At 44.8% G+C, this 1,153,433-nt stretch overlaps 2 protein-coding genes across 4 annotated transcripts; one reads left to right on the top strand and one right to left on the bottom strand.

The window, feature by feature from the left end:
- Window positions 1-220,123: 220,123 nt before the first annotated feature.
- Window positions 220,124-284,419, bottom strand: LOC147728534 (DNA excision repair protein ERCC-8-like). The gene is made up of 2 exons (XM_086962301.1): window positions 284,313-284,419; window positions 220,124-223,083 (listed from the first exon to the last, which is right to left on the bottom strand). The coding sequence occupies exon 2, from the start codon at window positions 222,712-222,714 to the stop codon at window positions 221,515-221,517; it is 1,200 nt and encodes a 399-aa protein (XP_086818427.1). The 5' UTR covers window positions 222,715-223,083; window positions 284,313-284,419; the 3' UTR covers window positions 220,124-221,514.
- On the top strand, window positions 284,407-1,071,259 carry FBXW7 (F-box and WD repeat domain containing 7). 3 transcript variants are annotated; one of them, XM_086962297.1, is made up of 13 exons: window positions 284,407-284,642; window positions 458,351-458,482; window positions 692,200-692,730; window positions 957,782-957,864; window positions 968,333-968,474; window positions 1,012,507-1,012,641; window positions 1,037,375-1,037,498; window positions 1,038,161-1,038,297; window positions 1,039,735-1,039,848; window positions 1,045,770-1,045,951; window positions 1,046,710-1,046,935; window positions 1,057,924-1,058,134; window positions 1,069,380-1,071,259. In XM_086962297.1, the coding sequence occupies exons 3-13, from the start codon at window positions 692,269-692,271 to the stop codon at window positions 1,069,646-1,069,648; spliced, it is 2,085 nt and encodes a 694-aa protein (XP_086818423.1). In that variant the 5' UTR covers window positions 284,407-284,642; window positions 458,351-458,482; window positions 692,200-692,268; the 3' UTR covers window positions 1,069,649-1,071,259. The 3 variants fall into 3 exon arrangements, with proteins under 3 accessions (XP_086818423.1, XP_086818424.1, XP_086818425.1); XM_086962298.1 differs by lacking the exons at window positions 284,407-284,642; window positions 458,351-458,482; window positions 692,200-692,730 and adding an exon at window positions 822,841-823,132; XM_086962299.1 differs by lacking the exons at window positions 284,407-284,642; window positions 458,351-458,482; window positions 692,200-692,730 and adding an exon at window positions 954,187-954,952.
- Window positions 1,071,260-1,153,433: the final 82,174 nt, after the last annotated feature.

The raw sequence follows: 1,153,433 nt of genomic DNA, 5'->3' as shown, positions 1-1,153,433 counted from the left end.
TTTTTTTATTCAAAATAAAACAATAGTTTACAATAAAAATACATACAATTAAAATTTCGAAGGAACTTTCCCTGAAAGATAAAAGTTAATCAGCAAAATATCAGTGAACAATATAAAACTATAAAGCATATAAGTACATTCACATTACATTGCACAACATAAAACACCAAGATTTTGTTACTAAAGACAACACATGTAATAAAGAAAAAAGACCCCTTTAAAACGGTGGCACTCTGATGTTATTACCACTATTGATTTCTAGATCCACTAGCTAAAAAAAAAAAATAAAAAAAAAAAAAAATAACAAAGAAAACGCCCCCCTTGTAGCGCATTGGAAAGAAAAGGGCCACAATGAAAAAGATCTCAGGTGGATCATTATAGAACGGATAAAGGAGCTAACTAGGCTAGGTGATAGTACCACTAGACGCAAACAGCAAGAACAGTGGTACATGATCAAGTTCAATACCATTAAAAAAGGCCTCAATTCGAGGGAAGAATGGGAAGCCCTTATCTGAAGTGAAAAAATAGATCCCTTTTGCAAATGACAAATAAGACTAATATAATAGCAAAGACAGGGCATAGATAAAGACAAACATCGTGTAGACAGCTCGGTCAGCTACCATCATGTACCAAGCAATTGCAGCAACCTTGGTTGTGATCAAAACAACTCACAACGCAGTGTTCCATAATAGTTAAAATATATATGGAGATAAACCCTGTATAGACAGCTAGGTTAGCTCTTAATTTGCACCTGGTAACTGTAGCAACCGGGTTGTGATTAGAACAAACCATAACGCGGCTTGTCATAATAATAATTTCTCGGCATGGTAAAACAATATTATCCATTAAGTACCCGCCACACCACTAGTCCAAGGGCCATGGAGCATATATAATCATATGCACTAAACTCTTGTTAGCGCGAGTCAAGTAAATAATGGGACGACGGTCATTTAATCTCACCACATAAGAAATATCTTTGCCGACCTCAAACCCCAATGTAGCATAGACGACATCTGTCACTATCACAACGTTACATCAGGGGTAACAACAGTTGCCAATTGTAGGAAGAGAACGCCCTGCGCTAATAAATAGTCAAAGTATTCAACACAAAACTCAGAACCGTCTCATTTATAACATCTAGCGCGGCAGTATTAAATTAGTGCAGCGCAAGCGAACACAATATAAACAAGGGTCGCTAACAAACAGCCAAAGTATTCAACACAAAACTTAGAACCGTCTCATTTGTAACATCTAACGTGGCAGTATTAAATTAGGACAGCGCTAGCGAACACAATAAAAACAAGGGTCGGGAAAGAGTAAATAAAATAAAAAAAAAAATTTCAAAACAAAGAGGGCCCTAAATTGGATATATTAAAATAGGATGTAGATTAAAATGCAGTAATTTAGTCTATCAATCAAAAGTATGCAGGGTTACCATACACATAATACACTTGGTATGGGGCAAAAAGAGTCACCACTCCAAGATGGCGACACCGCTCACATAGATCACGCCCCCTTCATGAGCAAATTAACCAGCTGCTAGTTATTTACCGACATCAGTCAAACATAAATAGCCGTGCGCGTAACACACACGCCAGAGTGCAGAATCAAACGAGGCAGAAACGCGGCGCCACGAGCTTAGAGGTAAGGACCCTGAAGAATTGGTATTATTAAGGGGGGAGAAGGGATCCCTGCAGCGCGGGTGAAGGGCACGTCCTAAACACCGTATGGGGAGATATAGCATCCATTGAGTTTTAGCAACTAAAAATAGCACGTCTAGATGCAGCATACTAAGGGTACAAAATATGACTCATAATACTATGGTAAAATGCAAGCAGGCGGTCTTTCCTTCCTTTCGGGTCTTTAAGAGGAGGGTGCACTGAGGCTAGTTTTAGAGGCCCATGGTCAAGACGCGCCTTAAAACAATTTTTGAGCCAGAATCCATACAAGCAATAGGGGGGACTTAACTAAGAGACTTATGCACTAAACCTCGCAAGTATATAACACTACTGCCCAGAATCTTTAACGTTTTAAGAAATAAATAACAAATCCAATGGTAGAGATTTCTTCATTCCACCAATTATATGCTCTTTTGACCCCACCAGAACATATCCAGTTCCGGCGAGGCCCCTAATATATGCCCGTTTGAAGCGAGTTTTAAAACCATTACAGGTAAGAACGAATGCAAACCGACTATACAAAATGGTTAAAATACATGTAACAGAGAGTAATAGAAACACATTACCTCTTTTCAATTAGATACCGTGTTTTAAAATAAAAAGAAAAAAGAAAAAGATCAGACTAATCTGAAGACTAAGGAACATCATCAATAGGAGCCTTAAAGGAAACATAGAGGCAATGAGTGACCATAAGCTTATATCCTATAGTGTAGAACAATCTTTGAGCCCTTCTTTAAGTACCTGTCATACATATATCTACCTTCAGGCCAAAACAGCCAGTGATCTCATGGTGACCGTCCTGGAACGACGCAATTGGCGCCCAGTACCCACTGATAAAGGAACTGAGTGAAAACCTTTCGCCTATGCTTAGGTGAGGTAGTGGGCATTGTCCATTATACATATATTCTTTACTCCCCACCCCTTATATCAGAGTCCTTTTCAATAATGATTTCCACATATGAACAATGTTTGAAGGACACGAAACGTTACATATAATGTCCAATGGGAAAAGAAGATCAACTGAAATATTAACTGTACATCACTGTTACATTAATTAATTGAAGAGTCCCCAACTTCAAGGGCAATTGCAGATAGCACCCATATCAAGGGTAAAATTGGAGATGTTCATATAACCGGCTACTGCTGATTGTCAATATGAATATGTCCTGAGTACCAGCAAGACATAGAAGATAAAGACTATAGAGAACATGAATATGTACTCAGAGAAAACAGATTCTGATATGATATTATTTTGCCCCTTATACAGGGAAAGTGAAGTCTTTCTTGTACGGAAAACCCCTACTAAGAAGTCCTGAGGAAGGTGCCACATTATCAAGTGCAAAGCACCGAAACGCGTCGACGCATTTCTATACGGGAGAATCCACTTTTAGCTCAAACACACTGGATGTACATGTATTATTGTCGCTTGTGTGTTGTAGTGTACATGTCATTTCTAGCTAGTGGATCTAGAAATCAATAGTGGTAATAACATCAGAGTGCCACCGTTTTAAAGGGGTCTTTTTTCTTTATTACATGTGTTGTCTTTAGTAACAAAATCTTGGTGTTTTATGTTGTGCAATGTAATGTGAATGTACTTATATGCTTTATAGTTTTATATTGTTCACTGATATTTTGCTGATTAACTTTTATCTTTCAGGGAAAGTTCCTTCGAAATTTTAATTGTATGTATTTTTATTGTAAACTATTGTTTTATTTTGAATAAAAAAAACTAGATTGTTAACAAATATTTTTCTTTGTGGGAATCATTATATAAATCTCTTCCCTTCTGACGGTGATCTATAGCAACTTGTAATCCAGGTGCTATGGTGTAACTGTACGGGTATAGGTACCACGGGCTAACAAACACACCCCAGGGATTTCTCTTTGACTTTTTGTCCTCCGTGCCCTGTTCCCTGGCGACAGTGGGGTAACCTCTCTTTTGAAATCAAATCAGTAGGCGACTATATGGGCGAAAGCTTCCTCAAACTTAATTCCAATGAAAATGAAATTTTCCTTTTCGGCACAAGCCTGATCCCTGAACATCTTAGCTGGTGGCAACCAGAGCTGGGAGCTTACCCCTCCCCATCTTCCTGTGTCTGAAATCTGGGCGCCAAATTTGACTCAGCCCTGCCGTTCGAACCACAGGTCAAATCTGTCCTGGCTAGCTGCTTTGCTACACTGAAGTCTCCGAGAAGGATGCTCCATTTGGTACCTGTGGCTTCCCAGAAGTCTATTGTCCATGCCATAGTCCCCTCTAAATTGACTACGCCAACGGTCTTTACCTACATTTGCATTCTATACGCCAATGTGTGTCTGCTCATAGACCCCTGATTGAATTTGAGCGGTGTTTCTGAGAGCAGTAGACGAGGCTGCCCTGTTTAATTTGAATGAATGTCATTAACTGTGAAAACATAATTACTGAATTTAGAATTAAAGCTCAAAGAAAAAAACGTTTTTTAAAGGAGTTAAATAAAGGTGCATTTCTGTGAACATTCCACTGAAATCGTTGCCACGCCACGTGTACGAGGCTGAAACCGCAGACATTATACTTGATGAAAATTACCCCTTGGCATGTATCAAGCTTTCCAGGCTGAGGACTCAAAATAGAACACTCATAACGCACTGAGAATGCAAATGTGCCTATGAATTGTAGCGCTTTTCTGTTTTTGCATCACAACTGGCATGATCATTCTCCTGCTTTCTGCACGCTCCCCGACTCCCCCCCCCCCCCCCCCCCCCCTTATATTGTGTATTCTGCTCGCCTCCGAGGGCCCAATCAAGGCAGCCTGGCTCCTTCTTGCCTAGGTCTAGGCTCTTTGAACATCAACACCCTTTGTGCCACATAAGAATATCTGTAGACGAGCAGACTACACTGGAGCTGGGCTACGCAGTGGATTTTACGACAGAAATAAAGAGCTGGCTTTTCCTTTCTTATAGAAACACAAATATGTGCACAGACGCCCAACTGAAATGTGTAGCCTGGCATAGATTTCTATATATCTGCAGACATTTTTGCAGTTCTAACACTATTGACGCATATTTTCTGACAGCGTGAGCTGCGTCGTGACGTTGCTGCGCTTTTTTGGAAGAATGAGAGCAACTCCTCTGGGCCCTTCTTCTCCTGATAATACGCCATTGTACTTGCACAAAGGGCAGGGCTGAGGGAGCGTCTGAGTTTGCTGACGAGAAGGCCAACCTGTGTAAACACTGCAATACCAGAGGCGCTCGGCGCTCCTTTTACACATTCCTTTTCATCTTATGTCTGTACGCATAAAAGGAAGAGAAGACTGTATTCAGCAACATGATGCAGCCCGACCAAGTTTCCCAGGTCCATGGGTGATGTACTGCAGTTTGGGTTTCTCCTTTGAATTTTGGGATTTGTAGTCCTGTTTGCTGTGTTATAAAACAGGACTTCAGGTCCCACAATTAAAAAAAAAACTCAAACATCACATCTCACATGAAACAGAGAGAACTTGGCAGCTATGAGGAGGAGTTATTTTTAAATTATTGCTTTCCTGCTACTGTTTTTGAACGATGGACAACCAGCGCTGGATTTGGGGCAATGTAGGTCCCGAACCACAAACAATACACTCCCAGTTCATACAGTAGATCCCAAGCCCCCCTCAAATTTTTTGTCTGAGGAACGTCTTTTTGTGCACACTAACCACTGAACTAACCCCATGCGCATGGCAGAGTTTGGTGTGTATGTGACATCAAAGAAAGGCGAGTAAGCTCTTGAATTGAAAGCGATCACAGCAGTGCAGACTTCTCACACTGTCAGTGGAAAATTTGTGAAGTCTAGCCACAGGCAAATCTTTTTTTCATCTGGGCTGGGGTTTGCTTTAATCCAAAAAAGACATATTCATTCCTGAACATAATATAGGTCCTCATGGGGTAGGCGTTCCCTTTGGTGTTATGTTACACTTTTTTGTATTGTGGGAGCCGAGCCTAAATAATTTACCTGAATGTGGGAGCGCAGGTCTAATATACAGGCGAGGAGGCTGAATGAATTTTCGAACAGGTAGAGGTTTATTTTGAATAAGTGTAGGATCAGGTAAAACAGATGTTCGGGCGTCACGGTAGTCTTCTTCTTGGGAGTCCTCTTCGGAATCTGGCAATGGTCCTGGCTCGTCGTCTTCGGAATCGAAGGGTGTTCCCTGGAGGCTCATAAAAAGAGGAAAGATAGGGAGTCGTCAGAACACTAGTTTTACCCTTTAACAGGGATTCTAACCCGTCACCGCACCACAGTTGTGCTCAGTATAAGGGGTTGTGACTTTAAACTAGAACAGGGTTGGGCATAGGGAAACATGAGAAAATAAAGCAAAAAGAATAGTGAGAATCCCTCACTAAAAGAAATAGTTTACCCTTATTGATAAGAGATTGTAGTTTGAGACAGTTTCTACGTCAATGCAGTCAGACGTCAATGTATCTAATCTAACCCTGGGCGAAGAACTACGCTTCGTTCGCGGAGTTTGCGGAGTTTCGGCAACTCCGCGCTCCGCGGAGAATGTGAAGTTGTTGAATACTCCGCAAACTGCTGTGTAGCGTAGTTCTCGCGCACTCAATAGCATTTTCGCGTGTGCGAGGATGCTTGTCGGTAAGATCGAGTTGCCGAACACGCAGAAACCGCAATCTGGCACAGAATAACTCGCGAACACGTTAGTAGTGACCGGAAATAAGGGGACACGAGCGGGCGGGACAAACCTCATGGGTAACTTCGCGCGCTACACATCCCGAGCATGCAGGCAATCAGTCAATCAATCATTCAGGATATTTGTATAGCGCGCTACTCAACCAGAGGGTCTCAAGGCACTTGGGGGAGGGGGGTCCGCTACTGCTCGAACAGCCATGTCTTGAGTTGCTTCCTGAAGCAGAGGTGGTCTTGGGTCAGGCGGAGGTGGATGGGGAGGGAGTTCCAAGTCTTGGCTGCCAGGTAGGAGAAGGATCTTTCTCCCATGGTGGATCTTCGGATGCGTGGCACGGCGGCGAGGGCGTGGCTGGTCGATCGTAGCTGGCGGGTGGGAGTGTAGAAGGTCAGGCGGTTGTTGAGGTACCTGGGGCCCAGGTCGTGGAGGGCCTTGTGTGCGTGGGTGAGGAGTTGGAACGTGATTCTCTTGCTGACAAGGAGCCAGTGAAGGTCTCTCAGGTGTCTGGAGATGTGGCTGTGTCGGGGGATGTCCAAGATGAGTCGTGCGGAGGCGTTCTGGATGTGTTAAAGTCTTTTCTGGAGTTTGGCTGTGGTTCCGGTATAGAGGGTGTTTCCGTAGTCCATTCGGCTGATGAAGAGTGCCGGTGTGACCGTCTTCCTGGTTTCGGTGGCGAGCCATGGGAAGATCTTTCGGAGCATGCGTAGGATGTTGAAGCATGATGATGAGACGGCGTTGACTTGTCTGGTCATCGAGAGGGAGGAGTCCAGGATGAAGCCCAGGTTGCGTGCGTGGTCCGCTGGTTTGGGTGCTCTGCCCAGGGCAGGGAGCCACCAGGAGTCGTCCCAGGCGGAGGGTGATGATCCAAGGATGAGGACTTCCGTCTTGTCTGAGTTCAGTTTCAGGCGGCTGTTCCTCATCCACTCGACTACGTCTTTCATCCCTTCGTGTAGGTGGGTTCTGGCAGTTCCTGGGTCGTTGGTGAGGGAGAGGATCACCTGGGTGTCGTCGGCGTAGGAGATGATGTTGAGGTTGTGTTGGCGTACGATGGCTGCGAGGGGGCTCATGTAGACGTTGAAGAGGGTGGGGCTGAGTGATGATCCTTGTGGTACGCCGCATATGACTTCGTTGGCCTTGGATCTGTACGGGGGGAGGCGGACTCTCTGGGTTCTTCCGGTGAAGAACGAGATGATCCACTCCAGTGCCTTCTCTTGGATTCCGATGTTGCTGAGGTGCTGCACTAGGGTGCGGTGGCAGACCGTATCGAATGCTGCGGAGAAGTCCAGGAGGATGAGGGCCGCTGTTTCCCAGTTGTCGAGCAGGGCTCGGATGTCGTCAGTGGCTGCGATGAGGGCGGTCTCGGTGCTGTGGTTGGTGCGGAAGCCGGACTGCGAGTGGTCAAGGCTGGTTGGGCGAGCGCAATTGGTGATCCACTGTGTGAGGTTGTTGGCTGCTTGGTTGGGGTCCGTTGAGCTGGCGGGTGGGTTCTGGCTCAGTGAAGTGGTGAGCTGGTCGGTGGTGATCTTGTTCCAGTTCCTGCGGGGAACCTGTTGCGGGTGGTGGTGAGTCGTGGTCTTTTTGAAGCGGAAGTGGACGCAGCTGTGGTCTGTCCAGTGGAGCCCGGTGGAGTGGCTGAAGGAGATGTACTTGCTGGAGGAGAAGACTGCGTCAAGCGTGTGTCCGGCGTAGTGGGTGGGGGTGTTCACCAGTTGCATGAGTCCGAGGTTGGCGAGGTTGTCCAGCAGGGTGGTGGTGGTGTTGGTTGTTGTTCTCCAGGTGGAAGTTGAGGTCCCCTAGGAGGACGTAGTCAGCGGAGGCGAGGGCGTGCGGGCTGATGAAGTCTGCAATGTCTTCGCTGAATTGTGTGCGAGGTCCTGGGGGTCTGTAGATGAGGGTGCCTCTGAGTGTGGTCTTGGGGTCGGTGTGTATCTGGAAGTGAAGATGTTAAGCGGCTGTGAGGGTGTCGTCTGAGTTGGTCGTGATGCGGATGGTGTTCTTGTGGACGATGGCGATGCCTCCTCCTGTCTCGTTGACGCGGTCTCTCCGGGTGATCTTGTATCCGTCCGGGATGGTGACGGCGATGTCGGGCGCTGAGGAGGCATTCATCCATGTTTCCGTGAGGAAGGCGACGTCTGGAGATGTGGTGTTGAGCAGGTTCCAGAGTTCCACGGCGCTCCCGAAGACGAAAAATGGCTTGCGAACTGGTCAAGCAAGCTACTACGCATGCTCGCGGAGCTATGCGTAGTTCGCGGAGTGCAAGTGCATCTTCACGTAGCTCGCGGAGTGCAGCTACGCGAACTACGCCCAGGCTTAATTTCTAATCTCACATATGCAGGATTTTTCCTATGAGACGAATTCCAGTTTACTCAGGTGCACGAAACCGTTTCTAATCATTGGCAGCAAAAAGGGTCACTGTGACACAATCTTTAACAGGTATAATGAGCGATTCAAGGATGAAAGCGGTTCACTGCGCAGAATAGTAAAATGTATATACACTATCTGCCACCTGCCACCCTACAGAGACTACCCGCTACCCTCACGTGTAGTAAAGTGAAAACCCTTAACTCACCGACTCCTGCCGCAAACTCTCCTGAGTCCGCGGCCGCTCTTCAGCGTCCTCCGGTGGAATCCACCACTCCTCAGTCCAGGGCTCGTCTGCTTCCTCGTCCTGGGTTTCTCTCCCCTTGGACTTCTCCTTGCAGTCCTCTCGGCTCCGGTATGGTGTTTCTCCTCGCGTTCCCTCGGCCGGCGTCCTCTTCCGGTCTACTCCTTCTCTCTCCAACCCTCCTCCGTGCTCAGTTTTCATTGGGTTTCGTGGTCCTTTTCCGGGGTTATCGTCGTTCACTTCGGGCTAAGTTTTCCAGCTCTCTGTAAGGAGAGGAAAAGACGGCATGGATCCGGATTGGTTGTTGTCGTTTGTGAAGTCCGTTGGACGTTATCGGCCCACGGTATTACATCGGTGAGCGTTTCCTCACATCCCCTTTCCCTTGCTGTCCTTCTACTCGGGGTTGTATCTTGAGGAAATCTAGATAAATAGTCCACATTTCCTTGTTCGCTTCCTTTCCTATGTTTGGTTCGAAATCGATAAGGTTGTAATGACAGGAACCATCGAAGCACTCGTTCATTATGGCCCTTGTTCTTGGCTAACCATTCTAGAGGGGCGTGATCAGTGTACAAAGTGAACTCCCTACCTTCAAGGTAGTACCTTAAGGTTTCTATTGCCCATTTTATGGCTAATGCTTCTTTTTCTGTAGTGGCATAGTTCTTTTCACGAGGAAACAGTTTTCGACTAATGTACAATATGGGCTTCTCTCCCTGGGATGTTTCTTGGGATAGAACAGCCCCAAGTCCTTGATCTGAAGCATCCGTTTGTAATACAAAGGGAAGGTTAGTCTGGACTGGTTAACACCGAGTCGGATGTTAAAGACCGTTTCAGGGTTTCAAATGCTTGTACTATCCCTAAGGAAGGATGTAGCAACTGCTCTTCTGTTTTGCAATGTTTTTGCAGTAAGTCGGTTAAGGGTGCAGCCGTCTGGGAAAACTGGGGAATAAATCTTCTGTAGTATCCCAATAATCCCAGAAAGGCTCGTAAATCTTTTTTCGTGCGGGGTAAAGGGATTTGTGATATGGCTGTCAGTTTGGAGGCTTGTGGTCTAATTACACCATCCCCTAACAAATATCCCAAATATTTAACATTTTGGGCGGCCAGATAACTTTTTGCAGGATTAATTTTTAAACCATACTGTCCCAGTACTTGAACTACATTCGAAAGGTGACAGAGATGTTGTTCCCAAGTGTCACTATATATGATTATATCGTCAATGTAAGCACCAGCATATGTTTCATAGGGTCTGAGGATGATATTCATAGCCCTCTGAAAAGTTGCTGGAGCTCCATGTAACCCAAAGGCTAAGACTTTGAACTGATATAATCCATCAGGAGTGGAAAATGCAGTTTTTTCTCGATCTTCTGCTCTTAAGGGTATTTGCCAGTAGCCTTTACACAAATCGAGTGTACATATTTGGCTTGGCCTATTCTTTCTATCATTTCATCAACCCGTGGAAGTGGATATGTATCGAACTCTGAAATCTTATTTACTTCCCTGAAGTCAATGCCAAACCGCACCGACCCATCCGGTTTCGGAACCAAAACTATTGGGGAATTCCACTCACTTACGGAGGGTTCTATAATGTCCATCTCTAACATTTTTTGGACTTCTTCCCGTATTGTTTGCCTCGGAGCTTCGGGAATGCGATAGGGTCGAAGTCTGACCTTCTTCCCTGGAGTAGTTTTTATCGCATGTTCAAGAAATGTGGTTCTGCCTGGTGTGGTGGAAAAGGTATCTTCGATTGGTTTTAACATCTGGGTTAGACTTTCTTTTAAATTGTCTGGCAACCCAGGGTCTATGCATTGTTCAAATGGAGCAGACACATTTTGGACCATACTCACAGTGGTTGGGACGGGTCTTTCCCATTTTTTAAGTAAATTGATGTGATATATCTCAGAAGTATGTTTTACCGGATCTAACTCAATCCTGTATGTGACAGGGGTAACCTGATCAATTACGGTATAAGGGCCTTGCCACTGACCCAACAACTTATGATCAGAGGAAGACATCATGAGTAATACCGAGTCTCCTACCTTAAAAGTCCTGTCTTTTGTTCCCTTATCGTACTGTTTCTTTTGTGACTCTTGAGCTTCTTCTAGATTATTTTTAACAATGGCCCTAATCTGTCCTAGGTGTGTACGTAGATTCAACACATATTCAGTGATGGGTTTAGAGTCATGGGGTTCATTTTCCCATCTTTCCTGTGCCATCTCCAATAAAGTACGTGGTTTATGACCGTACAATAACTCAAAAGGGGAGTATCCCGTACTTTTCTGTTCCTTGCACCTGATGGCAAACAAAGCCAATGGCAACATGTCTTCCCACTTTCTAGATTCCAAAGCAAGAAGTTTTTTTAGGGTGATTTTTATGGTGGCATTATACCTTTCGACTAACCCATCCGTTTGGGGGTGGTAAGCCGAGGTACGGATTTGTTTGACTCCTAACTGGGTACACACTTGTTTCATCAGTCGTGACACAAAGGGGGTTCCTTGGTCAGACAAGATTTCCTTCGGAAATCCGACTCTAGAAAATACTGTGATCATCGCTTTAGCAATGTTAGCCTTCGTAAAGGTATGGCCTCGGGAAATCTCGTGGCATAATCTACAATCACAAGTATATATCGACAGCCACTCCGGGAGGGTAGCAAAGGCCCTATTATATCCATCCCTACTCTCTGGAAAGGTTCATCAATTATTGGAAGTGGTCTAAGGGGAACTCCTGGTGGATGATATCTACTATTCCTCTGACAAACTGGACACTCTCTACAATACCTTTTCACCTGTTGGTAGATTCCGGGCCAATAGAACAGTTCTAGAATCTGTTTTTCAGTTTTATCTGCCCCAAAATGACCTCCAAGAAGATGGCTATGAGCTAAATATAATACCTTGTCTCTAAAGGGCCCTGGAACCAGGAGTTGAGCTTTCTGATTTGGGTTTCCTTTCCGGTATAAGAGACCGTTCTTCGTGAAAAAATAAGGACCTACGTGTTGAGGATCTTCGTCCTGTAAGGCCTGATTCCAAGCCTCTTGTAAGACCGGATCTTCATGTTGGGCTGCATGAAAACTTCTATCAGTTTCCCATGGGTTTTCGTCTTGAAAGATTGGAAACACATTTTGTGATCTGTTCTTCTCTGCTCTCCTTTGCCTTTTGCTTTTCCGTTCTTTTGATGGTGGCCATTCTTTCTCCTCATCTTGAGCAAACGGGGCATTGGCCAACCACTCATTGGTAATGTCAGGTTTGTCCTTTAACAACTGTGACAACTTGGGATAATCATTCCCTAGAATTGCTTGTTCGGGTAACTTAGGAATCAGTCCCACAGTAAGGGTGGTGCCAGAGAGGGCGTAGATGCAGGCCAAACTATGGCCCTGATCCTGCTTGACCTCAGCGCGGCGTTCGACACTGTAGCACACAACGTCTTGCTACAGTGTCTGAACAGAGGCGGCATTGCCGGCACCGCGCTGAGATGGATCCAGGATTTCCTCACGGGGAGAAGCTTTCGAGTAAGGCAAGGAGACTGCTATTCCAAGGGGGTTCCTCTGGGCCAAGGCGTGCCTCAGGGCTCGTCCTTGAGCCCGACCCTTTTTAATATGTATGTCGCGCCTGTTGCCTCGATTGTGGAGAGCCATGGTCTCCAACTGGTTTCGTATGCCGATGATACGCAGCTGGTGATCTCCCTATCACACGCGCCCTATCCTGCTGCCGATGGCTTCCGGTCGTGCATGAAAGAACTTGCCGAGTGGATGGCTATCAATTGTTTGAAGCTTAATGGCGGCAAGACAGAGGTGCTGGTGGTAGGGAGAGCCCAGTCTGCTTGGTCGTCGGCATGGTGGCCACCCTGTCTAGGACCAACTCCAACCCCCTGCCAAGAGGCAAGAAATCTGGGGGTTTGGTTTGATGCGGGTCTTACTTTTGGCCCCCAGATTAACCGGGTGGTCGGAGTATGTTTTGGGATTTTGAAGAGACTGAGAAAAGTCCTGGACTTACTCCGATCGATGCCCGTCAAACCCTGGTTCATGCTCTGGTGACAGCTAGGTCGGATTACGGGAACCTGCTGTACCTGAGGGCACCAGAAAAAAGCATGGCATGCCTGCAAGTGCTGCAAAATGCGGCAGCACGTTTGATCCTCAGGCTGCCCAAAAGGGCGCCTTCAAAGGCGGCCCTCCAGAAGCTACACTGGCTCCCTGTGAGGAGAAGAGTGGAATATAAAGCCCTCTGCACCTGTCACCGAATCTTGAATGGCAGGGCACCTGACCCTTTGAATAAACTGATTGAAGTTTATGAACCTGCTCGAGCGCTCAGATCCGCAGGGGGCGGTCTACTGAGGATCCCCAGAGTTAAGAAAGCCCGCATGGGAGGAAGGTCCTTTAGATGCTTAGCGGCAAACAATTGGAATAAACTCCCAGCGGACCTGCGCCTGGAACCTGAGGAAGCTAGGTTCCGAGCGAAATTAAAAACCTACCTTTATACCAAATAATTGTCTGCTCAGTATCTGTGCTCCCTGTACGCTGCCTCTCCCACTTTTAGCGCGTGGACACGCCGGTGCGCGTAACTCAGCGCTTTATAAATGTCCCTATTATTATTATTATTATTAGTATCGCCAGCGTGCTGAATCTGTACCTGTGCAGTAGGATAAGGTTTAGTATCCCCATGAACACATCTTATCGCAACTGCTCCATCAATTGGACCGATATTAGGTCCTAAGTCCTGGGGACGTACCACGCTGTGCAGACACCCTGTATCAGCCAAAGCAGTCACTGGTCGTCCATTTACTGACACTGTACAATGATAAGGAGGTTGTCTCTTATCTGACGGGGAACAATAATAATTCCGAACTACTCCAATTTCCATGGGCTCCTCCTTTTCTCTTTGTGGACAAAATCTTGCTATATGTCCCATACCCCCACACTGGAAACATTGGGGCCCCATTGGAGCTCGAAAAACAGGGGTTCCGGGAACAATGGATATTGGTTCTGGTTTTTTAACCATCGGTGGTCGAGGGGTCCTATGAGGTGTCTGACCACCTACTCGTCCATGGCAGTCCTCCTTACCTTTCTGTAAATCTTGTGCCCTACTATAAGCGCTGGCTATCTCTACTGCTGTCTCTAGAGTAAGATTAGCTTGTTGGCATACCCATTTTTGAATAGGTGGGTGTAAGGACGTTAAATATTGTTCTAAATAGATTTTGGCCATGATACCATCTTTATCGGTAGTGGCAGGTTTTAGCCATCTGTCGGCCATATCCTTAACTCGAAAGTACAATGCTCTAGGTGTTTCTTGTGGTCCTTCTTTCATTTGTCTGAGTTTAAGTCTATATGACTCATCATCAACTCCTAGTCGTTCCATAATACATTTCTTAATGTCAGGATAAGTTACTCCCGCTTGTACCGTCGCAGCTTGATATGCTGCCTGTAAGTCTCCTGATAATAAAGGTCCTAAATATTGTGCCCATTTGTCGGGTGGCCATGATGCTGCTGTAGCCATCCGTTCAAAATTGTTGAAAAAGAAATCAGGATCTTCTCCACTCACATATCTCTGTAATACTACTGAGGGAAGGGTCGTGGGACCTCTCTGTTGTCCAAGTGCCTCCATTAGTTTGGTCAGGGCGGCATCATGAGTTTGGCCTTGTCCGGAAAGTACTTGCTGTATCTTGCCTCGATCTTCTTCCACGACAGTCAAGAAACGCTCCATCGCTTTCCCCAGGTGTTCTTGATTTTCCGCCATTTTAGCGAGTGCGGCCTCCATGGCGCCTTCAGATCCCACTTCTGACACCACTTGTGGGAGCGCAGGTCTAATATACAGGCGAGAAGGCTGAATGAATTTTCGAACAGGTAGAGGTTTATTTTGAATAAGTGTAGGATCAGGTAAAACAGATGTTCGGGCGTCACGGTAGTCTTCTTCTTGGGAGTCCTCTTCGGAATCTGGCAATGGTCCTGGCTCGTCGTCTTCGGAATCGAAGGGTGTTCCCCGGAGGCTCATAAAAAGTGGAAAGATAGGGAGTCGTCAGAACACTAGTTTTACCCTTTAACAGGGATTCTAACCCGTCACCGCACCACAGTTGTGCTCAGTATAAGGGGTTGTGACTTTAAACTAGAACAGGGTTGGGCATAGGGAAACATGAGAAAATAAAGCAAAAAGAATAGTGAGAATCCCTCACTAAAAGAAATAGTTTTCCCTTATTGATAAGAGATTGTAGTTTGAGACAGTTTCTACGTCAATGCAGTCAGACGTCAATGTATCTAATCTCACATATGCAGGATTTTTCCTATGAGACTAATTCCAGTTTACTCAGGTGCACGAAACCGTTTCTAATCATTGGCAGCAAAAAGGGTCACTGTGACACAATCTTTAACAGGTATAACGCGAGTGATTCAAGGATGAAAGCGGTTCACTGCGCAGAATAGTAAAATGTATATACACTATCTGCCACCCGCCACCCTACAGAGACTACCCGCTACCCTCACGTGTAGTAAAGTGAAAACCCTTAACTCACCGACTCCTGCCGCAAACTCTCCTGAGTCCGCGGCCGCTCTTCAGCGTCCTCCAGTGGAATACACCACTCCTCAGTCCAGGGCTCGTCTGCTTCCTCGTCCTGGGTTTCTCTCTCCTTGGACTTCTGCTTGCAGTCCTCTCGGCTCCGGTATGGCGTTTCTTCTCGCGTTCCCTCGGCCGGCGTCCTCTTCCGGTCTACTCCTTCTCTCTCCAACCCTCCTCCGTGCTCAGTTTTCATTGGGTTTCGTGGTCCTTTTCAGGGGTTATCGTCGTTCACTTCCGGGCTAAGTTTTCCAGCTCTCTGTAAGGAGAGGAAAAGACGGCATGGATCCAGATTGGCTGTTGTCGTTTGTGAAGTCCGTTGGACGTTATCGGCCCACGGGATTACATCGGTGAGCGTTTCCTCACACTGAACCTCAATATTTGATTACCCCGATTTTTACCAAAATAATTTGGCTCCAGCATCTCCAGATGATGTAGCGATTAGAGACTACATTCCTCATCAGAATAAAACAGTTTAGCAGAGTTAAAAAGAACAAAATATTGTAAGTGTAAAAGGCAGTTCTAAGGCAAAAAGTTGATATTAATACAAAATAGTTAAAATGCGGTACAGAGAAATATACATGTAATACCATAAAGGCTCAATTATAGAATTACAGAAAATGCTAAATCATAAAACTCATTAATGCACTGCAAGGCAGAATCAAAGCAAACATTCTGAGTTAGGGTGACCAGACGTCCCGGTTTTCCCCGGACGGTCCCCGTTTTTGGCGAAGTGTCCCCGTGTCCCGACACTTTCCGCCAAGTTAGTCAAATGTCCCTGTTTTAGAACAGTGTCCGGGGTAAACAGAGAAATGTCCCCGTTTTTAACTGTTCCGGTTGCGCGCATGCTCTGTTTGCACTACGTGTGACTGTGACGTCACTGAGGTGAGTGCGGTAGCAGGAAGGGAAATCCTTTGAAGAGAGACATTTTCTCTCGGGATTTCCCTTCTCTTTGTCCACGTCGCAGCGCCACCTACATCATCGTGGCAGCCATCGCAAAGCAGCTGGTTAGAATCACCTGTGAGCTGCATGACCCTGATTTTACCTCCAGTCAGTGTGGCCCTGCTCTGCCTTAAAGCGAGCGAGGGTCGGACAGTCTCCAGCTGAAGCTTCGTGACACTTCCCCAGCCCAGCCGTACCAGCACCGTCGACGGGACCCTGCCTCTGCATCAGAGATGCCTCAGCCTGGAGCCAGGATCATCTGTAGCCATACAACAAGACTTTCCCTGCCAGCCCGCAACATGAGTATTTTCATCCCTTTCCACGCAGCAAACCACCTTGTCCGAGGCCTGACACACGAGCATAACAGCCATCACAGTCAGTGCCCAATTGTGGCTTGACCAGTAAATTTAAAAGCGATAAACCCCAGCAGAGTAAGTGTTCTCTTATAGTAATTTTTTTAAATTAGGATCTGATTTACGATTATATGCCCTTGTAGCACATCGGATTGGTTTACCTTTGTTTCGGTGTAAGATGGGCTGAAACCTGATCAATGAGTTGCTAGGTTTCACTATGCGGGCTTAAATATTATTACCTATTTCCTTGCTCTTTGTGTCTTGCCTGCCCCACTATAAGCAATGTAAAGCCTGCATTTTAAAACTTTGTCACATTAATAAAACTGGTGTAGGTACTTCTAAGAAGCACTGTTAGGTTTGCTGTCCTCTAAATTGACGTGTTGCAATATGTGCCAAGGCATTCGTTGCTGTTTGGTGACAAGAGTTTAGATGTTTAGATTTCTCAATTTCGTATGGGCTTCAAACTAGCACAAAGCCAGCCGGAGTGGACATTTTGCTGTCACTTTTTACCAAAATCTAATGAAAGTAGACCTATTAATCCGGATGATGGCATATGCAGTGGTACTACCCACTAACGTACACTTTTGCCACGGGTGGAGCAGAAAAAGAACAGCAATCATAGTTGGTAGGGCCTTTGCAACCCAGCAAAGCTATTACTAGAAGCAGGGCATAGCAGACATTTATCCAACAATATCTGCAAGAAACAGGCATGCAACCACTTGATGAAATAAGAGATGGGACTGAAAGGATTGATTTGCTGGAACGATCACATTGGGAGTCTTTTCAGGCTGCTGCTCATACATATATAGACTGCAATCAGATGGCTTGCCTAAGAAGACTTTTTACCAGCAGTCCGCTTTCCCACTCAGAGCCTCACTTGACTGAAGTTTTAGATTCTCTTACAGAAACCCTTGTCGGGCTTCAGTAAGTTTGATTCACACAGGTCAAAAGCTCTCCTTCATTGTGATGTCAAACTTTTTACTTCGATCTTAGAGTCCTGATTGGCCGCAGTATAGCTCTGTCTTATTTCACCTTATCAATCCGGATACATTAAGGTCAGAACCAACCAACAGCAATAATACTAGGTTAGTGCAGTCCCCAATAAGGGTATGAGAACAGTCCAACTTCTCTGATAGTTCTCTGTTTAGAGGCTGAGCAGTTGTTTGATAGTACAGAATACAGTTACCTGTTTAAGTTAACTGATAAAAGTACCCTAGCATTGAGCTTAAAAACAAATATCATGGCTCGTTGTGTGTACCCAGAGGCCACTCTAAAAATGAATGAGCACTTGTCATCTACAATATATCTGTCTCATCGTACTTGACAGGAATGTCCAGAGCTCCACTCCTTTAACCCCTTTGCTACTGGCAGGATTTCCCCACTGTGCTGGGGGCGGGGGGGGGCACGCACAGCACCTCGGTACTCATGACGAGCTCAGCTCGTCATGAGCCACGGCGCTCCGGTGCTCATGACGAGCTGAGCTCGTCATGACCACGCCCGTTCCAATGGAACGCTCAGCACAGCAGGGGAATCAGCCCAGCATGCAAGCGTTCCATTTAACGTGCACGGTCATGACGAGCTGAGCTCGTCATGAGCACCGGAGCAGCGTGGCTCATGACGAGCTGAGCTCGTCATGAGCACAGGAGGGGTTAACTATTTTCTTTAAAACATTTTTGTTTTAAAATCAATTCAATACTATTAGAAAACATGCTTGGAATTTCAAGGCAAGGGTGGTCACCAACTATAGCAAATGTTGAGGCAAAGTGTGTTTAAATTAATGGTTACTGCTGATAAAAGACCTCTGATTTGTCGTCTGTAATGCTTCATCTCTGTGGAGAGAGCTGTCATTGTAGTCCCTTTTCTATGTCTATGACAGCTGTCAAATAGTCCTACTTTTATGTCGATGGTTACTGCAAACTTTAGTCCTACTTCTATGTCTATGACCTGTCCCCGTTTTTAGGTCTCGCCTGTCGATGCGCATGCGCATCGAGCAAGCGAGACTATAGGGGCTCATCGACTCTTTATCTAACTTGCAAGGAATCGTGGCGATTCCTTGCAGTGCCCGTGACTTTTACGGTCAATGCGCATGCGCATTAAGCTTATGCGCATGCGCATTGACCTTAAAAGTCACGGGCGCGTGCACGTCCGCGTTTGTTTACCCGCTCCGCCCCCTCCCGCCGTGTCGCATTTCTCCTCCCCGCACCTCTCCCCTCTCCGCCCCCTCCCCGCTCCGCCCCCTCCCCTTCCCTCCGTGTCGCATTTCTCCTCCCCCCTCCCCTCTCTTCCGTCCGTCCGTCTTGTTATTCAACCCCCAGTATAACCCCCTGTTAGAACATTTGACGACAGATTAGGGACAGATTCAGAACGGCATGGCACAGTGGTAAACAGAATACCCAGTAACACGTATTCATGCTCGGGCGGCACTTCCTCCATGTTCACCACCCAAACACATCCTGATGGGGCCCTTAACCAGAAGGCATCAACAATCTTTCCTTTCTGCTTCCAACGCCAATTGCACCTACAACGAATCCGGATCTTGCATAAGGTCCCCCCGCCCCTCCCCCTCTGCTCTCAATACCTCAATCCAGAGCGCCATTTAAGTCCGCCATAATAAGCCGTGCTGCGCTTACTGGGTCAAGGGAAAAAGCACAAAGATGCCTTGTTTGTTTCGCTCCGAGGGACAGGGAGCCGCCACAGAGACCAGAACCAGCGTCAGAGAAGGAAAGCCTTCCAGATCTTCAACCATGGTAGTCGATTCACCGATGCTGTACACACGTCCCTAACAACGTCATTTCAGGCGGACCCCATCATACATGACAGCACCAAAACAAAAGAGAAGGCAGCATTCGTTGTCCCGCTAAGCACCACCTTTTGTCCGTCCAGGCAGCCGCTCAATGCAAACACCTCCCAGTGCCATGTAAAGCCACCCCCAACAACACAAAGGAAAACCCGGATATACAAGCAGAATCCACTGTGAGACACTGGCCTGCCCGCCCATGTGACACATCAGCAGCCCAACATCAAACAAACGCCAGAACACGTCAGACAGCCCACAGATGATTAAACACAACTGATTTATCTGCACGTCATGCAAGGCCATCGCAACATAACGCCCTTCGGCCCACACACACATCTATCTAACCCCAGTGCTTAATTCGATTATAAAAATTGAAAGTGTAACTCCAAAAGTTTTTCTTAAGAGATCGCTGCTTAATACCAAGGCTGCTTACTCTGGATTCTACCTCACGCCTCTTCCTTCCACTCCTGTGACGATCTCAATCGTGCAGGGTTTGCCATTTTTGCTTTCTTTGTTTTCTGCATTTCTGACTCCTGCTCTGGGTCAAAGTCTGATGACAGAACCTCAACCCCTCACCCTCAATCCCTCACCCACACTCACCCACACTCACCCTCACCCACCCTCACCCACCCTCACTCACCCTCACTCACCCTCACTCACCCTCACCCTCACTCACCCTCACTCACCCTCACCCTCACTCACCCTCACCCTCAACCCCTCACTCACCCTCACTCACCCTCAACCCCTCACCCTCAACCCCTCACCCTCACCCACCCTCAACCCCTCACCCACCCTCAACCCCTCACCCTCACTCACCCTCAACCCCTCACTCACCCTCACTCACCCACAACCCCTCACTCACCCTCACTCACCCTCAACCCCTCACTCACCCTCACTCACCCTCAACCCCTCACTCACCCTCACTCACCCTCACTCACCCTCACCCTCAACCCCTCACTCACCCTCACTCACCCTCACCCTCACTCACCCTCAACCCCTCACCCTCACCCACCCTCAACCCCTCACCCACCCTCAACCCCTCACCCTCACTCACCCTCAACCCCTCACTCACCCTCAACCCCTCACCCTCACTCACCCTCAACCCCTCACTCACCCTCACTCACCCTCAACCCCTCACTCACCCTCACTCACCCTCAACCCCTCACCCACCCTCAACCCCTCACCCTCACTCACCCTCAACCCCTCACTCACCCTCACTCACCCTCAACCCCTCACTCACCCTCACTCACCCTCAACCCCTCACTCACCCTCAACCCCTCACTCACCCTCACTCACACTCACTCACCCTCAACCCCTCACCCTCACCCACCCTCAACCCCTCACCCACCCTCAACCCCTCACCCTCACTCACCCTCAACCCCTCACTCACCCTCACTCACCCTCAACCCCTCACTCACCCTCACTCACCCTCAACCCCTCACTCACCCTCACTCACCCTCAACCCCTCACTCACCCTCACTCACCCTCACTCACCCTCACCCTCACTCACCCTCACCCTCAACCCCTCACTCACCCTCACTCACCCTCACCCTCACTCACCCTCAACCCCTCACCCTCACCCACCCTCAACCCCTCACCCACCCTCAACCCCTCACCCTCACTCACCCTCAACCCCTCACTCACCCTCACTCACCCTCAACCCCTCACTCACCCTCACTCACCCTCAACTCCTCACCCACCCTCAACCCCTCACCCTCACTCACCCTCAACCCCTCACTCACCCTCACTCACCCTCAACCCCTCACTCACCCTCACTCACCCTCAACCCCTCACTCACCCTCACCCTCACTCACCCTCACCCTCAACCCCTCACTCACCCTCACTCACCCTCACTCACCCTCACCCTCACTCACCCTCAACCCCTCACCCACCCTCAACCCCTCACCCACCCTCAACCCCTCACCCTCACTCACCCTCAACCCCTCACCCTCACTCACCCTCAACCCCTCACTCACCCTCACTCACCCTCAACCCCTCACCCACCCTCAACCCCTCACCCTCACTCACCCTCAACCCCTCACTCACCCTCACTCACCCTCAACCCCTCACTCACCCTCACTCACCCTCAACCCCTCACTCACCCTCAACCCCTCACTCACCCTCACTCACCCTCACTCACACTCACTCACCCTCAACCCCTCACCCTCACCCACCCTCAACCCCTCACCCACCCTCAACCCCTCACCCTCACTCACCCTCAACCCCTCACTCACCCTCACTCACCCTCAACCCCTCACTCACCCTCACTCACCCTCAACCCCTCACTCACCCTCAACCCCTCACTCACCCTCACTCACCCTCACTCACCCTCACTCACCCTCACTCACCCTCACCCTCACTCACCCTCAACCCCTCACTCACCCTCACTCACCCTCACCCTCACTCACCCTCAACCCCTCACCCTCACCCACCCTCAACCCCTCACCCACCCTCAACCCCTCACCCTCACTCACCCTCAACCCCTCACTCACCCTCACTCACCCTCAACCCCTCACTCACCCTCACTCACCCTCAACCCCTCACTCACCCTCACTCACCCTCAACCCCTCACTCACCCTCACCCTCACTCACCCTCACCCCCTCACTCACCCTCACTCACCCTCACCCTCACTCACCCTCAACCCCTCACCCACCCTCAACCCCTCACCCACCCTCAACCCCTCACCCTCACTCACCCTCAACCCCTCACCCTCACTCACCCTCAACCCCTCACTCACCCTCACTCACCCTCAACCCCTCACCCACCCTCAACCCCTCACCCTCACTCACCCTCAACCCCTCACTCACCCTCACTCACCCTCAACCCCTCACCCACCCTCAACCCCTCACCCTCACTCACCCTCAACCCCTCACTCACCCTCACTCACCCTCAACCCCTCACTCACCCTCACTCACCCTCAACCCCTCACTCACCCTCACTCACCCTCAACCCCTCACTCACCCTCACTCACCCTCACTCACCCTCACTCACTCACCCTCAACCCCTCACCCTCACCCACCCTCAACCCCTCACTCACCCTCACTCACCCTCAACCCCTCACTCACCCTCACTCACCCTCAACCCCTCACTCACCCTCACTCACCCTCACCCTCACTCACCCTCACCCTCAACCCCTCACTCACCCTCACTCACCCTCACCCTCACTCACCCTCAACCCCTCACCCACCCTCAACCCCTCACCCACCCTCAACCCCTCACCCTCACTCACCCTCAACCCCTCACTCACCCTCACTCACCCTCAACCCCTCACTCACCCTCAACTCCTCACCCACCCTCAACCCCTCACCCTCACTCACCCTCAACCCCTCACTCACCCTCACTCACCCTCAACCCCTCACTCACCCTCACTCACCCTCAACCCCTCACTCACCCTCACTCACCCTCAACCCCTCACTCACCCTCACCCTCACTCACCCTCACCCTCAACCCCTCACTCACCCTCACTCACCCTCAACCCCTCACCCACCCTCAACCCCTCACCCACCCTCAACCCCTCACCCTCACTCACCCTCAACCCCTCACTCACCCTCACTCACCCTCAACCCCTCACTCACCCTCACTCACCCTCAACCCCTCACTCACCCTCACCCTCACCCTCAACCCCTCACTCACCCTCACTCACCCTCAACCCCTCACCCACCCTCAACCCCTCACCCTCACTCACCCTCAACCCCTCACCCTCACTCACCCTCAACCCCTCACTCACCCTCACTCACCCTCAACCCCTCACTCACCCTCACTCACCCTCACCCTCAACCCCTCACTCACCCTCACTCACCCTCAACCCCTCACCCTCACTCACCCTCACTCACCCTCAACCTCATGCTAAAGATTTACAAAAAAAACCATAAACAATTCTAAAAGCACTAACTCTAATGCTGCGAGACCTATTGCATTTCTAATGCTTGTTTGTTTTGAGAATCTGGTCACCCTATTCTGAGTGTAAATCTCATAAAGGATATAGATACATCCCATAAAGTAAGTCACAGCCGTACAAACAACAGCTCTAAAATCCAAAAGTTCAAAAGGAGGAAGAAACAACCCAAAGCCCAAGAGTTTTTACACACAACTCACACATTCTGTTAGCAGTTTCTGCAAATTCAGCATAGTACGGTCATGGTTAAAGTTGCATTGGCAAATCAGAAACAACCACATCATTTTCTAAAGTTTTAATACTAACCAATTACTTCAGGTCAGAACAATCTTCCATTTCAGCAACTGCCCTCTGGAGAAGATCAATACAAAATGAAACATCCCTCTAAGAACGGCTTATAGAATTTGCACATCTACACTAACACTTTCAGCAGAAGTTCTTGAAAATGATTGTTTGGGTACTCAACGGAAGCTTCGCTCTCAATACACACTTTCTAACAACGTTGTACATCACTAATTCATTTACGTCATTCACTGATGCTCTGTGGAAGCAAGGGGAGAGATGTCTTGCAGTGGGAAACTGATTGAGGGCGGGATAAGCAGGAGCAAGTTGAACAGAACACCAGAAACGACATCCATATTAGAAAGAATGGCGTCTTCCACAAAAACTATAGCATAACTATTTATCTCATCTTTTTCTCTTCTAAGTGACCAAGATGACTTGTTTGAAATGCAACATCATTAATTCATCTGTTATAACTCTATGCATTATTGAAAACACTAACATTACAAAATTACATAATATATATAAAAACTGCTACTATATGAACACATTTTCACACCAGATTTGCACATTTAGCATAGTTTTGAAAACGTTACAACAGTATTGCACAGCAATCATCAATCAGTTATCCAGTTCTCAGTGAGGGTGATGCGTATCGTGCCCTTTTTTAAAAAGCTGGGACTGAGTCAGTGTCTTGCTAGTGAAGTGTGTGTGTGTGAATCTTCTGTTTCGCATTTGGGTGTAGTTTTCCTAAAATTAGTTCTAATGGAATCATAATGTCCTGGGTTTTGTTCTACCTACATCCTTGTAACTGAAACAGATTCCTCCCAATCTTGCACTGTTTTGTTGATTATGAAGGCATGCTCACTTTGTTGTCAAATCTGGCTTTTCCCAATGGCAGTCAGTGTATCTCTGTCAGTCATCCCTGAACTTACCTTCCCTCAACGCCCTCTCTTACCTGTCTACCTGTCCCTCAAGAGTCTCTGTGCTCAAGGCTTTATGTCACAGCTTCACAGGATAGATGAATGTAGACCAACAGACAAGTGGAGCCAAACGGACATGGTAGACTGACAGATACACAATTAGGAATACCTTTACCGTTTGTAAAAGCTAAGTTTCCTTCTGCTCTCTGAGACAAGTGAGGGATAGCTTTTCTTTCAGCACTGAGCAGGATATCAATCAGTTGCGGGATTGATCTGCCAAAGAAAAGGGATACCTCTACTGTCTTTTGCAGTTGAGGGAAAGATGTGATTTCTGCTTTAAGTGTGGGGTAATTCTGCTTTCTACCCCCATCAGCCTTTACAGCGCGACTCGTGTCGGCAACAGTGTAACCCGTGTCGGCTCTTCACGCAACTGCAATCTCACACAAGTGTGAGCAGTATTTGGCAATAAAGCCACTCCCCCGCTGCCGGCTCGCTGTATGGCAAAACAAGGTAGTGGGATACCAGGTAGGTACACAGCGATTTTGGGACCCTTGAGGATGTAAGTAGCGGAGTTTGGTCCCGCTTCTGGACATTATGCAATGTTTTCTCCTACAGCAGTGCTCTAGATAAGCAGCTCAGAGCGTCGTTTTTAACTTGGATTCCTGTGTCTGTGTGTCTTGGTCTGTTTTAATTGATCAAGACATCCTACAATCTTTTTTTCTACTGCAGCACTCCTCCATATAAGCAGCTCAGAGTGGCAGTTTTAATTGAACGCATGGATCTTGTTCTATTTGTCCTTGACCTCACCCATGCTGCGTAAATTAATCCTTTGGACTATAGTGTTTTAATATGGCCAAACCACCCTCCACACCGGGAGGAGCTTGATAATTACATGCATATGGAAAAGTCTTTTACCATGTACCGAACATATCTGCATCACCACTTTGTTGATGATGCCAGCCGCGATATCAGGGCACACCTTGACAAATGCTTTCTAATTCACGCATTGTTTGCTGTGACCACTGCCATCACAGTTTGTAAAAGTGATTGTTTACATACATGACTACATGGGACCAGATCAGCGCTTGTTCATAGCAAACATAGCTAAATATTGATAAGGCCGGATCCCACTACCAAATTTTAACAAGGAATCCTTGGTCGATGTATCTTATTTACCTGCTGAGAAGTGTAAAGGGGAGAAACAACTCATTTTTTAGTCAACTCAACAGTCAATGATAACTATGGCTCAAAAGATCACAGACTCCATACTCCAGTTTAGGGGGTTTATTACAAAGCCAAAAACAACTGAATATACAAGCACCTCAAGACGAGGTTGTAAAAATACATGGGAACTAATACAAAGCCATATCTACGGATGAGCCTAATCCAATGAATCATAAACAGAATAAAAAGCTCAAAAAATAAGACGCAAGCAAGGACTACTTCAATATTTAAGTCAGACTTCATCTGTGGCTGAAAAGTAGAAAGCATTAGGCTATCAATACTCTATCTCTAAGGTGACATCCCTACTTAGCATTTCCCAGGAAAAGTCAGTTAAAGGTGCCCGCTCGTGAAGACTTCCTTAGAAGTACATTCCCAATGTAAATCAGGTATCCAAAGCTACAGAGGTCGTTCTTATTCCACCTGCAACTGAAACGTGAGAACAGAACATCCTTGCATACACATGAAATTCGCTGACTCCCTCCAAGTGCGGAAGTCTACCAGGGAAATTACATTTTTCAGGTCTACATAAACCAGCTAACATAAGAATAAACAAATAGGCCTTTCATAAGCACAATGTGAACATTTCGATTAGGCCTTTACACATTAAATTTTACAGACATGTTAATAAAGCTTTGCAAACATCTACAATTATTACACAATTAAGCACAACTTGTCATTTCTACTTGCAATCTTCATCATGGTGTACATTTAAATCAAAATGCATTACATTACACGTAAGCTTTTTGTTAGGCAAATGCAATATACTAAAGGTTACAGTTCTCATATATGAATTCCATTTCATTTCTCTTGCACGGCACAAAATACTTTTCTACTCATTCACGTGCACATTTTTATTATTACGACACAGTTCTAATGATCAAAGTTAATACAACACAAGAATATATGGAGGTGCGGACTATTCATGATTATGATGCACCCCTACAATTTTAGAGCACCATCGCACTCCATCAGTATGAACAGTATGAAAGGAATGCGACACTTAGCATGCCTCGTACATGTGCACCCATTTATTTACCATACTATAACAGTATATAAACCTGTTTGTCTCTTTCTACAGGAACGATTCATTTAGTATTGTAGTAGCAGATTCTGGACATACAATAGCCACACCTGTCACATGCCACGATACATGCATGCAATAAGTAATCACACGCTCATAGACTGACACAGGGGCAGTGACAGTTTCTAACGAATGCCCTGTGCCAATTTTGGCTGCGAGAATATAAAAACAGAGTAGTTCTCTGTAGTTTGAGTCACCCGAGATGGTAGTTTTACTGTGTGTACCTTTCTGTGTAGGAGGACGGATACTTTGCTTATTTTTAAGTTCACGTTACGGGAGAATGTATCTTAGTTTCCCTTAGCTTCTAGAACGTCACCCCTCCCTTCTGGGTGAGATGTTCCCTCCTCCAGGGCCCACCAACCTTTGTTGTTTATAGACGTAGCTCATGGATCTGATTACGCCAGATTCTTATCACGTTTTATCAGATCTTACCATGTATAGGAATCTTCGGTCGACTGGACCTTTTTATCTGCTGAGAAGTGTAAAGGGAAGAAAACCAATACATTCACCACCTTCAGTAGAGACTAATCAATTCAGACTTGGAAAATATCACTTGACTACGACTTACACTTTAAGGGTTTTATTACAAAGCCAAAAATAACTGAACATACAAGCACCTCATAACGGGGAAACATCCTTTACAACGCAACTTTTACCACGCAGTGCCTTTAGGACGCAACTTTTACAACGCAAACCATTACAACGCATTGCGCTGGGGGGCGCTCTAGGATAGGGAATAGGTTTAATTTACTATCCAACACCTTCCGTACTATCCACGGGGACTGGTGTTGGAATAGTAAATTCAACTATTCACTATCCAGCGCCCCAAATCACTATGCGTAAAGGCATGCGTTGTAAAAACCGCGTTGTAAAGGCATGCGTGGTAAAAGCATGCGTTGTAACGTCTTACATCCCTCATAACAAGGTTGAAAAAATACATGGGCACTAAAACAAAATTCATTCTACGGACTAACCTAATTCGGTGCAACGTGAAAAGAATAAGCAATTCTAAGAAAATTAAACAAGAAATAATTGCATCAATATCCAAATTAGTCTTCATCAGTTTTAGAGAAAGGAAAAACAATCGGTCAATTCTGTCCCTACTCTAACACTAAGGTGACATTCCTACCTAGCATCTCTCAGGCAAGATCGAGAAAAGGTATCAGCTTGTGAAGACTTCCTAAGAAGTACTCTCACGTTGGAAAGGGTCAGAAGCCAAAATCTAAGTCTTCATTCTGAGAATCGATCCCTTCTCTTACCCTCCTAACGGCTCTCTGCTCTCGTTTGCCCTCATCAGCTCTGCCCTCCCTGGGACACTGTCCCTAATACAAAATGATTAACTCAAAGAACACGCCCCGAAACACCTCCTTTGGCTGGACATTTTCTGCAGGTGATTTTCCACAAACTTGCGCATCGTCCAAGAACGGTTGTGTTGTCCTTGGGCCTCAGGCTTATCCAGCAAGCTCCCAATTTTCAGAATTCCAATGTAACATTGTAACAGGTCTCCTCCATACCTAACTCAAAGAGCAAGAGTCTAACTAGCAAGGAAAATGTCCTTGCACCTGCAACGGAAAGCATGTGAACAAATTAACCTTCCACGTACAAATCTGCTGACTGCCTTCAACTGAGAGCCTTCCCAAGGAAAATACATTTCAGGCCTATTCAATTTAGCTAACATAAGAAATCACAAACAGGCCTTTTATGACAAAATGTGTATATTCATTTCAGGCCTTTTCACATCCAAACTTACACAAAATTATTTCAAAGTTGCATTTATGAGCATTAGATTTATTCACCTTAAGGCACGTTTAGTCATCTTTTATAGTGCACGTTTAAATCTAATGCACTACATTACACACAAAATGATTCGTTAAGCACTTGCAATAGGCAGTTACATTTAAATGTCGTTTCATTCCTTCTGGTAACACAAGCTAAATTCCTAACATTACACATATATTGTTCATTATTACATCCACATTTTCTAATGATTAAAATGTAATTCAACCCAGGATATATGTGGGCGCGGACTATCAGTGATTATAATGCACCCCAACAAATTCCAGAATATCATGACGCTCTATCAGATCTACATAGTGCCTGCAGGGTGGTAGAAATGTGGAGCTACTGAAGGGCACGATTCATGTGATCAAGGATTGGGAAACGCACATCACTCAAATGTACTCTCAGGAATTCTTGTGCTCTTTATGGTGCCCCTGAACTTCCAGGAGCATTACCGCTCCTTAATAGTACCTGTGATGACCTTGACTTCCTGGAAGAAAGGCAGAAAAGTCAATACAAGGAATGAATGTCAGCAAGACTTTAGCCAACTGAAAAGGGCTCTCTATGAGACACGTCTTTAAAGATTGGCCCTTCATCAGCAGTTAGTTCTCTAGATCCAATCTCCAATGATGGACTGGGGCCAGAGTGACGCATTTCAATGGGAAGATTCTAGAGAATCCAGTGTTTTTCATTGGCTGCAGATTGCTGCTGAGTGAATACAACTGTGTGGCTATCAAAAAGCATTAATTCAAGATTGCTTTATTATTGCAGACAGTCCATCCCTACTATTCTGAGACATCATTTACCACCCAGACAAGCCATAAATTCTTGAAATGGCAGATCTTCAGGAAATGTTAATGTTAATAGACTTGTAAAGCGCGACAGCTGCCCCAGCAAAGAGGCGTCCCGGCGCTGACAGCAGTGAGGTGGACAAGATCAGGGAGGGGCCCTAGGGAAGGCCTACGGAGTGGGAAATGGACTTTGAGGTAGATTTCAAAGGTGTTGTAAGTCCACATGGAAAGTTGCTTGGACTGCAGATGCTCCCAAGAGACTATTCAAATGCCACTTCTGCCACCTATGTGAAGTCTGTCATTTGGGTCATGGGTAAACATTGATAATCGGGAAATGTCCTTAATGTGCATCAATGTTTACCACTGGTATCGTAGGACAAGTACTGCTGGACTAATTCTAAAACAAAGTTGCTCTCTAGAGACACTTGACTCTACAGGGGAACTGATTTTCAGAAGTTAAGAACTAATCTAGGAAGTGGTATTGTGTTAGGAACTCAGATAAAGCATGAAACACACAATACGCTCAATAGCCACAGGAATCTATTCTTCCTATAGTGTATTCATGTTAAATTACATGTAGGTTAAACTTGGTATTCAATTCAAATTAGTATAAAGAGAAAAAGACAGCAGGTGCAAGAATCTGTTTGGGGCAGAAACACTTTCACAGCACTTAAACACTAGGTGCTGGACGAAAAGGAACACCTAGGGCCAAAAAGAGGCATTTTTGGAGTTCTTAGCAGTCTTCTTAAGTCCTCAGGTTTACTGCTGTTTAACCCCTTGCATGCTGCCGCGATTCTGCGCCTGTGCGGCAAAATCGTGCTCGTGCTCGTGCTCGTGTGCTGATGACGGCTGGGGGCCGTCATCAGCACACGAGCACCGTAGTGCATGACGGATGGGGGCCGTCATCAGCATGCAAGGGGTTAATTACTACAAGAAATGTCAATGTAGCAGAGGTGTCTGAGGTGGAAATACAAAGTAATTTACTGTATACGGTATGTTTATGTATGCCTGCTCTAGATTCTTCATTGCCCTGGGTGGAAAACGAGACAAATGTGTGGATTTTAGCATACATGGATGAAGTTGCCAAGATATACTCCAAAAAGTAGAAAATAGAAAAACCCACTGCCCCAAATCTAAAGACTAAAGTAAAAAGTTAGTTGAGAAAGTGACAAAGCAAGGTCCCATGAAAACATCTATATCTTAATGTCCTGCTAAGAGGGCTGCAAGGAATCTGCCTGTGGTCGTTCTGGTGCACAGAACACAGCCATTGAGGAATCACGAAGGCTGCCCAGAACACATGACATTCCTCTGATTAAATAACATTGGTCATAGTTCACATGTTACAGAAAGTCTAGCACCTACTCTGTAATCACTATAGAACTGATTGAGGGGAGGCAGGTCTAGCTGGGCTATGTGGAGGACATGATTCCTTGGAGCTCCGGAGCACCACTATCTTCTTGGGCCTCCTGCAGTGACAGGTGGATTGTTATGTATTTGGGTTAACCCATTGGGTGATACATAGAAGGTAACCCTACACACTGTGCGGCAATGGTCACTCTCAAAGTACATAAGCGCAAGACATAAATAAATGGTCTGGGTGCAGATACGAGCGGAGGAATGTACAGAAGAACTAGAGTCAAGAGTTCTAGCCCGACGTCATCTCAAGACTATCCAAAAAGGAACCCGGCTGAGCTGCCACGTGTGGACTTTGCATGAATGCAACAATCAGGCCATGACTGATACAGCACAGTGAATGTTGAGATGTAAGTGCAGGCCTTTTTACACTGCAGTGCCCTCCTTACTGTTTTTGGGAAGTTGATGATAATGCCAGCTATGGGCAGTAAGTGACAATACAGCGTGACCCCTTCAAAGAATCATATCTGATCTTGATATAAGTCACCCATCAATGAACAACTTTCACTCTCAGACACTGGCCCCAGCACAGAGACAGGGACATCTTAAGGATGTGTGAGGCCCTGTACAAAATATAATTTGGGGCCCATTGTTTGGAGCAACTTTTATTATATTCCCCTGTTTCAGCTCACTCAAGTCCTTGTGATGCCAAGCAATATTGAATTACATGTTAAAACTTCAGAAACTGGGGTTTTGAAAACCAGCCAAAAGTTCAAGCTGCCTGGTGCCTGGCATCCCAATAGAAGCAAATAAGCTTAGATCATTTTACTTGCGACAACATTATTTTAAATAGAAATCACTGTCTAACCTGCGTGTTACTCCCATTGTAGGAAAAACATGCCAAGGATTATTTGTTAGAAGTTTAGTGGACTAGTGTTTACTAGTAAAGTAAGACATGAGGAGAGAAGTAAAGTAACTAAAGAAAGGTGAGGTAGCCAGAAGGAATGATAAGGAGAGCTAGAAAGAGGAAGATCTAGGTAGAGAAAGCAAAACAGGTAAGGTTCTATGGTGAGGTAGAAAGATAGGGTGAAAGAAATGTAGAGAGAGGCAGAGAAGTACAGCCTTTCAAGAGGTGAGGTAGAGACAAGTAATGTAGAATAAGGGTGAATTAGAGAGCGGTAAAGGCAGCGAGAGGTAGTCCGACATGAAAGACTTGAAGATAAACAGTTATGAAATATAGAGAGCAGAACAAGAGGTTTAGAACAATGGCTCAGGAAAAGAGAGAAATGGAGAAAAGAGAAAGGAAGAAAGAGGGCTGAAGGATAGAATGAGAAATCTGGTAAAGAGTGAAAAGAGGAATTTGATAGATATGTGAAAAAGAATGAAAGAAGGAGGGGAGCCTTCTAAAGGGGTACAGAGTTGTGAGATACAAAAAAGGAAGTTATGGTGAGGTAGAGAGAAAGGTTGAGAGAGTTGGTTATGGTGGAGCGAGTGAGTTGAAATGGAGGAGGCGGCCCAGGGAGAGATAATTGTGTGTGAGAGAATGACAGAAAGAAGGAGTGGCAAAGAAGCTCACCGCTGGATGTCTTTGTATGAGGTCTGTAGGTTCTGCGCACAGTCACTCCAGTACAGTCCTCAGGCTAAAAACCTCTGGATTGTCATTCTCAGGAGACTATCCTTGGGTAGCATTGGTACTTCCATTATGCGAATGTTAACAACACTGCTAGCAGTGCAGCTGCGTGGTTGCAAAGACATAGCGGGGACATGCTGAAACCTTCCAGAGGAATGCATTCCGCCCATTGCTCACCATTGTCTTTTTGTTTTGTAACTCACATTTGCTTTCTATCTTTTTTCTGACTTTATTTGTTTTAGTCTGTCCAATGTATTTGTCCTTCCAGTGGAGCACAGCCTGTGTACCGCCTCATTTACTGGCTCCTTGCATTCTTCCACAAGTACTCACTCTTTGTGAACATTTTTTTTCTAGCATTTTCACAAGGACAGTCCCCTCAGAATGATAATCAAGAGGTTTTTATTTGATTAGATACTTACACCCGAGGGCTGTATTGAAGTGACTGTGCATAGGAGCTACAGATTTCATACAAAGAAATCCAGTGGTGATGGACTCAGGGCAGGTATGGTGATTGCATTACTGAGTAGCACAGGGAGCAAAGAACTGATTATATGGGCCTTTCAGAGGAAGAAAAAAGTGCTTTTAGGGGGTAAGAGAATCTTAATTTTCCCAGACTACAGTAGGTCCAGCATGAAGCATCAACATCTGCAGCACATAAAGACAGACCTACTGACTTTAAGGTGTGATACATAATTATGGCACATGGCAACAATGAGATGGTGACAAGAGGGTAGAAATCATATTTCTGAAGCATCTCTTAGTAGTTTCTAAGACAAAATGGAACAAAATGAGGAGATGATGACCAATATGCACATTGTTTAAAATGCTCCCTTCTTGCTTGTAATTGAGACAATGGTGATCAAGCATGATGGCGGTCGCTCTATTTGATCTGTGCTGCAGTGGTCAATGTGACTTTCGTGGTCCTGTCAATGTCTCTCCTTTCTTTCCCTCTCAAATTGCCAAGGTTGCACAGATTGTTTTGGGGCTGAGGTTATTGATCTCATCAGGCGTGACACCGTGCGATGGGCCATTAGTAATATGAGATGTTTTGGTGTACACTGTAGTTTGGAAGGACTGTTTTAAGTCTTCATCTATGTTATCTTTGACAGACATGTTGGGCAGTGGCACTGCTTCCAAGATGTATTTTACTGTCAATGATTTTAATTAAAGGTAATTGAATCATAAATATGCTGATGTTCTGTCTCCATCGCTATGAATTCTAGTACATTCTGAAATGCCCAGTTTTATCCACCTGTACATAAATACCTACTTTTTTTGAAGAAACGTAAGTGAGTGACTGGCCCTTGCATTAATCATGTGATGTGTCAGCATATATCTCAAATTCTAATCCAATTCCACAACCTAGGGTGAGCCATGACTGTGCAACTTTGCCATCCCTGGAAATTTGAGTGCCTACAGAAAGTGCCTTAGTTATCCACTTTGATGGCATCTGTACTTGTGGCCTGGGAACACATGTTGCATTTGAGTGTACATATACTGCCCAATAATCACAGAACACTAGAGGATCTAAAGTACAAACATCACATGGTTAGGGTGAAGAAGTCTCTCTGTGTAAAGTAGCCACTGCGTAAAGCTGCAACTCTTCACCATTCTGAGATTGATGCAAAGTACTTCTGAGTTGAATAAAAGCATCACCTTCTATTGCAAAACTTAGTAACAATGCTGATTCTGTTTATAGGGATTATTTCCCACCTGGTCTTTTCATAAGGCGACCTAATGCGTTTTGGGTGCTCGATGATGTGCAATATTCTTCCACTGAAGTATTTCTACTAACACAACCGTGATCAAAGATTTGTAGGATAAAAACCCAGGACTGGAAGCAGGCCTGTGATGACACTGGGGGCCACATGTATGAAGGCAATTTTGCAATCGCAAATGCTGAAATTCGCCGAAATTCGGTATTTGCGATCGCAAAATAGCTAAGTGGTATGTATGTAAGCAAAACAGCCTTGCAAAATAAGAAATCTCAAATTTGTGATTCCCTATTTTGCAAATGCATTTAAGGAATCACAAATTGCGATTCCTTAAATGCAATGTATGAGGCCCAGAAAAAGTGCAATTTGGCCATAAGGAATCGCAAATTACCACCAACTTCAAGTTGGTGGTAATTTGTGATTTCTTTGAAAAATTCACTTTTTTGCATTTTTCAAAGTGCCATGTGGCACACATACATGCCCTTAGGGTTTCCTTTTGACACCCTGGCACCCTTGAAATTGCATTCTGAATTTGCGATTCTCTAATTGAGAATCGCAAATTGAGAATGTCTTCCCATTCATTCCTATGGGCCTCTAGGCCCATAGGAATGAATGGGGAGGTATTACTTAATTGTGAATTGCAATTTGCGATTTGCAATTAAGGAATATGTAGGATTTGCAAATTTGGTTGCAAATCCTACATAAATAGCATTTTGCGATTCTCAAATAGCGATTCTATAAAAAACGCTATTTGAGAATCGCAAAATGTAACTTTCATACATATGGCCATTAATGAGGTAGACAGTCCACCGGAAATACCCTGGTGTGCCATTGCCGGTCTATTGTTCTTGCACAGGGCCGAACTGAAAACCTCAGCAAAAAGCTGTTCAAGCCAGCTCCACACTGCAGAATATGGCATGGAGCTGTTCAATCCTTTAATCTGTAGGCTGCCTGGCAAATGCCCACTTGGCAGAACGACCAGCACGGCCATGCTCTCGTCAACCCTTCGTTAATGACTGAGCCTCAAACACCTGCTTTCAGCCGTGGTAAGCTGCCGCGTGAACACAGGCTGGTCCTTCACACAAAATGCCTCTGCTCAATGCATTTCCCCTCTTTTTTTGAAAGATTTTATTCCAGCCCAAGATGTGCTCAGGAGTACGCAGCTGAAGCTCGTTGCATGGTAGCACGAGACCCATAGCAACCAATGCGTTGGTGTCGTCGGTGATTGGCAGGGTAGGGCAGCGATTCAAACCCCAGGTGTTAGGAACTCATGGAGGGCCTCTCTCCTGCCTGGACATCCGTTCGTTACCATGGCGATCCGAAGGAAGTGAGTGGTGCAGGCGAGCCCATTAAAGTAAGTGTGGTGGGGTTGAAAGACTCGCACACTTACTGGCGTCTACACCTCTTTACGTGGTTTAAAACATGTGCAGATCGCATTATTTGCATTTCCTTCTGAATTAGAGCACAGGAATGGGTATTCTATACAGTTACTTTTGCTGTAAAGAGACTTCGTGTGTGTGTCTGTTCTACAAGATTCATTTGTTTTTGATGGCCTCTAATATGAAATATTTAAAATATGTTTTTGCCTTTCTATGGTGACCTTTTTTTTTGCCCCTGATGTCACACACATAGATTAAGTAGTGTGCATTAACCAATGGGCAGAGAACCTGATTAAACCAGTAGAGCCTGGGTAAATTAAAAGAAAAGGGTTTGAGGTAGCCTGGTTACTAACTGCAAAGAGTGGATGGGGCATCAGAGGGAATAAATATTAAGACTGAATGGACAAAGAAGAACACTTACACTCCAGGACGAGGGGTCCTAGTATGTCCCCGCACTGGAACTCACTGTATTTAACACCGACACCCACAAAGGTCTCCTGCTTTGGCACGCGGGTCAGTGACTGCAATGCCATCCTGTGATCTTCCCACACTGTTTGTACACCATGCTCATACCACAGGAAACTACACAACTGATTCACAGGCAGAGACTGTGACCCTCGTGCAGAGACTGGTGATAATGTAGAACACAGACGATATGGAAATACTGCATGTGTTTACTGCGCTTTTGTAGCAATACTACGGTGCAGTGTTACACCATGCAGTTTTATGAAATGCAGTATATATGCAGTGTGGCGTCACACCATGATGTTCTATGATATGCAGTACATATGCAGTGTGGCGTACACCATGCTTGCTATGATATGTCGTCCATATGGAGTGCGGTGTACACCATGTAGTGCTATGATATGCAGTACATATGCAGTGCAGAGTCATACCATGCAGTGTTATGAAATGCAGTACATATGCAGTGTGGCGTCCCACAATGCAGTTCTATGATATGCAGTACATAAGACGTAAGGCTTACACCATGCAGTGCAATGATATATAGTACATATGCAATGCAGTGTCACACCTTGCAGTTATGAAATGCAGTACATATGCAGTGTAGCGTCACACCATGCAGTTCTATGATATACAGTACACATGCAGTGTAGCATACACCATGCAGTGCTATGATATGTAGTACGTATGCAGTGCGGCATACACCATGCAGTTCTATGATATGCAGTACATATGCAGTGCAGCGTACACCATGCAGTGCTGTGATATGTAGTACATATGTAGTGCAGCATACACCATGCAGTGCTATGATATGCAGTACATATGCAGTGTGGCCTCACACCGTGCAGTGCTATGATATGCTGTACATATGCAGTGCAGCATACACCATGCAGTGCTATGATATGCAGTACATATGCAGTGTGGCCTCACACCGTGCAGTGCTATGATATGCAGTACATATGCAGTGCAGCGTACACCATGCAGTGCTGTGATATGTATTACATATGCAGTGCAGCATTACACCATGCACTGCTATGATATGAGGTACATATGCAGGGGGCATTACACCATGCAGTGTTATATTAATCAGTACATATGCAGTACAGCATTACACCATGCATTGCTATGATATGTAATACATCAGGCACGTTCAGTGTCCCTCCATAACCAGATGCATAGCAGGTGCACTGGGGCCTTTTGCACCAACTTATGATTGTATTGTTCAGCCAGTGAAGGGAGGCAATTTACCTTAGTTACACCTGGGTCCATTGCACTATGGCTAGGCCACTGTCAGAAACATTCACAACAACGAGTAATACTCTATAACAAGCATTGGCATAGCCAATAGGTCTCACCTTTGGGACCTTATAAGTATTTAGCCATGCAGCACATTATCCTGATTGCTACAACATCTACTGTTTTGTAACGTGGAAACATTGACACTAATAGGCACATTATAGAACTTCATTGAGAAATACTTATTTAGAGTGTTATTTTTGTACAACTGGTAGTCTGAACTCACATATCAAGAAGGCCTTACAAATTAAATGTGCACACATTTCTTTTTAACTCAGTAAGATCATACACCCTGGGGCGTATTAACAGAAGGGGCCCTGGGGGCGCAATGGGTGTTTGCACCCACTTTGCACGCCCCAGGGCACTTTGGTATTATAGCAAAGGGTGTGCAGGCGCATGTGCGTCCCCTTCTATAATACCAATAGAGCTGGTGCACTTAAAGCGCTAGCGCTACCTTCAGAGGGTGGTCCCTCATTTGCATAGGGGCACACCAATGAGGGAATTCCTTTGACTCTGCACCCGCGCCATATTACAGACAGACAGAGTCAAAGAAGCCCTCATTTTGGTGCACTGACAGTGCGCCCCCTGTGAGCAGCCCTCTGCAGAGGGTATAGGGGGTCCCATGGACCCCCCAGACATCCCCTCATCGGCGGGTGCAGTCACTGGCTGCACCCGCATGCAAAGGGATCTCTAATCCCCTTTGAAAATGCAGGCGGGTGCCGCCTGCACTGTGAAAACACGGAGCAGCTGCTCCGTGTTTTCACATGATTGAGGCTGCCCTGGAGGCAGTGCATACACTATAATGGGGTGCATTATCATTGTTTGCACCCGGCGCACGTATGAAAGGTGCGCCGGGCGCAAAAAATGATAATGTATAATACGGCCCCTTGTATGTGTCTGCCCAACCCATGATGATCATTACAAAGTTTTACAGCAGCATATTAGAGACTTCAGCAGATATTGATCTAGGAGCGCTGTGCGACTCGTAATGCACATCAATGCCTCATCAAGAATAGTAAGCACTATATAAATACTATTACATATGAGTCCATTGAATCATAATCGGTTCTCCTCCCCCAAGTCTGAAAACGTGGCACAAAAGACTGAATTATGGAAGTCTGCAACATATCATTAGTCATAAATGGAAAATGGCACAAATAAAACCTTTACTGAAAAAATCCCTGGCCGATCCTTAAGATCTACCAAATTATAGACCTATCTCTCTACTCCCATTTTTTTCTAAAGTCATGGAGGCTTTGATCGATAAACAACTTACTGGCTACCTTGAACAGAACAACCTACTTGATCCTTCTCAGTCAGGCTTTCGTGCGCTTTATAGCATGGAATCCGCACTGACTGAAGTAACAGACATGACCAGGCTGGCTTTGGAAAAGGGGGCATCCACGATGCGAGTTCTCCTCGACTTGTCGGCAGCTTTTGACACCATCTCTCATAGAATCCTTCTGGATAAGCTACGAGAGATTGGTGTCAGAGGAATGGCTCTAAAATAGCTCGAAAGTTTCCTGGCTGATAGAACACAACGTGTCCAACTGGACATGCTCACATAACAGATCATGGCTGTTGACAAGGGGGTCCCCCAGGGCTCCATCTTAAGCCCCACCTTATTCAACATCTATGTGTCTTCTCTGGCCACAATTATTAGATCTTGTGGGTTCGATGTCATCTCGTACACGGACGTTACCCAAGTGATAGTTACTATTGGGACGGATCCCACATCGACCAGAGAAAAGTCTAAAAACTGCATGCTAAAAATAGTCACATGGAGGACTGTGAATTTTCTACAGACCAACTCCAATAAAACTGAGATTCTGCTGTCGGAAAAGCAGAGGAGCTTTGGGCCTCAGACTGGTGGCCATCAGAGCTCGGTGAACCTCCTACACCAAAAAAGTGTGCGAAGAATCTGGGTGTTATAATTGATGATAGACTTTCCATGGAGGAGCATGTGAAAACCATCTCGTGCACTTGCTTCGGCTTGATGCGAATGCTGAGAAAAAATCTTTCCTTGGATCCTCCTCTTGACCAGAAAAGCCCTTATACAGGCACTTCTAGTGAGCAGACTAGATTATGGAAATTCTCTACTGGTAGGGATATGGAAAGACCTACTTTCCAGGCTGCAGGTTGTTCAGAACACAGCCGCGAATCTAGCCCTCAATCAGCTTGTTCAAACCCTATTGGAACCCCTCCTACGACAGCTGCACAGGCTGCCTGTTAGGAAAAGAGCAGAATTCAAGCCTTTGTGCCTGGTGCTTAACTCACTCCAGGGGAAGGGTCCAGCTTACCTAATGAAGAAGCTAAAACAATATATCCCCGCCCACCAACGGAGATTGATCGACCGACAGCTGCTCTGCTCCCTGAGAATCAGGAGAGCCAGAATGGGCCGCCGCTCCTTCTCATATCTTGCCCCGTCCATTGGAACAGATGACATACAAGCCTATTCCAATCTTAATTCAGAAAAGGGGGTGGTGATGGACAGAGTATCTAAATTAAACGGAACACTCATACCCAGTCAACAGATCAGGGCTTGATCCATCACCGTTTTTTAGCTCACTGCACCATCCCAGCTCAGAACCTGGCTACATGCAAATTAGTCTGTCCCTGGCCCAGTGCATCATGGGAACAGGGCAGACCAAACTACCAAGCCAATTCTTATACTGGGAGTGAGTCCCTTTCTCACTGCTCCATCAGGATTCAAGCAAGCCGGGCCGAAGACGGCTGAAATGCCAGAAACCGGTCCCCGGTAGCTTGTCTCCTTTCTGGTGAAGAATTGGCTTGGTAGTTTAGTCTGCCCTGTTCCCATGATGCACTGGGCCAGGGACAGACTGATTTGCATATAGCCAGGTTCTGAGCTGGGATGGGGCAGTGAGATAAATAACGGTGATGGATCAAGCCCTGATCTTTTGACTGGGTAAGAGTGGTCTGCTCAATTCAGACACTCTGTTCATCACCACCCCCTTTTCTGAATCGTTTTTGGCCACTATAGGTGTGGCAGGGTATACTCAGACATGAGTCCCTTTCTCACTGCTCCATCAGGATTCAAGCAAGCCGGGCCGAAGACGGCTGAAATGCCAGAAACCGGTCCCCGGTAGCTTGTCTCCTTTCTGGTGAAGAATTGGCTTGGTACTTTAGTCTGCCCTGTTCCCATGATGCACTGGGCCAGGGACAGACTGATTTGCATATAGCCAGGTTCTGAGCTGGGATGGGGCAGTGAGATAAATAACGGTGATGGATCAAGCCCTGATCTTTTGACTGGGTAAGAGTGGTCTGCTCAATTCAGACACTCTGTTCATCACCACCCCCTTTTCTGAATCGTTTTTGGCCACTATAGGTGTGGCAGGGTATACTCAGACATGAGTCCCTTTCTCACTGCTCCATCAGGATTCAAGCAAGCCGGGCCGAAGATGGCTGAAATGCCAGAAACCGGTCCCCGGTAGCTTGTCTCCTTTCTGGTGAAGAATTGGCTTGGTAGTTTAGTCTGCCCTGTTCCCATGATGCACTGGGCCAGGGACAGACTGATTTGCATATAGCCAGGTTCTGAGCTGGGATGGGGCAGTGAGATAAATAACGGTGATGGATCAAGCCCTGATCTTTTGACTGGGTAAGAGTGGTCTGCTCAATTCAGACACTCTGTTCATCACCACCCCCTTTTCTGAATCGTTTTAGGCCACTATAGGTGTGGCAGGGTATACTCAGACATGAGTCCCTTTCTCACTGCTCCATCAGGATTCAAGCAAGCCGGGCCGAAGACGGCTGAAATGCCAGAAACCGGTCCCCGGTAGCTTGTCTCCTTTCTGGTGAAGAATTGGCTTGGTAGTTTAGTCTGCCCTGTTCCCATGATGCACTGGGCCAGGGACAGACTGATTTGCATATAGCCAGGTTCTGAGCTGGGATGGGGCAGTGAGATAAATAACGGTGATGGATCAAGCCCTGATCTTTTGACTGGGTAAGAGTGGTCTGCTCAATTCAGACACTCTGTTCATCACCACCCCCTTTTCTGAATCGTTTTTGGCCACTATAGGTGTGGCAGGGTATACTCAGACATGAGTCCCTTTCTCACTGCTCCATCAGGATTCAAGCAAGCCGGGCCGAAGACGGCTGAAATGCCAGAAACCGGTCCCCGGTAGCTTGTCTCCTTTCTGGTGAAGAATTGGCTTGGTAGTTTAGTCTGCCCTGTTCCCATGATGCACTGGGCCAGGGACAGACTGATTTGCATATAGCCAGGTTCTGAGCTGGGATGGGGCAGTGAGATAAATAACGGTGATGGATCAAGCCCCGATCTTTTGACTGGGTAGGAGTGGTCTGCTCAATTCAGACACTCTGTTCATCACCACCCCCTTTTCTGAATCGTTTTTGGCCACTATAGGTGTGGCAGGGTATACTCAGACATGAGTCCCTTTCTCACTGCTCCATCAGGATTCAAGCAAGCCGGGCCGAAGACGGCTGAAATGCCAGAAACCGGTCCCCGGTAGCTTGTCTCCTTTCTGGTGAAGAATTGGCTTGGTAGTTTAGTCTGCCCTGTTCCCATGATGCACTGGGCCAGGGACAGACTGATTTGCATATAGCCAGGTTCTGAGCTGGGATGGGGCAGTGAGATAAATAACGGTGATGGATCAAGCCCTGATCTTTTGACTGGGTAAGAGTGGTCTGCTCAATTCAGACACTCTGTTCATCACCACCCCCTTTTCTGAATCGTTTTTGGCCACTATAGGTGTGGCAGGGTATACTCAGACATGAGTCCCTTTCTCACTGCTCCATCAGGATTCAAGCAAGCCGGGCCGAAGACGGCTGAAATGCCAGAAACCGGTCCCCGGTAGCTTGTCTCCTTTCTGGTGAAGAATTGGCTTGGTAGTTTAGTCTGCCCTGTTCCCATGATGCACTGGGCCAGGGACAGACTGATTTGCATATAGCCAGGTTCTGAGCTGGGATGGGGCAGTGAGATAAATAACGGTGATGGATCAAGCCCTGATCTTTTGACTGGGTAAGAGTGGTCTGCTCAATTCAGACACTCTGTTCATCACCACCCCCTTTTCTGAATCGTTTTTGGCCACTATAGGTGTGGCAGGGTATACTCAGACATGAGTCCCTTTCTCACTGCTCCATCAGGATTCAAGCAAGCCGGGCCGAAGACGGCTGAAATGCCAGAAACCGGTCCCCGGTAGCTTGTCTCCTTTCTGGTGAAGAATTGGCTTGGTAGTTTAGTCTGCCCTGTTCCCATGATGCACTGGGCCAGGGACAGACTGATTTGCATATAGCCAGGTTCTGAGCTGGGATGGGGCAGTGAGATAAATAACGGTGATGGATCAAGCCCTGATCTTTTGACTGGGTAAGAGTGGTCTGCTCAATTCAGACACTCTGTTCATCACCACCCCCTTTTCTGAATCGTTTTTGGCCACTATAGGTGTGGCAGGGTATACTCAGACATGAGTCCCTTTCTCACTGCTCCATCAGGATTCAAGCAAGCCGGGCCGAAGACGGCTGAAATGCCAGAAACCGGTCCCCGGTAGCTTGTCTCCTTTCTGGTGAAGAATTGGCTTGGTAGTTTAGTCTGCCCTGTTCCCATGATGCACTGGGCCAGGGACAGACTGATTTGCATATAGCCAGGTTCTGAGCTGGGATGGGGCAGTGAGATAAATAACGGTGATGGATCAAGCCCTGATCTTTTGACTGGGTAAGAGTGGTCTGCTCAATTCAGACACTCTGTTCATCACCACCCCCTTTTCTGAATCGTTTTTGGCCACTATAGGTGTGGCAGGGTATACTCAGACATGAGTCCCTTTCTCACTGCTCCATCAGGATTCAAGCAAGCCGGGCCGAAGACGGCTGAAATGCCAGAAACCGGTCCCCGGTAGCTTGTCTCCTTTCTGGTGAAGAATTGGCTTGGTAGTTTAGTCTGCCCTGTTCCCATGATGCACTGGGCCAGGGACAGACTGATTTGCATATAGCCAGGTTCTGAGCTGGGATGGGGCAGTGAGATAAATAACGGTGATGGATCAAGCCCTGATCTTTTGACTGGGTAAGAGTAGTCTGCTCAATTCAGACACTCTGTTCATCACCACCCCCTTTTCTGAATCGTTTTTGGCCACTATAGGTGTGGCAGGGTATACTCAGACATGAGTCCCTTTCTCACTGCTCCATCAGGATTCAAGCAAGCCGGGCCGAAGACGGCTGAAATGCAAGAAACCGGTCCCCGGTAGCTTGTCTCCTTTCTGGTGAAGAATTGGCTTGGTAGTTTAGTCTGCCCTGTTCCCATGATGCACTGGGCCAGGGACAGACTGATTTGCATATAGCCAGGTTCTGAGCTGGGATGGGGCAGTGAGATAAATAACGGTGATGGATCAAGCCCTGATCTTTTGACTGGGTAAGAGTGGTCTGCTCAATTCAGACACTCTGTTCATCACCACCCCCTTTTCTGAATCGTTTTTGGCCACTATAGGTGTGGCAGGGTATACTCAGACATGAGTCCCTTTCTCACTGCTCCATCAGGATTCAAGCAAGCCGGGCCGAAGACGGCTGAAATGCCAGAAACCGGTCCCCGGTAGTTTGTCTCCTTTCTGGTGAAGAATTGGCTTGGTAGTTTAGTCTGCCCTGTTCCCATGATGCACTGGGCCAGGGACAGACTGATTTGCATATAGCCAGGTTCTGAGCTGGGATGGGGCAGTGAGATAAATAACGGTGATGGATCAAGCCCTGATCTTTTGACTGGGTAAGAGTGGTCTGCTCAATTCAGACACTCTGTTCATCACCACCCCCTTTTCTGAATCGTTTTTGGCCACTATAGGTGTGGCAGGGTATACTCAGACATGAGTCCCTTTCTCACTGCTCCATCAGGATTCAAGCAAGCCGGGCCGAAGACGGCTGAAATGCCAGAAACCGGTCCCCGGTAGCTTGTCTCCTTTCTGGTGAAGAATTGGCTTGGTAGTTTAGTCTGCCCTGTTCCCATGATGCACTGGGCCAGGGACAGACTGATTTGCATATAGCCAGGTTCTGAGCTGGGATGGGGCAGTGAGATAAATAACGGTGATGGATCAAGCCCTGATCTTTTGACTGGGTAAGAGTGGTCTGCTCAATTCAGACACTCTGTTCATCACCACCCCCTTTTCTGAATCGTTTTTGGCCACTATAGGTGTGGCAGGGTATACTCAGACATGAGTCCCTTTCTCACTGCTCCATCAGGATTCAAGCAAGCCGGGCCGAAGACGGCTGAAATGCCAGAAACCGGTCCCCGGTAGCTTGTCTCCTTTCTGGTGAAGAATTGGCTTGGTAGTTTAGTCTGCCCTGTTCCCATGATGCACTGGGCCAGGGACAGACTGATTTGCATATAGCCAGGTTCTGAGCTGGGATGGGGCAGTGAGATAAATAACGGTGATGGATCAAGCCCTGATCTTTTGACTGGGTAAGAGTGGTCTGCTCAATTCAGACACTCTGTTCATCACCACCCCCTTTTCTGAATCGTTTTTGGCCACTATAGGTGTGGCAGGGTATACTCAGACATGAGTCCCTTTCTCACTGCTCCATCAGGATTCAAGCAAGCCGGGCCGAAGACGGCTGAAATGCCAGAAACCGGTCCCCGGTAGCTTGTCTCCTTTCTGGTGAAGAATTGGCTTGGTAGTTTAGTCTGCCCTGTTCCCATGATGCACTGGGCCAGGGACAGACTGATTTGCATATAGCCAGGTTCTGAGCTGGGATGGGGCAGTGAGATAAATAACGGTGATGGATCAAGCCCTGATCTTTTGACTGGGTAAGAGTGGTCTGCTCAATTCAGACACTCTGTTCATCACCACCCCCTTTTCTGAATCGTTTTTGGCCACTATAGGTGTGGTAGGGTATACTCAGACATGAGTCCCTTTCTCACTGCTCCATCAAGATTCAAGCAAGCCGGGCCGAAGACGGCTGAAATGCCAGAAACCGGTCCCCGGTAGCTTGTCTCCTTTCTGGTGAAGAATTGGCTTGGTAGTTTAGTCTGCCCTGTTCCCATGATGCACTGGGCCAGGGACAGACTGATTTGCATATAGCCAGGTTCTGAGCTGGGATGGGGCAGTGAGATAAATAACGGTGATGGATCAAGCCCTGATCTTTTGACTGGGTAAGAGTGGTCTGCTCAATTCAGACACTCTGTTCATCACCACCCCCTTTTCTGAATCGTTTTTGGCCACTATAGGTGTGGCAGGGTATACTCAGACATGAGCCCCTTTCTCACTGCTCCATCAGGATTCAAGCAAGCCGGGCCGAAGACGGCTGAAATGCCAGAAACCGGTCCCCGGTAGCTTGTCTCCTTTCTGGTGAAGAATTGGCTTGGTAGTTTAGTCTGCCCTGTTCCCATGATGCACTGGGCCTGGGACAGACTGATTTGCATATAGCCAGGTTCTGAGCTGGGATGGGGCAGTGAGATAAATAACGGTGATGGATCAAGCCCTGATCTTTTGACTGGGTAAGAGTGGTCTGCTCAATTCAGACACTCTGTTCATCACCACCCCCTTTTCTGAATCGTTTTTGGCCACTATAGGTGTGGCAGGGTATACTTAGACATGAGTCCCTTTCTCACTGCTCCATCAGGATTCAAGCAAGCCGGGCCGAAGACGGCTGAAATGCCAGAAACCGGTCCCCGGTAGCTTGTCTCCTTTCTGGTGAAGAATTGGCTTGGTAGTTTAGTCTGCCCTGTTCCCATGATGCACTGGGCCAGGGACAGACTGATTTGCATATAGCCAGGTTCTGAGCTGGGATGGGGCAGTGAGATAAATAACGGTGATGGATCAAGCCCTGATCTTTTGACTGGGTAAGAGTGGTCTGCTCAATTCAGACACTCTGTTCATCACCACCCCCTTTTCTGAATCGTTTTTGGCCACTATAGGTGTGGCAGGGTATACTCAGACATGAGTCCCTTTCTCACTGCTCCATCAGGATTCAAGCAAGCCGGGCCGAAGACGGCTGAAATGCCAGAAACCGGTCCCCGGTAGCTTGTCTCCTTTCTGGTGAAGAATTGGCTTGGTAGTTTAGTCTGCCCTGTTCCCATGATGCACTGGGCCAGGGACAGACTGATTTGCATATAGCCAGGTTCTGAGCTGGGATGGGGCAGTGAGATAAATAACGGTGATGGATCAAGCCCTGATATTTTGACTGGGTAAGAGTGGTCTGCTCAATTCAGACACTCTGTTCATCACCACCCCCTTTTCTGAATCGTTTTTGGCCACTATAGGTGTGGCAGGGTATACTCAGACATGAGCCCCTTTCTCACTGCTCCATCAGGATTCAAGCAAGCCGGGCCGAAGACGGCTGAAATGCCAGAAACCGGTCCCCGGTAGCTTGTCTCCTTTCTGGTGAAGAATTGGCTTGGTAGTTTATTCTGCCCTGTTCCCATGATGCACTGGGCCTGGGACAGACTGATTTGCATATAGCCAGGTTCTGAGCTGGGATGGGGCAGTGAGATAAATAACGGTGATGGATCAAGCCCTGATCTTTTGACTGGGTAAGAGTGGTCTGCTCAATTCAGACACTCTGTTCATCACCACCCCCTTTTCTGAATCGTTTTTGGCCACTATAGGTGTGGCAGGGTATACTCAGACATGAGTCCCTTTCTCACTGCTCCATCAGGATTCAAGCAAGCCGGGCCGAAGACGGCTGAAATGCCAGAAACCGGTCCCCGGTAGCTTGTCTCCTTTCTGGTGAAGAATTGGCTTGGTAGTTTAGTCTGCCCTGTTCCCATGATGCACTGGGCCAGGGACAGACTGATTTGCATATAGCCAGGTTCTGAGCTGGGATGGGGCAGTGAGATAAATAACGGTGATGGATCAAGCCCTGATCTTTTGACTGGGTAAGAGTGGTCTGCTCAATTCAGACACTCTGTTCATCACCACCCCCTTTTCTGAATCGTTTTTGGCCACTATAGGTGTGGCAGGGTATACTCAGACATGAGTCCCTTTCTCACTGCTCCATCAGGATTCAAGCAAGCCGGGCCGAAGACGGCTGAAATGCCAGAAACCGGTCCCCGGTAGCTTGTCTCCTTTCTGGTGAAGAATTGGCTTGGTAGTTTAGTCTGCCCTGTTCCCATGATGCACTGGGCCAGGGACAGACTGATTTGCATATAGCCAGGTTCTGAGCTGGGATGGGGCAGTGAGATAAATAACGGTGATGGATCAAGCCCTGATATTTTGACTGGGTAAGAGTGGTCTGCTCAATTCAGACACTCTGTTCATCACCACCCCCTTTTCTGAATCGTATTCCAATCTTAGGCGGTTCAAGAAACTTCTTAAAACCTGGTTGTTCTATCATTAACCAGTATTCTTTGATATGCTTTGTCTGCTAGTCTGGCGCCGAGAGATCCCCCAGGGGATGATTCGATTGCACACTACAAATCCAAATAGTAATAATAATAGGCACCTAAGTTCTCCTGTATTGTAGTTCCCACTAATCAGTAGGACCTGCACATTTGATGAACAACATAAACTTTGGGTGAGGTGCCTAGACTTCTTCAGAGCACCCGTGCAGGATATGTTGGCCTAGAGACCAGCTAGATCACAGTGCCACCATAAGCCCCCATAACCTTACCAGGGAGCAAATAGTATCTGGCAAACACTGAACATGACAACCCAGACCCCTCAGGGATCGTGGAAACAGATCAGAACCTTTTGCTCAGTAACTTGTGCTTACTTGTGCTCAGAGAAATATACAGAGACTACACAGTGAGACGTTTTCAATATATTTATTGAGCCAACGTTATTCTTGTATAGAATACATGTGCTGCAATAATCAATAGACAAAAGCAGTTGAAAGTGATTACAAGCACCAAAGGAGAAAATAGTAGATACAGTTCTTCCATGGTGCTGAAACAGTTTATGTATGCAGGCATATAAAAAAGGCAGTAATCAGGTGTACTCCTACTGGACGAACCCTACTCGGAGTGTACCCATAGTGTGTGTAGGTGTGAAGCCAAGAACCCTGCAAGGGTCGATCCAATCTCATTACCTGGTGGTAGAAAATATAGGCCCCCTTCTTGGTCACGAACAGGACACCCCCCAAAAGATGTCAGACCTCTGTGTGGTGAAGTCTCAGCATGCAGAGACCCTCGGTGTCAGCTAAATCTTCTAATCTTTTGGGATGCTTATTATTTATAATAGAAAGCATCCTTGTGATGTACGTAAATATTAGCAATGTTTTGGATATGTAGATAGCCTTGTGGATAAAGATCAAATGACATTTGTATATAGTGCGTAAAAAGGACTTGTACATGTTATTTGAGGCATCATGATAATGTTATGCGAAGCTAGATGTGTAAACAAAGTAGTTTTAGAGAAACAACTCCAACAATGTCGCACACACAAATATGTCCAAAAGGTCACAGCATTAATGTTATTGTGCAAAATTAGGACAAGTAAGGAAACATGCAGCTTAGCTACTTGGGCCTAATCCAAGCACATAACACCCACTCCTCATAATAAGCGTAGTTATATAAAAGCTATCTAAAACCCAGCAGGCCATAATTAAAGTAAAAAGGTTTACAACCACTTTCAAAATCATCTAAAAGCATACTTCCCTTTAAAATATTCATAAAAGCCATTAAAAATCATTACACTATTGGAAATCCCAAAGACTCAGAAAGCCATGGTGCCTAGAAAAATAAAGCAAAGCAAGAAAAGACTTAGGGGTCGATTAGGATGGCGGACGGATACGTGCTCCGTCCGCCGTGGAAGGTGGCAAGATACTCCGGACCTGGCCGCGGAAAAACCGCATTAGCGATTAGGATCAAATGTGACCGAAACGCCGACCGCGGCGGACGGAGCACAACAATCCCCGTCCGCGGCGGTCGAAGTACACCTGATTCCGCGGCATGCGGACGGAACCTACAAAACACCGACCGCCACGTACGCACATGACCATGAGAACAACAACCTCCCCCGCGATACCTGCGAACTTTCCGGGTCCGCAATTAGGATAACTCCGCAAGTACCCCGGTAGCCACCGCGATCCACGTCCGCGGCAGTAGCAATGCAATGAGAAACGGGGCACCACAGCGGAAGTCCAACATCCCTACAGTCAATCCAATGGCATACATACCGACAGAATCCATCACCAAACACAGCAAAATGGACGACCACCCACCTGACACATCTAAACCAAACACAAGACACTATTACCCACCCCCAAGAACTGCATAGACCACACCTGACAACACACCCACCTATCACCTGACTGCCAATCAACATTCACACAGGGCCAACACACAGACTATAAATTGACTCCCACCCACTCCCGAAATCCTCTGCATCACAGCATAGCTGCCAGCAGGAGACAACACTTGACTTGACTTGACCAACAGCAAACTATTTAATTCATACACATAACCCACACCCAAACACACCCTGCACACAAACACCCACCACACCATACCCAAACAGCACACACCAGCACCTCCGAACTCCACACAAACACACACCCCGAGCACCATGGCACCCAAGAAGAATCCAAAATTCTCCGACACCGAGCTCAGGGTAATGGTGGATGAGATCATCCGTGTGGAACCCCACATCTTCGGATCCCTCGTGCAGCAGACGAGCATAGCTCGGAAGAACAGCCTGTGGGACCGTATCGTCACCAGGGTCAATGCCTCCGGGAGCGTCCCGAGAACCAAGGCTGACATCCAGAGGCGGTGGCACGACCTTAAGACCCGGGTGAAGTCCATTAGAGCCAGGAACTTCCTCCGGGCCAACCACACAGGCGGTGGAACCCCCCCGGAGCCCCTACCATACACCGAGTGGGAGGAGAAGGTGCTGGCCATCCTGCACCCTGACACCCTCGATGGACTTCCTGATGGAGAAGAGGCTAGTAAGTACCAACCAACCACCACAAACACAACAACACGGTGTGCCTCACACAACTCTGAAGACACATCCCACATACCCCAGCCTTGCATGCAGTCCACATACTCACCAACCTCTAAAGCACTCCTACAGGCCCCCATGTCCATAGAGAGGGTGGTGGTGGTGGGTGGGGTGTGTGAGGGGTCGGAACTACAACTCCCAACAGGCCCCCATGTCCATAGAGAGGGTGGTGGTGGTGGGTGGGGTGTGTGAGGGGTCACTAGTCCTACTTCCAACAGGCCCCCATGTCCATAGAGAGGGTGGTGGTGGTGGGTGGGGTGTGTGAGGGGTCGGAACTACAACTCCCAACAGGCCCCCATGTCCATAGAGAGGGTGGTGGTGGTGGGTGGGGTGTGTGAGGGGTCACTAGTCCTACTTCCAACAGGCCCCCATGTCCATAGAGAGGGTGGTGGTGGTGGGTGGGGTGTGTGAGGGGTCACTAGTCCTACTTCCAACAGGCCCCCATGTCCATAGAGAGGGTGGTGGTGGTGGGTGGGGTGTGTGAGGGGTCACTAGTCCTACTTCCAACAGGCCCCCATGTCCATAGAGAGGGTGGTGGTGGTGGGTGGGGTGTGTGAGGGGTCGGAACTACAACTCCCAACAGGCCCCCATGTCCATAGAGAGGGTGGTGGTGGTGGGTGGGGTGTGTGAGGGGTCACTAGTCCTACTTCCAACAGGCCCCCATGTCCATAGAGAGGGTGGTGGTGGTGGGTGGGGTGTGTGAGGGGTCACTAGTCCTACTTCCAACAGGCCCCCATGTCCATAGAGAGGGTGGTGGTGGTGGGTGGGGTGTGTGAGGGGTCGGAACTACAACTCCCAACAGGCCCCCATGTCCATAGAGAGGGTGGTGGTGGTGGGTGGGGTGTGTGCCAATGCCGACTGAATGTCAACCATAAATACATGTACACGTATAGGCAACATGACTCATCCTCACATTATTCATTTGCAGGGGATCCTAATCTGACTGCTGCTATTGACACCAGGCCTCCAGCATCCCCAAACTCTGAGCATTCATGGGACGATTGTCCAGCCACCTCCGGGGCAGAGGATGGTGCCGGATCAAGCAGCCAGCCAGGGACCTCTGCCACGCAGGTCACACCTGCACCTACAACGACAACGGGCTCTGGCATCACAACAACACCGGCTACTCGGACCTGCACAGCTGCCTCCAGCACCACCTCCACCACCACTACTACCACCACTTCTGCCCCTGCCACCCTGCCCAACCCACCCGCCAACACTGAGGCAGCGCCATCCCAGCCACGCAGGGAGACAGTGAGGCAACCCACCAATGCAAGGGCAGATCCTGCAGGCAGGAGCAGGGCGGAAAGAAGGCCTGATGACACAACACTGAATGCTGTGCAACAGTGCCATGAAGCACTAGTCCGGGTGGAGGCGGGCTATGCACGTAGCCAGGCACATGCAGACCGGGCCCACCAGGACTTTGTGGACAACACCTCCATGTTGGGGGCCATCGAGAGGCGGCTTGGCCAACTTGTCGACATTTTCAGCACCAGGGCATCCGCCAACACCACAACCCCTCCCCTCAAACAACAGCACCGGCCACAACACCGCCACCGCCGACTGCGCCCCTGGCGGCGGATGTGGTACCGGATCAGCCTGCGCCCCTAGCTGACTCCGTCCCGACACAAAGACGGAGGGGCCGTCCGAGGCAGGAAGTGGGCGAGAGCAGTGTCGGAGCTCATGGCACACGCTCCAAGAGGAGCCGACAGTGACTCATTGGAGTACCTGAGCCTCCGATCCAACCTGGAAACTATCCGGTCCCACCTGCCACAGGCCTGCTGCAGTAGGCACACACCACCCTATGTGGTGTCTGCACGGCCATCTCATCTTCCATTACCTTGGACTGTCACTCCCCCACCCCTTCACTCCTTTGTAAATATGCACCTACACCTATGCACAATCTGTAAATAAATACCACTTACTCACTCAATGATGTGTTGCCTCCATGTTTATTCACATGATTGCATCAGAAACAGACGTAACCAGGTTCAGGGATCCAACAGCTACAGAATCATGCCGCAAGGGAGTGACCTAGGGAAACATAGAAATCGCAAACAGACGTTAGGAAACAGCATCACACTCATCCCAACTCACTGCAGTGCAACTTACAACAAACCACACACATCACTACACGAATGGATGACACTACACACATCATGGAGAAGTGCATGTACTCATAAATGAAGACACACACACACATGCATACATCACATAACAAAACACATAGATGATGCCCAACACAATGACACTAGAGCAGCAAACCTACACAGGGCATACACAAGCAGCACAAGAGGGGCACACTCACAATCAAGGGAAGTAGCATTCAATGAGCTGGCGCCTCTGGTCCACACCTTCCTCCTCACCACTATCCTCATCAGTCGACATGGGTGGGTCGGGAGGGCGAGGAACTTGCTGTTCATCTGGGTCCAAGATCAGTTCTATGTTATTTCGCACAGCCAGGTTGTGGAGCATGCAGCAGGCTATCACAATCTTGCATACTTTGCCTGGTGCGTAAGGCAGGGCCCCTCCAGTCTTATCTAGGCACCGAAACCTAGACTTAAGCAGGCCAAATGTTCGTTCCACCACTCGACGTGTCCTACCATGGGCATCGTTGTATCGCATTTCTCCTGCTGTGGTGGGATTGCGAATTGGACTTAGAAGCCAAGGCCTGTTTGGGTAAGCCGAGTCGCCTGTGTATGTGGGAATTAGAGAGAGAGAGAGAGACATCACTACCTGAACATGTGGCCACACCAAGCCACCCAGATATCACTCCAGTCACCACAGCATACTCACCAACAAGCCAGGCTTGTGCCGGACGCAGATTTGCCATCAGTCGTGGGACTATGCTGCTCCGCATGATGTGGGCGTCATGTGCAGAGCCAGGAAATCTTGCACACACATGTGAGATAATGTTGTCGGCCTGGCACACCACCTGCACGTTAAGGGAGTGGAAGTGCTTCCGATTCCGAAACACCTGCTCACGTGCCCTTGGCGTAATGATCGCAATATGCGTGCCATCAATTGAACCCACAACGTGTGGTATGCGACCCAGTGCATAAAAGTCTGCCTTGACCGCTGCCAACTCTGCCGCCTGTGGAAAATGTATGTACTCATGCTTGTACAGCATCATGGCTGTCAGTACATCCTTAAGTACCGTGCTGAACATGGCCTGTGACATTCCCCCGGCATGTCCTATAGTGTACTGGAATGTGCCTGTTGCAAAAAAATGGAGTGCCGCCATCACCTTTTGGGTGGGTGAAATTGAGCCTGGATAAGTTCTCCGCGGCTGCAGGTAAGGAGACAACTTGTTCACAAGCTCCAGCAATCGACGTCGATCAAGCCTGAATTTCCGGATCACCTCCTCGTCCACCATATCCTCCAGCACAGTGTATGGGCGATGGACATTTTGAGCCCTCCTGTGTGGGAGTAAATGGAATGGAAGTCAATTTACATACAACGCATGTCTGTGCAACTCACTCACATGTCACCGCACTCTATCCAACATGTAATAGGCAGTGTACGATTTGTATATGTGTGACACCTCTGATTGTCACAACAACATGGATTGACGTAGCAATGTGCACCCACCAGCTACATGATGTGTTGCAACATGTCCAATGCACTCTGTCTCACCTCAACATCACTGCCAACAAGGCATGTGACATGACCCAAAAGTGACGGTCATTAGTGGCACACCGATGGGCATGGTATGGAAAAACATGGGATAGAGCATGAAGTGTGGAGTCACGCAATCACGCACACAACCCTCATCATGCAGCTGCAGACAATTAAACAAGGTGCATCGTCAGCTGACATGCACTCATTGACGCCGCCATGGCGGTGCACTGCTTCCGCTGTTGACGTCTGGCCATACGCGGCCCGCGTTCAACATTCCAATTGTCTGCACGTGCTAGACACCGGGACGGATGCATCATTTGCAACAAAGTTGTAACAGTGGCGCCACCATGGCGGGGCACGTATTCGGCGGGGGAGGTGGAGGCCAAAACATCCATAAGCTGATGTCCATGCACATGGCAGTTCATGACCCCCCTTACAGTGACATTGCATCAGCCAGCTCTACCCACTACCGCCGTGCCAGGCCCAGCCCATGACCGCCGTTGCGGCCGTGCCAACTACCGCCGCTTCAGGCCCCCTCCACTACCGCCGTGCCAGGCCCAGCCCATGACCGCCGTTGTGGCCGTGCCAACTACCGCCGCTTCAGGCCCCCTCCACTACCGCCGTGCCCTGGCGGCCCTGGCACGGCGGTCATGGGCTGGTCCTGGCACGGCGGTAGTGGAGGGGGCCTGAAGCGGCGGTAGTTGGCACGGCCGCAACGGCGGTCATGGGCTGGGCCTGGCACGGCGGTAGTGGAGGGGGCCTGAAGCGGCGGTAGTTGGCACGGCCGCAACGGCGGTCATGGGCTGGGCCTGGCACGGCGGTAGTGGGTAGAGCTGGGCCGGCCGGTGTAGGCTGGCTGATGCAATGTCACTGTAAGGGGGTCATGAACTGCCATGTGCATGGACATCAGCTTATGGATGTTTTGGCCTCCACCTCCCCCGCCGAATACGTGCCCCGCCCCCGCCATGGTGGCGCCACTGTGACAACTTTGTTGCAAATGATGCATCCGTCCCGGTGTCTAGCACATGCAGTTGCCGGTGTGTGAGCGTGACGGTCTGTGCACGTGCAGCCAATGGGAGGTGTGGACATGGGCCACAGTTGGCCAATTGCAAGTACCGTATGGTGTTCACCGCAACACCAGGGCCAATCATTGGCCCAATTCCAAACACGCTCTCACGGCGGACCAATGGCTGGCGCCGTATGCCACTGACATGGCCACAGGGCCCTATATATGTGTGATGTGCAAAAGCATACTTTCTACGATGACCACCGACTGCTGCCTGTGACCATCACCTCCACCTGCTGCTGCGGAGCTGACCACTGACTGCCGCTCTAGTGCCATACTCCGTGACCTTGCCATGTCGGGAGTCAAAGAGGTCCGGTCTCGTCCCTTCACCGCCGCGGAGCTGGATGTCCTCGTGGACGCTGTGCTACGCAACTACGGACGCCTGTACGGCGCACCCGGACAGGCGGTAAGTGTCGTGGGGGATGAGTTGTGGTGCATGAGGTGTCATATGGCACCTGGGCTCTGGGAAACTTGGCGGTGTGATGTGTGAACAACTAAAGAATCGATATGTGCATGGCTGCTGAGAGTAATGTGTTGCTCCTATCTGTGTGACTGGCCAACTGTCCCCTGACTTCCACCCTTTTGTCTCCCATCATGGTAGGTAAAGCTGCACCTTCGCAAGGACGTGTGGAGGAGCATTGCACGTGAAGTACGAGCAGCGGGGGTGTCCAATAGACGACATACACACTGCCACAAACGCTGGGACGACATTTCCAGACTGAGCAAGAATGTAGCGGAAGTGACACTAGGGCTGATTCCAAGGACGGCACGTCTGGCCCGACGCTCAATGACCCCTCTCATGCACCGTATCATAGCTGTGACGCATCCTGACCTGTCCGAGCGGTTGCGTGTGGATGAACAGCAACGTGGCGGTAAGCATACTGTCAGTGTATGTTGCTTGTGAGTGCAATGCATGTATGGTTGCCCACACACATTAGGGTCTTCCGTCGATCGTGAGTCTATTTCCAATGGCATGTTGGTGACATTGCCACAGTTAACTTTTCACTTGCAGATGCGGCATGTTGAGACGCCACCTGCTAAGCTGTTCAGTTGTCATGCACATGCTGTAGTGCTCCGTCACCCCTTGGCAACACTTGTGTGCTGATGTAGTTCCTCGTGCCCAGTGTGCATGCTGTACATGTATTACGGCCAACGCCACAGAATTCCTGTGAGGATGACTGCTTGGGGTGGGCTGTGTGCAGGTTGGGGGATCGATGGACAGTGTCATCAGTGGCTTTAGGGATTCCGCAGCAGTACTGTACGTGTGTGTGCCCATTACTTACACCCATTTCCTACGCATTTCAGCTTTGGCAGAGGGCACTCAGCCACAGACGGCGGAGATTACAGAAGGCAATGCATCCGGATCAGACGTCGCGCACACGCAGACTGACACCGAAGGGGCCAGCGCCAGAGAGGGGGACAGGACCGTCCCGGAGGACTCGCATGTGGAGACAACATCGTCATCATCTTCCGACAGTGTTGGTGAGTCAGCACTGTTGTCACAGACTGGGAGTGGGCAACCAACACCTTCGGTCGGGACACAGCACACAGGGCCCACCCTGCCGGCAACTGCACCATGTACTGCTCGTGCACGCAGGAGTAGGGGGAGCAGAGTGGCGTTCGGTGTCGGCACCGCTGCCCCAGCCTCGGTGACCCAAAATGCACTTTGTGCAGAGGCTGTTGATCTGCTGCGACAGCTGTGTGTGGGCCAGACCAATATGATTAATGCATTCCAAGACCACGATAGGAAGTTGGGGCAGGTGGTGGCATTCATGGAAGGTATGCATGGTGATCTGGCTGGTGTACACAGGACACTGCAGTCATTGTCTAACAGTGTGTCGTCTGCCATTGCACAGTCGCATGGACTGGGTGGTACTTCTGTTCCACCATCTACAACTCTGGATGTGTCAGGGGGGAATGAATTTTCTGAACAGGACTCTAATACAGGTTATTGCACTAGAAGCAGCGTCAGCCAGCACGTCAAGGCACGGAGGCCTCAGACCCCATCCCCTAGGTCAGGTAACTCTGTTCACAAGGACAACGTCAGATATAGTGGAGTACACACACGTGAGGCAAAAGAGGGGTTGGGTGTAATGGCTACACATGCTGCACAGCCATCCCACACACAAGGTACTACCAGGCCAAGACTCACTCCCGCTTCCATTGACACTACCCTGTACGAGGACAGTGAGAAGACGAATACATCTCTTGAGGGCTCGCATACTCCCAGTGCCAGGGACACTAGGAAAGAAGGTGCCACTCCCAAGGCCAGGGAAAGCAGGAAGGATGTAGGCACTCCCAAGGGCAGGGACACTAGGAAGGAAGGTGCCACTCCCAATGCCAGGGAAAGCAGGAAGGATGTAGGCACTCCCAAGGGCAGGGAGGCTACGAAGGAAGGTGCCACTCCCAAGGGCAGGGAAAGCAGGAAGGATGTAGGCACTCCCAAGGGCAGGGAGGCTACGAAGGAAGGTGTCACTCCCAAGGGCAGGGAAAGCAGGAAGGATGTAGGCACTCCCAAGGGCAGGGAGACTACGAAGGAAGGTGCCACTCCCAAGGGCAGGGAAAGCAGGAAGGATGTAGGCACTCCCAAGGGCAGGGAGACTACGAAGGAAGGTGCCACTCCCAAGGGCAGGGAAAGCAGGAAGGATGTAGGCACTCCCAAGGGCAGGGAGACTACGAAGGAAGGAGCCACTCCCAAGGGCAGGGACAAGAATAGTCACAAGGCAAACGCACCTAAGAGGAGCACGGACAGTCCCAGGGGCAGGGACACACACGGGCAGAAGGGGTGTCCTGGTGATATGTACACCACAGACGACAAGTTTGCTGCCTGGAAGAGGGCACCATCCAGGGAACAGGGCAAGTCCGCAGACTACAGTACTCCTACGGAAATGGAACATCCAAGGCCCAAGGACTCGCCCATGAACAGTGGCGCTGTCAGGGACAGGCATACATCACCCATAGTTGCTCTGAGACAGCTGTTTTATGGGAAACGGAATACAGAAGACTCCGCAGTGGAGTCACCCCTTACCTCCACTCCCATCATAGCCCGTCAGGGACGGATGCAGGTGGACCCTGTCGTGGCATCCCCCATGACACATGTTGCAGAGGCCACAAGGCAGCCACACAGCAAACGACAAGCAGGCTCCAGCACGTCCCCAGAGACCATTCACCCCCCAGCACATGCACCTCCCATGGTGGGTGAAATTGCTTCTCAGTCCGGTCGACTTGTGAGTCCTGTCCTGTCCAGGGTGCAGGCACATGTCCAAAAGAAGCGTAGACACACAGCATTGACACATGCCCAATCCGATGTCAGCCAATTGCAACTATCCCCCGCTCCCAGAGCCACTCTGCCTCCTGGACCATACAGCCCTGTGGCTCATCATTTCAGTGGTCACAGTGGCGCTGGTGCAGTTGACTCGCATGTGTCTGTTAGTGGCAGGGTATCAGTCGAGACATATCCTGTATCAGGTGCTGGCAGTGTATCTGGGTCTATGGGCCATGTGTCAGTCACTCGGGCTGTGGCTGTGTCTCACACTCCTGTATCAGGTGCTGGCAGTGTATCTGGGTCTATGGGCCATGTGTCAGTCACTCGGGCTGTGTCTGTGTGTCACACTCCTGTATCAGGTGCTGGCAGTGTATCTGGGTCTGTGGCTCACGTGTCAGTCACTACATCTGTGGCTGTGTGTCACACTCCGGTTTCTGGTGCTGTCAGTGTGTCCGATGCGGGTACTTCACGCAATCCACCTGATAGTGTGCTGTAAGTTGCTGTACTGTGCCCTCTGATGTTCCTGCTCTGGTGTCCACACTGCCCTGTTGCTGTTCTGATACTGATGTACTGCCTCTGATGTACCTGCTCTGGTGTCCACACTGCCCTGTTGCTGCCCTGTTGCTGTTCTGATACTGATGTACTGCCTCTGATGTACCTGCTCTGATGTCCACACTGCCCTGTCGCTGCCCTGTTGCTGTTCTGATACTGATGTACTGCCTCTGATGTACCTGCTCTGGTGTCCACACTGCCCTGTTGCTGTTCTGATACTGATGTACTGCCTCTGATGTACCTGCTCTGGTGTCCACACTGCCCTGTTGCTGCCCTGTTGCTGTTCTCATACTGATGTACTGCCTCTGATGTACCTGCTCTGGTGTCCACACTGCCCTGTTGCTATCCTCATACTGATGTACTGCATCTGATGTACCTGCTCTGGTGTCCACACTGCCCTGTTGCTATCCTCATACTGATGTACTGCATCTGATGTACCTGCTCTGGTGTCCACACTGCCCTGTTGCTGTTCTGAAACTGCATTGTGCCCTCTCATGTGCTGCCTGTGATGGACGTTTTCAGTGCAATGGACTGTTGGTGCCCTTAGCCCCTCTCATGTGCTGCCTCTGATGGACGTTTTCAGTGCAATGGACTGTTGGAGCACTTGGCCCCTCTCATGTACTGGCTCTGATGTACCTGCTCTGGTGTCCACACTGCCCTGTTGCTGCCCTGTTGCTGTTCTGATACTGATGTACTGCCTCTGATGTACCTGCTCTGGTGTCCACACTGCCCTGTTGCTATCCTCATACTGATGTACTGCATCTGATGTACCTGCTCTGGTGTCCACACTGCCCTGTTGCTGTTCTGAAACTGCATTGTGCCCTCTCATGTGCTGCCTGTGATGGACGTTTTCGGTGCAATGGACTGTTGGTGCCCTTAGCCCGTCTCAAGTGCTGCCTCTGATGGAGGTTTTCAGTGCAATGGACTGTTGGAGCACTTGGCCCCTCTCATGTACTGGCTCTGATGTACCTGCTCTGGTGTCCACACTGCCCTGTTGCTGCCCTGTTGCTGTTCTGATACTGATGTACTGCCTCTGATGTACCTGCTCTGGTGTCCACACTGCCCTGTTGCTATCCTCATACTGATGTACTGCATCTGATGTACCTGCTCTGGTGTCCACACTGCCCTGTTGCTGTTCTGAAACTGCATTGTGCCCTCTCATGTGCTGCCTGTGATGGACGTTTTCAGTGCAATGGACTGTTGGTGCCCTTAGCCCCTCTCATGTGCTGCCTCTGATGGACGTTTTCAGTGCAATGGACTGTTGGAGCACTTGGCCCCTCTCATGTACTGGCTCTGATGTACCTGCTCTGGTGTCCACACTGCCCTGTTGCTGTTCTGATACTGATGTACTGCCTCTGATGTACCTGCTCTGGTGTCCACACTGCCCTGTTGCTATTCTGATACTGATGTACTGCCTCTGATGTACCTGCTCTGGTGTCCACACTGCCCTGTTGCTGTTCTGATACTGATGTACTGCCTCTGATGTACCTGCTCTGGTGTCCACACTGCCCTGTTGCTATCCTCATACTGATGTACTGCATCTGATGTTCCTGCTCTGGTGTCCACTATGGCCATGCTCCATCGTAGACTGTGACTTTGCTCCGAATCTGCGTAAATAAAATTGGGATTAATGTGTCGTGCTTTGTCAGAGTCATTCTTGCGTGTGTGATGCTGGTGTGGATTGGTATTTTCTTGGGGGCGGTGGGTTCTGCTCAGGACCCAAGTCCTGAAAAAAGAAGTGGGGGGACGCTGAAATCACGACAGGAAGTGACGCCACAAAAGGTGGCTTGCACTCAGTTGCAGTTTATAGTTATCAAGCTCCCTGTAAAATGAGTGGGGGGACGCCGTCCACCCGCGTGGTACCCCGACTTGAGCCCTGGTTCTGCTACGTGTCACTCTCCCCTACCTGGGTCACGGCCCTTGGAGGCGTTGCCGTACACAGGCATTTGTGCATTTTGGGACATGTCACTCCCCCCTCCCTACGTCACCGCCCTTGCCGGTACTCCTCTCCAGACAGCGAATGCTTAGTTGCCTACCTGCGTCGTCGTCGATGGTGGGCCAAGACGAGGACGTACTGGATCGCGTAGAGTATCGGGTAAGCCTGTAGTGCAGGGTCCATGTCGGCGTGCGGCTCGTGGTGGGTATGGTCGCTGTGGAGCATCCGCCGTGTTCAGGCAGGTTGTTTTTCCGCCGCGCTTTTATGTGTGTTTTCCGCCATCTTGATTTGGAGGACGGTCCTAGTCGTCAGTCCGTACGGCGGAGTCTCTGGAAAGGTTACGTCCGCCGCGTGGTTGGGTGTGGTGGTGCGGCGGACCGTGTTCTACCGCCGCGGACGGATTTTGGCACGTATTTCGTATCCTGATTTGGCGGACGGAGTGTCCGCGACGGGCGCACGGAAAATAGGCTTGTTCCGCATACTCTGGGTCTGCGGAGGCACTTCCGTCCGCCATCCTAATGACCCCCAAAATGTTTTGAGTCAATTTTGTTTAAAAAACAGGTCAAATCGTTCCCACCACACTGAAAGCGCCAGAGTGATGTTGCCAATTCTAAAAAATGTGAGAATACCTGCGGGAATACCTGGTATTTTCAAATCCTTCATTTTGGCTATTCCTGGACAGGAAGTTTGTAGCACTGTTTTTGTTCAGGAAAATCATTTGATATGGCATTCCATGACCAAGACCTCTGTTCCCTGAACCTGCCAATCTTTTGTCCCCCAGACAGATTTTGTGACTATGCTGTCTTTCCAAAAGTTGAAACCCTGTACAGACAGTTGGGAAATAAAGAAAGTAGAGTTATCAGCTTGGTGTTTGTTAGCATTTTATTTGAGGGTGTAGGTGCAAGCCCATAGTAGTAAGAGGCTGGGTCTGATGTGTCAAAACCAGGAAAATTAGCAAACATTTGTGCAAATATTTTTGAACTACCTGTTAGTGCTGTTGGGCAATGTTTCTATTGAGTATAATTATAAACAGTCCATGGGACACTTGCTTTGTGTGAGAAGTGGTGACCATAATTTTGATAGCAAAACCTGTCGCCAAAATTTGTTTTACAATTCATCATTAGAAAATGCAGCCGATTGCTCTAGCTCTGCAAGCAAATTGTATACAGTTTCAATGTCCCAATCATCAGAGAAAGTAATAGAGGTGATGATATAATTTAAGGAAATTTTAAACAAATATGGTATTTGTAAGAGTTCAGTAGGACCATACATATAATATGATACCCTGTACCAAATTATTCCTTCCAGAACTGGAACTGCTGTAATGTTTATCAGGGACCGGTCCCGTAGTTCACAGTGTGATGATTCATGTGGTTTCAGTACAAAGTTTACAAGATTTACTGGAGAGCGTTCTGAGAGATAGTGCCCTTTCAGAAGTAGGAAAAAGACAGTCATCAAACCAACCTAGAGGACTAATAGTAATAATTCAATTGTATTCCGGAGCTGTAACCAAGGAGTAATAAAGTATGTCTTTTTCAGCCAAAGATAGAGTGCATACACTCGTAGCTTGAAAGGGAGAGGCAATGGTATCTCAGGTTCATTTGAATCCGATGAGAAGTCGTCATAATGCACAAAGTAGTCAGACGCCATCCAGTCAATTGTTGGCAGCTCAGCAGGTTATGTAGAGCTGGGAGATGACTCGATCTGTGACATAGTCACGTAGACATCGTCAATTTTCCGAATTGAGATTTGTGTTTCTGTACTCATTGACTGGTCAGTTGTAGTTGTTTAAACAGGAAGAAACAATACTTCATTGTTGTTTACAGTTTCTCTCTGGAGAGGCAAATCTTCTGTTTTTATTAAAGCTTCAATTTGAACTTCCTGAATGGTAGCAAGATGAGTGTGGCGGCTGGCTACCCAGGAGCCCATGCAGCCTACTATTTAGTATGGGTCACAAAGTGTGGTTTGATCAGATCAATAGAGACAAACCTTTTATCTTTGTGACCGGCAAGGGGCGGAAGAAGTACAGTTCTGGTACCTTCGATAGCCAGGACAGGTACAGGCACTCTGTAAGATGGCCAAAATTCTTTCTGGTCCATTATTTTTTCCCTGACCAACTTCCCAATCTTCGGGACCCAGCCGGTTCTTGACGGGACAACCCTCACTTCTCCAGCGGCGGTGCATTTTACTTGCACGTTGGTTTGTGCGCCCCGAAATTCATTGAGTGCCTGTAAAACAGCTAAACGTTTATTGATGTCAAATGGTGTTTCCGCCGCCATTGTGCTGACATTATCGAGGTCTGGCACCCACATTCTCATACCAAACAGAATTCCATATGGCGTACGACCACACAGGGATTTTTCGCCATGTTATTGAGTGCCCTCTGGACCCCATATAGGTGATTGACCCAACTGCGACCCAAGCCTAATACACTTGCTGTTAAGGACTGCTTTAAATCACGTTTTTTCCTCTCAACTATCGAATTTCCCTCTGGATGATGGCAGGAGGAGTACCGAAAGGCCCCACACAAACTTTCCATGGCTTCTTTGTAAGCCCGAGAGCTAAGTGTCGGACACTGGTCGAAATGTAGTGTGTCAACTGCGTATGTCACAATGAAGACTCACAAATTCTTTATAACAGTTCAATCATCAGCCAAGCGCTGAAGCCAAACCCACAGAAATCGGGAGCATGAGTCCACTGCCAACAAGATGTACTTGTAAGCCTCGTCTGTATGTAAGGGGCCACAGTGATCCAAATAAACAACAGTTAGAGGCTTGTCTGACATTAATAGAGGGTTCTGAGGAGGAGGGCTGCAATGGTTGAGCCTTTTATCTGCTGGCAAATGTCACATTTAAGGACGAAGCCTTGGTCTGTTTTGTTAGACCTGGCCACCAATAGCGCTGCTTCAATATTAAACTTGTAGCAGTAACTCCTGTGGGTGCTGAACTCAGACCCAATGGCGGATCCTCCATGGGGGCGTTTGGGGGCTGCCCCACTGCTTTCTCGCCGTGCGAGAAGGCAGAAACAAATAGTAGATTAACTACCATTTGTTTCTGCCCTCTTGCACGGCAAGAAAGCAGAGGTTCCTGTTTGGGAGAGTGGGTGGCATTACTCGAGGGCAGGGGGGAGTGGCTTTCCCACTGTTGTTAATACTGTCTGTTTGGGCTGCCTGAGAGGCTGTCCTAACAGACAGTATTAACTGTATTAAGAACAGTGGGCAAGCCGCTCCCCCCTGCCCTCGAGTAACCCCTCCCACTCTCCCTGCTCTCTGTATGCTGCAGGCAGAGAGAAATGACGTGGTTGGGGCAGCCGGCCGAACCAATCACAGCGCTGTGCTGTGGTGGAGGGGAGGGGAGGGAGGCTGCCTGCAGCCTTTCTGCGTGACGACGAGTCGAGCTGCACCATAGGAATTCAAAAGAAGAACAGGACGGCGCCACAGGAGTCAGGAGTCTGGAGTCGGAACTTGAAGGCGGGAAGCCAGGAAGGTAAGTTAAGTTTGACTTTTATAGTTTTATATTTATTGTATTCATCCCGCTTCCCCCCCATCCCTCCCCTCCGCAGCGCGGCAACACCATTTCCACCCCCCCACCCGTAATGCCGGCCGCGACTGGCCAGAAGCCCTAAGGTGCCAACTGAACCCTGGCTATTTCTGTATTTTACTACATCAATAGCTGTCAAGGGGGACATTTTCCTTCCCTGTACCAGGTCCCCTGGCATCCCCTAGTGCTACGCTTTTTGCTAGGATGTTTATATGCCACGTTTCAACAGATTCTCTATGTCGGTAAATGATGTGAAAGGCATCTGTTGTTGTTTGTAAACGTTTAACAGGAAGCAGTGTGTGTGAACAGGAATTCTACAAGTGTTGTCGTATTGTAATGGCACGTTGCCTGCTGGATGCACTGGCATGTGTAAGTGAGAGAAGCCAAATACTTTAATTGCTGACTATTACTTCTGTTCTGTTACTGTAAAGGTGGATAAAGAGCCCAGTAATATAAACCATTAAAGATCTCTGGTTTATTACAAAGAAAGAGTGAATTGTGGTTGTGTGGCTGAATGGTTTATTAATTGTATTTCCCTGCTATAAAAGGCATAGCATATATATTACCAACTAGTGCAATAGGCTCTGAGTAGGTCTTCAAAAGTTCAAAGTAATCATATGAGTTGATATATACAGGGCATTGAGAGTTTGTGATAAAAAATGTGGCACGCTGTGAGTTAGCAAAGTAATGGGATGAGTTTTAGCAATCTTTGGCCATAGATTTTATTCAAGGCATGAATGAAAAAATAGGTCTTTGTGTGTGGATATTGCTGGTAATATTTGCGAAGAATTTTACGCCCCATCACTTTCAAATGTCACCAGCCGCCACTGCCCAGACCCTCATGTGCAGTTAGTATTAAACCCAATTTGCGATAAGTGTTTAGCATAGATCTATCCCCGATCCAATCTGCGCATACAGTAGATTATGTGCATCTAACTTGTAGGAGTACTTGAGTGGAAAGCCTTACAGCAGGTGGTTGTTGTTCTGAGCCGCATTGATAGCCACCATGATGTCTCAGTCTAATTTCGTACTAGAACAAGTGAGTGCAGCAACGGTAGTAATGCGGACCGTTGCCTTGGCGGCTCCATTAGTCCTGGAATTCCCTTCAACGCGAACATCAACACGTTGATGAGTCAATGTGTGGCTCACATGAGCCCGTGGCAAGCATTCTTTCAGCTTTGCCACCTTTTCCCAAATCAGCTTGTGCTTGATTGTGCAACCCTAGGAATCTCAAAAGCCATTCTGGTCCCAAAAGAGAAGATATTAATTATAGGACTAGACACAATAATATGAATCACGGGGGCGCTAGGTGGCGCACATCCAAGATGGCCGCACACCTGTGAGGCTCTGGAAGCTTGGCACCAACATCTGGCATTTATCCTAATTTCTACTCCAGCTAGATACGCCTTGTTGCACCCCAGTTCATTGTTGTGCCACCAGCGGTGAAAGAATCGACGCTATAGCCCTGCTGTGGACCCAACTTTGGTGAACTCTCTGCTGTAGGGGCTAGCCTGCTCGCTCCCGCTGGAGGCCTGTCCGGTGGCTGGGGCAACTTCAGTCCGTGGCGTTACACGTGATACCAGGCCCTGCCGAGAGGTGGCTGGAACAACAGTGGGGCTTTGCTGATCGTTGGCCTCCGTCACTTTATGCTCCTGCCCGGCGACCAGAGGCTGCAATTTTTAACATGGTCAGACTGTATGCGGGGATGTAGATCTGCGATGTGGATCCAGGCCTAGGATGGCGCGGCATCCGGAGGTCAGCCTGCGGATGCCGTGGCCACTGAGGACGACGTTAAAGTCCTCCTTGCAGTACAGCACAATAAGGAGATGCCCAACGCTGTTAGATGAAGAAGGCAGGCAAGGGTTGATTGTAGATCTTTATTGTAGGATCTTTACAAGAGATCTCATCCTTCAGTTAGCAGATGCAACTGCTCTACAATTCAACATTAAACATTCTACACTACCCATATTCTATTACAGAACACTATGAGGTAAATATGTAAGGGACTGGAAGGAAGGACTATGAAGTTACTAGAAAACTACATCACTTCCCTCTTATTACAATAAACAAATAAATGTAAAAATAAGAATTACAAGAATGTGGTACAATAAAGCACTCTATATACAATCTTGGAGACAAAGAGAAACTCTTCTCTGCCTATATGGCCTTCCCACCACAGATTGTGATGGACTAGGAGAGACATCTGAAGAATTCTCCTCGGAACATGTAGTTGAACATTTGGCTATTCTATTGAGGTTCCATACTTTATGGTCTTGTGTTCTGACCGCATTAACTAACAGTTTGATTACTTTGATAGGTTGGCTGAATTTTGAGTTCCCAAATCTTCTTTCTGGAAGTTTTATTCTGACCCAGTCACCAACATTAACTACAGTCTTCTTCACTGCTTTTCTAGCATCAAAGACCATCTTCCTCTCATTCATTTTCTCAAACTCACGATCTTTCCAATCAACAATACTATAACCCTCACCACCTACTTCTTTTATTCTTGAAGTAACCTAAGCAGGTTTCAAATGAGTGCTACCCAACCTTCCTTTGAATAATGTAAAAGGAGAAACACCAGTCGATGAATAAGTTGTGAATCTGTATTCACAAACTTTACTTTTAACTGCTTCTTCCCAATTACTGCTAGACACAAAAGCTAGTTGCATGGATTCTTTGAGAACCCTGACAAATCTCTCAACAACCCCATTGCATTCTGGGTGGTAGAGTGCGGCACGCTTATGTGTAACTCCTCTGTCAAGCAAAAACTGTTCCACCACACGAGAGGTAAATTGTACCTTTTTTAAAAAAAAATTATTTATTGCAAGAAGAGCATCATCATTTTGCATACATATAGAAAAACATCCAGAAATACATTTTCACCTTGAAGTTAAAGCAGAGGAATACAGTACATAGTTGCTGAATATTTAAATCATACCACAAATACCAATACAGATACAAATTAAGCTGGTCGCCTCAAGTAGTTTCAAACGCATCAAACAAATGTTCCCCATATTTTTTCTCTCCCTCTCAGTGCCTTGGGACATCTTAATTTTGCTAGTGCTAACTCCATTGTATGGATTTCATTAATGAGACTTTACCACTCCATAATATGGGGTGATTACTTAGATATCCAAGACTTAGCTATGACTAGTCTAGCACAAGCAAATACAATAGTTATCAAATCTTTATAACTGCTAGTCATGTCCTGGATATCGAGCAATACTAAATGAGATGAAAGTGGTGGAGATATTATTTGTTTACTATTTAAAGCATCCATTATTCCCTTCCAGAACAGGGTAAGTTCCGGGCACTGATAGAGCATATGCTCGATGCCTGCAGCTTCCAAATTACATTTCGGACATTTAGTTCGCTCGCTAGAGATATTTCCTAATAGCCATCGAGCAATTCTTTGAGGTGTGTAATATATTTGACTGACAGTTAACCTTGGGTTAGAGGATTGAACTACCTGATTGATTTGTCGAAGTGATGCTGAAATCTGATTTGGGCTGATATTGAATTCTAATCGGTTAGACCATTTATCCGCCATTTTCCCACAGTCACCTATCCTACCTAAGCTTAAACACCCATAACTATAACTTATGAGTGATTTAGTTCGTCCCGAATAGAGGCATTTTAAAGTGTCTGAATGATCAACTCTCTCAATTTCCATTTTATTAACTAAAAAGTTGTTATGATAACGTCCTCGGGATCGGTTTGTTGATTAGTATGCCCACCTCTAGATCGAACCAACGCCTGAATTGCCGTAATGACACAGAGCATTGAGAAGATCAAGCGAGGGGAAAAATGAACTGATCAAGGAAGGAAAGGAAGGGGACAGCAGGGAGGGAGATCTGAAAGACATAAACAGAGCACACCCATAAGACTATGTTTGCGCTAATCTGAACTAACATTACATATGTAACAACCGTATATGAGTTGTACCTGTAAAGGAAAATATAAACCTTGTAGATGTGCAGAGGTATCTGGCAGCATAGGAGTTGTTGCGGTGTAACTATAGCAATACAAAAGGCATGTAACAGTAATATGATAATTGTCAACACCCTTCAGAATCTCTTATATAACATGTATCACATAGCTAAAAACCTACCTAAGTATGCCTCTACAATGCATCACAGGGGAAGAGTGTAAACCATACACCTCCAGAATACCCCTGTTAATTAGAAGAGGTATAAACAATAGTTAGCACCTATTCACAATGCAATGCACGCTGCCACCTTTTGATGAGAAATCCAGTTCAACGAAAACAAACACATGAAGACCCCTGGAACTCCAGTTCTTCCAATAACCCAAATATTGCCTCTTATATGGGTATAGGGTAGAATCCAAAGTATTTGTAAAGAACAACCACAGAAGCTAATGTGCATCCTAACTACCACTAAACAATCACAGTGCTTCCTCCGTTGGCCGAAAATGCCAACCGAGCCAAATCCAACTGTCCCAAGGTCAAGAAACCTGTACCACGGTAACAGCTGTTACTGAGTATCCCAAAACACACAGACTCCAAGAAATCAGCGATCCCGCTGAAAAGCTCTGTGGTGCAAAGCACCCTTACCGCACCGAAGCTATCCGAATACCCAAACACCAAAATCCAGTACTCCGGAGGAATTCCCGACAACGATCCCCTGCCACCGACTTCCTTAAGTGTTCTCTCGTGAGATCGCGGTCCGTCGCGAAGGATCACGGGAACTGTAGTTTTGGCCCAGGGCATGCCGGGAATTGTAGTCTCGTCACGTCGCGGTCTTCACAGTACATCCCCCCCTCAACTGAGGAGATCACGGACCAGGCTTAGAGGGGCATCTCCGATGGAACGCAGACACCAACACCGGGGCATGAATCCCCAGAGCAGGCGCCCACGAGTTTTCCTCGGGCCCATACCCCTTCCATGACACCAGATACCACAACTTACTCCTCCGATACTTGGAATCCAATATCCGTCCGACCTCATACTCCAGTTCTCCCTGTACCATCAAGGGAGGTGGACGATGCTTGCCCTTTGATAATGAAGGTTTCAACAATGAGACATGAAACACCAGATGGATGCGTAGATGGGAAGGGAGCTTCAGCTTCACCGCCACCGGGTTCACGCGTTTCAACACAGTATACGGCCCAATGTACCTAGGGTTGAAAACATTGTGTTTCCAGAAACGCAGGTTCCTCGTGGATAACCACACCTCATCACCCTTGCAGTACAACGGACCTTGTCTCCGGTGCTTATCAGCAGCAGCCTTGTACTTGAGTTTCACGGCCTGCAGCTGGTCCTGTGCTTTGGACAACGTCTCTTTGATATGCGCCACTCTTTGAGCCACCGCCGGAAGGAGCGAGTCTGCTTTCGGGTGACCAAAGGGAAGAAATCGGGGGTGTCTGCCATACAAACAATACAAAGGTGTGTTCTTGGTGGAACTGTGCGTGGCGTTATTATAAACCACTTCAGCCAACCACAAGTAGTCCACCCAGTTTTCCTTGCTATTATCCACGTAGCATCTCAAATACTGCTTAAGAGTCTGATTTAACCGCTCAGTCTGTCCATCTGTTTGTGGGTGGAAACTTGTGGAAAGGGCCGTGTCAATATGTAGCAAAGAACACCATTTCTTCCAGAACTGGGCAGTAAACTGTGAGCCTCGGTCGGAGACTATACCACTCGGCAATCCATGTAACCGAACCACATTGGCCATGAGCAGGACAGCCAACTGACCCGCCGAAGGCACTTGGTTGCAGGCCACAAAATGCCCCATCTTAGACAGGTAATCGACCACCACCATTATTGCCGTACATCCCCGGTCAGCAGGAAGACCCACAATGAAATCCACCGATATCCGATCCCAAGGGATCGAGGGAGTAGGGAGAGGCTGTAGCAAGCCCTGCAGACGAGAGTGGTCGGTTTTCATTCTTGCACATTGAGCACAGGCGGACACCCATCGCCCAACATCAGGTCTCACAGAAGGTCACCAGAACTGCTGCAGAACACGCTCCAGGGTCTTGGCAAATCCAAGGTGACCCGCACATGGCGACTCATGGCACCATACGTAGACCCGTTTCCTCAAGGCCAACGTAGGCACCAGCAACCTGTTGCGAAACATCGGTAGGCCCCCATGCAACCTCCATTCCGGGTGGCTACCAAGCCATGTCTTCCAAATGAAGGAGTCCACCCCCTTCTTGACATCCCTCAGGAAGGTATCAGGCTGCATAGCACACACCACTCTGTCCGGATCCACGATACTAGCCTTGGCCCTCTCCCCACACGGAGCAATCGTCGACTGGCGAGTGAGTGCATCCGCCTTCCGATTGTCCATACCTGGGCGGAACGTGATGACAAAATTGAAGCCAGAGAAAAACATCATCCACCTAAGCTGCCTAGGCGTGAGATGACGGGCGGCAGACATAAACTGTAAATTTCTATGGTCGGAGTAGATAGTGACCACATGACGGGCTCCCATTAGGAAATGCCGCCATTCCTGAAAAGAGTCCCGAATGGGCAGAAGCTCTTTTTCTGCAATGTGGTAATTTCTCTCGGCCGGATTCAGTTTACGTGACATATATGCCACCGGGTGTAGCTGACCCGTATCGCCATGGCGTTGAGACAGGATAGCCCCGATTGCCACATCCGAAGCACCCGCCTCCACAACATACGTTTGCCTGGATCCGGGTGGGCCAACACCGGAGCTGACACAAAAGCGTCTTTGAGAGCCTTGAAAGCAGCTTGAGCTTCCTCGGACCATACAAACACGCTCGCTTTCCTCAGCAGCTGAGTAATAGGCGCCACTAACCAGGAAAACTGATTGATGAAACGCCTATAAAAATTGGCAAATGCGATGAAACATTGTACATCACGGACATTACATGGAACAGGCCAATTTCTGACAGCCGCCACCTTCCGTTCCGCCATCTCTTGGCCTTCAGGACTCAGCATTACCCCCAGAAATTCTACAGTATGAACATGAAAGTCACATTTACTGAGTTTGCAGTAAAGATTGTTTGCCTGCAAAATGGTAAGCACGTTTGCCACATGCTGACTGTGCAGATCCTCCGAGTCTGAGTAAACCAGAATATCGTCTATGTAGACGATCACATACCAGTCCAAGATATCACGAAACACGTCATTTAGAAAGAATTGAAAGGCCGCAGGGGCATTACAGAGTCCGAAGGGCATCACTCTGTACTCGAATAGTATGCGGACCAAATGGTATGCCCCTTTCAAATCGAGTTTTGTGAACACAGTTGCCTTTTTCACCTGCTCCAACAAAACACTGATCAAGGGCAGAGGATACCAGTTCTTCACAGTAATGGCATTTAGCGCCCTAAAGTCCACACATGCGCGTAGCTCGCCATTTGCTTTTGGTATGAAGAAAAGTGGCGAGGCGGCTGGAGATTTAGATGGACGTATAAAACCCAGGCCCAACAGTTTGTCCAAATATTCACGAAGGTGTAAGTTCTCAGGCTCCGTTAGGGCATAAATCCGCCCACATGGTATCGCAGCTCCCGGGACCAGATCGATCTGGCAGTCATACTGCCTAAGAGGAGGGAGCTCCTCAGCCTGTACCTCGTTGAACACCTTGCCAAAGGACTGATACACGGCAGGAAGTTGAACACATTTTTCTGCGGCCGTGGCAATACATGGCCCACCAGATAAGTCTTGAGCAGGTTTTATAACCCCCTTATGACATTGTTTCCTGCAAAACTCGGATCCCATTTGAACGGTTCTGGTGTCCCAATTTATACTAGGGTTGTGTTTCTCCAACCAAGGTAAACCAAAGATTATACCATATTGAGGAGCCCTGATAACGCTGAATGTAAGAAACTCGGAGTGTGTGTCCCCTAGTAACACCTCAATTTCTTCCGTGTCATAGCCTATAGGACCCATACTGAGCTTCCTCCCATCCACAGCATACACTTCTTCAGGCCTCTCCTTCTGCACTAGAGTAATTCCCATACGTTGGGCTTCCTGCATATCAATAAACATACCCGTTGCCCCTGAATCAACCATAGCTGACGTGACCACAGATTCTCCGGCAAGCATTAACACAATGGATACGAAAAGATGATTTGTTACCCTATTCATTCCACCACATAAAGAAGGGACATACATAGGACTCCAAGAAACCCCTTCCTGTTTCCCAGAGTCAATCAGTTTTCCGCCACCTTTTCTGTATTTGCGGAAGCCACTCGGTTACCTCGAAAACGGTTTGTTTTTGGCTTTACTGGGCATTCTCTCACATAGTGGCCCTTTTTTCCACAATATAAACAAAGCCCTTCTTTACGCCTGGATTCTCTCTCGGCAGGTGTCAAGGCTGTTCTCACGGCCCCTATCTCCATAGGTTCGGAAGAGGCGGCCTGATTCCCTTCCTTGGTAACATGTGTGTCAACCACTGGTTTCCTACGATTCTCACCTTTCCTTTCACCCAGTCTATGATCTAACCGAAGGGCCAAATTAATCAACTCCTCACATGTAGCGGGTTGAGGATCGATCTGTGCTATGACATCCTTAAGTTCATCATTCAACCCTTGATGGAACAAAGAAGCCTGTTTGTTTTCCGGCCAGGTGGTTTCTGCCACTAAACACCTGAAGGCATTCAAATATATAACCAAGTCTTTCTTACCCTGCCGTAATTCCAGCAGTTCTCTATCGGCTGTATATGAATCTGCCCTTCTATCAAACACTCTAAGGAATTCCGTTCTGAAGGCTTCCCAATCATGCAATAAAGGATCATTGCGATTAACCAACGGGACCGCCCATTGCGCAGCGTTGCCAGCTAAGTAGGAAATCAGAAAGGCCACCTTGGCCTGATTTATAGGGAATGATTTAGGTTTACAGGAATAATGTAAAGCTAGCTGAGTGAGGAACACCTGAACCTTGTCTGAATCCCCATGAAAACGCTCAGGTGACGCTAATGGAATAGACACAGGCATCTCCACTACCACCGGCGGCGGCGGAGGAGCGGCCCCCATATCAAAAGGATTGCGCTGTACGCCATCCAAATGGGCCCTCAGGTCAGCTGTCTCTAATCTGGATGCGGCTACCTCCAACTGTAGGTTAGCCGGTACCTCTATCACATCTTCCAATGTGGCCATACTAGCACAACCCGACCGGGAGGACCATAATATGTAGGTCGGGAATTCTGTTATGATAACGTCCTCGGGATCGGTTTGTTGATTAGTGTGCCCACCTCTAGATCGAACCAACGCCTGAATTGCCGTAATGGCACAGAGCATTGAGAAGATCAAGTGAGGGGAAAAATGAACTGATCAGGGAAGGAAGGGAAGGGGACAGCAGGGAGGGAGATCTGAAAGACATAAACAGAGCACACGCATAAGACTATGTTTGCGCTAATCTGAACTAACAAAAGTGCCTAATCTGGATGTATTTAAAGTACATGCCGTCATTCAGTTTATATAAAAGCTTTAATGTGGTGAAGCTTAGGAAACCGTCTGAACCGTATAAGTCCCCTAAGGTATTTATGCCATATCCTGTCCACAAAGGCCCCGCTCCGTCAGAGAATATACCTGGCATTCCTGGGTTTACCCAAAGTTGAAGCTCAGCATTAAAAAAAGAAATCTTATCTAAAATCATAATTTGGTCCTAAATTTTTTTGATGTGTCTAGCGGTCTTAAATTTGACTCTTTTGAAATAATTTGGATCATGCACACGAAACAAAAATTGGTTGCTATCTGATCATAACATAAATTGATGGAAAAATAGGGAGTTTTCATTTTTCAGGAGACTATCAGGTAGATTCATCATTGAAAAATCGGCTCGCAAAGGGCCAGATTCTGAGAATCTGTCCCTTTGCGAGCTCAATTTTTGCATTTGGGATTCATCATCCCAAATGCAAAAATCGGTAATAGCGAATTTGCTAAATTGCGAGGAATTACATTTAAGGAATCTCTATTTGAGATTCCTTAAATGCAATTCATTAACCATTTTTAAATTGCAAAATCGCAATTTCGGGCCGCTATTTACCGCGAGGTTAAACCTCGTGGTAAATAGCGAAAACTTAGAAAAATGCTTTTAAATGCATTTTTCTAAGTTGCATGTTGCACACACACATGTCCTTTGGACATGTGTGTGTGCAACACCAATGTAGATTACATTTCAGGGGTGCTACAGGGTGTCCTTTGGACACCCCTAGCACCCTTGAAATCGCATCCTTATTTGCGATTAGCAAATTGCTAATGTTGCTAATCGCAAATAAGGAATGTGTAGGAATCGCAATTTATTTAGCGATTCCTACATGAATCCCGTTTTGCAAGTCCTTAATAGCGATTCCTTAATAATCGCTATTAAGGACTCGCAAAACGGGACTTTGATGAATCTAGGGGTTAGTACACGACGGAAAAAAGTTGCAAAAAAGTATAATTTAAAATCCGGGAAGTTTAAACCTCCTTTTTCAATTGGTAGCTTCAAGAGCGCAATGGATCTACGGGCAATTACAATTTACCTCGAATGAATCTACGAGGTAAATTGTACCACATTATCCGTCAATATAGAGTTAGGTAATCCCTCATTTACAAAAAGATCATCAAGGAAAGTCATAACCGCAGAAGAGTTAACTATTAACAATTTTTATGATTGGCCACCTAGAGAACATGTCAATACAACCCAACACATACCGATCTTGAGTTTTGACCTTAACATGTCCTAAGATGTCTAGAGCAATGTCCACCCAAGGCCTAGTGGCTTGTTTTCTTAAAACCATGGGCCGTGTTCTACATTTGAGAATCTTGTCACTCATAGAGCATTGTGAACAACACCGCACAGATCTCTCAATTTGAGAGTCCATAATGGGCCACCAATAAGCTTCCCTTATCCTTTCTTTTGTTTTAGCTATACCCATATGACTAGTGTGTGCATTGTCAATAAGCTTTTGATGCAAACTTAAGGGAGGAACCAGTCTACTTCCCCTGAACAGCAGGTCATTGTGTAAAGACATTTCTTCCTTGATGCTCCGAAACCCCTTAATATTTTTATCACATACGCGTTTCTCACACCATCCTTCACGCATGAGAGAAATTACACGCTGCAATACTGGATCACCTCTTAGACTAGCAGTCCATTCCTCTTCCGTGACCACACCCTCAGTCACAACACAAATTTTCAGATCTTCAGAAGAGTCTTCGCCCATAAAGGAATCATATCAGAAGCTGCATCGCCACTAAGCCTTGATAAGCAATCTGCAAGAATATTATTAGTCCCTAGCAAGTATGAAACCTGAAATTCAAAGTCCTGCAATGCTACTACCCATTTCCTTATCCTGTGGGAGACACAATCAATACCCTTTTTCTCAAACACTTCTTTGAGAGGTTTATGATCCGTAACCACTGTAAAATGCTTACCCCACAAACATTTTTTTAGTTTTCGAGCAGCCCAATAGACAGCCAAAGCTTGTTTTTCTATTACTGAGTAGTTACACTCAGCCCCTCTAAGCGGTCTTGAAATAAACAAAATGGTATTATCCACTTTATCCCCACTTTGAAAAAAGAACTGCGCCCAGTCCTTTACAACTAGCATCTGTCATTATGTAAGACTCTTTAGTGGGGTCAAAACTTGAAAGGTTTTGTGCATTAATCAAACAATCTTTGATTAAATCAAATGCAACACAGCATGATTTATCCCAAATGAACTCACACCCTTTTATTAGTAATGCCCTTAAGTTTTCTGTTTTTTGAGAAAAACCAGGAACAAATTTATTGTAGAACTCTGCCATGCCTAAGAAATTAACTAGTTCTTCTTTGTTCTCAGGATCCTTGAGGTGGGTGATAGTTTCTACTAAAGAAGGTTTGGGTTTAATGCCTAAGCCTGAAATCAAATGCCCAAGATATTCAATTTCTTTCACATCAAGCTTACACTTGTCTAGCCTGAGAGTGAGACCCGACTCCTCTAGTTTAGATAAGACTTGATTCACTCTCTCGTCATGTTCTTGTTGGGTGAGACCATGAACAAGAACATTGTCTTGGTAGACCTTAAAGCCATTAATGCCAATCAGTATGTTTTCCATTACCCTTTGAAACACCGAGGCAGCAAAAATTAAGCCAAAAGGCATTCTAAGAAATTTGTAGGTGCCAAACGGTGTTATAAAAGTTTGTCAGGTCTTGGCAAGAGGGATGTAATCTGACCTGATGATAGGCGGATGATAAATCTAGTGTTGAAAAGTGAGTGGAGCCATTCAAAGGGACAAAATCTCTGTATTGTTGGGCAGAGGGTAGTGATCTACTACAACTGCTTTATTGAGTTCTCTCATATCAATACATAATCTGGCCTCTCCATTGGCCTTTCGGGCCATAACAACCGGAGATACCCATTCTGTACCTTCAACTTCCTGTATGACCCCATTCTCCAAGTGTTTATTCAACTCACTTTTCATTTTGTCCCTAACTAAGAGTGGGACATTCCTGACTTTGGCTACTTTGGGTAGAGAATCTTTCTTTAATTTGATGAGGTGCAAATATTTTTTTAGACATCCGAGTTTCTTATTAAAGACCCTGGGGAATTTCTTCAACCAGTCATTGTGCTCTGACACTGAAGCAACATTGGGAAGATCTCTTAGACGCACTTGTGGAACTTCATTTGGATCTAAATAGACACCTAGATCTCGTTGATGAGACCAACTGATTAGTGAGTATCCTTTCATTGACACATACGTTTTACCTGCAGCAATTCTACCTTTGAAATCTATGCTGCCCAAGAAATAACCTAGCAAATTTATAATTTGGCAACCATAACCTCTACGGACAATATCAGGTTTGAGCAGTTTGACCTTTTGTAGCAAGTTTTTTCATAAAAGGTTTTGGGCACAAGTGTAATCTTCGCCCCAGAATCAAACAACATGTCCACACTACTATTGTTGATTAAAACCTTTTCTGTGGGACCCTCTAAGCTGTCATATTGCCAACCTGCTGTACAACAAAATATTCATCATCTTGTTGGAAGATGTCAACCTCTCTTATTTTTTTTTATTTCTATTAGATCTGCAACACCTCAAGAAGTGACCTTTCCTTTTACAAATTGAACAAGTCGCTTTCCATCCTGGACAGTCTTTAAAATTAGCTACATGTCCAGTGTTGCCACAATGAAAGCATTTGACAATAGAAGGTTTCACATTGGCACTAGAGGATGTCCCAGGTTTTGAAGAAATAGTAGTGATAGGTTGAACTTTACTTGTATCTGAATTGGAGGTATTTATTTATTTCACTTCTGTTGTAGAATTTTTCCCATTGTCACTGTTCTTGCGAATAGTCTCAGCGCATGCATTAGAATGCTCATGCATTTTTAAAGTAGGGATCACTTCTTGAAGCGAGGGATTATCCTTCTGCCACAAACTGTCCTTAGCTTTATCTACAGAAGAACCTAACATTAGTTGATCCCTAAGTCTCTCATCCAAACTTCCTTCAAACGTGCAAGTTGAAGCAAGTTTGCGTAGAACTGTAACACACTGTTCGATGGTTTTACCTTCTCTTTGTGTTCTCTTCCCAAAATGAAAACGTTGTAAAATCCTACTCCTTTTTGGAAGGTAGTGTAAATCCATCTTTTTAATACAAATGTCATACTCGTTGAGTGAGTCACCTTCGCCATCTAACAATTCAGGAAGGTGCTCATAGACTTCTTGCCCTTCCGAGCCCAAACAATTCATAAATAGTGAACTCTTCCTTTCTGTGCTCAAGGAGGTACCACACACTCTTGCATATTGAGCGAAAACTTTTTTTCCATTTTAACCAGGGTATGGTTGGTTCCCCAGGTTCAGAAAGGAAGAAAGGAGGAGCAGTGACGTTTTGCATGATGATGAAGGAAGAACAAAGTGGTGATTGTTACAATATTAAATGGGAGACAAGGTTCCAAGAATTTCTTGAGTTAGGTAAGTAACTAGTAAAAGGTATGTAATTTATAGTGAAGGTAGTGACAGTAAAACTTTAAAGTACCTAAAGAGTAAGTAGAAATGTGGACAGCTGAAGTGTAGATCAGCGTTGATAACAAGCTACATTCTAATTTGTAAACTAAAGCTTACAGAGTGTTGTGCAAGCACGAGTTGATAAGTACTTTAGTGATGTTAAAGACGTAGCGTATATAGGATAGAGCGCTGTGCAGATCAGCGTGATAGGTAGCCTGCACTTTTTACGATGTTAAATGAAAATTCAATAGAGGGACCGGTATGTTTGCTGTTAATACAGTACAGTACACCACATCAGATGAAACGCTGTGCAGATCAGCGTGATAGGCAGCCTGCACTTCTTACGATGTTGAATGACAATTCAATAGAACGGCTGTAACGTTTGCTGTTAGTACAGTATACAACAATGTTAGACCTGCTAAATGCTGTGCAGGTCAGCGTTGAGCAAAAGAAATACCTTGATGTTGTCGTTTTGGCCGGAGACACTGTGCAGATCAGCGTGATGGACAGCCTGCACTTCAGATGACTTCTGAAGAAGCTGAGTAAAAGAAACAAAATGACAGCTGTGACGTTATTGACGTGGCGTAATGACAGCGTGAAAGAATCTTCATACACGTTGTGTTGCATGGAGAGGAACAAGGAGCGTCACAGAGTCCTTGGCAACAAAGCCAGCATCACAGAGTCCTTGGCAACAAAGATGGGCCATGGTTACTAAGTTTGCCTGGAGCGTTGCTAGTGACGTTGCAGGATACGTAGCTTGTGACGTTACAAACAGACGGGAGGAACAAGATTTTTGGGTTGCTAGGCAACCATCACTGATGTGGAAAAGTCAACAAAACCGTTTTTTTTGTGTCAAAGACAGACCTGGAAAGGGTGAGTGACCCCGAAGAAAGCTTCGCCTCGAAGTGGAAACGCTCCGTTCATCGTGGACTTGGGAACGGTGAACGATCTCGAAGAAGCTTTTGTTTTGAAGTCGAAACACCCCGTTCGTCGTCTCTGTTCACTCCGTTTACTGTTGTAAAGAAGATATGTCCTTTAACTTCCGATGAACTCCGCTTGTTGAGTAAGTTGCTTCAAATATAATATTTCTTGAAAAAATGTACTAAAATAATTTAGTTGAGGTCTCTTGTGGGTGGGTAAGTATCGTCGCCAAAATGAGGAGATGCCCAACGCTGTTAGATGAAGAAGACAGGCAAGGGTTGATTGTAGATCTTTATTGTAGGATCTTTACAAGAGACCTCATCCTTCAGTTAGCAGATGCAACTGCTCTACTATTCAACATTAAACATTCTACACTACCCATATTCTATTACAGAACACTATGAGGTAAATATATAAGGGACAGGAAGGAAGGACTAAGAAGTTACTAGAACACTACACACAGTCTATCGGATTTATCAAGCAAAATGGACACTATGAAAAATCGCTTAGATTTCCTAGTGCAAAAAGTTGATAGACATGATGGCCAGTGAAGAGGCAGAATGTTGCATCTCTGAAAATGAGGAAGCAACTACCCAAATGCAAGTACAAGTGGCGCAAATGGACAAATTGTTGAGGGTGATCGCAGCAAAAAATGAGGACGTTGAAGCCAGGAGTCGACGCAATAATGTCCGCAATTTAGGCATACCAGAGACCACAAACACTGGACGTATGGAGGACTATGTCAAAGGTCTCCTAAAAAGCACCTTTGGCGCAGACTTGTTTTCGCCACACTTGGTAGTGGAACGAGCGTATCGCTCTCTGGGCCCGTGACCACCCGCTGGAGAAACCCCGGGGCCCATAATTGCCCGCCTTCTTAATTACCGATATCGAGACTTTGCCCTCCAGAAAGCCCACGAGCTGAAGCCACTACAATTCGAGGGGAATGCCTTCACAATCTACCCTGACTTTACACTTGCGGTGCAGGAGGCACGAAAGAAATTCCTTGCAGTAAAACAGAAACTCTGCAAAGCCCACCTGGAATATGCCCTACTGTATCGTGAAGCTTTGCATTACCACAATGGTAGACACGTCTTCTGCACTAATCCGCAAGTGGAAGGCTTCCTGAAAACCATTACACGACGCTCTTCCCGCCTAGACCGCGACTCCAGCCCGTCTTCATCGGCCAATGACTAGTCAAGCCCTCAACACGGCCACATGCTACTCACTAATCAAGGATGGCCACCTTCGACACAACATACCCTCTACAGACTTAATTCTGCTATGGAACAATTGCCAATCTAACTTGCAGCCTTGTTCTCACCACCGCGTCTGGACTGAACTCGGAGTCAGATAAGTGACGGATAGGCTAAGCCTTTTGTACACTGGCATGTTTTTTCAATTTTACTGTTCATGACCTTTGATGTTTTTTAAGGAGTATAACCTTGATACTGTGCCTTCCTCCGTCTCATGGGTTATAACCCGGGGTCTTCATTGCCATTTTTGGAAACCGGTTTTGGGAAGGGATGCCTGCCATCTGGTGCCCCCTCTATGTGAAATCCCCTTTGCAACTTTTCCCTTTTTATTGTATTTACTAGAACATTCCTTGCTACCTAAGTCTAGTCCTGTTAGAATGGTCTGGCCTGTTTTTCTCTTTGGGGAATTGAGTGGGACAAAGTATCCCGGCACGATTGGGGTGCCGATGTGGGTGGGGAAGGGTTGGGGACTGTTACTTGCTATTGAAGACAATGCACCTATGTCTTTCTTATTTGCATGGACTAATTGAGACAGATTCAGGTTACGCCACTTCCAGTTACATTGGACTTACACTGCTCACCGTCAAAGATATTACAATTTGGGGTATTATGTTGTACTGCATCAGCAATTTTTATTGTAAAACATTGCATTCCCTGCTCCTACAATACATATAGACCCCCCTGGCATTAACTTACTCAGCTGGAACATCAGGGGCCTCCGCTAACCTTGTAAATGCTGGCAAATATTGTCGTACTTAGACAGACACTACATACAAATTGCTATGCTACAGGTGACCCACCTTGACCCTACGTGACCTTCATGTTTCGGCTCCCGCTGGGCCTCTGTGAGAGCCTTCTCTTCCTACTCCTCATATTCACGAGGAACGCTTATTTTAATAAACAAAAACACACCATTCAAGCGGGGAGGCACATACAGTGATTCCCTGGGCTGATGCTGTTTCGTCTGGGGTACCCTAGCCACACAATCTGTCAATCTTGTCTGTAGCTATGGTCCTAATTTGAATGACCCCGACTACTTCACGACACTTTGGGGCATGTACTGAGGATAGGCTCCACACATGTTATATGGGGTGAGGATCTCAACATAGCCCTTTGTCCTTCTATGGACCTCTCTAATCCTCTTCCCCACCACTACACAAAAGCGCGCGAGGTCCTCTCAGGGTTGATATTGGAGCATGGTCTTGTCGACGCTTGAGGACACGTACACCCTACCACCAAAAATGGTACTTTTTATACAGCTGGGTATGCTACATGGTCTAGATTATATTATTGGTTATGCTCCCGGGGTGTTGTCCCATGGATCAAAATGATCACTCACATAGCACGTACACACTCAGACCACGCACCAGTGCGACTTGAATTAACACCTCCCAACTCTGTGGCCATTACCCTGCCTTGGCGGCTTGTACCAGAGGCACTTCTGGACACTGTGTTCCAGGCTGAACTAGACGACGAGATGGAAGACTTATTTCTCAGGAATAAGGGCACTGTAGACAGTGTTGGACTTCTCTGGGAAGCCTCCAAAGTTACAATTAGGGGTGTCTGTATGTCCAAAAGCTTTGGGGTGCTCCGCGACATTAGGAGAGATTTGCACCGTCTTGAACGCGAAATGAAACTGTTAGAAATAGCCATGTGGGCGACTAGCTCGGGTGACGGGCATGCAGCTCTTCGCGAGCTGTTACACCGCGGCCCGTGAGGTGAAATTCAGGGCCCGAGCTGTGGACCCCATTTGCGCCCGGACCTATGGCATTTGCTTACCACACCTGCGCGGGCGGACTACCCCCGGTCTCCTTTCTCCGGCTCCATGGGTTTGTTCTACTTTCATTTGCACCTCTTCGGATGGGCTGTATGGTAAACCTACTCACCTCCCTCCCCCATGACTGAAGTCGTATGCTGGTCCTGGAATATCCGGGGCTTGAATGATCATCGTAAAGCCTGTTTAATTCTTTCCCTTCTGCAGCGGAAACAAGGTGGATATTTGTCTCTTGCAGGAGATGCACCTGCTGCCCGGGACTGTCTCTAGGCTGCGCTCCCGGTATTGAGGGGAAACCCACTCTGCCACCTACTCTTCCTATTCCGGGGGGTTTCGATTCTGATAAGGTGGGGCCTACCTTGGCAGACCATCCGAGCGATCCAGGACCCGGAAGGCAGATATGTGATTCTAAATGGTGGGCTTTTTGCACAGCCAGTTACAATTGCCACGATCTACAGCCCAAACTGTAACAACGCAGACTTTTTTACACAAGAATGGCACCTTATCTCTTCTTCCGGACCTGCTGCTATCCTCTGGGGGGGGGATTTCAATATTGCTATTTTCGCCTCCTTGGATAGATAGGGGTCTCTCTCGTCTCACCCACGTGCTACTGCAGCCCTCTTATCCATCCTCTCTGACAATGCTCTTTATGATGCCTGGCGCCATTCCCATCCCACTGTGATGGAGGGCACCTGCTTCACTGGAGCCCGGGGTTGTTGGTCGCGCATCGATCTTTGGTTGGCCACACCTGATGCCCTGTCCTGGCTCACAGACGCCATGCACATGGCTCACACCTTCTCTGACCATGCGCCAGTCCAGATTCGCATTCGCCCTCAACTCTCCCCACGCAGGGCTTTTACCTGGCGCCTCCCACATAATGCCCTTCGCGACACTGCTTTTTGTGCCGACATCCAGACAGCCATCACCAATTATTTTGAACTCAACGCGGGCACTGTAGACTCTGCTTCCACCCTCTGGGAGGGGTTCAAGGTCGTCATTCGTGGCAAATGTATCTTTAAGCAGGCTGGTGTGCTTCGCTCTATACGTGCCACTCTGGCAAAGCTTGAGGAGGAGTTTTGAGATCTGGATGCTGCCCAGGCGGCCGGCCCAAGTTCTGAGACACTAGCCCTACTACGTGAAAAACACACTGAATTCTCGGAGGAGGCCGGAAGTGAATTGTCCTTTCTGGGCAGGGAGGGTCAAGCTCGTTGCTTTGGGGAGGGGGATCGCCCGGGGCGTACACTCACCAACCTTCCATGTCCTCCGCGTGCCGAATCCTATGTTACGACCCTGTGTGATGGTGGCACCGGTAGGATCACTTCCCCGGTGGAAATACAATCTTGTTTCTTTGACTATTGCTCCCGGCTCTACTTTGCTGCCGCTCCTCTGCACGTGCCGAGTACGATCAATATTTCGATTCTATTACACTGGTTTGGTTGGAGGACTACCACCGCAAATTCCTTGATGAACCATTTTCCAGGGAGGAGATACTGGCTGCCATTGGCGGTCTCCCTGGGGATAAGGCCCCTGGACTTGACGGCCTCCTGGCCACGTTTTATAAAACTTACGCTGACATACTGGTGCCACACCTTGCTGCAATGTACAACGATTCACTGGACAATGGCTCTTTCCCGCCTTTGCTTCGTGAGGCGTTGATAACTTTACTTCTGAAACCCGATAAACCTGCGGATAGCTGCGATTCGTACCGCCCCCTCTCCTTAATCAATATTGACAACAAAATCTTTGCCAAATTGATAGCTTCCTTCCTACTCTTGCTCATGCCTACTGTTGCCATCCCCGACCAGTCAGGTTTTTTCCCATGTCGAGCTACCTGGCATAACCTCCGCACCATTTTTTCGGTCCTGCACCATATTAATCCCAAGTTACCGGCCGTCGCCGCCTTACTGGACCCTACAAAGGCATTCGATACGTTGGAATGGCCCTTCTTGTTTTACGTCTTGCCGCGCATGGGCTTCAGTGATATATTCCTTCATAAGGTTAAACTCCTCTACACCAGCTCTACGGCGAGCCTCTGTGTAAACGGCCAGATCTCCGACCCGGTTCCCATCGCGAGGGGCACACGCCAGGGGTGCCCGCTGTCGCCTATGCTTTTTGCAGTGGCAATGGAGACCCTGGCCGCCAGATTGCGACAGCACCACACTCACAGAGGCATTGGGTTCTCATCCCGTTCACTGCTAGTATCTATGTACGCGGATGACATCACACTGTACGTTTGCCATCCTCAGGAGAACCTTAGCCCGTTGGTCCGAGAGATTATTGGCTTTGGTGGGCTGTCAGGGATACAGGTGAACTGGAGTAAGTCAGTCCTTTTCCCCTTGACAGATGCCACTCTACCCTTCATATCTGATTTCCCCTTTGTATGGGCCTCTGGCCCCACGCGCTATTTAGGTATCTGGATTAGCAGGGATCTTAACAAACTCTGGAGATCGAACTTTGGGCGTGCTGTGGACTGGTTGGAGTCCAGGATTCCATCATGGAGCCAACTCCCGCTATCTCTAGCGGGCCACATTGCAATTGCTAAAATGATGGTCCTCCCTAAATTCCTTTACCTGTTTCTAAATATTCCCATTCCCCTCACTTCCCATTTCTTTCAAAAATTACGTTCCTTAATAATCTCACTGGTCTGGGCAGGCAAACAGCCAAGAGTTGCTTATGACATCCTTACTCTGCCCATGGCCGCTGGCGGGATGGGCGCACCTGACTTCCGGCTTAACGCCTTGTGTGCTCAGGCTAGCTTTTTGCACTTTTTGATCCATCCCTCTCCTTATCAGCCGCACGTTGCGGTGGAGACAGATGTAGCGTCTCCCTGACCCCAATCCACGGCCCTGTTCACACCTGCAGTGCGCCCCTGGACTCAGGTTGACACGGTCGCGACGCTACGTTGGGCCTGCTCTGGCTTGCGCCGGTTTTCTGGCACCCCCTGCTCTCCGCCAACTCTATGCCGTTTGTGGATCACCTGGATTTCCCCTCTCTTTAGGCGTCCAGCTTATCCACTGGTGCAAGGCGTCTGGGCCTAGTGACGATCGCGGACCTTTATCCGGGGAACACCTTTTACACTCTCCCTGATGCCTCGGGGCTACTGGATGCGCTTCTCTATTATCAATTGCGTGCCACATGTCGGAAGTTGCACCCTACCTTTCCTCAGCCTCCACCCACCATGCCTGCTCTGGACTACATTTACACTTCCTCATCCCCGCAAAACCTTGTCACCCACTTATATGTGCTCACTCTGGTTTCTGCCCCCATCTCTTCTGATCGTGCTCGGCAGGGGCGTAGCTAGAGCTTGTGGTGCCCGGGGCTACCCCTCAGATTGCTGCCCCCTGTGATGGGATATCGGGTGCTGGTGAAAAAGGTCGGTGAGCACTTGAAAGATGTCCGAGTCTCCGAGGAGAGACACGTAGTATTGCTGCAAACGGTTGTCTCGATCTTGCAAGTTACATGCACATACATGACACGGTCAAAGGCTAGACAGTTGAATACAACGGTGACTGGCAGTACAAAAGAGAACACACAGACTGCATGATCTATCTGGGGACTCAGAAAACCCACATGTGACATCCATCAGAAAGCTGTGTGATGAACAATTACCCCTCAGCACAAAGCAAACATGCACATACATGACACTGTTCAGGGATCCATCATCTACAGCTGACATTACATGACCATACATCATAGTCCCCCCATTAAAGCAGCGGGGACCTGCACTAACGTGATGTGCTCTAGGGACCCAAAACTAACTTAACAGTGTCGAAGCCTGTGTTTCTTTACCTTTCAAAAACAGCAAATTAATTATTATCACAGGGACTGACTCACTGTGTGCCCTTAGAACTAAACACAGCACAAAGGGGTCAGTCAGCTCCACCTTGCCAACACAGACTGGATACACAGCCCACTCTGGTGGCCCAAAGGCAACAACCAGGGGTCGCACCCTGTCATTACTTATAAGCAGCAGCAACCTACTCCCTGGGAATGAAAAGACGTGTGCTCTTGGGACACAAAACCAGCTTGTAATAGTGCATCTCTCCTTCAGAGCAGCCTCAGCACAAAGAACACATAAGGTTAATATGACTTTATTCTTAGGTCTTGTAATAATATAAAAAATATTGTTTCAGTTTGCAGCCCCTCCTAATACACATCAAAATTACAACAAAAACTCAAAATTATGTATAGGAAAGTAAATGAAAACACTATGTTGAATTTTCAAGTGAAACTTAAATCCAACATTCTAAACGGTTATTTTTCTTGCTTTTCTATTAGCAAAATCATCAATGACATCATCAAAGTCTAGTTCATCACTCAGTTGCTGTTCTATAGACAGTATGGCAAGATTTCTTAAACGTAAGGCACTCATTGTAGCTCCTAGGTAATTCTTAATCAATTTCAATTTAGAAAAATTCCTTTCACAACTAGCAACACTTACAGCAATTGTAAGGAAAATTCGCAGTAGTATTACAATATTTGGAACAGAGTTCTCAAGACTGTATGTTAGAATAAACTGCAAAAGTTCAAGGGGACTGTCCTTCCATGTCTCTGTTTCATGTTGCGTAGCAGCAACCGAAATAAAACACTGTTTCTCTCAACCAGGAACTCTTCCTCATTAATGTCATCATGATAATGATTTAGTTGACATTCGTATTTATCATCCAAAAGATTTGATGGAGTAAGGAAAGCATATTTTTCAGCAAGAACATGAAGTTGTTGAAATTGTGTGGTGATTTCTTGGATCACTCTGTCCAGTGAATAAAACATTTATCTCCTCAACTCAGTTTCGTATGACAATTCAGCACCTCGTGATTCTTCACCTGCCATTAGTTTCTTCTTTCTACTCCGACGATCCATGACTATCCCAAGATCATCACAAATTTCTTTGGCGTAAGCTACTGATTTGTTAACTAATTCACACCTATTTTCAGTTAGAAATGATTTTAAAGCATTGAGCTTTATGTCACATTGTTGAATATTCAATCCTTTGGTTTGGAGGTAGATCTGAGTGTCGTTAATTTCTACAAGGACAGATTCCCAAAGTCCAAGAAAGCACAGGAAGGAAAAAGATTGTAAAGCAACAAGCAGCACACCAGTATCTGACCTGGTAACTCTATTTTCTTCTTCACCTGTTAAACGTTCTACAGCACTTAAGATTTTTGAGTAATTCTTTTTTACAACACTCACAGCATCTCCACGTGCACTCCACCGAGTTTCTATTATACGCTTGACACTCTGACCAGTGACTGAAGTCAGAATATCCCAGCGATGGGTCAAGGAAGAAAAAAACGTGAACAAACGCTCCACAGTTCCAAAAAAGGCAACAAAATTCACAGCAACAGAAGCCGCATGTAAACCAAGCAAATTCAGCGAGTGATTTGTACATGCGACAAATTCTGCTTTTCCATTAATTTCTCTGATGCGTCTTTGAACGCCAGTATGTTGACCAGCCATCACAGCAGCATTATCATATGCCTGTCCTCTACAATTCTGAATATCAATTCCGTTGCTTTCCAAATTCTGCAAAATCATAGTTAAAATATTCTCAGCAGTTTCACCTTTAGTTTCAATGAAATTGACAAATGATTCCACAACCATCTCTTTATTTCCATTGATCATAACGTAGCGTAAAACTTGGCTCGTCTGATCCTTATGAGAAATATCAGGGGTGCTGTCGAATATCATAGAAAAATACTTTGCTTCTTTCACTTGCTCAATAACTTTGCTTCTTACTTTTTCTCCCAAAATTTCTATAAACTCATTCTGAATAGTAGGCGACATATATGATTTAGCATACTTTTTCCCCAGCTTAATTCTTACAGTATGCTCACGTAGCACTGGATCGTATTTTGCCAACAAATGAACTAATTCTAGAAAATCTCCTCTATTTCCTGTTGAATCAGGTTCATCATCAATCTTGCAATGAATTCCTTCTCGGTGACCCCTAAAAGACAAATTTGACTTAGCTAGGAATCTAATGATATCCAACAATCTTGAAAGTATCTCCCTCCACTTCTTTACTTCATTTTCAACTTGTTCTTGTGCCTTTTTATCAATTGTTGCTCCACATTGGATTCTAATTTCCAACTCCTTCCATTGTGTGAAACATCGAACATGGGCAACACTAGATTCATGATCGAAAAATTTGGGATTCAGTTTCCACCACGTGTTGAATCCATCTGCAGAATCAAAATTTGAATGACTTCTGTCAGCAAATAGTCTACACTAAAAGCAGTAAAGAGCTTTCTTGGAAGGAGAGTACACCAACCATGACCTCAACATTTTTTCATTATTTGGCAGAGTTTGAAAAAACCACTCGCGTGTAAGTTTTCTGGTTCGTCCTTTGATCAAAGGACCCTCACAAATGGCTTCACCAAAATCAGAATCTAGATGTTGAACCACAGACGCCCCTTGTTGTACCAGCAAGATACGTGTGTCATCTTTAATCTTACTTAGCCAAAGACCAACATCTTTTAAGTCAACAGCTGGAATTTGTTGTCCATCAGACCCTTTATCACTTGTTGAAGTTGAAGGATCACTTGACTTTGATGAAGGATTGACTTCAAAATCAGAAACTGCTTCAGTAACAGTAGTAGTACTAGTAGTTTCTGCTTCAGTAACAGTAGTAGTAGTACTTTCTGTTTCACCAAAATCAGAATCTAGATGTTCAACCACAGACGACCCTTGTTGTACCAGCAAGATACGTGTGTCATCTTTAACCTTCTTACTTGACCGAAGACCAACATCTTTTAAGTCAACAGCTGGAATTTGTTGTCCATCAGACCCCTTATCACTTGTTGAAGTTGAAGGATCACTTGGCTTTGATGATGGATTGACGTCAAAATCAGAAACTGCTTCAGTAACAGTAGTAGTACTAGTAGTTTCTGCTTCAGTAACAGTAGTAGTAGTAGTACTTTCTGTTTCGTGACTGAGGTATTTCAGTAGTGAACCTTCATACTTTTTTAATTCTTCCTTTCTAGCCTTTTTCTTTTTTCTAAAGGCTGCACCGCTTTCTTTTATTCGCTTCATATTTAAGCTTGAAAGAATAAGAAAAAGATATTCATATTAAAAAAAATAACGGTTAAATACATCCAATTTCAACATGTTAGCTTGTAATCTGCTCCATTTCAATTGCAATAAAATAAAGTGAGACAAGAAGGGCATGCGACTCCAACAACTTGTAACCCTCACTGTCTTGTTATCTGACACAGCCTGTACGTTGATTACCATACGGAGGGGGACGTCACATCACGTCCCAGCTGCGACAGCGCGGCTCAGTTAAGGGGCCATTAGGCCTCCTTTTGATCGAGTGGCCTGGAACATCACACTTAAATGTAAATACAACAGAGACAAAAGCATACAGCTCTTCACAGAGGTAAGAGAGTCATGCTTTTGACTTTGTTAGTCCCCTTTATGTAAGTACATGTACTGAAAGAATCTCAGATGTGTTGGTCTGTCCCAGTATTGACACACAATGTAAATAGTACTATTTTACTTTCTTTTATAACGCTACACATCCCAAATGCAGTGTCAGAGCGATTTTAATAACATACGGATTGAAAATAAATCATGCAAGCGTGTAAATCAGTGAGTGAACAAGATGTGTTATTGCATGAGTCAGTGAGGGTTAAAAGTAGTAGCAGTCACATATCCTACATAGCTCACTGTGCTATATTAAAAGGCTTACTATTTATAAACTGCAAGTAACAAAAGGATCTGACTGTGTTCAAAACAGTAACCTTACCTAGGTACATTAAAACAAAATATGTCACCTGCATATTACATGATGTGCTTTGCAGGCACATTAACCTTCTATACTACTTCGAGTCAGATCTGAGGGTGCACAGACATAATATCGAGTCCAAAATATTGATTGGACATAATATCGAGTTTTTAATAGAGACTGGACAAAATATCGACAGGACAGAATATAGACAGCAAAAATATTGTTTTTAAGGTAAGTGAAGTAATATCGACTGTTAGATAATTAAAATATCAAAGTATATAATATAGATAGTTAAAAATATCGATTTTTTAATAATATATAATTTTTTATAGTGTATTTTTATGTTATAATATGTGTGAAAAGTGTATTTGTGTTATAAATAATTATATTTAATGAATTTTGTTTTTATAATTATTGCGTAATTTAATTCTGTAGCGGGTTGTGAGTTTATAGGGGAATAGGGTGGGAAGTAATTTAATTATAATTAATTAAATATGTAAATTTATTTATTGATAGTAATTTGTAATTAATTGTTAATTAATTTATATGTGTTAATTAATTTAATTGTAATTGGAAAATAATTATTATTAATTGATTAATTGGTAATTATGTAAATTTTACTAATTTAATTCTGTAGGGGGTTGTGGATTTATAGGGGAAAAGGGTGGGAAGTAATTTAATTATAATTAATTAAATATATACATTTATTTATTGATAGTAATTAGTAATTATTTGTTAATTAATTTATATTTGTTAATTAATTTAGTTATAATTGTTAATTAATTTATATTAATTGATTAATTGGTAATTATGTAAATTTTAGTAATTTAATTTATGTAGCGGGTTGTGGGTTTATTGGGGCATAGGGTGGAAAGTAATTTATTAATAATTAATTAAATAAAATTAATTAAAAATTATTTATTTAGAAATAATTGTCAAACAATTTTTAATTATAAAATAATTAATTGTTAATGTTTAATTAATTTGTATTAATAGGTGATTAATTGAAATAATTATTGTTAATTAGTAATTTAAAAATATTAATTATTATATTAGATAACATTTATATTTATTTTGTAATTAATTATTAATAGATATTCATTTTTAGATTTTTGAATAATATATGAAATATTTACTTTCCCTAATGTTGTATTCTCTGGAGTGGGAATAGTAATTTTAACCCCTACGCTATCCAACGCTTTCCCTACTGTTGCATCCACTAGAGTGGGAATAGTAATTTTTACCCCTACGCTATCCAACGCTTTCCCTACTGATGCACTCTTTGGAGTGGGAATAGTAATTTTAACCCCTACGCTATCCAACACTTTCCCTACTGTTGCACCCACTGGAGTGGGAATAGTAATTTTAACCCCTACGCTTTCCAACGCTTTCCCTACTGTTGCACTCTTTGGAGTGGTAATAGTATATTTAACACCTACGCTATCCAACGCTTTCCCTACTGTTGCACTCTTTGGAGTGGGAATAGTAATTTTTACCCCTACGCTATCCAACGCTTTCCCTACTGTTGCACCCAATGGAGTTGGAATAGTAATTTTAACCCCTACGCTATCCAACGCTTTCCCTACTATTGCACCCACTGGAGGGGGAATAGTAATTTTAACCCCTACGCTATCCAACGCTTTCCCTACTGTTGCACTCTTTGGATTGGGAATCGTATTTTTTGACCCCTACGCTATCCAACGCTTTCCCTACTGTTGCACCCACTGGAGTGGGAATAGTAATTTTAACCCCTACGCTATCCAACGCTTTCCCTACTGTTGCACTCTTTGGAGGGAGAATAGTAATTTTAACCCCTACGCTATCCAACACTTTCCCTACTGTTGCACTCTTTGGAGTGGGAATAGTAATTTTTACCCCTACGCTATCCAACGCTTTCCCTACTGTTGCACCCACTGGAGTGGGTATAGTAATTTTAACCCCTACGCTTTCCAACGCTTTCCCTACTGTTGCACCCACTGGAGTGGGAATAGTAATTTTAGCCCCTACGCTATGCGACGCTTTCCCTACTGTTGCACTCTTTGGAATGGGAATAGTAATTTTAACCCCTACGCTATCCAACGCTTTCCCTACTGTTGCACTCTTTGGAGTGGGAATAGTAATTTTTACCCCTACGCTATCCAACGCTTTCCCTACTGTTGCACCCACTGGAGTTGGAATAGTAATTTTAACCCCTACGCTATCCAACGCTTTCCCTACTGTTGCACCCACTGGAGTGGGAATAGTAATTTTAACCCCTACGCTATCCAACACTTTCCCTACTGTTGCTCTCTTTGGAGTGGGAATAGTAATTTTAACCCCTACGCTATCCAACGCTTTCCCTACTGTTGCACTCTTTGGAGTGGGAATAGTAATTTTTACCCGTACGCTATCCAACGCTTTGCCTACTGTTGCACCCACTGGAGTTGGAATAGTAATTTTAACCCCTACGCTATCCAACGCTTACCCTATGCTTGCACTCTTTAGAGTGGGAATAGTAATTTTTACACTTTTGTTATTGTACTTTAATAATATTGGCTATTATTTAATTATATTTTGTTACTATATATATATGTTTTAAGAAATATGAATTAAAACATTTTATTTATTTACTTTCATTAATTATTTAATTATTATATGTTAATTTAAGTCTTTTTAAGTATATTTTAGTACTTAATTTTTAATATTAATTTAATTTAACATTGTTTTTAGTAAAGTCGATATTTTTTAAAACTAAGGGGCAGATGTATCAAGATACCATTTTGCACTTCTCAAATAGCGATTGTTAAGGAATCGCTATTTGAGAAGTGCAAAATGGTATGTATGTAGAATTTCGCTATTTATTAGCGATTCCTTAGAGTTCCTTAATTGCGATTAGCAAATTGCTAATCGCAATTAAGGAATAATTTCCCATTCATTTCTATGGGCCAGGAGGCCCATAGGAATGAATGTAAAATTATACTCAATTTGCGATTAGCAATTAGCTAATCGCAAATTGAGAATAATTTCAAGGGTGCAAGGGTGTCTTAAGGACACCCTGCTGCACCCCTGAATTTGATATGTGTACGCATATGGCGCACATACATGCCCTAAGGGCATGTATGAGCGTCATATGGCACCTTAAGAATTGAAAAAAAGTGCTTTTTGAAAAGAATTCGAAGTTACCACCAACTACAAGTTGATGGTAATTTGCGAATTCTTAGTCAAAAATCGGAACACTGAAATGCTTGATACATTTTAAATATTAAATCGCAATTTGCCATTTCTTAAAAGCCTCGCAATGTTAAGGAATCGCTAAATTAGCGATTCCTTAATATTGCGAGGCTTTTTGAATGATACATTCCAAATCCCGTTTTTTTTGTCGCAAACGCTGCGATTCGGAAAATAGCAGCGTTTGCGACAAAAAAAACGGATGATACATCTGCCCCTATATTATTGTAAACAATATTTTTAACTCGATATTTTTGTACTTACCTGTTTGTAGATAGAAACTCGATATTTTGTCAGTCGATATTTTGTCAACGATATTCTTGAAGGTCGATATTTTGTCTCTCCATATTATTTCAGTGATCCAGATCTGAGACTACACAAAACAGAAATTTCTCCAAGAAATACTTTATCCTCCAGGGTTATCTCACCGATTGTTATACCCTGATAGTTACTGGGCACCTCTGAAGCAGATGCCTTAACCCTCTAAAAATAATAGGAAATGCAGACTTGGTAAACAATTAAGCATAAAAAATCTACTAACATGCTTCTATTTGTTTCCAATTTCTCACCCGTCCCAGCGCAGACTTCCAAAAAAGACAGCATCCAACAACATCAGAGTCACTAAAGAGCCAGAGAAAGAGGTGCGCAAAATATGTCTCTCTCCATCATTTTGTAAACAAGTCACTCTTAAAGTTACGTATGCAGCCCATTAAATGCAAGTCTGCTCTTTTTCTTGCTTTCCTCTCTGCTCTGAAAACATGTCATAGTCCATCCCGCCGGCCAATAAACAGCCCTGGGATGCTCTTCCAGTCGGGTGATCTTCGTACTATGTTTACATTTGCCTATTTTATAAAATATCCATTCCAATTACGACAGTCTATGTAAATGCACAGAAAAAATGGCGTATATATCAACTTCTAATACGCCCAATAACATTCACACTGAGGGCAAGTGCCAACATCCTGACTGTGAATGCTTACATTGTTAGATTAGATTCGTTTTGATTAGTTTAGATTAGATTATTTGTTATTTCAGTGCTTGATCTCCATCCACACAAGTTAGAGTGGAATAACATTTTAAAAAATCATTAAAAACAAACAATGTGGGATTCTATTTCGGTGCAAATGATATACAGCACAGAGATAGTCTGTTAACTTCAGCGTCGGCTGAAAATGCCCACCCACCCCCTTATTTGTCCTTCCCTCCGTGAGCCTGTCACCCTGGAACAGAGCTGCGGTGCTGCCCATCACTAGGTACCCAAGAAAACAAACACATCTAAGGCAACTTTTATTTCAACCAGACATTTTAACTTCATGCACCTGCCTCCAGCAACACCTGCATGACTTACTTACAGCACCATTGTTCCGTGCATTTCTTTCTAAGACTTCTCTACAAAAGAGCTGAACATTTTGGACAATATTCAAGGTGGGGGGTGAGGGGGTGGGGGCTGTGAGGTCATGTTGTGTGCTGCATATGAGCACAACCACTGACAAAGCGAGTAGGTCACGCCTTAGAGTCTTATTGCCTTTGGTGATTCTTTTTGGCACTGCTGTACAGCTTTGGTCACTAATACTGTGCAGTATTTTCCGAGCCACGTCAATCTGCATGCGGGCACAAGCTTGATGACGCACATGCTTGCATGCCAAACTGACGCTTTTTTTAAATGAAGGTAACCAAGTGGGAGAAAAGGACACTTGTAACAATACTAAACCATTGGTTAGAAAAACTATGGTATCCTCAAAAGACCCAATGTGTGCTGGTGTTGCGGTATATTTCTTTCATCCGCCCCTACATTGTGGTTTTCGGCAGTTATCATCGGATACCATAGAGAGTGTGGGTGCCTGCCTCATCCAGAGGCTCCTCTGGTCTAGGTTGCAGTGTCTAGAGATGAAAAAGTGGGGTTAGTGCAAAAAAGTAAAAATAAGATCAGCACCTGCAAAGTTTTTAATAAAGTGGTGATGAACTTATATTAAAATAAGTGGGTACTTGTCCTAGATCGAGTTACTGGATCTAGAAGTATGTATTTCCAAGGGGTGTCGACATGTTTCAGCCCCCTTTGGCTCAACGGAGTCTATGGGGCTTTCGTCAGGACAGGGTGGACAAACAAACATAGAGAATCTACTCACACTATTTGTGTGGTGTTCAAGGGTTGATATTGTGGAGGGTCAACATTAGCCACTCTAGTCTATAACCTGAAAGAGAAAATAGACACAGATACATTGTACAGGGGAAATATCCTATACACTCACAATATTAAGGGAGCAGAGCTTTTTTTAAATGTACTGATCCAAGATGGATCAGTACATGTTACAAAACATATAAATAGTAGGGTAAAAGTGCTTTGTGTTGTTGGGGGGCGGGGGGCAGGAGGAGAGGATGACATGACTGGAGCACCCAAGGGTGAACAACGCATGGGCTGGAGGGTTGAAGAAGACACCGAGAAAGCAACGCAATTGGTTACGGGGGGAGTGTTGGAGGTGTGAATTTGGGAAGATGGGTTAGGAACAAGGAGGGGCTGGTGCCCGGAAAAGCACCCGCCACCTCCTGAGAGCCAGGCCGACTGCCACTGGTGAGTAGTGAAACAATAGACAGAGAGAGATGGACACGGAGGCAGAGCTGGAAAATGCATGCACTCTGATCAAGTGCTGCTAATCTAGAAAGAAAAAAGTATCCCCATAAAAGTGAGAAGCAGAAGGACACATGTAATTTGGTTATTTGCCCCATAGGAAGGACAGACGTGATATGGAGCGGTGGAAAGAAATCAAGCAAATGAGAGTGACTGTGAAAGCAACAAATGGTAAGCAATGGGAGGAGTATGGGAGGAGCAGGTAGACAATATCCCTTTTGCAACCAGACATTTCCGCTGGCTGTTAGGCTTCGACCTAAAAACAGTATTCTACAACCAGTTTTGCATTTGGAAACCAACTGTTTAACTTGTGTATCACCACTAATTCATTAGGCTTCCTCCAAATGCCTAGAGCGGATATGGTGACCACGTCCTTAAATAGGAGCGCTGTGCAGCAGTCATGCTACCATTCTCTAATAGTTTACTCCTATTACCTGAAATTTACCTCAGCTCCAGCCAAGGCCATAAATGAAGGGAACTATAGTCATCACTGAGTGGTATATCAGTGCAGCTCCTTTGCCACTACTATTAACCCTTGTAATAAACCTTAATATCAACATGCCTAAACACAGTCATGCAGAACAGAGGGAAATCAATATCAGTTGTTACAACTTTAAAAAAAATATATATATCCACATTAAGATGACCCATTAAAAAGGTATCTTAAAACTTTGAAGGTATCCAACTTATAGGAGAAGATGGATGTCTAGCTATGTGTTTGGACTTGTGTAGTTACGGTGTATTAAATAATAGTTCTTACCAATGGTGTTTTTTCTTGGTTTCAATGCTGTTCTGATTGATTACATGTCTTATGTTTTATGGAAGCAGCTATTTATTTTAATAAATATTTTTTTACACATGACTTAAGAGCGTGCAGGTGGTTGACATGCAAAGGAGCGAGAAACTCAGTATGTATCAATATTATTGAGGGGGTGTCAGTTACACTTCTAGCACGGCTGAGAGTCAGACTGAGAGTACGAAGTGGATTCAGTGCAATTGATAATTCGTTATAACTTTGGACTGGCTCTTGACCCCCCCTATCACTACTGTTCAGTCCCTTTAAATTCGCCAGTGTGATGTCGGATCTGAAAGGTAGGTTGCCCGTAGCGTTTTAGTTTCAGTTGCACATAGTTGATGCTTATGGGCAATCAATGATCATTTCCTTGTTGTAAATACACATTTAAATAAACTTAAAATTAAAAAAAGGTACAATGGTGGGTCACATGCCATGACTGAATGCACTGTAATGCTAGGGATGGCCAAAAAGTGTGCAATGCAACTTCAGCTGCTTCTTTATTTTTGGGAAAAATGAACCCATCGTAACAAAGAAACTTTGCCAAACTAATTGGTCTGCATTGCACTCTGGGTCAGTCTGAGACTATGAACTCCGGCAGTCGCAGAGCATTGAATGTGCAGACAGATTCATCATGGAGGAATTTGGTGCTGCTGCGGTGCAATCATTGTCTGTCCACCTGAATGATTACAATCATTGTAATCATTCATGTGGTGGACGGACCGGACGCTGGGACGGGCGGTTCATTTCATTATTCTTCTCTCACCTGCTGAATTTATTAGTTGCGTGCCACTGCCGCCCGGCGCCCGCAGCCACAGACAGTAAAAAAGCAACAGGCTGGTTGTGGGCTGCAGCAGGGCCAGGCACGACGGATGGACGCACAACTTGAATGATGGTGGTCGGTCACGGTGGCCCCAGTCTCTCTCCACGCACTTCTTCTCCGACAGCATGACGACGGGAGGGGCGATGAGCGCGCACTTGTGCAGCGCGTAACGCGTCGGCCTGTCACACACACTGGCTGGCTACGGTGCGGCGAGGGCTGGGCCAACGGTCCATACAGGGCCGTCATTGGTTGCGCACGCTGATTGATGGCCCTGAGAGTAGTGTGTGTGCACTGGGAGGTGGCGGGCCCACCAACAATTGTCCGTGACGTCGTCGGTCGAACCGATAATGATTATTTATTCCAGGCTGCTGCATCATGTATTTGTAATTTGTATTCAATTTTATTTCAAGCGCCGCCAGGCGCCACAGTCACAGGGGCTTGGATCACTGCGCTGATCCCTACACCGACCGGAGCTTCAAAGGCAGGGCCACGCGGCCGCAACGGGCCTCGGCTCGGCCTCCTCTCCAGTCAGTAGTGAAAGGTGCCGCCTGGAGCGGACTGCCCCTCCCCCCCTAGCTACGCTAGTGGTGCTCGGGTGGCTTGGGGTGCTGATCTCGGAGCCGAAATCTCGCCAGCAGACTGGCTGTATTGTTGTAACCAGACAAAGAAACTGTCGCCTAACTACCGACTCTGATTGATTCACTTTAAATTTTTGCACAGGCTGTATCGCACCTCGGTGTAGCTCCACAGGCTCTGGCTTATACCTGGTGATAATAACTGTATGCGTTGTGCTGCACCGGCGGCAGATTTTGCCCACCTTGCTTGGCTCTGTCCAAGGGTATCGGACTTCTGGCAGTCGGTGTGTTCCGCAATTTCCGATATCACTGGCCCGGCGGTGGGCCCGGATCCCTCCTTGTGCCTCCTCGGCTTTGTCAAGTTTTGTCCTGATGCCCCCCGCCGTCTCGTTGCGATGCTGCTGGTCCTCGCCAGGCGTAGGGTGGCCATGTGCTCGGGTCGCCGCCCCGCCCCCAAGGTTGAGAGTTGGTTGGAGGATGCTTCTCAGTGTCAGACCCTCCTATCGGAGTTTTGGGATTTAATGCCTGCTAGGTCCCGGCCTGTCGACATTTGGGGCCCTTTGGTTGCGTACTTGCTCTCCCGTCCCCGTTCCAGCGGTGCTGCCTCTCCCGCGCTCCCTTCCGACCTTGGGTCTGTGGCGGCCGCCTGTGTTGGTTAGTAACCTGCTCTCCCCCCGCCCTCCCAGGTATACTTTCTTCCCCATATTCCCTTGTCCCCTTCTGCTGTCCCGACCTATGCTGCGTCCGCGAGAGTGGGAGGGCCCATGGGGGGTTGGAGCTGTGTCAATGTTCCTAAAGATGTTTTCAGGTTTCTACGGCTGACATTCCTGAGTAATGCACTGCTTTACCTGTCTATTGCTGCATATATAACTATTTTGATACTGCACGATGTACGGTGTCTGCTTTGAATTTTTCTAATAAAGGTTTTCAAAAATTAAAAAAAAAAACTTCTCAGACTACAGAATTAAGGAAAAAATTCTAAATACAGCAATAGCCAAGAGATCATTTTGAACCTCAGAGATCCAAAATGTTACAATTTTATCTGACATGTCCGCAGCTTCAGCACATAGACGGAAGGATTTTATTAAAATGATTGACTCCTTTAGGGGTAAAGGAGCGCACGCATCAATTGTTCAACAATCTAAACTAAAAGTCCTGGCTAAAGGAACATTTTTTATCTTCACGGACGCATCAGAGGCTCAGATCTTTTTGCTGTAGTGATAAATTGGCATCGGATTATAATATGATGTGTTATGAGATGTCTAAGTTGAGCGCAATTTAGGGCCGGTATGAGGGGAATCAGGAGACGCAAAAGGATGCAACAAGATGGCATCCAGCAAAAAGAGGGACAAGGAGGAAACTGTGAGAATAGCTGGGTTTTTCTTCCTTCATAGGGGGTTGTGGGGGAGGTGGTGGGGGTGAAGCATTCAGTAAAAAGAGAGTTCTTACGCAAAGTCTCATTGTTTCAGAATTTAAGTAGACTTGGCAGAGAAACTGTCAATATACGGGTGAATTTCACTGAATCACATTATGCACTTTAGGTGGAGAATGAACACCAGGCACTTTATGTTTTCTTTAGGTATATATGTATTCCCTTGCACTTAACATGTCAGCTGCTATTATGATCTGCTGCGTAAAGACAAATGTGTCAAACCTCGTGGTAAATAGCGAAAACTTAGAAAAATGCATTTAAAAGCATTTTTCTAAGTTGCATGTTACACACACACATGTCCAATGGACATGTGTGTGCGCAACACCAATGTAGATTGCATTTCAGGGGTGCTACAGGGCGTCTTTTGGACACCCCTGTCACCCTTGAAATCGCTTCCTTATTTGCTAATATGTAGGCCCATAGGAATGAATGGGGAGTTATTCCTTATTTGCGATTAGCAATTAGCTAATCGCAAATAAGGAATCAGTAGGAATCGCAAATTCAATTGCGATTCCTACATGAATCCCGTTTTGCGAGTCCTTAATAGCGATTCCTTAATAATCGCTATTAAGGACTCGCAAATCGGGACCATGATGAATCTGGCAGTTAGATCTTATATTGGCCACAATTTATGCACCAGTGATAGATGACCCACGCCCTATTTTACAATTAAAGCAAGCTCTATTGGGTATTCCTGGTCAGATCATATGAGGAGGTTATTTACATTTTTTACAAGATCCTTTAATTGACTCGACGAAGATAGAACGGAAACAAAATAAACCCCAAGTCTCTATTGCCCTATCTAGTTGTAAACTCGATCTAGATATTGTAGACAATTGGCGCCTTAATAACCCAGCTAAACGTGGGTATTCGTGTTACTCAGCAAAATACGATTCAGTATCAATATTAGATTTTATTCTGACCTCACATAATCTTGTAGTTAGTAAATATGAACATATTTTAAATGCCTTTTCAGACCATGCCTTAATCAAAACAGAAGTTCTTGTATGGAATACGGACGAAAGTGCATCAAGAAGATGGCATTTTAATATATCTAATTTAGCAAATGATCTGTGGTGCACAGAGAGAGATAATGAGATTAGTGCCTTCTTTTATATAAATAAAGATTCCGCCCCAATCAATATAATCTGGGATGCATTTAAGGCCACACTAAAAGGCATACTTACCTCAAAGGAGATCCAGCAACAAAGGGCTAAAAAAGAGTAAAGGTTGAAGATTGAAACAAGACTTGCCCACGCAAATCAGGAATACATCAGAAACAGGGATTCGTAAAGCAAACAGGAACTAGTAGAAGCAAACACACAAATGAGAGAATTCTACTATGGCTTAGGCGATATAGCAAGCAGAACCTACCTTCAGACAGTCTTTGAAGATAGCGAATACACAGGGAAACTTTTAGCCTGGCAGGCAAAAGAGAAACAGGCACGTAACAGGATTGAAAGTATCTGGAATGAATCGACTAAAACACGATCAATTAGCACTTTGGACATAGGAGATGTCTTCCTTAAGCACTATAAGGGAATTTATCAATCAGACTACCATGCACCCCTGGAAACCATTCGCATTTTTTTGCACAATTTACCAATTCCTATTTTAAATAGGAGCTTTCGAGAGGAATTCCTAGCTGATTTTACTAAGGAAGAACTTAGTCATGAGCTCTCTGTCCAACTGTAAAGCTGCGGGAGAAGATGGCTTTCCCGCAGCATTTTTTAAGAGATTCGCCTCAACTCTTAATATTGAATTTTTTAATCTTGCAAACCATCTACTACAAGGGGATGACCCTCCATTATCTTTTCGCACAGCAATAGTGGTCAGCATTTTAAAGAAGGATAAAGATAGTGAGAACGTGAATTCCTACAGGCCTATAAGCCTTCTAAATGTTGACTACAACATTTTTGCAAAACTCCTCACTAATAGACTAAACAGAATGAGAGGCCCCCTGCGTCTAGTGGTGGGGAGCCTTTAGTGGCATTTCGGGCGAGAGGTGGCGAGAGAGAAACTGGGCTAGTGCACATATGTATGGGCAAGGGGAGTAGGAGGGTCAGCAGGAAATACGAGGAGGTAGGCAAGCTCTTAGGCGTCACCTAGGTGCGCAGGCAACCCCCCCAGGAAAAGGGAGAAAAGCACTGAACACGAGGGAAAAGCCCTCTTTGTCCTCTTGCCTCGGGCGCCGCAGGTCGCAGCTAGAAGCAAGTTGAAAGTTGCGGCGATCACCGGGGTGAAGGGGCATCACAGCGTAGCAAAACTGATAAGGTTGGTGTTTAGGGCCGTTTGTCTGCGCTTTAGTAATTTACTGTGATAATGAGTCGGGGTTTTTTCTTTTTAAACCGCGAAGTGCGCACGGGTTTCGAAAGCCATCCCCCGGCGTAGCTCGCCGGGTAGGAGCAAGCGGTATTTCTTTATTGATCGTGAGGTTCGAGGCCAGGATCAGAACGGCTACAATTAATCGTGGGGTTTAGTTAGAAAATGAGGAGGGTCCATTGCAGGTTCCCTAGTAGAGCGTGGCGATTTCCATATGATAATGGCAGCAAATTGAATCCTGCTTTGAAGTGGACAAAAGGGCCAATATGCCCGATAAGCTGCTATGTGGAGCCCACCTCCAATTGCAAGCCTAGAAACCTGATACATCGCCATGCTCCTGCACCGAGTGTAATACATCTTTCGGAAAGCCAAATCATGTAATCTTCCCGTGCCCAAAAAAAAAAGTGAATGGGACCTTGCGTAATGTAATGGGTGCCTATGTATTCGGGTCGAGTTTGGGCTATATAAAAAAAAGTGCAATTTGGTTTTTTTAACGTTCCATAGTCTTTGTTTTCTTTTCTTGAACATACCATTCACGGACCTCGCATCATCAGCGATGAGCTTCCAACCGTTTTATATCTGTTTTTTTTCCTGCCACGTTATATAGGTTTCGAAATCCCAATGAAGATATTTCAAGTTCCCCGGATCCATTTGTGCGCAGCTCACTCAGTGCACGTTTATTTTATTGCATTCTGGTACTCAGAGGAGTCCTTTGTTAGTATAATTCAGGACTACAAACAGGGCTTTAAGTGGGATGGAAAACCTGATGGGATCTCTCAAAGGACGTGGCAGATGTAATTAAGGGCGTGGCTTAAAACAAGTAAGCGAAAAATCTGTGCTTAGCGTAGGGTGCCTCCCTAAAGGTATTTTGCTGCTTCTGTCATTGTATCCAGTTATATAATACAACAAGTAATATTACACCTACTCGCTGGGGGCAGACGGGTTTTGTGAGTATTCCCGGCCCAGTCCATGTCCGTTGGTAAAAGTGGTGAAGTTCGGGGTAAAAAGCCACCTGGTAATAGGTATGAAAAGCGTGGGGCGGTATATAAGTCCTGGTAATGTCTACCCAGGTGTTAGAGCGCTGCGAAATATGTCAGGTTGAGAGCAGCACCGGCATTGGGGCCACGCATTAACCTCCGTGGCCAGGTACACCTATATTGTGGCAGCTAGCACTGATGACAGTGACTCAGCATGTCTGCCAACTACCACCCAGGGGTACTCTCTATTTATGTGTTATATGTACAACAATTGTCTTTTGTAATGTGATCCCAACCACCTTTTTGCTCGAATCTTTCTTTGCAGGTTTTTCTTCCAGACTGTGGAGAAGACAACATTTTGTAAAGGAACACAATTATGTGTTTCCATCCTTTTATTGATCGAGGGTAGGGCGTACCTTAGCGTGTGAGTACCACCCAGGTCATTTCACTGGTCCTGACAAAAACCCACAATCGCAAGATGGTTGAAACATGTAGACCTGTATTTTAAATCACATAGCACACGTCGCTATTTTACAACACTGCACGTCTTGAACACCGGAGTCTAGCTAACTAGACATAGGTGTCACATTTCTTTTATTAGAGTGTCCAGTCACTCAGGAATAAAGTCTTGCAGTGAGTAGTATTGGCCCCTTTTTAAATCACGTATCACTTTTTAATATCTCTGCACATATAAAAAGCAAAAATACCCGCTCCACCGTAATCAGGTGTTGAAGCACACCCTGTTGGCACTCGGCCTTCGGGGTGGGACCCCAATGATGAAGCATGTCACCAACTAGGTTGGTGAGTGAGGGGTCTTCTAAAAGGACATGCTTTATCCTGCGTAAAGGTTGGGCACATAGTGCTAGACTAAGCCTTAAGCTTTAGGCGCAGAGACTCTCTCCCTTTACGCCTCTAGGGGGTACTCCTCCATTTGTTGTGTTATATTCTCAAGAAGGGGACCAGGAGTTCCCGCCTTACATTCCTGTAAAACACCCTCACTCTCTTTAGTTGTTTTGCAATATATTAGAAATCTGCCTAACGATTGGGTTTTCCGGACGCCCATACAGCTTCATAAAACTGGTAGGTGGAGAATGATGGAATGGTTCCTGAATTTGTAACTGCTGGCGAAAAAGAAAGAAGAGCCAGCATAGTGAGAATAGGGAGCAGGGCATCAGGGATGTCAAAGAAGGAACAGTATGGGGAAGCTGAAAGAAGGACGAGTGTCCCGCCCTTGGACCAGTGTTACTCAGGCTTAAATACAGCCCATGGCTTGGTATGCATGCCCGGATCAGTTGGCACACAGCGAGGTGCCTGTCTACAGGCTGATTTATATATATATATATATATATATATATATATATATATATATATATATATATATAACACTCCATCCAGCTCCCACAGAGTACACCATAGAAGCAGGCACAGACACAAGGCTGTCAGGGTATGGCATCAATTTATTCTTTATGGACACCCTCAACCCATGAGGTAAAAGAAGAGACGCGTTTCGGCAAAAGCCTTTATCAATCTAGTTGGCGCCATTTCATGCACTCTATATACAGTCACTCCCATTGTAAGTAAACGATAAACATAGAAGACATACTCTCCAATGCGTCTCCACACTGTATGGCTAACGGAGCCTATAAATATGTGCTGCAAAGTTATGTCCACAATATTGGTGAGGCGATATGTTGCTATATAAAAATGCACAATACATGATTTAGACAGTTTACAACAATTGCCTCATACTGACTGACATAGATCAAATAGCATTTGCAGGCATTGTATACTGAAACGTTGTACTGGGAATGTAATTAAAACAGCTGAATGTGCCGCCAAACTAAAACCTCTTGTAACGCCTGAACACGTAAAAATCATGTTCACAATTAAAAACCTTCATACTGCTAAAAGTCATTCAATTGTTCCAAGGAGACAGTATTAGCCCCGAAGTAGACACAGCCTCTAATCACAGCAATGCTGAGACGCACCCTCTGACCTCCATTTAGCAATCCGAGTTGCCTCTCGTAATTTATGAAGATGCTGCATTCCAAGACAGTTATGAAAGGGCATGGCAGCGGAAAGAATTGTAGCCGCACTCCGGTTTTTAAATGCATGACAAGTGTGCAATGTCAAATATCGGCATAAATGCCCACAATTCACCGGAATACAAGTCACTCGACTACCAATCCCAGAATGCCCCATGACGATTGAAAATATTGCCCTCAGGAGATACCAGCAAATGTAGAATACCGGAGGTATTGAATAGAGGATACAGTTTTGAGCAGGGCCGAGGCGAGAGTCTCAAAGTCTAAATGATTAGCAGTGAAATAATAACCAGGCATATACTCCGGGTTGAAGGGGGCCAGTGGAAAAATAGGTGAATAAGCCAAACAAGCCTCACCGCTTCGGCATAGACGTCAGCAGTGCCCAGTCACCAGTAGGCGCCAGTCTCCTGGGCAAGGCATTTCTTGCTGGGAGTCGTGAACCCCGCGCTGGCAGTGCGAAAACCGCCCCGCTGCAGGACTCAGTTCCTTCCCAGCTGCCATCCTTGTTCCTATTCCTGGACGTCAAACTGGGGGCTCCACCCATAGCACTCACGTACTCCTCCAAAGATTTGGCGGTCATGGGGGAAGAGCCACAAACGACTGGTGTTCTGCAAAAAGCGTGACGACCGCTCACGCTACATAAATGAACATTCCATCCAGCTCCCACAGAGTACACCATAGAAGCAGGCACAGACACAAGGCTGTCAGGGTATGGCATCAATTTATTCTTTATGGACACCCTCAACCCATGAGGTAAAAGAAGAGACGCGTTTCGGCAAAAGCCTTTATCAATCTAGTTGGCGCCATTTCATGCACTCTATATATAGTCACTCCCATTGTAAGTAAACGATAAACATAGAAGACATACTCTCCAATGCGTCTCCAATATATATATTTTTATTTTTTATTTTTTGGGGGCAGAAGCTGACAACAAGCTAGTGGTTCTTGCAATTGGGTCGGCCTGGGCTACAGTAAAGAGCTCCTGTTTTATAAAGAAAACATTATAATGCAAATAATATGGTTGTCAATGTTGGAAAAGCTTTTACTGGGCTGTTTTTATAAATGGTGCTGTCTATACATTGTTCAGTTAAGATTATGGGCCCGATGTAGGAGCCTTAATACCGGTAGGAAACGGCCGATTTCGGCCGTTTCCGACCGGTAAATGGCCATTTGGTATGTAGGTGCCCGTTTCCAAGTGCATATGTAGGTAACTGCACATTTACCGAATCGGTAAAATTACCTAATCGGTAAAATACCGATTCGGTAATTCTACCGATTCGGTAAATTCCTAATGTAGGTGGGACTCTTCTGAGTCCCACAGGTGTTACTGAATCGGTATTTTACCATGAAATAGAACTTCATGGTAAAATACCGATTCCTATGCCATGTGGCAGGCAGACCTGCCCCTAGGGCATGTATGCCTGCCACATGGCACCCAAGCCTGTATTGGGGGTGCTAGGGGGTGTCAAAGTGACACCCCCTGCACCCTTGCAGAAATCGGTAATTACCGAATCGGTAAATACCGTTTCGGTAATGCCCTTTGATTCCTATGGGCTTCAAGGCCCATAGGAATCAATGGGGGATACCGATTCGGTATTTACAGAATCGGTAAATACCGAATCTTACAGATTCGGTATTTACCGATTCTGAAATACCCACATCTCCCCCCCTCCAATTTACCACTTCTCAAATACCGAATCGGTATGATTCGGTATTTAAGAAGTGGTAAATTGGAGTTTACCGACATCGGGCCCTATGTGTCTAGTGAACACGATGTTGGGCTGCTCCCTTAGACTAGCCGTGGTTGTCAATGTTGGAAAGCAAATCTTTTACTGGGCTGCTTTATAAATGGTGCCGTCATGTGTTTTTCTATACATTGTTTGTTTATTTATTTTATTTATAAGATTTATAGAGCGCATGGCTGCCAGTGAACATCCCAGTGCTAGTGAGTGAGCTAGTGCAGAAAAGGGAAGGAGATTAAGGGAAAAGCCAAGTTTTCAGAAGTTTACGAAAAGAAAGAAGGTTGGGCTGGGCGCGGATGTCAATTGGAAGTCAATTCTAGGACAGCCAGGACAGAGCAAGTCCAGTGACCCCCAAACCCTTAAGCCGAACGACCAGGGTAAGATGATCCACGGTGTCAAAGGCTGCACTCAGATCCAGGAGGATCACTGCCATTGATCCTCCTGAATCTAGGATCTTTCTAGCCTCTTCTACCACCGTAATCATAGCAGTTTCTGTACCCTGGCCCGGGCTAAAGCCTGTCTGGGAAGGCTGGGGTAAATCCCTTGATTCAAGGTAGTTGGATAGCTGGCGGTTGATGAATTTTTCTGCCACCTTGCTAATACCTGGCAGAAGGGAAATGGGCCGATAGTTGCTCAGCTCCAAGGGATCAAGTTTGGATTTTTTGAGCAGGGCTTTTACTATGGCCCTCTTCCAGCTCGGAGGGACAGTGCCCTGTGGGAGGGAGATTTTGATCAAATTCGCCATAGGAGCAAGGATGGCAGGTGCGACTAACTTTAAGATGTTGAATGGGGCTGGATCTCACGGGGAGCCGCTTTTAATTGATTGGAGAATGGGAGAGAGTATGTCTTCTGTGATGGGCGAAAATGTTCTAACCCAAAATCAGTTTGCTGTAATACTGCTGGGAGCAGATCTAATAGGTCGTCAGGTTTATGCAGAGGGAGATGCTTCAAAATGTTTTGAATCTTGTGGTAAAAAAACTCAGCTAGCTCGTTGCAGCGGTGATTGGAAGGGTCCAAGGGAGAGGGGGGGTCAGGGGTTTTGAGGAGCTTTTTCACTATTCGAAAGGTTTCTCTTGACGAGTTTGAAGAGGATCTAATTTTTCCTTCAAAAAATGCAGCCTGCGCAGATTTAAGGGCCTTTTTATAATTTAGAATCGTAAGTTTGTAATCCTGCTTTCTTTGGGGATCAACATTTTTCCTCCATTCCCTTTCTGTTTTTTTGCAGAGTTGTTTTTAGGAGACGAACCTCCTTAGTAAACCAGGGGGAGGTTATCTTTCCCCGTGGTGGGCAGGTTTTTTCGGGAGAACTATGTCCAGTGAGTTCTCAATACACATGGAAAACTTGGTGTCTGCTGATGCAGGGTCAGAGTCACAAGTAGGAGGGGAGAGCTCCAAGATGTGTCTCCATTTTTCCGATTCCAGTTTTGACCAAGGGCGTGCAAGCGTGCTGGGGACAGATCTAGGGCGAGGAATAGCAGGAATCCACCAGCTAAACGGTATCAGGAAATGGTCTGACCAGGGTACAGGGAGTGGTGCCAGCACTTTAAGATCAGCAAGATTGGAAAAAATAGGATCTAAAAGATGCCCTAATGTATGGGTGGGTTGGCAATTTCCCAGGTGGAGCTGATAAGCCGCTAAATCCAATGCCAGTTTGGCTGCTAAATTGTCTCCAGCATTATCAAAATGGATGTTTAGGTCTCCTAAGATCATAAAGTTAGGGAGAGTACTAGACAAAGCAAGCGACGTTTCCAGAAGGGAACTACAGAATTGTCTAATAGAACCTGGGGGGCGGTAGATAAGGATCCCCGAGAGAGAATTACAAGGTGAGACTTGGATGGCAAAATGGGCATTTTCGCAGGCTGATATGGGGCTGCCTCGAAGGCGGCAGGAAAGATGATCTTTATATATTATTGCTATCCCCCCTCCCTTTTCCCTTAGATCGATCAAGATGTTGGATGAGGAAGCCTGGAGGAAAAGCCTGGGCGATATCAGGGTCAGAGTCTGGGGATAACCACGTTTCTGTTAAAAACAGAACCTCAAGCTGATGGTCTTCTAGAAGTATGGAGATTTCCAGAGCATGTTTAGGCAGAGACCTGCAGTTTAACAGAGCCATGTTAATAACAATATCAGAAGTGTGACAGGGCTTATCAATAGATAGCGTGTATGAGCAGTGGAGGCAGTAGCTGCGAGGGCCCCCAATTGTAATTGAGTGGGTGCAGGGAGGCAGAGGAAGCTGTCTCATTTGAAGCAAGGAGTCCCTAGAATACACTTAAGGGATCTGAGGGTTAGAGGATATAGTGCTGAGCACTGGGCCCGGTCTGGCGCGGACGGGCACAGATGGGCTTACCTCTGGCGCACCTCCGGCGCGCCAGCGGCGCGCCCGCTGTGTGGTCGATTCATGGCATCGGGCGTGCCAGGGGGAGTGTCAGGCCGTGTGTGTCCGCCCTCCCATCAAGCAGCGTCAGCTGTGGTAGACCGGGGTCGGAGCACACGAGCCTGAAGCCTGTGCCTAATGCCAAAATCAATGCAATATAGGCAGGGTGATTTTTAAAAACATGCAACAGTTCCAGACAGGTAAATTTTAAAAGAAGCAACGTTCGCGCTAGCAGCACTCACATTAGGCTGCCCGCTCTCAGTTTGCTGTCTAAATACTGCTCCCCCTGCCGCCTAGCTCCAGCGTTGGGCGTGCCAGGGGGAGTGTCAGGCCGTGTGTGTCCGCCCTCCACTCAAGCAGCGTCAGATGTGATGGACCGGGGTCGGGGCACACGATGTAATATAGGCAGCGTGATTTTTTAAAACATGCAACAGTTCCAGACAGGTAAATTTTAAAATAAGCAACGTTCAGGTATGATTATGTGACTGGGTAAGCACGACGTTGGGCTGCTCATTTAGACTAGCCGCTTTGCAAAAGAACAGGGCTTCTGGGCGTGGTCAAGTAGGCTCTCGGGCAGTATGACACGTGATGGGGGTGGGGGAGAGATTACGCATATTTCCCCTGCTTCTGAAAGGGATTGGACATTACTATGTGGGGAGCATGTGGTTTAATAGCCAGAGCTGCAGATTTTGTAACAGGTGCCCCCGGTGGTAAACGAGATTAAAGGTGGGCGGTTTATTTTGCATCCCAAATTTGGGAGCAGACGATTTCACATGTAATAAACAGTCTGTGCAAATGGGTCACTGCGGCCTCGTGGTTAAGGTCTCTGACTCTAACTCCAAAGGTTATGCGTTCAAATCCTATTGTTTTGAGTTCAAATTTTCGGTATTACTTCAAAAGGGGTTACTGGTGGCAATTTTGCATGGACAACATGTAAAATTCCGGAAAAATTGCGTCCAGGGCTAAGGTTTTGGGGATGCATAGTCATGCACATATCTGCATGTTCAGTTGTGCAATAATGGTAAGTGGCTTCAGATTGAAGATCTGCTGCCCTTCTCAGTTGTCTCACTGAATTGGTTGGGAGGTCATTCTGTGGTAGCAAGATCCTTTATCAATACCACCGGTGGTAAATGAGTTGAAAGGTTGCCTGTTTTTTGTGGCAGTCGTAATGGGGTGGCGGACGATGGCACAATTAATCAACAGTCAGTTCAAATGATTCACGGTGGCCTCATGGTTAAGGTCTCTGACTATTACTCCAAAGTTATGTATTCAATCCTGTCGTTTTGGGGTCACATTGTCAATATGACGGCAAAAGGGGTTGCTGGTTACAGGTATATGAACAAAAGAAAAAAATCAAAAAGGATGGTGTAGCAGGTTGAGGTTTGGGGATACATAGTTAGGCACACATCTGCAGGCTCGGTAGTGCAATAATGGTAAGTGGGTCAGATGGTGGATGCTCTATAGAATCTGCTGCACTCCTCAGTTGTCTCAATGAAGTTGTTTTGAGGTCATTCTGTGATAGCATGATAGTTTATCACTGCCCTTTGAAAACAGAGTTGGGGGTGCGGTTAATATCTGACAAGAATGTGCTTGCATGTTAAGCGGACATCTTTAGTGGAGTTGTTCTCACATAACATGTGTTTCGTAAAATGTATGTTCACCAGTGGGCATCTTGGCGCGCAATTAGCTGTTTGTTAGGCTCAACTCAAGGGTACTCATTTTGTCATCCTCGGATGGAGGACAGGCTTAGTGGACCCGCCGGGATTGTATTGGTTCTTTGAGCCGCCAGACCCAGCTTAATGAATTATTTTTTTTCCTCATTTGCCGCATTCTCGTTCCAAGAAATATCCAACCACCATATTGTCCATTAGGAAAGAGACCTGAAAAAGATCCCATCCTGCACCCGGACAGAGGTACCGAATTGGGGGGAGGTACTTTCAGGAAGATCTTACTCCATCAAGGCCTATTTCAGCCTGTTGGCCCTGAATTTTTTGTTTTCGTGGGCCGGCAGACCCCCATCTGGACCATGGAGTGTAAGGGCATAATCATCGGACCTGGGGAAAAGGGAAAAAAAAAAAACCCCGGAAGCCCGAGTAGCTTTTCATCTCCATTTGACTAAGAGATTCCAAAAGGCAAGGCTCCGAGAGCTGCCGGATCTAGCTGTATCCACCCTTGATGTTTCGTAGAGGGATGACAGTCAACCTGCGTGGGTTGGTGGGTTGGAGTCTACCCAGTGTTTGCATATTTGCCGTCTTGCCAGGAGGATTGCGTAGAACATAAAGGTCCTTGCCAACCCCGTAATGTTGTCTTCCAGACCAAATATAACTAGTGACAAGCTGAAGGAAATCGGTGTTTTTATTATTATTATTATTAGGGGCATTTGTAGAGCGCCTGGTGTACGCCTGCAGGCGTGTCCCCGCGCTATAATAGTGGGGTAAGCAGTAGGACAGCTAGCGCAGCCAACTACCGTCTGAAAAGGTAGGTCTTAAGTTTAGATCTAAACAGAGGTTCTGATGCCTCCTGGCGTATCTCAGACGGAAGGTCATTCCATTGCTTCGGTGCCAAAAATCTGAACGACCTTCCCCCCATACGCGCTTTTCTGATTTTAGGAATTTTCAAGAGGCCTGTACAGGAGGAGCGCAGGGTTCTAGTGGGCTCATACCTGGTCACCAGGCTCTGTAGCGGGGCAGGGGCTTTGCCACCCAGAATTCGGTGACACGTAGCGAGGGCTTTGAATTCCACCCTGCTCCTCTCAGGCAGCCAGTGCAGAGCCTGAAGTGCTGCCCTGGAGGAAGATCTTCTAGGAAGCCTTAAAATAAGGCGAGCGGCGGCATTCCCAACTCTAGCTTTTATTTGAACCCATTCTCTCACCAACGATTGTAAAATCTTTAGTCTCACCTTTTTAAAGAACCTCTGGTGTCCAAACTTTAACAAAAAACCGTCAAGTGGAAGATTAGCTCCAGTTAACATGGCCTTAAACATTTTCCCATTTGAGTTGTCTTCAGGGGTCTTCAGCAACATCCTGGAGTGGGACAGCTGGAATGCCCAGGCATAATACTCTAGTTCTGGCAATGCAAGCCCTCCCTTCTCCCTCCTCCTCCTTAATTTTTTCCATGCCAGCCTTACAGTTTTACAACTCCAAATAAAAGAATTGATTTGCTTCTGACATTTACGGACCTGCTTGGGGTCAAACGCTAGTGGAATGGAATTGAAAATAAACGTGAATTTAGGGAGGATAGACATTTTCACTAGGTTTGTTTTGCCATATACAGTCAGAGGGAGAAAGGACCAGGCTCTCAATAGTGTCTTAGACTCACGAAAGACCCGATCTAAATTGGTCTGAGCCAGCATACCAATGTCGTGGGTTATTTTAACTCCCAGGTAACGAATTGAGGGGGTCACTGGAAGGTGTAGATTGTCAATATTCCAGGTCATAAGCTCAGTTTTCCCCGCATTGATTTCATACCCGGAGACCCGCTCAAATTCCTCCGCCCTACTTACAACCAATGGGAAAGCCTGAATAGGGTCTGTGGTGTAGATGAGGATGTCGTCGGCATAGAGTCCGACCTTCTTTTCCCAACCACAAAATTTAAAAGATCGGATGCTGCATTCATCTCTCAGGGTCTGGACGAAGGGTTCAAAATAATGTTAAATAAAAGAGGGGAGAGCGGACAGCCCTGTCTAGTTCCCCTCATGATTTGAAAGGGCTCGGTGCGGGTACCATTGACCAGAAGGCTGGCCCTGGGATCTCTATATAGGAGGTTGATAGCTCGACAGAACTTGACCCCGAGTTGAAACTTCCTCATTACTGCAGCCAGATAGGGCCAATTGACCCTATCGAATGCTTTAGTAGCATCAAGGGTCATAATGGCTAGAGGAAGGGCGAAGGTTGAGGCAATATCAATCGCACCTACCAGGTCGTGGGTTAGATCTACTAACTGACGCCCCCGTATAAAGCCCTTTTTTTTTTGAAAACCTTTATTGCACAATTTAGTCAAACAAATACGGGCCTACAACCATCCGGCCGGCCTCGGCATCATTTGAATCACGGTAGCAAGCTATTAGGCGACCCGGCAGCATATCAACGCAAAGCAAGATTAAACTGAGTTACACTGGAAATATTTGCGCCACCGGGAAGTAGGAGAAGTGAAGGTTTAATTTTAAAGTTTTTTAGTATGTCCAAAATAGTAGAATCAAAGAAGGATCAGAGGCAAAATAAACCGTCTAGGACATAAGTGGGCAACTTTCAGCATCGACAATCAGCAATCAGTATCAGATAAGCAATAGGCCGCAGATGAATAGAACAGGAGAGATAATGAGCATACATTATAGCATACGGCAACCATACCCACAGCACAGCGATCTACCCAATGACCCAAGGAAAAAGAAGAAGAAAAGAATAGAAGAAGAAGAAGAAAAAATAAGGCCCATAGGAACTAAAACGGACAAAAGAAAACCCACCCCCACCTCCCCCCACCCAACACGCATGCAGAGGCTACGGCCTACCCCACCCCAGCAGTGTGTCTGTCGCCCAAAAAGAGTACCCGAAATACAGAAGAAGAAGAAAGAAGGAAAAGAAATCACAGAAGACCGGAGGAGGGCCAGATAAAATGAACAAATAATCAATGTATTCACCCTCGGCCACCCCTCCCCGGACCCCAACCCGACACCGTAACAACGCTCACCTCCCCAGCTGTCCATTTTAATCATCAGCAATGTCCGCAGCAGAACGCAATAGAGAAAATGAAATCAGCCTCAGCCTTGTCCCTGTCGATCCAGCCAGTCAATAAGGTCCAGTTGAGCAGCAGCCATCTTAGACGGGAATCGCAGATGTAAGGACCATAGCCGAGTCAAACACCATTCACAGAGGTTTGCCCAACGTAAAGCCAAACAGTCAGAAGCTATCCAGTGAAGGTGGAAACACAGCAACAGTACCTGAGAGTCGACCGACCAGGACCATAGCAGCAGTCCCATGATGTAACAAAGGGACCCACCGGGGGCCAGGAGGTAGAAAAACTCACATAAGACCGGAGAAGGGCCTATCTTAACTGAACAAATCAATCAACATGTATTATAACGGCCGCCTCTCCCCGGACCCCAACCCTATGTAGAGCCAGCGTATACCTCCCAAAAAACCATCCTCAACCTTGTCCCCTCCGATCTAACATAGCAACAAGGTCCCGTCGCACAGCAGCCATCTTGGACGGGAGAAGCAAAGTTAGTTGCCACAGCAGAACAGGGCACCGTCCGCAATGATCTGTCCAACTCACCGCCAGGTGGTCAGCGGCTACTCCAAAAAGGGCATAACACGGCGATAATCCACGAGAGACAGCCGGCAAGAGCCTTAGTAGCCACTCCAGGACAGTACAAATAGAACCACCATTAGACCACCAAGTAGTTGCAGAGCGTGGCATCCAAAAACGAGGTTCCAAACGATGCACAGATCCAGATATCCCATACCACTGTACCACCTTGACGGGCACTGCTGCGGCAATAGCATCTCTCATCACCGGCACCCCAACGCACTCCTGGACAGACGATTCATGGCATTCAGGCACAGGATGTGGCGAAGCGCACAGCACATGACAGGCAGCTCGGTTAGATGAGGGCGCTGCGGGCAAAGTGGCATCCAGTTGGCTCCCCAGGCTCAGGGCGCCGTCACGCATCGCTACTCGAAGCTCACTCAGGGCGCCCAGGATATCACTGATCGTAGGGAGCGCCTCGTGAAAGGAGGGCGCCGCAATCTCCTGCTCAGAGGGCGCACAGCCATAGTGCAACCCCCGAGACCGTCCGCCGCGATCCATCACAAAGGCGAGTCACCAGACAACAGTTCGCGGGGCACGGCCACGTCGGGGGGCACAGGAGCAGTACGGTCCCGACCAACTTTGCCCTCTGGGTCAATGCAGCGGCAGCCGTGATAGTCCCACCTTGCGGGCGCCCTGTCGTCAGGTAAGAGCCAGACGCTCGGTGCAATATGGCGCTCACCGCAAACTGGAGGACAAGAGATTCCCAAAGCCGTCCACAAACTGGGGACGGGATACAATGTATCTCCGGCAGCGATGAAATCGCGCTAGCGAAGAAGGATGTCGGACTGGGCGGCTCGCAGTAGCAGAGAGTTGAGCGCGGCAGCCGCTCACCGCCAGGCAGCCCCGTCCCGCCTCAAACGTTCGTTGTTGTTGTCATCGGGGATGGCTGACTCCACAGAACAAAGACCCGGTCACCGCCATTTCGCTCCGGAATGGGAGCGGGGACGCCGCGTTGATTCTGCCGCAGGGAACCCAGCAAGAAGCGCATCGTTAGATGCAGGAGAGCCTACAGGTCCCAAAACACCGAAGCAAACGCAGGATAGCTTACAGGATCAGCAGCATTGTGGAAGGAGAACGAAGGGGTCGGCGGAGCCGAGGGATCAGGCGGCCATCATGGTTGCAGGCTAGGCTCCTCCCCCGTATAAAGCCCTTTTAATCTTGGTGGATAATCGTGCCAATCTCGCTCCCAAGCCGCGCCGACAAAATAGCGGCAAAGATCTTATAATCATTGTTTAGGAGTGAGATCGGCCGATAGGACCCACAGTCAACCGGGTCCTTATCTGGTTTTAGGATCAGAGCAATACTTGCCTCACCCCACGACTCGGGTGGCAGCACTCCATTCAATAGAATGTCATTGAAAAGGCCAGTCAAGGCTGGGACAATGGCTGAACCCAGAGCACGGTAGAGCTCGCCCGGGAAACCATCTGGCCCTATGGCCTTCCCCTGCTTTAGTTGCTTCATGGCATCACTGACTTCTGCCTCTGTTATAGCTTTGTCCAGGCGATCGCTCTGTTCCAAGGAAAGCACAGGGAGACCTACCTTTTCTAACCATGCGTCCCTGGCCATTGGGAAAATATAGTGTCTTCTTTATAAATATTCTGGAAGAACTTCTGGAAGGCTTTCCCTATATCAGTATTTGAGGTCCTAGGCGTTACTTACCCCTCTCCTTTCACTTCCCTGATATCGTTTTTGGCCTGATCTGATTTAATTTTCCAGGCTAAAACTTTACCTGCGGCCTCTCCATATTCAAAGTGTGAGAGCTTACTGGCCTCCCACCTCTTTGCCACCCTTCCCTGTAGTATGTTGTCCAGTTCAGCTTTAAGCTCCTTCCGTCTCTCTTGGTCTACTAAGGGTATGGTACCAGAGCCTAGTTTCAGGTCTAGGAGTGTCAGCTCCCGCTCTATACTTAATATCCCTTCTCTGTATTGCTTCCTTCTGTATGAGGCTCGATTTGTAATACATCCTCTTACGTAGGACTTGAACGCCTCCCACACAATAGCCAAGGAGGCTGAGTTTAGATTACATTCTAGGAACGAGGTAGACTCTTGTATAAGGAAATCCGTCTCCTCTTCCTCTAGCAGGATGGTCCGGTCAAAGGACCAGGAAGTGTGTTTGGTCTGCTGACCCTGTGTAAATGAGAAGAGAATAGCCGAGTGGTAGTACAAATGGGAGGGGAGGTAGACCAAATCCTTCAGGGCATCTTTAAGGATATAGCTAAAAAGAGCGTAATCGATTCGGGATTTGTGCTTGTATTTGAGGTAGTGGAAAGACACCCCCAAAGTATTGCCTGCTCGCTCCCTCCAAAAGTCCGCTAACCCCAAGTTTGCCATACATGCTATAAGGATTGACCTGGATTTAACATGAGTCTGTGCTCTGGAATTGGGCGATTTGTCCAATTTAGGGTTTAGGACTAAATTAAAGTCTCCCATCCATATCCAGGGGGCTTGAGAGGTGGTCAGATAGCTCTGAATTATGTTAAGGTAGGAAGGGTCATCGTGGTTAGGGCCGTAATATCCTACCAGAGTGAAAGCCCTCTCGTCTAACAGAACATTGGCTAGTAGCCATCTACCACTAGAATCCTCCTTATAGTCTATGACCCGAGCCTTGGCCTGTTTCTTGAAAACAATAAGGATCCCTCGGATGTTGGTATTATGATCCGTGCATAGATATTTGTTCACCCATTTCAGGTTTTTCAACATTTCCTTGACCTCTTGTTTTAATAGATGTGTCTCCTGGATGACAATGACCTGCACGGGGGAGTCTTTTAGATATTGCAAGATTTTATGTCTCCTACCCCTCACACGCAGGCCATTGACATTCCAGGATGAAACCTGTAACCCGTTTTTCAAACCCCATGCCCCTCGCCTGCCCATTAAGCTTGTATGGAACCAAGAATGACCGCTCCTAACCTGGATAGTATTACAGTTGCGGCATTATAGGTGGAAGCTGATATATAAACAGGTAAAGAAAAAGAGATCCGGCTGATGAGGACTTTTTGGTGCTTTACCCCCCTCCCGCCCCCCACCCTGGATAACCCCCCCATACTTAACCTGGCCAGATGGATTGCCAGAATGCGTCTCTGACGTGACCCTGGCCTAGCCCTGTCTACTTTAAGTGAGAGGTTTTGACCGGCCAAAGCATTACGTATAGGAATTTCACCGCAGAAGACATGTGAGTAAATAGAAACACCCTCTTATTGTGTCAAAAAGGAGATTCAAAAGGTGTATAATTTAAGTGAAGTGTTCTTACTCTCGTACTTAGCATACACAGTTTAAGGCGGGAATGGTGGACGGGGAAGATAGTGGGGTAGCCGAGTAGGAATTATGCCATCGCTTAATGATTGCTGGTGTGTCTTGCGGCGCAATTGACATCCAGGTTGGAGAGGTTTATGTTCTGCGGGGCGAACCACCTCTGGCTGAGTAATTATGAGTAATACACGTGTCTGTCTTTGCTAGTGAAATAGCTTGGTAATCCGTGTTACTCCATGGTTAATTGGATTCAGTGTATAGGAAGATGTAGGGCATTTGTGAAAGGGGCACTGTTCTGGTACTTGATACACCAAGAAATAGGTTCGACTGTTTCGCTCTTTAGGTGTGGAGCATGGATGGGTGTTCATTCACTGGCTTCTTCGCAAAGTAAAAAAAAAAAAAAAGACGTGCATTCAGAGTTTGGTACCACTTCATTCTCAAATGAGCGTTGGAAGCTAAACAGCAAGTAACATGTCTGATGTTTGCCAGGAGGGAGCTAAAAGGTTCAGTCAGATTTTATTTTGCTCGGCAATAACTGTTTGGATATGTATACATACATTGGTAATGGTTTAAAAACGTTGTTTTCTTTCCCAATGCCAAATGGGGCACCTACATGAAATGGTAGGCTAGTCAGCAGGTTACTCCCAAAAACCAGTGGGGTATATACATTAAATAGCTGACAGGCCGGCAGATTACTCCCAATATCATTTGGGGCAATTACATTAGATGGCTGACAAGCCAACAGGTCAGATTTAGGGCCACTGGCAGTGCTGGAAACAAATAACTTAATAGCTGATATGCAGGAGGCGCAATAATTGCAGGGGTTAAGGCATTCCAAGCATGCAGGGTAATATCTTCAAATGTGTGATTGAAGCACAGGTGTGGGCGATGCAGAGGGTGCTTACATAGCTCATGCTTGGGGATGAGCAGCTTCAGAGTGTACGGGAATTACAGCTTTCTTGCTGGGGGAGCTGCTCTTGGGGTTATACAAATGTACTTTCTACTATAAATCTATAAGTGCACCTTCAAAGGGGTAGATCACCAAACACTGACTGCTTGTTTTCTTTTTTCTCCATATGCTGGTGGGAGGCGCACTGTGCGGACATGTGGTAACATGATCTCCGGATGGCAACTGGCAGAACCTTCAGGATAGCCAACATTCAGTACCAGCACACAAGGGTGAAGGAGTTTGTGTTCGGTGTGGAAGTACTTTAACAGTTGCTATGTGTCCTGTCATGGGATAGGCCATAGTGTGGCTCACCATACTAAGGGAAAAAAAGTACAGAGGGTAGCGCTTACCATTGAGGGCGTAAGGAATGTTGCAAGGTAATCACTTGGGGCATAGCCGCATGTAGGTAGAATTTAATGGATACTTGACAAAAGCGGAAGCTTCCCCCGGGCGCTAACACATTAACGGTTCTGTGCTGACTTTACGGTATGGGGAATCCGCCTGGAGAGTGGAGCATGCTCAGTTAGCCTGGCGTTTGGTGTGGGGAGTTACCATGGATATAGCAGGTACCAGCACAGCTTGCACTTCATTGGCAATTGCTAACTGGTTTAAGCAGTGCAGCCTATACTGCAGGGTAATGGTTCAGCCTTGCTGATTTCATGGCGCATGTGGGCGCAGGATGTGGCAAAGGCTAGGTACTCTGTCCTGCAGGCCTGATTAAATTTATTCGGCACCAATTTCAAGCAAAGGTCAGGTATTGGTACAGTGGGAAAAATCGCCATACAGGGGGCCGATATGGTCTGGATCAATTTCACACGTTACCTGGTTGCATAATTTTCTAGGGGGGTAGTGATGCCGCTGCTTAGTTTAATGGGCGAAAAGATCACCTATTAGGAAACGGGGCCAGTTTGGGAGCTGGTGCCTCAAGCGTTGCAGCAGGATTACACTCCATAAATGTCAGGGACCTCACAAGTCTTACCTGTGACCTGTGAAGTATTCTTGCAGAGACGACATGAGCCACCATCACCGGACCCACCTACCCCCAAACTGACTCTACACAGGTTAGGATGATGATGGGTATGGGGAAGGAAGCAAATGGACGCTGAGAAGGTCTTGATGGCGTGATAAGGAACCTCCCTCTGTTTGGCGACCCACTGGGTGTACTGGTGACTGTATAAGGAAAAGAACAGCTTTATTAGCAGAAGGTCATGAGCATACAAACACTCCTCCCTTATCGCTACCTCCTGCATGCATATGCAAAGAATGAAATTGTACCAGTAGAGGAAGTCATCAGGAGAAACAGAGTATCAGTGCTCCTGCGTGAGGTAGGGGCAAATTAGAGTTGGCGCATCCAGGGCGTAAGGCAAAATCAGCAATTGCGCTTCAGTGCGATGAAAACAACGTACCCAAACCAAGTGCTCCAGAGTACAGTGGCTGGAACCAACAATGCCCTCCCAGCGCAAATTAAATCAAATCAGCAATGAAATGCGCTACGGCGCGGTGTGAGGCAAAGGAAAAATCAGCAAGGGAAAACAACACGGTAACGCGCTCCAGCGCGGTGTGAGGCAAAGGAAAAATCAGCAAGGGAAAACAACAAGGTAACGCGCTCCAGCGCGGGGTGAGACAAAGGAAATACCTGCAAGGTAATGCGCTCCGGCGCGGTGTGAGGCAAAGGAATGAAGGAGCTACCAGTGCATTGCGAGGCAAACAGGCAATAAACACAGCGTGAAGGGAGAGCCGGTGCAACGTAGCGTTCTCTGTGCAGGAAAGGTCAGAAGCACAGAAACGTGAAACCGGGTTTACCCAAGGCAGAGTAACACGCGGGGATGGCCAAGATACCTGCTCCTTGACTGTCGCTGGTTCTTAGGTTCCGGAATTCGAAGTGCCGACCGGGCGGAAACCATGGTTCTTGAAGGTTTCCCCCTTAAGCGCTCGGAGACACGTCTGCATCCGGTACGCAGCTAGACTGCTAACTCTCAGCCCGGAAGTCGGCCGATTCACCTAGGAATGGAGCCGCCGCCCTCCCTTCTGCATACAGGGGATCGTGCCCAGACAGAACATGACAATAAATAAGCCAACATTAACAGAGTGGTGAGAGTGCCAACATGGTTATTTGCAGGAGTCTCCTGTGATCAGGAATGCAGGGTGGGAATCATTCATCCACATTATATTGGGGGGCTTAGCACCAGATCTGGAAGATGAAGCAGCTATTGGGGGGAGGGCGAGAGCGCCAGTTGGTTCCTCGCACTGTGGCGGGGTCTCGGGCAAGAAAAATGGCGGGAACTCCTTTATGGCGGGGACTGGCTCATCCTGGAACAGGGAAGGCAGTCAGTGGGGCTCTGGGCTGGCGGGAGAGGGGGCCGTCCTGCTGGTGGTCCTGGACTCTCCGGCCCTACCCGAGATGCCGGTGCTTGGAAGAAGCAATTTTAGTGAAAGCTGATGCGCAAGGAAAGGCGCAAACCAGTACCAGGTGGCCACGTCTAGGGGGTAGACGACGGGTAGTTACCTGGAATGGAAGGGAAGCAATGGAGATGGGTTGAGGCCTGCTGGTACAACCCGCTGGTACAACCCGCATCCAAGGTGGATATGGAGATCCTGAATTGGAAATACAATTGTAACTGGTGGGGCAAACGAATACTGCACAACCCAATGTTTATTGATGTGTGCTGGATAGGTTTATTAAAGTTGGTCTAATGTTGACAATGCATCAACAAATAAAGAGGGCGTTATCTGAGAATAAATAACAACTACGCAGTGAAGACCAGCCACTTTGTATGGTGCCTTTTTGTGATGGGCAAAAGGGGGTTAAGTATGGTGGGACGAATTGCACGTTATATGCCTACTATGGTAGGTTTGTTGCGTTCTAATCTAGGACCCCGATCAATACTGTGACCTTATGCCCCTATACGGCTATAATCCATTTGTACCACTATAATGGCATAAACGTTCAAGTGTGATATTTCAGAAACTCGTCTCTGGCCTCACACGATCAGAGCCACATTTCAGAATCGCTTCCTCTGCAGCTCATTAGAGCAAATGACACAGCAGAAGCCACTATCTAAGATTCCTAGATTACACTCCGAGTTCTTCAACAAGATAAAACTCAGCAACCTGGGAAATCCCCGCTTGCTATGTTTTGATTAGTAATAGAACTCTAATGAGCACTGAGAGACGATCACTTCCTAGTGACATCTTTATTGACGTCTAATGTCCAAAAACTTACGTCAAACAAGGCACCTTTCAGGTATAAATATTACCAACGTTGCCTTAAGCAAACGCTGATGCTGATGCCACCGCTGCCTCAACGACATCGATGATAGCGATGGTGTGGTGAACACAGGAGCAGAACAGCTGTCCCTTACAGAGCCCAGCAGATACAAGCTGCCCACGGACGCTGCCCCTCCTCCTCCTTGACGCGCTGAGAGAGACGCTGTCTTTTCTCCTGCCGAGAAAATCCAACTCCGGCGTTTCCAGCCTACTCTTGCGAGTGACTGGGATATCGAGTCCTGGAAGGAGATACAAGACCTCCAACATTCTATTCCAGAGGTATGGTGTTGACTAAACCCTTAGAGAGAATTCTTGAAGCAAACCTTGGCAAAACCAACCTAACTAAAACTGCTACTTCCTTACTCCCTCCCAAGTATTAGGCTTAGGTCAGGTACACTGGGGTAGGCGTAGTTAGAAGCACCAGTTGAGTACGTTAGCCTAATGTATATATGAATGTATATATGTTTTATTCATTTTAAACCATTGTATGGCTAAGAAACCATATCAATGCTTTTACAGTATTATTTCGCAATCCTCTTTTTACTGTACGCACTTTTTATAATAACTAGTCTTGCAATTGTGGCAATTCATTTCTCTTGTATGAGAAGAAAGACTGTTCAATAAATAATACCTTTTTATTGAAAACGCCCGTCTCTCTATTCTCTGCATATTGGTGAAAGTAATCTGCACAAAACTGACTGAGTAAAATAACTGTCTATTGTTTCACACGACTCTAAAGATTGACTCTTATTCTAAGGAGCAAAGTTGTCATGTTTATGCGGTTGTTGAAAAACTGAATCCCTTCTTGTCTGTACCAGGGAAGCTGATCACTTCCTATTCAGTCAAGAAAGTTTCCAGTGACCTCTGAGCTAGTTGGTAACACGCCCAATTAAGTTTAGCATAGTCAGTGGAGACCTGGAAGATCCGCACTTCTATGTCTATACTACTGTTTATGTTATTCCAATGCGCAGGGCCTATTGGGAAAATAGGAACTACACTACATGGCGCCCACGTTTGGTAAGGCGATAAAACTAACGCAAGACGTTAGAGTAACTCAGTCGTGCATTTTTCACACAGACCCCTTTCTCCCGTAAATACTCCAATAGACGTCTGGAGTGGGTGAAAGGTTAAAATCCGCCCGACCTTAGTAGGAAGAGATTCCTATGTAAAGCTCTGGTTTATTCAACGTTGAAGGATACAGTGTTCCAAAATATTGTGCACCTAATCTTTGTCTCCTTGGAGACCTGCTCTGCAAAAACCTTTCAGACACTGAAAACGGAACTGATGCCGCAGTAAATGCGACTCAGCAGGGTCCCGATGGTACAGGGACTACTGAACCGGGTGCAATAATCATCCCGGCACATTTAAGAAAATCTATAACGTCAAAACTTATAGACAATGGACTGTGGAAAACCTACTAGTGCTCAACGAAATCTCCGAGTGCCAACCTGCTGGGTTAAGGAGCCGACACGAGTGTGCCAGGGAGGAGGAGGAGGCGGAAAACCACTTGTAGCAGAGCAGCCATTGCCCGGTCCTTCTCCGCCGCCGTTGCATTTCTACTGCTGCACGGCCGCTGTGTGGGGAGGACCGAGGGGAGCAGGGAAACCACAACTCCCAAGCTCCCTTGCGGTGCTGCCACTTCCAACGCGCGCCAGGAGGCGCATAAATTAAACGTCATCCCCGGGGGAGCGTGGAAACCTACTAGCGCTCAACGAAATCTCCGAGTGCCGACCTGCTGGGTTAAGGAGCCGACACAAGTGTACCAGGGAGGAGGAGGAGGCGGAAAACCACCTGTAGCAGCGCAGCCATTGCCCGGTCCTTCTCCGCCGCCGTTGCGTTTCTACTGCTGCACGGCCGCTGTGTGGGGAGGACCGAGGGGAGCAGGGAAACCACAACTCCCAAGCTCCCTTGCGGCGCTGCCACTTCCAACGCGCGCCAGGAGGCGCATAAATTAAACGTCAGCCCCGGGGTAGCGGGGAAACCTACTAGCGCTCAACGAAATCTCCGAGTGTCGACCTGCTGGGTTAAGGAGCCGACACGAGTGTACCAGGGAGGAGGAGGAGGCGGAAAACCACCTGCAGCAGCGCAGCCATTGCCCGGTCCTTCTCCGCCGCCGTTGCGTTTCTACTGCTGCACGGCCGCTGTGTGGGGAGGACCGAGGGGAGCAGGGAAACCACAACTCCCAAGCTCCCTTGCGGCACTGCCGCTTCCAACGCGCGCCAGGAGGCGCATAAATTAAACGTCAGCCCCGGGGGAGCGGGGAAACCTACTAGCGCTCAACGAAATCTCAGAGTGCCGACCTGCTGGGTTAAGGAGCCGACACGAGTGTACCAGGGAGGAGGAGGAGGCGGAAAACCACCTGCAGCAGCGCAGCCATTGCCCGGTCCTTCTCTGCCGCCGTTGCGTTTCTACTGCTGCACGGCCGCTGTGTGGGGAGGACCGAGGGGAGCAGGGAAACCACAACTCCCAAGCTCCCTTGCGGCGCTGCCACTTCCAACGCGCGCCAGGAGGCGCATAAATTAAACGTCAGCCCCGGGGGAGCGGGGAAACCTACTAGCACTCAACGACATCTCCGAGTGCCGACCTGCTGGGTTAAGGAGCCGACACGAGTGTACCAGGGAGGAGGAGGAGGCGGAAAACCACCTGTAGCAGCGCAGCCATTGCCCGGTCCTTCTCCGCCGCCGTTGCGTTTCTACTGCTGCACGGCCGCTGTGTGGGGAGGACCGAGGGGAGCAGGGAAACCACAACTCCCAAGCTCCCTTGCGGCACTGCCGCTTCCAACGCGCGCCAGGAGGCGCATAAATTAAACGTCAGCCCCGGGGGAGCGGGGAAACCTACTAGCGCTCAACGAAATCTCAGAGTGCCGACCTGCTGGGTTAAGGAGCCGACACGAGTGTACCAGGGAGGAGGAGGAGGCGGAAAACCACCTGCAGCAGCGCAGCCATTGCCCGGTCCTTCTCTGCCGCCGTTGCGTTTCTACTGCTGCACGGCCGCTGTGTGGGGAGGACCGAGGGGAGCAGGGAAACCACAACTCCCAAGCTCCCTTGCGGCGCTGCCACTTCCAACGCGCGCCAGGAGGCGCATAAATTAAACGTCAGCCCCGGGGGAGCGGGGAAACCTACTAGCACTCAACGACATCTCCGAGTGCCGACCTGCTGGGTTAAGGAGCCGACACGAGTGTACCAGGGAGGAGGAGGAGGCGGAAAACCACCTGTAGCAGCGCAGCCATTGCCCGGTCCTTCTCCGCCGCCGTTGCGTTTCTACTGCTGCACGGCCGCTGTGTGGGGAGGACCGAGGGGAGCAGGGAAACCACAACTCCCAAGCTCCCTTGCGGCGCTGCCACTTCCAACGCGCGCCAGGAGGCGCATAAATTAAACATCAGCCCCCGCGTCGCGGGAGCGCGCGGGAGCGCCCGGGGCGAAGCCCGGGCAAAGGGCGGGCCCTCTTAGGCCCTCAGAGGCCTGAGGAGACTGGACTGGGCCAGCCCCCCTGCTCGTGGGACTGTATCAAAGTAAGTCTGTAATTTCTAGCTTCTTGGTTCCATTGCTACTGCTGACAATGCCTATTATTGCGCTTAGCTCACCCTCTGCCACTGTCCCTGATAAAGTAGGGAGCTCATTAAATGGCACCTTAGATAACTATTTCACTAAAGCTGCTTTCGAAGGATCTAAAGATTTCGCTTTAGCAGAACGCCGGGCTGATCGCCGCCGATCCATTGAACGAATCGAGAACAGGACGCTTTCTGAGCCCATTCCGGTTGTCACAACAAACAATGATTTTTGCTCTGATACCATGGACGATACACTAATAGGGGACAGCGTGCCCTTATTGTTAAGGGACTGCTTAGCACCTTCTGTCGTCCCAACTCAAACTGATTCAGCTATTATTTCTCTTGAGTCTTCCAGTACTCCTACTGTATCAAAAGTCATGATCTCACCAACACCCAGGCCAGGGAAGGTAGTAAGAGGAAAAACGACGGGGCCTTTGCTACATAAAATCCTTGGACCTCCACCAACCAAAAAGAGACGCACAAGGAAGGACCCAACTAAGACTAAGTTGAGCCACTCTGAGTTTGGGAAAAAGTCTAATCCTACCAGCATTGAACCCACAGGATCTACAGTTGCTAAGGAGGCTGTGGCAATAGTGTCAGACAACCAGGCACTCCTATCATCAACACCATACTTGGTCGCCGAGAGCATTACTGAATATGCTCTAAATGCCGAAGGATCTCACCTCTACTAGTAAATTACTAGATAGTATACAAATCATCGTGAGGAGTTACACGTTAGCTATAGTTGAAAGACTAAAAGGAGTGGAACTAAGACTAGGGAAAATAGAGGCAGATCTGGCCATTCATGGGAACTCTACCAAGACCTTAGAAAATAAGGGTCCAATAACAGCATCAATCCCTAGCCAAGTATCCACACCGGCACATATTCTTCCATCAGACGTCGCTGTGGCAACATCTTCTACTACCACTCCTTGTAACAATTCAAAAATAGCCACATTAGTTGCGACCAAAAACCAGCCTGCAAACATATTATCTGCACTTAAACATCCCCCTAATCCCAAAACAAATCAGACAAAAGCACTAACTTCAAGATTAGCCACTACCTCGAATCGCACTCCTGAAATTCCTGTAAATAATAATTCGGCACAGGAAGTGGGTAATTCATCAAACGGCCTGCCAAGAGTGGAGGTGGTAGTAGCTAGATACACAAGAGGGATCCAAGATAGGAGACCACTAACTGAACTCCCCCCAGAAGCTGTACCGTATGTGGTGGTACTCACCGGGGTACCAGAACTGTCAGGAAATAAGCGGGAAGGTTTCTTCCAACTAAAAAACAAAATAATGCATTGGCTATCCTAATATAGACCAAAAACCATCAATATTAATGGGGAAATAGTTCATGTCCGACGTTTGCCTTGGTTAGGTGGAAGACCAAAGGACATAGGGGGAGATGTGGTTGTGGTGAATTTTAGAGACAAAAATGCAGTTCAATATATATTGTCCTGGCCACATGGCAATGTGAATAACTGTAATATACCGCGCCCACTGACTTACTTTTACCCCAGATCCATAGTATTTCCACACCAACCGGCATCTAGCAATGCCTTCTTCGACAATTATTTTTCTAACATAGAGCTTACAAGAAACCCTGTTCATATGCACCAACCAGTACTAGTACTAGCTCCTGTTCTTTCCGGGTGGACCACCATACCCCCTAGACACGATACAAATGAACATAGAAGAATGGCTCATCTAATACCATTCACGCCACTGGAAATATCAAACAGGTTTGATGTATTCAGTGGTCTGGAGGATTGTGATTGAAGTTTAACGAACAGGGAGGTAGATAGTTGTGGTGTAAACAATTATAATACTGATGGAGCCATGGAGGAAGAAGGAAGTAGACCTTTGAGGGCAGAAAACATCGTTACTGTAGTTGGCAAAGGGGCCAATGGCAGCCCGTCTTCACCCACATTAGCTGGGTATTGTGGGTTAAATGTTGGCCCCTCTTTGATTACATTAGTCTCATGGAATGTGGCGGGGGTGCGCGCAAAAATATGTGACCCAGATTGGAATAGCTATATGAACACCTTTGATATCTGTATACTACAAGAGACATGGGCTACGGACCAGATCCATAGAGTGGGTTATAAAACATTTCAAACAGAGGCTGTGCCCTGACCAAGAGGACGAGTCGCAGGAGGCCTACTAATATGGATCAGTGTATCTATCAACATTGGTATAAAAATCCTAAACACCGGTTCATCAGATGTACTAGGTCTGGAAATAACTACAGAGGATAAAAGGGTGATCAACCTCATAAATGTGTATAACTGTCCTTATCCATCTCACAAGTTGTCGCCATGTATTGAAAAACTGGAGAATTTTATGGACACCCTAGAGCCTGATGCAAGTGTAATCTTATGCGGTGACTTGAATTGTAATTATGAACCGATCACGGGTATGCTTAATCTGTACGAAGATGAGGATGTGGCCAATAGGATACCTTTACTGCTTGATAATGGAACTGTTGCTGGGACTATATTAGCCTTTCAGATTACTAGGTTGCTTACAAGCCATGGTCTGAGGGCTTGTAATGGGCGTATGCCATCTGATAGCCCGAAAGCACCCACCTTTAAAAGGCGAGATTACGAAAGTAACCTAGATTATGTTATCATTTCCTTTGATTTGTGGCCATATACAATTGATTTAAAAGTCAAGGAGAGATTTGACAGTGACCATTATCCCCTTGAAACCAGTTTCCTCAATAACTTACTAAAGGGGCCGGGAAACACAGAGGGAGGCGACAGACAAGTACAGTTACCAACATTACATAACATCATTGTTAGTAACAATCGAAGGGCTGTTAAATGGGCATATATATTGGAAAGAGAGGACCTTCTATCTAATATTTACTGTATTCTAGTAAATACATTTGATTTGTTTTGTCCACTCAGATGTGAACCTGGGGAATTCATTAAACTACATAAAAAACATTTTAATCAACTGTTAGACCTTTTAACAAAAATACCAAAAAAAGGGTCTGGGTTAGTTAATGCAAAACCAGTTGGGAAACCGTGGTACAATAAGGAATGTTGTGGCGCCAAAACCGCTTTGATCGAGGCTATAAAAAGGAAAAATTCTGTTGAAATAAAAGACAAAAGAAAATCATATAACTCACTATTGGTAAAAGTAAAATCCTCTTGGGACGACGATTTATGGTCCAGCATGCTACAAGCAGCTAAAACCAAGGATCAGAGGCACTTCTGGGAATTAGTGGCCAAGGGGAACAAACATGAGAAAGGCTCTAGAGAGGTTTTTTTAGACGAGGCAACGTGGGTAAAACATTTTACATCACTGTACGCAGCTAAAATTAGTGAGGTTACCTCTTTGGAAGAACCAACTTCCACTCCGACCGCGAACTTTTACCCACTGGTAGTCTTTGATTTACAAGAAACAGAGATGGCAATTGCTTCAATCAAACAAGGGAAGGCACCTGGTCTCGATAAAATTCCAGGCGACCTTTTTTTGCATAACAGTGATGTTTGGGCACCATATTTAAACCTTTTATTCAATGCTATTGCGGCTGGTGATCAAATCCCAGACACTTGGAATGGTGCAGAAATTATCACCATTTTTAAAAAGGGGGATAGAGGCGATCCAGCCAATTATCGCCCCATTAGCCTTTTAGATATAACCCAAAAGATATATGCCAGGCATATATTAAATCGTATAAATACGTGGTTAGATGAAAAATTAGTTTTATCAAAATATCAGGCGGGGTTCAGGGAAAAAACTGGGACCATAGATTAGGTATTAAGGTTGTGCTGCTTGTATTGGAAATATGTCATCATCGGCAAGGGCCACTTGTATGTGACCTTTGTAGATTTACGAGCAGCATTTGACCTAATACCTCGTGACTTGCTTTGGAAATCCTTGGAAAGGCAGGGACTTCCTAGGGAGTTATTAAAATTGGTGATGGGCCTGCACCAGGAGAATTACGCTAAGGTCAGGTGGGGCCCAAATGGAGAATTTACTGACCCAATCCCAATAAAAAGGGGAGTACGCCAGGGATGCGTACTGGCTCCCACACTTTTTTCCCTTTTTGTTAATGATATTGCGGCTTATATGGAGAATTGTGATAACGATTCGGCTCGACTAGGAGGGGACCGTGTACCGTCCCTCCTTTTCGCTGACGACACGATTCTCATCTCACAAACTCCTAGGGGCCTTCAGATCTTATTAGACAGGTTCCAGCAATATTGTACTTTAAAAGGGTTAGAAATCAATATAAAAAAAACTAAATATATGGCACTAAACCCGCATAAAAGTTTAAAAAAAAATCTAATGTTAAATGGTCAGAAGCTTGACTATGAACAGAGTTTTACATATTTAGGGGTATTATTAGACTCATCAATGGGTTGGAGACCACAGTTAGAAAAATCGATAATAGTGTACAAACAGAACTGCCTCCCAATACTCAAAAGACACAATAAATGCATGAACAAGGCAGTAACCCCTGCAATAGAGATTTTTAGGTACAAGGTTCAATCAGCCGTTCTGTACGGGGCTGAACTATGGGGACCAGTATGTAGGAAGACCTTTGAAACACTGGAGAATAAATTTATCAGGGGATTATTAAAAGTTCCCATTAATACCCCATTGGTACCATTATTTCTAGATTTAAACATCAAGCATACTGACCATCACGCAATACTAAGACCATTATTATTATGGGTTAGACTTTGGACAACCCCTGAATTGTCAGACTACAAAAATGGGCAAAAAGAAGTGCTGGATTTAGATAGCGGTAACAACATTTATTGGTTTAAGCACGTAAGAGTGTGGTTAACCAAATTAGGCCTAACTCACTTTTGGAGTGAGCCGGAGTCCTTAATCACGGCCTCCAAGAAAATTGTTAAGTTGTCCTTTTGGTCTTATGTAAGCTATGACTCTGCGTATGTTAGAACACATGGCCCCTTAACTGAATCATTTCTAATGGTCAAAAATGTTGCTAGTTTTGAACCATTTCTTGACGAGGTTCAGCCGCCATTGGCCAAAACCCTGTACCTAAAATTTAGATACGGAATACTGAGAACTATGACGACAGAGAAAAGCTGGGGGAAGATAAACAATGACTATTGCACTTTATGTCCTAACAACGTAAGGGAAGACGTTTTACACATATTGTTTTTTTGTCCTAGCTACGGTAAAGCAAGGAAAAAATGGATAGTGCCATTATGTCACATTATTGGCTCTAGATCCCATAAGGAAGCTGGCAGAATCTTAAAAACGGATACCAGCCAAGTAATTGTGTTTGGAATCAGTAGATTTCTACTGGCTGTAAATTTCATTAGATTAAAAATGTCCCTTTCCTTTTAAGCTGGATCTGTTCAAACCACGGATTATGTTTTTTTTGGTTTTAATAGTCTAGATAATTTTTAATATCTTATGCCTTGGCAGTTATAAATTTGATTTAATGATTTCTTAAAGTTTGTATAATGTATTTTAAACTATTTATTCAATTATGTGATAATTCTAAACCATAACAGATTCCCAAGTGAGGATTTGTAGAATTGAATACTGGTTCTCTGGTATTGTATATATGTATCTTTATTACTGTATTATTGCATATCTTTTATGTTGCCATGCAACGAAATAAAGATTATTGACTTGACTTGACTGACCACACAAGGTGGCACAGTCGTCTTCGTGATAGAGGCACACTAATATCGGCAGACAGAGGTATTCTATTCATGGATAAAATTTCCAGCGGCAAACACACGAGTTCCACTATTACAAAATAGGGGATCCACCGGAAGAGTACGCTCCTTTTGAGGAGATTGAAATCCCATTAAAATTCCAAGAGCATCTGCTCTGGTTTAAAGGCGCCCTAAAACATAATGATCTTATTACCAGGCTCGGTCCACTAGGTAGACCAGGAGCAACGTGGCCGGTTCTAGCCAGCTACACACCACATCCAGACATTGATAAAATGTCAAGTGAAGAACTCTTAGTTAAAATAAGAGAATTAACAAAGGCATATAGAGAGTTAGTAAAATTATTTAATAAAAATAATTCAAACACTCCTAAAAAGAGCTGGGATGGAAATAAACAATCCACTCCCAAGGAAAAAGTTTTCCAGTCCAGAGGAAGGTCTCCTCGACGGAGGGAAAGAACTCCGACTCGAGAACACCAGTCTCCCCAGAGGGAGCCCTCTGAGAGAAGATATAACCTTAGAAATAGGGATAATTTGAAGAAGCCTGATAGATCTCAAAGTATTTATACATGTCCCTCTCGATCTTTTTCGCAGAAATCGGAAAGAAGACCCAGGAGAGCACACCAAGTCCAAAGACAAGGAACCTGCTCAAAGTAAAAAGTTACAATTTCCAAGAAAGAAGGTAGCCAGTATTAGAGTAGTCGAACATGCCGAGAATACTGAGGACACAGTTGAAAAACGGGGAGTGGGCACAGACAATGTTAGACAGTGCAGCAGAAATCAGTATAGCTCGCAAGATCCTGATGAGTCATCTGGAGACAGTGGACACGAATGAATGCATTCAAGTAGAAACTGCCGACACCAGAGTTAGCGAGCCCCATAAGATATACGAAATAACATTGCGTATAGAGGGTGATAAGACTAGGAAAATAAGGGGTCTATTTTGGGATAAACTCTCAAAAGGCTATGATATTCTGTTAGCTGAAAAAGATTGGCCCCCAGAGTTTGTCAGGGAGTGCCCTCGTGGCGAAGAAATGATTATTGCAGAGGCGGGCCCCGTAGGGGCTCAGGAGTCGGCGCCATAACCGGCAGCGAGCCCCCACCAAAGCAGACAAAATGGGGGCCGGAAGCGGCGATCGGGGAGAAGGCGGCGGGAATACGGGGTCTCCCCAGATACGTGAGGAAGCCCCCATTTGGTGCCCAGCCCGCCCCCCCTTTCCCCCCTCATCTGGCTTCCGGCCGCACCGCGGCAAATGGGGGGGGGCAGGCGTTGTTTGAAACCCCCAATGAGGGGGGTGTCTCGTGGCCAAGCTAGGCCTTGGGGGGGCATATAAGCGCTGCTCCCCCAGGGATACTCCTATGTCCAGGAGCGGGGAAGCAGCACAGCGAAAGAATCTTGAAGCAGGAAGGAGCGAACGGAAGAATCGAGGAAGCAGCGAAAGACATCACCGTGCTGCCCGCGAGGGATCGACCCGGGACGAGCGGGCTCAAAGGCAGGAAGCAAGCGGTGCTCCCTGGACGGGGAAAGCCGCCACCGGAGGCCACCAAGCGCGGAAACCACACAGGGCGGTCCCCGACGAGAGAGAGCCGCCACAAGAGCCCGCCCGGCGAGGGAACAAGGAGAGCGACTGCCTCTCATTGCCCGGCGAGCGGAAGGGAGCCACAGACGCGACCGGAGCCTACCCGGTGTGCCCGCCCCCCGGCTTGAACGCTGCGGCCGGAGTCCACCCGGTACACAAGGTAAAGGACTACAGCCGGAGCCTACCCGGTGTGCCCCCCGGCTCGAACGCCTTGGCCCGAGGCTACCCGGTACACAGGGAGAAAAGACCGCAGCCGGAGCCTACCCGGGGCGGTCTGGGGAAAGATCAGGACGACCGAAGCCCACCCGGCAGCCACAGGGTAGGCGCTTGCCTCTGGGGGCCTCGGCGGCGGCTGCGCGTCGTCTTAGCGACTGACCGGCAGGACCTGATGACGGGGAAGCGTGGAAGCGGCCCGGCAGTGCCAGAAGCGAGGTGAACAGTGTCCACACGGGCACGGTGAGAAAGCAGCAGGCGCCCTCTGGGGGCGAGAAGGGGGCAGTGCAGGCAAATCACGAGGCCTCTGAAATAAGCATCAGACAGCGTAAGGGGGCAGTTTTTGGTGCATAACTGAACGGCGGCTGCACCCCGCTACCACGGAACTGACAACAGGGGGGCTTGGCGTACAACGACTGGCGGCAGCACCCCGCCCAACCCACAAGAGGCCCGCAACAGGAACAGGGGCAACCCAACCAGGAGGAATGCCCAAGAAAGGCGGCGCACGCAAAGGCCAGGATGACCTGAGTGACCTGCTCAGGAGGGTGCGCGCGGCGTCAGAGAAACACGGCGAGGGATGGTTGCAGGAACACCTGGGCCGTGACTCAGGGGAAGGCACAAGTACCCGGCGGGGCGCAGCAACCGAGCCACCCGCGGCCAAAAGGAGCAAGAGGGCGCCGGCGAAGTTGGCAGATGCAGCGCCCCCCTCAAAGACACCAAGGCGGAACCGACCAACTGCAGCCAGCACGGCGGTGGCGGGACCGGACAAGGAGACCAGCGACACGCCGACCAGTGGTGAGCATATTAGCACAATCATTCAGGAATGTTGCAAAGCGATGGCGCCACTGTTATTGCAAGGGTTAAGCGTGCAGACTGCGAGGGCACAGGCCGGCGGGGTAGAGGGGCCAGGGCAGGCCGAGGGAGCGCCAATTGCACAGAGCACGGAGGCCGAGGGGGCCCCATGGTTCCTACTCTCCCCAGGGACAGAGCGTCAGCAACAGATAGGGGAACAGTCCACAGCCGCCCCGGGGAGAGAGGGGGGATCACCCACAGTAGCATGGGGTAGCACCCAACTCCCGACCAGGCCACCCCCAGCAACATACACACCAAGAACCTACGCAAGGCCATCACCAGGCCCCGCAGCGCTGACCACCAGGGCAACAGGATTGGCTAGCCTCATTCCCCTAGCAGTTAAAGAGCGAATATGGCGCAAAGAGTTCATAGATATCTTCTCCCTCCTGGAGATACAGTTGGAGGGGCTAGACCTTACCACATGCGACAAAAAGGAGGAAGACAGGAGGGAGAGGAGAAGGGAACGGAAGGAGCGCACATTCGACAATTGGCTAGACGCTTTTCGCATTATGGCATGCATAATAGTGGAGAAGTTCCCACACTGCGCGGCCGACTTATGGCTGTAAGAGGCAAACATTCACAATGCACAAAGGCAGTTCCAGGGGGACTCTTGGCTGGAATACGACAAGGGTTTCAGACTAAAAATGCAAACACATCCCGAAATGGAGTGGAACGAGGAGGATGTCTCAGGGTACATACACAAGATGATGGTACCGAAGGACGCTAGGTCCTGGGGAGGGAGGGCCGAGCACCCCTATCAGGGGTCCTTTCAAAGAGGGAAAGGGAGGCCGTTCCAAAAACACAAACACTTCAACTCAGGGAAAGGAACACATGGACACGGCCCTCCGGCCATATGCTGGAAATTCGAGACCAACGAGTGCACATTTGGGGCAGCATGTAGATTCTCACACACGTGTTCGACATGCGGGGCGGACACTCAGCAGCAAGCTGCAGGCGCAGAGAGACCACCAAACGTGACAAAAAAGATAGTAAGAAGCAATGAGGTACACGGGGTAGACCACGAGGACCGAGCGCGACAAGGTACCCCCCCCCTCGCCTGGTCTCCCATCAACACCCAACGATTGCGCGCGCTAGCCAACAGATATCACAACAAGACAGACGCGGACACGCTAGTACAGGGATTTGAGACAGGCTTCATCATACCTTTGAAAGGCCCCCCCGCCCCCAGCTGCGACAGGAATTTAAAGTCAGCAATGCAGCACCCTGAAGTGGTGACAAAAAAGATAGAAAAGGAGAGGCTGCTAGGCAGAATCGAGGGCCCCCTCCCAGCTACGGCTAGGGTGGGACTAGTCACATCACCATTAGGGGTAGTGCCCAAAAAAGAGAAGGGGCAATTTAGACTGATCCACCACCTGTCATTTCCTGAGGGGCGGTCGGTAAACGATGGAATCGAGTCTGAGGTGTGCTCAGTGACGTACTCCACGATAGACGATGCAATAGACTTAATAAGGGCCACGGGTAGGGGCACGCTCATGGCAAAGGCTGACATCGAGTCGGCGTTTCGCCTCCTCCCAGTACACCCCGACAGCTTTCACCTGTTAGGTTTCCAGTGGGAGGGATAGTACTATCAGGACAAAGCAATGCCAATGGGCTGTTCAATATCCTGTGCCTACTTCGAGCTCTTTAGCACATTCGTGGAGTGGGCGTTGCACGACCGCCACCCAGAGAGTGGCAAGCTGCATTACTTAGATGACTTCCTGTTCACCGGTCCGGCAGAGTCCCACGTGTGCCGGGACACCTTAGGGGCATTCACCAGGCTCGCAGCAGAATTAGGGATCCCCCTGTCCAAAGAGAAAACCGAGGGGCCCACAACGAAGATCACTTTCCTGGGGATAGAATTAGACTCCGTCTCAGGCACGTCCAGACTCCCCCCAGATAAGGTAGAGGATTTCAGGAGAGATATAAAGGGATTGCTAGGGCGGAACAAAGCCACACTGAGGGAGTTGCAGCAACTGATCGGGAAACTGAATTTCGCCACCAGGGTGATACCGACGGGCAAAGTGTTCGCGAGAAGACTGACAAAACTCACACGCGGGCTCACACACAAGCATCACCGGGTGCGCCTGGGGGCCGAGATGAAGAGGGATCTGGTAGTATGGAACACCTTCCTAGCTGATTTTAACGGGGTCCTCATCTGGAGGGAAGGCTGGTTGACATGCAGACAGATCGAATTGTACACAGATGCGTCAGGGAGCACAGGCTTTGGCGTGCTCTTGCGCGACAAGTGGTGCGCGGGACAGTGGCCCGACAGCTGGCACAATCAAGGCGTAACAGGCAATATAACATTCCTGGAGCTGTTCCCAATTGTAGTGGCCCTAGTGATTTGGAGGGAGGACCTGAAAAACATGGAACTGACCCTATGGTCAGACAACAAGGGAGTAGTGCAAGCGATCAACAGGGGGTCGGCCAGGTGCCCAGACACACTGAGACTAATGCGCCGCCTGGCTACATTACAGTTGGAAGGCAACATAGACCTGCGAGCAAGGCATGTGCCAGGGGTGGAGAACGAGATAGCTGACGCCCTATCCCGCGCCAAGATGAGCAGATTCAGGGAACTGGCTCCCAGGGCAGACGCAAACATGACCCCCTTCCCCCACCAGCTATGGAATCTGGCAAGACAGACCTCTCAGAGCTGATCACCCATGCCCTGGCCCCCGGCGCAGCAAGGCGATACACGAAATACCTAGCAACGGTGCTGAAAATAGGAGGCATTCAATCACTGGCCTGCCCGAGCGAGACGCACAGGCTGGGCACAAGCTGGTCATACAAAAACGGCAAGTCAAGGTCATGGACACAAGCCCACTTGGCTGCGGTGGTATACTATGCAAAATTAGAGACAGGTCACAACCCGTTGGCATCACACTACATTAAGACGGCCATGAAGGGCTGGAGGAGGAAGGAAGGGAAGAAGGCGGACACAAGGCCACCAATAGACTTCAACAGACTAGGGGCGCTGCTACAGGCATTAGAATACGTGGCGGCAGGCGAATACGAACAGGTGCTCTTCAGGGCAGCATTCACCACAGCCTTCTTCGGGGCGTTCCGCATCAGCGAACTGGTGGCCCCAGCCAGGGGGGGCCTAGCCGAGCGATGCCTGCAGGCCAGCGACGTATCCCCTAGAGCGGGCGGGGTAGAGCTGGTGCTGCGCAGATCCAAGACAGACCAGGCAGGCAGAGGGGCCACAGTGAGTCTGCACTGCATCCAGAACCTGGACCTCTGCGCAGTTTGCCGCCTCCTAGCCTTCATGGCAATACGCCCAGCAGGCGACGGCCCCCTATTCATACACGGGGACGGGTCACACTTGAGTAAATTTCAATTCATAGCAGTAATGCGGATGGCCCTCAGCAAAGCGGGCTTGCCCCCAGGGGCCTTTGGGTCACACTCATTCCGGATAGGGGCGGCCACGACCGCAGCACAACACGGGATGCTAGCAGCAGGCATACAAGCAGTAGGGAGGTGGCGCTCGCGCGCATACAAGACATATGTGAGGCCCCAGCTATTGTGACCTAAGACAGCGCGGGGCATGCTGGAAGGTGACCTGTCCTTTTTCACTTCCATCAACAGGGAACAGACCCCACCTGGTATGGGTGGTGGGCCACTCCTTCGTCAAGCGGATGGGGGCATGGTGGAAGAGCAGGGGACGCGGACTCAAGGCCAGGCCAAAACACATGTGCATCCGCTGGTTTGGCCAGTCGGGCATGCGCTGGGGGCAGCTGGCAACAGCCCTCAAGGGGCTGAGGGAGGAGGCGGGGTGCCACCCGGACGTCCTGATCATCCTCCTCGGGGGGAACGACCTGGCCAGCTTGGGGCGGAGGGCCCTGCTAATTGGAATACAAAATGATCTGGTGGAGACAGCCAGGACATGCGGGCGGGCGACGATAATATGGTCCGAAGTCGTCAGCAGGCGAGAATGGAGAGGCGCGGAGTCTTACAAGGGGGTAGAGAACTCAAGGAAGAAGCTGAACCTCACAGTAAGCAAGTTCTGCAGGGCGAACGGCCTGGGCTCAATCAGACATGGACTGATACACACAGGGTGCCCGGAATATTACGGAGCCAATGGGGTGCACCTATCCGAGGAAGGGATGGAGATCTTTTGGAGCAACCTGTGGGGCGCCATGGTGCTAGCCGGTTGTCAATGATAGAAGGGGCGTTGGGGTGAGCCGCAGGAAGACGGCAGCCTCCCTGTCGGCGTGGCGAAGGGCTACGCTGAGAACGGTTGGTACGGAGGCACACCGGAGGGCGGTGCTCCAGAATAGGTCCACTCACCTTCTGATGCCGCACGGCTGGGTGAGATGGCCTAAGGACAGCGGCTCTGGGATGCCTCACGGCTGGGCGACATGGTGACGAAGGGAAGGGTGAATATGCAGAGACGGCTCTCGCAGCCCAGCCCCCGCCGGATGGCAGGGCACAACAGGTCGGAAAAGTAGCGAGGCAGCCTAACTCTGGGACAATGGATATCCCCTTCCTGCGCAGAGGAAGCGCAAAGAAACCCAACCAACAGAAAAACCGCCCCAGAAGGGGCAAGAGACAATGGCAAGGAATGTATAATGACATAACATGCAAATGCAAGTGATACCTGATGCAAGTGATACCTGTCTTTCCTTGTAACCCTAATAAACTGCGGCCAATAAATGACCACCACAGGGAAAAGGTGTAGTGGCATTCTTGGCGGGAGGGGGAGACAAGAAAAAGGTACTTAGGGATCACTGCGGGAGTGAGGCAGAGTGGGCAGGTTATTGCAGAGGCGGGCCCCGTAGGGGCTCGGGAGCCGGCGCCATAACCGGCAGCGAGCCCCCACCAAAGCAGACAAAATGGGGGCCGGAAGCGGCGATCGGGGAGAAGGCGGCGGGAATACGGGGTCTCCCCAGATACGCGAGGGAGCCCCCATTTGGCACCCAGCCCGCCCCCCCTCACCTGGCTTCCGGCCGCACCGCGGCCAATCGGGGGGGCAGGCGTTGTTTGAAACCCCCAATGAGGCGGGTGTCTCGTGGCCAAGCTTGGCCTTGGGGGGCATATAAGCGCTGCTCCCCCAGGGATACTCCTATGTCCAGGAGCGGGGGAGCAGCACGGCGAAAGAATTTGTCAGGGAGTGCCCTTGTGGCGAAGAAATGATTATGCCTGCCTTCTCGAATCACATTCCGATTCACAAAAAAATATACTTATGCAAGAAAATGGGCAGTGGACCAGGCACCTGCATTATATAAAAATCATGTAGGATGGGATGAGGACTCTCCTCCTCACAAAATCCAGTTAAAAAGTCAACGGACTGCACAAAGGCAGTATCCCATTAAGCAAGAAGCTAAAAAACAAGTCAGGGAGATTTTAGATCAACTTGAGTACCAGGGGGTGATTGAAACATGCACCTCTCAAATGAACAATCCTTTGTTTCCTGTCTCCTACCCAGACAATTCATATTGTCTAGTTTTCAACTACAGACACCTTAACGCATGTTGCAAAACATTTGCAGTACAAAATTTGCATAGTACTGCACTAATGAATAACATAATTAGGAAAAAATATAAAACGACATTAGACATATCTAATGGTTTCTTTTGTCAAAACATTGCACCAGAAAGCAGATACTTGACCGCTTTCTCAGTAATGGGGTCTCAGAAAAATTTCTGTAGGCTCCCACAGGGATTCAAGAACAGCCCAGGACCATTCTCAGCTAGGGTAACAGAGTTACTACAAATGTATGATGATGAGGCATTATCTTACGTAGATGATATCTATCTCACAGACGACGACTTGGAGACTCACTTGAGAAGAGTGAACACCATTATACTTGGGTTCGCAGCAGAGGGTTACAAATTCAACTTTAAAAAGTCTCGAATTGCCCATCTGACAGTATTATTTTTAGGATACGAATTATCAAGTGAAGGAAAGAGCCTAGCGGACAACTTCTTAGAGAAGTGCGCTGTACTCCAAGCACCAAAAACGCTGAAGAACTTACAATCGATTCTAGGCTTCCTGAATTTCGGTAGAACTTACATTCTAAATTACGCAGAGAGGGTTAAACCTCTATACGAACTAATTAAACCTGATTTTAAACCAATCAACTGGACTCAAAAACACAGAAATTTTGAGATCACTGCAAACAGACATGTTAGCAAAAACAAAATTAGATACAAGTGACAACACATGCAATCTTGTAATCCGAGTCATCCCAGGAAGATGCGGATTCACGTACCTGACCTCTAATGAGGGAGAAAAGGTACCAATTTCTAATAAATCTCACTTGTACAAACAAGCAGAAAAAACATTCAGTCTCACAGAAAATACTGTCAAAGCAGTAGAAACTGCATTAGCGAATGAACGAGAACTAGCACATGGCAAAAGGATCAATATCCTCACAGCGGAATCCGCCTTCGAGGCGCTATTCAGCCCAGTAAACCTGCCTACAGTGTCACTGGATCCGAAATGGATACAGTGTGTAAATTCTCTTGGAGCGGAAGATGTGAAATACTATTTCGCCCCGCAACTCGAAAAACTGAATGATTTGACTTATGAAGAAGAATATCCTCTGCCAATCGAACTTCTGCCTCTCCCACAGTACGCCTGTATAATCTATACAGATAGATTTGTACAGCATTTCAACGTAGAGAACAAATCCTACGATGCAGCCTGTGCGATTGTTAAAGGTCGTTGGCTGGGCGGTAAATTCAGACAGAAAATAACAAAAACTGAATCAGTAAGAAACTGTTCGGCTCAGAGAGCTAAAATCAGATCTTTAAAGATGGCGCTTGAAAATGCAGAACGTGAATTCCCGACACTAATCGTGTGCGATTCGCATTTTTGCGTCAACTCTTACAATAACAAGTTACAGAGCTGGATTGAAAATGATTACAAAGATGACACAGGTGCCACAATCAAGCATAAAATGCTTTGGAAACAGGTAGCTCTTTTACAGACAGAACTACAAAAGACTCACGTGATACACACTCTGAGTCATCGATGTGATGGCGTTCACGTTGCAGGGAATTCATTGGCTAATACAGCCATAGCAGAAGCAACTAAACCGGCTTCCGTAGCCACAAAAAAGCGTTCAGAAAAATACATAGACGGGGAAACCATGCTGGCAGTGAAAACGTCCGTAAAAGGCGACTGTGCAGCACTACCCGTGAACTATCCACTCAATTATGCATACGTAATTGATGCAAACTCCGTTCCTTTTGCTCGAATCCCTGGAGTGGGGGATAGGGTAATTCCAAACATGAACAGGAGAGGTTTCCTATTACAGGAAGCACATATGGGGTTGGGTCTGAGACACCAAACAGTCAGGGACTCTCTGAGAGAATTGCAATCAGAGTACTGGTGGCCGGAAATGAGTGAAGGAATTCATGATTTTGCAAAAGATTTTGAAGACTGCAACAGAGATCGCAGTGGAGAACCGGCCAGTGTAGTGTCAGGAACCCTAATAGAAAGCATAAGGCGATCTATCCGCACAATCAAACAAGAGAAACGCGTCCCATTGTATATCATTAAGACAAAATCCACTTAAAGAATGTGGCCCCAGCGCTCGGCTGACGCCAGAACGGTTATAAAAGATCTGCGAGTCTTTATCGGCACATACGAAATTACCATGTTCCATTCTGACCAGGGTCCTGCTTTCAGCTCTCGAGCTTATAAGGAGGCCATGGCCAGTATGGGCGTTGGGTTGCGGTATTCTTGTCCGTCACACCCCGAAGGGTACAGTGTGGTAGAAAGAAAAAACCGGGACATAAAGCAATCTATAACAGCGAAGGTATTAGGTTCGGGTGCTGGGTGGGTCAAACATTTAATAAGTGTCCAGTTAAGTCTTAACAACTTGCCAAGAAATTCTCTAAAAGGTTTCAGCCCATACGAACTATTGTTCGGAACTAGAATGCGAATTCAGGACTTAGATAGTCAGGTATCAGTGGTAGAAGATAAGAAAACAGACTTTGACATCAAAGATCGTTTGGCTGTTTTACAGGACTTGAATGAAACAAGAAAATCCTTAAGCAACATACAGTTAAAGCAACAGCCAGCTACCACTGACGAGGCACCACCCGCCCCAGCATGGCCTGTCTGGATTCCAAAGATTGGGGATCTAGTCAGAGAAAAAATAGCGGTGAAGAAGGAATTTGGGCCTTCTTACAGAAAAGCAGTACCTGTCTTAGCAATCAACGGAACAAGATCAGTAGTACTACCGCCCCTTGCTGGTAAAAAGGAGAACAGAGTTGTATCAATCGACCTGGTAAAACCACAAGCATGAGGCCTATAATCAACAGTAGGCCCAGTGGACTCCAGAGAAACAACAGAATACCCAAATTTGCAACAATCCAAGAGGTTCAAACTGAAAGACTAATCACATTTGATAAACCTACAGTGCACACAGAGGGACTATGCAATAATGCCATGGAACTCCTGCCTCTTGAGACACAGATTGAAACAGTTCGTCATTAAACACCAGTCTACAATGATGTGGCATCAGAATGTGCTACCGAAAGACAAATTGAAAGAACAATTCCAACAATTGACAGAACTGCCTCAGGCTACTTCATCAACTTCGATAACTTTTCTGAAGATCAAAGCGACCCTGAAGTAACGCCAGAAACAAAAAAGACTTTTAAAGTAAAAGCAACATAACTCTTTCATCAACTAAAGGAAATTTACCTCGTTTCTCCATGGTTAGAGTTCTGGTTTGGTCTAGGTGTATTTTTCCTCCTGCTTTGGCTCATCATGGTACTTTGTTTGGGAAAATTCATTGAGGGAAAATACAGTACAATGGACACAGCAAGTCAGAACATCAACTTAGTCCTCAAACCACACAGATCATCCCACGTGAAGAAAAGAGAACTGTCAACTGTAAATGTCACAGCCATTCCAATACCCGGCGGGGTAGTATGGGACAAAACTGACTATGAAGTATATGGTCCGGTTGAGATCCTGAAGTATCCTCATCAATTCAAAGTTTCATTAAGTGACTTTGTAAAACCTAGTACATTTTCTGATGATTGGGATTTTGAAAGTATTAATAATATGATGTCTGATTTAGTAATGTCAGCTAGATTTATAGATCATGATTATTTACAAGGTTCGTCTAGTTATGAACAGATGTTCTGCTACACACATTATGGTGATAATTACTTGCATAAATCTGCACAACCTAGAAATGTTTTTAAGTATAACCAATGGGAACATTGTGCTACACCACCGAAAAGCAGTTCTAAAACATTCTATGAGAAATTCAAGTACTTCTCAGGGTTTAACACCAGTGATGCAGAAACGTTTTATTATAAACTGTTAGATAAAACAGGATTTAAAACAATGCTGACAAATACTAAATTGATATATTCAGAAGCATTTTATGAAAAAATGATGACATTTGGTTTTGATTATTGGAAAAATAACATTGAAACAAAAACCATCTGGGGTACAAAAGATTGGCAGGTACAAGGCCTAGAAGCATTATTTCGAGCCTGCATGATCCCAGAGCAAATTATGTTTTTAAATGAAACAATTCTTCAAACAACTTGTCTTGGTCTAGCTAAGATCAAAGACCTTAACAAACCGTCCATTCCAAAGCCAATACCTGACAATGCAACAACAGATATTGAAATAGACGTCTCCAAAATTTTACATCTAAACAGAACACATCCTGATTGGAAAAAGTGGTTAATCTGGCCTACTGACACAAACAACTGTCAAGATAGATTCCTGAATAAAACACAGGGGTTAACAATGACCAGACAAGACCCTAGATACTCCCAGAGACAACATCCAGCGATAGTAACAACATACAGTGTAGGGAAGCTGTGCCTTGAATGGCTAGAATCATCCACACTGGCTGAAATTAAGCAACACTTATCTTTACTTAAAGATGGTGCTGATTTGCGCGATTTCATTCTTGGACCACGCAAACAGCATCAAAAGCGTTTCATAGCGACCAGCATCTATGCGGCATACAACGAGGCTTGGAAAGTCACACAAATTGAAACAGCTGAAAAAATACGAGAAATTGATCGTATTAGTTTGGAAAAATCACTTTCTGTAGTGGACAATGGGTTAATGACTGTCCTCCAGAATATATTCACTGGACAGTATTGTATCATCTGCCATAGATATAATAGACAAAGACTTGCTAATGTTACAGCATGGCCAGTCGCAATTGCGTTCTATTGTACAGTTAGGCTGGACGCTGCAAAATCTTCGTTCAGGCTATGTGCCTTGGCGTTTAATCAACACAACGTCATTGTTTGCCATCTTTAACCTTACTGATAAACAAATCAGCTTGGCACAGAAAGGAGCAGACTATACAATCCTGAGCATCGAAAAACTTGAGAGATTACCATTGACAATGTCAGAAAGTCCCGTCATTGAATGGATAATACACGGGATTATCACAATTCCGATAACAACTTTCCGATTTAAAAATTGCCTTGAATACATACCTACTGGTCAGTATGAACGATTGGGTAAAGGATACATTAAGTCAGCATGGAAATTACCATACACACACACATGCTACAGTGACAGCAACAAAAATGTATTTCTTAGTGGTGAAAACTGCAAACGTTCACTAAGCGGTATACTTTTGTGCCAGGGTATTAATTTACACGGAGCCTGTGAAGGAAATTCTAACAACCTTTCATGCTACCAACATGTCACACCTGCAACACATATAGAGCCTTTCTTTATGCAGCTCTCGAATGGGAGTTACATTCTAATAACGGATCACAGTTGTGGTGGCCTTTTGCCAGGGAAAGCCTATCTCGTAAGCGGAACTTCCATGGTCAAATGCTGTATGCAAGCATTGTTTCCAAACGGCCCTGGAGACACAGAGACTCCCATATGGCCTCGTTTGAATTTTTCTTCTATACAAATTGATACTTTAAGCAGAATGAAGTCTTTGCTTTTGCAGACAACCGTGCCCATCACGTCATCAAAAGAGACGTATGATCTCCTAGTTGCAAGGACGGCTACGGAGATACATGACCTTTTATCAACAAATTGCCCTGTGCATTTCACAGAAATGCTTTGCCACATCCTTAACATGTCTAGTGCCATAGGCATCCCAGGCGTATTTAAGACCATTTTTACGGGACTATTATCACCATTCAGAGCAATTCTGGGAATCATTCCCAATTTTGTCCATTCGGTCTTTGGCGGCATTCCCCTACTTTTGGGACTTGTAGCAGGCATTTTATTTTTGACCCTCCTGCTCCGATATGGCAAGCCAAGACACAGACATGACTCCGGCAGGAATGGAAGAAACAATCATAGCAATTCGCTACCGGGACAGAATAACTAGAGTCCTTGGATTGGCCAGGCTGAGAGATCTAAACATGACCTGGTTCCTTTCATTCAGACCTATATGGCAATCTTGCATCTTACCTGTGCTTCGATGTATGCTATGCGGAGATGAGTGCGTGTTGGACATCTGTCTTGCACGTCCATCAGCAGTACCAATGGATATCGATACTTTGCTAAGTCCGATAACGGCTCACGCATTGTGTTGTCCCCAGCGGCTACCAATCCTGATGACAGCATTCGTTGAGACTCCTGTGCTACGACTAGGTGGTAACAGTGGAGCGAGAAATAAAAGCAACATCACCCAGGTACGACCTTCTGTGAGCATTGCTGATCCAGACTTTGATGATAGCAATCATTCTCACACCTGCCAAGTTACAGCACTATCGAACTTGGTCGAACTGTCACCTGATTTTGTAGACCAATTTTTTGAGAGCCTGTCTGATATGATGTTCTCCCCTGAACAGAAACAATAACTTTTGAGAAGCATTCCGACACACAGCGTTCCCATGAACTCTGAATTCGGCCTTCAGTTTTGATCAACAAAAACTGCTGAAAAGCGCTGGAACTCTATTCCCCCGTTCAACAAGAATTTTTTTGAATTGAACACTTTTTAAAAATATTTACCTTTTTCTGGCACGAAAATTCTTTGCTTAAAGTAGACCTATTCATAAAGAACAGAAACTTCTATTTTTAGGTACTTCTAGAGACATAATAACTCTACATCAGCCTCTAACACATGTTACAGCAAATGCCTTTATATGTGATGAAATTATCTCGCCTTTCTTTTCTGTATTAAGAGATATTTCATGTGTAATTTTTCGCAAAATCATTCACTGATTGCATATGCTATAATTTTTGAATGATTTCTATGCTGAAAGACGTACAGTAACAATATTGCCATGTATTTCAAATACGCCATTTCAAATGCGAACATGTATTTTGGGGTGGGTAATGTTACACATGCATCTTATTGCTATAGTTTTGAGTAATTTGATGGACATAAATTCGTGGAGTGGGTGTCGCGTTCTAATCTAGGACCCCGATCAATACTGTGACCTTATGCCCCTATACGGCTGTAATCCATTTGTACCCCTATAATGGCATAAACGTTCAAGTGTGATATTTCAGAAACTCGTCTCTGGCCTCACACAATCAGAGCCACATTTCAGAATCGCTTCCTCTGCAGCTCATTAGAGCAAATGACACAGCAGAAGCCACTATCTAAGATTCCTAGATTACACTCCAAGTTCTTCAACAAGATAAAAGTCAGCAACCAGGGAAATCCCCACTTGCTATGTTTTGATTAGTAATAGAACTCTAATGAGCAATGAGAGACGATCACTTCTTTATTGACGTCTTATGTCCAAAAACTTACGTCAAACAAGGCACCTTTCAGGTATAAATATTACCAACGTTGCCTTAAGCAAACGCTGATGCTGATGCCACCGCTGCCTCAACGACATCGATGATAGCGATGGTGTGGTGAACACAGGAGCAGAACAGCTGTCCCTTACAGACCCCAGCAGATACAAGCTGCCCACGGACGCTGCCCCTCCTCGACGCGCTGAGAGAGACGCTGTCTTTTCTCCTGCCGAGAAAATCCAGCTCCGGCGTTTCCAGCCTACTCTTGCGAGTGACTGGGATATCGAGTCCTGGAAGGAGATACAAGACCTCCAACATTCTATTCCAGAGGTATGGTGTTGACCAAACCCTTAGGGAGAATTCTTGAAGCAAACCTTAGCAAAACCAACTTAACTAAAACTGCTACTTCCTTACTCCCTCCCAAGTATTAGGCTTAGGTCAGGTACACTGGGGTAGGCGTAGTTAAAAGCACCAGTTGAGTACGTTAGCCTAATGTATATATGAATGAATATATGTTTTATTCATTTTAAACCATTGTATGGCTAAGAAACCATATCAATGCTTTTACAGTATTATTTCGCAATCCTCTTTTTACTGTACGCACTTTTTATAATAACTAGTCTTGCAATTGTGGCAATTCATTTCTCTTGTATGAGAAGAAAGACTGTTCAATAAATAATACCTTTTTATTGAAAACGCCCGTGTCTCTATTCTCTGCATATTGGTGAAAATAATCTGCACAAAACTGACTGAGTAAAATAACTGTCTATTGTTTCACACGACTCTAGAGATTGACTCTTATTCTAAGGAGCAAAGTTGTCATGTTTATGCGGTTGTTGGAAAACTGAATCCCTTCTTGTCTGTACCAGGGAAGCTGATCACTTCCTATTCAGTCAAGAACGTTTTCAGTGACCTCTGAGCTAGTTGGTAACACAGCCAATTAAGTTTAGCATAGTCAGTGGAGACCTGGAAGATCCGCACTTCTACGTCTATACTACTGTTTATGTTATTCCAATGCGCAGGGCCTATCGGGAAAATAGGAACTACACTACAGGTTCACTTATTGGGATGGATCAATGCGCCTTTGTAGCGGGGAGACAGCATCATACCAATACAAGTTTTTTATTAGAGGCACTATATTTTTTTACGTAAATACGACTGAGGCCCAGGTCTGTTTTTTAGATGCCGAAAAAGCGTTTGACCTAGTCTCATGGGATTGTCTGCTTTTAACCTTGGGAAAATTTGGCTTCCCAGAGGAGTTTATACATCCAATAAGACGTCTCTATACGAATGCACAGGCGCAAATTTTAATCAATTCTGTAAATATAGGCACATGTCAAATAAACAGAAGCACTAGACAAGCGTGTCCTCTTTCTCCGATTTTATTTGCTTTATTTATAGAGCCACTAGCATTAGCAATTAGACAGAAAAAGGCGTACACGGTCTCTGTCCAAGGGATGTGGAGAAGTGTGGCTCAGGGGTTAGAGGCGGCAGACCCGGAAGCTGAGATCGGCCCTGGACCAGGGTTCAATTCCCCGCCTCGGCGGGTCTTGGGCTCAAAAATTCCACGGACTCGATAATTCTCGCTCCGGTGCCTTCTCGACTCACGGGTTCACACTCTGCGACTCTGGGCAATAGCTTGCTTAATCTCCACAACGGCCCCTCGCGGCGGGATGCCTGGCTTTCACCTTGTGGATACCCTGCCGGGGTTATCTCACAGGGGAATACCAGGACGGGTTCCCTAAGCAAGCGCCGGGAAACCCTTTGTGGGTAGCTGTGCACTATATAAGCTCAAATACATACAATACATACATGACAAATATAAATAAATAATACCTTTTTATTGAAAACGCCCGTGTCTCTATTCTCTGCATATTGGTGAAAATAATCTGCACAAAACTGACTGAGTAAAATAACTGTCTATTGTTTCACACGACTCTAGAGATTGACTCTTATTCTAAGGAGCAAAGTTGTCATGTTTATGCGGTTGTTGGAAAACTGAATCCCTTCTTGTCTGTACCAGGGAAGCTGATCACTTCCTATTCAGTCAAGAAAGTTTTCAGTGACCTCTGAGCTAGTTGGTAACACAGCCAATTAAGTTTAGCATAGTCAGTGGAGACCTGGAAGATCCGCACTTCTACGTCTATACTACTGTTTATGTTATTCCAATGCGCAGGGCCTATCGGGAAAATAGGAACTACACTACAGGTTCACTTATTGGGATGGATCAATGCGCCTTTGTAGCGGGGAGACAGCATCATACCAATACAAGTTTTTTATTAGAGGCACTATATTTTTTTACGTAAATACGACTGAGGCCCAGGTCTGTTTTTTAGATGCCGAAAAAGCGTTTGACCTAGTCTCATGGGATTGTCTGCTTTTAACCTTGGGAAAATTTGGATTCCCAGAGGAGTTTATACATCCAATAAGACGTCTCTATACGAATGCACAGGCGCAAATTTTAATCAATTCTGTAAATATAGGCACATGTCAAATAAACAGAGGCACTAGACAAGTGTGTCCTCTTTCTCCGATTTTATTTGCGTTATTTATAGAGCCACTAGCATTAGCAATTAGACAGAAAAAGGCGTACACGGTCTCTGTCCAAGGGATGTGGAGAAGTGTGGCTCAGGGGTTAGAGGCGGCAGACCCGGAAGCTGAGATCGGCCCTGGACCAGGGTTCAATTCCCCACCTCGGCGGGTCTTGGGCTCAAAAATTCCACGGACTCGATAATTCTCGCTCTGGTGCCTTCTCGACTCACGGGTTCACACTCTGCGACTCTGGGCAATAGCTTGCTTAATCTCCACAACGGCCCCTCGCGGCGGGATGCCTGGCTTTCACCTTGTGGATACCCTGCCGGGGTTATCTCACAGGGGAATACCAGGACGGGTTCCCTAAGCAAGCGCCGGGAAACCCTTTGTGGGTAGCTGTGCGCTATATAAGCTCAAATACATACAATACATACAATACATACATGACAAATATAAAACTCTATGCAGACGACATTGTCCTTTTTTTAAACTCAAAAACAGACACCCAGGAGGAAATCATGAGAATTTTCTCAGATTGCCAAGCAATAGGTAGTTAGAAAATAAACAAGCCCAAAACAGAGATCATATTGTGCAACTCTTTGATAGATTCTCTTTTGCCAGAATTCAGGCCGATATGCAACACTCGCCCAAAGAGATGCTTAGGGATCTTTGTGACAGAGAATGTATAAGATCTATTTCTGTGAAACGCCTACTAGCACAATGGAATCAGCTCCAACTTAGTTTATCAGGTTGTGTGGCACTAATTTGTATGTCTATCCTCCCACTATTTAATTTTCTTTTTAGCGCTGCTCCATGTGCACTACAAGCAGCTTTTTTTTAAAAGAGATAGACAGCAGGTTTTCCTCCTTTTTATGGTCGAATAAGATACCAAGAATGGCACTTAGCACTTTAGGTCACCCTGTTGCAGAAGGAGGGTTGTCCCTTCCAAATATTAGGAATTACTACCACGCGACTTTTGCACATCATAGTTTTATATTTTTCTTTTTGGATCCTCAGAAGGCAGCCAATTTCTTTATGAAAAAGATCTTAAAGGAATATAACATTGTTCACCCTATAAGAATAACTAAGTACGATATAAGACTCTCCAATGGGTACTCAAGCACAAATCTCAGTTTTTAGCATTTTTTAGTATTCTAGGATTTAATAGCTCAACTAGGCTGTCCCATTTTTTTTTACGGGGGAAAGATGTTTTTTAGAGACTAGTATTCTAAAAAAATGGGAAGAGAACGGGTATGTTCAAATTCTGGATTTTATTATAGGGAACTCGAGGAAGCAATGGCCAGAGATCGAAATGGGGCTCTTACACTCTAAAACAATATTAAATTGGTCATTTATTAGTATAAAACCCTTGTTGGAAAAATTTGATATAAAAAATACTTCCGCAAGAGCAAATATCAGTGAAGCCTTTGATTTCCCGACCCAACGAAGGATTAGCGCCTGGGTGAAAATCTTTGATGAAAACAAACCTCTCTTCCCATATGATAAAATCCGTGAAAGATGGTGGAAAAAGGAAGGGATGCAGGTCTCAATATCAACCTGGAACAGAATTAACACCCTTAATGCATCAACACTTAGAGGGGCAAACTTTAAGTGTATTCAATTCTACTCAAAATGACTGATCTATAGGACTCCTTCTTTTCTTCATAAGATATACCCACAAATAGAGGACAGGTGTTTCCGCTGCACAAAAGAGGGTGGTGGAACCTGGTCACATATTATCTGGGAGTGTCCAAAAATTAGTGGTCTCTGGGAATTAATTGAACTTTATCTTAGAGCCACCCTAGACGCTTCCATTTCTATTGATGCATCAATTGCAGTTCTGGGTTGTTCTCCTGGTATTACTTTACAAGATGAATGCCTATACATCGCAGCATTGGTAGCAAGATCTTTAATTCTACAATGCTGGTGTTCGATATGGTATCCTCTTTTCAGGCATAGAGAGCGAAACTAAGTAAAATCAAAGAACTGGAAAAAAAATATGTACTAAGATGAGGCTCAGTAAAAAAGTATGAGAAATGCTGGAGTTATCTATGGTTATAGTTAGGGATAGGGAAATCTGTTTTTATTTTTGAATTTATATTATCAATAAAGAGAAGACAAAGCGGCAATTCAAATAGCTAAGTCCCGTCTGCAAGGTCTTCTCCCTAACCTACTCTTACCTTACCATACGATTATAGGCATTTTATATATCCTTTAATTTTATACTATTGAAAGAACGTCGAACTATGTCCATGCCTAATGTTCTGTATCTAGCACTTTGCACTCTGCACTTTAATTTCATTTGGGTTTGTAGGTGTATTTTATGACTGCTATGTCTCTTCTTTGCAACAGGGCGATGGGAAAAAAATTGTTAGGTTATGGTTATACCTAAATGTTTAGTACTTTGCACTTTATATGGTATCTACTTTCTGTAACCGGGAGATGTGAAAGATTGATGAGATATTTACCTCTAAATGTTTAGCACTCTGCACTTTATATAGTATTTCTTCTTGATATGTAATGCTGTAGTCCATTGATTATTTACAGAGCAACTTGAATATTCTGAGATGTTTGCACTATGCACTTTACTTGACAATTCTGCAGCTTTGTAAACGACTGATGAGATTTGTTTACCTCTAAATGTTTAGCACTTTGCATTTCATATGGTATTTACTTCTGATGTGTAATACTGTAGGTTTTCTTTTTACATCGCCTGTTGGCAAAATTACTTGAATATCTGAGTGGTTCGCAATATGCATTTTACTTGACAATTTTGTTGCTTTGTAATTTGTATGAACTCAATAAAAAAACATTTTTAAAACTTGATGTCTGACTTTCCCATTAACAAATAAAGCATGGGCTAAAAAGTCCCAGAATGAAAGTATTAGTTAAACTGGGCACAGGCTTGGGGCACCACACATGGGACACGAACCCACTTGGTAGATATGATGTGCAAAATATAAATACCGGCCTTTCTGTGGGGTTATGAAGTTTCTCAGCTGACTTTGAATAACCAAGGCATCCCTGCTGTGAATTTGACTGGATGTCCTGTGTTTCTGCCTCTGAAGGAAACCAGGCAGTGTTGCCATTTTTATAATGTCAGTTCTATATCTTTGCGCTGCACAAAAGGGATCATTTTAAAACCTATCTCGTTACATTAATATGATTTCTTAACTCAGCTCAAAAGAAAGTGACACTCAAAGTGTCACACATAAGGCAATGTAATGTCACACATAAGCAAACTGAAAAAATGAAAGTGTCACACTTCGGCAATCTGAGAACTTGGCAGCTATGCCAACAGTGAACACTGGGTGCCTTCGGTGGGCTCCAGGGCACCCAGCATCAAGTGGCAAGGCCCTAGGGAATGGGGTCCCCAATGTCAAAATCGGACTAAGGAGGGGAGCTCATTGGTGGAGATGAATACATCATTGATATATTGAGCTCAATCTGTAGTGACTGTGACAAGTGGGTTCTTTCTTGTCCTCTCCTGGTGAGAGCAGAGTCCATGGCTCTCCTTTTAAATTATTATAAGTATGCAAATTTGCAAAGTCACCTGAAAGCCACGCACGTTTGTCCCCGCCCTGTCCACCTTAGCAGGATGCAAAGGTCTTCCAACCTTTTGCCAGTATGATGGGCAGCTTAGCAAATGGTCCCCAGCACGTTTCCGGCAGATTTTGGTGACGCCTTCTTGATGCAAGAATATGAGGACATCTCCACCACACAAAGCAGCTCTTACTTTATATAGTTAAGAGGAAGGCCCCTTGTTTGGTGGAGATTCGCCTCTTCGTAGTCTCATCATCTTCTCTACAGGAAAAATCATGTAACAACAGATTTCTGGAAAAAGATACATAAGGAACAATCACACTATCTAAATTAAATACGCAGAAGGTCACTGGAGCCATGTTTGTCCGGTCCATTACGCTGCTGTAGTGTAGAATATGCACTAGATATTTACCCAACGAGTCAGCACTTACTAATTAACCAGTATAAAGTACTAAAGTTGAGTAGATATTTGTGCAAAACTTTGGACTCTTCTTGGATAAAGGGGCAGTTGAGGTTCCTTTCTGGCCCAGTCACACAACTATGTATGTACCCACTCACTCACCCATTCTCCCACTCTCACATCCACTGCCATACCCACAGACACTCACCCATACAACACACCCACTCACACTCCTACACGACCACTCACACACCGATGCAGCCACTCACATACCCTCTCACAGACCCATACAGCTACTCACACACCCTATTCACTGTTTAACAAATCCACTCATATATCCTCAAAACTACTTGCACACCTATTCATATAGACACTCACACACCCACCCACAGAACTACACAGCCACTCAAACACTCAGTCACTGATCCATAAAGCTACTCACACACCCACTCACAGACCCATACGGCTACTCACACACTTCCTCACAGACCATAACAGCCACTCACACCCACTCACTGATGCATACAGCCACGCATACCCACTCACTGACCCATACAGCCACAAAACGACTCACACATCCACTCACAGACCCTTACAGCTGCTCACAAATCCAGTCACACAGCCACTCACAAACCCATTCCCACACCCACACAGCTACTCACACACCCACACACAGACCCATACACGTGGATAAAGGGGCAGTTGAGGTTCCTTTCTGGCCCATTCACACAACTATGTATGTACCCACACAGACACTCAGATACCCACTCACTCACCCATTCTGCCACTCACACATCCACTGCCATACCCACAGACACCCACCCATGCAGACACACCCACTCACACTCCTACAAGACCACTCACTCACCCACTTACAGACTCATACAGCCACTCACACACCCACTCACTGACCAATACAGCTACTCACACACCCTATTCACTGATTAAAAAATCCACTCATACATCCTCAAAACTACTTGCACACCTATTCATATAGACACTCACACACCCACCCACAGAACTACACAGCCACTCACACACCACCTCACAGACCCTTACAGCCACTCACACCCACTCACTGATGCATACAGCCACGAATACCCACTCACTGACCCATACAGCCACAAAACGACCCACACAACCACTCACAAACCCATACAGTCACTCACTCACTCACTTACCTATACAGCCACTCACACAACCACTCTCAAAGGTTACAGTTAGAAAATAAAACCAAAAAAACCTTTCAAATTCACTAAAAAAACAAAGGTTACTGGGATGTTATAGTTAAAAAAACTTAAGAACCTTAGAAATTCACACAAAAATTCCCAAAGGTTACCAGGATGTTATAGTTAGGCACAGATTCTACATGTACAAAACCACAGGAATTCAGCAGTTATAGCTGCCTGAGCTAACTATAACTTATGCCCCCACAATGCACTTCCAAGCCAATTTGAGGGTAAGGATGCTACATGTTAAAATGTTGGTTCAAAGGTAATGGGAACAATTCTTAAAAGAGAGCATTGTCTCTGTACTCTTACATATTCTACAAAGTGACATGTGCTCCAGTGCTATATGTTAGAGCATCCCCTTGATGATTACTATAATACACATCAATCTCAATAAAGTGGCATGTGCCAAAATTATGCAACGCTCATATTATATTCTTATCCTGGCAGACCTTCTCTCTCCATCATCTAGATTCTTTATTGGGGCAAATTTCCTTATTAATATCTGTCCATTTTCTAGCAATGCTTTTCAAGGTGACCTGTGCTAAAATACAATCTCAGCATTCCACATAACCTGACATGGCAATGTCTCATTCCACATAATTATATATATATATATATATATATATATATATATATCATAAACAGAATTCTCCCACTCAGAAGAACGGCACAGGCTGCCTTTGGATGCTTCAAGATGTATTTATTTAAGGCACAAACTCGGCAGCTCCCTACCTGTTGGTAGGGAGCTGCCGATTTTGTGCCTTAAATAAATACATCTTGAAGCATCCAAAGGCAGCCTGTGCCGTTCTTCTGAGTGGGAGAATTCTGTTTATGAAATTAAGGGTGTCCGGCACCCACACAGGCTCGCCGTGCTAAGAGGCGAGGAATAGTGGTTGTTGGAATATATATATATATATATATATATATATATATATATATATATATATATATATAGTTTTGCTCCACAAGCACAGCGGGTGCTTCGACACGTGAGGGTGGACTCACACTACATCAGTTTCTTCAGCACAAAGTTGCATGCTCTCGGAGAAATGCTAATACCAAACTTTTATTGGCCACAAACAAAAAACATTTGTCAGACACATTTTGGCTCTTCGCCTTTGTCAATGTCATAGAGGCCGGCGTTATTTTCCCATTTAAATGCATCAACCACAGTGATTAGACGGCAGCATTTGCTAGTCAACATAAAAGACGTAATTCGCAGCTACCGTGTGGACATTTGATTAGTTTGTAGGTGGTCATCTCACAATATCATCGGGTGCATATTACATTGTACTTCACACTCAAAACTACACTCGATATGAACAAAAGATACAGCGTATGCCTAGAAATACTTGGTTAATTCCATGTACACAGCAATACCAATGATATTTTGCAAGGCCCACATATAAATGTACACATGCATCCCATCCACAGTGAATTTAGTGGCTATCTTGTACTGCCTAAAATGACTACTTGCTCATACGATGTACTGCAAATACCGACACACTTAAGAGGCACAGGGTGATCGCAGCCAAAATAAAGACAAACTCAATATGTCAGTTGTGCATGCCACAAATACTCGGCTGCCAAAAATATATCAGTGGAAAATAGACTACTGCAACATAAAAGAATCATGTTGCCATGATTAGCTATTGGAGCAGTCATTCTCTGCAGTAATTCTGTGATCCAATCCACTTAAGTGAATGGTACATAGGGGCACCGAATGACACACCTGGATGCAAGTGTCAATACACATACTGTAATAGTTTTTTTGTAGCACAATAATGTACAAAGCCCGTCATTCTTCTACCACCATCATAAGTCTTTTACTCCAACTGGGGTGTAATGCCTGCACATGTGATGCCCTGCATGGGCCTTCCTTACCATACTTAGTTAAGGTAAGCAAAATGAGTACACCCAGGCAAAATATTTACTGCTAAGAGCTTTCAAGCCCTGAATGGGCCTATCCTATGTGTCATGGTACACCTGTATTCCAACATTGTGGTCGTCTGACAAATTCTGAATATACCCAATGTGTGTCCATAACACTTAGTCGCAGTTTGTGTGCATCTCAATAATATATTGTGACTCCAATTGTCTCAACTTTTGAATCTTATCCCCTCCGATTTCATCTCTCAGAACTTGGTCTGAACAGAAAAATTACAGAAGATTCCAATTACTGCTATGATCAATTTGAAAGTGCCTAGCACTGGTTTGATATGGCACGCATGTGCGCCAGCACTCTTTTCTTCACTGGGTGCACTGTGCTCCCCACATATTTCTTGTCACACAGGCCGACTAGGCAATAGATCACATAGCTGGAATTTCAATTTAACAATTTAGCGATCTGCTTTTTCATCCTTTTCCCTGGGACCTCATATTCTTTTACTTTGCAGCTTTGCTTACAAGCCTTGCAACGGGTGCAAGGAAAAACATCCTGTCATCTTAGGTTTATCCACATTGGTTTCTGTGTAGTGACGAGTAGGTCCCTAAGAGAGGTACTTTTTTCTGTGGGCAACCCCTGGGGTTGATGGTATACCAGGGCCAATAATGTGGTCGCTTTGTAGAATCCTCCAATTTCTCTTTAAGATTTTGTAGAAATGTTTGAATCAGCCCCTCAAGCATTCTGTTCTGATTGTTGATCAAGAATTGTTGTCTATCAATAGACTGCACGTTCGTGGATGCTTGATTAAGAACTTTTCTAGGAAAACTTCTTAACTGAAACCTCTTTAGAGTGTCCCTCTCTGCCTGTAAGTATTCACTAGGCGAGGGAAAGTTGCGCTTGATGCACAGCAGTTCTCCATAGGGTATTCTGTTGATAAGACTACGCGGATGTTGGCTACTGCATGCAGTAGCGAGTTGCTGGCGGTTGGCTTACTTTAAAGTGTTGATTGTCCTGCACATAGACAGTTAGATCCAGGAAGGTTACTGATGTGTCACTAATCTGGCAGGTGAAATGTAGTTTGAGGGAATTGATGTTAAGCTTCTCTATGTATTCCTCGTCTGCCTGCTAGGAGCCCCTACATACAATAAATTAATACATTATCTATATAGCATGCCCAAAGGGGCCATGCTCTTCACCCAGCGATCGTTCTCCTCCACCTGCGTTTGTGACTAGTAACATTTTGGTATCAGCATTTCTCCGAGAGTGTGCGATTTTGTGCTAAAGAAACATATATATATATATATATATATATATATATATATATATATATATATTACCTACTGGCGGTCGCCAGTAGGTAGTTATAGTTAGGATTTTTTTCAATGTTAAATCTCAAAATTCTATTTGGAATACCTTTGGCGCCGGTTGACGAATCTGCCTGAAAATTTCCTCAAAATGGCCTCGCGGCGTTCCATTCCTTCCTTAAAAGTTTGGGGGGGATTCGTCAAGCGGGGGCCGAGATAAAAGGGGGGTCCCAAAACGCGTTTTCCCCATGTTAATTTCCATAGGGCGGTCGATTTCACTTTTAGCCCGAATGGCTGAATGGATTTCCACCAAACTTGGCAAAATTGTAGGGACTGGTAGCCCGATGTGCCTTTGCTATGTCTCAAGATATGTGCTCCAGTGGATTTTGAGTAATTTAGGTTCAACAAATTATATATATCTATGGCAGCGCCCCGGTACGCGCTCCGGGGAGCGCTCCGGGCGCGCTACGCGACTTGCGCACGGAAAGTTGATTGGCTCTCGGGTGTCTGTAAACATTCCAAATGGTCCGGAGCGGCCGCCATCTTATGTCTCGGTATGATCGAGATACAAGAGATGGCCAAAACAAAGGGGGAAAAGACCATTAGGGGGCAGAGTAGACCCCCCTGACCCCCTAGGTTTCATGTGAGAGCTATAAAAGGGCCCAGCGGGGCAAAAAAAAAATTTTTTTTTTTTTAGATTTGCGCGGGGGGAGCGCCCGGTACGCGCACCGGGGAGCGCACCGGGGAGAAAAGAGAATGGCAGAGTTTAAAAATGTAAGTCATTTTATATAAATGGGAGGTAGTTCTGAAAAGAACTGGGTTTTTTTCTTTTTGTTGTTTTATTTTTTTTTTGTTTTTTGAACATTTTTTACTTTTTATGGCTTTTCTGAACAGTTTTATATTTTTTTGTATTTTCTTGGGGGAGCAACAAAAAACAGGGAATTGTAAATGGCTCAACTGTAGCAAAAAAATTTGAGAAAAAAATTTGGGTTTTTCGGGCACTTATGGTTCTCCCCAGCACAGATAAGTTTAACACTTTGCTCACCATAGCAAATTAACTTTCCACAATATTTGCACATGATTTTAAAATCGTTAAATTTGGGTTGTATGATAGGCATTGTCTCTGTTGCCTCTGAACCCGATGGAGTTGGTTCTTTCGATGTTGAGGGTCTTGATGTTGATGGGGGTAGCTTACTGCAGAGGTCCCTTACCTCTGCAGCAGAATAGTTGATTGGGTGCCAACGGATCATGTGCCGAATCATGGTATGATTCCCGAAGGAATATTTTTTGTTAGGGTTCCCCCTGGACAGCTCTGCATCACAAATCAAACAAGTCACCTTGCAGCGTTGACTTTTTTGAAACCCCTTGGGATTTTGTAGAACTGCCATATGAAGTGCTCTTTTGGTTTGTAGGGCTGAGGAACTTCTTGCAGGAACTGCCTTGGGCGTACCTCCTCTTCCTCCTCCTCCTCCTCCTCCTCCTCTTCTTCTTGACCACCACTGTGATCTTCTGGTGGTCTTTTTGATGATGGTGGTGGTGGTGGTGGTGGTGGTGGGGCAGATGCTCCAGCTGCTGCTGCTACTGTAGCCATAATTAAGTAGAATATATTAGAGACAGATCTCCAAACAGGTCTTCCTCAGTCAAAGGACAAAGGCAGAATAAAGAAAAAAGGAGGGGGCTTTCATCATTTGGAGAAAAAAAACTGTTCTGGACCAATGAGAAGTGTTATTTGCAAGTCACATGACCAGGGCTTTCATCATTTGGAAACCAAAAGTGTTGTGAACCAATGAAAAGTGTTATTTTCAAGTCACATGAGCAGGGCTTTCATCATATTGAAACCAAAAGTGTTGTGAACCAGTGAAAAGTGTTATTTTCAAGTCACATGAGCAGGGCTTTCATCATATTGAAACCAAAAGTGTTGTGAACCAATGAAAAGTGTTATTTTCAGGTCACATGACCCGACGCGCTTACGCTACGCGACCCGGGGCGCGTAGCGTAAGCGCGTCAGAACGTTTTGCGATCGTATGCGCATGCGTGCTTCCGGGTGCGCTTACGCTGTGCGAAACATGACGCATCACGCGGCTACGCGATACGTCACGATCATGTTTTCGTTCGCGATATTGGCGCTTACGGGACGCTCCCCGGGGCGCGCCCCGGGGTGCTTCAAGCGAGTACGCTCTCCGGGGCGCTCACCGGGGCACGCTCCTAGTAAAAAATAAATTTAAAAAAACATTTTTTTTTTTAAAATGGGACAAATTGAAGGGACAGGTAACCCGATGTGCCTTTGCTATACTTTGCTATACTCAAGTGGTTTTTACGAAAAAAACTTTTTAAAAAATATATATTGTGCTACATTGGGCTATATATATGTTACAGCCCAAATGTAGCCCAAGTGTAGCCCAAATGTAGCCCAAATGTAGCCCAAAGATGGCCACCAGAGACAAAAATATACTAATGTAGCCCAAATATCAGCCATATGTAGCCCAACTATAGCCCAAAGATAGAATGTACCAGAGTGTTCTCAAGAACAACTAGAGCATTAACAGTCTTACTTATAAAGTGAGACTTATAGTTAGGAATTAGCATTTAAAAAACCTATGAAATTCACTGAAAAAACCATAGGTTTCACACCAGTTATAGTTAGGAATTAGCATTTAAAAAACCTATTAAATTCACAGAAAAAACCATAGGTTTCATACCAGTTATAGTTACCTGGAAATTTTACTGACATAAAACCATTGAAATTCCACGTTATAGTAAGTTGGACTCACTATAACTTGCGCGTTTAATGCACTGCTGATTACGTCATATATTACATCACTCATGACATGGTCAGTGACATCACTCATGACATCACTAATGACTCCATTCTTGTGACAGAGTGACAGACCTCATTTCAGTGTAATGTAGCCCTTGAAACACATATTCAAAAATAGAAACTAACATTTACAAAAAGTGGATACCTATACTAGTTACAACAACCAATTCATTAATTCCACCATTTATATGAACATCCACTTATTCACCAACAGTTCTATATAGTCACTCATACATACACTCACTCATCATATGTAGTGATTCACCTATACATCCTGTTACACACCGACAGTCATCCACTTACACGTACTTACTCTCTTAAACAATCACTTATAGAAACACATACTTATTTAAACAGGAACTCTTTCAATCTCTCACTCTCTTAGATACTCACTTATATACATCAATACTCACATATACTAGATTAAAACATATGTAGTTACTCATAAAGACACTAGTGAGACAATCATTCACTCACTAACACACACATATACACACTCTTCCACTCATACAGTCCTGCACATATGCTGTCTTAAAAACACATACATACAGTGAGTTAGTCATTGATGCATCTATGTGCTAAGTAACACTCCCACCAAACCATACAGACACTTATACGGATACTAAAAAAAAAAATAATAACACATATACACACACATGTAGCTACTCACCAACTCATGCAGCCACTTATACACAAAGAGAAACACTGATACAAACATTTAAATATTTAAACAATACTCGCTAATATATGTATTCACTAAGATACACTTAATAAGCCAGTTAACCAAACATTTTTTTTTTTAAAACATCCATTAAAACACTTATTTAAACATTTATTCTTCCATCGACCTTTACATATACTTATATAAAACATATTTATTTTTAGAAAGACACAGATTCACTGGATGGTGTCATCAGTGATGTCATGAGATGTCACTGACCATGTCATGAGTGATGTAATATATGACGTCATCAGCAGTGCATTACACGCACAAGTTATAGTGAGTCCAACTAACTATAACGTGGAATTTCAATGGTTTTATGTCAGTAAAATTTCCAGGTAACTATAACTGGTATGAAACCTATAGTTTTTTCAGTGAATTTAATAGGTTTTTTAAATGCTAATTCCTAACTATAACTGGTGTGAAACCTATGGTTTTTTCAGCGAATATATATATATATATATATATTGTTTGTGCCAATATTTTCAAAAAAGCAAGCTCGAGCCCAAATCCATTGTGCATGGTAAGTTTTATTTAAACAAAACTGTCAAAACCACCCGACGAATTTCGGTGCAGCCACACCTTGGTCACAGGTAAAACAGGTTTGTAAATTCATCCATTTCAAGTGTTTCGACATAAACATAAAAGCAGGAGTTTATCATCCCAACACTGCTGAATGAAAAGGTACAATGGCAGACATCTTTAAATTTCATCCTACTATGAGAATGTGTATATCTCAATAAAGTTGTAATGCATGGTAATAAATACACGTTGTAAATCTAATGGTTATTTCACAATTAGATAATGAAAATGCATCTTTGATATTTCAAATCTGTAAATGTGCTATACAATACCGCTTAACATTCAAAGCAAGCTACAATATCCGGATCACCTAGTTTCTCAAACTGGCTCCCTTTTGTACCTCTTTGGCCCCAGTGGGCTAGTACAGTTAGTACATCACTACAATTCTGCCCCAGTGGGAACAAGTGTACCTTATGTCAAAGTACAGCATTTCCTTGTTCCGATTCAAGCGAAATCATTTGCAATTCTGCCCATGTGGGCTACCATGCTTCATTAATGCAACAAATTAGTCACCAAATCTCATCTCAATACACCATTCCAATCGGTACATCTTATTGAGTTGCTGTTGATTTTTCATCCAAGTTGTGTGCGGACTAAATGTCTCCTACAAAAAATAATAAAATGTGAAATCACTATAGTGTAAGTGCATGTTAAAACCAATGCTTCCAATCATGTACAGAATCACAATATTTTTCTCTCTTAGACAGATTAGGTACACCGTGAAGACCACATCGCCCTAGATGTATCCACATTTCCTCATCTTTATTGTGGCCCAGCGGTTGTACTGTATTGTATTTAATTATAAATCTAGAATCCAGTTGTCTCAACTGCCTAATTCTGTCTCCACCTCTTTCAGAAATCGGAACCCTGTCGAGGGCACAGAATTGTAATAGGCTGACATCCTTGTGATGACAATCTTTGAAGTGTTTAGCAGAAGGGTAATTTTTGTCCTCATTTATAATTGCCCTTGTATGCTCCAGGACTCGTTTTTTTACCTGGTGTATTGTACTTCCGATGTACACGAGTTTTCAGGGGCAGCACAGCACAAAGACACAGAAATCTGACTTGCATGTCAAATGTTTCTGTATTGTAAATGGTTTCTGGGTGTTGGATAGAAGTAATTCTTTCCTGTTCCCACTGTTTTTACAGGCTTTACACACCCTGCATGTGAAGAAACCTTTTATTGCTTTTGGATCAGTTTTTTCTCGAAGAGTATTACTGCAAAGCAAATCTTTCAGCGCTGTGTATTTTCTAAGTGTAATCTGTGGATGATTCCCAACTAAACTTTTCAATGTTGGATCTAGATTGAGCACTTCCCAATATTTCTTCAAACTTCGTCTCACTTGCCAAGACTGATCTGAGTAAGCCGTAATGAATCTTAGAGGTTCTTTCTCACTAATCTGTGGTTGGGGATTTAGAAGGTTACTCCTATCAATGGTCTTTGCTTTGGCACAAGCCTGTTCTACCACTTTTTTTGAGTATCCCCTTTCCTCAAAAGGTTCCCTCATAGTCATCATCTCTCTCTCAAAATCTGTGTTAGTACCGCAGTTTCGTTTGGCCCGCAGCAGTACACCAAACGGAATGCTAGAAATCAGTTTTTGTGGGTGGCAACTGGCTGCATGTAGCAGGCTATTGCCTGCCGTGGGATTGCGAAATAACCTGATCCTAAGCCTGTCTCTTTCGACATATACCACCACGTCTAGAAACTCAACCGACTGTTTATCTATATTGCACGTGAACCTTAAATTACAATCATTCACATTCAAGTCGGTGACAAATTGCATAGCATATTCTCTACTACCCTTCCAAACACAGAACACGTCGTCTATGTACAGGGCCCAGAGGACCACGTTCTGGGTAAAGGCCAAGATGTTACTGGCCACCTGCTCCTCCCACCAGCCCAGGAATACCCCGCATAACTGGGGGCGAAGCAGGTTCCCATCGCGGTCCCCTGGGCCTGGCAATAGACGACATGATTGAACAAGAAGTAATTGTTCGTGAGGCAGGTCTGCATCATCGTTATCAGCATTTTTGTGTGTGACAAGTATTTGACATCACGTTGTTGCAAGAAATGTTGGTTCGCCATTAATCCTAGGTTGTGCGATATGCACGTATACAAGCTGTTGACATCAAGTGTCATCAGCCATATATTGTCATCCCACTGGGTTAGTTCAATCAGTCGTAAAAAGTCTCGTGTATCCTGAAGATACGACGGCAATTTTTGAACATAGGGGCGCAAGAAGTGGTCAATGTATTTTGAGGTATTCTCATATGTACTCCCCATGGATGACACAATAGATCGTCCTGGGGGATCGGCCATGTTCTTATGTAACTTGGGTAGTAAATATAGTACCGCCAGTTTGGGGTGATCACATTTTAAGAATTTATATTCATCATCTGACAATAGTCCTTCTTGTTTCCATTCTGACAGTTGTCTTGGGTAGTCTTTGTTACGTTTGTCATAACTACTTCTGTTACTTAAAACATAACTTCCACCATCTCCCAACTGTCTAAGGCCTTCCTTGATATACATATCCACCAGCCACACCACCACATTCCCGCCCTTGTCAGACATTTTTTTTTTTTTTTTGGTAAACCTTTATTGTTACGTAAACAGTTACATTCACAAGCCTATCGACCATCACGGTCGGCCATCAGGACAAAAGTGGGCAAATCGAGCAATGCAAGCCAGAAACAGTACAAAATTACGCCTCTCAGGATCTATGATGTAACTCAGGAAAGCACATTACCAAAGTGGCACCAGGATGAGAAAAAAGGTTTCTTTTTTAGATTAAAGAAAAGCAGGAGCTGATGCCGCACAGTTAAACCATAACAGATCAAGGGTTTCACGTAATACAGGATATTCACAGTCAGGGCCACCGTAGGCAAGGTATCGGCACCAATGCACATAATCAGGATATAAGATAAACATAACCATTCCCCCACCCAAACAGTGGCTTCCCGCTGTACCGCAAAGCATTGAGAAAACATCCACCCTTATTATTGGAACTCGTAAAATGCACGGAGAGTTACCTCTAATCAGTACCCGAAAAAAGAGAAGCAGAAGAAAAAGATGCAGAAAAGCCAAGTATGACATAAAAAAAAGGGCCATAGAAACAGAAAAGAAAAAACAAAAATCCCATCCCCCATCCCCCCACCCTGCACGCCTGCATACGGCTACGGCCTACCCCCCTAGCAGCGTGCCTGTCGCCCAGTGTCTAAACCCGAAATATAGAAGAGAGAAGAATAGAAAGGGGAAAGTGACAATAATCCACACGAGAATAGATAGAAAAAGGGATAAGGAAAGAAACTAACTAGAACCCCACGATAGGAGAAAGAAAAACATGGAGGGTCCCCAGAACAGGCCCCAACCGCCTAATGGCATTTCAATGATACCAGAATAGTAACGAAGCATCAAAAACACCATCTTAGTCAGAATAGCAGTCACCGCTCAGCTCCTCACTTTACCCGGCCAAACTGGAAGTCACCCCACGGTACCACAAAAGAGACCAAATTACTAATGAGTCACGTAAACCCACTCAGCCCATTTAAAAACGCGTTCCAGTCACTGTGTTGCAGAATCAGGCAATCAAAGTACCATGGTGGAAAGTAAGCCAGTCCGAGGAGAAGCCGGAAGTCCTGCAGTGCCTCAGGATAATGTACACTCAAAAGCCATCCGCCGCCATTTGGTCGATCACTGTCAGGAGAACAAGATATGGCACCAGAAGAATAGTTAGCACACAGTGTCTGGGTCCCATAGCGAGACAAAGGAGAGGAGTAGAGTCACCGCAGGTGGATTTCCCAAGGAAACCATGGATCCATGGGGCTGGGTGACAATGCGGCAATCCATTAGAGACAAACCGGGAATTCCCCACATGAAAACATTCCCCTAACAGCCATCGATAAAGGTACCTCGGCTCTCCACAGAGGTGTCTGCACGGCAGGGCATATCAGGGGCCACACAAACAAAGTCTCGCAAAGGCGGTAGTGGCTTTGGGTATCATTCCATTGCACAAGCACCAAAACCAGCCCCATAACGAACAGCATACAGGGGGTATTCAATCTCCCCCCCTCGACCTCCAGTGTGCACAGCCGCCGCCATGTTCGGGTCAGCCATAGTGAAGCTCCATTTCCAAAAGACGAGCGCCGCTCAATCAAGCACTAGAGCCGCCAGCCCGAAATGTAGTAAGAAGGCACAGCGCAATCAATTCTTCCACGCTGCACAGGCGTGTGAGTGCCATCCCCACCTCTCCGCTGACAATCCCATACGAGCCCCCTTAATCCAAGAGAGCGCAGCAATCACCTTGTGCCGCAACCGGCTCCAATCAGCGGGGGTGCGGATAGAAACGTCGTCACCCCAACCAAACAAAGGTCCAGTGGGGAGACAAATAGCAACATTCAGGTCCCCATTTCCATCCAAAAGCGATCGGGGGGGGAGGAAACATGATGGTGTGTTCCTCGTCTTCTAAGCATCACGAAATGAGCGCTGGAGGCACAGTTTCGGAGGTGGGCTGACCTTCCATGGCGGTCGACCCGTACCTTCTGGGTCCGTGTGGCCATTGTTGTTGCACTTCCGAACGGCCGCGGCAGCACGCGGGGTCCCGGCTTTGGGTCACGTGCAGGCCACAACTTACGAGGGTCCATTTCTCTGGCTGCGGGGCACGAAAATCCCTCGGAGTCAAACACAGCTGCACTCCACCCCTTCCGACGATCGAAAGCACCAGAGCCGTGCAGGAAAGCAAAGTGGAACAGGCGGCGGGGGAAGAAGGCCGACGGAGCCGGGAGCCCGGGCGACCATCTTGGTCGCCGGTCTGGCTCCGCCCCCCCTTGTCAGACATTTTGATAACAATATCACTGTTATTTTTCAACTCCTGTAGGGCCTGACATTGTTTGACAGTTAAATTATCATGTGTGGGTTTGCTGGAATTATTCAATTTCTTAAACTTCTTAATCACACCCCTTTCAAAAACATCAATGACTTCGTTGTGGATTTGAGGTAAAAACCTCGATTTAGGTTTAAATCCACTGACACTCACATTGTCTGAACTCACTTCCTCCTCCGTTAAACATTCAGTTAGATCGATTGTTCTCTCACCACCCACCCTTGATTGTGTAATTCTATGTAGAAAGTTGGCATTGCTAATTATCAATACAAACACAAGAAACCCCTGTACCCGGGACTTTAGTTAGCAATCATCTAACAACCACGAGAACCTCATATGCTAGAATCCTCAATCATAAGATTCAAAACATACCCCGCCCCTATTTTTATACTAAAATTGCAGTTGTATCTACAGGATACACAAGACTTTTTACGAACGATTGAACTAACCCAGTGGGATGACAATATGTGGCTGATGACACTTGATGTCAACAGCTTGTATACGTGCATACCGCACAACCTAGGATTAATGGCGAACCAATATTTCTTGCAACAACGTGATGTCAAATACTTGTCACACACAAAAATGCTGATAACGATGATGCAGACCTGCCTCACGAACAATTACTTCTTGTTCAATCATGTCGTCTATTGCCAGGCCCAGGGGACCGCGATGGGAACCTGCTTCACCCCCAGTTATGCAGGGTTATTCCTGGGCTGGTGGGAGGAGCAGGTGGCCAGTAACATCTTGGCCTTTACCCAGAACGTGGTCCTCTGGTCCCGGTACATAGACGACGTGTTCTGTGTTTGGAAGGGCAGTAGAGAAGATGCTATGCAATTTGTCACCGACTTGAATGTGAATGATTGTAATTTAAGATTCCCGTGCAATATAGATAAACAGTTGGTTGAGTTTCTAGACGTGGTGGTATATGTCGAAAGAGACAGGCTAAGGAGTAGGTTATTTCGCAAGCCCACGGCAGTCAATAGCCTGCTACATGCAGCCAGTTGCCACCCACAAAAACTGATTTCTAGCATTCCGTTTGGTGAACTGCTGCGGGCCAAATGAAACTGCAGTACTAACACAGATTTTGAGAGAGAGATTATGACCATGAGGGAACGTTTTGAGGAAAGGGGATACTCCAAAAAAGTGGTAGAACAGGCTTGTGCCAAAGTAAAGACCATTGATAGGAGTAACCTTCTAAATCCCCAACCATAGATTAGTGAGAAAGAATCTCTAAGATTCATTACGGCTTACTCAGATCAGTCTTGGCAAGTGAGACGAAGTTTGAAGAAATATTCGGAAGTGCTCAATCTAGATCCAACATTGAAAAGTTTAGTTGGGAATCATCCACAGATTACATTTAGAAAATACACAGTGCTGAAAGATTTACTTTGCAGTAATACTCTTCGAGAAAAAACTGATCCAAAAGCAATAAAAGATTTCTTCACATGCAGGGCATGTAAAGCCTGTAAAAACAGTGGGAACAGGAAAGAATTACTTCTAACCAACACCCAGAAACCATTTACAATACAGAAACATTTGACATGCAAGTCTGATTTCTGTGTCTACGCGCTGTGCTGCCCCTGCAAACTCGTGTACATCGGGAGTACAATACACCAGGTAAACAAACGAGTCCTGGAGCATACAAGGGCAATTATAAATGAGGACTAAAATTACCCTATTGCTGAACACTTCAAAGATTCTCATCACAAGCATGCCAGCCCATTACAATTCTGTGCCCTCGACAGGGTTCCAATTTCTGAAAGAGGTGGAGACAGAATTAGGCAGTTGAGACAACTGGAATCTAGATTTATAATTAAATACAATACAGTACAACCGCTGGGCCACAATAAAGATGAGGAAATGTTGATACATCTAGGGCGATGTGGTCTTCACGGTGTACCTAATCTGTCTAATAGAGAAATATATTGTGATTCTGTACATGATTGGAAGCATTGGTTTTAACATGCACTTACACTATAGTGATTTCACATTTTATTATTTTTGGTAGGAGACATATAGTCCGCACACAACTTGGATGAAAAATCAACAGCAACTCAATAAGATGTACCGATTGGAAAGGTGTATTGCGATGAGATTTGGTGACTAATTTGTTGCATTAATGAAACATGGTAGCCCACATGGGCAGAATTGCAAATGATTTCGCTTGAATTGGAACAAGGAAATGCTGTACTTTGACATAAGGTGCACTTGTGCCCACTGGGGCAGAATTGTAGTGATGTACCAACTGTACTAGCCCACTGGGGCCAAAGAGGTACAAAAGGGAGCCAGTTTGAGAAACTAGGTGATCCGGATATTGTACCATGCTTTGAATGTTAAGCGGTATTGTATAGCGCATTTACAGATTTGAAATATCAAAGATGCATTTTCATGATCTAATTGTGAAATAACCATTAGATTTGCAACGTGTATTTATTACCATGCATTGCAAATTTATTGAGATATACACATTCTTATAGTCGGATGAAATTTAAAGATGTCTGCCATTGTACCTTTTCATTCAGCAGTGTTGGGACGGGTAGTCCTACTTTTATGTTTATGTTTATGTCGAAACACTTGAAATGGATGAATTTACAAACCTGTTTTCCCCGTGACCAAGGTGTGGCTGCACCGAAACCCGTTGGGTGGTTTTGACGATTTTGTTTAAATAAAACTTACCACGCACTATGGATTTGGGCTCGAGCTTGCTTTTTTGAAAAAATTGGCACAAACAGTATTTTGAGGATCGCCTCCTCGCTTGAGCCCGCCGTCGCTGTGAGACCGGCGAACTTTGTTAAAAAAATATATATATATAAATCACCAACATGCTCTTGCGCATTTTTAGAAGGGCTCACCACGGCATTCCTGGACCATCCGGTCTCTTTCTGGCTCCCAACAACTTCACAACACCCCTCCACAATTGTATGCAGGTCCGACACGTTTCGGGGCCAAAGATGCCCCTTCCTCATGGACTGACACAGAGGCAAAGCAGGCTCACCTTGTTTCATCCAAATCTCTTTATTTAAAGATGATCCGCCCTAAGTGGGCGTGGCTTGTTCAATTATATCGCCGAGGCTGCTTGTTATAGTAGTCCAGCACGATGAGTAACAACAATAACCTTCAGTAGGTTGCCTGCCCCTGTGCGCATATAGTCAATGTTTATATAATCCTTTAGTAGGAGGGAGGGAGGGTTCGGAGGTTGTAACATCAAGGGAATGTCGTGCTGTCATGCTCGAATTGGTTGTGTCCTCAAATTACTTTTAAGTAAGTGGTTGTTGTGGTGATATTGTTCGCGTCTGCCAGGAGCGCGATACGAGGACCCGTCCATCAAGTGTCCTGGGACTTGCTGGCAATTGTGACTGTGCATCAAGGGATTGATACATCCCAGGACCGCCTCAAGGACGAATCAGGCAAGTGGCCGCCACCAGAGTGGACTGTGACTTCACAGGGAAGTTAGCTCATTGTACTTGCTTCACAGCCCGGTTTGTGTCGATAATTGGGGCTGGACGTATGGGGACCTGAGAGAGCCCTCGGCACGCAAATATGGAATTCACCAGCTTCCACAAAGCCCCCCCTTTGCAAGGCACACACAGCGCTCATCCGAGCAATTCCTGACCCCACTTTGGTACTTACTCGATCTGGTGCATGTTGGGAGCTGAAGTGAAACACAGGACTACAGCTGTCCTGATTGAAGAAGGGTCTTCTGTTCTCCCACCAATGGGAGTGCCGCAGCAAGTTCAAAGGAGGGAGGAGGAGAAAAACGGCTGCAAACGGCATCTGAAGAAGGCAATTAAGCCGAAATGCATCATGCCATGTTATCAGCAGTGAATAAAAGGACTCTCACAGACTCCCCGCTGTGTCCTCGAATTACTTTTAAGTAAGTGGTTGTTGTGGTGATTATATATATATATATATATATATATATATATATATATATATATATATATATATATATATATATACTTAAGAGCAATTATTATCGTTAGGACTGTCTTTTTGCCCTGAAAGTTCTTTTAATTATGCTTTGACTCGCATGGACATCTACAGAAGTATACAAAAACTGAAACTTAAAAAATAATTCATGCAAAAGAAACCTGCTGAGTCATATGTGAACCGACAACAAAAATCATTGTCTTTGAAGTCTCCGCCCTTCGGGCTGACAAGCACTGATATGCCAACGCTTGATACACTACATATAACCTCCACTACATTTGCACAATACAAGCAAACACCATACAACTCTAAAGATCGCAACATGGCAGTAACACATTTGAGACCAACCTCCACCTTCAATCCAATAATGCCTCGGGATGGAATTGAGATATTCCATGAGCATGTGGAATGTGAAATTAAAAAACTCAATCATAGAGTCCAGAGAATAATGAGAACAAAGAAAAACAAAACAGAGATTCAATATCACTCTTTAATGACGAAACTCAAAGAAAACTCTGATTTGGTTATCCGCAACTCTGACTAATGTGGTAATCTAGTCCAGTGGAACAAATCGGACTACAACAAGGAGGCTATGAATCAATTGCAAGATAGAAAATGCTATTGTAAATGTGATCAGATAACCTCAGAAATACTTATAACATCTATAGGATGAAACTAATCGCATGGAAAAATGCAGGGCTACTGACACAAGAAGAATATCTATACTTGCAAAATGATCACCCTGCAACACCAAATATGTATTTCATTCTGAAAATACATAAAGATCCCAAAAATCCACCTGGAAGGCTAATTATCTCGGCAAGAAACAGTCTCCTAGAGTGAACATCAATATATGTGGACTATTTCCTTCAGGACTATGTGCAACATCTACTATCTTAAATTCGTGATACAGGAGACTTTTTATCCAAAATTAAGAACTGTAATTGGAACAAAGACTATCTTTTAATCAAATTTGATGTCTCCTCGCTATACACTTCAATCAACCACCAGGATGCCATAAGGGCACTAAAATATTATCTTGATCAGAGACCATTAGAGTTTATACACCACAGCAAAATGCTTAGAGATATGACAGAGTTTTGTTTGAATAATAATATCTTTATGTATCGGTAAAGGATGTACTCGGTGGGGGGGGGTGGCAACCCGTAGAGTGAAAGGACGGTCAACAGAGAGAGTTCAGGTGGGGCAAACGTTTTTCTTTATTGGATTGTACTTCAAGAATTAAGAAAACAATAAGAGTCTCGTGTACGGATATAGCAAACAAAGTCTTGTTAGGTCTGGAGGCTATTTATATCCGGACAGCTTTAGGTCCTCCACTATAGGCTCCCAGGGTGTACTCCAACAGAAAGGCTTCAGGCTCAGAAGGCACTCGAAAGAAGGAAAAGAAAGAATACCCTAGGTTACTGGCTTGTACCGATACTCCGGTATGACAGAAGGGGGGCGGGGAGTGAAGGGGATCACCAGGGACCGCAACCGACTTGTGCAATGCAGCGTTTGTACACACTCGTGGACGTGATTAGGCTCACACACGCATGTCCCGTGACCGCCCTCAACCACCCTTACCCGTTCCCTCCCGGTGCAAAGAACACTCCCCTTAGTCTCGCCCGTACCTTGTGGAGCCACACTTCTCCTCCTGAAGTGTGGCGGGCGGAGCGTGGTCCCATTGGCCTCCCGGCTTTTTCTTCTCCTGCGTCGACGCGGCTTCTGTGTCCTCTCTCCTCTCCCGGGGCGGCGACGTAACTTCCGTGTTCTCCCGCTGTACGCCAAAGTCCTCCCGAGGCTCGCTGGACGCTTCCTCCTCTCCTGGTCGCGGCGTTCTCTTCGAGACGTTGCGTTATCAGCGCCTCCGTTGCTCCCGATTGGAGGAACAAGGATGACGTCAGCGGCGGAGCTCCCTCCTCCGGGTAAGCCCAGGCTGCCTTAAAGGGAGCGTATCCGTCCTGCATACGCCGGGGTGGAAAGGAATAGGGGTTAATGTTGGTACCCGACTCGTGGCAGGCAGGGACCCCCTGACAGTATCGGAATATGTTGTATCAGCAAATACGAGGCGTAGAGATGGGCGTCAGCTTCTCCTCTAGCTACGCATGTCTCCACATGGGTTGGTGGGAGGAGCTGGTCCTCCTCAAGGAATACGCAAAACAGTCAATACAAACATCAAGGTCTGGCTAAGATGCATTGATGATCGTTTTATCATCTGGCAGGGGACCTGACCAGAGGCAGAGAGATTCATCAAAGACCTTCACACCAATATCCTCAATTTAGAGTTCACTGCCAATATAAGTGATCAGGTAGTAGAATTCTTAGATGTACAGGTTTACATCAGAGAAGGACAAATTGCCACAAGATTACATCGTAAGAAAACTGCCGGAAATGCTGTCCTACATGCTACGAGCGCCCACCCTCAACATCTTATACGAAGTATACCATATGGTGAGATGCTCAGGCTAAAATGTATAAGTAGTAATGTTGAAGATCTACAGCTGGCACAGATAGCCAGTCAAAAACTGTTTCTTGAGAGAGGTTATTCCAAAAAAACAATTGCAAATGCTATAAGAAGAAGCAATGCAATCAGTAGAGATAGCCTCCTAACCACACAGATGAGGGCCAATATAACCAATACTATGAATAACCGACAAGAACCTACACAAAATTCAGAAACGTTTATGTTCATAATTGGTTATAGCAAACAAGCAAAAATTATCAACACCATCAAAGAAAAATTGAGCCCTTGTACTGAGTGATCCTATCATAGGCCATTCATTATCAAGCAGACCAGCAATCACATACAGCAAAGGGCCTTCAATGAGGGACGAACTAGTGCATAATGATCCATGCGAGTGTAAAAAATCTACCTGGTTACACCAAAGAGAGGGCTTTTACAAATGTACATCTTGTAAAGTGTGTCAATATGGGATAAATAAATCCTTCTATAAAATACCCTTCAGTGATAAAGAAAAACCCATACACAGAAACCTGACATGCAAAACAGAATATGTAATTTATGTGCTGGAGTGTCCGTGTGGCCTACGATATGTTGGGAGCACGGTTCTCCAAGGTCACAAGAGGATACTCCAGCACATAAGAGCCATAAAAAACAAAGATCAGGCCTTTTGAGGAGTCACATAACGGAGACTCAAAAGATCTTACATATTTTTAAATTGATTGCATGCCGCACAACAGAAGAGGAGGCAACAGAGAAAAAGCACTTAGAAAATTAAAAACCAGGTATATCTTGGAACTAGATACTAAATAGCCACCGGGTCTTAACGGGACAGGGGATCTATATACATGCCTATAACAGCTGTAGCAACAACCAAAAGTCTTGAACAAAAATGAATAAGCAGTATATATCATTCTAAAGTAGTCTACAATGGCTAGACTTAAGAAACGACCTCAGTTTCCCTTTATCACAGTTGATTTTTATGGGTTTTAGTCTTTTTCAATTGTTTATTTGCACATTGAAACACAGTCACAATTAAAAAGTCACATGTATTTTCATAAAATATCGCAAACATCAGAATCAGGAGTTTAAGACTTGGGTGTTATCATCATTACCACCATTAGGTAATACTAGCCCAACAATAAGATCAACTGGTAAAGACTATATGTGTACACACTCCATCCTACAACCAAGGATGAAGGATTGCCCAAATACCAACTGAGGTGAAAATCGACATTTTGACTTTAATCATGTCATTAACACAATGTTTTTATTATGATACTGCATTGTATGCATTTAGTAATTTATTTATCATATTTAAATCAATTGTGGTTTTATGAACATATATTTATAACTATAAATGATTTTATCACAACTATGATTGTAGTTTTAAGTATTTGTCCAGTTGAAAATATTCCTATTATATCTACTCCTATGCATTTTGCGTTCACTTAGACTTGTTTTGCACCTGTCATTTAAAAAATGAAAAAAATATGAGTTTGAAAAAAATGGTTTAAAAGCCTAGCACCAACTGTGTATCGCGTCATGTGATCAAGGGCCTTTGGGCTCGAAACGCGTCATGGCTGTGGTTTGTTTGAGCAGACAATAAAAACACTTACAGCACCAAATTGCGGTCCGAGCGCCTGTCTTCCATGACAAATTGAGAGGAGTTGCTGTCATACATGGATATATATAAAGGCTTTAGACTTACCTGCTAAATACTTACTTTTTCATTGTAAAGGCATGTGTGGTAAAGGCATATGCATAATAAAGACGTTTGTTGTATGTGGTAAAGATGTGGCCGTTATTAAGACATGCATTGTAATGGCATGTATGGTTCCATCATACAAATTATATATATATGCACTCCAAAGTGGCTGATGTAAAAAAAAAAGAATATTTCTAAAAGAACAAATTTTATTGACATTTTCCAAAACATACTTGGCTCTCAACAAATCTACACTGTGATTACATGATCTTCCCTGTTGACCCTCCATCACGCCCTGACCCAAAGTTTCAATGTCAAGCCTGGCCCTTACAACTTTACTCTTCTGTACTCTCAAACCCATAGTAGGCCCACCACTTGCCCTAACCTCATTCATATTTGCTACGTGCACACAGATTGTCTCCTCCAACTATGCCCACCAGTCCATGCCCTTCCTCCAGACTTTAGTGGGGCTCTGGCTTTCCAATGTTTAGCAATGTCTCTCTTGGCAAATAATGTCCCCAGCTCCACCAATGTCCTGTCCCTTCAGGGACATCCATATCATCAAGGATACCCTGTAAGGCAATCCTAGAAACAGGGCTGGACAGGCCGTAGCGGGCATTGGGCATTCCTTTTGGAAGCTGGAAGGGTGGGGGCCGATTTTGCAGTAATGGGGGCCGTTTTTGTTACTGGGAACTGGTTGTGCAGCAGTGCTCCTATATCGGCCCCCAGTAACAAAAGCAGCAGGCAGCAGGGTGCTGGTCTGTCAACATTGCCTGGACTGCTCTGGGTTCCCATCCCAGCCTTGTCTAGGAGTAGAGTCAAGCCACTGCCCCACCACTCTAGACAGTGTGAAAAAGATACATGATCAGAAGTGCTAGATGATCAGACAGGACCAAACCACATGGTAGAAGTCCTCCTTAGGTTCTGAGCAGCATAGGCATGTCGACAACGGGAACAACTGGGCCTTCCAAAGGCGATAAGGCATGAGATATGCCAGATGTAGGTATTTAAATTGGATGAGGTGGAGCCAATGCCGGAATTGCCAGGGTACGAGGAGCCATACATGCATTTCGCCCATCCTCTGCCAGAGGGCCAATCTACTTCTCCCATCGCATCAAGTTATCCAGTTGGGTGGGTGAGTGCGTGATTAGGATCCTATAAATCTGGGAGATCCCTCCTTTACTCAAGTGACCCATCAACACCCGGGCCTTAAGAGGACTATACTCCGGGACTTCCCCAAGAGCCTCCTGATAAGTAGCCAGGGCGTACCAGAGCTGCAAATAACTTAAGAAGTGGGATTTATGTATGTGAAACTCAGTCTGCAGTTCCTGGAAGGAGCGGATACTGGTCTTGGCCCGGATATCGACCACGTGTTATATACCATCTCAGTGCCAGCCTCCAAGTCCGAAAGACCACCCTGGTCCTTTAGGCAGGTGTGTGGTGATTGGTGTGATGTTGTCCAGCTCTATTAGCGCTATGACCTCCTGAAACGCAGATTCCTCTCACCCCCGTGTAGCCAGTCATTCACTGTCAGTAACTATGTAGATAAGTAATACAGCCAAATGTCCGCTGTGGCTAGCCCCCATCATATGTAGCCAGACACATTTGTTAAATGCCACTCTAGGTGTCCTGCCAGCCAGAGAAACTGGGACAGTAAGGAGGTCAGTGCACTAAACCAAGTTGTGTAATCTAAAGGGGGAAATTCTGTAGCGCATAGAGCATACAAGGGAGTTTGATCATTTTAAGTAGGGCAATCCTGCCCATCAGGTTGAGTGCTCCACCACGTCCAGTCCTCCATGGTCCTATGCAGCAATGGGTGGAGGTTGATGTTCCGTGTGAGTTCAGGCACCCAAGATATGTGTACCCCTAGGTACAAGTCCCTAAGACAGCATACAGGAATTCTCTATTGCCAGTTCTCGTCCAGCCAATCTCCGACGGGCACCAGGAGGGATTTGTCCCAGTTTACCCTCAGTCCTGAGGCCAAGCCAAAAAACAAAGAGAATGTGAATCAACCAGAGCCCCGTTTCAGCGAGCCGCAAGAGGAACTGAAGGACGGTGTCCACATATAGGATGATCCTGTCTTATGTTGCCATCCCCTAGTCAAAGCCCCAGATCTGTGCATCACTTCGGATCCATGTGACTAGGGGCTGAATAGCCAGTGGAAAGAGAAGGGGTGATATGGGGCAACACTGCCTGGTGCTCCTTCATGATAGGGAATGTGTGGGAAAGTACTCTATTTATTCTCAACTGTGCTTGTGGGGTTGTATGGTGTAATTGATTTATTACGTCCTATCCTGCAGCGGCAATAGGGAAACCTGACACGTTTCGGCGGAAAACCGCCTTGTTCACAGATAAAAAGTGCAACTCTCACCACAAATCATAAATGTGCTTAAAAGTGTCATGACCAATACAAAAAGGGCTCAATAAAAAATATTAAGAGAGTAAAAAAAAGTAAATGTGGCGGCCATTTTGTGATGTATACTAAATACATTGAAGTTACAGCAATATGCCGGGTAACAAAGTCAACTGCAACCTAAAACAATATAAATGAATGCAATAAATGGTTATTGAGTAAATCTTAATTTCTTTCAAAGAGCAATATACGCTTGGCAGCGTAAAAAACATTTTTCATAAATACGTCCAAATGCTTCAGATAACTAAACAGTGTGGTCTAGTAATAACGGTTGCATCAGACATTACACGAATGGTAATGAGAAAACAGATACAAATAAATAGACAGGACACTTCTCATGTCAATATCACATCACAACAGGGAGTAATACCTTCAATGTTCACATCAAAGCATTGTGTATCCAGATGGGTAGAATTGCCCCAACATATAAAACTTCAAAATACTCTCCAAGTGGGCAAATGAACAACCGTAAGTATAGGTAATCTACACATTGTGCCCCAGTGGGCAAAGACTACTGGCATCCTGTACAAGAAGGTAACATATGACCACATATACATATGTGAACTACATCCGAATACAATAGGGAAAACAAACAAAAATAGAAATAAAATAGAAATAAAATCTTTGTCTTATCTCACAAAGAAACTTTACCCTTATTTTTGCTAAATCCACTAGCCCTGTGTAGAAAAAGTAAAAAAATTATAAAAAATATCCTAATAGCATAATTGCACTAGAGATATAAGCAGATCATCAGTAAAAACAGTACATTACGTATATACAAGCTAATATCAGCCAAAACTTCAATTTCAGTGAACATTCAATTCCTCATTGTTGGACCCGGCCCGTTGGGCAGGTTCACCCCTAGACTTTTTTTTGCTTTTTCCTAGCCTGTTTATGGAACCTGGTGTTGGTGATTTTAGGCCTCTGCGCACTTTTTCACTGTGGTACAGTGTAAAGTGCTTGAGCTCTCTGTATGTGTGGTGAGTGACCTGCCCTCCCATAGGAATGAATGGGGAATATGTATGCCCATGGTAGTTCCTGATGTGTGGGGAGTGCAGGGGCAAGTTTGGTATGTATGAACTCGTGAGAGTGAATGCTGAAAATGATGTATGCGGCATGACTGTGTCTAGTCTAGAAGTACTACTTTTGGAAGTTGGCATATTTGTGTAAGTTGGTGCTAGCGTGTGATTGGCTGGTGAGCCTGGCCCAGAGTGCCTGGGCCTGCTTGTGGATTGACTGTCTGGTTTGAGGATGACAGGGGCTGGAGAGCCCAGGAGGTTGTCTGAGTCAGCCCATGGATGAAAGGCAGCATCTGCTGCCAGGGAAGTGGGAGGAGATGGCACCTGATAGTGAAGGGCTGTGCCTGCCTGACTACAAAGCTGGCTCCACCTCCCGCTGGGCGACTGTCACCTCTGTCCCTGATACTGAAGGGGACTTCCCTCTAAACCAGTCCAGCTGGTTCTCACACTGCCTGCTTCAAAGGACTTCAAAGGACTTCAAAGGATTTTCTGTGTATAAGAAGGGGCTGTGCCCCCTTCCAAAATGTTCTTGTTTCTGACTTGAATCTGCCAGGGGCATGCTGCTGCTGGGGCTCAGGAAAATCCCTGGGCCCTGCCCATCCCCTGGACCTCTGATGGATGCCTGGAGGACTTCTGGGGGGACCCCTCTGCCTTGCCTGGGCTGAGGGGTGGACTTTGCTGGACTTTCTGCTCCCCTAAGCACCTTGAAGTGCTTCTTCTTTGCTATAGCGCTGGGAGCGCTGGATTTGTCCTTCATAGCGCTGAGAGCGCTTTATTTCCTGCCCATGGCGCTTTGGTTGCACTTCTAGTGCTGAAGTGCTTTGAGTGCCTCTACAGCGCTTGGAAGCGCGTTGCTAATGGAGGCCGGCGGTGGATCGGCGCGGGAGCCCACTCCGCTTATTTAGCCGACTTGGATTAGCCCAGTTCTTTATTTAATTAGAGAGTGCCCACCTCGCGATTTCTGGCCGCCTGCCTGCCTAGAGAGGGCCGCCGCGCTGCCCGCGACGACCCGGAAGTGCTCGGCCGGCCAATTGCAGCGCGGCCGGCCGGAAGTCCCGCCCCGCAGCCTGGGAGGCGGGAGGAAGGAGAGAAGGATGGCGGACGTTACGGGGCTCCTCTGACCTGAGGGAGCCCCGGAGAAGGAGGAGGAGGCGCGCCGAGAGGAGCGGAGGGGGCGCGAGGCACATTGTCGGTGCCTGCCCCCACCGCGAGTGAGGGAGAGCCGCCCGCTGCAGCCGAGAGAGAGCCGGAGCCCCGCCTGCAAGACAGCCCGGTGAGTTAAGAGGGCTGTGGGGGCTCCGTAAGGGTGCTGGCGGTGCCGGTTGTGTGCTGCAGAATCAGGGCGGCCCCGGATGGCAGTGGGCCGCCCCACCGTAATGGGCATTTTGTATTTAGAGCCACAAGATGTTGGTGGGAGATAGGGCGGCCCCGGATGGCAGTGGGCCGCCCCAGCGTTGTGTAGAGCCGGTGGAGGCTCAGTGGGCATTGCGTTCTCGAGCCCATGAGTGGCTCAGGCAGCATTTTTAGTTTAAAGCCCAGAGAGTGATGTTGAGCCCCAGAGGGGGGGCTCCAACGACCCCGCCGTCATTTTCAAGAGCCTGCTAGGCTCAGGGGGCATTTTCTGTGGCCAGAGCCTGAGAGCTCCAACGCTGGGGGCATGTGTTGCGACAGAGTCTTGTTTTGCTTCAACCCTGGCGCAGTTTGTCTGGGGGCTAGTGAGAGCCCCCAGCCGCAGTGTTGATGATTTTCCCAGCTGCCCAGCAATTAGTGGGCGGCTGCACTGTTTAGGCGCAATTTCAAGAGAGTCCCTGTGGGGGACAGAGAGGGCACAGTGGTGCCAGGCCTTCACAGCTGCGCAGCACTTAGTGCCAGCTGCTACGTTTAGGCTTTTTGTACTCTTGGACTGGCGCTGCATGGCAGCGCGCCCTGACATTGGACACAGGGCATCCTTGCCCCATCAAGGCCAGTTGGCCTAGGGACTGCCACAGGTGGTGGCTTATGTAAGTTAGGCGCAATGTGATTTCTATGCTTTTCATAGTAATTGCCTACTGTGTGTTTTTGCGCTATTGACTTATGTTATGGCACCTCTGAATGTTTATGCATTATGTGTCTTCCTTTCCATGCGCTGCACCTCTGAATGGTTAGTCATCATGTGTCTTCTTGCGCTGCACCCCTGAATGTATTTTTATTGCATCATGTGCTTTATTCTTAACACTTCTGAATGTATTTTATGGCATCATGTGTTTCTCTTTATTACTCCTCTGAATGTGTTCATGCATCATGGGTAAGGTGTTCTGGTTGATACCCCTAAATGTGTTTATTCTTAGGTGGTTGTCTTTTCTACTCCTCTGAATGTAGGTTTATTGCATCATGAGTACTGTATTCTTTCTTAGACCCCTAAATGCTGTGTGATACTTAGGTGGTTCTTCTTTCTTAGTACAGGTGGTCCTAGTAAGGTCCTGGATCCTGTTACCAGTGGTTACTGGTTGTTATCTTTGATTATTATTTTATATTCTACATTTTATCTAGAAGTACTATATCTGATTCAGACAGGCGCCCATGTGGCCCTGTCTGGTGTACATAATCCCTGTGAATATTGCCCGTGCCAGTTGGCACAATGTATATGTGTGATTTTATCTGATGTGTTTTTACAATACAAAAGTTATTTTTATAATAACCTTGTGTGGAGTCTCTTTTGTGGTGTGCCTAGTATGTTGTTGCTGTTGTGCGCTGGCGCAAATGCTTTACACATTGCCTCCGAGTTTAGCCTTACTGCTTGAGCCAAGCACAAGGGGGTGAGCAGAGGTTATCTTGGCGTGTGACTTCCTTGCCCTGACTAGAATGGTGGTTTCTGCCTGGCTTTGGCGTCAGCCTTAGCCTACCAGAAATAGCCAGTTCTAACACTCATCAATATTAAGCTCATTAGGGACCATAGTGAGTAGTTCCAGGATATACCTGGATTCCAGACATCTTAAAGACCATGTTCTGTTACCTCTTTTTTTATGTACAATATTCTGTCAATAGAAAAAAATATAGGAAGCTTGCTGTTGCCCCCACGAAGCTGTATGACGTGTCTAGCCACAAGATAAAGTTTGTCATAATGATTAATGGCTGCAAGATGTTCCAAAATATTTGTTTTATTTGCTGGGTGGTGCATGTAAGTTGTTTATCATTGGTTCTCTCTGTATCCAAGGTAGGTGAATAATATTTGTAGATGTTTCTACAAGCTTTGCAGTGTATACAAGTAAAGAAACCTACTCTGGAATTATCTGAAGGGTAGATGTTACTGTCATTCTCACTCAATCTGTTCTTTAAGGTCCTACCTCTTCTGAATGTCACTGTAAGATGTCCTTCAACTGCATTTACCACGCTCTCTTCACTCATCAGAATTTGCCTATGCTTCCCTTGAATACGTCTGTCCTCCCTCGCCTTCTGGATGTAAGCAGTGATGAATCTCAAGGTCCTTGAATTGGAAGCAGAAGTAACTGCCCTGGGGATAAGATGTTTCTCTCTCTTGATCTGCTGTGCACGTTGGAGGGCAGAATTTAATGTGAATTTAGAGAAACCACTCTCTTTAAATCTTGCCATCATACTGTTGCATTCCTGTTTGTAGGCTTCCGCCATAATGCAATTATTGTGAGCCTGTAGGAGTTCACCGTAAGGAAGGCTGTGTCTCAATACTCTAGGGTGACTACTCTGGGAATGTAAAAAAGTGCCATGGCCTTTCTGAACAATTGAGTAGTGAGCCTGTTATTCACTACCTCTAATTTGATATATCAGAAATCAATGTCAGTTCTGCTCATGCGGTTAGTACATTTTAGATTAATGTTGTTGTCATTGAGTTTCTGACCACCTGATCTTCCCTCCAACCAAGTAAAGGGTAGGCAAAACTAGTAGCCATCGCAGTGCCCGTGGCAGGTTTGAAATACTACAACACAAAGAAATTGTTGTGCAGGTAAAAAAAAAAAATCATTAAAAAAATCATTTCAGTGTGGAATAAAAATGACAAGGATTTCGTTTTCAAGAAATACCTGCATGCCTGGATCCCATTCTCATGACTGATACTGCCTATGTCTAGCATTAGTGATAGGTAATCCTCCTCCCACTATATTCCCTCAATATGAGCAAGAAAATCCAGACTGTCCTGAATGTAGGAGGGTAGAGCAGTGATAAATGGAAGAAGGAAGCAATAAATGAATTTCAAAGTCTTCTCCAACAAAGACCCCCCTAGAGGAGACAATTAGCCTACTTGGGAAATTAACAGCATCATTATGTATCTTGGTGAGCAGATAGAGAATGGGAATTTTAGTATGTTCACAATACAAACAAGCATTGGAAATGCAATAGGTCTCGCACCATTAGAGTTAGTGCTTTTAGAATTGTTTATGGGTTTTTTTTGTAAATGTTTAGCATTTTTGTTTCCTGTAGCCAATGGTAAAGTATTACAAATAAAAAAAGCCATAAACATTTCTAAAAGCTCTAACTGAAATGGTCTGAGAACTATTGCACTGTGTGAGGGAGGGTGAGGGTGAGTGAGGGAGGGTGAGGGTGAGGGTGAGTGAGGGTGAGTGAGGGTGAGTGAGGGTGAGTGAGGGTGAGTGAGGGTGAGTGAGGGTGAGTGAGGGTGAGGGTGATGGAGTGAGGGTGATGGAGTGAGGGTGATGGAGTGAGGGTGATGGAGTGAGGGTGAGTGAGGGTGATGGAGTGAGGGTGAGTGGGGGTGAGTGAGGGTGAGTGAGGGTGAGTGAGGGTGAGTGAGGGTGAGTGAGGGTGAGTGAGGGTGAGTGAGGGTGAGTGAGGGTGAGTGAGGGTGAGTGAGGGTGAGGGGTTGAGGGTGAGTGAGGGTGAGTGAGGGTGAGGGTGAGTGAGGTGTTGAGGGTGAGTGAGGGTGAGTGTGAGTGAGGGTGAGGGTGAGTGAGGGTGAGGGGTTTTGGGTGAGTGAGGGTGAGGGGGAGTAGTTGAGGCTGAGTGAGGGTGAGTGAGGGTGAGTGAGGGGTTGAGGGTGAGGGGTTGAGGGTGAGTGAGTGAGGGTGAGGGGTTGAGGGTGAGTGAGGGTGAGGGGTTGAGGGTGAGTGAGGGGTTGAGGGTGAGGGGTTGAGGGTGAGTGAGGGGTTGAGGGTGAGGGAGGGTGAGTGAGGGTTAGGGTGAGGGGTTGAGGGGGAGGGGTCGAGGGGGAGGGGTTGAGGGTGAGTGAGGGTGAGGGGTTGAGGGTGGGTGAGTGAGGGTGAGGGGTTGAGGGTGAGTGAGTGAGGGTGAGGGGTTGAGGGTGAGTGAGGGTGAGGGTGAGTGAGGTTGAGGGTGGTTGAGTGAGGATGAGTGAGAGTGAGGGTGAGTGAGGGGTTGAGGGTGAGTGAGGGGTTGAGGGTGAGTGAGTGAGGGTGAGGGGTTGAGGGTGAGTGAGGGTGAGTGAGGGTGAGTGAGGGTGAGGGGTTGAGGGTGAGTGAGGATGAGTGAGAGTGAGGGGTTGAGGGTGAGTGATGGTCAGGGTGAGGGTGAGTGAGGGGTTGAGGGTGAGTGAGGGGTTGAGGGTGAGTGATGGTCAGGGTGAGTGTGGGTGAGGGGTTGAGGGTGAGTGAGGGTGAGTTTGAGGGGTTGAGGGTGAGGGTGGGTGAGGGTGAGGGGTTGAGGGTGAGTGAGTGAGGGTGAGGGGTTGAGGGTGAGTGAGGGTGAGGGGTTGAGGGTGAGTGAGGTTGAGGGTGGTTGAGTGAGGATGAGTGAGAGTGAGGGTGAGTGAGGGGTTGAGGGTGAGTGAGGGGTTGAGGGTGAGTGAGTGAGGGTGAGGGGTTGAGAGTGAGGGTGAGTGAGGGTGAGTGAGGGTGAGGGGTTGAGGGTGAGTGAGGATGAGTGAGAGTGAGGGTGAGTGAGGGGTTGAGGGTGAGGGGTTGAGGGTGAGTGAGGGTGAGGGGTTGAGGGTGAGTAAGGGTGAGGGTGAGTGAGGGTGAGTGAGGGTGAGGGTGAGTGAGGGTGAGGGTGAGTGAGGGGTTGAGGGTGAGGGGTTGAGGGTGAGGGGTTGAGGGTGAGTGAGGGTGAGTGAGGGTGAGGGGTTGAGGGTGAGTGAGGGTGAGTGAGGGTGAGTGAGGGTGAGTGAGGGTGAGGGGTTGAGGGTGAGTGAGGATGAGTGAGAGTGAGGGGTTGAGGGTGAGTGATGGTCAGGGTGAGGGTGAGTGAGGGGTTGAGGGTGAGTGAGGGGTTGAGGGTGAGTGATGGTCAGGGTGAGTGTGGGTGAGGGGTTGAGGGTGAGTGAGGGTGAGTGAGGGTGAGTTTGAGGGGTTGAGGGTGAGGGTGGGTGAGGGTGAGGGGTTGAGGGTGAGTGAGTGAGGGTGAGGGGTTGAGGGTGAGTGAGGGTGAGGGGTTGAGGGTGAGTGAGGTTGAGGGTGGTTGAGTGAGGGTGAGTGAGGGGTTGAGGGTGAGGGGTTGAGGGTTAGGGGTTGAGGGTGAGTGAGTGAGGGTGAGGGGTTGAGGGTGAGTGAGGGTGAGGGTGAGTGAGGGTGAGGGGTTGAGGGTGAGTGAGGATGAGTGAGAGTGAGGGTGAGTGAGGGGTTGAGGGTGAGGGGTTGAGGGTGAGTGAGGGTGAGGGGTTGAGGGTGAGTGAGGGTGAGTGAGGGTGAGTGAGGGTGAGGGTGAGTGAGGGTGAGGGTGAGTGAGGGTGAGTGAGGGTGAGGGTGAGTGAGGGTGAGTGAGGGGTTGAGGGTGAGGGGTTGAGGGTGAGGGGTTGAGGGTGAGTGAGGGTGAGTGAGGGTGAGGGGTTGAGGGTGAGTGAGGGTGAGGGGTTGAGGGTGAGTGAGGATGAGTGAGAGTGAGGGTGAGTGAGGGGTTGAGGGTGAGTGAGGGGTTGAGGGTGAGTGATGGTCAGGGTGAGTGAGGGTGAGTGAGGGTGAGTGAGGGTGAGTTTGAGGGGTTGAGGGTGAGGGTGGGTGAGGGTGAGGGGTTCCTCTCGGAAAAGCTAGCAAATGCCCCCTGGCCGCATGAGAACGACTCAACGCTGTGGCCTCCACAGAGGGTGTTCCATACACACAACCACTTGCTGTAGTGCTTTGTCCACTTGTAACGGAATCTGGAGAAGGCCGGGGGCGAAATGTCAACAGAGGAAAGAAAGCAAACTCAACCTGGGGGCCGGAGCTGGAAGCCATTTTATTATCATAACACCCCTCTTAGCGCTGTATAGACAGATAAGACAGAAACGGGGCTCCAGTTACGAGACGCATGTCTTCAAAATTGCACCCATGACATTTTGTTCTAGTGTTCCTGGTGTTCGGTTCGTCTTACTCGGTGCTGTGATTGGACCATGGAGGCGGATATCCGGTGGCTGCAGGCGGAAGTGTGTTTCTTGCGGAGCCGGTGCAGAGAGGGATAGTATTTGCCGCACAATAGAGTGATCGACTGCCTGCAGGAACCGCAGCAGCATGTCCTTCCCAGCACCGGTCAGCAAGCCTTCATGTCCAGACAACCCTCGGCTATTTTTCGACGTAGAGGTCGGCGGGGAGCCTGGTGAGGCAATGTTTAGCCACGGAGAGTGGGAGGTGGATGAAAGGAGTTTACAGCGCCCGCCAGTTGCACGCGGTCTATGTCTCGCTGACCCTTTACAAGGAGTCATGCAATCCATTAAAGCATTAACTCCATCTAGACCTTACATGTGAGCTGCATTGAGTTAGTTGTTTTTCCTTTAAGGGAATTTAGTATGGCATTTCTTGTGAATCCCTTCCTGACCGACCCATTAAATATCTTAAGGTTTTGTAAGGGGTTCGCCGCCCCATCCGTTCACCCGCGTGGCTGGCTGCATGGTAACGCCTGTGGCCTAAAGCTTGTAATAGGTAACACGCTTTTACACATTTTACTTAGGAAAGCTGGGGTAATAATCGCAATGTGGCAACTATTTGTTTTTTATTTAGTAGCGTATATCGCGCCATGTACGGCACATTTCCTCCGTACGGGGGCTTTTGTATCGCATACTGCCCTGCTCCGTCTGTTACGGCCCTGCGGCGAATCGGGCTACACCCGACCGTTGAGTAACTATGGCGATGGGTGAAGCGCTGTAAAAGGAGGTAATTCGAGAAAAAAAAGAGAACGCTCATTGTTAGAAAACAAACCCTGATTAAAATAGGATAAACAACAAATAAGGGCCACCAGGCACAGCGATTTATTTAGGGCAGGTGGGCATAAATCCGCGCCATTCTCATTACACTGCCTGCTCACCTTCACCGTCAGGGAATGCAGGCTGGGAAATTGCTGCCAGAAGAGTGATGTGTTTTGGGTTACACGCAACCATGACTTTGTGGACACCGCTGCCCTTCCAATCTGAGTGACGCACGTGGCCGGAAACAGGATCGATAATTGAACCTCCGAGAGCAGGTCTGTGCAGGGGAAGCTGCCTCGGGCTGGGGGTGCTAGGGGGAGGGGGCGCAGGGCAGATGGCTTTCATCTGTAGTCTGCACACGTGTTCCTTCAGAACCGAAAGCAGCGTCAGGAGGAAGAGCCCGCGTGGTTTCACTTTCAAGCTCCGCCGACCGGAGGGTGCAACGCCCGGGAGATGCCCCGGGTTCGGTGAGGCGCAACCAGGAAGCCGGGAAAAGGGAGCCAGGAAGTAGGAAACCGAGGATCCGACGAGGGCAGAGACAAGAGGAAATCAGGGGACGATCGGGGGTGCAAGGGAAATCGGAACCCCGGCAGGAGAAGATCAGGAGCTAGGAAAAGATCGGGAGGCGGAGAGTTGAGGCAGGCAGGCAGGCATGGGAGGAGAGGAGGAGGGGGGAGGAGAGTAGGGGAGGCACGGCCTAGCGGCCGTGCAATCAAGTAGTGAGGGGGCGGAGTTGTGGGAAGGCTGAGAGAGAGAGTAGGCGGCTGGGTGCATGTGCACGCGCATTTAAGCTCAATGCGCATGCGCATTGAGCTTACATTTATCGTGCACTGCAAGGAATCGCCACGATTCCTTGCAGTGTGGATAAAGAGCGGATAAGTGCCAATACTCTCGCCTTGCTCGATGCGCATGCGCATCGACAGGCGAGACCTAAAACTGCATTCCTCTCATTCAATCAGTTCACATTCCCTCCATTCGATAAGTTTGTCATGATATATGATTAGATTTAGCCATCACATTCTTTTGTACCACTTCGTAACACAGTCTGTTATTCAATTGACTAACCCTCCTTTAGATACACATCTTTGGATAAAATAAACACATTCACACCTTATCCTATTGCCTGATGACAATAAAAAGATCTGTCTGTAATGTTCCTGAAAGACTGTCTCTCACTGTAGGTCAGATTGCCATCTTGCCATTTTTTTCTTCAATACTTTTTTGAAGTCTTGTATCACAATGGCTTCAAACGTAACAATTGTATCATGGGAAAAGGTAGAAACAAAGGTGGATTTGGCCCTAAATTCACTGGGACAACTCCTGTCTAATTTAATGTCCATATGTTCTAAGTTAAGAAATGTAAATGTGTCAGCCATATTCCTACTCTCTGGATTCAATTGTGGCAACATGAACAATACATCAACATCACCAATACTAAGATACTCGTTCTGTCTCCTCCAGTCTTTGAGGTAGGATGATCACCCATTTAGGGTGTACCACTTGTATAATTAACGTTTTCTGGTAAAGTTATAAAGATCCAAGCGGCTCTGAACATAATTAAATGCATTAATAGGATAAAAGGATAAACCTGATTTTAAATACATTTAATTCAATACTGGTTGATGTTCGATCAGACAGATTTACCACATTTGTGTGTTCTCCATTCCTGTCCTGATGTTTGTCCCCTTGTTATTCCCATGGGTGGCTAGTTTTTGGTTGTGCCTTCCTCTTTTTGTTTTCTGTTTCCTCAGCCTTTGCTCTTCCACTTTTTCCCTTCCCTTTCCCCCTGTCCTTTTGCCATTGTTTATTTTTCTCTCAGTTTCTTAATCTGAATACCTCCCCAAAATTTCTATTCTTGATAGTGCTGTGTTCTAAGTGCCCTGTGGCTCCTTCTTCCGATACATCATTTCCACTGCTTTCACTGTTAGATTCACTGCTAGTATCCACTAATGTACTATATGGTATAGCCTGATTCTGTAGGATTTTTTCATCATTTTCCAGATATTCATAAATCCCATTAAAAGTTAGTACTTTTCCCTTTGACAGTTTTTATGATCTCTCAAAAACTTCCATTGTTCATTTTAACCTCATAGATGCTATTAAACATTCCTCCCCAGTGCTGCGCTGTCCATTGGAACTAGTGCTGAATGGACGTCCAATGGTCGTGTGCAGCACTGGGGAGGTAGTGCTGCCGTCGGCCAATGCACCGAGGCAGCACTTAAGGGGTTAATCTCTTCTTCCAATGTATTTACTTTTTCATTAATTTCCTTCATGAATTTGTTGAAAGATTCCTTGCTATCCAATTGTTGTAATTCCTCTATCAGACTGTCAGTTTCTTTTTGAAGGTCATTACGTTCCTGCTATGGATATTTGATCAACATTTTCATCATTACATTAGAACAATTTTCAGTAAGAAACTGGTGCGGGAGCACACTGCTTCACCTCCCAGCAGAGTCGCCCCATGGCATCATGGTAGATGCAGTTCAGATCGACAAGCGAGTACACTTGGAAAGTCTTGAGTGTTTCACCAGGTGGGTGCAGATTAGTGCTGGCCATCTCTGGACACGTGTTTCTGGATTATTATCCGTCATCAGCAGAGATTAGGCAAAATTATTTGGGGTTGCTGAGCAGGCTGCCGTATTCTTGGAACGCAGTATCTCTCCAGGCGCGCAGGTGCCTCTCCACGAGCTCGTCAGCTCAAAGCGGCTCGAGGGAGCCTTTAAGTAAGAAACTGGTGCGGGAGCACACTGCTTCACCTCCCAGCAGAGTCGCCCCTGGGCATCATGGTAGATGCAGTTCAGATCGACAAGCGAGTACACTTGGAAAGTCTTGAGTGTTTCACCAGGTGGGTGCAGATTAGTGCTGGCCATCTCTGGACACGCGTTTCTGGATTATTATCCGTCATCAGCAGTGATTAGACAAAATTATTTGGGGTTGCTGAGCAGGCTGCCGTATTCTTGGAACGCAGTATCTCTCCAGGCGCGCAGGTGCCTCTCCACGAGCTCGTCAGCTCAAAGCGGCTCGAGGGAGCCTTTAAGTAAGAAACTGGTGCGGGAGCACACTGCTTCACCTCCCAGCAGAGTCGCCCCTGGGCATCATGGTAGATGCAGTTCAGATCGACAAGCGAGTACACTTGGAAAGTCTTGAGTGTTTCACCAGGTGGGTGCAGATTAGTGCTGGCCATCTCTGGACACGTGTTTCTGGATTATTATCCGTCATCAGCAGAGATTAGGCAAAATTATTTGGGGTTGCTGAGCAGGCTGCCGTATTCTTGGAACGCAGTATCTCTCCAGGCGCGCAGGTGCATCTCCACGAGCTCGTCAGCTCAAAGCGGCTCGAGGGAGCCTTTAAGTAAGAAACTGGTGCGGGAGCACACTGCTTCACCTCCCAGCAGAGTCGCCCCTGGGCATCATGGTAGATGCAGTTCAGATCCACAAGCGAGTACACTTGGAAAGTCTTGAGTGTTTCACCAGGTGGGTGCAGATTAGTGCTGGCCATCTCTGGACACGTGTTTCTGGATTATTATCCGTCATCAGCAGAGATTAGGCAAAATTATTTGGGGTTGCTGAGCAGGCTGCCGTATTCTTGGAACGCAGTATCTCTCCAGGCGCGCAGGTGCCTCTCCACGAGCTCGTCAGCTCAAAGCGGCTCGAGGGAGCCTTTAAGTAAGAAACTGGTGCGGGAGCACACTGCTTCACCTCCCAGCAGAGTCGCCCCTGGGCATCATGGTAGATGCAGTTCAGATCCACAAGCGAGTACACTTGGAAAGTCTTGAGTGTTTCACCAGGTGGGTGCAGATTAGTGCTGGCCATCTCTGGACACGTGTTTCTGGATTATTATCCGTCATCAGCAGAGATTAGGCAAAATTATTTGGGGTTGCTGAGCAGGATGCCGTATTCTTGGAACGCAGTATCTCTCCAGGCGCGCAGGTGCCTCTCCACGAGCTCGTCAGCTCAAAGCGGCTCGAGGGAGCCTTTAAGTAAGAAACTGGTGCGGGAGAACACTGCTTCACCTCCCAGCAGAGTCGCCCCTGGGCATCATGGTAGATGCAGTTCAGATCCACAAGCGAGTACACTTGGAAAGTCTTGAGTGTTTCACCAGGTGGGTGCAGATTAGTGCTGGCCATCTCTGGACACGTGTTTCTGGATTATTATCCGTCATCAGCAGATGCATGAGTGGCGTGCGACCCCACCCCCTTTTGAAATGTTTAAAGCTCCCTCGAGCTGTCGGGCTGACGAGCCTGGGACCCCGCACCTGCGCGCCTGATTGGTACTAGACCTGGCAATATTTGGCAGCCACCGGCAACCCCAGAAGATAAGAAGATGGCCTATTCCCTGCTGATGAGGGGTAAATACCCCGAAACACGTGTCCAGGGATGGCGAAGAAGGATACATCGCAGAATATTAAACTACACTGACCACAGTCCTTAGGGGCGATCCCGCTGGTGCGTGAGTGGTGTGCGACCCCACCCCCTTTTGAAATGTTTAAAGCTCCCTTGAGCTGTCGAGCTGACGAGCCTGGGACCCCGCACCTGCGCGCCTGATTGGTACTAGACCTGGCAATATTTGGCAGCCACCGGCAACCCCAGAAGATAAGAAGATGGCCTATTCCTTGCTGATGAGGGGCAAATACCCCGAAACACGTGTCCAGGGATGGCGAAGAAGGATACATCGCGTAATACTAAACTACACTGACCACAGTCCTTAGGGGCGATCCCGCTGGTGCGTGAGTGGTGTGCGACCCCACCCCCTTTTGAAATGTTTAAAGCTCCCTCGAGCTGTCGGGCTGACGAGCCTGGGACCGCGCACCTGCGCGCCTGATTGGTACTAGACCTGGCAATATTTGGCAGCCACCGGCAACCCCAGAAGATAAGAAGATGGCCTATTCCCTGCTGATGAGGGGTAAATACCCCGAAACACGTGTCCAGGGATGGCGAAGAAGGATACATCGCGGAATACTAAACTACACTGACCACAGTCCTTAGGGGCGATCCCGCTGGTGCGTGAGTGGTGTGCGACCCCACCCCCTTTTGAAATGTTTAAAGCTCCCTCGAGCTGTCGGGCTGACGAGCCTGGGACCCCGCACCTGCGCGCCTGATTGGTACTAGACCTGGCAATATTTGGCAGCCACCGGCAACCCCAGAAGATAAGAAGATGGCCTATTCCCTGCTGATGCGGGGTAAATACCCCGAAACACGTGTCCAGGGATGGCGAAGAGGATACATCGCGGAATACTAAACTACACTGACCACAGTCCTTAGGGGCGATCCCGCTGGTGCGTGAGTGGTGTGCGACCCCACTCCCTTTTGAAATGTTTAAAGCTCCTTCGAGCTGTCGGGCTGACGAGCCTGGGACCCCGCACCTGCGCGCCTGATTGGTACTAGACCTGGCAATATTTGGCAGCCACCGGCAACCCCAGAAGATAAGAAGATGGCCTATTCCCTGCTGATGAGGGTTAAATACCCCGAAACACGTGTCCAGGGATGGCGAAGAAGGATACATCGCGGAATACTAAACTACACTGACCACAGTCCTTATGGGCGATCCCGCTGGTGCGTTAGTGGTGTGCGACCCACCCCCTTTTGAAATGTTTAAAGCTCCCTCAAGCTGTCGGGCTGACGAGTCTGGGACCCCGCACCTGCGCGCCTGATTGGTACTAGACCTGGCAATATTTGGCAGCCACCGGCAACCCCAGAAGATAAGAAGATGGCCTATTCCCTGCTGATGAGGGGTAAATACCCCGAAACACGTGTCCAGGGATGGCGAAGAAGGATACATCGCGGAATACTAAACTACACTGACCACAGTCCTTAGGGGCGATCCCGCTGGTGCGTGAGTGGTGTGCGACCCCACCCCCTTTTAGAACAATTTTCAGTATTCATTGACCACTCTTACAGCATGCAATTCAGGATTTTGGCGATTATAAGAAGAAACATTTAATGTTGTCAGCCCTCTGAGCATGTGCCCACATTCCACATACTTTTCGAGAGTTGTGGCTTCCCACCATTTTGTCACCTTCTGTCTAATAAGTTTCTCCAATGTATTGTATTTCTGTTTTAGTGTCAAATGTTCATTGATATCCACATATTGTAGTGACAGTGCTATGAGCTAACAATTCATCAGCTACCTGCTTGATTCTCATATCCCGTTCCAAAATCCCTGTACGTATGCCATTATTATGTAAGAAAGTAATTCAATCAATTTTACTCAGATGACCCTAACAACTACAATAGTCACCATAATCTGAGACTGCCTGCCCTCATCTATAATAATAACTACGAATATTGTCTGCGGGATGAGTACCTACTCAGGTCTCCTAGTTGTGCTTCCCGGGCCCTCCGACTTCGCTCGCAGCTCTTGATCCTTTTTGTTTTTGTCCTAATGCAAGCCCAATGCCCCTTCTGGAATATCAAATGGAAACCCTTCTACAGACAATAACATTTACATGGGCAATACCATGTCCTCAAGTATTCAAAAGTGAAACTTCAGTCCTCATAATTATCAATCATATTAAATTTACAACACAAAATAAACAATAAAATGAAATTGATTCTAATTTTAATTACTTCCCATCCCACCCCACCACAAACCCCACAACCTACTAGTACTTGATAAATTATTAACTTAATTAAAAACATTAAACATTATAAATTACAATGGTACAAAAAAGGATAACAATTATACTAACAATAATAACACCTAAAGTTGATATTTTAACAAACATATATAAAATATTAAACAAAATACCGATATTTCGCTCAACTATATTTATGTAAACAATTATTAGAAATTGGGTTACTGGATGACTGGGGAGTGAGCCCTGATCAAGCAGCAACCACAATCCTAGTCAGGGTAAGGCACAAGCAAACTACAAATTAACCTGTGCACAGCACCCAGGTAGCTTGGCACAGAGCAGTCAGGCATAACCTAGAGGCAAAGTGTTAAGTATTTGTGCAACACTTCAAACAGTAAAAAAGTGAAAGCACCACACAAAAAGATCTCACACCAGGTTAGGAAATTAGAGCAAAATTCAATTAATAAAACCAGACAAAAATCCAATCAGTAGAACCGGAGTCATGGATTTTTAAAGAATAAACTGCAGTATAGTGCCTAAACGCATAAAGCATAAAGATTCAGCTATCTGGTTGCAATTGGACCAGGTAACATTCAAAATCTCAGGCCAACCGCGATGGAGTGCGGGTTTGATATAGTCCCAGATTAGTCCTGCTGAAGGTTTACCTTCTCAAAATTGGTGCCAGGAATCCCGTTCGAGTGGAAGGAGTTTGCCCGGTGCTGGCGGTGGTCGGTATAGCACGAGGAGCAGGCCAGACATCGCGGATTGACGGGCTGAAGCCTCGATTTGGCGGTCCACAAGGGTAATCAATGCTGTGCGAAGAGATGGACTTGCGGTGGCTTGCGCTGATTTTCCATGTGAGCACTGCGGTTCCGGTGTGAACAGGCCCGTTCGTGATTGCTAAGAGCCCAAAACTACAATTTAAGAGCTTGAAAGCCATTCCAAGGGCCCAGAACCTGAGAGGCGGCTCTTGGTTTATTTTGCCAGGTTGACATGGAAGGTGAAAACTGCACACAAAGGCTCTGCAATCGCAGACCTGAGACATGTTTAAAGGGCTACTTGAGTGGGTGGAACAATCAGTGCTGCAGGCCCTTACGTAGCATTTCATTTACAGGCCCTGGGCACATATAGTGCCATTTTACTAGGGACTTACAAGTAATTTAAATGTGCCAATTGGGCATAAGCCAATGTTACCATGTAGTGGTAAAGTGTACGGATTCCCATGGCCAACAATAACAAATTCAGCAAAAAAGAGAGGAGGAAAGCAAAAGGTTTGGAGATGACCCTACATAAAGGACTATTTCCAACAACAATCACAAATAAAACAATGCTATTTAAAGCAAATAAATGAACAAGTTACTTACCTTCGGTAACGATATATCTGTAAGAAACATTAGTTAGTATTAGATTCCTTACCTTAGAATATCCCCAGGCGTCAGTCTGGATCCGGAAACTTTTGCGTAGCAGTACCCCTGCGCGTCGGTAGGCGTCGTCTGCAGGCGTCCCCTGCGGCTCCGCGTCCGTCGTTGGCGTCGTGCGCCGTGATGACGTCGCTGGAGTATATAGACGCCGCCTCCGCGCGCTGACGTCAGTTCTTTGCACCAGCTTTTCCGCGCCAGAACACGCAGAACCGTGTGAGAATCAACACTGGTGCCATTTTGAAACTAGGGCCCAGAAAGCGATGTCCTTAACCCTAGGTATCAGTTCGCAGAACGGGGAGGATGGGTGGGTTCGGTAAGGAATCTAATACTAACTAATGTTTCTTACAGATATATCGTAACCGAAGGTAAGTAACTTGTTCATCTGAAAGAAACACGTTAGTATTAGATTCCTTACCTTAGAATAGATACCCCAGCAATACCAACCCCGGTGGTGGGTCTGCGAACCAATACATTCCTACACCAGAAAGTCCCGTAGGACAGAACGGCCAAAGAAGCCATCCCTCCGGACTTGACTGTCCAGGCAGTAGTGCCTCGCAAAGGTGTGCAGCGAGGCCCACGTAGCCGCCTGGCAAATGTCCTGCAAGGGGACTCCCCGGCCCAGGGCAGTAGTAGCCGCCGTGGCCCGAGTGGAATGGGCCCTCAGCCCAACAGGAGGCTCCTTCCGAGCCAAAGAGTAGCACGCTTTGATGCACAGAACGACCCACCGAGAGATGGTCCTTTTATGTACCGCCCATCCCATCTTCGCACCCACATAGCCAACAAACAGTTGGTCATCCACCCGGAACTGGCGTGTGCGATCCATATAAAATGAAAGCGCACGTTTTGGGTCCAGACGATGGAGCCGCTCTTCATCCTTTGAAGGATGCGGAGGGGGGAAGAAGGAGGGGAGGGTGACGGACTGCCCGATGTGAAAAGCAGAAACTACTTTGGGCAGGAAAGAAGGTCTAGTCCTTAGAACCACCTTGTTAGGATGAATAGACAGGAAAGGAGGTTGGACAGAAAGAGCCTGGAGCTCACTCACTCTCCTGGCAGAGGTGATGGCAACCAGGAAAGCCGTCTTTAACGTCAGGAGACGGAGAGGACAAGAATGAAGGGGCTCTAAGGGAGCACACATCAAAAAGGTCAGAACCAGGTTCAAGACCCACTGAGGCATCACAAACGGAACAGGTGGATACATGTGTGTGATGCCCTTCAAGAATCTCGTTACAATTGGGGACTTGAACAAAGAAGGCTGATCAGGAAGCCTTAGAAAGGCTGAAAGGGCCGAAAGGTAGCCCTTGATAGTGCCCAGAGCAGAGCCCTGCTGGGCAAGAGAGAGAAGAAAAAGAACAACCTCGGAAAGAGGGGCAGAAAGAGGATCCACAGCCTTTGCTGTGCACCATGCCACAAATCTGTTCCACCGACAGGCGTACACCGACTTTGTGGAGGGGCGCCTGGCTGCCAGAATTACATCACAGACTTCAGGAGGCAAGTCAAATGGCCTCAACTGCCGCCGCTCAATCTCCAAGCATGGAGGTGGAGACTGGACAGGTTCGGGTGGAGGACCGTCTCCTGCTGCTGCGACAGAAGGTCCTCCTGAAGGGGCAGGCGGATCGGGGGACCGACTGACATGCTGAGTAGCTCGGGATACCAGTACCTTCGAGCCCAGTCCGGAGCCACAAGGATAACTTGGGCCCGGTCGCGCCTGATCTTCTTCAACACTCTGGGCAGAAGTGGTATAGGCGGAAAGGCGTATAACAGACCGCAACTCCACTCGCGCCGAAAGGCGTCGCCGTGCGAGTGCCGTCTTGGAAACTCCAACGCACAGAACTGATGACATTGCGCGTTCTCTTCTGTGGCGAATAGATCTAACCAAGGCTCTCCCCATTGCAGAAAGAGGCCTTGCGCCACGTCCGAGTTCAGACGCCATTCGTGATCCATCGAGCACCGACGGCTGAGTTCGTCCGCCCTGGCGTTCAGAGAACCTGCCAGGTGTTGAACCGTCAAAGTCACGCCCTGACGTTCCAGCCACTGCCAGAGGCGCAGAGCCTCCTGGCAAAGGGTCCACGACCCCACCCCGCTCTGTTTGTTGCAGTACCACATGGCGGTGGTGTTTAAGCATGGGCGAATTTTGCGAATCTCGCGTTCGTGAATTTTGCGGATTTGCGAACTCGCAATTCGCAAAATCCGCGAATTCTCGCGAATTTGCGGATTTTTTTTTTTGTGTGTTCGCGCGGGTTTCTGCCAGTTCGCGAGGGTTTTGTACAATTTCGCAAACGCGAACTTACCTGTCGGGTCGCAAGTTTCGCGAACTTGTTGTTTCTACGTGTCCAGCCTGTTTGGGACACTCTTCTTCATCACTGCCACTCTCTGTCACCACTGCCACTCTCTGACTACTCATGCCACCCTCTGGCCCACCCATGCCACCCTCTGTTTCATCACAGCACCCTCTGGTTGTCCAGTCAGTGTACATTATTGTGGCAAAGCAAGCACACCTTCCCTGCCTCAAGTGACCTGAATTAATTTGGGGCTGATTAATGTGTCACAGAATATTTTTTTAGCTGGCACCTGCGTCCTTAGTGCTTCCTGATTAGTGATCTTTTGCACTTGCTAAGTGCTTTCATTGTTGCAAAATTAGTTACAACACCTGCCCTGCCCCAACTGACAATAATGAATTAGGGGCTGATTAAAGGATTTGAACTTCCAGCCTGGCTCCTGCTTGTCTCCCTTAGCTGTAATTCAGGACCTTTGTGGCATATGTGTAACTATTCTGAGGTTCAGAGCAGGGTCACATAATAGTTGCAACTGGCAACTGAACTCTGGAGGGGCCCCTCAGGAAGCACTACAGGAAATGGCTACTAATGATGAGCCTGAACTTTTGAACCTGGTAAGTAGTTTCAGTTTTGCTAAGATCGTATTTCTGCAATTTTGCGCTTATTCGCGGGGCGCGAGGTTGAACTGGGAAGCCGCGAACTCACGCGAACAGTGCGAGCAAATCCGCTGCTCGCGGATTTGCGGATTTTGCGGGAAATTCGCGAATCTCGCGGATTGCGAATTTACCGAAAATCTGCAAAATCCGCGAGCGAAACGGATTTTCCGCCCATGCTTAGTGGTGTTGTCTGTGAACACCTGCACTACACTCCCGTTGACAAAGGGGAGGAATGCCTTCAGTGCTAGACGAATCGCCCGTAGCTCCAACAGGTTGATATGGAGCCGGGACTCCGCCGGAGACCAGATGCCTCTGATCTCCGCCTCTCCCAAGTGGCCTCCCCAGCCCTGGAGGGAAGCGTCCGTCACGACAACGTGCTCCGGTTGGGGAAGGGAGAGGGATCTGCCTCTGACCCAATCGCGGTCCGTAAGCCACCACTGCAGTTGTCTCGCAGTGCCCTCCGAGATCAAGACATGGTCGGACAAGTTGCCCTGATGCTGGGCCCACTGAAACTTCAGGTCCCACTGCAGAGCCCGCATCCGCCACCGGGCGTGATGCACCAGAAGGATGCAGGAAGCCATCAGCCCCAGCAGCCGCAGCGTCAACCTGACCGAAACCCGGGATAGCGGCTGAAAGATGGGAATCAAAGCCTGTATATCCCGGACCCGCCGTTCCGGAGGATAAACCCGAAACTGCGCCGAGTCCAGAATCGCTCCGATGAAAAGGAGCTTTTGAGAGGGACACAGGTGTGATTTCGGCACATTGATGGAGAACCCCAGGTCGTGCAAGAGGTCTGCCGTCATCTGAAGGTGGTGGACGACTGTCTGGGGCGAGCCCGCCTTCAACAACCAGTCGTCTAGGTAGGGGAAGACTGAAACCCCTAACCTGCGCAGATGGGCTGCGACCACCGCCATCACCTTTGTGAACACCCGTGGGGCGCTGGTAAGGCCGAAGGGGAGCACGATAAACTGAAAGTGCTCCTGGCCTACCGTGAACCGCAGGTAACGCCGGTGGGCCGGCAGGACGGGGATGTGAAAATACGCATCCTGCAAGTCCAACGCTACCATCCAGTCTTGCAGGTCGAGAGCAGCCAAGACCTGAGCCAATGTCAACATCTTGAACTTCTCCTTCCGGAGGAAGCCGTTGACGTTCCGAAGATCCAAGATAGGACGTAGGCCCCCTTTGTCCTTCTTGGGCACCAGAAAGTAGTGGGAATAGCAACCACGCCCTACTTCTGGCCCAGGAACGCGCTCGATGGCCCCCTTGGCCAAGAGGGCCGTAACTTCCTCCTGCAGAAGTGTCAAGTGGTCCCCCGACACACGGTGGTTTTGCGGTGGCATGGCTGGAGGAGTGGTCTCGAAGGGGAGGGAATAGCCCCTTCGGACGAGTTGCAGCACCCACCTGTCCGATGTGAGTGTGCGCCAGCGGGCGTGGTGATGGCGAACCCTGCCACCCACTGGCGTCACATGGGCCTGAAAGCACGGACTAGGAGGATTTGGAGGCAGATGCTGCGGGGGGAGGTGTGGTCTGACCCCGCCGTTGACCCCGACCGCCTCCAGGGCGGTTTCCACGGCCGCCACCGCGTTGGAAGGATTGTTGCGGCGCGTGGCTGGCAGCACGTGTGGGGACGCCCCTTCCTTGGCCATGAAAGGAGCGAAACGAACCCGTTTGCTGGCGCTGGGTCGAGAGACCCAAGGACTTTGCCGTGACCCTGGAGTCCTTGAAGCGTTCCAGCGCGTGGTCCGCCTTGTCACCAAAGAGGCGACAGCCATCAAACGGCATGTCCATCAAGGCATTTTGGACATCTGCCGAAAAGTTGGCGGATCTCAGCCAGGCGTGGCGACGAATCGCCACCGTCGTTGACATAGCTCTGCCTAGCGAGTCAGTCGTATCAAGACCACACCGTATGGAATATTTAGCTGCGTCTCTGCCCTCAGCCACAGCCTTGCCGAGCTTCGCCCGCACCTCCATGGGGCATTCTGGCAGCAGTTCCGCGACCGTGTCCCACACAGAGTGGGTGTAGCGGCCCAAGAGGCAAGCGGTGTTGCAAGACCGCAGTCCCAAACTCAGGGACGAAAAGACCTTCTTGCCACACTGGTCATACCTCTTAGATTCCCGGTCGGGCGGGGCCGACGGGAATGCGATCTGGGAAGTCGAGGCCTGGATCACCAGACTCTCAGGGGTGGGATGGGTGGACAGGAACTTGGGGTCGTCCGGACACGGACGGTGGCGTCTGGCCAAGTTCCGATCAACAGGCGAACCTGAAGAGGGCCTGGACCACGTGCCCAACAGAACGTCTGACAAGGCTTCGTTAAACGGCAGCAGTGGCTCCTGTGGGCATGACTGCGGTTTGAAGACCTCAGTGAGGATGTTAGGCCTCACGGCCGCGACGGGGAGCTCAAGGTGTAAGGCCTTGGCAGCCCTCATCAACACCACTGAATAAGCAGCTCCCTCCTCCGATGCCACGGAAGGAGGAGAGACAAAGCCAGGGTTAGGAGAGTCGTCCAGACCACTGGCATCCCCCAAATCACCTGTCCAGTCCACGTCATACTGACACTCACGTGACAGAGGGTCCTCAGACCCCTCCCAACCTTCCCCGTACTCTTCATCATCTCCATATTCGGAGTCAACGATGTAGACCGGCTCCTCGGGGTTCACAGGCCCCATCGGCGTCGAGCGACGTCGGTTCGACTCCGCATCCGGATTCGGGGAGGGTATGGGGACGACGTCGGGGGCAACCCCGATGGAATCGGCGCCGGAGCGGCCGGCAGACCACCCAGCGTCGACCCCGAAGGCCCTTGCGCGCCGGAGTCGGAGCCGTCGGCGGCACCGGGGCCGGAGCACCCGATGGCGTCGAGTCAGGGACACCCGAGCCGCCAGGGCCCCCAGACGGGTTCACTGGGCCCGAAGGCGCCGGAAGCCCCGTCGGAGAAGTGAGCGCCCTCATGGCCATGAGGAACGCCTCAATCTCCTCAGGCGTCGCACCTTGCCCAGGGACCGGAGGGTATGGAGCAGGCCGCGCCGGCGACTCACGCGGAGCCGCGGGGTTGGGGTCACCCGAACCCCCTGCCGCGTCGTGCGAGCGTCGGGGGTACGATGACGACGCCCCGACTTCTTGTGTTTCTTACCTGAAGAGCCCAACGAATGGTGGCGACTTCCGGAGCGTCCGGCGCGGCTCCGCGACCGCTCCCTCGAACGCTCCCTGGACCTCCGGCCGGACCGGGACCGCTCCTGACGCGGGGCCGACACCCGGAGCTCGAGTAGCTTGCGGAACCGCTCCCGTCTAGCCTTATTAGTCAGAGCCCGGCAATCGACGCAGGCGTCCACGTCGTGGTCGGGGCCCAGGCACCGGAGGCAGAGTCGGTGATGGTCCGTGACCGACATCGTGCAGTCACAACCGTCACAATTCTTGAAACCGGGCATCCTACCAGGCACCAAAAAGAGATACAGAAAGTTAACAAACTTGGTCAAAAGACCGGAGTACTGCTCTTCGGATCTGCGCTAACTGGCGCGGAAAAAAGAAGAACTGACGTCAGCGCGCGGAGGCGGCGTCTATATACTCCAGCGACGTCATCACGGCGCACGACGCCAACGACGGACGCGGAGCCGCAGGGGACGCCTGCAGACGACGCCTACCGACGCGCAGGGGTACTGCTACGCAAAAGTTTCCGGATCCAGACTGACGCCTTGGGATATTCTAAGGTAAGGAATCTAATACTAACGTGTTTCTTTCAGATATATACATATATATACATAAACGCGTCAGACCGTTTGTGCTGATAACTGTCAATAAATAACAACCTTGCCTGATCAGATTCTTGGGATTCGTTGTGGTCTCTGTTCGCCAGGCAAACTGCTGGAGGTGCGGGGACCGTTTAACTTGGATGCATATATATATACATATATACAACCAAATACTCCGCCAGTCAAGAAAAGAGATCCGGGCCACTTGGAGATGCAAAGCGTGCTTTATTTTCAATGGCTTTCTCGACGCGTTTCGCAGGTGAAACCTGCTTTTTCACGAGACAGAACCAACCAGGAAGTGCACAATATATACAGTCACATGGTATTCTAGTCATACCAATGGAAAACAGACTAGTTGGTATACCTGCGGGCTGAGTTCGAGTAAATAACATGCTCACCAGGCAACATAGTTTGATGATGCTGTAAATACAACAATTATAATGCAAAACGTTGAATAACACGAAAATTGCAACTATAATTCACCCAAAAATAAAGTTAACTTCCAAACATAAAAAAGGAAGCTCGCCAACTTAATAAAACGCTGGCATGGTACATCGGATACTGTGTGCAGAATAAATGCATAATTCCTCATGTGGAAGGCATACAAAAAAGTAAAAATGTAACACATGATCAAATAACTGTTAAGCCCGAGTGGGCACAATTTCGTTCACTACCAAGGTTCAACCGGAAGCGGTTAAACCGGAAAAACGGAATTTCAATAATAGTTAGGTAAATTTAAACATTCAGTGTTGCACAGTACCAGGACATACTGAAGGGTGTCCATATTCATGGTTAACTTCACCAATCAATTTGTGTAAAGCCCCAGTGGGCATCAATGAAATCACCAAAGATTCCCAAAATGTGGGTAGTCCAATCATACAGTTCTTATGTACACTGGTGCTCATAAAGTCGAACAGATTCCCATATGTGGTCACCAACAAACTCTGTAAGCCAGAAAAATAAAAAATATGCAATCAGTGACTGTAATACATGTGATGAAATTCAGTGATTAAAACATTATTCTTTAAAAAACGGCAGGTATGTACACACAGTCAATCGAGATTACTAACCCAAATGCACATTCAGTTCCTCGTGTAAATTGTGGCCATTGGGTTGGGTTGTCCTGTACTTGATGATGAGTCTTGATTCAAGTCTCCTCATCTCCTTAATGCGATCTCCCCCTCTTTCCCTAACGGGAACTGTCTCAAGCACACAGAAGGACAGCATATTGGCATTTGCCTTATGGTGTGCTGCAAAATGCCTCGCAATGGGATATTGCTTGTCCCCATTTGTTATAGCCCGCATGTGTTCGAGCACTCTTTTTTTGGCAGGATGTTTGGTACTGCCAATATAGTATAGCTGGCAGGGGCATTTCAACGCATATATAACATGATCAGTCAGACATGTTACATGCTTGGTAATCTTGAACTTGTTGGTATCTTTGGACAGTTGGACTTCTTTTGTGTTTTTACTGTTGCGACAGGCTTTACACCTGCCACAAATGTAAAAACCTTGCACCGGGTTTCTCTGTTTCACATTTTTGGATAAAAGAGTCGAACAGAGAAGATCTTTGAGGGATTTAGGTCTTCTGAAAGTAAGCTGGGGATGTTCTGAGATTTCAGGAGCTAAGTCTTTGTCTAACTTTGGTATATTCCAGTATTTGTTCAATGCTTTCCTCACTTCCCTAGAGTCACAATGGTAATCAGTTATGAATCTACTGATAGTACCAGGTGTGGGTTGGCGTTCCTTCTCTTTGGGTTTGAGTAAACTTGATCTTTCTCTTTCTTTTACCTTGGCAAGGGCATTGGATATGCATTTACGACTGTAGCCTCGTTCTTTAAAACGTTCGCTCATTAACATTGTTTCTCTGTTGTAATCAATTTCATTGGAGCAATTGCGTTTAGCTCTCAGAAATTCTCCCACTGGAATAGAATTAATGAGATTGGTTGGGTGACAACTTGAGGCGTGCAGCGAGCTGTTGCCCGCTGTACTTTTTCTAAATAGAGTCGTGGACCATGTCATGAGTGATGTAATATGTGACGTCATCAGCATTGCATTGCACGCGCAAGTTATAGTGAGTCCAACTAACTATAACGTGGGAATTTCAATGGTTTTATGTCAGTAAAATTTCCAGCTAACTATAACTGGTGTGAAACCTATGTTTTTTTCAGTGAATTTAATAGGTTTTTTAAATGCTAATTCCTAACTGTAAGTCTCAGTTTATAAGTAAGACTGTTAGCGCTCTAGTTGTTCTTTAGAACACCCTGGGACATTCTGTCATTGGGCTATATTTGGGCTACATCTGGCTGATATTTGGGCTACATTTGTTTTTTTTTTGTCTCTGGTGGCCATCTTTGGGCTACATTGGGCTACATTTGGGCTCTAACATATATATAGCCCAATATATATTTTTTCAAAGTTAATTTTCGTAAAAACCACTTGAGCATATATCTTGAGACAAAGCAAAGGCACATCGGGCTATCAGTCCCTACAATTTTGCCAAATTTTGTTTTTGTATATTGTTTTAAAAAAAAAAAAAAATTGCCTTGGAGCGCTCCTGGTGCGCACCCCGGTGAGCGCCCCGGAAAGGGTAGTATTATGAAGTGCCCCGGGGCGCGCACCGGGGAGCGTCCCGTAAGCGCCAATATCACGAACGAAAACATGATCGTGACGTATCACGTAGCCGCGTCCACGTGATACGTACAGCGTAAGCGCACCCGGAAGCACTCAAGCGAATACGATCGCGCAACGTAGGCATCCGACACGCTTACGCGAGGCGCCCCTGGGTGCACCCCGGGCGCGTAGCGTAAGCGCGTTGGGTCATGTGACCTGAAAATAACACTTTTCATTGGTTCATAACAGTTTTAGTTTCATAATGATGACGCCCCTGGTCATGTGACCTGAAAATAACACTTTTCATTGGTTCAATACATTTTTTTTTCAAAAGGATGAAAGACCCCACCTTTTTTCCTTATTCTGACTTTGTCCTTTGACTTAGGAAGACCTGTTTGTACCTCTCTGTACCTTTTTGATCTTTATAATGGCTTCAGTAGCAGCAGCAGCTGGTGCATCTGCACCACCACCACCACCACAACCACCAAGAGGACCACCACAAGATTTCATTAGTGGTCAACAAGAGGAGGAAGAGGAGGAGGAGGAGGAAGAGGGGAGGAGAAGATGGCTTGAAGAACAAAATACCTCATACCAGCCAAGACCACAGATTATATGGGAGTTTTTTTCGATCCCACAGGGGAAGAAAAAAGTAAATGCAGCAAAGGTGACTTGCCTAATCTGTGGCATGGAACTTTCTAGGGGGAACCCTAATAAAAAATATTCATTTGGAAACAACACGGTGATTCGCCACATGCAGCGCAAGCATCCAATAAACTATTCTGCTGCAGAGATGAGGGACCTGGCCAGTAACCCTCCCCAATCCACAAGTACCACCTCAAAAAGAAAGCAACCCACTCCGTCGGCACCAGAGGAAAATGAGACGATGCCTTGCATTCAGCTACGATTTGCAGATTTCCGAATTATCTGTAAATATTGTGGGAAGACCATCTCCTACGGAGAACAGAGCATAAAGCTCATCGTCCTTGCTGGGGCCAACCACAAATGCCGCAATAAACCCTAATTATTTATTTTCTTTTTTTTTTGCTCCAGTTGAGCCATTTTCAATTCCCTGTTTTTTCGTTTCTCCCCATGAAAAATACAAAAAAAATATAAAACTGTTCAGAAAACCCCAAAAAAGTTTAAAATGTTCAAAAAAACATTTAAAAAATATAAAACAACAAAAAGAAAAAAAACTGTTCTTTTTAGAACTACCTCCAATTTGTAAAAAAAGGCTTTATTTTTGGAAAAGTCTGTCATTCTTTTTTCCCCATGGTCCGCTCCCCGGTGCGCGTACCGAGCGCTCCCCCCGCGCAAATCAAAAAATAAAAAATTTTTTTGCCCCGCTGGGCCCTTTTATGGCCCCCACATCAAACCTAGGGGGTCAGGGGGGTCTATCCCTGCCCCCTTATGGTCATTTCCCCCTTTGATTTTACAACCTCTTATGTCTCGATTTTACCGAGACACAAGATGGCGGCCGCTCCGGACTGTTTCGAATGTTTACAGACACCCGAGAGCCAATCAGCTTTCTGTGCGCAAGTCGCGTGGCGCGCCCGGAGCGCGTACCGGGGCGCTGCCATAGATATATATATTTTTTTGAACCTAAATTACTCAAAACCCACTGGAGCACATATCTTGAGACATAGAAAAGGCACATCAGGCTACCAGTCCCTACAATTTTGCCAAGTTTGGTGCAAATCCATTCAGCCGTTCGGGCTAAAAGTGAGTTCGACCGCCCTATGGAAATTAACATGGGGAAAACACGTTTTGGGACCCCCTTTTATCTCGGCCCCCGCTTGACGAATCCCCCCCAAACTTTCAAGGAAGGAGCGGAGTGGAGCGGGCCGTTTTCTTGGAGAAATTTGCGAAGATTCGTCCACGGGCGCCAAAGTTATTCCCAATAGAATGTTGCGGATTTCCTTGGGAAAGTAGATCCTAACTATAACTACCTACAGGCGACCGCCAGTAGGTAATATATATATATATATATATATATATATATATATACATATATACATATATACACACACACACACAAACACAAAAAAGAAGCGAAATCGGGGTAGTTTCCAAGTTTAGGTAGAAGGCAGCTTCTGTATAGGGGTTGCTTTTATTCATTTCAGGTTGGCTTGGTAGGTATTTTACCAATCCAAAGCTGTAATACTGTGCCTGGAGTGGTAAATGGCTTTTGTCATTTAACAGCTTGGCATGCAGAGCACTGTGCTATTCCTATGCTTACAGACTTTGCTGTAGAAATGGCGAAAGACTGTGTCCCTTTCTATCTCGGCGTGGATAGCACTGTGCTAATCCTATTCTTTAAAACTTTGATAGAAAAACAGACATTTGAGGTGAGCAAATCTAGGGTGTTGCTGGTGATGAGGGTGCTCTATATAGAAGCTGCCTTCCACCTAAACTTGGGAACTAAACAGAGTTCTCTTCTTTTTTGCGGAATTTATGTGTCACTCTATGCCTGCAAGGGTATTCTTTTGATATATATATATATATATATATATATTAAAAATAGGAATATTCTTGACAACAGAATTCTATGACAGTATTTCAGCACTAACAACATTTTTGATGCAATATTTATGAATCGTGATATTTTTCTAAAGACCCACTTAACCCTATATTTTATTGGCTGAAATGCTTTAATCTCTCTTTTTCAAGGAGCTTCCTCGGACTGAATTAACTCTCCTAAAGAAACCTTTCGCTGACCCAATTCGATCTGAATCTCTCCACCCGATAAGAGGCCTATCAATTTCTAGCAAAATTTCTGAAAAGTTGGGTAAACAACTCATTGACAGAATTTATAAAAGGCAACAAACTCCTTCATGACTTTCACTCTGGTTTAATGGCTAGCTAACACTGCGCCTGACATACAAAATGTCAATAAAGCTCTGAGCATTCTGAACAAAGGAGACTTGTGTTTGCCAATTTTTGTACATCTATCAGAGGCTTCTGACACCATCAACCATGACATATTCATTCAAACATTAAAGTAATGCATAGGTGTGCAAGGCTATATTCTTATTTAGTTTGAATCTTATTTCACTAACCATTTACAATCAATCAAAACTGGCAGTTTGTTTTGCCCATGCACCTGTAACACAAGTAGTTCCACAGTGGTCTTACCCCAGCACTCTCTAATCTCTGTCTTGAACCCTTGGGCAGTATCACTAAGATTCCAGTATCAGTGTTCTCATGTTGCCCAGTTATATTTGCCAGTCTCCTCATCTGCTGGTATCAATTCGCCTGCTTCGACTCTCAATATGAATGACAGCTCATCATCTCAAACTCAATCCAAACAAAAGAGAATTCCTACTCATTTCACCTCAGTCCTGTGATACTGGAATTCATAAAAGACTAGACTCTCCAGAGAGGTACTAGATTGTACCACTCTGGTAACTTAAAATTACAAATCACTCAGCTTTACACCTAGACTCTAATCTTAATCTTCCAAAGCATATTAACCACATGGACAGGTGCGCTAATCATCAGTTGATATTTACCTGGTTTAAACTGTTTCTCCCAGAAAGGGGCCTTCAGTATGTGATCCAAGCATTGGTATTTTCCAGACCTGATTACCGGAATGTCATTCTCATTCTTATTCCTAAAATACATGTTGGCCCACTAAAAGGGTCACCACATGCCACAGCACAGCTGGCTTCGGGGATTGGCCGCTTTGATCACGTCTCCCTTGTACAACACTTTCTTATTTTGCTCCTAAATGAAGTCAGAGAGATGTACAAACTGGAATGATTAGTGCACAAACACTTTCACTTCCTGACAAAAAAGTTATCTATCTGGGGGCTCTTGTGAGCTTCCTATCCCAACTGTTGCATTTTTAGCTGCTTTCAAACGAGAATTAAAACACAATCTCATAGACCAATTTCTCCTTCCATCCTATACCTAAACTTTTGATATTGAAATACTTGCTATACTCAGAGAAGTGGTTCAGGGTGTTAGTAATGATTAGTGGCTCTGGTGTGATGGAAGTGATATTTCTTTAGCTAAATATTTCAAATGGCCTCAACATTTACTGTAAATATCCAATTTTGTATGTAAAATATTGAGTGTAAACGGCCTAAACATTTATTGTAAATATTCAATTTTGTTTGTAAAACACTGAGTGTGTTGGGCCTGTGTCCTTTCCACGTTATACATTATCAACATGTTGCCCTTTCTATACATGCCACATTGCCTTGTCTATGATTTGCTACTCTCTTGTCCCATATGTATGTATAGTTATCTCTGGAGAGTGTTGTGATGATCTCCTGCTAAGTAGGCGCTGGGCTGCTTCTATTGGCTCTATATTGATGTACTACCAGTAGGATTTGCAGAAGATGGGCTACTAGCTAAGTATGAATGACTCTTTGGGCAACAGCAGGCAAAAAAGATCAGTATGAAAACATTATGAATACAAACCGGTTTTTGCCAGTATCACCTGCATTGTATCAGAGATTTGTGAGGTGCTACAGTAGCAACTGCAGCAGTCAGTGGAGGCAGAAGAGACTCGGTACATAAAAATAGGTAGAATCGTCACTTCAGCACTGCCTGGAAATGAAAGCTCAAGGACTTTCAAGTGGGATAGAAAGGCAATTAGCTGAAAGGGCTCGGAAGCCCAGCTACCAGGATATAGGGCCAGGAGAACCAAATATGTTGCATAAGGAGGCAGAGAGCAGAAGATGCCAATTACTTCAAGGATTGATGGAGGGTAATAGTGATGGGAAAGAGTTGATATATGGCGAGATATAGTGAATGAGACAATAAAACATAGAACACCATGTGGAGCAGAATTTGTCAGAAGAGACAATGCAAGCGAATGAGAAGTCCTTAGAGATGAGGTACCTCAAATTATATGGATGGGGCTGAAAAGGTTCAAATACCTGTAACTGCTTAATGGATGGCAAGAAAAAACATTAAATATAACAGTACTAGGTGGAGTTAATGACGGCGCATGAAACATATAAAGCCATTTTCTGTCACCAAACCCTGCCACTAATCCTTTGTCACTCATTTCACCTATCCAAACCTAACAAAAAGGTCCAAAGCTTCAGAATAAGATTTCACTAAATAGTACACCCCTCCCATGTGCCTTTCTACTCTTTCATCACTTCCCATTCAGGCTCCCGAGGACTGGTCAGTAGTAATAACAACTACAACAAACTCCAGACTTGGCCACGCCAAATAACCTTAGCGTGGATTACCAAACCCCAAATATTTTGCCTAGAACTGTTTCAGAATTTGGCAGCAAGACAAGCAGACAGAAAGATGGCCTCAAACTCGAAGCCCCCCACCCTTAAATCATTACAGTGGCTTCCTGCCAACACCTGAGTCAACTTAAAAATCCCCTTTGCAAAATCGCACATGCTACCAAAAAAAAACCAAACAGCCGCAACATACATTAAACGGTCAACCTATTGAATGCATTAAAACACTTTAAGGCAATGAGTGAATAACAAAGACGGAATTTTGTTTTACCTTACAATAGCTTTGATGATTGACCTATTTTCTCAGGCAGAGTTCAAATAATTCATATGAAAGAGAAGAGGTGCCCTATTTAAGTGTTAAGGCACCTTGGATGACTTCCTAGAAATGAATGTTAAATGACCTCTTATGTATACATTATGCTCACTTTTATTTTTTTATGTTGCTATATCTGTTTTTTTGGGTTTTCCTCATTTATTATAGTCTCAAGCCATTTCCTCTTGCTCGATTCTAACTTATGCATATGATATTGCAAATTGATAGATTTGTTTGCCTCGCTCAAATGTTATTTGATTATTACATGCAACGAACGACGACCCTTTTCTTCTGAATTTTGCTGGTTTGTAAGAGCATTCGTTTTTTCTGAAACAGTGGTTTTGTTATAAATTTTCAAATGCTCTGCTGAAAAATCCAACAACGTTCCCCTCGCGAAACAACCACACCCACCAGTACTGAGGTGTTGCATACAGTTTGCAAATCACCCCAACCAAAAATTGCGTCTACAGCAAAGCCTGACTACATACTAAAACAATGTTAGCCCCTCTGATCTTTCGTTGGGTGTAGATATTTTATTTTTAACTCGAACGGGGAGGTATTTTTGTAACTACAATATTCATGTCAGATGACATTCTAAATACAATATTCCGGCAGTACACCCTGCAGCAGAGAAGTTAAATCTACTTGGTATCTGCTAAGAGGATAAGGGTCTTTGTGAAAATGGCGTGTTGGGATAACTGCACATCCTAAATGTGTCCCTCGAAAATAAACAAGCATGTTTCAGGAAATTAACATAGCTTAAAAAAGCATTAAAAAACCTTTTTACACAACATTTGTTTACCATTTTAGCAACATACATTAGACCTCACATTATGCCATTATACCATAATAATATACATCTCCTAAATTGACAGGTGGATGCATCATAACCAGGGCCACTGGAATTATGTGGCAGGGGAGGGCCACATAATGCGGCAGGGCGGAGTAAATTATGCGACAAGAAAATGCAAATTATGCAGCATAATGCAGTACATTTGGTGATTGTATTACTTCATTCCTTTGTCATTTTTGTACTTGTCAACATTGTCTGGGCATTGGTTGTGCCTCATTAGTACCAGTTTAACACCAAAATATAGAACTAAGCAACAGAAAGGTGAACAGCCAACCTTCGCAAAAGGCCTTCCACTGCGCAGCAACACTTGTCACTGAATTTTTAGAAACTTTTGGACCGTTTGAGCTAGAAATAATATTTTTTCATTAAAATGTGCATATTATGCAGCAGATGACGAATTAGGTGGCAAATGCGACAAATCTACCATTAAGCGAAAAATGTAGGAGAAAAAAAATCCCATAATTCCAGCGGCCCTGATCATAAATGACGCGCATTCTCAACTGACCAACTGTGCAGCAATGTTCGGTCTCTGCCAGGGACATCCAGTTGAATAAGCATCAGGACTACTCAATCGTCCATCCACTACACCGGCCAACCTGTCTTCAAGTCCCTAATCCAACCACTCTGCGGGGTGGAGACACAATTATTGGCTGAATGTTTGCCACCAATGTTTCATCAAAAAGCTATTTCTAACATTTTGAAAGTCCTAGGTGATTCTCGTCCAATACTGATATTCCAATCACCCTCAATGCCTTCCCACCCAAAGGAAGCGGCTCTGCACTAACAATAGCCTGGCAGCACAATGTGTTCCTTCCTCTCAACGTGGGTCTGCAGATATCCATGCTCATATGGAAGCAGGAGGATGGCGGAGGCACAACACCACCTGTGTTCTCCTGCCTCCCTTGTATTTGTGGACTCAAGTGGAAGAAGAAGGCTGTTGTGACCACCAACCCCCATTCCCCCGCCACACTCCGTCTTCGGAGACTCAGGCAAATCGACAGAACAAAAAGATAGCGATCATGTCACCTGGTGATGGAACAACATAGGGCAACTTCTTTTATTATCCACTGTTGTTAAGTCGTTGATTTCAATGTGGATGTTCATGATAAAAGCTTCAAGTGGAAGCCATTAATAAAAAAGAAACATATAATCTAATGATCCTTTGGTGTATCTCCTCGAGGAAGCTGAGACTCAAACATTAATACTGATGGAAAAAGGCGTGAGGGAGTGTGGAAGAAGTTGTTTTTCTAATATGGTGTTCATATCCCTGGTCACAACATTTATAAACGGAGGTTTAGGCCATATTAAAATATCATTATCAATTTATTAATATATTTATCAATTTATTAATATATTTATCAATATCCAAATGAGTCAATCTAGAGCTTGAGCAACAAAACACTGGAGGGAATGTCTACATCAGATAGATTACAGCTATTCTATGAGCTCCTAGTTAGCAAATTAAAGATCAGCGGCTACTGGATAAAAAAAGACTATCAGTAATAGTGAATTATGCATGGATGGTCTGGGGCATACTAGTAACTGTTCACACATTTCTTAAAAGATGCGACTTGGCAATCTCACTCAGCATTTTTGAAGAGAAACTCTAAAGTAATGTTATGCCCTAGGTCTCCAAACCCACTGAGACTGTATTGCAAGTCCAGAGACTTGGATGTTGCAGATACAGTCCATAAACACTAACCACCAACCAACATGAATGCTGGGATATTTTGAAACACACAGGATATGTGGCATTTCTAATGGTAAGCTCTGTCCATTTAGAAAAACTGCAACAGTGGCATGTACGGTTTATCTGTTCCTCTGCTTTTTTATCTACTTTTGCAAAATTTAAGATGATGGAGGAAAAAAAGTTTAGATGAAGATGCAAAGGGAAAGAGAGCTTTTCGATAAGAGGACAAAAAGGAAGGCAGACATGAAAGTGGGACTGCTATGGGTATTCATCATCATATACAGAGAAACAAGCCAAAACGTAATAGTAGCACTAAGTAAACTCCACACAAAAACACATATGTTGACATTTTCCAATCCTATCTTCAGACATAAATAACCCTGTATTATTCCATCAAAAGCCTCTATATCCCCCATCGCCCCTAAAACAGTAGAGTTCGGAAGATGATTTGCAGTCCGAGGAATTAGGATGAGGGCCATGGGCATGATTCACAAATGGGCTTCTGCACTTGTGGCAAATGCCCTGCAGTCGTGGGGGGGGGGTCGTCTCCGGGCTTGGGGCGAAATCTCCGCAATCAGATTTCTCATTGCAGAGATTATACCAGAGTCCGGAGACTCCACTACCACTGCGGGCCTCCACCATGAGTGTGGAGGCCCTTTGTGAATCAGGTCCCATGTTCCCATTAGGAAACAAATCCATTCACCGCTTTTTTAATCCTCTGTACCCAGTAGTAAAGTACATTGATGTAATTGTGTTGGCAGAGCTGCGCTATTTAACTCATATTTCATTCATTCACCTAACAATGTGATGGATGAGGCAGGAGAAAGCTGGTACACCACAAGGTGAGTGGGAGCAGTAGATACCGGTGTTACAGGATGGGAGATGAAAAGATAGCAAAAATGCTTAACAGATGAAGAGAGGTGTGTGCAAGATGGTTCCATATAACGTATTGTTCGTGGCCAGCTTGCCAGTTTCCCTGACACATTTCCATAATATAGATACGAGATTTAAATTCTTTAGCAGCCTTAAAGCACCATATTTATAGGGAGCTGAGCAAAATAATGTGGCATCGATCACACAAAAGGTGATGGAAGAATGTCTGCAACAAGTCTAACCAGTGACTCAATTATACCGAAACAAGTCTTGGGTTACTTAAATTCCGGTTCAAAGAGGGGCTGGCTTGGCAGTTTGGGCTGGAAGGATGTCCTTTTTGGAGCAGGATCAAGGTTGATTAGCCTATGGCTGCGTCCATTCTGAGGTGGCATGGTGGGCAAAATAGTGATAGGGGGAAAGCTACCCTTAGCGATTGCCAGTGGTTATATTATTTCCAAGCATTTCTCTCATCACTTTTTGTGAGTTTATGTGGCAACCAATCAGACCTTTTTGTTCAGCAGAGAACCCTGGACTCAAATTAGGTGGTTGAGATGGAGTGCCTGACCTTAATAACTGGGAGAAGTGATAACTGGTTTTGCGTGAGGAAGTCAGATATGAGTGGAGGAGCTCTGTAACTTGTGGGATATGTTATTGTTAGCTGGGGATTGTTAGCATGAGAAGTAATATGTGACATAACTGATGAAAGAATAAGTTTCTATCTTTATTCTAATAAAACACATTTTAATATTTTAGAAAGAAATATTATGATGAGGGAAACAAGTACAGAAGTTTAGGATTCTGCTCCATAAAGTGCTCAAACGTTCCGGGAAAGAGTCAACACACATAAAGAGGAGAGACAAGGTGGGAGCTCAGTCTTAATGAATTTAACACAAGAAATCCCTTCTTCACTACTCTGTATGGTCATTCGAGTAATGACGAAATTCCTACACTTATCTATACAATGCCAACTTCAAACTGAAGGGGGCCTAAGATTTTCAAAATTCCCCACACTGTGCATGGCACACTGGTACAATGTTGTTGTATAGGTCAGATAGGCACCAGGAAGGTATTTATAATCAGGAAGGTAGGTTTGGCCTGAGAACATGAAGGTGTGAGGGTGGTCTTTTTGAGGCAAGAGATGCTATTTTGTCACCATGGGAGCTACCATATTCTTATCGTCTTTAATATTGAAGCATCTAATTATGTTGCCTGCTTGCAAGGCGCATAGCATGAGGTGGGGAGGTTACTGGGTGGAGAAATTACCAGAGGGAAACATGTGGCAGAGGCACGTGGCGCTGGCCGATATATGAGCTGTTTCACGCAAAGCGTTGGCCTATATTTCTTGTGCTAATACCAAATTTGTCAGGTTCTTGAAGGTGTGTACATTTTGTAGTGGGGGTTAGCTTAGAGCTGGCCTGCCCAACATCTCAATTGCCTTCTGTACTGGGGAGTGTTTTCTTTCAGTCTTCACAGGTTTCTCGTGGTGCAGTGGATGTGCAGGCACACTCTTTTTGATGACTTCCTCACTCTTTTGGACATGTCACTTTTACCTGATATGTCATAAGGGAACTTCTGTACTTCCAAGGGTTTTGGTGGGTCTCCTCTAACAACTTGCAAGTCGAGCAGTTAAGTACTTACCCTCGAATAGGAGCAGCTGTGATTGGCTGTCTGGGCAACAGGGTAGCACTGGCTTTCCACGGTATTCACTCCTGTAGAAAGGCTTCTGAAGACTGCTGAAAAGCATTGACTCTGTGGTGTTCCTCCCATGTCAACAGTCCCCAGTAAATAAATATAACAGGCATAATGAGGCTACCCTCAGAACTGTATAATGGCTGATGTTCAATAAGTGCATCACAGGAATATTTGATGCCGGTAGCCAAGAGGAGTAGTTACCACCAACAGGGGCAGCCCTAAGACCTGAACGTGGGGCTAAATAAAGACTAGAATCCTAACAAAGGTTTAAGTTCAATCTCATATGTAGTGTAAAATACAAAGTAAAAGTGCAAAAGAATTAAACAGAAAAATGATGAAATCAAGAGAAAAAGAACAGAAAAAAAGAGAAAGAAAAAGAGTAGAGGAATATTTTAAACAAGCAAAACCCCCACAGATTTTAATGTTATATATATGTAGAACATTTATTGATAAGCCCATGATAAATAGCAACAGTAAAACACTAATGGCGCTCAACAAGTTACACAAACAATCATAAAGACAATATACTGTGTATACATAAAAAGTGGCTGAGGAAAAAGTACAAATATGTGGTTTAGACAAAACAGAAACAACACATAATAAAAAAAGGTGCCTTCTTTAATCAGGTAAGCAAAAACAATTCCCAACAGGTATTATTCGAAGACAGTTTTAGTAGTGTATGCAATATTCATTACTGGAAAGGAAAGAACCAAGGAGTCAATTGATTTTCAACAGAAGTGGTATTATTTACCAAGAAGCAAAAGGGAAATCTCACATGACAATACAGTTAAGACAGCACTGTACAGAGTGGATCATGTGACAACCCAGCGACACTTGGTGCAAGGTGCTATGTACAATTGGTGATGGTGAATGTGCAAGTGCTAAAACAGCAGCGTGGACGACGCATGAAACAAAATATTTACATCAAATGATGGCTTCTCAAAACAAGTTGTAATTACTCAAAATACAATTATTTAAATAGAAGCACAAAACGTGATATGCGTCGTATCATTCAAGCTGTACAGTCGACGGCGTTTCGATCCCCTTTAACTCGGGATCGTCATCAGGACAGGGTTGTCGATGGGAGCAGTGCTGTGGGCAAAAAGGGGCAGATTGAGCGGGTGAAATCTGGTTCGGGAAGGGCAGGGGGCGTGGAGGAAGGAGGGAGGGGAGAGAGAAAAGGGGGCGGGGGGGAAGAGGAAGTGAGGCAAGTGGATTAGTGATTGGGTTACCTGCAGGATAGTGAAAGTCAAGGTGTGTATGAGGTGCGATGGCAGTGGTGGCCGGACCGGGAGTAGTCAGGTGTAGATAGGGGGTGACTAAAGTATGATACAAGCATTAAAAAGGGGCGGATTAAGTTCCAAGGGCTAATTTACATGTGACCAAGTACTATAGTGTGTCAATTGGGTAACTGCGGTGAGACATGTGGGTGAAAACGAAAGTGCCGGGCGTGAAAAATAAGGGGAAACACTTACAATAATACCCAGGTTATTGAGTATGGGTATATGAAGTCCAGGTGGTCGCTCATAAGTCGAGGACTATGGGGAGGCAAGGATACGCAATAGTCAATTACAAGTTTGGGAGAGTGGGTACAGACCTAGCGTCGACTGTACAGCTTGAATGATACGACGCATATCACGTTTTGTGCTTCTATTTAAATAATTGTATTTTAAGTAATTACAACTTGTTTTGAGAAGCCATCATTTGATGTAAATATTTTGTTTCATGCGTCGTCCACGCTGCTGTTTTAGCACTTGCACATTCACCATCACCAATTGTACATAGCACCTTGCACCAAGTGTCACTGGGTTGTCACATGATCCACTCTGTACAGTGCTGTCTTAACTGTATTGTCATGTGAGATTTCCCTTTTGCTTCTTGGTAAATAATACCACTTTTGTTGAAAATCAATTGACTCCTTGGTTCTTTCCTTTCCAGTAATGCATATTGCATACACTACTAAAACTGTCTTCGAATAATACCTGTTGGGAATTGTTTTTGCGTACACGATATCTCCCATCCCAACGAGGTCTATGGGTTTTCTCCTGTGGTTCTTACACATTCTTTAATCAGGGCCACACGTAGCCGTCAACGGCGCTTCAACCATATTAGAATTAGATGGGCATTATCAGGACAAAAAATAATGAATACCAGAGAGTCCGATAGGAAATATGATAAAAGTCTCGGAGTGAAGACGCCATTTGTGATTTATCATGCACCAACGGCTGAGCTTGTCCTCCCTGGCATTCAGAGAACCTGCCAGGTGTTGAACCACCAGGGACATGCCCTGATGTTCCAGCCATGTCCAAAGGCGAAGACATAGGGTCCACAACCCCACCCTACCCTGTTTGTTGCAGTACCATATGGTGGTGGTGTTGTCTGTGAACACCTGCACTACTCTTTCTTTGATAGAGGGAAGAAATGCCTTCAGTGCCAGACAAATCGCCTGGAGCTCCAAAAAGGTTGATGTGGAGGCCTGACTCCGCCGGAGACCTGAGTCCTCTGATCTCCGCCTCTCCCAGGTGGCGGCCCCATCCCAGCACCGACACATCGGTCACCACTGTCAGCTCTGGTTGGGGAAGTGAGAGGGATCTGGCGCTGACCCAATTCCCCTCCGAGATCTGGATGACGTCGGAAAGATTTCCCCAATGCTGCCCCCACTTGGACTTCAGGTCCCATTGCAGAGCCCGCATATGCCACCTGGCATGATCCACCAGCAGGAGGCTATGAGGCCCAGCAGCCTCAGGGTCATTCTCACCGAGATCCGGGATAGAGGCTGAAACATCGGTATCATAGACCGAATATCCCGGACTTGCTGTCTAGGAGGAAAGGCCCGAAACTGCACTGCGTCCAGAATAGCTCCGATGAAAGTGAGCATCTGACACATTTATAGTGAACCCCAGCGAGTGCAGGTCTGCCGTAGTCTGGAGGTGGGAGATGACAGCCTGGGGCGAGCTCGCCTTCAACAGCCAGTCGTTGAGATAGAGGAAGACTGGAGCCCCTGATCTGCGCAGATGAGCTGCAACCACCACCATCACATTTGTGAACACCCAAGGGGTGCTGGTAAGGCCAAAGGAGAGCACGGTTAACTGAAAATGTTCATGCGCTTTGTGAACTGTAGGTAACGCCTGTGGGCCGGCAGGACGGGGGTATGGAAATATGTGTCCTACAAGTCCAAAGCTCCCATCCAGTCTCCGGAATCGAGGGCATACAGGACCTGAGCCAACGTGAGCATCTTGAACTTCTCCTTCCAGAGGAAGCAGTTGAGGACCCTGAGGTCTAAGATAGGACGCAGGCCTTTGTCATTCTTGGGTACCAGAAAGTAGTTGGAGTAGCAACCATGACCTACTTCTGGCACAGGGACGCTTTCAATAGCTTGCTTGGCCAAGGGAGCTGCAACTTCCTGGCAGAGAAGGGAAAAATGATCCTCCGACATGCAATGGAAGGATGGTGGCATGGAGGGAGGGTTAGTCTTGAAGGGGAGGAAGTAGCCCCTTCGGACTATCTGCAAAACCCACCTGTCCGCCGTGATGGTGTGCCAGTCAGGTGATGGTGAATCCTGCTGCCCACTGGACTCTTGAGGCCCTGAAAGGTCGGACTACGAGGGTTTGGAGGCTGCTGCAGGGGGGTATGGGTGGACTGGCCACTGGTGTCACCCAGGTCCTCTCGCCAGTCCAGCTCATCAAGTTCATCAACTAAAGGACCCACAGACCCCTCCCAGTCCTCCTCACCTTACTCTGGTTGCCAATCAGGCCTAAAAGAAAGACCAGGGATGAACAGTCGCACAAAAGAGCCCTCCGGCGCTGGTTCCTTCATCGGCCGGCGTTGATCTAGCACCGGGTCACAGTCAGGAGTGAGGCTGGGGTCCACGTCGGTCAGGGGCATGACAGGCGCTGACGCGTCATCGGTTTCGGCGCAGTGGAAGGTACTGTGAGGTGAGCCGGCATCGATCCGGATCCCGGCCTGGATCCTTGAGGGGTCGCCGAAGCCGCTGGCATTGAAATCCCAGGGCCCCCAACTGAGTCCGGCTGGCCTGAAGGCGCACAGGTGGAGTCACACTGCCCAAAAATACTGTGAAGCTCTTCATAGAAAGCTCGAAGCTGGGCAGGGGACGCTCCGGCCACCGGGAAAAGGAGGTAAGCACGGAGCGGTCCCTGGAGCAGGCTCCAAAGACCGAGCTGGAGAGCGATGACGCTCCGGGCCCCGCGTTGCATCAGATGACGGACAGGGAGAATAGCGAAGCTGCTTCTTCACCTTATTCTTGTGCTTGGACTTACCCAAAGACGTCAAAGACTTGGATGATGAATGATGGTGGTGGCTTTACGACCGGTCCCAAGACCTTCCTCTAGGCCTGGACCTCGAACGACATGGAGCCGAATGCTGGGCCACCAGCAGCTTTCGGGACCACTCCTGAAAAGACTTCAAATTCATGGCCCCGCAGTTGGAGCATGGCTTCAGGTCGTGGTCGCGCTACAGGCACCAGAGGCACAAGAGGTGGGGATCCATAACCGACATCAGGCGGTTACAGGCCTCGCACGGCTTGAGCACATTTTGTCGATGGGACATCCCTCGTACACCAGGAGTCAAAAGGCTCAAAAAAAGAATTTGACAAAAGTCGCAAAAAACTAACGTAAAAAAATGACTAAAAGGGTAGCTCTATCTGGATATGCGCAAGGCTGGCGCGGAAGAAGAAAGAACTGATGACAGCACGCAGGGGCGCCGTCTAAGTTGACCCCGCAATGTCATTCCGGCAACCATGATGCCACCTACCGACACGCAGGGGTACTGCTAAAGAAAAATCACCAGATACAGTCTGACGCCTTGGGGTAATTCTAAGATAAGGTATCTATAACTAACAGTCTCTTTCAGATCTGTGCTTCCATGCGCATGTCTGCCGAGTACTCACTGATGTAAGACCCCCTAAGGCAAATGCTTAACAAATGCTGTGTTGAAAAGAAATAGTATATTGCATTTATTTGGTAGTCTAAATTCTGTGGACAAAGGGAGAATTGGCTGCTTTAGCAGAATGGCACAAACCCTGAAATTAGGAAATTTAACTTACTGCCAGAATTAACCAGGTGCATCTTTTCATCTTAGAGATCGAGAGAGTTCATTTAGAAATGTCTGAACATGGCGGATGCTACATCATAAATGTAAGGCAGGTGCAAGGAGAGAAAATGAGGAGGTACACATTGTTTCTGTGCTGCTGTCAATGTGTAAAAACTGCTGGCTTGGTACTCAAAGTCAAGTGTGCACTCAAATACCTTGTAATCTTACACAAGATGGCTGCTTCACAGAGCGGGACTTGGGCTGGAAGTTGATGGACACATGCGATTAGAATGATCTTTGGTGAGTTACTGTCATACCACAAGTGTATTACTATCCAAGCTTAATTTTCAGTTATTGCTCAAGGGCACTTAAGCACATTCAATAAACATAGGCATTAGGTCTGGCAAATCAATATAATTGTGTTGGTTTTTTATTTTTCAAAAGAGTGAACACATCATTGCTTAAAATGAAAACTCTGGATGCAGTTCAAGTATCAGGAATATTGCCACAGAATAACTTCTGAAAGTTTTGGCTAGGCAGTGCAAACTGACATCCAGATTTAAAACTAATGTTACAACAGAAGGTAATGTCAACTACTGGAGTAGACATATTTCTCCGACTCACTAAAACCAGCTGTAGGAAGGCATGAGGATGACCTCACATTGTACAGAATCAGTACTTATTTTTTAGTACCTTTGGGAACCCTTCCTGAATAGACATGATAGATGTGCTCTGTAGTTATATAGGGTTATTTTCCTAATTTGCCTCAATAGCACCATTCCACTTGCACTTTGACCGAGGTGTCCTGCCCTTTTTTTGCTGGAACAAACGAAGAAAAGGGAGGGTTCACACGGTACCACCCTCGGATTGTGACGACCCCTTCTTCACACGCACATTTTCTATGTGTAACCCTGTTCCTTAAGAAAAGTGCCAACCGCAGTTGAGTAGGCTTAATCATTGGACCCCTGAACCGAATCGTTATCATATTTCTCACTCTATAGTTCTATAGGTTGTTCTGTTCACGATTGGGGGGACCCCAACTCCTCATGTAATTTAGATGCTGAAGGATAGAACTTGTTTTCATACCTCCACTGTCCTGGTTCGTACTTCTAGTTCTGCGTACTTGTAGTTTCTCCTTTTAGCAGTTATATAGGTGCCCTAGGTCATGGTGATTTCCTCACTATGTATAATAACCCACTGCACAGAAACTTAAGCACCTCTCCCTCCAGAACGACTTGTTAGGACTCAAACAGTTGACTTTCTTTAGCACCACCACCACCTGACACTGTCAGTATGTCCTTTTGTGCTTCCTTCACACCCCTTAGCTCCATCCTTTAAAGGACGCTCTTGCCACCCATTTTCTATCACCCTTAATTTTGATACTTGATTAGATATTTAGGTTTGGACTGCATTGCAGTTTTCTATGGCTGTCAATCGCTTACACACGAGGTCTATAATGCAAACGAGATGCTAATGATTCGTTCTTGTAATCTGAACATGTTTTTAATAAAAGAAAGTGTTTTCGTATATTACTCTATAATGTGAGATGGGATAAGTAGTGGGGTAAACGTTGAGATGAGAACTGGAGTAATGTGCTTTTATCCCAAATACATAACTAAGCGGGTTGGGGTAGAGAGGGTGACAGCAAGGTGGCAGTGTGATTATTTATAAGAGAAAAAATACCTCTCAATCTTCCAATCAACAGCCTAAGTGAGAGCTTACCTCCTCCTCTTTGCCAGGCTTGACTTAGTGATGCTTGCAGCTGCCAGGGAACTGGCTAGCCAGCAGCTATATAGCCAACAGGTGTGATGTCACCAGGATCTATATGGTCTCCTAAGGTACTGTATGTTTGGTGACCGCTTTCGGTGGAGCGGATTTAGGAGCTCCCCATCGGGAGCCCCATGGGCTCCACACTAACAGAAAAGGTGTAGGGAGAGATATAGAGCAAGTAATTTGAACCAGTCTTGTAAGGTAAAATCATGGCTTCTTTGGAGGCGCCTACATAATATCTCAATCTAACAGCTTTCCGGCCCTTGTGGCACAACCACATTTCCAAAATAGCTGTGTAACTGACAAATCAATGCAACAGTTAAGATGTAAATATGCATCATTACGCTTTTAGAACACTTGAGGGGGAAAGAACCCACCAACCATCCTGTAAGGTTGCCTCCACCTAATGTATCAAGCTTTCTCCAACAGATATACACTCTTTTTGAGCAATATATTTCTATTAACCTACTTTCTCATGTGCTTCTTTTTGCTATCACTGTGATTAGCCTACAGTTCTGTAATTTCATCCGTCCCTAAAGCCCACAGCTGAGATAGGAGGCTGAGCCATGTCATGTTTTGGTTTATTTTCGATTCCAAGATGAAATCACATCTTGTGTTTATCAGAGAAGCGCTTTCTTCTCATTTCACCTTTCCCGGTAGCATTAATCTCCTGATGATCCCAATTCACAGAGCAAAGGAGGAGCAGAGTTGGCTGGAAAGCAAAACATTAGGTACAGTTTCTTCTTTTTCTAAAACGGATGACTGCCAATCTTTTGTCATTGCCATAAATACACTTACCTTAATACCAGTCTATATTAATTTTTAAAACAAGTGTCGGCTGGTATTTACGCACGTTAAATGCAAACTTTAATTCAGGAGGCGTTTATTGAAAAGTAACTAAGTTTGAAGCTTCAAAATATTTTAAAGAGACTATATAAAACACTCAAAGTGAATCATTTTTCTGAGTTGTATTAAAAAAAAAAAGTCTCAAATAAAAAACCCTGCTCTTCAGGCACATCCACAGGATGGGGTTCTTTTCCCCTCAAAATATATTTTTGGTGTTCGCCCACACATTAGTTTTTAGCTTGGGTTTGTATGCTTTGGGATGACCAAGAAGGCGCTCTTTTGCCTTAGTGATACCAGCAAATTTCGCAGTAATTGATCGTGTTGCAACGCCCCAGGTCACTCCTGGTTCACAAAGGCAGTTGGTTCAATGATTGTCAATGATTGCCAAGTTACAATTCACCCTTCTTCATCACTACTGCTCCAAGCATCTTCAAAAGCAGGGTGCATGCGCGCATGTGGCCCAGACTTCTCTGAATCCTCATCAGGTACAGGCTCTCGCAGTGCTGGCACCCAAGCGAGAACATTGCAGTCTTTGCTCCCACTGTAAAGCTCCTGGAAATTAGACTGGAAGGCACAGCAGTCCACATTGCTGTAATGTCCCCTCAGCATAGTGACGAGCTCCCCTGAGTAGAGGGTGTACACCGCAATGGTGCTGCTGTATGGCACAAACACAAACTCTGGGTTGCAGCCCGAGGAGACAGTGAATTTAAGCCCTTTCATACTTTCATTGCAGACTTTACCATAATTGACAAGAGTGTTCTCCCCAGAAGCGCTGTTCCAGAGCCTCATCCGGTCATCTGTGCCTGTGGTCAGCAGGTGAAGCCCATCTCTCGTAAAGCACAACCCATTCACCCTTCCATTGTGGGCCGTATTCGCTGCCTCTGATGAAGCTTTTGACTTTTCGCCATTGTGTTGATCAAGGGTAATCAGGCACCCAGATGCTTTGCGTACGTCCCACAGTTTGACTTTGCTGTCCGCACTTGCTGTTGCCAAGACGTATTCATAGCGTGGGGACCAAGACACAGAAAGCACTTCGCTTCTGTGACCCTGCAAAATGTGAGAACATGAGCCAGACTTCAAATCACACAGCTGCACTTTGGGGTTCTTGCTGCCAACAGCTATCAAGCAGTGCTTTGTCGCTATTGGAGACATGTGATGGCAATACACTGTTCCATCAAAATGAAACACGTCTGCAGGCTGCAATGTGTTTGTGTCCCATATTTTCAGTGTTTTATCGAAGGAGCTTGATGTGAAGATACCAGTGTCATGGGGATACCACTGAACTGTTTCTACACTGAATTTGTGTACATCAGGGTGACTCCTGCCCACGCTGCACACTGACTTGCAAGTGTAGTAGGGCTTTCTACTAAAATTTGCCAGGTCGTAGAGTACGATGACCCCATCTGATCCCCCGGACAACATGTACCTTTGCTCAACAGGTTCAATATCTAGTGTGTTCACACCACTTCCATGGATCCGCTCCACATCGCGATCTTTGTTTAGCTCCAAGCTCAGCACTCGTCTTGTTGTCTCAGCGCGCCTAAGACGTAGAGGGTCATCAATGCCGTAACGGCGAGCAGAGATGGAGCTCAACATCCTTAAAAACTGATATTGAAGCACTCAGTAGGGCAAAGACATTTCAGTCAAATGTTCTCAGCGACTTCCCTGGATTAAATAACTCAAATCCCAAACTACCGATGGTGATAAAACTAATCAGTCCTTTCTTTCCCTTCCCACATTTTGGTAACAAAAACTTTCCCGTGCATTAAGCAATGACTTGCACGAACATAACACATGCAATGTTCAATACCAGCATAGCAGCTCTAGAGGAAGCTTTTTGGGTCTAAGAACCAAATCCATTAAGTGAGGATATTCTCGGGTTCCATCGAAGGAATAACGTACAAAACCACTTTTGAGGCCGAATCTTGTGTTGTGATTCTTTCCTTACGGCTGCTCTTCTACATCCTGAGGGGAAAAAGAGAAAGTGTTAAAGAAAAGGCAATTTTTCAAATTCATTACTTAAGCATACCATTGGCATACATGCATTTGCGACCTTTATACTGAGGATAAATAAAAAAATTTGCATTACAATGTGAAAATGGGTTGCTGTGGGCCTAACAAATAAAGAGCATAATTGGGAACCTATATAATAACCAAATGTATCTTTATTCCTTTTAGCAGATTTTCACATTTCAATTCTGTTGTATAGCGATGTCATATGCTGCCATGATGCCCATACTTTAGCACCTTCCAGTTCCCAAAGGTAGCAATGAAGAGGTGAAATTCGTTCTTTAATCTTCCCGGTTAACATGTTAAACAGAAAATTACATAACAAAAAAAAAATGGATCAGTGTTCGATACAGGTGGAGCATTTTAGTACTGTTTTCGGCAGTTTGCTACCAATAGGCACTGCCTATTGCTGCTAGCCCATCATCATCATAGTGCTGAGCTCTTTTTAGGGCTCGCGCCCTGCGTTGCACTGCGCAGCAGTGCGCGAGCAGGCGAGAGCCCTTTTGTGGCGGGTTCCAAAACGGACCCTGGAATCACACATTCTCGTGCATGTGCAATTCCTTTCTGTCCACGGTATTGGCGTTTGCGGTCGTCTTTTTTAGAAAGACAGCACGCAATAGGCCATGGGTGGTCGCGTTGCTCCGCCCATGACCTATTGGTGTCTGTTACCCGCACGCCGACATCAGTTTTCAATTATCGTGCCCAAACACGGGCGTGATAATTAAAAACAGATTGCTCGCTGTGGCGGGCGCACCACTCGTGGGCTTGCCATGCCATGTGTTTCCTTTGCGGTGTTCGCCTCTGCTGTATAGTCTATGTACCTTCTATTACTGCTGCTTCTAATTTGGTTTGTATGAAATGAGTGTGTGTGTATACTCATTGCCATTCTCTTGTTTTCCCTCTGTGAAACGAAGGAAATAAGCTGTTTGCAAATGGTAAACAGCATTTACCTCAGTAATGGGAGACCACTTTAGCAGGCGCATGTGACCTGTGACTATGTAAAGATTTTAATCTATTTAGCCTTTGTTCTGTTGCCCCTGCTCCCTGGCCAGGCTGGACCTTCACACACCACAGCAGATTAGTGTTGGCGGCAGCAGCAGCGTCAGCTGCTTTCAGCGGTATTACCGCCAGATGCACCGTGTAGGGTCTGTGTAGTGTCCGGCTTTCCTACTGTCAGGGGCACAAGGCTCATACTGTGGCGAAGCAAATGCGTCTATGTGCTGTGTCTTTCTGCTTTTTGGTTATAGTACCGGCACTTGCATTGCGCTTATCTTCCATTTGCATGACCTCGTAGCGCTTTTTGCACAAATACCTTTTTCACACTCAGTGCCGTAGCACTGGTTCCATGTGAAATTATGCAGGGAAGTTAAATGCCTCCTTCCCTGGGCAGTGGAGGCACCTCGGGCACCACCAGTAGCCACACCCCTGTCCGCATAACTCTTTCATTACTCATTGACTGAAGTCACTGGGTTCTAGAGTCACTGTTATGACAGGGGAAGGAAGATCGTCACCGAAGTCATCACAATTGGGATCATCACGGAGATCACTGATGACGCCATGCGCCATATGTACAATACACTATCTTCATGTGGTACTCTCCTGGGACGGAGGGTGGGCACATACCCCGTATATTCAGCTGCACTCAGTATACATTTCCCCCCAGTTATGTCGCACTTTTTTGATTCTCTGAAAGATATCCCGGCAGAGGTAGTTAATGACAGACCCTCATGGTGTCTGTTTCTCTGCAGATGCACAACAAGCCTCCCCCCCCCCCACATACATATTAAACTGAGGCACATTACTAAGTGGGTCCTGCTGCAGTCGGCACCAGTGATTGTTATCGGCTGTCTCCAAGAGCGGGTTGTGTGGGGATGACTTCCACAGATGGGCGGTCCTACCGGCCCTAGATGCGATAAGCATCTGTGACACAATTACCATAATTCAGCCTTCTCCGGCAGTACAGCAGCTGAACATCATTTGCACAAGCGTCGTTGACACCCCAGACTTGTTAGTTTAGTTGTGAGTTAAGTTAACTTGAAGTATAAACAAAGTTTGGACACACTGCTGTCTCAGACACACAACGCAAGGCAATGGGCTGCATGTGCTTTCAAAGAAAAAATGCCATGTGTCTTAAGAGCTCTGCCCATATCTTTATTTGCCACTAGACTGCAAATAGTTGTTTGTGTTGACAGGTGGCTTCCCTCAGCCTGATTTGGATGGTAGAGAATATAAAAATGTTTTCAAATATATAAACATTTTGTGACTTGCCTGGGCAGAACAGTGCGCATATCAAAATATTCTGAACGTCAAATGATGGCAAAATTTTCAGGCTGAAATCTGTTTTTTAAATAAACACTGGTTGTGTGTACTTTAGCTGTGATCTTTGCATCTGTATGCTTCCTCCAAGTTCAAAGTCAGCTGCACTTCCTATTGCGGCAAATAGCATGACGTGCTTAAAATGAACGATTTAGAAAAGGGGGGTGGTGATGAACAGAGTGTCTGAGTTAAACAGACCACTCTTACCCAGTCCAAAGATCAGGGCTTGATCCATCACCGTTATTTATCTCACTGCCCCATCCCAGCTCAGAACCTGGCTATATGCAAATCAGTCTGTCCCAGGATTCAAGCAAACCGGGCCGAAGACGGCTGTAATGCCAGAAACCGGTCCCCGGGAGCTTGTTTCCTTCCCAGTGTAAGAATTGGCTTTTGTAGTTTGGTTTGCCCTGTTCCCATCATGCACTGGGACAGGAACAGACTAATTTGCATACAGCCAGGTTCTGAAACTGGGATGGTGCAGTGAGCTAAAAAACGGTGTTGGATCTAGCCCTGATCTCTTGACTGGGTGAGAGCTTTCTGCTTAATTCAGAGACTCTGTCCCTCACCACCCCTTGTTGTAAATATTTTTGTCCACCCTAAGCGTGGAAGGGTATTCTCAGATGTGAGACCCTTGCTCATTGCACCATCAGGATTCAAGCAAACCGGGCCGAAGACGGCTGTAATGCCAGAAACCGGTCCCCGGGAGCTTGTTTCCTTCCCAGTGTAAGAATTGGCTTTTGTAGTTTGGTTTGCCCTGTTCCCATCATGCACTGGGACAGGAACAGACTAATTTGCATACAGCCAGGTTCTGAAACTGGGATGGTGCAGTGAGCTAAAAAACGGTGTTGGATCTAGCCCTGATCTCTTGACTGGGTGAGAGCTTTCTGCTTAATTCAGAGACTCTGTCCCTCACCACCCCTTGTTGTAAATATTTTTGTCCACCCTAAGCGTGGAAGGGTATTCTCAGATGTGAGACCCTTGCTCATTGCACCATCAGGATTCAAGCAAACCGGGCCGAAGACGGCTGTAATGCCAGAAACCGGTCCCCGGGAGCTTGTTTCCTTCCCAGTGTAAGAATTGGCTTTTGTAGTTTGGTTTGCCCTGTTCCCATCATGCACTGGGACAGGAACAGACTAATTTGCATACAGCCAGGTTCTGAAACTGGGATGGTGCAGTGAGCTAAAAAACGGTGTTGGATCTAGCCCTGATCTCTTGACTGGGTGAGAGCTTTCTGCTTAATTCAGAGACTCTGTCCCTCACCACCCCTTGTTGTAAATATTTTTGTCCACCCTAAGCGTGGAAGGGTATTCTCAGATGTGAGACCCTTGCTCATTGCACCATCAGGATTCAAGCAAACCGGGCCGAAGACGGCTGTAATGCCAGAAACCGGTCCCCGGGAGCTTGTTTCCTTCCCAGTGTAAGAATTGGCTTTTGTAGTTTGGTTTGCCCTGTTCCCATCATGCACTGGGACAGGAACAGACTAATTTGCATACAGCCAGGTTCTGAAACTGGGATGGTGCAGTGAGCTAAAAAACGGTGTTGGATCTAGCCCTGATCTCTTGACTGGGTGAGAGCTTTCTGCTTAATTCAGAGACTCTGTCCCTCACCACCCCTTGTTGTAAATATTTTTGTCCACCCTAAGCGTGGAAGGGTATTCTCAGATGTGAGACCCTTGCTCATTGCACCATCAGGATTCAAGCAAACCGGGCCGAAGACGGCTGTAATGCCAGAAACCGGTCCCCGGGAGCTTGTTTCCTTCCCAGTGTAAGAATTGGCTTTTGTAGTTTGGTTTGCCCTGTTCCCATCATGCACTGGGACAGGAACAGACTAATTTGCATACAGCCAGGTTCTGAAACTGGGATGGTGCAGTGAGCTAAAAAACGGTGTTGGATCTAGCCCTGATCTCTTGACTGGGTGAGAGCTTTCTGCTTAATTCAGAGACTCTGTCCCTCACCACCCCTTGTTGTAAATATTTTTGTCCACCCTAAGCGTGGAAGGGTATTCTCAGATGTGAGACCCTTGCTCATTGCACCATCAGGATTCAAGCAAACCGGGCCGAAGACGGCTGTAATGCCAGAAACCGGTCCCCGGGAGCTTGTTTCCTTCCCAGTGTAAGAATTGGCTTTTGTAGTTTGGTTTGCCCTGTTCCCATCATGCACTGGGACAGGAACAGACTAATTTGCATACAGCCAGGTTCTGAAACTGGGATGGTGCAGTGAGCTAAAAAACGGTGTTGGATCTAGCCCTGATCTCTTGACTGGGTGAGAGCTTTCTGCTTAATTCAGAGACTCTGTCCCTCACCACCCCTTGTTGTGCTTAAAATGAAGGTATGTGATGTGATGTTCAGCAAGGGCCTTATTACAACTGACTTATTAAATTGCAACCCCTACACAAACAAACTCCTGCGCAGGGGCAGCAGTGGAAGTGGTGTGAAGTTTATTGCACCTGCAATTATCAGTTTGGTACCAATTCTCTTTGTTATACTTTGACCGGTTAAACCTTTCGAAATATAATTAGAAGAAAAGACTCCTGTTGCCTGGACACGAGAGGGGTGCATAACGAACCTAAATATACGTTACTCCCTAAATAGTTACAATAGGCTTTAATTATCACATCCATAGTTGCTTAAGTTCCCTTTTGTGCTCTAATTTGAACTGTTTAGAAACAGGCGGTTCACTGACTGATATGATGTACTACATAAACAATCTGACCTTTACTTTTGTTCACTTTTCTGCCTTTCAGGGGCACACAAAGGGTGCCCTCCTCTGTTTAACTGTTGCTGTCTCTCCTGAAGGTCTCTGCAGTTAAGTCAGCAAACATGTTTGCAATGAGGCAGGTGACAGGTTCTTTTGACAGTTTTACATAGTACGAACTTGGCTCAAGGGCACTGAAGCGCTTCACACGAGCATGAGTTACATTACACAAGGCTAGATTATTTTTTAGGCACACGGGAGTAAGTGATTTGCCCAAAAATCACAGGATGTGGAGGCAACGCCAGGACTCGGACTCTAGTTCCAAAGTCGGCAGTTCTGGCCCTAATAGCACACGCTCTAAAGTAACAAGCATTTGTAATGCAATAGGTATTGCATTATTAAAGTTTGAGCTATTGGTGTTGCATTATTATTAGCAATACCAATAGCTCAAACTTTAGTAATGTGAGACCTATTGCACTGCAAATGCTTGTTTGGCTATTTGGGGTGGTTCACTCTTAGGCCTCCATAACATTGGGTAACATGCCAAATTTTTGTCCTTTTTTCCAACATCCTGACGATTTCAAAGGTACCCAAGATTTGTAGATTCCCCTGGAGGGGACAATGAAAATAGTCAAAATATAGCTAAATGGTGTGTTTTGTGGGACAATTAGGAAACACGCGCTTTGCATAAAAGTGTCTGGGTTTTTCCTCTCATAAAAATGGGGTCAACAAACGGTTTGATGTACTAAAGTCACCATCTACCCTGCTTTCAGGAACATGCAGAGCTGAACCAAAAAAACGATTTTTGTTTTACCACAATTCTGGCATTTTTCAAAGAGGTAGCCCATTGTTTTAATTTGTTTGTGCTTTTAACCTACTTCCAGTTTGCGTGAGAGTTTCCACTCTGCACGTGAGTCCCGTGGGCCTCCTGCTCCTTACTTACCTAGTCCCAGCGATCCTCCAGCCTCTGGATCTTCTTACAGTACTTTCTTTACTCGCATTCCATTGTTCTTAGTATATGATTTGTCGTGCCCCTAGGGCACCATTGTAAATCGTGCAACTTGAGTGTATTTTTCCGAAGAGTTTGTCATGTGCTTAGCCCTCTGACCTCATAAAGAGTTCAGAGGTGTTGTTAGTTAATAAATACTTGTTTATTTTCATAACTACCTGTGTGGTGTCCTTTCATGTGGTATTCAAGGGGTTATATGTGGTAAAACAGCTGGCTTCACATGCCAATAGAGTTTAGCCTAAGACTGCTTTGTCCATGCTACCATTAGGATAGCTGGTCTATAAGGTTGACTTACAACCAATCACCATAAGGGTTGTTTGGACTGATACAAGGTGATCACTAGAACTAGTGAGCATCATATATCAGGCCAACTTCTCACATTGGGAGTGATCCAGGAAAGCTATATATTTCTGAAAAGTAGACACCGTTCTCAATTTATCAAGGGGTCATATTTGTAGATCCCTCAAGGTTTTCCCAAAGAAACTAACTGTTGAAATGAGAAATATTGAAAACGAATAGGAGAAAAACAGCCATTTGTGACAATGTTTTCATCTGAAACCTATGGTCATGATAGCCGATATACAAAAACAATGTACCATTACGTTCGCTGGACCCTTTTGGCTGTGGGGATATATAGGGTTTGTAGGTTCTCCAAGGACCTGAGGTACCCAGAGCCAACAACCAAGCTGAACCGTACCATGTTTTTTTCATTCTGTACGGAGTATAGACCAATTTATCTGGTGAAACTTGTACAGGGAAAAATAGCTATCAAACTAACCTATGTATTTCTGAAATGGGCACGAGATGTGGCGTTTAAAAGCAGCAGTTATTTGTACTTCTCTGAAATTTGTGGGTACCCATACGAGCATATGATTTAGAGGGTATTTCTCAAAATGCCTTTTTTCTTACACACTGGCTTACCTTTGGAAGGCTCAAATGCAGCGAAATCCAATAATAAAAATCCTACTATTTTATGCTCCCACATGTTTTCTGATAAAAATGGTACCTCACTTGAGCAAGTAGGCGCCTAGTGCCTGCAGCAGGTGACGGCCCAAAACTAAACATAGATACTTCATGTTTCCACTGAAAAGTGGGCAGCGGTGGATTTTGGGCTCTAAGTCAGCCAGCACCAAGGGAAAACTACAAAATATGTACATTTTTTAACTAGACACCCAAGGGAAATCCAGGATGGTGTGACTTGCATGGCTCTTGCCAAGTTGTTTTGCCCAGCATTCCTTGCAAACCTCAAACTTTGACTATAAAAACACATTTTGCTCACATTTCTGTGATGTAAAGTTCTGGAATCTGCGGGGAGCCACAAACTTCCTTCCACCCAGCATTCCCCTTAGTATTCTGATACAAATTGAACCTCACTTGTGTGGGTAGGTCTAGCTACCAACCGTTACTTCACAAACTTCACTGGTTACCAATACGTCAACGAGTGAAGTTCAAGACCTGCTGCATCATTCATAAGGGCCTCAATCAATTGGGACCAAAGTATTTGGCCAGCAAATTTGTTCTTTATGTCCCTACCCGTGCCCTTAGATCCAGTGACCAGTAGTTACTGAGTGTTCCTAAGATAACTAAATCTAGGCTAGGTGGCAGGGCTCTGTCCGTAGTAGGTCCCAACCTCTGGAATTCACTCCCGCTCTCATTGAGGCAATGCCATAACCACCTTCAATTCAGGAAATACCTGAAAACCTTTCTGTTTAGTTCATTCTAACTAGCACCTTTGTTGGTTTATAGGAGCTTCACAGCACTTTTTAACTTCATTGCTTCCTTTATCAGTTTCCTTACCGGTTGTCATCAGCGCGAAGATACTCCTACGGGAGTTTATTCACAGCGCTATATAAACACGCAAATAAATAAATAAATAGCTTCTGCGATAGGAAAAAGGGCAAAAATGCAACATGGACACATCACATTGTTCCACTCAAAAGTGGCCTGTTTTTTTGCAAAGTGGGCTGTAGCTCAGTTGGCACCTAGAGAAACGTAGCAAACATGTACAATTTTTAAAACTAAACACCTAGGGGAATCCAGGATGGGGTGACTTGCGTGGATCTCACCAGGTTGTTTTAGCAGAATTCTTCGCAAGCCTCAAATTTTGACTAAACACATTCTCCATTCTACCCAGCATTCCCCTAAGTCTACTGATATAAATGATACCCCATTTGTGTTGGTAGGTCTAGTGTTCGCCACAGGAAAGGCCCCAAAATACAATGTGGAGACATCAACATTTCCGGTCACAAAAATAATCTGATTTGGCAATCGGGGTAGCTGTGTTTTTTTGGCTGGGGATCGAGGGACACCCAGGGAAACCTACCAAACCCAGACATTTCTGAAAACTAGACACCCAGGGCATTCCAGGGTGGTATGCCTCGTGTGGATCCCACAAAGTTTTCTTATGCACAATGCCCTGAAAATCTCAATCTTTGCCTAAAATTGCACATTTTCTTTGCATTTCTGTGACGTAAACTTCTGGAATCAGCAGGAATCCACAAAATTCCTACTACCCAGCATTCTCCCACTTGTTTGATAAAAATGGTACTTAACTTCAGTGGAGAAGTGTGGCTCAATGGTTAGAGCGGCAGACCCTGATGCAGAGGTCTTGCCTGGGAACAGGGTTCAATTCCCTGCCTCGGCGGGTCTTGGACTCAAAAATTCCACGGACCTGATAATTCTCGCCTCGGTGCCTATTCCAATCATAGAGTCCCACTCTGCAACTCTGGGCAATAGCTTGCTTAATCTCCACAACGACCCCCAGAACGCTAAGGATGCCTGGCCTCCACCTTGGGGGTGCCCAGGAGTGGACGCCTCACAGGGAAAGCCAGGATGGGTTCCACAGTGGTATTCGTACAAGCGCCTTGAGACCCATGTGGGTGAGTAGTGCGCTATACAAGTATCAATTTACATTTTTACTTGTGTGGCTGGGCCTACGGCATGCAATAGGCAAGCAAAAACCAGGATTACTGGGAGTCTTGCGGCGATCCCCAAGCAGGGATCCACTTAAGAAAGGTACCATTGGATAGGGGAGATTCTCCCACTTTGCAATTATACATATCCTGTCTGAATCTGTGCTGGGGGGTTTGAAATAGCCACCCAAGCACTGATGCAGCGAAAGTGAAACGAGATGATCGGTTCATTTCACTTTCCTTTTCTTTGAAATGACATCAGCATGCCATGCACGCTAATAGTCATTAAAAAAAACTAAAACAACAGCCTTGGGTGCTGAGGAAGCTCTTCCCGAGGCTGAATCCAGCAAAAGAAAATCCCTCTTGTGCTCGATATCACTGATCTACGTTAAGGCATAATTTTTTTGTAAAGCTTACATAAAGGATAAAAGCATTTGCATTCAGAAGATTTTTATGAGAAATCTTCCACTAATAGGGTACTCTTGAATTTCAGGCTCTGAGCTTAATCAACAAGTAGGAAAGATTAAATCATGACTAGCAGTCAGTCAGGACTATTGCAGAACACTCTAACTTAGGTCACTCAAAAATTATTTTATATATGGCAAAGTATGCAGAATCCGTTATGAAGAAGTTACCTAGTTGTAGATCAACAGGCTAAAACAAACTCGATTGAGATGATGTCAACAGCATCAAATGTTATGTCTTACAGCAACTGACTGATAGGAAGTCATCTGAGTCCCAAGAAAAAAGGTGAAAAAAAACGAAGAGGGCAGGGTAGGAATACCTTGACTCACTAGGCCTGGTGGCGCGGTCCCACAGGATTCCCCAAATCGGCAGCAAAATCGAGAGAATAAAAAACTATCTCACACGCTTGCTTTTCTTTGTTCCCTGGCAGCCTTGCCAGGTGTCACACATCTGGGGTTTAAGTAAGTATTTTGAGGTAATTTACCACATTTCCGCAAATGCAGAAGATTATCATGCACATTTAAACTGAGCTGCATCATTTCTGTTAGAGCCTAACTGTTGGGCTGCTAATTTTCCACAAGAGGAAGGATACACACCCAATGACCAGGGTAGATGGGCAGAGAGCTCCTGCTGCCAGCAGGGGTGAAGCAGGCAGCTGAAGGGCTCCTGACTGGGTAATGCACACATGGTGCAAAATGGAGCGTGTCTTGCCCACCACCGTGTCTGCGCCCTCAAGGGTGTCCAGCGGAGAGGCGACTGAAGGAAATCACCATCAGCTGTGCTTAAATGACCCAGACCTGCACTCTCAACCTTAGTAAGGTGATACTGTTGAGCATGTCACTGTGGATGAAACCTGCCACTTTTGTGATTCACTGCCTCTGGCCCCGTGATGCTAGTTTATGACTGGCAGGAGGCAATCCTGTCCCAGTGGATGGAGTACCACAACGGCTTATGCTAGTGTTGACACGGACAGCCTCTGGGTCGAGCTGGAGGGCACCCGAGGGCCACAGGCTGAGATACGCTGGCAGGATCTCTAAGTCTTCTGGTCCGAGGCGGGGTGATGCTGCTGCTGTCACCGGCAGCATAAAAGGCCACGAGCACAAATAGCACCAGACATAGATATAGTTAGAGACAGGTTAAGAGAAAGAGAGCTAGGAAAGAGATGTGAAGAGAATGATAGATGTGGAGAGAGTGGAGAAACCATCAGATTGAGTTACAGGGAAAGAGGGAGGTGATATATAGAAAAAGGAGCCTGAGACAGCGATAAAGACAAAGTGAGGGAGAGCTAGATGTAAAAATGGAGACTGAGGAAGAGATACAGATAAAAACAGGGAGGAGGACAAGGTGACAGAGGAGGAAAAGTAACAAAAATTAGGAGGGAAGTAGACTGATGCTAAATATAGAGGGAGAAGGTATGAGGCATGTAAAGGAGAGTGAGCGAGAGAGAAAACTCTGGGAAACTGTCTGCTGCAATCAATAAATTAGCTATCAGCTTGACAGGACGACTAGGATAGAGCCACTGACAAGACTAGCAGCTACCGGGTGCACACAAGGTCTGACAGTCACTGAGTCAAATATTTTACTTCAGCTTGTGCCATGTGGTGACCCATCCATAGACACCATGAGGCCTAAGGATAAAAAGAAAATGGCCGTCTCCAGTATGCAAAGCACCCTAAATCCCTGATCGGTGCAGGTGGCCTCCCACCGGTTAGTATTGAAACACAGCCCACACAAGAGCCTGTCACCCGTATGGCAACAGCGGAGGAACCGCACTCCATATACTGTAACCCCAAACCTGCACTACTGCAGCATCCTTAGGTGGTGCATGTGTGATGTGTGTACAATCTGTTGCATTGAGAACATGCTCACTAATGTACCAATTTGTGCATTATATGAGACATTAACTCTGTAACACACGCGACGCAGTGGCCTATGTACTGTATACACGATAAGGATACATTATTGACTTGAGAGGACACGGACTAAAGTCAACGCTCGTGCACTTCGTATGCGATGTTTGTACAATCAACTGTACACCTGAAAAGAGGTCACACACAAAGACAGGCACACAGACATACCCATATCAAATGCACACAATGTCAGCTATCTTATAAGTGAGTACATGCACACACTTGGCGTATGAAATATGTACCCAGTAGTAATACTGCACAATGGATGTAATAGCTGATAGCAAGCACACCTAAGCTTATGAGAAATTACAAGAATAAGATTTGCTTCAAAAAGGATGTTAAAGCAATAGAACAAAGGAGGTACCTATTAACGTGAGGAAAGACTTCAATGCATGCTGGCAGGGACTGTTTACGGCATAACCAGAGTCGAGGAACATAAACCTTCTGATTGGGTCCACCCCTTTGTGTTAACCAAAAAGTAGGATGGAACGTTGCACATCTGAGAAAAATTAAGAGTACTAAGTGAGAACATTCACCGTCTTCCAAAATATTAGCAAAATTGTTCCATTATTGAAAGGTGCAACCGGTTTTTTGATGTGAGACCAACACATCATCAGACAGAAATGGTACTGGAGTCATGCTTGTTAACATCTTTCATTATGCGTCTCAGTTTGCTTTGCTTTAAGAAGATGCCTATGGTGCCTGTTTTCCAAAGAGTCATGTTCCGTTTCTTTTAACAGTCAAGTAGTATTGTCTTCACCAGAAATATTGGAAATCATGTTACTATTCTCGGGGAAGTTCGTTCTCATCTCAAGGTACGTGCTCTACCTTGGACATTGGAACGTTTGGTGGAGGGCATCAAAGAAGCACTCGACAAATGATTGTCTTTTGCTGATCTATTTGAATATCATTGAACATATGAGGAAATTGCTTTGGAAAGGGTTGGCTTTTGTGGAGAGTATGGTGAAACAAACTGAGCAACAACAGGCACAATAACATGTAAAATCAGCCATTATTTCAGCTCCTGCTTTATAGACATTTTGTGAGGGGACATTATGTTCCATCACAGCTGGTATACGTGCTTTTGACTTTGGAGCCACCGAGTCTCAAATGTGAGTGTAGAATGAGTGTAAGACTTTTGTCTGAGACAGAATATAGGTTTGCAGAGATCGAGAAAGTGCATTTAGATTGTGATTGGGTGCTATGGCTATAGCAAGGCATATCAGGACCCAGGCCTTAAAACCAAAACTAATAACTTTTCACACAATCTACTGCTTGCTTGCAGGCTAGAGTCCATGAGTGGTAAAAATGTATTACGTGGTGGCACATGCAATATGTGCTAATACTGCCCTCACTCACACAGATGTGTGACATGCTTCATCATAGGGCTGCTTACAAAAACACCCCAGCGTAGCCACGCATGGGGTGGAGCAATAGGGTAGGCGAAGACAATACAACACAAAGAGACACAAAATAATTATGCAGTGACTGGGAACGACTTTAAGGACCATCTGTCAGTAAAGGAGAGGTGCTAGGAGTACTTAATATCTCCCAATCACCACCATCCTTCACACTTTTTAATCCTGGCCGGAAGGTCCAGGAATAAAGTTTTAGGGCACAGCAACACTTCCGAGCTAGGTTTAAACTACATTACACTGTACTTTCACTCAGGATTTCACCGCCGTCATTCCCAGTCACTGCATAATTATTTTGTGTCTCTTTGTGTTGTATTGTCTTCCTCTACCCTATTACTTCACCCCTGCGTGGCTACGCTGGGGTGTTTTTGTAAGCAGCCCTATGATGAAGCATGTCACACATCTGTGTGAGTGAGGGCAGTATTAGCACATATTGCACGTACCAACATGAAATACATTTTTACCACTCCCTACCCCTTCTGGTGTATTAAGTGTTGATAGGGGGCTCGGGGTAGGTTTGTCCGTACTCTCACCACTTCACTTCCTTTGTGTGTTCTAGAGTCCATGAGTGCAATGCTCTTTTCAACATGTTCAATTCTCCTTATCCATTGGATCTGACCTTCCTAAACAGTTGCAAGTCCTTGTGTTAAATTTTAAGTCTATAACATGCTAGTTTTCCACAGGTTGCCTAGTTAGGCATAAGAGGCTCAGCAGCTCTTGTAGTGAAAAACAGCCTATATGAGGAAGTGTGAATCTACGGATGTTTCACACACTTAATGATGGCTCAGCTGATGTGAAAAAATACAATGGTGAAAGACCAGGCTTGATCCACAGAGCCATGATACACAACTAGGGTGTTAAATTGTGAATACAGAAAGTGGCAGCCCTATTGCTTTGCTGCTGGACAAACCAGTGTCAGAATCAGTGCCGACTTTAGCGCTGGTTGCCCGGATACAACTTACTTTTTTGGTGTACTCCCAATTGCCACCTTCTCCATAAATCACCTAATTTCCAGGCTCCATCAGTGCCACTCATCTCTCCATAGCCTTTCTCTCACATGCATTTCCTTTGTTTTGTAGTGCTACTCATACCAGCATAGGGCGTCCAAGCACTTTACATCACACACATTATACAGGGATAATTAATCATAAGGGTGTTAATCAGTCTATAGGAAATGCTACATAAGACAATGAGGATTACAAGGTGGGGGAATCATATGTCATCCATACTAGTAGGCAGTATATTTTAAGAGTGCTTGGTCTGGAGAAGCACAAACTCGGGATTTAAAACATACCACAGTGCTTGGGGTTGGCTTTACTAATAAGAATACATTTCTAGCCAAAGAAACCCTTTTTAGCAACATTAGGATGAAGAAAGACTGGGGAGAAAAAAAAGCATAACCTATAACATTCTGTTTGCATTCAGCTATTTTTGACAGTTCATAGATCACTGTGCTATATTACGATTATTACTCATGAACTGCAAGTAACAAAAGGATCTTTGTAACAAAAGCAGTACTCTACTGAGCTATCCACATAAAATACAGTACTGTGATCTACATGGTACATTTTCTTTGCATAAGACATATTACCCTATGTGCTACTTTATGATAAGTTAAAACTGCTGCTACACAAACCTCAAACACTGTCCAGCAGGAACATTAATCACTAGAGTTATCTTAACATTTGTATTGTTGCCTAAAACTGCTGAAAACACAATCTCTGCAGCAGGTGCTTTTAAACCCATACATTATTTATAAACAGTGTGCCCCTCCTATCCCAGTTTGGCCCCAGGTGCAGCTGCACCAGTCACGCCGCCCCAAAGCCGGCCCTGGTTAGAATCAATTACCTTCCTACACAGCAGACTATGATTGCAGCATAAACGTGTTCTTATCTGTGCTCCTGCCAACCACACAAGTTGGAAAGGACACAAAAAACATTCTTTATGCTGCTATATTCATTTAGATTAGAAAATAATTTTAAATTAACTAACTCATTATGCAGTCCGCACTAGTGTCGAAGAAACGTCAGTACTCTGCTTGGAGTATGCAAAATGTATTTATTAAAACCAGCCGTGATCACAGAAGAATTGGAGAAAAATCTCCCTGGCATTTAGCAAGGAGAACCCCGTGTAGGGAGCATGGTGGTACACACTCAACTTGAGAAGGTATCAGCGTAAAATCACGTTAGTTGAAGCTTCAATCTTCTCTACGAAACAGAGAAACTCACAGATAAAAGCCTTCAAATGTATCTACAGAGATAAGATACAGGCCTTCTAGAAAAACATGTATTTTTGGTGAAGTGATAACGGAGTATTAGGCTCTAGATGTTATGCTCCAGATACTTCCTAGCTGGGATAAGACTCCAACCAAAGGGTGATGCCTATCTGTTGGGCCCAGCTGGAAGGGAAAATAGCAACCCCCCCTCACTCCCCGCAGGATGCTGCTCTGAACGGAAAGCAGGCAACATGCGGGCACAGCTGAATGTGTTTCGGTGTTAGTTACACTGGGGAAAAATCTATCAGCATATTCCACTTGGGTTGGCTTGGATCCCAGATCCAGAACCAGCTCCATCACAGCTACCAGATCCTGGATCCGACTGGGTTCCCCTCTATTTTCCGCACTGGTAGAGTTCTAGCCAGAAAGATATGTATTGCTGAAACAGATAGTTGCAGAATATTTAAGTATATACAGAAGAATATAAAAATAACTGGAAGCCATTAAAAACATTAATCAGCCTGGAAGTCAGAAATTGCAGACGCACAAAATCCTTTCAGTGCACGTTCATGCATGGAGCTATATAATTTAGAAACATAAAAGAGGTCTTTCAAGATGAACTAAATAGAATCAAAATACTTCCGTCAGAGCTAAAATAAAAAAAGTGCAATACTTAAAATGACATCTCTCAGCAAACAGCTCCCTTCCCTTTTAAAATTAATTTAAAAAAAAATGAAATCCCATGAATGAAATTCTTCCTCTTTCAAAATGCCTCTAAATGCATATTACAAAACCTAGGAAACACAGTGACAGAGAAAATGGATATTTATGACAATGCACATCTAGAAAGGAGATGTTGGCTATACCTGTTGAACACACTCCAATATTTGTAGATTTTTATAGTTGTACAATGCCCTATTAGACGTAAACACATGCGTTTCTTCTCATTCTTAACTAGTCAAGTTTCATTAAACAAAAAGCGCTCATAAATGATTACTTTGTTAGGTTCTTGTAGATTGCTCCATAGAAAATGCTGTGTATGCCACTGCGTCTATTCCGGGAAAAACAAGCATTAGCAAAGTCAATAGGTCTGACATTGGCCTTTTGCTCTGCCAATGTGTGTTCTGTCATGATATACTGCAAAACCTTATTGTTGGGGACGGTGCCAGGCTCTCAGCAATCTGAGAAAATAACAGCAAAAAAACAAAACATTTTTTGGTCTCAAAAGCACACATTACGATATCAATTAAAGGAACTGCTTTGTATGTGGATGAGCTCCTTCGGAAAGGGAAGAGTGCCATCAACTACAGTGAAGCCATCAACTACAGTGAACTTAGCACAGGTGAAATGGGATGATCCACTTCCTGTGTTGTATACTGTAGAGGGCAGAAGAAAAATGTAGGTGACACAATAACAGACCAATGGACGAAGAGGACTGGGTGAAAGCCTGCATAGTTAACTATATTTTACATAAAATCCTAGTAAAGTCAAATGGTCTTGCCTAATGCCAGACCTAACAAAAAGATGACGGGTAAAATGCGTGAATACATTTCAGTCAATGGTAATTACTCTGGGTACCATTCCAATCGGTTGTGTTTGCTTACTGTACTGCTCCAGACAAAGAGAAATTAGCAAATCAGCCTTGTTCCAGAAGCATGGAGCCCATAGCTGCATCTCTTTGGTCTTGTAATCTGAGTAGAAAGGGAATACTTTAATGTTTTAGAAGATCTCTCAAGACCTGAAGACTAGCCTGATGAGCTTCAGTTTAGTATTGGACTGGAAAAGTTTAGGGAGCAAGTACTGTAAACAGTTGTTACATTATTGAGACAGATCTTGCTTTGCCACAATACTGACAAGGTTGCCGCGTTTCCGTTAAGGCTGCTGCTCTCACTGGGCCTCAGCACCCTTTATCTTCTCTTTATGGATAGAACATTTAGAGTTTTCTCTTACTGTGGTGTTGCTGCACCCACCCTGTGCTGGGAGTGAAATGAGCTCCATGTATCAAACGATATGTGTGTTTTTTTTCAGCCGGATGCACACAGTGTGGACTATAGTTGTTTGATTCCTTTCCCTCAGCCCACTGTAGCCTTCCACAACAAAGAACAGAAAGTGGTGCTGTCCCTGGCATTCTATACAAAGGAAGGACTAATCCATCCAGTGGGGATAAACTACTGCAGCCATTTTGCATTGTTTCAGTGAGGGCTACTTCACCAAAGGAGGACTGTCAAAAGAAGGAGACATGATGTTAGAAACAATCTACATTCGTGTCCCAGCTCTACTGACGTCTCTTCCAGTGAAGCATAAAGGTCTATTCGTAGGCCTTGCTAGCCTCAACTGTGACGTTTCCTGTAACTTTTTATGCTACAGCCTATTTATGCTTACTACTAGTTTAGTGCAGTCTAGTTTAGTGTCTCCCTAATTATGCTTTAGTATTACTGGACCACTAAGAATGGCATTCTTTGTGGGGCAAATAGAATGCCCATAGAGGCAGTCTATGTTTCTCGCCCTACAGTCAGATAGGCGGAACCCGCAGGGAAGGGAACAATATAGAGGTAAATGGTGAAGAATTGTAATGGGTCACTGATGGTTTCAATTGTAAACTGTAAGGTAAATGTTATCCGGATTACTTATCATAACTGTGGTTATATTTAACATCTGCTGTAGGCCAGCCAATGTTTAATAAACAGAGTTGGAAAAAAAAGAATGGCATTGTTGCCTTACATTTACATCTATAGAAATTATGTAATCTGAAGTTGTGTTATATTGGGATGCTTGCCCGAATTAATATAATGCTGCACTTATGTTTCACATAAGTAAGGACAAGAAAGCAAAAACGAACACTATAATAAGCGGGTTAAATGGAACACAATTTTGTGCATATTTCAAAACCCAGCAACACCATATAATTCAGAAATGTGAACATCATGATGAATGTAGAATTAGAGGGGAGTCACTGAGTATGATCACATAACGGTTATAGTCAAAATGCTCTTGCATAAGTAGTAGAATATTGGCAATACACACTTTTCCTCACAATTACATCTAAAAATGTAACTAGAACAAGCCCTAGTTGTAAAAATAATTATTTCATAAATTCCTATGCCCCTTAAAAGGAACACCATTCATTGATAAGACCACTTAAGGGCGGTACACCTTTTCAGGTCCTTGCATAGTTCAGTTTAGGAGTTTGAGATAGGGTCTCTTTTGAAAGCCCAATCAACCCAACACAACATATTAAATTCATCTATGACTGGAGGTACATCTGGGTCTCCTTAGGAGCTGGTGGATGCCACAGAGTAACATCGGTCAAGAAGGAAACATTAACCTGGAGTTTGAGGACAGTGTGCATGCCTTAGCCACACAATATGTCCTTAGTGATGTAATGGGAGTGATTGAATGTGAGATGCTAATGGTAAGGGGCCAAGATCCTAACCTGACCTCTGCTATCATTATTCCATCTCTACCTCCATCTTCTGCCACTCACATTCCAACTTTTTAAGTTCTTGGTAGGTCACTCATGATGAAGAATTCAGGCAGCTTGAGAAGAAACTTACAAAGAAGAAAACTCAAATTGGAAGGGATCAATCCTGCAATGGAAGACATCTAAATAATTAATACAGCATAACTCTGGTAGTGATGGTTTGTTTCCCAAATTTTCTGCAACTGGTTATTCATTTTTATTACAACTGCCACCACTGCTTTTCCTTACATTATGAAGACCCTTGACCTTTACTTTTAATCTATTGTTTGTCTTATAGACTGTTATGAGACATTGTATTTGTAAGTGCATGCAAGAGTTTCTTGGCATTATTTGAAGACATAACAGGTAAGAAATTAAAAAAGCAGCTTCAAAATTAAAGGTCAGTTTCCTCGAAAATTCCAGTAGAGGAGAGGGAGCTTGAAGATAAAGAGGATGATTTTTTTCATATCTTTGAGGCGGGGAACAAAAAAGCCCTATCTCTGAATGTGACAGATTTTGTTTTTGGAAATGTTCAACAGAAATATATCTGCTGAGCTTAATGTACAATTTGGAGTGTGTAGTTCAAATGTAGGTTTCCAGTTTAATGTATAACGTAGTGTATAATTTCATGTCTTTTGAAAATATTACTTTCCTAATCAGGAGCCAGTGAATGTCCCTCAGTATCGAAATGATATGATCGTGGTGTTGGGAACCCATTAGAGGTCTACCGGCTGCATTTTGGACAAGCTGTAGATGGTGAAGTATCTTGCTGGGCAGAATCAGATAGAGTTTCCAAAATCCAGATACAATTATATGAGTGGACCTGTCTGATGTTTGAATTTATGTTTGTTGGCCTTAGTTACCATTGCTAAAGACCACTTCTCAGCAAAACATGTTGCTATTATAGGACCCATGTTCTGCTATCTTCTTAACCAGTCCTTAAGCAGCAGCAACGTATCTGCCTGTTTTAACACAGCAGTGGATGCTCTGCTACTGAGAAGGTTTTCTTTCAGCCTAGCAGATCATGACAACTTCTGCCCTAAGTCGCTACTTCCTTTCCTGTTAAGATTTGTTAGACCTGATATCCTTGGCCTGGTGTTCTCCCAAACCTTTTTCCTTCACTCCCTTACCTTGCTGAAGTTATTGTTGTTGGCATTAGGACTCTGTGCACTTCATCCCTGCTAACCAGTGCTAAAGTGTTTGTGCTCTGTCCTGAAAATATGGTAAAAGTGGACTACACCATATTGGTTCATTTAATTTACCTAACAATCTCTGGTAAATGGTACTAACTCTACCAAGGTAGTGTAAATTAGATACGATTAGTGGGCTGTGTGCCACCCACTAAAGTAGCACTGTACAACATGTCTCAGGCCTGCCACTGCAACCTGTGCTGCAACTTTAAATTGCTATTTTGACCTGGCAAAAAGAATAAACAGATTTTAAGTTATAATTTTTTAATGTCACTTTAAGAAAGTTAGCATTTGTCTGCTTTAACCAAATATCCCTTTCTTCCGTTGTCCTAGGTCATATGACTGTCAACTGCCCTGCTGTTGCGGTTGTGTATTGCTTTCAGACAGTGAGACAAAGGAAGCCTAGGTTTGAGGGGAGAGGGTCTTTCTGACAAAATGTCTGGGGAGGAGCTGCACCCTGCCCTCATTACATTTCAAAGGGACCTGCCTGTAGCACACACAAAGTAACCAGACACCAGACCCGCCCTTGCCTTTGTCACTCTAAATGGGTTGGACCCAGGGGACGGTAAGAATTTACTAGAACCAGTTTTGAGAACAGGTCACACAAAGGCTGACACCAGGTATAAAAGAAGAAGATTCAGAAGTAGGACTGTCCTTCTGTCTGAGGAAGAGACTGACTGAAGAAGGAAGGTTGGACTTCTTGCTGTGAACTCAGGCAGCTCAAAGTGACTCTAAGGGTCAGTTGGTTGTGTGAGCTACAGGGACACAACAAGCTTCCAGAGGCCTCCCTGTAACCTCCCAGTTGACCAGAACCAACTGGACCTGACTGAGCCTTGCTCCTGGCCTCTGCTAGAATGAGTCTTTTTTCTTCCCATCTTATTGTACCAGAAACAGCTTCCCAATCCAATGTTCACAATGAGGCCTCTATTTAGTTCTTGCGACTAGATTCCAGGATTGCCAGGGTGTAAGCAAATGATCATCACCATAGTTGTGGACTGATGCTTCTGTTTTTTGACTCAGATTGCACTGAGGCCTACTAGCCAAACCTCAGTGCCAGTGCTCTGACCCTTGGTTTGGAGTGAGTAAGGGGCTCACTCACAATTGGCATAAGTTAACTAAGTCCCTAGTATATGGCCCAAGGGGTATTCAGGGCCTGTAAGTTAAAGTGTCACTTGTGGACTGCAGCACTTTTTGTGCTACCACGGATGTGACAAGACAAACCAAGACTTTCAGCCTGTCATTGTTGGTTGGCAGAGCAGTTTTCAAACTGCTAACTCGACTTCACCATTTAAACTAATGACAAATTCCAGAACTTTCCTTTCAATAAATATGTCTTCCTAAGGTAGGCCTATAGAGCCCCCCCCGGTGGAGTCATCTATTTAAATAAAAAAGCAAGACATGTGTTGGTTTGAGTCCTAAAAGTAAAAACCCCAAATTGTTGTTTTTGCTTTAGAAATTATAGTAGCCTCATTGGCAAGTACGGTGATATATCTGACAATTCAGCTGTGTTAACTTCTGAATGGGACTAATAAATGTGGTGCTTCTAGGTATCAAAAGAATTGTTACATTAAACCTAACCAGATGCCCAAGTTGAATTCAATGTAACTTTTCAACTTCAGAAAGTTTGCACTCTGTTGCCAAGGTTTTCCAGTGATCATTTACAGTTGCAAGCCACGAGACAGTCTTCTGACCTCCTGGGGGGAAGGTGTGAACGACAGTATGAAAAAAAAGGCCTACAGTTGGAAGAGGTATTACCTCCCCTGGGCAGGATGGCCAAACAGGGTGTGAGCTCATAAGGGGAGCTTCAAAGAGGAAGCTGCCTTTGAAGTGCAAATGGATTAGACACAAAAGGAGGGCTGCTTTTGTTCTCCTTTGGAAAGGTTAGTGTCAGGGGAAGACAGGGGGAAACCGTGAACAAACAGTTTTCCCATTGGCATGTAGCCCTGACTTAGTCACACGCCTAGGGTGGACTACCAAGCTCCACACAGATAAAGGGGTTCTGCCATCTTGGGAGTAGGCAGAATATTTCCTTCTAGGATAGATAGATGCAACACATTGCAGGAGGTCGTCATACGGCAGGAGGGGACTAGTAGTCACCGGATCTCCGGAGGGCAAGTTGTGGACATAAAAGTGACAATCAGACCGCATATCACCTTTGCACTAGTGAGAGGACCAAAGAAAGACTGCCCTGCTGTTCCCTGGAACCACCCATAGTGTCTGGAACTGAATTGGGGATTGCTTGGACTGCAAGGTGACTGTCCTGCCAAGCCTCACTGGCCCGTGTAACTTGCTCCTTAGAGGAGTCGTCGCCCAAGATGAGTCAGGGAAACCGAACACAACTTTACAAAGTTTTTCAAAGTAACTGCGAACTGAGGTAGTTGCCAATATTAGTTTTCAATTTTAATGAAAAGCAGTGATTTCATAATTGCTTAATAATTTATATCTCAGGAACCCTCAGGTGGATTTAGTTCTTTCTGGTTTCTACACATTCATAAAAATAAGAGCTATTTTATTAAATGTATTGGATTTCCTTTGTGCCGTGTTTCTTTCTTGTTTAGCTGTTTTGGAACTTCTAAACGCTTTACACTTGCTCCTTTGATGAAGCCTGACTGCTCAAAGCCGCAGCTACCCAAGGTCTTGCTAATGAACCTGACTTGACTCAAGACGAGTTGGTGAGTTTATTACACAGTGAGGTAGCACAACCACACCATATAACAAACCGCTTTCTTCGCACAGGGTCTAACACATTCACCGATCTTTCACTGTAGATCATTTAAGTGATCTGGTGCTAGAGCTAATGCTCGACATATCGAAGAGCACTGTGAGCTGTCCAAGTAGATATAGCTGATGAGCACCATGGAAATGGTCTGCCTGCATATTGTGGCATCTGGGTAAACTCCCAGCAGCTCTCAGCCCGTGAGCGGGGTAACAGTACAACAGCGTTCAACTCGCTCCTGCCAGGCATAGTTGCTAAATAGGGAAACCTCAATGAAGTTTTCAGCCTGGGTAAAGGTCAGGAGATATGGTTACAACCCGTCCTGAAATAGCTCCATCTTAACACCACCTTGAGGATCTCACCTCTGATTTAACCTGGAGAAACAAAAAGGTAGGGGTGGTTGAGGTGCTGGAGAAATAGCTCCCTGGCAGCTGGTCTCTAAACTTGTGGCATTGTTTGACGGCCATTAATCCGTCTAATATCCCATTCATGAATATGCTAAATAAAGGTAAACTGATAAACTCTTACTAAATTCAAGTCCCGGAATTAGAAATTACTTGCGTGCTCCGAGGTTTGTATTGTGCAATTAGCAGCGCGTCACAAAAGCCATAAAATAAGTAGTGTTAGAAATAAAGTTTCTGTTACTTGCCTTAATTGCATTAAAATGCCATGAAGATACAGCTTATCTTGGAGTCAAGATATGACCAACTAAACTGCAAACAGGAATTGGAAGATGTAAATTCTAGTGAAATGCTGAAGTCTTTTGAGATGTCTAATGGCCGAGGAAGTCTTGAAAGAACATGCGAGAACAATGCATTAGATGTGGTATTTGCTACTTTCTAAAATGAGACATCTCTTCAAGGGCCTGCGGAGAGAATCTCTTTGGATTTAAGTGGGTATTCCTGGATCATGAAACTTTCGGAGAACGTTTCTTTTATTTTGAGTGATGATGAAATTGGTTAAAACCCTCTCAATTTTGTTTTCTTTGATTCCAAAACGGATTCAATAGTGGTTGACCGGGAACAGCCCACTATGGATATTGATGTTAAAGGACAGACTTTTAGAGGCCACCAATGAGTTGAACTTCTTCAGGGAACACGATTGTGTTATTTGGTAAATGTAAAGCAAACTACTGTTTTCTTAGGTGGGTACTATTATCAGATTTCAGTAATCAATTCAGACAAATGTTAATGTGCAATTATAAATAAACCCTATGAACGTTGCAGATAATGTAGCGGAAAGTAACATCCTACACCAGGGAATTTGGGTCAGAAACTGAAGCTAATAGCATAAGGAATTTGAATCCTACATGAATACTATAATTTACGAGTCACATACAAGTTATAATCAAGAACGTACACTGTTCCGTTTATTTCCAGGTAGAACCCTTTGGACAACAGTTACTTATGAACAATGAACTAGAAGTCTTACGAGATAACGGATTACAGCCTCGTAGCTGCTGTTTCTTCTCTTTCCAAATCCCCTTTTCACTGTGCGATTATCTGGAAATCGTTAAAGGTTTAGGTGCATGAGATGTATTTTGTTTTAGGCTCTTGCCATCAAGGCAGGAACAGATCTTAATACTGTCACTTTAAAAGGAGAATGGATGATAATCGTTCCAGCAAGGTAAACACTTGGAGACTTTCCAGGAAATGTATGTGAGGACATAGTTCCAGCTTATGCCATCAGATGTACCCTAAACATTCACAAATGAAGGAGGGGGGGGGGGGGGGGGAGAAGAGAGAGAGAGAGAGAGAGAGAGAGAGAGAGAGAGAGACGGGTGGCTGTAATGCCTCCTCCCATTAATAAGACCTAGCCATTTGTCAGATGTATCATTTGATCCTATTTTTGCATGACTCTGGATTCCCATGTGTTTTTGTCCACAGTTGTCTTTTGTGAGTGAGACCACTCGTCTTCACTTAAGTGTTGCTTTCCCAGCAGAGTACCAGATTATGTGATTAGGAATGCACCCAAACTGTACACCTTACTCTGATAAGGGAGGGTGCTCCATTACTGGGGTCCTTCCAGCTCTCCACATACATGTGTATTTACTATATGCAGTTTGTTATATATACGTTGCTTGGATGGGAGACAATGCGTGTTGTGAATATTGTCCTATGGAAAAAAACAAGGTTGCAAAAAATGTGTTTTTTTTCTGCAGATTTTATTCGTCCTTTGTGCAGGCATGATAACCTACAGGCTGCATAAACCGTTGATGAGTGACCTGGGGAACATACATCTATTCTCTACCAGCACGTCAAGACTTCTTTTACCCAACAAAAGTAATCAAGCTACTCATTTCCACCAAGCTGTGCTGGATGCAGCCTTGAATCACTTCTATTAAGTGCCTAGCTAGCTTTGTCCTGAATCTACAACCTGGCCATTTGGTGCCTACCCCTTCCCTGTCCTGCAAAAGCCCGAGCAAAAAGTCTGTGAACATGCCCTCTACTCTGATTTGCTGATAGTTCAAATATCAAAAGAAAACTTGAAATCTGCGTACCACTGCTTCCTGCTAGAGCCCCAGGATAGGATAAATGCTGCCCTCCTGAGACAGTATATAGTACTTTGTATTGCTAGAAGAAGCTCTACTTAACTAAGACAGTGAAATGATGGCCAGAAACAAGCCTATCCATGTTGCTGTTTCCCTCATGACTGGGACGAAATCTATGCCCTGCTGCTGTGATTATACATGAAAGAGAAAGCTGATCAAGAGCACTAAGAGCAACGCTGAGCAGAAACAGGTATGGAGATTGTCTTGAGGAAGCAAGTCACCCAGCAGCTATCAGGACCAGGCAGTTCAGTTGGCCAGAACTGAATCGAGGACTTCAGGAACATTGAGCAGCTATTGGACCTAAAGAGGCATGGCAGAACTGTGAGTGTGGCTTGTTTGCCTCTTCCAAGTACTACATCATGTCGTCTTTACCTTTGTGGGTCCTTGTATCGCATTGTTCCCAACCCAAGAGGAGCACAGAGGTTTTCTTCTTTATGCCACGACTTAGGAGAGAGCCTTATAAGCTGTAGCAGGTTGCTCCGAATCCTAAAGTCTGAACAACCTCTGTCACTCTTGCAGTTCCGAAGATGCCAGGAGTTGAACTTGCTGCTGGACTCAAAACTAAATATCTATCCCTGGTGCGTCCAGAGTGCCCTGGATTTCGTGGGTGCTGCCAACAGAAAACTTTGACCACTATCAGCCACCTGAGATGTTTGAAAACTGCTACTCCAAGATGTGCCATTTGGGCTAGCCCAACTCTATCACAAATAATCTGCCTTCCTAATTACAGATAAGGAAACTTGCCGCCTCCTTGTCCAGTGACCTACACACAAACTTACTGAGCCCTGGAGTTCTTGTTAAATGAACACTGAATATGTATATGACAAATGTTTATGATGTGATATAATGCAATGGTACCAATAAAAACAAGTTTGAAAAAAAAAATTAACACTGAGACCTAACAATCCATTGGCATCCTACATTCATCCGATTGACATGGGTGGGATCTCCAATATATTTTGGGAGCTAGTTTTTGGGTTAACATAGGGATGTTTGATTTTTATAAGAGTCTCCCCCACCTAGGCCCAAACCCCTAGAGTTGTCTGATTTTGCTTCAAGGACAAATCACCCCACCTGTTTGTCTTGGCATTTAACCCCCACTGATTAAAACCTCTAAGCACGGGTAAAGTAAAAGACTTGTCTCACAAAAGTTTCTAAAGATAACTGGGCACAGAGAAACCCTTCTGAATAGGATAATACTGCACGGAAGGCTCCATGTTAATTGCATAATAGGCCCAGTGTGTCCCCCTGGGCACTGTAACATTTAGCCCATGACCAGTAGAAACCTAGATATAGGAACCCTTGACCACTGAAAGCTAACCATGAGGTGCCCCTTTGGATTCCAGCCACTCTCTTGGTACCTTGTACTGAAATTTGACCACACCGCTCTTTCGAAATTAAGTCCGATCCGGAGTTTTGTTTACCGAGTTTTGGCAAGCACTCCATTTAGACTTCTTTTGAGCTCAAAGGCTGAATAACTTGCTCCAAGTCCTGAAAAATCCATCCACAGCCACATTTTGTCTTCAGAGACTGCTAGGATCCTCACATTTTGTTCATCTCATTTCTAATTATCCTGCGTTTAGCTGAATGTAAATAAAGTGTGTCACTGAACTCAAACTTAAACCACGCCCTAGAGTGATGCTGACTGCTCGCCTTTGTTTCTACAAGAGCCAAGTATGCAAAGGGGTTATTGGATAACATTTTATAGCACAACATAATTTATGGTCCTGAGGAATTAGCAATAAACCACATATGTGTGTGGCCTATACAACTCTTCACGTACCTCATGTAAATTTATGCACATAACATGTAAAGCGCTCTGATAGCTTCGGGTCTAGCTAGCGCTATATAAAACTCATAAATAAATAAATATATAAATAAACTAACAGTCCCAGGAACTGGAAAACTGACTGTTTAACAAACAAAGAAAACCACAATCCTTAAGAAGTATGGATTTGGACACAATTTAGTAAAATCATCACAAACTGAACTATTCAGGAAAGAATTAACCACTTTAAATATTCTTTTCCGAGGTCCAAGTCTTAATCTTTTGCTTATTCAACATTATTTAAGGCTTTGTAGAGTATCAACGTGCTGCACACTGCTCCCAACTACAGCATCAAGCTCCCTCCACACTAGGAACTTATTTTGAAAATAAGGTTAATCGACTCACAATAACAAATCAAAATAGCATTAGTCACGAATTCACAAACATTACTTGCTATCATTTGCGTAATTTCGACCACCGGCAGGTTCTAGACTGCACCTTGTTAGGATGATGAAATGTTCTGTACCGATACTTAATTTGATACAACAAATCACTTCCTGAATTTGTGTGCAGGATCAAACGTCCACATTAAAGAGGCGACAAGCTAATTCAAAGGTAGGCGCCGTTTGCGCAGGCTCTTATTAGCGGGCTGCATTTTGTAACAAAGAATATACAGCTCTTTACTGCCCTGTAAAAGGAATGCGAGTTAAAAGAAAATACACAGTCATGTCACAAAAACGTCCCATGAACACACTGTGTTTATTTTGGCAGAGGATTGGCGCTTGGGACACAGCCAGACATTCCACAACAAGATAACTTCAGAGGAATGAATGGGAAAACATCCATTTACGAACAGGCCCCCAGGACTGAGTATATAATGAATTGTGGAAACAACTCCTTAAAAGGGCGGATTTATTACTGACACATGATTCTATTTGTGGAGTACTACTCTAAACGTTGTCACTGCAATAGTGGCGTTGCTGGGGGAAAGGGGTTCTCTGTGGGCCGGTGCCCCATCTGAAATTGTCCTGAAAACCCTCCACCCTCCCGTGCCCCACCACCAGAACGCAGCTGGAGACCGCAAAATCAGACACTATCCTCGCAGCCTGGGAAAAGCGATGTTATTCCCATTTACATTTCATGGTTTCACTTACTATTGAATTCCTAAACAGTATTCGATTTGTTCAGGATGTTGAGTTTCTGTATTTTTTCATGCATTTTTTCGTGCTCTGAAAAGAGCGGTCTCTATTTATATGGGTGAGTTCAGGTTGTGGATCGGTTTTATAATGGGTCACGACTGGAGTTTAGGTCCAAGGGAGGGCAAAAGTTTCACAGGGCCCATCAGTGGGTCATAGAGGGGTTTAGAATGCACGTTCTTCCAGTCCTTGGCCTCTTTGCAGATCGCATAGAGCAATGGTCAGGTGTGCCAATTGTAAATGTGATTCCAGACGAATCAGACAAGGCAAACGATATAGAAAAGGCAGTGCTTATAGGTGAGTGGCTGCATTTTGTGTGTGAGGAGAGGGAAAGGGAAGGAGATATGTACAGGAGTGAGTGAGAAGAAGGCGCTGGAGAGGAAAGAGATGAGGTATGAGATATACAGAGGGACGGTTTCAGAAACGCTTCAGGCAAAAAAGGGCATAAGAGTTTATCAGAGAGACTGTAGAATAAACTTAAACTCAGATTATCTAACGCTTTGCAACACGTTTGCGACACGAGTCATGCAAACCCAACGCAAAGAGTTGGGGTGGGATTCACTATCCAATGCAAAGCTTGGACTGCATTGGAAGGTTCCTCAAAGTAAAACAAAGTTGCAGTATGCTCTACTTTGAGTCCTGGGCGCGTTGTGTGGGAGGTACATGGGCGTTCCTATGCACCCACCCATGTGTTTTGACACAAATCTCTATCTACTAACATTCGTGGAGAGGGATTTGCACCAAAACCTTACTCCCTCTACAAGCAGGCATAACGAGGAGAAAAGCCTTCATTTTCCTTATTTTTCCAACTTTGCATGCGTGCTGCATTGTATAGCACTCATACAAAGTGGGAAACATTTTCAAGGATAGTTTTTTATAGGAAGAGTCCTTTCCAGAAAAAGAACAAAAGCATTAAAAAAACCTGTGCTTTAGAAAACACACACACCCTTGCCTTATGGAACAATGTGTGTGCATTGGCGCATGGCAGCCAGAAATCCGCCAGTGTATGTGCCATATCTTAGTAGCTATGGTACATTTTTCTCACTCCCTTTAACACAAGCATGTGCAGCAGCTTTCGTTTCTGTGTTGCTACTGTTCAAATATTAGTAAATATGTTAAGGAGAACTGGATGGATTAGGCACTCTGCAGACCACTACCCTTTCACAGACCTCAGTAATGTTTAAGTTATAGTCTGCCAAATATATTTAAATTACTTTGCATGTGTTCGAGTGTGTGTATATATATATATATATATATATATATATATATATATATATATACACACACACAAAATTCCTGTTTCTCTCCAAGTTATATAGCAAAAACGGATACGGACCACAAAGTTAAGTGCTGATTTATTCTTTAATGGTGCAAGTCGCCAAATATATATATATATATATACCCACAACAAAAAAAAAAAGGTTACAGGACCGCTCTAGTTAGTTTCAGATTTCAACAAACAAAACAATAGTAATTCAGCCTTTATAGTTACAGTTATCTCCAGTAACTATAACTCGTGCCCTAAGGTAACTATAATTCATGCCCCAGCCATGCACAGTATTCTCATCAACAATTTTACAACAAACGTTGAAGTGATTTTATCAATGATGTTGTAGAAGATGCAATGAGTGATGTCATATGTGGGTTAATTAGCAGTGCATGGCAATATTTACCATTTTGGCCGCAAAAAAAAAAAGGCAGCCCAAAAAAATGGTGACAATTTGTTGGTTGTACACGCACACGTCACTACGTGACGCCAAACAGACATTATAGCCGCCAGCTTGCATCACTGTGTGCGGGTCAGAGGTGTAAGTATTACAGGATATTGGTGGGGTCAATCTTTGGGCTGATGGTAATGGCAGGTATTTTGAGTATAGGATGTTAGGGCTAACCCAAATATCCACCTGTGATGGACAGCAGACATCCCTCATGAGAGGGTAGCTAAAACTCCCCGTGTGAGGGTCAATAGCACATGTCAGCCTCCAACCCTCCAGTGAGTGTCAGCAGGCTGTCCTTGTCCCTATGGTGGGCAGCTGGCCCTCTCTGTCCCTGTGATGGGCAGCACATGCCCGCAGCACTGGGTCTCCTTCCGCACCAGGACAGCAGATACTGGTTCCCCTGGTGCTTCACTCCTGCCTGCTCTCTCTCCCGACTGTGCGGCTCGTCGTGTCCACAGATGAGGGCCTGTTGGAAGGGCTGGGCAACGCCGCCTGTGCTCTGCAGCAGCACCTCTTACGGTGTGACCAGCGGTGCCCCCTCTTGAGATCAGCAAGAATAAAGGCCCACCTCCCTGTGCGCACAATCACCCATCTCTCTCCGGAACATTCACCACAACAAATGCGCCATGCCATATCCCACTGCAGATCCGACCCCGGGAGGTGTTATCAGCTATCCCGGCCGGGGCATCGCAGAGCGGCCTCAAATTCAGGGGCTGGAATGGCAGGCCGAACAGATTTCACTCTCGGGGTGCCCCAAGGCCAGGGCATGAGTCGGGGGCCACATGGGTGGATGGCGTCCCCCAACTTCTTTCACAGAGTGGATGCCATCCACCCTGCCAAGAAATTGGGCCCCACTAAAAAAGATGCTCAATTCGTCCTGGTGTAATTTCCAAACACTGGGACACATTCAGCAGCGCCTGCACGTTGTTGTCTGCGTTCGATCACAAGAACGTGCAGGCGGGGATGGGACTCCCTTATTTCTGACTCCAGCTTTGATACTCGGCCATAACAAAGGCCGAGTCTCACGGCTCATCAAGCCTACACACCGACCCCAAGACCACCCTCAGAGGTACCCTCATCTACAGACCCCCGGGACCACGCACCCTCTTCAGCGAAGCCATCGCAGACTTCATCAGCCCGCTCGCTCTCGCCTCCTCCGACTACATTCTCCTAGGGGACCTCAACTTCCACCTGGAGAACAACAAGGACAATAACACCACCTCCCTGCTAGACAACCTCGCCAACCTCGGACTCAAGCAACAGGTCAACACCCCCACCCACCGAGCCGGCCACACGCTCGACCCAGTCTTCTCCTCCAGCAACCACGTCTCCTTCAACCACGCTACTGAACTCCACTGGACCGATCACAGCTGTGTCCATTTCAACTTCAGGAAAACAACTACCCACCACCGACTGCAACAAGCCCCCCGACGATGCTGGAGCAAGATCACCACCGACCAGCTCACCACCTCCCTGAGCCAAAACCCACCCACCAACTCGACGGACCCCAACGAAGCAGCCCGCAACCTCACACAGTGGATCACTGACTGCGCCGATGCCCTCGCACCACTGAAGAACCCCCCAAGCAACCCCGACAGCAAAAAAGCCTCTTGGTTCACCAGCGATCTTAAAGACTCCAAGAAGTCCTGCCGTGCCCTCGAGAAAGCCCGGCGCCACGACCAATCAGAGGAAAACATGACATCCCTCAAGAACGCCATCCGCGAACACCACCAGCTGATCCGCTCCACCAAACGGTCATCCTTCAAAGAACGGCTGGACAACAACGCCCACAACAGCAAGGAACTCTTCACCATCGTGAAAGAGCTCTCCAACCCCAACGCCAGAAACAACGACATCCCAAGACCTCTGCAACTCCCTCGCCACGTTCTTCTACCGCAAGATCGCCGATATACACAACAGCTTTGGCCCTCTGACCACAGACCCTACCACCGAACCAGCGCCCCCCACCACCACCCTCCGCACCTGGACCCCCGTCAGCACCGAAGACACCACCCACACGATAAACATCATCCACTCCGGCTCCCCAACCGACCCCTGTCCGCACCACATCTTCAACAAAGCGGACTCCATCATCGCACCTCAACTCCGAGACATCATCAACAACTCCCTCGCATCCGCCACCTTTCCGAAGAGCTGGAAGCACGCAGAAATCAATGCCCTCCTGAAGAAACCCACCGCAGACCCCACCGGCCTCAAGTACTTTCGCCCCATCTCGCTCCTCCCCTTCCCCGCAAAAGTCATCGAGAAAACAGTCAACAAGCAGCTCACCGCCTTCCTCGAGACCAACGGCTCCCTCGACCCATCACAGTCTGGATTCAGAGCGAACCACAGCACCGAGACCGCCCTCATCGCAGCCACCGACGACATCAGGACCCTGCTGGACAACGGGGAAACCGCCGCCCTCATCCTCCTCGACCTATCGGCTGCTTTCGACACGGTCTGCCACTGCACCCTGACAACTCGTCTCCACCACGCCGAAATCCAAGGAAAGGCCCTGGAATGGATCACCTCCTTCCTCTCCAACAGAACCCAAAGAGTCCGTCTCCCGCCCTTCCGTGCAGCAGCCACCAAGATCATCTGCGGCGTACCCCAAGGCTCCTCGCTCAGCCCCACCCTCTTCAATGTCTACATGAGCCTCCTCGCAGCCATCGCACGCAAGCACACCCTCACAGGTGAGTAGTGCGCTCTATAAATTTTGTGATTGATTGAAGCCTCCTTTTGTTGGAGTTTCCTGGCTGGCAGCAGTCAGGAGCCTCACACCTGATGCAAATGCGGCAGAGGGGGAAACAAAGTCTCGCACCTTGTTAGCACTTCATACATACTTAGGAGAGGCAGCTTTTCACTTTGTTCATGCTCTGTTTAGGAGATTTGCATGCACTATTAGAACGCCAGATGTGTTGATCTTTCCCAGTATTTGCACAAAATAAATTGCATTTGTATACGCATATTACCCTTGAGGAGGCATTGTAATCATTTAAATATCACTATTTCTTTTAAAGCATTATGGCTATAGAAAGCTTAACGCTGACAAAAGGTAACATTGTTTTATATGTAGCGTACAAAAGTGTGAATCTTCTGCCTAAATGAGGAGGGTTTGCAATGTGCTCAAATGTACTCATGATACACCTGCTAAACATATATGTGAGGGCTTAATATCTGATATCACTTCTTGTGATACCTGTTCCTGTGATGTCACACGCGGTGATGTCACTCGCTGCAATGCCACATGCTGCGATGCCACTTGCATACAGATAAACTAGGTTTGTTCCCCCACTTCTTTTTTTAGGACTTGTGCCCTGCCCAAGATTCACACTATGCTTGTGCCCGGGAACCACTGCACTGTGGTGAATCAAGGTTTGCTTGTGTGGGGGTTTAATGGGATGGACAAAGGAGGTGGAGGGGCATACAGGGTGCCCAGAGATTGACCACAGATGTAACAATATTCAAGGAAGCAAGCACCCGTCCGAGAGAGGACACAGGCTGCGATCTTGTGCAAGTGATGACGTGGGGGCAGCAGATAAGGAGAAGTACAGATCCGAGTTATAAGTTAGCTTACGCTCAAAGTCCAATCAAAAAATATATATATCCTTAAGGTCTATTTTTTGCAGAAAAACTGAGGATCCTCATGCTACTGTAATTCAGGAGAATATTCCAGCCTAAATTTTGACGTTAGCAGTTGGCAAAAGTTAATTAGCACGACTTTCAAGTAAGCAGAAACGTTTACAAAAAGAATGACCAACACTGAAGAAACTCCCTAATACTTGATATTGTAAGGCAGCAAAGATTGACGCCAAAAGAATGTGGGATGAAGACCGCTGGAGGGAACTGCTACAGACATGTGGGGGTCGTAATATGACCAACTTCTGGCACTTACTTAAGTGGGGGAAGTGCCCTCAACTACTAACACCTACCAACCATGTTGAGCCTCAGCAGTGGGTAACCTACTTTGAAAACCAATTTAAGATCCTGGATGGCAAAGCCAAGATTGTTACGCCCCCCAGTTGTGATGCCCTGCTGGTATTTGCTCACAGCGAGGTGGAGTCTGTGCTTAAAACGATTCTGTGTGGAAAAGCCCCGGGCCTGACTGCATTCCTGCAGATTTATTTAAGTACGAGCATGTAATCTGGGTCTCTTATATAACCGTACTAGCAAACGCCCTAGCTAGTGGAGCATCTGTCCCGGATTCTTGGTTCGAGCAGAGATTTTGCCGATCTTTAAGAAAGGTGATCGCTCTGCTCCGGCCAATTATCGCCCAATAAGCTTAATCGATGCGGTACAGAAAATAATAGCACGCCTAGTTCTGGGGCGAATACAGTGCTGGATGACGGAAGCCGATATTTTAACTCCTCTTCAGGCAGGATTTCGGTCTCATATAGAGACCCTAGAACAGGTATTTAGATTTGTGCTTTTGTACTGGAAGGAGGTGCTTCTTGGAGGGGGCATGCTTTTTGCGGCCTTTGTAGATCTCAGATCTGCTTTTGATCTTGTGCCAAGGGCCAAACTATGGGGAGTTCTTTTGGAACCGGGAATGCCCAAGGAATTGGTTGCAATCTTGGTCAAACTTCACGAACGCACCTATGCCCAGGTCCGCTGGGGCAAACCAGGGGAGGTAACAGATGGGTCTGAGGTGTGCAAAGGAGTCAGACAGGGGTGTGTGCTGGCTTCCACGCTGTTTTCTTTATATATCAAAAGGGTGACTCAGTACTTTGTCAACTATCCGACTGATGCACCATCACTTGCTGATATGAAAGTCCCACTGCTCCTGTTCGCGGATGACACCCTGCTTATATCCAAGACGAGGCAGGGATTACAACTAGCACTGTCTTGTTTGGAGGTGTTTTGTTGTCGCAAACATGAGCTGGAGGTCAACGTGGGGAAAACCAAGTTTATGGTGCTCCACGGGTTAAGGCCGGTTAGACCAAGTGTCCACATGGGAGGTGACCCTTTGGAGCAGACACCTGTTTTTACGTATTTGGTGTCACTTATAGTGACAAAATGAGCTGGAAGCCACAAATTGATATATTAGCATTAAAACACACCCAACTAGGTGGCGCTTTGATCAAAGAACATAGGCAGTCCCAAACCAAGCCAATTGCCCCACTGGTTAAAATCTATGGCTCAAACCTTTTGCCCGCAATCCTGTATGGTGCCGAATTGTGGGGATACAGTAATTTGTCCTCACTCGCTGCGGCACAGAATAGATTTTTGAGGTCAGCTGTGGCCCTGCCCCAATCTTCCCCGCGCATCCCCCTTTTGTTAGATCTTGGCTGTCAGGCAGTCGAGGATGTGGCACGCTATAGACCTTTGGCGTTTTGGCGAAGCCTTTGGACCACACCGGAACTCTCCTTATATGCCAAAGCCTTGATGGAAGTTAAGGGGCTGGGTGGTTCCTATAAGATCTCTTGGCTTGCCGAAATTAAGTCCTTACTGACAACTATGGGGATGGGGGAGCTTTGGGCTAAGCTGGATACAGCTGTGTTTCCATCTAAAAAGATCTATAGTGCTGTGTATTGGGACATGATCAAAACGAAAAGGTACTCCTCTCGGGTAGGTAGCTCCTGGACGTCAATATTTCTTGGCGTTAAGGACGAACCCGCCTAGAGGTGTACTGGGATATCATCATGAAGCCTCTAGATCGAAACTGGACCACCAGTTTAGAGTAGGTACCCTACCATTACGCTGGTTATCCAGTAGATGGTATCCTACTGGCAGTGACAAATGTGTATTTTGTTTGGATTGTATTGAAACAATTGATCACTTTTTATTTGTTTGCCCCGTGAACCAACAACCCAGGCGTGTATGGTTAAAACCTGTTTGTATGCTATTGGGAACAAGATCAGCACAGGTTGCAAGTAGAATACTGAAAACCGATACCACCAACCCAGTGGTAATTGGTGTAGCAACATTTTTGAGCTGGGCATGGGCCCTCCGGATCAAAATGGGTGAGGCTCATTTGCAGAATTAATTGATTTTCTCTTCCTATCTGAGATAGGTACCATACTTGGGCATCTTTACAGTCCCTACAGTTCTTGCATCCCACACTGAGTTCTTAAGTTTAAATATTTTAGCTTTGTCTTAGTCTATTGCCTATTTGCACATTTAATTCAATGTTAGCACATTTTTTAATATTTATCTACCGGTGTGTTACTGGATTTTAAGCAAAAATCAAATTTCTAGTTTGTATATGATGAATTTTATCTTGTACGGATTTTGTATTACTGTTTTAGATTGTCTTTTATGATGAATAATCGCAATAAAGACTTACTGACTGACTGACTGATATTGTAAGCTATAAAATTACGTTTTTCCACAATGTCTATTGTATTGTTGTTTGGATCAACGAAGAGGTGTGAGGAGGACAAGTGCAGTGCCGCGGAAGCAATGGCAGCAGGCAGCCAGGACTAAGTAGGAGAAAAAGGGAGATCAAGGTCATTTGAGGAAGTGGGGGCATGCTAGAGGCTGTAAAAAATGGTGGTACCATCAGAACATTCAGATTTGCAGTGACAAGAAAGATACTTGGAAGTAAGATGTACTGCCCTGCACGAACACTTGTAAGTGTGATCTTCACCAACCATCCCACCGCTTGGGTTTTAATTAAGGACACAGCACCATTTGAATACTCTTCCTGACAGTTAAGAAAACACTATCGCGGTGGGGCAGTCATACCGTGTCCAGCGTTGCCTGCATTGAAAAATAAATGTCACATTAAAGCTCTCCAACTATTATTCTACTTTTCTGTAATAATTACTCTCTCAACTGTAAAGTAAGATGCAGACACTAAATAAATAAAGCACTTAGAAAAACGACATTGCACAGTTAATTCCTGTGATTTGGTCCTCACATACTAGTCAGAGTTGGATTTTTTTGTTTTTGAAAAGGGAGCAGTATAAGGGATTAGGGTCTAAGATTGGCTCCAGTTTAGAAATAAATGATTTAAAATGTAGAAGACTCTACCCTGCCCATGTCTCAACATTAACCCATATTCTTACTTACTGTCTTCAGTGACGTTCTAGAGGTGAGCACTTTTTGTTGCTCCAAGTTACCTGATGTTTAGGTGGTACTACAGTCTTTCTTTATGTGTAGACAAGAGAGACAGTGGGTTGGGAGACAGCAAATGAATGCAAAACTGATTAATTCCCCCACAGAAACACAGCAAACTGTGTGCTCAGAGGAAACATCTCTAAGGCGATCCAGGAGCTATCAGGTACACTGAAGTGCTGATGTTTTTGAATAGGGCCACTGTTAAAGATGCCTGTTAAGTTTTGTCATTGGTATGTGGGCGTTTACTTCCTAATGATATGTGTGATGTTTCTTGCATTTGGTATTCTATTTGTTTTGCCTGCAATTCGATGTGAACTTCAGGAGCGTGATGTGTCCGGGGAAATTATTTTTTTTAACTTACTACCACTGAGGTTCAAGCCAGGTGCAGTGTACAGGGTGTATTAAGTTTCCTTAAAGTGTAACATCAACACTAATAATATATTTTTTTTAAAAATCAACAACAATATGAACAATATTTTATAGCACATCATACTACGGTTTATTGCATCTCTGCATGTGGTAAATCAGAGGTGTTTCTATAACCCAATTTAAGGGTATTCAGTTTATAGTTTAATGAGAAACTTGTGATCTGTATGCCATTGCAGATTTCAATAATGAATGCTTAACACACTAAGTTGTTTTAGGTCAGGCTTGATTCTGCAGTTGCCGGTTAACTATTGTTACCACTACTTCCAAATATACATAGAATGAACTATGTTCTACCCAAGGAGTATATCTCTCTCAGATCATACAATTAGCTCTCTGGCATATCATTCTGCCTCCCATGGAGTGCTTGCATTGTAGTGCACGAGACACTACTTTATATCTCAGAAGTACATAACATTCTTTATCTCATAGATGCGTTATACACTGTAATTTTTTTGTTTTGTTAGTTTACTGTCAGGACTCAAAATGTAAGTCAGACCTTTTGGATTCGGGTAAAATACATCTTAACTGCAGAATTCCAGTAACTTTGAGATATTATGTTTTTTAACACGTGATGCAGTGTTGAGAGACTATGTCTTGCATTAGAAGTACACTGAAGGGCATAATAAATCCTGAACTGAACTCAGCAGCAAGATAGAAACTGATATGAGGCCTGGCACTGACACACTGCACACATAAAGAAGACGTGCACTCACACTTTGCCCCTAGTTTTGTGGAACCCTGAAGCTTAACCCCATTAATTGTATGCAGTATGTGTTTTCCTTTGCTAGTAAAGTACTTAGGTTTTTAGGTCTCGCAGAGAGACCTATTGCAACCAAACCACAAAACTGACTTTTTACGATGAGGATTTCAACAGTTCACGTGAACCACGTGACCACAAGCTCCTCGTGCACGAGCTTGCATTCGATCATCAAAGGCAACCCAGTCTCCCTCACACAAGCTTCTCCCAGCAGGCATGCCCACCCACCTCCCTCTCCATATGGTCGCTCAAGTTGCAGGCAGCCCACCCCTCCCTCTAATCTGACATCTGCCCCAAGCCTTCTGCCTATCAGCCTCCCTCCCACCTCCCCCCTAATTGGTTTAATTTTTACGGCCTCAAGGCCGTGAGCTACTTCAAAGAGATCCGCTCCGCAGCTAATCAGCCTGCCCACCCCCTCCCTACATCTGACAGAACAATGCAAACGTGTCCTGCAGAACTTGTTTTTAAATCCGTGCTTTTCGGGCCCCCCCCCCCACCCCCAACCCCCCTGTTACAACAATGCCGAGAGCTTGTTCACTTAATAGTATTTATTCTTATTCTAGACGAGTTTGGTGTTTTATCACTCAACTGAATGGTGCAAAGTGTACCGACCTCACAAGGATGAGAGGCTGGGAGGCGCACTTGGGCTCGAACTTACGACCTTCACACTGCATGTGTATACCTGCAATACATTTGGTGCGTTAGTGTAAAGATCTATCATTTGCACCTTGTCCGGTCTCTTTTATCACCTCTCTCTCGCTGTTGCCCTTCTTTGCTGCTCTTTTCTCTCCTTCTCTCCCGCTGTCCTCCTCTCTAGCTGTCTCTCTTGCATTGTGTTCTCACTGCTAAGACCCATCTGTCAACCCTTTTTGCCTCTCTCTTGATGTGTCAGTTTTTGCCCTCTTCCTCCCCCGGCCTCATTTAAAATCCGCGCAGTCCATTGTTATCTCTGCACTGTCCCTCCCTACTTTGCTCTGTCCGCGTCTGTCTGTCACTCTCTGCTCAAGTCACAAGTTGCTTTTCCTCTGCAGAGGCCCGTCTCTCTCCCCCTCTCACTGCCCCAGTTTCTCTTCCATCCTCACTTTATCTCGCTGTTGTTTCTCTAGCTTTCCGCTAGGAGTGCGTTCCCCGGCCCCAGCAATGCAGAGAGCTTGTTTAAACTGGGCAGAAATGTGTTTATAGTTTATACAGTGACGGCATTTGAAATTAACAATTTGCACTTGCTTGTGAAAAGCCCTCTTCAAAGAACCCGGTGGTGAATTTCTATTTCCTGAAAACCCGGGGAGAGGATAAGTGGGCTGTGCTGTCTCAATTAACCATCAGGCAGCAGTGTCAGCAAATTCAAAGGAAGGCAAACAGACCCCTAGCAAACTCTGCAGAGCTCCAGAGTGGTTTAATATTGCAATGCAAATGTGTACCCGGCGGGCGATCACATTAGTGCTAATGATGCCCGGGACATCAGGGCTCCCCGGCATGATATCCCATGTGCTGGCAGCTGCTGGCCCCATTCATTACAGCCAGGCAGGCCCGGCATGCCTTGGACTATGGCCACACGAGAGTGGCAGGTCGCGTTATTAGGCGGGAGTCAATAAAAGGACTTCTGGCATCCTAAAATGATAAGCCGCCTGGAAAAGTGCCACAAAAAAATCGAGGCAGGGACAACTAAAGCATTTCAAAATACCTCAAAGTTCCAAATCATGTTCGTTACTCTTTACATTGCTCATTTTTATAAAGCGCTGAACGTATAATAATGTTCACATTTTGCAACGCTGGGAAGTGGCTTTGGTTACTGGCTAGCGCTTTACCAAACACTTTAAAAAGAAAGAAGGCAGCTCAGTGGCCCAAACACCTCCCAGCTGATGCACTCATTAGACTTATAAAGGTATCATCTTTACAAAACTGTTGTTTTTTCCACAAAGCAAATTTTACTTAACATATTCTCAGAGTCCTTGTTTGCTAATTGCTAATGCCGAGAGCTTGTTAAGCAGTGCGGCACGCCGCACTTACTCTAAAGTTTTTTTTTTTAATCCGTGCTTTTCGGCCGCCCCCCCGCCACAACAATGCCGAGAGCTTGTTCACTTAGTAGTATTTATTGTTATTCTAGACGAGTTTGGTGTTTTATCACTCAACTGAATGGTGCAAAGTGTACGGACCTCACAAGGATGAGAGGCTGGGAGGCGCACTTGGGCTCGAACCTACGACCTTCACACTGCAAGTGTATACCTGCAATACATTTGGTGCGTTAGTGTAAAGATCTATCATTTGCACCTTGTCGTGTCTCTTTTATCGCCTCTTTCTCGCTGTTGCCCTTCTTTGCCACTCTTTTCTCTCCTTCTCTCCCGCTGTCCCCCTCTCTAGCTGTCATTCTTGTTCTGATAGCTCTTAATTTAGGGCAGAACCTTATACCTCTCTAATCTCCTTCAATACAATACTAAACCACCAGGAAATTGTTCCGCCTTTTGGTTAGATGTGCAGATAGCTTCTCCACCACCCTTGTTTGCCAAATACTCCTGAATCATGCATGCCATGTGAGACTGGCCGCCTGCCAATTTTTGCCATTTGTATATCAGCTTCCTGTTCCCATGGAGGATCTCCTCCCTGTCTGTTAGGCAAACACCCAATATTGTGGTGGAGTGGTGTGAAAACAGGGAAAATCCCACTACATCTTTGATGACAACACCGCCTTCCAATATACCACAGCATCACTCCGGGGCAGCACAGCATCACTCCGGGGCAGCACAGCATCACTCCGGGGCAGCACAGCATCACTCCGGGGCAGCACAGCATCACTCCGGGGCAGCACAGCATCACTCCGGGGCAGCACAGCATCACTCCGGGGCACCACAGTATCACTCAGGGGCACCAGAGCATCACTGAACGCCACAGCATCACCCAGGGGCACAACAGCATCACTGAACGCCACAGCATCACCTAGGGGTACAAAAGGGGGTGGTGATGGACGGAGCATCTGAATCAATCAAACACTCACACCCAGTCAAAAGATCTGGGTTTAATCCATCACCGTTCTTTAGCCCACTCTGCCACCCCAGTTCAGACATGGCTATATGCAAATCAGTCTGACCCTGTGCCTCATGGGAACAGTCCAGCCCGAACTGCCAAGCCATGTCTTCCCTGGACCAGAAACAAGCTTCCAAGGACCGGTTTCTGGCATACCAGCCGTCTTCAGCCCGGCTTGCTTGAATCCAGTGGCAAAGTGAGCAAGGGACTCACATCTGAGCATACCCTGCCACACTTATGGCGGCCAAAAGCGGTACAAAAGGGGGTGGTGATGGACGGAGCATCTGAATCAATCAAACACTCACACCCAGTCAAAAGATCTGGGTTTAATCCATCACCGTTCTTTAGCCCACTCTGCCACCCCAGTTCAGACATGGCTATATGCAATTCAGTCTGACCCTGTGCCTCATGGGAACAGTCCAGCCCGAACTGCCAAGCCATGTCTTCCCTGGACCAGAAACAAGCTTCCGAGGACCGGTTTCTGGCATTCCAGCCGTCTTCAGCCCGGCTTGCTTGAATCCAGTGGCAAAGTGAGCAAGGGACTCACGTCTGAGCATACCCTGCCACACTTATGGCGGCCAAAAGCGGTACAAAAGGGGGTGGTGATGGACGGAGCATCTGAATCAATCAAACACTCACACCCAGTCAAAAGATCTGGGTTTAATCCATCACCGTTCTTTAGCCCACTCTGCCACCCCAGTTCAGACATGGCTATATGCAATTCAGTCTGACCCTGTGCCTCATGGGAACAGTCCAGCCCGAACTGCCAAGCCATGTCTTCCCTGGACCAGAAACAAGCTTCCGAGGACCGGTTTCTGGCATTCCAGCCGTATTCAGCCCGGCTTGCTTGAATCCAGTGGCAAAGTGAGCAAGAGACTCACGTCTGAGCATACCCTGCCACACTTATGGCGGCCAAAAGCGGTACAAAAGGGGGTGGTGATGGACGGAGCATCTGAATCAATCAAACACTCACACCCAGTCAAAAGATCTGGGTTTAATCCATCACCGTTCTTTAGCCCACTCTGCCACCCCAGTTCAGACATGGCTATATGCAAATCAGTCTGACCCTGTGCCTCATGGGAACAGTCAAGCCTAAACTGCCAAGCCATGTCTTCCCTGGACCAGAAACAAGCTTCCGAGGACCGGTTTCTGGCATTCCAGCCGTCTTCAGCCCGGCTTGCTTGAATCCAGTGGCAAAGTGAGCAAGGGACTCACGTCTGAGCATACCCTGCCACACTTATGGCGGCTAAAAGCGGTACAAAAGGGGGTGGTGATGGACGGAGCATCTGAATCAATCAAACACTCACACCCAGTCAAAAGATCTGGGTTTAATCCATCACCGTTCTTTAGCCCACTCTGCCACCCCAGTTCAGACATGGCTATATGCAAATCAGTCTGACCCTGTGCCTCATGGGAACAGTCCAGCCCGGATTCAAGCAAGCCGGGTGTGAGTGTTTGATTGATTCAGATGCTCCGTCCATCACCACCCCCTTTTGTACCACAGCATCACCTAGGGGCACAACAGCATCACTGAATGCCACAGCATCACTCAGGGGCACCACAGCATCACTGAACGCCACAGCATCACTCGTCGCCACCACATCACTCAGCGCCACCACAGCATCAATCTTCCACGCTGCCTCCTTCTTTAACTCCCGGTTCTCTAATCCTGTGCTAATCTGTTGTTCTCTTCCACCCACCTCTTTCTCTAACTCCCTGTTCTCTTCTCATGTGCTGATCTGATGCTCTCTTCCACCCGCCTCCTTCTTTAACTACCTGTTCTCTTCTGCTGTGCTGATCTGCTGCTCTCTTCCACATACATCCTTCTCTAACCGTACACACACATACATACAACCACGCGCACACACACACATACAACGACACACACAACCACACCACACACACAATCTCACACACAACCACAACACACAACCACACACACACAACCACACATAACCACACACACAACCACACATAACCACACACAGCCACACATACCCACACACAGCCACACATACCCACAGACACAACCAAACACACAACCACACACACAACCATACACACACAACTACACACCCAACTACACACCGAGCTACACACAACAACTACACTTACAACAAGACACAACCACACCCAGCCACACACAAACACCACACACACAACCACACACACAACCACACACAGCCACACACACAACCACACACACAACCACACAAACAACCACACACACTACACACACACACAACCACACACACACAACCACACACACACAACCACATCTATCGCCCTCACTCTATCTATCCCGCTCACTCTATCGATCTGCCTATCTATCGCCCTCACTCTATCTATCGCCATCACTCTATCTATCTATCTATCGCACTCACTCTATTTTTCTAACTATCGCCCTCCCTCTATCTATCCATCGCCCTCACTCTATCGCACCACCACAGCATCACTCAGGGGTACCACAGCATCACTATGCACTACCACACCATCACTGAACGCCACAGCATCACTCGTCGCCACCACAACACCACTCAGCGCCACCACAGCATCAATCTGTGCAACCAATCAACAACAACTGGTTCAAATATGTTCTCTCGATGTTTCAAGCATTATTACAAATGTCCCAAAAAGATGTTAATATTTCACTTCTGTCCTTGGATTTTAATCACAATAAAATAGACTGAACATAATCTTCACAAACGTTATTTCCAAAAGTTTAAGCTATTGCCATTATAAATTACAATAACTTTTATTTAAGTATTAATTATTTTAAAAAATGTAAAGCCATTGTTATTTGTAATATCAATACATCTAAGTCACATAAATACAAAACATCTTACATTACAAATGCTATAGGTGTCACATTTGCAAAAGTTAAAAGTATTGGCATTGTAAATGACAAAGCTATTAATTTCGCTATTTTCAAAATACACACATAAATAAAAAATGTGTCATTTACAATACCAATAGCTCAAACTTTCCTAATGCGAGACCTATTGCATTGCAAACGCTGTTTCTAATACAAGCAAGCACTTGGCTGACATGCCATGTGTAATTGTGTCTGCTGGTTAACTGTTGAGTTGCGAGTCTCTGCTCCTCAAAATACCTCTCAGAGGAGCTTTTGACTGCTCATTCCCGCTACCCTGAAAATCAAATGTGTAAAGGGTGTACTTGGCTCAGTTTGCACAGCCTTTGTAGGAAGGACCTAGACAACAGAGGCACACGACCTCAACCATCTTGGTTTTGGCCCAGCCTGCCTGCCTTGTGCTAAAAACGGGTACTAGTTGCCAGCAAATTAAGCTCACTGGATACCTGGTAAATATATTTTATTGAGGACTCTGGGCCTTCACCCACACTTGGTGGCAAGCTAGGTGGCTCACTCCTTACCATGCAGAGCAACCATTCAGTGTCGAGCGATTGTGGGGGGAGCCTGTAGGACCTAGCACGATCCTATTTCCGAATTCAAAGCATTACTGAATTAGCAGTAGAGCTTCCTAATTCTGCTGTGGAAAGTAGAGACTTTAAATTGGCTACAGTCGATCTAATTACAGTTTGTCCTTCGTCATCCTATGACAATGCTTGCTTCCCAATGACATTGGGATTATGAATCCATGTCTCAGCTGTCCAAAGCGTTGAAATGCTGAGATCAGCTTGAGGAATATTTGTGTCATGTTCTATCTACTTTACTAGATCATTTGACAATGATCTATCGGAACTTCACTATTTTTCACTTTTTATACGAAACGTTATACCTTCTTGTTGATATAAGTTATGAAAGCTTAGACTCTGTTACAAATAAGGTAGCCACTAACTTGTGCAGACATTACCATTGCCCTGAATGAGAGAGCCTAACTGGCTGAAAGTTATACAGTGGCTAAACTGGACCAAATCCTGTTGGTATTGAGTGGTAATGATATACATTCAGGATGAGCATTCTCCTAACTATATTTACTTTTCTGCTAAATGATACAAGGATAACCACATTAATCATTCTCTCTTTGCTATCATTCCTCTTTCTATGAGCTGATTACCACATTCATTCATGGTAACAGAAGGCCGTTGATTAGTGTTCTAAAACACATTTTAAACAATCTCCCAAGTAACAATAGCCATATTGCTAACATCTTTTGCTCAGTTTCTCTGTCTGGTTTCAACTGGTATAAACCCATTTGGATTGTGCCTCGTCATAAGAGTAATTCACTGATGCCCCTACTAACCCTTAGATACCATGATGTTGCCTGAACTACCCAGGGGATTTTCAGATCTTACTCTTAATGGGGGCAATAGACCAGCATTAACCCGTTCCCAGCGTCGAACGTTCAGCGCCCAGTGCTGAACGTTCGGAGAACGAATGCTGACCCGACGGCCAACGGTCGTGCGCAGCAATGGGGAGGTAGCGCTCGTGACGACCGTTGGCCGTCGGCAGCAATTAAAGGGTTAAGGGCCTGACTTAGAGATTAGCAGATAAATTACTCCTTCCGCCTTATTACAGGTGTTTTCTATTATGCGCCAACCGCATTAAGGAGGATGGGACATCTATAATTTTTAGGTCGAGCCTAGAGCAGCGCATGCACTACTTGTTCGACTTTTAGTAAGGGGGTTTTCAAAGTGCTACCCACAAACTTTTCCTGGCCTCAAGCTTGCGTGCACGCGCGCAACCACTATCTGCCTTTCTCATCTCTTCCTCCGCATCGCTGGCCATTACTTTCACTTTTGCGGCCATAGCTTGTCTTGTTCACATTATTTTAAACACTCCATGAGAGTGCAAGTGTTTCCCCGCTATCTCCTTAGTGTGGGGTCGCCCCCTTTCTTGCTAGTGTGTTCCTCCTACACCTCCTACCATTGCGGTCTCAATGTTTTCTTTTCCTCCCCGAGCTCCACATTGCTTTTCCTCCCAGTTTGTTTGCTTCTTTTCCAGCACCCTCTGTGTTTCACCCCCACCCTCCTGTTGCTTTCCTCCACCCTCCGTGATGTTGCCTCATATTGCTTTTGACACACTCGCCCCACCATCTTCCCCCTTGCAGCCCTGTCCTTGCTTCCCTCGCTTCACGTTTTAGCCTAGGCACCCTCGCCCAGCTACTCCCCTCTTCCCCCTAAGGACTTCACAAAGAGGTTCTGGTTGTGTTTTCCTGTCTAGGAACATTTTGAGGCATTTGTTTAGCTTTGGACTGAACAGCGCCACTTTACACCGTTCACATGTATATGCAGAGAGAACAAAATGTCCCTCTAAGCATAAATACTTGCAGAGTTGTGAGCATAGTGTTTACTTGTGTATTAGAAACTGATCGGCTCTTTTTAACAAGGTGCATAAACATTTTTTGCATCATGCACCTAAATATTTCCATAGGCATTTATGAACATGCTTGTCTGGCTGCGAAAGAGTACGACGTTTAAGTAGTGCTGTTACCATGTCCCAAATATTTGGAGGGGTTTAAGGTAATCTTTACTTTGTCTGCGTGATCGTATTTCCACAGGGCGCATCAATTGGATTTTTCACATAATGCTTCCTTTGTGCATGTGATCACTGACCGCTTTGAAATTAACCTGGTAGTAGACAGTAAAAGCCTACCATGAAGCTATGTTTACATTAACTATGAGCACAACATCCTTAGAGTTACATTAGATTTTTTTATGCACTCGTATGTGTTCAGTTGTGACATAATGTTTACATCCAGCTCCTAAACATGTGCTTGCATTAGGTGTAAGAACAATGCTGTGTACCGCACACTACATCAAGAGCACTTGCTCCCAGTAACAACAACATAATGAGTACATAATCCTGCACCTTATGTAAACATTATGTGAAAGCTGAGCGTATGTGAGTATGCCACAAAATTATGTCTGATATAAAACTATTCAATTTCGAGTAAACCTTTCAAATATTTAAACATCTTGTGAAAATACTATCTATCCCAAAGCCCACGGATGGTGTAAAGATTACCTAAAACCACCACAAGTATTTAGGGATGTCGGAACATCGCTCTAAAATATAACAAGCATTGGCATAGCCAATAGGTCACGCATTTGGGACCTTATACGTTTTTAGCCATGCAACAGTTAATGTTGTTGCAGTAAGGATATTGTGCTGCATAACTAAATACTTATAAGGTCCCAAAGGCGAGACCTATTGGCTATGCCAATGCTTGTTGCAATAGAGTCCCTGTCTGCCAAGCCCTAGGGCATTTATTAGGAGGTGAGACAAATAGCTCTGCCAAACTTTATTGTAATCATTCTTAACTTTTTCCCTACCACTTCACATTACCCTTTGGTTGAGTTTACATTTCTATCCAATCATCGAGCTAAAAGGCTCAGGCAACTTTCTTTGGGACCATATCATAAAAAACCAGAAACTCAATTTATATGACCAGTTGCTAAACAGACCATTTTCTGTGGTCACCTCAAATACGTCTTTCCTTCACTAATCCACCATGGATAGATACTCTCTACGTAGAGTAGCATAGCTGTTCTGTGTTCTAAAACAAAAATGATGAATATTTAATAATGTTTCCTTTAGTCACAATATTTTTAGGAATCTACCGAGTGCTAATGGCAAACCATATGTTACGTTTTGCAGTAAGCAGAACTAATAGACAGCCTCTGAATACACTTTGATACTGCTTAGTGCAGACACCCAGAGTTAATTTTACAATAACACTTTCAACAGCTGCAAGGCTCTAAAAACATTGTCATGTGCATAGTATTCTGGAACCTTTGAGGCAAATCAGTTGGCTGACACTGTATTTCTAGCAGAAGTTAATTTTGTAGGTCTACATTTTGACAGTGCAGCTGTCAAAATATGTCAAAGACACCCACTGATAGCAATAAACATAGCGTGGGCTTTGGGTTGCCTCTTTCTACCACCCACTGTCATCCACTGGCTCGAGACATTGTCAATCACTTCTTACTTCGGCCCAGTGACGTATTTGTCTCACAGCTACTGACTGTTGTGTAACCGTACACCTCCACTTGAGTGCTTGTTTTGAACTAAATGATGGACTCCATTATAAAGGTAGCCCTTTCTGCTGATTCCTGTTTGTTCCCTTCAGTGGGTTTCGTACTTATGTACCAAAGCTGCATGTGTTAGCACATTAAATCTATACCTACTGACCTTGCCAATGAATGTCTTTAATTTAGGATGCTTATAACACCCACACAGAATTTGCCTGTAATATGCATTCTTCATTTGACTGCATTAAAGAAAAAAGTTGCTATATTTTCTTTATATTATAGCAATACTTTACCTTTCCTATGGATAAGTTCTACTTAGTGAAGGAACACGGTCTCTATTAACAAGAGAGCATACTGCAACTTTTGCTCATCTGCTCTGTCGAATTAATGTTTTTGCACAAGGCAGAATCTGAATAAATAAAAGGATGATTCGAATGCTTATATAAGAATGTGAAAATAATAACTTTTCAAATAACAGAACTATAAATGAAGACTTTACTTCAGTTAAAGAATACACTGGATGATGGGCGGATTGTGAGATCAAACGCACTTTCATAAATCCTGTTAAAAAAATCCAGCACTAACATTTTAGGTATAATTGTATATAGTGCTCTATACAAATAACCAAGTAAACACATGCAGTAGATGGACGGATTGAAGAAGAGAGGAGAGTAATAACTAAGTAGAGGAAGGGGAGTGGGTATGACAGAACGAGGAGAGTCAATAATCAGTTAATGAACATACAAATGAAACTGATAAGCTGTCTGCAAATTTTTGAAGAAGAAAAAAACCCCAGATGTGACCTTGGCGGTGGAGGTAAGGCATTCCAATACTGGTAGCAGCCACAGAATAGGAGTTAACAGGGTTTGGAAGAAAAAGCAAGTATTTACTTCAAAGTCCCCACTTCGGAAATCATAAGTAGAAATGCCAAACAGAAGGGATAGCCCAGATGTAGAGCTCTAATCGGTAGTCAGGAAGCACTGGTGAGATGTGGCCAAATTTTCATTTTGAATAGATTTATTAATTTATTTTTGAGTTTTATATAGAAGGCAGAGGTGTAAAAAAGCCCCCTAGATAAGGTAGCAGGAAGATCGTGGTCCCCTGCCCCCTCCCAACAAGTACAGCATTACCGTAGTCTAGACCAAACATAAGAAATGTATACACCACTATTTTCAGTGCTTCGAGTAATGAATGTTTTATTTTCTTCAGCGAATGAATGAAAAGGTTGGCCGATTTGGCCAGTTTATTGATGTGCGTTATCAGAGCACACAAAGGAGTTTCACTAAGGGAGAGAGGAGGTAGAAAGTCGCTGGGAGTTCGTCCAGTAGAGAGGAATTAACTTTGTTTAAATGCTTTGGCTTTGCCAGTATGAAGTCTGCTTTGGGAGAGGGGGTAAGAAGGAAGCCATTGTTTTGTATCCCTTGCTTAATTTCCTGAGAAAATATTTTTAATGTGGAATTGTAGGTTATCGACAACGTCATAGGTACAGCGTACTGGCGTATTGGGAATCCAAACTCTTTTACAGTTTCCTATAGGTGCCCAAGTAGAGGGTAAACAGTAACAGTGTCAGTTTGCATCCTTGTGGATCTTCCCAACCCATGTTGAATAGTGAAGTGTTGTGATATTTCCTATCAATTAGCTATGGTTGGAGAGGAAGGAAGAGAACCATTTCAGTAGCTTATTCCAAAAGCCCATCCAACAACTGCTCTTTCTTGGGACTTATTTACACTGCCAGACAGTACAGAAGAAGGTTCCTTGCAAAGAACGATGTCACTTCAAAAAGTACTGCAGCTCCCTAAAGTAAGCATTCCTCTGTGCAGTTGAGTCCCACCGTTAGTCATAAAAGGACTTCATCCTGATTCCTATACCTATCAGACCGGATATGGGGCTTCAATTGTACAGTGCTTATCCTCAGTGTTAGGTAAGGTCATTATTTTGCTATTTGGCCTCCCTCCACTGGGCTTGTTTTCGGCTTCTGAAATCTAACTTGCTAAAAACAAAAAATAAAAAGAGCTTTGTCTCCTCTTTTCATGAATGTCTAGCTCGATAAGATTAAATCAGCTCTCAGCGGCTGACCCTATCAAAGCCTGCATTCTGTGTCTGGGAAACTTCATCTGGTGAGTTCATGTTCAGGTTGTGCTGGATTACAATTGATGTGCAGGCAGGAAACAGTACTGAAGGAGACCCCATACTTTGTAACGAGATGGTGCACAGTGAGACTGAAATTTTTTTTATTGATTGGCTGCAGAGACTTTTTCCATGCTTTACGAGAAACTTATACGACCACGATTGGAACTATCAGTATAATTTATGCCTTGAAAAAGCTCTTTCGAGCCAACCATATGGGTGAAACACATGTCAGCTGTTCATTTGCTTTTGTCAGTTGACTCGAAATAAATATAGAACAATACATTTGACCTTTGGATAGTGGGACACTTATTCCAAGAATCAAATCATATTTGGCAAAGCCTGTCTTTTCCGCAATTACCTCTTGAAGCCTGGTGGATCATTGGGCCCTAACCAACTGACAGGTTGCTTTACCTTTGAATTGCTAATTAGGGTTCTGTCCGGTTGTGCATGACCCCCATTAGCTATACACCCATCCCCATATATAACTGCAATGCTTTTTGGTTACAGTCAGAATTGCCTGCGCCGTTCTTGAGGCTTATTCTACCATTTACTAGGAGAATTCACTGAGCACACACTCTTGCAAGTATTTCTTGGAAGGTTAAGTAAGCACTGTGTCAAAAATGTGTGGGTACTGAGGATCTTTTTCAAACAAGATCTGCTACAAAAGGTACCACGAAAGGGTGCTGCTGACTTAAAGGTCTATCGATTAGGGTCAGCACATCCTGGGGTACATTAGAAACACTGATAATACTTTGTCTGAATCCCTCACTTCAGGTGTTCAACCAGACTCCCTTCTATGTCCCCATACCAGTTGATAGGCTCCATAATTCACTGGGACCGTTGAAACTGCCTCAATATTCAAATAAAAGACCCACATCACACCTAGTTAGCTGATGGTCCACCTAAAACGGATAGGTAGAGAGCAAGACAATTGAAACTAGCAGGAGTTCTGGTATCTTATGGAGATTCTTTTCTTTTCATTGAAATTGTATTATTCGTTAACAGTACAATATACAGTAGTTATTGCCACAGAAATATATTTTTTACATACAAAACTAAAACAATATTGGTTAAAAAAACAGTTAAGCAAAATGTGCTTATTGGTGGTGGTGCACGTATAATTATGGAAGTCAAACTGAATTTGCCTGCAAAAACCATATCTCCTCTGAACATTGCAAATAGTATATCAGAGGACAGTACTGTCATGCAGTTATCTCATTTCGCCATCACAAAAACACACTGATTAACTATTTGCCTCCAGTGATTTTAAACTTGGGCCCTAAACTACAACTATCATTTATTTTGTCAGTGTCAATGCTGTCACTGGAGTTTTTCCTCAACCTTCTGCATAATTGGTAGCAGAGTCTATAAATTATTCAGGTCCAGTAATAGACTAAGGACTTCTGATTTCAACAACTATTTGTCATGTGTTTGATGAATGATTGTCTACCCCTCAAGTTTAACTAGATACTGTGGGGTCTTCTCCTCATGTGGTTCGGAAGCCTCCTTTCTTTGTTCATATACGTGGTCCTCCTGATTTATTTATAGGAGATCATCTGCTTTCTCATAAGCATTCAGATTAAAAGACCTGTAATCATTCAAATGTGTTACAACACTCTTAGCACTACTTGTTCTTTGTGAATATTCCCTTTAAACATGTCTGAAAGTCTTTGTGAGAATAGAAAATGCAGCCTGAATAGTCCACCAATAATTCTAAATACCTAATGAATGCTGTTATAGCTTCATCTAAATAGCTACTAAATTACCTAGTGACCCATAGGATAAGACACCTTTACTTACTGTGGGTCCTTTTTTACTTACATTACGGCAAAGCATTACATAGCTCCTGGGTTTATGTGGCACTTCAGCAAACTTCTAAATAAATTAATAAGTGAAAGAGTATGTCAGGACCCCGTCCATATTCTATTACTTATGGGGATGACATTTTGCCAGGTCTTGAACCACAGAGTACTGTGAACAAGCCTTCCTGTCCAGTGCTTTAAAAAAAAAAGAGAGAGGAAATGCAAACAGAATTCCAAATTTTAATGTTGAAGAGTATCTCTCTAACCACCTAATGTAATTTCATGCTGTGAAGCTGAGAGGGCAGATGCATTGCACGAGTTTCCTCAAACGATTGGCTCTCAAAGGGAATTCCAAATGCAGCACCAGTCTTCAAGCTTTAGGGGAAAGGAATTTATTTTTAAGAACCAGAATGAAATGCTTTGAGGTTAAACCTAAAATAGGGTACCTACTTGCACAAAACAATGGCCAAGACCTTTCCCCACTAACAACTGAATCAGCTCTGTTACAATCATTCTTCATTCCTCTAGAAGAAGGACTGGTAGTAATTAAAAATATGATGAACTCTTATCACTGCTTGGTCCACTGCCCCTGCTACAACATCAAATATATCATGTTCAAATGCTTTGAAATTGAGCATTAACTCTGGTGACTAAAGGCTAGCCTTGCCTCATCGACAAAAGCATCTGTTTGTGCAAGCCACATAAATCTCAACACAAATTAAAGCACTGGGAGCCTGATGTACAAACCTATTTTTCGGTAACAAATGCTGCACTGTAAAATAGGTGCATTTGAGGACGCAAAATGAGAGTTTTAACCATGTACAAATGGAAACAGATTTGGAATGAGGAAGGAGCGTGCTGTAGGCGCCCCTTCTAAACTGCAAAATCAGTATGAGCTGTAACAATGTTTTGTAACAGCAATCTGGTCGAAAAACAATAAAGATTAGTGACTCCTGAGTTTGAGTGGTAACACTTTCGAAAAAGGGGTGGGGAGTCCCCTGGGGGCCACTTCCCTTTGTGAAGTAAAAAAAAAGGGAGGTATGAGGTGTTTCAGGATGTTTTGCACTTTCAATGGAAAACACAATCGAGATTTAGGACAATAGCTGAAGAGGATATTAGGATATAGACAAAAAGTTGATGGATGGAATGCTTGAATTAATCTCAGCCACAGGTAATTACTAGGACTGCATCTCAGTCCATCGTTATTTTAAACACCCAGTTTGGACACAGCGATATGCAAATCAGTCTTAAGGTTGCTCCAATCACTACAGTCTAGTCTGAACTGCCCAGTCAGGTCCTCCCTGAACCAGGATGCAAGCAACCCAAGACCAGTTTTGCCCTAACATGGGCTGTTCAGTTAGGTGTCATTTGGTTCCAGTGAGCACGGGAGCCACGCAAAAGAAATGTAATGGTATGATGGGGACATGCAACCATTTTTTTTTTTTTGTTATATATAGCGCTAGCTAGACCCGAAGGTATCAGAGTGCTTTACATTTTATGTGCATAAATTTACATGAGCTACATGTGAAGAGTTGTACAGGTCACAAACATATGTTGATGGCATATTGGAACTCTATTATTGAAAGAAGCAAACAAAAAATAGGCAAACCAATACACCTAACAGAAGAAATGGTTTAATGGTGTATAAAATACATTATCAGAGAGTTCGCTAACAAAGTGGCAGATCCAGAAAGTCCTAATGCCAGCTTGTGCACAGCTCCTGGTCTTCTTCAGCATTGCCTGGTCCTCACAGGTGCAGGGACAAGGTAACTGTCTTCACTCCTAAACCTCCAGGCATAGGTGGGTGTTGTGCTTCCATGCCTCCTGGCCACTTCCAAGTGGCATTGACTTTGTCCCCTCTGCTTGCAGGTTCTCCTCTTGAAGAGTCTACTCTTGGATTCCACAAAACCATTTCACAGGCTTCTCCAGAGTCATTTTCAAAGTCTTCTATTGTCGTCTACGGCAGGTTCCGATGTCACTTCACCCTATGCACCTGGCTTTCCTAGTGCAAGTAACCTGATTCCAGGTGGGGTGGGTCTGCAACTTCCAAAGGGTTTCCTCTGAGTTCTCTGGGATGGGTTCTTCTTCTTTAAAACGGCAACTGTGACTTCTCCATTGACTTCCATTGGGCACGTGGCTGTGTTTCCACTCTGCACACAGCATCCGGGGGGTCCTGGGTACTTACCTTGGGTGGTTCCTTGTGTCCCCAGCTCCTCTGAGTCTTCTGGTCCAAGTCCCATTCTCCTTTGCAGTTTATATTCCACTTTCTTAGTATATGGGTTGGTCTTCCCCTGGAGACCAGTGTATATTTGTGCTACTGACTTCATTATTTTGAAGTATTCTTGTGTGTATTATTGATATCTCTTGGTAGGAGATATGCCAATTTGTTAGTGATTGTGTTGCATAATAAACAGATCTATTTTTATAAACACTGTGTGGTTCTTTTTCATCTAATCTTTACACTCCTTCAAGATAAGCCTGAAGGTTGCTCTACACAGCTACCACTTTGAGAGCTTTCTATGGTTATCAAAGACCACTAAAATCACCATAAGGGTTGTCTGGATAAGTGCAAGGTGCATCACTCCTGAGCGTACACTATATACTAAACCAGCCTCCTACAACCACCAACACTAATTCTCCATTGTACTTTTCCCACCAGGATACAAATCCTAAAAAAAGAAGTGGGGCACTAACCAAGTTAGGAAGTATGTAAGTGACTATCACAAAAAATGACATCAGATTTTAAGACCACATATATGTTAAGGAGGTCTACCATGAGTACATTTGAGCAAATTACAATATTTAACAAGTTAGATCTTACGTCTGTGTTGTACCAAAACGTGTTGCAACCCCAGCGCAAGATCTAGGCCTCAGATCACACATTTATTTATTAAAACTCTTCCAGAAAGAAATTGGCAACAAGGAGAAACGTGGCAGTGTATCTGTTCTGCTTAATTGCTTGCAAAGTCTGTATTCTAAAATATCTTATGGCGTTAAGGTGCCTGCTGCATAGATCTTTAAGTACCCAGTAAATCTGAGGGAATAATAATGGTAAAATAACTCTGGAGGTTAATGCACTTGCTGGAGAGACAGGTGTTTTTGTCTAGTTCCAGTTTTGTCAAAGTAGCATGTAGGGTTAATGTGCCTCCCACAAAGAACATCATGTGACACACAGATGATAGATCTTTATTTTATATGGATGGGTAAGTAGGTTATTCCTTATAACACAAAGATCCTTTCGTTACTTACAGTTCATAAATTGTAATCCTTCTATTATAGCACAGTGAACTATGAAGCAAAGGATAAGTGAATCCTCAAATTGTAACCCGGTCTTATGTAACATCCACTAAATTGATTTTGAAACATATGCGTTATTGCCAATGTGCATGTGTGATGTAAGGCGCTCTGACACTCTGGATTGGGTTGAGTGGTGCAATAAGAGAAATCAGACAAACTAGTGGTATCTAATTGTTATTTACGTAAATATTAGGACAGACCAAAACATCTGACACCCAACAGAAGTGGGCTCAGACGGTGTCTGATACTAATTGTTTTTTCAAGGTCCCTGGCGAGGTTAAACTGCTCAAAATATACATTTCGCCAAACATTAGCCTTTGAGCGGCTACATTACGGAGTCAAAATAACTAAGTAGGGTAGGGTCGGGTCGGGGATGAGGAGGTGCAGCATGCAGACAGCAATTAACAAACTGCCTCTCCTCCTTTGTCCTAGAAGTGCAGAGTGCAGGCAGCCATGGCGGGGAGGACGAGGTGTGAAAAGGGAGAACATTACGGGACGAATTAAGCCAGAATTATGTTACCAAACTAGGCAAGAAGGACAACAAAGCCCTTGGGGGATTTAAATGCTGTAGGAAGTGTAAATCATGCAAATACAGTGAAGACTGTAAAGTCCTAACCATTCCTGGAACTACCAGAGAATTTGTCATTCGGAAAAAACTTACCTGTAACACCCCCTACAGTGTTTATGTCCTGATGTGTCCATGCAACAAATGGTACGTGGGAAGCACCAAACATGAGGCCAAAAAAAGAGTGCTAGAACATCTGCCAGTTATCCGCTCCCACAATAAACAATACCCCGTAGCTAGGAATTTCTTTGACATACACATGCAGGATGAAACCTTGATGCGCATGGTGGTAATAGACTGTGTTGATCTGGGTGTGAGAGGTGGTAATTATGAGTTATCACTAAGAAAACTTGAATCTAAGTACATCATCGATTTTCAATGCCTGCCCCCGATTGGGTTAAATATGAGTGAAGAACTATCTGTACACCTACATGAATGAGAAATGTTTAAAATATTGTAGCATGTAAGGTGTAGTGTCAGCCATCTGTTTTGATTTTAAATATTTTAATCTTTTTAGATGGCACTGGAGGACTATGAGGCAGTTCGCATGAAAATACCATGATGGCACAGACTCGTTTGAGGTTCTTATTTTGGAACAAAATGCCCACTGGGGCAAGGACTATTTGTGGAACTATAATATATGATTGAATTATGGCCTTTCACATTGGAAATATGAATTGTGGCATACCCATTGTATATTCGGGCCAGAAGAACTTTATTTGTATAAATTATGCTACCTGTATTTTATGGCCCACTGGGGCGTGACAGCAAGATCAGGGATACGAATAATGTAGTCGATTGGCCCACTAGGGCAAGATATGGGCATGTAGGGCTACAACCAATTGTATCACAGTTTCCATAATGATGGAGATGAAAGGCCAATGACAAAAGAGCTTGCATTATTACGATGCACATGATTGATAATATCCCGTAACGAGTGCTGTTGCGTAAATAACTTTAATTTCTGTATGAATTTGACATCGACTATCACTGTATTTGAATTATGTGTAATGATTTTAAAAAAAAATTGGGATATTAAATCCCTCTTTCTTGTGAAATGTATAATCATACAATTTACAATTGTAATATGTGGAAAAGAATGTAGGTATGGGCGCAAATTAAGCACATCAACAAGTAGCGCATTCTACACACATTATGCATTACACATTTTCAGTGAAGTAACTGCCTAGACAAAGATGTCCGCCGTGCCTATAGTTTGTTTGTCACATGACTTTTCACTGAGGGTGTGTTTTGGGATTTTAAAAATGGCCACATGTGTTGGTCTGGCGTGCGTGAACAAGCCGTAATGGTGAAACGCATCGTGACTTTTCACTTGCTGAAATAAAGGGATTACAAGCAAGCTCTGAGTGTCTGGGTGAACTTCTTAGAACGAGAGGTGATTTGGAGCGAATACAGAGGTCTGCTGGTGACCTGACCTGGACCGTTGCTCATACTGGCATTGGTGAAATATATATATATATATATATATATATGTTTCATTTTTCACATCATCTCAGAGAAAGTTGTCTGTCTGAGAAATTGTGAAGAAAGCACGGCAAGACAGACACTGTCACAAATAACGGGGTCTCCCCTCTACTTGTAATAATGCATTGGGCTGTTTGGCCAGACATTCAACACAGAAATAGTCAACTCAGGCTAAAAGTCACAGCCTAGCCTAATATGAAGGGTCACAAACCTGCCAAAAAGGCCTCCAGGCATATGAGAGTGAGAGAAAATGGAATCTAGACAAGAGAAGAAAATAGGTAACACCCAACCTGGGCAAACTAACTAAAGGGAAACAAGATAAGTGTCAAACGTCTTGTTCTGCCTAGGTGCAGACTACTTGTAACTTGCCTACAGTTAGCTAAGGGACCTTTTCGGGTATTACGCAACCTAATGGGGAGCTCACTGAATTTTCAGCAAAGAGCTGAGCTTGTGCTGCAAAAATTCCACTAGGAAGGATGAGAGGAATGGTTCTGTTTCAAGTTTTTTTTCCCAATGTGAATTTCCCTCAGATCCTATCTTCCAATTCCACAATTTATTTCTGCACATTGCATAGATCCTGATCATAATCAAGAACTGGATTCACACTGTCTAGCTAATCTTCCAATGACTCTAAATGCCTATCAACGGCATCCAGTATGGACTGGAACATAGCGAGGTCAGCTTGAATGGATTTCACATATGTTGCAGTCTCCTTAGCACAAGCTTTGACCGTGTCAGTAGATAACTTAATGATAGTAGAATCCCTCCTCAGATTTTACAATGTAAATGTTGCCTTCTCTGAGGCTGCAAGTTGCGACTGGATAGACTTATTGTTCCCAGACACTTCTTAATTAAACAACAATAAGAGGGTTCTTCATTCTAGACAGTGCTACTAACAGGAGCAGAGCCGCTTGCCTTCAGTTCAGGATTGTATGCTACCTGCTGTTCAAAGAGGTGTAGGTACTAATGTGTTATCATGTTGCATAAACACGCAAACCACCCACTACAGACCTCTATATCATCTGTTGTATGGGATTCGGTAGAGTGTGAGTTGATGTAGTGACGGACCAATAAGAGTCTTACCACAAATCAGGCCCATGCAAAATGCTATGATGTGGACAACTCTAACATGGTCACCATTGGAACGCAACACTGCTAACCTCTCAGGTCTTTCTTTTGAGCCAACAATGTTGGGGCACAATGAGAATAAGTCCCAGGGGCCCTCAGCACTCACAATTGGTCAATGTCAGCTGGTCTGTGTGAACCAGTGACACAGGCGGCGCAGTACTTCAAACTTAAACATCCTTGTCACCCGGCATGCAAAATAGTTTTGTTATAGATTTACAGCTTCTCTTCGGCACAGGGCTCAATGCGCACCACTTGTCCATGCTACTCTCAAATGTCATCAGCTAACAAGCTGGGCCTCTCCGCCCCTAGTCAGGTTTCTAATACTTGTGAGTATTCTGTGCTAGAAGGAGGAAGGGGTTAGAGACACAGTTACCAATTTAAGTAGTGCTCAGCATCTGTTACTTCATTTCGGGGTGACTGCACTCGTAATGACCCCCCCTTCATCAGGCTGATCACCGCGGGTTAGCCAGGTCTGTGCAGTCAAACCCAGCCTTGCTAAGTTTAAATTGCTTCGCCTTTCTCTGTGTTTCAAGTGTAGAAACCTACACTTTTTTGCAAGCCATTTCTTTGCTTTCCCAAGGGCATCCCAAATCCTGAGCATCCTTTGGCGAAGGGCATAAGGAGTAAAAGGGTGCCTCTCCAATTTGGCCCGATAACAAACCACACCTCTCCCAGCAAGAAATCAAAGAATAACTAAGCATTATTATACATATTGCCACTACATCATGAGAGATTGTCTAAAACATGGTAACTTACTCATTGTTCTCAGTTGAAACACTAAAAAAGAATTAACTCTAAATACTCCAGATAAACCACTCCTGGGTGGGACCCAAAAATACTTTCCAAAGTACAAGTAGTGACTTACCTCTCCTCTTGGGTATGATGTCCTAGGGCGTGGACCCAAACCCGGTTATCACCGTATCTATTATACCCTCTTTTCTGCTAACCTCATTTGTCTTCAGAATTAGTAACCATTGTCCTTTCACCTCAGACCTCGCCACTCCTGTGAGTAACACCAACTAGGTGGACCTAAAGATAAGGTCTATATTGTTCAATCACTCTCCCTCCTAAAGCTCCTCCTCCTTAGTCTCATTCAATCCCAAACTATTCCCTTCCGCAACATTGTTCATCCAATTGACATGTACACTGACAGGAACTTCAGTTCCTCATTAGAAAATGCATCCATGTCGCCCTCAGAAGACTTATCTGTAAAAAACAATTATTGAGACAGTGTTGAATCTACACCTTTGTATTGGATGCTCCTCTCTTGCAGGTTAATGCCACAAACTATAGACCACTGTTGGTTTGAAGCCCATATCATGGCTGCTTGCACTACTCATTCCAACAGGGTTGCACCCTTGCTTCCTGGACAGGCCCCTCATCCCACATACCTAGGCTAGTTACACAATGCCCATTCTGTGGGGTGCTCAATACTACTCTGTGTGGACTTCTTAGAGCATGTACTAAGTTGCATATTCCCATTCCCATTGCTGCTCCCATATGGATTCTTCAGAGCAGGGGTTCCCAACCTTTTTTATGCCCTGCACCCCTAGGAAATGTTTGATTAATGTTCACACCCCTACAAAAGTCTTGCTGGATTCCTATTATGCATACAGTACATACTTTCCCTTTTTTTCACACACCCTCCCTGAAATACCACCTCACATCCTGTGGGGGGCAGGCAACCTAGGTTGGGATCCCCTGCTTTAGAGCACATACCATGGCTAGTTGCATAAGGCTAGTCCCTGGCGCTCCTACATAGACTTTTCAAACAATATTCTACAGCTGGCTGTATACAGCCAAACATATGTTTTGTTGCTCTGACACTCCTAGGTAGACCCAGACGTTGGGTTTTTCCCTTGACTGTTCCAAAGTGGTTTCCCAGGAGCATATATAATCTGCCCATAGCTTTCCTGAACTGTCTATACCCTCTGTTGTATTTACTGTACTAACCTTAGTATGTCCGCTGTGCTGGTGGCACTAGGAAATAAAAGATATTGAACTACATTGATTAAATGGGACACTGAAAAATGTAAAAACTTACCATCGTTAATCTACTAAGCAAAACTAGACATGAAACGTAATTAGACATCCCAAGTCTTAGTTGAACTTCCCTTTGTTCTCTGTTGGAACAGATATACCACTATTCTTAGTCTTTGTTAGCATATGGTAGGGGACCATCTCTTATGCATATGGGTTCTGCTTCTCACTCCTTTTTCGCTTCAACTTAATGAATTGGCAGAGTAGCATACACAAGAGACTGGCACAAGTCTTGTTCTCACACACAATATCTACACAATTACACAGGACAAGAGATAGCCATGGTCTTCCATCCATGGAATATCGTTCTATCCGTCCGCAGAAACGCTTAAGCGCCTCGTGAGAAGTGCTATATGAATGCATTTAGAATAAGACATAATACCTAAAGGGACTAAGGGTATCTCTCCTTTTCTACAATATTGTTACAATATTTGTTGTAGAACTCAGAGATCGTCAGGGGACGTGACAACGACTCACGAGTCCACTTTGCACATAACCAATGTGTATTATTCTACATTCTTTTTTACGCGTAAAAGTAGTCTTTGCGAGGTTGCATGCGATGTGTTTGCACAAAATCAAACATCTACGAAAGCCAAACATTAAACAGTCAGACCCGTCAGACCCAAACTGCCAACTCTGCTCTGTGCGAACATTCCCACCGAAAGCAAATGCCGTTAAAAGAAACCAGTCTCCAAAACACAAACAGTGCCACATGTGCAAACAGTTAAGGAAACTAAGAGGGAAGTACATGAGCAGAAAGAAGGCGACACCCGTATTCGGCCACTAAACCACTGCATTTTAGCGAGAGATATTTACAAACAAGACGGTCACAAACGTTGAGTCGTGTCAGCATGTTTGAAGAGATATAACGAGGGGTTTCCTTTCTAAACCGTATAGGCATGAACAATCATGGGTGGGAGCCCAGCTTCGGCGGCTCGCTCACACCCGCACTGTGCCAGCCCCAGTCCCCCACAAACCCGTACCTGTCTCCAGTCCCTGGCTGCTCTCTGTTCCTCCCGCACACGTCACTGGGTCGCGCCGGCATGCGGCGGTTGCCGGGCGACTGACGTGCTTTGCGCGCGCCGTGCCCTGGTTGTATGCGAGTGAGTGTGTGCATCTGCTGCTCCCGCCGCTTGCACCGTGTCTAGCACCGCACCCCCGGGCACCACCGGGGAGCCCCGCAGGGGGCAGCGGAGGTGGCTCCCCGGGCCCGCGGGAGCTCCATGTAGCGCCACCACCTGCAGCCACCTTCTTGGGCAGAGAGGCGCCCCTTTCAGCAATATATCACTGGGGAGAAGAGGCGGCGCTGAGAGGTGAGTGCGGGGACGATTAGTGTTATAGCATAACTTGGATTAAACTCCCTGGGGAGCACCTTCCACACCCCTTGACAATGCAGTTGCCAGCAACCTCAGCTGGGAATCCCTCCTGGTGGGCATCTCCTCTACCATGTGCCCGCCAGCTCCCCCGGCGTGCCCTCTACCCACATCCCATGCCTCTCTTAGTGCTCAGTGAAGGATGCGGACCCGCCCCTCGTGTGTGTGGCGCTTCAGACCACGGCAGCCTCAGGGAGTTGTGCTATAGACCCTGGGATCACTTCTAGGCTCTCAATCTGCACGCATTGGATGCCCTGCAACGGCTCTTTGTACGGTATGCGGCGCTACACGCAGCTCTTGTCCTGCTTTAACCTTGTCTGTCACACGGATGCTGAAGCTGTCGCCCTGTCTCGTTATCGCGCCCCACAGCTCAATGCTATTGCGCACCTATCAGAAACATGTCACTTTGGTGCTCGCTCGAATCCCAGCGTCTGAGCATTGTGAGCCCTTGCAGCCTGGGACTGGACGCTGGCTGCCTGGAGCGACAGCACGAGAATACCCGCTGCTTGCCTAGCATCCTCCAGCGCGCCCTACTGCTTATTGCCTTTTCCAGGACATGTGAATGTACGTAAACACAGTGAAAGCTTTAACCCCCCCTGATCTGTCACAAAATTTATTTTTATTTTATTTATTGTTTTATTTTAAAACTTTTATACAGCGCTAGCTTGGCCCGTAGGTAGCCGAGCGCTTTACATACATACTGTAAATAAACAGACGGAAACAATACTGTACTGCGTTTATCTATTTGTTTTAGAGTACACGGTGTATGCACCCATCCTTCGAATTGTCAGGTTTTTATGGAAGAATTCCTGGCACTTCTCAAATAGACTGTAGCATCGTCATCGACGCAATACCGGCGCTCCTAAAATAGGAGCGTGTCTGTTTTGTTCGGGTGGTGCCAGGATTTCTCAGCAGGAAGTTTAAGTGGAAGCGCTGATGCAATTCAACTGCAGTCCAATACAAATGGTGAGACTACCATATCTTGTTGATGGGGCTACAATACTTTTAATGGCAGAGTACCTATTCTTCACGGTAAGGCAGTGCTAGAACTGAAACAACCGCAGTACCTCCAAGCGAGACTTGTATTGCTAATGGCAAAGCTAATACTTTTAAACGTGTAGTACCAGTATAACTATATTAATCGGGCGAGTGGCAATATTTCTCTCAATTGCTGTGCATCTCCTTTATTGGAATACCGTGAACGCTAACCAGACCTGTATTACTGTTAATAGGAACGCACTGGCTATTTGCCGCTAGACTTTAATACTTTTAGTGGGACCGTTTCAGTAATCCTCAGTAGAACTATAATTCTTTTTATGGGAGAGAGACAGCTTTTCTCGGAGGGACTGTAATACCTGTCAAAAGCTACTTTTTGCTCTTCTCAATTCTACTGCAATGCTTGTAATGAGTGTCAACGTTTTTCCACAAGAATACAACTTTAAATTGCGTAGTGCAAACATTGGCCAGCGTTTCTGAAGTAAATTTAAAGGAGCACTACCAGCACTCACTGACAAGACTGGAAACGTTTAAGGCGGTCACTACCCAAACATCCCAGTCCAATTGCGATACTTTTAATTGATAGTATGAACGCTTATCAATAGGACTGTACCACTCTGCCGGTTGGACGGTGGACAATATAAGCACTAATCTAAGGAGAGGTATTACTTTCAACATGATGGTATAAACATTTCTCTCCCTCACTGGGGCGTATTCAGTTGAACCACGCTGGCATTACTTACAAGGGCAGCAGTACTTTTAGTTGATGGTGCCAGCACTTACCAGCTGTAACACTGGATGTAATCTTTTCAGTGGGAGTACCAACACTTGCCATTAGGACTATAATACTTTTAATGGAACACTGACATCACCTTTTGCTAGGACTGTTACATTATCAGTTAGTCAGTACCATCATTTCTCAATAGTTCTGTTGTAATCTTAATGAGGTTTCACCAGTGCTTCTCAGCACGACTGGTATACTTTTTACCGGGCAGTAATAGCAAAACCGCAAAACACTTCTATTTGGGAAGTAGTAACAATTCCTCAGTAGGATTCTAATAATTCTATGAGACCGTACCAGCACTTCGCTGTCAGAAGCGCTCTGATACCTCCGGGTCTAGCCAGCGCTATATGAAACTTTTCAAATAAAAAAAATAATACCTTTAATGGGACAGCATCTTCTCTTCTCAGGAATGTAATACATTTAATGGGACTGTACCAACACTTTTCAAGAGGACATCAATACTGTTAATGTGCCAGTACTAGCACTTTCCAGCGGAGTTTGATACTGTTAAAGAGGTCAGCACTTCTCAGCAAGACTCCCATTCATCTCATCAAACCGTGCCAACATTTCTCAGCAGGACTGTAATACTTCTTATGGGACTGTACCAGCACTTTTCGGCAGGACACTAATACGTTTTAGGGGTTAGTACTACCACTGCCTAGTTAATTATTTACTAAGCACAAACAATGTTTGAACTCAGAGCTTCAAGGTGAAAAACCCAGTAACAAATAAGACATGCACATACTTTACAGATAAAATACAGAAGACAAAAACAGATCCCATAAAGCAATATAAAAATTACAACAGAAAAAGGAAAATAGTAAAAACATATTATAAGAACAAGCATTAGAAATGCAATAGGTCTCGCAGCATTAGAGTTAGTGCTTTTAGAATTGTTTATGGGTTTTTTTGTAAATCTTTAGCATTTTTGTTTCCTGTAGCCAATGCTAAAGAATTAAAAAAAAAAGCCATAAACATTTCTAAAAGCTCTAACTCAAATTCTCCGAGACCTATTGCATTGGAAATGCAATAGGTCTCGCAGTAGGAAAGTTTGAGCTATAGGTGTTATTTTTTTTTATTTTTTTATTTATGTGTTGTTTTTTCTAAATAGCTAAATTAATAGCTTTCTTCTTTACAAAGCCAATAGTTATAATTTTTGTAAATGTGACACCTCTAGCATTTGTAAAGCAACATGTTTTGTATTAACGGGACTTATATGTGACTTATATGTATTGATATTAAAAAAATCAATGGCTTTAAAAAACAATTAATAATTAATACGTAAATAAAATGGATTTTATTTTATATTGCCAATAGCTTAAAGTTTATTAAATATATTTAGTGAAGATGCTGTGGTTGCGCTGAGTGAGGGTGAGGGTGAGTGAGGGTGAGGGTGAGTGAGGGTGAGGGTGAGTGAGGGTGAGTGAGTGAGGGTGAGTGAGTGAGGGTGAGTGAGTGAGGGTGAGTGAGTGAGGGTGAGTGAGTGAGTGAGGGTGAGTGAGTGAGGGTGAGTGAGTGAGGGTGAGTGAGTGAGGGTGAGTGAGGGTGAGTGAGTGAGGGTGAGTGAGGGTGAGGGGTTGAGGGTGAGTGAGGGTGAGGGTGAGGGGTTGAGGGTGAGTGAGGGTGAGGTGTTGAGGGTGAGTGAGGGTGAGGGTGAGTGAGGGTGAGGTGTTGAGGGTGAGTGAGGGTGAGGCGTTGAGGGTGAGGTGTTGAGGGTGAGGCGTTGTGAGTGAGGGTGAGTGAGGGTGAGGGGTTGAGGGTGAGGGGTTGAGGGTGAGTGAGGGTGAGGCTGAGGGGTTGAGGGTGAGTGAGAGTGAGGGTGAGTGAGGGGTTGAGGGTGAGTGAGGGGTTGAGGGTGAGTGAGGGGTTGAGGGTGAGTGTGGGTGAGGGGTTGAGGGTGAGTGAGGGTGAGGGTGAGTGAGGGTGAGTGAGGGTGAGGGTGAGTGAGGGTGGGTGAGGGTGAAGGTGGGTGAGGGTGGGTGAGTGTGAGGGTGAGTGAGGGTGAGTGTGGGTGAGTGAGGGTGAGTGTGGGTGAGTGTGGGTGAGTGTGGGTGAGTGTGGGTGAGTGTGGGTGAGGGTGAGTGAGGGTGAGGGATTGAGGGTGAGGGGTTGAGGGTGAGTGAGGGTGAGGGGTTGAGGGTGAGTGAGGGTGAGGGGTTGAGGGTGAGTGAGGGTGAGTGAGGGTGAGGGGTTGAGGGTGAGGGGTTGAGGGTGAGTGGGGGTGATTGAGGGTGAGGGGTTGAGGGTGAGGGTGAGTGAGGGTGAGGGGTTGAGGGTGAGTGAGGGTGAGGGGTTGAGGGTGAGTGAGGGTGAGGGTGAGTGAGGGTGAGTGAGGGTGGGTGAAGGTGAGTGAAGGTGAGTGTGGGTGAGTGTGGGTGAGTGTGAGTGTGGGTGAGGGTGAGGGATTGAGGGTGAGTGAGGGTGAGGGGTTGAGGGTGAGTGAGGGTGAGGGTGAGTGAGGGTGAGGGGTTGAGGGTGAGTGAGGGTGAGTGAGGGTGAGGGTGAGTGAGGGTGAGAGGGTGAGGGTGAGTGAGCTACATCTAATGACTTCAGAGGACTGCTTATAGACTGTTTAAATTACAACCACTGTCGATAGTAAGTACTATTGACCCTGATAACACCCTAATATATGTCCAAAGTCACAGTTTGGTAGGACTGGGCCAGACCAATGTATATGTTTCTATAAGTGTAGTCAGGACCATACAAGGGTTAGTTGAATAGCCTTGGCGGAAAACCCTGCTTCATTGTCTGGGAAGATTTTATTTAAATAGCCCGTGCCACATTTAGCTGTAACAACTTAGGAGAGAGCCTTCCCCACCCACATCAAGGAAGATAAAACCTGTAAAAGGTGCTACCTGACGGTAGAGCCCCTTTGCAAAACAGACATCAGGCAAAGAGTTATGCTGTTACTCTTAAATAGAGTGTTATGAAAAGGAGTCCGAATTAAATGTTCATCCTAAGCATTGAATTTAAAAAGCATGTACAGGAAAATATTGCATAATCCAATATTGTCCTTGCACCTTTGAGGCTTCCTAAACAAAAATGTTATAAATCTGCAATTAAAATGTCATAACTTCAGCAAAGTAAGTACATCAAAATACACAAGCTGTCTGATAATTACAACCTACATACCACGTCGAATGCACAGTGTAACAGAATGACTGCTTGATCCCTCATCACAAAACCCAATTGAAACACAAATTGGAACAATGTAGCCATCCACGAAATGCCTTAGCCCAAATAAACAGAACACACAAGTAATGGCAAATCAAGAAAAACACATGGAAGTTAAAAGCTGAAGCCAACACAAAGGCTTTTCTTATTGTACCTTTTTGAAGAATTGGTGGCATGAGATCATCCAGACTGCTTCAGATTTCTCTGGCCAAACCCAGAGCGATAACTCGAGTGCATCCTGAATGGGACGATGATTACTCCTTAGTACTAAAGAACTGCATGAACATTAACAGATGACTGCCAACCATTGGGAAAATATGAAAATGCCAGGACAATGCCAGGAAAATGCCAGTTTCAGAGTGCTACCATTCTTGACTTGTATGGCTGCTATTGTGCTATCAATCGCTGCATCAGCTGTTAAAACAGCAAGCTCCACTAAATAATGATAATGGTAGCTGAATCACTTTAAAAGGCTCCTATGATAATATGCATAAGCAAGACAAGGTTGTTATCAGTGTATTCCACTCACCAGGAAACATCGTGTAATGGTGTGAGATTGCTGTCTAAATGTTTGCTTTTTGCGGGGTGAGAGAGGGGAGGTGCTGGTGGCTGGGGTGGGGGAACAGATGGCGATGGCAGGAGATTACACAGACGGCGGCCTATAGTTTAGCCCTGGCCTTTGGGGGTGTGGGAGGAGTGCGGGAACAGACGGCGAGGGGAGGAGAGTAGGAACGGAGGGCATTGCTGTGGGGAGGGGGGAGGAGAAATGCGACGCGACATGGCAGGCAGGGGAGGGGGCGGAGCGGGGGTGTGGGAGGAGTGCAGTGGAGTTACAAGCTACTTAAATGTGAGTTAAAAGACAAATTCCATGTACTTCAGCACAATTGTCAGACAGTTCTCTTCCCAAAATCCTCTAACTTTGCAGGCAGAGAAAGAAACAAACACCAGTCTCCAGGATAAAATGAGCAGTAATTTGTAGGAAGAAATAAGCTAACGTTTGACCTCTGTATTTGAACGCACAGCACATATGAAATTATAACAAAAAAAAAAAGATTTAAAAGCAACTGTTCTTTGCCAACTCAAGCTCTCACCAGATAATAGCTTGCCCAGATAAAATCTGATTCACCAAAACAAGGGGGTGATTAGATTGTCATGCAACAGAACAGTGACACGGTAAGCGAGCTAAGACCCTTTGTGGGAGCGCTGAAATATTCTTCAGTGAAAGATGCAAATGTATGCATAGGCCGCGACTTACATCTCCTGCCACCTCAAGGCGCACGGGGGCGAATTCCGGCATTGACAGCCGCTCCTGCGAGTAATTTACATTTTTCTTTAGTGTTACACTTTACGATTGCTAAATTTCGAGAACAGATTCAACCAAAGCGCAGCTATTTAAATGAGACGTTTTCTTCAAATAGGAAATGCCGCATCAATGGTTCGAGCCAATTAGGAAGTGAAAATCCAGTCCTCTTTAAAAATGGAGAGGGAAAGGTTTGTGAGCGCTCGTTTAGCCGAGGTTATGGAAACTATAAAAAAAAATGTGACGATGAAAGAATGCTTTTAAGTAGGACCTTAAAGCATAATTCTGTCAACGGTATTCCTCTACCTTAGGCTTCTCTTCCGTTTATTAAAAATGATTTACCTACATGCCATTAATAAGTTAAAAAATGTTTTCCAAATGCAAATAAAAGCCACAGTATGGCTTTTGCAACCACAAGGCGCTGCGGCTAACTGGAGATCTGACCTGCATCCCTCGGAAGCAATTAAAAAGCAGCTCTGTGGGGGCTTACCGAGCTTTAAATCAGCAGCCCGGGAGAAGTTTGACAATGTGCATGCACCCAAAAAAAATAATAATAATAACATTCCATTCTTTGGCCGTACGTGGAAAAAATGCCATGTGGAAGTGGTTTCGAGTCCTCTCCTGGGTCGCGATTCAGCTCACAATCTCGGCAATAGACTGGAATGTGAATAAAACTGCCATAAATGTGAGGTGATTTGCCTGGATGTTTGAAACCTTCTTGCTCTGTTGAAAATGTCTCTCTCTCTCTTATATAACATGCATTTACAGAGCGCCACTTTACCCCACAAGATCTCGCGTGCTGCTGTTGACAGATAACAGATGTTTACTGTTATCCGACTCGGTGGTACTTGACGTGTGGCGGGACTGGACTGCTAGCAAGCAGAATTTCAGTATTTGGGAATTATGCATGAAGGTGAGAGAAAAAATGAAAACGTACTTGAAAGAGCAAATTCAATGTAAGGGCACAAAGACAGGAGTTCGTAGAAGTAAGGAATGTAGAAATAATTGAGAATAGGAGTGCATAAAGGGAAGGAAGAAAATGAAAGCAACTATTTTTAGAAGCTCCGCATTCCGTGATTATGCATGGAGTAAAAGTTTTGAACGCGACATGGCAGGCAGGGGAGGGGGCGGAGCGGGGGTGTGGGAGGAGTGCGGGAACAGACGGGGAGGAGAGTAGGAGGAGGAGAGTAGAGGAGGCACGGCCTAGCGGCCGTGCAATCAAGAAGTGAGGGGGTGGAGCTGGGGGAGGCTGTGTGAGAGAGTAGGCAAGGCAGGCGGCTGGGGGCATGTGCACGCGCATTTAAGCTCAATGCGCATGCGCATTAAGCTTAAATTTCTCGTGCACTGCAAGGAATCTCCACGATTCCTTGCAAGTTGGGGATAAAGAGTGGATAAGCCACCATAGACTCGCAAGCTCGATGCGCATGCGCATCGACAGGCGAGACCTAAAAAACAAAAAATCGACTGCAGTAAAATTAGAAACAAACACCCCTCTACAAGAATACAGAAGCAATAAATACTCTTCACAAAATAGTAACAACACCTAACAGCAGAAATGCAATACGTTTGTCGGAGCAATTGCAGAATTTCAAAGTATGAGTGTAATGAGTAGGTCGTGAGCTATGTTTAGCTCTCCAGCTACCTGTCAGTAGCTCTCCTGTGTGCATCCCAGCCTTCTAAATTGTAATTTTTGCTTGGTTAAATCAACATATGTATGACGAAATGTGGGGAGAAAAATGGCAGAATTTCCAAAATGTTTTTAAAGGTGATCTTTGAGTGATAAATCATGTGGGGAAACTTGTTACTAATATTATTACTTCTGTGCCAGGTGCGCTGCAGCTGTGGCTGACGTATTGCCTATGTATAGGCATTCCAAACTGACAAAGCCTTTTTTTTACATTACTGTTGCCAGCCGTCCTGTTGCACTGAGGTGATTACTACTGGTATTCTTGGGCATGGTGATCACTAATGTAATCTTGTCTGATGTGGTCACTATTGCAACACTTAATATTAGTAGCTTGCTATTATTACACAGAAGGTAGAAGGCCCCTTTTATAATACGTTTAACATGGCAGTGCCTGTACTTCGCATCAGCAGTTTAATACTTAATGATATAGAATATATGACTTCTCAGCAGGGCTAATGCTTTAATAAATATCACCTGCACTTCTAAGTTGTCATACTTTCAGTGGGGCAGACCCAGCCCTTCTCGTTAGGCTATACATTTAATGCCCCATTACTATCGCATTTTCTTAGTTCTTTAGAACTGTTAGTGAGGCATGTCATTACTTCTCAGCAGAACTGCAATACTTCCAATTCAACACTAAGTACAGATTTTTATTTCCAGTTCAAAAACCTTCTCTGACCCCATCTATGGAAAGTCACACTACTCATTTACACACGCCCCTGCCTTCAACTGTAATTCTGTGGTGCATGTCAGTTACTGTTTAGATATTTCTTGTGTTTGATAGAGAATGTCCATATAGCCAGTATCCAAAAAAAACACCCCAGGAACGCACTTCAGTAATGTAAATAAATAGATAATCAGTAAAGAGGTAATCTCTATGTTGTAATCTTGTACTGTGATTGGAAGTAACACATTTATTATATGCATTGTTAACATGTAAGGCACTAGAACAAATGTGTTTCACGGTGACAGGCGGCAGGCCCAAGGAGAAGGGTAGTCATATTTTTCATTGCTCACCTAGAAACGTCACTTTGAATTATGATCTGCTTCATGTCTTGTAAAATTTATTCAGAAATTTTGCTTTCTTGTAGTACAGATTACATAGAATTTCTTATTTCCTTTTTAAGACTTTAATGTTTTAAGTAAATACTTTTTATATTTTTATATTATTCCAAAAACAACATCCACGCCACCCTTTTGTCCTTCCGAGGTAATATCTGGTTTCCAAGTGCTACCCTATCTTCTATCGCACTTTGGCACATAATCATCTTTTGAACGACTGCTGGAGCAATATGTGGCTGGCAAAAATGAAAGGGCATTCATTATCAGAACTATTTATAATAACTTGCTTCTTTCGGCTTGTCGTGGCTTGCAGTGTGCTATTTGTATCATTTTGAGAAAGAGCTCTGCCTCTGTAACCTACTTGTTTCAATTAATTATCTTTACTACTTATTGTGTCCTTGAAAGGGAACCTCGCTTTTTGTCATTTGTGGTGTCCCTGAAGTGACTTACAGTGTTACTGGAGGAAAAATAATGTGCAAGATCTCTTGGCTTTGTCAATGTATTTTTTTGACATGTTGGATAGCAGTGTGGGCTGCTGTGCAACATGGCGTAAACGAAAGAAAATAAAGCGCTATGACGCTGGCAGCGTTGACTGCATCACAACATTTTTATTTTTTAATAAACCAGCTGCGAGGGAGTGGTGGCAAGCCGCAGGATGGAGGTGAGTGCGGAGAAGGAAGGGAGCAACAACAGACAGTGGAATGGGGGTGAAGCAACATGACGAAGGCAATAGGCAGGAGGGTTAGGGCAGCAACAACAGGAGGGGAGGGGGAAAGCTCACTTAATCTCCCCGTATCTAAAAGAATGAAAATGTCCTTGAATAATGAACCTGGTGTTCATGTAAAGCGCTCCAATACCTTCTGGTCGAGTTTGTGCTATATAAAACAGCAAAAAAACTAATTACAAAAAAAGCTACCCGAGGGAGGGGTGGGGAAGGAGGGAGGGAACAGCAACACAAGGGATAGAGGGAGGAGGGCGGGGGAACAACTACTACAAGGGAGAGGCGGGAGACAGACTGCAGAGAATGCATGTCCAAAAGTGGGAAAAAAGTACCCGAAGGAGTGTGCAGCCAGTGGAAGGACATGTGGATGGATGTACTATGTCCATGCTCCACAGCAGGGATGAAAACTGGAAGTGCTTGGAGGAAGGAGCAGGAGGCACTGATAAATCAGAAGCTAGGAAGGACGTGACATGGAAGACAACCAGTGATAAGTAACTGATGGGCTCTTAGTGCATTTTTAAGCTTTTTTTGTTTGTTAACAATCTATTTAGCTGTCAAAGCAGGCATGCTGTTAAGGCGGAACCTAAAGAAAACAGGGGTTTCCGCAGTTTTACCCAATGCTCATGGTACTAAAAATGAAGACTTATGATTTCTTTTGCTGAACTTTTTTTAAAATTCCTTGTAACATGCTGGACAATCACAGGGATGAAGTTTCTTTACATGGCGTGTCATTGTCTGCTGTAATGGTTCATATGTTTTAGGAGTAGTTGAAAAGCCCATTTTTCAGTTGGAAGTAATAGTCCAATGATTGCCTTCCTTTTCTCTTGTTGTTATTTTAATAACACTCTGTTGGCGTTTCTTTTACTCTATTATCTCTCTTCTCAATTTGCTTTAAGGGGTGGCGGTGGAAGGGCTTAGAGGAACGGTCAGCGGGCATGGAGGGATGCAGAGGGCTGCTTTGTCACCTGTGAAATTGTCCACCCCCTTCTTTGTCCCACCTTCAAATGACAACGGTTTTGTTCTAACGTACACTTCATGTTTTACTTACTCTTGAATTCCCTAACTACTTGATTTTTTCAGGATGTTGTGGTTATTTTTTTTCATGCAACATGTTACTCATGTATAGTGCATACTGGGAAAAGAGCTGCCTCTATATATCTATGTGAGATTAGGTTGTAGGTGGATGTTTACAACAGACCATGATTGAGAGCTGTAGAGTTTAGGCTACCATCAGAGTGAATTTGTCACAGTTCCCATGAGTGAGTCGCAAAGAGGTTTAGAATATGTGTTCCTTCAATCTTGGCCTCTCTGCAGAGCACATGTGAAAGTTGTAAATGTGATTCTGTGTGAAATTTGTAATGGAGGGTACACAAGTGTCGAATATCGACAGGGTAAAAAATAAAAGGTAGTCCTTCCCTATGAGTGGGTGCATTTGTGTGTCCGTAGAGAGGTGATTGTAAGTAAATATGTGCAGGAAAGAATGAGATAAGGGTACTGAAGAGGAAAAATGTGAGGTACTAGACATGCAGAGAGAGGTTTTCAGAAATGCTTCAGACGGAAAAGGGCATAAGAGTTTGTCTGGGAGACTACAGAAAAAACTAAGCCCAGATATTCTAATGCTTTGCACCAGGTTTGCATCACAAGTCATGCAAACCCGGCGCAAAGAGTTTGGGTGGGATTTACTATCCAACGCAAAGCTTGATTTGTGTTTGAAGGTTCCTCAAACTAAAACACAATTGCACTATGCTCCACTTTGAGTACTGTGGCTCACTGTAACATGCACTGTGTTCTGGCAGAAAATATAATTTCTGATATCATATTCATGTTTTAATTACTGCAATGATTTCACATGCTATAACTTGGGTAATATCCAAGGGTGTAGCTGGTGCATGGAGAAGGGGCGAAATATAGTTGTGTATGGAGTTGCATGAGTAAAATTAATTTTAAAGGTGAAGTGGAAGTATAAATGTGAGTTCTATTATGACTTTTAGTAATATGAAAGTGGTGCGTAAATGATAATTTCAAAAGTAAAGTTTACGTTTTTAATTTGTCCTGTAATTTAAGGTGTTTTTGGCACAACCAAGATAGAAGTAAGTGGTGCAGAAACCATTACATTAAGACAGGGTATTTAAACCTGGACGCAAAATCAAATTTTATTTTATCATTGAATTCTTTTATCATTGAATTTGAACAGTTGCAATTCTTCAAAATATGAGTATTTAAACTATTATTGTATAAAAAAGAAGAAGAAAAAATTGCTCTGTAACATGTGGTACATATTAAGACCAATTGCGGCAGTATTTTGTCTATGTTAATGCTGAATTTATGCACCTGTCACTTTAAGAGCAAATAACACAGAAAAGGTAAAAACATCAAAAAAAGAAAAAAACTTGAAAAGGGGGAAAAAAAAATGTAAGTATAAAAATAGGTGGTAATTGACAATGCACATCATGTGATCAAGGCACTTGTAGTGCCGAAACGCGTTATGCTGCTAGCACTGAAGATGAACTCAATGAAATAAAGAAAATCTGCACCTACATGTGGTCCGTGCTCTGTGTGTTCCAAGGAGTGGCAAGGAGTACTGTTGGAGATATATATATATATATATATATATATATATATATATATATATATATATATATATATATATATATAAATATAATCATACACATGTACAATGTTCATGATTGGCTGTTGTAGGTAACCTACCATTACAATCTGTGGCCCCTTGTGCACTCTCCCCCCTAAAATAATTTCTAGGGGCGACAGTGCAGCTCACAATTTTCACAATGAGCGGCCCTACTCTTTAGTCTGTCTGGAAACTACGGGGCTACATAATCAGCCTGACTGTTCATGATATGTGACCACTGACGCCACTTCTAGGGTGTTGTTAATTAAGCGAATGGTTATATTTTTATTACTGGAAATTTAAACTGGCAATAGAAACATGATGAAAATAATGAGTTTGTTTTTGACATCGATCTATTTCTGTATTTCAACACCAAAGGTTTTGTTTTGCGAGCTAACTTTATTATTGAAATGGGGTAGCTATGTATATCTTTGAGGTTAGACTGTCTGTATTTTGCACTACAAGATAACCCTGTGGGCCATATCCATTTTGAATGTTGGCAGAACTGTACTGCCCGTCATCAGCCTTTTGCTGAGAGCCAACTTATTCCCGCGTCTTATTCTCTTTAGTCTTGAGCCGCTGCATTTGTTTTTATTATTGAAGTAACATCTGTGTATGTGCTGAGCATGCATGATCAAGAGAAACAGTGTGCCACACTGATCTTTTTAGGCCTCCGCTAGACCACGCATGCGCGGTTTCGAAGAGATGTGTTATATTCTTTCTGTGGGCTTGCAGGCCACGCATCTCCTACCATTGGTAAACTTCAGCGTCGCTCTCAATTTCTTTGATGCCATTTATCATGGCATGCAGACATCGTGCACTCTTCTTGTGTTTGGCCCTCCGAAAAGCACATGGACCACTTACATCGCCTTACACTGCTCCCCGTTTGCAGAGCTATTTTTTTCTTTGTTTTCGAGCACTCCATCAGAGTACTGGTGTTTTCAGGCCATCTCCCTTGCACATCCACACATACCACTAAAATGCATGCATGTGTACATAAACAAATGCATTTCTTAAAAAGTAGTTAAAGCACGGACGTCACTTTAAAACATTTTTTGCACGATCTGATGGTGTTAGAGCGTTCGCTCTGTTGTCCCTCTTGCCATAGCGCAAATACAAGCCGATTGGATTGCTTAAGTTGCTCACTAGTTACATTACACAATGACACATTCATTTTTGTCGCACATCCTGCTTCAATTAATTTTTTTTTCCCCTTTGTTCCTTGGCCATTTCCCCATCCCCTCCTGCTTCCCTTATTGACTTGTCCCCCCACTACCTCCCTTGTTGCTGCTGTTTTTTTTTTTTTTTGGCGTGGTGCGAACAAACGTATTTGAGCGCTTATTCCGTCCTCCATCTATCCATAGTGCTAACACCGGCCAGTGGTATTGGAGAGCTTTCAGTGTTCACCAGTTACATTAAACAAAGACACATTCCTTGACGTACGCATGGGGGAGCATAAGTGATTTTCCCAGAATCAGAAATTGTTCAGCCGACCCCGAAATTCGAACCTGGTTCCCAGTTACCCTTTCGGCAGCTCTGGCTGTTAGTCCACATTCTCGCTACACTTCAAAGCTCCTCAGCTGTTTTTTAGTATCACTTCTACATTTGTTCAGAAAGACCTTGTCAACAGCGAAAAAGCATTTGCAAAGCCAATAGAGCGTGTCAATGCCCAGGCTATTGGCCTTGTCAACGTGAATGCCTTTTAGCCATGTTGTCTAGCTGTACATCTGCATGTTCAGCATGGCTGAAAGGCACTGAAATAAGCGCGACGATGTGGCCAGCGAAGGCCATGTCATAGTGCTTTTTAGGTTTTGCCTGCACAACGCTTAAGCTGTGCTTGTGATATTTATTGTTTTTAAATGTAAGCCTAAAAGTGGTTTACATCTCGCCTCCTCTCATTCCTGGCTTTTCATTGGTTCCTTGGCTTACTTTACCTTCATTTTGCTATTGGCTGTGGTATATTTGTCTGCATTTACCATTGCTTGTGCCTCGCCGGCTTCTCTCATCAGTTCCCTGTAGCCGAAATACTGATAACATATACTTTGGTGGAACTATTTTTTCATAAAGTTTTGCCTCTTTCTGCTTTTTTTGTTTTGCAGCAGATTTATTTAGTGCAATTTATCACCTGGATAGATTAAGTGATTTGCCCAAAATCACGAGAGGTTTCACCACCAAGACTAGAACCTGTACATGCAGCGAGAACATCAGCAGGCTAGAAAAACAAGCAATCATGTTAGAGGGTGGTGGCCAAGCAATCATGCGGGCGGGCAAGAAAAGCACTGGGAAAGGGGTGAAAGTATGGGCGAGCAGTGATGACTGGGCAGGGGAATGGGGAGGGGGGGGCAGCAACATGGAGAAGAGGCAGAGAGAAGTAAAACAGGACGAGACTTACCCCAGTCTGTGGTGCGAGGAGTACCGCGCACGAGGCAGGCACATAGTGCACGAGCTGCGCACGAGAGAGACCCAGAGAGCACAAACTGCAGCGTGGAGCGCGCCGAGCAAGAGTGGACAGGGCACCATCATGGCAGCGTCGGATTCCAACACGCGCCTTGGGATTGGGTCGCGCGCGTGAGCTGTCTACGTTACAAGCTCACGCGCGCGACCCAATCCGAAGGCCCGCGTCGGAATCCGACGCTGCCATAGACAATGCTGCGCGCGTGGCCAGCTCTTGTCTCCCATCGTTGTCGGCTGAGCCGACAGCTATAGCTCTCGCAGCGAGAGCGCGCTTTTCACCAGGGTGAGACCTAAAAATTGTTATCTTAAGCCATACTTCGTCTCTTTCACTCCTATATGGTTAAAATATACTGCTACCCTATTATCGGCTATCACACATTAGTGGTGCTACTACGCCTTTCTTTTCTCTTTCAACTCTACACATGTACCACTTAGGCCCTTTAGTTGTATTCTGGGAGCTAGATGCCCACTAAAGGGGCTGGGAAGACCCCTGTGTCAAGACCTATCCCAATTAATGAAAGTTATAGCATGGGGTTGAGGTGGCCTTAGGTTCTTTGAAACCTAATGAGGTCAGGAGTTCGTCGTCCAGGGGTGGTCTATGACTGACTGGGGCAAGCCTGCCTTTCACATCCAGTAATCAAGGTATGGTTTTATGGGCATTCTTGACCTCTGAAGATGGGTAGTGACCACCACCATCAATTTTGTGAACATCCAAGGAGGAAGGTCGTAGGGGAGCACTGTAAATTGAAAATACTCCTGTCTAACTTGAAAAGTAGGTAATGCATGTGGGACTGCAGCACAGGAATATGAAAATGTGTCTCCGGCAGGTTGAAGGATGCCATTGAGTCTCCTTGGTCTAGAGTTGATAGGTTCTGAACCTGTCTTCCCTCAAAAGGTGTTTAACAGGCAAAGGTCTAAAATAGGACTCAGACCTTCTGTGAATTGAAGAAGTAACACTGGTGGCACCCTCCTCCACTTTGAGACGGCTATCCATTCGATGGCACCTTTGAGAAACTAAAAGGTTGACTTACTGCATTAGAATTACAGAGTTCTCCCCCAGACAGTCACACTGGTAAGGGGGAGAAAGCTAGGGAGGAAATGAAGGGGGGGGGGGGAGGAAATGAAGGGGGGGGGGGAAATGAAGGGCGGGGCATAGCCACTTTGAACATTCTGTATGACCAATCTATCTGACATGATGGATCTCCAGACAGAGAGGAAAGGACATATACTGCCACCAACTGGCTGAGTATGAGAGTGACAGTGCACACTAAAGCAGTTTGATAGCCGCTGCAGCAGGGGAGGAAGAATTGGAAGGCTGCTATTCTGTAGATTCTTGGCCTCAAAAGGACTATGTTGGTTGCTGCAATACAGACTGGAAAGGCTTGCATTGTCTGTTATCTAGCCTCCTGGAGTAGCCCCCAAATGTTCTGTATTGGTGGGAAAATTTCTTTTCTGGAATACACAGTCCCAAGGATCGCACTATGACGTACTCAGTCTTGAAATGTGCAAGCACTGAATCAGCCTTTTATCCAAATAGCCTAAGCCCAAGTGCATATTGATTGAGGACACTTGCACATCTCCAGAAAACCAGGTTGACCACATCTACGTGTGCTACCTGAGCACAACACTGGTGCCAACAGTTCTGCCCATGCATTCTATAATCTCCAGACCAGCTCAAAGTACAAACTTGGCTTCGTCATGACCACCCTTTATAGTTTGCGTTAGTGACGCTAAAGTTCACCGGGACAGCCAGAATGATCTTACACTCATGCACTCTAGTACTTGGCCAGAAAATCTAAAAAGGCCGACTGCATTAATAGATCTGGGTGCCAGACTTGTCGTAAAAAACATTCTCTTACCGTCTTTCTAAAAACATCAATCCTTTTTGATTACCTATCCAGCGGATTGGCCAGAAAGGAATTTGGCTTAACTTTATTAATTGAGGCTTGGCCAATCAGGCTGCCCGATGTAGGTCACCAATGGCTGGTCTGTCGCGTAGGAACAGGTCGGTTGACTGGCAGCCATGAGCAGAGTATAAAGCATGTAGCCATGAAGGTATCACTAAAGGCTTCATTAAAAGGCAATAACTGCTTTGATGAAGCTGGACCTGGTTGAGGAATCTCGGTAAATGCATTTGTTTTTGTCTCTACACCGAGCAACTGCGATTCTAGTTCTTCATATGCCATCCCAACCATTACTGCAAACAAGGTGCTTTCTACATGGACATCAATTCGCCAAAATGCCAGGGGTAGTGGAAGTGACTTCACATGCCCCTTGACCTTCACTTTCACTCAAACATACATATGCTTATACACACGCATTCACACATACACACACTCCTACATAAACACACTTAAAACAAACAAAAGAGGTGAGTGATGCCCCCACCAATATCCATAAGGATGAACTGTATCTTCCACAGATTTTACCAATGCTGACGTTTGGTGTCACAAAGGCAGTGCCAGGGATCAGAAGGGGTATGCCTGGGTCACAGCAGAGACCCCTGGCAATCCCTAAATGAAGGCCATGACTTTATTCCTTTGATGCGGTACAAAAGGGGGTGGTGATGGACGGAGCATCTGAATCAATCAAACACTCACACCCAGTCAAAAGATCTGGGTTTAATCCATCACCGTTCTTTAGCCCACTCTGCGACCCCAGTTCAGACATGGCTATATGCAAATCAGTCTGACCCTGTGCCTCATGGGAACAGTCCAGCCCGAACTGCCAAGCCATGTCTTCCCTGGACCGGATTCAAGCAAGACGGCTGGAATGCCAGAAACTGGTCCTCGGAAGCTTGTTTCCGGTCCAGGGAAGACATGGCTTGGCAGTTTGGGCTGGACTGTTCCCATGAGGCACAGGGTCAGACTGATTTGCATATAGACATGTCTGAACTGGGGTGGCAGAGTGGGCTAAAGAACGGTGATGGATTAAACCCAGATCTTTTGACTGGGTGGGAGTGTTTGATTGATTCAGATGCTCCGTCCATCACCACCCCCTTTTGTACCGCTTTTGGCTGCCATAAGTGTGGCATGGTATGCTCAGACGTGAGTCCCTTGCTCACTTTGCCACTGGATTCAAGCAAGCCGGGCTGAAGACGGCTGGCATGCCAGAAACCGGTCCTCGGAAGCTTGTTTCCGGTCCAGGGAAGACATGGCTTGGCAGTTCAGGCTGGACTGTTCCCATGAGGCACAGGGTCAGACTGATTTGCATATAGCCATGTCTGAACTGGGGTGGCAGAGTGGACTGAAGAACGGTGATGGATTAAACCCAGATCTTTCGACTCGGTGTGAGTGTTTGATTGATTCAGATGCTCCGTCCATCACCACCCCCTTTTGTACCGTTTATTCCTTTGATGGCACAGGTATTGAGTCTAGGCCCATTACTGGAAATGCATCTAGCCCACTGTCATATTGTAACATAACATACAATAAATCCTTTGTTTAAGGAGGGGGAAGAAACTAGATCCCCTTCCTCATCGTCATCCCTGTCTTGAGGGTCACTGGGTGTCTTAAGGAATTAGTCAGAATCAGAACCAAAAATGAAATAAATCCTGTGCTGGTACCAGTATCGGAGCAGAGGTGTTGGATTTCACTCTGTTTGCACTTTCATAATTTCACAGCATGGCATAATCCCTGAATCAGACAGACATTGAGTTTGGCGTTAGAGGTTAGTATCGGATCATTGACCGGCGCTAGACAATGCAAGTCAGCACTAATACAGAAGGAACTGGGGGTGGACCTCTGCACCTTAATTCAAGTCATTGCTAAAGTCAGCAGCAGCTCAGTAGGGTGCCTCGTGGTGGCAGACTATGTTAGGGGGAGGGAGCAGACCTGCTAGTGGAAACCCAGTCGAACTCCTATGTTGTTCCATGGGGATTGCAGGTGCGAAAGAGGGAGCCGAGGAGGGTGGATGAGTGGACGAAGTGGGGGAGAAGTAGGATCTTTACAAAGAGTCCCTAACACCTTCTCGTCAGACTTCGAGATGGGGGTTGAGCCTCTCTTGGCCTTCTTGGGCTTGTGTCTACACTTCAATTTGAACTTCGTGAAGGACTCTGATCTAGAAGTGGATTACCTGCGGGAACAGCCTCAAGACCAGTACTGCAAATTGGAGAGGGTACTGGACCTATGCCTCAACCTCTGCTTGTGCATAGTGATGTAGAGTATTGCCTCTTAGTCCACAACTAACTTGAGGTGCATGAGGCATGTGCCCGTATCCAGAGCATCAAGGGCGCAGGTCTTGCGAGTACGTTATCTAAATCAGCTTCCTGCAGTCTCCGCACTGTTTGAATCCGGACTTTTTTTGGTGAAAGCATCATTACCTAGCATACTGCTAAATGTTTAAGAGCGGTAAACCAGCAAATTTGGGGGCAGACCTCTGGATCCCCGTTGAAGGGCACGGATAGAAAGGAACCGACGTCAGCATGTAGGGCAGGCACATAAACGACTCGGCCCTTTACTTTCAGGGAGGTATGGAGCCACCACAAAGACACATTGCTCCACCTACTGGCAGCACTGCTGAAAAATACTTCAGTCTGGCACCTGGGGATATTCAGAACTGTGAATCTGCTATTTGAGATAGCCATCAGAAAGCTAAGCTTTCACAAATTGGAAAATTAAAAATCCGACTCCCTCCCTCCACCGTAAGGACAAGTCAGATCCAGTTATGGAGTTATATGAAAAGAATCTGCTGCAGGGGAAGAGCACCTGCTTCAGTGCCAATGAATGATACCAAAAGCAGAGGATGCAGTGTTGGTGTCTGTTCAAGAATGGCATCTGTGGATTTAGTAATTTTACACAAAGTTTCCACAAAATCATCCAATGTGCCATCTTCAGCACCTAATTTCTAATCAGGTCATGAGATTGTTACTGCAACGGCAAGTGTTATAAAAAGGTCTTCAAATTTTGGGGACCTTCGACACGGTCGACCACACTACCTTGGTCGACCGTGTCGAGAGTATAGGTATTCAAGGCAACGCTAAAAATCTCCTTGCCTCCTTCCTGGCTAACAGGACCCAGGTTGTCACTGTAGGACCATTTGAATCACCTCCCTTGTCACTGCCATGTGGTGTTCCTCAAGGCTCATCCCTTAGTCCGACACTGTTTAACATTTATGTGTCGGACCTTGCCAATGTCATCAGAGCACACGGGATGATCCTACGCAGATGACACCCAATTGGTCCTCTCCGTCAAGAATGACGGGCCTCAAAAAGCTGATACATTCAATCAGGGTATGCAGGCAATTGGGAGCTGGATGGCCCATAATTGCCTGAAATTAAACTCTGATAAATCAGAGGTTGTCATTTTTGGCAACCTCTCCCCGGAGTGGTCCCCTTTGTGGTGGCCCTCATCCATGGGTCAGCCCCCAGAACCGGTCAACAAGGTGAGGAACCTGGGCGTTCTGTTCGACGACCGGCTGAACTTTCTCCCCCACGCAAACCAGATCTCTTCCTCAGCCTTTTACAAGCTACGGCTTATTAAGAAAATTCTGCCCTTACTGCCCGAAAATGCCGCCAAAACATTGGTTAGTGCCCTGGTTCTCTCCACCCTGGATTATTGCAATGCTCTGTTCCTAGGTGCCCAGGAGGGAGGGTTAATGAAAATGCAGGCCATCCAGAACGCGGCAGCCAGGCTGCTAGGGCGAACCACAAAATACCAATCAGTGTCCCCCATCATACGGCAACTCCATTGGCTCCCAGTGAAGAAAAGGATCAAGTTCAAGTCATTGTGTTTGATCTACAAGGCCTTACATAACGCGGGACCAGTGTTCTTCACTCAGAATTTGACCTCCTATTGTCCTTCCAGAACACTGCGTTCCTCCGGCTCCTTTGACCTGGTGGTCCCCCGAACTAAAACGGTCCATTGGGGTGACAGACGATTTCTCGTAGCGGCACCGAAGCTGTGGAACACTCTTCCTCTTTCTATCAAGGCCAGTACTTCCCTCTGGTCTTTTCGAAAAAATCTGAAAACCTGGCTTTTTAACCAATGATCCTGACTATCACCTAGGCACCCCTTGTGGGTTTAACATTTCAGTTATCAGCGCCGAGATGCCCTAGGGCCTTCGTTCGCGCTCTATAAATGTTATAATACATAAATAAATAAATAAAAGTGCTATGTGATGACTTTGCTGAAAGCACCACTATACTGAGGAAGGTGGTCAGATTGTTATCACTATACAGGACTTGTAAGATACAACTGGAATGAATCCCTCAACAAATGTTGTGGAAAATGTAGTTGGGCCTCCCAAACGCCAGATGCAATTCATAAACTACCCTTTTGAGATAAGCTTCCTCCACATTGACACAATCATACATCTATAAAACTGAAAGATTACAGAACTGTCCCATGTAATTTGGCAGACACTGTTTCGGTCATGTTTTGCATAGCTACTCACTTAATGAGTGGTATACAGACATAATTTTTTTTTTTACAGTTTAATAGTTCTTTATGTGTAGTTTACCTGTAAAGCTTCACTAAAACTTTTAAGTATCATATTGAAAACCTGTGGATATAATATCAGCATCGGTGCCTGCTATTTTGAGAAAAAAGGCTTCAACAATATGGGTCAATGCTGTGTGACTTATTTTCATCTAAATAAACCAGTGAAACACTATGATGGTGCATGTAGCTAGTGTCTGGGAGGTTCTAACAATTTTACACAGTGCACATGTGAAAGAATCCAAGGCAATGAATGAATGTTGTGCTAAAGAAAGTTTTTGGCGCTATTGTTTATGATTACCAACAGTAATTTAGCCACTGAGCAAAGCCAATGGACCATTTGCCTGCTGATGAAGCACAGGCTTTTAGGCAAGTAACAGTAGATTGCAACACATCATGAAATCAGTTTATGGCTCTTTTGATTCAACTGCAAGAGGAATGACCAGTTCTTTGATCAGATCTGCTTTTTCACTGGAGGTCAATCTGAAGATTTTGGTTATGCCTCTTGACCAAGCAAATGTGTTTAGGGACATGGTGGATAATATTTTGAAAATGTTCAAGGAATTTTAGGAGTCGCTGGAGCACACACAACAGAAAGGCAGGACAAGGGTTACGGCTACAGTTAACTCTGCGGTTACAGGGAAGAAGCAAGTGTTGCAGATGTTCCGCAGGCTGGGATGGAAAAATATTGCTGCCGATCTCGAAGTCCAGCAGATAGTTAATCTCTACATTTCTTAGTAGAAGGAATGAGCAACTACATTCATATTCTACTCTGGCTCCTGCTAAACCAAGTAGAAGAGCAGATGAGAAGAATGTGAAATGGAATTAAATCATCATAAGTGTTTGAGAAGAGTTAACTTGTTTAGTAAACACCTCAGCCACTGTCCTCGATCCTCCTCTCCTCTTCCCACATATCCTTTCTAGAACCTTTGTGTTGAATGGTTCTCAGCATTTGAATTCTACGATCAGAAGCACCCAATCCTGGCTGGCCGCTAATCATCTCAAACTCAATGCTATTAAAACAGAGTTCCTCTTGATCTCACCTCCCGCGAAGATCACTACCGCTCAAATTTGGCTTAAACACCTAACAGCACTCAATGTTCAGCCCACCATCGTGGACTCAGCAAAATCTTTAGGCATAACACTTGACACCAACCTCAACATGCAGGAACACATCAACAAAGCAACTAAGGGAGCGAACTTTCAGATCAATACCCTAAGGAAACTCAAACCCTTCCTTCCAGCCAAAGATTTCCAAACTGCGGTACAAGCACTAGTCATCCCTCGAATAGATTACGGCAGCATCGCCCTCTGCGGTTTCCCCCTAACTACTAATGCACCCATAAGAGCGTCTCTAAACTCAGCAGCGAGACTCATCACTGGATCAAAAAAACACTCACACATTTCCCCTGACCTGAAATCGCTGAACTGGCTGCCTTTTGAAGCCAGAATAAACTTGAAAATCGCCTGCATGACGCACAAGGCTGTCCACCTGAGCTCACCCGGATACCTCGCTCAGAAGCTGACGATCTCTGGAGGCTCCAGAAACACTAGAGGCTCAAACAATCTTTTGCTAAAGCCCCAAAAATTCCTCAAGGAAAAAACCTATAAACGCTCCTTCTCAGGAATGGCACCCAGGATCTGGAACTCACTCCCCCCTGAAACCAGGCTCATCTCCTCCACCATACTTTTTAAGAAAGAAGTAAAGGCTATCCTCATGGCTAAATACACTTGAATTATCACTAGGGAAGATTTTTACAAACGCTGAACCATTCTGTTCTACTGATCATTTTGCATTTTGTTTGACTCGTGTTATTGACTTACCTGATTGTTTACGCTGCCACCTATTTTTATTTGTATCACCATTGATGTATCTGACTACGCTCCTACATTTACCCTCCCCACCCCAATTGTTATTTGCTTACATGTTGTACCCATCGTCTGTAAAGCGCTCTGATATCTGCAAAGATCTTGTTCGCGCTATATAAAACTTTCACTAGCGTTTTTATAACTTTGTATAGATTTTAACTAGCCCGATTTTACCAGCACAGCCCTCACCTCGGTGCGAGATCAGCGTCGCCCCGAGGCTGCAGACAGGCTTCATAGGTCTACAGCGCTTGCTCCCACGCGCTGACACATCACCCCACCCACCTCAGCAGCCATCTTGAGTGAGGGAAGGGTGGCGGTGCATTGCTTGGAAACCTCCCGCCCTCCTAGATTACTTAAGGGTCGGAGATCACCCTCGCAGGTAAAATCATTTGTCTCACACTCTCCCCTGAGGCGGAAAGCCGGGGGCGCCTTGCTTTACTCTTTGGTGCAATTCTACGCGCTACTGAATAATATTAGCGTTTTTATAACTTTGTATATATTTTAACTAGCCCGATTTTACCAGCACAGCCCTCACCTCGGTGCGAGATCAGCGTCGTCCCGAGGCTGCAGACAGGCTTCATAGGTCTACAGCGCTTGCTCCCACGCGCTGACACATCACCCCACCCACGCTCATCTCCAACTAGGATATTCACGCTCGACTTTATTGCAATTTAGACCTGCACCAAACCCGAGCTGCCCCTTACTAGATCCATCTTTGGTTAAACACGCCCACAGTGCCTCATGCACCCATTGTCACCTCTCTATTCCGTTATGTTACGCCCAGGCTCATAAAAATCAGCCGACTACCCCCAAGAATGACTCCATTCTATTTGCACTCATTAACGCCCGCTCAAGATGCAAGCATAGCCAGGAAGTAGCTGACCTAATCACCGATAATAAACTCGATATTCTTTTTGTCACTGAAACCTGGGCAGATGAGTCGTCAGAACCAGATATGGCCACGGCAGTACCCATGGGTTACAAGGTTTACCGACATGATAGAACCAGGAATAAAAAAGGAGGGGGCCTAGCCATCATAGCCAAAGATTGCTTTATGGTTAGAGCAACCCCTATCACTTCCACACCCTGTGAAGCGATGGAATTCGGAATAAAGCTCTGCTCCGTCTTCAACTTCAAGGGAATATTGATCTATTGCCCCCCCCGGGACGAAAACTGGCTTCCTTGCAAATATCAATACAATGCTGGAAACCTTAGCCTCAGAAACAACATTCACAGTTCTAGGTGATCTGAACTTTCACCTCGATCAAGTCGACCAAATGGATACATCCTCCCTAGTAACAGACATGGAAATATTAGGGTTAAAACAATTGGTCGCTTGTCCCACACATTTAGCTGGCCACATGCTGGTGGCCAACAGCTTTTGGTTCACCCCCCATTCCAACAACTAAAGTTAGGAATCTGGGAGTCTTCGATGATGGACTCACCTTTCTGGACCATGCAAACAAAGTTGCCACTACCGCCCATTATAAATTGAAAATGATCAGGAAGATACGCCCCTTTCTACCTGAGTCAGCAATTAAAACACTGGTCAGTGCATTAGTCTCGTCATCACTCGACTATTGTAACGGGCTATTTCTTAACGCCCAGGCCAGGCCAGGGTCACACAAAAGTTACAGTCCATTCAGAATGCGGCGGCACGACTGATTTCAGGAACTGCCAAGTTCAGTCCCATCTCAGATACGATCAGGCAGTACCATTGGCTACCGATCCATAATAGAATAAAGTTCAAGTCCTTGTGTATTGTTTACAAAACACTTAACAACCAAGGACCGCATGCTCTTGAAACCCTATTAACACCCTACATACCCTGCAGACAGTTACGCTCTTCCACCTCACACCAATTAGCAATTCCTCGAACAAAAACAGTGTCTTGGGGTGACCGCCGCTTTTCAGTGGCCGCACCCAAACTCTGGAACACCCTTCCTCAGTACATCAGGACGAGCCCGACACTCCACCAATTTCGAAAACTCTTAAAGACTTGGCTTTTTAATCAGTGAGGCGTAGACCATATATAGGAGACAGATGATTTTTAGCGCCGAGACGCCTACAGGTATTTGCTGCGCTCTATAAATGTCAAAAATAAATAAATTCAAAATAAATAAATATCACATGCAGGCGTGGTGGATGGGCGATATCACTTTTGATAAAAGAATACTATAAATCTTTCTTTTTTAAATGAACAAACAAGAACTAAGACTACATTAATATACATTTCATTAAGAATAAGGGTACAATAACAATTGTATGTTGAAGTGTTATGCATCATTTAAAGATTTATACTATAACAATTCAAGATGTACATATGACAAGGAGGAATACTAATGAAGTGCAGGGATATAAAACTGTTGCAAGGATGGGCAAGAACATGTTAGATAATCTAGAAGAATAATTTACTGGGAGACCACTAACACAATATGCACAGAACAGAACTAGAATAGTTCTGGGTTATACATTTCCACAACTGTATTTTTACAGTCCAGTTGAATGTAGTCCTTCAAATATGTCAGAGGGTTAAGCGGGACAGATGCTCGCCCTACTAAATGTTTGATCCAATATTGCTTTATTTGTTATTTCGTCTGATTGTCTTATGTTATCTATATTTTGATGATTGTCTGGTTCAAAATCATCCTTCATATTGTCTTGAGTTTTGTGACTTTTTATGCAATCAGGGTGCTGGACTACCCTACTCAAATTCCAAAATCTCCCATCCCGGGTCTTTACTGCATTCCTGAATAGCTTTATTACTTTCATTGGTTTTGGAAATTTGGATCATTTTTCACAACTTGTCGGTGCTTTGACCTTCACCAAATCACCTATTTTCACTGTTCTCTGTGTAGTGTGATGATAAATGTAATTATTTTATTTTTTGCATGCTTCTTGTTCTTTTATTTATTTCTGTCACCGGGATTATCTGTTTTTTACGTTGATCCACCCTTTCTGTATTTCATCCAACCTGGAACTAATTTGGTGCTGATTTGTTCCCCCTAAGCAACTCAAAGGGAGTGCATTCAGTTATTTGGTGTGGTGTGAGTTGAAACACTATCAATCTGATTAGCTCCTCTTTCCACTGAACACCATTACATTTGGCTAGTTGTATGCCGTCCTTTAGTGTTTGGTTAAATACTACTACTACCCCATCTGTCTCTGGGTGATATTAGAGCAAAAGTGGTGTTTCGTGTCATTTTTCTCTTAGCATTCTTTGCTTTTTTTAAAAACAAAATTGTACTCCGTTGTCTATTAGAATAGAGATTGGTAAAACTTCTCTTACAAATACCTCTTCCAAACATTTTATAATGGTCTTTAAGCTGACATTCAAGACAAATGTTATTTCTGGCCATCTGAAGTACAAATCAATTATGACTCTTACGAAAGGCGACAGTAATTCACGTCTCAAAGGTCCAATTATGTCAATGGTCCTTCAGGAAATTTGCGAGAGTACGTTGGAGGCTTTCTAGTGACTAGGATTTTGTCACTGTTGCAGCATGAGAAACATTCTATTTCAATTCTTTGAATTGTAAATCCATTCCTGGCCATCAAAAGTCCAATCTTAGTCTTTCTTTCATTTCACAGACACCTAAATGCCCTTCTTGTGCAATCTCAATTATTTATTTAGCTAAGTAACAGGTGGAATCAATTTTCTTCCACAAGATAAACAATCATCCATTAAAGTTGGTTCATGCTTAATCTTCCAATAGGGTTTAATGCTTTCCCAATCGTCTCCTCCCCGTTTTCATTTTATTTCTAGCAATCTTTTACTTTATTTAGTACTTCATCATCCTTCATTTCTCTAACCTAATCAACTTCTGACTTTATGCCACCAGTTATAACACAGATTCTCACTGGGTAAATAATTTTCTTTGTCTTAACCTTTCATTTTGTATTAGGTATTGAATATCTATTAATCTAGACAGACAATCTGCTGCTCTATTTTTAATACAGGGTACATCGAATGTAGACTCCTGGAGGTTGATAGCCCACCTTCCGATTTGGCCAATCCTTTTTTTTTTAATAAAAACTTTTTTAAGTGGTGTGTGATCAGTGCATACTTTGAATGTATGTCCCTATAGAAAGTTTTTGAACTTTTGTAATGTACAAAAGACTTCCAGTGCCTCTTTCTATATGACTGAATAGTGAGATTCTGCTCCCACTTAGTGGTCTTGAAGCAAAAGCAATAGTTGTTTCTCTACTATGAGTTTCATGAGTTAACATAGCTCCTACTCCCCCTTGAGCTAGCATCTGTGGTGACAGTACATTCTTTCGAGATATATATGGTCCTAACTTGTGAGTATTCATTAAACTTTTTTTATGTCATTAACCTCATCTTCACATGCCTTTCTCCACTCAAAAGCCATTTTATTTTTCATACACATCCTTATATTAATTGTTCTGCTGGCCAGAAGAAACAGCAGTTGCTCTTACCACCTTCGGATTGACCTGGCTCTCTGGGCCGTATTAAGGCTCACAGAAGCTGGGGCTACATAATGGAGGTCAATGAACATAGGGTATGCTGAATCTTTGAAATAACTCTGCTTTCTAGTACAAGCTTACGAAAGCTAGAACAAGCTATTCTGTACACAGCACATCACAATAACACCAACCTCAGCTTGGGTGCTCACCAAAGAACTGCATGCTGTATCTTATTTGGGTCTTAGTTCAGGACTTAAAATCGCCTGAGAACACTGATCAAGGATTAACCAATAGTATGTTCCTGAGGCAATGGCTGCGTCTTCAGTATGAACTAAACATAGCATGTTTTAACTCACACTAGGTCGTTATAACAAAGACATTCAAAATTATTATGAAACAGTAGGTTTTAGTATTTACTATACCTAGAACGAGAAGATGTAAAAAAGGAGTCCTCCGTGTCTTCGCTGTACTTTTTCTTTGGCTTCGCAGCTGTAGGCGTTTCCTGTTCAATTGTTTGCATCTCCGACAACACTGAATGTGAAATGCCGCTGTGTAATAAAAATATATATAGATCAGATATATATGCATATAAATATGTGCTTGTGTGTATATATATATATATATATATATATATATATATATATATATATATATATATAAAAAATTCATTTTAGATAGAAAAACAACCATAAAAACCTAAAGTTTTAACATTTTCATTAATTTATAACAAACTACCAAAAACAGAAATACATTTGTAATCCTTTGGAGGAAGGGTCACAATTTGAGTGCATTGTAGTTCAAAAACACCTTACATATAATCCAGTTGATTGGTTTGTATATTATCTCTCCAGACACTAGAGAGGGTTGATAAAAATAAAGATCTTGCATTATAGAAATATTATTACTGCATCCAATTATAACAATTAAGATCACACAATTTTTGTGTAGCTGGTAAAATTACAGAATATTTCAGCAAGTTTCCATACCCTAGATATACTTTCAAAATAATTACATTTTGTGTTACCTTTACAATCATTAGCATCTCGGAAGTGAACAATGGATTAAGTGAACTTTATAGGAACATCTCGGTACTCGGTCCATAGGCTCTATCCCATCATGAACACATCTTGAAAAATAAGACAATGCGTGTGTGTTTTGGTAATGGCAAAACCGATGGCAAGTGGGCATTGATAATAGTAAAGAGCTGATGGACTAAGAATAAAAAAGCTACTCCAAAGATATCTTTATCCTACTCTTCTGTTTTTTCTCTTTACCGAACTCAGCGTTGAGTACTTAAAGGTGACGTTAAATCACTGCAAAAGGCCTGAAAACAGCTTTTTCAGTAAATTGATTGCCCTGAAATATGCAAAATTTTACTTTGGACTGTTCAAAATTCTTAGACTAGCCCAGCCTAATCTATCTAGTAAGGGTGGTTTCCACAACTGCTCAACAGGCATCATTGCCTCCTAAAGTCAAAATAACTTAAGCCTGGATTAGAAGTGGCATTCCACGCTGAGATTTAAGGCTGCCATAGTTAGATACAAATCAGACCAGACCTCTGCACTGAATTCGTGCAATTACAAGTTAAACTGTGCAGAACATTTTTTTCAAGCCAGTATTCCATATGGAATATCAGTTGTTGTCAGATTTAACACATGCATTACCACCTGCTTCCTGATATCCTGGGCAAAAGAATACAACATGCAGTTCTGTTTCCTCTTGGCTATTACATGCAGGGCACCCATGTTCAGATTGACCAACCCATTTTGCAGTAAAAGCACGTAGGGGTAAAGTACTGTGTCTGAACTGCACATAAAGTTTCTTTGCTGCTTGTGGTAAAATGTCATCCAGGAAGGTTTCGGATTTATAGTTATCCTTTACAGTAAGAAACTGGATTGTAGGACCTAGTTTTGGATTTGACTGAATGGCTTCAAGCTTTTGGGTTCGATAAAACCTCGGTAATATAGCTCGGGGAACCAAGGGGCTGATCTTCCCTTGTCTGCTCCACAAAGTTGGTTTGCCTAGCTTTTCACATTCGTGCTTTACATGTGCAAACCAAGGAACGTTTTTCATTAGCCTTGGGTAGGATAGTAGCTCATTAGTTTCTGCCTGAAAGGCTGCTAATTCAGGGGTCGCACACAATCTTCGCCAAAAGGTTAAGGGTCTTAAAGCAACCTCATCTTGATTCGGGAAGATGCCAAGATCTAGCCTCAAGGGGATTAGCGGGGTGCTAGCTGGGAGACCCCCAATTTGTCTGAGGAAACTGTTTTCTACCGCTATCAACGGAGCTTGAGAGCAGTGTCCCCAGAGTTCTGCCCCATACAATGTAGCTACCCTCGCCTGAGCCCTGTACATCTCAATCGCGGGGGCATTGGGTTTAGTTGAGGATTCCCTTGCCATTTTGGCTATGCCCCCAGCGATCTGGGCTAGCTTGAGCTTGGCTTTAGCTATCTGGGCCACCCACTCCATATCTCTGTAAGCGTGACACCCAGATACTCAAACACCGACACTCTTTCCAATGCTATCCCATTTAATTGTGGATTGGGCCTTGTTTTCTTGGGCAGGTTAACAATCATGAACTTAGTTTTGGTGGTATTAATCACCAAACCCCTATTGTTACAGAATGCTGCAAACCTGTCCAGTAGCCTCTGGATGCCCATCGGCGTTTTGGACAACAAAAGTTGGACATTAATGTTTGCTAGCTTGGGGGCATCAATGTCTACTACCTGTACAAGTAGTGGGATGAGTGTGTTGACAAAGATGCAGAACAGGGTCGGTGTGAGCCCACAGCCCTGCCTCACACCTCTGTCAACTGGGGAGCCTGTTCGTTAGTTCTCCCCCCCTTCCACATCTAACTTGTACATAGGTGGCATAGGTGGCATCATGCAGCTTAATAAGCAGGTCAAGTAGGTACGTTGGAATCCCCACATCTCTTAGGACCCCCCAAAGTATGGATCTGGGCACCAAATCAAAAGCAGTTTTCAGGTCCACGAATATCAAATAGAGGCTGCCACTGATGATGTCAAAAGTATGAAAAATGTATTAGAGAAAAGGGCTTCAGGTCATATAAAACCAATGGACATATCCATCATCCTAGACTGGCCCAGGCTGAGCTGTCAACAGATTGGTGGATGTTGAAGGCGAATGGAGAAGGACTGCCCAAGCCAGTTCTGACAAACAGCTAATCAAGCCCTGTGTATGTGTCCACTGTTACCAGTTTCAACTTGATGAAGGGAAAAGAAACTGCCCAGTGAGTAGACGGATGTCCTTCAACAGTGCCCAAAGGCATATTCAAAGCTACTACTTCTTATGCAGACTGATGGAATTCCCAACAGACCACCTGAATGTCAAAAGTAGGTCCCTCAGGAATGATAAAGTCAAGTTGAAAGACTATAGCAAACAATGTAGCCAAGAGAATGAGGTCTCTGCTTCAGTGGTGGATGCGATCCTTCTGAAGCGGATGCAGCAAATCTAAGAAGAAAATTTGGCTAAGGCAAGAACAAGCCACCAACTAATCTTCTGTAGTGCCCTCACTTTAGATAGGGCTATGAAAATACATGTATGCATGACCCAATCCAAACAAATCCAGCCATCCCCAGGGATCAGTGTCCACTACCCATCCACAAGGTTAACTGGATGGTGGACTTCATTAAAGATTTCCAACTCATGAGGAGATTAGAAATGCCTACTCAGGCTATCCGCTCTGGCACGGTTAATCCTTGCAATGTGAAACACCATCAGTACTATGCCACTGTTATTGTATTGTACTTGCATTTCTATAGCGCTTACTACCCCAGGCAAGGCGTCAGTGCTTTTTTGGCGACTAGTTACAAATAATGCAAATAAATTTGATTAGCAAATGAAGAAAAAAGTGAATACATAGACAAAAAGAAAGGGAGAGAACCATTAATCAAATATATCAAACATTCTGTAGAAAAATATTACAAATTTATTATAAATACACACGCTCTAAAAAATAATAGCTGGTTTACAAAATACATCACATAAAAGAGACCAGACAAGTGGCAAGCAACAATTATGTTACAAAAACAGGGGTACGACATATTCAGGGATTATGTGTCCTCTGAAACTTATTGGCCACATATGCGTCGACGGCGTTTCAACCGCTAATCAATTGCGCGGTCATCATCAGGACAAAGTGATTCACCGAGCGTCAGATAGTTTCTTTCTAAAAATTCTTGTTCGAGCAATCCAATAAGCTGGTGCGTTCGTCATAAGTTGCAAGTTCAAATTGTGTTAAAAGCGGTATCCATTCCACTCAACAAGCAGACAGCTGAAACACTTCTTGTGAGGCAAAAGGGAAGGATGATGCAGGGGCGTAACACAGGCCCCCGCGGGTGGGGGGCCCGAGCTGCAGGGGGCGCCCTCAGCACAGTACTGAGGCCCGAGAGCTCTGGATGAAATCCGGAGCGGGAGCCTCACTGTAGTTGATGTAACCAAACCAAAGAGAAAACTACAGCAAGCACAATATACATGTGTCCAAGTTTAAGAAAATACTTCCATTTATTGAGAAAGAAAAACGCAAATGCCACCATGCCCATGCATCTAGCATTTCCTATCTGCCGTTCTGCCTAGCAAACCCCAGTCACCGAAACTATGGTGAATGAGTGTTAAAATATTCACACTTGGAAGCTAGCTCTCAGGATCAAACTACATCAATAGAATGGTATTTGCCACAGCAAAACAACACATCTGTGTTCAGCAAAATATTTAAGCATTGGTATTAGCATAAGTCTGTCTATAGGCTTCACTGGCATTGCCTCTTTATTGCAGAGTTTGTGCTGTGTTTTAGTGGCTTCAATGGTGTATCTGAGAATGTACAAAACGTTGAATGGGTGTGTACATGAATGGATAAATGAGTGTTTCAATGAATGAATAATTGATAGATAAGTGAATGAATGCATGTATGGGTATTTGAATGGGTAATTGCTTGTACGAATAGTAAAAATAAAATGTATAATGGATGAATGTGTGATGGCAAGGATAGGTGCAGAGAGGTTAAAGCAATCAATGGCATTAATAATGTTATTAAAATGCTAGGGATTGCCAATATTATGCCAGTGCAAGCATTACACCATGCATAGGCACTAGTATACCAACAATGTCCACAATATATAAAGAATAACCTCAAATATGCCATTTCAGTCATCTCATAGGAGTGAACAGTATCATGCCGTGGGGGTCAAAGCTGATCCAAAGAATTGCAGCTCTAAGGCTATAGCCAGCATTGGGCAAAGGTAAAGTTGGGCTTTTGGTCTAAATTTTGAACAAAAGGCTAACTTTACTACTTTTTGGTATTCACAAATATAAGTTACGAGTAGTCCCTTTATGATTGAGGAGTTTCCGCACTCAGGTGGACCTCTGCCCCAAGTGCAGAGATTCCACTCCAAGTGCAGCGACCCTGCTATGAGTGCAGAAACTCTTCAGTCGTAAAGATTTTGCTCGCAACTTATGTTGTGCCCACTGAAAAGTAGCAAAGTTGGACTTTTGGTCTAAACTTAGACCAAAAATCTAACTTTGCCTTTGTGAATTGGGCCCATTGTGTTTGAGGTGAGTATGAACATATCAGTAGACAGAGCAGGCAGGGTCTGTCAGGAGCAGGCAGGGTCAGACAGGGGCAGGTAGGAGCAGACAGAGGCAGGTAGGAGCAGACAGAGGCAGGTAGGAGCAGACAGAGGCAGGTAGGAGCAGACAGAGGCAGGTAGGAGCAGACAGAGGCAGGTAGGAGCAGACAGAGGCAGGTAGGAGCAGACAGAGGCAGGTAGGAGCAGACAGAGGCAGGTAGGAGCAGACAGAGGCAGGCAGGGTCAGACCGGAGCAGGCAGGGTCAGACCGGAGCAGGCAGGGTCAGACCGGAGCAGGCAGGGTCAGACCGGAGCAGGCAGGGTCAGAACGGAGCAGGCATGGACTGACAGGAGCAGGCAGGGACTGACAGGATCAGGCAGGGACTGACAGGAGCAGGCATGGTCTGACAAGGTCAGACATGACCGGGCAGACAGAGGCAGGAACAGACGGGAGTAGGCAGGACCTGACGGGAGTAGGCAGGACCTGACGGGAGTAGGCGGGAGTAGGCAGGGGCAGACAGGAGCAGACCGGAGCAGACAGGAGCAGGCAGGGGCAGACAGGAGCAGGCAGGGTCTGATAGGAGCAGGCAGGGGCAGACAGGAGCAGGCAGGGGCAGACAGGAGCAGACCGGAGCAGACAGGAGCAGGCAGAGGCAGACAGGAGCAGGCAGGGGCAAGTAGGGTCTGACAGGGGCAGGCAGGGGCAGGCAGGGGCAGACAGGAGCAGACCGGAGCAGACCGGAGCAGGCAGGAGCAGACAGGAGCAGGCAGGTGCAAGCAGGGGCAAGCAGGGGCAGACAGGGGCAGACAGGAGCAGGCAGGGGCAGACAGGGGCAGACAGGAGCAGGCAGGAGCAGACAGGAGCAGGCAGGAGCAGGCAGGAGCAGGCAGGGGCAGACAGGAGCAGGCGAGAACAAAGGAGCAGGCGGGTAGGCAGGCAGGGTCTGACAGGAGCAGGCAGGAGCAAACAGGAGCAGTCAGGATTTGACAGGAGGAGGCAGGGGCAGACAGGAGGAGGCAGGGGCAGGCAGGTGCAATCAGGATCTGATAGGAGCAGGCGGGGCAGACAGTTATCCAGCCAAGGGCTTCACACTGTCCGCAGGGCTGAGATTTAGGTGCCGCCGTCTGCCTCCAGTGATAGATCTAACTTCTGGGCCATGCTTTGCAGGGGGCTGTGGAGCTTTCCAGGAACTCTCAAGTATTTCCAGCAAAACCGCAAATCCAGTCAAGAAAGGTATACATATTGCTTTCTCCCACGAATGTTGAAGGTCGTGGAAAAGTAGTGTTTCAATTAACTGACCCAGAATGGTGAGGGAGAGATTGGAGTGAAGTTAATAATATCCAGAGGGTGTAGCAAACCTTTTTCAGGAGGGGTTTCACAGCGGCATTTTTCCAGGCAGTGAGGAAGGTGTCTTGTCCTAAAGGAGGACTCAACAATTCCAAAAAGGGGATCTTGAGAAGCAGAAACAGAGCTCCTTTAGCTTCTCCGGGCAGAATCTGAAGGGGGTCTTGTGGGTGCAGACTGCAAGGGTGGCAGCAAGGTTGGTTACATCAACAAGTGCACAGGAGGTGCAGTATCAAGGTTGGTTGCATCAACACGTGCAAAGGAGGTACACGTGGTACGACCTTAAAGAAAGATTGTTGGGTGTAGGCATTATTTCAGTCAGAATGTTTTCACATATTTGTTTAATCTATAAAAGAAAGTGCCAGACCGTTGCAAAGTTGTTGAGACTTTTAGAGAGTACCTGAACAAAGATTGGGAGAATGCAATCTCTAATAAATGAATTGACTCTTTCGAGAGGTTTTGAGCTGGAGAGATGCAATCTAAAAAGCACTTGGGAGAGTGTCTCTGCCACAAATAAGTGACGAGAAACAAAGATGATGGCCTAGTAAGGGAGCAGAATGAATGGTGTGTTCAATAAATGCAAAGTCCACATCATGTGAACATGTGAGAGCTGCACCATCAGGAGACTCCAGCCATAAACTGAGGTCTCCCAGGACCACCAGGAGACTCCAGCCATAACCTGAGGTCTCCCAGGACCATCAGGAGACTCCAGAAAGAACCTGAGGTCTCCCAGGACCACCAGGAGACCCCAGCCATAAGCTGAGATTCCCCAGTACCATCAGGAGACTCCAGCCATACGCTGAGGTCTCCCAGGACCATCAGAAGACTCCAAATATATACCAGGACACCATTAGGAGACTCAAGCCATAAGATGGGGTCTGAGGTCTCCCAGGATCAGGAGATGTCCTTTCTGGTGGCCAGAATAGAACGTTCCTCCACCAAGGAGGCAAAGGTGGAGGTTAAGAGGAACATTCAGACCCAGACATTGCCATATCAGATCTGGTTTGGAAAGACCGGGGGCATATTTGTGAGAGCCTTGTGGCAGTGGCATAAGAATGCCCCCGCTGCCTCTGCAATGCAGAGAGCCCCAGAGCTCCAAGGGTCCCTTTCAGGTCAGTGACCCGGCCTGAAAGCTCCTGAGTGAGTCCGTAGGGGGGGGGGGCCTCCATGTACTTTGCAGGGGGTCCCCCTCATGTTTCGTTACGCCACTGGGATGATGGTGGAGCGGTGAGAAATAGAAATGATGCAGATTGCAGAAGGTGGGGGCAAAAAAATAGGAGAAGGTGGAATCTGTATTGAGACTGGTGGAGCTAGAGGGGGAGGGAGTGGGAGAGACGAAGGTAAGAGAAAGGTGGGAGATGATGGAGACCCTGTAGGACGTGGACATGAGCGGGTGACCGAAGGAGAACAAGGAGGAAGAGAGGACAATGGAACTGGGAGACAGAGAAACAGTTAAGAAATATGTAGAAGTAGAAGGCAGAGACCCAGGTGCGAGAATGAGGGAGTGTGGAAATGTGGAAAATATGCAGGCGATGGTAGAAGAGTGGAGGTGGGAGAGAACCAGGGAATAAAAGTGGAGCAGAGGAAAACTGGGAAATAGGGGCAATGGCCAGAGTGAAAGTGAGAGCATGCAGTGGAGGTTAACTGGTTATATTTGTTTATGGGGGGTTTGTTGTCCCCGTTGTCCGTGCGCGGAGTAAGTCACTGAGGAATGTGCATGAGCATGGACGATAGGGGAGAGCGAGGTAAGGAAGAGAGGGGCAAAGTTAGTGGTGAGAAAGTGAACTGGTGAAGTTGGAGAGGGTGGAAGAATAACTGGTGCAGGTGGAGAACCAGAGAAATGAGGGTGAGCAAATGAGTGGCGGAAGTCAGAGCAAAACTGAAGGTGGGGGGAAGTTCGAGAGAAGATTGGAAAAGGAACTGGGACGGAAGCAGCGCTTAAATGTAGGGTGGCGCCGTGTGCATGTGCATCTCTAAATATATGTTCTCCGTGGTAAGTACAGAGCTGGGCAACCTTGTGCATCCACGGCATGAAGTGGAGACCTAGTGTAGGCTGCCTGCCCAGCACAGAGTTCAGAGTTCGCACCAAATTGTTACCTAACCCACAGTATCTGCAGGGCAGCAAGCAGAAAGTAGCACATTATTTATGTGCAACACTGGGCACATGTATAAGCCTGGAATGGCATATGGGCTCAATATGCCCAGATGGAAAGCATGCAGGGCAGAGTATATGCACAACCTGCAGGGTGACGTTCTCGGGGTAACCGAAGCGCTATCACATCAGGGGCTGGCAGTGTGTAGAGAGGAGCAGGCGACTCAACCACAACAAGAAATTTCTCCCACGCACCCTCGTTAATCTTTCTTTTTTTTTTTTTAAATATCTTTATTCAGATTTTAACATACCATAATTTTTCCCCCCAGCCTCCGCCCCCCGGTCAGATAGAACGTGAAATATATACAATACGATAACATTTATATAGAATGTCTCAGATCACATATGATTGATTACTCTTTGAAATACAGTTCACACAATATTTTTTATTACTATCTTCAGTTTTGATTCAGAGTTTAATCATTCAATTCCCGTTTTGCAGCTGGCACCATTCTAACAGGGGAGACCACATTTTTAAACCTCTTTTGCGTCGTCTCCTACCCTTTCGCCTATATATAGAAATATCCATATTTGAAATGGCCAGGAATCTAGATAACCATTGATGAAAAGAGGGGGCATCAGCATCTAGCCAAGCAGAGGCAATACATAATCTAAATACCGCCATAGGTATAAATATAAGTTCATGTCCCACTAACTCCTTATTAGGATCTGCTGCCCCAAGTAAGATAACATCGCTAGATAAAACTACCGGGTTTTTTTGTACTGTCGTTAGAAACTTCTCAATTCTTGCTTAATAGATCTTAACCCAATACAAGTTGAAAAGATGTGCACTGCATCAGCGCTGTACAACCTGCACCTAGGAGAGCGTGTGCTTTTTCGACTCCCCCATTTAGCTATTTTATCCTGAGTTTAATATAGAAAAAAACAAGTTTTAAAAAATTGTGCCTGTTGGTTGATCGGAGAATTGTTTGGGACATAGAAAAAGCATAATTAAAATTCAACTTCTGTTATCCCCACTCTCTTGCCATTTCTGAGCAGTTTTTACCATATCATCCGGAAAATATGCATTGATAAGTGTGTAGATCCCCCCAATCGCATTTTTTTTATCATGAATTAAGACCTCCACTAGTTTGTTACTTTTAAGCCCCCCCCCCCAATCCCCCAACCTTATGTAACAGAAAGTCCCTTATTTGCAGGTATTTGAAAAAAAATCTCACCAAACCAGAACAAATTTGTTTTTCAGCTCTTCAAAGGACTGTATCCCTTCTGGAGAGACTAAGCAGCCAATTTGTACAACCCCCACTTCCAACCATTTATTCATGTAGCTGTCCTTAAAGATTCCTAGGAGACTTGAATTATTTCCTAAGGGAGTGTAAAACGACCATCTCCCTAAGCCCATCATTTTCTTTACGGTCTTCCATACCTTAAAACTACGGAGTAGTGTTTTAAATTTTTCTTTCTTATGATAGCCATCATGTAAATGTCACCAAAAATACCCTCTGTTCTCTCGTCCTAAAAGTAATTGAAATATAGAAGGTGTCTGCACCTCCCTCCCCTCGGGTCCTCGGGTGTTCAGTAGCAACTCACTGCTATACAATAGCACAGTCGCCCAATAGCATGCTTTTAAATTAGGGAGGGCTAGTCCTCCTCTATCTTTGTGTAGTGTGAGAAGTTTAAATGCCCTTCGAGGCTGTGAGTATGCCCAGACAAAATTTGAAAGCATGTGTTCTAGTGATTTAAAAGAGGGTGAGAATTCGAGGCAAATTGCCCTAAAATGATATGGACTCTTAGGAAAGAAGATCATTTTGATCACATTCACTCTTCCGATGATAGAAAGGTGCAAGTTGTCTAGGCGTTGAAGATCTTTTTGCATGGCTGGCAACATGGGTTTCAAGTTATCAATCAGCATATCCAGATCAGATGTAATACTGACTCCCAGATAGGTAGCTTGTTCCACAACTCGAGAATCCCCCATATCGCTATTTTTGTTCAACACAATTTGAGTTTTACCCTGATTAAGTGCGTATCTGGATACCAAGCCAAACTGGTTTGCCTCACCTACAATGGCACTCATGGCGGCATTGGGTTTAGCTGTCACGATTGCAATGTCATCCACATATGCAAGTGTTTTGGTGACATAGTTTTGTGAAATTATGGGTTTGATTGCGCCATTCCCTTCTAACTTACGGATGAAAGGGTCTATGGATATGGCGAAAAGCAGTGGTGAGCAAGGGCAGCCCTGCCGTGTTCCCCGTGAAATCATCAGTTCGTTCGTTAGGCTGCCATTCACCATAACTACCGCCCTTGGGTTCACATATAATTTTTGGATTGCCTGTATGTATCCTTCCCTTATGCCCAATCTAGCCATGGTAGCCCAAAGGAAGGGCCAGGAGACCCTATCGAATGCTTTCTATGCGTCAAGCAGTACCAGTACTATAGGGTCTCCTATAACATCCATGGAGTCAAACAAGGCAATCACCCGTTGAATGTGATTGATAGATAATCTGCCAGGAATAAAGCCATGTTGGCTCTGAGCTACCACTTTGTGCAGAATAGGCGCTAGTTTGTTTGCCAACATTTTAGAATATATTTTAGAGTCCGAATTAATAAGAGTGATGGGGCGATATGAGCCAAGTTGGTCTGGGGGTTTCCCTTTTTTAGGGAAGATAATTTTTGCCCGGGACCATGATTTTGGTGGCGATCCCCCTTCAAAAATGTGAAGAATAAGGTTTAATAAGGTGTCTTTAATTTGATAATATTAAACGTCATAAAACTCTGATGGGATACAATCCAAACCCGGTGCTTTTCCCTTTAGATGATCTCTCAATCAAAATTAGAGAATTACCAGTGTTGGGGCTTCCTCTAGGGAGTCTACATCATCATCATCCAATTTTTCAAAGGTAACACTCTCTAAATATTCCTCACAATTTGCCTGGTCCCCCCTCCCTCCTCCCCCTGACCCCCCCGGTTTCTGTGTATAAGGCCTGATAAAACTGCCAGAAAGCCTGTCTTATCTGTTCTGGGTCAGATACGCGATATTTCCCTGGGGGTCAAGAATTTCCCGAATCAGATTAGAGTTTGTCTGTTGCCTTGTACGGACAGCCAGTTGGTGTCCAATCTGCTCATTCACCTCGTATATTGTTTCTTTTTGTGAATGTATTTTTTTAACACCCTTATGGTTAAAGACACTCGTAATTTTAGCTTTGTCAATTGCCACTTGACTCTGCAACTTCTCTATCATCTCCTTTCCTCCCGGTGTATCTCCCATTGTCACTCTCACCAACCCCTCCTCCGCCTTCCTTAGATTTTCCTGCATCTGCTGCATAACTAGCTTAGCCTGTTTATTAGCCTTTAAAGAGTATGGCAGGGTCTCCACGTGTATCCCTGCTTTCAGTGCATCCCACAAAATTTCGTCTGATGTACTCCCCATATTGACTGTTGAAAAATTCGTAATCCATTCCCTCATGTGACTACAGTAATTATTTACTAAAAGTAGAGTTTTCTCAAAAGACCATTAAGTTGGAGTGTTTTTATCATTTTCTATTTCTATAGAGCAAATTAATGGATTATGATCCGAAAGAATTCGCAGAAGTTTTTCCATCTTACATTTAGTTTTAATTGCTTTTGACATAAATACGTAATCCAGTCTAGCGTGGGTAAGATGCGGATTCGAAAAAAATGTAAAACCAGGGTCGCTAGGATTTCTTGTCTGCCAACCATCTACTAATCTGTGCGCGCTACAAAAATCTGAGCTCTAAATACTTTGGGCTTGCGACCCGTATAATGCCAGTTATCGTTTAAGGACCAATTAACCGGAAGATTAATATTAAAATCCTCACAGACCATAAGGGGTAAAGGCCAATGCATAAGTTCATTTGAGACTACCTCCAGTACCGACAGGTCATTACTGTTACAACCATAAATAGTGCAGAGCGTCAATTTTTGTCCTTTCCCATACTGGCATTCTGTGATCGCCCACCGACCATATTTGTCTGCCTTAGAGCGATTGAAAACAAGCCCCAGGAATTTGGCATCCAATGTACAGAGCCCCGCGAGCCCGCTGAGCTCCCCACCTCCCCAAGAAAAAAATCAAATCTGTTATAAACCACAGTTTTTTTTGTCTCTGGTAGCCGGCCGTAAGCGCATCTCCCACATAACCCTCAATCAATTGATCCCTCCTACTGACAGATTTTAGTTGAACCACCCTCCTATTGACAGACTTAATTCAAGTTTCCCCTGGTCGCTTGAACCCCATCCCTCAATCTCCAGAGAAGCAATGTTGACAATCTCACTTATGACTGACTTATTCCTCCAGGTATTTTTGTGCTTGAATTTCAGAAATAAAACTACGCATAACCCCTTTGAAAACCACTTTGAGCCTAGCTGGATTCTGTAAATAAACCTCAGCTCCAAGTTTTTGTAATGGCTCAAACAGTTGCCTGAGTCGCCATCTACGCTGCACAGTGGCGTGTGCGAAATCAGGCCTGGTGAAAAAAAGATACCCCCTCAAAGGTCTTGCCAGGTCAAAAAGATTTTGGCGGAGTAAGTAGCTCCCAAAGAATAACAGCATAGCCCGGGGGTGCTGTGATGTTGTCGTGCGTTTCCCTGGAAACAGAGGAAATCTGTGGGCTCGCTGGATTTCCCAGTCTAGGTCCCAAGTCTGCAATTGTGGTAGAGCCCCCTTGAGTGAGGTTATCATAAATTTTCTGGGATCGTCTTCTCCACCCCTTCTGGAATCCCAAGAAAGCGGAGGTTATTGCATCTCTGCCAATTTTCTTGCTCCTCCATCTTTCACATTAAGTCTTTTACCACTCCCTCGTGTTGTTCGTGCTGTGCCTGGAGTGTAACAACATATTTTCCTAGTTGCTCTGTCCTCCCCTCCACCCTAGCTTTTTTGCTGCTAGTCGAGATCTACGGCTATCCGCCTTTACTTCCTCTTGAAACCCTTTAATAGTTTGTAGGATATCCACCAGCGCTGGTCCATTTGCTGAGGTGTCACCCCCTTTTACCTGGCCAGCGGCTGAGGAGGTAATCTCGAGTAAGGTAAGGGGGGTGTTATCATAATCCCGCTTCAGTTCCGCTGTGCACTCTCAGACATGTCACTTTCTTTTTGGAGTCGGCCTCTGCTGGTTTTCTTTTTGAGGCGTCTTTTGGTACTTGGCTTATTCCTATGTGCTTCAGAGTCTGGGCTGCTATACCACTTCAGCCCTTCCTCTGCGCTTGACAGTGATATACTGATGTCTGACATATCTGAGTCTTCAGTTAAAGAGAAGAACTAATCTTGATTGTCCGCCGTCTTGGGATTATCAGCAGGTTGTGCACCATCCCCTTCTGTGGGGGGTTGGGAAAAACAGGTAGCAATGACTGGCAAAGGATTCGTACCACTCACTGTGGTGGCGGTGGAGCTTTTTTGGACATAGTATGCCTTTCAAGTGCGCCATCCGTCACGGTCAATACTTGAGGAGCCGAGTCTAGCATATTGCTGTTGGTCACGGAGGGCAAGGGTGGATTGGTGAGGTCTGCCAGGTTTATTGCCCCTTGATTAAGGGTTCCCAAAGTAGAGTCATTTCTCCCCCCCTTTTGCAGCCATGAAACTGTTCGTTATTAGAGGTTGTGAGGAGTCTGATTCCCTTGCGCCTCGAGTGATGACTTTTTTTTCCCATATTTGTTAAATGTGTGGAGTTTGATAAGTCGCTCTCCTGCGTGTTTTTGTCTAGGGAATTTGCCTTATCCACTTCATTCCCACTACTGCTTCTGCCCTTAGAGCTCAGGACCTACGTCTTCTTTTGGCGAGTGACAGAGAACGCGCTTTGTTGCAGAGAGCCAGAAGGTGCAGTTTTCCCGTTAAGAGCCCTCGCTCCCCTGCCGGTCATCCTTACTTGTTTGATGCTACCGGCGCTGCCAGAGATGCTGCAATAGTGTGTCCGTCCTGTTGCTCCGGCCTCCACTCCTCCACCAAGGCGCCGTTGATGCAAATGCTTTTCTTCTGTGAAGTTGCAGAGAAGTTGATGCAGGCACTCGAGAATTCCTGTGCCGGTCTGTAGTGACGGAAGAAGGTAGCGAAGGACAGATCCCATCAACGAACGCAGAGCGGTCTGTGCGTCCTCGCGGGTGAAGCAGAGCCGGAGTGCCCTCTAACAAGATACAGCCTGTCCGTTTTGACTCATGCACTCCACCCGCATTGCTTATGTCCTTTTGCGGCTTCCCATGGCTCCTTTCAGGGGTGAGGGGGGTTTACACCGCGATCAGGAATTCCGCATTTTTCTGCTACAGACGTGGTTACTGTTATGAGAGATCGATGAATGTGGGGTGACCCAGCATCCTCGCGACGTTGTTAATTGGTCGCCATCTTGCCTCTCTGTAGCTCCTCGTTCATCTTTCTATAAAACTTTCAAAAAATAAAATCGTCTGCAAATCTACTGTTCTTCCGCAGGGACCCACGTGCAGCTCTGAGAAACCACATCAGTCCTGGTCTGCAGCACACTGCTGTTCCAGCACTGGAGTCCGAACAGGGCTCTTCCAATGCACCTCATTCTTCACCAACACAATGCTGTAACTCCAGCAGTTTGAGCCGCGCGCAGGGCTCAGCTGGGTCACCGCAATCTGGTCGTGGACTGCCCCCGGCTGCATGCTAGGAGCCACAAGAAACATCCCTTGCGCACCCCCCCACCAAAAAAAAAACCTCAACCAGTGGGGAAGCATGTCTTACAGGGGGTTGGTGGAGGCATTACTCACAAACCAGATGTCACACAGCAGGCTGCAGAATATGACGCCACTGTGCCTCACTCCAGTTCACAAGCAGGTTAGCACTTCACGTCAGAGCTCTGGCGTCATGTGAAGGTGACAGAGCCCTTCACCATCCTGGGTACAATTAGTTGGTAAAATACAACACAGATGTCTGGAGATACGTCTTTTGTTTTCAAAGGGTTGTGAATCTAGGTTACCATCGTTTTATTCATTTCAGGAGGATGCAAGGCAGAGCCACCACTACTGCGATTTGAACCTGCCTGGGATTGATGTATCTGCATGTACACAGAAGGCTTTGTCCGTTGCTCAGTTATCACATCAGATATATATGGCTTTTCCCCTTGACTTAACTAACGAACAGCACTCGCAACATTGGTACACCTATCCAATTTGCTCTCTTCTCCCTGACCCCTACTAACAAACCCCCCCCCACACAGACACACATACAACTGTACTGACACACTCGCGAAATAAAATACCAGTCTCGTTTCGTATTACACTACACTCCCCTTATAGCTCGAATACACCACAGAACAGTGCTGCAGACCACTTCAAATTGAGTAGCGCTACATAACTTAGTACTGCACTTATTTACTGAATACTGGATTCACCCACAGAACTGCACCACCCGGTACTCTCTGGAGGAAAATCCTGTCATGACGCATCACTAGACCGCGCGTGCATACAGGCACGCACTGCACAGCCAGGGCCTACCACAAGTCTCTCCAGCAGCGGAAGGGTGGGAACCCTTCAGGGGAGGGGCAGGGAGCTTTCAGCCCAAGATCAAGGATTATCTGTCAGTTCTGGGAGACTTGGTGGCCCCTCGCCACCAGGGGGTGAGGGCCTCATTTCACCCTACACAGCTGTGCAGAGCACTGCGCCGTTGACCGTAGGAACCACCACGTGCCACAGAAACCTCAACTATTTGAATCGTCACACTCGAAGGCGCTGCCACACAAATGGCCGGCAGCCCCTCGCTATTTGTGCCAAATAACAATAAGAATTAAGCCTTCTGCACTCATCTGACTGCGCTAAAAGGCCTCCGTGGAACAACTCCATATACAAGCCGCGTGGCCGCTAATGTTAAAGCGCGACGTGTGCCTTTCTTAAAGTAAAAGAGGACACGCAAGAGGAAGAGACAGCAAGCCTCTCAGAGAAGGGTGGCTTGCGCGTGAGGCAAGAACACAACGTGAAGAGACGCAGCGCGCATGCGCTACAATGGTAGGCGAGTGGGCGGAGCCTAAGGAAGGCAGGGCGTTCACCAACCACACTTCCAAAGAAACCGAACAGAAAACCAACGACAATAGATCTCGCCAAGGCGAGCAGCGCATGCGTGGCAACGCAGGCAAGAACTAAAAAGGGTGCTAAAGCCGTTGGGGCCCGGAGCCTTCAGGGGCTTGAGTCGGTGATAGCAGAGATTACCTCCTCTATGCGTATGGGGGCCTAAAGCTCCTCTGCCTCGCTGGGCGGAAAAGGAGTGACAGCCGCGCCCTGGAGGTACTCACCGAGGTCAGCCAAATTGGAGAAATCAGCGGAGTTTAGGGACTGGTAAAAAGATCGAAAGGCCGCCACTATCCCGCTCTTACCCTGTATCGCCTTAATAGCCTGAGCTGCACACTGACTGCGGAGACAGTGAGCCAACATGCGACCACCTTTACCAGAGCCCACATAGTATTTGTGCTTCAGCCAGACCACAGCGTGCTCAGCCCGATCGAGATATAAATGCTTTAGCTGAAGTTGCTCCTTCTCCAACTGGTGCCAAATTTTGGGGGCACCGGTACGCTTATGAATAGCTTCTAGCTCCTGTACTTTAGCTTCTATTTCCGCACGCTTGGTCTGCCGAGTCTTGTTCTCATAAGCAGCTTTGGCGATGGCTCCTTTTGCGACCAGTGTAAGTGCCTCCCACACTGAGGACAGTGGCGTAGTGCCAACATCGTGAAGCGCAAGGTAGTCAATCAGACAATGCCTGACCTCGTCCACCACCGCTGGGGACCGAAACAGTGAATCTCGCAGGCGCCACTGTGATGCGGGTTACTGTGCTGATGGGAAGTGCAGGGTCAAGGTAATGTACGCATGGTCTGAAAGGGAGCGGGCCTCAATGGTGGAATCTGTGGTACAAGCCCATGCAGCCCGAGTGACAAGGAAGTGATCCATTCGGGTATAGGTTTAATGAGCCGCTGAGTAGTAAGAGTAATCTCGTACATCTGGGTGTAAGCCACACCAAGAGTCTTTGATCCCCCCCCATCGCTCAACCATTCCCCACCACTCACTGACAAGGCTCCTGCATCCCCGGATCTCGAGCCTGAGCAGTCCTGCCCAGCATCCATAACTAGGCTGCGATCACCGCCGACTACTACCATGGAATCGGGTGTGTGAAGGACTTCAGCAAGTGCCTCTAGCAGGAATTTATCTTGGTGCTCATTTGGGGAGTAGTTGGAAGCAATAATTATGTGAGAGGACCCTAAACTGAACCGCAGAGCTAAGAGGCGCTCCTTGATCTCGGAGACAGGACCCACCAACGAACCCCTAAAGCACTTCAAGAGTGGGATAGCCACCCAGCCATGCGTACTTTTCCTGGAGGACTAAAACTGCAGGGAAATTTTCTATGATGCATACAGTGAGTATCTCTATGAAGAAGGTGGGTTTCCTGAAGGAGGCACACATCACCACCCGAATGTTCAAGCAGCGATAGGACTGCCCTCTTAATAGGATTGTTAAGCCCTCGGGCGTTAAAGCTAACTACCTTGACCTCCATCTGTAAATGATGGCCCATCTAAAGCGGTTGCTAAGGCTGCTGGGAGCGAGCAGAGTGGCAAAGCTTGTGAGAATCCCTAGGGCAAAAGCACTTGAACATAGCTTGATAAAAAAGTATTAAAGCAAAAGCTCAACGGAGAGAGTATCCCCCACCCCACCCAGAAGTAGAAAAACAAACACTGAAACAGCAGAACATTAACCGGAGCAAGTTCATAAAGTCCATCCTGAGGTTGGTCAGTAAAGGTTGGGGTCCACCAAGGGGGCCAGCAAGAGAGGAAAGGATTCTCCCACTCCCACCAGGCCAGGGGTGAGTAAGACCATCCCTGAGACTTTTCACTGTCAGTCATTAGAGTCTAGGCTGTCCCCTTCCATGCCGGCCAGGGCCCGCAGGACAGCAGGCCACTCTTTGATAATTGTGGTGGATTAGGTGGAGGCGACACACACCCCAGCCCCCCTGGTGCCCACGTCCCCGAGATCTCTGTGAGCCGGGCCCCAGGGTATCCGGCTGAGAGGGCAGTCATCTATGTTGAGGCTCAGCACTTTGCAAGCGTCAGTCAGGGAGGAGACCTGGTGCAGGCTCCCGCCGGTGCGGAAGATGAGGCAAAATGAGTGGCCCCATGCATGAGATATGTTTTTAGAGTACAGGCGATTAATGATGGGGCAGAATTACCTTCTCTTTTGCAAGGTACTGGCAGCCAGATCATGATACAATTGGGGAGAGTGGTCTCGGAAGAGTAGAGGCTGGCTCGAAGGGGCCGCCCTGAGAATCTCCTCCTTCACCGTGAAGTTGTGTACACACACTAAAATGTCTGTGGGAAGGCAGTTCAACCGCCGCAGCGGGCCCACGCGGTGGCAAGTCAATCTTGACGGCGGAGTCAGGTGACGCATTTCAGACCTTGCGAAAGAGGTCTTGGACATATCCCACAAGGTCTTCCCCCTCTGCCCGGTTGGGACTGCTCAGATGCGGACGTTGTTCCTCCTGGACCTATTCTCCAGGTCTTCAGTATGCGCCTGGAGGTCCAGATGTTGGCCACGCAGCTGAAAGCCTCATGCTGGAGTGCTGCAATCTCTTTGTCTCTGGAAGTTGCTGAGTCCTCCAGGGAGCCCACCCGCTCTCCCACAGCATCGACGTCCCTCTGCACCTCCCGCAAGTCAGCCTGCAGATCCGTTTTGATGGCCAGGATATCCTCCCTCTGAGAGGCAAGCAACACCTCCAAGAACTCCCTAGTGACTGCAGCATCCGGCCAGTCACCGCCTGATATCGTGTAGAGGAGCTGCTCGCATCGGGGGGTGGCCGAAGATGAAGGAGGCACGTAAGCCTCTAGGAGAAGCGTCGCCTACCCTCAGGAACTCCGCTGAAGGTATCCGTATTCCGCTGATGCCTGGCAAGACTCTGGTGCAAGTTCAGTCTCAAAGGCGGGCCAGGATGCTGGCTATGCGTTGGGAGACACCGGAAACAAACGGGCTTCCAGATTTTGTGTGGGACCAAGACCCAAACGGGGTTCAGAGTCACTGGGGAAGCCCCGCACCCAGAATCTGCTGGGCGTGTAGAAGAGGCAAAGCAGTCGCCTATAGTCCCCAAGGGTGGCACCGTCTCCCCCCAAGGCCCTCACAGCTCGGCCCCAGGTAGCTGGATAGCAGGTCCCCCAGACACAATGCGGAGACCACTGCAAAAAGGACTCCCTGGGTGAACCCTGTACCTGTGCTCTGTTTCCGCCGTCTTCTGTGCACCACTGTCCCCACAAGGGACCCCTTGGGGGGCAGGAGGACATCAAGCCTGCACCAGTCCACTCCGGGCATACCCCGATGGGTGCCATGTGTTGGACCAAGCCCTCAAGCAGCGGGAAGTGAATGACAGGAGTGGCCAAGAGGATGTTGCGGGGAGGTTCCAGTACTCTCCCCTTGTGGCAGGCCTCTCTCGCAGGAGGATCCATCGTGATCACCTGGCCCCAAAGCATGCAAACAGCCTCCTCTGCTGCTCCGACTCACCGCCGGGAATCCACCAGCTCAACCTCCGCTGCCCAGTGTGGCGCCATCTCCACAGCGCAGGACAACTTCGCCGCTGAAGCCGCGCTCAGGGCCAACTCCACAGGCCCAACGCAGGCTAACGCAGGCTGCCGCAGGCAATCAAGCACTTCAGGAGCCTAGTCCAGCTCCAGGTCAGGCACCACGTATTGTTGCTGCGTTGCCGGGGGAACCCCGGCACACCTCTGTGGGCCCAGTCAGGCACCGCCAATGGGTTCGCGTGATGGTCCCGGCCGGGAGATGATGCGCAGCTAGCAACCAGGGAGGACTCGGACCGTGCGATGATCGGGAATCAATCCAGGCTCACAGGGGCATTAAATGGAGACCCCCTCCAAGGTTTCGTCGGGGCCTGCCGCAGCCAGAGGCCCACCGACTGCTCATGCACCAGGCCAAGTGAAACCTCGACCACCATGCCATAACCCCGGGGCCTCCGACATCTGCTTAATCCAGCCTCTCGGGGGACGAAGTGTCCCTTTGCTCACGACCCACAGGCGCAGTCCCGCTGGGAAGTCATCGACTTGGGGAGTCAGGTGCTGGGGGATGCAGTAGATGGTAATTGTAGGCCCAGCGGGAGCGTGGCTCAGGAACAACGCATCGGCTCGCTTAGCCATCTTGGCCACGCCTCCCGATGTTTGTTTTTAGAGAGTGATCAAGCATTTATTAGCAGATAGTTTAGAGAATGTACTTTGGCGATAGTGTGATTTTGTTTTGTAGAAGAGTGAGCAATATTTTGTGGGCTTGCAGCGGGTGTGTCCTTAGTTCTGGTATTAGCTGTATGACGATAGCAATCGTGTAGCTGTTCTGTGTCGTGTTCCTCGTCTTGCAGGCTAAGTACGCATTTTGATGGGTCTGCGTGTGTAAGCAGTTAAGACGGTGGTTGAGAGTGAGGAGCGCTGTGTTGCTTATGTAGTGTAACCTTGTTTTCCAGTAGATATGGAGAAGCGAAATTGTGGCATGTTGCTTATTTTGTTTGAGTGTTTACCACAGAAGGTGTGTAAGTTAGGGGTAGTGGGGAAGCTTTTGGGTCATGTTGTAAGGTTCTAAATTGTCCAATGGATGAGGCGGTTAAAAGGGAGTTGCTGTATATGTGTTAGGTGGGGTGGAAGAGAGAAAGCTTGGAATGGGAGTTTGTTCATTTGTGTAGTCTGAAAAGTGGGTGTATGTATGTAGTTTGAGATGGAAAATATTATGAGGTGTTACGCTTAAGAGATTTTGTTGTACTGGTGTTTGTTTCTGAGGACTAGTGAAGAGAGGTGCTTAAGTATTTGTTTTATGAAATGGATTTATTAGCATAGTATTGTTTGTGAGTGGAAATTGTAAGGTAAAGGGGGTGGTGATGTGTTTGTGCGTAGAGTGTATGTTGTGTGTAAGAGGGGATGAACTAGATTTAAGAGTAATTGTCTTAGACTTGACTGCTGTAAGAGGTAATACATAGGTCTACATGGCACCCTTCGCCCACGTCGCCTGACAGCACGACCTCAACATCATCTCCTACGCCGATGACACCCAGCTCCCTCACTAAAGACCCTCACACCGCAAAAACCAACTTCCACGAAGGAATGAAGGACGTCGGAGAATGGATTAAGAACAGCGGACTGAAGCTGAACTCAGACAAGACGGAGGTCCTCATCCTCGGCCCCACCCCCTCAGCCTGGAAGACTCCTGGCGGCCGACAACACTGGGAACAGCACCGACACCCACCGACCACGCACGCAACCTAGGGGTCATCCTCGACACCACCCTCTCCATGACTAAACAGTTCAATGCCATCTCCTCATCCTGCTTCAACACCATCTGAATTGCTCCACAGGATCTTCAAGTGGGTCCCCACCGAAACGAGAAAAACAGTCACCCAAGCCCTTGTCACCAGCAGGCTGGACTACGGAAACGCCCTCTATGCAGGAACTTTTGCCAAACTCCCGAGACGGATGCAACGCATCCAGAACGCCTCGGCACGCCTGATCCTCCACATCCCCCGCCGCAACCACATCACACCCCACCTGAGAGAACTGCACTGGCTCCCCGTCAACAAGAGGATAACCTTCAAGCTCCTTCTCCACGCGCACAAAGCTCCCTACAACACCGGCCCAACATACCTCAGACTCCTCAGCTTCTACACCCCACTCGTCTGCTCCTTTCCGCCGGCCTCGCCCTTGCCACAGTCCCCTGTATCCGAAGAACGACCACCGGTGGCAGATCCTTCTCCCACCTCGCCGCCAAGACCTGGAACACCCTCCCCACCAACCTACGGCAGACCCTATAAGTGTCTTGATTGATTGATTAGTTGATGCAGTGGAGTGAGTGTTGTGTGGCTGTGTTACTGTGGTAGAAAGAAGAGAAGGGTTTTGGTTGGAGAAATTATGGAAGGCCGAGTATGGGTTTGTTAGTGACAAAAAGGGGTCTGTTAGGTGTAATTAGAGTGAGAAGTGTGTGTCCGGATGAGAGGTACCGTATTATCCGGCGTATAATACGACTGGGCGTATCAGACGACCCCCTACTTTTCTTGTTAAAATATAGGGTTTGGGCTATACTCACTGTAAAAGACTACCCCTCTTCCAACGCACACCAAATAAAAATGGCCCATTTGAAGTTTAATATAATTATAGCGTTCGAAGTACTAATCACTATGCTAATTTACACTCTTTAAACGCTGTTAACTGTACATATAATGGACTCATTCATAGCATTATTGGACTGTAACATTTCACTAAACATGGGCCAGTTTGGGTGTCCTCTTTGTCTTAGGATCTGCAGGTACAAAGATTACAGGGAGCCCCCATGGTCCGAGCACAAGTACGAAATCACAAAAGCAAACGTTAAGTTACATGAGACGACACCCGGCGTATAAGACGACCCCCGACTTTCAAGAAGATTTTCATAGGTTAAAAAGTAGTCTTATACGCCGGACAATACGGTAGTTAAGCATGGTGTGGATATGGGTTGTGTTAGTGATGAGTGGATTGGTTAGTGGTATAGGACAGAGTTGTATACTGTTAGTAGGTGATAATGGAAATGTGTGGTAGCTTGCATAGAAGGGTATATAGGTTTGATTTCTGGAGTTTTCTAGTGGGTGCTGAGACACTGAACTTTGTCTTGGGTTAGTTTGTAGTGCATGAGTAGTGTACATGTTCTGCGAGTGTGTTAATCTGGTTGTGGCTGGGTTAGGGCGAGTGCTGATGAATAAGAAAATTGGGCAGCATTTCTGGCCCTAGTCAAGACCAGGGTCAAACAGGAAATTGTCCTTGTCCTCTCCACCCTTAGCCTCGATGCCTGGGCTGAGGCGCCCTGTACCCAGGCCTTAAATAGCCCTAGTAATCCGGTGATCCCTCAGGTCAATGGAAACCCCAGCCTTAACCTTAACCAATCACAACACTAAGCCCTAGGACCAATAGGAGACACGCCTCTTACAGCCAATCCCAGTCCTAGTGCCAGCATCCAATCAGGTACAAAACCCTAAGCCCTACGTCCAATAGAAAGCAGAACCCCCCAGTTCTAGTCCCAACCTTATTCCCAACAGCCAATCATACAGGCAACCCTAAACCCTACATTCAATAGAAAGCCCAACCCCAGATCTAGTCCAAGCCCTAGTCCCAGCAGCCAATCACACAGGAAACCCTAAACCCTACGTCCAATAGAAAGCCCAGCCCTAGGAACCAATCCAAAACCATAAACCTGTCCACTAATCAGATCACTAGCCCTAAGCCCTACATCAATAGAATCACTGACCCGGGAACCATTCAGTCCCCTCAAATACCCAACCAATGAGAACACTAACCCTAATCCTAAACACCAGATGCAACCACCAATCAGTGCACACATGAAGCATCCAATAGCAGCCTATATAAGTTCCCTGCGACCACAAGCAATATTTGCTGGTCAGGGAGTTGTAAGCTCCTCCTCAATTCAGAGTCTCCTAGGAGACAAACCGGCTCATTCCATACTTTGGAGTTCTGCAGTTAAGGGCCTAACAAACTTTGCGCTCTAAAAATACTGTTGGTACCAAACTTAACTCACTCTCCAATCCTAAATAAACGAGTGTACAATCCCTAAAAAACACAGTTTAAACTATTAACAGCAGATTACTACTGTCTCAGAGCACCCTCTGTTATGTCTCTGATGTATAATATCTCTGTTGCTAAAGGGGAATCTGGTTTCAATCACTTGCTAACACAAAATGAAAGCTGGGGGTGGATTGATTAACACAGGTCTGAACACAGTGCAAAGGAGAAATTAGGAGGGAAAATCAAATAGTCACAGGAAAAAAAACAGATTATGGACTCCAAACCCCACAATCATTTCAACTGGTAAAATGAAACAGTCACAGGCAAGTAAAAACCACAATTTCTAAAAAGAACAAGTGAAAAATGACGCAATCACTGGCAGGTTAAAACCTTACATTTTTTAAACTGTAACCACCACAAGCAAAACAGGTGAAAATGATACAATCATGCACCGAGGAAAATCACTTTCTAAATTCCAGGAAAAATACAGCAATAGTCTGCCTTCTTATCACCTCCTGCTCCTTGGTTCACTGCAATCTTGGGCACAGGGAAACTGCAGCTCGAAAAATGGAGGTGAATGTTTTGGGATTCACCCAACAAACCCTAAAGGGGCCTGGGTAGATTTAATGCTAATCCTGACAGTGGACAACGTTGTGGAGAGTAGGTGCTCCCTTCCATCCATACATGTAATATGGGCATGGTATTACCATTCTAGATCTTACCAATTAAATAAAAGGCTTTCAGTGACATCAACACTCGAAGAAAGCCTTTGGCCCGTTCATGTTTATGGACAAATCCGATTGGTTAAGCAAGGCATAGTAGAAAAGTTCACAACAATGATTCTACCATCACACTTCTACTTTGATGAGTTTGTTGAGATCCAGATTGGTCCACTGTCCACCTGAGTTACCATTTATGGAGGGGTTAGAAGAGAAGGCTTTTGACAGGCTGGAATTCAGAACCGACTCAATGAACTGAATCCTCCTTGAGGGTACAAAGCAGGACTGGGGTAGTTCACATTAACTCAAAATTGTAATCTCTTTAAACAAAGGGTAACACTGGGCTCTGCATTTTACTTTATGCTGCTCTGGTGGTATAATAATCGGGGCCTGTATCTTGGTAAAAACTCATGGGCAGCACTGAAACTAAATGACTGTATCCAGGACTGGTACTGATGTTTTTTCTGGAAAACTGGAAGTCCTTACAACTAAGCACCCTGCAGATTTCAACAGTAATTCACTGTTCTGCACAGATGTCAGAAACAAAGTTGTTGTTACGCAGAAGAAACAATCAGATCATATAGATCTAAAATGGATTGGAATTTCCCTTTAAGGTAATACTATTCTTGACCTCATTCTGGGGGAAAAGGCACTCTATATTGCCCACAAACAGACGTCAACCTCAAGAAGCAGCTGTAGGAGCTCTTAAACATATACATTCATCATCACTGATACGACCGAAGAGACTGTGGTTATCTAGGCCCAGTGATAACAGTGGACAGAAATTCTGAAAACCAAAGCTGAATTGAGTGACCCTCCCAAGATAATTCGGAGGAGTGTGCTGGTCCCAAGATCGTCATTCGGACTTCTTGGTGTCTGGTGAGCCTGGAAGAAGGGGGCAGTTCTAGCTGAAACACATCATTTTCTACAACTGGCTGGTAGCTGAAAGAATGAGGCTTCTGCTGGTGGTTTGAAGTGAAAGATCAATGGAGACTTGAAACACTGGCAGGTCTTCACTTGCTGGTAGAGAGGTGGTGTTCAGAGTACGTTTTGGCTAAAAAGAATTTGAACATGATAGTTCTCAATTTGTAGTGCAGCAGAAACTCAGTGGTTGAGAGGTTGAACAAGTTCATTCTATTGAAAGGGAGGGCAATGACATTCTTGGGCCTCTGGCTTACAGTCTGAACATTTAAACCATGAAGGTTGACGCAACCACAGATCAGAGTTCATGGCAACAGCATCAATGAAGATCTCTAACATTCGTGTTTCGCTGGTCAGCAGAGTCTTTGACCAGTTTATGCATATTCTCCTCCTTCACAGAGTCTTGGAGCAAGAGAGCCCACCTGTCAAACTAATGGCACAGGTGCAGTCCTTAACTGGCCATGATGGCAATTGCCTTTCTGAGAGAAAGCCATCATAACTAGGGAATTGTATTCCTTACATCTTACAGAGGAGGATGCCTTGACCTACACTGATTTAACAACCCCTGAAAGACCCTGCTGAGCGTTGCACAACCAGACTAAGCTGCCTTGGTGAGCTCCATAGTTATTGTGGAGACTTCTAGCTTAAAATCTTGGAGAATCCCTTCCAAAAGATTGAGAGTGATGTTCAGGAGGGGCTTCAAAAGGGAAGATGTCCTTACTGTTCGACAAGGTGTTTGGGCCGCCCTGGACTGACATCCTAAAGTCTTACCAGCATTGCATGGAAGCACCTGGTCGGTTACACTGGTGATGGTAATAACTGGTACCGGGCATGTAAGCATGAGGGGGTGTATCTTTTCGTGCACCTATTGCCATTGCTTCTTATTGTATTCTAGACTGCTTATGGTGCTTCAAGTTCAAATGCCAATAAAGAAAACAAGCATTTGCAATGCAATCGGTCTTGCATTGGTTAGGTTAGAGATGTTGGCTTTGAAAATGGCAATGTTTTTTACTTAAGTTTCTTTTATTTCGAATGGAGTAATACTTGCATAACGCTATTGCTAGGAGTATAAAAAAGAAAAAGTTAAAAACACTGTCGTTTTGAACTATAAGAGCTTTAACTTTAACAAATGCACGATGGATGGCTGTTCGATGACCCCCCAGTGCAGGCTGATTCTATTGAAGTGTTCATGGTGCTGGCGGTGGGGTTTTCCTACAGTGCAGCCCCCAGCTTTGAAGGCAGCAAGCGGGCAGGAGATCCTAACCCCTACTGCATTGCAGGGGCACAGATGGAAGCACCATATACCTCTTTTTTTAATCTGCAGCAGGCCTGATGTTCACTGCAAACAAAGAACTTAGTAATAATCCAAAAGTGCAGAGAGCATAAAAGTAAGGCGCATGCCGCCTTTATCAACCTAAAAGCTAGGCATGTTGTGGAGGCAGAACTGCAGTGTGCATAAAAGGCATTGTTTGCCTTTATCAAAGTGAAAGTGTGAATCAATATTTCCTATGTGTTTCACCAAGTAGATGCAAGATGTAAACAATAAATTATAACAGAAATCGCTTCTGTGAGCATAAAAGAGAAGCGATATAAGAAATATTGTGATGTATATGAAAGTCAGATAATGATTTAAAAGCTACATCCCAACAAATAAAAATATTGTGACAGTTAAAAGCGGTTTTTGTTGAGAACTGCTGTCATGTGTACTGTACTTGCGACATTTGTAGTCCTATACCAGACAGAAATTAAATAGAAACAGATCTACGTATAAAGCGCAGCACACCCTGGCCACGCAAAAAGGATTTCAACCAGACAACAGAAAATGTTTGTCCGGCTTGTCAGGGGGAACTTACTCACTCTACTGGCTGATTTGAGGTCTGCTTGCTCCCTTTATCAACCAAAAAGCTAGGCATGTTGCGGGAGCAGAAATGCAGTGTGCATAATTCATCTGTTGCCTTTATCAAAGTGAAAGCACTTCATGTTGCGGGGGTCAAAAATGCAGTTTTATCAAACTGCTGGCAGGACAGCAGGAGGGCACAATTCATAAAAACAACTTATTTGGTCCACATTATCAAGACAAGCATTGGCATAACCAATAGATCTCGCATTTGGAACCTTATAAGTGTTTAGCCATGCAACAGTTGGTGTTGTTGCACCAAGGATATTCTGCTACATAACTAAATACTTATGCGGTCCAAAAAGCGAGACCTATTGGCTATGCCAATGCTGGTTTGTTTTTTGTTGCTGTTTAAGTTGCCAGATCTACAATAGCTGGACATGGTTTTTGTTAACAGTTCTTTGCATCAAATGAACTTGTTTTCATAGCTCTGAATGTTGTTTCCATTCTGGTTGTAAGAAGCAGTCATTCCCGGGACTGTGGAGGCTGCCTGGCTGTGCGCATTAGCCAAACTTTGCAAATGAGAAAATGCCTGGTGTAGGTGCAATTTGTGTGGAGTGAGTGAACCCCAGGCAGCGTGACTCACTCACACAGGAGTTCATACACTGCACCTGCATACTCAGCATGGTTTAAGGAAACTCGACCGACTCCCTCCCATGCATCGAACACATATTTACCAAGAAACTCTGAGAAGAGCCCGCCTGCTGCACTGACGGCTGGTGGTGTGTGTGCCTAGTGAAAGCGTGCACTGACGGCTGGTGGTGTGTGTGCTTGGTGAAAGTGTGCACTGACGGCTGGTGGTGTGTGTGCCCGGTGAAAGCGTGCACTGACGGCTGGTGGTGTGTGTGCCCGGTGAAAGCTTGCACTGACGGCTGGTGGTGTGTGTGCCTGGTGGAAGCGTGTACAGATGGCTGGGGTGTGTCTGCCTGGTGGAAGCGTGCACTGATGGCTGGTGGTGTGTGTGCCCGGTGGAAGCGTGCACAGACGGCTGGTGGCGTGTGTGTCCAGTGAAAGCTTGCACTGACGGCTGGTGGTGTGTGTGCCTGGTGGAAGCGTGTACAGATGGCTGGGGTGTGTCTGCCTGGTGGAAGCGTGCACTGATTGCTGGTGGTGTGTGTGCCTGGTGGAAGCGCTCACTGACGGCTGGTAGTGTGTGTGCCTGGTAAAATCCTGCACGGATGGCTGGTGGTGTGTGTGCCTGGTGGAAGCGTGCACTGATGGCTGGTGGTGTGTGTGCCTGTTGGAATCATGCACTGACGGCTGGTGGTGTGTACGCCTGGTGGAAGCGTACACTGACGGCCGGTGGTGTGTGTGCCGGGTGGAATGGTGCACTGATTGCTGGTGGTGTGTGTGCCCGTTGGAATCATGCACTGACGGCTGGTGGTGTGTATGCCTGGTGTAAACGTGCACCTACGACTGATGGTGTGTGCCTGGTGGAATCGTGCACTGACGGGTGTTGGTGTGTGTGCCTGGTGGAAATGTGCACAGACGACTGGTGGTGTGTATGCCTGGTGGAAGCGTGCACTGACGGCTGCTGGTGTGTATGCCTTGTGGATGATGTGTCCACCTGTAGGCGAGCATTGGAGTAGTGGCCTTTATTTGATGTGCCCCCTCTCTTACAAGTGAAGGCAATAATCTACTCCTGCAGTGACAGGTGGCACTAGTTGTGTCCTCTGGATGATGCCAAGCTTAATTGCTGCATTCGGTGGGTGTGGGGCCAGGACGAGGGGTGGACCATCAGTAGTTTTGATTTTCCGCGATGTGTTTCTCTACTGAAAAGTCAAGGTTATGGTAGTTACAACCTCTTGGTGGCATTTAGCCTTCCTGCCTTCAAGGACTGCAGTCTAGTGTCCTATCGCAGTGGGAGGATTGGTTTTCTCACCTGAAGCTACCAGTGAATGAGCTATCTCGCAGTGGCGCTGTAACTAGGGTGCTGGAGTTGCAGCAACCACTCTAGATAACCTTGAAAGAGTTTAAACAAACAATAAGCTATACCAGTGGTTCCCAAACCTTTTACGACCTTAACCCTATTTTTAGAACGGCAAGCATTTGCAACCACTAACTTTACTGGACATGAGGCAGTGTGATTTCATAATAATAACAGCAATTGTTTGTAAACCTCACGCCCTTGACCACACCCTTCAATAATGAACTGTGTCCAGGATATTGATCGGCCCAGAAAAGCATCAGATCATGACCTGCATTGGAGTGTGGAACTGTAACACGTTTCAGAGTGGAGTGCTGGCCTGTGGCATCTGGTTAAAACCACAAGGTTTCTGAAAAATCTTGATGTTGATGCCAGTGATTTTAGAAAATTTGAGAAACCCCCTTCTGCGGCAGAGTATGAGGTATGGCCTTGTATCCACTTTTGTGTTAAAACAAAGTCCAGTGGTGCATTTTGAACTCCATATATATATTTTGCAGTTTTATATATCACAAACCAGGCAAAGGACAATGGAGTGCATTACGTGGAGAAGTGTGGCTCACTGGTTAGAGCAGGCAGACCCTGAAGCAGAGGTCAGACCCGGGACCAGGGTTCAATTCCCGACGCGGCAGGGTCTTGAGCTCAAATGTCCATGGACTCGATAATTCTCGCTTCGGTGCCTGACCTAATCATGGGTTCACACTCTGCAACTCTGGGCATTAAGCTTGCTTAATCTCCACAACGGCCCCCCGTGGCGGGATGCCTGGCTTTCACCTTGGGGATGCCCTGTAGGGGCTATCTCACAGGGAAAAGCCAGGACGGGTTCCCAAGGCAAGCGCGGAGATACCCCTTCGGGGGTCGATTCAGGCGCTATACAAGAAACATAATAATAATAATAATAATAATAATAATAATAATAATACATGAGCACCATATTACATTATACAAGCTAGATAGAAGCCTTTGATCTGTTTTCGTTCCACAGGTACTTGAAGTGTTTTGTGATTTGAAAGGCTGACTATCAAACAACACTTTTGAAAAGCTGCTGAGAATTACTTAATTAGAAGGATGATGTAACAAAGGTAACTTTATCAGGGTGACACTTTTACTGAGTAGGCGAGTGTATGAAAAGAGAAGGCTACATCAAGGCAACGATTTTCTAGTACACATGGAATTAAAATGGGTTTCCTTTGCAAATTAACCTTTACAAGTATTTCTGAATATTCCGGTATCCTTCTAAGCATTGCCATTTAATTTTGAAGTTTGATGGCGCCAAATATGTGAGTTGATTCAAAACAAATCAATTCACAATAAGGTGACTTTAAAATATGGCAGGTGGTCCGTCAATCCTCTTATGCAGGTGAGATCTTGCTTTGTTCATCCCATTGCCAAACCACCCACCAAATCCCCCTTTTATTTGCCAAAGAACTTGAAGCAAAAATGCATGCTGGGCAAGCTGCTCGGCGGGGTTTGTTCTATTTAAATAGGCATCCCTAAGAAATTTCTTTGATGTGCTGGGAATGTTCTCCTTGGCACTTTTGGCATATTTTCTTATTTTCCCTTTAAGGCCACCATGCCTTGAAAGGCAGAGTCACGCATGGGGGCTTGACTTTCCAATATACAATTGTGTTGGCGATTTTTGGTGGTAGCCCACATAAAAAGGGCTCAATCTTCAAAATGTGCACTAGAGTGAGTGATTTTCTTACACCCCACAACTCTACAGAGCTGCTGCTTCAGTGCACGATTTTACCATGGATGTTAGGAAGCTGCCGAATGCCTACAGCATTCACAAAGAGAAAACAAAGCTGCAGGTGGTCTCCTGACCTGGGGCATTTCAGTCAAAAAGCAGCACTTCACAAGTGCTCGCCAGCAAATCGCTCAGTGACAGCATTCAATTCGGTGGAAGAAACAGAGGGCAGGGAATGAGTGAATTCTTATCAAACAAGCATGCAAAAGACACAAAAAAAAACGCAAGTGGAGGGCGAGGGGGCAATGCAGGGGGCAGGATTACAAACGCCATGGGAGAGGGGAGCAAAAGCAGAGCGGCGGAAGCAACAGAGGGTAGGGAATGCATGAATACTTATCAAACAAGCACGCGAAAAGACAAAAACTTCTGCACAAAAAGCAAGCTATATTGTATTATCTGCAACTGCTTAGATGGGGGCTGCAGCGGGAGCGAGTGGCGGAGGGAGTTGTGTGCGAAGCACTTGAGCCATGAAGTCTCGTAAATGTAAATTAATGAGATAAGAAAGGCATTTGGCAGCTGCACGCGTTCACGCGCACATGCACGCAAGCTTTATGCTAGGAAAAACTTGTGGGGTAGCACTTTGATAAACCCCTTACTAAAAGTTGAACAGCAGCGCATGCGGTACTCTAGGCTCGACATAATAAAAACGAGAAACTTAGACTTTAGACAGACAACAGGTGGGACCGGAAAACAGGCAATCAAGAAGCGGTGACGCAGGGAACCAGAAAACAGGTAATACAGAAGATAGGCGTCGAGTGGGACAGGAAGACGCCTATCAGGTAGGTCTGGAAGACAGACTACATGTGGGACCAGAAGACAGATAACTTGTAGGGCCGGAAGCCAAGCAACTCTTAGAAAGAAAGACAGACAACTCGTAGACCGGTAAACCGGCAAGTCTAAGGACTGAAAAACAGGCAAAGGATATTAAACGCTTCCTCAGAAACCTACCTTTCGGTGTATCTGACTGTACTCGGCTAATGTGACGCTGTGTGTGTGTAGCGAATCCTGTAGTTAATAAACTTTTACATAATTTTTACAGCAGTTAGCTTTTTGTGGCGCCTTTATTGAACCCGAAGTACAGCATAGTGCAAATATGCAGTGTTTTACCAAACTGAAAGCGAGTAAAAAATGTGGTGTGCATAAGAGGCGCGTGCCGCTTTTATCAAAGTGAAAGAAAGTGAAAGCAAACTGAAAGCGCAGCAGAGCAGGGGGATGAAAAATGCGGTGTGCATTAGAGGCACCTGCCGCCTTCATCAAAGTGAATATAAAAAAACAAGTGGTTCTCTATGGCGATACAATTCCTGTGTTAGCTTTATTAAATACAAGAAAAAAGGTGTTTCAAACTTCCCTTTTCACAGTGAATAAAAAAAATTATTGCAGTTTAAGAACACCCCAAAAACAAGTACAATTGATTTCCTCTTATATTTTTCATAAAGTATTGAATATTAAATGGCTGTCACAAAACACAAGTAAATTGCAAAAAGACAAGGATGACTATTGTGAGAAGGTGACATGTGGTGACTGGTGAAGTCAACAGTACACTATATACAAAACATACATATGTGACATAAATAAAAGAATTTAGAATTATTGTCTGGTCTCCTTATTCAATACAAATAAAGCAAGACAAAATACTGATTGATTATTGGTCAAGAAAACGGTGTGGACATGTGTGATGATAAAGTGTCAAAGTTTCGACCCTGGACACGGCACCGAGTGGTAAGCGTCACTGCGGGTCTTCTCAGGACTATGAAAGCAGGGGTGGACAGCCACAAAGGCAGGAGCTTCAATCAATGAAAATGCGAGAAACCGCGATTTATTGAAAAATCAAAAGGTCAGGACGTGTTGGGGATCCAAAAATGGTCTCCAAAATGTGAAAAAGGTGATTTTTTAAGCCAAATTTGAGGTTTGCAGGGGATTCTGGGTAAGCAAACATTGGGGGTGGGGCGGTTCCACACAAGCCATACCTCACTGGACTACCCCGGTGTCTAGTTTTCAGAAATGTATGGGTTTGGTACTTTCCCAAGATGGCCGCCGAGCCCAGGGCCAAAAACCCAGGTGACCCCCTTGCAAAACCAGTTTGTTTTGTGATAGCTCATTTTGATGTCTCCTCAATATGTTTTGAGTCCTTCCCTGCTGTGGGCACTTGGCCCACCCACACAAGTGAGGTACCATTTTTATTGTGAGACTTTGGGAATGTGGGGTGGGTTGAATTTTGTGGATCCACGCAGATTCCAGTACTTTCCATCACAGAAATGTGAGGAAAATGTGTTTTTTTGGACAAAGTTTGAGGTTTGCAAGGGATTCTAAGTAACAGAACCTGGTGAGAGGCAGAAAAGTCACCCCATCCTGGACCCCCCTGGGTGTCTAGTTTTAAAAATGTATAGGTTTACTAGGTTTCCCTAAGTGCCAGCAGAGCTAGGGTTCAAAATCTACAGCTAGACACTTTGCAAAAAAAGGATCAGCTTTCACTGTAAAAATGTGGTGTGTCCGCGCTGCGTTTTGGGCAGTTTCCTGATGCGGGCACTAGGCCTACCCACACAAGTGAGGTACCATTTGTCTTGGAAGACTTTGGGGAATACGAGGAGGGTGGAATTTTTAGGATCCACGCAGATTCCAGAACTTCCCATCAAAGAAATTAGAAGAAATGTGTATTTTTGTTTTTACAAAGTTTGAGGTTTGCAAGGGATTCTGGTAACTGAACTTGGCGAGAGCCCGACAAGTCACCCCATCCTGGATTACCCTTGGTGTCTAGTTATCAAAAATGTTTAGGTATGCTAGGTTTCCCTAGGTGCCAGCAAAGCTAGGGTTCAAAATCCACAGCTAGGGTTCTAAATCCACAGCAAGGCACTTTGCAAAAAAAAAGATCTGTTTTCACTGTAAAAATGTGGAGTTTCCGGTCGCGGCCACTAGGCCTACCCACACAATTGAAGTACCAAATTTTATCGGGATGCTTAGGGGAACACAGAATTGTAGAGCAACTGTTATTACCTATTGACTTTAAATGCATTTCTGCCTTCCAAATGTAAGACAATGTGTAAAAAAGAAGTCATTTTGAAAAAATGTCCTATATTTCACATGCTAGTATGGGTTCCCACAATTTTGGAGATGTGCAAATAGCTACTGTATCTAAACTTTATATTTTGTTCCCATTTCAGAAATACATAGGTATCTTTCATACCGATTTCTCACTGTTGATATTTTCCCAAATGAATTGCAAGACGCTGCTCAGTTATTGGCTCTGGGTTCTTTGGGTTCTTGGTGAACTTACAACTCCTATATATCCCACAACCACCAATGGATGTAACAGTTTATTGCTTTAAAAAATCTGTCACACTTAGAAGAAGTTACAGGTGAAAATGTTCTCCCAACTATTACCTGTACGGCACAGAAGTTGGGATTGAATCTGTGAGCAAAGAGTCAAGTTAAGAGACTGGCATGCCAGGAGAAGCAGGGACTTCAATAAAGGAGCTGGGACCTATTTATCAGTGCATTTTCAAGCAGCAAATTAATACCCATTCCTCTGAACTATAACGAGAAGGATGTTTTGCTCAACCTACTGACAATGGCAATAGCTTAAACTCTTGCACATGCGAGACCTTTGCGGCATACACAATTTAGCTTCACACATCTAAAGGTATAGAGTGGGTGCCATGATAGCTTCGGAAGTAAAGCAATAGAAAACAAGCATTTACAATGCAACTGTCTAGCCTTTGCAAAAGTTAGAGCTATTGGCAGTGTAAATGACAACATTTTTATTTATGTGTTGGTTTTGAAAACAGATACATAAATGGCATTGTCATTTACAATGCCAATAGCTTAATCTCTCTCAAATGTGAGACCTATTGCATTGTATTTACGCGAGTTTGAGCTATTAACATTGCAAATAACACGTTTTATTTAGGTTTCAAAAACCAAAACATAAATAAACTGTCTCTCACACTGCTGACTCTCTCACACTGCTGACTCTCCCTAGAACACACATATGCTGTCTCTCACACTGCTGTCTCTCTCACACACTGCTGACTCTCACACTGCAGGTGTGGGTTGTGGGATGAGTGTTTCCAGCTCATATCTGGAGGGTGGGTGCTGCTGCGTTTCATGGGTATTTCTTTTTGTTTTTTTACATACTTCCCAGGGCATTAGTGGAAGCTTCAGAAGCTTTTGTTTTTTTTGGGGGGGGATGTTAGGGGACAGATCTCTGCCCAAAACCCCAACCCCTCTTCATGACCTTGTGCCCTCATGCCTCATAAACGCAATATGCTTATGTCCCTTTATAGACACATCTCCTATAAGATCCAAACCCCTTCCCCCCCATTGTGAAATGTATCTGCAAGTTGGCATGCCTGGGCAGTAATTTTGTGGCAGTCAATGGATCACTGGAAAAATGCAGCATACAATTCATTCATTTTCTAGTCCGCTGCAGGCAGAAAGCTGATAATGCAAAATCTGAGATTTTGCACCTGATTCACATTTGCATACTACGGCTAAGAAAAATAAAATAATTGCCCACGCAAACTGAGACACTGAGACACTGAGACACTGAGACACACACACACACACACACACACACACACACACACACACACACACACACACAAAGTCACACACACAAACAGAGCCACACACACAAACGCAGCCACACACACACAAACAGAGCCACAAACACAGAGAGCCTTCCCCACCCACATCAAGGAAGATAAAACCTGTAAAAGGTGCTACCTGACGGTAGAGCCCCTTTGCAAAACAGACATCAGGCAAAGAGTTATGCTGTTACTCTTAAATAGAGTGTTATGAAAAGGAGTCCGAATTAAATGTTCATCCTAAGCATTGAATTTAAAAAGCATGTACAGGAAAATATTGCATAATCCAATATTGTCCTTGCACCTTTGAGGCTTCCTAAACAAAAATGTTATAAATCTGCAATTAAAATGTCATAACTTCAGCAAAGTAAGTACATCAAAATACACAAGCTGTCTGATAATTACAACCTACATACCACGTCGAATGCACAGTGTAACAGAATGACTGCTTGATCCCTCATCACAAAACCCAATTGAAACACAAATTGGAACAATGTAGCCATCCACGAAATGCCTTAGCCCAAATAAACAGAACACACAAGTAATGGCAAATCAAGAAAAACACATGGAAGTTAAAAGCTGAAGCCAACACAAAGGCTTTTCTTATTGTACCTTTTTGAAGAATTGGTGGCATGAGATCATCCAGACTGCTTCAGATTTCTCTGGCCAAACCCAGAGCGATAACTCGAGTGCATCCTGAATGGGACGATGATTACTCCTTAGTACTAAAGAACTGCATGAACATTAACAGATGACTGCCAACCATTGGGAAAAATATGAAAATGCCAGGACAATGCCAGGAAAATGCCAGTTTCAGAGTGCTACCATTCTTGACTTGTATGGCTGCTATTGTGCTATCAATCGCTGCATCAGCTGTTAAAACAGCAAGCTCCACTAAATAATGATAATGGTAGCTGAATCACTTTAAAAGGCTCCTATGATAATATGCATAAGCAAGACAAGGTTGTTATCAGTGTATTCCACTCACCAGGAAACATCGTGTAATGGTGTGAGATTGCTGTCTAAATGTTTGCTTTTTGCGGGGTGAGAGAGGGGAGGTGCTGGTGGCTGGGGAGGGGGAACAGATGGCGATGGCAGGAGATTACACAGACGGCGGCCTATAGTTTAGCCCTGGCCTTTGGGGGTGTGGGAGGAGTGCGGGAACAGACGGCGAGGGGAGGAGAGTAGGAACGGAGGGCATTGCTGTGGGGAGGGGGGAGGAGAAATGCGACGCGACATGGCAGGCAGGGGAGGGGGCGGAGCGGGGGTGTGGGAGGAGTGCAGTGGAGTTACAAGCTACTTAAATGTGAGTTAAAAGACAAATTCCATGTACTTCAGCACAATTGTCAGACAGTTCTCTTCCCAAAATCCTCTAACTTTGCAGGCAGAGAAAGAAACAAACACCAGTCTCCAGGATAAAATGAGCAGTAATTTGTAGGAAGAAATAAGCTAACGTTTGACCTCTGTATTTGAACGCACAGCACATATGAAATTATAACAAAAAAAAAAAGATTTAAAAGCAACTGTTCTTTGCCAACTCAAGCTCTCACCAGATAATAGCTTGCCCAGATAAAATCTGATTCACCAAAACAAGGGGGTGATTAGATTGTCATGCAACAGAACAGTGACACGGTAAGCGAGCTAAGACCCTTTGTGGGAGCGCTGAAATATTCTTCAGTGAAAGATGCAAATGTATGCATAGGCCGCGACTTACATCTCCTGCCACCTCAAGGCGCACGGGGGCGAATTCCGGCATTGACAGCCGCTCCTGCGAGTAATTTACATTTTCCTTTAGTGTTACACTTTACGATTGCTAAATTTCGAGAACAGATTCAACCAAAGCGCAGCTATTTAAATGAGACGTTTTCTTCAAATAGGAAATGCCGCATCAATGGTTCGAGCCAATTAGGAAGTGAAAATCCAGTCCTCTTTAAAAATGGAGAGGGAAAGGTTTGTGAGCGCTCGTTTAGCCGAGGTTATGGAAACTATAAAAAAAAATGTGACGATGAAAGAATGCTTTTAAGTAGGACCTTAAAGCATAATTCTGTGAACGGTATTCCTCTACCTTAGGCTTCTCTTCCGTTTATTAAAAATGATTTACCTACATGCCATTAATAAGTTAAAAAATGTTTTCCAAATGCAAATAAAAGCCACAGTATGGCTTTTGCAACCACAAGGCGCTGCGGCTAACTGGAGATCTGACCTGCATCCCTCGGAAGCAATTAAAAAGCAGCTCTGTGGGGGCTTACCGAGCTTTAAATCAGCAGCCCGGGAGAAGTTTGACAATGTGCATGCACCCAAAAAAAATAATAATAATAACATTCCATTCTTTGGCCGTACGTGGAAAAAATGCCATGTGGAAGTGGTTTCGAGTCCTCTCCTGGGTCGCGATTCAGCTCACAATCTCGGCAATAGACTGGAATGTGAATAAAACTGCCATAAATGTGAGGTGATTTGCCTGGATGTTTGAAACCTTCTTGCTCTGTTGAAAATGTCTCTCTCTCTCTTATATAACATGCATTTACAGAGCGCCACTTTACCCCACAAGATCTCGCGTGCTGCTGTTGACAGATAACAGATGTTTACTGTTATCCGACTCGGTGGTACTTGACGTGTGGCGGGACTGGACTGCTAGCAAGCAGAATTTCAGTATTTGGGAATTATGCATGAAGGTGAGAGAAAAAATGAAAACGTACTTGAAAGAGCAAATTCAATGTAAGGGCACAAAGACAGGAGTTCGTAGAAGTAAGGAATGTAGAAATAATTGAGAATAGGAGTGCATAAAGGGAAGGAAGAAAATGAAAGCAACTATTTTTAGAAGCTCCGCATTCCGTGATTATGCATGGAGTAAAAGTTTTGAACGCGACATGGCAGGCAGGGGAGGGGGCGGAGCGGGGGTGTGGGAGGAGTGCGGGAACAGACGGGGAGGAGAGTAGGAGGAGGAGAGTAGAGGAGGCACGGCCTAGCGGCCGTGCAATCAAGAAGTGAGGGGGTGGAGCTGGGGGAGGCTGTGTGAGAGAGTAGGCAAGGCAGGCGGCTGGGGGCATGTGCACGCGCATTTAAGCTCAATGCGCATGCGCATTAAGCTTAAATTTCTCGTGCACTGCAAGGAATCTCCACGATTCCTTGCAAGTTGGGGATAAAGAGTGGATAAGCCACCATAGACTCGCAAGCTCGATGCGCATGCGCATCGACAGGCGAGACCTAAAAAACAAAAAATCGACTGCAGTAAAATTAGAAACAAACACCCCTCTACAAGAATACAGAAGCAATAAATACTCTTCACAAAATAGTAACAACACCTAACAGCAGAAATGCAATACGTTTGTCGGAGCAATTGCAGAATTTCAAAGTATGAGTGTAATGAGTAGGTCGTGAGCTATGTTTAGCTCTCCAGCTACCTGTCAGTAGCTCTCCTGTGTGCATCCCAGCCTTCTAAATTGTAATTTTTGCTTGGTTAAATCAACATATGTATGACGAAATGTGGGGAGAAAAATGGCAGAATTTCCAAAATGTTTTTAAAGGTGATCTTTGAGTGATAAATCATGTGGGGAAACTTGTTACTAATATTATTACTTCTGTGCCAGGTGCGCTGCAGCTGTGGCTGACGTATTGCCTATGTATAGGCATTCCAAACTGACAAAGCCTTTTTTTTACATTACTGTTGCCAGCCGTCCTGTTGCACTGAGGTGATTACTACTGGTATTCTTGGGCATGGTGATCACTAATGTAATCTTGTCTGATGTGGTCACTATTGCAACACTTAATATTAGTAGCTTGCTATTATTACACAGAAGGTAGAAGGCCCCTTTTATAATACGTTTAACATGGCAGTGCCTGTACTTCGCATCAGCAGTTTAATACTTAATGATATAGAATATATGACTTCTCAGCAGGGCTAATGCTTTAATAAATATCACCTGCACTTCTAAGTTGTCATACTTTCAGTGGGGCAGACCCAGCCCTTCTCGTTAGGCTATACATTTAATGCCCCATTACTATCGCATTTTCTTAGTTCTTTAGAACTGTTAGTGAGGCATGTCATTACTTCTCAGCAGAACTGCAATACTTCCAATTCAACACTAAGTACAGATTTTTATTTCCAGTTCAAAAACCTTCTCTGACCCCATCTATGGAAAGTCACACTACTCATTTACACACGCCCCTGCCTTCAACTGTAATTCTGTGGTGCATGTCAGTTACTGTTTAGATATTTCTTGTGTTTGATAGAGAATGTCCATATAGCCAGTATCCAAAAAAAACACCCCAGGAACGCACTTCAGTAATGTAAATAAATAGATAATCAGTAAAGAGGTAATCTCTATGTTGTAATCTTGTACTGTGATTGGAAGTAACACATTTATTATATGCATTGTTAACATGTAAGGCACTAGAACAAATGTGTTTCACGGTGACAGGCGGCAGGCCCAAGGAGACGGGTAGTCATATTTTTCATTGCTCACCTAGAAACGTCACTTTGAATTATGATCTGCTTCATGTCTTGTAAAATTTATTCAGAAATTTTGCTTTCTTGTAGTACAGATTACATAGAATTTATTTCCTTTTTAAGACTTTAATGTTTTAAGTAAATACTTTTTATATTTTTATATTATTCCAAAAACAACATCCACGCCACCCTTTTGTCCTTCCGAGGTAATATCTGGTTTCCAAGTGCTACCCTATCTTCTATCGCACTTTGGCACATAATCATCTTTTGAACGACTGCTGGAGCAATATGTGGCTGGCAAAAATGAAAGGGCATTCATTATCAGAACTATTTATAATAACTTGCTTCTTTCGGCTTGTCGTGGCTTGCAGTGTGCTATTTGTATCATTTTGAGAAAGAGCTCTGCCTCTGTAACCTACTTGTTTCAATTAATTATCTTTACTACTTATTGTGTCCTTGAAAGGGAACCTCGCTTTTTGTCATTTGTGGTGTCCCTGAAGTGACTTACAGTGTTACTGGAGGAAAAATAATGTGCAAGATCTCTTGGCTTTGTCAATGTATTTTTTTGACATGTTGGATAGCAGTGTGGGCTGCTGTGCAACATGGCGTAAACGAAAGAAAATAAAGCGCTATGACGCTGGCAGCGTTGACTGCATCACAACATTTTTATTTTTTAATAAACCAGCTGCGAGGGAGTGGTGGCAAGCCGCAGGATGGAGGTGAGTGCGGAGAAGGAAGGGAGCAACAACAGACAGTGGAATGGGGGTGAAGCAACATGACGAAGGCAATAGGCAGGAGGGTTAGGGCAGCAACAACAGGAGGGGAGGGGGAAAGCTCACTTAATCTCCCCGTATCTAAAAGAATGAAAATGTCCTTGAATAATGAACCTGGTGTTCATGTAAAGCGCTCCAATACCTTCTGGTCGAGTTTGTGCTATATAAAACAGCAAAAAAACTAATTACAAAAAAAGCTACCCGAGGGAGGGGTGGGGAAGGAGGGAGGGAACAGCAACACAAGGGATAGAGGGAGGAGGGCGGGGGAACAACTACTACAAGGGAGAGGCGGGAGACAGACTGCAGAGAATGCATGTCCAAAAGTGGGAAAAAAGTACCCGAAGGAGTGTGCAGCCAGTGGAAGGACATGTGGATGGATGTACTATGTCCATGCTCCACAGCAGGGATGAAAACTGGAAGTGCTTGGAGGAAGGAGCAGGAGGCACTGATAAATCAGAAGCTAGGAAGGACGTGACATGGAAGACAACCAGTGATAAGTAACTGATGGGCTCTTAGTGCATTTTTAAGCTTTTTTTGTTTGTTAACAATCTATTTAGCTGTCAAAGCAGGCATGCTGTTAAGGCGGAACCTAAAGAAAACAGGGGTTTCCGCAGTTTTACCCAATGCTCATGGTACTAAAAATGAAGACTTATGATTTCTTTTGCTGAACTTTTTTTAAAATTCCTTGTAACATGCTGGACAATCACAGGGATGAAGTTTCTTTACATGGCGTGTCATTGTCTGCTGTAATGGTTCATATGTTTTAGGAGTAGTTGAAAAGCCCATTTTTCAGTTGGAAGTAATAGTCCAATGATTGCCTTCCTTTTCTCTTGTTGTTATTTTAATAACACTCTGTTGGCGTTTCTTTTACTCTATTATCTCTCTTCTCAATTTGCTTTAAGGGGTGGCGGTGGAAGGGCTTAGAGGAACGGTCAGCGGGCATGGAGGGATGCAGAGGGCTGCTTTGTCACCTGTGAAATTGTCCACCCCCTTCTTTGTCCCACCTTCAAATGACAACGGTTTTGTTCTAACGTACACTTCATGTTTTACTTACTCTTGAATTCCCTAACTACTTGATTTTTTCAGGATGTTGTGGTTATTTTTTTTCATGCAACATGTTACTCATGTATAGTGCATACTGGGAAAAGAGCTGCCTCTATATATCTATGTGAGATTAGGTTGTAGGTGGATGTTTACAACAGACCATGATTGAGAGCTGTAGAGTTTAGGCTACCATCAGAGTGAATTTGTCACAGTTCCCATGAGTGAGTCGCAAAGAGGTTTAGAATATGTGTTCCTTCAATCTTGGCCTCTCTGCAGAGCACATGTGAAAGTTGTAAATGTGATTCTGTGTGAAATTTGTAATGGAGGGTACACAAGTGTCGAATATCGACAGGGTAAAAAATAAAAGGTAGTCCTTCCCTATGAGTGGGTGCATTTGTGTGTCCGTAGAGAGGTGATTGTAAGTAAATATGTGCAGGAAAGAATGAGATAAGGGTACTGAAGAGGAAAAATGTGAGGTACTAGACATGCAGAGAGAGGTTTTCAGAAATGCTTCAGACGGAAAAGGGCATAAGAGTTTGTCTGGGAGACTACAGAAAAAACTAAGCCCAGATATTCTAATGCTTTGCACCAGGTTTGCATCACAAGTCATGCAAACCCGGCGCAAAGAGTTTGGGTGGGATTTACTATCCAACGCAAAGCTTGATTTGTGTTTGAAGGTTCCTCAAACTAAAACACAATTGCACTATGCTCCACTTTGAGTACTGTGGCTCACTGTAACATGCACTGTGTTCTGGCAGAAAATATAATTTCTGATATCATATTCATGTTTTAATTACTGCAATGATTTCACATGCTATAACTTGGGTAATATCCAAGGGTGTAGCTGGTGCATGGAGAAGGGGCGAAATATAGTTGTGTATGGAGTTGCATGAGTAAAATTAATTTTAAAGGTGAAGTGGAAGTATAAATGTGAGTTCTATTATGACTTTTAGTAATATGAAAGTGGTGCGTAAATGATAATTTCAAAAGTAAAGTTTACGTTTTTAATTTGTCCTGTAATTTAAGGTGTTTTTGGCACAACCAAGATAGAAGTAAGTGGTGCAGAAACCATTACATTAAGACAGGGTATTTAAACCTGGACGCAAAATCAAATTTTATTTTATCATTGAATTCTTTTATCATTGAATTTGAACAGTTGCAATTCTTCAAAATATGAGTATTTAAACTATTATTGTATAAAAAAGAAGAAGAAAAAATTGCTCTGTAACATGTGGTACATATTAAGACCAATTGCGGCAGTATTTTGTCTATGTTAATGCTGAATTTATGCACCTGTCACTTTAAGAGCAAATAACACAGAAAAGGTAAAAACATCAAAAAAAGAAAAAAACTTGAAAAGGGGGAAAAAAAAAATGTAAGTATAAAAATAGGTGGTAATTGACAATGCACATCATGTGATCAAGGCACTTGTAGTGCCGAAACGCGTTATGCTGCTAGCACTGAAGATGAACTCAATGAAATAAAGAAAATCTGCACCTACATGTGGTCCGTGCTCTGTGTGTTCCAAGGAGTGGCAAGGAGTACTGTTGGATATATGTATATATATATATATATATATATATATATATATATATATATATATATATATATATATATATATATATAATCATACACATGTACAATGTTCATGATTGGCTGTTGTAGGTAACCTACCATTACAATCTGTGGCCCCTTGTGCACTCTCCCCCCTAAAATAATTTCTAGGGGCGACAGTGCAGCTCACAATTTTCACAATGAGCGGCCCTACTCTTTAGTCTGTCTGGAAACTACGGGGCTACATAATCAGCCTGACTGTTCATGATATGTGACCACTGACGCCACTTCTAGGGTGTTGTTAATTAAGCGAATGGTTATATTTTTATTACTGGAAATTTAAACTGGCAATAGAAACATGATGAAAAAGATGAGTTTGTTTTTGACATCGATCTATTTCTGTATTTCAACACCAAAGGTTTTGTTTTGCGAGCTAACTTTATTATTGAAATGGGGTAGCTATGTATATCTTTGAGGTTAGACTGTCTGTATTTTGCACTACAAGATAACCCTGTGGGCCATATCCATTTTGAATGTTGGCAGAACTGTACTGCCCGTCATCAGCCTTTTGCTGAGAGCCAACTTATTCCCGCGTCTTATTCTCTTTAGTCTTGAGCCGCTGCATTTGTTTTTATTATTGAAGTAACATCTGTGTATGTGCTGAGCATGCATGATCAAGAGAAACAGTGTGCCACACTGATCTTTTTAGGCCTCCGCTAGACCACGCATGCGCGGTTTCGAAGAGATGTGTTATATTCTTTCTGTGGGCTTGCAGGCCACGCATCTCCTACCATTGGTAAACTTCAGCGTCGCTCTCAATTTCTTTGATGCCATTTATCATGGCATGCAGACATCGTGCACTCTTCTTGTGTTTGGCCCTCCGAAAAGCACATGGACCACTTACATCGCCTTACACTGCTCCCCGTTTGCAGAGCTATTTTTTTCTTTGTTTTCGAGCACTCCATCAGAGTACTGGTGTTTTCAGGCCATCTCCCTTGCACATCCACACATACCACTAAAATGCATGCATGTGGACATAAACAAATGCATTTCTTAAAAAGTAGTTAAAGCACGGACGTCACTTTAAAACATTTTTTGCACGATCTGATGGTGTTAGAGCGTTCGCTCTGTTGTCCCTCTTGCCATAGCGCAAATACAAGCCGATTGGATTGCTTAAGTTGCTCACTAGTTACATTACACAATGACACATTCATTTTTGTCGCACATCCTGCTTCAATTAATTTTTTTTTCCCCTTTGTTCCTTGGCCATTTCCCCATCCCCTCCTGCTTCCCTTATTGACTTGTCCCCCCACTACCTCCCTTGTTGCTGCTGTTTTTTTTTTTTTTGGCGTGGTGCGAACAAACGTATTTGAGCGCTTATTCCGTCCTCCATCTATCCATAGTGCTAACACCGGCCAGTGGTATTGGAGAGCTTTCAGTGTTCACCAGTTACATTAAACAAAGACACATTCCTTGACATACGCATGGGGGAGCATAAGTGATTTTCCCAGAATCAGAAATTGTTCAGCCGACCCCGAAATTCGAACCTGGTTCCCAGTTACCCTTTCGGCAGCTCTGGCTGTTAGTCCAGATTCTCGCTATACTTCAAAGCTCCTCAGCTGTTTTTTAGTATCACTTCTACATTTGTTCAGAAAGACCTTGTCAACAGCGAAAAAGCATTTGCAAAGCCAATAGAGCGTGTCAATGCCCAGGCTATTGGCCTTGTCAACGTGAATGCCTTTTAGCCATGTTGTCTAGCTGTACATCTGCATGTTCAGCATGGCTGAAAGGCACTGAAATAAGCGCGACGATGTGGCCAGCGAAGGCCATGTCATAGTGCTTTTTAGGTTTTGCCTGCACAACGCTTAAGCTGTGCTTGTGATATTTATTGTTTTTAAATGTAAGCCTAAAAGTGGTTTACATCTCGCCTCCTCTCATTCCTGGCTTTTCATTGGTTCCTTGGCTTACTTTACCTTCATTTTGCTATTGGCTGTGGTATATTTGTCTGCATTTACCATTGCTTGTGCCTCGCCGGCTTCTCTCATCAGTTCCCTGTAGCCGAAATACTGATAACATATACTTTGGTGGAACTATTTTTTCATAAAGTTTTGCCTCTTTCTGCTTTTTTGTTTTGCAGCAGATTTATTTAGTGCAATTTATCACCTGGATAGATTAAGTGATTTGCCCAAAATCACGAGAGGTTTCACCACCAAGACTAGAACCAGGATCCCCAGCTCATGAGTCAGCAGCTCTGGCCGCTGCACCACATCCTTTCCACTCCCACGATACTGGTCATGGGGTTCTTTCCTTCGTTCCGGACAGTGATTGATGAAACAACTTATTATTCATCACATAGGCAAAACCAATGCATTAACTATGCTTGTTTGTTAGTAGGTGCAGGACAATATACTCAACATTGGGGGGCGAAGACACTCGGCATCGGCTCAACATCCTGTGATTCTGGGCTTTCAGTAACTTTCAGCCATACTGAATGGCAGATGTGCTGATAGACAACATGGCTAAAAGGATAGCTTGTTTAGTCCTTGACAATTGTTGTTACAACTTAGGACTCGCATGCCACTTCATGCATTTCATTTCTACAATATCAGATGCAAACAGCTTAATTTTTAATAATTCGAGGGTATTAACTAATAACACATTTTCACAGCATATAACAGACAAGCAGATGGTTAATAATTAGGGCTCCCAGTATTATGGTATTTATTTTGTTAACATTTGTCTGAATTTATCAATTTGTATTTTTTGGACATTTTATCTGTATTTATACATTTTCTTTTGTTTTTTTTGTGTATATATGAAGTTCTAAAACTGTACATTAATTTCCATATTTATTCAACTGATAGACGCACACTCATACTTTGACTGTAGTTATTTAGCTATTTAAGCGGCCAAATATTATGTAACAATACATTCACTAAATACTAGCACGCATGTTGACATATGCTATTATTTATCGAAATTTCATCTAGTTTTGTAATTATCCTTGCTGTCCATCTGCTCAGCTGATGGGCTACAATTCACGAAAGACAGAACGGAGAGTCACTTAAAGAGCACAATTTTCTGAATTTATTGACTTTTAAAAATAAATGCAGACAGAAAACTTTGTTTTATGTCTGTATCCATCTGTAAAAAAACTGTAAAAAAATGGAAACCAGGCATCCTGATTAATAATCCACCTTCCTAGTCAAAACTCTTGGGTTCACCCTTGTTTTTTTCCGATTATGGCAGAATCAATCGATTTTGATTCTTTGTAGCACATTTCCTGCAGGTGAGGTTTAATATATATTATTAATTATTGAGTTAAAAATTTATTGCAATCTGACCAGGGACAGGGTTGATCGACTTTGGTGTTTGTGGGTTTTAGTTTTTAGGTCTCGCGACCTATTAATGCGCGCAAGCGCATTGAGCGGAGCGAGAATTCAAGTGCTCGAAATCGTCGTCAAACCAAGGGCTTCTTGTGCTGCGGTTTTCATTAAGTTCATGTGAATCACGTGACCAAACAAGCACGCGCATTCACGCCCGCACAGCACATCAAAGGGCTTCGCCCAGCATGCACTCTGCGGCTTCTCCTCCCCTAATTAATCATGGCCGGCCGGCCGTACTTTCAGTTTCCCAGCCGCTCTGCATTATCAGGTACGTTTTGGTGACGCATTATTTCACTTTGTCTCCGTGCGTGCATTTATTTATTTCACTTTGTCTCCGTGCGTGCATTTATTTAATGTTATCCTCTCGTTCATTCAAAGCAGAAACCACTCCGCTTTTATTAAAATGTGAGGATTTTTTAGGGTGACACTTTGATGTTTGGTAGTCAGCCTCTCTACAATATCCAAGGCCCCGCCGTACTTTCAGTTTCCCGGCCGCTCTTCACTTTGTCTCAGTGCGTGCATTTATTTAATGTTTCTTTTTGTGTAAGCAAACTTTTGAAACTGCTCCTCACTTTCTGTTTTGGACTAATGCTCCAAAGCCACTGGCAGCTGGTTTGACCCCCACTTTCATCAAAGCAGAAACCACTCCGCTTTTATTAAAATGTGAGTATTTTTTAGGGTGACACTTTGATGTTTGGTAGTCAGCCTCTCTACAATATCCAAGGCCCCGTAACATATTGTGCAGAGAAGCCTCAGCACTCTCCTTTCCCTGACTGACTGTTCACTCTGGAAGATGACGCGGTCTAGTGGTCAAGTTGGCCGTTGTGGAACCAAGGTGGTCATAGATCCCAGCTAGCCTCTTTGTCGTGTTGTGTGATCCTGAGTAGTTCTCTTTTCTGATCATAGTGTTAGTAGCTCGGTGTTGTGAAGGACAGATGCGTGTTTGTTGAGGGCAAATCTTCACAAAAAAAGCTCAAAGGCACCCTGGTTGCTCGCAGATGTCTGATCATCACCCCTAAACAGCTGTCTTCCAAGAACAGATGCTTGCAAAGATGGGTCTCGGATCTCACAGCAGAGCTGTCGATCAAAATGGTGTCGATCGACTCAGCAATGTGATGGTTGAGCCCTTTCCCCTGGGTGGGCAGTCCCATCCAGGCCCAGCATTTGCTTTCCAGTTTTCCCACCCGAAGCCTGTAGTAGTCAGCTCTTAACTTTGAACTCGCCCCTCTGCGAGCATCGACTAGGCTATTTTAAATACCGAAACAGCAACCCCGCACCCTCCCCCCGTTTCAGGAAACAGCTGCGCACTTAGTGTTTTTCACATTAATTGGGCTACACCTGTCAGACTCTACCAAATGGTGAGGGCAGAGGGGAGCAAGCAGTTGTGAGTGGTGGGGTGAGGGGTGTTCGAAGAGGCTCAAGCTGTTTCTGTGCCATTCGTTAACTTTTTCCCCACCTATTTAGGCCTCGCCAATAGAACGCTTCAGGCGTCTGTTGTCAAACACTTTTAGAGCACAGTACCAACACTAACAGTGGTCTTTGGGTCTGCCCATTGCTTATAAGTGATTGGTTTTTTATGATCATGGTTTTGGGATGACTTGTGTCCTTCCTCTTCTTACATTTACAGGATTATTGTTTTGTATTATTCTTTAGCTTTCTGCACGTTTTGGGAGTGCATGTATTTTCTTGAGCTCTCCTCTTTGTGCTAATTCTGCCTTCACACCCCCTCCACCCATGCTCTCGGTCTCCCACCCACCAGGCCTGTCATGTTTTTTCCCACTGCACTTCGTCCTGCTCGGCTTTTGTTTTATTTCTCCCCAAGTGCTCCTCAATTTGACCCAGGCCCTTCTTTTAAATTTACCACTCCAACACTGGTGCCTGCCATCTTGGAACAGTAAGTAAAAACAAGCACTGGCGTTGCCAATAGGTCTCGCAGTAGGAAAGTTGGAGCTATTGGTTTTGTCAATGACAAAGCCCTTTATGTTTTTAAAATGAAAACAAAAATAAAAGGCTTTGTTATTTGCAATTGTAATAGCTCCAGCTTTCCTACTGCGAGACCTATTGGCAAAGCCAGTGCTTGTTTTTAAAGTGGATGGATTTGTTCAATTGTGCTCGGAACAAATGCAAAATATTTCTGGTGTCTTACAATGTCCATGAAACATGGATTTTAGAGTGTGGGACATTTCAGTAGGGATCCTGGTTATATGATTTTAGCCCTTATTTTGAAGACAATTGATATGTTTTGGCATAGCTCTTCTGATATCAAATATTACAAAGGAATTATACGTTCAGTTAGCTCTTTCGTTGAACCAAAACACCCTTTTTTAAGTGAAGGTGGCCTTTTGATGATAACACTTTATTAAAATAAAAGTTTTTCAAAATGTGCAAGATAGTCCCACAATAACATCCAAATGCAGAACAAATAAAAAAAAATGTTAAAAAAAATCCATCCCTACTCAACCACATAAATTCAAAGTTCAATTACCCTCTAAACAAGCCAAAAATAGTTCAGGCCAGGTGTAATTAGGCTCAGAAAGCAGAGATAAATGGAAAGGCTCTTAAATTCCACATTGTGTACAACTTAAAAGGTACTGCATAATAGCAGTAGTAGGAGCCCAGCAACGGGGAGAGAGGTCTAGACTTACTTAGGTCAGAAGGAAGTTGAATATGTTTTCATCTGCCTTAGTGATGGAATTTCTAGTCTGAATATCGTATGGCTTCTAATAGATCTGGTACGTCGAAAATTTGTAGAGCTTTTGGCCAGACAGTCCGAGACGATTGACCTTCAAAGCAATTTCGACAGGGCACCCTGCATCAAGAGGGAGTCCTTCTATGACAGACGTACTATGATATTACTTCCCAACACCAATTTTGATTAAAAAAAAAAACGTTTTCAATGGAGTTGTTGGATTTTTGCCAGTTCCTTTTTAACATATCTTCTTCTCCTTTTAAGATTTATTAGCAGGAATTAAAATTGAGGGTCCTAAGTGTCATATAAAACTTGTTTTGTGTCACCGCTCCTTGATATGTTTTTGTTTTCATTACCAAGCATTGCCATCAGTGCCCACAGAAATTTCATTTGTTAAAAGAACCTTGAAATGAAATTGCCTTTCCATGCAGACAAACATTTAAAGTGCTCTTAAGTTGCACATGTAGATAGAAAATGCTAACACCATCAGGGATGTTTTACTGAAAAATAATCACACCATTGTGCTTCATATTTTCACAGGCCTGAATTTTTTACAAGACACACTACAGGAAGATATTATTTGACTATTATATTGAACATCTCTTCTCTGCTTTTTAAAGATCTGATGCCTCCATAATGAAGGACTTTTATTTTGAAAAGCTACTGGGTTGATGTGCTTGTATTCTTGTGGCTGTCAATATAGTTGGTGCTGTACTGTGAATTAGAAAACCGTACTAGAGCATAAAACCATCTCTTTTGGGAAGCAAAAAAGGTCAACAGAAAGGTTTTACTTCAACAAAAAAAAGTTAGATTCAACTCACAGTTACAAATACCTGGGCATCTTTCTGGATAGAAGAGGCTCCTTTATCAAGCACAAGGAAGCATTAAAAATCCAAGCTCTTTCGTTAGACGTGGCTGCTGCAAAGTTGGCAAAACAGCTACTAGGTCCCAGAACACCCATGTTGAAAGTAATGAAAGCCAAAGTAATCAACTCCCTGACGTATGGCCAGAAGATCACCAAAGGCACAACTAGTATACTAATAAACAAGTTAACAACAAAAACCTTTGGGTTGCCAAAATCTGCCTCGCCAGCTCAAGTGAGACTTGAATTGGGTCTCCAAGAGCAGCATGGAGTGGAGGCAGGTGCATTCATTAAACTGTGTCATAGACTGCGCCGCGCCCAGGAGGGTTCCTTGGAGGGGCGACTCTGGCAGGAAATACAGCAAAAACAGACCAGCCACCAGCATTGGCAACTCTTGGATTACAGCCTATAGTTATCAGGCGCAAAAGATCTCTGGGATATAAATCCATCTCTTCCGGTGCTAAAATCCACCATCAAAAAATCCGTTAGATTGTGGTCCTTTCACTCGGACAGGGCGATACTCTCAAAGAGGAGACACGCCTGGGCTGTAATCACCAATTTTAAAGTGGGTGTTCACCGCTATACTTGTCAAGCACATATGCACTTCATTGGAAACTCAAGTTTATGGCCCTGAGGATGGGAGAATGGCCCTTTCTGAAGAACCTCCCGGAGTGGTGGCGACTGGGTAGTAGCACGGAATGCAGATTTTGTGGCTTCCATTCAGAATCAATGGAACATATCGTCTGTGCATGCCCTGCTTTGCTCACAGCCAGACGGTCACTGTTGCGAGGCCAATGTATTGTGTTGGGAGTACGATCTTGCCGCCAAGCAATAATGGCCGCTCTCGACCCGGACAACTCCACGCTAAACATTGGGCTTTCGAAATTTGTCCATAAAGCGCTAAAACTCCTTGAAGCCGCTCTCCAATCCTAAGTCTCCCCATCATAGCAGAGCGGTGGTGTTAACATACGCAACATCCAAATCAGAGATTACAAGAAACCCAGACTTATGTTCCATATCAGAACATTATCAGATCCTATTGGCCACCCAAATCTTAAGTTATTTTAAACTAATTGTTTTAAAACTTTTATCACCGTAATTTCTATTAATTTTTGTCATGTCGTAAATTGTAAATGTTTTTTTTAACAAATCAATAAAGAACATTATTACTAGAGCATAATTATTTTGACTGGAGCAGAATTTTAAGTTTCGTATTCCTTTTTAGGTAGGAGCCTACCAGACAGCACATCTATCTGATCAGCTAAAGACTTCTTGGGGACATTCTGAAAGCTACTGTGGGAATGCATTTCGACCATTGGTTACCATTGGCTTTGTGGTTTGGAATTCACATTTGTTGGCTTCCGATTTGCTGGATTTATCTGTTTTAAGCTGTCCAGCATTTTGTTGTCCATCCAGTGGAGCAGAGCCAGTGTACTGTATTCTTCCACAAGTGCTCGCTTTCTGTAAACAAGCCTTTACATTTTGTTGTTAACCAGCCATATTTGCAGTGCATTCAGAGACCAGGGTCTAATATTGGGCCCGTCTTCAGAGGCAGCTAGGTGTTTCCTTTTCTTTCTCTGACTTTAAAGTGAGAAGATTCTGGGTGTGTGAAAGGAAAGGGTTTTTCTAGATGCAACAACATTTAAATGTCTGCAAATGAACTATGCAAACACATTAGAATAGATTTTTTTTGCAGTTTATGATGGAAAATAATATTTTATGATCAAAACAAATCATTACACAAGGTGATGTTATTTCCACACATTGTTTGTGAGCTGTATAGTTTTATCAGTAAAACTGTGTCTGTGCAAATATAATGGTTATTTCAATGGAAAATGTGTTGTCTGTAATGGCAGTGCACTACAACACTATGCATACTAATTTCTGTGCAACTCTATGCCACTCGGCGCCCCTCCATTACTTTTTTCTCTACGCCGCTCACTCCACTCTATTGCACCATGAGACCCTTACGGTGATTAGTTCGCTCTTTACAAATACCCAGTTACTCCACAATCCACTTCTCTACGACACGCCTTTCTTCTCCACACCTTCCTTCTCCATACCGCTCTACTCTATGCCACGCTACTCTATGCCGCTCTACTCTATGCTGCTCTACTCTATGCTGCTCTACTCTATGCCGCTCTACTCTATGCCGCTCTATGCCACTCTACTCTATGCCACTCTACTCTATGCCACTCTACTCTATGCCACTCTACTCTATGCCACTCTACTCTATGCCACTCTACTCTATGCCACTCTACTCTATGCCACTCTACTCCACGCCACTCTACTCCACGCCACTATAATCCCGGCAAACCAAACAGGATTCTGTAGAGGACAAGGAACCACCACCAACGTCATGGCACTAACTCTGCTGACAGACGCGGCCAAAGTAGGAAAGAACTCGCTGTTTTTATGTTTTATAGATTACAGCTTAGTCTTCGACCATGTGGATGGGGCAAACTATGACGTAAGCTTGAAAAATGGGGGATACCACAACCCCTTCTGAAGCAGCTGATCTTACTTCACACCAACACCTGGGTCAAGATTAAGCTGGGAGACGGGACGCACCTCTCTAGGCGAATCAACGCCTTCAAAGGCCTGAAACAAGGGTGCGTCCTAGCCCCTACTTTGTTTGATCTTTTCCTCGCAGACCTACCAGGGGAATTGGACAGCATAAAATCGCACGCCCCACGGTTGGGAGACATCACGCTGTCCAATCTCCTCTACGCCGATGACCTGGTCCTAATAAGTCGTACTCCAACCGGCCTCCAGCACCTACTAAACACTACCAGCTCATTTTCACAGCGCAACAGATTAATTATCAACTTAAAGAAAACAAGAACTATGGCTGTGAACTACAAGAAGGCTAGAAAAAATAGCTGGTACTTGGACGGACACAAACTGGACCATGTAACGTGCTACAAGTACCTGGTGGTCTTAGTAGACAGCAGAGGCTCGTTTAAACCCCAATTAGAGACGCTACATCGAAAAGGTACCATGAGTTATCTTGCGATGAATCCTCTGAAGAAAATACTGCCAGACTGTACGCTTGACCCGTTTCTTCAAGTACCGAGAGCTCGCCTTCAACCAACGCTGACATATGGGAGCGAATCAACTCTTGGAAAAGACGCACCGACCCTCGACAAAGTGATCCGTAAAACCTACAGATCCATCTTTCAGCTACCCAGCTATGTATCTCCTGCCTTAATCCGCCTGGAGTTCGGGGTTCAAAAACACAGTGGAAAGAAGGGGCAGCTTTATAAAATGCTGGTGCAAGATTAGAAACGCAGAGCAAGCCACTGTAAATGCCCACCTTTGGATCGAGTTACAGCGACGAGAACGATCACATGCAAGAAAGTATCTGACGGAATCACTAGTAAGACTCGAACTGACTGACCTCTGGGACACCCCATTAGATCATAAAAGCTTCAAAAAGTTAGTAACGAAAGTAACAAAAATAATATCGCTATTAGAAGATAAGGAAACTCTAGCAAAAAGGGCTCACGGATGGACAGTCCTAAACGACTACAAAAAATTAAAGCCTCAAACGTACGTGGACCATGGATTCAAACAGAAGATCAAAGAAAAATTTCTAAAGCTGCGTCTTGGCATACTACCAATTCTCCCTCATCTAGCCCCATGGAAAAGGAATCCGGAAGATCAATCTTGCCGCCTCTGCGGAGCAGGACCTGAAAGTCTAATTCACATAATATGTATCTGCCCAAGCTTAACGGACCTAAGGAGATCCTTTCTACGTGCAATATGGAATCAGAAAGGCACTAGATCCTGCAGACAGGCAGTCAAATTATGTTTTAATCCACAGGAGACCCAATTAAACTGCCAATTTACAAAATTCCGTGACACAGTGACGAAGAGAATCAAGGAAACACAAAACGAGGAAACTGAGCAACTGAAAGACAGTGCCTTTGAGCATAATGTTGGGTCCGTAGCTCAAATGAACAATAACAAAAAAAGCAAACCGTTAACATGCAATTCACATATTTTTAACTTCTGATAATTAATTTTTATCTTTGACATATATCCCTTTTAAAGCTGTGTATTTTAAATTGTGAGTTTTAATTAACTGTGCAATAAAATTTACCTTACCATACCGGGATGAGCCAGCTAAACAAAGCAATCATCTTGGGAATAAATGATGACGGTCCTCTACTCCACGCCACGCCACTCTACTCCACGCCACTCTACTCCACGCCACTCTACTCCACGCCACTCTACTCCACGCCACTCTACTCCACGCCACTCTACTCCACGCCACTCTACTCCACGCCACTCTACTCCACGCCACTCTACTCCACGCCACTCTACTCCACTCCACTCTAATCCACGCCACGCCGCTCTACGCCACGCCGCTCTACGCCACGCCGCTCTACGCCACGCCGCTCTACGCCACGCCGCTCTACGCCACGCCGCTCTACGCCACGCCACTCTACGCCACGCCACTCCATTCTACACCACTCCACTCTGCACCACTCCATTCTGCACCACTCCACTCTACATTATTCCACTCTGCAACACTATACGACACTTCACACTATGACATTGACACTCCACTCTACGACACTCCAATTTCACAGTTTGCCCCACTTCTCTCCACGCTATGCTACATCACTCTCTTCTGCTCCAGTTTCTCCATTCTACGACCCATCACTCCACTGTACACCACTCTATTGTACTCCGAAACACTTTACTCCACTGAGCTCTATTTTATAATCCACTCCACGCTATGCCACTCCATTCTCCACCCCTCTACTCAACTTCCATACACTCTGTGGCGCCCCACTCTATGGCGCCCCACTTTACGCCACTCCATGACTCTCTACTCCACTCTGCACAACTCCCTCTATTCTATAATGTACTCCACTGTAATTCCACTCTACTTCCTTCCACTCTACTTCCCTCCACTCTACTTCCCTCTACTCTGTGCCGCTCCATGACTCTCTCCTCCACTTTGCGCGACTCCCTCTATGCCACTCCACTGTATGCCACTTTACTCCACCCTGTGCCCCTACTCACCTGTCCACTCCACGGCTCTCTACTGTTCTCCACTCAACAACACTCCACAACACTAAACTCTTCTCCACAACACTCTACTCCTCTCCACTGTAATCCTTGACACTCTACTCTTCTGCAGTCTACTCCACTCTTCTCCACTTTAATCTATTCTACTCTTCTCTACTTTAGTCTACTCCACTTCACTTTACTGTACTCTACTCCACTTCACTCTACTCCATGCCACTTTATGCCACTCTATTCTTCTCCACTCCATGACACTCTACTCTTCTCCACGACCCTCCACTTTACTCCACAACACTACTTTTCCCCACTCTACTCTGACACTACTCTATAACAGTCCACTCGTTTTCAATCCACTCTGACACACCACTCTGCTAAATGCTCCTCCACTCCACAACTCTCTACTCTTCTCCACTCCACATCACTCATCTCTTCTGCACTCCACTCTACTTCACTACTCTTCTCCATGACACTCTGTTCTTCTGCACAACACACTACTCTTCTCCACAGTACTCTACTTCACTCCACAATACCCTATTCTTCTCAACTCTGCGACACTGTACTCTTCTCCACTCTGCGACCATCTACTCTTCTCCACTCTACTCTTTCTCCACTCTACTCTGATACTCCACTCTACAACACTTTAGACTTCTTCACCCTACTCTGACACTCCATTCTATGCTACTTCACAGCACTCTGCGCCTCTCAGCTCTATTCCACACCACTAACTCTTAGCCATGCTGAACCGCAGCCACGCTGGTGTACAACACGACTGAAAAACATTGGCAAGAGGCAAGACCTATTGGCGTTGCCAGTGCTTGCTAGGTGTTGTCCAGCAGACAGCAAAAGCTGCCTGTTGGCGAAAAGAGGGCTTATGGTGGGGTTCGAGGCCTCCCATTGCGTACGTATTGCTTTACTATCACTCTCAATTGCTTGCTTCTTATTCCTTTGATTGTGTGGGCTTTCTTTCATGTTCTTATGTTTGTACTTCTCCTGGAGTATGGATAATTTACTTTTGTCCTTCTACTGCTTGCTTTTCAAGCACGTAACTTTACTTTTGGGTTAAGAAGCCTAAAAGTGCATGTTTTTTCAGCTGCCTCCCTTGTGTACTTCTCTCCCTTGGTTGCACCCTGTGTTTCTCTCCTTCGCCTGTGTCCTTCAACCTCACCCACTACACGTTAATCTCTGTTGCTTCTCCTCTCTACTCCTCTGTGTTGCTTTGTCCCCCTTGGTGTGACTTCTGTGCCCCCCTTTGTGTTGCTTATCTGTGTTGCTTTTTGTACCCACGCCATCCATGTTGCTTCCTGCCACCCACCCTCTGTGTAGCTTCCTGTAATCCGCACTTTAAAAAAAAAACACGCTCTTGTGCTACTTAATTTTATTTTGTTTTTTAATTGATCCAACTGGGTTAAAAAAATAAGTATGTGTGTCATTTTGTGAGCAAACGCACCTACAAAATAATGCAGCCACTGCGTCATAGCCACCCTTTTATTTTTAAAACATTTTTTTGCCCTACTGTACAGCCGGACGAAAAACCATTGGCAAAGCCAGTGGGTTGCTAAAAGCAAAACATGATTTTTATTTATTATTATTTATTTATTTTGCTTACCCTGCCTATTTGCAGTGTGGCTAGCGTGTTGCCAACAATGTGTGTGTGTGTGTGTGTGTGTTTGCGAGGTACGGTAACTTAAAGGTTGTGCAAAAATTATAAATTTAAGGTATAACTATACCTTTAGATTTTCTAATGTTTGTGTACTTTAAGTTTGATTTATAGAGAAGGAATAAAGAACATTTTAACTATAATTAAGCTTTAACCATAACTAAACTTTAATCATTGTAGTTTTTTTTTAAAACGTACTTTATTGATTTTTTTCTTTTCTTTTGCTAACATCGTGCTCCCAGAGCCATTTTATACATGTAAAGGCTAATATATAGCATTGGCATAAGTTAACAGTATGATACTTTTGTATTTTAACAACATAAAAAAAGAAACAAAAGAAAAAGGAACAAGCTGCGATAGAAGAAAAAAGGAGCAATATCACTAAGAAATGACCATGTCCCAGTGGCGCAATCCCGGTAATCCATCCCCGTCATCAATTTATTGGCAGTATACATAGGCCCTGCGTTAGCCATGGAGCAGAACCTCTAAGTCTGACGATGTGGCCTGTGGTGTCGATGGGGTCAAGACAAGGCCTCTGTAGTCTGCCCAGCATAGCCATATGCATGTATGTTTTTTAGGGCATCCCTGAGCCTTAAACACAGTCTCCTCCAACCCCATGCAGAAGTCTAATCCCCTCTTCCAAACACCCAACAGTGGTGAGGAGTTCACTTTCCAAGAGCGGGCTATGTCTCGTTTAGCTACGGTCAGACCCAAAAACAGTACGTGGTGTTTGTACCTGTTACGCCCGATGTCTTCTGAAATGTGTAATAACACAAGCAGTGGTGTACTGTGTATGGTCCACCCCAGCTAGGCACCAAAGCACTCCCCTCCAGAACCTATCAAGGGCCGGACATGTCCTATCGTGTTTAGGAAAGTGGCTTCTTCTGCCCCACAGCGTAGGCACGCTGGGGAGGTAATGAGCCCTGCCCTACAAAGCCTCAGGTGTGTATATTATGCTCTATGTACGTACTCTATCTGTAGCAGACTCAATCACGAGGCGACTGCAGCTCCCCTGGGGGACTCCTGAGCCTCTTTCCAGTCATCATTGTCAATAGGACTTATATCAGATTGCCAGGTTTCTCTGAGGGACTCCACTGTGGATGCGCACGGGGTGACTAGTGTCTAATATATTTTGGAAATGTTGTGGTCCGCAAGGTCCCCCATGAGGATTTTCCCTTCCAATGGACTAAACAAGGGTGTGACGGAACTGTAAATATTCGAAAAATTGAGTGCGTGGCATGGAATATTCGTCCTGTAGATCTGATAAGGATTTGAGAGTGAGGCCTCGGAGAACATCCCCCAGAGTAGAAATCCCAATCCGGTCCCAACCTTGGAAGCCCTGTAGATGTTGCAAGTGTGGGAGAAGTTGATTACACCATAACGGGGCCTCGCATGTGAGACGATTCAGCCAGCCTGTTCGGCGAAGAGATTGTCGGCATTTTGCCAGCACCACTTTGGTAGCTGGGGGTACAGCGTGAGTATTTGTGGAGCCGTATAAATATTTGTACAGTGATGGATCTCCTAGTAGCCATCTCTCCATTGCGTATGCTGGCTCATCTCTGGGGCAGTACTACCAGTCGCTGAGAACTTGTAGATGAGGCTGCCTAATGTGACTATGTCGGCGGCCACAATGCCCCCACAGTAAGTAGACAGAAAACTGGTGCGAAGCGCTAGTCTGACCACTGCGCCCTTCCAAAGGAACCCATTTAACACAGAGTTGATCTCTCTGAACCATATCTGTGGAATGGGATGGGGTGATTTTGTAATTTATATAAAAGCAGAGGGAGAGATATCATCTTATATATTGCCGAACAGCCGTACAAGGAGAGGCCCATGACTTCAGCTTTGCGAAAACCACGTCTAGATTGCGCGCCCTAGAGTCCTCCTCTCTGTCCGCTATGAAGACCCCCAGATATTTCATGCCAACCGGAGTCTGAGAGAGATCCCCTGCACATCTATAGTCGTCCGAGGATCCACGTAGAGGCCATAGTGTCGTCAAGAGACCCTAAGTCTCACCAAATATTCGCATGATTTGAAGGAATCGAGGGCCTGACTTATGGGGGGTCGGTCATGAAAAAAAGAATGCCATCTGCTTATAGGGATATCTTCGATCTGAAACTTCGCAGGCCCTTTGACCCCTCCTCCCCCCTGATCCGGGCTTCTAAATGAACCCAGGCCGCAAGTGGCTCAATGGCTAAGGCAAACAGTAATGGGGAAAGTGGGCATCCATGCCTGGTGCCCCGGCCAATTGGGAAGGGTGAAGACACTCTGCTGGCCAGATGCACTGAAGCAGTCAGCCCATGGTATAAAATCCGTATGTATGATATGAATTTGGGGCCGAAATTTAACCGCTCCAGGAGTTCAAATAAGTATTTCCAACTGACAGAGTCAAATGCTCTGTCAATGTTGGCCAGAAGGAGGGCTACAGGGCGGTGAAGGTGATCTACGGCGGCAATCACGTTGTGAACTCGCCGCGGCATAACTGATCCAGGTGAATCAAGTCCGGGAGATGGGCCAGGAGTCTGGTGGCAAGCGCTTTGGCCAGGAGCTTTGCTTCTACGTTTATCCGGGAAATTGGCCAATAGGAGGCATGGAGCTCCGGAGGACAACCCAGTTTGTCTCCATTAGGGTGGCATGTATGTGGTCTGGGCTGTTTCCTTTACAGCCACCAGATAGGGAGGGCCTTGCAGGGTCATGTAACCTTTGTAAAATTCATTAGGGAGGCCATTGGGGCCGGATGCCTTTCCCGTGTGCAGGCCAGCCAATGCAGTGGCCAATTCCCCTAGAGTCTGGGTGGCCTCGAGGGACCTCCGAGCCTCTTCTGTGATGACCCTCAGAGGAATATCATCAAAGAAGTACTCGATCTTGGAGGCGTCCAGGATCTCACAAGCTGTGTATAAAGACTGGTAGTGGTCCGCAAAGCTGTCAGCAAGCGCCGATGGGTCCATCACTAGCACATTATCAGAGTCATAGTCCTAGGAGTGGATTGTATGTTTGCACCTGTTGATCTTATCTCCCGGACTTATCGCCCCATTGATAGATTCTTTTCTGTGTATCGAGCCACGCTCCCGCGCCTCTTCCATCAGCTCACTGTGATAGTGTTGCTGGAATAGGCGCAACTGCAGGCACATAGCAGGCCCATCTTCGTCTCAAGCCCGACATTCTTGTGTCATGGTTTGCATCTCTAAATAGATGAGCGATTGTCTCCGTCATTTACGCTCGGCTGCGCAGAAACTGACGTCCATCCCCCGCAGTGTAGGCTTCATAGCTTCCCACAGAATCCAGGCAGAGGACACCATCCCTGCATTATGTGATATGTATTTTGAAGTTGCTTTGTGGGTGTTTGCGTGGTACGCCGGACTCTGTAGGTGCCACACAAAGCTGCCACCGGAAGGAAGGATCGTTGCTGTCAGTACTCTGTGAGCGTATGCACGGGGAATGAATATGTAATCTATCCTGGAGTATGAGGTGTAACTGTCACCTGTGTGGTTATATGCCCTCCTTGTGTCCACCCACCCCACCATATCCGCCAGGGTCCACAGCTTTGAATCAGGGGGTCTCGCAACAGTTCCCATAGGGCGTCTTCTGTCTATGTCCGGGGACATCACATCCTTCCAGTCGCCACCCACCACTGCAAGCCCATCAGGCAGAGCACCCCAGATCCCCACCAAGTGGTCCAACAAACTCTGGCCAATGGGCAAGGGGAGCGTAAATGCTACCGAACAGTGTTCCCCAGCAATAGTCCCATGCACAAATATATATCGACCATGTGTGTGTGATCACCGCACCCCGCTTGGTCAAATCCAGCATGCCCCTTGTATTCCAGCTCACTATGTATAGCTGCCCGGGGGAATGTGCTATGGGTTCTGCAGCCATCGTACTGTGAGGAAGTGATACGCAGTACTGGATGATCTGGGAAAGCTTGATTCCAGGGACTTTTGAACTACGCAGCAAATATGTATCATAACGAAACTAACAAGAACATGTGAAACACCCCTACCCCCTCCCATCCTACCCCATTACCTCAAAACAGCTGAAGTATCTATTACGGGAAGTATTGCATCCCGCCGCCAACAGTGAGACGGAATACAGTCTTCCCAAAAGGATCCCCTGAGACCCTATAATGTCCAAGTCCTACAGGGGGACTGGAGCAAACCCGTAGTATGGCCCATACTTGACCTGAACACCAGCATATATGTATTGAGGTAACAAAGACCACCCTCCTGGGGGGATCGGTCTATGCGGCTTGGAACGTTATTTCTTTTGGGTGGCACATTCTCTAGGTCCTGTTTGTTATTCTTAAAGCACCATGTGTGTCTGTGAAGTCATTTATCCGTAGGTTTCGGCTGTGGGCGGCTCAAATCTCCCGTCAAGGAGTCAGAGTCTCTGCGTGGTGGAGTATGTGACTTCAGGAGCCTTTGTTCACCAGTTCTGTGCTTAATTTGATCTAGTAGTTTCTGGTGCTTGGTACCGGCACTTAATTGTCAACACTGGCACTTATGACAGTCTGCCACATGGTGACGCTGTTTGCCTAATTTAGAAATGAGCACAACAGCAGTTGTTTATTCATTCAATATACTTTAAAAATGACTACTACCTGCCGCCCAAGCCATTCTTATAGCGTTGGGGACTTGGAATAGTCAGAATTATCATAGTTGTATGAGTATGATAGTTAGTAGTTGTATTTGTATTGTTATTGCCAGTGCTGGCAAGGGTAATAGGTGTTGCAAAATGCAGTGGCCTCCTGAAGAGGTCCCTGGCACTTAGTTTAATACATATTAAGCACCTGTAGAGTTGAATAGCGTGGAGTGTCATGCAGTGGCTTAGAGTAAAGTAGAGTACCATACGCTCATATAGATTGGAGTTGTACAGTGGAGTAAACTGTTGTACAGTGGAATACACTGTAGTACAGTGGAGTGCTATAGTGTGGAGTATTGTGTGGTAGAGTGGAGGGGCATAGAGTGTTGCGTAGACTGGCATACCATAGACTGTAGTGGCTTACAGTGGAGCGGCGGAGAATGTAGTGGAATACCATGGAGTGGTGTACAGTAGAATACAGTGAAGTGGAGTGACGTACAGTTGAATAGTGTATTGTGGAGTGGCATACACTGGAGTGGAGTAGCATGTCGCAGAGTGGAGTGGCGTGAATTGTGTACAGTGATATGGAGTAGCAGGGCGTAGAGTGGAGTAGTTTATTGTGGAGACTGGAGTGTCGATCAGTGGGGTAAAGTATTGTACAGTTGAGTAAAGTGGAGTTATGTAGTGGAGTACATTTTCGTGGAGTGGCATGTCATAGAGTGCAGTGGTTTAGCGTAGAGTCGAGTTGAGTCGTAAATTGAAGCGGTGTGTTGTAGAGTGGATTGGCATGTCATAGAGGAGCGTTGAGTGGGATACAGTGGAGTGGCATAGAGTCGAGTAGCACATCATACAGCAGAGTGGCATACCTTGGAGCAGTTTAGAGTGGAATACCAAACAGTGGAGTAGTGTACAGTCTAAAACCGTATAGTGGCGTGGCTTAGACTGGAGTGGCATACAGTGGAGAAGCATGTTGTTGAGTTGAGTGACATGTCTGCCTTTACATAATTAAAAGGCAGCCATGTTATTTTTACCACTCTTTGGCTGTGTTCTGGGTTAGGGCCTTAGTTATAGGTAAGTAGTAGGTTTTATTGTTGTTCCCTACATAGAAAGTACTGCATTTGTTAAAGAAACAAAAAAAGTTATATTTAGAAAATACACTGTAGTACAATATATTAATGAAATATAGTGTAGTACACTGTACTTAATTTTTTTAACAAATATGTTTAAAAAATGTTATTGTTGAAAATTGATAATACGCTTTAGTACACTATATTAGTGAAATATAGTTTAGCAGTGTATTTTTACGTTTTATTTTTGCCTATTTCATTTTTTACTTCATTATTTCTTGAGTAGTACTGTAATACTTCTTGATTTTTAATAGAAAAATATAATTGGTTTTTAGGTCGAGCCTAGCGCAGTGCGCATGTGCTGCTCTAGGAGATGACCTTCAGAAATTGGTCTGCACTTTTCAAGCACTCGTGCTTGTAGCGGCATCCACCTTGCGGGAGCAAGCAGGAGCGAGCAGCGGTGCGCAGGGGCCATCTGTTTTCAATTAGCGTGGCTGCGCGTGCTTGTTTTAAGAATGCAAGCGATAGTTGCCATATTTGGGAGCGCTTGAATGCACAGCTTCCTGTGAAACATCGAGGTTTATGTTGTGTTTTTTCAGCATTGAAATGAGTTGGTCGCTTTGGACTAACTTACAGGAAAATGTTGTTGTTATATCTGCCGGTTGGTGAAATGATCGTTGTGCGCCAAACAAATGTGACTGACTTCTGCCCAGCCCTCCTGGCCTCACAGAGTTAACTCACAATTTTATATTGGTCAAGTCCAGCTTTGAAGACCCAAACTTGTAACAATGTGCAAATTGTATTGTATGGACCGTTTGTTAAACGCGTTGCCCTGAGTGGCCATTGCACAGCCGACCCCTGCAGCTAAAGGCTGATCCACAAACAAACATTGCACAACTGTCAGTGCAGGATTGGACGAGCGGCCTACTTAAGTTGTGGTCTGACTGTCTTTGCTTAGGCGCTTCTCTGTGCGCACTCATGTAGCATTTTCACATAGTTTCCAGGTGTTAGTCGGACTTTCATCCTTCTGAGTTGGGTATTCAAATCCTTGGGCCTACATATCTCTGGTGCTCTAGCCCACACATGGAGCAACCCCTGCAGGCCAAGACTCACGGCTCTGCCGATGCACCTCTATTTCACCTCTGGGTCCAACACACATCTCTGTTACTCCAGCCCTTACATGCAACACCCTTGCTATGCAAGCACCCACAGCTCTGTTGATTCACCCCAATCCTAATCTGAAGCTCCCCTATTCATGTTTCAATACTCACTCTTATCTATTTTACCCAGGGCCACTGTAATTATACAATTATGTGGACTCAGCTATTTTCACATAATTATGGGTTTGCTGCATTTGCCACACAATCCACGATCTACTGCTTAGTCTCTCGATTTTAACAAAATAAACTTTATATCCAGCTCAAATGGATGAAAAGTTACAACATATATGACGACTTGGATTCCTGCAGACCCGGAAGGCTTTGTGCAGAGGTTGACGGGTCGTCTTTCAGTAGCTTATTGCTGTACTTGGTACTAGTAGGGTGATTTATTTTTCCTGACCCTGTTACAGGTGTAACAAGCATTGACATAGCCAATAGGTCTTGCCTTTGGGACCTTATAAGTATTTAGTTATGCAGTAAACAACATCTTGGTGCAACAACATCAACTGTTGCATGGCTAAACACTTATAAGCTCCCAAAGGCGAGACCTATTGGCTATGCCAATGCTTGTTCAATAGGTCACGTTGCATCAGGAAAGCTCTACTCGTGTCATAAATATTTTCCTATTATGCACCTAATGTTATAATACGATGTGCAGTTTTCTGATCAATGTGACTTGCTCTTGCAGACAGCTAATGTTCACAGATCCTGTGACAGGTTCTGTGGCGTTCCAGTATCTCAGGAGCTCCTGTTTGGGGTTTTCTCTAAGTTCTATGGCTTCCTTCAAATTTTTGGGGGGAAATCGTGATGTAAGGTGAAATGTTAATACTGTTTTCCACAAGTTAGAACGCTCTAATCTGTTTTGTAAAGAATCCGCTTGTTCTGCCGGAAATGTTGGCTGGTTCTTTAATTCCCTTACAGAACTGCTTGTAAACCTATGGCTTTGTCGCCAACTTGTCAGGAAAATCTTTGATAAAATGAACTATTCGGACAATTTTCTTTCCAAACTTTTCATGAGGGAGACAATTTTACATCCAATCACTTGGGAAAGGGTCAGGTATGCTCATTGCACTTGCTTATATCAAGGTGTATGTGCTCCCCAATGGTTTTAGCATGTTACAGGCAACCTTGAGTGTTAGATTAGGCATCTATTTTCTAATCTAAAATACTCCAACCCCCATTGGTGCTTTATTCTGAATTTGTTAAATTTAATTAAGAGTTTAAATGAGATGCGTAGATGTAACAGGAGTGCAACTCACTAAGATAATAGTGTTGTTAAGGGTAGAAGGCTTCAACCTATAGTATGCAATGTCAGCCCTCTGGGTGAGTAAAGGAAAGAAGGGTCCTATGGGTGAGGGCACCTGCTTAAAAGTAACCTTTATAGAATTGTTGACATGATGCTGTTTATAAACTATTTATTCCACTAAAAAATCCACCTATTCTGCATTGGTAACATATTAATTATAGAATGAACTTCTGAAGCGTAACCAAAATAACATTTTGTTGCATCTCTGAAGGTGGCTGTGAGTTGTATAGGGGGGATTCAGTAGGAAGTGGGCCATTGGCTGTCTCCCAGCACGCATTGTAAGCCGGGGAGGCTGTTGGAAATTATTTAATTTTAGCATGCCTATATAGCGTTCTAAGCTCAGTGTACATTTAAATAACCTCATGCTTTGCATTTTACACAGAACAAAATAAAAAACAAAGCACTGTCTAATGTTGCTGATATATATGTATATAATTCAAAGAACTATATAGTCTCAACATGCTGTACATTTAAAGAACATAATGTAGGGCATGTTACTGAGAAGATAATTAAAAATGAAGAAATGTTGAGCATGACTGGCATCCTTAAACCAGGGATCCTTCAGAAGAAAGGACGTGAAGACTACTGCAGCGAGCTGAGCAGGCGGGAAAGAAATTTGAAGTGCATCTTCGATTGAAAAATAACAAGGAAGCCGGGTGGCAAATACAGACACGCGCAGCACTTGTGCTTTGGCTTGAGATGTTTAAATGCAAAGACAACAGTTGATGGACAGAATGCCTAACAATGTCATACATTCACCCCAGTACAGAGATCTGGGCCTAAATCCATCATTGTTTCTGCACTCCACACCACCCCCAGTTCAGACATGGCCATATGCAAATCAGCCTTGACCCTGTGCCTCATGGGAACAGTCCAGCCCGAACTGCCGAGCCATGTCTTTCCTGGACCGGAATCAAGCATCTTAGGACCGGTTTCTGGCTATCAGCCGTCTTCAGCCAGGATAGCTTGACTCCAGTGGTGTGGAGAGCATGGGACTCACGTCTGAGCATACCCATCCCACTCGGGGTGACAATTGCAAAAACAACAGTTGATGGACAGAATGCTGAACAATGTCATACATTCACCCCAGTACAGAGATCTGGGCCTTAATCCATCGTTTTTTTGCACTCCACACCACCCCAGTTCAGACATGGCTGATTTGCATATGGCCATGTATGAACTGGGGTGGTGTGGAGTGCAAATAAACAATGGATTTAGGCCCAGATCTCTATACTGGTGTGAATGTATGACATTGTTCTGCATTCTGTTAATCAATTGTTGTTTTTGCAATTGTCACCCCGAGTGGGATGGGTATGCTCAGACGTGAGTCCCATGCTCTCCACACCACTGGAGTCAAGCTATCCTGGCTGAAGACGGCTGATAGCCAGAAACCGGTCCTAGGATGCTTGATTCCGGTCCATCCTGTGCCCCCAACTTTTTGCTGATGGGTACTGGTGGCAACTGACTGACCGGGCGTAAAGCCAGTGCTTTGCTAAAAGACGCTTAGAATACAGTGAAAACACATACATACATTAGGGAACACTATGCATTGGGGTACCCCTGTGATTGGCATGACCTCCTCTGTAAGGCTCTAGTACATAATAGGGCAGGAGGATTAAAGCTACCTGTAAGTCAGAGGTGCAGAAAGATGCTTCTTTAAGTAGTAGTCACGTTTACAGAGTGGTGGAGAAAGGGTGCTGGGCCTCTGACCAACGCTCAGGAATTCCGCTGCATAGGACTTAGAGTAAATTCGACTAAATCCCCCATCCCTTATTCAGCCAGGAGGTGCTCTTGCAGAGTGGTGGAGAAAGGGGGCCACGCCCCCTTTCCCCACCACTCCGCAAAAGCTCCTCCTGGAGTGTTCTAAGCTGGGGTTTTAAGTGCCCTTCATTTCTGAGGGTCCCTGGGGGCCATCTTGCCCACCAGGTACCTCCAGTAAGCTCCATATAGCTGGTTTGCAGAGAGGTGGTCTGAGGTCTCACCCCCTTTTGCTGCTTTGGGGATGAAGTCCACTTGTGTCCTGAGGTCCCCCTCCTGAGGCAATTATCTGCCCCATGGACCCCATCACCCGGGACATTGCCCCTTTTTGTATTTTTTGTATTCGAGAGGGGGTCATGCGGCCCCCCTCCCCATGCCTATTTTGGCCCCAGGGACCCCACCTCCAGGGGCCCGGCCATTTTTTCTTTAAGAAAAGGAAGGCCCCCCCCCCCTTCCGAGCCACTTCTGGCACCGAGGACCCCTTCCCCCGGGGACGGCCCTTTGCGTTGGGGGAGGCACAATTCCCCCACGGTCCCGCCGGCTCCCCGCTTCCTGCGGGAGCCAGCAGTGCTTTTGAGCAAGGGAAGCTGCTGACATGCAGCTTGCTCAAAAGCAATCCTACTTTGCTTCGTTGAAGCGAGAGCAGGTTTTCCTGTTCTCGCTTCAACTAAGCAAAGCAGAGTTTGCTATGACCGGTCGGGAGCCGTGCTCCGGCCCTGCCATAGCAAATGGCAATGTCCCTGGGGTGGTACTCCGGGACATTGCAGGAACCGGCCCTGGGGGCTGGAGGTCCCCAGGGCCATGGAGGGCTCCAGGGGGTGGGCCACGCGGCCCCCTCCCTCCATTTCTAAAGCCCCGGGAGGTGGTGGTGCCCAGGGCCGGGATCAATAATGGACCCTCTATTTTGAATAATTAGTGCCGCGGGGAGGTCCCCGGGGCAGAGTGGGGGGAGCACTAGCTCCCCCCACACCTATTTTCTAATATTTTAAGCCCCGGGGCTGCAGGGCGGACGTACCACCTGCGCATAATCAAATAAAGCCCTGGGCGGTGGCGGGCCCCGGGGCTTGGTGCCCCCCACATCCTAATGAAGAAGCCCCGGGAAGGTGGCGGTCCCCGGGGCTGCGATTTTGGTATTGCCCCGGGACCTGGCCCACCCGGGGGCTCATTAAAGTAAAGCGCGGGAGCTCATGCTTCATTATTTTATTTTTTTCTCTGCAGAATTTGTGTTTCCTTGTTTATTAGTATGTGGTTTTCTTAGAGAAATGCTATGTACAGAGCGCATTAGGATTCCCATGTTAAACAACAGGAATTTAACTGAGTAAATAAGGAGCAGCGTAGAACGTGCTGAACCCAGAAGTAAGCCTGTTTTAAGACTATGGACCTCCTGTTTGGTGGGAACTCCTTTATGTTTATTGCTTGGTTTTCTCCCGCAGTTCCGTTTACTGTGGGAATTGAGTGTTCGTGTACTAGTTGTTCTCTGCTGCTGGGGCCTTCAGTAAAGAGAGTCAATACACAGAGTATAAAGTCAACAGTCTTGTGGTAAAATGCTAAGTGCTACTGATGAAGCAACAACTTTATTACACTGCTGTAAGAATTCGGCAAAAACTCAGATTCTGGTTTGTTACCCTCATTTAACTTCATTTTATATATGTTTAGGCAGTACAGTACCAGCGCTGATGGCAAGCATCTCAAAATAGCAATACTTAAAACTGAAAGGAGTATATATGTCTAATTCATTTTGTAAAGTAGCCAAACCGAACTTTCTATCGTGTCACTATGAGCTTCTGCAGCTTGTGGTATGTAATTACAAATTTAAGACCACCTCTGCACTGTCAAGGAGGTGTATTGTCATAATGTGGACAGATGTTTTTGTGCTTCTGGAAAAGAGAGTAATGATGTTTGGAATTTTTTACTCCTTTGCTCTGAACGGTCCCAAAACATTTAACCTGTTTAAAATTGTTCCCCACATTCATTGTCTTATGTCTGCAAGCGGTTTGGTCTTTTTGATTTCCCCTCCTATTTATAATAGTTGCATTGTTTCATTTTAGTTCCATAAAGCACGAGGAATAATACTCTGTTGACAACTCATAGCAGTTATTCTCTGGTACATGCAGGTTAGTGAATGAAGGGATATCCCCTTGTACCTTAGGCTAGTGCTAACTCGATGGGAGAGGTCTCTCCTATTTAGATTTGGGTTGGGGATGGTCTGTCGTTTAGCTTGTTTTCATGAAACTGAAGGTGTATGGCGCAAGAAACAACCCTCCTGTAATGACAAGGCATAACAATCCCTGTTACAGTATGTTTTTTTGTGGTTTTATCATCCATTTTTTCAGTTATGTCTTAATCCCTTACTGAGAAAATTAGCTTTCCAGAATTGAAGGGTGGCGTAAATCCACCTTCAAATGTTAAACAGCTCAGATATCTGTTTTACTGTATATGGGTTTCTCAAGTTGGGCCTTTGAGAATCAATGGAGGGGAGGGTTTAGGGCTCTTTAGCTGCTGCTGGTCCTGTATTAAATTTGACGAACTATTGTATTTTTAATTGTTTTATCTATTGTATTGCACTAAGATTGGAATTTTGTGAGAATGTGTACTATTTTAACTTGTGCTTTTATGATCTTTTTATAATCGAGTAAAGATTTAGTGAGTTGAATGATGCAGGGATAGGGTATAAAGACAGAAGATATAAGACGGTCCTTCCAGAATTTTGAGGTTGTTACTTACGCAAGATCACCCAACAGATGGATAGGGTGGTGGTGAAAGTGTGATTTGTTTTCTTTGATATAAAACCATAGAAGGGAGGTAGCTGCTGAGGGAAATCAGGGTGACGGTGGAGAAGATAGTCTACTTTTCAAGCATTTGGGAGTTTGAGTTCACCTAGGATACATGAAGTTCTCCCGACATTACTTGTTAGCAGCCAAAGGATTATTTGAACAGGTTGGCTTTATGAAGAGTAGCTGGTATAGTTCTGAGGCTCAGTTTAGACGGTCCCCATGTTACCAAGATATATTGCTGCGTGAAATTCCCTTGGCAGATTGTCCATGCGCGGATGAGGCATGTCATCTAAAAGTAAGATTGTATCTGTTGTGATATCCTGCAGTTTTGCTTTGCTTTGGACCCACAGACCCTTCTCCTGCCGCACCTGCAGCTTCACCTGCAACAGAACCACCAAACCTCCAAGGACTGGACCCAACCACCTCCGCTGCATACTACTCAACACCCGCTCCGCTCGCAAACACGCCATCGAGCTCTGGGATCTGCTAGACACCTCCGCCCCAGACATGGCCTTCCTGACCGAGACCTGGTGGAACGACTCCTTGGCGCCCGACATTGCCATAGCCGTCCCGGACGTCTATAAGATCACCCGCAGGGATCGCGCCAACGGAACCGGGGGAGGAATAGCCATCGTCCACAAGTCCACCCTCAAGGTCGCCACCCAGGCAGACGACCCCCCCCCCCCCCACACACCCGAACACCTGCACTTCCGGATGCACACCGACCCCAACACCACCCTCAGAGGAACTCACATCTACAGACCCCCCGGACCCTGGGCTCAGTTCAGCGATGCCATAGCCGTCCTCGCCAGCACCCACGCACTTGCTTCCACGGACTACATCCTCCTCGGGGACCTGAACTTCCACCTCGAGAACAACAACGCCAACTTCGCCACCCTGATCGACTACCTCGCCAACCTCGGCCTCAAACAACTCGTCACCGCACCCACCCACGCCACCGGCCACACGCTGGACCCCGTCTTCTCCACAGGCACCTACGTCGCCTTCGACCACACCCCCGAACTCCACTGGACCGACCACCGCTGCATTCATTTCACCTTCAAGAAACCAACCACGCACCACCGCACCCAACAGCTGCCTCTCCGCTGCTGGAGCAAAGTCACCGAAGACCGTCTGATCACCACCCTCGCCCAGAACCCACCCACCGACCCCACCAACCCAGACGCCGCAGCCTGCAACCTCAGACAGTGGATCGACGACTGCGCCAACACCCTCACCCCGCTCAAGAAACCCTCCAACAGCCACTCCAGTAAGAGAGCCACCTGGTTCACCGACGAGCTCCAGACCTCCAAACGCACATGCCGGAAACTGGGGAAAATATGGCTCCACGAATGCACACCAGACAACCACGCAGCCCACAAGGACGCCACCCGCAGACATCACCACCTCATCAGATTAGCCAAGAGATCCTCCTTCAAAGACCGCTTGGACTACAACGCACACAACAGCAAAGAGCTCTTCAGCATCGTAAAGGAACTCTCCAACCCCAGCGCCAACGACATCCCACCCTCACAAGAACTGTGCGACTCACTAGCCATCTTCTTCCACCCCAAGATCGCCGACATCCACGACAGCTTCTACACCAGAACCGCCCAACTACGCCAGTCTCCACCTCCCCTGCGAACACCACCAGCGCCACCTGCCTGACCTCCTGGTCCAACGTCAATGACGACGAGACACTCAAGGTCATGAACTCCTTCCACTCAGGATCTCCGTCAGACCCGTGTCCACACCATGTATGCAACAAAGCAGACGCAGCCATCGTACCCCAACTATGGAAGGTCATCAACATCTCCTTCGAAACAGCGACATTCCTGGAAAGCTGGAAGCACGCCAAAATAAACGCCCTTCTCAAGAAGCCCAAGGCGGACCCCAAGGACCTCAAGAACTTCAGGCCCATCTCCCTGCTCCCGTTCCCGGCAAAGGTCATCGTGAAAATAGTTAACAGGCAATTGGCCCGCCACCTGGAAGACCACATCATCTTGGACCCGTCCCAGTCCGAATTCAGATGAAACCACAGTACCGAGATAGCCCTCATCGCCTCCACAGATGACATCAGGTGCCAACTAGACAACGGAGAAACATCAGCCCTCCTCATCCTGGACCTGTCAGCCGCCTTCGACACGGTCTGCCATCGCACTATAAAGACACGCCTCCTAGAAGCCAGAATCCAAGAGAAGGCCCTTGACTGGACCACCTCCTTCCTCTCTGGCAGAACCCAAAGCGTCCGCCTCCAACCCTTCCGATCCGAAGCCACCGACATCATCTGAGGCATCCCCCAGAGCTCATCCCGCAGTCCGACGCTGTTCAACATCTACATGGCCCCCCTGGTACCAGTGGCCCGCCATCACGACATCAACATCTCCTACGCCGACTACACCCAGCTCATCCTCTCCCTCACCAAGGACCCACACACCGCCAAAACTACCCTCCACGAGGGAATGAAGGCCGTCGCCGACTGGATGAGGAGCAGGTGTCTGAAGCTGAACTCGGAAAAGACGGAGGTACTCCTCCTCGGACCCACCCCCTCAGTCTAGGACAACTCCTGGTGGCCGACCACACTGGGAACAGCACCAACACCCACCGACCATGCACGCAACCTAGGATTCATCCTCGACTCCTCCCTCTCCATGTCTAAGCTGGTCAAAGCCGTCTCCTCGTCCTGCTACAACACCCTCTGCATGCTCCGCAGGATCTGCAAGTGGATCCCAACCGAAACAAGAAGAACGGTGACACAGGCCCTCGTCAGCAGCAGACTGGACTACGGCAACACACTCTACTCAGGAATCCCAGCCAAACACCTATGACGACTACAACACATCCAAAACGCCTCCGCTCGACTGATTGTCAACGTCCCCCACCGCAGCCACATCACCCCCCACCTGAGAGACCTACACTGGCTCCCCGTCGACAAGAGGATCACCTTCAAGCTCCTCACCCACGCACACAAAACACTCCACAACGGACCAGCCTACGTTAACAGCAGACTCAGCTTCTACACGCCCACCCGCCAGCCCCGCTCCGCCAGCCTTGCCCTCGCCGCTGTCCCCCGCATCTAACGAACGACCTCCGGCGGCAGATCCTTTTCCTACCTTGCCGCCAAGACCTGGAACACCCTCCCTACCCACATACGGCAGACCCAAGACCTACTCGCCTTCAAAAGACTCCTCAAGACCTGGCTCTTCAAGCAATAGCAGCACACCCTTTCCCTCAGCGCCTTGAGACCCTTGCGGGTAAGTAGCGCGCTCTACAAGGACTCTGATTGATTTGGGGTTTTAGCATATTTTGCAGAGATAAGTGCATATTTCATTAATTAACAGATGTGTTTTTCAAATTTGCATTATATTTCGCTCTGTGACAGAATACTGAGACCAGGCGAGTAGCCAACCCAGAACTCTACCTAAACATGTTGACTCTTCACTCCCCCCCCCCCCCCCCCCCCCCCCAATGGAATATAGGGCTGGGCAACCCCAGACCGTGTGTAGAAAATCTCCACAGTGCATTGTCAGACTAAACGGTGAGGCGCTCACACCCATGCGCCATAGTCTGGAGCATGTCGGGTATACCCTATGTAGATATTTGAAATGTATGAAACAAAATTGTGCAGCAATAGCTGCATCACAAGGGAAGGCGACGGCTTCCCACCAACCGTCACGTCTGGTGGAGGTCTCTCACCCAGGTAGCTCTCAGGCCAGGGAAGGTATCTGGCCTGTATATAACCAATGAATTTTATATAAAGAATAGCTTATGGCAGACAAGAGCAGTGAGCAGCACCTGCGCCTCCATGGGACTGAATTCTGGAAGCTCCATCATATGTATAGGGCAAGAGCGCGTGTCTGAGTTTTAGATACTGGAGAAATTGAGCCTAACAGTTGTTCCTGTCATGATGTCACCTAGAGTAGAGATACTAATAAGGTCCCAGTCTCTGAAGTCCTCCAAGCCTGCCACCTGTGACAGCCAGTGCATATTCCACAATGGGGTCGACCCGTTGAGGCGCTGGTGCCAACTCAGATCGCGAAGTACATCTCTCCAGTCTTGAATGACTGCTCTTGTTGCCAGGGGAAGCTTGTGGGTGGGGTGAGGGGATCCTTATACAGATATTGGGCGATTAGGATTTCCTGCATAGCCCACCACCTTGAAACATAGGACCAGGGTATCTCCCTCTACAAACCACATTCAGCACAACCAGATATGCCGCTCTATAATACGAAAGAATATCCGGTGTGGCCAGGCTGTAATCAAAACAATGACTTGTAGCATTTAGTGAGTGCAATTCTGGGAGGGCGTCGGTTCGAAAGAAAGCACAACAGTGCTGTATTCAAACTCTTGAAAATTTTCTAAAGAACCGGGTAGGGGTTAGTTTTGTTACTGAAATAAAAGGCAGGGGAGTCCAACCATTTTATAAATTGCCAATCTTCCCAGCCATCAAAGTGGATGCGGGGTTCAAAAGTCTTAATATAATTTATGGAGGAGAGATTATAGGTTCTCCTTCCAGGCACTCCCACAGTCCTCCATGATGAAAACTCCCAGATAACGGAAGCCTTCTGTTTGTTTCTTGATGTCCAGGTTCCAGGTCGGCTGCCGGGGTCGGCCCCTTTATCAGATATAAAGAAGATTTAGCCATGTTAATGTGAAGTATGGAGTGGTCTCCGAAAATCTGATCCGGAGAGCCCGTGGGCCAGACCGGGGTGGGTCCAACAAATAAATGATCACATTATCTGTGTAGAAGTAAGTCTCATCTGAGATGCCTGGACCCCACTCGAAGCTACACATATGTGCATCTACTCGGATCCACTCCACTAAAGGCTCAATAGCCAGTGCAAAGGGTATCAGGAGAGGAGGGGATCAATGCTGTGTTCCTCTTTGTATGGGTAAGGCTGGAGACATCGAACCCCCAACTCTGATTCAAGCAGTGAGATTTTATGGAGTAATTTAACCAGACTGGTATACTTTGGTCCATACACCATTTTGGTGCAGAGAGCAAAAATTTAATGCCACTCTATGGAATCTAAAGCTTTTTGAAAGTCGACTAGAAGCAGTGCCTTCTCTCCTGTCTGCCAAGGCCAGGGCATTCTGCACTCTTCGGATATTGTAGCGCGTAGCCTGACCGGGCATAAATCCGGATGGGTCAATGATTCCACCACTGTCCGCAGTTGGTTGGCTATGTTTTTTGCCCAGATCTTTACTTCCATATTAAGGAGGGAAATAGGGCGGAAGAAGAGAAACTGGTGGTCAGGGGGCAGGTTCTGGGGTTAGACATAGGGGTAGGATGATAAAAGTGTATGGGAAATGGTTGAGGAGTGGGTTAGCAATGTGTTTAGTAGACACAGATGTATGCCTCCTAGTTAGACATTACTTCAGCACAATAACCTGTTCATGCACATTGATTTTCCGAGTCTCCACAGATGTTATTACAAGCTGCACTGACACGGTTTTGTAATTATCATTTTACCTTCTTAATCGTAGCCTAGGAATGCCCAGGTACTGGCTTCCGCAATGGTGGCCTGGCTGGTTTTTGCCGGCCTTTTGCAACAACTGCCTTTATGAACTGGCAAATGTTTACCACCCTTTAAGTTCTTGGCAAGTGTTAACTGTTGGAAATGAATCATTTCCTTCAGGCTCACACTTAAGTGGAGTTACTGCTTGCTTTCCTTAAACTTTGCTCAATATAGTAGCTCCTATTTGTAGTACGAGGCAGCCTTACCCTTGCCCTGGACCTTTTGTTCTCTATGTGGGTATAAACCATTGGACTGAGTGCTTGCATGGTTTTTGTGTTTAAATGTGATCATGCGATATTTAAGATAGGATTTGTTGGAAGTATAATGATCCATCTAATATCTTTTTATCTGACTCCTTTTTTTTCTTTTGCAATTCTGAATAGTTCATGCAAATGTAATGCTTGAAAGGCACTTTATTTTAGCTCTGCACTAGCACAATTTTTAAAGTGTTCTACTGTGTTTGATTTTTTTTTGGTCTATTATTTGGCTAATTTCCACAGTAGTTACAGTGTTGTGTGTCTACTAATTTTATGAGCCCAGCAGTTCAGCAGCACCCCCAGTCCAGGAGAGAGAAATATAGTCTGTCAAAAGTGACTTTGAGAATCCCATTTCTTATGTGAGCTGCTGAGTTCCGAGTCTAGCACCTTAGGGCGAGAAATACCATGTAGTTCTGCAAGCAAGGCAAGAGATGTTAAATGTTTTTTAAGTAGCTGTTGAAGTATTTTCTTTTGAAATGCGGCAAATAAAAAATTATGTCTGGCTGTACTTGAGCCAGTGCCTCCTAATTGGGTTCTAAAAACTCATAAAAATATAATCTATTTTTAGGTCTCGGCCTGATCCATCGCATGCGCTGGTCTGGCCGAGACATTTAGTAGCTGCTTTGAAAAGTGCTACCAAAGCGGCCACCAGCTTGCTGCGCGTACAAGAGTGCGCGTGATGTGCACAGCTGGCATTTGGCTTCTTTGATCGCGCGTGTGAATGCCCTCCCCATCCCCTCCCTTCTCCGACTCGCTGCGCGTGTGATTCCCCTCCCCTACCTCCTCCTCAGCTCTTCTTTTCCCTTTCGTGCAGCCGCCCAACCCCTCCCCCTCTCCATCATGCAGCGTGAGAGCCCGCTCGGCAAAGGCTCCCCTAATGGGCGGGCCCCCGTCCGTCCTCCGATAACTCCCCTCGCTTCTCTTGACTCCTTCCACCGTCCCCTCCGGCGGGGTGCCATTGCCTCCCTCACGAGTACCCCCGAGCTCTGGCTACCACCATGTGTCTCGTCCTCCTCGGAGTCCACCTCTTTCCACGCTGCTATCCCACCCCCTGACCTCATTCTCTGCCATCCCTCCAGCATGACTTGTTTGTGGTTGGAGATGACCCAAGGATTTAGAGCAGGTTTACTTTCTTTCGTGTGATGCAGCTAACATTGCAAGGCAGACATTTCAAATGACCCTAAGGGGGCTCATCTGTGCAGATAGGAGGCAAAGCCAAGAACAACAGAGACAGGGCTCCCTCTTGACCTATAATTACTTATACCATAGGGATTACCTCTCAGACATAGGGCATATACCAACAATATCTACACAAAATGTAAAGTTTTTCTCATTTTATTTCATTTTTGTAGTTAAAAAATCTTTTTTTCTTTTTTTATGTCATATTTTTCAGATTCATCAATTATAAAAATATATACATTTTACAGTGTTTACATGAGTTTACAATACATTAAAGTTGCGGATATATGTCCTTAATTCTTCAAATTCATATGCAACACAAGATCAATTAAATATGCACACCAGGTAAAGAGCCACACATACAACACATACATACTTCTATTCATCCATTCCATCACAGAAGAAAAAGATTTCCTATAGTATTGAAACTATAGTCCAATTAATGACCAAAGTCATTTAGATTTTAAAGGGAGAAGAAAGGTCGACGCGTTTCGGTGGGAATATCGCATTTGGGACCACCTTCATCAGGACCGCACAGAGACAATACGGCATAGGATCTCTGAACCTGGGGTGTAGATCTGGAACAATATGCACAAATAAAAATAATTTACCAATATGCCCTATAATACATAGTCTATTTTAATTTGCATTTGAGACAACAGTATGGACCACAAACACACTAAAAAAACAATCAACTTTACACCCACATGTGAAACCTTATATCCCATAAGACTCAGTGTTATACTCCATAATACAAGAAACAAGAAAAAATTAATTTCTATATTTTTCAAAAGGTGGTGACGTCCTATGGCACGCTACAGGGACCCCTACAATGAGTACCTTTCTAGAGCACATGTTAACTATTGGGAATACTCGTACTGGATTGTGCACATTTTAACCCAATCTAATGTAAGGAAAACCTCAACATTTATCATTTGTCAGTTAAACCTGGTCCCTAATGGTTACCTGAAGGTTTGTAGAGGTCCACGAGGCCAGATTTATATTTCTTTTATGGTGTTGAATAAAACAGCAGAATGCTGAAACGTATAATAACAGCAGTTGTAGTTCAATCCTAAACAAATACCAGTACATACAGAAACTACTAGCCTGTCTCCGAAACCTTTTTACCTGTAGCGAGTACAAAGGGGCCGAATGCAGCAGGAGACGACTTATCAGTATCTCTAAGCTTGATTTATTCTTCAGAAGGGTTGTGGAGGGGATGCCACATCTAAAATGAAGTGATTAAAGATGTATGACATACATATCCCTACGAAAGAGAAAGCCATTGTTTGAGGAAAAGATTGAAGCGCATGGAATCTCATGCACGTTACATGCTTCAATACTTAAGATCAGGAGTCATTCCGTCAGGCTTACGCGTCAGGAATGTACCGGCCCTGTTTATTGAAGTCAGAAAGTTCCTGGAGCGGTGGTCGCTTATTGCAAACCGATGCTCCAGGAACTGGAAGATGCTTATCATCGAGACGGCTAGGGACTTGATGGAAGCCTTAGATAAGGAAATTATATCGCTGGAGGAAAAATTGAACACCTCCACAGCACTCGAAGAGGCGAAGGCTAGACTGGAGAGGATTAACACCGATATGAAGGACTTTGAAATATACCTTATTAATAAAAAAAACTGAGAAATTAAAAAAAGATATCGGATGGTATACTCAGGAAAAGGCATATCCTTATCTACAGGCTAGCTTTTACCAAGAACCTAACTATAATCAGGGGCAACCAGGAAACACAAATAGATATCGTAGACGAGGCCTTAATTTCTCACACATTTTCAACGGATTCTGAAAATGAAACAGGCCATGACAATGAAGGACAACATTATGAGGGACGACCATTTCGAGGTAGACCAATGGGAAATCAGTCATACCGAGGACAGTCGTCCCCTTTTTTAGGGAGAGGTCAGTTTCGTGGAAGGAACAAACGCTGGGAACCAGACAGGAGGGAACCACAGCAGGGAGCCTATCCACATCAACAACCATATGTCAAAACCAGACACAATCAGTACTGGCGTTGAATACTGATGACATGATTACTGGAAATAGGAATGATGATCTTCCAATATTTAATTTGTCATCCATACAGTTGAATAATGAGGAACGTTCTGTTTTGAGTAGAGGCCTCTCGTTTGTCCCTAGCATCCATCCTAACATCTTTAAATTATACCAAGATCTATTTTCCTTTTTTAGGAAGGTTCGATTAAGAACATTTTTTCAAGAACGCCTTGCAGGAATGAGTGAGCTCAATCGCTCAAACTGCAAACCTCCATCACAATTTACTCCCACCTTAGAAATGGTTGGTCCAGAGGTTCATGTTTTTGAACAAACTGTTCTGAAAGAAGTGGGAAGGTTAACTAAAACACCTCAACCTGTTCGAAACAACCTCACAATAACAGAGAATAAGGCACTTCAAAGTTTAAAATCTAATAAGGAATTGATTATGAAGCCATGTGACAAAGGGGGAGGGATTGCTGTTCTGGACAAGGCAGATTATGAAAAAAAGATCAACAACATGTTATCAGTGACTCACCATTGCAGAAAAGCACATCCAAGGGACCTCATGAAACTCAAACGGACCATTGAGGATATAACTGGCCAGGCTCTAGAAAGAGGTGATATCTGCCAACAGGAGTTTAATTTTCTCAATAAATCCTGTCCTGTTACTCCAGCTCTCTACGGACTCCCAAAAACTCATAAATGTGTGACTGACCCCCCTATGCGGCCAATCATTTCCACCATCGGCTCAAGCACCGAGCCACTTTCAAAATCTGTTGACTCCTTTTTATGTCCATTAACCCGGACCTACACCTCCTTCATTCGTGATACTGGCGATATTATCTCGAAATTGGAAGGTATGATATTTGATCCTCAGACTGAGATACTTGTAACGCTTTACATTAAGGCGTTATACACTAACATCCCTCAATGTCAAGCGTTACAGTCAGTAGCCGACCTCCTCTCTAGGACCCCAGGTGACAGACCTGATAGGTTTATACTTGAGTGCTTGGAAGTTGTTTTATTTAACAACTTTTTTTAATTCAATGGGGCTCTCTTCCAACAAATAAAGGGTACCAGCATGGGGGCATCATGTGCCCCCAGTGTAGAAAACATCTACATGGGGGAGTGGGAGAGGAAGAATGTTTCCAATGAAGTAGCTCCATTCTTTGACAATGTTGTTATATGGAGGCGCTTCATTTATTTTTCTGATCTGGAGAGGCGATGAAGATTCCCTAAAAGAATATCTGCCATGGCTTAATGCCAGTGACAGTAATTTAACTTTCACTGCCAATAGTAGTTCACAAAGTGTGGAATTCTTGGATATCTGCATATCTGGGACTAATTCAGTTCTGGAGGTAAGCCTGTTCAGAAAATCTACAGCCAAAAATACAATTCTCCGATATCAAAGTTACCACCCTTCAATACAAAAAGATTCTATTCCTTTTGGAGAATTTCTTCGTATTCGAAGAAACCGTAGTACCATGTCGGAATTTCACAGACATGGGGATGCCCTTAAATCTAGGCTCCTAATTAGAGGCTATCCTAATCGTCTAGTCCGCCATGCCTACAAGAGGGCGAAATATTATAATAGAGATGCCCTATTAGAAGTCGATCAACGTGCTAAGAAAGACCAAGTGGTCTGTGTGGTGAATCATTCTCCATTCAATTTCAAACTTAAGAATATCATCCAGCGAAACTGGAAGATATTGAACGTAGGAGATGAGGAGCCCAATTTAGAACCACCTATGGTAGCATTCCGTAGGAATCGCAACCTACGTGACATTTTGGTTCATACAAGAGTGGAAGGTACTAATAAGATGAGACAAAGTACTATTACAGGATTACCACCTGTTCTAGGAAATCACAGATGTGGCGGCTGCCACACGTGTGACACAGCCCATGTTACAGACTGTTTTGAACATAAGGATAAACAGATTGTACTTAGGGACTTCACAAACTGCCGGAGCAAAAATATAATTTACTGTATTTTTTGCCCTTGCAATATGGTGTATATTGGAGAAACAGGACGCGAATTTCGTGTCCGCCTGAGCGAACATAAATCTGCAATCCGAAATAATCGCATGGAAGCACCTCTTGTTAGACACTTCCACGAAAAGGTCACCTGGGAAATGAGGTTCCTTTAGTTATGCCAACACGTGTTTCATCGCAGGGAACATACTGCGCCGGGAACCTCAAGAGGGAGCATAGCACTAACAAGGTGTACCCGCCTTAGACTAAGCAGAGTTTTCACGTCTAATAACGAATTCTCGACTCCTCCCGGTTACAGCTCACCTCTTTATCGAATAAGATCCTACAATTACGCAAACAGCGTTTTGTTACGGACTCTCAAGACACCCGGAAATTGAATAACCTTGGCACCGCCCATAACGGGCTTATTGAACACGAACTCCACATGTTTCTCATGAGGCCCTGAAGATTCGCAGTATGTTCCCTGCGATGAAACACGTGTTGGCATAACTAAAGGAACAATAAACAGACACTCCATACCAAGAACAGAACGTCTTTTTTGAACTTTCCATACCTCGACTGAGATGATTTACTCTCTTTAAGTCATTCTGAAAGTGTGGATGTACACAAACCAATTTTCTGTCTAAACAATTTCATTACTAAGAATGCTTTAATTTTGTATAGTGCAGGGGCATTGTTGTTTCATTGTTATTGTGTGGATCTTTTGGTCCAACCTTGGAACGGTTGTGTGAGATTACCGTTCGCCCTATTGCCTATACCAGATACTCCTCAGTACTTTCCACTTTGCGGACACACAGGTTGTGCGCCTATTCACTCTGGCTAATTAAAAATCTCCTTGTTGCATACTATCCTGTCTTGTAGTCCACAGCTGGGCTCGTCAGGGTCTCCTCTCGGCAACACTCCGTCTCCGATGCAGGACGTAGAACTCTCGCGCCTTCTCCTCCTCGGGAATCGCCGTCCGCTGAGTTTCTGGTCGCGCCTCCTTTTGGCTCCGTGACGCACCAAGGGGGAGGAGTCCCGTCTTCCCCAAAGCCAGCATTAAAGGGACCGTCTGCCTTCTCCGCTGTACTTTCCCAGTCCGCGCCATTGTCCATACGAGTCCATTTCTCCGGCCATGACTGGGTAGGCTGTGTTGTGGAGACAGAAAGGGGCGTAAGGGGGGAGACACCTGACCACCAGTCCATTTGATCAGTACAGTTCATATCGTGCCGTCCCGCCCCGTGACAGAAATAAAATGAGAAAATTTTTACATTTTGTGTAGATATTGTTGGTATATGCCCTATGTCTGAGTGGTAATCCCTATGGTATAAGTTATTATAGGTCAAGAGGGAGCCCTGTCTCTGTTGTTCTTGATTTTGCTCTCCCCTCTACTCCCTGACCTGAAAGTATTTCCAGAGGGGGTCCCCTTTCTTCACTATTTGATAGGAGGCAAAGCAACACGTCTAAAAACGCCCCAAGACCAATTTCGCAATCCTCGGATTTCGAAAAATCAATATATGAGCGGATCGGTGCAGAGCGTTCATGCTTTAACTTGCATCACGAAGCTAAAGCACCACAACATTCTTGTTTATTTACAGTAGTCAAAGTGTTGCTTTTCTGGTGCTTTCCCCTAATTTGTCTTTCAAACTTATGGATGGTGCCATCTACTCGGCTTGTTCTGAGATCCAGATTTATTGCAGAGTGTACGAGGCACCGGCTGCGGAGCGGCTCCTGCTGTATGCATTCTTGTAGAGCCTACAACTGGTTGGCGTGCATAGGTCGGGACTTATGTCGCATTTGCCGTCACTTGACATTTAGTGCGTTTCTTTTTTTCAATATCGGCCCTTCTAAGCAGGACTGCTGTACCAGTACAGTATATGCTAACTCTTCTAACTTCTGCTGCTGTGCTCATTTTATTTGTGGGGGGGGAGGAGAGGATGGGTGCAGGTGGGGGGTTAGGCATTGTGTGTTTTCTCTGTTTCTAGATACAGATTTAACTTAACTTGGATATTGTTGATCTAAATTCTCAGACCCATTTTACCAAATTTTGGTTATGGTTATGAATTCACTCTCAAACTAGCCCGCGCATGCATCCAGCGGTACCAGGATATAAGTAAAACTGTAGTTTAACTGTGACAAAAAAGTGCGAGCATTATCCGGGGCTGACCACTTAACGATCGTATATGTACCTAAAAAAAAGCGCAAACAACGAGCGCTCCGATTATTAGATTTTTTTAGGTTGAGTAATTTTAATTACTCGAAACCTATTACATCTGAACCAAAGTCTCTTGAACCAGCCGGATTTCCTACAATGCATGTTGTGCACTGGAGCATGAAGCTTCCCCAGGCGTGCGCTTGGCCTCGCACACCACCATCAAAGTTTTGTGTCACACTCAGGACAAAGGCACCCCTCTTTCACACACTTACACTTCAGTGTTGCACTCATGGCAGAGGGTTCTCTCCTAAACTAGTTCAGACTCCAGCTTCTAAATGAGGCCTCGCCCATAAATTCGGCTCACACGTCCATTTCTTTATTGGACTGTCATAAACCCTCCTCCGAAACTTGCCCCTCAATGACTACCTCTGCGGTGGCTCATCTACAGCACACACTCACAGAAACGTCTCACTGGGCCAGTGACGTGCCTCATACATTAACTGTTAGCGGTTCCTTACTGCAATACTAGCGCGGCTAATCTCGTTCCGATGGTCTCACCGCTGCACTTATCTCACACTCTCGAGCGCACGCGAAGCCCCCTCCCCCTCCCCTCCCCTCCCCCACACACACACCGACAGGTCGCTCGCTGTCTGAGGCACACATTTATTTCTCTTGTTCTCTCACATACGCAGACACACACAGAGGCAACAGACAGACTCGTAAGTATCTAACTTAGAATAGACTCATCTTTTTCTACATTCTCTTTCCTTTGTGCATCCAGACATACAGATTCATGCACACACAGACAGACAGAGAGATACACGCGCGCCCTGTCATCCTTACACTATAGCTCCCTCGTCTTTTTAATACACGCACGCTCACACATACCAGTCATATTTAGGACTGTTTATGACTAATTTGTTCCACTCACTCGGTGCCATGGACTCTGTTTTCTTACTCCGTCTCGCTCACACAGGCTCAAATAGGTACAAAAAATAGTCCCGGGCACCAAATAAACGTTGCCCCCATTAGTGAGTTAGATAGCCAAAAAGTGCCCCCTGCTTGCAAATTGGGGCAGTTCTGAGCTTGGGAAGACATGCTGTATAAATGGTTTTGACAAGAAATAGACAAATGCGTGGATTTTAGCTTGCTGCCGGTTATTTTTTTTGGTTTCTGCCGCCTGTCTAAACAGATCAGTGATCGTTTGAGAGTAAAGGACTGTTTTAGTGCTAATTATTTCACACAGATGCACGCACGCACACACACATTCACAGCAAGATTTTTCTGTGTGTTAAATGCTCACTGCTGACATCTTCAGTTATGTAATAAAGGTCATCAGTTCACATCCTGGCAGGCCCAACTCACACACGTGCTTTTTAGTGCTAATTCTTTCACATACATGCACACACACACACACACACACACATTCACAGCAAGATTTTTCTGTGTTTTAAATGCTTGCTGCATACATCTGCAGTTATGTAATGAAGGTCATCAATTCATATCCTGGCAGGGCCAACTCACACTTCCAGCTTCTAAGGTGGATAAATTGAGTACCGTTACATTAGGTAATAGTAGTTCATTTTCATTGTGTTGTGAGTGCGCCTGCTGGCCAAAGTAGACTGCCACGTTAATACATGCATGCAACACATAGAGCCAGTGGTTCAACGGCTACGGCTAAGGGGGATACATTTATCCCTTTGTGTGCAGACTAATTACTGAGATTCATGCGCATCAGCAAAATTGGAGGCCTGCGGGTCGGCAATTCTCATCGCATTCTCTACCTCTCTCGTCATACCGTCACTGTAAATTGCCTGGAATGTGGCTCACACAAAGCCTCCCTTTACCTGGGGAATGCTCCTGAGGAGCAGGCTGCCCACAACAGAAAATTATTAACTCACTATATCTGTCTATCCATTGCACTCACTCTATCGCCAACACTCTATCTAGCGCCCTCCCTCTATCTATCGCACTCACTCTATCGCGTCCCCACAGCATCACTCCGCACCACCACAGCATCACTCAGCACGACCACAGCATCACTCAGGGGCACCACATCCCTACTATGCGCTACCACAGGATAACTGAAAGCCACAGCATCACTGGTCGCAACCACAACATCACTCAGCGCCACCACAGCATCAATCTGTGCAACCATTCAACAGCAACTGGTTCAAATATGTTCTCTCAATGTTTCAAGCTTTATTACAAATGTCACAAAAAGATGTTAATATTTCACTTCTGTTCTTGGATTTTAGTCACAATAAAATTCACTGAACATAATCTTCTCAAAACTTATTTACCAAAGTTTAAGCTATTGCCATTATAAATTACAATAACTTTTATTTAAGTATTAATTATTAAAAATAAATTAAAGCCATTGTTATTTGTAATATCAATACATCTAAGTCACGTTAATACAATACATATTGCAATACAAATGCTATAGGTGTCACATTTGCAAAAGTTAAAACTATTGGCATTGTAAATGACAAAGCTTTTCATTATGCTATTTTCAAAACCAACACATAAATAAAAAATTTGTCATTTACAATACCAATAGCTCAACCTTTCCTAATGCGAGACCTATTGCATTTCAAATGCTTGTTTTAAATTATGAAGCATTAATCAGTGTGACAGTAGTCCGTTTCCATTTACTCACTCACAGTTAAAATCAAGGGTTAACTGAAAGCAGTTCTTGCCTGTGGGAACAGTTGCGTCAGAGATAACATGTATAGTGATGATATCCCTGTGAAAGGGCAACGCAAAGTCAGGCAGGAGCAGGAACTGCAGATATGTACAGAGTTATGTCACCGGCCCTTGTGACTGGGTGTAAAGAACTAAAGTGTTTTGCCTCGTGTATCTTGAAAACCACATGAGGAGCTTTCATGTCTTGTCCTAAAAATAGATAAAACAAGCATTCGCAATACAATAGGTCTTGCGTTATGCGAGTTTAAGCTATTGGCATTGTGAATTACAATGCCTTTTATTTATGTTTTTAAAAATAAAACAACAATAAAAGGCATTGTTATTTGCAATGCCAATAGCTCAAACTCTAGTCAATGCGAGATCTTTTGCATTGTAAATGCTTATTGAATTAGCTGGTGACCTAAATTAAAGCAAGACATGGCTTACAGCATGCAAGTAATAAATCGAACAAGGGAAGAATGGCAAAGCATTGGCAACTTAAATGATTTGACTGCTATTGCATTGTCACAAAATGGAGAGAAAGACGGGCACACACATAAATGAGGCATGCAAATTTCACTCTATGAAGTGACGAAACACACCGCCTGTATTTGTATACTTGGACAAATGACCAGGTCCAGTCTTTTGGAACGTGGGCTGCAAACTGTTGCTGCCTTTTATGTGACTCCCGATCATGTCCAGATGGTGAAAGAAGAATCTCCCCTCAGTAGTGCTGGATATTAGGATGTCCATGAAGAGAAAGGTTTCTACCACTTTTCCAAAATCTAACCCAGCAAGTCAACCATCAAATTGGCAAACCACAAACATGTAGTTTGATCTAAGCCACTTTTCCCATATGCTACATTTTCTTATAGAGGAGACTTGTGTGCCTACAGAAACTTGGTTTCCAATTTCATAGAATCTGAAAGTAACCTTAATTGCTGATTCCATTTCATACACTTCTCTACATGTTAACCCTGCTTCTATGGTCCTTGGTGATAAGTAACTTGGATTGTTACCTGCTATTGAGAAGGTTATCGAGAGGTAGCTAGTCTTATTTGACCCTGTCTTTTTTATTTTATACACAAGTAAAAATGAATCCACTCGTCCAGTTTTGAAAGCTCTGCACAACCTGCAGCTTGCACATATTAGTTGTTTTCAGATCTCTAGGATCCACCAAAAGAAAACACTGACCGTGCCAGTCTGCAATGCTTGGTTAAATGTCAGATCAGTGCAAACATTGTTTGTACCTAATTTTCAGCATTCCTGGTTCTGCATAATGTGCTTTCTGATGCATGATTTTTCACATATTCCTCCAGGAGAAAGCCTGGAAGTATTTTTACAGGAGGGAAAACATGTTTATTAGGTGGAAAAAACACTTGTTAAAATAGCCTGTTCTCCCATGTTCTGGTATGCAGAACTCCGAATTACCTGGTAAAACTGCCCATAAGTAAAACCGTAAAACAAAATGTATTGTCCCATGCAATTTTATTGAGCGCTATTCAAATGCCATGTGGAATTAGGGACAATGTACTTTACTGTATGTACGCTGCCAATGGGAGATTTATTAGACTCCCCTTCAATATCTTTATGCTTTTGTGGCCAGTGGTTCAAAACAAATGACATTTCAGTGCCAGCTGCTTGACAATATACATTTACAGTGTCTACTTTCGTTATGTGCTTCCCTCTTTGCAGGAGCTAACAAGGCTGTTCTGTTAAGATTCTAAGTAGTCCAGAACGCGGCAGCTAGGCTGGTACTTAAACTGCCTAAGGGGTCTTCCTCAGTAGAAGCACTCCGAACTCTGGACTGGCTACACATGCACAAAAGGATTCTCTTTAGAATTCTAACAATCACCTATAAGGCTATAAGGGCAATGGGCCAACATACCTCGGGGCCAGAATCAGACCCTACACTACCCAACAACCTCTGCGGTCATCTGCAAAAAACCTTCTAGCATCCCCATCCAGAGGGGGAAAGTCAATGACTGTTCTGGGTACGAAAGCCTGGAAAAGCCTGCCTACGCAGCTGAGACTGGCGCATTCCAAACTTATGTTTAAAAAGTTGCTAAATACTTGGACCTTTGCTGCCCCGGATCACACTGTACTATCCCTCATAGACCCCTCCTATGTGCCTGCTAAGTCTCCCAGTTCAGACTTCTATGTCTGTCCGCTAGCACCAAGATGCTCCTTGGAGTGAACGTTGAGCTTTATAAATATACTCAATCGTTCTTTAGGTTTTCTCGTGTTTACCAAAGTCATTGAGACCTGACTTTTTCTACAAGATTGATTTACTTTTTCCCTGGCTTATCTTCTCGTTGATCAACCAAGCAGGCATTCATGAGCCTATTTTACTAAGGTCTTCACAAAGCCAATGATCTTTGTCTTCACCTAGTGTGTGACTTTCAAGGAGGTGAATTATTAAACTGAGCAAAAATGAGGTGGGCATTGTTTACATTTTTAAAATTTTTGTAAACCTATTTTATTTAATTTGCAATGCATGTAAAAAGAATGAGGCCTGATGGTACAATACACAGTCAAACAATGATCAGTGACATCATAAGGAAAAAATATAAAAACCTGCATGTGAATACCCTGCCCCACCGCATACCCCACAGTCATTAGTGACACACAGAAATTTCCTGACACCAACCATTTGCAACCACTCCCTCCAGCAAGCTCCTATCTCTCAAACGTCCGAATTTTATCGTGGATCATTTGTATTTCAGGTCAGGGTGGCTTCAGCATCATTCCCCTGTAGTCCACCCACCGCTGCCATATCCTATGGCATTTCTGAGGGTAGCCCCTGCCTTGCATAACTGCTATTTCCAATCCCATACAATGATCTAGGGATGGGCAGATCTCAGACCATCACTCTTGTGCTGTTACTATCCCCCAAGCCGTCGCTGAGATGAAGAAGCATCAACTGGGGGTTCATTGAGGTTGACCAGGGGATCACTTCTCCTACACAGGCCATTTATCCACGCTAGAATCCCTGTAACTCAGGATAGCTCCACATTGTAGTACAGGTGCTCTCACCTGCACCACATCGGAAACAGGTCGGGAGGCAATCAAACCTGTATGCCAAAGTCTAAGGGGTGCAAAATAAACTCTGTGGAGGTGTGGATCAACCGGAGCCAGGCTGCCAGAGCTGCTGCATGAGGCACTGTCAGCACCTCTGTCCAGTCTTAATTCTCCAGAGTCCCCATGTCTATCTCCAATGCCGACCTAAGGGCTAACAAAACGTGTCTGGCTGGATTGAAATAAGTGGCTGGTAGTTCTTAGTGATTTTATGATCTCCCAGATCGCCCATAAAGAGTTTGTTCTCTAAGGGATTAAACTTAGGGAGGTCGGTCAGAGCGGTAATGTATGGGTCAGAGCATCGGGGAGCTGAACAGATCTATGAAATTGGCTGCGGTGCAGCTGATATTCCGCCTGTAGGTCCGGGAACGATTTCAGTACCGTACCCTGCATAACATCTCCCACAGTAAAGATCCCGATCAGATCCCATTTATGAAAGCCTCCTAATGCTGCCACTTGAGTGAGTATGTGGCCCTTCTACATCAGTGTCCTTTCTGTCAGTCTGCTCCACCACCCCACCCGCTGGAGAGAGGAGCGTTAGAGACGGTATACGACCCTCGTTGCAGGGCAAAGAGCACTTCTGTCACCTTCTTCGTACAGATAGGAGAGAATAGGAGTGTCTTCCATTGCCCACCAGTTTTTGATTATAAGGAGATGGGCTGAGCAGTTATATGATTAAATATACAGAGCGGTGGTTCCCCCGCATTATGTGGTCTGAAAAAAGTTGCTGAGGGCTATACGGATAATATCCCCACTCCAAAGAAACGTGGAATGGATGGAGTTCAGTCTGCAGAACCACTGACCCGGGACCTTGTACGGGTAATCTTTTAGCTGATGCAGGAGCTGGTGCGTGATAACATTTTAAAGATGGCAGACCTTCTGGTGAAAGACAGGGGCTCAACAGACCAGGCCCGGTTCTAGAGGGTGGGCTGGGTGGGCCAGGCCCACCCAAACATGAGCCTGGCCCAACCAAACACGAATCTTGGCCTTTGCAGCGACGTCAAGAAGGCAATGGAAAATTTGCACTATAATTTAAAACGTTCCTCTGAACGTAATTTATCATCTCCTTCTAGGAGTTGCGTGATTGGGCCTTGGCGCTCTCTCAGGCACCCCCAGTCACGCATCTCCTTTGGAAAGGTGAGTTGTGTGGAAAATAAATAGAAGAGATATCTGAGGGCATCAGTTACGTAAGGCACCACTTGTGGTAGAATAGGGACATGGTGAAGGGGACAAATCCCTTCTTTGGAACCAGGTGACCTTTGCGTGCTGTATGGATATTTCCTTCTTTTCAGCACTGGAGAAAAGGAGTTTGTTTATCCTGATTCACCTTTCCTGACCCCCTTCAGCTACTTATCAGATCGGGCTGTGAGACAGATTTCCAACCCAAGGGGTAAGAGAATGTGTGGCTATTTCGTTTTTAAAAAAACCTGCAAAGGCCCAACAAGATACATACTTCATGTATGCTCCGAGAATGTGTGGCTATTTTCATATTTTTAAAATCTGTGAGGGCCCAGCAAGACACATACTTTGTGTATGCCGTGTATATTTCACTTAAATTGCTTGTATCATTTTCATGACTGGCTCTGCCACAAATGCAAGACAACAGTACAAATGTCCAGATAACTATGGTGATTAATGGTCCTGCTGGATAGAAATCTTTTGTCTGTTTGTACTTTTGAGATGCAGATAAACTGTAGTTTATGTGGACAGCTCAGTGGGTTACTGCCTTTGTCACAGAGATCCTTTTGTTACTTGCAGTTCAGAAGTTACAGATCTAACATAGGACAGTGACATATGAACTGTATTCCAAGAGCTGCATACAAACCTGAATGATATAATTAGAAAGTTTTTTGTGTATTGCGATATCGTTAGAATTTCCCCACTCTTTCATTATTCTAATGTTGCTATAAAGAGTTCGTTTTGACAGATGTACATTTTTTATCAGTAAAAACATACCCTAACCACTGTGGTATGCTTTAAATCTTGAGTTTGTGCTTCTCCAGACCTATCCCTCTTAACACATACTGCCCACCAGTATGGCTGACATGTGATTCCTACACCTTGTAATCCTAATTGGCTTATGTGACATTCCCTATAGGCTGATTTAAATATTTGTATGATTCATTGTCTCTGCATAATGTGTGAATTATATAAAGTACTGTGAAACCCTACACTACGAGTAGCGATATACCACAAATGAAAAGCATATGAGAGTGGCTACGGAGAGATGATGGGCACTGTTGGAGGGTGGCAATAAGGGCATCCGAGGAGGAAGTGAATATGGGGAGAGTCTATGTAGAGATGAGGGCACTGTTGGAGGGTAGCAGTGAGCTAATCCGAGGAGGAGGTCATGGAGGGCTACGCAGAGATGAGGAGCACTTTTGGAGGGTGGTAGTGAGGGAGTCTGAGGAGGGAATCATGAGGGGGTGAGGCTACAGAGAGATGAGGGGCACTGTTGGAGGGTGGTAGTGTGAGAGTCTGAGGAGGATGTCATGAGGGAGAAAGGCTACGGAGAGATGACTGGCACTGTTGGAGGGTGGTAGTAAAGAGAAAGGTCAATGGGGGGGCACCAATAAAGACTTCCACACCAGCGCTAAAGCCAACCCTGTCATGGCCTTTCTGTTTTTGTTTATTAAATTAGCAGTCGGGTCATTAGGGCCACTGTGGAACATATTTTAAAGTGTGTGCTAATTATATTTACTGGTATATTTATTGTTATAAGTTTGAGGGGGATTTTACTCATTTTCTTTTTACCAGGAATAATGAAAAAGGATCCCGATGGTGGCTGATATGGGGCTGGGGCCCAAGGTCAGCTGTGAGATAAGGTGCACAAGAGATGGATTCTTAGAAAATGGATAATCAGGGCTGGAAGGGAGTGTGCTGCAGAGTCCGGGGTTAGGTGGCGTTAGTAATGAAGAGAGACTCTCTCTGAAGGCTGGCAACGAGGGAGGCTGAGTAGTGTTACTTGCCTGATACTCCCCCCTCAGAAACCTCCTTTTCACATCAAAGGCACCTTACATGGGATGCATTTTAAAAAAGAAAAAATGAAATGTCTGTTTCATTTTTTTTAAGAGCAGGCAGCAGTCCGTGGGACCACTGCTTGCTCTTCAAAAATATTTTCACATCCTTTCACAAAGGGGAAGGGCTCCCTTGGTGACCCCTTCCTCTTTCAAGTGGATTACTACCTATTTGGAGTAGGAGGTAAACTGCAAGTGTTTTGTGACTTTAATTGTGGTCGCAAAACAATGATGCATACAAATGCGGCTTGCTATTAGGAAGGGACGACACTTGTTAATACCGTCTTGCACAATAGCGTTTTTTACATGCGAGCAGGGCAGGGCCACTTAGGCCCCTGGCTGGGTGGCATACTGACCAATCTCAGCGCTGCTTAGAGCATTGTGATTGGCTTAGGGGAGGAAGCCTGGCTGCCTGCTTCCTGTTTTTTTTTAAATGAATATTATTAAATTGAACCCCTCCCCACCAGACCTCTGCGAGCGACCCCCCGCCAACCCACTATTCCTCTCCCCCCCACTCCCTCCCGCGAGTCGCAACTGCCGCAGTGGCCCACCCGAATGCACTCTTGGCCCACCCAAATAAAAATTCCTGGAGCCGGGCCTGCAACAGACTAAACTCCGATATCCTCATTTAGGCGGGACATGAGGAAGAAAAGAACGTCATCAGAGCACAGTGCGATTCTGTCAGAAAGCTCCGCCCCCCATTCAAAGCCGTGCACCTGTGCGTCTATCTGTATCCAGACCCCAGGGGCTCTATGCCAAATATTTCTAAATCTTCATGCTATCGTTCTTGGACATAAAGGATCCTGGAGGTGTCGTCACAGGGGTGAAGAGGTAACATTAGCAAGAAACTGGAAGGTGGGAGTGTGGGCAGGATGTGGAATCCCAGAGGGAGTCCGGGATAGTACACAAAGTAATGGAGGGAACATTTTATTTGCTGTGCCGTCATATTCTGCAGTCTTAAAACAAGCGATCTGACTTTGTTTTTATTTCTTTGATGTGGCTGGACTGTCTCCAGAGGAATTACATCCCGGCTCATGGTGCGTTCCAACTCATTATTTTGCATGTTTACCTTGTGACATTTTAATTGCTGTATTCTCTGTTTCCACTGACGCACATAAATGTCAACTGCAAAGAGGAATTGGTGCATCCAGTCCCTATTTCTCCAGACGTATGGTATGGCACGTCCTCGCCAGTAAATCCTTTTCACAATACTTGGAAACAAATTTCCAAGAGAGACCGGTGTTCCTGCACAATCCACGTGCTCTGCCCTCTTACGCATTCGCAAACTCTTCGAGGACAGACCTCTTCTTCTGCTGTTGGTGATTGGATATCTTCTTGCAAAGTGTACCATTCATATACATAGTCACTGTTTTGGTGGTACCTACACAAGCAAGTCTTTAGCTTTTATATTTAGCTTTTGTACAGTCTTTGCCACTTAAATCAGTCTTCAGTGCCCGAGCCAGTACCAGTTCTCGAAAACTAATTCTGTCTGCTTGTGCTTGCTGAGCCATTTTTCTGTAGATCAACACTACATGCCCGTGCACTCTTACTGAATCATTTTGGTTGTTGAGGAGCGTCTTTGATAGCCCTACAGCTCCGATTTTCTGATTTTCTGTCTCAATAACATCACAGAAACAAGTGGCACTAAATCAGGTCAGGTGTTCATTGCCTCACATGGTTGAAGCCTAGTTTTGCATGCCCTCTCACTGGGTTATTTTCTATTCTTTCAGACACCAGCCTTGGTCACACAGCCATCCTTCGTGTAATATGCGGAGCACTCCCTTATTTGGTCATGAAGAACTTGGAACTAAAACAAAGTAGGGTGGCGTAGATCCCCTTTTACACACATTTTCCAGAAAGTAGATGTGGTTCCAATGTCTAACATTTAAAAACCGTTTTGGATTGGTTCTCTTTCAAATGTCATTTTCTAGCTGTGCCTAGACACAGGTAATAGCTTACAGCACTTTGCAAAGATACTTGCTTCAAGCGGGAGTTTCCAAAACAAGGTCAATTGAGGTGTGAGATCTTTGCATCTAGCTGTCATCGGCCTTTCTGGGGCAGTAATTGAGGGCAGCAAAACGGGCAGGCTCTGCTTAGAAGCTTTCTCACTTTGTGGTCTAAATCTGTTTTGTTAATGCTTTTTCAAAATGGAATATCAACAATACAAAATTTCCCACCCACAACCATTGGCCAGTAGGGTAAGGCGATCAAAGGATAAGACACAACCAGGGAAGGCAGAGGGCAAAAGACCAAGAGGGGGTCAGACAGCATGAAAACAGAAAAGGATCTAAGAGTAGTGTAGTCGACAGTTCTGAGCAACAAATATTACATTGTAGTCTACTCCGTAACAATAAAATGACAATTGGGGGAGCTAAAGCCGTTCCTGATAAACGTTGACATTTGAATTTAAGCATAGAAAGAAGTACCAGTCGATCCACTGGGGGCCTCGGACATAATGTCTAAGGACTTTGATCATGGTATGGGGTGATCCGGTAAGCCCTGACTACTGAGCAAGCCACGGAGGATGTAACACTCATGCCCCCAATGGGACTGGAGGACTGCATCTACTTTAACAGCTAAGGGAGAGCAAGCGACGGAGAGGTATGGAGAAACAAAGACAACAACAGAGCAATAGTGCTCCCACTCTTGGGAACCAACATTTTCAAAGAACGTAGGTCCATGTTCCAGGCAGCCTGGCACCCCCGCAGCAGGTCGTGGAGGAGCAGTGGAGCCCCGCAGCATGGGAAATGCATGAGTGTCCAGCTACAACAGTGTTGTCAGGGCAGTCCCGGGAGCAGAGGTCCATGTCTTCTTGTGAGAGCCAATAAGTGTCGACTGATTCAGTAGGCAGGGGCTCATTCATTTTCAGTCTCTAACGTACTCCCCTGTTACAGTTGTCTCAGAAGCGCTGCTCACTGCTTATGGCTTTCAGATGCTGAAAGCTTTGCTGCTGATGGCTTCACAGCGCGTAACTGCGGTTCCAGCTTAGCCGTGGAGCGGGAGGAGGACCACGCTTATGGTGACGAGTCTCGTCCTCCAAGGTGAGTACAAGGCCTAGAACAGAGTACGCCTCCTCGAGGGTGCAAATTGCAAGAGTCTCTGTGTTCCAGACAAAAAGAAGTCGGAGAGGGTGTCCCCATTGGTTTTGAATCTCTTTCTCTTGTAGGAAGGCTGTAGCCGGAAGCAGTACTCTGCGCCGCTGGAGGGCGAGTGGAGAGAGATCTTGGAAGATGCTACCTTTCACAACCTCAGAAGTGATGGTAGGCAGGTTCTGCACAGGTGCCATGATTATTTCTTTCTGCCTATAGGAGTTGAGGCATGTGAGGATGTCTTGAGTCACGCATGGGGTCTTTGCCGGTCTGCCCGCCCTGTGCGTAGGTTCCAGCAGAATGTCTTCCTCCACCAGTTCTGGCGCCACTTGTCTGAAGAGCCACATCACAGTCCTTCAGTCTCCCTGAATCTGCTTACAAGGGGCACCCCTGATGCAGATGTTGGCGTGGTGTGACCTATTTTTAAGCTCTTCCAGGCTGTAGTATAGGTCTTCTTTTCTGTCTCGCAGCTTCAAAAGTTCACGTCTGTGCTGATTAAGTTACTCCTCACGTCGGTCACCGGACTACTCCAGTGTGTCCAGTCTTTGCCCCATCCCTCCTAAGTCTTTCTGTAGCCCTTTGACGTTGGCTGCAATATCCTCTCTCAAGGCCCCAAAGAGCTGTTCCCGCAACGTGCGCGTCACCTGTTCCTCAAATGACAGTGCATCAGAGTCAGGGTCTGTGTCCTGAGAGGAGGGAGTTGGTGGGGTGCCATAGTGATGCTCTATTTTGTGGTGGGTGGGTTTGCTCAGCATTTCTTTAAAGCCTGACACCGAAGAAAGTGTTAGCATGCACTGCATTTATTATGATGCATCTGAGCAAACTGAGTGCTGGAATGTGAGAAAGTGTGCGCCCACCCCACCTAGCATTTCTTTGATGTTGGTGTCTTTCTTGGAACTGTTCATAGCCATTTTGCAGCGTGGAGTGCGCCAGCTCTGCGGCAGAAGGGTATGTAGGTTGATTCTGGTTGTTTGGCGACGGGAGGCCAAGCCACATGACTGTGTTGCTGCACTGGAGGCAAAAGCTTTGCGAGGAGACTCGTGGGCCCTTTCTCACTCCAGGGGACCTCGATTAGCCTCTGATCAGGATAGGTTCTATGTTGCAGGACTGTCGGCATCCCAAAGCGTGAGATATAAGCCTCAGGACTTACTCTGCCAATCTGCACCAGGTGGGAGAGTAGTTGCCACATTCCAGGGCGCTAACACGTTGGTCTAATGCGGCATATGCCTCAGAGTCCTCCAGGCCCAATCCACATTGTTAAGTGCCATTCAGCCCAGTCTGCCCAACGCAATGCTTCCCTCACCCCCATCGACGACAGCTGCCGGTAGAGGAGATAATCTGTGGCAACAGGCTCAGAAAGCATCTGTATTCACTTAAGGGGCTATGCGGTAGATGTCATTGCAGGCCGATTCGGACGTGCTCCCTCCGTGGCTTGTCGGTGGCAATGCTCATGTGGCAACGCTCACCTTGTCTGTCAAACCTGTGCCTACACCGGGCACCCTCCGTCCTCGCCGGTCCCCATCTGCTGGGCTCAGTGGATCACAAGAGTGTGGGCTGGACCCCCGCGTTGTCTGGGCCGCTCCTGGTGTGATCACAGAGCCGTTCCACAGACATAACCACCCATGGTGCCCTGGCTCTCTGGTGATTCTGGAATCAGGATTCAGTGCCCCGATGTTAACAATGGTGTCTGAGGTTCCACAGCTGTGCCCAAAACTCAGCCGATGGTCCTTACAGGTCTATACGGAGCAGAGCTCCATGTTAGAGCTGCTACACTGCTGCCATCTTGGCCACGCCCCCTCAACTTTCACACTTTGAACTAAAGAACTGCAGTCCCAAACCTCACTCCTCCCATCTACTAATTTGCAGTGCTGAGGTTAAACTAATGAGCAGCCTTCTGCTAATAAGTTCCTCAATGTCGCCATCCTCCCTCACTTAAATGTCTTAGTCTTCAACCCTCCTCCTTCACCCCAGCCACAGTAATGCAGTCCGTACTGTTGTGTGGCGTTTTAAGCTCCGAGTAAATTTTCCCGATTAATGCCCTTATATAGGTAAAATTCACATTGCCCTTATATAGGCATAGAAATCAAACCCTTATTTAGGCATAGTCCATGCTACCCAAATACAGGCATGGCTACTTCCACCTGTACCAAACGTCACAACGACTTCTTGGAAAACTAGCGTAAGCAGTCAAGGACTTCCCCTTGCTTGAATATTGATTTGTCCAAGAACTCAGTTACTTTACAAAGAACAACTATTCCCTTGGGGTTCTTTCCTGACGTTCATATGCCCGACTTTACGTCTAGCTATGGCATTCCTAAACACCTTCAAGGTATAAATATGCCTTCACATGCTATGGCAAACTACGATGGTTCGGAGCAGTTCGATCGTCTACTTGCCCAACGCAGCTCTCTACAGCAAGTGCCGAAGGAAGCTGACTCTCCAGCTAATGCACTGATTAAGAGGCTGCCCTTCTCCTGCTGAGAATCCAGCTCCAGTGTTTCCAAGCTTCCCTTGCGGGGTGTTGGGAAATCGAGTCCCGAGACAGAGATACCAGAGCTCCTTCATTCTAAACAAGGTATGGAGCCGATTAGAACCTAGAGAAACCTTTGGTAGATTCTTGGCAAAACAACGAAAGCTATGTTACACAATTCTTACTACTTCCCTCGTACTAGATTAGGTTGGGTACATTGGGGTAGGCGTATTTTAGAAGCACCAGTTGAGTATTTTAGTCTTTTATTTATGTATGTATTTTTATATGGCTTAGAAACCATACAATGCTATTACAGTATTATTTCATATAACGGTTTACGTTGTACACACAGCAATAACGTTTCCGCAACACACCTCTTCCCCGGGTAACACAAATAAAATTACACCACAGACTCTACATTCAGTCGTTGGTAAATTACCCGCAAAACGGGAACAAATTCCATTCTGGATAGCTCAAAAAATTATTCAAATCGAGGCAGTATTTTCTGATACTACCCCTCATGAGAAACACAGAATTTTAACAATCTGTTTACCTATGGGGATCCCACCACATCTGGAGGACTGCGACACTTGGGGTACAGTCTTTGCTGCAATCTACACCAACACAAATTGTGTTCCGTCTATGACGGTAATACCAGACGTCCTGAAACAGATTCAAAATGAATACGGGCAGAGCCTGCTTTAAATTTAGGTATGAAATTACTGATGAGGTCTCAACAATAATATTAGCTAATATTAAAGGTGAAGCAGCATCCGTGTCGATCCGCCACAAGCTAAGACAATTTGATGTAACTGAGCAACCTCAAGAACTAGCCAGAATAATTGAAAAATCCTATGAAGAACTAGGTAGTGACAGCTCAGGTGGGAAACCAGTTAAACCTTAACTGTCAAAGTCCTGAAAAGGTATTTATTAAAAACACTCCCACTCCTCCTAAAAAGAAGTGGGAGAACACTAAACAAACTTCTAAAGAGAAACGTTCTCAATCCCGAGGTAGGTCTCCTCAAAAGGAGCCCTCTGAAAGGAGGTATAACCTCAGGAATAGGGAAAATTTGAGAAAACCTGATAGATATCAAGATACTGATACACGTTCCTCACGTACCTTTCAGACTTCATCACAGAAATCCGACAGCCAGAACACAAGGAAGAACGCGTGAAGTCCAAAGAAGATCAACACGTTCCAAAAAATATGAAAACTTGACTCACTAAAAAGAAGGTAGCAGGTCTAAAAATCAGACATGCCGAGGATATTGAGGACACAACTCAAGAACGGGGAATGGGCTCAAACCATGTTGGACAGCGCAGCAGAAGTCACCATAGCATGCAAGAACTTGAAGGATCATCTGGAGACAGTGGACTTGAATGAGTACATCCAAGTTGAAACTGCAGATACCAGGGTTAATGTCCCACATAAGTTATATGAAGTAACACTCCGGATGGAGGGGGACATAACTAGAAAAATAAGAGCACTCTTTTGGGAGAAGCTCTCTCAGGGTTATGACATTCTTTTAGCTTAACAAGACTGGCCACCTGAATTTGTCAGGGAGTGCCCACATGGCAAAAACATCATTATGCCAGCCTTCTCCAGGCGTATTTTAGATGCACCAGTTGAGTATTTTAGTCTGTTATTTATGTATGTATTTTTATATGGATTAGAAACCATACAATGCTATTACAGTATTATTTCATATTACTGTTTACTCTGTACTCATTATACTTTGCAGTCTGCATAACGAGTGTAGCCTTTTTTATTGAAAACGCCCGTCTCCCTATTTCTCTGCAACTCTGTAGAAACAATGCATGCACGATTGACTGAGTCAAATACTTATCTATTGTTTCCGCGACTCTTGAGAGATATATTCTTATTTTTGGGAAACAAATGTGTCCTGTTTATGCGGTTGTCAGAAACTAATCCCTTCTTGTGTATTTGAGAAAGTTTCTAGTGACCTCTGAGTTGGCTGGCACACACACAATTAAGTTTAGTATTTTCGATTGAGACCTAGTCGACATAAGTCCTATGTCAAATCTATAGGATATATTATTCCAATGCGCAGAGCCTATTGGGAATATAGGAACTATACTGCAGTCCACTTCCATTATTTGGGGAAGTGAAATCTAACCAACTTGTTCCATGCTAAACCAGGGGTCATCCAAAATGGAACCTACTGGTTGCAGTACTCAGATTGCCGACCGTGTCCTCCGACCATGTAGGTGATATGCACTCCCTGCATTTTTTTTGCAGTCGACACACCCACAAAATGTTAGTGCAATGGTCTGGTGTTCACATAAAATTGGAACTTTATAAATGAAGTGTCTGTAAACTTTGCTCTCTTGCCACCACCACTTTATATGACTTACCCAGGGCATAGATCGTAAGTAATCCAATGCATGTCATGGTCGCAGGCTAGTTTCTGGACCTCTCAATACCAGGGACTGGCCTAGACCTCGGTGCATACACTACATTTACATAGTGCCAAGGCTAGAGAAAAAGTTAAAATACCACTTTGTCATGGAGTCCAGTGCTGTGAGAGGGGCTAGCCTTCTGTTTACTGTAAAGGGGACAAATCGTTCCCACTCGTGCATCTGCTCTGATATCCAAAGAATGTTATCCAGAGAGCCTCTAAAAAGATAGTAACCATCAATAACAACTTCTTCTTCAGCTCCGCCACTATTCCTTTTACACTTTGGTTGGGGAATGAGAATTTGGAAGGGGCTTTAGGTAGTCTTCTAGTGCCTTTGACTCCTTTTCATTGTCTCTAAGAGCAACAATATTGCAAATGTACTAGGCTTTCTTGGGACAGGCTTGGCAGTTCAGGCTGGACTCTTGGCATGAGGAGCTGGTTCAAGACTGATTTGCTTATGGCTGGGTCCTAGCTGAAGTGGCATTGTGGGTGCAAAACGATGGATTGGGTTGCGGTCCAAGCAATTGCCAGTAGCTGAGAGTAATTAAGGCATTCTATCCATCACCTTGTTGCAGTTGACACCCTAAGTGAGACTGGTATGCCCAAATGTTAGTCCTTTGCCAACGGAATCAAGCTATACCTGTCTGATGAGCCCTTCTCAAGGCAAAACTGGTTCTAGGTTGCTTGCATACCGGTTCTGGCTGGACATGGCTTGGCAGTTCAGGCTGTACTGTTCTCATGAGGAGCAGTGTCAACGCTGATTTGCACATGACTGGCTCCAAACTAAGGTGGCATGGTGGGTGAAGAACTATGGTATGGGATGCCGCCCGAATGACTGCTAGTGGCTGAAATTAACTCAAGCGTTCCATCCATCACGTTGCTGCTGTTACAGTTCTTGGGAGAAGCACCATCTCTGTCTTCTAGGGTTGTGTGTGTGTGTCTTGGCTTTTCAGCAGCCTCGTGGCAAATGCAATTAAGGAATAGCATGTTGACTGCTACTTCCCTGGCATCTTTATCAGGTTATGGCCATCGATACTTAAAAGATGTAATTGTAAAGATATCTCCACCCAAATTTAACTTGCGACCCCTATAATACTGGTCCAGAATTCAACCCTCTCAAGTACCCTGACAGAGATGAGAGTAGAAGATGATTCAAAGTCAAACAATAGTACTGTGGATGGGCCTGAAGGAATTGGCATTTTCCTTTCTTCCCATGGAAATTGGATGCTCATGTGTAGTGGCCAATGCAAGCAGACATGTTGGAAGTAGCAAGTGTGATCAAGTCTTAACAAGACAGTGCTATGTGTGCCTCTGCACTTCTACCCCTTCTGGCTCACTCTTGTGCCATGGTGGCGGCTGCCTTTTTAGGAGGAAAAACCCTTTGACTTCTACATCCCTATACCATTGGCATAATGCATATCAAACCTACGTCAAGCCACCAGTGGCAGTGCGAAATACCAAACTGTGCAACTTTGTCAGATTTTCTTTCTGATCTTTAGTGTAAATGGTAGAGTGCCAAAGTACTGTCTGCTGATGGCGCAAATACTTGTTGGTGCCAAGCTTCAGTTTGGGCCATGTGGATAAGGTTACAAGGATATGAATCATCATCCTTTCTCATGAGATAAACATACATCTCCTATGCCGATGACTTGCAACTCATTCGCTCCCTCACGCACAAGACACCCAGTACTCGGATCAAGTTTAATGCCTGCATGATTGAAATCGCCCACTAGTTGAAGAGAAGCTGTCTAAAGCTGAACACAGACAAGAGCGGAATCTTGATTGTCGGGGAGGTCACTTCACGGTTAAACTCTGCCTGGTGGCCAACAGAACTATAACCAATGATTGATCAGGGATCCAGGAGGTATTTTCTGGTACCTCCAACAGCAGACTTCTTCCTGGAAAAAGCAAAAAACGATTTTTCTCCTTTTGGATGGGGTAAAGGCTGATGTGCATGCCATTGGTCTTGTTCTAGTCTACACAGTATCACTGACATGCTAAAAAAAATGCCCCACTGAGGAGTTGCCATTATCAGAGGTTGTAAGGCATATGGTCACGCATTTTCTGTCCTTGGTATTTTGTGGCTGCGTTGAATCTACCGAAGTGGACAGTGGTTTGTCAAGAAATATTTTGTACTGAAGTTGTAGTTCCTGATTTAGGCCAAAATTACACCACTTGTCGTTTGCGTTCTTGTGCAGTTTTGTTCGACCTCACTGGTGACATTAAGACTTATTAGAAAACAGACTCCATATCTACATCGAGACAAGCAGAGACAATTCCATTGAGAATCCTTCAATTTCACCCTCAATTCAAACATTTTCATCTACCAACTTTTTGTTATCTGTAGAGTTACTGGTCCGAAGCTTCTGGAATTTGGGGCTGGGGCGGTCTTTCTCCACAGTGGAACAGATTCTGAACATCTGCTTATTTTTCCACGGTGGACAAGAGGAGCATGCGCCATCTTGGACCTCTAGCTCTACAGTCATTTCATCCCTACTGAATCATTCAAAATACTAACTCAAGATCAAATCTTATATGTCCTCCGGGTGTTTGACTGACTGAGCCTGAAGGGAGTTCCCTTTTATTTTCCTATGTAGATCTCAAAGTGTCTGACGTTTATTGTGGGAGAAGTTTATTACCAATGTAAGATACTTACTGCTGGGCCGAGCCTGACTCACTACATCTTCGCGAAGGTGATGGTGGTTGGAAACCTTCATTTGTCAGCAAGGAGTCCTCATTAACCTTCATCTGTGTGACTGGCTTGCGTGGTCCTGTTTCTTTTAGGACAATGACTCTTCTTCTTTAGTTCTTATCTCTGTTATTTTATTGAATTTGGCTTTTTAGACCGCATGCACAAGTTTTTCTCATGTTCACTCTAGTGGCTCTTTCATTGAGGCGAAGAAGCACTCAGTTGTACAGCCCCTGGCTTTTTCACCAAAAGAGAAGCCTGGTTCCAACCAAAATTGGATTATTAATCAGGCAGACCTAAATCGATTGTGGTCCCAGATAGCTTTAATGATTGGTGCTGTTTGTGATCAGTTTCCCCCTGAATGCTCAGTCTAGCTACCTCTGTGTTTCTGACTCCAAGAATTAAAAACCTGCAGTCTGGATTTCGATCTCACAGACTGGGTCTAATAAGCGTTATTAAGGGGCAACATGAAAAAAATAAAATACCCTTCTTTTAGCATTAACTAGTTAGGTGTTTATTAACTGATATGGTATAGATGCAAGTCTGTCTTGGCCAGTTTGGAGAGCTGCAACCTATGGCCCCCCCTCTGGCACACATCTACATCATAAAGTAGCAGGCAGTGTTCCAAGCCTTCAAGATATTCCTTTCTTTCCTCCTTGAAGGATAAGAGTCTTATGACTTATAGTGACAATACATCCGTGTATTAATTCCTCAAACAGGGATTCTCATTTTCTTGCTTGTGTATCTTGCTTGTCAATTTATAAATGTTTCTCTTGGTCAGTGGACATGTCAGCTGTATTCCTCCTTTGGCCATCCGGCGAACAGTCATACATATTCAGTAATTGGCTATGTGCTGCCTTTAATTTGTTGCTCTCTTGTCTTTCGCCACTGGCACCCTCTCAAGATAAACATCTTCTTCTCCAGGCCCTGTTGCAAGTTTTCTACTTTTGCCTCTTAAATGGACATTAATCTTCTCCTACCCCTGTTCTTCTCCTCTAGAATTCTAAGAGTGCTTCCTTTGATTTATAAATGGGCGGGCGTGAATCTTGCCCTCTCTTCCTCCTTTTGTCTCTCTTGCCCTCACGCTTCTGTTTTATGCCTTCTCTGCCTTGTTCCCTTCTTCCTGTCGCCTGTTTGTTTGTGCCTTCTTCCGAGGGTACAACTGTCATTTATTTGTTGATTATGCCTACTATCCTGCTGATTTCGTATGGAGGTCTTGTTTCTCAACTTGTTGTTCTTCTCTGATTGTACCTCTCTCGTATATGTAACTGTTATCTTGTCTCTTGCTTGTCTCTTACTTGGCCCACCTATAAAGTGCTGTGATACCCTCATGTGTCATATTCGCACTATATAAAACTTAATAAAAAAATAAAATAGCCTTTTTGAGCAAAGCGTTTCTTGTTCTCTGAAGTCCTACATCATATGTCCAGCCACTTTACTTCTACTTAAGATGCTGCAACTTGTTATCTGGGTGGTGCTGCTGGTAGGGGGAGGGGGATTGCTTTCAGCTCATGCCTTGGCTTCTTGAATAGGCAGCTTGACTCTTGAGGAACTACTTTAGCTTTTCTGCTTCCTGGGTTTGGTTTGATGAAAGCCAACTTGGTTATTCTACAAGCAACCAGGAGGAGGTCTGATCTTAAATAGCAATCCTCTTTACTGCAAAGTGGAATAAGTTTGGTCTATTTCTTCACACTTGTCTAGGTAAGAGATCTAACCTGGATGTTGCAGGTTTTATCTGTTTGTTATAGGAACCTGTAGAAAGCCAGAAGAATGTTATTTTATAGAGGCACTTGTTAAGGACTTCTTTATCTTTTTACTTGCACTGCTGAGACCTGTCCATTTTGAGATTCTTATTTGATTTTTTAAATTCTAGCTGACATATGTCTTGAATCCTCAATCATTAAGTGGATTTAAACAGTGACCCAGAAATATTACTTTGGCTATTTTCTCTCCCACTCAGATGATGGCATTACAGCCACTCTTTATTTTGTGAGCCCCGTTATGTTTTTTATTTGGTCAGAGTGATACTTTGTTGTGGCCCTTCTTTCTCGCCCAGTTCTATCACCGTTCTGTCAGTATACCAAATTGTAGCAAATAATTATGAAACATTTTATCGGCTTGTAGAGGTTATACCCACACTACCCCTATCTGCTATTCCTCATTTCAGCTGCGAGAACTTAATACATCTACCACTAATCTGCGCTGCCAGACTCTGCCACCCCCTAGTTGCCTTGTGTCCGCCCCCGCCCCATGTCCTGGTTGTAAATACACTCTCCCCTGCCCTACTCAGTCTGCTTTTAGCATCTGCTCCAGACCCAAGCTCAACTTTCGTTTGGCTCTTCTCAACGCCCGCTCCCTCCCTAAACACAGCTTAGAAATTAGAGATTTGATCGGGAGTCAGGAGCTGGACATCCTGTTCATAACTGAAACTTGGGGAGACACGGCCTCCGGCCCGGATTTTTGCGCAGCCACTCCTGAGGGTTATTGCGTGGTAAGACAGGACAGAATTACGGGGAGAGGTGGTGGCTTAGCCATTATTTATAAAAAGATTTTTCAAACTAAAATCGAATCCATTCCCAGACTGAATTGTGAAGCCTGTACTTTTTCCATCACACTGAACCACAACCAAGTCTTCAAGGGAATTCTTATTTACCGCCCCCCTGGCCCACACATCAGCTTTCTGTCGACTCTTGATGATCTTACGGAACTCTCTCTGGGCCATTCGGACTATACCATGTTGGGGGACTTCAATTTTCATCTGGAAGTCCTAGGGGACAAAGACACCACCCAACTGATTTCCGATCTACGTGCTGTAGGACTACAGTAGCTGGTTGAAGCCCCCACTCATCAGGCAGGACATACACTCGATGGCTTTTTTACCAACAACCCGAATATGGCACTGTCTACAGTTCTTCCTGTAGTATGGTCAGACCACTCGGCAGTTATCTTTACTATTCTGGCCCATAACCCCAATCCCCCGCAACATACCTCCCGCACCCCCATCACCACCAGAGCCTGGAAAAACGTAGACTTTCCGCTCGTCCAATATTCTGTCTGAATCCTCTTATGAGCCATCTCTGAACCCCACGTTACTGTCCAGTAGATATCACGACTGGATTCTGGATGCCATTAATAAAGTAGCCCCAGCTAAATCCATTATCTCTAACCGGGCTAAGCCATCCGCCCAATGGTTCACTGAGGATCTTCGGCTACAACGCCAGTACTGCAGGAATTTGGAAAGGCGCTGGCGCAAGCATTATAGCATCCCAGATAAACAAACGTATAAAGATGAGCTTGCGTTATACAAGAAGGCCATCATTAAGCATAAAAGCGCTTTTTTTCGTGATCAGATTGAGTCTGCCCAGAACTCGTCCGGAAGGCTTTTTCAAGTTGTCGAGTCTCTCTCCAATCCTCCGACAGGGCCTCCAAATGAACCATCTCAAGACCTTTGTAACGCCGTGGCAGCTTTTTTCTTCACCAAGGTCATGAACATTTATTCATCTTTCTCCCCCCCTATTGGTTCGGATTATGCTGAACCTCTCCCTCAGTCCTCCCCACCCACTCCCACCTTTCCTTATTTCCATTTGGCCACGACAGACCAGATTAGCATGCTAATCAACTCCATTAAATCTGGGTCTCCTCTAGATCCATGTCCCCCTCCTACTCTGAGTGCCTTAATTGAGGTTATCACTCCCCCGCTCACGGACCTGTGCAACTCTATCTTTCAAACGGGTATATATCCTGAAATCTGGAAAAAAGCGGTCATCAAGCCCTTGCTAAAAAAGCCTTCCCTGGACCCCGCAGACTCAGTCAATTATAGACCTGTCGCCTGCCTTCCATTCCTGGCCAAAATATTTGAAGCCATCATGAACAAACAGCTGGCGGGCTTCATCGATTGCCACCAGCTTCTAGATGACACCCAGTTCGGCTTCAGGAAGGGCCATGGCAGAGACGGCTTTGATAAAAGCCTCGGATGGGATCAGGACTATACTGGACCAGGGTGGGGCAGCGTTCCTAGTACTTCTGGATCTATCCGCCGCCTTTGACACGGTCGATCATTCCATCCTGATCGACCGTGTCACATCCCTGGTGGTGACCCATCTTGCCAGGGACCTCATTGCCTCTTTTCTGGCTAATCGCACCCAGGCAGTAAAACTAGGCACCTTTTACTCGCCAATCTTTACCCTCCCGTGTGGGGTGCCGCAGGGCTCCTCGCTGAGCCCCACATTATTCAATATATATGTGGCGGATCTGGCGAGAGTCATTAAGGCACAGGGTCTCCGTTTAACCACCTATGCGGATGACACCCAACTGGTGTTGGCGATACACAAAGATGGACCAGCTGTGGCCGCAATATTTTAGGAAGGAATGAGGACCATCAGCTCATGGATGTCAAGCAATTGCTTGAAGTTAAACTCGGACAAAACCGAGGTCATGACCTTTGGCAACCTTGCTCCGGAATGGTCTTCCATCTGGTGGCCTAGTGAAATGGGACCACCCCGACTCCGGTTGCCAAGGTCAGAAACCTCGGTGTCCTGTTCGATGAGAAGCTGCTGTTTAAACACCACGTGAATGCGGTGGTCTCTTCGTCTTTCTTCATGCTAAGGAAGATCAAAAAAACTGTTGCCATATCTCCCTCCAGGAGGAGGGAAAACCTTGATTACCATTCTCGTTTTCTCAAAAATGGATTATGGTAATGCCCTCTTCCTTGGCACACAAGAACAGATCTTATCTAAATTACAATCGGTGCAAAATGCAGCGGCCAGAATTCTGCTTGACATACCCAGCCGCCGCTCCACCTCCATGGCCATACACCATTTGCATTGGTTAAGAGTTAAGAGTTGCATAAAGTTCAAGGCACTTTGCATCGCCTACAAAGCCATCCATGACTCTGGACCAAGGTTCCTCAAAGATGCTTTTCGGATCTATGCTCCGCAAAGATCTCTTCGTTCTGCTGGCACCTATCTTCTTGCTGTCCCACGCACCAGAATCACCAGCTGGGGAGACAGACGCTTCTTAGTAGCCACCCCCAGGCTGTGGAATCTCTTTCCTCTGCCCATTAAAACCAGTCCCACCCTCACCATCTTCCGCAAACTCTTGAAAACTTGGTTATTCAATCAATGATTCATAAGGTAGCTTTCCGTCTCAGGAAGTCCGATATGCGCCGAGACACCCTTGGGTATTTGCGCGCAATAAAAATCTCAAAAACATAAACATACATGAGCTATGTAAGGTTTTGCCTTTGTAAGCAGTATTCCAAGCTCATTTAGGAGTCTCTTGTATATAAAGTTGCTTGTCTCCCTCCATCAGAGAGCAACGCTTTGCCAATAGTAAGAACCTGAATCTGTTGCTTTTTAGGTCTCGCCTACGGAGCGCGCATGCGTTGCTGAGGAGGGCCTTTAGCTGTCGCTCTGCTCATTTTCAAGCACACACTCGTACTTGTGGCGGCATCCACCTTGCGGGAGCGAGCAGGGGCGCAACACAAGCACGAGTGCAGTGCTTGAAAATGAGCAGACTGCGCACGCACTCACCACTCCCTGGCTCACCTCCTGCTCCACCTCTCTCTCACCCGGGCTGTGTATTTTCAGCCAGCGCTTCCCAGGACAGTACTTGGTTTCCTGCTTGTTTTGAAAGTAGTCACACATGCAGTCCGCAACATACAAAGAGCACAATCATTTTCTTATTTTTCAGCCAGCGCTTCCCAGGACAGTACTTGGTTTCCTGCTTGTTTTGAAAGTAGGCATGCATGCAGTCAGCAACATACAAAGAGCACATTTATTCTCTTATCAAGACGCCATTTGCATTGTACTGCTCCTCTCTACTCACATGAACCCTGATCTCTCTGACATTATTGGCATATTGCACACAGCCACCCCCCCTCTTTCGTTGGGGCAGTTCTTCGAGGCCCCCTACCTTACTTTTCAAACGACTGATCAGAACCTACACACGTTTCTTCAAAATCCTTGCTTTTCTGTGCTTGATACCCTGAGCATGATGCGAAATCCCTACCTGTGCTCTCTTGCAATGTGCTACTTTGTAAAGCAGGCTTGTTTTATGGGTTCCGAAAATCAATTAAGACACCTTTAACAAAAAGAAACCCCTACCTGTAAAGTAGTTCCGTTGGTTAATGCTTCTGTGGCAGAAGCGTGTCTGCAAATTGAAACCTTGCATCTTCACTTTTTCAGAGGTCACTAAACTGAGAAATATTGGTAGGCTACATGTCTGTACTTTACACCACTACAAAGACTCTACTGTCAAGTGCTAAGTTGCTAGGCTGATGAGTGGAAAGCATTTGTTGTTCCAAAGCCTGTGAGTCACAAAACCGAAAGGCATTGAGAATGCAAATGAGCAAGGCCCAGTGTACTAAAGGCAGCATGGGAGTCGTAACCACCAAAATACCTTTTGGGGATCAATTCTAATTGCAAAGAGGAGGGGAATGGAAGGGATGTCCCCCTATCTTATTGTGGGGTCTCAGTGTTATGTACCAATGCGCTGTGCCTACAACTGTCATCACAAGTCAGCGACAAGTGGCAGGTTACCAACCCCTAGCTCCTGACGATCACCCATTCACAAAGTGTTCCAGCTTGTGAGTGGTGGCGGCGGATCAAGGAGGAAGTGGGGAGGGAACAGGGGAGGGAACAGACACTGGTCTGGGTGTAAAATGCCTCCTGCTTCATACATTTTAATGAGGCTTTATGCGTTGTGCGCTGCTGCAAGTCTACATCTTGCAATGCAACTGATCGGTAAATCCTTTGTATCATAAAATGAAGGTCAGGCTTCAAACCAGCTGGGGGATGGGATCACTGACTGTTTTATGACCAATTGTTTATACATCAGGCCCCAGAAGAGCAGGCATTTATGGATATTAATACATTTTTATTCAACAATATGGTGTATAATGAAAACGGAGTACAAAGTATCATTAACGTCAAAGAGTACATGGTCTTGCTGAAGTTCTGCATACTTTTAGAAAGCTGGATTTATCATATTTTTAGTTTAGAACATTTGGTTGCGTTAATGGGAAACAGAGTCAGTAGAATGGTGTGGGCAATCTGCTAATGTCTATGGTAGATAGAAATCTGGCTTTGATTTGTCTTCGGAAATTATGTTTTCGCTTATCAGTTCTGTGTATCCCCGATGGTTCATTCCAGAGACCTCACAATTGAGAAATACTTGACTCTCATGCTGTTCTTTTATCCATTTAACAGCAGAATTATCCTTACCAAATATATAATGGAGCATTCACCAAACTGCACACCCTTATGACTCTGTCCCTGATATCCAAAACACACAAGATGATGGACGGAATGTTGCACAATGGCAAAACATTCACCCCCAGTCACAGATCTGGGTTTAATCCATCGTTATTTTGCTCTCCAAACCACCCCAGTTCAGACATGGCCATATGCAAATCAGTCTTGACCCTGTGCCTTATGGGAACAGTCCAGCCCGAACTGCCAAGCCATGTCTTCCCTGGACCGGAATCAAGCATCCTGTGCCTGATATGTCCTCATCCTCTTTAATGAACATTGCTCCTTGCTCTGAATAATATTTGAGCATGTATCTGGCCAAATGTTTACAGGTTCTCAGATCCACACATATTGCCCGGACTGGGCTCTGCTCATCATCTCACTTTAACATATCACTCATTATCTGTAACCTGCCCTACTCAAAGCTGATTTTTTTCTGTAACATTACCTTTCATTACCTCTCGGACATTCTTACTTGCATGACATTTCTGATTATATCCGTACGTTAACAAGCCTTCCACACATAATCCAGCGCAACCATGACATACTGCGCATTTCCTATATCTAAAGAGATACACTATAGCAGCCACTGCACAGTGCACGAGGAGGCCTTCCAGTCGTAAAGCACGCCAAGACCCTCATTCTGGGCAGAAAGGTGAGTTACCACCATAAAAGCGCCACAAGGCTGTTTACCATGCCATATGTAATAACAAATACTGAGCAGATTTTCAAGGAACATTCCACAACGTCATTCTGGCAAGACTTGGTGCCAGGGCAAAGGCCTGGTATTATTAAACAAGCATTGGCATAGCCAATAGGTCTCGTCTTTGGAACCGTATAAGTGTTTAGCCATGCCCCAAAGAGCGACCTATTGGCTATGCCAATGCTTGTTAGATCCTTGTTATCTTGGGAGTCTGCTACATGACAGTCACATTGGCTGAAACTGCTGTTACGATCTGCAGACAGTATATTATTGATGTGTGCTCTACATCTGGAGCCTTATTTGGCTAGGCTCTGTAAAAATGATTTGCCTACGATTAAAAAGCTGCTATACTATCGAGGAAGGAGAACTTGGCATACTGAGCACTCTGATCAAAATAAGAGATGTCGCTCCTTGGCCTGGGGACAGCGGACGCAACAATATTCTAGAGAAAAGAAGAGTAATGACCACAAGTGCAAGTGACCCTACAGTGAGTGAGTTGTACTTATTTTTGCTCCCATCTCAACTAATTTCCAGAAACTCCATTAGAATCTGGATAACTTTAGGAGGGGAGAACAGTGCGTATGAATTCTTACTCAAAGTAATAATTCACAGCCTTGTTAACAAAGTTAGAATTTAATGAAAATCTTGGGCTTAACACTAGTAGCTTTTTCGGAAAGCAACTGGCCTTTCTCAGAGAAATGTGCTCAGTAGTTAAAGCAGCACCAAACAACAATAAAGGCAAGAAATCAAACGGTACTATTCTCAAACCTATTCAGTAAAAAGAAGGAAAGTTTAATGAGTAAAACAAAACCAAAATGGAAACATTGGATTTTGTAATAATGAGTTTTTTGATTGTGAAATCTGTCAGCATCAAGAAACAATAACGCGCCAATGTTAGCATACAGATGCACTTGATCGGGTCCTAAGTGCCTTTTCAGGCTGTCCACGAGGAAGCACGGTAAGCCTCAGTCAGCAGCTTTATCTCCAGTAGTGCAAGGCCTACAATTGCTCCATGATGAGATCCCATTCACACTTGAGTTTTAGTGTGAAAAGCTTTGAGCAGGGCCAGATGATGATTTTAGCTGCCAAAATCACTTTGCCTCTAGAATAACTTTGATGCCTTCCCCCACTGGCTTCTTTGAAACCTCGAAGATTCCGGAAGGAAAAAACATATAAGCGCTCCTTCTCAGGAATGGCGCCTAGGATCTGGAACTCACTCCCTCCCGAAACCAGGCTCATCTCCTCCACTACACTCTTTAAAAATGAAGTAAAAGCTATCCTCATGGCTAAATACACTTGATCTATTATCTCGAACTCTCTTAATACTCTGCACCAATCGGTAACACCTGTTTGACCCCTCTGCTTATTTGTATGAGTGTCTTATTATTCACATGATTGGCTTTGCAGCCACATATTTGTACTGTTTGATTTATTGATTTATCTGTCTGACTTTGCTCCCTCATGTACCCCTCTATGTAAAGCGCTCTGATATCTGCAAAGATCTTGTCCGCGCTATATAAAACTCTCAAAATAAATAAAATAAATATTGGGATTGTGTCTCTATATTCTGGAGTTCAGAAGCCATCAGCAAGGCATGACGCTCTAGCTAGCGATGGCTCTGCAATGCTGAGTACTTCACATTTGGTGACCTGCAAAAGCTATGGGTTATCAGTCTAAAAGTTCAACGCTGGGTAACTCGATCTCCACAAAGGAGGTTCACTAGAGGACAAATATTTTCCTAGTCTCTTCTTTGCTGAATAACTTTCTCCTGGTCTGTCTTATAGCATTTAAACTGAATGTACAGCTTCTCTGACACAATGGAACTGCAAAGGTGTGTGTCAAGCTGAACTATCCTCTTCAACTAGTGCAATACCAACGTACCATCCACTAATCAGCTGGTTCTTCTGGTGTGATGTCGTTCTTGCCCCTTTTAGGTTTCAGCCTAACAGACAGCGCAGCTGTATGGTTTGCTAAACAGATCTTGAGGACATTCGGAAAGTTGACCTAGAAATGCATTCTGCCCGCTGCTTACCCTTGGCTTTGTGGTTTGTAACTCAAGTTTTCTGTCTTTCTGTTTGCTGGTGTTATCTTCTTTAGCCTGTCTAGCTCGAGTTTGCCCCTTCCGTTGCCCAAACCTTGTTTACTGTATTCTTTCATGAACCGCTTTCTGTAAACAGGCCTTTAATGCTTGTTCTTATTTTATGTATTTATATATAAAGTTGAGAGGATTTATGTGACAATGATGCTGGCTACTGGTGGTCAGCTTGAGAAAGGATGTACGATGTTATTTTTTTTGTTTTAGCATAGAACAAAATTTAAACATCTAAATAAATTGTGCTGACGATCAAATCAATACATTGAGTGATGACATTTCCACACTTTATTGTTTGTGTGCTGTATACTTTTATCAGTAAAACTGTATGTGAGTGCAAATGTCAATGGTCATTTTAATTGAAGATGTGTTGTCTGTGATGGCAGTACGCTACCATACCATGCACACTCCACGTTACCCTGCTCCGCTCTACTCTGCACCACTCCACACTACACCACTCCACGTCACTGCACTGTTCTCATCACCACTCCACTGTGCTCCTCTCTACACCACTCAACTCTATGCCAATGTACTTTACCCCACACTACTCAACTATGCACCACTGCACTCTACACCACTCCGTGCCACTCCACTCTATGCCAACCTACTCTGCAACACTGCACCCAATGCCACTGCACTGTACTCTGTACCACTCCACTGTACATCAGTGCACGCTAAGGCACTCTAATCTACTTTGTACCACTTCACTCTACTCTGCAAATATCTACTCTGTGCCACTCCACTCAGTGCCACTTCACTCAGCGCCACTCCACTCTACTTTGCACCACTGTACTCTATGGCAATGCAATATACACCACTTTACTCAAAACCAATGCACTGTATGCCAGTCTTCTCTGCACTACTCTGTGCTACTCTACTCTGCACCACTGCACTCTGCGCCACTCTACTCTGCGCCAATGCACCCTATACCACTCTACTATACACCACTGCACTCTACAACAGTATTATTCTGCAACACTGCACTCTCTGCCCCTCTGCGCCAGTAAAATCTGCTTCACTCCACTCCATGCCACTGCATTCAAAGCCAATCCACACTACTCTAATCTACTCTACACCGTTGCACTGTGACATTCTACTCTATACCACTGCACTCTATGCCACTTCACGCTACTCTATACCACTGCAGTCTACTCTACTCTATGCCACTCCACTTTATTCAAAACCAATACACTGTATGCCACTGAACTCTATGCCACTCTATGCCATTCTACTGCACTCTAAGCCACTCTAATCTACTGTTCACCACTGCACTCTAACACTGTACTCTACACCACTTCACTCTGCACCGCTCTACTCTGCACCACTCTACTCTAAGCCAGTACACTCTACCGACTCTACTGTGCACCAATGCACTCTTCACCACTTCACTCTTCACCACTTCAGTCTAGGCCATTCCACTCTGCGCCGCTCCACTCCACGCCACTCTGTGCCACTCTACCCTGGACCACTCCAATCTTCCCACTTCACTCTACCCTGAAACAATCTACTCTATGGCACTGCACTCTATGCCACTCTACTCTGCGCCACTCTCCGCCTTTTTACTCTGCGCCACTTTACTCCATGCCACTGCACTTTACTCTGCACCACTCTGCTGCACTCTACGCCTCTCCAGTCTAGGCCACTCCACCCTGTGCCACCACACTCTACGCCGCTCTACCCTGCATTCTTCAACTCGTCCCACTTCACTCTACTCTGAAACAATCTACTCTATGCCACTGCAATCTACACCACTTTACTCTGTGCATCCCACTCTATGCTACTGCAATCAATGTTGTGCATTTCTACTCTGAACCACTCTACTCCATGCCACAGTGCTCTGCCCTGCACCACTACACTCTAACCTGCACTAACTACTACACTCTACTCTGAAACAATCTACTCTAAGCCACTGCACTCTATGTCCCCTACTCCACTGCACTCAATGTTGCACCACTCTGCAGTCATTGCTATCCCACTGCACTCAACGCCAATGCACTCTACACCACTGTACTCAAACGAATGAACCCTACGCCACTGCACCTACGCCAACTACTTTGCACCAATGCGCTTTACACCACTATAATCTAGAAAATTCTATACTATGTTACTGAACTCTGCCACTGCAATCTATGCCACTCTATTCTACTCTGCATCACTGTACTCTACTTTGTACCCCTCTACGACCCTGCACTCTAATACTCCACTCTGCATGGCTGAGATCTATGCCACTGCACTCTACCCTGCACCACTCCACTCTGCCACTCCACGTCACTTCACTCTATGCCACTCTACTGCGCCAGTTCACGCCATTGCACTCTAGCCTACTGCAATCTCCTCTGCACCACGCTACTCTGCGACCCTGCACTCTACGACTCTATTATGCATGACTGCACTCTATGCCACTGCACTATTCTGCATCACTCAACTCTATGCCACTCTACTGCACTCTATTCCTCTGCACGCTATTCCTCTGCACTCTTCGCCTCTGCACTCCACTCTGCACCACAACAGTCTATGCCATTTCACTCTACACCACTTCACTCTAGGCCACTCTACTCCACTCTGCGCCTCTCCATGCCATTGCACTCTACTCCACTACAATCTATTCTGCACTGCTTTACACCACTGCACTCTACGCTACTTTACGTCACATCACTTTATATCACTGCACTCTACACCAATGCACTCAAAACCAGTGTACTCTACATCGCTTTACTCAAAACCAATGCATTCTGTGCCACTGCACTCTATGGCAATCTACTCTGCACCACTTTACTTTACATCACTTCACTCTAGGCCACTCGACTCTACTTCACGATACTCTTTTTTTTTTTTTTTTTTCCTTTTTATTGAGAATCCATGAGGCATGATAAGAGATCAATGTACATAATTAAAAAATACAAAAACAATATACAACATAAGCAAACCACCTAAATTAACATTACAAAGGTAATATAGAGGTCGGTTGTCGAATTAGATAGCTTAGTGTCTAATTGAGTTTATACTTGTAAATCAAAGAATAATTGGTGTTATTAATATGAATGTAGTATACATTGTGAGGGCAAATGTACACAGAGAGGAGATTAGAAGAGAATATAGCAAATAAGAACATTAGCGTAGCCATAATCCAGAAAAAGGAAAAACAAATTCAATAAATTTGCTACAATCTGCTATCACGCCAGGCAGCAACTGGTGCCCAGGTCTTCAGCCCCACTTCTCTTAATTTTTTACCCTTAAATTCATACATAGCCGCCTCTATATTGTGTATTCCTAATAGTCTAGACAGCCACATTTGAAAGGTTGGGGCCTCAACATCTTTCCAAGCTGCTGAAATTAAAATTCTAAGTATGGCTGTAGAGATAAAGATTAAAGCTTCAGTCTCAATATTTAATTTCAATTTGCTTTGGCAACCTATGATCATGAGTGTAGGAGACAGGGTTATCTGAGCATCCAACAGCCTCGCCCAGAATAATTCAATCTCTATTTTAATTGTTTCAAGTTTCTCACACTCATAGAACATATGGGTAATATCGGCTGGTCCTTTGCAGCATCTAGGGCAGTTGCTGTTCTCCCTCTTACCCCAATCATAAAGCTTGGAGGGGGTGTAATAAAGATTAAATAGTGTTTTGAAGTGCTGAGCTCTTAGATTGGAGGAGCGTAGGAATCGTTTGTCCATTACAAGGGCTCTGTCTAGGTCAATGTCCGGGTCCTCTAATTTTAAAGCCCAGGCTACCTCAGTTTTGTCCATGTCGTCCTGGGATTCCTCCAAGAAGAGCCTATACAGTCCGTTGATTCTAGGTTCACCCCCCTTCAGATAATCCAGTAACTTACACCTCTCCCTCAAGATGATACGGGGCCTTATTGATCTAATTGTGCTGACTACCTGCACCACTTTACTTTACATCACTTCACTCTAGGCCACTCGACTCTACTTCACGATACTCTATGATGCTCTTCTCCATTAAACTCTGCTCTGTTGACATTCTACTCCACTTTATGCCACTCCACTCTACAGCACTCTAGTCCACTCTATGCTATTCTACGACCGTACTGTAGCGTTCTAATCTAGGACCCTGATCGATACTGTGACCTTATGCCCCTATTCGGCTATAAATCCATTTATTCCCTATATTGGCATAACCGTTCAAATGCAATATTCGGAAACTCGTCTCGGGCCTCACACGAACAGAGCCACATTTCAGAATCGCTTCCTCTGCCACTTCTTTTGCAGCCCATTAGTGCAATGACATAGCAGAAGTGACTATCTAAGATTCCTAGATTAACACTCCGAGTTCTTCAACAAGATAAAAACTCAGCAACCAGGGAAAGCCCCGCTTGCTATGTTTTGATTAGTAATAGAACTCTAATGAGCACTGATAGACGATCACTTCCTAGTGACATCTTTATTGACGTCTTATGTCCAAAAACTTTCGTCAAACAAGGCACCTTTCAGGTATAAATATTACCAACGTTGCCTTAAGCTGATGCTGCTGTTTACGCTGAAGCTAACGCTGCTAGTTGCCTCAATGCCATCACTGCTGAAGAAGCTGCTGTTATGCTGATGATACCATAGCTGCTATCGCTACTGCTATCGCTGCTAACAAGCGAACGATGGTGTGGTGAACCTAGGAGCTGAACAGCCGTCCCCTGCAAGAGCCCAGCAGATGCAAGCTGCCCGCGGACGCTGCCCCTCCTCTTCCTCGACGCGCTGATAGAGACGCTGTCTTTTCTCCTGCAGAGAAATCCAGCTCCGGCGTTTCCAAGCCACTCTTGCGAGTGACTGGGATATCGAGTCCCCTGAAGGAGATACCAGACCTCCATCATTCTATTCCAGAGGTATGGTGTTGACTAAACCCTTAGAGAGAATTCTTGAAGCAAACCTTGGCAAAACCAACTTAACTAAAGCTACTTACTTACTCCCCTCCCAAGTATTAGGCTTAGGTCAGGTACACTGGGGTAGGCGTAGTTAGAAGCACCAGTTGAGTATTTTAGCCTAATGTATATATGAATGTATATATGTTTTATTCATTTTAAACCATTGTATGGCTAAGAAACCATATCAATGCTTTTACAGTATTATTTCGCAATACTTATCTTACTGTACTTACTTTTTATAATAACAAGTCTTGCAATTGTGGCAATTCATTTCTCTTGTACGAGAAGAAAGACTGTTCAATAAATTGTACCCTTTATTGAAAACGCCCGTCTCTCTATTCTCTACATATTGTGAAAGTAAACTGCACAACCACTGACTGAGTAAAATAACTGTCTATTGTTCACACGAATCTAGAGATTGACACTTATCTGAGGAGCAAAGTTGTCATGTTGCACGGTTGTTGGAAAACTGAATCCCTTCTTGTCTGTACCAGGGAAGCTGATCACTTCCTATTCAGAGAAGAAAGTTTCCAGTGACCTCTGAGCTAGTTGGTAACAAACCCAATTAAGTTTAGCATAGTCAGTGGAGGCCTGGAAGATCCGCACTTCTACGTCGATACTACTGTTTCTGTTATTCCAATGCGCAGGGCCTATTGGGAAAATAGGAACTACACTACAGTACTCCATTCTATGACGCTCTGCGCAACTCCCTCTGTGCCACTCAATGCAATTTTCCTGCACTCTATTCTATGACACACTACTCCACTCTATGACAATCTTCTCTGCTCTACGCCACTCCACTCTACAACACTCTACGCAACCCCCGTACGCCACACCACTCTGCTGTACACCACTTCAGGACACACTATGCCACTCCACTCTCCAGCACTCTTCTGAACTCTGACTCTGTACTCCACTCAACTCTATGCCCTCCCATTCTGACACTCTACTCCCTCGACAACACGCCACAACACTGTACACTACTCCATGACAGTCCACTTTACTTCTCTCCTCGGCACTCAACTCTACTGTAAACCACTCCGCGCCACTTCATAACACTCCACTTCACCATACGACACTCCACGCCACTCTCCTTTACCCCACTAACTTTTAGCCATGCTGAACAGCAGTCACTCTGGTGTACGACATTGCTAAATCCGGATTTCGACACCTCAGAATCTATGTCATTGTAGATAGGGTGTTATTTCACATAAATAACCTCCAGGGCCCCTTGCGATAAAAGCGATTTTCAACTATGGAGACTGCTACCGCTCTCTGTTTTGTTGAGCGGCCATTATTTAACATGATGGCACTGCTGCGCTTCTTGTATGTGGTACAGAATTTGCAGTTCCTGCATCATATTTTAAGACCGTAGAGGATGAGGTTAGGACCATGCTATGGGACGGGGCACTCGTATCGCTCTGACTAAATTAACAAGAGCCTGGAATGATGGGGGAATAGCCCTACTAGACATTCCCAAAAACGTTTGGCTGCACAATTGTCCGTAATCAATCAATGGGTTCATCAACCACCAGACAATCCAGCGTATCGTATGAACCAACACATCTTACAACCAGGAGGGTATTTACACGCATTATACGCTCGCTCTAAACATTCGCCCTTAACTGGACCAACTGTACTTACGGTTCAGATTGGGGACGTAGCACTCAAGACATTGGGTTGGGAAGGCAGGATTACCCATGCCACACCAATATGGGATTCAGAACAGTTAGCCATGCAGAGGGAAAGACCAGCCTTTGACAAATGTGATCTTATTCATTTCTCTAAAGTAGGAGATCTTTGGTCCAAGGGTGGGGTGACTCTATTCACTGAATTACAAACAGAATATGAACTAGCAGCGACAAAGACCTTCCGCACCCTGCACACCTGTGCCATGCCTTGATGGCAACAATACCCCGAGATTAGGTCCTTTCGGATGCATCACCATTGGAGGAAAGATTATTAGACAATCATATGAGCAGAGGAGCGATCTCCCTTACTTATAAAAAGTTAAGTAATAACCCTCCTAATGCGCTCCTTCCCTTGCGCCACCTCTGGGAAGCAGACCTGGATAACCTGACTGAAGAAGACAGACCTGAGACCTTAGCCTCCCCCAAAGAAGTGCCGATCAGAGCACCATTTCGATTAGTACTGCTTAAAATACTCCACAGATCCTATATATCTTGTTATGCCATGGTCCAGATGGGTAGAATGACTGAGTCAACTTGTCAAAGGAAGTGTGGACAGGACGGATCCTTTTTAGGTCGAGCCTTGAAGCTTCGCACATTTCCAACTCATCTTTTGAATTGGCTCCTTTTACTGTCCTTTCTAAATCGTAGCTTTTGATTCATGAATAGGCTTAGTAGTTCCTCTTTGGTATCGCCTTGTCCGCGTCTTTAACCTCCCATAAGGACTGTATTTTTTATTTGTGTTGTTGCATGGTCTACTTTATTTAGCCTGTGGGTACTATTTTCTTCAATGATTTTCCCCTATTCCACCCATGACTTGCTTTCCTACAAAGCACGCCGCCCACTTTGATATTTTTCTTAGTGATGGTCATCGCTTTACCTATAGCAGGACCCGCTACTTTATTTATTCAATTTGCCAGCGTTGTCTGCTTTTAACTATAGCGTCAGTGCTTCTTTATTTATTTCATTTGTCAGTGTGGCCTTTTTAACTATAGAAGCCGTGCTTCTTTCTGTCTTTATTTTATTTGTCAGCGCAGTCTGCTTTAACTTTAGCGGCCACGCTACGAAGCTTTGTTTTTTGTTTTTATGTAAAAGCACCCAATATGGTGCTTTCACTTGAATGGTGGCCGTACCCCTTTCTCTAGGCGCTGCTTGCCGTATTCAGGTTACAGCGAGCTGTGTCTAAAGAAAGGGGCGCGGCCGCCATTTAAGTGAAAACGCGACCTGGGGCGCTATTCTGTGACTCCTTAGCCATTTTTTCCCAGGAGAAATTAGTGACTATCTTTAAAAACGTAATCACTGATTGTTCTGGTTGCTCTAATAATAATAAGTATAAAGAGGTGGCTTGTGGAAATGCACGTTTTAGGCAATTTGAGGCTCCCTCGGTCAAGCATTTAGTTAATACCATTCTGAATATCCAATCTGGATCGCTCCAGGATCCCTGTCCTCCTAAAAAAGTGCACTTAGCATCGGAGGGAGTAGCTCTATACCTGTCAAAAATCTATTCTACTATGTTTAAAACTGGGATCTTTCTCTTTTTGTGGAAATCGGCTATGGTGCTCCCACTATTTAAAAAAAAAAAAAACAACAATCTGATGGACTTTAACAACTACTGCCCAATATCTCGGCTTACCTACCCAGCTACGCTGGTGGAGAAGATGATGAACATGCAACTCGCTTCATTTATAGATGAGAATCATCTCCTTGACTACACTGAGTTTATCTTTAGACAGGGCCATAGTACGGAATCCACATTAATTGCAGCAACCGAGGAAATTGAAGTGACACTGGATGGAGGAGGAAGTGCTGCTTAAGGCTGAACTGTTAGACTTGTCAGCAGCCTTTGATTCGGCCAACCAGGGGCTCTTTGTTGACCGTATGCGCTGTTTTGGGATAAATGGACCAGCACTTGCCCTTCTGCAGTCTTTCCTCTGTAATCGGCGACAAGCAGTCTCTCTGGGTGCTTTTACTTAGGAGCCCTATTCTCTGCCTTGTGGAGTTTCGCAGGGCTCATTGTTGAGCCCTTCGTTGTTCAATTTGTATGCGACTCCTTTGGTCACGCTTATCAAACCATTTGGGTTATCATTAGGATCATATGCTGATGATACCCAAATTGCTTTCTCTCTTTCAAAGAATGATGTCCACTCTGGAGATGAATTCTCTTTAAAATCCCGAAATGTTTATCAGTGAAAGAGGCCATTATCAAATTACATAGGTTGCCGGTGAAGCAACTTGTTATTTTTAAGGCTATGTGCACGACTTATAAGACCCTTTGTGGGCAGGGCCCTTCATACTTTAAGAAGAATTTGAGGTGGTTTATGCCTGGCAGGACTTTTCATTTTAGGACCTCTAGATATTTGGTGGTGCCATCTTTTAGACGCTCTTCTTTGAGCACTAGAAGGTTTTTTAGGTCCACAGGACTTCACTTGAACTGGCTTCCTCCTGAACTAAAAACAGCTGTTTCTCTTTCAGTCTTCCAGAAATCGTTGAAAACCTGGCTGTTTGTCCAGAAATAATAATTTTCACTGCCTCTTGTCTCGCTTACCACCAAGCCTTCCCCAGGTAATCGTTGTGCTTAATACATTTTCATTAATGTATCTCCTTATACTGCCCCCGGTTTGCACAGATATTTTTTCTTTGTTTCCAAGCACTCTTTGGGAGTACTTGTGTTTTCAGGCCATTTCTCTTGTACACATACACACATACCACTAAAATGCATGAGTGTGTACATAAACAAATGCATTTCTTAAAACGTTGTTGAAATACATACAGCACTTGTTTCGTTTTTTTTTTTGCACAATCCAGTGGTATTGGAGTGCTCGCTCTGTCTTCCATCTTACCATATTGCGAACACAAGCCAATGGTATTGGAGCATGTTTCGTGCTCACCAGTTACATTCCACAAGCACACATTCATTTTTATCATTGATCCTTCTTCAATTAAGATATTTTTTTACCCCTTCATAGTTGCTCCCTCTCTGTTGTTGCTTGCTCATCTCCTCATCCCCTTCTTCCATGCTCGACTAGCCCCCCCACTACCTCTTTTGTCGCTGCTGCTTTTGTTTTCTTTTTTTTGTGCGATCCGATGGTATTGGAGCGCTCGCTCCAACTTGCCATAACACAAACATTGGATGATGGTATTGGGGCGCTTTAAGTGCTCTCCAGGTACATTCCACAATGCAACATTCATTTTTGTCGCTGAACCTGCTACAATTAAAGTATTTTCCCACTTCATTTTTGCTTCCTCCCGCCCTCGCTTGCCTATCTCCCATCTCCTCCTGCTTATCTGCTTGCCCTGTCCCCCCACTACCTCCCTTGTTGCTGCTGCTTTTCCTTTTTTTTTTTTGCATGATCTAATGATATTGGAGCGTTTGTTCCATCCTTTATCGTGCCATAGTGCTAACACCAGACAATGGTATTTGTGCCCTTTAAGTGCTCACTGGTTACATTACAGAATTACATATTCATTATCGTACGCAGGGGGAAACGTAAGTGATTTACCCAGAATAACAAAGAGTTCAGCCGACCGCTGAGATTCGAACCTGGTTCCTCAGTTCCCCTGTCAGCAGCTGTGGCTGTTACACTACATCCTCGCTTCATTTCATATCTCCTAAACAGTTTCTTACTATCATTTCCACATTTGTTCAGCAAGACCCTGTCAACATCGAGCAGCCAGTGGCAAAGTAAATCGATCTTGGCAATCCCGAGCTATGTGAATGTCTTTTAGCCATGTTTTATTGTAGCACATCTGCTGTTCAATATGGCTGAAAGTCACTGAAAAAGCGCTATGTTTTACATCAGGAGGGGCAGGACAATAAACTCAACAGGGGTGGGGGAGCCAAGAGACTCTGCGTCTGCTCAACATCATGTGATTCTGGGATTTCAGTGACTTTCAGCTGTGCTGAACAGCAGGTGTGCTGCTAGACAACATGGCTAAAAGACATTCACATTGACGAGGAATATAGCTCTGGAAGTGCTGAGACCTATTGGCTTTGCCAATGCTTGTTTAATTTATTACTAGCAGTCATTTTCTTTCTAAAAAATAAAGGGATAGAAAAGGTTTCTCCTTCAAGAAGAATTTTATTTCTTAACTAGTAGCCTTAACACACACTTAGATCTTGCTTACAGACTTTACATGGGTTAATTGATCTAAGGGTGGTCATTGTGGGTCCAAGGTTTTTCGTTTTGCCCAGCTGTTTTGAATCGGTGAGGACAAAGCTTCCTAGTGGTAGGAATTTGGACAGGCTCATCTGCGCGACTGTGGATAGCCAGATGTGGAGAGAAGTAGGCTTTTGAGATCTTTTGGCATTGAATATGGAGCCAATTTTTGTCTTGAGAAGACAAGTGGTTATCCGTTTAGACAAATAGTCCATGGGATTCTCTTGAGGAGACCCCTATTATGAATATATCTATAATCGATTTTAAATAGCCTGTTTATGTGAATTTGATTTGGTGCTTCGCCAAGTCAATTGTGCGGCATAGTGGGCTTTTTTTTTTCTCACTAACCTGTGGTACCTTTCCATGTGCATAAAGTTCTTATCATTACTTTATTTCTCTGAGATGGCATGTTTACTGTTTTGTTAACTCACTTGATTGGTTATAAAAAATATAGTGAGCTGCACTTAAGGTAGAGTGAAGATTATTCAGTTGCATCTTCGAATGAGGGGATCTTAAGCCATCTGTGCTAGTTTCCCTTTTTGGGACCTGAGGGGTTATTGTCTGTCTGTTGTGAAAAGATGCTGCTGCGCTGATCCATTGGTTATTTTGTGTTTGATTAAGGAATGGTCTGTTGACGTTTGTAGCTCCCCTTCCAAATTGGCTATTTTTATTATTTGGGAGTTCTGATTGAGTCATATGTGCTTTCTGAATGAGTTGAGTTTCTTGATAAATTTAGCACTAGAAATCGAGGCTCGGTGTTCTATCCACAGCTATTTTACTGATTTTATTGCCATGTACATTAACAACATGTATTAAAGTCTCCCAGTCATGGTTCTCGAGCAACGTGGCCAGCTTAAAAAAAATCCTCTATGAACGTGGTGTTGCAGCCTGGTTTATACCAGGATTAAATTGAAGAACATTTTTATATTTACTGAACAATGGTTGAACCTGTAATCAAAAGATGTGTATCCGCTTCCTCTTACTCTGCATTGTCTGTTCCTCCCATTATCTTCCCACGGCCAAATATTATAATGGTTCAGAAATTATGTGTTACATGAAGTGGAAATTTTGATGTTAGGTGGTGCATTGAAAATCATGTGTAAAAAGTGAAATTATTTATTCTCCATGATTAGTTTTCCTTTACGTTTTGTTTGTTTGGAGCATTTTTTAAGTCCGTGCCATTTTTCTCGCTTTATTCTAGCCATGTTTACAAAATGCGTTCTCAGTTTCCACCCCAGGTTCTAATACAAGATTACGGATTGAATAAAGTTTTATGATAGCCTTGTGAGTCAGACGCCAAGTGCAAAAGTCTAGAATCTTCTTGCGGTTGCTTTCTCTCATCAGCCCTTTTTGATTTGCACGGGTACAGTTGCTGAATTGTGATTTTAAGGTTTGCGATGGGCTAGTACTGTTCTTTCTGTCTTAGAGTTCATTACGTAGTGCAGGTATGAGATCGAGTGAAGGAGAGCTGTGTTTTGTGGCTGACTCAGACGTTAAAACTTTGTGGCGCTGTTTGAGGTTTACGATGCTGCAGTGGCTAACAAAAGGTTGCTTTATAAGTGGCTTTAATGAAGAAATCACGTTATTGGCTTAGACATACTGGTAGCTTTGTAGGCCCAAACAGCGCTGAGTTCCTGTTTCAATTCACCATTGTGTGCGGGTAGATAAGCTGTAGCCGCTGACCTTCTGTGAAGGCACAATCAAAACTTTTTCATGGAGGGGGAAAACTACCCAAGGAGCATAGATGGGCCTTTTTGTGCCGCCAGCCTACAAAAGTGAGGCTGCCAAGCCAGGAAAGCATGTGCGTCCACCGTGTAGGAAGAGGTACAGATGCTCCAAGGAAAGAGAATAATGTACCTCTGTTCCTTTATGACGAATTCGTTTCTGCATCTTAGTATAGTTGATGCTTCACTGCTACTACCGCACGCTGTAATAATGTTACTATACATGACAGGGCATGCAGGACAATACAGCTGAGGTGCTCCCTTCATGTCTACATTTTTTTTAAATCATTTTTTATTGTATTTATAGGTGTCCAGAATCATAACAGTAGTTCAACATCCCAGGAGATTACATCAGAGTTGTCAGTACATTCAATTCAACGTTAGAGCATGTTTACAACTTAAATCTTGATTTAGGATACATACTATCATATCCGGACACATTAAACTCTTAACGCCCCCCTCCCCCTTGCCGCAATCTGTTAGAGGATCCTCTACTACTGCGTCCCATTTAGCCTGGATCGGGAAGGGGTCAACAGTGATGTCCTCTCTGAGCGCCCTGTAGCTGTGGGAAACTAGTCTACGTCCTCCTGCCAAGGTCGAGATAGCTAGGCCCAAATTACCCTCATATACATGAGCACAAACATCAAGAAGATGTGAAAAATACAAAATAGTACAGAGGGATCAATTCAATTATTTATTTACATACAGGGATAAACTAAAAACCCTGATGTATGAAAATACATTTTTTAGAAAAATGCAATTCCAAATTACAATCACATATGCATGTATCTCAAGATAAGGTATAGCACAAACAGTATAATATCAACAAAAGATTATACAAACAAATGGAAATACCTTAAATTGTAGTCATCTCTACATATAATACAATATATACATCACATATACAATTTCTACAAAGACAAATACACAACAATTCAGCCCTACAAAAAACACAAAATACTAAACAATGACAACATGTGCACTCTTAAATCAAAGTGCTACACTTCTAGGTAGTCCTAAATAGCGCCAGAGGTGAATCACCCTCAGAAAATATTTATAAAGGCGCTTATGTTGAAATATCAACCAATTTGAAGTTTCAAACGGACACCTTCATAGAAAAAATGTCGATGCTGTAGCGGTCGCGTTTCAGCCACTCGCTTCTATGAGCTTCCTCAGGACAAAGGGCAAGATTACAGGGTGCAACTGCACATACAGATGCCCTGTACAACAGGGACTGGAAAATATTAAGGGTACTCCAACTAAAGGTACCTCCAGGGAATCAAACCAGCCTGTAGTGTCCACTCCGTATTTCCTTGAAAGTACAACCTGTCGAATTGGAACGTATATCAATCTTCTCTATCTCAATCCGGGAACCTGATATACGGGACCATTAATGCCCCATTAAATCATTTTTATTGTATTTATAGGTGTTCAGAATCATAACAGTAGTTCAACATCCCAGGAGATTACATCAGGGCTGTCAGTACATTCCATTCAACGTTAGGGCATGTTTACAACTTAAATCTTGATTTAGGATACATACTATCATATCCGGACACATTAAACTCTTAACACCCTCCCCCGCAGGTCATATGGAAGAAATGGGCATCTATATAACCACGTTTGGAGCACTGGGCATGTTGGTCTGGGTATATTTTATGCAACACTCGTGGAGTCGGGTAGGTTTGGTGGACAATGTTAATTTGGTAAGCTTAAACCTTAGATTGGAGCTAATTGACTAGATCCCCTCATGCGCTCTTTTCCATTCCGAGTCTGTAGAGGATCCTCTACTACTGCGTCCCATTTAGCCTTGATCGGGAGGGGGTCAACAGTGATGTCCTCTCTGAGTGCTCTGTAGTTGTGGGAAACTAGTCTACGTCCTCCTGCCAAGGTCGAGATAGCTAGCAGGGTGGCTATTGTAAGCGGCTTTTGCTAAAACACCGGCCATAGCTCGGGAGCCACCACCAAGATTTTCGAGTACTGAAGGTACTGTCCCCTGCCTAACTCGAACGTGGATTCCTCTTCCTCCCTTGTAAGATATTGCTGGTTAGAGTACAAATCTCCAATCCCTCGACAGTCCCCCTCTGTCCATTTAGTGATGGACATGGTATAACCTATAGGTTTGAATGGTGTCACTGCCTACAGCGGATCATCCAGGGCGTAAGGCCCCCGTCTCACCACGGTTCTAATCGCTGCTGCTCAGGATGCGGCCACCTGCCGAACAATGTACAGGAACAGTTCGGACACCCACGATCCCAGCATGAGAAGGTCCGGAAGAGGAGTCCCCCGAAGAGTGCCCTCCAACAATCGCCTCTCCCAATTGTCATGTTCATCCAGCAAGTGCACCATGTGCTAAAGCTGTCTCCTTTTAATAGAGGCCCAGTCAAGGGATCTCAAGCCCCCCCTTTTTCCCATGTCCGTTGCAATGTTTCTTATTTCACCCTTTTCCTTTTGGATCCGCATAGTAACTCTACCAGTAGTCGGTCTAGCCGCCGAAAATACATCTGTGGTATGCGTTAGAGGGAATTCTGCATAACATACAAACCGCGCGGGAGGATCACCATTTTTATCAAGGCAACCTGGGCCATCAGAGATAATGGTAAGTCTCACCAGAACACGATCGATTTGTGGATGCCCTCCACACACCTCCTTATGTTCCGCTCCAGGTAGGCTGCCTGTGTGTGTAGCAGCCTGATCCCTAGGTAACGTGCCTCATCTCTAACCCAACGCATTCTCAGCACGGGCAACCCCTCCTCCTCCCTGTCTGCCAGATTTCCCATGGGGAACACCTTAGGCTTCCCGGATTAAGGCACAGTCCCGACACTTCCCTAAATCCAGCCAGCTCCCTAAGGAGCACTGGTATTACTTCTTCAGGATTACGAAGATACAACAAAGTGTCATCAGCACACATTGACACCACATGGGTAACGGTTCGCAGCTGAATTCCCCATCTTTCCATCTTGCTTCTAAGGTTAATCGCCAGGGACTTCATTGCGAGGGCGAACATACGTGGCGATAGGGGGCAACCTTGTCGAGAACACCTATGGAGCTTGAAACTATCCAACACCTGATTACAGAGGCGCACCCTGGCCGTCGGTCCGGTATGAAGCCGCTTCAACCAACTTATATATGTTTCCCCTAACCCCATTCCACCAAGTACCTTCCATTTTTAATTCAACTCAACAGAATCATAGGCCTGTGGCTATCTAGGAGACATAGAGCCCAACCCTCTTCCCGCAGGCTTGTTGCATGCCATATGTGTGCGAGTCTTTGCAAATTGTACACCAATGCTCCCATCATAGTATTAGGCAATGCCTCACGGACAAGGCTTCATTAAACACCTCCATTAGGTGATCAACCTACTATGGAGTGAATTTTTTATAAAACTCCGCTGGTAGTGCATCTCTCCCGGGGCACGTCTCTGATTTCAACGCCTTAATCGATGATGTCAAGATTTCCTCTCTGGAAATTGGCACCCCGAATGGCTATGCTTCATCTTCCCCTAAAGTGGGAAGCGCTATGCCCTCAAGGAAACCCTGCAGCTCGAGCGACCTGGCCCGGGCGGTTGTTGAGCATGTTTGTAGCAAGTGAGTCGCAAATTATTTTAAAATCGCGTCCTGTGTTTACACCACGTTCAGTATACCGTTGCGAAGCTGCAACATAGGTGCGTGTTCTGTCTCTATCCTAATGAATCTGGCTCAGAGCGCTCCTGATCTGTTCCCCTCCATATGTAACCTCTGTCTGTAGGTGGTGTACCTGTGCTTCTCTAATCGAGACCAAGCTTCTGAGGCTCCCTTTAGACCTGCGTCCATTCAGCCAAATCGGCCGGTGTTCTATGAAGAGTGTTATCTAGGGCCTTCAGTTGTTTTTCCAAAGAGTCTATATCAGAAGTGAGCTGTTGTTGGACCCCATGTGTGGTCCTCATGCACACCCTCCTAAGGAGATCTCAGCATGCATGGCTTGGTGTTCTCGCTAGGGGATTCTTGATCCAATTTTGCATCAAAGATGCAATTAAAGTCTCCGAAGAGGAGAAGCTCTGCTCCCATATAAGGTGTTGCTGCCTTCAGGATTGCTGGGAAAAAATCAGGGCAGTCCAAATTAGGCGCATAGACATTCACAATACATATTTCCCTGCCTTCCCACCTCCCAAACAAAATGATATATCGCCCCTCAGGATTCAGGACATTGTGAAGATGCTGGAATGGGACCCCCAGAGCCAGCCACACCAGCACCCCCACGCAAAACCAGACTTTCAGGTGGCATAAATCTGTCCCTGGCATCTTTTCCTAAACTTGATATGGTGTTCCCCCATATATTTGTTTCTTGGAATCGTGCAATTGCTATTCTATACCGTTTTAGGAAGGCTTGTATTCTACGGCATTTATCAAGGCCAGCCAAGAACCTTCAACGTTTGTACTGTCATGGTGGTTTGATAATGAGTGACACCAAGAATGTCCCTTCTCCCCCTGAGACTTGATGACATGAAGGACAGCATGACAAAAATTACTCCTGTGCAACCCCAAAGTATCCCCAGCAACCAAAAAAATATTGGAGTTAAATTACGCCAACTCCCCCCCCCCCCCCTCCCATGGGCAGTAGTATGAATTCCAGTATGCAACTCTTAATCCATGTAAGAAACTGGAAACGGTACACTCCGCCCCATACCTCCCCCTCCCCTCTTTGAAAACTATTCAACAGTGGTGGCACTGCCCCTGGGCCGAGTCCCAGGTCAGCCATGTCTGAGACACAAATGGCAATGTATAGTAAGCACTGTGCAAGAGACCTGGCTACGCTGAAGTGCGAGATCGCTCTCAAGCTTCCCCTCGTGCCCGACTCTGGTGGGGGGGGTGTCGCTGCTCCAATGGCTTCCCCTGCCCATTGTATAAGTAAACGCCTGCATGGCCCCCAATCCATACATTCCCACTTATTACAAAAGGGTAGTATAAAAGAAAAAAGGCCACAGAGGCCACACAGGTGTCCTTAAATAACGTGTCTCCTAGTAACCCCAGTGGCAATTCTGCTGGTCAGTCTCTCAGGGACCCCCTATAGCCCACATGCATATCAAACATATCTGTACAGTTCCACTCCCCGTTGTGCTGCTTGCTGAACTTACTCTCGGCCTCTGCCTTGGTCTCCGGCCTCAACCTCTATGTCCGGGGCCGGTTCCATTGAGTCCGGTACGATCTCGGAGTCTGAAGCCTGTAGAGTACCGCCCTGAAGGGCAGTGATGCGTCCAGAGCCCGTTGTCCGTTGATGTTGTACCAGTTGCGTTGGTTGTCTGCGGCCTCTCGGGGATGGTTTTGTTGATGCTGCACCACTGGAGGCTCTAGAAGGCACCAAATGTCTCCCCTACGGAGCCCTGATGTCTAACCAGTCACTTGCCTCCTCCAACGAGAAAAAGAACAAAGCTCGACCTTCACTCTCCACACGAAGTTTAGCCGGGGAACATTAGGCTGTACTTCAGATTTAAGTCTCTAAGCCTCCGCTTAACTGCAACAAAGGTCTTCCTCTGTTCCTGGAACCTTTGGGTGTAGTCTGGGTACACCGATATGGAGCGCCCCTCAAACAAAAATCCCCTTCTGCTGCGAGAGAGCTGGAGGAGAAGATCCCGGTCCCTAAAGTAGAATAGCTTTGCAATGATAGCTTGGGGAGGTGCTCCAGGTCTAGTGGGGGGCACCAATGCTCAATGCGGTCGTTCGATGCGGAAATATATTTGGGAGCCATTTCTCGCACAATTCAGTCCTCGAGGAACAAATCCACTGCATGGCCTTCCACTTTCTCAGGGAACCCAACAAATCTCAGGTCCCCTCTTCTTGACCGCCCTTCAGAGTCCTCGGCTCGGTCATCTATCTTTTTCACTTGTCATTTCAAGTCCACCGCCGTGGCACTAAGATTTTTCACTTCCCCCTTTAGTAAAACCGTGTCTTTCTCTGTGACAGTCACTCATTCGGAAATTTTCCTTAGATCACACCTCAGTAAGTTAACGTCTATGGCCACAGATTCAATCTTCCGGACCATGTCGTCCCTGGTGGACTGGATGGCTTGGATAACATCGTTGGCATGGGTGGGTCCCCGACATCTCCCTCCGATGCCCGCTTCCCCAGCGCTGGGTCCTCCTCTCTAGCATCTGGGCCCTGCAATATGGGCTGTGTATAATTCGATATTTTGTTGGTTTGTGGCTTCGTCTTTTTCCTTCATCATGGTATCCAACGCGTGGCATCTATCGGTATCTTGCGGGCCCCTCTTCGAGCAGGGAACTCCCCGGGTGTCATGTATCCAGGATCTTCAACACCCTGATGCTCTACGCCACAGTGCGCTGCTCTCGGTGCTGTTCTCCCAGTCCCACAATGGAGTCCCCTCTTCAGGGTTTCCCCGAGCGGGCGGTGCCAGTGACCCACCCAGGGGCACCCATACGTAGGAAACCCCTGTTGTGTTCTTTATTCCACGAGCTGCAGCCTCTTATTTCCCTTTCGGTCACTGGGGTATAGGCCCCTCTCTCATCGGGGATCATTCCCTCCACCGCTCAGGTACTGCAGTCCGGGCCCACCGTGTCCTCCTGGGTCAGGACCCTAGGGGGACTCCTCCTTATTTTCCCATTGGCCCGTGGCCCTTAGATCACCTCTTCATACTCCTGAATCTTGTGTTGCTTCAAATCATCTGCCTTCGGCCTGGTGCGGGTTAGTGTCGGCTCCAGTTCCTCAGCCGGCTTCACTGGACCACGACCTTCTCTGTATCGTCCGGCAGCCCAATTCCACAGCTCCCTGCAGTCCCGCTCTGATGATTGGGCGAGAGGGCCTCCTACCACAAGCACTGCTGTAGTACCTCAGGGCTTTCTGGGGGTCGCTTCCCCACAGGGACGGTCTGAGCCTCATCCGCCCACGGCAGCTGCACTCGCTGCACCAGGCACCTTCAGCGCTGCATGCTAGACGCTGTGTCGCACAGCACGCGTCGGTCTCTGTCTGCTTCCAACTCCGTCACAGTTCGGCCGCAGAGTATGTGCACCATCCCGGCTGAGTCTGACCGGCTCCAGGGCTCAATATTGTAGCCCAGCCGCACCTCCTAGGGTCTGGGCTCTGATTCAGGGATCCAGGCTATCAGGATCACTGCATTGGTTGTGGGGGGGTCTCATGGTACCCAGGAGACCAGTTTTCCTGTCAATATGGGCCAGGATTTCGAAGGCTTATTATGTATTTTCGGGCTGCCGCACAGAGCTCTCTCGGAGCACGTCTACACGGCCATGATAGCAAGCCACTCCCCTCCCTTCATGTCTACATGAAGGCAAGAAGGAGAGCCTGTAGCGAAGTATCTCACTGAAGCCCACCTTTGTGACATTATAACGTTTACTTGTATACAAGTGAATGCTCTGGCATATACAAATAGGAGGAGTTACACTCCCTCCCTTGGAGCCTGCATATTACAGCCCATGTCTAAAAGGTGCTGTGAGGGAGGGCGCCCCTCACTGACCATCTGTGCCATTGCTGACAGAAATTGAAACACTTATCACAAAACTTTGTTGCTACACAGGACTAGACAGCAGCCCAAATGTAACTCAGTGGTGTGCTACCCAAGCTTAGGCTTCACACCCATCCTTGCACAGTGTTCCTTTCTTTCTAAGTACATTTTGATGATTGACAGTGTACAAGTTACCACTTAAAAAAAATAAGCCATGGGTGTGGCCGTCAGAAATGCTTGAGCCAATATTGAATGCATTGCAGACAAATATTTAAACCACTTCAGTGATATACTATGCTTACCCTAATTGTTCCCGTTATGAATATTATCCTCCAAGGGGCATCGCTCTACGTTTGAACGATGAGCGTGGCACAGGTATGGCAGACAGCTGTCTCTATCCTAGTTCTTATAAAATCAGAGTTAATTAGCCAGTAAAGAAGAGGCCATGGGGTATGCCCGAGTCTCAGTGTTCGCAGTCTTCATCACTAATTTGGCTAATGTCAGATGAGAGTAAACCGCATTATCCTGACGGGCAACGTCCCCCGATTGCACAGCCAAAACGCACTTGTGTTTGAGCACGGGAAACATGTTTGACAGAGCCTGGATGTAATTTCCACTGACAAAGGGTTCGCCCGAAATACATTGGGTTTGAACTACTATCGGGTTTTGAACACCTATCCTGTTGAAGGAATTTGAATTTGATCTCAAGATATAGTATTAAATAAGCATCACTTTAATAATCACCGCTGCTTATGGATTGAATAACATTGATGAACCTCCTTACCGGAGTTTGGCTGAACAATCGGGGGTCGTTACCCGTCGGGATAGCGCTTTTTAGGTCTCGTTAGAGCCAGCGCATGTGCTGCTCTGGCGAGAAATTTAGTAGCTGGTTTTAAAAGTGCTACCCACATGCTTTTCCCGGCCACCAGCTTGATATTACGCGCACAAGCACGCACAACGTGCACAGCTGCCATCTGGCTTGCTGTAATGGCTCATTAAGCCTTACAGTGCGTGCGTGAATCCCCTCCCCTCCCCTCCCCTCCCCATCTCCCACTCCTTCTAGGCACAAGAGGCTGGAAAGTTGAATGAGCATTGCTGGGTTTTAGCATGCTCATGTAAAGCACGGCTCGCGGCAGTCATCCGATTAAGAGTAAATTACTGTGCATTTAGCTGACCTCACCACTGCATTCTTTGGTTTGATGAGCTGTGTAACAGACACAACGTTGCTTAGTAACAGATTGGCCAGGATCTGAATGGCTGGTGAAGCTTTGTGTAAATATAATGTTTCAAGTTCACTGCAAATAGCTCGGACTTAAGCTGACAGTGGTAGAAAACTGAGATGGCAGATGGTACAAAGAACAGCTTTCAAAGCTGAATATTATTTTTGTTTATATATATATCAATCTTTATACAGTGCCTTTAAGTCACAAATCTAAGTATTCTGCCTACTGCTTCATCTCAGACGTAGCTCCTCGGTCTGGACTCTATGCACCTTCCTGCGTCAAGAGCTACATGTTGTTAGAGGGTGGACAGGAAGGCACCACTTTTTCAGTCTGGGGTTTTCGTTTAAGAAATAGAAGCATTTTCGGAGTTATAGTCTTCAGTTGTGCTAACGCAACTGATGGCAAAGATTTATAAAAGCAACGCTTTGTTATTTCCAGTCAAGCTTTCTATTTCTTTGGTATTGTGAGTGCATAATTAGCCTTGATGCATTCTTTCGTATTCCATGTTTGTGTATTGAATGAACTTGATGGATTGTTCACTTAGCAGGAGTGTGCTAAACCTGAATGTTAGGCCTCGGTTATCAATAGGGGTTCTGCGTCATTCTGTGTCAACTGGCAGAGTGTTTGTACGTGCCAAATGATCTCATATTTTTCTGCTCAATTTGCTTCAGTTACAAAAAGATTTTTTTTTTCTCTACTGAATGTTTGCGTGAGCTTTAAGAGGGTTCTTTAGATTTAATTTGTGTAGAATCACTGTTGGCGGAATTCAAATGTGCATTACAATTGATACATACTTTTAAAATGAAAATGTGCCTCGAGCGCCTGGTCGGAGTTTTAACCAGTGCTAGAGCCGAGATTATTTTACAACCAGCACCTCGCAACTTGACAACGTATGCTGCGACAGGTCCATACATTGCTGCTGCGCCCTCTGTTGGCAGGGTTGTCAGTGACTGCTTTACAGACGATAAAACTAGACTGAATAATCTGGCCATTAATCTAGCATATCGGACTGGCAATCCTAGCATTTACAGTACATAAAAAGCCTTTTAGGAGTATCGGTATATAAGAATTTTTCTGGGGCCACATCTAGAGCCATCACATACTGGACTAGGTAAATCTTTTGGGTAAATTATCATGTAGATACGGAAAGTATATTTGATAACCATTAAATTCTGTTTCTTTTAATGTTTTTTTTTTTACCTCGGTCACTATGTTTATTATTACGCAGTTTGGCCGGACGGCAGTCTAAAATAAATAACACGCTGCTACTACTCATTGCACTAGCATTTTGTGAGATAGTTTCCCCACCCTGAAGTTCGGCTTTACTTCCCAACCCCAGTGTGTTTTTAAATCGTGTTAAATGGCCCACGTGGCAGGTATTTGTGCCGGACTGTACCCATTATCCAATGAATAGATGCTCTTAACCGATTTCACATCAGCAGCTGATTACTGTGCTTGCGTGACTTTCTGTGTTTTCTTGCCTATGTGGCCAAATACGTTCATGTATGTGTGGGAACATGTGCATGGAAAACACTTTTGTGTGTTCGTGTGGGGGCATGTGTATGCGTTTCCTTTGCTGCATGCTTGTGACTATCTGCGGTTATCTAGCCTGTGAATGCTAAGTGCAGTGTTCAGGATCTCCAAGGGAGTTTTGATCATCATCGCCATCTTTCCCTATTTCACACGCTATATATGTGTGCTTTTCTGTATGATCTGTGTATCTATGCATGTTTTATGCACGTTTGTGTGTGCGTTCATGGGAAGCTCTGTCCTTGCTCGTGTGGGTTTATGTGCATGTGAGAGGGTGTTGGCGTGTGCCTGTCTATTTGCCCATATTTCATTTAGTGAATTTTTGTCTGCCTGTGTGTTTGCCTGTATGTGTGCCCCTTTGTGTGTTTTTAGATGTGCTCCTTTGTGTTCATGTGTATGTGTCCTCTTTCCTGTGCATCAGCCTATCTATATTTGCAGTGCTTTCAGTGGGCCAGTCCCTTCCAGGGCTAAGTCTTGGCCAAGCAAACAAGCATTGGCATAACCAATAGGTCTCGCTTTTGGGACCTTATAAGTATTTAGTTATGCAGCACAATATCCTTGGTGCAACAACAACTGTTGCATGGCTAAACACTTATAAGGTCCCAAAGGCGAGATCTATTGGCTATGCCAATGCTTGTTATTCTTATCTAACTATTACGTTGATTGATCAGACAGCGATACCCTGGTCGCACGCAGAAATGAACTATTTAACTGCAGTCTACCTCAGGTGTGCATTTACCACCACTCCATTAATGTCAGATGAGATATGCACATCTCTGTTTACCATTGCTTTTTGGTCTCGTAGTTTTCATTGTCCTGAAAGTTAAGCACTAGGAGTATTGAGATGGAAGCAATAGACCAAGGACTCGTGAAACTTGCCATGAAAAATGTATGTTTTCGTTCAGGTTATCTTAATGATGGCCGCTTTTATGATTGTGGTTTAGGTTAGCATTTGTTTGACAGTAAATTCATTTTTTAACAATAACAACGTGACATTTTTTTTGTTTTAAAAGGAAACAAAATAATCTTTGGTAAACATAAACACGCATACGTACTCTGATGCCAGTTTGAGATGGGGTGTCTCGGTTTCTCTTGCTTATGATTTGTCAATTTTTCCAGGTCTGCAAATGTGTCTAACACATAATTTACCGTTCAAGAATTACGATTTTGTCTATGGATACATTTTGATTTGATATGATGTTTTTAAACTTTCTCATGCATTCAAGGCAATGCTTTAAATAAGAATATAGAAGTGCAGGTATTAACTATTTTGAGTACCTTTTTCTTCCTGAAAAGCACTGGTACTCTCCATTAAATATAATGCAGGGATGCTGAGAAGTGCAAGCACTTTCTCTTCCGAATGAAAAAATTGCATTTAATCAGTACAGGGGCTGTATTATGGAAAGTGCCCTAGGGGCAAAACGGGCATTTGCACCCCCTTTATATGCCCCCTGGGTACTTTGGTATTGCAGAAACTGCCGCAGATGCTTGTGCCACCCTGTCTGAAATACAGAGAGCGCTGGCGCACATATAGGGCCAGCGCTGTCTCCAAAGGGTGTTCCCTCATTTGCATGTGGGTTTTGCCCCCTGCAAATGAGGGAATCCCATTGCCTCTGCGCCTTCTCTGTATTATAGACGAGGGCGCAGAGCCAAAGAAGCTGTAAGGAGGTGTACTGTCATCCACTTCACCATTGCAAGCCCACCAGAACCCACCACCAAGCCCCCCAACCCTCCCCACCCCACACCGCCGATGGTCTCTTTTCCAATCTTCTAGCAATGGTGGCGTTCCTGCCTCCATAATCTTAGTAATATTTCTTCCTGCTATCATCTGTTGCAGATTACAGAACAGTTTCCTATAGTCATTGGGGCTTCTTCATTTCTTATTCTCTAAACAAAGAGTTTTGAGCCACGTTCTGCTGTGAACTCTGTGATTCTTACAGGGTATTCCTTTAAGACCTCCCCGAAGGTGTTCAAGCAGAACATTCCTATTGTGTGTTCGAATGTGCTCTCTAGACCACAGGCTCTGAGACATTCTTCTGTTTTCATTCCTCCAAATCTGAATCCGGTATTGCTTCCATCCATTCTTCCTCTTCCAGAGCACCTTGATTTACTTTCCACTGATCCATTGGTTCTTTATATAATAGGTTTGAGGCATTGCTTAATATTTTCTTGTGTTTTGAGGTTATTGCCTTCTTGGGAATGGCTTTGGCCAGGATTCGATCTTGCAGTGGAGAGCTGGTTGTTTATTTTTCCTAGTATGTGCTGTGATGGCATGGCTTAGTTGCATATACCAGAACCTCTGTGGCTTCCATTTTGTATTTAGACATAGGTGCCTAAAAGGTTTCCCCTTGTGGTTGGCCCCACAAGTCTCCCAATTTGCTTATTTCTATTAGATCCAATTTCTGGATTTTTTTAAGGCTGCTCACTGTGATCCCACAACAAATAACTTGCCCACAGGGGGTTTTGTCTGTTCATAGTTCCCTCCTATCCCACATACTTAGTTGCTCCCCTCCAAGCTGTCGCTACTGAGTCTGTACCCATTGGTAATCTTATTTGTCTTCCCATATATATTTCGGTGTATAGCCTTGAGCCCCAAATGCATGTCTATCAGTCCTGAGAAAGGGTCCCTCCCCAGAGGAACCCTTAATCACTACGAGTTGTTTGTCTCAATAATATGCACGGACGTCTGGGAGCGCAATGGCTTCATCATGTGTGAGTCGAACCAACTTGTACAGTGCTATTTGTTGTAGTCTCCCATTCCATAAGCTGTAGTCTATTTCCCTTTTCTAATTTCAGGAAAAGTCACTCCAGAACCAGGTTTAGCATATTTTTAAGAGCCTATAAGAACTTCGGCATGGCACCACTTTAAATAGCACAAATCTGCGTAATAATGAAAGCAGTAATATTCACCAGGATTTTACATCTTCCCAGAATCTGTATCTGTAAACAGTACAAGTTGTGGCTAAGAAAGTAATCTGAATCTTACTGTGTAAATTCACAGATATTTAAATCCCTTTTGAGTTACCAGCCACCTCTACTGGAGATCAGTGGATTTGAACTAGGGTCCAAGTGGTCTGTGGGTATATCATTGATTTCTCCCAGTTGAAATAGAATCCAGAATATTTCCAAAATCTTTCAGGATTTGTAAAAGTCTATCTAAGGTTATTTTACGTTGCACCACATAAAATCGACGTCTTCAGCATATCCATTCGTCCGCCTCTGTGTTACTGGTGCACCAATGCGGAGGCGGACGGACAAATGGAATAACGTAAATCTGATGACTACTGACTCAAAGAGGTTTTCACCCACGACAGTAAAGAAGTATCAAGAAACTTAAGAAGTGCCACACGCCCTGAACCAGGATACCAGTATAAGATACACGATGGCACTCATGAAAGTCCTACACAGAATTTCCCAGCCCTGAGGAATACCTTCCGAAAATCCTCTCGGTCCCCACATGAAGGTCGAATCGTGTCTGCACCCCCTACACCGAGGCCAAGGCATTTCCTGTTTGGAACTGCATAGACCTGAAAATGATCTCTACCTAAGCTGGACAGCTTAGTCTCTGTCTTTGACAGGTTCTCCCTGACCTCCCCACATCGACCTCAGAATCCCATTGTATAGAGGTTGTATAAACTAACAAGACCCAATACTTTGTAAATATAGTAGGACTACCCAAGCCAATCAGATAAACACAAATTAATTTTTTTGTAATGTATGTTTTTTCACTGTCACTTTGTATAGAACTATCTGTAAATTGTCTGTTGAAAAATCCATTGTCCTGATTGTGCAACATTCCTGTTGTGAAAAAGTAAACAAAAGAAAAAACAAGTAAATATTATTTTTTTGATAAATTTACACCTTGAGTTTTGGTTTCTTCAAACCAATGAATGTATGATGGCTCCAACAATTTCCGCTAATAATCAAAACATATTAAATTTACTTGACTAACCAAAATTCACCTGCAGATGAAAGATAATCTGAGGCTTAAAATAGAATAGGGCATTGATGGTCCAAGAGGTATAGGTTTTTTGATCAGATTACTATTTACTTCACTAAATAATGGATATAGTAAATTTTCAATCCACATCCCAACTATCTGGGGGTCAGTTCACAGAGATAACAAGCATTTGCAATGCAATAGGTCTCTCATTAGGAAAGTGTGAGTTATTGGTATTGTAAATGACAAATGTTTTAAATATGTGTTGACTTTGAAAATATCTAAATTAATAGCATCGTTATTCACAAAGCCAATAGCTTACACTTTCCTAATGCGAGTCCTATTGGCTATGGCAATGCGTGTTAGTAGCAAGAATGGACAGTGCTGTTGTGGTGCTGAGTGATGATGTGGTTGGGCTGAGTGATGTGTTGGTGTATTAGAATGATGTGGTGGGATCCCAGAGTGATGTGGTGGTGTTCCTGAGTGATGTGTTGGTGTTCCTGAGTGATGTGGTGGTGTCCAAGAGTGATGTGGTGGTGTCCAAGAGTGATGTGGTGGTGTCCAAGAGTGATGTGGTGGTGTCCAAGAGTGATGTGGTGGTGTCCAAGAGTGATGTGGTGGTGTCCAAAAGTGATGTGGTAGTGTCCAAGAGTGATGTGGTGGTGTCCCCGAGTGATGTGGTGTTGTCCCCGAGTGATGTGGTGGTGTCCCCGAGTGATGTGGTGGTGTCCCCGAGTGATGTGGTGGTGTCCCCGAGTGATGTGGTGGTGTCCCCGAGTGATGTGATGGGGTCCCCGAGTGATGTGATGGGGTCCCCGAGTGATGTGGTGGTGCCCCCGAGTGATGTGTTGGTGCCCCTGAGTGATGTGTTGGTGCCCCTGAGTGATGTGGTGGTGCCCCCTGAGTGATGTGGTGGTGCCCCTGAGTGATGTGGTGGTGCCCCAGAGTGATGTGGCGGTGTCCCTGAGTGATGTGGCGGTGTCCCTGAGTGATGTGGCGGTGTCCCTGAGTGATGTGGCAGTGTCCCCGAGTGAAGTATCCTCTTAATAGACCTGTAAACAAAACCTTTGTTATGTATACAACATTGATTAACAAAGCATGGGATGTGTTATGAAGAGAGACGAGTAGGCACAGATCAATACTGCAATGATTTTCTTAGTCAAGAATGGAAGTATGTCTGCGAGATGAAGAGAGGGTGGTAAATTGGATGAGGAAGATGAATGAATAGGAGACAGGAACAGTACGCGCGGGAGAGGCGAGGGAGAGAGAAGAGAGGAAAGAGGAGGAGGGGGCCCGAGATCCAAGATCAGCGAGGGAGGAGGTTGGAGATAGACAAAAATTCATCGGAGCAAAAGCAGCGAGCAACAGAAGTGAGCCTGTATGGAAGAGAAGAGCCAGGGCAAACAATATGAAACAACAAGGTTGAAAGAGAGAGAGAGGGGAAGAAACCGAGGTAAGGAGAGAGAGCTGGATGAAGAACAGATCATGAAAACAAGTAAATAAAGGCTCACGATAGTGAGGCCAGGAAGTTCGGGAGCGCATTCCTTTGAAGTCTGATTGGGGGGGTTGCGAGGGGAGCGGCTTCCTTTGAAGTCTGATGCTGATGCTCAGACAAATGGTGGTGTGCGAGCGGCTTCATTTCAAGTCTGATGGGGGGTGCGGGGGAGCAAATGGTGAGCGCGCGCCCTGTGCACATGCACTGGCCATTATCCGCATTCCAAAGCCCTCTTGCAGCCTTTCCTGGAGCCCCTTAATAGGTCTCACCGGACAAATGCGCAAGCGCATTTGCTCAGGCGAGACCTAAAATGTCAAAAGCAGGCAGTATGCTGTGACTTCACTGCTACTTAGTTTCAGTAGATTTTGACTAAAGTGAAGTAGTCCTGTAAGATGTGATGCACTTCTCCACAGCAGGGTTAGTTTTCCAATTTCTGCCTGTGATTGCCTTCCGGTGTAGATTAGTAAAAAAAATTGTTTGGGAAAGGAAAAGTATGTAATTTTGCCACTGTATTTTTTTGTTTTTGTTTTAACATTGTTTGGGTTTCTTATGGAAAGCCCCATTGAATTATCCGGTGTGCAGATGTTTAAGTTTCGAAGGAAAAACGTTTTCTTCAGATTGATGTGAGAGCTGAATTTAGGGCGGAACTCGTTTTACAGTCGCTAACCCCGACTGCACGATATACGATAGAGTTACATTTCTTGTAGTTTGATGTAGTCTTACATAATGCTCTCCGCCATCGCACACTTACGGGAATTGCTGCCACTTTGTGGTGAGACTTGAAACTTCATCCTAAACTAAAAACAAAACTTTTACCCTGCGGTGCTGTTCAGGTCTGTAGACCTGGAAACATTTGTATTATGCGAAAGTTCTCTGGCATACGTTCAAATAATTGATTTTGCCTAAAAGTGTTTATTTTTCGCCCATGAAGACTGTTTTGAGCAGATGTCTTAGACACTGTGGAACTGTGCCCTTGCCCAGTGCTTTAAATGGGAAAAAATAAGTGCAGGTACTCATTAAAATGAGCTAACGGTGTAATGAGTGGTCGGGGCTAGGGGCAAGACATGATGATACTTAACGACTTCTATAATAGTTGCAGCACACAGCAAAACACATGATAGATGTGTTTATATAAACAAAGCAGGTTAACTCATTACACAAAACAAAAGAGAAATGCGATAATATATTAACATTGCCTTTTTTTTTAGCAATAGTTGCACCTTCCTAATGCCATACTGTTAATTGCTGGTGTTGGGTACAGTACTATATATTTTTGAGCATGTGAGTAGGAAGAAACTGAAAATACCCCCACTTTGAACCAAAGCTCCTATGACACCAAGCAAATGAAGCAAATCATCATGACCCTCCCCAGAAGATATCTCTTGTCTCCTCCATCGATCTAGCCATTATTTTTTTCATCCTACCATTTACCTGCAGAGTCCACCATTTACCCTTTACATTCTGTCTATTCAGTTTTCAATCAATCATTCAGTTTTTCACCATTCCGTCTGTCCACCCTTCATATCCAAACCTATCCATCTATCCATGTTTAAACCTATCCATCCTTTCACTCATCCATCTCTTTATCCACCCTTTCACTCATCCATCAATCCTTTTGAGCATCTATCCATCAACCCTTTCACTTCTTTATACCGTCCACCCTTTCATTCCATCCACCCTTTCACTCAATCCCTCCTTTCACTCATCCATCATCCACACTTTCATCCACCCTCCCTCCCTTTCTTTCATCCATCCAATCTTTCACTTATCCACCCATCATCCACCCTTTTATCCAATCATCCACCCTCTTTCACCCATTCATCCATTCACTCATCCATCCATTCACTCATCCATCCATCTATACATCCACCCTTGCTCAGTCAACCATCCTCTCACCCACCCACAACCCTCCCTACTACAGTCTAACTGTGCAGAGAAAATAAAGGGCGCTGCTTCGTAATGTCACTGTCAAGCAAGGATGTTAAACACTTTGCACTACTAATAAATCAGCAAAACTGCTAGTTTAGACAAAACGTTTTCAGCATAGACAGGCAACTCTAGTGTGTCCATTTGCAAAGCCCTATGCCGTACCGAAGCCCCCTAATCATTTCTGTAACACACATTTTAAATGTCAGCAGCAGATTATTAAATTAATATCTGACTTACATGAATCTCTTTACAGCTGTCAGAACGATCGAGAGGAACTGCTGGCCTGTCTCTTCTTCAGAGAGCCATCCGGTGTGTCGATGTGGGACTAACGTGACCCGGGGAACAGTAACATCAAGCAGGGTTGGCGGCGCTAGTTTTGAGTTTATTGGGCATATCAGAAAGCATTCTATGCACAGACCGAGTAATTGAGGCATTTGGCGTTAGAAAGGTAGGTGCCTCAGTACAGAAAGCAGTTAGATTAGCGCTCCAGGGGCCTCTTCAATCGAATTTTCTGGCCATTAACCCTCTGATCGAGAGAAAGTACGGGAAGTTAGACAGTCCGCCGCCATTGCCCCTGATAACATTTCTATGTTCAAAGTGTTACCCTGCAGTGACTTTTAACTACCTGAAGTGCTGCGCTTTCAAAATCACACACGCACACTAGCAGGTAAAATAAATCTCGAGCCTGCAGTGAGCACCGGACATTATTAAAATGGCCCTGTTGAATAGCTCAGCAGGGGCTCAGATGAGGGCTGCAGAACTTGGCACCCTCGCTGCCAGAACTCGGTCCACTCCTGCTGATTAGCGCTCACAGCCAATGAGCCCACCCTGTCATGAGTACCGGTACTCTCCACGGCAGTAGAGAAGTGCCGGTACTCAGAGTGATACATTTAAGAAGTCCGGGTACTCAGTACCGGCCCATTTAAAGCACTGCGCTTGCCACCACTACGTGTGGCACAAACCACGTTCCCGCGTTGCCGAGGAAACTGTTAAGGGAAATATTTTGAACGCGTTTCTCATGCGACTTCCGCGCTCGGCGGCATACCTAACTTACATATTTCTCCAAATCGTATTTGTCACAATACGCCTAATTTGCCCAAAAATTACAGGTAATTTGTGTAGAAAATATTTTAGCAATATCAGCCAAATTTGTATGCCACTCGGTAGCACCCAAAGTGTAATCTGCTCACTCATCTGCACAACGCATCGTTTTCTTTCAGTGTAAGGGGCTTCCCTCTTGAAGGCTCTGTCCTTTTATAGCTCTTCCCACATTGGATGCCTCCTTTGTGTGCAGCAGCAGTTAAAAGGCTGGGAAGCTTAACCATATTGGCTTTTCTTCAAAGTATACACTAAATGAGGCAGGCAGGCTCTAAAGCGTAATCACATATACTTGCATTACTTTCCTCATGAAAGGCTGAGGACTTACCTAGCAGCCGTCGGTTTAGGGTTAGACTCTGAAAATAGAAAAAATAGAGTCCATTGTTGTCTGCAAATTCGGCAACTGTCACAAGTGTGGCTTGTTCACCAGTTGGCATTAGATGTCTTAGGAACTGTTGAAGGTTTTAGTTTGCTCTCTCCATCTGCCGATCTAATTGAGAAAGTTGGAATTAAGAGCCACCGTTAACCTCTCCAACTTGACTTATTAGAGTAGTGCCTACAATGAGATGTGATTTGAGACACACACTATCAATAATTGATCTAGTCTGTGTTGCCCAAGCAGCGCTTGATTCAGAACTGTCACCACTCTTGTGTGGAGGAAAATGTTGATGAAGAAATGGAATTGTGGAACTTCTTTTTCATGTCTCTTGTGCTGTTGGCTTTGTACAGCACACATAAGAATCCCATACTGACACATGGTGAAATTAAAACCTAAAATCACAAAACAGATATGAGGAATTAGTCAAAAGGTGAATAAAAGTAAACACTTGGAACCAAATAAGAAACGAAAAATTGGAATTGTCAACCAGTAATGTTAATCGAAGTTGTTGGTGAAGAAGTAGTCTATCATCTTTTACAGTGTGTTTTTTATTTTTTTATTTTATATCTGCTAAAAAAGCGTATTCCTTATGATATAATATCAGCTCATTTCTCGTTCACCTTGCGTGACTGTAAGTGGTGATGCAGTCAACCCTGCTATGCCTCGTGTCCAGAGACTAAGATCACAATTGTGTCCCAGCTTTCACAAAGTCAGGCTTCCTTGTCCCTCTCTCTTGGTCTCCATCTAACGGATTGTTCTTACACGCTCTGTATGTGCCATCTATTACAGTTAATCTTTTTCACCTATGCCTGGCTCTTGTGCATGTACAGTGAGATTCATTATGGTTCTGGACATCCCAGTGATGCAACCCTTACTATGATAAGACAGTCTGGATGACAGCATGCAGCTTTATAAATACCACCTCCAGTGTAATCTCCTCAAAGTTTACTGTTCTTGGAGTGCAAAAGTGGCTGCACTTTTCTCTAAACGGAGCTATATGATTCTTGCTGATTTGAACCAATGTAATAAACTAATGAAATAGTTATGGAAAATCCTTAGGCTCTAAGAAGCCGAACCTAAAATCGTACTCCAAAATATGACCTTTGGGGCAGTCTGTGAGGTAGGGGAAGAGTTTTACTGGTCATGACCACCTGGCCATTAAGCTGCAGGGTCACTTAAGGCCATGATGCAATTTATATTATGATCTTTCGCTAAAGCATGCTGTAGGTCTTACCTTGGCAGGCTGCTGCATGTGAACTCTCACAGTAGAAACCGGATCGGCCAGTGCCTTTGATTATCTTACCCTTCATTTTCTGTTCTCTTTTTGCTTAATAAATCACATTATTTCATGCGACTGAGGTCGCACCCAGTCACTCGGACATGGTCCCAATAGAAATGTATATTAGGCCTAGTACTAAAAGTGATTTAGTATTTTAACTTTGTGTTTTGTGTCTTTTTCTTCACACTATACTTGAACACCTGAATTGATAATTCACTTTGACTCTCATTAACTGCCACTTTTCTGTGTTGATCACAAGCAGGTCTCAAACACGCAGTCTTTTCTGTTTTCTTTAGAGCCCGAATGGCATTGGGAAGTCTGTTCGAGTGCACAGATTGGTGGCTTCATCCGAAGCAAAGAGGAGCTTATCTACCAAAGCAACGGATTTGCATAAGGCTCCAAGCCATGGCTCCTGGAGCCTCACAAAGGTGAGAGGCGCATGCAGATGTTTCTCAGCATAAGGGGTTTAGATCCCCCCCCCCCCAAAATTTTTTTTTACAACTGTGGTTTCACAAATGGTGATTTTGTAAGAAAGGGCACTTAAGTTGGATAGTGGTAAGGGAAGGCTTGGGCTTACTTACATTATGTCTGCTATCATTATGCATCCATCTGCCTTCCTTGTTACATGCAAACGTTTTGAATGGTAATTGGATGCATTGTATCTCGAGTTCTAAATGGCTTGTATTAAGCTTTGTGTCCGCATTAAAGACTTGTTCTCTTTTTCAAAGTGATATGTCCGGTATTGTTTTTTATTTATTTATTTGACGTTTTTATATAGCGCCTCGTCACCAGGCCAGCATTAAGGTGCTTTACAGAGCAAAATGGTGTACATGAGTGAATTACACAAGAAACGTGGAGGCGAGAGATGCTGGGGTGAGCGAAGATGGTAGGATTGAACAATATTAAACAACTGAGTAGAAGTCATGTACTCACTTCAGATATGACAGTAAGAGAACACATGAGCACTGTGTTGAAGGTGGTCCATGTGGGCCAAGAAATGTATTTAATCATCGCAGAGGTAATATTTCAAGAGTTAAGTCTTGAGACCTTTCTCGAAAGATAGTTTGTAGGGGCGGCATCTTAGGTTAAGACGAGGGGAGTTGCCTTCCTCTTGGCCTAAATAAATCAATAAATGCTCTAAACAACCAATAAATAATTATAATTTGCACTTTCTAAAGTCTAACATATGCTGATAGGCCCAGCATGTGTCATGTCAGAACATCTAGAAAACGAGATGAATCAATATGCTGTACGTGCCACTCTAGTTCTTCGAGTAGCCTACTTTTGCAAAGATGACCCTTGTCTCAACCTACAGCTTCCCGAACTTCAATTATGAATGTAAACTTGTTTAGGACGTGATTCAGCATTTGCTCCAGTTTACAGTGTATCTTGATGCCAGATGTAAACATACTACTAGATGATAGATGTCTATCCTAAACATGCCAACGGTTATGTGCTACTTCATGTATCGAAATTCAGATTTGTGACCTTTTCAATGTACAGCGATTAACATATTCCCAGCTATATAGCTTACACAGCGAAATGTAGGATTTTCAACAGGTCTTTCATAAAACGGGAGATAGAACCAATATTATTTGTCCAAGAGGCACATTTCTAAACCAGAAGTGTTGATATTCTACTTTCCATTTGCAATCTGTTGGGAAAAGAAGATTGGTGGTGCCATTCCCTTTCCCAGGCATCAAGACTTGATTGTAGATTTTGCAGGATCCTTTTCTCAAGTGAGAATTCTATGGCCGGATGTTCTTGGTGGCTTTAACATATGCTACCAGCATTGGATAAGTGCCTACGTTAACAGATCTTTGTCAGCATATAAACTCTTTCAAAAGGGGGGCTTGTATTCTGTAGTCTGTAATGATCTCACTTTGGTAAGGAACCCTGAACTGGACATATCCTTGTTGTCTCACTTTATTAAATAATTCATCTGAAAGAAACAAGTAGTGATAGATTCCTTACCTTAGAATTACCCCCAAGTGTCAGGCTGGATCCGGAATATTTTCGTCAGTAGTACCCCCGTCTGTCGGTAGTCGACCTTGGCGCTGGAATGACGTTGCTGGAGCTACTTAGACTCGCCCAAGCACGCTAACTTCAGTTCTTTCCTTTTTCCGTGCCAGCAAGCGCAGATTCGGGAAGAGCTAGTACCTCCAGTCACTCTTTGACTGACTTTATGTGAAAGAAACACGTAGTGATAGATTCCTTAACTTAGAATCACCCCCAGGTGTCAGACTGGATCCGGAAAGTTTTCATCAGCAGTACCCCTGCGCGTCGGTAGGCGTCGTCATGTGGCTCAGTGTGCGTCTTTGGCGTCGTGATGATGTCGCTGGAGCTACTCAGACACGCGCGCTGGCCTCAGTTCTTTCTTTTTCCGCACCAGCAAGCGCACATCCGGGAAGAGCTAGTACCCCCAGTCACTTTTTGACTGAGTTTTTCGAGGCCTTTTGTCTCATCTTTTCGAGTCGATCGACTCCTGGTGTCGTAGGGATGCCCGGCTTCAAGAGCTGTGGCGACTTGTACCGCCTGATGTCGGTGACGGACCCACACCGCGTGTGTCTCTACTGCCTGGGGCGCGACCACGGTGCCGAAGACTTTGCGGGAGCGTGCCGAAAGTAGCTGGAAGTCCGGCAGTCTGCTCTGCGTCGTTTGAGGTCCCGGTCCCGCGGAAGGTCGAGGGACCGGTCGCGGAGCCGTAACCATCATTCTTCTGGATCTAAGTCTTTGCACTCTGGGTCAGGTAAGTCGCAGCATTCCAAAAAGAAGTCAAAGAAACATCGCCGCTCTTGGACTTCCCCTTGCACGTCGCGGCTGAGGGTGCGGGTGGTGCCACCCCTGTGGGTCCGGCGGAGCCTGCGACGTCGCTGCCGGTCTATCCACCTTTTCCGGGTGCGTCGGCGACGCCTGCTCAGGTGCAAGAGTTTCTTGCTTCTATGGTCCGACTCTTTAGGCCATCTGACCCCGCCGGCACGCCTGGGGATCCGCCTGGGGGTCCTGTCCTTCCATCACCGACCCCAGTGTAGCTGGCGGCTCCGGCCCGATGCCGCAGGACCCCCTGGGTTCCGGGATCGGACCCCAGTCGACGCAGATTGATCTAATGACAACTCCACCAGCGCCGTCCTCTCCGGCAACACCACCACAGACGTCGCCCGCTCCTCGGGATGATGTCGTCCCCAGGTTCAGCCCAGACATGGTGCCGGATCAGTGCCGCCCGACGCCGATTCCGATGCAGATGGGGCTATTTTTGCCGTATGCCCCTCCTCCTTATTTTCAGCCTGTTCCACAGTCTTCGGAGGAAGAGGAGGACAGGGAGGGGTCTGAGGACCCTTTAGCACAGGAGTGTGCTTATAATCTGGACTAGATAAAGGATTTGGGGAAGCCAGTGGTCTTGACACCTCACCTGACCTTGGCATGCTGTCTCCTCCTACCGTGGCTACGGAGGAGGGAGCCGGTTACGCAGAGTTGTTGCCTAGGGCAGCCGAGGCGTTCCACCTCGTGCTCCCTACAGTGGCCGTCAGGACTAACCTCCTGACAGAAGTGATCAAGCCGGCGCCGACCTCTTCAGAGCGCTTGCTGTCTTTTAATGAAGCACTGTCTGACGTTCTTTTGGGCACCTGGTTCAGGCCGAACACGGGGGCTCCTCTGGACAGGAACGTGGCCCGACGCCATCGCCCAGCTCCGGGCGACCCCCTGTTCCTCTTCCAACACCCCACCCCTGAGAGCTTGGTTTTCATGCCTATACTTCAGAGCTCGTTCCCTTCCGCCCCTCCAGAGAGGGAATCGAAGAAGCTAGAGCTGCTTGGCAAGAAGCTGTTTTCATCTGCCAGATTAGGGATGCGGTCGGTGAACACCGCATGCCTCTTGGGCCGTTATTCCCACTCTCTGTGGGATACGGTTAAGCAGGTGCTGCCTAACTGTCCAAAGGAGGCCCAGACAGTCCTCTCCCAAGCTATTGCTGATGGGAGAGAAGCATCTAAGTTCATCATACGTTGTGGGCTAGACACCGCCAACTCACTGGGCAGATCGATTTCCACGACAGTGGCGCTTAGGCGCCATGCCTGGCTGAGGACAATTGGCTTCTCAGGGGATGTCCAGAACACTCCGATGAACATGCCCTTTTAGGGCATTCGCCTCTTTGGCAATAAAGCAGACCGTGCGTTGGAGCGCTTTAAGGACTCCTGGGCTACGGCCAAGTCCTTGTTCCTGTTAGCCACACTGCCTCCTCTGCCTTCTGCTTTTCGCTCCTTTTGTGGCCATGGAAGGGGTGCCCCACCACGTTCGCAGGGCCACAGGCCACCGCAGCAACACCTTCAGCGTGGCCGCGGTCGTGGGAACTGTCGAGGTGGTTCAGGGTGCCAGCGGGCGGGTCAGTCCACCTCCACCCCCCCCAGCATCCACTGTAAAGCCTTCCTAGTCGGGTATTTCAGGACCACCAAACACCAGTGGGCGGCAGAGTTTGCCATCATCTCCCCCACTGGCGCCACATCACATCGGACAAGTGGGTGCTGCAAATTGTTCGGAGGGGCTACTCCCTCCCCTTCGAGATAACCCCTCCAGCCATGCCTTTTCAGTACCACTGCATGTCGCGAGATCACTTGACACTTCTCCAGCAGGAAGTTGCGGCCCTCTTGGCCAAGGGGGCCATCGAGCGCGTTCCGACACTAGAAGTAGGTCGTGGTTGTTACTCCCACTACTTTCTAGTTCCAAAGAAAGTCAAGGGCAAGCGTCCTTTCTTAGACCTACAGAACGTCAATCGCTTCCTCCAGAAGGAGACATTCATGATGCTCACACTTGCTCATGTCTTGTCTGCACTAGACCCGCAAGACTGGATGGTAGCGTTGGACTTGCAGGACGCTTATTTCCACATCCCTGTCCTGCCAGCCCACCGGCATTACCTTCGGTTCATGGTAGGCCACGAGCATTTTCAGTTCACCGTGCTCCCTTTTGGCCTTATCAGCGCCCCTCGGGTGTTCACGAAAGTGATGGCGGTGGTCGCAGCTCATCTGCGCAGATCGGGGGTTTCAGTCTTTGCCTACCTAGATGACTGGGTGCTGAAGGCGGGCTCGGTTCTGGACTCGGCACAGTTTCAGGTTTATCCTCCCGAACAGCAAGTCCGGGATATTCAGGCTATGATTCCGATCTTTCAGCCTCTGTCCTGGGTTTTGGTCAGGGTGACCCTCCGGCTACTGGCCTGATGGCCTCCTGCATCCTGTTAGTTGATCATGCCAGATGGCATATTTGGGCTCTGCAGTGGGACCTGAAGTTCCAGTGGGCACGGCATTGGGGCAACCTGTCCGATCACGTCCAGATCTCGGAGGGCACTGCACGACAATTGCAGTGGTGGCTCACGAATCGCGATTGGGTCAATGGCAGATCCCTCTCCCTTCCCCAACCGGAGCACACAGTAGTGTCGGACAGGTCCCTTCTGGGATGAGGCGGCCACATGGGAGAGGTGGAGATCAGAGGCCTTTGGTCTCCGGTGGAGGGCCGGCTCAATATAAACCTTCTGGAGCTTCTGGCGATCCGACTTGCCCTGAAGGCATTCCTTCCCTCTGTCGTAGTGAGGGTAGTGCAGGTGTTCACAGACAACACCGCCACTATGTGGTACTGCAACAAACAGGGCGGGGTGGGGTCGTGGACCCTATGTCATGAGGCTCTGCGCCTCTGGACATGGCTGGAACATCAGGGCATGTCCCTGGTGGTTCAACACCTGGCAGGTTCTCTGAACGCCAGGGCGAACAAACCTGAGCCGTTGGTGCATGATGGATCACAAATGGCGTCTGCACTCGGACGTGGCGCAAGGTCTCTTTCAGCAGTGGCGAGAGACTTGGTTAGATCTATTCGCCACTGAAGAGAACGTGCAATGTCCTCTGTTCTGCGCGTTGGAATTTCCAAGGCGGTATTCGCTATGCGAGGCTTTTTGTCATAAGTGGAGTTGTGGTCTACTATACGCCTTTCCGCTTATACCACTTCTACCCAGATTGTTGAAGAAGATCAGGCGCGACTGGGCCCAAGTTATTCTTGAGGCTCCGGACTGGGCTCGAAGAGTATGGTATCCCGAACTACTCAGTATGGCAATCGATCCCCCACTCCGTCTGCCTCTTTGGGAGGACCTTCTGTCGCAACAGTATGGGAGGGTTCTCCACTCGAACCTGTCCAGCCTCAACCTCCTTGCGTGGAGATTGAGTGGCGGCAGTTGACTTCTTTCGACCTGTCTCCGAAGTCTGTGATGTTATCTTGGCAGTAAGGTGTTCTTCCACTAAAACGGTATACGCCTGTAGGTAGAATACATTTGTGGCATGGTGCATAGCAAAGGCTGTGGATCCCCTTTCTGCCCCTCTTTCAGAGGTCCTTCTTTCTCCTATTTTTGGCCCAGCAGGTATCTGCTCTGGGCACTATCAAGTGCGATCTCTCGGCCATTTCAGCCTTTTTACGGCTTCCAGATCAGCCTTCCCTTTTCAAGTCCCCTGTTATAAACAGATTCTTAAAAGGCATTACGCACGTGTCCTCCTGTCCCTTCCGTGATGCCTCAGTGGGACTTGAATCTAGTTCTGACTTATCTGATGTGTGCTCCTTTTGAGCCACTTCACAACTGTCCTCTTCGTCTTCTCACTCTAAAGATTGCATTCCTGGTTGCCATCACCTCTGCCAGAAGAGTGAGTGAGCTCCAGGCTCTTTCTTCTAAACCTCCTTTTCTCTAAGTCCATCCGGACAAAGTTGTTATACAGACTCGTCCATCTTTTCTGCCAAAGGTTGTCACTGCCTTTCACATCGGGCAGACCATCACTTTGCCCACCTTCTTTTCACCTCTGCATCCTTCTAAAGAGGAAGAGAGGCTCCACCTTCTCGACCCAAAAGGTGCGCTCTCATTCTACCTCAGCTGCACATAACATTTCCGGGTGGATGACCAGCTCTTTGTTGGCTACGTGGGTGCCAAGAAAGGTCGGGCCATGCACAAGCGGACCATCTCTCGATGGGTCGTTCTGTGCATTAAGGCTTGTTATTCTTTGGCTAAAAAGGAGCCTCTGGTGGGGCTACGTGCCCATTCTACTAGGGCGACCCCAGCCACTACAGCTTTGGGATGGGAAGTTCCCTTGCATGACATCTGTCCAGCAGCTACGTGGGTCTCGCTGCACACGTTTACCGAGCATTACTGCCTGGACAGCCAAGTCCAGAGGGACGGTTTCTTTGGCCGTTCTGTTCTCCAGGACTTTCTGGTGTGATCTTGGTTCGCAGACCCACCACTGGGGTTGGTATTGCTGGGGTATCTTTTCTAAGGTAAGAAATCTATCACTACATGTTTCTTTCAGATGCACAAGTTACTTACCTTCGGTAACGCTATATCGGTAAGAAACATTAGTAGTGATAGATTCCTTACCAATCCACCCATCCTCCCCGTTCTGCCAACGGATTTCTAGGGTTAGGGTCATTCCTTTCATGGTACCAGTGGTCAGTTTCTTGCATGGCTCTGCGTTCCTGGTGGGGAAAGTCGTGTACAGAACTGATGTCCGTGCGCATCTAAATAGCTCCTGCGACGTCATCCCGGCGCCAACGACACACGCGGAGCCGCACAACGACATCTACTGACGTGCAGGGGTACTTCTGACGCAAACTTTCCGGATCCAGTCTGACGCCTGGGGGTAATTCTAAGGTAAGGAATCTATCACTACTAATGTTTCTTACAGATATATCGTTACCGAAGGTAAGTAACTTGTGCTGTATTGCCGGTGGTTATGGATGGTCTCACATCCCTTAATCGGACCTGAACACAGTTGGATCCAGGAATAATACTTTTCTTTCTATTCCCATGCTAAGAATTCATATTCCTAGACTGATTAGATTTTGGGCAGGGTGGAAAGAGGAAGCGTCTTTTTCAATGAACTCCTCTTTCTTAGATGAGATGAATTGGGATCTATTTAAGACTTCTATGAGAAACACTGTTCTCTGTGGGTGCTGATTTCTGGAAGACAGCAGATGCAACTTGGTTCAAACTAGAATTAGAAATACAAAATTTGAAGACCAAGCACAAGGCCATATTTCTAGGAAAAGTTGAAGGAAATTCATAAATTTTAGGAGGCTGATAAACTCCCTTTCTATTAGTCAAACTGAATAGGTTTTCAAATTAAATGCAATAAGTAGTCAGTCTTACAAGTGTATTTACTTTTCTAACTCATGTCCTGGAATATTTTAGGGAAAGTTTTAAATTACCCATGCATTTTTAGCAAGGGTTGAAAAAGGTGCCTCCTTGAGGGTGCAATTCAGTGCAAAAAAATCCAGGAATACCCTTCCAATGAAACCTTTAGAAATTCTTAGCAGGTAGCTAAATGGAAAAACTGCAAATATTAATGGTTTCATTTTTTGTTGGAAATAATGCTTTGAGAAGTTGGCGGACTGGTAAAAGTTTGAGGACTATTTAATAGAAACTCACCAGGTTTGTTAGAGACGTGTTAAATCTTGAAGCACTTGGAGACAACTGGGAAGCTTGTTCATTTTAGCAAGAGCAACCATCCCCATAACTTAGAGGCAGAACCTGATGCATGACGGGATTACATTTTTTCAATACTATTACTCTCTAATCACATTATAACAAATCATATACATTCTTTTTTGAGGAGGCTGTATGCCCAGAAAAACACACAAGATGATGGACGGAATGTTGCACAATGGCAAAACATTCACCCCCAGTCACAGATCTGGCTTTAATCCATCGTTATTTTGTTCACCAAGCCACCCCAGTTCAGACATGGCCATATGCCAGAAACCGGCTCGCTTTCGTAAGAAAAAGACTTATGACCGAGCATTCTCAGGAGCAGCACCAAGAATTTGGAATGCACTCCCACCAAACCTCAGAAGAATCACATCCATCGCAACCTTCAAAAAGGAAGCAAAATCATTCTATATGAGCAAATATCTCCCATAGGACTGCTTGGACGGCAGCTTGTCTATAAACTGATCACTTTGTATATAAACGGCTCATTTTCTTGCAGTGCTCCACTATCCGATGTTGGTACCAATATGAACCTTTTAGTTAGATGTGCCTTGGTCATTCAAATATTGACTGTATATATGTTGATACGCTATACCGAAGTGTGAAAATGTAATGACTGGCTTTTGTCCTCCTATGTTCCACGAATGTACTCATTTTGATGAAACGCTACTGTAAAGCGCTCTGATACCCTACACTGGGTCACGTTCGCGCTATAGAAAACATTAAATAAATAAATAAATAAATATGCAAATCAGTCTGACCCTGTGCCTCATGGGAACAGTCCAGCCCGAGCTGCCAAGCCATGTCTTCCCTGGACCGGAATCAAGCATCCTAGGACCGGTTTCTGGCTATCAGCCGTCATCAGCCAGGATAGCTTGACTCCAGTGGCGTAGTGAGCACACAACCCACGTCTGGGCTTACCCTTCCCACATAGGGTGAACAGCAAAAAACACAAGATGATGGACGGAATGTTGCACAATGGCAAAACATTCACCCCAAGCATTGATTTTTGTGACCCTCACATCTCATTCTCAGATCTGGTAGAGCTTGCATTTCTCTTCCCACCATTTCCACCGAAAGCAAACAAAATGAACTAGCATCAGTTAGTTTGTTTGGAGACTATTCAGCTTACCAAAGTTATTCAGCTTGTTTAGGCCGGAGGACACTTTGGGCTTCTTTTCATATAACTAGATCAATATATCATCTTCACACAGCAAAAAGTCTTGTATGCTAATCTCCACATGTATGCCCCAGCCTGACAAGTTCTGTCTAAGTTTACTCACTTGTAGTTCCTATACTAATGCGAATAAAAGGAAGGAGAGGAAAGAGACTTGGCTGGCACTTTTCTTAGCACTCAGCTCTCCGATATCTCCCATCATGAACCTTGTTTGTAGGTGAAGTGTAGAGGAGCTCAATCCATCCATTAAAGTGTGGACAAAATTCATGTACTATAATAATGCTAGTCTGTATTCCCAGCTGATGGTATTCAATACGTTTTTGATGTCGAGTGCATCTTTCACATGTTCCCATTAGGTGATTATAATCACCTCAGAAATTTAAGATGTTGCTCCTTCTTGATGTTGGTGCACCAAATGCCTGATTAGCCTCTTGAGTCTGTTCAGAAGTGCCTTACTGAGTATTGTTCATCATTAATAGGGGTATATAACAGACTAACATGTCCACCTCTCAAATTAATTTCATATTTGCCTATACTAATTCACTGCTAATCCTTTTTTGGGTTATAGAGTAGATTACTAGCCGCTGAAAATCACTTTAACACCTCGTTAGGGGTAGCAAGCGCTATGTAAATGAAATACTTTCCTTCTGTCCCTCCACTGTCCTTTAAATCCAAATATCAGACTAACATGTCCACTGCTCAAATTAATTTCATATTCCCCTTTACTAATTCACCACTAATTCTTTTTGGCTTCCGGAGTAGTGTGCTACTTGCCGAAAAAGCGCTTTGACGCCTCGTCAGGGGTAGTAAGCGCTATATAGATTCAGTTACAATATATAAATTATAATCCAAAGAATCTCTACCCTCATAGTAGCATTTGCCTGGCCTTTGCCTAAATCTCTTGGAGCCTATCCTCCACCATTTCTGAGTTGGTTATGTGAAATTCTGCAGGAAGGGTGTCGCTTACCAGAGTTTTGCCCCCATTTGTTCTCTGGATAGAGCTCATCAAATCCTCCCTGTGTAGTAGAACTTTCCAAATCTTCACTTTCTTCTTGCCTAGGTTTAATCAAATCTTTGGCGTTCAAGAAGTCTAGGACTTTCGCATGTGAAGACAGAGGTAGCTACGGAAATAAATAATTAAAATAGTTTGAAAGACCCAGTTGATCGCTGCCTGAGAGATTACTTGGATTACCTGCTCCTCCGTGTTATTACACAGTGCTAGCAAATTCATCTGTAGCTCTTCCCTTCTGCCAAGCCATTTTAAAAATCTTCACGATTTTTCACCCTTCTTGTGTAACTGTTTTGTATGTGAGTGAATTTCTTCTGTTTATCATAAGTTTCTCCCACTTTGCATCTCATCATTGCACCTATTGCGTCCTTTTTTAGGTCTCGCCCTAGTGATTACAGCCCAAAGCGCTGTCTCGCCACGAGACCTATAGTTAACGCCTGTGCTTACAAGGAGACAAGAGATGGGCACGCGCAGCATGCCGGAATCGGATCAGGTCGCGCGTGCCCATCTCCTGTCTTCCTTGAAAGCCTCATGCACTTCCACACCCCTCCCTGCGCACACGAGCGCACACACACACACGAGCGCACACACACACGAGCGCACACACACACGATCGCACACACACGCAAACACGCACGCACACATACACACACGCGCAGACACACACGTGCCCACCCCACCCCCCACTCACCGGGTCTGTCGGACTCCTCTCATCCCGCGGTGGTGGCGGCTGCACGAGTTAGTAGGTGGCGGGGCAGGCACCGGCAATGTGCCTCGAGCCTCCTCCGCTTCTCTCCCCAGACTTGTCGCGGTAGCGGTCCAGGCCCAGCAGCATGCTCTTTTCACAATGGGCAGCTTATATCCTTGTAATGCAAAGATTGACGCCTGAGCATCGCTAATCCGCTAACGGTCCTTCTTTTATCTTTAGTCCTCATACGTAAATCACATAGGAATAGTTTATTGGCCTACAGCAGGGATCAATCTTCCGCATCCTGCACGGGGATTGGGTAGGAAAGGAGCAGAGGAGATTCCTTACGGTCCCGGCCCGCGGCTGCGCCTGCGCAGAGCGCTGTTGAAGGGCGGGTATCTGCAGAGGGCTCCAGACAGCGGATGGGCGGTAGCGCGCATCAGGGAAGGAGGGAGGGGGCGGTAGAGCTCCATGAAGCCCAAGGAGGATGAGCAACGGCCGAAGCAGCCACGGTGCCCCGACAGTCCCCCAATGGAGCTTGGGGGGGGGGGGGGCGAATTTCTCCTTCAGCTACAATGCGGGCCTGCCAGCAGCGGCTAAACTCGCTCAAGAAGAACCGCCCCGTGAGTAGCGATCACTGTGGCCAATATTCATCGCAGTTCCCCACCGCTGCTCTGACACCAGAATCTCTTTACACCATCAACCCCTTTTCAAGCCCATTATCTCCACAACAGATCGTATTAAAAACACCTACGTCAGTACCCCACAAAATGCCAGTTTTCTAACATACCAGAACGCCCCTAACGCATAATACCACTCGCTTACCTACTCCTCTCGGTAAAATATCAGTGTAACTGTCATTAATATATATGTATATATTTATTGCATGCAATGTCACAAGATTGCCCGTTCAACGAGTTTAGCGCCATCAGTGTGCAGTTAGTAGCTAATATTCACAGGCGAGGGTGGACGGGGTGGGCTGCACTGACAAGTGACAGGGAAGGAAGGGGTGTGGCTTCTCTGGAGCGCAGCCTGCCTCCTCGCTTGCTGCAAACATTGACAGTCCTGCATTTGCACAATGGACGTATAATGCTGTTAGCTTATTGCTGTAAGAGGACAAACGTCCCCTCTGTCTCCTTCATGGTCAAGATGCCTAGACCTGTATTGGTGGAGTCCTAAGGTGTAGTGCATGGGAGCTGCGGCGGTGAAGTCGCAGGGTCCGTGGCTTCTTGTTTTATTTTTTACATGCACTCATATAGAGTGCATGTCTCTGTTTGCACTCTCCATTACCCAAGCACGCCGGCCACTGTTGCTGCTCCATACCTCGTGTTGCTTTCCCCTGCCTTCCTCTTGCTGTCCGTTGCATCTTTCCAGCCCCCACAGTCCTTTGTTTCTGACCACCAACCCTCCTCCTCCCACTGTCCAGTGTTGCTTTCCCAACCCGCCCTCCTTCTGCTGTTTGTGCTTGCTTTTCAACCCCGCCTTCCTCCCGCTATCAGTGCTTGATTTATCACGCCCCCGCCCATCCTCCTCTTGCTGTCCATGCTTGATTTAGCATCCCCGCCCTCCTTAACTCCACTGTCCATACATGATTTTCCACCCTCTACGCCCTCCCTCCTGCCGCTGTCTGGCTTAAAGCTCCCTCCCTTGCAACTCCCTCGTATTACTTGGCCCCCTGCACTTTTTTTACACATATTGCAAGAAACATGGACAACGTGTCTTGAAGGGGGGGAAAAAGTGCTTTGAACCAGGCAGCGCTTGCCGCGTCATGCCGCTTTAAAAAAAACGCTGTCATGTTGCACAGCAGTCCGCGCTGCTGTGCAACGTGTCCCCAAAACACTGACAAAACCAACAGATGTCGCGAAGGCAAAACCTATTGACTTTGTCAATGCTTTTTTTTTTTCATAAGGAGCCATGTATGTGCAGGTGAAACAAGATTATTATTTTCTGAAACTTTGTACCCTATTAGACTCTTACCCTTGTTATATGAATGAATATTTAAAATTACCGCAGGCCGTCGGTCTTGTCCGCATTGGTACCAAACTACACCCGCCTGCCTCATTTATCTTGCGCATTTACTAGTGCATAAGCACATAAAAAGATCAAGTGGGTATTTCACAACTATTCCAAAAAGACCACTAGCCACTTTTTTGATGGGCCTGTACGTCTATTTTGATGTTAAAGAAAGATTTTTTTTATATTGTTGCTCACCTAGGTTAAGTACAAGCAACGAAGGCTGTGTGATTCCTGTCTAGACTGACACACTCTGCACTGGAGGGGTAGTAAAGACAGCACTACATCTTTAAATATGACAGTTAAAATTAATGCTGCCGAGTATTGAGTGATTTACATCAACGGAAGAATTGTGCATTTTTTGTACGACCTGATTTTTGCCAGGCCACAGTCTCCCAGCGCTGGCATTTAAGACAGCTAATACCAGAATTTCAAAAAAAGAGGGCTACAATATTTTTGCAGAATCCAGCTAAATTAAAAATTGTGGTTAAGGGGCATACACAATTTTTCCTTTCAGAAATCAAAGCAAAGGAATACTTAGATTCTTTATGAGGCTTAAAACAAGGTTTTGATTAAGCAAGAAGTTCATTTACTAACAAACCCTGACCTGTCTTTGTTACTGTTATTGCTACAACTAGATGATCAGTGGTTGAGTTGATATATGACATATATATCTATTATGTTGCTATTATCAATTATGCTGCTCTTTGACTACAATATGGTTTTTCCTTTTCTTTTTTCTCTTCTTCCTGGGGTTCTCGGGCTGGGGGGACACGGCAATCCATACTCTACAGGAACTGACGGTTCCTGAGCCTCATATGTTGGGGAGGTGGGAGGGGGGGGTTCTTTGGGAGGGGGTGTGGTGGAGAGGGGGGGATGGTGGTGGGGGTGTAAGGCAGTGGTAGATTTCAAGGTATACACAGTTAGACAGATTAATATAGTATGTGTTTTTGGCTCTAGTGCTAGTGGAGAAGGATTGATGATGTAATGCGTGGTGCTAACTCATCATGAATAAAAAAATTAAAATATGTACACTAAATATTAATGGCCTTAATGACCCAAAGAAGATAGGGATCTTGTGTAAATTAATTCAGCTTCTACGGATTGATGTCTTGTGTCTACAAGAAACACATATTCCGTGGGGTAAACGGAATATACTGCATAGTTTGGGGCTTGATCTTCTAGTCTGCTCAAAGCAGACAGGGGTAAAAAGAGGTATTGCGATACTTATGAGATAAGGGGCTGGAAAATGTAATAAATTCTCGTTATGTTGTTTATATGGTCCAAATCTGGATGATAATGAGCTGTTTGACACAGTTAATTTAGAACTTGCCTCTTGGTCCCAACCCCTTATTCTCTGCCGAGATTTAAATATTCATGAGGAATCTGAGTGTAATATCAGGTCATCAGAGAGATATAAAGGTCGAAAGGTCAGGACGTACAGAGCTCTGCGAGCTCTAGTATTAGGAAATGGGCTATTTGATGCTTGAATAAATGTCAGCCTACTGACCCTGGTTACACTTTTTTTCAACACCACATCGGAAATTTGTTTGACTAGATTATTTCTTTATTTCTTCCTTTTTTTGGAGAAGTTTAATATTGATATTATGCCTCAAGTAGTTTCGGATCATAATCCTGTTATATTAGAAGTATCGTTGCCCTTTCAGAGCTTTAATTCAAATTATCAATGGACGTTTCAAAGGAGTCTGCTTTTAGATGCAAACTATTTGTCACACATGTCTAAAATTATCCAAGAATTTTTTTCTCGTAATAATGGTACAGCCTCAATTCAAACAGTTTGGGATACTTTTAAATCAGTCATAAGGGGGGAAACCATTAGTTATTCCAATTTTCGGCGTAGGAAAACCAAGGAGGAATTTACCCACAAATCCGATAAAGTCAGGCAGGCCGAACTGAAAATAGTCACTAATATTAGATGTGATCAAGGAATTGAGGAAGCTCAACGTCTCTTAACCATTGAACGGGCTGCTTTATACGCCTACTTAGCTGATCAGGTTGCTATTAAATACAAACAACACAAGGCAGAATGTTATGAATTTAATGAGAAGACTGGTAAAATTTTAGCTCAAAGGCTAAGACAAAAAGCTGTTATGAACGATATAACAAAAATTGTTGACTTAGAAGGCGCAGTTCAAGAAACCCAAGCCGGGATATTAAAAGCGTTCAGTGGTTTTTATAAATTACTATATAATACATTGGATAATGCTAGTACCGAAAATAGGGATCCATTGGACTATTTGATGAATATTCATAATTCCCCAATTACCGATGCAGATAATATACTCCTGGGAGCCCCAATTACCTGGGATGAAATTGAAGCTGCTATTCTAGAGTTAGCTTCAGGTAAAGCGATGGGGCCAGATATGATCTCCCTGGAATTTTACTGTTTCTTCCGAAATACGCTTAAACCCGACTTACTCAAGAACTTCCAACAAGCTTTTCAAGGATATTCACCAATATCCTGGTCTCTGGCTACCATAGTGATTTTTAAGAAGAAAGGGAAAAATGGGGAGGAATTAGGATCTTATAGGCCGATATCCCTTATAACATCAGATAGCAAAATTTTCTCAAAAATATTAGCTAATAGACTGGAAGACATAATGCCAACGATAGTTTCCAAGTTCCAACACGGCTTCATAAAAAAACGGGATACTACTGATCACGTCAAGCGGAATATTGCTCTATTAGATTGGGCGCAGGCCACGGGATCCCCAGTCGGCGTAGTTCTGCTGTATGCTGAAAAAGCTTTCGATCAGGTTGACTGGGGGTTCCTGTGGTCTGTCTTGGTCTGGAAAGGGTTCCCAAGGGAATTTATCTGTGCTGTGCAGGCATTGTACACTAATCCTCAAGCAGTAATTCGGGTAGCTACTGAAACGTCTGACCCTTTTCCGATCACAAGGGGGACAAGGCAAGAGTGTCCTTGTTCCCCCTTGTTGCTCGCGTTCTGTATCGAACCTTATTTAATCAGATTAACAAAAGAAATTGGGATCCCTCCGGTTGTATTACATCAAATAGATTATAAGGTCTTCGCCTATGCGGACGACGTTGCGATTATTAAGACAGATGTTGCATCTGCCCTACCAAAAATTAAAGAACTTGCTCAAGAATTTGGTGAACTATCTGGATATAAATTAAACATTACGAAAACCCAGGTAATACATTCGGAAGCAGGCAGACCGGATGGTATAGCATTCGCTTCTACAGCCTCTTATCTTGGCGTGACAATTTCAGCTAAAGTGGAAGACATCTTTAGGCTTAATACAGATCCATTACTGCGTTCTGTCAATCGAACCCTTGAGAGGCTGAATAATTTACATTTATCTCTATATGGCCGTACAAATGCTGTTAAAATGATTATATTTCCTACATTTTTGTATTTATTTCGCACCATACCACTTTTGTTCCCCTCTGCTCAATAAAAACAATTAGATAGAACTGTCTCTAGGTTTTTATGGGGCTTCCGGAGAGCTAGAAGATCTCTTAGATGGTGCGTAATGCCAAAAACTAGAGGAGGGCTAGGGATTTCCGAATTTCCGCTTATATAATTAGGCAATTTTTCTAAAAACTATGGGTATCTTACTTTTTCCGGATTTTAAGCTGGATGAAGCTATGGCACCCTCAATTTACGAAAAGCTACTTGGAGCTGAAGCTCGACTATGTTTGCTCAGGTTTATAGAACCGAGTTACAATAAAAAAACGAAGTTTAAAGTTTTGATCTCGGCGTGGAAAATTTGGAAACAATTTAATAAAAAATGTTGCCTTTGTATAAAATGAAATTACTATACGCCTTTTTTGGGGAACCCTCGACTTCCTGAAATCTTTAGGGATTCTGTTATGCAGAAGTGGTACGATCTCAAAATCTGTTCATTCGGTGATTTATATCAGAATGGGCAATTGGTATCATACTCTTATTTACAAGATAGATATAGTCTTACAAGGGGGGATTTATTTAAATATCTCCAAATCCGTAGCTTTCTAGAGTAAAAAGATCTGCAAAATACCAGTTCTATGAGGAAAATTGAGGTGCTGGAAAGCTGCAGGAGAAAAAGCAGAATTGGCACGATATATCAACTGATGCTTAACAGAATTCAAGACGATTTAGAGGTCTATACTGATAAATGGTGTAGACCTCTTGGAATAGAGCAAGTGGACATACCCAGATCTCTAAAAATGGCCAGCATTGTTTTGTTCAATGGGTCATTTAAAAGCCAGCACTTTATGTCCGTTTTTGATTTGTATTATACACCATCTAAACTGGCGAAATGGAAAGCATTAAAAGATACTAATTGTAGTCGCTGTGGATATAAGGCTGCCGATTTAGCCCACTTGCTTTTTCATTGTCCGAAATTAGATCAGTTTATATCAGAAGTGCAAGGTTTTTTAAACAACATTATGGAGTCATCACCTATACTATCGTCAGAATTAGTGATATTAGGAGTTCAAGCTGAGCAAACGGGTATCATAATGATGGAAGAGGAAGGCTTTTCATTTATAGCCATGTCTGTATACAGATATTGTATAACATCTCGCTGGCTAGAAGCTGATCCCCAGCTTTCTCTCACTGGCAGTCTAAATTATTAAATTTTTACCAGCTATTAATCGCGGTGTATAGACTTAAGGGTCGGATAAAGAAGATGTTTGGACTAAAGTTATGGACACCTATAAATAATTGGATATAACTGCTCAGCTTGGATTTAAATTTAATCTTAAAATATTCTATATCTGCTTGTTTTTGCTTTATTACTTCACACATATTTCTACAGTGATAATGCTGATTATGTTTTTTCTGTGATGAATTATTCAATGGTGATGTAACTGACTCTTTTTCTTTTCTGTGTGCCCTGCAATCATCCACTGCCATAAAATTCAATAAAAAAATAAAAAAATACAGCAACTGCGCTTTAAACAGCCATTTTTTTTGCTTGAAAAAAGGGGTGCAAATTTTCACTGCTCGCCGTAACAGAAAAATGTTGTTCGAAGCGCTAGCACGCTGTAACAGCAAAATCTAGCTCGAAGCGCTACTTAAAGTGAGTTACTTGAATTGTTTATTATATATTAAATATGCATGGCAGCACAGGAAGGATTGTTTACATTCAAAAGAAGTTGATGAGATGATGGGCTTGGAACAGTGTGTATGCAGTAATGTAAGAGCCAAGCTCTCTGCTCCCCATTTTCTCTGCCCGCAGGTGAAGTGACTTTACTTGTACAATACATTGGTTGCTTAACGAAAGCCCCGGATTGCAGCACAGTTTGTCTTGAATTGCTATACCATGTGTTGACCAATTACTAATGTGTTCTACTTTATCCAGTTAACATGCACTATGGTTCTGAACTATACACCTGGTTACTTAGAATCTCCCGAGCTTAAGTACCACGAGGGGCGTTTCATTATAGGGAACATAAAATTGAGTAGGCAAACAACTTTATTTCAGGCTAAAACAGGGCTTCACCGGGTTTTTACTTTTATGCTTTTTAACATTTTCTTACATTTTCTCCAACATAATCACTCAGCACCAACACAGTATCACTCAAAACACCAACACAACATCACTCAAAAACACCACAGCATCCCTATGCACTACCACAGCATCACTCAGCGCCACCACAGTATCCCTCAACGCCACAACAGCATCACTCAGCACCACCACAGCATCACTCAACGCTACCACAGCATCACTCAACACCACCACAGCATCACTCAACACCACCACAGCATCACTCAACACCACCACAGCATCACTCAACGCCATCACAGCATCACTCAACGCCATCACAGCATCACTCAATGCCACCACAGCATCACTCAACGCCACCACTGCATCACTCAACGCCACCACTGCATCACTCAACGCCACCACTGCATCACTCAACGCCACCACAGCATCACTCAACGCCACCACAGCATCACTCAACGCCACCACAGCATCACTCAACGCCACCACAGCATCACTCAACGCCACCACAGCATCACTCAACGCCACCACAGCATCACTCAACGCCACCACAGCATCACTCAACGCCACCACAGCATCACTCAGCTCCATGACATCACTCCGGGGCACCACAACATCACTCCGCGCCACCACATCACTCAGCCCAACTACAGCAACCCTCAGCAGCATCACTCAAGCACACAACAAAATCGCTCAGGGCCACAAGAGCATCATTCAGCGCCACCACATCACTCAGGGCAAGCACAGGATCACTCACCTTCACCACAGCATCAGGCAACACCACCACAGCGTCACTCAGCACCACCACAGCGTCACTCAGCACTACCACAGCGTCACTCAGCACTACCACAGCGTCACTCAGCACTACCACAGCGTCACTCAGCACTACCACAGCGTCACTCAGCACTACCACAGCATCACTCAGGACCACCACAGCATCACTCAGGACCACCACAGCATCACTCAGGACCACCACAGCATCACTCAGCATCACCACATCATCACTCAGCACCACCAAAGCATCACTCAGGGCCACCACAGGATATCTCACTTTCACCACAGCATCACTCAGCACCACCACAGCATCACTCAGGAACACAGCAGCATCACTAAGTACCTCAACAGCATCACGAAGCACTACCACAGCATCACTCTGCAGCGCAACAGCATCAGTCAGCACCACTACAGTATCACTCAGGGCCACACCATCACTCAAGGCCAGCACAGCATCACTCAACACCACCACAGCATAACTCAGGGTCAGCACATCATCACTCAACAACACCATAGCATCTATCTATCTATCTATCTATCTATCTATCTATCTATCTATCTATCTATCTATCTATCTATCTATCTATCTATCTATCTATCTATCTATCTATCTATCTATCTATCTATCTATCTATCTATCTATCTATCGCATTCACTCTGTCGATCTATCGCACCACCACAACATCACTCAGGGGCACCACAACATCACTATGCGCTACCACAACATCACTGAACGCCACAGCATCACTCGTCGCCACCACAACATCAATTAGCGCCACCACAGCATCAATCTGTGCAAACATTCAACAACAACTGGTTCAAATAGGCTTTCTCAATGTTTCAAGCTTTATTACAAATGTCACAAAAAGATGTTAATATTTCACTTCTGTTCCTGGATTTTCGTCACAATAAAATACACTGAACATAATCTTCACAAAAGTTATTTACAAAAGATAAAGCTATTGCCATTATAAATTACAATAACTTTTAGTTGGGTATTAATTATTTAAAAAAATTAAAAGCCATTGTTATTTGTAATTTCAATACATCTAAGTCAAGTAAACACAACACATATTGCATTACAAATGCTATAGGTGTTACATTTGCAAAAGTTTAAACTATTGGCATTGTAAATTACAAAGCTATTAATTTTGCTATGTTCGAAACCAACACATAAATAAAATATTTGTCAATTACAATACCAATAGCTCAAACTTTCCTAATGCGAGACATATTCCATTGCAAATGCTTGTTCATGACTAGTGAGTGCCTCTGCGTCCATCTTCTTCATCTTATTTGCCAATTATCTAACATCTTTCATATCAGCCCTGGCTTTGCATAGCTTACTTATACAAAGTAATTTAGTGTTTTCCATGACATGCCTCTGTAAAGAGTTGAGCCACAATTTTCCCTTAAGACCGCTGTTTCCAATCATAAGTCTTTTCTGCAAACTAGATCTTGCAGTGCTTTTCACATACAACCTCCAAGTTAGCATGCGAGGCGTGTGTTTTACTGTTGGTATAGGTCACATGTAGTGCTGTTTTCACGACGGAGAGCGAGAGACAATTGAACCAATTGCACTCTCTAGCTAGCAATACTGAAGCACACGAGCAACTGATTAATTAAAATCATTATTCATGGGAAAAAATCTTTTTTATCTTTAGGGAGGAAAAGTGATTCTCTTCTTTGTCAGGAAGTTGGTTTTCGCCTGTGCAGTATCCACAGATGTGGGGCTATCCAAAGATTTTGGATTAGATGCATCACTCCCTTATCGTGACTTGCTTTATCATCGGTGCCTATCCACACCCAGGTAAGATGATGCAATCCGGGAGTTAAGATTGAACTGCAAAGAGGTAATGGGACAGGCAAAGAAGGATTGGGATCTGGAAAGGTGGACCAACTTAACTTCTGTCCTAGATTTGAGGGATGCACGCAGATTCTGGTCAATAGTTAGTACAGGTACTAGAGAACCAGAATCTGCCTTAGAATCTAATATTGATGCATCGGTGTGGGAAGACCACTTTAAAGCCCTATACTCAGATGAACTAGGCATGGAAAATTCGTCAGCACCCGTAGTTTTAATAGACCAGGTGAGGAGTTTGCGTTTACTTTGGAGGAGGTGTGTCATGCGCTAGGGAAACTTCCAGCGGGAAAAGCCCTGGGTCTTGACAAACTACCGGGAGACCTTTGTAGGCACCAACCCAAGATCTGGGGCCCCTACCTGCACATTGTCTTTAATGCAGTTTTGAGAGGTATGGAGGTACCCTGTACTTTGCTGGGAGCAGAGATAGTTCCAATTTATAAGAAGGGCTCTCCTCTGTCCCCGGCCAACTACAGGCCCATCAGCCTCATCGACGTTCCGCAAAAAATCTTCGCACGTCTCGTCTTGGATCATCTGCTGGCGTGGATGGATTAATACGAGGTCCTCAGCCCATTTCAGGCGGGGTTCAGGAGGAACACTTCCACCATAGACCAGATCTTTCGCCTAATACTATTGTATTGGAAAACGGCAAAGATTGAGGGTGGCAGCCTCTATAAGGTGTTTGTGGACCTCCGGTCCGCGTTTGACTTAGTGCCCCGGGGGAAGTTGTGGTTGGTGCTTCAGGAACTTGGTGTTCCGTCCCATCTCCTGAACATATTGATGAGGTTACACACGGGGAACTACGCGCAGGTAAGATGTGGGAGGAATGGGGCGCTGTCATCTAGGTTCCCAGTTGGTAGGGGGGTGAGGCAGGGGTGCGTTTTGGCACCAACCCTGTTTTGCCTCTACGTAAATGGTGTAATCTCACATCTGGATGATGTCCCTAATAATGATGCACCTAGGTTGGCAGGCAGGTGCCGGCGATTATGTTCGCTGATGACACCCTCCTGCTTTCCAAGTCCCCTTTGGGGATTCAAAGAATATTGGACGGCTTTGGCGATTTCTGTCGATGCTGCGGATTGGAGATAAATGTTGACAAAACAAAATTTATGATATTCAATCCTCTGGCCTCCTCCCGTCCTAATCCTATCCTGGGTACTGTGAGATTGGAAAGGGTTACGACTTTCCAGTACCTAGGGGTTACACTACTAAAATCGCAAATGAAACTGTCCCGGTTGGCGGGGGGCATTCTGAAAGTCTCAAATACATCGACTTTTAAGCCAGTGAGCCCTGCACTGGAGATTTATAAGACCCAAGCGAGAGCTGCGGTTCTATATGGTGGGGAGTTATGGGGGCATTGATGTAGGTCTGAATTACCTAAAACGGAAACCAAATTTATTAGACAGCTACTGACACTTCCGCAAAGCACTCCGCTTCTCCCCTTAAGGCTAGATTTGGGGCTGAGTCCCATAGAAGATGAGCTTGCACTTAAACCCCTTAGGTTCTGGCGCAGGCTCTGGACAACACCAGATCTCCTGAATTATAGGCTAGAGCTTAAGCAAATACTAAGATATAATAGTACAGTAAAAATTCCTTGGTTGGCGTTCCTAAAAAATGAATTTTTGAGATTGGCTTACCTGCCTTGTGGCATGATCCCGAAAGGGGCTGTCACGAGGTTTCACGTAAGTCCCTCACTAGGATTTTTAAGGACAAATAACGTAACTCTGTTTTTCACGATTCCCATGCTGGCACTTTGACTAATTCTTTTTTATCACTAAAAGCTTCTTACTCTTTTGAGAATTTTATGGATGTTGTTTACCCAGTTTTAGCTAGGAAACATTTTATACAATGTAGATATGGTACTTTACCTCTAAGAGCTTTTACAAGCAAATGGTCAGCCTGCACAAATAAGTCCTGTCCAGGATCACCCTTGACCGTTTGGCGGACGCCGAGATCTTATCACGCAGGTGGAATACTACTGGTTCCCTGAACACTGCAGATTTTCAACTAACTCAATTAGCTTTGGAAACGGACCCCTTGTGCTTATGGTGTACAGTGTGGTGGACCAACGGCCCCCTCTCCATGGTTATAGCCGGATTTATGTGGAGGCGCCCAGGTTATCGATTTAATATTCAGGAGATTGTGAACTCCTTGAACGTCCAGAAGGTGAAATTATATACCTTTCCTGGTGTGAGTCAACACACAGGATACTTTTTTCACGATCCTTCCTACTCTGGGATACCAAGCCCTGGTGAAATTGCCCCCATCTCTCCCATTGTTCTGATGAAGACTCGCACAGCCAAGGTTTAAATTACCCGTCAGGCCACAAGACGAGTCGAAACGTCAACGCTCACCCCTTGACCACATCTGGACCCCTGTTAATCCTAATTTTGATTTGCCCAATTTGGAATACATGTCCTATTTTTGTAATTGAATGACTATATATATATATAATTATCATTGTGGCCAGGTGGATGTTTGGACGGTGATTTTAATACTGATCCTAACTCTTGCTAAAGATTGTAAATAATTTTTTGTCACTTCTTCAGATTCCTCTTTTAGATTCTTCAAGCACCAACAACACTTCTGATCACTTCTACTTTTGCACGTTCCACTTTGGGGCAACTTCACCTATGAATGTAATCTGGTACTATTGTGAATTATCAATGATATTCATGTGAATAACAAATAATAACTCTTTGATAGGCAATGAATTAAATTGCTTGGTAATAATTGAATTTGGTCTGTTGCTCTTTCTCCTTTTTCTTAAGTATTCAATACAATGAGCAGATGAATTATAATAATATGCTCTAAATGTTTTGGATCTATTGACTATGTAATGACTATTGCAGCACTTAAATTGAGGTCTAGGACCATTGTTTTCCATATCGATTTACACCCTGGTCCAGGACCAATTGGGTTACCCCATTTTTGATAATGGCTATCAGGATGCAGCTGTGACGTGGAGGATGAACTACATGTCCTCTTTTGTCCAGCGTGCAGTAAATCCAGGAAACATTGGTTAGTACCTCTATGTAAGAATTTGGTTTTTTTACACTGCATACATGCTTTTAGAATTCAAAAAATTGATATTTCTGGACACATTCTATTTGCACTTTCTAAGTATTTGCTAGCCATGTGGTTTAAGCGACGGCATTTTTTTTAAGGGTGAAGAAAAAAAACTTTATTGTTTCAACAGAATAAACAATACGTTCCCTCCCCAAAATTGGCATCAAGGTACAGAAAATACATGTGTACGCAGTTCACCCCCCCCAGCACGGCTCCAACAGTTGCAGATAGAACAGGAAACGCAAGAATCAGATCCACGGGATACAGTGCAAGTACAGAAACTGACATAAGGAACATGTGCGTAGCCATCAGGGTAGTACCCCAGCCCCTACTCTCCCTCCCCTTCCCCCGCCACCCCTTCCTCAGGTCCCGATTCCTCGGACGAGAACAATGCAGCACTAGTAGCATCGGAGTCGCTGTCAGTCGACCCCACCGCACACATCATACGCCATGCAAGTAAGTCCTCCTGTAGCCGCTCATCCCTACGCGTATGCTGCATGTGCGTTTCTTCAGCCAATGTCCATTCCCCCACATCCCGAAGCCATAATGTCATATCTGGCGTCCTTTGTCCCATCCAGGTTATAGCCACCCGCCGTCTAGCCAGCACTAAGAGCAGCTGCAGCATTTTATATGACAGATTCCTCTTCTTAGGTTTGGGGACCAGGGCTAACAAGCAATGGATCGGGGACAGGTCAAGACGCAGTCCCGTGACCCTCCGGATGTAGGCCACCACTACCCTCCAGAAGTCCCCGACTAGTGGGCACTCCCAAGCTAGATGGAGAAATCCGGCTCCTGCTGAACCACACCGAGGACAGGCATCCGATTTATCCGCCGCAATACGGCGCAGAGCAACTGGGGTTACGTAAGTGCGGTGCATGAAATTAAAATGGATTAATTTGAAACGTGCGTTACACGATACCTTCTTGGTGAGCGTCCCTATCCGCCTCCGCTGTCCCGGGTCCAAGGCAACCCCTAAATCTGCCTCCCACGCCGCCCAGGACGGAGACACCGGAGGCGCCGAGTCGCTTCTCATCGCTGTATAGAAAAGCGTTATCAATCGCCGTACCGCGCCGCACGATAGCAAGATATTCAAAGTATGGGACACCTGGGGCGCCTCAGGGAACTGTGGCCACGTCGCTCTCGCCATGTCCCGCAGGCCTCCATAGTGAAGGTATTGGCCCCCCGTAAGACTGAAGGCCTCAACAGCTCTCTCCAGGGTCACAAAGGACTCGTCCGGATATAAGTCTGCCAATGTGTCGCAGCCGCCCTCACGCCATTCCCGAAACGACATGTGCTCTTCCATTAGAGCGACCGGTGCCAATATCCATATCGGCAGCTCCCTATGAAAAGGGGCCCGTCTCAGCACTCTTTCCACCACTCGCTGCCAGATCCCCGCAGTATGCCGAACAATATACGGCCGGTTGCCATCCGCACCTCTGCCACGCATCAGAGCCAATTGCAACGCCCTCTCATCTGCGCTACCAGCCAGGAGTTGCAATTCCCAATTTTCCGCGCCCGCGAACCAGCGCGCAGCCGGTATAAGTTGGGCCGCGTAATAGTAGAGATCAAAGCGTGGGGCCTCCAAGCCCCCCTCCTCCCAGCGCCTGACCATCGTGCGCAGCGCAACTCTGCTGCGTCTGCCTGCCCAAAGCAGGGAGGTAAGCATCGTGTTAAGCTTGTTGAAAATTCGAGGAGGAAGAGGACAGAGGGTATTCTGTAGGATATACAATATTCTAGGCAGCATCACCATCTTTGAGACGGCCAATCGTCCCATGAGGGAGAGAGGAAGCGTATTCCAAAAGGACACAGATTGTTGTAGGGAACTGAGCACACGGTCGGCGTTGCGGGCCAGCAATTGTTCATCAGAGACAGCCACCTGAATACCCAAATAGCGGAAGGCCTCAATCTCCCACCGCAGCCCCAGGGGCGGGAAACCCACATGAGGGTCTTCACCGCATCCCGCAAGGGGAAAGATCAGGGATTTCTCAGGATTAAGACGCAGCCCAGAAGCTGCACCAAAGCGTTCCAAGTGGCGTAACAGGATCGGCAGCGACTCCCGCGGGGAGGTCAGGTAGAACAACGCATCGTCCGCATAAAGCGAAACCAGGTGTACCACATCCCCCACTCGTATTCCCCAGGGTGCCATCTCCGCGCGTAGTGTCACTGCGAGGGGCTCAATCGCCAGAGCGGTGACAGGGGGCACCCCTGGCGGGTGCCCCTGCCCAACCTCCACTCCTCCGAGCGGGCCGCTCCGAGCCTGACCCTGGCCGTAGGCGCACTGTAAAGGATCCGAATCCAAGTGCAGAAAAGGGGCCCCATCCCCGCTAACCGAAGCACCTCCAATAGGTACCCCCAGCTAACTGTGTCGAAAGCTTTAGCCAGGTCTATCGAGACCAGGACCTGAGGATCCTCCCTATCGCGCACCTCATGTAGAACGTGGTTCAGACGCCGGAGATTCATGGCGGTGTTGCGGCCCGGAATGAACCCCCACTGATCAGAATGAACCAAGTGTGTCATATGCGGAGCCAGCCGGGTGGCCAAGATCTTAGTAAGAATTTTGGCGTCGGTATTGATTAAAGTGATCGGCCGGTAGGCCGTAGGATCACAGTCATGCCCACCCGGTTTCAGGAGCATGCAGACCTCACCCTGCTGCATGGTGGGCGGGAGCGCAGCTCGCACCATCGCTTCATGGTAAACCTGCAAGAGATGGGGCGCGAGAGTATCAACAAACGCCTGGTAAAACTCTGGTGGAAAACCGTCTCCACCCGGCGACTTAGCCTTCGGCAGGGCGGCCACCGCCACCTTGACCTCATGAAGCGTCACTGGAGTATCCATGTCCTCAGCATCCTCTTTAGAGAGGGTCTGGAGGGGCAAATCCCGGAGGTATGGCTGATAGGACGCCTCTGTCACCAGGGGGTCAGCAGTATAGACCTTCTGCAGATGTGTGCGGAGCACCTCTAGAAGGTCCCGTTCCGAGTGTACTAGGACCCCAGCGGGATTTCTCAACGCAACAATCCGCGCAGGGGCCGATTCTCTTCGGAGAATCCAGGCCAGCAATCGGCCCGACTTGTCCCCCTCACGGTGAAGGCGTTGGCGATATCGACCAAGAGTGAATCTATCCAGCCGGTTTAGGATATCATGGACGCCTTCTCGGGCTGTCCGCTCAGAGTCCATGTTCGACCCATCCGGGTCCGATAAGGACTGGCAGTGGCTGAGGCGCTCCTCAGCACTCCCGAGGTCACGGAGCAGCTGTTTGCGAACTCCATATGACAGACCCATACAAGCGCCCTGCACGACTGCCTTAAGGGCATCCCATTTGGTCGCAAAAGGGATATCACCCACTCCCCAGTTCAGGTCCAGATAATTACGCAGGGACGTCTCCACATGTTCCCGTCCCACCGGATCCTGCAGAAGATCCCCTGGCATCCGCCAGGTCCTTGGGCGGGAGGAGCGGTCCACCCACTGTACCGTGCACGTCACGGGCGAGTGGTCGGATAAGAACCGGGCCTGATGTGTGACCGATAAAAAAGCGACGGCATTTAACCTCAAATGAATGTTAAGGACTAAATATTTATAAGATTATTTTACTGTGAATAAGTGTACTATACGTCGTATGAATTTTATTATTATTTGTGTCCACCCAAATGAATTCTACCCATAATCTCCTTTCAAATCATGTTTTATTCTGTACTCTTTTATGTCGTAAATAGCCGAAATAAAGAATTTATGATGATGATGCAAACCAGGGCGAACTCGACCATAGATGGAATGGGAGTTCTTAGATAAAGTCAAGCTGGGCATGCAGGGATCCAGAAGAGTGAGGAGTTAAAAATACCTCTAGGTATACCCAAAGATGCTTCTTTATTGTTAGTGTAGAGTAGTTCCTATTGTACCCTTCTTGCAAGACCTGCGCTGTTTACGGATAACATATACTATGGCTCTGGTGGTAGACTGACTCTGTACACCCCGCCGTATTTGTTAGCTTATATTTTGCATTAGCTAGCTCGCAGTACCACTAGTATCTCCTATTATCAGAGAGATTTGTTTTTGGCAACCTCAGAAAACAACAAACCCTTAGTCTTCAGACTCGTGTAAACAATATACTAATTTTTCACCCCGTCACTCGTGCTTGCTTGTTTCGCTCTGAGAGATACACAGAAGAAACAGATGGGCGTGTTTACTATAAGAATTTATTGTACCACTGTTCTTCTCAGGTAAAACAAATGTGCTGCTACAACTGTAACACAGTAGCAGAGATATAGAATCAGCAGTACAGTGAATAAAAAGGAATAGTATTGTTCTACCATTTTGCAATAGTCATGAACACATACATGAATATAAAATGCATTTATAAAATAATGTGCGTACTCCTAAGATGCCTCTCTAGATGTACCTAAATGTACCTAGCATGTGAGTAGGTGCGAAAGAGTTTAAGTCCAAGAGCCTAACAGTCTAAGAGCCATGAATCCCGCTAGGATTTAGTTGAACCCCCATACCTGAATAGTGAGAGTGTGAGACTTCGTCCTGGACTTGAGTTGGATACCCCGCAAGGGATAGTCAGACAACTGTCAGCTGGAGCGTTGGCAGGCCGGAGCTGCAGCGTCTCTGGTCAGTGTGTCGTCCTTGAAGTCTCGGTTCCCTCCTGCCTACTAATAGCAAGAGGTGCTGTATTTATACAGTCAATGTGTGTGTTCCCCATTGTTCAGTATGAGGATGACAAGGATTTAACCTTGTCCATCGATGGGATAGGTGAAGTGTACCTCCTGGAGAGAGTACATAAATTATTCATATGTGCTAAGGATGACGTCTTAGCAATATCAATTGGGGAAAAACCCACTCTCGGCATGGAACTAGATGAAAGGTTTAGTCCATAAAAGGCTGCAGTCCTTATGTTATGGCCATACAAGGCATTCTGTCCTTATTTGGAGTTATGTCCTTATAAGGCTCGTTCATATGAAATGACGGGGAGATGATGTAGGGAAAGTGTACGATGTTCCCTGGACCTATATCAGGGTACCGATATGAAATATAACATTAGGGTACCTGGGGTATGAATAAAAACGTGAATTTATAGGGTTCTATTGAACATAATCGTTTAATTATACCCTTTTTGCCAACATATTTCGGCCCACTCAAAGAGCCCAACCAGGGCTGGAGCCTTCGTCGGGGCTGAATTTTGAGTATCTCTGCTCTTTCTTTTGCATGCACACTCATGAGGCCTAACGCTCTCACCTGTCTTGATCTTTTTCCATAGGATTTTCCTCTATTTTTTTTAACCCAAGTGTCATGCGGTTCATGCAGGTGGTGTCGTCTTGTAGTCACACTTTCTTCAAAGATCGAACACCGCGGGAATACGTCAGTACTTCGACCACGGACGGCATGCACGAGAAAGAGAGCAGGGATACACAAAATCCAGCCCTGGGGAAGGCCCCAGACCCAATCGGGCTCTATGAGTGGGCCGAAATATGTTGGCAAAAAAGGTATAGACTGATTATGTTCAATAGAACCATACAAATTCACGTCTAAATTCATACCCCAGGTACCCTAAAAATAAAGAAGCATCTTTAGGTATACCTAGAGGTATTTTTAACTAATCACTCTTCTGGATCCTTGCATGTCCAGCTTGACTTTATCTGAGAACTCCCATATCCATCTATTGTTGAGTCAGCCCTGGTGGTATCATCTTACCAGGGCGGGGATAGGCGCTGATGATGAAGCATGTCACGATAAGTAAGTGAGACGTCTAATACAATATCTTTGGATATGTCCACAGCTGTGGATACTGCAAAGGTGAATACCAACTTCCTGACAAAGGACAGAATACCTTTCCCTCCTATAAAACAGATTGTTTCCTTGAAAAATTATTTTGAATAATCAGTTGCTAGTGTGTGAGAGTATAGGTTACATCTAACCTGGAGTGGTTTGACAGGTTCCATGTAGTTTTTTCGCGCATCTGTCTTTACAATATTAGGACCTATATGTAAATAATAACTATTACAATGCTAGACCTGCCCTCTGCATGCATTTGGTCTGTACTTCCTGGTGTCTTTGTTGGATGTGTTTCTGCGTTGTATACTTGATCTATTCTCCTTTCAGCATATAACTCATGTCCTCCAACTGTATCCTTTGGTTATGTAGTTAGGGGGAAAACAGTGTCAGCAGTGTAAAAAGGTTCCTCAATATTCAGGTCATATGAACTCAGAAGGACAAACTTGCCCATTCAGTAAGCCTAGGACAAGCATGTTTCTTTCCTATGGATCCACAACATTGTTTGATTGGTTATTAAAATCTGACTATTCCATACCAGTAGTTTTCTGCTATTCCCCATAATAGCTATGGCTGTATGTACCTATGACCCCTGGTTGTCTGCCTATCTAGGTCTTCTTGGCCAGAGCCCCATCATGGAGGTGTTCCTCATTGCAGCAATTGTATGTGATCTACACTCCCCCCAGATTCTAGTTTCTGGTGGATATTTCTAACCAAAGATTCCTCACCTTAGAATATTTTCCAGGTGCCAGACTGGATCCGGAAAATTTTCTTCAGCAGTGCTCCTGTGTTCTGCTAGGTGGCACAATGCGGCTCCACATGAGCTTTGTACTGCTCCAGAAGTGGCCGAGTGGAGCTACATATAAGAGCCACCCCTGCACTCTGAAGTGAGTTCTTTAATTTTTTTTTCCTTCCGAAGCGGATCCGGAGTACAGCTTCCAATTATATCGGCATTCCAACGACATCTGAATCGAATCCCAGTGTCCTAGTTAGCAATGTCCCCACCTACAAATGCAGGGTCCAAATCATGACACCACTGTAGAAAACAAATGTTAATATTAGACCAACATGAGGTGTCTCTGGTATGTATGATAAAGGTGCCCTTGTAAACCGAAATACTGTCAAGAACTTGGAAGTGAAGCTGTATATCTCTAACAACAAAAAGATGATGCCTTAATGAAAGCTCTCGTTCCGGGCACCGCAGAAGGACGATAGGTCCAAGGAGGATCTAGACCGGGAATTCCTGTCTCTTTCTCTGCCAGATGACCCAAGGAAGCTTTTGACAGCAAACAGCCTGCCAAAACTAGAGGGAATCCCATTCTTACATATAATCGCACCGTAGAGAGTGCGACACATAAACCAACAACACAAACACTATAATTTAGTTTTTTTGCACCTTATACACATACTCACTTGGTCCTGAGGAAAGCCAGTTTTAAATTTAATAAGGCCTGGCTGAAACATGTAGACCACACAAGACGCAGGAGGTCCTAAATCGTACTCCACCGCGTCTAACTGCCTTTTTATTGCTAACAGAGGCCCAGTTATTAAAACGTATTTATTTACCCTCGGGTACTGGGACCTACTGTATAGCTTTTAACTTCACTTTCTCACTCACTACACTGCAAACTCAGCGAATATACCAGCTCCGCAGTAATCTGGCGTCGAAGCACACCCGGGACACATTCGGTGTCACTGTGGTGGGCCCGATGATGAAGCATGCCACCAACCAGGTTGGTGGGTGAGGGCTTCATGAACAAACCAACAGGTTTGCCAGCTAGCGTACTTCTTTGAGTCCCCCTCCCCCCTGTAAACATAGCTAGTCCTATTTGATTGTTACATATAATCCTGGGGATACGGACTAGCTTTTCTAGTTCTCGCTCTCTTACTTTGATTTGGTGTGCCTTTATGAAAGCCCCACTCCAAGTCATGAATGCAGACTCTGTCTTATTCCCAAGGCCGTTCCTGAGAGCGGTCAACTACATGGTTGCGTTCCAAATTCTAAGACATAAAAAAGGGAAGCTAGACTGGACCCAGTCCTGTCACTATGAACCATTGAGGTCTCTGGCCGTGGAATATAATTCTCAGCTGGACCTGGTGTGCACCAAGTTCCCCTGGCAATTGATGACTTCACGGAAGACTGAATCCTTTATTTAGACTATACTGCAAATCTTTGGTATGCTTTTGCCTCTGTCGTGATGATAGTGGGACGAAGATGTTTTTCTCTCCCTTATTAGACTAATAATAACTTTTACATGGCTTTTCCGTAGGCTAGTGGAAAGAGGAGAGGGTTGTTACTCTCGTTAGTTCCTTGTGCTGAGAAAAGGTATGGTTCTCATATTCCAAAAGCTGGCGCTGGGCCAGATCCTTTCTCCCCCAGGGACTGTATGGTGTTCTTGAACCTATAGGATGAGTATTTGCAAATAACTGTCCTGCAGACCACAGCTGTGAGCTGCACTCAAAGTAGGCCAGAAGCATTCTCAGTTTGATGTGCTCCCTTTTGGCCTCACCCGTGCATTCGGATGTTCACAAGCACATCTTTGGATTTTGGGGATTCCGCCCCCCACCTACTCCACCCCAACGACTAGGTGTTCAAGGCAGATTCCCCATTAACAGTTGTGACAGGTGGGAAGCTGTTGACTTTATTGGGGGTCTTGATCAACAAGCCAAATTCACACCGGACTGCCTTGCAGAGGCTCCCATTCATTGGAACGGTCTTGAACACAGTGCAGTTTTTTGCATTTTTTCCGCAGCAACAAGTCCAGGACATTTGGGCTGTGATTCCAATGTTTCAGCCTCGGCCCTGGATTATAGTGAGAGCAGCTTTAAGGCATACTGGTCTCTTAGCCGCCTGCATTCTCCTTTTCGATTATGCCAAGTGGCATGAGCATGGGCTATCACATATGGAGGATCTTCTGTCACAGCAACAAGGCAGGGTCCTCCTACCGAATCTGTGCAATTTACACCTACATGTGTGGAGCTTGAGCAGAGGAACAGACGTTGTTTGACCAGCCACTTCAGGTTGTGAATGTCATCCTTGCCACCATGCACCCTTCTACTAAATCAGATTATGCCAGACGTTAGGATAAGATTTTGTCCCCTTGTCCCAGGTTAGAGTTCAGCACACTGGTAGCAACAAATATTCGTGCTCTGTGTTTGAGGGAACGAAAAGAAAAAAAGAAACTGATATCAACGTGCAGAGATTGGGCTCGTTTCAGCTTTGCTCAATCACTTACGGGGATTTATGGAGCCAAATAAAAAAAAGGCCATGTAGCTTACCCTTCCACCGTTGACAGTTTTTCTATATCCTGGAGGATTCTGTATACAAAGAAATCCACCAACCCACTCGCTTATCAGAGAAAACCAACCAGGCTGTTTTCTGCTCCCATCTATGCCACACTCCCACATCAATCCTTTGTTGAGAACACTCATGATTCCTTTAAACGTAACAGGTAATTTCAGTATAGATTCAAGTTCAAAACGTAACTTATCCCTATTGTTGCTCTTTCCCTACAGTCTACTAATGTGGTAATTGATGCCACAGCACAGTTCGTAGTGGTAGGCAGAGTAAAGTAGAACAAACAAAAAGAAAATAAACTGCAAGCCTTTTTAGGTTTCGCCTGGCGTAGCACTGCGCAGCAGTGCTTGCGCAGGCGAAATCTTATGTTTACTAGTATGGGGCTTTGTCCCGCCTCTCTCTTCCATTGGCTAGCTCCATAAATGGAGGCTAGCCATTGGAAGAGAGATCTGTCCGTCATTGTCGGAGCAGATTCGTGGGCGTTCCGGCAATTTTTTCGCTCTCCGCCCCTTTTAGAACGTCATTGCGGCAGTGGGCGGATGTTATTTTTTTTTCTCTCTCTAAGGTTTGTTCAGTCATTCCTCCGAGGATGGGGGCCGGGCAGCAGCTTACTTGTTGTTCAGATGTATTCATCACCTCATTTGTCATGACTGGGAGTCTTGGACGGAAACAAAGATGAGGTACGAGGGTAACGTAGCAAATACAGTTCGAGCAATCTCGATTAATTTAAAGCCATGCCCATCTGCTATTTTCTTGCCTATAAATGCCGCTCACAAGTCACAACATCTGGCGAGCCGCGCACCTACAACCTCTTTCTAGACATGCGCACTAAACACGCATGCTGTTTATTACCATTGCTCAGTGTCGGGAGGAGAATGTGGGTTTATTGATGCGCTCTTGCACCCCTTGCACAGCACCGACTCCGGGGGTGGATGCCCCCACTACATGCAAGTAAATACCCCTGTTCCTGTTAGGATGTGATGACAGGATTGTTTCTTTCTTTGTCTCCGTCTATGCATACTGCACACATTGAGCACTCCGACTGTTGCTCGCGGCCTGCTCTCTCGTTATATCTCTCTCCCGCCTCTCTCTGAAGGCCCTTCCAGTCTGTGCTGCTGAACAGGAACAATCTGGACCACAATGGCACCTGCGATAATTAAAAAGTAACACATTGGCTGCATGGTGAACCGGTTCCTTATGCATCAGAGGTGCAGGAGGCAGAGGCGGCTGTAGGATTTCAAAGGGAAGAATTCATGTCCCCGCGCGCTCCCCTCCTGGCCGCCAAGATGTTATTTCTAACTCACAGGTTAGCCTTTGTCTATCAGCGGCGGCAGCTGGGGTCGAGGGGCTTGCACCTCTGTACGAGACAGCATCGTGACATGGGCGAAGATCATTCAACGCTTCGTTAGGAGTAGGCAGCGCTATATAAATCCAATTGCAATTAAAAGAAGCGACCGAGATGCAGCGATTTGCAGACCCACCTCTTCAACAAAGCAGTCGTAACCTTGCAACCCCTCCCCATACCGGAGCTGTTTTCTACGGTGAAAATGACTTTTCTACGGTCAACAAGCAAGAGTGAGGAAAAAAGTTAGCACCGGAAGGTTGCTCCACGGACAGTCGAGATCCGTTTTTTGCTGCCAAATCAGACTGATTTCACCAGTTTTTCAGATACTATGTTGCTGCTGTTTGTTATTGTGGACATCCTGTTTACAATCATCATTAGAGATACCTTTCCAGAGTCAATAAAGAAGTTGCTAGTAGCCTGATTGTGACAGAGAACAACTTGTTTTTGCTTCAGCACCGCCAAGCTATGGGTAAAATTATACTCAACAAATCCTGTCCTGTTCATCATGATGCTATCACACGGAGACAAACGTGAACAAATGATGTTTTGTAACCACAAATGGGGTTTGCCCTATATGGGGTTCATCGGTATGATGCGATAGATTAGTGAAGCTTGATGGCTTACAAGTAATGCCAGAAAAACTCCCAGATGCAATGTGCAAGCCACCAACTGCTCAGCAGCACAAACATACTCTCACTTACGTCTACAAAGTGTATTTTAAATAAAGTTGTTGAACATTAAGGCAGACTCCTCTGGCTTTTTTTTTGAAAATGTGTGACACCCAGAATGTTAAAGGTATTGATTATTTTATTGTAATGATATTTATTAATTTCACATATATTTAAAAAGTAAAATGTGCACACTGCCGATGCAATCTGAACCACAAAGAATTCCAATATCCATTCACGTAAAAACATTCATCCCAGATTAGAAACATGCAGCATTTGTGGATTTGCAAATCTGCAAGGCTCGAGTCGAAAACACTGTTTTGGTGAAGCGGGTATTGGCTATTTTGTGGTCATAAGGGTTTTTGGTATACAAGTTCTGTCACGGCGCAGGATCTTTAAACCTCATATTAAAAGCAGAACAGATGAGCTGGAGGGAGAAGCACGCAGACTAAGTGATGCAAAGCGTGTTAATGTTCTCCTTGGCCTGTGATGTCTTTATCAGGCAGTCAAAGGAAGCGTCGGTGGCAGCAGCAGGCCCCTGGGAACCCTGTCAGATTCTGTGGTCATTATGGAAAGTGTTGTCCATCTTTTATGTCAACTTGGCAGACCGGGTTCTGGTTGTTTGTTGTTAATGACACTGACACATCCCTGCAAACCCATCACGGCCCCATTTTTCGTAAATACAAGCCCACGGCCTGCTTTCGCCTCCACTTCATTCTAGGTGTTTTATACCAGCATCACAAGTCCTGTGTTCAGGAGCGAAGCTATTAATGTGCAGCTGGTTCAGTGGCACTAGAGGCCGAGACTGTCCTTTTTTTCCACCAGGGTCCCACTAGTTTGTGTTTTTACCCACGCTTTTGACCATGCACCCACTCCCCCCCCACACTTCCCGTACTTTTTAATGCACTTCGACCTTTGATTACATGGTAGGCGCATCCTTCGTCACATGGCTTCTCAGCGCTAGCACATCCCGCTGGTCTGCTCTCCCACGAAGCAGGCGTGTCCCTGCATGTTTATCAATCCCCAGAGGCAGTGCCTGTGAGAGCCGGGATGAGCTGGAAACAACCCACACCTGCAGTGTGAGAGACAGCAGTGTGTGTAAGAAAGACAGCAGTGTGTGAGAAACAGCAGTTTGTGTGAGAGAGACAGCAGTGGGTGTGTTCAAGGCAGAGTCAGCAGTGTGTGAGAGACCGCAGTGTGAGACCTTTTATTGCGTAAATACGTGACCTATTGCATTGAAATTGCAATACAAATCGCATTTGCAAGAGATTAAGCTATTGCCATTGTAAATGACAATGCCATTTATTTATCTGTTTTCAAAACCAACACATAAATAAAAAGTTTGTCATTCACAATGCCAATAGCTCAAACTTTTCCAAAGGCGAAACCTTGTAAATGCTTGTTCCATTTTATCAATTGGTCTTCCAGTGATTGACTCCTTCTGAAATAGTAGCTGGTCCAGGACTGTATAGACATGCGAAGGTTGTTGGATTTCTAGATCTGTGTCCTGGTTTTTCCCACCCCTACAGTCAGTCCCATGCACTGTCTGATTTCTTGATACTCTCTTTGATAACTTTAAACATTGCTGAAAACATCAACAGGATTTTAATTCTTTTCTATTAGCCTCAGCGTGATTGCTGCGTAGATTTTGCACTGTAGCAGATAAGATCTTAATCTGATTGCTGTCTTCACTTTATTCTTTGACACATCTCTGTGTAGAAAAAGCAATAGACGGAGCTCTCGGTTTAGGTGAAAGAATGGTGACAGACCTTTGGGCTTCCTTGTGATTTGGATGCAATTTTATAGAAATAGTTCAACTGAGAAATCCTCCACCCTCTCAGGAAAACAAAATAGTCCTCTATTATTCCTTTGTGACCACTCTCTGACATCCCTTCCTGTGATTCCAGACTTAACGCCAGCTATGACAGTGCTTTGACCAAGGTTTGTAGCTGACCCCGCCCCAGCTATCTTTGACCTACTACATTTATCAGTTGTAGTTATCAGATAAATCTGCAGGAAGGTAACCTTCATAGAAATGTGATCAGTTTTATTTTCAAGGGTGGTTTTGAGTTTTGGCACTTAGAACAAGTCAGGCTCACTGACTCAGCTGTGCCATCTTGTGCTTGAGTTTTCAAAATTGGTAACCCCTTCCACCTTCAGTGACTGAAGCATATTGATCTAATTGCTCTGTGTTGGTTTGCTTGCCCTGTGATTGTTCCATATGTCTTGAGGAAATCAGATCCTAGCTATAGCCAGTGTGATCACTGTGTGTTGTGGCATCTAACTTTATGGTGATTTGGGAATGTGCGCCCCTCAGGCCATATGCTTTATATTGGGGCGAATCTCCCAGGACCTTCGTGGCACTAATCTGGGTAGTTTCCTGGTCACGCGTTTGTCCTGCTTGTGATGTGGCACTCTACCTTTGATCTCTTCAATTTGGGGACACAATCTGCTGCTGCCCTTACCGCTCTTTGTTCTGCCACTGAGACTGGATCAAGCCCTCTTCGCCACCACCAGCTGCCTTATCGCTCCTGCGGACCGCTGACTGCCGGGGCACTACACCCCCCAGAAAGCAGTGCGGTATCGCGAGAGGAGCCGCGGGAGCCTGCCCCAGCCCATAAAATCAGCTGCGAGCCCCTGCGGCGCGGGACGCGCTCTTCAATTTGGGGACGCAATCTGCTGCTGCCCTTACCGCTCTTTGTTCTGCCACTGAGACTGGATCAAGCCCTCTTCGCCACTACCAGCTGCCTTATCGCTCCCGCGGACCGCTGACTGCCGGGGAACTACACCACCCAGAAGGCAGTACAGTCTCGCGAGAGCCTATCCCAGCCCATAAAATCAGCTGGGAAGCCCCCGCCGCGCGGGACACGCTCTTCAATTTGGGGACACAATCTGCTGCTGCCCTTACCGCTCTTTATTCTGCCACTGAGACTGCATCAAGCCCTCTTCGCCACCACCAGCTGCCTTATCGCTCCCGCGGACCGCTGACTGCCGGGGCACTACACCCCCCAGAAGGCAGTTCAGTCTCTCGAGAGGAGCCACTACAGCTTGCCCCAGCCCATAAAATCAGCTAAAAGCCCCCGCGGTGCGGGACGCGCGCATGCTCGCCCGGGGCAAGGGCGGGCCCGTCCTTTGCCCGTGTGAGGCTGGGCCCTTTCACTTGGACTTTGCATTAAGGACCAAACGTCCAACGAAAAGGACTGGAAGTAAGATTTAATTGCTCAGTAAACTTCCCATTCAACTTTAATTTAATTTTGTTAAAACATCCTCTCAAACAATTGTGCTTGAAATTGTATGGGCTGAATAGTGCTATTAAACTGTTTATATAACAATTATAACTATCGTACATTTAGAAATGGGTAAAAGGAAAATAACCAGCCCAAAGCTGACCGCGTCAAAAAGAAGTTCTACAGACTCACAATAATCTCTTTTAAATTATTTAACGGGGGCCATCGGGGCCTTGAACAAACAAATCTCCTCGGTAGAGGAGCCAATACAGGTCGTTTCATTACAGCCCACATTAGTACCAATTCCACATGAAGTACAGGTGTTTTCAACTCAGGCTACTACCCCTGTCCCCATTATATATGGGTCCATACAATATATCACTGAAGAAATATCTATAAGGGGAAAAATCCTTAACAACGACGTTTTAACCACGACTTGCCTGAACAACGAAGCCAGAACAATTACTTTCCTAAACCACGACTTTTCTTGAACAGCGAAGCCCAAACACCGAGGAAAGGAAAGTGACATAGCACGTCACTCCTCTCCGCCCCCACCCCTCATCGACCCTTGGAATCATTCTTTTGGCAGTGCAGAGGACTGCCAAGGCATGACATTGCGTACACTTCGCCCCCTGGAACAATGCGTGGCACGTCACTCCTGTCCGCCCCCCACCCCTTATCGACCATTGAAAATGGCTTTCGCAAACCAGCAACACTTAATTATCTGCCATGTGTTAGAGTGAAAACGGGGGGGAAACACCCCTGCATAATTTAATGCAGAGTAAAGCAAGACATATTACACGGCAAAGTATGGAATCAGATCGCAAAGAAAAAAAGTTATCGTTATGAAAAATAACTTTTGTTCTACATTATTGCAAAAATCAAATACTTATTTTGTGTAGAAAAGCGATTACATGTGATGCAGATTAAAGCGGTTAATAACCCAAAGCAACTTTGTTCAATTTGGTAGTTTTGCATCATAAGAAAGTCATAGATATTTTAGTCAGTCACTGTCTTTTTTAACCCAATACTCTTACATGCTTGGTCGTAAATTTTTATTTGAAAGACACAAATTGTTTCTATTAAAAAAAATAATAACAAGGTTCTCGGTTCTTCATCTACGATCTCAACTTTCAGTAAAATGTTGACAAATCATGTTTTTTATGTTAGATGAAATGTAGCTCAAGAACAGATAATTCATTATGATAGCTGGAATATATTAATTCATTCAGTAAACTTTATTTCGGTTTGTTTTAACCATCAAAGTACATAAAAAATACATTTTCACTTTTCCATAGTTCATTTATAGTTATATGTATTAAAATACATCATATGATATCAGAGGGGAGAAGACAATTTGTTAAAACAATAAAAATTTAAATACTTTTTTTTTTTTAAGTTAAGATAACATTTGTTGATCCTAATAATTCTCAAGTCTCAGCAGATAAATACATAGGTTGCCTTGTTATTTAAGTAATTTTCTTCGAATAGACCACATAGAAAACAGAAACTTAGTTATAGCGGACACTATCAATGGATTCGTGTCAGACTTCAAAATTCTAAAGAAGGCTTGATAGTCCCTTATGCCCAAATTATTACATAGTTGTATTATCCACTTTCTTCGTATAGGTGAATAGGCTGGACAGAAAAGAGTAACATGCAGAATAGTTTAATTTTCAGTTCTACAGCCACGGCATAAATGTACAGAACCACCCGTCCACTTGTCTGTCATAGAATAGAGGGGCAGTGTTCCAAATCTAAACTGCAAGTACAGCTTCTTCGCTAAAGTAGGTTGGATTACGTCTATTTATATTTCAAAGCTGTATATGGACTTATGACTCAGGAAGGCACCGGTCAGGCTCGTTGATGGTACTGAGCAAAGGTCCTCCCGAGGCTAAAGTCCTTCACAGCACTGGACAATGTTTTCTTAGAAATAGTTGAGGATGTTGCCTCAGGGTTTGTCCATAAGTTTTCGTATCCAATTAAAGCAAGAGACTGTCTAACAAAGTGTAGCCATGGAATTCTACCTGCTTCTGGGGAGGCTAGCACCACCTTTAATTCCATTTTGTTGCTTTCCAGTTCGGGGGTGCTCCACAGCTTCCTCCAATAGAGAAGTGGACGTGAGGCAATAGCTTCGGCTACGGGCCTACTATTCATGTCTAGCCTAAGTGGGACTAAAGGAGTGCTTCTAGGCAAGGTTAAAATTTGCTTAATAAAATTTATTTCTGTAGTGGTTAAATCAGTAGAAGGAACGTGTCCCCAAAGTTCCGCCCCGTAAAGGGAAGAAGATCTTGCTTGAACTTTGAAGATTTCCAGTGGGGCACTAATAATTTTGTACGCACAGTTTTTTTGGACTTATAAAATTACCCCAGTTGTCTGTACAAGTTTTAGATTGGCCTTAGCCATGTGTGCTCCCCACCCCATTCTGTCAGTTAGTTTCAACCCTAGGTATTCGAATGTTGGGACTCTTTCTAACGGTCTGCCTTCCATCATGAGATGTGGACAATTAGTAGTGTTGCATTAAATACCATATACTTGGTCTTATCGATGTTAACAACCAGATTTCTATGTTTGCAAAATTTAATGAACTGCTTTAAGACCCTCTGCATGCCCATGGGGGATTTTGAGAGAAGCAGTGTATCATCTGCAAACATTAGTGCAGGAAATCTCTGCGAGGCTAATTTTGGGCAGTCAATATCTTTGATTGATAGTAGGTCTTCAATGAGCCCATTAAGAAAAAGGGAGAAGAGGGTAGGGGCAAGAAATCAGCCCTGCCTAACCCCTTTCGCGACCGGAAAGGGCCCAGTTAGCTGACCATACTTCCCAAAGCATACTCTGGCATAGGTGCCATCGTGAAGGTGTTTGAATTGGTGGCATAAGTAAGGTGGCACCCCCATTGATAGTAAAATAGCCCAGAGTTGGTTACGATCCACCATATCGAAAGCTGACTTTAGGTCCACAAACGTTAGATATAAACTTCCCTGGTCCAGGACAACATGTTTCCAGTGAAGGACCTGGAGCCTAAACAATTGATCAATTGTGGACGTTTTAGCCCTAAAACCTGCCTGGAGGGGAGTCAGTATATTATTATCATTTACCCAGTCCAGTAGGCGTTGTAAGAGTAGTCTTGCATAGATTTTCTGGCTTACATTGATAAGGCTGATTGGCCTATAATTTGATGGTTCGAGCGGCGAACCCCTCTTAAAGATGGGAATTATCTCCACCCCCAACCATGTGTCTGGGAGAGGTAGGCCCTGCAAAATTGCACTGTAGAGTAATAAAAGATAGGGGGCCCAGACTACTGGTTCTTCTTTGAAGAGGTCGCCTGGGATCCTATTTACCCCAGGCGCTTTGTTCGATTGCAGGGAATGCACTGCAATAAGAACCTCATCCAAGGTGAAAAGCGGTGTGGGGCAGTTAGGGTCCAAGACCGTCAAAGCAGTGGGGACTGAGCTTTTTGATAATGGGGGAGTAGAATAAAGCTCTTTAAAATGTAGAGACAAAGATTCTTCAGGTATATTTGGATCAATCGAGGTCCTGCCGTCTGGTTTGCCCGTGTGAACTAGATTCCAGAAGGACCGTGGATCTTTGGCCTCGAGTGCAAATCTGATGGCGTGCCACCGATCTTCTTCCCACTCTTTTTTTGCATTAAAAATCATTAGTTTATAAGCACGCCTGGCTTCAGTCATGGCGGCCGGGGAGCCTTGTTTCAGTGCCTTAAGTAACCCCTGCTTCAATTCTTTGCAACCCTTATTAAACCAAGGGTGTTTAGTAACAAAATACTTGGGTTTAATAGGGGTTGTTTTATAAAAGGAGTTCGCCAATAAGACTTCCTCATGCAAACCTGACAGGGACCTTTGTGCGCTAATACCAAATGGGAGAGTCATGATTAGGTTCGCCCTTTCTAAGAGGGGAATTATGCTCGGGTACAATTTACCCATATCTTCGGTGGATTTCTTCATGTTTGCCCATCTGATTCTCTTCCCACCTTGATTTATTCTGAGGTCGCTATTTTCGTAAGTTTCATTGGCCTCAGTTATCAAGTTGTAGTTAATCTCAGTTGACAGGGGATTGTGGTCGCTTTCCGTGCGACTGGAGATTTGGAAGTTGAGAATCTTAGGCCATAGGGGCATACTGACCATAAAATAATCAATTATAGAAGTGTCCCCTTCCGCTATAGGTTGGTTGCCCTGCGTTATCCCCCTTAAAACGCCCATTACATGCTCTAATGGAAAAGGAGTAGGTTATGGAGGTTAACTGAAGTACCATGGCTGACCATTGTTTAGCTGGATACATATTTGGGTGGGGGATTGACCATATTTCATCCTCATCTGTTGAGATTTGGGGGACTCCAATAAGTGGTTCGTAATGACAATTGAAGTCACCACCAATCAACGCAACATCTCCCGGAAGGGAGTGCAAAAGAGAGGACAAGGAGTCTAGGGTTTTGGAGGTGCCCCCCCTGTCCTGCTGGCCTCGAGTAGATATTAATAAGTGCCAGTTTAGGTGTTTTAATGTGTGACAATATGATACAGGTTATATCAGGGCTGTTGGTGTCTATTCTTTTCACGGAAAACCCAAGGTGGGCACCTATCCAGATACATAATCCCCTGATGGTCTGCCTCTAGGACCTTTCAGGGCTGGCTCCATAAACGTGGAATAGTCCAGTCTATGTATGGGGTTAAGAGCCCATGTTTCCTGGAATATACAATCCTGTGGAGGTCTACAAAGGCACACCAGTCAGGATTATCCTGGTTGGCGGCGAGACCTGCTATGTTCCAGTTTAGAATTTTTAAGGATGAATTTTGGTTATAGTTTCTAGGTGACTGATTACCACAATTAACCAAATTATTCAAGCCACCAGGAGCGTTCGTAGGCCCATTTCGTACTGGGTCAGATGTTGCAGTGGTAGGTACAGTAATGTAAGCTGTTGGTAAGGTTATTGCTGATCCTCTCGGCGATGAATCCCTATCAAGGGGGAATTCATCACTGGAAGATGGCAGATCAGTAAGATCTTCTGCCGCCTTCTGCCCCAATCTCCCTTTAATATCTAGAAGCGGCTGGCCAGTATCTTGTCCAAACCCCTTTTCCACAGATCCCCCCCGTTACTTAGAGATATACTATTCTGTACGAAAGTTTAGGACACAGAGCGTCAGTCGCAATCCCCCAGACCTGAGAGGGCATCAAATCTATTAAAGAGCATGATATTCCCCAAAGGGCATGTGTTTGGCGCTTCGTCCTGTGGGAATAGGTCTCTTGTGGTTAGATACCGGGGTTCATAAAAGTGGGACAGTGGCAGTGTAAGAATTCCAGGGAGCAAAATATTTTGGGGCCAATTACAAATGAATTCGACACACCTCCAGTCTCTAAAATTAATTATAACACAGTCCCCCACCATGGTTTTAGTGCTCTTGCCAATCCAGTTCACTCTCCTGGCAAACAGAATTTCTGTTGTTATATTTATAGGAAGCGGTCGTTTCTGATTGAGCCAGAAGGTGCACTTATTTTTGAGTTCACATATGTCTCCCTTTTCCCCTGTGCCAGAGCGGGGACCCCCGCCACAACCACCACATAGGGCGCTGATTGGGGTGGAAGATCGATATTAGGCAGGGGATCAGCACTTTGGACCAGGGGCAGTTTTTGTAGTCTGGGCGCTGATTTGCCAGCAGCTGTTTGATGGGGTTTGTCCCTTATAGCTGTATTTGCACCTGCTGGCAGGCTGGGAGCTTGTTCATCAACAGAGGTTAAGGCAGGAGATCTTTTGAGTGGGAGCAGTACGACTGTTTAATGCAGCAACAACGTTAAGATCAATTGGTCTTTGGCCTGGAGTTTTTGTCTGCCTGTGAATAGAGTCGTTGGCCCTCAGACCCGCTTGCTTCTGGAGTTATGCGAGTGAGAGTTAAAGGCAGACTAATCTATTCCCAATTGAGTCCAGTTGTGTGGTAATAGGGGTACAAAATGTTTTGAAAGTGCTTTCCAGTCTCTTCCAAAACAATGGGCCCATATCAGGTTGTTCTTCTCCCCCCAGAGTAGTATTTGGCCCGCTATGCTTTTCTATGGCAATTGTTGTTAAATGGGGTGGACTGGGAGGAAGTCTGGCGGCTGGGACTTCATTAGGCACATCCATTTTGCCAGTTTTAGCTTTTTTGCCTCCTAGAGTTGTTTGTGCGCCAGTGCGCTTCCTTTTAGCTGCCGCTCCCGCATCTCGCTGTGGAAGACCTAATTTTGCATGGGAGGCTGAGCGGGTTTTAATATTGGGAGAAAGTATATTCTTTGGGGCTTTATGGACATCCGTCCAAGTAGGGGAGTTTAAGCTCATTTCATGGATAACAACAGGCTGTGGCGTGTTACTTCGCTCCACGACTCCCCAGGGACGCAATGTGTCCTGGGAGTTAGATGAATGGCGAATTGGTGATCTTGCCCTCGCCAGGCTTCCCAATGAAGATCTTTTATCAAATGGAGTTTCCAAGGAAAGTCTCTGTTCAGTGAGTTAGATATCCTTGGCCAGTGCTGACGATACCCTAACTAGGAAGTTATCCAGGGTGCCTAATAGTGATCCTTCGGTTGACTTCCTAATATTCGGGGCTTCAGGTGGTGCAGTTGTCATGATTACTTTTGAGGGCCTGTCACACATACTCCTTTATGAGAGGGGTAAGGTACAGTGGCAAAGAAGGAAAATAAACTGACCTTGATTCACGGGAGCAGATGAAAGAGGGGTGGCCCGTCCCGTCCTTGACCGGTCTTGAACTGGCTGAAACAGGCCTGCCCTTGGCCCGGGCTTCGCCCGGCGCGTCCCGCGAAGCGGGGCTCAACGCCTTCTTTATGCACCTCCTGGTGCGGGCGCGACGTCAGCGGTGCGCACGGGAGTTGTGGTCCCGGGGCGGCGGCGCGAAGAATGATGCGGCTGAGTCTTGTACTGTGGCGGCGTGGGATATGGCCCTCTTGACTCTTGGCGGTGGCGGCGTCCTGAGCAGATAAGGTAGGTAGCAAGGTCCAAGGAATATGTTGTGCTCTGCTGATCCCGCAGCCGCCGCTGCACCGCTGGAGAGGCAGCTTCTTCCCTGCGCCACGGCAGAGCCCGTCTGTGTACAGCGAAAGTGACGTACAGCCGGGCAGGGCCAGGCCTAGGGGCGTGGGGAGACCAGAGAGCGATGGACCGTCAACAAGATCCCGTGTGTGTATCACCGAGAGCTCGAACACACAGGTCTGTCACTTCGCGCTAGGCTGGAATATAACCGTTTTAACAATGATGTTGCGAGTATTGAAATGAAGGACAATATTCAAGCATGCATGAGAATACATATTCACAAATGGGTTCATAAAAAGTGCACAGAACTAAACCACATAGAACTGTAGGTCACTTGAATCTGCTTTGTATAAACTAATCATATTTGTGGTTTAGGAACTCAATGTTATCAATGTCGTTGTTTGGCATTGCTAGTTGTTAAGCCTTCGTGGTTCAGGAATTCGTGGTTTAGGGAGTAGTTGTTCAATCATACAACAGTCTATAAGTGATCCAGAGTCCCCATTGAAGCCACCTCAGAAAAAACAAAAGAATCCTTCTCCGGTAGTAACTTCATACCCTACAAAAGTGGCAGGATTGGTGGGAAGGAATATCTCCAGGCGGGCAAAGTTAATAAAATCCACTAAGAAAGGTCAAACGAGCTCAGGAATCAGAAAAGCCCCGGAAAGAGCCAAAGATCAGAATGGCAAAACTCTTGATTCACTTACCAACGATATCAAGAACCTAACCTTCTTAGTCGAAAGATTGGACCCATATCTCAGAGTTAATCTGGATCAACTAAGGGGGAGGTTAACCCTCATAGAAAACCATGTCACTAGTAGTAACAATACCCAGATTGTTGGCACTAATGCAGTCAATCAAGAACCTAAGAGTGAGGTTGGCTGCAATGGCTCAGAGCAGGGTACTTTAACTTCCTTGGAAAGAGCCCACACAAAAACTAAAGACAAGGACTCTAAAAGAGAGGGATCACAACCATTAAGATCAGAGAGCAATGAGATAAGGCCAGTCCCACACACATTCCATAAGGCAAACATTCTCCCTACGAGACTCCACTTTCGGGGTGAGAGCTCACAAAGTATTCCAGAGGTTGCATCCTTACCAACCTGTCACCCACCATCGTCATATCCGACATCTTGTACCCTGTCAGGCCATCCCCAAATTAATCCCAGTTCAGGCCCTCCACTCAATCTTCCCCCAGAGCCAACTCCCTATGTAATAATTTTGGCAAATGTTCCAAGAAAGGGCGCCACAGAGGACGATTCTTGGGAGACGCTTAGAAACAAATCACTCCACTGGCTGGGAGGGAGGCAGAGCTAAGTAACCCATTGTTTGAAGAATTCAAGATGGCAAGACAGGTGAAGTGAGTGGGAAAGTCCCTGCGCGGAGATTGTATAGTTCTAACATTTAGGTCCCCGTTATTGGTTAGGAAGGTTCTTCGGGAGGCGGGAAATGACTTTGTAAGTGAAACAGGGATTAGTGTCCTCCCCTTGGATTCTTTTATCCGCCAATAGACCTGAAGTTTAAAAATTCAATGCAATCTCAGGGCGACTATTATGATGTTTCAACTACTAACAGATTTAACTTATTATCTGTTCTGGATGAAACTGACTGACTGATTATCCTTAATCATACCCTCCCAGGTATTCCGCAACCATTAGCTCATCATGGTATAATGAATACAGCCCACATCCCTGTAATCATTCAGGTCCCATCAGAAGAAGACTGTAATAACCATAAGTATTTGAACAGCTTACCTAATAAGGAGAGCTGTAGATTGTCATCTCAAACAAACCCAGCTCCAGATAAAGATGGTCAGGAGAGTACAAAAAGCCCCCCACTATGTGTTGAGCGAATTTCTCGGGCCCAATTTTGCTAGACTCTTGGGCTCCTTCGGATGTTCGCACACTTACAATATTGTTTTGGAACGTAGCAGGTCTTCGTTCCAAACTGTCCAATGACATCTGGTTAGGATTTGTGGGGGATTATGATGTCCTCTGCCTACAGGAGACCTGGGCCACTGAACCAAGCCAGATGGTGGGGTATAAAACACATTTCTCCCCCGCGATTCCTTCACCTTCGGGGCGAGCCAAAGGAGGTCTAACAACTTGTATCTCCAATCTCATTAATAGTAAGGAAATTACAGTAGTTAGAACTGATCCGAACTTTCAAATAATAAAATTAAACATGAACACTAGGGGCACTTATACCTTGATAAATTTCTATAACAATCTCCACCATTCCCAGTTACCACTTACCCTTAAGAACATCGCTCACTCCCTACAAGAGCTCCAAAATACACAACTGGGAAATCTATTTATAGCTTGGGGGGCTGATTTCAATGTAACCCTTTGTACTCCCAACATTATGAAATCTAATTGTGGCATTGAGGACGAGGATAAAAACACTGTGGCTCACTTCCCCCATGCACCAATTGGCGATTGTTTAAATGAAATTTTATCCGCCCTAGATCTGGGATTAGCAAATGAATTAGTGGTCCCTGAAGTCCCCCTTACCAACACATTTAGCGGGAGAGGACTTACAAGCATAATAGATTTTACTTTTGTCTCACGTTGTGAAGCATCGCGTATTCTAAACTATGGTACCTTGGGAAATGCCACTAGTGACCATTTCCCAAACTGTATCACATTACTTCTTCTAAACAACTTAAAGAAGCAGGATTCTCCAAGGACCAATGGGTTAGGATCCTTAAGTTTAGACAAAATAAAGGGGTACACGTTAAGGTGGGACAAAATCGACCCGAACCAGCTCACCATAGAGATTGTGAGGAATCCTTGACGTCAATCGAGAACTGTCTAGACCCAATTGCTTCCAACAATGAGTTTTCGGCCAGTTTTTCTAACATTACCAATGTAGTAAAATCAGCCCTACGCAGGAGACTGAGTGACACCAAGGGGAAAAACACAGGATGCTTTAATGGGACTTGTACCAAAGCCTATTCCAACCTTTAAAAAGCCCTCCATAAAACACAGAGGGATAAACAAGCGATAGCTAACCTTAGAAAGGATTATAACCGGGCTATAAAGGACAGGAAAATAGAGCTTAAAAAGGATCTTTGGTTACAATTACATAACAGTTCCAAATTGAAGGACAGCACCTCATTTTGGAAAGTTCATAAGTCCCATTTTCTCTCAGAACAAAAGGACATGCCCAAATTAGATATTGCTATAGATGAAGCTCTATGGGTTCAACACTTTACAGAGATCTTTAGTATCTCGACCAACGAGCACCAGGTCCAACTCGTAAGCCAACAAATTGCCCCTCAGCCTGTTCAAACAGTCTTCCCCATAGATCTCAAAATGACTCACCTGGAAGTTGAGCGGGCTCTGCTAGCCAGTAAGGGGGGGAAAGCCCCTGGTCCAGATAGGGCCTCAGTTGATTTATTCAAGCATAATACGGAACTGTGGACCCCACTGTTGACCAGAGTCATAGAGGCGTCCTGTGCCATAGGGCTCATAAAATCATGGTCAGAATCTACTCTGGTCCCAATTTATAAAAAGGGCGATCGTCAGTCCCGGTCCTGCTACCGCCCAATTTCGCTGTTAGATTCTTTGGGGAAATTAATGGGAAGGATCATTCTTGAGCGCCTGCAGCTATGGGCAGAAGACAATAATAAACTTAGTGATATCCAGTTTGGGTTTAGGGAAGGCCTAGGCACGGTGGACCAAGTACTAAACCTAACCCTATTGCCTGGAAAATATGTAAACGCAAAGAATGGTAACTTATATATGGCGTACGTAGATCTTTCATCTGCGTTTGACTGCGTAAGCCATTCCAAACTGGCATATCTTGTCCGATATGGGAGTAGAGCCGTTGCTGCAAAATTTCATCCGGGAATTATACTCCAATGCAACAGCCAGGGTGAGGTTCGGAAAGAACGGCATACTCAAGGCTCCATTTGGCGTAGGGAGGGGGGTGAGGCAGGGCTGTGTCCTGGCGCCCTTTCTTTTTACTCTGTATACAAATGGCCTGGAGCGTGCCATGCTGAAGGGGTGCCAGGACCTGCCCATGATTAACAAACGCCCTGTCCCCGCCCTCTTATACGACGACGACGCTGTGATTTTGGCCCGAACCCCAGCTGAACTCCAACGATCCCTGAATAGATACCATAGTTTCATGGCAGAGTTAGATCTTGGAGTAAATATAAAAAAGACGTTTGACATGTCTATTGGACCCAGTGCGAAGAAGTCTAGAGAGATCTTCATTGATAATAATAAATTAGAACATACTAAGACTTATCCCCACCTGGGTGTACTAACAGACGACAAAAGCTCCTGGAAGCAGGCTATTGAAACAAGAAAACTACTCTTTACGAGGGCAACAGCTGCATTGGTTAAATGTGCCCACCGACTAGGGAAAAGGCCCCCTATGGAATTGAAAAGTATCTATAGGGCAAAATATGTAACCATAGCCACCTATGGAGCAGGAATTTGGGGTTACTGCAAGGTAGATTCACTTCAGAAGGTTGAGAATAACTTCCTGAGGTACCTCCTTGCAGTACCCCGCAGTACTTCAACGTATAACTGCCATTTGGAGTTGGGCTTATCACATCTTACTGACATCGCCAAGCTCCAACCAATCCTTCTGTGGTATCGCATTTGGACTTCTACAAAAACTACCCTTACTCGAACACTAATGCAAGACTGTCTTTCTTTGGAGTATTGTCCTAAGATAGGCTGGTTGCTTTATGTTAGGAAATTCCTAAATGATCTAAGCTCACTCGAACACTATTGCAAGACTGTCTTTCTTTGGAGTATTGTCATAAGATAGGCTGGTTGCTTTATGTTAGGAAATTCCTAAATGATCTAGGCTTGACAAGGTATTACAATTTCCCCCTGTCAATCTCCGAAATTCCAAAAAGAGTTAAAAAAAACTATGCCTTTCTCACCTTGAACAACTACGGTTGTCCTCGGAGGCATCTAAACCTACTGTCCAGCACGCGTTAGCTATCCAAACCACTGTAGACATTTGAATTAAGTGCATTCGAAAAAAAATTGCTAACACGCTTTAGGTTGAATATCTTTTACCGCATGGTGTCTCTCCCAAAAACAAATGACTGGTCAGCCGCTCTGATGTTTTGTCCCTGTGATGACATCTCACCCCATTCAACAATGCATGTAGTGATTTTCTGTAAGTTTTACATAGAACTCAGAAAACAATGGTTGAATCCCTTGCTAAGAATTTTGGGCCTTAGCAAATGCTGTCCAGCTTATCTTGCATTACAATTTCTGAAAAACCCAAGTTTTGAAAAGAATGTCTCACAATTTCTGAAGCTTTGTGTTAAGCATAGGCAAAATTTAGATTAGGTACATTACTTACTTACAATGTTAAGCTTAAATTCTTATCCTAAATTTGGAAATTTGTACAATTGTATTTTAATACGTACGGTCCCATGCTGTAACACCACTGATTGAATATTTTATTAACTTACTGTTATTTTATAAATGATCTCTTAAAAAAATATTTCAAATGTAAATTTTATATGTACTTTTATGGTGTTTTTAACTGAAATACCAAATAAAGGTTTTTTTGATTTGATTTGATCTGTTCATCAGTAGCCTCAGGCCTGCGGTGCAGGGCCTGCCTGGCCACGTGTCTTACTCTGGGTTGATGAAGAGGTCATATCAGGAGATTTAGACAACAGTGATTTGGTTTTTGTACATTAACATATCGGTCTAAAAAGCTATTTTCACTGTAGCAGGTTTAGCTGTTCCATAGGAAAGCATTAGGAGTTATTATTTAAAATAAATAATGTTATTGCCGCCTAGGAACCAGATAAAAAGTTAATTTGTGAACTTTTGAAAATATTTATCTCACATTAAATGGCAGTGGGCTATCATACCAGTGCTCCAAAATGCACCACTGGCTACCTACTACAACACCCTTGCCACTTTCCTGTTGACTGGACAGGGCACATTTTCTACACTTGTTTTGTGTGTGGAGATTAGATTTTCCACAGTCCCTTTAACTTGAGTGGTGTAACAATTATGGCAGCATCCCCACTATGAAAATTGTTCCAGTGCTACTGCTTCAATGCATACATCAAGATAGGAGGCAAAGAGATGGTAAACTTCCCGAGTCTTGCCACAATCTTACTTTGGAGATGTGGGGGAAGATAAGCATTCCCTTAGTTCAGCTAATATCACTTTTAGAATTTCTGCTGTGGGTAAAGCCTATATTTAAAGATCTGCCCTCCAAAGTTGCGCTGTGGCCTAAGATAAGAGAAGGAAGATTTGGTGTACTTTTACTTTATTCTTTGCTAGTAAGTGTAATTTCTGTTCTCAGTCCAGATCACCCCTTCTGCTCAATTAGCCATGTAACCAACCCCCACCTAGCACTGTCTGTTACGAGTAGGCTTCAGGGAGTGGCCTCAATTCTCTTGTTTCCCCGGCATTGATCTGGAGCTGTGTCCTGTGTGGGAAGAGTGTATGCAGGGATTGCTCCACACTTCTGCACTAGTGCTCTGATGCAGACCCGATGGGCTCATCTTTCAATTCAGCAGTCTGTTTGTGTTAGCCAGGCCCAGACTTACCATGATCTCTCTTCACTGCATCTGCTATGAGGTCACTAGCACAGATTTTAAGAGTGAAGGGAACGGAGCACCATCTGGTTGCCTCTTGTCTTTTTTTTTCTTTTTAAACTTCTTTGACTCTTGTCTGATGGTGGTTGTGGTTCCAGAATATTGTTGTCAAGATTGCATCAGACAAGAACATTTTCCCTTTAATTAATCTATGCATGTTTTAAACTCATGCATATTTATCAACGATACAGGATCCCTTTAGAAGGAGCGCTTAATGCACTTTTGCTGGGAAAATGCAAAAGGCACGCAGCTGAGGCATGCCCTCTGTAAATGTACTCATATCCATGAGAAAAGGGCAGTTGTCTTACACCCATCATCTCCACCCTTTAGTGCATGTGCTTAAATACTCCACCATACTCCTTCACATTACAACAGGGCATCTTCCTCACATTCCACAGTTCATCTCCACCCACCACCTCTGTTTTACCCTAGGCCTTTTATAACCTGTCTTGGTTGATTTTAATTTGGATTTTTCTTTACTTGCAGCTTTCTTGCTATTTAATGTATATCCATTCCCCAACATTTCCTGGGTGTGTCTCCCATTCCAATCTCATGTCTCTATTTGTATTATTATTTCTTAAATCTCGCTTTCATCAAACTCCTTCTAGCCAACCCACTTTGAGTGCCCGGTTATCCATGTAAACTGGACAGATAATGGTGCCTGTTGTCCTGCCACATAGCAAAGAAAATGGAGCCTCCCTAGTCAACACATAAGTAATGGTCTTATAATTCTCCAGCATCCTTCTCAACTTTTTTTAATGCCAAACCACTTTGACATGCCAGTTGTACACACTAATTAAAAATCATATTATAATCTTTCAGCAAATCCATTCTCCTTAGATGGCAAAACAGTATTCTATGGTGAGTTATTCCATAACTCGTCTCATCTGAAATTAACTTTGGTTCATTGTCTATGGTTATCACTTCCCGTCACCCTTCCTTCTTAAACACCTCCTTCATGACCATTGCATACTTACCTTACACTTCAGTACAACTTTATCAACTAGTAATGTCCTTGTGAATCTTTTTCCGGAGAAATTGACAGCACAGACCTCTGCACTGTATCACTCTGTGCTCTGCGTAGTACCCTCCTAGTACCTGAAAATGAATTGCAGATTTGTTTTTTAATAGAGATTGTAAAGCACCTTTCATTGTAAAGTAAATTGTTCACTTTGTAATAACATTTTACAATTTTGCTTTAAGGATATCCACTAAAACCCTTCACCTCTTATTTTATTCCTGTTTTGACTTCTTGTTTCTAGAAATGATTTTTAATTCTCAACATGTTTCATGCGGCAAATTCAATTTAAGAGGATTGTTGTGAAAAATAATGAAGTGTAGCAGATGTTTCCTGTTATAGTTTTTCTTTCAATGTTTGTTTCCATTTTTTGATCCACCACATAAGCTTTAACATCCAAAAAAAGTTAAGCATTACCTGTTGGTGTGATCTGTGAATTGCATGCATACATGTTAATTGTTGAGTTTTCATATAATTTATATTATTTTTTCTTTAGGTCCTTTCCTAATTAGGAAGATAACAACTATAAAGCATACATACATGTGTAGGTTGCTGTTCCACTTAGTCGACTGGAAAATGTGATCCTGATCGAATGTATTGATAAAGAGATTTGCATATCTTAGTGTAGTCAAAAATCCAATGTCTGTACCACTCAAGTTACCAAAGAGGTAGAGGGCTCCCTCTCTTCTTTTGAACCCATCTCTTTTGAGGAGTCACTAGCAGCCATCCTATGTCTCAAGTCAGGCTCATGTGCTGATCCTTTCCCCATCAGTGTATTAATCATGGTGGCAGAGGTGATTAACCCATGGGTAAATAAACTGCTGAATGAGTCGCTGACCTCCGCAATAGTCCCTAAAGATTGGAAGTAGGCTAAAATTCTTCAGTTATTGAAGAAGCCCTCGGCCAATCCCAATTTGCCTAGTAATTCCTTGTTACCTTCAGTCTCTGAGAGTTTGGAGAAATCAGTCAACAGACCACTTTCTTACTGTCTGGAGTCTAACAATCTCCTTAATTTTAGTCAGTCGGGCCTTAGGAAGAAATTAAATACTGAGATGGCCCTTATCAAGGCACATTGAATGTCAAGGGCAAGGCATTGTTGTTTCAGTTAGATCTGTCTGCTACCTTTGATACTGTTCCCCACTTCTTGCTGGGTTGCCTCTCCAGGATTGGAGTGAAGAGTCTGGCACTTAGGTGGCTGACCTCCTTCTTAGACAATAGATAACATGAGGTCTGGCTTCCTCCGTTTGCTTCTGGTCATAGGGCAATATCAGTTGGGTCCTGCAGGGCTCTGCCCAGCTCTGTTTATTTATTTTTTTAACTTTATTTATTGATTTTTCTCTACATCGGCAGTGCACATTCACAACATTATGGTTACATTATGTCCACCTCAGCCGAGGCGAAACGTGATGCTGTTAGAGTATACATCCTCAATAATGACTACATTTGCCTCCGTTAAACCCCCCCCTCGACATTATCTTTGATCATTCTCCTCAATAGATGTTCCATACCAAAACTTACCCAACTGTAGGAAACCCTCCCCGACCCTCCCAACCCTTCTACCCTCCCTACCAGCCCCCCTCTCCACCCCACCCCACCTTGTCTATGTAACTCAAAGTCCATGTAACTCAGTAATCATGCGGGATCACCTTGTGTCTCTCTCTCTTGTCCTGGTGCCCTCTCCTCTCCGGAGGACGCTTCCTGCACACTATCCATAGAGACCTGGGAGGCCTGTCCCCCTATTTCCTGCATCATCGCTCCCCATGCCAGTAACACCTCAGGTAGCTTGGGATCCCTCCTAGTATTTCTGATATGCCTTTCTCCCTTCAGCCATAGCAATCAAGGTGACCAGGGTGTCGGAGTGCCCCGGGGCATCTGGAAATGTAGGCCACAGTTGCCGTGCCGTTGCCGCCAGTTTGGCATACTGCAAACATTGCCCTGCTTCCAACTCGAAGGTGGCCACTGCCTCCTTATAAGTGATACATTTATCATCTGGATAGAGGTCCGACAACATTAGGCATCCCCCTGCCTTCCAGGCCTCAACCGACAGCACCTGATCAATCCGAGCAAAAGGCGGCATCATCCAGAAGTCCGCCTCCGGGGCAAAGGGTCTGTCCCAAATTATTCTCCTGAACCACACAGTTCCAAATTGCAGCTCTGAGCCGCACCAAAGGGGGACAGCATTCCGTGAGCCCCTAGGCCCGCCAGAACAACGCCCCCAGTTGCCGGTCTCCGTACGTACCTGCCAATAAGGACCTCTCCTAGGAGGGGTCCGCGTCCAGCCAAGCAATAGCATGTTGCAATTGCGATGCAAAATAATAACGTTCCAAGTCAGGGAATTCCAAACCCCCTTTACCCCAGCTACGCTTCATAACCGCTAAACTCACCCTGCATCGCTTCCCGTTCCACAGTAATTGGACCAGCATTTGATCAAGCTCCCTAAATATCCGATGCAGAATTTCAAAGAAGGAGCCTTGCATGGGGCAGGACTACCATCTTTATTAACGCAATCTTTCCCATCAGGGATAAGTTAAGAGTGTTCCAGAAGGTATTACTACCCTGCAGCCCTCGAATTAACCTTCCCAAATTGTGCTGCTAGAGCACTACCTCTGTCCTCCCGACCCATATCCCTAGGTAGCAAATCGTGTCCTCGGCACATGCCAACGCTAACACTGGATGTTGGTCCCCTCCCTAGTCGCTGTCTGTCCCTATCGCGTAGAGCTGTGACTTTGTTTTAATAATGTGAACCTAGAGGCCCTTGTGAACTGGGTCAGGGCGGCCACCAATACCGGCAATGACTGGGACGGCCGGTTTAAATATATTAGCTCATCATCAGCGTACAGTGACACCACATGCTACAAACTTCCCACGCGTATGCCTTGTCCCAGCAGCAATTGTCTCAGGCGACATGCCAATGGCTCCATGGCCAGAGCAAATAGCAAGGGAGAAATCGGGCAACCCTGCCGCGTTCCCCTTGCTATGGGGAATGCGTCAGACACATATCTCCCAGTCCGGACCCTCGCCATCGGGCGCGCGTACAGCATCTTAATCCAGTTGACAAATTCCTCCCCTAGACCCATCTTAAGCAATACCTGCCAAAGGTAGGCCCAACTAATAGAGTCGAACACCTGCTCGATATCAAGGAACACCAATGCCCAGCTCTGTTTAATGTCTATCCTACCCCACTTGCTTCTGTAGTTGTTGCTTGGTGCCAAGATTGTATCATATGCAGATTCTCTTCTTCTTTAAAGACAGGGCGAATCTGTCTTTCGACTGCTGTGTTTGTGTGGTTGGATCAGAAATAACTGATGTGCAATACTGACAACACTGACATACTCTTTTTCTGGAACTACGGCAGATGGCTCTGCCTGCATCTTGCATGAAAACAGCCAAGAATTTGGGAGTTAAGTTGCCAATTGCTCACCTTTCCAACCTCCAGGTCAGTGCTGTGACTGGAATGTGTTTTGGTATCCTGCAGGCTCTGAAAAAGATTTTGTTCTTTATGTCCTATCCGGCCAGGAAAACTTCTCGCCTGGACTATTCTAATTCCTTATATCTGGGTCTTCCAGAGTGTGCATCTACAGACTTCAAATTGGGCAGAACCACACGGCATGACTTCTACTGAATTTGCAGAGGAGAGCTAGGGTTTCTAGGGATCTTTCTTCCTTGCACTGGTTACCAGTAAGGAAGAGAATTTTGTTTAAAGCACTAGTGTCGATTTTTCGTGCTTTGCACAATATTTTCCCATGTTACCTGGCTACCGTATTCATTTTTACAATGCGACCAGAAAGTTGCGGTCCTTACATTTGGCTTTTGATATGGTGCCGAGAGTGAGGATGACCAGGATTGTCGGACGCTCTTTTTCCTTCTTCGGAACCCCTGCATGGAATTATTTTCTTATGCACCTGAGGCAGGCAAGTTACGAACTTGGTTTTAGGGAAGGGTTAAAAACGTAGCTATTCACTCTGTAATCTTCCACTTGCTGTTAGGCTAGCGCCAGGACACTCCCAGGAGCATCTGTGTGATCTATAAATCTGTCTCTGTTTTCATCATTTATTTTAGGGGGTTTCTATAGCGCTGGCCAGATCCGAGGGTATCTGAGCGCTTCACAACACGATATGAATAGGTCAGATACAGAGTCAACAAGTAAAAAACAGACAAAGATAAACATTCAGATAGTCTGCAGGTAAAATAAACACAAAGATACGCGTTCAGACAGACCACAGGTGATGAGGTGTGGCACTGAGGACTAGGGTTCAGGGGATCGGAGGTCCTCGTTGAGGTAGAACGGTTGGGGAGAGTTCTTGCAGCCTCGGAAAGGCATTAACCTGAGAGATTCCCCTAGCGGTGTAGACTTCATGTGATTGGGAGGATATAGGGGGTGAGTTCGGTTGCTGGTGTGTGCGGTCCGAGAATTGACCGGATTAGCGCTTGAGCATTACGTAATTGGGTTAGGGAAGGCACAGTTGAGGTAGAGGTCTTTTAGGCGGCTTTTAAACTTTAGAAAGGAGAGAATAGTTATGATGTCCACGGGGATCGCGTTCCAATTTTTGGAGCATTCCCTGCAAAGGAGCGGTTTGCCGTTTTCTGTTTGCTTGTTTTCAGGGGGATGAGAAGGAGGGAGTTTGAGCTTCTGAGACTTCTAGATTGACCGGCTTTCTTGAGTTTCGAGGCTAGGTATTCTGGTTTTCCAGTGTGCAAAGCTTTGTGTGTCAGGCAGGATGTTCTGAAGTTGGCCCGCATTTCCCCTGAGAGCCACTTTAGATCTTTGAGTGCGGGAAAAATGTGGTCAAATTTGTTTACTCCTGAGACCATTCTGGATGCTGCATTGAGGGTGGTTTTTAGGGGTGCTAGGTGGGAGAGAGGCGTACTAGAGGGGATCGCGTTCCCGTAGTCCAGTCTGGATAACACCAGAGATTGGGTGGCTTGCTTGAGATCCGTAGGATGAATGTAGGGTTTGATTTTGTTGAGTAGCTTCAGATTGAAGAAGGCGCTCTTGCTGGAAGAAATTAATTGAAAAATTTGAGATATAGTGTGAAGGTTAAAAGTTCCAGTAAAAATATTTTGTTGCTTCCTTGGATATAATTGTAAAGCAGTGTCCACTTCTCTGATTCAATGCCTTTTAATTGGGGAATAGGTTTTGTATAAACCTTTTGCATCAGATGTGCAGAGCCAGATGGTTCATTGTTCTGTGTTATTGAGTTGTTGCAGTTTAATCAAAAATTCATTGGCATACTTGAAATGATGTGTGCAAGAAATGGTCCAAATATTTTCCAACTTGATTTTTGTAAATTTTAGGTCATAAATAAATGGTTTAGCAGTGGGAGTGCTTTTATGTAAGATGTTAATTTGTTTTCGGTGGGCTCCAGCCATGATTGTCATCATATATGAGAACAGCCTTCAAGCCTTTTCAAATGCATGTGGGGGATCTTGATCTAATTTTAGATTGATTGGATTCATCTTTCAGATGTTTATTAGTTTTGGACTCCTACTACCACCTGTCCATTATTACTAATGCACCACTTTTGTCTGCCAATCTTAATGTCCTTTGCTTATTATCTGCCAAACGTAATATGGTTCTCTCCGTGTTCTAAGATACCAAATGCCATGTTTTCCGTTTATGTGATTATTTTGCTGTCTAATCGTACTATGTGGATTTGCATACCATAAAACAATCAGTGTTTTTTATTTTTGGTGACCTAAGTTGAATTTAATTGGGCTGTGAGTTGAGCTTGCGCTCGTTTGAATTTCTATGGAAAGTGTAAAGCGGTCTTGGTTGCCTGGGAACTGGCCTTTACATGCAGCAGGTGAGGTTGCCTGGGAAACTACTTCTAAAAGCTGCAGTTGGCTTCACATAAATCAGATGTATTTCCCATGGTCCAAAGCCACGCTTGTCAAGCTAACAATACGGCAATGTTTAGATGTTTTGTGGAATTGGCCTGTTTTAACTGATATGCATTTCTTAAAATAACAGAAATATCGAAATCACCTTTGAGACCTAGAATTCCATCTTTAGGTAGTAGCAGTCCAGCATTCATTATCTCTTCCACTAATATAATTACAGCAACAGCTCTCTCCTTCCATGCTGCATTGTTGTTAGTTTAGATAGAAAGAACTCTGCAAAAAAGTCTGTGTGGTAGACAGATCTAACATTTTATTCCAAGCTTAACATTTCAAGTGAAAATCTTTTGGCCCAAATTAAAGTTAAAAAAATAAAATATGATGCGAATAAATGACAAAAGGCTGCATTACAGAAGTAATTTGGAACAAAAATACAAACACAGATTAAGACCTACAAAGAGAATGATACCTCCTACAGTACACTCAGATTTTCATTAAGTAGGAGATCGGTCTTGTTTTTCTAGCAATGCACACTTCATAACAGGGTTATCACAAAAGCTTTAAAGTTTAACCTACATCACAAGTTACTGATTGTTTTAGTTGCCCTTTGTTTGTTTTCTTTCTGCATTTGTTGCCGCTTTGTTAGTTCTGTACCACTCCCATTTACTTTTTAGATCTGTTTTCATTGATTTAATCACATATAACGGTAAGCATACTCCCTACTCTAGTAGTTATTGCCATCCTTTTTGCTGCCAGTTTATTCCTTTGTCTTGCATCCTTTATGGAATGGACATTGTTGGAGCTAAACGTGAGTAAATTTAGTAAACAAAATGACAGTAAAATGGCTAAATCCAATAACCCCAATAAGCTGGACCGCAGAAATTAGTTTCTAAAGATTTAAGGGAAAATAGCATCACAGAGAGCTCTTAGGTTGATGGCCATGGAGCGCTGGTCGGGTAAATCAACCAGGTCCGACCTGGTCGCAGAGTTCACCTTATGCCGTAGTCAAAACTTTAAGTCCAAACCTCCACAGTAGTACACTTCTAAAGCCCCCCAGGACCTCTGAGGAGGCACTTAGAGACTCATAGGTTGTCAGGCAGAGCCCACAGCAGGGTGTAGTTGCCACTGGTCATCTGGGTATTTCCAGAAATAGGCCTCTTGCAGCATGTTGTTTCTTGTTAGCCACGCAAGAGGTCAGCCAACGGACCCTTGAAGTCCACTTCTTCATCCAAGATGCACAAAGGAGCAGGTCCAGTCTTTCAGGGAACCTCTCAGGTTGAAGACCGATAGAACAGTCCTTTTCTGATCTTCTGTAGATCCAGAAAGTGTTTTGAAGTGGGTCCCTGGGAATGCCAGATTTATGCCTGGCACGAGCTATTGGGTGGGTTCACTCCTGGCCCCTCTCTAACCAATTGGGTAAATGTTCCCAGTGCCAATCCTAAATCCATTTTCAGTAGTTAATCCATGCCTTTTCGGGAACACATCCAAATTGCTGTGTGCCAAGACATTTTCAAGATGGCCTACATTTTGGGCCACACTACACTTGGGATCTGAGGGTTCGGTGTGTGTGTGTGTGGTGACTGTACTATTGTAATCCTAGTGTCCTTCTAATTTAATACTAACCTTCAGTTTTTAGCAGGTAGTGTACCCACAATAAACATTGCACAGATGACACCAAGGTATATTTCATAGTGTATTACTTTGTATCCAAGATTAATTTTTCATTGAATTACATACACAAATATATGGAATGAAAAGAATTAAAATGCAAGGCTTGAGATTGAATTGCATCTGCTAACCCAGAACCAGTATTTCCTAGCTTGCTACCTTAAAGACTGCTTCTATGAGTTCCCAAGTTCATACCAGTGCAAAATCCTTATGTTTCTGTGTTGACAAAAACTTTAAGCTGAAAGGGGCATATCCAACTTTTGTCTAAATCTGCTGATTCCATCCATATAAACATAGTAATCTAAAATATCTTCTCACCCCAGAATATAAAACCAACAGATGAGGTTGTGATTATCTTATGTCTTGAGTATAGTTCAGCCCTCATAACAGGCCTCTGGAACAGACTTGCACCACTAAGAGCTGTTCTCCTGGCTGCTGTCAGGTTTTTCAGCGGCAAAAAAATAGGGCCATAAGCACCTGGGTTTTATCTACCTCAAATGGCTCCTGCTTGGGGAACACTGCTCCATGAGAGCTGAATGTCTCCCAAAGCGGTCACCACTGGGTAGTTACAGTTAGGTCAGCTGTTCCATAGGAAGAGGGTTTTTTGCTTTGCTAAGAACTTTGGTAGTTTGACGAATCTCCTCAAAACTTTCCAAAAACGTGCTTTTTTCTTTTATTGAAATATGTTTATTTGGTTTTCAATGCATATTTAACATTGCAGGATGCAAACGCACATCCCAAACAGTAATAAACTCTAGAGGGGGATGTACAGTGCAACAGCTCATTTCACAGTCACATAATGCAATTTGTTCACAGCATAATTGGTACAGTATGGGATATCATTGTAGTCACATGTAACCAGAGAGGGTCAAGCCCATGGTAAGTTCTCCAGGGACCACAGACCTTATCGATTTTTCAGGGACACCCTCTGGTCTTGTAGGCAGCTTTTTCCGCTGACATATAGATGTCTATCCCCTTTCTCCATTCTCATAGTGTGGGGACCTCCTGTACACTTTAGTACCTGGCCATATGCCTCTCGCCACCATGAATCCCAAGTTGCTAGAGAGAAGCTTGGCCCAGAGGACATCTACATCATTTGGTATGCTTAGGAAAAAGTTTTTCTGCTCAAATGAGATATCAATCCCCAGGGTACTACGTAATTCACACACTATCTTGTCCTAATATGACTGGATCAGCGGGCAAGCCCATAGCGTATGCAGGAAAATCCCCCTCTTCCCCCATATGTCTCACAAAGTCTGAGGACATCACTCTTTTTTTAGGTCTCGCGACCTATCAATGCGCGCAAGCGCATTGAGCGGAGCGAGAATTCAAGTGCTCAAAATCCTCGTCAAACCAAGGGCTTCTTGCTGCGGTTTTCTTTGAGTTCACGTGAATCACGTGGCCAAACAAGCACGCGCATCAGCCTACCTCCCTCCTAATTGCATTTTTTTTAACGGCCGCACAGCACATCAAAGAGCTTCGCCCAGCGTGCGCTCTGCGGCTTCTCCTCCCCTAATTAATCAAGGCTGGCCGACCGTACTTTGTTTCCCGGCCGCTCTCGTGTTCATGCACCACTTGCATCTTTTTTTAAAAATTGTTTTCGCGTCCTTGTTGCTCATACAGCATAATTCTTGTTTTTGTTTTCTTTTAATTAAACAAACGTTTTCCTGGCTCAGCGTGGTGCCCACTTCATGGAAGCCCTTTCACGAGCGCCATGCTTTAATGTTTTGATTGTTGTCTCTCTCCATGTTCCTCCACCCCAATCTCTGCTCTCACTCCCCCCTCCATTCTCCCACGCCCTCCTTGTCAGTCACGGGCTCTCTACTCTGCAAACTCTGGGGGCACAGAATAATTTAATCGATAGCGATCAACAACATAGACAACGCAGACAAAGAGGCGCCAAGCATCCGTGCTAACTAAACTGCTTTCAGCTAGGCGCTGCCAACCAATTCTGCATTGGAAAACATTGAAAATTAATCGCACTCTGTGTACATACAATATCATCAGCATGAAGCCCTTTCACGAGCGCAATGCTTTAATGTTTTGTTTGTTGTCTCTCTCCATGTTCCTCCACCTCCGATCTCTGCTCTCAATCCCCCCACCATTCTCCCACGCCCTCCTTGTTATCCTTCTGCCCCTCTGTGCCCGCCTATCTCTTGGGGCACTGGTGTCTCTTCTTCACCCCTGTGATCCTATGTGCACCTCCTGTCTGTCTTCATTCCTCTCTGTGCCCCGTATGTCTGTCTGTCACCCTTCATCTATTAGTGTTACATTCTCTGTTCCTGTCCATCGTGATTAGTATTTTCTCTCTGTGCCGCTTGTGTGCGTGCCACTGTGATTCTTCGAACTGTGTGTGCTGCTCCTTGGCCACCTCACTGTCTCCCCTCGCACTTTCCCATGATGTTGCCTATGTCCGCTCTCCTGTTTCTTCTTTCTTTCCTTCTTTCCTTCTTTCTTTCCTTCTTTCTTTATTTCCCATTCCTACTCCCCAACTCTCTCTTCACTTCCTGTAAGCTCAGGGTGGGCGGAGTGCAGCATTGCTGTCTTTTCTGCCCTTCTGCTGCATGAATGCGAGAATAAAGAGAAGCACCAGTGCCCATTTTATTTTATTTTTAAATGTTGGTGCCATCATTTTTTAGGCCCACTTCCACTGCCCCACTGCACCTTGGATACTCATCACCGTTTTTAGTGCCCGAACCAGAGCCAACTACCAGCAATGACAGCAACAGGGCCTTTTAAATTGGTGGGACGTCGATTAGGTTCGAGAGGAGGTGTGTTCTCCCCTGCCAAAATGTAATTAAAACCGTGCTAAATGTGCAGTTTCACAGATTTTTTTTAACATAAACGCACTAAAAATCGATTTTAGCTTTAGCAGTACTGAACACACATTTTAAACGCTCCTCCGAAAAGTAGTTCGAAGCAATTTGTCTGAAAATTGTAGGCAACCCCAACCAAGTAAATTCAAATGCAGTTAATTTTCAAACCCTCTCTACCAATGTTCGTCAAAATTCATTTTACATCTTTGCATTATTTGGTAATCGAAACTTATACATTTTAAAATGCAGTAAATTCTGTCACCCTTTTTCTCATTGAAAATATATTTATAATACAAATAGCATTAATAAAAAACGCGTAGCGTTCCTTTTACCCAACAACCTTTCACATGGTAAAGTTGTGCAGAAGATTAGTCTGGCAGTTTTGTGCAAACGTTTTGTAAGCAAAGCCAACTTAAAAATACAATAACATCCTCTGGTCTCAATTTATCCGGTTCTATATGTGACAGGCCTGCTTGCTTCACTTGAAACAACTGCTGCAACTTTGATTACTGTTTTGTCAGGCTGACTTTCCAATTGACTGAACCAACGTCCACAGACTTCGATGCGCCTGGGGTTTCCCTGTCTCTTGACTCCCCATATCACCAGTTTTACACCACCCCATGTAAATCTATGGCCTTACGCCTGCCCACGTTACAAAGGACTGTAGAAGTGTGTATGCATCACAAAGTGCACCAGGGCTACGATTTACTGCCGAAGGAGTAGACATTGGATGAAACAAGCACTGGCGTTGCCAATAGGTTTCGCATTTGGAAAGTTGGAGCTATTGGTTTTGTAAATGATATTTTATATTTATATATTGTTATTGACAATGCCAATAACGATATATAAATATAAAATGTCATTTACAAAACCAATAGCTCCAACTTTCCTACTGCGAGACCTATTGGCAACGCCAGTGCTTGTTATGGCATGCAGCCGCGCTCTATCATGATAAACCCTGAGTAGAATCTTAAGTTATAAGAGTTGCAACCTAGATATAATAGCATCAGGCATAGCATATGGGTGCATCAAGGCCGCCTCCCAATCTGTGCCATCTATTTAGCCCATGTCTCGTACCCAGCGCTCTTAAAGCTGAATCCGGTTATCCAGCATATTGTAGTTCCGTGTTTTAGAAGTGTGGGAAATAGCCCTCCTGCCAAGCTCCTCCATAAAAAGTCTACCTTCCCAGGGCACATAGTCTGGCATCTCCCCCCAGCTTCTCAGCCTGCCAAACGTGCCTTGTTTGTGCATACTGCAAGTATCGGTTTTGGTCTAGCTGATATTCTTTCTGCAGCGATGGGAAGGACATGCACCCCTGCACCCCCCATGAGGTCCCCGACCTTAGATCAAGATCCCTGTCGTATCCCAGGCTTCAACGAGCCTTCGTTTCCCCAGTTCCCACAGCATTCCCCCCCCTTCCCTCCCACCCCCCCACTGGGAAGTCTCTCTGGTCACTCTCTGCGCCCACCCAATCCGCCTAGTGGCCTTTGTCAATCCGTCAAGTGCCACCTGTGTGTACGGTAACAACTACCTTTAACTCTTCCCTCCTTATAAAAAATGCATATGCAATCGCAGCTCAATGTGTCACTTTTTGACTAGTTTGTGCATATAAAGTTTCGGGGTGATCTATCAAGAGGGGCGATAAAAAAGAGGGGTCCCAGAATGCAAAATCCGCCTGCAATTTTTAATAGACTTCTTTAGACAAGACTACAGCAAAAACTGTTGAAAGGAATAACACAGAATTTGGCAGGACGTTAGATCTTGGAATGCAAATTGTGATTTGGTGTAAATCTGTTCAGTAGTTTTTGAGAAATTATGGTTAACAAAATAGAGATATCTGGGAGAGAGACACTTGTGGGAGTGCCAGTTTAAAAATTGAGCATTCTGATTGGCCGACGGAGGTCCAATTCTCGTGGCCATCTCACTACCACAGGAGTCAGACTTCTGTGGGAGCAAGTTATATGATTGGCTGCCAGCAACCTCAGAAAAATGCTGCTGGCAGCCATTGCAGGCCTCTGGGACTTAGTCCCCTGTCCTGAAGTGCAAAATCAAAAGTGATTTAAGGAAGCAGTATAGGTACACTCTTACCCCGTAAGCCTCATGGGAAGGGACCCACAAGGATCATCTCCCGCCTGATGCCATAAACTAAAAACAAAACCGGCAAAATATGCCACGATCCTTCAGTATTCCTGTGGGATCAAAAAACAACATGGCAGCTGGGCCACATGTATTACCCCATCCCTGTGGGGCGATTAAAAAAAAATAAAGGGATTGGATGGTGTGGGCAGCGCGCCCCCCTCCAGAGCCTCCAGGGACCCTGTTCCCCAGGGCTGTTTTGCGTAATAAAGGGAACCCCTCCCCGAGCCCAGCTATGGAAACCACCCCGGGGGCGCACCCAACCCCAGTGCTGCATGGGCAGGGAAACCAGTGTCTGCTCCCAGTGGACAGGAGCATTGAAAATGCTCTCGCTGGCTGGTAGCAGACATTTGGTCTATTACCCTTCCCACAGTGATGTGGGCAGGGAAACAAATCTAAATATTGTTCCCGCCCAAAGCATAACTATCTGCTCCCTGTGGGCAGGACCAATGCCGGCCCCCACTGTATGCAGAGAGTCGGCTGGGGCCGTGGAGGCCTTGGGTATGCAGAATCTTGCCCTGCTGGAAACCTTTTCTGCAGTGCCAATAAACTTGCGTAGAACATATTGGACACAAGTCATAATTTGTCACTTACACGCAGAGTTACTCTTCAATACACAGATTTATAACCTGTTCAATACCTCTACACATCTTTCATGCATTAGGAGCCCTTGCTTTTTTGTAAACATCTACAGTCATTAGCTGGACACCGGCTGTACAAAATTTAATAAAAAATAATATGGTAGCTACCAGACACTATGTAAATTATAACACAAACTAACATACGCTTTGGATGATGTTATCAGCGATGCCACAAATGATATCATAGAACATGTCATGATTGATGTAATATGTGAGGTCATAAGCAGTGCATGGCGAGCGCAAGTTATAGCTAGCTCTGATAATTATAACTGGTGAATTTCTGTCCTTTTTTTAGTTAAAAATGTTAACTTGGTCCCGGACATATTTCCCGAACTATAACGTTACTTTAACATTTGTCTTTTTCAGTATATATAGTAGGTAGTTATAGGTAGAACATATTATCCATTGTGGAAGTTTTTTTTGTTTTGTCAATAATTTTGGCGCTGGGCATGATGCTGGCGAAGCGTAAAATTGCACAACATTGGGGACCCCGACACACTCTAGTCAGTCTATATTCACTGAGGGTGCCCCAAAAAATGGACACAGGTATGGGAAAGGTGGAACACCTACCATGGAAATATATGCGAACCCCCGCAAGAAGATTCAGAGTTAGCGAATGACCGGCCCAAAGAAGCAGTTGCAAGATATTATGTATTTTGATTACCCACGGACCGACACTTACACAGAACATTACCCGTTATAACAAACAGTCAGTAGACCATTGTATTGCACACTAAATCGCTGTTTGTTTTGCCAGCTTAATTCCATTGTATTCAATGTCTATATTATTCAAAATGTCAATAAAAATGTTTAATAAAATAAAATTTGGCGCTGTTTGACGAATCTTCATGAACTTTTCTAAATTAGTACGACAGTGAGTTCAGCTGCTGTGTTGAAAGTTTCAGGGTGAATCGTCAAGCGGGGGCAGGGATAAAAGGGGCAGGTCCCAAAACGTTTTCCCTTATGTAAATTCCCATAGGGATTTTAGCCACGACATGACTGGCTTAACTGCTGAACCGAATTACACCAAATTTGTCAGAAAGGTAGCTCTTGGCCCAGAAAGCTACCTCTTTTTGTGAATTGGTGTAAATCCGTTCAGTAGTTTTTGAGATATTAAAAAGAAATCTAAATTTGTATATCTAGGAACATGGATCCTTCATGACTCCAACGCGGAGCTTCGCAAACCCTCGCAGCAGCTGAAGTGCAGTGATTGTCTCGCAGCAACTTGTGTAGAAAGTGGTGGCAGCCATTTTATAAAGTGGGACATAGTCCTGGTGGATGGAATAAAATATTGGCAACTATAGAAGGGTTCAGGGTAGGGGTACTCTGACCCCATGGGTGCATTGTAGGGTTCTTCGGATGACCCCTTATGATTATGAAAGTGCCCCAAACTTGGTTTTTTCTACATGGTTGTAGTCATGGACAAATCGCGATGCTCATAGCAGCCCCCCCATCCCGTGAAGTATTGAGGCAGAGTTGCTAACCCAGCTCACAGATTCTCTCAGAGACTCGAGCACCCACTCATATCCATTCAGATTCGCTCACCCACTCACTGACTCACTCAGACTCGTGCATCCACTCAGACACTCATTCACCCACTGTGAGACCCACTCAGAAACGCATGCTCCCACCCACAGACCTACTGAGACTCATGCACCCCCACCCACCCACCCACCCACTCATGCACACACTCACACACACACTCACGCACCCACCCACTCACAGACCGGCCCACTCACAGACGCACTCATGCACCCTCTGACAGACCCACTCAACCACCCGCAGACCCACTCAGTGACGCACCCACTCATAGACCCACATAGATACTCATGCAGCCACTCAGACCCACATGCACCCACTCATATATCCATTCAGAGACTCACGCACCCACTCAGACATTTATGCACCCACTCAGTTACATACCTATTTAGAGATCCACTAAGTCACTGATGCATCCTCTCACAGACCCACTGAGACATTTATGCACCTTTTCCCAGATTCACTCACACTGTTCACCCACTCAAAGTGATGTATGTACTCAGACGCTCTGAGAAACTTATGCACCCAATTACACACACACACTGCTAGACACTCACAAACTACCCACTGAGAGACGCAGCCACTCACATACCCACTGAGAGACTCACACACTGACTTACAGACCCACCCAGACACTCATGCACCCTCTCACAAACCCACTCAGACTCACACGCCCACTCACAGACTCACACGCCCACTCACAGACCCACTCAGACTTTCATGCACCCAATCACAGACCCCCCAGACACTTATCCACCCACTCAGGCAGTCACATGCCTATTGAGAGATCCGCTAAGTCACGGATGCATCCACTCACCATCCCACTGAGACACTCACAAACCCACTCAGGCATTTATGCACCTTGTTCCAGACCTACTCAGACACTGACACACACACACCCACTGTCAGACCCACTGAGACACTCATGCACCCACTCAAATATGTGCAGTATGTACCAACAGAGAAACCTATGCACCCACTTACACACTCACAAAACTATTTACAGTAATTTTCACATGCATAGTCACACGTCCACTCACAGATCCATGCACCCACTCACAGATCCATGCACCCACCCACTCTTTTATTCTTATGCACCCACTCATAGATCTACCCACACTTGTGTGCCCACTCTCAGACCCACTCACAGACTCTCTTAGACTCAGTGATCCATTAGGGCACTCAATCGCTCAGTCACAGATCCACTCAGACATTTATGCACCTACTCATAGGTGCAGTCACAGATTCCTGCACCCACTGATCTACCCTAACGTACCCACTCAGATACTCATGATCCCACTCACAGACCCACTGAGAGACTCATGCACCCACTCACAGACCCAGGCACTCACAAACCCACTCCCAGACCCACTGAGACACTTGTGCATCCACTCATACACCCACTCAGAACATGACTTATGCACTCACAGACCCACTGACAGACATATGCACCCACTTACACATTTAGACACTCACAAAACTACTCGCAGTGCCATTGCTACATTCATAGTCCTATTGAGAGTTAAAAATCTTAAATGGGTTGTTGTACATTGAATTCGTGCTTTACGGATCTGTGACTGAGTAGTTAAAAGAAAAATTATTTACTGCTTGGTAATAGTGTGGCTCTTAGAAGAGCCTTTGAGCTTATTGTGTGCAGATGATAACTACACATAAAACGGGTGTCAGTCTTTCAAGTTGTTAATACCCCTATGCCTTTTTCAGAGAAATGTACAGAGTCGCAAATCCATCCACAGGCCCTACCAGATTGGCTTCTTATCAGGGGACTAAGAAAGAGTTAAAAAAAAATGACAAATGAAAACGGGAATAAGAACATGAAACAATGAAGAGAATGTTTTTATTTACTAACTATATCAGTATCACTGGAAAAAGAGAGGGGGAAACTGCCATTACTGGTTCTTTCTTACAGAGAGTGATACTTATCATTTTCCATGAGATGAAACTTGAAGTGAAAGTGTGTTAAAATTTGAGGACCAAGAAAGCGAATTGAGAGGTATGTTAAAAATGGGGATATTGATAATGTATGTGTAGAAAAATATAGTGAGTTATAAGTGTCGGGTAAATGTAATAAAGTTTAAATATTAGTTACTTAGAGGTGAAGTGGTTATGGATTTAGATAATAAAGCAGTCACTAACAAATGTAGATGGAATTAGATGATTGAAAACTTTGATCGTGGTCAGGTGAATATTTTTCTGTCCGACATATAGTTTTGTTACCTTATCCATAATTGGTATATTACATTTATTTGTAAGCCTGTAGTTTGATGCTGAAGCTGTATTGGGATTGATAAAATACTAGTAGAGGTATTGTATGTCTGATTATGCAACACAGAGAAGAGGGAATTCAAATATGTGTAAGAAGTGGTACTGCAAATCCTGTGTTTGCAGTTTACACTGCTATGTTTAATTGAGATTAACAGTAACTTCCAAAGAAACACAACACCCCTAACGTAAGTTGTTGTTAGACCAAAATAGCCAGTTACGCATCCACTCATCTATTTATGCACTCACTGAGATACCTTTTTAGAAAACTATAAATTCCTTAAAGCCCTCTTTTACTCACTATTAGTCACTCTTGAGATAAGCTGTAGGTAGGCCACAGGGCCCGTTGCTGTAGGTAGGCCATATGACACTGATCTGTGAGCTTAAAAGATAAGACATGGTGTTCCAAGTTTCATTGAGTTATATGCACACCACCAGAGACCCATATGTCCAGTTATACATCCAGTCTCCTACCTATACTAGAACTTGCATACCTATGTGTAAAAGGATAGAGCCACTAATACACCTAGTCACACAGTGACGGAGGTAGTTAAACATTCACTCACACACACACACACACATACAGCTCTTATGTATCCAACAGTAATGGACCGAATTTCACACACAGTTATATACCCCAAAACTCACTAACTTAGATAGTAAGCAATCCATACATCCCCTTGCGTACAAATTTAGAGACCGACAGGGTAACTAAGATAGCCCAACATATATCAGCATACTTACACATCCAATAACACACCCACATAGGGAATGCGACACTCGTTTAGATATGTAGTGAAAAACTCACTCTAACAAGCCATCTATCCAGACAATTAGGCATTTAAGCTTATCTTATGCCTGGTAAAGTAGAGTGCATATGTGCAGTTTTCCTGTTAGGCCGAGTTGACATTGAAAACCTGTTGCTAAGCCTTAAACTCCTCTTCTACTACATATACGTCACTCTTGAGATAGGCGATAGGTAGGCCACAGGGTAGTGAGCTATGACCTTTAAAGAGAAGACATGTTTCCAGTTTTTAGAGTTACATGTGCACTTTCAGACCCATATCTGCACTTATAGATGCAGTCTCCTACCCATACTAGGATTCACATACAGAGCCACTAGTACACCCACCCAGTTAGTCAGTCAGTGACAGAGACACTTAAACATTCACTGACACACACACATACACCTCTTATGTAGCCAGCAATAATGGAGACAGTTGCACGCAGTTAAACTTTTCCAAAACTCACTAGCATAGCCATTAAGCAATCCATGGAGCTCCTTCCATACAGAATGAGAGTCCCTTACTAACCGACCCAGACATATATCAACACACATACTTAGATATCCAATGACAACCCCATATAGGCACTGACGCACTCACTCAGGTATGTAGTGAAGAAGTGAAACTAACAAGTCATCTATCCAGACAAATAGGCCTTCAAACATACCTCAAGCCTGCCACAGTGGAGCATGTGTACACAGTTGTCCTGCTAGGCTGAGTACACATTCAAAACATGTTGGTAAGCATTAAACTTCTCTTCTGCTATATCTAAGTCACACCTATGGTAGGTAGGCTATAGAGGAAGGAGCTATGAGTTTAAAAGATAAGACATGTTCTTTGAAGTTTCATTGAGTTACATTAGCACTTACAGACCCAAATGTCCAGTTATACATCAAGTCTCCCACCCATACTGGAACTCAGTTACCTATGTATAGTAGGATAGAGCCACTAATACACCCAGTCAGACAGTGGCAGAGGCACTTAAGTATTCACTCACACACTCACATACAGCTCTTATGTATCCAATAGTAGTAGTAGTAGTAGTAGTAATGGAGGGAGTTGCACACACAGTTAAATACCCCACAACTCACCCAGCCAGTGAGCAATCCTTGAACATCTTTCATACACATTTAGAGACCCAAAGAGTCACTCTGAGAGCCAGTCATATACCAAGATACTTCCTTAATTATTTTAAGACACATCCAAATAGAGACTGAGGCCCACACTCAGGTATGCTCTGAGGAGCTCACAGTAACAATTCACCCATGCACCCCTTTCAACATGTCTCAGGCCTGCTGCTGCAGAGCATATGTGTACTGTTTTACTGCTAGGCCGACTTGACATTTAAACAATGTTCTCAAGTCTTCCTCTTGTCCTACATTTAAGTCAACCCTAAGATAGGCTGTAGGTAGGCTATAGGGAGTGAGGTATGTGCTTAAAACATAAGACATATACTTTCAATTTTCTATGACTGACATACATGCACTTACAGACCCATATGTTCAGTTACACATCCAGTCTCACAGGGATAGAGCCAGACACAGCCAGTCAATCATAAAGGCACGTCAACATTCTCTCTCACTCTCTCTCTCACACACACACACACACACACGCACACACACACACACACACACACACACACGCACACACCAACACACACCAACACACACCAACACACACACGCACACACACACACAGACACAGACCTCTTATGTAAGCAGGCCTAATGGAGCCAGTTGAACACATAGAATCATACATTAATACTCTGGACTAGAGATAGTAACTAATCCATGCAGTCCCTTACATACACATTTAGAGACCCATAGAGTTACTCTGCGAGCCAGTCCTATACCAAAATACTTTCTTAAATATCCACTGGCACACCCAAATAGGGACTGAGGCATGCTTTCAGATATGTACTGATGACTGACACTAATAAGTCACCCATGCAGACAAGTGGAACTTTTTAACATCTCTCGGACTTGCTGCTTTAGAGTATTTGTGTGCTGTTTTTCTGCTAGGCCCACTTCACATTTAAAACTCCTTCTAAACCTAACATTTTCTATCTACTACATATAAGTCACTACTAAGTTAGGCGTCAGCTAGGCCATAGGACAGGGTGGTATGTACTTAAAAGTAAGACATGCACTTTGAAAGGGAGTAGATATGTTGAGTTTTAAGAGTCTGGAGTGGTATGAATGACTAATGCAATCCTATATGTAAGATTTTAGTTAGTTTTAGTCTAGAGCATATAATGTATATCTTTTTTTCTGTTTTCAGATATCTACTTGGGTTCAAACTGAAGAATTTGAGATGGCAAAAAAGGAACAGAGTAGAAAATCACAAAAGAAACAGTACAACTTGGTAAAAAGAGAAAAGATGGCGGATAGAATGTACTGGGGGAACAAAATCTGCTGGCAAGAGAACTAAGCAGTTTCTTAGAACAGTACCATGAAAAATTTGGAAAATGTGAACAGGAAGAAAATGTTACCAACAAATCTGTAATGAAAATGATTAAATTATGTTCAAAGTGAATCATTTTCAATGTCAACTTATCTGACAGCAAGGCAATAACAATATAAAGACATACGAAGAACACTTTAGAAATAGGGTACTACAACATTTGGAAAGAAATATAAAGCAGTACAAGAGAAGAAAAGCAGCTTACAAGCAAAAACAACATATAGAAAATATAGTAGATGAAGCATTTGCCTTGAAACGAAAACTATTCATCTTAATGTACAGAATGAAAACACTGGATAAAATAGTGTTGCGTATGAACAGAAAAAGTCAGAAACAAAGGCTTGGAATAAAAATATATATTTTTAAATCTTTAGAGGTCAATGGAAGCATACATCTAGTACTGAGCCTTTCTTTAATACAGAAACCTACCTCCAAAAGAACACATTACTGCATGTAGTTGAAACAACTGGTTGATGTTATGAGGTGGAGGATGGTATTCCCATTCCAAAAGAGGAGATGGTCCTGGAAATGTTGAGGAAGTGATAACTGAAGAGGTACAGGGAAGACGTAGACCGGACCCTGTATACAAGTGGAACTGTAGCAGTATGTGCAGTGTCAGTCAGTCAGGAATGAATGGAAATATTGAGAACGTTCCTACGTGCGTTTCTGTGCAGAAAACTGAAACAGAACATTGCAGAAAACTGAAACAACATTGTAATTTTGGAAGGATTAGATACATACAAATTAAAGAACTATAGTAAGTTACAGGGACATTCATTAGCATGTCTATCAAATAAAGTTGTGCTGAAGCACCTTTCAACATTTCAGAATGTTAGCTGTTCACCACTCTAAAATGTGAAATTTAGTTGGAGACTTTATTGTGTGAACACCCCTGCACTACATGTAGGAGAAATGAACAGAGATCCCATGCATGGTTCAATAGCAGAGATAGAAAAAGTTTGTGAAAATGTTCTTTAGTCCTGAAGAGGAGTGTAGAGAAAATTAGGAGTTGGTATGTGGATGTGTAAAGGACCCCAACACAGGGATTAGTTTTGATAACTACACAGAAGAGATTAGGAAGTTTAACACAGTTTCTTCTGAGAAACCAAACTGTGTTTGTATTTGTTGTCAATGTACTCACTACCAAAGCCAAACTCGCAATGCAGATGACTCACAAAAACTGAACAGGAGAATAGAGCGAAGTGGCAAGAATTTTCTGTTTATTTGTAGAGGAATGATTTGACTTATGGACACGGCAAGTTATATGCAAGTACTGCTATGATAAGTTTAAGGATAACAAAATCACAGCTAGAGCAGTACATAACAAGTTAGAATTAGGATCTATTCCACAAGAACGACGAGATTTAAATGTGTATGAATCCATTCTCATACAGTGTGTACACCCATTTCAGGCTATAGTTTGTATGGAGCTTAAGACAGGGAAGATGCCACCATCAGAAAGGCCTTAAAGGGTGAGTTGTTTACTTACCATTAGATTCTAAACATAATATTGAAACTGTTGGTGTACACAGTGAGGATCATGAATCTGTTGTCATTCTAGTAAATGGTGTGCCTACAAAGAATTAAAAAAATTGGTAAGAGTTAGTTGATATTAGTAAAATTAAAAAGCAACATTATACCTGGTTCAAAATAAGGTTTAGTGGGAAAATGTTGTTGTTGATCAAGATGTAACATATGTAGAGTATGAAACATTATTATCAAGAAGACCGATTAAAAAAGTGGATCAATCCAGATCAGAAGAGACTCTAGAACACTACAGCATCCATTGTCTGCATTCTAAAGAAGTAAACAATGATGATTGATCTCTTTCAAATGAAGCATGCAAAAGGAGCTCCAGTGAGTGTTTGGGAGAAAAGTTTCCTCACCCATAAAGCCACTCACTCAGCCATAGAGTTATTCTCTCACTCACTCGTGAACACACTCATACAGTTACTCATGCCCCCTGATACTCCCTCATACAGGTCAGCCACCTATACAACCATTCACACATCAACTCACTCACCCATACAGCAACTCACATACCCAGTCACTCACCCATACACCTATTCACACAGCCACTCACTCATACAGCCATTGACACACCCACTGACTGGCTCATACACCCACTGACATATCCACTCCCCAATCCACACAGCCCCCACCCACTCACTCACCTATACAGCCACTGACAGCGCCAATCGCTCACCCATACAGTCATGCATACACACTTACCCATACAACCACTCATGCACTCAGTCACTTACCATACAGCCATTAACACTCACTCACCCCTATAGCCACTCACCCATTCAACTACTCACAGATTCACTTACTCATACAGCTATTGACAGACCACTTACACCCCATGCAACCATTTACACACATACTCACTCATTTATACAACCACTTATCCAGCCACTCACTCATACAACCACTAAAGCAGCCATTCACTCAATCGCACAGCCACTTAGACACCCACTCACCCCCCCATACAGCTACTCACACACCCACCCACTCACCCTTACAGCCACTCACTCAAACATACAACCACTAATAGACGTACTCATTCAGCCATGCAGTCACTCAGACAGGCTCTTACTCATTACTGCAACAACTCACACCCCCATACAGCTAGGCATGCACCAATTCAGTAACTGTATAGACACTCATGCACACATTCACTGAGTCACACATCACTGACACACTGACTCACCCATAGAACAACTTGCACTCACACCTATGCTCTACTGAAACATCCTTCCACAAACTCATACAGCTACTAACGCACCCAGTCAGTCACTGTAACAGAGACTAATACAACCACTCACATACTCCTAGAACAACTAGTACATGCACTCGCTCTCACATTCAATCACTTACACAACCATATACTCGATTAAAAACTCAGTAGCATACCAATAGACATAACAAGACGTATTCACACTGTTACAAACATACATTTAGAATATAATTTTTCTTTCTTAAACTGTTATTGGTGGTTCTAACAAAATTATTATTTATTTTTTTACTATTTGAGGACTTATAACAATTTTGTATTTTTGGAAATATGTTGGTTTCTTAAGAAAAAAATGTGAAATTCCGTCAGATTAAGACGCACACAACAACAGTAAGTGCTCTATAACTTGTAAAACAAAATATTACAACAGTGTACGTTAATGATCTGCACTACTGTTTTACATTATTGTGTATTTTTCGCTTAGTTGGTTCTGTTTTTGATTGTTTGTATCCCTCTTGATGTATAAACTGTAAAGCGCTCTGATAACCGAGTTGGGAATGTTCGTGCTATAGAAAACTTTCTAAATAAAATACTGTAGGTATACCTTGTTCATCTACACTGGGTATTCCCCTGTATTTTGGGCAAATACTGCCAACGTCTGCAAATTCGGGGATAGTATTCAGAATGTCCACAATTTATCCACTTGCAGATGATGTGACTTCTTGTTCTTCTCCAGCAGCAGATATTCCTTGCTGGCTCCTAAACCTCTCTAATTCTGCTCTTGCCAGGTTGGTTCCATATATGGTTCTGAGATGTTTACACATGCTTGAAGTACTGCATGAGTACTTTTCTCACTACCACAACAGCGAATCTTCTGGCACATATTGCACGTCCCTTTTCTGGCATTGATGTGTTTTTTTGCCGGGTGGGATAGAAAAAAACTGCTAAACAATGCTTTCTTTTTCTTCAGCTGAGCTTCTTCTTCCACTGAAGAATGGTCATGTTGCTGTCCCTGATGCTCTGAAGCAGATGCCATCTTCAATCAGTGGGGAAAAACAAAGAGCGTGAATCTGGAAATACGTGCCAGCATGCATGGTCCGTGATGGCATTGGTACTCCCCAAAAAGTATTAAAACTACCTTTAAAATGTTTGTCCTTTATTATTATAGTACTTTCCATACATTATTAATAAACCTCTTACCTTAAACTAAAGTTTTTTTTTCTCAATTTTATTGGCATCTTGTATAAGAAGATATTAAGCTAAAGTTTTAAAGTGTCTAAATATGTTTTTAATTATTACCAAAAGTAAGGTGGAGTCACGTGTACCCCATGAAGCGTTACAACAGGTGCACGACTCCAAATTAAAAAATATATATATATATATATTAATATAAATTCAAACAACCCATTACAGTAGACTACACAACCATCCGTGTTTTATCAAGAAAATGGCCTATACAAGAAAAGGTCCCTGGGTGCTTATCCCACAAAATTTTGGACACGCATTCTTCATAATGAGGAATAAAACCAAACCTCCTCCACACAAACAAGCACTTGCTATATATAGTTTAAAAGAATGAATATTGTTTGGTGGAAATATATATGTTGTACTTTCATAGTCTTTTATGAAGGAAGATTGTCATGAGGAACTTCTGGTAAAGGCGTATAAGAAACAATAACATTGACAAAACTCACACAATATCACTGGGGACATTTCCTCCTACTCCCGTACAGAGCTTTAGTGCAAAATACAAAGTAGACATTTACCCAAGGACAAAGCACCTACTAGTTAACTAGTTGAAACTCCGTAAATTGGATACTTATTTTGGGGAAAAATACATATTGTTTTTCATTAAAAGAGCAGGTATGGTTCTTTTCTGGACCACTCACTGATTCAGCTAGTAACACACCCACACAGACAGATACACATTAAAAAAACTTAGAAATTCACTGATTAAAACATAGGTAAGAGGGATGTTTTAATTAGGAAATGGAATTTAAAAAAAAAAGAAATTAACTGAAAAAACCTACGGTTACATTATTGTTAGGCTCATTAACTCATACAAAACTATAGAACTTCAACAGGTATACGTTACTTGTGCTAACTATTACTTACAACCCCGCAATGTACTGCTTATGACCTCACATATTACATCACTCATGACATGGTCAGTGACGCCACTGATAACATCTCAAATGTCATCAGGGACGACATCATCCACAGAACCGTTTACACACTTATTCACACCCCCATAGAACATCTCATACATCCACTCACTTTCCCACACAACCACTCGCACATCCACTCGCATGCTGATTGACACTCATACACCCACTCACTTATCCATAGAGACACTAACACACCCTTCAACCACCCATACATCCACTCAAACTCCCAGTCACCCACCCACCCACACAGCTACTAACAGTGCTACTAACTCGCCCATACAGCCACTCACACACCCATTCACACCCCCAAACAACCACTTACATATTCATTTACATATCTATACAAGCACTCAAACAACTCACGCACCTATACAGCCTCTCAAACAGATACTTAGGGTGTAATACAACCACTCACCCCTTCACTTACCCATACGCCCACTTACACATCCAGCTCACTCACCCAAATAGCCATTCACAGCCATTCACTCACCCATACAGGCACTCACACAGCCACTCACCCACCCATAAAGCCACTCACACAGCCATTCACCCACCTATACAGCTACCTACACACCCACTCACTCATAAAGCTACTCTGTCACTTGCTCACACATACAATCACACACTGAGTCAGCCACCCATGCAGCTACTAACACCGACTCACTCAACCATACAGCCACTCACCTATATAGTTACTCACACATTTATTCACTCACCCATACAGCCACTCACACACACACCCACCCACTCACTCACCTATACAGCCACTCTCACATCCCATCACTCACCCATATAACATCTCACAAACCCACTTGCCCATACACCACTGACACCCACTTACTCACCACTGATACACCCACTTACCCATACAGCCACTCACACACCAATACAGCCACTCACACACCAATACAGCCACTCACACACCAATACAGCCACTCACACACCAATACAGCCATTCACACACCAATACAGCCATTCACACACCAATACAGCCAGTCACATACCAATACAGCCACTCACATACCAATACAGCCACTCACATACCAATATAGCCACTCACATACCAATACAACTACTCACATGCCAATACAACTACTCACATACCAATACAACCACTCACACACCAATACATCCACTCACACACCCATTCAACCACTCACACACCCATAGAGCTACTCAGACACCTACTTGCACATGGATGCACAGTTATACAGCCACTCACATAATGTGTAACAAATACTATCACCCAGTAGTACACAAAGGGTACTCCTCAAACATTTGTAGTATCTTACTATATATCTTTACCACTCAGAAACTTTTAGAAAACACCCACAATCACTGGATGATATCATCAGTAATTTCAGTTACCATTTCATGAGTGATGTAAATGAGGTCCTAAGTGGTGCATTGCGGGGGCATACGTTATAGTTTGCTCAGGTAACTATAACTACTGAATTTATATGGTTTTGTATGAGTGAGATAGTAGCCTAACTAAAACTTCCCTGTGACCTTTGTTTTTTTCAGTAAGTATGTAGTATTTCAAAAGGTAATCTTGCATTTAGTCCATAATCCTGCCCTCCGGTGGGCATTGCCATACAGTCATTGTTAGTCTTTTTTATTGCAGTTCTATTTTCACCATGTCCCCTCTTTGCATTCAATGCCCTTCGGACGTGTTCATATCAAAAATTCTGCAATTACGTATATGTGTTCTTTATCTAAGTTTAATTCAAGAAGTATACAATTTCAATTCATAGATGGACATACAGTTCCTCGCTCTGGTTTAACCCGAACGGAGAAAAAGTTCTAAAATTCAAGATTTGGCTCAGTTCTCTCTGACGTCGTTTTTTCTCACGATTGCCTCCTCGATCACTGTATGGTTCTGTTTCAATTGCATAAAAATGTAGCAACTTCCAGTTGCACTTGTGATTAGACTCAATGTGCTTCGCATCTGCGTTTCCTCAATCCTTGTTAATCGTTGTTAGGACATTCTCAAGTATTCTCTTTTTAAGCTCACATATCGTACTCCCTATGCATTTCAGAGAGCATGGACATTCTATAACGTAGACAACATATTTATTTGCTCTTGCATTTTATTAACTCTTTAATTTGCCACGTTTTGTTGTTTGCCATTCTTACTTCTGTGATGTTCCTAGCTATTTGACAGACTTTACAGTTGTAGGATTTTTATGAATCCTTTTGTTTTTAACCATTGAGTCCCTTTGACATTCTTTTTCTGTTGGAACTGACTGTGGATTTGTTTATCTTTCAGTTTTTTTGCCCTGCGGAAAGGTATGGTGGGATGCGTTCCTACGATATTTCCTGCTGTAGGGTCCAGTTAAAGTGTCTGCCATTTTTCCCTTAGTGTGTCTGACTTTTTTGGATTCACTTGAATAATCCATAATCAGTTTTACAGGTTCCAGAGTCTTTTGGGCTGCTGCTGGTTTTACTTTTAAAGTTTCTTCCCTCGTCTTTTCATTTGATCATAACCAGCACTTCCTTACGTTATTTTCCTAATACCCTATTTGTTTGCAGCTATGTTTATGCTATGTTTTTCCCATTCAGAGTCCTCTGAGAAAATCCATTGAATTCTGAGAAATTCTCTGTTCGGTGTATATATATAGATTAACTTTTGAAATATAACATAAATGGAAAATTGCCTAAAAAACAGGATGGTGTATACATAAATTAATGAGACAATCAGGTCTAAAGTGATGAAATAGTTAATTGCAAATATCACAAGTCATTCTTTGCATATACTAATGTACCGCACCTATGCCCTTACTTTCTAATTACTTTATTTTCAATTTATTTTTCACTTATTCACCCTTATTATTTTTCACTTGTTAATACGTCAAAACACGAGAAAAAAACACTACAACTCCCAGAATACCTTGCGAAGGGATCAAGTACAAAACAGTATCACATGATATCTAAAAAGTATTCTTATTGGTCTTTGTGAACATCGTCATTTCTACCGTGATCAAGTTCTCTGTGGAGACCGGAACGCGTTGGTTTAGTTTTCAACCTGAAGTGATTTAAACATAAATGAACTTTGGAATTGTTCCTTTTGCAAGTGCGACCTAATTTCCCTGGTCAAAGGGTTGTGTGCGATACATATATATGTACCACATATGTATACATATATATATTCACTGAAAAAACCATAGGTTATAGACCATATATAGTTAGGAATTTGCATTTACAAAACCTTGAAAATTCACTGAAAAAACCATAGGTTAGAGACCATATATAGTTAGCTGGACATTTTATTGATATAAAACCAATGAAATTCCATATATAGTTAGTTGCACTAACTATATATTTCGCGCATCCGCAATCCAATGCTGATGATGTTACATATTACATCATTCATGACATGACATGGCAAGCGCGAGACCTTGCTGTTTGTTTTCCTCCTGAGGCGGAAGCCGGGAGGTGTGCTGTGTGCCCTGCTAACTTTGCGTGTGTGACCTTGTATGCTGTGCCACTGGTTTTTAATTCTGTGCTTTTAAAACTGACCTTGAACTTTGCTTAAAATCCAGCAGTTTTAAAGTATTTGCCCCGCATTTGGGCAGTGCTCAGCCGAGTCAGGTGCCGATACCCACGGACCTGGGCGGTGGAATTTTGCAGCGGCCATCTTTGGTGAGAGGCATCACCTTTTGCAGTCTAGTCGCCAGCATACAAAGAGCAAACTAGGGCAGGGGCGAGACCTTGCTGTTTGTTTTCCTCCTGAGGCGGGAGCCGGGAGGTGTGCTGTGTGCCCTGCTAACTTTGCGTGTGTGACCTCGTATGTTGTGCCACTGGCTTTTAATTCTGTGCTTTTAAAACTCACCTTGCACTTTGCTTAAAATACGACAGTTTTAAAGTCTTTGCCCCGCATTTGGGCGGTGCTCAGCTGAGGCAGGTGCTGAGACCCACGGACCTGGGTGGTGGAATTTTTCAGCGGCCATCTTTGGTGGGAGGCATCACCTTTTGCAGTCTAGTCGCCAGCATATAAGGAGACGGACATGCCTCCGCGCAGCGGACGCGCCGCATTAGTGTCGGAGTCACGCCTGAATCCAGCCCGTCTGCGCCAGTCAGCGCTGAGGAAGCGCCAGGGGCCAGGGAGGCTGGCGCTTTACATACCCTTGTCCCAGTAAGTCCCCTTTACTCCCTACATGCACTACAAGCACTTAAACCCCAGTGGCAGCCCTGCCTTCATATGCTCTCACCCGAGAAGTTACTTGATGCTTTCGAGTGCCGATGTACTGAGAAAGGAAGTCGCTCTACCACGCCTGACCCCTCACATAAGTTGCCCATGGTTAAGAAGCAAGAGTTCTCTTCATTGAGTAAGGCAACTGGGTTTCTTATCAACGCACGGTCCCTAGTTAAAAACAACATTGCGTTCAGGGATTTTATCTCGGATAGAAAACCCTCATTGGCTTTCATCACTGCAACCTGGGCTTCTGACTTTACAGGGCCTGAGCTTGTAAATGCCATCCCCGAGGGATATGCCCTGTCAAGAATGGATAGAGTGGGTCGCAGGGGGGGGGTCTGGGCATATTGTATAAAAGCTCAAATAGATGCCGGACCGAGCCCCTCCCCTCCCATCTGGATTCTTTCCAGGCAATGTACTTTGCTCTTAACTCCTCCCCTACTGTGTCCTTCTCTGCCATTTTGATCTATAGGCCCCCGGGCCCTAGGTCTGCTTTCAGCCATGATTTAATGAAAATTTTGGAACCGTATATTGATAGACCTAATATGACCATTCTTGGAGACTTCAATTCCCATTTGGAAAATTCGAATTCTGGCGAGACCGCTCTCTTGTTAGACTCCCTGGCTTCCTGTGGATTGTTACAAGGAGTAGGAAGTCCCACCCATTCAGCTGGACATACCTTAGACGGGGTTTTCTCTAATGATCCTAGGCTAGAAGTAGGTTCCCCCCTTTCCCTGTCCTGGTCAGACCACATGGCTGTCCCACTTGTGTTTACACCTCGACACCTTTCTGTGCCCATATTGGACCCCAGTAAGTGGGAACTGAAAAGGAATTTCAGGGGTGTGAACAATGAGACACTTGCACCATTGATGTCCAGTCTTAGCCCCCCCAGATGAGGGACACCGACACAGCTGCCCTTGACCTTTTTAATACTATTGCGAGCGCGGTGGATAATCTGTCTCCGGTCAAGCAGCATTACTCCGCCAGGAAACGACCCTCGGCTCTCTGGTACTCAGATACCCTCAGACTGCTAAGGCAGGGTTGCAGGAAGCAAGAGAGACTCTGGAGGTCTCGCCTTGACCCGAAGGAAAAAGAAAAACACAAAAGCCTGCCTAAGAGGTTGAAATTGCAGTCATGGAGGGAAAGAAAGCACACTTTGCTAAGTTGACTGCCTCTCTTAGCTCCCCTAGGGAACTGTTTAAAATCGTAGATTCCCTGTCCCTCCTCATGTCACCCGATCCCATAGTGGCAACCCAGGAACTGTGTGATCAGATCTCCTCTTTCTTTTACACTAAGGATGGATAAGCCCTCAACTTAGATTTAGAGGCTTCACCCCCTCCGGTGGTACCCCCATTGGAACGCCAGGTTAATGGACCTTGTAGTAATTTCTCTAACTTTCCCCCTCTCACACTTAAACAACTGAGTCGGCTTTTGGATAAGCTTAAATCAGGGTCCCCTCTAGACCCCCTGTCCTCTGAAGATTCTCAAAGAGTGCAGGGAAGTAGTGCTGCTTCCTCTTCCGGAGGTGATGAACTTGGCAATCCCCTAAGGTGGTTTCCCAATCTCATGGAAAATGGCGATTGTCAAGCCCCTTCTTAAGAAGGCTACCCTAGATCCCGGGATCTTGAAGAATTTCCGCCCCATATCCCTGCTTCCTGCCCCCGCTAAGATGTTCGAGGCCCATCTCAATCACCACCTGAGTGCCTTCCTGGATAACTCTAGCCTGCTGGACTCCTCTCAGCACGGCTTCCGGAGGGAACATAACACTGAGTATGCCCTTACAGTGGTTATCAATAACATCCGCGCTAAGGTAGACAGTGGCCAGACTACCCTTCTGGTACTGCTCGACCATACAGCTGCATTTGATACCCTGTCCCCCTCCATTCTGGCTACTCGCCTTATCGAGATGGGAGTGGATGGACCAGCACTGACCCTCTTGACATCCTTCCTTAATCAGTGAAAACAAAGGTTCAAGCTGGGTGACTTCCTCTCCCCCATTAAACCTGTGCAGTGTGGGGTTCCTCAGAGATCGTCCTTGAGCCCCACACTTTCTAACATCTATGTGGCCCCACTTGCCAGGCTAGTAAGATCGGTCGGGCTGGAAGTTCCGTCATACGCTGACGACACCCAGATTATGGTCTCCCTTTCTCAATCAGTGAACATCACGGCCCTTAATTTCAGAAATTGCATGGAAGCAGTTGCGTGCTGGATGATTAAGAACTTCCTGAAATTAAATGGGGAGAAAACCGAAGTTCTTATCTTCGGAGGCAAACAGGAGATCTGGTCGAAGGACTGGTGGCCTTCTGCTCTCGGAGCCTGCCCCATGCCCTCCCAATCTGCCCACAACTTGGGTGTAATCTTGGACACCACACTCTCCTTTGACAAGCAAGTCAGTAGGACGGTCTCAACCTGTTGTGGTGTTATAAGAATCTTGAGAAATATCATACACTACTTTTCCCCCGAAGCACGAAAATAGGTCACGGTGGCTCTCATCTCCTCACGGTTGGATTACTGCAATGCACTATATCTAGGTATAAACAAAAGGTTGGTCCAAAGCCTACAAATAGTGCAGAATGCGGCAGCCAGGTTTGTTGTTGATGCCCCCAGACGCTCATCTGGCTCCTCAATTAGGAAAGATTTGCACTGGCTCCCTATGCAGGCCAGGATAAACTTCAAGGTCCTTTGCCTCACTCACAGTGCTTTGCATGGATCTGGAGCCGAAGATATCAGGTCCCTTGTGTCCTTTTATGCTCCGGGTAGGGCTCTCCGCTCTGCCAATAAGAACCTTTTGCTTGTCCCCCGAGTCGCTTAGGCTAGATGGGGAGGGAGGGCTTTTTTCTCCCTCGCTCCAAGACTGTGGAATATGCTTCCAGCTGAGCTCAAGGGCCAAACTTCCCTGGCACTCTTCCACAAAGCATTAAAGACCTGGCTCTTCTCAGAAGCCTACCTGTAGTCGGCGCACTTTCCTACACCCTTAACAGCTGTTCCATCTTTTATGCGCCTTGATGCCCTTGGGCTAAGTTGCGCTTTATAAATCCTCACTCACTCACACTTTGTTTTGTTAGGAGATTAAGTGTTTTGCCCAGAGTCACAGGATGTTGAGCGTTCCTGCCGAGACGCAAACCCGGTTCCCCCGCTCCGACGTCGAGTGCTCTAGCCGTTAGGCCATATCTCCTCCCCTTTTGAACTATTGTACGCCTTGTTGCTGTTACATCATGTAAGATGCCTAGTCATGCACTCTGACGGTTCCCCATTACTTCTGTCTGCTACTAATCTTTGCCACAGTAAACATCTACCCTCTCGGTAGGTACAGCGCTCTGAAATCCGCTTTGACTGGACTTTGTATACACAGATCAATACCGAAGTACATGCAGTGGCGTAGCTGCGTTTTTCGACGTTTCGTATGGCTCCCGCTGCAGGACTTGGAAACGAAATGCTATAGTTCGTCAGACTGTCACGGTAGGCCCCTGGGGGTGAATCTGAGTTTCTCCTTGGTTGCTACCAGTTTGGATCTCCTACAATGAACGGAGATTAAGACAGATGTATTCGAAAGTGGCTCCAAAACGGCTGCTCTGAAATGCATGCACATTAAGTGGAGCTCTGTTATTGCTGGAGCACGTCCCATATTATTGGAATGTTTTAAATAAGTTTAAAGTTCAGTGAACAGTTTTTTATCATATTCCCAAAGCTTTTTAATGCCTTGTATGGTTTTCAGAGCCCATCATTGGAAGACAGCTACTCCGTTCAGAAATCTAAAGCAAGGTACATCAGAATGCCTGCCAACGTGGCTAACATTCTGGAAGAAAGGCAACCTGTTCCTGGATTTAAAATGTGTCTTCAGTCTTCTAAGAATGGCTACGACAGGTGTAGAACAATGCGCAAGTGGCGCTGTAATGCACAAGGTAAACGAGGCACTGATTTCTTTTGCCTGGTACTGTAGCAGGAACGAGGTGCAGGATCGCGTTGTTTCAATCTAAAGTACTGTAATTTAAAGCAGGTGCTCTAGGATCCTGCCCTCCCTGTACCCCACAGTACCGTTGTACTTTATCTAAAACTCTCCTTTTAGCGCACGCGCAAGGTTGATTTATGATGTTTCCGTTTTATTTTTTTTCTTTCCGTTTGCAGAAGAAAGCATGAAACCGGGTATTGTTAAGGTAAGGTTGGTTCTCTTCTCACATAACTTGCTTCCAGCTTTGATTGTGTGTATTTGAGTGTCCCTCGCCACCCTTTAAAAGTCTTCTAGCCCAGGAGATGGTCAGTAATCCATTGCACTATTTTGCTGCGAACATTTGCGGGCACAGCAGAACAGTGATTTAGTAACCGGTGTTTTATCACTAATTGTACAGTTTGCACTTGTAAATGAAATGACTTTACGTGCCTAAATAAATGTGCAGTGTGCTTGGAATGCATGAGAGACTGGACCCCAAAGCACTGCACAGCAGCGTGAACCCTCTGGCGCAGCCTGCCTATCTCAACGCTTAGTGAACTCTAAATAGATCGCAAAAAGTGTTCCCTATTTTGATAAAGTTGTCATTCTCTATATTTGCAATAACACCATTTTATTTCAAAATATTATTTGCAGAATTTAAAATTGATTTCTTTCATTAATGGAGGAAATGGAAATGGAAGGGGAGACACTCAGTGAGGACGCGAGGCAGGGACGAGATGTCTTGCACTCTTTTAGTGACAGCAGTGTGCCAGGTCTAGACATTGGAAGGTTTTTGGGAACGCTGCCTGGTACTGTAGCAGGAACGAGGTGCAGGATCGCGTTGTTTCAATCTAAAGTACTGTAATTTAAAGCAGGTGCTCTAGGATCCTGCCCTCCCTGTACCCCACAGTACCGTTGTACTTTATCTAAAACTCTCCTTTTAGCGCACGCGCAAGGTTGATTTATGATGTTTCCGTTTTATTTTTTTTCTTTCCGTTTGCAGAAGAAAGCATGAAACCGGGTATTGTTAAGGTAAGGTTGGTTCTCTTCTCACATAACTTGCTTCCAGCTTTGATTGTGTGTATTTGAGTGTCCCTCGCCACCCTTTAAAAGTCTTCTAGCCCAGGAGATGGTCAGTAATCCATTGCACTATTTTGCTGCGAACATTTGCGGGCACAGCAGAACAGTGATTTAGTAACCGGTGTTTTATCACTAATTGTACAGTTTGCACTTGTAAATGAAATGACTTTACGTGCCTAAATAAATGTGCAGTGTGCTTGGAATGCATGAGAGACTGGACCCCAAAGCACTGCACAGCAGCGTGAACCCTCTGGCGCAGCCTGCCTATCTCAACGCTTAGTGAACTCTAAATAGATCGCAAAAAGTGTTCCCTATTTTGATAAAGTTGTCATTCTCTATATTTGCAATAACACCATTTTATTTCAAAATATTATTTGCAGAATTTAAAATTGATTTCTTTCATTAATGGAGGAAATGGAAATGGAAGGGGAGACACTCAGTGAGGACGCGAGGCAGGGACGAGATGTCTTGCACTCTTTTAGTGACAGCAGTGTGCCAGGTCTAGACATTGGAAGGTTTTTGGGAACGCTGGCGTATAGTCCTAAGTGACTGCGGAAAATTTTATGGGCGTTGTGGGAAAAATGAAGACATACTAACTGTATTTAATGACTATTTTTTTGGTACATTTCGGCAGTCTTAACATCAGTACTTGTGTTCTTGTAGATCAAAGACTGATGTCCTGTTGGATGGCGGCTTGTGAAAAGTCTGGGAAGGTCCAGTACCATCTATGGCCATAAGCGGGCCTGGCTGCTGCAGCTCGCCACTGTAATACTTCCATACCGTTCTTGAAACCGTACTAGAACCACACACAAAATGCTGAATTCACAGGAAGCTGTGTCTGGCAGTAGATAAATGACTGAACCTGGCCAGGTTGTAGTGTAGTTCCTATATACCCAATGGGCTCTGTGCATTGGAATAATATTTCCTATAGATATGACATAGGACTTAGGTCAGTATGTCTCTATCGAGTATACTAAACTTAATTGTGAGTGCCAGCTAGCTCTGAGGTCACTAGAAACTTTCTCGAATACACAAGAAGGGATTCGTTTTTGACAACCGCATAAACATGACAACCTTGTTTCCCTAGAACTGGAACAAATATCTTTAGAGTCGTGGAAACAATAGATAACTATTTTACTCAGTCAATCGTGCATGCTTCATTTCTACAGAGTTGCAGAGAAATAGTGAGGCGGGCGTTTTCAATAAAAGGTTTTATTGAACATTTTTTTTTCTCATGCAAGAGAGGTGAACTGCTACAATTGTTAGACGGAATGCAAAGTATAATGCGTACAGCGAGAATAGTATTCTAAAATAATACTGTAATAGCATTGTTTAGTGCTATGACACTTAAAATACATACATAAATAACACAGGCTAAAATACTCAACTGGTACTTCTAAAATACGCCTACCCCAATGTACCTAACCTAAGACTAGTTCGAGGGAAGAAGTAAGTATGGTCTTTAGCATAGGTTTAGTTTTTGGCAAGAACTGCCAAAGGTTTCTCTAGGTTCTAATCGGCTCCATACCTTAGAATGAAGGAGGTTGATATCTCTGTCTCGGACTCGATTTCCCAACACCCCGCAAGGGGAGTCAGAAACACTGGAGCTGGATTCTCGGCAGAGGAGGACAGCTTTTTGTCAGTGCGTCAGCTGGAGAGTCGGCTTCCTTCGGCACTTGCTGTAGCGAGCTGCGTCGGGCAAGTAGGTAGTTGAACTGCTCCGAACCACACCGTGCTTTGCTATAGCAAGTGAAGGTATATTTATACCTTGAATGCCATCTTTGACGTAAAGTCGGGCATATGAACGTCATGGATGAACCCCTAAGGAATAGTTGTTCATGCATAATAATGAGTTTCTTGAAGAAATCAATATCCAGGCTAGAGGAAGTCCCTTACAGCTTAAGAGTCTGGTTTATTAAGAAATTGTTGTGACGTTGGTGAATGGATGGAAGTAGCCATGTCTGTATTTGGGTAGCATGGCTATGTCAGTATGGATTTGGCAAGACAAGTTGTTTGATACAAAACGGTATACACACAAGGAGGGCCTGAGGAGAGAAGAGGGATCAGCTAGGGCAGGCTCCCCAGTCAATGACTCAATACACAAAAAGCCCTCGGGTCTGGAAAAACTGAAGGACTTCACAGACTGGAAACATACTGACTTGCAGGGGGGGGGTTCCCTTTTAAGGACGGTTTCCCTCACACACCAAAGGTGCCATGCTTCATCATGGGGACTCCTCCTCGCATCATGAAGCCTAGTCATGATGCGGTCTACAACCCTCTCGCTGCGAGGGAGGAGCACATCAATCTGATGGGTTATTATAATTATGTTCTGTTGATTCACTTTTTTTTACACAGAAGTAGCTATAATAGAGATCCTGATAAAAGCCACAACACTTCTTACTTAGGTCTTAGGCTGAAACAGGTCGATCACGACTCAGTTCACTGGCATCTAATGTTTGCAGCCACACTTTCTATCTTCTGTCTTTAACCCTGGCACAGGGTAGCAAGAATAAAACTCATCAGGCTAACCCTGTAGCTAGTTTTGCTTACTCACTTCCTTGCACTGCGCCTTTCCCATCACTCCATTTGCTGTCATTGGGATTTAGGAATATCCCGATCATCAAAAAAAATCCCTGAGCTCCTCCCTCGCAGCAAGGGGCTTGTAGCCCTCATCATGACTAGACTTCATGATGCGAGGAGGATTCCCCAAGATGAAGTATGACATCTTTGGTGTTTGAGGGAAACCGTCCTTAAAAGGGGCCCCCTCCCCTCCTGTAAGTCAGTTTTTTCCCCATCTGTGATGTCACTCAGTTTTTCCGGACTCAAGTGCTTTTTGTGTATTGGCGTGTTTGATACAAAACAGCATTATTTTCAATGAAGCCGTTATGTAGCTGAGTAACTTGTAGTGACCAGTGCCCAGAACATATACTTAAGATGCCTTCCTGAACAGTTGCTGTGTTGTGGCAATTCAAGCAGACATCACAGAGGCATATCTGCTCATGCAGATATGTCCTCACAAATAATATAATGCACCCTGCCTTACAGCTCTAAGGCCTGCTGTATGGGTGACTTACATAGTATATGTACCGTGCATTGGCATGGCACACAGGGAGTGTGCCATGTTGTGTTTTCAAAATGGGTAGCACCATTTCATGCAGCGTGCGATGGCAGTCTGCATGCTATTTGGGCGTGGGTCCCTTTAGGTGGTGTAATACATGATGCAGCCCTTAGCGACCCTCTTTAGTATCCATGCCCTAGATACCAGGGGTAGCATTTACTAGGAGTCACAGGGGTGCTAAAGTCCTTGCCAATTGGTTTAAAATTAAACATGCCAGTTTTAGGGGGAAGAACTTCTGCACTGGAGCCTGGTTAGCAAGCTTCAGTGCCCTTAAAAAACAGCATATAGAAGTTCAAATGGGGGCAAAAAGTGGGGTACATCTGCAAAGAGGTCGAGCTTCCCATAAAGAACAACACATTTTTGCGTTCATTTTGTCTACTGGACAAGTAGGATCATCCCTCCTGTAGCTCCCCATTATATTTATGGGAATTAGGTTTGTCTTCAAATGTGTCTATATAACTTGTTCAAGCTTGGTATTTGATTCAGGGATACAAAGCCTTTACTACTGGGATGAGCCTTTACTATTAGGGTGAACACATTAAACTGTCAACACAGCTTACATTACTGGCAGTGGTACCAGTATAAAAATATATACATGACTGCAAATTCAAATTATTTAAGATTATTATAATGCTCACAAAATGCTCTGTGGTTCCACGCAAATCTACACATTTGGCTGAAAGCAGCATTTCAAATGTAAAGGAATACAAAAAATATTGTGACTTGAAAAGCAGTTCCAATAAATATTGTGCAACTTTAAATATGCCTCTGGTGCATCATTTTGAAAAATGTGTTTGATGCATGTCAATATTTTATAAGAAACAATATTATGATTGTAGAATCAGTGTGCACCCTCTAAGGACAACATGAAAATAAATTGGGGCCAATATCCTAAAGGAAGTCACCAAGGTGCTCCTCCGGGAATATGCCCTTGCATTAGTGGAGATTTACAACTTTCAGGAATTTACAGAAGTAGGCCTGAAACCGTACTCCTAGCAAACGTTTGTAAACGCCTTTTTTTACATGAGCAGATGTACACCTGTCTATTTGCGCTTGTGAAAATGTGATAAGCGATTGCAAATTCACTTTCCCTACACTCCCCCCCCCCCCCCCCCCCCCCCCCACACCCCAACCCCAACCCCAAGTTGGAAAAACGGTTGCTCCTGTCCTTGTCACGGGTAACTTTCCAACCTTTTCTAGTGTGGAAAGTTACTGGAAAGGAGTTGGTTAGTATTAACCTTAAATATGTTAGTCTGTTGTTGTGCACCGCCTCGCAGGGCATTCCAACTCGGGAACTACTGCTTGATGCCTGTTTCCAGCCTTTGTGCTGGAAAGTGGCACAATCAGAGCCCTGCTGGAAACCGAATTTGTATATAATTTGAGCCCTGGCATAATCAGGGAGTCTTCTATTAGAGCTCTGAACTAATGAGAAAGCCACCATAATTTGGCACCTTACTGCCTGGAACCAAAAGGGACAGGGAAGTCAGGAGTGGTGTATATTAAGGGATGCCTTCCTTTGTATCACACAGCATGTGAGAGTGTCTGATGTCGGTCTGGGCAGTGAACTCCGCTCGCAGATTTTTCTGCACTTCGCAGAGCTTGCAGAGTGCAGAAAACTCCGCTGGGCATAGCGCAGCAACGTTTTCCCCCCACTTGCGCTCGCCAATGGTAAGTTGGCGAGCGCGAGCTACCGCTCGGGTACAATTTCTACCCGTGCGGCAGGAAGAGCAGCGTGAATGTCAGATCGTGCCGCACTCCGGAGCTTGCGGAACTCCACAGAGTATTTCTGTGAACTCCGCCCAGGCCTAATCTGATGGGGATTAAAGCCTGTGGAACGTGTATTTCTTGCAGTGGTAATGCTCACCTGACCATCCGCGAAAAACCAGGACGTGTATTTAATTTTAGTAAAAGTATTGGGATGCAGGGAAACAAGTTAAAAAACTGTCTGGGGAAAACAAGACTTCTGATCCTGACGCCAGGCCTCTTGTTAAAGCAAAACACATTTATGGTGTGAAATTCGTACACACAAGGCGTTTCGGAAAATACTCTCCCCTTGCCAAAAAACCCAAAACAGAGCTATAGTACTAGTCTGTGAAGCGGGCACCGTGCAACAAAAGAAAGCTTGTTTACACATGGTATTTGTTGGCAAATGTAAGCGCGCTAAGCCGGCACCGTGCTTATGATTCTAATTTGTTTTTTTTTTACAAATTAAACATTATACGTGGGTTAAATTAAATGTGTGGCTTAAAGATAATGAGCAAGACTTTCATTTTGAAAGCAGTTAGAAACAGAAAAAGGTGCAAAAGCGTACCAAAGTAGACATAGGGGTAATAATACTTGTAACAGGCCCAGTCACCAGAGACCGAAACCACACACCAAAAGGAGGAACAAATGTAACAAGCATTCGCAATGCAATAGGTCCCGCATTTACGCGAGTTTAAGCTATTGGCATTGTAAATAACAATGCCTTTTATTTATGTTTTTAAAACAAAAACAAAAGGCATCATTTACAATGTCGATAGCTTAAACTCACATAAATGCGAGACGTATTGCATTGCAAATGCTTGTTATAACTGCGGGTGCTCGGCACTGGCGGGTTCCGGCCCACTTAAAGCCCTGCCTCCACCCCTCCATTCGCACCGGCACACGCTCCCCCACCTTCACGCACATAGGTGCACCCCGTCTTCCTACAGGCAAGCTATTCACCCGCAGCTCACAAAGAAACCTCTCACAGAAACTTCACCCTTCCTTCATTTATAAAGGCATACACCCGCACTCTGAACTCACACAGACACAAATCCACGCCTGAACTCCAAGAGACACAATCATCCCCATTGCAACTACACAGGCCATCGACCTACAGGGAAGGCTCACCCATCATCCTGCAGGGCAGGATCACCAATCACCCTGCAGGGCAGCCATTATTCACGCTCCAGGGCAGGCTCGTCCATCACCCTGCAGGACAGGCTCGCTCATTACCCTGCAGGCACACCAACCAACCTGAAGTAACAAAAAGCCCCTCGCCCTGCACTTGTAGAAACACCCTGCATAATACATAAAACCATTATACTTGAAACAAGTACGGCAAATCTTGTTAGCTCACCTGCGGCTTCTCTGAGTATGTGGCATCGCTCAAGTATTCTCTGAAAAAGAAACAAGTATGGTAATGGTTTACTGTGCATTTCAAACCAATGCCCACCCCTTCTTAAAACCTATCACAGACACACCAACACATCCGATTTAGACGAGAGACCACCGATTGTAAAGCCACAAATGGCTTTCTCCCACCTGAAATTTCAAAGCAAGTCAATGCAGAAAATGAATCTCCCCCCCCCCCCCCCCCCCCCCCCCCCGAAATATTTTTTTAAACAACTCCCTACTTCCAAATTTTGGCAAGTAAGTCATGAAGTACGCTTGGGTCTGAATTGTCCTTTATAATGCAGGATTTGTAACAGTAAACTGTCAACAGTATCCATAACAAGGTCCCGTTAAAGGAAAAAAAGCATCTCAAGGGCGATTTCTTTTTAAGTGAATAGTTCATAACCCGGAAAGAAAGAAATGTGCGGCTCTTGCCTTTGAACTTTTCTTTAGCATCTAATTCCAAGCAAAACATAAATCCCCCATTAACAACTTTCTAGAAAGATTAAACTTCTAGTTTAAATGTTCTTGATAAATACTTTCTTTAAAGTTCAATAGACTGAACAAGTGCAAAGGAAAAGACGCAGGGGAACGGGGGGAAGTTTAACGCGCTCACCTCTCTGGAAAGGGTACAAAAGTTAAACGCGCTCACCTCTGTGGCGAGAGTACAGCTAGCAACTGAATGGCAGGCTCAGGAGAGTTGTGTAGAAAGACTGAAACACTTCCACTAGGTCTAGGTGCGGCTGCTTAAATTTTCCGGAACTGCTGCCATGACGCTTTTACTAAATACACCCTCTTGTGACAGAACACAATAGTTTCGTTTTTAGAGAGTTTAGCAGTTGCTAACGCTGGGCTTGCAGTCTCAATTTCTTCACTTTCGGTTGAGCAGAAAAGAGGCAGAGTAATAACATCACATTAGTGTTTTCATGCATTCAAGTCTGCATAGGTTTTAAACCATTTAAATAATAAAACAAGAAGTTCGGAGCAGTGTCATATAATGGAAGCAGAAGGTGCCTGATGGAGGGGAGGGAGGAAGCGAGCAAGGGAGCCCGACAGGGCAAGGAGGAAAAGCGAAAGCGCGCCATGCGCGCGTCGTGCTAAAACGCCTCGACCCCTATGCGTGCACATCTCCTGTCCTCCGTGCGCGTGCACATCTCCTGTTCCCCTGCGGAAGAAAAATAGACGACAATAGATCTCACCAAGAGGGCAGTGCATGCGCTGCGTCGCTGGGCGAGACCTAAAAATTAGCAACTGAAAGGAAGGGAATTTAGACATGCAAACAAACGAGATAATGGGGAGTGAGGGATATAATTATTGACCCTAGAGGAGATACAGCGTACCTCGCAGAGCAGCGCATGCGTTGCTAGGCTTGACCTAAAAAAACGAAGGTGTTAATATCCACACACCCCCTCCCCCCCTGCACTACATTCAGATGGAGAACTGAAGGAATTGCACTTCTTCCACCTTTTAGCTAATTAGGCTTCCCCCAAAGAGGAGCAAAGCACCTACAAATAAACACACAATACAAGAGGTTTTCATCTAGAGTTAACAATGTGCACTGGATGGGGAGATCTTGGTGCTGTTTGTCGTGCCAGACGATGGCCCGTTCTACATTAGTAAAAAGAACATGCTTGATATATACACGTGCTGTGATAACCGTAGAAAATAAGTCACTAGGAAATGTAATTGATCTGCTCAAAGCCTCAAATTTTCTGGCACAAGATGTAGGTAATTTAAAGGAGCAACTAACAGAGGTTCAGAAATCGACCTCATGGCAATTTGGAATAGTGTGGTTATTCCATTTCCTTTAATAATGTAATACCTACAGCAAAAATGTAAAAAACAAAAAGGTAACCGAAATAATGTTCCCTTAATTAGTTAGGCCCAAGCAGAATTTCGATCACGCCAGAGTAATTTTGGTAATTTCCGCATTACTGCTTGATGCAGAATTACTGATGATTGAGATTAATCCTGCTTGCCTAATTAAGAGTAATTGGGAGGGGGGAGGGGAGGTACTGCGAGAGCACATTTAGCAAGCGTGAGCGGTGTGTACCTGCAGTGGTCTCCTGACAAGAGCCCTGCCACTTTTATTTACAAATTCAGCAGAGCCGGACCATAGGTTAAGAACCACTGATCTAGACTGCTCTTTGTTCCCATTCCTTATCAATGTCATATTGGAGGTATGCGTACTCGTTTGGAGTACAACATGATGATCTTTGCCTCAAATTAATTTGAATCGTCATTATTCGTTCCACGGTCTCTGTTTTTTATTCAAGTCTCACCAACATTTGAAACATTCTTACTTTTCAATGCAAATGTTAACTGTCTTTGTGTAAACTGCTTGCCTGCACTAGTTACTGTTCTCATATAAAGCTCTCTGATACCCTTCGATCGAGATTGCACTTTATAAAACTCCAAAATAAACTAAACATTACTCATCCCTCTCATTTCTCCTTCTAATTTAATATGTATACCCGCCGAGTATATCCACCTAGCTGATCTGTCCATTGTTAAGGATGTTTAATCTTTTGCTTTCCCCTGCCTGCTTGCAATAATCGTGCTAATGTCCTCGCAAAAAACTCCAATCAAAAACGTTTCTCCTCATCTGTTGTTGTGAAGCAAGCATAGTTGACATACTTATACAAAAGTACATTTTGCAAAGGAACTGTCCTTCCTTCCTTACTTCCTTTGCCCAGCTCCACGTGTTTCGTTGCCTGTTGTGCTTCTGTCTCAGCTTAGAAGCAAGGGTTAAGAATGGGGAAGAGCATGGAGGGCATTCTGGTAAAGGGATTATTGCTGCCTGTTCATACCATATTATGGCCTTCGTTGTTTTGTATTCTTTTCTTTGAACTGCCCATCTATCAATATTAAAATAGTCTTATTACTGATTCTTCGTATTAGGGTCGTATTATTTATCCTGGAATCTTTTTTTACGTATTCTACATAAAAGCATTGTTTCTCCTACAAAAGCTAGTAACCCAACCAAAGTTAAAAAATCAAATATGGCTTCTATAGATGCTGTTATCTGCCCACATTTGGGAAATATAGAGAAGCGCTTTGTAGAGGCAACCTTTTTCCTTTCCATGAGAGAATAACAAGGAGTTCACATTTAGTTCATCAGCTTTTCCATCAACGGAAGATGTAGAGGCAAACAGTATCTTTCAACTGTGAGGGTGGGAACCTCCCCACCCACCCCCAAAGCATAAAGTAAAGATTCATATCCACTGATTGCCAAACACCTCAGTGGTAGTAAACATTTCAAATCATCTTTCATCATGACCGAGTACATCCTCGGATTCCAATATTACACCCAAGGACACAATACATTTTCAGTTCTCTCTGCAGGTTTAGCATTTCCACGTGCTAGCTCTAGGGTTCAGTGCCCAACTACAAAAAAGAGCTTTTTGCCAGCACCCATGGTTTCCTTTTGGGGACCGTCACCAGTTCAGTATCTATTTGGGGAGGCTTTCAGCTGCTGTGGCCCAGTGCTGGCATCCCTAGCATCATAGGTTGAGCTGTGTTCATCTTTGTACAACGTTATTGCATCAACTTGTGTGTACTGGTGTTAGCGATGTCGGTTTCCTTTTCCTAGTCCTCCATGTGTGCAAATCTGAAGCACTGACTGTTTCTGTGGTTGTTTCCTCAATTATTGCAGAGGAATTAGATATTTTTCCCCAGTGGATATCTTCCTCTAAATTGTCAGGCTTTAAGCCATTTGCTAACTGCAGTAAGCAAATGCCTGCCACTTACCCTCCTATTGTATGTATGTGGTGCATTGGTAAATTATATGATGCATCCTATCATGATCTGTGTGCTAAAATGAATCCCAAAGCCCGGAGAAAGAGAATTGATGCATATATTGATTCAGATGAGACAAAGTTCAGAGGTCACAAGAGCATTGCAGGAGCCGCACCATAGGCATTGTAAAAAAGATAAGGATCTCTCTTCTTTTTCAAGGCATAAGTGGTTAAAGGAGTCCTCTTCTGTATTGATCCTGTGTGTACTCTGCAGGAGATCCTGCACTTAAGCTTCTCTTCTTAATTGTGTCTGTCCAGCTTGTTGAGGCTTTTCAGTGGTCATGATGGTTATTTCCAGACCTCCACTTGGTTGACTGCCTTCGGGAGCCTCTCTGATGATGTCTGAGTCAGTAGTATTGGTAGTTTCCCATTGGAGTTGGTAATAACTGTTCTGATTTTGACTGTATAGTTAGCTGTAGCTGGACAATAGACAGTGCTGTGCCCGGAATCTGTTTTTAGGTCCAGTACCTGTTGCAGCCTCGTCAGTCCCAGTTTCATTGAGTGTTATGCCATGAGCTTTAGAAATTTAGTCCGGGTGTCAGCATGGTCCTCCTAGGAGTTTTCATAGTTAATCATTAGGATAGTAAAACAGAATGCCGAGGCATATTTAAAGGAGTTGTTTACTCAGTAATATATTCTGGACAGAAGTATTTTCAGGGGACAGATTACCTGTTTTCCCCTTTTTCTGATGCCCTGCATTTTCCACTTCCACTTTTGGCCGGTGAGGATGATGATTATAACTTACCTAAAAAACGTCACTAATTCATTTGTGCTTATGAACTTTCAAAATACAAGTGAGCTTGACATACCCACATAGTCAAAATAATTATACATATGATTCTGATTTGCTGTTGCAGGGTGCACATGTTGTTGACTACACAGCATTTGACAGTAAATACCAAAAGGGATGGAGCCTCCTACACTATCTTTTATTCTAATTTCAAGGAAATAGTCCTGTTTTTGATGGGCTCTCACTCATATTTTTCAATGTGTTCTGCCATAATGTGGCCTAGAAATAAATTCCCTGAAATAAGTTCCCTAAATAACTAAGAGGACACTTGCAGGCAATTTTATACTTTTTCTCCATGGTTCCAATATTGTGATCCTCCACAACAGCCACGCTCTCCCCAAAAGTGGGGTTGAGCCCTCCCGGTACTGTCAATCATTCCAGACGAGAACCCCAGGATGAAGCATGCCACACTTAAAAATGTGGGTGAGAGTATGTAAAAAAAAACAGGAGTAGTCACCTCGAAATAGGAGGGAAGATAGAATGGAAGGCTCCCTCCCTTTTGGTATTTTCTATTGATTTCCCCGTGAACTGAGGCACCCCATCTCATACATTTTCTTCACCCCCTCTTTGTTGATTTTGGTAGTACACAGGATTTGACCAAAAGATCATGTTACCTCAGTAGTTTACATCTTGGTCTGTTCCCTTCTGATCTGCTTACTTTGAGGGAGTTTCGTCCGTCATAGCTGGGGGTTGGGTGGGAGAGTGGGGATAGATGTTGCAGCCTAACCAGTTAGTGTTACATTTAAAATATGGAACTTGATAGGTTAGCCCATTCTGCTTCCTAGTAATATTATGGTGGTCGTACTAGATATTAAATATAATTCCTGCAGAGCTGCTTTGAAAACAACTTATTCAAAATACCTCTGGGTTTTTGCACATTTAGAGAGCGTTGCTATGGAATTTGATCCCAGAATATATTCGTTCTGAACGTTAAGTTTTGTAAGAGACTTATCTTTTCACCATCTAGATGTTTTGATGACCAAATGACTCCTGTAATTCCTTCTGTAGTGCAAAGAGACCCAGTCTGAGTGAATAATTTGCTTTATTAAATACCCCAGAAATAAAATAACATTGTTTATTTCAAGTCAGATGCAATGTTTTCCAAGCTGTTTTTTTTTATTCTATTGATCCATTGTCAGAGAGATTGTGCTTTATTTAATCGTTTGCAGTTTCATTGTCCTGCAAAGGCTCAATCACTGGCACATTTAACAATTATTTAGCAGCTTTTTCAACCTGCGTTTTTTTATTGTTCAAGGCTATTTGTTTAAATTACAGGTAATTGTCAGGTTCTGAAACGTTTGCAAAATAAATAGCTAGTCAATCCTTTTGTTCCAGCGTGGAATTTTGATGTTGATCAGATTTCCAATGGCTTCTCTCTTTGAGCCCCTTCATTCAAATTTAAGTTTTTGCTTCAGACAGCAGCCTTTTTATTGGCTGATATTTCGTCTTGAAGGTTTAGTGGGCTGTTGTTCTTTCTTCTTCTTCACCTCTTACAACCTTTGCGAAAACGCTTGTTATATTGAGAGTAATATCTGCTTCTCTTCCAAGGCTTGTCTCATTTTTTTATTTTTATTTATTTTCAAAAGTTTTATATAGCGCTGGCTGGACCCGGATGTATCCGAGCGCTTTTCATGAGCATCAGATCATAGTTACAGGTTACATCGTTACAAAGGTTACATAGTTCTTAGAGCATGGCCACATAGTTACATGTAAGGTTGAGATAAACAATAAGCAGAAATACGTAAGGGGAAAAGCAGCAGGGGAAGGGTGACGGGGACACAAACCGGTAGACGAGTCAAGGCAAACGTCCAAAGTCCAGTAAGCTGTGATCCCAGGGGAAGTGGTATCACTTCCCTATCTCTGTTGCGAGAGGCTCCCTTTGCGCAGTGGACTCTCTCAGAGGGGTCTCTAAGACTCCAAGGCCTGCATACTGGATCCTTCCCCCGAAAGAGGAGAGGGAGTGCTTTGGCAAGGGGTGCCATACCATACCTCGAGTGTGAGTGGCTTCGTTGGAGCAGTGGACTCACTCAGCGGGTTCGCTGAGACTCCTGAGTATAAATATTGGATCTTTCCCCAACAAGGGGAGAAGGAATGCTTCGTCAAAGGGCACAAAGAACAGGGGGTTAGGCAGAGAAGCAGGCAAATGGAGAGATTCGGGGGAGAGGGGATAGGAGCTAGGGACGAGACAATAAGGAGAGACGAAAAGAAGTCTGCCTTAAGACCGACTGGGTAGGTGACGACCAAGGAGGTAATCCACGGCCCATCTCCCCAATAGCTAAACCAAGAAGCTCCATCAGGCATCAGACAAAATAGTTCAGTCTCAAAACATTGAGAGAGGAGGGAAGGAGAGACATAAATAGAGGGCGGATGCGGTAGGAGACGGCAGGAGAGACGAAAGGAAGTGCAACAATGTGGTTCAACAATATATCAGAAAAAGATCAAACAAGTAAACATTATATCAAACAATCAGACTATATCTTTGACTGCAAAGTACTTTTATGAGTACTTAGAATTTCTGTGATCACTTGACTAAAGTTGATGCAGCAACTTTTCTCTTATTGAGAGAGGTGGTGGGTCAATAGTTTTGTGAAGCGACCACTTAGTCTTAAACAAGCATTCTTTTGTAATATGCCATTTCTTACATATGGGCAGGTAACAGTTGTCCCACTTTGATAGGGTGGTTCTCCAATCTTTTTTGTGTGATTTTGTTGAAACCACGAACTGCCTCTTGGGACGATATGTTTTATGCCTGGAAGGGATTCAGATATTTGTGGGCACACATCCAGATAAAGAACAATTTGCTTGTCTTCTGTAGTTTTCGATTTGGTGAGTGGTTAAGACCTCATTGATATCTTTTATCACTCTTGCAAAGAGTGCTTTCAAATTTTTGGCCTGCTTTCTGCATTTTGGCCTGCTTTCTGCTATAATCCATTTTGTTGTTTTGTCTGTTTCCTTACAGCTTCTGTGGTTGTATGGAAATGAGATCAGAACTGACGTTACTGGCATCTTTACTTCCTTTATAGCTGTAATGATGTTGTATTCATGGTCCGCTTGGCTCCAGTGGTGAGGTCAGTGGTGGTCGTTACCTGGTGCTAGTATCTGGCTGTTGCGTCTGAGGTAATTTTCTGATCCAGCCTGGTGCGTGGGGATAGTTCACTCAATGGAAGCTGGATTGTCCAGTAATAAGAAAGTAACCAAAGGAGTGCATCAGATTGTCTCTCCAATGCATTTAGTTCTAAACTTCAGTAGTTTGAATTCTTCAATTGTTTGGTTACTGAATTTGATGACATTGATACAAAGTGAGTAAGGGTGAGGTAAAAAAGGGGAAGTCCATTGCGCATCAAATAAATAGTTGACTAAATATTCACGGTTGCACAGCTGAGTTTCTAAAGTGACATGTTATTAAACTACGTATATGTCTTATGAGCTTACTCTAGTGATGAGACATAAACATAAGGCTCAATACAGATTTGAGTATTCTACAGTTCAAGTAGTACACACTGATAGACCTTGTGCTGACTTGCAACATAGACTTAAACTGACTCATCCCCTCAGTACGGGCTGGGCACTGTCACCATCCTTCCATGCTCATGACGAGCTCAGCTCGTCATGAGCACAGGAGCACTGTGCTGCATGACGAGCTGAGCTCGTCATGAGCATGGAAGGGGATTGGTTCCCTATCTCATTGTTGCTTTTAAATGCACACCGATCCCATGGCATCATCTAAGTTAAACTTTCTTCCTTGAGCATCGGCTGTTGGATCAAAATCTCTCTCATCGTTCTTGGGTGTTCAAGCTTTCTTTCTCCATTGTTGTCGTAATGTGGATTTCTCTGTCTCATAAAGTATATTAGTATCTGCTCTTAATTTGCTTTAAGACTGAAATCTACTTTGTCAGGCTGTCTCGTACTCCAATGCCTTTACTATGTACCTCAACTCTACTGTGTGTGTTTTTAGGTTGAACCTGGGCAGTGCATGTGCTGCTCTGCGAGTCTTGCTGTATTGGAGTATGGAAGCCCCGCCCACTTTCCGTCCATATTTGTCATTGGCTTGTGTCATTGTCCTTCGTAAATGCTGGCTTCTGATTTGTTGATAGGCTTGTTAGTCCCTCCTTAGTACCGCCTTGTCTTCATTTGTAACCTCCCATGAGGACTGGCCATTTTTCTTCGGTTGTTACACAGTATGTCTTATTTAGTCTGTAAGCACTATTTATTTAATGTGATTCTCCTACTGCAGGCACTATATTGTACTGTAATTGAATTTGTACAGCGCGTACTAGCCCTGACGAGGCATCTAAGCTTTTTCGGCGAGTAGCACGCTACTCTGAGACCCATAGAGGATTAGTGTTGAATTAGTATAGTGAAACATGAAAGTACATTTTAAGTGGTGGATATGTTAGTCAGTTATTTACATTCGGAAGGATAGAATAAGAGTAGAAGAGAAAAAAAGGTTTGTATTTATATAGCGTTTCTTACCCCTGATATTGTGTTAAAGCCTTTTTTTGGTGAGTAGCACGCTGCTCCGGAAACCCATAAAGGATTAGTGGTGAATTAGTATGGTGAAATATGAAAGTAATTTGGGTGGTGGATATTAGTCAGTTATTTGGAGTGAGAAGGATAGCGGAGGGATAGAAGGAAAAGAAAGGTTTGCATTCATATAGCTCCTGTTACCCCTGATGGGGTGTTGAAGAGCTTTTCTTGCGAGTAGCAGACTACTTCGGAACCCATAAAGGATTAGTGTTGAAAATTAGTATAGTGAAATATGAAGTAGTTTGAGTGGTGGATATGTTAGTCCGTTATTTGGATTGAAGGGAAAAAGTTTGCATTTATATAGAGTTTGTAACCCACGATGAGGTGTTGAAATGCTTTGTTGACGAGTAGCACGCTACTCTGGAACCCATAAAGGATTTGGGGTGAATTAGTATAGTGGCATATGGAATTAGAGAACTGAACATGTTAGTCTGTTATTTTGATTGAAAAGGATAGTGGAGGGATAGAAGAGTGAAGGATTTCTTTTTTAGGTCATAGCAGTAGGATGAGGCTTTTGGATGAGTAAAAAGGGGTTTTGGAGGGGAAGAGTCAGAGGGAAGAGTTTAGAAAGGTTTGCTTTGGGGGATCAGTATAGTAAAAGAGGTGTCCGATAATGCAAGGAGAGGTAGAGTATGAGAGAGTCAAGAAAAGGTTATTTTGGGGAACAAAGTAGTGGTATGGGGTTCAGGATAAGTGAGAGAGTGGGTCTAGAGGATATAATGATAGATGTATAGGGTGAGAGCTAGGGTAGTGCAATGCAAAGAGTAGTAGAAAAGTTTGAGATGAGTCAGAAAGTTGGGCTAGAAGGTATACTGAGAGAAGTATAGGCTGAGAAATAGGGTAGTGCGTTGAAATGCTAAATTAGAAGAAAGTGATAAATATTTAGATCCAGAAGTGCATTGAAAGTATATAGATGCATAAAGGAGGTAAGTATATGCAGATTAAAGATATTGATAGAGGTACAAGATGAGAAATAGGATAGTGCATTGGACATGCTTTTTCAGGAGAAAAGTAACAGACACACAGATCCAAGTCCATGGAGTTACATAGATGCACAATGGAAGCAAGTATATGTAGACCAAAGATGATTTTTTTTTTACAACATAATTATTCTACATGTGTATACAAAGCAATACACAAAGATAGGTACATATCTATAGTGAAAATAAATGCTTCAATGCAGAGGAACACATACATAGGGTTGGTATTACTGAATGGGAAAATGGGCAGCATTATTAGCACAGGTCCCAAACAGGCTCAAACAGCCTTGTCCTCTCCACCCTTAGCTGAGACGCCCTAAGCTTTGGCCGTTTTTAGCCCTAGTAGTCAAGTGACCCCTTCAGCCGATGGGAACCCTAGCCCTAATACTATCCAATCACAACGCTAGCCCAAAAATCTACAACCAATAGGAGACCAGGACCTTACAGCCAATCTTAGCCCTAGTCCAAGCACCCAATCAGTCTCAAAAACCCTGATCTCTACGTCCAATAGAGACCCTAGCCCTACCAGTAGTCTCATACCTAGTCCAACAACCAATAACACCAGAAGCCCTAATCAATACTTCCAATTAAAGGCCGACCCCTAGCCCCAACAACCAATAACACAGAAAGCCCTAGTCCCTACTTCCAATAGAAATTCTAACCCAAGTCCCAACCCTACATTGATTGAATCACAGACCCAGAAACCAATCGGAACCCTCAAATACCCAACCAATGAGGACACTAACCCTAATCCAATAGAAACATCAGATACAGCCACCAATCAGTGTACACATGTACCAAACAATATCAGACTATATAAGGTCCCAGCTACCTTGCTGGCCAGGGAGTTGGAAGCTGTTTCTCTATTCAGAAATCTCCTAGGAGACAGTCGGGCTCAATCCACACGTTGGACTTCTGTGGGTAAGGCCCTAACAAACTTGTCCTCTAACAACATTATTTGTATAAAGCTTTACTCCCTCTCCTGGCCAAAAACCGAAGTGCACAGTCCCTATTAAACACAGTTTAAACAGCTTACAGCAGATTACTGCTGTCTCGGGGGGGGGGGGGGGGGGGGGGGGGGGGGAGGGTGGCTGGTTTCACTGACTTGTTAACACAAAATGGTTGCTGGGGGTGCACTGCTTAACACACAGGTCTTAGCACAGAGCAAAGGAGACATTTACAGGGAAAACTGATAGTCACTGGGAATGAGAGGAAAAAACGACAGAGTTTGGACTGCAAATCCCACAATTCAACAGGTTAAATGAAAGCAGTCATGGGCAGGAAAAACCACAAGTTTAAACACAAAAACATGGGATAAATTATGCAATCACTGGCAGGCTAAAACTACAATTCTAAACTGTAACAACCACAGGCAAAGACATTTAAAGAAATGTAAAAAGAACAAAGTAAGATGATGCAATCACAGATAGGGAAAATTGTTTTTTAAACTTTTTAAGGAAAGACACAGCACTAGTCTGCCTCCTTACCACCTACTGGACTCTGCTCACTGCAATCTGGGCACAGGTAGGCTGCAACTCACAAGATGGAGGAGAATGATTTGGGGTGCATCCAGCAAAGCCTTAAGGGGCCTGGGCAGGTATGAGAGGAGGGCTCCGATTTGCTTGCAGCTGGGGAAAACCAATAGCAGTCCTAGGTTTGCTGGCCTGGAGGTGGGGCTGGAACTGGGGAGCTGCTCTATTCAGAGATCTCCTAGAAGATAGACAGGCTCAATCCACACTTTGGTAAGGACCTAACAAACTTGTCCTCTAACAACACTATTTCTATAAAGCTTTACTCCTTCTCCTGCCCAAAAAACGAAGTGCACAGTCCCTATTAAAAACAGTTTAAACAGCTTACAGCATATTACTGCTTTCTCCGGGGGGAAGTGGGGGCTGGTTTCACTGACTTGTTAACACAAAATGGTCGTTGGGGTGCACTGCTTAACATACAGGTCTTAGTGCAGAGCAAAGGAGTCATTTGGAGGGAAAACTTATAGTCATGGGGAATGAGAGTGAAAAACTACAGAGTTTGGTCTGTAAATCCCACAACTCAACAGATTAAATGGAAGCAGTCATTTGCAGGAAAAAACACAAGTTTAAACACAAAAACATGGGATAAATTATGTAGTCACTGGCAGGTGAAAACTACAATTCTAAACTGTAAGAACCACAGGCAAAGACAGGTAAAGAAATGTAAAAAGAACAAAATAAGATGATGCAATCACAGATAGAGAAAATCATTTTTTAAAACTTTTTAAGGAACTAGTCTGCCTCCTTACCGCTTCCTGGACTCTGCTCACTGCAATCTGGGCAGGGGTAGGCTGCAACTCACAAGATGCTTTCCTGCAACATCCTGCAACATCCTGCAACATTCAGGGCATTCAGCGCGCGTGCGTGCTTTCACTGAGCGATTTTACATAAAAAAGCATTTTTGTCAACTTGACAAATGCTTTTTTTGTTAAAAGCGCCCATATCACACTTCAACTATTACAGCGGCCGTGGACCTTTCTTTAGGCATGGCTCGTTTAAAGAAAGCAGCGTGGCCTCTATTATCGTGAAAGCGCAGCATGGGGCGCTTGTAAACAACAATCATTTGCAAGGCGATAGGTCTCGCATTTTAAAAACCTTGACCTAATGTTATTGTAAATGTCAATGCCTTTTATTTTTGTGTTGTTTTTTAAACACATAAAAAAAGTAATTGTCATTTACAATGCGAATAGCTCAAAATCTCGCAATTGCTAGACCTATTGCATTGCAAATGCTTGGTTTTTATGTTCTATGGTTTATTCAGGCTGCTGTGCAGTACTCTAGACTTGCCGGGTCTTGTGTGCACCATAATTAACTTAAAAATATATATAAACATGGTTTTGCTGGCCAACCTAGTCAACAGTATTGTTACCTTTTTCCTAGACTGTTAGAGATATTCAAACAGTTATTCTTTGGGCTAGGTTATATTTCATCAATCAATCAGGGGGATTGTAAGTGCGCTACTCACCCGCGAGGGTCTCAAGGCGCTAAGGGGGGTCGTGGTTGGGGGAGGGTTCCGCAGATATGTTTTAGCCGAAGAGCCAGGTTTTGAGGCTCTTTCTGAAGGTGTTCAGGGAGGGGGCGCGTCTGATGTCTACCGGTAGCTTGTTCCAGGTCTTGGCTGCAATGTGAGAGAAGGCTTTTCCGCCTGCTCTGACTTTGTGGATGCGTGAGGTTTTGGCTAGTGCGAGGTTGGCAGATATGAGGTTTCATATATATGTTCTGAGAACAGAGGTAAGGGAATGTGCAGTGACCCGAAACCGAAAGAAAAAAAGTTGAGTGAAAGGAGGAGTGAGGTATTTGTAACCGAAACATACACCAGAAATTACATTGGTGCTAATAAAAAGAAATGGAACACAAGACAGTTAAGAAAATAGAGAGCCGGCACACTATTTGGCCTGAAGAGAAATAAACTTTCCACTGCAGGAGATCAGAAAGTTTTACAAAATATCACTTGGTCAGAAGTGGCGAGGGGGGAGGCGCAGGGATTTGATTCTAGGCCTTGGATGCAAGGACAGAGAAGGATTTTCCTTCTAAGGACGAACACTTGAAATGAGGAATAAGTCTTGAGACACAGAACGATGGGGTGAGCCTGCATATATTCAGTTATACGAGCCCAGATCCCTGGGGCCCAGTGTCTTATAAGGCTCAATGCTCGAGATACAAGGACTTATGAGGATTCTTTACACCACTGGTAACCAGTCCAGACTATACCTGGCTTCAGTAATAGGATAACATTTGCAGAAACCAAAGACCAATCTCACTGCCATGCTTTGAACCAATTGAAATTTAGTGAGCAGTGTTTCGAGGAAGCCTATGTTACAGTGATTGGCCAAATTCAGTGTGGAGAGAATAACTGTAGTACCATCATAGCTTGATATTTCTAGGAATCGCTGTTAGGCTATTCCTCAAAAGCTTCAATTGATGGAAACAAGTTGATAAAACATTGTTTATTTGTTCTTCAATGAAGAGTTCTTGATCTAGTCTTAAATACAAGATTTTTGACCAAGCTAACTGGGAGGAGTGAACCTGTAGTTTTCTAGGCCAAAAGGTAACATTCCATAAAGTAAACTTCCCTACAAATGAGCACCTCTGTTCTATCAGCATTGAGTTTGGGCATATTTATCTGCGTCCAGGATTGAAGGGCTGAAAGGCAGGGTTGTCAAATGTGTTGTATTTCCTCCCTAAGATGATCCATTCCAAAAAGAAGTTCGGTATCATCCACATAGGACATACAGTCAATACCAAAGGATCTAAGTGATCCTAACAAATGGCCGAATATGAACATTAAATTATATAGGAGATCCTTGGGATGCTATAGCTCACCTCACTGGATTTAGATATGAAGGGTCATCTAGTAGAGTGACCATGGCCATTTTAGAAACAGAAGAACCAGGCCAGTTATAAGCATCCAGTCCATCGACCAGAATGGAATTATTTCTGTGTCAGCAGCTGTAGAAAGATCAGGTAGAATGAACCCTGGAGGGTGTTCATAATCAATGCTTATTCTGTAATCATTCAGTACTGCTGCAATGCCTGTCTCATGTCCATACCAGGAAGAAAATTACTTTGAACTGTGTCCAGTAGACTGTGATACTCAATGTGATTGGACAGCATGTTGCCCAGGTATTTTTCTTTGTTTTCGCCATGGAAGGAGTAGGGCAATAAGCCTATAACTAGAGTTAGGCTCGGATTCCACATTACCCTTCTACGGGTGGTAGCTTCACAACATTTTTTCCAGTTCTTCAGGACTTCACCTGTAGAAAATAGGAAGTTCAAAGTAGCTGCTAGAGCAGAGCTAACTATGCTGGTCATTTCATTTAAAACTTTGATAGTACAAACATTAAGGGGATTATGACTTTTTTGTCATAGGCAGTTGCATAGTAATAGGATTTTGAATACAAGGAATGTTATCAGTTATGGATACTTCTTGTAACCTTTGGGAGGTGATTGACTTAGTCTTCTTGTGGACTCAATTGCATTATTTGTTTTAAATTCAAGTCATTTTTATTGAGATTTTAGAAGAGCAAAAGAGTACAGATATGGTAGATCTATAACGAATAAACTGTTTTCCGTTTGGATCAGCCTTTCACCTTCTGATACTTCATACAGGGAGCCATCGAGCAGTTTGCGGGTATTATAAGATAACACTGAAAATCTATAATTAAGGAATTCCGGTGTATCCCCAGAAAAAACACATCAGAAGTCTATGGGTGAACGTGTTTAGAACTGTGAAGTATCAGAAGGTGAAAGACTGATCCAAAGAGTTGTGCTTTTTATAAAGGGTAATCACCTGAACGGCATAGTAAAGAGCTCCATGAGTGCGTGAAGGGGAGGAAGGTTTTAATCCAAGCGGTGAAATTAGCCGGGAACATTGAAATTAGTATAAGCTCAAGGCGCTTCTTCTTATAATCGGAAGATATAGAAGGTGGACTACATAACGGAAAGTACTCCAATAAGACAAGCATAGACATGCTAGGAGGCTATCACCCCTCATAATATACGAATAATTCTTCCCAAAAGTGGAACATTGACCCTCTATTTATAATTGTTAGTCCTGAGGAATGTGGTTGGGTAACGAGTTCTGATACCATCGAAAAGTGCCAACACACTTTTTAAAGAATCCAAAGCTCAAGGGATTTCTGGATAAAAAATATATCTTTTTACCGAAACAACCTTTGTATTTCACATTAGATTTGAATCAAATTCTGACCACAACTGGATACTATGATTGTGATGTTGAGGTCGTAGGGTCTTGTAGTTTAATCATTGTATTTTGTAAATGTCCTAAATGAATGTTTTTCTGTATACATTGTATGTTTAATTTTAATGGTATCCTTTGAGAAATCAGTTGAAGGAGCTTTTTAACCTTTGTACAGAAGCAAGTATACTTCTGGTATTTTTATAAATAAATACATGCTAGCACTACTTTCCAGTTAGGTTTTATGTTTATGCCACAGCTGTTAAACCCCTACACGGTTGTATAAGTGAGGGATGAATGAATGTTAAATATGACAGCGCTGTGAGATGCAAGTTACAGGTGTTGTGTGTATACACATGTGAGCTTCAATCCAAGGGAATTCTCTTTGCTTTCCTTTGACAAGGCTCAGTCCCCCAGGATTTAGCGAGCCACCTCTCTTTTTTGTCTATTGAGGTTAGGTTCGGCCAGATGTAACGACCAGTTCAGCGGTGCCGCCTGTGGGCTGTTCGTAACATGTAGGAGATTCCCATTTGTTTTGTATTGATTTGGTTAGTACAGAACTAGCAGGAGGGAGAAAAGTTTGGAGGATACATGGCCTCCTTTGCTGTATGAGCATAAAGGAATGGGAAGGTCAGCATTGATGGGGGATTTGTGTATGGAGATGACTGCTTTAATTTTTAAGAATTAATAGAAGTCTAGATCATTTAGGTTAAATTTGGCTTTAAGTTGGGAAATATGTAAGGGGATGGTCGGGGTTACCAATGTCTCCTATTATCGGAAGGCTTTTTTGTGCTCAAGCCTCTAGAAAAATAGTTTTGCTGTCTAGTTTTAGGTGCTCATTATGCCATAGTGAGGCAAGAGGTGAGTATTGCATTTTGTTAGGGAGTTTATCGATCTTTCAAAGGGCTTAAGCTGTGCACGTAAGGATGCTTGCTGAGTGTTCTGTAATAATTTTCTTTTTATAATAAATGAGTTAGGGCAGAGTGGTCTAGCCAGTGCTTTTTCAGTCTCGTGCCATAAAGGGGAGGTGGTTTGGGGGTGGGAAGTGCCAAAGAATTTGCTGTTTAGCTACGAAGGCGTACTGACATCTTCTATAGTCTGGTAAATTTAGCCCATTCATCTTTTCAGTAGTCTTCATTTATTTAGGGCAATTCTTTTTTTTGGGGGGGGGGATTGCCATAGGAATTCAGTGAGAATTACATCTATTTTAGCAAAGACAGTGTCTGGAAGGTAAATGGGTGACATACTGATTAAGAAGTTGCTAAGCAGTGTATCATCATTTTGATGGATTCTGTCCTTCCCCACCATGTGATGTATCTGGATGATCAATTATGTATGATTCTCTTAATTTTGCTTATGGTCCTATTCTTGGTATTGTTAATGGATTATCTAAAACTTGGGAAGAACTATAGACCCAAGTATTCTATTTTGTTGGCAGCCCATTTGAGACTGTGGTCACCTATACTGGATCTGTTACAGTGTATATTAAGAGGGAGAACCTCTGTTTTATCTGTATTAAGATAATATTCTGAAACCTGGGCATAGTTGTTGATAGTGGACATGTTATTGGGCAGTGCTAGTTCTGCCTGGGTAGTAAATAGGATGTTGTCGGCATAGACGTCCAGGTTCTGTGGGCCTGTATTGAAGGTGATGCCTGGGATATAATGATTCTCTCTAATGTACACGTTGAGGTGTTCCAGTGTGAATAGGATCAGTAGGGGAATGAGGGGGTGGGGTGCCCTTGTCTGGCCCCTTGTTGGAGGTTAAATGTATTAAATAAAGTGTTGTTAATATTTATTCTGGCTCTCGCCTCCTTCAACAAGGCGGGAATCATTTTAATAAGAGAAGGGCATTCGTTGAAAGTGGTGAGGGTGGCATGGAGGAAAGACCAGTAGACCTTATTGAAGACCTTCTCCATGTATTGTGCTACGGTGCAGGCTGGGATATCTAGGTGCGGGGCTTTCTCTGTTGCGTGGCTGAATAGTCTAATGTTCTCCACGCTAAATCTGCCTCTGATTAATCCCATTTGGAAGGGATGTATTATTTTGCTAAGTATGGGTTTCAGTCTGAGTGCAAGTTGTTTTGCATAGATTTTACGGCCAATATTTATTAGGGAGGTAGGATGGTAATTTTTAGGTATTAGATTGGTCTTTCTCTTCTTTGGGAATGACTAGTACAGTTACTTCCACAGCCGTTTGTTTAGTAGAGCCTGTGGAGGTGAAGTTTGTAAAAAGGTCTCTAATGGAGAGATTAGGGATGAGAACCATATTTGGTAGAAGGAGGCTGGGAAGCCATCCGGGCCGGAGCATTCCTGGCTTTTAGTTTTTTAATTGTGCATAGGATTTTGAGTAGAGAGATTAGGTTTTCTAAGAAAAGCTTGGTAGCCTCGTCTATTTTGCTGAAGTTAATTTTTAGAGGTATTCTAAGCAGGATTCAGAGGAAGTGTCATTACTTTGTGTAAAGTGTTCGATAACAGTTTTCAAAGGCAGCAAGAGTGTCTTTCTCTTTTTTGGAGAGTATGCTGTGTTCTTCTGTTATGGAGGTTATCCTAGGTGTTCGATAGTTTTGTTTTAGATAAGAAGCTAGTATTCTACCCGCTTTATTACGTCTGGATACTTTGATATCTTTGTATCTTTGAACCAGTAGATGGGCTTTGTTGCTTAAGATGTTGTATTTGTATTTTAGTTTGCTTCGTTTGTTGTATATGAATTTGAGACCCTAGTATAATTTTCCCGATTCATGCCTATATATAGGTATAAATCACCCTATCCTTATATAGGCATAGAAATCATTACCATATTTAAACTTAGCCTATGCAGTCCAAATACGGCATGGCTACTTCCACTAGTTCCGAAAATCCACAACGATTTCTTGGAAAAACCCGCCTTCAGCATTCAGGGACTTCGCCTTGCTTGAATATTGATTTGTCCAAGACCTCATAGAGTTTTCAAAGAACTGAGTCTTTGATGACGTTACTATGTCCAACCTTACGTCAATCTAGGCACCTTCAAGGTATAAATATGCCCACACTTGCCCAGTCAAACACAGTGGTTTGGAGCAGGTCGACTATCTACTTGCCCGACGCAGCTCGCTACAGCAAGTGTAGAAGGAAGGCGACCCTCCAGCAGACGCACTGAGAGAGACGCTGTCTTTTCTTTTGCCGAGAAATCCAGCTCCAGTGTTTCCAAGCTACCCTTGCGGGTTGCTTGGGAAATCGAGTCCTGAGAGGGAGATACCAGACCTCCTTCATTCTAAAACCAAGGTATGTAACTGATTAGACTCTTAGAGAAATCTTGGATAGGTTCTTGGCAAAAGAATACTGGAACTAAGCTATACCTCACTTACTTCTTCCCTTGTACTAGACCTAGGTTAGGTACACCAGGGTAGGCGTATTTTAGAAGCACCAGTTGAGTACTTTTAGTCTTTATTTATTAATGTATGTATTCTATGTATCATGGCTTAGAAACCATATCATGCTTTCACAGTATTATTTTATAATACTCTTCGTACTGTACACATTGTATTTTGCAACCAGTATTACGATTGTAGCAGTTCATTTCCTCTGCATGAGAAAGAAGACTGTTCAATAAATACTTTTATTGAAAACGCCAGTCTCTATTTCTCTGCACCTCTGGTGAAACGAAGTATGCATGATTGACTGAGTGAAATAACCATCTATTGTTTCCGCGACTCTGAAGATACGTTTTTATCTCGGGGAAACAAAGTTGTCATGTTTTAAGCGGTTGTCAGAAACTAATCCCTTCTTGTTTATTCGAGAAAGTTTCTAGTGACCTCTGAGCTAGCTGGCACTCGCAATTAAGTCTAATATATTCGATAGAGACCTAGTCGACCTCAGTCCTACGTCTAATCTATAGTATATGTTATTCCAATGCGCAGAGCCTATTGGGAATATTGGAACTACACTACAAGTTGGTTTAGTTGTGACTTAATGCTGGAGGGCTTAAGGGTGTTTTTGAATGCTTTTATTCGTTTTTACAGTTTGTCTAATGCAAGGCTGTCTTGCTTGGTTTTCCTTGTCATTAGTTAGATCATGTGTCCCCTAATGGTGGTTTTCAGAGAGGCCCCACACAATTTTGGAATTAGGGACTTAATTTATGTTTATTTCTATGTTTTGGTCACTTTCTTTCCTGATTGTTTCTTGAAAAGTAGGGTTGTCTATGAGGGGGTCATTAATTCTCCATGTTTTGGATTTGGGAGCAGTGCTTGAAATGTTGTAGAGCATGGAAATGCAGGCGTGGTTAGATACTAAGATTGGTTCGATGGTGGGGTTTGATGTAGCTGGGACAGGCACTTCATCTACTAAAACATAGTCAATACAAGAGAAGGAATTGTGGGGGTGAGAGAAGAATGAGTAGTCCTTACCTATGGGGTTGAATAGTCTCCAGCCATCTTTTAGCTAATGGGTTTTGCAGAGGTTTCACGTTTGTTTGTGAGGATTGTTGGTTTTAAAAGAGCAAGCAGAGTTTCTATCTAGCATACCATCCCAAGGGAGGTTAAAGTTCCCACCCAAGACAAGTCTGAAGTGCACGGTAAGAGTGACAAGTTTTTGTTGAGGTTTGACCAAAATGTTGGTCTACCGCTGTTGGGAGCATAGATATTGACAGCTATAAGGTCAGTATTATCTTTTTGGAGTTTGGCAACGAACCATCTACTTTCAGGTTCTGCTTCAGTTGCAGTAATAGTGAGTTCGAGGAGATTGAAATGAGGGTGACTAGGCCATTTTTCTTGTTGATGGTTGAGGCACAGGATAGGTCACCCACTCAGGACTTCTTTAGAAGAAAAACTTTTTTCAAGATAGCCTTCGTCTGTTTTTGGAATACTAGGTCACCCTTTAGCTTATGTGGTGTAGTCTAGGATTTTTTTGTTTCATTTGGTGGTTTAGTTCCTTCACATTAAGGGAGAGAATCTTTAAGCTATGCATTGAGAGGTGGTGTGGGCTATGTCAGAGTTGTCCCATGTAATATGCAATGGCTAGAGCTTAGGAGGGTTGGGTCGGGGAGGGGAAGGATGAGGACAAAGGAGGGGGGATGTGGAGCAGGCGAGGGGTGAGGGCAGGGATGTGAAAGAGAAAAGGGCAAAGAAGGGGCGGGATAGGAAGGAAGATAAAGAGAGAACAAACTGAGAAGAGTGAGTAGATCGCATAGTAGGTAACAACATATGGTTGGGTATCCTGAGGCTGTGCCAAGAGGAATGTATTCAGGGAATGGGCGGTGGAGGCCACAAGAGGTCGAGCCTAGAATCAAGGTGATGTGGTCTGCACCCTTTGAGTAGCCTGTATCGAGAGTATGAGTGTGTAGGGTATATCCACAGAGGAAGTGCAGATTCTGTTGGTCAAAGTTACAGGTTGTAACAAGTTATGATGTGTTCACAGTGAGTTGCCAGTATTGCACAGAAGGCTTGGGGTGTATCCATGACATAACAAGTTTTGCCATCAAAGTGAGATGTCAAATAATAACATGGCCATTTGTGAGTCTATGACGTTGATGCTAGGTTGCAAATGAGTGTTGCATGTTAGGAGGTGAGTGTTTGGTTATAGTGGGTGAGAATTCAGTTGGTAAACGAGATAACAATAAACTGTGCGAAATGACTTTAAATGCAGAATTTAGAGATATATATGCAATAACATGAGGAAGTGCAGTAGAAAATCCTGAAGAGACGGAACATTAATGTATTATAGTAATATTGCAGTAGAAAATCGCTGATGAGGCGCAACAAAGCTTAAAAGAGGTGTAGGGGAGGAAAGTTGATAGCAGGAGTAACTTTACTTGTAGGTCAGCTCACTCAGCCTAATCAATTTTTTTATTCTACTAAGCTCCGCATCATACCCACCAAGTAACTCATTTAGTTATTTACTTTTTGTTGAATAACAATATTGGGGGACGGGACCAAACAAACATCTGTCCAAATTACCCACCCGGATCATTTGCATCTTGGAGGGGAGAACTGACATAACTCGAGCTCTCGTGACTGCGTGTCAGTCTCACAGTTTTGTACATTGACACAAGCTGTGCCGAAGAACCTGTCAGTGTGACTGTGAGAGAGGAGCTGCAGCACAGACGACCTGAAGAGAGGGCACTAAGCACGAATGGCATGACCTTCTTCGGCGTGTCCCTGAAAGCTTAGGATGCAGCCGGTCGACCCGGCATAACCGATTCGAAGCCACCCTGGCATCTGTGGCACATTATTATTAAAAAAGAATAGCACGAGCAAAATTGTTAGCTTAATGCAGGCGCTTCTGCTGTCCCGAAGACGAAAATTGACCCTGTGCACTTGAGGCTCGGGAGGGAAGCAGCAGCTCTGGTCCGAGCGGCCTGGGGTGCTGTGGAAGGGGCCGGGCGAGCCTGACTCCTCTGGAGCGCCTCTTTCGTCTGCGAGAAGCATGTTAAACTCCACAGTAGCTCTACTGAATGACTGCAGCGGCAATCACTTACAGATGTGCCCGTCTACGCACAGCCTGATGGAGAAGCCCGCGTGGTCCTTCTGGAGAATACGAGCGTGAGGCGCCTCCTCGTGAGGCCTCCCGGGCCGCGCCGTCCGTGGGCGGGGGATGCAGATACTAAAGCTCGCGAGTATCTTTAATGTACAAACTGTCGGCGTGTGAAAGAGAGAATGCGCCAGCCGTGCAGCGCCTCGCGTCGCGCTGGCAGGCTCGCGCATGTTTAATATGTACGCCATGTTCCTCGGCTCCTTCAGCATGACATCCACACGCTGCACAGCAGCGCGGAGAGGTCACGCCGGGGCCGTTTCGGATTGCTGCGCCGTAACAGCGAGGAAAGGCTGCTCTTATTAAATGCTCTTAATTGGCGTTTTCATTTCGACTGGAAAATCTGAGTCTTGCATCATGTTAACGATCCCTTCCGAAGTGCCCCGAGATGCCTGAGGCTGCTCTTGGGGCGCGTCAGACAGCAGCATGTCCTCTGCCACAGTCACTGCTGCCTCCTCTTCCAGGACCGCCGGAGCAGGGGGGTTTGGGCTGCGCACAGCCCCGTGCCTGCTCTCACTGCCGCCACAGGGCTACTCGGGGTTTACTCTTTTACACATGGCGCAGAAAAGCATTTTTTGGACGTAAGTAGAAAAGGCATTCGAAATATACCTTTTTCTGCCCATTTTCTGTTCTTTTTTTTAATAATGACCCTATTCTTTCTACATTGTGATTATTGTCTCGGGTTAATAGAAAGAATTGCTAACCTCGAGCCTAATAAAAATAGGAGCCAAAAGCTAGCTTTCTTAATTCGCACTCCGAAGAAAGGGGGCGAGCCGGTAAAATGAACTGGTGAGTTACAGGTCGGCACTTTACGCCTGTTTCGACATGAACGAACAACACTACCTTTCCATTTCCAAAGGTCCGCAAATTAGGCATCATTAAGTTGGTTAATAGCCGCCTCAGCAAAAGGTTTTTAGAGACATCAACACTTGTGTAATTCGCACTATCTTTTGTCCACACATATATATGTTTCGAAAGCCATTAACAGTTCCCCACAGCCTCAGACGTCCAATGTCTCTGTTGCAGTTAAGAAAGGCCCTCAAGCCCCCCTCCATGACAGCATCCCGCCTACGCCACACCACACCAACGGAACTGTTTGGCTGGAGTCACAATTTGCCCGAGCAAATGTACATCTACAGCTTGCCCTTATTCTATTCATTTACAGTCATTAAACCATTGTGCCAACTCCTCGCTGTAACCTTACGCCCCTTGTACAGCACCCAGCTTTGTAATAGCCAGATTTGCGCCTCAAAAATACCTAACAGACATGTAAAGCCCGCGTTAGGAGCATCCTGGTAGCACTGGTATTGTCTACACAGCCTCCTACAATCGATATAGCACTGATTCCTCTTGAACCGCATTGATGAATGGGTTGGGAGAGTCTGAAGATGGGCAGTGAGGGCAGCCTGGAAGGGGTGGCACTTATTGAATTGATCAGGTAGGTGTTTGGAACTGCAGTCACGAATCCACAGCTTGAGGAAATACTGTTCCTAAATAACCAGAGTAGTTGAGTTTTCACTTGCTACCAATGGGCTTGGAGCAGTAGTAGTCAAAGTAAAAGTAAAAAATTACTTTATTCGGTTAAAATTTAAAACCATCAAATTGAAGATCACATTGTATGTTACATTAAAACATAATATTTGATACAAAAATTAATTTCAATTCTTATACCATTTACAAGAACACCATGGACCATCATAAAATACACAATTCTACCCCCAAAAAATCACTGTTTTTTAAATAAATATATTAAAAAGTTTGTCACATACCGATGTCCATCATTTAAAAAAGTCGATTATTATCGAGGGATCTTAAGATAAACAAAGCCAAGACTATAATAGAAGTCTATTCCAACGCCTAATTGGCCCTGTGATGTAACTAGCTACCCCAAAACAAACAACGGGGAGCCCAGCAATTGCAAATAAGCTAATGCCGGCCTAACTTGCTCAAAGTTGCACCCTCTTAATAATGGTATGATATATTTCCTGCGTAGGTTATCATAGAAATAGCAGAAAAACATCATATGGAGGGTCTTCTGCTGTGAGAAGTTATTGCAAGGACAGGGACCCAGCGACCCCCCTTTGAAAAAACCTTTTGGGAACGATAGTAACCAGGGGACCATATTATACTTAAATCTAATTAGGGCGAATAAATGATAGGGTTTATTTATGTAAGTTAGAAAAGGCTGCATCTGCCTACCTAAACTCAGCGTAACAAAGCTCCTTACTGAGGGTTTGGCTAATTCCCCTTCCTCCCTTATTAATATTGATCTTTTCAGGAACTGCTGCCTCAGTCCTTTAATGGCTGCCTTGCTAAGAGCTCTGGGATTAAAAATAAGTCAAGACAGCCAAGTGAATCCATTTGGGTCTTAATATAAATGATCCAAGGGATATCAAGCCCTTTCTCTAGAGACAAGCAGTCTTGAATGATCAGCTGGTTCAATTTAGGTGACGGTTGCGCCCAAATTCTCAACGAGCATAGTAACGGGGCAACCGCAATCTGATCTGAAATAAAACCAGCACCTAGGTCCTCATAAAAAATAAAAAATTGGGGCAGAGGCTGGGAGCGACAGCAACCCACGAAATAAAATATTTTCAACTGCCTGTATATCACCAGTCTCAGTATAACCCCATACATCACTCCCGTAGGTCACCATTGGGAGGCACTTGGCATTATAGATCTTCATGAGGGCCGGGAGTGGTTTGGAGCCTATTCTTCTTGCAAACCCTAGTATTGCCCAAGTGGCCCTAGCAAGTGTGTTCTTCTTATGTGCACGCTGCATAACCCACGAATGTCTCATCAAAAAGAACGCCTAAATATGGGAAGGCAGGGACTTCCTTGAGTTCCAACCCCTTACAATAAAATTTTGGCTGTACCAATCGACATTGAATGTGATTTAAGATTTGTAATTAAATCAAGAGAGTCTATAAAACCGATAAAACAATCTAAAAGGGATAGCAGCCCTCGCGACGTCCTTGCTACCAAAACCGCATCATCTGCATAGAGTAATGCCGGGTTCATTTTTGAGCCTGCTTTTGGGATATCCTTACAGGAGGAAGTCAGGGCGTCCCCAAGTTTATTAATGTAAACTGTGAACAACAGAGGGGCCATAATGCACCCCTCTCACACCCCCCTCTTGACAGCCCATGCGTCAGTTAGGCTACCGTCCTCATTATAGCGGACTGCAGCCGTGGTATTTTCATGAATGGCCGCCAAAAAAGAAATCAAAGCCAGCTCCAGCCCAATGCTATGGAGGGAAGCCCAAAGTTTTTGCCCATTTACAAGGTCGAAAGCAGTGGATAGATCCATGAGTGCCAAATGGATGTCCCCAAGCTTTACGACCGTATACTTCCCTATTACTAAATGGAGATTAAGGCATTGTCCATCGTACCCTTTCCCTGTCTAAATCCGTACTGAAGATCAGAGATGATGCAATTATTATCTAGCCAATCTGTTAAACAAGCAAGAACAACCTTCCCCATTATCTTGGCTGCAGAATCCAAGAGTAAGATCGGTCTATAACAGGCCAGGTCCTCTCTTGAGCCCTTTTTAAATATTGGGATGATTACCGCCTTAGCCCAAGACGGGGGAAAGCCAACCTGTGTTGCAGCGTTAAAAACAAAAGTTAAAATCTTCGCCCATACAATAGGATCAGCCCTATAAAGATCGTCCGGGGTACCGTCTGGGTCCGGTGTCTTTCCCCTAGAAGTTGACGTGATTGCCTCGTTGACTTCCCCTTACAAGAACAAGACATTTGAGGCGTCGGTGGTGACCCCTTCCCATCTAGACGGCCCCTGACTCACATCAGTATATATACCCCAAAAGTGTTCAACCTACCTTTCCGGGGGAATAAGACCATCTTTAACAGAGTTGGTTGATTCGTCAAACGTTGGGCTATTGACCACTCTCCAGAATCTGGTGCTACTAGTCAAAATGCTCACTTGGCTGAGTTCTTCCCATGCCCTTTCTCTTAGCTGCTTTTTAATATAAACAATGGTTATGTCGGGTATGTAACCTGATTACTTCAACGTATGAATTGAATCCTTTACCAGTTCAATTAGTCCTACGGTTACTTGACAGTGCTCCAAAATAGGAGCTTACTCACAATGCAAATCCAAACCAAAAGAGTTCAGGGTAACAATCCGTTTTTAAGCTATGAATTAATTTTTCATTCATAAACACCCTGTTTGTACATGAAGATTATTCAATCAAGACTTATTCTCAATTTTTAAATTTTTTTTACAAAAACGGCGCATTATAGAATTGAGTGAATATAATGTGACATGAAGTGCAATAGTGACATTCAAACGTGATTATTAACAAGTAAGTGAAGGGAGGGGGAAAGGAAGGGAAGCAAAAAGTCTTTTTTTTTTTTGGCCAGTTCCAGTATTAAATTATGATTATCCCAGTAGTCCACTTAAGTTGGCTTTAGTAAACTGGATGTCCTGTACTGGTCCAACAATTTCAATATCGTCGACGTTTCGACCCTTTGGACGCCTTAGTTGTTGGTCTAGGGCGGGTCTTCTTCAGGACATGGGGCAGTGGTATAGGGCCGATGGGCCTTCGTGAGTTAGACCCTGAGATATTGCTGAAGAGATTATTTCAGGCGTAGAGGACTTTCAAATCCAGTAGTAGGGACTAGTGGTTCCCGCCGTGATTTCTGAAAGGGACCTCATGGAGCTTGAAAGGATTACAATGCTCCTTGGGACTAAAGTCGCCGTATTAATGAGACGATCTAGTGAAGTAGACGCAGTCCCTTGATCTGCATCCAAGAACGAGACCTGTTTCCATCCGCTCGCTCCTGCAACATTCGATCGAATGTTGCAGGAGCGAGCGGATGGAAACAGCGAGTGGATGGAAACAATTTCTTGCCCTACTAATGTAAATTCTTGTGAATTCACGAAAGCCATATACCAAAAATGCACTTTTGAGACTTTCTTTAATAATTGGGCCCCTAATTTGGTCTGGCGTTAACTATGACCTTTTGTGTTTATTAAAATTCTCTCTCTCTCTGAATCGGCTGTCTTCACTTTGAGTGACAGCATTCTGCTCTTTCACAAGGAGCTTATCAGTACATAAAGTAGTTTTGTTCAGTACCAATAACTAATGTGGCAGTGTGTGCTTTTTTGAGACCAAAAACAATGTTTGCGTTTGCCAATGTTTGTTATAATGAAGAGGGCCTGGGAGCTCTCACATCAATAAGGTTTTACAAAAGCCATGCCAAAACAAGTCACGCATTGCCAAAACTAAAAAGCTGACCACCAATGTCAGACCTACTGGCTTTACCAAGGCTTGTTTATTTGTGTTTCCCATAATCTTATTGAAACTGGTTACACAAATTTTCCAATATGAATATTTTTGGGAAATACTAGCATGCATCAACACATTTTACTGAATGATGGTGCAAAGAAATGGTACCTGAAATTTTACAGTAGTTTCGCAAAATGTTTTATTTCCTACTTTTATTTTTTAGGAACATTTTATATTGAAAGCAAAGAAACCTTCATCTTGCTTTCTAGCTTCTGCAAATGTTTGCATCTAATCAGAGAGTATTCTGTGAGCATCATGCATTGCCTCATGTTTCTAAACTTTGAAACCGTGTGTACGCATTTTCATACTGGAGTAATACTGGAGTTGGTAATGCAGTCAGAAAACACATTTACTTAGAGCGCTCACCCTAATAATAAAGGCTTTCAATTAATGAACCATAAATACAAGTTTGAACAGCATTAACACATGCACACAAATATTAACTTAACTACTTGCAGTACCCTTCCCTGATCCTTAATGTGGTACTGCAAACTGGCAGCCAAAGGGTTTGTGCTGCAGAGGGTTAGGCCTACTTGTCCCAAGGACAAAATACACATTAAAATGTGTTGCCCTTGACTCCAAACAATATGTCCTGTGCATCAGGCTATAGGAATTCCACATCCCTGTTTGTACCTGTAACGCATGCCTTTCACCTATATGGGAATCCTGATGTGGAACAGAAAGTTATTGCTTGGAGGTTCAACTGCCAGGTTTTAAGTTTCCTTCTAAATTCTGATAGAGATCTGGTTGTACGAATTGATCGGAGAAGTTTATTCTAAGGGCTGGGAGCCAGGAAGCTTTCCAGATGAGGCTAGCCACAAGAAGGTGAGATGAGGAGTAAAGTTGTCTGGAAGGAAAACATAAGTGTTAGTGACTGCTAAGGTAGGAAGGCCCGGTGTTGTGCAGGTATGTTTAAGAAGCTTTTAGAGGGAACTTTCTCACCGTGAGATCCCCGAGCCCTGACAGTGGCCTCACACACTGCACGGAGCTTATCCAAAGTGTAAACTGCAAGTGTGTAAACATGCTGAGCATAGCTCTTTGAAACTCCCACAAGCAACAGCAGTACGTGAAAGAGATATTCAGAGTTTGGGTACACACATTATGTGGTTATATTCTCAAATGCAGATAAACATGCTGAAGGTTTAAAACCAGGTATGTACAGGTTTAAAACCAGGATGTAAAGGTTTAAAACCAGGTATCTACAGGTTTTAAACCAGGTATGTACAGGTTTAAAATCAGGTATGTGTAGAATGCACATCTGTTTATGTCTTGATCTTTTCCAATACCTCACACAGATTGTGTCCCTTTACTGGCTGCTGCTTTTGGTTAAATATCCAGCACTTCCATCATCATCTCACTTGTTACTTCTTGAAATATAGGCCACTGTGACTCCTGGCTTCAATTGAGAGAAACCTGCACCCTTCCTCCTGCCCAGTAACGATCCATCTTGTTGAGCACTTTCAAAATACCACTTAAACCCCCTGTCTTTTAACTTGCAGCCTCCCCTTCTAGTGTCTCATGGTGACATCATGTGCCTAGTGCACATTATAACGGGTCTCTTCTCCCTCTGTAGCATTCAACGTGGCAGCTGTATTTTCCCTTGTTTTACTCACAACCATCTGCCATAAATACTGCTCGTGTCACCAATCTGCGCTAAGTGTCTGTTTCTGTTGGTGATTACATTTTTGTTCGAAACACTGAGTAAATGACTGAATAGAATTGCAAATTCCACTGCACACCAATGGTTGTCTTTATCACGGAGTTTGCCAATTTTCACTTTCCTATACCAATGTAGTGCTTTTTTTTTTACATAAGGCTTGTGCCATACTTCTAGACCTTTGGTTAAAAAGCAAGTATGTCATGGCAATTAAAAAAGCTCTCCAGGGAAGGATCTTCCACCTTACCAAAACCATGCTTGTTCTTTTGAAACCTATTGTAGAAAGTGTAGAACTGTTGCAGAATGTGCAGGAAATGCATAGAAATTCTTTAACGATTTGACAGACAGCTTTATCGATTGTGGTCTGCTGCATGTATACATTTGCAGTACTTGTTTAATTGGGAATTTCACTACCACTTATATTTGCATTTCTACCCGTCAGCATGGATTTCTTAGCGCTAGTTGATAAAACCACTGAGTTATTTGTATGTGTTCAAATCAAGTCACGAGTGTTGTAGGGTGTTGAAAACATTTGAATATGTGTCATGCTGTGCATTGTGCCTGGTTTACCTGCCTGGCCCACCATAGCATGTTCTAGATTCTGTACTCTATGCTGCATTGTTTGTGTCGGGCTTCTTTTTAAGGCAGTTGTGGGAGCCCAGAGTCGGGCCAACACTTTTACCTGATGCCTGCCAGGGCTACAGTAAAGAAATTGCTTTACACCTCTCTACTTAATTTTTGGTGTAAGAATCTGGCAAAAAGTAGCAATCCAATGCAGACCACTCCACATGACCCTGGAGAATTTGAGGCCAGCAGAACAATTTATGTACGTGCTGTACCTGGTATTCATTGGGCTATCCAGCCGAATAACAAGCCTTGGAAGGGACTGCCTCAAATACAACATGATAAAGGATTTTTTTTATGTATAGAAGAGGCTGTTGTAAAAGTTGTCTTACGGGCTCATAGAGCTCTGTGTCGATTAAGTTTCGGCAGCAGGCAGCATCTTGTTTTACACAGTGACGTGTGCGCATTCATTAGAGCAACCGCATCATCAGGTCACACTTGTATGACTTTATGCGGCGTGTATTGAGGAAAATTGCAAACATTGTTTCGATCCTGTGGTGGTATGAGTACAGAATTCGAGAACAAGTAGCAAAGCTAATTGGAGCACCACAAGGCCACTGCACAATATGAGAACCATATGTATTGTTTAACGCACAGCAGCTGCACTTTTGGTGAACTTCCTTTTAAGACTAATTATTGGTGAGACTAACCTCTGAAGAAAAAAGTGTAACACATGTACCAAAGAGATTTATACAACTTTCATGGGTACGGCTGGTACCCCATGTGAGATTGTATTACCTATCGGCCCGCAACAGACTGGCTGTAATATACAAATTAGCAGATTAATATTTCAAGTTAAAGACTGAAAGACTAATTGTAAGCTGTATGTAGCAGAAAACAGACAATCAGTCCTGGGCTGGCGAGACCAAGGTGATCTAGGTATGAACCTGAATCTTAACAGTCCAGAACCTGCGTTAGTGTTTTATGATAAATCCTTGTCTTCTAGAGAATATGTTGTACAGGAATTAAGAGGCACGAGTGGTAGACCAGATGGAATAATCAGAAAGGGTAGAGCCTTTCGCCGTGACACAGTGTCCCACCGGAAAAATTAGACGAATTATCGATATTAGAGACCTCCACAAAGATCATTTTGTGGATATGTTTCCACTATCAAAGATCAAGGAGTTGATATCAATGACCGCAGGAATAAAATGTTTTTCATCTCTGGACTTGATAGCTGCTTACCATACAGTTCTTTTGCACTCAGAAAACGCAACATTAACCAGTGTCATTGCTCCCGTAGTATGCTATTGATTCTTAAGAGTTCCTTTCGTCTTGGCATCAGCAGCGGCTAGGTTACAGAGACTCGTATATCAACTGTTCAAGGGGGTGGCGGGCATCATTTTCTTCCAGGATGATATCGTTGTAATGGGAAGGTCAAGATCTGAACATGATGCAAAGTTGATGGAGGTCCTGAGAAGCTTTGTTAAGGAATGGTCTTATGTCAGAATATTTAAATACAAGTTTGGCAAGAAAAAGCGTAACATATTTAGGTCACAAGATCAGAAGCAAGGAAAAAGTTAATAGAAGCCATCAATTGTTGAAAAGTAGACTATGTTTGGGCTTTCCTGAGACTGCTAAATTTTAATGTATATTTGTGAATAACTTTGCAGAAAAAACTATACCCCCGGTGTTGGAACTGGCTATTTCTGGTAGGCTAGGGCTGATGCCAAAGCCAGGCAGAAATCACCATTCTAGTCAGGGCAAGGGAGTCACACGCCAAGATAACCCCTGCTCACCCCCTGGTAGCTTGGCACGAGCAGTAAGGCTAAACTTGGAGGCAATGTATAAAGCATTTGCGCCAGCACACAACAGCAACAACATACTAGGCACACCACAAAAGGGACTCCACACAAGGTTATTATAAAATAACTTTTGTATTGTAAAAACACATCAGATAGTATCACACAAAATACATGGTGCCAACTGGCACAGGCAATATTCACAAGGGATTATTTACAGGTGACAGGGCCACATGGGCCACTGTCAGAATCAGGACTTAGTAGAAATTAGAATAAGTATAGCACAAAATAAAATTACAGATCACATCCAGTAACTACTGGGAACAGGTACCAGGACCTCACTAGGACCACCTGTACTAAAAGAACAACCACCTAAGAATAAAATACATTTAGGGGTATAAACAAGAACACATTACCCATGATGCATGAAACACATTCAGAGGAGTAGTAAAGGAAAAACACATGATGCCGAAAAACATTCAGAGGTGTACGGACAACCACCTAAGTATCACACAGCGTTTAGGGGTCTAGGAAAGAACACATTACCCATGATGCATAAATATACATTCAGAGGAGTAGTAAAGGGAAACACATGATGCATAAACCTACACATTCAGCGGTGTTAAGAACAAAGCACATGATGCATCATAAACACATTCAGAGGTGCAGCGCTAGGAGACACATGACTCCTAAAACATTCAGAGGTGCAGCGCAGGGAAAGAAAGACACATGATGCATAAAAACATTCAGAGGTGCCCCAACACAACTCAATAGTGCAAAAACACACAGTAGGCAATTACCATCCTAAACATAGCAGGTAACCACAATGCGCAGAACTTACATAAGCCACCACCTGTGGCAGTCCCTAGGCCAACTGGCCTTGTTGGGGCTAAGACGCCCTGTGTCCAAATGTCAGGGCGCGCTGCCATGCAGCGCCAGTCCAAGCACAAGCCTAAACGTAGCAGCTGCCCACTACTTGCTGGGCACCTGTGAAATCCCAAGACCTAAACGGTGCAGCTGCCCACTAATTGCTGGGCAGCTGGGAACTTCAAACTGCGACAGGGTCCTCACTGACCCTTAGGCGCAACTGCGCCACCTGTGGGAGCCACACAGGCTCTTACCCCACACTGCGGCCAAATGCTGGAGCCACACAGGCTCTTAAACACATATGCCCCAAGTCCCTCGGGTGGGGGGGGGGACACTAAAAACAATCATGGGGGCAGGGAGCCTCTCAGGACTCAAACATCAAATGGCTCCAAGAGCCTCACTGGGCTCTAAATTCAGTAAATGCGGCCACGAGCCTCGCTGGGCTCTCAACACCAAGTAATTGCGGCCATGAGCCTCGCTGGGCTCTCAACATTAAATAATTGCGGCCACGCTGGGCCGGGATCGGCTCTTTAAACCAAGAGCCCACACGAGCCTCACACTCGAGGGGAGGGGCGGGCACTTGCAATGTGCCCCGACGCTCCTCTCCCTTCTCAGGCACTCACCGGGTCACGCCGATCACTCGGGCCCATCTCCCCTGGAGGCGCTCCTCTCGTCACGGCTCTCGGCGGCTCTCAGTAATACTCTGAGCACACGGGCCAATCCGGTCGCGGCTCCTGGACGAGCCCCTCTCGACGCCACAGCCTCTTCTTCCCGGGGCTCCCTCAGCACACGGGAGCCCCGCAACGGGTCACGCTTACTCCTCTCTTCCCGGGGCTCCCTCCAGATCATCGGGGCCCCGGGCGGCCATCACCACTCTCCGGCTCTTCCCCCGGCCGCACTTCCTCTCCATGGCAGGCCCTGCCTTCGTCACGGCCGGGCCTGCCTGTCTTCCGGTTTTCGAGGGCCGCCAATGGCAGCGCGGCCCTCGCCGGGAAGGCGGGCACAGCTCCTCGGATCTTCGGGCCGGCAGCGGCGATTCCACGAGAGCAATGCCGGGTGGCCACCGGCTTCAAATACGAAAGAAAAACGGGCAAATAGGCGGCAAGAACACGCGCCCTCACGCCCAGGAGTGAAAGTAAAGCGCTATCAGCGCTAAGAATCAATCTACAGCGCTCCCAGCTCTATAAGGACATCCAAAGTCCAGCAAAGTCTTTCAGGGGATACAGCAAAGTCCCTCCAGGGTAAAGCAAAGTCCCCCATCCTTCCAGGACAGGCAGAGGGGTCCCCCAGAAGTCCTCCAGGCACCCAGGGGCTGGGCAGGGCCCAGGGATTCCCCTGGGCCCAAGCAGCAGCACGCCCCTGGCAGATTCAAGTTGGAAACAAGAACAAATTGGAAGGGGACACAGCCCCTTCTTATACTGAGAAAAGTCTTTGAAGTCTTTGTGTAGTCAGTGTGAGATCCAGCTAGAACTGGTTATAGGGAACTCTCTTCAGTGTCAGGGACAGAGGTGACAGTCGCCCAGCGGGGAGGTGGAGCCAGCATTGTGGTCAGGCAGGCACAGCCCTTCCCTATCAGGTGCTATCTCCTCCCACTTCCCTGGCAGCAGATGCTGCCTTTCATCCACGGGCTGACTCAGACAACCTCCTGGGGGCTCTGCAGCCCCTGTCACACTCAACCCAGACAGTCAATCCACAAGCAGGCCCAGGCACTCCTGGGCCAGGCTCACCATCCAATCACATGCCAGCAGACTCACTACACAAATATGCCAACTTCTAAAAGTGGCACTTCTAGACTGGACACAACCATGCCACATACACCATTACGCAGCATTCAATCTCACGAGTTCGTACATATCAAACTCGCCCCTGCACTCCCCACACATCAGGAACTACCATGGGCATACATATTCCGCATTCATTCCTATGGGAGGGCAGGTCACTCACCACACATACACAGAGAGCTCAAGCACTTTACACTGTACCACAGTGAAAAAGTGCGCAGAGGCCTAAAATCACCACCACCAGGTTCCAGAAACAGGCTAGGAAAAAGCAAAAAGTCTCGGGGTGAACCTGCCAAAAGGGCCGGGTCCAACACCCGGGCAGTTACTGATAAAAGAAAAATCGTTTGAGTAGAAGCAAGCTTTAGGAGTACATATTCTGTGCCTCGTCTCTCAAGGATTTAATCTCGATTTTAAAACGTTGGTAACTGTTGATGCTTGTGGGAAAGGGTTGGAACCTGTGCTAACAAATAAAGTGTGATGGAAAAGAACTAGTGATCGATATATTTTCTCACTCATTAACATCAATGTAAGAGAAGTATTCTGTGATTGACAGGGAGATGTTTACATGCTTTTAATATGGGACATTTCTGGCAGTATGTGTGCATGTCACTTGTAATAGTACGCTGTGACCATAAATTACTTACTAAGGTCCTTAACATGACTGGGTTACTTAGTGCTCTCCCACCCAAATTGACTCAAATGTCTTTAAGATTACTAGTTTACAGTTAAGTGCAATACATGCCATGGGTAAAGTGCTATGTGCCATATTTTTTAGGCTATGCCATTACTGGTGAATGTGATGTCAAGAGATGAATGTGGTGAATTGTGTTGTAGGACTATGGGGCAAAGAAGAACATGGAATAAGTAAGGAATAATGGGTAAGCTTTGGAAGGTAAGACATTTTTGATGGTGATTAGATTTGTGAAAGAAAGATGACCGTTGATGTGAACTAAGAGTTGAAAGCCTTTTCGGAAATAGAAACAAGTTGGATGTGAAAAATGATCCGTTAGAGAGGGTTGCAAAATTGGTTCCACCTTAGCGTGTGAGGGAGAGAGATCTTGATATGTCTTGAAGGTCATCTGGGAATAATAAATATGAATCGTAGCATGAAGAGTTTATGTTTAAGGCCAGGTTTAGATAAATATTTTAAGAGGAAGGTCCGGGATTGTGTTGCATATAACAATTCAAATAAATCATAAGTCTTATTTAGACTTCCAGTATGGCCATTGGCAGTCCCAACATGTAATGGGAAAGGCTAAGGATGGATGTCTTTGGGTGGATCCAGGAGGGCATGGTGAGTTTAGAAATATTATTGTAGTGTGAGACCATTTCACTTGGTGTTTGAAATTGAAGTAGCTCGATAGGCAGATTGGGATACTATTTAAAATTTTTGTGCAAGATTTTCTTTCAGCATAGTGAGTGATAATTCCTCACACATCATGTCTGTGTTTCCAACTCTAATTAAAAAGTATTGGTATAAAGCACAAATTGGCTTCTATTTAACTCCCTGAAGGCATTGGAGGTGTGGAATACTTCAGTAGAGTGGCTAAAGGGATTATCCAGTCGACAAACTATAGACAGAAGTGCGGCAAAGAGGTGATGCAAATGTTCAGGGTGCATAGGATTACACCTTTTTAGATAATGGGGCGCAGTCCTTTTGTAATGATGAAAGTCAGGGTGTCATTTGTTAAGGATAACCTAGGGTGGATGAGTAAATCAAGACTTCGAGTGGTCTGTGGAGAAAGTGAGGAAGAGTATTGGCACTAGTTAGTTGGCATACAGGACAATGTATAAAGTGGTGCATGGTGCCAGGGTTGTGAAATTAAACTTGCTGCTAGATTGGAGTGAGGAAATGTGAGTGTGGATTCTCCCAACTTTTGAAAGTTAGCAAAGTGTCATTCAGTGCAGTTCTGAGTGGTAGTAAAGTGTGGCACATGGTTTGCATAGCTAAATGGAAGTGAGATAGTGAATCACAGTAGAGTTGGGAAATTTGACTGAGTGGAAGAGGATGAAAGGGCACGAGTTGAGGAAAGAGGAAGAAATCGATGTTAGTGGTTTTTGGTTCTGCTTTCACACAGGCAAGATATAATAAAGCACGTTTGCTTTTATATATGGATTTAAACTAACTCCTTTTTTTGCTAGAGAGTGGGCGTTAAAATTCCTCCTTAGTAAGGGTGCTGATGCTGATGCTGCTGCTGGATGAGTTTATAATTCAGTCCATACAACACGTTCATGTTTTCGTAGATGGTTACAAGAAATGTCAGGTGCATCTGTAGCATAAGCATTATTAGTGAGCACCCATTTAGTAGCTCCATATACTTTCTGGCAATGCGGTAAGCTTCTAGGTGGAAGGGTAATGAGTAATCATGGGGGTTTCCATCCTCCTTGGCACATCACTCGAAATACTTCCACAGCTAATGTCGCTCTCTTGGTTTGGGGGTTTATGCAGAACTGAAAAGCCTAGTGATGACTATGTAAAGTGATACTGTAACTTTCTCAATTTAGATTTAAGTAGTGACATGTTTTAGTAGTGAAAAATTATGCAGTTGCGCAATATTTTCTGTAATTCATAAGCACTCCCATCCCATAGCAATCGCTGTTATTGTAAACCAGATAAACTCATGAGGTCGTTGTGTTATGGAGCGTGCACATGTCTGCATGAGTAGGCAGTGTGAATGTATTCTGATTGCCCGAGGAATGAAATTCAGAATGCAAAGGGTAATTTGGAACAAGAGTGGCGGGCAACCCACCATTTAATGTTACAGTGGAAGAGGACTGATGGTGCCTGCACCTGTTGTTGCTACTTTATAATTAATACATCTGTTGAAGTTCAACCGCTGCTTAGTTTACATTTTTGACAAATGGTGACCAGTTGTGTGCAGCAAGAGGAGGTAAGGACCCACGCGGCCGATTTCTCTCCTTGGAGGATTTGTGACATATTTTGCAACAGATTGGGTTGCAGGAAGCCAACGAGAAGATCATAAGGAATCCATTCTAGTTACAGGTGCAGATCTAATGTATTTCCACCTTGCTGCCACCTACAGATAAAATACTGATCAGCCCCTGCCGTCCTTTATTCTGTTTGAGCGAAGATAGCACAAGGCTCAACCTTTACATTCTGATAACGAGTTCAGCAGAGCCTGAGTGAAGTGCTAGACTTGGGCACTGATTTTCTGGATGTTATGTGCATATTGACTTTCGGCAGAATGATACCTCGTATGCATGTTTCTACGGTGATGCGAGCACCTGGAAGTGTCTGCTGTCAGTGATGTGGACACCCAAGATACTCAAATGCATAGCAGTTGAATCCAAGTCATGTTATTGTCGGGTAAGAACACTCTTCTGAACATTGGGGTTTAAGCCACTCTCATCCACAGTGCTGCATGCACAATAATAATGAACTGGGCTAAGTTGTTAATCTGCAGGAATGTAATGGAAATGTCTTCTGTCGATCTGCATAGCTCAAGTGGTACTATTACTAATGTCTGGCATAAACAGTAGTAGGATTTTTCTTTTTTTTTCTCCATATGGAACTTTCCATTTATCATTAGCTGTATATTACTCACCACATGGCCATTGCTTCAGTCTCCGGACAAACCTCCCAATGAATGGGAACTGGTACCCTCTTCTTTTGTCCCACATTTAAGTTTTCGAGAAAATCTTGCTCTTTTAAAACCTTGTTTGGGGGGTATTACATTAAAGGATTCAAGAACCTGCTTCCATTAAGACACTGAACCAAGTCAGAGGCTTGATTTCTTTATTTAGGAGTTTTATATAGCGCTAGCCAGACCCGAAGGTATCAGATGTACCCAAAGGTATCAAATACCTTGATGTATTTGAGGTAGCAATTAAACAAATGGACCTACACTATGGGAAAATTACCAACCCTGCCTTGGACAGATGCAAATTATGTTAGAGACAACAGGGTGAAAGAGAAACCGTTAAAGTTTTTGTTACCACAAGGCGGTCTCTTACTGTGGCATGGGACTTTGAACATATGTCATACTGCCAAGTCCTCGTATACCAAATATTAATAAAAAGCAATAGCAGAAAGACTCAAAAGTGGCTTTGGACTGGCACTGGGCTCATTCTGAAAGCTGCAATCGGCATTTCCAAGTCTATAGAACATTCTGAAAAATATGTTCTGGCGATAGAGTACTTCTTAATAGTATACTTTGTCTGAGATTAATGTAGTGCATAAGAAACTTGATTTTCCAAGAGGTAAAAGAAGGAAGGTATTGGCAATCGCATATTATATTACAGATGTAGGAAGAGTAATCATATAGGAAATATTAAAATTGCCCAGCAGCTGACAACGCTTGTAGTATGTACAGGAGCGCTAAGGCCATTTTGGAAGAGGGCGCAGAAGTTCTGTCAAAGAGAAAGTACATTTTGTTTCAGGGTCTAATGCATCGAGCACATAAAGGTTTACAACCTCTAATTTGGTGCTTACGCCAACAGTTTCCATCTTACACAATGCTTATTGATACTAAAGAGGATAGAATACTTTTAGATTCAAGTGCATGGTGTACCATTCCCAGAAAATCTGCAGTATTTACTCTGTGGTCAAGAAAGTACTTGAGCAAGCCTGATATTTCTCCCTGAGGTTACACAAGTCATAAAATTGACTTCTTGGGGTAACTTAGCTTTTATCAGGAGGTACACAACAGGGAAGCTATGTATCTGAGACAGGGGAGTCTTTAATGGTCTGACTTCAACAAGAAGAATTGGGGATAAACGTGATCGAACTCTGGATTCCCCAGCATACGTGATCCCCCAGGGGGTTCTCAGACTGAATCATTTGTAAGGTAAAGATTGATTATTAGTTTGGCAGTTTTACTGCCCTACCCTGGTGGCGGGAGTCTTCCACCCACCCACATGCATGTGCCGATGCATGTGTGTATATTTTGACTGCACAAGTGTTTAATGTACACACATTCTTGACATGATGAAAATACCTACCATGAGTACCTTCCCATTGCTGGAGTCTGTACCATATGTGCTCAGTCAATGGGTAAATAGTACAAAATGGATTTACTTGGATTTCGGCGCCAACAGGCTCGTTTTCTTCGGAGTCAAGATGTTGCTTTGAAAGGGGGACCTGTGGAAGGGATCCACGTGGTAGATTGAAGGGAAGAAAAGCAAGTGGGTAAGTATGTACCCCAAATCCTTCGATTCCGCAGACACAAAGCAGGCGGTCTTCCCGCCATGGTCTGCTCCTCTGAAAGCCAACTCCTAATTTGAATGGCAGTGAACTTCTCTGTAACACCCTCTAGCAGCTGCTTTTTGCCGACCACCGTCAAGTCAGTCTACAATTGTCTGACGGTGCTCCGGCAGTCTTTCGTTCAGCAAACCGTCAATATTGTAATACATTGGGCAGACCGCCAACTGTGTGGCAGAGTTTCTGACGCCATTTCAATGGTAGTTCGCGTACCGCCAAACTCGTAATCAGGCCCTTAGTCTTTGTTCGCTTGGTAGATTGCAGTGATGACGGAGATGATCATCGAGGAAGTGATTTTTCAACTTTTCTGAATTGGAGGAAAGATGTACAAGTCTTGAGTGCCTGAAGATTTTGAATAGTGTCAGAGTGGACTGACAGTGTTTTGCATCTTATTTTTTTTTGTGCAAATTTGCAACTCTTGTCTGATGAGGTTTTTGTTTCTAGTTTTGTGATAAATGAAAAAATGGTTAGCTTTCAGCGAGTTCTGTTGGATAACTTGTGGTCATGGCTTTGTAGGTGATGTTGCAGGTCTTGAAGATGATATGGACTTGAAGGTTAAGTCACTGTTGTTTAAGTTAGTGTTCGTGTGATGCCCTTCTTTGTCACTGTAATCAGTGTTAAAATATGTATTGCCAACCTGGTTTAATTGCATCATGTGGATATAGATTGTAGATTTGTGTCAGTCATGTTAATTATTGTTTCTTTGTAATGATCAGTTGTGAATGAGGCAAACTTTATAGGAGGCTCATGTTCCATATTGCTTAAGAGTGCCCAGGATTTTGCTTTGTTATTTAGTAAAGTTGTACATGATTCTTAAATACTACTGGTCTATTCAAGGCCTCGTCTGCTCAGTGACCCAAATGTAAGGACTGTATTGCTACAGAAATTTCAATTTTACTTGATACGATTCCCAAGACCTTCATTATGTCTATGAGCAGAATTGCACCGTGATTGACCAAAACCATCTTTGATCTCTAATTAGGTATGGGGTATGTTGACCACTCCCCTAATATTAAGAATGTAATGCTTAATTATAATAGTAAGAACAAAAACACTTATTATACACATTGTTTTACTTGTTTTTCCTTGTAGGTTGATGTGGTCGGGAAAGAGCTTGAAGTTGGATTATGCAATAACTTGTACAAAAATAGACTTTTTAAAATAAATAATAAAGATTGCAGAACTGAAACAAAAAAAAATAGCAGAAAGACCGTATCTCTGGAATGGTTGAGATTCTGTGTGCCTGCTGAACTTTTAGTTATCAAGTGTGCCTTTTCAGCACTTGAATAATAATAATAATACTGAATATAATCTACACCTACTTTGGAAAAAAGTGTTTGTCCCCTTTTGAGATTTGCTTCACTCTAGCATTTAAGTGCGTATATTGACAACGTCTAATTTGAGATGTGACATCCCTGATTGCAGAAATATCTACAGAGGTATGCTTCAAAGTGGTCAAATTTATTTATGCTAAATCTTTGACATGACCACTTGCAAACAAGTAATACTTATACTTATAGCATTGTAGAGCTAGCAAATGGCAGTTGATTTTTCTTTTCCTGACTGTTCAACAAGAAAGTTTCTTATCGAGGAAAAAAACCTAATTTGAAATTATTCTCTAATATTATGCTTTTAAAAGGTAATTGAATACCGTCTATTCAGTTTATTCTTAAAAAATAAAGTATCAGACTGTTGTGTTCTGTCTTCTTTCAGTCAAATTTCTAAATATTAATTTGAAGTACCTCAGGTTCAGAAGACTTGGAATGCCTAATAAACCATATTGTATTGCTCTGTGGGTTGATTTTTGGTTACATCTTATCTTGAAGTCCGTGTGGGGCCAAAACACTTCTGCTATATTTTTTAACTCTGGGAACAAAAATTCAGTTATTGGTTTATAGTTACATAGGTAGGACATATTCCAACCACATATTCTCCCAACCAGACACGCAAGTCCGGCTCCGAGTGCGGTGGAAAGCTTGAACGCTTTGATGCTAAAATAGTGGCACTTGCATTCTGTACAAATGTTAGACACATTTAAATATAGAATAGTAATAACATTTCACCTCGCCCCTTTCCATCATTGAATACATGTACAACTCGGTTTCCCTTTTAATATATTTATTCAACACTGTTTTAAATTCAATATTAATACAATTATTGAACTCACAATTTTAGTGAGAGTAAAGTATTTCAGTTCTGGTTTATTGAGCAGATGAAACTTTCGGCACACCTCTGGCATAAGCAGAGACCAAGCTAAGCAACCTGGAATATACGTAGGCATCTCAAAATATTTTCCTCTGCTCGTGACCTTCTCCCGTTTTCTCGTTTGAGAAAGTGGTTGCCCTACATATGGTTAAAGCGGGTTGTAGAGTTGCCATGCCGTAAAAGCGCTCTTTCTTGTATTTCTACTAAATAGCCGAAGTTCGAACGCGATATGATCTCTTCAGGGCTGTAAAGTTCCTGGGAGTAATTTACGTTTCCTTGCCCGCCTGTGTATTGCAGCGCGCAGATGCTGTATTCAGATCTGCAGCTCAGAACATCGGTGCTCGTGTTACAGGAGATTGGTGTAGCTTCATCTCCAGATAAGAGAAACAAGCATTTACAATGCAACGGTCTCGCCTTTGCAAAAATTAGAGCTATTCGTTTTGTAAATGACAACACTTTTATTTATGTGTTGCTTTTGAAAACAGATAAATAAATGGCATTGTCATTTACCATGCCAATAGCTTAATCTCTCGCAAATGCGAGACCTATTGCATTTGCACCCACACACACATAGAGCCATACACACAGAGCCACACACACCCACAACACACGCCTGTTGCTCACACCACCAGATCGTGCTACAGAAAAATACAAAGAATGCGAGCTAGATGAACAGAGGGTGGTCCCTTCCTGAAGCCGTGCTCCCTAAGAAAGAGAATGTTCACGGTGAGTGGTTGTTCATATGACGTGGCATTTTCCGCGTGCTCTAACCTCAGGTGGTGTTTTTCATGTTATACATCTGTTAACGATCTATTATTTAAGGTAACACAAAAGTTGAAATGCTGTTTGCTCAATACTGCCTTGTGACGTACCACCTGCTGCCATTGCTTGTGGTCAGGTAAACATATAAGATATGGGAAATAGACTCTGTTAAAATACACATGCCTTATTAGGACCCGGATCCCCCAGCATGCCCCACGCCCGCACACCCACCATAGAATCAAAACCTTAAGAGAAGTGGTGGGTGTAAAAAGGCCATGTTTATTAGCATCTCATAAACATGACAAAAGATTATTAAACATTAAAATTCAGATATTAAAATTATGAGCACATTTATCAATTATTATTATTCAAAACATCTTCAGCAGTTTGTATTGTGTGTTTATTAAAATTCTATTCACTCATTTCTTCTTCCTTCCCCCAGCACCAAGGGGCCCTCTGGCACGCATCCCCCCAGGTAAGATGCCCACGCAAGGTGCAGCGCACCTACGCCCCTGAGTGGTGGGGCCCAGCCCTCGGGTCCTTGTCCGCCATTTCCAGGGCCCCACCCCTCGTCCACTAGGCTGCCTAGGAGGCTCGTACCTGATGCCCTAGCCTCCCCAGCCAGTGGTCTCCATCCCCCTGTGGAGAGCTTACCTTCTCTCCCCTCAGTGCTGGCATAGGGAGTGCGCAAGGCGGACTCCCGTCCATTCTGTCAATCTATCAGTGTTCGAATGCCTCATTTCCGCAAGCCACCTCACTAACTACTGCCTTAAGGGACGGATGGGCGGGAGAAATTAATCTACTAATCTGCCAGGCAAAGGGCAGCAATAAATCTAGGGAGGTGTGCGCAGGTCCGGTGCTGGCGGGGGAAAGAGGTCGAGCGCCGCATGATCTTGACCTAACTAGGTCATGGCCTCTGCCCCCACGCCCCCACCGGACGTGCGTCACCCCCAGCTGAACCAGAAGTACTTCTCCCGGCCGGACGCCCATAGGGCCGCCGGCCGGGAGATACAACCAATGAGAGCGCGGCGTGGGCCGGGGGGCCGGGCCCTAAAGGCGGGCTCATCTAGCCTCGCCCTTTGTACTAGTGCACATGGCATTCTGTGGTATTAAAATCACCAGCCCAAATAATAGTAGTACCTGCCACAAACAACTCTAATTCTTCCAGAAGAGAATGGAGCACTGCACTGTTGATGGTATCAACCCTATTATTTTAGTAATTTCTGAAATTAACCAACACAGTACCCGTCTCATTATATATTTGGAAATACAAAAACTGAAAGTCCCTAACAAAAGTCAGCATGCACCCACAGAACTCGCTGACCACAGCCCTGTAGGTTGGTGGACGCAGTTCTCTCCATGAAGACACCTGAACCCTGCAGACAACAGCCCCAGCGACAGGGAGCACAAGGGGTGCACAACAGACGGTCTCCTTAACTCCGTAATGGAAACTGCATTGCGGTGGTCTAGGTTACCCCATTTACTAACACAAGCTTTACATGATTCGGGTGGAGCTGAAAGAACGGGAAGCAAACATCTGGTTGTGGTGTGAAGGTAAGTAACATTGGGAAGAAAGTCATTGGGAAGAAAGTCACTGGAAAGAACCAGGCTGCCGACAAATTTGAAGGATAGCCCACTTGAGGTAAGGAGTATACATTGAGATTAGGACACACCAAGTCATGCAATACATAAAAAGTAGAGCAGGTCTCGCTTTGCAGCGTCTCACCTTGTTCATCAATGCATTAGGCGCGGGTTGCGGATTCGCCGACCCGCCCGGCGGACCAATACCCGACCCGGGCAGGTTGGGGGCGATCCCCGAGTGCAATTCTCTTTATTTTCGTAGCCCCACTTGGGTTCAATGAACACTGAAACGAACACAACTTTTGTCCCTTCAGCACCGCAGACAGGCTGGAAGCAGCTGACTACGCGCGAGACCCGCCTCCAAGAAGAACTGAGCTTCCTGCTCAGACTCCCTGTAGCTACAAAACAAACTACACGATTGGTTGTGACTAAGACAGATGTGAAGAGTGCGCTCTGGGTAAGGGGAGGGCTACCATTCCAGCCAATAGAAATTCTCTCTGCTCCCAACACGCGCTAGAGTAAAACAGGAAGTGTTTTGTGAATGGACGGTAAGAATTCACAGAGGCATCGATTGGGTGGCTTTTTTTTTTACTGTTTGTTTTTGTTTTTTTTGCTATTGGCAGGGTGAACGCAGAGTGAGCGTGGGATTCGGGCTAAACTCTAAAGTTTAGGTCATTTAGTACTTCATGAAACAGAATACAAGGCATCCTTTGTAGGCGAAGAAGAATTAGGCCCAGGAGCTAATTGGCTTTGAGTTCTTTGATTGATGTTCTCCTTGACATTTTTTCCCCACAATTTATTGTCGAATAATAGACATAAAAAAAAGACCAATCGAGCATTTCAGAACTGTGTTGATCAAGAACGCCGATACAATCTCTCTGCTGGCGAATGGCTATAAAGGTCGAAATAACAACAAGCAGGAAATGGAGTGGTCGTTTGTTTGAAGGCGAGAGCTATAGAGATTGCTTATTTGTTTGCGTCTAAGTTCTAGGAGGAAAGGTGTTTATAGTTAATGAAAACCAGCAACATTGGCTCTTTGTAAGAGACGCTTTATGACTGTACCTTGCATCATTCTGATTCATTCTTTGCTCTCCTTTGTTGTGTATGAAATCCTTTTTTGCAAGGTCACTGAGAATATCACGGAAAAAAGTGTAGTCAAAGAGAGACTGAAGGGTCTGTCTAAGGCTCTCATTATGAGGTCTCCCGGAAAACCGTTCTGGTAATAATGCACTCTGAAGTTTACGCAGGATAGGATAATTTCCCATTGTAAGGGCTCAAAGTCCTTCAAAAAAAAAAGTGGAGGAACTCACCAAGTTAGGCAGAATTGGTGTGTGACATCACTTCCTGTTATGAGGAAGTGACATCACAGCGTGTGACATCACATGTGGCATCACAACCCATGACCTCAGAGGAAGTGACATCAGATATTATTTAAAAGAGTTTTATTTATTTAAAGAGTTTTATATAGCGCTTGCTAGACCCGAAGGTATCAGAGCGCTTTACATAAGGTTCCACATAGTTGCAAATATACATTAGTTACAGGTTACCAAGGATACCAGTAAAAACTTTTAAGGAGCATGGAAGAAAAGGAAAATGTAGTGAGGAAGGGAAAGGGGGTAGAGTATAGATAAGGCAGAGAGACGAAGGGGAGGTCTGCTCAAGGTCCGGCTGCGTACGTGACGGCCGGGAGGGAATTCCGCATCCCATCTCCTCTTCAGCTCAGTCAGATAGCTAGGTCTCAACAGAAAACATAAAAGGATTAGAAGACGAGAAGAAAGGAGCGTAGAGGGGGACGGGGGGTAGGGTGAATGGGAAGGAGGGGGATACGACAGAGAGACAAAGAAAAGTCTGCCCAAAGTCCGGCTGGGTCGGTGACGGCAAGGGGGGAATCCATAGCCCATCTCCTTTCCAGCTAACAGGTAGCTCCACCGGACCTCCGTCAGAGATAGCAGGGTCTCCATGGTCGAGGGAATGTTCAAAGAGTACATGTCCTGGAGGGAGAGCAGGATCAAGGTCAGGTGGGGAATGTGATAAAGTTCAGGTCGATGACCAGTTCGATAGTCCAGGTGTGGTGAAGCATCATGGAGTGACCAACTGAGGCGTTCATCTTGAGGTCAGGCAAGGGGGATAATCTATGCAGTAATGCGGCGGGAGGACAGGGCAAATGTCCGCATGTCTTCCGAGGGGGTGAGTGATGGAAAGAAAAACCACCTGTGGGAGAGGTAACCGACATTAGCACGTCATGTTTAGCAGGTCTATCATGAGTTCATTTGAGTACATTAATATATTTAACAAATTAGATTTTGCATTGGGGTTGTGCCAAAATATTGACGCAACCCAGACGCAAAATCTGGCCGCAATTGATATAGTTAGTGGCTTATTTGCCTGCGCTGCCAGAACGTCACTTTTTTTGATGCTCTGGTTGTGCAAGCCTTTCGATCATATCTATGAGATGACACAAAGCCCCCTTGTGTGGACTTTTATGGCCTTGTAGATATGGAGTAAGGAAAGGCAGCGCAAAGCACTGTGTTGCCTTACTCTGCGTCAAGGAGACGTTCCGCGGGTGTTGTGGTAGGTGTTCCATTGCAACACCCAGGGATTTTGACGCTGCCCCAGATTTACAAAATCATGTACACCTGGGGCAGTGCCAAAACCTTACGCCCTCCCAGAGCAGGCATACGAGGATAAATGTTTAAATTTCTCCTTGTTTTATCCTCTTTCCATGTGTGCTGCATGCATGTGTGCTGCATTCTACAGCACACATAGAAGAAAACGCCTCTCTGGAATTGTTTTTGTGCAAAAAGGTGTCCATTCCTGCACAAAAACAATCCTGCATGCAATGCAGACACCCTTGCACCATGGTACAAGGGTGCCTGCATTGGCGATAGGCAGTAAATTGTGTGCCAGTGCATGTGTAAAGGACAGGAATGCACCGTATTTCATAAATACGGTGCATTCCTGCCCTTTCACCTTGGCGTAGGGCAGCGCAGCAAGAAGCCTTAATGCATTGCCCTAGGACACGTTTTTTGTAAATGAGGCTCCTATTTTTTTAAATCCCTGCCACAAGCAAATTGGAAACAAGGAGAAATGTGGCAGTAAATCTGTTCTGCTTAATTGGTTGCAATGTCTGTAATTTAAAATATCTTATGGGGTTAAGGCACCTGCTGCAGAGATCTGTGTGTGCCAGCTAAATCGCAGGGAATAATGATAATGGTTCGATAGTTCTGGAGGATAATGTATTTGCTGAAGAGATCTGCTTTTGCCTAGTCATAGTTTTGAATCAAAGTAGCAGAGAGGGTTAATATGTCTTCTGCAGAGCACATTATGTAACACACAGATGATAGGTTTTAATGGTATGTAATTGTGTAAGTGGGCTACTGCTTTTAAGACAGATCCTTTTGTTACTTGCAGTTCATAAAGTGTCATCCTAATATAGCACTGTGAGGTATGAAGGACATATGGCTCCCACACCTTGTAACCCTCACAATCTTATGTAACACATCCTTCATATTGATGTACACACATCTGATTTATTTTCAATATGTAATCTATGCGTATGATGTTAAACGCTCTGACACCCTGCATTGGGATGAGTAGTGGCACTACTCTTCCCAGTGCAGAGTGTCAGAGCGCTTAACATCACACGTACACAAATAACAATTTAAATACCACTATTTTGTTTTAATTCTTTTATAGTATTTTTCTTTAGTATTAAACCGCTATAAAAGAAGTAAAAGAAAATGCTGGTATTGGAATTGTTTTTTTAATTACTGGGACAAAACCAGCACATCTGACAATCTTACAGTGTATGCATATCTCTTATATACTGGGACTGAACAAAGTCAAAAGCATTTCTCTCTTAATTACCTGTGAAGTGATAAGATGTGAGCCTTTGTTTCCCCTCCATTGTATCTAGGTGTGAGGCTCCCCATAGCTCACAGCCAGGATACTTCAACAAAACGAGGCCTAATGGCCCCTTAACTCAAGCTTTTGTTAAGGACCCAGCTGTAATCTGATTAGCCCTTCCCCGCCTGTACGGTGCTGCTCGGAACAAAAGCAGACAACGGGGGTGCGCTGCGGAAAGAGTCCCAGTGCCAGAACGAGTTCAGCATATTAGGGAGTAGGAAAGGAACCTGGCACTCTGCTGAAAGTGGTCAGATTTGCAGCAAGTAGACTGTAGATGGCATTTACCCTCGACCTGAGCCCTGCCCATTGTGGTTTTGCTGCACTGTTGTGGGTTTCAGACCATGAAATTGGAAATTGCGATGGAAATCTGTGTTTGTGCTCACATTTTGTGAGGTTTTCCGCCATCGGGACACTTTTTTTACCCGATGTATTCTGCTACGCTTCCCTTTTATTCAGTGTGCTGCTCTGTTGGCAGAGCAACAGGACCCTTTGAAAACAGTTTTAGTAAACAAAAGTATTTGACCAGAATACAATCTTTCCAGCAAAAAATGTCCCCATCTGTTGCAAAGCATACATGCATCTTAGTTCCTACACATCTGTCAGCTTCGTATTCTTACTTTTCTTTAAGGTAAAGATGCTGGTGGGTACTCCTTTGTATACTTTTTAGGTTTCGCTATAGTCCTCGCATGTGCTGCTCTTGCGAGAAATCTAGCAGAGGCTTTAAAAGTGCTACCCAGGCCGGCCACCAGCTTGCTATTACACGCACAAGCGTGCACGCTTGTGCACAGCACTTTTTCCCGTCGCGCGCGCTTGTGCACAAAACTCGTGTTTTTTTTTCTTCATTTCGCGGCCACGCGGCATTACTTCTACGGCCGCGTGTCCAATACTTGTTTTTTGTTGCTTGTGTCTCAATAAACCCAGATAGTCCTTCTGCTCTGAAACTTAAGCAGGTCGCAACAACAAAGACTATGTCTGTTCCTCTTGTTGCATACCAGTAGCGGTGATTTAAGGCTAACAGTACAGTTGCAAAAAAAAGTGAATAAAAAATTAATTAGTCCACTTTAAAAACTAGACCAGATCAAATTGTCCAGAGGTACAGACGACCGGTCACCTAAGGGGAGCAACATGTTTATTAGGCTTATACCCCTCCCCCCGCATCACAGACTTTAAATTTCAACTCCTCAGACTAGAAGAGACTTAATATCCCTATTTGTATCTAGCTTGATCAATCACACACGGATACCTCTCGTAACAGTAGGTTAGTGCTGTCCAGGGACAGCCTCATATGCATTCTGCGCAGGTCCTATTAGTGCATAATGCCGTAACTCCACTGATATCTTGCATTCGCAGATGAAGGTTTTCACTTGCAGTGTTCTATGTTCCCATGTATGCATTCAAGCATTGATTTCCATTATTAACCCAAAAGTTGACCAGGAGGGAAGAACTAGCACAATTTAGATGGCTAATGCACTGAAACTGCAGCATCTCAAACATCTTTGAACATTTTAGGTGACTTTCATTGTTGCAGCGTGATGGTGGTTGTTCTTTCCAAAGGCAGAACACTTGCATAGCCCAAGAGGGACTTTTATTAATCTACCCCCATCTTCGCCTAATCCTGTCCAGTCAACGTGGAAAGGTGGGAGGTTAAAATTCACGTGAAGACTTCATGTAAGGACCCTTCAGTGTTGCAGATTATGACAGGCCATGTTTGATGTTTCATATCAGCCAACCCTCAATGACAATGCCACAGCAGCGTAGGCAAAAGTTTTTTTTGTTGTTGTTAGAACTGATTTATATTAGTTTGACATAAGTACCTTGAGACATGAGTCACATGAATGGCAGAAGTTTTATGGCTGGATCCTGGCATACAAGGTATTGGTATATGCCTGCAAGTCTTACTCTGTTCCTGTCCACTTTTTTCGCACCAATGTGATGGTGATTCTTTGAGCAGGCTGGCTGTTTTTCTGCATGCTCCATCTACATTTACTCTAATCCACCCTCCAACCTGCCGCAGTGGGGCTGAAATGTTGATTAAAAATATGTGGCCGACTTTCGCGCACGTTCCAATCTTACTTTATGAAAACAAATATTGTACTACGCAATATTAAAATGTACGCTTTTTTACAAAGCTCTAGCATATTGGGACAGTTTTGAAATAATGGATATGGTTCTGTTGCGGAGGGCGTGGCAGTACTGTATCCAGTTCTGAAGTTGTAACCTGGATAGTTATATTCAGTTGGATAAATCCTATATAGAGCATTATGTTCCTATGGGACATCGCACCGGGGCATACATAGTCTACGGAAGACTAGTTTGGAGATTTGTACAGTTATTTATGTCTCATCTGGGGCAAAATAATATGCCCAGCTGTGGAGAAAACCGCTCCAAAAGGATAAAGAAAAATCAAAGAAGTTTAGAGATGAGTAATCAAAAAAGCAAAAGGTATGAACTACAAACCAAATGAAGTGAGGTACAAATCTTGAATAACATATTTAGGAACAAGCATTGGCATAGCCAATAGTTCTCACGTTTGGAACCTTCTAAGTATTTAGTTATGCAGCACCATATCCTTGGTGCAACAACATCAACTGTTGCGTGGCTAAACACTTATAAGGTCCCAAAGGTGAGACCTATTGGCTATGCCAATGCTTGTTAGGTCTTGCCTGAGAAATTGCATGTGCTCTTGCTTGTGAGGTCTTTTGTTACTTGGGGGAAAAAAAGAATAGTTTGGAACCCGCCCATTACTTACCATTTGTTAGCTTCATTGTCACTCTTATTTGCTTGTTCCTGATTAGTCGCCAAATAAAATTCTGCAGATAAACCATCCACACCAGGGGTTTTATTTCTGGGAAGGTCCTTGATGACTTCTCTAATATCAATTTGAGTGACAGTGGCTTCCAATTCTGATTGAGCATCTGTTGTTAATTTAGGGTATGTAAGGTCATCCAAGAAGGCGGCCAAGTGTTCATGAGAAGCAGCAAATGAAGCGCTGTACAAGTTTCTGTAATACTTATATAATGCCAGATTAATATCTGCCTGAGTAGAGACGACGGTACCATCGGGAGGGAAATGCTGTTATCGGGACGGTAGGGCACATCACGTATAAGGCATGCTAATAAGGTCCCTAATTTATCTGCTTCTTTATGACTATACTGCGTGTATGCGTTATAATCTATTAGGCGAAGCTATTCAAGGAGCTCAGCATTCTGGCTTCTTGTAGCTCCGCCTGTTGAGGCCAAGAGGGTCCTTTTCAAAAGTCTAACGCTGACCTTCAAAGCCCTTCATGATATAGGCCCTAACTACATCAGGAAACGTCTTGCTTTTTACAAACCTAACAGGGCCTTGCGGTCCGCCTCCTTGTCTAAAATGGTTGTTCCGACCATTAAACGCACCAGACAAGGCCGTCGCTCTTTTCATTACTTGGCTCCCTGTGCCTGGAATGAGCTTCCCCTTTCTCTCAGACAGTCCCCTAGTCTAATGTCCTTCAGAAAGGCTTTAAAAACTTGGCTCTTCACCAGATAGCCCCCGCCTTTCCTTATGTTTTGCAGTTATGTCGCCACTCCCGAAGGACTTCTTCGCCAAAGCGCCGGGACACTCCTTCTGGAGTAGCCGTTGCGCTATAGAAGAATCCGATAACATAACATAACATAAGTAATAGCTGAAGTTTCTAGGTTGAGAGAATCTTCCACCAAAGCTAGGTTCTTATGTGTTTCCTGTCAAGCTTCCACGGTGGCCTGTATAGCCGATCCTTTAATCACTGTTTTAAATGCATCCCACTCAATTAAGCGGGAGGATGCGGATTTGTCATTTTCTGCGAAGTAGTTGGTAATGGCTGTACGTAATGTATTGCGAAAAACCTGGTCCTCAAGGGTCTGTGGCCATAGCTGCCAAGTTGGGACCAGTGTTGGAACCCTCCCCCATTCAAGGAGAATTTCAAGTGAGTTGTGGTCGGACAAAGTTTTTCTGAAGTATGTAGATTCAACTATCTGGGATAGCAAGGACATGGAGCAAAACATCCTGTCAATCCTGGTGTGCAATTGATGCGAAGAGTAGTAGAATGAGTATTCCCAACTATTGGGATGTAGTATATGCCACACATCTTGTATAGACCAACCCGCGGCCCAAGCATGTAGAAAGTCTGCATTTTTGGTGGTTAATGCACCACTAACCGGGGTGTGAGAACGATCTAAGCAGACATCCAGAAAACCCAACACCCAATACTAGATCCAACTGTCAAACTATGTTGGTCCAAACGTACCAAAATGTACTAAGTCCAAACGGTTATACATTGCAAGAACTGCAGGGGGGCGGTTCCTACACAGAGCCTGCGTAAACATTTACATACAGAGCTACACTCCTAGCAGGACCTTATAGTATTTTAGTCTGAGCGGAAACCTGGGGAGAAAAAACATAGATTGTGAATACATTGATAATGTCTTACTTCCCTTCATCAAGTCAAATGAAGGCCTTAGTTGCGGAAGATCCACAGGTCTGAACCGCAACGTCCGCCGAAGAAGTCCTTCATAATCTGGGTTAACGTGGGGAACAGGATATCATTGCTCTCCGAGTCCAACAGCATTGTGTTTTCATCAGATTGTTCCGGGGATGTTATGTTATGGTAATTTGTAAAGCGCACGGCTGCCCCAGCAAAGGGACGTCTCGGCCCTGAAAACAGAGAACTGCATAACTTATAACAAACAAGACAACTTATAACGGAGGAAAGAGGAATGCTTTCACAACTTTGCGGAAAGGCAGATAGGACTTTATACTGCAGATGGAGATGGAGAGCGCATTCCAAAGTTTCGAGGCCAATACACAGAAGGAGCGTCCTCCAGCACGGATCCTTCTCACCCTGGGGACAGCGACAAGATTCTGTCTCATAGAGCGAAGTTGGCAGGAGGGAATGTAAGAAGTGTGCAAATTAGCCAGAATACAAGGAGATGAAAAATGAAGATTTTAAAAGTAATGCAGAGGGCCTTGAACTCTAAGCACCAATGGAGGCGACGGATGGCATTCGAGGTAGGACACCTCCTTGGCAGGCCAAGGAGAGATTGAGCCGCTGCATTCTGGACCCTTTGTAGTCTGACAATCTCAGACTGGTTAACCTCCAAATAAAGGGAGCTGGCGTAGTCCAGCCTTGACAAAATCAAGGCCTAGACAATGACCTGCCGAGTTGGGGATCGAAGAAACCTAACAAAGGCTTATGCCCCTGCAGTAGCCCAAAAGAAGTCCCTACCACCTTCTTAGTCTGTGTTTGAAAACAAAGGGCGGTATCAATCCAAACCGCAAGGTTTGGATTGATACCACACCTGCCACCTGTTTAGGGGCAGGTGCCGGCCCCAGCGAGGCAGGCCACCAATGCTCACTCCCCAACTCCGAATTTCTCCCCACCAGCAGTAACTCTGACTTGCTAGTGTTTAACTGGAGACAGCTGGCAGTCATCCACTCCGAGACGGCCTCAAGATCGATACGGAACTTACTGGCGTCCCGAGTAATGTCATTGGAGAGTGTGACTACCAACTGTGTATCTTCTGCGTACAACACTACCGTCAGCCCTCTGTTCTTAGCCACCATTTCCAGTGGTTGGACATACAGATTGAAGAGGGTAGCCCTGCTGTACTCCATGCTTGGTGGCATAGACTCTGGACGCAAAAGGAGAGGCAGCAACCTGGAAGGTCCTCCTAGAAAGGAAGGAGGCAAACCAGTCCAAGGCGGCACCCGCTATTCCTACCCGTGTGGGGTCACGCATGGAGGCAGCTACTGCCTGCGCCGATTCCTGTTCTATCAGGGCCTGCTCCGATGATGGTTTTTTAGTGGACAGAGTTTGCGGTGCCCTACTGCGACGGGACCCAGGCCTGGTTGTTTGTGTCTGAACACATCATAGTTGTTGATCTATATTGTCCAGAGCCTGGGAAGAAAGAGTAGACTCAGGCCAAGCATTTGCTGTTTCAGGGTCCTCAAAGAAATGGGATTTCTGATTGTAAATAATTTCCAGACGTGCCGGAAGCAACAGAGCATACTGTAGGCTGAGAGCCTAAAGTTTCCGTTTGAGCGGTTGGTAGGAAGCTATTTGATGCTGCACTTGCACCATATAATCTGGGTAAATAGAAATCCAGGTATTTTCGAATTGTAAGGGAGCGTTTTCACTGGCTTTTTGTAATAAATTATCACATCCCTATAGTTAAGGATACAGGCTATAAGTGGTCTGGGCAGTCTTCCAGCGGTTGGCCTGCCCGTAGTGATGCGATGTGCACGCTCCACTCAGAAGAAGGAAGAAAGGCCTTCTGGGGCTACTTGTTCTCTCAGCCATTGTTAGACAAACTGGGTCGGCTTGGGGCCTTCTGAACGTTCCAGCATTCCAAAAATGCGGACATTATTGCATCTGGCCCACCCCTTCGCATCTTCAGCTCGGTCTTGCAGAGTAGTCAAGTCCTTTTGGATTTGTGACAACTGGTCAGCATGGTCCGTTTGCTGTGGTACGAGGTCTAGCAATGTCTGTGCATGATCTTTGACCGTGTCAGAAAGTATAATATGGTCTGCACACAGGAGGGTAAGGCCAGTAGTAAGTGTTTCAAGTTGTTACTCGATAGATTGACGCGATTCCCTCATTTCAAGAAGGATTTGGTCCAGCTTATCAGGAGGTGGTGACAAGGCCGTCGGCGGGACACATCTTATTGAGGCTTCTTTGAGAGATCTCGTCAGCATCCCCTTGGAGTGGTGCTTCCGTGGCAGGCACGTCAAGTTGCTTCCCCTTTGAACGCCCCATCATGATGATTGAGATGCAGAACTGAAATAAGGAAGGCATCCTCTGGGAAAACTGAAGGAGAGGAGAATGATCCAATAATTGAACCAGGTTGCAATGGGACTCGGACCGCAAAAGGGGAACAAGAAGTTAACCAGCAACCCCAACTGGTGATAATCCAGGTAACTGGAAGCACACTCATGCTGTGTATTGGGGAATCGATCATGTCCCAACAGGGAAGCAGGACTGGCAGGGATCAGCTGGCTAGCAGCCCACATCTCCGCTTACAACACACAAAGGCCCACAGGCATCCGCGTGAGACAACCCACCGGCATAACCCATGAACCCAGCACTACAAAAAGCAGAGGGGGGTACAGCAACACAGCAGGTAAACCAGGCACCCCCAATTGAGAGGCAACGGAGGCAGGGCTGTGCGCTAATAAGGGAAACGTCACAACGAAGATGCAGGGTGGACAAACATGCAGTCAACCGGTACCCACCGGTAGCAGAACAGTGCTTGAAAGGGCTCAGGCAAACGATGTGCCCCACTCAGTACTCAAGTCCAAACGTTGGGACACAGCCGGACCGCTGCAGCCTGCCGGCCATCAAATGATATGTCAATATAAATGCTGCAGCAGACAGTTCACATTACCAAGCAGTCAAAAAGCCAGTCTTTGCCATTATGTGAATGGAGGGCAATGCGGCAAGTAGATCAATCAGGGTCCCAGACCCCCCAAGCTTCCTGCACCCACTCCGCCTCACCCCGGTGCCGGCGAGTGTTTATCATCCGTGTGCGGGCCGATTCAGCATGGGGCAGGGGCAGAGAGAGAGCAGGCCCGCCCTGCAAGGAGGACTCACCGGCTGTGCTGAGGCGAAGTCCCGAACACCCGCAGGGAATTGAGACATGCTGCTGCCGCCAAGGCCCAGCCACGTAGCCGACCAGGCTTCTGGGGGCGGCAGTCCACCCAGCTGTGTGTAGCCACCACCGGGGGACTGAGGTTGCAGGGAAGGTAGACTCCGTAGTTGAATTGCTTCAATAGGGCCCTGCGTGCACTCAGCGGCCTCCGGGGCAATCCCAGTCGCCACAGGGAAAGTGCGTCATTCCGCCTCGGTGAAACGTCGAAGGCCGTCATGCCAAATGGCATCCATGCCCGGCGTCGCTCGATGGTAGGCGCTCCCACAGGCAGGTTCAATGTTCATAAGGAGCGCACCGCGTCGTCATGAAGAGCCGCTCCGCAGCTCGATCAGCAGGCAGCCTCAGATTACGTTCCACAGTAGACTGCGCCCCTCGGTTTTGCCAGGCCAGGGAGCTCAGCGGCGAGGTTCCAAGGCTATCCCAGCGTCATCCTGGGACCCCTCCGCGGCAGCAATGCAGCTAAGCGATCCTCACCACCCCACCGTCTCATAAGGGGACAAGCACAGTAGAACTGCCCCCAGGTTCCACTATACGGACAGGATAATGTAGGTCCCGGCCAGGAGCTCTGTTAATTTGCGGCCGCCATGCTTGGCGTTTAGCCGTGCCCCCCAATCATGGATAACCAATCATATCATAATTTATGCAGAGATCATATGCACTTTCGTGCTGATTAGCAGTGGTAAAGTACCAGAATCCTATAGCCAATGAAATCAGGGTCAGTAAAATGGGAGGCAAAAGGCAAAATGTTTGTGGATGACCCTGCAGAAAGGGACAATTTTTACAAATAGATTAATCCGAAGAGAGATAATGTGTTTCTTTTTTTTTTAGCAAACCTTGTGCTCCCCTTCATTCTTGTGATCTGAGTTAGAAGAGTTGACCATCACTGTTGATATTTGGCATCAAGCGTGCCAGGCACAGACTATTATCTCAGGCATTAAGTATCTCCCGGAGACGTGGAACCACCATTCTGTTGATTCCCAGAAACCACCGGGGTTACTCAACAGTCAAGAGAGCAAACAGCCAACAAACCTAACCAATCCAGTAGCTACTCTCATGCTGTTTTCAGCATGCGAGTAACACCATGACTGGTCTGAGCTGGCTAACGCAGCGCTCCTTTAAGACTAGGAACCTGTGCTTGCAGTCCGCCCAGCTGGTATACAGCTCAGATTTGTGCGGTCTGAAGTCTGCTTGTAGGGCTAGACATTGCAAGACAGCCAGCCAATCCGACATGCATACTTTACGCTTTAGGCAAGTCATTCTTGCTGCCAATGAGCAGCAGGAATGGCCTTGCCCTCATACTCGAGAGACCGTGCACTTCACAAAAATGGTAGTGACTGTTGACCATTTTATTTAATTTACTTTTGCTGAAGCTGCTGTGCTGCAACAGGGAAAGCAGTGCTCCTCCGCCCTAAAGAGGAAACCGCTGCTGGGTAATGTAACTGTAAAGCCTGCAGAAACGGGACCTGCACAAAGTCACACATTGTCCCCATAGAGTAGCCAGCCTTCTTATGCATGTCTCTTTGTTCTGTGACCTGCTATTAAGCCACGGCTGAACAACCCCTCAGCTAAGCGTTTTTTATTCCTTTCCTGGAATACCTGTCCTTGTTTTAAAATTATATTGGGGGGACATTTTAGATGGTTAATTCAAGAAACCGTGATAATTGATAATACAGAGATATCAGATATAATCGGCTATAATGCATCAGATAAATGTGTGTTTGACTGATGGATGGAAACAGTGAAATCTGATTTACTCTGGCTTTCCTTACTTTGTTCAAGGGAGCTTGGATGCAGATGTCTGAGTGGCGGACATGCTGCCCTCCCTTCTCTTGTGTACCCCATCCAGAGACTCTGTGGCATGTCACCTCTAAAAATGAATGTGGATGTTTAGCAGATTCCACCAGAATCAGTTTGTGGTGGTTCTCTTTTGTGAGAAGTTGGCCTGATACATGATGCTCACTAGTTCTAGTGATCACCTTGTATCAGTCCAAACCACCCTTATGGTGATTGGTTGTAAGTCAACCTTATAGACCAGCTATCCTAATGGTAGCATGGACAAAGCAGTCTTAGGCTAAACTCTTATGGCATGTGAAGCCAGCTTTTTTACCACATATAACCCCTTGAATACCAAATGAAAGGACACCACACAGGTAGTTATGAAAATAAACAAGATATTTATTAACTAACAAACACCTCTGAACGCTTTATGAGATCAGAGGGCTAAGCACATGACAAGACTCTTAAGAAAAATACGTTAAGTTGCACCAGTTGCAATGTTGCCCTGGGGGCGCAACAAACCATATACTAAACAAGTGGTATAAGGAAGTCAATAGAAGGAATGGAGCTGTCCAGACGCTGTAGGATCGCTGGGACTACACTACCCTAACTTTAGGTAAGTAATAGGAGGCCCACGGAACGCGTGTGCAGAATGTGAACTCACACGCGAGATGCGTAACAACGTCTATGGACAGTACAGTTCAAGAAAAAGGTGAGTATGGACAATCCTGACTAGTTAGGACTAAAACGACCGTGAAACTGGACACTAGGAGAGTCAATCTACCCGTGAGCACCAAAATGCTCTTGTTACCTCACCCACAGGCTGCGGGTGCATAGGTGCGAAGTCGTGTCTGGTTTCTGCGTTGAAGTCTATGGAGCCTGAAAGAAAAGATGCTGCAGGCGACTAGGAGGAAGATGTCCGGTGTGATCCAAGGGTGGATCAGGAATGCTGAAGACCTGAAAGCAGAGGGGACAATGTTCAAAGTCACTAGCCAGTGACTGGAGTGGAACCAGGAAGGAACCAGAGGCTGTTGTCGCGATCAGGTGAAGAGTGAACGCTTGACTCTGCAGCCACGTGGACCAGGTGGTGTCTTCGACGACCAGGATGCAGGCTCTCGCTGTCGGCGGTGTCGGATCCGGATTTGGAGTCAACAGGCCTTGGCAAAGGCAACCCACGCTGTGAGTGGAAAAGACGTCTGGTGCGGACTAGGAGGGTCCGGGGTGCCTCTCTTGTGGAAGTAGGCATGGGCTAGTCTGGAGCAACAATAGGGTGGAAGCAGCGTATATTTCACTCCCACACATTCCGACAAACGCCATAGGTAATTCTTCCCCATTCCAGAAACCCTTATGTTCTGGCAAGAGTAGAAAGTGAAGGAGCAGATAGGTCCCTGGTAAAGGGTGCCAAGGACCGCCATCTTAAGTGCAGGATTTCCGGAAGTGTTTAATAGCACCCACTTGGCAATGCCGCCCCGTCCTGACTTTTTAGCCAGCAGCACTTTGGATTCTGAGACCAGATGCTTATCCACCAACTGCTAGCCGCACCATCAAGATGGCGGCAGAACCCAGAAGTGACACAATGGAACAAAAGAGAGAAGATGTACCAAACCGCCGACCACTAGCAGTTAGGCCTCCCAAGGGCTGCCATCTTGGCCTGTTATTTCTGCCAGTCGTCTGCTAAATCTGAAGTACTTCTGCCATCTCTCAAACAGGTCGTCAGACTTCTTTAATGATTCGTGTTACATTATGAGTGTCATAACGCAATTTAAAGTAACTCGGCGTTGGCTTTTGAATGCCGACCCCGCTAAATCGATTACTGTATAGTATGTGTTTTAAGTTTCATCAGGAAACGTACATTTACAATCTATGCATGTTGCTGTCCATGCGTTTCTATTGCCGATTTACGAGATACATATGTGCAGAACAACTAGCACTTTCTTTCGCAGATGGACAGGGCTGTACTTACCTGTGGGCGGAGCTGGAGTGGGATCTTTTGCCACCCAAAGTTTTTCCTGCATTTTCTTGTTTTTACATGAACGATCATTTGATCTCTGATCATCTCGTCCCTCATCTCACCAAAATTGCACTTTAAAGAAAGTTCTCGTAATCTAGTCACAAATTGGTCCTCTGCGGCTGCGTATAAAACTTATGTCTCGCCATGACAATATTCACTTCCTTTGAATATTGTTTCTTCATTCTTGCTTTAGCTTTAGTGTAAACATTGGTAATTGGTCTACCATCCTGGTTTAAACCCACAGGTAAGTACTTGAAAGAATGTTGACCCTCTTTTCCAAGAACACTCAATAATAATGCTTTTTTCCTTGTCGCGCTGAAGTCTCAACCATCTAGTGCCTCTATATAATTTTCAAAAATGTCAATCCACTCATCCCACTCTATGGGCGGTTCTCCACTCAACTGTTAAAATATAGGGGGTGCAATAACACTTGGGTTCTCCATGTTCTTCAAATAATGCTCTCGCTTTGTGCACTTCCTGCTCTCAGATAACAGATGCCTTATGCACTCCCTCCTCTCAGGTAAGAGATGCCTTATTCACTTCCTTCTCTCAGGTCACAAATGCGGTGTAAGGGGTGAAAACTTTTCGAAACACAGAAACGACTTAAAAGAACAGTTCACAAATGTCACTTTTTTTAAAATTAATAATTCAAACACTAGCTCGTACGCTCGTAAAAGCAAAAAAATTCTCACTCGTTCGGTTGCTAAGATACCGTTTCAGTGTGTCAAAATGGCTGCAACGTTATTTTACGCACTACGCATGCGTACTGCACTTCTTACGTGGAGGCGTGCCGCGTCTTCAATGAATCTGACGTCAGTAGAATGTTTTTACATGAACGATCATTTGATCTCTGATCATCTCGTCCCTCATCTCACCAAAATTGCACTTTCAAGAAAGTTCTCGTAATCTAGTCACAAATTGGTCAACAGACTCCTCTGCGGCTGCGTATAAAACTTATGTATCGCCATGACAATATTCACTTCCTTTGAATATTGTTTCTTCATTCTTGCTTTAGCTTTAGTGTAAACATTGGTAATTGGTCTACCATCCTGGTTTAAACCCACAGGTAAGTACTTGAAAGAATGTTGACCCTCTTTTCCAAGAACACTCAATAATAATGCTTTTTTCCTTGTCGCGCTGAAGTCTCAACCATCTAGTGCCTCTATATAATTTTCAAAACTGTCAATCCACTCATCCCACTCTATGGGTGGTTCTCCACTCAACTGTTAAAATATAGGGGGTGCAATAACACTTGGGTTCTCCATGTTCTTCAAATAATGCTCTCGCTTTGTGCACTTCCTGCTCTCAGATAACAGATGCCTTATGCACTCCCTCCTCTCAGGTAAGAGATGCCTTATTCACTTCCTTCTCTCAGGTCACAAATGCGGTGTAAGTGGTGAAAACTTTTCGAAACACAGAAACGACTTAAAAGAACAGTTCACAAATGTCACTTTTTTTAAAATTAATAATTCAAACACTAGCTCGTACGCTCGTAAAAGCAAAAAAATTCTCACTCGTTCGGTTGCTAAGATACCGTTTCAGTGTGTCAAAATGGCTGCGACGTTATTTTACGCACTACGCATGCGTACTGCACTTCTTACGTGGAGGCGTGCCGCGTCTTCAATGAATCTGACGTCAGTAGAATGAAAAGAAACGAGGCATCGATTCATGCTCGGCTCGCGAAGAAGAATTAGTGAGTAATTTCAAATGACGCTATGGTTTGCAGCGGCAGTTCAAACATGTGCAATTACATTAAATCTTCTTCATTTAAAGAATTAACGTTCTTTTTTAAAGAAATATGCGTGCTCACCGCTGCAGTATTCTGAAAATCCAGTTCCGCTTTTAAATCCAAACTACAACGCTCTGTTCACTGCTTAACCGCTCCGTAGTTTCTGTTCTGTTTCTCACCACGCTATTTCTCTTTTCACTGTGAATTATTCTCTTCTTTACTCTTGATGAATTCAGCTTTGATGTATTCCAAGTTTAATCACCATTCTGTTCCACCGCATGGGTTCTTTTTCACCAGTCGAGTTTCAATACATAAACTCACTCTGTACTCTACTTGCTCCAAAAGCCAATCGTCGCCATCTGATATTATCGATGATACAAAGTCATGGAAGCAATATAGATGATTAAAGGATGTAATGCAAGTACAGAGTAGAAGCTGGTGTTCCCATTAAAGGCTCAGGAGCAACTGGCAAACAGAATGCAAGAACATCAAGTTGTACCATGACATCAGCAAAGTAGAATGTTCTCAATTAAAGAGAAATGCAAGCAGAAAAAAAATAAGGGAATACAACACCCGCCTAGACAGACAGCTTGCCTCGACCTGCGCTCATGGGTGGGTCGTAACCCTTTTGGCAGCGTGTGTGTGTGGCTCTGTGTGTGGTGTGTGTGTGTGTGGCTGTGTGTGTGTGTGGCTGTGTGTGTGTGTGGCTCTGTGTGTGTGACTCTGTGTGTGTGGCTCTGTGTGTGTGGCTCTGTGTGTGTGTGTGTCTCTGTGTGTGTCTCTGTGTGTTGCTCTTTGTGTGTGGCTCTGTGTGTGGGTGCAAATGCAATAGGTCTCTATTGCTTACCTATTGCCATTGTAAATGACAATACCATATATTTATCGGTTTAAAAAAAAAACAATAAATGAAAAAAATTACATTTGCAATGCCAATAGCTCTAACTATAACAAAGACGAGACAATTGCCTTGTAAATGCTTGTTGTTGCTTCTGTTTAAACCAGTTGGGACAGCTGTTCAGTGCACTCAGGGCCTTTTCGAGATGTTAATATTTTGTTTGATATGGAACTTGTTAGTGATCTAATTGTATTCATTTTGTTTCCTTTTGAGTTATGAATTCTATTTAGCTCTATTTATTGTTTAAAGCATAATTTGTATGTATTTCTAAAATTGACTTGCACTTTGACTTGGATCTTTCGTGCTGTGAAAAGAAATTGGTCCTGGCTCACATGAGACCTTAATTGAAATGAAGACAATTGGTCTGAGAATATTTTTTATACTGTACAGGTGGTTGATATCATGTATTTGGAGTATTTGTAAGGGGTGATAGGGGGACATTGTGGTATTTATTATTTTCACACCACTATCCTCTTACCTACTTCGCTTTGATTTGTTGGGAGGACAACAGAGACAAAATCGAAGAAGGAGGCTTGAGGCTGTTAAATATTTTTATAGTTACTAGAGTGCCCTTAGTTTGAATCGTTGCAGCAAATTAAGCAATGTAGTGAAATCTTAATGCCCGTACCCTGTTCCCCCTTTCCTGTTAAATATTGGAAGTATTGATCGGTAGCTGTCAATAACAGGATTCTTTCCCACCCTGGAGCTCGAAGTGACTTCATAGATGACAGTAAATTTAGAGTTGTTTACGATGCACTTGAAAAAGAGAGGGAAATTCATTATCGTTGATAGCCATCCATCTACAATTCTATGTTAAATATTGCCCACGGTTCATCCGCCTATAAGCAGATCCCACAGATCAGCCGTGCAGCAGGAGAGCAGTCACAGGGAATCCATCCGTGTGTTAATGCAAAAAAAACATTGTGGAGTTCTGCCACCCTCGCCCACTAGTCAGCGTCTCTAATTAAAACAAGCATTTGCAATGCAATAGGTCTCACATTACTGAAAGTTTGAGGTATGGGCGTTGCTTCTCCATTATTTGCAACGCCACTAGTTCAAACTTTCAGTAATGCAAGACCAATTGCATTGCAAGTGCTTGTTTAATCTTGATCTTACTTCCAGATCCCATGACGTACTTCAGCCGGCCAGTGGACTATAATAAATGACCTAAATGTTCCCCCTCCAAATAACGACATGGATAGACGCTGCATTTGCAGGTGACGGGAGGGGGAAGGATGTGCGAGCGAGGAGTAAAGAAATGGCAAGAACTGGCCAACCAAAAGAATCAGTTGGTGATGTCGGCTGGGAGGGAAATGAACACTGAAAGGCCGGACAGATGCACAATATTAATAAACCAGGGAAAAGCTATTTTAAAAAGCAGTCCACCTAACCAACCAAAAGTGATTTGTGTGTCTAAATTCCCCTATAGACCATAAACAGACTGAACCATCCCTCCAGAGCAGCGCATGCGCTGCCCAGACTCGACCTTTAAAAAAAAAAAAGTGTGAAAAAAACAATTCGTCGCTTTCTAACACTCATCCTCGCCACTTTATCCCCTCACCATCTTAAGATTTCACAAATATTTGTAAAAAAACATACTTTTCGTTTGGCCAGGGACCCGCCATCCTCTAAGGAAGCATTCCTGTCTGTATAACATGCTCTTCACATTCAATGGAAATAGATCAGACTGCATGCTGGCAGTGACTCTGTAAGGGCACTGTTAATACTGAGAGAGTCGTGCTGAAAACAGCTCTGAGAGAACCACTCCCAGCTCAAGCACAATGGCCTGCAAATGCATAGCTGAAATTGAAAACCATTCTCCACACTAATTGCCCTTTGTGAGAACCGTACACAGTAGGTACATTTAAACAAATTGATATGTAGTACCACATTGCGGGTGAAAGTGTTGAACAAGTCTCATCGTGACTTTGGTCTCCAGACACTACAGTGGAGTGTTTAAACTGAGGATGAAGCCAATATCTGATCAGCCTTTCATTAGTATTCAGCACTTTCTTTGCCGCATTTATCCCTTTCATGGATTATTAATTACTTTTTGGCACATTCTGCTGTTGAATCGTTGAGCATTGTTTTTTTTAACCTATAAACTGAGCATTTTTAGTTTACGTGTTCCTGCTTGTCTCTTTTTCCCCTCCATCCTTATAAAGCATTGTTCGGTTTTTTACTGTGGCCGTTGCAATTTCGGTTGTTAGCCGAATTAAACCCTCTTCTCTTCGTTTAGCAGTGGTATGAACTTGCGTCTAGCGGAGTTAAGTGAACATGCCCTTCTAGGTTGTGAGGTTCAAGGCTTCCAGAAAGAGGCAAGTCTCAGTTAAGATGCGTCACCTACAAGGGAAAAGAGTTTTGAACCCACTGAAACGCTGGCTAGTGTAATGATATGGCACAAGATTACATATGACTTTTTAATTAAATTTTAAGATTTAAAGGCGTTGGCATTTCTTTGGCTAAGGATCAGATGGGGAGTTTACATTTGAACATGAGGATATTTAGTGAGCCAGGGCCTCGCATGTCTTAGGTGAAGCAGACTTGCATGCTTGCAGCAATGTCTGACTATGTGTTTTTGCATTAATGGCACATTTTAGCTAAAGGGCTGGAATTTAGGAACTTTCTTATGTCGTAAGTCGTGCCCTCCTTAGCACCCTCCCCTTTACTCATACTCACCTGTAATTGAGATGTAATATTTTTGTTAGCTCAAATTTGCCGTTTACTATTAAACGTGATAGGATTTTGGAGTTGAAACGTCTTTAGAACACTATTACCAAACATTCACTATGCTGGTAATGACCTGGCACAAAATGAAGTCACCACCCTATTGCAAAATGATTAGAGGGGTCTCTGAGAATCATAGAGATAAACAAAGGTCAGAAGTTGAGAGTGTGCTCTAAAAGGTGTGGGGACCGTCTTGCTCTGCATGTTACATACGCTAAAACACTGTGTACAGCCTGTAAGTGCCTAACATCGTATTCGTAAAAGGAACAGGAAAAGTAACACATGGAACAAATGATGGATGGAATACTAAAAAATGCAAACATGCACCCCAGTCACAAAGATATGGGTTTAATCCATTGTTCTTTTGCTCACTACGCCACGCCGGCTGATATGGGGCAATACTCCAAAACTGATCCCAGGATGCTTGTTTCCGGTCCAGGGAGGATCTGGCTTGGAAGTTCGGTCTGGACTGTTCCCATGAGGAACAGAGTCAAGACTGATTTGCATATGGCTGGGTCTAAACTTGGGTGGCATGGTGAGCAAAAGAACAATGGTTTTAACCCAGATCTCTTGACTGGGGGTGAATGTATGATTTATTCAGCATTCTATCCATCATTTGCTTGCATAGCACTTTTCGCCCTAAGTGGGATGGGTATGCCCAGATAAGGGTCCCTTGCTCATTGTGCTACTGGAGTCAAGCTTGCCTGGCTAATGAGGGGTAATTCCCCAAAACCGGTCACAGGTTGCTTGTTTCTGGTCCAGGGGGAACCCGGCTTGGACGTTCGGGCTGGACTGTTCCCATGAGGAGCAGGGTCAAGACTAATTTGCATATGGCTGGGTCTAAACTGGGGTGGCATGGTGAGCAAAAGAACAATGAATTTAACCCAGATCTCTTGACTGGGGGTGAATGTCTGATTTATTCAACATTCCATTCATCATTTTATTTGCAGTAGAAAACAAAGCCTGTCAATGAGTAGTACTGATTGAAACAATTACTATCCCGAGTGCACCCCATTTTATGTATTTCCCATTTAGATTTCTGCATATTTCTCAATATAGTAAATGTAATGATATAAATAACATTTTATATACATATTATCATAATTTAAAACTATTCAGATTACACAAGCTTTAGTGCCAATGTGATATTGTATTGTACACACTTTTCTTGTAAAGACATTTTGTGGATTATTTACCAAGGAACATTTAATGTTCATGACATTTTTTGTTCCTTTGTCATTAAGCCCTTAGAGGACATTTCCAGCTACATACATAATTGAGATTAATGATTTCACTAAACAAACAATCGTATTTCTTGAAATGGCTGCACACATGTTCAAAAGGAGTGTAACGTGAACCAATGCTGTGACTTTTAAAAAGCATCAGCCTGAAAAAATTCCTTTCATCCCTGAAGTTCCACACAACTTATTTGCTTGAGACCTGATTGGCAGGTGCTTTTTTCTCCTCTGCATGCTGTTTGGCTGTAGAATCAGGTCCTCAACAATTAGGAAGGAGGGGACAGCTGTACGACTGAGTAAAAAACAAGCATTGAAAATGCAATAGGTCTCGCCTTTGATTAAGTTAAAGCCATTTGATTTGCTAATGGTATTGTATAGCTAAGCAAATGGCTTTAACTTAATAAAAGGCGAGACCTATTGCATTTTTAATGCTTGTTTCTAAATACGTTGAAGTGTGTAACTGAACATCAGAGACTTGGCTCACTAAAATCTGCAATGCAAACATTCAGACTTTTGTGACACTTCCGGTTGCTCAAATCGATTACACTAAAGTAACAGGTTAGCACTCTCATTCGCAGTTTGTGCTTAACCCATGAAAAATATTCTTAAATTATGTAGGTCCTCTGTAATATATCTCCATGTCAAATTTAGGGAAAGGGGGTGCTTAAAATGTGGTAATATATGTAGCATTGCCACAGCAGGGTGTGTAGTCATCAATAGCGAAGCAGCTCAAAGGCACAGAAGAGTTAGCGGGCAACTCTTCTCCTGTCATGACTGTATTTTACTAACCAACGAACAGACAGAGCCTCGTTTGCTCGTCAGCACGGTGGCCCGTGGCTTTCTCGCTGCGCCACAGGGTTAAAGAACACTGATGCACTGGGTTTGCCTTGGGGTTTAAACAAGTAGATAAGCTGCTATCACATGACCAGTTTGCCTGATATTTTTTATTAGATGTAACTTTTGTATCAATATCCGTTTATCTAATACAACTTGTACAAGAAGAGTTTCTTTTGTAAACAGACCAACCCTCAACAAATTAACTTCAAGCGTATTAATCCATTCTTCCTTTCTGTGTGTGTTTCAGCAGAAAGGGGTCCAAGGCTATCTCAAGTTGGTATTCACGGTTTTATAAAACATTACATGAAATAGATACAATTAATCTATATTCATAGTTTTCTGAAATATGATGCAACGTGGGAAATGTCTGGTTCTTAATAATGTAATGCTGTGATGAAACTGGAAGCCATGAATTATTTCTCAAATTAAAATCCATGCGGCTTGATGCGCACAGCACGAAATGTGTGTTGGCTTGAGATGTGAAGAAATCAGAGGCCAGTCACTATATTGTAAGGGAGAACTTTGAGTTGTGCAAGCTTTGTGTTTCACATTCATATCTATGCTGCATTATCATTAGCCAGTAGTTGCGGAGACTACTTACATACCTCCACTATGGTTGAAAAGTACTAGTTACTTACGGCATGCGAATTTCTGCAAAGATGTTTTGGCGCGACCCAGAGGCTAAAAGCCAGAATGACTGCTTGAAGACAATTCTAAATGGTAGATACATTGAAAACAAGACAAGCTTTGCTTTCTCCCCCTGAAAATGCCCCCCAAAAAAGTGCCTAGTGTCACGCCGCTAGTGAAGCCTCCAGTCTGCGCGTGCACATCTTCTGTCCCTTCTTTCCTACTGCATGCACATCAGAATCTTATTGATTCGAAAAGGCCCTCAGCATGGCGAGAGCAGCTCATGCGCTGCTTTCACCAGTCCGAGACCTAAAAAAACCTCCGGATGTCTTCCACTTTCACAACACCCCTTCGGACATAAGACATACTGCCCTGGCTTACCCATAAACCCCTGCCCTGGAAAACTTTATAAACAACCCTTTGACTCCACTGCCCTATGTTTACAAGCACTGATTAGCTGACAGGTTGACTCTGAAATGCAACTCAGATCAAAGAATTGATATTAATTGTGCAGAAGATACTTATGCTTGACATTCTGGCCCAAACAATTACTGCCATGTTCAGTATCATTCTTGCCACAGCATTACCATGCTTCGCGAATCCTGAGCAGCTCAGGGTACCTGGAGGGAAATTATCTCCTTAAAACCCCTTCAACGCTCATGACGAGCTGGGCTCGTCATGGCGTAGCCTCCTCGCACGCTGATGCCGAGCCCAGCTCGTCATGAAGCATGGGATTTTGAAAATCTGAGCATGCGAGCAGAATTCTCTGAGCGCGGATGCGGTTAACACATGTGAAGCTGGTTTCACTTGATCCATATCTTCGGCCCACGATCTTAGGAAGTACATATATCTATTTCAATGGGATGATGCTGTTAAATGTTTCAACATGGTTTAATGCTTTCAATCACGACATCTCTCAACACACGTAATAACAGGTTTGCTTTGGGGAGAGCTGCCTTAAAGTGTCTTAAACCTTTTCTGACCAGCTGACCGAAATTATTCCACTTTAGCACCCGTCTTATCATTATTTGAGTCTTACCTGTTTTTTTCAAAATGGATTGCCATTATCCCCAATGCCTTTAGACATGACTGCACTTGGTATCTTTTTCGGCTTTGTCTCATTGTCTTTCATTCCAGTACCACCCTAATAATGCTTTCTCACCCAGGGAGATGATGCCTTTATGCAGACAGTAAGTTGAGGACCGACTGGCTTTATTTACATTTAATTAATAGCCAAGCATTGGTATATGGTGGCCCTGACATCATTTGATCCTCTGACATTTGGTCATTTTCAGCCCCTGCCCCCCCCCCCCCCCGACCCCCCCCTCCTCCCCACCCACCCCCTCCCCTCCTCCGTGCCAAAACGTGAGATTCTTCATTGATAAGGAACTTGGGAGATAGAGTCCAAGTAAAAACTGTTACAGGTTCCTACTTTTCCATTTGGGAATCCTGCATTACATTCTTACCCCAAGCAACTAGGTATATATAACAGAAGACATTGTCTCCTAACAATAGGATTATAGCAATGGCATGCATCTAAATGTACATAGTTGCCTCAATTCCTGCTTAATTTAAGTGAAACTGCTGTATCAAGACTACTTGCTGGAATGGTCAACTTGAAAGCACGTCACCAGTTTGCTATACCTGAATTGGCTCATGATGAACAACAGATTTTTTTTTTTATTCCTGTGCTTTCCCATTAATTCATTTATGCCTCAGGTGTACAACTCCAGCCCATGCTGTATGACGTTGTAATATGAGCATATTATAGCCTTCTTGAAAGAGATATGCAAAACAATATTTTCAGTAGCTGTGTCCACACTCTGTTTATGCCTGTCAGCGCATATCTGTGGAGAAGTGTGGCTCAGTGGTTAGAGGTGGCAGACCCGGAAGCTGAGATCAGCCGTGGACCAGGGTTCGATTCCCCGCCTCGGCGGGTCTCGGGCTCAAAATTCCACAAAGTCAACAATTCTCGCTCCGGTGCCTACTCGACTCACCGGGTCACACTCTGCGACTCTGGGCAATAGCTTGCTTAATCTCCACTATGGCCCCTCGCGGCGGGATGCCTGGCTTTCACCTTGTGGATACCCGGCCGGGGTATCTCACAGGGGAATACCAGGACGGGTTCCCTAAGCAAGCGCCTTGAGACCCCTGGGTTAAAGTGTTGCGCTATATAAATCGAAACACATTTACATTTACATTTACATATCTGGGTTACCCACAAAATTGCTGAGTTATTCGAAAAGAAACCAGCCAAGGCTATTTTGTTAGTATATTTATCATTGTGGTAGAGGCAGTCGATGTATGCTCATGATTAGATAGACTGCATATTAACTTCAAAATATGCAATTTTAAGTTACTTAGTCTTCGTTTTGAGATGTGCGGTGGTGAAAATGAAATGTGCCCTTGTCCAGGGAATGATTTAGAATTCTGGTGGTACGTCTGGCATAATAACTGGGTATTAGTATAGAAATTCATACCCCCATGTATCAGATATTCACATTTCAATGACGCATGAAAAATCAATTTTGTGCTCATCGACAGCAGCACATAGATCTAAGCTTCATGTGCAGCAGAGCGAATATCGAATAAAAACATAGACAACAATTCTTACTTTTTTGATGATTTTGTGGAGTGGGTGTAGAGTTTGAAAACATTGTGTTGTTTTTAGATGCAGGCCTGGCCATGATCCTAGTCTTGTTAAAGGTTTTCCGAAGTAGCAGAGCTAGCCTGATTGCAGATGGTTGTCCACATGTGCAGCTGCCATGAGTCGTGCTATTCTTGAGCTTTTTGACCATTGCAGATCCTTGTGAAAACTATTAATGAATGGGAAAACTGAGCGAATAAAGGAGCTGAAGAATCAGCCATATGCGATCAAAAGATGGAAAGCTGTTGATGCAAACCGAAGCGTCCTCATCCCTTTCGAGATGATGTGCATTAGATGTCATTCGCTCTCTGCTTGTGCAGCTGACTCCAGGAGCCTCACACGTTGGTACATGTAATTCTGGGTGTAGCTGAAAGAAGAGAGGTAGGTTAGCCAATAAATAAATAAAACTTTTAACTAACACTATTGATTTGCTGTCTGTGGATGAAAAGGAACTGTGCATGGTAGGAGGTGGTAAGGGCACCAAGTGTCATTGATACCTGGGATATCTCTTCTTAGATATGCACAAGTTACCAGTGCACACTCAAGAAGTACACTTTATATGAGAAACCTGAGTTAGGGTTGAATGTCGATGAGAAACTGTTTGGCCAATTGCTAAGACTTATGGGGGATGGAAAACATGGAAGTCATCTTGCAGTGGTGTTGATTTAATCGGGACAAAGTGGCAAAGCATTTAGTACACCTGTGGCTCACCATGGTAATTACACAGGAGGCTAAGGAGCCAATGAGCACTAAGGTATACTAGTGGGGGTTGTAAAAAAAGTGTGTGAAAATGTTGACCATGTCACTTCTTGCTTAACCAAATAGCGGAGGAACTCTCAACATTTGTGCTGAGAGAAAATGTACGAACCAGCACTAGTTTAAAAGAACGGTTGTGTTAAGACTGTAAGTAGGTAGGTAGGTCATTTGTATAAGAACCAGTTAAATTCGTCTGGTGAGAAAGAAGATCAATAGAGATGCAAACAGTGTGAAGGCTGTTGCTGTGCTATGGGATCAAAGGTTGTCAAACTCGAAAGAGTAGGTAAATTCATCAGCTTTTTTCAGTGCTAAGATTGGGCCTTTAGACAGCTATTACTAGAGGATAAATAGTACGGCCTCCAGTGCAAGTTAAATGCTGACAATTTTCAAATTTTCCTCGGTCTACAATAGGAACACCAAATGGCTGTTTTTATGTTGGTTTTTTTTTTTTAAACAATTCAGGTCTGGAAGTGGGGTAATTGGCTCTACTAGGAAGATGGCAAGGATGTGGTCCTGCTGTTGGGTTCTAGCCAGTCCCTCAACTTTCAATTGAATAATTCGATTCACTTTTGGGCAGGAAGGAGTTTCGTTGTGTGCACAGAAAAGCCAGCTTTTTAAATCTCTCCGGAATTCGCCATGGGTGTAAAATATTCCTATGCCAAGGGGAGTAAATTCTATAGCCAATCAAACTGAAAAAGAGTTTCTATTTTGAAGGAAGGGGTGGGCAAGAGTGAAAATAACCTAATTCAAAGTGATATGGCATGGTGGGGTAGGCATGGCATTTGTGCTTTAGGAAGAGTGGTCTAGAGTGAGGTTGGTAAAATGTGCTCTGCATATTGCTTTAAAAGTGAAATGACAGTCTCCATTTTTTTCTCTGCTAACACCTTGTACCTTGATAACAGAATGAAGCCCATCCTTCTTACCTTCAAAAAACAGCTTAACAACTGTCTCCTGTGCCAGTTCCTAAACTAATTCTATCATAAGTTAATCCTATATAATAGACAGATATCTCAAATTGATGATGCTGTAATTGCCGATCATAACCCCGCCCTTTACTTTTATTGTTACTGCTTTACTCTTTGTGGCTTAATGAATCGTATTAAATGAGTAACATGTGAAGTGTCTTAGTACCACTTCATTCGCGTGCTCTTTACAAGAATGCTTAATGATTAAAATAATAGTAAATACATAACATAGACTGTGGAATTAGCACCCATCAACAAAACAGTTTTTTGCAATAGTAGTTAGTGTCCTTAAATCAATAGTTGAAGTCCATTTCAAATGAACAGGTCCGAACTTGATAGTCGTGTATTTTCAATTCTTTATTGTGTTTTCAACAGTAGAAAAAATGGTCCAATTCAAAGTAGATTTTTCTTTTCTTAGCCAACGCGTTTTGTCTCATCAACTGAGACTTCTTCAGGGCTCAAACACCTGTCTTTGTAGAATATAGTGTGAGCTGGAAAGTTTCTTTAATTCACGCATACTTTGGAAAGGTCTGTCATATCTGATGAATATTCAAAAGGGACCAGAAAACGGCATGGTGACCTGCGAAAACGAGCGATGTGAGGTTTAGCAGTAACCATTCGTTACTGCTAAACCTCACATCGCTCGTTTTCGCAGGTCACCATGCCGTTTTCTGGTCCCTTCTGAATATTCATCGGATATGACAGACCTTTCCAAAGTATGCGTGAATTAAAGTTGATGAGACGAAACGCGTTGGCTAAGAAAAGAAAAATCTACTGTGAATTGGACCATTTTTTCTACTGTTGAAAACACAATAAAGAATTGAAAATACACGACTATCAAGTTCGGACCTGTTCATTTGAAATGGAATTCAACTATTGATTTAAGGACACTAACTACTATTGCAAAAAAATGTTTTGTTGATGGGTGCTGATTCCGCAGTCTATGTTTTGTATTTGGACTTTGTCCTTGAAGGAATAGATAGGGTTGTGTTCCTTGGTTTCTCAAGCACCATCACACCACTTAGAAGTCACAGGCCATAACAGGTGCAGGCTTCTTGCTCCAACCCTACTTCTGCTAATAGTAAATACATCTTTAAATTGCCAGCACAGCTCCAGAACAATGTTTGATTGTTAAAATAGATATTAATGACTTTGCACAATTTAAGCTTAGTGCCTAGAATAGAATAATTCTGTTCATGCAATAAAACACATAGTTTCCCATGTCCGATCCTTAAAAGATTTTTAGGTTTTTTTTATTGGACCTTATTGTTTGCATGTTACCAGTTTAGTGCTGAGAAACTTGAATTCAGTAAGTGTTAGATCTTTGCAAAAAACATAATAGCTGTTTAAATTGCGTGAAAACAACTAAGTCATTTGGAAACCAACCATAATCTGTTGTTTTTTTGTACATTTGATTGAATATTATCTTCGGGTACAAGACAGCTGACACAATATCAATAGATATCACCTTCTATAGTAATACTACACTACAAAATTATTACACAAGTATTTTTTTATTGCATTTTTAATTAAGGCAATTAAATTATAAAAGAAACTCCTAGCACACGTAGATTACAGAGGATTTCACAACAGAGCATTCAAATGAGTATTCTGAAAATGTCCATTTTGCTCTCTTGGATTCTATGGAAATCTTAAACATCTGCAGAATAAGAGCATCAATCAGTTATTGAAACGTCTGGAAACCAGAGGGTGCACTTCTCAAAACTCATATCCTCCCTTTCCAAGAGCTTACAGAGTTTACAGCCCTCCCATTGCTTACCATTGCCTAACTGAATTGTCACACTCATTTGCTTGCTTCACATTAAACTGCTTTCCTTTTCCCAGATTGTTCTTGTTTGCCCCTGTACTGGAGCATAGCCTGTTTACCATCTCTTTGATTGCCTGGCTTCTGTCACTCCACTGTTCCCTTTTAGAGAACTACTTCTTGTCTTTTTGCTTAAGCACTCCATGAGTGCATGCGTTTCCTAGCTCTCTCTCACGTGCTTCCTATGCTCTCAGCTTTGCTGTCTCCCTCTTGTTGCAAGCTCTCTCTTGTGTGCTTCTCCCCCTGACAAACTCGGTGACTGTCCAACACACCAGGTTGTTTTTTTTGCTCATGTGCTTCTTTCCTGCCCGTGTTGCTCGCCCTTATATGCTTACTCCTTCTGTTGCTTGCTGCAGCAACAAGATCAGGAATGACTGGGCCCAAGTCATCCTAATGACACCAGATTGGGCATGGAGAGTATGGTATCCTGAAGTTTTCGGCATAAGTATCTGTCCTCTGATCAGGCTGCCACCTCGGGAGGATGTTCTGTCGCAGCAGCAGAACAGGGTCATGCGCCATGGCCTATGCAATCTTCACCTCCATGCTTTGAGAGTGAGCGGCGGCAGTGTACTGTATTTATAAATAGTATAGGGTATAGATGTCATCCTTTGACAAAACACGTATACATCTGCTGTTGGGACAAGTTTGAGGTTTGGTGTGCTACTTGACACTTTGACCCACTTCAAGCCAGGTTATCTGAAGTATTGCCGTTTGTGTCTAGCAAGGATTTGCTTTGGGCACCGTTAAGGGTACCTGTCTGCTCTTTCAGCTTTTTTTGAGGATGCCAAATCAACTCTGTTTAAATCACCCATTGTGATGCATTTTTTGAATGGTTTTCAACATTTGTTTCTACGCTTTCCCTTTATCATGCCCCAGTGGCACCTTAACTTGGTCCTCACCATCTTGATGTGCACTCCTTTTGAACTACTGCACACTATCTCCTACGGCTTCTTACCCTCAAGACAGTGTTCCTCATCGCCAAACGTTCGGCGCGACGGGTGATCGAACTGCATGCCCCGTCAGTTAACCCACCTTACTCTACAGTTGGTTCTGAGAATCCAAGCTTCCTTTTTTTTCTTCAATTGTGACTCCCTTTCATGTGAGGCAAAACATCACCCTACTGATGTTTTTGTCTTCACTACCCTTCTCAAAGAAGGAGGAGCGACTCCATCGGTTAGATCCTAAAAGAGCTTTTAGCTTTTCCACCGATCATACCAGGTATCATCTTTGTGGGATTCTCTTGATCGAAAAATAGCGAGGCAGTGGAAAAGAGGACCATCTCTCAGTGGATCTTGCTCTGCATTTAAATCTGCTACATATTGGCCAAGTAGCAGCCCTTGGAGGGTTTGTGGGCTCATTTCATTAGAGCCAAAGCAGCTATCACTGTGTTGGCATGCAGAGTAGATATTTGCCAGAATGCTACATGGGCATCACTCCACACGTTCCCTAGACACTACTGCCTGGACACAGCCAGCTCTGTCAAGAAGTACATTTTCTGTTCTGAAGCACATTTTGGTTTGAGACAGTTCACTGACTCACCACCTGAGAGGTCTGGCTTGGCATGTATTCAAAACAAGAGGAAGCTGTGGTTAGAAATATGTATCAGAAGAACACGTTACTTACCTTTGGTAGCTCTCTTTCTGGTAGATACTCTACCTAACCACAGATTCCTCACCGACATTCCCATCCCTCTGTTCGATTAGCTTCACTTTTTTCCACCTAAACAGTCCCCAAGTATAGAAATCTGGTTAAAACCACTTAGCTCCGGGCTCTGTACTTGAGGGGGGCACGGACATGCTAAAATGTAACTAGCCTCCGCAAACGCAAGTGGACCCTATATGCAGTTCTATGTGTGACTTCATGAGCAGGATGATGTCAGTGCGGAGCTACATTATGCACAGTGGTACCGCTAACAAAGTTTCTGGATCCAGCCTAATGCCTGGGGAATGTTCAAAAGAGGAGGAATCTGTGGTTAGATAGAGTATTTACCAAAAAGAGTATTACTGAAGTTGTGACTTGTTTTTAGGCTGCCTGAGCCAGAATTGCCTTAAAACTGGTTCTGCTCCTCATCATACCTCCAGATTTGGCATACACATCCTTGGCAGGGAGAGATAAAGACTCTGGCTTAGCAAAAAATGGCCTGACTCGAAGTCCAGGAAAGACGACTGTGAGTTAACTGCTGACCCCGTTTCAGGAATTAGTTACCAGGAAGTGGACAGGAGCAATTGGCAGAACAAAAGGGCAGCTTCAGCACCAACGCTTTTTACTTTCCCAGGACCCTCCCAGACACGCAGTCTCCAGTCACAGTAGGCGGGGAAAGAAGTTTGGAAGATGTCAGGTAGTTTAGTGGCCAAGAAGCTGCAGATTGGCCGGCCTGATGGCAGCTGGGTCCTGCCATGTTGAAGCAGGGGCACCTGGGTAATTTTACAGTAAGACAAAGAGGAAGTCCTGCAAAAGGAGGTTATGGACTGAAAGAAAATAGTTCGGATTGGGTAGTAGAATTTCTTCAATCACTGGCTAGTGCACACAATAAATATCGCACCTTAATCACCTCCTCCTCAGAACATTCCACAATTTTGGAAGACTCCATGTGAAAAAGATCCTGTTGGAAGAAGAATCCGGACTTCTGACACACGAGGAAATATGCTAGGACTCAAGAACTTGTGCATTTGGTTGCATCCAGTGACTCAAAATGCTAGCCAAGGATCAGCTGGGTGGCCTTTGGTTTGCCTTCCTTCAGAGACATACAAAGGAGGGCCAAGCTGTTTAGACTCTGCAGGAGACTGGGTGGGGATGACCTGATGCCCACAATCCTTTTCAATGGGAAATGAGTGCTGCAGTACTCACCATAGAAAGCTTTCCCAACAGTTGGGAACTAAGGGCCTGGTATAGAGTTTGGTGAACTTGTTCCTCCATCACAAACATAATAATTATAAGTGCACTATATCCTATAGCGCACTGGTAGTCTTAGTACGGCCCGCGGGCCGCCAGCGGCCCAACACGCCTTCACTGGCGGCCCGCTGACCTTGCCTTGCAGTTTCCATGGCCGGCACTAAACACAGAAGATGACAGCAGGAGCATACGTAGTGAATACATATAGGTATTCACTATGTATGCTCCTGCGGCTATCTTCTGTGTTTACTGCCCGCCTCTGTGACGTCACGGCACCTTCAGAAAGCTTACCAAAAGGCCCTTTAAAAGTCAGCTGTAAGCGCTTTCCCAGCTGACTTTTAAGGGGGTTTTGGGAAGCTTCCTGTTTGGACAGAGACAGAAAGAGTCAGAGAGACAGAAAGAGTCAGAGAGACAGAAAGAGTCAGAGAGACAGAAAGAGTCAGAGAGACAGAAAGAGTCAGAGAGACAGAAAGAGGCAGAGAGACAGAAAGAGGCAGAGAGACAGAACGAGGCAGAGAGACAGAACGAGGCAGAGAGACAGAACGAGGTAGAGAGACAGAACGAGGCAGGGACAGAGACAGATAGAGACAGGGACAGAGACAGATAGAGACAGGGACAGAGCCAGGGACAGACCGAGACAGACAGAGACAGGGACAGACCGAGACAGACAGAGACAGGGACAGACCGAGACAGACAGAGACAGGGACAGACAGATGGAGGCAGAGACAGAGAGAGATGGAGAGAGGCAGGGAGAGACTGGGAGAGACTGATAGAGGCTGATAGAGGCTTATAGAGGCAGTGAGAGACTGATAGAGGCAGGGAGAGACTGATAGAGGCAGGGAGAGACTGATAGAGGCAGGGAGAGAATGGGAGAGGCAGGGAGAGAATGGGAGAGGCAGGGAGAGAATGGGAGAGGCAGGGAGAGACAGATAGAGACAGGCAGAGGCAGAGACAGTACAGGCAGAGACAGATAGAGGCAGAGACAGATAGAGGCAGAAACCGATAGAGGCAGAGACAGACAGACCGAGACAGACGGAGAGGGAGGCAGAGAGAGAGAGAGAGAGAGAGAGAGAGAGAGAGGGAGGGAGGGAGGGAGACAAACAAACAGAATGCGCAAAACAGAGGGAGGAGGGAGACAGAGAGGGAGGGAGACAAGGGGAGGAGGTAGTCATAGGGAGGAGGGAGACAGATAGGGAGACAGACAGGGAGACGGACGCAGGGAGACATAGGGAGGAGGGAGACAGGCAGAGGAAGACAGACAGAGGGAGGAGGAAGACAGATAGAGGGAGACATGCAGAGGGAGACAGAGAGGGAGAGAGAGTGAGACAGAGGGAGAGAGGGAGGGAGACAGGGAGGTAGACAGAGAGGAAGGGAGACAGAGAGGGAGGGAGACAGAGGGAGGGAGGGAGACAGATGGAGAGAGAGGGATAGAGAGAGATGTGTGTATGTTGGGTCTGGTGGCTCAGTGGACAAATGCATCTGCTGCAGGGGCCTGTGTTCAACCTCATAGTCCCAGTTTTTTTTTTGCTCTAGCCCTGCCCCCACTGACCCCGCCCCCACTGACCCTACCCCCACCGACCCTACCCCCACCGACCCTACCCCCACCGGTGCAGCCCTCGGCCACAAACCACACTGTAAATTTGGCCTCCGAGAGAAAGTTAGTGAGTACCCATGCTATAGCACTTGTAATAAGGCAGATGGAATATCATTCACGTTTGTGACAGAGTACCCATCTGCCAAACTCTAAATCAAACCCTTCGTTTTTAGGTAGAAGCTTTGATTGGGACCACCTTCTTGTGTTAGCTGGCTGCTGGTCCTTGACGTCTGTCTGAAATTGCGCCCTGGTCCTGGTCTACTGGCAACCGTTAATTTGCCAAAGTGCTTCACTTTTGTAGGTGGTTTGCCTTAAAACTTTAGAAATTCATATCTTCAGTTCCCATGTACCTGTTTTGATTATCTTTGTATCTTTTTGCTTATTCACTTTCTCTCTACGTTTTTAAATAGTCCACCCTCCCCCCAATTATCAACCTCCCCTACACTCACTGGCATTTTACATTTTAATATTTGAATTTGTATTTCTTTATTTTTTTGGTGCAGAACCATCTCCCTTTAAATTTAAAAAAAATCCACAATTATTTTTCTCCATTTGCCAGTCCTTCTTGGTAAATGAAGAAATAGTGCCAGCCTCATTTTGTAGTAGCACAGCGTAAGGATGCATGTGCGCATACATGCCATCACGCATCGATGCACCTATAAAGTGGCATGGCTGCATCATCACATTTTTTGTGTGCTTTTTTTTTCTTTTGGCCTGGCTGTTCAACATCTTGCTGAGGCCAGTTATTTTTCTGTGCTTTTGTTGAAAAATACATTCATATTAAATCTATCTTTTATGTCTTCCCATTTTACTCTCATAATTCAGATTTAGTTTGTGCTTTTCTCTGTTCCCGTTTTATGTTAGTGTAACTAACCATTCCAGCATTTTTATCCTAGAAATTTAGAAGCTGTTCTTTTATGTTTAATAACACCTTTGTAGATGTATATCAAGCATTGCTTTTTCATGATCAGATAATGCAACATTAACAAAAGGATGCTGTTGTAGTTTTTTCCAGTACTAAATTGTTGATCAAGGAGTAGTTGATTTGCATGCAACCGTTATTCGAGGTGGAAAAGTGAATCCCCTATGTCTCTGATTGACAGGTCTCGGATTGACTGTAGGACTTGGATCTTTCATTTGCTCCAGTGTAGTTCACTGCTTGCTGTTTCCAGTTTATATGAAGTCCTTGCTGTTACTAAAAAACACAACTGCCATTAGTTTAAGTCGAGTTAATTGCTGAAGCTGATGGACATGAGCTGACATTACTGTTTGGAAGTTATAATACTTGGGATTCTGCAATTGCAGTCTCTAATTTATAATCTGTGACTGGTAAACCACCTAGTCACCTATTATAAAGAAATTACGTTGGAACACAACTGTAATAAGGTATTACAGTTGAAGTATGATATCATAATTCCTGCTGCCAGAGCTAGGAGCTGAGGGAAAAGCAGGTCGGGTAACTAAAGGTAATTAAAGCAGCTGTTTAAAGAATGAAAGCGTTGCTTTTCTCTCTGCTGTGTTTTTCTACCTGTAAATTGACAAGAAGAAAGGGAGATATTTATGGCTGAAGTTTATTTTTGCTATCCTTTGGTAATTTTAGAAACATTAGAAACTTTCTGCATAGGGAGAGGGTGTAGCATAGCAGCCAGAGCTGCCGACTTTGTAACTGGGGAACTAGATAAAATTCCAGCTCAACATCCTGTGTTTCTGGGCAAACCACTTAATCTCACTGTGCCACTTAAAAAAAAATGTAATGTGTCCTTGTGTAATATAACTGATGGCCATGTAAAGCGCTCTAATACCTTCATATTGAGTTTGCACTATAAAAAACTGCAACAAAAAAGTTTACAATGTGCCATTTAAAAAGAAAACAACATATTAAACTGCTTCTAATATTTTAATATTTTTTCCAACAAATATCTAACAACTGTTTTGATGTGTTTCATTCTGCACGAGAGATTCTATTTTTATTCTTCATGTTTGCAAACCTGCTTTCTTTTATATGAAAGAGGTACTCACCGAGTATTAAAGTGGCTTGTGAGAAAGGAGATTGTGTGACAATGTATTATAAGGAGTAAAGTACACACTGTCATACATGAGAAGGATATTGAAAGTCTCCTCCTCTGTGACTTGCAATATCCTTATCATGCACAGCAGGGGTTACTTTATCCAATATATACATTACTCAATAATCGCTCAATGCTATGTACATGAATCTTTTTATGAGCAACCATACAGAGGCTTCTCCTAATGGTTTGACAGTATTCTATTTGCTAAAATGTAATTCAGAATCCACAGCAGGAACATAAAGCTAACCTATGCAGCTGATGAAATGAAACGAACATCTCAATTTTTAGGTCTGGCTGTCACATACCTTATATGATCAACAGGAAAAAAAGCTTTCCGATGTACCACTGGGAAAGGGGTTTCTTCCACATGTTGGTTTTTCTCGATTACAGCTCTTAATCGGGCAGAGGTTGTGTGCTTCCACTAATAGTGTCTGTATTGCTCTTTTTGCCTTGTGGAAAGGCTCATGTTCCATACCGCCGGACTGTGTTTGCTACAGTCTTAAGCCAATGATGAAGGCTGTAGGACTTATTTATTATGAAACGGTATGACAAAGACAGTAGGCCTCATTTATTTATAAAATGCATATGTAAGGAGGATTGTTAGTTCACTGTGTTAGAGGCTGCATTCTGATTGGATTCATATGCTAATATTCTTAGCAACCAACCTCTGTATCAGATACTAAGTATAGCTGAGTGCACATTGCGTCAGGTATTACTTTGGCGACCATGGCTGTACCATAGAAGTTGGATCGGGCATTTGACCTAGGCCCAGACCATGTCCGATTGGGGCATTTTTGGTAGCCCATGCTTCTCACATACCTCGCTGACTTCCACTCAATCGGCTTTCTGCATAAAATGCTTGACATGTTATTAGTTCCGTGCGACTCTTCGCTTACATGTGCTACTCTTGAACTCTTCTGTACACACAGCAGACTTCCAGTTCACTAGATCTGTTATTGTACTGTTGCCCAGTAACATGCTGCCTCTCCACTTCTGACAGGGTTTACACTCTGAATTAACACTTTACTTTGCTCTTGGTGAACCTGCTAAGCTTCTTCAAGCATTTACATTTCATTTGAGCTTTTTACAGCGCACCTTATACATCGGACTAATTTATAAAAGTTCTTCTTGAGTGTTAGATTGGTCTCCGTAGCCCCCAAGACTGGTCCTGGGAGAGGGAGTAAACCATGTATCTGTAAATGTGTTTGATAGATGACCTGGCTTTTCCTATTACAATCACTCTGTCATTTGTTCGCATCTGAAAAATCTGTCTTATTCTTTAGGGTCACACTTTCTGTTCCTGTAATTGTTCCATGGATTCATCCGTTCCCTTTAATTTAGACAATCTCTTTATCAAACGAATAGTTTATTCCCTGTGCTACTCTCCTAATAAGCAAGACATAGTACACTATGGATTAGAATATACTCTGTTTTTAAAATGTCTCTGAATTTTGTGTGTGCTTCTTAGAAAGCGTGCACATGAAAAGTTTCTTGTTGCTTGCGCTGATCTGCTGGCCATTTAGTAACCAACAGGGCAGCCGAGATGACCTCATTCACTTCCTCAGAACAGTAGGGGACAAGACCATGCCCTTGAGCTTACCACATGCTCTCCTTCCCCCGCTTATGTTGTCTTCAGCTTGTGCTGCCCATCATTGGCGCCCAGCCTCAGAAACCCACACACAGACTGCAAAGTGGAGCGAGCGCTGCACTGGCAGCGGCAGACGAGTAGGGAATTACTGGCATTTCAATACTACATTTGAAAGAGAAAAGAACGTGAGAGCAGGCCAACAGCTATCCGCATTGGCCATCAGGTCACATGGTGAAGACAAAAACAGTGAAGCATCTAAATGCCATTCTCTCCTCTGCTGCGCCTAACCTAGTGCATTAGCCTAATGCATGATCCATAAATAATTCACATTTCTTTCAAAAGTACAGTTCTTAACACCAAAAGCAATTCACTAGCAATCACCTCGCCACTACTGCAAAGGTTTAATATGTCTCTGTTTCTGCTCATGCCCTTCGTTTACTTTCTCCACAACACACTGTCCTGCATCAACCACACCTTAGTTACCGGTCTGGTGAATAGAAAAGAACAAACATTTGCAATGCAGTAGGAAGGTCTCACATTTACGCGAGTTTGATCTATTGGCATTGTAAATGATCATGCCTTTTATTTATGTTTTGGTTTTTAAAATATAAATAAAAGGCATTGTGTTTACAATGTTAATAGCTTAAACCAAATGCGAGACCTTTTGCATTGTAAATGTTTTTTATAGTTTGCACTTTGTTACCAGCTGCTTTCACTCGGTGGTAATTTGTGACTGGAAAATCCACTTTTTGTAACTATTCATTAATTGCAACTGTTTGGACACTGCAGCTGTGAATTTAAATGTAGTAATCACAATTCGGTAATTGCAATTTCATGCAAATGGCTAAGTAGTTGGTTTGCACACAAGGTTTTGTAACTACACAATTTTTGTCTTTTGTTCATTGCATTCCTAATATTTAACGTTCACTAGCCCACTGGTAACTGGCTTGGTATGTTGTTAATGTTTTTGTTAATGGACTCTTATATAGCGCATGACTCATCCAGGGGCATCTCAGCGCTTACCTAGAGGATAACCAAATTGAAGATCCAATAACGGGCAGCAGTATCAGAGACCCAGAATTAAAACAAAAAAGCTTTAAGTTGTTTTCTAAAAACCAAATAGGAGGTGGATGTATGCAAGGCCTCTGGTAACGAATTCCAATACTTAAGAGCAATATATGAAAAAGCTTTGTCACCTGTGCGGCTACGACGGATACAGGGAATCTTCAAGGGTGCCAGCGAGTTTGACCTAAGATTACGCCTGGATATCTGCTTACAGAGCTTATTTTTGCAGATAGCCAGGACCCATTCCGTTGATTGCTTTGACTTGCAATTAGCTAAACTTGTGTACTTCGAGCCATTAATGGGGAGAGCTGGTTTGGGTTAATATCAGGGAAACATGGACACGCACCACATTCAGACACACATATTCATCCACCCACTGATACACGCTCAAACACATAGTATACACCGGGACACAGACATACATACATCCCGGCACCTCATCACTATCTCAGACTCACACACATTCGCATACATTTTAGACCCTTAGGGAAACTCGCACCTACTGTCAGACAGACATACACAAACAGCAATACAAACAAATGTATTCGGATAATTACACAAATATACGCTAAGGGGTGTACTACCCAAGACACAGCCCATACTGAACACACCCACACGCGCACAGAAAGAAATGCGTAGGCCTACACTGCCGAAATCTAGCTCTTCCGGTGACAGGGCTCAGATGGTTAATTCTCCAGCTGTCAACCCCTGCACACCAGAGGTCATCAGTTCGAATCCCCGTGGGGCTGACCTCACTCTTTTCTCCTTCCAAGGTCGATAATGCATGCATACATTTCTGCTGGATAACAATGAGTGAACATACAGCTTGTTTTTGGATCCCATTTTATGACCAAAAATGTGTCCTGTGTGAGGTGCTTGGGTGGATGGGAGTGTGAATAAAGTGGTTAAATGGATAACAAAGTATTGTAAAGTCATCGGATTAATATTAAGTTATCAGAAATATGTTCCCCTGGTAGTGTGCTGATGTGAGACGCCTGCTCACCTGTCCTGACAACGCTTCCCCAGAGACCAACTGAGGCAAAGAAACTAACAAGCATTTACAATGCTATATGGGTTGCAATTGCGAGTTTTTAACCTCTGGCATTGTAAAAAAGAAAAAAAACGCAGTGTCCCTGAAGTGGGCGCCAGGCTCTGTATTAAAATATAAATAAATAAATAAACAGAGCGCGGTGTCCCTGAAGCCGGCGTCGCGGTCAGCATGAACATACAACTAAAAAAAAATTGTCAATAAACGTAATAGTTCTGACCCACTAGATAAAACATGCTGTGTTAGGAACGAAGTAAAAGGTCCAGTCCTTATGGGCGGCAACAAATGGAGACAGGACGGTACCAAGGCGGGACTTAGACGCCTCATAATGAATCAGAAGCCAGCGTTTACCAAGAAAGATGACACCAGCCAATGAAAAATATGAGAGGTGAGTAAGAGAGGCTTCCTAAAGCATACTCAACTACAGCATGTCTCGCAGAGCGAGCAGCGCATTCGTGCTGCTAGGCTCGACCTAAAAAAGGGCTTGGCGGGACAACGAACATTATAAACAGACCGTTCCAATCATTCTGTCCCACCTTTTTATTTTAATTTGTTGCCGTCTAGTGGCAAAAATGGAGTTAGCAACAATGTTGTCCTCTGTTCATCATATAAAATGTTACATTAGAGGTAATTGTATAACCGGCATTGAGCCCTTAGTTTGGCCTTGCAGTGCTCTTATGGTCTTGTACCTTTTAGTGTGCATTTCAAGGCTACTGACTTGGACCAAGGCATGTCGGGTGTTTTGCGGGGTCCAGGTTAACTGACTGAAGCTGGGCCTTACACAGGATGACGGACCTATATCATAAAAAAAAAAATGTCTGGGAGGGAAGCGAAAACATGGCAGGTCCTGCATCTGGTGCCATCTAATGATATTATCCACCTTATCTGACTCATCATTCATAAATTTGACAATGTTGGTTTAAAACTCTTTAAATGTTATATAAGAGAGGGCCCTTGAAACTGTGTAGCCTGAGCCCTCACAGATCTGCATATACCACATTCTGGTTGGGTTTATGAGTAGTAAGGTCACTAAAGTTTTTGTAGTTTTGTTTTGTTGCTGTTTACAGCAAGTTTTATTGTAAATCTTTTATGATTGCTGCTTCGATTGGTAATGAAGTTGAATGGGTATTTGCCAGAGGTCCTGCAAAATGTATAGGGGTCTCTGGGTTATTTGGGCTACACATTCCTCCAGAACTTGATTCTGGTTGGGTTTGGGTGCATTAATATCAGTAATGTATTTGTAGTTTTGTTCTCTTGTTTACAATAGCTGTGTATTAATATTTCATAGGTTGAAGGGTATTACATTTTGTGGGTATAACCAGAGGCCTGCCAAATCATTTAAGTGTTGGTTTGCTCCTTAGCGCGGGATGTTAAGAGTTTCACTGAAAGTAGTAGTGTGGGCGAGTTGTGATACCAGTCAGCTGAAGACCTCCTCAGCCAGGAGGCAGGGTGCATTATATTTAAGGCTCATGGTTTAATGGTATTTATTTATGTGACATTTCCGTCTGTATTTATCCATATTTATTTTTGGTCAACTTTATCTCTGTTTATCCTGGCTGAGTAAGGCTTCCTTAGGGGTGATATATATATATATATATATTAGAGGCAGTGTGTGGGACTGTCCACACATGGTGAGGGTACAGTGTAGTTCAGGCAGATTGCACTGCTCCTGATGTCTGCAATGGCAGGCCTGCTATCAATAGTATGCGTGGGTCGCTCAGGGTGGCACTAAACCGTGCTGCAGCCCTGGTGACTCCTTTTACCACCAATGCCCTTGGCACCATATACTAGGGACTTTCAAGGGGTAAAGCATTTGCCAATTTGGGATTTCAAAGTCGAACATAACAGTTTATAGAGCGAGCCGAGGCACTGGGCAGCAGACTTCAGTGCACTATTAGAGTCATAACCTTCAGCATTTGGAGCAAAAAGTGGGGTGTAACTGTCCAAAAAGGCACTTTCCTACAGTGAGCACTTTGATAACCAACTTTAACCCCTCCCATGCTTGTGACGGAACCGCTCCGTCACAAGCCACGGGTGACGTTCCGTCACGGCCCGCTCACCGCGCCTGCGCAGCGCTGATTTCGCACCTGCGCTGACGCTTTAATGGGTGGGCGGGTTCGTGACGGAACTGTTCCGTCACAAGCACAGCTCGCCCGCAAGCCGTGACGGAGCAGTTCCGTCACTAGTATGGAGCCGCCGCGCGGGTGCCCCACCCCCTTAGCGCTGCGGCGTAATAGCCGCCACAGCGAAGGGGTTAAAGAAGATCTGTCCTGAGGTGTAGGTTTGTTTTTAATGGTCAGTCTAATGTGTACTGAAGAATGTTTGGTTGGGGTGAAGTGCTATTAGTGCCTGATTATATAAAATGGAAATCTATGCTGGGTTGGATGCATGTGATGTTTTATGTACAATGTTTTATTTTGGTTATTGGGCTGTTCTGCTGGACAGAGTTGACTTTGCAAGCGTTAGAAGATGTTTTGTTTACAATGAAGAATGAAATAAGTGAAGAGAGTTAATTGCTGGCGCTTTTGACATGATTGAAGGTCATAGATAGGAGTTGATGTTTTGGCATTTGTGCCCCATAGCATAGACATTCATGTTTGTTCTGAATATCTGCTACATATTTGTTTGCATGAAGCAAACCAGTGAGGAATGTATTAGGAGATGTTGACTCGGTCTGCCCAATGGCTTTCGTGGATATGCAGTCCTGTTCGATGAAGGTAGTGGCCCCAGATTTGACTAGAGGACATCCGGCCCTGTCTGCCCCAAGCTCTTGCTGTTAAGGTATGAGGTTTTTAAAGCGTGTGCCGTATCACAAAAGGAATCCTGCCACTTACCATACAGAAGACGCCATGTTTCTAGTTAGCAGGGCTCCCCAAAGAAAAAATTACCTGCAGTCCTGGGGAGGTCTAGTAGAATGGCAGGCAGTCCACGAGAGGCACAGTTCACTCAGTGAAGCAAAGTGTAACTTTCAAGTGTGCGAGAAGGAAAGGGAGACTCTCAAGGGGGTCTTGTAAAGCCTCTTTCACCTTCTTCAAAGCTAAGTATCTTCTCATCTCATCAAGCTGCAATGGGTCATTTGCATAATCCCCTTGCCTCTTTTCTGTCTAAGAAAAGGGACCACTGCGTCCCAGCGAACCAATATGTCATGCCAGCGGGATATTCCAGGCAGGGAAGGACCTTCCATTTCATTGTGGTAAGGCGTATGGCCAGGAGGAGTGTCCAGTTTATAATTTTGCTCACTTGTTTGTGTGACTTGTGTAAACCCAGTAATGCAGCATTTAAGGCTGCATACCTCTGCATGGCTTGTCGTGGCTATCAACTCAGCACCAAGCTCATTCCAGTATACATTCACAATGGGGCATTCCCTGAGCATGTGTTTAATGTGGCAAAGGGAACCTCTTGAAATAAGGGATGCTTACATTTTTTCCTACCCTGACATGGTTTAAGCACAATAAAGGATATTATGTTGGATGAATTGGAATCCGCATTGAGAGAAACCTTGTGGGAAAGTCGTTTCTCTCACTCCTTTTAGGTAAAAGAATGGGCTGCATCATGTTCTCATTTAGTACGGAACTTTCTGCCAATTGGTCTGGGTTGGCTCTTAGTAGCCAGGAGATTAGTCTTTGACTGGATCCAAAAATAAACAATGTTTGGGATAGTGGGTAGCTTGTAATTGGTAATGCCAGATTAGAAACCCAACACTACAGAAAGGCATCTGTGAGTGAGGAGTTGGCCTGCTGGTAGACCAAATTGTTCCATCAGTGGGTCAAATGGGATCAAAGCCCATTCCAGGAATAAAACACCCACACAAGTAACCCCTGAAATTTCCTTTGCCCCAGTAGCTCCCTCTGCGACACTCTCTCAAAAACTATGGATAGTTTTAAAGGAGATTTCTAGAGCAGTTGCAGAACAGTTCAGCGCTGTACGTAGTTATTGTGGATTATGCTTAACTTATTGGGGTGCCTTGGCAATATGAGATTTGGGCAAGACGATCTCCCTTATTGTGTCTGTGTCCCGACAGCCAAGGTCTCCCACCTGGAAAAAATGATGGCCGGCTAGGCAGCAGGCGGGTCATTGCAGTTGTGCCTCAAAGTAATAGTTCGCAAATCCTGAGCACCTAGGATCATTTCCTTCCCTGATCTGTGGAAAGTTTCAGCTTGGCTAAGGCAACCATGTGTCTTCCATTATTACAGATCAAATCGTCCATCTAAGGTCCAGAACAGGGATTGGGAGTTTGAAGAAATATTAAAGTAAAGTTATCATCTTTGTGAAGGGTATACAGCCTTAGACCCTCATGGAAAAAGACCTCCAAAGTGAAATCTGCGCCCTGAGCGAGGGTACTGCCCTCATCAGGTTGCCATCAAGTAAGTCTTTGTTAGCATGATACATGTTGATATTTAGATATTAGAAGGGTGAGAGCTCCCAGTGCGACCAGGTGCCCATCCACAACTATGTGGTGTGCAGGGCAATTGGGGTTCAGGGGGAACAAGCAAGTATTCGACATGGTACCATTGAGGGCCCGAGGCACCTGCGCACTCTTGATACGCCCTGTGATTGTCTTTAAAATATATCAAGACCTCATTGGCGCACAAGGACACCATATTAGTCTCATGATGATTGGGGATGCTCCAATCATGACCCAGTTGCCAAAAGTCGAGGGACAGAGTCTCTATCGCTGATGCAAATAACTGAGTGAAAGTGGACATCCCTGCTGTATGCCCCAACCCTAGAAAACAAATTAGAGGTGAGCTGGCCAAGTCTGACTCTTGCAGAAAGGTGGGTATACAACAGTTTATTCATTTGCAACATCTTATGGCCTAGCCCAGCCTTCTATAGTACAGTGAACATGTATTTACAATCTATCACTTCAAAGGCTTTGTTTCAAGTTTAAGACTAGACAGGCAGCAAAGGGCCACCTTAATGGCACCTCATCTAGAAATCTATGAAGATTATCTCTGGTGAGGGGCGTGGGTCTACCATGAATATAGCAATTTGGCTCACAATGACCATACCAGGCATGGTCTCAAATAATCTGAGTGCCAGAATTTAACTCTGGTTCTTGTAGTCCTTGTTGAGACTGACTTGGGGCTTTTAGGAAGAGACGTCTAATGGGTCTTGTAATGGGAAACCAGAAGGGCCTTCCTCTTAGAAAGAGTTGGTTTCCCCTGATTGTAGCACAGAGAAGTGTATAACTCTGCTAGTCTTGGGACCAACAGATCCATATAGGTGCTGTAAAATTCGATTCCAAGGCCATCTAAACCTGGAGATTTATATGTCACACACTTCATCAAATCTCTTGCTCTGTGATTGGAGCCTCCATAGCTTCCATGTGAGTTGCAGGAACCCCAGGAAAGATTAACCGGTCTAAGAACTCTGCAATGTTATCACTGCAGTGCCAGGGAGAGACCGCAGTACTATACAGGGCAGTGTAATGTGAGCAAAAAGCTGGGTGAAAAGCTGCTTGTGAGCATATAATGTTGTCTGGAGAGAAAAGGATAGCGGAGATGGGTGCACCGACCCGGAAGAGTGGGTCTACGCCAAGGGACAGTAACCTTTTGCTGGGGACAGAGAAAACTGCATTAAGGTGCTACTCTACCCAGTTCAATGCCTCTTCTGGCGCTGTAAAGCAGTATGTGCCTGATTAGCCACGATCTGTAATTTAACTGGAAAAAGCAGAGTACTTAAGGCGTAGGTCTAAGAGTTTGTGTTTAACTCCCATCAATGAAGCTGGCGCTGTTGCACCGCAAGTGTGTAATCCAGAAATATGATGTGCGCACCCTCAAAGGACAAGCAGCCTGCATGTCTTGTAGCCCACAGTAGCACATTTTTCTCACAGAAGTTTACAATTTTGGCTACCAGAAGCCTAGGAGGAACTCTTGGGAGTGGAGCGACAGGGATGGGTGAGGATTCAATCAGGGAATTGTAAGTGCACTACTCACCCGCCAGGGTCTCAAGCCGCTGGAGGGGGGAGGTTTGAGAAACTCTGTTCAGCCAAAAAGTCAGGTTTTGAGTGTCTTTCTGGTCGTGATGTAGGAGAAGGCTCTTCCTCCTGTTATGGCTCTGTGGATGCGCTGGGTTTCGGTGAGGGCGAGGTTGGTGGATCGGAGGTTTCTTTTGGAAGGAGATTCTCTCCTTAAGGTATTGGGGACTGGTGTTGTAGAGGCATTTGTAGGTGTGGGTGAGTCTCTTGAAAGTGAGACTCTTCTTGACAGGAAGCCAGTGGAGGTCCCGTATGTGTTGGGTGATGTGTTTGTGTTGAGAGATGCCGAGGTGTTTCCGTTGTCCAGTCTGCTGGTTATGAGTGCGTGGGTGACGGTCTTCCCTGATTCGGGGGGCAGGAGGAGTTCCATTTGAAAGTCTTGCGGAGGATGAAGAGGGTGTTGAAACAGCTGGAGATGACGGTGTTGACCTGTCGGTTCATGGAGAGAGATGAGTCGAGTATGATGCCGAGGTTTCGAGGGTGGTCCGTGGAGGTCAGGGGGCTGCCGAGGGAGGTGGGCCACCAGGTTTTGTTTCAAGCTGATGGGGAAGTTCTGAGGATGAGCACTTCTGTCTTCTCTGAATTGAGTTTGAGGACGGCTGGCGTTGTGACGTCCTGCATTCCTTCCTGGAAGTTGAGTCTGGTGGTGGTGGGGTCTTTGTTGAGGTAGAGGATGAGCTGGGTGTCATCTGCGTAAGATACTGTGCTGAGACCGTGCGGTCTGAAGATGGCGGCGAGGGAGGCAATGTAGATGTTGAAGAGGGTTGGGCTCAGCGATGATCCCTGGGGAACTCCACAGTTAAATTCCGTAGGCTCGGAGAGGAAGGAGGGCAGTCCGATTCTTTGGGTTCTGCCAGTGAGGAACGAGCGGATCCAGTCGAGGGCGATTCCTTGAATGCCGGCGTAGTGGAGTCTGGCGGCAAGTGTGCGGTGGGAGACGATGTGGAATGCTGCTTACTTGGCTAAGAAGCTTGGCTGGTACCAACCCAGCAGAACTCTCAGATTCAGTTCTAAATGTCTTCTCACTCCTTGGAGAGTACGTGCCGCGAGAAACAGGGGTTATTCCTTTTCCTAGCTCGCACCTGCTCTCTGGAACAAACTTCTGCTTCATCTACTTTCCAACATCGACCATAAATCTTTCCGTAAGGAACTAAAAACCTGGCTATTTGATCATCCATAACACTTGCAAACCCAGCTATGATCTCCACGGAGTCCTCGCTAGCGCCACGAGACCCTATGGTGATATGTGCGCTTAGCAAGTTCCTTTGAGTTGACTAGAGAGGTCGGGCAGGATCAGGGCTGCTGTGTGTCCTTGGTCAATGAGGGAGCGAATATCGTCTGTAGCGGTGAGTACGACGGTCTCTGTGCTGTGGTTGCTGCAGAATCTGGATTGGGAGGGGTCGAGGACAGAGTAGTCTTCGATGAACCTTGTTAGTTGTGCGTAGATGGTCTTCTCAGTGACTTTTGCCGCGAAAGGGAGGAGTGCGATAGGCCAGTAGTTCTTGAGGTCCATCGGATCTGCTGAGGGCTTCTTGAGCAGGGGTCTGACTTCTGCATGCTTCCAATCGTCAGGGAAGGTGCCGGTCTTGAAGGTGGTGTTGATGGTGTGTCGTAGTTCTGGTGCAATGGCAGTGGTGGCTCTGTGGTAGATGTGTGAAGGGCAGGGGTCTGTAGGGGCCCCCAAGTGGATGCCTTTCATGGACGAGGCGGTCTCTTTAGTCGTTGCAAGTGTCCAGGTGGAGATTGTGGGGTGGCTGGCGTTGCCGGTGGAGGGTGTGGCTGCGGAGTCCGGTGTCTGGTCGTTGAAGTTGTCGTAGAGGCTCCCATCTTTTATACTGTTTTTGAACTTGGGCTCACTTGGAAGGCGGTGGCTCACGGTAGAATGATTTCAGCTAATATTTTGGGTTTTGGGGGAAAAGAAGAAAGGGTATTGCCAAGGACAGTTGGTGGGGAAGGAGATTGACAGTATGCCAGTTGTTATTTTTTAAAATACTTGGGCTGTAGGGACATGGGGCAGAAGACTAGAATGGTAGGACAGCATGTTTGTTATTTGGCCTCGACTACTAGACAGCCGCCAGCTGTCTGTAGGCAAATACCTGTTTTATGGACTATACCAAATACTTTCAGTGAGCTTTGAGCCCACCCATTGTTTACCATTGCTTGGCTCAGTATCTCTCATTTGCATGCTTCTTAGTCAATCTCTTGGCTTCTTCTTCTTATGCTTATGCTTCCCTGCAGCTTAACCTATGAACCATCCTTTTGATTGGCTGACTTGTGACCTTCCACTACTCATATTTAGGAAACTACTTTTTTCATTTTTTGTTAAGCACTCCATGAAAGTGTTGTAGGCATCCATATGCTTCCTAATGCTTGTGTGCACCTACAGAATGACACAGTCATGTCCTTGTGCCTTAAATACTGATATAGCCAATGCGTGTACTAGGTGAGATCTATTGGTTCGCTAATGCTAGTTTTTGAACTACAACTAAAGGGAAAGGTGGTTGAAGCCTTCTTGAATGTGACTCCTAGGCTCCACCCCTTCACAGCTGGTTTGTGGGATCACCTGGGCAGTGGAAAAGAATTTAGGATGGGAAAATTGTAAGTAAAATGGTCCTTGGGTAGTTGACACTGACGTGGTGTTTTCCACCTCTGGATTCCAATCGACATTGTGTGTAACATAAACTTTGTTTTGCGCTCGCTGTCTATCTGATGTTACTTGGCACCTGGATACTGAATAAACATTGACAGCTACTCTTATATAATTGTATTACATTATATCCTTTTTACAGGGGGGTTAATTCCGGCTCTGTGCCCTTATCTTGGGGAGCTCCTTGTTATCACTGCGAATCTGTTATGTTGCCCCACTAATATTTGTAAACATGTGTGACTATGCCTCCTATTCATGCTTAGCATGTCATGTGTCCTGCTTCTTGGTTACAATGACAGATATGCATATATGTTAATATTCGAAAACAGAAACGTCAGGTGAGAATTACAAGAATTCAAAACAGTAGTTGAGCGAATGCTCCAGCATTCAACAACACCAACCCCCTTCCGCAATTTATTTTGAAATGGAGAGTACCTGCACTTTTCAAGGAAAACGTAGTACTTTTAATTGGAGAGTACCGGCACTTCTCAGAAAGAAGCAGGTACTCTGGTGCAGAGGACCTGCACTTCCATGTTTCAATTTCAAGCACTGGTTAACGTGTGTATCTAATAACTATATGTATCTCCCCTCATCTGAACTGTAGCCCCATGTTGTCTGCCCTGTCATTAGTCGCATTTAGAGCCTGAAAATCGATAGCGCATTAAAGCAGCTGACACTAGGAAAACAAGCCATAAATAATGACTAGCGATTGTATTCTTTAGGGCGTCCCTATTGCCAGAAAAGCAGGAGTCGCTCGCAGTTTTGTTTGATTTAGGCATTTGAAAAACTAGTGCCTCTGTATAGTCCCTTCCTTCGTGTACTGTCAGAGTTGAACACGTGTACAGCGGTTGGCTGGAGGTGGGACTGGAGTCCTCTTTAACTAGTTAGCCTCTTCACAAGTGTGCGCCTCCCATTGTGTGGTTGGTAGGATGGGCAGGTGACATCCTAATCTTGCGTGTGAGATAACCCTTCGCTCCCTCTTTTCCACTAGTTTCGCAGGCCGCCTCCCCCTCCGCGGGCACGCTTGGGCGCACCTGCATGAGCCGATAGAGCCGGGCAGCTTCGTGGAAGTTGGCGCGCTCCTCGCAGGACGGGGGTGTTTCACCTGCTGTCCTGCGCGCGCGGCCCTAGTCACACTGTCGGGCCCGGAAACGGCTCGCGGAACGGCAGAGCCCGCGAGCTCCGTTCCAGCGGCAGCCGCGGATTTAACATTCTGAGCAGCAGGCGGTACCTCCAGCAGGCACGTAGAGGGTTATTGCGTTCCGCTCCTGTGACTCTGACGCCTGCGTCTGCAAGGGTTGTTTATGTTTTGGTTCAGGCTCATGCGGAGTCCTTCCTGGGAGCCGAGGCCGTGGAATGGCAATAAGAAAGGAGCGCCTAGGTCACGGCGCAGTTAGCGACCTTGGCGTAAAAGAGAGGAATCGGAGCAGGAGCAGGAGCAAGGTGAGCTGTTGAAATCAGGATTCATTTCCGTTCAGGCTCCGCGGTGTAATTCTGTAGCATGCTATTTTTACACCTTGCACTGAGTATGCCGTCAATGCAGTCGAGTGCTTGTATCCCAAGGAACGGGCTAGCAAGAGGCAATTATTTCATCTGCAATTATCCTGAAATCCGCTGGTGCATTGATTTCCAAAGGAGTCGCGCGTGGCACCGCAGAGGCTCCTCGCAGTGTATAGATATAGTCTGTTCAGCATCTCTAAATGTAACTTTTATTGAAGAGTCACGTCAGTGCATGTTGGAACATTTCCAAGATAGCAGAGCCATTGCTCTGGTTTCTGCTTACCTCTTGCAAGTTCTTATTGTGCAGTCAAACATCGTCTAGGTCATTCTGCGTAGAAATGCTGGGCTCCTGCTTCTTCCAGGCGAACCTTCGATGCATGCATTTTGTGTGCATATCTATGCAGACTTAAATCTGCATACATCGCCGTAAGAAGGGTGATTGTTGCCGCTTCTTGTTGAACGCTTGTGACAAATGGATGGCGAGGTTAGAGCAGCATCCTTGTGTAATTAGCAGCTTCAACTAAGCATCGAGTCATGAAAGGTCAGCACCTCTGATTGGCAGGTGGGATGGATACCGCGCTCACTGCCCCGAGCATCGCTGCAGCAGCAAGTAGCACTTCCTCTCCAGGTATCGAGCGGTTCCTGAGCGCAGGGTTCATGGGGACGGCGAGGAGAGAGGTGTGGCTCATTCGCGTTGGATGCCGGAACCGAGGGCACCGGCAGTGGGGGGAGCAGGGTGAATGTGCTGAGCTACTGAAGTGGGGGAATGGAGCTGAGGTGATGGAGGAGAGCAGTCGTGGCCAAGGGAAGTGCTTTTTTGGAGATGTTAGTTCCTTCAATGTCATTTCTTCTTTCCTTCTGCTTTCATTGCCAAGAGGGTGATTGGAAGCTCTACAGCATCTTTCTTACCTTTTTAACATTTTGTCCAGGCGACTCCGTTGTTTTAATTCTGAGAATTTGCTTGCTGATGAGATATAGGGTGGTGTTTTCTGCAGGTCTGGTATTGTTTCCCCTTGTTTGACACCCTTCTGTCCAGCCAGGCGAGCTGCGGAATGAGGCAGCCGGAGCGGTCCCAGTGCACTTGGCATAGCACCAGTTGCAGTTAACGTCCGAAAAACCACCTTTGATGATCAAGTCAATGTGCGGCTGTGGCGGCAGCATCATTTCTTCCTTCATGAAGAGGCTGGGCCGCGCGACCTGCTGCTCCGACGTGCTGTCCTGCAGCTATACATCGGACCGGTTGCAGAGTCTCTCCATCGAGTGCCCAAGCCAGCCAAAGGTAACTTGTTTCTTTTCAGATTCAAGCCGATGCATTGCAGTGTCCTTTGGAGCCACGTTAAAAGTCCCTGAGCCGAGGATTTTAGCAAATTGTTGACCTTGCAGCGAGGTATCCAATATCCCTTTGGCATCTCAAGGTTTGTAGCAGTGGAGATGTTCTGCAGTAATTGATTTTGGAATCGGATCAGGTGATTTACTGGCTGTGCTGGCAACCACTTGCTAGGAATCGGGGAAGACTGTAATGAATGTTGTAATTGCAGGGCAGAGTTGCTGGATATTTAAAGTGAAAGCGTGTCTCTTACAAGAAGACACCTTTTCATATTTTTGTCCGTGTTCTACTCGTGAAACATCTTCCAACTCTACAGATGTGGACATGTTATATTTGGGCGCATGTTAGAAAAAGCTTGCATTCTTACACTAGAACCACTTATGCTTAACATAGTGAAACCGGTCTCCAAAGCTGCCCCTCAGTGTAACTTCATATGTGAAACTTTGCGTTACTGAAGTGTCAGGGTTTGTTGTGTACGAAGCATCTGTTTTGAAATCTTATTCCTCTTCAGTTTGTTTTTATATTATACCCAACATGAGTTTGTTGAAAGTAGAATAATGACCCATCTGATTCTGTAGCAGTTCTGGCAAAGATGTTCACACATTGAAGTGGGTGAGAAGGCCTGAATCTTTCCAGGAACCTGAGTGTGGTACTACCTCCAAGTGAATTCTGAAAAAGCTAAGACCTAGTGTTTCATTTTACCCTACCTACGGTTTCCCGTCTTCAGTATCTCCCAGCAATATCTAGTCAGTTTTGGCAACCCGTCCAGAGAACACAAGCAGTTGGGCAGATGTTTGAGCTCATTACCTGCTAAGTGGAAACACAAATAAGCCAAACTGGTGTCTTTGAGTAGAGAGTTCTACGATTACTCCTCCCCACCCAACCACAATGGTTCTCAGTAGCAGGAGTTGTGAGCAGGGAGAATTTAACCAAGCCCTAGGAATGGTGAGCACCAGAATAGAGGTTGATACATCTTCTCTTTATGCGCAGAAGAATCTATAGCAGAGAATGAATTCACCACTACCAAAAGAAGCTCATTCATATGACCTCTTCTTACTCTGGTGGGAGCTTACTTTCTTAATCATCCTTTCCCCCCCCAAATACATACCTTATCCATGCCCCTCTTTATAAATCACAGACAGTTATTCCTCATAATATGAATGAGAAAAACCTTTGTTACCTGTAAATGTGCTTCAGTCAGTTTGGATTCCTACTCATTTATAACTTCAGATGTGTGAGCAGCATTAAAGAAAGGTCAGGTGGTCCTTAAGAAATGTAAGTACTTGATGTGCTGGCCTGCATATTTCGCTCTTCTTTCTGGTTTGACTGATTTAGTTGTTACATACCTCATTAGCTCTCCTTTCACGTCTGGTACCATTCATTTACTATTCTAAATGCAGAGAATCGTGGCCAGAAGAAAAGGAAGAGGTGATGGGCAATGTAATAGTGAGGAGCTGGAGAAAAGAGCATGACATAACCTATTAGTCATTAGTAGCCAGATCTCCCTAGCCGCCACCTCCGACACCCAAAGAAACCCTTACTCTTCCCAAATCTCCTACTGACCTTTTGCCCCCTAGGTGGTTTTCCTGATTGCCTTACCAGCCACTGTGGCTAAATAGAATCCTTTCCAAACCAAATTAAGCTTTAGGTCAGGTGATCCATTACAATAGTGTTAATATATTCTATTCTATGTAGTATTTCCTCGCTCAATCTTACATTTTATTAACTTTCTGAATTTTAAGGCAAACCTTTTGTTTGGTACAGGGAGTATTTTTCAATAGGACTCTAGATGTGCATTGAGTAGTGTTTAGGAAAACTTGTAATTTATAATAATTAAGAAAATCTCTAAAAATATCAATGTTTGCTACGTTTTTGGACATAACCAAAAACTAGCCTAGAACTGCAATCAAACCTCGCAGACCCAACACTTGTAAAAAAAAATTCCTAGCAATCATTTAAGAATATCAGCTGAAGTATATACATAAAGCTTGTTAAATTGAAATACTTAGCAATTAAGTTTACCTCACAATTGCCCACAGTGAACCACTTCAATGAATCAACCATATTATCATGAGCTTACAAGCAAAATTATAAAGTTTGATTTCTCTGTTTCATTTATTGTATTGAGACTGGAAAATCTAGTGGTGCATTTTATGACAGTGTTTAATAATGTAGTAAACACACAAAATATGGTGCATAGGAATATGTGGTGACATGATTTATTGTGGTTTTGTTTTGTATCGCATACTCTATCTGGTAGCTGCTTGAGAAATTGTGATAGTTGAGGTTACTGGAGGCAGGCCATAGACTGTTTGCTGTCATGTAAGGTATGTCTTTTTAAGTTATGGACTGTTTTCTGGCTTTTATAAATTTTCACCCTGCTTCCTTTATGGTGTAGGCGTCAGAGTAAGGAAATACATAGAGAGGTGCCTCGACATGCAGCGGTTTACTCCATAAACATCCGAATCTCACCAGTAAGTAAGTTTGATGAAATGATAAAAGATCAGGAGGATGCTAGAAGTTCAGTGCTTTATGTCTGAATAGCCATGTTATTAGTTCTTTTCAAAATAGGTAGAGATGGTAAGAGATTGCATTATCAAGGGATTTTGTTGACTCATAAAATCTTCTCGCACTACTAGAGCTGATTATGAAGTGGGGAGTGAGTGGAAGAGAGCATCAATCAATGATTTGTTGAGTCGGGATTTATTGTGAATAATAGTGCCTTAGTCTGACAATGGGCCATAAGATCTCAAAGGCCATTGGGGTTCTTGTTGTATAGGGTTTAGTTGACTGCCACTAACATTTTCTGTAACTATTATTCAGTGAGCAACTTTCACAACAGGTTGAATGTAATCCTGAGGTCTGGCATTGTTGATGCACATAGACAAGGGCGTAGCCTGTTCAGTAAGGTTGGGTTGGGGGCGGAGGGTGGTGAGCTTCAGATTTTCCACCAATTACACTGCCATATAATGTTAAAATACATTTTACATCAAGCAGAGTGCATCAGAAGGTCTTAAGGGGCAGTGGAAAGAGAGAGGAATGCGGATTGGTAGGGGTCCTAATCTAGAGAAACCACAATATTTTGTAAAATAAACATTTTTGATGAATATCAAAACAGAGAGGGTGTGGGTGTTTTTGTCTGTGTGTATGTAAATATTCCTGGTGAAATCTGACAGACCATACCATACCGACTTAAAGCACCAGTACTCAAATATTTACCAGAAATGACATTTGTTTGGTGGGCTGTAACACCCAAACATCCCTCCAGAAGCTACGCCACATAGCATAGATGCAAAGTTTTGGTGTACGTGTAGTTTTGTGAAGGGTGAAGTGAATGACCCAGAGAAGGATTTGCAGAAGTCAAGTTTGGGGGTAATCAAAGTCCGGGTGATGGTTTTGCTTCTGAATTTGAGAAAACATACTCCATGTTGCCTAATGAAATAATAGGTTTGCTGTATTTATTTAAAATAACAAATAAATAAACTACACAGAATAACTAAAGATGAAATTAAACCAATTTCTGATAGATATTTACCCTAGGTGCCAGAGTTGATCTGGAAACTCTTTTAACTAACTTTTCCTACACACCAATAGGTGGCAGCATTGGACCTCTCATCCCACCTCTGGAAGGGATGTCATTAAGCCATATATAGGTGCTATCGCGGCTCATTGGTGCCTCAGCCTTAATTTTCCTTGTCCTCTGATGAGGATCCGGAGCTCCGTTCCTGAACTTTTTCTGTTCTTCATCAAATTATTTTCAGTTACCTTGTCATAGGGATGTGTCCCCAGAAGACTGAAGGTTTCTAATTGTGCTGCACCTACAGAAAGCAAATGCTCTCTACTCACCTGCATGACATCTGTCTTAAAGTCACGCAACAAATGCTCCCTGATGCATCTGAAGGACATGAGGGAACAGGAGACCAAGTTTTATGACACAAAAAATGGTCATGCTCCAAGTTATAAGTCCATTCCCACTTCATGTCCCCCCACTCCAGGTCCTTATCTCCATCCCATGTTATGTCTAAGGTGACTCTAAGCACAAACCTTGGCGCAAACGCAAGATATTCAGCATGAGTCCTCATTCGGTTTCCCAGCACCAACTAGAAATCGTGCAGTCAGCACTCTAGAGGCTTGACTCTGCGTGTGTCTTCTGACGTCACACCCGTTCCACAGCTGGAGCCGGGGTGCCCAGAGTTTCCTTGTCCATCCTTGATTTCGCAACAGACGCCTTCAAGGAGGCAATGCTGTAGCTTTTGCTGACAATTCTGTGTACCCCAAGAGTGTCTTCAGGCCTCACAAGCAGGTTATACTCCAACCTTGATCATCATGTTTGACTTTAACTTCGCCCCTACTGGAGCTGGATCTTACCTCCACTTCTTTATTTAAGGACACCCCCATTTTTATCTCTGCTGGCCTCACAGATGGCAGTGTCGGATAAGGAGCAGAATTCAGATTGATCTTGACCAGTGTCTTGTTATGAAATTACCAAATCACCCTTAATTGTGTTTGTGCACTGTCCAGTACTGCCTTTGCCTTGGTGCCAATATATGTGACTCCTTGATGCCTTATTTGGCTCAGAGTCAGATCCCAAACAAGAAATGCAGAATTTCTTATATGAGGATGATGATGGGGTGACTGATAGTTTGTTGCCCCCTTGATATGCTGATGATGGTCTCTAGTGGGCTGACACTTCACCTTAGACTGAATAGGACTCTCCATTTGGACTCCCTCCTAGCACATTGCTTTCTTTACAATTGTAGTTCACAGGGCAGCAGAGGTGCTGGAACTATATTTGCCAACTGAAGAAACCAAAGCTAATCTTACTTACATTTTTCACTTTAGCCCTTCAACCTCAGAGACTTTGCTGCCATTTAGTAAGGCCTTGACAGACACACTGTGGCCTGGTCAAAGACTTTTTTAATGCCAGCAGTAAATGCCTCCATCCTTACGGACCTTGGCCTGCTCCATGTGATATGGTGTTCTTTACTGAGCTCCCGACTCCAGAAAGCCTGTGGTTCGTGCTTCCTGCAGCAAGTCAACCTGAATGCCTGCCCTACAGCTCCGCCTGATGAAGAATTGAAGTTGGCAAGAGGTCTTCTCCTTTGACAGTTTGGTTTTGCAATTTCTAAATGTGGCCTGCCTGTTGTGCAGTTAATCTCATACCCTCCTCGGATATGGCACGCAAGATCTTTCTGGCCCTCTCTGACAGTTTCAACATTGAACTGAAGTTTGTCAGCCATGGTTACTCCCTTCACTTTCTGTATAACAAACCCTGCAAAATTCCCCTCACCCCACTATTCCTCCTGTTTTGATTCAGAACTTTGCCAGAACATGCCTCCATGCTTAGAAAATGAGTTCAGTCATAGCTGGACAAAGGCACAATAGGGAGTCCCAGAAAAGAATATGGACAGTGTGTGACACTCCCTTTACTTATGGGACTGAACTTTCTTGAGGCTATTGTGATGCTGTTTGAGTTCTATGGAAAGCTTTTAATGGTTGCTGCTCAGAGGTGGAGAGTAAATGTTATATGCATAATGTTAGCCTGCTGTCTTAACATAAATTGGACGGTGTTCTTGGACCTGCATGACGCATTCTTTTATGTAATTGTCTTGCAGTCCCACAGCTAAGTCTTGCACTTCATTGTCGGCAAAGAACACTTTCAGTTTGCCTTCCTGCTCTTCGGCCTCACTTGAGCCACTAAGGTGTTTATAAAGGTGATGTCTGTGTTTGCGCCTCACCATCAAGGGTTGCAAGTGCACATATTCCGGTACCTCAGTGACTGACTTTTGAAGATGAGCCTTGTACAACTAGTCAGGGACCAACTTCAGCCGACAAGCTTGCCCTGTCTTCTCTAGGGTTCCTCAACACTGATCTGAAATTCCACTTTCAGACAATGCAGAGGATTCCCTTGAATAGGGGGACATTCTGAACGTGGTGCTGTTGAAAATGTTTCCACCCACTCAGCGAGTTCTGGACAATCAGGATATGATCCCAATGTTTTGGTCTCGGTCCTGTGTTCATTGTGGATGGCTCTGAGCAGAACTGTACGAAATGTGCAAACTGTGCTTTCGTGTAATTACGTGACATTTTTGCTAAATTACACATAATTATGCAAAATGCAAATCCGTCAAGTTGTGCTATATTTTAGCACGAATCCGCCCTCGCGTAATTTATTTTCTGTGAAGACGCATTTAAACAATGTACTGCAAACAAAAGCTGCTCGTGTTCTGTTGTTTGTGGTAGATTTTTACTGCAAATGACACCATTTGCGTTAATATTTTGCTGTAAATATTGCTTAATTATGTGACTTGGCATAAGGGTGCAATTTCAAGAATTTCACATAACAAGTGTAATGTGAAATTCCCAAATGTATGCAAATTACTCCTGTCTGATTTAAATTTCACCCAGGCCTAGGTCTAAGGCTTTCTTGTAAGGACTTGTGTACTTTTCTGTTGCCTTTTGGCACATGCAGGCCCTGCAGTGGATTTTCTGCCTTGAATGGCTCAACTCGGGGGAGCCTCTCAGACACTATCCGTGTGTTGGACAAGGTGGCTCTGGACATTCAATGGTAAGTGAAGGTTTCCAACCTGATTTGTGGTAGATTGTTCACCCTACCCTTTCCACAGCTCACAGTGGTGAAGGTCTTAATAATAATTTGTGAAACATATACTCTGTAACTAAAGACTCAATGTTGCTGAAAGTTGAAGTGTAATTGAGGTGACTGAGGTTTTACATGGGAGAACCGGGGAATAAAAGTAATTTTCATTCATGTTTATGAAAGTATCTTAGCTTAAAGCCTTGAAGGAAATAAAGAACGACCTTATGATTAGACGTTGCTTAATAACCCCATCAATGCTCCCCACCCTTTCTCCACCTCAAACCAGAGTACTCTTTGAATGCACATAGATGTAAAATACTTAAGAATACTGGGTGGATCCTTGAGACCACCTAAGATGGACCTCTTGGTGGGGCTGCTTGTCTGTATTATGTAGCTGTCAGTAACGTCAAGATACAGCCATAACCCATAAATCTAGAAGTATTCCATATCCAATTCCCATATTTAAAAGAGACATTGGCTGCTTTACATAAAATGCATGCTGGCCAGAACTAATAACAATACCCTTCTGCTTAATTATCATTCAAATAGCATGGGTTTAGCTCAGGCCGTACCTATATGTGTTCACATACTGACCAATTCAAATCATTTAAAGAATAGTGCCCCAAAGAGAGTCACTTTGTGTGACAACAGGAAAACCCACCTTTTTCTTCGTGACCATCCAGTATTCTTTGCCTTTTATTGGGCCCTATATTTTTGCACTTTTTGTAACTCTGTGCAACTTACTTCTAATATCCATTAAGGGCCTATGCTCTCTTTTTCAACATGATCCAATTGACATATTTCTAATTAGTATATTTAACTTACCTACAGGTTCCTAATATATGGGACCCAGGGCCTGTAAGTGAAATATCACTAGTGGACTGCAGCACCTACTGTGCAAACCCACTGGAACCTACCAGTATAGCCTTAGTGTAGCAGTGAAAAAACTGCTATTCGACCGTTCAAAGAAAACCCTTTTGACAGGGCTATATCTCCCCATTAAATATGATTGTCACCCCCTAAGTAGGCCTTATCGCCCACAAGATAGGGTGCATGGTATTTAAAAGTAGGGCATTTAGGAATTTAATGTAACACATCTTTACATGGGCTAGCACCCAAAGCTATTTTTCACTCTGGTTGATGTAGCTGTCCTATGTAGAACCCCAGAGTACAGATTAAAAATCCTAATATTCTATCTCCTGAATGGGATTAGCTTGAAAAATAATTAAACAACTATTTTTAGTAGTTACTAAAAATCCAATTTAGTGGTGAAGTCAGATAAAAAAAAATATTAAGGAAAAGTAACTTTTAGAACATTATTTTTTCTATACTGGACTTTTCTGGAGGCCAAATTTGCATTTGATCTCCCACTCCTGCCAGGCAGTAATTAACATTCAAATAGTTGTGAAGTGCCTCCCAGAAGCAAACAAGGGATTACCTGAATAGGAACTGATAACTCCTCTGAACCTAACAGAATATGCAGGGTCGGGCTGAGAACATCTTTTTTGACATTAGAATCAAATTCTGCTTGAAAGTTAAATCCTTCTTGACAGTTCGGCTGGGTTTACATATCCCTATTGGCGCACTTGAAAGGAAGGGGAACTGGGTGCCTAAACAATTTTTGTGTATCCACTCTCTGATTGCTGGAAAACCTTACTTTTGTTGGATCAGACTTGTGTCTATAAGTTTATTGTGGGTATAGTGATTGCTCAAAACAGAATTTTAGTGTTGGATGGATGCTAGGATTATCCCAGCACTCAAAGCCCAAGTTTAGTGTTGCAGAACACATTTTCCATCTTGAAATTGCCCAAAGTGGGTAGGGTTGGCTCTGGGAACTTTGACCCCATTAGTTAGCGTGTGCACAGCAGTCATTCCCACCCACTAGCTAGCACCAGGCATAAATATGGCACAATCAGCCAATTACTTCAGAACGCTCCTGGCCTGAATGAGCTGTCTGAGACCTCAGTAAAGCCCTGAAGGACTTAACCTGCTCTTCATATTGTACCCAGGAAAAAGAAGTGGACTCCAATGATCATAAGTCTGTCCTTCTGTTAAAGCTACAGGAATGCAATAAGCTACAAGAGGCCTTTACTGCAGCTGACCAGTGACACATGGACCTGGACTAAACTCTAAGGTTTGGCCTTTGCCTGATGCCCAGAGAGTCTCTGTGCCTTCCGTAGGTCCACTGAGGGGCTTTAGAAATGTACTTGTGTTGTGGATTGGAGCTTAAAGACTAATTAGGAAGGTAAAATCTTTGACCAGAACGAACCTGGTTGGTGTATCCGACCCGTGCTCTGTTGTATTCAGTGTCAAATTATTCATAGTTCCCTGACTACTGAGACGATTGTCCATCATTTGCACTTCATGCTTTTTGGCGCTAACCAAATTAAAACTTTAAAAAAATCATATTTCAGTTCCCTTTCATTTGATTTTTCAAATTTTGATGTCATTTTGTTTCTTATATTTCACTCTTATTTTTCTCATTAGTTTTGGGAGCTTTATTATGTTGCATATCAACTTTTTTACAGTTTTGGCACTTGATAAATACTTTGCACATTTCCCAGAGTCCATTCTTTCTGCTCTGTTTCATAGCTCCCAAGGGGCTGAGCTCGGGTTAATTTACTGACCTTACTGGTTCACCATGATAAGGGTTGTAATTGTTTCTTGAGATGGGTTGTCACCCACCCCTAGTAATCCAATTTCTCACAAGGGATAATTCAAATGCCTCAATACTAAGTCATCATTTTAACAACTCTTGACATTTTCAGAAGTAAAAAGGGAAACACTCAACTTGCCTACATTGGATTCGCTAACTTAGACAGCAGAGTATTTCCATTTTCTGGTCATGTTGCTACCAGACTTAACTTAAACCAATAATTAGTCTGTACAAATGTTTAAGCATGGTAAACAGCATCCAACGCAGCAGTCTAGTATGCTAAAGACTTCTTGGAAAGATTCTGAAAGCTTCCCCGGTAATACATTCTGTCCATTGCTTCGCATTTGATTTGTGTTTTGTAACTCAACATGTGCTTGCTGTTTTTTTTTGTTTTAGGCTGTCCTGCTCGAGCTAGTCTCTCTTGAGGAGCATACCATGTTTACCAGGGCTCCTTATTTTCTTCCAGGAGTGCTCGCTTTCTGTCAACAGGCCTTTACATTTTGTTCTTATTTTGTTACATTTGCTGAGGTCATATACCAAGCTCAGTATTCCAGGGAGCTTACTGTTTACTTTTCTTTCCCTTATTTCAAAGTGAGAGCATTTATGTGGCAATCATGCTGGGTAGTAGGGCTACTAAGAAGGCTGCACAATATTGTTTTCTAGCACACCACCAAATTTAAATGTCTGTATATAAAATGTGCATATATTTCAGAAAATATCCAAATTGGGAAGGCACAAATAAAGCACTGTTAGAAATGGGGATTCTCGTTGGCTTGAGTATGCACCTAAGCCAGGCAGAACCCACCACTCTAGTCGGAGCAAGTAAGTTACTCACCAAAGCTAACGTGTGCTCACCTTCTGGTAGCTTGGCACAGAGCTGCCAGGTTTATCACCAGAGGCAATGTGTAAAGCTTTTGTGCAACACACCAGTAACACAATGAACACACCACAAAAAAGACCAAACAGGATTATATACAGATATATGTAGTATATTTTACATATCGCATAGACCAAAACAACATGTGCTTATGTAAATACTGAAGTGCTACTCGTTGTCCAGATCTTTACAGGTTCCAAAACAACATACATTAGCAATACTCATGGCACCAAATGCAGCATTTTTGTTAGGGAACACATAGATCCTCCAGTATCTTCATATTTGCATAAATTATCGCGTCACCACATGTAGTGGGTAAATAATGCAACACAGTTTATCGCAACCACAAATCCCCATACACCATCATGGGCGCTGGGGCATAGTATCACACTTAAACCATGAAAGGGGGTAAAATGATGAACGGCAGTTGACTACTTCTCAAGCAATGTCATGGTGAAGCGTGTAAATAAACATCCAGCCCTTGAGCAGTTGCAGGCCAAAGTAATCCCTGCGTGACTACATGGGGCCATTACGGTAATCCTTGGGTGCCTTCAGCAGTATCTGTTATGGGTGGCGAATGTACATTCTTAGTGCTAGAGCTGGGAGTGCAGAACCCCCAAAGGGATTTTGTGCACCTACCAAGAAAGTGGAAGCCCCTGCGCTAGTGCGGAAATGCCAGTTGTGGAGCTAGGGGATCCTGCTAAAACCTACCCATGAGCGTGTTGCAGGCACAGTACCTGTTGTGGGTCTTCCAACATGGGAGGGTGAGTCACCAGTGTCTGGACTGACAATCGGTGGTCTTTCTTCCTCTCCTCTGCGGCTGGGGTGCCAGTAACTCGCCGCGTCCCTCAGCATGGAGCTGGGAGTCCTCGCAGCAGACATCAGAAATGTTGGGTGCTCAGGGATGCTGGGCAGCGTGGTTCTGAAGCGAGGCTTCTCTTGGCACACACTGGGAATGTTTCACAGCACTGAACACATGCTTGTTGATGCGATAGGGAAGAAGTAAACAAAACTGAAGCGCTCATCAGGTGCTAGCATTGCCAGAAAGTGGAAAATTAAGAGCTTGCCATGTGCTGTGAATTCAGAGGCCAGGAGCACAATTAGCACTCACCATGTGCTGGTGAAGGGAGAAAGCAGAGCGCTCACTTGGTTTGGAAGAGCAGGAGAACGGTGCCCCTGGGAGGCACTTTGGGGGGCAGGCAGGCAGACCAGCCACATCCAGGCCCGCAGTCTTAAGTGCGACCTCTCCTTGCAGCACCACAGTGCCCCTGCAGAACAGAGTCAGGGAGCAGCTGTCCGCAGAGAAACAAGTAAAAAAGCAATCAAGTGAGTTGTGTATGCCACTCACCAGATAGCAGGCAGCAGGGCAACAGCAGAAGAGCACTCCAGATGATTCCTTTGTGCAGTGCAGCAGTCCTTCTGACAGAGTTTCGGTCCTAGTTTCAAAAGGGCTCTGGAAACATGGAGCTCGAGCCCCTATACTCCTACTCAAAATTGTCTTTGATCTAGCGGTGACTTCATAAAGAAACCTTAGAAGTGGACAACACTTTCTTTCAACCCCTGCCCTGGCTCCAGACATCAGTAGGGGATAAAACAGCCCTTTGTGTGAGGGCAGGACACAGCCTTTACAAATGTAAGTGCGCCCTGCCCCTCTCTCACAGCCCAGGAAGGCTATCAGTAAGCAGATTTAACCCTGGCTCACTCAACCGTTCTAGTGTGATGGCTGTCTGGAAAGTATCAAAAGACAAGGAGAGGGGCTCTATTCAACCAAAGGGAATGGAGTGCCCATATACCATATGGTAAAAAAGAAAGGTTTCCCTTTAGGATCGCTTTGCTAGAGAATCAATCATGCCACATCAATCAACGTGTGTGTAAATTCACCATTAAAAAAGCAGTTGCAAAGAAAAGCAGCTATATTAAAATATATCACAACATTTATTTCTCATTAAAATCAACAGTGATCCCTAATACACAAGTTCATTAATAAGGATTATTCCATAAAAGAATTCTATACACCATTAAATTAAAACAATTTCATCGAACTACAGGAGACATGTAGACAATAAACTTTGTCTTGGGAGTGTTATTTCGGATACACATAGGACCGACTGTCTGGAAAGTATGCACATAGTGTAGCTGTCAACCAAACACAGGCGTGGATTGGAGGCAGGCTGCAAAGGGCAAAGTGTTATAAGCACAGAGAAATGTCCACTTCTAAAAGTGCCATTTCTAAAATAGTAATGTAAAATCCAACTACACCGGTAAGCAGGGGTTTTCACCTCCATACCAAACATGGCAAAGCCACTCCTTTTATATCAGGAATTACAACTTAAACACATATAAGGGAATTCCCAATGCTAGTCTGAGAAGAGTAGACCTCACAGTAGTGGGCTACCTGGGACTTACCTTAGGGGTGACAAATATAGTAAAAGGGAAGTTTAAGGCTTGGCAAATAGTTTTAAATGGCAAGTCAAAGTGGCAGTAAACTGCACCAGTGGCTTGCCTGAGACAGGTTTGAAAGGCTATTTCTGTGGGTGGTGCAATCAGTGCTGCAGGCCTACTAGTACCATTTACTTTACCAGCCCTGGGTATATGGGATACCATTTTTCCAAGGGACGTGCCTGCAAATTAAATATGCCTAACAGTTGTAAACCAGTGATACCATGTTTAAAGGAGAGAGCACATGCATTTTAGCACGGAGTCTTAAAGCCAACAAAAAAGAGGGTCAGAAAAATAGGAGGGTGAAGACGGGGATAACACTTCAGAAAGGGCCAGATCCAACAACTACACTTTGGTAATTCTGAAGTGCGGTAGAAACAAATATTTTAATACGATCAAAACAAATTAATACACTTGATGACATTTCCACACATTATTGTTTGTGTGCTGACCAGTTTTATCAGTAAAACTGTATCTGCAAAAGTAATTGTCATTTAAATTGAAAATATGTTGTCTGTAATGTCAGTGTGCTACACCTACATGCATACTCCATACTACTTTACAGATTTCCACTCTACGCCACTAACTTTTAGCCATGCTGAACAGCAGTCACACTCACTGGTGTACAGCATGGCTAACACACATTGGCAAAGCTAGTAGCTCCTGCCTAGGCGAGCCCTTTTGGCGATGCCATTGCTTACTTCCATGTAGGTCTAGTTTAGTCAAGGCCGTGCCTAGGGTTTCTGGGCTGAGATGGGATATACCTTTCTTCTGTAACCAGCCTCCCACATTCAAAAGATCTATTCTTATAGCCATTATTCTTCCAGAAAGATGCAAGATGGAAGGCAGTGTGGAAAAGAAAAACATATATATATTTATTTCAGGTTTAGGATATTTTGTAGCCCTAATTTGTCTTCCAATTTAAGGTTTCCCAGTGTGTGTTCTGAATGCATTGCGTACAAGCAATATTTTTCATGTAAATAAAATAGTGATATTGTTCTCTTTGCTTTTTTTTTGATCCCCTGGTCTCTTTTTCCCTTATTTGTCCTTTATGGAGGGGCCTTGGGTATGTCTGTTCCCCTTATGTTCTAGGCAGTACCTTGGATCCTTTCCACCTAATAAGCTCAGAGGATCCTACTCCAGGGATGCTTGCTCCACAGTCATCCAGGCCAGCAGGTGAGGCTGCTATGCTGACCTTCTGGCATTATGTGCAGACTGCACTTAAAAAACGTCATCTTGGGCCAATGGGGATAAATGCAATATACGAACAACTGCTATACGGAACAGAAATTGGTGTGATGTCCCAGTTAAAATTAGATGTACGAGGCAAGATATTGTTGGTTCTGAGTGTGTTATACTCCGTTTTCTATTGTGGCACAACATTTTTAAATACGTTTAATGAGATGTGAATTTGTCTTCTCTGTAAACACCTTGCACTTTAGACGTCGGGGCTCTTCTCCCTTGAAAGCGATCATGTGGAACATCAGTTTTAAATACGTTTAATGAGATGTGAATTTGTCTTCTCTGTAAACACCTTGCACTTTAGACCTCACGATTTTCTCCCTTGAAAGCCATCTTGTGGTGCCTCACGTTCCGCTTCAGTTAGCGGTCCAGCTATTACGCTGCGGCTCCGCTCCCCTCGGGCGACTACTTAATTGCCCGGGAGCGGACGCGCAGCGGCTGGTAGGCTCCTCCTCTACTTGATACTCTGCTTTAAAGACTGTACCTCGAGAATTTTCGGACTAGCCTATTTTTTATTTTAATTTTAATCTGTGTTTTTCATATTGTTTGTTCTGAGTGTGTTAAACGTAGTTTTTAGCCTATCAATTCGCGCAAGCGCATTGAGCGGGGCGAGAATTCAAGTGCTCAAAATGCTCGTCAAACCAAGGGTTTTGTTTGTGCGGTTTTTGTTTAAGTTCACGTGAATCACGTGACCAAACGAGCACGCGCATCAGCCTCCCTCCCTCCCTCCTAATTGCATTTTTTCATGGCCGCACAGCACATCAAAGGGCTTCTCCCAGCGTGTGCTGTGCGGCTTCTCCTCCCCTAATTATTCATGGCTGGCCGGTGGCCGGCCGTACTTTCAGTTTCCCTGCCACTCTTTTTTGCACACTCAACTTTCAACATTATCAGCAACACAGGCGCCATGCTTAATAATTCAACAGGCGCCCGCATGACTTGATGACTTGCCCGCATGACTTGATGACATTGCAATCCTTGTTAATGTGTACACTTATTACTAACGTGCATTTTTAAATGTACTGTCCAAATCTGTTAATTTATTAGAATTTAGCGGTCTCTTTTTTTTTTTTCTTTCTGTTGTGCTTTTTTGATGATTGTAATTATCGGCGTAGCGTCTGTGTCGTGCTTCATGTCAAATCAGGCCCACGGACTTCAGTTATTAGTCGCACCATTGGTGTAAGAATTTCATCCCGGTTTTCATCTACAGCGGTGTGCATGTGGCGCCTCAACTCCCACCCGGCCAGACTTAGACTTTATTTTTTTAACACTGTAGATTTAAGAGTCCCTTGACACCACACGGCCATTTGCATTAACATGCCCGCGTTGCGTACGTACATTGTGCTCGAGCGTTCAACGTAAAAAAAATGGACAGAACAACTGTTGACAGACAAATATCCGCCTGCCCGCGTTCCTCACCCCTTCTCCGTTCATTGGCTAAGAGGGACTAATGATTTAGTATTGCTGGCTGCCAATTGTCACTCAATTCGAATGATATTCTTACACTTGGGACCCTAAACTCAGAACTTTTGGCACACGTGTGCGGGGTGCCTTATTTAAACGGTCAGTGATTTGGTCATGCCACGCATTGGACTTACTGCTGTGTAGAGGCCGAGGACGGCACGCAGCGCTTTGTACACGTCTCAGTCCGTAAACAAACGGAACAATGTTTCTAAGGAGCTCTTCCAGCACTCCACGGATGTGTCACTCATGCCGGTTCCATGCTGCAAGGAATGGGAACTGTAGTCCTCATTTGTGTTCGTGAGCTGGTGGCCGAGGCACGGTGGAAGCCACTGATTTTCTGTGGGAGGCATCATCGTGGTGAGTGAAAGTGTGAAACAGTTCACACTGACACGTGTGCACTTGCAATGCTCTTCCGAAGAATAGCAAATGTTGAGATGCATCACCAGGGGGCAATATGTCGCAATATTGAAGTTGAGACTGAGAGAGAGGATAGGGAAAAATGAAGAGAGTAGACTAGTGGTGACAGAGGACTCAGGATGAGAATATATGGCATGTTTTTTGTTGTCTCTTGAATTTTGGGGCTTATGAGGTCTGTCTTGACATCAAAGCTGTCTAGAATGTATATGGTTACGGAGCCTTAAAGTAGATATACAGTGGGCTTTGGCTCAATCCAAAGGGGTTTTTCTCTCATGTCATACCATTGGCTGTTTCGCGTACTGCCTCCAATGGAGTGCAACTGCAATGAAAGAGGAACTATTTGATCAATATAAAAGTACTCTGTATCAGTCTGTATCTCATTGATGCATTGCATACAGAAACCTTTTTTGTCCACTGCAGTAGTGTTTTTTCAAAAGGTTTTTGCCAAGACTCAAACTGCAGGCCTCAGTTATTGGCTTTGTCAAAGCGTGTGTGTGTATTTTGTTTACACAAGAGAGGATGAACTTTGAGGACTAGGAACCATCGTGCTACACATATTGTCGCTTGTTAGCGTCCTTGCACTTTTTGTCCTACAGTACCACCTGTACTTTAACAGTCGTAATTTTTACAGCAAAAATGTTGTTCTTCAAATGACTGCAGAACTAAAATGCCCCTTACCCACACCCTTGAAGAGTACATTTCTGGGACCACTGGCACTGCGCTACAAACTGAAAATGCCAACAATCAGCAGTGTGCATACACACAGCAAAATACTAGTACAGTGGCACACATCCAATCACTGGCACACAGCCACACGCATGAACTCAGTCATGCATACTTAAATTGCCCCAAACAACCCATATCCGTTGTGAAACCATAACAAGACTGCGCCAACCTGCCAGACCCCCATCTCTAAAATACCCCACCACTTATGTGAAGATTGTGTGGGGGTGGGGGTACAAAACATTGAAATGTTCCGAATTTATAGAAGTGGCTGAACAGTGTGTAACAATATATATGTATATGTGCGAGTATGGTTTTTTTTGGGCTTGAGAGAGTTTGATTGCTGCTTTTACATGTTTTAACTGTATATATTTTGTTTAATCAGTGTTATTGCGTTATGGACATTTATGTAAACATGCAATTACACCGGGGGTCCGTCTTTCCTTTAAATAATGTTAGTTAACGAAATCTTAGGGGAAAGTGAACTCCTTGTAGTTCACATCTCCGTGTTCCTTTTGCACACGTACATGAGCTATTCTCTTCGGTGGACGAAGGTGGGGGTGCTTTTAAGTTCTTGCAAGAGGAGCCTCAGGGGGCCAGTATTATTAGGGTGCGGGTCAATATGTCTTTTGAAGCAGATGGCTTATGTAATGAATTGAAACATTGAATTGTAAGGAGAGTGCTAATCTGTCTGTTCTTAATTTGGGGGATTAATTTAGACGGTCGTGTTTGTAGTGTACACAATGTGAGTAAATGCAGAATGCAGTAATGTCTTTAAGGATGTTTGCATTAGGAGATGCTAGGAGGTGTAAATCCTGGCACAGTTAGTAAAAGGCACACTGGCAAACCGTGAGTTATGCGCATGCGTGGTGACTTGGAGAGAAGATGAGTAGTGACGACTCAACAGCTTTAAGGGAGTGGGCCCAGGGGGGCGATGAGATAGGAGATGTACCAGGGGAGCGGTGCAGCTGTAAGTAAGGATGTGATGTCGAGGAGACAGTGTGTAGGGAGTGCTGCAGTACGTAACAATGAGGATCGTGTTCTCATGTGTGGGGGGAGGGATTGGGGATGAAGCTTCTAGTAAGGATGGGTGATGTAAGAGGGAAGAGTAGGGGATGCCTCTGGAAATGAAGAGTGGGGATGTAGGGCAAGTGTTGATAATTACTAATGGCCAGGAGTGACGAGTGTAGAGGGAGTGGCACAGCTGGGGGACATGGTGTTGCTTAACGGTCAGAGCTGCCAACTTTGGACCTGGAGAACAGGTTCGAGCCTCGGTGTCGGCTCAACATCCTGTGATGGGACACCACCACATCATCACTCAGGGACACCACCACACTACTCAGGGACACCACCACACCACTCAGGGACACCACCACACCACTCAGGGACACCACCACACCACTCAGGGACACCACCACACCACTCTGGGACACCACCACATCACTCTGGGACACCACCACATCACTCACAGACACCACCACATCACTCACAGACACCACCACATCACTCTGGGACACCACCACATCACTCACGGACACCACCACATCACTCACGGACACCACCACATCACTCAAGGACACCACCACATCACTCACGGACACCACCACATTACTCACGGACACCACCACATCACTCACGGACACCACCACATCACTCACGGACACCACCACATCACTCTGGGACACCACCACATCACTCACGGACACCACCACATCACTCACGGACACCACCACATCACTCACGGACACCACCACATTACTCACGGACACCACCACATTACTCACAGACACCACCACATCACTCACGGACACCACCACATCACTCACGGACACCACCACATCACTCACGGACACCACCACATCACTCACGGACACCACCACATCACTCTGGGACACCACCACACCACTCTGGGACACCACCACACCACTCTGGGACACCACCACACCACTCTGGGACACCACCACACCACTCTGGGACACCACCACACCACTCTGGGACACCACCACACCACTCTGGGACACCACCACACCACTCTGGGACACCACCACACCACTCTGGGACACCACCACATCACTCAAGGACACCACCACATCACTCACGGACACCACCACATTACTCACGGACACCACCACATTACTCACGGACACCACCACATTACTCACGGACACCACCACATCACTCACGGACACCACCACATCACTCACGGACACCACCACATCACTCACGGACACCACCACATCACTCACGGACACCACCACATCACTCACGGACACCACCACATCACTCTGGGACACCACCACATCACTCACGGACACCACCACATCACTCACGGACACCACCACATCACTCACGGACACCACCACATCACTCACGGACACCACCACATTACTCACGGACACCACCACATTACTCACGGACACCACCACATTACTCACGGACACCACCACATTACTCACGGACACCACCACATTACTCACGGACACCACCACATTACTCACGGACACCACCACATTACTCACGGACACCACCACATCACTCACGGACACCACCACATCACTCACGGACACCACCACCACATCACTCACGGACACCACCACATCACTCACGGACACCACCACATCACTCACGGACACCACCACATCACTCACGGACACCACCACATCACTCACGGACACCACCACATCACTCTGGGACACCACCACACCACTCTGGGACACCACCACACCACTCTGGGACACCACCACACCACTCTGGGACACCACCACACCACTCTGGGACACCACCACACCACTCTGGGACACCACCACACCACTCTGGGACACCACCACACCACTCTGGGACACCACCACACCACTCTGGGACACCACCACACCACTCAGGGACACCACCACACCACTCAGGGACACCAACACGGCACTCAGGGACACCACCACATCACTGATGTACACCACAAAATCAATCAGGGACACCACCACGTCACTCAGGGACACCACCACACCACTCAGGGACACCACCACACCACTCAGGGACACCACCACCCCACTCAGGGACACCACCACCCCACTCAGGGACACCACCACATCACTCACGGACACCACCACATCACTCACGGACACCACCACATCACTCTGGGACTCCACCACATCACTCTGGGACACCACCACATCACTCTGGGACACCACCACATCACTCTGGGACACCACCACATCACTCAGCACCATAACAGCATCACTCAGCACCACAACAGCACTGTCCTTGCTGGCTAACAACAAGCATTCCCATAGCCAATAGGACTCGCATTAGGAAAGTGTAAGCTATTGGCTTTGTAAATAACAATGCTATTAATTTATATATTTTCAGTGCCAACACATATTAAAAAAATAATTGTCATTTACAATACCAATAGCCCACACTTTCCTAATGCGAGACCTATTGGCAACGCCAGTGCTTGTTTATTTTGGCTCAACATTTCTAAATATGTTTAATGAGATAGGAATTTGTCATCTCTGTAAACGCCTTGTATGTCATGGCTCCTCCACCTTGAAAGCCTTCTTGTGGTGCTTCAGTTAGCATTCCAGTTGTTACACTGCAGCTCTTCTCGGACCACTACTTAATTACCCGGGATAAGACGCGCGCAGCGGGCACGCCAAAGGCAAACCCTTCTGGGCCCGTCCGTGCCCGGCCGGGACCAGAGGACATGATCCCTGGCCAATTCAACACAGCTAGGAGAAGGTACTCCTCCAAACAACTGTTCGAATTTTGTCAATCCACTTCCCCCAATTGTCATAAGATTGTATTAGATAAAGCCCCCATAATCTGCCAGCACTGTAGGTTCTCCTTCAGGGGCGCAGTATACAGTGACTACCAGGACAGTGCTTGACCCCTAGGCAAGGAACCTTGGCCCTCTAATCACACTACTTTATCAGGGAAGACTACACAATTAGGTAGACCTCCACTTCAAAACTTTACCTTCTACAGCATTGTCGAGTGTTTCCGAAGCATAAAGCTGACATTTTCGATCTTTTATTCAGTAAATGTAAATGTGCAGGAATTTATATAGCGCAAATCACCAACCGGTTTCTAAGCGCTTGCTTAGGGAACCCGTCCTGGTATTCCCCTGTGAGATAACCCCGGCAGGGTATCCGCAAGGTGAAAGCCAGGCATCCCGCCACGAGGGGCCGTTGTGGAGATTAAGCAAGCTATTGCCCAGAGTCGCAGAGTGTGAACCCGTGAATCGAGTAGGCACCGGAGCGAGAATTGTCAAGTCCATGGACATTTTAGGACTCTAGACCCCGCCGAGCCGGGAATTGAACCCTGGTCCCGGGCTGACCTCTGCTTCCAGGTCTGCCTCCTCTAACCAGTGAGCCACACTTCTCCACAGTAACCAACCTGATGCTGTTTTTTTAACGGAAACCTGGTTACATGACAGTTCAGGGCCCTGATGTGGCAGCTGCCCTCCCTACGAATTATTCCATCTTTAGGAAGGACAGGGCAATTAGAATGGAAGGTGGCATTGCTACTATTCACAAAGCTCTATTAAATGCAATTGCGAAGATTTATCTGCCAATGACTGCAAAGCCTTATTATTTAAACTTACACTTACACCCAAGTTTACTTTGTCTGCTACACTAGTGTATCGCCCTTCTGGCCCAGCTGGGCCTTGGTCACTCTCCTTCCTCGACCTTATAGCCTCCCATGTTTTGAATGTCGCCAATTTTACCATTGTGAGTGACCTGAATCTTCTTCTAGATGATCCTGCATGCACCAAAAGTACAGCATTCATTGCCGACCTCGAAGCAATGAATATGTATTGCTGTAATTCAGGTCCCACCCATGTAGTAGGCAACCTGCTTGACCTGATTTTTTCTAATTTGTTGGAACTTTTCTGTCCCCCTGTGTTGGTCTGATCATTTTGCGGTTACCCTTCTATTGAAAGTTGCAGCCGGCCCCCCGGTAGTTGCCTCTGGGCCAAAACCCAAAGTCCGACTCTGGGCGAAGCTCAATTTTGGAGCCTTAAATAATCTCTTAGGTGACTCTAGACCACCTATAAAAAAGCTTAATAACTCAGATCTGGGCTCTATCCAAAGCTGGATCCCTCCAACAAATGTTAAGGTAACCATCGGCTGCCAACCCCCTGGTTTACTGAGAAACTCTAGATTGAGAAATTTAAATGTAAAACTCTAGAAAGGCAAAGGAGGAAACACTACCAGACAGATGCCAAGTTGGCCTACCAAAAGGCTCTAAGTGACTATCATACTCTTTGCAAAGCAGCTCTTGCTGAGTTTGTCTCTCAAGAAATTTAGTTAAAGAACTATATGGTTCTAATACGCAGACCAGCCCTCTCGCTAGAATGCAATGCGAGAACCTCGCTCTTTTCTTTGTGGATAAAGTTGAAAAAAATATATTCTGCACTAGCCAATGATGACTTGTTAAATACGTCACACAACACCAACATCACCCCTACTGCTACCAGTGCTGAGGTGACTCAAATCCACGATAATGGAAGCGTGGTCCTTCCTGGAATTCAGCACTATTAACCGACTTCTGGATAGCATCAAATTGGACTCCCCTTGTCACCTTCTTCTTATCTCCGTGATGAAACAGCTTGATGCTCCCATGCTCTCACTGTTCATGGACCTCCTCAACGCCTCTTTACAGGAAGGTTTTGTTCCTCCGGAATGGAAACATGCCACGGTGTTCCCTCTTTTAAAGAAACCCAATGTGGATCCAACTGTGCCATAGAATTTCCATCCTATCTCGCTGCTCCCGGCCTTCTCCAAGATTCTCGAAAAACATGTTAACTTCCAGCGGACTTCGTTTATCGAGTCTCAGAACTTTCTTCACCCCTCTCAGTCGGGTTTCAGAGCAGGATTCTCCACGGAATCCACTCTACTTGGAGTTACCGAAATGCTGAGACATCAACTGGACAATGGCGATACAGTGGCTCTCATTATACTCTATCTTAGCGCCACTTTTAATACGGTGTCTCACACTGTTCTGCTGATAGCTTTGCATTCCTTGGGCCTTGGAGGTTCAGCCTTACAGAGGCTCTGCTCTTTTTAAACTGACCGCACTGTTCAGGTTTTTTCTTCCATGGCAAACTCTAATCTCCATCAATCTCCCTGTGGAGTTCCCCAAGGCTCAGTGTGGAGTCATTTGTTGTTTAATATCTACTTTTGCCCCATGGCAGATATTGCTGATGAGGCGGGGTTGTCCCTATTTTCCTACGCTGACGATACGCAGATAATCTTCTCCCTCACTTCATTTAAGGAATCTGATTCATCTGCTCTTCAGGTTGGCCTGAGGAAGTTTGCATCTTGGATGCAAAACAACTTATTCAAACTAAATGGAGACAAAAATGAATTTATGATCCTAGGAAAAGAGCAAGATCTTTGGGTATCTCAACACTGGCCAGCCGAAATGGGCACCATACTTCAACCAGTACACCAAGTTCGTAACCTTGGATTCATCATTGATGACCACCTGTCAATCAAAACATCAAATCACTAAGGTGGCTTCAACATGCTTTACCACTCTAAAATGGTTAAAGAAAAATCTGTTGATGATACCCCTCTCTGTTCAATAAACTGTAGTCCATGCCCTGATTACATTCAGGCTTGACTACGATAATGTTCTACACTTCGGCTAAAAACAAAACTAAAGTACAAAGGCTGCAGTTGGTGCAAAATGCAGCCTCCAGACTGCTGTGTCGGGGTCCCAAGGACTGTGTCAACTACTAACTCTATTTGTGATCTTCATTGGCTCCGAGTAGAGAATCGTATTAAATGTAAAGCCTTGAACATTATGTTCAAAATTAAATCTGGACCAGCCCCACAATACTTGCATTCTTTAGTCCAACTCTATACACCTTCTCACCTTCTGCGTTCTGTCGGACAGTCCAAATTTCCTATTTCCAGAATTAAACTTATTCGAATGAGCGGCAGGTCCTTTGCCTTTCTGGGACCCTCACTATGGAATTCTCTTCCTATCTCAATACAGGAGCAAACCGTTTTTGGCAGTTTCCATAGAAAAGTGAAGACATGGCTATTTAATCAGTAATTTGCTTGTTTTCTCCTTCCGACCTACCCAGTGCCGGGAAACCCCTTGGGGTAGCTGTGTGCCTTACAAATTTAAATAACATAACATATTGCACAACACTGGAAGAACAGTGTGTCTACACTAATAACTAGATGTAAGGCTGAGCTGGAGATGTGCTACCACTGTGAAATGCCAATAAGCAAAGCTAGTGGTTATCCCAAAAACACCACAATTGGCACATGAGTGCTGTTTAGGGAGAAGAGGAATAAAAGATCCAGGAAAATACTGGAAACACCATAACCACGACGTTGGTAAAACAATGCCAATTGCATGTTTAAGTTGAATTAGAAATGGAAGCATTTCAGGCTATCTGTGGTATTTTATTGGTAAGGGGTCAAATTGTGGCAGAGTCTTTATCTTTTCAATTGATATATATTTTATTTTGATTAAATGTCTATAAAAACTGTTAAAAAAATAGATATAATGTATACAATAGATAATTTCTGAAGGTTACTCCAAATGTAATGGTTTTTATGCCCTGGTGAAGCGATGATAATGAAAAGTTTCCTAGCTATCTTTATAAAAAGTTTCAATTCTATTAAGGACACAGAGGTGAGTATTACGCTGTACTTTCTTCACTTTATTAACAGCAGCCTTTAGAGAAACCACAAAAGAGTTAATTTCCCACAACCCTTGAGGAAAGTCACAATTTAAACTTTAATAATGTTGAATCAGCTGAAGCCATGGCATCTCCATAGTCCCTTGTTGCTGTTGCCGCCTCCTCTTTCTTCCTGCGAGTGCAGACAGATAGTGGCATCCTTCATCCTGTTTCGACCCATCAGATCCAAGGGGGAAAGGAACGGAGATGTATGAACCTATATCCGGAATATACTTGCAGAACATAATCATCCGGATGCAGCATCATTACAAATGAGGCAAGTCAACTTTACAAGTTTATTATCAAACTGCTTAATGCATACTGGCCCATACGTAGTGCTCATCTTCCTAGGGAGGGAATATGCAATACAGGGAGAGTTAATCCTTGCGTCCATATCCTTAATAGAATTGAAACTTTCTGTTATGATAGCTAGGAAATGTTGTATTCTATGTCCGAACCGGAGGTGAGGATTACGCAGATTTAAAGCTTATCCACTATCAGAAAAGCCATAGTAGGTTTGGTAGACTGGTTTGAAATAGAACCTCTTAAATGTTGAGTCTGAAGACCAGTCTGCTGTTCTGAGGATATCCTATAAAAGTGCTCAGAGGGAGAACGCATTTGACGCCATAGTTCTTCTGACAGAGTGAGCCCCAAACAGTTTGGTATCTATGCCATCTTCTTGCATTGCCAATCAAGCTCATATGCCGCTGGTAGTTGAAGAGACTGCCCGGAATGGTTTCCTTCGGGCTATTTATAGCGGTCTCTCTCCATGTGGGTGGATGTCTGCCGTCATAGCCTCCTAGCTCATCATGCACCTCACAACGCATTATTTTGGGAAATGTGGAAAGGAAGGATAAGTAACCAGATGAGAATTACATTTTGTACGACATGAAATGATGAAAGTTTTTCTGTCTGGGGTAAAGACTCTACCTGTTAGGACCATTGCTATACATCTGAGACCCCCTAACATAAGACCAAACAAAGGAGAGAAGCGATGCAGTGAGCAGCAAGCCAGAATGTTCATTTGCATTATGGTGCTGCTCAGTTTACCAGGGTGTTGTAACATGTGGTAGGACACTGCGTTATGTACTAAAATAAGGCCAACAATAGAGTGCTTGTCATTGTGAAAAACTGCTGAAAATGTTATCCACGAGCGGCTTCATAGAACCCCCTGCTCTCAATAGTATGGGGTGGTGAGTGATGTACCAGGGTGCTGCCAGAAGTATTGAGTACTACCGAACATGTCATTCTACTTCCGTATGGCATAGCTAGTGACATGCGTTGCTGCTTACTATTCCAGGCTGATATTAGGATTATTATGGGGTTGCTTAGTGGGAGCATTAACAAATCACTTCTCGCTGTAATACTAAGTGTACCCGATTGCTCAGCGATGGTTACTCTGTCATTTGAAGTGTCTTCATAATATAACTTTGTAGTTGCCCTGTATAGCAGGTTGAAGGTCAGTTTTTGTGTCACCTGTTACATAACTGAGCTACTTAATATGCCAGCGTGCAGACTCTGATGTCATGGTGCTTTTAGCATCTTGAGGCTGCTGCTTCTAGGGTAGTGACAGTGAAAGCAGGGTCCTGCTATTGGGGCACCCCTTCCAACCATGCAAAGCGTTGTGGAATGCTTGAGCAGGAGTTTGCAGGGCACATGTCGAGGTCCTGTTGTGTGGTGCTCACACATTATGCATGAATGTTAACCTATGCATACGCTTACACGCTTGATGAAAGTGGCTACAGACCCCCATGACGTTTCCACAGGTTGTGCCATTATGTAATCCTGTTTCAACACGAGTAATGCAGTGGGCAGTCCTCCATGTATTACATGCCCTGCCTGCGACTTGCACTTTCCCATCCAAGCATCTCTCCTGGCAGATCAGGTCCTCAGTCTAGGGTTGCCAAAGGACTAATAAGTGCTTTCACTATTAACATATTTCTAAAAAACAGGTAGAGGTATTGTTCGACCCCACCACCCTATAACCGCCCAATTATTTAGGTGTCTGAAAAAGTCATGTAGTGGGATTTAGAGGATGAGGTTCTGCGTGTACAGATTCAAATTAATTTTCATTCCTGATCCTAAATATTATTATAAAACAAAACTGACCTACTCTCTTAGGCTCAGGTCCTGCACCACAGTTTTCCCACCATAAAATCATCCTTTTGATGAGTTTCATTTATACTGCATTAGCTGCCCTTCTGCTCTATTTCAAGCACAATAATGTAGATTCCACCAGGATGCTATTTGAATTCCAGAAATCCGATCAGTGCTTACGCGTTTGTCTTCCGCTCCGGATGCCGGAGGTTGGTCTTTTTTCCCACGGTCATTTTCGTCATCGGCTCCTATAGAGTATTTAGTCCCGTCAGCAGATTAAGCCCTGGCTGCAGTCACTCAGTCGAGGTCACTGTAAAAACGCGCATCACGTGTTCTAGGTCGCTTTTTCGATTGCTTTTTGCTCTCGAATGAGACACAAAATAAAACGGTTTTGCAATTTGCACAGCTTTGTGCAGGACCAAGACTCGTAGTTGGACAGGTGGAAAGATGCGGGGTTGTTAGAAGAATTGGTCTGACTGGCAGTGGCAAAGACTGGCATTATCACCACCCGGGCGGTGACCAGAGAAGTGTCAAGGTCGAGTGTCTGCTGGCCCTCCTTGGTTAGCGACGCGCATGCGCTCTCCGTGCTAGGCTTGACGAAGGGACTGTCCTCGGAGGAAAAGGCAGCGACACGCTTCCCTTGTGTCTGTCTTTCAGTCAGCGCTTTACAGATAAACGCTGCTATAGTTTCTCAGACTGCTTTATCTGTCTGTGACGCCTACCTCACACACGAACACGACCGGCTGCCTACACAGCCTACCGAGCCCGTTGACATATCCTCCTGGGCAGAGTTTCTGTCTTATAAATACAGTGAATACAGGAGTATGGGAGGAGGCTGAATGCATTGATTTAACTAACTCTATTGAGGGGTTAAGTCTCTGATGAATGTGAATTTTTGTTTGGGTTTCATGTGTCACTTCATGAAATGCTTTGCAATTTTATAGTACAATATTAATCAATTTCCATGTGCAAAATACCTCGTTTGTGAATATTTGCCTATGTAGTTTATTTTCCACCGCAGTTGATTGAGTGAAATAGGCATATATTGAAGGCATTGTGTAAAATAATATGAAAATCTCAAGGAAAATACATTTTGCCTAAACCTTTTCGAAGACAGGCAAAACGAATAATGGTAATAGTTTGTTGTATAAAACCAAACATTACAATAAAAACACGGATAATAAAACGCATCATTTAAAACATGATCTTATAAAACATACAGAGATTTCGTTTAAAACGTGGGAGTTCTTTTCTAAAAGGGAAATATTGTTATACAGTTTGATACATATTGCAACGTATCTGATCTAAGGGTTCCAAGAATTTACCAAAAGCATGTTGTAAACCAGATTTACTGCCTCATAAAATGTCAATATTTTGACTCTCTAGGGGTCAGATGTACACGACCCTTACAATTTGCGAGTCGCAAATTGCGTTGCTTTGTGACTCGTAAAATGCAAATTACAACAGGGTCTCAGACACTGTTAGCTATTCCTAATGGGGGTGCAAATTGCCTGCCTCATTAATATTCATGAGGCAGGTGCAATTTGCAACCCCATTAGAAATGGCTAGTGCTCCCAGGGATGGTGGCCTGCTGGGGTCAGCTGACCACCTTGTCTGTGACTGCTTTTTCAATAAAGCAGTTTTTTTAATGCAGCCCGTTTTCCTCAAAGGAAAATGGGATGCATTTAAAAAAGAAAAATGAAACGTTTGTTTCATTTTTAAAGAGCAGGCAGTGGTCCGTGGGACCACTGCCTGCTCTTCAAAAATATTTGAGCACACACTCACAAAGGGGAAGGGGTCCCTGGGGGACCCCTTCTCGTTTTTGAAGGGCTTACCACCTACTTGAAGTAGGTGGTAAAACTTAGTGTTTTGCTGTTGCAAATGCGGTCACAAAACAATGGTACTTTCCATTGTGACTCGCTCTTAGGAAGGGATGCCCCTTCCTAATAGTGGGCCACAAATGCTAGTTTGTGCATCACTGTCTCGCAAAATAGCTTTTGTACATGCCAGGACCCTTTTTTGCGGTTGCAAATGGGCCGATTTCCCGTTAGCGACCGCAAGAAAAGTCGTACATCTGGCGCTAAGTACTGGCTATAACAGTCTATTGCGTTTGATTCAAATAATAGTAGGCATGATCTAAAAATGTCATAAGTTTACTGATAAAAGCATTAGATTGAGAGTTGAACAACATCTCACTGACTAGTGAATTGTCTGCACTTTAGTTTCTCTAAATGCCGGATGTAGGTATTTCTTCTAAAGGTCTAATACCTTAGGGCAAAGACAAACAATATGACCAAATGTTTCAGATTTATAGCTGCATAATTTGCCTTCCTTCATGGCTGTTAAGTGCATATTCCACGACCCTTCAAATTGTTGCAGGGGAATACACAAGTCTAAAGGTAAGCATTTCCTCATTATTGCAGCTTCAAGGTTGGAGTTGATGTATGGTTGCTGTGGAATGGAATAAGAGGAAATCCGATTACTCATATGACAAAATCGATGACAGGTCTTCTACACGGCTGTACCTCTAAGATTCTTCTGAACAGAATCTTGCCCTGATTTTTGCATTGCTGCTAGTTCACCCAGCAGTGGTAAATTTTGCAATGTAATTGCTTTATTTAGAGTTGACAAATCCAGGCTTGTTCTCCTGAAAGGTCTGGATCTCCGCTCTTCCATTATTGAACTCTTGAGGGTGTTCACATTTGTGTTGTTCCACTCAGAGATATAGTTGATATTAGATGACTGATGGTAAACAAATAATGACACCAAATTGAGCTCCAAGTGCAATTTGCTTTGAGGAGTTGAGCCTTGAAGGTCGAACAAAAAGCGAATATTTTGCATATAAATTGTGTTCAGTTCGAATAGTAAATTAATAAATGTGTCTACCTTTTTTGGCACTGCACATCCCTCACAGCCGATCACACCATAATACTGAGTGGGCATCCACCATGGAATACCCAAACAAGTGGATCAGGAAGATTATTTCTTTATGGAGACCCAGTCCTGCATTTTTTTTTCTTCAGAGTTTTATATAGCACCAACTTGACCTGAAGGTATCGGGTATCCGAGCGCCTTACATGAGCACCATTTGCTTTATACAAGGAGACATTCATTTTTGTTAGGCACGGGGAGATTAAGTGATTAGCCCAGAATCACAGGATGTTGTGCGTCGTTGCCGGGAATCGAACCCGGTTCCCCTATTTTCGGGCGACCGCCCTAGCCATTAGGCCACATACTCTCCCCATTGACAAAACAAATCATTGCCTTTGTATACTGAAAACATTGTTAACAAGTAATCAGGGCAAATTTAAAGATCCTCTCAAGACCAGGAGAGTTACACCTGTGGCAGAACTCAAATTTAAAACAGTCTTAAAGACGCAATTTTTATAAGAGGTCATTTTCCTCCTTACTCTGTTCGTGTGCTGTAGTAATTGTTATTTTGGGGGCTTTGTGAAGCCCAATTTCAATCAGTATACTTTTCTACTGTGTAATTTTTGTCCTAGAAAGCAGTAGAACAAAAATAAAAACGTAGGGTGTTATATTTATTAACCCCTTCCGTGCGGGCGGAATTCCCCGCCCATGCTGACTCCGCCTTGCGCGGGCGGAGTCATGACGGAACGGTTCCGTCATCCGCACAGCTCACCCGTAGTGCATGACGGAACAGTTCCGTCAGCAGCATGGAAGGGGTTAATGCTTCTGAGCTTAATCAGTACATATAAATAAATACATGCGAATACGTAGATGTTGCAAGAGCGAGAAATAACGTCAAACTGGCAAAGGCAAGTAAGAACATAAATCTAGCCATCAGATTGGGGATACTCTGTGATTACAGCTTTGTATGTCCTCAAGCTTTGTTGGTAAACCGCAGACACAAACTTGAACACTTGGAATGCATGCCTTCATTAACTCAGTTTCACTTAAATAGAGTCTGGTTCAATAGCAAAACGCTTTGAAAGAAGGTATATGTTCTCATTTGTCATGCAAATTCTAGCAGTACTACGGTTCTTGGGTGAAGTCATGATTATATTTAGCAGTCTTTCCCATGAAGACTTTTCTCTGTTATGTTATGTAAAAAGAATCATACGGAAATACCTCCAAGCCTGTATACAAGCTTTCAATCATTTTCAATCCTATTGTACCAGGGACTGAATTGGAGGCGAGGCCTTCCATTGTTGGATATTGTATATTTCAAAAATATGATACTAAGTTATAAAGTCCGCATATATAGGATGTCAAAACTGCTGCATCTCGTCCCCGAGATACACAGAATGACCCTTCACCTGCCACGGATGCCGGATCACCTGCCACACTGAAGCCCTCGCAGCGCCTACACAGTTGACCTCCAACTCTTCGGAACATTTCCAATGCAAGCTGCTCAGCGCCCGATTCCTAAGCAAGCATGCCACGGAAATCTGGGACACCATCCTCTCGTCCACTACCTACGCTATGTTCCTCTCCGAGACCTGGCTCACACTGTCCACAACACCCGACATCGCGACCGTAACGCCCCACGCCTACAAGTTTTTTCACAGAGACCACATCAACAAACACCGAGGAGGCATCGCCATCATCCACAGGAAGACCCTCCAATGCACCACCACAAAGACAAGACCTCATGGAACACCTCAACTTCCAAATCCAATTTGACACAAACACCACAATCAGAGGAACCTTCACCTACAGATCCCCGATCATTGGCTTCTGTGACACCATATCGGAATTCATCAACCCCCGGGCAGTCGACACCAAGCACTACATCTTTCAGGGTGACCTCCACTTCTACCTCGACGACTCCATTGACACCAACTTCACCAACCTCCTGGAAAGCATGTTCAACATCGGACTTGCGCATCTGGTCACCAGCCCCGTCCCACACACTGGGCAGGACACACCCTGGATCCAATCTTTACAGCTAGTGACAGAATCAGATTCAGCCACACTACCAAGCTCACCTGGACAGACTACAGCATCGTCTCCTTCTCCATTGCAGGCTCACCACAACCCACCTACATGCTCCCGCTGCAGGTGGAACAATACCACGAGACCCAATGGACTGCCGCCCTCCTCACTACCAGACCTGACACCACCAATTACCTTGAGCTAGCCGTCCAAAACTTCTCCGATTGTATCACAGACTCCGCCAACAGAATTGCCCCCATGGAAGTGGCCAGCTCCAGCTGACCCAACAGACACGCCAGCTGGTTCACCCCCAAACTCCAGGCCTTCAAACGTGTGTGCAAGCAACTGGAGGGACAATAGCACTCCAGCAGGATCCCCTCAGACCTCACCATCTTCAAATATGCCCTCAGCAAATACCACCACCACTTCAAGGAAGCCAAAAAGGAAGGCCTAGCATCCTCATTGAGGCTAGCGTCAATAATACTAAAGAATTTTTCAGCATCATCAGAGAATTCTCCTGCCTGTCTGCCTCCTTGACTATGATCCGCTCTTCCCAAGTCCTCTGTGACTCCATGGCATACCGTTTCCACAGCAGAATAGTAGACATATACAGCAACTTTGACCCGCAGACAACCGAATTCGGCCACCTCCTGACACACACAGACAACTTCTACAGCCACTTCACTGATTGGACTTCGCTCACGATGCCAGTCACCAGAATCCTGACCTTCATCCACTCTGTAGCACCGACAGACCCCTGCCCACATCACCCCTTCAACCTGGGAAAGAAGGAAATCAGTATTGCGCTCAACAACATCCTCAGCTCGTCCATCACCACATTCCCCGACACCTGGAAACACACGGAGGTTAAACCCCTCCTGAAGAATCCCTGTGCCAACCCCAGTGCGCCCAAGAACTACCACTTCATCTTACAGATCCCCTTCGCAGGCGAGCTCTTGGAGAAAGCCATTAATTGCCAGCTCACAGATCACCTGGAAGGAAATAACCTGCTTGACGCCTCCCAGTCCTTCTTCCACTCCATCCACAGCACCGAGACCGCTCTAATAGCCCCAGCTGATGACTTCAGACCCATCCTCGACTGTGGCGAGACAGCAGCCCTGATCCACCATTGCCTCTCAGTGGCTTTGAACACTTCATCCCACCACACCCTCATCACCAGACTCCACCACATCGGCATCAGAGGAAATATCCTCAAGAGTATCACCTTCTTCCTCAATAGACACACAGAGAGACTACGCCTACCACCCTTCATCTCTGAAACCAAGAGCATCATCTGCGGCGCCCCCCCTTTCCCCCCATAGTTTGTCCCTCAGCCCCACCCTCTTCAGCGCCTGCATGATGCCATTGCCCGACGTCATCCGCACCCACAGGCTAAAGCTCATCTCATATGCTGACAACACCCAACTACTCCTCTCTCTCACATAAAACACCACCACCACCAGGTCCAACTTCCTGATCGCCATGATTAACGTTGCAGACTGGAGATCCAACTGCCTAAAGCTGAACATGGACAAGACAGCAGTGCTCATCTTCAGAAGGAACACATCCTCATGGGATGACACCTGGTGGCTCACCACACTCAGACTTTCACCTACCCCTACCAACCATGCCCACAATCTCAACATCATCCTGGACAGCGATCTCTCCATGAAGTCCCAGGTCAAGGCAGTGTCCTCCTGTGTTCACACCCTCTGCATGCTTTGTAAGATTTTCAGGTGGATCCCCGTCCGCACAAATAAAACGGTGACTCAAGCCCGCATCACCAGCCGACTGGAATACAGAAATGCACTCTATGCTGGAACCACCACCCATCTCCTCAAACGGCTACAGAACACCGCAGCTTGACTCATCCTAGACCTCTCCAAATGAACCAGCATCACCCCCTAACTCAAAAGACGCATTGGCTCCCCATCCAAAAGAGATGCCTGTTCAAGCTGCTGACTTGCGTCTAAAAGGCCCTTCACAACGCCACACACTCCTACATCAACCACCGCCTGACCTTCTTCCAGCCGACCAGACAACTCCGATCTACTTCTCGCCCTAGTAAACGTCCCCCGCCTCCGGCAAAGCCGCAGTGGGGGGTCCTTCCTTCTCCTGCCTTGCCAGCAAGTCCTGGAACGACCTCCCAGTCCACCTCCGTACCTCCCCTTCGCTCACCAACTTCAGGGAAGGGACTATAGACTTGGCTCTTCGACTAAGGCTCTCCATACCTTTAGCACCTGGATAACCCCCGGGGAAGCAACTGGACGTGCGCGTGCACATTAAAGACTCAATACTTGGATCAACTACTCATTGAAAATACTTGAACATACCGCGCTACTAGATGCTAACAATTTTTGATAAAGAACGCTGAGCATGCAGACTTAATAACAACGCGGGGACTTTCGCAACTTGTGTAATAGGAAGCGCGACAGAAAGTCTGTGAATCCCATTTCTATTCATGGAATTGAAAACAAAAGGGAGTCTTCATCTTGGTGTAAATGTTACCTCCAAAGCAACCTATAAAAGGAAACGTCTTTTGCTGATAGTCGTATAATGACATAACATCGACAACCCTTACTTTAAAAATCAATGCACAATCTTATCTACGCTGCTTTTAAGGTTGGCTTGAAGTTACATTTATTACCAACAACAGACACAGACTGTAAAAAAGCCCTGAAGAAGTCTCAAGAGGGATGAAACGCGCTGGCAAGCAATTGTGTGGTGTTTTCAAAAGGAACAAGTGATTTTCAATAAAAAAGATTCTTTCCAACTATAATCAAGACACACGATTCTGTGATACTTTTTTCTGGGAAGCCATTCTATTTTTAATACATTGTGTTTTTGTTTAAGATGTTATACATTAGGATAATTGCATAATCTGAATACTGATCCCTCTTGGGTGCAGGGTCAATTTGTAATGGTTAACAGTGGTGGTTTTTAACCACCAATTTGGGATGTATGTGGGTCACATTCCAGACCTATTGCACCGAGATACAGTGCTTATTTAAGAGGCCTAATAGTAGTAACGTTTGGTGCTGGTCCTCTAAAGTTTTGACCATCTCTCTTCTGTGGTATAACCACCAACCATCTCAAACAGCTATAGAACAACGCAGCTTGACTCATCCTGGACCTCTCCAAATGAACCAGCATCACCCCCTAACTCAGAAGACGCATTGGCTCCCCATCCATAAGAGATGCCAGTTCAAGCTACTTATTTGTGTCGAAAAGGCCCACCACAACGCCACACCCGCCTATATCAACCACCGCCTGACCTTCATCCAGCCTTCCAAACAACTCCGATCTACCTCCCTCGCCCTAGTAAATATCCCCTGCATCCGGCAAAGCTGCAATGGAGGTCGTTACTTCTCCTACCTCGCCACCAAGTCCTGGAAAGACCTCCCAGTCCACCTCTGAACGTCCCCTTCGCCCACCGACTCCAGGGAAGGGACTCTAGACTTGGCTCTTCGACTAAGGCTCTCCATACCTTTAGCACCTGGATAACCCCGGGGTGATGAGTTGCGCTATATAAATATTGATTGATTGATTAAAAGTCCATGGCGTTTGCCTTGCACCAAATTTAGAGGCGTTGGATTTGGGCTAGGTTTATGTCCACCTACTGGTGATACAAGAGAATGACAAGGATAAACCAAGCAAGCTTAATTGACCTTACTCTAGCTATTCCTCTTATATTAATTTCATAATATGAAGTTATATTGAAATTACTATATTTGATCGTTTATTTAGACATATTTTCATTTCTTTTTTTAAAAGAACTAAAAAAATATAGCATAACTTTGAAAAATGGACTATTGGGAAAGTAATATTTATAAGAAATGCAGAATATGAATTCAGTAGCACTGAAAGCCCTCTATTTCCCTTTGGGTTGTCGCCCTTTGATTATTTCCCTTGGTAAATGCTACAGGATGTTTATGGAATATTGCTTCAGAATTTCCCATGGCTAAAATATTCAGTTCCGGGCAGTAATCCAGATGCTTACTGCTGCATGACAGACACCACTTCAAGCTAAACTTTCGGGAGCTTCCTCCCTTACAAGGAGAAGAGGATAGCAAAACCATTGCCTTGATAAAGTGGATGCAACTTCACTGATTTGCTCAAATTCCTCGTTAAAATCGGATTGTTTTTTAAAATGTGTATTTTGTTCTAAGTGGTTTAGCATTATAATGTGTTTGTCAGATGCCTGTATAAGTCCTGTTCTGAAAGAGAAGGCCTTAGTCTCACACAGCTACTTTCATGTATTCAGCTAATTGACACTGTATTTGGTTTATATTTAAGTTTTATTTTAAAGGCACACTGCTTTGCAATCCAGTTGCACTCATTATTGACAGACGCCCCTTTAAAACGGTTCATTGAAATGTTGCAAAGCTTTGTCAGCTTTCACTGTGCCCTGTTTGTTGCTGAATCCCCTGTTAGAGGTAAGGTTCCTTTCCTGTGGTCAGGCCATTTGGGGTTATGCTGCCTAGTTGGTATGATTTTCCATTTCATTTGAGATGGTGATGAAACTAACCTCTCCTGGTGGACTTTCTTCCATAGGAGTGAAAAATATGTTGCTGTGTTTTATGTTTATCCAGCCATGAATGGCACCTTGTAAGATGATTATCATGAAGAAAGGCCCCTGTGTTTTTCTGATAAGTCAGTTTGAGTGCAGGTTTCTAAGGTCAAGGTTCTGATCAGCGCCAGCAGCCCTCTTTGAGTGAAGTTGCATGCTTTAGTTGGATGGTTCGGTTGTGGCTCCATCAGTAGTGATCAACTCCCCAAGTACAATATTGTCCCTGTACTGTTGGTAGAAGGGCCCCACTTTGCTTCTCAGTCTTTGTATCTGTAAAGTGATGGGGCTTTTATCTTAATCTCAGTGTTCATGGCCTTTCATCTTTTTCTCAAGGGTCATAGCAGTTAGGCTGGTGCAGTATACTTTGTGTGACTGGCTTACCTCTCTCAGGGATGGTTGATATGGATCTCTGTGTAAGTACCTTTAAAGTGATGTAGCTCTTTGCTTAACCGGGGTGTGGATGCTTTAGCAATCTAGTTCCACGGTAAAAGTCCACTTTTCTGTTTTGGTGCCATGCAGTGATTGGTCCAACTATGGCAACATTCTAATTATATCGCATCTATAGTAGCTTCTTTGATTATTCCAGAGCTCATATTAGATCAGGGTTTGGATTCTACCTAGGCTTTGATTTTGCCAGCTTCCTGCACAAGGGCAGGAAGAAGACAGGACGTGGTAGTTCCGGGCTTGAATATGATGTGACTCTGGAGACCCACAAGCGAACATATTAGTGTATGCAGTCTCTTCCCTCAATGGAAAATGATAATAATTTTCTAGTGACACTATCGGGAGTAAAACGTTATCTAAAGGGAGGGGTAGAAGAATAGGGAAAGTGAACTTGTAAGTGCCCATCAGATTTTTACATGAGTAGGTACACTCTGGTATATTTGATCATGTGAAAACGGCATTCACAAAGTTTGCTAGGAGTAATATTTCCAGGCCTCATTTTGTAAACTCTTGTAAATTCATAAAAGGTTTTACATCTGCACCAGCACCATACCTGTGGGGTTCTTGTGTGACTTTCTTTAGGAACCAAGCCCCTTATTTATTTTTTTACCACTTATTTACCGTTATTACTCATCTTTTTAATATAGGCATGCTTCAAATATATTTTACTAGATGATGCCTCAGAGACATATTTAACGCTGTACAATAAGTTTGTAAAATGTGTTTTTTCCAAGTTTCATTTTTTTGTTTCCCTTTATTTTGAAAACACTCACCAATGCTTATGTCTGTATTTGCATATAGGTAGAGAGCTCTCTAGTAGCATAAATATCCTCAAATGGTTACAATGTGCGGTGGTGTCCTTGTTTTAATACTAGAACTACTGTCAAGTAAAGCAAGCTGAGCTCACAGCCATAGAGTGCTCCCTTTTCATTAAAGACTCCTATGTACAAGATTGAACAACTACCTACCTTGCCTTAGTGGAAGCAATCCCCTTTCCCATAAATAGAATATAAATAAAGTGTGGTGCTGTGCGTTATTGAGAACACGAAATAAACACGAAATCGTGTTGCCCTTGACTCAAGCAAATGTTTTAGGAGTTTCAGCCCCCTGCTTCACCTGAACATTCTGTTTTAGGATTACCTCTTCCCAAAGTCCTAAATGCTCAGGGAAGGCTGTGGTGTTCCTTCGTTTTACATCCTCACTTACAGGAGTAGCTTGTGAAATCCTAGACGTATGGTTCTTTAGCAGATCATGAATTAGTTTGGATGGTGATGGCGCAGTCACATCGCTGATCATCATGCCACCTTGAAACATAGCTGAAGTCTATGGTAGTATATGGAAAAAATATCAGTTTCGTCCATGATTATCCCTCGTCTCCTGCTTATCTCTGACTCTTTAGTTAAGGGAAGTAAACTGAAGAAATTGTAAACTTCTGGGACGTTGTCATAACTAGTGCCCGCAGTAGATTACTGTACAAGTCATACGTCAATGCTCCAGCACACTTTTGTATTTAGCCTGAAGTGGCTTCACATCAGTATTTCCACCCTTTAAAACTCAAACCCGATACATTAAATATGCTACTACCTACAGAAAGTCACTAATTCACCACAGCTGGTTAAATGGTTTGAAAGCACCATAAAAGTGTTAAAATACCAGTTACAAAATTCAATAGAATATATTCTAAAGCTTGCCGTTCCATATAGCTTCGTGAAAAGTCTCGCTATATCATTCTTAGACGAAATGCAAGATATACGGGAAAATGATCGCTTGCTTTACCCTATTTCCTTTTTGATAACCAAAATCAAGTATCACACCCACTGTTTAACGATATGTTCTACTGCACCAACATTACCTCCTCTGCGACTAAATACTGCAATCACTTGGCCCATGTGCCACAATCATTCCCGCAGCGTCACCCGGGCAATGTAAAGCCCCAGTGAACCCTTAGAACAGCTTCATTTAATGGCAGCATTTCCATCTCCAACCCATTCTAAACACTCGAGCAGCAAGTGTATCTGTATTTGGTGCCATGCATGGCGCTTGCCTACCCCTGACGTTCTTTATCATGAGAGCAGTCTCAAACAGATATACATGTCAAAATTCCTCAGCGAGTTAAAGTCTTGCAGATGATAAATCCATACATGGCCAAAACTCAGCCATCCATCGTTGCAAGGTATGCGAGTGAAATCAAATAAAGTGGGAATTAGAAAAATCTGTTATTCACACAAGCTATGCTATCAAGCGCTACAAGAAGCCCTATTTAAGACAAGTTGTTACGTGTGTTTTGATGACCTTCACTACCAGTTTGTGGTATTAACTCAATATCTGCAAAATACTGGAAATATTGTGTGTATTGCCTGCAACATAACTCTCTAAATCAAGGGTTCTCATTGGCCCTGCAGAAGAACCGTGGTGGCATGACCTGAAATCACATCCCACATAGGCTGAAACCAAAGGCTTACACTACCTATATGGTGTAGCTTGCTGTTGAGACAGGTAAGCGCTTCAGTACCCCCACATATTGAGTAGTAAGCGCTATGGCCAGTGTCACACTACAATTCTGTGCAGTACATACACCATAAAGCTATCGAGTTTGCTTCCTTTTGTATTCAGAAAATTGTAAATAGGCCAAGAATGTCAACATCTGGGGCAGTGCTTATGTTTGACCTTCATATAAATAGCATTTATCAAGAGCATTTGGTTGAAGATTTTTCCTCACGTCTGAGTTGTAAGAGGGCACTGGTAGCCGGCAGCTTGCAGTATCAGTACAGCTGGACCCGGTAGCTGGTGCCACATGTTGGCACTGCTCTCTTTAGGTCCCATGCCAGATCAAGTCTGTCAGCTTAGTTTTCATGGGCTCAGATGAAAGCTTGAGTGTTTTCTTTTTTTATGTTCATGTGTTCTGCAAGCAGACCATCTTTAGACAAACCATATAAAATCAAATTGAGTATGTTGCATTACATCATATAACATACATAAGATAAGATAAGATAAGATAATTACGCACTTATATAGCGCACGACTACCCGCAGGCATCTCAGCGCTTGTACGAATACCGCCGAGGAACCCTTCCTGGCCTTTCCCTGTGAGGAGCCCTCTCCTGAGCACCCCCAAGGTGAAGTCGGGCATCCTCAGCGTTGTTGGGGCCGTTGTAGAGATTAAGCAAGCTATTGCCCAGAGGTGCCGAGTGGGGCTCATGATCAGAATAGACACCGAGGCGAGAATTATCAGGTGCGAGGAAATTGAGCCCAAGACCTGTCGCGGCGGGAATTGAACCCTGGTCCCGGCTAGACTACTGCATCAGGGTCTGCCGCTCTAACCATTGATATACACAAAGTTGTGCTTCCAATGGATCTTAGAAGCATCCCCTGGCGCTCCACTCATTCATCTCCAGACATTTCAGGATTCCATATTAATCACAATTGTTTGAATTCATGAGTTTCTTTTATTCATATTGTATTATTTTTCATGATTTATATTCAATTCAATTATTCTTCATATAAACCAACGTATGATAGTCCAATGCATTTCGGGCATTAGTGCCCTTCATCGGGGACCAAAGGCCTGCAAAGCTCCGCGATTTCTTCTGGTAGCTCGGTGATTCGGTTGTTCTTAAGATGCAGGACTTCCAGCTGCACCAGCTGACCCAGCACTCTTGGCACCCGTTGTAGATGCTTCCCATTCAGATTCAGTGTCTTAGCTTTGCCCTGAGTGCTGGGTCAGCTGGTGCAGCTGGAAGTCCTGCATCTTAAGAACAACCGAATCACCGAGCTACCAGAAGAAATCGCGGAGCTTTGCAGGCCTTTGGTCCCCGATGAAGGGCACTAATGCCCGAAATGCATTGGACTATCATACGTTGGTTTATATGAAGAATAATTGAATTGAATATAAATCTTGAAAAATAATACAATATGAATAAAAGAAACTCATGAATTCAAACAATTGTGATTAATATGGAATCCTGAAATGTCAGGAGATGAATGAGTGGAGCGCCAGGGGATGCTTCTAAGATCCATTGGAAGCACAACTTTGTGTATATCTACTATAGGTCGCCGACGACAAGCGACGCCACCCAGGCAGCACCCTCAACTTTTGAGAGACACTTTAAAAAAATGTTGCAAGTTATAATTTACGCTGTGCACCTTCCACCATCCCTTTAGCTCTAACCATTGAGCCACACTTCTCTACGGATCAAGAGGATGCCAAATGTGTTCTTTTAACTACCGCCATAAAAAGAGTGGTCGAATCAACACACTACTGAACCGTATATGTTTTTCATTTTACGCAGTTTCAGTAACCTCTTTCAGTAGCCGTTTTGGCAGAAACTATGGATGATTTAGTAACTTTATAAGAAATAAAACTCTTTTGGCTCTCTTATCCACTCTTATCCTTCTAGTGCGGGGTTCCCTCTGTGGCCTCCTCATGGAGAGTTAGCGCATCTTTCGTGGCATCGTGCATTGCTATCTCAAACTGCGCTCTCTTTATTCCACTCTCCATTGCTGCTTTGTTTAATGTTGGCATTAAACAGCAGATTTTTTTTTTTTTTTTTTTTTCATTAGTATTTGAACTTAAGGACAGTGTTGCATGTACTCGTACAGTAGGTATCCTGAGCATTTAGCCCAGGTAAAGTTCGCAAATTCGTGGTATAGGTCATCACTTCCTGGGCAATCACATAGGTGTTGCAATTACAATGTGTCAGGTTGACATATCAGTTATAATACATATTACAAATAACATATTGACATGGATAGTCTCACCCGTAAACAACCGAGCACATGCCCTTGGTCACTATCAAAGTAGACATCACTGTATCTCAGATGTACTGCATCGTCTCATGGCTCAACTAATTATATTAACATAAACAGAACGATAACGAGACTCTGGCAGTCATTGGAGGTGGCGGTACAATACAGTATCTCTACGGCATTTAGACAGGCATGTACATATGGTTCCATCTGTCCCTCTCTCCTCTTCCAGAGAGGTATGATCTCACTAGTTCCTGAGTATGGGTGGCGATGTCTTAAGGGCCTCTAGTGAATATCCATTCCCAGGTTACATAGATCTGGTATGTCATATTGAATTAGGCATGGAATCAACAGGTGCACCAACTTTCACCCACCGAGAACTCACATAAAGGGAATGTAGTCGAAACAGCAGATCTTAATATTTACAGATGCACGCCTCCGCATACCGCGTACATTTTCACTATTCACGCATGTGATTATTGTATATCCAGAGGGTTAAGCTCATTGTCTGGGTTCTTTTCTCAGTCGCCTATCTCATGATTGTTTACAGTTTTAATTGCAGTCAAGTGGTATCGGGCCGTGTGTGATGTTTCAGCTAGCTGTGGCTTTTTCATACACTCAGATGTTGCTGCCTGGAATGTGTAGTATCGCTTTTAACGTTTTAACTGTGCAAACATTCCACTTTGCAAGATGTTGTTGTCTCGAAAGCCAGAATTCGCTGAAGATGTCACACACACAAGTTATTTTATGTCATGGGGTAATTTTGTATAGCGCATTATCGCCAAAGAGGTCACAAGTAGCTGCATTACAGCTAAGGCTGGCAGCGACATTGATCATTTCTGTTAGTCTAATTGAAGAAAACGGAGTCTGCAGCTCCATACACGTTTAAGGTTTGGCAGTTCAACCATAGGAACAGAATATTGGGCCCTGCTACCTCGAGTGAGTTAGCAACCTAACTTGTAGATATATGCTTTTTAAAATGGACTTGTAATAATTTTGTATTCATTCGTTTTGTAAAGAGTTTAAGTAATCAAGCAATAAACTATTTACATTTACTAGTGACTGAGTTTGATTATCGCTTTTTTTATTTTCCTCAGTGCAGCGGTTATGCCCAGATGTGGGTCTTGTGTTCCTTGAGATTTAGGAATATAGCTGCACCTTGCGATGCCCGATAGTCTGAACGCACTCTGAAGCTGCTGGTTTCACTGTTCTCAGGCAACATGGCCTGGCAGTTTAGTTAAATGGTTCCTATTTTCAAGCAGGACCAAACATGATATGCACATGGCTTGTCTCTGGAGCGGCGCAGTTGACAAAATCAGGGTAATTACCAGTGGTGGAGATGAAGTTACCTTTTTGTTTCCTCAGTCGGGTAAAATAGCCTGTGGGGGTATCTTCAAACTTTTTTTTACTTTAAGCCCCCCCTTAAGTGAAATGTTTTGAAGTTGGGCTGCTCTCCAAAACTTTGTGACAAGGAGTGGGGGAGCGGGAGAGACCGGGCTGAGTGCAGGGGGCAAACCTTATGAAATATTGTCAGTGTTACTTTTTCTGAAGCGCATAGCACACATTATGTTAATATGCATTCGGGTAATGTCCTCTTGTGTCTTTGCAGCTGCTTTAACATGCTTTGTACGAAACAGAAAATAGCCAAAAATAAAGGGGCAGACCAGCAAACGAGAATAAATCACAGCGTCCGTGCTTAAATTGTGTGCTCTTGGGCTACTTGGCTTAAAGACATTAATATTGACAAAGCCAATAGCTCTAGCATTGCCGTGGCCAATTGGCTTTGTCAATGCTTGCTGTCTGTTGCTTAGTCAGTAGCCCCAGTTTCAGAACCATGCTCTTGATTGTGCCCCAGAAGTGCCCTATGAGCTATTAGGCATGGTCTGTTGGCTTAGTGGACTAATGTGTCCCCTGTAGAGGCCTGTGTTTGACCTATTGGTCACAGTTTAAAATCTAGGCCGGTCCACTCCGCATTTCATCCTTCTGAGGTCGATAAAATGAGTACCGCTGCGTTTGGTAACAGTAAACATCTGTCATTCAACGCCATGATATCCTTCTGGGTGAACATGCACTTTACAAATACACGTTCTGTTATTATGCTGTATCCTGGTTGATCTCAGAGTTTCAAACTATTATTGTATTTTTAATGCTGACTATTTTGCAAAGGGTTCCAGCTGATTCTGAGAGAGCTCTTAAGCCTTTCAGTCAATCAAGTGCATGAAAAGATTGTAAACAGTATATTGAAGGCCCATACATTGTATTAATTACAAGAATTGAATAGATTGTTTTAATTGGGGTACCTCCATTTGAGTTACTGCAGGTACCAGCATCTGATTGCAGGTTGTTGGCACCAGCAATCATTTTCTGGGACCTGGATAATTTTTCATTATTGGACTACGTCCCAGAGAGATAAAGGCAGAAAACTGTCAAATAATGTAAAACAGTGATAAAAGAAGAGAGAAAGGGCGAGAAAGAACCTCCAAGCGTGAGACGGAGAGGATGTTGTCAGTTGGTGGCAGAAAGAGGCATGCATTGGCCTCAAGGCTAAGCAGTCTAGGTGTTTCTCAACGCTGACCTTCGGCATTGCCGGTTGCAGGATACTGAGAAAAACCTTCGGTCCCTCCTTTTATTCTTTTGCAAAGGCGTCCCTGCGTGGTGGTTAATGCGGGGTGGGAGGATATGGCAATATGTAGTATTGCTTATTGGTGTGATACCTTTTCCAAAAAGTGACAGTACTTGCTTCTTGCTGGAAGGCTGCTCTGTGAGCATGGCTTTAAAGTGAACAGTAAGTGTGGGAGAGCCAAAATTATTGAACAGGTGAATTGCATTTTTGCAGTAAAAGAACAGATCTTGGTTTTGCATGAAGGAATTCATTGGCACTTAGGGATGCTTTTATAGTGTATAGATTTTACTTAGTTAATCAGATATTCTCCATTTTTTATTAGCAAATATTCATGATTCCTTTGCAGCGGGTGAGCCATGATCGGTCCAGTTGGATTCCTGTGTGTCCCGTCCCAGTGCACAGGACCCTTTGAGATCTCTCCTGAGAAGCCATTGTAATCTGCTTAGAATGTGAACATGTCAATGATGTTGGTGTATTAGGCTATAAAGCAAACACAAGGAGATGATGGACGGAGCACTGAAACTTTTCAGACACTCACCCCCAGTTACTATTAGATCTGGGTTTCCGGTCCAGGGAAAACCTGACTTTGCAGTTTGGGCTGGACTGTTCCAATGAGTAGCAGGGTCAAGACTGATTTGCATATGGCTCGGTCCAAACTGGGGTGGCGAAGTGAGCTAAAGAACGATGATGGATTCAATTCAGATTGGTGACTGGGGGCGGGGAGTGTCTGAAAAGTTTCAGCGCTCCGTCCATCACCTCCTTGTGTTCGATGTATTAGGCTATAAACCATAGAATATTGTAATGTGACTGGGCTACCTGGGAAAAACCTAACACTCCTAAGTACAGAAATGGCAACATGTGCAAATAATCCCAAGTAGTCATTGGGAAATCAGTGTATGTAGGGCCACGGGGAAGGTTATTAAATATTGAGAACCATTGAGAAATTGTTGACAATTCCTTTGGGTGAATTGGCCGTCTTAAATGCTTGTTTTACTGCTAATCTTTGGTAGTTTATCGTATGGAAATCCAGCAGTTTTGTGTCCTTTTTTGTTCGCATTGTAGTTTGCTTTCCTGCGTTAAGGAGTAAGTGGTCACGTGCGACCAAATGGTTTTGACTTTGCCTTAGGCATGTATTAATTTTGAATAGGAACTCATTTTGAATAGGCCAAGTTAGCTTAGGTAAGATTTGTGAAGCGCAGTAATCGTTGGCATTAATGTTGCATTCGTTTGTGTCCCCAGAATGTGAAAACCTTCGCCTCTTCAGACAGCCTAGCCAAGGTCCAAGAAGTGGCAAGCTGGCTTTTGGAAATGAATCACGATCTGCTCTCTGCGGGCAGCAAGAGACGACGCACTGGAGGCTCCGTCCGGGGGAACGCGTCCTCGAGCCACGCAGATGAGGAGCAGATGAACAGGGTGGTGGAGGAGCAGGCACAGCAACAGGCACAGCGGCAGCAAGAGGCGGGACACATCGTGAGGAATGGAGGTGGGCCCGGGACACCTGGCCACGAGCGGCAGGAAGAGAACAACAACCGCGTCATCTCGCCCGATGACCAATCCACCGGTGACCGAGGAGACCCGGACGACGAGGAGGAGGGTGCTGGCGAGGAGGAGGAAGAGGAGGAAATGGACCAAGACAGTGATGACTTTGATCACTCGGAGGACAGTGGCAGGGAGGATGCACACACGAATGGAGACTGCCTCTTAAATTCCAAAACCATCATGGGCTTGTCCATACACCAGCAATCACCCCTTTTCTACACAAAGACTAAGGTGGGTCAACTTTCTAATTATATACTCTGGTAAATCCACTTCCCTGTGTACTTGTGATGCTCCTAAGCGAAGCGACATGTTGGTAAGTGCCAATGTATGCACTCAGTCATTTGACTTAAAGCTCCTTTCCTTACATTTACAGGCGCTGGACTCTAGTGAGCAGAGTCCACTCGTGGCCCGTCGATGTTATCTGTTTTAAAATTGTACTACTACATCACCCCAGGAATATGCTTGCTCGTGTTCATCCAATCAGGGCCGACGAGGAGACCGTATTTTAAATCTGCCTATTGCAGTCATTACAATCCTCTAGCATTGGTGTATCTTGCATCCCTCCTTTAACTACAGTGGTTTAGCACCTAACCGGAAAGTTGATAGCTGTTTTCATTGTGCATAATAACAGTTTGTCAGTTTCTAACACTTCATCTTTCGAAGATCTCTTAAGTTGATGTAAGGGTTACATGCTTTTGGTAGGGATCTGGCGCCCTCAGGCGGTGCTTTGTCTTATCTGCAATCAAAATGTTATCCAGGATGTTTGATGGGGGTTTCGACCACGAGCATTTGTGCGGAATTCGTCCCTTAGCTATTACGTGTAATGAGTTCAGTTCACTTCAGTGGAAGTAATTTTGAAGGCAAATATTACCAATTAAAGTATTCTTTGAGCGCATCGCGGCTGCACATCAGATGTGACAGGAGGGTGCTACCTTTAGAGTGCATTGATGCTGTAGCAGTAGGTGGATTCACAAAGGCCAGCTGTGGAATCAACATGAATGTATTTTGTTTAAGCATTTCCGTATCAAATAGATTGCTTATACTCTCAAACTGCCAGCAGATTGTTTTTTAAAAATGTTTAAATTAAGATGGTTACGGTTGTAAAGGCTTTCCACAGGCTTTGGACCTGTACAGATTCCATTTTAGAGAAATATAGTCTTCCAAGTAATTGCAATACTTTCATATTGAAGATCAAACATTGATAATTTACATATGACTCCCTGATGGGAAGCAGTACCATTTCTGTAAATGCATTTGGAATTTTACTGAGAACATGTTTAAGTTACACTTGAAATCTGTGCAAGCTAGTAGAGTCTGAAATGTTTACATCAAAAAAAGAATAAGATTACAACTCAATTTAGTACTGCTAGGACGGAATTTATATTTGTTTGGGCAGGCGAGCTATAAATACCTTTAATCTTAGTATAAAACATTGCAGAATGTTATAATCTGCTGTGCTTGTGATACATTCTGTGCACACCTCCATTGTTCCCTGCTCTACTCATTAGTATGTGATGTCATGGCATGCTGGTGAGTCACTGGAGATTGCTTGGCAGTTAGAGAGAGTGGGCTGAGCAGAGAGGATGTTGCTCCAGTTGTAGCACTTTACTATGCATTCTGTAACCTCGTCAATAAACTGACAAACTGTTATTCTACATGAACTGGCTACCTGACTCCTACTTACCAAGACAGAATCTTTTAATTACAACACAGAACCTCAGTAAAACTTCTTTAAATGATCACAGTGTGTAGATTAAAAAATGTAGTCAGTACATCACTTGATAAGCATTTCAGGCCAAAATTGCACCGCATATATAACCTTCCTTTGTACTTGAATTAAGTGCATATACTATAAATGGCCATTTCAGTTACAGTGCCATGTAGGATTTAAGTTGAAAATTCTTTTTTTACATATGAATATCTTTTGGTGCTTAAGAAAGAGATCTATTTTGTGCCCAGCACAGGGGATCACCATTATGGGCCTAACCGCATATTTCAACCAAAATCACACAATCTCATTAGAAAGTGTGCAACCAAAAAGAAAAAATAACATTGAGATGCAATAGCATTCTAAGTTGAGCTGCAGTTTTGGACTACAGTCTGTATAGTGGTTTCATAAATACACAGCATTTGCTGGTCAGTCTCCGACATTTTAGTTGTGTTCTCAATTGCTTTCGCTACCCTGTAGCTCAATCGGGTATCTTCCTCTGGAACTCAAACTTTTCCTACATCTTAGTACATCCTCTCCCCGGACTTTTCAGCAGCCATGCACCTATCCATTCCTTTCCTCCATATATATCAATGTCTGAAAGCTTGGCGTTCTCATTATCTAGCTATATTTCTTCAGATTTTACAGCTGCATAGCGTAAATCAAACTGACATAGCTTTGTCAACTGAGGGGTCAGTAACATTTGCTTTTCTTGACTGTTGTCTATTCAGTATTAACTTTATTCCAAAACATTTGAAAGACCCACTGCAAGCTATTTAGGTCTTTTAAAATGTATTGCATACAGATTTGTAAGCTGTATGATTCCCCAGGCTGGATTGAATGACCGCCTGTCCGGGGCGAGATATGGCTTTATTCCTCTCATTGACTTCAACTGGGCCCTGGTCTGCCACACATCTTATTTTTATGGTTAATAAAGTATCTGGCATGTTGCAGATACATTTTATGTATTTTAGAAATTGCTTTCTCCGTGTTCTGTGGCGGAATAATCAAGTACATCACAATAGTTAAAGTCAGAACTGAAAATAGCATGTCGACCTCTGGTGTTGACAGAGTTAGGTTTGTGCTAAATCAGCTCCCACATCCAGCTCATCAAAACATTTAATCTAATTTCTTCACGCTAAATCTCTAAACTTGAAAATTGTTACCAAAGGATTTCCTTTGTAGCCACTAGTTCCACGTCGGCTTTGCATGCCTTGACCACTGCAACCAGCTTCATGTAGTTCTCGTTCTTTTTATCCACCACAAAGGAAATGCAGATGCGTCTTGCTGTCCATGACTAGCCTTTCAAAACGTATTGATGGTTCTTTCTTATGGTAATGAGACCGGTCACACTGAATCACCAAGTGTGCTGGACAGTAGTAGCCCTTCAGATGGGCCAAGGAAATATTCAACGACATAACCATAGAGATCCAGAAGGTATCTGTACCCCAAAGTAGAGCACCAACCTTTTTAAATTAGGTTTCAAGGACCCAATATTAGGTGTTTTGCCAGATATTAAAAACATGGAAGGGATACCATATGAAATAGAGCAACTCTTTCCAAAACGTACGAGTGTTGTTAGATAGTTAAGTACATCTTCTTTTAATCTGCTTTATTAATTTTTCAGCCTATATAACAGAATCCTTCCTTGTTCCCATTGAGATATCACATCATACAAGAGGTATACATTTAATTTATAGTCATACACATGTAACCTCTTCCTATGTAAAAGTTTTTAAGTTCATGGTGGAATTGTGCTCACCTCAGTTAGTGCTTCCAGGCTGCACTTTGGGGAAATTTGCACTATTCGTTAGAGCACACCGCAATGTGGATTGCAGCTCTCTGTAAAAAGAAAATACAAAAAAACGAAAGAAAGTGAATAATGATGCCATCATTTACACACATCCTTTGACCCAGTTTCCAAGCTTTTCTGATATGGTTATAAATATAGCCACCAGCGACTATTACCAGGCACTGTCACAAGAAGCTGAATTTCTTTTGCTGCTAAAAAAGTGCCACAGTGCAACTCTATGGTGCGGTGCAGGGGTGCATACGGATATATCCCTGCACAGCAAAGTGTATAATTTTCATTACACCTGGGCCGGTGGTGAGTCACAAATCCAGAATCCGACTAAGCGAGGATTTTTGTTGAGAGATAGTGACAACATGGCTTAATTAGCTTACAGTCCTTACCCTCCAATAGTTTCGATGCTTCTGTGGTTATTTTTTAATAGTGTGTGCCTGTGTTAAGTCTTTGCAACTTTAGAAGAAGTTTGAAAAAAATTATACTGGTGATACTTTATTAGGTTTGCTTTTCACGCTGATGTTAAACGCTGTTTGCGAAGCGGTTGCTAGAGTTGAGGCACATTATAAGTGGGTGGCAGCTCTGAAACGATGGCGGGAAGATGTACTGTAGTGCCCTATACCCCCTAGTGTTTAAGTTCTATTCTCTGCCAACAGGGGAAGTGATAGGAAACAGTGTTAATGACAATATTAACCCTACATTGAGATTAAAAAAAAAATGAACTGAAAAATCGATGTATTAATTTGCTCCTTCTGTGGATTTCCAGTTGATTTAGTTGGCCTTGATGAGCTAGCTGCACATGCCCTTAATTTGACAGCATTTACTTAATCCATATTTTCTGATAATAAGGTAAGAAAAGCGATTAAACAGAAATGGATGTCCATGTAAGCCCCACAATAAAAGGGAAGGTACACATAAAAATGGTAGTTACAAAATGCCTCCGATCTTTTGATACAGCAAACAAATGATGGATGGAATGCTGACAATGCAAACATTCTCCCCCAGTCAAAAGATCTGGGTTAAATCCATTGTTCTTCTGACCCCTACACCACCCCAGTTTGAACCCAGCCATATGCAGACCTGTCTTGACCTGTGCCCCATGGGAACAGTCCAGACCGAACAGATCTTTTGATGACATCATTCTAAAGTGCCATGCTGAGTGATATTTGTATATATTTGTTTATTTTTGCTGAATAATCTGTTTCCTGCTGCATTTTGACAGATAAAGAGTAGTATAAAGTAGGTAGTCTGTAAGCATGTACTTGTCCCTGAGGTTCTGGGTGACTCTGCCATGCATCTGGCAGAGCTGCAGTGTTGCACTTTGCTTCCATTGGGCGTCTCCTTGGTGTTGAGGAGTCCTAGTAATATCGTGGCAACTGACACATATTGGGCAGGTGCTGGCAGTCCCTTTTATGTAGGGAGGGGTCTAATGGGCATATTTTATAAAGTGAAAACTGGACTATTACGGGGGAAATAATAAATCATATTTTTCATTTAGAAGCTGAGAACTGCAATTTCTCTAACCTCGCAGACTTTACCTTAATCAGAGGATTTAGCTGTGTAACTAGCTGAATGTGAAATGATGACATCCACAGTAAGTGATGCTCTCAAAAGTAAAGGCCTATTCAGCAAAATGCCAGGACTTCCACTACGTCTTACACCCGTTTGTACTAGCGGAGCATGCTTCTAAGAATGTGGCTTATATTGTAGCTTCTATGAGGCTTTTCTTGGCTGTTGGGTAAATCAGTGGGCAAGTTGTCATTTATCACTTGTTCCAGGTCCTCCAGATGCATATTACACCACCTCAGTATCTAAGAGGTATGCCCTCTGTCCCTTGATAGAGCAAGCAGTCAAGGTTTACACCAGACTGTGACAATATGTTTGGAACCTAGACCCAGCATGACACAGTAATTACTCCTAATAAGATCTTTGTCCTGTCAGAGTTATGGCTTTAAAAATAATAGATCTTTATATGTAGGGTGGTTAACTGAGTAACCACACAAGAAACCAGTAGGTTTTAGATCCCTCTGTTGTAGAGATACAAACTCAAATAGTATTATTGTGCTTATGCCATAAGAAGGTGTAATTCAAATAACATTGGGGTCCAGCAACAGTCTTAGCCTATAGGTGTGTGTTAACAAGTTGTCTGCTATCATTAGAAACATTGGATCTCAGTTCTTAATATATTGTTTGATAGAAACCACACATAAGAAATCAAAGTGCCAAGACAGAACATTACAATATATTATGTATGATGTGAAATGTCCAACCTTCATCCTAGGTTCTCTGTAGTCCTGGCTACTAGTAGGGACACTCAGTAACCTGGAGCCCTACCTGTTTAGGATCTGCCAAAAATGTCACAAAGCCCCAACATATTTTACTCACCCTATAACAAAACAACCAGCAGGGAATTTGGATTCCACCCACGGTAAAATTAGGATTTTACTGTGTCAAGTGGCTGGGTCTCAAGTCAAAGTATCGGAGTTAAGTTAACACGGTCATCAAAGCCACAATGTTTTGTGACAGGGACATTCAGTTCAGGGGAATACCAGTTAGCGCTCCAGTAGGTCTCATAACTAAAGGGCGATTAATGGTTCTAGGATTGTTGCCGTCCTCAAGTATGGCCCCCTGGTGTATCAAAGTTTAGGGTCCCGTACCTCATGCAGGGTTGATCATGGTCGAGCTTTGGTGGGGAAGACACTTCAAGCAGGGAATGACTTGTTCCTGAGCAGGTCTACAGTCAGTGGTAAAAAAAGTCCGGAAAAAATAGTGTTGTTCAAACCTTTTTTTCTGCAGCACAAGTGGAACTTGATGATTGAAGCTTCACATGGATTTCACAGGCCCTCGCAGGTTCGTTAATGGGCCCTTCAAGGAGCACATGGTCATTCCACAAACCTGCATGAAGGTGTAGGACAACATCCACTGTGCACGGAGGCACTGCTTACCCTGCATGCTACCCACAGCGTTTCTAATAAATTCACAGTTGGTGATTATACTCCTTTCCTAGAAAATAGACATTTGTCCTCAACTGGAATCTCAACTGCAACCAACTATCAGTCTCCCCGACTTATTGTGAGGGTCATAAGGCGCCTGCTACTGTATTTGGGTAAACACTTTGAGTATACCCTTGGTTCAGGCTGTGCTTATGTAATGTAAAGAAAAAAAACATGGATTACTTACAGACGACTCTTACATAACCATGCACACGGAGAGATATAAACAAGGTTATGCTTCCTGTGTCGCCTCAACGTGCAATGCTTCCCTTTCTTCTGGCAAGGTGCATAATCCTTGGAAAACATTGCTTATTATCTATACTACTATTATAAAGAGAGAACTTGCACCTTTTGGCCAGGTAAACTCGGGAACCACAGCGCCAATCTACAGACCCGATACATCTATGAAAATGTCAGGGTGTGTAGATGGACATAGGCTATATAAATTTTAAAAAAAGGTAATTTAAAAAATTAAGTTTGTAAACAAAGTAGTCCCTGAAAGTAGCGCCAGCTGGGACCTAGTGCTGGCCGCTACGCTACGTGCGTGATGACAAAGGAGGAGGGCGGTGCAGTGACGAGCGGCTGTGCAGTGAGGAGCGGCGGCACTGGTAAGGAAAGGGAAAGTGAGACTGTGTGATGCAGGGGGAGGCAGAAGGAGGCAGCAGTAAATGAAAATGTCGGAGCGCGAGTGAGTCAGGCCGGGAGGGGGGCGCGAGTGAGTCCGGGCGGGAGTCGGGGCGGGAGGGGGGCGCGAGTGAGTCGGGCGGGAGGGAGGGGGTGCGGGAGGGGGTCGGGAGCGGGTGTACTGACCCCAGTCCCTTTCTGCCCCAGGCAACGCTGGGGCGGGCTGCTAGTACTGTTAATAAAAAAAACACTCGATGCAGCAATACTGTCAACTTATTGTTTAATATCTTTACTAGTTCTGATGGCTAAAATTACAGAAAGCTGTGTTAAGACAATTATCAAAATATATATATATATATATATATATCTATACAACTATTATAAAGAGAGAACACAAACCTTTTGGCAAGGTAAACTCGGGAACAACAGCGCCAATCCACACACCCAATACATTGTTGTAATCCTCAGGGTGTGCAAATGGACATAGGCTATAGAAATTAAAAAAAAAACGTACATTTAAAAATATAACTTTAAAAAAAAGTAGTTATCTGAAAGTAGCGCCGGGCGCGACGCTGACGGCCACGACGTAGTGCTGGCCGCAACGTATGCGATGACGAGGAGGAGTGGCGGTGAAGTGAGGAGCTCGGGGAGGAGCGGCGGCTCAGGTAAGGCTCTGGGACACGGGACGGGAGGGAGCCGGTGCGGGAGGTTGGCCCGGAACAACTGCGGTAAGGCTCAGGGTCTGGGGGCAGCATTTCAGGCTTGCGTGCACTCCCGCCCCGGCCCGCCACAACATTGTCGGGGACACAGACAATGTCGTGGCGGGCGGGGGCCGGGGCGGGAGTGCACGCAAGCCTGAAATGCTTCCCCAGCCCCCTTCTGCCCCTGGCAACGCTGGGACGGGCTGCATATATATATATATATATATATATATATATTTCTGTTCTCAACACTTACCAGTCCGGTTTCCGGTTCAGTCTCCGTTCTGAAACCAAGTTGACTGCTGCCAACAATGACATCTGGATGATTATGAATACCTTGTGCTCTTCTGCCCTTATTCTTCTTGAACTATCAGCAGCTTTCAACATGGGATCTCATGCCCATTTCCTGAACAGATGTTCTAAGGTTGGTTCACAGGGCAGCATACTCAGTTGGTTCACTTCCTTCCTGAAGTGATGTACTTGGGCAGCCTCCATTGCCCACTATGGGGGTTCTAAGTTTTACACAGTCAACAGTGCGGCTCCCATTGGTTCCTCATTGAGCCCTCACACTATTCAATCTCTGTGCCTTCTGTTGCTGAACATATCGCATCTTATGATTTTCTTTTCTATTTTTACGTGGAAGATACTAAAAATATTCTGCATTTGGATGGAAAACCTGAACTTCTTCAGGACCAATTTAAAAGCTGTCTTTGATCCAGTGGCCAACTGGATGAATTATGTTAGGAATTTCTTCCATACTAGGAATTGGTGGCCCAAGTCTTTAGGTGTCTGTCTAACTCGATGTTCCAATGTGCATAATTTAGGGACATTTTCTCATATAAAACTTTCATTTGAAGCTTGTATCAATAAACTTAAGGCTACCTGTTTTATTTTATAAAATGAAGGGTTTGAAGAAAATGATCTCTCTGATTCATCCAGGAAAATATTAGTGTAGTCGCTCATCACTAATAGGTTAGACAACTTCAACTCTTTTTATTGGACTTTCCAGACATCTTTTCTATAGGCTTCTCGTCTTATTTTAGGTCTTAAACATATGCACCAGTATTTCTGTCCACTCTGGCACTATTCATTAGTTACCTGTATGCAAATGTTGCCTTTTCAAGGCCCTCTATTTTTGTCATCGAGCCGTGCATGACTCTCTGTACAAAAGCTGTATCCGCACTCCTTTCTCTCAGTATGTGCCTGCCAGACTTTTTTGTTCCATCTCATTACACTATAAATATGGCTACATTTGAGACCACAAGGCAGACATAATTGTGAGAAATTCTCAAGTACATGGTTCGATAAGTGACAATCTGAATCTGGTAGGGTAAGCTTTAGGGTGCCTTGGTAAAAACTGTTTGACTTGTGTCTTTACTTTTTGTGTGAGTGGTTTTTGAGTTTGAGGTCTATACTGTTTGGAGTTGTGTGTATTGGGTTGTTATTTGACTATTTGCTTGATCTTTTACGAGGATAATTCAGGTAAAGAGAAGTCTGTCATTAGTGGCGGTGGAACACCTTTTTGAGTGGGGTGCCAGCCAATAATGTTGCCTCACTGAAAGTATGGTTGATATATAGCAGCCTGTTTTTGAAAACGCAACCAATGCTGCCAAAAGAAACATACTACAAAGGTGCCTTTATTGTTCATTCTCCATTAAACTCTTTCAAATTTTGTGGGGGTGCTGCACCACCACTGCACCATTGGTTTCAGCACCACTGACTTTGGCCGGGGAGGGAGTCAGTTGAGCATTTGAAGTTTGGGTTTGATAGGGGAAATCTTTTAAGCCTTCAGCTGCTCTGGCCACAGCATTGAACACGTTAAGAGGAAGCGATGATTGATTTTGCAAAGCCGGTGATGAGAGCACTTTTTAAAGCAAAACCAAAGGGGATGATGAACTGAGTGTTGAACATTGCAAGCACTCACCCCCAGTCAACTGATCTGGGTTTAATCCATCATCATTCTTTAGCTCACTCCGCCACCCCAGTTCAGACATAGCCATATGCAAATCATTCTGACCCTGTGCCTCATGGGAACAGTCCAGCCCTGAACTGCCAAGCTATGTCTTTCCTGGACCGGAAACAAGCATCCTGGGACCGGTTTCTGGCATTTCAGCCGTCATCAGCCAGGCTAGCTTGAATCCAGTGGCAAAGTGAGCGAGGGACCCACGTCTGGGCATACCCTGCCAACTTAGGGCGAACAAAGCCAAACCAAAGGGGATGATGGACGGAGTGTCGAACAATGCAAGCACTCACCCCAGTTAACTGATCTGGGTTTAATCCATCATCGTTTTTTAGCTCACTCTGCCACCCCAGGTCAGACATAGCCATATGCAAATCAGTCTGACCGTGTGCCTCATGGGAACAGTCCAGCCCGACCTGCCAAGCTATGTCTTTCCTGGACCGGAAACAAGCATCCTGGGACCAGTTTCTGGCTAATCAGCCGTCATCAGCCAGGCTAGCTTGAATCCAGTGGCAAAGTGAGCATGGGACCCAAATGTCTTTTTTTTAAGGCCATCTTGAAGTGAGCTGGTGATTTTACAATTGTAAGCATGTTTTGCCTTTGTTACAAAGAAAACCTGGTCTCAGTTAATTTTACTGTGTTCAATAGTGTTTTATGTCTACTGACTGTGCACTTTACCTTAAAAGTACAGAAATCAATCCAAGTATTGTGAACCAAAGGCGTAACCTGCACTAAGAATAGTTGGCTGATGTAGGTTGATCCTGCTTAAAGTTGGTAGGGCCAACAGATACACACATGCTTCTTTAGAGAGACATCTTGTAAAACTTAGAGCATGTTGTCTGATTATAATATTCTGAAGAAAGCCATTAAAATTATTTCAAAACACTGGCCACCTTAAGAAATAGCGCAGGTCTGGGACATTACTATTTTCATACATCATATTTCCATTTTACATTATTTAAACTGTCTAGCATCACTGCTTGTTGGTTTTATTGGTTGATCACAATAGCATTAACGCTTAACTAGGCATTGGGTTAAGAAATGTTTTACTTTAGGTTGGGATAACCGTGATGAAATACTGTGTAAAGTATCCCAGTGTAGAAAGGGTCTGCTATTGAGTTCTGTGGTAACTGGCAGGTCACTAGTTCTAGACCTTGCGAGATCAAAAGCATTAAGGTTGCTTATAAATCGGGCTCCAGATTTGATGGTATTTATTGGTTTAGATATTTGCATCTTTAATTATCTATACTAGTTTTTTGCTGTTTCATCTGTGTTTTCCGTATTTAGTGTTTATTTTATGAAAATAGTAACCGGAGGCTAGTGCGTTTCCTCATTTGTTCGACCATTCTAGGTACACTTGCAGGTGGATGCCCCCGTGGTCTTCAGGGCTATAGGAATCGATATGTCATGCTCCACTCACATGCAGACCACTCATGGAAACGGCTTAAAGCTTCCGCTTGCCGCAGTTTTTAACCACCTTGCATTTCAGTCTGTACAGCTATTGGCCCAGCAGCCCTGAATGACAGCATCATGGATCAATAAAAAGAAGACGTGCTTCAATATTTTCCCATGGTTAAAAATAAAAGCACAGAGAAAGAGAGGGTTTTTGGCTGTAATTATTATTCATCATTAATCAAGAACTTTGTTTTGCTGTGCTTTGAGATGGCAAAGTCAGACAGAGTCCGCTCTTTTTAAAAACAAGTTATTGTTGGTCTGTGCTTGCTTTTTCCTAAAGAGGTGGTTGATTTTAAGTGAGCATGGACTGGCTCAGAGTTATCAAATAGACCTAAGCTGCGAAACTTGTAAGTTATACAGACACCTCACTTATTTTACGGACAAGGTATATTCCCGAGCATTTATATTAACAGGATTTTGTCCTCGAGTCCAGAAGCAGCAATAGACCAATAAGAACACGAAGCCCTCTGCTTTCAAGGCTTCGAACGGAGAGCACAAAGTCAGTAAATGCACTTGAAAAGTGTGAGCAATGCACTCTATAACCACTAGGGGGTCACATTTGCACGAGTGCCTGCTAAACCCTTTGCAGAGGATTGTAAAGGCTGCTATTGGCACCTTTCCTATTGCTATTGCTGTCAGCTTTGATAGAAAGCTTTAACTCACTTGGTTCCTTACTCGATGCTACTGCAATCTGATAATCGAGTAACAGAGGCCATGGTATGCGTCCCTGCACTTAACATCCCTTGAGTGTGATATTTATGAGTGAGAGTGCTGTAATACTTTACAGCCTTGACAGGAGCGTAAGTACCCAGAGTGGTGGTGTAGTATGGAAGTGAAATAAATATAGGAATAGGGAGAACTAAAAAACAGTAAGGGTAGATAATCCCCAATTCTATTTTTTTTGTGTGTAAATGTTGCCTTGATTGGTTTTATGTTTTAGTGAGTAAAGGTTATTTAGCATCCGTTATGGCCTACAGCTGATCCTTCTAGCCCCGGCTAAGTCATGAACACCTCCTTTCTAAAATTAATTTGTGTGTGTGTGTATATCACGTAGTGGTGATACACAGCGGCAGCCATTACCGTGTACTTGTGGTTCAGCCACACTGTCCTATTGAAAATGAATGTATTGATTTGCATACAAGCTTTGACCTCCTATAGACGGATTGCCACAATATGTGACAAATCACTAGCTCAATCAGCTAAGGTCCTGCCAATTTTCATGCAGATACTTGCAGGCTCAAAAAGTTAAGGGTCAGGGATCATACTTCAAGTACTTTCCCATTTTAGCTCCCATAGGAAATTTTACTCGCACTTACAGCCCAATTCAACTAATCGATTTACACCAAAACAAAACTTAGGTTGAAAATGCAGATTTATTCACAAAGTATGGTTTGTTGGTTTTGTGTAAAAAGATTCAGTAGTTTTGGAAGTATTAGTGTTTTTAACCCCTTCGATGCTCATGACGAGCTCAGCTCGTCATGCAGTACACTGGTCGTGTGCTTATGACGAGCTGAGCTCGTCATGTTGTATGGGGATCTGAATATTTCAGCACCCAGCGGGAATTGCTCTAGCAGCCAAGGTGTTAAAAAGGTTGCTGAACAGGCTTTTACGGGTTAACACTGTATATCTCTCCCATTTTATCTTGCGGGTAATGACTTGTGGTTCCAATCCATCACATTTTGAAATGTTATTGGTTGGATAAGGGCTGTGAATTGAGTTTTGCAAGAAAAATACCGTACAACGAAAAAAATGCACCGGAACTTACAGCGGCTCCAACATTGAATTTATCCACAAAAATATGGGGAGGCCGACTGTTGGTGTTCTGTTTTTGTGGTTCTTAGAAAGAGTGTAAAAACTTGGAATAATTGGGTTCTCTTCCTCTAGAACTTCTGCCTGTGTTTTTTTTAAAATCCACTTATTAGTCTAGGTCTCTTCAACCAGCATGCTGATCTTTCTCCTTAATGCCTCAGAAGGGTCATCTACGTATCCTGTAGTTCTGCAGATCTTCCTGTAGGCGCAAACAAGGTAGGCTTCAGTGATGATATCCATTGATTAAATGTTGGATGACCCACCATTCGTAATTAATACTGCAGCAATCCAACGTTGGGTGACGTTGACCTAGCCAAGGGCATCAGAGGTCGCAGAGTTCCTCAAAAATGTTGCCTCATGATTCTGGTGTCAATGCAGTGGTCCCCACCGAAGATTTTTCTGAATCTTTATGTGCTGTGAAGATGAAACAAAAACCATTCAGGAACACAGGCAAGAAGACTTTTGGCTCTTGAGACAGATATGGTGTCAATGCCGTGGTCCCCACCGAAGATTTTTCTGAATCTTTATGTGCTGTGAAGACATACAAAAAAACATTCAGGAACACAGGCAAAAAGACTTTTGGCTTTTGACACAGATATGGTTAAAAAAATCACTTCAACAACTTTCCCAGCTGTCCCACAGTTGGCAAAGGTGTCTTTTTTGTAAAAGAAAAAAAATTGATCACTTTCAAATTATGTTTGAGTGCTAAACAGCTAATGAAGATCGGTGAAGTGGTTTTGTGAGGGGAATCCGTTAAAAATGTTGTTCTCACCTTAGAGTGTACCAGTTATCCTATGCCTGTTAAAACCCATATGTGTCGGGGTTGGTGCTGCCTTGGCCCGGCTCCGGGGAGTAGCGCTTCCACCGGGACCCCCCGCAGGACATGACCACGGTGCGGATGAACTCCCGCCCGCACAGCTTCACCCCACTCTCACTCGAGCACGTCAGAAGCTGAGGCGACGCCGAAAAATAACAGGGCGAAGGCCGATGGGAGTAGAAAGGCGAAGTGGGCCATGGTGAATGACTCAGCAGGCTAGGGGGGCGCGGGTCCTGTCCCTGCAGCTCCGACGCTTCCTCAGCTCTGGACTCTGCAGAAGAGGGAAAGCAGCGGCCCGAGATCACCGGAAGTATTAACACTCCCACCCGGACCCACAGTGTGGCAAGAGCGGATTGGCTGCCAGCTAGCCGCGTCACGTTAACCTTAACCAATAGAAATACTCAATGATTTCAAGGATGGCTAGAGTGGATCTGGTGGCACGGTAGGAGTGAAGAACATCCCTATCAGCCAATACGTGAAAAGCAGAGCCTGCGTTGCACAAAACCATTCGACGACGGAGCTGGCCCATTGTAATCGATTGGATGAAGGCATAACACGGGACATCGATGTTGCAGAAATTAAAAAACAAAAAACACCAGTATGTGAAATAAAGTGTGCACATGACGTTGCTATTTATTTTATTTATTTGATGCGTTTTTATATAGATAAACTGCGTGTGCATTCACAAAAAGCAGGAGAGGTGCCTCCACACGTCCACGTTTCTCCGAGGCGAGGCAGAAATGCCTCGGAGAAAGGATTGTCTTTTTCAGATTCGGGGGCGTGGTTTTCGTTCTCTCCTCTTCCCATTGGTGGAAGGTAAAATTCCAGCCAATGGGAAGAGGAGAGAAAGAAAACAAGAAAGAAGCTTAAAAAAACGCCCTCAAATCCGAAAAAGACGGGGCTTGAACCGAGTGACGCCCCTCTCCTCCAATGGCTGGCCAGCATTTACTAGGCCAGCCAATGGAGAAGAGGGGCGGGTTCCAAGCCCCTTCTAAGAAACATTAAATCTTCGGCTCCGCCCACTGCTACGCAGTGCGATGGTCCTCGACCTAAAAATATGGAACAAATGTTTGTTATGGAGGGCGTATGTAAAATTGTGATTACGGACAATGGCACACACTTTGTGTTCAACCGCATAAGTAGAATTCTTGTCATCCAGAAAGTCTTGAGTTATAATATGCCATTGTACCACAGGCGTGACCCCTTTTTCATTGCTGAAGGGCATGAAAGTGCACACGCTGTTTCCCTTGTGGTTGAGAAGAAGAACCCACACAGGCAGCAGTTTAGGCCTGGACAGAGATAACATAGCCTCAAAGGTGTCAGTACAACAAGCGAGCATGGAGCAACATTTCTACAAAAACACGGTCAAATAGTGGTAGATCTAAAGGTAGGGGACTGGGTTATGATGAAAAATCCCATCAGAACTAGGAAGGGTGAGTCGAAGTTTTCCGCACCTGTAAAAGTGGACAAAGTCAGTAAAGGTGCTTCACTTGTAATGGGAAAATGTTGGAACAAGACAGCTAGTGAAGCTTACACCAGAGCAAGTGAATATCATGCGCAAAAGGAAAGGCCCTGTTCAAAATGGTGACTGGGCACAATGTTTATATCCCACAAGTGCTCAGCTAGGCTGTTGCAACAGAGTGGAAGGTAACCATATACATTTTGAGGAGGGTTCTTCTGGAAGTCTTGATGTGCCAAGTTACCGGTCGTGGATGAGTTCTGTGGGTTCCCCTCAATAGAAGGGTTCCCAAGAGGTTTGACGATTTTATGCTTTCGTAATAGCTATATTGACTGTATTTGCTGTATTTGCGCCGAATATGTTCTATTGTTGCACACTGTGACTTTCTTTAAAGATGACGTTTGTAAGTTTAATTTTACCCTTCAAGGTTAGTTTTATTTTTCATTTTTATAGGTGGGGGGAGAAGTGATGTAATATAATGCATTTTTAGGCGCGTTACCATGGTATTGTCTCTATGCGTGGGTATGCATGAATTATTATTTGACCAGGCACACATGCTACACAAACGGTCAGGGAAGATTCCTGGCAATGGTTGGTATGCCGTTGGGATCTTTTCTGGCTGGATGTTCTGCATCGTGGGTTTCCATTCTTTGGAATAAAGTATTTGTTCAACGACCTACCTTTGTGTGTCACCATTGATTTTTACCACAAGGTTTCCCCTAGCTAACAATATCTGTTCCTTGTTTGTAGAGTGTGACACGATAACCCAACCTGCCAGTTATTGCATAAAAAGTGATGAAAACCCCAATTTTATGTACATATGCAGACAAGAGTGATTGTCACACTGTTGCTTAGGAAGCATGAAACAGATGCAATATTGGCATTATGGGGTGCACGAAAAGTCAGATACATAGGGTTATTATACATATGAAGTTTATCTCTGACTTTCACAACGATGCTGAGCAACATTTGGAAGAGAAGAAAACTTGATTTCCTGGTTGGGGCTAGGAACGCCTATAAACTGTGAATACTAGTGGAAGTACACAGTTACAGTCACTTATGTTTGCAGTGACTCACCTTAATACTCCCAAAATATGGAACTTTGAGTAATATTGAGAATGCATTACCTCATTCTACAAGTTGATGAGCGCAGGATAATTTATAACCACCAGATGGGATACACGACCTGAATTGTGGGAGTGGTAATGAGTTAGTGTGCATGGTGTGAAGGATACTGACAAACTTTTCATGAAACACTGGACCCTGAAATCTGGCGCGTAATAGCGGGATCCTCTATGTCCTGAAGATAATCAAATCTTTTATACTGAATGAAACATATTGATCAACTAAATAGAGAAGCACAGTTAAAGCTTCTCGTAAATCAAGTTTCATTTTAATGTAGCCAGTGGTCCCTCAAATGCATTTTTTTGTGAGGTATTACCCAGAGATAAATTTAACTTTCTGTGACAAAGGGGAGCCAGATATCCCCTTATGTCCAGAGACTCCTCAAGGACGTTTAAACACATTCTCCCCTTCTTTTATACAGCAATCGGAGAACTGGAAACTACCAGAGACAGACAGGGGTTTTGCCGATACGGAACAGAAGGAGGAACACTGTTACTTTAACTGGGCAGTGCTAGAGCACCACCCCGCCCCCAGAAGTGATATCATCCAGGAAGTAAATACCGATGGCAGGATCAGACTGGGGTGTTCATCACCCTGAGGCAGAACAGGCGTACGGAGAAGCGAGGGAGAATACGAGGACGAGAGCGAAGAAGGCAAGAGCGAGGAACGAGTGGAGCAAGAGACAGCTGGTGAAGACCAGAGAGCGGAGGCGGTTCAGCATGCTGCAAAGCCGGGAGGCCAACGACAAGGTGTATCGCCTAGCCACACTTCAAGGGAAGCGTGGCTCACCCAGGTACGTTCCCGTATAGCGGGCTGGGCAGGCAACAAGTTTTTAAAAAACCCTAGTTCCTTCACTCGACCGTTCCCCTTCACTTCCCATGGTCCTCGCACTACCAGCACTCTGTGTAGTCCGTCCTTAGAGCTAAAAAACCTTGTGCACGTGTGATATCCTCACTTCCCCTCCCCGTCACACTGTACCATAGAGCACCCGACTGAAGCAAGTCTACCTTTTCTTTTTCTCTTTTGAAATCTTCTGTGACGGCAACAACGGCCGAGTCAGAGACTACACCTCCCAGAACCACTCGGGGCTGGAGAAGAACAGGACGAACACCGAAAAGAGCGTCCATTGGGATTGATGTAGAGCCTCTCCCTTACTATCAGAGTACCTTACGGCGACGAAGACTGTTAAAACCAATAAAGCCATCCTTACCTTGTAGCCCTGTGTCTGTGAGTCTGTTCACCCCGCAACACTTTCTTTTGTGAGATTCTCGCTTAGTGTACCCTGCCGTCACTATAGACTAAAATACATGCATTTAGAATATGTGAGTGCTCCCTCCAAAAGTGGGTTTGAGTCCACCTGGTGTTAAGTTACTCTGGGTGTGTGGACTGGGTGATAAAGCATGCCACATCACTAGTGAGTGAAAGAAGCATTTCCCCCAGACAATCGTGGTTGGCAGTAGGAATATGCAGGTTTCTTCCTCTAGCAACAGACCTTTCTTCTTTTCTTGAATGCTAAGTGGTACCTATAGTCAGCAGAAATTTAAGTATCTTATCATGAAAAAACACCAAACTCGAAACACTCTTGAGTCACAAATGATTTGAGTCAATCGAGTGGCCATTTAAGGTGCCGGAATACCATTTGGTTTTTGGCTTTCAAATCACTTCTGACTGAAGAGTTACATACTGGTAAAAAAAAAATACAACAGCAAACACATTAACAAGCAAAGATCAAGCCCTTATGCCCAACCTGTCTTGCCCTAAAGCTGTGCACAATGGGGGTAAGCTGACAGCAGTGGATATGGTACAGGGAATGGCTACAGGCCATTCTCAGTGCCCACCCCCTTAATATAGTTCCAGAGACAGGACCTCAACCCAGCTCCTTATGCGCATGGCCTAAGGCCATTAGCCGTGGTCGTTGGCTACAGGCAGTGGGTTGAGCTGAGGGCCTGGCCACCGGAAGGCTGTCTTCCTAATTATTGATGTGCATAGCCAAGGGCTGGTTGCTGCAGGGATTGGCTAGCTTTGGTGAGTTGGGCAGTGGACCTCCATATAGGCCAGGCCTTGCTCCCAGCTCCTTCTGAGCTTAGTTGAAGAATGCAAGGTGTGGGTTTGGGCGCTCATAGTACATTAGATGCAGGACCTGGCCAAAGGTCAGCCTCAGCAATCAATGGCCCTCCAGCAAATCCCTGCTGTGCAGTGGTTGGAAATCAAGTAAAAAAAGGAAATTCACTGCAAAAACAAAGTTAAAAACTGAGAAATGGTCTTTACTCAAACACGAGAAACCACTGAAGTTTGCCAGTTATTGTTACAAGCACACACCACAAGCAAATGCCAATTTGCAAACAATCCAAAATCAAAAGAAAAAAACATTGCGGTTGAGGTAAGTTATGGTGGGTGTCAACACTAAAGGGCATGCAAAGCAGGGTGGAAAATGAACTAAATCATAAAAGAACAATGACATTCACTGAAAAAGCGGTTATGAGTTGTCCGTGTTTTAAAACCCTTATTCTGGCAGTTTCAGTAGTTTTGAGCGCTTTAGCATCAAGCATAGCTCGCCTTTTAACAGATTTTTCCAGTGAATATATCATCTATGTGCTGAGTGCATGGGTAATTTATTGCCTCTGTTGAATGTGGAGAGTGGCCATGACTCATGATTGGCGCATCCGTGAGTATGTCATGATTCCCTTCCCCTCCCTCAACAGAGGTGCTAAAGCTAATATTATATTCTTCGTATCTGCATGTATGGTTTATGCCATGCTATTTGTTCATGCCTACTTGTTTTATCAAAATGTATTCAACTACTGGAAAGATGAAAGAAATTACATATGCCGGTATGGTGATCCAGTGATCAGGGATCGATAATTCTTCACAAACAAAAGCCCATTTACACTACCCAACTAATCCCTACACTGTGGTTCAGTGTTATGCAAGTTTATGCACAACTTACCAAAATACTCAATAGAACATGTATTTCTCCTTACAATATGTATTATTTGTGGCGATGGATCATAAAGTTGAGAAGTTGCTAGCAATAATATGTACCTATCAATACTACTAAATAATAACAGACTCAGTGTGAAATTTTTAATTTTGATCGTAAATAATGTGAAGGAAAGAGCTCATCAAGTACCGTCATACAATGCAAATCATAGATTATCACAGAGAAAAAGTAATAGCAATGTACAGAAACTCATGTCAAATAAACAATTCATTGAAGGAGTGGATAGGCAAAGAGAAACGTTTCAGAGACAAAATACATTTGCTAATGATTATGCAAATTCAGAATATTATTTATACTAACCCAAGTAAGAATCGGGGAAATTACCCTCTACCCAAAAAGGGCAGTAAGACCCCTCAAGAAGAGTCGAGTGGCAAAGATTAAGTCCGGAATCAGGAAACAAGTAGGCCTCTATCTGGAAACAGCAAACAGACAACAGCGACGATCTCCCGCTAACTAAACACCAGCAGACCATAAAAAAAAAAACACCGGGGCACCCCAATTATACCCTAAAACCTAAATGTCCAGCCCACATTTGTTTCAATATGAGAATAAACTCAATCTCTCATTGGCTAAGGATGGGGGTGTTCTGTCACACCACTCTGTGTGATCATTTTATTCAGTGTCCTTTGTCTGTAACTTTCAGCATTACAACAGATTCTACCCAGGAAACAACTTTGAACACAATCATAGTACATATTTCCTTCGGTACATTTTATGTATCAAGTCCTTGCGCTTCCATTGTTTGCCTCTGCCATTTCATGAAGGAAGTTGTCTGCTTTCACTGTTTGTTTTTCATATCCATAGCTTGGCAGTCATACAAGGGACACGCACAGCTTTTGCGTTCTCCCGTCTTCTTTTGAAACCATCTTTTTGGTCATTTTATGTTTCAACCAAATGTTAACCCCATAACTGCCATGCAGGAAAGTAGGCCCATACTCGCATTTTCTACAGAAAACAAACACATAACATTATTATTCTCATGAAATGTAATTTCATTGCACACCATCCCAGCATTGCACTAACCCATGCACAACCCGTATTATTATTATTGTTTCCAGGCAATCATTATTAGCGTGCTCAAAAGCAGCATTTTTCTCAAAGCCAAAAACAATTGCAGCATAGTTCCATGTATTAGTACACGCATGCGCAAAATCATTTCCCCTTGTTTTAGCGTTTAATAATATTTTTTTACAGCACACTGTTAATGTATGTTACTGAGGGTTCCATTCGAGCAGGTTATATTTTTGCAAAACCATGCTCCATCAATGGTACAATCACATTGAGAAGACCTTTTGAATATTGAGCTGTTTTCCTTATACAAAGCTTTGGTTATTTGTGATCTGTAATGCTGTAAAATGTTTTTATCATTTTAATATTTTGCTGTACTCTGGGAATAAACTTGAATTTGATCTTTGCATTGCAGTTATAAATCTGTTGTGTGTTTATTCGTACAGTTGCTCTAAATAACGTATATTGTTTGGCCACATTTATTATCACAGCCATGGCAATACCATTTTCATGCCTTTCTTGAATTATGTGGCTGAAATGGTCATCAATTGTGTTCTTGTGATTTTTCAAAGACATGGGCTCAGTACATGGAAGGATTAGCCCTCCTTTTGTTTTATGTTTCTGTCAACTTTGCTTGTTCACCTTTGTGGAACCTGATCTACAGCTTCAGTGAAGGGTGGAGATCAAAGCAGGTGTCTGCAAGTGTTCTGGGCTTTGTCCTCCAAGATGCTGAATGAAGGAATTTTGCATCTGCTTCATTTCTGCGCAGGGAATTGATGGAGCTTTTCCAAGGCCAGAGGGGTTTGCTCTAAATTGTTTAAGTTCGGGACTAGCATTTCTTTGTTATCTGGTGTTTTTGAATGAATGTGTTCCAGCCTTGGATAATTTGCGAAGAAGTAGTCCAGTTTGAAATTACCACGGCTCTAATTAATTTGAATCGGAAGTTGTCCTGCAGGAGGAATCTTCTGATGATTTGTGAGTTTTTTTTTTTTTTTTAACGCTGTGACATGATGTGAGAAGGATAGCACTGCATTCAACCGTACCCATAGGCTTGTGATTTTCTTTGCTGCAGGGTGGAGTGGAGTAGTTTTCCAGTCTTGGCACCAAGATGAGCAGAGAACAGCTTTGTTCAGTCTGGCTCAGTGTTGCTGGCAAACACTTTAATCTGCTGTTGGTGCTTTCTGATTAAGTAGTGTTATGCGTTTATTCTGAGTTATTCTGCCATTCAAGGATACTTCCCATGGGCCACAATGTTGTGTGTAACAGAGATATCGAGGAGGATAAGGTTTCTTGTTCTCCTGCCACCTGAGAAGATAGACCTGCCAGATATCTTCCAATGTAAATAATGGTGCCTCTCAGTAGGCTGAAGCCTGATTGGCAGTTGTACAGGAAGTTGTCCACCTCGATGTGATCTTTAAGTAGAGTCCTTGAGCGGATAGCGTTGTCTTGCTTTTAGTTCTCTTGCGCTCTGTTTTGCCCCAGTGCATTTTGGGAGCTACATTTTTATTTGCATTTTTCCTGTCAGATTTTTGTGTAAAAATTGTTGAAGATGTAAAGAACTTTCAATGCTTCTGTTCTGTTCTTTTATTAAACATATATCTTTTTTTAAAGAGTGAAATGAATATTGGACATGTTTCGGAAAGTGTCTGTGCTACTGTATTATCCTAATTATAATCTTGAATTGTCCAGTAAACAGATTGCTTCCTAGAACAGAAAGACTCTGTTGAAGCATTAAGGACAGTAACACTTTTGAATTGTGCAGAAGAAAATGTGTGCGCATTGTTGCATAACATGATTATCGTATTTTTTTTATCTGTGAGCGTTCGATTTGCGATGGTGCAATTCTGAAAAAAATTTTGATTAATTATTCTGCAGATAGTTTTTTGCATGTCAAATTACCCACAGAGCCTGTTTATAAACTACAGAGTAATATTTTGCAGAATTTATATTCTTTGTGTCAAGGCAGAGTTTAAATTGTTTTCTTAGTCACTGATGCATAAAGCCTTTTCATAATGAGGAGCATTTACCAGCCTTCTTGAATTCTAGGGATTTTTCTCACCGGAATATCTTCTGGATAGTTTATGACCAAAGACGTGTATGCCCACGAGGTCTAGAAGATGAAACTGATCCTGACCAGTCTATCTGTGTCCTGCGCTGACTGTGGCATGTCCTGCATCCAAATGCCATGAAGCTCACGCAGATGAGAAGCAAATTGGAGAGGGATAGGGCTGGCGATCCCCACATAACTGTCAGTGCTGTCGTTTGGTTTTATTTTTAAATGAGGGCGGCCCGAGCATGTCCTTAATGCCTGCCTGCATGCACTGAAGATGTACACCCAGCTCCTAAGGCCATCACAATTAGTTAATTTAATTTTATGGTAAAAATATATGGTTTTGTATAAAACATCTGCCATGATGCTGTCCTAAAAAGAAAGTGGGTACTCAACAAATCTTCTCCGAAGAGAGTAATGGCTTGCTTTACTCCCTAAAATAGGACTAGCACTTCTCTGGAGTTAATTCAGCATTAACAGTTGCTCTTGTTCTTGCACCTGTTTGCACCTTACTCTTCTATGGTACAAAGCTGATTTATAGTGCCAATTTTAAGGGTACAGCTGCCTCTATCCACTGTCTGCTATAACGAGGGACAATCTGTCGGTGCTAAGAAAGGAGTTACTTATTTAGTGAAAACCTAAATGGCTTTACTTGGCTATGATTTTTTTTTCCTTTCATTTCATGGTCAGACTGTCCGTTTTCTTTGCCATAAAAGAGAGGTCGGTCGTTCCCTTACTGAACACACTGCAATGGGAAGATGCACTCACCGTAACCCTGTTATGTGAAGCTGCACCTTTGCAGGCCAAGGATCAACTGGAACAAAAGTTTTGGGGAAACCTGTAGTGCCAGGCCTTCCCCTGATGAACATGATGGCTTTTAACCAGTAATTCAAATCAAGCTTTGGAACCGTGAATCAGTAGAGGATTCTCAAAGATGCCTTATTATATTTACTGCTTTGAAAGCCAAAAGTAGGAAGATTCAGTGTTCTGTACTCTTTTTGTCTGACTCAACTAAGAATGTGCTCAGGATAGTGACTGTAGCCTTACGGTCTAATCTTGATACACAGTCTATCCTGTTTAAAGAGTGTTACAAAACATAGGGATTTATTTTGTTGCCAGCAAGCAGTGTTGAGGTCCATGGGGAGCAGATGCAATGGTCCAGTGCCCCTCCTAGATTGCAGAGTTTCACTATTAGACTCTGGTTCTTCTGAGACTGCATCGGTGGTGAAAGAGCACTGCCACTTCTTAGTCAAGGTCCATGATCAGTATCTTTGTGTTGTGTCAGTCGGCTTGTTTCCAGTTCTAAATTTTGTACTGTGTTGTCTATGCGCTTGGAACAACTAGCACCGCAGAGCATCTGCTTATGTGCCATGAAAGCTACCATCAAGTTCAATGTACATCTTTGCTTGGGTAATTAATTACTACTAGAAGGTGGTATTCATCACGTTACAAAAACCCATGAAATGTATGTATATAATGTGCATAAATATATTTCATGCCCTGCTTCCAAATTAGAATGTAAACTACTAGCCCTTCAAAATCTTACCTGCTTAGCAAACTCCTTTATCAGGGTCGTGATAACCTTAGCCGGCTTACAAAGCCAGAGCAAATAACAAGGTCAGGGAAGGCCAAACATCTTCCATTCTCTGTTCGCATGTGTAACAGTATCCTTCCCCCAAGCCTTCGTGCTCTGTGTTGCTATATTTAGCACTGCACATGGCAACTCTTGCAGGTTTAAGTAAAGAAGCAGGAGAGAAACTGAAGATTGAACCAAAATCTTAGCTGTAAAATTCATGTGTGTTTCCCAGAATTGCCCTATCTACGGTTAAGATGGATTGTCTCCTGGGCGCAAGCAGCATTTTCTTTGCGGCATAGCAGACATGCACTATCCATAGCCCCACGATTCTTCAGGGAATTTATTTTTGTTAAGTCAGCAGATAATGTTGAAGTTGAAACTCAATTCCTTTTTACGTGGCCTGGAATGGGGGATAAGCTGCTGAATGCTAATAATAAACCTCATGCTTGGTTGTATACCACTGACCGCAGCACTCCCATGCGCCGGAAATGTTTCCCAGCCACTGCGCGGAATGTGCCGCTAAGGCTGTTCTGCCTGCTGACACTCTTGCATTGGAAGGCCCATGTTAAGTCAACTGCACAGAAAAATCCACTGGTGCATCTAGGTGCCGTCTTTGGTACAATTGCATATGCTATTGTGATTCCTCTTAGTATATTCCTATGTTCTTATTTGAGGTGAGTAATACTTTTGAATCATTGGGTATTTGGCCTCCAGGTAGGGTCAGAGTGTAACTTTGAAACATTCTCTACAGCTGCCACTCGTAAATTGGGACAGTACATCATTTCAGCTCGTCGCCAGTGCATTCCAAAATTCAAAGAGGAAAGAACATATTTACATCTATCTTGTGGAGGCAAGCAGGGTGAACTGGGACCACTGGTTTGAGCTTGTCATGGAGAAACTCCCTCGCCTCCAAATGAGCACACACCCAGCTGTAGAACCTGTGCTTTAGTTTGAGGTCCTGGCAAGGAGATAGGTCCCTGGTACTGAAACCGTGACTGCGGTCTCCTTGACCCATTTCTTGTACAATAGACTCTACAGTATCCTAACTAATGCCGGTCAGATATATGAAGCTCCCTACAAACTGCAGGTTAGTTTATAGAAGAGATATTTAATCGTCATCCTTTTAATTTGGACAGGTACAGAGAAAGTGACAAACTTTTGCCCTCTGATTAAATTCTTTCAATACCTATCCGAAATTTACCTTGACTATGAGCAGAATCAAAATAGCATTTCTAGATCTGAGAATCTTCCTGGAGGAGAAGACTCACAAAACGAAGGTTTACTTTAAACTTACTGATACAGCCAGCCTAAACTGATTTGAGAGTTGCCCTCCTCTCTCCGTGAGGGAAGGTCTACCAGCGGGTCAGTATTTCCAATTAAGGTGTGATTGTACAGACATAAGTACATTTAAGAAACATGCAAAGAAATTAGCTGAGAAATTGAGAGAAAAACATTACCCTTTAAAAATAATTAGGCAAAAAAAGTGCAACTAAAAACAATCGGAACCAATTACAAACTGCTAAACGAAAGTCAGAGATGACCAGACCAATTTGTGTGACAACTTAAGTCCCTGCTCACAAAGAGTAAAGAAGATAGTGAATAGCACTGTAAGATCGTGATCTCCGGCGGTTTACAGATTGAGAGACCTTCTTCTCCTTTAAGAGGGGACACGGTTTGCGTGATATGTTGGTATACATATGCCCCAAAAAAGATGGATTCTGAAAAACGTGTGTCTATCCTGTGGAATTTACCTCCAGCAAAAGACATAATCCTTACGGAGGGTGTGGGGTATGTTGTTTTACTAGGAAAACAAGAGACTTAGACTTGGGGTTGAGGGCCTTGTGGCAACTGAATAACCTGGCCAACTGTAACTCAGAAAATGTAATTTGTGTACTGTAGTGTCCCTGCTCATTGTTGTATATTGGAATGACTGTGCGTAACATATGCCTTAGGATTGGAGAGCACAAAAGCGCCATTAGAGGCAAAAAGGACAATACCAAGATAACCAGACTCCATCGTGAGAGGGGTCACACTGAGGACGACATTGAGTGTTTAAAATTGAAAAATACAAGCCCTTTCACTCTGATATGAGAGTGGGTTTGTTGAGGTATGAGCACTGCTGGGTGTAGTGGTTGAAGACAAACTGACAAGGACTTAATGATGATATTCCAGTGGCACAGCTGAATAGTCACAGATTGTACATCACTAAGAGCAGGTATCTATCCACAAAAATAAGCCCGACCTATTTACTTGTTTGTATGCCTTACCCTGATAAGTTAGTGTGAATTCTCCTCTTTATCCTGAGTGAATCACCCTAATGATACTAGAGCATAGTCTGCATGGATTGAAAATGTATAATTATACTACCCATGGAAGCATCCAACAATATCTGCTAGTGTCTTTATTTACATACATCCCGAGACCCTGTGCCCCATTTTCTACAAATATCGGCAAGATAAACAGTTGATACAGCGGATACAATTGGGACACCTCCGGGGAGCTAATTTTTCCAAGTGCCACGGTTGGAAAAAGGCAACATCTACTTCTCACTAATCGTATGAACTACTGACTGGATGTGACCCACGTTCAAGTATTACATGGGGACTTTTTTTGTCATGCAAGTCACTCCCAAAACGGGTGCTTCACAGGCTTCTAAGCGCAGCCGTAGTCGGTTCTGAACGCACATTTCGGCTGACTACGGGGAGGCAGTAGGTGGAAGCACCAGGCACACCTCCTTGAAGTGAGTAAGCCGGGATGGGTAGTACAGAGGGCTGATTTTAGCTATTAAACCGTGAGGGCAGTCCTATAATAGATGCTTGTCCCAAACTGTTAATACATTATGAATTGTAGAATGACATTATTAAGAAGTGCAAGAGACAAACAACTGATGGACGGAATTCTGAACAAATCAAAACATTCACACCCCGTCAAGAAATCTGGGTTAAATCCATCATTCTTTTGCTCACCATGCCACCCCAGTTTAGACCTGGCCAGATGCAAATCAGTCTTGACTCTGTGCCTCATGGGAACAGTCGAGCTCGAACTGCCAAGCCAGGTCCTCACTGGACCGGAAACAAGCATCTTCAACCCAGGTTGGCAGGGTATGCCCAGACGTGGGTCCCTTGCTCACTGTGCCACTGGGTTCAAGCTAGCCTGGCTGATGAGGGGTGATGCACTGAAACCGAACAGATTGATTTACATATGGTTAGGTCTAAATTGGGGTGGCATGTTGAGCAAAAGAACAATGGATTTAACCCAGATCTCTTGACTGGGGGTGAATGTTGGATTTGCTCTGCATTCCGTCCATCTGCTGAGCGTCTTTTGTTATTCAGAAGTGCAGCACCTTTTTAAGCTGGACATAGCCTTATTGTGATGATGAATTGGTCTAGCATCCATATAGATTTGGGTTGAATAGGGTCTATAAAAAAAAAACGAGACCATAATCATAAAATGAGGAATACCCAGATAACACATGTGTATATAGTTTGTATATTTCTTTTTTATAAAGAAGTGTGTGACTACAGGAGTCACCACCTCTGAGCAGGCCATGCAGCACTTTTCAACTCTATTCTGGGTAAGCATACCCAAAATAGAGTTGAAGTGCAGGAGCATGGCCTCATTGTTGTGAGAAGTTGGCCCGATATGCAACGTTCGCTATTCTAGCGACCGCTATGTATCGTTCCAACGACCCTTATGGTGTTTGGTTGTAAGTCAACCTATAGACCAGCTATCCTAGTGAGGTAATATAAATTTTATGGTCATGTTGTGTTCCCTAGCGAGTACCCCACCGACTCCATGTACGAGTTAAAAGTGCATGTAACTTCCCTCCTGTACCAGCTATGAAGACGCAAATACATTTGCGTCCAACGTTAACTTGTCCTCTTTCAGACCCACCATGAATGGGTTTGATGGTCCGTTCCTAAGTATGCTATGCCAACGTCTTTTTGAAGTGTACTCCTACGTTTTTCAGCCTGGCTGAAAGTAGGCCCTGAATCTCTGCCACCGAGCCTCTTTTCTGGCTTCTGACTGCGAGGGCCTCTGCCCAAGCAGCCCCCGTACCCGTGAACTCTGACTTACTTCTAGCGCGGCCCTCCGTGCTCAGCTCAGCCTGCTGCCTGCCAAGATTGACTATAACCTTCGAGTTATCTGTTTTCCTCCCCGAAGATACATTCCAGCCTGCTAGCTTCAGTAAACATCCTTCCTCAGCTACAGGGCTAAAGGGCCGACCTGTCTTTATGCAAGTAATTCATAGCCTCTGTTGCCATGCTTCCATGGAAGGCCCCATGCCCCCACGCTTCTCCTCAGACATTCAGGCGCTTATACACGCACTCACAGCAAGTATAGAATAGCTTCTGCTCTAGAGACCTTTCTGCCCAGATAGCTTAGTTCCTAAACATCAGATATCAGATATGATAGAAGCACAAGTTGATCTGACATGCCAGACTTCTGTCTCTTTCCGCCAGTGTAAATGTCAAGTCCCCTGCACCCCGTCTATCACACGTCATGCAGCTGCGCGCGCATCCAAGCTTCCGGTTTCCGCTGACATTGCAACATTCTGTTAGCACCACCCCTTGGTGCCACCCACTTGCGTCACCTATCAGTGACGTTTTCTAGCACACACCCTAGTTCACGCCTAGTTTACGCCTCTTGATGATGTACTAGCACCACGTGTATACTGTTATCTTGTCTTCTCTCAGCTGTTACGCCTCTTACATTGAACATTATGATGTAAATCAAGTATATAAGCTATGTATTGTCAATAAACGACGGCGCGCTCATCTATCCCTTCTGACATCCTGTGTGGTGGTCAGAACATGATATCCTGATTCCTTTATGAGGAATAAAACCCTTAGAAACTCTTACACCACGGACTCTGTTTTCCTTCATTTCCGATTGAGTTATTATTGATTAAGTACTTACCTGCATAGAAATTAAGAGAGTAAATTAATTATTTACATCATTTTGGCGCCCGAACAGGGACCCCTCCCCCACCTCACGCGCCGGAAGGTGCGTTGCAATCCGTGTCCCCTGCCATCAGTTAGACGGACAACACGTGTACTGGCAGGATTTCCTGCATCCCCCTCTGACACACGGAGGTGACGAAGACTGCGATCAGTGCCCAGACGAGGCGGTGAGGAGTGCGGAGGATCCCGACCAGAGCCCAGCCGAAGGAAGCAAGGTCCGAGGTGTGAAGAGGCCCACCAGTTTTCCGAAGTTTTCCGAAGTTTTCCGAAGTTTTCCGAAGTTTTCCGAAGTTCCGAGTCGAGTCCAGTCGAGTTTTCCGAGGCCTTCTGTTTTCCGTGCTTCCCGGTGAGTACCATTGCTGGGTCGTATCTAGACGGGTTTGGGTACGCAAGTCCGGTCTGCACTGTTTTTAGGCAGTGTATCTGTACTGTTTAGCAGTATATAAAGTATTCCGAATTTCTGCACTGTTACAGCAGTGTATCTGTATCGTTGAGCGGTACATTCAGAGTAGGGGGAAGTTAGCTATGTCTTTAAATGTTTCATGTGATTAATGTCGTGGTATGAATGTGATTGTTCTTGTGTATTATTGTGTTTTTTTTGTTTAAATAGTTACAGGCGAAATTAAGTATTAAGGATCAAGCATTTCAGTATCAAGTAGGCACAATGCCGTTTTTTAACAAATTAAAGCAGATAGGAACTAGGAAAGGGATGTTAGAGGAAGAGATTCCAATCCCCCCTAGGGACACTCCAGGTAATTTCATGTATAATAAGCATGGCATAGACGCCATCTTGTATCTAGAGTTATGGACAGATTATACCAAGCACCTAGAGGAAAGATACCGATGGCCAGTTAACGGAACATGGGATGCCGAGTGCATCATAAAGGTAGAAGAAATATTACGGAAAAAGAAAGCTAGACAATCTCAGAAAGACGCCATAGAATTTTGGCGTAAGGAATCACGTAAGCGTGCTGATAGAGCACTCCGTAGAGAAGACAGGCTTAAAGAATCAGAAAAGGCCCAAGAAAACGAATTAGTTACTGAGGGAATTCGAGTAAAAGTAGAACAAATAGATCGTATCCTAAATGGCAAAGTGAACAACATGTATCTTTTGGCCGATGGTACCCCTGACGCCATTTCAGAAATACCGAAAAATTTGCCGTCACCATTAGTTCCAACTAAAGTAATGCATAAGACTACTAAAGACATATTCCTAAATTCATATCTCGAAGATGTAGCGCCAGCTTACACCAATCTGCCTGTTCGTGCCCTGCCTACTGACAGGGCCGGGGGTGGTACTGCCCCCCAAGATCACTCTCAGCCGACACCGAAAAAGACTAGTCCCGTTCCGCCAGCTCCGCCACTTCCCTCACCTAAAACTGATCTGCCGAAACCACTTCAATCAGATCCTACTAAAAGACAAATTCAGATACTGACTACACACAGAGATAATGCCCAAGTTTCCGCTTCAGAAGGTGCGACCGCGGGTCTCCAGACCCCGCCGCCGACTCACAGATTAAATCTCAGAGGTCTGCAGAGTCCTTTTACGCACAGATCCCCCCGTTCTTCTAATTCATCCCGTCTTGATGCACTAAAAGAAAATATGTCAGTTTGTAGATATGATCCAGAACCTGGACAGGACGACTTAATGGTATTAGCGTCTTTACGGTTAAGATCTGCTACTGATAGTTTGTTATGTTATGCAGGAATGAAGGAGCACCTAGATAGAATATATGAGTTCGTTCAAACGGGAAAGGACCCCGACAGTATTAAGGATGCCCTGGAGAAACAGAAAGTTACCATGCAAGCACTGATACTACGATTTTTCATAAATTGTCTAATAAGAGAACGAGACAGGCCCGGAACAGAGCAGAGTGAATTAGATGCATTGAACAAGTGGGGTCAAAATATAGCCGACGGAAAACATGACAGACAAAATTGCATAGAGGCCATGTATAAAAAGATTAAGAAAGCAGTGATAGCAGTACACGAGAAAGAGAAAGAAAAGGCTCCCTCCGAGGAGGAAGAAGAATCTGAAGAACTAGAACCGACTACAGGCACTATAGCATATGTAGGTAAGGGAACTTATCTTAGGAAGGGTATCCGTCCAGAAAGCAAGAGAGTTTTCTTCTCTGCCTTAACGAATCCGAATTCTGCTGAACATCAGTTCCAGGAAACTGATAAACGGCTTCGAGATCGAGTTGGGTACCATGTACTCAATTCTATGGATGAACAAGAATTAGCCCGATCAGCGGTATCATGGGCCGAAAATGCAGACATATATAATGATGACACCGTAGCACAGACATTTCTGAACCTCTCCCCCGACGAACAGAAATTAGCAGGTATATATATGATTCAGCACCTTCTCATTAAGTACAGAAAACATTATTCCGATCCAGGTCCCTTACATGAGACACTAGAAGCACTACTGATGGATAGATGGAGAGGCCTAAGCACTAAATTAGTTCAAATAATTCTAGAACAACGACGCAGATATGACACCTTTGTAAGTCCTGAATATGTTCCCGCCCCACCTCCAGAAAGGAAAATGTACCATATGCAGTGCGGGGGTGGTATTGAAAGTCAGAACCCCTTACGGGAAGTGCACCCTGTTATGGGTGAGGATAAAATTTTGAAACGCGTGTATGTACACACGCCTCTAACTAAATTAGAACTGTTAGAAATGAAGAAATTAGTACCGTGCCATGATAAAGACCCTGCAGGTTTTCATAGAGAGCTCAAAGACATGTTACTGATGGGGGACTACACATATGATGATATCATGAAAATGTTGAAAGTATTATTGCCTACGGGTATATTCGAGAAATTAAAGGAAAAGGACTGGGAGGTGGGAGACGCAAAGATTGCCTGGGCAGAAATAGAGGATGAAGAAAAGAAACGGGTTCCAGGGTTAGGCCTTGGGGACAAAACTAAAGCATTACCAGGTTTAATAGTACAGGTCCTGCCCAGATTATTGACAACTAGAAAGGAGGATTGGGATGCAATCTCGTCCTGTAAACAGAAACATGATGAAGATACTAGCGACTTTTATTCAAGATTCGAGAAATGTTTTATTATCAATAGTGGCCTCCAGCCAAGTAGCGAGTCGTACCCACATCTTTTTGTATCAAAGTTAGTCGAGAATTCCCTACCGTTAGTTAAAAATAGAGTGTATAAAGTCGAGAGTACATGGCAAGCAAATACGCCATCCCAGATGTTACAAATGTTACAATATCACCAGAATAGAATTAGGGAAGAACAAGATCAGGAACAGAAGCGCATGAAAGACACGAAAATGAAAATGTTAGTAGCCCAGACGGTCCCATCCGACAGTCACAGGAAAGGTACGACCCAGACAAGTCACGCTGCAGCTCCTGTTAAAGGGACATGCAATTATTGCAAGCAGCCAGGTCACTACGTACACGAATGTGCAGTTCTGAAACATAACATAGCGACAGGTAAAACTAAAGAGAGACCGCATCCGCCTAGACAAGACCATAACCAGCATCAGTCTACACAGAATACACAGCCCATGCATGCATCCGCACAGACAGCACAGACCGTAGCAGTACCACAGCCACAGCCCATTGCTGCAACTCAGCAAGTCTCACAACAGATGTACCAGTATGCCCAGTCTGCTTACCCCGAATATTCCCGATATACATGAAACAGCCTAGAGAGGGAAGGTGGCTTGCCTCTTATCGAGATTCCTGTAGATCAAGAAGGTCCTTATGTACACAGTCAAGTATTGGGGAAAGATAGAAAGTTTTTAATTGACACAGGGGCAAGTCGCACTACAATAAGTCATGACGAAGTTCCAGGGGCACCCCTCTCAGGCTCACAAAATGTTTCCCTTGGTTTTTCAGGACAACCTATTGTAAATGAAGTCTCAGAACCAGTTCCCCTGGCTGTGGGTCCATTATCACGCGTTACAGACCTGTTACTAACAAAATCATGTCCGGAAAATCTGTTAGGAATTAAAACACTGAAGGCTCTAGGGGCTATAATATGCTGCTCCCCGGAGGGGGTTAGACTCTTTCTGCGGGATTTCAAGGGTCATTACGTCCTTCGTGAGTTTGACGTCAGATTGAAAAATGTACCTGATTACTTGTGGGCAAAAGGCCCAACTGATGTAGGATGTATGCACATTACACCATACCGCGTTACCCTCAAGGCAGGTGTTGTATTACCCAGAATCAGACAATACAAGTTACCACCCGATGCTGTAGCGGCTTTACTGAAAATCATTGAAGAGCTCATTGCCCAAGGAGTGGTCGTCGAGACCGACTCCAATATCTGTAACTCACCCATCATTCCGATTCTTAAACGTACTGATCCCAATGCACCGCCAGTATATCGGCTGGTGATTGATCTTCGAGAATTGAATAAATGCATTATCCCACAGTATCCTGTGGTCCCCGATATATCATCTCTCTTGACTGCTATTGATTCAGAAGCAACGTTCTTTACTGTAATTGATCTCAAGAACGCCTTCTTCAGCGTGCCTATTGATCCAGAGAGCCAATATCTCTTCGGATTCTGTTTAAATGGACGCAGTTTCAAATTTTCGCGCGCACCTCAAGGATTCACAGAAAGCCCCAGCATCTATAGTCAAGCACTGAAAAGACAACTAGATTGTATTCAAATGCCAGTTAACACCGCTTTACTACAATACGTCGATGATCTGCTGATCACCGCACGAAGTGAGCCCGAATGTGAAAAAGCATCACTGACAGTTTTACATTTCCTGGCCGACAAGGGACACAAGGTGTCTCCTTCGAAGCTACAATTCTGTGTTCAGCAAGTTGTGTACTTGGGTCACTTGCTGTCCAAAGTGGGGAGACAGCTCACTCCCGATCGCATTCAGTTAATTGTGAACATGCCGCAACCCAAGACACAAAAGGAAGTGCGGGCCTTCATAGGCCTCACCTCGTACTGCAGACAATGGATTCCCCAGTATGCATTTCTAGCTAAACCACTCATCCAGTTAACGACACAGGAGGCAGCGACTTCGACTGTCCTCCCTTGGACTCAGGAACACACACAAGCTTTTGAAGAATTAAAGAAAGTTTTATGCCAAGCACCAGTTTTAGCGACACCATGTTACAGCAAACCGTTTACACTTTTTGTTACAGAACGTGATGGCACAGCGTTGTCTGTCCTCACTCAAGACCAAGCAGGTTCACATAAGCCTTGTGCTTATTTTTCTAGTACATTGGATTCAGTAGCTCAAGCACTCCCTGCGTGCTTAAAGTCAGTAGCAGCAACAGCGTTAGCAATAAGACAAAGTGATTCAATTGTTTTAGGTCATCAGTTAACAGTTCAAGTACCACATTCTGTAGAGGTTTTGTTAAACAGAACCCAGACTCAACACTTAACTATAGCACGACTGACAGGTTATGAATTAACACTATTCCAGCCACACATAGAAATCAGACGTTGCAGCATCCTGAACCCCGCAACACTGTTACCTACAGTTATGACAGATCCAGCTCCGCATGATTGTATAGAAATAATTAATGCAGTAACTAAGCCTAGACGAGACTTAACAGATGTCCCATTGACAAATCCAGACCTGACACTTTATGTGGACGGTTCATGCATGAGAACAAGTACAGGAGAATTAGTGGCCGCGTACGCCGTAACCACTGAAACTGAAATTAAAGAAACACATCGTATTGACACCCTGTCTGCTCAAGCAGCAGAGCTCATCGCTCTGACTCGAGCCTGTATTCTAGCCAAGAACAGAAATGTTAACATATACACAGATTCCCGCTATGCCTTCGGAGTTGTACACGACTTCGGAGTCCTCTGGCAAGAACGAGGTTTTCTGACTTCCCATGGGGCCAAGATACAACATGGCCCCCTCATTCAAGCACTGTTAGAAGCAATACATTTGCCCTCGGGCATATCAGTCATGAAGTGTAAGGCACATACTAAAGTCACAGATTCTGTTTCCCAGGGTAACGACCTGGCAGACCAGACAGCAAAACATACAGCATTGACTTACACCCAGACTACTGATGTGACAAAGACAATAGTCCAGACCCAGTGTATGGCAGTTAGAGATCCCACCCTAGATGTAATTGATATCCAGACACATGCTACTCCAGAGGAGATAAAGAAATGGACTGAACTAGGAGGGATTCAGACAGATCAAGGTTGGGTGACGAAGGGAAAATCTATATGGTTTCTCCCCGACTCAATGGTTCAAGTCATGATAAATACAGCACATAGTCCTGCCCATCTTGGAGAGAAAGCCATGTTAGACAGTTTACAGAATCTCTGGTACAACAAACACTTACGAGCAGCAGCAAAACAGAAAGTGCGTACTTGCATGATCTGTTGTCAGTTCAATCCAGGTAAAAGTGTCCCTGTTGAGCAAGGTGGATTTCATCCTCCCGATCACCCTTTTGAAGTCCTCCAGATGGATTATATCCAGATGAATAGCTGTAGAGGATTTAAGTATGTCCTTGTAATTGTTTGTGCTCTGTCCCGCTGGACCGAAGCATACCCAGTCCCAGACTACACTGCTCCGACCACTGCCAGACAGTTGGTTCGTGAATTCTTCCCACGGTACGGTTTGCCCCGTGTCGTGTACTCAGATAACGGACAGCCGTTCTCGTCCGAGCTGATGAGACAAGTTTCCCTCTTGCTAGGATATCAGTGGAGGTTCCACTGTGTCCGACATCCCGAAGCAGCTGGCCTTGTAGAAAGGCATAATCAGACACTAAAAATCCGTCTTGCCAAGATCTGTCAGGAAAAAGGGGTCGACTGGATAGTCGCCCTGCCCGTGGCACTATTCTACATGAGGATGGTTGCCCACTCGAGATCAGGGCTATCTCCGTACGAAGTGGTCTTTGGCAGACCGCCGAATATGTGGGGGACGCCCGTTCCGAAAAAGATAACTGATATTGATTGTAACATGTTGACAGATTACCTTGCCTCCTTGATGTCTGCACTCCAATCATGTCGTTCACAGGTTGCCGCAGCCTTCCCTGACAACACCGATGTAAAGGCGCATGAGGTCCGCCCAGGTGACCTGGTAGTCGTCCGGAATTTCGACCGGAAAAGTCCGCTGGAACCCCGCTGGAAGTCTCCAAAGACCGTTCTGCTTACCACTAGGACCGCCGTGAAAATCGAGGGGAGAAAGGGGTGGGTCCACACGAGTCACATCAAACTATGCAATGAACTAAAAAACGGACTGAAACAGGACTCTGACTCGTCCACCCCCACCAAAGACTGTGTTGAAGCACAAGACGTTACTGTGCCTAAAAGAGAAAAGACTCCTCAAGAACTTTACCGAATGAAGCTTCGATCTAGCAAGTCAGACAGTTTAATTGTTTAAGTCCTCCCTTAGGTGAATCGGTTAAATAGTTTCTGACATGTATCCCCTAGATCGAGTTAGAGAGAGAGAGGAAAAGAGAAGAACATATTGCAAATCACTTCGTAGTCACTGCATAGTGACACTAATAATCATGTTTATTCTGAGTATTCTAATTATTATTGCCAGCATTCTGCTTCCTATGTACTGGCCTATTTTCAGGCGTGAACAATCTGCTTACAATGTCTCTGCTGAACACACTTTCAGTGAACTTCCTGCACATGAACTCTCTTACAGACTTGCGCTGCGCAACAATACATTCATTAGTATGTTACACCATTCCCATCAGACAAATAATGCTACAGACTGTTGGATATGTGGCCGACTCCCTCCCTACCAGAATTACAAGGGAGCTCTGCCCCTCTTTCCGTACCCATTCACTCACAATGGCTCCTGTGGAGCATGGTTTAAAATAATTAATTCTTTAGATCCTGATATTGCTGTTTTCGATGGGGGCTGGGTTTGGGGAAACTTGAACTTAGTCCTGCTCAACGTCTGTTATCCGGATAAAGAGGGACTTCCCACTCGAATAGGAACTGATCTAGAAAATGAAGTATATGGATTAGGTAATTACACAATTAGCCTTATGATCCTCACTGTTGAATCTGAAACTGCTCCAGTTCTGCCCCATATGTTAGTGTTACCAGTCACAGGTGAATTATGTGTTAGCAAGAAAGGTTCAGTACACGTAGGTCATAGTAAATGCACTACTGTGGTCGAATTCAGTGACCATGGTAAATCGTCCTTTAAAGCTACCAGTCATTCCTATTTTGTTTGCGGTCATACCGCATACATACGTTTGCCTCCAGACTGGGATGGTACCTGTTACATTGCATTCCTTCTGCCACCTGTTTTCCTAGCTCCTCCTGATTACCATAGAAATACGAATCTAGCACCGAATAGACCCAAAAGAGATATTCCCCTTGTCGACTACACAGAAACGGCATGGGAACAGTACACTGATTTCAATAAAGGATTCTTTTTCTTCCTAGGACCTGTCCAAAACAGTAAATTAATACGCAGACTAACGAGAACACTCGAAGCAGTAGTGAACGAAACTGCCTCCGCTCTGGGTAACTTAACAGAGGAGCAGTCTGCTATACGGACTGTTGTCCTTCAAAATCGTCTTGTGATTGACGTCATCTTGGCAGACAGAGGTGGAGCTTGTAAGGTCATCGGGTCAAGTTGCTGTGTTTTCATTCCACAAAACGCACCATCTGTCTATCAAGCTATCACCCGTTTACATAAAATTGCAAATCAGATACATCAGAATCCAGGCACCTGGACTTGGTCCGGTTGGTTCTGGACTACGTTGACAGCTTGGGGATGGAAGATCTTATCGTTCCTAGGCATTGGCCTTGTTATAGTATTCAGTTGTTGCCTGTGCCTGCAGTGTGGGCCAGCGATATGTGGACTGTGTGCCACATCCTGCATTGAGCATTCCAGTTGCCTCTCAAACAGTCAAAGAAAGAAAGACGAACATATAATGTTACAAGAACAAACTGATCGATTTATGAGGATCGATATATCATGAAGGGTCCGTAGGGAACAAGGAGGGAATGAGGTAATATAAATTTTATGGTCATGTTGTGTTCCCTAGCGAGTACCCCACCGACTCCATGTACGAGTTAAAAGTGCATGTAACTTCCCTCCTGTACCAGCTATGAAGACGCAAATACATTTGCGTCCAACGTTAACTTGTCCTCTTTCAGACCCACCATGAATGGGTTTGATGGTCCGTTCCTAAGTATGCTATGCCAACGTCTTTTTGAAGTGTACTCCTACGTTTTTCAGCCTGGCTGAAAGTAGGCCCTGAATCTCTGCCACCGAGCCTCTTTTCTGGCTTCTGACTGCGAGGGCCTCTGCCCAAGCAGCCCCCGTACCCGTGAACTCTGACTTACTTCTAGCGCGGCCCTCCGTGCTCAGCTCAGCCTGCTGCCTGCCAAGATTGACTATAACCTTCGAGTTATCTGTTTTCCTCCCCGAAGATACATTCCAGCCTGCTAGCTTCAGTAAACATCCTTCCTCAGCTACAGGGCTAAAGGGCCGACCTGTCTTTATGCAAGTAATTCATAGCCTCTGTTGCCATGCTTCCATGGAAGGCCCCATGCCCCCACGCTTCTCCTCAGACATTCAGGCGCTTATACACGCACTCACAGCAAGTATAGAATAGCTTCTGCTCTAGAGACCTTTCTGCCCAGATAGCTTAGTTCCTAAACATCAGATATCAGATATGATAGAAGCACAAGTTGATCTGACATGCCAGACTTCTGTCTCTTTCCGCCAGTGTAAATGTCAAGTCCCCTGCACCCCGTCTATCACACGTCATGCAGCTGCGCGCGCATCCAAGCTTCCGGTTTCCGCTGACATTGCAACATTCTGTTAGCACCACCCCTTGGTGCCACCCACTTGCGTCACCTATCAGTGACGTTTTCTAGCACACACCCTAGTTCACGCCTAGTTTACGCCTCTTGATGATGTACTAGCACCACGTGTATACTGTTATCTTGTCTTCTCTCAGCTGTTACGCCTCTTACATTGAACATTATGATGTAAATCAAGTATATAAGCTATGTATTGTCAATAAACGACGGCGCGCTCATCTATCCCTTCTGACATCCTGTGTGGTGGTCAGAACATGATATCCTGATTCCTTTATGAGGAATAAAACCCTTAGAAACTCTTACACCACGGACTCTGTTTTCCTTCATTTCCGATTGAGTTATTATTGATTAAGTACTTACCTGCATAGAAATTAAGAGAGTAAATTAATTATTTACATCACTAGTAGCGTGGATACGAGCAGTCTAAGGCTAAAGACTCGAGAGGGCGCGTTAAGCCAGCTGTTTACCACACATGTACCCCTTGAACACCCAGTGAAAGGACACCACACAAGTGTTATGAAAATAAACAGTATATTTATTAAGAATCACAACAGCCCTGTACTCTTTATGAGGACAGGGTACTTAGCACAAACCAAATCTCTTTAGCAAATACTTTAAGTGCACAGTTAAAACAAGTGTCCGAGGACACGGAAAGGTTTAAGGCAAGTCGGAAGCGAGGGACTCGGGACCCTAGAGTAAGGAGGCTATGCAGGCACTGAAATGCCGAGTTACCTAGCCACGAGGGCTGCGGCTGCACAAGTCTTACAGGCGTCGGGGTCTTCGCTGACGAGCCAGGAGCCGGAAGAAAAGGAGTTGCTGGCCGGCGACCAGTGCTGAATAGTTCGTAGAGATCCAAGCCTGGATCGGAGATTGAAGAAACCTGAAAGCAGAGGGGACCAAGTTCGTACTACTAGCCAGTAGTCAGAGGGTACCAGGAAGGCACCAGTTGGCCGTCACCTCGACCAGGTGAGTGGGCGACGCTAGGCTCTGCAGTCTCACGGACCAGGAGGCGTTGTCGGCGACCACGGTGGAGGTGCGAGCTGTCCCACGACGGATGTCGCTGTCGGCGTCTTGAGTGGACCAGGAGGGTCCGGGGTGCTTCTCAAAAAGATGGAAGCAAGGGCCAGTCTGGAGCAACCAGACCGGCAGTGATGATTCTCGGATGTCGTCACAGAGGGACACAAGCCAGCGGCTAGTGACCAGGCAACGTGTTGAGCAGCGAGCAGAAGGGCCCCACGCAGATCGTGGAGATGCTGGGGGACTGCACTTCGGAGCTGGAGCGGCTCAGGGTCGGGGCTTCTCGGACCCCAGAGCACTCACCAGAGAGTTACCTCGATGGTCGTGCTGGTTTTTAAGAGCGTGCAGGTTCTGATGATGGCCGGTCCCTCGAGGTCTCGTCGCACCCACAGGTCACAGCTGAGCTGATGACGGGGGTAGAGGTCAGAGGTGCCAGGGAAGCCGGTTCTCGTCGAGCTGGGCCGTCGGATTCCTTGAGGAAGGACTTACAGCAAACCGCAGAGTTCTTAGATGGTGCCCGCTGATGCAGGGTGACTACTCCTTAGCCACAAGGGAGAAATCTTGAGAAGAGTCTTGAAGTCCTTTCGTAGAAAGTATTCTTGATTCAAAGATGATCTAATTTGGAAGGGTCCCCGCTCCGGCCTTTATCCTAAAGAAAGGGGCGGGTACATGACTAGGTCCTGCCCTAAGGGTGGGACCAGGAAGGGGGGTAGTTACACCCCTCTCCCCTGCCGGACTTTCCCCAGGCCAGGGCTGTCGCCCCTGGAACTGGTTCTAACCGGCAGATGCGTAGTGAGCACCGGGGTGCCACTCCGCAGTCACCTTCTCGCAAAAGCCCTACCTACCCAGAATACACAAACCCTGTCTGGGACGGTGCGAACACCGCCCTCGACAGGAAACCCTTTGTCCAAGCGCTCCTCGCTGGAAGGACTCCCAGCAGCAGGAGGTCAGACTCGTGTCTGTGGTGGCAGCATCCATTTTGTGGAGCTGAGGCTTTCGTTAACTTTAACCGGGGTTCACAGTTACGTACATGTCGTGTCCCTCTAGAAGGGCGGAATGCTAACCTCGTCGCCAGAGTTGGTGAGAGGGCAGCATCCCGATTCGTATGACACCTTACTCGACATGTCTTGATAACGCGACACCGAAGTTACCGATGTGGCACGCGTTACCATGGAACAGCCATTGGGTCTTTTCTCCGCAAGCTGCAACCGGCTCGGCTCGGGCCAGAACACAGTTCACGCGAGCCCATGCACTCTGCCTTCAGGATTGTCAAGGCCTGCCATAGGAGTGACTGATAGGGACTCGGGTGTCCATTGTATGGTTAGATATAGAGCTACTATATCTAAAGCAAAGGGTGATTACACGACTTCGCCCCAGCTGTCATGCAGCCAGTTGTGTCAAATTTAGGAGGCCAGCCAGGGGTGGCATAATACATGCTGCAGCCCCTGGCGGCCCTGGGTACACCTATGCCCTGAGTTACAGGGTCTGGTAAGGTGGCCCAGTACCAATTGGTAAATGCACCTAGGGTACATATCGTAATTTAGAAAGAGAACAGCCAGGCTGTGGGTCTGATTGGCAGGCCCACAGCCAGAGAAAGTCGTAAACCAGTGAAACAAAAGCAAAAAAATCTGGGTGATCATAGGATTGCAGACCCTACTCTCCTACATGACCCCCCCCCAAACGTCGGAACAACTAGCTAACCTTGACCAGGTGAGTCTTCTTGTTCTAAGTGGAAATATCTGGAGAGCCCATCGGCATTGCCATGATCAGTACCAGGTCTATGTTCCACTGTGAAGTCCATCCCCTGTAGGGAAATGGACCACCTAAGCAGTTTGGGGTTTTCACCCTTCATCTGATTTAGCCACAAGAGGGGCTTAGGGTCGGTCTGAATCTTGAAGTGAGTGCCAAACAAGTATGGCCTCAGCTTCTTCAGGGCCCAAACCACAGCAAAGGCCTCCCTCTCGATAGCTGACCAATTCTTCTCTCTAGGGGTCAGCCTTCTGCTTATGAAAGCAATGGGCTGGTCTTGACCATCAAAATTCAGTTGAGAAAGAACAGCTCCCACACCCAACTCAGAAGCATCTGTTTGGACAATGAATGGTTTGGAGTAGTCCGGACTCTTGAGGATAGGCGCCGTGCACATGGCCTGCTTTAGGTCATCGAATGCTTTTTGACAGCTCGCTGTCCACTGAACCTTTTTTGGCATTTTCTTACTTGTCAGTTCATTTAATGGTGTCACGATGGAACCATAGTTCCTGACAAACTTCCTATAGTAACCAGTCAGGCCCAAGAAAGCTCGAACCTGAGTCTGGGTGGTTGGAGGAGCCCAGTCCCTGATTGACTGTATCTTGCTCTCCAGTGGCTGAACCTGACCTCCACCTACAAGGTGGCCCAGGTATACAACCTGTGTCTGCCCTATCTGGCACTTGGTGGCCTTGATAGTGAGGCCTGCTGCTTGCAGCGCCTCCAATGTCTTCCGCAGGTGGACCAGGTGATCCTCCCAGGTGGAGCTAAAGACAGCAATATCGTCAAGATACGCCGCACAGAAGTCATCCAGCCCAGTAAGGACGTGATTCACCAACCGTTGGAAGGTGCATTTTTCAGACCAAAGGGCATCACCACGAACTGATAATGCCCACCAGGGGTTGAAAATGCCGTTTTAGGCTTGGCGTCCTCAGCTAACCTGATTTGCCAATACCCAGCTGTCAGGTCAAACGTACTTAAGTAGTTGGCCGAAGCCAGCCTATCAATAAGCTCGTCTGCCCTTGGTATTGGGTGGGCGTCAGTCTTAGTGACTGCATTGAGACCCCTGTAGTCTACGCAGAACCTCATCTCTCTCTTACCACCCTGGGTGTGAGGTTTCGGCACTAGAACTACGGGACTAGCCCAAGGGCTATCCGAGGGTTCAATGACTCCCAGCTCCAACATTTTCTGCACTTCACTTTTGATGCAGTCTCTAACGTGATCAGGCTGCCTGTAGATCTTACTCTTTACGGGCAAGCTGTCACCAGTGTCAACCTCATGGGTGCACCAATCGGTCTGACTGGGTGTCAGAGAAAACAGATGTCGGAACGACTGAAGAACCTGTTTACAGTCGCTCTGTTGATGTTCGGAGAGGCTGCCACAAAAGACAACACCATCTACCGAGCCATCGTCAGGATTCTGAGTGAGCAGGTCGGGGAGAGGGTCACTCTCCTCTTCCTGTCCCTCATCTAGGGCCATGAGCAAACTCATGTCCTTCCTGTCGACATATGCTTTTAGCCTGTTGACATGAAGCACCCTGTGGGGGCTCCGGGGAGTTCCCAGGTCGACCAGGTAGGTGACCTCTCCCTTCTTCTCCAGGATGGTGTGGGGCCCGGACCATTTGTCCTTGAGTGCTGCTGGGGCCACTGGCTCCAACACCCACACCTTCTGTCCGGGCTGGTAAACAGTCAAGACAGCCTTTTGGTCATGCCAAGCTTTTTGGAGTTCTTGGCTGGCCTTAAGGTTTTCGGATGCCTTCTCCATGTATTCAGCCATCCGCGAGCGGAGGCCGAGCACATAGTCCACTATGTTGGTTGCCGGCTTTTTGAGAGGTCTCTCCCATCCTTCCTTCACCAAACACAGGGGTCCCCTTACAGGATGCCCGTACAAAAGTTCAAAAGGGCTGTAGCCAACCCCCTTCTGTGGGACTTCTCTGTAGGCGAACAAGAGGCAGGGGATCAGGACGTCCCATCTACGCCGAAGCTTTTCCGGTAGTCCATGAATCATCCCTTTTAGGGTCCGGTTGAATCTCTCAACAAGCCCATTGCATTGTGGATGATAGGGTGTAGTGAACTTGTAGTTGACACCACATTCCTTCCACATAGCAGTTAAGTAGCTCGACATAAAGTTTGCACCTCTGTCGGAGACGACCTCCTTAGGGAAGCCCACTCTGGAGAATACTCCAACCAGGGCTCTTGCCACAACAGGTGCTGTAGTGGTCCTAAGGGGAATAGCTTCAGGGTACCTGGTGGCATGATCCACTACCACCAGTATAAACTTGTGCCCTGATGCTGTTGGTGGTTCCATGGGACCGACGATGTCGATCCCCACCCGTTCAAAGGGCACCCCCACCACAGGCATTGGTATAAGGGGGGCCTTTGTCGTGCCACCTGACTTACCACTGGCTTGGCAAGTGACACAGGAGCGGCAAAACTCCTTGGTATCCTCATTCATGTGAGGCCAGTGAAGGTGCGAGACAAGCCTGTCCCACGTTTTCGTCTGGCCTAAGTGACCTGCTAAGGGAATCTCGTGGGCCAAGGTAAGTAGGAAACCACGCTGAGACAAGGGGACGACCAGCCTCCTGGTCATGCCAGGCTTGGGGTCTCTTGACTCAGTGTACAGGAGTCCATCTTCCCAGTATACCTTGTGGGTACCTGTGGCGTTCCCAGCAGCCTCAGCAGCAGCCTGCTGTCTGAGGGGTTCAAGAGAAGGGCAGTCTAACTGGTCCTTCCCCAGGTCTTCCCTTGAGGGTCCCCCTGAGCCCAAGAATTCAACTTGATCAAGTTCGAACTCCCTAGGCTCAGTTTCCCTCAATTCCTGTAGGTCAGCCTCCTCTGAGACTTGATCCTCGACCTGGGGCAAGGGGGAAGGCGCAGCCTTAACCCTACTGCTCTTTTTCTTGGGAGGTGTCTGGTCCGTTGTTCCAGGATCCAGCACCTGTTCAGTGGGGCATTTCCTGACCTGTGACCTAGTCACAGCGAACACATGTGCTGGCAAACCTAACATTTCCATGTGAGTCCGGTGCTCCACTTCTGACCATTGTGACGACTCCAAATCATTGCCCAACAAACAATCCACTGGGAGGTCTGGACTAACTACAACCTTCTTTTGGCCAGTTACCCCTCCCCAGGAGAAAGCTACAATTGCCATACTGTGATTGGTAGTGACATTGCTTGCATTGGTCACCAGGAATTCTGTACCTGGCATGATCTGTCCAGGGTCCACAAAGTTAGGCGTCACCATGGTGACGCTGGCACAAGTGTCCCTATAGGCCTGAGCCATCTTTCCATTTATGAAAGGCGTCTGTCGGTATTTGCCCAGCGTATTGGGACTTATGTCAGGGGACACGTCCGCGTCCCCTGTACTGACAAGGACAGCCTGAGTGAGTGTGCCAACTAAGTTGTCACGCCCCTCAGAACCCAGGGTTAACCCTACTAAACCCTTGGGAGGCGCACTACCACTGCTGACTGTACTAGGGGGCACAGGTGCCTTAGGGACTGCAGTGGCAGGAGTCTGCCCTCCTCCTTTCTTGGTGCACTCACTAAACCAGTGAGATTTACTTTTACAGTACTGGCACCATCTTTTGGATTGGCCTTCTTTCTTCTTTTGGGGAGCCTGACCCCCACCCTCTTTGGGTTGTTGGGGACCTGTCGAAGTCTTCTGGTCATTTTGTTCCCCCTTAGAATCTTTACCCTTCTGGTCTGCTTTCTTCTGACCACCTTGATTCTGGCCCTGGTTCTGTTTAACTCTCGTACGAACCCATCTGTCTGCCTTCTTTCCCAATTCTTGGGGAGAGGTCAGATCCGAGTCGACAAGATGCTGATGCAACAACTGGTTCTGACAATTGTTTAAAATTTGTTCTCTCATCATCAAATTATACAATCCTGCGTAATCAGTAACCTTACTGCCCAGCAACCAGCCCTCAAAAGCCTTAGTGGCACAATCGACAAAATCAGACCAGTCTTGAGCCTGCGTTTTCTGGGTATCCCTGAACAGCACCCTGTACTGCTCAGTGGTTAGGCCGAACCCTTCAACGAGTGTATTCTTCAAGACGTGGTAATTATTAGCGTCCTCTACCCTTGTGGTGAGGAGCTTGTCTCTTCCTTTTCCTTCAAAGGAGAGCCACAAGATAGCTGCCCACTGACTCTGGGGAACGCCTTGCACAGTGCAGGCCCTCTCCAAAGCAGTAATCCATTTGTGGATGTCGTCCCCTTGTTTAAAGGGGGGCACTATCTTCCCAAGGTGTTTCGTATCGAAACTCTTTTCCCTATTACTAGGTACATTGCTGCCACCAGTGGGGATTGCCCCACTTAACTGTTGCTCTCTAGCGAAAGCAAGCTTTTCCTTGGCCAGGGCAAGTTCTTCCCTTTCGATCCTTAGATTAGCTGCCCTTTCCTTCGCTTCGTACACTCTCCTCTGAGGGGACGTCATCCCTCTTTGAGAAGAGTTGTGAGAGCCGTTGGTATGAAGGGATCTGCCAGAGTCTCTTGACAGAGATCGGGCTCGTCCATTCCCCAGGTTAAGCGGAACCGACAGCAGCGCCGGGGTTCCCCCAGTACCACTATCGTGCCTGCTTAAGTTGGACCGTGTTAGTCTGACGACTTCTACCTGTCCCTTATCTGCCTCGTCCCCAGAGAGATCCTCATCCTCGTCCTCCTCTCCCTCTTCGTTCTCAGTTACGAGGTGGATGAGGTCAGGATCATCTCGGGTTCCCTCGAGGGGAGGCATGTCTCCTTCTGGATTAGAAGAGCTACGAAGTTTCTCAGCTCTCCTGGCATCATAAGTCTCCAAGAGACCAATCAGAAAGGACGTTGTGGGGTTAGACCCCTGCTGAATCTTCCGGGAGTGACACAGTCGTCTTAACTCCTTGAAGCTCAGCACAGTATATCCTGAAGGGATGACCTGTGGAGGGTCAACTGACACAAGGGGAGACTCAGAGTTTCCTCCTTGGCCCGACATACTGTTTCTAGTGTGGTGTAAGTGATGCACCTACCTACACTATGTGTTTTCCTACTGATCCCTTGCTAAGAGTTGTAGCCAAGGTGTGCTAAGCCTTGAGGAGCTACAACAGCTGGTTCAGTAGAACTCAGAGTATTCTAAGCTTTAGTTATATGTACTAACAGTACTTGCGCGATCTTTCAACAAGATATTCTTAGGATACGTGTGGTAAAACAACAGCAAGCTCAAATCCCAACCGCTGCTCACCAATGTGAGAAGTTGGCCCGATATGCAACGTTCGCTATTCTAGCGACCGCTATGTATCGTTCCAACGACCCTTATGGTGTTTGGTTGTAAGTCAACCTATAGACCAGCTATCCTAGTAGCGTGGATACGAGCAGTCTAAGGCTAAAGACTCGAGAGGGCGCGTTAAGCCAGCTGTTTACCACACATGTACCCCTTGAACACCCAGTGAAAGGACACCACACAAGTGTTATGAAAATAAACAGTATATTTATTAAGAATCACAACAGCCCTGTACTCTTTATGAGGACAGGGTACTTAGCACAAACCAAATCTCTTTAGCAAATACTTTAAGTGCACAGTTAAAACAAGTGTCCGAGGACACGGAAAGGTTTAAGGCAAGTCGGAAGCGAGGGACTCGGGACCCTAGAGTAAGGAGGCTATGCAGGCACTGAAATGCCGAGTTACCTAGCCACGAGGGCTGCGGCTGCACAAGTCTTACAGGCGTCGGGGTCTTCGCTGACGAGCCAGGAGCCGGAAGAAAAGGAGTTGCTGGCCGGCGACCAGTGCTGAATAGTTCGTAGAGATCCAAGCCTGGATCGGAGATTGAAGAAACCTGAAAGCAGAGGGGACCAAGTTCGTACTACTAGCCAGTAGTCAGAGGGTACCAGGAAGGCACCAGTTGGCCGTCACCTCGACCAGGTGAGTGGGCGACGCTAGGCTCTGCAGTCTCACGGACCAGGAGGCGTTGTCGGCGACCACGGTGGAGGTGCGAGCTGTCCCACGACGGATGTCGCTGTCGGCGTCTTGAGTGGACCAGGAGGGTCCGGGGTGCTTCTCGAAAAGATGGAAGCAAGGGCCAGTCTGGAGCAACCAGACCGGCAGTGATGATTCTCGGATGTCGTCACAGAAGGACACAAGCCAGCGGCTAGTGACCAGGCAACGTGTTGAGCAGCGAGCAGAAGGGCCCCACGCAGATCGTGGAGATGCTGGGGGACTGCACTTCGGAGCTGGAGCGGCTCAGGGTCGGGGCTTCTCGGTCCCCAGAGCACTCACCAGAGAGTTACCTCGATGGTCGTGCTGGTTTTTAAGAGCGTGCAGGTTCTGATGATGGCCGGTCCCTCGAGGTCTCGTCGCACCCACAGGTCACAGCTGAGCTGATGATGGGGGTAGAGGTCAGAGGTGCCAGGGAAGCCGGTTCTCGTCGAGCTGGGCCGTCGGATTCCTTGAGGAAGGACTTACAGCAAACCGCAGAGTTCTTAGATGGTGCCCGCTGATGCAGGGTGACTACTCCTTAGCCACAAGGGAGAAATCTTGAGAAGAGTCTTGAAGTCCTTTCGTAGAAAGTATTCTTGATTCAAAGATGATCTAATTTGGAAGGGTCCCCGCTCCGGCCTTTATCCTAAAGAAAGGGGCGGGTACATGACTAGGTCCTGCCCTAAGGGTGGGACCAGGAAGGGGGGTAGTTACACCCCTCTCCCCTGCCGGACTTTCCCCAGGCCAGGGCTGTCGCCCCTGGAACTGGTTCTAACCGGCAGATGCGTAGTGAGCACCGGGGTGCCACTCCGCAGTCACCTTCTCGCAAAAGCCCTACCTACCCAGAATACACAAACCCTGTCTGGGACGGTGCGAACACCGCCCTCGACAGGAAACCCTTTGTCCAAGCGCTCCTCGCTGGAAGGACTCCCAGCAGCAGGAGGTCAGACTCGTGTCTGTGGTGGCAGCATCCATTTTGTGGAGCTGAGGCTTTCGTTAACTTTAACCGGGGTTCACAGTTACGTACATGTCGTGTCCCTCTAGAAGGGCGGAATGCTAACCTCGTCGCCAGAGTTGGTGAGAGGGCAGCATCCCGATTCGTATGACACCTTACTCGACATGTCTTGATAACGCGACACCGAAGTTACCGATGTGGCACGCGTTACCATGGAACAGCCATTGGGTCTTTTCTCCGCAAGCTGCAACCGGCTCGGCTCGGGCCAGAACACAGTTCACGCGAGCCCATGCACTCTGCCTTCAGGATTGTCAAGGCCTGCCATAGGAGTGACTGATAGGGACTCGGGTGTCCATTGTATGGTTAGATATAGAGCTACTATATCTAAAGCAAAGGGTGATTACACGACTTCGCCCCAGCTGTCATGCAGCCAGTTGTGTCAAATTTAGGAGGCCAGCCAGGGGTGGCATAATACATGCTGCAGCCCCTGGCGGCCCTGGGTACACCTATGCCCTGAGTTACAGGGTCTGGTAAGGTGGCCCAGTACCAATTGGTAAATGCACCTAGGGTACATATCGTAATTTAGAAAGAGAACAGCCAGGCTGTGGGTCTGATTGGCAGGCCCACAGCCAGAGAAAGTCGTAAACCAGTGAAACAAAAGCAAAAAAATCTGGGTGATCATAGGATTGCAGACCCTACTCTCCTACAATTGTGCACTAATGTTGCATATTGTCTAGGACTCGTACACTGTCTCGTCGTTCCAACATTTGCTTTCAAGGGTGTATGTGTCTCACATTTTGCACGGAGAGTGCTTTTGCGATATTACGACACAAATTGTTTCTGTGTTGGCATCCAAAAACCCAAGGTGAAATTAGGAAACCCCTATCTCACCTGGTGTATGCTTGAACATATGTAATGATATGAATTAGGGATACACACATAGCCCTGAAGTGGCAGTGAAGTGGGCAGAAACATGTTGGCACTTTTAAAGCTGATTGGGCCATTATTCCCATAGACCAACCACAACCACTAGCTTTTAATCATACTGAAGTTACCACTCATTAAAGGAAATTCCTTGTGGTTAACCCTAAGGTATTTTTTCTCTCTGTGATCTGGATCCCTGCAATATGAAGGATTTGATTATATTTAAGAACTCTCTCATAGGTAAACTTGGGTCTACCCTGGCAGTACCATTTTACCAGGATGGGGGTGAGCTGACCAGTGATGAAGCATGCCACATCATATGGGTGAGACCACCTTATCAAATAATACTCGATTTGTTGAGCCCCTGGAAGGTAGTCATTACATCCTGTATAGTAAGTCCACTGCACATTTTGTGAGTTAATCAGGTAAAGATGATGTATTTTCAATGCAGTTAAGCTGAATTTCCTTTAGCAGGTACAACACTTTGTATTTCTTAATTAAGGTCTATGTGTTAACGGAGAAAAGGTAAGTTCAATCACTAGAGCACTCTATTAGTGCTGTTATCATCCAAGCACTCCTCAGTCCTTTCCACCCAAGGTTGTCTACAAAGCTAAGCGGTACCCATTGCACCCTTCAAAATTCCAGGATTTTAGAAATAACAACGCATGTCCACCACAATAACTATTGGAATATTTTTGCACAAGGACTGAGTAAGACTGTAAGAGACCAATGCCATGCAATCAGTGTTATAGAAGATATGTGGCTACCTATGTCAGCACGTGCCAGAAGCCATTATGATGGAGCCGTGCTTAGTTGCAGGGAATCAACTTCTGCCTCTGCAAACAGACTTTTGTAGAACTACATAGAACAAGTGTAGTGCACTGGCATCTGTAAGGTAAATGACACCCACTCATCTACTGTGCGAGGTGGAGGCCTTACGAAATTAGAGTCTTCAATTGCCACCAGTTGAGCAAGCCTACCAAAATGAGCAGAATGGTTGGTCTGTGTAATGATCTTGAGGAAGCGAAAATTAACAAGGGAGAGAAAAGTACCAGGAAATAATTCTTTGTAGACGGCATAATAGCAGAACAACCTTTAGGGGCCATTAAATAATCATGATGATAGAATTAACTGAAATAACAGTAAGCGTAGTTGAGTATGACTGGCTAACGGGGGAATACACGTGAGGTGCTTGCTGTAGGGAGAACATGATTCCCGAATGAGAGATTCTGAAAGGGGGCATAAAAGGGAGGTTAAAATAAGGAAACAAGGTGTAAGTGAGGAAACATAGTTTGCAGAGTATGGAGGAGGAGGAAGCACGTGTGTCTCCGTCAGATAGAACCAAGATTATAGTCTTCACTTACAAACATCGAAGAAAACAATTTACAGCCAATTCCATAAAAATGGGTGGGATTATTAATCTAGGATCCTATTTAGTGTTGTAAAACAAAAACAAACTTTTAGATATAGAACGAGGAAAGAGTGGCTCGTAAACGTTCATACGCCGGCATCGCTGATTTGCCCACATTTTTTTAATGCCATTCTGTCTTTGTTTTTTATGCCATTCTGTCTTTTTTTTATTGTGCAGAAAAGAAACATTGTCATTATCCCAAATATTATATTTTGCTATATATTGAGTACCTAAGGTGCTGATTAATGTTAAAACAGGGGTGATAGATAACATAGGCTAATTTCAGCCATTATGTTTTAATTTTAAAGTGATTATCCTTCGCTTTGCTTTGGAAGAACTGCACCAATTAATATATAGCATAAAACATAGCTGTACTTTGAAAACAAGTTATGTAGATTGTGTATTGACAGGCTCACGGCCGGAAGTTGACTCTTTGAGATTGCACTTTCTGAACAGATTTGAGACTAAGCACAGCTCACGGGGGCACTGGACTTAACATTATTGTTGAAGATCCTTTCTAAATATGTATAAAGCTATCATAACGTTGATCGCATGAGGTATACCACTGCTGTGAAATTGGAGCAGCTTTAGAACAGAATTGAACAAGCATTTGCAATGCAACAGGTCTCTCATTTTCGAGATTTTGAACTATTGTCATTGTAAACGACGATGGCTTTTATTTATGTTTTGAAAACCTGCAAGCAACGACTAGAAGTACAAAGTGCACATAAATAAAAGCCATTGTCATTTGATTGGACTAAAATGAAAAAAATTACAACAGCAACTTTCTGTAAGGTGATAGAGTTAACCAGTTAAGTTGGAAAAAACAGAGATAGGGGTAATGTTGCTATGTTGAGTGATTAAAAAATGGCGGTAGATCAGGATTGCAAAGATTTCTACAAAGTTGTGAGGACAGTATGCAAATGGCCTGAAGGATGATCGAGGGGGTGGGATTAAGTGAAGTACTTTTTTAGATTCTTTTTTTAATTGATTTTCAATACAGTTATGCAAAAACACAGTAAATGGCTGGTTCAGGCATTTGTTTTCGATCGTTTAGTTGTCAATTATCAGCCTTTCGTTTTGTGTAAAAAAGTAGATAAGATCCTCATTACAGCAACATATACCTTAAGACAAGCAAAGTTAAAGGAAAAATTGAGATGGTCAACTGTATTTGGAGGGTGGTATAAAGCAGGACAATATCCATAGGGTGATCACCTCTATCCAGGTCATCAAGGTTGCCATTTCAGGCTGTGGACCTCCATGCGTTAACTAAACACATTCTAGGTGTTGCAGTATTGCTTTACCTCTGTAACACCAATTAAATTAACACATCAAAAAATAATAATGAATTGAGGCCACGTCAATATCCGACTAGATCAAAGCACTTTGTACATTACAAACATACAATATTTACACACACATCATTTAGGTAATTGAATTTTTACAGCGAGTATCACATAAGTAACAACACTACCTTGCAGAAGACATGCAGGTGCTCATAATAATTAGGGGCAGCTTCTGTAGCTCCACCCGCACAACGGCGCTGGGGCAGTGCTTTTAGATGTAATCCTGGAAGCCCTGGACTCCCATGGTGGCTCAGATTATGGGGAGGAAACAAATATACTGCTGGAGAAAAGTCATTTTAAAAATAGAATGACCTTAGATGAAGCTCCCGGGGTCTGGAGGTTCCTGAGGGTGCAGATGCAGAAGAGGTGGTGGTGTTGGGGATCTGATCCCGTGGGGGCGGTAAAGGCTCTGGCGTTATGACATGCGGGGGCAGTGCACTGGGTGTAGGGGGGCTGCTCATGGCTGTTGCGACCCCCATGTGCTCTCTCACAGAGCCATGGCCAGAGGAGGATCTGTGCTGGAGATCAGGGAAGAGCGCTGATTTACCAAATAAAAAGAAGGGCTGGGCCCGCCTTTACTTAACTGGTGGGGCGAGTAGGCCGTGCCATGAAATAAAACAAGAAAGTGCAAGTTCGGAAGAAAATAAAATCACGTGGATGCTATAGTAAAAGCATGCAGTGCAGCCAAATAAAAAAATACTATTAACAGATATATAAATAATTTTTAAAAAACACAACACTGTGACCTTGCTTGCTAACTGCTCTTCTCCCTGCACCGCTGCTCCTGCCTTCTGCTGCGGAGTAGTGGGGCGGGTCTTGTGAGTCCGGTAAGCAGCAATGCTGGAAGGCAAAGATGGCTGCTTTATAGAAGTGAAAGCATGGTATGCATGTTGTTCACACAGTATGAGAAAGTCATTAAAGAAAATAGTGCTTACAGCTTAAATAAAACATACCATGTAACACCAGAAGTAAAAGGGCCAGCCCTCCTGGGATGTTACAAATGAAGAAAAGGCGGTACTAGCAAGCCTATTAAGCAATCAGAAGCCTGCATTTATGAAGGACAATGTCACAAGCTAATTAAAATTATGGGTGGAGAATGGACGGGGCTTCAATCCCATACTCTAATACAGCATGCCTGCAGAGCAATGCATGCTCTGCCCAGGCTCTACCTTAAAAAGTGCTTGGTTTGAACAGATGCTTTAAAACGTTATTTTTAGGGTTGGTTCGAGCAAACCCCACTATCCTTGTATTAAAGCCACAAATCTCTCCCCCTCCCCCAAAAGATAGAATTTGCTTAGATGTGGCATGACAAAAACATATATGGGCAGTGGATAGGCTTTGGTTCGGACAACAAGTTCAACAAGCATTTTTAATGCAACGGTCTCGCCTTTGCAGAAATTAGAGCTATTGGCATTGCAAATAACAAACTTTTTACTTATGTGTTGGTTTTGAAAACAGATAAATAAATGGCATTGTCATTTACAATGCCAGTAGCTTAATCTCTCGCAAATGCGAGACCTATTGCATTTGCAATGCAATAGGTCGTGTATTTACGCGAGTTTGAGCTATTGACATTGCAAATAACAATGCATTTTATTTGTTTCAAAAACCATAACATAAATAAAAGGTGTCTCACACTGCTGTCTCTGTCACACTGCTGTCTCTGTCACACTGCAGTCTCTGTCACACTGCTGTCTCTGTCACACTGCTGCTCTGTCACACTGCTGTCTCTTACACTGCTGACTCCCACACTGCTGTCTCTCTCACACTGCTGTCTCTCTCACACTGCTGTCTCTCTGACTGCTGGCTCTCCCTAGAACACACACACTGCTGTTTCTCACACACACACTGCTGTCTTTCTAACACATAATGCTGTCTCTCACACTCCAGGCACAACAAGCCACATCCAGACACACCGAACTACGAGAGACTTGCACCGGCATGCCACAGACTCACCCACCTATCAAACACCCCTCTAGACACCCCGACCTACCACAGACCCCTCCAGCCACACCAACCTACCACAGACCCATATACACGCACTGCTGTGCCACAGACTCACGGACCTACCACAGACTCACCCAGACACACCGACCCACAGACCCATACAGACGTCACCCCTACAATCACTACATGCAGTCAGTCACCCAGGCATGCCGTAGCCAAATCTACTTGCATAGTTCACAAACTTGCACCAACAATAACAAACACACACACCTCTTCTGAGTGCACTGCTCCATGGATGGACAGACTCACAGACCCGCATGTGTGACCCTAGCTTGAGCTCACCAGCGTGCGCGCCCCCTGATTGTTGTCATGCACACACTAATGGGAGCCCAGTGTCCTCACTGCACAGTCACACACACCAACGGGAGCACACTGTCCTCATACACAGCTGCACACACTATTGTCATGTTTGTGTGCTTGTCAGTCGTGCACTGGTTCTTACCAGTCAATATTGTTAATGTAAACTAAAAATATGTGACCTACTGGCCAATATTTCACAAAATGTATTTGCAAAGGTGTAGTACTGGGCAGTAATAATTGTGTTATTTATATCAGCAGAGATCTGGGGGGTTACTGGCTGTTATTGTTAAAAATAAATGATAGAAGGTGAGGCCTTGTCAGTAATGTTCAAAGGAACACAGAGCAGATACAGCACAGGTCAGGAGAGTCATGTGGACAACTAATCAGTTATGTAAAGACCAGGTCTGGTTGTTATTCACATGTTCTGCTTTACTGTAAAGCGCTCTGATGCCTCCAGCCCATGTTAGTGCTATATGAAATCACAAAAGTAAATACAATTTTCACATTAAAAACATAGAGCGCACAGTCCAGGCCAGCATCGATCGTAGTAACACGAAGAATTAAATACACTGTACCGTATTGCTCTAGTTAGTGCTGTTAATATTGGTGGGGAGCAGTGACTGGGGAGGCTGGGTGATGTTGTGGGGCGGGCTGGGGATGGGCCAGGGGAGGGCCGCTGTCCCTGGGGAGGGAGAGGCTGCAGGAGGAGGAAGTGGGAGGGAGTTACTGAGGAGGCTGGCTGAGGATATCGGAGGAGAGCGCATTCAACGCCTGGACTGGGGAACAGCCGGGGTCTGCCGAGGCCCAGAAACATACAGCGCAGCAGGCTGGCACACACACACACCACACCTTGCAGACATGCTGAATCGTGCTTACACACACACTGACACTCACACACAACTTGCACACACGCTGACACTCCCACACACAACATGCTGACATACACACACCATAACTTGCAAGCACTGACACACATGCACACACTCATACTTCCACGCACACACAACTTGCACAAACGCTGACACACACACACCATAACTTTTGCACACACTGACGCGTGCTTACACGCACACCGACACATACAACTTACGGACACACTCACAACTTGCACACAGCAATCACTCACACCCACCACTTAATCACACACTGACACTCGTGCACACACCCATACTTGCACACCGGCACGCTCATGCAAGCACCCACAACTTCACACACACTGACACACCTACATTTTGCACACACACGGAATCATGGTTGCACACACACATATACACACACACAGACACACCTACAGCTTGGCACAGCCAGGGCTCTCACATGCTGCTCAGAAAGATGGAGAAAACGAGAAAATGAATGGAAAAAAAAAACATGCTGGAGAGAGATAGACAGTGCTTTAAATGGGGAAAAATAAGTGCAGGTACTCATTAAATTGAGCTAGGGGCGTGGCTAGTGGGAAGGGCTAGAGGCGGGGCGAAACATGGTGATAGACATTTCTATTGAGTATTCATTTTGCCCTTACATTTCCGTTGATAGTTTTAAACTTCCCGTATCTGCAGATTAACATCTGGATATGCTAATAGAGGGTGGTGTGAAGATCTTCTGGGAACAGGCCCTAAATCATAATAGAAGAAGCTTTTAAATGCATGCAAACCAACAACAGCACTATTCAGGCTAAAATTCAGCGTGCCTCAGAACAAGAGAGACTTTTGAATAGCAGCATTTCAATATTACAAAACATGCTAACTCATTACACAAAATGAAGGCCAAACTCAATATGTTAATCTTTTCTTGTTTTGCAATATTTGCATCTTCTTACTATGATACTGTTCTTACTTGGTTGCATTTGGCACAATACCTATTTATTCTAGAGTGCACACACACATTCACACAGAAGCAAGCAGACATACACACATAAAAGTATTCCACGCATTTCTTTAAAACTACTTCCTGAGATTGTCCCGATTCTCTTCATGTCTGAGCTCCACACGCACGCACACAGATACTCTCAAAAAAGGTTCAGTTGAGGTTAGTCCTGCCTTACTTCACAGCAAGGATAGTGTGAATGCAATTGACAAAGCAGGGCCTGAATGGGCGTGCTCATTCAAACACAGCAGGACAATGACATTTTCAACACCTGGGCAACCCTTGCATAATGCAAATGAGCCGCTGCTGAATGGTTCAGCAGTGACTCAGCTAAGAGATAGCGAGGCGCTTTTGGCTTTTAGAAGAATGCCGTAAAGATCTGCTCCGCTACGATACCCTCGAGCTCCGCTGCACTAGCATCAGTGACCTTACTTCATGAGTACCGGTACTCTTCTTGGCAAGTGGAGAAGTGCCGGTACTCAGATCGGTAAAAATAAGAAGTGCCGATACTCAGTACCGGTGAGTACCGGCCCATTTAAAGCACTGGAGATAGAGACATGAAGAGGATTTGGTGGAAGGAAAGGGCATGAGTAGAAATCAAGACCAACCGCTTTGGCAATCAACGAACCCGGTTTTCGGCAGAAAACTTTACAAATTAAGAGCGTTCCCGCCGAGCCCCGACTTACCTCACACTCTCTGGACACCCTTCCCCATTCTCCTCGCACAACCCAACGGTTCTTCCGACATCCACAGTAGACAGCACCACTAGGAGAGGTCAGAAGGCGACTGACCTTGGGCACGAGAGAGTGCGCCAACTATCCGGCGGCAGATGGCAGCCCCAGTCTGGGCTCCCGCGCGGAGACGGTCCCAAGGGCAGTGAGACACCCCCGGGGCAGGCGCCTAGCTTTGCAGACCGAGCCACCTCGTGTGTACTTGCACACTGTGACCACACATGAGTAATGCCCGGTGTCCTCTCTAGTGTACTTGCAACCATAACACCTGGTGTAAACCTGACCCAGTGACACCCCCGGAGTACCTGCACCCGGGTCCCCCTGTGCCTGAGGGAGCCATCCTGTGCCTAGATGGTCTCCCTCCCGACTGGTATTTTGCTGTTTTTGTCATTGCATCCGGATATATGATGCAGCAAGAACATCAACCTGACAAGTCTGGGGAGCTGGCTTTGTCAATGTTGTTAGTTGCAGAGTTAAATAAGCAGCAACTGAGCTTGTTAACAATATTGAAAACTATCCCTTGAGCGCTCTGACACAGACCATATTGCTGGTGATGTAGCAAGCACATCATTCTGACGTGAACATTCTGATCCCTCGTGTGATTAAGTAAACTGCTGTTCACTGTGTCGGTCACAGTCCTAGTCACACTGAGGATACCGGGATATGGGATCGCACGCCATGATGATAGCTACCAAAGTAATGGATTGCCAAAAGTGATATTTCCATGATTTCCGTGTGACATTGTCACCGACTCGAGAGACACTTTCTCGTGAGCAAGATCGATCAAAGGAGGAGATGAACTCATGTAGCTATCAGACGATGCCCCAATTGGAGAACAAAACCCTTACGGTGAACGTACCACCGCTGAAAGCAACATCAAGGGAGGGCCCTTAGGCCTGTAAATTTGCAGGGTTCTAAACTCCCTCAGTCTATTTATTAACCGCTATTAAACTCGACCCAGTACTTACCTGAAAGACTTTCAAAAACAAAACGTTATCGTCCCGGCATGTCACAGACATGAACATTCCAACCGAATTACAGCTCAACATCTAGCGCAGCTTCCGAGAAATAGGCCCGCCAGAAGTGACGGACTAATGAACCAGTGAGATAAAAGTACCGGCCATGTTAAGTGAGAAGCTCTTCCTCAAAACAAGAACAAACGTGCCCCTGGCCGAGCTGCCAATCACCTGCAAACTCTCACACTCCCCCAGCTCCCAGTTCTCTGCAAGCTGCCAAGCACCCTCTGTCCCCCGTGACTGCCCCGTACCTGGGAAACACAGGAGATGTGTTGTTGTTTGCATTCACCTTAAGAGACTCAAAACAAAATGTGCAAGGATAAATGTCCCACTTATTTACTAGAAAAAATCCAAATGTGAACAAATCCAAAGAGTATGAAATGAATACAGAAACACATGGCAGAAAAGTAGACATCGTGAAATGGTTACACACTATTATAGACTGCATTGCACCAAGTGAGCACCAATGATGGCCATCTCAACCCCACCGACCTAACTCTAAGCACATGCATAAATAATAACTGGTGGGGTCATCTCACTCACTAGTGCACACTGTAGCAAGGATGATAAGCTGAGTTGGTCACCGCAAGTATGAGTCATGGCACTGACGTGCACGTTACACACTCGCACATCTCCGCAGCAGCGCTCAGTTCCTCTGTCTGTAGGAGCGGGACCTGTGTCTCTACTCGCCCCAGCCCTTCTAGTCTCTGTAAGGAACTCTGTGCTGCTTCACAGGATAGTGCAGGTGAGACCCTGGAGACCACCGGAGCCAAGAAACCCCTAACGGCTTCTTTAACTGCACTCATAATTCCCCTGTGGCAAAGTCCCCATCGCATAAGAGAGCACTGGGCTCCCGGCAGAAGTACCGGAGCCAAGACGTAAGGGGGAAGGAGTGATGTGGGGGGACCCCACGCCTCCGGAGAGACTGGAGCCCTAATCCAGCACCTAGGACCCGCTCGACCTCCCAGCAGCATGCCCGCGTGGTCCTGCCCCCCCCCCCCCCCCCCCAGCCTCAAAAGTGGTGCAGCCAGTGGGGGGGGGCATGGACCTGTAACCACTATGAGGCAAGCGTAGCAGGCTAGGGGCCCGCCCCCCCCCCCAGGAGAGCCTCTAACTTTATTACCCCCGAAGCAGAGAGCTGTGCTACACCCCCCCCCCCCACCACACACGGGCCTTAGCCGGGCCGACGCCCCCTGGGTACTAACCCACACTGGGAAGGGGGGTGGAAGAGAGGAGGCTGGTAGATGGATGGGACATCCGAGCCCCGGTCCACCTAATTGACATCAGTCCTGAGGATGGTCTCGAAAAGTATTCTTTAGGAGACCGAAACGTCGACATTCTTCTTATCCCTTTATTGTCTCATTAACTTTCGACCTGGGATAGCTGTTTTTTTAGGTTCTGCTGTGTCACTTACCAATTTTATTTCTCCATGTACCTGCAGGCCTAATTGTTATTTGAATTGTTTTCATCTGTATATGACATCATCTACCACTTAAATTTTCTTGATAAATTCTATTTTTCTAAAAAACACCCTTGTGCTTGTTGTTTATATGTTGTTTATGTGTTAAAGATTTTTCTAAAGTCATTCAAAATATCATATGTGGTGTATTAATTACATATAGGGATTAGTTTATCATCCCTCTAAATCAATTTAAAAGTGACAAACATCATTTCAAACGAATTCCCTTGAAGGCACTTTACCCTTTTATCCAATCACCCAAGCCCTCAAGGGTATTTTGGGTCGCTCACTGTTTCCTGATCCTTCGTAGGAGTGGCAGCTCTCGCTATACAGACGAGTCTGAGCACAGATGGTTTCGGGAAGCAGCCAAGTTGTGGAAACTCGCAGAACTCTCTGTTCCGGGAGGGGGTGAGTTCAGTGCAGCGGAGGATGACGAGTTTTCTCTTTTAGAGCAGTCCCACTTAGACGGCTGGCGTGTCAAAGGTTTCTTATCTTTATGGGGCGAAACAGATGGCCCCATAAAGAAGATAAGAATGCTTTTACCACACACGTAAGTCAAGGAAGCCCGTCTGAAAAGGACAGGGCTTCCAAAGAAAGAAGAACGTCACTAGGACCGCTTCTCCAAAGGCTGGCCACCGTTTAGGAGGCCAGCCAATGGAGAAGAGGGGCGGGACTTAACCCTCGCTAATGAAATTCACTCTAAAACATAAAATCTTGCGAGTTTGACTGCGCTTGTGCGCAGTACGCCACGAAAGACCTAAAAAGGAAGGGGTGAGTGCGGTTTCAGTAAGAAAAAAAGGATATGGGCGCCTGTCCCTTTTTTGGTTTGAAGGGTAATGTTTTTTTTAAGGTTGACAAAATCAAATTTAAGGTAGTATATGTAGATTATGTGGTTCTTGAGTTTGGAATTTTAAAACTATAGATGGCAATTTCCTGTTGGGTATTGCATACCGACTGCTTCTGCCTGTGGCTTTAACCTGAGGCAAAATCGCGTTGTAAAGAGCACCAGGTGGTGACTGTGTCTGGCTAGACTGCAAAGGGGAATATTTTGTTGCACATTAAAGCTGGTGGCTTTTTTCCATTGCTTTACTGTCTATGCCCTACAGTTATGTGATATGTTTTCCTGTTACTTTATTCATCTCATAGTATGCCACACATACTTTGTGATAAGCATCTTCACTTTTTGAACAGCTATGAGCGATGTGTGTCTTTGGCTTCCAAAGTTAAGTGACCTTGTTGATATCCCATGGCATGATTTTATCCTTTCACTAAAATGTGTGGAACTAAGAAAAAGTCATCTTCTCCAACAGGTTCTACTTGGGTCTTGATTCTGGAGTTAAATCCCCTGAAATAAAGTTGCATTGTGGATCACTTATGTGTGCTTATTATTTTGGGATATATAACATTCTACCTTAAATTGGCTGAAGGTTATGTTTCTTCTTCACCATTCTCTTTTGTATAGCTATACTTCTCCTTATAGAATAGGTCTGAGATGTGTGCAGTATGAACGAAATACATCAGTACTGACTTTTCCTATTGGTTGTTTTCTGATTGGCGGTAGGGAGAAACGCCTCTGTTTTTTTTGTCTTGCCCACTAGTCTTTTTCCGGCATCTAATAATCGGGAACTCTCACTTCTGTGACGCCCCTACATTGATTAACCTACACAAAACTCTTCCCTTTAAACCTGCGAACAGTCACAGTTGTTGCAGATTAAAACACTTTTTATTCTGTCACTGATCAACGGTCATAGTTGTCAGCTGGACCTTTGTCATGACGGTGATTCTCAATAAGGTTGTCATCGGGACACCATGTTCCAGTTCTTGCCGTTTCTTTAACAGTCCAACGTGCTTTAGGAGTTACAATCCAGAACAGGTTATCAAAATGCCCTGGGCCTATTTGGCACCTTTGCAATGTGCATTTTTTCAGATCTGGCTTAGAAACCCACTGCCCCATGCGGCATGCCCAATCACCTGGAATGAGCTCCCGGTCAGCATCAGACGCTCCCCTAACCTACACATCTTCAGGAAGGACCTCAAGACCTTGCTCTTCGGCTGAGCCAGAGCTGCCTACACCCCTCCACCCCTCCTCCCCCCTCCACCCCTCGTCCCCCCCTCCAGCGCCTTGAGACCCTCACGGGTGAGTAGTGCGCTTTATAAATCCTTGATTGATTGATTGATCTGCACGTATGCCTAAAAATAAATGCGATTCATTGCCAGGGTGCGTGGTTATAGCATATATCACAAAATAGAATGAAAAAATATGCAGCCACCTAAGTGTGGCTGCTGTATGCTTGTAATAATATTTTTTTTTAAAGCATTCACTGAGGTGGGCACTTAAATAGTGATGTTTTTAGATAACAATCCTTTCCGTTTTGCCATGCACTGCAATTATTATTTGTCAAGTGGACCAGAATAAATCCCGCCAAACTAAGCTCTCAAATAGCAGGTAGCTGAAGTGTTACAGTGTCACTTATACCCTTTTATTACAGCAACTTTCAAAAGGAGGTGGAGAATAAATCACCATCTAGCACAGCACACAACTGTAGGCAAAATAAATAGCTGGCATTTAAAGTTAATGCTATGTGGATAGGCATTTGTTTGACACTCGTGTCGCTGTAGCTGCTTAATCGTGTGACTGTGACGTGGAATACAGCTCCGCCTTCCGAAACAAGCTGTGTGTCCGTGTGCATGTGTTTCTTCTTCCCTGAAGCATTCCAGAGATGTTTTTGGTCTCTGTGTTTAATGTTGTGGTGGGAATTTGCTGACGCGACACATAACTGCTGCTAAGACTGGGCAACTGTCTGCCGCATTAGTTCAGTGACTGAGAATTACCCATTGCTCAACACGAAATGCTCATCATAGTTTGCCCTCTGATGCACAGCTTAGGGAATCATTCATTCACTGTGCCTGAAGCCAGGCTGCTTCCTCCAAATGGCCGCCAGGCTCAGACGAGGGCCTGCCGGAAGCATTACTTCAGTGGAGTTCATCAGCTGCGCGCGAGCGCCCTATCTGAGTAACGCTGTGCTACTCAAGGCGCATTGAAGCCAGCTCAGCTCCGTTTACTACAGCACATTATCTTATCATGTTTGTGAAATGTTTTGAGAATTCGTTAGGTAGGCTGAATAGGCCACTCATCGTTTAACACATTTCTTCCATTATAAAAAAAACCTATATTTTGTACGTAAAAAAAAAATCACACTAAGATTTGGACTAGTGAATAAAATGCCACATTTCAGGGGCGATTTGCTGATATTTTAATGCGTTTGGCCGAGAATAAGGTCTCGTATTTCACGACAACACACTGAGCTACGAAAACAAGCTTTGCATATTTTGCGTGGAGAAACTTCTTGAGTTTTTGTGTCTTATGTTAACTTGAAAACAGTTCACAAGCCGTGTAATTAGAGCGCGCTGCGTGGATCATTTCAACTCTCTTTGTGTATTTATTTTCTGTGTTGCCTGAGTCATCATTGCCCGGGGGCGCCCACGTGTTGCAGCCCTCCAGCAGCATGGCGCAGCTATGCCGGGTTGGGTATTTCGGAGCTCTGCCCCTCCGGAGTATGCCATGTGTTTCTGTGGGGGGCAGGTGCTGGTCAGCTCATTAGCCCGCATTGCTGCTCACGCTACGCAGCGATCGCAAGTGGCCACCACTCTCCTCTTGATGCTGATGAAACGTAGTGTCAATGGGCAACCGAAGTGTCAAGAAGATTCATTTCATACTGGTGAGTTTTCAGTGCTAAAACCTGCGCTGCTCCGGAACCTATGGGCGTTAGTTGCCTTTTATTGGCGTCTCTTATAACTGCATCATACCAGCAAAGCTGCAGCTTTCTGCGACACATGATGGCATGCATGTGTTCATGTACGTGTCGGTATCCATGTATGTCGTGGTGGTCTGCATGTATTCAGTGGGGTATCAAGTGATGTCACTTGTGGAGTGGTAGCATCATAGAATGGAGTCCGGCACGAGCATATATGGCGTTGAATGCCGCCATGTACCTATGCAGTGATTTGCAAGTATAGCGTTGTGTCAGTATGGTTGGGTTTCAATGGTTGCATCCATAAGTGCGGCTGATTGCTTCTCATGCACCTGCCTGGGGAGTGAGCGGGCATCTAATGCTTGCTTGCCTGCCCGTGCCTTTATGCTGATGGTTGTTATTGATAATGTACCTGTTTACAGTTTGCCGCCATGTCGAATTCCAACGTGTTTTGGTCGCGTGGCATTGTTTTTTAAAGCGTGCAAAGGCCTTATCAGTGCCTATTAGACTAGTATCTCATTCCTTAGCGGGTATTGTGCTACAGGTGCAAAGGAATTTAATTATTTTGGAATGTTTTTTATTGGTGTTTATCTGCCCTGATCTCTCTTAAGTATAACTAACATTTTGTCAGCGACCACACCCCTCCCTCCCACCCCCGTTGTTAATCTGCGCGAGCCCAAAATACTGTAAGAGTGCATGACTTGAATCAAACATTATGTTGTAAAACAAGGCGTGTCGAAAAAAAACCTTGCAAACCAAACAAATCTCTACTCTCCAAATAAGTTTCAGAATATATTATTCTCCAGAAAGTATTTTCTAATCGGTATATATACTTAGTGGCCGGAATCGCTGCTCGTATAAAACTATTTAAGGTGACATGAGACGAATGCTCCTGTTTGATCCGTGCTGACGCTATGCAGAGGGTAGCTTCTCGGCACTTGCTTTCCCCAGCACTTGCAGATTTTCAGACTAGTCCACCTCAAAGAAAGCCCAATAAGAAACGTTTTCTGCACTGTACATCCGTTTGTATAAGTGAGCGTTCTGTCAGTTGTTATGCGTGCAGCGACCTTCTCTAAATGGTGAATCTTACTTCACTCTCTTCATGTTATTATTTTTAGTTTTGTTGAATGAAATAGGAACTCCGGGACACACCTATATATAATTGGTAACGTGTTTTTAAAGAAGATTAACCGTTTTTTCATCAGTGATAAGCTAAAAGCTAAAGCTTAACGTCCGTCAATTCTAGTTATGTCATTTCTAAATAGTCGTGCTAATTGAACCTTTTCATGACACAAAGTAAATGTTAATATTGTTTTTCCATTGTCTATTGCATATACCTCTGAATTACACTTAGAACATGTTTCTTTACTACAGTAAAACGCACAATATACGTTTAACATTTACATTTCACGATCAGTATTGTTTTTGATATATAGTATGTTATGTTGCTTTACTTTAGTATGTCTTTAAGACTCGTGCTGTTATTCTTGTTAGAATGCACATGATGCTACTTTAGAATGGTTGCATCATTCGTATGTGAGGGTCAGTTACACTGGAGCAGTCCTTGCATTCAGCTGCTCCCTGGCACTCACCTGTATTTGGTATTGTACTTGCTTCAAATAAAGCTATTCTCTTAACCACATCGCTGCGGCGGCTATTCCGCCGCAGCGCTAATTGGGCGGGGCGGCCGCTCGGCAGCCGCATGCTGATGCCGTAACTGCTCCGTCATCAGCCGCGGTTGGGCTGTGCTCATGACGGAGCGGTTCCGTCATTGCCCCGCCCGCTCAATAGAATGCGCCGCGCAGGCGCGCGAAATCAGCGCCGCGCAGGCGCGGCGGCAGGGCCATGACGGAACCGCTCCGTCATCAGCACAGCGCCACCGCAGCTGATGACGGAGCGGTTCCGTCATCAGCATAGAAAGGGTTAACTATGGACTACGGAGCATCATTACACAGTACCTCCCCATTGTGCATTTAAATGTATTAAGGGGTACTTATAAAGCTTAAGATTTAATTTGTCTTTGGCCTCCTTTTATAGAAACCATATCTTCTGTGATGTACTTACCCATTTGTGCTTTGGTGCATTTGTTGCCTGGAAATATTGATAATTTCCTGCTTTGCCATAACAGAGTGGCGGCAACACCACGGCCACCGTAAATTGGTAGACTGCATTTTTACACTGTAAAACTTTAAAACGCCAAACATGTTTCTTCTCTATAACGGAATAAAGACCCAATTTTGTTGATTTCATTTTATAGCTTCTTAGAAAACTGATTTGAACAACGTGGTTTTGTCCTGAACATGTATTGCTTTTAAACAGCTTTGTTGTCTTGCTGCCATCTGACTCCTGTCACAAGACTGAGCTCCAGCGAGGCCTAGGTTTTTAGTCAACAGCACTCTGCACGCTTTCCTAGGTCAATAGCCATGTTATAAAACTCAAAGTCGGTTATCAGTGCTTTTAGCTGGAAAACAAGCATTGGCAATGCCAATAGCTCTCACATTTGCGAGAGTCAGAGGTATTAGCGTTGTAAATGACAATGTCTTTTACTCATGTGTTTTGATTTTGAGTGGATGTATAAGTGTGGAGTGTAATTATGTGGGTTGGATTGGAATTGTTTTGGAATGGTGTGGAGTGGATTTGTGTAGTGGAATTATGTGGCATGGTGGATAGATAACTTACCAACAAATGGTAAGTTATAGGCAGGTTCCGAGCCCATTATTACACACAAAAGTCTTGCAAGCGAGAGCACACTTTTGCAGGCTCAACCTAAAAAGGGGCACATAATTATGCTCCAACTGTACAGCAAAACATACCTGTAAGGGAAGTTTGAAAGACAGGAGTATTTGATAAATGCACCACAGTTATACGTTTTCATAGTGCTTTTGTCAAATGAGGTGGGAGAGGCAACACTTCTTACATGTGAAAATCTACAGCATCTCATTACAGGCCCATGTTAGGAAATGGCAGCAGCAGCGTAGGTGCACAGCATTTAGAAATGCATCCATTGTGATCCAAGGTCGATACAGAAGGCACCTTGTTACAAAACGAGCTGTGTTAGTTTACAACAGAATATATTCTGCTGTTGTCGCGTTGCAAACGGTTTAAAGAAATATGCGCTCCAAGAAAGAAGCATGTATGTACCAATCTGCAATAACAGTTTGCCTTTTATTGTGACTATATAACCAGGAAAAAGTAAACAAAATGTAAAGCGTGTCATCATGAGAATCCATGCTAATGTGAGGTTGAGGCAAGGGCAGAACAATTACAGAGCTCTAAAGAAAGCTGTACACTTTTTTCAAAGACATTACCCTTGATAGCAGTGCATTGTGCAGCATAAAGGTGGGAACTTAGATTCATGCTGGAAGCTTGTATACGTTTGCTGGCTGTGTTGAGGGTCCATTTGATTAGGAAACAAATGCACCAGTGGAAGAAAGCTGCAAATGTCCTACAAGCCTAGTACATCATGGTTGTTATTGATAATATATCTGTTTACAGTTTGCCGCCATGTGTAATTCCAGCATGTTTTCGTCGCGTGGCATTGTTTTTTAAAGCGTGCAAAGGCCTTATCAGTGCCTTTTCGACTAGTACCTCATTCTTTAGCGTGCATTGTGCTACAAGTGCAATGAAATGTAATTAATTTAGAATATTTTTTATTGGTGTTTATCTGCTCTGGTCTCTCTTTTAAGTAGAACTAACATGTAATCACCCTGTACCCCCCCAAAAAATTGATGTCTTGTTTGTAATGTAACTGCTGTTCATGTGCCAAGCGTGAGGCTCGACGAGCGCACACTTAGGTCCTGGCCTCCCGGCTCCTCGCCACGCACTGGTGAGAGTAGGCGGCCGGCTCGCCCAATGGGCGACCGGACGGGATCCATGTCCGGGTCAGGGGTGACGCAAATCTGGTGCGGGTGAGGGCGGAGACTCAGGCCTATTTAGGCTTTGGGGGTCATGGTCCCGGTCTCTTTCCTCTCCTGCGGCGGACGGGAGGACACCACTCCGCACCTGTTTAGTTTAACTCCCACCCACCCGTCCCTTAGATCAGTAGTTTGAGGGGGGCGTTATGCGGTAAAGAGGTCTTAGAACATTGACATGGACTTAGAGTGAACGGGAGTCCTCCTTGCGTACTCCCTAGGCCAGCACTGAGGGGAACAGCACTTAAATAAACTGCAAGTTCGGCAGAATGCAGCTGCTAGGCTTCTTCTTGGAATACCCAAGTTTCAATTTGTCTCTGAGGCCATTAAGGATCTTCACTAGCTAACGGTCAGAAATCACATGAAATTGCCTGGTCTTCAAGGCTCTTCATGATATAGGCCCCATTTTCCAAAAACAATCTTTTAAATGGCATCTGCCAAAGAGAATGTTACATTCTCAGGACAAAAGAATTTGATAGTTCCCAGATTTAAGAAATCAAATTGGGTTGGAAGCAGCTTCACCCTTAGAGCCTCAACAATTTGGAACACCCTTCCACTCAATATTAATGCTGCCCCCACACTGCTTGCCTTTAGAAAGCAAGGAAAAACCTGGATTTTTAATCACTAATTCTAAACAACTCTTTTCTAAACCCGGGCGGGTAACTCCGCTCCGCCAGTAGAGTATACCGAGTTTTGACTACTCCACGTTCCGAACTCTGAGTTTAGGCTTCCTCCTCGCCATGGCGGCTCTCCTTCCTCGTCATCCTTCTTCTTTGATAATCCCTACATTTTTTTACATCATGATTACTTTGGGAGGGGAGGGAGTGGATCTGAGTTTTTTTCCAACTACGTGGAACTCTGCGTAGAGGCACTACGCCTGCTCCGCCACCCTTACTCTCTTCGGTGTTGCTCCTGCTGCTAGCGCCAAGACATCTTTGGGTATTCGAGATCTTTAAAAAACGACTAACATAACAAATTGGTGTCCTCTCTTTTGCTGGAATCCAGATGTCAGACTAAACAGTGTGCTCATCTAAGCTGGAAACCTGAATCCAGCAACCTATTGCCTGGCCTGTAACTTATGTGCCCTGTGTTGTTCACAGTAGCTCTTAAACTGGCATTTGCTGGGTGGTATAACAGCTGGCTAGCCTAAGTCAGGTATTCAGGACGCAGTCAGTGCATGCTGACATAGCAACATGCTCTGATGTTAGCCCGTTGGGACCAGTTTACATTGTTGTATTCTATTCCTCTGTAGAAAAAAACAAAACTGTATGGATTCTGAGTGTAAAAGTTCTGCCCCGAAGAGAATAGTGTCAATCAAGGCTGACAGCAGCAGTTATCTGTAGGAGGGCGGTCAGGTCACATGTTAATCCGCAGCACTGGTAAGCTGTGCCTCCCTTCCTCTACCCAGCTCTTTTATATCACTACTAATACCATTATTATGATCTAAATATGTTTATTCGGAACAAACATGTATGCAGTGCTTCTACTTTTATAATCCTACATTTGTTTTGTGAAGTCACTGTAGCGACCATGCCGCTTAAGCTTTAGAAATCAACCCCCTAGGTAAACAGGGACGAGTGTATGAAAGTTAAACACTCCTTTTTAGGTCTCGCCTGAGCCACTGCGCACGCGTTGCTTGTGCGTTTGCTTTTTTTGTTGCTCACGCTACTGACCTTTGCGTGCATCTTTCTAAGAAAGACTGCATGCAATTGGCTAAAGGCGGTGCATGTCCCGCCTTCTCTCTCTCCCCTTGCCTAGTGAGCTCGGAGCGAGCAGCAGCGCGGCTGGGTGCAAGCTGCATTTCTTGTTTAATTAGCAGCGCATCTGTTGTGGCTCATGTTACAACAAATGCTTTCACACACTGGTATTTTATACGTTAATCTACCATCTGCTGGTTGTCATCTGCAATTTGTATGTGCATGTATCAATGTTAAGAACGTATGTCTAACACCGTGCTACTCATTTATATATTGATAAATATAAATGTCTCACTTGGTGGGAGGGTGCGTACTCCCTGCGGGCGCTACCTTGTGCCTTCTGCCCGGGTTCTGATTTATCCCCCGCCTGAGCGCGTTCCGCTCGGCCCGCTGTTCTCAAGCGCACCTGGCTCTAGCACAGAATGATCCGTGGGGCTCCCCTTGAGATACACGGCCAGTCATTATTAAGGTTTTTGGGGGTTTAGGTTTATGCAGAAACGGTTGATGTGTCTTTGCAGACAATGCACATGTGTGGCTGTGGGTTGGCATGACAACGAGGTCAAAGACCAGACGCCGTGCCTGAGAACTTACAGTGCCTCCCGCTTCAAATCTCAGAATTCTAGAAGTGCCCAATGGCGCTTTCTGCTGCTCCGCCTCTGGCCCATTCAACCTTCATTTAGGAATGCACCAAACAGCCTAACAAAAAGCCATCTCTCAAATGAAATAGGGATATTTGTGTGTAATTTCCTTCTCTGTCTATTTTAAAATCGTTTATAGACATAGCTTTTCAGTTATAAGAAAATAGGTGATTAATAACTTGAGCGCTGATCTTTTTCCCCCAAAACTTGGGCCCTGATGTACTATTATTATATGCGGTCGAAAAGCCCTTAGTGCTCAAAATTGCAGGCTTCGTGCTAGCGCTTTTCTTTGTACAAATTAAGGGGCCATAAACATAAAGCACGTTTCTTGTTGGACCGGGAGTGGCGTTACAACTCGCAGGCTTTTTTTTTTTCTAGCTTTGCACCATCTGGCATCTGGGGTGTTGCCTCCTCTTGTAAACGAAACTACAGTTAACACAAAGAGAGAAAAAGAGCAGCCTAAAATAGCCGTGATGCTTGTTTAATCCCTTGTTATGACTAAAACTACAATAGCACGCAAGTCAACATCTTAGATTAGCTGTGCTTATTATTATTGCTTATCCTTTTGCAGTATTCATAATATTAGTAAAGTGTTGTTCCGTGGGTGCCAATATTTACTGATCAAACCTCAGAAGTTCGAATAATAGAGAAATGTCAAGTGCCTTTATAATGCTTAGACTAAAGGGAGTGACTATTTCCGAAGATATTTCTTGCACTATAACGCTACTTACACATGGTGCGGTGGGAGAACTCCGGGGTAAACCAACCAACATTTATTTAAATCAATCTTGGGTCTTTCGATATATTTAGGGTGATAAACATTTGGCAATTTGTAATACATAGAACATGTATGTAGTTCTAAACCAGTTAGTTTTGTTTTACTTGTATTTTCACATTTTGTTTCCTAAAATGAATGACAAACATTACCATCACGAAATGGCCGCTGTGTAGACATAATTCGGATGCATTGCCTAAATGGTCATATTCAGGCGCAACGCTATTGCCCTTTATTTAGAACACTGTGGGCTTCTATGGGTATCTCCCAAAGTCCCGTTTTTGTTTCATTGTGTCCATTTCTGAGTTGTAGTATAAACTTCCCCCCGTTCGCGTCCCCCTTTCTGTGTATCCGTCCTTTTTCAAATGTTTGAACAGTTTAGAAGGAAGGTAGACACAGACTGGAAGGTTGAACAGGAGCCGAGGAACAGATACAACGGCAATGCGAATCTGCGTTTTAGTGGCAGAGGAATAACTTGTTCAGTAGCATTTTGCCACCATTCGCCCATTTTTTTTTTTTTTTTTAAATATATTTTTATTGCAGAGTTATAAACCGCAGGAAAAAAGTAATCAGCCAGTACAGTTGTGGGCCCCTCCCACCAGTAACAGTTCACAATTGTACACAGCCATTCAGCCCGCATCCCGGAGGCCGGGCGGCATATCAGATCGCTCCGGAGGAGCACAACACAGTGTACGTCCCATTGGGACCCTGGCGAAAGGTCGTTTTAAGTATCTGCTTTTACCCCCCCACCCGCAACAACAGTCCCTTCAGCCAACTCCGAGGTATCAACGTAATCGCCCCCATCGGGGCCTGCTCTAGGCTATTCGGGCCTTCGTGCCAGGCCGTTCCAACCACTCAATCCGCCCGCCACTCAATACCCCCAGTCCCAGTAGATCCAGGCCTCCACCAGCAACCCTCCAACGGCATCCGGCCCTCCCCAACCCCCCCTACAACTAACCCCCCCAACGCCCCCCCCCCCCCTGGCAACTGCTAAGGTGCGTGCTTCGCTCTACTGGACTGGATGGTTCCACTACAGTGCGTGATGTCATACTCCTGTGTTCGCCCCGCGGTGTCCAGCGGCTTAGTCCTCGCCGTCTTCATCCTCAACCAAAGCATCCCGCAGAGCCTGTACCACTAACTCCCACGCACGCGCTGCATCCAGAGCCTTCTCATTCCCCAACTTCACTGCTTGCTTCATCCGGAGCACGCTCTCGCAGTCAGACCATCGCAGCAACTCATTCTTCCACCTACGCAGTGAGGGACCCCCCCTGGCCTTCCAGTGCCACGATATTTCCCTTTGAGCCAATATCAGACCCAGATCTATAAATTTACTGGTCACCTTGGTGTGCTTAGTATGTGGGAACCAGAGCAATAGACACGTCGCCATGTCGAAGTCTACCTCCCTGTCAGTCACTTCATTCAGGAGGTCCCCTACCTCCGCCCAATAAGTTCCCAGTTGCGGACACCCCCAAAACAAGTGGTCCATGTCCGCCCCTAGGGACGAGCACCGGGGGCAACAGGCATCCGGCACCCTAAAGTGCCGCTGTAGTTTTTCTGGAGTTAGATAGGCCCTATGGAGCACATAAAAATGGACCTGCTGAAAGCGCGCATTCCTAGTGCCCTTCCACGTGCGTCGCAGGATATGGCCCCATGCCGTATCCGGTATGGGCCGGCCAACGCTCTCCTCCCACTTAGCCTTGAGCCCATGGAGTGGTTCCAGCCCATCGTTCAGCATCCTGTTGTGGAGGCACGTCACAGCTTTGAATGTACCAGCCGCCATCACCACATATTGGCATGCCATAGTCGTCGCGGGTTCCAGGAGCCCCTCCTTCCAGTGCTTTTGCACGGCAGCCACTATAGCCGCGTGCAGTAGGAAGCCCCCTTCAGGCAGTCCGAACTGGTCCCGGAGCACGTCGAACGGTGCCAACGCCCCATCTATATACAAGTCACCCACCACCTGCAACCCCGCGTCCTCCCAATCCATCAGCGGGGACCAGTCCCCTCCGTGCGGCAAAGCTGTCAACATCCCGATCGGGATCTCCGGGGCATAAGGCCGCGATGCTCTCGCTCTCCGAAGGCTCCTCTGCCAGCACAGCCGGAGCGTCCGCTCCTCCATGGTGAGGGCCCGTAATTCGAGCCGTTGCTGCATAATGATGTACGACAGCACGTGGCGCTGTATCCCCCGACCCCGGTCCTCCTCCGGCCCCCGGAACACCCTGGCTACATTCTGCGTTAGGACCTGCAACTGCGCCGCTAAATAATATAGCTCAAGATCGGGTACAGCCATGCCCCCCTCCAGCTTGGGGCGAAGGAGCGTGCTCAAGGCTACCCTGCGACGACCATGCCCCCACAGAAAGCCAATAATCATTGACCGCAGGTCCCTAAACACCCCCTGGGGAATCCAAACCGGTAGCGTTCGGAAATAATAAAGGAAGCGCGGGAGCGCCACCATTTTCAACAATGCTATCCTGCCCAGGACTGTCAGCGGTAGGGTCGACCAGAAAGACAAGCTACCCCGCAGTGACCGGACACAACGGCCAATGTTGCCCTCCAGGAGGTCGGCGGCCGAGTGGTAGATGCGGACACCCAAGTAGACGATGCAAGAGGGCTCCCACGTCACACCCAGGTCGCTGCTAGGGGCTGGCGATCCCGCTCTCAGCGGAAACACGCAGGTCTTTGCCCAATTGACCTTAAGGCCCGACAATCGGCCGAACTCGGACAGCAGAGCCATCGCTCCGACCAATGCCCCCGAGGTGTCTGCTAGGTACAGGAGCAGGTCATCCGCATAAAGCGATATATAATGCCATTGCCCATCCCCCACTACTCCCGCGTAACGGTCGCCGGACCTCGCATGGACCGCCAAGGGTTCCATCGCCAGGGCAAACAATAGAGGGGAGAGAGAGCATCCCTGTCGTGTTCCCCTGCCCACCGGATACGCGGCGGATACCAGGCCGCCCAATCGTACCCTCGCCGTCGCCGAGTTATACAAGACCCTCGTCCACCTCCTAAACCCATCTCCCATGCCAAACCGCTCCAGCACTCCATCCAGGAAAGGCCATTCCAAACTATCGAAGGCCTTCTCAATATCCACGGACAGTACCGCTGGTGACCCCTCCCCTTCCAAGATGGCGTCCATTATTCCCACTAGGCGGCGGATATTCATCGCCGTGCTCCTCGTGGGTATAAACCCGGCCTGGTCCCTGTGCACCAGGCCCGTCATGTGCGGGGCCAGTCTAGTGGCTAGGATGCGACTCAGGATCTTGTAATCCACCGTCAGCATGGACAGTGGGCGATAAGACCTCACGTCCGCGGCATCCCGGCCAGGCTTGAGGAGTGGTACTATCAAGGCCTCCCGCATGGAGGCAGGCAACACCCCCTTCTCGAAGGCCTCCGTATATACCACCAGCAGCCTGGGCGCCAGAGCGTCTACATAGTGCTGATAGAACTCGATTGGGAGTCCGTCCACCCCTGGTGTCTTGTTACGGGCCATATGTTTGATAGCCACTCGAATTTCCGTTAGCGTGATCGGGCTACCCAGGTCCTTCGCGTCGCCCTCGTCCAAGACCGAAAGCGGCCTCTCCCCCAGGTACTCCACGATGTCCTGCACCCCCACTCCCAGCTGACTCCGGTACAATTCCTCATAGTAACCCCGAAAGCGGTCCACTACAGCTGCCTGAGAGTACACCATCTCTCCCTGTGCGTCAATAATGCTGAGGATCGGGCAACCCCTAAGTTCCGGGCTAGCTAATCTGGCCAAGAGGGTACCCACCTTGTCCCTTTCTGCGTGCGCCCTAATCATGTACTGCCTGTAATCATAGCATCTCAAACGTTCTGTCTCCACGGCCACCACTTCCTTCGCGTCCAGTAACTGGGCCTGTAAATCTGGCCTAGTTGGCCTGCGGCGTTCCAGGTCCCTCAAAGTCTCCTCCGCTTTCATTAGGTCATTCAGCACAGTCGTTCGAGCATTCGAGAACCTACCCAGGCACACCCCTCTCACCACCACTTTCATTGCATCCCATTCAACAGACCTGCTCGTCGCCGTTCCGTCGTTCACACCGAAATAACTATCAATGCCCTGCCGGACCGCATCGTCGAACACAGAATCCTCCAGCGTCTCCGGCCGAAGCCGCCATGTTGGAATTACTGAGCGCTCCCTCTGCCATTGAATATGCACCAACAGGGGGTTATGATCAGATATCGTCCTAGCAAGGTACTCAGCATGGGTGATCAATGGTGCTAGGGAGCCCCCACAAAGCACCGAATCAATCCTAACATGTAAATCATGTAAGGCAGAATAAAAGGAGTAATCCCTGGTTCCCCTGTGCCTCTCCCTCCAGACATCCAGCAACCCCCACCGGTCTTGCCAGTCCTTCCTGTGCGCGGCCAGCCTGCGCACAGGAGAGTCTACTAGGGGGGGATGGGACCTATCCAGAGCCACATCCGTAATTGAATTGAAGTCCCCCCCTAATACTATCGGACCCGCCAGGAAAGAGGCCAAGGACCCCGAGAGGCCATCAAAGTATCGGCCTTGGTCAGTGTTAGGTGCATAAACACAACATAAAACCACATCCCGTCCATACAGTCTCCCCTCCACCGCTACAAACCTGCCATCCGGATCTATTACCTGATTCAGGACCTGGAAGGGGATCCCCGCCCGCACCCAGATCAAGACCCCCCTGGCATACGCTGAATAAGTGGTGCCAAAAACCTGGCCCCGCCATCTTTTCTGCAAGGCAGCGCACTCTTTTTTAGTGAGGTGAGTCTCCTGGAGCATAGCTATCTGAACCCCCCTGCGTACCAGGTATGCATGCACTTTGTGACGTTTCACCATAGTCCGCAGCCCCCGGACATTCCACGTTAGGCATTTCAAATTAGGTAATGTCCCCATTCCAAGTCCGTACAGTCCAATTCACACTCCAACGGTCCATGACCCCCCCAATGCAGTTGCCCCCCCCCCAACAACCCCAAAACTGAAACATTCCCCAACCCCCACTCCCCAGGACAGAGCATACGAACCCAATGGCCGCCCCCATCCAAACCTTGAACCAACTGCTCGCACACTTACCCTGTGGTCTCCACCACAGTCGGCCTTAAGGGCCTAGGGGGGGTGAGTCGCCGCCGACCCCAGCCAGCGGAGCCCGCGTCCGCCCTTCATCCCCTCAGATACACTCCGCTCCCCCACCCGGCAACCCGCCCTCCAGCAACAGGATATCACCCTACCATGAAGTCCCGATCAAGACCAAAGTCTGTCTTAGCCGCAGATAATATTATCCGAAGTCTGTGGGGTCACTGTCGGCCCCTTCTGGCTCTCTGCCTCCGAAAGTTCCTCTCCTGTTCTGCTGCCCTCTCCTCCCGAGTCCGTTTCGGCTCGTTCACTAATCTGTTGCGACCCTGTAATGGCCGCCGTCGCCGCGAGTGCGTCCCTCTTCTCTGCCGCCATTTGGGCCTCCCGCTTCTCCCGCTGGCGCCTGTTGCGGGACCTGATACGTTGTGACTGCCGCACCCGGGGCTGCTTGGGCTGGTCTCGCCTACTTTGGTGTGTCCTGTCCGTCCCCGCTCTGTACAACTCAAGCCAGTGCCAAACTTCGTCCGGAGTATGGAAAAAGTGTGTGGTGCCATCCATGATAATCCGCAGCTTGGCCGGGTAGAGCAAGGAGTACTGAATGCCTTCCTCCCTGAGCTCCTTCTTCACAGCAAGGAACGATGCCCTGTCCTTCTGGACCGCCTGCGTGTAGTCCGGAAATATCGTCACCTTGCTGTTCTCCACCCCGTAAGGGCCCGACATCCTGGCCCGCTGGATGAGAAGGTCTCGGTCTTTGTAATGGAGGAGCCGCACCACCATTGGACGGGGGGGGGCGGCCAAGCCCCGGCGGGCGAGCGGGCACCCGGTGGGCTCGCTCCAGAGTGAAAAATGGAGTAAGCCCCTCCGGCGCCACCACAGTGCGGAACCAGTTCTCCATGTAGGCCACCGCATCCTCCCCCTCAATCCGTTCCGGCAGGCCTACGACCCGCACGTTGTTCCGCCTATTGCGGCCTTCGGCATCCTCCGCCCTCCGTTCCAGAGTGTCCAGCCGGGCCAAAATGTCTGTAATCCTGTGCTCCGCGGTCACCACCGAGGGCTTCAGGTCCAGCAACAGTTGGTCATGATCCTTGACCCGATCCGCCAGCTTCGCGTGATCCGCACGTAGCAGCCCCAGGCCCGTGGCCACTTGGGCAATGTCGTTATGTAACGCCTCCTTGGTGGAGGTGATCGCCTCAAGGATGGCATCCAAGCGCCGGTTCAGCCGCTGTTCTTGGTCAAGCTCCGGGGAGGGACTCTCACTCAACCGGGTCGATGTCGCCGAGTCCCCTTCGCGGCTCCCGGGTGTCGGCCCTCCGATCGCCGCCATGTCAGGGCGCTGCGTCACAAGTCCGGCCACCCTTTCTGTGGGGCGCTCTCGTGGGCCCGTGCCGAGCACCGGGCACCAGGCAGCACAATGTCACCGCCAATGGTCTCAGGAGCAATGACCAGGCGGATGAGCTCCGGTCCGTCACCCCCACTAGTCCGGTGGGGGGAGGATGAGTCACGGGACGGCGGCCGACGAGGGCCCCGGGTCCCCTGGGTGATTCGGGCAGCGTCCCCCGGTCTCAAGGCTTCGCGCCGCCAATCCCAGTGCGTCGGGCAGTCGGGTGCAGGGTCCCTCTCTGCTTGGCGACAGCCGGACTCAGGGCTGTAGTTCGGGACCATCCGATCTCCTCGCCGCCATTTTCTTCACACCCTGGTCTACACCTCGGCCGCCTCTTCCTCGATCTCCTCGGGGCCAGCAGTCCCCCAGCAATTAACCGATTATGTCCAGCTGTCCCCCTACACTTCAGAGGGCAGGAACGTCTTCTCCGGGTCGCCTGGGGTCCCGAAAAACAGGAGAATTAGCGGGAATCCGCGCGGAGCCACGAGCTCACGCCGCCATCCCGATCGGCGTCCAAGCCACGCCCCCTTGCCACCATTCGCCCATGAGCGGCACTAATAGACTGGCAGCTCTATGCGAAGTTTTAACCTTGTGAGTCACAACTAAATGCCCATAGACCCCGGGTTCCACTTTCTGCCCTACAGCGAGTAGCGTTCTGGAACTCGGAGTTTCGCTTTTAATATGGTGGTTTAAATATGACCACGACTCTTGTTGAAAAATACTTTAGTCCTTATGTCATTGCATCAGGAGGATGCTGAGAAGTTTGAGGTTGGACACCCATGCATGTATTCTTGAAAATACATTTTTAAGATCATGTTGTGCGTTTTTTTTATTTTTTACCACACTGCAAAGTAGAAAAGCTTAGTATGCAGGGCATTTTTTCAGATTAATGGATAATCGAAGTTTATTCATTTTATTTATTTAAATAACAGTGCCTTTATCTTATAAGGTCCCTAAGGCGAAACCTATTGGATATGTCAAGGCTTGTTACTTGTTTACTTTGGCTAGTCAGAAGTCCACCTGAAGTGCTTTTGGCTCGTTGGTAGCAGCGAAGGGAAAGCAAGGGCGTCCAGAAGAGCTGGTGAAAGGATTGTAGCAATAGCAGGTTAGGATGGGTTTTACAGGAAAATAATCAAAATCAAGATTACTTTACATTGTTTTGTATTTATCGAACAGTCTGAGCCAGGAGTCAATACAGTCAGTCTGTCTACATTCGTTTATGCTGACCAGTGGGCATTGAATGGCGGTAAGCAGGCTTAGACCAGTTTTATAGACCAGAAAAGTAGAGTCCAGTACAAAAGGTGTTAGGATAAAACATGGCCCTTTGATTAAACCCAACGTTAACGCCGCTGCTAGTTCCTCCACTCTAAGCAATTCAAAAATAGTGATTTCAAGATGACGTTCACGTGAATCCAGTAATATGTGCTCAAGCTTTCCTAAGTGCCCCTTCCATCATGGGCTGGGCACGGTGTGAAACTTTCCATTTTTGGCACTGGCTGTATTCCAGCAATGTGAGGAACCTCGACTGTACCCACCCTTCCCAGAATCATAATGACTTCTGCATGAGATGATGGTATCTTTTTAGCCTATGTAAAAGGGCAGCTGACTAGCACAGTGCGCCAATCTTGACTTCCTCTAGGCTGTGTGCTATGAAGAGTGTAATCGCCTTGTTGGTTCTGTAGTCTTTTATGTGCTTTCCACTTTGAATTGGAGGGATGTACAAAATTGGCATATCGGAACTCTTTAGTATATCTGAAAGTCAGGTTTCAGCTTAAAAAGTATACATCCCCATAGCATTACATTTTAGGATGTTATCTCCCTTTCGCATCACCCATCACTTTAGATCCCTCAAGCCATTTACCTTTTCCCTCATCATTCCCGGTTCATATTTCCCTTTATATCCCCTTTTCCCTGTGGCTCCTCTTCATCCTCACAGAAGATAGTCGATCTTCTGTGAGCTCAGCGCCAAGATGCTCCCTCCGGAGCGAAAGTAGCGCTTTATAAATGCTAATAAATATCAAAAAAATATCAAATATCCTGAGTATCCCTCTCACCAGAACTTGCCTGCCATCCCCTCTAGTTCATCGGCTCTCACTTTTCATCCATCTTTCTTGATCCCTATTTTGTATTCCTTGCTCTTCATCCCTCAAGCATCATTCTTCACTCTTCATCCCTTCCCTCACTGACCGCCCTTCATTGAAGCCCCTCACGTCTCGTTCCTCGCTCCCATCCATCCCACCTTTTTAACTCCCCCTCTTCTCTCAGATAATGCGCACATAGGAACCGATAGTTGAATATGAAATTCATGTTTCACTTAAATATATAGATAAATCCATTTAGGCTGATGCCTACCTTCTCACTCTCTTCATCTCTAATGCCTCCATGCCTCATCCCTCTCAAACTTCCTCTCAGTATCCTTTAATGCCCATTCCTTTTACCACATTTCTCACTCTTCAGCCTTCATTTATCTGACTCTCTTGCTTTGATCCCTCCCATCTTATTTCTTGTCTCGCGCTCTCTCACTTCTTATCCACCATTCCTTACGACATCCCTTCACCCTTCACTCATTATGAATCACTTCAGCTCTCATTTCTCACTCCTTCTCCATTATGCCGCATATCTCAATTCTTGCTCCTTACTCACCGTCCCTTGCTCATCATTCAGTGGCGGCTGGTAGGGAATGGTGGTGGGGGCAGGGGTGGGTGGGTTAGAAAATAGAACAAAATAAAAGGCTTACCTGCTGGTTTCCGGTTGCTAGTCTCCGTCTGTGTCTCCGTCTCTGTTTTCCTGGCTCCCGGCAGCAGGCAGGCTCCCAGACTCCCCTAGCCAATAACAACGCTGCTATCGCCAGCATGATAGCAGCTTCGTGGTTGGCTGAGCGGTCTAGTTCGGCGCTCAGACAGGGAGTGGGAGCCTGTGCATGTTCTCCACCCAGGCTGTGCAATACAGTCTGGTGGAGAACATGCGAAGTGCGCATGACTGTTTGGCCAGCCCAAGACTGCCAGCCAACCCGACATGCACATTTATGGTGCACCAACTGTTTCTCCTCCCTCTGACGCGAGCCCAGCCCCGCCCCTCCCTCACCTGGCTCCATACTAAAAATAAAATGATAAGAATGTTCTGTTGACATTTTATTTTCCCTTTGCATTGATGCGAGAGCCCTGGGGCGACGCTTCTCCGCCTTAGGGGAGGAGCCGCCACTGTTATCAATCGTAGCCCCCGATACCTCATCCCACCTTATGACTCCACCTTACCCCCATTTCCAACCTCATATAATGAGTAAGAGTGCTCGATATGCGCAATGTTGTCTTACTGGTTGGATTCAGTGGTTTCGAGGCATGCATTTAGCTAGTAAATACAAGCCTTTTTTCAAATATTGCAAAACAAACGGATCAAAAACAAATCAACAAATGTTTGAGAAACGAGTCAACAGCCCAACACTTTTCCATTTATGCACTTTGTTTCTAAATCATTAATATTTCCCTTTCGAATTTAATGAAGAGATGAGTAAGCCCAGCGCAGTGACCTATCAAAGTGGAGCTGGAAGTGTTCCCCGAACATTAGAAGACTTCCATAATGCTGCGTATGTGTGGTAGAACTCCAAAGCTGTAGGTATGTTTATTCATATGGGATTTAAAACAAAAGTGACTTATCGTGAAAAGGATTGTGGGTAAGCAAATATCCTGTGCACAGGTCCTGCTTGCGTTTACTCCAAAGCCGTAGAAGAGCCTGGCTGTTGCATGTAAAGCAAGTCTTTCACTGTTGCTTTTAAGCAAGCCCTGTGCAGCACTGAATACTTTTCTTTACTCCCCCCAACTAAACTCTTTCAACTAAAGCATGCATGAGGAAAGAGAAGGACTATGAATGCGGAGCAGCAGGGATTGAGGAGTGAGGGATGAGCATGCCCTGACCAAGGATGGGGAGAGACCGCATTCATGTACCTCACTCCTCTCGTGAGAAGTAAAGAGAGGTGAGGAGTGAAGGCCGACCAATGGGTAGGGACACAGGGTGGGGGTGAGGAGTGGCCTGGGTGGAGGTGAATTGGGGCGTGGAACGATTGTGACATAAGAGTGAGGAGTGATGAATCAAAAGTGAGGGATTACTGACAGTGTTGTGGATAAAGGAAGGAGAATTGAAGTGAAGAGAGGACCAGGAGCAATGGAAGAGGGGGTGGCAAGTGAGGGGTGAGGAGAAAGAAAAGGGGAATGGGAAATGGGCAGTGAGGAGTGTCCTGTGAGGGTGATGGCTCCTTAAAGAGGATGATGTCACATTCTTGTAGAGGATGGCACGTCATTCAGCTTAGTGTGTATTGAGGAACCAAAATCACATACCTATGAACAGACATCTAACATTCTTGGCCTAACACATTTTAGTCCTGTGTTTTGACTCGGCAGCTGCCAGAAATGCCTTTCGGTAAAAATGTACAGTGGCTTTGGGTCCTTTCCTTTCAACCATTGGTTTTAGACTGTGTTAGTCAAGTCTTGGTTCAGCCCAGTAGAGTATTCAGCTGTAGACTTTTGAGTGTATCCTTCTGCCTCTAGTAAAGTGCTTGCACTGAACTGCATGAGGGACTTTCTAACTGCATACTTCTCTTTCCGCTTCTGCTGTCCCCTTCCATGTTTGTTTCTCAAATGCTACATACATAAAAGCACATTAAACTCATAGCTAGGGCCTTTGGAAATGCAAGCTTCAAACTCCACCGTGTAGTGGTGCAGGATGGTTAATGGGCCACAGTTCTAACCCACCCAGGGGGCTTTTTGTTGCATCCTTTACTAAGGACAATCATATGAACTACTTATGTAACAAGTGAAAAGGAGCACAGTTCTGGCAGGCTCCTCCGGATTCTCATGCTTGGGCAGGGGATGGATGGGGGGGGGGGGGCTGCTGAGGGGTAGATCATGTAGCTATAAAGCAGCTCACATCTTGGGTAGGCTCTTTTTGTTCCGGCTTCTGGATATGCACCCTTCAGAAGCCATTTTAATGCTGTGACGTTTGTGCACTGTGAACTCTTTGACAACGAATAATGCTGCTATAAAATCTTTTATTAAACTGTACTAAAAATAGTACTTGGCGAACGTTTTTGCATCTGCTTTTCTATGATGGTTACAATTGTGGGTGACAATGTTTTATAGTTCTCGAACTTTTTCTGTGTGCTTTTATTCATCGTCCTGCTTTTCATTTTACGCGCGACGTACTCGTAATCTTATTTGAGGGTGTAATGCCGCCATGTGGGAAAATCGGAAAGTACACCCCAACTGAACTTCCTTTTGAAAGGTGCTGTACAAATATTATCTGATGCTGTGTGTTCACGTACTTCACTAACGCTTCACGAGTTATCCAGTATTCATTCTCATCTGTTCATCTGAAATTAATGGAACACGTGGCTGTAAACCTTGTAGTTTCTAAACCAACTGTTTTAAAATAAATAATGAGCTTTTTTTTAAAGTGTGTAATAAATATTGCAGTATTTAAGCTATGTACGCAACAGGTGTTAGTGATAGCCAGTTTATCTCTGTGTAACGTACCTTCCCCGTAAGGATGAAACCCGTGTTCAGACTTGTGGCCTGCAGGCCAGGGTCGGATCAAAATTAGGCCCGGGCACCAAACGAAAAAGGGGCCCACACTTGTGCATAATGACTTTTACTAAAATGTTGGATAGTTAGTATCATGGGGGTTATTTTCCTCTATCAATTTCCTTTTCTCTTCCCCTCTTTTGTCATTGTTCTCCGCGTCTCACTTTTCCTTTTGTTTACACAATGCGCCCCTCGCCCATTTAATTTTGTTACTTCCCCACTATTGTATTGTATTGTAATTGCATTTATATAGCGCTTACTACCCCTGACGAGGCGTCGAAGCGCTTTTTTGGCGGGTAGCACGCTACTCCGGGACCCACAGAGAATTAGTGTTGAATTAGTATAGTGAAACATGCAAGTACATTTTAAGTGGTGGATAGGTTAATCAGTTATTTGGATTTGGAATGATAGCAGAAGGATAGAGTAGGACAAAAGTTTGTATTTATTTATCGCTCGCTTGTTGACGCATGCTATTCAGGGAGCCTATAGAGGATTAGTGGTGAAATAATATGGTGAAATATGAGGTAATTTCAGTGGTGGATATTAGTCTGTTACTTGGAGTGAGAAAGATAGCGGATGGATAAAAGGGGAAGAAAGATTTGCATTCATATAGCACTTGTTAACCCTGATGGGCGTTGAAGCGCTTTTCTGGCGAGTAGCACGCCACTCCGGAACTCATAAAGGGTTAGTGTTGAAAATTAGTATAGTATAAATATGAAGTAATTTGAGTAGTAGATATGTTATTCAGTTATTTGGGCAGTATATTAGTATAGTTGAATATGGAATATAGAATTTGAGAAGTGAAACATGTTAGTCTGTTAATTTTTATTGAAAAAGAATAGTGGAGGGATAAAAGAGTGAAAGATTTTTTTTTTTTAAAGTCTTAGCAGTAGGAAGAAGCTTTTGGATGAGTAAAAAGGAGTTTTGGAGGGAAGGAGTCAGAGGGGAGAGTTTGTAAAAAGATGTGTCAGATGATGCAAGGAGGGGTAGAGCTGGAGAGAGTCTAGAAAAGGTTATTTTGGCGATCATAGTAGTGGTGTGGGGTTTGGGATAAATGAGAGCGTGGATGTAGAGGATATGTTGATAGATCTATAGGATGAGAGATAGTGTATTGCATTAGAAGGAGTAGTAGAAAGAAGTTTGAGAGGAGTCAGAAGGTTGGGGTAGAAGATATATTGAGTGAGGTATTGGCTGAGAAATAGGCTTGTGCATTGGAAATGCTAAATTAGAAGAAAGAGATAAGTATATAGATCCATAAGTACATTAAAAGTATATAGATACATAAAAAAGTAAGTATATTTAGATTAAATATATTGATAGAGGCACAGGATGAAAGATAGGGTAGTGCATTGGATATGCTTTTTCAGGAGAAAAGTAACAGACACACAGATCCAAGTACATGGAAGGTACATAGATGTACAATGGAAGTATGTACATGTAGACCAAAAATGATTTTTATTTATTGATGATTATTATTATTATTATTTTTTTTTTTCTTCTCTTAACAACATAATTGTTTTACATGTTTTATAAAGTAATACACAAAGATAGGTACATATCTATAGTGAAAACAAATGCTTATATACAGAGGGATATGCTGTAAATTTCTATTTCCGTATGATGCTTATGTGGGGAAGAGCCAGATCTTGAGTAGTTTTCTGAAGACAAGGTGGTTATCGGTGGATCTTATGTTGGGGGGTAAAGAGTTCCATAATTTGGCTGCTTGAACAGAGAAGGATGTGCCACCCATTGTTTTTTTCTTGTATGGTGGGATTTTGAGGCGAGATGCTCCTTTAGAGCGCAGGTTCCTTTGTTGAATGTATTTGGTGATTTTATTCCTGATGAAGAGTGGTCCTATTCCATGTATTGCTTTGTGGGTAATACAAAGCAGCTTGAACGTGGATCTTCTGGCAACCGGTAACCAATGCAGGGCTTTCAAGGCAGGGGAGATGTGGTCTTGTGGTTTGATATGCAAGAGTAGTCTGGCAGCCGAGTTCTGAATCCGTTGTAGTCTTTTCATGGCCGCTAAAGGTGATCCGTGGTAGAGGCTATTGGCGTAATCGAGTTTGGATAGAACAAGGGAGATGGTAGCTTGGACCTTGTGTGGAAATCCCAAATGAGGGAAAATTCGTCTCAGAGTTTTTATAGTAGCAAAGCTTGATCTTGCTAGTTTATTTACTTGGACATTCATCGACAGCTTGGAGTCCATGGTCATTCCGAGGTTTCTTACTTCCTTCAATACTTTAGGCAGTGATCCCAGTTCATCAGGCCATGCGGCAAGCGGGTTGTAATTTTTCCAATCGCCACACGTGAGTATTTCAGTTTTTGAAGCATTCAATTTGAGATGGCTCCAAGTCATCCACTGATCCACGGCTCTGAGACAGCTGAAAATTGGTGATTTTCCAATGTCTTTGGGGCATTCCAGTTGAAGGAGTATTTGCGTGTCATCTGCATAGTTGTAGCACGTGAGGTGAAATTTATTGATCAGTACTGGTAAAGACTTCATGTAGATGTTGAAAAGCATGGGCGAGATGATAGAACCTTGAGGGACCCCTGCTTTTGTGGAGTACGGTTTGGACGAGAAAGGTGGGGTGTGGATGACATTAGTTTTGTTTCGAAGGTAGGACGTGATCCAGTCTAGAGCAGTTCCCTCTATGCCGGCTTCATAAAGTCTTTTTTTCAGAGTGTCATGGTCAACCGTGTCAAAGGCAGCTGAGAGGTCCAAGAGGAGTAGCGCAGCAACCCCGTTGCGGTCAACTGTATTCTTTAGGTCATCCCAGATGGCAAAGAGGGAAGATTCAGTGCCTCTTCCCGGACGGAATCCTGTTTGGAAATCTGAAAGTATGTTATTTTCTTCAATGAATTGTGACATCTGGGCGAACGCTGCTCTTTCTATCAGTTTGCCCAGGAAAGGTCCATTTGTAATGGGTCTGTAGTTGTCGGGGTTCAGCGGGTCCAAGTTTGTTTTCTTCAGTAAAGGGCGTATGTATGACTTTTTGAGTTCTTCTGGAAATATTCCAGTAGTTAAGGAATCGTTGATGATTCTTCTTACTGGAGTGGCAGCAGAGCATGTTAAAAGAATTGTCTTGAAAGTTTGTTGTCATTTTGTTCCCAGGATGAATGTTTTTCACAGTAATGTTGCCAGAAAACAATTGTTTTGAGTTGTCAAAAAAGTTTTCTTTTTGCTTAACTTGGTTTTTAGTGCTATTTTTTTTTATTTCCTCTAATTGGAAAATGGGAGCTCCCTCGCAGGTTTGAAGATGGTAAGGTGGCAGCAGACACCCAAGGCTCACCTGTCTTCTGCTGGAGACAAAAGCACAGGCCCTTAGAAGGCCACCATTTGTAATCCGGCTCCTTGCACAACGCCCTTTCACTCCACCGCACGTCACATTAGTTCTAGCTGGGATGTTCAAAAACTGCATTGCTACTCCTCCATACCTCATTGTCGTGCTCAGTGACCCAGGATAGGAGTAGACCTACCACATGCTGCGCCTGCTCAGTTTGACCTATTGTCCTACCTTGCATGACAACGAGCCACCAAGGGTCTGTACTTGATTGTACTGAGGTCTGACCTCTGCTCTAGGCGTTCAGCAGCCTTTGGGTTGTGTATCAGAGGCCAAGGTGGTCCAGGCAAATGTTGGGGTTTTATTTGCAATTGAAAACAAAACGGCCCACCAGCTGGCCTTTGCCACAGACCTCTTGGGCAATGTCTGATTGCCCGCCTTGCCAATCCGACCCTGCTGCATGCTAAACCAAATGCCTACATCCAGTGGTCGAAGTGGGGGGGGGGAAAGTAGGGGAAATGTGGGCAGAGAATCAGGGCAGAAATAACCCCGGGATTGGATCTGTGGGCGGAATCAGAGGTGTGGCCAGAATGTGCGAAATATCCCAATTTTTAGTATTTGCTTGGAATTTTCCTGACCAGTTACAGCTTATGTTATTTCATTCAACCAATGGATACACATGATTATTTAAGGTTTACTATGAGTTATTGACATTTAAATATATTCACAAAGTGGGATATGTTTCCAATCGCAGAATGTCCCAAATATGCATAAAAGTGGAATCACAAGCCATTTGTCTCCGAGCTATGCTGTTTCTGTCATCAGCACTTCTCCCTTTTTTTTGCCACAAGAGCAGTTCAAACGAATGGCAAAATATCCTAGTTTGCAAATGTTTTCTACATAATTATGGCTCTGCCATATTTGCCACATAATGCATCATCCGCTGCATAATCTTACAGTTTTAACTAATAAAATGTTTGTAGCTCAAACAGATAAAAAGTTACTAAAAAATTGACTATTGTTGCTGCAAAGTGGAGGGCTCTTTACAAAGGTTGACTGGTCACCTTTCTCACTGCTCCATTGGTATGTTACACTGGTACTAATGAGGCAAAATCTTTCCACAGACTGTTAGCATGTGTAAAAATGTAAAAATAATAAAGTATCAGAAAGTATATTGCATTACGCTGCAGCCTTTTTTTGCTGTCTAATTTAGTCAACTCTGCGGCATAATTTTGTCCCTCATTGCTGCATAATTCCAGTGGCCCCACAGCAGGCAGCACATGTTAAATGTGCTTGTGCATGAAGATGAGAGACTGTGAAGTTAGCGAACTTAGTTTGGTGTGCGTGCAAATCCTGCATTGCCGACCCCTGGTGAGTTGCAGCTACTACTGCTGAAATAAGGTCAATGAAGGTACCAATGAGTGAGGCGGACTGGCCTCAAGGACAGAACCAACTTTAGCGCTGGTGGCTCCCTTGCAGCAATGTTTGTTGGTGTCCCCCAATGACCACCTACGCCACTGACTCCCTCACTACCACCCTTGAACAGTGCCCCTCACGTCTCCATAACCGCACTCTCAAGCAAATGGATTTAATTTGATTTACAGTGCCACTCTTACCAGTGTACGGTGTAAGTGCACTTTACATCACACACATTACACAGAGACGATCAATCATGTGTGTAAATACCTGTATAGGAAATGTTACATAAGACAGGACAACAAGATGTAGCAGTCACATGACAACAATACTAGTAGGCAGTATAGCTAAATAGTGATTGGTTTAGAAAAACACAAACTCAGAATTTAAAACATAATACATGGTATGGGGGTCCTCTTTAATAATCAGAATGGATTTTATCCAAATTAACACTTTTTGCAACATTAGGATAATCAAAGGCTGGGGTAACAAACCATAATGCTCTAATTTATACCTTGCAGTTTCCATGCAGCTCTTTGATGACAGTTCATAGCTCACTGTTCTATGTTAGGATTTTAACTTATAAACTGCAAGTAACAAAAGGATCTCTCTGACAAAAACAGTAATCTACTGACCTAGTTACATTATGTGCACTTTGTGATCTGCGTGATAAATGTATTTTGTAGCAGGCACATTAACCCTCTGCCCTACCTTTCCAGGAGTCAACCCTTCCACTAGACAAAACTCTGATCTCTCTCTAGGAAGAACTTTAATCACTGGAGTTATCATGACATTTTTATTGTTGCTGAAAATTACTGGAGGCTATGAAGGAGGCACCAAGTGTTTTTAAAACCATAATATGCGTGCAAACACTACACTCCCACCCGAAATCAGCGCCTGGTGCGGTTACACCGTTCGCACTGCCCTAACCGGCTCAAGGGCCATGTGACCTCCGTGACAGTCAGTGACAGAGTTACTATTGCTCTAGGATGTGTACTGCTTCATAGGATTTCCCACGACTGGAGGTGAACTTCAGTATGGATTGTAGTGGACAAGCCGTCCAGGTTAATCCACACTTGCCAACGCTAGGATCCACCTGCTGGTGCTAAGACACCAGGGCTTCTCTGGTCTTGCAGTGCCTTCTAAGGTCTAGCATGGGAATGTGCTCCCTCAGGAGAGTTGTTTGGGGGACTGGTCATGAAGGCTGAACCTGGTTCCCCAGTTCCAAATTCAGCTCTGACCATAGTGCTACATCCTCTCCCCCACTGAACACCATACTGCCCCACTTACAGAAACTCGCACTGACTTCAGCTATAATCCAATTGTGCCCCGCTATAAACACCTGGATGCGACTCAATTCAAATTACTCACAAGAGTAATATGTTGGCTGAAAAAAAAAGTAACAACATGCTGAAAAAGCAAACACTCATAGGGAATGCAAGATTAAGTAAAGCATGTGAAACGTAGGCAGAAACAACATGATTATCTTAACGCTTTTACAGTCACTATTCAGAAATCAAGTCTGTGTTTTTCCCTGAAAAGTTAAGGACATGACTACAGGGTCCAGAAAGGACCTATTTCAATATCCATTGCTTATATCCTCACAAAACATAAGCAGTATGGTTTAAAAAGACCACATCTATAAACACAAAGCTGTGGTACATATTTTGTTTTCCAGTCCACCCATTAACCAGGTATTGCATACTTCCAGGAATAGTGCACTTCCCCTCCCAGGGATTACAATGCTATTCAAAGAAAGACGAGAAAACAAAAGTAGGGCTTCACTAGCAAACTCTGTAAGGTGGCGCAAAGGTGTTTGGGTGCGAATAAAATCAATCTGGCCACTTTGCAACCACTCCGTCTTGCTTTATTTAGTTATTTACTTATTTTTCATATTTTGAGCCTTTTATTTGTCTCCGTCCTGAGGCTGCAGTTCGGAATAGAAATATGTCAGAGAAAGACAGCATTTCCCGCAAAAGTGTTTTTATTTTTTGGATCCATTTCACAGGGGATCAAATAAATGAAAGAAGGAGAGAGCGGGGAAGAACTGTTTCTTAAAGTGACGGTTTTCAGTAAGTGAGGAGGAGCTAGACAGATAGGGAATAAGAGGACGACTTTGACAGCTAGAATACACATGTATCTATTTGCGATTTACCCTCATCACGCATTGCTCGTTATGATGGTGCAGCATCACATTTCTAGATACAGAGACTTCTGCAGTCTTCAATTTCATTCCAAGTAGTTTTAAAATAAGTTTCTAAACACCTATAGCATATACCCTTCGTGCCTGTAACCTTGCGCTGTGACTTTCCTTTGACTTTCCTTCACTTGTGCAGAGCTGGGGCCCTGTGTTATTGTCTTCAGAAGAATGCTGGTCCTTAGATGAAATGTTACGTTTAGGCCTAAAAGCCAATCATCATCGCAGAGCCCCACCTACGAAACTACGCCAGATCCAAATCAGATTTGAGACTTGAATAGTGAGCAGGTTTTTTTCTACTCTGCCTCAAACTTTCAGTTTCTTGAAAGGTAGAAGGTAACATCATTTCGGACCTGAGGATGTTGTATAGAGCCTAGGTTTTTAAAGCCATCCTAGAATATGTTTTTTGTGTTAAGTATTAACAGAATAAAGAAAACCTCTTTCTAGCCTGTACCTAAAAAACTTAAAACATGCATGTCGTGTTCCTATACATGTGCATTCCTTGGACTTCACAGCATCATCCGACCCGCTCGGGTCGAATGGAGCTGGATCCAATAACTATATTGCTCTGGTCTTTTTATGATGAACAATTCTGTTTTGTAACCACGGAAATCGATGTTGACATTTTTCTGCATTAAGGTAACTATAAAAATGAACATTTATTGATACGCCACTGATGGCCGCTAAAACAACGGAACTAAATAACGCAACCTTACCTGTTCCTAATAGGTGCTGTTTAGCACTAGCGTGCAAGCTAACTAGTACCAGCTAGGCAGATTATCCAAGCCGGCCCCAGACCTTTGCACGTTTTTCATGCAAGGAACACATGCTGTTCATTTTTGGATCAAGGGTTTGGTACTTTGTACACAATCTTGCCCGAGTCTCATTGGACTTCCGGGTCACAGATGTAGCAAGCACCGGTACAGTCAGAGCTGCCTTACCTCTCCATGGCGCATCGCGTAACACTGAGGTATGCTGGGAAAATACTGATGCTCTCAGTTCAGGCCACTGTCTCCTCACACCTGCTGTATTTGAAAGAGCATTCCCGCCTAGGCCTCTGTGTGCATAACAAGATCCCTCGGAGTCTTTGATTTTGTTGGCTTAATTCCCTCCCAAAATAGTTGGCATTTTTCAAGGCCCCCTATATGATCTTAAAATGCAATGGCAAGCATTTCTGTCTTACCTGCTGTGCATTGCAGTTCTTTTTAACGGTGCATCCGCAGATTAAATATCTTGACAAGTTTTAAAATATTTGTGGTAACAGCTGGACAAGGTTTTTTTTTTGGGAGGGGCAGCAACTGGCACGATCACTCGCTGCTAATAGCGTGAACTAATCGTGGGACTCACCAGCAGGCAGTGGACACACATTTCGGGAATGCTTGCAATGCTCACAGCGAAGCTGTCGGTTTGCCAGGGCATATCTGAGATGCCTCCTTAAGTGTCTAATGAAATGATCAAGACAAATGCTTTGAAACTGGTGGCACCAAAGGGGTAGAAGGGACGCTTTGGGAGCACTTATGGGCCAGAGTGATCTTCTGATGGGCAAATACTGACAGCAGGATGGACACTGGCACATCAAGGACCGGATGCTTGTCCGTTTTGTAAACGCTGTAGTTATTACACATTGCATTAAGTCTGACCACTGTAAGACTAGCTTACTCTATACTCCAGGCTGTGCCGTCTCCCAACCACACACATCCTTTAATTGCTGATATCGTAAGTGAACATAAGTCCAGCATGTGGGCACGCAAGAGTAAGTGAACATGTTTCAAAACTTAAGAGTGACCTTCTCGATCTGTAGTTGGCATGTGTGTTTAATGCCCTGGGAATTTTTTCCCAGCTACAAACCCTCTTCCTAATAGCCAGTGCAGCACAATTAGCAGATCACCTGGAGTAAGAGAGGCTGGAACCTGGGGTAGTTAGAATGGGGCAAGTGAATGCGTATGGCTAGGTATCGCCGAGTCCCAGCCTTTCTCATGAATTGACCACAGATCCTCCCTCCCACCTGTACCTCCATCGTCCCACATAGCTAAAGACCGCGCACACCAAACTTTTGGGTTAGGGGGCGTGAACTCCCAGTTGTATTTATTAGGATAACAAAACATCTCACATTAAAAATGCACTCAATATCACTTTACAAAATGTATACGCAGAAACACCATAAATAAGTATACAGTATTATTTACAATTTTTGATGGAAGGCTAACCTTAATAGACTTTAATACATAGAATTTCCTAAGCATATCTAGCCTTGTCCCTGCATATCCAGTATTGAGCCTACAAGTGAGATCATGACTGGTCAACAGGTGAGGGGGGCCCCTTCCTAAAACGAGGGGCAACCCCCCTTTACATCCCTCCCTGGAGTAAGCTTGTGCAGGGGGCCAGTCTGCCCACCAGGTTATCTACCTCGGGTACCCCGACACCCACATGACTCCCCCCAGGGCCTGTGCTAGCTTGGCACCCCTGCGGGGATTGGCCGAAAGGGCCTGTTGGCAGCGAGCACTCTCACACCCCCGCACCCTGTAGAAGCCCTGGGGGTTCCCCGTGAGACCACTGTCTCACCTATCCCAAGTGAAAGGATGCCTGCTATGGACCTGAAGTGCCCCACCAATCATTATCTCACCTGCCAAAGGCCAGCATAGTTCACCTACTATCTGCCCCCCCTATTGTCATGTCAAGGTGGCCAATGTATCAACCATGCAAGGGATGTTCTAAAGAACTCTCATTACCAAGTTTAGAGAGATGAACCCCATCCTGGGCAAAAAACTCTCCCCTTGGAATAAACCCATGCTGGGTAGCCTGCCATCTTGGTGATCTAAGTAGCTTACCAACTATCTTATTTATCAGCTCCACAGGTACCCTTAATGTATCCCATCCATTACCTTACCCTTCTTGAAGGTGGAGACCTCCAGGGCTTTATTCGGCCAGTTGACGACCAGCCTGGGTCAACAGGATAAAAGACAAAGAAGTGCCGTTCTGGTCCTCCGGCTGGGGGACCAGCTGTGTCCTGTCGGTGGAGAGGCGAGAGGAAAGAGACCTCTGCACCGTTCCACAGAACCTTTTATGGACTGGGCCCAGAGCGAACATGGGCCGGAAGTGCTTAAACTGCTTCCAGATCACCGCATGCCTGGGTCAAATCACAGACCTCAGTACTGGCGGGTGGCGGTGGCGTCACCTGCCGCCACCCCCAACCCCACAGGCAGAAGTCCGGCGCAACTGCCATAGGCGCAGGTTCCCCGATTTAATTGCGTCTTGGCAAACTTTCATTTCCAAGAGATGTTTCCAATTGTCATAGCTATTCTGGGTATTGGTGTTGACACAGAACAACAAGCATTAGAAATGCAATAGGTCTCGCAGCATTAGAGTTAGTGCTTTTAGAATTGTTTATGGGTTTTTTGTAAATCTTTAGCATGAGGTTGAGGGTGAGTGAGGGTGAGGCTGAGGGGTTGAGGGTGAGGGTGAGTGAGGGTGAGTGAGGGGTTGAGGGTGAGGGGTTGAGGGTGAGTGAGGGTGAGGGGTTGAGGGTGGGTGAGGGGTTGAGGGTGGGTGAGGGTGAGGGGTTGAGGGTGAGTGAGGGTGAGTGAGGGTGAGTGAGGGTGAGTGAGGGTGAGTGAGGGTGAGTGAGGGTGAGGGTGAGTGAGGGTGAAGGTGAGTGAGGGTGAGTGAGGGTGGGTGAGTGTGAGTGAGGGTGAGTGAGAGTGAGGGTGAGTGAGGGTGAGTGAGAGTGAGGGTGAGTGAGAGTGAGGGTGAGTGAGAGTGAGGGTGAGTGAGAGTGAGGGTGAGTGAGAGTGAGGGTGAGTGAGGGAGGGTGAGGGTGAGGGTGGGTGAGGGTGAGTGAGAGTGAGAGTGAGGGTGAGGGTGAGTGAGGGAGGGTGAGGGTGAGGGTGGGTGAGGGTGGGTGAGGGTGAGTGAGGGTGAGGGTGATTGAGGGTGAGTGAGGGTGAGTGAGAGTGAGGGTGAGTGAGAGTGAGGGTGAGTGAGAGTGAGGGTGAGTGAGGGAGGGTGAGGGTGAGGGTGGGTGAGGGTGAGTGAGAGTGAGAGTGAGAGTGAGGGTGAGGGTGAGTGAGGGAGGGTGAGGGTGAGGGTGGGTGAGGGTGGGTGAGGGTGAGTGAGGGTGAGGGTGATTGAGGGTGAGTGAGGGTGAGTGAGAGTGAGGGTGAGTGAGAGTGAGGGTGAGTGAGAGTGAGGGTGAGTGAGAGTGAGGGTGAGTGAGAGTGAGGGTGAGTGAGAGTGAGGGTGAGTGAGGGTGAGGGTGAGTGAGAGTGAGGGTGAGTGAGAGTGAGGGTGAGTGAGAGTGAGGGTGAGTGAGAGTGAGTGAGGGTGAGTGAGTGAGGGTGAGTGAGGGTGGGTGAGGGTGGGTGAGGGTGAGTGAGGGTGAGTGAGGGTGAGTGAGGGGTTGATGTTGAGGGGTTGAGGGTGAGTGAGGGTGAGTGAGGGGTTGAGGGTGAGTGAGGGTGAGTTAGGGTGAGGGGTTGAGGGTGAGTGAGGGTGAGGGGTTGAGGGTGAGTGAGGATGAGTGAGAGTGAGGGTGAGTGAGGGTGAGGGGTTGAGGGTGAGTGAGGGTGAGGGTGAGTGAGGGGTTGAGGGTGAGGGGTTGAGGGTGAGTGAGGGTGAGGGGTTGAGGGTGAGTGAGGGTGAGGGGTTGAGGGTGAGTGAGGGTGAGGGGGAGTGCGGAAGCAGCACGGAGGGCAGGGAAGGGCGGAAGCAGCACAGAGGGCAGGGAAGGGCGGAAGCAACAGGGAGGGCAGGGAAGGGCGGAAGCAACAGGGAGGGTAGGGAAGGGCAGAAGCAACAGGGAGGGCAGGGAAGGGCGGAAGCAACAGGGAGGGCAGGGAAGTGCGGAAACAGGGAGGGCAGGGAAGGGCGGAAGCAACAGGGAGGGCAGGGAAGCGCTGAAGCAACACTGAGGGCAGGGAAGGGCTGAAACAAAACGGAGGGCAGGGAAGGGCTATTTTGTATTTTATTGTAAATATGCGGACACAGAGGGATGGAGCTAGCCTTGCGCGAAGATGGCTGCGCTCTAGGCAAGCTCCTTTGGCTGCCACCTAATGAACAGCAATATGCTGCGGTAAACAAAATAATTAGAATTTAGAGAAGCTGACCTGTGCTTCGTAGGGGATTGAGCACACAAAATAGGCTTGCCACCGTACATGTGAAGCAGGCGTTGTCCCGCGGCCTAGATGGAAGCGGCAAGGACCGCCCTGCAGAGGATGTGGGAGGCCGCTGGCTGTGAGCTGCTCCTGTGCAGGCGGGCACTCTGTGGAGCCGGTCAGCGCCTGTGACGCTGTGCTCTGCAGCTGGAGGACGGGCGGCACCGAGGGAGCTGCGACCGGCCTGTGGGAATGACTGGCAGGATCAGTGTACAGGGAGGGTAGGGAAGGGCAGAAGCAACAGGGAGGGCAGGGAAGGGCGGAAGCAACAGGGAGGGCAGGGAAGAGCGGAAACAGGGAGGGCAGGGAAGGGCGGAAGCAACAGGGAGGGCAGGGAAGCGCTGAAGCAACACTGAGGGCAGGGAAGGGCTGAAACAAAACGGAGGGCAGGGAAGGGCTATTTTGTATTTTATTGTAAATATGCGGACACAGAGGGATGGAGCTAGCCTTGCGCGAAGATGGCTGCGCTCTAGGCAAGCTCCTTTGGCTGCCACCTAATGAACAGCAATATGCTGCGGTAAACAAAATAATTAGAATTTAGAGAAGCTGACCTGTGCTTCGTAGGGGATTGAGCACACAAAATAGGCTTGCCACCGTACATGTGAAGCAGGCGTTGTCCCGCGGCCTAGATGGAAGCGGCAAGGACCGCCCTGCAGAGGATGTGGGAGGCCGCTGGCTGTGAGCTGCTCCTGTGCAGGCGGGCACTCTGTGGAGCCGGTCAGCGCCTGTGACGCTGTGCTCTGCAGCTGGAGGACGGGCGGCACCGAGGGAGCTGCGACCGGCCTGTGGGAATGACTGGCAGGATCAGTGTGCCTGCAGCCCAGTAGATGAGCATGGCTCGCGGCGGGCGGCGGTGTTACGCGGAAGGAAGTTAGACGGCGTTAGACGGAAGGAGGAGGGGGAGGAGAAATGCGACACGGCGGGAAGGGGAGGGGGCGGAGCGGGTAAACAAAGACGGACGTGCACGCGCTTTTAAGGTCAATGCGCATGCGCATAAGCTCAATGCGCATGCGCATTGACCTTAAAAGTCACGGGCACTGCAAGGAATCGCCACGATTCCTTGCAGTGTGGATAAAGAGTGGATAAGTCGCAATACTCTCGCTTGCTCGATGCGCATGCGCATCGACAGGCGAGACCTAAATATACAACCTAGCAGCCAACAGGAAATGTTAACCAGCCTTCAGAAAAGAAAAAAACACCCCGTTCCAGCTTCTGGTATGCAACTCGAGCTGTGCTGTCCACATCATCTGCCTACTTTCAGAACAAGCCTCGATGCACCTGTGTTAACCCCCGTAATTTAATGTACGGGCCTTGAGAACACAACTCAAGAAAGCAAGAAAACTAAATGCACACCTACCTGTTCCAGGAAAAAAAACAACAAGAAAAACACGACCTACCAGCCTTCAGAAAACAATTAAAAGCCACAAGTCCCATCCACCCAAACATCTTAAAATAGACCAGAAACCCATTTAACCAAGCTGTTGATTTCTCCAGTGTGTTTCTAGCGCTATAAAATGCATCGACATTAAACACGTTTGTTTCGCCCCGACAAATGCGATTTCTAGCAATATATGCATACATATTTACGGTATACTATGAATATGTGCCACGCCCATGCATACTACACGCAACTTCCTGTTAAACTGAAAACGAGTGTCATACGCCCACAGATCTTCACTCTAAAACAAGTAACTACAATAATCATTTAGACATTTTACAAAAAAAAATCGAAGTGAATGCCAAATTATCAGCGGCAGAGAGGGAGAAGGGGAGATAAGAATAAGACTAGAAGGATAGGTGGGGGAGGGAACCTGAGGGGAGAGGGGGTAAAGGTAGAACAGGAAAAAAGAGAAAGACGTTCAACTCAAGAGAAAAGAAAAACATAGCAAAAAACATAAGGTCAGGGTACAGTAATTTAGAGACAGAGTTGCAAGACAAGGATAGTGGAAAAATTCAAAGGGGGGAGAGAAGGTAGAAGGGGACAAAAGTGGTGTTATGAAAGAAGGTGCGGGGATAGGAGGGAGCGGGGGGGATAGAGTAAGGCAGACCTGAAGGAAGGAGAAATACGTTTGAGGAGCGTCGGGGTGAGAGCGGAGGGAAGGGGGGGAAGCATAAGTACAGCATGATGGTGGGTCCAGGTCCGGGAGATCTACGACGGTCAGCTACACAATGGCTGGCGGATCAAAAGTCAGAGGGACAAAAGTCCACGATGCGCACCAGGGAGTAAGAATTAAGTGCGTAAGAGAAAGAAGTCAATGGAGGGTACGCAGTTCCAGAGTCAAAGGCAAGAGGCAGGGAGAAGAGACGTGCAGAGGCTCCGGACCTCAGGGGCATCGGTGTTGATAATCCGGGCTTCACTCCAGCATCCCCCATACCTGAAAAGGACTCTTAGGTCACAGAAGACGGGATCACAGCGGAGTACCTCTGATTAGACGGCCAGCATAGGGGGGCAGCGAGGCAGCAGCCAGAACTGGGCGAGCGAGTTGTCTCCAGGTCAGCAGACTGCATGCGGGAAAGCAGGAACATCGGAGAAAACAGCACCGTGGCACTCACCTTCGCCCCAGAAAACACTGAAGGTGATAAAGCGTTGGGGCAAGCAGGTAATTGAGACACAGTGGGTAGAGGGACGGTACGGAAGAGTGGAATCGTGCCCCTGTTCAGTCCGCCGCCATCTGGAACCTTCCAGTGATGTAAGAGCTGCGCAGAGAACAAGGCGACACGGCGGGAGGGGGCGGAGCGGGTAAACAAAGACGGACATGCACGCGCCTGTGACTTTTAAGGTCAATGCGCATGCGCATAAGCTTAATGCGCATGCGCATTGACCTTAAAAGTCACGGGCACTGCAAGGAATCGCCACGATTCCTTGCAGTGCAGATAAAGAGTGGATAACTCGCAATACTCTCGCCTTGCTCGATGCGCATGCGCATCGACAGGCGAGACCTAAAAAGGCCATGTGTAATGCTTTTGGCAATAGTTAACTGGAAGAAAGTTAAGCTATTTTCCGTCTTATAACTATTCCTGTCCTCTTTTAGAAAAAAAACAGAGTCCTTATTTTTATTTACTCTTAATCCCAGACAATTTCACAATTTTTCAAATAGTGGGCATAGACTTTATTGAATGCCAAATAGTGTTCCAAGCAAGATTTACATATATGTCTTTAGATATTCTTTTATTCCTTCTGCTTTCAGTTAACTATGAGTGGTGAAAAATGTGTCATTCAGTTTACTCCCTCATTTGGGATTGTTTTGAATGATTTTTCCCCACACCTCAGATTTTGTCAATTTCCTTTTTAACATAAAGCGTGGGCCTGAGGGAAGGGCGTACATTACCTTCTGAAGAAGAGAAAGAAACGCATGTTTCCAATTATCTGAGTGGATTTGGGATGTGCACGCGGGGAGACAGTAGAGAACCTGAGTTTTGTGGGAGGTTGACCCTTACATTTTAAATCTCATGTGAGACATATGTGAACCATGATTTGTCACAAGGATCAAATCGATGGAGTTGACTGAGCTAGTTTTGAGTGAATGGTAGAGCAGGACGGAGGGTCTGACTTGCTGGGGCATATGACAACCGGGGCTGCGCGTGGGGCAGGTGCAGGAGTTGGGACAGAATGCAGGGGTTTCAGGGAGAGGATAAGTCTAGCAGGGAAGTGTAATGTTTTAATTTATGAGTTTAAATCCTTCCAGGCTCACTGATTGGGGACAGGTGTCTGTGTGTGTGTGTTTGTGAGGGTGAGGACTGTGTGTGTTTGTGAAAGAGAGGGACATAAAGGGTAATTTCATACTCTCTTATAATATGTACATACACCATTGCCAAGTTTTTAAACATTGGGAAACCGTCTGACACCAGTCTTCACAGGCACTCCAGCAATTGGGCAAATAATATGAAGCAATTTTATTATTTATTTTAGGTTTTTATAGAGCGTGTAGTCACCCGCGAGTATCCCAGCGCTATGTTATGTACACTTAGTTATTTAATGAATGTTTTTAGTTGGTACATGTTACAATGTGGGAATAGGGTCAGTGATTAACAATCTGCAGATTTAAGAAGAAAAATGTCTTAATTCTCATCTGTTGTATCTTTTGATGGCACTTACTCTTGAATTGCTGCATAAATACTTTACAGGTTGAGCCTGACTGTTTTGTGCCAAGCTACCATAGGGTTGAGCACAGGTTAATTTGAGGTTTGTTGTGACTTCACCCTTGTCATCCCCAATTAAAAACCCATGCAAAAAAGGAGAGACTTTTGAGAACATCCAGGACCTGTGGAAAGTGACGTTGGAGCAATGCTTAGCTGGACGAGAGAGGGTAGTGACCCCCTGCTGCTGCAAGGATGGATTGATTTCAGTTGGCACCTGGGTACTAGGATTTGTTTTTCTAGGGCCCCTAGTGCTGGCACCCCTATACCCTTTAAAGGACAGTAGAGAGATGGACCAGCTGAGGGAGAACCCTATAGGGTACTCCTGCATTTTCTGGGTACTGGTGCTGCAGGAGTGTGACCTCTAGAAGGAGGCAGACCCTGACTTCCTTCGCCCTATGTGTTTTACAAGTGTCCTCCAGGTCAGGAGGCAGTGGGACCTGAAGTATTTAGGCACATAGGGCACTATGCCTTGAGGTGCTGCTGAAGAGAACTCTGGGCCCAGGAGAGATTACAAGGCCCAGGCAGGAGCCAGGTCTTGTGCAAGCTCCCCAATAATGTACACATTTTCGAGGGCAGGTGGCTGACACCAACAGTCCTGGTGGCAACAGCTTTCTGTCAGGAAATAAACACAACTTGCCCCTTCCAACTCGGCCCAGCGGGACCTGAGCAAACAAACAGAGAGGTATGTTGCTGCCATGGGAACGGGTCTATTCGGAGTGCAAGTAGCGTACCCTAAACTGTTTCCACTTTGGACGCTGTTTCACGTAGGTTATCTTGTCTATGGACTACTTTGAACAGTGCTTGGACCGACATTATAGGGGCCATTTCCCCAAGAAAGCAAATGATTTTCCTTTTTTTCTGCTATGGATAAATAGAGCATGTGAAGTGCAGTTAATGGAGTAATTCAGAAATTCCTTCGGTTAAATACAACAGGAAACACCTCATTTTCAGGAAAAAGTTTCATTTTTCCCAACTATTGTTTTACTTTTACGGTTCTACTTAATGATTTGTATCTTACTTCTATTTTTCTGTATTCCTTTTTTCACCCTTATTTACGTTTCAAATTATGCATATAATATTGTATTGATTACATCCTGTGAAGCTACTCGTTTAGCTAGATGCAGTTTGACAAATCACTTATAACGTGCAGCCTGCTGCAGGGCCATGTATATTCTGAATAAGGTATCTAGTAACTATGAAAAGGTAGGTCAATGCATATTTTAGCATGGAAATGCAGACCTTTCAACTGGATATGAACAATTAGGCATAACATGAACTTCCACATTTTATCCAGGGGAGAAAAGACATTCAAACCGACCATGTACCAAGCACTAAGAAATCTCCATATACCAGATGTGACTCGGCAACATGGTGGCTATTTAGACGCCAGAGGTGATGCCCACTGCTTCCCTCTTATGCTGCCTTCTCCTTCTATATGGTAGGGATTGCTCTCAACGTGAACATTCCATTTACGTGTTCAAAGCGATGTCTACTCCGGCTGAGTTACCTCAATACGTATTTTAAATATTATAATTATTGAACTTTAAGCATAAGTAAAAAAATGTATTGGTTAAACTTGTTTTTTTTTCTTAGTCTAGACAGCAGCTTATTGCATTTTTATTTAAAATTAATTATTTCTTTCTATGGGTCCTCTTAGAATCTACCTCTGGTCTCTGTTTTTTCTATTCTCCCTCATGTAATCAGTGGCATCTCCTAAGTATGGATGTTATGGCTTCGCCCCTTTTTTGGCAGCTCATTGATGTTGAGAGAACAGTGTAGGGGTACACTGTCCTGTTTACTTAATACATATGGTTTGGCTGTCGCACTTCCCTGTCCCTCTTCCTCTCAATCAATCAATCAAAGCATTTGTATAGCGCGCTACTCACCCGTAGGGTCTCAAGGCGCTGGGGGAAGGGGGTTCGCTACTGCTCGAACAGCCAGGTCTTGAGTTGCTTCCTGAAGGAGAGGTGGTCTTGGGTCAGGCGGAGGTGGAAGGGGAGGGAGTTCCACGTCTTGGCAGCCAGGTAGGAGAAGGATCTCCCTCCCGTTGTGACTCTTCGGATGCGGGGGACGGCGGCGAGGGCGTGGCTGGTCGATCGTAGCTTGAGGTATCTTGGGCCTTGGTTGTGGAGAGCTTTGTGTGTGTGGGTGAGGAGTCAGAACGTGATTCTCTTGTTGACGGGGAGCCAGTGCAGGTTTCTCAGGTGTTCGGAGATGTGGCTGAGTCGGGGGATGTCCAGGATGAGGCCTGCCGAGGCGTTCTGGATGCGTTGGAGTCTCTTCTGAAGTTTGGCTGTGGTTCCGGCATAGAGGGAGTTGCCGTAGTCCAGACGGCTGGTGACGAGGGCCTGGGTGACCGTCTTCCTGGTTTCGGTGGGGATCCACCGGAAGATCTTACGTAGCATGCGGAGGATGTTGAAGCATGACGAGGAGACGGCATTGACTTGTCTGGTCATTGAGAGGGAGGAGTCCAGGATGAAGCCCAAGTTGCGTGCGTGGTCTGTCGGTTTGGGTGCGCTGCCCAGGGCAGGGGGCCACCAGGAGTCGTCCCAGGTGGAGGGCGAAGATCCCAGGATGAGGACTTCCGTCTTATCTGAGTTCAGTTTCAGGCGGCTGTGCTGGCCTTGTTCCCAGAGTGGAGAGACTTCCTTCAAATAAATGTTGGTTCGGTTTGGGCAGCCTGTAAGATTCACACAGAAGCACTAAAGATCCATGGTTAAACAAAAAAGTTGTTCTGTTGGGTAAGATAAAATTACTTTGACACTGCTATTAATGCAATCTGAGATGAACGCTCTCTAATAAACACAGCTTTTAGAAATTAATACTTAACAAATAAGTCATGAGATCAACTGGTTGTACTGTGTCTTTTTATCAGAATTACGTCATTCAATGACATCATACAATACATGGGTAGACTGTCAGAATTGGTGTACCAGTGCAATTGAGTGACATTTGTGTGTAGTGCTCAAAATGTGAAGAATATATACAGTGGAAACAATTTCATATATACAGATATATACAGGTGTTTCAGTAGCCAGCTGCTGATTTGTAGCCAAAGATTCCTATTCTTCCTATTGGAATCCTGGTGGTGCTGGACCTAAGCCAAGCGTCGACGTTTAGACCCTAGGGCGCCCCAATCGGTGGTCACGGCTGGTCTTTCTCAAGACAGGTGTATGTGTGTGGGGGGTTGACAGTCTGAAATTAAATAAGATGCTGTGTATCAGAGAGACTGTAGGGGCACTGAAGTTGCACCTGAATTAGAGGGAAGCATGTGTACTCACTCTGTGTTCAAGGCCGGACGCCCTCAGCCTGAATCGGTATGGCACAATGGCCAATGTATCTGTGGGAAACGAGTGAGTATGTCAATACTGTGCATGTAAGGCTGCAAATGGAATAGCACACATAGATGTGGGCAGATGTGAGTGTGGCTGACTGGGGTGGCAGCACATGGTGCTTGCATGCATTGAGAAACAATAGTACGTCATTAATCGTCTATTGGGTGCAGTTTGCGGTGCTACTTTACTTGAATGGGTTCTAAAGGAGTAGCACACACGGATGTGATTTGGTATTGGTGTGGCGAACTGAGAAAGCAGCATATGGGGCTTGCATGCATTGGGACCAATGGCGCATCATTTATCGTCTGGTGGGTGCAGATGGCGGTGCTAGGGAGGTGGCCAACCTCTAATGCCATACTCGTGGATACCCCAGCCCTTGGTGCCTAAAGTTGAGGCGGCGGCGTGTGTACACATCGGCAGGGGCGAGCGGATTGCTCCTGTAGGTTGCTCCCACTGCAGGTCGTAGAAATTAAGAATGCCCGGTTATATTTAAAACTTAAAACTGGGCGACATGGTATGTTTATATTGCTACCATTGTTAAGCCTGTAAAATAGTGAAGTAGAGTTACTCCCGTTTGTGTATAGTGGAAGCCCGTAGTTGTTGGGACGGACGGATAAAAAAGTTAAGGGGTAGTTGGATTACCGAGTGCCCATAATGGAGGAAAGAAAAGGTGATGGAATGAAATGGATCGCGTAGGTCCAATAACCTTGCACTTATGTTGAATAAATCAGGTCAAAGGACTAAACAGGGGTACAGCATCAACCTCCCTGTATGGTCATATGCTTAAGAAATTACGCTGCCGCGAGGATGCGTGCACGCCGAGCGTGACGGTTGCCTAGCAACGGCGTGGCGTCGTTTACTGTAACACGCAGCGCACGTGAGATGGAGTTTGTGCTAAGCATGTCGGGGGTCTCGCTTTCTCGACATTTAAACAAAAGAACACCTGTGGGGCAGGTTATTCGTTAGTTACATTAAAGGATTGCAGCAAGGAATGATTTGAGGGCGACATTTAGAAGCTAAGTGAACCTAACAAACAAATGAATAGGTCACGTATGGGGGCCGCAACATTGAATGCTAACCAAACATAACAAACCGTGAGTCACTTGAAAGGTTATGCCCTGAGTACAACAACCTCCTCTTTTGATTTCCCAGTTAAACATAAGGGTGATCTCATTATTACATTGCAAGAGGTTTCATGTGGTTCAATACAGTTCTTGAGGAATGCGACAAATCGGTGCAGGTTATGATAATCAAAAATGAAACTCAAAAAGTTCCTAACGAAGTAAAATTGCTGTGTTTATAAGGTAGATGGCGATGTTATACTACATGCGTAAAGAGGGCATATCCGGTTTGACATGCCACATGCATGAAGGCATATACAGTTTGACAAGTCACATGCACGGATGACAGGCAGGGTGGCATACAAATGATGTTAAATGACGCAGTGGGGTACAACAGAGTACACGCCACGTGCATGGAGGCATATACAATTTGACAAGCCACGTGCACAGATGACAGGCAGGGTGGCATACAAATGATGTTAAGTGACGCATATTTGCTGAATACCATCTATGTGGTTAGGCCAGTGAGGTACAACAGAGTACAATGGGAGGTACCAAACATGTGGTGGGTCTGGCGAAAGTGGTCCTGACCATAACTGTTATGCTAGGTAATCAGAGTTGCCTAACTGGGAACTATTGTTACGTGTTGAGACCTTATTCCATTACAACAGACCCATCTGTTTGGCTATCTCTTCATGTTCATTTAGACCAGAGACCACCGAGTTTAGAATATGTATCCATTTGCCTTCTTTCTGATTCAGGGCCGATGCCATAGAACCCTCTATCGGGTTTGCATTGATCTTTTCCACCACCCTCCATCTTATGCTCTCTGGTGTGTGATTGAGACTAGTGAAGTGTTCTACCCATGGTGCACCCTGAACATTATATATGATTTTGCTCATGTGTTGCAAGATTCTCATTTTAACCTTCTGGGTGGTCTGACCAGTATATGGTATGTTACACGGACACAGGATGATGTAGATAACATTTGTGGTGTTGCAGTTTGTCAAAGATGGTAACGTGTAAGTTTTGTTGCGGTACACCAGGGTGGGGCCCTCCATGCAAAGAGGACAGATTTTACATGTGCCACATTTGAAGTGTCCCAAAATGGTTGGAAGTCCCAATTGGTCACGTAAGTCAGGTAGTTTCCGAGGTTCAAGGTAGGCTTTGACTAAAGATCCATGGCCATACATTTTGTTCCTGCATGGAGCATCGGCCTGTGAAATCCAGGCAAGGCAGTGGCCATTGGTGCGGCCTTGCCCCCCACTACAGTTTCGATCTACTTATCGCAAGTTTATTGACCTCATCCAGCCTGTGGTTAGATGATGAGTTTGAGTTGTAGTCTCCAGAGCCACCCTTCTCTGGCCCATGATTGTGTACCTCTTCTGTTCTACCTTCTAGTCATGGTTCTGGAGCCAGGCAGCTGCAGACCCTGGAACCTTGGAGTGCTGAAATGGTAAGTAAGTAGTGGGATGGATGGAGGGAGGGAGGGAGGGAGGGAAGGAATATTTGTGTGCTGGTTGGCTCCTGGCTCTGGCGTATTTCATTTGAAATGTTTGCATTTTGCAACTATCCACTGTAGAGTGGTGCCTTCTTTTGGCAAAATGCTGGCTGTGGTAATTTGTACCTCTTTGAGGCAAATTTGGCTTGTTGGTATTAATCATTATTGGCTTTTTGGAGGAATCTATGATGGAATGGTGCTCTGCCTGAGCAAAATGCCAGCCCTGGTATAAAGGCGGCTATACATAGGGTATCTGAGCCATCCATGGCATGATATCTCCTAGTGCTACCCTTGGTACAATGCAGCTGCCAGCATAGTAGTAGTAATTCTGGCATGATATAATAAATGGGTGTCGCAAGAAGCGCTTATCCATGTGTGGCAGCAGTTCATTTGAGTAGTTGATAGAGTGATGTTTGGGCCCTAAACGCTAGTTTGCTGAAAATGAAAAGGAAGCATTTCAGGACTGAAATGTTTTTTTCATGTAAAGGGTAAGCTTTTGTTTGGAGGAGTCACATTTGTTCTAACAAGAAAACTGTATTTGATAGAAAAATGATTGTATATTCATAAGCTGACAAATTGATGCTTGGGGGCAAAATTGCCATTTCCAATTATTTATCTGAATGATAATCATACCCGCTGTCAGAACCCCTAATCCGTACAGTCTGACGAGCTATGACAGAGAATCTACTTAGAAGGGACAAGACTGAAAAATGAAAGGAAATGAAAAGTAGAGTTGTAGATTAATGGTATGGTAAATGATTACGGCAATTTGTATCTGCACTCCCAGTCTTGTTCATGGACAGTTGATCCTTAATGTTAGAGGAGAAGCTACACCGTTAGGATTCACTCAGTGACCTTAATTTCTGCATTGATAGGGCCAAGGAGTACTGAGTGGTTGAGCAGTTGTTTATTGGGTTTACTGGTGCGAAGAAAGGAAAGGCAGTCCAGACACTGACCTCATTCCAAAAATAGTGAAAAGCCCTGGTCAGAAAAGATCCCCTAGAGGGCTTTTAGGCTCATTTCACTGCTGTAGCTAGGGTCGTTCTTGTTCTAGATATTTGCAGGTAGCCACATGGGTTAATGTCCATACTTTCACCTGGGAATACTGCATTGATTCACAAGTACACACAGAGTTAAGTTGGTCAATGTAGTCCTGCAAATCCTTATCCTTGAAGGGGCCGTTGCTTTGATCTTGATTCACAAAGTGAGAAATCTGTAGTTGGTAATATCCATCAAAAGAATTAGTTGCATGTCTTTGATAACCTTATGTTCGAGGCATATGGGCTGCAGATGGTACATTATGAATAGATCGCCATCTGGTGTTGGGCTCGGATGATTGCACTTTGTTTTTCTCTTGGAGAGTCTTTTGTCTCTTGGTGACTCCTCCCTTGGTTGGTAGTGCGCATGGGCATCGGCTCCATCCTTAGATTGTTTTTTTCCGCCATCGGGTTCGGATGAAGATCGAGACGCTCCAGATCAACTTCGCAAGAAAGTGATTTTCGGCGCGTATTCCTTTTCCAATTCGACAGTATTGTTATTCGAACGCGTTCATTTCCATTCCGACGCGTTACAAATTCAAAATAGAAGAGAAAAACTTGGAGCTACGTCGAAGAACAGGAGGCCTTTCTCGACGCAGTCAAGCCCGGAGTCCATGGAAAGGACTCCATTCAAAAAATGTCCAACGTGTGGTGCTAAGTTCCCACACAAGGACCTACACGAGGTGTGCAACCTCTGTCTATCGCCTGAACACGAATCCAGGGACTGCGAAGCCTGCGCAGCATTCTCCTCCAAGCTAGCGATTAGAAAGACACGAGGTTTCCAGAATGCAGGCGGAAGCGATCCCGGAGTTGTTCGGAGATGAACAAATCGAGGAAGAAGAGGACCAGTCGGGGTCGGAAGGGGACCAGTCGGAGGTTGAAGAACTCTTTGAGCAACAAACCGTGAGTGACGACGTCCCCTTACCGAAAAACCGACCCCGTGCGGTAACGACCCCGCCCTCGGGCCCGGTCAAACCGCTGAAAAAAGTTTCCGACGCCCCGCCTTCAGGCCCGGCAACGAAACCGAAACTGAAACACTCGGACTCCCACCATGTCGGATCCGAGAAAAGGGCGACATCGACTTCGGCACCGAGGCTACATACAAAGGACAGCTCGGGATCGAAACATTCCATGTCGAAACATAAATATGACTTATCGCCCAAGAGACACTCGATACCAAGAAAGTCGGAATCGAGCAAACATTCGGTTTCGAAAACAACAAGATCTGACGATCGAAAGCAAAAGCACCTCTCGGAACCAGGACCCTCGGTACCGATTCAGGAGCAGCAGGCAGATCCCAAACAAAAGATCTTGTTTATTGATCCACAAACTGGGAAAGTGGTCACGAAGAAGAGAAAGAGTGAACAGTCAGAAGATAAACCTCTTCCTTCAAAAAAGAGAACAATGGGGACGAATATAACTCCTCCTGCTTCTCCTCGTCCTAGAGTAACACCCTCTTCTCCTATTCCTCACAATAGGCCAAATATTCCTACACCTTCCACACCAAGACCAGCTACACCACAGTCAGATGTAGACAGTGATCTGGGGGAGGGAGAACCTCAAGGGGATGACGAAACTATCCCAGTTGAGGAGGATCCATGGGAAAATTATGATGTAGGGTCAGATGAGGACAACGACCCAGACCTATATCCCTCAAAGCCTTCACCACCTGATGATAACACAGGTTTTGTGCAGCTTATTAATAGGGCAGCAAAATACCATAAGGTAGATATACATACAGAACCTCAAATAGAGGATTTCTTGTTAGAGACTCTACCTAATGCACAGAGAACATCAGGTACTCTTCCTATGTTGAAGGGTCTTCTTACTCACACAGATGAGATATTCGAAAACCCAGTGAGAGCCAGGGTGTTAAACCCAAGAATCGATAAAAAATACAAAGCGGCCCCAAAGGACCCAATATTTATTAGAGGGCATGTACCGCTTGACTCGCTGGTGGTCTCAAACGCTCGTAAGAGAGCAAACTCATTATCTACAGGAGAGGCTCCTCCACCAGATAAAGAGTCAAAATGAATAGATGCATCAGGTAAAAGAGTAGCATCACAGGCAGCGAATAGCTGGCGTATAGCCAATACACAAGCACTACTCGCACGTTATGACAGGGCACATTACGATGAGTTAGAAAAACTTCTTACACATCTCCCAAAGGAACATCAGAAGAAGGCAGACCAATTAATACAGGAAGGTAAAATAATAACAAATACTTCCATTAAGTGTGCATTAGACGCAGCAGACACTGCAGCAAGGTCTATTAACACTAGTGTCATGCTAAGAAGGCACGCATGGCTTAGAATCTCAGGATTCAAACAAGAGGTACAAACAGCCCTACTGAACAAACCATTTGATCAGAAGACATTGTTTGGTTCAAGCACAGACGAGACATTAGAGAAAATGAAGAAAGATACGGAAACGGCTAAGTCAATGGGAGCATTGCAACAGCCAACACACAGAGGTTCCTTTCGTAGATCCACCTATAGAGGGGGCTCAAAGAACACAGGAACGAATCAGCAATCCACATCTTTCACACCAGCATCACCCAGAGGTAATTCAAGAGGCAGTTACAGAGGTAACAACAATAAGGGAAGAGGCCGCGGAAATAATAATAACCGCAACGCCTCAACACCAAAACAGTGACTTCATAGAACTCCCCCCAGACCACATAACACCGGTCGGGGGACGTCTATCACAGTTCCTACCTGTCTGGGAAAACATCACGTCAGACAAGTGGGTGAGACAAATTATCCAACATGGTTATTGCCTAGAACTCACAGATACCCCACCAAACATCCCCCCCAAACAGCGTCCAATGAGTCAAGATCATCTGACATTGTTAAGAGAAGAAGTGCTAGCACTTCTACAAAAGCATGCAATAGAGAAGGTCCCAAAAGATCAACAGGGCACAGGAGTATACTCTCTATACTTCCTGATCCCCAAAAAGGACGGGTCCCTACGACCAATATTAGACCTCAGACCTCTCAATGCTTACATAAATTCGGAGCACTTCCACATGGTCACGCTCCAACAAGTACTCCCTTTACTGAAGAAAGGGGACTTTCTTTCTACACTGGATCTAAAAGACGCTTACTTTCATATCCCAATTCACAAAGCCCACAGAAAATACCTAAGGTTTGTGTTAGAAGGACAACATTATCAGTTCAAAGTCCTTCCATTCGGTGTCACAACAGCACCGAGAGTTTTCACAAAATGCCTAGCTGTGGTGGCAGCACACCTAAGAAGACAACAAATACATGTCTTCCCATACTTGGACGATTGGCTAATAAAGGCCAAGTCAAAGGAAGAATGTCTTCACAACACACAGAAGACAATTCAATTGCTGCACCACCTAGGTTTCACGGTGAACTACAAAAAATCACACCTGCAACCAAACCAGATTCAGCAATACCTGGGGGCTACAGTAGACACAGAAAAGGCAATAGCATACCCCAACCCAATCAGAGTACAGACAATGGTCGGGTTAATACAAAGATTTCAACCACAACACTCACTACCAGCACGAGTGTTTATGCAACTATTAGGCATGATGTCCTCCTGCATACTGCTAATACCACATGCCAGACTACAAATGCGCCCACTACAAGAGTGTCTAGCGACACAGTGGAATCAGGCTCAAGGGCAGATTACAGATCTGGTGTTGGTAGACGACCGGACGTATCGCTCTCTGAAGTGGTGGAACACAGAAAACATTTCCAAGGGACGGTCGTTCCTAGAGCCAATTCCACAAATGATAATAACAGCGGACGCATCGCTCTCCGGATGGGGAGCGCATATGGACAGATACACAGTACAGGGGAAGTGGAGTGTGCAGCAAAAGAAACTGCACATCAACTACCTAGAGCTATTAGCAATATTTCTAGCACTAAAAGCTTTCCAAATGCAAATAACAGGCAAAGCAGTCCTGATCAGAACAGACAACATGACTGCAATGTATTATATTCAAAAACAGGGGGGACACACTCTCTCCAACTGTCCAGACTAGCACAGGACATATGGAGATGGGCCATTCCTCAAAAGATCTACCTGTTAGCGGAACACCTACCAGGAGTTCAAAACCAAATAGCAGACATCCTAAGCAGACAGTCAGAACAAGTACACAAATGGGAGCTGCACGACCAAATACTACAGCCATTCTTCCAAAAATGGGGGCAACCAGAGATAGATCTGTTTGCCAATCATCAGAACGCAAAATGCAAACAATTCGCATCCAGGTACCCACACCAAAGGTCCCAGGGCAATGCACTGTGGATAAATTGGTCCAACAGATTTGCTTACGCGTTCCCTCCTCTACCACTAATTCCATTACTGGTTCGAAAACTGCAGCAACATTCAATGACAATGATACTAGTGGCACCCACGTGGGCAAGACAGCCGTGGTTCACCACGCTGCTACAACTCTCACAAGTACCACATCAAAAGCTAAGGTTGTTACCCATGCATCTCACACAGAACCATGGAGAAATAATGCACCCAGATCCCAAACAACTGAACCTAGCGATCTGGCTCCTGAGGTCATAGAGTTTGGGTATTTAGATTTACCACCAGAATGCATGGAAATCATCAAACAAGCAAGACGTCCTACCACCAGAGCATGCTATGCAGCAAAATGGAAGAGGTTTGCTATACACTGTAACAGTAAGCACATCAACCCTCTGGACGCATCTACTAAACAAATCATTTGCTATTTGTTACACTTACAGCAATGTAACCTAGCATATACCTCTATCAGAGTGCATCTAGCAGCCATAGCGGCATACCTACAAAACAGACAACATCTGTCACTGTTCAAAGTACCAGCAATTAAAGCTTTCATGGAAGGACTCAAAAGAGTCATTCCACCAAGAAGACCACCTTCCCCAGTCTGGAATCTCAACATAGTGCTTACAAGACTAATGGGGCCACCATTTGAACCTATGCATAGGTGTGAAATACAATTCCTCACATGGAAGGTAGCCTTCCTCATAGCTATCACGTCACTTAGAAGAGTAAGTGAACTGCAGGCTTTTACGATTCAAGAACCATTTATGCAGCTACACCAAAATAAAGTGGTTCTCAGAACAAACCCAAAATTCTTAACGAAGGTTATTTCAGCATTCCACATCAATCAGTCAGTGGAATTACCGGTTTTCTTTCCAAAACCACAAACAGTAGCTGAAAGAGCCCTACATACACTGGATGTTAGAAGGGCCATATTGTACTACATAGAAAGAACACAAACTTTCAGAAAGACAAAACAGCTATTTGTTGTGTTTTCTCCCACACATAAAGGCAATCCCATCTCCAAAGCGGGCATTGCCAGATGGATTGTAAAATGCATTCAAATATGCTACTTAAAGGCAAAGAGAACATTAACCGTTCCTCCTAGAGCTCACTCTACACGTAAACTAGGAGCATCTATGGCATTTCTGGGGAACATTCCACTAGATGACATATGCAAAGCGGCTACCTGGGTTACACCGCACACCTTCACAAAACACTATTGTGTAGATGTGCACACAACACAACAAGCTAGAGTGGGACAAGCAGTATTAAAAACATTGTTTCAGACAGTTGCAACAGACACGGGCGACCACCGCTAGGGAGAGAACTGCTATATAGTCTATTCATAATGTACCATCTGCAGCCCATATGCCTCGAACGGAATATGCTACTTACCAGTATGCATCTGTTCTTGGCATAGAGGGCTGCAGAGTGGTACATGCCCTCCCAGCCTCCCCGGAAACCTGTGTCTGTTCCAACATTATCTTATTTAGATACACTTACATGGGCACTCTTATCTGTATTCTACTATACTACTCCATCTAACCCTACTATGGCAAAACAATCTAAGGATGGAGCCGATGCCCATGCGCACTACCAACCAAGGGAGGAGTCACCAAGAGACAAAAGACTCTCCAAGAGAAAAACAAAGTGCAATCATCCGAGCCCAACGCCAGATGGCGATCTATTCATAATGTACCACTCTGCAGCCCTCTATGCCAAGAACAGATGCATACTGGTAAGTAGCATATTCCTTGTGGTAGACAGTCTAACTGTAGATTCGTCACTGATCACTGTCCACCCCATTCTGTGGAGTGGACTTTTCGGTATTAAAGACTGCTATTTGAAGATAAATTCTGTTATTTATTCTCTGCATTCTTGGGCAAGGAATTTATGTGGATTAAGTTCAAGCCACCACTTATGGCTAGCCCCTTTATGCAGCTCTGTATAATGTGGGAGCAAACAGTGCCCCCAAAATTTAGATACCCTGAAAAGTTACCTTATTCAAATCTCCCACACTTACTGGATCAGAGACCTGGTTAAACCTCAATTGTATTAGATAATGTGTCTGCACATTAATGCACTTCCACAAACATCAAATCACCAGAGTAAAACAATTCATTAAGTAATGGGGTCCACTCAATAACTGAGTTCTAGGTCAATGAAAAGCGCTCTTTCGAAAAGCAACTCTGATGATAGGAGAGTTGTGGTGCAGGTGTCAATGAAAAGATAAAGGGTTTTATAACAAACTTTCGAAATTAGTGGTACAGTGGCAATGCAATGAAGGTTCTCAAATGCAGAGTTGTAGAGAGTATGTAAAAATCTGAAAATATTCTAGTAGAACAGGAAAATCTCTCAACCCCAAAATCACAGCGTTTTTATACACAATTCTTGCATATTAAATCAACAGTTCTGCTGATTCTTTGTGATGTAAGAAAATACATAATTTTTTCAGCAAATCAGAGCACATAGAAAATAAACATATTGCTTAGCACCTAAGCACTAACCCATTTTATGAATATGTTAAGCTCATATGGATAAATCAAATAAAATATATAACATTGACAATAAGACTTTCTTCAAGTGAAGAGGTCCAATGTAGAAACAAAAGCTATAGTTACAAGTAACAATTTCATGCCATGCCATGGAAAGTTCATTGTGAGTAAACCAATACCGCAGTCAAAATAAACAAATGAGACGTCAGCTTGACTGTGAACTGCGAAGTCAGTGAGGAGAGTATGTGCGCAGGTGGGGAATCTGAAGTGAGCTACATAGGTGACTTCCATCGTGTTCAAGATGGCGTTTTACACATATATGTGGCATAACTGAAGCATATTATTAAACTCACTTCTGTACATCATACGAAATTTGATGAAAAAACATTTACACTATCAGTCTGTATTTGTAAACTCGTGTGAAAATGCATAATACACATTGTTGATGATGCATAGAAACCTTCTTCAGTAATAATATTTGGAGGTGGCACGGAATTACCCCCGGAGGTCGATGGGGCCCCCTGTCGGTGCGTAGGAGCAATTCCAAGAGTTTTGGGGTCCAGTCTGGAACCTGGATCAATTCACTAGATCAGTATTCTTCAGTTAGAGGATCCACCAGAAAGAGCGTAATCAAAGATAACTTGCTCTTTCTGAGTTACTTCTTTCATTTATGACTTTTAGATTTATTTAGTGAAATTGAATGAAAGAATGCATTGTTTGCCACCACTGTCTTAAAATTATCTTGTAGCTGGAAAACCTGGAACATTTCTGCTGCGGCTCCTCCTAAGTTGGCACACCATGACAATACTGAAATATTTCATGGGTGCCCTTTTAGTGCTGTGCTTTTAGTGGACTGTTTTGTACAGATTGCTGCCCGACAGCCAGTCTATGCCCTCTAAGAAGCAATCCCAAGCGTATAGGCTGGTGCTGGAGCCTCTGCACGAGTTGGAATCCCCCTCTCTGATAGGGTTCCAAAATCACATTGTCTGCTACTGTGTGATAACCGCTCCTCACCAGGTCACTGTGTTAAAGGGGCCTATGTTGCCTCTACTTCAGTGCAGATGGTCCTTTTCCCTGCTCTCCTGTTGGAAGTCTGTGGCTTTTAAAGGGAAAATAACTCTTGTAACACTTGTCCAAAAAAGTTGTTGTTTACGTTTATTTAACACGTCGTTATTCGACTTGCGTTACGTAGTCTCGTTAACACATTTCTGGTTAAGACCTGTTTTTTAAAAGTCCAGGTATAAATTATTAGATGACTCACTGTGGCCTGTCGTGTTATTGCCTACCGTCTCTGAGATTGAGAGAAGGATGGACTGCAGGCACTAGCAGGAAAGACTGTAATGCTCTTGGTGGCCAGAGGATGGCAGTAGTCAACCAGCTTTTAGGGAAGACTCTAAAAAATGTAAGTGATGGTGTATATATATAGAGCAGAGCTGTTGCTAACCGTGCAGCTTCTTTTCACTGCAGTGATGGCGTTGGAACGGACCTGAGAGCTTAGTTCTAGTCTATCTAAACTTTGAATCTATAAACGTGAGAACTTTAATTAATCTTTGAGGGTGGACGGTTGTATCACGAACAGCGCGGCTGATGTAGGAGTGAGTGCTCTTTAGAAGTAGATCTAAGCATCAAAGACATTGTGAATAAGAGGCCATGAAAGGCACAGAGTGACTGGGAATAGTAAAAGCAGTGCACCCGCGTTCAGGTTGTTTTTGGATTCCAATGAAGTATTCTTCTTGGGAAAAATCAAGCATATGAACTACGCCTTCTCAGAGAACGAATGCTAAGCGCATGCATTCTTCCCGCTCACTAATTTAAGTTAGCCCACGAACACCCCCATCCTTACAGTGGATTTTTCAACGCTCTGCTTTGTGTCTTAGCCGTTTTGATGCGCGGCGTGTATGCTCCGAGAGCTCTGCATTCTTGAAGTCCACGACTGCCGGGACTAGGGTCACCCCACACATCTGGCGCTGGCCCCTACCATTCAGAATGTTTCTTTCGATTTCTCTCTGTTCCAGCACTCTGAGTCGCCCTAGGCCCCGTGAACCACTGTATAAAATGTATAATAAATTGACAGAAGGCATGAATTGTGTATATATGTATACGACCATGCCCCCTAAGGAAAAGAGTACGCAAGCGAGGATTGCAGGTATAGAGCTTCTTTAATGCAATGGGCCTCCCTCGATCCAGCTACTGGAGAGACGCGCTTCGGCTGTGACGACAGCCATTCTGTGTGTATATATATATATATATATATATATCTCCTAGCATGACAAATTGAACGGTTTGTTCCATTTAAAGAGGGCACATACTTCGGAAATATTGCATTTTCTTCTAATATATTCACTTTTTTTTATAAGAGGGTTAATAAATGAATCATTATATGTATATATTCCCTTATTATAATTTAATTCTAATTGAGATCAGCCATCCATTACATACTTTTTACATTACATATTCGTCAGCTTAATGCATGTCGGAAATCTTTCAGTTCCCTTCTAAATTACTTAATTCAACAATTATTTCAATTATTTAACTCCTTTGCAAAAATATGTAATGGATCATGGAATTTCACTCAACTCAATCCTAAATTGCTTTTCATTGAAACAAGTTCTCCTCGTATTCGAGATGTCCCCTCTGACACTGCACATATTCCTTTCTGCCTATGGTTATGTGGTTTGTTGTCAACCAATCAGTAAACATGCCTTATCCTTGGATATCAATTGTTCAGATAGTCGAGAGTGCGTCTTGTGTGCTTCTGTGTTCTACTAATGAAAGTTTTATAAAGATTCCCAGCAGCGGATTCCCTATTTTTCCTTATGATATATTTGAACTCCCTGGACTACATGTTGATGCATAAACCCCTCAACAATCCTCCTCCCACCCCTTCTACTCGTTTGACTGATGTAAATAGGGATCCTTGGACAGAAATGGAGAAAAAACATTATTATTAATTAGAATTAGTCCTTCTCTGTTAAGTGCTGTCAGAAGAGCTCACACAGTGAGCTCCTGAATCAAAAAGAGAACAGGTGAACTTTTATTCCATTCAGTTAAAATGGCATCAGGCATGTAGTTCAAAGCATTAATAAAATATTTTTAGTCATGAACATTTAATTAAAAAAATTAAAAGTTTTAAGTTTGAGAACGTTTAGTTTGAAAAGATTTTAAATTCGAATGTTAACTATTACTACAACTCACCATTACAACAACTTGATTGTTGCGCCTGAAGGGGCTAGAAATAGTAAATCGTTCATGGTAAAAATGAAAACGTCTTAATAGTTAAGTAAAAACGTTTTTTACATTAGAAAAATGTAAATCTGTTGGATTTAAATGTGACCTCTTATATTGTCATTTAAATTGTCGCAACAATACCAAAGTTCTTTAGACCTCATTTGGGACTCACAGGATATAGCTCAGGACGAAAACTTTATTAGCAGTCAAAACCTGAACAAAAAGTATCTTTGTTTAAATGTTAGTAAACAGAGATTTTAATGATGCACTGTAAACACTTAACACCTGTCCACTAGGGCCATCCGATCTACCCTCTCAACATTCTGTTCCTGTAAATACCATCCGAAATCTTGGGGACAGGTTTTGATGAGAAGTTATGTTTTGACCCTTAATTTCTTTGGTAAAAAAAACACTTAATTACCACCTGTATACGATATCTGTATCAGTACTATTTTCACAAAAGGCCTTGATACAAGCCATGGTACTAATATCAGGAGTTCAGTTCTGCATGACAGCATACGTAAGAGGGTCTTATCACCTACTGTTGAAATAACATGAATTGTAATATAGAGCTATTCACATTGTATTTGGATTGCTTAATTCTTACCATGTGCTGGAAAGACAAGCCCACCTGGTCAGGCAAACTGTTGACTTTAAACATAAAAGGTAGGGTCATGTACATTTATGAGTTGAGGCAGTTAAGCAACCTAACACATTTCTTTCTAGACTATCTTCTAAACTTGACACCCTCAAGTGGAAGTTTGTTGAAACCTGTGAGCATTCAATTGAGGATGCTGGTGCTAAGTTATTTAATTCTTGCCTTTAAACATATAGTCATATCAAACTTTCAATTTCGAGTGTAATCTCAAAGACTTTATTTTTTTACCCAGGTTTGAGATATACTGTTTTTTCAAAGCTGATCAAATTGGTGTGGGCTTCTGCTTGTTTCTAGTTATGCACTCAGCCCTGTGCACTTGCCAGTATGGTTAAAAACCATTGCGGCTTGTTCTTCTGTTAGTAATGGACTATGCTGCTTGATGTTTCAGTTTTACCCATATAGTTGCAATTGCATTTAATTCATTGATGCTCTGTCTTTTTAAGTTTATATGGATTTGGGACTTTTTATTGTGATGCACGTTAGACCGAGGGCCTGAGTTTCCTGGTTTCTGTCCTGTTATGGCTCTAGAAACCGGGCCAAGCGCAACCCTTTCTGTACTGAGTCTTAGGGTGCCAAGGGTGAGCAGTCAAAGGTTTCCCGAGGACATGGTGTAGGGGCAAGAGCTCAGAACCCATCAACCGACAGAGTACCTCCATGTCTAGCCCACTGCTTCTCTTTTATGAAAAAGAAAGTACTTTAATACCATTGCTGTACTTAATAGTACACAAGCCAATTAGTACAACATAACAAGTTGAACCAAGACAGCGAAAGAACACAGCAGCAGACCGGGATGATGAATGTGTTTTTCATATGACTACCTCTTCGACAAAAATACGGACATTTACTGTTCTCTGGTTCGACTACAAGAAGTCCTCACATCCTACAATTAGCCCTGACGAAGTTTCCCTTGGCACTGGGGAACGAAACGCGTTGGCTGTGTACCGCTGTTCTCTAATAAAAAGAAGAACCTTCTAAGAATTCACTTCTCTCTTGATTTTTTATGTACTGCACCTTCATTTTGCCTTTACCATAATAGGTTGTGCCAAGTTGCATGAGACGCTACACCCTCACCTGCCTTCCTGGTAATCGCCCTCCCTCCGCTTACACTCGAGATCCTGCTATTACCATCCACAACCCCTTATTGGTGTCAGGTTAGATTGAGCTCCGGTGCAGATCGCTCATAAAGCTCTCACTGGGTCTGTGAGCAACACGATTCAATGTTTAATTGTTCTTTTATAATGTAGTTTCAATTGAGTGCATCGGACTTGCCCAGGTGCCTCCGGGTCTTTTTCCATAGTGTGCATGATAAGCCTCACAGCTCACCTGCTGGTTCCTTGTAGCAGTTTTAGCCGTGCCGTGGATGCGGGTTGCTCTCTCGTCCTCGCTACTGGACTTTCATTTCTCAAGGAGAACCGCGATGCTGGCCTCACCCAGGACAAGGTTTACTGGATGGTCTCAGGGTGGACTGCAGCAGTACCCAATGCAGCAGCTGTTTCCCTTCTGCTCAGCTGCATTCATGCATTCATCTGTGGCGGCTGCAGCGTCCAAGCCGATTTTCTTCCAATGTTTTCTTTGGAGGCAGTTGCAGCTTCTGGGCCGGTCAGAGTTCCACTGTTTGAGGGTAGATGTCATAATCCTTCTCCTGGTGCCATGCTAAGCCAGGGGCATCCTGAATGGACCCCTCTGACCCCAGGACTCCGACTCAAACTATCCAGAGAGTCATACTAGAAGGCATGTGTTATTAATGCACTGGGTGCGGGTGCAGGTGCCTGCACTCTCTCTCACCCTCCTTGCACACAGGACTCCAGGGCAATGTTCAGGCTAATATATCACAGCTGAACTGTACACGAGTGGTATCAGTAGACCGCACTCACACTGATGCAGGAAAAGGGTCTGGGTTGCACTAGTATGCTGCCACTGCCACTTAATGTGATACTCCAAGTCCTCGTTAGTTGGCCACTGTCTGCCTGGGGCAAGCTAGGTGCAGCCCTGTAGGTCACATGACAGGCCCTGGACCTCACGATGGCATGGACAGGCCTATGCTTCTGGGCACACGTTACAGCATGACATGATCTAGTGTAATAAAAGTCGCAATATGAGTTTAAATTGCAGATGGACACTCTGGGCTGGGGTGCATGCCTATTCACCATGTGGAGGACATTCCAACCCCAACAGCCATAGAATGTTCCCAAATAGAGAATGCATTACACTGCCTTAACATTAGTGGGTAACACTATAAAAATAGTAATACAATAACATAATCGGAGCCTATTCAGAATCTCAGCCCATATTTTCTCCTGAGGCACTGGCAGTCAACTGCCTCCTTGTCTGCGATATTTGTTTGCTGTCCAAAAAGAATGATGAACTGAACATGTTCCAGCAGTCCAGGCTTTTTAGCTAAGCCTTAATCCGCGTTTCCGCCTCCTTTTAATATTCTGCTTTGTTCTGGCTCAGTCATTCCATTTTGCAGTTTTACTCACACCCCTCTCAGAAAACGAAATAAAGTAGCACCTGCATTCTTCAATGTGTGTGAGCGTCCCTCTCTTTATGAGCACATGTATGTTTACTCTTATCCAGCTCTCCATCCTGAACCACCGTGATGGGGCGCAGTGAGTGAACATTCTGGTCACCTGTTACATTGGCATGGTGGCATTCGTGCCTCCTATGGCGCAAGGCACCATCGCTAGAACTGTGTGTGCTCTATCCTCTGCAGTCTAAAATATAGGGTTTATCTTTGAGTCTCAGTTCAGCTAATAATAATAATAATACTAATAATAACTTTATTGCTTGATTAGTTAAAATCTTACAAAAAAATCATCAATACACACCCATTAAAACATAACTATAATCAGAGATCCATCGTAACCCTCAGCATAACTATTTCTACAGCGAATAATTGAGAATACATTATATACACTAATTTAGTTAATCATTATTGCTAGTCAACAAGGCCAATATTAAAATATGAGTAATTTAGAGTTATGCCTTCATTACATGTATGCAAATTCGCATGTGCAATTCAGAATTCTTCTCTAGCTATTAGTAACTTCCAAATTTAGTATACTCAAATCACTGACTTCCAATTTCATTTTTGCAAGAATTAGAAATTTTGTAAAATGTGCCTTCATTATTATGTCCATTGGCTTAAAACAATCTACAAAGGCTTGACTACATGATCGTACACCTCTATCAATAAAATAATTCTTTAAATATCTAATTCTTTAATCCTTCAATGATGTACATATGCAAACCAAATTTGCAAAGCAATATATTAAAGTAGGGCGAGGTTTTATTTTTTCGTTTTGTTTAGAGACCCCAGTAATGTTTAATGTAAAGCCTAGTTTTTCATGCGGGAATTCTACTGCTTGGAAGAAACATGATTGATAAATTCCTCTAAACTGCATTTTATATATACACTCACTGTCGTCGTAGAGGTTTGATGCTAGGCTTTTGCTGTAGTTGGTCTGCTGATGGAGGCGTTTCTCTGTAGGGTGGGAGGGGTAGACTTCGACATTGTTTCTTGATTCTCCGCTTATTCCCCAGGTAGCTTTGGAGGTATAGCTCATTACTCTGTGCGTACCATTCCCTCTTCTGCATAAGCTGGTTACTGACTCTCCTAAGTGTTGGTCAGATAATTGTGCTGGTATTCAAAGTGACGGTCATTTTGTTCAACAGCCGAGACTGGCTCTAGTTTGTTCTAATTTTTCTTGGGTATGGTATCACTGTCCCTAAAATGTTTGTGTGCTGTATGTTCTGTGATTAAAAGCGGAACACCAGAATCTTTTAAAATGCACGGCTCCGCAGAGAGCGACAGGGGAGTGAAGGGCTATCCTTCAGGCCTTCCTGCAGCTCTTCCTCAGGCCTTGTGCTGGAGAGCTTGGCAATCGATCAAGGCCTTCTTTCAAGGGCACTCATCCTTTCAAGGGCTGGCCATGGGAACGTCTTTGTTTTGCACTCCCACAAATTCTGCACCGACAAGTTATTGACTGACCAAAAACAGATGAACCATTAACAATGTGTGTGGTGTATCCTTAGAGAAGACTCCTGTGCATGGCATACATTTCAGTTCCAACCTGCTCGCGCCACTGACTTTGGCTATGTCCGGCTAATAACCTGCTGTGTTGGAATGAATTGTCAACTCTATAGATGCCGCCCACAATAAACTTGAAGTAAATGTAAGATATAGGCAGATGGATTTTAACCACTTCCAACTCCGCTTATTCCAAGTGCCAGGATATCGTCAGCGGCTGAAGGCTAAAGTCCAAGATTGTGTTTTCGTCAAGGTAATTACCATTGCATTGGGTTTCCAGTCTCCTGCTAGAGTGCCAGCTTTCACCTGGAGAACTGAATAAGTTAGAAATATGGTATTACTATGGATTAAGCTCTAATATGGTTAAGTTTCTTCTTTGACTGAATGATTCAATAATGGATGCCCGTGTATTAGTCTGGTCTGGCACCATTAAATTCTTGTATTTGCTAGGTATTGAGCACCTTGTGACAGTAAATAGCACAAGACAGTGTTCCAGGGTGATGTTTTGGTTAAGTGTCTATCAAGTTATGTTAATACTCTAAGCTCACAGCCTGTGCAAAAGTGGATATCTGCCAACTGTGTAGAACAGTGACCTGAAGTCCAGGAATCGGCAGAATAACTGCTCTCTGCCCTATATAGACCCCTGGGCAACATTCACATAGAAAAATATTGGTTTGCTGTCCTCATATTGTACCTTATTCCCTCCGGAGACATTAGGATCTGGTCAACTCTGCTTAGCCAATACTCAAAAATGTATATAAACATCCTCATAAGAATTTGCATACGGATCAAGCCATGACACTAGCCTGTAGGAGGCAGGCTGTGCCAGAAGTCCCAATTTATATGTAAATGATGAGAAATTCTTTCCAGTAGCGCGGCTTGCAGGATATTATACCTGGTATTGAGGATCATTTATACACAATCCCTAACATTCTCCAAAATGTAAGTATTGCAGGCCAGTAGTTTGCTTTTAGGTAGAGAGCCTGAATTCCTTTCAAAATACACTATCTTTTCTCATATTTCATTGTTTCTGAATTGCATCCACTTTGATTGGAGAAAAATCATAGCTTCATTGATGAATATTTTTCAGCCTGATAACTCATGCTATGTTCAAGATGACCTGGGAAAAGAGGGCTTAGAAGTCCCCAGCATAGTAACATGCAAGCACATTTACAGCATGCTATCCACTGGCTGGACCCCGATGACCACTGTGGGAAAGGGCTATTGCGTGGCCCCCATGGTGGGTCATCACTGTCTGTGTTGAGAGGGAGCAGCCGGGCACACCCTATAGTATCTGCCAGGTGTCTAGTCTAAGGGAGATGCCAGTCATGAGAGTGATACACTAGGCCCGTATGTTCCGGATATGCCAATGTGGTCCCTGCAGCCGTTCCTCAAGATAGCCAGGATTATGTTTGTATAGAAATGGAGTTTTGGAGGTTGCGACATGCTGAGTGCCCTGTACCCTGGTGTCCAGTTTATCACGAGGGAGGACGCTACAGCGTCCTATGTACTAGGGACAGGCCAATACTTGCAATACGCAAGGATTTCGGCAACAGCATACAAGTTGTGGCTGTACTTCCCAGAGGAGCTGCTGCACTCCTATACACTGACAGCACTACTGTCCATGACAGGGGGGGGGGTGTACATTGATCTCAAACGTATACCGAGCATTGTGGGACAGTCTCCCGGGCCAACATGCAAAATGGGAGGAGGTGCTCGAGCCCATTACTGTCAGCGAATGGGAACGTGTACACGAGGGGGTAATGGCGGTTAGCTCCAATGCCAGAGTGAAATTGATACAGTACAATTACGTACATCAGACATGTCTCCAAAAACACTACAGCTACATACTATCTATAATAACCGAATGGATTGCTACACCCGATGTGGAAGACCAAAGGCGGACTTCATATGGCATTGCCCATCCCTGACATCCTTCTGGCAGGAGATGCTGGAAAATCTTATTAGAACCACTGGTTGGGGCGTTGCATTACACGATACGGCAGGTTATGTTGAGCCTGGATCCCTCACCCGAAGATATGAAACTTAGGAGTAAATGTATACCACTCTGCCTGCCTTTGGCGAAACGCCGCTTAGCTATTAAGTGGCCTTGGTGGAGCCCCCGAGGGATGGGGACTGGCTTAGGGACATGTCTGAATGGGCAGTGGCAGAGGAAGTATGCATGAAGCATGTCAGACAAGACGAAAAGTTGGAGGATGAGATGAAAGCATGTGTGGCCATGTTGATTGACTTGAGGAAACCCCCAGACGCCAAGCCCACATAGAGAGTCAGGAGATGATATAAGGTCAGCTCACTGACAGTGGACTGGAGGGGGATCACCATATGTAACAGGAGGCCTAGCGTTGGCTTGTCGCTGTGCCCCCAGGGTCATCTATGGTCTGCCATGACATGACACACGAGACATGACACACGAGACTCCACTGTGACGTAAAAGAGTATGGTTGAATAGAAATGAGGCAGCATGAGCCGTTGCCCCAAATTCTTACATATCCCACTTTTTATGGATTGTTCATTATAGCTGGGAATATGTACCATTAAGATAGTTGAATCATACGTCAATATTAGGATATTTGGCTAGTTTATGCTGCAGCAACAGACAACACTCTAAATGTTGCTGCACTGATCCCCCTGTCACATCTTCATCAATGATCACACGGAACATGTTCTTGTACCAACTATGCCTGTGGCTTAAACAAAGGAACTAGTAAAGCATTGTTAACAGCCCTAAATAACTAAATAAGAAAGTAGCACAACCCAAAAGAAATCCTACAATAATTTATAAAAATAGATTATATGTTTATGAATTTTAGAGGCTAAGACAAGCCAAATCCCCCAGATGATTTCAGAGGTATAGATTTTTAAATAAAAGGTAAATCTCAATCCAACCGCGAACAAGCATGGTAACCGTAGAGTTTGTAAACTTTTGATAAGTTTTCCACAGTTCTGATCAACTACTCCGGCCTGACGGGGCAACCAAATCTACAGGGAAAAGGTCAGAGGGTCCACTAAGGAGTATTTGGTCAGTTACCTGGCCACCAAAGTATTCTCCAGTCTAGTTCTGGACTTTAAAGCATGACGGCCATAGACTTCAATGGAGTGGTCCTTATTCTGTGGACACAGGAGATGAAGGATGCTCTGGGTGCTGTGCGGTCCGTAGAGGTGTCCTTCCGAGTACTCCTCGGTCCGTGGGTTAGTTGAGGTGACTTTGGCCACAGAGGGCTGGGCCCCTCTAAGTCCTCCTTGAGCTAGTAGAAGACCAGATGCTGCTGGGCTACAGGTCTCCAACGATCACAGTGGTATCCTCTGGTGGAGGCTAATGTGCCAATCTGGACTCAGACAATACTCCAAGGTCTGGCAGGCTTGGGTTCTACTTTTGACCATCAAGGATCGGTCTCATGGTGCAACCAGCAACTGTCACTGCCGATCCTCCAAAAGTGGCTACTGAGTTGGAGAGATGGACTACTTCAGCTTTGATGGCCCTAGTGCTGGTTCCAGGGGGTTAGCTGACTGACTCTTGGAGTCACTTCTTTTGGGCTTGGAAGGGACTTTTCATCAAGCCAGCAGGCACAGTCCTCTCTTCGCAAGCCAATGATGCAGTAGGTGCAGTCCAGCAGACTCTGCATTCTTTCTTTGCCAAGTCCAGGGATGAGCAGGGCAGTCCTTCATCGGTCCTGTCTCTAGTTCTGTTGTTATCTCAGGGTGCCAGGGATGCCAGGTTTCTGCCCAGAAATTGCCCTGGGATGATGTGGTCTCTAGCTCATGGGCTACCAGTATCGCTGCCGCCCTGTTACAACTTCTGGCTATGTCTGGCATCTAGCAATTCCAGAGTGCACTATTCTGTCCACTCACAAGATGGCTGACCTCCTTTTTCAAATGTTAATAGCTTGGTAGCACACCCTAGAGGTGTGTCTACCTGGGGACATGACTTCCAGAGGATAACCGGTTTGGGCACTGGTCTTTCTCTCTGTCCCCATGGCCAGCCTGTCTACTTAAACAAAGAGGCAGGAGTGTGATCGCCATTTTCCCATCATAGGCGGCTTTGCTTTCAGCTCATCTTTTGGGTCACTACCCTGTGTGACTTCCTGCAAGAGACCTCTCCCTTGAACAGACTACTATTCTTGCTTCGCCTGGGAGTCGTTTACATGACTACCCAGGAGGGAAGAAAGCTGTCTGGTGGCCAGCGACCCTGTGATGCAACTGGTCAAACGGGGTCAGAGAGTGGCAACTTTCTAAAAGTTGCATTTCCATAAAAGTGGCATTAAATTCGACTTGGACATAAAGTCTGCTATAACGCCATGCTTAATGTGACATCTTAAAGTCCCCATTTTAGTAGTCCCATTCAGAAGTTAGCCAGAGTGAGTGGTCAGCTGGTAGCTGTGTTAGCCAATTGGGCTACTAACTACTCTATAGCAAAAAATATGACAATTTGGAAGCTGTGCAATTGGGACATGTTGAAAAAAAATCCATGTCCTACTTAATAATATGCAGCCTCCTGCCTTAGGGCTAAATAGTCCTCCTAAGGGGAGACTTGCATATATTTTTATGGGACGTTGAGGCTTTTCAATTGCTTAAAAATGGCAAACTTGAACTACCAGTTTACACCGGCACTTCCAGTCTGCAGTGGCAGGCTTGGAGCCATTTTATGCTTTGACTCACATGGGTGGACCAATCAGTGCTGCAGTCCTGGGTGGACACTCAGCCTTGCATGCCCCTAGGTACCTTGGGTACCATATATTTGGGACAGATAAGTTAATCGGTATCTACCAATTGGGGATATCCTATTCGACATACACTCTGTACGGGGTTAGAACACTGGCATTTGGTTAGCCGGGCTTAGTGATCTCTGAGGCAAAAACCCAGCGGCATCAGTTCGTAACTGTGAAGAGTGAACATGAAAAAATATGCATTTTCTTTTACTATGAAACTGAATTCCATACTTCTTGCTCATCCTGATTAGGAAGATTGTTTTGTATTCTCATCTAGGTCCTCAATCTGCTATCCCTTTTACATAAGTGAAGTTCTAACAGCAGGTCCAGGGACACATATCAGTTTATCTATGAGTGATGACTGGTGTTCTGTCCTATTTAGATCCCCTAGATGTGCTGCTCTTTCACCACCCAGTTTTTGGATCTTTGCTATGAGTGAGTCTGAGTGTCGCTCACTTTAAGCTCTGGAAATGGACTAAAGTGCTTGCACCAGTTCCTACTTTTTAAGTAAGTGCCACTGCTGCACAGTTGGGGTATGAAGCTCTGCGCTTGAGGCAAGTGATGAGAACCGCACATGCTTGTGCATTTATGTTTAGGCTAAGCGATAGAGATTACTGTCTAACTCAGCCTGGTACATGTGCACCAGTAGCCTGTCACAGAAGGGTCATTCAAATAATTGTTTATAACATGTGCAGGGCTTATAATTTAATCAGACTTTCAAAAAGAAGTATTGCCATTTATTTTTTACTATAGTGTGTCTGTAGTGATTTACTATATTTACATTTACATTGTAGGCGGAAGCTGCGCCAAATTAGTAACTTCACATTGGCAGATCCTAGAGAAGAGCTTAACGTCTTTCTTTAGGTACACCAAGGTCCATAGTGTAAAAAAAATATTAATTTGGTTGGAATTGCTCCGAATCATCCCTTAATTAGACCCTGGTGAGCCTTCCTAATTCCCCATACAGCAGTCCCATCCGGAGGGGTGAAGCCTGTCCCTGAGAGAGGAAGAGGGTGGGGGAACATTCATACTGCTTGACAAGCCATCCCAGAGAGACAAAAGGAAGAGACAGAACTCTGGTATCACTTACAAGAGATCCTCCTCTTCGACGTTTTGGAGGGACCAGGCTGTGATGTCTTTGAGGGGCAGCCCATATAGGCAAAATTAAATTGCATCTTTGTTGCAAGTCTTGGGGTATAGATCTGCAGCTTTTATGCCCAGTGTTTGTGGGTCGATGCTGTGGTTTGGTTTTGACAGCTGCGACACTGTGATGAAAGGTGAGTGAGTTGGACTTGTGGTATGTGGTAGTGAGTAAAGTTGTAACTTTGTGCAAGGAGTGCTGGGGGAAATTGGATCTAGGAGTTGGCACATTACAGCACAAAAGAATATAGTGAAGTGAAAGAGGGTGCATTTAATAGAGTACTGGCTTTAGGGGATAATGCGGTGGAAGTAGAGGCAGGTCACGGTTGATAGCAGTTTTACAGTGGGTAGCAAATGGTATAGTGTAGCAGTTTCACAATGGGTAGAAATTCACAGCGGTTTGCACTCTAAATTGCCTGACAAGCTGTCAGCTAACCATGAAGAATAAGAAAATGTTTTTTATGCACTGTTCCTCCTTTGTTAAGGTTATTTCTTTGCGATGTGCCCTTAAGGCATCTGGAAAGACTATACTTATTTATTTATCCACTTGTCTTACATGCACCTCCGGGCAGTATTGCTGTTCAAGCATCCGTAATAAAACGCACCACTACAAATAGCAACCTCCTATAAGGTATGAAGTCTCAGTAAAAACTTAAATGGCATTCAGTGGCAGCTAAATGAAATCCTGTATTCATTGGATCCTAGCATAAAAGCCACTAAGTGACATTGAGATAGTGAAGGTGCCTTTGCCCTAGAAGGAGAAGGGAAAATGGGCCTCTTGCCAGCTGTTCAGGTAGTGAAATGGAGCAATAATCCGGGTTCACTGGGCCCCTGAGTTCTCTGGGACCCGATGACATTGTCCTGGTGCACATTGATAGCTGTGCAAGTGAACCTGGTGCATAGCACAGAACATGCATTACTCCCTTTTGTGGTTTCGGGTTAGGTCCTACCATAAAGGTCGGGTTGTTTAGGTTTTAAACGAAGTTCCTTTCTCAATGGGAAGCCTGAGTATTTTTCTCAACTCCGTGAAGAGTGCATAGTGTTGAATCAGGAGCCTAATAGGTGGACACCTTAATGCAACAACACATTTCATGCAGGGGAATCTGCACTGGGGGTATCAGTTTAGAAAAATACATCCACTCTGTTTTTTTCGGAACAAAAAGCAGTCCTAACAACTGCACTTATCTGGAATGTTTTTCCATATTTTAGCAACAAGCGAGGCCGCCTTGATTCCCTGTCAGCCGGTCTTAGAGAATAGTATGTCCAGAGATGGCAGGGTCAGGATGGAATCTGTGAAGTCCTAAGATGGTGATGTCCAAGTACAGGAAACCTCCTATATATTTACTCTTTCAGATTCGAGTCATTCCTCCCTTTCCACATTTGTGCAATGTCACCAAGCCCAGAAATTGTGTGATATCCTATCCATGCCTGCAGGTTGACATTTGTCATGAGTCGCCATACATTTGTACGGAGGATGAAGAAATAACAATGGAGTCCTGAAAGTGTCTAAGCATTGTGGGTGGTACTTTCAAAGGCTTTCAGATCCAAAGTATTGGAGGAAGGGTTTCACCGCTGATAATACAGTTGACTTACAAAACAACATTCCCTTCATTAAAGAGTTCAAAATCTTTACATCATGAACTTCAAGGGCTGGTAACAGTGGCTTTGGAGTTACAAGCTGATGGCAGATTCTAGTGTTAAAGGACATTCATCTGTAGGGACCACTTTGCTTGTCTCCTTCCCTGCACAGTTGCGTCTGAAACATCGATGTTTGTTACTTTAATTCCAAGGCAAATCTCTAGCCACAAGCTGAAATCCCTGTTTTAGGGCCTAGTAACCATCTCTCAGGTACCCCTCATTATTAGGCCTATGGATATGCAGCAAATTTAGAGAACAGAAAGGGTAATTACAAATGTATTATTAGTCCTAAACAAAACACACAATATGTACATTGGTAGTTTGAGTGGTACTCTCATCACTTTACACGTGTAGGAAAAATCACCAATGCAGCTGAAGTGTAAATATTAATAATTAAAAGAAACCAAAATATTATTTTGTTTGAGCCCCTTAAATCAATTCGGACCTGTGGACCGTGAAACCTCTATTAACGCATTGTTTTCTAGAAAGACAACAGTGAAACAGGGCCAATTGGAACTTGAGTGTGCATGAAATGCCATCTCAGAGTGCAAAGTACCCTTCATGGTTTACAGAATCAGAAGTGATGGGATTTTATCTTTGAAAATAGGATTTGCTCACATGGAAATTACACTAAAATCGTGTACCAGAATTTCTGTGTAAGGAAATTCTGCTGTTACTGGTGGATGTTGGAGCAATATTGGGTGATTAGTCAGCAACAGTTGGTTTGGACACAAACTAGCACATGTGGGTGGGTGCTCGTTGAGGTTTCCCACCCCTCAAAGGCTTGTAGATTTAGCCCTGTCAATTGCAGGAGTACATTTCTTTTAAAATGTGATTTGGGAGGGTACACGCCCATAATTGGTGGAGTCGTAGTTGAAGAGTTTCTCTATGGGGAAATATATTTAGCCCTTGGAGAAAAGAGATAATGTTTTCAAGTGCAGTTTGAGTGACCCATCACACTGCTACTCATGGAAATATAAACGTCTTCCATTTTTGTGTGCAGAAGGGGCTACAACCCACAATCTGACACAAATATACAGCTGTGCTCTCGCAACTACATTAAGGTGTTAAAAATTACAATACAGTTTGAGGTATGAAAAATGAACAGAAGCAGATTCTTCGGTGTGTTTCTTGTCCCAGCAGGGAGATGGTTTATTGCATCCAGACTTGAGAAGTCTCACAAAATGCCGACACGTGTTTCGTCGTGTGCCGTTGAGTCAACACGACTCTTCAGGGCTTTAGACTCAACACCAAGAATGGGTCGAGGGTAGTCTGGAGCTGGCGGTACTACCGAGTGTAGGTAATTCAAAAAGAGACCATGAATAATCTCTGCTCAAATAAATGAAAGAGTAAGGTTGGAAAGTCCAGTAGAGTCACGCTTTGTTGAAACTGCTAGGGTCCGCCTTATCAAGTGTGTGAGAGTATACACAATGAAAGCGATTCTTTGTCTGGAAACAGGTGTGTTTCTAGTGGTGAGGTCAAACCCTTTCTATTAGCTCTGTTCCATACTGTAGGGCTGGAGGAGTATTCCAAGTACTAGCTCTGAAAACGTGTTGGAGTTAGGTATCCCTCCCCTTCAAGTTCCCGGTGGCCGTCTAACGTGGTCCGTTCACGTTAGACGGCCACCGGGAACTTGAAGAGGAGGGATACCTAACTCCAACACGCCGCTTATCCTGTAAACTAACACGTTTGTGGATGTTCCTTGATCGATGGATCCCCTCCCGGTTACCTCCTGAAATATACACGTTTCCAACTTGGACTTTCCAACCTTACTCTTTCATTTATTTGAGCAGAGATTATTCATGGTCTCTTTTTGAATTACCTACACTCGGTAGTACCGCCAGCTCCAGACTACCCTCGACCCATTCTTGGTGTTGAGTCTAAAGCCCTGAAGAGTCGTGTTGACTCAACGGCACACGACGAAACACGTGTCGGCATTTTGTGAGACTTCTCAAGTCTGGATGCAATAAACCATCTCCCTGCTGGGACAAGAAACACACCGAAGAATCTGCTTCTGTTCATTTTTCATACCTCAAACTGTATTGTAATTTATAACACCTTAATGTAGTTGCGAGAGCACAGCTGTATTATTGTTGTTTGGTCTCTGACTTATTAGACGGTTAAGGGTGTTTTACCGTCTGCTCTTCACGCACTGCACAGCTATTTCTGAACTAACACATAGTAACGTAGAAATTGAGGCAGTGCGCCCTTGATATCGCTTTTTCTAAAAACCCCTCAACAGCCTCACAATCTGACACAGTTGCGAATTCCTATGAGTACTATAGAACTATCTGAGAATTCCTAAAAAGTCAAGAATGTTCTCCAAACATAGGAGTCCTTCTGTGGCACTACATGTCCATGTCTGGCATATTTATAAATCGGGCCAAAGAAGTTATTCTGGGCAAGTGATGAACTTTATTTAGAGTTCTCTTACCTGCCTTTAAACGTTATCAAACAAGCCAGTGGATAGGCTCTTAGGGTCCCTATGAGTGGAAAGGCCGAAAGTACCGATAAGGGCGACCTAGTGATGTGTGCGCGCACGCTCGCACCCTCTCTTAGACTCAGAAGGCAGGACTCGGCCGCCTGAGTGGCAGGAGCAGTCTGGGGGCTTTTAATTCCTGGCTAAACTAGGACAGCCCGAGCAGCGCCGAGCGCAGACCGAACTGGGCAGTGGGCAGAGAAGGTTGGACGGGAAGCAGCAGGCCTTGGGTTCCAGGATCCCAAGCTCGACTCCGAATCATCTGAAAATGTCTTATCAGCTGGGGTTTTAGCAGTGCTCGTGCACTGAAGATACAGTAACTGTTCAGAGGTCGCGTCGGATTAAAGACCAATGACTACGCCAGAGGAACAGGCTCTGGGCCATGGCTCCGTCACCGCCGACCCCAAGGGTGCCAAAGAGCCTCTGTCGCACCAGACGATGAAGACGTTTTGTATCAGCATCGTGGCGTACGGCCTCCCCTTCTGCCGCCGGCGGGTGAGTGAAACCCTAGAACCGGCGGTGCGTCAGGTGCAGTGGCACCGGGGCCGGGGTTGAGGGCGCACGCCGTACCCCCAATTAATGGCTGTTTTGCTATAAAAACATGGCTTAGCTTGTCGCATTAGGGGGCCAGGGCGACCATGCTACGCACTTGCTTGAAACCCAATGCTGGGCCACATACCTCCCGAGCTGTGAGGGAGATTGGGGATTGCATCGAGGCGTCTGTGTTTAATCTGTGCATTCCTCCCCTCCAGTCACTGTGCAATCTCGAGAAATGTTTGCTTGTAGCAGCTGCGTTTGGCTTTTTGTAATTGTCATTTTTATATTCCACAAACCTCTGCGTCCTTGCACGCGCTCTTGGCTTTATTCACTTCATAGGACTGCGTCTAGAAGAGTCGTGGAAAGAAAGGTTAACGGTCCAGGTGCCCCGACCCCGTTTTCGGATGAAGGACACTTGGCACCGTTTCTCCTCCACGTTGTCTTTTTTGCCTTTTCAAAGATTTGGGGAGTTCAGTTCAAGTGGCCATGAACTTTTAAAACTTTCATATTCTCTGTAGATAATATTCGTTTTGCTTTTGAAATATAATTACTGTCTATAGTCGTAGAAAACAATGTAATTCCCCGTACCCTGTAGATCTTAATTTTTTCAATTACGGTAAATAAAAATAGCGTGTTACCATGCGACTAGCAGTTTATATATAGATAGTCCGCGATTGCAATGCCTCGGTCCCCAGCAAGCCAAGCTCCACGCAGGCCGCGGCACTTTCACTTGGCTCTGATTCTGCTAAGTTTTTATCTTGACAGATAGCTGTACACTGTGTAGTCCTGGACAGGCACAGAGTTTTTCTTTACCCGTTATCTAAGTATGCCTATTTGTGCAACCGCGAACATGTAAGTAAATCGGATTTATTTATAAAAACGCTCTAGTGCTTCAGTTTGATGTGCGCCTCGCCTCCAGCAATGGATGTAAACCAGTTTTCCAAATACAGTTCTATTGATTTTATCAACAGTGAGCACAATTAAAATGATTGTATATAGAAACTGATTAATGACCCCCTCTGTGCTAGTTTTTGAAGCACTCTGTCATTCCAGCGCCTTTGCGTCAAGGTGGCCATTCGCCACTGCCCGCTGTGTCATAGAGAGGTGGTGTGTCCAGAGCAGTTCTTCGAGTTAGCCTCTGCATGGAGAATGTCGTGGATCCTGCCCGTGCTCGGGGTGTTGAGATTACACGTGTTCAGGCCAGACCTTTACGCGCCATGTGTTCCACTTGATGCTGCTCCAGGATTTGGAGCTGGTTCATGTTCACATCTGGTGATTGAGAGGAGCGTGTGCGGGTTCGGCATGTTGGAACCTGTCCTGAGGCGTTAACCTGTTTGTAACTACCAGTCCTCTTTCAAGTTTTACATTTTCTGCAAGTAGTATTCCATGTCAGCCTGTGCTCCCTCGTATAGACAGTCCGCCATCAATTTGTTTTCCTTTCTATGCCTTTGACTAATACCGTGGCACCCATTACTCATTCAGATATAATTAAAAGTTGAAAGGTATTTGCTCTGCTGGTGGATTGATGCTGAAGGCAGAGGATGTGGATTACGGCTAGAGTGGCCTTCCAGAAAGCTGGGGACCGGGCCAGGTTTGAGACTGACAGGAAGGCTCAAACATCCCGTGATTCTGGGTAAATCACTTAATCTCCGCATGGCTAAAATAAAAAAAAATAAAAAAAGTGTCAGCCATGTAAAGCGCTCTGATACCATCGGGTCGAGTTAGCGCTTTATAAAACTGCAAAAAAATAATAATACAAATATATATATATATATATATATATATATATATATATATATATATATATATATATATATATATATATATATATATATATATATATATATATATATATATATATATATATATATATATATATATATATATATATATATATATATATAATCAGTCACGGGTAGACTTCCCCCGTTGTGGAACCACGCAGACGCGCTCGCTCCTGCCCCACCCAGACCAGAGAGCGTGCAGTATAGACTCCCAGCCCTGATCTGCGCGGAGTTTGGGTTACACATGTCCCCCCTGTGTGCCTTTGAGCTGTTCTTACGTAAGGATTGTTGTATCTGTGCCGTGACTCACAGTAAACCGACCATGGCAAGGTGACTTTGTTCAGCCTTGAGTGGAGCTAACCCACCTTGACGCTAGCCCGGCTCTGCTGGCCTTCAACGGCTCCTGTTGACAGAATCCCAGAGTACTTTAATTTGCTCCCAAAAGCGAATGACACTTTTTTTTTAAGTTTGAGTTTATTAAATAACAAAAGAACAGAACATAAAATGAAGAAACAGATAAAATAATAAGCCATCAGGTTATACAGTAATAAAGAAAATTATGGTATTACAAAGTATATATGAATATTTTAATATGCCGATCTCTCCATGTAGGGGCCACAACGTGGATGCCACGTGCGCGCGTTTTGCTTTCTAGGAACTTGAACATTAAGAAATACTAGATATGGTATTCAACATATGCCGGCTGCCGTTTATAATTGTGTTCATGAATTCGGGGTATTGTTTGGGATGAAGATCCCGCGAATGTGGACGCTCATCAAGAGCCTGTGTCTACATCCTGTTGTGATATTGATTCTTGTCTTTCTCGAGAGGAGTTTGACCGGAAGTGTGGTGTAGATGACGAGGGACGCGTCGCGTGGTGCGGCTCGAAGGGTAAACGCTGTGTTATATTCAGCGGCTCTCGAGCACGTGCCTATAAATGGACTGGGGGCACATGGCCGCCGGCTGGACTTCCTGAAAGTCACCGGCGCAGTGAGCCCCGCTGGGGCAGCAGGTGGACACCCAGGATGGATGCGAGGGCCCCTCTCTCACAGCACCGCACGCAGAGCGGCCAGCACAGAGATGAACGCCTCGGCCCCGAGCACGGGCCCTCCAGCAGGCCCGGCCTGGAACCGAGAGCATCTCGTTTTATTAACGTTTCATTAATGTAAATGGTTATGAAATATGGAATGGGAAGGACAGGCAATAAAGGCTTCGCGCGCCATCTGTCACCAGCTCTGTGTTGTGGATCGCACTCAAAGGCTCTTTTCAGGATTTATTTGGCGATCACGCTTTCATCACGTTATATACAACACATTGAGCACCAGAAATAGTGCTGCGGCTTGTATTAATGTGCTACTTTTAGTTCGCATGTTGTCAGAGACAGTTACTACTCACATTTTGTCACAAAATACTTTTTCTGTAACAGAATCTCCATTTTAAGTGGTAATGTGTAGTTATTTAGGCATTTCTTCTTACGTTTTAGAAAGGCTGTTAGAATTGTGATGCATGTAGTAATAATAAAAAAAACGTATGCACTTAAGTGAACCCCGGGTGGTCAGCTTTAATGTTCATATTAATATCAACATATTTCATAGTGTATAGTACAACTGCTAAGTGATCCTTATTTTAACCAAAGAGTTGTGAAGTGGAGCACGAGGGGATACATAACTCTGTTGATAAAGCAGACTCCTCAGCAGTTAATTATCTAGGAGTTGAAAAAGATCACACAATATGACTAGGTAAGGTCGAGGCCTGATAAGTTGATACCAGAGTTTATGGGTTTCACAGGTGGGACTAAAACTAATCTCCTCCATGCATTCCTAAACCGTGGCTACTTGGAACTAGATTGCTGATGTGTGAACAGGTGGCATTTCTGCATACAAGCGGATGAATTATGCATGATTGTCGTAAACGTTTATGTGGTTTGTAGAACAGTTGCTCTGTTCTGAAGATTAAATAATAGTTTATGTGATACTTTCTTGAAGAGTGCCTTTAATATGGCTTGGGCGCAATGCTGTAGTTTTGAGCCCAGGCTTTTGAATATGGCTCCCTGGTTCACTCTCGTGCTTGTCATTGTGAAATGTGTTTTTCAGACTTGAGAGCCTCATGATGGTCCCTTGATATGTTACTGAATCTGCAGTGATGAGCACACGAGAGGGAAACTGTGTCCAAAAAAAGGCCCAGCGTGTGATTTCAGACTTGTTCTGCTGAAAAAATGGCAAGTTATAAGTCTGATGTTTACAACTTTAGAGTATGGTGTAAGCTAAGACAACTCTGATGTATTGCATGTAATATTCATAACCCACGCTCTCTTGAAGATACAATAAAGTGTGCCTGACCTTTGATGATGTATCTATAAATAAAGTAATGTGAAGCCCATGAGCTCGCAAAACTAACTCCGAAAACGTATCCTTCCTTGTGAGAGTTGATAACATAAATGAAATGTTTCTTGGAACCTAGATAGTCTAGTTAGCACTTGTGAGCAGAGGTATTTAAGCATGTAATTCTAAAGCCAGCGAATCCTTTCCTGTAAGCAACAAATGGGTGTAGTGTGTGCTGAACCTGTATAAGCCGTCCTTTCAAGGAATTGCACTATGTGAACTCATAAAAGTTGAGAAGTCAGAGAATCCTCCAGGTGGAGCTATTTACCATTCTGCGGATTGCCAAATGTGCTCGGTATAGGGAGCTATTTAAGGCTCACTCCTGGACAATGTTCTTGTCCTGTCTCATCTTTTTGTTCTAAGAGTTATTCATAAACACCAGCTCAGTGGCCGTGATTCAGGTTGTCCCATTTCCATTCTTCCTCATTTGAGTGCATAGTGCATTTCCAGATGCTGCCAATTCTGGGAAACTTTGCTTCAGAAGCGATTCAGGCCAAACTAGTTTTATCTTAATGCTGTGACATTTTATCCCCGTGTGCTTCCATTGCTGTCACATGGCATTACCCCACATGCACGGTGGTCCCTGGTTCTGGAATCACAAAAAGCCGCACATTTTAAGCCGGGTTGTGGATTAAGTCCAATTAATCAAGTTCATTAATGTCTTTCATTTCTTTACGATTTCTCTTTCGTTTAAACCGTACTTTTTCCTCAGTTCAATTCATTTTATTCAATCTATTATTTCCATGTTCAAAGAAGCAGTCAAAAACATGAGATTCATTCCGTGTCACGATTTATTGATCCAATGCATTTCGGGAGAACAACTCCCTTCGTCAGGGATATCTACGAATATAAACAAATACAACATTTTAAACACTGTGTACCAAAGATTAACTTTTCAACATCATGTTTAGGTTTTCTAAAATACTAAAGACCTCCGTTTAAACATATGATCTATTAGCTCTCATTTCGTTCTTGTGGTAAAACACTCTGGAAAATTACTCACTTCTGATTCATCACAATTTACGTGCACATATTCAAACCCTCGCTTACCGTAACAAAAAGTAAATCGTGTTTTAAAAAAGAGGCATCCCTGTTTAGCCTTCTCTGCGCAAATCAATCGCCATTTCAATTCGTTTGTCAGGCGCGCTCTCACTACGTTCTTCCTTCCTCAAGTAGGTTGCTTACAAAGACTCTCTCACTTTACACTTTAATATACTCCCGCCTTAATCATCAACAGGTGATGCCGTGTGCGAACCTTGGTCTCTTTCGTGTCCTCTATTTAGAGCCAGCGCGCCATATACGTTGAAAATGTGACTTTGAAACAGGACAAAATGGAACAAGAAAGGTGTGCATCTCATACCCAATAACTCATAAATATTACCCCACATGCGCCATAACCACATGCATATCTGGATGCACAAGTCCGATTTGGGAGCTCAGTTTGGACAGACTGTCCTTGGAAGATTATTATTTTTTTTTAACCAAAGCTGCCCTAGTTTACTTATTGGTTTGTACGTTTCCATTAACTGGCCCATAGACTAAAAGTGAAGATTTGTTTTGTTGACATATATTTTCCTTAGGTTCTTCCATTCATAAAGACACACTCCATCGCTAAATGAAACCGAAGGTGTCATTCTACTCAGTCTACTGGTTGTTAATTGTTAGGGAGTTGAGGGGTGAGCTCACTTATAGGCATTGTCTAGGTAGGCAGTCTCATGCACGCAACTTTGGCCTCGCCGCATATGGCTAGAGCACATTTGCAACACCTTCGACATGGTGGTGCTAGCACCTTCCACGTGGTGGTGCTGTCTCCTCAGATTGGGGATAAAGGGAGTTTAAAATTGAAACTACATATGTTCTTAAACTAGCCGGCAACTTTTCATAACTTCTTTTTGTAACTGAACTTGTGTTTTCTTCTCAGGAAGAAAGGCTAGTTGCTTCATTTGTATTCTTGCTTGTAAGCTACTGCACTTATAATAATGACACAATTAAATAGCCTTGCTATAAAGTTAATGGAGCTCTTTAGGCAAAATCATATTCTTGTCAATTTTATTGCTTAAGCATTGATAACAGTCAGTGAAGAAAAGGGCCCCTGATACTTTGCTATTCATTTAATTGCACTTGAGGAGAAAGCTTTCTTCTTTGACATTTCGTTTTTGATTTCATTTAATGGCTAGCACTTTAAATTAATTTGCCTCCCCAGGACGAGAAGCAAGTTCCTTTGCGTTTTCTGTAATTCCAATTATCTTTTAATTCCACTGGTAATTTTCTGTATTGCGCTGCTGGTATTTGTTGTTGCTGTGATATTTGTAAGCCGCCATTACCTCGCTCAGCAGCTGTGGAATGATGATGGCAGATGGCATTAAATGCTAAAAGGGACAACGTACACACATATCTGTCTCCCTCCTCCCCAGACCCGTACCTGTCCAGTAACCCTAACCATGGGAAACGTGTGCCCTTTGGTTCAGCTGTGCCGCGTCCTCCGTAGAGGGCAAATATAGAAACCACAAACCGGTGGAAGACGCCATGAGCCCGTAGCAGCTCCATGCAGACTGTAATGGAGGAATAGACAGTAAAAGGGCGTCTTTCTGTGTTTTAGATATGTTCCTGTTCGGAGGTCCTCGTAACTTTAGTCCTCTTGCACGCGGTGCACCCTTTGGTACATATAATGCCCTGTAAGAGGACTTCCAAAGCCGGGGCTCGCTTTCTTTCTGTACTACAGCCGCCTCTGGTTTGCACCCGTATTAGCAGGTGTAGATAAACGTTTGTTAGGAAGTTCATCTTAACCCGTGGTGGGCTGGTACTCCGCCTGCAGACATCAGCCTCCCCCCGAGCTCGTTTCTAATAATAAAACGGACGGCAAAATGAATACTCAAGATAAGGGTGCGGCCGACAGGAATGCCGGCCGCGCCGCGGCCTGTTGGACTGCCCCTGCACCCGGATTGCCTATCTCGCATTCTCGGCAGTGACAGCAAGTTCGTCTTAGGGACTGCTTCAAATAAAGTCTTAGATTCCTGTAGACGAGAAGGGCTTTCGGACGGTTCTGCACACAAGTCACCAGTCACCTGATGTTCACCCGCAGCCATCTCTGCCTCACGAAGGCCCATTTGCATAGAGAGGACTGGACAGGGCTTTACGTTGGATGAAAAAAATGGGGGGGAAGGTGTCCCTCAAAGGGTGTGGCCAATGTAATTAAGGGCGTGGCTTTAAACTAAAAATCTATGCTTAGCATAGTGTGCCACCCGACTTCTATTTTGCTGTTTCTATCAAAGCATCAAGATGTATAATACACCAAGTAACATAATATCTACAACAAGTCTGGACTATTGGCTTTGTCAATGGTGTTAGGCGCATAAGATAAACAAGCAGCAACTATGACTTGCACATAATATTGAAAATGCTTCCACTTAAAGCCCTGCTGACACCACAACAATGTTGCTGCTCCTGGATTTCAAAAAGAGAAGGGAAATACAGAGAAAAAGGATGTCCCTTCCCCTACAATGCTCACCTAGCATGACTTCATGCCGTAACTTCTCCTCTAGTGAGAAGTGAGCAGTATGAGCACGCGCTCGATGCCTTCTGTCACTGCAGTCCGGAAAAAACGGACCACCTGTTCCAGGGCACAAAACTGAGCGCGATAGAAACCCGTTTCGAGGCCCCCATTAAAAAACTGCCGGTTCTCAGCACCGGTGAGATCCGGCCCACTTAAAGCCCTGGGACTAGATATGGCTAGGTCATTGTTGCCTTAACCATGCTGTGGTACAGGGGGGGGGGCCGAGAGGAGGGGGGTTCCACCACACCTCCATCTGCCCGCTTGTATCCCAGTGAATTTCCCTAGGAGCTGTCCGTACGCGCAGTAGTGATCTCCCTTGATGTTTGACGTCAGTAGCCCTCACGTTCTGGGGCTGGGTGCCCTTGCCACTCCTGTCCAGTCCTTTCATAGGAAGGATGACAAAATATCTTTTGCTGTTAGTTGTAGTTTCCTTTAACTTCAGGCTTAAGCAATTTCAGTAGGACAGGTGTAGATCTGTGTATAACAGGCCGGGTAAAATGAGAGATCCATGGCCTACTTAGAGTCTGATGAACATAGATGATTTGTTAATAGTTGCGGCCTACTCCTCAACGCCCCGCTCAGTCAAATAAGGCCGTATATAAAAAGAAAAAACCTGGCTTGCAGGTTGCTTTGAAAGAGAGTTAGAGCTTTTCATGTATATTTTTGGCCGGTGCTGTGTGACCTCGGTGGCAAAGCTTTAAGTTGATGGATGTGTAGAAATGTGTACTTAAAGGTAGGTGGGATGGCATTTGGAAAAGCTGGAGATTGCAAATAGAGACGCACATCAAATTTATATTTCTGCTCCTTTCCTAGAACTGCCAAGATAAGTTATATTTGACTTTGCAATTACATTCAAACTGAGAAGCTAAACGAGCAGCATAATTTTTGCTTTCAGTGTTTTCACTCTAGGCTAGATTTTGTTCTTGCCTTTCACTTCAAATCACCCCTTTTAAATGCTAACAAGATGTGCAGTTCATGCCCCTCATTTCCATTCACAGTGCCACCAATTTGTTCAGTATATGTAAATATCGAGCTCTCTAGGTCCAGTTTTACAGAGATCCAAAGAAGTAGCCGATATTGAAGTAAATTGGCTTGTGTTTACCCCTTCGAAACAGTGGCTTTAACACAATTTTCCCATCTGCAACTAGCAGCACAATGTTCCAAAATCAGACAGGGTTAGGAAGACCCCAGTCAATGATGCTATCTCGTGCTCTTCCAACTCTGACCTTGGCCGGGCACACCAGCTCCTATAGTCCTTATTGATTTGGTCCCCTCACATCAGGCTGCCTATGATAGCAGTTAGAAAGCCATATCATGTGCCCCACTGGAGGCAAAGCTAAAGTGATAATTTAGCAGGCATTCTCCTTCTCCTTCTAGCATCAAGGACAGCCGTTCTCCTTTTTTGGGATAATTTAAAGCTCTTCAAGCTACTTGAGAGGCCAACAGCATGTAAATGGCTGGAAAAGTAATGATGGGGCAAATTAAAGTGTTATACGTTACGTACCTATTTTAAAGAACGGGTGAGCAGCTTACCAAAGATAGGTGTTTACCTGAGATATAGGGAGCATGCGCATTCCTAAGTTGGACCTCCTTCTAGCTGAATCTTAAAACATTCAGAGGCTCACACTTCTGCCGCCTGACTGGCAGACCTTCCTTTTCCTCTTCAGTTAATACTTCTGAATTTTTTCTTGAGATGTACTTTTATATTTACCCTCTTAAAAGTGCTCTGAGATTGCCAAATGGTGGTTAGTAGTGTGATTCTAAGCATGAGTTGGGGGTATTTCTCTCAAAATACCATTATATAATGTTTTTACAGATGTAACTTGTTTTATCTCTTTTATGATCTTTTTACGATCGAAATAAAGATTGTTTGAATTGGTTAGTAGTGTATTACAAAAACACTAAATAAGTAAATAATACATTTGCCTTTATCTTCAACTCTCTTTAATTATCCAAACTTTGCCAATTCTCATCGCAGATGGCAAGGTAGAATGTTTTACATAAAGAAATACATTTCTCGACTACTGTGGGAAATAACTGAAGTTTTCAATGCCTGGATTTTCTGTCTTTTTCTGTGCACTTTACCACTGCTCAAAATTAATAAAGCCCATGTGCTTCATCACTAAAATATGATGTACATTGAAACTTCCTATTTGGCCTATTTAACTGCCCTAGAAGTCCCTTATAATTTGTACCTTAAGTGCACCTATGGCCTGGAAAGTAAAATGTAATGTGTCCTGTAGTGTGTGTTTCCACCAACCAAAAGTATGACAGAAGTTTCTGCTGTGAGCACCACTGTTCTCCTGCTAGGCTGCTGTTTAATTGGACTGCAAATACATGACTGGTAAACATGCATTTGCCATGTAGGCAAAACCTATTTTTATGTATTCATAAGGTACTTCTAAAGTGTGCCTTGTAGACCCTATGGGTAGGGTACTAATGTATGAAAATAGAGCACACTTTAAATTGAAGTTAGTGTGCCTTCACAGTGAAATAATGCCTTAAATCGGGTTCACTGTGGTAGGCCAAGCTAGACGCTTTTAGATCTAGGTGGGAAGAAGATCTTTATTTTCCACCTCTACTTAGGAAAGATATACAAAAAACCCTCATAGTTATTTCCTGCTTAGTTTTTAAAATCTAACTAAATGGTGAAGTCAGGTTTTTGAGAACTTAAGCAGAAAAGTAACTTCGTGAAACATTTCAGAGCTAGAACTGGCTTAAAACCCAATTTGTCACTCATCACACCCCCAGAGCTGGAATACACATCTTTGGATGAGAGAGGTGACTCAGAGGACAAATGGCTTGCCTTTGGACCCAGGAAAGGCCATTGCATGTTAACTGCGGACCACTCAGCAGGGATTGGCTATCTGGTAATAGACAGGAACAGTTGGATGAACTAAAGGCAGCAGCTGCCATACCTCTTTTGGCCTGGAGTTGTCAAGGAAGGCTTCGTGTATCCATCCCCGGGCCCTCTTAGACAATTAGGCTTCAGCCACAGTAGAAGGAAAATCCAGTTTTTAACCTGTGAGGTAGAAGAGTGGCCAATAAGCTAGAGAACGGTATGCCTTGTGACAGCCCGGTGCCACCATCTAGAAACAGGATTTCTTGGGTAATTTTACAGTTAGGGAAAAATGACATGTTAACAAAGGAGTTAGGGGAAATGGGAGAAAATTGCTTGAATTAAGCAGTCAAATTCCCCTAATTACTGCTTAGTGCACAGCATAAACCGTACACCATCACCACCACAACCCCCTCCTCAGAACATTCTTGGACCCAGAAAGACTCAGTCTGAAGAAGTAGGCCATACTGGAAGAAGTATCCTGATTTCTGACTCTTGGTTCCTGCTGGAAGATGAGAACTCCCACAAGGATTCAAGGATCCCTGATATCTCTTGGCACCAGGTGATGGGAATGGTTCTCCACAAGTGATTGGATTCCCATTTACCCGCTCCAACGGCACAAAAAAGCAGGAGGGCCCAGCTACCTAAATAAGACTGGACCCTGCAGGAGACCTGCCTGCAGAGAGTCCTAAGGCCCAGAAACCTGATTTGAGGGCCTATATGCCGCAGGATTGGCTAAAAGAAGCTTTCCCAGCAGTAAGAAGCAATCTGAAGGCAAAATGTTTGACTGGGGCAACCTTCTTCTGTGTATCTGACTTCTGCTCCATCTCATTCAGCATGGAGTTGTGCCTGCTGCATCCTTTTGTGTTAACATATTTCTTTACTTTTTCTAGGTGCATTTTGCTATAAAACTTTAAAAATCTGTTTATCAGGTTCCCCTTAATCTGTTTATATTTGTCATTTTTATTCATTACATTTTCTCTGTCTAAATGTATTGGGGAATTGTATGATGATGTGTTCTTTACTGTAAAATAAATTGTTGTAGTACTTAAACTTAGCAGGCATTCCCCTGGGTGTTGCCTTCTGCATGTTCCATATCTAAGAGGGGATGAGCAAATATTCTGTCACAGCTGTTTTTTTGCCTAACCACAATGGTTTTAGTGAGTTGGTAGGGATGCCTGCTCTCCCAAATTATTAACCGCATTTCTGACCACAGCCTATGGTTGCCACGCCTGGTTGTAAATAACATATACATTTGATGGTAATTCTATATAGTGCAACACTGATTTCTCAGATATAATTATAAAATGCAGATACCATTAAAATATAACCATAGCAACAAGCAGTGGCAAGGCCAATTGGCCTCCCAATAATATGATAACACATGCAAACCTATGCAAGCACACATGCAGTGTACCGTATGAAAGCCATACCTTTTGAACTTGCTCATGTGGGAAAAAATGGAAAAAATATTGTTTCTTGCATGTCTTCTATGCAGAAAGCAACGAATTGAATCTGACAAGTTAGTATGTGTAGTTTTCAGATGTTAAATTGTCCCCTGCGCATTCCAGTGTTAGCACGTCCTACAAATGGCTTCTCTAAGTGGAGCCAAAGCCTACTCCCTGTATATTGTAAAAAACTGGTAACAACAATTCTTCAGATGGCTGCATTGTCAATAACACCTAAAAATAACTTGTGTTTATATACAGTACTTGCTTCCACGCTTGCTGATTTGTGGTGTCATACATAACAGATACTACTATCTAGTTGTACAATACTAGTTATATTGACTTTGTAAGGATGAAAGCCTGATTTGTTCCATTTGGAATTCAAACCTATGTAATGCTGCATACTACTAGAGATCAGCAGTGAGTGCATAATTCTCTAGCTATCCAACACTAGGGCATAACCTAGTGTAATAAATACACGTATAAATGATGGTACAATAATTATATGTTCAACCTAGAAAAATCCTTCAAGATATTTTATAGGGGAATAGAAAACACAAATACTTGTCTGACTTTCCTGCAAAGTTGGATTTTATACCTCACCAGGTGAAGCAGTTTGTTATGGATGGAGCTATATAGAGTGCACATTCTCAGAGCTGCTGCTTTCACTGACCTCTTTGATGTACCTATGCATAAAAGTGGTATTTGTATTGTATAGCACACACCTAGCCAAAGGGTAGCTGGATGCTGAGAAGTAAAGTGTACTGTTACACCATTATGATGTACTTTTCTTTAAAAAGTTGTGTATGAAACTCTCGCTTGAACTGGCGCAGGGTTGGATTAGTCCAATGGATATGGGAATGTTGCTCAAGATCATGGGTGCATGAATGGTGACTGCCATTCTCTTTTCATTTTAAAAACATTAGAACACCATACTTTGAATTCCAGCATGCAGGACCCCTTCACCTGTCTGAACATTTTTGCACAAGTGAGTACATATGGAAGATTGTCTTGCTTTTTGACTGCACTTTTACTGTGCCCAGTGATTTTCTGGATATCTGATGCTCAGTTTTATAGATAGAATGCTGATATTGATTTTGTGGTGAGTTTTAAAGTACCACAGCCCACAGACCGGAGGGCACCCCTAGAGGGATGGTGTTTCTGGGCTTGGTTGAGAGCTCAAGGGGTGCACATGAGGTATGCCACATGCCTTATCTGCCAGTGAGGTATGGGCAAGCCTGCTGTATCTTTGGTAATGTTACTATCAGGCTACAGTGGAATAGTCCATCACTGCCCACAGTCATTCTCGTCAGCTCAGTTTTGAGTTGCCAGATTCTTCCTTGCTTTCTTGGGCATCGCAGCACTTGGGTGAAAGACACCCTATTGAGTGAGACGGACTCCTCTAAGGTTCTTGATGGCCATTATTCTGGCATTAGGAAGCAAACACTCTGCTGACAACCTTGCTATTAGCAATTTGTACCAAGAGCTGACCGTCATCAATAGTTGTTGGAGATCGCTAGAATGTGGAGTGTGCAGAGGCCAGCGTGCACTTAAGAGAATTTACTCCGAATTGGAGTGACTTTTATTGCTAATTTGCAGATTTGAGCAGCTTCAAATACAAACTATGCCAGTCATCAGTTGGCTGTAGCGCTCTTGTATGTTTAAAAAGGGCTTAGTCAGTGTATTGTTCCCAGTACTAACCTACATCTGGAGTACTATTATTATACCTCCATCTAGCATCATACTGACCCCTGATGGTGAGATTCAAGGAGAATAACAATGCTGGGAGATCTCTGGAAATCATGTTTGTACATGACCCTTTTTACTTCAAACTGTGTATTCGGTATTCATTCCTGTGTATCTTGGTTTTTACCCATCTTTCTAGTAGGGAAGATCATCTTGGTCTGTTCATTGACAGTGACGAGATTGTTTCGAGGTGCCTGCCTGTACTTACCACGTAGCTACAACAAATGGAAAACTTTGTGGTGTATGGTGTATTCCTGGAAAATACGGTATGTTCCCACGGCTATAGACCGCACCCTATTGGAATTTCAGACCAGAGATGTCGGTACTCATGTCATGTTGAGGAATATAAATAACCAGCTTTGAAGGGATTTTGTTGCCACGTGTCACCATTAAAGACTTGGCGTTGGCTACAGTGACTAATGTCCAAATCAGGGTATTTAAACATACAAGCACCAGTGTAATATTAGCGTACCATGTCTTTGCATTGAATATTTCAATCATACATTTCGGAATGTGCATGTTTTTCCTGTTTTTCAAAAGCTGGCAAGGACTGTCAAAAGAAGACAGTACTCTATTGCAAAAGAGACCTGGATTTTATACTCTGGTACCTGGATTTTATACTTCTGTGTGCCTGTTCTCCTCCCAATAGATTGACATTTTTCAGAAGCATTTATGAGGGAAAAACTGTAAATGGAATGCTTTCGTTGGGATTTTTTAAGCTGAGCAATACGATCATATGCAATTTATTAATTCTACAGAGAACTCAGAGTATGTAACTTGCAGATTTATATCTTGACCCAACCACTTGGAGTTTCATTTTCAGAAGCAAATAACATAAGTACCATTTTGTTGCGAAATATTGAGACCTTTTATTTCCAATGTTTTGAGACTTTTGATTGAGGGTACGATGTAAACCAGATTGTAATTTTGCAATGCGACCTGTGTACTAATAGCGCTTAGATACCCCTGGGTGATATAGCGCTCTACAAGCTCATAATAACATAACATAACATAACATGTCACAACATCTCCAGTTGTAGGCGGTCTTTCCACAGCCTGCCTTTTGAATACTAATTAAGCAAATCGCTATTTTCAACTCTCTGTGGTTGGCTACATACAGTGGGACTGTGGGCTGCAAAGAACAGCAGGACAGCATTCCCAAGTGGAAAACTTTTTTAGGGCAGCAGTGTTCCATAAAAGGATTCAGTGTTGCTTTAAAATAAAAAAAGTTTCCCTTTGGGAAAACAGTGGCGTCTTCCCCAAGGCCTTCTGACACAATTCCCAAAGTTAAATCTGTCCAACGGTGACAGCTCCCTCTTTAAGAATAGGTTACCATCGCCTTTGAGAAGTCCGTACCGTTTTCAGTGGTTTGCAACCACAATGGCAGATCTCTTGAGTTTGTTTTTGATGTGACAAATGCAATTTCAAATGTGTATATTATTAGAGACTAGTGTACATATCGCTTACCATTAACTCTTTTAATGAAACTACTATGGATGTAACATTATTTAATTTTTGTGTGTAATGTTGTGCTTTTAGGTTTTTTTAATACCAGTATAAATATTGTGTTGTTATAAGCATTTCATTTGATGTTATGGTTTACACGGCTGTTGTATGACTTACAGATTGAGGAGCCAATCCTAATTGGCGGATTTCAGTGGTGGTGTTTTTGTTTTCGTTTTTTGTAACCATACCTTCACTTGATCCGCAGATTTTTCAGTCAATTTCAAGGTTTTTTAAATATGTTAGGGCGTAATAATTATGGTGTGGAAATTCTTCTGGAAATTACGTGAAATTTTGGAATAATTGTTAAAAATGAAATCCAACTTATAGCGCTATATTTTAGTGTGAAATGCGTCCTCGTCTATTTTGGATGGCAGGGTGCATTTCATGCTATAAAAATAGCAAAAAAACACACATGATGTGAACAACAGCTGATCACGTTTTGGCCATGGATGTTATTTCCATGATTCCACAATAGGATTTTATCTGTATGTTTTTTAATTACGCAACCAGGACTAATGACGTAATTTTGGGAGTTTTGCGTAACATGTGTAAGATGAAATGCTGGAAAATATACATGATTACATTAGCGTAATGACCATTTCTCCTTGGCCTAGTTATAAAACTTCTAACCATAACTTCATGTGAAGTGTAGTTTTTGGTGAAGAAAGTTAACATTGTTTGGTTTATGCATCAGAGTTCTACCTAACAGATAGGAGTGCCTCTAAAGCTTCAGGCGCCTAAGTGGCTTCCTCTGTACAAACTATGCATGCATGTTGAAAGAATTTAAACACCAACTGGTTAGTCATGATGTGCTTTTATAGTCTGACTTATGTGCCAAGAACGAAAGAACATCCTAGATCGGGACATGCCGGGTGGCACAGGGATATGGATAACAGGCGAGTCGTAGCACCATTTAGAGCCATCATGCTTCTAAGTATAAATGTTGTAAAAACCAGCTGGATATTTGTCACAGCTCCTCTTTTGGACCCTTATCTGTACCTTTATGATTTTTCCATAGTTCCAAAGGAACAGAACGTCAGTGTAGAAGCTGCTGAAAAAGGATGATTACTGAGAAGCAGGTGAAGAATAGAAGAGAAAGTACTGCACGAAAGCATAGAGGGCATTGTGTAGAAATCGCCTTTGGTTCCCTTCTCACCTGTCTAGTGTTACTGGCATGGGTGGAATTATTATGTTTAGGAGGGTAAAAAAAAATGCAAAAGCTGGTCAATCCAGCCTTCCCCCTCACCCCTTCAAAAGCTAAACTTAGATCAGCAAATTCAAAAAGATGCTGCTTCCAAGTATTGCATAACCGTGTGAATTATTCTTAAATGATTACCGAAGCAAAGACAGGCAGATTGTGAATAAATAGTAATACCAGGTGTTTGTGAGAAATTTGGTAAACTTTTTTCTTGTAGGACAGCTGTTGAACTGTTCAAGCGATCCCTAATCCTAGGGATCGACCCTCTGAGCACTCCGAAAAGATCGTGGTCAGCGATAACTTATTTTATTCCATTGTTACATAAGAAATTGGACAATAAAGTTGTTGCTAAATGATCAATCAGATGTATTTCATTTGAATCATATGTTCAATTCTTTCTGTTTCACCATCATTGTATTGCTACAATTGTATATTTCTGCTCCTTAGAGATTACATTCCCAATGCATTTCGTGCACTTTCTGTGCACTTCTTAAGGGGAAATCTGAATGAAAGCAAAGATCATAACAAACATTTTTTGAGGTTCCACTCTTCAACCATTAAAGCATCATACCTCTTTCATACATCATTAGTCAGCAATATCCTGATTTGTTTATACATATTACATGCTAAAGAATATCACATCTAAGTTATTGGTGCACTTCAAATTCGTTATTCATGATTGCTGTTTCTGTTGTCATATGTGTGCACTGCATTATATATCTGTGGGTAGTAAAATAGTGTGTTTGTTGAACTATTGCTCTGTAGTAAAGCTGCAATGAACTTCATAAAAAAATTTCAGCCTTAAACTGTGGTTTACGAAATTAGATTTGAGGTGATATTTAAAAACGCCGGAGTAAAACACTGTTGTGAGCTCTGTCCGGTGATGCAGGGGGCTCCTCCTTGGGTCCCTGGCCAGCAGGCGTCCTACTATGCCTGGCCTGGAGACTCCTCTTCGTCAGTGCTGGGCGTCAGTGGATGACTCGCATCCTCCTTGGCCTCCCGGAGTGTTACTGGCCGGCGCTGGGAACTCTGGTCAGCTGTAACAATCACTTAGCAATGCCCACTCATGTACCCGCTGATGAGGGGCTGCGCTGGCAGGGGAAAATCTTCCTCCGGTCTGCTCACGAAGGGGTGTGGGCTCAGCCCAAAACTTCAAGCTGTGTGAACGCTCCCTTGAATCTCAGGGAGCGGCGCACAGGGAGGCACTCCCTCCAAGTGCAAAGCACCTGGCAATACTCGCTCCAGTCAGTGCAAGGGAGCTCTTCAACAGTAGAACCCAGCAAGACTTTTTAGTAACCAAAGATAAAGTGCTTCATCATGTGCTAGAGTTTGCAAAGACAAGGGGCATAACAGCACTCCTTGGAGAACACTTGGGCACCAAACCAGGAGTGTGGGCAGTAGTCCAGCACTCCTTTTGGGCAAGTTGGCACAACAAACATAGGTCCATGGTTGTTCCTCCTGGCAGCACAACAGCTCCTCCAATGTGCAATTTGTAAAGCCAGCAGTGTCTGGTTACAAGTCCACACAGTGTCTAAAATCATGGGGTCACAGCCCCTGTATTTATACTCCTAAAGTCTTTGTTCTGAGAGCAATTCAAACAACCTTTAGAAGTGCACAACACCCACATTCAAGCCCTGGCTCCAGTAATACTACAGGGGGGGGGGGGGGGACTGGAACACCATTGTTAAAGGTAGGCACAGCTTTATTCAGGTACAGGTTACAACTTCTCCCACCACTCTAAATGCAGAACAGGCCTATTCAGCCCACTACGAGTCACCCAGGAAAGGCATGACACAGTTTAACCCCCCTTTTGACTGTATACAGTTAATACACATCCCCTGCTCCTATCAGTATAAACCAGATGTTGAATACACAACCAGGTAGGGCACAAAGAGTCGTAAGCACAGAGAAATGCCCACTTCTAAAAGTAGCATTTCTAAAATAGTAACAACAAATCCGCTTTCACCAATAAACAGGATTTATAACCACTATTCCAAACATGGTCACGCTACCCCTTTCATATAAAATATTACCCCTGAAACAAATAGCAGGGAATTCCCAGTGCAAACCTATGAGTGGAGCAGCCGCACAACAGTGAGAAACCAAATAGGCTGTTTGTCACTACCACTACTTTGGCAGTAAACTGCGCATGCAGGCCCTGCAGAGGCCTGAGAAAGGTTTGAAAGGCTACTTCGGTGGGTGGCGCAAGCAGCGCTGCAGGCCCACTAGCAGCATTTAATTTACAGGCCCTGGGTATGTGGTATAGTACTGTACAAGGGACTTACACGTAAATTAATATGCCAAACTGGTGTAAGACAATCATACCAAGTTTAAAGGAGAGAGCACATATACATTAGCACTAATTAGCAGTGGTAAAGTGTCCAGAGTCCTAAAGCCAGCAAAAAGAGTCAGAAAAAATACAGGAGAAAGACAAAAGGTTTGAGGATAACCCTGCAAAAAGGGCCAGTTCCAACAGTGCTTGATTAGCCTTGAGGCGTAGGTTAACCTATAGCTATGGTCCGTCTCTGCTTTGTGTTTATAATCCCCTCAATGGGGTGGAGGAGTGACTGTCTAGCTTCCTCATCTTACTTTCCTGTCTTGAGACATGGCGCCCCGTAATCTCTACTACTCCGTAGATGAAAGGTTGGTTAGCTGGGCTATCTCCTCAAGTTGCCTATTGGTCAGTCAGGGCACTTCTAGTGTGCCAGGACTGGGTTGCCAATCTTTTCTCATGTGCCAGCTGTCTGGCGCATCAGCAAGGGGTTACCTAGGTCATATTAGTTCCTCACAGCGGCATACCTGCCAGCTCGCACTGTCCCACTGTGTGACACATGTTATCTATCGGCTGCCATCACACGGTCTCCCAGTGAGGAGCCGATTTATTTATTTATTTTGGAGATTTATAGAGCGCATGGCTGCCCGAAAGCGTCCCAGCGCTATCTGAAATCCACTATGCTCTCCAGAGGAGGGGACCGGCGGGTAGAGAAGAGATCAGGGGAACAGCCATGTCTTCAGGGATTTGCGGAATGCTAGGAGATTAGGTTGGGCCCGAAGGTCTGGTGGAAGAGTATTCCACATCTTGGACGCCTGAAATGAAAATTGCCGACCTCCAAAACGTGTTTTTTTTATCTTAGGTATTTTGGTCAGGTGGGCATTGGTAGAGCGTAGGGTTCTGTTTGTCGTATGGGGAGTCACAAGATCTTTCAGGACCGGGGGGGCATTTCCATGCAGGATTTTGTGGGTTAGGCACATGGCCTTGAAATTCACCCTTTGTTCCACAGGGAGCCAATGGAGTTCTTTGAGTGAAGGTTTGGCAGAGCAGCGTTTTTTGGTGCCAGTGAGAATTCTGGCGGCCGCATTTTGCACCACCTGCAGCCTAGAGATGACTTTTTTTGGGGAACCAAGATATAAGGCGTTGCCGTAGTCAAGTCTGGACAGTATGAGGCCCTGAATGACCAATTTCCTTGACTGGAATGGTAGGAGTGGGAGAATCTTACGGATGGAGCGGAGCAGGCCAAAGCATGTTCCTGCAGTTTTCTTGGCCTGCGTGTTGAGAGTAAGTTTATCATCCAGCCAAATCCCCAGGCTTTTGATATCAGTTTTGGGGATTGGTGGTGGGCCCATACTGGGAGGCCATAGAGACTCCGGGCGGAAGTGGGACTGGTTGCCTAGTACCATTAGCTCGGTTTTTTCCCAGTTGAGCTTTAAGTGGGAATCGCTCATCCAGCTGACTATATTCTCCAGGCAGGAATACAGATCGATGGTGGGGGGTTCTGACTGGCTGAGGGAGACGACCAGCTGTGTGTCGTCCGCGTAGGTCAGGAGTTTAATGCCATAGGGGACGACGATTTGTTCAAGAGGTGCCATATATACGTTGAAGAGTGTAGGGCTCAATGAAGAGCCCTGGGGCACTCCGCAACGTATCGGGGTTTCCCTAGAGATGCAGTCTCCCTCCGCCACCTGAATGGAGCGGTTGTGGAGAAAGGATTTTAGCCATTTGAGGGCCGTCCCAGTGATGGCGAGGTTTTCCAGGCGTTGGGCAAGGATGCTATGGTTGACGGTGTCGAATGCTGCGCTGAGGTCCAGGAGGATCACAGCCACTGATCCTCCTGCATCAATGACTTTCCTGGTTTCTTCGACTACCGCCACCATTGCCGTTTCTGTCCCTTGGCCCGGGCGGAAACCGGTTTGAGAGGTTTTTAGCAGCTCGTTGGACTCCAGATAATGTGAGAGCTGGGAGTTGATGTATTTTTCCGCCAGTTTACTAATACCTGGGAGGAGAGATATTGGTCTGAAGTTGGCCAGGTTGTCCGGGTCAAGGTTTGGTTTTTTTATAAGTGCCTTCACCACCGCTTTTTTCCAGCTTATGGGCACAGTTCCAGATTCAAAGGAGGTGTTTAGTAAGTTGGTCATGAGTGGTAGGATGCTCGGGGCTACCTGCTTCAGATGTCTCATCGGGGCTGGGTCATGAGGCGATCCGCTTTTGAGGGCTTGTAGTATAGAACCAAGAGTTTCCGCGTTGATGGGTTGGAACTTGCTTAGCTCAATGTCTCTGTTCTGATGTTGGGAGGAGGGATGGGGGGAGGGGTCTAAGGGGGAAAGAGGCGGAAGTTGTTTGAGTATTGTTTGAATTTTTGAGTCGAAGAAGTTGGCTAACTCGTTACAGTGTTCGGTTGAAGGGTCTCGCGCAGCTGGGGGGGTGGGGGGTTTTAGAAGCTTTTTCAAGGTGAGAAACGTCTCCCTCGACGAATTTGCTGCTTTGCTAATTTTCTCACTATAAAAGGAGATTTGTGCGTTTTTAAGAGCTTTTTTATAATTGAGAATCATCAGTCTGTAGTTGTTTTTGCTGATGGGATTAAAGTCTTTTCTCCAGACTCTTTCTGCTCTCTTGCAGGTTTTCTTTAAAAGGCGTATTTCTTGGGTAAACTATGGAGAGGTTGCTTTTGTCCTTGGTTTACGATGAGGTTTTTTTGGGAGAGCTAAGTCTAGAGAATTGGTAATCCAGGATGAGAATTCCCTATCAGCGAGGTCGATGGTTGAGCTAAGGGTAGGGACTGTAACCTCGAGGGCTTGTTTCCATTTATCATAGTCTAATTTCGCCCAGGGTCTAGATGGTCTGCCGGGGGCTTGGGTTTGCGGCGGTTTGGGGTAGATGTGCCAACTGAAAGGAATAAGTAGGTGGTCGGACCATGGCACAGGAGTGGGGGGCCTGATCACAAGGTCCTGGAAATTACAGAATATGGGGTCGAGCAAATGCCCACGGTTATGAGTAGGGAGGGAATTCTGTAGGTGCAGTTGGTGGGCAGCCAAGTCTTGGATCAGTTCTGAGGCCGTGTTGTCTTTGCTGTCTTCAAAATGGACATTAAAGTCCCCTAGAATGAGGAAGTTGGTCCGAGCGCTAGATCTAGCCAAGGAGCATTCTAGGAGGGAGTTAAGAAATTTTCCCATGGTACCAGGGGGACGGTAGATAAGGAGTCCGGAAAGAGAGGAGCAAGGGGAGATTTGCAAGGTAAAGTGGACGTTTTCACAGTCTAGCAGAGGACTGTCAAGGAAACGGCCTGGTATTGAGTGCTTTGAGATGACAGCAATGCCTCCACCTCTGCCTTTGGGACGGTTAAGATGTTGGATACTGAATCCTGGGGGAAGGGCTTGGACTATGTCGGCGTCTGAGTTAGGCGTCAGCCACGTTTCTGTAAGGAACAGTATTTCAAGGTTAAGGACTTCAATGAGCATATTTATTTCAAGGGCGTGTTTGGGTAGTGATCTGCAATTGATCATTGCCATGTTTATAGTCGTCTGGGTGGGGACGTTGATGATAGAGGGGGTGTATTTGAAGGAGCAATGTGGACAGTGGGTGAGGCGAGAGTCTCCTTTCAGTACTTGGGAGCATGGCGATGGAACGGGCCTGTTGAGATAGCGTAGAGCATCCCCTGAATAAGTAGACCTTACCTCAGGCCTCTTGCCTGGCTCCTGGCGTGTACTGGCGCGGACGGGCGCAGACGGGCTTGCCTTAGGCGCTCCCGCTGCGCTCGTCCGCTGCGCTTGCGTGGAAGGCACATTTGAGGGGAGAAGGGGTGGGCGTGGCCTGTCCGGTGGGCGTGGCCTCGCGACTGGCGATGGCGGCCGTCCAAAACAACTTCACGAAGCAGCGCTAAATCCGCTGCTTGTGAGATAAGCGATTATCAGAATCCCAGCAAGAGCTCAGGGTAGGTAAATAAGTTTTAAAACAATGTCATAAACAGAAATAAACAGTTTTAAAATAGCGTTTACAATTCCTCCGGCTTCCGCCTCAGAGGTAGTGTTTTCTAGAGGGCGCACTTTTGTTCAGTGCTTTTGTAGGCGGGAGGGGTGGGCGTGGCCTGTCCGGTGGGCGTGGCCTCGCGACTGGCGATGGCGGCCGTCCAAAACAACTTCACGAAGCAGCGCTAAATCCGCTGCTTGTGAGATAAGCGATTATCAGAATCCCAGCAAGAGCTCAGGGTAGGTAAATAAGTTTTAAAACAATGTCATAAACAGAAATAAACAGTTTTAAAATAGCGTTTACAATTCCTCCGGCTTCCGCCTCAGAGGTAGTGTTTTCTAGGGGGCGCACTTTTGTTCAGTGCTTTTGTAGGCGGGAGGGGTGGGCGTGGCCTGTCCGGTGGGCGTGGCCTCGCGACTGGCGATGGCGGCCGTCCAAAACAACTTCACGAAGCAGCGCTAAATCCGCTGCTTGTGAGATAAGCGATTGTCAGAATCCCAGCAAGAGCTCAGGGTAGGTAAATAAGTTTTAAAACAATGTCATAAACAGAAATAAACAGTTTTAAAATAGCGATTACAATTCCTCCGGCTTCCGCCTCAGAGGTAGTGTTTTCCAGAGGGCGCACTTTTGTTCAGTGCTTTTGTAGGCGGGAGGGGTGGGCGTGGCGTGTCCGGTGGGCGTGGCCTCGCGACTGGCGATGGCGGCCGTCCAAAACAACTTCACGAAGCAGCGCTAAATCCGCTGCTTGTGAGATAAGCGATTGTCAGAATCCCAGCAAGAGCTCAGGGTAGGTAAATAAGTTTTAAAACAATGTCATAAACAGAAATCACACGGTAGCAGGGAAAAAGAGCTGAAAAGCACTGTAAATAGTGGTTTTCCAGCTCTTTCTCCGAGGCTTAAACTGCCACACGGTAGCAGGGAAAAAGAGCTGAAAAGCACTGTAAATAGTGGTTTTCCAGCTCTTTCTCCGAGGCTTAAACTGCCGATTTCCATTAAGGGGCTTGGAAACTCCCCAGGACATCAACACCTGGCTCAGCAAACTTTTTTTGGGAGGGGGAGGAGGGGACTTGGGGGTGGAGTGGAGTGTGGTTCAAAAGTGCCTTGTAGGTAATTCTCGGCATGAGACCCTGCCTCCTTCAAGGTCCCACCCCCAGGGCCAGCGCTAGGCATGGACAGTGTGAGCAGCTGCCCAGGGCCTGGCACTCAGCCCACCAGCATGGGGCACCCCCGTGCAACACACCATCGGTCCTCTTGTACGTCTGCCGATCCAACTGAAAGAAAGGGGTCTCCTTGAATTGGGCCCATTAGACGGGGCCCCCCCTTCCTGGGCCTCTCAGAGATGGTGTGGGAGAGGCCTATGGGAGGGAGAAACTTCCTCTTGTCCCAGTTGCAATGAGATACATTTTGCAGGTTTATCCTGCAATTAGGCATCCTGCCCTCCTGGCCATTAAGAGACACTGCAGGGCGCCCTTTGTCCAGCACTTTAGCGCCCCACAATTTTAACTTGCAGCCCGCAAACAATTCTCACACCTTCAGCTGATAGGAGCTGTAAAAGAGGTGCTTGTAGGTGGCTGAGAGGAGGAGCTGCACCAGGCCCGGACTGGCCGCAGGGGGCACCGGGCAATCCCCCGGTGCGCCGCACGGGTGGGGGACGGTTTTGGGTCTCTGGGGGCCGTTTCTGTTACAGGGCCGATTTTGCAGTGTAGCTGCAAAATCGTCCCTGTAACAAAATCGGCAGGAAACCGGTCCTGGCATAGAGCTCGGCGGCAACACCCCCCACCTCTTCCCCCCTGCGCGGGGGAGGGGGGCCCCCAGCACTTTGCCAGGGCTGGTTTTGGTTCCCAGTCCGGCCCTGCGGCCCAGGAGGAGTCTGCACAAAACAGCTTCCGGAGCCCTGAATGTGTCACTTAAGAAAATTAGGGGGGCCTCGCACATTCCCTCTCGCCTGGGGCACCAAAAATCCTAGCGCAGGCCCTGCCCACCCTCCTCACACGTGATATTGTTCTTCAAGTTGGCAGGTATGCAGCGGTGCGGCAGCAGTGCACGAGCGAGCATTCTGCTTCCGGTCTGCCCAGCAATTTAGGTCAAGTGGAGGTTGCTTCAATCGAAGTAGTCTTAGCTGCATCACAGCTTGAAGTTTGAGGTCACAAGGACGTTACATACCTTTTGCGCTAACTATAAAGTTAGATTTGAAATTATGCTTTGAAGCCTCTATTCGCATGATCAAAAAAAAATGCTGCATCTTCAGTCCTCCAGCCGGTACCCAGCTCCCCTCAAAACAGATTTAGTAGCGGGTCATGGTCTCTCAGATGTAGGCCCTCTAAGGAATGCCAAGCGCGGCCCGGCTGTTTATCGCCAGCGTTTGTTTAATCTTCAAATAAAACTCTGTATGCTTGTTGTGTGGTCTGCAGCCATGATTAGTTGCTTCACAAAGGTTGCTGGAATGAGATGACATTTCCTGCAGTTCTGACGGATGCTTCGGATTCAGAGAATAGCTGCCAGCATGTGCCAACAGATGTGGAGGGCTGGGTGCTGCTGGGAGAGGTAGAAAACGAAAACACAAGGATCGGGGGCTTGAGGGCCTATACATGGTGCACAAATTAAGCGTCTGTGATGCAAGCCAATAATATGGTAGGAATTCCTCAGATTACTGCAGCTAAATATTATGGGAGGCTATACTCGAAGGAATTTTGGAGTATGTAAACTAGCACTTCTGTTGTACTCTTTCATGTACTCTAATATGACGTTGTGAATTAGCCCCGAAGCATCTAAAATGTGGAAAATGAAAATATGCAAATAATGTTAATATACATATAGTACAAAAAGAAAGGACTGTGTCCACTTTGCACTTTTACCACTAAGAAGTTGCGTGTCTGGGGCTGACTCACAAGGACATGTAAGAGTATGTGCAAGACTCCTCCCTATTCTCCTAAATACTTATGCTGCCCCTTAATAGACATATTGCCAAGCTAGTTTCTACCTTCTACATTTGATTTAATCTCCATACCTCAAAGTGTCTGCTCAACTTCCTAACCTTTCTGGGGTGATTAGTTAGTTGTCAAAAAGTTTAACCCTTAGTGAAACATGAAATTAGGAAGTGCAGACACAGCCAAATGCTGCTGCAAAAGCTGTGCTTGACCCTGTCCTTCTGGGATTGGTGGGCCCATGCAGTGGTCGTCCCTGCAGGTAAGCGTGGTAGGGCGGGGCAGGGGTTGGGTGGGGGGAGAGTGAAATTGACATACGATGGGAAAAGGAATATAAAATAAATACATAATTAAAGCCACTTACCTTGCGCTCACCGTCATAATATCACATGCAATTATTTAAGCTCTCCGCCCCCAATAAGGCCTAAAAGACACCGAGGCCGAGATGGCACCTCCATAGGGAGTCTTTTTCTCTTACCCGCTCTCCATCCCACCATAGTCCAGGGATTTGACCTGGCAGGATATGGGTCAAGAAAAGCAGGGGGGCTTCAATGAGAATGGCCCAACGGCCACAAAATCAGCTGCACCCACCTCCCCGCAAGGCCCCTGCATATTCCCTTCCTCCCCACGGTCCCAATAACCTGAACGTGATGGCCCAGCAGGGGATGACACTGTTTCTGGCCGAGCAGGCAACACGAGGTAGAGGACCGAGTTGAGAACGCCCTAAAGGCCAGAGCAAGGCCAGAGCAACCCCAGGCCCCAGCCTCAATTGACAGCATGTTAGGTGAGTTCCCTTTGATGCTGGTGCCATATTAGTGACCTGGAGGGGACTGGGGAAGACAGTGAGTCTCTTGTGCCTTTTCACAGAGGCGCTGAAAATCGGCCCACAGTTGAAGCACTGGCCCATTGCCCGACTTCCTGCCTGCCTTCCCAATCCAAAGTGACCCCCAAGTGATTTGCAGAGGTTAAATAATTTCCAAGATTACACCCATCCTCTTTTGGGTGTCTGATTGCCGGTTGTATGCCTGGAAACCTAAAAGTGGCACAACTCTCCATGCGTACTTCTGCAAAAGTTTGTGAATTCCGAAAAGTAGTACATTTACATCTTTTTAATAAATAAATACTTCTATGGGTGCAGATTTACTGCTTTTGTGGTCAGCCACTCATAATATATATTTAAATTCCTAATAAAAAAAATAAAGAAATTAAAACTTCTCAGTGAAATGAGAAAAACCAACACAGACATAGCAGACCCTTCTCAGGCCCACCAGACCCAACTGTCAAGCCAATAATGAATGTATTTCAACCCCCTCCCGTCCCCCGCCCCCAAGCATTGAGCCTTCACATCCACAAAGGGTGGTACCTCTAATCCAATGATAAATCATATTTTGATATTTATTATAACATATTTTTGTTTTTCCAAAACAAACAGTTTACATCACAATGTAGGACTTGATCTATCTCAAAAGTATTGACGTTATGTGTTTTGGGCTAAGGAGACTTCACACTTATAGTGGCTTATTATGCAAGGATATTTGCCAACAAATGAGAAATCAAGAAATTTCGCAGCTAACTTGTGCTTTTCTAGTTCGTCGAATATTACCCAGCACACATGCAACGTATGCAGAGTATTACGCGTGAGCCGCGTGAATTGCGCCATGAGCGTAAACCAGTACTGTGAATGTAACTAGTACTGTGACAGAGGCGGACAGGACAATAGCATCTGCATCGTGTTTGCTTCATCTGTATTGCAGCGTGGGCAGTGAGCATTCACATTTGGAAAGTATTCATTGATTTGGGCTGGGATGAATAGGCCCTGTGTAGGGCATTACATTGTATAAACCTAAACCAAGCGTTCCTGGATAAATCCTATTTTGCTATACTGTTACAGGATTCTAAAATAGGATTATTTGCTCTCTGGTACTTTGAGCGGTGGAATATCTGAATCAAAATGTTTTAAAACTTCTATTTAAGATTACCAGCTCCCAAAAAATAATGCGCCGCTGGGTTCGAATATTGAGATGACTGGAGATAAATATTTAAATATAATTTGTCATTCCAGTCAAACTAAAATCTCAGACGTCGTTTCATGATGAAGTATTGATGGTACACTATGTCTGACTTGACTGACAAATTATAGTGGTATAATTATCTGCTCATACTTTTCAAATAACGAGAATGGATTAAAATAATTATGGAGAGGGATATGCATTGTTAATCATCATTTTGTGTAATTTCCCCATGCTTACATCTCATTTTGCTAAGCATTTATCTTTGCTTCCCATTCGAGCAGTACTTTCCTGGACTCTTGCCAGAAAAATAAGGAAGCGCCGAAATAAACTAGGGTTATCGCTCTGCATCTGCCTACCTAGATAATTAATAGGACATGGAAGAATAAAGTGCAATAGACCAGCAGTGTTTAAGCTGTAGTGAAATATTAAATGTTTTGCTCCTGTTTCTGAAATTTTAAACCCTGTAACTCGTTGCCATAATCTGACTCTTGTCTTTTATGGATTTTTAACACTATATTGTATATTTTGCTTACACTTTGAAGATAAAAATTACACAAATGTGTTGTCATACGGTCCTATAGGGCCAGTTCAGCTTTCTGGAACTTTATTGATACATAGATGATCTGTTGACATATACAGGCACTGCGTTTTAGACCTTGAGGTTTATAATGCCAGGAGAATAGGAAGGGTGGCATTGTATATTGCAATGCATCCCCAGCTGTACAGTAGGACATTGCAAGTCACCAAGAACTTCCTTGAACCTATATAGGTACGAGGCTGAAGGTAAAGTGCACCTATGAGGTCACTGAATCTCCCTGTGTCTTGAAATAGCCTTTTATCATGTAAAATTAGGAGGTACTTTATATCATATAACCGTGTGGTGATCTGTAAGAACCGGAAGCAAATTATTTTGCCTGTGGAACGTAGCAGGGATCACCATTTTCCAAAGCTGATTTTAACCATTACATTGTTGTGCTATTCACTGTGTTATTATGTGTTTTGGTTTAGGGTGTGTCAATCCTGTGCCAGCGACCCTCAGGTCTATCTTGGGATTTCGTCAAAGAAAACCTGTATGGAGAATTTGTAAAATATCTTCCAAGTATTGAGTAAAGAATGAGACAGTTGCTTCCATCTCAGTGCCACCAAGATAGAGGTCATCTTGTTTCTAAATTGGAATAACAGCCCTCTCTACGTTCAGCAGTTATCATCTCCTGCTATATTTTGGAAACCAGTTGTCTGCCTAGAAAAGGGTATCAGGTTTGTTAGTTCTTTTCGATTTCTAAATATAGTCAGGAGTTACTTCTAGGAGTTGTGACTTTTGAAGAGCATGATTCACTTTTTGTCTGCGAAGGATTGAGGGATTGTAATGAGTGCAGCTTGAAATGCATGGTTGGATTGCTTAAATTTGTTGTGTATTTAAGGAACTTTTCATCCCTGTTGCATTATGCCAAAATACTGTGATCTGACTGGTATGGACCCTGAGTTGATGTGACAGTGCGTCACCAACTCATGGCCTTTAGCTTTGCTAACTTGAGCCTGTTTACTACGCCCAGATCCAAATTTGGTTTTGACAAGGAGAGAAATGTGTAGCATTTGAAGGACCATACATAGGGAATAATCTTACTTATTCAAAGCAAATCCCTGATCTGCTGAAATCAATGTTGTATGTACATGGACATTTTACTATATGTTTAAAAAAAAAAAAAAAAATCACACCCAAAAAACTATGTTTAACAATATAAATAGTGTAATTTTAAGTAAGGCAAATATACGGTCTAGTACAAATATTCTCTAATCTCTAGAGGCAAATGTATTTGCCATTAATTAACACAATGCAGTTCTTAACAAAAGTGATTTTCAAAACATTTTGAATCAAGACCTTTAAAAAATATATATTTGAGTCTTTCTTTTAACATTTTTCAAAGCACTATGTACAACCGTAGGACCAAAAACTAGAGGACCCTGCACTGCAGCTGAAAAGCATTTAGCTCCGGCTCCGAGTGCTTTTGAAAAATATGATAAACTCACTTGTGGTCATGGATGTAATGACCTTGGGAGGATTACTGTTTTTTCATTTATATTCCTGTAGTCTGCAGCACAACCTGCAGTCCCCTCACAGCATTAAAAACATGTTTGGTGACGTCCTTGCCTCTTCTAGTGGCACCAGTAGCCAGAAAATATTCAATGGGGGCCACAGTGGCCCTTTTTGCGGCCCCACGGGCTCCCTGCAAGAAACCCCACTCCACACAAGAGCTTGTAAAAAAATTTTTTTTATTATGGAGTGTTCTGGGGCACCCCACTGCATATTTAAGGTTGAGGACTGTGGGGAAGGGAATCCTGTGTGCTTTAGGAGCTGGCATTGCTCCTACCCCACAGGATAAGCTTTTATTTTGCTTTGCCAGCTGGGGCAGTTCTAAGTTTCCTTGTCGATGATAGTCTGGGTATGGACAAACTTTTATGCTCTCACCGTGCTGGAGAAGAATGCTGCTCCCACCGGGTGGAAGCTCAATAAACTTCTCTGCCTGCACTCTAGTGGGCAGGAAATCTATGGTGTTGTGGAGGTCGGGGTCCCAGGGACACTGCCACAGCTTGGGGAGGGGGCCGCATGCCCCTCTCCCCTCAATTTGAAATAGAGCCTGAAGGATGAGGTCCAGGGACTTCAGAGAAGCCCCAACCACCCTTGCCTTATTAAATGAATGGGCCCTGGCAGATAGGGTCCCAAGGGCCTGCAAGCAACCCTTCCCCTACTAAATCAATTTCTCCATTAATGCTGCTTCATGTCAATGGGTGGCACCCTGCTCCTCCGCCTTTGTTCTTCACCGCCTCCGAATTGACCGAGCAGAGCCTCGTATAAGCACCACCCATGCACTCGAATATCAGATCCTATCTTTTTTTGTGCCTTCTGGTGCGGATCTGGAGCTCCGTTCCCCACTTTGTTCGCCTTCCGATGACTCTCAAACTTAATCTAGTGTGCTAGGGAACAATGTCACCTCCAAAAACAATAGGTTTCAACCCATGCCATGACTGTAGAAAGCAGATGTTGATCCCAGACCCGCTTAAGGTGTCTCTCTATGTTTGGGTTTGGGACACGATACAAAGTTGTGCGACAGAAGCACTTTCATCCACCTGAAAGCAATCCGGGACTGAGAAGCAAAGCTGTATGACGCAGAATTTAAGAAGTTGTTGCTGCCCTTGCTTAAGTCACGCTCCAATTCTCAGGTCACTCAATGTCGCTCCAGAGGCCAGTACCTTGAGAAGGTAGTCAAAGGTACTTCGCTGTCAAAGTCCTCCAGTAACTCCAAATCGAAGTCCAAATGCAAACACAAAAGAACAAAGCAGGACTCAATCCCACCACTCTGTATTTAATGAGAGGGCACAAGGGTATCACAAAGGCGGTCTTTCTCCTTCTAGGTGCTGGTCACGGAGCCAATTCCCCAACTGAGTCCAGTACGCCTAGAGTTTACTGGGCTCTCTGTGGCACCACACCAGATTGAAGCCTTCAATGAGGGAATGCTAAGATTTTTGGCACTCTTTCCATAGCCTCTAGCATGCCTTTGGCCGCATGAAACCACAGGGACCTCCAGACAGGTTACCATTGACTGTTCCCTTCTCAGCGCTGTCTAACCCCTTGGGCCTCGTACCTCCACTCCATCTCCAGGGCCTGCTCTGGAGACATTCTTGTCTATGCCACTGCCAATGCCAAAAACATTGGAAAAGGATCCGCTGCTGATTCCAGTGTCTAACACCAAACTAACTACAGCTCAATTTTGACTACTACAAGATTACAAAAGCGCGGTTGGACGTCATACAGCCTGACTGTGCATCAGCAGAGGTTCCATTTTCTTTTTGGCTGTGACACAGAAGAAGATACCAACTCCCAAGAGGGATGTGATAGACGTGGTGGAGGATGAATTTCTTCCCCCTCACTATAATAATGACCACTTACCTGGGTTTAGTAGAGGAAAGTCTGCTTGATGGCTCCCCTGAAACAGGGTTTGACTTGCCACTTGGACCCCCCCAATGGAAAAGAGTGCCTCGTTTGCAGTAGTGTTCGGATGGGCAGCTGAGTTTCTGGATTTGTAGTTGCCTTCAGTCGACAACAACACTAATGTCCTTATGGAAATTTTGCAGCCTGGGCCAGCCACGTCCAAGCCATTGCTCCCCTTTAACAATGCCCTGACATATACCTTAATGGGCGCTTGGTCCTGCCCACCAGTGAATAGTCAGTGGCCAGGCATCATAGGTCAGCTCCTATCAATCCTGATTTTCTCACTAAACATCCTACTCCAGAGTCTGGTGTTATAGACTTCAATTTATTTTCCACGGCTCCTTTGGAGAGGGAGTCCTGGAGGATTGAGACATTTGGCAAACACATGTTCTCCTTTGTTACCATGGCATTGCGATTGGTAAATGCGGTTTGCTTATGGGTCACTACACACATGCCTTCTAGGACATGACCAGCAAGAACTTGCTGGTTGTTTCCAGAATACCTTAGGGATGCTCTGTCTCAGACAATTTATGATGGACAAGATGCAGCCAAATATGTGGCTCATGCTGGCTTAAATACTACCCGGCTGCCTTGGAAGGGGAGTTGGCATCAGTGTTGTGCTAAGCTGACATGTGTGAAATACATTCCAACAGAGTTTTCTAGAGATATACAAGCCTTTCTTATGGATATACCCTTTGGTGGCATGACTTTTTATTGAAAAAGCTAATTCTGTCTTGGAGGGTAAATGAATTAGAGCCACTGTGTTCTCCCTGGGTCCGTTCACCCTTGCCAAGCAGTTCCTGCATCAGTTCAGAAACATCAGACTACTCCATGTGGTTGGCATTTATGCAAAGACTTATCCCCAACGAATACAGCAGTCACTCCAGTCCTGTTGAGGCCATGTATGTGGGTCTGGCAGGCAAAGTGTAGGTCAGAAAGGGCAGCAGTCCTCCCAGTGCCCTTCCCTTGCGACAACAGACACCAAGCTACGTTAATTTGTTCTTTGTGGCATACATCCATCCTTTGGGGAGGTGTGGTGGAGGACAGGTGGGCTGGACTCAAAACTTCTCCTAAGGTGGCGAGTCATCACATCCAACAAATGGGTCCTACAGATCTTTCAGCATGGATGTTCGCTACCCTTCCTTTTTGCCCTGTCAAATCATATCTCCCCCGCATATCAGCCAGACTTTCAGAGGCACACCTGTGCTTCCTGTTACAAGATGTGTAAGTGTTCCTCTCGAAAGGTGTTATCAAGAGGGTTCCTTACTCTGTATTTACAAGTGCCGGAGAAGGATTTGGACCTCTAACTTCTTTTGCATCTTTGACCTCTGAATGCTTTCCTGTGCTAGGATAAATTGAAAATGCTCAAGCTGACCCAGATTCTGTGTGCTCGGGACTCGGGGACTCAATGGGGTACTAAGCTTTTGAGGAATGTATTTCAAATACCCATCCTGCAATTAAGGTCGGTCATAAGCACTTTCAGTTTGCGATGCTCTCCTTCAGCCCCACCAGCACCCTCGGCTATTCATGCAAGTGATAGCAGTGGTCACTGCTCACCTTTGTAGGTCAGGGAGAGCAGTTTTCGCCTAGCTCAATGAGTGGCTGTTGAGGGCAGTCTCCACTCATTCAGCCATAGACCACCTCCAGATGATGGTGAACCTCCTGACATCATTTGGGTTTATGCTCAGCAAGTCAGTCTCCACTTTCTCTTTCCCAGATGCTTCCATTCATTGAAGCGATCCTGGAGACCATGTAGTTTAAGGCCTTCCTTCCACCGAGTCCTGTCCTATGATCCTGATATTTATGCCTCTGTCCTGGATATCAGTGAGCCCAGCTCTGACGTTCATTGGCCTCTTAGCCTCTTGTATCATCCTTGTTGATTACACCAGGTGGCGAATGTGGGCTCAGCAATACAATCTGAAGTTCTAGTAGGCCCAGCATGAAATGAAATGAACATTTATATAGCTCAATGGCTATTCTATGGCCTCCAAGTGCTGTGGACTAACGCAGAATATCAGGAGAGGAGCGGCTTAGATGCATTAATTGAAAAGAACGGTTTTAGAAGCTTTCGAAAGGAAAGCAGGTTTCGTTCTTCCGCAGATGGAGTGGGAGGGAGTTCCGTGAGTTAGCAGTGTTATGTGAGAAGGATCTCTCCCGATTTCTGAGGCTGTGCAGTGGTGGCTGCTCATGCACATTTGTTCCATGCAAGGCTACTCTCCCTTCCCCACCCAGAGCTGACCTGGTGACAGATTGATCACTGCTGGGTTGCAGAAGTTCAAGAGAGATGTAGGGAAAAGGACTCTAGCCTCCCAAGGAAACCCGGAACAATTTCAGTCTTTTGTAGTTTAGAGCTACTCATGTAGCTCTGAAGGCCTTCCTGCCCTTCATGAAGGGGGAGGCTTGTGGAGGTTTTCATGGACAACACCACTGCCATGTGGTATTGAAATGAGCAGATGGAAGTGAATCCCTGCACCAGGAAGCTCAGAGCCTCAGCAGTTGGTTGGCGCTACAGGGCATTTACCTGGTCCGTAACCATGTAGTAGGATCCTTGAATGCCAGCACATATGAGTTAAGCAGGTGGTATGCAGCAGATCACAAAGAAGGGTCTACATCCCAAGGTGGTGCAGGACATCATCCGTTCGTGGGAAGAGCTTTGACTAGATTTTTTTGCCACCATCAGGAGTGTATAGTTTCAGAAGTTTTGCACTTTGATATTTTTGCAATAACACTCATAAGCAGGTCAATTCTAGCTGGAATGCAACTCCTGTATGCTTTCCCAACTCGGCTGCTCCTTCCCAGAGCTCTAAAAAAAAGAGCAGAAAAGACAGGCCCAAGTCATCCTAGTGGCTCCAGATTGGGCCAAGAGTGTTGCACCCGGATCTTCTGGGCTTGAGCATCAGGCTATCAGGACGATAGTCTCTCATAATAGCAAGGGAGGGTCCCTCCCCCCCCCCCCACTCCCCTCCCTAAACTTGCACAATCTACACCTCCATGCCTGGTGATTCAGCAGGGCCAGTAGAATGTTATAGATCTGCTATCTGAAGTGGTTGATGTCATCTTTGCAACCAGGCACCCTTCCAGAAATTCTATTTATGCGGTGCACTGTGATAAATTTGTGGCCTGGTGTGGTATCTAGAGGATTTGCCCTTTACACGTAAAGCTTTCAGGTCGTCATTTCGTTTGTTGCATCTTTGGCTTAGAATGGCTTTGCAGTGGACACTATTAATTGTTATTTGTCAACCCTTTCGGCCTTTCTATGTGTTCTGTATAACCTGATGGGTTTGTAAAAGGTTTGACATGCTTTTTCTCCCAGATAGTAGTGATGCAACTGTGGGATCTACATTCGTTCTTGATATTTCTCATGTGTACGCCCTTTGAGCCAATGCAGGGCTATCACTGCATTTCTTGAATTTAAGGACTGCCTTCCTCGTTGCGATTACTTCACCTCTTCACATGAGTGAGTTTCAGGAACTGTCGATGCAACTACTCCACACTGCATTATTCCCAGAAACTGGGTCTGAGGACTCAGACAGCCTTCTTGTCAAAAGTTGGTACCCCTGTACACGTTGGGCAGTCTATCACCCTGCCTGTGTTGTTTTCCCCTCCAAAGAGGAGAAGAGACTTAATTGGTTGCACCCCAAATAGACTTTAGGCTTTCTTATTGATCATATCAAACACCTCCTTGTGGACGACCAGCTTTTGGTGGGGTTATCCAGGGTGAAAAAGGGAAGGTAGAGGACCCTATTGAGGTGGTTAGCCCTACTCCTGTACATTAAGAACAGCTGCTGGAATATTTGAGAGCCCATTCCACCAGAACTAAGGCTGTGTTATTAAGTGCATTAGCAGGTGTAGTACCTGTCCTTGACATCTGACAAGGCTTCGATGTGGGCATTGTGGCATGCATTCATGATGCACTACTGCCTTGACTACCCAGTCCAGTGGAAAGGACATTTCGCCTGCTCAATCCTGTGGGACTTCTTGGTCTGATTGCACTAGACAGATCGCCCACTTGGGGAAGCTCTGGTATCTGATCTAAGATGACGAATCTGCAATTAAAAGTATCCCTCAGAAAAACAAGTTACCATCGTAACTCTTTCCGGTGGATGCTGTTACCTAACTGCGGACTCTTCACCGCCCTCTGACCTCCCCAATCTGCGGAATCAGCACATTTATACCAACAATGGCTCACTCTGAATGTGGGAGGCACCGCAGTGCCTTGCTGTGATGCTTCTATGCGGTTCTGTTCGGCCTCTTCCGGGACAGTACAGCATGAATATGGAATGCCACGGCCACCTTGCGGGTTCATTGCTGGGGAACCTTTTTTGATCCAGCTTTCCCCGTGAGGAGTATTCAAGGGGAGTTAGCAACCTGTTTGCTTGCACTGCCAGAGTGAAAAAAATGGCCGTCCAGTGGCAAGCTGTGAGAGACCCCTTGAGAGTGAGATCTCTTTTCCCCTTGTTAATCAGACTTTAGCTTCATGAGGCGCCATGCTGGTGGGCGCTGTAGGTGAACAAGAGTCAGCTTAGCAGCAGCGTTGCTGCTCTGCTAATGAGAAATCGTTTTGACCAGTAAAGCGCGTTACATGCTGATTAGGAAAGCAAAGCGCTTGCATTTAGCTGTATCTTTGCTCTCTACGCATCAACGATCATTAGCCATTTGAGTAATGTTGTCGATGTGGGGTAGATTTTAATCCAATTTCGGTTTACTCGCTCTAAAAACCCAACCGTGAATCACTCAATTTACTGTTATCCTTACAATGTAACGGTTCACAAACATACGAGAGTAATGGCTTAATTTTTAATCAAAGATGGTTTCGAGTCTCTTTTCAGAATAATTGATTAGTTGAAAGAAGACGGGTCGAACATGTTCTGAAAAATAAATGGGGACTATTAGCAGGGAGGACAAGCCCCTGCAGCCGACAAGCCCCTGTAGCTGCTGCAATGCAGGGGGTGCCCAGTCATGGTGAACCTTGACCCTTCAAGTGCCCCCTCCATTCATTACAAGGCAATTGAATATCAGTGAGATACAGTGGCGGCTGCCAGCTACAGAGAGTGGGCGGGCAGGCAAACGGGTGGGTGCATGCACGTAATTACACTAACTAAATTGCCGACATGCATTACATTATCGTTATATAATCAGAATGTTTAACTTTAAAACAGTAATGTAATGCATGTCGGCGATTTAGTTCCCATTATCACATTAAATACATTTTAAAAGTAAATAAAATATTAACTTACTTTACTGCACGTCCTCGCTTCGTCGGTGTCCTTCTCTCGTCCATCGCGGGCCCCAGTTTGCTGCTCTCATGCAGTTAGTTAACCAGCATGAGAGAAGTGCCTGGGTTGGATGGAGCAGCCTCTTTCAGCGCTCTAGAGGGCGCTGGAGGCCTGTGCTTGCTAGCCACCAGCTGAAGAGGTTTAAAGTACGAATGTCTGGCTGGCCGTCACAAGACAGACGGCCAAAGTGACATGCGCACTTTAAACTAAAGTGCCCAGCCCATCACTCCTCCCTCCTGCTTCCACTCAGCAGCAATGGCCCCACACCGCCTTGTCACTGGTCTCGGGACGCAGGGTTAGTGAAAAATAAAATGGTAATAAATTAACGTTATTTCTGTTTTATTTTTCATCTCTGGAGGTATTTTTATTAGTAGGGCGACGCTACTGCGCCCTGACAGGGAAAGCCAGGATGGGTTCCACAGCGGTATTCGTACAAGCGCCTTGAGACCCTTGCGGGTGAGTAGTGCGCTATACAAGTATCAATTTACATTTACATTTACTAATATCATTGAGATATGGAAGACTCAGGTTCCCCTCATTACATTTTGAATGGGTTCCTGTAATTTTGCGTCACCCCACTATTAGTTGATGAGCGAAAATGGTTACCATTTGGAAAGTGAACGTATGTATCGTTCGAGTATTTCTCAGCATTTGCACTTAGGGGTCTAAAATGAGGTAGAAAAACGGCTTTGAACTTGCCGGTATAATTAGTTAATCAACTGCCACATTTTTAAATGGGATGGTTTCCCTGTGGATAAAAAATAATGTCACTTGTTTGTAAAGCTTTGGCCGCCAGATGGCAGCAGTGCTTTTCTAATAAATGTTGCAAACGGACTGCGTGACGGAGTGCCTCTGCTGGGTTCCTTTTAGCTAATTCATAGACTCCCAGTAACCCCCTCCCATGCCTTTTAGCTTCCTGCTGTTCTACGTCTTTGTAACCCGTTACCTACCTCACACCTTTAGATTTAATTGTAAAGAAAGATAAGAATTTGGGAAACTGAGATACATTGCATTCTGAGCACTGTTTTTGAACCATTTCCATCGTTCAGGGCACATCACTTTAAATAGTTTGACAACCCACTATATTTTGCTTCCATTTGTATTTTATGACAGTTTGATATTTGCAGGGGGTCAGCGTGAAATTACAACCTCGTTTTTGGGGACCACAAGTAATGACAATAAGAACAAACTCAAAAGAGGTGGCCAAATGTCGAGGAGATGTATTAGCCCTGTGCCCCCTAAATCCTGTGCTTCAGCCGTCATAAAAAATAAAATAAATATTTGTTTACTGCCATCTCCCTGCCAGAAATGTTTACCCGCCCTCCCTAAATGGTGTCGTAAATCCATGAAGGCAGCATCCTGTACCTGCACCTGTATGAGCGCCGACTCGCCCCGCCCCCAGCACGTTTGGAACATAAGTTGCCCTACAAGTTGCTTCCTTTTGGAAGTGTTTTTTTTTTTCTTAGTTGCCATCAGCTTTTTACATGATTATGAATGGAGGCCACAGAGCACTGTAAGGTACTAAAAAGCGGCATATCTTCTGAATACTGCATAAACGAATAGTTTACAACCTCGGTCAGATGGAAGGCTGAGTTGTCATTTGAGAAACGAAAGTCACAGGTGGTGTAATCAGAGAATGTTTAACTTGCTGAATATCCTTGCCGGATATAATAAAAAAAATACACCTCGGCCTTCAAGTGCTGCTTGCTCCACTTGAAGTTGCAGAAATGGAATATCTAGGACAAGAATTGCTGCGTGCGCACAAGGACTCTTAAATTAGAAAGGATAAGGTTTGCAAAATACTCCTTTCTAATCCATTCAATAGAAGTTAAAGTAAAAGCTTTGTGCAGACACTAAGAAGGGATTCGGGTTATCTCATTTTGCCGTGTGCGCGGCCTTTTCAACTATTTCCAGTGCTGGAAATTGAAAACATTTTCTCAAGAGACCAGTGAATTGGAGATTGTGACAGAAAGTACCAAAGACTTGAAGGCTTGAGTCTGGAGGGAAAAGCCCTCAAGAGCTCAGTGAATGAGCGCCTGTGCATTTCCCCAAAGACTTTGGCAGCAAGGAAAACGTGAGAGTAAAGCTGTTCTGGCTTTCTTAATTGGTCACAAACAACCTGCATTTTAAACTAGGGTTGGGCTAATGCGCCCTCTGTCGAGAGATGTGTAGCAAACTACTGTTGATATAACTGGAGGTAATGCAGTTTCTGGAGACATTTGTATGCACCCTCTGGTCACATGTTTGAATAGCTTAGAGGGTTCAGAGCATAGTGTGAACACATAGGTCATAGACCAGTATTTTCTGTAGGATAACTCAGTTCTTTAATGTTTCTTTTCCCCAGAGATAAATGTGTTCCCCTCAGATCGCATGTTCTAATCCAGGTAAAATTGCTCAGATGAGCATATTTCATACTGCTACATGTAATCGGCAATGCACACCTAGTAGTTTTTAAGTCAATCAGTCATTATTTTAAAGTTGAAAAATGGTTCCAAAATACATTGGTATACACGTTTTAGTTGCCAAAAATCAGTGTGTAATATGTGCTACTTGAATAATTGTCATTAGTATTGTTAAACACGTATAAAGACATAGCAGGAATTACTACAGATCATGTATGGTCTATGTGTCTCACACACAGAGCCTGAGAACTTTGAAAATACTTTCTAGATTATTAAATTGCTGGGGGTTTACTTTGCTTCTCTTAAAGAGCTGCTAGGTGTGGCAGCCAGATTTGGTGTTCCAGCTGTGCTATCTAGACTTTTATACAACTCTAATAATATTTGTTTTTTCTGGTGTAAAAAAAGGGTTATTCCCTCCTCGTTTGTCAGATGTAAAGTGCTCCAACATTGCTTGGAATATTGACTGTACTGTAAAAGAATCTGAATTCTTAAATAAACCTCTCTACTCCCTCTTATATTGCTCTGTTCTTTAAGTCTTGAGAATGTTTTGAAATTGGGATATTTTGCGCTCTTCTTTTTAAGGTGGAAATATTATTATTTTTTATGGATTACAAATGCAAAACTCCCTCCTGAAAGCAGTATTTTTATTTAAAAATGAATTTCTTATTTTAAGCCACTGTTCTCTTTATGTATCCATTTTTCTTTTATAGTTGGGGATTCCCATGAATGGAAATGTGTATTTTTTAAAATTCTCTATTAGTTTTAACACATGGATAAATCCCAGAGCTCCCCACCTCCCATTCTCTCCTTCCGCGGATTGCTCACTTCATCAATCATATAAAAAATTGAATTACACATCTTAACATTTTTAGCCAAATTACCACATTCTATTGTCGCAGTATCTCAGTTATAATACAATATTTCCAATTAGCAGTGCCAATGTCATCATGGTACTCCCATATTCCTCCCTATCTAACAGTCTTTGTTCCAGTTCAGTTTCCATCCTGACCTAAACTACCTGGCTACAAGCTCGTTACTGCAGTTTCTTAAGTGCCTCACAGTCCACCTTACCCCATATGATCATTTTCTTGTCCCCCTGTTGCATTGTTGGGGCTGTTTCCTTAATCCATCTGAAGGCGTTGCATGTTTTGCCCACAGCAAGCCCTAGTCTCACCACTTTAGACACTTGTTTAGTAACTTTATTCTTGGTCGACTAACCAGTAATCAAAATCAAAAGTTTGGTTGCAGAGTCATGGCCGCCAGGGGCCTATAGTTTTTCAACCACCTCCTTCCAGAACTGGGTTATTCCTTCACTCCCCACATATATGTAAATGCCCATTGCTATCAATATTTTAGATACGTGCCAGACAACTTGGGTTTCATTTTACGCAATAATTGAGGGGTTACATAAACCTTGTCTGCGCATTTGTAGTGAATTATTTCAATATTGCATTCTGTGCAACTCTGACAGTTTTGCCTTAAAGAGTTTTCAATGGTGTAGCCTTCTGCGACTCTATTGTGGAATGCAGTGTGTGTGGTGAATGAGGAATCTGTCAGTTTAATTGGATTAAAAAATAATTTCTACCATGTAAACTTACCTTAGTGCAACACCCCGTTTCCTCCCCGCAGATCGATCAACTCGTTTAGATATTTGTGTAGGTGGCGCATTTGGTGGTTTGCCATGTGTCTGCCACGTTACATATTCTCTCTTTGGTTTCCCTTATGTTTGAGCATTCTCTTTGCCAATCAGGGAACTTGAAATATCCCTTCTGTCCTGGTAACTAGAAAGTGATAGGTGGTATGCAGGATTTACTTTAGCTACTTGAATCTTCTTGTTCTGTAGCACTTATTTCCCAGGGTGTTTTTTCTATTTTGTGCAATCTGTTATATTTTCTTAATTTTTTATGTGGGACAATAGGCGTGCCCAGTTTATTTTGACTATCGACACTATGCCTAAAAGTTACATCATAAGATGGTCACGCTGAGAAGATGCGTTTATGCTCTTGATATATCAATATATTATTGTGCAGTCTACACCATCTCTGATTGGCACTTGTCACATTAAATGTAGATTATTTTGAAGAGCACTTTACCATTTTCAAATGATTATACCTGTTGTCCTCATGAATGCAGTAGTCCTGTGTAGGAAAAACGCATGCTCTCATAGTTGCTGTGCCCTACTGACAAAGGTGTTGCTGTATGTTTTTTGTGGTACTTCATGGCTCGGTCTCATCACTGAAGCATAGACCAGACCAACATCAACCGTACATAGCAGACTAGTAACAACTGTGAATTTTCTCTCCCTTCTGTCAGATATATTGAAACTGTTCCTCTGAAACTGGAAGAATATAGAGCAAGGGACATCCAACATTTTCTGCAATGAGAGATAATTGTGTTCAATTAGCACCACCGTGAGCTACTAATATTAGTAGTGTTGTAGTTGCGACCACTACAGACAAGCTAACAGAAGTGACCACCAGATGGTTACCTGTGGTGGTCAACTCAGTGCCTCAGGCACGGTTGCCAGTGGTAATGTGGAATTCCTGTACATGGATAACCCGTAACAGCAATAGTTGCAATGCCTCAACACCAACTTTATTAGTAAAAAATCTGCCTAAACCTCGATTTGACAAATGAAATACCAATTTTAAACATATGTTGGAAATCCAGCCATGTTATGAGTTCTGAAAATATACACATTTTTGTGTGGAATACACACCTTTCAGTTTTGGTATACATATAATAATTCAACCAAGCAAAAGCTTCTAATTTAGTAGGCTGGACTGCACACTGGAGAGCTACTTTCGAGTAGGTGCAGAGCTACCAGTAGCTCACGAGCTACGCGCTGGAGAAGCCTGAGAGGATGTGATGCGAGGCATATTCCTTAGTTATCTTCCGATTCCTTCTTCCTTCATGGCCCTTTTACTGGTTACGCCCTGCACTGTTGTATCGGGTAATGTCACTGAAATGGGTAAGCATATATGTTAAATGTATTTATTTTTGTTTTCGATCCTTTAGACGCTTCTGGGTTACTTCAGGGTGCCAAATGCGTATTAAAGGAAAGGACTATGTCGGGACATTAGAATTGAAGATTGTGTTGGAAGCAGTTGGGAACTTTGACTTCCAGCTCACAGTCACTTGGCCGCGAGCTCTGGTGTCAGAGGTGGCATAGAGTGGAGTTTTCTGTGTGCACTTAGGTGGGCAATGCCATTCTCTGCCGTGTCAGGGATGCATAACTACATAACCTGTTGACCCCTTCCTACTGGAGACCTAACAGTATTCCAGCCAAATACCTGAGTCAGGTCTGTGTGCATTCATTCTTAAGGGGCTTGCTTGAGTCACAGAATAAAATCCCGCTAAATTGCGTATGATTCTAATGTCGCGTATACTATACTCTTCTGTGCTGCATTATCAGTCAAGCGGTGGACATCAAGCACCGAAGGTACCAGAACACACATTGTGTATGCAGCTGCTTGCTTGCACGGTTTAGCTGCCGCTTCGGCCATGTCTCTCTCTCGGCTGTTTGTCGGGCCAGGCTATTCGTAGCAAATTAATTTTGGGATTAGCCTGGGCTTCCATTAGCTCCATTAGTCTTGCTACAGGCCATTTATTTTCAGTCCTGGCCCCCACGTTATTTTCCCTCTACATTAATGGCATAGTGGATTTTTTGAAGCAAGTACCGACGGATGCTCCTTTACTAGACGGGAAGCGAGTGCCAGTACTAATGTTCGCAGACGATACCTTGCTGGTCTCGCGTACCCCTAGTGGTCTACAAAAGACAATAAACGCTTTTGGCGAATTCTGCCGGATCCGGGGCTTAGAAATAAATACAACAAAGACAAAATTCATGAATCTGAATCCCTCCAAGAAATTCAAGGGGAAAATGGTTTACAACGGGGCTTTCTTGGAAGAAGTGGATGCCTTCACCTATCTAGGCATCTCCCTGAACGCTAATATGAATTGGAGATCCCATATGGACTTGGTATTGTTAAAATTTAACCAGTTGGCAGGGGCAATAGCCAAAAAACACAAAACATCATTTACAAAACCAATACAGCCAACATTGGAGATCTATGGCATGAAAGTGTTGGGTGCATGCCTTTATGGTTCAGAACTTTGGGGTTTCACCAATCTGAATGCTTTAGCAGTGGCAGAAAACAAATTCCTGCGGGGTTTAATTGGGGTTCCACAGAGCACCCCCTCCACTCCTCTCCTTTACGACTTGGGGAGAAAAAGGATTGAGGATATGATCAGACTTCGCCCCCTTCTATATTGGAGGCGTATAAAATCCACCCCGGAGTTGGGACACTATGCTGCTGCCTTATTGGACATCGATAACTCTGATATCTTCCATAAAGTTGTTTGGCTAAAAGAAGTGAGAAAATTACTCCAAAAACTGCACCTCGAACACTTGTGGTCCGAAACAGACCCAGATGTCTTTCCTTCTAAGTCTATTATAAAAAAGTTATACTGGGACATTATAAATAATACTGCACTGACCTCTAGCCAATCTCCTGCTTTGACATCCCAGTTCCTAGAGATAAAAACCTCCCCAATGTTTGAACAGTACTGGGACTTGATCTCCAAGCCTTTAGATAGGAAATTGTTCTTCCAGTTCAGAGTCGGCACCCTGCCCCTAAATGCTTTTACTGTTAAGTGGTCCCCAGACAACGTAAACACATGCTCCCATTGTAAATCCCATGTAGAAGATACTTTGCACTTTTTATTTGTATGTCCACTATACGGTGCCCCAAGGAATAGATGGCTGAAACCGGCATGCAGAAACTTGGGCACAAGGAGATGTATTGAGGCTTTTAGGATCCTAAAATCAAATTGTGCCCCTCAACTTGCAATTGCTGTGGCTAAATTCCTAGGTTGGGCCTGGATAATCCGCACACGCACTTTAAAACCCCCATGAACTACATGAGCTTCCTTTGGTCTGTGATGATTCTCTTTTTAAAAATGAATGTGTAATTTTAAAGATCGTTATTCGTCAACTATGTATAAATGCATGGTATTTAATACGTTTTTATTATTAGAGTAGTATTTATTCTGTTTAGGTTAGGGAAGAAAGCTTTTATGACAATGTTGTCGAATAAAGTATTTAAACTTGAAACTTGAACTTGACTTTTCATCATGTCTTCATTTTGTTTATGAATGCACAGTAAATGTGCAAAGAGTACTTGATTTTTGTTGAATTCCTGTTGCACATTTTTCAATGCTGAGCAAAAATCGTTCTAGAACAGCTCTTGTACAGGAAGGATTGCTGCCTGAACCAATAATTGCTTTTTATGAGTAACAGTTAGTTCAAATTAAATGTTTAAAGAGTTGTAGGTTTCTCGGATGTATTTTGTGTGGCATTGTAAGTGTTGGAATTAAACAGATTTGTTAAATTAATGTCTTTAAACCCATTCTGTAGTTCTGGAGATGCATATGTTACATACTGGTGCATAAGTATGTAATATTCGTGCATATTGAAATGACTTATGCAGTCCTTCGTGGGCCTGACGCATGCAGAGACAGTTAAGTGCAGGGTTTGAAGATGCTGAAGGTACTTAAGAGGCAATAGAAAAAGTATTTTGCGATGTGCTTGGCGACACTGTAGGCGTATTGTGGAGAGCTGGGTGCCTGGAGATGTTGAAAGCAGATTGTTGATGATTTGTTTCCTTGAGAGTCTGAAGCAGGTTTGGGAATTTAAGATGCTCTTACAACCCATGAAGCGATGGGTATCTGCTTCAATTTCTGCATAGCACTACAGTGCATGTATGCGCAAAGGTTGGCATGCAGGGAGAGTATCCACTGGCTAATTCTAGGCACACCTTCCTCCTAAATGTACCTGGTGGCGCTGAGATGGCAGAGCTTGGATGCAAAGGTGGCTAGCTACCCTTGCTTGCAATCCAACTTCAGATCAGATAAAAGGCATGTCACACTAAAATCGTGTAATCCCTGCCACAGCATATGTTAGTAAGAGGTCTTCCTCCAAAGCTCCTGTTGAGGATGCCCTATTCTCTGATGCTGTTGTTCCTGAGCCAGAGGCAACAATTATTCAGTGAATTGTTAGAACTGATGTTCCCTGAAATGACAGCAAATACTGCAGCCGCTAGAACACACCTGTTCGTTATCCAGAGGTGTGTGGTTGGTTCCCTCGTCAGTGGCACATTTAACGCAGGGGCAGGGCTTAGGAAGGTTAGAGTTTGAGGTGCTCTGAGATTTGGAATTGTTCGATTTCAGATATATATGTTAGAATGTTTGTTTTTGAAGTTTGGTGTTCTATAGGGCTTAGTTTACACATTCAGTGCACTGCCAGGAGGAGGCTATCACTTTTGAAATCTGGGACATCCAGGTTACTTACCGAGTTCAGGATTAGGTGCATTAACCCACTGATGTGTCTCAGAATGATTGGAACATGTCATCAATAGCTACACACACATCTCTGCACCAGTTGCATTTACTCACATATCTATCTGAATATGATCATAATCTGTGGTAGATAATGTAGTCCTCAATAATGCAGTAGGTAAATTAACTCACTAATTTATAGGTCTGCCATGGAACCATACTTAGATTTTTACCAGGCTAAGGTTTTCCCAAAAAAATCTAAAATAAAGTATATAAATGTATCCAAACATAGGGGGTTTGGGTCACCGTTTTTTATCCTTTAGTTCAGCAGTCTCCCCCTTTAGTCTGTTAAATTGACATTCATATTTTGCTTCGTCCCACCACAGCATATGTAGTTCGGGGCAATTAGTCAACCCACTTATGTCATCAGCTCTCCTCACTGTGTGATGGCATCTTTCCTGGGTACATCCACCAAACAAGTAGTGCACTTCTGAATCCTTGTCATTTCTTTTTGTTTTCTTTATTGGTGGTTTGTTTGTGCTTATATTGCTCTTTGTTGTGCTGCTGTAGTACGCTTTGGAGGAGGTGGGGACACCTCATTACTTTGTTGTGCAGAACATTCCCTCTGAAGACTGTTTAAGCAGCTCAGGCCGGAGCGTGTATGAGGTGCAGTCCAGTGCCTAACACTACTAGGGCTGCACTTAACTCACTGTAATTGTGTAATACTGTCCCCAGGTCTGAAATAAGTACATGCGCACTGCGGCACATATCTGCGGGGTCATCATTGCTTGTGCTTGCTTTTCCCAGCCTCCTGCTGGTGTAGCTATGGGTGCTCATGCAATACCACGACGTTTCCAGCATTTAAACCTACATTCCAGGTTGGGCCCCACTTTCAACTTATTTTGTGCCAAGAAAACACTGTTGCCTTTCTGTTAGTCCTCCTTCTGTTGCACATTATTTAGTACTCTAAGACTTCTCGTGCGCATGTTCCAGGATGTCTTCTGCTCTGAAAAAGATCACACAGAGGTATGGATTCCCTCTCCGTGGGGATACCGTGCGAGCCAATGATGCCTGGGCTGCGCCTAAACGACGTGTTGTTGCATGAGCTCCTTTTGCTTTTTGCTTTGCTCTTGACTGCTGTCTCTTGTTGCCTACCCCTTGAGACTCAAGAACTACCCCACTAGTAGCCTTCTTAAGTCCCTCAGGTGAGCTATCAAGCAGTAAACAAACTTTCTGACACCGTCGTTTTTTTTTTAATGACCCAGCCCTCATTTCTGAGGTCTCAAATGGTTTTCTTATCACCTCTCAAGTTTCTTACCTTTACATAATTTGACCCACACACCTAAATCTAGAACCTGGTGCAAATTTAAAACAAAGCGGTGTGTACTTTTTGCTTCATTTTATACTGTGCTTTTCCTGTTGACCTCTTACTGCTAGAGCTGTGATAAATTATGAATTGTGGTTTGCGGAAAATTTGCATGCCATTTTTTAAGCGAATGCGCGCCTGGCTTTAACAAACAAGTTGCGTTTGAAACCTAGGATTACTTTTTGAAGCAGAAAATGTTTCACTGACTCAGACATTTACTCTGCAAACAGATCTTCAACTGGTAGCTTAGAAAACTTTTTACGCGAGGGGGGTACTCGCTTAAAGTGAGGCACAATTCGAAATTTAGTAAAATTGTATTCATTTTTGGTAGCTTAGTTAAAATTTTGTCCAGACCGACTTGCCAAATATTTCATGTTTTTCCTTTCTTGCAGAAGTGTTCCATGATTCACGTACATGAATACACAAGAGAAATGTGACAGCCTGCAGCTCAAGCAGCTCAGTCCTTGTGAAGGAGGCACAATTGAAGGCATTGCTTAATCTTTTCTGCCTTTATGAGGCCAGGATTATCATTGTAGGGAGGACAGGGCCCTCTTAAATGAGGGAAATTGTGTTTGCTTGGATAGCAATGATCAACCCATTGTTCCCTTCAAATATTATTGATAATCCTTCATTTGCATGCTGTCGCATTAATAATCTTATGGTCTAAATATAAACCTGGTTAACATGCTTGTGTGGTTGTATGAGGCACTGGTTAAAGCTCTGTCAAAGCAGTAAAAGCCAAAAGTCCTAGATACTTGCTCATTCAACCACATTTATCATCGTTTTTCAATTCTAGCATTTCCATTACACATTTCTCATCTTAAAAAGAGTGAGAAAATAAATAGAAATGAAAAATGGCACTCATGGGGTAAAAATGGCTGACGCCATTATTTTGCAGGTAGGCAGCTATCTTTAAAAAAAACGAACTGGCAACGCTATTAGCTCTGGCTCTAGCCTGTTGACACAGGTAAATGTCCACTGTGTGCTAAATATCCTGTCATCTTCCGCATATATCTTACCAGCTACAACCTTCTCTGTGGCTCACTGTTTGCCGACTAGGTCCTGGGCACACCTGTCCCTTTGTTTCACACTCCAGCTCTCCTACTTCTGAATTCTTGCAGCCATGTCTAGTGGTCCGTGTTCAACTTTTCAAAGCCAGCAGTGCATTCTCTTCGCTGAATGACTCCTCCTCCATAGACTTGATCACTCTTTCTTTCAGTCACCCACCCACTCACCCATCCGCAATGACACACACACTCTTGTTGTCTCATTAATAATCACTGACTGGTGTTTTTGATTGGGATTAGATCCTTCAACTTGACGGCTGCCAGAAGTAGAAGTGGTCAAACACTGTGAGCGGCATTTCCATAGGTCTCGCCTAGAAACCGCTTCAGCTCTCTCACCAGCCTCGAATTAAAAAAAAAACCAATAAAAATATATACATAGAAAGTATGAGAATAATGTATACATCAATGCATAAAAGGGCTTTTTGTCAGCTCTCTTTATCCATTGGTCTTTTCAAGTGTCAGTCATGTTTTGCTTCTGCCTATGATAGCCCCTACGTACAGCATGGGGTCATGGGTCAGTCCACTTCAGTCACTGGCCCTCTTAACTGTGAGTAACAGCATTTTGCTCAAAAACATGTACATATGTCCTCTAAGTTGGTAGGGCTTATAGATGAATCACTTGTGATTCTGTTTTTTATTGTTTTGACCAGAGTTTTAAATTGGTCATCGAATGTACTGGGTACCATAAACGCAGATTCTGTCACAATTTTGTGCTCTTCACCTGTTGTGAATATTGTCTTCTGTATTCTGGGTATTCAGTCACTCAAAAGTGAATGCATGTGATGACTAGATTGCTGAATACGCTTGTTTAATTCAGTGCACATTTAGTTGATATTATGTTATGCAGTGTGATAATCAAGTTTAAGAGAATATATTCGCAGTATTTAATCTAAATCTGTATGCTTTCTTTTACATTAGTTTTCTGTTGATTTCTAGGAGTTTCTAGAAAGTTGACACCTGCGTATCTCATTCATTGTTAGTCAAAAGAAAACAGCCTCGCAGAATGAAAATGGTTGAGAGGGCACCAGGCCTCTATCTGTTAATTGTTTGTTAAGAGTTTCTAACAATGCTGAAATTATGTCATAAAAGCAGAGCACAGAGGACGAAGGGTAGAGGGGAATCCTCACGGCAGGCAAAACTGGGCCAAGCTGTGCAAAACTCCCAGTTCCAATTGAAGTCCACTGGGAGGGGAGTTACTTAGCCTTTGCTGGCTGACTTATCAATGCAGCTGGCTTCATGAAACTAGAATCACAAGCCTTTCTATTTCATCGATCTATAAGCCCCATCGTTATGTTATGTGTATTTGTAAAGCTCCCCATCCCTGCCAGGGTATCCTAGCACTAGTGGTTGTGTATGCCTGCCCTACCTATGGTAGGTTGGTTAAATGTAAAGCCAAGCCTTCAGCTTCTTGTGGAATTGGAAGAGAGGAGGAGGCTCAGATGTGGAGAGGGAGGCCGTTCTACACCTTAGAAGCGATATAATAGAATGCCTGTCCTCCTGGTCTGGTTCTGTGTATGCATGCAATGGTTGCAAGTAGAAGTCCTGCGGGCCGGAGGTGTCTGGATAGTTGGTGGAAGGAGATGCGACTGCTCAGGGAGGTATTGTCCAAACAGATATGCAAGAGTGTACCTTCTCTGAAACTCAAAATTGGTTTTATTTCCTGCTGTGCTAGAATAAGTTTATGGATTAGAAGTAGCAGAATAAAGGTAAAACAGCTATACATTTTGAACAGCAATCATGTTGAAGTGGCTCCTCTTATTCACGCTTTTAGTAAGCGCTGTCTGCCGTTTTATTTGTCTTGATTGTTACAAATCATATTGTGTGCACTAGACTAAGATTTTGATTTCTAAATTAAACTTTAAATTCATCCCTTGTTTTTTTTACTGTTCTTGAGTGTGTTGTTCCTTAATCAATCAATCAATCAAGAAATTTGTTTAGCGCGCTACTCACCCGGAGGGTCTCAAGGCGCTTGGGGGAGAGGGGTCCGCTACTGCTCGAACAACCAGGTCTTAAGTTGCTTCCTGAAGCAGAGGTGGTCTTGGGTAAGACGGAGGTGGATGGGGAGGGAGTTCCAGGTCTTGGCTGCCAGGTAGGAAAAGGATCTTCCTCCCATGGTGGCTCTTGGAATGTGTGGAACGGCGGCGAGGGCGTGGCTGGTCGATCGTAGCTGGCGGGTGGGAGTGTAGAAGGTCAGGCGGTTGTTGAGGTACCTGGGGCCCAGGTCGTGGAGGGCTTTGTGTGCGTGGGTGAGGAGACGGAACGTTGACAGGGTCGTTATTGCCAGGGTGTCTTCAAACCAATCTGTCTGTAGAAAACATATCATGCCAGTATTGCATAACTGATCGCACAAACTACATTCCCTAGAAAAACCTAGGCATATTTGATATTGCTAGACTCCAGCCTTCCAGGTCAACATTTCCTCAGTTAGTTTTCTTGGATTCACGATTGTCCTTTTGAAAAATGGAGCTAAATACTGAGAATATTTGTTGAACATTTTTTATTTTTTAATCTCTACTTTTTTTGTTATATTTTCAGGCAGCAGTGAGATGTTGATACAGGTTTTGCACTTATGCAAAGCCCTGATTGTGCCAAAAAAAATAAACATATAGTTTGAGTGCACAAAGAGACCAAAGATGGTACATGTGCATGAAAAAGCTAATGTCCTCTTTGAGAAAAAAAGCCCCAACACAGAGTTGTGCAAACAGTTCAAAGGTGAAATTGTTAAATGGCAAAAAAAGTTAATTTTCAGTACTTTCTCCCTTTTAATTTCTGTTCCATCGGTTTGGGGGGGAAAATAAATTTTAAAAATTGCCGGTTTGCCAATGCTTGTTCAATTAATCCATATTAGTTCCTACACTTTATGTAAAAACTAAAATAAGCTATTCTGAAAGGCAGCAGACTCCAGTGGGTAAAACTTGTGAACTTTTTGCAATGCCCGTGCTCAGCGGGTAAAACACGGGATCATGCCTTTAAGTACAAATTCTACCTCTGATGAGAGAACGTGACACAGGAAGTGGTGGTGCTGCAGGGGTTTTATAGCCTGTGACCCAAGTCTCTGGGTGCTTTCCAGCTGTGCAGTCCGGCGTACCATCAAGTCCCCATCCTTCCAGGTGAGTGAAAATGTTTGATCATTAGAATGTTGATACACACATCTGCACTTGAAATGCCTTTTCTACTATTTCCCAAAATATATCCTCTCAAGAATGAGGCCTCTCCATTTCAAACTGTGTGACTGCTTGTTTCACATGCAACATCAATAAGCGTTGCAAGAATGTTCAATGTTATCTGTGACACCTTAATCCATGTCTGGATTTTTTACCTAAAGCTCTAAATTCTGGGACTTGTAGTTGCCCATTCAGGGGCCGCTCCTCCACAAAGGGAGAGGAGCGTCACCCCACTGGCAAAATGAAACGATATACTTTCATCCTTTTGTCACCTGCTGGCTCTGAGCCAGTGTGTGGAGGGAGGGTCCGAGCCAGGGCCATGGGAGGGGGGAGGGGGAGGAGGACTTGTGCACTTCTAAGTGCGCATGTGTGTTTGGCCGGCTGTCTAAGGCTGGCTAACACACATGTGCACTTAGGGTTCTCCAACCGGGCTGTATTGAACAGCCGGGGTGGAGAAATAGCACAGACTACTGTCCCTGAGCAGAGCATCAAATGACCCCGCCCGTTCAGGCCTATCCCTGGGCTGTTCTCATAGTATGAGAACAGCACGGGGATTGCACAGGTAGTCTGTGATGCTGTCCCAGTGTACGCTGGGACAAGGAAGAACACTGAGGCGTGATGCGAGAGGCAGTCGTCAGCTTCAGGTAAGTTTTCCTTTTTTAATTATTATAATTAACCTTGCCCCCTGAATCCTCTGCGCCCCCTCCATCTGCCTCACCACTTTTTGGTTGTGCCAGCCACCACTGTGACCATTGTTATGCTCTAGGTGTCGGTTGGTTGAGGAATATCCAGATTTCTTCTATCTATGCCAACCCATTGTGTTCACCCTCTTGGAGCCCATTGCTTTACCTCCAGCAACACAGTTGCCTTACTTACTCCCAATTAGACCGCTGCCGGATGCAAATGAATCTCTGCAGGCATATTAGCTTACAGGACTAACTTCAAGGGCTGCACCCAGTGGCTTCCTGATTTAACGTAGAACTAAGAAATTGGAACTGGAATCAACGTAATAACTCATAAGTTTTTTATCCTCGTGTTCGTATGTAAATGCGTTATTTTCCATTACATGACTTTCTCTGCTCTCTTTTTCGATCTTTGTTTTCCTTTCTTTTTTATTGGTTTAGATATTTTTTCTCTCTCTCTCGGTTCTACATTCTCAACCTATCTTCATTTTATTTTATAATTTTTCCCTATTTTTATTACTTCTCGTTGTTTCCGCCTTTCTCGTCAATCTTCTTTACCTTTCTTTTAGACTGTTCCCCTTTAGAGTGCCCGGCCCGGGGGCTGGTGCAGTTGTGAGTGCCGCAGAATGCTCTCCAAAGAGTGCCCGAGAGGTTATGCATGGTGACGCTATCATGTACACGGCGCTTTGAAGAAGCCTCGTGGCGACGTTTAGCGCTATGTAAAAGGCATCACTTGTAATAATCAATGGAAGTTAGTTGGCCCATGATCCCCACAGGCTAAGCGGTTGGTTTGGGGCAGTAATTTGTCACTCACAACGAAATCTCTGCGCTTGACCTCAGTCCCGAGTTCTGTTTCACGAGTTTATTGATTACGGTTTGCCTGTGCTGGGCGGGGCATCCCTTGTTCAGGTACCGCGGGCAGCCGAGTGCATCGACATGCTTCCTGGCCCCCCAGCCTGGAGCATTTCTTCCCTTGCCCTGGCGATGATCAGCTTGTTACTCTCTGCGTCGGCCCCCGCAGGTTCCCTCTGGGGAGCAGCTGGAGAGATTATTAGGCAACTACTGCACAGAGATCGCTATTTTCAGCTCTTTCCAAGCGGCAGCGGAGTCTGCCATGCTGTTGACCTTCCTGCATTGCAGCGATTTGCTTTTCTTCCTCAATTAAAGGTCCGAGGGGCTCGATCTCCTCCCCCTAATGAACTAGTTGAAGTGCGCTAATGTATATTTCTGTGCGCAGGTAGAAACAGGTGGAGAACATGAGCTAGGCTGGCAGGCACGGGTCTGCGAATGCAATGGCCCCCAAAGAGCCTGTGAGTAGGCTACTTGTTATCCTGCTTACGGGTCGTTTAGTAAATCGGCTGGTACGAGTGGTAACAGGCCATATTTTTCTTTTCTTTTACGCCTACTGCAAAGGACTAACGAGATCCACTGTGTAAGAATATGGGCACTGTATTATTCATGCCAAACTAAGCGCTAAAATAAAACTTGGGTGAACGGTATAAGGTTGAAGTCAATACGCGTCTGAAAGACCGGATGGTCAGGGTGGGTGAAGGAGAGCGCACATACATAACTGAGAGGCTAAAGTGATCAATGCCATACGCTCATTCATGCTTTAATTGATAGTCACCTTGGCAGGCACACCATGATTAGGCTACAAAGTATGTGTGCCGGTTCTCTCGGGCTCACAGCTGGTCATTTTAGAACCAGGCGAAATGACTTGTGTTTCTTCCACGTGAAATTACGCTTTTGTACCCAAATGTGGTTTGCCAGTATTTTGCTTCACCTTTTATTTAACCTAGTACACAACGCCTCGTGTTTATTTCATAAAAAAAAAAAGTGTCACGCTACACTTGCAGAAGCTTGGTTTGACTTGAAGATGTCTCTCAGTGAGGTCTTTTCTGAGCGAATTGCTGGTATCTTTCAAGACTTTATAACGTGAGATGGGAACTCGGGTAAAAAAAAGATACGCAAAGTCGCATAATGTGGAATTTAAGGAAATTTTGCATAATGCAAAAAATGGGATATAACATGAATTTCCTTTGCGTAATTAAAAGTGACTATCAATTAAAGCATGAATGAGCGTATGGGCATTGATCACTTTAGCCTCTCAGTTATGTATGTGCGCTCTCCTTCACCCACCCTGACCATCCGGTCTTTCAGACGCGTATTGACTTCAACCTTATACCGTTCACCCTAGTTTTATTTTAGTGCTTAGTTTGGCATAAATAATACAGTGCCCATATTCTTACACAGTGGATCTCGTTTGCAGTAGGCGTAAAAGAAAAGAAAAATATGGCCTTTTACCATTAGTAAAGTATGGCTTTCTGTGGATGATCTATTATCTTACTTTAACTGAATTATTCCTTCTCTTACATAAATGAACAAAAGCTTATTCTATGAAATGTATTTAGTAATGACATAAATAGTACATATACAGATGTGCAGTGTGTAATATGTTATTTATTTCCGCTGCTGAATATGCAAAGGGGTCGTGACTCAACTGAGACGCGAAGCCTTGAGCAGGAAATGATGCCGCTCCTCTCCCTTAGTATTGATAATAGAACATTATATACTGCGTAGCTGCATGTAAGGTTTACGCCGGTGTATTTTTTAAGTATTCAACCAAATCTAGGATACAAGTGGTAACATTTGTGCAGCAAGGTTTCAACTACGTTGTAGAGGCCTTCTGACTGAGCAGAGTTCTTCCATATGTAAAGCAGTTGTTACAAGGTATTAGTGAGGCTGCAGGCTGACCTTATTGCGTTGATTTCAAGGTGCTGTAGTAATAATATGAAATTTGACCATTGCACTGTAGTAATAAATGTATGAATGTGCATTTATTTACACAGTTGCTCTAAGTAAGTGGTATTGGGCCTGATGTTTTTCACTGTCATGGTATAAGTCTATATAGTGCATGTTTGTAGTCCATGTGATTCAGCCTATTAGCGGCCAGTGTATAATGTGTCCACTGTAGTTGTTTCATTCCATGTCGATCACACATTTTTAAACTTGGTGAAATATGGTACTGTGCAATATCTCAATTATGAGACATAACGATAACAGGCTTGTTGCCTTATGTTGTCTGCACGAGCAAGCAAGACCGCTTCTGATGGCATTTGAAAATGGACCATCTCTTGGTCTAATGTTATCACATGCCTTCACTCATAGAGGACCAGGATGCAGCGTCCCTTTTAATATCTCCAACAAAGTATGCTTATATGTTAACCTTTTGTTAGTCTTTGTTTTCAATGCTGGTAATTCACGGGAATCACAATTTCTCTGAATTATGAATTTTGTAGCCAATTTTAAATATTGTATACATACATTTTTTAGATGCAGTATGACGAGCCCAAGAATCGAGTGTGCTAACAGTCCAGTAATGCCATTTAGGGTTTCAAGTGACATAGACAAACAGTTGTCTTTGTCTTGTGGTTTGTGTACTATAGAATCCATCAATGGCATCATAGCCCCATATTGCACGTATTCCTGATCGGTTTGCTCTGTTGACTGCTTTGAACATACAGTAATCGCTTCGGCTGAAAGTGCTCACCAGTGAGCTGTTGATCATATTACTGCATCGCCCAAGGACTCGGCCTTCAGGAGACCCACACGCCAGCCCTCAGAAGCGAGCGCTTCATGCTTGCATGGCTCGTTAATGTATGTTTCCAGTTTGTTAATTAATTGTGCCACTTCTTTTTCAGAGATGATTATTCCAGCTGAACCAAGCCACAGGCTTTTCCAGCTGAAAGTAGGTTATATGACATTCTGAGAAACCAGCTGAATAATTTGTGCATAAACAGACAACTACTGTGTTTGAGAGCAGGGAGGAGCGTGTCGTGGACCCCAACAAACCCCTGTAGACAGACCATTCACGGTGGACGATGTTTTTACAAAGACCCGGCCGCAGATCTTTAGCTTCACCTGTTAGCTTGTCTTGGCAGAATCTCTTCTGCCCCAAACCTTAGATACTAACCAGTTTGTGTCTCTCTCCCCTGTCATTTGTGTGTAGCAGCCAAAGGTAAAAACAAGTTTCTGCTCACACTGCCAAGTGTTACTGTGGCTCCTACGTGAATCACCACAATAATGGCATTCCGCTGATCTAATTTATGTTAATCAAAAGCTGTCTTTTATAGACATTGCAGGATATTTGATGGCCTAATTTAAAATGACGTAGATGTGGCAATATGTTTTCTTGATGATCAGCTAGGCAATGGTGAAATTTGCAGACGGCTGGCACTATTTTCCTGACCATTTCACACGGTCTGGTGCAAAAGACCTATTGTGAACCTGTCAAGAGTTTACAGTTGCTTAAAGCCTGCCCGTTGCTTACCATTGGTTCTCTTTATTGTCAATCTCATTTGCTTGCTTCTTATTTGAAGGCTTTCCTTTTCCCAACATATCCGTCTCCTGGAGCATAGACTCTTTACCATCTCCCTTATCGTCTGGCTACTGTTTTTCCATTGCTCACTTTGATGCAAATATTTTTTTTCTTTTTGGCTTGTCAGTGAATGAGAATGTCTATTTTTTCCAGCTGTATTACTCTTTTGCTTCTGCCCCTGCACTGCTATCTCCCTTGTGTGCTGCTAGGTCTGTCTCACGTGCTTCTTCCCTTCACCAAACCCTCTCATGCTCTGAAACTTTCTTCTTCGTGTGCTGCTTCCCCAGCCCTTCATGACAGAGCTTAATGGTTGCTTTATAGTAATTGCTAATATCTTATTTCCCCAAGAGGATCCCTTGTGTGCTGTATTTACACAAATCCTGGCAATTTATTTCTGTGCCTTATTATTGTAGGAAATGTCATTTGATTTTCCTCTGGCAACTATGCTGCTACTGCCTACTACTACGTGTTGACAACTGTATGTGGATAAACTGAACGTCCATAATTGGGAAAATACTTATAAATATTGTTGTAGCTAAGCTAGAGTGAGCCATTGTTTCTTTTTTATTCAATATTGCACTGGTTCCTGAATGGTTAATGGGCTTATCTGTGTTGTATATTACTACTACACCACAGGTAGGGTTAGAAAAAGTGTCTTAAGCAGAGTGCTGTTACTTTTTGAGCTATGAAAGTCCTTCAGTATGAGTGTCCCTTGGCAAGAGCAGGTTTCTTCCCACCCATGTCACGAGCCGTCAGTTGTATTTACTGTTTATTCTATACAGAGGCAACACACTTGGATCACGTCTCCAGATACTTCACTTTTTAGGAAATTGGATTTATTTGTAGCTGTTTCTCCTTTCTGGAGTGGGCATTTTTTCTTTTATTCCTATTCCAATTGGCTAAAATAAATCTATATATTTCTCTTTTCTGAACCTGCCTTTTACAACAGATTTCAAACCAAGCCTCAGTTGTAGCTGGTAATTCTCAGTAGCGGATACTTACAAAGCCTGTGTCCTTTCTGTGGTCTTCCACCTGTTTACTTCGTGCCCCTTCTGTACCGGTTACCTCCTAACATTGTGGAGTATAAAGATCCTGCAGATGCTTCAGTCGAGACCAATAAGAAGAGAACATTGATTTTATCACGAGTTGCATTGTCGCAACTCTGTAATAAGGCTTCATGGCTTGCTGTGGACCCTGAAACTGCAAATCCTTTCAGTATTGCTTTACAGTTTGTCTACCCAATTCGGGCCCCACAATCGTCCATTTTGGGCTTTCAAACCCCAAGCATAAGTATTTGAGAGTGTCTGCTTGTGGGAATGTTCTGCAGGTACCAGAAAAGTGCTTTACCTTGCTAGCTTTACCTTGCTATCAAAGGGATTGAAAATCTCTGGGGGTCAATCAGTCCACCAAGACCAAATCCCCCCACCTAGGTTTATAGCCCTGTTCCCAATTTCTTCCACCAGAAGTTGAGGTGGGCTTCTCCTGGTCAAAGTAGCAAGTCCAAGTAGCGCTACAGCAGTACCAGTGAATTGTAGATTCAGGGCAGCTGTGCCTAAGAGCCTGAAAAAGTCCAGTCCTACCAGTATGTGTAAGGCTATGTGGATATGGATGAGCAGGGCATAGGATCAGGGATCTGCCATATAAACAGGTAACAAAGCTTACTTTGGACACCCCTTACATGCAAAATGAAAGAAAGATTTCAGAAGAAGGAAGAACAGTTCGTTATCCATTTTATGCATTTTCAAGACCCTTCATAACTAGTTTAACCACCTATAGGAATTACTTCCTTATTACAAAATGTTGTACCTCAACCTTCCTTGCTCTGATTTTATCCTCTCTGTTTCTGAAATTTTAGCCTTCAGTGGGCTAAAAGAGGAGGCAAACCGCAGACAGTAATATTGCTGCGGTTTATGGCTTCAAATGAAATAGCCTCCCTGCGCATCTGGGGCGCTGTCAGTTTGCGAAGTTCGGTCAAGTGCTGTTCTAAATTGCATTGGACAGAAAGATTATTAAAAAAAAAAAATAATAAAGAATTCAAATTGGCGAAAGCACCACCATCTCTTCCGTGACTCGTTACTCCTTGTTGTTAGTCCTTTGGCTCTCAGTCATGCTATATCTCTGGACACATCTGAAATTCTGTCTTCTTTAGTTCGTAGTCCCGTAACATACCTTCAGTCCATCTTTCGGCTGCTTGCTTCCCTTTGATTCTCTGACTCTCCGTTATCTTTTACTTTTCTTCCTCCCACTCTAGCACTCCGCAGTGAGGTTCACTCTTACCTTCAACTCTTAGTCCCCTTCACATTCCTCCACTTTCAGTTTTCTCCCTTACCCTTTGGTTCCATCTCCCCTATTGAGCATCAGGATTCCTTTTGTGTCCATACCACAGCTCCAAGATGTCTGCCCCCCCCCCCGACTCGCCCCACACCCCCTATAGATCTGAAACCCCCTTCTTTGGGCAGTCTCTCCCCCTCGTCTTTCCCCGCTCTTCTTTCACCAGTGATATTAACCCCTTCCATGCTGGTGACGAACCCCAGCCGTCACGCTCTGCGGCGCTCGTGTGCTGATGACGGCTGGGGTTCGTCACGGCCCCGCCCTGTTCTTTTGTTTACCGCACAGCGGCGGAAACGGCCCAGCATGGAAGGGGTTAAACCACTGTGGGTTTATTGCTTTGGAAGCGGCCCTGGAAGGAGAGGCGTAACAAACCCCTAGAAGGTGAATTAGCAGATGCTGAGCTTCGAGTGGCTCAGAATTAATAACCGGCTGGTAGGCTTGATTTGACATCAGCAGGCTCCTGGCATGAAGCCTGGTGTGCCCCTTTTCATTGGCAGAGCAGGACTGTCTCTCACCTGCGGAGGCAGCCCTCTGTGTTTGAGGAATCCTATGTTTCTTGCCTGACAGAACAGGGACGCTTCAAATGAGAAGCTTTTTGTTGCCGATGGGTTGTGAGTAACCCGTGGAAAGGATTGTACCAAACGTGCTATTTCGAAGCCACGTTAAATGGTGTTGTAAATGCACTTTGGAAGGCGTTACTAAGGGAACGCTAGTGCTTTGCACTGCTTCTGGATTCAGCCTCAGTCCTAGGGGACTGATCAGCCTTCACTGTTAAGGCGCTGAGCGTGCTAGGGCAGAGACATCTCTAAGCTGAAGCCAAGAAAAAGAGATGTTGCCTCAAGACATTTACATGGCATACACACTACTGATTGAAAAACATGAATCTAAAATCCAAGGACATTAAGATGAATGATGAAAGACATGCCATGCCAAACAGATCCAGCATGTACACTGTATGCAAATAATTCGATACCCGATTAGCTAGTGACACTTGGTTTGGGCTGCTCCTTAAAAAAATTTATTTAAATCCCTCTGAGCCTTTTTTTTAATTTACCCTACTTTGGTGGTGCAATTTCTGATTATTTGCTACTCTGAATCGGTCTGGAAAAACGTAATTTTCAATTAATATTCATAAAATGTTCATTAAGGTCATTTTGACTCTGTTTGAAAAGCAAACCTGCTAACTTTAATGTTTCCCAATGTACCATGCCAGAGAATAGTGTCCCTTCTGTTCTTTAAACACATAGAAACATCCAATAATACAGTCCCTTAAATGAACTATATAAAGACTAAATTCCATTAAGTTTAAAATTTATTAATAACTCCGCCTTTCTATGCAGAATACTTTTCATCGTAAAAATATCTAAAAGCTCCAGTTCTGTACACTTCTAAAAACTTGTTTAACTTTGAGCATAAACTCCTGATAGTACATGCTATATCCTAAAAGCGCATTTCAATTAACAGATCTACAGGTTGTGCACCTTTTCCAACTCCGTATTTTTTGAAAATTGGGCATAAAAACATTTTCCGTGTAGCAAGGACCTTTAAACAATCTAATAATATGTGTAAAGTATCGCATTTTGTGCCTAAATTACAGGTACACTTCCCTTTTAGATTTATTCTTAGCCCCTTTTATCCATTCGTTGGCATAGCAGGGATTACTTCCAATCCTTAAACTTAGTAGTTCATTTTTAAGCCAACAATTGGGAGGAACAGGAACTGTTGATCACTTTGCCATGAGTTAATGATAAAATACACAGATTTTTCCCCTTCAGGGACTGTTGATCATGGTCTCCAGATATGTATTTCCCTAATACCATTAGTTCCCTCTTAGCAATCTTAATTTGTAAATTGTGGGCACTACTTGATTCTCATGATCCTGCAAGCCTTTGTTATGGTTTCCCTAACCCCTTTGCCCACTTCAACTCACTTTGTAGTATCTCACTTTTACACCATAGTGATATTTTTTGCTCCTCCCCCCGCAGCCCAGGCGCTGCCAGAATCTTATTAGCCCCATACGTGCCATTATATCCCAGGATACCATTCCGGTCTCCATTCTTACCGCCTGGATCATAGAAGACCTGGGTAGGGACAGTACTTTTTAAAAACATTTCCCCTTTTCAGCGCCCCACCTACTTTTACCACTTAAACATAACAGTTCAGCTCCATATTGGAACTGAGGTGGTGTCATGGCCGTATGAGCCTTCTAAACAGGTCTATCTGACATTTCTCTGTAATCTTTATTAATTTTTTTCAGACAACTAACTGAAGCAATGGCCCTTACTCTCAGTGCGTCCAAATGGATATTCCATTTTACGGATTTCTCAAACCAAACCCCTAAATACTTAAATTCATTTACCGTTTTCAGCTTTGTAGAGACCAAGAACCATCTAAATTGTGCTGTCATGTGGCCAAAGCTCAGGACCTTATTTTTTTCCATATTTACTCCGAGTTTTTTTGTGGTTGCAATATTCACTATCTTTTAAAAAACAGTAGAAACCCATACATCCATGTGAACTGGATATTAAGTGACGGCTTATAACAAGAATTTGCATGGAACTTATTTTAGAATTTTTTTAATTTTTTTACACAAAATTATTTTGAGTTAAGGTACTAAAGAAAAAGGACGATAGAAATAAGGCAGAGAATATCTGCCACAAGTTTATCCAAAGCATAAATTAAATTAACCTCAGTAGCCCAGTTGTTATCTTCTAGTAAGCTCAATTCAGCCGAACGGAGTAATATATTTATTTTATTAATGTTACAAGGAGAAAAAAGGAGAATGTACTACTAAATAGAATTTTGATGTTAAAAAGCGTATTGGTTTGTAAACCAATAACCTTTTTTATTTTAAGTCACTTAATTGTCAATTTTTTTCTATATTTTTGGTTATGGTTACCTTTCTGGGGGCTCATTATCACTTTTTTCTTAAAAAAGCCACTAACTACATCTTATGCGTCGATAAAACCACATGTATAAAGTCAAAATACAATGTTGTTGTGCATTTTCCTCCTTGTTTCTCCTTGTTACATTAATCAAATAAATATATTACTCAGTTCGGCTCAATTGAGTTTAACAGAAGATAACAACTGGGCTACTGAATTTAATTTGTGTTTTGGATTAACTTGAGGCAGATATTCTCTGCCTTATTTTTATCTTCCTTTTTCTTAAGTAAATTGACACAAAATAATGTGCGAAAATATAAATTTGTTTTTAAAATAAGTTTCATGCGAAAACTTATTAGCTGCAATATTCACTAAACACATTCAATTTTCTTTGCAGACCTAGCTCTGTTTGACCTAAGATTGTCTACATAAACTGAATATGCAATGTGTTTCCCACCTAACTTAGGGCAGGCACCCCGAACCACGCCCATGTCAGATGGTAAATCAGCTGTGAATAGGGAGAAAGAAAAGTAATGAGGCACCCTTGTCTTAACCCATTTCCAATTAAAATCTTCTTCGACAAGGTCCCCTCTGTATCCAAAATAACCTGGGCCCAATTATAGCTCTAACTCTTGGATTATGGCCTGGAGACCGCTAGGAATATCCCTCTTGGTCAACATCTCCCACAATCTATTTCAGTCCACGAGATCGAATGCCGCCCGGAAGTCGACAGAGCAGCAGAACAAACTGCCCCTCCTCCATCGACTTTCGCGCAGTGGAGCAAAAAGAGAAACAATGATTGACTGTAGAGGGGCCCTTCTTAAAAGAAACCTGTTCGGGAGGCAGAATCTGATGCAGTTCTGCCCGTTCCTTAAGTCTTTTCAGAATAGTTTTTGCAACAACCTTTTCTCCCACATACAGTATGTTAACTAACCTATTGTTCTTCGGGCCTTTATGTCTCCCCCTTTATGGATGTGTCTGATAATTGCACCTCCCCACTTTTCGGTCATCTACCCAGAGTATAGTGTACCAACAAATATTTGGGAGAAGAATTATGTCCATAAATCAAGCTGGGTCGTTATAAACACCGCCGGGAGGTTATCTGGACTAGCTGCTCGGGTCAGAGTTAATTTTGCTATATTTCATCTGACATTACTGACCAGCTTAACTCACCAGCCTCGTGTTACATTAGTGCCGTGATATCTCAACGGGATGAATGTTGCACTTTATAAATAAATAAAGGGGGACCTAAAATCCTCCTCAATAGCTGGTCAACATGTAGTTCTCTGCCTCACTGGTTCTGCCCATTTTCCATATATTTCTCTCTGATACCCCTCTCAAGCGTCTTCTGTCACCACACAGTTCGAAGTCCCCTGTATCTTACCGAAGCCTTCTTGGATCCGTTTCAAAAACCTTTTTGTATTTTTTGATCCTATTGTTTCCAATAGGGTTCCCCAGCAGCTCTCATTATGAAGTCTTTTTTGTATCCTTATAATCATTTTATATGTTTTCCTTAGCTTCTGAAGGCAACTGAACACCTCTAAATCATACTTTAACCTCAGGCTTCCTTCCTTCCTTCTTAAACTAATTTGTAATTTCTGGCATTCCTCCTTAAACCAGTCCTTATCTTTACTCTGGCATCTCTTCTTCCTACGTTCTTTAAAACGATTCCTTTTTTTTTCCCATGCTTAGACTTTGGACCAGTTGTCTGTTTACATTTTCAAACCATCCTATAATATTAGTATTGGGGATACTTCCTAAGATTTGACTCTGCTGAAAAGCAGCCAATTTTTCCATATGCTCCTCCGACATGCGAAGAGCCTCCTGGGGTAGTCCATTCGTACAGGGATGGCTTTATGTCTTCGTTTTTTATTTCCTCCAGCTATTTCCAGTTTTAAGGGGAAATGATCACTTCCCTTAGCTCTCACCACCTTAAAGCCCCTAACTAGTTAAAAGTTCCATGCATGCAGAAAACTATAGTCTATGGGACATAGTTGATGGCCTACCTGAAATGTACGATTGACTGGCCGACCTGTCTCTGTCCTTCTGTTTATACAAACTAAACCCATCGAGCCCAACCATTTCCCTAGGGCCATGTCTCACGCTGCCAGATCAATTTTGGAGAAACTAGCAGCGTTTTTTTATTTGATTTTCATTGTATATTGTTTTAATCCATCCTTTTTTTTGGTATACGTTGCAATGTTTGAATTAATGTAGTAGATCCCTTCCAATTAAGTATGAAATGTCTGTGTTTTGGCTATGAGTCCTCTTTAGGTAGCTATACAAAACAAAATGGATGGTGGGACTGAGTCCCTAACTCTTCTGATCGCCTCTCTTTGCAGTAACACAAAATCGTGCACATGGGTGAGATACCGCACGCTTTGTTATTCTGCGAGTAAAGCATTGATATATCACAGTTGTAGTTTATGAGTGCTGAAAACCTGACTCTTGATCAACTCATTTGTAATCATGGTGCTCCTTAACCCCTTGCCTGCTGGTGACGGCTCCCGTCCGTCATGCCACACAGTGCTCGTGTGCTGATGACAGCCGGGAGCCGTCACGCCCGCGATCGGAATGTGCCGCACAGGAGCGGAATTCCGGCCACGGGCAAGGGGTTAAAGAGGAAATAATATTTGGATCACTGAGGCAGAGAGTGAAAACTCTACCTGGGTGAGCCTGGAAGATGACCCAAACACACTAGTTTCTACTTCGCCTTGGCCTTTTGCAGTCCGCATTCTACAAGGATGCAGATTGCTGAGCTGAGTCTGGTGGGGCCAAGTGATGGCGCCTCAGTGAACTATATCTCTGTGGTCGCATGCCCCCCTCCCCCCCCCCCAAGAATCTCCCACTAAGCTGCCTCAATTGTATTACCTGTCCAAAGTGTCCAGTAGGAGTCCAGGAAAATGCTGGCCTTTTTCTGGGCAGTGATCAGCCTTCTGCTTCCATATTCTTAACACTGATCAATAGCCAGTCCTGTGAAGGATGGGGACAGAAGTTGCCACACATCGATGAGCACACTACATGCCACTGTTGCAAAACCGTGCACAGGTGAAGATGGCCAGCAACTCCCACAGTTAGGAGGTTCCTACACATTAGCATTTATATCCAGCACCTATGCTCAAAGGTTGGCTTGCACGGCCAGGCAGTTTGAGAGACTTGCCACCAGGTGGTGTGGGTCACTTGCATAGTTAGTACCAGAGTCTTGAAAAGCCTGCGAAATACAGGTAGTGTTTATTTGCCTCTATGAAAAGACGGATATGATTCCAAAAGGAAGAAACTTGTGCATTGAAGACTTGTTCTCCAATCCTTGATTTACCGAAACCTGTAATCTAGAGAGAATGTTTCACTGTAGCATTTTTAAGTAAATAGCAATGTGTAAAAGTATGTTAGTCAAAGCTGAGCTAAAAGGGTGATACCAAACCCTTTAGCTCTATCTACCTGCAAACTGTACAGTTTAGCCAGAATCTGGGTGATATTGTCCTGGCGAAAACCTTCCTAAGTGTCTAATATTAACAAGTATATGTGTAATCCTGGCTTAACTCTCACCCCTTTCAACGCTGCTGCTAAACAATTTATTTATTTTTTAAACTTATAAAGCTCAAACAAATACCACGAATGGTGTCTCGGCGCTGGGCAGACGGAGAGGCACCTCCAGTGCATTATTGGGTGAATAGCCAGGTCTTCACCTGCTTTCTAAAAATCATCAGTGATGAACTGCTTTTTATATGGTAGGGCAAGGTATTCCAGAGCTTCGAGGCGGCTACCAAGAAGCGTCTGTCTCCCCATGTAACTGTTCTCACCCGTTGAATGCATAGAGATGCGGATGAGGCCGATCTTAAAGCTCTCTTAGGGACATGCACCAACAGTGATTCCCTAAAAAAGTCAGGTCCTTGGCTGTTCAATGCTTTGTAGATGATACATAAAGCCTTACATTTGTTTTTTTTTTTTTACTGGGAGCCAGTGTAGTTGGTAAACGATAGGTGAGATGGATGCGAACTTGGGAGTTTTGGTCAAAATTCGTGCAGCAGCGTTCTGCACCATCTGTAACTTTTTAAAAACCTGCTCCTGGGCATTCAGCAGAAGCCCGTTACAGTAATCCACCTTTGATAACACAAAGGAGGACATAAGGGTTTTCCCCGCAGACAGGGGAAGGAAAGGTAGCAACTTTTTCACCTTTCGTAGCGTGAAAAAGGAAGAGGAAACTACTGCATTAGCATGATTGGTGAAACTTAGTTTGTTGTCAAACAACACTCCTAGGTTTCTAACCTTTGAAACTGGGGTGGGTGGATTACCCATTTCTGGTGGCCACCAGACCGGGGACCAAGATGGTTTTAGGTCTCCAAACACCATTACCTCGGTCTTATCGGTGTTTAATTTTAGACAGTTATTGTCCATCCAGTGACTAATGGCTCTCATACCTGTCTGAAAGTTAGCTGCCACCTCGCTCCCATTTTTAGGGCTCGAGCCTCGGCCACCACGAAGTGGGGGCGGAGCTTCCGAGATCCTAATGTTAAAGAAAAAAAAAGGATCTGTAGGGCTCTGGCCAGACACATTCCTTAGTGTTTTATGGCATCTGCCTAGTGATTCGTCTTCGCTGTGCTGTCTATTTAGTAGCCTTGACGTGATAGGCTATATTTACTTTTCGTCCGTCATTGATGTTAGTTTCATGGCATATTCTGTGCGCGAACGAGCACGGAGAGTGATTAATCTTAATTAGGAGCTGTCAGAGTGCCCGTGTAATGCAATCCAGATGGCGCAAGCGCGTTCACCATTGCATTCTGCGTTGAGTGCTTTCGAAACCGGCGACTGAATACTTGTAAATACACCTTTAAAGAGTTGGATCTGTTTCTCAGTTTGCGGACTGCGATTCTTTTTACATTTTTAGTTTAGCATAGCACATAGGAAAGAGCGCCTGCCTGCCAAGACCCGCTGAGCGTTTTTCAAGCCCGTGAAAAGAATGAATTATTCAGCAGTAAGCGTGCTTACAGCTGGCCATTCGGGGGCTTTGATCTGCGAATCAGGCGGCGGCATGAATGCCCTTATTGTCATGTTATGTGTACACAGTGTGTGAATTATTGAAAATAGAGAGGCCTGGGCTTCATCTGGTAGAGATTACAGTGCAGGCATGCTGGGTGAGGGCCTGTAATTGAAAATCCCCAGATGCTGTTTATGTGGTCTTTGTCCCGTGACCTGCTGCAGTAAGCTTGTCTGAACAAAACGCAACCTGCATAGAAAGCCCTGCCCAGCCCCTCCCCCTAGCAAAACTCAATGTGGGACTAGTTAAGCACCTGCCCACAATATTTTACGGGAATCCTCAATACATCTGCTGCTCCCCAGTTAGTCAACAGGTTACGTTAACTGCTCTTTCAATTGTTAACGTGGGGATCGTTTTAACTATACAGTTTTGTTTAACTGCAGATTTCCTGTATGGTATATTACATTTGTGAAGCACTTTTGGAGAGCGAATGATGCTTACACAACTTTACTAACACTCAAATGGTTATAGACAAATTGTGTATTTCGTTTTTATTAGTAGTATAATCCATCTAATTGGGCCATCCCTTGTGTTCTCGTGTGACGTGTCAGAATTGTACAAAAAAAATAATTGGCGCGCTTTGCACACAATTTGAAAGAATTCATAAAACTAAGAAGGTGTTACAATGCCTGACCGTGATCCACCCATCGTGCACGAAGATACCCCTACACATAACACTGGGGATATTTTGGTAAAGTTAATTGAGTCAGCCATACATACCTACAGCTAAGGTAGTAGTCGTGGGCTGTGTAGGGGGCACACAAAGTATAACTTATCGGAGTGGCATAGATTGACTAAGTTAGGACTCTTTTTTTGGATTACACTGAATAGACTGCTTGTTAATGCCCAGGACTAAATAAAAGCATAACAGTCGTTCTGTAAAACTTCCTAGCCCATTTAGGTTACTGAACCAGGTAATAGCCTTCCTGCTTTTCATTGTAGTTGTGTGACTAAGCAAGTTAACAGTTGACACAATCTTGCAGTGTGGTATCACGGCTAGAAAGGTGTCAGAACGCAGGTCTTATTTACTGCATGAAACCAGCACCATTAGGAACTTATTTAAAACTGAGTTCGAATTATGTGCTGGGTCAAGTGATTTTCATTTTAGATGCATCATGGTGTAAATCATATCAGCAAGACCATCAATGGAAGTATGAATCCTCGTTCATCCTTGTTTTCCCCTGCAATGAAAGTTCTCCACAGAGTTTGTCGCATTTCGTGTTATTTGTAGATTTTATTCTTGTTCATGCTTGCTCTCGCCATGCTACCTGAGTATCTTTTTATTTAAATGCCTTTTCATATTAGTAACACATAATGCGTGAACAGTAGTGCAGAGTGCAGAGTGGTAGTGCAGAGTGGTAGTGCAGAGTGGTAGTGCAGAGTGGTAGTGCAGAGTGGTAGTGCAGAGTGGTAGTGCAGAGTGGTAGTGCAGAGTGGTAGTGCAGAGTGGTAGTGCAGAGTGGTAGTGCAGAGTGGTAGTGCAGAGTGGTAGTGCAGAGTGGTAGTGCAGAGTGGTAGTGCAGAGTGCAGAGTGGTAGTGCAGAGTGGTAGTGCAGAGTGGTAGTGCAGAGTGGTAGTGCAGAGTGGTAGTGCAGAGTGGTAGTGGAGAGTGCAGAGTGGTAGTGGAGAGTGCAGAGTGGTAGTGGAGAGTGCAGAGTGGTAGTGGAGAGTGCAGAGTGGTAGTGGAGAGTGCAGAGTGGTAGTGGAGAGTGCAGAGTGGTAGTGGAGAGTGCAGAGTGGTAGTGGAGAGTGCAGAGTGGTAGTGGAGAGTGCAGAGTGGTAGTGGAGAGTGCAGATAGTGGAGAGTGCAGAGTGGTAGTGGAGAGTGCAGAGTGGTAGTGGAGAGTGCAGAGTGGTAGTGGAGAGTGCAGAGTGGTAGTGGAGAGTGCAGAGTGCAGAGTGGTAGTGCAGAGTGGTAGTGCAGAGTGGTAGTGCAGAGTGGTAGTGCAGAGTGGTAGTGCAGAGTGGTAGTGCAAATGTGCCCAGCAGTGCTACCACCAACAGTACTACCACTACCAGTACCACCACCTCCAGTACTACCAGTACCACCACCACCACCAGTACTACCACTACCAGTACCGCCACCATCACCAGTACTACCAGTAGTACCACCATCAGTACTACCAGTACTACCACCATCAGTACTACCACTACTACAGCCACCAGTACTACCACTACTACAGCCACTAGTACTACCACTACCACCACCAACAGTACTACCACCACCGCCAGTACTACCAATACCAGTACTACCATAATCAGTACCACTACCACCACCATTACTACCACCACCAGTACCCCTACCACCAGTACTACCACTACCAGTATTACGGCCAGCAGTACCACCACCACCAATGCTACTGCAGCGGTGGTGTGTACTACCACTACTACAGCCACCAGTACTATCACTACCACCACCAACAGTACTACCACCACCGCCATTACTACTAGTACCACCACCACCAGTACTAACACTACCCCCACCACCACATTAACACACTCCATAACACTTAGCAAAAATACATTACCATTTACAATGCCATTAGCTCAAACTCAAATAAATCCGAGCCCGATTGCATTTCTAATGCTTGTTATGCACTGCTAACACCAACTGGGTATCGTCGGCATACGAAGTCACTCCCATTCCATGGGTTTTAATGACCCTCGCCAAGTCCGACACATAGATGTTAAAAAGTGTCGGACTTAGCGAGGATCCCTGGGGGACTCCGCAGGGCAGCACAAACGCTGGTGAATAAAAGTTCCCCATCTTTACCGACTGTTCTCTGTTAGACAGGAAAGAAGCCAGGAGCTCCGCAGCTTTGCCCTGTATGCCCATAGCTGTGACACGGTCGATCAGGATGTTATGATCGACCGTGTCAAAGGCCGCTGAGAGATCCAGCAAGATCAGGACTGCCGTGCCACCCTGGTCCATGATCTGTCTGATCTCTTCAGAAGCCTTTATGAGCGCCGTCTCCGTTCCATGGCCTCTCCTAAACCCGAACTGAGTGTTATCTAGCAGGTTGTTATGGTCAATGTAGCTGGCCAGCTGTTTATTTATAACTTTTTCCAGTTCCTATACAATAGGTATGCTTTTCGCCTTGTAGTGGATACGGGCTTCGAAGAGGTTTGGGCAAATGTACACTAAATTTCTTTCACCACAGTGCATCGTTCCATGCCCCTCTCATGCATGCAGGCACTCTGGGACAGGGTGCAGCTAATAGGTAAAGAATAAAGGTATGTTGTGCGCTCGAGTCAATATGCAATAATTGTCATAGTGTCGCAGTATGGTCTGCACGCCACAAGGCCTCTCCTCAAGCCTCCATCTTGCATTTTCTCTTCACCGCATAATAACACTAAACTAGCGTTAGAGGGCAGTATCCTCGGGACACCTGCATATCTCCAATGCAAACCAGACAATAAGGAAAAGAAACATGTGACGCACATTGAGGGGAGTGGCTGCTCTCCTTACGCATCTGTGCAAAGGGAGAAATCGCGTGCTAATCCGGACAGCTGTTTTCCTCACATAGCCTGCGAGTAAACAAGATGGAGAAAAGAGAAATAAATTACTGACACTAAATGTGCATAGCATGATAGAGGTAATTCTCTAACTATACAAGAGCAGTTTTGTGTCGGAGAATTGTCGTGTGTAATAATGACAGAATGAAATAGCACAGGAAATCTGGGTTTTTGTAACTTGGAAGAAAAATGCATACCAGAAGATATGATTTAAAGAAAGAAAAAACAGATTAGTATTGACTATAACTATGAGTGATCAAGAACAAGTAGGCACCAAAGTCAAGCAACACAACACCCCCAATGGCCTACCACCAATGGCCTCGGAATCTATCGTTCATGTGGTTGAGCAAGTATTAGTACAAGATATACACCCAGGAGGAAAATTCAGAATAGCTTACGAATAAGATCAGGGTTACCCTGGTTACAGCAGCCTGTGGGCCAGAAGCATTACCACGAAACAAGTCAACTTGCTAATATGTGAATAAGATTCTTAGTAATTCAACTAAACCCAGGAAGATCACAATACGGACATAGACTTTATAGTGGAAATAACCACTGACTGCAACTTCGAGTAAGGAAGGAAACAAGGTTTGAAATGTCAGTAGATGTAAGAACGTTCCCTGGGTCACTATGCAGGTGCAGGTGGTATGATCTTTACAACAACACCGCGCCTTCTCAAAACGTTAGAGACTTTAGAAATCACTAGCTCTTACAGACACCTCACATAGAAGCAGTGCCTGGGCACAGTCTGGGCGAACCAACAAGCAGCGTGTTGCTCCTTGCCTAGACCATTGTTTTTTTCTGTTCTTGTTACCACGTCAGCCTCTTCACAGTATTCTTTGTGGAGAGCTTTGTAATCACGGCAAAGAATCCCTGCTATGGTCCACATCACAAAAGAGCAGCACTTTAACATTCCTTCATATCAAGTGTTCTTGCTTATGTTAATCAACATGCACTTCATTTTTATAATTTAGCTCTTCCATTTAATGACACATATTGCTAAAAAGGCAAAGGGCCACATTCTGCCCATCCCACCCGTCTTCCAGCGGCACCCTGGGTCGCTTAGAGTGCATAATCACAGAAGAGCTATGTTTGCAGTTAATTACAGAGAAAATGTTTTCCGTAATTGTGGTCGAGTATGTTAAGAAACGTTGTGCTAATAATACACCAGGAGATTGTGGTTAAAAGCCTGTTTTTTAAAAAAAGATCATTCAAATAGATGCTAAGATCTAGAATAGCTGCCAGAGCACGGGGCTCACCTAAAACTGTCTACAGAAATGGGCTTAAGCCTTTTTAAGGTATCCTGCTTTTAGGATGGCTTATGCTTGTTTATTTTACTTTTCTGTGCCGCGCATCAGGAATGCTCCTTGAGTCCAACAAAGGTCCGACTCTTACAGATGTTCCGGTGCTCTTCTTGCCCGCCTACCTTCTTATTCCGCTGTTTTCCCTGATTAGTCTGGCGTCCTCTGGCTCCCTCTTGAAGTGACTCATTTGAGTTCCTTGTAATCTGGAAGCTGGCACTTTTCTTCAAGATCTTTCCCAAACAAAGCCCGGTGTTGAGAGTGGCGCTCTTGCAGTTGGCATTCTTTCGCTGTGGAAATGTTGACGGCACATACTTTGAAGGAGTGCGTCAGCAAGCGGAGGACAATTGCTGGGATCCATTCATACCAGTTCAGAACAGCTCTGCGCACATTCCTTCCACGGAAGAGAAAGTGTGTTTTTTAAGGTAGAAAACACACTTGCTACTCTTATCCCTCCGCTCTTTCGGGTTATATGACGGCATGCTATTACTACGCATGCCTTAACAACGCGGTCTTAACGCATTAGTCTTTACAATGCATGTCTTTACTATATATATATATATATATATATATATATATATATATATATATATATATATATATATATATATATATATATATATATATATATATATATATATATATTTTGTTTTCTTCAGAAAATAGCTATTATGGTACAGCTACTTTAAACACCCCAAGCTGTAACCAGTGTGAGAGTAGAATTTTGGGTAAGGAGTTTTCATCCACAAGGTTCCTTTCTCAAAATCACTATTGTACCCCCTACAATCCTTTTCTACTGGTCTCTTTTCCACCTCTTTTGCACTCATGAACGCTTAGAGGTGATATTTTGGTAGAATAAACACTGTTACATGTAATTAACGTAACAGAACACCATAGCCGTCTGCTTCTTTTACTAAGTGGACAACTTGTACCAACACTCAGCGGTGCCTACCTCTAAGGTAGTGTGTAACAGAATGTACAGCTTTAAACCTTGCCATATTAAGCCTGCCCAGTTTATGCAGAAGCACCAGAATCATAGTATAAGCTTTGCAGAAATCCACGTGAATCAGGTGGATCTTGCTAGGTTATTGTACCAAATAAAGTATTAACGGTGGAAGTTTATTTTCTCACTGACATGCATCTATAATGGTATAATTGTGTCTGTTTTATGCAGTCCTCTTGTTTTGAGGTAGTTCACAGCTCACCAAAGTGAATTAGTTGAGGAGCTTAGCACATGGCTTCTTGTGAGCAGTAATCGGCCACGAGGAACATATACTCATATTTTTGGATGTTACTATTGGTTTACGTGATGTAAGTAGTTATACGTCATTTGTTGTATATGCTTCAGTGTGAAACAGACCACCTAGTTAGGCTGCTCATCACAAGTAATGCCAGAGCTTCACTTTCAGGGCCGCTGATTGAATGAAAACATGCACCATGCTGCTGCTGCTGCTGTTGGGAGCCATTAAGGGTTCTTTGGCGGATCCTTAATATCCTCTTCAGTTTTCTCTGTCTGCCGGTGCACTTAATTTGTAAAGCACACCTGGAAGCTAAGAAAGTCACCTGCTAGAAGAGAAGAAAACATGTTTGAAAGTAGTGAGCAATGTCTGAACTGTTAGCTAATCATAGTTTAGCAATGGTGCTATGGCTGGCTGCTCAGTCTCGACATACGAGTATGATGACTTTTGAAACTCGCGGAATGTGTCTATGCTTCCCAAAACTAATCTTGCATCACCCCTTATCCATACGTAAACTTTCAAAATGGCGGTAAAGCAGTGATAACAAAAGCTATGAGTAGGAACAAAGCATAGCACCAGAGTCTGTCGGGGAGGATTCAAGGTGGTGGGGTGATGCCCTACTTTTGGACTCTGGCTAAAATGGCTTTTGTCTTGTCGGCTGAAAGAACTACAGGTACGTTTCTCCATGGAGAGAGATATATATATATATATATATATATATATATATATATATATATATATATATATATATATATATATATATATATATATATATATATATATATATATATATATATATATATATATATATATATATATATATATATATATATATATATATATATATATATATATATATATATATATATATATATATATATATATATATATATATATATATATATATATATATATATATATATATATATATTCTTTTAACATTGACAACGTAACTGCCAGCTATTCAGGTGCACAGTTGCACAATAACCGTAGCGGTTAGAGCCCTGCGCTTCAGATCAGTGCTTGAATACAATAGAAGGCAAGGCTGTGTTTAGCACTGGGGTGGGGCAGCATGGTATTGTTTCACCACTTAACAGTTCTGAGCCAAAGTTGTTCTTGAGTGCTTTCTGCTGTGTCTGTCCCCACCCACAGAAAGCTCATCATTTAGCAGTTCTGATTGGTATCCATTTTACATGTGCTGTGAACGTTTCGCAATAGAAAAGGATTGGGTAGCATCATATATTGTATCTTGGCAGAAATATAATAGTTGCTTTTCTGATTCATCATACCTGGTTTACTTCTTTAAATACATATTGGGATCGTTGGAGGGCACCTTTGGCTGATTAATATGCGAAACGAATGGTTGGTATGCCGCGAAGTAACTGAGAATGGTTGCCAGGTTGAGAAGAATTACTTCAGAAGGACCTCTCAGCTTATTGGATTCACCCATTGGCAGAATCTTTATTTTCAGTGCTGGGGTACACCTTACAGCCTGCGGGGAAACGCCTCTGCTTCAGTACCCAGTACAAAACAAGGGTCTCAACTGTAGTCGAAATGCTTTCGTTTGCGTGCAGGTTGTCTTGCCTACAATCTACCTGATTTCAGAAGAGCATTGGCGCTTATGTAGTTATAAAGGTATGTTGCACTTTTTAAATATAGCTCCCAAGCAAAGCATTCAGACAATTTGTAATGCTGGTCTTTCACGTCAACCAAGGTCTGTTTAACCCCTTCGCTGCGGCGGGAATTCCGCCGCAGCGCTAAGGGGGTGGGGCGGCCGAGCGGCGCTCGCATGCTCGTGACGGAGCGGCTCTGTCACGAGCCGCGGTTGAGCTGTGTTCGTGACGGACGGTTCCGTCATGGCCCGCCCCGCTCAATGGAACGTCCAGCGCAGGCGCGAAATGAGCATAGAACGGGTTAAAAAATTTTTTTTTAATGTTTTCTTCGTGTAGAGTTTCTTCGTTGCAACAGCTACTCCCTGGGGCTGATTCTGTGTGCCTTGCTGATCGACCCCAAGCACCTTGCATGTTCCAAGCAGTAAAGCAAGGCTCCACGGTCAGCACTGACTCTGTTGTGAGATTCTGTTCATCACATTTTATAGGCGGTCTAACTACAGCACTAAGATTATAGGCAGAGGTAAGATTGCGAACACTCTTTGTACTGTTTGTCTTTGGAATGCTGTCTTCTTGAGCGGAACGCTGTCTGTCTGCCTGCAGGATCATTATGCTTTCCTTTCACACATGCCAACCAGTAAAGAAGACCTTTAACCCTTGAGGTACACATCCGCTATTCCATTTTCCAATATTTATTTCGAAGTAAGGCAAAAAAAAGAGGAAGTGCTCGCCCTGGCCTGACCGCACACGAACCGAACAGAACAGCACCGAGAAGCCTCCGAGGAGCAGGCAAGATTGTTGAGGAGACAGGAAATTATTAAACGCATCGTGGCCTGGCCTTCCCTGCAAGCTACAGCAGGGCCTGCATGGCATCCTGATGGGCGCTTGAATGGGAGGCTGGTGTCAGCGCACTGGACAAAACAAACCTTTACAGACACAACGGAAGTTCCCCGCATTATCCGCACTGACACCTGTCGGGGTTTAGCCGGCGAGTGGCTGGAGGCTGAAATTGCCGATCATCTGTTGGAGACAGGAGCTGCCAGGGCAGCTCTCTAGACACGCGTGGGCCCTGGACATGCCCCATAAGGAGACAGACGCCTGGGAAGTAACCCTTCGCACGTCTGCAACAAGCCTGCCTGACAGGAACTGTGGGGTCCTTTCAAGGACCGCTCCGAGGAAAGACGTTCTTTTCATTTCACGCCTGCTCCCATCTCTTGTCATTCCATTTAAGCGTGTATATATTACTTTGGGAAAAAAAAAACACTGACGGACACTTTCAGTACCTGTGTTTCCATCTTCAGCCTTGTGATTTTTTATATTTTATGCTACACAAGATCGAGGTTGCCCCATGATTTATGATACAGCGAAAGGAACCGGACACCCCCCTCACCGCGCCCCCAACCTTAGAATTGGCAGTACATTTAAATGCAGTAGCCTGGGACTTGGGTTATCTTGATCTTGTCTAGCATGTTTGTGCAGCTTGAAACATGTGTTTTAAACTGTAGAGATAACGCCAGCTCTCCCGTTGAGATGCAGGGGATAACCTTATGCCTACTTATAGAACTGAAAATGCCTCATCTGCAGGGCACAAGTCCTACAAAAAGAAGTGGCGGGACGCTAACGTCACAACAGGAAGTGACGTCACGAAAGGTGGCTTGCACTCAGTTGCAGTTTATAGTTATCGAGCTCCCGGTAAAATAAGTGGGGGGACGCCGTCCACCCGCGTGGTACCCCGAGTCGAGCCCTCATCTGGGTGTTTGTGTTCACCTGCGGCAGTGTTGTCACATCGCTGCATCCGGAGGACAGTGTTTCTAGTGCTGAGTTTTCATGTAACTAGTTGCCATATTCTGGGATTTGTAGTCTTTGTTTTTTTTCTATTACACCCCCAACACAGTGATGGTTAAATCAGAGGTTCAGGCTTAACACTTGGTGACTCCCTTGCATGTAGTGATAGGACATCCTTAAGCTCTGGAGGCCTCGTTTCCAGAAGCATAGAATATAAGCTAGAGACACTTCAGAGCTGGACTACCACAACGGTGCATAGATTAATCCTCGAGCCCTATGAGAAGAGGCCCAGGAATAAAAAACAAAAAACGTGCTTAAAGGGAATAGTTACAAAAGGCAAGCCCTTTTCACCTAAAAACGACTGCCCTATCTAGAGCACCAGACACCACTGTGTGGGGTGCAGATCTCACGAGCAACGTTGGAATATATGTTGTCACTGGAAAGGCGGTGGAGACTAAAATAAGACTGGATAAATAATGTGAAAGGAGACACCATGTAGAATTGAGTAAAGACTGGTTATAAAATGCTATAAAGTTCCATGTTTTGGGTCACTACACATTAGTTATGTTTGTCAGAACGAGTGACATTTCAATCAGACATGTTCATTAGGTTAGCTAGACATCTGCTACATAGTTGAACAATGTGTAGTCACATGAACCAGTGAGAATAGGACTGGGAATGTAGAAAAAGTTGTTGTCTGGAGAGTAAGAGCAGCAAAGACAATCCGTCATTCTGAAGTAATTCACAGCAGATTATACCCAGTTGGCCCTCAGAGCCACGAGCCTGCACTAAAACCAGCAGTGCAGCTCCTACCAACTGGAAATGGCTCTTAAATCCTGGACAGATCACTGTATGTATCTCCTGTGGTGATTCAGAGACCATTTCGGGACTTGAGATTGGCTTTCTGTTGCCAGCCAGAGGAAAGAAATCCGAAGCATGTCAGATGCCTCCGGACAATTTAGTTTGAGTTTGTAAAAATGCTGACCTTTTGGAATATTTGTAATTTTTTTCAGGAATATGATCTAATTCTTGGACAGCATAGTTGGTATCTGTGCTTCTAAAGCCCCGTGCCCCCGGTGTGGATAGAGCACAGTGAAGCAAGAAGGGTTATTTAGTGTCTGCCAGGTGCGGCTCGAAGCTGGATTCCTTCACGTTGCGTGAGCTGCAGTGAGGCCCTCTTGCTCTGTATCCAGAGTCCCGCAGCCGAGGATGCATGAGCCTGCTCCGTTGAACCTCAGCGCTCCTAAGAGCGTTTGCAGTCCTGGCCGATGGGCTTATCTCTCCTTTGTCGTCATGTCTCGCGGCACACCTGAGCCACGTCCGGCACCAGCCTGATTATCCCGAGCCTAATGACTAATTATTATTCCCCTGAGACGATTAGTGGGCTTTAGCATCTCCCCGCGTGCCAGAGAGGCCGGCTGTAATTTGTGGTTACTCAGGCTACACCTGTCGCAGTATGCGACACCCACCGCTGCCTTGCCTCGGCTTTGCGCGTGATAATATTGTTTCATGGCTGTTTGAAGGTCATTAATGAACGCCTGAAGACGTGCAGCTTCATCACGGGGTCGCCAAAGGCACACACTTCAGACTGGCCCCTCTCTGTTGTTTACATCTGGGCCTGTTCCTCCTTCTTTACTCTGATGCATACCCACTGCCCTGACGCCCTTGCCTTGTTGAAACGGTCTTGTAGACCTGGGATGAGAGAACCTGTGAGCCTCCACACTGGAAACCGGAAGTAGTCTCTGTGTGTTTGTTGGCCAACGGGCATCATGGCACTGAGACAGAATGGACTTCTGCACTCTGCGAAGCTCCTGGTTGTTTTGTTTATTTCCGAAGGTAATGTGTTCCCGTGCTTGCTCTCACTGTCCTGGGGATGTGAGCTGGAATTATAGGTTTTTTGTTTGGTTGTTTTTTAGCTGTAGCTAATGTTTCTGATAACATGCTACTTGACATAAAAATACAATATCTTAATTGAGTCCATCCAGCACTCTGGTTTATTATATATTCTCTTCTTGTTTAATCCATTCGTTGTTGTGCAACATTAACCAAGTGTTTAGTCTGGAAACACTTTGTGAACATGTGAAAAATTGGGAGTCAGCGGGCAATCCCGTTGCCTAGATGGTAATGTTATGCACACTTTTACTAGAACCTTGGTTCTCCTCTGGTATATTCATCAACAATAATAATCCATTCAATGAGATTATTCTTATTTCAAACTTTAGTGTTTATTTCATCTTTTTAATTCATGCGAATCCTTTTATTTCCAGGACATTTCGTATTAACATCTCCCATTTACCCAATGCATTTCGGGTCTATGGTGACCCTTCCTCGGGGGTCTCTATTAGAAAAATCAAGAAAAATGCAATCAGCCTCATAACCATCTCGATGTATATACAACTACATTCAAATACATTTGTTACCCCTCTGTCATTTTGTGCAAACAAAAACATAAAAAAATCATGTCATGTAATCACATGGCGATCCCTAAATAGCCGAACATAGCAATATTCACCCTGTTCCCTGCAGGTCTAAAAACAAAAATGACCGTTACATTAGATGGCACTACTAGCGTAACTTGCAAGAAGCTCTTACTGCGCGCTCCGTGAAAACCTATTCTAACATAATCTGGCGAAAATAACCGTTAAGAGGAACAAAACTAATCGAGCCTAACAAACGCCCTGCTCCTCGTTAGCGCTTCACTTACTAGGAAATGCGAACGTCCCACGTTTCCGAGATGTCAACCAATCCGCTGCTACCAAACATTTCGTGTGAGGCTATTTGAAGCTCTGCGCGCTGTAATTGGCTAAGCATGCGATCACGTGATCGCGACAATGGACTTATGTTAGCCCTCATCTAGTCTAGGTTCTAGTAAAAGTGTGCATAACATTACCATCTAGGCAACGGGATTGCCCGCTGACTCCCAATTTTTCATAAAAATACAATATGCCATATCTTTTTTTCCAAATGTCTATTTTTTCTGTGCTTTTATTGCCATACTTACTGCCTCATTTATTGTCTATTCCTGAAGGCGCATCAGACAGGGTGGGCGGCAGCGGACTGCTGTACAGTAAATAATAATAACACCAATAGTGCAAGCTCCAGGAAACAAGAAGCATTGCCATAACCAACAGGTCTCACCTTTGGGACCTTATAGGTGTTTGGCTAGAGCTATTGGTTTTTGTAATGTTTGTTATTTTTGCTGTATTTTGATGGCATGTTGCAGAAATGATAATGGGGTTTATTAGTTTAAGTTAAATGAGGAGTTACCAATGGACCCAGAAAAGCAGCTAGCAGCACTGCCTACTAAGAATGAGGAATTACCATTGTGATCAGAGACACGGTTGCTGCACTGCAGAGAGGACTACGAATGGGGGATTACCACTGGGAACAAAGACACAGTTGCAGCACTGCCTAGTGGACTAAGAATGGGGCATTACCACTGGGAACAGAGACACAGCTGCAGCACTGCCTAGAGGACCAAGAATGAGGGATTACAACTGGGAACAGAGACACAGCTACAGCACTGCCTAGGGCACTAAGAATGGGGGATAACAACAGGGAATAGAGGCACAACTGCAGCACTGCCTAGAGGACTTGGAATGAGGGGGCAAGAGAAGCAGCTAGCAGCACTGCCAAGAGGACTAAGAATGGGGCATTACCACTGGGAATAGAGCACTAAGAATGGGGGATTACAGCAGCGAACAGTGACACAGCTGCAGCACTGCCTAGAGGACTAAGAATGGGGATTACAGCAGGGAACAGAGACACAGCTGCAGCACTGCCTAGAGGACTAAGAATGGGGATTACAGCAGGGAACAGAGACACAGCTGCAGCACTGCCTAGAGGACTAAGAATGGGGATTACAACTTGGAACAGAGTCACAGCTGCAGCACTGCCTAGAGGACTAAGAATGGGGATTACAGCAGGGAACAGTGACACACCTGCAGCACTGCCTAGAGGACTAAGAATGGGGATTACAACTTGGAACAGAGTCACAGCTGCAGCACTGCCTAGAGGACTAAGAATGGGGATTACAGCAGGGAACAGAGACACAGCTGCAGCACTGCCTAGAGGACTTGGAATGGGGATTACAACTTGGAACAGAGTCACAGCTGCAGCACTGCCTAGAGGACTAAGAATGGGGATTACAGCAGGGAACAGAGACACAGCTGCAGTACTGCCTAGAGGACTTAGAATGAGGAGTTATCAACGGGACCATAGAAGCAGCTGCAACGCCGTCTAGAGGACCTAGAATGAGGAATTACCACTGTGACCAGAGACATAGCTGCAGAACTGCCTAGAGGACTAAGAATGAGGAATTACAACAGGGAATAGAGACACAGCTGCAGCACTGCCTAGAGGACTTGGAATGAGGGGACCAGAGAAGCAGCTAGCAGCACTACCTAGAGGACTAAGAATGGGGTATTACCACTGGGAACAGAAACACAGCTGCAGCACTGTCTAGAGGATTGAGAATGGGATATTACTACTGGGAACAGAGACACAGGGGGAGCACTGCCTAGAGGACTACGAATGGGGCATTACTACTGGGAACAGAGACACCGCTGCAGCACTGCTAAAAGGCTTCGAATGGAGGAGTTACCGACTGACCAGAGTACCAGCTAGCAGCATTGTCTGGAGGACTTAGAATGTGAATTACCACTGGGAACAGAGAAGCAGCTAATAGTACAGTGTAGAGGATTTAGAATGGGGTAGTTACTGACGGGACCAGAGAAGAAGCTAGGAGCACGGTCTAAAGGACCAAGACTGAGGAATTACCACTAGGAACAAAGACACAGCCGCAACACTGCCTAGTGGACTTAAAATGAGGAATTACCAACGGGACCAGAGTAGCAGCTAGCAGCACTAGCTAGAGGACGTAGAATGTAAAATTGCCAACGGGACCATAGAAGTAGATAGCAGCACTGCCTAGAAGACTAAGATTGAGGAATTACCACTGGGACCACAGAAGCAGCTGCTGCACTGTGTGGAAGACTTTAGATTAAGGAATTACCGACAGGACCAGAGTAGGAGGTAGCAGCACTGTCCAGAAGACTAAGATTGAGGAGTTACCACTAACGAGAGAAGCAGCTAGCATTAGTGCCTGGAGGAATAAGAATGAGGAATTACCACTGGGACCATAGAAGCAGCTAGCAGCACTGTCTAGAGAACTAAGAATGAGGAATTCCCACTGTACAGCGCATGCAAATAGAAATTGGCAGCAAGTTCTTTTGGTGCATATAAAGCAATTTGTTAACTAATTAGAAATGTGGACAAACCATCAGCCAGAAAAGCACAGCAATACCACAAGGTTAACACCTTCCATGCATCGGATGGCCTGGGGCCGTCTGATGTCACGGTGGGCGGGTGCGTCGGACAGCCGGGGAGCGTCCGATCTGCACACACGTCAAATCCACCCGCTCCGCAGCGGAATGCCCGCCACAGCGAAGCGGTTAAGCAAACCCACTAATATCAGTAAAAACAGAAAAGTGACCTCCAAAGTAAACACTATTCTATTGTTGCATTTTTTTTACAGAATAGCGTGCAATATGCTCCGTTTAACCACGTTGCAAATCATCTCCCAGTTAAGCACTTAAAAGGCATTGAAGCTCGTAACCACGAGTGCTTACTACAACAAGAACAAGAATGAACAATGAATGAAATACTACTTCTGTTGTGTGCGATGGTCGGCCAGGAGAAACTGTGGACAGATGGCTAACAAAAAAGAACAATTAGTGAAATACGCTGGGAGGGAGCCAATCACCCATAGGAGTACCGATACTGAAATGTTAACCAAGAAAAAGCAAAGCTTTCTAAAGGAAAATGCAAGCAACCAATAAAAAGCCAATAGGTTGGATGAAAGCCCATACAGTGATTACAGCATGTCTTTCAGAAAGAGCATGACCGTCATGATAGCTTTAAATAGAAGCAGTATTGGTGAGAGCGGAAAGAAGAATAAAGTCTAGTCACTTGAAGCCAATGCTCTCTTTCCGGGGACGCTTCCATTGGATTCCACCTCCGCTTCTTGTTCCACTAGCATTACAGTCACCGAAAATGGGTTTAGGATTTTCTTAATTGTCCCCTTCTTCACTCAACTGCAAGGTCTCGCCACACTTTTATACTTCTCAAAGTAATTTTGTCTCAGTTGGCTTATTACAAGATTCAGTATTTGTGTTCACACTTTGAACTGTTGCAGAATGAAACTTCATTTGGTTCATAACCACTATCCACGAGTGTATTGGGTCTGAGATGTAGGGATGTACACTGACTGGCCCAGAGAGTCCTGTTCTGGTTCCCACAGAGCACCATTTGAAACTGAAGAACTTGTACTATATGCACAGACCTTTTTGGTAATGGGCCCAAGATTACCATTATTGCTTTGCATCAAATAATTTATGACTCACTCCCTGTCGATGAAATACTTGTTACACCCTGATGGCTTGGTGGGCTTCTGCATGGACCCCAGAACGTGTTTGACCTCTCGGCCACAGGCTGAAATCCGGAGAGTCCTTTCAGCGTTCCAGAGTACCGACATTTCTCAGGATTAAACAGGAACACTAAATAGTGAATACCTGCACTTTTTAGAGCACTGCTTCCCATATAACTAAAATGAGTACCATTGGTTTCGGTAACAATAAGCACCTGTTATCGAGTGCCATAGCACCTCAAGTGAGTGAACGTGAACTTACAAATACACACATTATTTTAAGTTACTGCAGCATTTTTCCACCAACTTTGTATGGAGAAGCATTTGACTTCTTTACTACATCTAATTATGTACTCTGTTCTTAGCACAATTCGCAAATACACAGTTAATAAAATAGTTAATCCAACCAAACAAACTGGGTGTGTCTTTTCTGGGTATTCCGTCAGAATAGCAATGTTGTTATTGGGAAACATTTCCACTATGGAGTTTTAAAATTGCAATCTGTGGTAATATTGTAGTAGAAAAGGCGGAGGAATGCAGTGCTGCATTCCCCACTCCAAAACAACCCCAGCCCCTGCCATTTAAGCCGAGATCAGTGCCATCACCCCTGAAAATATTTCTTTGAGATCAGCATCTTCAAACTGTTGGGTGCACAACCCATGAAGGGTGAAAATATATTCAGTGACTAATGCGCAGCAATGAGTAAAGCATCTTTAGCCACACCACAGATGTGCTTGAAAGCCAAAAGCTTTCTGCCAAGTACTTGGCAAAATATGCTTTTAAAATGATAACTTAACCATTTCAGTCTTTAGAGTGTTAATGTTATGCGAGAAAATAGAAGGCAAGACTGAAAATCAATTTTGTCAAAATATCTTGTGTGATACACACCTCTCCCTCTGGCAAGCCATTTCTGCGTTGTGGCTTATTTGCTTACAGTATCGTTTTAATTTGATGTACTTAAAATCTTGACATCACATTAATGTCTACCTATAGAAATTTCACCATTGCTTGCAGGTTTATTTTAATTGTATTTATATAGCGCTTACTACCCCTGAAGAGGATCTAAAGTTCTTTTTAGCGAGTACCACGCAACTCTGGAACCCAAAAGGATTAGTGTAGGGAAATATGAATCAATGTGAGCAGTGGACTTGTGAGTCTATTAATTTGATGGAAACGGAGAATGGAGAGATAGAAGAGGGAAGGGTCTAGAAAGTGTTTATTGGGAGATTCATAGTAGTAGGATAACGTTTGGGATGAGTAAAGGAGAGATGGAGGAGGCTAGAGTCTCTAGAAATGAATTAGGGAGATCATAGTAGTAAAATGAGGTGTTGGATGAGTTTAAGGAAGGCTACATGAGGGAAGAATTTAGAAAGGGTTGTTTGGGAGATCTTAGTAGTAAAGTGAGGTTTGGGTTGATGCAAGGAGGGTTAGAGGAGGGAAGAGTCTAGAAAGGGTTCTTTTGGAGATCATAGCAGTAGAATGTAGTATAGGATGAGTCAGAGAGTGGAGCTAAAGAATAAATTGAGAGGTATAGGGTAAAACATATGTTAGTGCATTGAAGAGACTCAAATGTGTGTGTGTGTTTTTTTTTACAGTAGGAGTCCAGTAATAAATACAGAAGTACATGGAGGGTATACATGTATAAGGAAGGTAATATTTCAATAATTAAGGTGTATTTAATGAACTCAGAATTTCAAGTGTTGATGTACTTTAAGCTATTTATTTGTGCAGGTCTTTTTGTTTTCAATAATTCAATCGTGAAGCAATTGTAGATAGTTATGATAAAATGTACATATTGGTATAAATAACAGAGAACCATAAGCATCTAATCAAATAACGTATATGAAAGCTCTGCAGTGAACTAGATACATGTTAGACATAGAGTAATAAAACCATAAGTAATGTGAACATTTGTTAAGCAGACCTAAAGAATATCTATATATTTATATACATAATTTTTATACATATTTATACAAAGAAATACACTGATCTAGATTCATATATGTAACCAGATTAAATGCTTACATACACAGGTTCGATTCTTGCTGATTAAGTAGTCTGGGGTCTCTAGGATAAGCCCTCCTTTATTATTTTCTTTGTACACAACCACTTTACTTTTTTTTAAACTCTTTTTATTAGACAAGCTCATCACATAGTACAAAATCTGAAAGTACAAAGCTGGCACCTAAATATAACATGGTATCGCTAATACATCTGGAGGGTATGTTGCCACGTTCACATGTGGGGGTCAATACAAACAGTGGAATAATGTATTACAGGTCTTGGCAGTTTTACTATTCCTGTTCGCACTTTTGAGGGGAGAGCCTTTCTTCAATCTTCCAAATCTTCTTCCACTTCCCAGGGCAACCTCTACTACGCTAGATTACCTCCTTTGCCCGCTGACACCAGTTTAAGTCCTTTACCCACTTCAGAATTGACGGCTGGTGTGAGTCCTCCCACCACCTCGCAAGCCACCACTTTTCTTATCCTTTTAGGTGAATTTTCATCAAACTGTGTATACTCTCAAGGCACAGCTAGGCTTCAAGGCTCTTTCGTTGCTAGTCCTTGCTCCTCTGTACATGCTAGCAGCCCTGCTTGTGCCTTCTCCCAACTTCCTAGTCCCGCACTATAAAGAAGTGACAGTGAAAACATAACTCGTCCTCTTTTAAACTCCACCTATGTCATTACTACAAGATGAGTCCAAAAGTGCAACTGTCACCACCACCTGGCCTTGAAGCCTTCTGAGAATTAAACGGAAAAGAATGCCAGTCCAGAAAAAAAACATTCAGACATTTATTTAAGTTTTTAGAAGAGCCAAGTCTTCAGTAGATTAGGTTTCTTCTTAAAATGTACAGATAACTAGTTCCATCATTCTGCAGTGGCAACCAAGAAAGCTCAGTCGCCCAAAGATGAGCATTTAACACGAGGGGCAACCAAAAATACTTTATTTATGAATCTCAGAGATCGTGTTGTCTGACACCTTGTGAAACACCCTCCCCCCTCGTTTGTGTTGTAGAGTACCAAGATTTATGTATTCGAATTAAAGGATTTAAAAACAATGCAATCTCTGACTGGGACTCGGTGCAGAGAATTCAGTACTTGTGAAACATGATCCCCTGACTTTAAACCCAAAGCCAACCTTGCTCCATAGTTTTGTATAATCTGTTGCAAGTAGTCCGGAAGATCAAGATGTATGTATTAAGGCTGTGCTCTTTGTGTGTAAACGCAAACAGACTAAACTTCCTTTTCAAAGTTCATAGCTGGAATAGATAAGAATTTACCACAGACTTGATCTGTTCCACCATTGAAAGGTTGGCATCTAGCTTGATTCCTAGACTTTTCTCACCTTTTTTAGGTCATGGCTACACAGTGCATGCGATGTTTCAGAGAGACATGTGTTTCATCTACGGGCTCCAGGCTTGCCATTTGCTCAATCCATCATCTGTCTCATATTTTTATTCCCCATTTGTCCCTGCCACGCATGGCCATGCCTCTTCTTGTGTTTAGCCCTCCACCCATTCCCTCCAAGTGCATGGAACTAATACTTGTAGACATCCACTGCTCCCGTTTTTACGACCATTTTAGGCCCTTTTTTTCTTTCTTTTTCAACAACCTTCTCTGTGCTCGTGCTTCTACTAGCTCCTTCTCCACCCACCCCCCCCACCCTGCTCTCATGCCTTGTCCACAGATCAGCCCTCTCCGTCACTGGTTTTCCCATTGTTGCTGCTTTTTCTCCCCCAACCTCCTCCCGCAGATGTTTGTTTCCTCGCACCTCCCGATGTTTGCCCTGTCCATAGATCACCCACTCTCGCAAACCTGTCACTGCTTTCCCTTTGTTGCTGCTCTCCATTTCCCCCACCACCTCCACCCAGACTCTACTTGCTCCCTCTCACCTCCCGGTGCTTACCCCATCCTCAAATCATGCCGTCTCCCTTACTGCTTTAAACCCCCATTGTAGTCTCTTTTGTTCTAGTGAGTGATTGGATTGTGCTCTGCGTTTTAGTGCCCTGTTAGTCTATAGGTGACATGGTTATTGGAGCACATGTGCACTACTGGTATTACTTGGCACACGTGTAGTCTCTGTTTATATGTTTTGTGTGTGTGTTTACACCATATGTGGTTGCTCAGCAATGGTCTTTATAGCTGGAAAATCAGACCTCAAGTAAATCAGGTATGCATTATCACAGGACATGTCAGGGCTTCGAAATCACCTGTGTCTTCTACTGTAATTGCATAGCCATATTTCACTTGTGCGAAATGATTGAACTGCTTGAGTCTCACCTTGTTGCTTCTCATTTCATAGGGTGGGACTCTATTTCTTCAAATTTAATCCGTCAGGACACTTTAGTACTTTTTCCGCATTCACTGGTAAAGTGTTTTACGTCCACCATTGTTGCTCAGCTTGAATTCTCTTCAAAGGAGCCAGGCTGAGTCTTGATGTCATCAAGGTCTGCCTGCCCCTCAGTGTCCATGGCAAATGTAGTCCTATTAATGTGGTTCCCATGCAATGTATTTTCTCATAGTGTAAACCAACCTAACACTGTGAATCTCTCTGGTGTTTTTGTGCAGTTTTATATAGCGCCAACACCACCTGAAGGCATTGGAGCACTGTACATTATCACCAATTACTTTACACATTGACACATTCATTTTTGTAGGCACCGGGAGATGACGTGATTTGCCCAGAGTCAAGGATGTTAAGCTGATGCAGAAACTCAAACCTGGTTTACCAGTTCCATAGTCTGCAGTTCAGGCCCTTACGCCACACTCTCTCCCGAAAAGATGGCATGTCATCTCCCTAGCTTTGGCCTCAGCTCCACATTTTTTTATTACGGATCTCTGTTTCTAAACACAACAAGCATTGGCAAAGCCCGTAGGTTTTGCCTGTGTGAGATCTATTGTTTTTAGGTCTCTGCTAGACAGTGTATGGACTGCTTGGCTAGACAGTCTCAAAGAGATGTGGTGTGTTCTATGTGTGGGCTTACAGGCCGCCCATCTCCTGCCTTTGGAAAACTTTAGCGTCACTCTCATTTCCTTTGATGTCACTCGTCATGGCACGCGCGGGGTCATGCCCTCTTCTAGTGTTTGGCCCTCCCATAGCGCATGCACCAAGCACATGTCTCCTTAATACTGTTCCTGGCTTGCGGAGCGAATTATTTCTTTGTTTTCAAGCACTCCATAGGTGCACTTGTGATTTCAGGCTGTCTCCCTTGTACACATACACACATCACTAAAATGCATGTGCATGTACCTAAACAAATGCATTTCTTGAAAAAGTTGTTAAAACACAAATAGCACTTGTGTATTATTTTTTTGCACAATTCGATGGTATTGGAGCGCTTACTCCGCCTTGCCATAGCATGAACACGAGCTGATGGTATTGGAGCACTTTAAGTGCTCACCAGTTACATTCCACAATGTGACATTAATTTTTGTTGCTGATCCTGCTTTAATTAAGGTTTTTTTTCACTCCTTCATTGTTGCTTCTTCCTGCCCTCTCCCGTCATTGCTTGCCCATCCCCTCCTGCTTACCTGCTTGACCCGTTCCCCCAACACATCCCTTGTCGCTACTGCTTTTATTTGTATGATCAGATGGTATTGGAATATTCGTTCCTCCCTTCATCTTGCCGTAGTCTCCCTTTTATACATACATACCACTAAAATACATACATATGCACATAACCGAATGCATTTCTTAAAAAGTTGTTAAAACTTGAACTGCGCTTGTTTGTTTTTGCACGATCCAGTGGTATTTGAGCGCTCACTCCGTCTTCTGTCTTGGTTTAGCGCAAACACGAGCAGACGGTCTTTGAGCGCTTCAATGCTCACCAGTTAAATTCCACAATGGCACATTCATTATTGTTTCTGATCCTGCTTTGGTTAAGGTATTCCTCCCCCACCCCCATTGTTACTACCTCCCTCGCCCATGCCCTCCTGCTTATCCCCTCCTCCCACCATCTCCCTCATCACTGCTGCTTTTATTTTTAGTTTTTTTGTTTTGCACTATCCGATGGTATTGGATCGCTTGTTCCGTCCTCCATCTTGCCATAGTGCTATCACCAGCCGATTGTATCAGAGCGCTTTAATTGCTCACATGTTACGTTACACAATGACACATTAATTGTCATACACAGGGGGAAGCGTAAGTGATTTTCCCAGAAGTACAAACTGTTCAGCCAACCTTAAGATTCGAACCTGGTTCCCCAGTCAGCAGTTCTGGCCAATACGCCACATCCTTGGTTCACTTCTGTTTCTCACTATCGCTTTCAGATTTGTTCAGCAAGATCCGATCAACACTGAACAAGCATTGGCAAGGCCAATAGATCTCAGCAATGCCCGAGCTATTGACCTGGTCAGTGTGAATGTCTTCTAGGCATGTTGTTTAGCAGCACATCTGCTGTTCAGCATGGCTGAAAGTCACTGAAAAAAGTGCTGTGATGTAGGCCACACCATAGCGCTTTTTTGTGTTAGGAGGCACAGGACATTAACCCCAACATGGGGGCTAAGAGACTTGGCCTACGCTCAACGTCCTGTGATTCTGGGCTTTCAGTGCCTTTCAGCCATGCTGAACAGCAGATGTCCTGCTAGACAACATGGCTAAAAGACATTCACATTGACAAGGCCAATAACTTGGACATTGCTGAGACTTATTGGCTTTGCCATTGCTTTCTATCCTAAGTTAGTGCACTGAAACAGAGCCTCGTAGCTCTAGACAACCAGTAACATGATATGCAATGGCGCCATGCAATGTAGCTGGGCTAGCTTAAATAGTAATAAAAAGGTTTGAATTAAAACATTATGGCTATGCAGCTCCGCACATCCATTGGGAAATGTAAACACAGCAGAACACAAGACTAGGTCTGCATGCTGTGAATGTCAGTGCATGAAAAGTTCTGCAGTTCGCCCTCTTTTGGAAAGAGCAACTGCAGTATTGTGGCAACACAGCAAAATCAAAAACATTAGTCACTGGAAAGAGCAGTCTTGAGTCTGGCACCTGTCCTTTTTGTGGTGCACATACGGCCGTTTGGTGTCGCTACTATGAATGAATGAATGAGATGACATTTATAGAGCGCGATGGCTACCCTGAGGCCTCCCAGTGCTACACTGTGAGGTGCCCTCCATACTAAACACATCAGGTACTTTCAGTTGTGCCCTTAAATGGTGCACGTTGTTACTCTTGATTTTAGGGCTGCTCTAGCAGCGAGGATGGCGCTTTCCCTTTCTGAACAGGACTGCTCCAAATGGAATACCCGACACAAAAATCCACTCTCTTTCAAGTCAGTGTGGGCAGCGCATGCCAGCAAATAGGCGAGAGCCACACATTTTCCTTATTTGAAATGCAGTATTGATCTGGAGAACTGATCAGAATTTCAAGTTTGCTACTCCTTCTTTACTTGCAGGCAAAAAAAGAGAGGTTTACAGGATCCTGAAAATGTTGCTAACTGTATTTTAACAGGTCACATTGAATCATAAATAAATATCACTGGTTCCATCTTTGTTGTTTTAAAAGGAGACTTCATAGTGTACTTAATATGCAAACAAAGTACGGCTGAATTGTAAACAAAACCAGCATTGGCAAAGCCAATAAGTCTTGCCTTTGAAACTATTGGCTTTGCTAATATTTTTTGCGATACTGTGCAACATAGGTAAAAGCCAAAATCGTTTTTCAGATGCTGCAGCTGCAAAAAAAAAAACAATGTATTGTGACCCCTTTATTTGCCTGAGTACGTATGTGGGTGCGTGCAGACGCCATAGGCTCGGATCGCTAGTAGCCTACCCCTAGATCAGCTTATCACAGCATAGGAAAGGGAGTATTTTGTTACTTAATTTTCGTCCAAATGAGGATATGGATATACATACATATTCAGAAAAGAGACCCTGAGTGTATTAAGTGTAATCTTTTAACAACCATTATCAAAGCCAACATGTACTTCTTTTTCTACTTCTGTGGCTGTCCCTCTTTTTGATTCGGGAAATGTGGTCCTCCTAAAAAAGCTTTCAAAGTGAGTTACACTCTAAGGGAGAAACGAACACAAAGAGGAAAGAAAGCCATTGAATATGAAGCATGAAGTAAGAGTGCCAACGCCCCCCTTCCTTATATCCAGTAAATATTTGCTGATTTTTAACTGCTTCCCCCGTGCATCTTCATGGCCCTCCCAGGTTGAGAATTCTGCAGCTGGGCCTGATGCCTACGCTCGAAAACCAGTCTTGCTGTTTTATAGGACTTCAGCAAGGTAGCATAGCTGATTACAGTACAATGTGCTTGTCTCACTGGACCCTATACTATGGATTCTGTTATGATGCGTTTGTCTCAGTGGGCCCAGTCTGTCTGACATGGTGCGTTTGTTGCAGTTGATCTGGTAACACTGTCTTTGACATATGCAGAGTTTCCTTAGTGCATCCGTTTCCTAATCTCTATTTGCATGTAGGTGATTGTTTAAAGGAATTTCTTACAATATTACTTGTCTGAAAATGAAGTGCAAACTAAAATCATTCAGGCATATTTGCGTTTTATTCCTACATTACCTTTGATTGATGGGAATTTCTCTTTGCCACTGTTCTTTTGCAAATTCTTACATTTATATCTGCTGCAGCTTTTTTGTAATGCTCCTGTTTCATTACAAACAAACATTTTACAAAACTTTTGTGTTGCAGGTATGTTATTAAAAAGCAATGTGCTATTTGTAATAAGACGTTAATTATTAACACTAATTAAAATACAGTTTGTAGTATAACGTCTAAAATACAGTTTGTAGTATAACATCACAGTATCTAGAAGTTGAGGCGATACTTTATTAAATGAATAAATGTGGGCTTTTGCTAGTCAACCCAGTTTTAGGTCTCGACTATTCTATCCCGTAAGGGATAAATAGACGAGAGTATAGTGGGCAAACCAAGCTCTGAAACCATTGCGGATTTCGTCCAGTTCATGTGGTGCACTCGTGCGGAACGCACGTCCACATCAAACCCATCAGCCTCCCTCCCACAGGCATCTGAAGCTTCCCCAGCGTGCGCTCGGCCTCAGGCATTCACCCCAGCGCGCGCTCGGCCTCACTTCTCCTCCCCCCCCTATTTACAGCCCTGCAGTTACACTTTCACGGCCACGAGGCCGTGCTGCTCCCCCGCCCCCTGCTTCACACTTCAAAGGGCCCGTCTGCTCAATTTAAATGTCGGTCGGGTTTCTCGTTTCGTATCAAGCCTGTCTGCCTCTTGTGTTCCGCAGCTTTACAGGGAAGCTACAGTCGAGATCTAAACCAATCTGTCAATCTCTTCCTCTCGCGCTTTTCTTCTCCCCTCGTGCTTTTCTGCTCCCCTCCCCTCTTTCCCGATATATCAGAACCACACCACACCCATAAAGCTAACATGATTTGTGTTTATTCATGGTGCTGTTCTGCAACAAAAGCGTTAACTAAGTCAGCAATAATCTACCTTGGTGGGTGCAACCACCCGTCTGCTCAATTTGAATGTCGGGTTTCTCGTTTCGTATCAAGCCTGTCTGCCTCTTGTGTTCCGCAGCTTTACAGGGAAGCTACAGTCGTGATCTAAAAAAATCTGTGAATGGAAACTGTCTTTACTATCCTGCCACCAGGGAGTGACCTAAAAATATAGTAGCGGCACTGCAGACTGGCTGCATGGAGCATTACAGCATGCCTGCGCTGGTGAGCCCGCTAATGCTTCTCAGTTATTTCATTCAGGTCCGGCGCCTGCTCTGTGAACGGGGACTGAACGGCCCTAGCTTTACCCATGCCATGGGGTACGGTAAACGGGTGTGCTAAAGTCGTGATACAATGCTTGTTTCAAATCATCTTCCGGCCTTTATTTATTATCCATGCTCTCAAAATTCATTGCGAAGTCAGGAGAAACAGAAATCAGCCTTTTTTTCTGAGACCTAAAAGGCAGTCATTTTAGCATTTAATGTTCTTTCTGCCACAAGTCGAAGTGCATGGTTCAGCGCTTTCAGCGTCCCATCTAAATGACTTTCCGTTATATAGTGTTTCATACCGGTCTTAAGCAGTTTACTATTCACTTTAATGGTCCTCCGCTTGTTGCCCAAAGGGCTAGGAAGATTTAAACTTGTGACCAGCAGATGTCGGCTTCTGGCACGCATTTGATGCCTCGTTTTAAAGTGTACTGCAGAAAGCTGAGCTGTCCAGGCTAGTTTAGAACTTAGCCCCGCAAAGCATCGAGTTTCAGATGGCCTATTCGAGCATTGATTGATCTGTCTCGTATATGTGTTCACCTGCGCACTGAATCCTCGTCCCTGCCCTCATTCTGTTCATCCCGAGCCTTGGTTAAACAGTAGTCAGTGGTTTGTAACTCGGCGTACACATCCTACTAACTTCATGCGTAGCTCCCAGCCGCCCACCTCCACCTGCTACCAGTGCACTGGAATGTGTGCAGTCTGCTACGGAGCTGGTGTGATGCAACCCACTCAAAGGTAATGACGTGCAGGAGGCCCAAATATCAAGCTTTCGGGCTTCTTTATCTGCTTTTCATGTCTGGCAGCACCACTCAGCACCACCCAGCACCACCACATTATCACTCAGCACCACCACATTATCACTCAGCACCACCACATTATCACTCAGCACCACCACATTATCACTCAGCACCACCACATCACCACTCAGCACCACCACATCACCACTCAGCACCACCACATCACCACTCAGCACCACCACAGCACCACTCAACACCACCACATTATCACTCGGCACCACCACATTATCACTCGGCACCACCACATTATCACTCGGCACCACCACAGCATCACTCAGCACCACCACAGCATCTCTCAGCACCACCCAGCACCACCATAGCACCACTCAGCACCACCATAGCACCACTCAGCACCACCACAGCATCACTCAGCACCACCACAACACCACTCAGCACCACCACAACACCACTCAGCACCACCACAACACCACTCAGCACCACCACAACACCACTCAGCACCACCACATTATCACTCAGCACCACCACAGCACCACTCAGCACCACCACATCTCAGCACCACCACAGCACCACTCAGCACCACCACATTATCACTCAGCACCACCACATTATCACTCAGCACCACCACATTATCACTCAGCACCACCACATTATCACTCAGCACCACCACATTATCACTCAGCACCAGCACAGCACCACTCAGCACCACCTCAGCACCACTCAGCACCACCACAGCACCACCACAGCAACACTCAGCACCACCACAGCAACATTCAGCACCACCACAGCAACATTCAGCACCACCACAGCATCACTCAGCACCACCACAGCATCACTCAGCACCACCACACATCACTCAGCACCACCACATTATCACTCAGCACCACCACAGCACCACTCAGCACCACCACAGCACCACTCAGCACCACCACAGCACCACCACAGCAGCACCACTCAGCACCACCACAGCATCACTCAGCACCACCACAGCACCACTCAGCACCACCACAACACCACTCAGCAGCACCACCACAGCACCACTCAGCACCACCACAGCACCACCACCACAGCACCACCACCACAGCACCACTCAGCAGCACCACTCAGCAGCACCACCACATCATCACTCAGCAGCACCACTCAGCACCACCACAGCATCACTCAGCACCACCACAGCATCACTCAGCACCACCACAGCATCTCTCAGCGCCACCACAGCCCCACCACAGCATCACTCAGCACCACCACAGCATCACTCAGCACCACCACAGCCCCACTCAGCACCACCACAGCCCCACTCAGCACCACCACAGCCCCACTCAGCACCACCACAGCCCCACTCAGCACCAGCACAGCCCCACTCAGCACCACCACAGCCCCACTCAGCACCACCACAGCCCCACTCGGCATCACCACAGCCCCACTCGGCATCACCACAGCCCCACTCGGCACCACCACAGCCCCACTCGGCACCACCACAGCCCCACTCGGCACCACCACAGCCCCACTCGGCACCGCCACAGCATCACTCGGCACCGCCACAGCATCACTCGGCACCGCCACAGCATCACTCGGCACCGCCACAGCATCACTCGGCACCGCCACAGCATCACTTGGCACCACTCAGCACCACCACAGCATCAATCAGCACCACCACAACACCACTCAGCACCACCACAACACCACTCAGCACCACCACAACACCACTCAGCACCACCACAACACCACTCAGCACCACCACATTATCACTCAGCACCACCACAGCACCACTCAGCACCACCACATCTCAGCACCACCACAGCACCACTCAGCACCACCACATTATCACTCAGCACCACCACATTATCACTCAGCACCACCACATTATCACTCAGCACCACCACATTATCACTCAGCACCACCACATTATCACTCAGCACCAGCACAGCACCACTCAGCACCACCTCAGCACCACTCAGCACCACCACAGCACCACCACAGCAACACTCAGCACCACCACAGCAACATTCAGCACCACCACAGCAACATTCAGCACCACCACAGCATCAATCAGCACCACCACAGCATCAATCAGAACCACCACAGCATCACTCAGCACCACCACAGCATCACTCAGCACCACCACAGCATCACTCAGCATCACCACAGCATCACCACAGCACCACCACAGCATCACTCAGGGGCACCACGACATCACTATGCGCTACCACAGCATCACTGAACGCCACAACATCACTCGTCGCCACCACAACATCACTCCGCACCATCACAGCATCAATCTGTGCAACCATTCAACAACAACTGGTTCAAATATGTTCTCTCAATGTTTCAAGCTTTGTTACAAATGTCACAAAAACATGATAATATTTCACTTCTGTTCTTGGATTTTCGTCACAATAAAATACACTGAACATAATCTTCACAAAAGTTATTTACAAAAGTTTAAGCTATTGCCATTATAAATTACAATCACTTTTATTTGAAAAAATTAAAAGCCATTGTTATTTGTAATATCAATACATCTAAGTCACGTAAATACAAAACATGTTGCATTACAAATGCTATAGGTGTCACATTTGCGAAAGTTATAACTATTGACATTGTAAATGACAAAGCTATTAATTTAGCTATTTTCAAAACCAACACATAAATTAAAAAAAATCATTTACAGTACCAATAGCTCAAAGTTTCCTAATGCGAGACCTATTGCATTGCAAATGCTTGTTTCATGTTGGGGCGAACTTATCCTCAAAGTTTGAGTCATTAAGCTATTAGATACTCTTAAAGCATCCTTCTGAAAGCGATGGCAAGAGCAGGCAGGTGCAAAAGTGGATCCCATCTATTGGTTAAACGGATACCAAGACGGGAGGATATTTGATTTGCTTGTGATTCCTGGCAACATAAAGGAAAAGTAAAAAAGAGCACTGAAAAGTGAGGATCAAAACCTATAAAAAAATAATCTAAAAAAAATACTGCTGCTGCAAAGCCTTGCAACATTAGGCGAAATACAAACTAAATGCCGGATTAGGAAATGCATTGCATACGTTTTCCTTTGTGTGGTCAGTACAGTCTTCCTTTATTTTTTTGTTTAGTGGCCCAATATGTGGGATAAACCATAATGCAGATCACTTCGGTATTAAACAAGAGGAGGCTAGTTTGGTTATTAAAACGAAAATATGAATATGCTTTTGGATAAAGCATTATCAGGAAACTGCTGACATGTAAGAAAGCCCTCCTCACCCTGGAAATTCCATGTCCGAAAAGATAAAAACGTGTGCTTTGCACCAAGTACTTGGAAACTTCTTCTGCAAGAAACAAATCTGGCATCCAACCTGCTAATTTTCCACCTTGCTCTTAAAACCATCTTTTCTTGACCCAATTCATGCCTGCGTAATTGTTCTCCCCCTGCTTCATATTAGGTTTGCTGAAATCTCTCTTGCTACTTGTTGATTGTTATTAATGGTTCCAAATGTGTTAAGTTTTCCTTTGGCCTAGGGGTTAGCTTTGCTCCCTGGGGAGGGGGTGGTTAGTGTATTGTTAGATAAAGAGTATATTTCATATAGTGAAGATAATGTGTATAGTAGGATAAAGTTAATACATTCAGGACGTCTGTGTCCGTTTAATATAATAAAACTAGTACAATAAACTGAAAAATGCCAAGATGTTAATTTGTAGGTAGGTAGTACATTCCTTAGAGTGCAGTTAGAACTTGCAATAAGATGTAGCTAGTACGCTCACTGGGATAAACCAGTGGTGTTAATAACATACTATTAGTAGGTTCAATAGTAGAAAGACAAGCGTGTCCAAAATGAGGACTACAGTTGAATGAAACTAGTAGATTTGATTAGATGAAACTAGTGCATTCAAGTGGATAAAACTAGTACTTTCCATTGATTGAAGCTTGGAGGTAAGAACTCAGTAGATCGGAAAGGGGTAGGTGCCCTACTTCTTTTGGACCTCTCAGCTGCCTTTGACACAGTTGACCCTGACACTCTAATACAAAGACTACAAATCTGGCATAGAGGGGACTTCTCTTGACTGGATCCCATCCTACCTTCAAAGCAGAACAAATGCTATCCACACCTCACTCCCCCATTCTCATCCAAACCGTACTTCACAAAAGCAGGTGTCCCTAAAGGATTTATCAATCCCACCCATGCTTTTCAACATCTACATGAAGTCATTAACAGAACTGATCAATGAATTTCACCTCACATGCTATAACTATACAGATGACGCACAAATACTCCTTAAACTGGAAAGCTCCAAAGACTTTGGAGCTCACAAATTTTTAGTTGCATCAAATGCGTTGATCACTGGATGTCATGGAGCCATCTCAAATGTAATACTTCAAAACGCAAATACTCACATGTGGCGATTGGAAAAATTATGACCCACTCACGGCCTGGACTGATGACCTGGGAACACCGCCTAAAGTTTCGAAGGAAGTAAGAAACCTTGGAATTACCATGGACTCCAAGCTATCAATGAATGCCCAAGTGGATAAATTAGCAAGATCAAGCTTCCTTACTATAAAAACTCTGCAACGCAACTTCTCCCACATGGGATTTTAACACAAGGTCCAGGCTACTATCTCTGCTACTGTCTAAACTCGATTGCGCCAATGGCCTCTACTAGGCATCATCTTTAGCAAGTATGAAAAGGCTACAACATATTCTGATTTTTGCTGCCAGGCCACTCCTACATGTAAAGCCACATGTCCCCCTCTCCCCTGGCTTGAGGCCCCTACATTGGTTACTGGTTGCCAGAAGATCCACATTCAAGTTGCTTTGTATCACTCACAAAGCAATACATGGGACAGGGCCGCTCCTCATCAGGAATAAAATCACCAAATGCATTCTACAAAGGAACCTCCTCTCTAGGTTAGCCCCTCACCTCAAAATCCCTACATACAAGAAAAAAAAACATAGGTGGCACATCCTTCTCTGTTCAAGCAGCCAAACTATGGAACTCATCATGCCCAAAAATAAGATCCACAGATAACAATCTTATCTTCAGAAGACTACTCAAGAGTTGGCTCTTCCCTACATAACTACCATACTCAAACATAACAGTACAGCACATTCTTGTGTATGTAAGTATTTAGTTTAATTATATGTATGTATCTAAATATGTGTATTCCTTTGTATAAATGTGTATAATAATTATGTTTGTAAGTAAATAGATATTTGGTAGGTCAACTTTACAAATGCACATATGACTTATGGTTATGTTATTCTATGCCTTAACATGTATACAGGTCACTGCATAGTTTTCATATAGGTTATTTTATTAGATGCTTATGGTTCCCCAATATTTTATCTATCACAATATGTAAATTGTATCATAACTATTTATCTACGATTGCTTTACTATTGGATAATTAACAGAACAAAAATTAACTCTAATAAATTAGCCTAAAGTACAGGAAGACTTGAAAGTCTAAGTTTATTGAATACAACTTAAATATTGATATAATAACTTCTTTATGCATATATATATACCTTCCATGTACTTACGTATCTTTATATTTATTACTTTACTCCTACCGTAAAAAAAATCTGAATCTCCAATGCACTACCCTATCCCTCTCTCAATATATTCTTTGACTCCACTCTGACTCATCCCAAATCTCATTCTACTACTATAATCCCCAGAATAAGATGTTCTAGACTCATCCCTCCTCTATTCCACCTTGGGTCATCTCCAACCTCGTTTACTAGTCCGATCTCCCAAACCAGACTTTCTAAACCCCTCCCTCATGTATCCCTCCTAGACTCATCCGATGCCTCCTCATCTTTCTCCCTAATCCGCTTCTAGAGACTCTTCCCCCCTCAATCTCTCATTTACTCATCTCAAATAGCCTATGATTTCCAAAAAAAACACTTTCTAGACCTTTCCCTCTTTTATCCCTCCATTATCCTTTTCAATCCAACTAACAGACTCACATGTCCACCGCTCAAAATAATTAATATTTTTGTATACTAATTCACCACTAATCCTTTTTGGGGGCCGGAGTACCCTGTTACTCGTCAAAAACCGATTGGTCATCTCATCAGAGGTCGTAAGTGCTATATAAATGCTATTACAAACTGATAAAGTCATACAAATGAAGCTGTCAAGTGCAATAGAAAACATAAAGTGGTATGTTGATTAGGATGAATGTAGTGTGTTTCTTCTGGTGTAGCCGTTCACCAGGATGATGCCAATGCATTGAGTAAAGCCACATTGGTAATATAACTACTGTACATCTTAGATGCTGTTTTTTGTTTGCAGTTGTTATTAGGGGCTTCTAGCCAGCATCGATGAAGAGTCTCCCAATGGGTAACCTGTTGCCTGGAGTTAAACCGGGTTATCTGGTGGGCATTTAAAAAAAAGTCCCCATGCAAATTAGCACTTGGAACGTGCTAATTTGAATAATGGATTCTTCCAGACTATTAATGGCGCCCTCCCCAATGGTTCGGGCGAATTGCAGGTAATGAATGTGAGGTATTCATTAAGGGCTTGCCCTGCTTGAACACTGGCTGGTCTTGAGGTGATGAGCCTGGAGGTTGGCATATCATTAGGAGGCAGCGAGTGGGACTTTACAGGCTGAAAGGGCGAGTCTAAGCAGGGATAGAGCCCTCCCTTAGGTGCTGAAGCATGCTGTGACAATTAGCCCTTTTTGGCTGCCTTTGACTCAATCCGCCGCTTTTCGTTTTTCCTGCCCCCTCACCACCCTTCCTTCACGCGCCTCCCCTCGCTCCAGGAGCTAATCTCCAAAGTTCATGCAGCGTCGGCTTTTGTTCGGCGGGAGTCTGGCTTTGCCCATTTCCGAGCAGCGTCGCTGCCGTGCAGCATGTTTCAGCTGCTGGCGCTCATTACCATACAGCTGGCCCGCAGAAAAGGGGCGTGGGGCCGGCAGAAGCGGCCCTGTCTGCGAGTGGGGCCCGGACAGATGGGGCATGTGTGCCAGCGGGTCCCGCTGACCGCGCACTGCATTAAAAATCATTCTGAGGTCAGCCCCATGAATTCAGAGCTGGAGAGGTATTCAGCAGCGCGAGGGCTGGAGAGAATATTAATTAACCCGGTTAGGCCGAAGTGACGACGGCGTTTCTTCTCATGATTATGCATTTCCCTGGAGACCTCTGAACTTGGGGCTGCCAGGCACCCACCCAAAGTGAGGTGCGAACGTCGCTCAGATTTGTATATTGTGCATGTGTTTATCGAATACACCTCCGTGACGTCAGAGATGTACGTGCTTTCCACGCAGTGATCGCATGAAAGGTCCGCACATTTGTAAAGTTTGAATTATGTGGAATAAAGCACCGCCATAAAATATTGAAGCATCCGTCGGCTTTGAAGTCCCTGCGCTCCATTGATGTTTTAGTGCGCGCGAGCCGCGGCACGCCAGGAGTGACCCGGAAGCTCCCCACGCACCGGCATATCCATAGTGATCCCGTTTTGGGGTCATGTTGTTAAAATAGAAGATGAAGGTGGTGCTTGGTATGCGGCAGCCCTTGAACTGCGCGTTCTTTGTTCAGTGTCAGGCGGGCACCTCCGCTATCAGCAGCTTCCGCCCTGCCCTGACTCGTTGTTTTCATCTAAACAATCTCCTGGGGGGCGGGGGTAATTGTTGCCCTCGCCATTCACGGAACTATTGAAGTTAGATTGAGGGATTTGATAACCTCACCACATTTGCAGTTGCTCGACGCCACTTAGGGCCTTATAGCGACAAGCCTGATACCTCCCAGTAACTGCTCCCATAATTACCAATACCGGGGGCATTGATGACTACGGGCAGGGTGGTGGCGATAGAAATCACAGGTGACACCCGAGGATCCCCTTAGAAATAAGGTATTACCAGGGAACCAGTAATTTGATTCCCTTTTTTTTCTCAATAGGGCTCCAAATGCTTTCAGCTGGTAGAGCCCCTGAGCGACCCGTAAAGGGTAGTAAGGAGTTTGTATGGTAAAGGGAAAGGTAGCGTTAAGGGGTAGGGTTTATAGTTTTCAGAAAAGGTTAGGATTAAGGGGTAATAAGGGTCTTTTAGTGTTCAAGGTAGGGTAGTGTTAAGGGGTAGGGTTTTGGGGGGGTTAAGGGAACAGTAACATTAAAGAGTAGCAATGAGTGTTAAGGGGTAGTAAGGAATTTATAGGATTCAGGGAAGGGTAGTGTTAAGGTGTAGTAAAGGTTTCTTTGTGTTCTGGAAAGGGGCAGAGTTCAGGGACGGAAAGCGTTAAGGGTTAGTAAAGGTTTATGATGGTTCAGGGAAGGGTAGCGTTGAGCATACTATGGGGCTTTTAGGGTTCAAAGAAGGGTAGTGTTGAGCAGTGGTAAGGGTTTTTAGGTTTCAGGGTAGTGTCAAGGAGTTGTTTTTAGAGAAGGGTATTGTTAAGAGGTAGTAATGGGATTTAGGGATTAAGGGTGGGTAGCTGTAAAATGTATAAGGGGTTTAGGGTACCAGTAAGGGTAGCGTTAAGGGCTATTAAGAGGATTCTAGGGTTCGGGGAAGGGTAGTGTTAAGGAGTAGTAATGGGTTTTAGGGTTCAGGAATAGGTAATGTTAAGGAGTAGTAAGGATTTCAGGAAATGGTAGCTTTAAGAGTTACTAATGGGATTTAGGGTTCAGGGTTGGGTAGCTGTAAGGTGTATAAGGAGTGTTTAGGGTTCAAGGACGACTGGTGTCCAGAAGTAGAAAAAGGCTTTTAGGGTTCATACAATGGTAGCATTAAGGGGTAGGAATGAGTTCATAGTCTTTGTAGAAGGGTAGCATTAGCGGATAGTAAGGGCTTTTTAGGGCTTGGAGATGGGTCGCTGTAATTGATAAAAAGGGTTTTATGGTTCATGCTTGACAGCTCTATGGTATTTTAAGGGTTTTTAGGGTTCATGGAAGGTTAGCATTAAGTGGTAGTAAGGGTTTTTAGAGTGCAGACAAAGGTAGCATAAAGAGGTATTACAGGGGTTTTACGGTTCAGGGGTGGATAGTGTTGAGAGGTAATATGGTTTGCTGGTTCAGGAAAGGGTGGCATTACTGGGTTTTCAGGGACAGACCGCTGTACGGCATGGGAAAGGGTTTTTAGAGGGCACAAAGGGAATCATTAAGGGGTGGTAAGGAGTTATTAGGGTTCAGAGAAGAATTAAGTGCTAGAAAGAAGTTTTAAGGGTGCAGAGAAGTGTAGCTTTTAGGGGGCAGTAAGGGTCTTGGGGTTCAGGGATAGGTAGCGTTGGGAGTAAGTAAGTGGTTTTAGGATACAGAGAAGTGTAGCGTTAAGAGGTATTAAGCAGTTTTTAGGGTTCTGGGAAAAGTAATTTAAAGTTACAGTATATTAAATACATTAATTTCATATTTTAAAAAAAATCAAATGCAAAGTAAAGGTTATGACTAAATAAAAACTCCGGTTGTAGACCATAGAATTTGGGTTACAATTAAATATATAAAGAAATACATTTAAAGTAAATATATAATATAGTATAGTAATTTTGGAAATTCAAATACTAACTTAAAATGCATAAATTATTATTTGGGGAATTGAAATATAGAAAGTTACTTATAAATTTACTTGCAAAGTAAAGGCACTACAGATGTAAAAACTGCCATGGAATAGTGCTCCTGATGTACTTACTGCAAAGTGAAGACTCCTGATTTAAAGGTTGACGAAGTAACGACTGACTGGACCATGGGCAGGAAGGTAGAGAAAGGAATAAGCAAAGGAGAGCCAAGGAGCTTAAAAAGCACAATATGCAAGTCTCTCAAGCCCATAAACCTTTAAACTACGCATTAGAAAGAAAAAAGGCACCATTCTCTCCGGGGGCAGCATGTTAAAGGATCTCTGAAGTTGATGGACAGGGAAGTAGGGAAGGGGCTTGGATTGCAATACAGCAACACATTCCTCATAATTGCGCTCCTCCTATGTGTCCTGCTGCTAGAGAAAAATTATAGTGAAATATGTGAGACTTGAAGGGCTTTACATCATGTTCCTGTTGTAGCACACTAGCTTGACTTGACAAAGAGGCATGGTGCACACAACTACTTGGATGTTAATCACTCTTTCTGTGGAAGCACTCAGCTTTGGCCAAATCAAAATCTGTACTCGGATGAACCAACATCTGGGTGGAGCCACGGTCCCTCCCTGTAGCACTCCTGAAAGCGCTTTAAAAAAAAAAATACATCATATCTGGTGACAGCTGCACTGTCGAACCAGACCTAAAAAGGGACAATTTAACTTTGTAAGAAATAATTAAAATTTATAGTCCTGCCGAATTTGCTTGTATCTGGTCCATCTGAATGGAATGTACTACTAATTCTACCACCCTTTAATTGAGCTTGTTTATTAGTGCTGCATCCTAAGATAAGAACAAGTTTAAAATCAAGTCCATGCATACTTTCTACAGTGTGTATGTTTTCTGAAATTGGTGTAGGTACATCAGTGTATTACACCATCCCAGAAGATGCCAGCACTGTTGTGATAAAGTGAATATTTCTTATATTGTTTTAGGATGGTAAACACAGTTGAGTTAGCATGCATTGAAACCTATTTGCTAATGATATTGCAAATATAGATTGAGTTGTTGAAGCAATGGCTTGTATTTGCCTGGTACATCTGAGGATATGCAAGTCTACTTATTTGGGTTGGTGTTTCATTTTTCAGTTAATTCGGTCTGTAATCCCAGCAACAACGTGGTTGAACCAAAAGACCATGTTATGATTGGGGGTTGGAGTTACCCAAGAATTTTTGTTTACATTTCATGACAAAATATCAAGACGGGAAGGCTAGTGGGATTTATAGTCCACTATGAATGTTGCTATGGTTGTACATCAGGGCCTTAGTGTATCTTTTTCAAAGCTAGTACATTTTAGTTTACTTTTAAATACTTCTCAGGTTGCGCATATGCGGGTCACTGAGATCATGGCAGCACCTTTCAATCAGAGAACGCTCATTTGTAAGTGATATGAATTTATACGTACACCAGAATTCTGTAATCACAATTTAGTCTCACACACAGTTTGGCTGAGTTCTCAAGTTTTTTGTTTCAGGAATGAGTAGTTTATTTATTTATGTGTTTCAACGTGTTGTTTGTATTTCTGAATTATCCATTTATAATGCAACATTACTTGAACCAGAATGCAAAGAGATGCTCGTGAGTGACACGCTGCAGCTTCAGAGCTCTCACAGAGAATCCTGACTTGATTGTACTTACCAATAATGCCTTAGCCGCAAAGCAGATCATAGCATAGGCAGGAGAAAATTACATGCCCCCTTACTACTGTGAAGCCGGGTTTTGTTTAACATGATTAATAGCACAAGGCGTTTCAGTGTCTTCTTACAGTTGCCTATGGTAAACTTACAATAGGAATCTTCCTTGCTATCTTTGCAGTACAGTGACAACATACCAAGTACTCAATATCGTCACTCATTTGCTCGCAATAAAGCTTTCCATACACCTAAGCTTCTGACTTTTCCGAACTTCAGGAACAATAGGGAAGGGAGAGTTGAATGAAGACAATCTGTTGTAGGAGGTTCTTACAATGCACCATGACAATTAATTAGGATGGAGGTGTAACTTTGAATTGGGAGTTTTCTTAAAACAGGTCTCCTTCCAGTTGGGTACATAAGTTAGTTAATTTTGATTTTAATTGTTTATCCAATTGGTAACTGAAGAATGATGGCCCTGCAAAGGGGAAACACAATTGATTTGCAGCCGAAGAGAATTTCTTGTCGAACATTGGGGGGGAGGGGCTGAAGAATGAGGGCCTCGTGATTAGGTTCCTTTACGGGCAGCCTGCTGGTCCTTGTTTCAAAATTAGTAGTCATTACTTGTCAATAGCCTTGCTGTCTGGATTCTTTGTATGGTTTGTGAACTGCTAATGAAAACGTGTTCTAACATTGTCTGGGCACTGATTTTCCATGGCCTTTTTTATTCTGCTGCCAGACTCGCATCTCTGGGGGTTATATTGCTAGGACACCAGTTGCCCAGAGAGCACTTCACAGCAGGGATACCCCTTTTATTTTTGCAGTCTGCATGCACGCAATGCGGTGTGATTGGGCAAAGGACGACACGTGGTTGTATTTTTTGCTGTGGCATGTGCTCCTTAAACACTGTTAAATGGGATGGTTGCTTTATCAGTGTTTTCTTTGTTGTACTCTGGTAAATAAATATGCACAGAATGATCAATGAAATTGTAAGAAACGAATTCCAAGTTATTTTACTTTGTTTTAATACAAAACGCCAGCTTTTTGGGACATTGTACTTGTGTAATAACACACTCCAAAGCATGCGCCTGGTGCTGGCTTAATATCCTTGGTGCTGAAGGCATATTCTGTTCTTGCAACTGAAGTTAAAACCTCCGCCCCTGTTTCGTGGTAAATTCATACATATTCACAAAATTGAAAAGGATCTAACGTACACCTTGTATCTTGAGCATATTGTACACGTTCTGTGGTAAATGCAACCTTTGGGTGCAAATCACAATTGCCCAAATACTTAAAAGGACTGTGTTACTAAAAGTAAGTATATTTAGTCATTACTAGGATCCCAACTTTCACCTGCTAATACAGAAGGAATCAAAAATTGTATTTTATTGGAAAACGTTATTTCCATGCCTCTTGCGGGGCCTAATGTACTTTCTGAATGGCCCGATTCCTTTATTTATATATAATTCTATATCCCTGTCAAGGTTGTGGACTGGACTGATTTGTATTGTATTTCTTGATATCCTTCTAAGTACTTTGTTGAAAGACTGTTTTTTTGTAATTTTGCATTTATGACAATTGTTGGGTGGACTGTATAAGGATTAACCCGTTAAGCGCGCCGAAAATTCCGCCCCAGTGCGGACGTTCGATTGCGCTAACGGGAATGGAACGTTCAGCGGACATGCGCAGCACTAGCGAGGTAGTGCACGCGACGACCGCTGAACGTTCCCCGCACTTAAGGGGTTAATTGAAGTGGAAACACATTGCGTTTAATGTCGCTGTGCAGTATCATGGGATGTAATGGAGAGTGAGGATAGACAGTAGTACATGCAAATACGTACCAACTTTTGGGTGGACAGTATCACGTGTAGAAACAGCAACTGACATACATCAGGTGAGCCCACCAAGGACCAACTGAATCTTTAAGCCAGAACTGAAAGACCCAATCCACTGGGGTCCAGCCAGTGGTATATGGAGTCCACAAAGGAGAATCAGAGTAACTGCTGAACTAATTCTTTTATCAGTCCACCTGTAATAAACAGAAGATCGCCTATTGACGGCACCATTAAATCTCAAGGGAGTGCTATATGATGTCCACCGAGGAGTGACAGAGAACTAGGTTACTTGGAGGTGCTGTTAAGTTGCCAGGAAGCACAACATTCAACCTATCCAGGAGCCACAGAGGACCAGCTCATTCACGTTACTGTTAAGTCACCAAATAACGCTTCATGGTGTCCAGCCAGGAGAAACAGAGGACCGGCTCATTGGAGGCACTGTTAGGCCAGCAAGGCCCACTATGTCCACCCATGAGATACAGAATACTAACCTGTTGAATATACTCAGATGTTAATGGAGCAAAAGAGAAAAGCCAGGGCTGTGACCCAGGGCTTTCACTGGCCGAAATAGAGAAGATGCAACAGAAGACACTATTTTCCATGCCTTTCTAGCAGGACGCCTGGGTTGGACTCCCTGGAAGGAGAGGTTAGGAAAGGTGAAGTGCGCAGGAAAGCTAGTAGCAACTATAGTAGCATGGCAATTCGGGTGGGAGACAGTGTTCCACTACAATATAGAGTTATTCACATCAACCCACCAAAACATCTTACCCAGAACAGCGACCACCGCCACATTATCAAGGCAAGTTTACATAGACAAGCAAACATTCACCACTCCTAAGTCCACATCCAAATTAAAGATTTAGTGCTCTAAACCCAGTGGCCTCTACATTGCTTCAGTGTTTGTTCAAATGATATGTTCTCACTTGCCCTCGCAGATTAATTTACGCTTCTTTGCTCTGTATATTCAAAATCCGTAAACTTGTACATGTTGAGACAGCTTTCTCGTTCAAAGTTGTGTCTCGCTGGAACTATCTTCCTATCAGGATCCACTCTATTTCTAGCTACATAGAACTCTGCAAAGCATTAAATACCTGACTTTTCCAGATTTAAGATTCCCTTTTTTTGTCTGCCCGGGTAATTCAAGGACTCCTGGGCATTTGCGCTCTCTTTAAATCCCTACATAATTATACAAGCTCCCTGACAATATATATACCGTCATACCTTGACAACTTATATGTTGCCATGGTACCCAGATGTGGAGTCAAGAACAGCAAATGTATGCTCAACCCACTCACACCTCGGCAAAACAGTGATATATTCAACACTTTAGATTCAACAACCCTGTAGGTCGAGGTTAAAAACGTAATATTCTGACATACAACCAAAGAGACTAAAGGAAAAGTGAAGGGTGTAGCAACGGGGCCACATGGATACAAAGCACCTGGGCAACAACAGCTGACCCCTCGTGGCCCAACAACCATCCTTGGCATAAATATTGGTTATACTCTGTCGGAGTATTGAGTCTGACCCAAGCAGAAGGAAGTAAAACCCTGACACTCCTGAAATATTCAATTCATTTTGTAGTAATTCTAAAGCTTTTCATTGAAGAGTAAAAGAAAACATTAAGCACAATCGCTTTTTTTTGTAATAAAATGTGTTCTCTTTCCTGTGGGTCCTGCGTAGGCTTGGAAAAAATTGTCATTTCGCTGGTATAATTTAATGGAGTTCTAGCATTTTGAATTGCGCCTGTTACGCGAAATTACACCATGTCACCTAACTTTAAGTAAGTGTGGGTAGAGATCCTACCTTGAGAGCACTGGCACAACGTGAACGAACAAAATGTGAGGGGGCTGTTATTCGTAGCACTTGGATTTGCACTCTTTCTAAGCACAAATTGTGTCATTGCGTCCTAAATGGATGCGAGGACTCGTTTCAAACTAAAATATAACATTAAATGCCTAATTTACATATTGCATATTTTTTCCAAAATTTCATAAAATTGCCCAAATTAAATCACTCATAATTTCACACAACCCTAGTCAGGAGAGAAATGTGTTTGCTGGCATTTATATGGGTCAGTGGATCATAAGCTTCCAAAGAAAGCACACAATATCAAAGTGATCTGTTACAAATTAATTTGAGGCTCTCTAACCTGGTATTTCTTTCCTGTGCAAAAAGAGGAGTTCTACTAAATAAGCATCTCAAGATCTGAAAACTCCAACTTTGCTCCTGGAACCCTGCAATGTCTCAGCAATTGTTGGTTAGACACGCATAACAGGGTTATTTCTCTTCAAAGGCTTTTGTAATGAAGGAAAATATTTTGTTACTGGGCCATTTGTAGGAGTCTGCCAAATAAGAGAACATGTGAATATTATGTTTTTTAAAGTACATTGAATTATGGCCTTGCTGGGAAATGCGGGAGTGTAGTAGCCCGAGGCCCTCGTAATGCATTATATGAGCTGTCTAAATCTCTCACAATGAAATTGAAGATCAGAGAACCAAACAAGAAGGGCAGACCTTTTGGCACAGTTTTTGGCTTTTAGTTTTTTTTCCATGGATTTACCTGTCTTTGAATATGTGAACTGGCGCTCCTTCAAATTTTTCATAGCTATCTTTAAGTGTATATATGTCATATAGGAATGCGCACAGCTTCTTATCAAAAAGGATGGGATGTTAGACTGTTTTAACCGTTTCGCTGCGGCCGCGATTTTACCGCTGTGCAGTAAACAAAAGAACAGGGCGGGCCGTGACGAACCCCAGCCGACATCAGCACACGCCCACCGTGGGGCGTGACCGCTGGGGTTCGTCACCAGCATGGGTGGGGTTAAGAATGGCCTTACCGTTCGTTGCATGTTTTTCAGTCTAAAGTCGAGATTTGCAAGTTGGTCATGCCAGGAAACATTTTACATTACATTTGAAGCTATATGTGTTTTTTAACGACATCCTGTTCCTTACATATTTTTGATATAATCTGACCTGCTATGGAGAACATTCCGGCTGATTAAAGTCTTGCTTTGTGTCTAATGCTGTCTATTGGTTGTAGCCGGTATTTTTATAATCTAATTTTTGTGTTTAAAAAAGAAAAGTAGGGTAGAATTTGATATACACCTTTGTGAAAATGTTATCCCTTTTAGATTGAAATTAGGAAGGGGGGGTTCTTTGCTTCTGGGTTTGGGCTTCCTGTTTCGCGAATGATTAGCACATTACATCCACCCTTTGATGACCGGGAGTTATTTAGGACGGGCTGGTCCTGGCCACCCCCTTTTCTTCTGTGACCATCACGACAGCAGGAGCAGCTTCTTGGCGCTGTGGACAGGGCAATTCAAACCCTCTCTTTTTCTTTTGTGGGTGGTATCTACCTCTAATGTTCTCTTTAGCTAACATTAGAGGTAGATACCACCCACAAAAGAAGATTGGGTGGAAAATCTACCTTCAGAATTGCTTCTTAACAGGGCCATTATACACTTGCTCATGGAGGATAATTCTTGTACATTGTACAAGGTCAATCCTGGTTCCTTAGATATTGTGTGCCCTGTATTTATGCTCTGTCTCCCTCTCTGCCTGTGCAACCCCCCTTACCTCCTCTTCAGCTCTGGTCATGGCAGCCACCAACCCTCTATTCGAGTATGTCACCCCTACCACAATCCCCTCAATAAAAGATCTCTCTACTCTATTAATTGCAAGCATCATGCCTGTTTCCCAACTATCCCTAATCAACCAAATGAATTACAACATCTTCATAATCTCTGGGACTCCTCCACCAGCGGCACTACTGAGTTGTGTTAGAACCTCACCAAACTGAACTCTGACCATGTAGGCAGAAGTGAAGAGTCCCTCCTTCCTCTGCTCTACATTGTTCAAAAGACCATTGGGGCCCATTGTGCACAGGCTTCGGTCATTGTCTGCCTCCTCTGGTTCCTCGTCCTCTCGATCCCCATCTTTTCAGGCGGTTCCTGCTTTCTGTGCCTGATGGAGGGTTGCTCCCTGTTCTCTGACTATGCCGATCAATGGTTTGGCCAACTATTACTTTGACAAAAACTTCCATTGTTTGTTCTCTCCATTGTCTTCGCTGGTGCCTGCCTCTGGCAATTTAGTCGGCATAGTCATTTGGGTCCTCTGCAATGCCTAGGATTTCGTTAACCACTGTTAAGGACTTTACCTGGTGTAATTGCTCGTTCCATTTGAATATGAGTTAAAACTGGTGGCCCAATTTCTAGGTAGTATTCTTAGCTCTCAAAATGTTGATGATTGGTCAGAATGACCTACATTTTTGAAGCGTCTCAGTTAAGAAGAATTGGTAGAGTGTGGCTCTTTTGGCCTTTCATTTTCAAGGCCCTCTACTTTCTTGGCTGTGTTCATGATTTTGTTCCTTGTTGGAAGCGATTAACTTAAGTCCGTATTTCCGGATGCCTGAGTCGCCTGCCACCATGGGCCGACTACCCTGTTGGTCCTGTCAAACTTGATGCAGTCCAAGTCTTTACACCCCAGCTGTTTTCAGGACATGTGCTAACCATATGTTTCTATATTTTACTCACTGCTCCCTGACTGACCCCCTTGAATCTGTAGATTACATTTTTTGGAGTGGTTTTGCAGGTCCACAAGCTTTTCCTGGAGGATTATGGTTTGTTCATGTAGAGTTGTCACCTCTTGCCACTAGAATTTCTGTTACATTGACTTGTCATCTGTGAATTTTTCTTGGTAAAATACTCTCTACCCCAGATCCTGGACATCTTTCTTTAACTTATGGTGGTCCTTACGCAATTCAGCCCTTGGTCTGGCGAAATCTTTTTTAAAGGCCCGCAACAATCTTTCCTTTAAGTCTTTAGTGACCTTTGAGGAATTTACTTGAGTGCTTGTGGGATACGTTTTGAGTCATGAGCATTGTCCCCCGTTTGCATGTGTTGCAATTCGTTTCGAGTGGCTGATTATCTGGTGATCTTGTATTTGACCATTGTCTCCTTCTTAACCTTTTTGTCGCCATGGCGACCCATCAGTCCCCTACTAGTGCTGAGTCTGTACTTACTGCCCTAAAGGTCTTAGGCCCCGTCACATTGGGCACCAGGTGGTGCAGACACAGGTACTTTTCAGTAGTTGGTGTGTTGAGGTGTCACCATAGTCTTAGTTTAGTCTTCTGCCAATTGAGGACCCAGGATTGGACGGGGAGCTGTTGGGAATTCTGTGCGTGCCCCATCAGGGTACCAGAATTACCAGCTGTGGTCAACCCATGACCAGATGTTTCTTTGGTGCTGATTTTACGTTTCTCCAGGGACGGTCCATCAGCAGTGCTTGCTCACCCTCAGGCTCGAATTCCCTCTCACCTACAGCCACTGCAGCTTTTTCGGGCTGAATACTGATGTAGGCCGATCAGGTCACCCGGCCTATGCAGACAACCTGCATAGGCAGGGTGACCGGTCAGTGTCCAGGGCAAGAGACAGTGAAGCGCACCAAGCGTACCTTCTTTCAGAAAGGCTGACAAAGCCTTTCCTGCAGTGTGGACAGACTTTGGTAGAGAGGACAATCTTTTCAGATTGCCAGGCTCTGGCCACCTTGTTTCTTAATCCATAGTACCTCATCATAGAGCATTGTCCTATGCTAGACATTTAGGCGGCTACATTGTTGTTGCGAGAGCTCAGGCCTCCCTTGAAGCTTGTGCAGCACCCATGTCACACCCATTCTGCTTGTATACCCAAACCTTACCTTTGGCCTTTCTGAAGGTGTCTGTCACCCAGACCAGCTGCCCATCAGCTTTCCTCATTTGGGGGCTGTGTTGCTCCAGCCCATAGGCCCTATACTTGCTGCAGCCTATTTCCAGCTGGAAGAACAGTTGAGTTTTCCTGATTGGTGTAATGTTGAAACCTGCACACACTGGACATATATTCAGGCGTGTACTCAGCACATGTATAAGTTGGGCAATGCAATACGTTGAGAACAAAGTTGCTTTGTCAAAGTCCTTGGTGAGACCAGGAGACCTTGGAGTGCAAGTGCTGTTCTTGGCATCTGAAGAATACATTTTATGGACAATATCATTGACTACCGGCATCATTTGAACATAACACAGATTTGTTGATGAATTTGACCCCGAGCAAAAGAATATTAAGGTTTCACAATGGAAAAATTCTTGAACAAGGAACAAATATCAGATATTTTTTTCTCCAAATGATGGGCAGGATTTGGATAGTAAAACTTCTAGGAACCAGGTCAGTATGTCTAAAGATATGAAAGTTCAAGTTTGGCAGTAAAGAACACTTAGCGCATAAGAAATCTTCTCCAAGTGTGGGTTTGTAGGCCATTTTGCTAGTGTGTGAAGAAGGGGGCTCATGTCTCATCAAGTGAAATATGTTGTAGGCGAATTAGAGTGTGTTTGTTCTGGTTGTGACGGCGTCCATAGTGTCTTGCAGACTATAAAATCTTACTTTTGGAAGAAAAGTCATGATACTTCACTATGGATACTGATGCTGCAGAAAACTCAGTGAAAGAACTGTTTCTTACAGTCAGGAACTTCTCTGATGTCCCAGGCAACAACACGGCAGAAGGAAGCCAATCTGTTTGCAACCTTTGGCAATTTTTTTTCAAATTAAAGTTGAACTTATTTATGATAAATTCTCTTCTAGTCTTAAACCTGTCCTAGATGGGAGTCAGCCTTCTTCATCTAAACTAGAGCAGAATACGCTAAACGAATTTGCTTCTCCTAGCAAGTAACAGGTAGTGGAGTTGAATATATCAACTAAGTCTGGTTCCCCTCAGATCCATGCCCTGTTTGCTTCCATTGTTCAGCTGGCCCAGGATACTATTGCTAGTTACCTACTGACTTTTTAACAACATTATTAAATCTGGCTTCTTCCCTACACAATGGAAAAAAGCATCAATCCTTCCACTGTTAAAAAAGGGTAATCTTGATCCTAAGGTCCCCAATAGCTATCGCCCCATCTTTAGGCTTTCCTTTAACGCAAAAATTGTTGAACCAACAGTTGGCTACTTTAATTCAGAAGCATCAGCTGCTGGACTCTACACAATTTGGGTCAGGAGTGCCCACGGCACAGAAACGCAACTGATAGAGGCCACAGAGGAAATATGCCCAGTCTTGATAAGAGTGGGAGAGCAGCTCTAATCCTATTAGATTGATCAGCGGCCTGTGACACGGTAAACCACTATTGTTGCTCGACCATCTCCACAATATAGCGATTAAGAGAGCAGCACTGGCCATCCTGAGATCCCTCTTTAGTGAAAGAGACAAAACGGTATATTTTACAGGATTTGAATCAAAACCCTTTTCCCTGCCTTGTGGAGCCTTCAAGGGTCTTCGCTAAGCCCGACTCTATTCAATGTATTTGTAACAGAATTGTACGGTTTGATTAAATCATTCAGTTTCTCTCTCACATTGAAATGAAATGAAAAGAAATTAAATTAAATTAAATGAAAAGAAAATGTATTAAGCGCTACAGCTGCCCTGAGGCGTCCAGGCGCTAAAACTAAAAGAGTGCCTTAAAAAGAGAACAGAGGAGTTCTGATTACTGAAATAGAAAAGTTTTGAGCTGCTTACGAAAACTAAGCAGATTAGGGTTCGTTCCCAGATGCAGAGGGAGAGTGTTCCACAGCTTTGAGACATTATAAGAGAAGGAACGGCCTCCTGCTCTGGCTCTCTGAATTCTAGGAATCCTAGCCAGAGATGCAGATGATGACTGGTGCATTTTATTGGGTAGATAGAGGGAAATCAGAGAGTGATTAATTTCTGGACCCAATTTCCAAAAAGCTTGGTGAGCAATACACAAAGATTTGAACTTCTCCCTTTCCCTGATGGGCAACCAATGCAGAGCTTTTAACCCCGGCTTTATGGGGGTTCTTCGTGGGATGCCAAGTAGTGCTCGAGCTGCACAGTTTTGGGTTTGTTGCAGTTTTTGCAGGCTATACTCTGGCGCCCCAAGATACAGGGCATTATTGAAATCCAGGCGGGATTGTACAAGGCCCTATATGACTATCTGCTTGTCCTCAAATGGAAGGAGGGGAAGGATCTTCTTTATCACCCTAAGGAGGCCAAAGCAGGTGGCCGCCACCTTGGTAGCCTGTGTATTGAAGGTCAATGACTTATCTAGCCATACCCCCAGACTTTTGATGTTATCTCTGGGAGCAGGAACTGCGCCCATTTTATTTATTTATTTATTTTTTAAATTTCTAAAGCGCGCAAATACCTTACGGTGTCCCATGCTCAGAGGCCACAGCAGCTCCAGAGTGGAAGGGGCTGCCGAGCCCAGGAGCATGAGCTCAGTCTTATCGTCATTGAGCTTCAAACAGGACTTCAACATCCAGCTCTTGACCTCTTCCAAGCACACTGCTAAATTGGGCAGTGATTGGAGACCACTCTTCTGCACAAGGGAGACCACCAGCTGGGTGTCATCCGCATAAGAAATGATGTTAATACCATGCGGGCGAACAATCCCAGCCAGCGGTCTCATATATGCATTGAAGAGGGTAGGGCTCAATAAAGAACCCTGAGGTACTCCACACCCCAGAGGCCTGCTTGACGAGACAGAAGTGCCATCAAAGACCTGGAAGGTTCTATCAGTTAAAAAAGACTTGAACCAAACCAGGGCTTCTCCGGACACACCCAAGTCGGCGAGACGGGTCACAAGAATTTTATGATTTACCGTATCGAAAGCGGCACTCAGATCGAGGAGGATCACTGCCACCGATCCTCCATGATCCAAGATCCACCTCGCCTCCTCTGTCACAGCTAGCAGGGCAGTCTCCGTCCCATGTTTGGGGCGGAAGCCCGTCTGGGAGACATCAAGCAGATGGTTATCCTCGAGAAACTGAGTTAAAATGATGTTGATATGTTTCTCAAGGATCTTGATTGTCCATGGGAGCAGGGAGATCGGGCGGTAGTTGCTGGAATTAGCCGGATCAAGAGCAGGTTTTTTCAACAAAGCCCGTACCATGGCATACTTCCAGGCCAGGGGTACCGTCCCACTCAGGATGGAGGAGTTCAACAACTCCATGAGTGTTTGAAGGATGGCTTTGCTGGCCGAAACCAACATGCCTGGGGGAGCAGGATCGCACGGAGATCCAGATTTTATTTGGTGTACTAGAGTCTCTAGTGTTTCTAGATTCAGCAAGGGGAAATGGTCTAATTTGTTTTGAGGAAGGATTTCTACATCTGAGACCAAATCGGGGCTTTGAGTAGATAGTTCAATGACTGGGTCCGGAAAGGAGAGATAGATTGTGTTGACTTTGTGAAAGAAAAAATCAACCAGCTCATTACATCTGGAGAGTGAGTTGCAATTGTCTGCCAAATGTGAAGGGGGCCTCATCAAAGATTTTACTATTCGGTAAATTTCTTTGGGCTTAGATTTAGCCAATGTAATCTTCTCATTATAATGGGCTGATTGCGTAATTTTTATGGCGGATTTATAGGTCCTAATGGCTTCCCTATAGGTAGCTTTGTCGGTGGGATCATAGGTCATATGCCATTTCCTCTCCAATCTTTTGCAAATACGTTTTTTGTCCCGGAGCTCTTCTGTATACCACAGTGCAGTTTTGTTCTGTCTTTTCGACCCAGATATACGAAGGGGAAGGATCGAATCTAAAGAGGTGGTGATCCAATTGTTATATACATTGTTGTACACAGATGGATCACAGGAAAATGATGGTCTAGTGGTCCTAAGGGTATTGGTCCAATTGTCAACATGAAGTTTGGACCAATTTCGAGTTTTACGGGAAATAAAAATAGAGGGTAAAGGATTGTGTATGGTCAAGATAAAAGGAATACAAAAGTGATCTGTCCAAGGTAAACAGCTGATGCTGCCCACTCTGAGATGTTCACAATTGCTGAAGATCGGATCTAAAAGAGGACCTTTTGCATGCGTTGAAGAAGGGACAAGTTGCTCTAATTGGATAGCAGCTAGGCTCGCCATCATCTCTGTGGCCACAGTGTCTGACATATTATCGAAATGGACGTTAAAATCTCCAAGTAATGTGAAATTTGAGGGAGAAGTGGCCAGTTCAGCGGCCACAGAAGGAAGGGATGTTTGAAATTGTCTAATGGGTCCAGGGGGACGGTAGATGAGGATACCTGTGAAACTGGTGTTGGGGGAAAATTCAATAACGAAGGGCAGACTTTCACAGTCAGCCACGGACTCCGCCAGACACTGACATACATAATTGTCCTTATAGATAATAGCAAGCCCTCCACCTTTGCCCTGAGATCGATCTAGACGGGCTATCTGGTAGCCAGGTATGAGGGCTTGCACCAGGTCAGGCTGAGAGTCTTGGGTCAGCCAGGTTTCAGTCAAAAAGACTGCATCTGGTGTGTGTTCATCCAGCAGCAAGGATATTTCTACGCTGTGCTTAGGGAGGGACATTATACGTGGGTGACATTTAGATAGTGGTCTCCATTTCGGGGCAGGATGATAGTAGCAATAATAGATTGAACAACGGTATGCCAGCAGTTAATTACTGGATGGACAAAAACTGCCTGAAACTGAACTCTGCAAAGACTGAGGACCTCCTGTTCAGCAAAGAGATCTCATTTTGGTCACCAGCTTTGTGGCCTCAAGAATTAGGAACTCTCCCTGAGCCAACTAGAAAGTAAAGAATCTTGGTGTCCTTATGGATAACAAGCTTGACTTTGGGGATCAAGTGAATGCCGCTATCTCATCTTCATTTTATACACTAAAGATAGTGAAGAACAGTCTTCCATAGATCCCACCTTGCTTCCTGACCAACATTGTGATAAGTCTGGTTATGTCTAAACTAGTCTATTGTAATGGGCTCTATTTGAATATGCAAAAGCAGTTTGTAAAGAAACGTCAGTCCCACCACAATGCAGCAACAAGGCTAGTGCTGAAGAGTCCCAAATTTCAATCCGCAAAATCTGCCTTGTAGAAGGAAGCTGCACCGGTTACCGATGGAACAAAGGATATGCTTAAAGCCCTATGCATCACATATAACCCTTATTCTCTCAAAGATTGTTTTAAGTATTACCATTCCAACAGGCTTCTTCGCTCCAGGGCTGCCAGAAATGTTATTGATCTTACTATGACGCGCTCAGCGTGGGGCAGTAGAATCTTCATGGTGTGTGCTTCCAGACTCTCGAATACTCTCCTGGGGAATATTAAATCCTTGATCGATCTTTTGTCTTTCAGGAATTAGTTGGACTTATGAACTCTGTATCAAGGTTTAGTGCCTTGACACCTCTGGGTAATTCTTGTGCTTTAGAGATACCTATAACATACCTTAACATAGTGGGGAATGGGTTTTGACTATTAGTGACAATGCATTTGGTTTGAATATGAACTCAAGGCATAAACTGATTTGTGGGATTAGAATTACTGGAGTACTTCTGAGTATTGTGGTGGATCCTGGCTTGCCCTTTCCTATGGTTGACAGAACTATGTGGGAGGCAATATTTAAGGATGTGATTGGGAAGGAGTTAGAAACCCCAGATGTATGGCCCGAAAGTTTAACAGAAGAACGAATTACATTACTAGGGTATAGGACCCTTTCTTTGAGTTCAAGAATAGGACGTCCATGGAAAACTATATATAGTGGAGAAAGGATCACCTATTGTTGTACAACTTGATCAGAGATTAAAGGACATTACCTTAGATCCAAATAGTCGTGCTCAAGTCTACTCAAAGGACTTGATGGAAACTTTGGGGGAAATATTTGTAAGGATTTTCCTTTGGTGTTTCCAGGAAAAGTCAGAAAATGAGTAGAGCTCCCACACAAAATTGTACTTCAAGATGGTGCAACACTTGTTACTCACAGTCCTAGTGATATTCCAATAAGCATTAAGGATGAAGGAGAAAGAGAACTGATGCATTGCAAAAAGATGCCAGCGTTTAAGTGGTGTAATCAACGGAATGGGTTTCCCCCCATAATTGTGGCCAAGCAGGCAGTCTTAGGGTGCAGCATAAATTTAAGGGATTTGAATAAAAGCATTTTTATTGATAATTGTCCAGTGCATGTGACTGATGAGCTTCTAACCATGACCAAGGAGGTGAAGTGATTTTGCACAGCAGATATAGCTTCATCTTATTATCAGGTATCTTCACATTAAAAACAGGGCCTGTTTCACTGCTTTTATTCTACATTTATGCGACTTGGATGCTATCAGTTTGTCTGCATGACCTCTGTTTTGGCTTCCGCCACGGCTGCATTTCAAAGGTTTGCCAGTTGTTCAGGGATTGTAAGTGTATTATTTAGAAAATGCCATTTTTGGTCATGGGGGAGACGAGAGAAAAATATGATGCATGGTTAAGGAAGATTTTTAGTGTATTGGAAGGGAAATGATTAACAACAAGGTGCAAAAAAATGTAAATTTGCAATGCAGTCAGTTTCCTTTTTGGGGCATGCTTTGAATGAGAAGGGATCATGCCTAAAAAGGATATGGTGGACATTATGAGATTCTCTGCTAACCCAAGTGTAAGAGGTCTTGAAGCGTGTACAACTGGTGTGGTGGTTTAAGCCTTGCAGATTGGTCTTCAGGGCGCTTTCAAGAGCAGGAGGGGAGGTAGCTGAGACAACTATGCGCTATAGGCAGAGCAGAACTAGTGGATTTTGTCACAATATTAAGTGAAACAAGGGGAAATGGTCTCACGTTTATTGCATCTTTTTTCTCTGTTAATGGATTCTTTATTCATGCAGAATGTCTGTGGCTCGTCTAAGATTTATTACAACAGGAATTTCATGGAACCCTCCAAGATAAGAGTATACATGTTTATTTATATTGCTCATGCAACTTGCATTGCACTCCGACCTGAAAGCAGCTAATCGCTTCTTATGGAGTTTCTTTAAATTGCAGTAATTTGCCTGGGTTAAAATAGACGTGGTCCTAATTACAAGAATGTATGTTTCATATTTAGAACTAAATAACTACATGGGTGTAAATGCTGCGCTCCCCATCTTTTGACACTTTGGCTCGTGCTATATGCTTAGATACTCTTGGCATTTTGGCTTATGTTGTCTGCTTCAGTGGCCCACCATTTACAATGACATATTAGTGCACTTTATTTTCTTGAACCATGTTGTGTAAATGGTAGAGGTGGGCAAGCTACAGAAAGCTCCAGCCAGGCTCGAGCCACAAGCCTGACTCAGCTCGAGGGCCTGTTGGAACCTCGAGCCCATGACGAGCCAAGCTTTCATGTGGTTTACCGAGGATGTGGTATTACGGTCCGAGCTGTCATTTTGGAACTGGAGAACAGACTCTCGACAAAGGCTCAACAGCCTGTGATTCTGGGTAAATGACTTGATCTCCCAGTGCCTTCAAACACGAATGTGTCCTTGTGTAACTTAGCTGTTGCTTATCTAAAGAAGCTCCAATACCTTTATGGCGATTTTGCGCTCTATATAAAAACATCAGTACAATGCATAAAGAGGTAAAAGAAAAGTATTAACATGAAACAATAGCAACTCTTTTGTTGGCTGAATTTTAGAAAGGGAAGCCAGAAAGCCTGGATACATTGCAGCTTCCCTTCTTAAATTGTGTGATGTGAACCAAGTATTTTATTTCACCAAACTCCTTTTTCTTCTTAATCACTTATAAAAGTACTTTCAAACAACACGAGGTCAGAATACCAGCTGCACAAAAACGTAATGTGTTTGGTTTAATAAACTGTAATGTTAGTTGATAATGATCTAGGCTCACATGACAACTGTCTTGCCTCTTAGTTCACTAATGGCACCGTCGCCAATGTGAGGATTGGGCCAGGAATGGTTCTAAGTTTATGTTTAAAAGCTACCACTTTTAATTCGTACTTCTCAGTGTGACGTGTTGATGGCAAAAGAAATACACAGTTTGAATTCTGAAGAGACTATCGAATTCTGAAGATACTACCATATTTTACGTGACGTTAGTTGTATGATTTACATAACAAATGTTTTAAGGACTCGGTTCGTGCACCGGCTCTAAGAGCCAAGCCCTAGCTCTGGTTCGGCTCTTCCTGCTAATTTGCTAGCTCGCCCAACTCTGTGTAATTGTTATGCTTGTGCAAAAGTGTCGGGTAACAAACATACTGCAGCTCTGAATAGAGCTCTCCATCTTCAGGATTTTTGGCGCAGTTTTGACATGGCAGTCGTCCCCGTGTGTTTAGTAAAGAAGACTCCTGGCGAGAAGCAGACACACTGTTAAAGGGGAGAAGTGTGTGAACAGACCCCGAGCTGCAGACACCTGTTGCCGGAGACTCCCTTTTGCGTCGGGCCGGTTCCCAAGCCCCGCCCGCGGCCTCCGTTAATGTGAGATTGCCAGGCAGGAGGCTCCTGACAGTGGCTGCTTGAGGCTTCAAAGGCGGGGGCGTGACCCCTGCGTGCCTGACATTCCTTCGGGCTGCCCTCCCCGGGGCCAGGGAGCATGCCATGGTCAGGCCGTGCGCCTCCGGGGGAGGTGGCCGCCCCTTTTCTCACCGTCAGACTGATGGAAAGTGCGTTGTCATGACAATAAAGGCAGGATCGCTGACACAGGGAAGAGATTCGCCTTATCTGCGCCTCGCTTCCTGCATACCAAGTGTACAAGCCAGAAAGAAGTGCTCCTGCGGTCGAGTCTGCGGTCTCCGCCACCGAGACGGGCTGTGCTTTGCTTCAGAGCGCGGGGCCGCAAAGAGAGATGGTACAGCACACCCCCATAACCATCGCCACTGGAATGGTCACTGGGGACAGTTACACGACGTCACAAATTACATCACTAGTGACTAGAGCGCCTCCATTGGGAGTGGCTTGTGCCATCAGCTCAGTGTAGAGCATACTTGTTGTGGCTTCTAACCGTACACACCCTGTGCTTGCTACATACAAGGGCCCCGCTAATGCAGTCAAGCACCGTAGGTACTGTACACAGGAAATGGCCTTTTCCCATTATGTGCACTGTTGTTGAACATTTCTAGAAGGCCCCAGGCATACCCCCATAATGATGTGCAGGCGAGCATAGGCCACACCTGTGTATGGACTTTTAACACTGTCTTTTGCATCCCAAATACACCACCAAATGTGGGTGACTTGATAGATATGCTGTGTATCCAGCATGTGGCCAAAGGTCATGTGCATTACCACTCGATTGGTGATAGAAAATTGGGCACAGGCGTAGCTTGCTGAATTGAACACGGTCATTGTTGTCCTCAGTGGTATCATTTGAGTTTTCGTCATTAATGGCATCAGTGATATCATTTAACATGTCATGAGTGATGTAATTTGTGGTCATTAGCAGTCCATGACGGGGCGCAATTTATAGTTAGTTCACTGAACTATAACTGGCCAATTTCGGTGAACTGTACCTCACCGGGTACCACTGTACCGGGTGCTTTTACCATAGTCCAAGGCAGGGCTTTAAGTGGACCGGGTCTCACCGGTGCTGAGCACCAGCAGTTTTTTATAGGGGGCCTCGAAACGGGCTCTATTTTATGCCCTGGCACAGGCGGTCTGTTATTTTCCGGACTGCAGTGACAACACATTGATGTGTGCATGCTCACACTGCTCATTTCTCATTAGTGGAGAAGTTACGGCATGACGTCATGCCAGGGGAGCATTGTAGGAGAAGTCAAACCCTTTAACCCCTTCGATGCTGATGACGAGCTCAGCTCGTCATCAGCCACGGGGGGGCGTGTGCGGATGACGAGCTGAGCTCGTCATCTAACGCGGCTTTTGAAAAAAAGCCGCGTAGGGGAAAAATCACCGCAGCAGCGATGCGGTTAAAGAGAGTAATTTTCTCTCTGGTTTTCCCTTCTTTTTTTGAAACTCATGAGCAGCTGATGGAGCAAGGATTCGCACGTTACACGACTTGCTTGTATTCATGAACCTTGAATAACGTTAACGTCATAATCAACCTGTTTGTCTTATTAATATTGCACTTTTACACTATACGGGGGTGTCCCAGTGATGCTTGCTTATGTGTTTACTAATCCTAACTACGCTTGCATATAAAATGGTCGCTGCTTCGCGGGATTCTAGTCTGCGCATGCGTCGGTCATACCCATGTGATGTGACGTACTCGCAGTTCTGGAGGGAACTTGTCGCTCATGCGCAGTACAGCTAAAATGGCCGCTTTGCTTCTCACATGCTCTTCGCTTGCACCGCTGCTTCGGCACAGCTGTTTTGTTTTGCTTAACTGTTAATGCTATAGTTTTTATAAAGTAAGGGGTGTAGTATAGCCAATCATGGTATACAGTGTATTCATTTTTTCTGTGTTTCTAAATTGTTTTCGCTTACTTTTCATGAAACACTCTCCGGGGGCCTGGGGGAGGGGTGCCACTCCATCTTGGAAGCCCGTGCAGTACCAATCACGTGATGGGACAAAAGAGTCTTGCAGCAGTGGAACTCAGCCAGCTGGCTGCCGAAGCTAAGATGCTCCTGGGAAACTGACCCATGCCCAGCGAGAAGAAATCAACTCGTACCTGCACTTGATACATTTGTGATTTTTTTCTGTATGCTCTATTGTATTCTGAATTTCTATGCCATGGGAACTGGAATGTAAGGGGTGGGTTGGAAAATTGAATTTTTAGTCTGGGAAAGTTCAAATTATAGGTGGTGTCATGACCTAACCACCTCTCTTGTCCAATCCGAAGTTGGGGATCCTTACACTTGCAACATTGGTGGGTGGTACATTGCCCTGAAAACAGTATAACTAGCCTAGGTTTAGCTAGAGAAATTGTCCGACTTGTCCGAATAGCTGACCTGTCACTGACCCTACGAACTCTATAGGTGATTGATACAGAGAGCTACGGAGCACTCGGTCTGTAATTTCCACAAACTCAGTCTGGGGTGGTGAAACCTTAAGTGCTGGCGAAGCACTTTGCTGGGAGATTCGAGAACCCAATCGGGGTTATTGGCAGATTCCTTGCAGAGAGGGAGTAGCGCAGGCGTTGCATCCGAAGCTGCAGGTGTTGGTCGTACCCTTTGGTGAGCCCAGTCCTGATCCAAATCCTGGGGTTATCCTGTCTTGACTGGCATCCTAAGTCCTTGAGGGTCCTTTCCCGCCTTTCCCAACTGACCCGTGGCCAGGGTTAGTCTCCGTCCTGTTCTAGGTAAATATATTCCATGTGGGTGTTTGTCTATCTAAATCTTTCTCTCTCTCTCCCATTTCTTAAATAAAGCAAACTTGCCTATGTCAATTTCTCTGTCATTTGACTCTCACGAAAGCAGCAACATTGTTGTGGTGTCACCAGGGCTTTAAGTTAAAGCTTTTTCAATATTATATTCAAGCCATAGTTGCTGCTTATTTATCTTATGCAATTAACAACCATTGACCAAGTCAATAGTCCTGACTTGCTGTAGGTGTAGGTATGATAATACGTGTAGTATCATATATCTGGATTCAATGACAGAAACAGCAAAATACAGGTCGGGCGGCGCACTATGCTAAGCACAGATTTGTAGCTTCGCTTTCTTTAAGCCATGCCCTTAATCCCTTAATTACATTGGTCACACCCTTTCGAGAGCCCCTCCCCACCCCACACACACACACAGTTGTTTCATCCCACTTAAAGGCCTGGTTCCAGGGTTGGCAAAATGGTCTGACCTGAAGGCAAGCTTTGCACCCTGCCTCACGCGGGTGCCCAACTCATGGGCAGGCTATGCACCCAACCCACTGCCAGTGTCTAACTCCCTCCCTGCTGGTCTCATTACCTTCAGCTGTGCGCAGCTGTGGGCTTCACCCTGTGCCTAGTGCAGTGCAGGTGGCCACCCCCCCCCCCCCCGACTGTGCACAGACTGCACAATGGCAGTTGGCTGCAGGGTCTGCTATATCAGTTTTTTTACTTTTTTTTTTTCAGTGCCTCAGTACCAGTACTACAGAACCATTGGGGCTACCGTGGTACCAGGCTCTGGTGCTGCAGACACACAACCTGATATTCTATGGGGGTATTTTAGACATAAGGGAGCCCTATGGCCCTGGGGATCAGGGTGTTTCCACCCAGCCTCCTTATGTGACCTTTGATTTTTTTTTCTAGCCCTATAATGGTTGTCACAACATATTCTCCATGTTGTGGCCTGACAACAAGAATCCATCCATTCACTGTGAATGGCCGGCTCAGAGCAACGATGCAGATATTTCTAATATTTTTTAACCAGTGTTAACTAATTCATGGCCACTCCGAGCACCGTTTAAACATGCACATTTCTCGAAACTTTATGAACAAATTTACACTAAATGACAAAAGTTTAAAAAAAAAGTAGTTTTCTTCCCGATTTGTTATAATTCCGTTCAGACTTCTTACTGCCTGAGAGCAAACTTTTTCATAGGAATTAACATGCAACTCCTTCATCTTGGCCGTGCACTAGACGAATCGTCACAACATTTTCAGTAAAGGAGCCAAAGAGGATGAATTTTGTAAAGTATTTTCTCAAAGCTGTGTGAAGATATGTCAAATGTCACCAACGTTATTAAAGAAACAACAAATACCTTTATCATGGAAACTGACATAACTACACAGTGACAACCACCACTGTGTTAGGGTTACAGGTAAGTAACTTTGCCTTTCTTTCAGAAAGGTAGGTGGGGGCGGGAGATTCAAGGCCTGGCAGCCAATTAATGGGTATCAAGCCAGGCACTGAAGCTCCGAGTTGAATCTCATTTTCTACCGTTCATACAGGGAAATGTCGTCTTCGTCCAAGAAAGAACATGGTTCAGGCAGGAAGTGATGTAAGATGGGTTATCACATGCTACCGGTCTGTGTGTTTTTGTGTATGTGTGTGAGAGATAAGAGAGTGAGCTCGTAATAGCTGAATTCGGGAGATGCATAAGAAATGCAGATAGACAATACATAGATCTGTTAACAAAAATAAAGGTGAACCATGGGAACTTCCAAGCCTCTGGGAAACACAGCTGAACACAAATTTAAACTGCAGATGTTCTCTATATTACAGAGCTGATTGTGGCAACATATGTAGGAGAAAACTGGGGTCTATTTACTTGGGCGAAGCCGGTTTTTCCTCCTGCCCCCCTCTGGGTATTTTCGCTTAGTGGGTGATTGGTGTAATTTGATCTGGTGGCTCTTTTGGAGGCAATAGACAAGTGTTAATTACAGTATGCGCGCACAAAATTGCTGGAGGTGCCAGAACAAAGTGTCACCCGGAAGAATGGACTTAGTGGACCTTGCATCTTTGCATTCATTAAAACAACTCGTTGCGTGGACTCTTCGGGTTAGCAAGAGTGCTTTGTTGACCTTTCGAAACATAATGAATTTGAAGCAGAAGGCCTGCCGTTTGTGTTCTTTTGGACAGCAGCAGATGTTTTAGTAGGCAGAAGGAAATGACTTTGAGACACTGTTTAATAATTCTCTGTAGACTGTCTTTGTGACAAAGGAATTGGGAAGTTAAATTGGTTAGCAGACCTATGGCGCTGGCAAATGAGAAATGGAAGTACAGTAAATAGATTGAGACAATTATTAAACGTATTCATCACCAGCAAAGATGTGCAGGTCTAGTGGGAGCATGGTAAACCTTAAACATCAATTCACATTTCTGTGGAAATCTACCTAATTCAGGCGAGTTTTTTAAAAATATATAACCTTCGGTTTGCAAGCATTTTACTTAGAAAATATACACGAGGATCTAATAGTTGTACCTAAGCCTGGGCGGAGTTCCGCTACGGCTACGCGGACCCCTACAAAGTGAAAAAAAGACCTCCACCACGCTACGTGGAGCTCCTCAAGCGGCGGAGTGCATTAGATAAATACGTTCGCAGTGATTTTCAGTATCAGATGCTTGTCCACACTGTACAATCGTCGCGAACGGCACCATGCGCGGTGCAAGTGGGCAATGCTTCCTTTCTGCTGCTCGAGTAGATTTTATACTTGACCGGACGGTTTTTCAACACGAGCAGTCGCAATGAGAAATCTTACTGCTCACGTTGAAAAATCTCGCTGGTAGGTTTATTTTCCACGCTCGCGCTCACCTACTTGTCGTTAACGATTGCAAATGAGAAAAAATATCTCTGGGATGTGGATTTTCCTCACTCGCCAACTTGAAGTTGATGAACATGAGTCAAGAAAAAAACTCTGTGAGCTCCGCTTAACACAAAGAGGGGAAAACTCTGCAAACTCTACGAGCGGAGTTCACCGCCCATACTTAGTTGTACTTGGCTGTTAGGCTTCATCCTGATTCCACTACCTGGTGAATAAGTCTATGGAATGGTTTTTGAAGAGCAAGCAGTGAAATATTTGACATGTAGGGCCTTAAGTGGGATGAAAAAAGTGGGGGCATGGCCTCTATAATTTAGTAGAGTGGCATAAACACAAAAAGCTGCATTGTGTGAAACACAATGACCTAGAAATATCTAACACTCTTAAAGAATGCAAGGTTAAATAAATCATGCGAGATAAAGAGGAACTCAAATGCTGATATGAATTACTGTAACTTGTTTTACATTAATTTGTCAGAGATCAGTCTTTTGCCACTAAAGTTAAGGACATGGATACAAGGGCCGATAGGGACCCGTTTCACTGTACGTTTTAAAGTACTATTGGGTCCAAGACTGGAGGAACCCTGCATACTTAAAGCTATGTAGACATTTTATAGCCGTCCTAAAAAAAGCAGATAGACCTTTAAATCTCACATTTATGATTCATGCTGTACAATCAATGCTGCTGAGGGTGGTACACAATGTATATCCATTTAATTTCCTTCTGAAGTGCATAATGCATACCATAATTGCTTCTAGGCACTCTTGAGAAGTATAAGAGCTAATCAGAGTGGGCAGCAGAGCTCTACAGCGGATCAGAATCAGATCATTGAGATTGGAATGAAGCACGTCATTGTTTTATCTGTCATTATTATTTTGTTTCGTTGTGCACCTTTACACCTAAATACATTCTGGAACGCTGTAAGTGTGAGCTGTTATTATTGCATTATTTCTTGTATTAATGTCATTGTACAAAGAAAGGCAACACAGGTAGATGATATGTCACATCCCTTTCTTCAGAGCATTATAGTAGAAAACATCTGTGGTGCTCTCAAAACGCTATTGTCACATCTGTTGCCACAATGTGTCCCAGCTAGACCCCCGAAATTGTTGATCGTACCACAACCTACTTTTTAAAATATTTGATAGCGGAGTCCTCTAAGTGTACACTTATCGTTCAGTTTTTACTGCAATCCCTCCTCACCATGTTTGATGTAACCAGTCCCATATGGAACAATAAATACTCTCATTTTACAATGTTATTTGTTGTGGTATAGTAGGTAATGTTGTTTTCTTCTTCTCCGTACAATTCAGACCAATAGTTACGGATGAAACAACAATGATATTTCATAGACACTTCAGCAGGCACTTGTTTCGTCCCAAACATGGGACTTTCTCAACGCTATATCTGTATGTCTCAAAAATTAATGGATACAAGGTAGGCTATGTATTTTCTTTCCTTAAAAGTCAATAGACCGACAACAAATGAGGGCGAATGAGGTGGCCTTGTCCTTACTTAATCCAACAAGAGCAGGAAAGAAACACCGCTGGGTAAAGGATGAGATATGTTTGTTTCTCTTCTGACACAAGCTGACTTCTTTCAAGAAACTGCTGCCAGTCCTTGGACCATGATACGGCACAGAAAAGACCATGTTGTAACTTCAGCGTCCCGCTAGTGGGACGAAAGATAGTAAAATGAGAAAGTAATGTTCCATATGAGACTGGTTGCATCAACCAAGGTTAGGGGGCTTGCAGTAAAAACTGGACAAAAAGTTTCCACTTGGAGTGCTCTGTTATCAAATATTTTGACAAATGCATTAATGTCTCAAATGAACTATCGCCTTTGTTAACAGGCTAGAGTGATCCACTCATCTTTTTCATCCCACTAGTTCCTGGTAATGCGCCAGGGAGGCTTTAGTGCAGCCTCTTATAAGCTACTGTTGTCCTCGTGGCTTCAATGATTTGGCTTGCAATCAATGCCATTATAGGAAGCTTCCTTACTGCACCAATTCTACAGATAACCTAAAAATGTCATTGTCAAGACAGAAAAAGGAGTGCTCCAAAAGCAAAATACCATGTTGCCTTGGTGTGCCAAGATCATTGTACTAAGTTGCAGATGGGAATTTACTTGCCTTCTAGATCAGAATCACTTCAGGTGCTTTCGTTGACGAAGTCCAGAAGCTTATGTGTATGTGATATATATATATATATATATATATATATATATATATATATATATATATATATATATATATATATATATATATATATATATTCTGCTTAACTGGAGTATCACCAACTTCCTTGCACACAGCAGAAGTCCTGCTTTCCTCAATATCCCCTCTGGTGCCCACAATCATTCCTCCCCAACACCCAGAGTGTTCCGATATGGCTCCCACCTGCATAAAATGTTTTTCAAATACAAAAAATAAATATGAGTTTCCAGGCTTTCTTAGTTTGAAGCAGTCTGACACATTATTGACACTGAGTCATGCTGACTGCTCTTGTGATACCTACTTTGTTATCCATTGTCGGAGCAATATCCAAAAGTTGCAGTAGTGGTCATCTGTTGCTAACTTTGCATTAATAATGTAAACTGTTGCGCCCAAGAGCAAACCTTTAGATTTCAACGATATTTAATACTGTTTGCATTCTTATCCTTTAGTCCACTCCAGTTATGTCATCAGCAAATGTTTCATCCAAACTATTGGTTATCACGCGTTTTGGATAGATCAGATAATTAGTGGTCCATTGATCCGGTGTCAGTCAGTGTGTTGAAGAAGAAAATTCGATTAATAACTGACCAATAGATTACAGCCTTGCATGTGGGTGCTTGGCCTGGCTGGTGTTTACTAGGTCTGCAGGAATGTTAGATATAATATGATGGCCTGTGGATGGGCAAAGTCTGACGGATACCATTGGTAGGGGAGGATGTGGTGTAACAGCCAGAGCTGCCGACTCTGGAACTGGGAAACCAGGTTTGAGTTTAGGCATCAGCTCAACATACTGTGATTCTAGTCAAATGACTTTTTCTCCCCATTCCCAAAAGATGAATGGGTCCCTATGCCATGTAACTAGTTCTTATGAAAAGCACTCCAATACCTTTGGGTCGAGTGTGCGCTATATAAAATGCAACAACAACAAAATCCCTGGGTCTAGCAAAACAGGGCCCATAGTAATAAATTCAGCAAAACGGCATCAGCTGCTCACGCGGTCTTCCTGTGTTCTTATGTATTGTTGTTTCCTGAAATTACTAAAAATTATGTAAACAGGTGCAATTGCGTAGTTTTCGGTAATTTTGTGTCACAGAAGTATCTCCTGCGTAATTAAATGTTTCCGTGCCTATTCTCAATCTTGTCTGGAACATTGGCGTTGTGTGGCGTGCGGTAGGTGTTGCAGAGAAAGGTGCATCTCAACTGAGCAAATTCGACAGTTTAAGACAATGTGTTCGATTCGGTACAAAAACGAATATAAAACTAAAATTGTTTGTTAATAGAAATAAGTAGGCATTTGTAGAAGGCTGCACGAATTGATGACGCCCGTTTGTGGTGTACCGTTTACGTTACCGACGAACATGCAAATGGTAATCGTGCTCCGGCTAAGAAAGTGCGCGTGGCCACGCCCAGCAATTTAGGCAGCTGAGCACAGCTCCCCTATGAGGCGCTGGAGAGCAGTATTAATCCTAATGAGAGAGCAAGGGAGCCTCCAGCAGCATCCCCCTGAAACGTATGCAGGGATTGGGGGCACAGGGGCGAGGCATTACCAAATCCAGGCACAGACTGGACCAGCCAGCTGCTAAAGCACCTTAAAATGCCCAGTTGTTGCGCACAGCCTTTTGTTTTTCGGTGCGATTCGAGCATGTAATTTGTGGGCTACATAATAAACCTGCCGTTCAAGCCTGGGTTGCCTACAGCCGAACGCGACCCTAATTAGTGAAAATGTGCTCGTTTGATCCAGTCGACCAATCCCGAAGTATGCAGCACTCTATGCAAAAAAAAAATTATCCCTGGGAACATTCCACCTGCTTCCTCAAGTGACAAAAAAGAAACAGCCGCGTTCCCGAGATAGGCTCCCACGGCGGCGGTACGGTGGGAAAGAGGCTGGCGTTGCGCCTCTCCTATCCGAGCCCTACCTGTGCTCTGCTCAGCCGCCACAGTGTGTGCTGGGAGCTCCCCGCCTCTGCGCTCCAGGTCTCGGGGTAGTTGTCACAGTTTAAGTCGTTTCAGCACTCTCTGCCTTCCCTACAGTTCAGTACCCCATAGAACTGAGCACTGAATCGTGACAAGACAGGATAGTGTTGGCGGTTGCCCGACAGTGACATCATTAGTGGCGCGCCACCAGAAAGTTGCTCCTGCTTTAGGTGAACATGGGCTATAAAATGAAAGTCACACATTTCCATTTATTTAGTTTATCATCTAAAAAAGAAAGCACGCTTTTCAATTAAAAAAAGGTTGCCGCGGCCCACCCCTTTCCGTGGTCTGAGTACGTGTACTGTGTTTCGATATATACCTCTAGTCTTCTTGGCACAAAAAGGGGTGTTAGTGTGTCCTTGTCTGTCTGTCTGTGTATGCGCGCGCAGCATAACAAGAAGGCTTCAATGTGGTCCTTTAGTGGTGGGGACCTTAGGGCAAATGAAGACAACAAGTAATCCTCTTAAATAAGTACGCTCGCACCCGACACTAAAAGGTTTACTGAGTATATTTTTTGCCCACTTGAAAATGTGCCCAGTAAATATGAATTAGTCTTGCGTCGACCACCTAAAAGTAGTTAGTAAATACTCCTACTCAAAAACGTAATTTGAGTCATTCAGTGCTCTACTCTGTCACCCCTCCCTCTAAGTGCTGTACCCTAAGCCACTTTGCTCTACCTTAGTGCTCTGTGCATTACTTTTCCCGTTTACCTCTTTTTATCTGCCCCTTGACTTCACTTGTGCTCTGTCCACAGCTGTGTCCTTGCAAACATTTTCAATGCCCCCTTTCCCTATGACATCAACTCTGTGTTCGCTCACATTTCCCACTGTTCTCTGCCATCCTGTCCTGTGCCTTATGCTCCCTATGCCACCTGAATTTCTGTATATCCCCGCCCCTCCCCTCCAGCCGCCAACATCCCCCCTCGGCCCCTCTCGTGGTCTGCCCCTCTCCGTGCTGCTCCCTGCCATCAGCCCCGGCTCTCCTGTGCGCAGTGCTACCCCCGCCCACCTCCTGGGGCTCTGCGTCCACCCGCCCATGGCCCACTCCAGGTTGCAATTTCCGATAGCCACCGCTGTAATGGTTGTAAACCCGGTCTCTCTGTCGCATGTCTGTACTCCCTCAGCCCCCTCCTCCTTGTTGTGCCCCCTGCCTCCTTGTGCTCTATCACACCATGGCCTGCGCTCGGCCCAATCGTCTGTGCTTACCCTCACCCCGCGCCACCTGTGTTTTCCCTCAGTCCCTTGTGCCCTCATACCCCCGCGTTTTGCCATGGGACATCTGTCCTCTGCCTGCTCTCAGCCGCCTCCCCCCTCCATCCCCACAGAAACACCCCGTGTTGTCCCCTCAGCGCGTCACTTGCTCTGCCCCCAGGGCTCTATTCTGTGCGTCCCCCTGACCCCCGCCTTGTGCACCGCACGCCCTCAGACGGACCCATCTGCCCCCGTCTGCTCCAGTGCCCCGGTGCGTGGTGCGCGCACGGCAGGAGCCGGACTGCACCACTGCAGCGGCGCTGGGAGGGGAGGGAGGGAGGCTGTAATCCGAGCCGTGTATTCTCTGCGAGCCTGTGACAGGCGCCGCCTCCTCCTCCCCGGGCTCCGCTGCGCACACCGTGCCTGTGCAGCGCGCGAGCGAGCTGCCTGCTCTCACCGCGCTGCTCCTGCGTGACGTGCCCGAGCATGTCCATAGCAGACTCTGGGACAGATCTACCTGGGCAGGGCGCACACTGCCGGGCACCTACACACCGGGGCGGCTGCATCCTCTGAGAGACCCCTGCCACCACCATGGGCTTCTACGGCACCCTCAAGATGATCTTCTATAAAGTAAGTGGCTGCCCGGGGATGGACGCCTTGGACCCGTGCCTGCATGTTAAACATCTGTGCCAGGGCGCGTGTACACCGAGCACTTCCCAAGCGGAGTCCGCGGGCTTCGTTGCGCATGCCGTGGTTTTACTTGCCGACATTGCATGCGAGCGCCTGATGTTCTGTTGCTTTTTTTAATGTGTTTTCTTGTGGATTACTGTTTTTCTGCCATTGTCGTGGCCAAAAGTCTTCCGGTGCCGGGAGTGGCCAAAAGCCTCCCGGTGCCTGTACTGTGCATCCGTGTTTTAATGCTCGGATTTATAAAATACACACACTGTAAGGATGTGTTGTAAATGTTGCCCCTGCTCCCGCCGAGGCCGAGTGGCAGGCGCTCGAGTGGATGCTCGCGTCCTTGTGTTTCAGGCTACCTGTGCCCCGTTCCCCTGCTACTCCGAGTGTTTCATGGATGTTTGGGCACAGTGCGGCTGTTCATTTCCCTGGTGTCACCTGTGCTGGCTCTTGCTGCGCCGAGATGTTACCAAGCCCCACTGCATGGCAGCAATCTCTCCAGGAGGAGGCATGCTATCGGTGCCCCCAGAGATGCCACCGCACATGCATTTGCAGAGATCTGTTGAGTAAATAAGATGCGAGGATGCTTTCGCCCAAGGCGGCGGTCCCCGTATGCTTCCCCAGCATAGCTCACTGGTAGAATGTTGTGCTGTCTCTCTGGAGCTGAGCCGCGGTACAGAGAACGAGAGTAGTTTTAAAACATCCTTTCGGATGCCAGAGGGGCCGGGGAATCCTCCCGGTGCCTGCTTTTCAAAGTCTCGTGCTCAGGCGGTCTCCCTTCGCACGGATCGGATTGTTGTGTCTGTTTCTCAAGACGTTTTAAAGTAAATGGGTAGCCTGAGTGAAGGGTCACCGCAGCAGTGCGGCGTCTGTCCTGTTGTCCCCACTCGGCAGATGCCTACATGTGATATCGGTTCCACTGCTGCCCCTGGGTGTGCATGTTTGGGCCGTGGAGGCGAGCCTTGGCTCGGCCTCTGCGTGAGAACAGATCGTCTGTGCCCTCATCGCACTGCTAATGAAAGCAAAGAGCGTGCAACGAGACGTGGCCACCTTTTCCTTGTAACCTGCTCACCTGTGAGTACCCAGACTGAAGTACTTATTCCACAGAGGTTGCACCTCACGTGGGGATGCGGTGGAAGGTCCCTGCACCGCATGTGCGGCAGATCTCCAGCATGCTCACGAGTGTATGTTGTTTGGAAACGTAGCACTACCGATGTGATGCTGCCGTCTGTGTACACAACCCCCCGATCGCCAATTGAATGCCACATAAATCCGAGAGGGGCCCGCCAGAATCCAGGAACCCTTTGATTCATTAGCCCCCGTATCTGAACTAATACATCGGAGCAGCCCTTTCCTGCCGATTTCTCAGCTTTCTATCGATTTCCTGAGTATTTGCAATACTTTTTAGCACGTTCACCTTCACCCAGCGATGTCTCCATCTCCATGGCTTTCCCCTCTCCCATCCGGCGTGCCCAGTCATTACACAGTACTGCTTTAAAAATATAATTCTAACTATATTCAGCTGTAATAAGAAAGCACCGTCTGCCAAGTGCTGTTTGTGCTCTGAAAAGTGTATCTAACATTATGTATGGTTTTATCTGAGCTCTGAAACGTTGTTTAATACTGTCAGATGCCTTAACGCAACAGGGAAAACGTTAAAGTATAGTAGTTTTTTAATTAAAAAAAAGAACATGTATGTAATTAGCCTTCTCCAACGAATAGCTCGTGAGCCACCTGTAAGTAGCTCTCCTGTGTGAATTTCGCTCTACTAAACTGTATGTATGCCGAAACTGTGTGTTCAAGACAACAACTAAGTCTGTACTTTCACAACTCATGAGCTAATGTTTGTAGAAAATGGGTTTCCAAAATATATTTAAACCTTAGTTTTGAGTGATAAATCATTTAGGGAGACATTACTATTGATCATTACTTGTGCCAGGGTCGTTGCAGCCGTGGCCCTTCCGTATTACCCAACTAATGGAATTAAAATAAACAAAGCCTTTTTTTTAATTTACATTACTGTTGGCAACCCGGTCGAAGGCACTGAGATGATCACTGTTAGTAATTTTACATATGGTGGCCACGTGTGTCATCTTGTATGGTGTGGTCACTATCACAACACTAATATCAGTAACTCGCAATGACCTTCATTGAACACAAGTAGCTCTTATTACACTACAGGTTGGAAGGATACCCCTGAATTCTAGCCATTAATGCCTGGGCAGTCCTTTGATTCTGATGTTTGACGAGATCACAGTGTATCCTTTCATTTGGAATATGTCGAGCAAAGCAACACAGGTCTTCTCAGTGACGACACAGGCACTAATGGGACATCTACGCATAGCCGCAGATGTCAACTGGGCCCATGTCATGTGGGTCAAACAGCAAGTCGCATTTTTTAATGGCTCAAAGTGTGCATGCTGAAACTGCAGGCCAACACTTGCAATTTCAAATGTAAAACTACAAGCTCCATAATTAAAAGGGTTGATGTCTCAAAATCTGGGGGTAGTTAATAGTGGGCTTCATGATATGGAGCCAGTTGGCCCAAGCACATAGACTGCATTGCAATTGTGTTCCCATAACAATTGGAGTGGAATCATCCAGTTAAATCTACAGAGAAAAATTCAAATTTTGAAGACTTGGTTTGCTCAGACTAATAACTGGAAGGCCAGACATAACTGGTGAGATGCTCAAATTAAAGTAAACTGTAACCTTTTACAATGGATCGCACTGCATCTGGCACACCCAGTAATGTATTCCTCCTTTTTTCTCCCCTTTCAGATGAAGAGAAAGTTGGACCATGGCTCAGAGGTCCGTTCTTTCTCTATAGGAAAGAAGCCCTGCAAAGGTTCGGAGTACACCAGGTAATAACATTTACTGATGCATCCATATATATAGTTCTTGTACCCTGTTTTCCCAGTGGCCTGGACACATGTTTAGTGTGCGGACAGCTCGGCTAGCATCCCTGCCTCAGGACACACGTGTGGGGCTCTCCATAGCACATTATTGTCCTAAGTTAGAGACTTAGCTGCAGACCTTCCTAGTGTACGGTTGTAAGACCCTCATAGGGAACAGGATGATGGCACTCCATGGCTGTTGACCTGCGCCGGGCACAGGTGTAGTGCCCTCCTTAGCACAAACATATCCTAGGTCACAGGTACTGGGTGCTCCATGTTTGCCGACTTTCCTAGGGCACAGGCGTGAGGTCTCGTCTGCAAATTATCACAGGGCAGGTACATGTCACGTCCTAGCTGCAAACACAGGGCACATTCGTAGGGCGCGCAGTATAAAATATCCTGAGGCACAGTTTCATGGCTCTCCCTAGCAGTAGACCTGTGTGGGTCCATCCTTAGTGCAAACTATTATTTGGCACAGGTGCGTGGCACTCCATAGCTGCAAACACAGGGCACATTCATAGGGAGCGCAGTATAAAATATCCTGAGGCACAGTCTCATGTCTCGCCCTAGCTGTGAACCTGTGTCGGTCCATCCTTAGTGCAAACTATAATAGGGCCCAGGTGCGTGGCATTCCATAGCTATAGACCCAGAGCACATTTGTAGGGCCCACAGTATAAAATATCATGAGGCACAGTCTCATGTCTCGCCCTAGCTGTGAACCTGTGCCGGTCCATCCTTAGTGCAAACTATAATAGGGCCCAGGTGCGTGGCATTCCATAGCTATAGACCCAGAGCACATTTGTAGGGCCCACAGTATAAAATATCATGAGGCACAGTTTCATGGCTCTCCCTAGCTGCAGACCTGTGTGGGTCCATCCTTAGTGCAAATGATCATTTGCCACAGGTGTGTGGCACTCAATAGCTGCAAACACAGGGCACATTCATAGGGAGCACAGTATAAAATATCATGAGGCACAGTCTCATGGCTCTCCCTAGCTGCAGAACTCTGTGGGTCCATCCTTAGTGCAAACTATCATATGCCACAGGTGCATGGCACTCCATAGCTGTAGACCAAGGGCACATTTGTAAGTCCCGCAGTATAACATGTCATAAGACGAAGGTACATGGCAGTCCGTAGCTGCATGGATATGTCGCCCTTTCATTAGTGGGAACTCTCACAGGGCAGAAATGCATTACTTCCCCTAGTTGCAGAACTGTGTGGGACCTTCATTAGCAGAAACTATCTTATAGCGTAGGTGCTTGGTAATCCCTGGCTTCAGATCCGTGTCGCTCTCTTTTAGTGGAAGCTATAATAGGGCACAAGTGCACGGCAGTCCTTGACAGCAGACTTGTGTGGGGCCCTTTTAGTGTAAGCTATCGCAAGGCACAGGTGCATGGCACTCCATGCCTTCAGACATGTCCAGGGTGAGAGTGTTTGGCACAGCACAAGCTTATCTATGCCTCTCTATAGCTGCTGCCATCCTAAGGCCCTCTATATCAACCGATCCATGCTGTAACATAGGCACCATTTATTGTTATGATTTGTTTCCCTGTATAGTCGGGTTTAACGTAAACATAAAGCCTTGTTTCACCATGGAGCATATTCACAGAGATGGGCAGCAGTTGTTTCACATGCCAGATGGCTGAGCTTGAACTCGCGTATTTTTGACTGGCAGTCACTTGTGACACATCTTGAGAAGAGTGTCCACAAAATCGAGCACGTGGCTAAGTTGCCGAAGTGAAATTAGTTTATAGAAGTGAACTCAAGTTGGCTATATTCTGCCAGTGAGTTCTCTCAAGCATAGTTGTTGTCAGCCGTTCATCATTAAGGACCCCCGGCACCTATATTTATTGCATATGCTAGGGGTTCTGCATCTCTAAATGTTGATGCCCTTGCTCCCTACGAGCTCCAATTGTTAGCCGCTGTCCTATTCAATCACATCAGTTCACCATTTGCAAGGGTTCAGAACTTCCCCTGCTGCGAGGAGTTTACCGCTACTGAAGGGTTCCGCTTGCCAGATGCAATTAGTCGCGGCAGATCGCTTTGTGCTTGCCATTTTGGAATTGTATGCAATCTTTGTTGAAGTGTTTTCGGGCTGTGCTCAGCCCAGTAATTCTTGCCTGATCAGAGTGTGCGTGTTGACCTCTTTTTGAAGGTCATAACAGGATACTGTTGCAAAAACTGATGTAGAGTGTATGTAAGGTGGATTCCTATAGACTGGCTTCTCATTAAATACTAGGTTAGGTTGTAACCCTTCCTGTTGTCCTGTGTGTAAAGATGTGTTCCTCAGTTTGACAGCAAAAACAAATTAGTATGTATTGTGTGCATGAGGCATCCCATGTCCCAAAATACTGTTCTGTTCCCTTATGGACTTCATGTGATCAATCACACCCCCACCCCAGTGAACGTAGGCCATGCTTCCATTGTTCTGAGTTTTTCTGGATTGGTATACATAAGCTGTGTTTATTTTACAGAAGTCTGGCAGAGGGTCTTCATAGCGAGGCCTGGTTATGGGGAACAAATACACTGAGGGCAGACAATGGTCCTTGAGTGAAGAAAGGGGAGTTCGTGGAGGTTGGAGGGGGCAGCCATTGTTTCACATGAGCTTCATTTAAGTTGTTCTTATTATTCGGTAGTGTAACAGAGGGTCTTCACAGTGGAGGCCTGGCTATAGGTACTTGAGTAAAGAAAGGGGCTGCTCTGGGGTTCACCAAACCCCAGGTTTGTGTCAGTGGGTTTTTTCATAAATTGTGTTGATTCGAAAGAAGTCTAACAGAGTCTTTACACCAGAGGCCTCATTTAACTTCTCTGAGTGCAAACAGAATACATTGGGAGGGTCTCTCTGAAATCCATCTCACCTTCACTGCAGATTTGGGGCAGTAAAGAGTACACCAAGACCCCAGGACCTGGGTGCCGGAATCCCTGGGCACAGGCCTAGGAGAAGGTATAGCTCTGGAGCAGGAGGTTACGCCGGCAGAGAGCTGGAGGGATCCAGCGATGTACACTGCACACTCAAGACACTCAACACCCAGCAAGCAAGCCCAGTTTACTCATTATACAAGGACATCTAAACGTTGTCCTTAAAAAGGAGCGAGCCTCGGATTCCTTACATACCTGTGAGATATTCTAGTTTCCACACAGGGCAGCTGAGAAAGGGCTGGCTTTGTAGCGTTTCTATTTTTGAAGATGTGTAAAAGCTGCGTCATGCACATGGATGCTGCTTCATACTCGTGGATGCTGCCTCATGCACACGGAAGCTGCGTCATGCACGCAGAAGCTGCGTCATGCACGCTGAAACTGCGTGATGCACGCAGGTGCTGCGTAATGCAACCGGATTCTGCGTCATGCAACCGGATTCTGCGTCATGCAACCGGATTCTGCGTCATGCATATGGATGCGGCTCCATGCACACGGATGCGGCTCCAGGCACACGTGTGCGGCTCCAGGCACACGGATGCGGCTCCAGGCACACGGATGCGGCTCCAGGCACACGGATGCGGCTCCAGGCACACGGATGCGGCTCCATGCACGCGGAAGCTGCATCATGCACGCGGAAACTGCGTGATGCACGCAGGTGCTGCGTTATGCAACCGGATTCTGCATAATGCAACCGGATTCTGCATAATGCAACCGGATTCTGCGTCATGCACACGGATGCGGCTCCATGCACACGGATGCGGCTCCATGCACACGGATGCGGCTCCATGCACACGGATGCGGCTCCATGCACACGGATGCGGCTCCATGCACACGGATGCGGCGTCATGCACACGGATGCGGCGTCATGCACACGGATGCGGCGTCATGCACACTGATGCTGCGTCATGCACACGGGTGCTGCGTCATGCACACGGGTGCTGCTTCATACACACGGATGCTGCGTCATGCACACGGATGCTGCTTCATACGCACGGATGCTGCGTCCTGTAGAGCCACACAGGCATTCCTTTGACATGCGCCAGCTGGGCCCAGGCCTCCAGTCTTCTGAGTGGAAGTAGGGAGCTCACTACACGAAGGTTATGCAGACACCACAGTCCTTCTCACCTGGATCCAGTGATGCACATTAAAGTGCTTTCACTCGTTTTTTAACATGTTGCAGGCACTGTTTTTAACACCTGACCGCCTGCTTTCTTGCCCGCTCACTCCCTGCTGCCACACACTATTAACCCCCTCAAGACCACAGCCTGTGAGTAATTCAGGTGAGTTGGCGGAGGTGCAGAGATCTATGTGTTCTGAGGCCAGTCACAACTCTAATGTCTTCAGGCAGGGATTGACTTGAACACACAAGGAGCTCCCTGCTGTCTAATTTTATCCATCATCAAAAGGGAGGGCGCCTCATATTTTTCCACCTAGGGCACTATCCCGGCAGTCGATGTATGGGGAACGACCAAGTGATGACTAGTTCAAAGTAAGACTTCTCTTCCTTGGCCATGTCTACCATTCCGCATGGGACTCGAGGCTGGCTTGGTGTAAACAGCAGGCATAGTGTCAAATGATCAGGAGAGAGAACTAAAATAACTCCTGCTTGAGTTTGCAGATTTCCCCCAATTTGCGCAAAGATTTCTCATTTACTGTAATGCGCTTAGGTTTTTTGTGTGCGTAGTTACTAAATTTTTTATTTTTTACCCAGTGTAGGAACTTATTGGGTTTGGCAATGTGTGGTGCTTGCACAGTAAGGGTTCGATTATATAACCAAGGGAATTCCAGGCTAACCTACAATCACACCACTGGGAGGGCTTGAAAGGGAGAGGCTTACCACGCGCCGCGACCGGAGGTGTGCTCCATGACCGTTGCTGTACCTACAGCATACTGTTTGTTTCACCTGAAACTTCTGCTCAACGTGCTTTGTTTGCACATATGAAAGGGCCTTGACGCTTGTGTTTGCATATTAACATTGCTTGAATAAGCCGGTGAATGTGAACTGCTTTGTGTTTGTAGTAAGACAAAGCATTCCCAAAGCAAGCATAGTTGGCTGCACATTGGAGGAACGCACATAATCATGAGTGCACAATAAGAGCATTCACTGAGATTCTCGAAGGTCACCCCTTTTCAGAAGTACTGCAGTTTAAACCCCGCTCTACCATGGCAAATAGAAGGGAGAAGAAGAAGAAAGACAGTGTGTAAAATGACTGCCCTGCAGAAAGGTGCCAGGCTGCAGTTCTGGTAGGGTAAACTCGGATGTTCATCCTTTAGAAGAAGTTAACACGTGTTTCAAAGTGTTTGGTAGTAGTATTACCTATTTGTTCGGTGAAATATTGCATTTACCTTGAGTGTAACACAATATTTCACAGTTAGAATGATTATTGTCATGTGTTTTCATGATTCAGTTATGCAAGATCCCTGTTCTTGACTGACCAAGAAATTGAATAATTTACAAACATCCTTATTGGCTTGAAGCAATTCAAGACTAGTCTAGGGAGAGACAGATCTTCGTAGGATAGTACGCTAGCTGTTATAGGCCTTTTTGATGGTCATGGGCTCTACTCTTCAGATCTCCTGGTTTGTTGGAGAGTGCATTGCTCTGTGCATGGAGGTCTTGCTTTTTTCACAAATTCGGTTTTCATAGTCACAATAGTACCGAGTTGGCATTGATAACAGCTGCGGAAGAAATCAGGCAAACCATAGATAGCCTGGGCAATGCGGCGCTTATCCTTTTGGATCTTTCAGCCGCATTTGATACAGTCAACCACGCTCTCCTAATTGATCGCCTTGAAACAATAGGGATCAAAGCCAACGCGCTTAAATCCATCCCTTCTTTTTTGAAGGACTATCCAGACAGTCTCTCTTAGTGATTTTACATCACCACTCTTTTCATTGCCCTGTGGGGTGCCCCAGACCTCATCTTTGAACCACACTTTGTTCAACCATTATGTGACCCCACTTGCAGACCTGATCAGATGTCCCTAGTCTTTCATGTAGATGATACACAGATTGTTGTATCGATCACTGACAATCCTGGGGACACAGCGGCTCAGTTTCACAATTGCATGCTCCACATCGGAAGTGGATGAGCAGCAATTGTCTGAAACTGAATTCCTCAAAGACTGAGGTTATGCTATTTGGCAACAATCCATCTTTTTGGTCCAACAACTGTTGGCCCCAGGAACTAGAGATTTTGCCCCCCAGCGACAAAGCAAAAAACCTTCGGATAATTATTGACACAAACCTATCCTTGGAAAGACAGATCAATCGTATCACTTCCTCATGCTTCTTCATCCTAAAAGCTCTAAGAAAAGTGTTGCCTTATATCCCAGCAAGTATACAGAAGAGGGTAGTTACAACTCTTATCTCCTCTAAAGTTAGACTATGGCAACGCTCTCTTAATCAATATCCGAAAGCGATTTCTTCAAAAGCTACAAAAGCTACAGAATGCCGTTACACGACTACTACTGGGCATTCCGAAACATAAATCAGCTTCCTTAGCACTGATTCAACTACACTGGCTCCCTGTTGATAAACAGATTCATTTTAAGGCACTCCGTATTGCCTTCAGAGCTCAACAAGCTGTTGGCCCATACTATTTGATTCAGCGTTTCAACGCTACATTCCTTCTCGTCCTCTACGCTCATCCACAAAGTGGTAATCATGTAATCCCCAGATTTAAAAAAGCCAACCGGGGTAGGAGAGGCTTCATTGTTTGCACCTCTAAGTAGTGGAACTGTCGTCCAACTGAACTTAAAATTAAGACAAATCTGTTAGATTTCAGGAAACATCTAAAAACATGGCTCTTCCGCAAATAACTGTCTTTTTCTTGATCCTTTTAGCTTTATTGTCCACCTAGCGCCTAGATACCCCCAGGTAATTGTCACGCTTAAGACATTTTATTTTCATTTCATTCACCAGTTCGATTTTGGGAGCCTAAACAATGCAACACATCTCTAAGACAGTTGTTGCTGGCTTCTTATAATATATAATTGATAGCTTGCAGACAACAGGATTGCTTCCAGTGAACCTTTTACTAATGTGATGGCTCTGTGGATATATGCATCTGCTGCAGTCATGTGCGATTATAAGATGATTGATTCTATATAACCTGTTGGTTAAGTCATCCTTTCTTTCTGAGATTAATAATCAATGCAGCTGAGTAGGGTTATATTAATATTGGATACCTGTGACGCCTTTTCTCGAGGTCCTGGTATAGAGAGTGATTATTGGCACTGTTCATTGGGTATTGCTAATTACCGCTGGTGCCCTGGGTGCTCCTATACCAATGCTTGTATAACCTGGTAATGACCTGTACACTTGATTCTATAGGGGCAAGGAATAACTGCAAGGTTAACTCCAGTAGATAGAAGGTTGAACTCAGATGCAGTATGACACAGGTTTTATATCTAATAACGTCAGTGTTCGGTCAAAGCCGCATCTTTGAAAAATGTGTTGTATGGCCCAGTAGGAAAATAGAGCAAATTAAGAAAACATCAACACAAAATGAAAGATGGTTCTTGCACTTTCACGTCTAAAATAGCACTCAAAACACTAAAACACTCTTTTATCTGCTCCAAGTAAATTAATACAGAGTTCTGTGCTAGTATTATCCAATGGGGAAAGGATGGGTTTCCATTTTGTCAGATTTTGTGAAGATTCAGGCTTACTATTGGCTCTGTTTTCTGCAGCCAGTCAGTGGTCATAGCTTCCAAGCAGAATTTTACAACTTATCACATTGTCTAGGATATTTCTGGTCTCTGCCTAAGGTTCTCAAAAACCCATGGCCCAAGTCTGAACAACTTGGGGAGTCTCAGCCCAAGTTGATGAGATTTTAGTACAGTTGTCCAAAATCCAAGTAAGCTATTCTATTAGGTCAGTTCCCAAAGTCTCACTGTAGTTCAGTGTTTGGCGATGGTTATTCACAAATAGGACATACTTCAAGCCTAATGGTGCTGCACTTCCATTCCCAGAGTACTGTTACCAGTATGTTGTCAACCTCTTAAAATACTTTTCCAGGAAACAGCCTCATGCATCCCCGGAACACATGTAGGCATCAGAGTAGCACCACCATTTACTTAAGCGCTGTCCATCCCTTCATAGGCACAGACTTGATGAGCCAAAGAGTAACTGATATTCACAAGCCAGCTATGACTTTCTAGTAATTCCTCTTCAGCACTCATAGTGGGGAGTTGGCAATCATTATTCCCAGGTACTAAAAGGATTTACTGTCCCATCACAGGCGGAGCAACAGAGGAGCCCCCTCACTGTCATCATTCAGTGCAAATAGAATATTTTCTCCCAATTTGTTTCTAGGCCTCAGATGTCACCGAATGTTCTTACTTCACACAACCAACATGTGTGGGTTTTTCAAATAAACAGGCTAGTAATCTGCAACTAGTAATTCCACCCCAGAATATGTCCTTGACTCCTAAAGGCAGTCTTTATTCTGCAAACAAGTGGGTCAATTGCAGGGTAAATGGGAGTGGAGATAACGGACTTCCTTGCCTTGCACCCCGTGTGTCACTTTATCCATTTCAAAATGTCTCAGATTCACTGCCTTTTATTATGTATTACTCGTATTGGTCACCATGTAACAGTCCCATGTTATCATTGTTACCCTTTTAGCTAGGGCTTTCTCAAGAATTTTGTTATCAAAATTCTGTGGAAGCTGTTCTAAGCTGTATAGTCTACTGTAAGTGTAATTCTTCTCTAGTGAGGCCTAGGAGGATTCAAGAGGCAGATGCCTCCCTCAGTGCCCTCATATCTGTTGTCCAATATTACTTTTTACTCTCTCAGCAGTACCCAATCAGTTTAAGTATGTCATCAGCAAATGTGTCCCTGGAGCTACCCAACTCACTGGAGTAAGAGGAGTATGAAGAATGGTGATACTGACTTCTCCATTTCTTTGTGATTTGTCCACCTCTGCAGCTGTGAGGTGCATTTCTTGAGGAAAAATATGATATTCACTTACTGCCTCTTATGGCTCAATCCTGCTCTCTATCTCTTAATGTAGTCATTAAGTCCCATGAACTCTTTGAAGTCTGTAATCGGGTCCCTGGAGACATGTTGTGACCAGTGTCCTAAAGATGAAAACATTTATTTAACACTCCAGCTGTGTGCTCAAGGATCACATTGAGCCCTGTCATCATGTTACGACACCCATTCCTCTCATAGCACCTGACGGAAGTAACCTATTTCCACTTGGAGTGCATTACTACTGATGTCAGTTCTATAGAGACCCAATTTGCTCCCTCCCACTCAACCAAGAGGCCAAATAAAAGTTTTAGGCTGGAGCAACCATGGCCATCTCGCAGTCCCAACACAATTAAACAGAAAGCACAAAAGTACTGCACAAGTGGACCACATAGGGACGTCACATGGTGTTAGCACCCCATAGAGTAGGCAGGGGGAACACAACAGTCCATCTAGAAGCAAAGGTCTATCTACAAACAACTAGCAAATGTTGGCAACACTCTCTGTCCCCCAGTACACCTTTTACAAAGCACAGTCCATTACCCCTGGGGCATGGATTAGGCATCATAGCACTTGCGCATTGCCATTTCAATGTTTCGAATTGTTTTTCACTTTTTAATCCGCCCTTAAACAATCCTATAGTATTCTTAGCAGCCTTCTCAGCATTGACTGTACTGTTAGTCGTTAAGGCATTAGCCAGTCCCTTACTGCACTTTCCAGAAAACCTATCCTACCTAGGTTATTTGGTACAATTAATGTACCAAACAAGACTTACACAAAAATAGGAAAACATATCAACAAAGTGATGTCATCGGTATGTATGAACACATAGTGCTGCCTGCAAGTTTCCTAATAGAAGCGAAGCCAGTTCAATACTTGCGTCCAATGTCGAGAGTAGCAGTCCTATTAGCAGAGAGTGTTGAAATGAGAAGCTGCATCATATTGTTGACACGTTTTCCTATTTTTGTCTTTGGCACAGTAATTGTCCTATTTATATTAGTCAAAGTGAGATGACTCATGGGATAATGCATTGTTTTTATGATACATTGCCTCCCTTGGCTATTTTGATAGTCAATGAATTGGTGTTGCAGTTAAATCCTCCCTGGAAACTGTTTCCATTACTTTGATTTTCGAACAGTGAAGTATTTCTGATCTTTCTCTGGTAGAGATGGTAGGGCCTAGGCAACTGACTCAAAACCCCAATTACGTACTGTAAGTGAGTCATATGATTTGGAAAACTGGTTGATATGGCACGAAATGGCTGCCCTTAGAAGATTATGGTGTGTCTTGGTATTTGATCAATACATGAGTTTGGAAGTCTAACTTTTGCATCCACACTGCTTATGGTTTTAAAATGGCTTTAGCAGAGTAAAATGTAGAAGAGTGAGGAGCTCACCCCCGAAAAATGTGCAAATAAATTAAAAGAAATGGTGGGTCATACAATAGACAATACAATGTAGACTTTGCAAATATGTTCTGTCTCAAATTGCAAGCTGCCTTTCTAGTTTCTTATCATCTTGTTTCTTTGAACCGTAGTACGGCAGGATTGGTGCCATGCTCAGCCACGCCAACTACCTTTGGGGACCTGAGAGCAGCGAATGGGCAAGGTCAGCAGCGTCGCCGGATAACATCTGTCCAGCCTCCTGCAGGCCTCCAGGAATGGCTCAAAATGTTTCAGGTACTTTTTTTTCCCAGCTAAATTAGATGATTCATCCGTGAGGCACCAATTTCTGACAGTTTTTGTATACATGCTCCTGGCCTCTTGATTGTGCATTACCCCAATCAAATAAAGAAACAGCAAAATAAAGAAGAAAAATATGTTCTATTTTATCTATTTTAAATATGTTCTAAGATTATTAGTTCAGATTATTTTCAAGCACTGAGAATGATGAGTCGCAATATTAGTAAACTAAGATTTTTTGAGTTGTGTTCGGAAAATTATATAATTGTAGAGGCGGCTATCGTATTAATTTTGCCGTAACTGCACAGTACAACCAGTAAAAAAATATATAAATCCTTTAAACTGCATAAGTATCCTAACATTTCCTCTCCCTAACAGTCCAGAGTCGTTAGCACCAAATAACAGGCATCATTCAGGGCATACAGTCTGAACTAGAATCATCTGTCCTTAACTGATCGAAATGAATATGTTCATTAGGAGAGTAAACCCAAGAAAATGTGCCACAACTGTACTATATAACACAAGACACCTGTGATAAACCTGTAGATAAATACATATTAAAGTATGAGTCGTTAAAAAACTGACCATGCCTTTAGGTTTCATGGTCAGTGTAGATTTCTACATAAAGAAACAGAGGCTAATAAAATAAGCAAATTAACTATCGGATCCACCGTAGCCACAAATCCATTTAAGAAAATGTTTTAAAAAGTAGACTTGTGTTACCTGTGCATGGCTGTAGTAAATTCCTGTCAATGGTCGCTATATTCACCAATCATTCTAGCCATTACTCCTCAAGTAAAATATCTAGCAAGCAGGAATGCAGGGCCACTCCTGTCGATGGATACATTTGAATCTACCCGTCTAGCATTTTTAAGTAAAACAAAAAAGGCTTACAAAATTAAACAACCAACTTTTCCTACTCAGAACACTGACAATATATGTGCATGGTCTTATAAAAGCGAAAAACATATCTGCAAGGCTCGCGAGGAAGACTGGAAAGAGAGGAACATGGAAGGCATTTCCTTAGCCAACTAAAATGGAAGCACGTGTGATGAACTTCTGCAACTATCCAATGCCTGCTGGCAGTATTACTGAAACTGCGGTATTAATTGTGCCAAGGCTTCATATTTTGTCTGCCACTCCACGATTTGTGTGTTTCGCTGCCAAACATTGTTCATTTGAAAGAGAATCTTCCTTTTGATTTCATCTGTGGGAAGGCCTCTGTTGAAACATCACTCCACCATGCTCTTTGCTCTTGTTAGGTCTATATCCTTTTCCCCTAATAAACATATTTTGCCCATAAGCTCTGTCGATGAAGCACACATTTTCCAATGTGACATGGGAAGACCCTGGAATTACTTTCTTATTCCACACTTCTGTGGTGTTGAACTCTTCTGTGCCCTCAGCAGCAGAAGCACCTTACTTGATGAGGACAAGCTTGGGAAAAAAAACTCTGTTTTCAATCTTTGAATAGTCTTAAAAAGAGATAAACATTCTTTAAGTCAGGACTTGTCTTCCAAAACGTGTTATTCTTCTCTAACGGCAGTAACAAAACATTTAAATAGCCGCGTATATCGAACTCTAGGAGTCTTCCTTTCAGTTGGACTTTAAAATAGCTTAATAGAGTTGATTAAAACCCTAACACCACAGGACATTACCCACAGTCTGACTACCTACTGTATGATCAATAAAATCGTAGTGTGCGACCTATCAAAATGATGGCACGGTAGATTGAGGCTTATTCCTCTCAGCTAAAAATTAAAAAAACATCAGTGAGTAGTTAAAAAAAAAAAAAACATGTGAAGCAACAAGTGCTACCATTTGTTGGGCCTTTCCTGGGGTAGAAGACCTGACAATGTCCTCACACTTCACTCTACTGTGCACAGTACTGGTCCAGCTTGAGAGCAGGACATAAACCACATAAAGTCTTTCACATGCCAAGCCCATAAGCAAGAGTAGGTCAGAGGGTATACATGACCTTGTGCTTGGAATCAACTTCTACGGCTTCCACAAATAGGATAAGGTGAAATGTGGATCACATGAAAAGTAGTTCATGTGAAACTAGTAATTGCTACAGAACAACAGATGGTTACATTTAGGAAACACACCTGATTTCCAAAAACTGTACAATGTATCCAAAAGCCTCGTATGACTGATGGTAAATAAATTGGTGTTTATGCCCCTTTCTTCTACTGGCCAAAGAATGCTATTCAATAAGAACTTCACAAACCAGCACATTTCCCAGCTGTTTATATTTCTCTTTCATAGTGAACCACTGTAAGTTAAAGAATGTGCACTTCAGATATTTTATTGCTGAAAAAAGTAACCACTTCCTCTGTCAGTTGTTTAGAAGACTTTGCCAGAGGCTTCTAGCTTGTAGAGTACTGGTATATCACTTTCATATTTTTTTTTACTATTTCTATGAAGATATCTTTAAATGGCTTAATGTGAACAGCCTATTTTCTCTTGGCAGTGGTGAGATCTGCCACTTTTTTTTAATCAAAATGTATCACTGCTTTATTTTATTCTCTATGTAGAGGACAGAATTAATATATTTCGGTTCACAGACCAATCAATCAATCAATCAATCAGTGACACTTATAAAGCGCGCTACATACCCGTGGGGTCTCAAGGCGCTGGGGGGGGGGGGAGCCGCTACTGCTCGAACAGCCAGGTCTTCAGCTTCTTCCTGAAGGAGAGGTGGTCTTGGGTCAGGCGCAGGTCGGTCGGGAGGGAGTTCCAGGTCTTGGCGGCCAGGTGGGAGAAGGACCTTCCTCCTGTAGTCGCTCTTCGGATGCGGGGGACGGCGGCGAGGGCGTGGTTGGCTGATCGGAGGTGGCGTTTGGGAGCGTAGAAGTTGACTCGGCTGTTGAGGTAGCTCGGGCCTTGGTCGTGTAGGGCTTTGTGTGCGTGGGTGAGGAGGCGGAAGGTGATTCTTTTGTTGACGGGGAGCCAGTGAAGGTCTCGCAGATGTCCGGAGATGTGGCTGGTTCGTGGGATGTCGAGGATGAGTCTGGCTGAGGCGTTCTGGATCCGCTGGAGTCTCTTCTGGAGCTTGGCGGTGGTCCCGGCGTAGAGGGCGTTGCCGTAGTCCAGTCGGCTGGTGACGAGGGCCTGGGTGACGGTCTTCCTGGTCTCGGTGGGGATCCACCAGAAGATCTTCCGTAGCATGCGTAGGATGTTGAAGCATGCCGAGGAGACGTTGTTGACTTGCCTGGTCATGGAGAGGGAGGAGTCCAGGATGAAGCCCAGGTTGCGTGCATGGTCTGTCGGTTTGGGTGCGGTGCCCAGGGCGGGAGGCCACCAGGAGTCGTCCCAGGCGGAGGGAGAGGAGCCCAGGATGAGGACCTCCGTCTTGTCCGAGTTCAGTTTCAGGCGGCTGGTCGTCATCCACTCGGCTACCTCTTTCATCCCTTCGTGCAGGTTGGCTCTGGCGGCGGCGGGGTCGTTGACCACCCACCCACTCCTTAGGATCACCATACAATATTAACTCTACTTTTATCTAACAACTGTTCCTGACATGACTAAGTGACCGTGCAGTACTCTTCACCATGCATTTTCATGACTCTCCAGTGAAACCTTATTTTATTATCAGAATTGTATATCTTATGCCGCTTTCTTTGTACATTATACTGAAGGCATCCTGCCACGAGAATTCAAATGCTGCTAAGTCATGCATTATGGCTACATATACAACCCATTGTCTGTTTAGCAGCTGCATTTAGCAGTTCTCCTCTGGTAGCTCCAGAAAACACACGGGTGTCTCGTAGAGTCCTGCTCTTTAACTGATCATGATTTTGAAAACCGTAGTCTAACGCTGTCAACAATCACATTCAGAAGTTTAATCTCAAGGAAGGTACTAATTCCTGTTCAAATTTAAAAACATAGTCTTCCTCTGCCCTAGAATTGTGGCTCTTTTGCACCTTAACCCCTTGTATGCTGATGACGAACCCCAGCCGTCATGCACTACGGTGCTCGTGTGCTGATGACGGCTGGGGTTCGTCATGGCCCGCCCCTGTTCTTTTGTTTACCGCACAGCGGCGGAAACGGGCCAGCAGCGAAGGGGTTAATTGAGTTTTAGGTTTGTTGCCATATTTCAGTTCCAGATTTTGCATGCTGAAATACATACTTTAACATAGTATCTACAGATTTTCAGATCACATACTGTTTATGTGAGGGGTAGAAAGTGCCTTTAAGGGATTTGGAAGCAGATCACCTTTGGTATGCAGAAGCACTTTGGATCACCAGTTCGAGGTCTGAGAGCGAGGCATGGCTCGAACATGGTGCAGGCAGAATATCTAGGTCTTGGTCCAACAGAACAATTCGGCTAAAATATAGCTGGGCCAATTATACCAGGCAATGAACTTTGATTTCCCTATTCATGTTTTTGAGACCCAAAAACTGTTGTTTTAAGTTTCAACTTTTCAGGTTTAATATATGTGTCACATAATGCAGTAAAAGAATCTAAGGTGCGAAGCAATTTACTTTCAATTTGAAAGCGTCTTTATTATATATTTGCAATATGTTTAATGGATAATTTAAATGCCAAATCTTTTGATGTGTTGGCTTGTGCTATGGCTCCCGGAGTTAAGCCAGACCAGACCCGTGGCTAGCTCTAGGTTTGCTTGCTTGCCTACCTCTATGAGCCAGCAGTGTGCATGCTAAAAAAAGAAATGAAAACTTGTCGCTATCCTGCCCTGCAAAGTGACTGCAGGCGGTGGGTGGTTTGTAGGCGGCTAAGTTGCACATGAAGACCAACGTCTAGGGAGGAAGTAGTGTCCGCCCTGGTAGGCAGAGGAGAGTTAGCTAACGTTCATCCAACACACCATCAACAGGTGCCCTACAAGTCCAGCAATCCTACATATATTGTAAGTGACATGATTAGGGTGACCAGATTCTCAAAACAAAAAACGGGGACAGGTCATAAACATAGAAGTAGGACTACGGTTTGCAGTAACCGTCGACATAAAAGTAGGATTATTTAACAGCTGTCATAGACATAGAAAAGGGACTACAATGACCGCTCCCTCCACAGATCGAGTGGGCACTGGCTATGCAGAAACTGTAGGTTGCGAAGGAAACTCACACTGTCACAGGCTGTTTGAGCAGGACCCTCGGTGTACATATATCTGTGAAGGAAACTTACAGTGCCACTATCTGTGCTGAACCTGTACTGTATAAGAGAAACGCGCACTGCCACTGCACATGCTGCCAGGCAAGTGTGCGTGTTTGTGATGCTTGCATTGGTGCTGCGTGCATTGTACCTGCTCTCTACAAGACAGGTGCTTGCCCCATCACTGCCCGTGCTTTCGCTGGTGTGTATATGTGGTGTGTTGCAGCCTGAGTGGAATAAATTTAGCGGTGGGGGTATCAGCGCAGTTCACACGAATGCCCCTCAGGTGAAAGGGTTTAGTAGATATGTCACCTGTAGGATTAGGAAGACCTGTGTTGTTATCCTGGCTGTCCTCACTGGACCGGATTGTGGGATCCTACGCATGACTTGCTCTTATGTACTTTTTTAAAAAAAAGGGCAGGATGTAAGCAAGCACAGCGTTTGAACATAAGCATGATGGAAATTATACAAGATGCAATCTAATTCCTCGCCGCATACTTTGGAAGCAGAAGACTGGCGCTGACAAATGTAACTTAATTTCCTTTTCTGTGCCTCAGTTCACAATGTGGGCTACTCGAGAACATTTATTAATTCATTCAAGAGGTTTACACTGTATGTCACATAGGGAATTCATGGGTGTTCTGTATACAGAATATGTAAAAAAAGAAAGCCAGTTTGTATTGGTGTCACAGAATGTGCACTCATCCACTTGCATGGTGTTCTCCCTACAGGTGTATGCCTCGGCTTAAGAGTGTCCCCACCAGTGAATCCATCATGCATTATATTAATGTGCAGATAAATTCCTCAGGTGGTAACCATGTTTAGGTTGAATTTGTAAAGTACAATTTGGGTAAATGTCCAAAGGAAGATGCACAAAACTTTATAAGGAGCATCAGTTTGCAACACTTTTTTTTTAAAGCGCTTCAAATCATCACATTATTCAGGTCGACCAGATGAAAGTCATTTGTGGGGTGGCAGAAAACCTCACCGAACATCCCTGACAAAATGGGCAATTAAGCTGAGCAAGTATACGTTATCAAAGGAGAATATTAGTGTTCTCAGTAGCGACCTGTTGTTTAAAAGTCTATATTCCCAAAAATGCAATACCCACTCGTTCCAGTAAATTATATCTTACTTTTTTCCTCCTAAAAACGGAAAATGGCTGAGCAGTGTATTTACAGGTTTGACCACTAGACCTATGTCGATTTCCCCCACTATTCCCCTGTCTTCCTCCCCCCCCCGCTTTTCCTGATCAGACTGATGGACTAAGATTAACGTCAGCTTCTCCCTTTCATTGTCAGAGACTTTTGAGATCCCTTAACTGCAGAGACTTGTGTTTACACCAAGTACCAGACCAGTATTAGTAGGCGGTCACAGCAGTTAAAAGGCCCCTGCGGTGCCGCAAGCAGGGCGCGAGGATTTGTTCTAATGTGCACATGAGGCCTGATTAACATCTTTGCAACATGCCTGTGGGGGCACCTCTTGGAAGTCAGCAAAAGTACGTAGGTGGCGCTGCGTGGACAAAGAGAAGGGAAATCCAGAGAGAAAATGTCTCTCTTCAAAGGATTTCCCTTCCTGTTACAGCGCTCACCTCAGTGAAGTCACACGCAGTGCAAATAGAGCATGTGGCCAATCGGACTAATGAAAAACCGGGACATTTGTATGTATAACCCGGACACTGATCGAAAACGGGGACATTTGACTCATTTGGAGAAAAGTGTCGGGACACGGGGACACTTCTCCAAAAACGGGGACCGTCCGGGGAAAACCGGGACGTCTGGTCACCCTAGACATGATGCCTCAGGCAAGAGGTTGCACAGAGAGAAGCCAAATGGTTATCAGTAGCATGCAATGCTTGACGGAATGTGTATGTTGTACATTCTTTTTCTTTAAACTCCGCTTGAACCTCAGTTCATGGTTTTAAATGGAGTCAGTCCCGCATATGGATTGTTTAGCCTTGTGGAGGCAGCATAGGACCTAAAAAGGTGCAGTTGAGCTGAATGCTCGCCCACTGCGGAGGGATATGTAATACTGAGCGATTGTGAGAGTTTGATCACTGCGGAGGGATATGTAATACTGAGAGAGAGCGCCCCTGTCCGAGAGGAACGCGAGAGGCTCCGCCCACAGCTATCCTCTAGTCTAGTCTGTTAAATAATGCACATTATTTAGCACAGGACGAGGAGGGGCGCGAATAGCTGTAATTGTTTGTTCTTTCCCCCGAGCCCCTGGGGCGGGTTGCCTTTACTGTGTCCCCGGAGTGGGCAGGCGGTAGTAGCTGCGCAGTGCGGGGTCCTTCCGAGTGACTTGGCCGAGCACGTTTTCTGGCACGCTGCATCTGTGTGCGCGAGGCGCCGCCGCGCTTCCCGCGCTCCCTCGGGATGCATTGCACTCCACACCTGGGCTTCAGTGCAGTCCTCCCAGGCTGTGGAAAGAAAACGTGTTTTTTCTCCAACCCCATCCCCAAGCGGCTTGTTCTGTATTTATAGAACATCAGAACATCCCCCTGACGTGGCGCTGCCGATAATGAAGTGTTTGGCGTGGGTGGGGGTGTGGCCGGGGAGGCACTGCTCTCTAGTAAACAGTCGTTACATGTTCGTGTCAAATGATTTACACAGAAAACATGCTTTATTTAAAACACAATACTTGTCCGGCGCTCGTCCTAAATGAGGTGCTGTGATTTACGCTTGCTGTGTTGACTGAGGACTAGCGAGAGATAAATTGGATTTATGTGAAAATGTATTTTAAGAAAATGGTTTTAGGAAATTAAAGGCAATGGCTGGCCAGGTTGTTAATGGCTTGTCTCGATTGCTGCCGTAATAAGTCTCCCTGTACTGAACCCAGTGGCTTTCTTCCACGCAGTGCATCTGTCATAGTCAAAGGAAAATGGAAGCCTGCATTTGACGTGATAAATGACAGTGTTCTTTGTGAAAAGCATCCTCCTTATTATTTCCATCACACAAGTGAGGAATCCTTTTGTGATTTTGTGATTTGATTTCCAGACTATTAGTGTATTCTATTCGTGCTTTCGGTTTCAAGCCATGTCTGTGTTGTTGGGCAGGCGTAATTCCCTATAGTGTGCCGTAGTTTACACCGAGGTTGTAATTTCCTTTTGAGGTTGTCCAGAAAATGGTATGTCTTAGTCCCTTTTTATTGCAATCGAGCCTTTTTTTGTTGTTGTTTTTTATATCCCAAAAGCTTTAATTTGTATGTTGTGAAGTGAAAATATGGCCCTGGTCTGTAGACTTTGAGAAACAAGCAGTGGTTTCTTCTCAATAATTCTTTTGTAAACTATACATAGCGGACCACTGATGTAGCCATCTGTTTGTAACCTAGATGCCTAGTAGAGAATTAAAGTTTCGTTATATACATTTAATGAAAAAATACCCTAAAACAAGAAAAGGTGGGCAAAAGTTGTGGGGGGGATAAAACATACATATAGTAAAGATTTTAAACTCCATAATTAAATACATAATTGTGAGAGTCCAGCGTACACGGCAAAGTATATTGAGTAAACATTACATTAAAAATAATGCTCACACGCTGACATTGCGTCTTCCCTGAGTCTAGCATTAAAGGGCCATAAGACTTGCCATATGTCTATTAGAGCTCAATGTTCAGTTGAGGTGCCCGCTGTCTGCCTGTTTTCCCCCTTCCTGCCTTATTCACTCAATAGAAGGTAACAGATGGTCAGTCTTCTGCTTTTATGCTTGATACCTAAGGAACGCTTTGCCAATGTGTTGGTAAATCTTGCACCAAATTCTGCTATATGAATGTGGCATGGTTACTTCTATGCTGTCTTGCTTCGGTATTGTACAGCGATGACTAAGCACACTGTCCCATCAAAGGTCCCAGCTGTCCATTGTTTAAGCAAATGTGCAGTTTTTATGCTAAATAGTTGCCTAGCGTTCTGACATAAAGCGTTCTATATTTTATGCAAATGATCTGCATTCAGGAACACATGAATATAACATGAGGATCAGAGACTCTAGCTTTAACATTCTGGTTCAGGTTATCCTGATGGAACTAATTCTCTTTACAGAAGGTCAAACTTGGCTGGCAAAAAAACAACTAATAAAGCACTACTAAAGTTTTCACATGTTTGCATGCATTGATAAAGGATTGCAGACTTACTGCACCCAGTCTTTGCTTGCACATTTATTTCAGGGCAAGATGAGTCACCCTGGCAGTATGGCTTTGGAAAGCATTGTGCCAATGTTAAAGCTTGGCAGATTGTTTAGAAATGTTACTCACCTAATATTCTTTCATTTGTACTCTCTTCCTAAACATTTCCTTGAATGAATTCACATCACAACCTGTAAAGTGTCATTTATATCCTGTAACTTTGTAGTCAAGTTAATATTTAATGTACTTTTCCTCTTAGTTACGGTTTGAAAATTAGACTGATGAATGGATTACCTCTGAATGGACACAATGGAGTTATTTTATTGTCTGTTTAGAGTTTTGGAGTTAGTGTGGAGATGCACAGTAAAAGGTAATACGAGGACAGGAACACTAGAATAATTGTCGATTACTGTTCATTTGGAGAATTCTTTTTATCTTCTGTTGCTGGTTATGGGGACATTGACACCGTCATCTGTTACGCTGGCGGTCATGTGGACATTGGCATTGTCATCTGTTGCTCTACTAGCCTTGTTCATATTGGCATTTACTTGTGTTGCAAGCCATATTGACATTGGAACTATCTTCTATTACTGTACCGGCTGTGTACAATTGGCAATATTATCTGTTAAACTGCTCACCTTTTGTAGATTGGTATTACTTTCTTTTGCTGTAGAGATTACCTTTGTTTTTTGTTAGCGCACTCACTTTGCTTAGCCTTGGGGGAAGTGACATGTCGTGTGGCACCGACTTTCTGAAGCCTTGCATCTCTTACTGTGCATTTGTATTCACATGAAAATTAAGTGTTGTAGCCAAAATCGACCTCATTTAGGTCCAGCCTAACCTGTCTGTCTGTTCAGTCCTACTTCAGAACACAGTAGCTATGCTTTTTTATTTAAAGGATGAAAACCCCTAACCCTCTAGAAGCTGCATGCTCCATAATTTGGAGCATGCTACTTCTAATGTCTTTGGTTCATGGTGGGCTTCTGTTGGGAGATCTTTAGTGGGATTAAAAAGTGTTTATTCACATTATTGGATTGAGTTGGAGCATAAACTCTGCAAAGGTTGAAGCTCTTTCGGCAGGTGAGACTATGCAAGAGACTCCAAGTTTAACAACATTTGAATGATGTTGATTCATCATTTATTGATTCCTTCCATCTTCCTTGCACACGAATCAAACCTAATGTGCAAGTTTTAGTTATGCCCTTTTACCCATTTTTGTTTTTCAATGTACCTATAAAGACCATATGGAAATCAGGTCTGAACACAAGGACAATTTGCTCAAAAACCCTGCTCTTTTGAGAAGGCAAATTAAGAATGGAGTCTGTACTCTGCTTGGTTCAGACATGCAGAGTCAGTGAGGTTTGATACAAAACATACTTTGTCTTTTAAATTGCTATTGTCTTTGTAAATTTGCAGCCCAACAGTGCTAATTTCTTTGTCAGTAAATTGAAATACACAGATTTAGGAGATTAAACTACAAGAGAAAAGGATAGAAGAGGCAAGGAGATTGGTTCAGTCATAAAAATAACAGAATCCTGAAACAGGCTCAATGATTGGGTTCTGATTTTAGTTCCCACACAGTATACATACAATATTATAGGTTTTAAGAAATACTTTTTTGAGGCTGTTCTGAAGTCCCTGTGTAGAAATATACTGTGAAGATTCCCTTTAGTACGGCCACCAACCATGGTCTTATGGTGCCATTTTGAATGGGTTTCTTTTGCACACGTAGGAGGATCTCCCTTCTAACAAAAGATGGAGCTGCAAGATGGGAATGTTATATTTTGGGAAGAGTAGTGTTTAATTATTTTGGAAAGAAAGATCCATCCATAAGTTAGCTAATCAAAGTTACTACTACCTGGCAGACTTTTTATTGTGAAGTGACTGCAGCAGTGTATTCTAGTAACCTTGAAGATCACTTATCTTTCTATATGGTATTTCTGATTTGCAGGAACTATCGCAAAGGTACCTCTGGAGATCTCCACAATTGTAAAGAATAGCAATTCCACCCATATGCGTTCAGCCATTAGTACTTTGGCGGACACAGTGAATGTAATGGAGTCAGATCGCCAGATATCAGGCAAGCCCCGTTTGTTATTTTATTCAATAGTTGGGAGCTGTGGATGGGAAGGGATGGTGGGTGTATGGATAGCTTAATTTGATTAAAATTCCATAGAGGACCACTATGACTCCATACTCTCTTTAAAACCTTATTTGCTGAATCATAGTGGTAAAGTTGTCAGATTATTAGAATGTTGACAACAGAGAACCTTGTCTCCATGATTTGAATTTTGTGCCGACCAATTTGTTCCTAGCTTGCCAAGGTTTCTTTTGATTAATTTATTTACACTACTATGTGAGTAACCACACGTCACAAGTCAAAGATTTTCTGTACTCCTATGTGTCTACTATATTTTAGAACATTACTTATGTTGAAGAAGATGACATGCTATTTCTTGAACTAGCTAATAGACATGAAACACTAGTTGTGGCTAACTGTTTTGCAGAGTTAAAAATAAATGTATAAAAAATCAACTTTGATGGGAATAAACTAGGTACACACAGTCAGTATTTGTTTTATCTTTATCACTAAACACCCCTTCATTGTTATTGGGCCCCAGTGAAGTTAGTTTGTCAGCCCTACACTCATTTACTTCATCAAGGTGGTTCTCTGTACTCATCTAAGTTTGTTTTGTCTGCCATGTGACCTGGGAGATACTTAATTTCTTAGACCTCGAGCAGTCTATATGGAAAAATGTTATAGTAAGTCTGCTATCAGGAGTTATTTATGACGGCCAATACCTTATTCTCACTCATAAAATGTATGTAGAGCAAGGCACGTGCCATGGCATTTCTAGGAAATTATTTTCTAGAGCTTTGAGTAATAAAAAGGGAACGTGATTCCCCCTCCATACTTGTAGTAAATGCTTGTGTTGATTTATATTTTCATGGCTGAAGTCCAGTAAATGAAAGGCTATTAAGGAACTTAATTGTTCAGTGAGTTGTTCTCTTATGCTCATAGCGCACTTCCCTTTGGATTCTTTCCCAAATCCTACGAAAGTTACCTGGGGTCCATTGAAATTAACTGTGTCAAATGGATCCAGCAACAAGGGGTCACCACATACTTAATTATCTCCTTGGAAAGGGAATGACCCTAGCGCCAACAGTGACTGCTTCCATTCTAAGTGGAACTCGTGTGGCAGTGCTCAATAGAGTGAGTGCTTGTACTACACAGTAAAGAATATTCCTTTTTTGTTTCTAATACTTTTTCCAAAGGATTTTGAGTCATGCCAGTAGTAGCAGCGTACTCGGAGCATGCTGGCGATTTACAAATATCTAGAGCCCTGATGATGGAGGAGTGCTTCTTGGAATACCTTGTTTTCATATGCACCCTCGTGGCAGTAGTGGCTGACATTGCACTGGAAACCTAGTGTATTATTCTAACTCATCCCTGGAAAGTTCTGAGGAAGGCTACCGCCACAAATATTATAAATGGTCGCACTGTTATTGTAAAAATCCTTTCCTCCATGAGAGCACAACAGGGTGAAAAACTAGGACTCCCCACTGAACACTAAGCGGGTAATGAGTAAAAGCAGTTCTAGCCCAGTGGCATTACATTTGTTTGTGTTGGTTTTCTGTTGTTTTTGCTGCTATTATAATGACATCTGTGGTTTATAGCACTTTATCACGATTTGACAACCAAAAGTTTAGGAATTGTTCCAGTGTTATTCTGTTAAATATTCAATGACTTGACTCCCCAATATTCCAATGGAATTGAAGGTTCTGGTTCTATAGGTTTATGGCAACTGGTTCTATTGTGCTACTATGTTAAGAGCTCCCATATGTTAAAACTATATATACATTATAAGTCTGGATTGATTGTACGTGGTTTTATTTTTGATATAAGATGTAATGGCACAAATGTACCTGTCTATAATGTAGGTTCTGCCAGCTAATGTAGTATGTGATAAGGCATGCTAGGGCCACTGTCTTGTCAGCATGTGAAGGCACATCTCTGTTGATGAGGTGTAGTTATAAGTTATTTAAACATGTAATGTTCAGAACAGCACAATATACAAATTCCCAATTACCCATGTACGTACGATTGTGAAAAGAACAGAGTGTATCCACATAAGCCCATTATCACAGTGCTAATCGCCGCTTGTGTTTTTATTTGTTATATATGTTAAAATAAAATACATCTTCTAATAGTGACTTTTCTGATATGATCAAATGACGAATACTATACAGACAGTTGACTGAATACATAGACCATGTGTACATAACTCTCTGCATTACAAAATAAAGCATCACTAGGGACAGCCGAGGCTTCTCTTATACAATTTATATCCCAGGAGCCTGACTTATAATGTGCTGCTGGCAACGGCCAGGATTAGCATTTTGGATTTTGGTGCCAGTCATTGCCTGAAGACTTGAATGGGGTTGAAAAACAGGCAGTGCTTGCTGCTCGTATCAGACGCCATCCTGTCCTTTACACCCACTGTAGCCGGCCAAGAAAGCACATAATCCCCGCTCGTTTATTTTTCTGTAGGCTAGTACAGGGATTACTATGAGATTGGATGTTACACCAGACCTACTTCTGTGAGACCCAGTATAATCTGGATTGCCACAATTGATCATTTACAGCACTTGTGAGGTATTTATATGCTGGTGTATGTCCTGTGATAGACCGCAACACGCCATCTGCCTCTTCCGAATGGGGTATAGGATGTTTCGGTGTATCGTGTAGCTTATGCTCTATATGGGCTGTTCCGTGACTGAGGGGTAATCTTAATCCCCCATCAACCGCTTCTTTCCATCGGACAGAGCTCGACTCCTCATTAGTTTCATGGGAGCAGTGCTGAGCTCCTCATTAGCTGGAGGCTAAGAGGGATGGATCCCGGCCTCTGGGAACCCATGGCCGCGGGCTGTGCGGATTGAGAGGGTTAATAGCTCTCCAAGGACGGACGTTTGCTCGTGCTTATTAATGTCATTCATAATGTTCAAGATGCAGCAGCTGTGGACCCGTTTATCACTCCAGGCCTCCAGGGGGAGTGATCCTTCTGGTGCCCACATAGCCACAGTAATAGGAACTTCAGTCATCTCCAGATTGACACAGAGAGATCTTCGGAGCATTCTAAGTGCGCATGAGCAAGCAACTGCTTCAGTTCGAGTCCACATCTAGCGGTTAGATGCAAATCCAAAAATTACAACATAGACTTTTTATATTTTACCAAACAAGACTGTAAAAATCAACACCATGAAAATGTTTCTCGTTCACAAACCAGTAGGTGCATGTGTTTTTTTGTCTCCTGCATCAAACCGTTCAGTTGGTGAGAGTGGACTATTCCATATGATCCTTTCAGTAAGTAATAGAAGTTTGCATCCAACATCACCGGTTGGAATGTTTCCGGGCCCTCAGACTGTCTCTCAGAGTATTCAAAGATATGGGGTCACCAGCAGCAGGTGCTTTTCATTGCTCTGAAGCCCAAGAAGCGGCCCACATGTTCCTAGATGGACAGGTTCAGTGGATGACTGGAATGTGTTTTTATTGGACTCTCCTAGTTATTGTATTTATAGCTGCTTTCCACGCTTCTTGGCAGAGTAATGTGGGATGCAAAAAGACAAAGATGACTGGGTGTAATAGCCAGTAGATGAAGCTCAGTACTGCAGGCACTAGTTATATCTCAAACGTTGACATGTTTTCACAATGTGTCACAAGACTAGAGTCTGTATTGATGAAATCCTAGAGCCAATCATTTTAAACTCGTACTAGTTCCTGCCATGTTCTCATAACTATTGCAGCATTCTGTTTCAAAAGGCATCCAGTCATTGTAGATTTGCAGTGTTGCAGAATCTTTCCCAAAACGAGTTGTTGATATTAACTGTCTGAGGAGCATTGCCACATCTAAACAATTTCTCATCGGTTGCTGTCAGTTGTACTGAAGACGCAAAGTCAATCATGATTTGATATATGACTTACTACTTGATACTTTTGAATCTTATCAGTCGATATGAGTATGTCTACACCTTTAATCCCAGATATCTGGAGCAGTTTTATCTTCCACTTTATGCTTTTTGCCTTTAACCAAAATCTTTTTTGTTACTGCTCCCTTTGTATAGCATTTTCTCCTAGTCTGTGCTTCCGCGAATTACAGAAATACTGGAAATTTCGTTTTTCTAGCCTCATATTAAGAAATACTTTTTCTTATGATAAATTTGGTCAGGCTGATTCTTTAAAGTACAGTTTATCACAGGAAGCAAACTGTTAACCACACAAGGGACTACGGTGTTATTATTAGAAGCCTGTGTCACCAGACAGTTATAAGGTGGTTAAACCTCAGACTTCTTGGCTGTGTGAACCCTAATGCATCAGCCAGTACCTTGAACACCATTAAGACAGGTTTTGGTGAACCCGTGGTCAATGAGCCTTCCCCTACTGAATAAGGAAGATTTTAAACTTGCTAAGTGTGTCTATGTCTTGATCTGCTTTGTCGAGGTTTACAGGACAGTGCTGTTGGTTTCCTACACTGTCAGTTGATCACAGCCCATACTTACAAATGCTACCTCCCTCCACTGTCTAAAAATGTAAATGGCCCTGTGAAGTCATGCATTACGGTTTTTATTGCGGTCTGATATTACTTCCCGCAAAAAAGATCTCTGCTTTCATCCTCCGTAACAGGTCAATAATAACAATAATCATAGCAGGCAAGTCATCCATTTTCTTTTGAATCTCCCTGGTTGCTTGCTTTGTTCCCTCCACATTTATATTGAGTAGCTGGGAGAGCATTAATAGATTTCCTCAGCCCTAGTTCTTCTTGAAAAAGCTCCAGCTCTTCCTATGAATCCTCAATCGTAGCCTCCTTCTGAGAGCTTATCAAATTGCTTTTGCTAGCTATAAAGAACGCTTTCCCCTTTGGTTGGTATGCATCATACTGCAGACCACGAAGAATCGTTAAAGAAACTCTTAACAGTGTGCAGTCTCTTGCAAGACTTGCAGACCCATAATTTCCATGTTGGCGTAGTAGCTCACTCGTCATCTCTTTTCCCCCTGTTGTGCCCCAGTAGTTGCACCCTTGCAAAGTGGGGGCCAAAAACATTTTTCCCGTGCTTTCATACGGAGTGGACTCCCTCCATCTTTGTGAATTTTTTGTGACGGCAACCTTTATTTTGCTCTCCTTCCTCAACTGTGGGAGAATTGATAGTCCCCGAGGTTCTTCATTATGTGACCCACGGCCCCAGTTAGAGGCCTGGATCCCCTGATCTTCCCCAGCACTTCTGCAGGTGACACACCATTACCAAGTCCGTGCTACACCTGCTGGCCTCCTCAAGGACCCACCAGCTGGCCTTTGTGGGGCTCCTCCACTACTACTGTGCTGCCATGATAGCCCACCATTCAACCAGAGAGGAGGATGTAGGTCCAGATCTATAGTTCAATACTGCCCCTGCGGCACCCTCCACACAGAAATATGTGCTGCCTTATGGTTATGTCTTCTCTGCACTCAGATCAACGGCAATATCAGGCCTCAGGTGCCAAATATGGACTCCAGGGTGGAGCCCAAATGTCAGCCATCTTTGTGCTCCATGCTGTTAAATGTAATTTGCAAATTGTACTTGTAGAATGTAATATTGGTTCTTTGACAGTTGTTGGGAATCTTAGAAGTGCATTTTTCTGCTAAAATGTCTTATCTTGGGGTCCAACGGCCAAATCTGTTTTCCTCGGGTCATTAGAACATTTGTAGTTCTTTTGCTGAAAAGTTTAGTAAAAGCATTTTCAGGATTAAAAAAAAGGACCTGTCTTTGTTGAAGTGCTTTCGTATGTGTTTTTATTTGTATATTCAAATCGTTTGTTGTGAATTCCTGTACAGGCAAGCAAAACATTTTTTCAACGTACATGTTTTAAACCCCAGAATGATGTGCCTTTCTGTCCCTCCTACACATAGTACTTAGTTGAGGCTGACTCACGAAGCTCTTTGTTTATTTGTGGTTCTTTTTGGTGACTCACGAAGAATTTGTTTATTTGTTGTTCTTTTTGGTGCACCACATGCTGCTGGGGGGCCGAATCAACATGTTTTTCGCAAATGGACGTTAAGACAATCGTCTTAACAGATGAGTACTTAGTGCATGGTATGTAGTTAAACATCATGCCTTTTTGCCATGAAAAAGTAAACCAATTACCCGCTTTGCAAAAAATATATATATTTTGGATTGACAATAATGCTGCAAACTATTAGCTCAGTTAAATCGGATTGCGCTTTTTGTGCCACTGATGTAAATAATCAAGACAATTGGCACCTTTTTTAGAACTTCCGAAGATTCACCAAATGTATTGAAAAAATTACATTTAAAAATGTAATCCTTGCACATAAGCAATAACCAAGACTGTGGTTGTGCTGTATAAATGAAGGAATAAAAGCAAAGTTAGATTTTAGCTACACCAACCCTTACATTTTTGTCCCCACGAGGTGGTCCGTGGTGTCTATATGTCAAACAGCAGTGCCATAAGTTTTATGTGCTGTCTTCGGTGATACCTAAAGTTGCGTTTGTCTGCCAGATTCGCAGCTGTTTGACAGCTACTTGTTTCAACAGTATAAAGTACTCTTATCTTGGTTTTCAATGTTTTTTCCGCAGCATCTGCTTGTGCCTGATATTAGCACCATGGCGAGTCATAGGCACCATGATGAATTCTACATACTTCAGATCTCATTGCACATCCGCAATAAAAATGCACTGCACTACTAGAATCTTGAAATGGCCACCAATGATGCATTTGTGTGCACAATATTGGCCCGCAAAAATAAAACTGGACATGCGCAGATCCACAGCACTCCAGTGGTAGGAATGGTTTTACCATGGTAATTCCGATGACATCAATTCCAGAAGTTATTCGCAACATTGATTCATTGAAAGAATTTCTGGGGGTGACCTTCAAGGACTATCTAGAGTGCTTGGGCACCAAAGATGCACTGGACAATAATAGCTCTATCTCGCATATGTCTCTCGTCCACTGCAGAGGTCTTGTAGCTCGGAAGACCAATGGCCTTTACCCATCTCAGTGTTTCTGGTTTGCCAGCCTGGTACAGAGTGACCTGCCAGGATTTGAACCATTGCGTTGCATATTGACCACAGTTCCAGTCATAGCTTGCATAGCACCCTTAGCTGTCTTGCCTTCATCTTTGCTCTTAAAATATCCGATCTACAGGCATTCATCAGAGGCGAGGCCTCCTGCACTTCTCTTTATTTCAGTTGTGTGGTGGCATACATGTTCAGGGAGAATACGTGTGAGAACATGTCTCATACATAGAAACATAATTGGACCACCCCACCCTCACATGTGTTTTTCTTGCCACGTACCGCACTCTCCCTTAGGAGTTATGCAGTGAACTATTCCAAGAGTAAATATCTGTTCCTGACGACACACCACTTGCAAACATCTTTTTGTTCGTACTTCCTGCCCAGCAGATTACTGCATTGTCAAACATGGTAGCATTCTTGTTTGAGATGCAGCAGCTCGTCCAGGTCTGTGGGCTGGCCCAAAAGCAGAGCCTCTAAAACAAATATACATTGCATATTGTCTAGGGCCCTGCTTGTGCATACAGTAGGGAAATGTGAAGTAAAATAAATATTTAAAGTTCCGTGTACTGGATCATGGCCCATCCTGAATGAGTAATAGGATTTTCCTTGAGCTGTGTCAACCTAGAAGGGAGCTAGTGATGCAAATAACTTCTTCCTTTGCTTAAATTCTCTTTCAACTCAGTCTCAACGCTGTTGGTCGCTGAACCTCGTGAAAGCCCTCGATTCTTCCCGGAAGTGAAACCGATTGCGTGCAGTTCAAGTCATACTTTCTGCCCCAGCCCTAATGTAACATTACACCGGACGCAATTATGATATTTCTACAGTAGAGTGACAGCGTTGGACATTGTGCAGTATGATTGCGTATGTTTGTGTAATAAAAAAAACGAGTACCTTGTTATGTGTGAGACACCGACCGCTCTGTGACCGCTAGTTCACTGTGAGGGCTTCTTGTGTGGTCTGCAGGCGAGAGTCCCAGAGCCTTTGTAATCCACGCTGACGTCAGTGTTGGTTTAACATTTGTAAACTTAGCGATTGATTTTTTAATAGTAATGCTTGCTGTATGCACGGCCTTGCTTGCTGTGGGGCCGTAGCATTGGAATTTCACTGTGGCGGGAATGGCTGCAGCAGGAGACAGAACTCCCATGCGCGGCCCTGCTCGTGTGGTGAAGCCTGCACGCTCTTGCCCCTGACAAGCGCCTCTGAAAGTAGGGTAGGATAGGGTTAAAGATGAGAAAATGCTCACAGAGGGGCTAGAGCTGTCGTTGGGCTCCAGTGCTGGAGCCACCCTGACAGGAAAATATCTGCCTGATATTTTGGGTTGGGGGCGGGGCTGCTAAAATATTTTTTTTTCATAAAACGTCATAGCACATTTCTGTTTATTTTCAAGACAGTAAAATTTGTATCGCGTTCCTTAATAAAACTGCATTCTAGCATAGCTCGTGGGTGAGGTATTCAAAACTCCTTCGTCTATGCAGATCCCAATAAGGACGTGCATGACTGAGGTGAAGCAGCGTGCAGTGTACTGCTGTGCCTTGCCACTCTTGCTTCACGTTTTACCACAATCTCCCCCTCATTCCCCAGTGGAAATGGTATGCACTAATAATTTAACCAAAACAGTGGCTATATGCCCACAGTCCTCTGCCAATAAATTCAGTTTCCTACCATTACCTCTACCCCCGCAAATAATACCTTTAACTAGAAGCCCGTGCCCACTTTACCTCCTGCCAATAAAACATGAATTCACTGGGCAGCCCCTGCTCTTCTTTGCCTTCCATTAATGCCATAGTGTTGTGTGTGCTTGTGCTTCTATGTATTGCCGGTACATACCTTCTTGCCAGAACCACTGTTATTTTGCACATTGCAGGTCACGTTTTGTACATAACTATGAATTTGCCGCATGGTCCATCATTGCTGCATAATCTGCACGCTTTAACGTAAAAAATGTTTCTAGCTCAAATGGATTAACCGTTACTAAAACACAACACATACTGCCGCGCCGTAGAAGGCTCTTCGTAAAGGCTGACTGATCACCTTTCTTTTGCTTATTGCTATATTTGGATATCAAGTTGGAATTAATGAGATGAAACCTATGCCCAGCCAGTGTTAAGAAGTGTAACAATGACAAATGGATGAAGTAATGCTATCGCAAAATGTGCCACAATCAACTGCATAATTTGCTTTTTCTTGCCACATAAATGACATAATCTAGTCAGCCCTGTGGCATAATTTGTTCCCCCCTGACACATAATTCCAGTGGCCCTGCTTATAGCCCATATGGACGTTTTCTGTATGTACAAGTACACGTTTGCCTGTATGTGTTGGCTATGTGTGCCTTTGTGTTTTTTTAGCCATATCATTTAAAAATCGTTTTTCAAACCTGGTACATTATAAATGGAAGCTGATGCACAAGTCAATTCTTAAACCTAAAAAAAACCGTAAGTGAAGGTATGTGAACATAGGGAACATGTCTGAGTTCGATTCTAGTAAGTACAGTCTCTTCAAGCACCTGTGCCTACTGAGTGTGTATAACTCACTCCTCGTGTGTTGTCAGCCATTATCCTTTGGTAGTGGGGCAGATTCAGTGCTTTCAGCCGCGTGGGACAGGCAGCCTGGGGGAGGCCCTCCGATACAAACTTTAGTAGTAGTTTCCAGGTGGCTTCGAATGATTTCCAGGTATCATGCATGTCCGCGTCAATCTCTCTATGGTGAAAGTATTCCACAGTCTTCTGCACCATACTGACATAGGTGTAGGTTCTGTTTTTTCCCAATAAACCACCAGAATAGTCTAGGCAGTTCCTCGCCAACACCCATTTGCTTTTTTGTTGTTGTTATAGGCCGGGGTTACCCTGCATGCTACAGTTTCACCAACACATCTCACACCTGGGTAAAACTGGGCAAAACGTTCCAAGTTTCGTAGAATATAAGTAACCAATCATATGCTCGTACAGTGTGCTTCTCTGCCAATCATCTTCTGATGGATTTTACAGATACACTGCCAGAGGTGATCCCGTTGATAATCTGTTATGTTCAGTGCTGTGGTTCTTACCCACCTCAGACTAATTGGGTGTAGTTGCAGGTTTTTGTGTAATAAAATATCATATAGTGTGGCAATTCGTCCCTTTGTCCCTCTGCAGTGTCAAAGTTGTTTTTTGTAGGGCACAAATCCCCGTGTATTAAAATGTTCACTGTCTTCTAAATTATTTGTTTGTTTGTTTACAGGCCTCAAATGTTAGCATTTCTTGACTTTTGAACAAATAAGAGTAGCTAGGATCTCACCCACCTTACAACAATCTAAAGGCCCCAGGTGTAGGTGTGATGGGAAGGTTGGATTGTGACGGCATGTGGGATGATGGGAAAAGTGAAATCCCCAGTGTAAACATACAGGACTGCCCAGATGTTTTCAATTTCCACACCAAGTCCCATATTGTCCTCCCTTTTACAGTCTTGTCCATTTGTACCCAATGTTAATCAGTTGGTCTGAGTGACCTGCGTGCTAGGACTCTGTTGGGATGCCTTATAATATATTGGAAAGTCTAGTTGGGCTAGACCTCTCCCCTATTTCGGAATTAAAAGTATTTTCTGACCGTCGTCCTGTCTTATCCTGCCATATAAAGTGCAGAGTTAGTGCTTAGAGGTCCACAAAAATTGTGTTTTGTACAGAAATTGGTAGGGCCTGCAATAAATACAGAGCCCCTGGGAGAGAGTTCAGCTTAACTGTATTGACCCGAGGCAACCAGGAGAGATCTAGAAGAGACCATTTCTTATGGTCCTCTCGCCGGAAATGTAGGTGCTGAGGGTAGTTAGCTGCATAGATTTCTTTTATTTTAGGGGTAATGTTGATCCCCAAATGCCTATTATATTATATATATTGGTCATCCGAAGTGTTTTGTCCGCAAGCAGGCTTACTTACCCCGGAAATAGGTTGAGATTTAGGAGTTCTGATTTACCAATGTTGATTTTAAATCCTGAGGCTGCTCCAAAGTCTTAGAGTTGTGTCAGTGGTTGGTGTAATGATGTGGCTGTTGAGGTCAAAGAATGCTAGATATCATCCATGAACAACATCGTTTTGTGCACCTCACTGTGGTCCGCTCCTATCCACGCTGCGAAGGGTTCTATGCTTGACGCAAAGAGCAGCGGAGAGAGTGGACAGCCTTTTTGTATTCCCATTCCCGATAGAAAAGACTTGGAGCAACGTCCATTTACCTGTGATCTCGATATGAGAGAGCGATACCATACCAGCAGCATTTTGATACAAGTTGGGCCTTCCCGGCATGAAGCAATGCCAGAGTTGCTGGTTTCGTCTTTGGTTGCTTTTTCTAGTCACTGATGTGTTCTAATATGGTGTGTCCGCCTTTTTTTTTTTTATTTAAATCAAACTGGATTGGTTGGTGATGGATGAACACTGGTAAAATCGATTATAACCAAGTTGCTTACATTTTGGTGTATAGGTGTGCCTGCAGGTTAAGGAGCGCTATCGGTCTACACAAAGCGCACTGAACTGCATATTTCCCCTGTTTAGGAATCGGGGAGATCTATTCTTGTGCCATGGATTGGGAGGTTGCTCCTTTATATGTTTTGTCAATGTGCGTCTGTGCACATTTATAAGGCTTGGTTCTACGTATCTGTGGGCATAAGTATGTGTGTGCCTAGATTCTAGTTGTTTGTGTATGTTCTATAGTGTTGGGTGTGCATGCCTGTACATCTGATACCACTGCCTTTTTATATATTTGAGACATGAGATGGAATGTAATTTTTCTTCATCTTTAGCTCATGCTTTGTTCCTTTCTTCTTGATAGAAAACAGTCCCTAACCATGGGAAAGTTTAGATCGCCACCCATCTCTTTCTACTTTGCGATGTCCTGCAGCGGTGGTCGTTGAGCCCCACCCTTTTTAATGTTTGTGTTAACCCCTGGCCAGAGTGATCTTTTCTTTTGGATTCTCCATGACACCACTAAACGTTCTAACAACTGCATGAGCAAGGTTGTCAGTTGGATAAGACAAAATTGTCTGTAACTCAACTCTGAAAAAAACAAAATGCTTTTGTTCAGGAGAGCGACCTCCTTTTGGAACTTTCTGTTCTCTCCAACATTCAGGCCCCCTCACCCTACCGGAACAAAAAGTCAGGAACCTAGGAGTCACTTTTGATGTCAATTTGACCTTCTCTGACCAGATTGGCAAGCTCATATCTTCCATCTTTCTTCTACTAAAATCACTTAGAAAGATTGTCCCATGTATTCTTTTTGGACTGCAGAAGTTGATAATCACTGCTCTGGTTTTATCTAGACTCGTTTATTGTAATGCACCTTACATGGGTGCCCAACAACAGATTTTGAATAAACTGCAGATTCTCCAAAAGGCACCTGCCCGCCTCTTAATTAGAATCCCAAAGTTTAAATCCTCCTCAAATGCCCTGTCGCAGCTACATTGGCTTCTTATTAGGATGTGAATTGCTTTTAAGGCGTTATGCACTACCCACAAAACGCTCCATAACATAGGCCTGGAGTACCTCACAACTAAATTCAAATGGTAGACCCCTAGTTGAACCCTTCTTTCTGCTACATCAAGTTGTACCCTTCACATTTAAGGAGCTTCTTGGGGTGGTCAATCAATCAATCAATCAATCATAAACACTTGTATAGCGCACTAATCACCCGGCAGGGTCTCTATGCGCTTGGGGGAAGGGGACTGCTATTGCTCGAACAGCCAGGTCTTGAGTTGTCTCCTGAAGGCGAGATGGTCATGGGTCAGCCGAAGATGGATGGGGAGAGAGTTCCATGTCTTGGCCGCCAGGTAGGAGAAGGATCTGCCACCAGCGGTGGCTCTTCGGATGCGTGGTACGGCGGCGAGGACGAGGCTTGTTGATCGTAGCTGGCGGGTGGGCGTGTAGAAGGTCAGGCGGTCATTGAGGTACTTGGGTCCCAGGTCGTGGAGAGATTTGTGTGCGTATGTGAGGAGCCTGAATGTGATCCTCTTGCTGACAGGGAGCCAGTGCAGGTCCTTCAGGTGGCCGGAGATGTGGCTGCGTCGGGGGATGTTCAGGATGAGTCGGGCGGAGGCGTTCTGGATGCGTTGGAGTCTTTTTTGTAGCTTGGCTGTGGTTCCGACGTAGGGGGCATTTCCGTAATCCAGACGGCTGGTGACGAGTGCTTGGGTGACCGTCTTCCTGGTTTCGATCTGGATCCATTCGGAAGATCTTGCGGAGCATGCGTAGGGTGTTGAAGCATGATGAGGAGACGGCGTTGACTTGTCTGGTCATCGAGAGGGAGGAGTCCAGGATGAAGCCCAGGTTGCGTGCGTGGTCTGTTAGCTTGGGGGTGGCGCCCAGGGCTGGGGGCCACCAGGATTCGTCCCATGCGAAGGGCGATGGTCTCAGGACAAGGACTTCCGTCTTGTCTGAGTTCAGTTTCAGGCGGCTGTTCTTCATCCATTCGGCGACGTCTTTCAACCCTTCGTGTAGGTTCGTTCTGGCGGTGGCGGGGTCTCTGGTGAGGGAGAGGATCAGTTGGGTGTCGTCGGCGTAGGAGATGATGTTGAGTTTGTGCTGGGGTGCGTTGGCTGCAAGAGGTCTCATGTAGATGTTAAAGAGGGTGGGGCTGAGTGATGATCCTTGCGGGACGCCGCAGATGACTTCGGTGGCCTCGGATCGAAACGGGGCGTGGCGGACTCTCTGTGTTCTTCAGGTGAGGAATGAGATGATCCACTCCAGTGCCTTCTCTTGGATACCGATGTTGCTGAGGCGTTGAACTAGGATGCGGTGGCAGACGGTGTTGAACGCTGCAGAGAGGTCCAGGAGGATGAGGGCCGCTGTTTCCCTGTAGTCGAGCAGGGTTCTGATGTCGTCGGTGGCTGCGATGAGGGCGGTCTCGGCGCTGTGGTTGGCTCAAAAACCAGACTGCGAGGGGTTGAGGGATCAGTTTGTCTTGAGGAAGGCTGCAAGCTGTCTGTTGACGGTCTTCTCGATGACTTTGGCAGGGAAGGGGAGGAGCGAGATGGGGCGAAAGTTCTTGAGGTCGGTGGGGTCTGCTGTTGGTTTCTTCAGTAGGGCGCTGAGCTCGGCGTGCTTCCAGATCTCCGGGAAGGTGGCGGTGTTGAAGGAGGCGTTGATGATGTCCCGTAGTTGGGGTGCGATGATGGAGTCGGCCTTGTTAAAGACTTGGTGGGGGCAGGGGTCGGTAGGAGATCCGGAGTGGATGGTGTTCATCGTGCGGGCTGTGTCTTCGGTGGTCACCGTGGCCCAGGAGCGGAGGGTGGTGGTGGAGGTCATTGGTTCGGTGGTTGGGTGCGCCGATGGTGCGCCGAAGCTGTTGTGGATGTCGGCGATCTTGCGGTGGAAGAACGAGGCGAGAGAGTCGCAGAGGTCTTGTGAGGGAGTGATGTCGTTGTTGCTGGTGCTGGGGTTGGAGAACTCCTTGACGATGCTGAAGAGTTCCTTGCTGTCGTGGGCGTTGTTGTCCAGTCGTTCCTTCAATGATTTCTTCTTGGTAGTGCGGATAAGCTGGTGGTGCTTGCGGGTGGCGTGTTTGAGGGCGGTCATGTTGTCTGTGGTCTGGTCGAGGAGGCAGGCTTTCTCGTGGGTGCGGCAGTTTTTCTTGGAGTCCTTGAGTTTGTCGGTGAACCAGGAGGCTTTCTTGCTTCTGGGTCTGCTGGTAGGGTTCTTTAATGGCGCGAGGTAGTCGGCCAGCCACTTCGTGAGGTTGCGTGCTGCTTCGGTGGGGTCCGTTGTGCTGGTGGGTGGGTTCTGACTGAGGGAGGTGGTGAGCTGTTCGGCGGTGATCTTGCTCCAGCTCCTGTGGGGAACCTGTTGCGGGTGGTGGTGGGTCGTGGTTCTTTTGAAGCTGTAGTTGACACAGCTGTGGTCGGTCCAGTGAAGTCCTGTGGAGTGGCTGAAGGTGATGTGCTTGCTGGATGAAAAGACTGGATCAAGCGTGTGGCCGGCGTAGTGGGTGGGGGTGTTGACCAGTTGCTTGGGTCCGAGGTTGGCGAGGTTGTCCAGCAGGGTGGTGGTGTTGCGGTCGTTGTTGTTCTCCAGGTGGAAGTTGAGGTCCCCGAGGAGGATGTAGTCGGCGGAGGGGAGGGCGTGCGGGCTGCTGAGGTCGGCGATGTCTTCGCTGAATTGTGTGCGGGGTCCTGGGGGTCTGTAGATGAGGGTGCCTCTGAGGGTGGTCTTGGGGTCGGTGTGGATCTGGAAATGAAGCTGTTCGGCCGCCATGAGGGTGTCGTCGGAGTTGGTCGTGATGCGGATGGTGTTCTTGTGGACGATGGCGATGCCTCCTCCAGTCTGGTTGACGCGATCCTTCCGGGTGATCTTGTATCCGTCCGGAATGGCGATGGCGGGCGCTGAGGAGGCGTTCATCCAGGTTTCTGTCAGGAAGGCGACGTCTGGAGATGCGGTGTCGAGGAAGTTCCAGAGTTCCACGGCGTGTCTGTGGATGAAGCGGGTGTTGAGCAGGATGCACTTCAGGTGGTTACTACTGGTGATAGTCTTGGCGGGTGCGGTGCAGGTCCGGGTGAAGGAGAAGTTGCAGGATCGGCAGCAGAAGGGTCCGTGGGTGTGTCTCGGGGTGGCTCTGTAGCATCCGGGGGTTCGACGTGCGTTGAGTGTTGCGGCGTCGTAGGTCCGGCGGATAGGATGGCCTCTGCGGGGGCCAGGGGTCCTGGCGCTGGGCGCGGTCCAGGTGCGGACGGGCGCAGACGGGCTTGCCTTTGGCGCCCAATCGGCGCGCCCGCTGCGCGTGCGAGGAGGCGTCTTAAGAAGGGAGCCGGGAGGGAGGGCCTGCTGGGTGGCGGGAGCGGGGTGCCCAATCGGCTGGCGGGGGGCGGGGCCGCAGGGAGGCAGCGGCAGGAAAAGCGGGAAGACGAGTGCGGGCGGCTCAGCGGCAGCTGGGTCGCCTGCAGCGGCGGAAAATGCACAAACAGGAAGTGGGCGGCAGAAACTGGCAGCAGCAGCAGGAGGAGAGTGGGGGCGACCCGGCCTATGTAAGGCACAGTGGTCGCTCCCGAACGCGATGAGAAGTCCCCTTAAGAAGGGAGCCGGGAGGGAGGGTCCGCTGGGTGGCGGGAGCGGGGTACCCAATCATAGTTTCACCTTCACAACCTGTAAACTCTGGAACAAAATGCCCAGGCATCTTGGAGACCAAAAAAACTACCTCCTGTTTTAGAAAACAACTCAAAACCTGGCTTTTTACATCTCTTCCACTCAATTAGCTGAACGTTTTTCTAGCAGACAACAGCACCAAGACACCTGTGGGTAATCGTGCGCTTTATAAACACAATCCTTTTCAATGCTTGAGAAGGACTGGGACAGTTGAGAATCGTCTTGTAAACGATGTTGGTCCCCTATAATGTGGTTCTGTGTCGGTCATGTAAGAGTCTGACTCATATTTTCTGTGTTCCTGATGCACCTTGGCTTACATTTGCTTTATACTTTGCACACTGAATCCTCTGATTGCACATCTCACAGCAGCAGTGAGTTCTTTTGGCAAGGACAGATGTCTACTGACTTAGTCTGTAGGAGGAAACCCCATATCTCAAATGGAGGCGACTGGAGTAGGTGAGGCCTTTTATCTGGGTAGCAGTGTGCGCACACCTGTTGAGACTGCACCACCTCTAACAGGAGGCCAGTGGTGTAACACCAAATGATGAGACCCCTTGCGGATTGTTGTTCTGGGCCCCCGGAGACACCCATATCTCACAGATATTCATAGACCTTGGGGTGAACGGTGGGGGGAGCAGGGTGTTGGCCTCCCCGCTCCTTGCCAGATGCATCACGTTGCACCAGTCGTGCAGACTCAGAGGTGGTCTAGCTCTATAGCAGCTGCACGTTGATGCAGGCAGAGTGCGCAGCTCACACTTGTGCATTTTTGGACTCTGCGCCTCTCGCACGACGACCAACTTTCAGCCACTGGGTTCCTGCAGGCCCCAGATGCACCGCGCGTGGATTTTGCCTGAGGGGCGGGCTCTGCGTGCTTCCAGTGGGACGCTCGGGAGGCTTGTCAGGACCGAACACTGCTTTGAAATCTGGTTTTCCAGAAAGACTACATACTTGTGCCTTGCTGCAGCTTGTCCTGGCCGGGCTCCCTTCAAATTATGCGTCACATAATAACACTCGGAGCTCGAGGCGCAGTTGATTTGTGAGGCTGCGGTGCCAGGTGTTTCTTTAACGCGCCTTTTCTCGCATTGACTGGATGGTTAATATGAGCGGCATAGCGCAGACAGCTGTGTTGTGCAGATGTTACAGGAAGCACAGACCATTCCGTGCAGATTACTCTCGAGAACAAATAAAAAGTGTAATTGCAAGTACTTTGTCCTGTTAGAAATCATGGCTTTAAATTGGCGCGGTTGTGCTGAAGCAGCGCGCTAACGGTGCCGTTTGAATTGCGATGTTTATATGTCGGGGAGGACGAGCCGCCGTCCCCAACGCTGCCCTTTAGCCGTGCGCTGCATCCTGGGCTTTATTGGTCTCGCATCAGCATCTTCCCCTCCACAGTCGTAAATTCAATAGAGGCAAACGATGCGCCACGTTAGAAGTGGGAAGGAGGCAGTGGAAAGCAAAGGTCACTGCGCAGTGCGCACTCTGCGCGGGGTCAGGCGAGGACAGGGTGGAGCACCCAGTGGCACAGGACCCGAGTCAAGCCAGTGGCCCCCGGGCTCGAAGCCCATAGCATAGCCAATGTCCAGAAGCATCTGTTACGTTACAGTGAATCTGATGCTCTGTTTCAAAATCTTGCGAGAAAAGAAGTCTAATGAAAAATGATGGACGATTTGTTTACGGTTTCGCACAGAGCTGATGCATGTCGCATCAGGACCCCTTCAGGGCGCCCACGTCACCACGAGTGCTCTCCCTGCAGTGAGTGTTTATTTATAGTTGTACAGCTGACGTGTTGCTTCTTCTGTGTTTTTATTTGTATTTTTTTGGTTTAGTAATGTCGATTTTTGGGTGAGGGCATAGCTGTGCTCAGGCATGCTAACTTGGGTGCTTTTCAAGTGCAAAGTGATGCAGCACAGTTGTGCGTGGGGTCACAGGGGAGAGCCAAGCTCTTCAGTAAAGTGTGTGCTTGAGGTCACAGGAGAGAGCCAAGCTCTTCTAGAGAGTGTGCTTGAGGTCACAGGAGAGAGCCAAGCTCTTCTAGAGAGTGTGCTTGAGGTCACAGGAGAGAGCCAAGCTCTTCTAGAGAGTGTGCTTGAGGTCACAGGAGAGAGCCACGCTCTTCTAGAGAGTGTGCTTGAGGTCACAGGAGAGAGCCACGCTCTTTGTAGAGAGTGTGCGCTGGGTCACAGGGGAGAGCCACGCTCTTCAGTAGAGTGTGTGCTTGAGGTCACAGGGGAGAGCCACGCTCTTCAGTAGAGTGTGTGCTTGAGGTCACAGGAGAGAGCCAAGCTCTTCTAGAGAGTGTGCTTGAGGTCACAGGAGAGAGCCAAGCTCGTCGTAGAGAGTGTGCTTGAGGTCACAGGAGAGAGCCATGCTCTTCAGTAGAGTGTGTGCTTGAGGTCACAGGAGAGAGCCAAGCTCTTCTAGAGAGTGTGCTTGAGGTCACAGGAGAGAGCCAAGCTCTTCTAGAGAGTGTGCTTGAGGTCACAGGAGAGAGCCACGCTCTTTGTAGAGAGTGTGCGCTGGGTCACAGGGGAGAGCCACGCTCTTCAGTAGTGTGTGCTTGAGGTCACAGGAGAGAGCCAAGCACTTCTAGAGAGTGTGCTTGAGGTCACAGGAGAGAGCCAAGCTCTTCGTAGAGAGTGTGCGCGTGGTCACAGGGGAGAGCCACGCTCTTCAGTAGAGTGTGTGCTTGAGGTCACAGGAGAGAGCCAAGCTCTTAGTAGAGTGTGTGCTTGAGGTCACAGGAGAGAGCCAAGCTCTTCAGTAGAGTGTGTGCTTGAGGTCACAGGAGAGAGCCAAGCTCTTCAGTAGAGTGTGTGCTTGAGGTCACAGGAGAGAGCCAAGCTCTTCAGTAGAGTGTGTGCTTGAGGTCACAGGAGAGAGCCAAGCTCTTAGTAGAGAGAGTGCTTGAGGTCACAAGAGGGAGCCAAGCTCTTCGTAGAGAGTGCGCAGGGTCACAGAGGAGAGCCAAGCTCTTCAGTAGAGTGTGTGCTTGAGGTCACAGGAGAGAGCCAAGCTCTTCGTAGAGTGTGTGCTTGAGGTCACAGGGGAGAGCCAAGCTCTTCAGTAGAGTGTGTGCTTGAGGTCACAGAAGAGAGCCAAGCTCTTAGTAGAGTGTGTGCTTGAGGTCACAGGAGAGAGCCAAGCTCTTCGTAGAGAGTGTGCTTGGGGCCACAGGGGAGAGCCAAGCTCTTCAGTAGTGTGTGCTTGAGGTCACAGGAGAGAGCCAAGCACTTCTAGAGAGTGTGCTTGAGGTCACAGGAGAGAGCCAAGCTCTTCGTAGAGAGTGTGCGCGTGGTCACAGGGGAGAGCCACGCTCTTCAGTAGAGTGTGTGCTTGAGGTCACAGGAGAGAGCCAAGCTCTTAGTAGAGTGTGTGCTTGAGGTCACAGGAGAGAGCCAAGCTCTTCAGTAGAGTGTGTGCTTGAGGTCACAGGAGAGAGCCAAGCTCTTCGTAGAGAGTGTGCTTGGGGCCACAGGGGAGAGCCAAGCTCTTCGCAGAGTGTGTGCTTGAGGTCACAGGTGAGAGCCAAGCTCTTCAGTAGCATGTTTTTTTCTCAGTCGTGACATAATTGGGACGTAGCATGTTTCTCAAATTTTGTCCACGTCTGTATGTGACCTTAGGTTTTAAAGTTAAGGTGTTCTGCAGACTTGATATCTCTGTCGGTAGGTGCCAGTGTTTCCTCAGAGTGTTATAGACCCTACTACTTTCATCATTAAATTGTGTTGTGAAGGAGATGGCGGCTTTCTCAGATCTTTTGTGTGGTTTTGAAGTCAAAGTGGCTTTTCTAGTCACTTTTAAAACCTTTTCATGTGCCTTTTTGAGTGTTTCGGCCGGATAGGCTCTCTGTAGGAAACGTATTTCAGTTTCCCTGATGTTTAAACAATTGAAATGCTGTAATGGGTGTGCCTCTGTAGCTACCCCCTTGTTAAACTGGCAAAATATCACTGGAGTGATGGAAACCGCCGGCCTCACACCTGCTTCATTGCTTGGGATAAGGGGCAGTAAATAAGAAAACGGTTCAACTCGTACATAAATAGACACAGGTGGAATGCTTGTGCAAGAGATATCCAGATGTAGTGAAGAGGAATGTTGGAAAATACAAGACTTTATTCCATCTGAGAGTTCCAGATGAGATATCGTATGATGTTTGCAGAAACACTGTGACCTAACAAAACCAATGTGCCTGTTCATGCCACTGAGCACATCCGAGATGTGGAAGGAATTCGGTTTCTGTTTGCAAATAAGGTTGTTAAAAAAACAGTTATTTTCTCACATCGAGGGTCTCTTTCGATGTTTTTCCAGCTCCATGACTTCTGGACAACTACATTTTAAGCTTCAAAGTAAAGACGCAAGTGTTTTGACCCTTTATCTGGTACTCATTCTAAAACTCTCATGTAGGGAGACGTGTGGGAAGGAGTTGGACGTTTTCAACTAAACACTGCTAGCCCATTTGAAAGTTGACTTTTCGTTTATGGTTATTTTTGATCTTGTCGCCTGAAATGGGATTCATTTTTTTTCTTGCAATCTTTGTTTGGGGCAAATGGAAATTGATGGAATCCGTGTATTACTTGCCTGTAAGATTCTCACCAAGCCATACAGAGGTCTCCACCGCCTTCAGGTGTACAGTGTGTGAGTTCCAGGAGTTAAATTCACAGCAGAGCAGCTCCATGATTTTTGGAGTGCCGCATAGGTTACAGCATTTAAAAGGCAAACATAGGCATATTTAGATATTAATCAGTAAAGTTACTTCCCCTGGGCATCACATGGGAATTTGTCCAATTTGTTCTGCATGTCCCTCTCCATGGATCCTCATTGATGTATTTTAACAATCTCTGCAATTTACTAGATGGTCATGCAGAGTTATTTTTTTTTTTACCACAGCTCAATTTCTAGTGGCTGCTAGCAGAAAAAAATATCTTGTTGTGTAACCAACATAATTCATCATCTTTATGTGCCTTATTTTTTTTCTTTTCTGTGTCTTACGTGTATCTCTCACTTGACATACAAGCATGTATGATATCTCAAGTGTAAAGATCATTTAGAAAAGCAGTTATAATTGTGCTTGGTCTCATTTTATATCTGTTTGGGTGACAAATTCTCCTATGTGTAGTCCATGCATTTCGATTCCTTAAGATGCTGAACAGTTGTGTGGTCTTCCTCAGGAATGCATGATACAATATGCCTACCTACTGAGAATGGTGATCTTAGTGTGTGAGCTCATATGGTGATCTCAGTAATTAAATGGCAGGGCTTAGTGACCTGTAGTCACCGCCATTAACACTGAAGCAGAACGAACATTCCCATGTATCTTCAACAGAAATTTTGAGCAGAGTAGCAAGCAGTCTTTGGGTTTCAGTAAATATTTACTATGGCTATAGTTGCCCAGAAGAGCTTTAAAAATAATAATTCATATTATTACCAGGCCATTTAAAATGTCTTATTTGGTGGTATTACAAAAGACAAATATATAGTTATGATCCATAATCTCAAACTGAATAGCCTACAGTGTGCATAGCTTACGCGCATTGAAGCTGCTTCCCCTTTATAGTAGGCTCAGCATACTTAGATTCTGTGACTACTTAATTGTACCAGTCATGATCTTCATGGAAATAAATTGTAAACATTGGTTGTTGGTAACTGCTTGCAATGCTTCTGATCCCTTAAGAAGGGTTAACACTTAGCTAGTAAGTTAATTGCTTGGTTCTGGCCTGGGACTTTGATTTAAGTGGAGCTGCCTCCTCTCGCTCTCTCTCTACACAAGAATGGCACAAGCTAATGCATTATTTTTCTTTTTATCTGCATCTCAGGCAGTGGCATGCTGGCTTCCTGCATTGTTTGTTGCTGGGGTAACTATTACATCAGATAGCGATGATTGCAAGGGCAACCTTTATACTTGCTTCTGGGTTCTGGAAAATATAGGGAACACAGAAGCCAAAGTCAGTTTTTCAGCTCGGGTTGTATTTGCAAATTTTCAGATACAAACATGAAATATGGATAGAGTATTAAAGAATTGCGTTATTCTGTTCTTCCCAAAGTCTAATTAATTTCCTAATTATTAATATGGTGGTCATTTAAGTTCTTCTGTGCCCGCTCCGCTCAAAGTTATTAATGCTTTTTCAGATGTTGCAACTGCAAGTAAGTCTTTCAGATGTAGGGTAGATCACAAGGAAAACTAATAGCGTTTATCACATTCCTTCCGTTACATTATTTGAATTTGGGTGGATTAGTCTGGCCCATTTTTAAATTCAGTGCCTGCAACGATTGTATACCAAACACGAGCCACACCTGTGATGCCTTTAAATCAGTATAACATTAAAGGCTACATTAATGCCTAGTATTTTGTTTTTTGATATAGTTTTTACAAGTTCCTTTTTTAGATTCTTATTTCTTAATGCAAAGATTGGCTTCACCAGTGTCGATTCATGTTCAAGATATGATTATTTTTTCACCATTTGCAGCAAGGAATATCAGGAGGTTATCCGTTGTCCTGGTTGCATATGAAGACTTGTGGTTGACAGGGCTCTGTTCCTCAGGGGCAGTACCCTCAAAATGCCCACCTTCTGGTAGTACCAACTATGCAGTGAGCTTTCCAGAGATTCAGTGTGGCCAGAGATGAGGGGAAAGGATTTAACGAGGGGACTGCGGGGAAGGAGACTTGGAATGAAAGTGTTCCGTCCGTTTGAAGAAAGACCCAAATTATTTCTGTTTGATTTGTTCTTGAATTCTTTAACCAAGTCTTACTCTTAGTCTTTAACTTAACTTTGAGAAGAAACTTATTTCCACAATTTCGTCTCTGAGCTGTCCTCGTTTTTCCTCTCAAAGGTCCATCTTTTAGCCTCTTAATGCAGCAAAGAATAAAGTCTTTAGCCCTTAATGCACAATGAGCCTGAGCCGAGAATAATGCTTTTTCTGACTCCTTTCTCGCTTGATTCACTCATTCACCAACATAAACAGCAGGGCTCTCAAGGCTACAAAGTCTCTTATCTCTAAAGGTCTCCGGAAAGTATGATACAATTGATACAGTTCTGCAATGCTCGAGGAGTTGGGGTGCTGAAGTCTCTTCACACATTTGTCCGAGGTTGCTTCATCAAAAAGAAAAACGAAACTGAAAGTCTTACTAAGGCTGGTGGTACATGTGAGTATTTATATTGCGGGTATTCCTCTTTTGACAGAGATTTACCTGGATGGATCCAAAACTGAAGCACGTGGCACCCCGACCCCCGAAGACAAGCACCACTAGGAACTGCTTCAGTAACAAGCTGGGAGATCCTGGCTTGGCTTCCTTCAAAATGGAGACCAAGATTTACGTACTCTCTTGAGATTTCGGCTGATCTTGGGAATTTGGTAGGATTTTGCCAGCGTTTATTTCTAGACTCCGCACAAGATTTGAACAGCACTTGTAATGAGACAAACTGTAATGCAAGTCCTCCAAAACATTACTTAACCCCTGTGAAAAGCATTTTAGAATGAAACAAACAGTTGAAAAGACATATTGCAATCAGGTAGGTAAGCAATTGAAAGAAATAGCTGAAAAGATTTATGCGAGCGCAACAAATGCCCTTGGGTGTCAAGGCGCTAACTTCTTGCTATGCCACTCGGCGATATGCTGGTTCCAAAAGATGCCAAGGCAACTAGATTTCCCTACAAAGTGGAACAACTGGTCTTTAAGGCCTTCCTGAAGGGAGAATGCAGCTTCAGAAACGTGAGCTTATGAGGAAGAGCATTTCAGGGCCTTGATACCGAGAAAGTTCTGCCTCCCCATCTCGTCTTCTTAACTCTGTGTACATTTACCGAATTTTGATTTCTCGTAGGAGTGTATCTTTGAAACATGGTTTTGATTCCAGCAGAACTGACACTGTATGAGCCTAATACACAAAATAAAGTGACTTGATCATAATGCGCTTTTTTTACCGGAAGCTAGTGCAGTTCATGTAGTCTCTTGGACACCAGTTGACGTTTAGGGATATCCAAAGTAGACCTTGCCGCTGCATTCTGCATTGTTGTTTTACTGTGCATAAGTTGTCAAAATCCCACAGGCTGCTTGAAAATGCACTATAAAATGACAATACCAGTAGTGAGTTAGTGAAATGCGCTAGTTATGCTGAGCACTTTGCACCTTAACTTGCTAAGTCAGTGATTCCCTATTTACTTGCCCAACTTGCTATTGCCACATAGGTGGAAATATGTATCTGGATGAATGATGTTCTGCGACTGTTAACTCTGACTGACAAGGACCTTTTGCTTGCTCACCTCTGTCTGCCATATTGTATCTGTGTGTCTGGCCATTGCCATTTTATGAACACAGTACCAATTAATTTAGCAGGAGCCTACATTACTCAACGGTTGTACTTGCGTTTTTTCCCCCCTAGGTTATGCTGCGAAGCACCATGTCACCTTGATACTGCCCTTTGAAATCAAATCTAATAATTCCACTGTTGTATGTAACTATATAACAAACTACCCTGAATAACCCTTACCATGTACATCTTTTGCAACATTCTCCTTGCATTGAAAAACGCATGTATAATGAGAGATGTTGTTTATGCCAAGCCCTTGATATATGCAGCATAAGTAGTAGCCGTCAGGCGAGGATATTTCCTTATATATATCCTCTGTTAAGTGTTTCTGAAGATAGCTGTGTATGTGAAGCATGGTCTTCTGTGAAATGCTGCCAATGCACTTTTTGAGGCAGGTTAAAGCCTTGACTCCGGTCCGGAAACATAGAAAATATAGACTGTGTCGAGAGATATGAGACTGCACTAATAAGGATTCTCCTTCGGGCCCGTTAAGCAAAGGGAAGTTGTGTGTGTCTGAATGTGCTTCATGTCAGCTTTTGTGCAAGAAGGACTAATTTGTGGCTCACTTATACAGCAGGCATAGTCTTAATTTGTCGTCACTGGTGACAGTGTACTTTCGTGATGAAAGAATGAATCGCTGAATTGTATCTGTAGCTTCTTATTCATCAGGTAGTGTTTTTCCCCCGCATGTCTGTCTGGTTCCTCGTCGATTTTGGTCCCACCTGTAAATGGACCGCCTTGGCCGAAATGCAAAGCCACATTCTAGCTAAAAAGGAACACAAACAACCCATATAAATTTCTGTTGTGTTGGGCCTCATCAGTGAAGTGCAGCTTGAGGATTTGTTTCCAGAGCAGCAGATACTAGAATTGCCTCGAATTTGTGTTCTATGACCGTCGAATCATGGAATATCTCCCTCTCACCTCCTATGACATTCAGCAAATTATCACTGCTAACTAGTATCTGGCCGTCAAATGTAGACTAGAGGTTAGCTGTAACCTTCCTGAGAAACTAACTCGATACTACTTTACACCCATGCCCCTTAAAGGCTTCATCACCTTGACCTCTTCCAAAAGTTTTAGTATTAAGCTGTTCCGAAGCACCTTTAATGTCTTATGGGCGTTCACCTATACACCTGGGGATGCCAGATACCACCAAAAAGAAAACGTAGAAATGTTTTTTTTTCTTTTTGCCTATCATTCTTTATCCACAGAACAATTAGGCTCCTATCACAACTAATCCTCACCAGTTACTCTGTTCAGTATAGGTCATTCTTATGAAACATGGGCTGCATATTGTTCACCACTGCAGCTGCCAAAAAAAACCTCAGGACTGCTTATTTATTCTGTTTGTGTTAGTTGTAAAAATCCCTAGTGTTCCCTCATTGTGTGATGTGATTAGTGCTTCTTCTGATGCTGTGTTGTTGTGAAACCGGCTAGTCCTCTTTAATGTTTGTTTTCTGTCTCCCTTTAATCCATGTTTGCGTAAGAAATCAAACCCCTTTGATGCGCTGAGATGCCTTTTGGCCAGGCGCGCTCCTCAGATGTGTGCTATCTTAGTTATTCCCTTCCCTCTAAATCATCATGATGCAAATCTGCAGAGCTCTCTGATGACCGCCTCCAAAGCATCACATTTTATGGCACCCATTAGTAGAAATGTGGAGTACGGAAAATTACCCGTCAAAATCCCCCATCTACTCCTTAATGTGTAATTTCATGTCTACAAAATAAAATGATGTTTTCCTGCTACCGCTAAATGACTGCATCATGCGCAAATTAGGCGTTACTTGTAGTAATTTGTGGGCAGTGAATGAGTATGTTTTCTTTACAGCCCAATAACCCGGTGTACACGAACACATTTTCGCCTCTCAGCCTTGAGCTTTGTCTGCGGTGATCAGGGAGGGCTCTTGTAGTTTCTCAAGGATGTTGAGAATAGGCCTGGCGAGCGACATCTGCCATTCAGTCTAATGATGTCTTTTTGCTTCTTGATTCTGCAACCGTGAACCCATTGAACAGCTGTGGTTATGGGGTTTTCACGGCAGCTGGCTTTTAGTTTCAGGAGCTCCTTAAAACAAAGATGGTAGCAAAACGTTAACGAAATGTGCCAATGAAATCATATTTCCTTGTGCCTGAAAAAATGGAAGAAATTTGGGGAGAAAGTAATAAAGGCACTATACATTAATAGATGTTAACCTAGAATTGTTTGATAGTTTGAGATTATACAGTGGCGTCATATGTAGGTCTTATATTTCATTCTTTAACCGGACCCCCCCTTGTACTGCATGTGTTTTAAAATGTATTTATGCATCCTCTTCTTTGTATAGCCACAGCCCTGCTGCCATGCAGCCACCTCAAAGCATGCACGTTGCAGGATGTGTGGACATAGGGAAAACCGTGCTCGTATGACTGGCACACACAATGGCGTGGGATCTAAGACTTGTCCTCGGTCGAAGCGTCCTTGTGAGGAGCTTGCAGTTGAGGTTGCAGCATCGTGGGTCCAAGGTTGGATCCCCACTTTTGGGTGCATTTCTATTTAGCAGTAGCAGTAGTAGTAGTGCAGACTGTACTTCCATGAGTTGTTGCTGTCTGATCAGGGTAAACAGTGGCTCTCTTTCTTTTGTTTCTCAGTGAGTCCCAAAGTCCAGACAGCATCAGTAGGCCTTTTCTGCTCTCTTGCACAGTATTCTGAAGGGCAGGTTCTTATGCTGTGCTTTCCTGGATGGCTGAAAAGCAAATTAGAGCCTTGAATTCGTACTTGCATGCTTGGTTTTGTCACTTGTTCTTTATTGTTATGTGCCATTGAATGTTCCTTGTTCATATGTAGTAGATGCAACGTCCACAGGTAACACCGGGCTACTGTTGTAGAAGTTGTTGTCTATAATGCAGAAAGGCCTTCGAGCTTCATTCTGAACTATAGCTGGAGCTATTCAAGGCTTTTCCAGGCACATGATGTGCGTTTGTTCTTACAAATCTCACATTCTTTTGGTAAAAGCCACGTCATCATTCCTGTTCTGCTGAAACAGCAGCATGTTCTCTACATGTTTCACACATGTGTATTCATTTTGGTTTAGAAGACCATTGGCCATGCCGATGGCCTTGTATCCTCTTGGCACTTGTATATGATTATTAAAATGCAATTCAGTACTTTGCTACATCAGTACAGTTCTTTGTACTCTTTGTGAACCTTGCAGTAATCTTTGTCCAAAATGTCTAGAACGTGTCTATTGTGTTTTTCTGATTATGTTTAACATATTCTCTGACACATTAGTGGTGAAGAACCATACACTGACCTATTAGTGATGTAGATCATACCTTTCTAAGACATTGTACCCCTTTTTTGTTTTAAGTAAAACTCTGTTTTTTTCTGATTAGTATAGATAAGGAAGCCAATATAATCACCTATTAAACAAGTATTTACAAAGCCAATCAGTTTGACTTTTATAAAGTTCATGCACACAGACGCACAATATCCTGGCACCCATTTACATATGTAATAGCTTTTTATAGAGCACTTCTTATTACACTTATGGTGTTCCTAATTGCTGTGAATAATAAGTGTTATTGCCCGGCTTAGGTGGTACTCACCTCAGTGACTGATGGAATACTCACCTCAGTGACTGATGGAATTCTGAATAGACTGTATTGAGATTCAGATTTGTGACCTGCACATCAAATAAAGTTTCAGTGTTAAACCTTGATCTCACTGATTCATTACGCTGGCACGGCAAAAGCAAATATATGCAGGTCAGCGTATCTACAGAGGCCTATGCAGTCACACAGACTACAAACAGGCACTTATGCACACAGACCACCAGACACGCAGTCGTTTATAAAGACAACAACAAGCATTGGAAATGCAATAGGTCTCACATTAGAAAAGTTGGAGTTATTGGTCTTGTAAATGACATATTTTATTTATTTGTTGGTTTTTAAAATTGCTAAATTGATGGCTTTGTCATTTACAATGCCAATAGTTATAACTTTCGCGAATGTGACACCTATAGCATTTGGAATGCAACATGTTTTGTATTTACGTGACTTAGATAGCAGCTCTGGTCGTTAGGCCACATCTCTAGAGAGCAGGAGAGTGCAGCAGGGGAGAGAAGCACAGCAATGCAATAGGTCTCGCGTTAGGAAAGTTTGAGCTATTGGTATTGTAAAGGACACATTTTTTATTTATTTGCTTGTTTTGAAAATAGCGAATTAATAGCTTTGTTATTTACAATGCCAATAGTTTTATATTTCGCAAATGTGACACCTATTGTAACACAATATGTGTTGTGAGGGTGAGGGGTTGAGGGTGAGTGAGGGTGAGGGGTTGAGGGTGAGTGAGGGGTTGAGGGTGAGTGAGGGTGAGGGGTTGAGGGGGAGGGGTCGAGGGTGAGGGGTTGAGGGTGAGTGAGGTTGAGGGTGAGTGAGGGGTTGAGGGTGAGTGAGGGTGAGGGGTTGAGTGAGGGTGAGTGAGGGTGAGTGAGAGTGAGGGTGAGTCAGGGGTTGAGGGTAAGGGGTTGAGGGTGAGTGAGGGTGAGGGGTTGAGGGTGAGTGAGGGGTTGAGGGTGAGTGAGGGTGAGGGGTTGAGGGTGAGGGGTTGAGGGTGAGTGAGGGTGAGTGAGGGCGAGTGAGGGTGAGTGAGGGTGAGGGGTTGAGGTTGAGGGGTTGAGGGTGAGTGAGGGTGAGGGGTTGAGGGTGAGGGGTTGAGGGTGAGTGAGGGTGAGGGGTTGAGGGTGAGTGAGGATGAGGGGTTGAGGGTGGGTGAGGGTGAGTGAGGGTGAGGGTGAGTGAGGGTGTTGCAACTTTTTTTTGTTACTTTTGATCCACACTTTTTGTCTGAAATCGCCGCATTAGATAGCAGATGACCGATTATGTGGTAAATACGGCAAGCCCAAAGTAACGCAGGAACTGCCACGGCTTCAAAATCGCATAATTCCAGTGGTCCTGGGTATAGATGGGGCACGTGATGGTTTATTAATGCCTAGGCCGGCTTTACACACACAGGTTCATGTAAAGTGAAAGCAAACCCTCTTTCCCTCACCAACAAGCCATCTGCAGTCTCAGTGCAAAATAACATTGTCCATTACAGGAAGTGAGGTTTATTCTCAGGGGATACTCAGTACGTGTACTAACAGCATGGCCCTCAGTGCTGAAGACAGACGCTGCTGTCGACATGGCGCGGTTTTATTTGCCCCAAAAAAACATGCACTAATGTATATTTATTTACAAGTCGTTTTATTGATTTTCATGAGCAATTTGCTGAAGCGATAACGTGCAAGTTCACCTAGATATTGCTAAGAGTGTTGGAAAAATCTAATGGATTTATTAAATGATGGGCAACAGCCTCTGGCAAAGCAATTGCCGTAAAAAAAAAAGTTGTTTGCTCTGTAAATTGAAACTAGTTCGGTCCGGGATTCTCCACCATCTTAGTGATCGTCTGGCCTGACCCGTCTGTAGGCTGTCAATGCTTGGAGAGAGCAGATCGGCTGGGGGAGGGGAGGGGGATCAGATTGCCACATGTATGCAGGAACAAGGGGGGATTCTAGCATTCACTAGTGCACAAATAAGAGAGGCTTTTAGTGCGGGTGTTTTTTTATTTTTTATTTTATTTTGGGAACACGTCATACGATTTGTTTTAAACCTTTAACCAGCAACAGAAAAGAGAAAAAATATGTTTACATTTTTTTACCACATTGAAAGAATGGCCGTTTGCAATCATGCAAGCTGCGTGGCGAAATGAATCCGTGTTATGGTATCAAACTGTTAACAAGACGGAGGGAAGGAAGATAAGGGGAGGGGGGAGGAGAAATGCGACACGGCGGGCAGGGGAGGGGGCGAGGGGGGAGGAGAAATGCCACACAAACAAGACGGAGGGAAGGCAGATAAGGGGAGGGGGGAGGAGAAATGCGACACGGCGGGCAGGGGAGGGGGCGAGGGGGGAGGAGAAATGCGACGTGCGGATGAGGGAACTGATGTGCAGCATTGAGCTTAAAAGTCACGGGCACTGCAAGGAATCGCCACGATTCCTTGCAAGTTAGTTAAAGAGTGGTTAAGCCCCCATAGTCTCGCAAGCTCGATGCGCATGCGCATCGACAGGCGAGACCTAAAAAGGCATATGTAATGTTATTTTGGTTGTATGTTTAGTGCCTATGCTTCCCTAAGATCACCTCAAAGTAGCATATCTGATTTGTCAAGGAAGCTGAAATTAGTAATCGGAGCAAGTGGCAAAGGAGACTTTTGGATGTAATGAGCTGTAGGACATCTCTGACCTTTGAAATCTGAATGCTCAGGTGGTACAGGAGAGGCAAATAGGTTACATGAAAGAGAAGCAGTGGGTAGGTCATGCTTCAAGGTATAAATGTTGGAGATGGAGTTGCTAATTGTGTGAGTAGGCTGGACCTGACTTCAAGTTAAGAAATCTGGTAGATTTAGAGCGATTTCTGGGCAAGGTGGAGACAGTCGGGCATTCATGTCCCTAAACCAGCATGTAGGGTGTGGTTACGAGTGGGCGGTTATATTCTGACCCATGTTTATTCATCGGTCGGAATTATGAGTTGGAAAGTATTTAACGCATTCGACAACTATTGGGTGCGTTAAATACCTCAACCGTTGTTAAATTTCGGCCAGTCAAACCCGCCTAAATTTAATGGGGGGGGGTCTGTGGTGGATTTTGGTGTGTTAAACACCAAAATCCGCATGTTATTCCCCACCGACTCGTAATGGGTGCTATTTATTGTACCTGATAAATAGCATACCCTGTGGTATAGTTATTTATCAAGTCTCATAAATAGCATTGACATCAAGCATACAAACAAACCTTAAGTAAAGTCGTTACAGGTACAGTTAGGCAATGTAGCATGGGATGCACATGGAGAAACTGGGGACTTACAGAACATAAAGAAGCATAGATTGATTGAGGGATGCCAGTTTCGTGTTTCCTCAATCTTTATTGCCTGAATCAAACTTGGGGTAGAGGAATAGTTATCCATACCCACAAGACAAGCCCATTGTCATGCCACATAATACTTCTACATCCATGTTTTTTTCTCCTCAAAGAACTTTGTAACACATCCCCCTCTCTGGTTCACTTTGGGTGACGTTTTGGGCATTTTGTCCCTGCTTTTGAATAAACGCATCCGTTACCTGGCTAAGGCCTAGAGCTGGATTGGGGTCCAAAACAAGGTGATGAAAAAAACTCGGAAGTGTCACACAACAGTGCGCAAGTGCAGCTTGCAAATCAACGCTTCATCTGCCAAAATAACTGGAAAAAGCTCCTTCCGAGCTAACATTCAAAAGTCTCAGTCTTAATGCTGAATGCATGTCCTTGGTAAAAGCTGCCAAAAACCCTTGATTAAATAATTATACAAAAAAACACATTTTTATATCATTCCAAGGTAAGGGGTAAAATGATGTTGTATACCTCCCAAGTGCCTATATTCTATTTCCATAAAATATTTTACGCTTAGCAGCAATCCACTTGATTTTACATGTCCGATGTGTTTGGAGGAGAAACCTGACCAACTCTCCATTAAAACAAGGACATGATTAAACATGCTTCCGGTATTTTCGTGAACATAGTTGTCATTTTCTTGCATATTAATATAATACGTCATTGGCTGGTGAATTTTTAAATGTATGGCATGAAATATGTCTCTGACTCATTCTGTTAACACAGCCACTAAAATAGTGTCGTTAAACCTACTGTGGAGACCAAACTATAACTTGCCTATTGAGCTTTCTGCAAATTCTGTTTTATTGTGACGCTAAATTTGCTTCTGTCATACGCTTTGTAAAGAACTTGCAGCAGAACCTATTTTCCAAGTCATTATTTGCTCCATAGCATCCCTCCTTGGTCGGTTATGATGATTCAATAGTTTGGACATAAAACATGCAAAGGCAGCACAGTTTACTTGCACAGTAATGATGACTCTTCCCATGAAAAATACACTTGTTAAATCCACAGCACCCTTTACCATCCTTTGGGTCAGACCTGGCAATGATGGGAATTAAAACAGTAATCACAGTGTCCTTTGATCTTTGCGAAAGAAGATACACCTTTTTAGCAGACTGGAGGACAACCGTTTTAATGACCTTCTTCCTTAGAAGAATAGTTATCATCCAGAGGATTATTGTATCAGAATGTAACTAACTTGTTTGTTTCACTGAACACCAGTGTATGGAAATTGTTCTAATACTAGTTAAATGACTGAATCAAAATTACACTTTACAGCAAATAATTTGCTAATCAGTTGAAATTTTAAGCATGTCACATTGTTCGAATTGCATTCCTATTGACATAACATTCTGCCCAAGTTTTTAAACGTTTTCTCTCTTTCGCAGAGCTGGAGTGGACCGGAGAAGTTACTTGCTCTAGATGAACTCATCGACAGTTGTGAGCCGACGCAAGTGAAGCATATGATGCAAGTGATTGAGCCTCAGTTCCAAAGAGACTTCATTTCCTTGCTCCCCAAAGAGGTAAGGATCTTGTGTTCTGTCCGTACACATTGTATTTTGTGTTGTAATGCGACACTACCCACCCGAAGAGCCCATTGGAATACTCTTCAACATGGTAGTAACCTGTAATTTTCAAGAACCCCTGCACACTCTAATAAGTAAACACAGCTGTCAGAGGGGACATATTGGTACATTACGAGACAAAGCGTTGGATTGCAAATAAGTAAACCGTATTCTTGGAATCAATTCTTTGAAAAAGGTGTAGTTTAATGCTCGAGGAAACCAGCCGACACGTGTTTCGTCGCGATTGGGACAATCTTCCCGCGACTCCTCAGGGCTGGGGGGGGACATACAAAAGGAAGTGATGGGGTACATGACAACAATAAACAAAACCACTGGTATGCGTTATTCAACTGAATATTTGACCAAGTAGTAAGCTGTGCCATTTTTTCTGTCTCGCTACAGACAATTTTCTCTGGCTGTTATGGATAACATATACAATACATTGGGTATTTGAGGCTTTGGGTTAGTTTCTTCATCATGACAGCATAACTTTCATGATGAATTCAACCCAGATCTGTTACTGGGGGTGAGTGTTTGAAAAATGTAAGCACTCCGTCCATCATCTCCTTGTGTTTGGTATAGGTTTCATACCCATTCCAAATCCCTGCTCCTGATTCGATTACTTCATTCCCTAGTCTTGTGTTTGCCTGGCTTCTGGGCATTGCTTCCTTACCTTGATTTTTGTTTGAATGCATTGTATCCTTCCACAACTGACCTCAGGGCACTACTTTTGTCTCTTTCTTTTTCTGTGGCATTTGTCATCTAGCGCTCAGAGAGTGCATAGCCCATCCTTTTTCCCATTGTTGCATTTGGTTGTTCCCGGCCTACTTCCCTTCTCTGTTGACTTTGCTCCACCCACCTGGCTGGCGATTGCTTCCCTATGTCTAGTCACTTGTTCCTCTCTCATCCCTGCATTCACTCTCTCTCTCTTTGTCACTAATTCCCCCATCTCATCCTAGGCCGTCTCTACGCTCTTTACCTGCACCTCTCGCTCTTTCCTAGATCCTCACTTTCTCTCCCAGTTCCTATATGGATGGGTCTTTGTGTTACATTGCTTGTACATACCTGCTATCTTGCAGTGGTGTTACTGTAATAAACAATAGAAAAGATAGCCAATCCAAGCTTGCCGCACCTGTCAGTATTGGTTTTGCTGGTGCTTGCGCAGCCCAAGCATTGGCATTGCCAATACCGGCATATTGCAAAGCTAGAATACCTTCAGTTTGATAGTGTTTTTGAGTTCTCATTTCTGATTTTTTTCTTTCTTTTGGTCTTTACTTTTTTATTTTATATACCTTCTGCCCACTCTATTGGGCATTTGCATTCATTCCTAGTTGAAGTATGACTTTACATTTTTATCTTGCACTTTTTTTTAGTTTACCTTCAAAGAATGTTGAAGTGTTCATTTATATCTGAGTATGGTGACGTTGAGCTTGGCCACATTTACGTATATTGTGTAGTCGGGATGTGTTGCCAAGAATCCAGGGACTTTTCTCACACATCCCCAAGCTGCGTTTGTACAAAGCACATGTTTGTTGAAAGCAGTGTTAAGTGAAAGTCTCTGCTCCTATCAAAGGTGCTCGGTAGTGGGCGGGGGAGATAGTGGAAAGAATAAGATATTCTCCGCCTGATGGATCAGCTCATCCACAGCCGGGCCTAATGTGTTTCATCGGAAACTGATCTTCCAAATAAAACTGTCACTTTTTATATGGATCTTCCAAAGGAGGCAATCTGTCAGCTCCTCTCAGGTGTGAAGTTCATTTCATTTTTATATATTGTAGGTGATGAATTGGGAGAATTGCTAAAGAGGTAGAAAAGCGACAGACTAAACATGTGGATGAGTGTTTAAATGGAAGAAGGATTGAGGTTGAGGTGAGAAATTGTGGGGATGCTAGCGAGCAGTGATACAGATGTGTGAAATGGAATTTCAAAATGGTCACTGAGGAATGAGCATTGAACACTGTGTATAGGGGAGTCGTGTTTTCAGGAGCCTTGAGGAAGGCAGCTGCTATTCAGATACTTAGAAAGTCAAAGGAGGCTTTTTGGAGAACAAAAACAGTGAACATGTTGCTGTGAACGTCGATCTGCAAGGTTATTGAATCCGATGGTGCCTCTTTCACAGGGGTCACCACTAGTGCTTTGCGCCAAGTGGATGTTTTCGACGCCTTTTCATCCCGCATACTCCTGTCCCTTTTGAATCTTCACGGTGGCTTTACTACCTTCCTATCTGCGTACATACATGGTCGAAAACTTTGTTTGCAAATATTATTCCAAAAAATGTCTGCTTGTATCCAGGACTTGATCTGTTGTGTTCCTTCTAAGTATCTGATCCAGAGCTCCACCTTTGCCAGGTACTTTGCGGTGTTTTGCAAAAGCCTCCAATAAAATAAAACATAAATTAAACCATGTGGTTCAACATTAGTTGAAAAGAGGGGTTGAGACCCATTATGTTTATACATCGACATATGTATTCCTTTTTGTAATGCAATTTCCAATCCTTGTGTTGTGATTCTTGAACTGAGTGGGTAGCATTTGCCCAGTGCAAAGTAGCCAGTCCGCAAGGAACTCTTGTCCTGCCTCTTCATTACATCCACTATTGCACTGATAAACAGGTGTGTTCCCCCTAAGCCCAGGAGTTCTGATTTAATATTAAGTTTACTTTAATGTAAATATTCCTACGTAGCTGGTCCTGAGGAGTGCCAACATGAAGCATAGTGGCAAAAGCATTCAACTTTCACCACTAATTAATAAGAACATTTAAAAAGGGGCCATCTGTTTGTTTTGCTAATGTCGCAAAAAAACTTTCACTTTATGAGCCCACAGTTCATTTGAGATGCCCCAAAAGGCATTAGTGCAAGCTACTATTTTTTAATTGCCAGTGCCCCAACTTTTTGCCTTGGGCCGTGCTTCCAATTCAAGAGACATCCGTTAGTTTGTGTGGTCTGGTGATCGCCATTTCTCTCACTTTGAGAACATTTGAAAGCCTCTTTGACTGAACAAAGTGATTCCCAGATCTGTGTCTTCTAATTTAAACAGTATGCTTGTAAATTCGTTTAGCTCAGGGAAGTTTTCTATTCCGTTTTGTGATACAAGGCAGGGGAGCATAGCTGCCAAGGTTTCCGAATGCTATGTGTGACATTTTCATAATTTTAGTGTAATTATGAGTGACATTTCAATGGCTAGGAGTGCCAATTTCTCGCAAGCAAAATTAAGCAATGAAGAAGAGGGAAACATAAACATTAGCAATTACATCCATTTGAGCAACGAGAAACTCTAAGAAGATCTTTAAACTGCTGCAAAGCATGAAAAATGGAAGGGCACTAACTGGATACAGACTTAATGACTGCAGTTCTCTGAAAGAGAGGTGGGACATTTTCATGTTTCCAGTGTAGGTATGAGTGACATTCAGTGGCAACATGTGTAACACTTAGAGTGACACTTTTTTGCAATGAATTGCATTGACAGAAATAAATATCTGAAATTGCACACTTTCGAACAATGAAAAGCTCAGAAAAGATATTGAAACTGCTACAACATACCTGAAAGAGAAGTTTACTAACCTTCTGCCCCTTGCTAAGATGATTGTACTGTCATCTCTCAGGGACTCGGTGCTGCAGAGAGTGCTGGCGTGCATTACACGCAACTGCTATCCTCTAACTGCGGCCTCAATAATGTTGCTTAGGATGCCTAGGATTTCCTCCTTTGGCAGAAAAAAATACCAGCCACCTTCTCATGTTCTAACTGTTTGCAAAGGTCTGAACTTGATTCTTTAATGGAACTTTATATGAAATTGTCCCTTTCTGCCTTTGTTTACTTTATCAGTCAGGGGCCATTATGGCACCGTGAGTACATATTTTATACTGTTTTCTTCTTACATGCACTGTTTAAAGAATGTACAGATAAGGGGAAAATACCCTTTGTAGTTGCTGGGACATTAAAATGCTTACTGTACTGGAGTCAGGGTTTTAGTGCTGTTCTCTCTGATAAATTACCTCAATGCTGCTGCCTGGTGCTGGCGTGGTAGTAGGTAGGCTGAGCTAGAGGTTCTCGCTCCTGGGGCTCAGTGCTGCAGAGTGTTCTGGCATACATTACACTGCCCTTTAACTTTGGCATCACGGCTGGTGCTCACTGTATGGGCATCACGCTTGTAGTAGGCAGCCCAGGCAGAGCGGAGAGGCTCCCCCGGGTGATGTGCAGAGCTGCAAGATATTCCATCGAGCGTCCAATCCTTCAGAGCCGAGTCCATCACTACCCACATTGTTAGCTGGTCCGCGCCGAGAGAGTTTGCCTGGGGCACAAATCTCTGCGTTACCACCCCCCTCCTCAAACACGCAGATACTGGAGAGCGGGCAATATTTAAATGTGTTTGCCCCACGGATGGGTTGCCGAGAGGTGGGGGACGGGGGGTGGGGTCAAAGCTGCCACCTCAGTGTCTGCTTTGGCGGGGAGCTGTAGTATTGCACCATGTAAGTAACACCACATGAGAGGGCCGAGGGAGGGGGGGTTTAGGTACTCCTCTGATGGCATGCTGTCAATCTTTTGCTCTGATGCTTTGCGTCAGCTTGGTTATAAAGTAACCCGGGAAACGGGTGTCGCAGGCGCGGCTCCTCCACAATGGCAGAGGAGCGTCGCCCCACTGGCTCAGAGCCAGCAGGTAAAAAATAAAAATATATACTATCATCCTTTTATTTTTTACCTGCGGGCTGAGCCAGCGTACATAGGGAGGAGCGGGACCAGGGCCATGGGAAGGACTGGTTGGTGCACTTCTAAGTGTGCATGTGTGTTTGGCATGCTACACACACATGCACACTTCGGTTTCTCCAAACCAGCAGTATGGAACAGCCGGGTTGGAGAAACAGCACAGACTCCCTGTCTTGAGTGGAATTTCAAACCATCCAGCTATGGCCAATGACCGCGTTGCTCTCATAGAATGAAAGCAGTGCCGGGATTGCTGTGATGCTGTCCCAGTGTCTGCTGGGACCATGAAGAACAACACTGAGGGGGGAGGCAGTCGGTAGCTTCAGTTAAGTTTTTTTTTATTATTTTTTTATCATTATTAAACTCCCCTCCCACCACTCGCTCCCCTCCCGCGCTCACCCCCCTCCACACCACTTTTTGTTTGTTGCGGCTACCACTGAGAGTGTGGCCAGTCGAGGGACCACAAGTTATTGCAGGTTCATGTGTGTGGTCTGTGTTATTCATAGAGGCATCATCAGCACACTAGAGGAGCTATTCAGACACTGCATGGTCATAGTGGGGCATGCACCTTGCTGGCCAACAACAGGCAGGTTGCTGCCCCCGAATCCACGTCAAGGAGGCTTAGGTTTTGGTAATTATCACCACGCTCTCTACTGACTGAAGAGACCACGTGGTACACACTTTCACTTGCTAAATCGGGCAGGGCAGCTCAGCTTGATTGAATTGGAGATCGTCCCATGGCCAGCTGCGATGCCTAGCAGAGTTGATGATAATGTTTGAAGCCCAAGTAAACAAGAGAGATGGCCCTAGTTGTGAGACAGAGAACGTAGCTCTCCTCTTGTCAGCACAGCGCTCCCTCATAGCGACTTGCTGGGTAAATGCAGCTCTACCTACAGCCCGCCTCGTAGAGTGCACCCTTCGGGCACTAGTATGAGTGACTAATATCTTTAGTGAAGTGATACGGATACCAGCACTAAAAATGCTTTACTACATCTCTCCGGTGCCATCCATCAGACACCTAGGACATTCACTACACTTCATTAAAGATCATGCCCATTCACACTGCATAAAGCAGAGCTTTTCAAGCCCAGGCAAGACTTAGGTCTACGATTTTGTGCTGTACAAATTCGAGAGACATGCTATTCTGTCTTGCCCTCTTCCCAATAGCTGGGGCATCTCAAGTGTGCTGTAATCGAATGCAGTCAAATAGATTTCAGGGTACCCAGCTCAGAACTGGATGGTGACTGCTGCGAGGTGGGTTCTTTGACGGCTGCTCTGTTTAGTCACCTGTATTTAGAAGCCGGTAATGGTTTCTCAGCACAGAAAGTCCGCGGTTATCAGAGCGAGCAGTTAATTGCAGCTTGGCATGGTATAATGTCTACTCCAAACATTTTGTGGCTTTATAATATACTTCATCTAAAAGCATTCGAGCCATAATGGTGAAAAGAACCCAAGGGGAAAAGGCAAACCTGCTAGTCCAGAACCCTCTAATAAGGAAAGTTGGAAATGCATTTGCATTCTACCTCTTCGAAAGTGTTATTCTATGCAGTTGTTTGAATTACTATCTGTGACACGCCGGAAAAAGAAGGCACATGTTTTTAACAGAGGATGAATGTGTGATGCTGTGCAGAGCATCTGAGTATACTTCACGCTGTCCTATCAGTTGCGCGCTTCAAAAAGGTGCGCTCTCCTAGGATTCCTTCTTTGGCGCTGCATCAGTAAGAATGACTTGTCTGAGCCTTCATCTGCATCACCAGACACTGCAACGCAGTGCATTGCGCGTTAGCTGTGGATGATAGCCTGTTACACCTCTCCATACTTAATATTGTGTGGCCCATTAATCCCTGGGTATCTATGTTCATGACTGGTTAAAGGCCCCACCTTAGCGTACAGCTCTACAGGGGCACCAATTGCTCAGCATAGGCCCTTGGATCTTGAAGGTAGAACCTCACCATTTGTGTGTAAGTGAATGGCGGCAATATGGTCCTGTTAGACTTTCGTCTTTGACATCTTGGGGTCTTCCATGCAGTATTGGCTCCAGCCCTCCTAAGCTGTTGCTTTCACATGTACACTTATGCAGCTGTTTCTTTTTTGTAACCACTCATATTTTTGTCAGTCATCACACTACACCCCAATCGATGCCTGCCGTTTTCCTTTGGTTTTATCCATTTTCTTTCCAAGCTTTTTATGGCCTTTGATTACTTGTTTTTATGGCTTAGCTGTCATGTTTTATGCTTTACAATGTTATCTTCTGCAATGGGACTCAGTATTTTTTTAATGCTCCATTGGTTTTAGGGAGTATTACAACTGACCCATGAGATCGCTACTTCCTTTGGATATCGCTGAAGTGTAAATTTGTAATGAGTTTTTTAAAATGTGGCATTTTCTTGGGCTTAGTTAACTTTTGATTTTAGATTTATAGTTATTTGATGTGCATCGGAATGCCTTTAATTTGCTTTTATGTTACTGTAGTGGATTGATTTGATGGAACTTTGTTAGAACGTTATTGCTTTTGAAAAGTGCCTACGTTTTAGCATCATAAATGCTTGCAGTATCTACAGATTTTAATTCTGATTACTTTTAAAATGTTCCTTAGGGTATTGTGCCTGAGATCGAGGATTTATTATAGTAAAGAATGTTTCTTCCGAAAATAAAGATAGTCTTTCTATAAAAAGTAGCTACTGGCTTCAGAGCTTCACTTAACATTTAAAGGTGAACAATCCCTGGGGAACCCTCCCAAGAAGCATTTTTTTGTCCCTCCGATGCAGAGATACTTTGCACGCCGTACCCCAATCACTCTTGTCCCCCAAAGGCTCTAGTTTCTGAAAGAGCCATACCAGTGCTACCTGCAGGGGACTATTGGCAACAAGCAAAAGGGTTCAAAAGCGTTTATGTGACCAGGCTTTTCACTGGCATTTATTGAAGGCCAACTTGTTTGGGGTGAGGTAGAGTCAGTATACTGTGTGATTAACTGACTAACCTATCCACCACTTAAAATGTACTTGCATGTTTCACTATAATAGCAGGGGTGGGGAATTCCTATCTCCCGACGCCCGAGACATCTAGATTTCTTAGGAGGGCAAGAGGTTTTAATTTGTATTTTGTCCAAAGGACAAGTAGACAGTTTTATGGTAATCCGATACACAGCTGTTCAACCCTGTAGGTCACAGCCAGTTAATAAGATGCTCTGAGCAGTTTATTGGCAGTGAAAGGGTGAATGCAAAAGCTGGGGCCTGCACTTTAATTTCCCCAGAACAGAACAACAAAATATTAAAGCAGAGCTCGAAGTTGGAAATAGCTCGTGCTCCTGTAGCTTCCAGGCCCCATGTAAGAGGCTGCCATATCTGCCTCTTGGCCCCTTGCTCTGACTTGAACTGTATGACCCCTGCCTTGTGTTCTCTGCTCCACTCCTGGGCCTCATCTTTAACTCACTTTGCTTTCCCTTCTCATGCACCCCCTCCTTTGCAATTTGCCTTTCCTGTACACCTTATGTTACACCGGTGCCTGAACCTGCTCACCCCACCCCACCCCCCTTAGCCGCCCTCTCTGACATCTCTGACCCGCTCCCCTTGGCCTCTCATATCTTACACATCGAGGGCTTACATTAAAGCTCATTAGTTTCCCCATGGGCTTTCATGCAGGCCTAAGGCCACCCCCAATTCTGTCCTTGCACTAGGCCTCTCATGTCACTTTGTGCCTGCACCAGGGGCATTGTGAACACACTGCTGTAGAAACTACAGCAGCTGTGAACTTTTTGATGGGCCTCTTCAGTCTGCTGGTCCGCAGACAAAGGCCCATAATGGACTTGAAAGGGTGGGTGGGTGAGTGAACGAAAGGGTGGATGAATAGATGCATATATGAATGAGTGAAAGGGTGGATATACAGATGCATGGATGAATACGTGCAAGAGTGGATGATAGATGCATAAATTAATGAGTGAAAGGGTGAATGGATAGATGCATGTATGAATAACTGAAAGGTGGAGTTCTGGACTTTTTGGTTCCGTCCAGAGGTGTCAGGGTACAACACCCAAAGACCCCGGAGTCCCACCTGCCTTGGTGCACAAATGAACAGAAACACGGGCTTCTCGATGGTGGCGTCAAAGACCAAAGGTTTATTACTGCAGGGACACAGAAGTCACAGAATCTACACACGGGCAGAATCTAGGAGACTGTTCGATTTGTACATTGAGGGTTGCTCCTTATATACCAAAAATTGTGCTCTAGGCAAATATTTCACATGTCGGTACATTCCCAAACCTTTTGTGTCTCTAAACAATAAATATTTGGCGTTACACAGGAACTGTCGATAATATCTGATACCAAACATCACGAAGAGGGGTTCCCACCAGTCCATCACAATCCCTTGTCAATATTGCATTCAAGACCCGGACCGCCTCATCGTAAAGTTCGTTACCTCCCCCTAATAAAGGCCCAGAAGGAAAAGGAGCAGAGCCAGGTGCAGAAGATAGAAAACGGGATAAGAGATGTTTGTGGGTTGTAAATGGGCAAGGCTACCGGCTTCGGCCGCCTAATCATGATCAGGTACAATGGACAGGAAAACCAGTTCAGGTGGGCTGGCCTCGGGCAGAGGAGGCAGCCTTTGTCGAGTCATGCAGCTTCAGCGTGATCTGGTTTAAGGTGCACGTGTCATGTAAGAGGTGAATCTCCGGCTAAGGCTACGTGTCTTTAATCAAAGTGAAGTGAATGAAATGATCAGAGGCTATTGCATATGTGAGGGCAAGGAACCACAAAAATGGCGGCCACGATCTAAGATGGATGCCGTGTGTATATCAGAAATGTGTCAGTGGAAGGAGTGCTCTTGCTCGTAGCGTAGCGAAAACACTAGGATATACTAAATGGATCATTTGCGGTTCGCTGATACTAATTTTATGTATTTCCGACAAACTTGAAAACACGGGTTCAAGTCGTCACGGAACCGTCACGGAACCTCAGACCCTCCTTTTGCCCTTACATAGGCAATTACTCAATCTATGTCTGAATCTAGTTCTATGCTCATCAGGTCAGTGACATGTTGTTGTATCATCATCCTTTCTCGTGTCTTTTCTCCAAATGCAGGTGGTTTCCTAAAACAGGTTGTAGCACAAAGACTACACAGAGCAGGACCACACTGGATAATCAGACAACATGAGAATAGTAATATTAAGATGACACCAATGACCATTAGAACCTTCCATCCCCACGCTGAGATCAGAGTCCAAACCCACTCCATAAAGGACCAGTTTCCCTCATCTACATGTATGGAGTCCGAAATCTTGTGCAACTTAGAGATCGCCTCGTAAACTGTTGGAGCATTATTAGGAATAAAGACACAGCAGCTCGATTGGATCATTCTGCATACCCCACCTCGATCTGCAAGTATAACATCTAGAACCATACGGTTCTGCAATGTCATGAGCCTATCCGCCTGAAGCTCAGCTGTCAGATTGCTAAGGGCACCAGCAGTTTCGGTAATAGTAGATTCAACTACCCGTGTTAGCTGACGTATGTTTCTACTATTGGCCATAGGCCCCCAGAACGGAAGGAAGCCTTTGAAGAAGTCTCCAGCTTCCTGACCAGCGGTATCTTCCTTACTGAAAACACCTCTAGCTACTCTTATTCTGTGGTAATCCGGTGAAGCAGTGTATGTCGGAGGCAACAATCGAGCAATATAACATGAACCTGAAAAGTCAGCAGGCAACCATGTATAAGCTCTGTCTCGACAGATGAAGTAGGTACCCCTGGCAGTAAGGAAGGCAGGGGAAGAGTTAGCCGGAAACACATAAGTCTCTACGCACTCACTCCTCCCTAGCTGAGCTCTCGGATTTCTCCCATTACCTTGCAAACAGACCTGACCTCGGTGAGGTACGACCCAGATTGGAGTTGAGCTTTTACGCTTGCTTTCTCCTAAACTAAGGCGATACTCTGAAGTATTCCAACTTAAATATACTCGCAATTCGTCTCTAGGGTAAGATGGAGTATTATTGACGTCTTTGATCATGTCAATAATTCCCTGGACTAAAGCTTTGTTGGCAGAGTTATATTTAGTGGAGCGTGGTGGGCGTGGAGGATAGGTCTCAAGAGCATAAGCAAAGATGGTTTGAAGGGCCTGAAATGATCCATTGTAGCTGAAAGGCAAAACCAGATAGGGAATACCTTTATCCATAGTGTGGGGTATCAAGCCACACACCCAACAGTCTGTCGTGTTAACTACCAGTTGGTGTTGGTGCAAGAGCTGTACAAAAGTATTATTAATGAATTCTGAGCGTCGAGCTTGCTCATGTTCCGGAAACGAGTGAAAAGAGTGTATAGAAGAAACAGTAGAAATAGCAGGATCAAGGGGAGGTACTGTAGATACTGGCACAAAAATCAAATTTATGCTAAAGACAATTCCACCCACCAGTGTTGCTAAAACAATCAAAAATGTAATGGCACATTGCATCAAGAAACATTTGCTATGAAGAATTCTATTTAGTCTGTTTCTGCGAACGTAAATCACATTTTCTCGTTGCAGCGCAGGAAGTTCCATCTTCTACAATCCGCTCGCGACCACTGATGATGTGTACGTAGATGAAAATGCCTCTGTCAGCCCTGGGAGTTCCCAGTACTAACAGAAAGATCGACCTTGTGTCAGACCCCTGCAAATTCAAACTAGGCACACAGCCACGACCCTACGGCTACCCAGACGGCAAGGCAATTTATTAAAAACAATAAACAATAGCAAACTTCCTGGCTGAAAAGCAAAAAAGTCCAATGTATATAAATATCAAAATCACAATATGCAGTTGCCTGCTTTATTAGTTCGTTTTATGGCTTCTAAGGTTGTATCTTTTCCTTGCTGGTACTGTTTGATCGGAAAATAGTGTATCACTAGCAGCTGTTGCAGAGTTTACGTTCGCAGATGGCAAAGTTTCTTCTGATGCTGGAGACAAATGTTCAATGTTCAAAGTAGTCTTTTCAAGAGGAGAGTCACGTTTCAAAGTGTCAGAAATCAAATCGGCATCGCTGAAAGGGACAAATTTTGGAGTTATTTCAGATTCGGAGGCACCAATTCCCTTCTTCACCCAGTCGTCGTAGGGCAGCGGCAGTGGAACACGCTTTATGTGAGAAGCGTGGATCCAGTTCTTCCGGCCAGCAACACGTACAGCTGTCCTCGTTGCCAGCAGGATTTGGAAGGGGCCGATGTAGCGAGGCTGAAGATTCTTTGTCCTCGCGAAGTTCCGGACCACTATGAAGTCACCCGGTTTCAGTTGATGCCCTGGACTCTCCGGAGGCTTTGGCAAAGCATCAAAAACCTGTTGATGAATAAGACTTAATTTAGCAGTCAAGTCATAAAGATAGTCTATCAACATAGGATATTCAATGGAGCAGAATTGTTTAGGCCTTGGCACACCCCAGACATTTGCCGGGCGGCCAAATACAATCTCATATGGAGAAAGCCCTATTCTAGAATGCACTGTTGCTCTCGTTGATAACAAGGCCAAAGGAAGTGCGTCTGGCCAAGCCAAACCTGTGGATGCTTGAATTTTGGCTATTTTAAGCTTGAGGGTGCCATTGTAACCCTCGACTAAACCAGCAGACTGGGGATGGTTCGCACTATGAAATTTTTGTTTCAATCCTAGACCAGCACACACACTCTGCATAACTTTCCCTATAAACTCACTTCCGTTATCTGACCATACAATCCGTGGCATTCCATACCTAGGGAAAAATTCTTTGAGAAGAATTTTGGCAGTTGATAAAGCAGTGTTGTCCTTTAGTGGGTATGCTTCTATCCACCTGGAAAAAGCACAAACTACCACCAGGACGTATTTTAAATTGTTGCAGCGTTCCATGTGAATGAAGTCTAACTGTATTACTTCAAAGGGACAGGAAGGAGGAGCAAAATGACCAGCTGGAGTTGGAGTTCCCTTGCCAGGATTATGCATCAAGCACACCATACAATTTTTCACCACTCTCTCTGCACACTTACTGATTCCCTCATTCTTCCAAACCGGAGCTAACATCTTACATATCCCTTTAGAACTTATGTGCGCCACTCCATGCGCCATCGTCACTACTGCAAGCACATACGCATCAGGCAACATCCAACGCTGCTGTTCTGTCAAATCGATCCAACATCCATTCGAGTCCAATTTGCCCGTACTTTCTCTCCATACGCGTTTCTCTTCCTCAGTCGCTTCTTTCTGAATCTCTTTCACACTTTCCATTGTGTCCTCACACATTCCAGACTCAGCAATCCATCTTGCAGACGTAGCAACATACATTCTACTCATCATGTCTCTAGCTGTCTGTTTAGCGGTTTCATCAGCAAAGGCATTTCCCCGACCAACATCATCCGTGATTGCTTTATGAGCACTGCACTTCACAATCGCAACTTCAGTCGGTAAGGTTAGAGATTCTAACAAGTCGTTAACTAGCTGACCATGTTGAATCTTAGTCCCATGGGACGTAATGAAACCCCTTTCTCTCCACAACCGGCCAAAACTATGGGCCACGCCAAATGCGTACTGACTATCTGTAAACACATTCACTCTCTTTCCCTCAGCTAAAACACACGCTCTCGTAAGAGCTATTAACTCTGCAGCTTGGGCAGAATTCTGACTCACTCTTGCAGTCTCCACAATCGTCTTCAAAGTCGTTACCGCGTAGGCAGCAGTCACATCACCATTCTCCAATTTAAAACATGACCCGTCCACATACAGCGTACCATCTGGGTCGGATAGAGGAGTATCTCTCAAGTCGATACGACCTTTTGTCTCTTCCTCCGTTTTGAAATAACAGTCATGTGGCTCAGAATCACTCGACTCTTGATCAGTCGGCAACAATGTTGCTGGGTTCAATACATTGCATCTTTTGATCTGAATATGACTCGCTAATAACGTCAGCTCGTAACCAGATAATCTCGCACTAGTAAGGTGTTGTGTCTTCGTTCGGTTCATGAGTGTGTCCACTGCATGAGGAACCATGACCACTAGCATATTGTTCATCACCAAACCAGCAGATTGTCGAATGGAAGCTGCAGCTGCCGCTGTAGCCCTCAAACAACTAGGCAATGCTCTAGCTACCGGATCTAATGTTGATGAGAAATACGCACAAGGGCGTTGTTTATCACCAAACTTCTGTGTCAAGACACTCAACGCGCAACCTTCTCTTTCGTGAACGTAGAGCGTGAATGGCTTACTGTAATCAGGTGTGCCCAATACAGGAGCTGAACACAAAGCTTTTCGTAATTCAGCAAAACTCTTTTGACATTCATCAGACCATGGCACCGGACTCGGAACATTTTTCCCAGTCAAAGCTACCAATGGCTTTGCTAAAAGTGAAAAATTTGGGATCCATTGCCTACAGTAAGAGGTAATACCTAGAAAGGCACGTACTTCCCTCTGTGTGCGTGGAACACTCATCTGCGTAATTGCTTTTATTCTTTCTGGGGTCAACTAGACAGTTGAGGCTTTCAAAGTTACTACATACGGTGGAATCTCTAGTAGACCTACATCATTGGGACCAGTCGCCCAAAGAGAATCAGGGAGTGAACGTAGCTCCGGCGGGAGTTTGTCCATTGACAAGTACATCGGAGAGGTGAGTCTTTTACCCAAAGTAAGCTGTACTCCTTCCGGAGAACAGTACAATGTCGCATATAGTCGTTTTAACAAATCTAAACCAAGCAGATTTTCATTACAACCTGTCGTCAAAATTAAGGGTGCTTTCAATTGACACGGTCCAACAGAAATAGACAAAGGACCAGATATCGGGTTGTACACAGGGGCGCCTGAAAAACCTACGGAAACATTTGTTGAGCCAGACAAAGGTGCGCCAGGGAGTTTCGCATGCATGATAGAACTTTTTGCGGCACCAGTATCCAACAGAAACGGTTCGACTACACCTGATGTTGCTACTGCGACATAAGGCCCACTCTGATCCACTGGAACTGATACTACTCCCTCTCTCTGTCCATGGCTGTCCTAGTACCCATTTTGTTGAAATCCCTCTTCAACTTCACAATAATCCTCAACAAGATATTGCTGAGATCTATTCTGTTGAGCTGACTGTACATTTTGTTGATCAAAGTGATTAGAAGGACGATCATTCGTTTGTGGAGGCATAGCACCTCGTCCCCGACCTCTAGAATTCTGTGCAAAACCACCACGACCTCTCTGAGCTGCTGCCGCATTATTTTGCGCTAAAATCTGACAATCATTTTTATAGTGACCCTCTTTCTTACAGTACGCACACTGATTCCACTGGTATTGAGGCCTGGTCGAATTATAATCTGTCTTTTGATACGAATTCTGTTGCATATTAGTCTGATTCGTGCGAGGCGGATACGCCTGCTGTAAAAGAACTTTAGTCTTTAAATCTTTCGTTTTCTTCTCTGATTTCTCCTTTTCCTCTTTATCCCTATTTTCATAGTACTGTGCAGTCGCAAGTATTTGCGCTGTCGTAGATACAGCCCACGCACTTTCTGAGTCTTTCAATTTATTGCATAATTCGGGTAACAAATTATGCACAAATTTATCGACAAACAATCTCTGTCCTCCTTCAGTGCTCATATCCTGACCACTATGGTCTACAAAAGTCTCTTCGAACCTCGTGAAGAAGTCGGAGACACTTTCGTCTTTCTTCTGCTTGCATGCGGATAATTTATCCCAATTAACACGCAATGCTGGCATCAGAGTCTTCATTAAATCTATTATTCTGCCAGGAAGATTAGCAATTAGGGGTTCGGGTTTCGCACCACCTGTTTGTTGAGCATCTGCTGCAGTGATAGCTGCCCAATCACCACCTAAAGCAGCCTGATGATCCTCTCTACGAATTTTAGCCCACACTGGTTGTGGAACTACATTACCAAACAACATATCAATGTCGGCTAAGTTCATTATACAAGCCTCAACTGTCTGTGTCAATTCCTTGTAATATCCGGCTGGATTCTTACGTGGATCTGGCAAGGCCTGTTTCACTGCTAACACTTCTGCTCGCTTCCACGGAATATGTATCCATACTCTTTGGAACTGTGCTGGAGCAGCTGCAATACCCGCATTATCATCACGTTGTACTGCCTCGCGCCAAATTGGAGGAACTTCCCTCATAGGATATTGGCGACTTGGCTTCATTCTACCTTTCTCTAAATCTCTCGGGGAACGAAGAGATGGATCAATCCTAAAACTCAAAATGAGTTCCATCGCTTCCTTTATATTATCGCCCACTATCATTCCAGCAGCAAACTCTTTTTGAATTTTAATTAAATCTTCCAAATCTGATTCGACATCGTCTTCTTCTATTTCCTCACGCAACAACGAGCACATCTCGTCGAAGACGTATCGCTGCGTTGGCTCTCCCCATTGCATAAATGTCTCTAACACATCTTTCGTACTATATCTTCTAACTTTTGTAATCCATCTGAGAGCTGTGGAGTCTAAAACTCCCCGTTCCTCAGTACTTGGAAGCTGACTCCGTCTCTGAACAGAGTCAGGAGTAGGAGTCTTAATCAAGGTTTTATATATAGGCGACAGCATATTAGTAACAGAATCAGTAATTCTTCGACGAACAGAAAGTGGAGTTAGTACACTCGCAGACATAGAGAACGCAGTAGAGGTAGGAATAGATGACGAAACAGTAGGAGTATCGAGGAAAATAGTTTGAGGACCAATAGGTACAGTGGTAGGTATAGGAGCGGGCAGTGCGGGAAGAGGAGGAGCTGTAGGAACATTTACATTCACCACAGGAGGTATAGGAACTTGATTCTGAGGAACAAGAACACCAGGTTGTCCAGCAACCGGCAATTGAACATCCGGTATAAGTGGAGCCGCAGCACCTTGTGCGTACGGTGGAGGCGACCGTAACAGATAAGATAGCAGAGGATCGTTTTCGGAATCCTCCAGTATCTTAGCCATTTTCGATGGCAAGGCAGGATAGCACTTGTCAATCGCTAAGTTACGCTCTCTAATGGCTACATCTATGGCTTTCTCACACTCGTCAGCCTGCAACTGCTTAGTCGCTTGCTCTAGAGTTAACTCTTCTAGTTCTTTTTGCTCTTTTTTCAACCTTTTCATTTCTCTCTGTTTGGATTCTTTCCGCCAATAACGAAAAGAGTCAAACATTGCCGGCCGGGCTTTCTTCCTAAACAATTTCGCTTCTAAATTGTCGAGAATCTCTTGTTCAAAACTACCATGCAGTGGCCAGCTAAGGACACCATCCTTCTTACAATAACGGACCCATATCTCATTATAAGTTATAGGACCCACACCATACTTACAATATAGGTCATATAGGGGAGTCCCAATCGGAGGAACCAGACAGGAATCCTCTAATTGTGAGTCACTGTTGCAACTAAAACAAGACAACATTTTCCGACTTACCATTCTCAGTCCGGAACACAAAACAAACAAACACGGAACAAATTGTGCACTTGAACCAAGAACTTAGGCCTACCAAAAACGAACTGATGTATCGATACCCAAAACTGAACCAAATAGATTATCGTAACCAGAACAACTAGTGATAATCTTACGAAACCAAACCAAACCAAGAACCGATCAAGGATTTTTAACAATCCTCACAAAAGTAACCAGCTAGCTATCACTAAATACTTAACTGAGTCACTGAAGACGTCACCAAGGAGAAACCCGTCACGTTTCGCTGTACTAAGGACTGCACCACTTCGGGTCCAAGACAGGGCGACGGTCAAGGCAACGGCCCACTGCAGCCGTCCTGAACGGGAACCCTCGTGGAAGAGAACTTCAGGGCCACTTTTGCGATATGCCGGGATCGATGAAGTGGGGCGCCTCCCTCAGGAATCTTCACACGAAGCTTCTCGAACTCTTCAGGCTTTTGGACCGGTACCGAATGACGTCGCCCCACGTTGGGCGCCAATTGGAGTTCTGGACTTTTTGGTTCCGTCCAGAGGTGTCAGGGTACAACACCCAAAGACCCCGGAGTCCCACCTGCCTTGGTGCACAAATGAACAGAAACACGGGCTTCTCGATGGTGGCGTCAAAGACCAAAGGTTTATTACTGCAGGGACACAGAAGTCACAGAATCTACACACGGGCAGAATCTAGGAGACTGTTCGATTTGTACATTGAGGGTTGCTCCTTATATACCAAAAATTGTGCTCTAGGCAAATATTTCACATGTCGGTACATTCCCAAACCTTTTGTGTCTCTAAACAATAAATATTTGGCGTTACACAGGAACTGTCGATAATATCTGATACCAAACATCACGAAGAGGGGTTCCCACCAGTCCATCACAATCCCTTGTCAATATTGCATTCAAGACCCGGACCGCCTCATCGTAAAGTTCGTTACCTCCCCCTAATAAAGGCCCAGAAGGAAAAGGAGCAGAGCCAGGTGCAGAAGATAGAAAACGGGATAAGAGATGTTTGTGGGTTGTAAATGGGCAAGGCTACCGGCTTCGGCCGCCTAATCATGATCAGGTACAATGGACAGGAAAACCAGTTCAGGTGGGCTGGCCTCGGGCAGAGGAGGCAGCCTTTGTCGAGTCATGCAGCTTCAGCGTGATCTGGTTTAAGGTGCACGTGTCATGTAAGAGGTGAATCTCCGGCTAAGGCTACGTGTCTTTAATCAAAGTGAAGTGAATGAAATGATCAGAGGCTATTGCATATGTGAGGGCAAGGAACCACAAAAATGGCGGCCACGATCTAAGATGGATGCCGTGTGTATATCAGAAATGTGTCAGTGGAAGGAGTGCTCTTGCTCGTAGCGTAGCGAAAACACTAGGATATACTAAATGGATCATTTGCGGTTCGCTGATACTAATTTTATGTATTTCCGACAAACTTGAAAACACGGGTTCAAGTCGTCACGGAACCGTCACGGAACCTCAAAGGGTGGATGTATAAATGCATGGATGAATACGTGCAAAAGTGGATGATAGATGTATACATTAATGAGTGAATGGGTGAATGGATAGATGCATGGATGAATGAGTGAAAGGGTGGATATACAGATGCATGGATGAATACGTGCAAGAGTGGATGATAGATGCATACATTAATGAGTGAATGGGTGAATGGATAGATGCATGGATGAATGAGTGAAAGGCTGGATGGATGGATGAGTGGAGCGTAAGGGTGGATTTTTAAATCCATAAATGGATGAGTGAGTGAGAGGGTGGATGGATAGGTGCATGGATGAATGAGTGGATGGATAGGTGCATGGATGAATACATGAAAGGGTAGATGATAGATGCATACATTAATGAGTGAAAGGGTGAATCGATGGATGCATGGATGAATGATTGAAAGGCTGGATGGATAGATGGATGAATGAGTGGAGTGAAAGGGTGAATGGAAAGATGGATGAATGAGTGGATTGATGTAAGAATGGATGTGTGAGAATGGGAGGAAAAGAGCAAGGGTGAATGAAGGGATGCGTGACTGAATGGATAGGTTGAAAGTGGATTGATGAGTGAAAGGATGGACGACTTACTGAAAGGGTGGATTAATGGGTGAGAGAGTAGATGAATAGATAGCTGACTGGGTGAGGGATGGATGGATGGGTGGGTGGCTGGGTGGTAGGGTTGACGGATGGCTTGGTGGGTGGAGAGTTGAGTGTAAAGGTGGATGGAGGGATTAGTGAAAGGGTGGATGGATATATGAACGAAACGGAAGATGGATGAGCGAAAGCATAAATGAATGAAGTGAAAGGGTAGGTGGATAGATGAGTGAAAAGGAGGATGGATGGATGGAGGGATGAGTGAAAGGATGGATGAATAGGAGTGAAAAGGAGGATGTGTGGGGTGAAAGGATGGATGGATGAGCAAAAGGATGGATGAGTGAAAGGAAGGCGGGATGGATCAGTTGGATCGATAGGTTTGGAGATGGCAGGATAGGCTTTAGCAGCTACAGTAGAGGTGGTGGAACTCTTGATGGGCCTCTTCTGTCTGCAGCTCGGCAGACAAAGACTTGTAATTAATTTGAAAGGATGAATGGATGTGTGGGTGAAAGGATGAGTGAGTAGAAGTGTGGCTGGCTAGATGGATGGATGAATGGATGAATGAGTGACCGGGATGGTGGATGGACAAAGGATGTTATAATGAAGGAAAGGGTGAATGAGTGGATGGGTTACAGGGTGTAAGGATTAGAGAGCGAAAGGATGGATGAATGTAAAGGATAAATGGATGGATTGATGGATGGGTCGAAGGGTGGGTGGAAGGATGAGTGAAAGGGAGGGTGGATATATGAAGTGAATGGAAGGGTATAAAGATGGAGTGAAAGGGAGGGTGTATGGATGAGCGAAAGGATGGATGGATGGTTGAAATGGATAGGTTTGGAGATGAATGGGTAGGTTTGGAGATGAATGAGTGGATCGAGAGACAGATGAACAGATTGATGAACAGATTAGTGAAAGGTAATGGATTAAAGAATGAATGGGTGCCAATGTAAAGGTGAAATGCTAGATATCAGTGGGTGAAAGGATGAATGGATAGATACTTAGATGGAAGAGGCAAGAGAGCTATTGTGGAGAGGATTCAAATTACTTTTTTGCGCTTGCTTGGTGTCATAAGATCTTTGAATCAACGTGGGGGGTATTTAAATGTTCTGATTACTCACTTGGCCTACATTATGCTCCTTTCTCTACCTTGGGATTATCAGGTAGGCATGGTGCTGTTTGCCAGCGAGTTCTTACTAGACAGCTAGTATTTGGTCTCATAAAGGCCACATTGCCATAGAAATTCCCGGCACTGAACAAAACTACTTTGTAAAAGAGCAGAATGCTGTCACACACAATGAAGCCAGCTCACAGATAGGAAGAGATAGCATTTCAATCAAAACAAAAGGTCTTGGTTAACTCAAATTTCATTAGGGGCTCAAATGTTAAAGTCACGAAAGTGCACCCATGATATATGTCCTTGTATTAAAGGAGATTTACGTTTTTCATGAATTCACATGAATTTCCTTAAGTAGGCCAGAAAACCGTAGTCCTAGAAAATATTTGTGAATTGCATCTTAGCATGAGCAAATATGAATATGCCCCAGCGGAAATCTGTTGAGTGTTTACAAGCTCACTTTTTCTCCAACCACATTTTTCCCAGCCCTGGAAGAAACTTTACTTCTGCCGTTGTCAGGGGTAAATTTCCGACCTTTCTCTGTATGGGAAAAGATTAGAGAAGAGCTGGTGAAAACCTCAAATTCAAATCCTTCTATAGTATTAGCCTGACATAACCAGAGAGGCTATTATCAGAGCTCTTATACAAAGATTGCAGCCATTATTTGACGGTGCACTACATGGCACCAAAGGGACAAGTGGATTTTGTTACAGGACAAGTAGATTTATGAAGGTACTTGTCCCATGGACAAGTACATATTTCAATAAATTCCACACCCCTGCAACACTAATCCTCTATGGGTCACGGAATAGCGTGCTACTAGCCGAAAAAGCGCTTTGACGCCTCGTCAGGGGTAGTAAGCGCTATATAAATGCAATTACAATACAATAGCTGAATGGTGCCTCATTAGATAGCTTTGAAACAAACATTCTCACTGTCTCACTATTTGCGTTAACAGCTCAATCCTCAAATACCTTTCAATGGCCACTTCGTTCACCACCAGCCATGTTATTTTTTCAGCCTTGCTTCACAAATCCACCACCTATTCAGAGCCTGTTCCGCAGGACTCCCTCTGCCTTGCTTCCCCTTCCATTTTTAAATTCCATCCATTTAATCTCATACTCTCATCTCAGCTCATGGTTCCATCCATCCATCCACCACCATCCATGTAACTATTGAACACAAATCTTTATTTATTTTCTACTTTAAAGCCTTTCCATATTGGCTGTACTCTACCCCTCTCTGCTTTTTCTCAGCGAATTACCACCTGTTGTTTAAAGCTTGACCTATCCCCGATCTACATCAACTGTCTCTTTGATGTCTGATTCTCTTACTGACACCATTATTTTTCTGTAGCCTTCCAATGTCTCTCTTACTTTCTTTGCCCTTGGAGTAACGGTTGACCTGGAGGTTAGGTTCACGGTTTCTTTCTTGTTGTACCACTGGTATAGCTGGTGTATCATGAGCCATAATACAAGATAGGAAATTACCCCCTAGTCACTGTTTGAAATGTGAAAAACAGCAAAAATCAGGGTTCAGTGTTGTCTCTATTCCCCGTTAACTGCTGCACCAGTGGAAGCTACAGCCCTGTGTTGTGCTCATTCTTCCCCTCCGCCCGCCATATCTGCCTCATTTGTACTTGGTTGTCCTTTTCCCTGTAGAGAACCCCTAGTTATCACTGGTGGTTTCCAAACTCACGTTCTGTTACTTACAAGTAACCCACCAACTGAGACTTTATTTCAGCTTGCATTTCTTCTGTTAGCTTCTTCAGTTGGTGCCTGTTTTTTCTGCCACACTTTGATTTGACTCTCTCTTCATTGATGACTGCTCTGAACATCCAGTCACCTACCTGCTTCATCAAAGTGCAGACTATTAATCTATGCCTATTCAGGATCAGCATCTTCTGTTTGAATCTTCTCCCACCCCCTCTTGTTTCTACTGTTTGAGGCAATTGCGTTTTTTACCAGTTTCAAAAAGGGTATAACTATCATAACTGAAGATTTAGCTTTCAGGCAGGAACTATGATCCTCGAATAGTACGGTAGATTAGGACAGCGATGTCTGTTCTGTTGACACGTTCCTCTTGACATAAATACCTTACCTGTTTTACTGATTTTCACTTGATTGGCCCATGCTGTTGTTCTGCTGTGTATCTTTTAAAGCTTCTTTAAATCCCTGTGCCATTATTATCTGATAGTCTGTTAGTTGTAGATTCCTTACATTAGATTTTCCCTCAGGCATCAGTCTGGATCTGGAGATTTTTTCTTCAGCAGTACCCCTGCGCGTCATTAGGTTGCATCGGTCGGCTCCACTGGACCTACATAGACTACGCCCATGCGGCTGATGTCAGTTCTTTCTTTTTCCACGCCAGCCTAGCACAGATCTGGAGAGAGCTAACCCCAGTCACTTTTTGTCAACGTCTTTTTCGAGTCGTAGACTCCTGGTGAGTCGAGGATGTCCCATCGAAGGGCTGGCTTCAAGCCCTGCGGTTCCTGCCACCGGATGATGTCTGTGACGAATCCGCACCTCATGTGCCTTTTGTGTCTGGAGCGCAGCCATGACTCGAAGTCGTGCTCCGAGTGCCAGGCCATGAACCTGAAGGCTTTACAGAAGTGGTCCCGAAAGGTGCTGGAGGCCCAGCCCTCGGTCTCGAGGACTGTCGCGAGCTCACACTCCTCACACTCGAAGTAGAATGGGAGATCTTTCGGTGAGTCAAGGAAACAAAAGAACAATTTGAAGAAGCACAGGTGTTCTTCGAATTCTCCCTTTCAGTGAGCCGACGCACGGGGATTCCGGAGCATCCTCGCTAAAAAGGCTCTGTCTCCGGAGCCTGCTACTGAGATGGCTCGGCGACTCCCTCCCTTTCCGGGAGCCGGAGCATCTCTTGCCCCAAATTTAGAAGTCCTATTAGGTCTTGTACCTCATAAATGAGCATCTCGGCTCCGCCAGCGCACCTTTGGCAACACGGAGTCGGTCAGGGCTCTGGGACTTCGGCTGCTCCGGGAACTGCTCTGGAGGGTCCCCATGGATCCAGGCATGGGTCCGAATCGATGCCGGTATATCTCACTTGACCTTCCCCTACGTCCATCCCGATGACAACTGTGCCCCGGTCAGCGCCAACTTCATCCTCATCCCCGAAGTGGACACAAAGCCAGACCAACGTCGATTCCGATGCAGGAAGGGACCTTCTGTGTTCATTCCTGCATTCCTTTTGGGCCAGGTGGTGAGGAAGGGGACATAGCCCGTCTCTTAATGCTTACAGCTGGCATCTCCTTGTCAAGGGTTTGAATCTCAACAAAGCCACCTCAGCCTTGAATCCATCCAATGTGTGTAAATTGCTTAACATTGAATTGGGGAATCTCCAGGTAATGTCCAGGTCTCTGTTTACCCTTGCGGTATACAATGTGGCATTCTATCAAAATGATGTACATAATGGTGAATTTTACACCACTTGCTTCTTTGGGTCAGTGCATATAACATTATAAGTGGATAACAGTGAATAACAGGATGTTTTTCTCTATGGGGCTTTGAGTGAGCTCTGAGTGACAACAAAGGAACAACGAGAAAAGTTCACAAAGCTTCGATGTCACTTAGATATCTAAAGTGAAAAGCACATCCTTTATTCACTTTTAACCCATCTACAAGTATATGTGGAGCATGACTCACCCCCACATTCAACTGCTGCGTTTAATGCTACTTGGGGGAAGAGTAATAATGGAGGAGCAATACATAATGTATCTCCTGCCCTCCCTTATGTAAAAATCAAATGTCTGGCCTTCTGCCACCCACTCCTGTAACCCTTTGCATTCACCCTGCCAGAATGAAAATGTTTCCTGGCGTCCTTCCACTAAGCCACCAAACTAATTGCCAGCCTCGATTAACCTTTGTGAAATCCCTGGTGCACCGAGGTTTCAGTAGTCGTCTGCAAGACAATGATTCCCCTCCAGGGTACTTATCCCTCGAAGCTTCATTCTGCCCCTTTTACCCAAAGCTTGTGGTGGTGTAAGTTTTGAAAAGAGACCCGTTTTCCAATATGAGCATTCGGTATCTGCGCCCTCAAGAGTCTCAGCACCTGCACTATGGGCATGCTATTAGACCAAAAGGTCATGCTTTGATTGGCTACCGTTTAATTTCAAATGGACTTCACCTCCATGAGCAGAAGAAACCCCAGGACCAATTATGTTGGAGGCCCATGGTCTCTCCTATCAGCACTGTGGCTATGTCATGGTGAAGTATTTGTTTCACAGCAGTGCCAAAATCTAAGCAGCAACTGCATCAGTGCAGAGTTGGTACTCCCCACTGGTCTTTGTGCCGTCCACACGCCTACCTCCCCTCAGCTTTGAAACTGTTTTGTGTTGTTAGTACTTGCATCTCTGACTCTTAGTGTATCAGTTCCAATAAGGTTCTTTTATCATTGCTTTCTAGCTGGCGTTGTATGTGCTTTCTTTCCTGGAACCCAAGGACCTGCTGCAGGCTGCTCAGACGTGTCGCTACTGGAGGATTCTAGCAGAAGACAACCTTCTCTGGAGAGAGAAATGCAAGGAAGATGGTGAGGCTCCGCATTCATTTATGTTTAGAGTTTTTAAAGAGCGTCAAGTGTCCCCTCCTAGTTACTTCAGCGCACTAGATTGGATAGAGAAGGTGAAATACAGAAAGGGGGAAGTGAGAGTATGGCTGATGATAGTCTTAAGACTGCCCTTGGAATTGTGAGGTTTCATGGAATGCATTCTGGAACAGTTTGGTTTTCATGCCTGGCCTGAAATTACAGTTGTTTGGTTCTGCCCTGTGGCTCGAGTACCTCAGTCTCGTCTCCCAGGGATCTGCCTTTGTGTGAAAGAAGGTGTTATTAACTAATCGCAGGTTTCTGTTGGGCCAGTGCATCCTATGTTTCTCTGCAACAGATCCTAGTTTGTTCTAGACACTGTCCCTTACTGCGCGGCACCAATGTGACCATTCAACCAAGAGAAAATGGCAACCTTTGATACTGTTGATTTGTTACTGAATAGTGATCATGGGAGCTCTAATTTGGGGGAAATTAGTGGACCGTCATTTAATACTTGCAAGACTTGGTGGCCTTGGAAGTATTTGATTTTATGTGCTACTTCAGCATATACATGTAGGGTGTCATGGAGCCTAACAACTTCTGTGATTATTTGTGGGCCGATGAAACGGAACAGTAGATGAGGTTGCACTTATTCTTTCATCTTTAAGGCATCGATGAACCGTTACATATAAAGAGGAGGAAAGTGATAAAGCCTGGTTTCACACACAGTCCCTGGAAGAGCGCGTACATACGGCAGCACCGAATCGATACCAACTGGCGACGAGGAGAACTGAAATCTCCTAAGGTAATCTTTTTGTAAACTGAATTGCTCTCATTTATGCCAATCACTTGTCAGGCCTTCTTTTGTTGTGGATAAGCTTCAGTAAGTGACCCAGTTAGCAAAGAAAGCATACTGACACAGCCACAGCCACCAATCGTGCTAAAATGAGGATTCCCAGAAGTGACTCATTCTCTACCTGGGGTTCGTTCTAAACAGCAGTACATTTAGATGTAAAATTGTCGAGGCTTGGTTTAAAAAAGAAAAACTGAATATATATATATATATATATCTTCCTCCAACCCTCCCTTCTTCCCTCCCTCCTTCCCTTCCTCCTTCCCTTCCTCCCTCCCTCCCCAGTAGGTAGTTCTAGTTAGGACCTTGTTTCCAAAGGAAAAGCGTTTTTTATGGTTCTAATAACTTTGGCACCCTTTGACGAATCTGCTGTCAGGAAAGTTTTGAGGTGATTCGTCAGGCGTGGGCTGAGAGAAAAAATGGGGGGGCGGGTCCCAAACGCATTACCCCATTGCAATTTCCCACAGGAATTGTGAACACGACTACTGCCCGAACCGCTGAAAGGAATGACACCAAATTTGACACAAAATCATGCAATGCTATGGACGCTTAGGCTGTCGGGTCGGGCCTGTCAGGGTGTGTCTGTCACCAATACATTCCATACGAAAACATGTACTCCTTCATTACCATGCAAACAGGTCCACCAGACGTGCTTGGGTGGAAATTCTTTAACTCTGCAAGTCTTGCAGCATAACACATTTAGACTCCTTGCGAGTCTTATTCATATGCGACAGGTGATGGTGAAGCTCAGCTTCAAAAACATTTATGAAGGACTACAAAATCTAAGCATTTCAAAAAGAATTTTAAAGTGGCAGTGGATTAGTCACTCATATGCTAAACACAATTTAATGTATAAACAGTGCAACCTTTTAAAAATCAATGAAATGGTCAGTCTATTGTAAAATCTCTATTTCAAATGCACAGATCTCATTGCTGATCTCACTTAGTTCATTTTTTGAAAACCTGAAGGCCACAACTACCATTATGCTTGCGATTTCACATGATGTCCCAATCCTTCAATGTCTTTCATTTGATTAATCAATCACCTTTGAATACATGTACTTCAGAGAATTAACTTCCATATATGGCAGAGTCATTTGACTTAATTGTACTATCTAATTTCCAACCATGGGCATGTTACGGTTTTTCAACTTGCCTACCTCAAGTCTTCATGTGCACGGCATGCACACACTTCCACTTTAAAATCTACCTTCATTTGTTTTTTTCTTGTTTTCTTTTTTGCGCTATAGTCCAGAGCAACACTAACAAGTTAAGCACATTTTCACAGAACGTATTACCTTGAGACAAATCAGAACCCGTCGTTTTGTTTATCTTTATTCTGCAAGCCACCCGTCCCCTGCAGTTTGTAACAGGTCTTTATCTCATCAGGTATTGAAGGGACACGACGATCACGTGATCACATGCCTACAGTTCTGTGGAAACCGAATAGTTAGTGGTTCTGACGACAACACGTTAAAGGTTTGGTCAGCAATCACCGGCAAGGTAAGTTGCTCTTCAGGTTTTCTGTAAAGTGTCTTTCAATAATCGATGTAGGACTTTATGGAATCATTATAATGCCTAGTGGAAATAATAGAAAATACTTTACAGACTGCACATATCTTTTGCAAGAGTACATTTTCGTTCTGTAGAATGCTACACATAAACAAAGACTCAACAATGAGTTGCTCCAGCACCAAGGAACACAGAGTGCCTATATTTTTCAGAGGACTTGGAAATAATTTCTTCCAGGGACAAGAGTTTTGTTTCTGTACCAAAAAAAGGTTTTTACAATCAAATCACTGACTTTGGAGAACACAATAAGAGGTAATTGCCAATTGGAGTTGTATGCAATTCTTTATACTGTGCGTCTTTCTAGTCAATAATTTATTATTACATGGTAAGTGCAATGGATAAAACTCATCCAATTTTGAAATACTCATCTTGCCCATTTACCACAGGTAAACGTGACTTCCTGTTGGTCTGTGTCTTGTGTCAGCTGTCACAAGTCAATACTGGCTTATCGCACTGCCTAATCACACTTCTTTTCATATCAGTTGGATAGTTACTGCACTGTGTTTGACATGGTAGTAAACATGTGGGCCTTTTTATCTCCTCGAACTCATTCTTGTAGTGTGATCTCGGTAACATGGAGTCTGCTAACTGCCATTCGATTCATCAGTAGATACATCTTCTTACAGTGTATAAAGAATCCTTGTTAAAAAAAGAAAGTGTTTAGATTTGCCTTTAAAGTCCTGTTCTCTCTGACCTGATCTTAGTTTTTTGTTTTACTGTTCGTGTTAAAACAGCGCTTCTGACTTGGTTGCATTTGTTTTTGAAAGGGTGTCAATTGCACGTATGTCTCTTAACGTGGGTTACTTCTGATTGATTAGGTTACATTTAACCTTCTGCCCTCAGCCTTCCAGATCTTATGTGGGAAGAAGAGCATAATTCACACACGCTGCCATAGCTTTGTTGCACTGAAGACATCTTCAGTGTGGTGGACCTATTGCTCTTTACCCCTTTGTATCCCTACCCAGTTGCGTTCCTCAGTGTTACTGTTTGATTGCCAGAGGCGTGCCTCAGTCGTGCTGTTGGTTCGGTGGTGATTGTGCGTCGACTGCTCCCATCAGATTGGTTTTCAATGGAAAGCTTCTCTTTTGAGAGAGTCAGAGTTGGTGGCACCAGCAGAGGTGCCTGCACTTCACTAGTAAGCCAGGAAGCTCTACAAAAGTAAGGCTTGGCAAAATGTTTGTGAATCTGGCCCTTCATCTTTTGGTTCCTCTGTTGATAGTAAGGAGCTATCTTGCACTCAATATCTAATTTATAAATCAAAATTGTATATTGTGTTTTAAGGTAATAAAAAAAAATAGGACTTCCACTCCATGTAGTGTGTCATTGACACTTTATGTACTGTTCTTTTCTTCAGCGCCTAGAGCCTGTAGCAATCAAAGGAAGTGCTACCTCGCTCAGTGTTTAGTGCAAGACATGTAATCTCATCACTATGAAGACCCACCAGAACTATATCTTATCAATATATTCTCATTGATTGTCGCAAACAAACCATTGACAAGGACCAGGCATCATTGTATCCTACACTGTAGTGAAAATGGTCGCTGTGGTTCTGTCAGCCATTCCGTTACGTCATCACTTTGCTTTATAAACTGTATTCAACTTTCGAGGATGTACAGGGAAAGAAGGGTTTAAAAATGTACAGTGCATTTCCTTACATGTAGGTGTTGTATTGTTTATTTCTGTGTTATGTCGCTTTACAGAAGGTCCTTTTTTCTATGAACGTCTTAGTATTACTAATGTTTACAAAAATAAAATACTAAACTATTTAATGTCATTAAACAAAACATTTAAATGATGTACAAAGAACAATTGATAACGCCCTTTTTTATGACATCAAACCCACACAGTGTAATTATAAATCCTCTAAAAGCAGGATGGGGCACTTTGAGGTAACTTTGGTAAGCAATTAATGGGCCATTTTTTGCTCTGGAATAAAATTGTTCAAAGGAGTTCATTGGAATCGTATTGATAAAATATAGGTGAAAAGGCATCGATCAGGCGTTCTTCCAGAGCCAGGGGACAGTGCATGGCTGTTTAATGTCATGATGTCACATCTGTTCATCAAGGGTCTGCAGGGAGATATTGTTGGTGGCTCTGTATTTACCACTTTATATGTTGATGCTGTCTGATAAAAGCACCTTCTGATACCATGCAACTATATATTACAAGCTACAAATTTGCATAGCCTCTGTAGTCATAAAGCTTTGATTTTGTTTGCCAGCTATTTATAAAATATATATTTCAAAACAGTAGGAAGTGAAAAGTCAAACACATTTATTTAAAACTTCCCGAAATGTGCGGTGGGTTGTTTCTTTGCATTGTTCAGCAAAGAAATGTCTATCATTTTAGTAGTTCTCGCGGATCCATCCTTTCAGTTTTGTCATTGTGCAGTTTTGATAATGACTTCACATAGAAACAGCTATTTCTAGATTTCTCTCAGTAGGGCTTATTCTTGGTCGAGGTGCTTTCAAAAAGCACACCTCTTTTCAATTGGAGCACCCTTGTGGTCCTGACCAACTATAGGGTAGTTAGGAAAAGTCTATATGTATGTGACACTTCTAGGCTGAGGTACTGGAGGGTCAATCCTCGGTACATTTTGTGTTTGGTGCGCTTTCCCTTTAAGACTGCTTTCTGGAATCTAATGGACAGGGAGTTAGAGGCTGCCACAGGTACAGAAACGTTCAATAAAATGCAAACCTTTTAATGCTCTTTGGAGCAAATCCAGCTACAAGAAGGTCACCTTCAGCGGCTATTCGGCAGATGTGGAAGCTGCTTGGCACTGGGCAGTTCTTTATTCACGGAACTAACTGGAATTTCAGGGAAAAATGGGCCATGTCATCTGTATTACTCTTGTCACCCTTGAAGTATTTTGCTGACCTTGCTATTCTGCGTTCTCTTTGGCTCTGCTTTCAATTGTTTCTTGGTATTTTTGGTCTTTTTCAGATATTTTTGAGAGGTTTAGGAATCTTTTTATGTAGTAGTTGCCTAATGTATTATTTTTCTCTTTATTCTGTTCTCCTTTCAACTGTCCAGGTGTCTGCCAGTGCTGTGAAGTGGCACGTGGCACGTGTCAGGTTTAAAGCGACACTGACAAATCATAAATTATATGGATCACACTGGCTTGTGGTGGAGTGAAACAGGCCTTCATTCGTTGTTACCGCTTTAGAAGAACCCGGGCTTCCAGACAGCAGAAGCTGGAAATCTTAGTATCTGGGTTCTCATCACACATTCTTCCTGGAATGGGAAGTGAAGAGACAAATGTAGCCCCTGCCGGTCTAGGATGTTAAACGTGTCCAGTGAAATGTGCAGAGTTGATGGTCCTGCTGGCTTTAAATACCAGTGAATTCTGCAACTATACATTTCCCGAGATTTTTATATTGCAGAGAATGCAACACTCACAGTGACCCCGACCCCTGGAAAAGAAGCCCTTCAACTGTAGCATCTGGCAGCAACAAAAAACACCCTCGCATAAGCAAGCATTCATTCCAATATCCAGTTCTATTGAAAGCAGATATAGGTGGCAGGCACCATGTAAGAGACTGAACTGACAGTTGTAATATTTTTTTTATGACTTTCGTACCCCTTGAAGCCTCAAAGTGCTTTGCTGATTTCGGGTCATTAGTTCTGATTCTCCGGTGCCTGGACGAGAGAAGGGTCGGTGGTGGTGTCGTCTATCAGAACTTAGTATTGGCGTCGTGTGTGAAGCCCAGGATGTGCTCCAGGTTTGATGTGACAAGTTATGATGGCATATTATGTTTGTGTCAGAAAGTGAACAGTGTTGAGGATAGGTTTGCAAGCAGGGTATATGGGAAGATCCAGCACTGTAAGTCTCTTCTGAAATAAAAGTTATTTTTTTGGGATGGATCCAGTTTTATGTGGGAGTTTACTCCATAGTTGCATGCCCACACTGAGAAACAGTTACCTCCTATGTATGATTTCTGAAATGTAGGAATTATCAGTAGTGTGGGGTGTTCTTGATCTGAGGTTCCTTTCGCTGTGTATTTGCATTTCGGTTGTAAGAAGTCAAGTCGCAGCCTCTGGATCGCCTGATGTGCAGCGCAGAAGGCTTTGAAAGATGTCCTTGTGTGAATGCTTATTTTTGCAGAGGTCACTAGGATGGCTTTTGCACCAGTGGTCAGTCGCGCTTTGTGTCAGATCCTCCCAGGTCACATTCAGCCTCAACTAACCTTGTTAGTAATTTCCCCACCTTTCTGATTCACTCTTCACTTTATTTCCCTTCTGCATTGTGTCCTAAATTAGCTTTGTTCGTTTGATATCTCTTCCACAACTTCTGTTTGGTGTTTCCTGTGGTCGTTCAGGTTTCACATGTAGTCTTTTGCTCCTTTGTTGATTAGCTGTGTGGCTGTACATGAAGTTTACAGGCACGGTGATGCCATTGCAAGAAAATCAGCACAGCCAAATAGGATGCACCTATTTGAATTCGTTTTTTCTGTGTAATCCGAAACATATGCCTGATGTGTACCAGTATTATTTCTGAGTCATTTTGTTTTGCGGCTAAAGCTAAAATCACAGAGTGGATTTTGAGGACATCCCAATCCATTGCCACCCAAATATTTTTGGGGGTTAGCTGAACTTAAATAACCTCTATTTTTAAAACTGGATTCATATTTTATACTTATGTTGAAAGTCATTTTTTTGTGGACGATATGTTTAGCAGCAGAAATATTTGGTGTTGGTGCGCGATTGTCTGCCCATTTTTTCTTCCTAGTAATCCAACTTTGAACCTTCAGACTGCAACTGAAGTAATGAACTGAGGGGTTTTATGAAAAGACTCCTCGTGCTGTACATTTCCCCTCAGTGTACGCACACGTCTTGACCTTCTTCTCATGCTCTGAAGTCTTGAAACACTCAGTGCCCTGAGGAGACGTGGCATACCGTCACACCCTTTCCACTCGCATTCTTCAGTCGATGCTTTTCCCATGACAGAAACTCAGCGTTGCTGTCCGTGAAGCAGTGTAGTTGACAGGCATTGCTGGAGTTGTTGCCCCGGAGCAGTAAATTTGCTCCTCGAGCACACCCAAAAACACATTCTGAAGGGTTTTGTTACAGGGTTGACTTGCGCCTTGGAGGGACTGACACCAGCCCCAGAATTTGAGGAGCACCATTAGGCACAACTCATCCTACACCACTCAGCTCTCAGATACCGTCTAAAAAGACCATCTAATGTTTCGAATATTTTGTTTATCATTACATTGTATAGGGAAAATGTAAACAAAAAATGTTTTCAGGATATGGTGTCCTGGAGTGACTCCAACATGCTGCACAGTGCCGAGACAACTGATATGGCAGAAGGTAGAACAAAATGGAAGAGAGATTGCCCATGTCGGTAGAGAATTACTTGAAACATAACACCTAACAAAGAAATGCCCATAGTTACAGGTGTCTGAACAAGTGAGATCCAAGACCAACATTTGGGTCGTATTATGGTTAGCTGCCCTGGCTTAGTGCAGAGCCGAGCGCCTTAAATTTTTATGTTTGTGGAGTCTGAAATTAACATATATATAACGCGTAATTTCTCTGAGTGAATGCAAGATAGGCAGACAGCGAGAACATGAAGCAGTGCACTGCATCACCTCCCTTTACGATTTGTGTTGTTTAAAGTTCATGCATTCACTCAGTGAACTTTATCCACCTTAAACACAAAAAACTGGTGCTGGGCTCTGTGCTGGGCCAGCACAGCTCATTATCATAGGGCCCTTTATTTCTAAGATGCCGCCTCTGCTTTATTTCCTTGACTTTTCTTTCCCAAAAACCCAAACTCTTGCTTTCCTGTGTTGACTGAAGCTACTAACTAGTCAACCTTCCTTACATTGCCCTCTGTTTTCCCACAGTGTTTAAGGACGTTGGTTGGGCATACAGGTGGAGTGTGGTCGTCACAGATGAGGGACAACATCATCATCAGTGGATCCACAGATCGCACTCTCAAAGTATGGAACGCGGAGACAGGAGAATGTATACACACGTTATATGGACACACTTCCACAGTGCGCTGTATGCACCTACACGAAAAAAGGTAAGTGTCTTAGAATCTGCCTTTGTTAACAATTTCCCACAGTGTTGCCTTACTACTTCATGACTGTCACTTGATATTTACTATCTCTAATTAACTATGTTGTCTTGAAACCGTCAAGTATATTTCATGTTCTGTGTCGGTACTGTAAATTGGACAATTTTTTTTTTGGTGGGACGTTGTATGCATATAAAAATTCAAGCTGGCTAAGCACAGACCTGCTTCAGCTCTACTATTTTAAAAAAAAATATGATACTCCAGGTAAAGCAGAACTTCTGTCTTGAGGTTGATAGACGTTTGAACATTAGGCTGTCAGTTGCCATCTATATTGAGGACTGAGAAAAAGCTCACACTATGAAAGGAAGTGGTTGTTTGTAAAGGCACTAAATGAGTAATCTGTAATGCACAGTGACATATCGGGCCCCTCTGAGTGACTTCAAGGCTCCTTGGCAGAATGGCTATGGGGAAGGATCAATTAACTCTTCGTTTGGGGGATTAGTGCTTCCCTTCTTGATCTACGTGCTTGGGGTCACAATTATTTTATTGCATTGAAAATACATTTCTAGAAATCAGTTGATGGTAAGCTCTAATAGCATACTTATGTGACAAAGGCTCCCCATTGTGCAATTTTCCACTTATGTCTATTGAAAGCAACTGTTAAACTTAAAGATGAAATAACTCTCATGAAGGATAACACTGTTGGAAGGTAGTTTCTGAAATTTCATTAGTTTAATTTATTTTTATTTTTTGTTATCCCATAGGGTGGTCAGTGGGTCGCGAGATGCAACTCTTCGTGTTTGGGACATTGAGACAGGACAGTGTTTACACGTTCTGATGGGTCACGTAGCTGCTGTAAGGTGTGTTCAGTATGACGGCAGAAGGGTTGTCAGTGGAGCTTACGATTTCATGGTCAAAGTTTGGGATCCAGAAACAGAGACGTGTTTACATACGCTGCAGGGCCATACCAACAGAGTGTATTCCTTACAGGTAAGCCATTTGCTTATTACAGTTGGCCTCTTTATATATTATTTGCATCTGAAGAAGTTTTCACCACTTTAAGTGGAATGTGCAGCATGAGATTATTATATCGTTTGATGCACAAAAGTAGGGACAACCTTGTAATTATGGTCTGTTATGTTCACAAATAAAATATGCAGGTTAATGTGTATTGAAATTAATTGTTAACAGTCGTTTTTGTAATGTGCTTCTGGGAAAAGGACTCCCAGAGAAAAGACAAGCCAATTTCCTTCTCTTATCATTCTTGGCAAGGTGGGCGGACAGTCGATTTGTCACAGCTGTCTTCATTGCCTTTCTAATGCATGGCAAGACCAAGCTGTGCCTATAGGTTGACAGTATACCTGTTTGTCCCCTGATTGTCTTTTAGCATAGGGATGCTAATGGCAGTTTCCAGTTTCACCTCTTAATGACATTGATGATGAGGTGAGAAAGGGCTCGAAGACCCTACTTGAAGAGATGTGCATTACAGATTTGAGAAAGAGGAGATTATCTTGTAAAGGATGAGAGGAGCTTTGTGACCTCACTCTTCGGCAGAAGTGTATTTGCAGCAGGGGTGGAGAGACTGAGGTTTTGTAATGCTTGTAATGTGGAGAAGTGTGGCTCACTGGTTAGAGCAGGCAGACCCTGAAGCAGAGGTCAGACCCGGGACCAGGGTTCGATTCCTGACGCGGCAGGGTGTTGAGCTCAAATGTCCACGGTCTCGATAATTCTCGCTTCGGTGCCTGACCTAATCATGGGTGCACACTATGCAACTCTGGGCATTAAGCTTGCTTAATCTCCACAACGGCCCCCCCCGCGGCGGGATGCCTGGCTTTCACCTTGGGGATGCCCTGTAGGGGCTATCTCACAGGGAAAAACCAGGACGGGTTCCCAAGGCAAGCGCGGAGATACCCCTTCGGGGTTCGATTCTGGCGCTATATAAGAAATGCAATAATAATAAATAAAGTGATGCTGTGTGGATGGAGGTGTCCATTTTGTGGCTGATACATGCCCTGAGATTGACAAAAGGATCCTTGAAAGAAGTTAAAGCTAATGCAAAACTTTTGAAGTTATACGTGATTTGTAGACCCAAGACGGGTCTCTAGTGGAATTGTTTGCTTCTGGCATTCTTTACCCTGATACAGTCATACGTTTTTTAAACTGTATTTTTATTGTTTTACTCGCAACTTACCACCTTCGATTGTACCTTAATGTTGTGCTACAGACATACTCTTATCCACAAATCACTGTTGTCTGCTGGTCTTAGTGTTACTTGAGTGCTCTGTCCTTTCATACCATTGTACATAGTTGGTCACTGAACCAGTTGTTTGCATTCTTGTGTCGTCTACATTACTTGGAGTGTATGAGCTTTTGTCACAAATAAGTCAACCTCATTACTGAGATGAGAAAGAAGCCTTTTGAAAAAGGGTGTCTGGATTCAGAACAGCTTAAGGGACTTAGTTGCAATATAAGTATTTACATCTCTTGCTGGCAAAGATTGTGCCTGATCTCTCAGCAGACTTGGTTTAATATCAAATTCACTGTTGATGAACAAATTAATTAAAGCTTGGTCGGATGAGGAAAAATGTTGATAGTTTGAGATCTCAGCTTTTAGTATCGGGGAGAGCAAGGTGTCTAGAGTACGGTCAGTTAAAAGCTTTGTTGTTTCTACAGTTTGATGAAACCTACATTGTCCTTAAGGCATCGTTGTTAGAATGGGCATTGGGTCCCGTGCTCAGATCCCTTTAGAGAAATCAGAACATTTGGTTCCAAGTTGAGGAGGTCACCAGTGGAATGCAGTGATACTTTTTCAAGAGGGATGGTCTAAGCAAGTAAACCCAAAACAGAGTTAGGATGGTGGGTGATTTTTGTCAGCAAATATTGAAAGGATGTGAATGCCGCGCCCGTGATTCCTGTACTGGGCATTGAGTTGTGGTTGATGAAGGCTACTCCTCCTCTGCTAATCTTGTGATTTTTTAATTTTCTTGGGGGTGCTGCAAAAAGACTTGCTAGGAGTTGTCTTCGGGGCATCAGATGCGCAGAGTCTTTGATACGGTTGTGGTTGACTGCACCTGTTTGACAACCAACCTTGCAATGATTTTCCTCCTCCAACTGATTTTATTAAAAATGGTCCATAGTCGTCTTCCTCACTTTATTTCATTGTTGCTGCAGTCAGGGGCGGATTGGCACTGCGGGCACTCTGGCATGGGCCGAAGGGCCGGTGTCCCAGTGCCCTCTGTGGGACGTTTTTTTTCCTCCCCTTTCCCAGTGCTCTCTGTGGACTGGGAAAGGGGAGAAAAAAAACGGCCCACAGAGATTACTGGGACAAAGACAGAAAGGAAAGCAGCTTCGCTGGTCGGCACTGATTATCAGCTGTGGCCTCCTTCACTCCCTGCCATGCACAGCAATCACGTAGAGGGTGGGCTGGGGAGGGGTGATTGTGTGGCCAGAAACGGCCTCCCTGGGGGCCAGGTGTTGCTCAGTCCTTTGACCCATTTTCACATCGGCCCCCCAGGGGCCCACGCAGCCCAGAAACCGTGTTGGTTTTAACACCTCGCCCACAGCCCTTCACATGCAGGGCATAGTGGGCGATGAAGAGAGGAAGAATGGGTCTCGCATTGGGGGCCAGGTGATGTTTGGAACGAGCGCATCTTCACCTCTGCCTCCCCCTGGCTACCATGGATGACCCAGCAGCTTTACTGCTTTACTAGCCTTACTGCATGATTAACCACTTTCCTACAGGTCTTAAATGAGATTGTGCAGCACAGGCCGAGAAGTTAAGCATTTGTGACCACCATCTGTGGACTGTTTTGTCGTAGCATGACCCTGGTGATAGCAGCTTTTTGTGTTACCCTGCTAGGACATTAACCTGAGGCCCTGGAGGGCTGGGGAGGACTGAGTAATTTACTAATAGCAGGGTCCTCGCTGCTGCTCAGGTGCTCCTGCGCTGGAGGGCTGAGTAGGTTAGCAATAGCAGGGTCCTCGCTGCTTTTCAGGTGCTCCTGCGCTGGAGGGCTAGAATAATTTTGCAATAAAAATGGGCCTGGCTGTTTTATTAGTTGCTCAACTTTTAGGCCATTGTAACGCTGGCCCTGTGTCCTTCTCAAGAACAGTATCCTCCCACTTACATTCCTTGTGTGTGCATAGGCATATATGGCCTGATGCCAGAGTTTCAGAGATGGGGAATCATGTTTGAGTCCCAGCGTCTGCTCAACACCCTGTGATTCTGGGCAGATAACTTCATCACCCAGGCCCTTAAATAAAAAATCGGATCTTGAGTACTGTAATTGGTGCTCATGAATAGAACTCCGGTTTGGTTTTCTAATGTTGTGGATTTCTGATTTATGTGATTAGAGTCAAGGACATAGCTGGTTGGGAAAGAGTATCTAACGACATTGTGCAGGGTGTTAAGACTGCAAGTAAGTATTCGGTTTTCAGAACTACAGTGCTCCTAGTCTTTACCAATATTACTGGCTCTTTAAGCTTTAAAATGATTAATTTACTAAATATTTCTCTACAAATTAGACCTCAAAGAGTACCCAAATGATATGCCATGGAAGGGCATGCCCCTTGAATGTAGGGCACGCCCCTTGAATGTGGGCCACGTGTCTTGAATGTGGGCCACGCCCCGCGAATGTGGGCCACGCCCCGCAAATGTGGGCCACGCCCCGCAAATGTGGGCCACTTTTTTCGTCAGTGCCCGGGCCAAATTGTGATCCCAATCCGACCCTGGCTGCAGTCACTTGAGAGCCTAGTGATGCCTTAAGGGTGTAGTGGGCGGAACCATAGCAGGTTGTAGTGGTCTTTGTGTGCAGAGTGTGCTTGCAAGCACTTATCGTGAGAGCTTTTGGGTGCATATTTTTCAGGGCTTCGGTGGAGAGGAGCTAAGAGACACTTAGTGAGTGGCCCTGAAAGAGTGGTGAGAAAGATTTGTTTTCCATTGTGTTAGTGTGCTAGTGTAGGTGGATTGCCAGAGACTACTAGCCAAGGAGAGAGTTTCAAGGTACGATTGTAGAGTTCACACCTTAAGTCAGGCCATTTAAGCTTCTTCAAAGTGCTTAAATTGTGGTCAGGTATCAGGTGATTGTATTTTGCTTACAAAATTATGTGTGCTTCATTGTACTTACCTGTGGCTAGGAAAATGTAGTTTGCAAGCTCTGAACTGGAGTGCTAACTGAAAGCCATCCGCCATTATACTCCAGCTGATAGTTGGATAGGCATTTCTGAAGGCGAGCGTCTAATCAAGTGAGTCACTTTTATATAATGAGAAATCTGTATTTTGTTAACGTTGTTGTAACTTTGATTATTTTCTGCAATCTGTAGCTCTGGGCTTAGAAGGAGAACATTTGTCTTAAATTTCCTGCACCCGCATATACTTAAGTAACTAGTTTTGTAGGAACTTGGACCAACTCTAGTCTGGGAATTTATGGAACAGAACTGTAAGTGGTGTGACTGGGGAAATCCATTCTGTAATCTCTGCTCGTGTGGTTTCCAGAAAGGAGGAGTATAGGTTCTATCATAAGCATTTTTAGGTTGCAGTTATGTAGAGGTCTCCATTATTACTTATTTAACTTTTTCTAATTCAGTGTCATTTTAGACAGTGTATATATCTATATCATATACTCTTCTTGTTTCTTTCATATGGGTATTTGTCCAGCACATATGTAATGTGAGAGAATGCTGGCTGGGGCGATAGGAAGTGATGGGTGCATCAAATATTGTTCTGGTACCATTGGGAAGTACGGGCTCAGAAATAGTCTGTTCACTGAATAAGCATGACCCTCACCAGTGTGTCTATACATTCTAGCATCTCTTTAAGGCATTGATTCATATGGCGCATTTTATCTGTAGGTGAGAACTGAATGGGACCCCTTGATGTTGATGACAGGTTTTGTTAGTGAGTGATCTTGTGGATTTGTCATTCAAGTGAAGGGAGTCAGCTGCAAGAATAGATTGCTATCTGTAACAAGTGCTTTAACCCAATAACTTAGCTTTTAATTTAGCGGGCATGTTTCAATTAGTAGAGTTGACTGGAGAATATTGAAATAAATGTAATTTGGTTGTGGTTCCTAATCTTTGATAAGTAGCGAATACATGTAACCACCATGATAAACCACATCTCTGCTTATCTGAATGAAATCGTGGGTACAAGCCATTGTAAGATGGCCACCAGTGAGAGATTGACAAGCTGTAGCTCTGTTTCAAGCAGCCTATTCAGTCGCCACTAATTGGAAGTGAAGATGCTGAAATCAAGAACCAGAACAAACCATACAGACTGTACTCTGAAAAGATTTATTGATTGAAGCTCTTCATTCGGTCTAGACTCGAAAAGAGCTTGTTTGAAAATTTTATATGTAGACAGTTACATGTGATTTTGAAATTTGTTAAGCAGATGTTGTTGTTACACATCTGTGGAGTTATAGCTTTTGGCGTTATCTACAGATGAGAGAAGTGGATGAGCTGTTTGCTTCTGTTTTCTGGAAATGTTAGCCTCAGATAATCACGGGCAATGCTATTTGCTTCTTCTAGGTCTCTTGCACCATTGGTTTGCTTTAACATGTGTCTTCTCTCTCGTTATTTGGGAACGCTTAATGCACACCCTCTTTCAAACACTGTGGGGGAGTATGCAGCCATCACAGTAAATTCTAAATACACTGACATACACTTAAATTAAGCATGAAAAGAAACCATGTCCTTTCTGCCATTTCGACTTTTTCCTCATCGGTTCATTCTAGCCTGGGGACAGATGATGTTGAGTTAAGTTGGTCTGTCTGAAATTAGACCCTATGCAACAAAGTAAAAAATAAAATACAAGAATATCAAAAATATTGGCACTTGGTAACCCCCTCTAGTGGAGAACACAGACTTCATCTCATGAATCCCCTTCTCTTTCCAGTTGAAGTCAGTTCGATATGCTTGTAGCATTGTAGCTGTTGGGGGTGAAATACATGGCTAAGGATGTCCCATGATTGATTTCTATGTAAACCAAAAAGCACACATACATACACCCCTAAAGAGGTGGTGAGTGTAGAAGGTATGTGGTCAATCACATTGGAATGTTTTATGTGTCTTAGTTAGGTACACTTATTTGTATTAGTGAAGTGCATTCATGCAAGATTATTCCGATCAATGGTGCTCTAGTATTGACACCGGCTCAGTTTGACTGCCTGCAGAATTTCAGCACGTCTGCCTGTTTCCATAGTTGTACAGGTATAACATTTCAGAAGGAAGTAACCTGGACGGAGAGGGAACTCCCACCCAGTGTGATACATCTGGCCTCTAGTATTATCAGGTGCATAATGTCCCTGAATCGCAGAGTGTGATTTGTCTGAGACTTATTTAGTGAGGAAAAACACAACTGTCACTCGGTGAATTCCCTTGTGATCCAAGCATAATTCTGTGTGCATCATTTAATGAGATGCAAGTAGAAAATATTGCTGTAATCTAGCTCTAATGAAAGGTATTCATTCGTAGTCATGACTTTGGTGAAAAACATAAGTCCAGGTTGAAACCTTAAGGGATACATTGCATCAGCACCCAAGGGGAGAAACACTTAAAATGATTTTCATGGTGTCATCCATATCTGGACCTACTTTGAGGAGTATCAGAGTGTTATTATTGTACAAGTAGAAGTAGAGGGAACACACCCTTCCAATCCCTAAAGCTAAGCATTCGTCTTTCAATATTCAAAAGGACTGGCGGCCACCATCTGGGTGAAATTTGTTAATTAAAAATTATTCAATCAAACGTAATGATTGTTTTTTTTATCTCACTCCTATATTCAAATCAGCAGCAGCTGATAGTCAACTTTATCAGATATGGTCACTAGATCTAGGAAAATCAAAGCTACTACACCACCCCATCAGCATGTGATCTCGACTCCTGTTTGGAGTATTTTGGAGTTTCTAGTCATTTCTTGCTGTAGGCAAATGATGCTTTTCTGGAGTTATTTAGATGGAAAGAGAAACCGTCAGATGACACAATAATTTGCCAGGAGGGTTGGGGTCTTGGGATGGTTTTTAAAAAAGGTGAAAGTGCACTACTGTTTTCGTGGTGATGGGGAAACAAGTTCAACTTCAATACCGTTCGAAAGGACAAGAGATGTGTTACTTTAACTGGACAGTTATATGAGGGGGACCTGAAGGGCAAGTGATGGATGCTAATATGAAGAATAAAATGGCATAACGAGAAAATAAATGCTCTCATAAAATGAAGGTAAAATAAGTTTTTACAATTGGAATAGTAGTTGCAAGTGTGGCTTAATAAACCTCCATTGCTTCCCACAAGGAATCAATTTTTTGGCTGTTGAACATATCCACGAGCAACTAAAAGTTCAGTAGAAAGTACGATCCAATGAGCATTTTTTTTTTTCAATTAAAAGAATATTCAGAACTTCTTACACCTCTGTAGTATTTAGTTGAATGAAGCATCCGATTAGAAGAGCAAAGAGGCTTGGCATTGTTAGTCATCCAGTACTACAAGGGAGAGTCCTAGACCTCTCCGATGCAGGTACATGAAACTTCAACAAGTGACATTCCACAAGCCATCACTGACTATTGAAGAAGTGTGGTTAAAATGCGACCAATGAGGCAATAAAACTGCAAATGAAAGTTGAGAAGTTGGATTTCTAAAAGTGAAAGTTGAAATCGCATTTCGTTTAGAGCAGCAGGGTGTCCGGTAGCTTTAGCCTGGGACCGCCCCCTCTCACACCTCAGCCCCAGTACACAGAGTGACGCAAACACATTGTACTACTGAAAAGGGAGGGCTTGGAGTTATTAAAGAAAGGGATATGCCCAAGACTATCAAAGATGTGTGAATAACTTGTGGCTTGCAGTATGACGAGCTCGCAAATTGTGGGTCTGTGCGTGGAAGCTTTCTCTGATGCTTTTCCTGCCTGTCAGGTTGGCACAGCTTTCGAACGCCACTAATCTGCGTGAATATTAAATGGGTAAACATGATCATCCTTTAATATTTGTTTGGATTGAGTCCTTCTGTTGTTTTAATAAGTGGAGTCTTCTAGAATGCTTGTTATCTGTCTGCTATGCAAACAGGATTTATTATTCACATCGAGCGGATTTTCCTTAGTGTTGTAGCTCCTGGCAGTGTACTTTCGAGTTACGGGAACTCACTTTAAAAAAAAAAAATAGCTGCAGCATCATAGGATATTGATTAACAGCCTTTTCACTGCAGACCTCGTTATCTAGACAGTTTTTTTGCGGTTTGTTTCTGCATCCGGTCACAAACCAAGATTAGGCCATGGGGCATTACCGCTCCACACATCTATCGAAGCCCCTGACTCCTGATGCACTAGTCCAAGCACAGATGGAAAGTAACGAGTACATGACAATCTGGTGCGTGTGTATGAAACGGGAGTAATGGAGACCATGGTGATTGCCACCTGACTCTCTGAGCCACTCCTCTACAATCCAGAGAGGATGCCAGCCCACACATCGTTGCCGCAACTCTTTAAAACTATAATGCTGTGCTGTTAAGCCTTACATACCCTGATTGTAGGTGGATGCATTAATCCATCGATTAAACAGCGGTTGAAAGCAAATTATGAGAAATGCTTCAGTTTTCAGGTGTTCATCAGGAGCCAAGATCAGGCCAATGTGCACCAAGCCAGTACATTAGAAGGGCGTGCTTTCACATTTAGTAGAAACCCATTCTAAAGAAACCCACTGCCGACCCTACGGTTATGGGCAACTTCCGCACATCTCCCTTCTTCCCTACCTCAGCAAAGTACTCGAGACGTATGTAACTAGTATCCTCAGCTCTTTTATCGAGGAATCCAACTTCTTGGACCCCCAGCAGGCCGGGTTCAGACCCGCCCATTCGACAGAGGCGGTCATCCTCTCTGTAATGGAGGAACTTCGTAGAGGCGCCGATTCTAACACCCACCAAGCCCTGATTCTTCTGGATCTGTCGGCGGCCTTTGACACGGTCGACCATACCATCTTGGTCGACCGTGTCAAAGAGGCTGGTATCGGAGGGACGGCCCTTGATTGGGTCCGTTCATTCCTGACAAACCGCCACCAATCTGTCCGACTCTCCCATTTTTCAGCTGACAGGATGAAACTCACCTGCGGTGTGCCACAGGGTTCGTCTTTGTCCCCACTTCTTTTTAATTTGTACCTTACCCCCCTGATCCGCTCCCTCCGGGGAAGGAATGTCACTGCATTTAACTATGCAGATGACATTCAGCTCATCTTCAATCTTGACTCCTCGCAGGATGCGGCTCAGGATTTTCAGTCTACCCTCTGTCACATCAGCAATTGGATGGGCACTCACCATCTCAAACTCAATCCCGACAAGACGGAGCTTGTTCTTGTCGGAGGCCCATCCAACCCCTGGAACTCCACCTTTTGGCCCCCTGCCCTTGGTCCCTCCCCCTGCCCTGCTGACAAGGTAAAAAGCTTGGGGGTCTACATCTCTCATGATCTTTCTATGCAACATCAGGTCAGTGCTACAGTGTCTTCCTGCTTCCACCAGCTCAGAAAGATTCGTAAAATCGCCCATTTTCTGACCACCGAAGCCCTCACCCTGACGTTGCTGGCATTAGTCATCTCTCGGGTTGACTATGCCAACGCCCTATACGCAGGTATCCCGCAATATCAAATCAAAAGACTTCAGCTGATACAGAATCAGGCAGCACGCCTCATCTACCACCAACCTAAACATCACCACGTCCGTCCTCTCCTTAAAGCCCTTCACTGGCTTCCGGTATCAGAGCGTTGTCAATTCAAACTAGGCTGCTTGATCCACAAATCCCTGGCCGGCATCGGCCCCTCCTTCATCTCGTCGCTTTTGCACCCGTACGTCCCTTCCAGACCCCTCCGATCTTCTCACCATGCTCTCCTTCAGACGCCCAGGTTTAGGCGCAAAAAGCACGGAGGCCTCAGATTCTCTTTTCTGGCCCCTTCACTCTGGAACTCTCTCCCTCCGGAACTTAGACTTTCCTCCTCCTACTTTCACTTCAGGTCTCTCCTAAAAACTCACCTCTTCCGCTGTGCTTACACATAAGCTCCCTTGCCCTCCCCGTCTCTTCCTGATTTAGTGAACAGCGCCAAGAAACCGTCCGGTGTATGTTGCGCTCTATAAATCCTTTTTACATTACATTACATTACATTACACATTTAAGTAAACAAGGTTATTCTCTATTATACATATGTGACCATCTGTCCGTGCTGAACCTAGACTTAAAGACAGCCCATTGTACAGATGGGACTAGGTTTGGCTCTGATTGGACTTCTTGTTTATTTGCACCTACACACGTGCTGATCTGAGAATTAGAGGCATGCGACTGGTAGAAATTGTAAAGTTAGGGAAGTTTGGAGGTGTGACTTTGAAAGCCTTTTGATCTTAGGATATGCTTGGAACAATCAAAGTAGATTTCGTTTCCCAGCTTCATCACAGACTGGAAGGCTATTAAAGAGCTGCTATCTGGGACCTAGAACAGACGTTCAGTGTTCTTCTGAGGTTTCCCAAGAGAACGTTGCCTTGAGAGTCTGTAATTGGACCAGCCTCCATCACAGCTTCTCAGAGCGTAGTGTTGTGTACATCGAAGTTTGAATGATTAATGCCTAGCTATCTTGCAGAAATGTCATGTCAGATTTTCTTGTAAAGGCTTGTATATGCTTTGTTGTAGAAGTGTAGAGTACATTTGCAAAAATGCACAAGGGAATTTGCACATTTCCCCTACATTCTCTTATTTCCTGATTTTTAATTTTGAGGGGCAAGTGGAAATTTTGTCTTTAGCAGTATGAATTACTGTTGATGGTGCTGCTACAGTGTTGCTGCAGGCATGATTTTCATTTCAAACTTGTGATCTGACTAAGCACATGTTTTTGATTCCAATGAGATTTCCAGGAAGAAAGAGAAAGACTAGCTTATTTACGAAAGAAACCTAATCACCACTTTGTGTTGACCTCCTAAGTAGACTTAAGTTTGATCTGGGCTTGATATTTATTTTTTTACAGTTTGACGGAGTCCATGTAGTGAGTGGATCTCTTGACACCTCTATCAGAGTTTGGGATGTGGAGACGGGAAACTGCATTCACACCTTGACAGGCCACCAGTCGTTAACAAGCGGAATGGAACTCAAGGACAACATCCTCGTCTCTGGCAATGCCGATTCCACTGTCAAAATCTGGGACATCAAAACGGGACAGTGTTTACAGACGTTACAAGGTAAATTACTGGTATTATTATGCTTTTCGTTTAAAGCATAATTGACGTTGAATGACTGTAGATTAATGTTAATAATGGAAATGTTTCCAATCAAGTGACTTGAGTCTTCTCTTCTGCTTTGACATAGAGCACACTCATTCCCTATGCATTATTATGTGGATTGCATGCCAAGGCAAACACTTTTGGACGTGATGGTTTAGTTAAACCATCCCCTCGATACACTCAAATCCCCTTAGACCCCCCACACTAAACAACAGATCCTCCATCCCCAATAACCTCAGAAGAGTCCCCCTCGCTCTTGAACAACCCACCACCCCAGCACACCCCGTCTCAAATGCACCCTCCTCAATTGTAAATCGGCCTCGAAACATGCCGCCGCCATTGCAGAGCTCCTCTTATCGCGGGACCTCGACATAATCATACTGACTGAAACCTGGCTAACTGAATCTTCTACACCTATAATGGACATTCTAGTTCTCCCTAACTACCACATTATCAGGCCAACTGGGGGGTGGAATCGCATGCATTTACAGGAACAACATCTCTGTTCGGAGAGCCAACTCCACCTCACTACCATCTCCAAATTCCTGTGAATACATCTGCCTCGACATTATCAGTGAGGGCAAACCGATATGCTCTCTTCACAGCATTTACCACCCTCCCAGGGACAACTTCACCTTTTCCCAACAAATCATGGATATGATCTCAACCAATTCCGGGCGGCAGCTCACCCAAATATACCTTGGGGACTTTAACCTCCACTGGAACGATCGTAATGACGCGGTGGTAAATAGTCTTAAAAATTTCCTCGACGCCCTTAACCTCACCCAAATATGCAACAGCCCGACCCACGAGAAAGGCTCTATCCTTGACCTGATCATCTCCAAAGAGGACTCTATCCTACTCGAGTCCATCCAACCCTGTGACTGGTCAGATCACCATATTATCACATTCTTCATCAATGAAAAAGTTAAAGTCAACCCGACCCAATTCCCCAAACCGAAAGTTTGGAAAAGAGACATGAAAAAACTCAACCCAGGCTCTTTGCCCCCCAACAGGCGCAATCTCCTTCTTCCACCGACAGACGATACGGACGTTCAAACCCTGACTGACCACTATCTCAATGCCATGACCACAATAATTAATGAGGCTGCACCTATGCAGCAAAAAAGAGTCACTACTAAAATCTCCAACCCATGGTACGACGGGAGTCTCAATGAGGATAGACGAGACATGCGAATGGCTGAACGTATCTGGAGAGCAGCTCCCTCTGCAATGCACCTAAAAGACCTGAAGAAAAAGAGAAACGCCTACTTCAGGAAAATTTAACGTACAAAATCAGACTTCTTCAGCCGCCAGCTCGACCAGGCAAAAAACAGACCGAGAAAACTATTTGAGCTTATCAGATCACAATCCAAGGAACAACCCCAACCACTTAACACTGCGAGTAAAGCACCCTCCTGTGAAGGCTTCGCTGCTTTCTTTATCCAAAAAACTGACAACATAAAAAGCGATCTCCTTATTGATGCAAGCCTCCATTCCAAACCCCAGTGCCCAGCAACCGCTGAACCAAAAAACAATGCTACATGGTCAACCTTTGGCACATACTCGGAAGAAGAAACTGCTCAACACCCTGAAACCATCCAATCACCTCACGGACCCCTTGCCTGCCTCCGCAGTAAAATACTTTACCCCTCTGCTTCTCCCTCTCTGGACTAAAATTGTCAACAGCTCTCTCCGACAAGGAAGCATCCCTGACTCCCTCAAAGTTGGTCAAGTCACACCTCTACTAAAAAAGCCCACAGCCGACCCCTCTGACCTCAACAACTACCGACCCATCACCAATATTCCCACTCTCGCCAAACTACTAGAAAAATGCGCACAACTACAATTGAGTAATCACATTGAGCAATTTGATCTCCTCAACCCGCACCAGTCAGGCTTCCGAGCGGGACACAGTACTGAAACGGCCATGACGCACATAATTGACGACGCACTTCAAATGCTAGACCAAAACGACACTTGCCTCCTCATCCTTCTTGATCTCTCTTCAGCATTCGACACCGTTAAACATGAGAATCTGCTAGAACTCCTAAACACAAGGATGGGCTTATCTGGAACTGTTCTCAAGTGGTTCACTTCCTTTCTTCACAACAGGACGCAGAAATTCAAGAGCAACAACCTGATGTCCTCGCCAATACCTGTAACGCTAGGAGTCCCCCAGGGCTCCTCTTTATCCCCAACTCTGTTCAACCTAGTCATGGAACCACTCACCACCTTGCTACAAGCATCCAATGTACACTTTCACATGTACGCCGATGACACCCAACTCTATCTCAAATTACAATCTCCCAATGACATCCTGCTCCTGAACGCAACAATCAGATGCACCCAATCCTGGCTTGCCGATAATCACCTCAAACTCAATGCCCTGAAAACAGAGTTCCTTCTGATCTCACCTCCAGCTAAGAGCTCCACTGCTCAAACCTGGCTTAAACACCTAACTGCACTCAATGTCCAACCCACCATCGTGGACTCAGCAAAATCTTTAGGCATTACACTAGACACCAATCTCAACATGCAGCAACACATCAGCAAGGCAACTAAGGGCGTGAACTTCCAGATCAATACTCTGAGAAAACTTAAACCCTTCCTCCCAGCCAAAGATTTCCAAACCGCAGTACAAGCTATAGTCATCCCCCGAATTGAATACGGCAGCACCGCACTAGTCGGGCTCCCCCTAACCACAACCGCACCCCTAAGAGCCTCCCTAAACGCTGCAGCGAGACTCATCACTGGGTCAAAAAAGCACTCCCATATTACCCCTGACCTGAGAGCCCTGAATTGGCTGCCATTTGAAGACAGAATACACCTGAAAATCGCCTGCATGACACACAAGGCGGTTCACCTTAAATCACCCGGTTACCTCGCCCAGAAATTGACAATATCTGGCGGAACCAGAAACACTAGAGGCACAAATAATCTTCTGCTGAAACCGCGAAGATTCCGGAAGGAAAAAACATATAAGCGCTCCTTCTCTGGAATGGCACCTAGGATCTGGAACTCTCTCCCTCCAGAAACAAGGCTTATCCCATCCACTACACTCTTTAAAAAAGAAGTAAAAGCTATCCTCATGGCTAAATACACTGGAACTAGTATCTAGAACTCTGTTAACACTGTACTACATGCTTCTACCTGCTTGACCCCTTTGCCTACTTGTATGAGTAGTCTCCCTCACATACCCCGTATGTAACCTAGTTGTACTGTTTGATTTATTGATTTATTTGTATAATTACGCCCCCACCATGTACCCCTCTATATAACCTATTTGTACTGTTTTGATTTATTGATTTATTGGTATGAGTACGCCACCATCTATGTAAAGCGCTCTGATATCTGCAAAGATCTTGTCCACGCTATATAAAACTTTCAAAATAAATAAATAAATAAATAAAATTCTGAAAAAGCCCTGTCATTGTTCTGGATATGCATTTCTGTACAAAGACCAGATAAACATTCACCACCGTAGTTGAATCTTCGCAAGTTAAAACTTCGGCTTGACTTATGAAACTCTGAATATGAAAATAATTGTCCCACCCAGTTTATGCCTAGCATTGGCCGCACATCTTGTGTTTCTAAAAGAACAAGTTGGTTATAGTCTGCATTCCTATGACACGGGAAGAGAATATCTGCTAATTTAATGTTTTATTGGAGAGCCACATGCTGACTTCTAACCTAATTAACCAATTGGCCATGACATTTTGCAGTGCTCCCAGAGTACATAAGCAGTCTGGCTGCAGTGAGTTGCCACCTCCGTACTGTGCTCTGGGTCCTGCACGCTGCAAGATGGCAGTGGCACCTGACTTTTTCTAGAAGTCAAACATAATATGTATAACATTAAACCTCCACATAGAGATTTAACATCCCTTCACATAACCTACAATATATCCCGAATTAATAAACTTTCTTTTATAAAAATGTTTAGTCGCCCAACATCAACCCAACACCTTTCCCTCATAAAAACCTGGGGGATGGGTAAGAAGGATATTTTTGCATGATGTATAGTCTAATTTTTGTTATTTTAGAAAATAATTTGAAATGCACTTTTCATGATTTATTCAGTTTTTCTGGCATGCTGCTGGTGTAGGTATTTCATTGCAGACATGGTACGTTTTACCGTTTTTGTAGCTTTTATTTTTTGGCCATTGTGGTATTACTTTACAAACAACAGGATGTCCACAGTACACAGGTTAAAAGTAACTTCTGCGGAAGACTTATTATTGTGAAAGAATGGGTGGATCGAATAAAATAAGGATTTTTATAGTGTGATGTGTGAGATGAATTTGCTTAAAAGCTCTTCCTTGAATGAAGAAGGGAACTTGAGAGTTTCGAAAATTGTACATTTGTGATTTGGCTAGCAGCAAATTCTTTGTGCTGATGGCCGTGGGCTGTATGTTCTGCCACCCTTGCTGTGTCTTCATATTAGAGCAGGTGTTGGTTAGATGTGTGCAGGAAGCATCCTGGATTGTATTTTGCCTATGTGTTGTTTCAGGGCCTTTTCATGTATAAATTTGGCATTACTAGAGGGTTTTCATTCTGACCTAGGAATTGATGGTTGCTGTGTCCTGGAAGATGAGGTCCCCACGTTTAAAAAAAAAAAAAAAAAAAAAATTGTCATGTGAAATTTTTACATTTGTATTCTATTTTTAAGACATTCAACGGCACTTACACTCCCTCCTTCCTATTCCTCATTGACTTCATCCACTTTTGTGTATCACTGACTTTTATCCTTTCTATCCCTTTCAGTCCTACTCTCCCCCCCTTTCTTTTCCCTTATCTTTACTTCTCTCAACTTTTTATCCCCTGCCCTACCCTCCCCATCCCCCTTAATTTAGTCCCCGTTTACTGCCTTTTCCTTCTGAAACCTCCCTCTCTCCCTCCTTCCCTCCTTCCCTCCTCCCTTAAAGCCTCTCAATCTTACCAACACACTGCTCAACATCACGTTGAGTAGACTCCATCCCCCTGATATTCCCGACCCCCTTTCCTTACCCTCCTATTCCCCTCACTCACATCTGCTCCATCTCAATTGACCTCCTGCTCATCTTCCCCATCCCCCTAAACCATAGTGCAGATTCATCATGCCTCCCCTCAACAATACTCTCCTGACACCGGTCTCACCCATCACCAGACATGGCCCTAACTCTTGGTCCATCCTTTATCCCTTTCTAAAAATGGCTAGAAAAACTTCAAGCACAAACTTCTTAACTGCCACCACGAAACCTTATTCGTTGACAACTACCATAGCCTAAACTCCATTATAAAAATGAACTACATATTCTTCACCAATCGCCCATCCAAATGGAAAAGCATCTTTCTCCAACTTCATCCTGTCACGAAGTCTTGCAAAATTCCGTACGGTCTGAAACTTTCCACCACTCCTTCCCCCACATTTCCTGAAGAAATTGACATCTCTATTTTCAAATCTGGAAATATCCTCATTCAAGGCTCCGAACACCACCTCTTTATTTTTGAACACCACTTTAGCTCCCTATCCCAAAACTTACTTCCCACACTTACCGTCAACCACCCAGCCTCCCAACCGCAAAATGCCTTCTTGCCCCTACACACATTAACCCCTTCCATGCCATCCCTATCCCCCTAACCTCAAAGGAATCCCCCATTTCTCTGATGCTCTCCCCCACGTCTTCTATTGCATCCTCACCTCCTACTTTTCCTACAACCCCCTTTATCGCCCATATTCTCCCCCCCTCTGATACCCTCATCCCCTGAACCTCCAAATGCTCCTTGCATTACCTCAAAATCGCTCCCACTTGGTAATCTCTCTACTTTACCTTGAGGCACACAAACCCTTACCCCTCCTCATGTGAAACAAGGCTTCCTGGAACTACTTTAGCCCAGTTTCTGAACTTGATGTCCTCAGCATCAACCCTAAGCTCAAACCATCCTCACATACCAAAGATCCCCTCCCGGCCTATTTTGTACAAGAACTAAAAACACATAATCGCCCCTATTATCAACTCCTCCCTTGCTAATGGTTGTGTCCATGCATCCTTACAATTAGGCCAAATCACCCCCATAATCAAAAACGTCACGGCCGATCCTAGTGACTTAAACAATCTACTTCCTATCTCCAACCTTCCTTTCCTATCAAAGGCCCTGGAAAAATGTGCCCTGCTTCACTCGAACAAACATATTGACACTTTCAATCTCTTGGACGCTTTACAATCTGGCTTTAGAAAGGGCTGTAGGACTGAAACTGCAATGCTTAACATTATCGATGACATCCATGGTTCCATAGATAAGGGTGAATCTTCCCTTCTCATTCAACTAGACCTCTCAGCTGCCTTTGATACCGTTAACCATATAGCTTTACTCAATACTCTCAAAAAACGTTTTGGCTTGGTTGGTGACATGCTCGAGTGGTTCACCCCATACTTCCAACACAGAACCCAACAAATTAAAGTCTGTAATTGCCTCTCTGAACTTCAGCCAATCCCTTGGGTGTCCCCCAGGGCTCTATTCTCTCTCCCACTCTATTCAATCTCTTAATGGAACCTCTTACTCTTATTCTTAAACAAGCGGGACTCAGCTACCACCTCAATGCTGACGATACACAACTCTATTACAGAATCAAATCCCATGATGACGTCTTACATCTAAATGACACTTTGACTAAGATACAAGTGTGTTTCCATTGCAACCACCTCAAATTAAACCCTAAAAAACTGAAATCATTCTATTCTCTCCTAAAAACAACCCGCTCCCTATCCAAAACTGGATCTCTGACATTAAAGCTCTCAACTGCTCTCTCACCATCTCTAACTCGGTCAAGTCCCTCGGCATCAGCGTCAACCAGAGCCTCAGTCTTACTCCCCACATAAAAAATCTCAGTCAAAGGTGCTCTCTTCACACTGCACCATCTTAAAAAAACCAAACCCTTTATTCCTGCTGATGACTTTGTCAGTTGTACAATCTTTGGTCCTGTCCAGAATTGATTACGGTAATGCCATTCTTGCTGGAACGCCTAAAATCCACCTTCCCCCTCTCAAATCTATCCTTAATCTTGCTTCCAGGCTAATCACTGACTGCAAACGCTTTGATCACATCTCCCCCGTTCTCAAAAACCTGAAGTGGCTTCCGATTGAAGGCAGATCTACCTACTAGACTGCATGCATCACACACAAAGCCCTCCACCAAAATACCCCTTCCTACAGCTCGGACAAACTCCACAAAGCAGGTTGCACTAGAACTATGAGGAACACTAACGCACTTGTACTTGTCCCTCCTTTATTCAAAAAGAAATCAACGCTATCTCGCTCTTTCTCTGGAAATGCGCCTTCCATCAGGAATGCCCTTCCCAAAGATTTACGATGTAATCCCTCCTACACCTGCTTCAAAAAAGACCTCAAGCTGCTCCTTCTCAACAAATACTGGGATTCTTAATGTATTGTTCACTGACTATTAATTTTTCTTTCTCCCTACATGGTCATTATCAACTCCCTTGCTCATCCTTTTTTTTCTCTCTTCCCATCTTCCGCCTCTCCCCCCCCTTTTTGTCTCTCTCAGAATTTTGCCCTCCCTCTGCCACCTTCTCTCCCCTTTTTTCCCACTTAACGCAATATTACTTCTCTCTCCCTCCCCTATCCTCACATACTTTTCAATCTCTTCTATCCAGTTCCTCTTTCCTCAATCTGTTATTTTTCTGTGGTCTATCTATTTTTGTACCCTTTTCCCAAGTTTTTCAAAGTGCCCTGCCTCATTACCTAATTGTACTATTACTCTGCTAGTAACTCTGTTATTACCAAATGTTGTAAAGCGCTCTGATACTCTTGGGTTCAGTCAGCGCTATATAAAAACCTTTAAATAAATAAAATAACTACAGCTAGGTGGAATATTTATTTTTTTAGCAAACCAATGTGGAGTGAATTGGCTTAATCAAGTAGTCCGAACGAGAGATGGGTATTCCCGTTAATATTAGAGGCCGTCTACTGTGGGTGGCTGGGTGGATACATCGAAAAAAGAAGGAATCCTCAAAGAAGGAGTTTTAGATGACTGTGGAATGTGCCGACTACAGATCATCTCTTGTTGTTAAGATATTTTAGTATCAGTGCTGAGTCCTGGGCTTTTGGCCTTCACACTTCCTGAATTTGTAATGAGATGCATTTAGATATAGGAGACAGTGGCGGCTAGTGAACTTTCTGATAGGCGGGGCGTAAAGGCCTGCACATAATGATCCAGAGTAAGCCCAAAGTCTCCGCAGGGACTAAGTTAAGGGTTGCATAGCAGGAAGGTTTCTCATGCAGCTCCGCGAGGCGCAACGGCGAGTGTTTATGCCACTGGTGTTAGGTAATAGCGCACAAAGGCATGCAAAACGTTATGTAAATTGTGCCTATGTGAAGCCTCAAATAAAAAAAAATTAACTTACGGACCGGAGACCCCGTCCTGACTCCCGCCTTCCTTGTATTCAAGTCCTGCAGCACGTCATCACAGGAAGGCGGCGCTGCAGGCAGCCTCCCTCTCCACTGCCGCAGATTGATTGGTGCGGCCGGCTGCCCCAGGTGACGTAATTTTCTGTCGTATGCTGCTGCTGCAGCATACAGAGAACAGGGAGAGTTGAGGCCAGGGGGGAGTGTCTTGGGGGAGTGGCTTTCCCACTGTAGTTAATACTGTCTGTTTGGGCGGCCTCAGGCCGTCCAAGCAGTCAGTATTAACAATAGTGGGCAAGCCACTCCCCCAAGCCACTCCCCCCTGCCCTCGAGTAAGCACCCAGTCACTCTAAACCAGGAAGTGCTCTGCTTTCTCGTCGTGCAAGAAGGCAGAAACAAATCACAAATGGTAGTTATATAACTACCATTTGTTTCTGCCTTCTTGCACGGCAAGAAAGCAGGGGGGGCGGCGCCCAAACGCCCCCATGGAGGAATCGCCACTTATAGGAGATGTTATTGATGTTCTTGGTGTTGAGATGCATTAATTCCCTTTTTTGCTTCATGTGAATTTCAAGAACTTTCTTTCCACCCCTGAATCAATGGTAAATAGGCAAGTTTCAAGGGCATGGTAAAGGTTTCACTATGGTGATGTGTGATTTAGAATTGTGTGTTCTAAGTGTAGGAGTGGTAGAGTAGTTTGTAGCCACTAATGATTTTGAGGAAGATTGGAAGTAGATATTGAAACGTACTGTCATCAGGAGCTGTCCTAGCAGCTGTTGAAATAAGACCAGGGAAGAGTTATGTAGAGGCCCAGTGTGAGTGGCTAGGATCAGCAAGAGAGCAGAGGCACAAACCTGTGGATGGATAAGTTACACAACCCTGGCTAATTGTTATGAAAGAGTAGGAAATAGTGGTTTGCAGTGTCAAAGTTCACACTAAAAGCTAGCACAGGCTACTCCATTGAGTTGCTATTAAGCTACTTGATAGCTTTCTAGCTATCTGTAAGTAACTGTCATGGTAGTTTTCTAGCTATCTGTAAGTAGCTGCATTGGTAGCTTTCTGGCTACCTGAAAGTAGCTTTCATGGTAGCTTTCTAGCTACCTGTAATTAGCTGTCATGGTAGCTTTCTAGCTATCTGTAAGTAGCTGCCATGTGTCCAGCCAGCCTACTAAATCATAAGCTTTGACCTGGTTGATTTAATGTATGTATATTAACATTTAAAAGCGAGTATTTAAGACAAAAATGTGTGTTTTCAGAGCTCATAAGCTGATAGTAAAATAGATGATTTCTCAGAATATATTTCCAGCTGATGTTGGAGTACTAAATTCTGCATCGCTAGGGAGTCTTAATACTCATATTATTTCCTTTGTGCCTGGGTCATTTCGGCTATGGCTGTTATACAGTATTATTGTAGAGGCATTCTACATTTACATAGCTTTTGTTTTACATTACTGCTGGTAATGGCACCTGGTGACTTTAAGTAATCTGCATTGGTAATCTTACATAGGGAGGCTACTACTGTAACCTTGTCTGACGGGCTCACTATAACAAAACTAATAATATTAGTAGCTCTAGATGATTTTCATTGAACAAAAGTAGCTCTTGTTACAGGAAGAGGTTGGAGATCCTTGGCCTGGATGTGCTGTATTCTTAACACACAATGCATAGGTGGAGGTCAAGCTGCCTCACTTCCTCCGGAGTAACACACCTCTCACAAATAAGTGCGGTAGGTGTAGGCAGGTCCAATTTGGACTTTTTCAGAATTCCTGTCCAAGAACCAAGGGAAGGGAAGATCATTCTTATGGAAGAAGAAGCCTCACGCGTGTAATTGTGTCATGCTTCATCATCAGCAACCACTCCCCACCCTAGTAGGGCAATGCCACCAGGGCAGACTTGACCTCCTGTTGGACTCAGATCAGGAGGGAGTTCTTAGATGTAAGGCTTCGAGATAAGGACAGGATCCAGATCAGTGAGTTAAGAATACCTTGCAGTTCCCCGGTGCAACACCTTTATTGATTGGGCACTGCTGTTATTATTAACAACCGAGAGTAGATGGTTATTGAGAGCACTGACTCAAACTGTCTCTATATTTAGGCCAAAATCTGATCTGAGTCCAACAGGAGGTCGAGTCTGCCTTGGTGGCCCTCAGGAATGATCTTCCCTTCCCTTGGCTCTTGGACAGGAATTCTGTAAGCGTCCAAATTGGATCAGCTTCTCCTTTTGCCGACATAGTAATACCATAACTCATAATCTGCCTACAGCTACTGCACTTATTTGTGATAGGTCTAGTAATGCTGAACACATTTCTTTCCTTGATCGCCAGTATGAAGCCCTCACAGATTTTGAGAAATACATTTTCAGTACCATATCCAGGGTTCTCACTGGCTATAGAGGATGAGAACAGCTGAGTGTGCCAAAGTATACATCCACAGAGCTCATTAGAAAATAAAACGTTAGTAAATGAACACAAGACCTAAACATGCCACACCCAAAATGGTGATGCTGAACAATGTGAAATAATCAATATAGCATATAAATCAATTGTGTTATGGGTTATTATACATAATCCCAGCTGAAAGAGAGAAGACTACAGGATACGACTAAAGATTGCTTGAAAACACAAAATACTCTTTAAAAAGTCAAACTCAAGTTCTAGTCTGGACTCTAGGTTTTGAGCCCTATTAACTGCTTATTTCAAAAATATCGGCTTGTTGCATGCAGTACATTGGGAAAATTGTCTAATCCAGGAAGTAGTGGGTTATATTGCTAACCATGTCTTCTCATGTGATCTTTCCTAGGACCCAACAAGCATCAGAGTGCTGTGACCTGTTTACAGTTTAACAAGAACTTTGTAATCACCAGCTCAGACGATGGGACTGTGAAACTGTGGGACTTAAAAACTGGTGAATTTATCAGAAATCTTGTCACCTTGGAAAGCGGGGGTAGCGGAGGAGTGGTATGGCGGATAAGAGCGTCTAACACAAAGTTGGTGTGTGCCGTGGGAAGCCGGAATGGGACTGAGGAGACTAAGCTGCTGGTGCTGGACTTCGATGTTGATATGAAGTGAATGACAGACCGAGGATGTTGTCCAAGTGTGTGGACTGTGTCACTCCTCAATCCAGCCCCCTCTTCCTCGCCCACCGTCCCGCCATGAAAATCCCTTGGCCATGGTGATGCAGGCTGTATGTTGGCTTGGGGCAACAGATCTTGAGACCTACTGACTACGAATGAGAAGACATAGATGACAAGCTCTAACTGACACGGGAAGCACTTGCAGTCTCACCCTTTGGAAAGGCTTCCCTTCCAACTCGGAAAGGAGGGTGTGGCCTTTGTCAAAAAATGGGACTCTTGAAATCAAACCAGGTGCAATTATTACTTCATTTTCCTCATAGTGGCCATTAAGCAGCACAAGCTGTTTCAGCGGCGTTGAAGTTGTTACGCTCCACAACAAAGAAATGTAGCGACTACAAATCGATGTTTTTTTTTTTTACTACACAACGTCTGCATCAAAAGTATACGCTGATACCCAGTCTCGAGACGCTAAAACCTTTACTGTGAAATGGTCTTTGTACAGTTTATCCACAGGGAAAGCTATTTTTTTTTTTTTTTTGCCAACCATTGCCAATGTCATTCGATCACAGTATTAAGCCTTTGTTAATCTGTTTACTGTTGCTTCCATCGACACTCTTCAGTGTGTTACTCTGAGGTGGCAAGCTGTCCTGAGTTTTCAGATGGATTTAATTCTTGATGCCGGTGCTAGAAGTAGGTCTTCAAAAACGGGATTGTTGTCCCACCCGCTGTACTGTATTCCCAGTGGCCAAAACATATTTATGCTGCTAAATGAAAGAGAGAAAAAAGCATTTTTTTGTTTTTACTGCTGTGACGTTTTAGTCCCAGACTGAATTCCAAATTTACTCTAGTTTGGTACCGAAAAAATAAAATAAAAGACTTTTGCCACTGAAACTTAAACTTACTGTGCCTCTAAGAGGCTTGATAGTGGGAGAGTTTCGGATGATTAGAGAGACGTTTGCCTGTAAGTAAAGAACTGAGAGCGCAAAGCTTTTTTTTTCTTGCTTCTGGGCAAAATGTAAAAACATTCCTTAGAACGAAGCCGTTGCGGCCTGTTCTGTGGAGAGATTTTTTTTTTCTTTGTGAGGGCTGTGGTGAATGGAATGAACATACAAAATAAAACTGAAAACATTCTGAAAAAAATACAAAAATGCAAAACAAAGGAAAATTACGTTGCTGGTCAGTCTTAGTATATTACAGTATTCAGGGCAGAGAGGGCATCTGTTTCAGTGTTGTTGCTGCAGCGAGCTGGTGAAATGGAGACCCAGTGAGCGCAAAGACAAAACATGAAAAAAATGACAACACATCACATCACAACATGGGTTTCCTTGTTCTCCAAGAGCCACAACTCAAGCTGAACTGTGAAAGTGGTTTAACACTGTATTCTAGGCAGTCTTTTGTTTATTTCTTTATTCCTCCTTTTTTTAAATTAATTTATAGTCTGATTTTGAAACAATCAGATTCCATTTTGGTTAATTTTACAGTTACGTTTCAAGCTGGCATGATGGAGGAACGCATTGTTTAAAGGGATTGTGTCTATGGTTTGATTCATTTAGAAATTTTATTTTCTTATAACTTAAGTGCAATAAAATGTGTTTTTTTCATGTTAGCTTGTCTTTTTCCTTCGTTGATGGTTACCGGTTTGCAGTGCTGCTATTGACCTTACACAAAGAAATAAATCTTGCTGTTCTGACCCTTGGGCACAGATAACACATGATCCACCATCGCCTTTCACACACTACACTGTAGGAATGGTTTATGAGCTTGGCTTGGCCTTTATGACTTTGTTAATGAGTCTGTCTTGCAGTTCGAACAGCCGCGCAGAGCTGGTCCCCACATGGGTCCCGTTGCGCGACCGTAATTGAAATCCACGCTGTGCTATGCTGCACTGTGTGCACGGTGTCCAGGCGGGCTAAATCAATAACACCAGCATGGGGTTGAAACCACTGTGTGCGTCCTAAGTAGATGCTGTGCAAGCAGTGCTTTAGGCAAGAGGAACAACCTTCCTAGAGTGCAAGATGCAACACACTCAAAACGATAGTCTAATCATAGCTTCATACTTGACGAGGTAGCCTGTTATTTGTAAGGGTATACTGGCCCTTAACTAGGATATTGCTCCTTCCTTCCAGGCCTTATTTTAGGGTATGGTTCGTCCAATCCTCTCCTGGTCCATTCTAACCCTAATGACTTCTTCAAATGTGTCAAACATGGGCACCCTTCTCATACCTGTCAAGACCGCACAGAGGACTGCCAATGCTCATTTGCACGTAACTTTTCTTATCTTTAAAATGTTAAAAGGTATTGTAGCAGGACACCCTCCACCAACAGTGCCAACTCTTTAAAGATTTCTCCAAGATCCAGTAAACAATATTTGATTTTGACTTGCGACTTTTGCCGAAACAAAACTGCAGGTCAAGGACAGGGCCAGGTCTGAGTATCAAGGCCTCGTTTTTAAATCAGACTTCTAAGCGCAAATACCTTAACGTCCGAGTACAAAAGCAGTTTTACAAATCCAGATACTTATTCGTAAATGGCTTTAGTCATATAGAGGGTTCTGGCCGAGGAGTGGGTATCCAGTCAGTTAAGAATTCCCTTTGGGTTTATTTTAGCGGATCTCACACACTATTCATCCTCACACACGCTTACTCATCACTTTTATATTCCACTGGGTACATCACGGTGAAGCCCCACATTGATAGAGAAACTTTATTCATAAAAAGTCAATATTTCTATACGGTGCAATAATGCAGTCACATTTGAACATTAGAAAAAAATATTTGTTTAAAAAAAAAAAGGACAGCCAAGCTCCTGACAATTGAAATAACATGCAGATAGCAATTCACCATGTCATTCCTCCCTTACAATGGTGGAAAGATCTCTTTTTGTAATATCCAAAACCAACAATTTCTAATATGGGAACAAGTTCATTACTTAATACTAGCAAAGACAGGGAAAATACAAAACACAATCACATAATTTCTAATAAGGGAACAAATTAATTACTTAAATACATAACACTGACAAAGACAGGAAGAACGCTTGGGACAATCCCATATGTCTTTAGATCACTAATCTGTTTTGGTTATTATTTAGAGTACAGAGTATCAGTAAGATCATTAATATCTATCGTATCACTCAACGCTTATCAGGTTTCGTGTTCAAGTTGCATCAATGCGTTTTGGTAGATGCTCCTCTGTAATGAGGACTATTAACGCGTCCCGGCACGGCTAAGGCTTTCATAAATTGAGAAGAGCCCGACTTATCGTTACTAAGAATGAAGAAGAAATATAATATGGGATTATTTGCCTGAGGGAAAGAAACCCAGGAATCCGCACTATACATATATATTTCGAACTCAGTTATGCCCATGAAAAGTCATAAGATAGGTCGCCAATTAATACATTCAACCCTTCGGGACTAAAGTCGATCATAAAGAAGATCGTGGAGTACCAACTACATTATCTTGTATTGATGTTGGTCTCAATTTAAATTGTGGGAGAAATCTATTTATCCTGAAGAAGGTGGCTCTAAATATTGGGAATCTACTGAAACGGTTTGATGCAACTTGTACACTAAATCTGATAAGCTTTGAGTGATACAGTAGATATCAATGATCTTACTGATACTCTGTACTCTAAATAATAGCCAAAATAGATTAGTGATCTAAAGACATATGTGATTGTCTTATGTATTCTCCATGTCTTTGTCAGTGTTTATGTATTTAAGTAGTTAATTAGTTCTCTTATTAGAAATTATGATTGTCTTTCATATTTTCCTGGTCTCTGCCAGTATTTAAGTGTTAAAGTAATGAACTTGTTCCCATATTAGAAAATGTCAATGTTTGATATTATAGAAAGAGATTTTTCCATTATTGTACGGGAGGAATGACATGCTGAATTTTTTTAAATTGTCCTTTAAAAAAAAAAAAATATATATATATATTACCTACTGGCATCAGTGATGTCATTTGAGATGTCATCAGTGATGTCATCAGTGATGTCACTGACCATGTCATGAATGATGTAATATGTGACATCATTAGCAGTGGATTGCGGGTCCGCGATATATAGTTAGTGCAACTAACTATATATGGAATTTCAATGGTTTTGTGCAAATAAAATAAGGTTTTTTAAATGCTAATCCCTAACTATATATGGTCTATAACCTATGGTTTTTTCAGTGAATTTTCAAGGTTTTGTAAATGCAAATTCCTAACTATATATGGTCTATAACCTATGGTTTTTTCTGTGATATATATACACACACACACACAAAAGTCCTTCCCAAATTGAAAAGGCGGAGACCAGCACGGGGACAGGTAGGAAGCCTTTATTTAAACAATATTCCACCAAGGCGAATGCATTTCGGCGTCTTGAGCCTTCGTCAGCGCTGTGGAAATAATGGGAAGAAGGAAGTGAGTCCGCACCTTTTAGATGTCCTGCCGCAGCTTGATTGGCTGCCGCTGCTCCTCCCCCTTGAAGGGCTCCACCACATGTAGTTTGTACTGACGGTACTTGAACTACAGGGCCCAGAGTGCAAAGCTTTACCTCGGGGTCCCCTGGTGTGGATGATACCATGATATGCCATTACACAGGGTGGTGCGCTCTCGTTCCCATATTAGAAAATGTCAATGTTTGAAATTATAGAAAGAGATCTTTCCATTATTGTACGGGAGGAATGACATGCTGATTTTTTTTTTTTTAATTGTCCTTAAAAAAAATATATATATATATATATATATTTTTTTATGTTCAAATGTAATTGCAGTATTTTAGCTCAGTATAGAAATATTAACTTTTTAAGAATAAAGTATAAAGTTTCTCTATCAATGTGGGACTTCACCTTAATGTACCCAGGGGAATATAAGAAGTGATACGTTAGATTGTGTGAAGAGTATGATCCGTTAACAAGATACCCAAAGGGAGTTCTTACCTGACTGGATAGTCTGAACACGGTGCCCTGTCACTTTGAAGAGTGGGGCCCCTGTCTGCTTTTTTATTGACTAATGGGCATTCCAGGATGGGAGTACCCATAACGTTCGTGCACATCCACAGAAATGCATGTTTCTGGCTATTCGCAAACCCTTTTTTGACCCCTTTTTGACATGAAAAAGGCAATAGATTTACTCTTGCCAAGTGCAGTTTTCATTTTTGTCCCAAGGGGAAAGGCAACACCACCCTCCTTAAAATTGTTGAGGGTCTAAATGAAGTGATTTTCTTCGAGGGGACAGGTCATTAATAGGTGTATTTGTGTCCGTGCTGTAGATTTTCTCATGCAAAGATACATGTGTATATTGTTGCAGGAGAAGATTTTTGACAAAACATTTCCAGGACTACGTAATGGAAATCTGTGACAGGTGTGAATCTCTTCTCCCCCCCCTCTAAACACATGCAAGGTAGGGATACTTTGGTTGCTGGTTTACTAATATATTTGGGAATGAGACCCAAAGTGGAGAATCCTTTGAGGTTGCGAATTCTCCAAATCAGAGCATATGAGTCAACAATGAGTTTGAATTTAGTGCACTCTCTTTATAAGAAGACGACTCTCTGGGTGTTCGCTATGTAATGTCACCTTAGATGCTAGGTGAAGAATTGCATGTTAACTACTTGAAAGCTATTTGTTGAGTCTACTGAATGATTGGTATCCAAAGCAGGTCCTTGGCAGTCCACATGCCCTGTGTCATCAAGGTCCAGCCTCATAAATCACATTGACTGACAGTAAGGATTTTAACTTAATGGAAAGTTTTGATCATAATCACGGTGCATTTTAACTGGGACTCAAGTCTATCTGATCTTGGAATATTAGGCATGTCCACTGATGAAATCCAGAAGTCTTCTGATTTTCAAACACTGTGTTTGCAGGACGTGTCTTATTGGTTCACGTGCTGTACATTTTCCTTTCATCTATAAAGTTGGGTTCAGAATACTGCAACTTGCTTTTCTTTATAAGGATTACATTTTGGATTTCAGTCTTGCATCAAATGTGTCGTTATTCCATTAACTGACACCCAAAATGAATCCAGAAACAGACTCCATGTTAGACTTATTTTTTCCACCATGGATGTTCAAGTAAGACCTGTAGAAAGCACTTTTCAACCCGATTGGAACTCATGATTGGAGATACATGAACAGACGCAGTGCAGGAGAAGATTACTCAAGACATTAACAGCATTAACATTAACAGCAAAGACAGTTTAAATGCTTTCAAAGTTTTGAGAATGGCAGAAGGCGAGAGCAGGTTTAGTTATGGAAAATACTTTTTGCCTGTCTTTTAATAGCAGGCATGCCTGGAAAGACCATCACGAGGCATAACCTATGTATTTACCAAAATACAATGCTGAATATATGTGTTACGGTCTGTATATCTTTTCAGTGCAAAAAGATGATTTAACCCCAAAAGATAAATACACTGGGCACATTGCACAATGATGTCCCATCTGGACTCTACGGAGTCACTTCAAAGGGCTTTCGAAGAAGAGCCTGAAGAAGACATGGGCATGAGGAGGGTAGACTTTTTTAAAAAGCTGTTCATGGTAATTCATGTAGACAAAGCTGAGTGGTTTGTTCCATTTCTGACAGATATATCTACCCACAGAGTCTTCATTTTATAAATAGCTCTATGGCTTAAAGCTGGTCCTGAAAACGTTTTCCCATAGGTGACTTTCCAGCACTGTGAGGGGGCACCAAGCAGCTCCCACTACAGCTCTGCTTCCAAACATGACAGTCTGTGTTGGGTGCCAACCGCAAACTGGTATCAGTGTCTCAATTACAACTTCCCCCACTCTTCGATATAAGCTAGGTCATATGTTTCCTCGAGGGGACCAACGCCTTCATCCCTTGTACATCATGTTACAAGAAGATGTGCCTTGTGGATCCCCACAACAACTGTTTGCGGTGTCTGGGGTCGGAACATGACACAGCGGCCTGTGGCTCTTGCACATTAAACACCTAAAGACCTTCAGGAAGTTGGAGGCCAGGTTATTTTAGCTAAGGGTTGCAGGGAGACTCACAACCCAACTTCTTATCTAAAGGAAAGTCCTCTTCTAGGGAACGTTCTTTTAAGAAGCTTTTCCTCAAGAAGCCCAAAATGAAGGAGAAGTCATCTTCGCTGAAGCAGTCCTGTTCTTGAGACTGATAAACTCCCGGTGCCTAAGAATTAGAGACTGAAATGTCCCTGTTCTTTGGCCAACTCCTTACAGATGCCAGGCCTTGTGGCTACCAATGCTCAATCTATTCAGTACAGTACCACAACTCTCTGTGTTACTCCCAAAGGAGGCATCCATCCCTGCAGGTTTGGAGTCTCCGGCTTCCCTGATGCTTTGCCTCCATGGGTTCTGACCCCAGCCAAGTAAAACACAGCAAATGCACGGTCCCCCATTCTTTTGGGCCCCTCTTATAAGGGCTTTTTTTAAAATTAGTAACAACACCATCAACTGAGCTGACCCTGACACCAGGCAAAAATTCTGTACCCTAGAGTGTCACCTGTGTGCCGAAGGAGAAGGTCAAGGCAAATGTTAACCATTTGTGAGCACCCCCCCCATAAAGGACTCATAGATTGATTGATTGCTTGGAGGAGTTGGTTGCGCAGGAATGATGACTCAGAAGTTGATCATCTCCTGCAAACTTACACCACTGATCAACATTTACTAGGACTCCCAAATGCTAACTGCCTAGGTGCTTTACAAAAATGGGGCCAATTTCTACCCATTTGACCCTGCTTCAGAGGAGGTCTAATCTTTTACAACAGTAGTTTGGGAGGCGATGGAGACCCTTTGAACTGATTTTGTCTTCTGCAGAAATAAAGTCTACAATTTCGACAGAAATATTGCAATCCTCCCCAGATTCTGCAAAGTCTTTGCTATAATTTAAATAGGCTCTCAGTGGGCCCTGTAGTGGCTCCATGGCAGAAATTCTTTTTTGCACCCAGCAGTTCAGAAAGATCGCTAGATGCCCATAGACCTGCTCCATGTGACCCACACTTTGTCTTCCCACCCATCTCTAGTTAGTCTGGTTGTTCAGACATTGATTTCAAAACGAAACCCAAGCACTTTTCCTGCGGTTCCCCCGGTCAAGGAATCCAAAAAGTATCCCACCTTGGATTGCACCGTTTTTTTACTTTGGCAGCTTGGCTATCTGCATGTCTAATGCCAGCTGACCTTTGGATGACGTCCAGAGTGGTGGCCTGGCTGTGCCTAGCCCTGTTCAGCTTCTAAATAGACCTGTAAGACCTGCTAGAGTAGTATCTTAAGACCCTTCCTGGATTGCTCTCAACCTATGTCTGGAAGACCCTAACACCTACGGCTGTAGCATTTACTGCCCTTCCTGGGCCACTGTAATGCTACTTTTGGGTCGATACTCCGACCTACCACTGTAGTGGTCTATGTACCTTCCTTAAGTACTCCATGCTGCTGAGTAAGTCTCTCCGACCCTGCACTAAAGCGTCCATGTCCCCACCTGGGTTCTCTTACCCTTCCTTTTAGCAAGATTCACAGACCTCTGTGTCATTTGAATATACACTGGTGTACCTTCTTTTACTATTTATTTATCTGTTGCTGTTACTGTCAACTGAACAAACCACACATCAGCCTATCCTCAGAGTATCAGAATGAGCAAAATCTGTGGTCAAGATAGAATGTGATAATCAATACTTGCTGAAAAGAAATACCACAGTTCTTATAAACAAAAATGCTCCAGGTTACGTTCCATTATTTCATAATTTAATCCTGTTACCTCCTTGCCACACACCATTCACCATCTAATTCTCCCCATAGCCAACCCCTATTCTTTTACCATCCAATCTAATCGTCTTTCCCCATGCTGAACTACTTCATCCCTTCATTATCACGCCTCACCAAAGGTGCCCTTTTGACCTCCTTCCCTCTCATTTGTCGCCATAAACATTCTCAGCCCTTGGACAAAGACTAACGCCAGTTCTTTTATTCCATATAAGCTTCTTCATGACCCCAACACACCTTGGTCATCTCCCTCCTACCTCTTTCCTGTGTTGCATTTTATATTACAAATCCCAAATGCACACATTCAGCTATATTAAAAAAAAAAAAACAAATGAGCACGGAAATATTCTATTATTATTAAACCTCTGTCCCTTTCCTCCTGTCTCTGACTCATCTGAAACCTTTCTGACTACTGTGACGTCCAACCGTCCGTTTCAAAATGTATTCTCCCTTTTAGCCTTTTCACCCAACCAACAGGTGCACATGTCGACTACTCCTAGTAACATCTTACGGCTTCCCTGTTCTAATCCAATACCCTTATATCTGAAAGAAACACGTTAGTGTTAGATTCCTTACCTTAGAATATCCCCAGGCGTCAGTCTGGATCCGGAAACTTTTGCGTAGCAGTACCCCTGCGCGTCGGTAGGCGTCGTCTGCAGGCGTCCCCTGCGGCTCCGCGTCCGTCGTCGGCGTCGTGCGCCGTGATGACGTCGCTGGAGTATATAGACGCCGCCTCCGCGCGCTGACGTCAGTTCTTCTTTTTTCCGCGCCAGTGGACGCAGATCTGAAGAGCAGTACTCCGGTCTTTGACCAAGTTTTTCAATTGTTTTTTCTCTATTGTGCCTGATAGGATGCCTGGGTTTAAGAATTGCGATGACTGTGAGCGCACGATGTCGGTCACGGATCATCACCGCCTCTGTCTCCGGTGTCTGGGCCCCGACCACGACGTGGACTCCTGTGTCGACTGCCGGGCCCTCACCAACAAGGCTAGGCGGGAGCGGTCCCGCAAGCTACTGGAGCTCCGGGTGTCTGCCCCACGTCGGGACCGGGAGCGGTCCTGGTCCGGCCGGAGGTCGAGAGAGCGTTCGAGGGAGCGGTCGCGGAGCCGCGCCGAGCGTTCCGGAAGTCGACACCACTCGTCAGGCTCGTCAGGTAGGAAGCACAAGAAGTCGGGGCGTCGTCATCATACCCCCGACTCCCCCCGACGCGGCCGGGGGCTCGGGTGACCCCAACCCCGCGGCTCCGCGAGAGTCGCCGGCGCGGCCTGCCTCATACCCTCCGGTCCCTGGGCATGGCGCGACGCCTGAGGAGATCGAGGCGTTCCTCATGGCCATGAGGGCGCTCGCTTCTCCGACGGGGCCTACGGTGCCTTCGGGCCCAGTGCTACCGTCTGGGGGCCCTGGCGGTTCGGGTGTCCCTGCCTCGGCGCCGTCGGGTGCTCCGGCCCCGGCGCCGCCGACGGCTCCGACCCCGGCGCCGCAAGGGCCTTCGGGATCGGTGCCGGCTGGCCTTCCGGCCTCCCCGGCGCCGTTGCCATCGGGGTTGCCCCCGACGCCGCCCCCGCGCGGCGCCGGTTCTCCAGTGCCGGCTCCGGCCGGCGGTGGGGTTCCGACGCCGGCTCCGGGCGGCGCCGTCCCCTTACCTTCTCCGACGCCGGACGCGGCGCCGGACGGGCGTCGCTCGACGCCGGTTCCGGCGCCGATGGAGCCCATGAACCCCGAGGAGCCGGTCTTCATCATTGACTCCGAATACGGAGAGGATGAGGAGTACGGTGAAGGTTGGGAGGGGTCCGAGGACCCTCTGTCACGCGAGTGCCAGTATGACCCGGACTGGACAGGTGACTTGGGGGATGCCAGTGGTTTGGACGACTCTCCTAACCCTGGTTTGATCTCTCCTCCAACCGTGGCATCGGTGGAGGGAGCTGCCTATTCTGTGGTGCTGATGAGGGCTGCCAAGGCCTTACACCTTGAGCTCCCCGTCGCGGCCGTGAGGCCTAACATCCTCACCGAGGTCTTCAAACCGCAGTCATGCCCACTGGAGCCACTGCTGCCGTTTAATGAAGCCTTGTCAGACGTTCTGTTGGGCACGTGGTCCAGGCCCGCTTCAGGTGCGCCTGTTGATCGGAACGTGGCCAGGCGCCACCGTCCTTGTCCGGACGACCCCAAGTACCTGTCTACCCACCCCACTCCTGAGAGTCTGGTGATCCAGGCCTCGACCTCCCAGTCCGCATTCCCGTCGGCCCCGCCCGACCGGGAATCCAAGAGGTATGACCAGTTTGGAAAAAAGGTCTTCTCGTCCATTAGTTTGGGCCTGCGGTCTTGCAACACCGCTTGCCTCTTGGGCCGCTACACCCACTCTGTGTGGGATACGGTCGCGGAACTGCTGCCAGAATGCCCCATGGAGGTGCGGGCAAAACTCGGTCAAGCTGTGGCTGAGGGCCGGGATGCAGCGAAATATTCAATACGGTGTGGTCTTGATACGACCGACTCGCTGGGCAGGGCTATGTCAACGACGGTGGCGATTCGTCGCCACGCCTGGCTGAGATCCGCCAATTTTTCGGCTGATGTCCAGAATACATTGATGGACATGCCGTTTGATGGCTGTCACCTGTTCGGTGACAAGGCGGACCACGCGCTGGAACGCTTCAAGGACTCCAGGGTCACGGCCAAGTCCTTGGGTCTCTCGACCCAGCGTCAGCAAACGGGTTCGTTTCGTCCCTTTCGTGGCCAAGGAAGGGGCGCCCCCACACGTGCTGCCAGCCACGCGCCGCAACAATCCTTCCAACGCGGTGGCGGCCGTGGAAACCGCCGTGGTGGCTGTCGGGGACAACGGCGGGGTCAGACCACACCTTCCCCCGCAGCATCTACCCCAAAATCCTCCTAGTCCGTGCTTTCGGCCCCATGTGACGCCAGTGGGTGGCAGGGTTCGCCATCACCACGCTCACTGGCGCACGATCACTTCGGACAGGTGGGTGCTGCAAATTGTCCGAAGGGGCTACTCCCTCCCCTTCGAGACCTCTCCTCCAGCCATGCCACCGCAGAACCACCGTGTGTCGGGGGACCACTTGACACTTCTGCAGGAGGAAGTTACGGCCCTCTTGGCCAAGGGGGCCATCGAGCGCGTTCCTGGGCCAGAAGTAGGGCGTGGTTGCTATTCCCACTACTTTCTGGTGCCCAAGAAGGACAAGGGGGGCCTACGTCCTATCTTGGATCTAAGGAACGTCAACGGCTTCCTCAGGAAGGAGAAGTTCAAGATGTTGACGTTAGCTCAGGTCTTGGCTGCTCTAGACCCACAAGACTGGATGGTAGCGTTGGACTTGCAGGACGCCTATTTTCACATCCCCGTCCTGCCGGCCCACCGGCGTTACCTGCGGTTCACGGTAGGCCTGGAGCACTTTCAGTTTATCGTGCTCCCCTTCGGCCTTACCAGCGCCCCACGGGTGTTCACAAAGGTGTTGGCGGTGGTCGCAGCCCATCTGCGCAGGTTGGGGGTTTCAGTCTTCCCCTACCTAGACGATTGGTTGTTGAAGGCGGGCTCGCCCCAAACAGTCGTCCACCACCTTCAGATGACGGCAGACCTCTTGCACGACCTGGGGTTCTCCATCAACGTGCCGAAATCACACCTGTGTCCCTCTCAAAAGCTCCTTTTCATCGGAGCGGTTCTGGACTCGGCGCAGTTTCGGGTTTATCCTCCGGAACGGCGGGTTCGGGATATTCAGGCCTTGATTCCCATCTTTCAGCCGCTATCCCGAGTCTCGGTCAGGTTGACGCTGCGGCTGCTGGGACTGATGGCTTCCTGCATCCTTCTGGTGCATCACGTCAGGTGGCGGATGCGGGCTCTGCAGTGGGACCTGAAGTTTCAGTGGGCCCAGCATCAGGGCAACTTGTCCGACCACGTCTTGATCTCGGAGGGCACTGCGAGACAACTGCAGTGGTGGCTTACGGACCGCGATTGGGTCAGGGGCAAGTCCCTCTCCCTTCCCCAACCGGAGCACGTTGTCGTGACGGACGCGTCCCTCCAGGGCTGGGGTGGCCACTTGGGAGAGGCAGAGATCAGAGGCATCTGGTCTCCGGCGGAGTCCCGGCTCCATATCAATCTGTTGGAGCTGCGGGCGATTCGTCTGGCACTGAAGGCATTCCTCCCCTTTGTCAACGGGAGTGTAGTGCAGGTGTTCACCGACAACACCACCGCCATGTGGTACTGCAACAAACAGGGCGGAGTGGGGTCGTGGACCCTTTGCCAGGAGGCTCTGCGCCTCTGGCAATGGCTGGAACGTCAGGGCGTGACTCTGACGGTTCAACACCTGGCAGGTTCTCTGAACGCCAGGGCGGACGAACTCAGCCGTCGGTGCTCGATGGATCACGAATGGCGTCTGAACTCGGACGTGGCGCAAGGCATCTTTCTGCAATGGGGAGAGCCTTGGTTAGATCTATTCGCCACAGAAGAGAACGCGCAATGTCATCAGTTCTGCGCGTTGGAGTTTCCAAGACGGCACTCGCACGGCGACGCCTTTCGGCGCGAGTGGAGTTGCGGTCTGTTATACGCCTTTCCGCCTATACCACTTCTGCCCAGAGTGCTGAAGAAGATCAGGCGCGACCGGGCCCAAGTTATCCTTGTGGCTCCGGACTGGGCTCGAAGGTACTGGTATCCCGAGCTACTCAGCATGTCAGTCGGTCCCCCGATCCGCCTGCCCCTTCAGGAGGACCTTCTGTCGCAGCAGCAGGGGACGGTCCTCCACCCGAACCTGTCCAGTCTCCACCTCCATGCTTGGAGATTGAGCGGCGGCAGTTGAGGCCATTTGACTTGCCTCCTGAAGTCTGTGATGTTATTCTGGCAGCCAGGCGTCCCTCCACTAAGTCGGTATACGCCTGTCGGTGGAACAGATTTGTGGCATGGTGCACAGCAAAGGCTGTGGATCCTCTTTCTGCCCCTCTTTCGGAGGTTCTTCTGTTTCTTCTTTCTCTTGCCCAGCAGGGCTCTGCTCTGGGCACTATCAAGGGCTACCTTTCTGCCCTTTCAGCCTTTTTGAGGCTTCCTGATCAGCCTTCTTTGTTCAAATCCCCAATTGTAACTCGATTCTTGAAAGGCATCACTCACATGTTTCCACCTGTTCCGTTTGTGATGCCTCAGTGGGATTTGAACCTGGTTCTAACTTTCCTGATGTGTGCTCCCTTTGAGCCCCTTCACTCTTGCCCTCTCCGTCTCCTGACTTTAAAGACGGCTTTCCTGGTTGCCATCACCTCTGCCAGGAGGGTGAGTGAGCTCCAGGCTCTTTCTGTCCAACCTCCTTTCCTGTCCATTCATCCTGACAAGGTGGTTCTGAGGACTAGACCTTCTTTCCTGCCCAAGGTTGTTTCGGCCTTTCACATCGGGCAGTCCATCACCCTCCCTTCCTTCTTCCCGCCTCCGCATCCTTCAAAGGATGAAGAGCGGCTCCATCGTCTGGACCCAAAACGTGCGCTTTCATTTTACATGGATCGCACACGCCAGTTCCGGGTGGATGACCAACTGTTTGTTGGCTACGTGGGTGCGAAGAAGGGACGGGCGGTTTGTAAACGAACCATCTCTCGATGGGTCGTCCTCTGCATCAAAGCGTGCTACTCTTTGGCTCGGAAGGAGCCTCCTGTTGGGCTGAGGGCCCATTCCACTCGGGCCACGGCGGCTACTACTGCCCTGGGCCGGGGAGTCCCCTTGCAGGACATTTGCCAAGCGGCTACGTGGGCCTCGCTGCACACCTTTGCGAGGCACTACTGCCTGGACAGTCAAGTCCGGAGGGATGGCTTCTTTGGCCGTTCTGTCCTCCAGGACTTTCTGGTGTAGTTTTGTATTGGTTCGCAGACCCACCACCGGGGTTGGTATTGCTGGGGTATGTATTCTAAGGTAAGGAATCTAACACTAACGTGTTTCTTTCAGATGAACAAGTTACTTACCTTCGGTAACGATATATCTGTAAGAAACATTAGTTAGTGTTAGATTCCTTACCGAACCCACCCATCCTCCCCGTTCTGCGAACTGATACCTAGGGTTAAGGTCATCCCTTTCAGGGCCCTAGTTTTACATGGCACCAGTGTTGGTTCTCCCATGGCTCTGCGTCTCCTGGCGCGGAAAAGCTGTGTGCAAAGAACTGACGTCAGCGCGCGGAGGCGGCGTCTATATACTCCAGCGACGTCATCACGGCGCACGACGCCGACGACGGACGCGGAGCCGCAGGGGACGCCTGCAGACGACGCCTACCGACGCGCAGGGGTACTGCTACGCAAAAGTTTCCGGATCCAGACTGACGCCTGGGGATATTCTAAGGTAAGGAATCTAACACTAACTAATGTTTCTTACAGATATATCGTTACCGAAGGTAAGTAACTTGTTCGCTATCCCTCCTGAAAACTCTACTAAACACACAAGAACTCCAGCGCACAAACTTACCACAACTAAGCCACAAGAAAATAGAGAAGCACATATTACTAATCTATTAACTATTTAACTTTATCCTTGGGTTCTATTGTGTGCTACGTCCTGCAAAGTGCTTCAACGCCTTGTCAGGGGTAGTAAGTGGTATGCAAATTCAAATTACAAGTACAATTTACATTCATTAACTGCCCTCCCTTACCACTCACGCAGGCCCCCAGCCACAATATTTATCATAACACAGACAGACATGTTAATAAACTCCTGTGGCTGTAAAGTAATCCTCCCCTGCTGTTAGATACTCCCCAACCTCTAATTACTTAATTCTATCCAAGGTTCTCCTTCAAACAGCCAACTCTCCCACAAGCCCTCATGGTGTATATCTCTCCCTCTTCAATTCAAAACTATTAAAGTCTCTAATCAGCTTAGTGGAGTAACTGGATGAACTCTCCGATAGATCATGCTCACCGCCTCTGCTGCCACAATAGGAAGAGCTGCAACTTGAGCCAAAACATGACATGCAACACAAGCTGCATGATGAGATGCTTAATGGAAAAATATGTTCTCCCCACACCTAACACCTAAATGTGCATTGTCTGAGACTAACTGAAGTTTTAGTGTGTCAATCAGAGGAATTGTCACTAGGCACGGTCATAGACATGCAGACAAAGTGCCCTATATAGACAGCTAATAATTATGCCAATATCAGTAGCCTGATTCTATGCTCTACTCAGCCAAATGCTAGCTGTTAAGCACACAGACGGCGATGGGAGGAATGCTTGCAATTTGTCTAACCACTGGCAATCTGGACATGGTTTTTATTTAGGGGTCTCACATGAATTAGCATCCTAGTAGGTGGTTGGACACAAAATGTGATTAGAGGATGCTTGAATAAGTCTAGCCACTAGTAATCGCTTGGGGTAGCATCCCACCCATCGTTCATTTGCTCACCCTACCACCTCAGTTTGGACCCACCCATATGTAAATCCGTCTTGACCCTGCTCCAGTAGGAACAGTCCAGCCCAAACCGCTAGGCCAGGTCCTCCCTGAACCGGAACACAAGCAGCCCAAGACTTGAGTTGCTTATGTTCTAGTTCAGGGTGGACCGGGCTTGGCAGTTTTGGCTAGACATCCTGATTGGACTAGGATGAAGACTGATTTATATATGGCTGTCTCTAACCTGAGATGGCAGAGTGGGTAAAAAATCTATGGGTTGGAATGCTACCCCGAGCGATTGCCGGTGGTTAGACTTATTCATGCATCCTCCAATCACATTTTGTGTCCAACAACCTACTAAGCATGCTAATTAATGTGAGACCCTTAACAAAAACCATATCCATTTTGACCTTCAAACAACTAAAACCAACAAACTTTATTTTTCTTTCCCACGTCTGGCATTGGAATATTATTGTTACAGTTACGCAAGTGGCTGACAGAGGTTTTTAGCATCATTGTCCCTCTGAAAATCACATGCCACTAAACTAACAAGGAAACAATGAAAACAGTAAGCCAGATTCATAAAAGTCTTAGGAGTGAAACAATACAACTCTGTGATCAATATAGAATCTACATTAAAAGACCGACGCAGTCCCACCTGTCAACACATCTGAGGTTATATGCCCAAACAAAGAGCTCTTCAGAATCGTCAATGAATTTGTAACCTTATTAGCACTTCAGTAAATGTAAAACACTCCCTAGACCTCGTAATAACCTGTCAAACCACTTCATCAACAATGCTGCTAATCTGAACACTCATGTCCTGCCTAAGCTCCTTTGCCAAACTAGGTTTTCTTGTGCTCTTTACCCATACTGTGATTTCTAAACCTTACACCACAAAAAAGAAACCACCGGCCTAATTAATGCCAAAAATATGGCTTGTTCACCAGCAGATCTTTGGCAGCCAAACATTCGAATCAATCCTACATAAGTCCTGCTGCCATACCCAGAAGAGAGATAATCAACTTCTTCCTATCAGTTGGGGAATTCCTAAGTGACATTAAAATATCCTATAATCAATACAAGTGGGGCTTGACCAGAATAATATTGCTAGTTACTGACCAATAGCTAATGAACCATTTTTGTTGGTAAACTTATTGAAAGGCAGCCTTTGCCCAAATATCAACCTTCATCAAAAAGAACAATTAGCTGTCCTTAAGAGAATGGATTTAAATGGAAAAAGCAAGGAATCTGTACTACCTCTGAGAAGCAACAAAAAAAGAGAGTTCCTTTCTGTGTAACTAGCTTTCTATTTGTGACCCAAAAGGTCTACAAACTAATATGACCTTTTTAGTGTTAGAACGTGACACGGATAATTATATCTGCACAAAACTGAGGTATCTTTTTGTCTCACAAAATGTATTTTGATTGTATTAAAAACATGTGAATTCCTTTGTTACATAACATTTGTTAAAAAACATATCATCAATCAAAATGTATCTAATACATACAGTGTTAACTTTCAGATGTTCCCACTAAAATTAAAAACAATCAATACAAAATAATATTCACATATGGAGAAATTTTGCAAAACATCATAACATCAAATATAAAAAGATAGAAGAAAGTCCTTTGTCGACTCGTTTCAGTACCTTAAACTGTTTTAACACCTTCTTCAGGACAGACTTTTAATTAAAAACCAAATTTCTTCAATCTAAAAACAAATACATACAATTAATATCATATATTTCAGTGAGTACAAAATGCATTACATTAGTGCGCATGGTTGCCCACGTGTCACGATATCAGCTAAGAGAGACTATCTTACTAGCTAATGTGTTGTCGCGGATCTTGTATCTTTTTAAGATTCCACACACTTGAGGATTTAATATCACCTCTGAGAAGACCTTAGGAATTCTGCCGACAATAGTAATGTGATTGCTGCCTTACTACTATTAGATCTGTCGCTAGCTTTTGACACAATTAACCACCTACTACTAGGCCTAAGCCTGTTTGTTACAAGGTCACAGGGCACAGTCCTCAACCAAATAAAAGATTTCCTTAAGGACAAGGTCAAGCTTGTCTTTTAGCAACTGGCGTCCTCCAGAGCCCAAGTATTTGACCTTTACTGTTCAGTGTTTAACTAGCCCTTCTTCCTGTACTGGTGAATTCCTTAAATCTAACCTGCTACGGCTATGCTGATGACATGCAAAATATTACAAAACTCGAATTACCCTCAAAGGTGAAAACTTCAAGGTACAGATAACATCTTTTGCCTTTGAACAATGGCTGTTAAAGAATCTTCCTAACTCCTCGAAAAAAGAAGTAATCAACTGTGACTTGTGCCAAATTGATGACTTCCCCCATCTTTAGCATTAGGAATTTGGACAACCACCCATCACTTCGACCACAGTAAAAAGCCTTGAAGTGCTTATGGTCACCAACCTCGAACCTGAAGTCAACAAAGTGATGAGAGATTTATTCCCCATAAATATCGTAGGATACATGTACCCCTATTTAGGGCTCTCACACATGATACAGGCATCAACCGTGGAAGGGTCGCTCCTCTATTAAGGCGGAGGAGCAGCGTTGCCCTGCTAATTTAAATGTCCCTCATTCCCCAGAGATGAAAAATAAAATGGTAAAACAGTTCATTTATTACCATTTTATTTTTCAACAACCCCGTCCCGAGGCGAGTGTCACCACAGGAGAGTGTGGCCGCTGCTGAGTAGCAGCAGTGATGGGCAGGGCGCTTTAAAGTGTGCATGTCTCTTTGGCCGTTGTCTTAAAAGGGCCAGCCAGACATGCACACTATAAACCTCTCAATCTATCTCTCTTAAAACAGCTGGGTTAAAAGCAAGGAAGTGCCTCCAGTGCTATTTGGAGCACTAAGAGGGCCTGCTGTATCCAATCCTGGTGCTGCTCTCATGCTAATTAACAGCACGAGTGCATCACCAGGATTGGTTAGGGGAGTTGGTTGCGGCCCGCGCTGGAGGAGAGAAGGACACCGGACCAGAGTGAAGACTTGCAGCAGTTAAGTGAGCTTTATTTTTTTAAGTATGTTAAATGTATTTTAAGTGTGTGGTAATGTGCACTAAATCGCTGACTTGCATTACATTCCCATTTTAAAGTTACAATAATTTAATGCATGTCGACCATCTTGTTAGTGTTATTTTGCACTGCATTCACACACTACCTGTTTGCCTGCCCTACCCCTCTCCGTGGGTGGCAGCCACCACTGCACTCATGGGAGTGATATCAAGAATGCATTACACAAATGGACTCACTAGAAAATCAATTGGCAAACTAAAAACATTGCATATCTACAACACACTCGCGTACCACAGCAATACTCTGCACCAATAGACGAATACAAATCCCCTTCTCTCATATATGCATCACGATTGGAACTGCCAATTCTCAGAGCCCTTTGGGACCTCAACAAGAGGTAGGAAAACTTCACAGAAATACTGCGATACACTACGAGGCGAGGGACGTGAAGCTGAAGATCTGACTTCTTCTGGGACCACTGATGAAGTTGGAACGACCTGAATGTAAAGAAGCAGATGTGATAGTATCAATCTGGTCAAAGCAAGGGTCATTGACTGCAATGAAGGGACGTCAATGGTGGTGCATGTATGTAATTGGTTTGTATAGGTCAAATCTAGCCAAAAAGGCAGGAGAGCACCGTATAGAGCGGAGAACAGAGCTACAATCAGAAAGTAAGGTTTTGATGGGAGGGCAGACCATGTACTGTGTTCGTGATGCAGTCAAAGCTATCTGTTACCAGTGGTCTGTAGGACTTTCATTGCACCTTGACTGGCCATACTCCATTTAGGTACTGAAGTGTTTCGATCTGATAAGATACCTTTAATACCCGTAATATTCTATCTACAGCCCATGGGCGGCTTGTGGCACTCCTGACCTTTTCATGTGGCCCCTAGTAAACAGCTGCACTCTGCTGCTGTTTACTGGCCGAATGATTCAGCCACGCATATGAGACAAACCGGCACTGCTTTTATTTGCATGCGAATTGCAATTACAGACCTGAAGCACAGAAGATGTCTGTTGTATCTTATATCTTCCTGCTGCTCAGCTTGTATGTATGAGATGTAGAATGTTGGATGAATGGAATGTTAGTGTGTTGTGAATGTCAGTTGGGTGAGGGCTGAGCAGCAGGACAGCTGCTCCTGATGGGGTTGTCATTATAACTTATTACTTAACATCTTAAACTTAAATAAAGTAACATACTCATTTACAGTTCCAGCTTCTTTCCGATTACTTCAGTGTCCTGCACTTCACAGCTTTAGAAACGCGCCTGTGTAGAGATACTAATAAGAACGCATATGAAGACCTACAAAACAGTGGTAAACCAGCAAGGGCTTTCATAAAAACACAATATGTTAATGGCCTCTCCAGGGACTGGTGACGGTGACTCAGGTAATCTGACCAATTTGGCTGTCTGTATAAACAAAAGAAGGAAAATACAACTTTGTGGATCATAAAATCTATTTTTCACAATCAAGGGATAAGAAGCAGGTTTGGTAATAGCTATTCAGCTGTGTAGTAACCGTAATGCAATAATGTGGACAGCATTTGAGATTAATAGTGTGTTATGGTATGCTAGTAATCTGGGACATGAAACTATAATTAAATCTTAAACATCTATGAATTGGTGCTATGGGGTTTTCCTGTTTTATTTAAATTTTACGTATTGATGACCTTAGTGATCATTTGCTGTACAGAGTCTGTTTCGAAGTTTCGACTTAATGGCAGGTAAGAGAACAAAGGCATAGTAAGATCATGATTTTCCCTAGTTCAAACAGTTTTTGTCAAATAGGAGTACCAGCAGTGCAGCGCCCACAACTGTCCAACTACACCACATAGTAGTGAGTGGAGTTTGAGATTGGGTATGGTCTTCCATGTGGGTAAAATACAATGTGTTTTAGGTTTCAGTCAAGTTTTATCATCACACATTTACTACCCGTATTTTGTGTTCTAAAAGTGGTTGCCCACAAACGCACAATTTGAGCACATGAGGAGGCTGGAATTAAAAAAAAAAAAAAACTCTTCTAGTTCCAAGTTTCTATCTTGCTTTCTACGCCTCAAATGTTGTCAGAATGGTGCCAATGACTGCTCTCCTTTTTTGAGTAAAGGAAAACTGGGGAAGGCTTGGGTCCTGTCCCTGACCGGCCTGGACCACTCTTATACAATAAACAAAACAAAAGCCGGGCAGCTAACGTTTTTTGAAATAGTGCACACCTAGTATAAACAATTGCTAGGCTGGACAACCATTTGTGTTGAGTCACTTTTTGTATTTTATAAAAGATTATGAGCCTGCCGTTAAAAAGATGCGGGATATGGGTAAGCAATTAACCCCGATTAGCTGTACCATAGCAAGTGAGCAATGGGAATTGCACTTTTCTAAAATATATGCCACTCCTGGCGTGGTTTTAGAGGATTATACACCAGGAACATTAGAATCCCTAGAAATCACTGTGGGGGAAGTCACCGTGGCCATTAATCAGAGCCTTGGTAACAAGGCTCCTGGGCCCGACGGCTTCCCAATAGACATAATCAAGCACAACCCAGAACTCTGGGGAAATATTTTTGTCAACCTCTTTAACAGTATACCGTTTGCCCCAATACCCGCAACTTGGTCCACGAGCATAATAGTGCCTATTTATAAAAAGGGCGAAAGATCTGATCCCGCAAATTATAGGCCTATTTCGCTCTTGGACAACACTTTAAAGATCTTGGGTAGGGTACTCTATAATAGAGTTAATGACTGGGCTGAGGAAATGGGGGTACTTGACCGTTGCCAAATGGGTTTTAGACGCAAGGTGGGAACCATCGAACAACGCCTACATTTAAATCTCTTAATTAGCAAATATAATATTGCTAAGGCGTCACCCATTTACTTGGCGTTTATGGACTTATCGTCCGCATTTGACCTGGTGAACAGGTCAAAATTGTGGTCGATTTTATTGTCTTATGGCCTGGATCCCCCTCTGGTACATTTCCTTGCCTATGTACATAAAGACACAAAGGCACAAGTACGGATTGACATGGAGGGTACACTCTCTGGCCCAATTAATGTAGAAAGGGGGGTGAGACAGGGGTGCGTTTTAGCACCCCTGTTATTCATCATCTACATAAATGGCTTAAGAGACTCCCTAAAAAAGGTTACCCAAGATGTCCCTAAAATTAAAGGTTGCCAACTACCGTGTCTTTTATACGCGGATGACGCTGTGCTTATGGGATTAACACCTAACGCCCTACGGGCACTAGTCAGGGATTTTGCATCATATATGGGGAATTTGGATTTAAAAGTAAATTTAAAAAAATCATTTATCATGTCTTGCGGGCCGGGTGCTAAGCAATTAAACTCCATCACGATAGGAGCTGATAAGTTACTCCTAACTAAAACTTTCCCATATTTAGGTATGGTCTTTGCTGCGAACGGCCTGTGGAGTGGGCATATCGCCCACGCCACAGGCAAGTTCTCAAAGGCCATAAACTCAATTTTATCTCTTCCCAAACCGAGGAAAGTGGGAGCAACTAAAGCAATTTTAAAGATTTATAGGCTCCAATGCATCCCAGTGGCAACTTACGGTGCCGAAATTTGGGGGTCGGTAAAAACCCCCTCAATACAAAGAGAAGAAAATCGGCTCTGCAGGAAGCTACTGGGGGCTCCCATCTCATCATCAGGGTTTATCTGTCACTCTGAGCTGAATGCACCATATATTAGTGACTTTATTGCAGCCAGGCCTGCACTATTTTGGTTAGCCATCTGGGTAAATGAATATGCTAGCCTAACACATGATATTTTGAGGGAATGTTTAGCTTGTGATAAATGGAATAAGATCCCATGGTTCCGTGGCGTACAAGAGAGTCTGTCTAGCATAGACAGGGGCAACCTCTTTGAAAATCCATCTCAAATACAGAGGACTGACAAAAAAGTAGTCCAACTTGAACTGTATGCCAATTACAGGGAAAAAAGATTGTCAGAAGAGATGAAGAAACAAACTGTTGTGTCCTATATTAACAATGGCTTATTAACCCAGCAATTTCCGTTGTATTTGACACTACCAATGTGCTACTGGGAAAGATCTCTATTGTTTAGAATGAAAGCAGGAACGGTAAAATTTTTACTTTGTTTTCCTCTGGGACACACCGTAGATGACAAGATTCTGTGTCCTTGTGACGGAACCAGCAAACAAAATGATCTACATTTCTTCTTCATGTGTAAGTTTTATAAGAAATACATTAAATGGTTCCTAGCACCATATTTTAAAAAACGTAGACCCATTTCCCTGAACCAGTCTTATTTGATGCTTTTAAAATTGGAGGACGACGAACTTATATTTCGGACAAGTTGTTTTTTAAAAGTCATTTTTAATGTACGTAGAAGTATGGAAAACCCTTGAATTATCAATGATTATTGTTCCTCTCTTACACTTTTTGAAATGCGCGACTTAGTAAATGCCCTAATAATGTATTTTATAGTGTCTATTGAACCTTTGTAGTTGTAATTGTAAATGTCAAATTGTTTTTTAAAGTGTGCTTTTATGGATTTTTGAAATCCGAATAAAGATTTTGAAATTGAATTGAATTGAAAAGATTATGAGCAAAGTTTTTTTTTGAGCATCAAAAGATACACCACAACATTTACAAAGGTACAAAGTCATTGAGGCACCAATCCTGAATGAAAATTGTAAATAGGAAAAACACAAAAACTAAACAGCAGTGTAGAAATGTGTGAATTGTATTCCTATTACCTAAATTATACCCAAACGATTCTGAAAGACAACTCCAGTCTTTCAGAATCGTTTGGGTGCCGGTTGCTCTTCATTTCATCTTCATAGAATTGTCTAACTAGCGCGGCGGCTGCCGCTTTCTTACGCGCACAGCGAAGACCTACAAGCCTACAAACGAAGGCGTTCTAACTCGTACATTGTATAATTTAGGTGCGCCGGCACCCCCACCACTGTTCCCAATAACCTGCGCGCCTGCGCTCGCGTGCATTGAAGGCACCCCAAGCGCGCAGTGCTTATTATTTAGCGCGCACATTCTGAGACTGTTCGCGCCGCCGCTATTAACGTGCGAGCGGCGCGAAAACCCGTAATTTTCTGTTCGCGTTCACGTGCAAATGGCCCTAGCACTTGCACGATTCCTTTCCTGTCAGTGCACCGCTGCGGGGCTGATTGAGGGCCATTGAGTTAGTGTTCATATTAATTGCAGCGCACACGGAATGCAATTAATATGAATACTACCTCAATGGCCCTCAATCAGCCCCGCATCTGTGCACTGTTAAGAAAAGAAAAACTGAGTTTCAAACACGACGTGTGCTTTAGCACACGCGATGTTCAACACTGTTTTTTCTTTTCTTGACAGTGCACAGATGCGGGGCTGATTGAGGGCCATTGAGGTAGTATTCATATTAATTGCATTCCGTGTGCGCTGCAAATAATACGAATACAGACGCTGAAGAGAAAGGGAGCAGGCGCCTGTCAGACAGAGGCTCGGAGAGGAAGAGGGCGGCGGATCCGAGCAGGGGAAGAGAGGCCGGAGCGGGAGGGGCATAGCTGCCAAGGTTTAAGATTCCCATGTGTGACAGTTTCATAATTTCAGTGCAATTATGAGTGACATTTCAAGGACTATGACTGACAATTTCTCGTGAGGAAAATCAAGCAATGAAGACACGGGAAACATTAAAATATTAGAAATTACAAAGGAGAGTGAGGCTGAGGCACGCACAGATAACGGGCTGTATTTCATTATGTAAAGACTAGTTTAGGAGCCTCAATCCCAATAAACATCATTACGCGAGCTGGGTGGCCGACCCCAATCGGTGAGCGGTGCCCCTACCTGCCCAGCAGCAGGCACCAGATCACATCAGCTGCTGCAGGCAGCCTGACACTGAGCTACAGGCGCTTCTGACAGTGACCTCCGGCTCAGCTCTGGAGTTGCTGTTGGATCCGGGCCGACACTGCAGGCAAAGATGATGGTAAGGGACCCAGCACCAGCACAAGGACCTCAGATTCCAGACCCTGCCCTCTCAGTACATTTGTATTAACAATGACAAAAACTCAGGGCTGGCAACTGGTAAAAACACTGTCTACTTACGGATCTTTAGTCAGATTGGCCCGTCAGCGAGTCACACTACAACAATGCAGCTGTGTACTCAGGCCGCAAGCCACACACCCTGCGGAAATCTGCCTTGGTCTTAGACTTTGGTCCAGGTTGCTGGCTGTCCTCGGCCGGCTCGGAAATTATAATTGAATGCCGCTGATCAAAAATAAAGGAGAGCACTGGTGGACAGGCTGGTCATATGGAAACAGTAGCATTGTAGACCGAGCTGCAGCATGATTCTCACAACCAAACCACCCGCTCTGGCAGTGTCAGACAGCAGGACGTGACGTACTACCGCTGCCCCTCGGTAAAAGATATAGGGATGCATAGTTTTAGGAATACAGAGGAGGCCTTTTGAGAGCATGCAATCAGAAGATGTTAAATTCTAAAAATAATTATGCCATTTGCATATGGGATTTCGCATTGCACTGTAGTATTTGTATAGCACGTAGTCACCCTCACCCCCCCCAATGTGGGGTACCCAAGCGCCTACTTTCATAGACTGCGTGCTACTCATGTCTAAATCATACACTTGGAGTCATACCAATATCAGAAATCTCATTTGCAATATATTAAATCAAGACTCTGTACATTAGCCTAGGAGCTGTTTTTTTTTGGTTGTACTGTTGTTTGGAGGCTTTTGCTACCAGCCTTTGCCGAACACAGATTGCCAGCCTTTGTCGTGGGCCCCTCCTTCCCATAAAAATCAGGAAAACATTGGGTCTGGAACTCTCTCTGATGTCACGTGAGTGACCCGGCCCAAGAGGGAACCTATGTCAGAGAGGCCCTACAACATGAAACATGCAGTTAGATACCTCACACGGCGCCGGTCCGGCCACCTATTACACCTGAGCATTACTACCAGCTAGCACCTGATCGCGTGGTGCGAGACACAGGCTGGTAAATTTAACATATTTCAGCTGCAGATGGGAGTCCGATTGCGGTGGTTATGCCTCTCCATTGCCATTGGCGGCAGCGATACAGACTCTGCCAAGGCCACCCAGGTGGCTGCAGGCACTGGCAAGATCCGGGCACGAACCACTGTGGGCCACTGGAATAGGAGTTTACCGCCTGGTGGCCCCAGCCCGCCTCCATTGTTTTTAAGGATGGACAGTGAGTTCCCCCACTCACAGGTAGCCATAGCCACGCCGCGATCACTGAGACAGAAGCCATATCACACACTGTGCAATTAGCGGGACACCTTCCAGTACCCAGATGCCCGTGTTATCTTTCTTATTAGCATACCAGCTTGAATACACACCTCCCGCCCAGCATCCAATGAGCACCAGACAACTGGCAAATGCCTGAAGAAAAAGTCAACACATAAATAAAAGGCATTGTCATTTACAATACCAGTAGCTGAAACTCGTCGTAAATGTGTGACCTATTGCACTGCAAATTCTTGTTTTATAATGTTTTTCCCATCCTGCTGGAGTCTTGCGGGAGTCAATGCGGCCCCTGTACTCCTGTGGGCCTGAAAATGTTTCGGAATTTGGCCCCAGGGGGGTCTCTCTGATATAAAATACTGTATATAATATCTGTTTTAATATTCAGAAATTTGCACACCTACAAGAAGTAATACTTTTAGAATGTCAGAGTTTTCTTTATGTGAAAGAAAGAGTATGCTGATATCTTGGAATAGCTGTGATGATGGGGCACGGAGGGCCTGGAACAATGTAGCCATGCATCACCCCGAAGTTAAAAAAATGCTCACTGCCCACATCCACATGCATTTGGAGTTTATATGATTGCATAATATTGCTTCCTATTTCCAGTCCTTATAAATGAGGCGTGGTATATAAAGGGCTATACAAAAACACATTATTGTTCCTGCTATTATTATTAGCACACCAGAAGAGGTTGGGCATCAGAGAGAATTGTGGGACAGGTGACAATGAGACAGAAGCCAGGGCGGAGGCAGGCCGATTAGGGATTAAGTGCCAAAAAGAGAACCGAGGGTGGAGGGTGAAGGTGGGACGAAGAGGAACTGCGCCGTTGTCAGTAGTAGCTGAGCTCTGGTGGCATGGTGCCACCCCTCCCACAGTATGCCTCACAGCAGCTGGCAGGCCATAGATATCCACCAACACCAGCTCCTTGTGATCGGACCAGTGACACTGTAACTCCTCTCTCTCGGCCTTCACTTCATGCGCCACCCACCGCCCTAGCCAACCACAGGCTGGGATTTCTCATCCCTGCTTTGGCGACAGCTGTTGTTTCAAATGAGGCGACAACGGAGAGAAACCGCAGCTATACCGGATGTGCATGAGCAACATTTCAGCGCCGGTGCACGGCCAGAAATCAAGGGACCCAGAAAGACGTAACCACACGGACGTATAAAAGCAGCGGAGCAACAGCCGGGCAAAATGATAGCTGCCTCGAAAGAAAACCAAAGTGTGAACGCACTTCTAGATGACATAGCCTCATTCCATAACCATGGTTAACGTCACTCAGCGGATTTAAACAAGCATAAGCCTCTGTGTATCCAAATTGCAAATCTGCCTTAAGACCCTTAATGTGGCGCCGTGGGTGTTGAAAAGCACAGTATTTTCAACAAAAGTTTGGAGGGATATTTGGCGCTGCACACACGCGCAGTCTGGTTTCTGGCGCACATAGCCATGGCTGCAGCGCACAGAGACCCTAAACTGCCGCACACAGAGGAAAACAATTAGAGGGAACATTGACCCCCACCATTTCCAAGCGTTTACATCATTGAGGGAGTGACCCGACCCCCCGAAAAGAAGTGACAACGACCCCCCAGTCCATGTCCTGAGGAGAACCCGTTAATCGTCACTGGGTTCGAAACGCGTCGGCGTCCAGCACCACCAAGATACCAAATAACTAGGGCGTAATAGGAATACAATTCACACATTTCTACACTGCTGTTTAGTTTTTGTGTTTTTCCTATTTACAGCACCGTGTGACAAATTCATTGTGTATTCTGTGGTGGGTGAAACAAGTAGGCCAGTTTTCCATCTTGTTAGTCCACTTGTTCAATTTTCATTCAGGATTGGTGCCTCAATGACTGATTTAGTTGAGGCATTGTACAGTTGTCCATATTTAATGTTTATCACAATTGTTTATGTGTTGCATATTTGATTTGATTTGTTGTCCTTGGTTTATTCAATGTATTTGTGAACCTTTGTAAATGTTGTGGTGTATCTTTTGATGCTCAAAAAAAACTTTGCTCATAATCTTTTATAAAAATACAAAAAGTGACTCAACACAAATGGCTCCTTTTTTGAGTGTCATGGACCCCTTCTCAGGTGTTCATTACCTGTATATTTATACACCGTGGTAAAGCCATGATTAGATAAGTCTCCAAGTGCAATGGATAAACCTTCCCACCAGACCAGATGTGCTGATAAAGGTGTTTTTTGTCTATCTTATTGGGGGTCTTGTCAATTATATTTTTATAGTACTTACTACATTAATGGAGCCTGTTTCTAAGTGCACCCAGTATTTGCAGATAAGAGATTAAAAGCGGAATTAGTTTTTGAGGCCACCTATACGGTTTCAATCCTATTTAGTAACTAAGTTAGTCCCTATGTAAACTCTTGTCTCTAAAGGTAGCACAGAAGGCTTGCTGCTGTGGGTGACCGAGGAATAGTTAATCAGATGCAGCATGGCACAGTACTTGCAGAAGATAAACTCATGTCTTGAACGGTCTGTGTCTCATAAAGAAGGGGGCCTAACTTATAGGAGGGCTGTATGGGATGAAACCCCTAAAATGTGTTCCTTTACCACCATTCCACATCATGTACATGGTTTGCCTCCAACCCTCACAACCTCTTTACCCCCTCTCACCCATATCTATTCTAGCCTAGTACAACCTCCAGGCCATACTGTTTGGCCCCTGATAAATACCTACTTTTATTATGATTTAATTATTGATATCCCATTAAATTACTACTTATATATTATGGCAGAGCCTAATCCTTTCTTTAGCTTTACCATGGCTTTAAGGTTAATTTTACTTAGGTCAGAATTTTTGTTATGCATCACTTATGTTGAAATACCAACAATAAATGGTGGCCTAAAGCTCACCTTTTACATAAGTGATAGTCTTCCAGTCACTTCTTTTGAGCATTGGGATAGTTGTGGTATTGGGTAATCCAGGTCTCTAATTTAGAAGATGTTTCCCAGACTGGTTAAAGTTTGGTTCATCACATTACATTGTCTTTTGATATTCCTGTGGCCCACATCTATTGGCAATCACCAGTTAGCAACTATTGCACCATCGCTTATTGCATCTCAGCAGCTTGTAGAGGTCTATCTATTATGATCATGTCAAGCAGGATGAATTAGACTAGCGCCACTCTGCAGTTGCTGGTTGACCACCTGGGCATGCTTGATGTGGTTGCTATTATTTCACCTACATACTGTCAGCAGCAGTCAATACAACTTGTCAAGGGTGTCATTAAATTATGGAGGATATTGGGAGAACTTGGCGCCATGGCCTGGAGATTGTTTGCGTACTAGCTTTCAAGTCAAAATCAGAAGATAAAGCTAAACCGGTTCAGATTACGCCTGTGCAGTACCATATGGAGGCAAAAGAAACCACCTTACCTCCTTGCTTTTCACAATGTATATAGAGGGCATGAGTAACGAATTGGGCCCCTCCACCCATGAATATGTTCACAGCATTTAACTACGACTACAACTGAACTGAAAAGTAAATCCATTGGTTAACAGAGAACTGTTGCAACCTGATTTTACCTAGACCCAAGAGAGATTCTATTTTGAACAATGTTTTATAAATTGCAGCAATGAATTAACACATTCATTTTTTTAGCCTACGCTTCACAAATGTGATTTGAGTAAGTTAGTTATCTTTATACCATGACACAGTTTTGCAAATAAAACTTACAATCAGATTTCAGTAAATTTTTTAATGACTTCTACAACATGTACATGGACATTACAATCTATCATGGTAAACATTCCTCTCCCATGAGCACCCTTCCCATCCAGTTTGGCAACCTGTTCTCCTTAAGTCATACACTGGTACCAGATATTAGCCTCATCAATAAATGTCACTGCCTTCAGAGCCCTGAATTTACATCACTGTTGTTGGGACAACTTGATGAAATCAGACGCCATCATTAGGTGATGTAGGGTCCTCCAAGATTTTGAGGATTTGCAGCCGACAGGGGCAGTGACGTTAATTACAGTCTCCAGCTATGTGGTCTATTAGAATGCTCCATTATTTCCGAAAATCACATTTCTTCTCCCGGGCTGTTCTAATAAGTTTCTCTATCCCCAGGATCCACTTTGTTTTTGTGGCCAGGCCACCCCTTGAAGGATGCACTGTTGAACATTTGCTTCACTACTAAAACGTAGTGTGAATTTATGTTGTCCTTTGCTGGTGTGCAATGAGTATGATGCTTTAAAAGTGCTCCCCACAATACAACCTCAGGATATTCCCCCAATTATGACCTCCCCTAAAACCCCGAAAACCACCCGCCAACCTCTCACTGCGGAATACCCAAACTGTGAGCTAGTGTGCCTTTATCACCACATCCGCTCGAGCTACCTTTTTAATTGTCTGCGTATGGAAGCCTTTCAATCCTTATATTAACAACATCTGTATACGATTTTACGTACAGATTATTTGCCTTCTGTGTGTGTTGTGAAGTTAATTGTCCTTTCCTGTACCTTGCCACTGATTCCGTACTAAGCTGATTCCCAACTTTTTCACCCAGCATTTCCGTAATGGGAATCTCTGGTGATATAGATGTGTTAATGTTGTAGAGGGCATGGAGCCTATGGTCTTGTTTTTGTTGTGGTCTTACAACTACAGATTGCTCACCTTTAAAATATTTCCAGGCATTGGGCTTGATCCTGATTTTCAAATCGATTGCTCCCATGTAGCCTCATGCCACCCCATAAGTGATGGTGCAGAACCACACGTAGGTGCCACCCCTATTTCATTCAACTCCCAACTTCATCGGTTTTACTTACACCTAATAGACTCAACCAAAAATGTCTCTCTCCATCGTTCCCCTTTGGATTACCAATTTTATACCGTGATGCAACTGAAGAAAGCAGATGTTGGTCATAGATCTGCAAGCCTTTTGCATGTGGTATCTCACCTTCCCTTGTGCTCTGCCAGGTAGGTAGTAGAAGCATATTGATGCTTTATGCAGGAAAGTGTTTTCATCTGCCAATTTAGCTCTGGGTCTCTGAACAGTCTACCGATTGGGCTGTTATAGACATGCCTTTTGGGATAAGGTCAGCAAGATCTTGCTAGCTGTACCTGAGGAATTCAGGCCAACTTTTCCCCAAACAATTCAAGATAGGCAAGACGCAGGTGCACATGTATTATGGGCGGACCTTTACACAACGGACCGTATGGGCTATGCCATGGCCACCTCTGTTGTGCTCTGGTATCCTGGATGCACAACTTACTTTTCAGGCAATATCTTGGTGTCTCTTGTGGAATGCCTTTTGATGGGTTCAGGCTCTTTGTGGAAAAGGCCAACTTAGCGCTGGAGTGCTTCAAGAACAGCAGCTTTACAGCCTGCACCCTAGATTTTCTCTAAGCCTATCAGTTTTACGAGCAGTACAGAAATGTTGTAAGCTTCTCAAAGTATCTATTCTTGTGACAGTGGCAACCTTCATAGTCCATTCACCAGCCACTCCGATTTTTCACAGCTCTAGAGTATGTGATTTATCTAAGGGAGCAGAGTCAAGGGCAGCATTCTTCCACCTCCTCATCAGCAGCAACAGCTGCCAAACAGATCTGATTCCCATTTGGATACACAACGCTAGTAAGGGGCACTATTCAATGTTTCCTACCTGCCTGGGCATCCATCACTTCAGGTGAGAGCTGCAATAAAAAAAAAGATGGTAACCTCCGACTGACTTTCGATCTTTACTCCTCAATGCCTTAATATCAAAGAACAAATACAAAATGCTCATTTTGGCAAAGATTTGTTCCACCCTGGTAACCAGGGATTGGTTGATGTCCTTGGACTTGCAGGACACACACTTTCATATACCCATCCGACAGTCCTATAGATGCCTCCTTAGATTCTGAGCATTTCCAGTCTCCTCTGGTATTTATGAAGGTGGTTGCAGACATTGTGGTCCACCTTTGCCTATCAAGGGCATGTGTATTTTCATTCCTTGATGACTGTCTGCTCAAGGCATGCTCTCCACAGTCAGTCATGGATTACCTTTGGACAATAATCAACCATCTCTCATTCCTGGGATTTTCATCAGCAAACAAAAGTCCAATCTACCACCACTGCAGAAGATTCCCTTCATAGGGGGCATCCAGGAGATTTTAGCATTGAAGGCCTTTCTTCCCTGTTGCGAGTTCAGGAGATTAAGAATATGATCCCGATATTTCAGGCTGTTTTGGTTCTCAGTGAGGATGGTTGTGAGGCTTCTGGCTTCATGCAGAGACAGATCTATCTCCTGAGGCGGAAGCCGGGAGTTGTACTCATGCATTTCTTGCATTTTAAAATTTGATTGTCACAAAATAACTTGTTTCTTTTAAAAAACTCACCAGCTAGTGAGAGCACTTTCTGAGCACCGCTCGAACCAGGTCAGGCACGCACAGCGGATCTTAGCGCTGCCGCGCAGCCTACCACAACACTCCCCCTGACGCCATCCCCGGCCACGAGAGAGGCCACGCCCCTTTTAGGCCACGCCCATCCACTCCCCTCCTTCCGGCATAAAACATGTGCATCCACCGGAAGCGCAGCCGACGAGTGCAGCGGGAGCGCCTAAGGCAAGCCCGTCTGCACCCGTCCGCGCCAGAACGGGCCTCAGGGCATGTCACGCTGACCATCTTACCATGTATTCAGCTCAATCCCTCAGAGATCTACAATATACCGCCACCACGCCATCTCCTACGGCCATTCAACGCATATCCGCTGTTGGCCTCACGCGCCCTGACCAACTCCATCTAGGCAGACGCTCACCTTCAGCTATGCCAATTAGGAACTCCACGTCCATCAGGGTATTATATCTGAACACCCGTTCGCTAGTGAAACACTCTGAGGACATTTTCATCTTGCTATCGAACTCCAACCCAGACATGCTCCTGCTTACAGAAACTTGGCTAACATCAGAGTCCCTTCCAGACATACTGGCTGCCCTCCCCCCTGATTATTATATTCTTCACGCCGATCGCCCTGCTGACCGGCCCGGGGGTGGGGTGGCAGCCATTATATCTAAACGCCTGACCTCTATCTCCTCTCACTCTCTTCCCCTCCCGGAGGTGGAGAACTTACTCATCAGTGTGCAAACTGACACCGGCCCCCTCACTCTCCTCCTCCTATACCGGCCTCCCCATCCTATGCCCTCTTTCTCTTCCTTCATGAGTGAACAACTGTCCACCCTGTTAACGATGCACTCCTGCTTCTCTATCTTTGGCGATCTAAACTACTGGTTTAACGACACCAACGCCGGCTCCCAACGCACTGAGCTCTTCGAGACTCTTACAAATCTGAATCTCACTCAACATGTCTCTCAACCCACCCATATTAAGGGACATATTTTGGACCAGATCTGGTCCTGCAACCTGGCCCTGTCCCTACCAGACCTACTCCCCTGTGTCTGGTCAGACCACCACTTGGTGGACACCACCATCACAGTCTCCTGCCAGACCTCCGCCCCCCTGATGGCCGGCGGTCTGTCATGGAAATGGAGCACATACGATACTCAGGGCTTTCTCACTGCCCTTGCCGATTCCCGCCCAGGCTCTCACCACTCCAAGGACATCGACGAACTAGAACAAGACATAGGCTCCTGGTTAGAGTCGGCCAGCGACCTATTTGCTCCCTTAGTTAAATTCCCTCGTACCAGGCATCGGAATTCCCACAGGTGGTTTTCGGACGATCTCAAGGCTCACAAATTAAAAACGCGCCAGTTAGAACGCACTTGGAGACGTGACTACTCTGACTCAGCCAGACAGTCCTACCTGGCCGCACGTAAAGACTATAAAGCAGCCATCAGGTCAGCTAAAATGGAACACTTTTCTAAAAGGATCTCATCGGCAGCAAACAAACCCAAGGAGGTGTTCAGAGTCTTGAATGAGCTAACTACAGATGACAGAACCCTCCCAGCTCAGACCCCCACCCAGGAAGCCTGCGACACTCTGAACTCCTTCTTTCTGGAAAAGATCATAAAAATCAAAAAGTCTATCCCCCCCCCTTCCCCAGTCATCTCCACCGGATATTTCCTCTAATAACCCTCTGACCTTCACCACCTTCCCTGCTCTGGATTCGACCTCCCTAACGGAACTTGCCACCCGTGTGAAATCTGGCTCCCCCAACGACTGCTGTCCACCATCTGTCCTGTGGAGTATATGTCTCAATCTGCCAGACTGTATTCTAAACTTACTCAACAGATCTCTCAGCAGCGGCATCTTTCCTACCTCTTTCAAGGAGGCCATCTTATTACCCCTCCTCAAAAAACCCGGCGCCGACCCTGCGGAGCCGTCGAATTATCGCCCCATTTCCCTCCTTCCCTACTTCTCCAAACTCATGGAGGCCCATGTCACCCGGTGCCTGTCAAACTTCATTGAATCCTCCTGCTATCTTGAGCCTAATCAGGCTGGCTCTCGACCTGCCCACTCTACAGAGGCCGTCATCCTGGCAGTCCTTGACACACTCAGGAGCAACGCGGACGCGGGGCGACCCCAAGCCCTCGTCCTCCTGGACTTGTCGGCCGCATTTGACGCGGTGGATCACAACATCCTTCTCCACCGTGTCGAGCAGGCAGGCATCCAGGGCACTGCTCTTGAGTGGGTCAAGTCCTTCCTCACTGGGAGAACACAGGCGGTCCGCCTTGGCCCTTACACCGCCAAAAACCCCCCCACCTCTTGTGGAGTTCCCCAGGGCTCCTCTCTTTCCCCGCTTCTATTTAATTTATATCTCCGGCCACTGATTCAATCTCTTCTGAAATGGGAAATCATAGTCTATAATTACGCCGACGGCTTGCAACTCATCCTCTCACTTAACTCACCACATGCCATCAACACATTCCATGCAGTCATGATTCATATCCAACTCTGGATGAATCAGAATCAATTGAAGCTGAACCCAGGCAAAACTGAGCTCCTTCTCCCTGGACTCAGCTACGCCCACTGGGGCCCACAGTACTGGCCTCCGGAGCTCGGCTCTCCCCCTATCCCAGCAAAAACAGTAAAGAGTTTAGGCGTAATCATTGACGCCGAACTCTCCCTCAAAGCCCAAGTTCGAGCGGTAGTTTCATCCTGCATGTAACAACTTCGGAGGATCTGCAAAGTCCGTCACCTTCTCCCCCCCCGCGGCACTCACTCAAACTGTCATCTCACTTGTGCTCTCCCGCTTGGACTTTTCCAACTCCATTTACCATGGTCACCCACAATTTCTGTTACACCGCCTCCAAGTCGTCCAGAATCAAGCGGTCCGCTTGATCCACGGAACCCCCAGATGGCAATGCTCCATAGCCTCCATTGGCTTCCAATAGACCAAAGGGCTGCCTTCAAGGTGGCATATCTCACCTTTAAAGCCCTTCATTGCTCTGGCCCTGGGTTCCTTAAATCCCTCATCCACCCTCACTGTCCAACACGCAACCTCCGATCAGCTCACCGTGACTTGCTAGTCACTCCCAAAAACAAAACTAAGAAATTCGGCGGTCGCCGTTTCTCCTACCTAGCTCCTGTGTTCTGGAACCTCCTTCCTCTTTCTATCAAATCTTCTTCTTCCCTTCTTAATTTCAGAAAATTGCTAAAAACCCATCTTTTCCCCCCCTTAGCTAGGTTCTCGCTTCCTGCGCTTCCCCCTCACCCACTCTGTCTATCAGGAAGCTTCGGCGTCATGGCGCTTTACAAATGGCACCTAAGATAAGATAAAGCTGCTGTCAGCAGCAGCATGCGCGCAGATATGTTAGAGAAATACAATGTTGCAATGTACAGAGTGTTCAGGGGCATGGGCCCTGAGAAGGCACCTTATTGTATCACTTAATTACATGATCTGGTCCGCTGTTTGGGGTGTCACTTCCGGCATGTTCAAGTCTTCAGAGAACACGGTGGACGGGGACGAAGAACCACTCGTTCCCAGGTCACTGTGTGCCTGGGTCTCCAGGCGGGTAATATTGTTTGCTGCACCAAGCGTCGTCACTGCCTCAAGAACTTCCTGCCGTTCGATTCTCATCTTCCCTGGGCTGGGCACAACTGGGCCGGGCCCCGTGCCCCGGCAAGCCCCCCACCGCCTGCGTCGCCTTGATCTCCTCTCTTGCCAGCCACCTTCCTCCGGACCTGTGGGTCTCATTCCTTTCCATTGCCCCGTTTCCTCCAGCCATTCCCAAACATCCGATGGGGCATCAAAAAATCGGGCACCTTCATTCGAGACCACAACGAGGTGAGAGGGGAGCAACAAGGAGTAAGGCAACTCTAGTTCCCGCCATGTAGGTGCTCCTCCTTCTCTGAACTGCTGCGTGTAATCCGGGAAGAACATCACCTGACTGTTTCCCACCGTGAGGTCCCCCAGGTTCCTGGTTTCGCGAAGCACCATGTCGTGATCTCGGTAGTTAAGGAGTTTGAAGAGAAACGGCCGGGGCAAAGCCCCCGGCCGGGGCTTCTGTGCTGACACTCTGTACGCTCTTTCCACCGCAAAGTGTGGTGACAACATCCTCCGAGGCAGGAGTCCACGCAACCAGTTCTCGACGTACTGCTCCGGGTTTTTGCCCTCCTCATTCTCCGGAAGGCCTACCACCCGGACATTGTTGCGCCGGGAGCGCCCTTCCGCGTCCTCTGTGCGGTCTTCAAGCGCGTGGACCCCGTCAATCATGTCTTGGAGCGCTATAGTGTGGTTTTGCACCACAGGCTGGATTTCCTGGAGTGTCTGGTTCTGCACGGCAACCGACTCCGCCAGCTTACGATGGTCGGCATGGAGGAGAGTGAAATCTGATGTGACTTTATGAATCCGGGCTTCTAGCGACACTTCTGTTTGCTCCAGAGTGGTGCCGATCCGCTCCACCGCTACCAGCAGAGAGTCCATCTTGGCCGCGAGGACCGCCACCTGAGGCTCCATTTTGCCACTCTGATGCCCCAGGGGAGGGCCAAGACCATCAGCCTTCTGCTGCCTATTCTGCGATTTGTCCCGCAGCCGGCCCATCACCAGTTGTTGCGCCGGAGGCATCCCTGGGTAGGCGTTGAGGCAGGCGTGCGTAGTCAGCCACAGCCCTCCGTGTCCGGCCTCTTTCCAGCAGCAGAGGAGGGAGTCACTGCACCAGTCTAATGGCCGCGCCAGCAGCAGGGGGGGAAGCTCCTTCCGTGGGACGGTCACCGCCGCTATCAGGGGCCGTACCACGAATCGTTAGACGTCAACTCTGGGAATAGCTTAGATGGCAGCCCTTCTTCTCCTCATAGCACAGGGGTGCTTTGCTTTCTCCGCCAACTTAAGGCGCCACCCCTCTTGAGTCACCTCGTCGTCAAACGTTTTCTGACTTACCACTGGGGCCCGAGTCAACAGGTGCTTCAGTGCCGCAACAATAGGAGTCCAACACGTCCAGGACCTCTTTGGCCGCCTAGTGCCCCCTCTGCACGCGGCCCAGCCCTCGCACTGGGAGTATGCCACTCTTAGCTGCAGCGTTTTTCAAAATGGCGCTGTCTCCAATATGGCAGGCCTCACCCCAGCACCACCAAAGAATGTTCACACAACAGAGTCTCAATCTCTTGCATTAGCGGGCTGCCCCTTCAATCGCCTTGCTAGGTGCAGTGTGCCGCCTCTATCTCGTGCCAGCCCTGAGATCTCCCAGCAGTTCCTAGCTCGCAGGGGCGGCCACCGCCGTTCTTCCCCGCCACCAACTTGACTCCTCACCACAATCCCTGCCGTGCCATCTATGAACACCGGCAACACTCACAGGCCGTGCCACCACTGCATATGAGGCCAGAATCTGGACCCGGGCCGCCTCCCAGTTGGCCAGCGTAGGAGTAGCAGCCGAGCCCTGTGTCCTCGAGATCACCACCGCTGCCCACTGCAGTCTTCGTCCCAGGTCTCAGCCCCACACCGGCTGGGCTCCACCACAGTTGCTTCAGGTGTTAGGGGTGGCAACCGGGACACTTCCCCCCAGTGCTTCGTGCCTCCGCAGGCCCTCCTTCGTCCGCCCCCGATCCTCACCGTGGAGTATCAGCAGCAGTGCAGGTGGGGTGAGCCCACGGGTCTCAGCCGGCCCCAATCCTAATGCGGTGCAGGGCCCAGTACCTGGCGTGTCTCATGGGCCGCCGTGCCCTTTACCAGAACCGATCTGTTTTCCGGCTCAGGCCTGGGGTTCCCTCGCAGTAGTTGCAGCAGTCCGTCCAAGCTGCAGGCCTATGCCCCGTCAGCGGTGTTCCATTGCCGTTTTTCAGCCGCCTCCTGCTCCGGGGCGCATCCCGACTCACAGCTCCCAGCGACTGCCACAATCAGCCCAGGATCATGAGGCCTGCAGATCACTCAAGGGGTGCCGCCTGGTTAGGCTCACCGGGGCGCCAGAGTCTACGGCAACACCCAGCTCCTTCAGCAATGTTTCGGCCCTGCTGCAGGCCTCGCCAACGGCCGTCTGGGCCCAGGGCACTTTTCGCGCCTCGCTACGGCAGGACCGCTCTGCCACAGCTAGTTCAAGATCTCTGCTACCGCAGCTCCGATCTGGGAGCTACCAAGCCCCACGGGCTCCACGCCGCGCTCTCTCACCGTTCCCGCACAGCACGGATGCAGGAAGCACCTCAGAAGGATAAGCTGCAAGAAAAGTAGGGGTCTGAAGACTGAGCGCTAGCAGATTGTGTCCGCCATGATGGCTGGCTGGCCACGCCCCCCCGGGTGCTCTCTACTAATGATGCTAGCAGACTAAAATCTTGAAGAGTCAATGGGAAACTCTTAAGTGCAGTCTAATAATGTGCATTCCTTAATGCGGCCACCAGTAAATGGGGAATAACCCTGAACACGTTATATGAAAAAAGGGTTGTACGGGGATTTGCCTGACAACTACTAAAGCCCCCACCTCAAGTGGGATTGTGTTGTTGCTTCTTAATGTTGTATACCTTTGCACGTGTAGAGTTAAAAATAAAATACGTATTCTTTGTATAAAAGCAAGAATATGACTGGACAGAGATTTATTGTTCGTACTGTTTGCACTTGTTCTCAAAAGAATTTCCTTGTGACATCTACTCTCACCTGACAATTATGCACCTATTGTCTTGAGATGTAGGTATCTCAATCTCTAGGTCTTACATAGGCCATAGTATTCTCTGATCAGCTTGTAGGATTTCATCTGTCTGTCACAGACGAACTGCTCTTTTCTTCCTAAAAATTACATTTAAATTGCAAAATATGAGTTTTATTTAGTAGATGATAACACATAATTTAGATTTCATTGTATCTGATTCCTGGTTATCAGACAAGCTGAAAGACCTTGACATCCCTTAACACTTGTGCAAGCTTGTGTGAAGTGAACAGCAAGTCCACTCAGAAGTGATTGTTCACGTGTAAGGAATGGTTCTGGATACCATTTTTGGTGCAGGAGTGATAAATAGACCACAAATAAATAGATTGTACAGACTGGATTAAGACGGCAAAGTTTAAACAGCTGTTGTTGCTGTTTCAACGCCCTGGGATACCAGGATACCAGATATGTGACCATACTGGAGAGGAGTTAAGGAGGTAAGATAGATATATGGAGTATCGAGCACTTCTGTCAGAGACTTATAGCTGCAGATTCCTTACCTATGAATATTCCCAAGGCGTCAGACTGGATCCGGAAACTTTTGTTGAACAGTACCTCTGTGCACCTGTAGATGGTATTGTTCAGTTCCACATACTGTCTGCGTTGTCCGCACCAGAAGTTTTGTTTGCGTTGATGTCAATAGTTTTCTTAATGCTTCAGTCAGCCAGATCCAAAGAGAGCTACCCCCAGTCTTTTTCGACTGACCCTTTTTTTTCTTATTGTCGTTTTGGTGTGTTAGAATGTCTGCCAGGAAGGCTGGTTTCAAACTGTATAGCGCCAACATTTGGAGTGCCTCTGGTGTTGGGAGCATAACAATGAAACCAAGACCTGCGTCAGCTACCGCGCCATGCACACCAAGGCCATGAGGGATCAGACCCTCAAGGTCCTTGCTACTTCATGACGCATCGCCAAAGATATAGTCAAGAGTAAGGTCCCAAGATAGTTTACAGAAATGCTCCAGGTGCTCGTCGTCTAATTTATTGAGGAAATTGAGTAAGTCCCACAGGTGTAAGAAGAACAAGAATATCAACAAAGAAGAAATACAGAGTTCCCCGGGTCCAGTCAACTAGAAGACTGTTATTGGCTTCTCTCTAACAAAGTCAAAGAAAGAGGTGAAATAAGTGAGTGTTGTGAACCCTCTCTCGGAATTTATAGGGGTACCTCACACAGGTCGCCGGTTGGACTACATTTGTAATCCCACCCGGTGATCGTCCAGCGTCATCATTGGTACCCTGCCCCTGCGACAGACTGGCAGTGCAATGCCTGTCGGGCAACAAGAATTGCTGCTCTTTGGCGGGGATCTTCTATTCCTTAGCCAAAGGGTGTGTGGATGTAAGGGGCCTTACGCGAGGGGGTAAAGTGTATAAGTGCAAGAGTGAGCGTGGGTGAGATAAAAAAAGTCAGTAGAGTCCAAAATTGAGTTTTTTAATTGGTATGGCTCACTGCTTTATTAAAAAATTAATCAGGGGAATGGAGGCAAGACGCTCAAGGTAGTCAGCCTCATTCGACCCTAAGTGAGTGAATGGTCAACATGTTTCTTGCCACAGGGGGGCAATTCGTCAGGACCAAAAAGTGCTCATCTAATTGCAAAGAACCCCCAGTGATCAGGGGGCCCAGTATACGACCTGGTAGGTGGCGTATGGCAATCCTTGCTCAAAGCCCTTCCCAGAACTGCATGGGAGAAAGGGGAGAAAAGATGATATCAGAGAGAGAAGAACAAGAAGCCAAAGAGCTCTATGACCTCTCCTCATCTGTCAAAGACCTATGACGAGACGAGGGAACTTCGGCAATTGAGGACTAGCTCTGTAGTGGAGCCTGCGTTGTTTCCATGCCTCCCACAGTTTCCAGGAGCTGGAGGAACCCCTGCCCAGTTGCGAGAATTCTATGAGGTCATGCACTTCATATTTGGGCCGCCCATCCCTTCTGGTCACAGGAGGGGCTGCTACTGGTCTTCTGCTTGCAGGTCCGCACCAGCACCATTCAGACCCTTTGGATCCATTGATGGATCCAGAGCGGTGCCGTTGAGTCACCTCAACCTTTCAGAGCACCTGCTCCAATGCCGATGCCACATGTCGGTGCCATCCCTATCCGCGACTCTGACACAGACACAGATGGGCGTCGTCCAACGCCAGCTCTGGCGCTGACGGGAGAGGGAAGACCGTCCTGTTGGAGCCAGTCCCTTATTTAATTGAAAGGCCTGGACTTGGGAACGGTCTGAGGGCACTTATGGCTAAAGTGCCCTGTAGAAGATGTTAAGGACATCTGGCATGAGGATTTGACATATGTCTGTGGTTTGGATACCTTCCCAGACACTGACCTTGTCTCTTATCCCTACAGTGACTACGTAGATGGATGCCTCATTTGCTATGGTGGTGAGGAGGGTGGCTGAGGTCTTGCACCTTCAGTTACTGTTGATGGCAGAAGTACTTAATTGAAGAGTTACCCCATCCAAATGTTTATATTTGGATCAGTTCTCAATGTATTGATAAAGCACTACTGATAAACTGTTCAGTAAAAAAAAAAAGAAGCATGCAGATTGTCTTGGTAACTGTCGATGTAAGAACAGAAGGACATTTGATAAATTATGCACGAGCGGTGCTGTAACATCAAGTTATTTTTAAAACAGAATTTCATAATTTGAAATAGTATACTATCAACAATTTATGAGGAGATGTCTGTATTGCTGCTATGGATGTGAAAGAGAATGCAGGTTTTGCCAAAAACGTTTGATTTATATTGGGAATGAAAAAAAGTTAAATACATTGACATCGGGAGTGAAACTACTGAAAACAGTGACAAAATGTGTCCAGACAGAACTCTTAAACATTTTCTCATATTGAAAGGATGTCTTAAATAGCAAGAGATTGAACGGAAGAGACAATGGTTTGTTTCCTTTCCCCTCCATAATGTATACAACAGTAAAGATAAACAACGGACTTCAGTCAGCATGTTTTGATAGCAATGCTTAATTATCTGGCTATCTGGCTATCTGGTGATACAAAGTAAAAGCCACTGCTTATTTATATTTGCTCATTTAGAAGGCATTTTAGCACAATTTTCGCAATGAAGTCTGTTCAGAACAAAGGTGATCCCTTATCTACACATCTTTCACAAGTTCTCTTGGTTATTCTTTCTCTGGCCCAGCAGGGCTCTGCTTTGGGCACCATCAAAGGTTACCTCTCTACAGCATGATAAAGCTAAATGGAATGAATCTGCAGTGCGAGGATTACAAAATGTCAAAATAAAATGTAATAACCAGTTGCACAGTAGAACAACACATAAACATTGCCAAATATAACATAACATTTTAGGATAGATGTTAAGTCCAGGGTGTGATTTGTTTTATATTTGTTTTAATATGTGTAAAGTGTTAGCAACTATTTTTTAAACATCTTACCCTAACCTAATAGCATATTAAACAGGTGGATGTTTAATAATAATTTGTCTGGGAGACCCAAAGCATTACATATTAGCTATCAAGTTTTGAATTTCCTAGGGGACTCTCAACGTCTTTCATGATAAGACATTAAGCTGACAATAATACGTTTTCTTCAAATAATGCAGAAAGAGCCTAGCATGATCAAAGGATAGTCTCAGAGACAGAAGATCCCACTCAGTGTATTATAATAGGCAAGGGCTAAAAGGGAAGAACAAGTAAATACTGGATTAAAATACTTAATCCCAGAAAAGCTTCTCATAAAAACGTATAACGAAGAACTATACAGGGATGAATAGAGCATTTTGGAATGGCATATGTGTAAACACTGAAGTCCCGATTCACATATAGCCTTGCACTCATGGCGGGCCTTCTGTACTTGGGGTGGGACCTCCGTACTGCAGTTACCCATTGCGGGGCCCCTGCCACAACCATATGCCTCCTCCACGTGTCCGGTAGCCCTTTGTGAATCGGTCCCTAACAAATCAAGAACAAATGCAGAGCTGGAAACATGTTGCACCTAGGCATGCCTCAGCAGCGGCATGGGACAGCCATCATGCAGCAATGTCATGCTTGTCAACCAGGAGGGCCATAGCCTGGAATGATCATTTAGCTCTTGTGTCTCTAGAGCTCTCAAGCATACCAAGCAATGGCAACAAGGACGCGCAATAGTTCCCTGGTCATCCATAATTCGCAACCACAGAATAGGATCATACCATGCAAAAAAAAATCAAGCGATCCACATCACATGGAGAACAGAAGGAGCTAGGACGGAGGCACGCCCAATGCATTCTGTTTGGGGAAAGGTAAGCATAATAAAGATAATATGTTTGAACCAACACCAAATCGGCAGGGAATAGTGAGCTGGTCATCATGGCGTCCCACCAATCCTCATCATCAATGGTACCCAAACAACCCTCCCAACGGAGTCTGAGATGTTGTATCATACATGGGGAATTAATTATCAAGGTATGATACATTTTGGAAATTCCACAGCAGCCAAGGTTTCCCATAAGAAGTTTGGCTTCAAGGGGACTAGACTCAGGTAAGGCTTCTGCTCCTAGGACACAAGTATGGAGAGCATGTAAGATTTTAAGGTATTTGTAGAATTGGGTGTTTGCCAGAGCATATGTGGCCTAAAGGGGCCCGGCCCAGATGTCCCCCATTTGTGTGATGCCAATATGATCAAAGGTCCTAAAGCCTTGAAGCATTGCCATCTCCTTTAACCAGGTGCCATGCCAGAGAGGGGTCTGCTGTGTGAGTTTGCCAACCCACTGCACATGTCTAAGCGCAGCTCTCCAGGTTAAGAACACCACTCTAGTTACTTGAGGCATGGTGGTTTGGGATTGGAGAGCCATAGAGCAGAGTCTGTAGGCGCGAGGAACCTAACAGGGATAATTCTAGTCGATAAGCAGGGTCGTATCATCCCTCATTAAACCAATCATGAATGACAAGAAGGTGGGAAGCTAAATAATAAAGATAACAATTGGTCTTTCCCAGGCTACTGTCACAGGGACCTCATTGACAATGTGTGAAAGCAAGACGGGGTTAAGACCAATGCCACAAAAACCTTGTGGCCATCCCGTCTAGCACTTAAAACCACATCCGCAGCAAGTGGAGTTGTAAATTCTGGAAAATATATATGAACCGTGGGAGAAACATCATTTTGTAGGGAGCTATATGCCCGATAATCATCATTTTGTATAGCACTATTCGCCAAGAACATTTTGGAGAAGGGATTGCCATCTAATACGATCAGATTTAGCTTTTGGGTCTAGGAGTTGGAGATTGTGGGTCCAGGTGAGTTCTGAATATAAAGTAACCAGCTGCCTGAGTATTTGAAGCTGAGCCAACGAAGAGGATTATTCATCTGCCAATCAAAGCAGTCTCTAGATGAGGCCAGAGGAACCAATATGGATTTAGAGGGGTTTATCTTAAGACCTGAGGCTGCCTCGGAGCATCTCAGGAGATGGCCGGGCCACTCATGGCAGGGTCCGCAAGGTATAGATGGGCGTTGTTCACTTACAGACCTATGCGGTCCTCTTGGCCATTACTTCAATTCCATCCTCTAAACTGGATGTCTGTACAGACAAGCTGAGCCAAAAGCTCAATTGTAAGCGCAAAGAGGAGGGGGGATAGGGGACAGCCCTGTCTAGTCCCTTCCCTATGGGGAAAGGTGCGGAGAGGACCCATTGATCTGAACTCAAGTGGTGGGATTGCAGTAGAGAGCACAAACCATGCCACGAAATTTAGATCAGATGCCGGCCCGTGTCAGTATAAGTTGAAGGTAACCCCAGTCCACCATGTCGAAGGCCTTTTCAAAGTCATTGAAAAGGAGGGCTAGATCATGTGGCAATCGATGACGGTGAGCCAGGGCCACATGGAGCATGCATCGGGTCGGAATAAGGTATCATTGATCTGGGTGGATCAAAGTAGCAAGGACTTGCTTGAGTTGTGTAGCCAGCATGGTAACAAAGATTTTGACCTCTCTGTTAAGGAGTGATATTGAATGGTAGTCTGTAGATAATGTGGAAGAAAGTCCAGCTCCGGAGGAAAGGTGCCAGTGTGACACCCTTCCCTGTAAAGGGACAGAAGGTGGTGAGACGGCGTCTCATGGAATGTGGTATAATATTCCATAAGAAAGCCATCTGGTCTAGGAGTTTTTCCCGGTTCCAATCCAGACAATCCTTCTCCAACCTCCTTGGCTGTAAAGGGTTTGTCAAGCATTCGAGTTTCAGCAGGCGACAAACAAGGAAGAGGGACTGCATCAAGGAAGTGATCAGGGAAAACCATGTCTCTCCCCATGGGAGCCTCATACAAGTTTTTATATGATCAGGTGAAGGCATCTGCAATCTCAGGAAGAGTATGACGTTGGTGACCACTTTCAACAGTAATCAATCAATTTCACTTTATTCGTTTTTTGCATAACACCATAAAAGTAATCTTAAACAAAGAGTAACCTAAGACTACATTTATACCGAAGACCCCAAAACATTTCCTCATTGCGGCTGCAGCCGCGAACTGCTATTCCACGCGGCCGGAGCTGCTAAACATTTTACTCCTCACGGCTGAAGTCGAGAGCTTCCATGCAACACGGCCAGAGCCGCTAAGCATTTTCCTCCTCACGGCTGAAGTTGAGAGCTTCCATGCAATGCGGACGGAGCCGCTAAACAGTTCCTCCGAACTGCTGCGCAACGCTAAACATTTCTTGCGGCTGAAGCCGGGAACTGTCACGCTACGCGTCCGGAGCCGGTAAACATTTCCTCATTGCGGCTGCAGCCGCGAACTGCTATTCCACGCAGCCGGAGCCGCTAAACATTTCCCATATCATGGCTGAAGGTACTAACCACAATCAACGTAGCAGGAGCCGCCGGACTTTTCCAGCCTCACGGTTTTAAGCCGCTAGCAATTCCTTCAAAGCGGCAGAAAGCTGCAAACCACAATCCAGAGCAACAGGAGTCGCTAATTCAAGGACATAGCAACAGTGTTGCAAAGCGGCAGAAGCCGCCCATCACGAGCACCAGGAGCACTAAGTTAAATCACAGGGCTGTATCACGTAAAGCGAGCACGAGGAGAGCTAAGTTAAGTCCAGGGCATCTGGAGGATCCATTGGATAAGGAGGCCTCCAACAATATGATAAGGAGGGTGTGTCAGGGGGATATTTAGTGACCTTGCATTGTTATGATCCCTACAAAACAATGAGAAAACACAAATAACAATGGGTCAAGGAACAGAAGAAGCTATCAGAAAGACTGTGTGTTATCGATGGGATACAATCTATGAATCCACAGTGTTCATGTTGAAAAAATATATGTTCCCATCAGATACCCGTCCTGTACCGCCCTACATCATTTGGGATCCTTCACCCGAAGGAAGTGGAAATGAATCCACTATGGATTAGGTAGATTGCAGCCTAACCATGCTGAAGGATGCAGTGATGTGTAGAGGAAAATTATATAGTGGTATCAGGGGGTAAAAATAACTAGCAGTGCAGAGAAAAAGAATGCCATGTGTAGCATGTGACTGAGTGAATTAATATTGGGTTGTGGGAGTGGAAAAAATGAATTTAATGGAATCCTACCCACACCCAAGGTTAAAAAACAGTGCAGAGTAGTGCTACAAATAGCTACTCAGGTGTAATCTAGGTCGACATGTTTCTGCAGAGAAAAATAGGTTCACAAGATACCGGTCTGCTTCATCAGGACCTTAAACGGAAAAGTGCTACTGCTGGTAAGTGTATAAAAAACTCATGACCAAGATTGTTTGGTAAATGTACACTATCATGAGATTTTCTCTATGTTTGAAGCTATCGTTAATTAATTCTGTGTGTCTCTATGTGTATGTTTGTCTCGTCCATTTTTTCATGTTGATGACCATCTGGATCATCCCAACTGGCGATATCAGGTGATATGATCACAATCACTTTTTATACAGTTACCAGCAGTAGCACTTTTCCAATAAGGTCCTGATGAAGCAGACAGGTATCTTGTGAACCTATTTTTCTCTGCAGAAACATGTCGACCTAGATTACACCTGAGTAGCTATTTGTAACACTACTCTGCACTGTTTTTTAACCTTGGGTGTGGGTAGGATTCCATTAAATTCATTTTTTCCACTCCCACAACCCAATATTAATTCACTCAGTCACATGCTACACATGGCATTCTTGTTCTCTGCACTGCTAGTTATTTTTACCCCCTGATACCACTATATAATTTTCCTCTACACATCACTGCATCCTTCAGCACGATTAGGCTGCAATCTACCTAATCCATAGTGGATTCATTTCCACTTACTTCTGGTGAAGGATCCCAAATGATGTAGGGCGGTACAGGACGGGTATCTGATGGGAACATATATTTTTTCAACATGAACACTGTGGATTCATAGATTGTATCCCATCGATAACACACAGTCTTTCTGATAGCTTCTTCTGTTCCTTGACCCATTGTTAAGGAGGCCTCCAGCCTACGCCAGGACCTTTTATCGCTTCATATGAGCCTGAAATCCTCTGCCCCCACACATCAGCACGGACAGCTTTTAGACCCTGTGTTTGCCAGTTGGGAGGATGTAGGAGCTACCCCCCCCCCTCTCCTGGTTCCCTGGTCGGATCATTGTTTGATCCCCTTCAAGGTGAAGGTCCCAGAGACTGGTGGTCTGGAAAAAGAGCCATGCAATCACCCGCGCAGGAAATGGAAAAACTTTGCGCAGGATGATTTTAACAGAGCACTGATAACAGGCGGGCCCCCAGGAGGCACAGATATTGAAACTGCTTGCCGGAACTTGGAAAGGCACATAGACAATGCTCTTAATAAGGTGGCCCGCTACTCCCTAATAAATCTGTTGGTAGGGCTCAGAACTCTGCACCATGGTTTACATCAGCCTTGCATCTTGCAAAAGCTGAATGTAAACGCCTGGAGAGGTAGTGGAGAAAGGGTTTTTTGTGCCATGACAAAGGGAAATACACCGAGGAACGAAAAAAATATTATGGCCTTATCAGGAGGGCAAAAGCTACCTACTATCAGACGAAAATTGCGGAAAACTCCCCCATAGAACTCTTTAAAATATATAAGGAGATCTCTTCCCTTGCAGCTACCGCCGCACCAGTAGCTGGCTCGGATGAGTCATGCATCCGGATTGCGAACCTTTTCGCGGAAAAAGTGGAGAAAATGTACTCCTCCTTTCCAGGGATTGGAATGAGGGGTGTGGATTTCGAGGAAAAGTCCGGGGAAGATGTGGCGGGTCAGAGATTGTATAATTTTACTATTCCCTCCCCCGAGATCCTCAGAAAAATATTCAGTAGCATCAAGTCTGGTTCACCCAGGGACCTTGCCTCACCCAAGGTGTTGGGCGAAAGTGTGGACATTCTGGAGCCCTATATCAGGCATGTTTTGGAGGTCTCATTTAGATCTCATACGGTGCCTGGTAGGTGGAAAAGGGCCATTGTTCTCCCTCTCCAGAAGAAGCTGAACATCAGCCCAGACACACTGGAAAACCTGTGACCAATTTCGCTTCTGCCAAAAATGGCCAAAATAGCTGAGAAGGAGGTTAATCAACAGCTGATGACCTATGCTGAGGAATCCAGCCTCTTGCATCCATCTCAATCAGGCTTCCGGGCATTCCATTCTACGGAGTCTGCATTATTCCTGGCCACAGAATCCATCAGACAGGGGGCAGACGCTGGGCACACTATCGCCCTGGTTATGCTAGACCTCCGCGCTGCCTTCGACACTGTGGCACACTACACCTTGCTGCAGTGTCTGAATAAAGGCGGTGATTCTAGCCCGGCTCTTAAATGGCTGAAATAATTTCTGGTAGAGCGGAGCTTCCAGGTCAGACAAGGGACGCACTATTCCAAGGATGTCAAGCTAGAACAGGGTGTGCCCCAGGGCTCTGCCCTGAGCCCTACCTTGTTCAATCTGTATGTCACCCCACTGGCTGAGATAGCGCAGGGTTTGGGAGTAGAGGTTGTCTCTTATGCCGACGACACACAGCTGGTGATCTCCCTATCTCGGGCGCTGGAAGTTGCTGCCTCTAACTTCAGGGCATGCATGCAGGAGCTTGCCTCCTGGATGGCAAAGAACTGCCTGAAGTTGAATGGCAGCAAAACTGAGGTGCTCGTGGTGTGGGGAAATGCATCAGGCTGGACGTCGGCATGGTGGCCTCCTAGTCTGGGCCCCACTCCGGTTCCATGTACCCTGGCTGAAAATCTCGGGGTCTGGCTGGACCCCACTCTCTCCTATGAAACACACACCAGACGTGTAGTGGGGAAATGCTTCGGAGTCCTTAAAAATGTACGGAAAACAATGGATCTCCTTCCTATAGAAGTGAGGAAGACGTTGGTGCACGCCCTCATTACATCTCGCCTAGACTATGGCAATATCCTTTATCTGGGCACTACTGTGAAATGCCTGGGGAGACTGCAGGTAGTGCAGAACGCCGCTGCGAGACTGGTACTGGCGCAGCCTAGGAGGGCTGCTTCCAAAAGAGCCCTTGATGCTTTGCACTGGCTGCCAGTTAGGAAGCGAGTGACGTTTAAAGCACTGTGCACATGCCATCGCATTACCCAGGACCCCCTCCTATCTGAAGGACCTTGTCACCAGCTATGTGCCTGGTAGGTCCTGAGATCCAGTGGGACTGGCCTATTGATGGTGCCTAAAGTGATGAAGGCCAGAATGGGAGGCAGATCCTTTCGGGTCTTGGCAGCTCAGAATTGGAATAAACTCCCTATAAATCTCCGGATGGAGACCTCCGAAGTTAGGTTTAGGAAGGCGCTTAAAACCCACTTGTTCTCTGTCTAAGTTAATCCTGAGGCCATGGAGCCGGGTCGCTGCCTACTCTATCTCACCCTAGCCCGGGGACACGCCGAGATGGCGTAACCATGCGCTTTATAAATTTCTTTATTATTATTATTTTTATTTAGGGCGTGCCTCCCGTAGGAGAGGAACTCTGTTTGGGGCCACAATCCTGCTCTGCATTGACAGGACTCCAAGGTCCAGGAGCCCGTCCACAAGGGCTACATCACTCCTCAACACTCCTCGCGGCCCCCGCTTCCCGGGACGCGGGCCCGTTGGAGGCCGGAGGAGGCTGAGCTGGGCCCTCCCTCTTACATTGACAAACTGTAAGGCAAACTAAGTTTATTTATTTGTGTGTGTTCCCTAAACCATTTTATCTGTATAACCCCAGTACTTTAATATGCTTGACATGGCTGGACGTGCAGGGAAGGGGAGGAAGGCTGCAACGGGAGGCTATGTGGCCGGGACACTTGACCAATTCATTACAAGGGCCACCTCGGTACTGGCGCATGAAATTGAACTTACGGAGTGCTGCCTCTCTCAGGACCCAGCCTTCAGTAAACGATCCTCATTGGGAAACTTAATGTTGGTAGCTACCCCGGAGCGACACACACATGCTCTTTTTGAACAAGTGGCCTCAAGTCACACTAGTAGTCTAACATCAGAGGAAATGGTGAATACCAGGATTGATGAGGCCCCCAGCATGCACGCTCAAAGCAACTCCAACACAACAATAAGCGTAGCAGGCGGGGTAGCCACTCACGCATCCACGATGTCTGCTCCCGAGGTTGTGCCACCTCCACCAGGGCATATACCAGGAGCGATCCCAAAGAGGAAGCGAGGTGGGGGTGCCTTAAGGGGAAAAAACCCTAAGGTGGCTAAACCAAATAATATGGGCGACTCGGCATATGCTGCACCCACAATCCTTGGGAATCAGACCGCAGCACCAAGTACTTCATCTATAACCCCTTCCGTTGGTCTTCCCCCTATGTTGGATTAGGGCTTTTGGTTAAAAGTAGGCGGACTTATCACGTCTTCTATACAGCCCATCCTTGCAAGACTGTTGTCAATTGAGGACAGACTAAAGAAATTCGAACAAATGACTATATCAAATCTCGAGTACATTAAGAAGTACCTGCCAACTATTAATCAAGATAAGAACCTGTCGTCAAGTGGCACAAGGAGCATTTCCGTCCCTAATTGGATCCCCCATACATCGGAACCCGATCCCATGGAAGGCACTTTGCGGGACTGTGCTGGAACTAGATTGAGTGCTAAGGGTGATGCAGCTCCGCAGGGAACTATGGCCACCACAAAGGGCAAAAGTATAGACCATCATGCATTGGGAGGGGGTACAGTTAAAACCCTGCAGGGGGGACAGAAGGGACCTTTTAATTTTAATGAGCATGAGAATTTGCTACCACATATTGACTTACCACCCGAGTCTGTACCCTATGTTGTTATCCTGGCAGGGGTCCCAGATCTAGAAAAGGGCAGTGTGGAATCGTTTGCTGAATTAAAGAATAAAACAATCCAATGGCTGAATTCCAACAGACCCCTCCCTCCACATATGCACAGTCAAATTCTGTTCGCACGCAGAGTGAGCTGGGTGGGCAGGAGAAGGAAAGACATAGCGGGTGAATGCATTGTCATAAACTTTATAGATAGGTGAGTAGTGCGATACATTTGTGTGAGGTCGACCCATACCACTAGAACTAGTGTTCAGCCACTTGACCTTACTTACTTCAATACCCCCCAAATGCAAAAAGTGAACCCTGCTTGTAATGGAAAAGTCTTCGAAAGGGGTTTTGGGGAAAATAATGTCAGAAACGGCACTGGGCTAGATGGCTTCGGTTTTGCCCTAGTATCCCCCTTAGCAACAGGTACAGTGTACTTGACATGGTGGTCTGACTAACTTCAACCAGTACTGACCACCAGAGCGCTTCCATTTCGGACAGAGGGGCTGAGGTCATAAGACAACAATCAGATCAATGAGTTATCTGGGTGCCTGTAAATAGTACAATAGACAGCATAGCCAGTGCCTGCAAGGAAGCGGGGTATACTATTGCTGCTGCTAAGGATAACCATCCTACACTTAGTGAGGGCGATCTTTACCCCGAGCCTATTACAATCCTAGAAAGAGGAGATATGGAGGTGACCCTGGAAAGTAAACATCACGCTAGCCAATACAGACTGATTACAGCTGAACTGTATAGCGAGATAAGGAGTCCACTAGGAGAGGTTACCACTCAAATAGCTTCAAGCCCAATAACTAAGAAACCAGAAATGGGTAATATTCTTAATTTGCTATCGTGGAACATCGCTGGGCTTTCTTCTAGGGTGAGGGACCCCTCTTGGTTAACATTTATACAGGATTATTCCATCATCTGTTTGCAGGAATCATGGGCAATTGAGGCCACACATATAAATGGTTATCACACATTCCATACCCCTGCTAGTCTGAGCACAAGGGGACATAACAAAGGGGGATTATGTACTTATGTGTCTAACCTTCTGAATGATTTAGTAGTGAAATTTGAGAATGGGTCAGAATATTATCAGATACTGCTAGTAAGCTGTTGGGGGAAAAAGGAAACAGTCCTAATAAACTTCTATAATAATATCCAGAAACCAGAAATTAACAAGGTACTGGAAGAGTTATGTCAAACCCTGAAGCGCATAGAAGATCTGTCTGGGGACATGTGCGTAATATGGGCTGGCGACTTTAATCGTTTCCTATGCCCATATAGCCATCTGGGTATTTGAGGTTTGGGCAAAGATAAAGATGACCCTCTCACACACTTTTCCCATACTACCTTGGGTGACTGGCTGAATGAAATATTCTTTCAATTCGGTTTGGGCTTTGCAAATGAATTATGTATCCCCCCTGTACCCTTTGAGCCAACTTTTATCGGGAGGGGGTGCAAATCAGTAATTGACTTTGTTCTCATGTCAAACCGGTATTTTTGTCATGTTTCTACTTGTGAAACATGTGAAATAATGACGAGCGACCACTTTCCGAATAGGCTACTTTTTTCCCTTGCAGGGAGTAAAAAAAACTTCCAAAATGAAAGAACCAACATACAATTATAATTAAAATTTTGCAGTGACAAATGGATATTCCATAAAATGGACTAAAGTGGAACCAACGGCTTTTCTTGAAACTCTAGTAAAAAATAAATATAAGGATTTTGAAACTTGTCTAGTGCAGACAGGCGAAAATGCCTTAGTTTCTGAGGCTTTTCTTAGAATTACCGAGCAAATACGAAATCTTCTTACAGGGTCGCAGAAACAGGGCATGACTAAGGCACAGAGGTGGTTCGATAGGGATTGTAACAAGGCCCATGCCCACTTACTGAAGGTACTAAAATATGAGACGAGAAGCAAGGAAGAAGTGAGGCTGGCCAGAACTGAATACCAACGAGCAATCAAAAAGCGTAAGAGTCAGTTGAAATCGGAAGCGTGGCAGGCGTTACACCAAGCCTTCCAGGCTTTTGGAAGGCTGTTAATGCCCCTTTTTACGCAAATAGGGCAACCAATATAATTGATGTGTCAATCACGGGAGATAGATGGGTTAATTATTTCAAGGGCCTCTATCAGGCAGATGTCCTAACCCAGAGTGAGGGAACTGTCGTAATGGAAGGAGATGAAAATGTTACTCAGGCGTCTTTCCCCCTGAACATTGAATTCTCACTCACAGAAGTTTTAACTGCCAATAATGAGAGTGCCGCAGGGAAAGCCCCAGGACCTGACGGCGTGCCAGTGGACGTATATAAGTCTAACACTGAGCTATGGGCCCCACTCCTAACCAATGTTTTGAATAGCTGCAATAAATATAGATTTATTCCCACGTGGTTAGACGCTATTGTGATCCCCATCTTTAAAAAGGGAGACAGAAATGAACCTAACTGCTACCGTCCAATATCTGTACTGGATTCACTTATGAAAGTTGCTGGGAGGGGTATTTTAAACGAATTACAACTCTGGGTGGAAGAAATGGGCACACTCTCTGAGGAAATATAAATTTTTTTGGTCATGTTATGTTCCCTAGTGCGTACCCCACCAACTCCATGTACCAGCTTAAAGTGCATGTAACTTCCCTCCTGAGCCAGCTATGAAGACGCAAATACATTTGCGTCCAACGTTAACTTGTCCTCTTTCAGATCCACCCTGAATGGATTATATAGTCCGTTCCTAAGTATGCTATGCCACCGTCTTTTTGTAGTGTACTTTACATGTTTTTCTGCTCTGGCAGAGTAGGCCCCGAATTTCTGCCATCGAGCCTCTTTTCTGGCTTCTGACTCTGACAGCCTCTGCCCAGGCTACCTCTGTATCCGTGAACTCTGACTTACTTCCAGCGCGGCCCCTCGCGCTCAGCTCAGCCTGCTTTCTGCCAAGACTGACTATAACCTTCGAGTTATCTGTTCCGCTCCTCGAGAATGCATTCCTGCCTACTAGCTTCAGTAAACATCCTCCCCAGCTGCAGAGCCAAAGGGCCGACCTGTCCCAGTGCAAGTAATTCATAGCCTCTGTTACCATGCTCCCATAGAAGGCCCCGTGCCCCACGCTTCTCATGTAGACACTTAGGCGCTTATACACGCATCCACAGTTAGCATAGAATAGCTTCTGCCCTAGAGACCTTTCCATCCAGATAATATGGTTCCTAAACATCAGATATCAGATATGATAGAAGTACAAGTTGACCTGACATGCCAGACTTCTGTCTCTTTACGTCAGTGTAAATGTCAAGTCCCCTGCACCCCGTCAATCACACGTCATGCAGCTGCGCGCGCATCCAAGCTTCCGATTTCTGCTGACATTGCAACAATTCTGTTAGCACCACCCCTTGGTGCCACCCACTTGCGTCACCTATCAGTGACGTTTCTAGCACACGCCTAGTTCACGCCTCTTGATTACGTACTAGTACCACGTGTATACTGTTATCTTGTCTTCTCTCAACTGTTACGCCTCCTGCACTATTACCTATGATGTGAATTAAGTATATAAGCTATGTATTGTTAATAAACTGGAGCGCGCTCATCTATCCCTTCTGACACCCCTGTGGTGGTCAGAATCCGATATCCTGGTCACGACCATTCCTTTATGAGGAATAAAACCCCTAGAAACTCTAACACCACGGACTCTGTCTTTTTTCATCCGATCTGAGTTATTATTGATTAAGTACTTACCTGCATAGAAATTAAGAGAGTAAATTAATTATTTACGTCATTTTGGCGCCGGAACAGGGACCCCTCCCCCCACCTCACGCGCCGGTTGGTGCGTTGCAAGCTCTGTCCCCTGCCATCAGTTAGACGGAACCTACGCGTACTGGCAGGATTTCCTGCATCTCCCTCTGGCCCACGGAGGTGACAAAGACTGCGATCAGTGCCCAGACGAGGCGGTGAGGAGTGCGGAGGATCCCGACCAGAGCCTAGCCGAAAGAAGCAAGGTCCGAGGTGTCAAGAGGCCCACCAGGTTTCCGAAGTTTTCCGAGGTTTTCCGAAGTTCTCCGAAGTTTTCCGAAGTACCGAGTCGAGTCCAGTCAAGTTTTCCGAGGCCTTCTGTTTCCGTGCTTCCCGGTGAGTACCATTGCTGGGACGTATCTAGACGGGTTTGGGTACACAAGTCCGGTCTGCACTGTTTTTAGGCAGTGTATCTGTACTGTTTAGCAGTATATCTAGTATTCCGAATTTCTGCACTGTTTTTAGGCAGTGTATCTGTACTGTTTAGCAGTATATCTAGTATTCCGAATCTCTGCACTTACACCAGTGTATCTGTACTGTTGAGCAGTACATCCAGTATAGGGGGTAGTCATCTATGTCTCTAAATGTCTTCTTATGTGATTAATGTCGTGGTATGAATGTGACCGTTTAATGTGCATTTTTGTGTTTCTTGTATAAAGTAGCTGTAACCAGTATTAAGTAGTAAAGGATTGAGTATTCAGTAATAAGTAAGCAAAATGCCGTTTCTCAGCAAGCTAAAGCAGATAGGAACTAGGAAAGGGATACTGGAGGAAGAAATTCCTATTCCCCCTAGGGACACTCCAGGTAACTTTATGTATCATAAACATGGCATAGATGCCATATTGTATCTGGACTTATGGGCCGATTACACCAAGCACCTAGACGAAAGACACAGGTGGCCTGTTACCGGAACATGGGATGCCGAGTGCATCATGAAGGTAGAAGAAGTATTATGGAAAAAGAAAGCTATACAATCTCAGAAAGACGCCATAGAATTTTGGCGTAAGGAATCACATAAGCGTGCTGAGAAAGCACTCCGTAGAGAAGACAGACTTAAAGAATCAGAAAAGGCCCAAGAAAACGAATTAGTTATTGAAGGGATCCGAGTAAAAACAGAAAAAATAGACCGTGCCCGAAACAATCTCGTAAACGGTATGTACCTTGCAGCCGAGGGCACATCTGAAGCCCTATCAGAAATACCGAAAAACTTACCGCCACCATTAGTTCCAACTAAAGTAATGCATAAGACTACTAAAGACATATTCCTAAATTCTTATCTAGAGGATGTAGCACCAGCTTACACCAATTTGCCTGTTCGTGCCCTGCCTCCTGACAGGGAAGGGGGTGGCACTACGCCCCCAGATCATGTTCCGCCAGTACCGCGACAGACCTCCCCCATTCCGCCAGCTCCGCCACTTCCCGCCCTAAAAACTGACCTGCCGAAACCACTCCGACCTGATCTTACTAAACGACAAATTCAAGTTCAGATCCAGACTCCGCAGGGAGATAATGCCCAAGCATCCGCTTCAGGAGGTGCGACTGCGGGTCTTCGGACCCCGCCATTAACACGCAGATTCAATTTCAGGGACACGCAGAGTCCTCTCACGTTCCAGTCTCCCCGCCTTGACGCATTAAAGGAAAACATGTCAGTTTGCAGATATGATCCAGTACCCGGAAAAAACGATCTAATGATATTGGCATCACTACGGTTAAGATCTGCTACTGATATCTTGCTATGCTATGTAGGAATGAAGGACCGTCTAGATAGGATATATGAGTTTGTTCAGACAGGGAAAGACCCTGACAGTATCAAGGATGCCATGGAGAAACAGAAAGTTGACATTCAAGCACAAATACTACAATTTTTCATAAATTGTCTAATAAGAGAACGAGACAGGCCTGAGACAGATCAGAGTGAATTAGATGCGCTGAACAAGTGGGGTCAAAATATAGCCGATGGAAAACATGACAGGGGGGCTTGCATAGCCAGTATGTACAAGAAAATTAGAAAGGCAGTGATAACGGCACATCAGAAAGGGAATGACAAAGCTTCCTCCGAGGAGGAAGAAGAACCTGAAGAACCAGGAAGGACTACAGACACTATAGCGTATGTAGGTAAGGGAAACTACCTTAGGAAAGGCATCCGTCCGGAAAACAAGAGAGTTTTTCTCTCTGCTTTAACAAACCCGAATTCTTCTGAACATCAGTTCCAGGAAACTGATAAAAGGCTTCGAGACCGAATGGGGTACCATGTACTAAATTCTATGGATGAACAGGAACTAGCTCGGTCAGCCGTGTTATGGGCCGAGAATCCAGACATATATAATGATGATACGTTAGCGCAGACATTCTTGAACCTCTCCCCAGACGAGCAGAAATTAGCAGGTGTATACATGATTCAGCACCTCCTCATCAAGTACAGAAACCATCATTCCGATCCAGGTCCATTACACGAAACATTAGAAGCACTACTCATGGATAGATGGAGAGGTTTCAGTACCAAGTTAATACAAATAATTTTAGAACAACGACATAAATATAACACCTTCATAAGATCTGAATATGTTCCGGCCCCACCTCCAGAAAGGAAAATGTACCACATGCAATGCGGTAGTGGCATTGAAAGTCAGAACCCCTTACGAGAAGTACACCCAGTTATGGGTGCGGATCACATCTTGAAACGTGTATATGTGCACACGCCATTGACTAAGTTAGAGCTGTTAGAAATGAAGAAACTAGTTCCGTGTCATGATAAAGACCCTGCAGGTTTTCACAGAGAGCTTAAAGACATGTTACTGATGGGGGATTACACGTATGATGATATCATGAAAATGTTGAAGGTACTGTTGCCCACGGGCATTTACGAGAAATTAAAGGAAAAAGAATGGGAGGTGGGGGACACAAAGATTGCATGGGCAGAAATAGAAGACGAAGAAAGCAAACGGGTCCCAGGGTTAGGCCTTGGGGACAAGACTAAAGCATTACCCGGATTAATAGTACAGGTTTTGCCAAGATTATTGACAACTAGAAAGGAAGATTGGGACGCAATCTCGTCCTGTAAACAGAAACATGATGAAGATACTCTAGTGACTTCTATTCAAGATTCGAGAAATGTTTCATTATAAATAGTGGCCTACAACCAAGTAGCGAGTCATATCCACACCTTTTCGTATCAAAATTAGTCGAGAATTCCCTACCATTAGTTAAAAATAGAGTGTACAAAGTTGAAAGTACCTGGCAGGCAAATACGCCATCCCAGATGTTACAAATGTTACAATATCATCAGAACAGAATTAGAGAAGAACAAGATCAGGAACAGAAATGTATGAAAGACACTAAGATGAAGATGTTAGTAGCTCAGACGGTCCCAGCCGACGGTCAGAGAAAAGGTGGGACCCAGACAAGTCACACTACAGCTCCCGTTAAGGGGACATGTAATTACTGTAAACAGCCAGGTCATTACGTACATGAATGCCCAGTCCTGAAACATAACATCTCAACAGGTAAAACTAAAGAAAGACCGCATCCGCCTAGACAAGATCAGGTCCAGCAACAGACCTCACAAAATGTACAGCCAATGCAGAATACACAGCCTATGCATGCTCCATCCCATACAGCACAGACAGTAGCAGGACCACAGCCCATTGCCGCGACTCAGCAAGTTTCACAACAGATGTACCAGTATGCCCAATCTGCATATCCAGATTACCCCCGATATACATGAAAGAGCCTAGAGAGGGAAGGTGGTTTGCCTCTTATTGAAATTCCTGTAGATCAAGAAGGTCCTTATGTACACAGTCACGTATTGGGAAAAGACAGAAAGTTTTTAATTGACACAGGGGCAAGCCGCACCACAATCAGTCATAATGAAGTCCCAGGGGCACCCCTCTCAGGCTCACAGAATGTTTCCCTTGGTTTTTCAGGACAGCCTATTGTAAATGAAGTATCGGAACCAGTACCCTTGGCTGTGGGCCCATTATCACGAGTTACAGATTTGTTACTTACGAACTCATGCCCAGAAAATCTGTTAGGAATAAAAACACTGAAGGCTCTAGGAGCTATAATATGCTGTTCCCCGGAGGGAGTTCGACTCTTTCTACGGGATTTCAAGGGTCATTATGTTTTACGAGAATTTGATGTCAGATTGAAAAATGTACCAGATCACCTATGGGCAAAAGGCCCAGCTGACGTAGGTTGTATGCATATCACTCCATACCGTGTTACACTCAAGACAGGAGTTGTTCTACCCAGAATCAGACAATACAAGTTACCACCCGATGCTGTAGTGGCTTTACTGAAAATCATTGAAGAGCTCATTGCCCAGGGAGTGGTCGTAGAGACCGACTCTAATATCTGTAATTCACCCATCATTCCAATTCTTAAACGTACAGACCCCAATGCACCGCCAGTATATCGGCTGGTGATTGATCTTCGAGAACTGAACAAATGCATTGTACCACAGTACCCTGTGGTCCCCGATATCTCTTCCCTATTGACTGCCATTGATTCAGAAGCAACGTTCTTTACTGTAATTGATCTCAAGAACGCTTTCTTCAGTGTACCTATTGATCCGGAGAGCCAATATCTCTTCGGATTCAGTTTAAATGGACGAAGTTTCAAATTTTCCCGCGCACCTCAAGGATTCACAGAAAGCCCCAGCATCTATAGTCAAGCACTGAAAAGACAACTAGATTGTATTCAAATGCCAGTTAACACCGCTTTACTGCAATACGTCGATGATCTACTGATCACCACACGGAGTGAGCCTGAATGTGAACAAGCATCATTGACAGTTTTACATTTCCTGGCCGACAAGGGACACAAGGTGTCTCCTTCGAAGCTACAATTCTGTGTTCAGCAAGTTGTATACTTGGGTCACTTGCTGTCCAAAGTGGGGAGACAGCTCACTCCCGATCGCATTCAGTTAATTGTAAATATGCCACGACCACAGACACAAAAGGAAGTGCGGGCCTTTATAGGCCTCACCTCGTACTGCAGACAATGGATTCCTCAATATGCATTTCTAGCTAAACCACTCATTCAGTTAACGACGCAGGAGGCAGCAACTTCGATTGCCCTCCCTTGGACTCAGGAACACACACAAGCCTTTGAGGAATTAAAGAAAGCATTATGCCAAGCACCAGTTTTAGCGACACCATGTTACAGCAAACCGTTTACACTTTTTGTTACAGAACGTGACGGCACAGCATTGTCTGTCCTCACTCAAGATCAGGCAGGTTCACATAAGCCTTGTGCTTATTTTTCAAGTACATTGGATTCAGTAGCCCAGGCACTCCCTGCGTGTTTAAAGTCAGTAGCAGCAACAGCGTTAGCAATAAGACAGAGCGATTCAATTGTTTTAGGCCATCAGTTAACAGTACAAGTTCCACACTCTGTAGAGGTTCTTTTAAACAGAACCCAGACTCAACACTTGACTATAGCACGACTGACAGGTTACGAATTGACACTATTCCAGCCACACATAGAAATCAGACGCTGCAGTATCTTGAACCCAGCAACACTGTTACCTACCATTATGACAGATCCAGCTCCGCATGATTGCATAGAGATCATTAATGCAGTAACAAAAAACATACAGCACTGACTAACACTCAGACAATTGATACGACAAAGACAATAGGACCGACACATTGTATGACAGTCAGGGATCCCACACTAGATGTTATCGACATTCAGACACATGCTACTCCAGAAGAAATAAAGAAATGGATTGAACAAGGAGGGATCCAAACAGAACAAGGTTGGGTGACGAAGGGAAAATCTACATGGTTTCTCCCTGACTCTATGGTTCAAGTCATGATAAATACAGCACATAGCCCAGCACACCTAGGAGAGAAAGCGATGCTAGACAGTTTACAAAATCTTTGGAACAATAAACACTTACGAGCAGCAGCGAAACAGAAAGTGCGTACTTGCATGATCTGTTGTCAGTTCAATCCAGGTAAAAGCGTCCCTGTAGAGCAAGGTGGATTTCATCCTCCCGATCACCCTTTTGAAGTCCTCCAGATGGATTATATCCAGATGGACCGTTGTCGAGGATTTAAATATGTTCTCGTAGTTGTTTGTGCTCTGTCCCGCTGGACCGAAGCATACCCAGTCCCAGATTACACTGCTCCGACCACTGCCAAGCAGCTGGTTCGTGAATTCTTCCCACGATACGGCTTGCCTCGTGTCGTGTACTCAGATAACGGTCAGCCATTCTCATCTGCATTAATGAAAGAAGTTTCTTTATTACTGGGATACCAGTGGAAGTTCCATTGTGTCCGACATCCCGAAGCCGCAGGCCTTGTAGAAAGACATAACCAGACACTAAAGATCCGCCTTGCCAAAATATGTCAGGAGAAAGGGGTCGACTGGATAGTCGCCCTGCCAGTGGCACTATTCTACATGAGAATGGTCGCCCATTCGAGATCAGGGCTATCCCCGTACGAGGTGGTCTTTGGCAGACCACCGAATATGTGGGGGACGCCCATTCCGAAAAAGATTACTGATATTGATTGTAATATGTTGACAGATTACCTTGCCTCCTTGATGTCTGCACTCCAATCATGTCGTTCACAGGTTGCTGCAGCCTTCCCTGACAACACTGATGTAAAGCCACACGACGTCCGTCCTGGGGACATTGTACTAGTGCGCAATTTTGATAGAAAGAGTCCGTTGGAGCCCCGCTGGAAGTCCCCGAAGACCGTTCTTCTCACCACGAGGACGGCCGTGAAAATCGAAGGAAGAAAGGGGTGGGTTCACACGAGTCATGTGAAAAAATTCTTTGGACTGAAACCTGATCGAGACTCGTCCACCCCCACCAAAGACTGTGTTGAGCCAAAAGACTTTACAGAATCTGAACGAGAAAAAACACCCCAAGAAGAATACCGTATGAAACTCCGATCTAGCAAGTCAGACAGTTTAATTGTTTAAGTCCTCCCCTAGGTGAATCGGTTAAATAGTTTCTGACATGTATCCCCTAGATCGAGATAGAGAGAGAGAGAGAGAAGTCAAGAAACGTACATACTGTAAATCACTTCGTAGTCACTGTATAGTGACACTATTAATCATGTTTATTCTGAGTATTTTAATTATTGTTGTTAGCATCGTTTTACCTATCTACTACCCTATTTTCAAGCGTGAACAATCTGTCTATAATGTATCTGCTGAACACACTTTTAGTAAGTTACCTCCACATGAACTCTCCTACAGACTTGCGCTGCGTAACAACACATTCATTAGTATGTTACACCATTCTCATCAAACTAACAATGCTACAAATTGCTGGATATGTGGCCGACTCCCTCCCTACCAGAACTACAAGGGAGCTCTGCCCCTCTTTCCGTACCCATTCACTCACAATGGCTCTTGCGGAGCATGGTTTAAAATAATTAATTCCTTAGATCCTGATATTGCTGTTTTCGATGGGGGCTGGGTTTGGGGAAACCTGAACTTAGTCCTGCTCGACGTCTGTTACCCTGATAAGGAGGGACTCCCCACTAGAATAGGAACTGATCTAGAAAATGAAGTGTATGGATTAGGTAATTATACAATTAGCCTTATGATTCTTACTGTTGAATCCGAAGACACGCCAATTCTACCCATTATGTCAGTACTGCCAGTCACTGGTGAATTATGTATCAGGAAGAAAGGTTCAGTACACTTAGGCCATAGTAAATGCACTACTGTGGTCGAATTCAGTGATCAAGGTAAATCGTCCTTTAAAGCTATTCGTCATTCCTACTTTGTTTGTGGTCATACCGCATACATACGTCTACCTCCAAATTGGGATGGTACCTGTTACATTGCATTCCTTCTGCCACCTGTTTTCCTAGCTCCCCCTGATTACCATAGAAATACCAATCTAGTAAAGAATAGACCCAGAAGAGATATCCCACTTGTCGACTACACAGAAACGGCATGGGAACAGTACACCGATTTTAATAAAGGATTCTTTTTCTTTTTAGGACCTGTTCAGAATAGTAAATTAATACGTAGATTAACTAGAACACTTGAAGCAGTAGTAAATGAAACTGCCTCCGCCTTAGGTAACCTAACAGAAGAGCAGTCCGCCATGCGGGTTGTTGTCCTTCAGAACCGTCTTGTTATTGACGTCATCTTGGCAGATAGAGGTGGAGCCTGTAAGGTCATCGGGTCAAGTTGTTGTGTTTTCATACCACAAAACGCACCATCTGTATATCAAGCTATCACCCGTCTCCATAAAATTGCAAATCAGATACATCAGAATCCAGGCACCTGGACTTGGTCCGGTTGGTTCTGGACAACGTTAACAGCTTGGGGATGGAAGATCCTATCCTTCCTAGGCATTGGCCTAGTCCTAGTATTCAGTTGCTGCCTGTGCCTACAGTGTGGGCCAGCGATTTGTGGACTATGTGCCACCTCTTGTATTGAACATTCCAGTTTTCTCTCAAAACGTAAACGAAAGAAAGAAGAACAAATGATGTTACAAGAACAAACTGATCGATTTATGAGGATCGATATATCATGAAGGGTCCGTAGGGAACAAGGAGGGAATGAGGAAATATAAATTTTTTTGGTCATGTTATGTTCCCTAGTGCGTACCCCACCAACTCCATGTACCAGCTTAAAGTGCATGTAACTTCCCTCCTGAGCCAGCTATGAAGACGCAAATACATTTGCGTCCAACGTTAACTTGTCCTCTTTCAGATCCACCCTGAATGGATTATATAGTCCGTTCCTAAGTATGCTATGCCACCGTCTTTTTGTAGTGTACTTTACATGTTTTTCTGCTCTGGCAGAGTAGGCCCCGAATTTCTGCCAGCGAGCCTCTTTTCTGGCTTCTGACTCTGACAGCCTCTGCCCAGGCTACCTCTGTATCCGTGAACTCTGACTTACTTCCAGCGCGGCCCCTCGCGCTCAGCTCAGCCTGCTTTCTGCCAAGACTGACTATAACCTTCGAGTTATCTGTTCCGCTCCTCGAGAATGCATTCCTGCCTACTAGCTTCAGTAAACATCCTCCCCAGCTGCAGAGCCAAAGGGCCGACCTGTCCCAGTGCAAGTAATTCATAGCCTCTGTTACCATGCTCCCATAGAAGGCCCCGTGCCCCACGCTTCTCATGTAGACACTTAGGCGCTTATACACGCATCCACAGTTAGCATAGAATAGCTTCTGCCCTAGAGACCTTTCCATCCAGATAATATGGTTCCTAAACATCAGATATCAGATATGATAGAAGTACAAGTTGACCTGACATGCCAGACTTCTGTCTCTTTCCGTCAGTGTAAATGTCAAGTCCCCTGCACCCCGTCAATCACACGTCATGCAGCTGCGCGCGCATCCAAGCTTCCGATTTCTGCTGACATTGCAACAATTCTGTTAGCACCACCCCTTGGTGCCACCCACTTGCGTCACCTATCAGTGACGTTTCTAGCACACGCCTAGTTCACGCCTCTTGATTACGTACTAGTACCACGTGTATACTGTTATCTTGTCTTCTCTCAACTGTTACGCCTCCTGCACTATTACCTATGATGTGAATTAAGTATATAAGCTATGTATTGTTAATAAACTGGAGCGCGCTCATCTATCCCTTCTGACACCCCTGTGGTGGTCAGAATCCGATATCCTGGTCACGACCATTCCTTTATGAGGAATAAAACCCCTAGAAACTCTAACACCACGGACTCTGTCTTTTTTCATCCGATCTGAGTTATTATTGATTAAGTACTTACCTGCATAGAAATTAAGAGAGTAAATTAATTATTTACGTCATTTTGGCGCCGGAACAGGGACCCCTCCCCCCACCTCACGCGCCGGTTGGTGCGTTGCAAGCTCTGTCCCCTGCCATCAGTTAGACGGAACCTACGCGTACTGGCAGGATTTCCTGCATCTCCCTCTGGCCCACGGAGGTGACGAAGACTGCGATCAGTGCCCAGACGAGGCGGTGAGGAGTGCGGAGGATCCCGACCAGAGCCTAGCCGAAAGAAGCAAGGTCCGAGGTGTCAAGAGGCCCACCAGGTTTCCGAAGTTTTCCGAGGTTTTCCGAAGTTCTCCGAAGTTTTCCGAAGTACCGAGTCGAGTCCAGTCAAGTTTTCCGAGGCCTTCTGTTTCCGTGCTTCCCGGTGAGTACCATTGCTGGGACGTATCTAGACGGGTTTGGGTACACAAGTCCGGTCTGCACTGTTTTTAGGCAGTGTATCTGTACTGTTTAGCAGTATATCTAGTATTCCGAATTTCTGCACTGTTTTTAGGCAGTGTATCTGTACTGTTTAGCAGTATATCTAGTATTCCGAATTTCTGCACTTACACCAGTGTATCTGTACTGTTGAGCAGTACATCCAGTATAGGGGGTAGTCATCTATGTCTCTAAATGTCTTCTTATGTGATTAATGTCGTGGTATGAATGTGACCGTTTAATGTGCATTTTTGTGTTTCTTGTATAAAGTAGCTGTAACCAGTATTAAGTAGTAAAGGATTGAGTATTCAGTAATAAGTAAGCAAAATGCCGTTTCTCAGCAAGCTAAAGCAGATAGGAACTAGGAAAGGGATACTGGAGGAAGAAATTCCTATTCCCCCTAGGGACACTCCAGGTAACTTTATGTATCATAAACATGGCATAGATGCCATATTGTATCTGGACTTATGGGCCGATTACACCAAGCACCTAGACGAAAGACACAGGTGGCCTGTTACCGGAACATGGGATGCCGAGTGCATCATGAAGGTAGAAGAAGTATTATGGAAAAAGAAAGCTAGACAATCTCAGAAAGACGCCATAGAATTTTGGCGTAAGGAATCACATAAGCGTGCTGAGAAAGCACTCCGTAGAGAAGACAGACTTAAAGAATCAGAAAAGGCCCAAGAAAACGAATTAGTTATTGAAGGGATCCGAGTAAAAACAGAACAAATAGACCGTGCCCGAAACAATCTCGTAAACGGTATGTACCTTGCAGCCGAGGGCACATCTGAAGCCCTATCAGAAATACCGAAAAACTTACCGCCACCATTAGTTCCAACTAAAGTAATGCATAAGACTACTAAAGACATATTCCTAAATTCTTATCTAGAGGATGTAGCACCAGCTTACACCAATTTGCCTGTTCGTGCCCTGCCTCCTGACAGGGAAGGGGGTGGCACTACGCCCCCAGATCATGTTCCGCCAGTACCGCGACAGACCTCCCCCGTTCCGCCAGCTCCGCCACTTCCCGCCCTAAAAACTGACCTGCCGAAACCACTCCGACCTGATCTTACTAAACGACAAATTCAAGTTCAGATCCAGACTCCGCAGGGAGATAATGCCCAAGCATCCGCTTCAGGAGGTGCGACTGCGGGTCTTCGGACCCCGCCATTAACACGCAGATTCAATTTCAGGGACACGCAGAGTCCTCTCACGTTCCAGTCTCCCCGCCTTGACGCATTAAAGGAAAACATGTCAGTTTGCAGATATGATCCAGTACCCGGAAAAAACGATCTAATGATATTGGCATCACTACGGTTAAGATCTGCTACTGATATCTTGCTATGCTATGTAGGAATGAAGGACCGTCTAGATAGGATATATGAGTTTGTTCAGACAGGGAAAGACCCTGACAGTATCAAGGATGCCATGGAGAAACAGAAAGTTGACATTCAAGCACAAATACTACAATTTTTCATAAATTGTCTAATAAGAGAACGAGACAGGCCTGAGACAGATCAGAGTGAATTAGATGCGCTGAACAAGTGGGGTCAAAATATAGCCGATGGAAAACATGACAGGGGGGCTTGCATAGCCAGTATGTACAAGAAAATTAGAAAGGCAGTGATAACGGCACATCAGAAAGGGAATGACAAAGCTTCCTCCGAGGAGGAAGAAGAACCTGAAGAACCAGGAAGGACTACAGACACTATAGCGTATGTAGGTAAGGGAAACTACCTTAGGAAAGGCATCCGTCCGGAAAACAAGAGAGTTTTTCTCTCTGCTTTAACAAACCCGAATTCTTCTGAACATCAGTTCCAGGAAACTGATAAAAGGCTTCGAGACCGAATGGGGTACCATGTACTAAATTCTATGGATGAACAGGAACTAGCTCGGTCAGCCGTGTTATGGGCCGAGAATCCAGACATATATAATGATGATACGTTAGCGCAGACATTCTTGAACCTCTCCCCAGACGAGCAGAAATTAGCAGGTGTATACATGATTCAGCACCTCCTCATCAAGTACAGAAACCATCATTCCGATCCAGGTCCATTACACGAAACATTAGAAGCACTACTCATGGATAGATGGAGAGGTTTCAGTACCAAGTTAATACAAATAATTTTAGAACAACGACATAAATATAACACCTTCATAAGATCTGAATATGTTCCGGCCCCACCTCCAGAAAGGAAAATGTACCACATGCAATGCGGTAGTGGCATTGAAAGTCAGAACCCCTTACGAGAAGTACACCCAGTTATGGGTGCGGATCACATCTTGAAACGTGTATATGTGCACACGCCATTGACTAAGTTAGAGCTGTTAGAAATGAAGAAACTAGTTCCGTGTCATGATAAAGACCCTGCAGGTTTTCACAGAGAGCTTAAAGACATGTTACTGATGGGGGATTACACGTATGATGATATCATGAAAATGTTGAAGGTACTGTTGCCCACGGGCATTTACGAGAAATTAAAGGAAAAAGAATGGGAGGTGGGGGACACAAAGATTGCATGGGCAGAAATAGAAGACGAAGAAAGCAAACGGGTCCCAGGGTTAGGCCTTGGGGACAAGACTAAAGCATTACCCGGATTAATAGTACAGGTTTTGCCAAGATTATTGACAACTAGAAAGGAAGATTGGGACGCAATCTCGTCCTGTAAACAGAAACATGATGAAGATACTAGTGACTTCTATTCAAGATTCGAGAAATGTTTCATTATAAATAGTGGCCTACAACCAAGTAGCGAGTCATATCCACACCTTTTCGTATCAAAATTAGTCGAGAATTCCCTACCATTAGTTAAAAATAGAGTGTACAAAGTTGAAAGTACCTGGCAGGCAAATACGCCATCCCAGATGTTACAAATGTTACAATATCATCAGAACAGAATTAGAGAAGAACAAGATCAGGAACAGAAATGTATGAAAGACACTAAGATGAAGATGTTAGTAGCTCAGACGGTCCCAGCCGACGGTCAGAGAAAAGGTGGGACCCAGACAAGTCACACTACAGCTCCCGTTAAGGGGACATGTAATTACTGTAAACAGCCAGGTCATTACGTACATGAATGCCCAGTCCTGAAACATAACATCTCAACAGGTAAAACTAAAGAAAGACCGCATCCGCCTAGACAAGATCAGGTCCAGCAACAGACCTCACAAAATGTACAGCCAATGCAGAATACACAGCCTATGCATGCTCCATCCCATACAGCACAGACAGTAGCAGGACCACAGCCCATTGCCGCGACTCAGCAAGTTTCACAACAGATGTACCAGTATGCCCAATCTGCATATCCAGATTACCCCCGATATACATGAAAGAGCCTAGAGAGGGAAGGTGGTTTGCCTCTTATTGAAATTCCTGTAGATCAAGAAGGTCCTTATGTACACAGTCACGTATTGGGAAAAGACAGAAAGTTTTTAATTGACACAGGGGCAAGCCGCACCACAATCAGTCATAATGAAGTCCCAGGGGCACCCCTCTCAGGCTCACAGAATGTTTCCCTTGGTTTTTCAGGACAGCCTATTGTAAATGAAGTATCGGAACCAGTACCCTTGGCTGTGGGCCCATTATCACGAGTTACAGATTTGTTACTTACGAACTCATGCCCAGAAAATCTGTTAGGAATAAAAACACTGAAGGCTCTAGGAGCTATAATATGCTGTTCCCCGGAGGGAGTTCGACTCTTTCTACGGGATTTCAAGGGTCATTATGTTTTACGAGAATTTGATGTCAGATTGAAAAATGTACCAGATCACCTATGGGCAAAAGGCCCAGCTGACGTAGGTTGTATGCATATCACTCCATACCGTGTTACACTCAAGACAGGAGTTGTTCTACCCAGAATCAGACAATACAAGTTACCACCCGATGCTGTAGTGGCTTTACTGAAAATCATTGAAGAGCTCATTGCCCAGGGAGTGGTCGTAGAGACCGACTCTAATATCTGTAATTCACCCATCATTCCAATTCTTAAACGTACAGACCCCAATGCACCGCCAGTATATCGGCTGGTGATTGATCTTCGAGAACTGAACAAATGCATTGTACCACAGTACCCTGTGGTCCCCGATATCTCTTCCCTATTGACTGCCATTGATTCAGAAGCAACGTTCTTTACTGTAATTGATCTCAAGAACGCTTTCTTCAGTGTACCTATTGATCCGGAGAGCCAATATCTCTTCGGATTCAGTTTAAATGGACGAAGTTTCAAATTTTCCCGCGCACCTCAAGGATTCACAGAAAGCCCCAGCATCTATAGTCAAGCACTGAAAAGACAACTAGATTGTATTCAAATGCCAGTTAACACCGCTTTACTGCAATACGTCGATGATCTACTGATCACCGCACGGAGTGAGCCTGAATGTGAACAAGCATCATTGACAGTTTTACATTTCCTGGCCGACAAGGGACACAAGGTGTCTCCTTCGAAGCTACAATTCTGTGTTCAGCAAGTTGTATACTTGGGTCACTTGCTGTCCAAAGTGGGGAGACAGCTCACTCCCGATCGCATTCAGTTAATTGTAAATATGCCACGACCACAGACACAAAAGGAAGTGCGGGCCTTTATAGGCCTCACCTCGTACTGCAGACAATGGATTCCTCAATATGCATTTCTAGCTAAACCACTCATTCAGTTAACGACGCAGGAGGCAGCAACTTCGATTGCCCTCCCTTGGACTCAGGAACACACACAAGCCTTTGAGGAATTAAAGAAAGCATTATGCCAAGCACCAGTTTTAGCGACACCATGTTACAGCAAACCGTTTACACTTTTTGTTACAGAACGTGACGGCACAGCATTGTCTGTCCTCACTCAAGATCAGGCAGGTTCACATAAGCCTTGTGCTTATTTTTCAAGTACATTGGATTCAGTAGCCCAGGCACTCCCTGCGTGTTTAAAGTCAGTAGCAGCAACAGCGTTAGCAATAAGACAGAGCGATTCAATTGTTTTAGGCCATCAGTTAACAGTACAAGTTCCACACTCTGTAGAGGTTCTTTTAAACAGAACCCAGACTCAACACTTGACTATAGCACGACTGACAGGTTACGAATTGACACTATTCCAGCCACACATAGAAATCAGACGCTGCAGTATCTTGAACCCAGCAACACTGTTACCTACCATTATGACAGATCCAGCTCCGCATGATTGCATAGAGATCATTAATGCAGTAACAAAAAACATACAGCACTGACTAACACTCAGACAATTGATACGACAAAGACAATAGGACCGACACATTGTATGACAGTCAGGGATCCCACACTAGATGTTATCGACATTCAGACACATGCTACTCCAGAAGAAATAAAGAAATGGATTGAACAAGGAGGGATCCAAACAGAACAAGGTTGGGTGACGAAGGGAAAATCTACATGGTTTCTCCCTGACTCTATGGTTCAAGTCATGATAAATACAGCACATAGCCCAGCACACCTAGGAGAGAAAGCGATGCTAGACAGTTTACAAAATCTTTGGAACAATAAACACTTACGAGCAGCAGCGAAACAGAAAGTGCGTACTTGCATGATCTGTTGTCAGTTCAATCCAGGTAAAAGCGTCCCTGTAGAGCAAGGTGGATTTCATCCTCCCGATCACCCTTTTGAAGTCCTCCAGATGGATTATATCCAGATGGACCGTTGTCGAGGATTTAAATATGTTCTCGTAGTTGTTTGTGCTCTGTCCCGCTGGACCGAAGCATACCCAGTCCCAGATTACACTGCTCCGACCACTGCCAAGCAGCTGGTTCGTGAATTCTTCCCACGATACGGCTTGCCTCGTGTCGTGTACTCAGATAACGGTCAGCCATTCTCATCTGCATTAATGAAAGAAGTTTCTTTATTACTGGGATACCAGTGGAAGTTCCATTGTGTCCGACATCCCGAAGCCGCAGGCCTTGTAGAAAGACATAACCAGACACTAAAGATCCGCCTTGCCAAAATATGTCAGGAGAAAGGGGTCGACTGGATAGTCGCCCTGCCAGTGGCACTATTCTACATGAGAATGGTCGCCCATTCGAGATCAGGGCTATCCCCGTACGAGGTGGTCTTTGGCAGACCACCGAATATGTGGGGGACGCCCATTCCGAAAAAGATTACTGATATTGATTGTAATATGTTGACAGATTACCTTGCCTCCTTGATGTCTGCACTCCAATCATGTCGTTCACAGGTTGCTGCAGCCTTCCCTGACAACACTGATGTAAAGCCACACGACGTCCGTCCTGGGGACATTGTACTAGTGCGCAATTTTGATAGAAAGAGTCCGTTGGAGCCCCGCTGGAAGTCCCCGAAGACCGTTCTTCTCACCACGAGGACGGCCGTGAAAATCGAAGGAAGAAAGGGGTGGGTTCACACGAGTCATGTGAAAAAATTCTTTGGACTGAAACCTGATCGAGACTCGTCCACCCCCACCAAAGACTGTGTTGAGCCAAAAGACTTTACAGAATCTGAACGAGAAAAAACACCCCAAGAAGAATACCGTATGAAACTCCGATCTAGCAAGTCAGACAGTTTAATTGTTTAAGTCCTCCCCTAGGTGAATCGGTTAAATAGTTTCTGACATGTATCCCCTAGATCGAGATAGAGAGAGAGAGAGAGAAGTCAAGAAACGTACATACTGTAAATCACTTCGTAGTCACTGTATAGTGACACTATTAATCATGTTTATTCTGAGTATTTTAATTATTGTTGTTAGCATCGTTTTACCTATCTACTACCCTATTTTCAAGCGTGAACAATCTGTCTATAATGTATCTGCTGAACACACTTTTAGTAAGTTACCTCCACATGAACTCTCCTACAGACTTGCGCTGCGTAACAACACATTCATTAGTATGTTACACCATTCTCATCAAACTAACAATGCTACAAATTGCTGGATATGTGGCCGACTCCCTCCCTACCAGAACTACAAGGGAGCTCTGCCCCTCTTTCCGTACCCATTCACTCACAATGGCTCTTGCGGAGCATGGTTTAAAATAATTAATTCCTTAGATCCTGATATTGCTGTTTTCGATGGGGGCTGGGTTTGGGGAAACCTGAACTTAGTCCTGCTCGACGTCTGTTACCCTGATAAGGAGGGACTCCCCACTAGAATAGGAACTGATCTAGAAAATGAAGTGTATGGATTAGGTAATTATACAATTAGCCTTATGATTCTTACTGTTGAATCCGAAGACACGCCAATTCTACCCATTATGTCAGTACTGCCAGTCACTGGTGAATTATGTATCAGGAAGAAAGGTTCAGTACACTTAGGCCATAGTAAATGCACTACTGTGGTCGAATTCAGTGATCAAGGTAAATCGTCCTTTAAAGCTATTCGTCATTCCTACTTTGTTTGTGGTCATACCGCATACATACGTCTACCTCCAGATTGGGATGGTACCTGTTACATTGCATTCCTTCTGCCACCTGTTTTCCTAGCTCCCCCTGATTACCATAGAAATACCAATCTAGTAAAGAATAGACCCAGAAGAGATATCCCACTTGTCGACTACACAGAAACGGCATGGGAACAGTACACCGATTTTAATAAAGGATTCTTTTTCTTTTTAGGACCTGTTCAGAATAGTAAATTAATACGTAGATTAACTAGAACACTTGAAGCAGTAGTAAATGAAACTGCCTCCGCCTTAGGTAACCTAACAGAAGAGCAGTCCGCCATGCGGGTTGTTGTCCTTCAGAACCGTCTTGTTATTGACGTCATCTTGGCAGATAGAGGTGGAGCCTGTAAGGTCATCGGGTCAAGTTGTTGTGTTTTCATACCACAAAACGCACCATCTGTATATCAAGCTATCACCCGTCTCCATAAAATTGCAAATCAGATACATCAGAATCCAGGCACCTGGACTTGGTCCGGTTGGTTCTGGACAACGTTAACAGCTTGGGGATGGAAGATCCTATCCTTCCTAGGCATTGGCCTAGTCCTAGTATTCAGTTGCTGCCTGTGCCTACAGTGTGGGCCAGCGATTTGTGGACTATGTGCCACCTCTTGTATTGAACATTCCAGTTTTCTCTCAAAACGTAAACGAAAGAAAGAAGAACAAATGATGTTACAAGAACAAACTGATCGATTTATGAGGATCGATATATCATGAAGGGTCCGTAGGGAACAAGGAGGGAATGAGGAAATATAAATTTTTTTGGTCATGTTATGTTCCCTAGTGCGTACCCCACCAACTCCATGTACCAGCTTAAAGTGCATGTAACTTCCCTCCTGAGCCAGCTATGAAGACGCAAATACATTTGCGTCCAACGTTAACTTGTCCTCTTTCAGATCCACCCTGAATGGATTATATAGTCCGTTCCTAAGTATGCTATGCCACCGTCTTTTTGTAGTGTACTTTACATGTTTTTCTGCTCTGGCAGAGTAGGCCCCGAATTTCTGCCATCGAGCCTCTTTTCTGGCTTCTGACTCTGACAGCCTCCGCCCAGGCTACCTCTGTATCCGTGAACTCTGACTTACTTCCAGCGCGGCCCCTCGCGCTCAGCTCAGCCTGCTTTCTGCCAAGACTGACTATAACCTTCGAGTTATCTGTTCCGCTCCTCGAGAATGCATTCCTGCCTACTAGCTTCAGTAAACATCCTCCCCAGCTGCAGAGCCAAAGGGCCGACCTGTCCCAGTGCAAGTAATTCATAGCCTCTGTTACCATGCTCCCATAGAAGGCCCCGTGCCCCACGCTTCTCATGTAGACACTTAGGCGCTTATACACGCATCCACAGTTAGCATAGAATAGCTTCTGCCCTAGAGACCTTTCCATCCAGATAATATGGTTCCTAAACATCAGATATCAGATATGATAGAAGTACAAGTTGACCTGACATGCCAGACTTCTGTCTCTTTCCGTCAGTGTAAATGTCAAGTCCCCTGCACCCCGTCAATCACACGTCATGCAGCTGCGCGCGCATCCAAGCTTCCGATTTCTGCTGACATTGCAACAATTCTGTTAGCACCACCCCTTGGTGCCACCCACTTGCGTCACCTATCAGTGACGTTTCTAGCACACGCCTAGTTCACGCCTCTTGATTACGTACTAGTACCACGTGTATACTGTTATCTTGTCTTCTCTCAACTGTTACGCCTCCTGCACTATTACCTATGATGTGAATTAAGTATATAAGCTATGTATTGTTAATAAACTGGAGCGCGCTCATCTATCCCTTCTGACACCCCTGTGGTGGTCAGAATCCGATATCCTGGTCACGACCATTCCTTTATGAGGAATAAAACCCCTAGAAACTCTAACACCACGGACTCTGTCTTTTTTCATCCGATCTGAGTTATTATTGATTAAGTACTTACCTGCATAGAAATTAAGAGAGTAAATTAATTATTTACGTCAGAAATGAACCTAACTGCTACCGTCCAATATCTGTACTGGATTCACTTACGAAAGTTGCTGGGAGGGGTATTTTAAACGAATTACAACTCTGGGTGGAAGAAATGGGCACACTCTCGAAGCTCCAATATGGGTTAAGGGCAGGACTTGGAACGACAGAACAAGGATTAAATTTAGCGCTAATATTTATAATATATTTAGCTAATCATAGCTAAATATGTATTAGCCAAAAGAGAAAAATTGTCGATCTGAGCTCAGCTTTCAACTGTCTAAATCATGATAAACTCTGGAGTACCTTGACACAAATGGGCGTGGACCCGAATCTGCTTCTATTTATTAAGGAGTTATATCGGGGGCGGGGGCGAGGGTGCAGCGCGGGGAGAATGTACAACCAAGTTCAGTATACACAAGGGAGTTAGACAAGGATGTATACTTGCACCGTTTTTGTTCAACCTATACATAAATACTGTAGGTTTCGACTTGGTCCAGGATAAGCAGGATTACCCTTTGATTGAGAATACCCCAGTCCCCATTTTATTATATGCGGACGACGCAGTAATCATGGCGCAAACTCAGATAGGCCTCCAAAGAGCTATCACCAATTTTACAAACTATATAACTGATAGAGGCTTAAAAATAAATATAAGTAAAACGTTTACTATGTGTTGTAGTACAAATAAAATCAATACATGTAAAACTTTTATTGAAAAAACTAAAATAGATACGATTGATAGATTCTTGTATCTGGGTATTAACTTCGAGAAATCGGGCTTATGGTCATCAGCGGTAAATGCGAGAAAATTGTTTTTCTCCAGAGCCATAGGTGCGGTTCGCAATTTTTCAAATAAGTTTGGTGGCCAACCAGTCTCAGAGCTAGTGGATATATACAATTCCAAATGTGTATCCACAGCGACATATGGGGCCGGGATCTGGGGAATAGCGAAAGTTCAAAAAATTCAACTTTGTGAGACTGCATTTTTGCGTTGTCTTTTAGCTGTTCCGGGTTCCACTTCTAATTCCGCATACCATAAGGAACTTTGCCTGGCATATATATCGGATATTATTAAACTTAATCCCCTTCTACTGTGGCATAAGGTGTTGTCCTCTTTTGAGACTGGTTTTAACAGAGACATAATTAAGGATTGCCTCAAACTAGAGGGGGTCACCAGGATATCTTGGATTAAGTATGTAAAAAAAATATTTTATGACATTGGTTACCCGGAATATTTTGATTCTCCAAACTGTTTAGAAATGATATTAAGGAAGAACTTGAAAGAAACTTGTTTAAATTATTTAGAGAACAAGAGTTGGCTTACAGTGAAAAGCAAGATCTCAGTTATGGAGAATCACCTGATGCTGCAAAGCCCGGGAATTCAACCTTATTTAATACAGGTCCAAAGCTGCTATTCTCGCATGTTGCTTACACGCTTTCTTGGGGGACATTTTTTAGACTGGTTACATTTCCAGAGCTAAACTCTTGGTCTAAAAATCTGTCTCCATGTCCATGCAATGATATTTCCATTCAATCGATTTTACGTTGCATAGCTTTTTTGTAAATGTTATGATCTACCAAAGAGAAACTTCTTAATATCCATTCTGTAGAAGTCAGAACTCAGACAATGTAGAACAGCACTTTGAGGCTTCAAATGTTGGAGAATGAACTCATTATGTTGGCCATGTCGTTGTTTTTAAAAGCCGTAATCAGACACAGAATTACAATGCATTCATTTTTAATTATTGTCTGAATCAGTCTAATATTTCTATGTATATAACATGAGCTTCCCTTTTAACGTATTTGGTGTAAACTGTATAATGATGATTTATAGTCATGATTATGTAACTATCTTGGTAACATTTTTAAATCTTTTTTATTGTGCTTTTATGGTTTTTAATCAAAATCGAATAAAGCGGTCTTTGAACTTGGACTACAGAAGAATGACATGGGTAGCAAATCTTACATAAAAACAATTTATAAAAATGAGTATGTGATAGATCATTGAGAAGGAAGGGAGTAAATATGGGACCCCTGCTTGAACTGGATGTGCCCCAGCCATGCATACTGGGACACAATATAATCACTTATGAGCCACTATCAACTAATCGCAACACTCTATGAGTCGCATTGCTTAAAAAAATTACAGACATAAAAAACAGTGTTACCAGAAAGCATGTGTAAAAAAATAAAAGCTGGTCGTACCTGCCTGAATTCCAATATTATTCAAAATGGGATTAATAAATTCTTTCTGGGGAATCTCATAATAATTACAAAACATAAACAAATGGAGCATGTCCTGTGGAGACTTACCGTCGCAGCCACAGGATTCTAAGGCTCTGACCTCTACTATTCCCACGAGGCTGTTCCAACAGGAGGTGGAAAGATCAAAATGAAACCTGGTCAATAAAAACCAAACATAGATACAAAAAGGCCCTAGGAGGTATGGCTAAATGGATTGCACAGTTTTCGGGATGATGAATCTACAGACACTCTGTTTACTCATCTTGCACTCCTCCCTGTCTTTGTACTCTGACTAAGAAAGGACTCCCTTACCCAGCCCAGGTCTTTCTTATTCACTAAATCAGGGTTGGAGAATAAATCAGCTCTTCCCAGCTGCCCAAAGCAACTCTTTACGTAATTAAGCCACGGGATATGATGGGCGTGGTCAAGAGCCATACACTGCTTCAGGATTAGTTTACTTAAATTTGATTCTTGATTCAACCAGAGCTTCAACCACTTTCATCAGAAATTTCAGGTATAATTCTATTCACCTGCTGACGGGAGGCCAACCAATACAAATTGTGCCCTTTTTTGTCCTCCCAGCCAAAAATCCAGGTGGTTGTGGTCCGCCAAAGGTGTCTGGCAGCTTCGAGGGGATAATAACGGATTTATTTGTGAAGGAGACCCTGTTGCTGGAAGATGTTCTCTTGAGGGTCAGATGCGAGGCACCTTTCCAAGTTAAGGGCAAGAGCTTCTAACTGGGTAACATGAGAGGATCTAGCATGCTCCTGAGCCCTAATAGTCGCCTTGCTAGCAGCCCATAAGTTGCCAACCTTCCCCATTGACCCCTCATGACTGCAGAAGCAAGCTTGGAGTTCAGCACAAGGGCTTATCCTGGAGATACCAGGCATTAAAGCACCCCATTGGGAGGTCCAAGATGAAGGAGAAGAGGGGAATGGTCAGATATTTCACGAATTAGCATTTGGAAGAGCGCTTGACAGTTGGAGTTGTGTAAAAAGACTAAATGTATCCTTGAATGTGAGAAGCTGGCCTGGTATATGATGTACACTAATGTAAGTGGCCACCTTGCACCAGCCCAGACAACCCTTATGGTGATTTAAGAGGTTTTAGACAACCGTAAACACTCTTCAAGTGGTAGATGTGGAGAGCAGCCTTCAGACTTAGTCCAGAAGGAGTGTAAAGCAGCTTGTTTTTACCAGAATGCAATCTTATAGTATAGATTAAATGAAAAAGAACCACACAAGGTATTTATAAAAATATGTATTTATTATATAATACTCTTTAACTAGTTTAGATATCTCCTACCCGGAGATAAACACAACGCACACAATACTTTATAAAGCATCACAGTAAATAGAACAGAATACACAGTGGGCTCCAGGGGGGACCAAACCATATATTAAGAAAGTGATATAAGAACAACGACTCTGGTCAAGACAAAGTCGAGACAATGTAAAAGTGCCTGGGACCCAAGGAACAACGCAAGGTGACTATATAGGTGGACCCCACGGAGAGCGTGTGCATTGTAGGAACATGACCGTGTGCTCCGTACAATTCTATGTTAAAGTCACTGTTGGATTTTTAAAGATTAAGGACCCTTCCCAGTGGACCTAAAGAAATCCCAAGGAAGACAGAAGGCTGGAGAGCCATCCCACCAGTGGATACTCTAGTACCCACGTTACCTACACCAGGGAAGCCGGATGCATAGGTGTGAAGTGGTGTTGGAAACCGCAGTCGAACCCAATGGAGGACTTCAGGAAAGTGCCGCTGCTGAAAGAGGAGAAAGTGTTCTGTGGAATCCAATGGTGGATTCTAGGTGAGAGGTACCTGCAAGCAGAAGGGACAGAGTCTGTCACTCAGGGGTGACCAGGAGACTTGAAAGACGAATGCCCTCTGATGTTGGGTGTTGCAGTATGGATGACGGTGAACTTGACTCTGCAGCTGTGAGTACCAGGCGATGCTGAGGAAGACCAGAAGCCATGCACGAGCTGTCCCACGTCGGAAGTCGATTGATGAGGGATCGGTGTCCAGTGGGAGTACCAGCAAGCCTTGGCAACTGCAACCCACGCAGAAGTCGAAGAACGTGCAATGTCGGGACCAGCAAGGTCCAGGGAACTCACCAAAAGCAGGGGAGCAGGGCATGTTGGAAAGTGGGTTATTGGTAGGGGCAAATGTAGGTCTGCCACTGGCAATAAGGCCACTAACACATGATAGGACCCAGCATAGGTCTTAGAAAATTATTCATAAGCTCAACCCTTGGTAACGTGGCTGCGAGCAGACAGGCTTAACTTCAAAGACAGGTATGTAAAGCATTTAAAAACACAATTCAAAATCCCACACCAATTTATAAAAATAGGTATTTTTTTATCTTTTATATGACACCAAAATGAAAAAAATCCACTTTAGGAAACCAGAGATATGAATTTTTAAAGATTAGTCACTTTCTAGTGCTTAGAAACCAACAGTGCCCCTTTTAGTCATTTTGTTTTCTCTGTCAGGGACACACCTTTATAAATTGTTCTGAAGAATTTTCTCACCACTGTGGTGGGCCGCCTTCTTTAGCAAGCGGGTTCCAGTTAGAACACCTTCCTGGAGTACTGCTTGCGGGTCCCAAAGTTTCCAACACACAATCCAAGGTTCTGGAATCTCCAAGAGGGTCCTTGAAAGTGTGAAACTTCAATTCCGCAATCCACTTGAACAAACCCCTTACAAATCCACTGGTACTCCAGGCTTTGAATTCTTTGTGGGGCTGTCTAGGTGAGCTCTGTTAACCTGTAGCTTGCAGGGAGTTCCACTCTTGTCCGTTGGCAGCAAGGTAATCCACAATGCTGCAGTTTCACTTGGTGCCGTCTTCAAAGGTCAGGCCTTAAAGTTCCTTGCACAGCAAAATATTTTCAGCAGGGCACTTCTTGCTTCAGTAAGTTTCAAGCAGCAGATCTGGAGGGCTCTGCCTCTCTCAGATACTTATTCAAAATTCTCTGGGTCAAGCACCAGGTCACTTCTGACCAATGAGAGCAGGGCAACTCCTCATAGTTATGACCACATCCTGTAGAGTGTGGCATTAGTTTGTCCCAGAGTGCATCATTCTTCCAAATCCATAATGGCTGATTTTCCAGCAAGGAGGAAAGAGCTGGCTAAACACACACCCGGGGATGGCTTATTTCCATGGACTCTCCCCCTACCATCTGCACTTACCTTCCTTAAGCCTAGCCCTGACTCTGGGTCAAGAGTGTCAGACTGAAACTGAAACCTAGGCCTTACCTCTGCCTTTGAAGAGCATAGTTTACGACTCCACCTCCTGGCCAGGCAATTCCTACAGACCAGCACACTTCACGCCCAGCAGAGGGGTTCCTTATCATCTCTTCAAAGCAGCCTGGCTAATCCACTTAGCTCGGACCAATCAGGGAAGAACACTGAAAGGCTGAATTTGGACTTACAAACAAGAAAGTCTTATAACTTCTTGTATGTACACTTTAGGAGACATTCAACAATATCATATGGTTGGATTTACTGCTACCATTCTGGGAATTCTTTGAATGGTCCGGCTTGTCCTCTCCTATCAATATTTATTAATCAATAACTTCCTACCATGTTAACCTATGGGCCATGGGGTTTGAAATGGGGAAAATGACTTGGGCCACTTTCCTAACACCAGGGCTTATAAAACCATATTTTATATGTATTTCCCTAATTTCTACAGGACCTCTACCCCCTGTGCAACTAGGGGAGACTTCCGGAGTTCTGAATCTGCAGAAATATTGCACATTTTCCATACCCAGTTCTTCTAGCACCAAAGTCGAATTTAAGCAGCTCTTTAATACAAAGGGCGTACCTTATAGACAACTGACCCCCCCACCCCTGAGATACCTAGGGGTTACCCTGGGAGTCCCTAATATGCAACAACATGGTAGGTTTTTTATTTTTAAGGGCCCCTACCCCCAAAGTCGAGTTTGGGCACAATTTAAGGTTTAAAAGCAGTCCTGGCAACCGGTGCTGCTTTTAACCTGACCTCAGGCTTCAGCACTGTAAAAATGCTGGTGCAGAAAATATGCTGGCCTCTAAACTGCCATGCCCCAGGATACTGGAAACTTCTGGTAGTTTCAATCCCCTGCCCTATTACATACTAGGGGCTTATGAGGTAGGTCATGCAAATTACAGGGGTACCCCACCATACCATAGTGTATCCTAGTGTATGTTGGGTGTCTTAACTGTATTCTAATGTGTCCCTTTTAGCTTGGCACTGGCCCTGGGTCTGGTTAAACAGAGCCCGGGTTCAGTCAGAGTCAGTTACCACCAGTTCCAGTCAGCAAAAAGTCTGGGTTGCCCATGGCACTGGATGACTTTGCAACAGGGCAGGCCCGAGCAATCAGCAGAGCCCAAAAGAAGCAAAGGTGACCCTCAAATAGACCCACAGGCCAGAGGCACTGGAGTCTCAAGACGACCTCAAGCAGCTCACCAAATGTTGCAGGCCATGATACACAACATTGCGGTGGGGCCGAAGTTTCTGGTCACAGAAGATGCTTGAGGCTAAGGCTACTTGGAGCCCAAAGTTCTTCTTGAAAGGAAGTCAACAAGCCTTTGCAACTGCAATTTGACGCGGTTAACAGGGGCTCGGTTATTTCAACCGCCACGAGAAATACCAGCCTCAAACTTGGTGAGAGGGAAGGGCAGGCCTCGAGGGCTGTGGAAAGCCACAACTTGAATTGCAGAACCTTACGGAATCCGGAGGACCTCAGGATCAGCAGACCGGTCGACATAGGTGCGGTGCCTGCGAATACAGGGGAGTAACTCCTTCACTCAAAGGGAAATTCCTTAAGGTGTCTTTGATGCCCACAGGCCTTGGAAGGTTCCTGTATGATTTATAGACCGAGGCTATACAGCAGACTCGAAGGGAGACTAAGCCGAGCCCAAACGAAGTCCAACGAAGACCAGAGTGCCCAGACGGTAGAGGAAGAAGTGGTGTCTGGTCTTAATCTAATCCTATGACGAATCTAGGGACCCACCCACAGGTAAGTCATTAAGTACCCTAAGGAAAGGGTTGGGACGATTCATGGAACCTTCCCAGTGGAGGGTCTGGACAGTGGGGAGGCTACTCCCATGTCCTTTGTCCAGTTTCGCACCAGAGCGGGAGCCGGCGGCTCCCTGAACTGGTTTGAACTGGACTATGCATGGAGACACCAAATGCGCCCCTCATGCAGACTGAGCGGCGCTGACTAGCGCACCCACCCAGCCCCAACACACTAAATCCTGTCTGGGAGGTGGTCACAGGATTGATAAGGCCTGCTGTACTGGTGACTTATCGGCTTTAAGTGCAGTGATCCTAGATATAGTCCAAGTCAAAAGAACTTTATTTCGGCAATTACTGCCATAAAAGCACAATAATATTACATTATAAACATCACATCATAAAATAACATATTAAAATGAGGAAAAAGTCGGAAGTAGGAACCGAATGGTATGACATTTTACATTTAAATCCGAGGTAACAAGTAGGTAGCGGAGGGAAGAAGATGTTCACACCTTCAAGTTAATAAATCATAGAGTACATTAGGCAGGGGCACGTATGTTGATTGAGGGCAATATATTGCAGCTTATGGGAGGATATCGTCATATGGCACAGTTCATTTAAAAATATAAATAAGCTAAAAAGCATGAATTAAAAAATAAGCATCAATTAATAACATTTAAGATCTAGGGAAACAATAATAGATTGACAGCACCATTTCAAGTCACAACCCTAGCTTTTCACTAAACTTCTGCGTTTGCACCACATTGCAAAAATACATTTTGTTATGACAGCAACAAAAAACGGGTGTGTACCATACTTTAATAGCCTAAGTGCCTCACTAAAATTTCTAATTCCTAAATTCCTACAAAGTTGGAGAACCCATTTTGATCTTGCTGCCTTATATGCAGGGCAAAATAAGATCACATGTGTCTCTGTTTCTTCCGTCTCGTTACACCCAGGACATAATATTTTATTAGCTCCCTACTAATTGTTAGAAAATGCGTAAAGGGGGAGCGTCCCGTGTCGGAGTTGAAGAAACAGTTTCTTTGCTAGAAAAGGTTGAATGAGGTCTAGGGCTGGTTCCAATTTATAGTGATTTAACATCTAGAAACCTAGAGGTTAAACTGGATGTCTCTATCGCCCTATTAATACACATCAGTCGGTTTTCTTTGATAGCAGAAGTTAGTGACTGTTTAGAGATAGTAGAACATGATTCCTCAGGTGAGGACCACAAATCACTCCTTCCTATTTGACGGAAAGCGTCCCGAATATATGATAGCCAAGAGATTTTACCCGCCACCAGGATGAGCATGAATGATTTTAGTTCCTCTCTATAATTGGCCAGCTCAGGAGTGCTCCATAGCCGTCGCCAATAGAGTAATGGGCGAGAGCCAATCACTTCAGCAATGGGGAGGATGCCTAAGTCCATCCTTAGGGGGATTAAAGGGGTACTATTAGGGAGACCCAAGAGTTGCCTTAAAAATTTATTTTCAGTCACAGTCAGGGTTTTAGTCTAGGAGTGGCCCCATAATTTGGCTCCGTACAAGGAGGTACCCCTTGCTTGAACTTTATACATTTCTACAGGGGGGGCCAATAACCTTTACGGCGCAACTCCTGTGGACTTTTAGGATCC

This window comes from Lissotriton vulgaris, chromosome 3_1, assembly GCF_964263255.1.
Source record: "Lissotriton vulgaris chromosome 3_1, aLisVul1.2, whole genome shotgun sequence".
In the NCBI taxonomy this organism is placed as follows: domain Eukaryota; kingdom Metazoa; phylum Chordata; class Amphibia; order Caudata; family Salamandridae; genus Lissotriton; species Lissotriton vulgaris.
This window is presented reverse-complemented; position numbering and strand designations above follow the sequence as displayed.

Coding starts and splice junctions, on each gene's coding strand:
- FBXW7 (XM_086962297.1), top strand. CDS start 692,269: ATGAATCACGATCTGCTCTCTGCGGGCAGCAAGAGACGACGCACTGGA. Junction 1,012,642..1,037,374: donor TTTCCTTGCTCCCCAAAGAG/GTAAGGATCTTG, acceptor ATTGCTTTCTAG/CTGGCGTTGTATGTGCTTTC. Junction 1,039,849..1,045,769: donor GGTCAGCAATCACCGGCAAG/GTAAGTTGCTCT, acceptor GTTTTCCCACAG/TGTTTAAGGACGTTGGTTGG.
- LOC147728534 (XM_086962301.1), bottom strand. CDS start 222,714: ATGTTGAGCTCCATCTCTGCTCGCCGTTACGGCATTGATGACCCTCTA.